This window comes from Cervus elaphus, chromosome 28, assembly GCF_910594005.1.
Source record: "Cervus elaphus chromosome 28, mCerEla1.1, whole genome shotgun sequence".
NCBI lineage: Eukaryota > Metazoa > Chordata > Mammalia > Artiodactyla > Cervidae > Cervus > Cervus elaphus.
Window position 1 is genome coordinate 14,708,206 of NC_057842.1, and position 1,153,433 is coordinate 15,861,638.

General features: G+C 43.8%; 9 protein-coding genes and 3 long non-coding RNA genes across 19 annotated transcripts; 6 read left to right on the forward strand and 6 right to left on the reverse strand.

Moving 5' to 3' along the window:
• The first annotated feature begins 17,219 nt into the window (after positions 1-17,219).
• On the forward strand, positions 17,220-605,239 carry KCNQ5 (potassium voltage-gated channel subfamily Q member 5). Of its 6 annotated transcripts, XM_043889971.1 has the most exons (15): positions 17,220-18,068; positions 405,046-405,136; positions 431,546-431,638; positions 450,629-450,755; positions 484,843-485,018; positions 485,251-485,376; positions 500,752-500,862; positions 506,843-506,938; positions 519,268-519,362; positions 528,682-528,738; positions 532,405-532,625; positions 577,135-577,243; positions 594,910-595,041; positions 598,879-599,005; positions 600,961-605,239. In XM_043889971.1, the coding sequence occupies exons 1-15, from the start codon at positions 17,671-17,673 to the stop codon at positions 601,870-601,872; spliced, it is 2,871 nt and encodes a 956-aa protein (XP_043745906.1). In that variant the 5' UTR covers positions 17,220-17,670; the 3' UTR covers positions 601,873-605,239. The 6 variants fall into 6 exon arrangements, with proteins under 6 accessions (XP_043745906.1, XP_043745907.1, XP_043745909.1 ...); XM_043889972.1 differs by lacking the exon at positions 528,682-528,738; XM_043889974.1 differs by lacking the exons at positions 431,546-431,638; positions 528,682-528,738 and adding an exon at positions 523,755-523,781.
• On the reverse strand, positions 309,084-313,856 carry LOC122685320. Its single transcript, XR_006338349.1, has 3 exons — positions 313,722-313,856; positions 311,626-311,628; positions 309,084-309,119 (listed from the first exon to the last, which is right to left on the reverse strand). It is a non-coding gene; the product is annotated as an uncharacterized LOC122685320 (long non-coding RNA).
• An 87,734-nt stretch (positions 605,240-692,973) lies between the features above and the next one.
• On the forward strand, positions 692,974-694,659 carry KHDC3L (KH domain containing 3 like, subcortical maternal complex member). The gene is made up of 3 exons (XM_043889812.1): positions 692,974-693,139; positions 693,276-693,455; positions 693,722-694,659. The coding sequence occupies exons 1-3, from the start codon at positions 692,974-692,976 to the stop codon at positions 694,657-694,659; spliced, it is 1,284 nt and encodes a 427-aa protein (XP_043745747.1).
• Positions 694,660-701,999: 7,340 nt separating this feature from the next.
• On the reverse strand, positions 702,000-703,175 carry LOC122685451 (oocyte-expressed protein homolog). The gene is made up of 3 exons (XM_043890242.1): positions 702,933-703,175; positions 702,614-702,793; positions 702,000-702,266 (listed from the first exon to the last, which is right to left on the reverse strand). Exons 1-3 carry the CDS (start codon positions 703,093-703,095, stop codon positions 702,187-702,189), a joined length of 423 nt encoding a protein of 140 aa, XP_043746177.1. The 5' UTR covers positions 703,096-703,175; the 3' UTR covers positions 702,000-702,186.
• Positions 703,176-718,718: 15,543 nt separating this feature from the next.
• On the forward strand, positions 718,719-734,598 carry DDX43 (DEAD-box helicase 43). Its single transcript, XM_043890355.1, has 17 exons — positions 718,719-719,030; positions 722,897-722,952; positions 723,232-723,358; positions 724,162-724,287; positions 725,361-725,442; positions 726,404-726,560; positions 726,786-726,904; positions 727,369-727,470; positions 727,860-728,001; positions 728,535-728,635; positions 729,718-729,805; positions 730,461-730,588; positions 730,794-730,903; positions 731,464-731,602; positions 732,422-732,509; positions 733,073-733,227; positions 734,324-734,598. The coding sequence occupies exons 1-16, from the start codon at positions 718,781-718,783 to the stop codon at positions 733,187-733,189; spliced, it is 1,932 nt and encodes a 643-aa protein (XP_043746290.1). The 5' UTR covers positions 718,719-718,780; the 3' UTR covers positions 733,190-733,227; positions 734,324-734,598.
• Positions 734,599-793,460: 58,862 nt separating this feature from the next.
• Positions 793,461-797,721, forward strand: LOC122685224 (translation initiation factor IF-2-like). Its single transcript, XM_043889813.1, has 4 exons — positions 793,461-793,759; positions 794,153-794,462; positions 794,700-794,913; positions 797,478-797,721. Exons 1-4 carry the CDS (start codon positions 793,625-793,627, stop codon positions 797,719-797,721), a joined length of 903 nt encoding a protein of 300 aa, XP_043745748.1. The 5' UTR covers positions 793,461-793,624.
• A 68,975-nt stretch (positions 797,722-866,696) lies between these two features.
• LOC122685226 lies at positions 866,697-870,958 on the forward strand. Its single transcript, XM_043889814.1, has 5 exons — positions 866,697-866,995; positions 867,389-867,493; positions 867,635-867,698; positions 867,934-868,381; positions 870,715-870,958. Exons 1-5 carry the CDS (start codon positions 866,861-866,863, stop codon positions 870,956-870,958), a joined length of 996 nt encoding a protein of 331 aa, XP_043745749.1. The 5' UTR covers positions 866,697-866,860.
• A 9,126-nt stretch (positions 870,959-880,084) lies between these two features.
• LOC122685440 lies at positions 880,085-934,353 on the reverse strand. Its single transcript, XR_006338390.1, has 4 exons — positions 934,225-934,353; positions 925,196-925,271; positions 888,682-888,741; positions 880,085-880,361 (listed from the first exon to the last, which is right to left on the reverse strand). It is a non-coding gene; the product is annotated as an uncharacterized LOC122685440 (long non-coding RNA).
• Positions 934,354-975,396: 41,043 nt separating this feature from the next.
• Positions 975,397-1,010,960, reverse strand: LOC122685227. Its single transcript, XM_043889815.1, has 4 exons — positions 1,009,848-1,010,960; positions 977,248-977,557; positions 976,725-976,955; positions 975,397-975,506 (listed from the first exon to the last, which is right to left on the reverse strand). The coding sequence occupies exons 1-4, from the start codon at positions 1,010,004-1,010,006 to the stop codon at positions 975,397-975,399; spliced, it is 810 nt and encodes a 269-aa protein (XP_043745750.1). The 5' UTR covers positions 1,010,007-1,010,960.
• Positions 978,033-995,310, reverse strand: LOC122685434. Of its 3 annotated transcripts, XM_043890214.1 has the most exons (4): positions 995,213-995,310; positions 994,509-994,820; positions 994,293-994,388; positions 993,705-994,198 (listed from the first exon to the last, which is right to left on the reverse strand). In XM_043890214.1, the coding sequence occupies exons 2-4, from the start codon at positions 994,768-994,770 to the stop codon at positions 993,912-993,914; spliced, it is 645 nt and encodes a 214-aa protein (XP_043746149.1). In that variant the 5' UTR covers positions 994,771-994,820; positions 995,213-995,310; the 3' UTR covers positions 993,705-993,911. The 3 variants fall into 3 exon arrangements, 2 of the variants coding, with proteins under 2 accessions (XP_043746149.1, XP_043746150.1); XR_006338386.1 differs by lacking the exons at positions 993,705-994,198; positions 994,293-994,388 and adding an exon at positions 978,033-978,160; XM_043890215.1 differs by lacking the exon at positions 994,293-994,388.
• A 75,864-nt stretch (positions 1,010,961-1,086,824) lies between the features above and the next one.
• LOC122685438 lies at positions 1,086,825-1,106,889 on the forward strand. Its single transcript, XR_006338388.1, has 3 exons — positions 1,086,825-1,086,883; positions 1,095,205-1,095,352; positions 1,106,438-1,106,889. It is a non-coding gene; the product is annotated as an uncharacterized LOC122685438 (long non-coding RNA).
• Positions 1,106,890-1,107,264: 375 nt separating this feature from the next.
• Positions 1,107,265-1,131,354, reverse strand: LOC122685228 (apidaecins type 73-like). Its single transcript, XM_043889817.1, has 7 exons — positions 1,131,040-1,131,354; positions 1,130,337-1,130,646; positions 1,129,893-1,130,041; positions 1,119,308-1,119,412; positions 1,108,075-1,108,179; positions 1,107,870-1,107,978; positions 1,107,265-1,107,281 (listed from the first exon to the last, which is right to left on the reverse strand). The coding sequence occupies exons 1-7, from the start codon at positions 1,131,172-1,131,174 to the stop codon at positions 1,107,265-1,107,267; spliced, it is 930 nt and encodes a 309-aa protein (XP_043745752.1). The 5' UTR covers positions 1,131,175-1,131,354.
• Positions 1,131,355-1,153,433: the final 22,079 nt, after the last annotated feature.

The window sequence follows — 1,153,433 nt, forward strand, 5'->3', positions numbered from 1 at the left end:
GGAGTGACATCTATGCGACCCTGACCTTGGGTAGTTTTGTCCCCTGCCACTACCTGCCCCCAAACAGACACCTGTGAAAACTGAATTTCAAGTTCACTTAAACTGGACAAATATCTTCAAAGTGGCATCTCCACTCACCTGTCAGAATTCTTATTGTCACTAGTTTTTGGCCCCTGAGGGAGGCTGGATCAGGCTGGAAATTCTTTCATGATATCATCACAGAACATCAAAAGCATGTTTCCTTATTACTCCAGCTAGTGTATATATGAGTGCGTGTGTGTGTATAAAAATATCTGCTCTCCACTGTTCCCTAAAAATCATTAATTATCTGACACATAACGCCTATGTCTGAGGATGAAAGTATGTGTGCTGTGTGCTAACTTACTTCAGTTGCCCTAGCCTGCCAGGCTCTTCTGTCCATGGGATTCTCCAGGCAAGAAAACTGGAGTGGGTGGCCATGCCCTCCTCCAGAGGATCTTCCCCACCCAGGGACTGAAACCACATCTCTTACATCTCCTGCATTTACAAGCAGGTTCTTTACCACTAGGACCACCTGTATATATGAGTGTGTAAAACATCTGCTCTCCTCTGTTCACTAAAAAAGTCAATAATTTTCTGGTAGAGTCTTTAGGGTTTTCTATGTAGAGGATCATGTCATCTGCAAACAGTGAGAGTTTCACTTCTTCCTTTCCTATCTGGATTCCTTTTACTTCTTTTTCTGCTCTGATTGCTGTGGCCAAAACTTCCAAAACTATGTTGAATAGTAGTGATGAGAGTGGGCACCCTTATCTTCTTCCTGATTTCAGGGGAAAAGCTTTCAATTTTTCTCCTTTGAGGGTAATGCTTGCTGTGGGTTTGTCAAATATAGCTTTTATTATGTTGAGGTAAGTTCCTTCTATTCCTGCTTTCTGGAGAGTTTTAATTATAAATGAGTGTTGAATTTTGTCAAAGGCTTTCTCTGCATCTATTGAGATAATCATATGGTTTTTATCTTTCAATTTGTTAATGTGGTGTATTACATTGATTGATTTGCAGATTCTGCCATTTAATGCCTATGTCTGAGGATAAAAGCAAGGTATTTATATTTATTTAACATACATTTTTGATCACCTATCATCTTCAGTTTATGTTGTTTCCATTTTTGTTGCCTTTGAATTTATAAAAGCCCCTCAAGAATATCTTCTCCATGGAGCCTGGGACTCTTGACAGTACCACATGATGGTTTTTCCCTCGCTTGGAAAGAAGATGAAATAAAATCCAGTTTTTTTGACCTTTCCCTGAAGACAGACAATATAAAATGTCATCAAATTCCCCGCTATGTCTTTCCTTCTGTTTGCTTTCTTCTGTTTGCTTATCTTTGAAATTACGTCCGCTTGTGACTGATGTTTCTATAAAATACTAGAGACAAACAAGCATCTCAGTGTCCCGAAGGCGCGAAGAAACTTGTGTTCAGCTGTGACTGTGAGCCTCTAATTTCTGCTTTGAGAATAGTGATACAGGGATTTGAACACTCTCATCATTTTGGACTAATAGCTCATTCTAGATATGGAGACAGCAGCCGGGAGATTAGAATTAAAAGTTTAAAAAATATTAAAAAAGGAAAAACGTAGAGCAGGAGGGAGAGTAGCCTATTTATATCCATGTACATGAACATTTATTGAATTTTACTTCAGTTTGGAGCAGCTAAAACATATGAATCTGTATGACTGAGCAACGTTGGGCTTGCTGGTTAACCATGTTCCTTTACCAGAAAAAAGTTTTTAATAAATAGATAAATATTTCAGCATGGTGTAACTTAATATTTTTCCTAAAATACTTTCCATATTTCCCATAAACTAGAAGCATCTATAAGCTATTGAACATTGACAGAGCATTGACAGGGTGCAGGGAACTTTGCAGAGATTATAAAACTTAGTTCATCTCCCAGTAACTCTTGTCTCCTATTTTGAAAGTGAGAAAAAGTGAGGGATAAAGAGACTAAATAATGTGCTTTTACTTGTATGTTAAATAGAGAAAGTACGGTTTAAACTAATCCAATAAATCCTCTGATTTTCCAGTATAATCCATAGCAGAAAAAAAATCTAGCATAAGTTGTCATTTTTATTTAAACCGAAACTGGAACATCATTTAAGGAATGTTAAAGAAACAGGAGTATTTTATAATTCAAATTTGAGAAACAGTTTTATTTTTCTTCAAGGAGTGACTCTCTTTTCCAGAGCAAGGAAGCTTAAGAAACTGAGTGGATCAGTGAAGGTAGAAATAAAGCTAATATTTTAGAGGTCCTATGCACTTGTGTGTCCATAACCAACTTGAATATGCTTGTGTGTCCTCCCAGGTGGTGCAGTGGGAAAGAGTTACACCTGCCAATGCGGGAGACACAAGAGATGCAAGTTTGATCCCTGAATCAGGAAGATCCCCTGGAATAGGAAATGGCAACCTACTCCAATATTCTTGCCTGCAAAGTTCCATGGACAGAGAAGCCTGTGGGCTAGTCCATGGGGTCGCAAAGAGTTGGATACAACTGAGCAATTGAGCATGTACATATGCACACATAAAAATAAGTACTAAGATTGGTGCAAAAGTAATTGCAGTTTTCATTGTTGAAATTTGCCATTTGGTATTGGAATACATTCTTAAATAAATGTGGTTATATTATATATCATTTTAACCTGCATTTCTCACTTTATGTTTTTTTCTAATGATTTATTACTTGCTGTTTATTTTAAATTTATTTTAGACTATGGAAATGATGTTAGATAAAAAGCAAATTTAAGTAATTTTCTTACTCAAGTTCAAAATGGGTTGTAAAGGAGCAGAGATGACTTGCAACATCGACAACGCACTTGGCCCAGGAACTGCTAAAGAATATACAGTGCAGTGGTGGTTCAAGAAGTTTTGCAACAGAGACGAGAGACTTGAAGGAAAGGAGCATGGTGGCTGGCCATAGGACGTTGACAACAACCAGTTGAGAGCAATCATTGAAGCTGATCCTCTTTAAACTACACGAGAAGTTCCCCAAGAACTCAATGTCGACCATTCTACAGTCATTCAGCATCTGAAGCAAATCGGAATGGTGAAAAAACTTGGTAGGTGGGTACCTCATGAAAATCAAAAAAAATCATCATTTTGAAGTACTGTCTTCTTTTATTCAATGCAATGACAATGAACCATTTCTTGATCAAATTATGATGTGTGACCAAAAAAAAAAAAAAAAAAGGATTTTATATGACAACCAGCAATGACCATGAGTGGCTGGATTGAGAAGAAGCTCCAAAGCACTTTCCAAAGTCAAACTGGCACCAAAAAAAAAAAAGGTCATGGTCACTGTTTGGTGGTTTGCTGCCAGTCTGATCCACTACAGCTTTCTGAATCCCAGAGAAACCATTACATATGAGAAGTGTGCTCAGCATATCAACAAGATGCATCAAAAGCTGCAATGCCTGCAGCCAGCATTGGTCAACAGAAAGGGCCCAGTTCTTCTCCATGACGACACCTGAACACAGATTGCACAACCAACATTTCAAACATTGAATGAATTGGGCTATGAAGTTTTGCCTCTCCTATCATATTCACCTGACCTCTTGCCAACTGATTACCACTTCTTCAAGCACCTTGACAACTTTTTGCAGAGAAAATGCTTGTACAACCAATAGAATGGAGAAAATACTTTGCAAGAGTTCGTCAAATCCTTAAGCACAGATTTTTACACTACAGGAATAAAAACAACTTATTTCTCATTGGCAAAAAATATGTTGATTGTAATGGTTCTTATTTTGACTAGTAAAGATATGTTTGACCCTAGTTATAATGATTTAAAATTTATAGTCCGAAACCGCAATTTTGTTTGTACCAACCTAACACTATCTATAGAACATGTCTTTGATTCAGAAAAGAGAGATAAAAAACAAGCTTTGCCATAAAAAAATAGGTAAATGTATTCATGAATAACATGACAGCAAGAAAATGCAGTCACTTCATTCGTTCCAGTATTTCCCCATCTGACAGATTTCCTTCAACCCAGGACTGTTGTTACATACGAATATTATTAGCCACCATCGTATATTCATATATTGTTAAGTGAAGTAAAGAAATATTGTCAGTTTATGTAGCTTTTATAACGCTATGGTTACCACAAGAAAGGTATGTGGTTTTATTAAAATTCTCAAAAAAGATGTAGCAATCCACAATGGAAATACTTACATTAAAATGACACTTAGACCAAATGTCCATGTTTGAACCTCTCATAAAATATCTTTATGAAAGTGGTGAAAGGTGAGCTACAGACCAGTTATTTTACTTTTTTCATTGGCATTTTATTACCATCAAAGGGCTCCTGTATAAATTTATGTGGAATTAGATAAAGCTTGAATAAATCTGTGGCATCATTTCAAAGATCTATACAGTAATACAACCACGAAAGAATGCCTCACAGTACCTTCAGAACCCTGAGCTAACTGGCAGTTCATTTGCTCCAAGATTCTTTCGCTGCCTCTTTCCTTTCCGTGATAGACACAAAAAGATGTGCTAATTTTTAGGTAAAAATAATACTGATATTGTTCTAAATTTCTAGAATATTACTGACAGACATGCCTACTTATTTACTTTCTCTGATATTGTAGACATTGAAATATTTTATTTTAAATGGGATAATTGTTTCTTTAGAACATCTAGCTTCATTTCCTCAGGCACATACTACAAACTGAAATTCTAAATATAGAAATAGATGGTCTATACAACAATATATATTACCTGATAACAGGAGAAAAATTCCTTTCCTCAATATGTTCAAAGCCTGGCTTAAAAGGTCTCTCTGTAGTGGGGATTCCCATCCTCAGCTCTACTGGCGTTTTGGGAAAAGTAACTCTCTTGTGGGGATTGTCCTGTGTGTTGTAAAATGTTTACCAACATCCTTGGCCTCTACCCGCTGAACACCACGGCAATGCCTCCCAGCGCCTCTCTCACCAGCACTATGCCTACCAAAGACGTCTCCAGGAGACGTGAACAATTCTTGGGAGCAAAGTCATCGCTAGTGTAAAGAATTCCTAGAGAAATGCATGATTTAAAAGTATATTAGTTGGCCTTGGATTATCAGGTTTAGACCATTTTTCTGTCAGTCTATGTTATGTACAGTTTAAGATCACCTTTCTATCATCTCATGTTATGTACAAAACTCTGCTCTAAAGCTTTAGCTTTAGAAAAATTACAGTGAACTGCAGGATGCATTACACAGAGAGAATAAATGGAGTTTAGAGTTAATATAAAAACTATATTATAGAGGAGAAAATTGAGAGGCCCATTAGGGGCCCAGGTGAGGAACTGTAAGTGTCATGTTTGTAGAGTCATAAAGCAGAAGACTGTCACACGTGTGTGTGTGTGTGTGTGTGTGTGTGTGTGTGTGTATATATCCCATATATATATGGCTATATATGGGATTCTCCAGGCAAGAAAACTGGAGTGGGTTGCCATTTCCTTTTCCAGGGGATCTTCCCAACCCAAGGATCTATATATTAATATGTTTGCTATAAGTTCATTTTCAAAAGCTTAACCTGACATTTGTGGGACAAGATGTCATAGTGGAAGAATGTAAGTTCACCTCCTCTCATGAAAACAGCAAACTCTCAACTAATGGCAGAACAACCATTGACAAAAAAGACCAGAAGTTACCAAAAAAGATCTACTACTTCCAAAGACAAAGAAGAAGCCACAACAAGACAGTAGGAGGGGCTTAGTCATAATAAAAAAACATAATCTGATTAAGGAGGCCGCTTATGCTTACTATCTTAAGGATTTTTTTGTAGTTATCAATACATAGATGTTGAATTCTACTGAATTCTTAAAACAATTATTCTAAATGATTGTATGATGATTTTTTTTACTGATGGAATGATTTACTTTAAAAAATTTTTTAAGTTGAAGTATAGTTGATGTACAATGTTATATGTAATAGGTGTACAATATAGTAATTAACAATTTTTAAAGTTTATATTCCATTTATAGTTAATATAAAAAATTAGCTGTATTTCCTATAATGCACAATATTTCCTTGTAGCTTATTTATTTTATAAATAGTTGTTTGTACCTCCTCATCCCCTCCCTCTCTCCTGCCCCACCCCGCTTCCCACTCCCCACTGATAATCACAAGTTTGTTCTCTATATCTGTGAATCAATTACATTTTTGTGATGCTCACTAACTTGTTTTTTATATTATACATATAAGTGATAGCATATAGTATTTGTCTTTCTCTGACTTATTTCATGTAGCATAATACCTTCCAAGTCCATCCAAGTTGCTGCAAATGGCAAAATTTCCTTATTTTTTATGGCTGAGTAGTATTCCATTCGGAGAAGGCAACGGCACCCCACTCCAGTACTCTTGCCTAGAAAATCCCATGGACGGAGGAGCCTGGTAGGCTGCAGTCCATGGGGCTGCTACTAGTCAGATACGACTGAACGACTTCACTTTCACTTTTCAATTTCACACATTGGAGAAGGAAATGGCAACCCACTCCAGTGTTCTTGCCTGGAGAATCCCAGGGATGGTGGAGCCTGGAGGGCTGTCGTCTATGGGGTTGCACAGAGTCAGACACGACTGAAGCGACTTAGCAGCAGCAGCAGCAGTACTCCGTTATATGTGTCTACTATACCTGTGGATGGAATCTTAGGTTGCTTCCAGATCCTTGCTATTGTAAATAGTGCTGCCATAAACACTGAGGTGCATGGATCTTTTTGAATTAGTATTTTCATTTATTTCAGATATATACTCAAGAATGAAATTGCTAGGGTTATATGGCAGTTCTATTTTTAGTTTTGTGAGAAACCTCCATACTGTTTTCCACAGTGGTTGCATTTACATCCCCACCAACAGTATACAAGGCTTCCGTTTTCTTCACATCTTTGCCAACATTTATTTATGCTCTCTTTGATGATGGCCATACTGACAGGTGTGAGGTGATATCTCACTATGATTTTGATTTATCCTTCCCTAATAATTAGTGATGTTGAGCATTTTACAATGTGTCTGTTGGCTATATGTATGTTGCCCTTGGAAAAGTGTCTATTCAGATCTTCTACCCATTTTTAAATGGGCTGTTTGTTTTTCTGATGTTGAGTTGGGTGAGCTATTTATATATGCTGGATATTAAGCCCTTATTAAAAAGCAGAGACATTACTTTGCCAACAAAGGTCCGTCTGGTCAAGGCTATGGTTTTTCCAGTGGTCATGTATGGATGAAAAAGTTGGACTGTGAAGAAAGCTGAGCACTGAAAAATTGATGCTTTTGAACTGTGGTGTTGGAGAAGACTCTTGAGAGTCCCTTGGACTGCAGGGAGCTCCAACCAGTCCATCCTAAAGGAGATCAGTCCTGGGTGTTCATTGGAAGGACTGATGCTGAAGCTGAAACTCCAATATTGTGGCCACCTCATGCGAAGAGTTGACTCCTTGGAAAAGACCCTGATGCTGGGAGGGATTGGGGGCAGGAGGAGAAGGGCACGACAGAGGATGAGATGGCTGGATGGCATCACCGACTCAATGGACATGAGTTTGAGTAAACTCTGGGAGTTGGTGATGGACAGGGAGGCCTGGCGTGCTGCGATTCATGGGGTCGCAAAGAGTCAGACACGACTGAGCGACTGAACCCAACTGAACTGAACTGAAGCCCTTATCAGTCATATCATTTGCAAGTATTTTCCTCCATTGAATCTGTGACCTTTACACTGTGTTGATGGCCTCCCTTGCTACACAAAAGCTTTTAAGTTTAATTAGATCCCATTTGTTTATTTTTCCTTTGCTTCCTTTGCTTTAGGAGAAAGAACTGACTTACTTTTGAATGCTAATACACCCTTGTATTTTTTCGTTTATCTCACTTGGTATTGATGTATATATTTTATATATGACTGTATTCATATATTTTTATCAGAATACATATATCTGTTTATGAAATAGATGGTGTAAAATTTTATTTTAATGATCTCATTCAATTGGATTTACACTGGTTTCATAAAGTAAACTGAAAAGTATTTAAAAAACAAAAACAAAACCCATGCCTTAAAGGAATGCTGCAGTGGAGGTGATCCAGAGGCTCCAGCAGGTGAGTGGCAGGCAGCTGGCAAAGTGGAGGCTGGGAAACCAGTAACAGGGTGCTTCTAAGACACAACATCAAGGCTTTAATTTCTGGAGGCCACTTTCAATAACAAAGCTAATACTTTCTGATGTCAGAGCACTAGCCAAGACTGAAAGGAACCTTTAAGCATGGAAATTATTGTGATCCATTTATCAGAGGTGAAGCCCTACATGGCCCATAATCTTCCTTTCTATTGCAGGAATAGACGGTTCTTGGTGGACGTGTTTGCTGGTGGGCAATATTTTAAAGCATTGAATTGCAATTACATTAAACCATATTTACATTTGTTTATATACACATACACTAAGCTATACACACACACACACACATATACGCACACACACACAATCATACTCTTGGGTTTAAAATGGATTCCTAACTGCAGCCTGAGAAATAGAATGGGTTATTCAATGGAGGGCAAGGAAGTGTCTGCTACTCAAATTACTCTTATGTGCCCAGTACAAAGCATCCTGCAGACAGTCTCCAGAGAACCTTTGTAAAATTCATTCCTTTAAGAATACAGTCCAAGGACTTAATAATCTGGAATCCAAAAGCTCCAGGTTATATGAATTGTTCCAGAGGTTGTCTACAAAATTATAGGTATGCTTTTCAGACTTTTGCTAAGACTTTCACCAAATTCTCAAAGCTCTGTCATCCAGTAAAACTTCAGAATCATAAATTAATTCAGCACTTATCACCAGACATCTAAAATGTCACATATATTTTAGAGCGAAAGAATTAAACACCCATTACCACTTGAATATTGCTATTAGAAGTAGAATAATATTCACAGCTATATGTGTTAAAGGTTTAATTACATCTAGTCTCCTTCAAAAAAGCATTGTTATATAAAAAATGAATACATAGCCTAGTAATTATCAGGTGTGGCTACTTTCATTTGCTTTTCAAACTTCACGAACAGTTCACTGAAAACTGTCATCTACAAACTTATAGTTTTACTTCTGGGTTATCTGAAGGTTTACCCAGGAAAAAACATATCCTTTTACAAGTTCATGCTTCTCTTACTTTTATATGTTTTCTCAATCAGTTAATGTTAAAAATTACACATGGTAATGTTTCATAAAATTCATCAGCTATTACTTTAAAACTGTGGGGTGAATCACAAACTGAACCTGAGTGAAGTCCTGCAGACCATGATCACTAGAGGTAGTGGTCAGATTTACTGTCAGAGCTTTGCTAAAACTTTACATCAGCTCTTCATTTAACCCTCACAAAAGCTGTCTAATGAGGACACAATGATTCCACTTTAAACAGGAAAGAAATGAAGACAGAGAAACTCAGTAACTCAGTCAGGAGCCCAGATCCCATAACTTGGAAGTTTTTCCTGACTCCAAATTCTGACCAGTTTAAAAGTAGCATTGGCCACTCTACTCAATATAAAGTAAACAGTAAGTATCTACTGTGTACACAGGGAACTATACTCAGTATCTTGAAATAACCTATAAAGGGAAGGAATCTGACCAAGAATCTCTCTGTCTTATTCATTTTGCTGCACAACTGAAACTGATACAACACTTAAATCAACTACATTTCAATTAAAAAATTCAGATAAATAGATAAATAAAAGAGAGTCCTTCCAGCCCCCCACCTCTATTGCAATTACTGGTCCACTTCCGATTCTCAGCACCCAAAAGAACACTGGGTCTTGTGGCCCCCAGTTTCTTCCTCATTTTTAGTCTTTTTATCCACATCAGGAAATACCTCCTTCCTGAAAACCATTTTCAACTTTGTCCCCTTTTTTCTCAAAATGCCTGTCTCATGTACAAAATAACAAGCTCGAGCAAAACCAAACATTCAGAAAAGGCACCAAGTTTCCTGGTCTATTTCATTGACCTGATTACATTGTATCTCATCAGAATCTTATGCCAGAGCAGCAAAACATATTTTTACAAAACAAAAACTGAAACACAACTTGATTGCAATACCACTTTCCATCTATCTGTTTTTCAGGACACTCGCCTCTTACATGAACTCTTTTTACTTTCAGGATTCCTACAAAAGGCCCAGTGTCAATTTGTAGTACTTGGATCCTAACATTTTGCAGCATCCCGAGCGGCTTAGCCACTAAGCTGCAGCCCCCAGGGTGGCCGGAGCCCTGGCCATCAGCTCTGGCTTTCCTTATATTCCTTTGCCTCTGTGGGCAGTGACTTTTTGCATTTTGTAACCATGACTCAAAAAGGCAGCAAGCATGACCCTAAGCAGCCAAAAAAACAGGACCAGCTTTTAAAAATAATTTTAACAGACTTTCTGTTAGCCTAACTTTGTACTCAAAAGCCTCATATAAAAAAAATTAAAAAAGAGAGAGAAATATCTGGTTAAAACTCTAGGAACTTGGATGCGCACCCCTGCCAGTTCCTGACCTGTCAGAGAAATTCCAGCACCCGTTCCATTGGTCTCGGCACCACTGCCTGAAAATTGTGTTGAATATCTACAAGTTATTAGAGATCTAGGTACAGTTTTCCCTGAGTGATCCAGTCAGTTCTGCAACTTTTCATTTTAAATACATCCAAACAAAACTACATCATTTATCCAACATGCATCTTCATTCCAGGTAAAACCAAGCCTGAAAAATGTATACACATTAAATTAAACTTTGGGGGAAATGTTAGAAATGAAAAGTGGTAGTTTTTATTAAAAATGCTCTAAAGGTACAGAGCAAAATCAATAGACATCCAAGTGGTCTCAGACCTCCCAGCTGGCAGTGAAATATTGTCAGTCTCACAGTAGCTCAGACTCAGCCAGAGGATCTCTGAGCCTGGCTGTGACAGCCACTTGGGTCTCGTGAGTCAGCATCACGTTATGCTGAGAATCTTGGTCAAACCCAAATCCTCTGCCTGCTGCTTCCTAGCTCCTCCCCTCCAGAATCATTAACGTCACTGTCTCACTTCTGAATTTCTTCCTGCCCATTCTGACCTGGTTTCTCGTTCTACAAGAAATTCTGCAAGGAAAACAAAACCCAGAAACAACTTCTTCCAATGACCTGCTTGTGGTCAAATCCTATCTCGATTATCTTTGTCCCGCATTTCCCTGTGGAAGCTTCCTTTATGGTTGCTGAGGCAAAGGTCCTTAGTGGTCCTCAGGGGTTACTCAGCTTCATATTCTCCTTTCTCCTCCCCCACCCTCAGTGTTTGGCTCTGAGCACCCCCGCCCCCCAATTTGGGTCCTCAGGCCTTTTCCTTTTTCAGCCAATCTACATATTTTCCCAGGTAATCTAATCCTAACCCATCACTTTCATCATATATGGTGATTGCATCTTTTATATGTGTATATATATATATGCAGGAGATGCAGGTTCGATTCCTGGGTTGGGAAGATTCCCTGGAGAAGGAAATGGCAGCCCACCCTAGTATTCTTGCCTGAAAAATTCCACAGACAGAGGAGTTTGGCGGGCTACAGTCCATGGGATCGCAGAGTGACTGAGTGCACACGCACGCACACACACACACACCCCTGCGTACATGTTGGTGATTCTCAAATTTTGATTCCTGGCGCCCTCTTGAGCTGTGGACCTGTATACTCACTGGACGTTTCCACTGGGCTATCTCAGCAGTCAGGCCGTATTCCATGTGAAGTTGAAGTCACCATCACCCCTCTCCCCAGATGGCTGTACCAGATGGTCTTTCCAAGTTCAGTAAATAACACCACTCATCATCCAGAGACTCAGGCCTGGAAACTGGAGGTTTGGCTGGACACCTGTCCATGGACTGGCAGCCATCACTATCTTCCACCAAATACATGTCATCTTTGAATCCCAGTTTGGAACAGCGTGTGCCAAGCATTAGTGCTCAAGCCACACTCCCTGCCCCCCCCCATTAAACTCAACTAATATTCAGGGCTTTTCTGCACGTGGAAATAGGAACAAGTAGAGTGTCTTGTTTCACATTCTTCAGGGGCTCCCTGCTCAAGTCAGAACACAATCCCTAAATTCCCGCTGAGACTCTCAGTTGTGGAACCCCTGCCTTACCACCACACCCTTCAGAAGTACCCTGGGCTCCAAGAGAATCCAGCCACTTGTCACTCTCAAGGGATGCCTGGCTTTCACAGGTTCTCAACTAATTTTTCCTTGAACAGCCTGCCCTGATGGGTCACCGAAGGCCAGCTCTTCCTCAAGGAAGCCCAGCCCCTGCGTCCTTCAGGAAAGCCTGTCCAGCGTCCTGTAAGACGCGGTGCAAACCTCCGGGAACCTGTCACATTAGAATTACTATTCAGCCCGTGCACCTGAGAATCAAGACATTTTTCATCTGCAACCGCTCCAACTAGCTCATACCTGATGACTAACGATAGCTTGCCGAGGAGATGAAAAGGTTTGGGGTGATTCATAAAGGGTGCTTTCTTAATTTCTCTTCAAAAAAGGTTATGGTAAAATGCCAGTGCCACTAGGGGGCACAGAATTATAACAGAATTTTCCCTGGGCACTCCCTCAAATGAGAGGTTTGTCTTCTGTATCAATCTCTTCATACAGTCTCTAAATGCATATATCTTAGAAAGAGCAAATAGCTGTATTCAAATTACTTCCAGGAAGATCATTTAAGTAGTTGGCTGAAAGACAGTAGTGCTACCATACTAACATAACAGGAAGAAAATAGAAATCTGGTATAGCCAAGTATGATAAATAGGAGTTTGTGAATAAAACTGAAGGTAGTGTTAGGAAAAAGATAAAAATGTAAGTATAATTCCAAGATACTGTTACTTCATGATTTGGGACTGTTAAGGTAGTGTTAGGAAAAAGATAAAAATGTAAGTATAATTCCAAGATACTGTTACTTCATGATTTGGGACTGTTTTAAAATATTCAATACAGAAGATAAACCTCTACACATAAGCTTTTATTTCTTCAGGAAAAGTGAAGAGGGGTATTGAGGCTAATTCTGTGTTTAGAGTAAAACCCCAAGTCCTGCTATGAAACAGCTACTAGACACTTTCCAACACTTCCCTTTTTAAAGGAAAAACAGGCAAATATATTAATGTGATAATAGGCTAAACCTTTTTTATTTCAAAAGTTTAATACAGCCTAGTTATTTAAAATCTGGTTTTGGTTTTTGTTTCTGTGGCTTTTGTTTTTTCATGAAATAACCATAAGTTTGAGTTCAGACTCAATTTCTCATTAGTTTTGAAAAAGTGTTAACTTTCTCACAACCTCACTTTCTTCCTTATAAACCTGTAGTGCTCATTTGTGAGGCTACGGTCAGAATCAAGTGAAATAATTCTTGTTAATCACAGTGCCTCATGTGCTGTAAACACATATGAAATATCTGCTATTATTTTGCTTTGACAGTGGTAACTGGCACACTATTTTAGTAATTCCTAGGAAAATAAATTTTGATAGTTGCTGGGATGAACATGGTGAGGCTTTTTGAGCGCTTCTCCTATTCTGTCTGCTCCCCCACCAGCCCCTCTTCACACCCCTGTCCACTCACACCTGCACTGTTTCTGCACCCCTAGGCAGAGGCTGATCTGAAGGGACCATGCCTCATCCACTGAGGGCAGGCTAGGATGAGTCCCTGCTATGCGGGAACCTTCATGTCATCTGGCAGGTTCTTATGATCTCTGATGTTGCCCCAGGTTTTCTGATTTCTGTCCCTTGGTAAAATATATAGAGAATCTCAGCATCACATCTCTAAGAATCCTCCATAGAGTAAAAATGACACTGTGGTCCACAATGCTGACACATTTGAAATAATCAGATTTACCAAATCAATGGTTATAAGATACCTAAGAAACACAACTATAGTTTTTGTGCTTGTAAGTTTGATTTTGATCTGACAGGAGGAAATAAAAGCTAAGGGAAAGGGTGGCCTGGCTTAAAGGCATTCCACTCAGGCGTTAGGGGACTTCGGCTCTTCCTCCAAGGCAAACAGCTGAGCCTTGGGCAAGCAGCCAACAATAGTTTTCCATTTCTTCAACAGCAAATGTCCCTTTTGCTCTAAGGTTTGAGGATTCTGTTTATTACCACTACTCTGGTTGACCTGGCATTTCACAGTGGATCAAAAAGCATCCCACATCACACAAAAAAGTAGCACTTCCATCAGTTGTGAGTTGATTAGAACTATGACCATGACTCGATGGGAAGTGTGTAGAGGTGGTAGGACCAGAACACACAGGGGGCTGGGGAGGTCTGGAGGAGACAGGAGAGTCATGTGGTCACGGATATTCTGTAAACCAGCTCACAACTAGTTATTCTGCCGTGAAAGTCTTTCCTGAGCACCTCTAGCTCTTGTATAGAATGTTCCATATTACTATTCTAGAGTGCCCTTCAGATGAAAAATATAATGGCATAGAAAACACACTGAAGTAAAATATTTCCAGTAGCTATTTTCAGCGGAAACCATCTCCAAGTAGACTTCAGAGAATAAAACCTTCCATGGGCATACATTTCAAGCAGATATCTCACAATGGTTGAAAGCACCCTCACCTCCAAAGGATGGGGAGTGAAATCAGCTCATATGGTCTACATTAGAAATAAACACTTGGTTTGGAAAAGACGGCTATCTTTTACCATTCTACCTCTTTATAAGGCTCTAATGTAATATTACAGGTGGAATATACACGGCTATGTCATTTCACTCTTTGTCTACCCTCTCCTCTGATATTAGGTTTTAATATTTCAACCAAAAGAATGAAAGGCAGTTTCCTAGCAACATCTGTGTTCAAAGGCACAGCGGCAGAAAAAAAGCTTGATCACAGCACTCTGTTTTTCCAACAGTTAATTCCTGCCTTTTGAGAGAAGTTAACTGGTAGTGAAGAAGCCAGGAACACACGGGGAAGCCAGTAGGAGAGGTGTGCAGCCTCACGTGGCCTTTCCTTCCCAGCACGCTCAGGCGGGGTGTCGGAGCTTGTGGCTGAACCTCTCTTTCCAAAGGGAGCCTGCAGAGACACTGAAATACAGCCAGGAGCCCCTCAGGGTGCCTGCATGCTCAGCCGCTCAGTTAGTCGTGTGGGACTCTTTGCCACCCTATGCGATGTAGCCCGGGGCTCCTCTGTCCATGGGAGTCTCCAGGCAAGAATGCTGGAGTGGGTTGCCATGCCCTCCTCGGGGGCTCCTCCAGACCCAGGGACTGAACCCCAGTCTCTTAAGTCTTCTGCACTGACAGGCAGGTTCTTCACAGCTAGCGCCATCTGGGTAACCTGCGTTTCAGTATATGTTCTGTTTAAGATGTGGAAGGGAAACGAAACCCAGAGGGGAGGCTGCTGGGTTCCTGATAACCCTCATACCAACCACCTGTGAATGCTTGGGCCGGTCCCCTCTGGGGTGTCTCTAACTTCTAGAGAACCAGAGAACCGATCTCAAAGGCCCTTCCCAGCTCTAAACCTCTGCTGATCACCACCTTTGACGCTACTTTAAAGTGTCACGCATTTGCTTAATCCACATTATGGTTTCCCACCTTGCCACACACTCAGGAAAGCGTCCATGAGAAGTCAGGCAACTGGCTCTTTCCCTGGAAATTTGTCCCGCCTTCCCAAATCTTCCAGCCAGCAGGCTGGGCCCAGCAGTGCTAGTGAGACAAGGGATCTGACCTTCGCAGTGGGATGGAGTAAAGTGTGCAAGAAGGAAAACTGCTCGTTCAAGGCAAAATGCTTCTCATTTTCCTGCCTGCAGAAAAGCCAAGATTTTCACGTTGAAAGCGCGCACACGAATCCTTCTAAGCCTCTAGATCTTTCACCCTGAAAGCCCTGCGCGGAAACTCCGGGGGGAGTCTAAATATAGCGACGCCAACTCCCCAGCGCTCCGCCTGGTCCTCGCCCGGCCCTAGGACTGGAGCGCTCGCTCCGCGGCGCTCTCTCCCTTGGCCTGAACCTTGGGGGCACTAGGCCGCCCCCTTGCCCCTCCACTTGCGCGCGCGCGCGGGGGGGGTGGGTGGAAGTGAATTAGGGGGCAGTCACGTGGCGGCGCCGCCAGCTGCACCGAGCGCCTCGGCGAAGCGTCCGCGGCCGCCGGGCTCGGGCACCGGGCGGGAGGGGGCGCGGGGTCGCGCCGGCGGCCGGGAGCCGGCGAGTGGGCTGCGCTGACATCGCAGCGATGACAGGAAGAAGGAAGGGGCCAGCGGGGCCATGCGGCCGCTGCCCGAGGCAGACCGGAGCCGCCACTGGTGTGCTCACACGGAGGAGCTGGCCGAGCATCTCCAGAGCCGGGGGCAGCTGACACGGGACTCACGCCTCGGCTTTCGGCTTCTGGAAGCAAAAAGGCACTGGGACTCACTCTCGGAACCATCTGTTCTGGCTTTGCGGTGGAACCCCAGTTCTTCCTTCAGTTTAACTAGTGATCATTTCCTTCCTATTTGAGGGGGAGGGAAGGGGTTCCACTCTTTGGGAAGAAGTTCCCAAGCCCAGCTTCCTCTCAGCGTCTCTGGCACAGCGGCTCACGCTTTTTAACGCCGTCTCGCTCAAGGCCAGAGGCTCGCCGGCCTCCCTCCTCCCGCAGGGGCAAGGGGGCTTGGGGGCGGCCCGCTCTTGTGTTGGAGGCGGCGGGAGAAGCCTCTCACTGCGTAAGTGGAAGCAGAGGCGGGTGGGGAGAGGACCCAGCGAAATTGGGGTCCTGGACTCTCCATCCTCCAGGATTTCCCTCCCGCCCCCAGACTCTGGGGCTGCCGCCGCCACCGCCGAGAGACTTCGCCTATTTATGACTTTCTCTGACTTCAATGCAAATTTCTTGACGGAGGGACCCGGTCTGTCCTCCCCTGCTTCGCGCCGCTGTAAGGCACAGCCCAGCGCCAGTCGTTCACCGCGGAGAAGCGGAGTTTTGACGCACCCCACCCCACCCCACCCCCGGGCTGGCAAGGATGTCCAGCTCTTCTGTCTGATGCTGGGATGGAAAGTCACAGCCCGCAAGCCGGAGGAGTTTGCGGCGGTGAGGTGCCCAGCGCCTGTCTCGCTGGCCAGGCGGTCGCGTCCCGCGGGGCTGCACCCTGAACGCGGGGATCCGAGCGCCCCCGCCCGGAACCTGGGCCGGCGCGCTTGGGGACTGGCTGGTACCTGGAGGGCAGGACTGGGCCGTTCCAGCGCACACCCCTCGCGGAAGGACGACGGGACCAGACCGCGCGGCGGTGCAGCGGCGGGAGGAAAGGGCGCCCGCTTCTCCTTTTCCTCCTCTGGCTACGAGGCGGGCGCACCTTCCAACAGCTCCAAAGCCCCGGGGAGAATACGCCGAACTCCCGTCCCTGAGAGGGGTTTCGGTGCCGCAGGTCCCCTCCGGCGTGGGGAGCCTGGGACCCGGCGCGCGCGCGCGGGAGCTCCATCTCCAGCCCCGGGGGGAGCTTCGCCAGGAGGGAGTGTCCGCCGCGGGGACCGAGGGGCCGGAGGAGCCCACTTGGAGTGACGCCCCCACGACACGTCCCGATTTCGCCTAAGGAGCTGAAGGCTACAGGACACCTGGACTCCTCGCCTCCTCCGCGCGCCCTCTCCGCCCCCCGGCGCGCAGCTCGCGGGCCGCCGGGCGCCCCGTCGGCGGCAGCTCCCTCCTCGAAAGCTGCCGGAGCGCATGAGGCCACGGCCCCCTCCGCCGGGGCCCCCCTCGCGGTGCCCGCGGTGATGCCATGCCCCGCCAGCACGCGGGCGGCGAGGAGGGCGGTGCCGCCGGGCTCTGGGTGAGGAGCGGCGCGCCGGCGGCGGCGGCGGCGGCGGGCGGGGGGCGCACGGGCGGCGGCATGAAGGATGTGGAGTCGGGCCGGGCCAGGGCGCTGCTGAACTCGGCAGCCGCCGGGGGCGACGGGCTGCTGCTGCTGGGCACCCGCGCGGCGGCGCTGGGTGGCGGCGGCCTGCGGGAGAGCCGGCGGGGCAAGCAGGGCGCCCGGATGAGCCTGCTCGGGAAGCCGCTCTCCTACACCAGCGGCCAGAGCTGCCGGCGCAACGTCAAGTACCGGCGGCTGCAGAACTACCTGTACAACGTGCTGGAGAGGCCCCGCGGCTGGGCGTTCGTCTACCACGCGTTCGTGTGAGTACCCGCGTCCCTCCCTCGCGCCCCCCCGCACCGCGGCGGCCGGGGGTACCCTCCTGCGCGGTCCCCTGGGACGCCCGGCGCCCACGCCCTGGCCGGCCGTGCGGGTATACACGCACACACACATACACACGAGCCTACACGCTCGCGCGCGCGCACGTGGTAGATTTTATTTCGTTGCACGTGTTTAGGGTCTCCTGGCCCCTGCCACCTCCCAGAGCCCCACCCCTCCCGCCCCTGCAGACGGAGCCTTCCCCGTGGGGCACCAATGAGCTGCCTGGCCGCTCTGGGCGCTCGGGGGCCGACCCGGGGAGGCGCGGGACTTGGGCTGCGCGGATAATTGGGAGCGATGAGGTCCTGAGATGCGTCCGTCCCAACCGAGGGGGGCGCCCGGGAGCTGAGAAAGGCGCATGAGACCGTGCGCCCGCGTGGAGCTTGAGAGAGTGTTGGAGAGGTTAGGAGGTGATGGCGGGGTAGACGCGGCTCAGAGAGGCGAGGCGCAGGCCGGGGTCTTGGTCCGGGGCGGAGCTGGGGAGGCCGATGCGCGGTAGGGACCGCAGCGAGGTTGCCAGCGCGCCGTAAACACGCCTCGCAGCCACCTCAGCCGCAGCTAACTCAGCCGCAGCTAACGGAAAATCTGTCAGTGCAAGCAATCCTTCCTGTCGTAGAGGTGGCAGAGGTCTGGAGGAGGCGAGCAGGCGAGGTGATGTTCGCTTAGGCGCCGAGGCCGAGGCCGGCGTGGAGTCCGGCGCTGGGGCGCAGCGGCACGGGCAGAGGTGCTGGGCACATAGCCCGGCGGGGACTGGGATCAGGCAGTGGGTGAAGTTGGCACTGGTGGTTTGGGGCCAGAGCGTGTGCGTGTTAAGTAAGCTTCACCATCTAGCAGAGAATGCTTAATGAGAAAATGATTGGAAGCAAATGTTTATTTTTCCCTGAGGCATTAAAACCTTTCAGTGGCTTTCAAGTTTACTACTGTTTTTCCCACAACGTCCATTCATTCAGTCTCCTGTTAGAATTACGTTTATGTGGACATTTTACGGTAGTTTTTATGCCGTTACACCCTCATCTTTTCTGCTTCTTTTTTCTCCTCTCTTTGTAGTTCCCCCTTTCTGCTTCTTTTTGTCAAAATGGAATATTAAGATCTCAGTCGTAGGAGGCCAGTAGAGAAAGTTGCAGACACTCCCTGATAGGTTCCTTGTTTCCTAGTTAAAAAAAAAAGGGGGGTTGGAAGACATGAATTAGGTGTTTTTAAGAAATGAGGCATGTCATCGAAACGCAGCTCTCACCTGGGATGAAGGATTGGCATCAAGTCCAGAAACACTTTTGAAATAACATGGAGGAAGGGGCTGGTTTTGTAAATAGGTGAGCCTGGAATTTTACCACATAGTAGTCAGGAAATTGGTGGAGTCTACAATCTGTGGGGCGCTGGTGTCTGGAAAATTTTACAGTCCCAGATTGATGTGAACATGTAGCATTAGGCAGAATATTCCAGCCAACTTTCCATCTTACAACGTACACAAGGAGAAAGTTGTGTAATATCATTATTACATCAAAAGTATAATGTTTGCAAGATGCACATTTCCTTAAATGTGGTTACTGTAGTAAATGCTAGACCTAGAGAAGCACTACTGATACTTTACATGTTCATCCGCTCTGAGTTGATATATAATTAATCCTATTACCTGATGAGCCTGATAAATTATTTTGACCTGTCAGAATCCACTAAAAGATTTAGCAATATGATCTGTGCTCAGTTTGGCAACAGAGTATATACTGTATGGAAAATGATTTTTTTTTACAAGAGTTTGCTCAGAATATTCATAACTCTGATTTTACAATATGATGTTACTTAGTGGCCTTGAATTTTTGGTAGCTTATGTACTGCATATTCAGAAAGGGTTAGAGACAACCTTGGTTAGTGCTCTGGCTTTGTATTTGCTAAGCTAAGTGTTGCCCTTGAACATGCATGAGGACTTCTTGCAATGCAACATTTTCTTTTCAATATGTTAGGATATAACAGGTTTTTCTGGCCTTACAGAATCTTAAATTTTTGACAAATGATCGTTCAAGAGGTTCAAGGTTGAATAATTCTCTACTCACCAGTCTTTATCAGTCAGCCAGTGTCTTTAGTGGTAGAAACAAAGCAAGTTATGTACTTAGCAATACCACATGCTATTGTGAAGTTTCGAATGACTTATTTTTAGATTCTGAAACTAAGGATTGAGCTGAAACTAAGGGCAGGAGGTGCTGGACTCAAGTTGAACACAGAGATTGAATCATCTTCTGGGAGGTGGTGCTCAACTACAGCTGGCCTAGGAGGACAGGCCATCCTTGGCAGTCGCTGCTTATGATTTAAACAAGCTTTAGAATAGCTGGGCTTTATACATTAGATTAATCAAGGAAAGTTACTTTGAACTATAAGCCTAACAAGACCATTAATAATAAAAGAAATTATAAGAAAACAATTTCTAAAGCAGTGTAGGTAACTAATTCCTTGCCAGCCTGGGAATCCCCAAATCTTACTTTAATAACAGTTTTTGTAGCACATTATGGTTCTTGCCAAGAACAAGTGTACTGTGATGAATGAGGTGTATACTTCAGGGATGGATTTACTCTGTTGATCTGTGTTTTCATTGCCAAGAAGCCAAGAAAAGTGTGTTTAAAGTTATGTTTCGGGTAAAGAGACATTTCTGTTAAATATGCAAAATCCATGATTGTAATGGTATTTTAATGGTATAAAGCATAGTTTCAAGTGTGTGTGTGTGTGTGTGTGTGTGTGTATCTATATCTCCCCAGCCCACTGATGAGATGGCTGGCAAGAGCAAGAGATGACCTGCTATAAATACTTTCTTCCAGTCTTTATGAATCGCTGGAGATAAGGAAAGTCTCTTCTTTTATGGTGATTTAGGATTTACCAGGCAGCCATGTCTCCTTGTTTCCTGTTTTCAGCTGCCCTTTAGTTTAATAGAAAGTGAAAGAAAGTGAAGTCACTCAATCGTGTCTGACTCTTTGCGACCCCATGGACTGTGTAGTTCATGGAATTCTCCAGGCCAGAATACTGGAATGGGTACCCTTTCCCTTCTCCAGGGGATCTTCCCAACCCAGGGATCCAAGCCAGGTCTCTCTATTGCATTGCATTGCAGGCAAATTCTTTACCAGCTAAACCACAAGGGAAGCCCAAGAATACTGGGGTGTGGGTCGCCTATCCCTTCTCTAGCAGATCTTCCTGACCCAGAAATCAAACTGGGGTCTCCTGCATTGCAGGCGGATTCTTTACCAACTGAGCTATCAGGGAAGCGAAATGCATGATTGGCTCCATGTATAAATTTATGGTGTATCTTTGCCTGGCTTAATGCTATGGATCAGAATGTATAGATATTTTATTTCTAAGCTGGGACCTAGAAGCCATTCTTGATGTCTTCACTTTTCTCAAGCTTGCTCCTGCTGGTCACCCATACGATCAGTAAAATCTGTGTGTTCACTTTATAAGTATCTTTTTATTTTCGGATCCATTCCCTTCTCTCCTTTGCTACTGCTACTCTCCCTGTCTGTTTCTCTGTACATCTCCATCGGATTCTTTGTAATATTCTCTGATTTGTGTTATAAGCCTTCCAGCTCTTTGCTCTGACACCAGAGTGTTTTTCCTAAAATGCACATCTTATCACATTATCTCCTTGCCTGTAATCTTTCCAAGACCCTTCTCCAGCTATTCATCCATCTATTCATCAATCCATCTGCAAATATTTCAATCTCCATTTTGTGCTAATTCCCAGATTAATAAGGTGGGGGCCTCCATTCTTAAGAAGGGAAAATATTCCAGCAGAGGGTGAGTGCAAGCCTGTAAACATCAGTGAAATGCTGTTCTAGGAGCAAGTACAGAGTCTCGTAGGAAAGGAGGGGGAAGTGGAGCCCTGGGTGGAAAGTTCAGCACAGGCTCCAGAGAAGACGTGAAGCCCAAGCTGAGTTTTGGCAAATGACTAGTAAATTTCAGGTGTGAAATCAAGGGTGGGAGGGGAGTGTAGCGAGCCATCTTGATGGAGGGAAAAGCATAGGTAAAGATGTGGAATTGGAATCATGTCAGTAGTTCCGGGTACTGGGGAGTATTTATAGGATGAGAACAACCTCAGGAAAAGAGGGCAGAGCAATAGCACACATCCCTGACCTCGGGTGACTTCTGATGCCAGCCATGGAATCTAGTCTTTGTCCTGTAGGAACAACTGGTCCCTGAATGCTGATAATCAGAGGAATGATGTCATCAGATAGGAATTTCAGAAAGATGTGGCTTCCATTGGTTCAGTCAGGGGACTGAAAGGTACCAAGTAGAACCAATGTGCCTGGTGAGAAGTTTTCAGCAACTGGCCAAGTTTCCCGCTCATCCTCCTGTTCTTTTATCCGTAAATTCATGGATGTCTGTTGAACATGATTCAACGATGTCTGTTGAACCGTGGGGACAAGAAGGAGGGATTTAATTAGAAAACAGTTAACTAGGCAGAACTGGGAGCATTTTCATCACTCCAAATGAAAAGGATGACTGTGCTGGGTGACTGGGGGAGCAGAAGTACCATTCACTAAGATACAGGACAAAGGATGAGAGAACACGGACAGGGAACATGATGAGTTCAGACTTGCACAGGGAACATGATGAGTGAGTTTGAGATGTTTGTAAGTCATTCAGGGGGAGATTGCAAGGGATAAACACGTGAGAGTAAATCTAGTACACCCAGTTTCTTTCCATTGAGTCCTAGACCAGCAGCCAGCACCTGGCATTTTTTGTCATGAAGAGAGCAAAGATAAGTAAAATATATTTGCAGGAAGGACTGCTTTTTCAAATCTGGAGCAGAATCTTGATGTCTAGAGCAGATATTTAGATTTGGAAGCTGCCAGCAGTTTTGTGCTGGTGAAGGCAATCGAGAGGAGGAGTGAGTTAGCCCAGGGATGCAGAGTGGGACGAGGACAGGTGGAGGGCAGGGTGGGAGCACCTCCAGCCAGCAGTGGAGGGCAGGTTAAGAGCTCCCAGAAGACCTGGGGAAATGTAACAGCGGCCTCAGTGCCAGAGGATAAGCCAAGAGACTTTCTCTTCATCGAAGCAACGGAAGGAAGACGTGTACAGGAAGGAGCCATGGTTGGTGTTTCTGCTGGTGCAGAAATGACTAGAAGAGATGTGCTAGGATTTCATTGGCTAGTGATGAAGGTGGTCGCTGATGGCCTTTGCTGAAGCAGCCTCACTGAGATGGTGTCACACACGGGATTTAAGCAGGTTGGGGACGGCTGGGCACTGGGAGGGTGGGGACAGGAGTGTAAGTTAACTCCAGACTCATTGGATTGGCTCATAAGAGCCCTCCTGACGTGGCCCGTGTCCCCTTTCATGTCTCATCTCTAACGCACCCCCCAGAGCCCCAGCCTTGCTGAGTGCCTGTCTTGTGTCTTCTGATAGACAGTGTTTACTCACACTGTTCCTTGGGGTTTTCCCTGCTCCTTACTCTCTGGCTGCCCAACTCCCACAGCTTCTTCGAAACACAATTCAGAGATCACCTCTCCTGGGCACGTGTCCCCGATGCCGGGATAATGTAGGTGCTTCTTATCTCAGGTTCCACGGCCTTGGGATGTTGTTTCTGTGGTTCTTGCCCTGCCACGTGGTCATCATTAGCTACTTGGTCTGTCTCTCCCGTGAGAGGGTGAACTTCCCCTGCAGAAAACCTCCTACAGATCTCTGAGTCCTAAGCATCTAGCAAGCTGCCCTGTATCTAGTAGACCCTCCATAAACACTTGCTTTCAGTTCAGTTCAGTTGCTCAGTTGTGTCCAACTTTTTGCAACCCCAGGGACTGCAGCCTGCCAGGCCTCCCTGTCCATCACCAACTCCCGGAGTTTACTCAAACCCGTGTCCATTGAGTCGGTGAGGCCATCCAACCATCTCATCCTCTGTCATCCCCTTCTCCTCCCACCTTCAATCTTTCCCAGCATCAGGGTCTTTTCAAATGAGTCAGCTCTTCGTATCAGGTGGCCAAAGGATTGGAGTTTCAGCTTCAACATCAGTCCTTCCAGTGAACACCCAGGGCTGATTTCCTTTAGGATGGACTGGTTGGATCTCCTTGCAGTCCCAGGGATTCTCAAGAGTCTTCTCCAACACCACAGTTCAAAAGCTTGCTTTATGAGTAAGTAAATCATTTTCCTTGGAAACTTTCCATAGAGGAGTTGCAGAGGGAAGCAGAGCTGAAGGAATTACCAGGCGTTTGTGATTTTCTTGCTGCTGTCCATGGAGTTGCAAAGAGTCAGAAGTGACTGAGCGACTGAACTGAGGATACTGAAGATTCACTTCGAGGAGAAAGGTATGGGTCCAGAAGTAGGAAGTCTTTGCTTTGCTTCCAACTTTCCCACTAATTCTCTTTGCGACTTGGAATGAGTGACTTCACCTTCCTGGGTCTCCAAATCCCATCTGTGAGACAGTCTCAGCAGTGTTTGGGATGCAGCCACAGTAGTGGAGGTGGTGAGGGTCTGAAGTCTTATCTGAAGGGGAAGGAGTATTTGTGATGAACGACTTGATATTTTCTCTTTTCTTACATTTGAATTCTGATTTTAATACTGAAAGCAGCAAATACTTTCTGTTGTTGTTGTTAACACAGCATTGAACTAATAGTTTAAAATAGGACAAGGTTTTATTATCATATACCATACTCAGTAATGCGGGTTTCCCAGGTGGCGCTCGTGATGAACCCACCTGCCAAGACAGGAGACCTAAGGGACGTGGGTTCTATCCCTGGTTTGGGAAGATCCCTTGGAAGAAGGCATAGCAACCCACTCCAGTATTCTTGCCTGGAGAATCCCATGGACAGAGGAGCCTGGCGGATTACAGTCCAGGAGGAAAATCACAAAGAGTTGGACATGGCTGAAACAATTTAGCACACATACTTAGCAATGTAGTGTCTTTGAGATCAAGATTAGCCCAACTCCCACACCACTGTTTTCAGATTTTCCACGTGATCTTTTCACAATTTCCCTTCCTCAGCTGTGAGCTGCAGGGCTACCTCCTAATTATTCGCATTAACTCCTAACTCCTGGTGAGGTCTGTGGGCCACATAGCCGCCAAGGGGGTCTTTCTGAGGAATTAAACAGACGACGCCCCTCCCTGGTTGGAGGAGGAAGGGTCTGTTTATTGTCTCTGCCGAGTTTCTTAAGGGCGGAGTCTCTCTCTGTCCGCTTCTCTGCTGTGTCACCCGCGCGTAGACCTGTGTCTGCCACATAGAAGATGCTTCATGCTTGCAGACTGAAGCCCTTAGTGACACCCCGCACCCCTCTCAGATACACGGATGGCTTCCTGGAGGAAGATGGAATTTGACTCTCTCGGCCACGCCCTGTGTCAGGACTCAAACAGACCTGATGAGTGACTTTATTATTTACATATGTATTCTGTTCGGAGTTAAGCCTCTGTCTGCGGAAATTGATGTTTACATTTTATTTTTGCTCCTGAATTCTTAAAAAAAAACCCACTGATTTCTCTTAAATACAGTGAGGCCTTGTACAAGTTACACTGCTTTATGCCCTGCTAATCTAGTAACATTTTAATAAAATATATATGTATAATAAAGTACAAGTGTATAATAAAACATAAAATGCTCAAATCAATCTGTTTTCGGAAATTGAAACAGTGCTGTAGTATTTGAGGGTCCTATTACAAATAGAAATGTTGAAAGTGTTAAAATCTTAGTCTTGGGAACTTTATGGTCTGAGAGAAATGAAACGTAAGAGAAGAATATTTCAAACTGGCATGAAGTCTCGATGCAGAAACCACTACAAGCAAGGAAGGTAGCCAGCCGCCTTTTAATAATTGCTTGCGAAGAACAGGTGCCAGTGGTTTTAATTTTTAATTGCAAATGGCTATTTTGGCAGATGAGCGCTCAGCAGAGCGAGTTTTCACCCAGCCGATCCCTGTGAAACTGCGTGAAGCGCAATTGCTGGGTGGCCACAGCTTCCAGTTTTGTTCACCGATGGGTAGATGTTTTCGTTGTAATTTTCTTTTCCTTCAGCCATTTCATAGATATTATTTGAAGTGTTATTTGGTTTCAACGTAGAAGACAGATTGGCCACGCAACTGCATTTTTCATAATTTTTAAATTTGCTTGATAGCTCTCAGAGTTTTAGGTGGTCCTTTTGATCCTTTGTGATCAGTTTCCTAAATGCTACTGAAGTCATCTGTTTATAAACTGAAAAATGTTTTGCACTTTTTCCATTTTAAATTTTTATCTCTATCTGCACACATGTATTCCATATACACTCTATCCTAGCAGAGAACTTGTTAGTGCAAATATTTACATTTACCTTATTTCTGCTCCTCTATAAGTAAATAATGCATTTGAATAAGATGCAGTCGAAATAAAAAGATCATCCGGAGTTTACATCATACTTTGAAAGGTATTAACTGCAGATAAAGAAAACACTTTTTACACACTTAGTCATCATGTCCGTTGCTTCCATTTATAGTGCCTGGTGGTAATTTGAGAAACTCTCTTCCTTCGGTCTGTGGCAGGATGATCTTTTATAATCATGCTGTTGCTCAGTCGTATCTGACTGTGACCCCATGGACTGCAGCACGCCAGGCTTTCCTGTCCTTCACCATCTCCCTGAGTTTGCTCAAACTCATGTCCATTGAGTCAGTGATGCCATCCATCCACCTCATCCTCTGTTGCCCATTTCTCCTCCTGCCTTCAATCTTTCCCAGCATCAGGGTCTTTTCCAGTGAGTCGGCTCTTTGAATCTGGTGGCCAAAATATTGGAGCTTCAGCTACAACATCATGGACTATCATGTCATAATTTCTCTTTTTTGTTTAAACAGTGAATTGTGATGAACAGCCGACAGTCATTGTGTGTACCACTGAATGTGCTTGATGCTGGTCAAAAAGGGGCGTGATGCAGACCTTGACCTCAAGGAAGTTCACTGGGGAACAGACCAGGATGCTGTCACAGGGAGAGGTGGTGACCTGACCACAGTTACTGCAGGAAGGGCTCAGAACCAGGCAGGCTGACTGAGAGCCTGCGTTCTTACCTGCTGGATCCTGATCGTGGGCGGTGTTATGGGCCCAGGGCCCCTCATTTTACATAGATGGTGTAATATGGAAACGGCTTTGGGGTCTGGTATTCTGCTGCCGCTAAGTCGCTTCAGTTGTGTCCAACTCTGTGCAACCCCATAGAGGGCAGCCCACCACGCTCCCCCGTCCCTGGGATTCTCCAGGCAAGAATACTGGAGTGGGTCACCGTTTCCTTCTCCAATGCATGAAAGTGAAAAGTGAAAGTGAAGTCACTCAGTCATGTCCGAGTCTTAGCAACCCCATGGACTGCAGCCTACCAGGCTCCTCCGTCCATGGGGTTTTCCAGGCAAGAGTACTGGAGTAGGGTGCCATTGCCTTCTCCAGGATTTGGTATAGCTCTTAGCAATATATCATATGCAAAATAATTATTTTCATATTAGTAACATTTGTTTCTCTGTCTTCAAATTCTAACCAGCCCAAGTTTTAATTTTTCCATAAAGTTTTTCTTGATAGCTCTGGCTTATTTCCTTCCTTTTATTTACCTCCCATAGCTTTTATTATTTGGACCATGTATTTTACTCCTTAATTACATTCTTGCATTGCTTCCTAATTGGATTGTTTTATGCTTCACAAATAATTTGTGTCTAAAGAAACCAAAGTACCTTTTTTTTTTTTTGTATCTCCTATGGCATCCAGCCCAGATTTTTATCCTTTGTTTTTAATCAAAATTTACCTAGTTTATTGCTACCAGGAGGACTGTTTGAATGTTATAACTCTTTATTTTTCAAAGAGAAATTTCCTTAAGTTCTACTAGTTTTAATTGTAAAGCCACTTATATTAAGAACCCAGATTGTTATAATAACTTCTTAATAGCATTTCCTATAAACATCATATTTCAAACTTACACTCTCATTGCAGAATAACTAAAATTCACGTAAAATAGCAGCAATTGCTTGTTTACATTTCATAATGGCTGAAGGTAGAACTATTGGCTACAAACTGGTTTTACAGAATGTTCTTTCTTTGAACTAATAGAATACTTGTGTTTTCTTCACACTAATATGAATGTCTTCCACTGAGACTCCAGGCTACCGTCTCCCCTCCTTCATACACAGAGGGGAAACCCCTGATGTTTCTTCTTTTCTTTCCTTCATTTGTCCCGTCATCTTTCTCCAAGTTAAACTGCTCCTAGTTTTTTTTTTTTTTCCCCTCCTCTCTTGGCATCCATATTTCTGGAATGAGGTTTTTCCTCATTTCTTTTTACCACATTGTATAATTTGATTTCTCTTCCTTTTAAAGCTGTCTGCTCTTAATAAGGAGATGCGCTGGCCTTATAATTGCTTACAGGCTGCAGAAGTGTCCTGCGTGAGCTGGCCGGGCTGCCTCATGTACTTACGGCCCTGCAGCAATTAACTGACGCCTCTAGAAAGATGTGAGGCTTAGAGAGCTCTCTTCTTCCTGGGTTTTAGTTAGGCTCAGGTTTCTGAAGACATCAGACAGTGAAGCCTTAAAATTGCTCTAAGGCTTTCTAATATCTACCTGTTATTTCTGAAATCTGGGAGTAATCTGAGATACAGTGAATCATTTTTTAAAAAATTATGCTTTCCATTTTGGAAGTTCACTACTGTATATAACTGATAAGCTAGAAATTATTTTTTATTTCTGATGGAACTATTGTAGAAAAAGGCACCTTAAAAAGTCTAAATATGTTTAGAGTTAATATGTATCAGAGTTAAATAGCGATTAACTTAAAATAGTCATCACATGTACATTAATAGATGAATGGATAAAGAAGATGTGAGATATACATATATATATATATATATATAATGGAATATTGCTCAGCCATAAAAAAAGAATGAAATGAATGGATAAAGAAGATGTGATATATTTATGTGTGTGTGTATATATATATATATATATATATATATATATATATATATATAATGGAATATTGCTCAGCCATAAAAAAAAGAATGAAATCTTGCCATTTGCAGTAACAGGGTTGGACGTTAAGGGCATTATGCTGAGTAAAATGAGTCAGAGAAAGACAAATACCACATGATCTCACTTAAATGTGGAGTCTAAAAAACAAAACAAATGAACAAACAAAATGGAAATAGGTTTATATAGACAGAGCAAACTGGTGGTTGTCGGAAGCGCAGGGAGCGGGGAGTTGGGTGCAATAGATGAAGTGGATGAGAGGTACAGACTTTCAGTTATAGAATAAATAAGTCATGGGATGTAATGTACAGCATGAAGAATATATGTCTATAATGTATATATATGTTATATATATATAAGAATACGATGTCTATAACATTATAATAATTTTATCTGGTGATGGTCTGTGACTAGACTTAGTGGTCATTTCATAACGTACTTGATTGTCAAATCGCTACACCATACACCTGAAATTAACATAATTTGGATGTCCACTATACTTCCATAAAAAAAAAAAAATTATCACACAGACTGTTTACAGTCGTTAGCAGTTTCCTTTCTCAGTGAGCCAAGAAATAGATCTATAATTTGGCAACAGAGAGCTGCAGTTTTCCTCTTTAATTGGAAATTAAAGTGTGCACTCAAGATGCAAGTTGTCAGAGGATTGCATAGGACATAGAAAACCACCTGTACTTTCTCCTGGCTGGGAATTTTTCCGAAGCACAGGCTTTGTGAAAGCTACTCCTACAGTCTTTATGGAATGGATGCCAAGTTTAGGGTTCCCTCTTCTCTAAACTGAGTGAATCCGGGACTGCGTGGGATTGAGAATTTGGATTCTTCTCCCATGATTTTCAGTCATTGGATACCTTTCTCAGCTTTCCCATTTGTATTAGAGCATTAGTGGATGGATGTTTGTTCAGTAATGTGACCTCATGCTTTGTGTAAGGACCTGAACTACACAGGAACTACAGAGACTGAGAAGAAATAAGACGCAGCTTATTCTGTCAAGGAATCTTTACTGCAGAAGGATATGAGTTTCCTGAGCTGCAAAACCACCTCTCTGAGTTGACAGGATAAAAGCAAAGGTTGGCCCCTTTCCAGTAGCATTTAGCTACTGCTCCCGTTAAAGGGGTTTTCAGGGTAAAGTCCAGTCACCGTAGAGAACTGCTGTCAGCCGCCTCTCCTGACCCCTTGGGAATCTTTGAAGCTGGGTGTCCAGAGGCTGTGCAGGTGGGCATTCTGTCAGTGCATCCCACACAGAGGCCAGACCCAGGAGTTCCCACTGATCATAGTAATTTCCAAAGAGCAATAATTAAACTAGTTAAACTGAATGTTCTGGTTAATAAAACATTCTGAGTATGTTCAATTTGCTCCCAAGTACGTTTAAAAATAGAAAAGAAACCAATGCTGCTTCGTAATACTTTGGGGATGTTACTTTTTCTCCTCAAAATGACTTACAGAAAATAATGCAAACCAAAAATTGTTGTTGTTGTTATTTTTTAAGTCAAATAAAAAGGCCCATTTATCTTCAGTACGTATTCTAAATTTCTACTCTTGTTAGCTTTCTTTATTTTAGTACATGGAGGGAAGATATTATGCCCTGCCTTCCATGAGGCCTACGATTAATTCATTCTTTCATTCATTTACTCAGCATGCAAGTGCCCAAGTATGTGTGTTCAGGGCTGTCTCTAAGGTACACTTGATTATTTTAGATGTATTTCTGAGCTAGAGTTACAGTGAGCTGACAGAATTACACAGTGACATTATACTAATTTTAAAGGTACCATGTCAGATGATTAGATCTTGTAGTTCTATTCTGCTCCATCAAATGGAAAAGGAAGTTGGATGTCAATACAAATGACTTTAGGGGAACACATTTATCACCTTCAAAATAAGATCTTGAACCCAAGGGGCATCTACTCTACTCCTGTGGTTGACATGGTCCTTGACACCTGGCAGAAAGGACAATCACTGTGTTTAGGGGCAAAATTATTTCTGAGCTTGAAAATTCAAATTGGCATCCAAGTTTTTCCCATAGAAGAAAAGCAGATAAATCCTTTCGGTTCAGATCCGCCAAAGAATAAACCCAGAGAGGTGGCTGAGAGTCAGCACAAAGGAACCAACTTGTGCTAAGTCGCTTGTGTCTGGCTCTGTGTGACCCTATGGACAGTAGCCCACCAGGCTCCTCTGTCCATGGGATTCTCCAGGCAAGAATACTGGAGTGGATTGCCATGCCCTCCTGCAGGGGATCTTCCCGACCCAGGGATCAAACCTGTGTCTCATATGTCTCCTGTGTTGGCAGGCAGGTTCTTTACCACTAGCGCCACCTGAGATGGTCTGCAGGCCTTCTCAGGCACACAATGAGAGGAAAAAGGATGAAAATCACATTTGTGCCAATAGTGTTGACTTCTGCACAGTCATCCAGGTCACCAGTTTGGTGGGGCCACACTTCAGTGACCCCTTCCTTCCTTCGCCCAGTGGAAGGGATTGTAGTCATTCCACTGAAAGCGGAAGTTATCTTTAGCGGGGAAGATTCCCTTACATGAATCCAGAACTTTTGCTCCCAGTGTTGGACGTGATGAGTTACTTTACAAGTGACTGTTCCCAAACTAGTCGGGTCATGCCATGGAGTGTTGTTTTCCAGAGCTCATGGGTATGAAGTTTTATTCCAGGCTTCAGGGCAGGAAGTGATAATAAAAAATAAGTTTATAGATGGCACCAAAAGAGGTAGCCTAGACAACCTCCTAGAACAGTCAAGAAGCTATCACATTTTGCCGGAGAAAACAGAACAGTCCTCTAATTCAGGGGTAAATACCATAGTTCACAATTGTCATTAATGAGAGAACATTCTTTTTTTCCTCCAAAAAATGTTAAAGGCAATTACCTGAATTTTTTTTTTTTTTTTGGTTTGTTCTTAATCCAAAGTCCCTTTCCACAGTGCAGCCTTAATATAAATTTCCAAAGCACGTGATGATACATTTGAGAGACCTATTCACAATAAAACTATTGTGCGTTTTTTATACTTGCTTGCAGAGCCCCATGTGAAGTTGGTGATTCCTTGAGACTTAGGGCCTGGGGGTTGGGAGATGCAGAGAGAGACATGGCTTCATGAGGACCTGACCTGGGGCATCAGTGCTGGGAATGTGAAGGAGGGGAGCACAGCAGAGAGTTCAAGGGGAGAAGCAGAGTTCTTAGCTCTGGATCCAAGTTTGGTCAACCAAAGAGATGAAAGAATCCAAGTTTTCAAGGTTTCAAGCAGATGCGACTGTGACTCAAAGATGCCGGGTTGTGTTTTAGGGAGAGATGGGACGCAAGGGTGAGCATGTAAAACCTGTTTGAGCCTGTTGAACCTGTTTGAACTTTGGGAGAGAGAGGAGGAGGGTCACTAGTTACCAATGTAGGGTTATGGTGATGAGATGCTAAAGCGGTTAGGGAAGAATGTACAGAGAGAAGTTTAGGGGATACTAGTGTTTGGGGAGAAGGGAGGGGAAAGAGGGGGCGGGTCTGCATGAGAGAGAAGAGAAAGAAAAGGGCAGTGTACTCTGCACCGAGTCTCAGGGAAGGACTGCAGTGGGCCGAGAGTATTGCAGGGAGAAAATGGAGCTGTGAATGTTGAGGTGCACGTGGCTTTTTCAACTGGTGATTTCATTTCCTCCAGGTGTACACCCAGGACTGGAACTGCTGGATCATACGGTCACTCTGTTTTTAGTTTTTGAGGGAGCTTCCACACTGTCCTCCAAAGTGGTTTTTCCAGTTTACATTTCCACCAACAGCGTAGCATCCCTTTTCTCCAACATCGTCTCCAATAGTTATCATTTGGGTTGTCTTTTTGATGATAGCCGTTCTGACTGGTGTGAGGTGATATCTCATGGAGCCTTCAATTTGCATTTCTCAAATGATTAGTGATGTTGAGTGTGTGTTCTCGTGTATGTTGGCCACCTGTATGTCTTCTTCGGGAAAATGTGTATTTGTGTCTTCTTTCCGTTTTTTAATCAGGCTGTTTGTTTTTAGATATTGGAATTATACACTTTGGATATGAATCCCTTATGAGACACATCATTTGCAAATATCTTCTGCTGTTGGTTAGGTTGTCTTTTTGTTTGGTTGATGGTGTCCTTTGGTGTGGAAAATCTTTTAAGTTTAATTAGGTCTAATTTGGATTGGTTTTTTGCTTTGTTTTCCTTTGCTAAGGAGACAGATCCCCCCAAAATACATCTAAGACTTATGTCAGAGAGTGTTCTGCCTGTATTTTCTTCTAGGAGTTTTATTGTTTCCTGTCTTACATTTAGGTATTTCATCCATTTTGAGCAACCTACATGTTCAAATGAATGGATAAAGAAGATGTCACACTCACACCCCCCCACACCCCCCCCCACACACGCGAAGAATGCAATGCTACTCAGCCATAAAGAAATGAATGAAGTTTTGTCATTTGCAACAACACGGATGGATATGGAGGGTATCCAAGAAAGTTTTCACTTATATGTGGAATCTAAAATATTTAAAAAGTGACTGAAGTTAACAAAACAGAAAATACCAGTGGGGAGAGGGCTGGGGGAGGGCAAGAGGGGTGGGGGATTAAAAGGTACAAAGTACTATGTATAAAATTAAGAAGGTTCAAAGATGTATAGCTCATGGAATATAGCCAATATTTCATAATAATTTTAAACTGAGTGTAATCTATAAAAATATTGAGTCACTATGTTGTACACCTAAACTAATATAATACTGCCCATCAAATATACCTAAATAAAAATACAAAATGCCATTGAAAAAGTTTTTAAATCAACTTCTAAAAAAAAAAAAGGAGTAGAAATGAAGATGCAAATGTAAGAAGAGGCAGTGATGCAGAGAGCCAGCATAGGGTGGGGGCAGGGAGCAGAGCCTGGACGGAGCCTAGGCCACTTTGGAGTGGACAGGTCTGCACCCTCAGATGCTCTGAGGTCACGGGTTTCACGGGGAAGGAATCACATCCTGGGAAAAGGGACAGAGTAACCCCGTGGCAGGCCAGGCAGGGGCACAGTAGTCGGAACCTCAGAAGGCACCCATAGGAGGATGTCTGGAAGGTGTATCTGGAGAGAGCTTGGTGTCCAGAGAGCCTCCTGAGTGGGCAGGGAAGTCTGGGGAGGAGCAGTGGTGGGGTCCTGAAGAGAAGAGAGCCCCGAGGTGAGGGCAGGGCAGTGCTGAAGGGCTTGAGATAAGGCACGGAGCTGGTGAGGGGGCAGGGGAAACAGACTGGGCTAAGTCATGGCAATTAAATGGCCAAAGAGAGAGGGAGAATGGTAGAATTAGGCAGCACCAGAGAAAGCTTAATGTTTATTTCTCCAAGTAGCTGGAGGTCTATACAGAAATAAAAGCCCAGGGAAGCCCCCCTCCCGCCCCCCTCAACTGGGGAAATGCAGACGTAATTGAGAGGACCAGGATGCTGGAGGGAGAGGAAGAGAGACTGTTGATAAGGAAAAGTCTGGGATGGTGGCTTTGGGTGTGATAACACAGCCCAGCATCCTGGACAGCAGCAAAGGCCTCGGTGGGCTTGGCAGGACCAGCTCGGAGGCTCAGCACGTTCGATTCCAAGGTCTCTTCAGCGGTGGTGCCAGGGAGACTTAGAAGGCAGGTGGACCATGACCCAGAGCTGGCAACCCAGGCAACGTGAAGGAGGGTGCTCTGAAAACGTTAGAGCGACCTCCAGCAAGTCCTGGACCCTTCAGGGCCCGACCACCTGGTAAAGGTATAAAGGTGCAGGTATGAAAGCTCCTCACTGTAATACTAATAATGCGTAAAAGCACACATTTAGTGAACAAGTGAATTAACATGGCGTATTACTTATTTTGCAGTAGCACTGTGTTTGATACCAGAATTACATACCAAGAGATTTCCTGTTGTCTCTACAAGCTCTCTGTCCTGACAAAAAGATTTTTTTTTTACAATCTCTTTATTTTTGAATCTCTGGATAAAAGCATATTCTTAAAGCTTAAGGTTGGAAAAATTGCCAGGGACTACAATTTTGACACATTCAGTAATAGGATCACAGAGCTGAAAGGACCTTTGCTGACCTATGCTAACACAGTTCTTTCTTAGCTGGGAAAACTGTGGCTGCAGAAAAGATGAGTGACAGCTCACATCAAACACACAGTCAGAGCCTCCCCAACACCCTTACAAAAATGACTTCAGTCGTGGGTCTCGTGATCTGCCGAGTTCCCTTAGTGAAGGTTCTCTCTGGTTTTTTTAAAAAAAAAATGAGTAATGGGAGGGATAAATCAGGAGATTGGGGTTAACCTACTACTACATGTAAAGTAGATAACCAACAAGGACCTGCTGTATAGCACAGGGAACTATACTTACTGTCTTATAGTAATCTATAATGGAAAAGAGTCTGAAAAAGCACAGATAAGTGTGTATAACTGAATCACTTTGCTATACACCTGAAACCAACACAGCGTTGCAAATCAACTATACCTCAGTAGGGAAAACAAAAACATGAGTAGTGACATTTCAGATACTACTGTTTGCTCAACTATAATATGAAGCGTATTCTTTTAACTGCATTTTAGTACCTTTTCTCCATATATATTAATAGAGAAAATATTCTGCTGTTACAAATTCCTAAAAGCTAGCAACAGACAGTATTTTTATGACATTTATTTCTCCCTAAGAAGTCAAATTCTGAAGCAGGGGTCTCTTTAAGGGGGTTAAACCTTATATTGACTTGCTCTTTAAAGACTCCATGGAGAGAGCAGATAAGAAACAACTTAGTAATTGCTGTTAGTATTTAGTAGACCACAGTTGCAGCACTGTGGTTTCTTGCCGGATATGAAAATTTTGTGAGAAATATCCTCAGAATCAGAGGGAGTTGGAGTGAGTAAAAGTACATGTAAACATTCTACGAGGATCCAAAAGCCCCTCCTCATTCTGTGTCTCTCTCTGTCTCTCTTACACACACACACACACACACACACACACACACATTCACAATCTAATCACACTTGATAAATTCATGAAGGGAAGCAAAAGTGTTCACCCAGAAGTTCAGATAAGCTTATGCAGCTGAACATGTGTGAGCCCAGCGCCCTGATTGTATGCAGGAGGGTGTGGACAAGAGCAGTCAGACCCAGGAAGGAGCATCAGGGTGAGGTGACCATCTCACTGCTGGAAGTCCTTGCCGTGTTCATGAAAGGAAAGGCACATCTCCAGCTTTGCAAATACAGTGTCTTTTTTTTTTTTAATGTGCGTGGGTAAAATTAAGTTAAACTTGCTTTCCACCCTCCTGGTGTTCCTTTGTCTATATCTAATATGCTTTTTTATAGTTCATATTGTCATTAGAAAGCTAGTGGTTTCTAATGGTTTCATTGATGAATTCTGAGGAGAAGGGAATTTGGGTGGGGTTTGCTTTGCTGGCCTAGAGATGCCATTTTTGCATGAATCATGTACCTACACTAGGAGGTTGATGTGTCCTGTTGGTGCTTCTTCAGACACCTTCTTCTTAGCTAGAAAATTCTGGGGCAGAGACATGACTTGTAGGAAATGAAGGGCTCTTATTTATTTTTTTAATAAATAAGGGCCCTTCATTTATTAAAAAAAATAAATAAGAGCCCTTCCCTGGTGGCTCAAAGGGTAAAGCGGCTGCCTGCAATGCAGGAGACCCAGGTTTGATCTCTGTGTCGGGAAGATCTTCTGGAGAAGGAAATGGCAACCCACTTCGGTATTCTTGCCTAGATAATCCCATGGATGGAGAAGCCTGGTGGGCTACAGTCCATGGGGTCACAAAGAATCAAACACGACTGAGCGACTTCACTTTCTTTCTCTCTTGCTGTTTATTTTTTTAATTGGAATTTAATTGCTTTAAAATGTCATGTTCATTTCTGCTGTACAAGGAAGTGAATCAGCCATATGAATACATACCTCCCCTCGTCTAACAATTCTTTATGACCCAAGTTACTCCTGTGGCCTCTGAATGCCTGGGGCATCCTTCCTGGGGCAGCAGATCCCCCTCCTTCTGGTCCTGATTGGAGCTGCTTCGTTCACTGCCCAGCAGGTTTGGGGCGGGAGGTGCAGGTAGAGAGCAGGCTGGGTTCTCCTTGTCACGTGGCCCTTGCTTTTTTCCTTGGAGAGGAGGGTTGCTTTGGTGCCACAAATGGAGAGCACTTTACAGAGGCCTGCTTTCTGCATGGAGCAGATTTCTATCAAATAAAGGGACCCTGCAGTTAATAAACCCTGACCTTACGTATCAAGCAAAGTCTGATCATGGGACATGTGTGAAACATCGTCAGGGTGGAAGCCACTCATCAAACCCACAGGCCGCATCCACACTCTGTGTAGTACTGTCAGTACTGCAAGAAACTCTTCTGACTCCTAAATATAGCCACAGTAGTTACATGCTTATTACAGAGGCCAGAATTTTCTTGCATTCAGACATCTGTGTCCTTTGCAAAAGTATAAGCCCAAGAATTTTCCCAGAAGTGTTGTTTTGTTTTGCTTCGTTTAAAAACAAACAAACAAACAAAAAACAGAAACAACCTAAAATTCCATCATGAGCACCTATATAGTCAATGATGGCAAAATTGTCCATGGGAAAACTTTACATTCTTTGAAAAGAAGGGAGTAAGGATATATGACATGGTTTCTTAAATGAATTAGGTGCAAAAATCAAGGTGTAACCCAGTATGTGTAGTGTATACAAGATCCACTTTTGTAAATTAAAAAAAAAAAAATATGCACACACAGTAGATTCTCATTTTCCATGGTAGTTTTGGCTGCTGAAGTCACTGCAAATACTGAATCATTGGTCCCAACAGAAACACAGGGTTAGGCTCCTTGGAGCCTTTGGCCACATACATACATACATACATACATAAACAATCCATGCATAACCTTGTTTTATGTGTGTTTCTGTTAAATTCACATTATTTAATATACAGTTGATTCACTAACTTATACCTCATAACCAAAAGCACTGTAATCCATACCTGAATGATGCTTAGCTTGTATGTTTTTTTCCTGAACCTGTAATGAAAAGTGGGGTCTGCTGAAATGTTGTGAAGTAATTAGCCTCCAACTAATAAAAAAATTTAAAAAAATTAAAAAAAAATAAAAAAAATTAAAAAAACAAAAAAGCAACATAAAAAAAAAAAAAAAAAAAAAAAAAAGTGGGGTCTGGCTGCTCCTCGCACTAAAGCCAATAAAGAGGCCGGGTTGGTGAAAAGGAAAGTTTGCTTTATTTCGGATGTCAGCAGCTGGGGTGGGGATGAAGGGATAAGTGGAGGGTGGACACCTGTCCAGAGGCCGACTCCCCCTGCCCACTGGCAATCAGTGGGCAAGAACTTTTATAGCCTAAGGGAGGGGGCAGCATGCAGAAACAGCACGATCAGCTCTGATGGTCATCTTGAAATTGGTCTGATCAGTGTCCTCCTGATTGCTTTAAGTACAGTTAATCGTCAGTTCCGGGTCAGTGTGTTCCCTTTTCCTTGAGGCCAGTGCTCGTAAGGGCATCACCTCTCGTCACAGTTACAGACTGGTGCTCATGTAGTTAGCTTCGTCCACCTGGGGTTTCAGTGTATACAGGACCGCTCACAGCATATGACTCAGAATATTATGTATAGTCTTTGAAGAGGAACTGAAAGCCCTTGACTTCGCTTAATGACTGAACTCTTAACATTATTTGGTTTCTTTTGATTGTTTCCCTTTGTTTCTGCGTTTTCTCACTTGTCTGATCAAACTTATTTTTTGGCTAACGTTTTTCCACAGACAAAAGGCAGGCCGAGGACTCAGAGGGCAAAAGCACGTCACAGTCTTGCACTTGACGCTGGACAGAGCTTTAGCACTATAGTGGAGCCAGTTTAAAGGACAAAATCATACAGACAGACACTCACACACACACATGCAAAGCTCCCTAAAGTGCTAAAATCATGACATTAAATAGAGGCTAAGATGGACGCATTTACAACTTGAGTGAAACCAGAAGACAGAGAACCTCCTTGTTCAGTGGAGCATGGGTGTCTTTGCCCCCCTTTGCATGTCCCCACATGACTGTAAATGCCCAGTGAGCACTGATGCTGGAGTCACAAATGAATGTTAGGAGGAGGCAGATTCACAAACTTGGAAAGTGTGAGTCATGAGAATCAGCAGTATATGTGCACGCATACAAATAGAAGGATAAAAGAACTGCTCCAAAGAAGTGATCTTTGTTAAACAGGATGGATGGTGAACCTTCTGTGGTCACACTCCGTGGCCCTTGTGAGTTCTTTTTTTTTTTTTTTCTCACTGTGTCTATGCACACACCTCTTCCATCTCTGTCCTCCCTGCTCCTGTCCACTTCTGCCACTCTGAGCTCGAAGCCAGCCATGTGCATTCTCCAAGGAGCTCCAGGGATAGGATCTTACTGGAGCCAAATTTATCAGAGTGAATACCCACTGAGTCAGCCTCTTGGCAAAACTGGGCAGTATAATTCTGCAGATGAACAGTGTTTTACAAATGCTGAGCATGACACTCTGACTGTGAGTTCCCTGGGTGATTTGCATTACAGAATATCACCCATCTCCCTGCACCCTGGGGAGCCTGGACGCCAGGGCACTTGAAGTCTGTAAACGCTCTTGCTGAAATTCTCACCACAGGTTATCAGAATGGAAGCTTAGCAAATAGGAAACAACTTAATAGTATGAATGATGTAACCGCAGCTATCAAGTTGTATGTGACCCATGCACGGAAATTCCCTTCAAGTAGATTCCAGTTTCAGATTGCCCTCCTAGAGGCAGAAGACGTGACATGTCGCTGTGTTTTGACCACATCTTCCCCAGGATATCCAGAACTCAGGAGCATCCTTCTCTGGCTTGTCCCAGATCCTGTGCCTGGCTTCTCGGCTTAATTTTTTAAATCTTGCCATTCATGCCTTGTAACTTTAGAAAAGAGGAAAGTTTAATTTTGTCTGATGTTTCCTTCCTCGCGTATTATCGCGGTGTTCTTTACTTTTACTACCTGTGAAAGCCTGACTAGAAAGTAACCTCCCTGAAAAGCTTTCTTCCTAATTAATCGGGAGATTTTCCACTTTCCCCCAGGCACTTCCTGTGATTTACCTTAAGTGAAAGAAAGTGAAGTCACTCAGTCGTGTCCAACTCTTTGTAACCCCATGGACTGTAGCCTGCCAGGCTCCTCCATCCATGGGATTTTTCAGGCAAGAATACTGAAGTGGGTTGCCATTTCCTTCTCCAGGGGATCTTTCCCACCCAGGGATCGAACCCAGGTCTCCCGCACTATAGGCAGACGCTTTGCCATCTGAGCCACCAGGGAACCAGTTAAAAACAAGCTGAAGAAAGAATAGCATTGAAACATGTATATTATCATATGTGAAATAGATCGCCAGTCCAAGGTCGATGTATGGGACAGGGTGCTCAGGGCTGCTGCACTGGGATGACCCAGAGTGATGGGATGGGGAAGGAGGTGGGAGGGGGTTTCAGGATGGGGAACACATGTACATCCATGGCTGATTCTTGTCAATGTATGGCCAAAAACACCACAATATTGTAAAGTAAGTAGCCTCCAATTAAATAAATTAATTTAAAAAATTTTTAAAAAGACAAAAAAAACCCCCAAAAAACTGAAGCAGAACTGATGGCCGGTAAAGAAAAAATTGTGTGAGGCATGCCCACATCTAATTATACTTGGGATTCATTAGTTTTAATGGTCTCCCGTGGACTGTTGCCCTTTGTCCATTGTTAGTTTGTAATCTAAAATCATTCAAATTTATGTGTAATTGGATTTCTGCCAACAGTGTTCCGTCCATCACTGTTTTTCTTCTCAAACATTGAGAATGCTGTCTTTTAAAAATGTTTGTATGCATATACATGAATATAATCAAAATGTGTGAAAACACCTCTTCATTTGGAAAAAAAAAAGTTAACAGGCTTGTAAAGAATAACTTTAGCAACAAATGGTGAGTTTATTTTAAGAACAAACTTTGTAAATGTATGGGCCTCTAAAAATAAAAATAGGAAGATTTATCGAATGTTAATTTTTCTCACTAAATATTCCAGTTACCCATGACAGGAGCAAACTATAGTTACTGCTGATCTTGTGTCTGCAAAACCACAGGGTTTTAGGAAGAAGCATTTGGACACCTTGCGGCCTGCATCATTTCTAGCTACATCTGTACACAGGCGCCTACAATAAAATGCGATGGACCGTATTGGATCAGAGCCAGCGTGCGCCACTGGCCAAGGCTTTCTGGAGTTACTGAGGATGCTTCCAGCTGGAAACTAGCTGGGCTGAAATCCTCCTTCGTTGGTTAAGTCTCTGTCCTGTGAGTGTGTGTTATAGGTGATGCCGCTGCCCCTAGGCAAGTGCACGGCCTCGACGCTTGATCCTATTTATACATCACCATCCAGCATGTCTCTGAGCACTGATGACCTTGTCCACCTGAGCTGCCTTTGCACTGAGTTGCATCCTTGCTTGCTATCCCTAAAAACTCTCTAATGACTTAGACTCCACCCGTGCGCACAGCCATGCAGTTCTCTTCCTAAAGGCAGAATCAGGTGCAGCACCAAACCATCATCAGAAGGTGCCTCGGTGAGTGTAATCACAGGCCAGTCAGATGCTGGACCAGCCCTGTGGACCAGGGACCATGGCTTGTTCCTCTTCTGAGTCTGTATAAGGGACGGGAATAGATGCCTCCCTCCTGAGACCGACATTGCTTAGGCCTAGGGTAGCATACCACAGCCCATGGGCCACATCCTGCCTGCTGCCTGATTTGATTTTGTTTTTTCCTGGACTATAGTTGGTTTACAATGTTGTGCTAATTTCAGGTGTATAGCAAAGTGATTCAGTTATACAAATATATATGTATATATATATGTCTAATTTTTTAAGTTTCTTTTTCCTTATATGGTATGGTAAAATATCAAGTGTAGTTCCTTTTGCTATACAGTAGGTCCTCTGTGGTTATCTATTTTATGTATACTAGTGTATATATGTTGGGGCTTCCCTGGTGGCTCAGTCGGTAAAGAATCTGCCTGCAGTGTGGGAGAGCTGTTTGATTCCTGGGTCAGAGAAGATCCCCTGGAGAAGAGAATGGCTTCCCACTCCAGTATTCTTGCCTGGAGAATTCCATGGACAGAAGAGCCTGGCGCGCTACAGTCCATAGAGTCTGAAAGAGTCAGACGCGACTGAGTGACTAACACTCACTCACTCATATGTATGTTAATCCCAAACTCCTAATTTATCTTCCCCCTTTTCCCCTTTGGTAACCCTAAGTTTGTTTTTTATGCTTGTGGGTTTATTTCTGTTTTGTAAATGAGTTTATTTGCATCTTTTTTTAAGATTCCACATATAAGAGATATCTCATATCTCATGATATTTATCTTTGTCTGACTTCACTTAGTATAATAATCTCTAAGTCCTCCCATGTTGCTGCAGATGGCATTATTTAATTCTTTTTATGACTGAGTACTAACTATTCCACTGTATATCTATACCATATCTTCTTTATCCATTCATCTGTTGATGGACATTTAGACTGCTTCCCTATCTTGGCTATTATAGTATTGCCGTGGATATTGAGGTATATGTATCTTTTCAAATTATGGCTTTCTCGAGATATATGCCCAGGAGTAGGTTGCTGGATCATGTGGTAACTTTATTTTACTTCCATCCTGTTCTCCCCAGTGACTGTATCAATTTATATTCCCATCAACAGTGTGGGAGGGTTCCCTTTTCTCCACACCCTCTGCAGCATTTATTATTCGTAGACTTTTTGATGATGGCCAGTCTGACCAGTGTGAAGGCTGACCTGCTACCTGTTTTTAAAAGTAAAGTTTTGTTTGAGCACCATTATGCATCATTTCTTGTATGTTGTCCATGGCTATTTTCACTCTACGTCAGCTGAGTTGAGTAGTCACAAGATGACCTTATGGCCCTCAAAACTGAATCCATGCACTTGCTGGCTTAGCCAGAAAACCCTGTTTTCTATGATGTATACTCGCCTTGTTGGCAGGTGACTGCAGAGACATGGGACAAACACACACGTGTTGAGTCTGTTGTCAGTAGATTTGAAATTGAGAGAATTTCCTCAGTCGGAGTTCAGGTCATGACTGTGGGGGCACATGGTGAAGGTATGAGGAACCATAAACTGTGAGTGAAGGAAAGGAGCCTGGTCAGGAAACTGAGGGGAGCAGAGGAGAGCCGGAAAAGGGAGAGATGCCACTAGATGAGATAAAGAAAGACCGCACATCCCTGAGATTAGACTAGACTGAGATTAGCTTGTTCCTCAAGCTCCCAGGGTCTGTAACAGCCATCCACCCCATGGGCACCCATTCATCAGCCTCCTTGTGTTTGTATAAAGCAAGAGGCTCTCTTTCAAGTAAGAGATGGACTAAAGGAGGCCATTGTGAACTCATACAACTCAACATTAAAAAAAAAAAAAAAAAGCCCTATTAAAAAATAGCCAGAAGAACTGACTGGACATTTTTTCCAAATAGGAAATGCAGATGGCCAGCAGGCATGGGAAAAGAAGCTTAACATCAATAATCATCATGGAAATGCAAATCAAAACTACAGTGATGGATCACCTCACACTGGTCAGAAGGACAAGTTTACAAATAATAAGTGCCAGAGACGGTGTGGAGAAAAGGGAACCCTTCTGTGCTGTTGGTGGGAATGGAAATTGATGCAGTCACTATAGAGAACAGTACAGAGTTTCCTTAAAAAACTAAAAACAGAACTACCATATGGTCCAGCAATCCCACTCCTGGGCATTTAAAAAAACACTAATTCAAAAAGTTGCATACACACAAATATTCATTATAGCACTGTTTACAGTAGCCAAGACATGAAAGTAACCTAAGTGTCCACCAACAGAGGATGGATAAAGATGTAGTGGTACATGTATTCAATGGAATATTACTCAGCCATAAAAAATAAATAATTTTACATTTGTAGCAACATGGATGGACTTGGAGAACATTGTACTAAATGAAATAAGTCAGGGAAAAATAAATATCATATATATCATTTATATGTGGAATCTAAAAAATTCAGCAAGCCAGTGAATATAACTAAACAGAAGCAGACTCAGATGTAGAGATGAAATTGGTGATTCCCAGTGGGGAGGTGGAAGTGGTAGGGGTATGACAGGTGTAGGTGAGTGGGAGGAAACTATTAGGTCTAAGACAGGCTTCAAGGATGCATTGTACAACATGGGGAATATAGTCAATGTTTTGTAATAACTGTAAATGGAAAGTAACCTTTAAAAATGGTATAAGAATAAAAGATTTAGAAAAATAGAGACCAGTATGTGTTTGTCCATCATGAAGCAAATTTAATTCGCTTATTTCTAAGTTCCTAATAGATCCCTTTTTTGAAGCTCCAGTACTCTGGCCACCTGATATGAATAGCTGGCTTACCAGAAAAGACCCTGATGCTGGCAAAGATTGAAGGCAGGAGGAGAAGGAGATGACGGAGGACAAGATGGTTGGATGGTATCACCAACTCGATGGACATGTGTTTGAACAAGCTCCAGGAGATTGTGAAGGACAGGGAAGCCTGGCATGCTTCAGTCCATGGGGTTGCAGAGTCAGACACAACTGAGGGACTGAACAGCACCACCAGAAGATCCCCTTTAGACTCCAGTATTGACAATAAGCACAATGAATGGGCTTGAGTGGAACAATCACGTGATGTAGTGGATGGGAACCATGTTCACAGAAAACTTGAGTGTAACATCGATGGTGCTTCATGAAATTAGCATTTCCCCTTTCAGCTGTTCAGTCATTCTGTAAATGTTGAAGACCTATTAAATATAAAGACCTTGTGAAAGACAGTTTGATGAATGAGAATATGAAGGAGCAAGACCCACTCTCGAGAAACGGAAGCAACCTTATAAGAAAGTTGGCCCAGGCACACTGACAGCGACCACCCAGAGAAATCAGCAGTGGTTGAATTGAGTAAAAACTTGTAGCTGACTTTGGGGGCACTGACGCTCATGCCAGCACTGTGGGCATGGATGTGGGTGAGGCTGAGGCTTTGGTCTTGGAAAAACAGTCATGTTGCCCACAAGGAGAAGGGCAGGGTTGCTTCCTGCTGTAGAGACGGGGGCCACCCTGGGGTGTCATGCAGGGGGGGGCGCACAAAATAGTATTAGAGTGTCCACTGCAGCATCACTGGTAATGACCATACAGGGAATAAAGCGAATATCTAACTGGCAGGGTCATCAGCCAATAAAATACCATCCTGTAGTTGAAAGAAATGAACCGGAGCTATGTGAATCAATATCGATGAATCTCAAGTCTATCACTGAGCCAAAAATAAGATGCGAAACATTCTTATGGTCTGAGACCAACTATATGACCTTTTAAAACATGGAGGGATGAATTAGGAGTTTGGAATTAACAGATACACACTAATATATGTAAAATAGATAACCAACAAGAACCTAGTCTAGTACAGGGAGCTATATACTTAGTAATCACCTATAAGGGAAAAGAATCTGAAAAGAGCACATATATAGAGAGATGTAGAGCAGATATGTATAAATATGTGTAACTGAATCGCTTTGCCGTACACCTGAAACCAACACAGCATTGTAAATCAACTGTACTCCAATAAAAATAGGCGGCCATGGAAACCAGTATTTGTATCATTGCTTAGACTAGCATGCATGTGTGGTGTAAGTATTTTTTAAAATATTTTAGAGTAATAGCTACAAGGATAGCTTGTAAATCTGGGTGAAGAAAGAAGGAAATGGGATTGAAGAGTTTTTGCTGGATGTCGGCTGTTTCTGGATATTTTAATTCTTCTTTAAGACAAGACAAAACAAAACAGAAAACCTAACCATGAAGGAACTACAGCAAAGTGGGTGACGGGAAGATCCACGTTTATTTTATTTTTCTCAGACCTTTTTCTTTTTGAAATATCTCAGAGGAGAAAAGAAGAGCCCAAGCATGTTTTTAGGGAGACAGTTCCAAAGAAAGGCAGGATGGATGGTTACACTCAAGGAATCTCCCAGAGCACGTGAGGTGGATTAGGACCCGGTCTGAGCTCTGAGCTCCTCAGCTGTCTTACGCCCTGAATCACATTAGTCCAGTGAGTGAAATTCGCCCTGTGGTGGAGTGCTAGCACCTCGTCCTATGGCCAGACTGACACGTGCAGCCTGGAGGCGGCCACGTCTGAGCCCAGGCCCCGGGGTGGCCCGCAGGGGCCTGTGTGGGCAGGTGGGCCACAGAGCTTCCCAGGACCCTGTGGCCAGTTCTCGCACTGCAGAGGCTACGATTCCCAACAGTGTGGGGCCAGGGCATCTTCCAGAATATGAAAAAAAAAATACTATGAGCCATCTGCTTAGACAAACATGCACACGTGTGTGTACATAAATAAACACATGATTACATCTTTCCAGAAGCTCAGAGCCTGAGCTATCTGAGATCCTTGCTTAAGCACCTCTGTGGAGACACATTGCCTTGGATCAACTTGGTCAAATTCTCCAGGGAAGACAACCATGCTGCCCCTTTTGTGACTGCACAGGGCTCTCAACTGCAGGCTCGGGAAAGGGCGGGTGCTGCTAGGCGTTGACCTAGACACCCTGCTGGCTGTCTTGGAGCACAGGTGACCCAAACGCACAGAATCTGTCCTTGCTCTAATAGCTCCCCAACGGCTCTTGGATGGTTCTTTAAAGAATGAAGCTACTGGGCTTAGGAAATTCTTCAGCTCATCTGTCGCCTTGAGCAGAGTCATCTGGGTGGTGTAATCGAGTCGGACGTTTACACGGGAAGGGAACTTGGATGACAAGCATATTCTTGGCATGGGCCTCTGACCACCAATGCAGAATATGAGTAAGGAATGACATTTTTAGCAAAAGGTCACAGACAACATGAACTTAACACATTTTTATTCACCAGGTGGCGAATAGAAATAAAATCCCAGAATCTGCGTTCATTGAATAAATATTTACAGGTTGACTGAGGTATCCCAATATATTTAACATAGTCTCTCATCCCAAGTACTACTTTTTTTTCCTGACATATATTTTTACTCATGATTTAAATACTTAGTGACTCTTTCATAGCATCCATCTTTCATTCATCTGATGGCATATTTACATGATTGTTAGTCTGATTGGACAATTAAAACACTTAAGTGAGATATAAACTAAGTTTCTTTTTCTTCTTTCTTGGAGAATTCATCTAGTCATTGTTGTTCTACTACTTTACACTAACCATTTTTTCCCTCTGAACTGGCCAACCAGCTACAGTATATAAAACCAGTGACTCACAACATCTATTTTGAAATCACTAGTATAAATAGGTACAGTCTGGTTACACCACAATTTAAACAACTGTCCAGCCAAATGAAATGCAAAAAAAGGGGGGGAAAAGTACTGCAAACACCTTGAAATGTGTGTTTCCAGCTGACTTTCAGAACAGGTCCACATTTATATAGCTGTGTAAAAAGCAAGGGAATGAAACCAGAAATTCCAAAATATTTTCAAACGGGCTTAGACATTTCGACAGTGTACTATTTTTCTCTGCCAGGAGAATGAATAAATGAATGGTTTGCCCTCTGGGGGGAAAATCCATTTACAAGAGAAAATATTTTAAATTCTTACCATTGCAGGAGGAAAACCAGAGTAGATCTTCATGGGGGGGGTGGGTGGGAAGTATGTGTGAGGGGCAGGGTGACATGTTTCAGCGTGGGGTCTTGCTTGCTTATTTTCTTCCTTCATTCATAATCACGTGTTTCTTTGATGAGCGCTGGAGGCATGAACGGTCCCTGCCTTCATGTGGTCTCAGTTTTAAGGGAGGGACCCAAGGGAACAGCAATGCATTATGAGGATGGAATGAGCAGTCACTAATCTGTGGGGAAAAGAAGCCAGAGGCAGGACAGAGAATGCTGTGAACTGTGTTTGTGAGGTATAGATTGTCCCTGGAGTGTGCAGTGAAGAAAGAGATGAGGTTCCCACTTCCCCGGAGCTGGTAGTCACACCTTTTGTCCTTTTAGTTGATGGGGCTGCCCCATCACTGAGCTATAATGACCTGGTTACCCTTTAATCTGCTCTGTAAAGCTCTCCAGAGGAGGAAGAGTATTTATATATTTCTGTTTCCTAGTGTCTAGAACAGGGCCAGGTGCCTGGAGGGTACAAAATGCATGCACTTTTAGTTTAATTGAATAAATGGAAAGATGGATGGATGGAAGGAGGCTCTGTATTTAGAAAGAAATATAGTTGGCTTATGATGGCTTCAGTGGGGGAAAATAACTTAGAAGAAAAAATGCAATACATTGGGTGTGGTAGTATGTAAAAATATTTTTACTAGAAGGATTCTTGGATTTTACAAATTAGAAATTACTTCCCCCCATGTCTGGCCCTTCCAAAATTTCACGCTCACACCTCCACTAGGATGCTTGTTAGATTGTTGGACTGAACTCTCCTTTGATTTCAAAGTATACTCCTTCATTGAGATGACAGTTTTTAACTAGTAAAGAAAGTTTTCCAATTAAAACAGTAATTTTTCAATGTGTACCTCGATTATGTGAAAATAAACTGCTAGTACTTTGGAAAAAAAATCTTAATGCTGTTAAACTCTTTAAAATAGTATTACATATCAAAGCTACACCTTTAAACTACCAACGGAAGAAAAATAAAATAGCTCCAGAGACACAGGGACAGCAAGCAGACAGCTGGAATTTTTGGGAAATGTCTGTGGTATTTTAGTTTATTTTTAAGGGAAAGAAAAATTTTCCATCAAACTTTAGGAAACAATGACATTAAAAAAAATTTATACTCAATAAGGTTCTTTATAATGCTGTAGTTGAATTCAGATTATATTTTATTCATGAATTGTAGGATTTTTTATTTTTTTGGTGGGGTGGATAGGGTAAGAAACTGATTTTTGTAAGCTTCTTCCATCCTCTTTAATTACTTTCTCATTCTGCTCCAATGCACACACTCACATGGATACTCACAGCGCATTATTTTTATCTTTCATGGGACCCTTGTGTCCAGACCACCACACCAGACAGAAATTGAACAACACTACAGATATCCTCCTCAAACTCCAGGGGATGATGAAGGACAGGGAAGCCTGGCATGCTGCAGTCTGGGGGTCACAAAATGTTGGACACAACTTAGTGACTGAACAACAGCTGTCCACCAGAATGTGAAAAGGAGACCAAGTATAAAATATTCAGTAACATGTGGACAACTTCAAAAATGCTTGAGACAGAAGTTAAAAAAAAAAAAAAGGTAGAGGCTTTCTAGTCTTGGGTCTATATTAGTAGATGTTTCAGAAGGTGAAGAAGTTTTAATTATGTGCATCCTCGCAGAGTGGAAGACTGACTCCTCTGAATCACTTTCTGTGCCTTGGAGCCCTCTCTGCTTTTCGGTCCCCTTCTCCAGTCCTGCCCCCCTGAATCCTCCCTTCTCCTTCTTCCTTTACCCCCCTCTGCCCACCACTGATGGCTCCAGAGCTCCTAGCACCCTGGGTGGGAGCAGGAGGGAGCTGAATGCTGCAGTCTCCACCAGGTCTCAAGTGTGGTTTAGGGAAGGAAGAGGACTTGTTTACACTTGGGTCCTTTGGGCTTTTACTGAGCCTGCCATAGCTTACATCTCCTCTCCCCCTGCTCACAGGAAGGTGCTCCGATCAACATCAAAATTGCTGTAATCTATTACTCCACAGTAAAAAAAAGAATGAAATGTGGCCATTTGCAGCAACATGGATGGACCTAGAGATTTTCATACTAAGTGTCAGAAGGAGAGAGACAAATACCGTCTAGTATCACTTATGCGGTAGTTTGTAAAGAACCTGCCTGCTAATGCAGGAGACATAAGAGATGCAGGGAAGATCCCCTGGAGGAGAAAGTGGCAACCCACTCCAGTGTTCTCGCCTGGAGAATCCCACGGATAGAGGAGCCTGGCTGGCTACAGTCCACAGAGTCGCAAAATGTCAGACATGATTGAAGCGACTTAGCATGCATGTGTGGAATCTAAAATCCGAAGCAAATGGACTTACCTCTGAAACAGAAACACTCACAGACAGAGAGGAGAGACTTGTGGTCGCCCAAGGAGAGATGGGTAGGGGAGGGATGGATTGGGCATTTGGGATTAGCAGATAAAGCTATTATATATGGGACAAATAGACAACAAGGTTCTATTATGTAGCCCAGGGAACTATATCCTGTGATAAACCATAATGGAAAAGAACACAAAAAAGAATGAATGAATGAATAAAAATTGCTGTGTTCATTTCTGGCCCTGAAAAGAGGCTCTATGAGAGGATAGGAAAGCACAGTCCTAGTCAGAAGATAAAGTTCAGTTCTGCTTCCCAGGCTGCTCTGAGAAGGAGCTTGAAGGAGAAGACTTCCAGGCCTCGTGTCCTCACCCGAGAGACAAGGATGGTGAGGAGGACTTGTCCAGGGCCATGTGAGTCCATGCACTGGTGCCTGGCCCCTCTGTCCCTTGCTCTGTGGGTGCCCGTAGCATCCTGGGCCCTGGTCCATCGGCGCCACAGACAGTCACGGGTGCTGCGAATGATAAGAAACAGAGCAGGTGGGCTTACTGGAGTGTGTTTATTCCATGAGAGTAGTTTTAATTTTTTTAAAAGAGAGCCTTTTCCCTTGGGTTTTCATTACAAGGTGCTTCAGTGGCCACACTTTCTGAACCTTCCATGTCTGGAAGCCTTTCTTTCAGTGTTTTGGTTATCAGCCTGCAGTTGTCAGAATCACTGGAAAAAGCCATTTACTGCGTCTCTTAGATACACGAATGAGTCCCCTGCTGCTTCAATTGTTGCTCTCAGAGTCCCCCTTGATTTGAGTATATTATCAGTGTCTGTTTACATAATTTCATCTCCATCTCAGTGAAATTTATTTGGCAGCTGTTAATTTCTTTGAGATTATTTAAAGAGGAGAAGATAGTGGATGGTATCCAAAAGAGCTTTTAACCCCCCTCTCTTTTCTTTTTTTTTTTTCCATTTTTACTGTATTGGCAAGTTTTATCAGCTCCATTATTTTATAGTTGTGGCCATTGTACTCTTTATTAAAAATAATTATTTGGAATTGCTTCTTTACTGTCAGTGTCTGAATAACATATTTAGAAATATGGCATTCTATTTTGCCAGTGCAAGTGTGTATTAAATGACAATTCCTATTGCTAAGTGTGGATACAAAAACAGTTGGTTCTCTTGCTAAAGATAATTATTTATACAAGTAAAGTGACATTATCTTAATATTCTTTTCAAGACAACTATTTCCAAATGTTTATTAGAGAAAATGTTCTAGGAAAAAAATAAAGTATAGAAATCAGATATTTAACTGTGTGTTGGAAACTTAGGTAAGCCTGGAAATCAGACAGTTTCATATACAATTGCATATGCTTATACTCAATAAATATTCAAAAGACTGCTTTCTCATCTGTAAAATAGAAATAATAGTAGCATCTTCTCATTGAGTAACTTTAAAAATTAATTAAAAGAATTAAAAGACGGTATATGAGCTCTATTCAGTGCCTGGCATGCAGTAAGTACTTAGGCAGTGGTAGATATTAGATTGAATTCATTCCATAAACAGAGTCCAGAATAATGCCTTAGGGATATAACAATAAAAATAATCAATATTTTAGATGACAGAAAGGAAATAAACAGAAGAGACTGCATACTTGGGGACCGTGTAGTATAAAAATAGGAATAGGAGGGAGTCTGTAGGTTTGAGGGTCCTGCAGGGGAGAGAAGAAATGGTGAGTCATGTTTGGGATCCATGGAGCTGCACCTATTAGAAGGTCCTGTGGTGAAGGTGTATTGTCGCCATCTCATGGACTGGACCAGAGCTCTTACGTTGCTGCCGCTGTTTACTTGTTTTATTGTGGACCGACTGTGTCCTAGGTGCTGTGATCTGGGGAGAAACCTGGGAGGGAAGTGTGTAAGCCTGTGAGTCAGTTTCCTGAGTGAGTGAGGATCACTGTGCCAGTTGGGAGGCCGTGCTGGAAGAACATAAATAGGGGAGGAGGAGGGAGGAATTGCCAAGGACCAGCCCCAGAGGCTGAAGATGTATCGTATGAGAGCCTGCAAGAGGAGAGGAGAGGCTTCAGAGAAAGATGAGTGTTCAGAACTGCTGTTACAGGTGTCAAATGTGGCTTTAGAGTTTATGATGATCCTTATAAGTTACAGTGATAGAAAGTAAAGATAAAAATTGATTATTCTTGGCTTGTATCTACCATATTTACCTGTGAAGATGATTGCACATACCCACTTATTGCTGTATGAAATCATTGTTTTCCTGAAAGTGAAGGTATTGAAACAGTTGTTCAGTGAACAATGAAAAATGTACTTTTGCCTGAATCCTGAACATGCGTTGCTTAAATGCTCTGAAATGCTCAGTTCTGCAATTTTCTGCAACATTTGTAGTAAACCAGACCTATTTCTGATAAACAGTGGTTTCCTTCTTTTGTTATGTTTAGTAGCACAAGCTTTCTTTTAAAGAAAAACACTAGATGTTTTGTCTCAGTGGCTGTGAGTGAGCAGAAGGGGAAAATTGGGGAAGGGTCTTCAGAACCCACTGATAGACTTTGACCTCTGTAACCCAACCAGCAATGACATCTATCACCAAAATGACCTCAGATCCTGCGGGGTTCTGCTCAAATCAACAAATCTGTATTGATTGCCCATTTTTGAGCAAACCACAAGCTTGCAGATTTCAAGTGTAAGAAGTCAATTATATAGATAACCTTGACACAAAGGAGAGTGTGTGGGTCACCAGGAGATGTTTCCAAAGGACAGTGCAGTTTCTAAGGGGAAGGAGCCCTGTTGGTTGAAAGGGAGCAAGAAGAATCTCCTGGACAAGGTAGAATTAGGGGGAAATGGGGCTTCCCTGATAGCTCAGTTGGTAAAGAATCCGCTGCAATGCAGGAGACCCCAGTTCGATTCCTGGGTCGGGAGGATCCGCTGGAGAAGGGAAAGGCTGCCCACTCCAGTATTCTGGCCTGGAGAATTAGTCCAGGGGGTTGCAAAGAGTCAGACATGACTGAGTGACTTTGACTGTCAGGAACAGGGACAGAGCGATGCCATGTTCCTGCAATGGGAACCAGGTACACCAGGCCTGGAGACAGGCTTGATGCCTGGTGCTCCTGGACGATGGCCGTCCAGCTGGCTGGAGGAAAAGGATCATAACTGTGGGGATGGTAGGAGATTAGGGTGCAGTGGAAGGTGGGAGCATCCCTAGTGCTAAATGTGTGGCGTGGGGAAATTCTGGCTGATTTGGGAGGTGGTGAGGAGCCCTTGTTGGATTCTGAGTGGGGAAAGAATGCTGCTGGAACAGAGGTTTCAGGACTGAGGGGAGCAGGGCATGCTGTGCTGGGCAGTGAATTCAGGGGAAGTAAGGAAACTGTCCAGAACCTGTGGTCATAGCTCTGCCATCTACAGGAGCCTGAATAGGATGGAAGGAAAAGGGGAAGACTCAATAGAGGGCTCTTCCGAGATGCAAACCACTGGGAACATTTCATGTGGGATGCCCAAGAGCACCCTCATGTCTGCAGGCTTCTTTCAGTTTTCCACTTTGCCCTCGGTTATCTGATGCAGTCAGAGTTGTGCTCTGATTTGGCACAGGTGAACCTTGCCTGGAGAGATCTCTTTTGATCTGTATTAACGGGCTCTTCTTACCTTCTCAGGTCAGAAAGTGCATACTAAGTCACATTGGTCACTGCTTCTAGTCTGTTTGTCCTCGGTCCCCACGTGGCCAAGTTCCACTGGGGATTCAAGCCCACAGAAGACAGCATGGTGTTAGGAATTGCACGCCCTGGGAGTTTTAGAGGTGCTTTTCAATTACTCCAGAAAGACAACTGCTTCTCTTCCCTACTGTGGCCTGAACATCACATTATCTGTCCCTGGTTCATGACTCAATGCATCTCTACATGATGCTCCATCGAGAGCAACTGGCATCCTTGAAAATATATTATTGTATTTATTTTTCATGACTCTCAGCAAAGAATCTCCATGCAAAGAGCATTTAGTTAAGTGACACCATGTCATTTATTCATCTATTACATCTTTGCAAGATTGCTATGCATTTAATAAACTTCTAACACAAATAACAATAAAACAAAAGTCAATGTGTGATGGAAGCTACATTTGGCTGCTCTCTGCTCATAAGCCAATAGCCTGAGAGGCAAGTGTCCATAGGGAGGAAAGGTGCTTTAATCAGAAAAGCCGGCAACCTGGGGAGAAGGTGGACTCATGTTCTGAGACCAACTCCCAAGATTCTTTTCAGCCTTGACATTTTTTAAAGGGAAACATAGGGGAAACAATCTCAGTGAATCATCGAGGCAGGAGGTTGGGTTCTGTATCTTTCTCCATTGTGTGCAAACTGGCTGACTCTCTTCAGATGTTTTCTTATCCACGTGATCTCCTGAAGGCTTGCTTAGAGGTTGGGTTGTTGGGGGTGGGAGTTAATCTTTTTCTTTTTTTAAAATGGCTTCATTCTTCACCTTTTTATTTGCAAAAAAAATCAACAGGTTAGACAAGGCGTGGTGTGCATTCAGGAGAGCATAAGTCAGGAGTTAGTTTCAGTTCATTAGTGATCTCATTTTTGTATTTAGGATCTTTCAAAGATAGAGGGGAACAGAAATGAGCAAACAGAAAAGGGCCAAGAGAGCTGCTTGCAGATAATGAGTCGGTCACGCTTGGACTTGCTCTTCTCATCCTTTTGGCTAATGAATCAAGTGAACATCCTAGACTCATCTTCCTGATCTTTATGTTCCATGAGGGATTCACCACCACATGCGTGCTTGTCGGCTTTGAGCCCCTCAGCTCTGGCCATGATGCTGTGGGCTTGGACCCAGGGCGTGTAGGGTACATTTGGCTCCATCACCAGGTGCCTTAGGACATTATTACACAACATCCTAAAATACATTATTTTATTTTTTAGCCAAAATCCTATGAATCATGGGACAATTTAAAGCCCAATAAAATGACAGAGCCAAAAATAAGTAAATAAAGATCCTGATTAAAAATCCATTTCACACTTATTTTTTAGCCTCTACTAAATACAGTGAGCAATTGAGTCATATGTTTTAACTGGGAGAAGTCTTAGAAAGGTAATATGAATTTTAGTATTTTTTCTCTTTCTCTTTCAAAATGGATCTCCTCATTAGCTCACCATAATTGATAACTAGGCCCTTTTTCTAGGAATCAGAGATAAGTCTGATCATGTACTTTCTTAGAGCAAAAAAAGATAACTTACTTTAAATCTGAAACTTTTGACATTTCCCTCCTAGGCTTGAGCCTGAGGGAAGAATGGGGTTGTTCACTCCAGGGGCTCCAGGAGGTTCTTAGTGGCTTACTCAGCTTTGCAAAACAACCAAGGCTAGGAAACTCCTCCCTCAAATAAAGGCCTTTGTCTGTAGAAATTCATAGCTTATTTGCAAGCGATGTTATGATGCAGTCACAACTTTTACATTTACAAATATAAATATATATGAAACCTGTATTATTGCTAGGATTTTACTAGAGAATTTAATGCAGCCTATAAAGCAACGTTAGTTTAACTTTTCTATACCTACCCTTGTAACTTCTCCAACTTCACTTTTCTTGAGAAGGTCCTCAAAGTCCAAAGCACTCAAGTGACATGAAGATGTAAATGTCACCAGACCTCTCTGGAAGTTTGCACTTTAATCCACTATTTAGATCCAGAGGAGTAGCAGCCATGGATGGCACTGGGGTGCCTGCAGGCCAGGAGGTGGGGTGAGCCACCCAAGGAGCTTTCCTGGAAGCTCCAAAGTCCTTCTCAACTGTGCTGAGGCCATAGACAAAGGCTCCGTCTACATTTCAAAATATCTGTCTTGAAAGAATAAATGCCCACGTAGGACCCTTTGAAAATAAGGTGGGTGTGTTTTGTGACCAGGTGCGTTTATATTTGTCAACTTAAAGAGTCAGTTACTTCAATTTTAGTAATATGAAGACAGTTCAGTGTTAAAAAATAAGACAGGACAGCTACAGGGGTCAAAGCAAAGCCCATGGACATGGGTTCTTCATCATGCACACCTCTTTTAGGGTCTTCTTCCACTCTACATCCTCAGTCTGCAAGCTCCACCTTCTGAAAAGCCACCTCCTCTGGAAAGTCTCCCAGGATTGGATGAATCCAGTGACTGACAATCTCTGTGCTTCCTCCACACCTTGACAACCTGGGGTGGAATGCAGGAGATTTCTCCTCACTAGGCTGCTCTCAGCTCTAGCTTTGATTTTTCCCCTTTGTTCCCAGGAACTGGATGACTGAATGAATAAATGCTAAGTTCTTATGGACGACAGCCAGCTGCCCATTTGAACTATGGAGACAACTAAGCCATGATTAGTAATCCTTGGATCAGCAGTTGAGATCTGGTGACTGAACCCTTTTGCCTGTGTACTGGCCACTTCCTGTGTTCTTACTCAAATACACACATTTCCTGATAGACATTTCTTAGAATTGTGATTTTTTTTTTTTTTTTTACAGTGGCCTGTGGCTCTGAAAGTGCGTGAGATTTCCAGACATATTCAACACCATCCAGACAGTGCCAAAGTGTGTCATGCACACAGCTCCTGATCATTTAGGGGTTTAAAAAAATTCCTGTTGAGGGAGAAATTAGCTACCTTGTGGTTAATGGTCCACCTGGGTTGGCCTTCTTTCTCCCTGATGTCTCACACTGAGTCTCAGTCCTGACACTGTAATTTAATCAGTGGTGACTCCGCACTGGAATCTTCAGCCCTGACCTCTTCTCTTGTTTCTCCGACGGCTTCCTTGACCTCTCCATGTGGATGTTAGATGGGCATTGCTGCCTGAGCACATGCAGAACCAGATTCCTGGTGGTCCTCACTGCCTCATCCCGACCTGCACCTGTGTTGGCATCCCATCTGGGTACCTCACGCCTGAGACTCCATCCTCATGGTCACTCAGACAGAAGCAAACAAAGACTCCGCAAACAAGCCATAGCCTCCTCCACAAAATACAAAACCCCAGATCAACAATTTTGACTACTTGACTCTCCTCTTCCTCAAGCCTTGATAGAGCCCTGTCAATGAGGCCCTTCTTCCCGATGGCTCTATAACCGCCCACTTGGAATCATGGGCTCTAGCCTCAGGATGGGAGTTGATGTCATGGCTGTTTAGGTATATTTTTCTGCTTCTGCTCCTATCCCCTTCAGTTTGTTCTCAACACCAGAGCTTGGGTGAACCTTTTAAAACCTGGCTTCCCTGGTGGGTCAAAGGGTAAAGAATCTACCTGCAATGCAGGACACCTGGATTCTGTCCTTGGGTCTAGCAGATCCCCTGGAGAAGGGAATGGCAATCTCCTCCCAGTGTTTTTGCCCGGAGAATCCCATGAACTGAGGAGCCTGGTGGGTTCCAGTCTGTAGAGTCGCAGAGTCGGACATGACTGAGCAACTTGCAATTTCTCTTTAAAACCTGAGTTAGAACATGTATTTCCTCTGTCGAAAACCCTCCTGTGACATGACTGATGTGTTGTGAACGCAGTTGAAATACCTGAAGTGAATCTGTGTTGATCACTTACCACGAAGCCCAGCCTGTGCTGAAGTATGCTGCCTGTTCTCATTTCATCCTGACCTCAGTCTTTCATTGTCGCCACTATCTTATAGGTAAGAAAACTGAGCTAAAACAGGTTGAAACAACTCTCTGAGGATCACTCTGAGAGGGAGTTGGCAGAGCTTGTTTTATACTGAAGAAGTCAGGTTCAGAGCAGGGACAGTAAAAAAATAAGCTCAGTGTTTCTGTCCTTCCTTTTTTATCTTCTTCTTTCACATGCCATGGTTGTTATAAACAAGGCCTATCTGATAATCCATTTCTATCAATGAAGAAAGACAGCAATGACATATGATATATTTTGAAGTGTAACTTTGTGATGAAGATTCTTAGCATCCTGTTTGTTTATGAAGTCCTTGGCAGCATCTTGAGTCACTACCTGGTATTTCTCTGGACACCGATGACATCAGTGCTTTTTTGGTCTTGCTAAGTTACTACTGCTGGTTCTAACACTCACCTTGCACTTTAGTTCTCATCGGAATCCTGGTATTAAGTCTGACTTTTCCACAGTCACTATATATATTTGTGTGTGTATATATATTTTTTTTTCTTTTTTTTTTTTGGCTGCGCTGTGTGGCTTAAGGGATCTTCAGCAGTGACAGTACACTGGATAGCCGGGAAACTCCTTCCCATCCCAGTGTTTTTAAAGTCGTTGTTCATTAAGGTGAGATGTGAGCGTATGTGTGATGAATGCTGTTCTCAAAAAAATTCATGAATAAATTCCATTTTTTCATGAGAACTAGCAGGAACTAAAAGAAATGCAATTGTAGATAAAGAACAATTTTAGTTCAATTGGGTAGTATAGTGTTACTGTATTTTATCAGACTAATAATGATGGTTGGAATAAAAATCATTATAACTTCACTATTGGCATATAATGAAAAGCGTTGCTAAAAATGTATCAGCAACTCATTTTTTAAAATTTATTTGTTTTTAATTGGAGAATACTTGCTTTACAGTGTTGGGTTGGTTTCTGCCACGCATCAATATGAATCAGTCGTAGGCCTGTGTCCCCTCCTTCTTGAATGTCCCTCCTTCCCCCCTCCCACCCCATCCTATCCCTATGGTTTGTCACAGAGCACCTATTTACAAATAGGTTCATCAGTACCATTTTTCTATATTCTATATATATATGCACTGGTATACAGTATTTGTTTTTAGAGACTCATGTTTTTGTAGGTGAAAAATTTTTAATCACATCCAAATCTTCCATGAAATTTAAGAAAATATAAATATCATCCTCTACCTAGTCCTAATATAGTTCTTTTTTTCCAATATCTACTAACATAGCTATGTCTAAATGATTGTCAAAAGGAAACTGATAATGCAGAGTGAGACAGACTCACCTGCCAAGAGCTAAGTCACTCACATGTTCTTCAGTCCCTATAGTTTTAGAAACATAAAATTCTGCATAAGTGATTAATATTTCTATTTAAATTGTAATAATCACACATCATGAATTTATTGAATTGAGTACAATGTAAAATTGGCATGATTATCCATCCAAATATACTTTTAAAACTTAATTTTCTTTAGTCTTACCGTGCAGGCTTACCAACTCATGAAGCGTGATCATTGGTGCTCAATTATATTATCAAAATAATAAAAAGTAAAAGCTTGCCTTCAGGAATTATTTTGAAATTGAGATTTACTCTTGGAAAAATATGTTAACCCACCATTTATTATATTATCAAATTATCCTAACATAGTTAAAAGCACATTGATGATTTTTTTTCATAGGGATCAGTCTGTTTTACATTTATTTCCCATTTATATGACTTTACTCTCTTGTATTGATGTAGGCTTGATAATCATTTTAATATTGTTCTGTATATTTAATGGCACATAGACTTGGATCACTAGTGTAATGATCAAATGAGCTTTAGGGACATAAAGGCTTAGGTTTAATGACGGACCTCATACTTAACTAGTTGTGTTAGGTTTTTTTCTTTTTGTCCAGTTATTGAATCTTCCTGAGGCCGCTCTTTACAGCTTCATGTATGTAAAGCATACTGTCTGACACATACCTGCTATTTTTTTTCTGGATTTATCGAGTCTCATCATGGGCTAAAATGAACTTACCGAGATGAAGGCTGGACTGCCCCTACATTCTGTGGTTTTTTGCATTCCATCACATCACAGTAGCTAACTCCATAGAAGGGCCACATTAATATCTTTCTTCCTATTTCTCTCCTATTTGGAAAGCAGTATTTATCATTACTTCTCTCTTTGGCAGATTTGTGTCCTGAGCCTTATGTGCATTTGAGAAGAGTCATAACCAATCAACTCATTTGCTTTACTCACAATTACTGCTTAGTCTATTTTAATGATTAAAAGTGTTCCCCATGAAAAATGAACACTTATATTCTAGGAATGAGAGGAGAAGTCTATGAAATCTTGTCCTTTCCCTGTGTAGAAATGTATCTGTATTTAACTTCTATTTTGTTCTTTTTAGCCATTCAAGAAGGATGGTGGTGATGCGGTGACATAAATAACTTTTGTCTGGAATGTTTTTATTTATTGAAAGGCAGGTGTGGAGCAGCTACCAGATAGATAACATTACACAAAGCCCATGAGAGACAAAAAAGAAATTAAAAATTAAATAATGTTCACAAATAATCACACTGAAACAAGTGAGTGATCAAAACCTCAGGTTACCTCCTGGGAAAAGAGGGTTTTATGTACCTAACAGGATATTTTTCTCTTACCCTAGCAAGGGTTCATGGTGTCATTTAGCAAATACAATGTTTTGGCTCACTCTTCATCCTTTTAGGAGATTACCTTTTTATTGTTACTGTTTTGTTCTGTTTAAACCATCCTAAAGATTGGTATAAGAAAAATAAACAAGGCTGCTTTGACAGCTACCATTTATAAATGTGATGATCTAGAATCGATGCTAAAGTTTCTCCAAACTTATAGAAGCACAGAGGGTAATACTGGTGAGTTTTGATGTTGCTCTTTTAAAAATCTGTCAAGATGAATTATTTTAAAGATCTTCCTTCTGGGAACTCATGGAGGTACAGTTGAGTTGTCTGATCATTAAAACGGCCATGTTTTCAAGGAGGCTTAATGGTTCATTTCATTAAGTTTTGTCAAAAGATGTGAAGGTCTTGACTATGCTTAGTGACCACAGCAATTATAACCATACTTGGTGTTTAGCGTGATGCGCTTCTGGAGGGCCATCCTTTCAGGTCAGGGGTTTCAAAATATTCCTTCTTCTGCTGAGGCTCATCTGAACCCTCTCCCCATCCTCTGCCTGTCCTCCTGTTTCCCATTCCAGGGTGTCCAGTCCACCCTCCAGGACTGTCCCCTCATCTGTAGTGGCTGCCGTAAGCATGGAGGGGTCTTGACCCCCACAGTTTTAGGGTGGCGAGCCTCTGGCCCCTTCAGGACCATACACTTTGCTGACTTTAGTTCAGGCCCCACTCTCCCGTCATCCTCCCTGCAAAATGGCTCTGAATCTCCTCCTCCTCCCACTCACAGGTCCTTAGAGGGCCCCCCAGTACCAACAGAAGCGGTATAGTTTCTCTAGAATTCACTCTTTGGAACTTCTCCTCTGGTTTCACAAGGTCTAAGAGCAACCTCATTGGAGGTCAACCTTACATCATCACACCCCAAAGTGGGGTGAGAACAAAGCCTTGTACGCTGTCACTGCCCCTGACTTCGGGGAAGCAGGCAGGTGGGGGATTGGTCCAGTAAGGCAGAGGAAGTGGCAAATAATGCTACACTTGTCCTTGTGTTGGCTTATATAGAGCTGACACAAAAGAACCAAATATATGTTGGTTTGACACCAACTCTAGGGTTGGTATCTAGGGTTGGTGCTCTAGGGTTCATGGAAGAACACTTCTGATGTGTGAAAAAATGACAAAATGTTTACATTTTCCAAAGACATATGTATACAAGAGAGAGAAAGAGGCAAATTTATCACAAAGCTAATGAACCTTAATTTTCAAAGTCCCTTACTCACCAGTCCCTTGCAAGGTTCTGAATTTAATTTCTCAGTTGTATATTTATAATTTCACATTCTTTTTTCTCAAAGAAAGGTCTGTCTTTGGATCTACCTTATGGTCCTGTGATAAAGTCTACGTAGTTCTTTAATATAACCGTAGTTCAGTGTGAAGAAACGCTAAGAAATAAGCTCTGTGATCTGTGGAACAATGTTATCTTATCTGTCAGTTCAGTTCAGTTCAGTCACTCAGTCGTGTCCAACTCTTTGCGACCCCATGGACTGTAGCATGCCAGGCCTCCCTGTCCATCACCAACCCCTGGAGCTTGCTCAAGCTCATGTCCATTGAGTCTGTGATGCCATCCAATCATCTCATTCTTTGTCATCCCCTTCTCTTCCCATCTTCAGTCTTTCCCAGCATCAGGGGCTTTTCAAATGAGTCATTTCTTTGCATCAGGTGACCAAAGTATTGGAGTTTCAGCTTCAGCATCAGTCCTTTCAATGAACACTCAGGACTAATTTCCTTTAGGATTCACTGGTTGGATCTCCTTGCAGTCCAAGGGACTCTCAAAAGTCTTCTCCAACACCACAGTTCAAAAGCATCAGTTCTTTGGCACTCAGCTTGCTTTATAGTCCAACTCTCACATCCATATATGACTACTGGAAAAACCATAGCTTTGGCTAGATGCATCTTTGTTGGCAGTGTCTCTGATCTTTAATATGCTCTCCAGGTTGGATATAGCTTCTCTTCCAAGGAACAAGTGTCTTTTAATTTCATGGCTGCAGTCACCATCTATAGTGATTTTGGAGCCCCCAAAACTAAAGTCTCTCACTGTTTCCGTTGTTTCCCCACTTATTTGCCATGAAGTGATGGGACTGGATGCCATGATCTTAGTTTTCTGAATGTTGAGTTTTTAGCCTACTTTTTCACTCTCCTCTTTCACTTTCATCAAGAGGCTCTTTAGTTCCTCTTCGCTTTCTGCCATAAGTGTGGTGTCATCTGTATATCTGAGGTTATTGATATCTCTCCCGGCAATCTTGATTCCAACTTGTACTTCATCCAGGCAGCATTTCTCATGATGTATTCTGCACATAAGTTAAATAAGCAGGGAGGCAATATACAAGTGTTATTGTCACTATTTCTGTTCATTCTGTTTGTCAATAATCTCACAAATCTCTCTGGAATGCTAAAAACATGAAGCGGTTATCTACATAGAAATTTTATTAGACAGGTTGATGGACTACATCAACTACATCCTTTACTACATGCAGATATATTTTAGGGTAAAAGCACTTTTTGAGAATAAGACAGAGTCTTTTAAAATATACAGTGAAATCTTGCCTATAAATGAAAAATATTCCCCTTTTCACCTATTGCATGTATTATCTATTGCATATATTACCTATTGCAGATATATTAGATAGTATTCATATATTACCTATTGCAACCATTAAAATATTTTATTGTAAGATTGTAATTTGGGGACAGAATTCATTTTTGTAGTGTGATGTTTACAAATTACCAGAGTCTCAAGCTCTGTTGTCATCGTTTAGATCCCCTCAAGAATTGCCATGTATTTCTGGAAAGAGAATCAGTAGAATTTCCATAAGCCTGTAATTAGCTCAGTGTGGATTATTCACATTGTAGATCGGCCATTACATATGAATCCATTTTCAGAATCAGGGCTTCTCTGAGGTCTTTAGAAGCAGGGTAACTGCCCAAAGCAGTCCGTCGACTTCCTTCCTTTCTGTGTCACTGTGAGTACGTGTGTGTATATATGTTTTTTTTCCATGTCACTGTTTCCCCTTGTTTGCCCTCATTGGTGCAAAGTGTCAAGAGCTCTTTGTGAGAGGGTACGTTCCACGCCAGTGGTTATGTACCCACACTCCGCTGTGCTGAGGTGACACAGCCTGGGGGCCACACCATTGGGGGGTTATATCATGGGGGCTGTTCTCAACCTAAAGCAGAATTGCCTTAGTCACTCTGAATCACAAAAGGATTTCAGTTATCATTTGACTTCTCATCATGAATGAAACCCCTAACCCATCACCCACGTTCCTCATTCCTGTTGGCTCTGCTGACTCATCTTTGTTTCCATCATCAAAATTAAAGGAAACAATTCCAAACTAGGAATTCCGTAAATGAATTCAGGCATAGGAAAACAATAAGAACAATTTTACAGCTTCTGATATGATTGCTGCTCATATGCATGGGAACCTTCAAGGATTTGACAAGGTTATTTCTACACTTAAAAATGTAAAATTAAATTTCATTCATTTTTCATAAGCTAATAATAATAAAAAAGAAATAGAGGCCTATGTCATGATATAAAGGCCCTTAATGGAATTCCAACTCTAAACTTATATTTGTTCATTTGAGAAGTTTATAAAAAGAATGTAACAAGGGAAATAAATTTACTTATTTAGTTGTGGGGAAGCCAAGCCTTATTCTCACTTCTTGATATTATCAAATCATGAGTGTCAGTATCATAAAGTAGAATCATTTAAAAATGAAGGAAAATTTAATATTTTTTGCAAACATTAATAGGCTGATAAGTGATTTACTATTTTGAATCAATTCAGATACATAAGTTTAAATCTTATTTATGCTTTTAAAATTATTTATCTTTTTTCACATAGTAAAGTACTAAAATTATGCATGTGTATATGAAAAGATTCTAAATATTTTCAAATATACTAGAAAGTGATTTGAAATATAATTTTATTGTTAATGCAAAAATGTGAGACACATTTTAATAATTAAATACAATAACTTCCTTATAATTGTTTTACTATGAACATTTATGCTTAAAACTGTTAAAATACATTATTGTAAAATTAACAATAAAGTGGCAGAAAATCCATTAAGAAAAGTATCAGGTAAAGTTGTAATATAATGGCAAATGAAATGTATAATTTTTAGGTTACTGTTTTCATCTTCCACAATATTGTATTACATTATTCATTGATACAGTGAGATGAATATTCCTAAAATGTTGACTGAGATCAATCACCAAATAAACTATTTCAACTTTAAAAATATGTGAGTTACTGTAACATTAGCAAATATTCATTAAGAAACTAATGACATACTTTTTTGTTTTTTTTCTTTAAAGAAGAAACAGCTTCTGGTGAGAAAGATGTCTGATGTCTTTTCTCCCATTCCCCACCACCTACTTTCAGTTGCATTTATAACAAAGCTTCAGGCTACTTAACCCCAAAATGGGATCACACCATGAAATGAAGTGAGAAAGGGGTGTGATGGACTTGATCGATCAAATTAAGGCAGCCACGGAAGCTACTTGCACCTGATGTCTGTCTCTGCTCTGGACATGGATGCCCATAAGCACCTGTTGGACTTGTGTTGACCTCCTAGACACTATCTGACTTCACCTCTCACCTCCATATGCAGAAAACTCAGGTCTTTTGTGCCTCTGCAGAGGAATGCAGTTATCAGTTTGTCTTGAAAACCGACAGACCAAAAGAAGGAAGATTTTAAATCACCACTAGGTGAGTGAGTGAGTGAGTGTTAGTCGCTCAGTCCTGACTGACTCTTTGCAACACCATGGGCTCCTCTGTGTGGAATTCTCTAGGCAAGAATACTGGAGTGGGTTACCATTCCCTTCTTCAGAGGATCTTCCCAACCCAAGGATCAAACCTTTGTCTCCTGGATTGCAGGTGGATTTTTTACTGACTGAACCACCAGGGAAACCCCACTACTAGGCGTTCACTACAAAAACAGTTGTTTCTAGCAAGGTCTGCTGATGGGTGCTAAATGGATTAGATGAAAGTTGGAGGAAAAGTAGGATTTTTGCATAGTCTCAAAGCACCCCCCAGCCCCTGCCGCCAAGGTAATGATCAATTGTGAGGGAAAACATAGTCACTTTATAGTGGAGAAACCCAGAAGATAGCACTTTAACCAAATGATGAATACTAACATCACCAGTAATAAGATATCTGTGTCATGTTTTCCAGGAGGATGGCAATGGGACATATTAAAATCCCATTTGTGGAAGCAGGGAATGTGCCTTGCGTTACTTTGAGGTTCATGACTGTCTTCATCAGCTTGGAAATCCCATGGGCTGGATGGATGAAACCATACAAATGAATTTTTCTCACAGTTCTGGGGACTGGAAGTCCCAGATCAATCAAGAGTCCTGGCCTGTTTGTCAGGCTTACTGGTACACAGTATGACAATCTCTAGTTTCATCCATGTTGCTGCAGATGACATTATTTTAGTCTTTTTTTTTTCATTTATTTTTATTAGTTGGAGGCTAATTACTTTACAGTATTGTAGTGGTTTTTGTCATACATTGACATGAATCAGCCATGGATTTACATGTATTCCCCATCCTGACCCCCCTCCCACCTCCCTCTCTACCTGATCCCTCTGGGTCTTCCCAGTGCACCAGGCCCGAGCACTTGTCTCATGCATCCAACTGGGCTGGTGATCTGTTTCACCCTAGATAATATACATGTTTTATGGCTGAGTAGGATTCCACTGTGTATATATACCACATCTTCTTTATCCCTTTCCCTGTCGATGTGCATTTAGGTTGCTCCCATGGACTGGCTATTGTGAATAGCACTGCAATAAAGCCGTTAATCCTGTCAGGTCAGGGCTGTATCCTGTGACTACTACCTAATTAAAGGTAACTTTATTACCTCTGCAGAGGCCCAGCACTCAGATATGATCACGTGGAGAGCTGGGGCTTCAATTTATGACTTTGAGGGACACAGACATTCAATCTATAACATTCCACCCCTAGATACCCCAAGTTCATGTCTTTCTCTCATACGAAATACTTTCATTCCATCTCAACAGTCTCAAAAGTCTTCACCTGGACCAGAACCAGCTCTAAAGTCTGAAATCCCATCTGTGAATCACCTGAGTCAGACATGGGTAAGAGTTACAAAGCATGGTTCATCCTGAGGCAAATTCCTCACCAGCTGGAAACCTACCTCTCTCTGATAGATACACTAAAGTGGCCACATCTCAAGTGTTTCCTTGGAGAGGCTGCGAATTTTCCCAACTTCCAAATCTTCCTTTTTGCCTAACAGCTCTTTCTTTGGTTCCTCTCTCCTCTCACATTTTGTTATCAGCAGTCAGAAGGATCCAAGCCACACCCTCAATACTTTTCTTAGAAATTTCTTCTGCTGAATATCTAGCCTCATCAATCACAATTTCTACCTTTTCACAAAACACTAGACCATAGCTTACCATGTTCTTTGCCACTTTATAACAAGAACTGTTTCCCCAGTTTCCAATAACCTGTATCTCATTTCTGTCTGAGCCCCCAACAAAGTGGCCTTTAACTTCCATATTTCTGCCAATATTCTGTTATTGATGATTTATGTATCCCCTAAGAAGATGAAAGGGCTTCCCTGGTGGCTCAGATGGTAAATCTGCCTATAATGCAGATGACCCAGGTTCAATCCCTGGGTCAGGAAGATCCCCTGAAGAAGGGAATGACAACCCACTCCAGTATTCTTGCCTGGAGAATCCCATGGACAGAGGAGCCTGGGATCCTACAGTCCATGGGATCGCAAAGAGCTAGACATGACTGAGAGACTAATGCTTTCACTTTAAGAAGAAAGCTTTCCTTCTAACTCTCCTCTTATCTTCCTGAGCTTCCAGCAGAATTGCCATTAATACCTGCAGTTGTACTAGTGACCCATTGATGGCCACCATGAACTTCTCTGGCTTGCACCCCAAAATTATTCTAGCTGCTACCCATCACCCAGGTCCAAAGCTGCTTCCACATATTTTGGTATTTGTTACACTAGCACCTAATTCTGGGCTCTGAAATCTGTCTTATCTTTTATTTCCCTCTGTAAAGACCCTGTCTGCAAATAGTCTCATTTGGGACTGGGAGCTTAAACAGATGAGTTTTAATGGGGCACAGCTTTCAGTCCCTACGAGTGGACCATATTAATGCTGAGAAAGCTGAGTGAGTCAGTTTCTGAGAGGAGGAGGGATGCTGTTGAGATTCAAGCAGAATCCACAGTGAGGGCTTGCAGAGCTCTGTTGAGACTTAAGATTTGTTTATTGTCAGAATAGCCAGAAGGGTTTCTCATAGTTTTGTTACCAGCATTTAGATAAAGTCCCAGTAACTGGGATTAGTCAGTTGGTCTTGAACCTTAGGGCCAAACCACATACCTTTGTGTTCCTGAGTTTTATTTTCTTGAGAGAAAAGATAATGACAGTGAACACATGTTTATTCATCACTTTAAAATTGGCTGCCTCTTGGGTTTAAATTTTTTAATATTATTTACTCAAGAAATAGCATCAATTTTATACAATATATAGTATTTCCCCCTTAATACATAGCAAAGTGTATTAGGATTATCAAAGTAACCATGACAACCAGCTTCTTTACAATCCAGTTCATGATGGCAGAGCATAGGAGCACGCAGATCCTTAGCAGGAAATATTTCTTTGTGGCAATATATAAATATACAGATAGAGATATACAGAGGCATATACATTCTAAAAAGTGTTAGCATATGTATATACACATATATAGTAATTTTTTTAACAGAAGATAGACAAAAGATTTCCTATGAATGTATCACAGGTTTTGTCACGAATAAGCAGCCTAGCGTTTTTAGAAATAAAAGGCATAAGAGGTTTGTATCGGAAGCCCCACATCCTAGGTCAGTCTTGGGCACTGCAAAGCTGCCCAGCCAACCATCTGACGACTGCCTGGGTCTTCAGTTTCCTCATCTGAGAAGCACAGTAGTCGTTTGTCAGAGCTGGAAGAGTTTGGCCAAAAAAGGACTTTGTAAGCACTACATTTATTCCCCTCACTATTTCACTTCTATAAGGGTGGTTATTCTCTAATATTTATCACTTTTATGTCTCATAATGAAGGCTGAAAGTCTTAGGAACTGTTACCAGTATTACCGTTAAAAAAGTCATAGAAGTGAGGAAAAGCACTTGTGAAAAGGTGCAGTGACTTGCAGATACTGTGCAGGAAGGAGAAGCAAGTGGATAATCCCATCCTTGTCTCCAAGCCGCCCTGAAGACTCCTCCAGAGCGTGGGTAATGGTGAGCAGAATGGGGGAATCGGGCTTGAGCTGGTGAGGCGGATACAAGGAGACAGTCTTGCCACAGTGAGGGTCGCTGCAGGGTAGAGCTGACTTCCCTCTGGGAGGCTGCGGACCCCACCTGTGGCAGCTGCTTCCCTGGCCGGGGACCCTCGACCTCGCCCTGGAGTCAGGGACCTGGCTCCCCAGACCCGGGGCTCCCTCTGGGCTTGGGGTTCTGTGCCTCTCTCTGAATCTCTGCCACTAGGCGCCTTCTGATTGTCCTGGTGAAGACTGTTGACCTACAGAAAAGCAAACCAACCTGGAAAGTCACACACGGAATACACAACCCAGCAAGTGCATTCCTCTCCTGGAAAAGTCAAGCGTTCCATTTTTCTTTTAAAATACTGGAAAGAATGTGCTCAATGATTACAGTAAGTGGTAAAGCCTGCTTAGTGGTTAGGCTGGGGGAGAGGACGAGGAAAGGGGATGGAGTAGAAAGTGGGGAAAGAGGTGGGGAGGGGAGGGGTGAAGGCAGGTGAGGGTCCAGCCTGGAGGAGCAGAGGGGAGGGGAGGAGGGAGGAAGCCAAGGAGGAGGAGGGAGACTGTCATAGGACACACGCTGCTATCCCTTTAGACTGTGGGAATCAGCATTGCCAGCCTTTGTCTCCTAGCTTTGAAAGTGGGTGAGCTGGATAACTATGTCCTCCAGGTGTTCAGCTTTCTGATTCCTTTCCTTTGGGGGAGCAGTAATTTGAAAGGGCTGCCAGGGTAGCCACTGGATGTTATTTTCTGGACAGCAGAAGCTGGGACAAAGCATTTTCATTTGTGTGAAAGCCAGCCAGATGGTCCTAAGCCAGTTCTCCACTTCAACTCTAGGAAGAGCTTAACATGACTCAGCTTTTTGTTTCTAGAACTTCAGTCTTCCTACAGTATGTTTACATGACAGGGATTGACAAATTATTAATTGTATTCCAATGAAAAGTGAAAGCATTAGTCGCTTCGTCTTGTCTCTTTGTGACCCCGTGGACTGTAGCCCAACAGGCTTCTCTGTCCATGGGATTCTCCAGGCAAAACTACTTGAGTGGGGAGACATTCCCTTCTCCAGGGGAATCTTCCTGACCCAGGGATTGAACCAGGTCACCTACATTGCAGGCAGATTCTTCACCTTCTGAGCCACCACAGAAGCCGCATTCTTATAACCTATCTTTGAAGATTTGAACATTGAAATGATGCAATAAATAGTAAGTGTCCCTCAGATTCTTTTTAGAAACAAGGAAAGGAAAATCTATGTATCTATGTATCTAGCTAGCTGTATTTACATATCTATCTCTATTTATCTATCTGTCTGTTTATGTAACTGGGCTGCCCATGTAGCTCAGCTGGTAAAGAATCCATTTTCTTAAAAGAAAATGCAGTAGTAATATTTTGCTTTGCTCAGATCTTTCTGGGACAAAAACCCAAACCCAAACCAAACCAACCTTTTTCTCTGTTTATATTTCCCAGAAGTCATTATATATTGGTGCCTGAGAACCCCTTGATTCTTAGCAGTAAATATCCCAAAGACTATTAAGGACACATAAAGCTTAGCTAGAACTTATCTGTTAAATTTCCAGTTAGTTATACTTCTATCCAAGGACGTTACAACAAGTGATTGAATTGTCACCTGCTGCACTTACAAGCTGTATTCTCAGGGAGAATGGGAGAGATCCAAGTTCTGTGAGTTTACCCTGGAGTTGGAGTAACATTTAGATTAAAACTCTGTGCCTTCTACTCTACTGTGGAAAGTCAGTCTTGTCTGTGGGCCGCTGACTCAGCCCTTAGTTAGGCCCTCGAGTCCTGCACTTGGTCCTCCAGCCTTGTCTTCCACACAGACAGACAACAGCCATCTGACGCTGACCATCAGCGGTTCAGCTTGAGCGGCTGGACAGTGGTGAGACTTGCCAGTGAGGTAATGACTGTGGACTTTCCTGGCAGTTTCTGAAGGTCTGTGTCCAGAATGACCCCCTGTGACACTCTGCCTTTGTGGAATGTATCTCCTGTGTTCCACCGTAGATTCTTTTAAACTAAGCCTTAGGGTTTTATATTCCTGTTGCCTCATACTGTCAATTTTTAGGGTGGTGATTTTATGGGACGAGATCTGTGTCTTTGAAGAATTGATCCACTTTGGAATTGAGGGAGTGAATCGCTAGACAGTCTAACTTAGTTTACTCAGATAATCTTTCCTTTGTTTTAAAAATATACCCAGTTCTGAACTTCTTATTGATTTTGAAACTGCATTGCTCCTTGTGTAATGGTTTACATAAATTCAGAGCCTCCTGTCTCTGCAGCTGCTCTGATAGATGTGATTTTACTACCTTGTACAGAGATCTTCTGACTTTGGGGGTTACTGATGGGAGCTGAGTAACCTGCCTTAAGTTAGTCCATCCCATTTAGATTTCAGGGAAAGGGTTAGTTACTCCCTGCTCTTCTCTTGAGCACAGAGACACCTCCGAGCATATGAACTAGAAATACGAGATGTGTGAGGATACACTACATCTAAAATACGGAAAAGTGTCTCTTTTTGTTCTTGGATTGTTGAAATACTGTTTATTTCTCTCTCATGAAGTAATGGAATAAAAGCCCCATTATAAAATATTTCACTCTATCATAAACTCAATTACACTGAGTCAGAGTGGAGTCATAGATGACGTAGGAGGAACAGCATAGTTCTGTTTTCTGACACGTCCAAGAAGCAGGTGGGTAGCCATTGTCGTTCAGTCGCTACGTCCCGGCTGACTCTCTGTGACCCCATGGACTGCAGCACCCCCATCCTTCACTATCTCCTGGCGTTTGCTCAAACTCATGTCCAGTTAGTGGGTGATGCCATCCAACTATCTTATCCCCTGTCACCCCCTTCTCCTGTCTTCAGTCTTTCCCCAAATCAGTCTTTTCCAGTGAGACAGCTCTTTGCATCAGGTGGCCAAAGTATTGGAGCTTCAGCTTCAGCGTTCGTCCTTCCAGTGAACACTCAGCATTGACTTCCTTTAGGATTGACTGGTTTGATCTCCTTGCTGTCCAGGGGACTCTCAAAATTCTTCTCCAACACCACAGTTCAAAAGCATCAATTCTTCAGCACGTAGCCTTCTTTATGGCCCAACTCACACCTCCGTACAGGACTGCTGGAAAAAAAAAAACACAAAACATAGCTTTGACTATACAGCCCTTTGTCAGCAAAGTGATGTCTCTGCCTTTTAATACACTCTCTAGTATATTATATAGTATTATGTACATATATACTACATAAACAATATACATATGGTATAGTATATAGTATAATATGGGTTTCTCTGGTGGCTCAGATAGTAAAGAATCCACCTGCAATGCAGGAGACCCAGGTTGGATCCCTGGATTGGGAAGATCCCTTGAGGAAGGGAATCCACTCCAATATTCTTGCCTAAGAAATCCCATGGACAGAGGATTCAAGTGAGCTACAGTCCATAGGATCGTAGAGTCGGACACAACTGAGCAACTAAGTACACATATACTCTCTAGGGTAGCCATATCTGTAGTTTGCAAACTGAATTTCTGGAGTAAGATTTTAGATTAAAGCAGAATATAAGGATTTCTGCTTGGACATGATAGAAAATAAGGCTCTAATAATTAGAAATAAATTTTACTATTTCTTTTCTTATACTGCAGTTTTGTCATTAATGAGCCAGCATGAGTTGTTTAAATTCTATCCCTCATCTTTTCCTTAGTATTCAGTTTTTCTTGCTTCCCATAAATTTGACATTTTCATTAAAATCTTGGTAGAATCTTTGTTACACTGACTTTATCCTGATTCCTCTTCAAATTCTGAGTTTTGAATCCTCTTTTTTATTTGGAGATGAAATTGATGTGTCTAAGTCTTTCACTTTGTTTTCATTCAAAGCCTGGTATAGAATACATAGAACTGCATGTTAGGAAACCTTGTTGACCTAAATCCAAAGCAGTTTTTTGGATACCAGAGAGTAGTTAGGTCTTGGGTACAGCTGCTTTTTGGTTACTGTTTTCTCTTTTCAGCTTTGTTTTTGGTTTGATTTGTGTCTGTGTCTATGTGTGGACACTTTTGTGTGCATGTGTGCTTCCACAACAAGCTCTGAAATGTTTAGGGCTTATCTTCTTCAGCTTCTAAATCAAATTAATTCAGTATTGTAGCCTCAGTTCCTTTTGTCTCCTAACAACTGCTCAGCCAAAACCTGGTTCATGGGGTCAGATGTACACACATCACACCAGTCTCCGAAGTCTCCATGGCCCCACTCCCCAGCTGTGACATGTGACAGGCCGGGGGGTTACTCACTTCGGGCCCATGAGCAGCGGGCTTGCAAGCCAGCCCTTCCAGGCTCTGCCCTCCAGAAACACCAGCACCAACCTTAGGTTTAAGATCACCTGAAGAGAGGAACTCCAGGGATGGAGCAGGTGGGATGGTTCCCAGAGAAATGGAGAGCCTTAGGAATGGGGATGTTAGGATAGCAGAAAATAATTTTTTTGACAGGGAGGCATGTTGTAGTGAAGACTACTAGCTGTTTGGCACACCACAAACTTTTCTAAACTAGTTAAATTTATCTTGGAATGTGATCCATTTGTGATGTCACAGAGAATACATGTATCTGGCAGGAACATTTTACTGAAGTTGTTTTCCCTGGACTAAGCCTTGTCTTGTCTTTGAAGCACTTTCCAATGGCTTTGCTCTGAAGATGGTGCATTTCAGAGTAAGGTTTAGGGAAGGGACCAGGTTTTAACCATAGTTTGTATCTATGACACCTGGCTCAATAACTAGGGAATTCAAGTGAAGACCACATTTGTTCTGGACACCCACCACGTGCAAAACACAGTGAGTACCTCGGAGAGACGTGTTGACTTGCTGTAACGCTACTGAACTGTTCATCAGACATGAACACAGGAAGTGGGAGGGGTAGCCTTGCAGGTCCTTTTCATTTTTCATTATGTTGATGGAGACCACATGTCTTCTTTAGGTGATGTTTTTCCGGGTGGTTAGTAATGACTGCCATTATCGTCCTTGATAAGGCAGTACTCAGATGGCCGCTCCTCTCTGTGTAATCAGATGAACCAGATATTATGTTTGGCTTTGTTTATGGAAAAAAAAGACTTGATGAAATTGTGGTTTGAGGCCTATTAGCAAAAAGGATCAGTGGTTTCTTGGAATTACAATTTGAATTTTTGAGAAAAACAGAAGAAAGTGTCTCCCTATGGGATTGAATTGGTCTGTGTCATTGCTTCTCTGGCTGAAATCTGGGGATTCTATCAGAAAAGTCACTGGAGTAAGAAATGACCCTATAAAAGGGCATTAAGCAATGCCAAGGAAAAGATGAAGATGATGATAACACCATTAACTCAACCCCAAACGAGCACCATGTTAAGTGCTTTAAATGTATCATCCTATTGAGTTTTCTCAGCCCTGTGTCCTCATTCTCATTTCACGGATGGAGAAATTGAGAACCAGAGAAATTAAGATACTTCCTCAAGGGCATTAGTGGGGGCATCAGGATTCAAATCAGCCTGACCCCAGGACTGTGCTCCTAAAGCCACGTTGCTGCACATTATACATAAAACCTTGTTTTAATCGCACCCCCAAATGTATTACATTAAGAAATAAAAAAGTGTGGGAGGGAAGGAGTGGGAGGGTGGGAATAGCAGATGCAAACTATTATATATAGAATGGGTAAACAAAGAAGTCCTACTGGACAGCGCGGGGAACTGTATTCCGTATACGAGGATACACCATAATGGAAAAGAATATAGAAGTAAACAATGTATATAGTAATATATGTATAACTGAGTCACTTTGCTATACAGAAGGAATTAATACAGCATTGTAAACCAACTACACTTCAATAAAAAGAAAATAAAGAAAAAAGTGACACTGCTTATAATGTGTGTGTATATTTTTAATAAAAATTGCATTTTTCTTATTATTTATCTGGAAAATTTCATTGCATTAATTTGCTAGAAGACTAAAATAAAACTTGGCATTTTCTTAGCATGTGTGTGTGATGCTCCAGAAAGTGTTAGGATGTCTTTGGAACAACATTTAATTTGCAAGGTCTTTTTATTATTGATGTATGCTATTAAGTAATTATTTTTCTCCCATTTTGGGTATGTTCCATATTTGATCTTCGACTGCTTTCAGGAAGTGACACAATATAATACTTAATTCCATCTTTATTCCACTTCATTCCAAAAACAAAAACATAAAAGAAATACAAAGCCCTTCTTTTATCCTATGAGAAAAGCCAATAAAAGGAGAGAATCACCCAAGGCAATTTTTTTTCAAAATTGGCAGGAAATTTTGTTGATAAAACTATGGAAACCAACTTGAGATTTACATACAAGGGTTTCTAAACTTGTTTTTCTAATGCAGTCTCACTCAAGAATTCACTGAACCCCACAAGGTAAGCTTGCAGTGAATATTTGCTTTGGAATATCATGACGATGACAGGCAAGAATGTTCCACATAGGGTATTGAGATATAATTCACATACCCACATGGTTCATCCCTTTAAAGTATAAAATTCAGTGGTTTTTAGGATATGCACAGAGTTGTACAACCATCATCACCATGTAAATCCATAACATTCCTGTCATTCCCAAAGGAAACCTCATACACATTCGCAGTCACTGCCCTTCCCTCCCCCCACCACTGCTGCCCTCGGCCACCTCTAATCCACTTTCTCTCTGTATGGATTTACCTGCAATGGCCACTTATTAATAAGATAAATGGAATTATGTAATAAGTGGCATTTTGGGTCTGGCTTCTTTTGATTGACATACTGTTTTCAAGGTCCACCTGTGGTGCAGCATGATCAGTGTTTACGTGATTCCTTTTTGTTGCCAAATAATATTCCACTGTATCAATAGATATTTTATTGATCTATTAGTTAGTTGATGTATGTTTGGGTCATACATATCTTTCATACTAAAAATCTGAAGATTAGGAGCAAGAATGCAATCCGTGCTAGTTTGCAACTGGAGGACAATGCCACTCTTGCCTTTGCTTATGAAAAGAATATACCTTTAGAAAGAAAAACCCTGCCTTCCATTATTCAGGCAAAAGAGCATGGGTGAATTTGTTTTCTTACGAAAATGCCTCCACAAGTTAGTTTGTTTTTCCTTCCTTTGCCTGACGTTTGATAGTATAAATCCATTGGTTGTAAACCACACCCTGCAAAAAATCCACATTATCTCCAATATAAGAGGAAATACCTCTTTTAATTGTTGTGCTCCAAATTAAGCCTGAAAATAATCAATGTAGTATTATGAAACCAAGAGTAGGAATTAGCATTATGTTTCCCTCATTGTCTTTGTTGGATTTTTCCCAGATAACCCAAAAGGAAACATAAATTTCAATTTATGTGAGTTTCGTGATCTGATACTTTAAGTGGGTGCTTAGCAAGTGGCAATAGAAGAAAGAGTTCTAGGCTACAATTACTTCCTGCAAATCACAAGCTTCTAAAAATACTGCTTACTAATTGTGTACCAAAGAGCTTGAGTGAAAAAACGTGGAGTGGTGGTGAAGCTTTGCTCATCTCGTTACTTGCTTCTGTAGAGCACAATGCTCGTGGAGTGACCTGTGTGCGTATTAGACCTCGCAGAAAACACACGGGTCCTGTGTGTTCGGGAAGCCCCAGCATGAAGGCGAGAAGCGGGCAATTGCACTTACCTGGAACTGCTATTGAGCCAATGTTGAGGTCCTCAGAGGACATCATCGTCCAAACTTCTAGCTCTGCTATCTCTGATTCTCTGATGATTTCCGGTTTACAAACCAGGACCTGGATTCTTTTCCTTTTGACCCCAACCCCCAATCCTCTTGGTGTCTCCCACCCACTCACCTCCCTTCCTTAAGGAGCCCGCACCACTCTTGGTTGTGAGAGTCCCTCCGTCATCCCTTGCCCCCTCAATGCCCCTGCCCCCAAAGTACTGCCCACACACCCCTCCCGCCTTACTGTTTTTATTAAATTGTCTCTCTCTTTAAGGAATCAGGAAGATAAGCTGTTTGGACTGATTCCCACGGAGAGTGAATGACCCCTGGTACCTCTGACTTTGCTGTAAGGAAGGAGATAGAGTGCGAAGTGCTTCCGAGCTCCGGCGATTCTTTAATTGGTGGAATAGCAAGGTGGAGAGGGTAAAAGGACTTTGGGGGGAAGATACCTCGGCTGATTTCTCACACTTGCCACAGAGAATGGAGGGGAAGGGAGCGGCCGCGCCCCGGGTTCTGTCCTGACAGAAGGAGCTGACGGCCGCCCCACGTCTAAATGCATCCCCACCAAGTGTGAACCCCCCACCCCCGGGACTGCTGTCCCCAACCACACCTGACCGCAGACCTCACAGCGTCCACCTGGACCTGATGCAGCAGATGGAAAAGGCTTGCTTCTCCACGTTTAATTTGATTTGCTTTCCATTCTACAGTCAGGTCTGCAGGGCGTCTTTATCACAGCTCTGTAAGCGGGGATATTCAGAGCAATTAGCGGTCACGCAGATGGTAGGAGCTGAAACCAGCCCTCACTCTGAAGGGCCTGAGCTGGGAAGGCCAGCCTTTTCCTCCAGACCTTTGGGCACTCAGCAAAACCCCATCATGAGAGACCTGTGATTAAAAGAGGAGGCACCCCCACACACCCAGTCCACTGCTGGAGTCTGGGCTCCAGGGGAACCTTGACTCAAGCTTCCAGTGAGACACATCCCCCTTTCCTGTCACCTGGCTCATCTTAACAGGGCTTGGCTGTCTTTGAACTGTCTCCAGTTTGTGTAGCTGCTCATCAGTTAAGTGACAATCATGAGGAGCTGAGTGATCATGTTAAAATGTACAGATTTACATTGCCTGGAGCTTAGGTTTGTAATTGTTAACAATTCTCTGTCTCTTTTTTTTTTACACATGTCCATGTAAATCACCACTTTCTGTCCTCAGAGGAAACCTTACCTATAGGATAGCTTTTACTACTTTTATTTTACTGATAATGAAACTGAGCCTTAGGGAGTTTATAGCGACCTGTACAGTGGATGTCAAAACAAAGATTTCTGATTTCGTCTCCTGCAAGTCTGCTCTGCCCACTGATTCTCCCAGCCACCACCCCAGCCTGTTCCGGACCAGGGTCATCGCATGTGACCTCTCAGGCTCGCTGCTCTGTCAGGTTCAGGAGCTCCTGTTTTGCACCAGCAGAGACTACATCCCCCCACCCCCACCCCCCCCTGCCCCCAACACCTGGAGTCCCCGACATAGGAGACCCTAGCCACTTTAAGACTCCTGCACTCCATGGAGCGAGAGGCTGTGTTGACCAAGCATTTAGGTTCCTTCCCAGGGTGCTACTTAACTGTGTTGCCTGGTAAAACTCTGTCCACTCTGACAGTGAAAGTTTCCAAAAACTTTCATCCCTGCCTTATACAGACCAGCCTCTGCCCCATATGCAGCCCCAGGGCATTATTATCAGACCCCAGACATTGCTCTGTTCCTCCTCTACATGGTGCCTTAAAAACATTTCCCTTCGGGCTACATTTCTTGGCATAGACTTTGTCCCTCCTCCATTCTGATGTATATCAGGCCCAAACCAAATAAACACACAGCATGAAAAAGAAAATGGGGCAAGAGCAAAAGGTTTCGGAAATAACATCCAGAATGTCTTTTAGGGACTTCCTGGTGGTCCAGTGGTTAAGAATCTGCCTGCCAGTGCAGGGGGCGTGGGTTCGATCCCTGGTCCAGGAAGGTTCCACGCGCCGCAGGGCAGCTAACCCCGTGTGGCACAGACGCTGAGCCAGCACCTTGGAGCTGGTGCTCTGCAACAAAGAGAAGCCACCACAGTGAGAAGCCTGAGCACCCCAGTGAAGAGTAGCCCCCCACTCTCAGCAAGTAGAGAAAGTCCATGCACCGCAATGAGGACCTGATGCAGTGAAATAAGAACTATTTTGCAGAGCACAGAACCTTCCTGGAGTCATTCAAGACCTCCCAGGTAACTTGGGTCATGAAGGTGATTCTTTTAAGCATATTCTGTCATCTCCATTGTCCAAGTCCAGACTGGGACCCGAGGGTTTACTCCAGCATTTCTTTCTGTCTATACTTCATCATTTGTTCTTACCATGTCTGGCTTGGGAGCACAGGTAGATACTGATCAGAATAACAGTTGAAGGAAGTGACACGATCCCCGTGATAGTGTGATGTCTCTCCCACAGTTAAATGTGAGAGATCACAGTGTCAGATCACATGCCATCAATTTTCCCTGTCATTGTGCTCAATCGCTCAGTCGTGTCCAATGCTTTGCGACCGCATGGACTGTAGCCCACCAGGCTCCTCTGTCCGTGGGAATTCTCCAGGCAAGAATACTGGAGTGGGTTGCCATGCACTCCTCCAGGGGATCTTCCCGACCCAGGAATGGAACCAGGGTCTCCTGCATTGCAGGGGCATTCTTCACCAGCTGAGCTTCCCTGATCATACATAGCTCACTCATTTCAGTAGTTTTTCATTTTTTACACCTTCTTTTACTGAAAACACTTCCTTAAAAGTTTTTTCCACATTATGTTCCTTTTCTTGTTAACAAATTTGTAACAGATAGAATACAGTCTTATTTGACCTCTGGTAAATCTAGGTAGATCTATAATCCCTGTCATTAGATCTTTTAAAATTATGGTTGATTTTCAGCAACATTCAATACACTTGAAGTTTCTGAATAAGTTATCTGGAATAGATGAGATATAATCGTGTGCAACGAGTAAAATACAAGAGTTTTTCAGAACACACTTAGTGTCATTCTTCAAACCCTTTATTAAAATTGCACCGTATTTATCTATTAAAATATTCACATTTTATTATAGTTATCCATCTGTTGCTTCAGTGGTATACAGCAATGAAAAAATTATATGATTGAAAAAAGTGAGCTTTTAAAAATTGTAATCTCTTGGCATATTTTCTCATTGTCCTTGAGTTGCCAAAAATATAAGGTTACTGAATACTATCACCTCCAGAAATATTTCATGTCAAAACAGGGCACACATAAAGTGAAAACAGTTGTTTAGAGTGAGAAGAACATTATAGCAATAAAAATAATTGAAGGTTTTGACTGTTAAAAATGTCTCATTAAGTCATTAAACATCTTTTGCTCATTCGAGCTTCTTGAAGCCGGAATTTAATTTACTGATGGTCTGTCAACAGTTAATTCTAAGGTTTAAAGTCTAGAGACGGCCCCTGGAGCCCTCTGGTTGGAATATAAACTCTGCAAATGTGTAGTGATCTCTGATGTCTGCGGTTGTAACAGAACGAGTGAGGCTGAGACAGGGAGGCGGTGGACCTCAAATCAGGAGTCTGCTCCCTGTAAATGGAGTGGACCTGCATGCCGGAAAAGTGAAACAGCAGAAAGAGATGTCCTTCAGTCTCAGGGGACATCCCTAAGCTCACCCTGGCCTCTCACAGACATAATGGTTTGTTCCAAGGGAGGCCAGGTGAGAGCTCTGAGCATCCACTCAGAAAGATGGCAGCATCCCAGTGGGTGAAGGTTCCAGAGCAGCATCTTTGACAGCAGTCAAACACGCTGGGATGGGTCCACACCTTGGGATTCCAGTCTCATTGGAGAGAGAAACTTCAGAGGTACCAACTTACAGCAGCTGAGAAGTTGTGTTCAAATAAGAATTCAAAGACGCTGTAAATACTCATGTAGGCAAGAATGCTGGAGTGGATTGTCATTTCCTTCCCCAGAGGATCTTCCTAACCTGGGGATCAAACCTGGATCTCCTGCACTGCAAGCAGAATCTTTACTGACTGAACTACCAGGGAAGCCCTCCATGTTTATGAAGTATTGAGCAAATTGTTTATCTGTGCTTATTATATTTATTTTTGTCATTAATGTTGTTGAGGTAAAGTTTACATGCAAGAAATGTACTACAATTCAATGACATTACGTAGAGTTTTTAAGTAGTTTATTTAGTTGTTTTAGTTGAAAACGACCATTTTTTTTTCAGTATGAATACTGCTTTATTCTCTGTGGATTATTTTATTTTACGCTGAAGTATAGTTTATTTACAATTTTATGTTAGCTTCAGGTGTAGAGCCAAGTGATTCAGTTATACATCTACATATATCCATTTCTTTCAGATCCTTTTTCCATATAGGTCATTACAAAATATTGAGTAGAGTTCCCTGTGCTATACAGTAGGTTGTTGCTGATGGTCTGTTTTATATAGTCGTGTGTGTATGTTAACCCCGAAGTCCTAATTTATCCCTCCCCACACATTGCCCCTTTGGTAAGCATAAGTTTGGAAAACAACCATCTTTGATTCACCTTCAGTGCTGAAGGAAAAATGAAAAACAGCCAAACCCAGTAGTAAGTTGACAGTATCTGATTCAGTAACTGACTTAGTTTTAATTTCAAGAGTTACTTAAGAGTTAAAAGAGTACAAGATTAAATTTGTAACATGGAATTTCAAAATTTAGCGGGAATATCTTGCCAAAATGGGAAAACTTGCTTTTTCTATGGAATCTTTTTGCCGCACAGACATACCTAGCCACACTCTTAGGCTCAAGAGTATAATTTCATCATACTCATATTTACAGTTGCTTCCCTCAATTTTTGACCTCCTTCCAATTCTCCTGCCTTAGTTCCTATTTGTCCTTTGCCATACCTTACTGCTACACTGTGTTTCATGAAATAGGCTTGTGGACAAAGGATAAGTAAAATAGCTGGTCATACATAGTTGCACTGAATCAACTTAAACAATGTAAGATGTTGATGTTAGCAGTGACCAGGCATCTTCCTGTTGCCAAAAGGGCCTAACAGCCTGATAGCTTAGACTTCTTAGGTCAGTGGTTCCCAACCTTTGTGGCACCAGACAACTGCTCACCTCCTGCTATATGAGTGGCCCAGTTCTTAACAGGTCACAGAAGGAAGCAGCCCAGGACCTAGGGGTTGGGGACCACTGTCTCAAGCCACAGTAGTAGAAGTGTATTATTATTATTATTGATATTTTTATTTTGCAGTTCTTTTCATCTTCTGACTCATAAGGAGAATGTCAATGTACAGTATCTATGAAGTATCATTTAGAGTACTATACATGAGTTACACATAAGTGGGCTTCAAAGAGTGAAAATTACATTTACATTCATCCCTTATTTTTCCTTAGAAATAGATTAACAGTTGTCATCTATCAGATAATGACTCTCAAAAATATTCAAAAATTATTAGCTATTCTATCACTGAATTTATAAGTCTAAGCTAATAACAGGCAGCAAATTGGCTTTGGTTTTTCACATAGGTTCTTAGAAGCTTGAACCCAAATTTTAAAAGATCAGTGAATTCAAAATTAGTACAGACTCAGAGTATTTGACATAGTATATCTGAATTGAATATTTATTCCTTTTACCTGTCTCTCTGTTTGCCTTAGACTTGTGTCAATTATATAGTTTCTCTCTGTAGTTTCAATAAAGAGATTTCAAGTTGGATTGTATAGTTCTCTTTTTGCAGGTATTGTTTAGAAACCAATGTTCAAAACCTGTGATTTATGAAATATTTGTGAACAAAACTCCCAATGTCTTTGGAATGATCCAAAAGAAAGAGGGGCTTGTGCTGAGCGACTTGCCAGCTTGAGACCTGCCGTTCACAATTGCTCTGCAGTTGACCCTTCAGCCTTACTTTGCATCACCAGATGAAAATAAGGTTTCCTTTCAACTGAGGTTGCTAAGGGCAACGGGTACTGACGCCAAAAGATGAACACTCTACCTCCTTAGTATAAAGCCTACTTTGTGAGCTAAATAAAGAACCAAATTGCAGGGAAAGCAGTCGCATAAATGTGAAATATGAGGAAAGGAATATAATCAGGAGTTTGAGACTTGTGAAAATCAGAAAGAGAAATCCTATCAGTGCTTTCTTGTTCACTGCCTGGCATTTTAGACAGATGTCCTCTCTCCTGGGCACTCTGCATTCTCTCTCTCATAGCAGAAAATCTGCATCCTTTCCTGGGTCAGACTTCTGTTTGTAACATAAATGTATGTCATTGGTTCTTATTGGAGTTTAAAAAATGCAAATGAGCTTCTGATGGAATCACATCGGGTGGTGTCTATCAACTTTTAATTTTGTGTCTTCGAGTACAAATAGCTGCACCATCCCTGTTGCTTTATGTTATTTGGAAAATTGTTTCCCGAACGTACTGGATTAATGAGAGAGGCTTCACGGGATGTGTTTATAGCAGCATTCATAATTTTTTTGGCCAGATTATGTTGCTTGAATATAACGATTGCTATGATTGCAAAAAAAAAAAAATCTTAAAGACACTTCTTCATTGTATCCTAGGCCTTGCTAGTCCCAAAGGGTGAGTTTGTTAGTCCCTTATTGGCATCAGCTCTGTGCTAGGAGTCTCAGACACCTTGGAAAATGACAAAGAATCAAGAAATGACAGATTAGTATATGGTGAGCCATAATCAAGCATGAACTAGGTGCTGTAGGAATGCAGAAGATACAAAAGAACGGTTCACTAAGTCACATTTAGCTTGTGGCCCTGTGAGAGCATCTGCCTGCTGCAGGGTCACTTCCTTGGTCATCAAGGCTCATCCAACCAATCTATTTGTTTCTCTGCCCATCTCTCTCCTTCCTCTCCACTTCTGGAACCAAATTGTTGGTTAAAGAAGATAACTAGGGAAGATTCTTCCTCCCAGAGAGGAAAGTCTAGAATTTGGGTTCCTTGACCCCACACTCTGCAAATACATTCTGTGTGGGCATGGATGTTGCTGACATTTTCTAAGCTAACAGATGAAGAAGGGAAAAACTCTGTAGGGACCATCAGGAACAGCCTCTGTTTTCAAAGACAGTCCTAATTTCAAATGAACCTTTTTACCTGGGTAAGGACTTATCAGACTTTACGTCCTGATGGCCTTGGTCCTGGAAATTTGGTCAGTGTAGCAAAGGCACAGGGGGATGGAGGAGCACTGCTTCAGTGTGGGAAAGGTTTCCAACAAGGAGCGGTAAAGATTGAAACTACAGAGTCACATAAGGACATAGAGGTTTGTCTGCCAGACTGGGATACTTGGACTTTGTCCACCAGGCAAGGGAGTCATCACATCTTTCAAGAGAAGAGGTGTGATCATTTTTTAAAAGAATAATTCTAGTAGCAAGATGGGGAATGTAGCAAGTTTGGGTTTTCAGGAGACAGGCTGACATGGAGGGTTGCTGACTTAGAGATCATAAAGGTGTGGTTGGGACTACCGAGCCTCTGGGGGTGCCAGATGCCACCAAGGAGCCCAGCAGGATGAAACCGCTAAAGTTCTAGTAGATTTGGCCACTGAAAGTCATTTGAACCTTCGAGCCATTTGGGTTCAGTTCATAAAGTCTCATTTGTTAGGAAAAGACCCTGATGCATGTATGCTCAGTCATATCTGATTCTTTGCAACCCTCTGGACTGTAGCCCACCAGGCACCTCTGTCCATGTAATTTTCCAGGCAAGAATACTGGAGTGGGTTCCATTTCTTCCTCCAGGGGATCTTCCCGACCCAGGGATCCAGCCCTGCATCTCCTGCATTGGCAAGCTGATTATCACTGAGCCACCTGGGAAGCCCCTGGAGACCCTGTGAGTACTGGAGAAAAGGATTTTCTGAGAAAGGGATTTTCTGGGGGCAAGAGAAGGGACCTAATGGAGTTAAATTTTTTCTTTGGAGGAAAGAAGGAAGGATTCCAGGAAAATTAAACTAACCTGAAGGCTATCAAGGAAATAAATCCACATTATAGAATTACAGGACCTCCTGTCCATCACTGATGTTTTCACTGCATGCCATGGCCAGAACCCCATCTAACATATTTCAAAAAGCTGAATCCTTTAACAGCTTATATGGAATCCAAATTCTGAGCCAATAAACTGGGATATTAAAACTAGCACCCTAAGGTTTGATTTGGAGAGAGATATTTATATTCGCTGTTTCTAAGGCTTTTCTTTCAACCTTTCTCAAAACCAGAGTTATTTCACAATTGGTCCTCAATATTGCAGGCATCAGCTAGTGGGACCCAGGCCTCTGGTACCCCAGGCAGCCTCTCAGGGGCAGTGTGGATGTCTCCACCTGGGCCTGAGTATTGGCATCATGATTAGCAATACCTGTGACCTTCAGATGCTCCAGTTCATGCTGGTAGTGATGTTCAGCGAGGAGAGAATGAAGATACAAGGATTAGTCCAGTGCTTTCCTGCAGTGCTGTGGGGCAACTCTTATACTTTGCCTATGCTGGATACTGTATATTCAATGCTGTTAGTGGATCACAGCCAAAGAAGTCCCTTACAGTAGTGTTATTTACTGTTCTCTGATTTAAGAAAACCTGGCATATTAAAGCATAAACTTAAAACAGAAGGATGCCAGGACTCACGGTTATAAATATCCTTGCATAGGGACACTCATGATATCTTGAGTATAATTCCCTACACTGACCTTATTTTCAGTGCTTCAGGAATACATCTATTGCATAAGGAAGAAAGGCACATCCATAGGTTGGAAGGTAGTAGTTTTAGCACTAAGCAATGATTGACACTTCAGTGCACATGTTAGTAACTGTGGTGATAAAGTCTATTGACCAGGAGGATAACTGGGTTTCCATGCTGCTGCTGCTGCTGCTAAGTCACTTCAGTCGTGTCTGACTCTGTGTGATCCCATAGACGGCAGCCCACCAGGCTCCCCCATCCCTGGGATTCTCCAGGCAAGAACACTGGAGTGGGTTGCCATTTTCTTCTCCAATGTATGAAAATGAGAAAGTGAAAGTGAAGTCACTCAGTCGTGTCCAACTCTTAGTGACCCCATGGACCACAGCATACCAGGCTCCTCCATCCATGGGATTTTCCAGGCAAGAGTACTGGAGTGGGGTGCCATTGCCTTCTCCATGGCCCCTTCCAAAGCCTCAGAGTTGCAGTTGATCATGATTTTATCCTTCGTTTTCATGTCTTGTCATCTTCATCACTGCGAAGCTGATGGAATATTTCTTTTAACCCATTCTGCAAAATCAAGTGATCATTAAGTCAAGCAGGGTTTAGTTTGTGGTTTTATTCCACTCAAGGACCACTGATTGACATTTTCCTTGTGAAATGGTATTTCAGAGTATTGATTCAGCAGCTCTATAAGAATGGTTGTTTTTATCGGCCCCTCAGACTATTCGCTCATTTTCTACTTCTTGCAATGATGCATCTCTGGGTACTATTTGAAATGAGAAGGGAGCTAGTGGGATGCAGGGGTGAAGGGGAAGGGCCATGTAGAGGAGTCAGGATCCAGTGTAACTCATGGTGGGTCACAGCTGTGTTTATTTCAGCAGCTTCTGTTGTCGAAATTTGGAATACAAATTCTAGGCTTTTTCCTAGAAGAACATTTTTCTTTAAACTATATGCAAAGAAAGCAGGTGAAGGCAGCAAAGAAAACCATAATCCAAGATGCATTTCAGAATTGGAAAATTTAGAGGAAGTTGGGAAGAGAGAAATTTTTGCTCTAGTCTTTGTGGTCAATATTTGTGAAATATTATTTACCGGGTGACTGTGTCAGATTGCAACTAATGATGTCTGAAAATGAGATTGGGAAAACGGTGACAAACTGTTGCTTAGAGAGTTGCAAATTGCTCCAGTGGTCAAACAGGCATTGAAACATTTCTTTTATCTGTGACAGCTGTGCTCTTCTCTTGACCTCTAAAATTAATGATGTAGGTCATATTTTTTCTTACTCTGAAAGTTAAATTATCCTACTTGGCTACCCGTATCATCAAGGTCATTAGAGGACTGCCAAACCCCTGACTTCATGGTGAGCTGTATAATTATTGCACCTGAAAAAGGAATGATGGTTCTATTAACCTGGAGAATTTACAATTTGATGAGTTTAAGGTTTGTTTAAAAATATAAGAATTCTTTAACCACATAAATTTCATTCTTAAGCACTTAGCTTGGTTTATGCCGAGATGAAATGACTAATTTGAACTTAGGTTAATGTGAAAATTTAATATAGAGTAGACTTAAACACTCTCATGCAGGAGTGCTCCTTGTTACCTACGCTGTTATTTAGGTTAAAGTTCCTTGAGCAAAACGGTTGACATTTTTGAATCTGTGTTTCGAGCTCTGTACTTAAAACTGTGCATCATCCCTGACTTTTCATGCATTATTGATTATTCCCTATTCTGCTTCTTCATCTGTAAAATGGAGGTAATAACTGGATTCATCTCTAGGGCTTGTTTGAGAATTCAGTAAGGTCATTTACAAAAATCACTTACAACAGTAGATAAACCTTCAATAAATGTAAGATACTAAAATCAGCTATTTCACTAACTGAAACAGCCATAATAAGCATAATTATTATTATTGACACTTTTGAATGTTCTGGTCACTCACACAACAAGGAGCTGGCAGAGCTGAGAAATAAACGCAGTTCCATGTGGTTTCAGAGTCCAGCCCCTTCTCTGCATTCAGCGAGCTAACCCAGCCTTGAGTAACCTCGTCACCATCATCTCCGTCCTTGCTCTTCTCAGACCCGTTCACCTCCTCTCGTTCAAGCTTTTGTTTTTCTTATTTTTAAAAAATTATTTGTCAGATTTAGTTAGAGTTTCTGCTTTTAGAAGACAATACCTAATGCTGTGGTTCTGAACCACAGTTGTGTCCCAGGTAATTTCACTCATTTTAGTAAAATAGTGCAGTAACGAAACTAAAATTTACAAAGCCCCAACTTCAGGCCCTCTGAAAAAAACTCCACTTGATATAAACTCAAAAATACTATATGAGGCCCCCTCTTCTTCCACCTCTGAATAGCAAATACCAAATATTGTGATATCAGTTTTGCAAATAAAATACTAATCAAGAATTAATTTAACATGTGGCAGTTTTATAAATAGTATTATAAATTCTGTAGCTTAGAATTATTTTGTGTTTCATGTATACGGAAGGAAAAAAGAATATTATGAACTGGGTTTTTGTTAACACTCCGTAAGCTCTGGGTTATATACTATACATCAGTATTAAGACTATTAAATTATGTTAAATTCCTTCCACATTAGATGTTATAGAATAATTTAAAACATTACAATTAAAGACTCATTAGAAGCAAATACAGTATTTTTTCCTTGGCTGCTCTTCTTCATCTGTAGAACACTCTTCCAGGGAAAAGCCAATATTCACAAACTAATGCCTTTTCAATGAAGATACATTATGAGGGTGAGAGTGGGGTTGAGTGAAGATAAAATGCTAGAATCTATGTAGCAATGTGAAGTGTTGCTTGGACAAAAGGTAGACGCCAAATGCAATCATCGGATCTTACCGCTCAAGGGAAATAAAGGTGGACATTCCTGAATGGTTGGCTGGGCTTATGGAAATACAGATTTCCTTCTTTTCTTTTTTTAAAGGAGTACATAACAGGGTTTAAACACAGGTAGTTTTGCAAGTGATTAAAAAAAAAAAAAAAGTATTAAGTTCTTGGAATGTTGTAAAAAATAGCCATGGTTGACATAGAGAAAGGTACTTTTCTGAATTTCAAGGGACAAAAGCTCCCTTTGTTTTATTCCACCCTTCGGGAAATACTTTAAGACTCAGTCTCAGGACAGGGTGCAGCATCAGGTAAATTTGGCTGTCATGGTCCCATGTCCCCAGCAAGTCAGCCCTTCATGCAGAACAGTGGAAGTGATGGACAAACAGCCTCCCATTGTCAGGACTTCATTGCAATTAAAAAAAAAAAAATGATGACTTTACAATGAGATTTCACTGTGTAAAGCTTTAGTTTTGGCATATCCAAGTGAAAAACAGTCATCCTTTTTATTTATTATGGTTCCAAGTGTTCAGCCTTTTCATCTCCTTAGAATCAGTCTTGATTCCTTTAAAGGTACTTACTAGTCTTTCTCCTCCTCTGTATCCCCGTGACCTCTGACCTGATGCAGGTCAACCCTGCCCAACCTGTCTGCAGGCGGGGATGGCTCCTCTTCCACTCAGACCCTCATACAGCCACGGGGTGGTCTACTTAGGGCGAGATCTGGGGCTGTCACCCCCTGCTGGAGCCCTGCAGTGACCCCCACCCTGACCCTGACCCCCAGGACCAGCAGACAGAGGACACACACCGATGAGGACACACAGACCACACTCCCGGTGCACAGAGCCACCGCCTCCATCCTCTGTCTGCCAAGACCTGTGACTCCAAATGCTAGCTGTGTCCACCCTGCCCACCCTCCCTTCCGCCCAGGCTTCCCCTTCTTATCCTTCTCTTTTCCTGACTCTTTTTCCGTTGTAGAGGGTCACCTCCTCCAGATGTAGGTTGGAGGCCCTTGACCATTGACCATCCTCCACGTTGTTTTGTTAGTAAATCTGCCTCCCTCCATGGATTAACTTAGGGGATGAGAACAATGTCACACTACTCTAGCCAAACCAGAAGTGATGAAAACATCTAGTTAAACCATTCCTTTAAAGATGGTGAATACATGTAAATCCATGGCTGATTCATGTCAATGTATGGCAAAAACCACGACAATATTGTAAAGTAATTAGTCTCCAACTAATACAAATAAATGGAAAAAAAAAATTTCACTTGGCCAGAACCAAGGTCCACAGCCTTCAATTTCTGCAAGGAAGCCAGTTCAGTATAGAAACTGGCAAGTTCAGGTGGTTTAGATGTGTGTCGGTGTCTTTAAGTGTTTCTTCATTGGTTCTGATAGTTTTTCAACATTTTTTTTTTTTCAATTAACCAGTTCTGTTTGTGATGTGTGTTTTAATTTGCAGCTAGATTTCAAGAATGTTCAGGTCCTTGCAAAGGAAGTGGCTCCCCAGAAACAGAACGTCCATTCTATTTGCTGTCCTTGTGAAATTTGTAAAACTACTCATTCTGAGAGATTTTCTCTTAAAGTAAGGTTTTACAATAGGACAAATCCAATAAATGGTTTAAGTATGGCTGTTTTCAAATACCAGTTTTTTAAGCCACATTTTTGTGTGCCTTACAAAATGTGGCCAAGGCATACTATTCTAGTGAAAATAAGTGAAGCCTACCTTACTTCTCTCTGAATACAACTGCACATGACATGAGGTGTTCATTGTGTTTTTAAAATTTTCTCAATAGTTTCTATTCTAGGGAGCATCACATTTTAAGGTATGTTTTCATTATATTGTAATTAGTTTAGGGGGGAGATTAGTTCCTATATTCCTTTCTTAATGTAGCCAACACAAATCTATCAAAACATATTTCTTGCTATATTTGTGGAATGATGAAAATCAAAGATAGTGTCTTCTAATACCCATAAAGTCCAAACTGAAGTATTGCAAATCTATTATTTGTCTTTTTTTCATTTTGTTTTTTGATTGAAGTAGAGTTGACATACAATATTATTTTCATTTCAGGTGTACAATATAGTGATTCATTATTTGTCTTAAAATAATACATCAGCAAATGCATATTCTTCTGTGTCTTTATAAATTGCCCTGTTTGTTATTTCTCAGAGATGACCCATTGAGAAGCCTGTAGATGGGTCTATAAGAGATGCTCAGTCAATTATTTTAGGAAACTGCAGTAAGGACTTTCTTTGCTCAGTACGATATATTTAATATTTTACAAAAAGTAAAATCATATATAGAATGATATATACCAATAGCAACTTTGTAATTTAAGCAGTTCCTTCCTAATAAAAAGGAAACATAAGTGTAAATTTTTCATACATTTCATTCTTGCTTTTGAAAAAGTTAATCTTAGTTTTTCTGAAAATAATTGTTGCAAGTGATGAAAAAGTTACATTCATATAAAATGTTCTTCCTCTTTGCTTAGAATTGTAATTTTTGTACCTGAAAATCTTTATAAACATGGAAAGCTGTTATTTGGTCTTTATGTTTCTGACTTCTGACTCTAGTCCTTTACAAATCTTCTGATTTGGTGATGCTGGGTAAGCACACTGTTTCTTTGCCTTTTTTTCCCTTTCTTGTTAACTTTATTGCACTAGAGATGAGTACAGTGCCACTGCAATACATTCAAAAGTTATTTACAGGAAAATGTTACAGTTGTTAGTTTCATTATGCCTCTCAGCTCAAAACCAAAGAGAAGCTTCCACTGCCTACAGAATGGCTGAGTGGTTTCCGGTTATTTCTGACCTGACTGTTTCTTGGTGTCTTGGCTCCAAATGAACTGAATTGGTCAGCGTTTCTCCAGTGATTTCTGCTCTTTTCTGTCTCTCTGCCTTTGCTCAATCTATTTCTTCTACCCAATGTAATTTTCTCTGTTTTAAGTCCATTTAAATCCTATCCACATCAGTTTTCCTGACCACATAAGTGGCTACTTTCTTGATCCTTGCACCCTGGGGTGTCCTAAATAACTAATTGTTCACCTCGATTTTGATGGTTAAGTTGTAAGGCCATCTCCTAGATCATTAGAATTCACTGTGTGTCCGTTAGTCTTTAGTCAAGTTTAAATACAGAAGCTAACCTTGCGTATGTCTTCACATTGGATTTATTTACCACTTTTATCAGTGTTTGATAAGTATGTATAGGGCAGACATACTTAGCCAAGATATAGATGGTAGAATTGCCTTCATAGACTAATAGAAATGCTAGTATTTCTTCAACTACCTCTGAAGGTTTCGTATTTTCCTAAGAGTGTTTAAATTAAGTACAGTTTGAAAAGGTGAAGTGCTTTTAATTGTGCAACTGTTCTTTAAAATATGCCTACAGGTTTTAATGTCAATGTATTTTTCAGATAAAGCACAGCCTGTAAGAGAAATGAAAATTTGTAAAACTAAATTTCTCCTCCTGCAGGATTCCGTGGCCCCTTTAAAAAGTAAGGGGGTATTTTCAAAGCAATTATCATTTCTAATTTTTAACACAAAAAGAGCTGTCAGACTTTATGCCTTAATTACTTCAATTCCAGAGCTAATTTGTTATATTGTTACAATGTTGACAGGCTCAAATTCCCTGAAATAAATGATCAAAATAAGAAGCTTAGAATAAGGTAAAAAATTTATTCTTTTTTAATATGGTGTTCTACTAAAAAAAATAAGGATTATTGTGGAGAATGTTTAAAAAAGGAATGGGAAACTATTAAAATGGGGTGTTACATTTGCAGAAATTATTTTGCAGTAAGTATTTGACAAATGTTAATTGCATAAAATGTTTGGTCAATTTGTCTTGGAATTTTGGTTAAATGATGCAGCATTAAACATTGCAAAATTAAATTTGACAAAATACCACTCAAACTGTAGTTGTATTTTCTTTTTAGAATGAGTTATTGGGTGGTTCAAAAAAGAAGCATCTTATTGACCTCTGTAAATCTGGCTATTATTAGCTTTACTTTCATTAAAGCAGAAGTGTTAAACTCTGAGTACAAACTATGACATGGAAAGAATGCTTCCATATACATTGAGAAATTCTGAAAATTTAAATATTTTAGAAAGCATCTTGTTATAATTTATATTTAAAAGGTATTTGTCCTAAGGTAAGAATCAAAAAACACACAACTTCACTCATCCATAACACTTTTCTGGGGATTTTCTCTTTGCTGGGCACTGTGATAGACACTTGGGATGAAGAGATGGATTATAACTATCATTCCTCAGAAATTTGAAATACAGGGCATGGAAGAGACTTGTAACCAAACAAATACAATAGAAATAATAAATGTCATGTAGATGATTGTATGGAATGTAATACAATCACTAGGATAATTATGCTATTTGCTCATGGCCTTGTGGGGGTAGTTCCAAAGTATTTATTTTATATCCTATAATATAGTCATATATATGTCAGTCAGTTCAGTCGCTGAGTCGTGTCCGACTCTTTGTGACCCCATGAATCGCAGCATGCCAGGCTTCCCTGTCCATCACCAATTCCCGGGGTTTACCCAAACCCATGTCCATCGAGTCGGTGATGCCATCCAGCCATCTCATCTTCTGTCGTCCCCTTCTCTTCCTGCCCCCAATCCTTCCCAGCATCAGGGTCTTTTCCAATGAGTCAGCTCTTCACATCAGGTGGCCAAAGTATTGGAGTTTCAGCTTTAGCATCAGTCCTTCCAATGAACACCCAGGACTGATCTCCTTTAGGAAGGACTGGTTGAATCTCCTTGCAGTCCCAGGGACTCTCAAGAATCTTCTCCAACATCACAGTTAAAAAGCATCAATTTTTCAGTGCTCAGCATTCTTTATAGTCCAACTCTCACATCCATACATGACCATTGGAAAAACCATAGCCTTGACTATATGGACCTTTGCTGGCAAAGTAATGTCTCTGCTTTTTAATATGCTATCTAGGTTGGTCATAACTTCCTTCCAAGGAGTAAGCGTCTTTTAACTTCATGGCTGAAATCACCATCTACAGTGATTTTGGAGCCCAAAATAATAAAGTCTGACACTGTTTCCACTGTTTCCCCATCTATTTGCCATGAGGTGATGGGACCAGATGCCATGATCTTAGTTTTCTGAATGTTGAGCTTTAAGCCAATTTTTTCACTCTCCTCTTTCACTTTCATCAAGAGACTCTTTAGTTCTTCTTCACTTTCTGCCATAAGGGTGGTGTCATCTGCATATCTGAGGTTATTGATATTTATCCCAGCAATGTTGATTCCAGCTTGTGCTTCCTCCAGCCCAGCGTTTCTCATGATGTACTCTGCATATAAGTTAAATACACAGGGTGACAATATACAGCCTTGACGTACTCCTTTTCCTATTTGGGACCAGTCTGTTGTTCCATGTCCAGTTCTAACTGTTGCTTCCTGACCTGCATACAGATTTCTCAAGAGGCAGGTCAGGTGGTCTGGTATTCCCGTGTCTTTCAGAATTTTCCATAGTTTATTGTGATCCACACAGTCAAAGGCTTTGGCATAGTCAATAAAGCAGAAATAGATGTTTTTCTGGAACTCTCTTGCTTTTTTGATGATCCAGCAGATGTTGGCAATTTGATCTCTGGTTCCTCTGCCTTTTCTATATCCTATAATATAGTCATATATATGTTTCCCTATAATTGCAAAAATGTGAGAATCTATGTGAATGTATATGTGTGCATGGGTGTGTCTAAATACACGTTTGTGTTTTTTAATCAGTTTATGAATATAACACCATAACCACTTGTTTAATATTTTTCCCCAGCCCAAAGCACTTCTTGATATTAAATTAAGTAGATAAGAAAGCACATCAACTTTGTAGGCAATAGATATTTTGTTTTAGTCAATTCCTGATGTCACACACAACCATAAATAGGTATGATAATGGCCTTGAAAGCATCAAGGTACCATCATATGATAACTAAATTAAAACCAGGGCATGAGGACTTTCCTGGTAGTCTTGTGGTTAAGACTCTGCCTTGCAGTGCAGGGGGCACGGATTCCATCCTTGGTCAAGTGGCTAAGATTGTACGTGCCATGCAGTGCAGCCAAAAATTCAATAAATAAATAAACACCTTTAAAAAAAAGGCATAATTTAACCAAAAAAGGAGAATGTGACTTTTGCAAATGTTCATAAAAAGAACAGAGTACTTTTTATAATCTGCACCATTATTGATGATTAAGTGTCATCTTTATCAGTTCCTTTCTTGTCAAAAGAACTGTGCTTAGAACCACATGTAATAATTTTCTGTGCTCATTCATATTAAAAAAGATGCAGACTCCCACACCAACACAATCATTCTACCTGTATGATTCTTAAGATATTTTAGGGAAAAGCTAACTTAGTTGTTTCTTGGCTTCCACATTAGGGACAGAGATGTTTAAGTATCATGGTTATGTAGACCATGGGCCTGTGTGCTTGTATGTACATCCGCTTAGGCATGTGTACCAACTAGGGTTTCCAACTAGGAATGTCAGTTAGCTACTTTATTAGTGGTTTTTAGATCTGTATATATATTCACAAAGCCACCTGATTTTTGGAAAGTGTTGACCATTTCTATTGCAAAATGTGACCTTGGGAATCTGACAGATGTTGCCTATCTGACTAGGGAACCAGTGTTGAAACATTTTAAAATGTCAAGGCAGAAAGCTCTAACTAAATTAATGAGAATCAGCATCGGTTTGCATTGATAATGGAATTGTTCTTATGTGTTATGTCCTTCCCCAGCCGGCAACATCCGGACTTTGATTATGTGTGTGTATGCCTGTGTACACTTGCATATATATTTCAGATTTTTAAATAAATAATGTTTATTGTTCAGTCACTCACTTGTGCCTGACTCTTTGAGACCCCATGGACTGAAGCACGCCAGGCCTCCCTGTCCATCACCAACTCCCAGAGCTTGATCAAACTCGTGTCCATCGAGTCGGTGATACCATCCAACCATCTCGTCTTCTGTCATCCCCTTCTCCTCCTGCCTTCAATCTTTCCCATCATCAGGGTCTTCTCTAATGAGTCAGCTCTTCTCATCAGGTGACCAAAGTACTGGACCTTCAGCTTTAGCATCAGTCCTTCCAGTGAATATTCAGGGTTGATTTCCTTTAGGACTGACTGGCTTGATCTCCTTGCCATCCAAGGGACTCAAGAGTCTCCAACATCACAGTTCAAAAGCATCAGTTCTTCAGCACTCATCCTTCTTCATGGTCCAACTCTCACATCCATACATGACTACTGGAAAAAATCATAGCTTTGACTATATGGACCTCTGTTGGCAAAGTAATGCCCCCACTTTAAACGCTGTCTAATTTGTCATAGCTTTTCTTCCAAGGAGCTAGCGTCTTTTAATCTCATGGCTGCAGTCACCATCTGCAGTGATTTTGTAGCCTAAGACAATAATGCCTATCACTGTTTCCATTGTTTACCCATCTATTTGCCATGAAGTGATGGGATTGGATGCCTGGATTTAGTAGGAAATGAAGTAAAGTTTGTATTCATCAACTGAAATGAATAATATTTTTAAAAAGCCAAAAATATCCCTTGAGGTGAATTATAGCTAAGATAAAGTGCTTAAGAATGTTCAATTTATTCTATGATCCTTGAATCTCCTGCAATTTAGATCTTTCATTAACCTGATAATAGTTTATTTAAGACAGAATATAAACAGATACAAATTATCATTTTTATATGAACATGTTTAATGGTTCAGCAACTATAGAACTTCTTAATAAAATCTCAGTCAAAAAAAATTTTCTTAATAGCTGTCCAGGGCAAGTGGACAGGGATTCAGGGTTCACAGAAATGTTTGTACATTTTTTTGATCAGCCAGGACAGAGTCTGATTCTTACCTTTTACCACACTCAGCTCCGAAATTGTAGTTCTTCCTGGTTTAAGATTCAGACTTTCCCCTCCATCTCTTTGATCAGTCTTAAGCTGCATCCCCAAACTGCTCAGCCAGGACTTGAGACCACTTTTGAGGAAATCACATCCCCTCTTCGAATTCCAGCCATCCTTTTTAAGAAACCCACTTCCTTTGTAACTGGGATTTCCATTTTCCCTCCATTGACATCCTGTCATATTTCCAAAGGAGCTGCCTTCTGTCAGCTCACAGAGAATTCTCTCCACGCTTTATTTCATTGATTTCTCTCACATTCATCTCACCTGGTTCTGCTTTAACCCCTTACGATGTATTTGTTTTTCATGACACATAAAAAACAATTTCCTCTTAGCTGTGTCTTTCTATATCCCATCCAGTCTTCAGAACCCATGCCCCAGGCATGCTTTCCAGAAATTCCCCCCACCTCTTTCCACCATGTTTGATAGTCTCTAAATCGATGAAATATTTATTGCCAATACACTCCATGTAGACCTCAGTGAGAAGTGCTTTCTATTTTATAAAGAACACTCCAATAAAGTGGTCTCTATAATGAAGACTCAGCTTTTTAAGAGAAGGAGCCATGTCTTTTTCCTCTTTTAGTTCCCAGTAGAGCACAGAAACCTTATCAGGTACTCAGTGAATGCTCATGTATTGAGTAGATTACAAAGATCATTATGAAGCTTTAAATCAGTGGTTTTCGATCAGGAACACCAGAGGATGTTTGGCAATGTCTGAGGACATTTCTGGTTGTCACAATTAGGAAAAAGGTCCTATGGCATCTTGCCAACAGAAGCCAGGGATGCTACTAAATGTCCTATGGTGCATGGGACAGCCCCACAGCAAAGGATTATCCCCGCCCCCCTCCAGTGTCAGCAGTGGTAGAGTGGAGAGATCCTGCTTAAGTCGGTGTTCCATCTGACTGCGAATAATCAAGGATTGCATGTGTTCCCTCAAAAGAAAGAACCTCTAGGGATTCAGTCACGGAACACAATTATATGCAATTCACCTTTTTCTTCCCACTATTTATGGAAGATCAAACAAGTACTCCAGAGATATCCCAAGATGATTTGGAAACTTAGTTCTTAAAAAACCTCATATGGCTACCGTGCAATAAAATCAGATAAACTGAATATACATTATATTTATCGAAGCATAGTAGGAATCATCTTCATCCTTTGATAGTAGCTTTATTCTTCCTAAACTTACTCTTTGATCTGTGTTTTTCAGTGATGTTTATCCTTTTTTATTTCATGAAATATAATTGACATTCAATATTATATTGGTTTCAGTGTGTAATATAGTGATTTAAGATATTTTTACATGTTACAGGTTGACCACCACAGTAAGTTTAATTGCCATCTGTCACCATGCAGAATTGTTGTAATATTATTGACTGTGTTCCTTATGTTGTACATTACATCCTCGTTACTTATTTACCTTACAATTGGAAGTTTGTACCTCTCAATCCCCTTCACCCATTTCACCTGTCCACCCTTCACCTGCTCACACTGCACACAACCAGAAGTTTGATCTCTGTGTCTGTGAGTCTGTTTCTTTTTTGTTTTGTCTGTTGGCCTGTTTTGATTTTTAGATTCATCATGTAAATGAAATCATACAGTATTTGTCTTTGTCTGACTTATTTCACTTAGCACTCAGGGTTCATTCATGTTGTTGCACATGGCATGGCTTCCTTCTTTTTTATGGCTGTGAATATATACCACACCTTCTTTACCTGTTCATCTATCAATGGACACTTGGTTTGCTTACATATCTTGGTTATAATAAATAATGCTGCAATGAACTCAGAAGTACATATATCTTTTAAAATTAGTGTGTTCATTTTCTTCACATACATATCCAGAGTGGAATTGCTGGATCACATGTTAGGCTACAAAATAAGTCTCAATACATTTAAGAATATTGAAGTTATATCTACCATCTTTTCCAACGACAAAGGTATGAAACTAGAAATCAATTATAATAAAACTGGAAAAAAAAATCACGTGGGGACTAAAAAACATGCTTACTAAGCACCAATGGGTCACTGAAGAAATAAAAGAGAAAATAAAAATACCTGGAGACAAATGAAAATAGAAACAAAAATTTCCAAAATCTAATGGATACTGCAAAAGCAGTTCTAAGAGGGAAGTTCATAGCAATACAGACCTACCAAAAAAGTCTCAAATAGACAATCTCACTTTATATTTAAAGGAATTAGAAAAAGAAAATGTAAAAAAAAAAAAAAAAAAAGAAAAAGAAAATGTAAGATTAGTAGAAAGGAGGAAATAATAAAGATCAGAGCAGAAACCAGTGAAATAGAGGCTGAAAAATTAATAGAAAAGATCAATGAAACTAAAAGCTTGTTCTTTGAAAAGAGAAACAACATTGAAAAACCTTTAGCCAGACTCATCTAGAAAAAAAGAGGACCCAAAACAGTAAAATCAGATATAAAAGAGGAGACAGTATAATCAATACCACAGAAATAGAAAGGATCGTAAGAGACTACTATGAAAAATTACATGCCAACGAATTAGACAATCTAGAGGAAATGGATAAGTTCCTACACATACATGTAATCTTCTAAGACTGAAGAAAATCTGAAGAGACTGGTTAATAATAATGAAATTAAAACAGTGATCAAAAAATCCTCAACAAGTGAAAATCCTGGTCCAGATGATTTTCCAGGTCAATTCTACCAAACCTTAAAAGAAGAGTTAACACCTGTCCTCAAATTAATCCAAAAAATTCCCCATCCTGAATTTGAAGAGGAAGAAATATCTCCAAACTTATTTTATGAATCTAACATTACCCTGATGCCAAAGTCAGACAAAGACATTGCAGTAAAGAAAATTACAGGTCAATATCCCTAAGGAACCTAAATGTGAAAGTCCTCTGCAAAATATTAGCAAATGGAATTCAATAATCCATTAAAAGAACCATACACTATGATCAAGTAGGGTTCATTTCAGGGATGCAAAGATGTTTTACCCTTTCTTACTCATATTATTTCCTACAGTAAGGCTTTTTTTTTTTGTCGACATATTTTTTATTGAAGTAAAACTGATTTATTATATTAGTTTCAGATATGTAACAAGGTAATTTGACATTTTTATACATTACAAAAAGATCCCCATAAGTGTAGTTATCTCCTGTCATCATACAAAGTTATAGCAATATTATTAACTATATTTACTAGACTGTACATCACATCCCTGTGACATTTATTTTTTACATGGAAGTTTGTACCTCTAATCCCCTTGCCTTATTTTGCCCATCATCCGTTCCCCAAAATATTTTTTATGTTTAAATTTTAATTACAACCAAGTTTCAACGCATTCAAAATTTATACTTTTTTCAATTTTGCATATCAGTGCATAATTTATATACATTAAGATATGAAATCAAAGGGAGTGAGGGTAGAAAAACATTTACGGAATTTTTTTGAAATATAAAAAGGAAAATCACTTAGATGTTCTTAAAGACAAGTTGTTTAGAATTTTACTTCTTATAAAGGAATTAAAAAGTTATATTTGAGCTTATTAAACAAATACTTTTCTCAAACTTTCCTCCAGGTGGAGGGACAAATCAAAATAACCATAAGTTTAGTTTTGGTTCATATACTTGTCAACAAGCAATCAGGTTCTTACCAGAATATTTTGGAGGAGAAAGAACACAATTCTCTAAAAAACTGCAATTATTACACATACAGTTTTTTACTAAGTTACACCTACCTTTAGCAAACTCCAAAATAATGTATTATCTTAATATTATATTAGTCAGTTTTACTTCCTTTTAAGAATCTCTAAAAATAAACACATGTAAAGAACATATTCACTTTAAAAATAATTACTGGTTTGAAGAGCCATTCTGAATGTGTATTTTTATTGCCTTGTTTTTAAGACCTTTATTTCAGTCCATACAGAATATTCAAATAATTTGGCCCTGGAATCACATTCATTGGTAGGCTAAAAGAACATTCAATAAATAATAAACTGGTATTACACTTGGTTCTTGGGGGAAAACAAAAACAAAACAAACAATTTTAGAAATAAAAACTGTTATTCTCTCTGTCCTGTAATTTTTTAGCACTGTAATGGTAGTTTTATGACCCCAAAAGAGATTTGGCCCAGAAAGCCATGTGTAAATTGAGGTATACCTTTGATGAATCAAAATGAATTGTGAAATAGCCAGAAATGGCACAGCTTCTATTCATCTTCTAAAAATTGTCTCAAGATGTTTTCCATACATAAGCTTTCACTACTTCTGTTTTTATTTTTTCATTCAGCAAATATTTACTAAGATCCTACCATGTACTAACTACTGGTACCAGTGAACTAGGCACTTCAGTGCCTGGTTACTGGTGAACATAACAGAATTCCTCCCATTTGACAGGGATTACAGTCTGATAGGGCAAACAGATAAGAATCAAATAATTGTATTAGTAAATACAATCATTTATTCACTCAAAAATATGTATTGGATGCCTCTTGTGTTCCATACCTGTTCTGGATGTGTGCCAAAACCTAGTTAGCTTACATTCTGGCTATATATATATATAATATATATTATATATATATACACATATATAATGGAGAAGGCAATGGCACCCCACTCCAGTACTCTTGCCTAGAAAATCCCATGGACGGAGGAGCCTGGTAGGCTGCAGTCCATGGGGCTGCTACTAGTCAGATACGACTGAACGACTTCACTTTCACTTTTCAATTTCACACATTGGAGAAGGAAATGGCAACCCACTCCAGTGTTCTTGCCTGGAGAATCCCAGGGATGGTGGAGCCTGGAGGGCTGTCGTCTATGGGGTCGCACAGAGTCGGACACGACTGAAGCGACTTAGCAGCAGCAGCATACATATATAATAGAGTTAGCATCTAACAATAAAATAGACATTCTCGTGGCAGGTTTTTGCTATGAAAAACTAAATCTCTGTCAGGGCACAAGAATTGGGAGCTGGGTAATAAATTTAGAGACACGGGGGTTCAGAGGTAGCCTCTCCAGTGGGTGTTTGAACAGAGACCTGGATGAAATGGGGGGATGAGCCATAGAAGGAGGATCCCAGGCAGGAACTGCCTAATATCTGGGGGACCAGAAGTAGAGGGGTGGGACGAGGGAAGGGGATGAGGTTGAGAGGCAGCCAGGGGCCAAATGTCATGCATGCCAAACAGCTTTGATTATTACAAACTGAGGAAAGTGCTTTGTAACAAAGAGAAGGTGTTACAGAACAGATAAATGGAGGCCTGACCTGACCTGGGGATTTAGGGGGGCATCTATTGGACACTGAGTGTGTTCCCTAACACCATAGGTTGTAGCCTTAACTTCTAATGTGATGGCATTTAGAGATACAACCTTTAAAGAGATAATTGGTACCTCATTGTGGTTTTGATTTGCATTTCTCTAATAATGAGTGATGTTGAGCACCTTTTCATGTGTTTGTTAGCCATCTGTATGTCTTCTTTGGAGAAATGTCTGTTTAGTTCTTTGGCCCATTTTTTGATTGGGTCATTTATTTTTCTGGAATTGAGCTTCAGGAGTTGCTTGTATATTTTTGAGATTAATCCTTTGTCTGTTTCTTCATTTGCTATTATTTTCTCCCAATCTGACGGCTGTCTTTTCACCTTACTTATAGTTTCCTTTGTAGTGCAAAAGCTTTTAAGTTTCATTAGATCCCATTTGTTTAGTTTTGCTTTTATTTCCAATATTCTGGGAGGTGGGTCATAGAGGATCTTGCTGTGATTTATGTCAGAGAGTGTTTTGCCTATGTTCTCCTCTAGGAGTTTTATAGTTTCTGGTCTTACATTTAGATCTTTAATCCATTTTGAGTTTATTTTTGTGTATGGTGTTAGAAAGTGTTCTAGTTTCATTCTTTAACCACAATGAGGTACCATTACACGCCAGTCAGGATGGCTGCTATCCAAAAGACTACAAGCAATAAATGCTGGAGAGGGTGTGGAGAAAAGGGAACCCTCTTACACTGTTGGTGGGAATGCAAACTAGTACAGCCACTATGGAAAACAGTGTGGAGATTCCTTAAAAAACTGGAAATAGAACTGCCATATGACCCAGCAATCCGACTTTTGGGCATACACACTGAGGAAACCAGATCTGAAAGAGACACGTGCACCCCAATGTTCATTGCAGCACTGTTTATAATAGCCAGGACATGGAAGCAACCTAGATGCCCATCAGCAGATGAATGGATAAGGAAGCTGTGGTACATATACACCATGGAATATTACTCAGCTGTCAAAAAGAATTCATTTGAATCAGTCCTAATGAGATGGATGAAACTGGAGCCCATTATACAGAGTGAAGTAAGCCAGAAAGATAAAGAACATTACAGCATACTAACACATATATATGGAATTTAGAAAGATGGTAATGATAACCCTATATGCAAAACAGAAAAAGAGACACAGAAATACAGAACAGACTTTTGAACTCTGTGGGAGAATGTGAGGGTGGGATGTTTCAAAAGAACAGCATGTATACTATCTATGGTGAAACAGATCACCAGCCCAGGTGGGATGCATGAGACAAGTGCTCGGGCCTGGTGCACTGGGAAGACCCAGAGGAGTCGGGTGAAGAGGGAGGTGGGAGGGGGGATCGGGATGGGGAATAAGTGTAAATCTATGGCTGATTCATATCAATGTATGACAAAACCCACTGAAATGTTGTGAAGTAATTAGCCTCCAACTAATAAAAAAATTAAAAAAATTTAAAAAAAAAAAAAAGAAAACTCAAAAAAAAAAAAAAAAAAGATAAAGAGATAATTGATGTTAAATGAGGTCAGAAGGGTGGGGCCCTAATCCAACAGGACTTGTGTCTTTAAAAGCAGAGGATGAGAAAGCAGGGGTCCATGCACACGGAGAACCGGCCATGTGACAGATGATGCACCAGGAAGGTGGCCAAGCAGGTGTTTCCAGGAGAATCCAAACCTGGATTTGGACATCCAGTCTCCAGAGCTGTGAGAAAGCATTTCCATTGTTTAAGCCATCCCACCCTTAGTGTTTCACTGTGGAAGTAACATTAGAGTTGTACAGCTTCCCTGATGATGTGAACTTTGGGCTGGAAAATGGAGGAGTAGAAGTTCACCCCTGAAACTGAAGCATAAAGGAACAGTGTGTGCACAACTCAAGCCGAGCAAGACCCTGTAGGGGCGCTCTACAGAAAGACCATACAGGTCTTTCCTTGTCCCCAGTTCCTTATTTGCAAGGTAAAGGCTCTGCCTCCTAGACCTATGTGAATAACAAAGAGCAGAATAAAACACTTACTAATCATGGAAGTGGGTCAGTTAGTCAGTTCAGTTACTCAGTTCTGTCCGATTATTTGTGACCCCATGGACTGCAGCACTCCAGGCTTCCATGTTCATCAGCAACTCCTAGAGCTTGCTCAAACTCACGCGTGTCCATTGAGTCGGTGATGCCATCCAACCATCTCATCCTCTGTCGCCCCCTTCTCCTCCCGCCTTCAATCTTTCCCAGCCTCAGGGTCTTTTCTAATGAGTCAGTTCTTCACATCAAGTGGCCAAAGTATTGGAGTTTAGCTTCATCATCAGTCCTTCCAATGAATAGTCAGGACTGATTTCCTTTAGGATGGACTGATTTGATATCTTTGCTGTCAAGGAACTTCAACACCACAGTTCAAAAGCATAAATTCTTCAGCGCTCAGCTTTATTTGTATTCCAACTCTCACATCCATACATGACTACTGGAAAAACAATACCCTTGACTAGATGGACTTTTGTCAGTGAAGTAATGTGTCTGCTTTTTAATATGGTGTCTAGGTTGGTTATAGCTTTTCTTCCAAGGAGCAGGTGTCTTTTAATTTCATGGCTGCAGTCACCATCTGCAGTGATTTTGGAGCCCCCAAAAATAAAGTCTGTCACTGTTTCAATTGTTTACCCATTTTCCGTGAAGTGATGAGACTGGATACCATGATCTTAGTTTTCTGAATGTTGAGTTTTAAGGCAATTTTTTCATTCTCTTCTTTCACTTTCATCAAGAGGCTCTTTAGGTCTTCTTCACTTTCTGCCATAAGGGTGGTGTCATCTGCATATCTGAGGTTATTGATATTTCTCCTGGCAATCTTGATTCTAGCTTGTACTTCATCCAGCTCGATATTTCTCATGACGTATTCTGCATATAAGTTAAATAAAGAGAATGACAATATACAACCTTGAAATATTCCTTTCCTGATTTGGAACCAGTCTGTTGTTCCATGTCCAGTTCTAACTGTTACTTCTTGACCTGCATACAGATTTCTCAGGGGGCGGGTCAAGTGGTCTGGTATTCCCATCTCTTGAAGAATTGTCCAGAGTTTTTTGTGATCCTCACAGTCAAAGGCTTTGGCATAGTCAATAAATCAGAAGTAAGTAGATGTTTTTCTGGAATTTTCTTGCTTTCTCAGTGATCCAACAGATGTTGGCAATTTGATCTCTGGTTCCTCTGCCTTTTCTATATCCAGCTTGTGCATCTGGAAATTCACAGTTCATGTATCGTTGAAGCCTGGCTTGGAGAATTTTGAGCATTACTTTACTAGCATGTGAGATGAGTGCAATTGTGCCATAGTTTGAACATTCTTTGGCATTGCCTTTCTTTGGGAATGGAATGAAAACTGACCTTTTCTAATCCTGTGGTCACTGCTGAGTTTTCTGAATTTGCTGACATACTGAGTGCAGCACTTTCACAACATCATCTTTTATGATTTGAAATAGCTCAACTGGAATTCCATCACCTCCACTAGCTGTGTTCATAGGGATGCTTTCTAAGGCCCACTTAACTTCACATTCCAGGATGTCTGGCTCTAGGAGAGTGATCACACCATCCTGGTTATCTGGGCCATTAAGGTATTTTTTTTATAGCTCTTCTGTGTATTCTTGCCACCTCTTCTTAATATCTTCTGCTTCTGTTAGGTCCATACCATTTCTGTCCTTTATTGTGCCCATCTTTGCATGAAATGTTCACTTGGTATCTCTAATTTTCTTGATGAGATCTCTAGTCTTCCCCATTCTATTGTTTTCCTCTATTTCTTTGCACTGATCTCTGAGAAAGTCTTTCTTATTTCTCATTGCTATTCTTTGGAACTCTGCATTCAAATGGGTGTATCTTTCCTTTTCTCCTTTGCCTTTCAGTTCTCTTCTTTTCCTTGCTGTTTGTAAGGCCTCCTTAGAAAATCATTTTGCCTTTTTTGCATTTCTTTTTCTTAGAGTTGGTCTTGAACACTGCCTTCTGTACAATGTCCCGAATCTCTGTCCATAGTTATTCAGTCACTCTGTCTATCAGATCTAGTCCATTGAATCTATTTGTCAGTTCCACTCTATAATCATAAGGGATTTGATTTAGGTCATACCCTGAATGATCTAGTGGTTTCCCCTACTTTCTTCAGTTTAAGTCTGAATTTGGCAATAAGGAGTTCATGATCTGAGCCACAGTCTGCTTCCAGTCTTGTTTTTTCTGTCTGTATAGAGCCTCTCCATCTTTGGCTGCAAAGAATATAATCATTCGGATTTCGCTATTGACCATCTGGTGATGTCCATATGTAGAGTCTTCTCTTGTGTTGTTGTAAGAGGGTGTTTGCTGTGACCAGTTAATTCTCTTGGCAAAACTCTGTCAGCTTTTGCCCCACTTCATTCTGTACTCCAAGGCCAAACTTGGCTGTTACTACAGGTGTCTCATGGAAGTGAGGGGATGTAGAAACAAAAGAGGAGCAGCCAAGACACAATAGCACAGCCTTGAGGCAGGGTCCTGGTTCCTCCCCAAGGGACACACATAACAATACACCTTTGAGTTCTTCTGGAGGGACTCAGGCCCCCATCCAAGTGGAGGGTTGTAACTCCAGGCTCCTGTTGGGTTATAAGTTTCCTGGAGCACTAACCTGTCACCTTACCACCAACGAATCAGAAGAAAGTCACACATTCTGCAGCCCTCAGTCCACATTTTGCCTATAGAAGCTCCCTGAAAAACACTGGGGAGTTTGGGGTTTGTGGGCACAAACCACCTCTTCTCCTTGCATTGCCCTGAAATAAACCTTGCTCTGCTCCAGACTCCCAAGGTTTGGTTCATTTGTCCTCACCGTGTGTTGGGCACACAGCCCTGTGTTTGGTACATTTCGAGAGCACGTAGCATGTTCGAGAACTTGGAAGAAAACCCGGTGGCTGAAGCTCTGAGATCGAAGATGAGAACGATAGGTGGAGACATGACAGGGGCTGAGAGGCTCACATCAGACAAGGCCTCAGAGGCTCTGGGAAAGAGCCTGGCCTTTGTCTTGAAGGGGCTGATGTGATGAGGGAAAGAGTGAGGTCAGAGAGACCTGCTCCAAAGGCCTCCGAGAAATGAAGAAGCTGGACTAGAATGGTGGCAGTCAGGATGGAGAAAAGGGGATTGGCATTTATGGATGGAGTGAAAGGACTAAGCTTACTACCACATTTCTGGGTTTTACAAACAGAAGGACTTCATCATTATTCTTGAGGTGAGGAACACTGGACTCATAATTTTATGCCCACACCTGACCAGTTGCCATTTGGACATGTTGAATTTGAGATGTATTGACTTAAAAAAAACGCACAAGTTGCAAGTTTTATAGGGGCAAGATAAAGACTGCAGCTGGGAGAGAGTGTCTCAGATAGCTCTGAGAAACTGCTCCAAAGAGGCAGTGGGGGAAGGTCAATATATGTGATTTTGGTGAAGGAGGAATCCAATGAAATGAAACACTTATCTTACAAAAGGTTTTCTGTTAGTCACAAGGAGTGGATGTCACCATGAAGGGATTTCATATTACTCTAAATATGAGGAGATGCAAGGATTGGGATCATGAAATCAGTTCCTGAAAATTTCTGTCTAAAGACCTGCTGCTGTTGCTGCTAAGTTGCTTCAGTCTTGTCTGACTCTGTGCAACCCCATAGACGGCAACCCTTCAGGCTCCGCCATCCCTAGGATTCTCCAGGCAAGAACACTGGAGTGGGTTGCCATTTCCTTCTCCAATGCAGGAAAGTGAAAAGTGAAAGTGAAGTCACTCAGTCGTGTCCGACTCTTGGTGTCCCCATGGACTGCAGCCCACCAGGCTCCTCCGTCCGTGGGATTTTCCAGGCGAGAGTCCTGGAGTGGGGTGCCGTTGCCTTCTCCGTCTAAAGATCTATTCCGTCAGTTTTCCTGGAGCACAAAGTGCCTCATTCTCCACCCTGAACTCCCTTCAGGGTGTGTCAAAAGTCAACAGCTGTAGCAGCACAGGATTCAATCTCTGTAGAGGCAGATGCCAAATGCCCTTGGCAAGCGCCAATTTGTAGCTGACAAATGCTTCTAAAATATCTAAGTGGAGAGAATCTGTCTGTGAGAGAATCTGGAGCTCAGAGATGGAAGCTGGACATATAAACTCCAGGTCACCAACATAAACAGAGAGTAAGTTAAACCTGCTACAGTGTAAATTCTCAGTGGGCATGAGCAGATGTTGTCTTTGTTTTGTTCACGGATGTGTCCCAGGCGCATGGAACATTGCTGGTATATAGGAGGCACTCAGTCCACATTTGCTGAATGAATGAATGAATAGATTCTCCTTAGGTAATACTTAAGGAGAAAATTGAAAATGAAAAGAGAAACAGATCTAGAGTGGAACCTTGGGGAGCGCCAACAGTACAGGCCGGGAAGAAGAGAATGGACTTACAGAGAGGCAGCAAAGGAGCCAGGAGGGAGAGAAAGAAATCTGCAGTCTGAGGCCCAGGAAGCCAGGGGACAGGGCTTTCCTCGGAGGAAGGCATGCCTGTCTCTGCAGAGAGTGGCATGCGGCAGCAAGCCTAGCTCATGAATGCACACTTCTCCACCTCCACAGCCAGATAGGCTTTCAAATACTTGAATGTATTTGTTAGTATCATTGCTGTCCATCTTTGCATCAGAGAAGATTTGACTTCTTAGGTGTAAGATTTACCTTAGATAAGGGTCTTCCAGAACCATCTTGGAAGGCTCATCTCTGACACATTCCCAGCCTGGGCGCCAGCCTGGGCGGGTGTAATGACCTCATCATTCCTTGCATTAAACTGTGATCATAGTGACAGTTGCAGAAAGGCATACTCAAGTCACAGAATTCCAGTAACTTTTCTTGAAGAGTTCATGTGGTGTCTTCTCTCTGGATGAAAGCTCAGCCTCCTCCCTCCCCTATCACTTCTGCATGACACAGATTTTATTTGCTACATGGATAACCCTCAATGAGTCACAATTTAGATTTGGAGGGGTGGTAAAGAAATAAATTTTATTTCACCACCTGTATACCTTCTAGAAAAGAAAAGATAGACTGATTCAGGGGGAGAAAAGGATATTTTGGTACTGGTTGTACTTAATTCCCAGGGTTGCGAGGATACATCTTCAGATCCTAGTTCCTTTAGCTCAGACTCCCTTCCTTATAGCAGAGTCGTGTAGCCCTAGGAGACCATCTAAGTTGGGTTCAAGGTTTCCAGCTAGAGATTGAGGATATTCAGCAGAAATTCAGCTTTCCTTGGCATCTAAGTGACCTTTTCCTTGAAGTGGATAATCCACTTGGCTTTCACATGTTCTCATCTAAAGTGGAAAGTCTAAGATGAAAAGTCATTAATTAGTCCTTGATCTAAATCTCAATAGTAAATTGTAAATATTTAGGTTACAGAGTACTTCTCACTCTCCCTCCCTGTTTTGTTTTCTTCAACACAGTTCTCCTACTTGAAATGTTATTGTATGTTTATTACTTTATTTGGCCATGGTCATTCTTTGCTTGAAAGATAATCTACCCGAGAATAGGACCATCAGCTCCAATTCCAAAACTCTGCCTCAGTACTCTTCAGTTCAGTTCAGTTCAGTCTCTCAGTCATGTCCGACTCTGTGACCCCATGGACTGCAGCACGTCAGGCCTCCCTGTCCATCACCAGCTCCCAGAGTTTATTCAAACTCATGTCCATTGAGTCAGTGATGCCATCCAACCATCTCATCCTCTGTTGCCCCCTTCTCCTCCTGCCTTCAATCTTTCCCAGCATCAGCGTCTTTTCTAATGAGTCAGCTCTTTGCATCAGGTGACCAAAGTATTGGAGTTTGAGCTTCAGCATCAGTCCTTCTATGTAGGTGCTCTGTCATCTTTACAGGGTGATTAAAGGAATAGATGCATAAACGTAATGACAGGAAAGTGAAAAAGTGAAAGCGAAAGTCGCTCAGTCGTGTCTGACTCTTTTAGACCCCATGGACTATACAGACCATGGAATTCTCCGGGCCAGAATATTGCAGTGGGTAACTGTTCCCTTCTCCAGGGGATCTCCCAACCCAGGGATCGAGCCTAGGTCTCCTGCATTGTAGGCAGGTTCTTTACCAGCTGAGCCACAAGGGAAGTAAGTGCAAAACTGTGGATTGAATTTACAGCTGAATCTGAAGAGAAGTTCCTGCTGTGAAGTCACACATTTGAAATCCAGATGCAGTTTGGCATTTGGCATCTCCAGCTGACTCCTCCTGAACTGCAATCCATGTGGATATTCCCACCTGAAGATCTAGCAGGCACTTTGAACTCAAGGTGTCTCCAACATCCAACCCTCTCACCTTCTCCTGTTGGAAAGAATCATCACCACCTACCTGTTCTTTTGACTTACACAGTCCTCTCCTTTAGACATCCAGCCCAGCTCCATTCATTCGCCTCTACTAGCCTTTCCCATCCATCTTTCATACCATGTGGCTTCTGCCCTGGTTCATGGGGTCGCCCCCTCTCCCAGAAGTGCCGTGGCTAGCTGAGGTCCCCAGGGCCTTAGACTCTCTCTTGCCCAGTCCATATTCCATGCTGTCAGTTGAGATCTGTTAAGGTAACAAGGCACTGATGTGAACATTAATTCATCAGTAAAGAAACAATAGTTAAATGCCTTTCATGTGTCTATTCTAGTCCACACCCCTATGGGGCCCTTGATGTTACAGAAAAAAAGAGCTCACATCACTGCCCTTCTCGAAAATGTTCAGCCTCATTGTTTACAGGAGAATAAAACATAATCTCATAAGATAATTGCCCCAAACTCTCTTGCTTTTCTGGCTCCTTTCCAGACGGTTCCCAAGACTCTCACCACAGACTCTGCCCATCACCCCTGGTGTTGCTTCTGGAATGGGTGTTTATGAAATTTGCATTCTGGGTTTGCCTTTTTTCAATCTCATTCTTCCAACTGGAATGAACCCCTCTCTCCCCTCACAATGTACTAAAATCCCACTCATTCGTAGAAACCCGACTCAAGTGCGAGCTCACCTGTGAGCCCTCAGCTGCCGTCCTGGGCAGACCTCAGCCTCTTCTGTTTCCTTGCTCCATTCACCCCTCCGTAGTAGCCCTGACGTGTGCTGGGCAGGCCGTTCTGAGAGCCTTAGAGCCCTACGTGCTTGGGAAGTCCTTTTTGATTTTTTTTTTAATTTGTTTACTTATTAGTAAGACTTCATTTCTACCTGATTACCTCTTTGAGGTTTCAAGTTCATATCAAATACTGTTTTTCTAAGATGACCCAAGATTCCCTCCGATGTGCTCTGGAGGTGGGCGCCTCTGGTCCAGCAGCGCTGACTGCTATGCGGTGCTTCTCTGATGCTCTATGTCTCTGAGCTGTAGCCACAGAGGAGGTCTTGTACCCCACGTACTAGCGAGCTTCACACTGTCTTCAGAGTCAGAACGGAGACGCTTCCTCCACATGGAATGTTCCGTGCCAAGTGGCCACCTCTCTCACTTTCCTTCTGTCTTTGATGGGGCTCCGGAGCCCTGGCTGTGTCTCCATGCCTAATACTGCTGATGACGGAAGGACCTAAAAAGCTCTTTATAATCAGTGCGGGGAGTGGCAGCCTTGGGCGTTATCTGAGAGCTGCTCTGCTTTCACTAATGACCGTCAGATTCAGAGCTTAATTGTCATCTCTGCCTCAGAATCCTTCTAGTACAGGCTGACTTGGGTCGGCTTCTAAATGAGAACCACTGATGTCAAGTCAGTTAAAAAACAGCAAAAACGTGATTTCCTCTCATATCCTAAGGATCATATTCATGGGCACCAGGGAGTCTGGGTTATAAATCTTGTGGATTTTTACCATCATATTTAGAATAAACTGAAATGCTAGTAACAGTTTTCTAACAGAAAATAATAAAGGAAATGAACAAACAAAAATAAATTTTGCAAAGGAAAAACACAGTCTCAGCGAATGGATTAATTGCTTTTGTAAACTAGGTGGATCTTTTTAAATGTAGGCAAGAGTTTTTAAATTATACAATTTAACTAGATAACATAGTATTTGCTCTGATCATTAAATAACCTGTCTTTCTATTGGAACCAAAGTTATTGTGTAAATATGTTTTATGACAAAGAAGCACGTGCCAGATAATGTACTAATTAAATAGTTATTTAATTGAAGTAAATGAGAATGTAATTCATCCCTAAAGTGGTCAGTTTTAGGTGGGAAATTTCAGGGTGGGTGTGAAAATTAATGCCATTCTCCTACCTACCAACCCACCCACCTCCCTACCCACCTACATACCCTCTTACCTATATATTTACCTACCCACCTACCTACCTACCTATTGGTTATTCCCTAACCGCCTACCTACCTACCTACCTCCCTGCTCACTTACCTACCTACCTTCCCACCCATCTACATACCCACCTCCCTCCCTCCCTCCCTACATGCCTACCTACCTCCTTAATCCACCTACCTGCCCACCAACCTACCTACCTCCCTCCCTACCTAGCCTCCCCTATCCACCTACCAGTGGGGTCTTTGGAGAATTCACTCCTGCTCTCAAGGTGTTCAAGTACAAATCAAATTTCCCCAGCCCAGTCCAAATCCCCAGGCCAAGCCCCCAGAGGTCTTACCTTCACTTGCAAGCAGTAGCTGTTGACCTTTGGCTCCCAGTAAGTGTTTGCCCTTTGATTATTACAAAGGCTTTCTGGGTGCAGAGGTTTCCCACAAGACCCTGAAGCACAGGATGAAAAGAGGACCAAATAGAAGAAGCTGATTCTCAACAGGTCCCTCCCTAACAGGTAAAGAGGAGGGACCCTCTTCCCAACTGAGGCCATGACCAACGTAATATTGTGTCGCTTACTTTGTTGTTGTTTAAATAAAAAACTGTATACATTTAAGGCTATAATATGATATTTTGATATACATACACAGTTGGCCTCAATATCCACGAGTTCCTTATCTATGGATTCAACTCATGGGTGTAGAAGAGTTCCAGAAAGTTTCAAAAAATAAAACTTGAATTTTTTGTGCATCAGCAGCTATTTACATAGCATTTACATTGTATTATGTGTGACAAGTCATCTAGAGATGAGTTAACATATATGGGAAGATGTGAGTGTGTTATCCCTGGAGGAGGGCATGGCAACTCACTCTGGTATTCTTGCCTGAAGAACTCCATGGACAGAGGAGCCTGGCGGGCTACAGTCCATGGGGTTGCAAAGAGTTGGACATGACTGAAGTGGCTTAGCATGCACACAGCATGTGTGTTATATGCAAACACTATACTGTTTTATAGAAAAGACTTTATATAAGTATCCATGGATTTTGATATCTGTGCTAGGTCCTGGAACCAATCCCCTGTGGATACCAAGGAATAGCTAGCTGTACAGAGTGAAGTGAATACTGGAGTCAAACTAACAAAGACATACATGTCCTCACACACAGTTACCTGTGTGTGTGTGTGTGTGTGTGTGTGTGTGTGTGTTGGGAATACCTGAGATCCACTCTCAGTAGATTTTCAGTGTACAGTAGAATACAGATGGTCCCTGGTTCACAGCGGTTCAGTTCTTCGTCTTTACTGTGGTGCAGAAGCAAGGTGCATTCGGTAGAAACTACACTTGGGATTTTGAATCTTGATCTTTTCTGGGACTAGTGATTTGTGGTCCAACAATGTCTCTTCATGCTGGGCAGGGGCAGAGATCCACAGTTCCCCCCTAGCCACGGGATAACAAGGGTGACCCACCCGTACACTGACAAATGTTCTTTCTGTACGGCATTCAATAAATTAAATGAGCTATTCAACACTTTATTATAAAATAGGCCTTTTATTGATAATTTTGCCCAATTATAGATAATGTAAGTACGTGTTCTGGGCAGATTTGAGATAGGCTAGGCTAAGTATGACGCCCTGTAGATCAGGTGTATTTAATGAATTTTGATGTTTTCAACTTATGATGGATTTATTGGCACTTTCCAGCATAAGTAAAGGAAGACTTGTATTATGATCACCAGGCTGTACATTAGAATAGAGCAGAATTATTCATCCTCTGTAGCTGCTTACTTTTATGTATGTATGTGTGGGTGCTAAGTCACTTCAGTAGTGTCCAACTCTGCAACCCTATGAATGGCCAGGCTCCTCTGTCCATGGGATTCTCCAGGCAAGAATACCAGAGTGGGTTGCCATGCGCTCCTCCAGAGGATCTTCCCAACCCAGGGATCAAACCAGCATCTCAAGTCTACCTGCATTGGCAGGCGTATTCTTTACCACTAGGTGCCACCCTGGAAGCCCACTCTGATGTATAGACACATTTAAATTTAAAATGGGAAATCATTTGTAAGATGACAGTATAAAATATCTTAAAAATAATATTTGGTTTTCTGTTATGGTATTTTAGTGGTAGCTAGATAATTAAGTATTATGGAATTATAATGATATTCTTATACTGAGCATATCATACAAAGAGTATATCATACAAAGGATAATAATTTCCCAATATCTGAATATTCTAATATTGTCTCAGTTTTTCACTTGCCTTGTGAAATTTTACATCTCATACAATAATTTTCCTCCATAAGATATATAAAAACTTAGAAGTTCATGACTAATGTTTATGGTAAAATTACTTTTATGCCTTTACATGTAAAACCATAAGAATATGTTTGAGGTCATAATTATGCACCTATTTCAAGACAATAAGAACTCATACAGTTTGTTAAGTATGAAATACATTAAATACAAATGTGAGAGAATATTTACCACATCACACTAGGGTCTGCATCTAGAAGTGTGATATTTATGTGCATCATAGACAAAATAATGTAGTAGAATTTATAGAGGGTTGTTTTGAAAAGTAGATACTTTCACACAGAACACTTTTAGGTCAGTAATTTGTAGCAAATTAAAAGATAGCTAATAAGCTTACATCTCACAAATAGTTCTCAAACATAAAATTCTTGTACCCTTTAACACTTATATACCTTCTGGTCTTTCATTTAATGCAAATATTTTAATAACATATGTATACATATTTAAAGAAAATGCACTATTTGTAATAACTTATGACAATTTTATTAATGTCACCTAATTAATGAAACACCTATTCCAAAGAACTTCTAAATGGCATTAAAACACCAAGAAGCCTTACTATCTGGGATTTGACATAAATAGATTACAAACTACATATGTCTGTTTGGAAGAAAGACCTAAAACTTAAAGTAAACGATATAAGGAACTGGTTGTGGGGGAAAAAAATACTAAATTGACTTTAAAATACCAGAACTGATCAAATGCAGGACAAATCTTCATTTCCGGTAGACCCTCTCTGGGACAGTTTCCATTGTATTTTAAATTGTAATACATTTTCTATGCTAGTAGGTTATTATAGCCCTATTATTAAAATTATGTTGCACTTTTAAGGATGTATTTTTTAAATGTTTGCAGCAATGTCCTATGAGTGATTTCTTTAGGGAAAAATAATAAGGTGATGAATAAAAATTATTCTTTTAGGAATGTGGCCTTAAAGTGTAAGGATAAAATCCTGAGATTTAATCTAAAATATGACACAAATTAGCTTATCTATGAAACAGAAACAGACTCACAGACACAGAGAACAGATTTGTGGTTGCCAAAGGGGGTGGAGTGGCAAAGGATGGATTGGGAATGTGGGATTGCAGATGCAAACCATTGTAAATAAGGCAGATGAACAACAGGGTCCTTCTGTATAGTACAGGGAACTGTAGCAAATAACCTGTGATACGCCATAATGGAAATGGAAAAAATACTTTAAAAGAATATATATATATATAAATTCTGTGTGTGTATATATATATATATATATTATATATATATATCTGAATCAATTTGCTCTAAAGCAGACATTAACACTGTAAACCAACAAAAAAATTACTGAGAGTCAAGAACACATACATTTAAATAAGACAGTGGGAGTTGATAGACACCATGATAAACTTTCCACATACTCCGATGATACTACTATTGTTCAAAATTATTTTAGAATTCCTCTTTTGTATTTGCCTTTATGACTAATTTTTAACCATACAAAAATTCCTAATATATTATAGTTGCATCTTGTTCCCAAGTGATGTTCAGTTCAGTTCAGTCACTCAGTTATGTCTGACTCTTTGTAACCCCTTGGACTGCAGCATGCCAGGCTCCCCTGTCCAACACCAACTCCCAGAGCTTGCTCAAACTCATGTCCATTGAGTCTGTGATGGCATCCAACCATCTCACCCTCTGTCATCCCCTTTTCCTCATGCCTTCAATCTTTCCCGACATCAGGGTCTTTTCTAATGAATCAGCTCTTCACATCAGGTGGCCAAAGTATTGGAGTTTCAGCTTCAACATAGGTCCTTCCAATGAATATTCAGGACTGATTTCCTTTAGGATTGACTGGTTTGATCTCTTTGCTGTCCAAGGGACTCTCAGGAGTCTTCTCAGACACCACAGTTCAAAAGCATCAATTCTTTGGCACTCAGCTTTCTTTATAGTCCAACTCTCACATCCATACATGACTACTGGAAAAACCATAGCTTTGACTATATGTACTTTGCCAGCAAAGTAATGTCTCTGCTTTTTAATGTGCTAGGGTGGTCATAGCTTTTCTTCCAAGGAGCAAGCATCTTTTAATTTCATGGCTGCAGTCACCATCTGCAGTGATTTTGGGGCCCAAGCCCAAGAAAAGAAAAAAGTCTGTCACTGTTTCCGTTGTTTCCCCATCTGTTTGCCATGCAAAGTGTTGTTACCCACCTTATTTATATTGTTTATCACAGGAAATTTCAAGTGACCTTTCACAGGCTCTCCAAATAAAATTTATACCAAGAATGGGACATATTTCCATAGAATTTTTTTTAAAAAATGACAGTTTGTTTAATTGAATATTCATTTGAATTTTTGCAATGGAATGACTGAGACCTTGCATCAGAGATGCTTCCATGATCTTTGATTGTTACTTCTGAAATTTCATCATCTTTTATTGGAGTACAGTTCATTTACAATGTTGTCAATGTACAGCAAAGTGATTCAGTTAGATAGACAGATGATAGATGTATAAAGATTCTTTCACAGATTCCTTTCCCCTATGAGTTATTAAAGAATACTGAGTATAATTCCATATGCTCTACTGTAGATCCTTGTTGGTTATCTATTTTTTATACAGTTTGAAATTGTGACTTTGAACAGAAGCTTTCCTTTCTACAGATTAATACTGGGCACCACATTTTGTAAAGTCTGGCTCTGTAGCCACAAGATTAAATGTATTTTCTTATGACATGAATCAGCCCACGTCTGTTTGGTTCACTGGTGTGTGGCTGTCACAGTGCCCAGGATACAGTAGGTGTTCAGTTACTGTCTGGGGCAGATGTCAGCTGTCAGACACGTACCTTGTCATGTTAGACTTCCTGGCATTTGAGAGAAATGTTCAACTTTGGTGAGACAAGGAGAGAATTGTTTTTTTAACAAAAGCAATCTTTTGAGAAGAGGTTTCAGGGACACATATTCACATGATCCTCTTGTTACCCTTTAGCCATTGTCTCCCCTGGACTGTTTCAGAACAGCAATTTCAATTCATTTATGAATTGGATCAACACTATATTTATTAAGCACCTATTAAGTATCAAAGAGTGTTATAGGGACTGGGAAAATAGCCATAAACTAAACACAGTGCCTGAGAAGTCTGTGTTCTAGTGGGGAAGGAGTATACTTAAGAATAGTGTAAGTTGTTTGTGAACACTATTTCTGCTTTTTAAAAAAAGTGAGTCATGAGCTCAGGGAATTGGGGTGTTCCAGGCATAATCTGATGAGCTTCATAAATTGCATCACAGAAGAGAGTGCTGGTTATCATTTTGAGCAAATCTAGACTATGCAGATGCCTAACACTCAACCTTCTCCCACCAGGGTTGTGAATGGCCTGTTGCAACCCCATTGTTGCTCACCTTGGGTTTCCCGGGAGTTATCAAGTCATGTGTCACTGGGAAATGATCTTGGGCGACACGTGCTTTCAGAAAATGACACCTATGAAGGGTCAGTGTAGGAACCCATTTTGGGAACAGTCTTTAGTGAGGGCTGTAGGCGGAGGGCTCTTTGTCTCAGAATTACCCGCGTACTTAAAATCTGGTTGCACAGCATCTCTAAGGCAGCCTCCACGAGGATGCCTCTCCATTTTTTAGCATCTCTCTAAGCCACTGGGTGAATACTTTTGTTTTTGTACTTAAGGGAGTTTCACTAAAAGCAGAAACAATATCCCTAGCACTCAGGAGGCATTTCAGACATTCCTTTGTTCAAATCCATTTGCTGAGTAGATCTTTGCTCAGCTTTGACTGTTACAGTATGTGTAGCAGAAACTGGAGCCCCACTTGACACTTCCCACCAAACATCGCATGGCCAGTCCTCAATCCTAAGTCTCTAGAGAGTAAAGCTTACGTTTCATGCACTGGGCCACCGACCACAGCCACCCCAGAGCGTACCAGGCCTCGGGCATGGAGCAGCCCTGATTTTTTCACCTTAACTTTGGAGAAGAGCTACAAAGAGCAGCTAAAAGTTTCCATTGAGTGGCTTTCCTGAGACACTCAGGTTGCCCTGGCAGCCCGCATTTACTGTTTCTAAATTCCTTTTGCTATCCATGATCTTATGAAAGTGTTGCTTGGAACTGCTCCCTAAGAGGGTTTGCATAGTTAATTGCGTTACAGATGTCGGCCTCCGGCTTTGCCGGTCTGCTTGCGCCGCTCGCCAGGCTTCCCTCAGCAGTTGGTGGCATTAAGCGGCAGCTGCCTTATCTATATCTTGCCTTTTTTTTTTTCCACTTGGAGATTTGAGCGCTAAGGCAAGTCTTGAGACTCTTCCCTTGTGCTCCTTCTGACAGTCTTATCTGAAATCCTTTCACGTATTCAAGGGTGAACCCAGGTAAGGAAGGACGAAAAAGGCCAGTTTCTCCCTGCTCCCCAGTAGAAGCCCCATGGTGGGCCTGCTTTTGTATATGCTTGCATTTTATCAGTTGCTCCTTTTGTGTTGAAATGTAAAAATATTCTAGCTTTGTTTTCTAAAGAAAATGGCTCATAAGAGATACAGTAGCTCACAACGAAGATGTGAATTGTAGTCAGTGGGGGGAAAAAGGCGCTAGGCATCAGAGGAGAGAGTGTTCATCTGACACTCATTCATTCATTCAAAGACTATTTATTGAGCACGTGCTATTTGTTAGAGCCTCTGGGGCACACAGAGATGAGCAGAACTGAATTGTCCTCCCTTGAAGCAGGCAGCCTGAACGGGAGAACTGTAATCTTGGCCTGAACTGGCAGAAGGCTGAACTCCTGCTCAGATTTTCACACCCCTGCTCTGCTAGGTTTGCACATGGAAAGTGTTATTCTTTCTTTGCTCTGAGAAGCACTGTGAAAGCCTGGAAGTCTCCCTTCCCCAAAGATGAAGCACCCTGCATGGCCACGGGGCAGTGGGGAGGGCCCGAGGAGGGGGTACGGGTCTCTGCAGACACGAGGGCCACTCCTCTGTGCTCACTCTGCTCACATGGGCTCCTCAGCATCGCCCAAGCTTCTCAAGTAGTGGTGGTAGTTTTATCCCTAGTTTTTTAAGGAATCTCCACACTGTTCTCCATAGTATCAGTTTGCATTCCCACCAACAACCCAGCCATCCCACTATTGGGTATGTACCCCAATGAAACCAGAATTGAAAAAGACACAGGTACCCCAACATTCATTGTATCACTAATTACAATAGCTAGAACTTGGAAGCATCCTAGATGTCCTTTGGAAGATGAGTGGATAAGGAAGTTGTGGTACATATACGCAATGGACTATTCAGTTCAGTTCAGTTCAGTTCAGTCGCTCAGTCGTGTCCAACTCTTTGCAACCCCATGAATCGCAGCACGCCAGGCCTCCCTGTCCATCACCAGCTCCCGGAGTTTACTCAAACTCATGCCCATTGAGTCAGTGATTCCATCCAGCCATCTCATCCTCTGTCATCCCCTTCTCCTCCCACCCCCAACCCCTCCCAGCATCAGGGTCTTTTCCAATGAGTCAGATGTTCACATGAGGTGGCCAAAGTATTGGAGTTTCAGCCTCAGCATCAGTCCTTCCACTGAACACCCAGGACTGATCTCCTTCAGGATGGACTGGTTGGATCTCCTTGCAGTCCAAGGCTATTACTCAGCTATAAAAAGGAATGCATTTGAGTCAGTTCTAATGAGGTGGGTGAGCCTAGAGCTATCACACAGAATGGAGTGAGTCAGAAAGGGAGAGACAGGTATGTGTATTAATGCGTTTATGTGGATTCTAGAAAGATGGTACTGGCAGTCCTATGTACAGGGCAGCAAAGGAGACACAGACACAAAGAACAGACTTTTGGACTCCGTGGGGGAAGGAGAGTGTGGGATGATTTGAGAGAATAGCACTGAAACATGTATATTACCACATGTAAAATAGATAACAAGTCTGAGTTTGATGCCTGCGACAGGGCACCCAAAGCTGGTGCTCTGTGACAACCTAGAGGGATAGTGTGGGGAGGGAGGTGGGAAGGGTTTTCAGGATGGAGGGCCCACGTGTATACCTGTGGCCAATTCTTACTGATGTGTGGCAAAACCATCATAATATTGTAATTGTCCTTCAATCAAAAGGGAGAAAAAAGAAAGAGAAAAGAGAAAAAAAAAAGTAGTGATGGATGCCTAAAATGGAGGTGCTCTAGCAGGCTCCTTCCTTACGTCCTCTGAGCTCCTCCGGAATGCAGCCGGCAATGGTCCCCTCTCTGCACCCCAGGAACCCTTTCCCAGTGGCAGCTGTCTGGACCTCTTCCAAGGCTCCTCAAGGACCCAGGCCTCCTGTTGAAGCCCAAGGAGCCTGAAAGACTCAGAAAGAGTATCATATTCCTCCTCCTGCCCATCCTTTCCAGCCTCGTGTAAATCAGACTCCGGGCTGACTCAGTACAGTTGAGTCAGCGTCAGACACGAGATCTGAAGCCTTCTGTCTGTCTGGCCCCTGACAGTGCTGGTCACTATCCTGCCCCTGGTCACCCCTGGCCCCTGCAGTGCCCTGGGCCCCACGCTCAGGGGCTCCAGACCCAGAGCGCCAAGTCACTGTATCAGCCTTTTGTCGTGTAGCTTTCTCCTCCTTTGCTTTTTTCTGCTCCACGTGCCTAGTCTCTTAGCCTACTGGCAGGTTTGCTGTGTTTCCTCGCCAGTGGAATTCATGCTTTTTCACACTGAATCTAAAATGAGAGATGATGAGACTCCCAGGGAACAACTTCTCTGTGTTTACTTAGGTTTCTGAAGCTGCCAAGTTCGCCATCACCTGTTTCGGGGAAACGTCTGCCTCCCTGGAGCAGAGGCTGTATTGTGTTATTTACGTTTCTGCATCCGTGGGAGAAGTGAAAAGTGGTAAAGGATATTGCCTTTTCCCTTTGTTCCTACTGATTCTAGGCAAGGTCGAGCATGTAATTTTTTTCAACTTCTTCCTTATTTAGTGATTTTTCAGCCAAAGAGGTTTCTGCTAATACATAGAAATCTTTCTTTGAGGAATCCGTGATTGAATCAATGTAGAGGGATGTGTGATGTTTGATGTGATTCATAATTGTTATCATCATAAAACTCCTGGAAATGTAAAACAACAAGGGATCTTAGACATTACTTTGTCTAGTCCTCTTATTTTTAGGTTGGAAAAATTCAGACCACGGAGAAGAAGGGCTTTGTTGGCAGCCCAGAGATGGTGGCTGGGTGCCAGGAGAAAACTCTGACTTTGGGGTCTTAGTCATCACTTCTCCCTGTCTCCACTCTTATCTCTCCCCCTTCTTAAAGAGAATCAAGGATGTCTAGCAAGGGATTGTAGATTTATATTTACCATTATGAGTAGAATAGCTAATCTCCTGTGGACTGCCATCCTACAGAAGACAAAGCAGCAAAGTAAAGAGTGTATGAATTTAGAATCCACGTAGACAATGGCCAAACACTAGTCCTGTCATTTTCGTAGCTGTGTGATATGGTGCCAGCTATTCAGACCCTCTAAACTTTACTCATCCATGAAATTATGTAAATACTAACCATGAAGAGAGAAATGACTTGACGCTGTGCAATGCATACAGCAGTACCTAGCCTACAGTAAGTGTCCAGTGAGTGAGAAGCAAAGCAGTTCTAAGAAGTCTTCTTACCCTTCATCAGAAACAAGTAACTTTTCCTCCTTACGCTTGAAATAGTGACTTTTTATTATGTTGCTCGGAGAAGGCAATGGCACCCCACTCCAGTACTCTTGCCTGGGAAATCCCCTGGACGGAGGAGCCTGGTAGGCTGCAGTCCATGGGATAGCTAAGAGTCAGACATGACTGAGCGACTTCACTTTCACTTTTCACTTTCATGCACTGGAGAAGGAAATGGCAACCCACTCAAGTGTTCTTGCCTGGAGAATCCCAGGGATGGGAGCCTGGTGAGCTGCTGTCTATGGGGTTGCACAGAGTCGGACATGACTGACATGACTTAGAAGAGCAGAGATTATGTTGCTATTAGTTTAGGTTTTTGATACATCTTACAAAGAAATCTGAAAATAGGTTAAAATATGCGTTTTATTTTTGTGCCTTTATTATGCGTTATAATTATTATGCGTTTCTTTATTCTGATCTGATCCCTGTGTGGAGTGAGGAGGGAGTGAGTATAGATTTATGGAAGTGTTTAAGTGTCATAGACCGGCATCTGTCAAAGTATTTCTGGGATCACCTGTATCAGAATGACCTGTGGGTTTTTTAAGAAAGATTCTTGATCTGAACAACTCAATAAATAGGAATATCTGCATAGAAGGGACCCAGAAATCTTTATTTTATGACAAACTCAAAATGTGACTTTTCTGTATTCCAAGTTTTGAGAACTATTGCAATAGATGAATAATCTTAAATGCCAGATTAGTAGACCTAAAATATTACTTTAATCATGCTACTTCCTTGTTTAAATATCCTTCAGTAATTCTCACTAACCTCTAATTTGGCACAGAGTCATTCACTATCGTGTTGCATGATAGGCTGATAAATGTCCCCTCAAAGATGTCCATGTCCTACAGATGGCCAAGAAGCACATGAATAGGTGTTCAACATTGGTAATTATTTGAAAAATGCAAATCAAAGCTACAATGACCTCTCACCTCACACAGATCATAATGACCATCGTCAAAAAGTCTACCTATAATAAATGCTGGAGAGGGTGTAGAGAAAAGGGAGGTCACCAACTGTTAGTGGGAATATAAAGTGGTGCAGCCACTTGGAAAGCAGTGTTGAGTTTCCTTAAAAACGTAAAAATAGCAATCCCATTCCTGGGCATGTGTCCAGAAAAGATGAAAACTCTAACTGAAAAAGATACATGCACCCCAATGTTTATTAGCAACACTATTCACAATAGCCAAGGCATGGAAGTAACCTAAATGTTCATAAATGGATGAATGAGTAAAGATGTGGCACACATACAGTGAAATAATACCTGTAGAAAAGAATGAAATAATGCCATTTTTAGCAATATGGATGGGCATAGAGATTACCATACTGAGTGAAGTAAGTCAGAAAGACAATGTCATATGATATCACATAAGTGTTTAATCTAAAAACATGACATGAACTTATTTATGAAGCAGAAATAGATTCACAGACATAAAAAGCAAAGGGGAAAGTGAGTGGGTTATAAATTAAGAGTTTGGGATTAACAGACACACATCACTACATATAAAATAGATAAACAATAAGGACCTACTATATAGCTATATACTATATGCAGGTCAGGAAGCAACAGTTAGAACTGGGCATGGAACAACAGACTGGTTCCAAATAGGAAAAGGAGTACGTCAAGGCTGTATATTGTCACCCTGCTTATTTAACTTATATGCAGAGTACATCATGAGAAACGCGGGGCTGGAAGAAGCACAAGCTGGAATCAAGATTGCCGGAAGAAATATCAATAACCTCAGACATGCAGATGACACCATCCTTATGGCAGAGTGAAGAGGAACTAAAAAGCCTCCTGATGAAAGTGAAAGAGGAGAGTGAAAAAGTTGGCTTAAAGCTTAACAGTCAGAAAACTAAGATCATGGCATCTGGTCCCATCACTTCATGGGAAATAGATGGGGAGACAGTGGAAACAGTGTCAGATTTATTTTTTTGGGCTCCAAAATCACTGCAGATGGTGATTGCAACCATGAAATTAAAAGACACTAACTCCTTGGAAGGAAAGTTATGACCAACCTAGATAGCATATTAAAAAGCAGAGACATTACTTTGCCAACAAATGTCCGTATAGTCAAGGCTATGGTTTCTCCAGTGGTCATGTATGGATGTGAAATTTGGACTGTGAAGAAAGCTGAGCACCGAAAAATTGATGCTTTTGAACTGTGGTGTTAGAGAAGACTCTTGAGAGTCCCTTGGCCTGCAAGGAGATCCAACCAGTCCATCCTGAAGGAGATCAGTCCTGGGTGTTCAGTGGAAGGACTGATGCTGAAGCTGAAACTCCAATACTTTGGCCACCTGATGTGAAGAGCTGACTCATTGGAAAAGACCCTGATGCTGGGAGGGATTGGGGGCAGGAGGAGGAGGGGACGACAGAGGATGAGATGGCTGGATGTCATCACCGACTCGATGGGCATGAGTTTGAGTAAACTCCAGGAGCTGGTGATGGACAGGGAAGCCTGGCGTGCTGCGATTCATGGGGTTGCAAAGAGTTGGACACGACTGAGCGACTGAACTGAACTGAACTGAATATAGCTAAGGGAGCTGTGCTCAATATTTTTTAATTACCTACAGAAAAGAATCTGAAAAATAATATTTTTGTTATATTTATATAAATTTGTTATATATAAACAAATATATATTGTTTATATATTATTATATATATATAATATATGTTATATATATTATATATATGATATATGTTATTTGTTTATATATTATATAAAATATTATTTTTCAGATTCTTTTCTGTAGGTAATTACTGTAGATAATTTAAAAATATTGAGCACAGCTCCCTTTGCTATACAGTAGGTCCTTTTTGTTTATCTCTTGCCTGGAGACTCCCATGGACAAAGGAGCCTGGCAGGCTACAGTCCATGGGGTCACAAAGAGTTGGATATGACTGAAGCGGCTTAGTGTGCATGCACATATACATATACGTGAATGTGTATAACTGAATCACTGTGCTATACACCTGAAACTAACACAACATTATAAATTAACTATACTTCGATTGAAAAAAAAAAAAAGAAAAAGACAAAAACAGATTTGGAAACTGGAAATAGAGTACCTTACATGGTGAAGGGACTTTGCAGGTGGGCTTATAGCAAGGACTTTGCAATGGAGAGATTGTCCTGTCATGTGAGTGGGCCTGTGTCATCATCGGGGTCTTTACCTGAGAGAGGCAGGCGTGTTAGTGAGTGTGGGAGGACAGGAGATGGAGACGGGAGCCGTAGCAGGAAGGCACACAGCTTCTAGTGGCTGAAAAAGCAGAGGAAACAAATTCTCCTCTCCCAACCCTGGAGAGAACCAACCCTACTGACACCCGAATTCAACACAGTGAAACTGATTTTGCCTTCTGACCTCTAGCACTACTAGACACAGATTTGTATTGTTTCAAGTCAGTAAGTTTGTGGTAATTTGTCATGGCAGCCGTGGAAAACCAACCCTTCTGTTTTTCCCAGCGCCCCTCTTTTCAGGCCTGTGTTCCTCTTTCATGGGTCCCCACACTTTCTCTGGACCAGCCTGTGCTTTCACATCGTTAAGCCCTTTTTTGTTGTTGTTTTCCTTTTTCTGTTTGTTTACCTAGTTTTTCAAAGCTCTGAGTAAATCCTTTCTCTTATTTGTTTAAAAACTTTCCTTGCTCCTCCCAGCCAAGAGACACTTCCTTCTGTGGAATTCTCGGGCAGTCGAGGTCTGTGCGTCCAGTTATGAAAGTCTCCACCCAGGAGCAGTTATGTGCAAATCTCCGAATCAGAGCACCTGGCCTTAAATCCTGATTCTAACCATGGAGAAGTTTATTGACCTCCATCTGTGTCTTCACTGGAATCAGCCTCGTAGGGCTGTGAGGTTGAGAGATGCTCCGCGTAGAAGTGAACTGACTTGGTGACTGAACCAGAGGAAGGGCCGGGATGTGCTGGGCATCCTGTGAATTACCGCTCACTGCATCTCTGATTATTGTCTTATAGAGCTATTTAACCATATTGTTTATGTTTTAATGTGTTTTTTTGTTTGTTTCCCTATTTGTTAACTCCATGAATGTAAATGTGATAATCATTAAAATAGCAATAATAACATCAGTAATAATAGTATTATGAGAGAGCCTCAGACTGTTTTGATTCTAGCTTCACAAGTTATTGGCTGTCTGAAAAGAAAAGAAGTGGATTTATGGTTACCAAAAGGGAAAGGTGAGGGAGAGGAATAAATTGAGAGTTTGAGATTAATAGACACACACTACTGTATATAAAATAGATGAACAACAGGACCTACTGTATAGCACAATTAACTGTACTCACTAATCTGTAAAAAGCTATAATGAAAAAGAATCAGAAAAGAATAGATACAGGTATGTATGTAATGGAATCACTTTGCTTTACACCTGAAACTAACACAACATAAATTAGCTATACTCCAATATAAATAAAAATTAAGAAAAAAGAAATTGAGTGTTTTCATCTGTAGAAGGGGGATGATAATATTGAAATTGACTTTCAGGATTCAGTAAGATGATAAATTTCAAGTCCTGGCAAAGCACCTGGAATATAGTAAGAGTTAAGTATTTAGTTTTCTTTTTTACTTCTTATTCTATCATATCAGTCTTGATATTCCTGTTACTTTACAAAGCAATCATGTGGGACACGAGGGGAAATTGAGGATCTAATACCCGATGTGGTGCTTTACCACCACGTGTTTAGGGGTCCTGAGGCTCACAGGCCTGTAGGGAGGCCTGCTGTTGAGAGATGCTCCAACCTCGATGGGCAGGAGATACAGGAAGCCTGCCTACTTGCCTGGCTTCCTTCCTTCTTCTCTTTCTTTTATCAAAGCTGGTCTCATGAATACTTTGGCATTTAAAATACTTTGAATACAGTACTTTGAATAGATTTTAGAACCAGTTTTGAAAAAAAAGAGAAAAAACCCTGAGATTCAATATATTGCCATTCATCATTACCTCCCCTTACAACCCTTCCTACTATTTTGGTGCAAGTGAGAGCTCTCTAGTCCCAGCTCCTCTGAATTCATTTTTCAAATGCCAGTTCAGGAGCTCCGATGCTAAAATTAAGGTCTATTACATCTTCTGCACTTCCTTTGTCTGCTAATGTTGTAATATGATCTTTAAGTAATTGAGTTTCTTTTGACGTGATTTTTTATTTAGAAACCCGGGCTTATTTGCAAGTCTTTTATCTCTGTATGTGTTTATATAATTTGTATTGATATTTTCTTCTCGATTGCCCTCTAATTGTTTTAGAGAAACTTGGATTTAGTCATTTTTATTTATTTTATAAATAGTCCTGTATTACCAAGAGAACCTGATACAAGAACACTAGGGGAAATGAAAACTAATTTGTATAAAGAAAAAGAATAAGTATACTTAAAGGTACTAAGTATATGTCTCAGAACCTACCCCTTGTCTTTTATTATTTTTAAGGCAAAGAAAGACTGTTTTTCTTTTTTTCCTTTGGCCTCTAATATTGAAAGACTTAATTTTCTAAATAATGTAAGGGATTAAACTTACCTAAACAGCAACGGAGGGTTTCTCCCAAGACCTGTGAGATGGTCTGTCTGTGGGTGCTTTTGCTGGAATGTTGTACAGAAGAGGCAGTCTCAGGGGTTTCTGGGCTATCCCTGGAAACGTGGCCTGCTAACCCAGTGTCAGAGAACTGTTCACTTCGTTCTGGGGAGGCATTCTGCTCTGGACTCACTCACACACCCCACAAGTGGATTTAAACTGAGAAATGGAGGAGTCATTTGACAAAGTGGCAAACGTGATGTCCGCCTGCATGAGGTGTGAGGACCAGGGCTGAGAAGTGAGAGGCAGGGCTAAACCAAGCATGTATTACTCTATGGACTTAATGACCTGTGGCTTGTGAGTAGCCAACGGCGCGTGCTGGCACCGAATGTCTGTCTGTGCCCTTTTGATGTGGGTCTCTCAGTTAAAAAAAGAGGCATTTGAAGTCAAATAGAAAACATACAGTTTTAACTTACCATAGGCGTCAGAGCAGAAATACAAGCTGTTTTGCTTAAGACACAGTTGCATTAGGGCACAACAGATTTAAACAACTCAGTATAATCCTGATATGAATTCATGATGAAATTAATAAACAATTCTAAAGAATAACTTAAAAATTTATTTGTATGCTACAATAGGGGTTTTTTTCCTTATAATTTTCCCCTAAAATGATTAATTTAAAAAATCATGTAATAGAAGATTCATGTTATCCTTTCAAATAGTCTTCTTAATGAAATCAAATATAATCTAATTAATGCAAAATAATGGTTAAATTTAACTCCATATAAAAACATATATTCTAAAAATGTATAAATTCTTAATATATTGAATGAAAGTCAAGTGGCAGTCATTTTTCCTATGGTTACACAAATTTTCCCCAAACCAATTGATTATATTGATTGCTAGTTTGGAGAAGTAATTTCACTGATTAATTTAAAGGTAATGTATGTAGTGGGATATTACTTTTCTTTAAAAAGTAAAATAAGAAAATACTTACTTCTATAAGAATTACTTTTTATTCTTATCAAGAATCCCATTTTAGATAAAAATAAATTATAAAATCTAATGTTTATAAGACAGTTCGTTTAAAAACAAAAATGGATTCATCATCATTATATCTTACTTAGTGCAGTTTCCAAAACACCTCATTCCCAAAGTCATTTATATGCAGAATGTAGGGATTCACTGTACATAAAACTCTCATTTCACATAATTTACAAAAAAAAAAAAAGAAATTTGGAAACAAAAGTTTTACCTAATAATACAAGTATGACCTCTTAAATTTTTCAGAGAAAGCCAGGTATTTACAAACTATAGATAAAATACTTCTTTTTTATTATTATCACCTTCTTACAACAAGTGACTTCCTTTCATAAATTTCAACCTTAAACATACACAGGGCACCTTTCAAATTATTGTCAAAGGTGAATGGCCAGTACAGGGGTTGCAGATAGAGATGATAGGATGATTAGATAGTAATGTTAAGTGGAGAGTAGATTCTGAAATGTTATTGAATAAATACAAAAAATAGATAATACCTTTTTAAAGTCTGTTTTGTGGTTGAAGGAAAGGAAGGACAGTGAGGAATAAAATTAGGACAGTGTTGTAGACAGAGTGTCTGTCTCTTTCCCAAATACGTTGCACTGCAATCCTAGTCTCCTGTGTGGTGGCATCTGGTGGTGATCAGGGCACATGGGTGGGGCACCAGGGAGTGAGATCAGGGCCCTCAGAGAGGAGACGAGGGTGTGAAGAAACCCTCACCCTGTGAGGAAACACAAGAAGACAGTCAGACTCTCCAGGCGTCTGCCCCTTGATCTGAGGCTTCCAGCCTCCAAACCATGAGAGATAAATGTCTGTGTGTGACCCACCCAGCCCGTGGTGTCCTGTCACAGCAACTGGAGCTCTTGGAGAGAGAGAGAGAATAGGAAGAGGGAGAGGATCAGATGGCTTCAGCTCCGTGGTGCGTGGCCCACACTTGCCAGGGCGTGTGGGAAGGTGACTCTTCTCAAAATCTTAATCGGCTGGTTAACTGCCATCGCACTGCCCTTTTTCACAGAGGGAAACATTTCCTTGATGTGGGGCAGATGAAACCATGGTCCCCGCATAGCACAGCAGGGTCCTCACCCAGAGCAGAGGAAGGATGAGCTGAGAGCCTTCTGAGCAGCAGCTCCGTATAGACTCATTCCGACTCCCTGGCTGGAGATTTCTACTTTTCATTTGTATCAAAATTCATAATAAAAAGTGCAGAAAATGTCATCTTCAGCTCTGAGGTAATGATTTCCAATTACCATATAAGACTTTTCTTTCATGATAAACAATCTTCCTCATATTAAATGAAATGTTTTCAGTTTAAAGTCAGGTACAGCATTTATGTACTCGGCACCCTCCCTCTCTAGCAACATCCCATGATTTTCTCAGAAGCAATTTCATAAGTTTCTGTTTGTTTTTTTCTGGACTTTTGTAAACATGTTCCAAATAGCGATGGCTTAGAACAATTGCCCGTGAAATGAGTTGGAATAAACATCTAACAACTGTTACTCCTTCAATAATTCTTGAGATTTGTGAATTGCTATATTAGTGAGCAGCTACCCTCAATAATGGGCTTCCCTGGTTGCTCAGCGGTGAAGAATCCCCATGCCAATGCAGGAGACACTGGAGACACAAGTTTGAGCCATGGGTGGGGAAGATCTCCTATAGGAGGAAATGGCAAGCCATTCCAGTGTTCTTGCTGGGAAAATCCCATGAACAAAAGAGCCTGGTTGGCTACAGTCCATGGGGTTGCAGAGAGTTGGACATGACTGAGCATAGCACACGCCACAGTAACACTGGGCCATCGATGACTTAAACCCCTGGGCATTCAGGAAGCATTTATTTCTTCCCCACAAGACAGTTAGGCCAGTAGAAATTTGGCTGATCTGGGCTGCCTCAGCTGGACTTGGCTTTAGGTTGCAAGTTTGGTCTGGGTCAGCTGCACCTGTCTTTTGAGCCTCCTTGGATCAGAAGCTACATAAAGAATAGTCTGCTGTGTCAAGGCCCAACCAGGCAAGAACATTTAAACCTCTGCTCCCTTGACCTTTTGAGGTGTTGATGGTCTTTGGGGATTAACCAGGCAGGGAAGGAGGTTGCATCAGCTACTGTCTTGGTGAATGTATTCAGAAGCCATTGGGATTTTCAAGACAAGGAAAGAAAAAAGTTTCCTTTCAATTTACTTTTGACATGTTTATGCCTCTTTAATGTGGCATCACATAGGTTTCCAGAACATAAAGTTTTCAGTAATATGCATATTTTTCCTTTATTTTATGAAAAAATTTAATTGAAGAACAGCTGATGTAAATATTATGTAAGTTACAGGTTACAATATAGTGATTCACAATCTTTAAAGATTATAATCATTTACAGTTATTAAAAAATACTCACCATATTCCCCATGTTGTACAGCATACCCTTGTAGCTTATTTTATACCCAGTACTTTGTACCTCTTAATCCCCAGTGTTTATCCTGCTCCTCCCCCTTCACGCTTCCCACTGGGAACCACAGGTTTATTTGCTGTATCTGTGAGTCTGCTTTTTTTTTGGTATAGTCACTAGTTTATTATTTAGTTTTAGACCAGGTAATATATTTTAATGGCCCAAACATCCAAAAGTATACAAAGATATATAAGCAACAAGGTCATACTGTATAGCACAGGGAATGCTATTCAATATCTTTTGATAAACCATAATGGAAAAGAATATGAAAAAGAATGTGTATATGTATGTATAATTCAGTCAATTTGCTATATAGCATAAATCAACAGAAGCTTCAATAAATTAAATTTAAAATAGCATACAAAGATGTAAAGTGAACAATCTACTCCCCAGTATTTTCCCATCGTCTTCTCTTTTTTAAACAGAAAATAGTAGTATACTGTGAGTATTGTGCAATGTTCTTTTTTTCCAGTTAACGTATCGTATATATTTTTCCTTGTCAGTATAAAGAGCTCCCTTATTCTCTTTTAGAACTGTGTTTTATTCTATTTAAAGAATATATCATAATTTAAAGTCAGTCCCCCAATAAAGAACACTTAGGGTGTTTCAGACATTTTGCTGTTATAGATAATGTTGCAATGAATAATCATATATAAGTCTGTTAGACATTGGTGAGTAAATGTATTTGTAGGAAAAAAATCCAAAAGTGGAAATGTTGAGTCAAAGTGTTTAAGTTTATAATTTTGAAAAAAACTATCAAATTGCCTTTGATGACATTTCTAACAATATTGCTCCCACCAATAATACAAAGAGAGCCTCTGTAGCTATAGCCTTATAAGAAGTTTGGCCAGTTTCCTCACTGAAGAATGAAGTTGCATTGCTTTTATTATAAATGAGGAAGAACTTATTTCACGTATTTGAGAGCTATTTTGTATTGTTTAAAACACTGTTCTTAGACTGAGATCAAGTTTCATTGAGTTTTTGGATTTTTTTCTTAGTGCCTTTAGTAGATATTGACCAAGGAGCTGCATGTATACCAAGGAATTAGTCCTTTTATTGGTTATTGGAATTACAAATATTCTTCATATATATTGACTTTTATTGTAGCTTTTTTTTTTTTTTTTTTTTTTACAGAAAGCTATTTAGAATTTTATTTGTTTTTCTTTAATACATGGTCTAATTCATCCGTTTTTCTTTTGTGGCTTCTAGGTTTTGTGTGATAGAAAAGCCTTTCTCTAAAGTTATTAAAAGAATTCTCAATTACATTGCTTCTTATAATTTTATTGCTTTGTTTGTTTGTTAACATTTAGTCTCTGATCCCTTTAGAACTTGTTCTGGTGTATGCATGAGATAGAGACCCAGCTTTTTTCTGCATGGGCTACCCAGTTGTCTAACACTGGGCTTCTCTGATGGCTCAGATAGTAAAGAATCTATCTGCAATGTGGGAGACCTGGGTTCAATCCCTGCATTGGGAAGATCCACTGGAGAAGAGAATGGTTACCCACTCCAATATTCTTGCCTATTGCCTGGAGAATTTCATGGGCAGAGGAGCCTGGCATGCTACAGTCCCTGCGCTTGCAAAGACCCCGTGGTCGGACATGACTGAGTGACCAACATTTTCACTTTCACCCAGTTGTCTACACCAGCTCTTGTATAGTCCATCTTGTCTCCACAGATATGAAATGCTACTTTTATCATATGCCAAAATTCTATAATTTTTGGTGTCTATATGTGAACCTTTTTTAACAATTTTACATCTCTATTCAGGCATGCAGGTTCCATGTTGGTTTAATGACTGAGGTTTCATGATATCTTAGGTGATAGAGTTACTTATTCCTCAGTGTTTCCCAAATTTTCCTGGATGTTCTTGGTTTGCTGTTGTTGTTGTTGTTCTTTTATATAACCTCAGAATGAACTTATTCTGTTCTGGAAAAAAAATATTGACTTATTTTGGGTGGAGTTATTATTACATTCACACATTAGCTTTGAGAAGACTAAGGTCTTCAGAGTGAGTTTTTCTATCCAAGAACATAGTATATGTTTCTAATTGTTCAAGTTGCCTTTTATGTCCTTTAGAGGCATTTAAAAAGTTTTCTTCATATGGTTCTAGCATGTTTCTCATTAAGTTCTTTTAGATTCTTCTTATGGCTTCGCATACATGAAGCTGAGAAGGAAGGGCTTGGTAGATGTCCCTACATCCAGATTCCCGCAGGATTAGTAGAAACAGACAGATAATGTTGTAAGAAGGCAGGTAAAAGTTCTAAGTGACATGAGGGGGCAGTTGGGAAGGTATTGCCTCCTGGGTGGTTAACTAGCTTTGGTCATCTTCTCCAGCAAAAGCCACCAGGCAAAGCACAACGAAAGCTAGAAAGTCCACAGAAGACTGAACAATTGTCATTTAGAAGCAAAAAGGAAATGGACTTTAGAATTTGTTTCAATTAGGTTTGGCTGCATTTAACAGCTATACCAGATAACAGTGAGTTAAAATAAAGTAGAGGTTTATTTCTCTGTTCTACAGAAGTTCTGGGTGTTGGCACTCCAACATTGGTGTGATAATTCCATAAATATCAGTGATCCAAGAGCCTTATTTCTTTCTCTGCTACTATTCATAGTGTGTGATTTTCATCTTCAAGTTTGCCTTGTGGTTCAAGATGGCAGCCATCATGTACTTTTCAGGCATACGGACAAGCAACAGGGCAAAAGTATGTGACCCCAAGCTGAGTCAACCTCTTCTAAGGCCTTTCAGAAGCTCTACTCTTTCTCACTTCATCCTATCCTTATCTGTACAAGGGACTGCTCTAAAGAAAACAGAATTTCTGTTACTAAGGAGGATGGGAGATGGGATGCCAAGAAGGCAACTTCTGGTCCCTGAGAGCATGAGTAACATTCTTTTTAAAATTTTCTCTTCAAGTGTATTGTAGAGAAGGAAAATACTGAGAGGGAAATAGGAATGTGAATAAAATGAGTATAGTTTGATTATTTTTCACCTTTTAGGATCATTTTTAGACAACATAGCATTGAGCAAAATCTGAGCTGGAAATCACTGCTTTGGGCTTGTAGTTTTAACTGTAAAATATTTTCCAGAGGAACTGAACCTCATGTTCCCTTTTTCTTTAGAATTTAAGCACCTTGGTAATTAGTTAAAATATAGTCCCCAAAGGGCACAGTTTGTACAGGGCTCATAGAGAGGATTAAGAGATAGTCTATGCCTCTGGATTCAAAAGACTTTCAAAAAATACAGATGATATTTTTTATTTTCACAAGCCACTAAATTGGCCAGATTTGGGAGCAGCTTCCTGACATCTGACATCTATGTCCCTCAGACTCGAAATAGCCCCCACCTGGAGGCTCACTTCTCTGAGACTCCATCCAGGGTCCAGATATTCTATTGTGTGAAATCATTTAATTCTGGAAATGTCTATCAATATATAGAAATATTGCATTCCATTTCAGGTTCTCAACTGTAGCTACACAGCATTTCTCAATACATCTCAAATTATATGCAAATAAACTGGTAAGACTTTCAATTTACATAGCCCTTGAAAAACCTTACTTTCTTAATTAGCTTTGGTTCTGCTATTGTATTAAACTTATTTTATTATAAAATATTTTATTTTATAATTTATTATTTATAACTTTACTTATTATTTGTATTAAATTTGTTATTGTCCATAGTAAAATACAAGAAATGGCATAGTAGCACAGAGAAAAAGATATATAAAAGGAATTAGGGCAACAAAGATGTTTTTCAGTAGGTGAATGCATAAATACACGATGGTAGATATAGACACTGGATTATTGTTTAGTACTAAAAAGAATTGAGCTATCAGGCTATAAAAAGACACAGAGGAAACTGCAGTGCATATTACCAAATAAAAGAAGTTAACCTGAAAAGACTACCTACATACTTACTGTATGATTCCAACTATATGACATTTTGGAAAATGAAAAACTTTGGGGATAGTAAAGATTTCAATGGTGTCAGGGACTGGGGGAGGGGAGATGAGTAGCGGGAATCCAGAGGATTTTTAGGGCAGTGAAGCTCCTCTGTATGATGCCATAATGGTGGACACATCCCATTGTACCTTTGTCCAGACCCATAGAACGTGCAGCACCAAGAGTGAACCCTGATGTAAACTATGGACTCTGGGTGGTGATGACGAGTCAGTGTAGGTTCATCAGTTGTTAATAAATGGACCATCTGGTGGGGATATTGACAGTGGAAGAGGCTGTCCATGTCAGAGCAAAGCCTACATGGGAAATCTCTTTTGTGTTCAACTTGTTGTAAACCTAAACAGCTCTAAAAATAAAGTCTATTTAAAACACTTTAAAAAAAGAATTCACAAATTAACATAAGGATTGTGAGAATGATGAAAATTGTGGGAAATTGTAGAAATCAGTTCTCCAGTGGGTATTTCCATGGACCAACTGCTGAAAGAGGCTGACAATAATGCTGCATGTGGAGGACAGAGGCCACCATTTGTGATGTATTACATGAGACCAGTAAGTAAGACAGAAGGAAAAAATTTATATTTCACTGCATCCTCTTCCTTCAACAACCTTTCTACTCAATGTTCATTTGGTTTTCTTCTGCCTGATCTCTATTGATTCTCAACTCCTTTCATTTCATAGCAGCAACTCAGAGCTTTTGCGCTCCACTAAATTTCATTTTAAAACCCATTCTTCCTCAGAAGTGATAATATAGATGCCACCCTTACAAGCACAACATTTAAAGAACATCAAATCCCCTAAATAATTTGTTTCTCTATCAGAGGAGGAGAGCTGCAGATGGCGTGTTCAGTGAGCCGAGAACTCGGGCCCGAGAAGCTATTAATTCTCACAGCAGCTCTTCTGCTGTTTTCTGTTCCCAGGAATTGATGTCATTCAGCATCAACTTCATACACTATAAATCTATAAAATAAGAAAATAAAATTAGCTCTTGTATTTTAAGAATATTTATGGCACTATAAGGTTAGGCCATTGCATTTGTTATCTGCTGCAGTGTGACAAATTACTCCAAATGTAGGGGCACAAAGTGAGTTTTTGATCTTAGTTTTTGTGGGACAAAGTGTCTGTGAACAGCTTATCTGGGTTCTCAGCTCACTGTCTCAGCAGACTGAAGGGAGTGGGCCACCAGAAAGAAAACCGAAGTACTTACCAGATAAATAGCTTTTCCCACTGTTTATTACAGTAAGCCCATGGAAGTGAAAGTGAAAGTCACTCAATTGTGACTCTTTGTGACCCCATGGACTATACAGTCCATGGAATTCTGCAGGCCAGAAATACTGGAGTGGGTAGCCTTTCCCTTCTCCAGGGGATCCCAACCCAGGGATTGAACGCAGGTCTCCTGCACTACAGGCAGATTCTTTACCAACTGAGCCACAAGGGAAGCCCACAGTAATCCCATAGCCTTCTCAAAATGTTCCGATTTCTCTCCTGGATGAAGTAGCATCCCTGGTTTTCCTGTTCCAATTGCTTTCAGTTCACAAGTATTTATTGAGTGTCTCTCATTTGCCAGTTTGGGCTTCCCAGGTGGCTCAGTCTGTAAAGAACTCACCTGCAATGCAGGAAACATAGGAGACGCAGGTTCAATCGCTGGGTTGGGAAGATCCCCTGGAGGAGGAAATGACAGCCCATTCTAGTATTCTTGCTGGAGAATCCCATGGACAGAGGAAGCCTGGCAGGCTACAGTCCATGGGTTGCAGAGTTGGACATGACTGAGACAATAGCACACACATTTGCCAGTTTAAGGCTCTGGAAACACAAAATGAATAAGAGGACTTGATCGTAGTGGATGAATGGCCTTGTAGAGAAGCAGACTGGGGGAGGGATATGAAGGGAGACCAAATCTGAATCACTTTGAGAGGAGGAAGGAGACTCAGAGTACTTGCCAGGACCGGTTTGTCTTGAGAGAAACGTCCCTACTAGTGAGTAACTGGACATCCGCTGCCAGTGACAGATTGGCCACGGCAGCTGTTGTATTGGGAGCTACAGAGCAGCCTGTCAAGGTCATCTGAGTCAACAGGACTGTTGCAAGGCTGAAGGGCTAATGTGAGATTCTCAGTGAAAGACCAGCGCAAGGAGCAGCTCTATGACGATGTTATTTTTGGAATGTACCCGTGTTTACCAACCCATGAGGGGGAGGGTATTCTGAGTAGAGGATTAAAAGTGGATGAAGGCTTTTCCGAGCACAGTTACACAGATGGAAGGAAAGTTCTAGGAAGTAGAACTGTAGGCTAGAAGTGTCAACAAACTAGCGGTCCCATCTGATACCTTGGACTCGAATAGAACCCTGGGGATCTTAACTGCTGAATTCCGTCATCTCTGTGTCTTTGCCCAGCCCTTCCCCTTTCTCCTAAGTATGACTTCACCAATGCCAGAATTGGGCATCTCTGTCTCTGGGGAGAGAGACCCAGTACTTGCTCTGGAGTGGTGTGACGTCAGAGATTACGTTCGTAGTTGAGGAGCTCAGTTCCCAGGCTTGCAGTGTGATGAATGGTGTAGCAACAGTCGGGTGCTTCCTTCCAGAAAGGCTTGAGAGTGTGAGTCTGGCATTAGGTCTGTGATCAGTTAGGGAAGAGGTCTCTGATGGGAGTTTGGGTGGAGTCACCTATGTGCTAGTCCTTTCTTTAAGGGGGGAGATAATGAGCTGGGATGTCCAAGAATTTTGAATCGGGAATGCATTGGACTTCAGCTACCTCCAGAACATATGATTGCCCAGTTAATGGTCTCCCAGAGGGATCTCCAAGGCTAATGTCTCGAGTGTCACACAAGACCCCACAGTGTTTCCTTGGCTGTGGCCTTTCTAGTAGGAAAGGGTCTTGGGCCACCAGGACCAGTAATAGTCCTCAGTCACCAGAAAGACTGGTTTCACCGAATCATGACACCCCTCAACTTTTCACCTCCTTTAAGAGTCAGCCTGTAAGAAGGGCTCAAGAATGAATGACAGGCTCTCAGAGGGGAAGCAGGAGCCCAGATATCTCGTAGGGCATCATTTCTCAAAACTGTGTGATAAGTATAAATCACCTGGGCATCTTGTTAAAATGCAAGCTCTGATGTAGCAGGACAGAGGGGTGGAGTGGTGAGAATTTGCATTTCTAACAGGTCCCCAGGTGATCCGCAGACCTCACTTGAAGTAGTAAAACTTGGGAGCACTAGAATAGGGAAAACACCTAACAACACATGATTAGAGTCTTCCTATGCTACAAAGGCACAGAAACTAAAGGAGACTTGGCTTAACCCATGCAGCTGCGGTGAGAATTTAAGAATGCTTCAGGAAGACCCACAGATGAGCAAGGAAGAAACCAGACCCAAACAAATACAATTTGCTGAAGCGAGTCTCTAAAGAGGTCTTGGGAAAGGACAGGAAATCTGGCAGTTGCTGGAGAGGCATAAAGCCTTAATTCCATTGTCTGCTAACTCTGAAGGATGAGATCTTCTGGTTGAAATTTTAGGGGCCGCTTATGTCCAGCTGCCACCCCCCCATACCCCATCCTGTTCCCACACAACGCCCCCCACACCCCACCATTCACACCATTCATGCCACTGGCTCTCAGATGCTTTAATACAGCAGGGTAGCAACTGAAGGTTCATGACTTGTGGATGAATTTTAGGTTGTCAGACATTCATGGAGCAATTTGGTGGAGGGGGTAGGTGTGAAATCTCCCTGGGGAGGTGGGGGACATAAGTGATGGAAGGCTGGTTAGAAGATAGCTTCAGTATCCTTTGTTGTAATAGGTCATTTGAATGCTAATGCAGTGCAACTCAAAGGTTACCAAAATATTTCTCTTAAAACATAATGCAGTAAAACTTCCCTTGTATAATAGATGCCATCCCAATACAATCTTAGAAGTAGTTTTCAAAGCTCAAAGGGGTTGCAAAAGTTCTCCTTGATCTACTTGATCACGTATACATGTGTGACTTGCCTGCTTCTCTCTCTGCTGCTATTTATATCAGCTGTCCTCCAGGAGATCAGCTTTCTTCACAACATCAGATATAAATAACCAGTCCTCTAAGTATGATCTGCTCAAGATTGCCAGGTAACTTATAACCAGTGTCTGGTTACTTATCTTCATGATTTGTCAGTGATATGTTTTGTTACTGAAGTTAATGCTTTTCATACACAATTCAATGATCATTACACTGTATCTCAGTGATTTTATTAAAAGATTCACTATTCCTAATGAGCAGGTGAGTTGAGTTTAAATACTACAGAAAAAAGCCCGGCCGAGGTCTTTTGAGGCCATGCCCTTGAGTTGGAATTTCTGTGAGAGACTTAGTCAAGTGCAAATACAGAAGAGAACATAATGTACCCAATGGATGCAGCTGTCTTATCTGCCCCAAGTCTGCTCTGATGACTTTCAGAACTTGGGAGTGTGGGCTCCTGTTCCTATTCTTGTCCCTTATACTGTAACTAAAGAAAGCTGAAATATTCTTGTTTCTTAGAGAAAAATATCAGTCAATAGATATAAAACACTTTTCAGGGGTAAAGCTAACCTGTAGTGTTTTCATCTTGAAACTATCCATGTTGAAACCTGCCCTGTCTAGCTTCTGCGTGACTCGTCAAACACTTTTGATCATTTAAATCACTTTAGATGTACCTTGATCTAAAATGCAGACTTGACTTCAGATCATGTAGCAGCAATCATTAAATACTTAGAAAAATTAAAGATCAAAGTTTGGAGTAGCAGTAGGAGTGTAACTATATACATAAAAGCATTAATAAATAAAGAAGCTATAGTTTTTCTCTATTAACATTTGGACTGGTGATGAGTCCAAATGTTATTAAATTTAATTAATGAAATAGTTATAATTAATATAAGTAAAGCATTTAATTAAGTATTGTTCATGATTTTAGTCATTAGAATGCAATTAATTTTGTCAATAGAATTTTAATGGAATTTAATCTAACATTACCACGCAGCTTAATAATTCGAATTTTAAAATAAATTTGTTGTAAATACAGGTCCATTTTCATTTTCCGTTATAGAATATAATAAAGGAAAACAGAACCTAGTGGCAGTTTCACAGATTCAATTTATTAACATCTCTACTAGTGACCATACCAGTATTATGCTGCAATAAACACATGCCCTTTTAAAACCCCGATCCCATCAGGGGTCTGTTGGGTCTCTGCTTGTGTTCACTTTGTAGCTTCCTTCTACAAGCAGCGTATGAAGGGAAGACACTGGCACTGTTCTGTGTTCTTATCAGAGATGTGGCCTTCACCTTCTCTCTGGTGTACCCTGCCCACCTCATGGACAAGTCCTAACCGAAGGGAAAACAAAGGATTGGACATAGTATGAATTTTTGTTATTGCTGCCCTCGTGCTAAGGTTTTGCTGCAATAACAAAAGAAAATCAAAGCCTCAGATCTCAGTGGCCTGAAGAGCAGACCTCTGTTTCCCTCTCATGTGTTCTTCTGCAGAAGCTTGGTGGACCCTTAAACCCTGAGACCAACCTGTGCTTCCACAACCACCAGCCCAGAGAAGCTGCCAGCAATTATGTCCTTCTGCTTAAACCTTCCTCCTAGACAGGACACACCACCAACTCTGCTCACCTTCGTTGGCCAAAGCAAGTCCAAGGCCACATACACTTCACAAGGAGTGGGGACGTCTGGTCCACCAGAGGTCTATGAGGACGTGGGCAGGCACCACTGTGATCAGTAATGAGCTTTAATAATTATTGCAGGTATTTAAACCTGGAACGGTAGCTTGTTTATCCTGACACAAGTTGAGTGAAGAAATTAGTTTTGTCTTGAAATGGTAGGGAGGACTGTTATGTAATTTTCTACTATGAATTGTGTAAATGTGCACTGAAGATTTGAGACATACACACCATTATTAGGAATATTTTGTGTATATATAAAATATGCTAGAAATATATATATACTAGAAGTATATACATTAGGACTATTTTATGCTTATGTACTAGAAATATATATATATTATGATATATATGTTTATATATACTAGAAATATATATGAAGTGTCTTTATATAGTGGGCTACTGTCCATGGAGTCACAAAGAACTGGACATGACTGAGCAGGCACACATATCTTTATATATGATATACATATTATATTATATATACTAGAAATACATTGTAATATGTGTTTTATATACATGCTAGAAATATACATACATATATATTAGGAAAACGGTAAGACAGAGGGTCAGCACACTTGTTAAGGACTTCAGCGGGACTGAGAAGATTTTTTGGGAATCACCAGTTAAGAACTGGCTACTGAAAAATGGGAGGGAAATGGATTTATGGAGAGGAAAGGATGAGCTGAAATACAAAGAAGAAAAATTCAACACAAAAATTCTGATTTCTGGGCTATTCTTTTTTTTTTTTTTTTTAAATTTTTTTATTAGTTGGAGGCTAATTACTTCACAACATTTCAGTGAGCAATTTATGTTGTTTTTCCTAAAATATCAAGACCTTTTAATCCAGTGACTCAGCTTTTCTGTCTCCTCTTCTCCTGCGTGTGGTCTTATTGCTTTGCCATTTAAAACTCTACAGTGGGAGAGATTTTGAAAACTCAGTCCATTGCTAATGCACACTGTGGCTTCTTAAACCTGGAAAGATCAATTGAGAAATTATTGGCCCTTCACACTTGTTTTGTCACTTCTGATCATTTAATTGCTTAAATTGTGCCCTCCAGACTTAGCAATTCATTATAGTATCAGATCAATAAAAGATTAAATGTTTTCATCCACTAAGTGTAAGTAACTGTCACACTCTTCAGTCTCCAGGACCCTCCTCCAATGGCAGCAGTCAAAGTCAGGGTTGGTCAGGGTACTTGAAACTTTTCCTGAGTTTTAGTACATTTTACCCATGTTTATGGCTTTCCCGATTGTTCAGTGGGTAGAGAATCCACCTGCAATGCAGGAGACACAGGAGATGCGAGTTCAATCCCTGGTTTAGGAAGATTCCCCTGGAGAAGGAAATGGTAACTCATTCCATTATTCTTGCCTTGGAAATCCTGTGGACAGAGGAGCCTAGCGAGCTACAGTCCAAAGGGTCACAAAGAGTTCCACACGACTGAGCAACTGAGAGAGAGTGCCTATGTTTATGGTAGAATTGCAGCCATGGTCTCTTTAAACTGAGTTTACATTTTGCAATGAAATTAAAGCAGCTGTTGGAGACAAAAATTATGTGCCTCCTTGATGTTAGTCATAGTGAATTTCCAACTCTTCTTAAAGGATGTGGTTGTGTTTTTCCTCTGGATTGCCATAACAAATTACCACAAATTGAGTGGCTTAGAATGGCAGAATTTTATTCTCTCATGGTTTTGAGGCCAGAACTCTGAAGTCAAGGTGTGGGAAGGTTGTATTTCTTCTCAAGGCTCCAGAGAAGAGTCTCCTCACCTCTTCCCAGTTTCTAGGGATGCCTATCAGTTCTCAGCATTTCTTGACTTGTAGCACATCACTCTAGCCCTGCCTCTGTCGTCACCTGGCTATTTCCCCCTCTGTCTCCCCTGTATATCTCTGTGTCTCTGTCTTTGGGTTTTTCTCTTCTTCTTCTAAGAACACCAACCATTGGATTTAAAGCCCACTGTGACCTCATCTTAACTGTATTACATCTGCAAAGACTCTGTTTCCAAACAGAATCTCCTTGACAGATACCATAGGTTAGGACTTCAACCTCTATTGGAGGCACACAGTTCAAGCACAGTGATGGCATTATTGAAACTTTTCTGTAATTCTGTAGCACACTGTTTGCAAGACGCTGGTGAATGCCCCCTCTCCCAGCCTCAAAATCCAGACTAATTTCATTAAGACAAATCCCTGTGCATATGATTGCCACATTATTTAAAATTTTGCATCACTGTTTACATGCCCTGTGACCTGGTTCTTTGGAAGCAGTTCTTCTCCTTCTTATGATTTTGTTGGCGGGACTTGTCAAAATTTTACCTTCCTTTAAAAAGCATCAGGAGGTGGTTCAGATGAACCAGAGGAGACATGCCAGTGACAAAGCGTGAGTCATTCTTTCCCTCCACCAGGGATCTCTGACAGATACTAATGGTAGCTGTCATTGAACTAAATGTGAAGCAAAGGTAAAAGGAAATAAAGCTTGCAATTCTTTTAGTGAAGATACTTAAAACTGCTTTCCTTTCTTGCTTTTCAACTTTTACATTGGGTACAATTAGCTAAATGTTTTAAAATAAATCTAAGCAAAATCTTGGAATACCATCTTTTCTTTCAAAGTAACATTAAAATAATCTTACATGTAGGAAACAGAAAAACAGTTAGAAAATGCCATTTGGGATAATAAACTGAGACTCAACATTGCCAGATCATACGGTAGTCCCTCCCGTCCCCTTATCCACAGTTTCCCTTTCTTTGATTTCAGTTACCCGGGGTCAACTGTGATTTTAAAATATTAATTGGAAAATTCCAGAAATAAATAATTTATAATTTTAAAGTGCATACCCATTCTGAGTAGTGTGATGAAATCTTGCGCCATCCTGTCCAAGATCCCCAACCACGGACAATGATCCAGTCTCCCTGATCCAGAATCACTCAAAAGAGATGGTCCTTCTGACTTATCACATGCAGGTTAGCAGTGACCGACCTGCCACTAGGTCACAATGCCTGTGTCATTCACCCATTTCATTTCATCATGCAGGCATTTTGTTCTCTCTTATAAGCACAGGGAGGCTGAAGACTATACAATAGGATGTTTTGTATCTTTTTGCACATAACTTTTATTAACATTTATTGTTACATTTCTTTTTTGTTATTAGCTATTGTTGTTAATCTTCATTACATTTAATTTATAAGTTAAACATTATCGTGTGTTAGTTGCTCAGTCATGTCTTTGCAATCCCATGGACTATAGCCCACCAGGCTCTTCTGTCCATGGGATTCTCCAGGTAAGAATACTGGAGTGGTTGTCATTCCCTTCTCCAGGGGATCTTCCTGACCCAGGGACTGAACCTGGGTCTCCCTTATTGTAGGCAGATTCTTTACCATCTGAGCCACCTAGGAAGCCCAAACTTGATCATAGGAATGTATTTATAGGAAAAAATACAGTATATGTAGAGTTCAGTACTATTAATAGTTTTGGACATCCACTGTGGGTCTTGGAACATATCCTCTGAAGGTGGTGACCCAAGAGCATCCTTCTGTATTAAACTATGTTGTGTGTGGTGTGGTGTGCTCAGTCATGTCTGGCTCTTTGCAACCCCATGGACTGTAGGCTGCCAGGCTCCTCTGCCCATGGGGTTTCCCAGGCAAGAGTACTGGAGTAGACTGCCATTTCCTTCTCCAAACTATATCACTATGTGAAATTAATATATATCATACATCATATATACTAATGTAGTGATTGCCCAAAGGAGTGAAATGACTTGATTCTATCTAACAGGATTGCAAACACTTTTAATTTTAATAATGAAAGATGATATGTTGCAGTGTAATCCTGCCAAGAAGGAGACGAGAGTGTAGATTTTGAGGTCTCTTAAGGATTATGTTATTTTATTTTTCCTATATGGACCTGTCCGTAAGTTTAGGGAGGTTTACTTGGGAGCCAGTTATAAATGAGCAACTTGAGTCACATCTCAAAACTAGTGAATCGGAATCTACAATTTAAACAAACTATTATATACAAAATGGGTCAACAAGGTCCTACTTTATAGCACAGGGAATTATATTCATTATCCTGTGATAAACCATACTGGAAAAAATATAAAAAGAATGTGTGTGTGTGTATATATATATATATATATATATATATATATATATGTAGAAGTGAATAGCTTATCTGTAGAGCAGAAATTAATACAGCATTGTGAATCAACTATACTTCAGTAAAATACATTTTAAACATAAAAATTAAAGAAAAACATGCATTTTAATAAGATCCTCAAGTGAGCTGAACACATTAAAATTTGTGAAACTGATATGACTTGACTATAACTGAAAGATGAGTAAATTCCTACACTTTACTCTTTCACAGTTTTTTTTTTTAAGCTGATGTTTATATCTTCATCAAGAGATATAAGGCCCATGCTAATAAAAATGATTTTATTGATTACTTTGGGTGAAAATCTCATTAAATCAGGCAGATGTTCTTAAATAGCTTGTAAACAGATTGTCATAATGGAGAGCACAGCAGATTAGGACAAACAGCCCCTGTCTATGCCACAGACTGGCCAGGAGAGCTCAATAGGATAAAGAGGGCCCTGCTGTTGTATTGAGGCAAATCCTAGGTGTGTAGTATGCCAGGGAAAGTTCATGCTTTCCTTGCACTGGCTCTGACATGTTCACACATGAATGTACTTCATTCAGAAGAAGTCAAGGCTCTAAAATGGCATAGTCTGACTTTATTAGAAGCACATGTATCATGGTTCACCCACTCCCTTACCACCGGTGGTTTGTCCATGACTCAACTCTTGAATAAAGGGAGTTGACACTTGGATCTCAAACAAATTTAAATTACAGATTTATTTTCTTTCTCTTCATATTTCTCCTCCTTGTTCATTGCCATGACAGAACCTTACAATTCACAAAAGTTTGAATAAACTACAAAAGGAATTCTCAACACTCCAAGCATTTTCATTCAAAGGCAAGTCCTGACTCTGATATTTAGATTAAGGTTCTGTGAAAAGTTCAAACAGAATACCGACTTCTCCAGCCAATTAGAGAGAGTGACTTTTGTTTATAGTTTAAAGCCACCTGGTCATGAGATGTTTTCAGTTTGGTGCTTGTTTTTTTAGTCGAAGGTAGGAATTATTCTCATTCAGAAATATGCTTTGGATAACATCGATCATTCACTTAATCCTCAGATACCCCTGTTCATGAAATTGTGTGAGCAAATTAAAACCATTAATATTCTGCAAACTTCAGTCCCTGCTGTTAAAACTCACCTTCAACCAATTCCTCCAACTGCTCACAAGGAGCCAAAAGAAAGGATTTGAACTTCATTATATTTTATTTCTCCTGCTGTGCTCTGCTTTCCATTCCGCAGAGAATGGGCAGAGAGATGGTCCAAACACAGGTGGATGGAAAAATACAGGGTGCAGAAAGCCCACATGTGGAATTATCAAGCTCTTAATGGTCACAACGTTTTTATATATTTTCATTTCCATTTATGTAATCCCATTAGGGTTGTTTTGACATACCATTGAGTCATTTGATTTTTCTTTTCATAGGGTATTTTTTAAATATTGTTTCTTCAGCATCATCTAATTAAAAGCAAACATAAATTAATATAGCCTGTCAAGGAAATACTCAGCATTCATGGTCCCATTATAATTAGAATAATGACACTATCCAAAAAGGCAAAACCATTTTTAGAACCCATAATTACTTTATCACTTATAATTTTTAATTTGAAAAGTGAATAACATGGAGTTAATGTTCATAAAACCTTGGTCTATATTCCTTGCTATCAAAATGGTATTCAGAATAACTTGCATGGCAAATTCTACATACTTTTTATAAATGGGGAAACGTCAGTGACCAAGAGGAAAATAACCTGGCCTCCATTGAGTCGTTCACAAACATTGGAAAGAAACTCTCAAATGCATTTCCTGAAAGTGTTTTGTAGGTTCACATGCACTACTTATATCCAGTGTGAAGGAATGCCCTGGAAATAAGTAATCTTTGAAGACTGATGATTAAGTATTTAGTAATAAAGATTCCCTGGAAACCAAGTGCAAACTAGTTTTCAAAAGAGAAAATATTCCATTTCAACATATAGGCTTGGAAACAGCACAACTTAAAGTTTACTCATACCAGATAACCCTCAGTGAGTTGTTGCTGCTGCTGCTGCTGCTAAGTCACTTCAGTCGTGTCTGAGTCTGTGCGACCCCATAGACGGCAGCCCACCAGGCTCCTCTGTCCCTGGGATTCTCCAGGCAAGAACACTGGGGTGGGTTGCCATTTCCTTCTCCAATGCATGAAAGTGAAAAGTGAAAGTGAAGTCGCTCAGTCGTGTCCGACTTTTAGCGACCCCATGGACTGCAGCCTACCAGGCTCCTCCATCCATGGGATTTTCCAGGCAAGAGTACTGGAATGGGGTGCCATTGCCTTCTCCCTCAGTGAGTTACTGATGTATTAATACTTTGGGATTATTTTATGAACAATAAAACTAGATGATGTTAGATTTTGATCTTAGGGTGAGCTATCACCATTAATGAAACACAAGTAATAATGAGTAAAAGTAATAAGCTTTTTTTTTTCAGTTGAAGTGATTTTTTTATATTGCCATAATATGGGGCTTTTTAAATCCATTTAATTAAAAAAGCCACAACACAGATAATTCAGATTGTAAAGGCCACCCTATGATCAAGTACAGTTCGTTTTGATACATTAAAGTCATTGAATTTGGAATTAAAAGGCTCTGAATTAAATAGATACATAATTCTAAAAGAAAGCCTGATCTGTTGGTCACACTTATACTGATTTTGTGTCTTATAAGCAAATCTATAAGGATGCCAGGGGTGTAACTTGCTGGAAATAAATCCCTTCACCTGCTTATAGTATCCTAAAAAAGACTGTCCTATTAAATCCTCCCACTTCCATCCCTCAACATGTATTTAGTGACTTTCATCAATTAATGCCACTCAAAAATATACACCTTCAAAGGATGCCAATTGACCAAAGATATTCTAAATCTTCGCTTGGAAAGAACTGGCAGTGCTTGCAAAACAATGGTTGACCTGTTGTTACCCCATTAAGGAGCCTACAGTTTGGCTCACTTAAAAAAAAACAAAAAGATATTCCAAATTAGTTTTAATACAAGGATTATCCAAGGCAGAGGTGGGGGAGGTAAACTCATAGAGTGGGAGTAATAGACAATATTTGAACTGGATCCTAAGGGGTAGACAGTATTTTTGATAGAAATGTTGGATACTAATTCTAAGGGGTGGGTCCAGGATGAGCTGGGGTACAGGCTCCGGAAACCATAGGTGCATTTAGGTAGTGAAGCATCTGGTGAGGTCTGGACTCAGAGTGGATATGAGAGCTAGAAAATATGGTTGAAAGTGTAGGTTGAAGCCATATTTGAGGCTACTTAATAACACGCTATGGAGTTAAGACGATTCCTGTTGGTAACGGGACCATGAAAGGATATTTGGTGAGTTGAATATTTCTGTCATCAAAGCGTATTCACATTCCTTATAAAAAGGATAATACAGAGAAAATATACATACTTGGAATAAGAAGTCATCAGTTTAACTCACTTGAAATTGCCACTTTTAAAAACCAGTATCAATAGATGCAGAGAAAGCCTTTGACAAAATTCAACACTCATTTATGATTAAAACTCTCCAAAAAGCAGGAATAGAAGGAACATACCTCAACATAATAAAAGCTATATATGACAAACCCACAGCAAGCATCACCCTCAATGGTGAAAAATTGAAGGCATTTCCCCTGAAATCAGGAACAAGACAAGGGTGCCCACTCTCACCACTACTATTCAACATAGTGTTGGAAGTTCTGGCCACAGCAATCAGAGCAGAAAAAGAAGTAAAAGGAATCCAGATAGGAAAAGAAGAAGTAAAACTCTCACTGTTTGCAGATGACATGATCCTCTATATAGAAAACCCTAAAGACTCTACCAGAAAATTACTAGAGCTAATCAATGAATATAGTAAAGTTGCAGGATATAAAATTAACACACAGAAATCCCTTGCATTCCTATATACTAACAATGAAAAAACAGAAAGAGAAATTAAGGAAACAATACCATTCACCATTGCAACAAAAAGAATAAAATACTTAGGAGTATATCTACCTAAAGAAACAAAGGACCTATACATAGAAAACTATAAAACACTGATGAAAGAAATCAAAGAGGACACAAACAGATGGAGAAACATACCGTGTTCATGGATTGGAAGAATCAATATTGTCAAAATGGCTATTCTACCCAAAGCAGTCTATAGATTCAATGCAATCCCTATCAAGCTACCAACGGTATTTTTCACAGAACTAGACCAAAGAATTTCACAATTTGTATGGAAATACAAAAAACCTCGAATAGCCAAAATAATCTTGAGAAAGAAGAATGGAACTGGAGGAATCAACCTGCCTGACTTCAGACTCTACTACAAAGCCACAGTCATCAAGACAGTATGGTACTGGCACAAAGACAGAAATATAGATCAATGGAACAGAATAGAAAGCCCAGAGATAAATCCACGAACCTATGGACACCTTATCTTTGACAAAGGAGGCAAGGATATACAATGGAAAAAAGACAACCTCTTTAACAAGTGGTGCTGGGAAAACTGGTCAACCACTTGTAAAAGAATGAAACTAGAACACTTTCTAACACCATACACAAAAATAAACTCAAAATGGATTAAAGATCTAAATGTAAGACCAGAAACTATAAAACTCCTAGAGGAGAACATAGGCAAAACACTCTCCGACATAAATCACAGCAAGATCCTCTATGACCCACCTCCCAGAATATTGGAAATAAAAGCAAAACTAAACAAATGGGACTTAATGAAACTTAAAAGCTTTTGCACTACAAAGGAAACTATAAGCAAGGTGAAAAGACAGCCCTCAGATTGGGAGAAAATAATAGCAAATGAAGCAACAGACAAAGGATTAATCTCAAAAATATACAAGCAACTCCTGCAGCTCAATTCCAGAAAAATAAATGACCCAATCAAAAAATGGGCCAAAGAACTAAACAGACATTTCTCCAAAGAAGACATACAGATGGCTAACAAACACATGAAAAGATGCTCAACATCACTCATTATCAGAGAAATGCAAATCAAAACCACAATGAGGTACCATTACACGCCAGTCAGGATGGCTGCTATCCAAAAGTCTACAAGCAATAAATGCTGGAGAGGGTGTGGAGAAAAGGGAACCCTCTTACACTGTTGGTGGGAATGCAAACTAGTACAGCCGCTATGGAAAACAGTGTGGAGATTTCTTAAAAAACTGGAAATAGAACTGCCATATGACCCAGCAATCCCACTTCTGGGCATACACACTGAGGAAACCAGATCTGAAAGAGACACGTGCACCCCAATGTTCATCGCAGCACTGTTTATAATAGCCAGGACATGGAAGCAACCTAGATGCCCATCAGCAGATGAATGGATAAGGAAGCTGTGGTACATATACACCATGGAATATTACTCAGCCATTAAAAAGATTTCATTTGAACCAGTCCTAATGAGATGGATGAAGCTGGAGCCCATTATACAGAGTGAAGTAAGCCAGAAAGATAAAGAACATTACAGCACACTAACACATATATATGGAATTTAGAAAGGTGATAACGATAACCCTATATGCAAAACAGAAAAAGAGACACAGAAATACAGAACAGACTTTTGAACTTTGTGGGAGAATGTGAGGGTGGGATATTTCAAAAGAACAGCATGTATACTATCTATGGTGAAACAGATCACCAGCCCAGGTGGGATGCATGAGACAAGTGCTCCGGCCTGGTGCACTGGGAAGACCCAGAGGAATCGGGTGGAGAGGGAGGTGGGAGGGGGGATCGGGATTGGGAATACATGTAAATCCATGGCTGATTCATATCAATGTATGACAAAACCCACTGGAAAAAAAAAATAAAAATAAAAAAATAAAATAAAAAAAACAGTATCATGAATCATTCTTTAGCCTCCAACTAATAAAAACAACAACAACAACAAAACAAAAACATTAGAAGCATTAAAAAAAAGTTAGAAGTGTAAAAAAATTAAAAAAAAAAAGTAAAAACCAGTAACAGTCAAATATCATCAGTTTTCATGTTAATAAATTCACTCCTGAGTCAGAAATTGGTACTTTGTCTTATTTTATGAAAAGATACTCTGAAAATGTAATTAAAATTGAGTGAGACATCTCTATGATTTAATGAAAAACTATTTTACACTTCTACTGGCTACCTTTTCTGTCCTCAGAACAGATATATATCCCCATCCTCACCCATCAGAGGGCAGACCGAATGAAAAACACAATCACAGAAAACTAACCAAAGTGATCACACGGATCACAACCTTGTCTAACTCAATGAAAATATGAGCCATGCTGTGTTGGGCCACCCAAGATGAACGAGTCATGGTGGACAGTTCCGACAAAACACGGTCCATTGGAGAAGGGAATGGCAAACCACTTCAGCATTCTTGCCTGGAGAATGCCATGAACAGCATGAAAAGACAAAAAGATATGACACTGAACTTCTGGTGACACATATCTTCTGACAAGAAGACATGGCACTGATGAACTTCAAAGGTCAGGAGAGGGGTGGACAAATAACTCCAGAAGGAATGAAGAGGCTGAGCCAAAGTGGAAACAATGCCTAGCTGTGGATGTGACTGGTAGTGAAAGTAAAGTCCGAGACTGTAAAGAACAGTACTGCATAGGAACCTGGAATGTTAGGTCCATGAATCAAGGTAAATTGGAAGTGGTCAAATAGGAGATGGCAAGAGTGAACATCCACACTTTAGGAAACAGTGAAGTAAAATGGACAAGAAAGGATGAATTTAATTCAGATGACCATTATATCTACTAATGTGGGCAAGAATCCTTAGAGTAAACAAGAGACTCAAAAATGCAGTACTTGGATGCAATCCCAAAAACGACAGAATGATCTTTGTTCTATTCCAAGGCAAACCATTCAGTATCACAGTTATCCAAGTCGATGTCCCAACCACTAATGCCAAAGAAGCTGAAGCTAATGGTTCTGTGAAGATCTACGAGACCTTCTAAAACTAACACCAAAAAAAAAAAATGTCCTTTTCATCATAGGGGACTGGAATGCAAAAGTAGGAAGTAAAGAGATACCTGAAGTAACAGGCAAATTTGGCCTTGTAATATTAAATGAAGTAGGGGAAAGGCTAACAGAGTTTTGCCAAGAGAACGCACTTGTCAGAGCAAAAACATCTTCTTCCAACAACACAAGAGAGGATGCTATACATGGACATCAACAGATGGTCAATAACGAAATCAGGTTGACTATGTTCTTTGCAGCCAAAGATGGAGAAGCTCTATACAGTCAGCAAAAAAAAAAAAAAAAAAGACCTGGAACTGACTGTGGCTCACATCATGAATGCTTTATTGCAAAATTCAGACTTAATTTGAAGAAAGTAGGAAAACCACTAGGCTATTCAGGTATGACCTAAATCAAATCCCTTATGATTATACCATGGAAGTAACAAATAGATTCAAGGGATTACATTCGATAGACAGAGTGCCTGAAGGACTATGGATGGAGATTCATAACATTGTACAGGAGGCAGTGATCAAACTATCCCCAAGGGTAAAAAAATGCAAAAAGTCAAAATGGCTATCTGAGACCTTACAAATAGCTGAGAAAGAAGAGAAGTGAAAGGCAAAAGAGGAAAGAAAGATATAACTATCTGAATGCAGACTTCCAAAGAATAGCAAGGAGAGATAAGAAAGCCTTCCTAAGTGATCAATGCAAAGAAATAGAGAAAAACAATACAATGGGAGAGACTAGAGATCTCTTCAAGAAAATTAGAGATACCAAGGGAACATTTCATGCAAAGATGGGAACAATAAAGGACACAAATTGTATGGACTTAACAGAAATGGAAGATATTAAGAAGAGGTGGAAAGAATACACAGAAGTACTGTACAAAAGAGATCTTAATGACTGAGATAACCACAAAGGTGTGATCACTCACCTAGAGCCAGACATCCTGAAATGCGAAGTCAAGTGGGCCCTACTATAAACAAAGATATGGAGGTGATGGAATTCCAGCCGAGCTACTTCAAATCCTGAAAGATGATGCTGTGAAAGTGCTGCACTGAATATGCCAGAAAATTTGAAAAACTTAGCAGTGGCCATGGGACTTGAAAAGGTCAGTTTTCTTTCCAATCCCAAAGAAAGGCAATGCCAAAGAATGTTCAAACTGTTGCACAGTTGCACTCATCTCACACACTAGTAAAGTAATGCTCAAAATTCTCCAAATGAGGCTTCAACAGTATGGGAAACAAGTGAGAAATTCCAGATGTTCAAGCTGGATTTTGAAAAGGCAGAGGAACCAGAGATCAACTTGCCAACATCTGTTGGATCACAGAAGAATCAAGAGAAATCCAGAAAAACATCTATTTCTGCCTCATTGACTAGTCTAAAGCCTTTGACTGAGTGGATCACAGCAAACTGGAAAATCCCTAAACAGATGGAAATACCACACCACCTTACCTGCCTCCTGAGAAAACTGCGTGCAGGTCAAGAGGTAACAGTTAGAACCGAACATGGGACAATGGACTAGTTCCAAACTGGGAAAGGAGTACATCAAGGCTGTATGTTGTCACCCCTGCTTATTTAACTTCTATGCAGAGTATACCATGAGAAATCCTGGACTGGATGAAGCACAAATTGGAATCAAGATTTCAGGGAGAAATATCAATAACCTCAGATATGCAGATGATACCACCCTTATGGATGAAAGCAAAGAGGAACTAAAGAGCCTGAAAGAGCCTTGATGAAAGTGAAAGAGGCATGTGAAAAAGCTGGATTAAAACTCATCAAAAAACTGAGATCATGGCATCTGGTCCCATCACTTCATGGCAAATAGATGGGAAAACAATGGAAACAGCGAGAGACTATTTCCGTGGGCTCCAAAATCACTGCAGATGGTGACTGCAGCCATGAAATTAAAAGATGCTTGCTCCTTGGAAGAAAAGCCATGATAAACCAAGACAGTGTATTGAAAGGCAGAGATATTACTTTGCCAACAAAAGTCTGTATAGTCAAAGCTATAATTTTTTTCCAGTGGTCATGTATGGATGTGAGATTTGGACCATAAAGAAGGCTGAGTGCCAAAGAACTGATGCTTTTGTACTGTGGTGTGGAGAAGACCCTTGAGAATCCCTTGGACAGCAAAGAGATCAAACTAATCAATCCTAAAGGAAATCAGTCCTGAATATTCATTGGAAGGACTGATGCTAAAACTGACACTCCAATACTTTGACCACCTGATGTGAAGAACTGACTCACTGGAAAAGACCCTGCTTCTGAGGAAGATTGAAGGCAGGAGGAGAAGGGGATGACAGATGATGAGATGGTTGGATGGCATCACTGATTCAATGGACATGAGTTTGAGCAAGCTCCAGGAGATGGTGAAGGACAGGGAAGCCTGGCGTGCTGCAGTCCATGTGGTTAGAAAGAGTCGGACATGACTGAGTGACTGAACAACTATCCATGAATTGTTTTTATATTCCTATTAAGGATTAATTATGGTCAGATGTTTACATAAGCTTCCCTAAATCATTAGCAAGTATATGGTAGAGTTGGATTTCAAAGGCATATATTTTACTTTTTCTTTGAGACTTGGACTTTGATATTTATTGCATATAGGGGCTAAACTATTTCTGAAGCCTGACCAGCAACCGCTTAGTGAAAAATTGTAGGTTTGTTGAGTGTATGCCCTGAGCAAGACACAGAATCAGTTCCTGGATGAACAGCTGTCACCCAGAGAGACATTGTCCTTTTTTCTTGCTGAGCTTATATTTGAGTTGGGAGATAGATTTTAAATTATTGGTATTGGGAGATCGATTTTTTTTTAAAGAAAGAACACTAATTACAAACTAAATGCTTCACCAAAATCAAGTTGTGTGCTACAAGACAGAATGCAAGTTAGTACTAAGTGCTTAAGAGGATGATGCTAACGCCAGGATGGGAAAAACAGCCTTGGGCCTTTAAGCTGTGAGATGGGGATGAGTAGGCATTAACAGGTAAAAGAAATGAGAGGATTTTAGGCAAAGAAAATAGCTTTTTTCTATTTTTTGCTTTCTTCAAAATATAGCTCTATCTCAGGGCAGTTGAGTGGGGCAGCAAAAGCCAGGGATTTAGGAACATATTAGTTCCACTCTGGCCCCCACTACACCCACTGATGTGGGCATCACTGGCAGCGTGAGCACCAGCAGGGTCCACGTATAAACAGGATCCCCACACCTGCCTGACTCGTCTCCATCCTGTTGGGCACACAGTTCATTCTGACAAACTGGGAGGCCAGTGTGCAAGTAGGAAATTGGATGAGGGGATCTGGGGGCTTTGTTTCTGCGCTAGCCATCTGTGACACTGTGTTTCTGGTCCTCATACTGCTCTCATTTGAATCCTTGGTTTTATCAGAAACAGAGCATAGCAAATATACACAGGGATGAAGGGCAGAAAGGGAAGAATCTATTGATCGAGATTCTTCTAGACTCTAGAGGAATGGTTTTTGATGAGACGGGAGAACTGTGTACCATTGTGAATGTCTGAATGTTATTTATCAATTAAAATTGAATGCATTTTCTTACTTGCTAAAAACAGAAAATTTGCTTTCATATAAGAAAGGTTTTAATTTATTTGTTATTGAAACAGACAAATGATGGCAAATGTTAATTTATAATATGTAGGATAACAGGAGCAAACGGAGATTTGGGGAAGAAATCATGGAGTAGTCTGGTTTATGGTTGCTTTTCAATCCTTTCTTTATTCTGGTACTGAGTTGCTGAGTGGAGCAGAATTTAAACTATGCTGTCCTTTGGTTGGTAAGTACTGTCCAACTCTTTGTGACCCCATGGACTGCAACATGCCAGGCTCCTCTGTCCTTCACTATCTCCTTCACTATCTCCTTGCTCTAATTCTGTTGAGTTGTGATGCCATACAACCATCTCATCCTCTGTTGCCCACTTCTCCTCCTACCCTCAATCTTTCCCAGCTTCAGGGTCTTTTCCAATGAGTCACCTCTTAGCATCAGGTGGTCAAAGTGTTGGAGCTTCAGCATCAGTTCTTCCAATGAATATTCAAGATTGATTTCCTTTATGATGGACTGGTTTGTTCTTTTGGCACTTCAAGGGACCCTCAAAAGTCTTCTCCAGCTCCACAATATGAAAGCATCACCCTTCTTTATGGTCCAGCTTTCACATTGTACATGACTACTGGAAAAACTATAGCTTTGACTACATGGTTCTGTGTCAGCAAAGTAATGTCTCTGCTTTTTAATACACTGCCTAGGTTTTCCATAGCTTTCCTTCTAAGGAGCAAATGTCTTTTATTTTCATGGGTGCAGTCACCATCAACACTGATTTTGGAGACCGAGAAAATAAAATCTGTCACTGCTTCCACATTTTCCCCTTCTACTTGTCATTAAGTGATGGGACTGGGTGCCATGATCTTAGTTTTTTGAATGTTGAGTTTTAAGTCAGTTTTTTTCATTCTCCTCTTCCCCACTCATCAAGAGGCTCCTGAGTTCCTCTTCACTTTCTGCTACTAGTGTGGTAATATCTGCATATCTGAAGTTGTTCATATTTCTCCCAGCAGTCTTGATTCCAGTTTGAAGATTCATCCAACCTGGCATTTCAATGATGTGCTCTGAATATAACTTAAATAAGCAAGATCACAATATACAGTCTTCCCGTTCTTCTTTCAAGTTTGAACCAGTCAGTTGTTCCATGTTCAGTTCTATTAATAACTTGCTGCTTTATCTGCATACTGGTTTCTCAGGAGACAGGTAAGGTGGTCTGGTACACCCATCCCTTTAAGAATTTTCCAGTTTGTTGTGATTCACACAGTCAAAGGCTTTAGTGTAGTCAATGAAGCAGAAGGACATATTTTGCTGGAATTCCCTTGCTTTCTCCATGATCCAACAAATGTTAGCAAGTTGAAGTTTGGTTCCTCTGCCTTTTCTAAACTTAGCTTATACTTCTAGAAGTTCTCTGTTCAGGTACTGCTAAGGCCTAGCTTGAATAATTTTGAGCATAACCTTGCTAACATGTGAATTGAGCCCAAATGTATGGTAGTTTGAACTTTCTTTGGCATTGCCATTCTTTAGGATTGGAATGAAAACCAGAAAACCTTTTCTGGTCCTTTGGCCACACCTGAGTTTTCCAAATTTGTTGACATATTGAATGCAACACTTTAACAGCATCGTCCTTTAGGATTTTAAATAGCTCAGCTGGAATTTCATCACCTCCCCTAGCTTTGTTTGTAGTCATGCTTCCTAAAGCCCACTTGACTTCACACTGCAGGATAACCAGCTCTGGGTGAATGACCACACTGTTGTGGTTATCTGGCTCTTTAGGACTTGTTTGTGTATAGTTCTTCTGTGTATTGTTGTCACCTTTTTTAATTCTCTTCTGCTGCTTTTAAGTCCTTAACATTTTTTCCTTTATTGTGACAATCCTTGTATGAAATATTCCCTTGATATCTCCAATTTTCTTAAAGAGATATCTAATCTTGCCTATTCTATTGTTTTCCACTAGTCCTTGGCATTGTTCATTTAAGGTCTTTTTACCTTTCCTTGTTATTCTCTGTGACTTTGCATTCAGTTGGGTATATATTTCCCTTCTCCCTTGCTTTTCACTTCTCTGCTTTCCTCAGCTATTTATAAGGCCACCTCAGGCAACCACCTTGCCTTCTTCCATTTTTTTTTTTCTCTTTGGATGATTTTGGTCACTGCCCCCTGCACATTGTAACACACCTCTGTCCGTAGTTCTTCAGGCAGTCTGTCTACCGGATCTGATCCTTTGAATCTATTCATCACCTCCACTGTATAATCATAAGGGATTTGATTGAGGTCACACCTGAATGGTCTAGTGGTATTCCCTACTTTCTTCAATTTAAGCCTGAATTTTGCAATAAGGAGTTTATGATCTGAGCCACTCCAGGTCTTGTTTTTGTTGGCTGTATAGAGCTTCTCCATCTTTTGCTACAAAGAATGAAATTGATTTGTTTTCAGTATTGACCATGCGGTGATGTCCACATGTAGAGTCATCCCTTAGTTTGTTGGAAAAGGGTGTTTGCTATGACCAGCATGTTCTCTTGACAAAACTGTTAGCCTTTGCCCTACTTCAAGGGCAAACTTGCCTGTTATTCTGGGTATCCCTTGACTTCCTACTTTGCATTCCAGCTCCCTATGATTAAAAGGACATCTGTTTTTGATGTTAGTTCTAGAAAGTGTTGTCGATCTTCATAGAACCTGTCATCTTCAGCTTTTTCAGCATCAGTGGTTGAGGCATAGACTTGGATTACTGTGATATTGAGTGGTTTGAGTTGGAAACGAACCAAGATCATTCTGTCCTTTTTGAGACAGCACCCAAGTGCTGCATTTCAAAATTTGCCCATTCCTGTTCATTTTGGTTTATTGATTCCTAAGATGTCAATGTTCATTCTTGCCATCTCTTGCTTGACCACATCCAATTTATCTTGATTCATGGACCTACCATTCCAGGTTTCTATGCAGTATTGTTCTTTACAGCATCGGACTTTACTTTCACCACCAGACATATCCACAACTGAGCATCATTTCCGCTTTGGCCCAGTCACTTCATTCTTTCTGGAGCTATTAGCAATTGCCCTCTATTCTTCCCCTATTGCATACTGGACACCTTCTGACCTAAGGGGCGCACCTTCTGGTGTCATATTTTTTCTTTTCTTTTTTTTTTTTTTTCCACTTTTCATGCTGTTCATGGGGTTCTCCAGGCAAGAATACTGGAGTGGGTTGCCACTTCCTCCTTCAGTGGACCATGTTTTGTCAGAACTCTTCACTATGAGCTGCCCATCTTGGGTGGCCCTGAACAGCCCGGCTCATAGCTTAATTGAGTTACACCAGCCCCTTCGCCATGATAGAACTCTAATCCATGCAAGGGATTAGCCCCTTTCTATACTGTTTGTTTCAGTTAGGGATCATTTGTCTTTTAACGTTCTACAGAACACAAGTCCAACACCAATGCATTTCTAGGTTTTGGTGACTATGAATAAAACTGCTATAAACCTTCTCAGAGAGCTCTTTGTGAGTAATTTTATGTGGGTAAATATGTAGAAGAAATAACCCTGTGTTATATAGTGAATGTCTATTAACTTATAGGAAACTGCCAACTTTTTTTTTCAGAGCGGCTCTATCATTGTGCATTCCAGTCAGCAAGGTGAGAGTTTCAGTAGCTTAGTGTCTAGACCAGCACATGTTGGAGATAGATTTTAAAATGTTAGTGTTTTTTGTTGTTGTATAATGGTGTCTCACTGTAATTTTAATTTGCATTTCTCTAATACCTATGGGTGGTGAGCATGTTTACATGCTACTTGCCACCCATTTTTCTGCTTAGGTTAAGTATTTTAAAATATTTTGCCCATTTCTTAAATGGGTTCTTTGTTTTTCATTATTGATAGTAAGAGTTCTGTATAAATTCTGAATGGAAGAGTTTTTAACTAGATATGTGTTCTGTGAATATTTTCTCAGAATCTCTGACTTTTCATCTTCTTAGCAGTCTCTTTTGAATTATGTAGATTCTTTGAAATTTCCTACATATACGTCATGTGGTGTGCAAATAAAAGACACTTTTATTTATTCCTTTCTAATCCATATACCCTTTATTTCTTTTTTTGTGTGCTTAATTGCTTGGGTTAGAACTGCTACTTCAAGGCTGAGTAGGAGTCGTGAGAGCAGAGTCTTGCCATGTTCCTCATCTTAGGTGAAAGCTTTCATTCTTTCATCAGTAAGTGTGATGTTAATTGTGGGTTTGTTGTGGGTACCCTTTTTTAAGTTGAGGAAGTTACTTTCTATTCCTAGCTTACTGAGGGTTTTTATTATAAAGATCCTGAAATTTGTCAAATACTTTTTCCACATCCACTGAGATGTTTGTATTATCAGTAATATAGCTATTGTTAGTCACTGAATATTGAATCACTCTTGCATTTCTAGGAGAAAAGCACTGACATAATATATTATCTTTTTTGTGCCACTAGATTTTTGTTGTATTTTGAGAACATATTTTATATCAGTGATTCTTAACTGGGGATGATTTTGCCTCCCAGGGGACCTTTGAGAATGTCTGCAGACGTGTTTGATTGTTACAACTAAGAAGAGGAGGAGGGCTTGCTGTTGGCATAGTGGGTAGAGGCCAGGGATGCTGCTAAACACCCTGAATTGCACAGGGAAGCTCCCAATAACAACAACAACAAAAATTATCTGATTATAATTGTCAATAGTGACAATCTTGAGACATCCTACTTATAAATTCCAAATGTTTATAATTTATCCACATATGTCTTATAGCCCAGAATATGACTATCTTCATGCGTGCATCTGTGCTAAGCCGCTTCAGTTGTGTCTGACTCTTTGCGACCCTGTGGACTATGGCCTGTCTGACTCCTCTGTTCATGGGATTTTCCAGGCCAAAATACTGAAGTGGGTTGCCATGTGGGTTTCCATGCCCTCCTCCAGGGGATGTTCCCGACCCAGGGCTCAAACCCACGTCTCCTCTGTCTCTTGCATTGCAGGCAGATTCTGTACTGCTGAGCCATGAGGGACTAACTTAGTGAATGTTCAATGTGCATGTTATGTGCATTCTCTTGATGTGGATGGGGGTGCTGTTGTTAGGTCAGGTTGTTGATGGTGGTTGAAGCCTCTGCAGTGTGGCTGAGTCACCTCCTTGTTCTGTGGATGGCTGAGCAAAGAGTGTGCAGACACCTGTAATTATGAACCTGTCACCTCCCCTTTCAGAGCTGTCAGTTTTGTTTCACATTTTTATAAATTCTTGAAAAATGGAACTCTTTATCAGTACATAATGTCCCTCTTATTCTTAGTAATATTTCTTATTCCGGAGTACACTCTCTTATATTAATATAGTCATCCAACTTTCTTTTGATTATAATTTGTTTGGCATATTTTTCATCCTTTGTTACCTATCTGTGTCCCTGGTGGTTGAGATGGTAGAGTCTGCCTGCAATGCAAGAGACCTGGGTTCGATCCCTGGGTCAGGAATATCCCCTGGAGAAGGGAATGGCTACCCACTCTGGTATTCTTGCCAGGAGAATTCTGTGGACAGAGGAGCCTGGCCAGTTACAGTCCATGGAACTGCAAAGAGTCAGACATGACTGAATGACTTACACATTCACTTTCACTTTATCTGTGTCCCTATATTTAAACTGTGCTCTGTACACATCATATAGTTGAGACATTCTTTAATTCAAGTTGACAGTTTCTATCTCTTAATTAAAATGTTTAGAACACTTACATTTAATGTGATTATTGATATAGTGGATTTAAATCTACAATATTTCTCGTTGTTTTCTGTCAATTACGTGTGCTTTCTCCTTTTTTTATTTTTTTCCTACCTTGGAATTAAATTTTTTTTATGATTCTATTTTATTTCTATTATTGATGTATTAGTTGTCATTCTTTTAAAATTTTTTGCTTGTTCTATATTTTACAATAAACATCTTTAACTTATGAAAGGCTACCTTTCAATAGCTTTGTATGTTTCACCTGTAACATGAGAACTTTTAACGTATACCCCATTTACTCCCTTCTATCCTTCTGTTTTTGTCACTGTCCGTTTACTTCTATACAGAAACCTCACAATACATTGTTACTCTTTTTGCTTTAAGTAATCATATTATCTTTAAAATTTATCAGATTATCTTTATTTTTCTTTTTTCTTTTAGATTAAAAGTGAGAAAAGATATCTTTCATATGTACTTTCATTTTACTACTTCCGTGACTATTTTTTGGATAGCTTCAGGTTTCCATCTGGTATCACATGTGTTGGTATCTGAAGAACTTCTTTAGTTTTCTTGTTCCTTTCATTTTCTTTCTCTTCTTCAATGTTTTTCCTTTTTCTGCTGGCTCCATGCCTGTCCCCTAGCTGGTCACCTGTATGCTTCTGCCTCGGCTGGGACCTCTGTCTCATACCTGCTCCCAATCTGTTCAGGAGCACCAGATGGGAGCTGTGGAGAAGAGCTGATGAGCAAGTGTGGACTCCCCTGTGTGTGGAGTCCCCAACTGACACATTAGTCCATGCTCGTCCCCTCCGATTCACTAGAATTTTACCGAATTTCTTCCTGCCCCTTTATTGGGAGGCACCCTCTTCCTCTCGGCTTCCCTGGTGGCTCAGACAATAAAGAAAACGCCTGCAATGCAGGAGACCCAGGTTCGACCCCTGGGTTGGGAAGATCCCCTGGAGAAGGGAATGGCTGCCCACTCCAGTACCCTGGCCTGGAGAATTCCATGGACTGTATAGTCCATGGGGTTGCAAAGAGTCGGACACGACTCAGTGACTTTCACTTCACTTTATATGTACTCGGTTTAAATACACATACTTGATAAAAGTAAATTAAACCCATCAAAAACCAATAGTTGTTTTTAATTTTTTGAATCTGTACTGCATAGAAAAAAATTAAGGATCCTTTCTAAATTTTTATGTATTATTATATCAGAATCAAGGCCAGCTTCTGCATATTGAAAACTGTCTTCTAGGCATGTGTGCATGCATCCTCAGTCACTTCAGTCATGTCTGTCTCTTGGCGACCCCATGACCTTTAGCCCGCCAGGCTCCTCTGTCCATGGGATTCTCCAGGCAAGAACACTGGAATGGGTTGCCATGCCCTCCTCCAGGGAATCTTCCTGACCCAGGGATCGAACCAATGTCTCCTGCATCGCAGGCGAATTCTTTACCACTGAGCCACCAGAGCAATCCCATCTAGGTGTATGGAAGGTAATAATGCAAATATAAAGAATAATGTTAATGTCTATGAAGTAATTTAATTTTCATTTATGCTGGGATGAAATGTTGTGAAGAAATGTAACATTATATCTGAATTAGTATAAAGGGAAACCATTGGACTGTAATAGAGCATTCAAATTGAGTTTTTCATGGAGCCTATTCATACGTTAGTCCTTTAAAAACCGTAAATCAGAGTAAACTATAGCAGCCGGGAGAAAGGAAGTGAAGTTTGCTGAGTAAGCCACCCTAGGAGAATGCTGTTCATATAATATTGCCTGATCAGTGTGTGCTGAAGCTATCTTTTAAGGAAAAATGCACACATTTTTTTGTGTATATACCTTTACTATTTTCTGGTTTTTGGAATTCCCCACCATAATAACCAATATAATGAGGAAATTAATACTTGAATTAAATCTATTTCTAAGAACAGAAGAAAATAAAATTAATTCTGACATTACAAGGCATGTCAATTAGCTCTTTTTGGTGTTTGAGGAGCTTAGCCTTGGATTCAGAGTAAATCAAGAAATATTCATCTTTCAGGCACAGACCAGGTCTTTCACCCACCGCAGAAGTGTAGTCTCTGCTCTCAAGTAGAGCCTGCGCCAGCCTCCAGGGAGTCGGGATGCACAGAGGTCTCTGGGCAGCCGACGCAGGGAGCACGACAGAGAGCATCCCAGGATGGTGATGCTGCAGGAAGAATCTAAAGAAGAATCCCGTCTCCTCGGCCCCAGGAGACTGTTTGAGGGTTATGACCTCAAAACTGAGCTTTTTGAAGTTTTCTTTAAGAAAGTGGAATCCCATGTGTGACCATGTCCCTCCCCCAAACCCTGGTTTCTCTCATCAACAATGCCCTTTCTGTTTTATTGTTCATGTGTTTGCATTTTAAAGCTATACTATTTAGCACTATTGTTATTTTGTCTTTCCTGTGTCTTTATATCATTTTCAGGATCTAAAGATATTTTTACTAGATGATTTACTTATTTGTCTGAAAAATCATACTTTACCAAATCTGTAGCCACAGAAAACCCAGGGAGGGTTCAGGAGAAAAGGTGTAAATTTTCTCTCTGTGTCTTCAACAGCTACCTGACTACAAGGAGCTTAGGGCAGACCAGACTTCAGGGCAGAGCTGGAGCCTGAGTTGAGGCCAGAACTTCTGATGTTACCAGCTGGAAATTAGGAAAGTGTGAGCAGAAGTGTGTGAACCAGCCAAGGAATAGGAATGCAATTTAGGGCAATTGTCATGTGATAACTTAGTGCCTATAATCATCTCTGAATGTATTCAGTTATTTAGATTGTGCCTTTTGTCCTGCATATTTATTTACATTAAAATTTTTCCATTAGTCTACCGTTACGGGAAAATTAGTAAGTTATGCACCTGTAGGAAGGAGATGAGTCAGATTGAAGCCCTGTTGACCTAAGAAAACAACTGAAGGAATGAAAGTGTGGTAAGAAGGAGAAGTTATTAACATTGCCCAGAATGGCCAGACAGTTCAACATGAATGATTATGAGAGCAAATCTACTGAAACTAGAGGTTGAGTAACTGGGGAAGGAATACTTTTGACTTTCGAGAAACTTCTATCAGACCAAAACGCTTTAAAGCCAAAAGGAGATCAAAAGCACCCGAGATGCTTCTTACTTCAGGAGACCTGGCTCTCCAGCGCTGAGCCACTTGCCTCAAATCCTTAGGAAAGACATGACGTCTTCATTATGATTCCTCTCAGGGAAGGAAGAGATGTGAAGAGATGGGTCTCAGTCCCAAAATGAACCTATCCATTTTGCTGCTGTGAGCCTGAAGTCAAAACACATCAATCTGAGCAAACAAAGGTGCATTTTCTCCAAGGCTTTCAGTCTCTTTCCCACTTCAGTTATAAGCATAAGAATAATTATGGCAGAAGGAAGAGCAATCAATTCAAGCTGATCGTGGCTGAGACGGAAGGAGGAGCATACCTGAGCTCAGCTTTGTGTAAGAATAGTCTGCTTTTCCCGTCTCTGAGCTGCCCCACAGAACAGTGATCTTGCAGTTGAGGATTTGGGAATAACTGTTTGCAGTGGAGGCATCGCCCAGGTCTTCCCTGTATGTGAACAGAGGGCTGTTTCTCTGTAGGTAGGTAATCACACTTCCCAGTTTACCTCGAGCAGTCCCACTTCATGCCTATTTCTCAAAATATGGTTTGGATGAAAATACAAAACCACAGGTCACCTGCTGACAGTGCCTCCAGAGAGAGCCCATCACCAGAGGGGAAACTGCCAGCTCACCACGCTCACAGAGCATGCTAAACGCTGCCGAAAGATAAGCATCCTACATTTTATCGTCTTGTTACGAAAGAAGGGGTATATGTATATCTATGGCTGATTCACTGTGCTTTACAGCAGAAAAGAACACAAAATTGCAAAGCAACTATACTCCAATAAAAATAAAGTAAAATAAAAATAAAGATAAGAAACTAAAAAGAAGCATAATACAAGTAAAGGGACAAAGGTTCACATACTCACACACACACAGACACACACACAGTAGTCTTTTTTTTAATCCAAGTGCCAGTGAGACCAAAAAGTATGATTGGAAGAAAAAGAAGAAAGTAGAAAAGATGTCAGATAACTGGGTCCTCACTGGAGGCGGGGATGGTTTGGGGGGAGCCCAGGCAGAGCAGACGGATGACTCTGGGCTCCTGAAATAGTCAAGGGGAAAAGAGTCCCTTTCCAGGTGACAACCTTTCCCTTCGTCCTACTGGGCTTTGTCCATACCCAGTAACTTGCGTTAATCAACCAATCAACCAGGTCCTTCATGCCCACTGTATCAGGAAAGGCCCAAGTGTAAGTGCAGCTAGCTAGTCTCCAGGTTTCAGTCTGATAGCGAGTCCTCTTGGGTACAGTTTTAGGAGCAATTAGAGCTAATTAAAAAGACAGGCTTGTCAGCACCTGAACAATGTGGAAAAAGACAACCAGGGACTTGGCTTTGGATTTCCAACTGCACCCAAGTTCAAGCTGAATACAATTGCTTTTTCAGGAGTGTGTGTGTGTGTGTGTGTGTGTGTGTAGGGGGGTGTCTATGTGTGTATGTGCATGTGTGCAGAGGGAGAAAGGGTTCATAACGTAGATACCAGATCAGTTTTGGAATAAAAGTGAAAGGCATTTTTAGTGGCTTTCAAATCCTCTAAAAATAGCCACATGTCTCTGCCAAAGCTAATATAGACAGGATTCCCATGGAAACCCTTTGGGCTACAAGGGTGGGTATTATTTCATCTCTGGCTATTGGGTGAATACTTCTGCCCACTTACACATCACTCTTCTTCATAACCTAAGACTTTATCTATTGTCAGGACCGATGAACCAAACCCTAAAGGCACCTGCTTATCTGATCTGCTCATCTGAAAGGGAAAAACAGTACAGCAGTGACTGTACTTAATAAAAAAAAATTACAAGGAAAGCTCAACAGCAAAAAAAGAAACACATCTGCCTTGTTCCACATCATGTGCTCATGCTTTTAGTTTTTGTAACCAGTTTCTAATTCCTAGTAGGAGTCCATGATCGGGGCCAGATTTTATTATATAATTTGTTCTACATATTTGTCTGTGGTAATAGTCTCCCTCTTATATGTTGTCACATTTTGGGAGTCTGCTTTTCGGATGCATTTATCAGCTCTGAGGAACTAAGAAAATTAAAGTATAAGGTCTGCATGGAATATGATATTGCTAGTTAGCCCTCAGGCAGTCTTACTCTGTTCACTCTCAGGTGGAAAATAAAATTTTTTAAAAAATATTAAGTACCAGGAACGGTCAATATATTTGCCTCTTTCCTTTTGGAATTATAACACTTTTGGGAAAAGTTCTTTAACAAAATAACTATCTGTAATCGCTATCATTTTACAGATTCTGAGATAAGAGGAACTTAGATGTTTTAAAAATTGCAAAACTCAAGAGTACAGTAAAATTAGAGGGTGTCTTCTGCATAAGTTTCAGCAGATAAAAATTAAGACTAATTTCATGACTAATTGACAGTCTTTAAAAATTTTTTTGCAGCTTCATTCTTTCCTCTTATCTTTGCCTCTTTAGCCTGCTTTCTAATAATGTTTTCTAAGCTGCATTATAAATAATAATTAACTTATGCACTTGCTTCTTAAGTACCTACCAACACACATCCTTATAAATAAGATTTAATCATCATAAGGATGAGCATATGAGGTTATCAAGTCAAATGTTTCCAGAATGCTTCCAGGATTATTGAATGACATACATATTCTCCAAAGGTCATCATTTCATGTCCTTCTGAGGCTGATCTGACTTCTGCTTCTAACAGATGTCTTGCAGTCCTGCAGTATATGTGTTTTCTTGCTTAGAATTTACATGTTTGAGTAAGAATTGGGGAAGGGATGCAGTTAGCTCTCCCCAAGTGGAGGGTGGAGTTACACTGAGGATACTTACCACCAACAGCAGCAGGAGTGGTTGGAAACTTAGGCAGGCATCCTCAAGATTCCTAGACAGTATCTGGAGTGTCCAAAGCCAGGCTCCGGGGAGGCCTGGTTTTCCTCCCCCACACAGCGGCGGCAAGACTCCACACGGTCTTCGTCACTAGAGCTGGGTCCTGGTTGATCTGGTACATCTTCCTCCTTCCAGTTAAACCTGCGGGAGGTGTTCACCATCCTTCAGAGAAAACCCGTTAGAGGGGCCAGTCCACCGAGTGTGCCTGCTGGCATTCTGAATATGAAGAATCCGTAAAATCACCTTTATTGTTATTTTGTTATTTAGTCGCTCAGTTGTGTCCAACTCTTTGCGATCCCATGGACTGTAGCCTGCCAGGCTCCTCTGTCCATGGGATTCTTGGGGAAATAAAGATAGGGTAGTACAGTCAGGGGAAAAAAAGTGCTTATTTTGAAACTTTACAGATGTGAAAGTGTCAGGGTGCAGATTTAATTCAGTGAGAAAGCATAGGGAGAGGAGGAGAAGCCTTCACCTCTGACTGGCTGAGTCACCTTAGTGTGCTTCTAATTTAGAGGCTCTGCGTCTCTGGACTGAAAACAACACATTTAATGATGTGGCACAAGCTCATTCATCATTTCAATCAGTTGTTACCTTCCACAGTGGTCAGACAGTGTTTGACGCTGGAGACTTTGGAAAACATCAGGCAGTGCAATGAGGCCCAGAAATGTGACCCTGTTGGAATCCTCCAGGAAGCCAATTTAGATTAGCATCCAAAGCTGGGCGGATTGTCCTAGACCCTAGAATAAACACAACCTATTGTCCAAATAGGAGGAGGATGGCCTTGAGTAGTGATTAAATGAGTGAGTAATCCTACACGTTGTCGGATGCTGCTTGAATGCATTCCATTCACTGCTGTGTCTAAAGAATGACTTAAATGAGTACATTACACTCATCTTTTGAGTTAAACTTGCTCTTCATGCTTTCTGCTAAATTGCCTCTGTTTGTCATTTAAATGGGATTTGAATATTTAATCTCATGTTCCCAAGCTATAAAGCTTATTCGGTAGCACTGAACCATTTTAGTGATGCTTGTAGTAAACACACCAAAAATCTCTACACAATTATATTGATGAGCTGTTATCCGGAATCAAATGTTTTTATATAACAGTAATGAAAGTCCATTCCATAAATGGTAGATTTTAGTTACCTATGAATTGTGAAGGACGTAATATCATTTATTACAAACATTAAAATCATCCTTCATATAAACATATACCTTATTGCTTTTTTTTTTAACTGTGCTGGTGCCCTGGTCCCTGGATGTGTCACATCTATAGCACATTGAAAAATATCAACAAACTTGCATTAATTATTTTTTAAACAGGTATAATAACCCTATAGGCAGGATGTGTTGCCTTTAAAGGGATGAGTTACTCTAAACACTATCCGTGTAGACATTTGCAAGAAACAGAGTGGGAGTTTAAATTACAGGTTCAAGAACCTATTTTTCGTCTTTCTCCCACACATATACTCATCTCCTGTCATATTCTTTCCCAAAAGTTTGCAAATTTCCAGTGTTTTGCAATAAATCCTTCCTTTAAATAAACGCATAAAGTGTCAGTTATAAGTCATGCTTGGTGCCATCTCTTGTCTTATATCAGGATTTTTCATATCAGAATTCCAAAAATATAAATTATTTTTTATCAAAGTGTAGTTGATTTATAGTATAATATAGTTTCAGGTGTAGAGTATAGTGATTCAATATTTTTGCAGATTACATTCCATTATAGGTTATTATAAGATAAAGGCTATAATTCCCTAGGTTATACCGTAAGTCCATGTTGCTCATCTATTTTGTATATAGTCATTTGTATCTGTTAATCCCAAACTTCTAATTTGTCAGCTCCCCCTCCTTCCCGCTTTGTAACCACAAGTTTGTTTTCTACGTCTGTGAGTCTGTTTGTGTCTTGCATACATATTTATTTGTGCTAATTTTTAGATCCTACATATAAGTGAAATCATACAGTATTATCTATCTCTGTCTAATTCATTTCATTCAGCATAATATTCTCTAGATCCATCCTTGTTGCTTCAAATGGCAGATTTTTTAAATTACTGAGTAATTAAAATATAAATTCTTATAATTCTAATATTTTAGTACAAGAACAAACTATATTATCAGAAAAGTGCTCATTTCAGGTCCATTACCTCTGCTGTAATTACTGTTACAAAATGAAGGCTCCAGCCAGTTCTCTGAATTCCAGAGTATTCTTTTTCAGTTATGTATGTTTTGATTTTTTTAAATTTTTAATGAATTCCATAATACCTAGTAAAGGTTTTGCAAGTAAAGAGAGAGAAAACCTGAAGAGGAAGAAGGTGTGTTTTTACTGTTCCATGTTTCCAAGAAATCCCTTGATGTGTGATCATGTACTGTTGTGGAAAGAACAAAACATCTGGGGAGAAAAGAGAAACATGGACTGAATTCTTGGCCCTGTGTCCTTGGGAAAGTCATTGATCTCTTTTCACTTTCTCTCCATCTCTATATGCAACACTAATGAATACAGGGTTGGGGGCAATCAAGTTTCCTTTATAAATGACTCTGATTCTCAGTTACAGTTCAACTGGAAGTTCTTGTGATCATTTAGTTAATAGTATCTTCCTAGTAAGGAGGAGAAAACCTAGTTAAAACAAGCCATCATTTGAAAGATCCACTTAGAATACCCAGGTAGCTATTGAGGATGTGTGACTCTTAATCTTGAGGAAGGATGCTGCTAGTTAAGTTAAAAAATTTGTCTTAATTGAAGTTTGTACTCAGTTGGAATGAATGACAAAACAAGCAATTTTTTGGTAAATGAGAATTTACCAAAATATATTCCTCTAACTATGAAATTCATAAACTATTGATTCAAGAAATAAATATTAAGCACCTGATATGTGTCGACTACTGAACGAGGTCCTGGGGATACTGTATCAAACAAGGAAAATAGTCATCCCTCACCTCTCATGGCTTATATTCTAGTTGGGGATGGGGAAGGGAGGCAGACAATTATCAGTAAGGAAGAAAGGATATCAGGTCAAGATAAGAGCTATGAAAACCATGGTTTGTTTTTTGTGTCTATGAGTCTATTTCTATTTGGTATATAACTTCATTCAAAGGGGAAAGTCAGGGGAGGGGGATAAATGAAGAATTTGGGATTAATATATACACACTACTGTATATAAAATAGATAAAAAACAAGGGCCTACTGCATAGCACAGGATGGCTATAATAAAGTGTTAGTCACTCAGTCTTGTCCAACTCTTTGCGACCCTATGGACGGCAGCCTGCCGGGTTCCTCTGTCCATGGAATTCTCCAGGCAAGAATACCAGAGTGGGTTGCCATGCCCTCCTCCAGGGATCTTCCTGACCCAGGGATCTAACCTTCATCTCTTATGTCTCCTGCTTGGGCAGGCAGGTTCTTTACCATTTCTGCCACCTGGGAAGGCCAATGAAAAGGCAGATGATAGTGAGTTTGGTGGAGGATATAGAGAAATCAAAACTGCTGTATGCTGCTAATAGGAACATAACATAGTGCAGAGACTTTGGAAAACACAGTCTTGCAGTTCCTCAAAGGGTTAAAATAAAGTCACCACATAACCCAGTAATTCCACTTCTAGCTATATATCCAAGAGAAATGAAAATGCACATCCATACAAAAACTTGAATATTAATGTTCATGTTCAAGTAGCATTATTCATTATAGCCCTAAAGTGGAAGCAACTCAAATGTCCACCAACTAATGAATGGATAAATGAAATGTGGTGTAAAATGTGACATTTTTCAACAATAAAAAGGAATGGAGTACTAACATACACTACAACTTGGATGAACCTTGAAAATAGAACTACGAAAGACCAAATATTACATAATTTCATTTATATAAAATATCCAGAATAGGCAAATCTACAAAGAAAGAATGGAGGTTAGAGAAGAAATGAAATAATATGAAATTCAAGCAGCAATTGATGAAATGAAAACAGAAAACCAATAGAGAAAATCAGTGAAACCAAAAACCAGTTTTTTAAGCAATGAAAACCGATGAGCCTCTAGCCAGACAAAGAGAAATAATTAGAAGACATAGTCTTCTATGAAGAGAGACATCAATAGATCCCATTAACATTACAAGATAATAACAGAATATTATAAACAATCCTATGCACAAAAATTTGTTAAAGTAGAAAAATGGACCAATTCCTTAAAAGACACAATCTGCCAAAGCTCACACAAGAAGAAATAATGTGAATAGGTCCATATCTATTAAATAAATTGAGTAAATAATTAATAACCTTAAAACAAAAAGCACTGGGCAAAGAAGGGTTCACTGATGAATTCCACGTATTTCAGAAAGAAACTATAACAATTATATACAATCTCTTTGAGAGGATAGAAGCAGAAAGGCTACTTCCTAACTCCTTTTAAGAGGCCAGCATTACCTTAATACCAAAACCAGACAAAAATATAAAAAAAGAGAACCACAGACCAATGTCTCTCATGAACACAGGTGCAAAATTCTCCAATAAAATATTGGAGAAGCCCAGTCCTACAATGTGTAAAAAAAAAAAAAAATTACACACCACAACCAGGTATCTTGGGTATGTAAGGCTGCTTCAACACTCAAAAAGTCAGCTAATCATCACATCTATAGGCAAGAGACGAAAAATCACATGTATATATCATAAGCAGGAAAAGAACGTGACAAAAATTCAATACCTGTTCCTGCAGGTAGGTTAACTATTGCCTCAGGCTGGTCGGAGGGAGACGGTTAAAAGGAAATGAGAAATGACTACCTAAAGGCCTAAACCTAAAGGTTTCTATTGTGGGGATGAAATGTTCTCAAATTGATTTTAGCCATGTTTGCACAATTCTGAATATACCAAAAAAAAAAAAAAAAAAAAAAAAACATTGGATTATACACTTGAAATGAGTGACTATATGGTATGTGACTTAACATCCCAGTAAAACTGTTATTTAAAAAGTTAGTTAAAGGAGAAAAAGCAGAGCAGCAAGGCAACATCGTGGAAGGAGAGCTAATGAAATGCGTCGTCATGGGAGCTGGAAGGAGTGGACTTCTTGGAAGGGAGACAGATGGGTTAGCTGGGCCAGATGCTACAGAAAGGTCAAATACAAAGAGCCCAGGGAGTGGACTGCTGAGTGTGTCAACTCGGCAGCAGTTAGGGAAGAGCCTTCCTGGTGGAGTTGAATGGGGAAGGCCCTCTGGGATGATGGAGAAAAGGAGCTGCAGAGGAAAAGATAACTTATAGCTTCTGCAAGGTAAGTTGCTTAGAAGGCGGGTGGAGATATGGACAGGAGCTGGGTTCAGTTAGGGGAATCTTTGCTGCTTTTATTTCTCTGTCTTACTTTCTTTTATTTTAGAACACTTTTCTTCTCTGATGCGATTGCTCTGGTACAGAAGGATACATTGATGCTATGGGAACAGAGGGGTTAGAAAAGTCTCTGAGAGAAGATGGGATGTGTAGCCTGTGAGGAGAAGTGATGAACCTTGGATAAGGTCAGGAACCCTTTTCCCAACATGATAGGAAGGAAGGCAGACAGAGTGGTTCATGAGGTTTGTGGGCTTCTTCGTAGATGCTTTGTTTTCAAAACCATTGTATGTGTGTGTGTAATATTTTGGGTTCCCTTTCATCAGGTCCCAATCTGGGGCCATCTTACAGGGTTTACATGTATAAATATTTCACTGTCCATTTCACTGCTGGAGCTGTATACTGGATTTCAGACTACAGTTCTTACTCTGGAGGAGGAGAGGAGAGCGTTTCACCATGTGGAGAAGGATGGCTTCCCAGACAGCAGGTCTCCTGTCCCTGGCCCCAGCCAGAAACTCCCCAAATTCTCCTCTTTCCTGAAATACTTTTCCTTGCCTGTTTCCATTCATGCAGTGATCAGAAAAGGATGAACTACCAGTAGAAGAACAGAATGGAATAATTTAAAAATAAAACAGAAATACTGTGGCATAGAAGCATGTGGGTAAAAAGCAAATGCATGTCTTCTCTGTTTTGTTGATCTTTGCAAAAGTGATTTGGGATTTCTGAGAGTAATATAGGAATAAAATCAATGATGCAATGTTTACTGCTATGTATGTAATAAAAATACAACCTTTTAGGTAACAGCTGTGTTCTGGGTTGGTTGATAGAATTACAAAATATTAAAATAAATCTAAGCCTCACCAAATATAAATTCACAGTACAGTATGAAATGTAAAACATGACTTGTATTCTTCAACCCTTTGAATCATCTGAGGAGGTTTTTAAAGAAAATACCAATTCCTAAGCGCTATCATGTATCAGTTAAATAGGAATCTCTAGAGGGAGATCTAAACACTGATTTTTTAGAAGTTTTAATGCAGTTTTTTAAAGGTTCATTTCCTTTTCCATTTTTAGTTATTACAAAATATTGACTCTATTCTCCATGTTGTGCAATCCATTTGTGAACCCATCTTACACCCAACAGTTTGTACTTTCCCCTACCCCCACTGAGGGCTTCCCTGGTGGCTCAGATGGTAAATAATCCATCTGTAATACAGGAGACCTGGGTTTGATCCCTGGGTCGGGAAGATCGCCTGGAGAAGGGAAAGGCTACCCACTCCAGTATTCTTGCCTTGAGAATTCCATGGACAGAAGAGTCTGGTGGGCTACAGTCCATGGAGTCACAAAGAGTCAGACACAACTGAATGACTAACATCTTCACTTTCACTCCCCCCACTGATAACCACTAGTTTGTTCTCTTTTTCTGTGATTCTTAAGCAGAAATTTTTAAAAAGCTCTTTAGATGAGCTCCATGTGCAGGGAGGTTGAGGACCATTGTACTAATCATTGCGAATACCTCATAGAAATGCACAGAACCATATCATCAACTGTGTCCTGGTCATTGTAAGCCACCTACAGGACATGTGAAAAGAAAAAACCACTAAAATGCAGTCCTACAGCTTCAGAAACTTCTTACATCATGGCTTTTCCTGAACACAGTGTGGATACAGCACAGGAAGCTTAATGATGTGTTTTTCTCTTGGTTTATTTCAAGATGAGGCAACAGAAAAAGTTCAACAGACTTGTGAGATGCAAAGGATCCACCAGCTGTTAACTGGATTGAAGCGAGAAGTCAGCAGATGATTTAAAAACTAGTTTTAGGCACCATGCTGACAGGTGAACCCCTTCTGTCACACTCTGCTAGAGAGGGCTTTCCTAGAGTACATACAAGTTTTTAAACCATGTTCAATAAAAGAAACGGAATCCAGTAAAACTGTGAACAGAACCGGCAGCAGAGAGACCCTCTCAGCGCCAACTCAGCAACAGACTAAGGAAGGGTAAATGGAGGATATGGTTTAAGAATCAATTCTAATGGCCTGCTTGATTGGAAAAGTTTTTTTCAGAAGAAATAAATTGTATGCAGTGTTGGTAGTTCTATCAGGTGGAATCATCCTATTTATTATCTATAGTCCAAGAAGAAAAGCGATGGGAAAAGAGGAAAGAGGCAGGATGGGCAGGTATAGCTGTCCAGGTGAAAGGCAGGTATTAGCCCAGAGGGAGGACTGGACACATCTCACCTGCTGATCTTTTGCAGATCAGCAGGTGAGATGCAAGAGAAGATCTGCTTATGAGACGTTTCTATGGTGACTTAGGTATCTGAGGGAGAAGTCTGAAAAGAATGAAATATAATGAAACTAAGTATTACATTTTTGAAAGGAATAAAATACACTAATTATAATCTGCAAAAAAATTAGTTTGTTTTTAGAACTGGTGTGATGACCTGAATTATGTTTAAATCAAGAACATTTCAGTGTGAAGTCATTGATTATTCCAAGTAGAAAGGCACCATCATTCACATATGTGCATCCATTTCATTTTCCTTGCTTTTAAGGTGCTCTGCTGTATGTGGACTTAAATATACAGGTCTGTTGGGGGATATGCATTTATGACACTTGTCATAAAACCATAGCACTTCAGATAGAGCAGTATTAGTGTAAGGACAGACAGCAATAAATCAATGGAAAGAGTCCAGAAACAGAGCCACACGTACAGGTCCTCTGATTCATGACAAAGATGATGCTGTCATAAAGTGGGAAAAGGATTGTTTTTCCTAATAAGGTCTGCAGGTGAATTGGATAGCCTTGTGGCAAAAAAAAAAAAAAGAAAAAAAAAAAGCACAAAAACACACAACAACAAATCTTAACCCCTTATCACAACATACACAGAAATAAATTCTAATCATAATAAATGCCTAATCTAGATAATTTGCATTTCTAAATGTAAAGCTAAAAAAGAAAAAAGAAACTTCTAGAAAAGAGTTGGTAAACTTTACTTAAAGGGCCAAGCAGCAAGTGTTTTAGGCTTCAAAGATTATATAGTGTTGCAACTACTCAGCTCTCTGCTGAAGAAGGAAAGCAGCCATGGATCACATAGAAGGGAATGAGCCTGTGTGTGTGCCAATAAAACTTTATTTACAAAAATAGATTTGGCCTTCACGCCATGGTTTTCTAACCTCTGTTCTAGAACATCCTTCTGAGTAGGTAAAGGATTCGCAAACTGAATGCAAAAGGTGGTAACAAAAATTAAAAGTTTACTAAATTAGACTGCATTTAAATTTTTAAATTTAGTTATCAAAAGTCACTGTTAAGATTGTGAAAGGCATTCCACAGAGTAGAAGAAAATATTCAAATTAAATATGTTCAACAAAGGACTCATATCCAGAATATATAAATGTGTGCGTGCACGCACACACACACACACACACACACACACACACACACATCCTTTAAAGAGATTAAAAAAAAAATCTCAACAGAAAAAAAAAGGCAAGAAATTCTTGAATGAAAGTTTTACAAAAGGAACACGACAAAAGATTATATTCAAGCGGCCAATATATGTATGAAAGGTTCTTAGCCTCATCAGTTATCAGGAAAGTAAAAAATAAAGCTTTAACAACATTCTACTATGCAGACACGGATTTAAAGGTGAGCAATTCTAATGTTGTCAAGGACGTGGAGCAAATGGACCTCTCATGTTCTCTGATGAGAGTGCAGATGGGTGTGATGCCTTTGGAAAATTGCACTATCTACTTGAAGTAGTTGTAGTTACATGGATCCCACATTCCATTTTGGGTATAAAGTAATAAACCCAGGCTACATGTTCACTAAAAGACATGTACCTGATTGTCCCCAGTGGCACTCCTTAATTGTCACAAGTTGGAAAATACCAAATCCACATCAGCCCCAAAGCATAAATACATGTGGTTTAGTAGCATTGTGGATACTGCATTAGGAAAGATGGACAAATACTCATAAGGAGCTACACCGTGGTGTATTACATAATAAATTTTCCTACTATGTAGCAGTAGGAATAATCTACAACTACATAATAATAAACTAAAAATAAAAAGTAAACTACAACTACACCGCAAAATGCGGTGAACCTCTCCCCAACTCCACCCTTCGAAAAATACTGAGTGAAAGAAGTCAGACACCAGTAGACAGCAGAAACCAGTCAATGTGTAGTATGATTCCATTTGTGTGAAATTCAGAAGCAGGCAAAACCGCTGTGTGCTGCTGGACGGGAAGCGCCTGGTTAGCCTGGGGCGGAGGACGCAGGAAGTGAAATGAGCGAGCGTGGGGCGGCTTCCGGGGCCCAGTGGCGGCCTGTTTTCTTGAACCTTAGCGGTGTCGAAGGTTTCTCCAGCTGCCAGGATTAGTTGGGACATGTGCCTGGGTGTGCTGCGCTGCAGTGGGGGTTACTATGCAGACATGACTCAGCTGCAGAGCTTGGCACTGGTCTAAGGATAATGGAGGCGATGCCCCTTGGCCCCCTGTCTCCCTTACTGCTTCCTGTTTACTTTCTTCTCCTTTTACTTCTATCAGTGTTTAATGTAAGCTTGATGTTCCAAAATAACCCACAATCTATAAGTTCATGCTAATAAGAATAAATGTGGAATAAATCAACAGATCAGAGAGGAGAGGCCTGTCTCCCCTGCGGAAGAATTCAAATGATTTGTGTAGACACTCCACCCTGGGAGAGGTGGACCACCAACGCCTCCCTCTCCGCCGGGCCCCAAGGGTAGGCTGAGCATAGTGGCTTCCTTCCAAACAGTGCAGCGTGGAAAGGAGGGAAAAGAGTAACCTCACAGTGTGGAGATCTGACAGATCCTGCCTTAGCAGGTGATTAAGGACAACGTCATCCCTGAATCACTTATGAGTCATCTTGATAGTATGTCCTCTTAACATGGGGTGATGACAATGATTCTTTCCCTCTGTGGCCCGCATTCAAAAGCCTGTAACGCCACTCTAATCATGAATAAAATAGCAGACAACCTCCAACTGAGGGACGTTCCACAAAATAGCCTACCAGGACTTCTTCAAACACAAGGGAAGTCTGAGAAATTATCAGAGCCAAGAAGGGCCTGAGGGAATGTAATACCTAAATGTCACAGGTGAGATCCTGGATGAGAAAGATATTGGGTAAAAATTAAGAAGGATATTGGGTAAAAATTAAGAAAATCTAAATAAATGATAGGCTGCAATTAATTGGAGTATATCAGTAAAGTGAAAGTGAACTTGCTCAGTCATGTCCGACTCTTTGCGACCCCATGGACTGTGGCCTACCATGCTCCTTTGTCCATGGGATTTGCCAGGCAAGAGTACTGGAGTGGGTTGTCATTTCCTTCTCCAAGAGTATATCAATTTTGGCTCATTAACTATGATAAACATACTCTACTACCATAAATATTAAAAATAAGGAAAGCTGAACTCTACGAACTATCTTTGCAACTTTTCTGTAAATCTAAATTTATGATATGGGAACAACCTAAATGTCCATCAACAGATGACTGGATAAAGAAGATGTACTATAAATACACTAGAATATTACTCAGCCATAAAAAGAAATGAAATAATGCCCATTTTCAGCAACATGGAGAGACCTGTAGATTATCATACTAAGTAAAGTCAGTCAGAAGGAGAAAGACAAATGCCATATATGGGGTCTAAACTAGGACACAAATGAACATATCTAAGAAACAGAAATGGAATCACAGACATATGGAACAGATTTGTGGCTGCTACAGTGGAGGGGTTGGGGGAAGGATGGACTGGGAGTTTGGGGTTAGCAGATGCAAATTATTATATATATAGAATTGATAAACAGCAAGGTCCTACTGTATAGCACAGGGAACTATATTCGGTATCCTGTGATAAACCATAGCAGAAAAGAATCTGAAAAAGAATGTGTTGCTGTTCAGTTGCTAAAGTCATGTCCGACTCTTTGCAACTCCGTGAACTGCAGCACGCCAGGTTTCCCTGTCCTTCACTGTCTCCCTGAGTTTGCTCAAACTCATGTCCATTGAGTCAGTGATGCCATCCAACCATCTCATCCTCTGTCACCCCCTTCTTCACTTGCCCCCAATCTTTTCCAGCATCAGGGTCTTTTCCAATGAGTTGGCTCTTTGCAGCAGGTGGCCAAAATATTGGAGCTTCAGCTTCAGCACTATATATATATACATATATAGTGTGTATAACTGAATCACTTTTCTCTACATTAGATATTAACACAAAATTGTAAAGCAATTATACTTCAATTTAAAAAAGAAAAACATTATTGCAAAATAAAAACTTCACTTAAAAGAAAAGAAGCATTGGGTCCTAAATTTGGAAGCACAATCTGTGGAATCAAGTTATTAACAATAAGGAAATACAAAAGTAGGCAACAAAGACTAACGTGACCCAGTACCAAGTTGCCTTCCTTACAAGTCTGAATGCATTTCTAGTGATTAAACTTTATGAATGTGATTTACTTCTGTTTACTTCAGCACACAAAGGTGGGGATTTTATGTGCTATAACTCACTCAGGGATATTTTAAGTTAAACTCTTTAAATGTTAAACTTCATGCAGAAGAACAGAATGATGAAATAAGGAGTGTTTTTGTTGGTAATTACAGACTATTAAAAATAAGTTTTCACTCCAATACACTCTTTCAGCAAATATAATGGAAGCATCATAGAACATTGGAGCTGAAAGGGACATTTAAGAGATTAGTTCAACTCCTTCACGTTACATGAAATAATGGAGTGCCAAAGAGTTTGGATTTGCCCTGGGTCATCATAAATTGGCAGGAGAGCTGGAATTTACTTGTTCAGTTGAACAAGTATTTACTGAGTATTTTTTTTTTTTATTTTTTAAGAGCTCTGACAGCTGCTAGCGATAGAAAAATGAGTAAAAGTGTCTCCCCAGGAGGATGAACAGGGGTGGGGATGATGAACCAGGGTCAGCATGGCAGCGAGCCGTAAATAGGAGCACAGGTGTCATGACTATGGAGGAGCAGCTCACCTGACCCGGCAGGGCATCACATGAGCCTTGGGACGGTGGGCAAGACTAGACAGGTGAAGAGGCAGGGACAGGTGCTCAGAGCAAAATTGATTATGTCAGCTAGAGGAGGAGGAGGCAAGTAATCTGTCACTTGGAAGACGGCACCTCCTGCTGTTACTAACTAGTGCAGGCAAGAAGCAGGGGCGAGCTACGAATGTGAGGACGGGGAGGGTTTGTGCCAATTAATGAGCACAGTCTTTATACCACAAGATGTGGAAATTATTGAATGGTTTTTAATTTGGGATCACTTGGATTGCTTTGTGGAGAATGGAGTTTAGGACAATACTAGTTACTGGGAACCTGGGAAGCTCTGTGGGAGTAGTGACTGCCAAGAGTCAGTTTAGGAGGATGTCAGTGTGAAGAAAAGGAGGCGTGCTCAAGACATGCACACGCTGACATGTGTAAAATGGATGGCCAACAGGGACCTACTGTGTAGCACAGAGAACTCTGCCCAATGTTATGTAACAGCCTAAAAGGGAAAAGAAATTGAAAAGGAATAGATGCATGAATATGTGTAACTGAATCACTTTGCCGTACACCTGAAATCATCACACTAACATTGTTAATCAACTAGGCTCCAATATAAAATAAAAAGTTTTAAAAAGTAAACCACACGAAAAAAGAAACGTTAAAGAAAGAAAAAGGGATTGAAGATCAATTAGGTGGGCGGGGTGAGTGGGGAGGGTGCGTGAAGGTGCTTATTGAAACTCATTGTAGCGTAGGTCTTCGGAAGATGCCAAGAAGCACGGAAAATCCCTTGACTCTGTGAACCCAATGTGTGCACCTTCACCCAGGAAGCAGCTCTGAAGATCAGCAAGTGAAGCATTCTGACAGATATTTGAAAGAAAACAAGCAACAATGATAAAACTCATCCTAGGACAAGAGGGGCCTTCTTACCCTGTATCCACAGAATCAAGAGAAAACTTCAAGGTGATTCTCTGCAGAGTCAAGAGGATTCGCTTCTAAAGCTTTTATCCTCATTCCAAAAGCTCCAGAGAGGCCGCCCTAAAATTTGTGTACCCTAAAGAGGCACTGCCTTGAATCCCTGCCCTGAGCTATGTCACGTTAGGCTGTGGTGACTGGATGATTGACCTGCCTATAAGACAGAGAGTGTGGGGGAGAGGAATAGGAGGGAAGATAGAGCTTAGCTTTAAACAAGCAAAATTTAAAATGCCTTTGAGCATTCTGTTAGAGAAATTCAAAAGACAGTAGGATAATCAACTCTCAAATTCAGGGGAAGAACTATCCATATGAGGGGCATACTTGATGCTGAGAAACAAGTCATGGAGATGATGTCATTCTCATGGAGAAGAATAGTGGGAAGATGGGCAGGCCAAGGAGGCCAGGCTCTAGGCCACAGTGCTTAGAACAACAATAAAAAGTCTCCAATAGAAGTTTCAATGAAATGGTAAAAAACCTACTGGGAGATGGGAGGGAGTTTCAAAAGGGAGGGGATATGTGTATACCTATGGCTGATTCATGTTGAGGTTTGACAGAAAACAGCAAAATTCTGTAAAGCAATTATCCTGCAATAAAAAATAAATACATTTTTAAAATCTACTGGGAAAACTAGAAGAAAATTGTATCTCAGAGCACAGAAGTTTGATAGTCTTAGAAAGCATGATCAGTAGTTTTGAATTTAGGGAAAGAGCCACTGACAACAGTACCCAAGGGTATTCACTGAATCTAGCAACATCAAGGATATGGGTGACTTTAGTGAGGGTGGTTTGAGCTGAGTGATTTTCCTTGATTTCAGTGAAGTGGATGATGAAAACAAAGGTCTGGTTTTCTGGGTTGTTCTGGGAAAGATTAGATGAGAAAAGAGAACGGCAAGAAAACTTGCAGAGGCAGACCCAAGGAAGACTCTTTGGCTGTTGTCTGTTTTATTTGGAATGAGCTGTTTAGTATATTGTTGTTGCTCAGCTGCTAAGTCATGTTCAACTATTTGCAACCTTGTGGGCTGCAGCACGCCAGTCACCTCTGTCCTCAACTGTCTGCCAGAGTTTGCTCAGACTCATGTCCATTGAGTCAGTGATGCCATCCAACCATCTCATCCTCTGTCCACCTGCTTCTCCTCCTGCCTTCAATCTTTCCCAGCATCAGGGTCTTTTCCAGTGAGTTGGCTCTTCTCATCAGGTGGCCAAAGTATTGGAGTTTCAGCTTCAACATCAGTCTTTCCAATGAATATTCAGGGTTGATTTCCTTTAAGATTGACTGATTTGATCTCCTTGCAGTCCAAGGGACTCTCCTAGAGTTTTCTCTAGCATCACAATTCCAAAGAATCAATTCTTCAGCACTCAACATATTTTGTGGTCCAAGTCTCACACCTGTACATGACTACTGGACAGACCATATCTTTGACTATATGAACCTTTGTCAGCAAAATGATGTCTTTGCTTTTGAATACTCTGTCTAGGTTTGTCATAGCTTTTCTTCCAAGGAGCAAGTGTCTTTTAATTTCATGACTGCAGTCACTGTCTGTAGTGATTTTGGAGTCTAGGAAAATAAAATCTGTCACTGCTTCCACTTTTTCCCTTCTATTTGCAATGAAGTGATGGGACAGGATGCCATGATCTTAGTTTTTTTAATTAATTTATTTATTTTAATTGAAGAATAATTATAATACTGTGATGGTTTTTGCCATACATCAACGTGAAGCAGCCACAGGTATATATGTATCCCCTCCCCATCCTGTAATCCCCTCCCACCTTTCTCCCATCCTTTCCCTCTGCGTTGTCCCAGAGCACTGGCTTTGGGTCCCCTGCTTCATGCATCTCCTACGTGATCTTAGTTATTTTAGTGTTGAGTTTCAAGCCAGATTTTTCACTCTCCTCTTTCACCCTCAACAAGAGGCTTTTTAGTTCCTCTTTATGTTCTGCCATTAAAGTGATACCATCTGCATAACTGAGGATGTTGATATTTTTCCCTGCAATCTTGAATCCAGTTTGTGATTCATCCAGCCCAGCATTTTGCATGATGTACTCTACATGGAAGTTAAATGAGCAGGGTGATAGTATACAGACTTGTCATCTTCCTTTCCCAATTTGGAACCAGTCCATTGTTCCACGCCCAGTTCTTACTGTTGCTTCTTGACCTGGATACAAGTTTCTCAGAAGACAGATAAGGTGATCTAGTATTCCTGCCTTTTTAGGAATTTTCCACAGTTTGCTGTGATCCACACAGTCAATGACTTTAGTGTAGCCAATGAAGCGCAAGTAGATGTTTTCCTAGAATTCCCTTGCTTTTCCTATGAACCAGTGTATGTTGGCAATTTGACCTCTGATTCCTCTGCCTTTTCTAAATCCAGCTTGTACGTCTAGAAGTCCTTAGTTCACATACTACTGAAACCTAGCTTGAAGGATTTTGAGCATAATCTTGCTAGTGTGTGAATCGAGCCCAATTGTATGGTAGTATGAACATTCTTTGGCATTGCCTTTCTTTGAGTTGTATTGAAGACTGACCTTCTCCAGTCCTCTGGCCACAGCTGAGTTTTCCAAATTTTCTGACATATTGAGTGCAGCACTTTAACAGCATAAACTTTAAGGATTTTAAATAGCTCAGCTGTTGTTATGTCACCTCCACTAGCTTTGTTCATGGTAATTCTTCCTAAGGCCCACTTGACTTCACATTCCAGGATGTCCAGCTCTAAGTGAGTAACGACACCATCATGGTTAACCAGGTCATTAAGACATTTTTTGCATAGTTCTTCTGTGTATTCTTGCCACCTCTTCTTAATCTCTTCTGCTTCTGTTGGATCCTTACAATTTCTGTCCTTTATCGTGTCCCATCCTTGCATGAAATGTTTCCTTGATATCACCAATTTTCTTGACAATCTGTACTCTTTCCCATTCTGTTGCTTTCCTCTGTTTCTTTGCATTGTTAATTTAAGAAGGTCTTTTTATCTCTCCTTGTTTTTCTCTGGAAATCTGCATTTAGTTGGGTATATCTTTTCCTTTCTCCCTTACTTTTTGCTTCTTTTCTTCCCTCAGCTATTTGTAAAGCCTCCTCAGACGACCGCTCTGCCTTCTTGCATTTGTTTTTCTTTGGGATGGTTTTGGTCACCACCTCCTGTACAGTGTTATGATCCTCCATCCATAGATCTTCAGGCACTCTGTCCACCAGATCTAATCCCTTGAATCTATTCATCACTTCCACTGTATAATCGTAAGGTATTTTATTGAGTTCATACCTGAATGGCCTAGTGATTTTCCCTACTTTCTTCAACTGAAGCCTGAATTTTGCAATAAGGAGCACATGATCTGAGCCGTAGTCACCTCTAGGTCTTATTTTTGCTGACTGTGTAGTGCTTCTCCATCTTCAGCGGCAAAGCACGAAATCAGTCTGATTTTGGTATTGACCATCTGGTGATGTCCATGTGCAGAGTCATCTCTTGTGTCTGATTTTGGTGTTGACCATCTGGTGATGTCCATGTGCAGAGTCATCTCTTGTGTCTGATTTTGGTGTTGACCATCTGGTGATGTCCATGTGCAGAGTCATCTCTTGTGTCTGATTTTGGTGTTGACCATCTGGTGATGTCCATGTGCAGAGTCATCTCTTGTGTCTGATTTCAGTGATGACCATCTGGTGATGTCCACGTGCAGAGTCATCTCTTGTGTCTGATTTTGGTGTTGACCATCTGGTGATGTCCACGTGCAGAGTCATCTTTTGTGTCTGATTTTGGTGTTGACCATCTGGTGATGTCCATGTGCAGAGTCATCTCTTGTGTCTGATTTTGGTGATGACCATCTGGTGGTGTCCATGTGCAGAGTCATCTCTTGTGTTGTTGGAAGAGGGTGTTTGCTCTGACCAGTGCATTCTCTTAACAGAATCGTCAGCCTTTGCCTTGCTTCATTTTGTACTCCAAAGTCATACTTGCCTGTTACTCCAGGTATCTCTTGAGTTCCTACTTTTGCCTTCCAATCCTCTATTATGAAAGGACCTTTTTTCCTGTGGTGCTAATTCTAGAAGGTGCTTCATGCCTTTGTAGAACTAGTCAACTTCAACCTCTTTGGCATCAGTGCTTGGGGCATAGACTTGGATTACTATGATGTTAAATGATTTGCCTTGGAAACAAAGTGAGGTCATTCTGTCATTTTTGAATTTATACCCAAGTATTGCATTTCAGACTCTTTTCTTGACTATGGGGGCTACTCATATATAATGGTAATCTGAATTAAATTCTCCCATTCCCATCCATTTTTGTTCACTGATTCCTAAGATTTCCATGTGCAATCTTGCCATCTCCTGCTTGACCACATCTCATTTACCTTGATTCATGGACATTCCAGATTCCTATGCAATATTCTTGTTTACAGCATCAGACTTCACTTTTACCACCAGACATAACTACAACTGAATGTCATTTCTGCTTTGGCCCAGCTACTTCATTCTTTCTGGAGCTACTACTAATCGTCCTCTGCTCTTCCCCAGTAGCATATTGGACATCTTTTGCTTGGGAGGTTCATCTTCCAATGTCATATCTTTTTGCCTTTTCATAATGCTCATGGGCTTTGCCAGGCAATAATACTAGAGTGGGTTGCCATTTCCTCCTCCAGTGGACTACATTTTGTGAGAACACTTCACTATGACCCGTCATCTTGTGTGGCCCTCCATGGCATGGCTTGTAGCTTTGTTGAGTTATGCAAGCTCCTTTGCCATGACAAGGCTGTCATTCATGAAGGGGAGTATATTTATAGGCTACACTACCAGTAAGATGCCCTCCAGAAGGGAAGGTATCTAAGAGAGAGGATATGATAAGGCAGAAACTTGGAGGAGAAAAGAGAGACCAGATGTGAAGGGCAGGTCAGCTGGAGGGGCTGCCACATAGCCGTAAAGGAGTATATCCTTCTCTAGAGGGAAGGAATGGAGGAAGGGGAGGGGGAGAAAGGATGGAGAATGAATATATTCATGTATGTGTTTCAGTGTATGTGTGTGTGTGTCCCAGAAAGGGTGGTGGGAAAGTAGGGAGATGAAGATCATGTTTCAGACTTTCTATTCACTTGTTTATTAATATGTAACTTTCCTAGTAGGAGGTAGGGCCATAATCTGAGAGCGAAGTTAAGTAGAGTCCAGGGAGAGCAGTGAGAGTTTGGATAAAGGTGTGCAGGCAAAGCAACTAATGAGGATAAAAGTAAAAAGATTAAACTGAGCCTGTTAAAATGGGAAACTCAGTAGTTGATGCAAAGATCTCCAAACTTGTATGATTTTTTTTTTCCAGTTATGCTCAGGTAACAGGATTTTGTGGCTCAGCTGGTAAAGAATCTGCCTTCATTGCAGGAGACCTGGGTTCAATCTCTGGGTTGGGAAGATCCTCTGGAGAAGTGAAAGGCTGCCCACTCCAGTATTCTGTTCTGGAGAATTCCATGGACTGTATAGTTGATGGGGTTGCAAAGAGTCAGATGTGACTTAGCGACTTTCACTTCACTTCAATAGGATATTAAAGGCATTTATTATGTATCCTTTAATAAATTATTGGCTTTACGCATTGCAAACATTACCTAAGCCCCACTAGATGAATATATTTATTACCCTAATTTGCAAACTAAGAAACTTCTCCAAGGTTGTATGCCTGGTAAAGAGGCAGAGCACCAACATCAAACATATGCTGTTCACCAAATGCTGGATTTCCTCCAGGGAGTCAGAGTGACAATATGGCAATTTTGCCTTGCCTCAGGGAACTTCTCATCCACAAAAGAAGTTGTGTCAAATGTAAAGAACCTATATCTCCATCAACAGATGAGTAGATAAAGATGTGGTACATATATACCGTGGGATATTACTAAGCCATAAAAAGATCAAAATAATGCCATTTGCAGCAACATGGATGGGCATAGAGCTTGTCATACTGAGTGAAATAAGCCAGACACAGAAAGAGAAATATCAAATGATATCATTTATATGCAGAATCTAAAAAGAAATGATACAAATGAACTTTTTTACCAAACATAAATGGAACAAGAAAAAAAGGCAGGTAAAGGAACCAATTGGGCATGGAAGATAAATGATAACCAATAGGAAATCTTACGGAAAAAATGAAGTTGTATCAATAAATAATCTCGAGTGAATGTGAGAGACTGTGGCTCAGTGGGAACCAGGGGCCCTTGGCTGCACTTTCAGGAAATGTCTTCCTCCTGGGCTGACATCAGAGACACACAGGTCGGTGGTCACCAAGTAGATATTCCATATTCAGGGGCTGTTGGTGTTGAAGCAAGGAGGCATGAGGAAAGGGCTCATCCTTGCTCAATGCCCCTAAGCTGCTGGGGGATAGCTGAGTGTGGGGTGGGAGGTTGAGGGTGGGTGAGATGTGGAGTTAGATATCACAGGTGTAGTGTCTGCTGAGAACTTCCTCTGTCTGGGCATCAGCTGGAGAACATGTAAGTTCTTACAGAAAAGGACATCAGATTTCAGTTTTAGAAACATGACCATGCTGGTAACAGGCAGGATGTACTGTATTCACTAATACAACAGGGAGACTGATAATTATCAAAGCGGTGGGCTGCCAGTTGCTCTGGGTCATGTACTGTATGAGTGATTGACACAGATTCCATGATGCAATAATTGTAGAAACTCTGCAAGTGAGTATAATTAAGCTATTTTCACATGTGAGGAAATCAAGGCGCTGATGGGTTAAGTAACTCACCAAGGTCTCAAAGCTGAAATGTGGCAGAGGAAGACTTGGACACAGGCAGGCTGGCAGAGGCAGGGAAAGCAGACACTCAGGACCATGCCGACAGCAGGGAAGCAAGGACTGCTCCTGGGACTGAGATCTGGGCCAAGTTTTCCTTATTTTGTCACAGTTTTGCTGTTTGTATCTAAACATGGATTTCATGACACCTGTAATGAGTTGACTAGAGTCCCCCACAAATTTCACATCTCTTCAGAACCTCAGAATGTGATCTGATTTTGAACCAGGGTCAGTGTCCATGCAGATGTAATTAGTTGCTAAGTGAAGTTGCTCAGTCATGTCTGACTCTTTGCGACCCCATGGACTGTAAGCTACCACGCTCCTCCATCCATGGGATTTTCCAGATAAGAATACTCGAGTGGGTTGCCAATTCCTTCTCCAGAGGATCTTCCCAACCCAGGGATCGAACCCAGGTCTCCCGCATTGTAGGCAGACACTTTACCATCTGAGCCACCAGGGAAGTCCTAATTAGTTGCTAAGATGAGGCCTTTCTGGAATAGGGTGACCATAACTCCAGGGACCAGTGTCCTTGTAAGGACAGAAGAGGATGCATGGAGAAGAATGTTAGGATGGAGATAACTTGGGATGATGTGACTCAAAACCAAGAATGGCCAAGGATTGCCAGACCCAGCAGAAGTCAGTCAGAGGCAGGAAAGACTTCATCCCTAGAACCTTCAGAAGAATTATCGACTGCTGGCACCTCTTCTCAAACTTCCTGAGTGGAAGAATTCAAATTTCTGTTGTATTAAACCCAAACATTAGTGGTAATGTGTTACAGCAGCCCTAGGAAACTAATAACATCTTTCTTTACAGAAATTTCCACTTAGGGTTTTACATATATATATATAGTCCAAATAAGGGCATGGTTTCTGAAGGACAAACCCTTAATGACCGATGCTCTCCTGAGGACACCTTCATTATATTTCCCACCACTTTCCCAGTAGACTGGGCTTCTCCCATGGCTCAGTGGTAAAGAATCCACCTGCAAAGCAAGAGACTCATGTTGGGTCCCTGGGTCAAGAATATCCTCTGTAGGAGGGCATGGCAACCCACTCCAGTGTCCTTGCCCGGAGAATCCCATGACAGAGGACCCTCAATGGCTAAAGTCCATAGGATCCAAAAGAGTCAGACAGGGCTGAAGTGTCTGAGCATGCATGCACACCCAGTAGACAACCCTATTTGGACTCCCTGGGATGAATCTTGCTTCCACCTTTATCTTCTTGTCACACCTTAAATGTTTCAGTTTCTAAAAACAGAATTCTTTCTTTAACCTAGCCTGCAACAATGTGAAGTTGAGATTTACTTTATGACCATGACACTAACCTCTGTGCTTTCAGAAGGGTATGAAACTGTTCACATCTGCTTCAGGTTTGACTTTTGCCCTGACCCAGGTGTTGACAGAGTCTGCTCCTATTCAAGACTGGAAATATCAGAGCTGTTTGTGAAGCCCATAATAAGCAATGTGAGCAACCAAGCACAAAGTGGGCCTCTTCACGTTGTATTGGAGAGACTGGGTTTCCACAATGGACAAATGTAGAACTCAGAGCTGGCCAGAGAAAATCAAGACATCACTCCTACATAACAGAAGGAGTTAAAATTGTCTTAAATTCTACCAATAGAGTAGCATGGACTTTAACTCTGCATCACTTATCCTTTCCTCTGCAAACCAGTTTCTTGTTGACCCATCACTTATATTGGTTACCGTTTTCACCAGTGCTCCGGGCTTGGTTCTGTTTACCATTCATTTTTCACAGAGAAAAGCTGGATGTAAGTGTATTAGAAGTTTTCTGGGGCTGCCTACTCGGATTCGTCAGTCACAGAGACACCTGCACACACACCCCCCCCCACACACACACCCTCCTGCAAGAACTGGAGGTGCAGCCTGATGTTGTAAAGAGAGAGACGGAGTGGATCCGGAAGCTCTGCTCAGAGTGTTCCCCCTTCCCTGCACCTGCTACCCTGACTCCAGATGGTACTGTTCATTTCGGGTTTTCCAATGAGCTAGAGAATCATGTGTTGCACATGCATATGGAGGTACATGGGCTTCCCAGGTGGTGCTGGCAGTAAAGAACCTGCCGATGCAGGAGATGCAGGAGACACGGGTTTGATCCTCTGCATCGGGAAGATCCCGTGGAGGAGGGCATGGCAACCCACTCCATTATTCTTGCCTGGAGAGTTCCACGGACAGAGGAGCCTGGTGGGCTACAGTCCATGAGGTCGCAAAGAGTCAGACAGGACTGAAGTGACTTAGCCCACAGCATGCACATGAAGGTAAAGAACTGTTCTGTTCTCCAGAAACCAAATACGCAGTAACAAAGCAGGCCCACTTCCCTGTTCAAATCCATTCCTGCAAGGTTTGCGCAGTTGTTTGACGAATTAAAAACATAACGAGACAGACCACAGATCCTAAGGTCAGAGATGAGGTTCTTCTCAAGCTTCAGATCCCTTCCTTGGGGAGCTCCAGTTACTCGATTATGAGACGTCCCTGAGTTTTCTTGTTGGTTCTTGGATTCACTGGTCTATTGTCTGTTTGTCTGGACTTATAGACTCTGACCAGCCTTACTCGGTACATCCTCTGTGATTTCAAGCATTGGGTCTGGTGCTCAAGGGTGTGCTCGCTGACGGAGTCCTTGATGCAGGGCAGGCTGCCCATAACTACAGGGCAGAAGATGGAGAGAATGAAACCTCAGTAAACATGTCCAGTCAATGGAGACGGAGTAGAAGCAGGGCCTCCAGTGGTAACCTGAACAGAATCCCAAGTCACTCTGGGAAAGATGGCTTCAAGCTCCGTAGAGACAAAGGAGGGAGGCATATTGAGCCTGGTACGAGGCAGCCGTGAGTCAGGGATAGCAGGAACATCCTAACGTGATGTCCTTCGGGCAGGCATGTAGAGAGGTAGGGGATGGACAGAAGCTGACCACTTCTAACGCTGGCCTAGAAAATGTGCAAGTAAATTAGATTCTCAGAAAGAACTGCTGGATTCCAGGTACCCTTTCCTGGGGTTTATGACAAAAACACGCACTTGGAAATTCTATGTGTATGTGTACACTTTGCATATGATGGCATCATAGTACAGGAGTGGTCTGCAATGAAATATCAGGCTGGGGGGAAAGAAAAAAACCATTTGGACTTTGTAATAAGATAACTGAGCCCAAATGTGCAAAGCACTTTGAGGTAAAGTTTCGGGTAAAGGTACCCAGCTAGGGCATGGGCCTTTGCATGTTCCCGCTACATCTGATCTCATATGGCCTTTTATAGAAAGTGAGAGAGGCTTATTTCACCCAAAACAGCCAGGGTATGTATTGCCAGGTGAAGAAATTGGGGAAAGAAAGTAGATACCACTGCATTGAAGGAAAAGTGGAAACCTTAGCTGCATCCACATCACCCGTATCACCTGGTTACGTTAGAAAGCTCTGAATAAACAGCTCTGGGGGAAAAGACATTCTCCTTTGAGTTCATACGTCCCTGTGCTGTGGTCTGGGCGTCTTTTCAATTTTCCTTTGTCGAGGCTGTTTTTGGATTGCAGGCTCCTTTTTCTTATCTGTGGGAAGGAATGCTTTGCTAACTAGAGCCTGGCGGCTGTGCTGGGCTGGCAGGGCGTGTGCGGGTTCACCACAGAACACAAAAGCCTGTGTCGCCGTGAACAATCGGGACATGCTGAAGTCTGTCCTGTGGTGCTGGAGGGCTCAGCTCACGGGGGACTCAGACCAGGGTTCCAGCCTGGGGGGGCCGTCACCGCCCCCTCCCCTCTGCACCGCTGGTGGCGAGTTCAGCCTCCCTCCAAGGCCCTGGCTCTCAAGGGTTCAGATGGACCCTTTGCTTGGGGAGGGGGCAGGGAGCAGTGGGCGCTGGGGCCTCGGGGCCACATGTGTTCCGGCTCAGTGCTTTATTTCTCTTTTCTGCTGCATTTCCTTGGAGTTCTGAATCTGGTGAGGCAGGATGTGATGGGGAGGAGGGTGGGGAGAGAGCAGAGGAGAAAGGCAACAGGGTGGAAAATGGGAAAATAGGAGAGAGGCTCAGTCACTGAGGGATTTCCAGGAAGCAAAAAAAAAAAAAGACAAAAAAAGACTTTTATTGTGATATTGCTATAAATAATCATTCTGTATTAGTAAAGATTATATTAGCTGAAGGCAGTAGAAACTGGACTAACAGTGGCCTATCAGGTTCAGGATTTATTTTTCTGAAACAAGAAACCTGAAGGAAGTCAAGCCTCCACAATATCCTTAAAGACTGAGCTCTGTTTACTCCTCTGTCCTCAGTCTTTCATCCTCATATTTGTCTTCTCATGGTCACAAGATGGCTGCTTCACCTCCAGCCTCACAGCTGCATTCCAGTCAAGTGGCAAAGGGCCCAAGGGCTTCCTAACAAGGTTTGGCCTTTTCATGGGGAGAGATCCTTCTCCAGGGATTCCTGCCCACAAGCCTTTGGCTAGAACGGAGTTACATGGCAAACATTACCTTCAGGGAGACCAAGAGCTTGGGAACTTAGTTTTCCAGCCTCTAGGGTAGAGAGCAGCACTGAGATAAATGAATGGCTATAGATTTAAAATCAACCGCAGTGGGTCAAGGCGAAACTAGCAAACAGTTCAAGGAAAAGAATGCAGGCAGACCTTGTTTTACTGCACTTCATTTTATTGCATTTTTACAAAGTGAAAGTTGTTGGAAACCCTGCTTTGAGCAAGTCTGTTAGCAACACTTTCCCAACAGCACTGGCCCTCTTTGTATCTTTGTCACAGTTTGATAATTCTCACAGTATTTCAAACTTTCTCATTATCATTACATTTGTTATAGCGATTTATGATCAGTGACCTTTTTATTGAAGTATAGTTGATTTATAATGTGTTAATTTCTGAATTTCTGGTGTACAGCCAAAGGATATACACACACACACACACACACACACACACACATATATATGGACTTCACAGGTGATGCTAATGGTAAAGGATCTGCTTGCCAGTGCAGGAGACATAACAGGCTCAATCCCTGAGTCAAGAAGGTCCCCTTGAGTAGGAAATGGCACTCCACTCCAGTATTCTTGCCTGGGAAATTCCATGGACAGAGGAGTCTGGCAGGCTACAATCCATGGGGTTGCAAAGAGTCAAACACAATTCAGCAACTGAGCACACACATGCATACATATACATACATGTCCTTTTTCATATTGTTTTCTGTTCCAGTTTATTACAAGGTAATACATATTGTCCCCTGTTCTAGACAGTAGGACCTTGTTGTTTGTGATCAGTGACCTTTGGTGTTACTACCATGACTGGCTGAAACCTCAGATGATGGTTAGCATTTTTTTACCAATAAAATATTTTTAAATGAAGGTATGTACATTGTGTTTTAGACATAATGCTACTAGGAAGCAAAGTATTCCTATTTATTGGGATGATCTGGGACTGAAGCTGCGCTGTGTCCAAGTGACTGTCTGTGCAAAGAGAAGCAGAAATTATTAGAGTCAAAGGCCACCAGGTAGAAAGTAACACGTCAGCTAGCAGAGAGGATGGTGATCAGAGGCCACTGACCACCTGCTCTAGACTCTCTACTTTATGTTCCCATCTTGTAAAGTGTTTCTTATTAGTTATCTGTATTCAGTTCAGTTCACTTCAGTTGCTCAGTCGTGTCTGACTCTTTGCGACCCCATGAATCGCAGCACGCCAGGCCTCCCTGTCCATCACCAACTCCCGGAGTTCACTCAAACCCATGCCCATCGAGTCGGTGATGCCATCGAGCCATCTCATCTTCTGTCGTCCCCTTCTCCTCCTGCCCTCAATCCCTCCCAACATCAGGGTCTTTTCCAATGAGTCAACTCTTCGCATCAGGTGGCCAAAGTACTGGAGTTTCAGCATCAGTCCTTCCAATGAACACCCAGGACTGATCTCCTTTAGGATGGACTGGTTGGATCTCCTTGCAGTCCAAGGGACTCTCAAGAGTCTTCTCCAACACCACAGTTCAAAAGCATCAATTTTATGGCACTGAGCTTTCTTCACAGTCCAACTCTGCATTATACAGTGGTAAAGAATCTGCCTGCCAATGCAGGAGATGTAAAGAGATGCAGGTTTCATCCCTGGATGGGGACGATCCCCTGGAGTAGGAAATGGCAACCCACTCCAGTATTCTTGCCTGGAAAATTCTATGTGCAGCGGGACCTGGCAGGCTACAGTCCAAGGGGTTGCAAAGAGTCAGATATGACTGAGGGATGATGCACACATGTGTAATATCAGCAGTGTATACGTATAGCACAACAAACTCTGTGGTCTATGGTAAGCTGAGTTGGAAGGACGTCTGAAAAGGAGAGATGTATGTATATATATGTATATACACGTGTATGGCTGACTCATTTTACTGTACGATAAAAACTAACACAAGATTGTAAAGCAACGATATACCAATAAAAGTTAATTAAAAAAATAGGGCTTCCTTGATGGCTCAGTGGTAAAGAGCCATCTGCTTGCCAATGCAGGAAACTTGGGTTAGATCCCTGGTCCAGGAAGATCCTACATGCCTCGAGGCAACTAAGTCTGTGCGCCATCACAAGGGCCGTGGTGAGAAGCCTCTGCACTGCAACTAGAAAGCGGGCCGCTCACCGCAACCAGAGAAAATCCCTTGCAGCAATGAAGACCCAGCACAGCCAAAAGTGCAGTTTAAAAACTAAAATAATGAAGCGTTTCTGTTCTCACACCCCTGCGTAACACGCAGGACAGCAATGTGTCATAATGTGAACAGGCCTTCTTCTCTGCTGGGAGGTGGGGGGCCCAAGTCCCCCTGCCCTGTGCTGCCTGCCTTCTGCCATGGCAGAGCTTCCATGAACAAAGGCTGGAGGGGGGATGGAGCTGACCCGCTGAGCGGAAGCCATGGCCTGCCTAGGGATGAGGAGGAGACAGGGGCAGGGCAGACTCTGTCTGTTCTCTTCATCTCTTTTCCTCCTTGGCCCCGGATTAATTCAGCCTTCAAGTCCATCAGCTTCTTCTCAGGGTCTGCTTGCATCTCCTCCGCGGTGGCGGTCTGAGTTGCCCTACTGTGTGCATGTGATAGCTGGTATCCTCTCTATCAGCGCAGCATCCTTTGCCCAGCAGGCAGCCACGTGGAGCCCATCAGACTTCGAGCTATGCCAAAGCCCTGGGTTCAGCACATTCAGCCCTTGCCTGATAGAAATGTCATGTTAGCCCCACAGGTAATTTTTCCAGTATCCACATTCAATAAGTTAAAAAGAAATGGGTGAAATTAATTTTAATAATGTATTTATTTTAACTAATATATAAAAAATATTCTTAAGTAATGTTTATTAAATTTTATATCAAAATTATATTGACATAATATTGACCTTATTATTTCATATAAAATTATTAACAAGTTATTTTACATTCCTTTTTAAATTTATGAATAAAATATGTAATTGTATTTATTAATGTACATATAATGGTGCCTAAATAGTTAGACATAAGATATGCACACACACGCAATTTCACTATATGTAACATGACCTGGACTTTAATGACAATAAATCTCCAAGATCTAAAGAAAGCAAACAATGTAGTTCAATAATGCAGGTAAATTAAAACAACTTGTAAACTTCTGAGAATATTTTTCACATTGTATATAATTTGATAAGTGCTTCCCTGAAAAGGAATTACTGTAAAATGAAAATACCCAACAACAAAATATTAGCCATAAAATATCAGAAAAATAGGGAATTTATCATTAAGATTCTGTGTTTTTACACCGACAAAACAGACAATAAAATGATTGGATGGATGAATAAAATTATTTTAAAAATTATTGTGAATTTAAAAATCTCTTAAGTAACTGGGTCTTGTTGGGAGTAATAAGCAATGGGATTATTATTTCATATACAAATTATTAATAAGTTATTTTGCATTCTTTTTTGCACATGGAATCTTCAGCATCCCATGTGCATTTTATGATTATGGCATATCTAAATTCAGTGGCTGCCATGTGAGACAGTACTGCCCTAGAGCATAACTAATGTCTTATTACAAAACTAGCTAATTGTGCCTGATAAATATCTGCTATGCGGAATTCATGGCTGTGACCATGAAGGAAAATCCCCAGACCCCAGTTCCCTGAAAGTAGGTTTATGTCTTATTATTTTTACCATCACCCAGAGTCTAGATTTCAACCTCATAGATTCAGAAATGCCTGATTTATTTCAGAGTGCTAAAGTTGATTTACTTCAGAATCCCAATGCCAGTGACAAGATTCTGAGCCGGGTGGATAAAAACCACCGGTTGAATCCCCGTCCATTTGCAATGAGGCATGCCAGCAGCTCTGGCATCACCACCATGGACCAGAGTTTGGGGCCCTGACCTGACCTGTTTCTGTACATTCAAATCATAATCACCTGAGGGGATGCTTTTAAAATCCCAGGTCCCAGCCCCACCTGGCCCAGGTCCAAGGGAGGAATCAGCCATCCCCTGGTTTAAGTCTTCCAAATGATACCAGGGTGCTTGCAACCCAGCTCAGGAGCCACTGAGCCATCCCATCTTCTATGTACCCTTGAGGGGAGACACAGCCCGGAGACTGGGTAATGGGCCCAGTGCCCTCTGCTGACCCAGAGCTCAAACCCAGAGCTTTCTCCTTCAAATCAGTGTCCAAGCTACTCCCAAACCTAGAATTTAGCATATACAGTTTTCTTGACGTGTAGAAAAAACCCACTCTGTTGTGCTTCCCCAGTGGCTCAGCGGTAAAGAATCTGCCTGCAATGCAGGAGACACAGGGAATCCCAGTTTGATCCCTGGGTGGGGAAGATCCCCTGGATGAGGAAGTGGCACCCCACTCCAGTATTCTCGCCAGGAAAATCGCATGGACAGAGGATTTTAGCGTCACAGAGTCAGACACAACTGAGGGACTGAGTACATGGGGTAGTGCTTAAATTAATTTAAATGCATGGATACAAAGAGAGGAATAGTGATAGAAACTTTGAAGTATATGTTTAATTCATTTCTTAATTTAGCACATTTTGTATATTAGGTATAGTAACTCTTTCACCATGGGATCTGTTTTGTGAGGTTCATTCACCACAGTTACTGTTTAAATTTTTTTTTATATACAATAAAAATTTTATTTTCATTTTTTGGAGTAGAGTTGCTTTACAACGTTGTATTAGTTTCTGGCGTACAACAGCATGAATAAGCTATATGTATGCATATACCCTTCCCTCTCGAGACCCCTCCCACTCCCCGGCACCCTGCCCCACAATCCCACCCATCTGAGTCAGCACAGAGCCCAGAGCTGCGCTTCTTGTGTTATAAGCAGCTTCCCATGAGCTATCAACTTACATAGGACAGTGTGTATATGTCCATCCCAACCTCCCAATTCATCCCACTCTCTGCTTCCCCACTTGGACCCGCATGCTATGGTCCCTGTTTTTAAAATGAAGAAAATTGATGCACAAAGGGGTCAGTAGACCTGCTGAGGCCTCACAGGTAGTGAGTGGCCAAGCCAGGAGCTGAGCTCTAATCAGAGACAATCGCTGAATCTTTCTTTTCCTTCCTTAGAATAGAATCTCGTATTTGTACAACTCTCCGTCTTTCAGGATTTTTTTTCCCTGCAGACATTATTATCTTGATTGATTTGGGCAGTGATCTCATTAACTCCACGGCAAAATTCTCTTTGTTTAGAATACTAGAGAAAGACACATGGAAAGGTGAACTTCAAATGTTTACAGGTTGTGCCTAATAGTTACAGGTTGTACTCAAAATCATCTAAAGCATCTCAGGAAGACTTTATAGGGCTATTTCTGTGATAAATTAAGTGTGCGGGTATCACTGTCTTCTGTTTTCTTTGGAGGAGGTTCTCGGCGGAAGGGTCCCAACGGTGGAGAGGAGTGTTAGCAGGATATGCCTACGTTTCGCAGAAGGCTGTGTTGTGATGAACTTGGGTGGGTCCCAGTGCAGAAGAGAATACTATGGTATGGAAGGGATCTTAGTGTCCAAATCAGATAGACACTTGTCAGGATAACTGTTTGACATACTTGTCTCTCCAGAGCTCCTTTAAATGTTGATTTAAGTTTTACCAACTTCTTAAAGTCATACCTTTAGTGTTTAGCATCATAACCTTAACAAGCTTTCCTTTATTCTTCCTTGAGGTCTAGGTTTTTTGCTCTCTGTAGAATGAGTCATCTCAAGAAAGGCTCCTAGGGTAGGACACGTCCTCTGTGTACTTGAGAAGGTGAGGAGCTCAGAGAAGCCAAAGTTCATTACATGAACCACCGTGAGCTGATGGTGCATCATAGCAACTTAGCATCAATTTGAGCCACAGAGTCAACACAGAAAAATAACTCGTTTAGTCATTTATCTCTGTGAAGCTTAAGCCTATCTGGGAATACTAAAGTGAAGATAAACGACAGAACTTTTAGGTCCAAAGAATTATATTCAATCTTTGCTTACTCAACAAAGATATTTTTTCTCTAGTGTCTTCTAAATGCCAAGAATTGTTCCAGGTCTGAAAGTAAGAATGGTAAACAAAAGAAACACAGACTTTGCCCTCCAGAAGATTGCATTCTAGCGGTGGAATCATCAGTGAACAGACAGTCAACAGACAAGATCAGTGCAGTTTTGTTTGTTTTTTGGTTTGTTTGTTTTTTGTTTTCTTCATTTTCCATTATGGTTTATCTGAGGATGTTGAATACAGTCCCCTGTGTATACAGTAGGACCTTGCTGTTTGCCCATCTTGTGTTATAGTTTGCCCCTGCTAACCCAAACTGCCAATCTATCACTCCCCTACCCCCCTCCCCCCGGCACCCTCAAGTCTGTTTTCTGCGTCTGTGATTCCGTTTCATGGACAGGTTCATTTGTATCAGATCTCAGGTTCCACATATAAATGATGTCGTATGGTATTTGTCTTTCTCTTTCTGACCCACTTTGCTTAGTATGATAACCTTTTGGCCCATCCGTGTTCCTTGGAGCTTTTTAAGTGCTGTGAAGGAGATGAGCCAAGATAAAAATGACTGGCGGTGGGTGAGAATGGTGTGTCTTCCATGGAGAGTTAGGGAGGGCTTCTCTTGAGAGGTGACATCTGAGATGAGGTCTCAGGGCTAAGAACCACCCATGCAGTGAGTTGGAGGAAGAGCATCTTGGGCAGAGGACGTGATTTACATAAATCCCTGATGTAGCCACATTGCATGTGAGAGGAAGGAGAGGGGGCCACAGGGCATAGTGTGTGTGTGTGTGTGTGTGTGTGTATGTTCACAATTACTAGCACCCACCCCCCCCCCACACACACACACACACTCACACACACTGGATGAAACAGTGTGACACCAGCCACATAAGTATCCAGGAAATTAGGATGGAAGGCTTCCCTTGATGTCATACTTGGAGGTGTTCTAACTCCCTTCTCCCACCATGCCCTCCCCCATCTCAAGCACATCCATGTAACTTGGGAAAAGATTCAAAATATTGACTTCCAGAAAGGCACACTGTTCTCCCTGGTTCAAAAAGTCATCACATGGCCTCTTTATATTGATGTATGGCAAAAACCATCACAATACTGCAAAGTAATTATCCTCCAATTAAAGTAAATTTTACAATAAATCTCAAAAAAGATGGTCATAGCAAATGATTCCTGCCTGTGCTTGGTTGGTGAGTGGTTTTTGTAAGTTCAACTATTTGGAAATCAGTCATTTTCAAAGGCTAGTATCCAGTAAAAGAAAGCTTCTATATTTTTGTGGGAAAGAGAAATTAATATAACATACTGTCTAAATGAAGACTGCCACAAAACAAACTTATTTGGATGCTATAAGTATAAACCACTGTGTTATTCTTAGTCACGATGGCATGTTAAATTGTTGAATACATTTGTGGTTCTACAGTAAAAGCTAGTGTTTTACCTTATAGGAATCTTTAAATTCTGTTTCTTTTGTTTTGTTTTCAGTGTCTCAGAATCCCTTTCTTGTGCCATATCTGTTTATTTCTCAACATCACTGATCATGAAAGCTTTGCAAAATCTCACTTTAAATTCAAGTTTCTTGTTGCTGTTGTGTCTGCTTTGATACAGGAAGGTCTTGCCATGTTGTTCTTTTGAAGACAATAACATAAACATTAGAGATATCTTCTTGTAGAGTATTTGGGAGTCAATTATTTTCTAAGTGTCTTATAAGTAAATCAATTCTTGAATGAAATAGATCTTTAAATAAACATGGCTCTTAAAATGGCTGTCTTCCGGTAATCACAAAGTCATGAATCAGAACATTTCAATGACTGCTCATGTGTTTTTCCCTCTTAATTTAGAATTTTTTTTCCAATTGACTTTGAGATGCTGTTACAGCTTAACCTGCCTCTGGTGTTTAATGTGCCTAAAAACTTGTTGCTATTGTGTAATAATCAGGAGAGCATAACTACAGGGTTCCAATTACTCTGGCAAAGGAAGCTTATTACATTGTCTCCAAATAAGCATGTAATTAATGTCTCTATTTCAAGGCCATTTCAGCAAACTCAAAATCGGGAGATTATCCGTACGTATACAGGAATGCAGAAGAACACGGGTGACGTCTTCATTGCAATGGACAGCACCACCAGAATATTTTCTCAAATGTGGCAAATATTTTATTATTACTAAAGATGTGGTTTGAAATAAAACGTGTCACTCTTAAAAAGTCTCAGTGGGGATAGGCTCACCCCCCCACACCAGGGAGAGTTTTTTTAAATACGTGAGATGCTTTTTGGTTGTCACAGTGTCTAGGCAGAGATCAGAAATTCTGTCTGTCTGCATTGCACAGCGCATTTACACTTTGAAATCCTGCTGGACGTTTATGTAGGTAGAAAGCCTGTTTACAATTACCTGAAGTTAAGCCTACTTCCAGTTTGCAAATAGACACGAAAGTAATTTCAGACAATTTTAATACTAAATTTTGGAGGAATTCAACTACTGTGTAAATCAAGAAACAACTGTTGTTAGTTTTATTTGGAAAAGAGGTGGCTATTATTCCCCCCAAAATTAATGCCATAGATGGCAACACAGCTTGCCCCCAGTGGAGTTGCCAATGAAACACACCTGGACTGTTAGACATTTACAGCAGTTACGGTCATGAGTGTTCTGTGTCTAAGTGCCACCACCCAACATGGAATGGTGTCTTCTAATCAGGTATATCCTGCTCAAACACTGACCTATGGAAATATATTTTTATTGTTAATTCCTTTCCTTATGTGTTTCCTTTATATTATGGATGTGGGGAGGGGGGATTGTGGTTAGGTAAATTACTTATGAATTTCATTTCAGGGTATTAGCAGGGCCTTGTAAAATAACTATGGTTCTAAAGGAGAGTCAGGTGAGAAAAGTATGTGTGTGTGTGTGTGTGTGTGTGTGTGTGTTAGTTACTCAGTCATGTCCAACTCTTTGTGGTCCCATAGACTGTAGCCCGCCAGGCTCCTCTGTCCATGGGATCCTCCAGGAAAGAACACTGGAGTGGGTTGCCATTTCCTTTTCCAGGGGATCTTCCCAATCCAGGGATTGAACCTGGGTCTCCTGCTTTGCAGGCAGTTTCCTTAAAGTCTGAGCCACCAAGGGGGATCAAGTTAAGATCAGTTCTACAATGCGTCACTCCTTTAGAAGAAGGGGGCTGCTACGCACCTGCACTTTAGTGCAAAGAAACAAAAGGCAGGAAAAGCAGGTGGGAGACTTGACCTTAATTTCAACTCCTACTGTGTGTCAGGCCCTGTGCCCAGCCCTTCAGAGGCATGATCTCATTTTTTTGTATGATGCTGAGAAATGCTATGTGTGCTTTGAGTCTCCTGGCACAGGAGTGGTTCAATCGGAGCTGTCTCCTGACACGTGGGAAGCAGAGAACATGAGGAAATGAGTAGATGAATATTCTTGACGTTGCTGGGATGTTAAAATTATTTAAAAGTTCTATTAAATAAGTGACAGTCTCAAAGCCAGATTTATAGTAGCTAATGAAATTTTCACAAAGAAGTATTATCATGAAATTTGAAAAAAACTATCTTAGTAGATGCAGGCAAGAATTCATATGCATATGAATGTCAGCGCACACCCAGCACTGCGCTTCCTATTTATAGCTTCCGGGACACATCCACCCTTGATAAATGAACACTGAAATGCTGCACATATGTTTATACCCACTTTTAGCTGTGGATTTGCTTCAAAAGTGGTATATCCACTGAGCCAAATTCCAGGCATTTAGAAAGTACAAAAAAATTTAAATTTCGAAAGTGAACCAGAATGTGAAAAAAAAAGAGAGAGAAAAGAGGCTGAGCCCAAGAGAGATGTCAGTTGTAAATCTGACAAAATTTTTAAAAAGTACTGTATGAAAATTAAACCTTATCAGAATTCAGTTCGACTCTGTCTTTGTTTGATATCGTGTTTGAAGACTGACAGAAGAGGGCCTTTCTGAGACATAGAGACTGTCAAGGCATTTTTAAGCTTTTGAAGATTATTTTAGTACATAGAACTTCAGAATTGTCAACTTAAGAGTATTGCAATTTTGAATAGGTGACAGGTTGCTCTCTTTTTAAAATGCAAAGGTAAGGCTAGAGGTTAGTACTTAATGAGATGTGTGTATCTGTGCATCTTCTTTTTTACTGACCAGAGGATTGCCTAAAGAAGAAATAGAGTGAGAAGGGCCGATTTCAGGAGAGAGGGTACCTGTGCTGAAGAGGGGGTGCATGGCGCCAACTGCAGTGAAACTGGAGGTACCCAGCCTCCATCTTTACAAACCCCTCTCTCTTAGGTTTCCTTTGGCTTCAAGATGTAGACTCAATACAACTGGTAAAAGCAAAAAAGAGCATGCCAGCTCACTTAACAGGAAGTCCTCGAGTATTCCTTGCTTCCAGCATAGCTGGAAACGAGGACTCCGATGTTACAGGCTTGGTGTCTGTCTGTCTCTCTTTCCATTTCTAGTCTGTACTGTGCTTCCTCTGAATGGACTTTACTCCAAGTAGACTCTTTGAACATGTGGGTTGAGAGAATCATCTTACCTAAATCTTCTTTATCCAAGCAGAGTAAAATGTCTTTTTCCCAAAAACTTTTTTAAAAGGAGTGTGTGTCTTATTGAACAAATTCAGCTAACAAGCCCATGAAACAATTTCTGTGGGCAGGGGGTGAAAGGATGATGCTGGTGGCCAGGCCAAGGTTATGTGTCTTCATAGAGGGAAAGGCCTTCATTCCAGCAGAAAATGGGCCAAATGCACCAAAATTGGAGAAGATGCTATTGCGTGTCCTCCAAGTGCTGGCGGGCCAACCCGAGAGGAACAGCCAGATTTTGAGAAAATCTGTTTTACTTATATGACAGTTACATAAATCCTAATTTTGTTCATCTTTCTTTTGAGACATAAGAATGAATAGTTAGGGAATGACGGAATTTTAGAACTGAAGAGACTTTGTAAATTATGTAGCTGCAAACCATCAATTGAAGTAATTTTTGAGAATTCGCTCATCTTTAAATTGAGTCCTGCTAATTGAGAGAGCTGGTTATCTTCCAGCAGAGCAAAATTCCAGAGAGGAATGATGTAAAATATGAATCAGAATTTTATTAAAAGCTTTCAGTGTTTTGATATCTCCCAAAGATATCTCAGGAATGGCACCTAAGTAGACTATAGGGATTATTATCAAAAGTTTCCATAAAATTAAAAAAAAAAAACAAAAACCTCTTTTTCACTTCCCAGCTATGCTGTCATTTCTAAAGTTTCATTTTGATTGTAAGTTGTTAGTCAGTCTAAGATGTGTATTGATGAGTAATTCTGACTTTTCTTTCTTTATATTCTTGGTTCCTCTGATACTTCATTGTTTAGTCATTAAGTCATGTCGAACTCTTTTATGACCCCATGGACTAGAGCTCACCAGACTCCTCTATCCATGGGATTTCCCAGGCAAGAATACTGTAATGGGTGAAGGGTGACCATTTCCTTCTCCAGGGGATCTTCCTGACCCAGGGATCGAACCGAGTCTCATGCGTTGGCAGAAAAACTCTTTACCACTGAGCCACCAGGGTAAAGAAATAGTATCCTCTGATACTATTTTTCCTCATTATCATATATAAGTACAGTTAGTGTGCCCTGTTTGTTAGCAGAAAATAATCACTCTGTAAATGTATATGTGTTCATTTCAGAAAACGTACACCTTTAAAAGAAATATAAAAGTGAACTCTCAATGGACAAATTCTCACAGCTCTGACCTTAATGGGAAGCAGATGTCACATTTCAAAGCAAGCGGGGAGTCAAAGACACCATTTGTGTCTGCAACTGGTTCCTTCCTTAGAGCTGATCCAGGTTGGTGATCTGACCTTGAAAAGTACCTGCAGCACCCTGGACCTCAGGTCACAGACATGGCACTGTCCTTGTCATCAGAGGGAATCAGGTTTGAGGGATGTGGAGAGAGTAATGCAGAGCATCCTAGCCCTACAGCACGTCTGCACAGCCTGGCCTCCTTAACTGGCAGCCTCTTTATTCCATCTTAAGTGGGATTCTGAAATGATGGGGAAGACTTCAAACTGATTTTTGCTGACCCACAAAAGTTTATTTAAGGTTTCAACATAATTAGGTGTCTGTCATATTAAAAACAGTATAATTAAATTTTGCAGGAAAAGTTGATTTTACAATTTGCAAAGGTCAAAAATTGAAATACAAATAGAAACTGTAATAGAATTAAAGGGCAAGAAGAGCTGATGGTGAATCTGTTCATTGAATATAATAAGATTATCCTCAAGCAGATGAGTCCTTAGCTTAAACAGGAAAATGAGTATACAGAGCAGACATGATATTGTTAATACACTTTAATCCTGATCTTGTTTTTGACAACAGAAACATTTTTCACTGAATCACAACAGAGCTTCATCAAAGTAACTTAATCCTAAATTCACCTTTATTAGCTATTTATTAGCTATTCAAGTTTGTCAGAACAGCATAACAAATAAAAATCCATGATGACTCTGAACTATGTCACTTTTTATATATTAAAACCTTAAGCATAGATATCATTTGTTATAATTATATTGTTATAATTACATCCCAATTTGCTGTTTGAGCTCAGCCATTTAAGTTAATTATATATTTAATAGGTTATTATAATGATATTATTTAGTTTACTTGAGATTTTGATCATGTGAATGGATATATTACATGTTGAGAAATTTATTAAAATTTTATAGAACAGTGGCTTATTTCACTAGCTACAACATAGATTTATGGTGTAAATAAATAATAGCAAAGTAAAAATAGAAGTTTGACTAAGATTTTTGGCAGAAAAAAACAGCATATTAAGTTACTAGGATTCTATTTACAATTTTTAAAACTCTTAGTATAATAATTTTTTATTAAAATCATACTTCCTATCTTCATCATTAGTTACCACAAATCAGTGGTTGACTGCCTAAATAAGAATGTCACCATGTGCAAGACAGTAAACCAGTCACTATGGGGAAACAAATGTAAACATCATTGATCTTAAGGAATTTATAGCTTAGATGGCATGCAAGACATGAAATACTAAAAATAACAATATATAGCATTCTATGATTCCCAGTGAGTGATTTGGAGAGTGAATTCTCTAATCATTCAAAAACAGAGCAAGACTGTTTTGGAAGTTGAGCCAGGCCTTGAGAGACGAATACAGTTCACATTAGTGGAATGTTGAAAGTTCACAAATATGTCCAGATACCTCTTATCCTAATATGTAAGGAAATGCAATCAGTCTACATTTTTGAAAATATCTTTTAAGCTGATACTTCAGAGTCGGGCATGAGGTTTCACTAACACATGTTATAATACATAATGTGATTATTATCAGGCGGGGGCACAGAAAAGGACTGATCAAGCCCTCAGCTCATGGTACATTGGCATTGTTATCCAAAGACTGCCTTTCTTTACTATAGAATATTTAATATTTTAAATTGTGTTTTTCCACTTCATCTCCTATTTTCAATCCTATTTTCCCACATAGGCACCTGTTTGTATATATTTTAATGTAAGACCTTCTTATATATATGTGTATAAATGTGTATGTACACATACATATATACACATGCTCTTCCATTTTTATAAATAACTGTAAATTTAAAAACACATCCCACACATTATTTATTCATTTTCAGATTCTTTTCCATTATAAGCTATTACAAGATATTGAGCAGAGTTCCTTGTGCTATACAGTAGATCCTTGATAATTATCTATTTTATATAGAGAGGTGTATATACTCATCCCAAACTCCCAAATTCCTAATTTATTCCTCCCCCCTTTCCCGTCTGGTAACCATAAGTTTGTTTTCTATGTCTGTGAGTCTGTTTCTGTCTTGTAAATAAGTTTATTTGTAACATATTTTAGATTCCACATATAAGCAGTATCATATGATATTTATCTGACTTACTTCACTTAGTATGATAATCTCTAGGTCCATCTGTGTTGTTGCAAATGGCATTATTTAATTCTTTTCTTGCTGAGTAATATTCCATTACTCAGGCCAAAGAATTGATGCTTTTGAACTGCAGTGTTGGAGAAGACTCCTGAGAGTCCCTTGGACTGCAAGGAGATCCAACCAGTCCATCCTAAAGGAGATCAGTCCTGGGTGTTCATTGGAAGGGCTGGTGCTGAAGCTGAAACTCCAATACTTTGGCCCCCTGATTTGAAGAACTGACTTATTTGAAAAGATCCTGATGCTGGGAATGATTGAAGGCAAGCGGAGAAGGGGACGAGAGAGGATGAGATGCTTGGATAGCATCATTGACTCAATGTAGATGACTTTGAGTAGACTTTGGGAGTTGGTGATGGACAGGGAGGCCTGGCGTGCTACGATTCATGGGGTCACAAAGAGTTGGACACGACTGAGCGACTGAACTGAACTGAATATTCCATTGTATAAATGTGCCACATCGTTATCCATTCCTCTGTTGATGGACTGTTAGGTTGCTCCCATATCTTGGGTATTATAAACAATGCTATGAACATAGGGATGCATGTATCTTTTCAAATTAGTTTTCATCTTTTCTGGGTTTATGCCCAGTAGTGGAATTGCTGGATCATATAGTAGCTCTATTTTTAGGTTTTTAAGGAACTTCCATACTGTCCTCCATAGTGGCTGCACCAGGAACTTTACTAACTTAAATTACATTAATAAATTCATTAAGGAAATTTAAATTGCAAATTTAACTAAGCTACCCACTTCAACTCACAAAGGAAGCAGAATCTGTATTCTCTATAGCATGGTCCAGTCATGTTGTCCAGGGATCAAACATGGAGACTATGGAGCTGGAGTGAGAAACGGGTATATCAGGCACAGTCCTGGTCAGCGGTGTGAGTCCTGACTCAGGTCGGCCCTGGGTTCTGCTCTTGATTGAAAATGAAAACCAGCCTTCCTTGAGTAGGTCCCATTCAGCCCTCAAGGCAGCCTCATCAGGCTCATCTCTGTGGCAGAACCAAGACTTAGATGTGGCCTTCAGGTGATGCTGAAGAAGTATCAAGTCTTCTTTGAAAAAAAGCATACTTCTGATTTTACTTAACTATGGGTATTATATAAAAACTTCCAAAAATAAAAAAAAAAAACTTCCTAATGACTACATCATAGGGCCATCCAGAATAATTCAGGTTAAAACAGGTGAGAAAAACAATTTACTTTGACTATTAGCATCTTATCATAAGTGCTTCAGACCACGGAATCTCAATAGTCAAACTCACAAATCATTATTAGAGGCAGTCACCTTCTGTCCCACCCCAGCCATGCTTCCCAAGCTACAGCTTGAGTTTCAAAAGTAAAGCCATGCACTTTTAAATAAAATCTTATTTCACCTATTTATCCCTTATGCAGCATAACAGCGGTAGCAATTTCAGTTTACTCAAACATTTTATTCAACAAAATTAACAATCCTCTTCAAATTTAATATGCTGATAAAGTTAACCACTGATCCCTCAGACAGACAAAGCAAAACTTGACCTCATTTGTAAGCATTATTTTAACTTACAAATTCTATTGATATTAGCTATACTTTTGGTCATGAAGATGAATATAAGTCATATTTCTAAAGATGGGCTTTTTGTGTATTTCTGAATCAAAGTATTTGGTTTATATTGATTAGATAATTTTTTAAAAATTTTATTTAGTTAGTTTTGACTTGTGGCAATTGTTGCCAGGCCTTTCATATTTGACTCTGCGACTCCATGGACTGTAGCCCACCAGGCTCCTTTGTCCATGGAATTCTCCAGGCAAGGATACTGGAGTGGGTAGCCAGTCCCTTATCCAGGGTATCTTCCCAACCCAGATCTTGAACCCAGGTCTCCTGCATTGCAGGTGGATTCTTTACCATCTGAGCCACCAGGGAAGCCTTTATGTTTTATTTATTACTTTTTGGCTGTGTTAGGTCTTCCTTCAGGCTTTCCTCCAGTTGAGGTGAGCAGGGGCTACTCTGGAGCTGCAGTCCGCAGCCTTTTCATTGCAGGGGCTTCCCTTGTTCCAGAGTGCGGGCTCAAGGGCATGCAGACCTCAGCAGTTGTGGCTCGCAGAATCTAGAGCCCAGGCTCGATAGCTGCAGCACAGGGGCTTAGTTGCTCCTCTTCTTCCCAGATTAGGGATCGTCCCAATTTAGGAATCAAACCCATTTCTCCTGCATTGCCAGGTGGATTTTTTACCACTGAGTTATCAGGGAAGTGCTTGATTAGATCATTTTTAGATCTGCCTTTCTTCACCATTGAGCAAGATGCTTTTAATAAATGTATTTGTTTCTGGTTTTGCTTTTTTTTTTTTTTAAAGGTATTTGGATTAGAAAGAGCCTCAGGATTCACAGAGAGTGGCTCTCTTAGGGTCCAAGAACCCACGTATTGGTTAGCAACAGACCAGAGACAGACTCAGACCCCCAGTGGCAACCCAGGCAGTAGCACTGCCCCCTGCCTGTCTTGGAGCTCAGGCTCCTGAAGCCTCTCCTCCATGTAACAGTCTTCCTTGCATATGCATCTCTGTGCTCAATGTCAGGACTCCCACCAGGACCTCTCTGTCACAGTGAGTGAGCCTGTTTTCTCAGGACCTCTCCCTAGCCTGCCGACCCCCAGGCTGCACCAGTGTTAAAGTCCCCACAGATAATCACTGAGCTGTTTTAAGGGATTTCCCCAGGGTGTCTGTTCTGTCTCTAACAACAGGACCTGACCTTCTGACCTTCTTCTTCTTCTTTTTTTTCTTTTGACCACATGGCTTGCCAGATCTTAGTTCCCTATGTGTGCATGCTAAGACACATCCCTCATGTCCAACTCTGCGACCCTATGGACTGTAGCCCACCAGGCTCCGCTGTCCATGAGATTCTCCAAGCAAGAATACTGGAGTGGGTTGCCATGCCCTCCTCCAAGGGATCTTCCTGACCTAGGCATTGAACCCACCTCTCTTATGACTCCTGAATTGGCAGGCGAATTCTTTACCACTAGCAGTGGAAGCACCGGGTCCTAGCCACTGGACCACCAGAGAAGGCCCCTGACCTTATCCTCGGGGCGACCACAGAGGCCAGTCTTAGGCCAATCATGCTCCATATTTGTCTTGGACAGAATCTCTATGTTTCTATCATCTGCTCCCATTGAGTCCTCTGTTTCAAAAGAAACTCATTTCAGGAGTGGAGGACGGGTAGACTAGCATTGTGTACAGGTTCATTTTCAACATTTTAATGTTTGCATATCCAAATCCATGTAGTGGACTTGAGATAAAACCTGGGCTAGGAGCAAACACTTCACAGGGGAAAAAACCCCATGCTGCCTCCTCACTGGGTCTTCAGAGCCACACACCCCCACATCTGGTGTGGGAATTGCCAAGTGCATGCGTTTCTGCAGGGATCTAACTGTCACAGGCTTTTCCTAGAGTTTATGCTTAATGGTTTCAGTTTCCAAAAGTAGAGCGAGTCTGCCCAGTGTATCCACACCAGAAAGTCCCTGCAGGCATTCAATCTGCCCTATAAATTAGTCTCACACCAGCTTCCCTGCCCAGATTCTGGAGCTTTGGCCGCATTGTGTTAATGCTTTGAATATTTTATATGCTTGCTAAAAAAAAAAAAGGAAAGAAAAGAAAAAGAGAAGAAACAGATATCCCTAGTGTGTTCACAGACAGTAGTCGCTGGCAAGTACTGGTCCTACTTACTGTCAACAGGTACTTTTTAACTTAATTGAGTCCTTGACTAAATGCTTGATTCTGCAATCCTTCTCATCTTCTTTATTCTCCTGAAGAGGTTTTCCCAAGATCCTCTAAGAAAGATTCTTTTTATTCTTAGAACCAATGCTTTTGTTTGTGAGATGTATAAGCCCAGTAGTCATTCTTTGATAACTTTTACAGCCTTAAGTAGATGCATTTTAGGGGTGGAGTAAAACATAGCATTTATAAAGCCTAGACTCTTGAATAAAAACAAAAACTTTTATTAGTCACATTCATAGGACTGTACATGTCATTGCTCTGGATTTTTTTAATTATCAAAATATAATAACACATTTATGTGATACTTGGAAAATATAGAACAAAGATACATGTAGTTCCACTATATGTAATAATGTTTAAGTACATAAAATAATAAGGTTTTTAGTTGGAGTTTCAATATCAAACTCTCAGAAATTAATAGAATGAATGTACATAGAAGTAGAAGAATGTAGTAGACATGAAAAGCATCATGAACCAATTCTATTTAAGATATTGCATAGTGGGTATATTCGTTCTTGCTTTGAGGCAGCTGGTAACCAGGAGTCCAGGTGGAAGTGAAACTCAGAAACATCTTGGACTGTGACTTTGCCTCTTCCTTTGATGTTTTTCTGTAATTTTCATTTATTGACTACTGCTGTGATGGTAAACAATTTCATGTGCCCAGACAGAAACTGAAGCTTCCAAGAGTGTTTTCTTTTTTTTTCCCTCCTTGGCATTGATTGGATACTTGCCAGACAGAACTAATAGTTTAACTATTTTTTTTTTTACCATAAAAGGAGACACAGTCATCATTCCCAGCAATGTCAGTGGAGCCAGTCGATGAGAGAAATAAAACAGGCAAATATGCAAAAGGTGATACAACCTGTGCCCCTGAGGAAAAGGCTGGTCACCATCTATCTGGTGTTCTTAAAAATAGTGTTGCTCCCTTATCTTACTGGCTGAAAAAGTAAAATTCATTTATTGGGTAAAATTAGAAAATTAAGAAAGACAGAACAAAATTTGCTCATAACTCTACATCCTGAGTACCTCTGTTTCTAACGTGTTGCTATATTTTCTTCTGATCTTTCTCGATTGTGTGTGTTTTGACCATTTGGGGTCATCCTATATTCTACTTAAAAAGGACTTCCCTGGTGGTTCAGATGGTAAAGCGTCTGCCTACAATGCAGGAGACGGGGGTTCAATCCCTGGGTCGGGAAGATCCTCTGGAGAAGACTATGGCACCCCACTCCACTACTCTTGACTGGAAAATCCCATGTACGGAGGAGCCTGTTGGGCTACAGTCCATGGGGTCACAAAGAGTCGGATACGGCTGAGCAACTTCACTTTCAGTTTATATTCTACTTGGGCTGCATTACAGGTGGATTCTTAACCAGCTGAGGTACCAGGAAAACCCTTATATTCATTTAACTTTGCAATTAATCATTTATCTGTTTTCTTGAAAATTCTTCACAAAACTCATTTTAATGGCTTAGTAATAATTTCCTGTGTGGCATTTCCCTATTGATTAACATTTTATTTCCAGCTTTTCACTTTTACAAAACTTACAGTTGTGAATACCTTTGTACTAAAGCCATTATGTGTGTGTGTGTGTGTGTGTGTGTGTGTGTGTGTATCTCAGATTATTTGTTTTGGATAGATTTCTAGCATAAATATTGCTTGTTCAAAAGGCTGTGTCCACACACATTATAGAACTGATTTGTTAAGGGTTGTAAGCAATTTATAATTTACACTTTCGCCACTCCTTTGATCAAAGTCTTATTTATAAAATCTATTTGTGTAGCAGACTAGGGGTAGGTTTTCAAGTACGAGTATAAATGTGAGTTTTGAAAAAGAATTTACATAAGAGCTCTTCAGTAACGTGGTATGTGGTGTGCCCTTTCACAGTGACATGAGATTAAATATGGAAATGTTAATATTAAAAGAAGACTTAATTGCCAGGTACATCTGTTGATCAGTGAATTACCTCATCATACTTGTGGGTATAAGCACTCAGAATCTAAAAGAATTTAGTACAGACTATTAAAAAGCAGAGACATTACTTTGCCAACAAAGGTCCGTCTTGTCAAGGCTATGGTTTTTCCAGTGGTCATGTGTGGATGTGAGAGTTGGACTGTGAAGAAAGCTGAGCGCCGAAAAATTGATGCTTTTGAACTGTGGTGTTGGAGAAGACTCTTGAGAGTCCCTTGGACTGCAAGGAGATCCAACCAGTCCATCCTACAGGAGATCAGTCCTGGGTGTTCATTGGAAGGACTGATGTTGAAGCTGAAACTCCAATACTTTGGCCACCTCATGCGAAGACTTGACTCATTGGAAAAGACCCTGATGCCGGCAAAGATTGAAGGCAGGAGGAGAAGGGGACAACAGAGGATGAGATGTTTGGATGGTATCACCGACTCGATAGACATGAGTTTGAGCAAGTTCCAGGAGGGACAGGGACAGGGAAGCCTGGTGTGCTGCAGTCCATGGGGTCACAAAGAGTTGGACAAAACTTGCAACTGAACTGAACTGAAAGATACTCATCATTTTTCACGTGTTTCTCCTGCCCTTAAGTGCTTGGCGTGCACTTGGAGGAAGGTCTTGTGAGCTCCCATTCTTTAGTTTATAGAGCAGGGAGCAAAAATGGGACCAGCTTGAGGAAACAGTAGTGGAAGCAACCAGTCATAAACCTACCAACCAAATTAACTGTATGAGAAATGCAGGACAAATATCTAATTCCCTAGTTAGAGAGGCATCAGCCAAATATCTTGGAGTCTTGGAATTTTCAAACAAAGTTGTATTTCTAATACAGGTCATCCTGAGATGACCTTTGAGGGTGCTTAAGTGTTGAGTCTATGTCAATTGCTTTACTTCGTCTGTTGCTATTTTCATCTACAGTTTTTGTTCTATAGGTTTTTGCTGGATTGATTCTAACTCTTTACCTTATCTTTTTTATTATATTTTTATTTTCTTCTTCTTAATTGTTTTGTAAATTTTTAGATTTATTTTCCATTGTATGGGAATAAATCTATAGATGGCTTTACCATTTGCAAATCTGTTTCCTATACACAGTAAACATTCTACACCGTAAGTAGCATTTGTATCTTTTCTTATTTAAGTGCATCTCATTTCTCATGAGATTTGCCAGTGAGAATGATCTCAATCTGTGTGATGCAGTGCTTGACTCCGATTATTTATTTTTTCTTTGTGTCTGTTTATATTTAATGTCTGGAAACCCTACAGTTTAATTCTTTAAATCAGTCCACAGAGTAAGTTTTCAAGTAGTGCATGTTTTGATGTCAGCTTATCTGGGTTCATGTGCCAACTACCTCTTAACAGTACATATGATATTTATGCAACAGGACTTGGTTCATAGTAAGTGAAAGTGAAGTGAAAGTGAAAGTCGCTCAGTGGTGTTCAACTCTTTGTGACCCCATGGACAGCAGCCCACCAGGCCCCTCTGTCCATGGAATTCTCCAGGCAAGAACCCTGGAGTGGGTAGCCTATCCCTTCTCCAGATGATCTTCCCAACCCAGGAATCAAACCGGGTCTTCTCTACTGCAGGCGGATTCTTTACCAGCTGAGCTACCAGGGAAGCAGTTCATAGTAAGCACTCAACAAAGTTTTATTCTTACCGTGTCATGTTTATTTAGTATTTACTGTGTATAGAGCAATTGAATAGATGTTTCAAAGGTAGAATTGATTAACACAGTAATCATTTTTTCTCTGAATGGGAGATAAACTTTATTAAATTATAATCCATAAACTGTCATCTAATATCAACATTTTTAGAAATATTTATTTCTTTATTATTTTTTAAAAGTTATTATTTTGGATTGTCATTGCTGCTTGAGGGCTTTCTTTTGCGGTGAGTGGGGGCTAGTCTTCACTGAGGTACACAGCTCCCCATTGCCTGGCTTCTCTCATTGTGGTCCACGGGCTCTAGGGAGCAGGCTCAGTAGTTGTGGCATGCAGGCTTAGTTGCCCCAGGATGTGTGGAATATTCTCAGACCAGGGATTGAACCCATATTGCCTACATTGACATGCAGATTCTTAACCTTTGGACCACCAAGGCAGGCCTAATGACATCTTTTGTTCTTTGAAAGTATTTCTCTACTTGACGTATTGTCTTCTACCCTGATTACCCCTGAGCTGAAGTGCTGGTCCACCACAGCTACCTAGGGGAAGTGCTGTCCAGGACACACCCCAAACCTGCTGCCAGCGGGGCTCAGACAGTTGTGAGGCCCCCTAGGTGGTGTTGCTGGTGGCCCAGAGGTAAAGAATCTGCCTGCAATGCAGGGGACCTGGGTTCGATCCCTGGGTTGGGAAGATCCCTGGAGAAGGGAATGACTACTCCACTCCAGTAATCTTGCCTGGAGAATTCCATAGACAAAGGAGCCATGGGGTCCCAAAGAGTGGGACACAACTGAGATTAACACTTTCACTACTTTCACCAGAGCTTACACACCACGGAAGTACATCATTACCCCTACAGGGGTAAGAGGGGTGTGCGGCCAACATTCCCCTTCTTTGGCAACCACCAAGACAAACCCCCAGTAGAAGTGACACGTGGGGTGGATCCTGTAGGATGAGGAAGAGATGTGAGCAGGAGGGCATTCCAGGCAGAAGAGGCCACTAGTGCAGAGCAGGTGCCTTGGGGGTGAGTGGAAGAAACTCCCTGTGACTGTGGTATAGAGGGCAGTGGGAAAGGAGGTGGGATGTAAGAGTGTTAATATCCTGGGCTTTATCCTTAAAGAAGCACTAGTAGGAGATACAGAAGACCAAATGCTTGTCCGACAAAGATCCTTCTTGTGGCTCTAAGAGTTTACAGGGGATGGAAGTTGGAGAGTCAATGTGGCCTTGTCCGGGCTAGTGGCAGGGGACATAGAGAGAAGTGGGCTGATTTGAGAGATCCTTAGGAAAAGCTGTGGAAGAAGTTGTTGATTATAATTTTGAGTTTTCAACTTCAAATGACTGAATCCACAGTTAAGACAGGAAGCAGGGAGCACATTCACCTGGGTGGGGGGGGTGGCGGTGGGCATAGTAGGGGGCAGGCAGGCTGGCACATACGGAAGCTGTTTGTTTGGTTTAAAATATTCAGTGAGGGCGCCTACATCCACCACATAAAACACACCTCTGTTAGGCCTCCGTGTCCCTGGTGGAAGAGGGGTTGATGTCAAGAGGCACAGGCCCTTTGGATTAGCCATCTCTTTGCTGTATTTCTTGTTAGTCATCCTAATGGTCTACTGTATCCTCTTAAAATCAATTGAAATGAAGGTAGAGAAACCACAGGCTCCTTTTGCCTATTATTTTTACGTCTTGCTCCTTGGAATGACAGAGGACATTTCCCGAGCAGGGTAGAGAGCGACAGCAATTGCTAAAGTGACACCACATATGCTGAGTCACGGTCGTGTTGACCAGGCAAAATCTTGCACCCAAAGAGCACATATGAAAACAGCAAACCGCGTGGGCTGGAGGCAGACACACCAGTTGGAAATGTGCACAGAGATCGCTTCCCTACCGTTTACTCCTGATAATGTCAAGACAAAGGAGGATTTAGTGACAGCCAGTCTGTCACGTAAGAGAATGATTGCTTTCTCATTCTTCCCCGGACTTTCACTTTTTTCCTAAAGTTCACAGATGTGCCCTTGATGCGGTCTGGGGATTTTTGTGAACTGCTGGAAAATTTCACTCACACACTCACGGTTCCAATGAACACAAAATACCTCTTCCAGGGAGCAGTTGCCAATAAGCAGTATTTTTAGAGGCACAGGTCACAGTTTCTGTTTTCCTCTATTGTGACCGTTAATGGGCCCTGAATGATTGAGAAATGGCCTCTGATGAAAGGCATTGCCCACCGCTTCATTATAAGCTCTGGGCAGTAAACGTTTACTGCACTTTAGGCTTCAGCTAACACGTCATTAAACAAGCTCCGATCGCATAGCTGTTACTCCCTCAACCATGCTTGTCTTTCCCTGGGTCTGAAATAGAGCATCAGTCCTTCCTGTTTCTACAGCTAAATATCCCCTCACAAGGATGTCACACCATCCATGTACATGCTTTCTCCAGACGTATTCCTGTTAGCTTTCTGAATTCTTTGGTAAACTCTGCCACTCAAGCGAAGAGACTATCCCTGTTTCCAGCCATATTCTTTAACGTCTTGCTTAAAGGAATTCTTTTCTGTGTGATGCGAGGTGAAAACCACCCAGCACACAGACCTAAACCGTGAGCTGCTGTGACATTTTATGACACAGAATGCACATCCCATTCTGGTTTGCTGGGCATAGAGTTCCTCTGCGAATTGGAGGACTAAGATTTCTGGTTATCTGGAAAGAGCAGAAATCTCTTTCCATTTCCTATTATAGGAGCAGCAAGAGCATCAAACCTTCTCACTGTCCAACTCTACAGGGAACACATTCTTTTTTTTTTTTTTTGGCTGGGTTTGAAAATGAAAAAAGGAAGCTCTCACTATTGTGCACAGTCCCAGTTACTATAATGTTAGTGGTAGAAATTACGACCATCAGCAATTAGAGGGGAGAAGAGGTTCAGGTGCCATCGGCTTTCTATAAGCCCAGCTATAAAAATAAAGTGCCTCTTTGGGCATGCTTAGGCATTATTTGGGCGTTAAGAATGGAGACAGTGGGGAGAAAAAAAGAAAAAAACATCTGAAACGTAAACACATGTTTTTCATCCTGACATGTCAGGTTAACATTATTTTCCGCAGCTGCAGCTCAAAAGGTTAGTATCTTTTCATCTATTTTCTAAAGCAACACGGTAACACTTTTTTTTTGCCAGCTAACCCGGACGACTGATTCTCCTTCCTACAGAGCATCCACTTGTATAAACGGATGAGGTTCATTTTCATGTGTTTATACAAAGGCCAGAAAACATCTTCTTGCCTAAAGGTCAAGCCTGGCATCATTGCACGTGGCTTTGCTCAAGCCTGGACCTCACCAGGTGGCTTCAAAGTGCCGAGTCAGAACCCAAGTGCAAAATAAGCTGCCACAGTTGGCAACGCGCTTCCATGATAATTCCCTGGGCAAAGATTGAAGCAAAGGAAAATTCTGTGCACAGTCAGTTCTGAAAAGCATATTTCTGGTAGAAAGGAAGACTCGTGGAGGGAGAATTTTTTTTTTCTCTCCTCCTCTTCCCAGAAGAATCCTTTGCTTATGTTTCCTGAATCTGAGAAACTCTAATAAATTCCAAATACTAGAGAATTTCAAGAAGTTTCATTTGAATGTCATAAACCACTACAATACTGTAAAGTAATTAACCTCCAACTAATAAAAATAATTGGGGGGAAAAAAACAGCTAATCAGATTCTATGCATCCTCTTTTGGGAAAGGATCATCATTTATTTTTCCTGCATTTGTGGATAAATATACTGTAAATGATAAATATATGGGGGCATCTCTTTCCTACTGAAAAAGGACACACTCTTCCACCATCACTATTCTTAAGTTTTCTTAAGAATTTAGCCAAGTAATTCTTTTGCATTCCCACTGCATGTCTTTTGGCCAGCATGCTGGCCATTATTGAAGGATGAGTCCCTCTACTCCTCTGTATAGTAAGCCTGTAGCTGCTAAGTTTCAGGGTCCCCCTCATCCCTGGAACCCATTCCCAGCATCCTGAGACCCCTCCTCCCATGGTGCACAGATCATGTTACCCATGATAGGTGCTGAAGTCTTGTTTACTAATTGAGAGCATATTGAACAGAGCCCCCACAGGACCCCATTCATACTCTGCTGAAAAGCATTTGCTGTCAGAATTCACTGGATGATAATCCCTCCCCACTCCCCGCCACTGTCCGCTCCCCGGGCACTCTGTCAGAGGCATGCTGCTAAAATCGTGTGCAGAGGCTAACTTGAAACTGTCATGATAAAAATCATTGAGAAAGAGCTTAAAAAGCCACTGTTAATGAGGAATATCACTTCTGGTCCAGTGTGGAGGCAGGGAGACTGGTTAGCTTCTCACAGAAAGGAGCAAGGCTGCTTGGACTGGCTTCAAAGGGAAGCCCACTGAGAACTGCTCAATACTTGCCCCCAAGTTTCATTTCTGACTCCATGGCAACCTTGCAAAAGTTTCAGGAACAAGTGAGAGCAAATTACAAAATAAACCTCATGCCAGGGTTGAGCCCAGAACCTTTGTCATAAGAATTACTGAGTCAAGGGAGAGGCATTTTTAATTAGAAAATTTGTTTTTATTTAAATAGACCAACATGGTTATTTCCCTAGGTGACTTATAACCTAGTGAGAATTTACTTATACGGTAATATTATGATATTGTGTATACACACCTTCTAAATGTGATTGCTTTCCTGGTGAAATCAAGCATTTTTTTCTTTTTTATTCTTTACCTACCGATGCTATTTTTGTTGTTGAAGTATAGTTGATTTACACTGTTGTGTTAGTTTCTGGTGTATAGCCAAGTGATTTCTTTTTCATACTTTTTCCACTCTGGTTTATCACAGGACATTGAATATGGTTCCCTGTGCAATATAACATGACCTTGTTGTTTATCCATCCTATATATAATTGCATATGTATGTGTGTGTGTGTGTGTGTACACATGTGCTCAGTACCTCAGTTCAGTTCAGTTCACTTGCTCAGTCGTGCCTGACTCTTTGCGACCCATGAACCGCAGCATGCCAGGCCTCCCTGTCCATCACCAACTGCCAGAATCTACCCAAACCCATGTCCATTAAGTCAGTGATGCCATCCAACCATCTCATCCTCTGTTGTCCCGTTCTCCTCCTGCCCTCAATCTTTCCTAGCGTCAGGGTCTTTTCCAATGAGTCAGCTCTTCCCATCAGGTGGCCAAAGTATTGGAGTTTCAGCTTCAACATCTGGATCTCCTTGCAGTCCAAGGGACTCTCAAGAGTCTTCTCCAACACCACAGTTCAAAAGCATCAACTCTTCGGCGCTCAGCTTTCTTTATAATCCAACTCTCACATCCATACATGACTACTGGAAAAACCATAACCTTGACTGGATGGACCTTTGTTGACAAAGTAATGTCTCTGCTTTTTAATATGCTGTCTAGGTTGGTCATAACTTTCCTTCCAAGGAGCAAGCGTCTTTTAATTTCATGGCTACAACCACCATCTGCAGTGATTTTGGAGCCCCCCCAAAAATAAAGTCAGCCTCTGTTTCCACTGTTTCCCCATCTATTTGCCATGAAGTGATGGGACTGGGTGCCATGGTCTTAGTTTTCTGCATGTTGAGCTTTAAGCCAACTTTTTCACTCTCCTCTTTCACTTAATCAAGAGGCTCTTTAGTTCTTTTTCACTTTCTGCCGTAATGGTGGTGTCATCTGCATATCTGAGGTTACTGATATTACTCCTGGTGATCTTGATGCCAGCTTGTGCTTCCTCCAGCCCAGCGTTTCTCATAATGTACTCTGCATATAAGTTAAATAAGCAGGGTGACAATATACAGCCTTGACGTACTCCTTTTCCTATTTGGAACCAGTCTGTTGTTCCATGTCCACTTCTAACTGTTGCTTCCTGACCTGCATACAGATTTCTCAAGAGTCAGGTCAGGTGGTCTGGTATTCCCATCTCCCTCAGGATTTTCCATAGTTTTTTGTGATCCACACAGTCAAAGGCTTTGGCATAGTCAATAAAGCAGAAATAGATGTTTTTCTGGAGCTCTCTTGCCTTTTCTATGATCTAGCAGATATTGGCAATTTGATCTCTGGTTTGTCTGCCTTTTCTCATGTTCCAGCTTGAACATCTGGAAGTTCACGGTTCACATATTGCTGAAGCCTGGCTTGGAGAATTTTGAGCATTACCTTACTAGCATGTGAGATGAGTGCAATTGTGTGGTAGTCTGAGCGTTCTTTGGGATTGGAATGAAAACTGACCTTTTCCAGTCCTGTGGCCACTGCTGAGTTTTCCAAATTTGCTGGCAGATTGAGTGCAGCACTTTCACAGCATCATCTTTAAGGATCTGAAATAGCTCAACTGGAATTCCATCACCCCCACTAGCTCTGTTCATAGTGTTGCTTCCTAAGGCCCATTTGACTTCATATTCCAGGATGTCTGGCTCTAGGAGAGTGTGAGTGATCACACCATCATGATTACCTGGATTGTGAAGATCTTGTTGTACAGTTCTTCTGTGTATTCTTGCCACCTCTTCTTAATATTTCTGCTTCTGTTAGGTCTATACCATTTCTGTCTTTTATTGATCCCATCTTTGTCCAAATCTTTGCAGCCCCATGGACTATAGCCTACCAGGGTTGCCATTCCCTGCTCCAGAGGATCTTCCCAAACCCAGATTGAACTCAGGTCTCTAGCATCTCTTGCATTGGCAGGTGGATTCTTTACCACTGCACCACCTGCTGCTATTTATTCATTGGTAAGAAATTGTGGTGTTTTGTCTACTTAATTTTTGTAGTTCGTTGCATTTGTTTTATTAGCTACCTATAACTAAACAGTCTGAGAATTACATATTTAAACCAAACAAAAAAATTTAAATAGTCTTCTTTGCAGAGATTTGCTTCTAGGATCCCCCCAGCGTGAAGTCCTCACCCTGAGAATGAGGTTGGCCCACTGGGGGAAACAGTGATGCTTGAAGCCAACTTGGTACTGGGTAGCAGTCACGTGAGCTTAGAAGGTTTTTCAGTGTCTTACTTGTCTGTACTTGTACCTGGGATATGATAGAGAAATAACCTTTATCTTCGTGAGCCTCTTCCTCTACTTCTTGTAGTTATCAGATGGCAATTATCAGGTACCTCAAGGTACCTCTTGTACCATCTTTGAAAGTGAAGACTCTCCTTTCAATCACCTTCTTGTGCCTCCTTGCACCAGACGTTTAGCAGCAGGTGCTGGTCTGGGGACAGGGGCTCACGTCCTGGACCACTGACTGTCCTGACCCAGGGCTCTTGCTGAGGTCACCAGAGCCCACGGGGCCAGGCAGGAGAGAGGGCCCCAATACTACTGCTGCACCGTGAGCCCAGCGGCCACTGATGCTCAGCCCTGTGGGGTGGAGACCAGGTGAGAGGACGCACAGGGTGTGGACCACCAAGCGTTGTTCAGCAGAAGAGGTAGGAAATGCCCAGTTCCTGGTGGAGGACCGCAGAGCCACCCCACCCCCAAGACAGGCGTGCCTGTAGGAAAGATGGACCCTGGGGTGAATTAACTCCACCCCCCTGCAACCCTCGGTTCTTGGCTGTGGGACAGTTCACACCTCCACCCACGCGCTCAGGCTGCCTGGCTTCAGACTGCCACTCTCCTGCTTCCTAATCATGCACCTCAGGGAGATGCCTCAAGCTTTCCTCGGCCCTGTGTCTGCCTCTGTAAAATAAATGTAGAATCATAGCCAATCTCAGAGAGTCCTGAGAAGTTTCCTTCGATACTAGAAAGCATCCCAGCTGACTCCTGTGAAGAGCATCATCTGAACTGGGGGGTTAGCATATTTGCATGGTATTGTCTGTTGAGCTCCAAGTCTTTGCTGTTGAACTCACTAACTTCTACATGGCTTCCTTCCATCAAAAATATTTTCAAAGGTCTTTGCTGCTTGACTCATTGGAAAAGACCCTGATGCTTGGATGGATTGGGGGCAGGAGGAGAAGGGGACGACAGAGGATGAGATGGCTGGATGGCATCACCGACTCAATGGGCATGAGTATGAGTGAACTCCGGGAGTTTGTGATGGACAGGGAGGCCTGGCGTGCTGAGATTCATGGGGTCACAAAGAGTCGGACACGACTGAGCAACTGAACTGAACTTGCTTCCTTCTATGCTTGCATGCTAACTTGCTTCAGGCATATCTGACTCTTTGCGACCCTGTGGACTGTAGCCTGCCAGTCTGCTCTGTCCATGGGATTCTCCAGGCAAGAATACTGGAGTGGGTTGCCTTTGCCTACTCCAGGGGATCGTCTTGACCCAGGGATTGAACCCGTATCTCTTAAGTCTCCTGCATTCATTCATGTTCTTTATAGCTGGCACCACCTGGGAAGCCCTGCCAAATCCTTTGCAGTAAATTAATTTTTAAATTGAAATCCAGAGGCTTCCTCATGTAGAACACCTCAGTGCGGAGGTGTGCCTTTCTTTATCTCATTCTTTGGCAAAGGTAAAAAAAAAATGCCAACCCAGGCTCCAGTGACAACAAGAAGTGCAGAAGTGTGACTTTTCCTTGATTGGTTTTGTACGTGTTTCTTTTAAAGCAGAAGAGAGTGCTTGTTTACAGTTTTAAGCAGGAAACAATGTGGCATGATGTTCATAATTTTACATGAACTTCCACATAGAATCTTGTCAGCAGAATTCAGAAATCCAAGAGCAGGTAGCAAGCACAGGTGTGCATGGGAAGGCGGTGGGGTGGGAGAGAGGACCATGGTCAGGAAGCTTGGGATTCAGCTTTGGCTCACCCATTTAAATGACACGTGTGTGTGTGTGTGTGTGTGTAATCCCAGTGCTCTGTGTTTTAGGAGATGCAGAAGAGAATCATAGATTTTATTCTCATGAAGCGTATAGAGTCAGGAAGGCAACACATGATGTGTACCTGGGAACTTTACATCCAAAGAACCTCACACGTACCTGGCACCTGGAAACTCTACATTGCTCACTTTTGTCCCCAGAACACAGAAAAATGAGAAATTACAATCAAACGTTAAAACCAAGTTCCTATAGGTGCCCTAAGAGGTGTAAAATTCCGCAGAGAGAGAAGGAACAAACAAGTCCCCAGTGACGTGCAGGACGCGTGGCTTTGTGGGCAGATGCCACACCTGCGAAGGCTGTGAGGCGGGAAGGTTTAGCACCCCGGGGTGTAATTGTGAACACTTTAGTTTCATGAAATGAAGGTGGTGAGAAAGGAGGTAAAAAAGTAGTTAGGCTCCAGTTCAGTCACGACTTTGAATGTTAGGCTCAGGAACTTGATTCTCTAGGCTATGAGGACACGGGGCGGTGGTCTGATCAGAGCTGAGCTTCAGGAGGATGGATTATTAAAATGAACCAGGAAATTCCTGGTATTGAACACAGCAAGTGTAAGTGTTGAATCATCTGGCAATGAGCCTAGGAAGGGGGGGATCAGAGAACCTGGGAGACAACACTGATGTGATACATTTTGAGCCCTAGTGACAGACAATGGTGCCAGGACAGAGCGAGCAGCCCAGGAGGAAGTGCTGGTTTGACAGGGAAGGTGAAGCTGAAGGTTCTGGCAGGACATTCAATGCCAGGACTCATGAGAGATTTCCAGTGGGCGATGGGACAACAATGGAGTGAAGACCTTTACTCATCAAGGAAGTCGCAGGGGAGAAAGTATCAGAAAGAAAAGTGCAGGCAAGAATTGTACTGTTGCAAATAAATACAGAGCCGGAGAATAGATGCTGGGTTTGGTGACTAAGAGGAAACTGGTGACCCTTAATGAGGGTGAAAGAGCCAAGTCCCTGAAAGATACACGGTAGGAGATCCAGGAGGGCTGTCTGGCAGGACGGGGAAGCCGTGAGCTGGGAAAACTTGTATCAGGATGTTGAGAGGAAGGTGATCTTCCAATTATCCTAATTCCACTCCCTTGGAAGGCATCAACTTCACCTGGCAATTGAGGAGAAGAGTAAAATTGGAGTAACTTTGTAAAAACATGGAGACTGCAACAGACCTATAAACTGAAAGGAAGGACCCCACACACCTTAGGGGTTGATTTTGAAAACTAGTAGTGAAGACTGCAAGATCCCAAAGCAAGGGATAACTTGTAAGACCAAAGACACATTCGTACGTAAGTCCCAATGTTTTGAGCTCTGTGGGTACAGATTCCTGTTCACAGGTTAGGGTTGAACGTGTCTCCCTTGCAGCTAGGAACTGGTCGTGAGCATAGCCCCTGGGCTGGGGGAGCTGTGTCAGGGTCCAGCCTCATGTTGGCCCATGGAATGTGGCCTGTCTGCCTGTGGAATGACCTTACTATCCTCCTTTGTGACTACCTCTCAGTAACATCAGAGAAACAGACTATCTCCTCGAAAGCTCCTCGAGGTAAAAAAGGAACTTGGACTCTCAGCTGTGCCTTCAGCAAGGGGTCAGGTCCTCCTAAACTTGTCCTGTATATAAAAAATAGGAACCGATACAAGTATTTCGTGGATCTGAGAACCACAGAAGGATATTTGTGGTATTGTTCAGGAGCTGCTGGGACATGTTTATTGCCAATGCTGAGTAAGAACTGCTTCAGAGTAAAATATTGGGGAAGCTATAATAAAGATCTGCCTAATGCTACAACTATGAAGCAATGTATAGACGGCACCATCCTAAAATCACACTCAAATGCTATAATAAATGTGGTTATTTTTATTATTTCATTGAAATATAGTTGATTTACAACACTGTGTTAATTTCTGCTGTGTAGCACAGTGATTCAGTTATACACATATATACATTTTTTTCATGTTCTTTTCCATGATGGTTTATCACAGAATATTGAATATATTCCTTGTGCTGTACAGTAGAATCTTGTTGTTTATCCAGTCTATATATAATAGTTTGCATCTGCTAATCCCAGACTCCCAGTCCAACCCTCCCCATCCCTGCTCCCCTTTAGCAACCTCAAGTCGGTCCTCTGTGTCTGTGAGCCTGTTTCTGTTTTGCAGATGAGTTCATTTTTGTCAAATTTTAGTTGCCATGTATAAGTGATATAGAGGAGGGCATGGCAACCCATTCCAATGTTATTGCCTGGAGAATCCCATGGACTGAGGAGCCTGTTGGGCTACAGTCCATAGGATTGCAAAGAGTTGGACATGGCTGAAGTGACTGAGCATAGCACATAAGTGATATCATGGTATTTGTCTTTGACTTTTTTCACTTAGTATGATAATCTCTAGGTCCCTCCATGTTGCTGCAAGTGGCATTTTTCATTCTTTTGCATGACTTAGTTGTATTCCATTGTGTGTATAAAATGTGATTATTACAATAAGCATTGTCAGCATTAACAGAAATGGTGAAGACATGTCTTCCCACTTACTACTGTGTATGTAATTGAGGAATAGTGGGGGTACAGTGCAGTTTATCCTCATTTAACAATGACTCAATTCATATGAGAAAAACAGTCTAATATATTCATTTTAAATACCAAAGACCCTCAAACTCAAGCGTTTACTTGAGTATATGTTACTCAAAATTGGATTCTAAAAATATGAAATGAACATGTTGCTGAAGCACAAGTACAAAGGCAGATAAAAACACAGTCTAAAAGTAGAGACGATAATTCAGAAAATGCATTACAATTGAGCACAATCATGGAAGCAGAATTAAAGCTGGACTGGAACATTGGAGCTTCCAACGTCAGCCTCCTGGTTTATAATTGAGAAGAGAGGCCCAAGGTCCTCAAGACCCCACTAAATGATGCAGACAAATCAATCAACACCCCTTCTATAAATCAGTAGGGCACGTTAAATCAACACATTTTATGTTTTTATAGTCATCAGTTAAACGTTTACAAAATATCTGTGCTCTGTTTGACTAAAGCTTAACTCACAGGGAGTATAGAATTATCCTATTTCATCACAAGAGTTAGGAAAATTTGTGAATAAGCATTCACACAGTCTTATTTAAACTTGTGCTGAGTGTGAAGAAATGCTGATTAATAAAAGATCCATTGAGAAGTCATATGTATCTTTGGGATGATTTTAAAAATTGACTTGCTCTCTCCATTTTCTAGAAGGCAATGGCACCCCACTCCAGTATTCTTGCCTGGGAAATCCCATGGATGGAGGAGCCTGGTAGGCTGCAGTCCATGGGGTTGAGAAGAGTTGGACGCGACTAAGTCACTTCACTTTCACTTTTCACTTTAATGCACTGGAGAAGGAAATGGCAACCCACTCCACTGTTCTTGCCTGGAGAATCCCAGGGACGGGGGAGACTGGAGGGCTGCCATCTATGGGGTCGCACAGAGTCGGACACGACTGACGTGACTTAGCAGTAGCAGCTCCATTTTCTAAAATTGTAATCTCACAATTCAATAAATTTCATGGACACTATGTAATACAGACTGCATTATTACCATAAAGAGATTTTAAGAATTTTAAGAACCTTTATTTGTTTATTATTCAAAGTGAGTATATTGCATGGAAGAAACAGTTAGGAAGGGTATTTTTCTGAGTTTTGTTCATTTTAGTTCTGTTCCTAGTGCATATGTGGCTGTTTCAATTATTGAGCTTGTGAAAGCTAAGATCAGAGAATTTGAAATTTACATAAACATTGCCATTAATATTTACATTATTAAACTATATGCATTAGAACAGATGTGTTATGTCTGACTTGATTTTTACAGAAGTGTAGTATTGCACTCGGTGGGTGAGTCTCTTGACCTTAATGAGTTGGCAATGCTTTTAGAGGTATTTTGGAGGTTTTAATAAAGAATTATTGACTTGTTTCCTATTTCCCTGTATTACTTCAGTTGGATATGTGTGTGTGCTTTGTTAGATATACCACACACTCTGAAGAGAGTTAATGTCTATGAATTTGTTCATTGTATGACAATTAATGTCCATCATTTCATGATTTGAACATCTGAGAAGTTAGATATGTGCATGATATATACAGGCAATTAATACTCATCTGGTGATAAAGCTGATAAAATTTGTAAATCTGGTAATAAAAATACCAAAACTTTAACATGCAATCATGACATCACATCATTGGGTTCATATTTCTTCATAATTTGAAGCTATTTTTTAAAAAATAAAGTCACTACTAAAATCAAAACTGTTAATTCTTCAATTCAGTTCAGTTGCTCAGCCATGTCCGACTCTTTGCAACCCCATGGACTGCAGCACACCAAGCTTCCCTGTCCATCACCAACTCCCAGACCTTGCTCAAACTCATGTCCACTGAGTCGGTGATGCCATCCAACCATCTCATCCTCTGTTGTCCCCTTCTCCTCCTGCCTTCAGTCTTTCCCAGCATCAGGGTTTCTTCCAATGAGTCAGTTCTTCACATCAGATGGCCAAAGTATTGGAGCTTCAACTTTAGCATCAGTCCTTCCAAAGAATATTCAGAAGTGATTTCCTTTAGGATTTACTGGTTTGATCTCCTTCATGTCTAAGGGACTCTCAAAAGTCTTCTCCAATACCACATTTCAAAAACATCAATTCTTTGGCAATTAGCTTTCTTTATGGTCCAACTCTCACATCCATACATGACTACTGGAAAAACCATAGGTTTGACTATATAAAACTTTGTTGACAAAGTAATGTCTCTGCTTTTTAAATGTTGTCTATGTTTGTTATAGCTTTTCTTCCGAGGAGCAAGAGTCTTTTAATTTCATGGCTGTAGTCACCATCTGCCATGATTGTGGAGCCCAAGAAAATAAAGTCTGTCACTGTTTCCATTGTTTCCCTTCTATTTGCCATGAAGTGATGGGACCAGCTGCCGTGATCTTAGTTTTCTGAATGTTGAGCTTTAAACCAACTTTTTCACTCTCCTCTTTCACTTTCATCAAGAGGCTGTTTAGTTCTTCTTTGCTTTCTGCCATAAGTGTGGTGCCATCTGTGTATCTGAGGTTATTTATGTTTCTCCTAGCAATCTTGATTCCAGCTTGTGCTTCATCCAGTCCAGAATTTCACATCATGTACTCTGCATGTAAGTTAAATAAGCAGAGTGAAAATATGCAGCCTTGATGTACTCCTTTCCCAATTTGGAACCAGTCCATTGTTCTATGTTCAGTTCTAACTGTTGCTTCTTGATCTTCATACAGATTGCTCAGGCGGCAGGTCGGGTGGTTTGGTATTCCCATCTCTTCAAGAATTTTCCACAATCTGTTGTGATCCACACAGTCAGAGGCTTTAGCATAGTCAATGAAGCCAAAGTAGAAGATTTTCTGGAATTCTCTTGCTTTTTCGATGATCGAACGGTGTTGGCAATTTGATCTCTGGTTCCTCTGCCTTTTCTAAATTCAGCTTGAACATCTGAAAGCTCTCGGTTCATGTACTGTTATAGCCTATCTTGGAGAATTTTGAGCATTACTTTGCTAACATGTGAAATGAGTGCAATTGTGCAGTAGTTTGAAATTCTTTGGCATTGCCGTTTTTTGAGATTGGGATGAAACTGACTTTTTCCAGTCCTGTGGCCACTGCTGAGTTTTCAAAATTTGCTGGCATATTGAGTGAAGCACTTTTAACAGCATCATCTTTTAGAATTTGAAGTAGCTCAGCTGGAATTCCATCACCTCCACTAGCTTTGTTCATAGTGATACTTCCTAAGGCCCACTTTACTTTGCACTTCAGGATGTCTGGCTCTAGGTGAGTGATCACACCATCATGGTTATCTGGGACATTAAGATCTTTTTTGTATAGTTCTTCTGTGTATTCTTGCTGCATCTTCTTGATCTCTTCTGCTTCTGTTAGGTCCATACCATTTCTTTCCTTTATTGTACCCATCTTTGCATGAAATGTTCTCTCTGTATCTCTGATTTTCTTGAAGAGATCTCTAGTCTTTCCCCTTCTATTGTTTTCCTCTATTTCTTGCATTAATCACTGAGGAAAGTTTTCTCATCTCTCTTTGCTGTTCTTTGGAACTCTACATTCAGATGGATATATCATTCCTTTTCTCCTTTGCCTTTCACTTCTCTTCTTTCTCTACTTGTAAGGTCTCCTCAGGCAACCATCTTGTCTTTTTGCATTTCTTTTTCTTTGGGATGGTTTTGACCACCACATCCTGTACAATGTTACGAACCTCTGTCCATAGTTCTTCAGGCACTCTGTCTATCAGATCTAATGTCTTGGATCTGTTTGTCACTTCCAGTGTATAATCATAAGGGATTTGATTTAGGTCATACTTGAATGGTCTAGTGGTTTTCCTTACTTTGTCCAATTTAAGTCTGAATTTTGCAATAAGGTGTTCATGATCTGGGTCACATTCAACTCCAGGTCTTGTTTTTGCTGACTGTATAGAGCTTCTCCATCTTCAGCTGCAAAGAATATAACCCATCCGATTTCGGGATTGACCACCTTCTGATGTCCATGTGTAGAGTCTTCTCTTGTGTTGTTGGAAGAGGGTGTTTGCTGTGACCAGTGCATTCTCTTAGCAGAACTCTGTTAGCCTTTGCCCTGCTTCATTCTGTACTCCAAAGCCAAATTTTCTTTTTTCTCCAGGTATCGCTTGAATTCCTACTTTTGCATTCGAGTCCCCTATGATGAAAAGGACATCTTTTTTGGTGTTATTTCTAGAAGGTCTTATATGTCTTCAAAGAATTGTTCAAATTCAGCTTTTTCGGCACTAGTGGTTGGGGCATAAATTTGGACTGCTATGATATTGAATGGTTTCCCTTGGAAACGAACAGAGACCATTCTGTCATTTTTGAGACTGCACCCAAGTACTGCATTTCAGACTCTTTTGTTGACTGTAAGGGCTTCTCCATTTTTTCTAAGGGATTCTTGTCCACATTAGTAGATATAAAATCATCTGAATTAAGTTAACCCATTCCAGTCCTTTTTAGTTCACTGATTCATAACATGTCAATATTCACTCTTGCCATCTCCTGTTTGACCACTTCCAATTTACCTTGATGCTTATTCCAAGACTATTTAATTTTTAATTTTTTTTTAAATTTTGTAGTAAGGTACAGCCAGTTAATAATGTTGTGATAGTTTCAAGTGAACAGTGATGGGACTGAGCAATATGTTTACATGTATTCATTCTCCCCCAAACTCCCCTCCTATCCAGGCTGCCACGTAACATTGAGCATTGTTACCGGTGCTATACAGTAGATATTGCTGGTTACCCATTTTAAATGTAGTAGTATGTACATGTCCATCCCCCAACCCCCAACTATCCCTTCCCCATATTCTTCCCCACTCACAACCAGATGTTTGTTCTCCATCGCTATGAGTCCATTTCTGTTTTATAAGTAAGTTAATTTGTATCTTTTCTTTTTAGACACTACATATAAGTAATGCCATGGGATATTTCTCCTCCTCTGTGTGACTTACTTCACTCTGTATGACATGCTCTGGGTCCATCCACACTGCTGCAAGTGACATTATTTCGTTCTCTTTACATGCTGAGTGATATTTCACTGTGTATATGCGCCACATCTTCTTCATCCATTACTCTGCTGATGGACATTTAGGTTGCTTCAATGTCTTATCTATTTTAAACAGTGCTTCAGTGAGCATTGGGGTACGTGTATCCTTTCAGAGCATGTTTTTCTCTGGATATATACCCAGGAGTGGAATTTCAGTATCATATGGCAGCTCTGTTTTTAGTTCTTTAACTAAACTTCCATATTGTTCTCCATAGTGGCTGTACCAATTTACATTCCCAACAACACTGTAGGCAGGTTCCCTTCTCTCCATAACCTCTCTAGCACTTACTGATTGTGGATTTTTTGATGATAGAAATTCTGACTGATATGAGGTGATATCCCATTTTTTTAAAAATTTTTTTTCATTTATTTTTATTAGTTGGAGGCTAATCACTTTACAATACCGCAGTGGGTCTTGCCATTGTAGCTTTAATTTACATTTAACTGATAATTAGCGATGTTGAACATCTTCTCATTTGCCTCTTGGCCATCTGTATGTCTTCTTTGGAGAAATGATTCAGGCCTTCTGCCCATTTGTTGATTGCTTTGTTTGTTTTGATGCTGTTAAGTGTAATGAGCTGTTTTCTACAGACTCAATGCAATCCCTATCAAACTACCAATGGCATTTTTCACTGAACTAGAACAAAAAGTGTTAAAATTTGTGTGGAGACAAAAATAAATAAATAAACCTTGAATAGTCAAGGCACTATTTAGATAGAAAAACAGAAATGAAGAAATCAGGCTACCTGACTTCAGAGTATACTACAAAGCTACATACATCAAAACTGTATGGTATGGCACAAAATAAAGAAAGTGTAGACCAATGGAAAAGGATGCAAAACCCAGAAATTAACCATGCACCTATGGTTAATTAAGCTATGACAAAGGAGGCAACACTACACTATGTTGGAAAGACAGTCTCTTCAACAAATGGTGCTAGGAAAACTGGACAGCTACATGTAAAATAAATAAATAAGTTAGATCATTCTTTAATGTCACACACATAAATAAGCTCAAAATGAATTAAACACCTAAATGTGAGACTAGACAGTATTAAACTTCTACAGGAAAACATGGGCAGAATATTCTCCTGAAAAAAATCGCAGCAATGTTTTTCAATCCATCACCCAGAATTAAATTTAAAAAATGGTCCCTGTTGTTGGTCAGTCACTAGTTTGTGTCCAACACTTTGCAAACTCATGGACTGTAGCATGCACACCAGGCTCCTCTGTCCTGTACTGTCTCCCGGAGTTTGCTCAAATTTGTATCCATTGAATAGGTGATGCTACCTAACCATCTTATCCTCTGCTGTCCCTTTCTCATTTTACCTTCAGTATTTCCCAGCATCAGGGTCTTTTCCAATGAATCAGCTTTTCACATCATGTGGCCAAAGTATTGGAGCTTTGATTTCAGTAACAGATCATCCAATGGATATTCAGTGTTGATTTCCATTACTGGGTTGACTGGTATTATTTCCTTGCAGTCCAAAGGGACTCTCAAGAGTCCTCCAGCACCACAATTCAAAAGCATCACTTCTTTGACTATCAGCCTTCCTTATAGTTCAACAATCACATCCATACATGACTACTGGAAAAACCATTGGTTTGACTATATGGATCTTTGTTGGCAAAGTGATGTCTTTACCTTTTAATATGCTGTCTATGTTTGTCATAGCTTTCCTTCCAAGGAGCAAGCATCTTTTAATTCCATGGCTGCAATCACCATCTACAGTGATTTTGGAGCTCAAAAAAAGTAAAATCTGTCACTGTTTCCACTTTTCCCCTTCTATTTGCCATGAAGTGATGGCACCAGGATGCCTTGATCTTAGTTTTTTTAATGTTCAGTTTCAAGCCAGCTTTTTCACTCTCCTCTTTCACCTTCATGAAGAGGCTCTTTAATTTCTCTTCAATTTCTGCCATTAGAGTGATAACATCTGCATATCTCAGGTTGTTGATATTTCTCCCAGCAATCTTGATTCCATCTGTTGATCTATCCAGCCTAGCATTTCACATGATGTACTTTGCATAGAAGTTAAATAAGCAGTGTAATAATATGCAGTGTTGTCATATTCCTTTCCCAGTTTACAACTAGTCAGTTGTTCCATGCCTGGTTCTAACTGTTACTTCTTGAGCCACATCCAGGTTTCTCAAGAGATAGGTAATATGGTCTGACATTCCCATCTCCTCAAGAATTTTCCACAGTTTGTTGTGATGCACACAAAGGCTTTAGCATAGTCAATGAAGCATAAGTAGATGTTTTTCTGGAACTCCCTTGTTTTCTCCATGACCCATCAAATGTTGGCAATTTGATCTGTTTCCTCTGCTTCTTCAAACCCTAGCTTGCACATCTGAAAGTACTCAGTTCACATACTGATGAAGCTTAGCTTGAAGGATTTTGATCATCATCTTGTTAGCATGTGAAATGAGCCTAATTGAACAGTAGTTTGAATTTTCTTTGACATTGCCCTTTTTTGAGATTGGAATGAAAACTGACCTTTTCTAGTCCTGTGACCACTAATGAGTTTTCCAAATTTGCTGACATATTGAGTGCAGCACTTTAACAGCATCATCTTTTAAGATTTGAAATAGCTTATCTGGAATTCCATCACGTCCGCTAGCTTTGTAGTGATGCTTCCTAAGGCCCACTTGACTTCGCACTCCACAATGTCTGGCTCTAGGTGAGTGATCACATCATCATGGTTATCTGGGTCATTAAGACCATTTTTATATAGTTCTTCTGTGTACTCTTGCCACCTCTTCTTAATCTCTTCTGCTTCTGTTAGGTACTTACTGTTTATCTCCTAAAGGATCATACCCGTCCTTACATGAAATGTTCCCTTGGTATCTCCAAATTTCTTGAAGCTATCCCTCATTTTTACATTCTATTATTTTCATCTCTTTCTTTGCATTATTCATTCAAAATGCCCTCTTATGTCTCCTTGCTGTTCTCTAGAACTCTGCATTCAGTTCGGTATATCTTTCCCCTTCTCCCTTGCTTTTTGCTTCTCTTCTTTCCTCAGCTGTTTGTAAACCCTCCTCAGACAACCACTTTGCCTTCTTGCATTTCTTTTTCCTTGGGATGGTTTTGGTTCCTCCCTCCTGTACAGTGTTAGAAACTGAAGTCCAATGTTCTTCAGGCACTCTGTCTACCAGATCTAATCCCTGTAATCTATTAGTCACCTCCAGTGTATAATTGTAAGGGATTTGATTGAGGTCATATCTGAATGGCCAAGTGGTTTTTCCTACATTCTTTAATTTAAGTCTGAGTTGTGCAATAAGAAGCTCATGATCTGAGCTGCTTATCACAATCTGATTTCAGTGCTGACTATCTGGTGATGTCCATGTGTAGAGTCATCTCTTGGGTTTTTGGAAATGGGTATTTTTTATGACCAGCATGGTCTGTGGACAAAACTCTGCTAGCCTTTGTGCTGCTTCATTTTTTACTCCAAGACCATATTTGCGTGTTACTCCAGATAGTGCTTGATTTCCTATTTTGCATTCCAATCCCCTATACTAAAAAGAACATCTTTTTTGGTGTTAGTTCTAGAAGGTGTTGTAGCTCTTCATGTGAAAGTGTGTGTGAAAGTATTATTCACTCAGTCTTGTCTGACTCTTTGTGATCCCATGGATTATAGCCCACCAGTCTCCTTTTTCCATGGAATCCTCCAGGCAAGAATATTGGAGTGGGTAGTCATTCTCTTCTCCAGGGAATGTTCCTGACCCACGGATTGAACCCAAGTCTCCTGCACTGCAGACAGTTTCTTTACCATCTGAGCCACTAGGGAAGCCCCATAGATCTTCATAGATCTGGTCAACTTTAGCTTCTTCAGCATCAGTGGTTGGGCATAGAATTGGATTTCCGTGATATTGAATGTTTTGCTCTTGGAACGAACTGAGATCATCCTGTCATTTCTGAGATTTCACTTGAATATTGCATTTCAGACTCTTTTGTTGTTGACTATGAGGGCTACTCTGCTTCTTCTAAGGGATTCTAGCCCACAATAGTAGATATAATGGTCATCTTAATTAAATTCTCCCATTTCTGTCCATTTTATTTTAGTTCACTGATTCCTAAGATATCAATGTTCAATCTTGCCGTCTCCCACTTGACCATGTCCAATTTACCTTGATTCATGAACCTAACATTGCAGATTCTTATGCAATATTGTTCTTTACAGACTTACTTTCATAACCAGACACATCCACAACTTAGCATCATTTCTACTTTGTCCCAGTCACTTCATTCTGTCTGGAACTGTTAGTAATCACCTTCTACTCTTCTGCAGTAGCATGTTGGACATCTCTGGAGCCGGGGGGGTGGAGGGGGTGGTGAGGGAGGGCTCATCTTTTGGAGTCATTTATTTTTGCAGGCAAGAATACTGGAGTGGGTGCCATTTCCTCTTCAGGTGGACCATGTTTTGTCAAAACTCTTCACTGTGACCCGTTCATCTTGTGTGGCCCTGCATGGCATGGTTCATAGCTTCATTGAGTTATGAAAGCCCCTTTACCACAACAAAGCTGTGGCCTATGAAGGGAAAATGAGCCTTACTTAAACTCAAAAGCTTTTGCACAGTAAAAGAAACAATAAACAAAACAAAAAGACAACCTACAGACTGGGAAAAAAAATGTTTGCAAATGATGTGATCAACAAGGGATAATTCTCCAAGACTATGTAAAATTAAGAATTATCTAATATTCCAAAGGCAACCCCAGTGAGGACCAGCTCAGACGAATACTCAGTAAAGCTGCTGGGGCCCTGTGGATAGTTCTCTAAGTCCAAGAAAAATTGTCTCCCCTGTCACCCCTCTTCTAGCCCATCGTCCAGGCCTCCACAGTGATGCATTGAATGAACCTGTATGTCCCCTGGTGAGTCTTACTCATGAAGTAACTCCTCACACATCATCTTTCATCAGCTCATTGCTGGCCTGGTGCTTCTGGAACTTCTCTGTAGGTGACTCAAGCTCCGCATCTGTCTGCCAATGGCAGCTGCACCTGATTCTGACTCTTACGCTTGGGTCCTGCTCGTGGATCTCTTTTGGCTTCCTTTCTGGTCCCTCTGCTCCCATCCTGTCCTCTGCCTGGTGCCTCACCGATGCCCTTTACGGAGGCCCCTCCTACAGGCACTGTGCCCCCTCTCTTGTCTCCACTCTGCACATTCAGGCCCCTCCTCCCTGCACCAGCACAGACCCATTAGGCTAATGTCTCCTTTTATATTTTGAATGAGATACCTCTCAACTCCCCTTATCATAGCATGTACAAGTTCAGGTTGACCACATCGAGGACCTCATGGCTCCCATTTGAGGGCAAATTCTGTTCTCATGGAGACTTCCCAGGTGGCTCACTGGTAAAGAATCCACCAGCCAATCCAAGACACGTGGGTTCAATCCCTGGGTCAGAAATATCTCTTGGAGGAGGAAAGGGCAACCCACTCTGGTATTTTGCCTAAAAAATCCCATGGACAGAGGAGCCTGGTGGGCCACAGTCCATGGGGTCACAAAGAAGTGGACAGGACTGAGCAATGGAGTGCATGAGAAGCACTGTTCTCAGGACCTGTGTTTGTGGAGGAGATGAGCTGCATGTCCTACCCCTCTGCCACCTTGAATCCCTTCCCATCGTTACCTGGCTTGATGGGGAAATCCTGGCTTTGGGAGGGTAAGTCACGTGGACACCAGGTAGTGAGAACTGAAATTCAAACCCAGAGGGTCCAAGGTCAAAGTTTGTGTCCTTACACACTTACCTTAAATCTTTTCAAGGGTGTGGGGGGAATGTGGAATGCTGAGGAGACTTCTAACTAACTACTAACCCATTACACGTCATCATCAGGGACTTTGCTTACTTTTTAAAGTAGATTTGACAGGTTGTGAATGCATGCATACATTCCAAAGAGTAGATATGTTATGTGATAAGTCTAATATTTGAATAGCTCATTTGTCTATAGTAGAAAGAATATGATACATTGCAAACCCAAAAGACAGACTGGGCCTCCTGGGGAAATGTTCAGAGAAAATGGCAGGTTTTTGCTCTTTCTGGCTGCAAATCATACACAGACTCACAGAGAAGACATAGGCCACCTGGAGACATCACCAAAATGATGGTGTCTGGTGAAGATATCCTTTCCTCTGTCCTGAGTGGGACTGTCCTCTACCCGTTCCTGTCTCTGGGTGCCCGGGGACCCTCAGAGCTGGGCACGCATAGTGTTTAAGAATGCAGCTTTTTATAGTAGTCACGTAATGTACTCATTTCCCAAGTTCTGTCTGATGTGTGCATCTTATAATTGTTGGGAAAAGGCAGGAGCACATTCCCTGCAGTTCAGATGGTAAAGAATCTGCCTGCAACATAGGAGACCCGGGTTCAATCCCTGGGTCAGGAAGATCCTCTGGAGAACGGAATGCAATCCACTACAGTATTTCTTGACTGGAGAGTCCCATGGACAGAGGAACCTGGTGGGCTACAGTTCATGGGGTTGCAAAGAGTTGGACACCACTGAGCAACTAACACTACTCCTACTACAAGCACATTCATAAATGTGGAAAAACTGCATTTCACTGTGTCACTTGACTTTTAGCCAGACCTCTGGGAAAGAGCAGCTGATAGACAAGAAAGGGAGGATGAGGGTTGTGTCGGCACTAGGGCAGAGAAATAACAGTGACGGATCCCCCCAGTGTCTGTGTGGATGGCTGTGATGAGGATGGAGAGAAAGATAAGCTTCTAGTAATGGTGGGACCCACATCAGTGACGTGGTGGGCTCAAAACTGCACTTTGTAAATGGTGGTGAAAATATTCTGCAGAGTTATGCAGCATGAGTGTTCTAAACAATTCACCATCTTCCCACAAAAGTGCTCTCTACCTCAATTTCCATTCCATAGACCTCCCCAGACCCTCCCCTACTCACAGCCCCTCCAGGTAGGGCAGTGGAGCTCAGTCCTGGGTTCTGGTTCTCTTCTGTAGCATTTGCACACTTGGACACACCGCCCTTCTCCTCAAGCTCAACTGCAGCAGGCTTATAAATGAGGGACAAATCTACTTGTCTTCCTCTCAAATTGCCTGTAACTGAGTTTCATAGATTATGTTCTGTCATCGTGGGAGACATTTGGTGCTAAATACTCCATCACAGCTGAAATGCCACAGCCATTTATCTTTCGTTCTGAAGAGTGTTTATTGCAGAGTCTCCACTCATGAAGTTTTGAGGGATTTAAAAAAAATATATATTACAGTTTTCTGCACATTGCTCAACAGTTGGTCATTTCTGACATTTTTCTCTCAATCGTCCCTCCATCTCTTTCACTTCTACTTTATTAAAAACCAGTTATTTTCTCCCTGGACACCATACTCCTCTTTTACTATTTTTCTCAGGTTCTGAGACCTTTGTCCACTCTCACTGAAGCACTTGAGTGTTGCTGTCCAAACTGCTTTCAGGCAGCTCTATTTCATTCACACTTCCCTCCGTGTCTCTTGCAACGCTTCTTATTGCCAAATAAACTAGGACCAAGGAGCTCAGTCTCTACATTCAAGGTCTCATCACTGAGGTGCCCTTTGCATGACTTCCACCTTTTCTCTGTAATCTCAGGAAAGGTGCTCATTTCCTGGTGAGTCTCATCCCCAAAGACCAAGGCAGAGAGCATGTGTCTTGATGCCCTCTTTTTTTCCCTCAGGAAGTCTAGGAAAATCCACCTCCTGCACCTGCCCTTTCCTAACCAATCTGGGGAAACTGTCACATTCCTGAGGTGACTAGGACACAGCCTCCTGAAACTCCTCATCCTTCAGCAACAGTGTGAACTTTCCTCATAGGAAACATCATTATTTCTTGGATGCTGTAACAAGAGACCATAGACTGGGTGGCTTGAATAACAGGAACTGATTTCTCTAGAGTCTAAGATCAAGGTACCAGCTGGGTCTTCCTCACCTGAAGATTGTGCCTTAAGCTGTATTTCTACGTGGCAGAAGGAGCTCTATTCTCTCTTCCTCTTCTTGTAAGGACACTGATCCAGTTGTGAAGGCCTCACCCTCATTGTCTTATTGGAACCCAGTTACCTCCCATAGTTCCCATCCAGATACCATCACAGGGGGTTAGCACTTCTGTGTGTAAGTCTGAAGGGCCACAGACGTTCCATCCTAATCACCTGCTCAGCTCCTGCTCAGATGTGAGGTCATCTGGGTGACTGCATTATCTGTAGACTCTCCACAAGCCACAAAGAATGTTTGTAATAAACAAAGTTTTACTGGTTGATAAAGTGTAGAATCACATGCCAGGTTTTCCTTAGAAAATTTCCCAGCCACCTCTTCTTGTGGGGAGTCTGCTGAGCTACGTTCATAAGTATGGTCTGTACCCTGTGCCCGGGGATTAAAAGCCTGGGGATTAAAATCACCCGTGACTGATCACAAAGCAGGGACATCCACAGAAGCTCCCAGAGCGGCTTCTTCAGCTGTGCATTTGAGAACTGGCAGGCGCTTCTACGTGTTTGGTTTTTACTCTTTAATTAAGTTTTATCTTGGGCTTCCCCGGTGGCTCAGCTGGTAAAGAACCCACCTGCCAATACGGGAGATGCAGGTTTGATCCCTGGGTCGGGAAGATCCCCTGGAGAAGGAAATGGCAACCTGCTCTAGTTTTCTTGCCTGGAGAATTCTATGGACAGAGGAGCCTGGTGGCTACAGTCTGTGGGGTTGCGAAGAGTCAATCACAACTGCGTGCGTGTGCGCACACACACACACACGCTTTATCTTCTGTTTTAACTGAGCCTGTAGTGCTTATTAGAAAATGGGAGAGCAAATCAATGTATAAGTCCTCTGCCTTTACTGCATATTTCTGCTATAACAAATAACTGCAAACTTAGTGGCTTGAAACAACACAGTTCTGGAGGTCAGGAGTCCAAGATGTCCCAGGGCTAAGATCAGGAGTTGGCCGAGCTGCCTTACTTCTGGAGACTCCATGAGAGAATCCATGTCCTTCCTGTCCCAGATTCCAGAGCCACCTTCATTCCTTGGCTCCTGAACGCATATCCCCCAGACCTTCCTCTTCCCTCTCACAAGGACCCCCATGATTGCATTGGGCCCCTCTGATAATTCAGGAAAATTTCTTCATCTCAAAATCCATTGTTTAATCACCTCTCCAAAGTCTCTTTGCCATATAAGGTGACATCACAGGTTCTGGGCATTAGGATACAGACCTCTTTATGGGGCATTATTCTGTCTGCCCAACTCTACTTCCTTGTCCATTTAAGCCTGTGTCTAATACTTTTCACATTCTGAATTGAAAGTAACCATATTAATATTCAAACAAAGAAAGGAAAATTGCTTCTTAAAATCACAGCAAGCAGGTGCTTAATGATGTATAGAGCATTGTGCTATGGTGTTTTAATGGGAAAATATTTATAACATTTTAACACAAACTGGTGGTTACACATCAAATGATTGTTGATACACACACACAGTTCATTCATTCTGATGGTATGTAGCAGTAAAAATGAACAAGATCTTTTCTCATGAAAATGCCAAAATCTGTTCATTAGAGGTACTTATAGGAACCTCCTAAAATTTTCACATGTAAGAATATGTCAAATTTCCAAAAAGCTCTCCCAGTGACGTTCTTACTCTGCCTGTGTTTCTTCTCAGCGTTGGTGTTTGGACACAAACACTGTCCCCCATAACCAGCTGTGAGCCAGCGGCAGCTGCGGAAGGAACACTGGGTGCTGTTGGCAGGTGCCGGGTGCCCCAGCCCCTGACCCACGCCGCTTCTGAGCTGGCCACACCTCAAAGGCTGCACCCCACAGGCCAAATCACATGCTGACTCAAGGCCTCAAAAATAGAGAAGGTGGAATAATAGAACCCTCTAATTAACTTGGGAAACCAAATGTAATGGGTAGACTGTGAATGGTGAGCACAATATACCCAGATACATTTCACCCAGTGAAGCCAGGCCACCTTCAGATCAATTGCTTTGATCTACTTCATCCACCACATTTGTCTATGATCACTTCTATTTAAAAAACAAATTCTTGAAATATAGCTAATTTACAAGGTGTTAGTTTTGGGTGTACAGCAAAATGAGTCAATGATATATGTGTGTGTGTTTGCTAAGTCGTTTCAGTCATGTCTGACTCTTTGCGACCCCATGGGCTGTAGCCCACCAGGCTCTTCTGTCCATGGGATTCTCCAGGCAAGAATACTGGAGTGGGTTGCCATGCCCTCCTCCAGGGGATCTTCCTGACCCAAGGATCTGACCTGTGTCTCTTATGTCTCCTGCATTGACAGGCAGGTTCTTTACCACTAGTGTGGCCTGGGAAGCCCTTAGTTATACACACACACACACACACACACACACATGGCTTCCCTGGTGGCTCAGATGGTAAAGAATCTGCCTGCAATGAGGGAGACCCAGGTTCGATCCCTGTGTCAGGAAGATCTCTTGGAGAAGGAAACAGGGTCGCAAAGAGTTGGACATGACTGAGTGACTTCACTTTATATACACACATTCTTTTTCATTATGATTTATCACAAGTTATTGAATATAGTTCCCTGTGCTCTACAATAGGACTGTACTGTACACCTATTTTATTTATGTAGTGTGTATCAGTTAATCCCAGGTTCTTAATTTACCTCCCCCCACGCCCCTTTCCCCCTGCTATCCCCTTTGGTAACCATAAGTATGTTTTCTCTGTCTATGAGTCTTTGTTTTGTAAATAAATCCACTTGTATCATATTTTAGATTCCACATATAAGTGGTATCATGCTCTTTGTCTTTCTCTGACTTACTTCATTTAGTATATGTAAAATACTTTCGTGTGTGTTTGTTAGATTCACTTTAATTTTTCTAAATTATTTCTATTAATAAGTATTATTTTTAACATTCTTTCTGTAATTCATGTTTAAAGATGGATCACAGTAGTCTAATGAGATAAAAATTAAACGTTAAAGGTTTGGCTTTCATGTTGTTTAAGAAAATTAGTTTCCTTTTCTAAATAATTACTAATATTTGAAGTTTATGAGTCATAAACTAATTGCAAGCTCCCTACCTACTATTTTTATGAGATTTTCCAGGCAACAGTACTGGAATGGGTTGCCATTTCCTTCTCCAGGGGATCTTCCCGACCCAGGGATCAAACCCAGGTCTCCAACATTGCAGACAGATGCTTAACTGTCTGAGCATAATTGAGCAAAAGAAATAGTCTTCAAATTTATCAACACTTGCTCTCTAATAAATTTAGAGGGAGTCTATGAAATAATGAAAAATTTGATTTTTTAAAGAATAAAACTGTTACTGTTAGGAAATTATTAATTTTGTTTCTTGCATAAAACTATTCATTAATCTATTCTTTAATCTTGACCCTTGTTATGTGTTCTTAGGAGACATATTTTTCTCATCCATGTTCCTCCTCTTCTAGTTGGCAATTATAGTTAATCTCTATTGTGTGAGTAAATTGAGGGTGGCAAAATTAGCCTGCCTTTCAATTTACACATTTACTTAACAGGATAAAGTCAGTACTTTTGTCCTAGAATGGAGCCTGGGTTTTGCAGTCAAATGGTTCAGGAGCAAAATTGCACCAGAGGAACGGAGCTCTGCCCCGTAGGAGAGGAAGGGAGAAAGAAGAGTCAGCTGACAATCAGGTTGGCACTTAGGTTCATGAGGGACCAAGCCTGTGTTTGATCTCTCCATCTCTCTGGCCATCTCTCCATCTCTCTCTCCCTCCCTCTCTCATCTTTCTACTGCAGTCAGTAATGTTTGGATACAGGAATCACCACCTTGCTTATTTCTAGCCCAGTTCTGCAGTGATGCTCTCTTGCCAACGTGGACAGCGTTCCCTGTTTTCAAAGTTCCTTTCAAAGCTTTTGTCTCCTTTGATCCTCAGAGCATTGCTGGGTGGCAGAGGTAGAGAGGGACCCACCTTGACACATGATGATCCCTCATCAACTGCAGCATCTTAGAGGATCTCTGGGCAATGTTGTCTTGTAACTGGTTTTAGGAGCAGCCAGGAGTGATGTGAAGTGAAGTGACAGTCGCTCAGTCATGTCTGACTCTTTGCAACCCCATGGACTAGTCCATGGCATTCTCCAGGCCAGAATACTGGAGTGGATAGCCTTTCCCTTCTCTAGCGGATCTGCCCAACCCAGGGATCGAACCCAGGTCTCCCACACTGCAGGCGGATTCTTTCCCAGCTGAGCCACAAGGGAAGCCTGGGGGAAATTAAAATACAAGCCCTCCCCCGTGCTGACCTGATGCACTCCTGGTCCTCCCCTTTTCCTTGACTTTCCCCACCCCAAACCTTGAAAGATTCTAGGCCCTCGGGCTCTTTATCCCCCTCTCCCTCCAAATCTGCTTCTGCAAAAGGATGGTGACCCCTACCCGGTTCCCTATACTCTGCCCCTTTCCTGATCCCTGCTTTTCCATCACACTGACTCTTTGGGTAGTACTGTGTGTTTTATGTGTTTACACAGTGTGTTTGTCATCTGGCTCCCCTGCTGGAATGTTCAAATGCTGAGGGTAAAGCTTTCTGTTTTGTATGTATTTCCTCAGCAATTGGAATTGTGCTGGCAAAGGGCCATGTCGGAGGGCAGCAGGAGTGACTGGGTGCAGACTGGGGGCAGAAGCATCTGCAGGTGCTCTCGTTCATCTGATGAGCAAGGCAAATGCAGCTTGAATGAGTGTCATTAACCACCTGGCCTTAGGGTTCAACCTTTGATAGAAGCCTATGGGACCTGGTAGTCTGTCTAATATGTGAACCCTTGGGGTCCACAGTAAGCTGAGTCTGGGAGCAAGCCCCCCCTTAGCCCAGGTACCTCCTTCCTGGGCATCGTGAAGATATTTGCAAGGGTCACTCCTGTCTGTCTACCACCCCTGGCGCACATGGGCACTACATGTGTCCAATGAATGAACAAATGAGTAATAGATGAATGACACCGGTCACTTGTTTGTTGAAGTCAGTTGCTCTTGTGGAAAGCTTTATCCTTGACTGTGGAAGGAAAGCCTCAATCAGACTAAGTCAGCAAGTGAAGGAGGCTTGTTTGGCACCTAGGAGACCAACCCAGATGTCCTGCCTCCATGGGGTCAAGCTGGGTACTATGCAGGGAGCCTCACAGCTGCCCGACTGAAGGGCCCATCTGAATCTTGGGCTCCTCTTCCTCCATGTCCCGCCATAGCTCCCACCATCCCGCCAGGAGCCCTGGTTCTGAGGGGCTGTGGTGTGCATATACCAGCTCAGGGTATGTCTGTAGAGCTACACATCCACAGTGTGAAAACACCAGTTTAATCTGCTGTAACCATCACAGAGATATATCCTCACATATGACACTAGGGTTACATTAGTTGCCAGCCATCCTTCCCTGAGTTTAGTCATTAGACCCCCTGATTAGACTAATCAGGCGAGTCAGGCAGGTTTGGGGAAAAACCAGATAATTATAACAAGTTAAATTTAGAAACAACAGCCATTTTTTTGTAGCTTAGAAAGAGTGAAAGTCAGTGTCTCTCTATCAGTCTTTTGCCTCTGAAGCTACAAGAACATTATAAGAAATAATGAATAGAAAGAAATATGTTCTCCTTCTAACTGGAAAAAAAAAAAAAAAGGCTTTTATTTCAGCTCTCATGAAAGCCTATCTGCCTAAAAATGAGCATATTTATCTTTCATATTATCTCTTCAGTATTTCTGCTATGATCTTAAGTTTTTTTTATTAATTTCTGCTTTTAATACAACCCACAAAATAAACATAAATATATATACACGTATGTATGCATTTCTAGATATATATTTATACATACAAGTATGTTTGCATATATATATAATACAGTCATGGTAAATCAGTCCATCTGTGGTGTGTCCTGCATCTTCTCTCACTGGCTTGTTTCTCCTTCCCATGAACCATGGTTTTCCAGCGATATACTCATCCCCAGGGACCCTACAATAATCTGCTAAGGACTTGTTAAAGAGAGACTCTTATCAACTAGCCTCTGCTTATTTCAATACATACTTAAAATCTGAAAAAAAATCTCACAAAAAAAGGACTTTATTTTTAAAGTTGGATTTCATGCAGCAGTTAGATGGATGAGTTAATTTGGGCCTGAAGCATCTCTGTGGCTCAAACCAGGTAAAGGAGCCTCCTTGATTGACTTGCAAATGATGTTTTAAAAGTTAGAGACCTCACCCTTTCTCCCCTTGTAACTCTTATGCATCCAAAACACACATTCTATGTGGAAGGCCCGCTGCTAGGAACTGCAGGAGAGGCTTTAACTCATAAGATATACACCCCAAATCGTACAGTGTGGATTGGCCACGTGAATAGGTTAGGCCATTCAGCAGACGCCACCAGGCTTCCAAGAGAAAGGATACTTTGGTCCAAAGAATCTAGGAAGCATTCAGGGAGGAGGTAGCATCTGAACCAGCCACAAAGTCATCAAATATAAATAGAAGGTCCGTCAGGGGAGGAGAAGGCCCGGGGAATTCTAGGCAAAGGGAAGAAGTGATAAAAAAACATGTCGTGAGAGAGTGAATAGGTGTTTGAAATGAGGCACGTTTTCATGAGACAGAAGGTTTCTCTGAGAGAGTGGTGGGCGGTAGGACTAGAAAGATTTGTGGACAGATTGTGGACAACCCCAAGTGGGGGCTGAGGAACTTTGAATTTGCGTAGTGACAGATGAGAAAGTATTTGAAAGAATTACAGAGAACAGGATCTTAAAACCTTTTACCACATTTTAATGACTCTTGCCTTCACTACTGTTTCTGTTTTGAGTGGCTCTGCAGCAACGGTTCTCAGTCAGGGCTGGGATTTTGTTAAAAGTACAGCAGGTGGAGGCCAGGCAAGCTGGTGAACATCTTGAGCACACAGGACACCCCTGCAGAAGACTTATTGGGACCAAAATGTCAGTAGTGCCAGGGCTGAGAAATCCTGCTCTGTGTTTGCCAAGGGAAAATCCCCTCAACATCTTGTTCAGTCAGACAAACACTGTCTCCCAAAGGCTGTCTTCTCCTACAAGAACTGAAAAATAGAAATCCTTTCAGAAAGCAAACAGACTGTCCCACTGGAGCCTCCAACTCTTGCATCATGTTTTGCCCCACCAAAAAACAATGAAATATTCAATGTAAAAATGCCAGCTTTATGTAAATCTTTTAGAATGATTGATTTTCTCTTTTTTTTTTTTACTTTGGTAAAATATATAACATAAAATTTTCCATGTTAAGTGTACAGTTCAGTTGCATGGAGTCCATTCGCAGTGCTAGGTAAGCATCACCTGGTCCCACTCTAGAGTGTGGTCATCATCCCAGGCTGGAAGTCTGTACCCACTACTCATTAACCTTCCTTGTTCTCCCTGGAGCCCTGCTCCTCCTCCTCCTCCTTTCTGTCACTGTAAATCTGGCTATTCCAGGGACCTCATATGAGTGAAATTGCACAGTATTTGTCCTATTGTGTCTGGCTTGTTTCACTTGGCATATATTTTCAAGGTGCATCCATGTTGCAACATACATCAGAATCTCATTGATTTTTATGTCTGAATAGTATCTTGTTGTATGTATATTACACATTTTGTGTGCATATTCATCTATCCATAGATTTCTGGATTATTTCCATTTTTGGACAAGTGTGAATAACAGTGCTATGATTGTGAATAAAGCTGCTGCTTCCTTTCATTTTGAATTCTTAAGAGTACTTAATACCAAATTATATAATTGTTAGTGTATAAAAGTAAAAATAAAGAATGTTAGTTTTGTACCGAATTATTTACACCAAAGCAAGCAACCATCCATTTTTTTTAAGTAATTTCAGTTTAACCTGTGTATGTAAAACCACTGGGGGAGGCCAGGAAGGAGTTCACATGTGGCCCACTCGTAGGAGTGTTGGCAGGTGCATAGGGTAAATGAAAACCATGTCTGTGTGCAGCTTGCCTGCCGTTGACCCCCCAGCCTCCTCACCAGTGCATTGCCCAGGCTCCCAGTGATTCTGCACTTGGAAATAAGACTGTGTTTTTGCAACTTCTCTCCATAGATGCCTTTTTAAATTCATTGTGATCAAATTAGAGTAAGAACATGTAAAAGAATCAAAGTATTCATGAACCCCTTGATAAGTGGCCAGTGTACTGGGATGTCATTTTTGTAAATGCATTTATCCTTAGAAAGCCCCATACCAAAATATTAATAGAATATTAATAGTCACTTAATACTTTAAATGGATTGGAGAAGATTCTGTTTGTTGTTCACTTGATTGATTTCTAGATTTTCTGCACTGGAATAAATTTGAAATTAGAAATTGAAACCAATAACATTTTTGAAGATGATAACTACCTGTTTTTCTTTTTTTTTCAGGATTGCTTTTAGGGAAAACTAAATATTCTCTTTCAAGAAAATGTAAAATGTAGAAAATTTATGTGATGGAATAATTACATAGCAAATATAGAAACAACCTATATCTATAATTTTCAACATATCACAAAAAGATAAAGCTGAGTGACTGAAAGAAGCAACTTACAATGGTATATGGAATTATATCACAATGTAAATTTAATAATAAGCATTAAACAATACTATAGATGGGTTATGGATAAGGAATGTAATAAGGATATAAATTTATAGACCAAAAAGATACACACCTGATCTGTGATAGTAATTGTGTCTGGTGAGGGAAGCAGAGAGATGGGCTGGGAAAAAAAGAGGGACCTTGGTTTTATCAAAAGTTATCTGGTTCTTTTACAGCCAAATTAATAGATCAGAAGCCAAAATGACAAAATGTGAACATTTGGAACTTTAGGGACCGAATACATAAAGGTTTGTTACATTGTTCTCTACACTATGTTTTTAAAGCTCTGAAATGAAAGAAAGAAATATTTTACTAAATGTACTTGAGTATAGAAAAAAAGATTTGAATTGACTGCAAGGTACCTACCCCTTACATAATGATAAATTGATAATTCCTGTACTGCTCAGAAGTAGCACATATTCCTGTAAGAGGTTCAGTTTTGAGTATTGTGGAGTTTCCTTTGGTGGTAAAGTATGTGTGTAAGTAGGATAAATTACTTTGGTTTTTTTTTAAGTTTCTTTTGCATTTTTATTGTCGTATAGTAAATGTAAACTGTTCTGTTAGTGTCAGGTGTATGGCAAAGTGATTCAGTTTAAATATATATATTGTTTTTCTGATTATTTTCAATTATAGGTTATTATAAGATATTGAGTATAGTTCCCTGTGCTATACAGTAGATCACCATTGTTTATCTGTTTTATATGCAGTAGTGTGTATGTATTAATCTCAACTACTAATTTATCCCTCCTACCTTTTCCCCTTTGATAACTATGTTTGTCTTCTATGTCTGTGGGTCTACATATGTTTCATATATAAGTTCATTTGTATTATATTTTAGATTTCACGTGTAAGTGTGTCATATGATATTTATCTTTCTCTGACTTATTTCACTTAGTATGACACTCTCTAGGTCCATCCATGCTACTACAAATGGCATTATTACATTTATTATGGTTGATTGATATTCCATTGTGTATATGTACATTTTTATCCATTCATCTGTGTCTTGGCTATTATAAATACTGCTGCTATGAACATTGGGATGCATGTATCTTTTTGAATTATGACTTTCTCTGGATATATGTCCAGGAGTGGGATTAAAGGACCATATGGTAATTCTATTTTTAGTTTTTTAAGGAACCTCCATACTGTTCTCCATAGTGACTGCACCAATTACATTTCTACCAACAGTGTACAAGGGCTCTCTTTTCTCCACACCCTCTCCAACATTTATTATGTGTAGACTTTTTGATGATAGCAATTTTGACTGGTGTGAAGTGATATCTTATTGTACTTTTGATTTGCATTTATCTAATAATTAGTAGTGTTGAGCATCTTTTCATGTGTTTGTTGGCCATCTGTATGTCTTCTTTAGAGAAATGTCATTTTAGATCTTCTGCCTATTTTTTGATTCGGTTGTTTGGTCTTTTTTTATATTAAGCTGTATGAACAGTTTATATATTTTGAAAATTAATCCCTGTTGATAGTATCATTTGAAAATATTTTCTCCCAGACCATATGTTGTCTTTCAGTTTTGTTTATGGTTCCTTTTGCTGTGCAAAAGCTTTTAAGTTTAATTAGGTCCCATTTGTTTTTAATTTTCATTACTCAGAGTTGGATCCAAAAAGATATTTCTGTGATTGATGTCAAATATGTCTGTGTATGTTTTCCTCTAGGAGTTTTAATAGTATTCAGTCTTACACTTAGGTCTTTAATCCATTTTTACTTTATTTTGTATATGGTATTAGAGAGCATTCTAATTTCATTCTTTTACATGTAGCTATCCAGTTTTCCCAGCACCACCTATTGAAGAGGCTATCTTTCCTTCACTGTATATTTTTTATTCCTTTGTTGTAGACTTAACATAAAAGTATGAGCTTATTTCTGGGCTTTCTACCCTATTTCACTGATACAAGTATCTGTTTTTTTGCCAGTTCCATACCGTTTTGATTACTGAAGCTTTTTCATGTAGTTTGAAATCAAGAAGACTGATTTCTCCATATCAGGTCAATGGCAGGCAAGCAGCACTCTATTCTTCTTTCTCAAGATTATTTTGACTATTTGGGATCTTTTATACTCCCATACAATTTTTAACATTTTTCATTCTAGTTCCATAAAAAATGTCATTGTTTTTATGTTAGAGATTGCATTGAATCTATAGATTGCTTTGAATAGTATGGTCACTTTAACAGTATTGATTCTTCCAATCCAAGAACATGGTATATCTTTCCTTATGTTTGTGTTGTCTTTTCTTTCTTTCATCAGAGACTTAGTTTTCAGAGGATATGTATTTTATATATATATATATATGTAAGTATAAGCATATATAAGTATATACATATATATGTGTGTATGTATTTTATATATATATGTAAGTATAAGCATATATAAGTATATACATATATATGTATGTATGTATTATATATATATATATATAAGCCTCTTTATGTATATATATATATATATATATATATATATATATAAATAAGCCTCCTTATGTATGTATATGTGTGTGTATATATATATATAAGCCTCCTTAAGATTTATTCCTAGTTATTTAAATCTATTTCATGAAATGATAAATGGGATTGCTTCCTGAATTTCTCTTTTTGATCTTTTATTCTTAGTGCATGAAAATGTGAGAGATTTCTCTGTGTTAGATTTATACACTGCAATTTTACCAAATCTATTAATGAACTCTCATATTTTTCTGATGACACCTTTTATTTTCTATGTACAGTATCATGTCATCTGCAAACAGTGATACTTTTACTTATTCAATTTCAATTTGGATATTTTTTATTTCTTTTGCTTGTCTGGTTACTGTGGCTAGGACTTTCAAACCGATGTTGAGTAAAAGTGGTGAGATTGGGCAACTTGTCTTTTTCCTAGGATAAATGAGTTTTTAAAAAGTTGTTGCTGTTCAGTAGCTCAGTAATGTCCAAACTTTGTGACTGCATGGACTGCAGCATGTCAGGCATCCCTGTTCTTCACCATCTCCCATGGCATGCTCAAACTCATGTCCATTGAGTCAGTAATGCCACACAACCATCTCATCCTCTGTCATCTCCTTCTCCTTCTGCTTTCATTTTTCCCAGAATCAGGGTCTTTTCTAATGAGACAGCTCTTTGCATCAGGTGGCCAAAGTATTGGAGTTTCAGCTTCAGCGTCAGTCCTTCCAGTGAATATTCAGGATTGATTTGCTTTAGGATTGACTGGTTTGATCTCTTTGCAGTCCAAGGGACTCTCAAGAATCTTCTCCAACACCACAGTTCAAAAGCATCAATTCTTTGGCACTCAGCCTTCTTTATGATCCAACTCTCACATCCATACCTGACTACTGGAAAAACCATGGCTTAGACTATACCAACCTTTGTTGGCAAAGTAATATCTCTGCTTTTTAATATGCTGTCTAGGTTTGTCATAGCTTTTCTTCCAAGGAGCAAGCATCTTTCAATTTCGTGGCTGCAGTTACCATCTACAGTGATTTTAGAACCCAAGAAAATAAAGTCTGCCTCTGTTTCCATTGTTCCTTCATCTATTTGCCATGAAGTGATGGGACTGGATGCCATGATCTTAGTTTTCTGAATGTTAAGTTTTAAGCCAGTTTTTTCACTCTCCTATTTCACCTTCATCAAAGGTTAGTTCCTCTTTACTTTCTGCAATAAAGCTGGTGTCATCTGCATATCTGAGGTTATTGATATTTCTCCAGGAAATCTTGATTCCAGTCTGTGCTTTATCCAGCCAGGCATTTTTCCTGATATGCTCTGCATATAAGTTAAATAAGCAGGGTGACAATATACAACCTTGACATACTCCTTTCCCAATTTGGAACCAGTCCATTGTTCCTTGTTCAGTTCTAACTGTTGCTTCTTGACTGCATACAGATTTCTCAGGAGGCAGGTAAAGTGGTCTGGTATTCCTATCTCTTCAAGAATTTTCCAGTTTGCTGTGATCCACACAGTCAAAGGCTTTAGCATAGTCAATGAAGCAGAAGTAGATGTTTTTCTGGAATTCTCTTGCATTTTCTATATCCAAGAGCTGTTGTGAATTTGGTCTCTTGTTCCTCTGCCTTTTCTCAATCCAGCTCGAACATCTGAAGTTCTTGGTTCGGGTACTGTTGAAGCCTTCCTTGGAGAATTTTGAGCATTACTTTGCTAGCATGTGAAATGAGTGCAATTGTGCGGTAGTTTGAATATTCTTTGGCATCACATTTGTTTGAGATTGGAATGAAACTGACATTTTCCAGCCCTGTGGTCACTGCTAAGTTTTCCAAATTTGCTGGCATATTGAGTACTGCACTTTAACAGCATCATCTTTTAGGATTTGAAATAGCTCAGCTAGAATTCCGTCACCTCCACTAGCTTTGCTCGTAGTGATGCTTCCTAAGGCCCACTTGATCTCACACTCCAAGATGTCTGGCTCTAGGTGAGTGATCACACCATCATGATTATCTTGGTCATTAAGATCTTTTTTGTATAGTTCTTCATGTGTTCTTGCCACCTCTTCTTAATACTTTCTGCTTCTATTAGGTCCATACTGTTTCTGTCTTTTGTTGTGCCACTTTGCATGAAATGTTCCCTTGGTATCTCTAATTTTCTTGAAGAGATCTCTCATCTTTCCCTTTCTATTGTTTTCCTCTATTTTTTTTTTCTTTTGCATTGATCACTTAGGAAGGTTTTCTTATCTCTCCTTGCTATTCTTTGGAACTCTGCATTCAGAACTGTATATATTTCCTTTTGTCCTTTGCCTTTCACTTCTCTTCTTTCTCAACTATTTGTAAGACCTACTCAGACAACCATTTTGCTTTTTTGCATTTCTTTTTCTCGGGGATGGTTTTGACCACTGCCTCCTGTACAATGTCATGAACCTCTGTCCATAGTTCTTCAGGTCCTCTGTCTATCATATCTAATCCCTTGAATCTGTTTGTCACTTCCAGTGTATACTCGTAAGGAATTTGATTTAGGTCATATTTGAGTGGCCTAATGGTTTTTTATACTTTCTTCAATCTAAATCTGCATTTTGCAATACGGAGTTCATGATCTGAGCCACAGTCAGCTCCCAGTCTTGTTTTTGCTGACTGTATAGAACTCCTTCACCTTCAACTGCAAATAATATAATCAATCTGGTTTTGGTATTGACCATCTGCTGATGTCATGTGTAGTCATGTCTTGTGTTGTTGGAAGAGGGTTTTGCTATGACCAGTGCATTCTGTTGGTAAAACTCTTTGCTATGACCATTTTGCATTCTTAAGCAAGAATGCCTTGCTTCATTTTTTACCCCATGGCCAAACTTGCCTGTTTCTCCAGATACTCTTGACTTCCTACTTTTGCATTCCAGTGCCCTATGATGAAAATGACATCTTTTTTTGGTGGTAGTTCTAGAAGGTCTTTTAGGTCTTCATAGAACCTACAGCTTCTTCAGCATTAGTGGTTGGGGTGTAGACTTGGATTCCTGTGATATTGAATGGTCTGCTTTGGAAATGAACAGAGATCATTCTGTCATCTTTGAGATTGTACCCAATTACTGCATTTCAGACTCTTGTTGACTACAAGGGGTACTACATTTCTTCTAAGGGATTCTTGCCCACAGTAGTAGATATAATGGTCATCTGAATTAAATTCACCCATTCCAGTCCATTTTAGTTCACTGATTCCTAAAATGTCAATGTTCACTCTTGCTGTCTCCCTTTTGACCACTTCCAATTTACCTTGATTCATGGACCTAACATTCCAGGTCCCTATGCAATATTGTTCTTTACAGCAGCAGACTTTATTTTCACCATCAGACACATCCACAGCTGAGTGTTGTTTCTGCTTTGGGTCAGCCTCTTCATTCCTTCTGGATCTATTTCTCCACTTTTCTCCAGTAGCATATTGGGCACCTACCGACCTAGGGAGTTCATCTTTCAGTATCATATCTTTTTTGTCTTTTCACACTGTTCATGAGTTTCTCAAGGCAAGAGAGACTTGGAAAAGTAGAGACTCTAAAGAGAGCACCTTGGAAGATACTTGGAGGACCAAGGCGTTGGTGTTTATAATTTGAGGAAACTTGCTCTAGGCAACAAGATATCTGTCAAAATCATCCCCAAAACATAAGACACCTCTTGGTAAGAAGGCCACAACTCCATTAAGTCTACCCTATTCCCTTAAGGAAACTTTGGAATTGACCTTCTGCTGCAAGACCCCATTGTCCTTGGTTCTTTTATGTGGAGATAGGATTGTCCCACTGTGTGGAAAGCCAAAGCAAACCCTATAATCTTTTCTTAAAATGCTTTCATAACTTCCATCAACACATTTCCCCAATAACACTTCACCATCACTATTTTTGCTGAATGGCTCTCAAGTGGAATGTTGATTTTTCTGTTGATTCCAAGTCCCATTTGATTTATATCATTTTCCAGCTGCCCCCTCCCAAAATCTGATGGACTGAACTAGTTTGTCTTCTTGCTCTATGACCATAAATGGTGTAATTTTTTTATAAAGCTATCACCATATTTCAGTCAACCTCTGTTTCAAATATGTAAATATGCCCCAAACTCAGGACTGTGCTGAATTTTTTTTTCTTTTCTTTGCAAGAAGTATACAATATAAATTTTCTACAAAACTTATAGGCATGGACTTAAGGGTTTCTTTCCTCTCTATCATTAAATACAGTGACTATTATTTATATCTTAAAGTGCTCTCTCCTGCCAAGCCTAGAGTTAGCCTCAGGATACTTCTCAACATTCAACTCCAGTCTGATGCTCAGCTAGCCAGAATTATTATCTAAGGTGAAGCCTCTTACTGCAGATGTATACAGAATGTAGAGAATCCCTTTCTGCTTTTCAAACCAACTTATAAATCACTGCATCAACCATATTGATTGAGACCCAACTTATGAATCACTGCATCAACCATATTGATTGAGACTTTTTTTTTTCCCTTTTCAATTTCTAGAAGCAGATTGCCATCTGCTGTCTAGGAAATAAAACTGTCTCTTCATAGATCACAAAATAAGAAATATGTTTTCACATCAATAAAATATCAGGGTGTTTTTATTTCAGCATGAACAGAGTCATTTTACCAATACTGCGTTGTGGTAGTAACAATTTAAAACAATATATTGAGTGAATATATTATGTTTCAGATATCGTACCAAGTGTCATACAAGTATTTCCTTATTTTATCTTTGCAACAGCTCTATGAAGTAGGTACTGTAATTGCATAGATGAGAACACTGAGGTGAAGGTTGATTAGGTTATTGGGCCAGTAATTCCTGGAGATGGCTGAGTCCAGCCTTAGCTCATATGCCCCACGTTTGAACACTGCACTACATGCAGGGTGTGCTGCCGGCTCATACTGGCTCACCAAAGTCCAACAAAGAATTTTCAGGAATTTTGTACTTTGGCTGCAATTAAATATTAAGCTATAGAAACTTAAAATTAAATAAATTACATTAAAAATAAAGGATATAAATACTCTGAGTCCACTATGTCCTAATTGTTTACCATGCTTTACTCTTATAACTCTCAAGGTTATTTATGCCCATCATACTTTTCTGGTGGGCAGACAGTTTAACAGTGTATTACTGCACTTTTCTCCCTAATTCTGCTCTCATTGGCCTTACACAGGTAGCTTGAAATCAGTCAGAGATGGAGAATTTATGCCACAGAAAGTAGCAAATGCTACCACACAGGGTTTTGTCATTGTGTTTTGTTTAGAGTCGGTTGTTAACTGTGTATTAGCAAATCACTGACCAGACTGGTAGGCGTGTTTATGTTCTGTTTGCCCGTTGTTTTTGTGGTTGTGTTCTGTTCTGTTGGGTTCCTCACTGTCCACATAATTCTATGTGAGCTGAGACTTGGGTGACTGTGTCTAATCAGAAAGTGAGAAGAGTGTTGGGACTCATTACAATGTCTAGTCAAGCTGCATGTTATTAACAAAATGGGCCTGAATCCTAAAAACAGACTATGTATTAAATGACAAATAGCAAAGCAGATAATGAGTCTTTGGGGCATAAACTGATGATTATCTGACTCTCAGATAAGTATCTAAAATTAGAGTATGCTTATTAAAGCAGAAGTAAAGGAAGTTTGCAAAACAAGTTTTGTATGTGTGTGTGTGTATATGTGTGTGTGAGTTGCTTAGTCGTGTCTGACTCTTTGCAACCCCATAGACTGTAGCCCACCAGGTCCCTCTGTCCATATGGGATTCTCCAGGCAAGAACACTGGAGTGGGTTGCCATTTCCTTCTCCAAAAGGAACTTCAGAAAGAAAGAAAGTGAAGTCACTCTGACTCTTTGCGACCCCATGGACTGTAGCCTACCAGGCTCCTCCATCCATGGAATTTTCCAGGCAAGAGTACTGGAGTGGGTTGCCATTTCCTTCTATATACATGCATATACATATATATTTATGTATTATTGTTGTTCAGTCACTCAGTTGTGCCTGACTCTTTGTGACCCCATAGACTGCAGCATGCCAGGCTCCTCTGTCCTCCACTATCTCCCAGAGTTTGCTCAAATCCATGTACTTGAGTGGGTTGTCATTTACTTCTCCAGGGCATCTTCCCAATCCAGGGATTAAACCCGCGTCTCCTGCATCACCAGTGGGTTCTTTACCACGGAGCCACCTGGGAAGCTCATATTTATGTATACATACATTTTTATACTGCATGATTTATTTTATAATCCCTAGCTAGGTCCCAGTGTCTGTGACCACTGTCTACACCAGGTAATCTACTGTTTCAGTTACTAAATGAAAGTTTTTCAAAACAAGATCCTGTCTTTTCACCTTTATATCTCCATCCTCCATTGTACCCTTTGTCTTGGAATAATGTGTTAAAGTTTCTAAGTGCTGATAAGTGCTTGTAAGATTCATCTCCTCATCACATTCATAGAAGGCATTCTGTTACAAATGCTGTTACACATTCTCTTTCCTGGAAGTCTGTTAGGATATGGAACTGAGTGGAAAATTTACACATTTCAGTTCTCACCTAGGGTTGCCAAATAGTGTTTTAGTTCACTTGCTGTGAGAACCTGCAAATGAACCATTTAGCACATCTTTTGAGGTCATAATGAGACAAAATATTCACATTAATAAAATTATGTCATTATTCATTCATTTAGTCATTCATCCAATGATTTTTTTACCAAGTACAATAATAATATAAGCACAATAGCTACTGTTTTTTTTTAGTACTTACTATATTTCAGGTCTTAATATATGCACTTTAGCTACTCTGTCTTACACAAACCTTTACAATGTAGGTGAGAAAACTCTAGTTTGGGCAGTTCAAGTTACTTGTCCAGATCTAGTTTTATATAAATATCTCTTATTTCTGAGCTTCTGTATTTAATACTCATACCAGGTACAATGTGAAATGTCAGAGAAACATGTAACACAGTTATGAGTATTGAAGAACTTTCATCCTCATTGGAGAAAAGATACATGGGAATGGTTACAGTAAAAATATGGGTATATATCTGTTGAACCCCCCCAAAAATCACTTAGAAAAGGAAGAAATAAAAAGTTTGCCTCTCAATTTATATTACTGGGTTTCCTTTAAACACAGTTTCCTTTGCCAGTATAAAACATTCATATTATTAATCCTGACAAAGTAAATGTGAGAAATCATATAAGTGTAATATTTGGAGAATATACTATTGTCTGGTTTAATGTGGCTAAGAAGAGACTGATCATGCTGACCACAGTGAGCAAGTTCTCTGAGAGCTCGCGTCCAGTTCTCCAAGCACAAACTGTCTGCATAAGGCATCAGAATCAGTAACTTTCCTCCTGAGCACATGACTGATTGAGTTCCTTTGCTTCTTATGCTTCTTGTACAGTATGCTAGAAGGTTCTCATCAAATCAGTTTACAAAATAGACCTTTGTATTCCCTGCAGAGATAAACAAAACAATACTATATAAAAGGAAATCAGTGAATAAATTCCATAATCATCCACAAATATCATTACCACATTGCTGTGACTACAGACACAAACCATAGCTTCATAACAGAACATAAAATATTTGGTCACAAATTATATCACTTTCATTTATCATTAAATGTACATTATAATGTATATTATTTTATTATACAATCTAAAAACCACCAACATTTGAAAGAATAATTATGGACCAAAAATTTGTGAGAAATTAACTGCACACCACTTTATATAACTATTATTCTCTTTATAAAATGTTATATATTCTGTTTCCTGGAAGTCTGTTAGAATATGGAAGTGAGTGGAAGTTTTGCATGTTTTAGTTCTCACCTAGCATTGCTAAATTATGTTTTAGCTGCCTTGTCATATGAGGCTAATTCCAAGGACTTAATAAAAGTAATTTTTCCTGGGTTAGTTTTGACTATTTTTATGGCCTTCCAAGAGCAATAAGCTTTAAGTACTTTCCAGAAATATGAATTTGGTGGACAGCCTGTTCAGTGCCTTTGTGCAGTAAAAAAATTTAAAAAGACACCCTTTTCTCCAGATACTTTTTCTGTGTGTTTAGAAACCATTGTAATATGCTGGTTTTCACTTTTAATTTTCCCTCCTGAGATATTTCAATATCATTTTCTTTTCGCTGGTATATTTTGTTTTATCAATTGAGCATTTTATAATAACTGCTTTAAAATCGTTGTCTTATGATTCCAACAATTGTGTCATCTCAGGGTTGGCATCTGGTGACTGTTTTCCCCTTGAAAATGGGTCATGTATTCTCACTTTTTCTCACATAATTTTGAATCATGTCCTGGACATTGTAAGTATTGTGCTGTGGAGACTCTGCATTCCATTATGTGCCTCCAAAGGGTGTGGAGGGTTTGGTGTCAGCGGGTGATTGCTTAGACACCCGCTGCCAGCTGTTTTGCCCACACTGGCTAGTAGCCCAGGTCGCCTTGAGTGTGTCTCAAGTGTGTCCTGCACACACAGCTTCAGGGCTTAGGAAGAGTCTTGGCAGAATCTGCCCATGCTTTGGGGTCCCTTCATAGACTCTCATTTTCTCTCTCTGGCTCCTTCTGCAGGTGGCCCCAGAGACCCTTAAGATAAGTCTGCAGAAGCCTGAAATTCAACTCAGGCTAGTTCTCCCTCCAGATCTTTACTCCCTTCAAAATATTCCTACCTGTGTTCACTCTTCAGAGACTTCAGGTAGTTATTTTTGTATTTTGACCAGAATTTATAGTTACTTGCGAAAGGTTCATTTAGGACCTTGTTCTTCCCATTGATTTCATGGAACAAAACATTTTACTGCCATTTTCCAGAAACACTGTAATAACATTGCAAGGTTATTGCAGTAACATGTAAATTCCTGAAGGCTGCAATTCACACAGATTCCTGAGGGTCAGGCAGTTATAGCCTGCTGTCTGCAGCAGCCCTGAGAGTACAAGCTACACAAACATGCAGTTACATTGATGCAGTCATACCAGAGAGCCAGCGGGTACAGTTTACATAGACTCAAAGGTTCTGTTTTCCTTTTGTCCCTGGTTCTTACCTTTTCTGAAATACTCACCTACAACACCCAAATGATTGAGATCGACCCCAATTCCAAGTAATTCAGAGAGAATTTTTCCACCACTTACTGAGTAATCCATGGCAAGGTTTAATACAAAATTGCTGAGAAAATCTACCTTAAATTAGCTGCCGCCTGTCCCAGCCACAGCTTGCAAGCTGGCACCACATCTTGTAATCCCTCTTTCCAGTTACCTTGCATATTGCTCACCGATTGTTTTTTGTAAAACTATCATAATTACCATTCATTTTGTAAAAATGCTATTTTGATTGTATACTTCTGATGGTGAAGACCAGCCAAGTACTTATTACTTAAATTGAGTCAAAACTTCTATTTAGCTGGAAAAGTGAAAGTCACTCAGTTGTATCTGACTCTTTGAGACCCCATGAACTCATCCATGGAATTCTCCAGGCCCTGAAATGGGTAGCCTGTCCCTTCTCTAGGGGATCTTCCCAACCCAGGGATCGAACCCAGGTCTCCCACATTGCAGGTGGATTCCTTACCAGCTGAGCTATCAGGGAAGACATTTAGCTAGAAAAGACCTTCTTAAATTGCATTTATCCATTCTTCCAATTTTATTTACGACTATGTCATGGACATGTCCTCATCCTTCTTCTGTCTTAGATGCATGTCACTCTCTACCAGATCTTAGTTACATAACACTTAGGATAATGGAAGGATAATGAAAGAAATATCTCTAGATGTCCACATTCTTTGTTATCTTTATCCCTCCTAGGACTATAATTGTTACAGACTGAGTGCCATATTTCTTTTTTATTCACCATAAACCCCGAGCTCTCTCTCTCTCTGCCAATATTACACCTGATTTTCCCTTCAAACCGCATAAGTAAGAAAATGCCCTCTCTTTAATTTATATGCAGTGCGCTAGTTAAACACTGAATTCCAGTACTTATTTCGTAAAAGATGTAGAACATATATGCCCACTTGTTTTGATAATAGGTTAATCCTATACAGACAGGGCTTCCCAGGTGGCTCAGTGCATAAAGAATCCCCCTGCAATGCGAGAGACACAGGAGATGCAGGTTCTATTCCTGAGTCAGGAAGATCCCCTGGAAGAGGATTTGGCAACCCACTCCAGTATTCTTTCCTGGGAAATCCCAAGGACAGAGGAGCCTGGTGGGCTACAGTCCATGGGGTTGCAAAGAATCAGACACGACTGAGTGACTGAGCATGCATGCATGCATGTAACTCTATATGTTACTGTAATTACTATTAAACATTTAAAGGATGCTGATATTTAAATCAAACAGCATAAAGCAAATGTATTAAAGTGTTAATAATTTTTAGAAGATTGCTTTTGTCTCTTAATTGTTCAGGGGTCCCTAACTGCCATCATCTTACCTCTTTGATTAATGCACATAAAATACAAAAATAATAGTTAGTTTAGGTTTTTTTTTAAATTGAAGTATAGTTGATGTCCTATACTATGTTACTGGTATATAATATTGTGATTTACAATTTTAAAGATTATGCTCCATTTATAATTATAAAATATTGGCCATATTCCCTGAATTGTACATTTTTTTCTTGTAGTATAAAATTAATTTTATACATAATAATTTGTGCCTTTTAATCTACCCCTATATTGCCACCCCTCCACCATCCCCACTTGGTAACCAATAATTTGTTCTCTATATCTGTGACTGCTTTTTTGTTGTTGTTATATTCACTTTCACTAGTTTCTTTTATTTAGTTTTGTATGTTTTAGATTCCATATATAAGTTATAAGATACAGTATTTGCCTTTCTCTGTCTGACTTATTTCACTTAGCATAATACCCTCCAAGTCTGTCCATATTGCAGCAAATGGCATTATTTCTTTCTTTTTATGGTTGAGTAATATTCTGTTGTATGTATGGACCACATCTTCTTTATCCAATCCTCTGCTGATAAACATTCAGGTTGCTCCCACATGTTAGCTATTGTAAATAGAGCTGCTCTGAGTATTGGGGTACATATATCTTTTTAAATTTGTGTTTTGGTATTTTTTATATATATTCAGAAGTGGATTTGCTGTCTTTTGGTGTTTTTATTTTTAGTTTTTGAGTACAAAAATAATTTTAATCAAAACTGACTCAACACAAACTAGAGACTACCACACATCATAAAGCACAAGTTCATTAGAGATCAGGCCAAAAGGTTTTCTGAGGGAAGGAGAGTCAATTCTAAGAAACAGCACTTGGAAGTTACTGGGGCATGGGCTGAGCCTGACATGAGGTGTGGACATCATCTGCTGAAGGGAATTCCAGAAAGAGAGCGAAACCCCTTTCTTTCTTTGTAAGTTCATTGACAAGTCTCCAGCACCCATTCTTCTTTGGCACATCTTTACACGATAGCTGGAGAGTGTCTCCTCTGCCTGTAGATAGCAACTGCCATGATCACAAGAAGAATTAACAACTGTAACTCACTGAGGAGGTGTCGCGTGCAGACGCTGGCCCATAAGTGTGACTGGACAACCTGTGAACACTTACCATAGTCCCGGTTTTCTGAGGAGGACCCTGATTCTCAGCAATATTGTGTAGTTCATCTCCAAGCTTTCCTGGAGATGGCAAAGCTGGGCTGACAGCCCGAAGCCATCTGAATCTCTGACATGGATGTGACTCAGGCCCCTGCACTTGGAGGATGAGCTTATTCACTGAGAACAGCTCCCTGGGAAGTCTGCATCGTGGATGTGAAAGGCTGGAAAGCCAGGGAGACCTGGGAAAGCCCAAGGCATCCTTCCTTGTTCTTTGCTCATTTGTCTTTGTTTTTCCCTCTTCTCCCCTCTCACATTTGGTAAATAGGTGAGTCATCCTGAAAATGTACACTTCTCTTCAGTTCATTCATCTCTAGATTTATTCCAAAATGAAATATACTCTTTAGAAACCAAAGAGTTTTAAAATAGGAGAACTCAGATAAAATAAACCTCTATAATTCATATGCTACATATTAGTGTATATTTTCTATTAATCTAACTTTCTGTGCTGGTTCACTGTAACACATAACATGGGAATTGAGTGATAAACTTTCTTCGCGTCTTCACTCTGAAGGGAAGCAAAATTGTAAGAATAGAAGGAAAAGTCCTCAACAGAAAACAAACCTATGGTCACCGAGGAAGAGGACGCAGGAATAAATTAGGAGCATGGGGTTAACATGCACACACAACTATTTATAAGGTAGATAAACAGCAAGGTCCCCTGTATTGCCCAGGGGACTATACTCAATATCTTATAATACCCTGTAATGGAAAAGAATCTTAAAAAGAATAGATATATATGTATAACTGAATCACCCTGATGTACACCTGAAACTAACCCAAACTTGTAAAGCAACTGTCTTTTAATAAAGAAAAAAGCAAGGATCCTACGTAAAAATTCTTCCAAGTACATATTCAGAGGACAAAACAAATTGTGAAGCAATCGGTTATATGGAAATAATGTCCCTAACCTTTCCCTAAACTATGAAGGTTGTAACATTTCACGGCCACTGGCGCAGCTAAATATAAACACCATTATGCTGGGCTGCCCCCCATGCCTGTGCTGACTGACACAACAATTAAAGAAACAAGTTTCCTTTGTAAATTACAGCTCCACACAGCTTTGAGTAAGCAGAGAGTGTACATTAGAAATATTTTTAGCTTGACATGAAACTTTCCAAAGGCTCCTAATTAAGCATTTAAGCCCAAGGCACTATAATTGCAACTGCCAAAATAACTGGGAAATCATACCTTTGGTGGGATCCTTCTTAAAACTATTGTTTCGAAAACCTTATGGAAAGGCTTTATTATTCTTCAACATTCTCTTAACCAGAGGGCACTTCTAAATCTGCCCACTTGGTGAGAAATGCAGACGTGTTGTTTCTGTGCAGGGAGTGGATACTATAAATGTGGAAGCACCTACAAGGGAAAAGAGAGTGGACATCAGTCCTTGGTGACTAGAAGAAAAAGACTCCAGCCTTGTGCTACTGGATTTCATAGCAGAGCATCCCATTTCCATGAGTCAGAGGTAGATTCTGGCCATAGGAGTTCAGCTCTCAGCATCCTTGAGGGCGTCTTATTAGAACACCATCTCACTTATTATTTGATAAGTGAAACTATCTAATCTTTGTAAATGTGCTACATTTCCAGAAGAATAGTAATGGGATTTCATGCAAAATGTTCTTCTATAGCTCATACTTCAATATTGTTATGTGAAGGTAATATGCTTTTTTACAGTTGAAATGCTAAGAGCTTTCAGATTAAAGCATCAGTGGCTTTTAATGAGGATTTTTCAGGGCCATTAGCATATATGAATTTAAAATAGCTGTCATTTATCTACCATTGTCATACAAGTTATGTTTTGGTCACTGGTACAATTACCCAGATAAATCTGTGAATATTTTTAGAGGAGTTTAAAGTTTAAATAAATAATCAGAGTGGTATTGTTTGAAAGGGCTTCCCTGGTGGCTCAGATGATAAAGAATCTGCCTTCAGTGCAGCAGACCTGGGTTTGATCCCTGGTCGGGAAATCCCCTGAAGAAGGGAATGGCTACCCACTCCAGTATTCTTGCCTATTTTAATATTATTTTTATTGAATGTGTTTAAGGTTATTACTTATTATTATGATTCATTTCAGTCCCAAACCAAGAATTTCAGCAGCACAGAGAGTAGTTTACAGTAAAAGTTAGTTGATGACTGACATTGGTGAAAAAGTTAGTTGATGACTGACACTGGTGAAGTCCTTCCCGTGGGCGTCAGGCAGTGAGTGCATTGATCGCTGAATCACTCAGCAACTATACACGTTCTACTTGGCTCAGGAGTCCAGGGGTCAGAGATTTTAGGTATCCTTGCCCAAGGTGACATAGCACAAAGTGTCAGAGTGGTGAGTGGACCTAGGCAGTCTGACTCTGGGTACTTCTCAACATCAACACAATGTGGATGAGCAAATCCTCATTAAATAAGCCAATAAATAAATGAAGAGGAAGATGCCTAGAGGAAGACATCAAACAACAGCAGAATATGTATGACAGTAAAGTGACAAGGCTTGTTTTCAAACAAATGCTGCAGGTCATTGGTTTTATGCTTATACAGGCTCAGAACAGACCCCTGGTCTCATCTTGTACCAGTGCTGCCACTGATTCTCAGAACAGCTATGGCACTCTCCTTGAGGCCTGAGTTTAAGTCAGCATACAGGTCACAAATGCACATGACTTAGCCAAGTGGCTTTCTATTCCCACCGTATTTTCTAACTAAAAAGACTCCCCCTGCGTGGTCAGCTTCCTCACCCAGAGTTGGCTCTGGATGACATCTGGCTGTGAAGAGTCAGATTCATCCTCTCAGGGTGAAAATGTGCTGAGCCAAGGTATTCGTAGGGATTCGGTCATGGTTTACTTTAATCACTTCCCAAATCATTTTGAGCAACGAAGAAATTGCTCTAAAGGTTTAGTCCACTCAGTTGGAAGCCCTGGTCGGGTTCCTGCTCATTTGGATAAATGAGTTTATTCAACAAGACCAAAATGGGCCTCATTCTTTGAAGATCCAAGTGTGAAAACCCATGCCTTGCTCGAGGTCTGCTCCCTGCTGGAAACTAAGGGCTGGAGCGAAGGGTAAGGAGGCGGGGAAGAGACTGATTGCCCCCCACCGGGCTGTTACAAGGTCGGGGTTCCTGGGAAACCCCTTGCCCTCTAGTTCAGTCTTCGTGGTGACGGTAGGAAGGTGGCACATGATTTAGTGAAAAGGGGGAGAGTGAAGGATTTTACCAGGAAAAGGCAGTGGGTCTTTGGCAAAACCCAGAAGTAGAAAGTTTGATTTCTGAACCCCTATTGCTGCTGCTTCTGCTAAGTCGCTTCAGTCATGTCCGACTCTGTGCGACCCCTTTGGCGGCAGCCCACCAGGCTCCTCCATCCCTGGGATTCTCCAGGCAAGAATACTGGAGTGGGTTGCCATTTCCTATTAGGCCCCCATCAATCTCCCCTTATTTTATCTCCCAATGAGATGGCACCCCCCATTTCTTCATGGATCTCAATTCTTGTCCTGGGCCAGATGTCAGAAACGTGCTAGCTCATGGCAGTTTGCCACGTGATTCACCTCTAACATTTGCACCCCACAAAGAAACTATTCTGTTTTTAAATTTATTTTTAATTGGAATATAGTTGCTTTACGATGTTGTGTTGGTTTCTGCTCTTCAGCAAAATGAATGTTATATGTGTGCTTATATCCCCTCCCTCTTGAGCCTTCCTCCAACCACCACCCCGCCTCGCCCCTGTAAGTCATCACAGAGCCCTGAGCTGAGTTCCCTGGGCTACACGGCAGCTTCCCGCTAGCTGTCTATTTATTCCATATGGCAGTGTATAGATGTGACTGTTACTCTCTCAATGTGTCCCCCTCTCTCCTTTCCCCTCTGTGTCCACAAATCTGTTCTCTACCTTGGTGTCTCCATTCCTGCCCAGCAAAAAAGGTTCATCAGTACTGTTTTTCTAGATTCCATATATATGCGTTAATATATGATATTTGTTTATTTCTTTCTGACTTGCTTCACTCTGTATGATAGACTCTAGGTTCATCTGCCTCACTATGGTTGACTCGATTGTCTTCTTTTTTATGGCTGAGTCATATTCCGTTGTATATATGTACCACAGTTTCTTTATCCATTCATCTATCAAAGGGTTGCTTCCATTTCTTAGTTATAGTTAATAGTGCTGAAATGAATATCGAGGTTCATGTGTTTTCTTTCTTTCCTTTTTTTTGGCATGTGTCTTTTTGAATTATGCTTTTCTCAGGGGGTATGCCCAGTAGTGGGATTGCTGGGTCATATGGTGGTTTTATTCCTAGTTTTTTAAGTCATCTCCACACTGTTCTCCATAGTGACTGTATCAATTTCCATTCCCACCAACAGTGTAGGAGGGGTCTCTTTCCTCCAGATCCTCTCCAGCATTTATTGTTTGTGGACTTATTGATGATGGCCTTTAGGACCCATGTGAGGTGATACTGCACTGTGGTTTTGATTTGCATTTTGCTAATAATGAGCGATGTTGAGCATCTTTTCCTGTGTTTGTTGGCCATCTGTATGTCTTTTTGGGAGAACTGGCTGTTTAGGTCTTCTGTCCATTTTTTTTTTTTTGGATTGGGTTATTTGTTTTTCTGATATTGAGCTGCATTAGTTGCTTGTATATTTTAGAGATTAAGAAACGTCTAAAGAGGGAAAATACAGCTGAATTCTGCCACCAAGAAATGCCTCTGTCCCCCCTACCCACATTCTTCACCAGTGAGTCAGCGGAGACTTGCAAAGCATCTCTGAAATGCAGAAAGAATGCCAGCTCCTTCTTTAGAGGAAGATATAGCTTAGAAATAGCTATAGAAGTTTAAATTAAACTTACTTGTATAACCAGTATTATATATCATCACAAGCAGGGACTATCTGAGGAGAACCATGAATTTCTGGTATTGTGTCTCTATAGAGAAGAAAGGAAAGATAACCCCCCAGTGAAAATCACCCAGTTTCAGTGGAAGAATCTGAAAGTGTAGCCTGTGTTCAGGAGGGGCCAAGGACACTGGGGCTGTGAGATTTGCTGACCACTTGAAGGGCCAGTGTGGCCTCCTCATGAAAAACTCTCAGGACAACCTTCTAATATTCATAAAATTCAGTAGTGAAAAGTTTGTATTAATAATATTGATAAACATTTACATTGATCAGTGCTGATTTATTCATCATAAATGTACTTAGTTAACAAGACTAGAAATAAATTTTTCTTTCTAATGGATGGAAATTTTCTCTAGAAGGAATTAAGAAAGGCGTATTCTAACCTGGCTTTGCAACTCAAATAATCCATCCCCCCAAAGGAAAATGGCGGCACACAGCTTATAAGAACACCCTTCCTGACTTCAGATATCTGACAGGTGAGATTAAATATATTTTCTGAGCCTGCTCCACTGTAAGACAGCCAATCATGTATTGACTGAAAGAAGGAAGAAGGGTGGTCCAATTTAGCCAGATATCCAACAGAATTTGAAATTTGAACTATTAAATCTAAGTGTTCCCAAAGCAATCATTAAATACTCAAGTAAACGGAAGAACAATGATCCAGGATCGATGCTGTTAAAATGTGTAAGATGTGGCAGATGCTTCTAGGTTCCTCCAGAGGCATTGTTCTCAAACAGGTCTGTGGAAAGCACAAGTGAGTCTTAAGGTAATGCCGTGAAGTTCTACACAGGCATGTGAAACCCTGATGGTGAGACAGGAGTTAACACCAAATGCCCAACAGACAGGTTCTGAGGAAAGGGGCCAAGGAGAGGGGATGGGAAGACTCCGCAATTCTAAAATCAGATGGTGAAACTGCATTCCATCCCTCTCAGGACAGCCCTTCCTCAGCAGTGGGCGAGTCCCCTGACCAACCGCTGACCCTGATGTGTCCTCTTCTCCCGCTCAGGAGCTTCCTCATCCCCACCCATGGGAGATCTATTTCCCAAGATTCACAGACAACCCCAGAGTCTCCACATCCTTGAATTTATAATAAACACTCAGAATTTTAAACACTAACATTTAAGAACATTTTTCTGCATCTAAATATATCGGTCTGCTGAGTATGCTTTTTGAGAACTTTTGCTGGTTTTCTCATGGAATCAAAGGTCACACTTAGTTTAATGCTTGCACTATGAGCCCTTGAGCAAAAAATAATTAACTTTCATAGTGTGAAGATAAGAAAAAAGGAGGAAGGAAGGAGGGGAGAGAAAAGGAGAAAGAGGGAGAGCCATGACTACTTAGCTCAGACTCTGATTCAGCTCCATTACTGGTATTTATTGAGCACCTACTGTATGCACAGAAAAATCGCTCTCAATTTCATGGTGACTCCTGACAGACTCACCTCCTGTATGGCTCTTGCCCATACGGCTTTCTTGTGTGAATGATCCTCTTTCACACTGCCTGCTTCCTGGAGATGCTGTGAAAATTGACAAGTGTGTGTTTGCAAAGTTTGTGAAATCCTCGGATGAATGTGTTACGTAAACACCAAAGTGTGCAGCCTTTCCAGGCCACAGCCCGCATCCAGAACTTCTCTAATAAGCCAGGTTTTCCTGTTTGGGAGATGCTTGCCTGGGGCTATTTCATCCTGAGACAGCTGATGTGCCTTCTATTAATACACATCCATGATTCATGGCCCAATAGAAGATAAGGCTGCAAAGATCAAATTCTTTTTTACATAGACTAAGTGTCTCCTAATCTCTATCGTCTCTTTTGAATAAAGTGCCTCAAATCTTCATGATTCATCATACATTAAAAAAAAAAAAAGCACTTTCTTCTTGACCAACAGGTATTCCTTACATTCAGGAAGATTTTTTCGAAGATGTTCAAAACCCAAAAGTAGTTGATCACTTACAAGTTAGTCCATATATAATTGAAATTAATAATTTTTAAAGTCCTATTAAATTCCATAACAAATGAAGATGTCATAGCATTAAAATGATGTATTATCAGGTTAAAGATCATATTGTTGTCACCTTTCAAGTAGTTCAAACTTCAGAAAATAATTCATATGCACATTTTTAATAGACTTGCTAAAATCTTGCAAATTTATTTCTTAAATTGCTAAAAACCTCACTATTTAAGGTTGTCAACATCCATCTGAAATTATTAGTTCAGTGACACTTTTTGAAAAATACAATTTTGTGCCTCTTGTAATGAGTGTTGACAGTGAGCGGTATTAATTAGCACTCAGCAGTCAGGGCCAGAGCTCGCTTCCAGCTGTTAATCTGGGACCAACTCAACAAAGATTCCTATGAGCTAATCAAGTCTGGTTACTGGTCCTTCAATTTATAATATGTCATAATTCTCTGGGTAAAGCTTTATTCCCATTTGCTTTCTTAATATCTGCATTATTATTGCCATTGCTTGCAATTTATGGAAATGGTGACTTTCTGAGGAAATCGGCATGTTCATGGCAAAATATATGCCCCTACCCTAGGTAGATGGCAGATTTTATTTTATCGTTTTTAGTCATGTCCAACTCTTTGTGACCTCATGAACTGTAGTCTACCAGGTTCCACTGTCCGTGGGGTTTCCCAGGCAAGAATATTAGAGTGGGTTGCCATTTCCTTCTCCAAGGGATCTTCATGATTCAGGGATTGAACCTACATTGCAGACAAATTCTTTACCACTAAGCAACCAGCGAAGCCTCATTTTTGACACATGTTCAATCAATTTGAAACGCATTCATCTTTCTCCACTCACCATAGTTATTTACATAAAATAAAAATTATTCTGTAAATACTGTAGGGAGAAATTAACACTTTTTAAAAGGTATCTATACATGTTAATAAAGTTAATATTTATGAATGGTTTTATAAAATTATATTTTGTAGAGTTAGTTTCCTTGAAAATAATTAATATGCTTTTTCCAGAACATAGTTTATATTCAAATGTAGATCAGTGAAGACAGACTGTCACCATATTAATCTGTATTTCTCATAGTAGATAGTAGATAAATTATGGACTAAAGCTATAGTGAAGTGGTGGCTTTTCACTGCTTGTATAAATAGATGTGTACATAGTACTGCTGGATAATTAGTTCTCCCTTTCATTTCTTGTTTTGCTTCAGGAAAAATTCATTAGTAAATATCAAGTTCCTTTGTGACTTTTCTAATAATGTTTACAATGAACTCTGTAACAAAAACTGTAAAGAATGCAAACAAGAGTTTAAGCCTAAGACACACTTCACTATATTTGTATAAAATGAAATAATAAAAGTCTCCTTACCCAGCGATGTGCTAAACATGGTTCACAACAACTAAGAGGGGCTGAATGTTAAATTTTTAGGAATTTTGTGAGCCAGTTGGAGTTTTCCAGGTGGCTCAGTGGTAAAAAAAATCCGCCTGCCAGTGTAGAAAACGCGCGTGATGGATATCCAGGTTGGGAAGATCGCTTGGAGGAGGAAATGGCAGCCTGTTCCAGTATTCTTGCTTGGAGAATCCCCTGGACACAGGAGCCGACTGTGCTACAGACCATGGGGTCACAAAGAGTCGGACATGACTGAGTGACTGAGCATGCATGCATGTGAGCAAGCTGGCAACAACACATGATATTAAATGTTAACTATATCAATTTATACATAAAATACATTTAAAGAGAAATTAATAAATATTTAAAAACTCGCCCAACCCTGATTTTCTTGTCTAAGTTCCTTATTATATCCCTGTGAAGGGAAATTTGGTTACAGGCTAACCTTTTTCCAACTTCATGTCTAGCGACATCAAGGTGGTAGCTAGAATGTGTCCAAGGTGGGGGTATACACACCTCAAAAACAGCACATCCCACTGGCCTATCATAACAGAGTTACTGGGTGAATGTCTCTTTCTAATGATTCTTCATATCAGTTTATCCTTCTCCTTCTGATAGACTTTAGTAAGAACAAGGAAAGGACAATATTGTACCTTCAAACCTATAAAAAGTGCTTTGAGATTGATTGATTCTAAGCCTTCTTTCTAATCTGAAAATCAAATAGGGTCTCAGGCAACACTGAAAAATGTGCTTCAAGTGTAGGCTGCAGGTTGGCATATAATTTTTGCACCATTCTGGGGGACAGCCTGACTGATATGCAACCTGGTCAGACATCTGCGCCCTTGTGTTCAGCAGCAGAAATGAAGATTAGTCAACATTCACGGAAAAGAGCAACCTTCAGCGAAGATCAGGGTTCTCAATCTAGATGCAGCTGACCAAAGTCACCCATTAGTGGGACTTTTTCAAGCAGTGCCTCCAGCCCCACAATTCAATTTCTACTTATTCTCACTTTTATATATTCCCGTGCCTGCCTGCTAAGTCACTTCAGTCTTGTCTGACTCTTTGTGACCTTATGGACCATAGTCCACCAGCCTCCACTGTCCATGAGATTCTCCAGGCAAGAGGACTGGAGTGGGTTGCCATGCCCTCCTGCAAGGGATTGTCCCAACACAGGGATTGAACCCATGTCTCCTGCATTGGCAGGTGGGTTCTTTACCACTAGCACCACCTGGGAAGCCTGGTATATTCCCATGTTTCTTGTAAAACAGAGACACTTTAGAGAAATGTGTAGTTGCATGATATGTATACTAAAATCTTCAAGTAAAATGACATGCATAACTTACTTCATGCTCTCTGGATGGAATGAATGTGCCTTTTGTGTAACCCGCTTCCAGCCAGGACCACTCAAGACAGGAGGGTGGCGAGCTGTCTGTGCAGGGAGGTTACAGTGACCTGCTAAACAGAAATATGAGTGCTTTTTTTAAAAATCTGCATGCAACATTACATTCAGGATTTAAATTGAATTCTTAAATGAGTTCTCCTAAAATGTAATACAGAGTTTTACAATGCAAAAAGCAACCTGTGCCAACTAATAAAGCTAGAAAAAGAGGAGGGAAAGGTGTATGAATGTCCATAAATAATATCTTTCAGTCTGATTGTACTGAAATTTCAAATTAACCAGCTATTGTAATGCACAGAGTATTTTTTTTTAATTTTATTTATGTTTGGCTCTCCTGGTTCTTCGTTTCTGCACATGGGCTTTCTCTAGTTGCAGTGATCAGGGGCTGCTGTTTGTTGCGGCATGCAGGCTTCTCATTGCAGTGGCCTCTTTTGTTGCAGAGCATGGGCTCTAGATCGTAGACTGAGCGTTTGAGGTGCACTGACTTCGTTGCCCTGTGGAACGTGGAATCGTCCCAGACCAGAGACCAAACCCGAGTTCTCTGCATTGGCAGGCAGGTTCTCAACCACGGGACCACCAAGGAAGTCTGTGAAGAATACTTTTAATCACACTTTACTGAGACAACACTAAATATAAGACGATCAGAATATTGTCCCTGGTGGCAAAACTCAGGAAATTATGCAGCCTTAATTGATGCAAGTGTCTCTTTTTACTATTAATATGTATTGGTACATATAAAACATTCAATGCTACTCTAAAATTCTGTCAAAGTCTTTTTTAAGTAATCCAAACCGTTTCCAGGGTCTATGATTGATTCTTTAAAGAGAGAATACTTGTGTGAATAAAAGTTAAAGGATTCTTTTATCATATTTCAGTCCTCTAAGGGATCGTGTGTTCTATCCAACATTGTTATAATGTCAAAGTGTGCAGAAGTTATGTCTAAATGATTTGATAAAAAATTGGCAACAGAAAAAATATATGTGCGTGTATATCTATAGATAAAGAAATATATATATAACACAAAAAAAGCATGTTACGTATATGTGATCAGAGTAAGGAGATTAATTTTATCATGCCAGATGAGAATTCTCATTTATGGATTCACAATTTTTCCATTGTAATTAGATGGCCTTGAGGAAGAAAAGACGTAATTATCATTTTCAATGTCCCTGGCCTCATTGAGCAAACGGCTCTTGATATTGACACTTTGTACCATGGATAATGACACTCTTCCTTCATTCAGAGGAACAGAAAAGTGCCACATAAGCACTCACTCATCAGCGGCTATTGTTTTATCATCAATTATCAAGCGTTAGAAAAGAAATAGCACCAAGCCTCACCCAGTGGAAATTATTATATTCTCACTAAGCCTCACCAGGATTAAACATTCAAATCAAGTTCATGTTTTTGATAGGAAAATATGAATCTATGCCTTGGGAAACCAAAATATTTTTAAAGATCCAACATTTTAAACAAAATAAGGTAAAACTATTTGAAATGTAAAAGTTTAAGGAGCATAAAATGGCTGATAAAAATTAACTAGAAACTAGGAAAATTTTCATCAAATCTTAGTTTCATTAAACACATTATTTTACTAAACTACTGGATTTTAGAAATAAAACAATTCAAATAAAGATAGGTAATCTTTATTTCTGACTATATGGATACTAACACATACACATAAAATTCACTTCAAAGTCAGTAGGTCTTAATTTTATGTACCGTGATCTAGACAAAGAGAGAATACAAGTATGTTATTAAGTTTGGTTAAATATTTCCAATTATTCCAATAAGGTTATAATATTCATATGGCTTAATGTAGTCTGGAAAGGCACTCTGGTGAAATTTTAGCTCTTGTTAGATGAGGGGAAATAAGCACTATTATGGAAACCAAGGACTTGGAAGTAAGTAGTTTTGAATTAGGAGCATATTAAACTGTAGAAATCGTGGATGCTACCAGCTGAGAGATAAAATTCACCATGCAGAGTTCAGCTTCTGGTATAGATGAGAAAGTAAATTTTAACTGAAGACCTATCTTCTGAAAATCTTAACTAAAAATGTTGCTTTGAATTTGTCAGTACATCTGAGTTTACCTTGAGATTTGATTACCTAATAAGTATAAGATAGGATCCAGTTTACAGTATGTAATTCATATTTATTCCTCCCCAAAGAAGCTAAAATGAGGGGTTTGGTTCTTCATGAATTGAGGAAAGTGTACACACTAACTGTTTTGATTTTGAATGAGCATCTTAAGTATGTTTATTAGACACAGCTGCATACAAACGGCGTCTCTTTTTCTGTTAAAAATTCTATCATTTCTATCTTTGGCTTCTTTCCTCATCCTCTTCAGGAATTCTAAGGACATGTCTTTGGAAAAGTTAATACAGTTGAAACTTTGGCTCAGATCACAACCTTTCTCGTATGTACCTACTCACTGAATTTTTTGTTGTTACAATAATGCTTCAAGATGCATGATGACATTTAGGGAGCCCTCTTCCCTTAAAAATTTCAAAGATTCACTACGTGAATTTTAGTCACTTAGACAAAAGTTCTTACATAGTTGGAAGATGTATAATTTAAGAAAAAGTAATAATAAAAATAGGTTGATCATAGTTTTACCAAATCCTGGACTGCAAAGCATATATAATATATACATATGTGCATGTATATGTGTGAAACTAGGCAATAAAAATATCAACAAAAATGAAAATCCAGCCAAGCAATAAAAAGTAATAATGCCAAGAGTGAAATTCAAATCAAACATAAGTGGAATTATGGAAGAAATAGCTGACTGTGGGATTGTTGATGCCTCCCCATTCCATGTAAACTTCAGGAAAGCAAGACTGTCAACCTACAGGAGGAAGGTGGGAGGGTGTGGAAAGGATGAAGATGACCCAGAGAAAGTGAGACCAGCAAACAACATTCAAGTTAAAGGAATTCTTCATGTTTCATTCCATGAACGTGCAAAGGACAAAAATGTTGGCCACTGACTCAAACCCAGAAAGCAATGTAATGATTTTCCAAGGCATAGAAAAGATGCTTTTTTTCCATATTGTACATGTTTCACCATCCACTGGGTGGCCCAGGCAATGTGGCCAAGGTTAGAAGGCAGGTAAGTGCCACCCAGGGAAAGGCCAGTGCAGGATTCAAGATCCTTGAGAACAGACAAGGGTGTAATGGTGGAGCATTTACCTGCAGCAAGAGGAGAGAATGTGCACAAAGCCACTCCCTTGCAATGCATCAGTCCCCACAGCCAGTGCGCAGGTGGCTCCACGCCGCCCCAGGCAGTGTGACTGTTCACAGCCCGCTTCATGCTGGGGTTTGAGGGACCAGGGACAGATGCTCACCCTGAAGATCATGCATGCATGCATGCTAAGTCACTTCAGTCATGTCCGGCTCTTTGTGACCCTATGGACTGTAGCCCACCAGGCTCCTCTGTCCATGGGTTTCTCCAGGCAAGAATACTGAAGTGTGTTGCTGTGTCCTCCTCCAGGGGATCTTCCCAACTTAAGAACTGAAGCCACATCTCCTGTGTTTCTTGCATTGGCAGGCTGGTTCTTTACCACTAGTACCACCTGGGAACCCCTGGGGAGCTCCAGTGAAGAGGTGTCCAGCCCCTGCAACTCTCTCTCTTTTTATGATTTTTTTTTAAACTTTATTGAGTAGATCTTAAGCATCCTCAGCACACACACACACACCAGTTGCCCATGTTACCTCTCAGAGGTGACAGATAAGTTCATTGTCGAGGCCACTCCTCTGAGGAGGCCCTGCCCAGGCCAGCTATCATGATGTGTTTCCAGCAGAAACAGGAAGGAACTATTCAAACTGCTCATTTTTTTTTCCAATGAAGTAAGACACTTTAATTGTCGTTTCTAAGGTTTTGTTGTTGTTATTGTTTAGTCGGGTAGTCTTGTCTGACTCTGTGACCCCATGGATTGTAGCCCATCAGGCTCCTCTGTGCATGGACTTCTCCAAGCAAGAATACTGGAGTGGGTTGCCATTTCCTTTTCCAGGGGATCTTCCTGACCCATAGACCAAACCTGGGTCTTCTGCACAGCAGGTGGATTCTTTAGCAAATGAGCCACCAGAGAAGTCATAGATAACTTTTTTTGTTGGTGGTGATGGTGATTTAATAGCCAGCCATCGTGAAATTATCTCTGCTTATTAGGTGCATGACAGCCACTGAAGAAAGTGGTTTCTATTGGCTGTATCCTGCTCCTCTATAGCATCATCTAAGATTAATGGCCTTAAACCACCCTTTCTCAATACATTCAACTTCTTTCTCCAAAAGAGTGCAAACATTTGGTGAAATTGCAAGAACAGCATTCCTGAAGAGAAGTACCATTGCTCATCCAAATTGGAGTGGTTTTCCTACATTTACAGAATCTCCTATCCTCTTTTCTTCCTTTCAGGGGAGAAGAAGCATCACAGACCCACTTAATATGGATGTCAGTTATAACTTTGTAACATACACACCGAATCATTTATAACCATAAAGCCAGAAAATGGCCTTTCTCTTTCAAGATAGAGCCAATCTCTAATATTTCTAGATTCTATGGTTGAAACATATATTTAGCCATTGAATATATTTGCAAACAAACATCCTTCAGATGCACACTGACATTTTTTCTTTTTTATTACTCCATTTCCATTTCACATCCGCCTTCAACACCAACACCTCCCAGACCATAAACTCCTTGAGTATATAAAAACAAAACTTCCTTCTGGATTCTTTTCTATCTCCAAGATGGAATTGACATTCATTGGCTCATTCTTGGCTGTTGGTCATTTATAGTCCATGTATTCAACAAGTTATTTGTTGGAGGGGATGTTGAATAAAGGGCATAGTGACCTGTTGGGACTGTTTCGTGCCGTGTTGGTAACTGTTCAGTAAGTGTTACTGCATTTCCAGAGGTCTTAGCAACTGAATCAGTCAAAGTGCTTTGTCTGTCCATAATTGACCAAAACAATAGCGTTTTATTTGGTCACAAAACAAGAAGTTCACAGACAGTCTATATCCAAAGTTAGTTCAGTTGACAGAACCTGGGATTCAGCTTCTCTGTGACTCTCTAGTCCTCACCTCATGGTGGCAAGATGGCTGCTGAATATCCGGGCATCTTGTCCTCAAAGAACATAAATAGCAGGAAGGGGGAGAGGGCTTCTTATCTCTTTTTCCTGTTTCTCAATCTCTTTCTCTCCTTTTTTAATCCATAGATATTCTTTCCTGGAATGCCCTCTAGCACACTTTCCTTTCACTTCTGTCAGTCAGAATTGGATTGCATGTCCATGACTCAATGCAAAGAAGGTCGAGGAAGCAAGTTCAGTTTCTATGGCAGAAGGTGGGCTATGCTGCAAAGTGTAGACACTTTGTAGCTTGGCAGAGAAAGTTTTAAAATTTTATTTTATTGAAGTACACTTGATTTAAATGTATTAATTTCTACTATACATTAAAGCGATTCAGTTAAACATATATATTATTTTTCATATGTTTTTCCATTATGGTTTAACACAGGACTCTGAATACAGTTCCCTGTGCTATACAGAAGAACCTTGTTGTTAATGAACACACATTTTAACAGCTATGAAAACGTCAAAGTCCGTGAGCCTTTTAAAGTTCTCTTTTATAGCTGCAATCTGATCACCCTGTGTTTGGAGTAATGATCTTAATGATAACTTTTTTTCTTGATATCTGTACCTGTGTCCGTAGAAATTTATTTCAAATAACTTGCATTTCCTCAATAAAACAAATGTTCCTATGTTTCTGTCACTTGATACCCCTTTTTTAAGGAAGAAAGCTGTCTTCCTGACATGTTAAATTTTTACTGACTTTGACCTCTTTGTTTTTGTTATTCTTCAGTCACTAAGTCCTGTCTGACTCTTTGCAACCCCATGGACTGGAGCACTCCAGGCTTCCCTGACATTCATTTATCTCCCTGAGTTTGCTCAAACTCATGTCCATTGATGATGCCATCCAACAACCGCATCCTCTATTGCCCCCTTCTCCTCAGTTTTTCCCAGCATCAGGGTTTTTTCCAATGAGTTGGTGCATTGCATCAGGTGGCCCAAGTATTGGAGATTTAGCTTCGGCAGTAGTCCTTTCAGCGAATAGTCTGGACTGATTTCCCTTAGGATTGACTGGTTTGATCTACCTGCTGTCTGAGGGACCCTCAAGGGTCTTCTTTAGCACCAACAGTTCAAAAACAAATTCCTCAGTGCTTAGCCTCCTTTATGGTCCAAATCTTACATCTATATATGACTATTGAAAAAATCATAGCTTTGACTAGACAGACCTTTGTTAGCAAAGTGGTATCTCTGCTTGTTAATACACTGTCTAGGTTTGTCATAGCTTTTCTTTCAAGGAGCAAGTGTCTTTTAATTTTGTGGCTGCAGTCACCATCCGCAGTGATTTTGGAGCCCAAGAAAATAAAATCTGACACTGTTTCCACTTTTTCCTCATCTATTTGCCATGAAGTGATGGAACCAAAGGCCATAATCTTCATTTTTTGAATGTTGAGTTTTAAGCCAGCTTTTTCACTCTCCTCTTTCATTCATCCTTATCAAGAGGCTCTTTATTCCTCTTCACTTTCTGACATTAGAGTGGTATCATCTGCATATCTGAGGTTGTTGATATTTCTCCCAGCATTCATGATTCCAGCGTGTGGTTTATCCAGCTTGGCATTTTGCGTGATGTACCCTGTATAGAAATTAAATAAGCAGGGTAACAATATACAGCCTTTCCCATTGTTGAACCAATCCATTTTTCCATGTCCAGTCCTAACCGTTGCTTCTTGACGTTCATACAGGTTTCTCAGAATGTAGGAAAGGCAGTCCGGTATTACCATCTATTGAAGAATTTTCCACAGTTTGTTGTGATCCACTCAGTCAAAGGCTTTAGTGTAGTCAATGAAGCAGAGGATGAGATGGTTGGATGGCATCACCGACTCAATGGACATGAGTTTGAGCAAGCTCCAGGAGTTGGTGATGGACAGGGAAGCCTGGCATGCTGCAGTACATAGGTCACAAAGTGTCAGACACAACTGAGTGACTGAACTGAACCTAACTGAATGAAGCAGAAGTAAATTTTTTTTTGGAATTTCTTTGCTTTTTCTATGATCCGCTGGAATCCAATCCGAGAATCCAGTTGTTGGCAATTTGATCTCTGGTTTCTCTGCCTTTTGTAAACCCAGCTTGTACATCTGGAAGCTCTCAGTTCACATACTGCTATAACCTAACTTGAAAGATTCTGAGCATTACATTGTTAGCATGTGAAGTGAACACAATTGTACAGTGGTTTGAACATTCTTTGGCATTTCCCTTCTTTTGGATTGGGATGAAAACTGACCTTTTCCAATCCTGTGGTCACTGGTGAGGTTTCCAAATTTGCTGGCATATTGAGTGCAGCAGTTTCACAGCATCATCTTGTAGGATTTGAAATAGCTCAGCTGGAATTCCATCACCTCCACTAGCTTTGTTCGTAGTGATGCTTCCTAAGTTCCACTTAATTTCTCATACCAGGATGTCTGGCTCTAGATGAGTGATCACACGACAATGGTTATCTGGGTCATGAGGATCTTTTTTGTACAGTTCTTCTGTGTATTCTTGCCACCTCTTCTTAACATCTTCTGCTTCTGTTAGGTCCATACCATTTCTGTCCTTTATTGAGCCCATCTTCACATGAAATGTTTTCTTGGTGTCTCCAATTTTCTTGACGAGATTTCTAGTCTTTCCCATTCTATTGTTTTCCTCTATTTCTTTGTATTGTTCAGTTAAGAAAGCTGTCTTATCTTTCCTGGCTATTCTTTGGAACTCCGCATTCAGTTGGGTATATCTTTCCTTTCCTCCTTTGCCTTTCACTTCTCTTTTCTCAGCTATTTGTAAGGCCTCCTCAGATGACCAATTTGCCACACCACAGCTATGAGCCATGGTGTGCTGGACCACAGTGCATCTCATATTTATATTCCCCAGGTCTTCTAAAGGTAATAACCTTCAAAATGTGATTTTTAAATATACAAACATTCAAAACAGCATGACAACTGGTGAAATCTGAGTTGTATCTATAGTTTAATTAATTGCATTTTGCCAATGTCAATTTGATTTTGATAAAGTACTGTAGTTACTTAAGACTGCTGTTGGGGGAAGCTTAGTAAAGTGTTCACAGAACCTCTCAATACCACTTTTGCAACTTCTGTAAGTCTATACTTACTTTAAATTTCAAAATTAAAAAAAAAATAGTAAGTGTTTTGTCATTCCCATCTTTCTTCAGATTGAGCCTTATGCCTTATGCATTTAAGGCTTATATACTCAGTGCATAAATTTCCTCATTAAAAATTTTCAAGACTCTCTTATGATAATAAAGTTTTATTATACATTAGAGTCTTATAGTAATCACAAAGTGTTCCTTTTAACCATATGAAAGTGAAAGTAAAAGTGTTAGTCGCTTAGTCTTTCCCGACTCTTTGCGACCCCATGGATTGTAGCCTGCCAGGTTCCTCTCTCCACGGGATTCTCCAGGCAAGAGTACTGGAGTGGATTGCCACTTCCTTCTCCAGGGGATCTTCCTGACCCAGGGATCAAACCTGGGTCTCCCACATTGCAGGCAGTTTCTTTACCGTCTGAGCCACCAGGGAAGCCCCTTTAATCACATGTGGGCTTCTAGCCTTCTACATAACGTTGTCAGAAAAAATTCCCATCAGTGGCACTTGAAGAATGTTACGGTAGAAATAACATTGGGTTTTTTAAAACATGGGTAACAAAAGTTTTCTAATTTTTGTATGTAGAAATCAATGTGTAGAAATCACTGACAAATAGTTTATAATTGTTTTACCCACATTTTTCCATTTTTCTTTCACATTTACCTCATCATTCATCGCTCCTTCCAAGGCGATTTTATCTTTGCTTCTCCTAAAATATCTAAGCTCTGTGCTCATTTTTGTATCTTTGTGCCTGCCTCCCTCACTTATTTTGAAAAACCTGTTTGTCTTCCTCTTCTGCTGTGTTTTTACCATTTTTGGATTCTTACAGATCAAAAAAATCTTTTTTTCCTCTTGTGTCTCTGCTTCAATAAGTGATTATTGACCTCCTTCTCTGTGCCGGATACTGGCCAGGACACAGAGGCAAGATGATGTCCTCTTCTGAAAAACCAAGGTCCAAGGGAGAAAGAAAGACAAGTCCTCAGACAAAATGATTCGAGGTTTACAACGCTAAGTGTCACACACATGGTGACCCTTCCACAACCTCACCCCTTTTTCTGTTCTCTCCTGCCTTCCTCTGAAGTGCCACCTGCAACGTGGCAGAATGTCATAAATACTTGAACCCCAGGCTGCTTTTAACTTCAGTTCCAACTGATCATTTTGACAAGATCTTTGCAAAGTGCTTGGCCTTCCTTGGGCAAAAATGGTTTTTAAAATCCCTGACATCCAGGCAATGGAGTCTCAGAGTCACTTTTGCTCAGTGAGTGAGTTTGACTTACTTTCTTACTTACTTATCTTTTCTAAGCTTCAATTTCCTCATCTGCTAAATAATGGGAATAATAATACATAGTTCTGAGGATTATGTGAAACTATCTGTGGAAAACACTTAATGCAAAACTAAAAATTAATTAATATGCACCCCTGTGCATATTACTTTGCTCTTTTAAAAACAAATTTCAGGATTAGTGACTTTTATAGAATCCATTCATTTATTTTCCACTGTTGGAATGTCGATCAATCAGTATGCACATTCCCTGTAAAAACCATGCTTTCCAGGTAGAATTCTTCCTTCAAAACCTTATTGTGTTTCATACATTGGGACATGAATTCAATTCCTGCGACCTTTAATTCTTTGTCGTGTTAGTAGTATCGTATTTCTGGCTCACTGCTACCCTTAGGACTCTGTATTCTGTGTGTGTCTGCCGCTCTGTCTGTGTGTGTCTGTGTGTGTGTGTGTGTTTTGAGGCATACAGGGAGGGAAGAGGGATCAGACTCCACTCCGAGTGGTTTTCCCTTTGGTTATATTTTCTGTTCACTTCATGGAGATTGGTATTGATGTACACAATATTAGCTGCTTCATGTGAAGCAGACTGGGGTAAAGAGCTCCCCTTTTCAGACAGTACCGTAAGTATTGCTACTCAGTCTCCTAAAGTATCCCCAGGCTCATTGGATTATGAGTAATCCTAAGAAAAGAGTGGCCATGAAACCATTGGAAATCTTTCCAGAAAGGGCCCAAGTGGAGAAGCAGCCAAACAGGGACACAGTATGTGCCTCATAAATTTCCCTTTTTATTGATAATGACCCAGAAGAAAGCAGATGATTTTAACTAGGCAGACCAACCAGCAAAATTCCCAAAACAGAAAAGAAGCATCAGAGATCCCTTTAAAGGCTAATTTGAAACACAAGTAAATTCTCAGAGGGCCAGCAGCAAAAATGAAAGAGTCAGAGGACCAGAGAGGGTGTGGGAAGAGAGAGATGAGTTAGTGGGTGTCGCCCTTGGAGTGCCCAGAGCGCCCCAGGCTTCCAGAGTTTGATGGTCAAGGGAAGGACTCGCCAGACAGTCCCGAATTCCGGGTCTTTAAGAGAGATTCCCTGAGACTCGGCCCTGATCCCTTCCGAGCCCTTGGTGTGGTTATGACCGCCTCTGTCAGAAGCCTCTTGATTGTGAGCTGAGGTGTAGGTGGAGTCACTGAGGTTCTTCAGGCCTGTACCGAGTTTCATAGCCTGATGGTGAATGTTTCTTCTCAATAGAGGTCCCCCAAATGGTTTATGTTTCAGGTCCCACAAAATATGGATGCACCTGCTGTTGTCAGATCGAGAAACTCAGTTCAACCAGCTCAAGGAGCTCGTCTCTGGTGGGGCCTTTATTCTGTGCACCCCCTTATTCCTCCCTCTGCACCCCTGTCCTGCCTGCCCGTGCTTTCCCCACTACCCCCGAGATCCTGGGCTTGCCTGGCCTGTGGGCTGCAGTGGTGCTAAGTTTGGCTCCGACTCTTGATGAACTTTCAAACCAAGCCCATGCAGGCAAATAACTGATTCCCGTCATCCTGACACTCAGTTCCAGGCAGGGGCTGACAGTCCAGCCCCAAATCACCAGAATCCCATCAGCTGTGACTGTGCCCAGCTGGGGGCCTGTCCTGGGTGGGGGAGGCCTGCCCTGGGTTATGGGGGTGCGGGACTGTTCTGGGCCAGGGGGTCTGTCCTGGAGGAGAAAAAGCAGCCTCTCTAAGGAGGAGCCAGTGACTTGGCAGTAATGTCACATCTACTGGATTGAAATGGGAAGCTGACCCAGTGTTTGCAATCTACTCAAGATGCAGTGATCTCTGGACCAGAGAGTGCAGTGGTGCGTGGCCGGCTTTCTCTCTGTGATTCACCTCTGCTTTCCTGCAGTCTTTCTGTTTAGATATTTAATAACTTTAGAAATGCTCAGTAAATAGCTTTCAAAACACATTGGTGCTAATTTGCAGAGTATCTCATGAGATCACACCAGTGTGGCAGCAGCCTTCCAGTGACTCTGTTAGGCTAGGGGAAAACCCAACCAGTGTCTCTTTATATCTAAGATATATCTCTTTATATCTAAAGATAGTCACGCTTTTTTTTTTCCTTTCCCCTCTCAGCTAAATACCTTTGTGCTGTTATTCATAGGCTCCTAGCCAAAAAAAGAGAAGTGGTGTTATTTTCTGGAGAAGCAGGCTAGAAACTGCAAGTGGCTCATGGCAGCTAATTGACTCACATGATTTTTTGTTTTTGAACACACTCTAGGATGTGCAAAGAGTGCATTTCTCAGTGAGCAAGCATGTCTTAAAGGTGGCGGACAGGAAGAGAGGTCAAGCATGACCCCAGACTTCTAGAAAAATCAGTCTTCCTGGTCTCTTTGTTTGTACCTCTGTATTGTACACCCACAGAGAGACTGCAGCTTTTCCAGAGCCTCTTAGACATATTAATCCTTCAGAGAAGTAACCAGAGAACTCAACACAAACAGGGTCCAACAAGCTTGTCCTCAGAAGGCGAAATGTGTCAGCCTAACACCACAAATCAAACCCTCTTTGAAAGTGAAAGTCGCTTAGTTGTGTCCCACTCTTTGAGATCCCATAGATTACATAGTCCGTGGAATTCTCCAGGCCAGAATACTGGACTGGGTAGCTTTTCCTTCTCCAGGGGATCTTCCCAACCCAGGGAAATGTTTCTTGGATCCCATTGTCTTTTCTCAGTGTTACATTCTTAAAATTCACATTTTTAGATTTCCTGTTTTTGCATGTGATTGCACAATTTTTTTTCTCATTAAACCCTATGCACTTTATTGAAAAGACTCTAAAAGACTTAGGGAAGGCAAACTTACCTGCTAAGAGAGCCAGCTACACAACAATTCTAGGAACTAATTAAAAATAATGTTTGAAAATAGCTCAACGTTAGATAAGCGGGAATAGGTGGACTGGACCCAAAGAAGACTGATTAAATTCCATCTGGACAACAAAGTAGGCCATTAGTTTCTTCCAGATATAGGTATAATTATTTATGTAGCAAATACTTCTTTAAGGTTTATTCTTTAATTTTGTTAGGGTGTCTAGTTTAAAAAATAAACTCCTTTAAATCTATGGGTAAATATGGTAGCAAAATATTGCATCTCAAAATATCAAACATTCAAAGTCATATTGCACAAAAAGAAGCACTCTGTGTTGTAAGTTCAGTTTAGTTCAGTTCAGTCGCTCAGTTGTGTTTGACTCTTTGTGACCCCATGAACCACAACACGCCAGGCCTCCCTGTCCATCACCAACTCCTGAAGTCCACCCAAACCCATGTCCATTAAGTCGGTGATGCCATCCAACCATCTCATCCTCTGTTGTCCCTTTCTTTTCCCACCTTCAATCTTTCCCAGCGTCAGGGTTTCTTCCAATGAGTCCATTCTTCGCATCTGGTGGCCAAATTATTGGAGTTTCAACTTCAGCGTCAGTCCTACCAATGAATATTCAGGCCTGATTTCCTTTAGGATGGACTGGTTGGGTCTCCTTGCAGTCCAAGGGACTCTCAAGAGACTTCTCCAACACCACAGTTCAAAAGCATCAGTTCTTCAGTGCTCAGATTTCTTTATATTCCAACTCTCACATCCATCATGACTACTGGAAAAACCATAGCTTTGACTAGATGGACGTTTGGTGGTAAAATAATGTCTCTGCTTTTTAATATGCTGTCTAGTTTGGTCATAGCTTTTCTTCCAAGGAGCAAATGTCTTTTAATTTCATGACTGCATTCACCATCTGCAGTGATTTTGGAGCCCAAGAAAATAAAGTCTGTCACTATTTCCATTGTTTCCCCATCTATTTGCCATGAAGTGATGGGACTGGATGCCACGATCTTAGTTTTTTAAATGTTGAGTTTTAAGCTAACTTTTTGACTCTCCTTCTTCATTTTCATCAAGAGGCTTTTTAGTTCCTCTTCACTTTCTGCCATAAGGGTGGTGTCATCTGCATATCTGAGGTTATTGATATTTCTCCCAGCAATCTTGATTCCAGCTTGTGCTTCCTCCAGCCTGGCATTTCCCATGATATACTCTGCATATAAGTTAAATAATCAGGGTGACAACATACAGCCTTGACGTACTCCTTTCCTGATTTGGAGCCAGTCTGCTGTTCCACGTCCAGTCTTGACCTGCATAGAGATTTCTCAGGAGGCAGGTCTGGTGGTCTGGTATTCCCATCTCTTTAAGAATTTTCCACAGTTTCTTGTGATCCACACAGTCAAAGTCTTTGGAGTAGTCAATAAAGCAGAATCAGATGTTTTTCTGGAACTCTCTTGCTTTTTCGATGATCCAGCGGATATTGGCCACTTGAGCTCTGGTTCCTCTGCCTTTTCTAAATCCAGCTTGAACATCTGGAAGTTCACAGTTCACATACTGTTGTCATATCGAGTAAAGTAAGTCAGAAACGGAAAAACAAGTGTCATTTATTAGTGTGAACTTTCTTTTGATCTCCACTTTCTCCTAACAGGAGACAGACTGTGTCTGCATCCACTGTAGAGTGGCTACAGCCTCAGAGAAACACTCAGATATCAGAGATAGGTCCACACCCTGCTGCCCACATGCATGAATGCTTGTATCTCAATCTCAACTGTCATCCTCACCTCATATGCTTGACTTACAGTTTCCTCATTACTATGCCCCTTCTCTTGTACTTGACATCTGCTTGAGGTGCAGTACATGCAAATTTATTTGTAAAATAAGTTACAAATGACTATCCTAATATTATCCTTAATGACCTAATGCCAATTCCAAACTACCAAAGTCTTTCCCCAGAAGCAGTGTTTGCTCACTAAGAAAATCTGGGTCAGCACCTTACCTCAGTTAAGCTGCTTGTCTTTCCTTTATCTGTTTGTCTTTTTTTTCCCCCTGAGATGTTAGCCTGGTTGTTTGCAAAATAACCTGATAGTCTCACAAGGTAACATTTATTAAACACGGAAATGTTAGCAGTAGCCCAAGCTTGAATGAATTTGACTTTTCAAAGCCAAGCAGAATTATCTTAAAATACTACTTTCTACCAGTAGTAACAACTATATATAACTTAGTTTCACACACATACACACAGGGTCCCAAACATCTTCATGAAGTTTTAAATTTAACTTATAGTGTAGAAATATAAATTCTGTACAGTTACAGAAAACATCATTTGAAAGTTTAATTACTTAGGTTTCTTTTTCATTTATATATTTCTATAAATTTTGAATTACAAAGTTCTAGTTTTTATCTTCTTTGTTTCAGATGCTTGACACCTTCAATCAGAGGATCTGATATGTATTCCATGTAAATGGAAAAACTAGAATCCTGAGAGTTATACAGAGCTTTTCCTATCTGAACTGATATTTGAACATTGTTTCCGTTAGTGGCTCATAAAGTTGTTGTTGGGGTTTTGGTGGTGGCTCAGACAGTAAAGAATTCATCCTCAATGCAGGAGACCCAGGTTTGATCCCTGGATCGGGAAGATCCCCTGGAGATGGAATGGCTACCTGCTTCTTGCTGGAGAATCCCATGGACAGAGGAGCCTGGTGGGTTACAGTCCATGGGATCCAAAGAGTCAGACATGACTGATCAACTAACACTTTCACTTTCAAAGTTACTGCTCTTTGAAAAACCACCTGTGAAAAACATTTCATGCCTTTGATCCAGGAAACACTTGTTGAGAATCTTCTACCTTTTCAGTCTCTGTTACATTACTTATATTTCTTCATGAGATGCTTACAACATCTTTGGAGGTGGATATTGTAACCCCTTTTCTGTAGGTGAGAAAACTGGAGGCTAAAGGAGGGGAAGTGACTTACCTTGAAACCTACAAGTTGCCCATGCAAACCTGATCTCAATTCCATATCCTCTGTGTCTGACTCCAAGTTCTCTCATGCCGTTGTGTTCTCACTCTCCATTCTGTGTTCTCATTCAAGAGCAGGTATTTCTAAAAATCCTCATGAAAAAGTATTTGATAGACAGTCTTGGCCAGAATGCAAAAAGTTAATGGGCAAACTATCTCATAGATATAATCTCCCTCATCCATCATAATTAAAGGAATCAAATGGAATTAGTAGATTCACTACAAAATACTGAACCTGTCTCAGACTCACACAATGGCCCTGTCACAACCCTACGCCCTGTGGGATTCAGTGCATTCTCTCTTTGACAGGCTAATCCCCATGCTGAGTTCTTTTGATCATAAGGGATCCTGGACAGGATGTTTTCCCATCCAGAAAACCAGCACGACTGGGATGCCAGATGGAGACTTGTCATGAAAACTTGGCCCGGATTCCAAAGCCAACAGTGTGTTGAAATTAGGACATATCATTTACTTAGTTCCTGGCTACACTCTTCACAACTGACAACTGGGGATCACTCATAATATCTTCTGTGAGTGTGGACCTTCCTCCAGGAGGATTCCAGGTCATCATATCAGTCAATAGCAGTCATTTAACTGACTCTGTGTGTGTGTGTGGCGGGGGGGGGGTAGTGTCTAGGTCCACAGGATCTTTAAGGAGAGATGTTGGGAAGAGAAATACTGGTTTTCTTCAGAGAAGGACTGTTGTACACAGCTCTTCTGTGTGTGCTGACGGAAACTGTACAGCACATCACATTAAAGTGAAATAAATATATATAACAAAAATCTTTATTAACCCTGTTTCATAAATAACAATGCTGGGACTCAGATGAACTAGGTAATGTAGCCAGATGTCACACAGTATAAAATGACAGTCAGGACTGTAAACATGTTTAAACTTTGTTATGCCACCTCGGAATCTCCCCATCATGCCCATTTTCCTTCCCAACACCTTCTTTATTTCATTCATCTCCCTTTTGGGCTTCTTCTATGAGGATCTTAGTCTAATCTACCTTAAAAGCACAAAAAATGATACCAATGTTTGTGTTAATGATTGGACACGTAGGTCTGCCTCCATACCACACTTTGGTCAGACAATTTAATTAGTTCAGTCCTTGCCACACATCCAGTTATCAGTCCATCACTTTAAAAGCAGGAAAACAGTTTCAGAATTCAGATGATATATTATTTTAACAATCGAATTCATGTGTGTATATGGACTTGAAGGAAGATAGTTTGAAAATATATACTCAGCCAGCATTTAATTTATGGAGGGAAGTCCCTGGAGGTGGAATTGGCAACTCACTCTAGTATTCTTGCCTGGAGAAACCCACAGACAGAGCAGCCTAGCAGGCTACAGTCCATGGGGTCACAAAAGAGTTGGACATGACTTAGCAACTAAACAATAACAACAAAGCTAGTAAACCTTAATCTACTCAGATTTATTATACAAAACTAGCTTAGCTCTTTCTCAGAGTAACTGACAACTTTCTTTACATGCCTTTTTAAGAAATGATCATAAGAAATCATAACTTTGGTTTTGTTCTGTTTGGTAGTTATATACCTTAGAGTACTTGGTATTTAAAGCTCAGACTCTTTCTTGCCAGCTTCTTCCAATTCACTGCCATCTGTGACTGAATTCAAAGAAGCCACCAACATTGCAGAACAAGAAGAATTAGAACTCCATTCACTCCACTTTGGTGAAACCAACCTGCAGTATTGTTGTGTTTGGTTCATAGTGCACTTGAGAAAATTACAGATAAATGGAAGCAAGTTCCAAAATCAACAGGGAGGTGAAGGGACCTGAGACATTTATGAAGAGGAATAATGGAAGAAGTAGAGATGTTTAACCCAAAGAAGAGAAATTGCAGACAGAATAGAATAGCAGTTACCCACTAAATGGAGAATTCTTGTATGAAACAGCCATTTCTGTTAGTTGAGTGAGTGAGTGATAGTCGCTCAGTCGTGTCCAACTCTTTGCGACCCCATGGACTCTAGCCTGCCAGGCTCTGCTGTCTATGGAATTCTCCAGGCAAGATACTGGAGTGGGTTGCCATTTCTTTCTCTATTTCTATTAGTTATTGGTGTTCATAAGATAAAATGTAATTCCTCAAAAACAGGTGGGTCCTTGGACCCCTCAGACTCCAGCAGTTCGATGAGCACTTAATGGAAATGATGTTCTAGTAGAGATGCAAAGCCCTTGGTGTGTTCCCCAAGGTCGTCTGGGAAGGCAGGACCTGGCCATCCCTCTGACACTGGCAGTGGCTGTGAAAAGCGGGCCTCTCTGCACCAGAGCAAACAGACCCTGGCAGATGTCACGGCGCCTTCAGAGGGCGTTGTGATGGGCAGTAGGTGGTCTGTCTGGCATAGGTTGACATATAGCTGGAGCAAAGTCATGGGAGAGACAGGAGCCAGGAAGCTTTATAGCCGAACAGTTGTACCATCAACATCAGAAACATAATGCGTGGAGCTGGCAGGACTCCCATAGAAGGTGGTCTTCCAGTGCCGGGGAGGGTGTGGAGGAAGGGGAGCCCTTGTACGCTGTTGATGGGAATGAAATTGGTACAGCCACGATGCAGAGCAGTATGGAGGACCCTCAAGAAATTGAAGATAGAACTCCTGAGAGAGCCAGCAATGCCCCTCCCGGGCGTGTATCCAGAGCAAATGAAAGCAGGATTGAAGCCATATCCGTACTCCCACACTCACGGCAGCATTATTCACAATCACCAGAACACAAAAACAACCTGAGTGTCTATCCACAGGTGAATGGATAGAGCAGATTTGGTAAATGAATACAACGGAATATTACTCAGCCATGCAAGGAAGGAAATTCTGCCATCTGCAACAGGATGGATGGACCTTAAGGGTATCATGCGAAGTGAAATGAGCCAGACAGAGACAGACAAATACCACATGCTATCACTTGTATGTGGCACCTTAAAAGGCTGAACTGTGGCTGCTAGGGGCTGGGGTCTGGAGGATCAAGGCCATGTTGGTCCAGTGGCACAAGCTCCCAGTTGTGAGAGGAGGAAATTCTGGGATCTAATGTGCAACAGTGTTCTGTACTTACAAGTCCCTGAGAGAGTAAATCCTAAATATTCTCACCATGGAAACAACAGCAGCAAGGACACCGTGTGAGTTGAAGGATGAGTTAACTAACAAAATAAAAACCTAAAACATAAAAATCAATTTTAATTCACAAATGTACTAATGTGTTCTGAGGTGCCTCTGGAGAGGGGACAGCCAGTTCCCATGTCCTAAGAAGATGATGAAAATAGAGATTCAAGCAGAAGAGAGTGTCAAGAACCAGTTTCTGGCCAGGACTTAGTCTCAGATGTAGGAAAATACCCAGTTAGTGTTCATGCTCACGGTGCAACAGGACTTGTGAGGGGGAGGGTTGGTGACTCTTAGCAGGAGAGGGAGCAGCCTAGGAGAGCAGGGACCAGCTGTATGTGGATAACATGGGTGTAGGATTCCTGTCTACACTGCAGGCTCTTCAGGTTTTTCCCGATCCTGAAGACCTCTGATTTTGTAGTAATATGTGGGCTGTTCTGCACTGCGTCTTTCCATTTCTGCATGTACTTGAGATAAATTCAGGAGGGCTTTTTCTCCCTCAGGTTTCCTTGCTCATCTCTGACCAGCGTGACACTTCTGAAGACAGAACATTTTGACAGTCTTTTTGACATTCAGTCATTTCAAGATATAAGATTAAAAACAAAAATTTGGAGGGGGTGGAGTTTCAAGTACATAAGACATGTGCATCTTTTATGATACCCTCCACAGGGTGGCTGAGGCTAGACATGAACTCCATGTGCCTACAGACAGTTCATGCAGGAGGGGTGTGACGAGGCTCAGGGAAGAATGGGCATCATGTCTGTGTAAAGAACCTGACATTTTAAGAAGCTGAGAATTTAATAGTTTAGGGCATATCAAAATGTTCCCTTGCCAAAATTGCTGCCTTGAAAAGTCCAGAGCATCAAATTGGTCACATCAAACTTTCACCTGTACAAGCTTCTTCTGGAAAGTACAACTATTTCTGAATTGTTGGCATTTTGCTTATAATTTTCTTAGACTATTTTTTTAATGTTAAAATTTGGAATCCTGGTGTAATTATTACATCATTGAGTCAGATAACCTGGTTTCTGTTGTGACCACCATGACATCAAGAAAAGCCTGCTATTCCTTGCTGATAACCTGGAAACAAATATAATAAAATATAATAAATTCCTCATCTTTCTTAAAATGCATCCATCATTCATTCTTAAAGCCATCATTCATTAATAGAGTCATTTATCATCATTTTATTGTCCTGAAAATATTGTATTATTTCTTTGAATGCCCTTTTATGTAACCAGGTCAAAAGTTTATACCCAGGGGAAAAACTATGCATTGCACAAATAATCCAGTAATGCACATTTGTTGCATATATCATCATAATGATGATTATTTAGTCTATAAATAATGCACAGATTTTTTAAAGTCAAATACTCAACAGGAGAAGACGATGATTATTCCTTGCTGCTTTAACTTTCTCTTGTGTTAATTTTCCCTTTTTTGTTTTAACCATCTGCGAGTTATACCTCTGAAAATAAGTTTTCTAGTTTCCAAGTAGACGTCCTGGAAACTCACACATCGGCGCACGGTTGGTCTGCCTGCTGCCTGTATGTGCAGTCATTGATGTTAGTCCTGCGCCCAGAGCAGAGTTCTGAGTGCCTGACCCTGGTCCTCCTAATCATCACCATACATCTTAGAGAAAATGTAGGGGTAATTTAAATAAGCATCACTTCTGTGGTTAGACTTCCAATTTTTTGAGTGACCATGTAACATACTGTTCCGCTGACCATGGAAAGTGTAGCAGGAAATTCTGGGAAACAAACAGAGATAGATTCTTAACATTTTCCTTTTTCTGTTCTATACCAGGCTTTATGGTATATTTACATCTACATGTAGGAAATACTGTAAGAATATGACTGCCTGTTCCTTCATCATTTAATATGTTAAATAAGCAAACTTGAGGTAGAATCAATTGTTCAAGAAGTAGCTACCCACTAAAGTTAAAGATTGATTTTACTTTAAGTGTAATAAGTCTGCTGTAGCAGTAACAAGCAAATTTAAACAAAAATATTCTAAAGTATACTTACTATATTAACCCACAGAGAATAATATTTAGCCTAAATGTAAACCAAAAGCCACCTCATTGGTTCACTAAATACAGAATAATAAAAGCTGGAAGAAGATCAAAGAAACTGCCCTAGGTACCTGTCATGAACTCTGATTCTGTAAGAAACATGCCTCTTCCTTTTCCTCCCACTCTTCTGAGTATTTGTTCAATAATACTTTCTGCCCAGCAGGCTCTGGGATTGGGCTGGCATTCATCTGCAGCCTCAGATTTTTTTTTTTTTTTTCTGAGACAGAGCCTTGAAAATTGTGTTCTAACTGATAAGAATTTAAAACAGCTGTTATGAAGAAATTCAATAAGCTACAAGAAAAGATAATTCATTATGAGCCTATTAGGAGAAATTTTACTCTCCTTCCTTCTGCCAAAATAGGAAGTTCCCCCTAAAGAGTAAAAAACAAACAAGACAAACCAAGAGTAATAGCAAAAGCAAAGGAACCTAGGACTCCAGGGAGGCATGCAAGCTTCTCGACAGAGTTCTTTCAGTATTTTCAGCCCCAAGTAGATTTTCTGCAAAGATGTGATGGATAGAAGCATGGGTGGGTAGATCAATGGACAGATGGAGAGACAGGTAGATGGATGAACAGATGGGAGAGAAACTGATCATAACTAATGACCAGTGAATGGCTTTATCCAGAACTGTAACTTCAGTACCTCTCCCTTCCCTTAATTTCCAGAAGAAATTCTGAGCAGAACTAACTAAGCAGAACTAAGCAGTCTTAATCTACCGGGATGTGTGTTGTCATTTTAGCTTGTTACTAAAAACAGGTGCTGAGGTTTTAAAATCATTTCTCATTTTAAGTTAAAACAGAGTCAGAGTCATCCCTGAATGATTTCTCTTTGCTTATTTGCTTTCCAATACAATATTTGTCATGAGTGAGGAAGGCCACTTGTAGAAGCCTCTACAGAAGTGAACCCACGGGTGTATGGCATCTGTGAACATGCTCTGTCTTGTGAGTCTCAGCAAAAACACAGTGTTGGGAGTTACCGCTCTGAAACAGCAGTCAGGACTGATGTCCATCAAGTTCTCTGGGCCAGCCAGTTTTCCAAGAACTCAGCATGAATGACTTCAGTTTATATTCTTGAGACCTCACTTAGGCACTATTAACCCTATTTTACAGCCCAGTGTGGTGAGTAACCAGACCAAGGTCACACAGTCAGGACCTGGAACCAAGCTCTCCAGCACCAGAGCCTCCACTTTATCAGGAGAGACATGTTTCATTTCCTGATTTGTACAAAAACAAGGAGGTCTGCATTCATAGTTCCCCTAATGAAATGCTCTTCATTACTACCATCTCAGATGAGTATTCAGATTGTGTATTCTGTGACCAAAATTGAAAAAAAAAAAATCTTGAAATCCGCATCCTTATTTTATATCAAGTCATTTTTTATAGAGAGTCAGTCATTCTTTCATACAGGCTTTGGTAAATCCTATGTACTCCTTGTAGATTTAACAACTAGTTCTTCTACTAAAACAAAATCAGAAAGACATGTATGACTGTTCTGCATTGTCTCCAGAAAGGACAGAACTCACAGTTTTCTTGAGATCCTTACACATTTAGAAGAAGACTCCTTTCCTTTTCATCTAAATCTTCCTAGGATTATAATAGCTTTCAATTTCTCTTAAAGGGATCAAATTTTCATCCTCTATTGATCGTTTATATACAGATAATTTTTCTATTCATCTTTTCTCTCTGGCATCAATATTATTAGACCTAAAATAAAAAGTACCAATTGGAGGTGATACTTAAAAGTTTAATGGACTTTTGTTGTTGTTTATACTTAATTGGAGCTTGTAAGTTATGCTCTTCAGCTCAGGTAATTTAAAAACGATTGTCGTTTATGGTTCTGTGCTATATCCACCACAAACATAATATGCCCTCCCTGAAGTATAGCATCAATTTTGCAGAACAACCTCGGGTTTTGCAAAAACAACCTCGAACTCCACTAAATAAAGCAGTTCTGAGGGTACCTGCACAGTCTGGATGAGGCTTCTTTTGACACCATCAGAAATCTTATCCTAAAACAATCTTCCTTCCTTTTATGGACAGGAAAAGAACAGAAATGCTTACAAGGTATTTCTCCTTCCAGATATCAGATGTGATTTATTACTGAGTAAGCAGCCGGCACAATGGCTTTAACTGGCTTAGAAAAGCCTTGCTGTTCTTTCTCCTCAATCATATTAGCAGCCATCTTGGGATTTAATTACATTTCCCAAGTATCTAAGTACATTACATAACAATACATTAGTTGCTCTGTTGTGTCCAACTCTGCGACCACATGGGCTGTAGCCTGCCAGGCTCCACCGTCCATGGAATTCTCCAGGCAGGAATACTGGAGCGGGTTGTCATTCCTTTCTCCAGAGGATCTTCCCAACCCAGGGATCAAAGCCGGGTCTCCTGCATTGCAGGTGGATTCTCTACCATCTGAGCTACTTGGGATGTGTATATTCTTCATGGAATTTTCATAACAGTGAATGAGTGTATTGATAGCATGATGGTGCAGAAGACAGTTTAAACCATGACACTCGGTGATGTATCAGCTCAGTTCGGTTCACTTGCTCAGTCATGTCTGACTGTTTGTGATCCCATGCGCTGCAGCACAGCCAGGCTTCCTTGTCCATCCCCAATTACCAGAGCTTACTCAAACTCATATCCATCGAGTTGGTGATGCCATCCAACCACCTCATCCTCTGTCATTCTCTTCTCCTCCTGCCTTCAATCTTTTCCAGCATCAGTGATATATAGACTCTGAAAATGTATCTTTGGGTTAAAGCTCCTCATTTTACATGGGAGTACACCTAAAACCAGCTGATATTATACTTAGTACCTTGATTATGATATCACGTAAGCATTAAAAATCATAGTTACTTAACCCAAGTGAGAATGACTCCTCCTACCTGGTAGGAAAAGTATCTTAATATAAAACTTCTATCTAGCAAAGGGGGAGAGATAAATTAGGAATTTATGATTAGAACACTACTAATATACACACTACTATATATAAAATAGATAAGCAATAAGGACCTACTGTATAGCACAGGGAACTATACTCAGTATTTTGTAATAACCTCTAAGGGGGGCCTTCCCTGGAGGTATAGTGGTTAAGATTCCATGCTTCTACTGCAGGGGGCATAGGTTCTATCCCTGGTCAAGGAACTAAGATCCCACATGCCACATGTTGTGACAAAAAAAAAAAAAATCTATAAGGGAAAAGAATCTGTAAAAGAGTATCTGTCTATTTATACTTACATATATGTATATGTATAACTGAATCACTTTGCTGTATACCTACAACTAACACAACATTGTAAATCAACTATCCTTCAATAAAAAATTCTTTCAAAATAATGCAAAACATAATTCAGCTTTGCTGTATTCAGAGAAGGAAAATAAAGGAGTCTAGTAGTTTTATTTTTCTGGTAAATGTTATCATCAATTTAACAAAATTAGATAAGCTAAATACAGCTTTGATTGTTGTTGTTGTTTCAGAAAAAAAGTAGGTGAACACATTCATTCACCTGAAAGAAGTAAATATCATCATCTTACCAACTAAGCAGAATGGTTGTGTTGTAGAAATGGTGGGAGATATAGTCCTAGGCCCTGTATGGTCTATCAGCATAACTATTAATTGCAAATTATTTAGTTATCATGTCAATGAGATTTCTCATGGAAATTTATTTTCATTTCAATCACTAAAATAAATAAACCCAAGACAGGAAAATATAACATTTCTCAAGTTTAATGGGAGTAATTTAATGAGAAGAAAAAAAAAAAGTTGACAGACTTTGATTAAACAATATCATAAAAAATAAACACTAACAGTAGAGTCTAGTAGCTACCCCTCATTGTCTGCCATAAATCAAACACTGATGGGTATCCCACATCACTGTCCTGCCTTGTTGCCACCATAATTCAGTCATCTCCAAATGTAGACACAAATAAGTCTCATAGACCACTTAGCCAGCAAAAAACAAACTCAACGCTTAGCTGAACCCATAGCCCATAGCTTCATTAAGTTTTATATTTCCTTGAAATATTTGTCTTTAAAAGTTTACCAGAAAAAATATATATATTTATGCAAAATAGAAAGATAAATTTCTCAAAAACAAACAAACAAATAGCAGGACTTGTAGTCACACTTGGTCTTCTTTAAATAGAGCTATGCATAGTTCTTCCAACAATGCTGCCATCATGAAAATACTGGGGAATCTGACTCTGGAATTGCACATCCCCTTGACAATCTTCACCAATGGAAAGTCTTTTTCCATTAGAGATGGATTTCATGTTTAGAAGCAAGAAGAAAGCTCTCAGAACCTAGTTTTGTGCAGAAAGTGGGTGATTAAGGCAGATAATGAAACATTTACACAAAAGCTCTGTTACAGCAGCTTACCATGACAGTATCATCGTCCTGAAGGCTGTTGTGGCCCATAATCCTCCGGTTTTGGCTCACACAAAATCTCAGATGTGTGATTTCTGCATCACAATGAAATTAATTTAATTGAGAATTTTACCCAATATTATGAATTCTCCATGAAAGTGTCGTGGATGTCACAGAAATACATCATCAATCATTTCACTTAGATTTTAGCAGATAAACTTTCTCCATGTTGGAGTTTCTACTGCAGCCTTTTATGATTTATTTCCTAGTTTTATTGGAAACAGCATATTCCATCACCAGTGCTTATTTTCTTCAAGCACACATTATTTTGTCCACTCTACTTGAAACAACACAACAAATCTCAAGTTGTCACTGTGATTGTTCATCACTCATAACTCATAATGTGGGAGACATCTTGGTAGAAGATTTTTCATTCTTTTTTTTTTTTCATTTAAATTTTGCTTCTTTCAGTCTTGTTATTTTCTTTTAAATGCAAATGTTTTCTTTTATAATTTTAATTATTCAGGCATTAACCTCACAGCGATTCTACTTAAATAGCCCAAGTCTATGTACAATTTACTTTTTTTATTGGTTTTTAGTCTACTGTTGCCAACATCCATTGGATGATAGAGAAAGCAAGAGAATTCCATAAAAACATCTACTTCTGCTTTATTGACTGCATAAAGCCTTCAACTGTGTGGATCACAACAAACTGGAAAATTCTTAAAGAGATGAGAATACCAAACCATCTTACCTGCCTCCTGAGAAATCTGTATGCAGGTCAAGAAGCAACAGTTAGAACATGGAAACAACGGACTGGTTCCAAATTGGGAAAGGAGTACATCAAGGCTGTATATTGTCACCCTGCTTATTTAACTTATATGTAGAGTACATCATGTGATATGCCAGGCTGGATGAAGCACCAGCTGGAATCAAGATTGCTGGGAGAAATACTAATAATCTCAGATGTGCAGATGACACGAGCCTTATTGCAGAAAGTGAAGAGAAACTAAAAAACCTTTTGATGAAAGGAAAAAGGAGAGCGAAAAAGCTAGCTTAAAACTCAACATTCAAAAAACAAAGATCATGGCATCGAGTCCCATCACTTCATGGCAAATAGATGGAGAAACAATGGAAATGGTGAGAGACTATTTTCTTAGGCTCCAAAATCACTGCGTATAGTGACTGCAGCCAAGGAATTAAAACATGCTTGCTCCTTGGAAGAAAGGCTATGACCAACCTAGACAGCATATTAAAAAGCAGAGACATAACTTTGCCGACAAAGGTCTGTATAGTCAAAGCTATGGTTTTCCTGGTAGTCATGTATGGGTATAAGAGTTGGACCATAAAGGAAGCTGAATGCCAAAGAACTGATGCATTTGAACTGTGGTGTTGGAGAAGACTCTTGAGTCCCTTGGACTGCAGGGAGATCCAACCAGTCAATCTTAAAGGCAATCAGTCCTGAATATTCATTGGAAGGACTGATACTGAAGCTGAAGTTCCAATACTTTGGCCACCTGATGCGAAGAACTGACTCATTGGAAAAGACCCTGATGCTGGGAAAAACTGAAGACAGGAGAAGGGGATGACAAAGAATAAGATGGTTGGATGGCATCACCACTCGATGGACATGAGTTTGAGCTAGCTCCAGGAGGTGGTGATGGACAGGCAAGCCTGACTGCTGGAGTCCATGGGGTCACATAAAGTCGGAAACAACTAAGTGACTGAACTGAACTGAGTGTACTGTTGAATCTTTACATTAGAGATATTTTAATTGAGGAAACTTAAAAACACAATGAGTAGTAAAATCATTACCAATATGAATGCCAAAAATAAACAAATATTAACATTGGCTTATGATTATCTTGTTTTTTGACAATAAACCTCAATAAAATTTGTCCTGTTGCATTCCCCTTTCAGTTCACATATTCATACTTTTTATTGATCTCTATGTTAATCCATATATAATATATGAAATTTTTGCTATTTTTCTTCATTTATAAAAATTGCATCATATGTTAAATACTCTCTGTAACTTGCTTTTTTCAACTAACCTAGTCAATTGCTTTTTTAATATAAGCAATTGTATTAAAATATAATTTTATATTTAGAGAAAAATATACAAATATTTACTTTTATTTTTAGATAAAAATAAGAGGTGGCTTTTGTACACAAAAAAGAATGTCTATAGTTAGTTACTTTTCTTTAAATTAATATCTTGTTTAATAGAATTTTACTTGTAAAGCCTACATTTTCATAAGATTACAAAGCAAACTTATAAATCTTTTTTTAAAAGTAGCAATTTTGTGAATAAGTGAAAATACCACCCTGTATTTGTTCGTGTATCCTGTATTTGAATTAATATTCAATTTATTTATGCATTTGGTACACTAAAATTTCCTGAATTCTTAAAAACATTTGCAGAAAGTTTAAGCAAATTCTCTTAAACATTTTAAAGAAAACCTATAAATATGATATACCTGATTCTTTCTAGCACTTTAAATATCCAGGAAGTCAGAGTTTCAAATGCTCATAAGGAAATTAAAACAAAATAAAATCTCCCCAAGCATTCAAATGCTGCTTGTACATACAATAAGTCTAAATGGATGGTTCTAAGAATTCATATTGTCTTGAGTACCTAAATACTGATCACCAAGTTAAGTTTTCCTGAATATTTTGATGAAAATCTCAAATCCTTTCTGTTACATTCCTATATATGCTTCTCTGTAAAAAGCAGCTTAAATACCAATTAACAAAGTGATCACAAATCATTACTATACTTGCACATAATATAAAATTGATACTGAATTTGGCTTGTTACTTATCATCTCCCTCATTTATGTATCAAGGAAACAAAATGACCACCTCAGATGTGTGGCTGACTAGAGATTAAGTTTACAGATTGTAGAATTAGGATCTTGATATGTTTATAGATTTAGATGGCTAGTCCGAAATTTGAGACCAACAAATAGGAATCTAAGTGTGCTTTCTTATGTGGTCCTACAGAGCCAGTGACTGTTGGGATAGGTCCCCCTGCTAGGGGTCACTTTTCCTATTGCTGAGAAAAGGTTTCTCACAGTGCGTCCCATGGGCATTCCTGACTGGTCATCCTTACCCATTTTTTCCTTAGCATCTCATGCTCAACTTTTTAACAAAGCTTCCTCCTTAAAGTTTTACCCTCTGAGTTTTCCTAGTGAGGCCGATGAAAATAAAATACAGTATACTTACATAGTTTCAGATGCTGTATTTGTCAACATAAAAAAAAAAAATGCACAACATGAAAGTTGCATTTTATTTGGGGCAAAATGAAGACTGCGGCTTGGGAGACAGCACCTCAGATAGCTCTGAGAAACTGCTCCAGAGAGGCAGGGTGGTAGGTCAGTATGTATGTGGTTTTGGTGAAGGGGGAATACATGTAATCAAGCACATATTTTTCCAGAAGGTTTCTTCTAGTCTGGGGATGATTTCTGCTAGTCATGAGGAACAATCATCACCATGAAGGACTACAGTGCTTTCTAGATATGAGGAGGTACAAGAATTGGGCTAATAAAATCAGCTTCTGAAAATATCTAACTATTTGAAGACCTGCCCTGCCAGTGTTTCTCCCAGCACAGAGTGTGTAATTTCTGCTCTGCACTCCAAACTCCTTTCAGGGGGTGTGGAAGGAACATGATATAATCCTTGTAGAGGTAGATGGCAAATGCCCATGGCAAGTGCCAATTTGTAGCTGATATATCTCTCTTCTGTAGACGTTGGAAATCCACAGATGCCTCTCTTCCACATACTTATGCCCTCATGCTCATTTTGAGTAAATTATAAACTCAGGCCTCTGACCAAATCTTTATTTTCTCTTCTGGTCCTTTGATTGGCACACCTCTGGAGGCACATGCCCCTGCAGTACTGTCTGTAGACATCTTTGAAAGCATTCTTACTTTCTGGTAAGAGCTATACATTTCAAATACAACTTCATTTTCCCTACCCTTTACAGGGAATCAACTACTCTTCAAGGATTCCTGGCTCCCTTTATGGAACAAAGACGCCAAAATCTGGGTATCAAGGGTGCATGTCAGATTGCAATTTATGAGAGCTGAAGGAAGACATGGTGGCATTTTAACAGAGCTGGGATATGTTTTGAAGTTTATGTGAACTGCAGGAAGTTCATTTTAACTTTAAATTCAATTTTTAAAGATGCTTATGAAACATATCTTTATAAATAATGTCTGTTTAAAATGTGTGTCCTAATATAAAATGTCTTATCTTTCTTTTTCCTTTTATACTATCATGATTTCACAAGTTTGAATATATCTACCATATAAGCTATATCAAATTATATGATTAAGTTATGAGCATGTCTAAACTTTGTATAATTAGATGTGATTTGCTTAGCTCCTGTCTCCATCTTAGCTTCAACTGTGTCTTCTCTTTCCTTAGATAAAACATTATTTTACATTCATTTTTGTACATATGTTTTCAATGACTTTCCACATATATCTATATTATATTTTTATGCATAGTAGTATAAATAGATATCATATATATATATATGGTAATCCCTAACATGACTATATCATTATTTATACATGAGATTTAGTGTTTCTAATTTTTTTTCACTATTAGAAACAATGCTGTAAACAAATATCCTTAAATATCTCTGTTACCAGGTGTTAAAGTTGCTCTAGGTTCTATATCTAGAAATGTAACTATTAGGTTATTCACTCTTCACTTTTAACTTTATGAGATATTGGTAAATTACACTTCAAAGTGGGCTGACAATTTTCACTTCCACCAGGGGGTATAAGATTTTCAATTTCCACTTGTTCTCACCAGTACTTCACGTTATCAGATGTTTTAATTTTTGCCACTTCTGATCACAGAAAATGACTCTGCATCATTGCTGAGCTTTTCACTGCCTTGATTGTAAGATTAAGCATCTTCTTATAAGCATCTTTATTTGCCATTTGGTGTTCCTGCTTAAGGAATTTCCTGTCCTCATCCTTTCCCATTACTACTATGTCTTTTTCTAAATGATTTTATATGTTCTAAATGTTTATCATGTTATATATGTTAATATATATATTTTCAGATACTTTTAGCTTTGTGATATCACCTATTGTACAGAAGTTTTATATTTTAATATAAATTAATGGGCTTCCCTGATAGCTCAGTTGGTAAAGAATCCACCTACAATACAGGAGACCCCAGTTCGATTCCTGAATTGGAAAGATCTATTGGAGAAGGGATAGTCTACCAACTCCAGTGTTCTTGGGTTTCTCTTGTGGCTCAGCTGGTAAAGAATCCACTTGCAATGAGGGAGACCTGGGTTCGATCCCTGGATTGGGAAGATCCCCTAGAGAAGGGAAAAGCTACCCTCTCCAGTATTCTGGCCTGGAGGACTCCATGGACAGTCCATGGGGTTGCAAAGAGTCCGACATGACTGAGCGACTTTCACTTTCATGAGAAATCCTTTATTACCCTGATGTAATAATGGTACTCACATTTTCAAGATTTTTTTTAAGTTCTCTTTCCACATTTAAGCCTTTAAATCATTTGGAGTTCATTTTTATCTATTGTATGAAAAACCAAGTCTGTTTCATTTTGGTTTTATTTCCAAAGACAGTTATTATGATACCCATTGTGCCTTTTCCTATTTCTCTGCTGATTTGTGATGCCTTCTCGAGACAAAACAAGATCCATGTGCATACATACATGTGAGTGGGCTTCTGGACACGCTGTTCTTTGAACAGATCTACTTTTTGTCTATCCTTGCACCCACCAGTTCTCTTGATTACTGTATATTTAAACCACCTGGGAGGGCAACTCTTCCCTCTCTTGTTTTCTTTTTCCTAGTAGTCTTGGACTAGTGCTCTTCAATATGATAATTAAATCACTCTGTTAGTCTACACCCTCTTCAAAAAAAACCACTATGATTTGCTTGGAAATTAACAGAATTTATAGAAAACTTGAAAGAAACATTACCTGAATAATGTTGTGTCTTCCTATCCACGCATTTAACCTAGTCTGCCATTCATTCTGGTCTTCTGTGAATAACAGTAAATATCACAGCCCCATGCATGTGTTGCTATATTTATGCCTGGAAACTGAAATGTTTTGTTGCCATAGTGTTTTTTTTTTCTCTTTTATTTTTATATTTAACTATTTTCGCTATATAGAAACGTTACCTGTTTTTATAAATTAGTCTTACAGTCAGCCACCTTGCTGAATTGCCTACCTAATTTTAGTAGACAGTTTTATATTATCTTGGTTTTGTTTCATTTCAGTTCAGTTCAGTCATTCAGTTTTGTCTGATTCTTTGCAACCCCGTGGACTGCAGTATACCAGGCTTCCCTGTCCATCACCAACTCCTAGAGCTTACTCAAACTCATGTCCATCAAGTTGGTGATGCCATCCAAACACCTCATCCTCTGTCGTCCCCTTCTCCTCCTGCCCTCAATCTTTCCCAGCATCAGGGTCTTTTCCAATGAGTCAGTTCTTCACATTAGGTGGCCAAAGTATTGGAGTTTCGGCTTCAACATCAGTCCTTCCAATGAATATTCAGGACTGATTTCCTTTAGGATTGACTGGTTTGATCTTGCAGTCCAAGGGACTCTCAAGAGTCTTCTCCAACACCACAGTTCAAAAGCATCAATTCTTCGATGCTCAGCTTTCTTCATGGTCCAGCTCTCACATTCATATATGACTACTGGAGAAACAATAGTTTTGACTATACAGACTGTTGTCAGCAAAGTAATGTCTCCGCTTTTTAATATGCTGTGTAGGTTTGTCATAGCTTTTCTTCCAAGGAAGAAGTGTCTTTTAATTTTGCTTTGTTTATAGGTGATCAAGTCCATCGGGCATGTCATCTTTTTTTCTCTAACTTTCCAACTCAGTTTCTTGCCTTATTGCTTTGGCTAGCACTTCTACTACAATGTTAAATGGTAGGATTGATAGCATTCAAGGGGCAAAGGGCAAAAAAAGACAGTTTTGAATCAAGTTTGATGGAACAGAAAGGAATTAATGAACTAAATATAAACTAGTGATTGTGCTAATCCAATTGGATGGTGATGATGATGGTAGTAATGACGATGATGTTTGTGTGTTAGTCTCTCAGGCATGTCTGACTCTCTGCAACCCCATGGACTATAGCCTACCAGGCTCCTCTCTCCACGGGATTCTTTAGGCAAGAATGCTAGGGTGGGTTGCCATTTTCTTCTCAGGGATCTTCCCATCCCATGGATCAAACCCAGGTCTCCTGCATTGCAGGCAGATTCTTTACCATCTGAGCCACCAGGGAAGCCACAGTAATGATGATAGCCAACATTTAATAAGTGAGTATTGCTGAATCTAAGGAACTGCACTAAATATTTTGTATTTGCATCACATTCAGTCATTAGGAAAACCATGTGAGGAAGGTAACTGCGACCAGGACCATCTTAGGGATAAGAAAATGGGTTCTATGGAAATGTAATCACTTACTCATGATGATATATCTAGAGATTGGTGGATACGGGATACAAATTCAGGCTTTCTCCTTTAGAATCCATCCTCAACACTAGACCATCAGCAAATTCCTTTAGTTCTGTGAAGAACAGGAATAGAGGTGATGAGTTTTATCTCCAACATACATAATTTTAAACTCATTTTCTCTTCCTTCTTGGCTATCTCTCTGATTATCTTCTCTGGAGGATTTTTTAAAAACAGGATAGAAACCCATATTCCTTAGATTTCACTTAACATATAATTCTTGAGCACCAATTATGTGCTGAGTATGAATGAGGAGCCATTCAAAAAATACCTAAAGACACAATTTCCTCAATGAGATTTCAGTATACTGAAACAGATAAATAAGCATGAGATTAACTGTAATTTCAGGCAGAATAAGAGAAGTGTTACAAATAAAACTGTAAGCAAAATGATACTTGGGATAAAAACCAGGAATAAATTAGATTAACTTTAAGGCACTTTCCAGCTGGTGATTCTGCAATTCATTCTTTACTTTTTAGTTTTTTGATTATGTGGTCACTGATAAAAGAGGTAGAAAGATAGAGACAGATGAATTTCTATGGAGGCTTGCCCATGCACTTAATATTTTTAATGAACAGAATAGGAAAATAAAGGTATACCCATACTCCTAAGCAATAATTTTATAAAAATATATGATTGCCACTTCAAAAGCTAAAATATCCCAATTAAATATTAAAAGTCCAGCACTACTTCAGATATATTTAATCTCTGAATTTTTTTCCTGCTGTACAGAGAGAGGTTCATGTTGCAAGTGGATGTGGGTGGTACTAAGGTTCATTTGCATAATTATTAGTAATGCTGAGCAGGGCACACTCAGCAACTAAGACATACTGTTTTTCAAAAAATCTGAATTTCCTCAAGCAAATCTTTTTTTTTTTTTCTCTTTTTTTAAAATTAACTTATCTTAATTGGAGGATAATTACTTTACCATAGTATGGTGGTTTTTGCCATACATCAACATGAATCAGCTACAGGTACACATGTGCACCACCCCCCCCCCGCCCCATCCTGAATCCCCTTCCACCTCACTCTCCACCTTATCCCTCTGGGTTGACTTAGGTAAACTTCTTCTCGACACATAAGATGTCATAAAAATAAAGAAAAATTCTGTCAGATGTTGTGGAGAGAAACGAGAGAATCCATCAAGAGTTAACATCTTCACGGAAAGCAAAAGGCACTAATATTGTATAGTGTTGTTAAATGCTCAGAAAGGTTGATACTTTTACTTGGCTTGTCTTTAACTTTCAGATATTCATTTTTCTAAAGATCAGTACTTTTAGAATTCATTAATGAGACTGTTTGAGTAATTGTACATGTGGGGCATATTCCTATTATTCTTTTCTTCTCTCCTCAGCACACATTGTACATATTCTAGGGGTGGTTTAATTCCTTTCTCTTGCATTCTGTTGGGTTTATGTTGATTGTGAGATGTTTCTCTGAAGAATTGAAGGAAACTTGACAGCAGTCTATGCATCATTGTAGGAGTTGTATGCTTGTTAATGTTAGAAACCACTTTTACCTTTTCATGTGGGGAAAAAAAATCTATATTTTCAATTTTCTCAGAGTTTTAATGTGAGTAACAACTTATGACTCATGCAGTTCTTGGACTGTAATTAATCATGAGTCTAAAATTCATCCAAAACCTACTCTTCTGTGGGATTTTGAGCAGTGGTGAGCCTTGGACTCACCAATCTTCCTGCTGTGCCCTCCAGGTCTGATTAGAGCTGATGAAAGTGAGAACAACACCTGTGCTCTCTTCACTCCTCAAAATGTTCCACAAGGTGATTTTCTTTCCTCTGACACTCTTTTTCTCTATTTACTTATACCACAATTTCCTTCTAGGACAACTGATGGCTCCTTTTGCAAATGAACAACGTTTGTTTTTTTTTTTTTTTTTTTCTTTTTTCTGGCATACCATCTTTGTAAAACAAAGTGAGAAACTATAACATCAAAAATCCTGCAAAGACTACTTTTCCTGCTGAACTCACACTCTACTAAACACCCCAGAAGCATTCATTGTTGACTTGTACAAACTCCTTTTGAAAATTCAGAACCAAAACTTTTAAAGGTTTAGTGAAAAAAAAAAAAGGAAAGAAAAAAGAATCCAATATGAAACAAATACACTTGGGATAGAGCTGGCTGGGAAAGAAAAAAAAAAAAAAGCCCTCAGAATAGAGCGTTTGCAAGCAACAGGGCAAGATCATGTCAGAAGGAGAGCCTTGCTTGTGCCTAGAGCCCAGGGGTGCAGCAAGGTGGAGCAGAAGCTCCCGTTGCTAACTGCAGGAAGCTCTCACGGTGCAGCTCATCACACAGCAAGCAGTGAGTGAGAACAAGAGAAAGATAAGGAGGGGTAGAGAACAAAGGATGCAAGGGATGAGAGTCTAGAAAAAGGCATAGTAATAGCAGTGGGGTCTTTAAATGTCAAGCACAAGTGAGACTGAACAAAGTACAAGCCTGCTAAAAGGATGTTAATGAGATTACATCAGCTCCATACTGCATAGTGACTTATTGTCCTTGTGGGATATGAATGAAGAACCCATGCCATTAAGGGCACATCCAATATGTCTTCTTCGTTTTCTCAAAATTTATATGATGAGATAAATCTCTGCCATATGAAGTAGGTAGCTGAAGATATGACTCAGTTAAAAATTCTGATACATGCTGTTCTCTCAAAACATCCCACCCCAACTAATAAAAATAAATGAAAAAAAAAATTCTGATACATGTAAAGGAACAGAAGTTTGAATTCTTTTAGCAAAAGTTTTTTTATACTATGGTTGGAATGGTGTTCTTGCCTGGGGTTACTTACTCTTTGATACAGGATATAATCTAGCACCTATGGCTGGGTCCATCATCAAGGATACCTCCCCACTTTCCTTCACATGTGTTTAAGTGAATCTCTGAAACCTGTGTATAATGGTGAGTCTCCAGCAGCAAGCGACCACTGAAAGAATTCAACAGTAAGAGATTATTCAAAAATTTTAAAACTGCATCATGACCAGCCTATCATAAATCAGCTCTGTCTTCTCTCAACACATACGAGTCTCTTCTCAGCCTCAGTGCCATTGTCTTTGGAAAGAAAGCAATAATGGCAAACTCATTGGGTAATTGTGAAGATTAATATCATATAATAAACTAAAGCACTTGTCAGAACAACAGGCCATTTGTTGAACTAGAAATGATTCAACAAACATCAGCTTTTATTTTATATTGTCAGACACCTTCAATTTAGACCACCTTTGCATATACAATTAATAACACATCAGTGCAGAATTAATAATAGAAACTGAATAATATTTCCTGACTGAATAAATTAGTACATGGTACGAAACAGTTCCTGCTGCCAGGATGAGCACGATCAACTTGGATAGATAAAAAAAAGTTAATTGCCATTTACAAAAGAAAAAAATGTTATCAAATGAATAATTCAGAGTACTGAAAGAGGGACTTACTTTCTAACAATAATGATAGAACAGTTTACCTGAAAATCTTTCCTAAAATATCACTTAAAATTCTATAACTGAACTGGCAAGAAAGTCAAGGAGCTCCTCAAAGACCAAAAGTAAGGTGAAATCATAAGTCCATAGAGAAGGTAGTTGGCATCAGCCATATGCTTCTGCCGATGCTTAGTGGCCAAGAGCCTGAATTACACAGGGAGAGTGAGCAAGTCCTAGGAAGCTGGTAGGAATGTCCCGGGCAACGAGGAACTCTGTAAGGACAGCTACCACGAAGAAATAGTAAAATGGGGAGAGACAGGCACTCTGCAAAGTCCAAGACTAAAGAAATTAGTTACAGCAATGGCTCTCACTCGAGGAAGAAAAAAGTCTCTACTCAGAATGACAAGCCAGCTTTTACAGGAAGTGTGTGTGTGTGTGTGTGTGTGTGTGTGTGTGTGTGTTCTTCCAAAATTCAAGTTCTTACCTGACATACGAGAAAGCAAACCCTCGCTCCAGGACTCTGAGAATTTCCCATTATATACCGAGTGAGTGTGGGTGGACATGAGACTAAATAGAAAAAACAAATGCCAGAATCAGACCCTCAGAAGTTCCAGATAATGTGTTTTTACTGTCTCAAAATATAAAATAGGCATGTAAATCTGTTTAAAGAAATAAGAGGGTTCCACAAATATGACTAAGGAATGTTAAACATAGCCAGGCATTTTATTTGAATGAAGAATGAACAGAACTTCTGGATGTGTATGGAATGTCTGCATGTGAGTGTGTGTTGTATGTGTAATGACCATGAGATAGGATCTTAGACATAGCTTATGAGAGAATTAGTGAAGCAGAATATAAATATGAAGAAATGTAGTACTAAGAGGAAAAGTATGAACAATTTAGAAAGAAGGGTTGAGGTACATTTCATCAGAATTCCAGAAAGAATAAGGAATGTAGGAAAGAGGAAATATTCCAGAACATGATTGTTAAGAAATTTCTGTAATTGGAGAAAGATGCCAACTTTCTGATTTAAGTAGCCACATTATCCCAAAATGGATAAAACAGAGAAACACATACACATTATAGACAAGCTATACAAGACAAAAGATTCTTATAAGGAGCCCAAACGAAGAGAAAAGTAAATAATCTAAGAAGGAATGGCATTTAGACTATAACTAACTTGTCAACAACAATAATGCAATACAGAAGACAATAGAATAATGATTTTAAAATTCTGAGGGACAAATTACTGACAAGTATAATCGGACTAATATGTCTTTCAAGAACAAAGGCAAAACAATTTTATTATTATTCATTCCAAAAAATAAATGTAAAAACCTAAGACAAAAGAATTTGTTACCAAGACACCCTCACACATGTATTTTGTGAGAGATATACTTAAGTAAAAATGCAAATTATCCTAGAAGAGATATCCTGCCTAAAAATAAAAAGAAAAAATGGAAAGCATAATTAGGCAGAGATAAGCAAATAAATGAGGGGGGGGGTTGGTGGAAAGCTCACTTTCATAGTATTAAAAACTACCAAAAAACAAAAGCAAATACATTTTGGGGTAATTATCAGAATAAAGTTGTTTCAAAAAGGAAGGACAGTTTTCTTCAAGGGAAGATCTGGGATATAAGAAAGGATGTTGGGCAAAGCATAAACACATAGGTAAATCTAAGCAACCTTTGACTGAAAATAATTAAAAGTAGCATTTAATTTGGACATCAAATAAAATGACTTAAAACCTGTGCAAGAGGCACATCAGTTGTTGTTACTGGGGGTGGTGATCAGAGGTGAAGGGCTCAAAGGCCCTGGTATTATTCCAAAGGAGGGTAAATACACTGACTCAATTTAAACTCTAAGTTAAATATGCAAATTAGAAGTTAGAGTAAGCACTAAAATAATAGAATTCAAGAGTATGATTCAGAAACTAGTAGAAAAACTAAGAAAAATAATCTAATTCAAAAAGCCTGAAGGTAGGAAATATCAGAAAACACAAAGCAGCTAGCTAGATTGCTAACCTAATAAAATACCTACTTAAAAGACAAATATAGAAAGAGTTTAAAAAACTCACTATAGGAAACCCACTTAAAAATATACCACAGTCCCGAGCACTTGTCTCATGCATCCAACCTGGGCTGGTGAAGACCCCAGAGGGTTGGGGTGGGGAGGGAGGTGGGAGGGGGGATCGGGATGGGGAATACCTGTAAATCCATGGCTGATTCAGGTCAATGTATGGCAAAAACCACTACAATATTGTAAAGTAATTAGCCTCCAACTAATAAAAATAAATGGAAAATATATATATATTATATACCACAGTAACATTGAAAAGAATATTATCATGAGAAAACAAATACCAAGAAAACTGACCAAAAGAAAGTTGGTATAACTATATTAAAGGCAGACAAAGTTAACTTTGAAACAAAAAACATTGTGAGAGAGAAAGAGGGCTAATGCACAAAATAAAACTTTGAAAACTGGCAGAACTTCAAGAAGAAATGGTCAAATCCAGCATGCTAGAAGTCAAGGGTAGTGAGGCGTCCTAAGCAATTCCTGGAAGGCATTAGGGAAGGAAGCTGATTCTGGTGCTGGGATTGAGGGATCCCAGGTGCTGGCCAGATAAACAGGGTAAAACAGATAACAGAAAACAACTGCCCGAACACAGCATTTTTTGAAAAACCGCGAGTACCTGGGTACTCAGAGGGCAGGAAGTATTGAGGAAAAAGTGCAGGACCACAAATAGGAGTTTCACCCACTTTGTTAAACTTCACCCTAAAACCACTGAGACCAGTGAAGGATGTTAAGCCGATGAGTGTCATGACCAGATTTTCATTTAAGTCCTTCTGGTGGCCTTAGCGTGGCTGCCCAGGATGGGGCTGTGATGACCCATAAGCGCATCTGGTCTCGGGATCAGGGGAACGCTGATATAGTGATGCAACCCCAAAACCACTGTTAGTCCACGCAGTGTGAGCCTTAGTTTTAACCGTCTCCTGTTCACGCTAGCCTTGGTGGTGTTCCTCGTTTGGCCATTTAAGGTGTGCCCTGCTTTCCTGGCAGCTTGCATTCTTAGAGGCTCCTTCATTCACCCATCTATCCCCATCGTTCAATATTTATCAAGCAACTACAGCAAGACACTCTTTTGTAGGCATCAGGGATACGGCAGTGAGCGAAAGAAGAAAAATCCCTGCCTGCGTGGAGCCCACAGTCTGTGTGTATTCTGCTTGTGTGTAGGAGAAACAGACAGTGAACAGAATACACAAGTAACTTATGAAGGACATTAGAAAGTGATAAGTACTGTGGAGTTTAAAAAGGGTAGAGAGTTGGAAAGTCCCTGTGCAAACAAGGGATTAAGTAGGTGATCACAGTGAGCAGTCTTGCTAAAAAGGAAATATCTCGACTAAGACATGAAAAGGCAGTAAGAAAATAAGCTGTGCAAATATCAGAAGGAAGAGTGTTCCGGGCAGAAGCAGGGTCCCTTGAACGTCTGTCTTCTCTTTGACTCCAATGAGTCAAAGCAATTATTCTGACACTTGAAAATTGTGCCCTTGATGCGTCCTAGGAATCCCATATTATACACATCGCTCTCCATCCCATGGGATTAACATATCACATTTAAAGAGGAAGAGAGTTAGAACACAGTCATGAGGACATCAGTTACCCAGGGCCTTGATGTTTTCCTATTTCTTGGCTAGCATTCAACCCAACAGCTATCACCCTTCTCTCTGGGAATCTGTGTCCTGCTCAGCAGCCTGAGTGACATGAGCTTTGAGAGGTTGTCCTAACATCTTTGTTAGAAACCATACGCAAATTGTTTCCAAGGGGTTGACTCAAGTTTTTATTCTGAAGGTGAGAAAGGACCAAAAGCAAATTTCTTTATAAAGCAAATACTGAGATGAAATGAATTTCCCTTTTTGTCTTGGTTGACAGTTCTTGTGGGATAAGCTTGATTGCTTTTATTTTTCATGGAGACTGTCAGATGAAGTGAAAACTAGCATAAGGATATTTTGTGAAGAATTTTACTCCCATAAAATCATTCCTCTTAGAGGCTAAAGAAGAAAATTTGTTTTACGCTGAAGGAAATTCAGATATTTTAGGTTGATGGTCTTATATTGAGTCCCAACAACTAACATTCTGAATTTGGTATGATAACCTCAGAGTACCAATTAAACTCAGAAAGTGAATACCATGGTCACACAACTCTTGTGTTCAGACAGGGATTTGAGTTGGATCTTTCCCTGGAAACTAAAACCTGAACTCTGAAGCAATCAGATACTGTCAGCTAAGCCATGCCAACTGCCATCAGCGGCTTCCTCCTTAGTGAAGAAGGGCAGGCAGCGCTGGTCACCTGCAATTCCCATGAGGACACACACTTGTAGACTTGGGAGGTTGAGGGTGTGGTTCAGAGTTTATTTTTTGTTTTTCAATTGAAGTATGGTTGATTCACAATGTCGCGTTAGTTTTAGGTGCAGAGCAAAGTGGTTCTGTTATACACACATATACAGCTTTTAGATTCCTTTCCCCTCTAGGCTATAACAATATATTGAGTATAGTTCCCCATGCTGTGCAGTGGGTCCTTGCTCTTTATCTACTTTGTATATAGCAGTATGTATATTTTAATTTCTAACTCCTGATTTATCCCTCCCCCTTTGGTAACCGTAAGTTTGCTTCCTATGTCTGTGGGCCTATTTCTGTTTTGTAAATAAGTCCTCTTGTACTTTTTTAAGATTCCACATATAAGCAATATAATATGATACTTGTCTTTCTATGTCTGACTTACTTCACTTAATATGATAATTTCTAGGTCGATCCATGTTGCTGCAAATGGCATAATTTCATTATTTTTTATGGCCAAGTAATATTTCCTTGTAAGTATGTACCACATCTTCTTTATCCATTCCTCGGTTAATGTGCCCATGTCTTGGCTAGTGTGAATAGTGCTGCTATGAACACTGGGGGGCATGTGTCTTTTTTAATTAGAGTTTTCTCTGGATATATGACCATGAGTGGGATTGCTGGATCATATGGTAGCTCTATTTTTCGTTTGTTGTGGTTCTAAAGAAGATTCTTGAGAGTCCCTTGTACTGCATGGAGACTAAACCAGTCACTCCTAAAGGAAATAAATCCTTCATTGAAAGGACGAATGCTGAAGCTCCAATTCTTTGGCCACCTGATGCAAAGAGCTGACTGCTTGGAAAAGACTCTGGAGGTGGAAAAGATTGAGGGCAAAAGGAGAAGGGGGTGGCAGAGGATGTGACACTTAGATAGCATCACCAACTCAATAGACATGAATTTGAGCAAATTCCTGGGGACAGTGAAGGACAGAGAAGCCTGACGTGTGCAATCCATGGGGTCACAGAGTCAGACATGACTTAGCAACTGAACACACATATACAACAAGAGACTCTTCCACACTGTTCTCCATAGCGGCTGCACCAATTTACATTCCCACTGACAATGGAGGGAAGGTTCCCTTTTCTCCAGCCCCTCTCCAGAGTTCATATTTTTAAAAAACTCCATGATGATGTGGCTACTTGTCCTGGGTCAAGAACCAACACAAAATATGCTAGTTAAACTCGAGCTGGGCTGCAAACAACAGGAATTCTGCCCATGCTTCTCATGAGCAATTCACACATATGCTATTGAGAGCTTGATATGTTTTTTAAAGTGGTGGGCAAAGAGAGAGAGCAGGATCTTTAGAAGAATAAAAGGACAGCATGCAGTTAGGAAGGTTCTCTAAAGGAACACAAACTTTATAATCTATTTACAATCTACTTGTAATAGGTCTGATGCATTTATTTAATATATAACTATGTATTCATATATTGAAATTGTTAGTCTTTTTAAAGAATGGAAAAGGACTTTCGAGACCTTTGTCTTACATCCAAAACAATCTGTTAATTCTCAAAGGATTTATAAAGCTTAACAACTCAAAGTTTTTGTATCTACTTCAGAAAACTACTTACTTACTAGAAAATTCAGTAAGATCTTTACTAGGTGAGTTGGACAAATTCCAAACTCTAAAGGGTCAGACACTGCAGAAAATTTTCATTTATTTTAAAACAATGTGCTTGAGTTACAAAACATTAAGGTCTCAATGTAGAGGTGATATGAGTTCTGATAGTTCTTTTCTTAGCAAGTCTATTAAATTGAAACAATGTTATTTGTAAGTTACAATAACGTGTCCAATAAGAATTGGTAAAAGATGATCACATTGTAATTGAAATGTTATATAATTGCCCTGAAAAGTAGTAAAAAACAATGATTCTAAATTACAGTATTTAAATTGAATACCTATAGTGGGTATAAAAGCTTTGCTGGAAATGTCAGCCAGAAAGCAAGTTTCAAGTCTGTATGCATTCTGTACCCTAAAAGCACCCTGAATAGAATACTTAAAGAAATGTGTTGATGCTGATCTCTAATATGTGTTAGAGGAACATTCTTCTAGAGAATCACCAAGAAATCCCTAGGTCTTAGGGGGAAAAAAAAACAAAAAACAAAACTTTTCAAGTAGGGGTTTTCAAATATCAATTGATAAGAAACTAGGAGCCTTTTTTTAAGTGCAGGCTCTGGGACTCATGGTCAGAAATTCAGAAATCCAGAAACCTGCCTTTTTAACAGATACACAGTAAGAAGCAATAACACTTTGTCCAAGACTGTTCTGCTTCTCACTTGTTTTACTGGTATAACTTTTAATAACACTCACTTCTACTCTTAGTGTGCTAGTTTGAATGCTAAATTGTGGTCAGCTAAAGTTTATAGTGCCTGAAACTTAAGCACACCCTCCCCCAGGAATCACTGGCGCCCTTAGTTGCGTGCTGGTCACCAAGCAACCTCTCAGAAATGTACAGAAAGTGCTGTAATATTTTAGAAGTACTGCAGAAGTCACTGTCAAGGAAATCTCCTTTAGAATTCTGTCACTGAGGAATACTGCATCTTTTTTTTCCCCCCGTGTAAGTTCTTAACCCCATGTTCTGGAATGACAGTCAGTCAGTGGAGGAGGTCATTCCAAGCAAAATGGAAAGAAGAATAAGACACTCAATGCAGAAAGCAGAACCTAGTGAGAAAAGAATACTATTCCAGGTGTAAAAGGGGGTGAGCGTGTCAGATTGGTTCACTTTGGGGCCCAAGATATGGGGGAAAAGAACCAGAATTTTACTGTACCTGTCATGGGAGTTACTGAAGATTTTTGTAAGAAGATGAAGGCCTGTCAGAGCTGAAACTGTTGTTGGTTTCTTCTTTCTTGGTCAACTAGGAGATTACACAAAACTTAACCCCAAACAACGAAGGCTGGGAACCATTTTGAGAGTTATGGGAGTTAACAAAAATAGAACCAAGGGAAGAGGTAAAAAAAAAAAAAAAGAAGAGGGAAAAAAGAAGAAAGCAAGCACAAAATGCTTATGAGACAAGGGGACTGCACCAGGAGAGACCCTGAAATGCGAGAAGACGCAGGGTCATGGCCAAAGTTATGACTCTTGGCGGGGAGGTGGAGGATGAGTGGAAATTTTTCTAAGATTAACTTAAAGATTAAATGAACTTCCTTAGGGGGCTTCCCTGGTAGCTCAGATGATGAAGAATCTGCCTGCAATGCGGGAGACCTGGGTTCAGTCCCTGGGGTGGGAAGATCCCCTGGAGGAGGGCATGGCAACCCACTCCAGTATTCTTCCCCGGAGAATCCCATGGACAGAGGAACCTGGTGGAATAGTCTATGGGGTTGCAAAGAGTCGGACACGACCGACAGCTAAGCATAGCACAGTGCACAGGAGTACTCTCGCCAGATAATGGCTTTATTTAAAAGCCAAGGCTGTCTCTGTCCTGTCTACATGTCAAAAACCTTGTCTCTTCTGACCATGCTACCAGTATAGTGCAAGGTAGGAATGTTTTCCTGGAATATTTTGTTCTTCTTCAATGATAAATGATAAAGTACTAACAATTTGCTATTTAATTTAAAGTGTCTACAAAGTATGTTTTTGTTTATTAATGAATAATGGCAATGAGGGAAAATGTCTGTTTTCTTATGCATGTGTTATTGAGCAAATAATTTTGTGTCCTGATTTTTCACTTACATTCCAGCAACATTTTCTCCTGATATTTCATGTTTTTCTCAAAAGTTATGTTTAATAACCATATACTGTTTCAACTTAACCTGTACTGACATTTCTCAGCAACCATCATTCTTCCTTGAGACACTTAAGATTATTTTTCTCTTACACATAATATTGAAGTGAATATTGCTATGCTTAAGGCTTTTCCTTATTCAAATTATTTATTGAGCTACATTCATAATAGTTGACTCTTACATGAAACAGCATGAGTATTTTTGAGACACATGATATGTATTTACAAATTACTTTGAAAACAGACTTGTACTCTTTACATATATTCAGCAGTAGTGTATATAATTGATTATCATGTTTTCTTATATTGATAATAAAATACATAATTTTTCTTAATTTACATCACTGGTTACTAGTCAAGTCAAACCTCTTTGCCTGTCTTTTTTCCTCCTTTGTAAGGTGGCTCTTGTCTTACTGCCTCTTGACTAGTTGGGATCACGTTTGTCTTAGACATTTGAAGGAGTTTTGTAATCTATGCCTGTCACAAGTTGTTAACAGTACTATATATTTTCAAACCAGACTGAGATCTACCTTTTTGATTTCAGTATATTCTTTTGGATCACAGAGATATACAACTTCTTTAATTGAAGTGTATTTGATTTACAGTATTGTGTTAGCTTCAGGTGTATAGCATACTGATTTTGCTTTTTGCAGATTATATTCCATTAGAGGCTATTATAAGATATTGGGTATAATTCCCTGTGATGTGCAGTGAATCCTTGTTGTTTTATCTATTTTCTGTAGAGTGGTTTGTATTTGTTTCTTGTATAATATTAATTTGTCCCTTCCCCACCCTTTCCCCTTTGGAAACCATAAATATTTTTCCTATGTTTGTGAGTCTATTTCTAATTCTTATATAGATCCATTTGCATTATCTTTTTAAATTTTACTGGAGTTTATTTGATTTACAGTGTTGTGTTAGTTTCAAGTGTACAGTAAAGTAAATCAGTTATATATAAATATATATATATACTCTTTTTTTAGATTCTTTTCCCATATAGCCATTACAGACTTTCCTGTACTGTACTGTAAAGTCCTTATTAGCTATCTATTTTATATATAGTACTGTGTATATATCAGCCCAATCTCTTAAATTTACCCTTTGCTCCCTAGTAACCTTGAGCTCGTTTTCTACATCTGTAATCCTATTTCTGTCTTCTCATTTGTAACCTATTTTTAGATTCCATATATAAGTGATATCATGTGATATTTCTCATTCTCTTTCTGACTTATTTCACTTGATATGAGAATCTCTAGGTCCATCCATGTTGCTGCAAATGGCATCATTCCATTTTTATGACTAAGTAGTATCCCATTGTGTATATGTGTCTGTGGATGTGTGTGTGTATAAAGCATCTTCTTTATACTTTCATATATTGATGGACGGATAAGTTGCTTCCATGTCTTGGTTATTGTAAATAATGCTACTATGAACATTGGGATGCATGTATCATTTTGAGTTAGGGATTTTTCCAGATATGTGACCAGGAGTGGGATTGAAGAATCACGTGGTAACTATTTTTAGTTATTTGAAGAATCTCCATACTGTTCTCTATAATGGCAGTACTAATTTGCATTCTCACTAACAGTGTGGAAGGGTTTCTTTTTCTCCACACCCTCTCCAGCATTTATTATTTGTAGACTTTTTGATGATGGCACTCTACTGTGTTATTTTGTACATGCTTTTAAAAATGCGCCATCATATTGATTTTCTATATTAACAATTTATATTTTTTAGAATGTTTTGGGTTTTGTTATTTATAACTAGCCCCAATATCTGTTGAATTTCTTTTTGTTGGTGAACTATGTGAGTCAGAGATTTAACATTATTTTTGCTTCATAAACAGCCACTGTCCTGCAATTTATTAATCTTTCCCTTCTCCACTAACTGGGACACTTCCTTCATTGTAAGTAAAACGACCTTTGTGTACGTTTCATTCCCGACTATCTCTTTTACTTCTGTGATATGTTTATATACTCTAATGACATTGCAGACCATCTTCTACTTTATATTTTGATAAAAATATGAACTTTCAGAACAGTTTATGACAAGTCAGTTTATTCTATTTCACTTGAAATAGAGGTTCTGAACTAACACCCACCTTTTTGCACAAAATAGGTTGTTCGGGGTTCTAAGCAATCAAGTAAAAATTTTTCATAAAAAATGAGTTTTAGAAGGAGGTCACTTAGAAGACGTAGTCCTTGAAACCCATGTTGTTAGAGAATAAAGGCTTAGTGGTGTCTTTCCCCTGTAGTTACCTCTAAGCACCTTCCACATTGTGACACCAGTGGAGAAGGAGGCTTTTCTTTTCCTAAGTGATTAGTGCACACAGGGAACCATGACAAGTAATTATCATGACCTTTGAAATTTTAATATATGGGAACATTGTCACAGTATTATTTTTAGACAAGTCTCCTAAATTGCTTTCTACATAATCTTTTCAATACCACATATCCTGAGCATTGTTCGCCTTCAGATTGGTTCTAAAGCTGCCTGAGAGCCAGGCTGACATCTCACTGCAGGAGGGTGGGTAGTGATGAAGAATCCCCACTGGATCAGGCAGATGAAGCCACCAGTGGCAAAGCTAAGCTTGATTCCACATCTCCTGGATGCCATTAATCGTGGTGCCGTCATAGCCTTCATACCTTCCCATGTTATGGGTCCCTTAGCCCCTAGAGACAGAGTCATAGTAGTTCCTCATCCTCATTCAGGAGAGATGCATGCATTTTTTTCTACTGGAAAATGAAAGGACCACATAAGCCCTGCCTGAGCCTGTAATGTTTAACAGAAATGTGATGACAAAGACATTTTTTCCCACAAGTGCTTTACCTAGTATGTGCATTTGTTCAACATTTCTATCACCCAGAATTTGGATTCTTTATCTTTATTTTCCCCTAGCCATTTAAAAATATGGGAAAGAATATAATTCATCCACAGCAGATTTTCCATACCCATTTCCATTCGACTATGTCTCCAGAAAGCATTTATCAACAGAAGCTAAGCATATGGACTTTCTCAAATTAAGAAAAGCTTTTTGGAACTTGAAGAGGGTTTTGAGTAGCACTGAATGCAACAATCTGTAGTGAATTATTCAACAACAGGAGATCAAAGGAGTGGAGGGAAAAAATCGTGCTGTAGAACCAAAACTCTGTTAAGTTGATATACGATGATATTAAAGGTTACTTAATTTCAGGGCATATACAAGAATCAATGAGTGAAGAAATTCTTACAAACCTTTCTATCTTCCTTTTTAAAATTAAAGAGATTGGCTAATTTGAATATACCACCCGTGCTTTACTCTACCGTTCAACATTCTTTATGTAAGTTGAGAAAAACACATCTAATTTCACACATATTCCTCATTGCCTGCAATTAATATATATATACATATAATTTAATATTGTTATCAAATTAGTACATAAAATAGAAAAATCACACACATCTGTGTGATGTTTTAAATCTTGCATGTTTTAAGATTAAAGTTGTAATATTTCAATGGGGAGGTTTCCAAAAAAGGGTAAAGTTATTGAGGCATAGCCAAATTTTAAATCTCTTCAAAGAAAAATGTAGGTGTAAGGAAGAAAGTTACAGATAATAAGATTTAGTGGTTGTGAGAAATAGCAAGCAAAAACTGATTGTTCTCTAGAGAAAATGTCTTTGGGGCAGACAGAGGAGAAATGAGGTGTGATACTGAATGAGGTTTTAGAAATAAAGAAAACAGAAACAGAAGAGAAAGAGCGAAGTTAAAAGATCAAATCAGAGGATAGTATGTAAGAGCTGCCAAGCTTTTTCCTTGATCAATCTGATGGAACATTAAAGCACTACATGTAAATTTTTCCAAAGTGAAAATGATGATATTTGGCCAACAGCAGACTGTTTTCAATAATGGAGGCTAAGTCACCTTAGATGCATAGACAACCACTTCACTGTGACTAGTCCAGAGCAGGGTCCTTAGGACTGTGGTGAGAGCCAGTACTCCTGTGTGAGAGACACCGTACACCTACTTGGATATTTCTTAACTTCCTCAATATAGAAGACCGACTATGTAAAGCAAAGATACCTAAAATAATGTCTGGGTATTGCTAAATAGACATACTGTGGCTAACACAGAAAGTAAAATGTTCCGAACTGATCATCACAGGCAGTTTCCATTCGGTAAAATCAGAGGTCTAGGACTTCCCGTCAGAACTTCAGATGGCAAGCTCATATTCAGTGGCTACAGTAAAAGGTGATTGTCAGTGAGCACAGTTCCAGATTATTCCTTTAGTGTTAAACACTACTGAATTTCCTTGATGCAGAGTTATATCTTTGATAATAAAATGTAAGAAAATGTATAAATCCCTTTACCAAATAGAAACCACTTTTTTACTTGAATTGCATGATATGGCACATCACTGCCACATAATGGTAATAAACCTGAATTGCAGGAATAGTATTTAACTGTAAGCTAATCTGCTGATTGTTTATGACCCTAAGCACTATATATCATTATGTTTTTATTCCTTACACATTTCTAAGAAAATGCCAGTGTAAGTGTTGAATCCAGAGTTGGATGGGAGATTAAAATTCATCTCTTTTAACCTTCTCATCTTACAATTGGGGAAATAAAACCTTTAAAGTTAAGTCTACTCTTATCGTTCAAGAATGACAGAGATAGAAAAGGAAGCCATCTGCCAATACACACAATGTTTATATCAGTCAGTTGAGTCACCCAGTCATGTCCAACTCTGCGACCCCATGAATTACAGCACACCAGGCCTCCCTGTCCATCACCAACTCCCAGAGCTTGCTCAAACTCAGGTCCATCGAGTTGGTGATGCCACCCAACCATCTCATCCTCTGTCGCCCCCTTCTCCTCCTGCCTTCAATCTTTCCCAGCATCAGGGTCTTTTCCAATGAGTCAACTCTTTGGATCAGGTGGCCAAAGTACTGGAGTTTCAGCTTCAGCATCAGTCCTTCCAGTGAACACCCAGGACTGATCTCCTTTAGGATGGACTGGTTGGATCTCCTTGCAGTCCAAGGGACTCTCAAGAGCCTTCTCCAACACCACAGTTCAAAAGCATCAATTCTTTGACGCTCAGCTTTCTTTATAGTCCAATTCTCACATCCATACATGACTACTGGAAAAATCATAGCCCTGACTAGATGGACCTTTGTTGTCAAAGTAATGTCTCTGCTTTTTAATATGCTGTCTAGGCTAGTAGGCTGCAGTCCATGGGGTCCCTAAGAGTTAGACATGACTGAGCAGCTTCACTTTCACTTTTCACTTTCATGCATTGGAGAAGGAAATGGCAACCCACTCCAGTGTTCTTGCCTGGAGAATCCCAGGGAGGGGGGAGCCTAGTGGGCTGCCATCTATGGAGTCACACAGAGTCGGACACAACTGAAGCAACTTAGCAGGAGCAGCTAGACTGGTCATAGCTTTTCTTCCAAGGAGCAAGTGTCTTTTAATTCCATGTCTGTAGTCACCATCTGCAGTAATTTTGGAGCCCAAAAAAATTAAGTCTGTCACTGTTTCCTTTGTTTCCCTATGTATTCGCCATGAAGTGATGGGACCAGATGCCATGATCTTAGTTTTTTGAATGCTGAGTTTTAAGCCAGCTTTTTCACTCTCTTTCACTTTCAGCAAGAGGCTCTTTAGTTCCTCTTCACTTTCTGCCATAAGGGTGGTGTCATCTGCCTATCTGAGGTGATTGATATTTCTCCTGGCAATCTTGATTCCAGCTTGTGCTTCATCCAGCCTGGCATTTCACATGATGTACTCTGCATATAAGTTAAATAAGCAGGGTGACAATATACAGCCTTGATGTACTCCTTTTCCTATTTGGAACCAGTCTGTTGTTCCATGTCCAGTTCCATGTCCAGTAACTGTTACTTCTTGACCTGCATACAGATTTCTTAGGAGGCAGGTAAGGTGGTCTGATATTCTCATCTCTTGAAGAATTTTCTACAGTTTATTATGATCTACACAGTCAAAGTCTTTGGTGTAATCAATAAAGCAGAAATAGATGTGTTTTTTTTTCTGAAATTCTCTTGCTTTTTCTATAATCCAACAGATGTTTGCAATTTGGTCTGTGGTTCTATCAACGTTTATATATGGAATAACAAATTTTATTACAACCACCTGTGAAGCTTTCTCCTACCTATTACTCTTCACTTCAATAGTTGATTAACGTGTTGTTGTTGTTGTTATTGTTTAGTTACTAAATCCTGTCCAACTGTTCGCAATCCCATGAACTGTAGCCCCCAGGCTCTTCTGTTGGGATTTCTCAGGCAAAAACACTGTGCAGACATTTTGAGATTTTTTGTTGTTGTTGTTTATAATCATTCTTTAGAATGGAAGGAATTTATTTTTGTCTGAGGGTGGTAACTCTTTATTCCATATGTACTATTCTCCTAAGCCTGCTTCTTCACTTCATCTCTGAACCTCCGATACTCTTTCTCACATACCATTGAACTCTAAATTTGAATGTTCTGAGTCCCCAGGCAGCTTCCTACATCAAAAACTGATGTAAGTAAAATACATATGAAGTGCTGAATGCAAATAGCATGAGCAGAACTGACGCAGGTACGCAGATTCATCAGCTTCTCATCAACTGATCCGCACAAGAAGCTTTAAATGAAAGACACCCCTTGTCTTGGATCTTTGCAGGACTGGGTGGGAGTGGCCTGGGGAGGGAAGGCCTGCACCTGTGACTCTAGCTCTGCCAAGTTCAGGTGTGAACAGCATTGCCAGCTACACTGACTGAGGAGCTTTGAACTTTATCCCAAGGACAAGGGAAAGCCCAAGATGAGTTTACAGCAGCAAAATGACATGACTCGATTTCGGTTTGGGGAAAAATCATTCTGGCTTTAATGTGAAGGATGAAAAAAGACAGGCCCACCATGTGAGTGGTGAGTCGGAAGAGTGCCTAACATAGTGCCCAGTCAATAAGAGGGGTTGGATGGATGAGTCCTGAGTGTGTGGTGGTGGAGAGACCAGTCCTGCTTCTGCAGAAATCCAAGCAAGAAAAGCATTCACTGGGCTAGCATGTGGCTCGTCATCAAGTCTGCCCTAGAATGAAGTGTCCAGTACGAGTCTGCAAACCTAAGAACATCCATGCTGCAGGCTGAATCCAGGGCAAAGGAGGCCTTCTATTTTGTTTGACAGAAAAGCATTATCCTTTTGGCAGTTTTCTTTCCTTAGAGATGTTGCACTCTAACCACTGAAGTTGTATTACTTCTGAGCTGGCAGTTTTGCTGATGGCTTCTGTGCTTTGGAAGACTTGCCCAAGCATTTTCTTCTTCCCCATTTGCCAGTGTACATTTTTCTTTCTTTCTTCACAGCAAGGTCCAAACACGTAAGATTTCTAATAATTGACATCTAGGAGAGAAAGAGGCTGGAGAGCAAACACGAGAGTAAGCAAATGTGCACCTGGTGAGTTACTGCAGAGCATTTTTATTAATCGATGGCATTCTCATCCTAAAATGTTGACAGATTAAGCTTGGATAGGAGCCAAAATACTCATCATCACTGCAAATAGTGACTGAAGGGAATTACATGTTGCTGGCAATACAGAGCTACACACATAGAAGACAAATGAAAAAGAGTTGACGAGTATATCAATGCATAACTTTTTCCTAATGAGCATGAGTGGATTAGATCTAGCTACTAAGTTTATAGATACTTCACTTGAAAATAGAGCTTGCCTCCTCCTTGTTAATGCAGAGTCCCTCCTGCTTAGTTTCAGAACTGTTTGTGATTTCCCAGAAATGGCCACAACTGTGTTCTTTATGCTGAATTTATCAGAGAAGTTTGTAGCTTCATGTGATGCAAAATGCTCAGGCTTGATGGTTACACTAATTCAGATATAAATTCAAGTCATGGAACCTTCAGTTGGGCAACTGTGTATCAGTTGTCTAACTTTTCTGAACACGATGCACGGTTCTGCATTCTTCATTCATGACCTAAACTTCAAGCTTAATTTAGTTTATATGAAATGCTAATGGAAATATTTGGGATATTAGTGGCACTTGGAAATTCCATGTGTGTTTTTCCACTTTCTTTTTTCTCCCCACCAGTAGATGCCAGTTAGATCTTAATCAGTGGTGGTATTGATGATACCTGACAAGTTTGGGAAATTCTCAGTGCATTCTCTGCAGTAAAATTACAGAAATTCAGACCTGAACTTGAATCAAGGCCACTGGATCATCATGAGAGTTGAGCGATTTGTGTCAACTTGGTTATTCCCTGGAACAGGGGTCCCTGTCATGCGTGCAAGCGTTGTGTGCATCCACTGCTAAGCGACGCTACTGGAAAATCAACATTAGTTATCTCATGTATGTCTGCAGATATTTTCCAAGGATACCCGGATGCTGTTGTGATTAGAAAAACTCATTCAGAAGCCCTAGAGAGTTTGGGTAGTGTTGTGTTGTGCTTCCCTGACTCACAGCTGCATAAAGTACAGCTGCTTTCCTGTAGAGCCTTGAACGTGAAGGGACTTGAAGGGGGCCTTGTGCTTTAAGGGGCTTTCCTGATGGCTCTGACGGTGAAGAATCTGCCTGCAATGCAGGAAACCTGGGGGTTGGGAAGCTCCCCTGGAGAAGGGAAAGCCTGGTGGTCTACAGTCCATGGGGGTGCAAAGAGTCGGACACGACTGAGTGACTAACACTTTCAGGTTTTACTTGTGCTTGAAGTTCAAGGACTTAGAATATAGCAATTTAGAGCAAAGAGACTGACCTGTCCAGGTGGCATCTGGAGAGGTTATTCACTCAGTCCAAGCTAGAGCAAGGATGAACTTTATAAAATAGAATAATAAACATACTAGAACACCACTGTATTTAAAATAGATAACCAACAAGGATCTACTGTATCATATAGGGAATGCTGCTCAATATTCTGCAATGTCCTAAATGGAAAAAGATTCTGAAAAAAAGAATATGTATATATATAAAATATATATGTAGAACGGAATCTCCTTGTTGTACACATGAAACTAACACAACCCTGTTAGTCAGCTCTTTGTTGTTCAGTGGCTAAGTTATTACCAGCTCTTTGCGACACTATGCACCGTAGCCTGCTAGGCTCCTCTGTCCATAGGATCCTCCAAGCAAGAATACTGCAGTGGATTGCCATTTCGCTCTCCAAGGGGTCTTCCAGGACCAGCAATAAAGCCTGAGTCTCCTGCATTGACGGGAGGATTCTTTACCACTGGGCCATCAGGGAATATAAAATGAAAACTGCAAAAAATAAAGTAACTGTGCTAGAGAAAACCTAGGAAGGATACATGAGCTTGTTTTATTGATGGGGAAAGGGAAACAGGATAATTTTTTACCCTGCAAATGTGTTTTATTACCAGAAGTAGGCCCTTCGGGGGGCTTCCTTGGTAGCTCAGACTGTAAGGAGTCCACTTGCAATGCAGGAGATGTGAGTTCGATGCCTGGGTCGGGAACATTCCCTGGAGAAGGGAATGGCTACTCGCTACTCACCTATATTCTTGCCTGGAGAATCCCATGGACAGAGGAGCCTCGCAGGCTACAGTCTCTAGGATCAAAAAGAGTTGGACATGACTGAGCAACACACACACACATGCACACACACACACTTCAGGGGTGGGGCTGTCAGGGCTCACAGAGGTGCTATCTTCCAGGACCAGGTCACGTGTGTGAACTCACCTGTTGGTGCGGATGGGAAAAGTACAGATAGACAGCTGGTCTCACGTGTGAAGGGCCAGATTCCCACAGCCACATTTGCCAGGCCACGGGGCTCTTTTTCCCACTTGAAATGTGAAAATACATACATATATATATATATATATATAACATATATAAAAACATATATATATATATATATATATATATATATATATAAACACACAGGGAAAGCAGGTTTTAAAAAATTTAAAAAGGAAAACTTCCAATGCAATGATAAAAGAAGGCACAGAAGAGCTGAGGGATAGATCTTAGTTTCTTGATGGAGGAGAGTATTTTATGAGGCTAAGTTGGCGGGGAGGGGCAGCAGTGGCCCCAGGAGAGCCAGGGTTGACCCCCTGCCCTCAGACTCCAGCCCGGGACTGGGCAGCTCTGGATTTAAGTACCTGAGAGAGCAGGGTGGAGCCTCTGGTGACTGCAACGCAGCGGGTCTCCTAGTCAAAGGAAACGCAGAATCCAGACTAGATCATCCCGCCTGGCTTGTTCACCCCACTCACTGGGTGACGACATTGCCTTTTCTATGGCTCTGCCTTTTCACAAGAAGCTGGGAGAGGAAAGTTACTAGAATAATGCAAGAATCAGAAAATAGAACCTGTTAATTTAGAAGAGGTTGAGGAGCTGGGGTTATGTAGTCAAGATACCAAAGGAATGACTTAATACTTTGATTTTAGTATTAAAAAAAAAAGTGCAGCAAAAATGCAAATCTATTCTTTTTTCTTTTTACTTTTAACTACTGAGGCATAATACGAAGTAGCCAGAGGTGTCAGTAACATATATTTAGGTTAGACTGGAGGAAGAACTATGAGGCTACAGGGGTGTCTGTTTTAATTAAGATGGATGTAGAGCTTGGCTGATGATGATACAGTCTGGCTTCAAAGATGATTTACCTCTTAATTTAAAAAGATTAAATAACAGTTGGTTCTTTGCTCCCAAATAAGAAAGTCCACATTTTTTTTTTGCTTGCCTAAAAAAGAGACAACAAAAAATCAGAAAAATTGATCAAGTGGCTTCCATGTTGAGCAATTTTCCTGAATTCTCCTAAAATAAGTATTCCTTGAATCTCCCTGAAAATAGCAGATGCAATCTTAAGTGTTCATATTTTATGAAACATTATTTCTTTAAAATAAGAAATGTATGTGTCTGTGCTAAGAGCTTGAAGATTACAGGGTAAAGAAGGTGAAAAGCAGACCTTTTTTCTGTGTGATGATGTACTTCGACTGTACATGCACACACACATAGTCACAGAAACACAGACTAAATTTTAAGTGCTGTCAAAAAACTTCTAATCATTAGAAAAATGACAGATTTATTCATTGTACTTCTGCTTTCCCATCTAACCATGTATAATTTTATAATAAGATCCTGCTTGAATATTAACACATAAAAATGAATCTGACTTGAAACGTAAGATCTGTGAAATGCAGACACTTCTAAAGATCATAGTCAGGACCAAAGTTCTCATGTAAGGCAGAATTTGCACAGAAATTCAAGTGCAAAGAGAGCACACACACAAATTAGTTAATTGACCTCCTCCCTAGACTAGCTCAAACGGTAAAGAACCTGCCTGCGATGCAGGAGACCAGGGTTCGATCCCTGAGTTGGGAAGATCCCTGGAGGAGGGAATGGCAGTCCACGCCAGTATTCTTGCCTGGAGAATCCCATGGAGAGAGGAGCCTGGCGGGCCACAGTCCATGGGATCACAAAGAGTCAGACACGACTGAGTGACTAACACACACACACACTAGACTTTGGTTACTCAGTGACTTTGGTTTTATCCCTGATAGCTAATCTTAGGGAGCTGAGACTTAGCTATGGAGTCAGTTTTTTAAAAGAAAACTTTTTTTTTTAATGTTAGATTATGAAAACTGAGTTCTTTCACACAGCTCCAATAAAAACAGTGACGACACAATCATCAGCAGTTTCTATGGCAGCGATTTCTCATTTTATGTTTCCTTTCCAGCCACTTTATCGTTTACACAGGATTAGTAATGGGAGTTAATTCCTAATACAAAGCAAACACGATTCAAGCTTTTCTCTGAGCATTATGCAGCCGTAACCCAGTAACTTCCAGATATCATGCTTGCCTGGAAATATTTAAGGTGAAACTGATGCTAGCACATGCTGTCTTAGAACTTTCAGGGGAGGTGTCGGTGAGGCAGAAGGGACCACACAACAGGGCCTGTGTGATGATACAGGGAAGAAGGAGATACACAAGGGCCATGGTGTAGGGTCCACTCGCCCTCCTTGGGACAGCCCTGTGGCCCCACTACCTCCCAAGAACCCGGGGATACGAACAAGCCTGCATCCTACTTGAGTTCTCCCGCTGTTGGTCTTAGCTGTCAGCCTTCCCCAGTCTGAAAGTGAAAACATTTGCTGTGGTCATTTCCACTGTGATGAATGTGGATGCTTCCCTTTAGTACCTTGTGTGCGTGTGCTAAGTCGCTTCTGTAGTATCTGACTCTTTGACACCCCATAGGCTGTAGCCCACCAGGCTCCTCTGTCCATGGGATTCTCCAAGCCAAACCACTGGAGCGCGGTGTCATTTCTTCCTCTAGGCGATCTTCCTGGCCCAGGGATTGAACCCAAGTTTCTTCAGTCTCTTGCATCAGCAGGCAGGCTCTTTACCTTAAGTGCTGTACCATCTAGTATTTCTAGTACCTCACCCTTCCATAAATCAGAGGAGTTTTCCTACATGACTGCAGTTTTCTGCAAGATTTGATTGAATGTTTGCTTTTATTTACCAAAAAAAAAAAAAATTGACTGTAACACATATTAAGGAGCAGATTGTAAGGATGGTCCTGCTTTATTTCATTTAAGCTGGAAGAAAATGGGGGAAATGTCAAATGCTTAATATTTCTCAAGAGCCACCTGATCCTTAGGAACATCACTTTTCTGTATACAGCTTGCTGGCCCCAGTGGTTAGCCAGAGAAAGCCAACTGCCTCTCTGCAGAGAGGGGGATGAGCAGTGGTTTATACTGGCCCTGGTGAAGACGCCTTTCCCAGGCATCTCAGAGGCCACCACTCCATGACATGCCAGGATTCCAGGGAGACCTTGTCCAGAGGAGGTGACGGGGGAGTGTCCTGAGGGGGCTTAGTTTTAAAAGAATGAATATAATAGGACTGAGAGATGTGAAAAAAAAAAAAAGCATTCCGTTGCACTGGAGACATTGGAGACCTGCAGGGAACTTATTATGGTACAGCTTCTCAGAGATTTTAGAGCTTTTCACAAAGTGTGCCCTGGGAAAGAAGGCTGTGGGCCTGCTCCCAATACTTCCTCCCACCCTACCGCCCCAAGTGAAGTTGCTCAGTTGTGTCTGACTCTTTGAGGCCCCCTGGACTGTAGCCTACCAGGGTCCTCCATCCATGGGATTTTCCAGGCAAGAATACTGGAGTGGGTTGCCATTTCCTTCTCCAGGGGATCTTCTCAACCCTGGGATCGAACCCAGGTCTCCCGCATTGCACGCGGATTCTTTACCATCTGAGCCACCAGGGAAGCCCAGACAACTGCCCCAAGTCACTGCTAATATTACCAGGTAAAGTTACTCTAATCTAGACCAGGATTTCTCCATCTCAGCACCACTGACATTTGGGACAGACATTCTTTGTTGTAGGTGCCTGCCCTGTGCTTTGTAGAATGTTGAGCAGACTTTGTCCACCAAATGCAATAGTAACCTCTATACTCCCCAAATTGTGACAATCAAAACTGTCTTCAGACACTGTCAGATGTCCCAGGAAGGGTTGGGGAGGTAGGCAGACAAAATTGTCTCTGACTGAGAACCGTGGATTGAGATTCAACTTTTCACATTGCGTTCTCTGTTTCTTAAGGATTCCCAGAGCATAGGAGCAGCTTAAAATCTCTCAGTCCTGCTTGACTTTGTTTAAACCCAAGCCAAATCTAGTTAAGGATGGTTCTACTGTTTTCCACCAGCATCTGTAGGTATTTTGTAAAGCTGTGTATCCTTGAGACATGCGTTGGATGGTCTTTAACTGGCAGAACCTCATTGAGGTTATTATTTTAATGGTCTCTGGAATAAAAAAATCTCTGAACATGAAAGTAACCATTTTTGTGAATATGTTTCAGAGTCATGAGAGAGAGTTCTTTTATGGGGAGAGGTAAATTCTGTTTCTCCCAAATCTTTGGGAACAGGATGAGGGGGAGGGAGTCAGAGCAATGGGGAAAAATGCCATCTGACAAGTTCCCAATGAGAGCTGCCAAACAAACTGGGTGCTTACAGCTCCTTCCCCTAGAGCACCCAACCAAACCAATGAAGATAGTGAGGTGGGGAGGGTCGGTACATGATGATACCTGGCACAAATAGCCTCCAGGGAAAACTTGGGGGTCCTACCTATTCACTGGGTCCCTAGGTGTATTACTTGGGCTTTCCAGGTGGTGTTCATGGTAAAGAACCTGCTTACCAATACAGGAGACTCGAGTTCAATCCCTGGGTCAGGAAGATCCCCTGGAGAAGGGCATGGTAACCCACTCCAGCATTACTGCCTGGAGACTTCCATGGTCAGAGGAGCCTGGCAGACTGCAGTCCATGGGGTCAGAAAGGGTCAGACACAACTTAGCACACATGCATGCACGCAAGTGTATTATTTGTGGCTTTGTAATAGGTTACAGGAAAATAAAACATGTCAACAAGTTCAAGTTAACACCCAGTATTGAAAAACACATGACATTTGCCTGATGTCGGCCCTGATTCTATCAAGTGAAAGTGAAAGTGAAGCCGCTCAGTCGTGTCCGACTCTTTGCGACCCCATGGACTGTAGCCTACCAGGCTCCTCCCTCCATGGGATTCTCCAGGCAAGAGCACTGGAGTGGGTTGCCATTTCCCTCTCCAGGGGATCTTCCCAACTCAGGGATTGAACCGGGGTCTCCACATTCCAGGCAGACGCTTTAACCTCTGAGCCACCAGGGAAGCCCCAAATGACTTGAGTATCCATGGTCAACCAAAGGACTAGTTGGCCCTGCAACCAAGGGAAAAGAGGCAGGCACAGAATATTTATATGGTCTCTGTGACCTGCCCCTTCTGCAGGCTATAAGGGCCAAAGTTATTGGTGAGACAGGAACCCCAAAGCATAGCTATTTCTACCCACTGCTGTGCCTAGGTTCCAACAATACTGACATAAATTGTCATCATAATGACTAGCATATGTTGAGTAGCTGTGCTAATAACTCATATATGTCAGGTGCTTTTCCAAATGCTTTTCAGTCATTTACTCATTTAATTTTCATGGCAAGCCTATGAGGTAGATGTCATTATTTCACCCATTTTACAGGTGAGGAAACAGGGAACCAGAGAAGTCCCCCAAACTGAGCAGCCAGCAAATGACAGAATCAAGAATCCCACCCAGGTGTCTGGCTCCATCTTTTAGTTACTCTGTTGAGCTTATTCTCTGGGGAAAAAAAAAGTCATAAAGTGAAAGCTGATTAAGTACTTCAGACAGTGAGATACCCAGATTTTGGCAAACTGTCCTGGGCGGACTGGTTTTTCAGGGAAAGGACTAGCTGGTTTTAACGGGGCCTGCTGGCACTGGCAGACCCATTGGGTGGCTTGTGCCTGAGTTTTGATGTCCAGCGCATGCTCCACGTGAGCTCGCTGGTCATTTCCAGCTCTCACTGTGTCCAGGGTGAGGGACAGGCCCCCACAACCCTATCCTAGCTGCTCCCCGAGGCCTTTGACATCCACCCCCTCACGCTCCTGTCAGCCTCTGTCGGAACCAGGGTCTCTCTCATCCACTAATTAATCAAAGGAACGTCTGAGGTGATATCTCATTGTAGTTTTGATTTGCACTTCTCTAGCAATGAACAATGTTGAACATCTTTTCACATGTTTATTAGCCATCTGTGTGTCTTTGGAGAAATGTCTGTGTAGTTCTTTTGCCCAGTTTTTGATTGGGCTATTTGTTTTTCTGGTATTGAGTTGAATGAGCCACTTGTATATTTTGGAAATTAATCCTTGACAGTTGTTTCATTTGCTTTTATTTTCTCCCATTCTGAGGGTTGTTTTTTTTTTTTTTTTTTTTACCTTGTTTATAGTTTCCTTTGCTGTGCAAAAGCTTTTAAGTTTAATTAGGTCTCACTTGTTTATTTTTAGATTTTATTTCCACTACTATAGGAGGTGGTCAGAGCGGTGACCTCACACTAGTCAGAATGGCCATGATCAAAAAATCTACAAACAATAAATGCTGAAGAGGATGTGGAGAAATGGGAACCCTCTTGTACTGTCAGTAGGAATGTAAATTGATAAGAGTCACTATGGAAGACAGTGTGGAGATTCCTTTAAAAACTAAAAATAAAACTACCATATGACCCAACAATCCCACTACTGGGCATATACCTTGAGAAAACCATAATTGAAAAAGACACATGTATCCCAGTGTTCATTGCAGCATGATTCTCAATAGCTCAGACATGAAAGTAACCTAGATGTCCATCGACCGATGAATGGATGAGGAAGCTATGGCATATATACCCAATGGAATATTATTCAGCCATAAAAGGGAACAATTTGAGTCAGTGCTAATGAGGTGGATGGAGCTAGAGCCTATTATACAGAGTGAAGTAAGTCAGAAAGAGAAAAACAAATATCATATAGTAACACACATGTATGAAATCTAGGGGCTTCCCAGGTGGCACTAGTGGTAAACAACCCTCCTGCCAATGCAGGTAGATATAAGAGATGAGAGTTCGATCCCATGTGTGAAATAGAGAGCCAGTGAGGATGCGTTATAAGACTCAGGGAACTCAAACCAGGGCTGTGATAACATAGATGGCTGGGAGGGGGTAGGAGGTGGGAGGGAGACTCAAGAGGGAGCCGCCTACGGCTGCTTTGTGTTGATATATGGCAGAAACCACTACAGTATTGTAAAACAATTATTCTTCAATTAAAAATATATAATATATATATGTATATATATATATATATATATTTTTTTTTTTTAAATAGAAGTCTGACCCCTCAATTGTGATGGGAGTGGGACCTTACCTGTCAGACCAATTGTGACCTGTGTGGGTCATTTACACCCCTCAACTCCTTCTGCTGCTAATGGGGAAGTGAAAGCTACTTCTTAAAGACTTTTCTGCGACTCAGATGTTACTTCAGAATCCAGAAATCATAACCTTTAACAATTCCCTGAAGATCGTTTCAGTGAAAAAAAGCCCAATGTCCTTTGCTTTTTCTACTTTCTACATTTTTGCTCAGAACACTGTTAATGGTCCCAATTCCTTGCCCGATTACAGTCTGTCTTTTAGAAATATTTTTCTTACTAAATCTCAGCCAGTCCTATTTATATTTATGTTTAGTCTGATTTTTTTTTTTTAAACAGTGGTTTTGCTACCCATGAATATTTGGATTAACCATTTCCTTTAACCAGTGGTCAAATGGGAGAACAAAGATGCATACATGGCATGATTAGGAAGTCCGTGGGGTTGGGGTGAACAGCACATTAAGTTTGGGGACAAGCGGGAGACCAGCAAGAAACAGAAATACGGGGCGTTTCTGGAGCCCTAGTGGTCAGTGGCTGGCAAAGAACAGGACAGCAGAGCCGGGGACTGGGGCTGAAGTCTCGGCTCTGCTTCTCACTGAACTTAGGACCTTGCTGAAACATGATAATCTCTGCGTGCTTCCATTTCTCCATCTGCAGAGATGGAGACATAAGAGACTTTATTACTCTAGGCTGTACTAAGAATTGCATGAGCCAGATAAACCACATTAAATTCTTAATAAATATAATGCTTAGGAAGTAAAGTAACGTGAGTGATATCACTCAGTCATGTCCATTGCGACCCCATGGACTGTAGCCCACCAGGCTCCTCTGTCCATGGGATTTTCCAGGCAAAGTTCCTGGAGTGGGTTGCCATTTCCTTCTCCAGGGGATCTTCCCAACCCAGGGATCAAACCTGGGTCGCCCGCACTGCAGGCAGACACTTTACCATCTGAACCACCAGGGAATCTTAGTAAGTACTTATTACTAAATATTCAAAATCTATTAGCTAATCTTTCATCCTAGGGAACCTTAAACTGAACATCCTGACAGTCAGTTTCCAAGTGGAGCAAATCAAAACTGGGAATCAAGAATTCAAAACTCACTGAATCACTGAACCTAAATTGGTTTCTTGACCATAATATTTGTAGTAACTTTGTCAGTTAAGGATGTAAAGAAAATTTTAAGACACATGGATCCTTCAGCTGGGAACTGTTGATACTTTCAAAGTATGTCCCTCCAAAAGGGTCCGGGGTTGGGGGCAGTTTGCAGGGAAAAATACCAGAAAAATCCATCCACTGACAGCTTACTAGACAATGGCAATGGTTTAATAAATAGTTCACTCAGAAGGTATCAGAGGACCCAGCCCCAGTTCTGTATCATGCCTGACTTCATACTGGTGGCCTTATTGTATGTGTAAGCCTCCTAAGGACTCTAAGCATACAGTGAAGGCCGTCATTTCTAGTAGGTTACTCAGTAGAAGCGCACACTTCCTACCTGTGCTTTAGTTACCGAGTATATGCTACTCTACTTCCTTACATGATCTTCAAATAAAAGAGACCTAGAAACACAGTTTTTGTCTGTGGGGATGATTTTGAACACAAAGGTTTCCTTTTCAGGTCAAGATGAGTTTGGGAAAATGTACTAAAATAATTCAATCGCAATTTACTAAATTAGAACAGTTTTTAATACTTCATAGATAATAGCAAAAAACTTGGGAAATATTTATACTGTTTATACTGAATATTTATAGTGAAGTTCATCTTTTTCTTTTTCTTGTAGTTCATCTTCTAATTATAACTTGCTTATCTGAGACTTACTAGCATTTTGAAAACAACTTCCAATGTACCTGAGGTATGAATTCATGACAGGTTTTTTTGAAACCATAAAGCATAATTAGCAATTGTTTCTGAGCTGAAATTAATATTGTGTTACTATGGAGTCAGTAATTATATAAAGGTCAAAACTTCTTAGTAAGCTCTTCAAAATGAGATAAAATGACTTCTTGGGGGGTCCTGGAGAGGAGGGAAAACTTTTCACCAACCTTCCTAGAGCCCCTGACTGGGTCTGAAAAATAAACTAGCAAAGATTAACAGGAAAAAAAAAACCACACAAATTTCTTTATTATAAATTTCACAGGAGCTGAGACCCTTCATATGGAAATGAAGACTCAAAAAACAAAATGAAAAACAGACCTGTGTGTTGTTCTGCTGGGTTTGATGAAGAGTGGATGATCATAGATAAAAATGAATGACAGGCTAAGGGGTATAAGGTCATTGTAGTACATTGGTCCAGGGGGATTTCGTTCATTTCTTTCTAGGATTCTAGTAGCCCTTGTGTGTGTGTGTGTGTGTGTGTGTGTGTGTGTGTGTGTTAATCACTCAGTCGTGTCTGACTCTTTGCGACCCCATGGACTATCACCTACCAGGCTTCTCCGTCCATGGAATTCTCCATGCATGAATACTGGAGTGGGTGGCTATTCCCTTCTCCAAGTGAACTTCCCAACTCAGGGGTTGAAGCTGGGTCTCCTGCATTGCAGGCCGATTCTTTACCATCTCAGCCACTAGATTGTATTGTGACGGCTGTCATTTCAGTGTGCATTAAAAAAAAAAAAAAAACCTTATCAAAATTGGTGAATTTTTGTGTAGCCATTTTAGAACTGAAGGTGGAAGAAAAAAGCAACATTTTTGGCATATTATGCTTTATTATTTCAAGAAAGGTAAAAATGCAACTGAAACACAAAAAAGATTTGTGTGGTGTATGGAGAAGGTGCTGTGTCTGATTGAATGTGCCACAAGTGGCTTTGGAAGTTTCATGCTGGAAATTTCTCTCTGGATGATACTCCAGTCAGATAGTCCAGTTGAAGTTGATAGAGATCAAATCAAGACATTGAGAACAAACAACATTATACCACAAGGGAGATAGCCAACATACTCAAAATATCCAAATCAAGTGCTGAAAATCATTTGCACCAACTTGGTTATGTTAATTACTTTGATGTTTGGGTTCCACATAAGTTAAGTCAAAAAACCTCCTTGACCATATTTCTGCATGCAATTTCTCACTTAAACACAGTGAAAACATTCTATTTTTAAAGCAAATTGTGATGAGCAATGAAAAGTGGATACTGTACAATAATGTGGAACAGAAAAGATCATGGGACAAGCGAAATGAACCATCACCAACCACATCAAAGCCCAGTCTTCACCCAAAGAAAGTGATGATGTTGTGTATCTGGTGGAATTGGAAGGGAGTCCTCTATTATGAGCTCCTTCTGGAAAGCCAAAGAACTAATTCCAACAGGTACTGCTCCCAATTAGACCGACTGAAAGCAGTACTCAATGAAAAGTGTATAGAATTAGTCAACAGAAAATATATAATCTTCCATCAGGATAACACAAGACCACATGTTTCTTTGATGACCAGGCAAAAAAAAAAATGTTACAGCTTAGATGGGAAGTTCGGATTCATCCACCGTATTCACCAAACATTATACCTATAGATTTTCATTTATTTCGATCTTCACAAAATTCTCTTAATGAAAAAAAATGTTATTCCCTGGAAGACTGTAAAGGGTACCTGGAACAGTTCTTTGCTCAAAAAAAATAAAAATCGGGGGGAAAATGGAATTATGAAGTCAGCTGAAAAATGGCAGAAGGTACTGGAACAAAATGGTGAATATGTTGTCTCAAAAAAATTTCTTGGTGAAAATGAAACATGTGTCTTTTATTTTTACTTTAAAAACCAAACGATCTTCCTGGCCAACCAAATATATTCCTAAGACATCAACATCGTTAGAATACATCTACAAGGGATTTCCCTGGTGACCCAGTGGCTGAGACTCTGTGCTTCCAATGCAGGGGGCCCAGCTTCAATCCCTGGCCAGGAAACCAGATCCCACATGCCATGACTAAGACCCATTGCAGTCAAATAAATTAATTAATTTTTAGAAAGAGACTAGATCTACAAATAACCATCTCCTTATGTGTCCAACCATTCTTTAACGGAGTGCCTACTGTCTGCCAGTTGCCCTTCTGGCATGTTCCAGCCAAAACAGCCTCAGTGTGTGGCCTTGTGGAGTTTATATGACACTAGGATTATAAAACAAACAAACAAAAACAAATACCCAGATGTATATATACAATTAGGACTGATGATATGGGCCTTAAAGGAAAATAAACGGAACCACAGCAGGGAGAAAAAGCCAGGTGGCCTTATTGAGATTTGAAGGTGGTGTCATCCAGGCAGGGAGGAAGGAGGATTTTGGGTAGAGAACAGCTTGTGGGAGGGAGGAGCTTGCTCAGTAGCTCAGGGAACCCAAGGAAAGGCTTCAGCTGGAGCCTTGCAGACTAAGGCAAGGTACTGCTGCAGGGGACAGCCATCTACGGCACCGAGCCTTGTGAGCTGAGACGGAGGCTCTGTATTTTATATGAAGTGTAGTGAGAAGTCCGCAAAAGATTGGACATTTCCATGCTTAGATGTGTGATTCCATGGATGGTGGATAAAGATCACTCCATCACTCATGGTGAAAACAGACATGGAAAGGCAAGAGAAATGGCAGAAAGAGAAAAGAAACTGCGTCTCAGCCACATGGTTGACCTGGGTGCAGTTCTGCAGTGTGCCCTACAAGACAGGGGAGGATGCTAAGAGCACAGATGGAGTGTCAGCGGGCTCATTCTTTTGCCTTCAGGGATCCACCTTCATTCATTTCTCTTACTGCTGGGGAAGATGATAAACTGCTCTGCCCCACAGAATTGTATTGGTTTGGGACCCAGCACTGGATAGAAAAAGATTGATTAATATTACTGCTGCAAGAAATTATCAGCTCATGAAAAGCTACACTGTATTAAAAACCAATCTGCTTACATTGTTTATGAGAAGCATCTGTTCACAGTGTCTTCTGAGGCAATTCTTTCTTTCTCTTCTTTCTCTTTTTACATTGTATTCTGGTTTCTGGAAATCAGATATTTTTAACTACAATTATTACTTCTGGTCATGTAGGTAGTTATGTAAGCAAATGGTACCAAATGGTTTCCTAAGCCCCAAACTGTGTTAAAAAGACAAAGAGAAGTATATAAGAGGTGCCAACAGCCCTAATGTTCCTTAGAATCATCCTTTTAATTCTTTGGGTGGGGTATATTTCTAATTGTGAAAATTCAAAATCTTCTCTATATAGCATTTTAAGGAAAATATTTTATTGAAATGTTTTTATTGAAAATATCTAGGGTCAACTGTTGTGCTGCAACAAATTTCCAAGACCATAGCCACTTGGTACATGTTAAGACAGTGTCAAGACTCAGAGATTTCATTTAAAAAAATAAAAAATCTAAGCCTCAGAAAACATTGACACAAGGAATTAAGTTCTACAAACTAGCTAACTTTGGTCTCACAGCAGGAAATTTTATAGCAGTTTCTGTAATACTTTGTGGTTCTTTATTAGCCATGTGGAAATGCTAAAATGTTTATAACTCAGAATTCCGTAGTTTTTAATATGTGGCAATGTCCCTGGACTAAGTTCCACTGAGATCCTCAGATATGTCAACTATAACAAGTTTAAATTTTTTCAGAAAATATAACTTTTTTATATCACACTTTGAAAAACTTTTGTTTATACTACAAATCAAAGAAGCAAGTGATCTCTTATTTTAAGATTTGTTTTTTTCATGTGGCTTCCTTTGACTCTGGAGAGCTTAGAGATTTCTACAAAGACTTTTAACCCAAATAGGTGACAATGGGACTAAGACAGTAAGCATTTCAAATAAATTCAGTGTCTCAAAATATATACTCAATTTCATCTAGATAAAATGAATGATAAAATAACTTGGGAGGAAGGGATGAGAGTCTGGCTAATTTGTCCCTATTAGAAGAGAAAATGGGACTTCCCTGGTGATCCAGTGATTAAGACTCAGGGCTTCCACTGCAGAGGCTGCGAGTTTGATCCCTGGTCAGGAAACTAAGATTTCCACATGCCGTGTGGTGTGGCAAAAAAAAAAAAAAGAGAGAATATTTAGAGATCGTGATGCAAACAGTGTGAATGCCAACTTAACCATATCCTGTACCTTTCATTAACACTGCATACTTTATTGTTCTCATTAATTAAATTTTTTATCTAGGATTGTACTACATTTATCAATTTATTACTCTACAGTTCAACATTTTATTCACTCCAGTATATTTTATGTTTTTAATGTCACACCTTTTTGTCTCATGTATTCCTTAACTAATTAATGTAATCCTAGTTATTTTTATTAATTTATCTATGAACATTCATACTAGCTTTATAAGTGATTACCCACTATTTTATTACTATGCATTTACTTTTCCAGTGTTTTTTTATTACTAATTAGCACCCTTGCCTTTCAGCTAAAAGAAGTTCCTTTATTATTTCTTGTAAGGCTAATTCGGTGGTAATGAATTCCTTTAGCTTTTGCTTGTGTGGAAAACTCTTCCTCTCTCATCCAATTCTGAATGACAACTTTGCTAGATACAGTATTCTTGGTTGGAAGGTTTTATTTTCTTTCAGCACTTTGAATATGTCATGCCACTCTCTTTGGGGCTGCAAAGTTTTTGCTGAAAACATGCTGATAGTCATGAGGGTTCCCTGGTACATGACAAGTAGTTTTTCTCTTGCTGATTTTAATATTTTCTCTTTATCTTTAACTTTTAAAATTTTGGATTATAAAGTGTCTTGGTATATGGGTCTCTTTGGTTTCATCTTATTTGGAACTTTCTAGGTTTCCTGGATCTAAATATCTGTTTCATACCCCAAGTTAAGGAGGTTTTTAGCATTATTTCCTCAGATAATATTTCTTCTCCTTTCTCTGTCTATTCTTCTGGGAGCCCCATGATATGAATATCTGTTTGACATTGTCCCATAAGTCTCTTAAGCCATCTTCACTTTTTGTTCATTCTTTTTACTGCCCCAATTAGGTGAGTTACATTGTCTTTTCTTCTATTGACTTATCCTTTCTTCTGTTTCATCTCAGTTCAGTTCAGCTCAGTTCAGTCGATCAGTCATGTCCAACTCCTTGCAACCCCATGGACTGCAGCACACCAGGCCTCCTTGTCCATCGCCAACTCCTGGAGTTTACTGAAACTCATGTCCATTGAGTTGGTGATGCCATCCAACCATCTCATCCTCTGTCATCCCCCTCTCCTCCCACCTTCAGTCTTTCCCAGCATCAGGGTCTTTTCCAATGAGTCAAGTGTTCGCATCAGGTGGCCAAAGTATTGGAGTTTGAGCTTCAGCATCAGTCCTTCCAAAGAATATTCAGGACTGATTTCCTTTAGGATGGACTGGTCGGATCTCCTTGCAGTCCAAGGGACTCTCAAGAGTCTTCTCCAACACCACAGTTCAAAAGCATCAATTCTTCGGCACTCAGCTTTCTTTATAGTCCAACTCTCACATCCATACATGACCACTGGAAAAACCAAAGCCTTGACTAGATGGACCTTTTGTTGGCAAAGTAATGTCTCTGCTTTTTAATATGCTGTCTAGGTTGGTCATAACGTTTCTTCCAAGGAGCAAGCGTCTTTTAATTTATGGCTTCATCTAGTCTGCTGTTAAATCTTTCTGGTGTGTTTTACAGTTTAATTAGTCCATTCTTAAGCTCTGTGGCTTCCATTGGTGCTTTCTTATGTTTTCCGTCTCTTTATTGAAGTTCATCCATTCTTCTCCCCAGGTTGGTGAGCATCTTTATGACCGTTACTTAGAACTCCTTTTTTAGGTAAATGACTTATCACTTTCATTAAAGTATTCTCCTAAGGTTTTATCTTATTCTTTCATTTGGAAAATATTCCTGTGTTTCTTCACCATACTTGACTCTGCCTTGGCTTCTGTATTAGTTGAAACAGCAACCTCTTCCAGCCTTGAAGGAGTGGCCTCATGTGGGAGATGAACCTTGTCACTCAGTCCTGCCTCAGCTCTTTCTTTTTTCTCAAACCTTTGTGATTTTCCAAGAGCCTGTTACATTTTACATGTTTCATAGTAGTTGAGGGCCAAGACCCAGTAGCTTCCCTTGTAGCTCAGTCAGTAAAGAATCTGCCTGCAGTGCAGGAGACCCAGGTTCGATCCCTGGGCCGGGAAGATCCCCTGGAGAAGGAAATGGCAACCACTCCAGCATTCCTGCCCAGAGAATCCCATGGACAGAGGAGCCTGGTGGGCTGCAGTCCACGGGGTCACAAAGAGTTGGGCACGACTGAGCAACCAACCGTTAACTCCTTAACCTTAACCCAAGACCTGATGGTGTCCCTAATGAGAGGATCTCAGTGCTTAACTCAGGCTGACTGGAAGCCAGAGCCTCAGGCAGCAACTTTTTAAAAAGTATGTATTTAAAATATCTCCAGTCCTTTAGGATCACAGGTGTAAGCCCCACTGGCCACCCAAGCCAGGAGATATGGAGATGGCCCTGGGTGACAGTTGCAAAGACTTGGGGCTCCAAGTATAAGCTCTTTTCTGATAAACACCAGCAGTCTGGAGCAAGGGAGAGGGAGGGCATCAAGACAGCATCCAGAGCCTATGTTCCTGAGATCCACTCCATCACCACTAGATAATGTGCCAAACCTGAGGCTCCAGGATGGCAGAGAGGCCTCCTTCACAGAAAGACTGGCCTGGGGAGGTGGCAGGGGGGTTCAGTTTGCTAGCTACACAGTGCCCTGGGGGTGGGAGCCTCTTGAGAAACATTTCTCTGATGGCCAGAGTCCTGTGGGGCCCAGGAATGCAAGTCCCCCCACCAGCCACAAAAACTGGGGCAGCACAGGTTAAAACCCAGGGCCCGAGTCACATATACAGCCCCCCACCAGGAGACACTTCCCTGGGGCCCAGCAGAGGGAGAGGGTGAAGATACCCCCCACCTTCCGAGGTCTCTGAAAAGGATTACAGTCAGCCCCAGATGTGTGATTAGTTAGAAGCCTACCCCTTGGACCACAGCCATGAGGATTAACAAATCAGCCTTCTTCACTGAAAGACCAGCCTCCTGGGTCCGTTGCCTCCTGCAGTGCTCTGGTGGAGACAGCTGTTTAAATCTCTTTCTCCGCTGGTTGTGGTCCTATCGTACCCTGCTGGCCACCAGAGTCAGGCGACAGAGGGGTGTCCCTAGGCGGCAGCAGCAAACATCAGGGGGCCAGACAGGCATCTGGGCTCCTTGTGGGGAAGCAGCAACCATCAGAGTCTCATGGAATCTGGAATGAGGAGCTCAGGAATGACCTCCTCAGCAAGGCAGTTGAGAGGTGTCGCCTGGGTGGTGACCACAGACGTCAGGGAACCAGACATGTGGGCGCTCCCCCCGAAACAGCAGGAGACAGCATGGGGGTGGCGCCCACCTGTCTCCACCCAGGAGAGTAGCCAGCAGGCTCCGGGTGTGTGCAGAGTGGAGTCAGATGCCAGCTCAGGGCCTTCTTTACTACGGCAGCTGAGCCTACTTCACTCTGAGCTGGGCGTGATCAGCTGCTGCCTTTAAGCTGGGCCCTGGGGCAGCTGAGCTCAAGCACACAGCCCTTTAAGAGCTGTTTGTTGTTTGCTCTCAGGACAGAAGCCTCACTGGTTCTCAAAGTTAGATGTTTAAGGGGCTCAGACACAGGTCCTAAAAGTCAAGGTGCCCCACTTGGGGCTTGAACCCTCCACTCCTCAGGGAGAAGCTCCCATCACTGGGCAAGAGCTAGGGTTTATGGCAAGAGGTGCAGCCTCTTCTACCTGCCTCCATGTGGCTTTCTTCTTATCACTCTATGTGTAGTCAACACTCAGCCAGACTTCAGTTCTTTTAAAGAGGAAACCATTCTGTACATGGAATGGTACAGCTGTAGACTCAGTGCATCCATGAAAAGAGACGAGCTCAGGATCTCCCTGCATTGCCATCTTGAACTGGGACCCAGTGAATTTGTCTTATTTTAATTTAATATATTGATATTAAGTTACAGTCATTTGTAGGTGAACAATGGAGGTGTGTTTTTCCATCTATTTTTGCACTGGTGATTCTAAACTCACAGCCCTCTAGGCAGGTGCGATTCCTGGTCACAATAGCTATTCAATAAACCTTGTTCCCATTCCTATACCTGAGAACTTCAAAGGATCAAAGGAAGCAAAAGATGACCTTGAAAGATTTAGTCCAGGAAATAAATACATGAAAAGGAGAAAGCATCTAAAGATTGAATGTTAAAACATATATATTGCTTAGAACTCTTTTAAGCAATGAAATTGCTTCTGTTAGATATATATTTGAAAGTTACTAAGAAGCAGATCTTAAAAGTTCTCATCATAAGAAAAACTTTGTAACTATGCATGTTAACTAAACTTACTGTGGGGATCATTTTGCAATATGTGTGTGTGTGTGTGTGTGTGTGTGTGTGTGTGTGTGTGTGTGCATGCGCATGTCAAATCATTATGTTGTACAACTTAAAATAATACAGTGGTTTATGTCAATTTTATCCCAATAAAACAAGGGAATGCAGATAGATAAATTTACCTGAGGAGAAACCAAAGCTTTCACGTTAATCTTTCTAACATGAATCAAGTCCTTGGTTACACAAAAGATTGCAAAGTTCTTAGTTTGTGATATTCTCAGTTAACTGGCTAAATCAAAAATACAACTTTGCTTTTAGCCAGTTTGAGTGGTCAAAAATTTTATTGGGTGCTTCACTAAATTTAGGGAAATGATGATCTAAAATATTCACAAGCCTTCAATGTTATGAAGGCTATATACATTTGAAAGAACCCATTCCAAAAAAAAAACCCAGAGGATCCTTGGAGATTCCACGGTGTGTACTTCATAATCACTCCATGGATTATATTTGTATTAATGTATTTTCCCCATAGGAAGACTCTTTACCATTAAATAACTTTCTATTATCCTTTAACCACCTCAGTTTATAAAAGTTTGAGGGAAATTTTCTTAATTTCCTTGAAAGTGTTATTCACTCAGTTGTGTCCCACTCTTTGCGACCCTATGAATTGTAGCCTGTTAAGTTAATTTTAACATCAGAAAGTATAAACAGAAGGCTTGGAATATTTTAGATTCATGGTAGCCTGAGAAGCCTTCATTTTATTTTCAAATTAACCTTAATGTAGAAAAAAAGAAATTCCTAGATAGATAATGTAGATCGAGAAGAGAGAAAACTCCAATGTTTGTCTACACATGTATCAGTGCATAAAAGTTATTCTAATTGCCTTGGAAACTAGACATTAGGATGAACTGGTAATATTCTCAACAAAGTTTCCTACTCTGCAGATGCCATAAGCTTTTGATTTTTCATTTATTGATTTCTTAATCAATCAACATTTATTGAACATGCCGTGCCAGGCACTTTGACTTAGTGTTGGAGATGTAAGGATAAATGAGACTCGGTCATTGCCTCTAGAGACTGAGAGGGCATCCTGAGGCGTGATCCCCATCCTCAGCCCTGTGTCCAGAGCTCCATGAGGGGCACGTGGGCACGAGTTTAGGAGGATCCTTGTGATCATAGAATCCATCAGTTATGCAAGCGATATTTTAAAATGCTGACTCATAACTGAGGTTGTTTAGCTGTAGAGCTATAAACCAATCCTCTGTCCTCCCAAATGACCTGAGAAGTTTGAGTTGTAAAATGTGGTGCTCAAACTGAGGTCCCTCCTGTGTTTATAGGAAGGAGCTGAGGGTGATGACTGATCGACTGCCACACTGATGTGGATGCGGAAGGAGGGATCAAAGCTTGTGTCAGTTAATCAGAGGAAAGAGAAAATAAATATTCAGTGGAATAAGACCAGACGCACAGCATGAACTGCACGAGCCACCCCCAGCACAGAACGTCACCGCCACGCAAGGCACTTTCACTCGTCTGGGTGCCGGGATGTCTCTGGCATGGTCTCTTACTTATTCAGATATGAAGTATATTAGTTAGAATTTTTACCTTTTGAAATTGCAATACCAACTCCATGTGCTTCATGCGATTTTAAGCTGCAAACCTTGAGTTTTGCTGGACGTAACTAGGATGTATTAGATTAAAACAGACATTTAATAGGGCACAGGAAAGTGGCTCAGGATAAGAATATGCAAAATCCAGAGCATCAGAAATTTTCATCTTATCTAGGATAATTCAAAGTGTGTACCACTTGTTAAATATAGTTTTGATGAAGTAGAAATGTTGACAAAATTATTAAGGAATGGCATCAAGAAAACACTTGGTAGCTGTTCATATTAGACCCAGCCTTATGACAGGAAGCATCAAGGGCGGGGGCCGTATTTGATTCTTTTAACTTGCTTTTTCTGTTTTTGTTGGGGGAACATTTTATCTTGAGTATTAGTAAGTTCAGTGTAAAGCTTGAGGCATGGTCATACCTGCTATGAATAGTAACAATTTGTGTGGCCCTCCTGTTCTTACATCTGATTTTCTTATTCTGCACTGATCTCATTAGATGTGTGGCCATTTTTATATGCTGTCTTAAATCATCTTTGCAAAAAAGTGTGCATAATAGAAAAATGAAATATTAAATTCATAATAAAAAATATGAACCTACGTATCACAAAGTTAATGGAGGTCTTTATGTAGAGTAGCATGACATACCTTTGCCACATCAAGTATTAATTTATCTGTGGAATCATATTTAAAAAGTAAATAAAGAGAAAAAGATATCAAGCGGTTTACTTAAAGCAATTCAAGTATATTGCATCTGGGAGAAGCAATTATGGTATATTTTATAACTTCACAATTAACAAAGGAAATTTTTTCTTTAAATATAAAATGTATCAATTATTTCTAGAGAGACAGATCCCTTGAGTTGGCTTCTTTGTGTTTTATCCAGTCTTGGCTTTTTGAATCACCTTGAAAACAACCAGAGCATTTGAGCCATGTTTGCTGCTAACCAAGTAATAAACCATGAGGCTTTGGCTAATTTTTTCAGAGGTCATTACTAAATTGCAGTTAATCACCTTAGTTAAGACATATGGGCATTTCACAAAAAGCTGCCAATGGTCCTTGAAATAAGGTTAAATAGATCTAATTTATGTCAAACTTTAATTAACCATATGCACTACTGTGAGAATGTTCATGCATATGTTGCTTACATTGATTGCTTTCATAAGTTAATTACTGCAACACACTTTTGCTTCTGTTAATTTATAACCTAACAAATGTTCATACCAGCTGTGGAAGTGATTGAAGGCCATAAATGAGTAAACCATTGGTTTACTTGTTTAGATGAGATGCTGTCTCAAGCTGTCCTCTATCTTAACACATTAGAAAAGATACTTGTAAAGTGATGCTCACATTAACACAGTTTTAATCACTGTCTAGTCATACTTGGTTAAGTAACAGAGCCGTGAACCTTTACATTTACCTCCTATCTTTCCTCTCTCTAGTTAGTCAAGTGATCATTGAGTGCGGTTTACTTTTATTGTGACAGAATTGATATGTGCTTTTCATACTGTCAGAACTATGCCTGGTCCTTATACAAAGATAGACAAGCTATGTTGTGCCCAATGTTCTTCATGGTCCACTTTTGAAATTTTATTTTATAATGAAGTATAGTTGATTTACAATGTTGTGTTAGTTTCAGGCATATGGCAAACTGATTCAATTATATATATTTTCAGATTCTTTTCCCGAGTAAGTTATTATAAAATATTGAGTCGAGACCCCTGTGCTATACAGTAGGTTCTTGTTGTTTATCTATTTTATATATAGTAGTAGGCATCTGTTACTCCCCAATTCCTGATTTATCTCTCTTGTACACCATCTTTCCCCCTTAGTAGGCGTAAGTTTGTTTGCTATGTCTGTGAGTCTGTTTCTGTTTTGTAAATAAGTTCGTTTCTATTACTTTTTTAGATGCTGCATATGAGTGATGTGATCCTTGTTTTCCTCTTCTGGCTTACTGCATGTAGGATGATAAGCTCTAGGTCCAGTCATATTGCTGCAAATGGCACCGTTTCCTTTTTATGGCTGAGTAATATTCCGCTGTGTGTATGTATCACATCTTCTTTACCCATTCCCCTGTCAGCGGACATGTAGTTTGCTTCCATGTCTCAGCTATTATGAACAGCACTGCTATGAACATAGAGGCTCATGAATCTTTTTGAATTATGGTTTTCTCTGGATATGCGCTCAAGAGTGGTATTGCTAAATCATATGGTAGCTGTGTTTTTAGTTTTTTAAGGAACCTCCATACTGTTCTCCATAGTGGCTGCACCAATTTACATTTGGTCCATTTTTTTTATTGAAGTATTGTTGATTCATGGTGTCATATTAGTTTCACATGTAGAGCAAAGTGATTCAGCTATACACACACATATATCTATTCTTTTCCAGATTCTTTTCCATTATTATTATTATAAGATTTTGACTATAGGTCCCATGGCCCACTTTTAATTGGATACTAAAGTTTGTGTTTAGAGAGCTGATTCCTATAAGCAAATAACTTTTAAACAATAGAAATTAACCTCCAACTAATAAAAAGGAAAAAAATAGAAAACATCTTTTATTAAAGCAAAATTTTACATTTTTATTCAATCAGTCTGTTGCCCACAATCTGCATCATGTTGGTTAATATACTGTGCTAATACCCTCCTACTAGAATATCTCATATAAAAACCTATGTTTTTCTTAAATGCAATTTAAAACACCTTTGTGAAGAATCAGATTTCAGGATGTCTGAATAAAGACAGTGGATTGAATGCATGTATTTGCCTCTGATCCCTTCCTGAAATCCCAATAAAATAAGTGTAAAGAGTTTTTAAAAGGTCTTAATGCTCTAGGACACGGGAAATTTAAAAAAAAAAAAAGAACACAAACAAGGCTGGAAGGCACATGGACAAGTGGTAACTGATTTAACAGAGCCTAGAAAGTGAAACCCTAAAGCAGCTGGGAGACCCAGGGAGTGAGGGGATTATAATGTGAAGTAGACAAAACATTCCTCTGGACATGGAAAGGAAGGGGCTAAGACAGAAGGCTTCTTGTAAGTTTGTTAAAGAAGCCATTAGACCTCAGAGCCATCCCTGAAACTCCACATAGCAGGTAGCTCACCCTCCCACACCCTGATGAATACTGGAGAAAGGCAGACTATGGTCCCAGCACGCTGGCAGAGAGGAGGGAAGGATACGGTACTGAGAACAGGCAGGGAAGATGGCTAACATATGCATGCGTGCATGCTAAGTTGCTTTAGTCATGTCTGGCTCTTTGCAGCCCTATGGACTATAGCCCACCAGGCTCCTCTGTCCATGGGATTCTCCAGGCAAGAATACTGAAGTGCATTGCCACGCCCTCCTCCAGGGATCTTCCCCATCCTGGGATTGAATCTGCATCTCCTGCATTGGCAAGTGGGTTCTTCACCACTACCACAACCTGGGAAGCCCCTGGTTAACACATCCCAACTCCAAAACCCTGACCAAGAGAACTACATCCCCATCCCAGGCACTGAAAATGCCTTCCCTGGGAGTTTCCATAGCCTGAGAAGGAAGATTTGACCCCATCGAGGTGACAGGCTGGGGGAGAAATTCCCCACAGACGCCAACCAGCTCATGGAGCTCTGTCATCCTGCAGGCCCCGCGCTCAGGACAGGACTGTGTGAGCTGAATAGAAACCCTGAACGTGAATTCTGCAAAAATGTGGCCCACTTCTCTCTATTAAGAGAACGAGAGCTGTGGCACAGGAAATGTGTGTGTGTCTGTGTGTGGCGGGGGTGTGTGTGCCTATGCGTGTTTGTGGTGAGAGTGTGTGTATGTGTGGTGAGGGTGTGTGTGTGTGTGTGTGTGTGTGTGCGTGTGTGTGTGTGTGTGTGTGGTGAGGGAGCCAGGAAATGAGATGAAAGGGAGCTACTTCCTCATTCTCATAAGAGCAAGTAGATAGATAATGTCTAAAAAACCAAGAAGCAGCAAAGTGGTATCTTACTTAGATTATTTTTTATCAGACTTGAAAGCAGTTGGTTTAGGAGCAAGAAAATATGTGACTCTTAATTGCATGCAGCATCACTTTGACTTTTTTTTTAAAGCGTAAATTTAAAATTATAATAGATGCTTACATAAAAACAGACATTAAGGAGAGCAAGAGAAAGCTGCTATTCTTGTTCTTTTTTTTTTTTTTTGAATTTAGAATTCTTTTGTATTTTATTTTTTCCCATTTATTTTTATAAGTTGGAGGCTAATTACTTTACAATATTGTAGTGGTTTTTGCCATACATTGACATGAATCAGCCATGGATTTACATGTGTTCCCCATCCCGATCCCCTCTCCCACCTCCCTCCCCACCCCATCCCTCTGGGTCTTCCCAGTGAGCCAGTCCTGAGCACTTGTCTCATGCATCCAGGGTGGGATGTTTTGAGAGAAAGCTGCTATTCTTTCCTTACCAATTCCCAGGGTTTGTCCTTTATTGTTCATTTTCGTATATAGCCTCTTGATTGCCTGTCATCTTAAGACCCATGTAGCCCTAGCAATTATCATGTTGAGAAGCCCCAAGCTGCATCATATCAAATATCTTAAAATGCTTCTGTATCTTACATTAAATGTAAATTATATGTGGTATAAAATTTAAGAGAAATTTTATAAATTTGCTTTTTAAATTGTTATTGCTTCATAGAATTCATTTCCTATATGATTTATTTGTTAGCATGGCAGGTTTTTTGTACCTTATTTTACACTAAAACTGCTTTTTAAAATGCCTGGGTAATGCTTTTTTAATTGTCATGAACTACGTATAACATTGTTTTTCTTAACTAAGAATATGTCAACTGACTATGATTTATATGAAATACAAATAGTAATTTGGTTTAAAACAGGTTTGAGCATGAAAAAACAAATGCAGTGCCATTCTAGAGTAAATATCCTCAATAAAGCAGCAAGAAGGGAGAAAAATCTGAATTTTAATGAGTCAACATATTTTGGAGTATGTTAAATGAAAGGCACCTTCAGATGCTCAGATTGGAAAGAATTCTGGACAGAATTTACTGTTAAGCATCTTAAGAATTTAAGTTAAAAGTTTTAATTAGATTAGGGTTTACCTTGCGAGGTATGATGAAAACTGTAAATGAGAGTCAAAGGGAGTTGTGAGATTAATCTTTCCTGACCAGAATGTTTCATCCCTAAGTCAGGTGAGTTTCTGTCATCTGTTCAAAGAGGATGCCTTTGGTTCTGGTCCATGATACTTACAGGGTGAGCATCCCAGCTTGGGTAGGAGTGGCAGCCATACTCTCCTCCTTCTGGAGATCATGCCTTGCCTGTGACCATGCTAGTGATCATCTGTCTTGGGTCACAGGTAATTAATTCAACTTGATTATTTCAAACCAGGTCTAGTGAGTTGGCCAGTACTTGTCTTCTACTCCATAGCTCTTAAGTACTGAGATTTTTCTCAAAAACAAATACATAAAAACCATGCTTCAAAAGCACAGTGTATTCAATTGTGTTCTCTTTGTGTTGCAAACTATTTCTTTCTTTAAATTGGGTGTATTGAGGTCACAAAAGTCCTGCCAATAATAAAAATAACAATAGAGGATGCTAGCTCAGTTGGTAAAGATTAGTAACTTTTTACTAATCTTAATTAGTAATTAGTAAAGTTAGTAAATCCACCTGCAGTGTAGGAGACCCCTCTTCAATTCCTGGGTCAGGAAGATCCCCTGGAGAAGGGATAGGCTACCTCCTCCAGCATTCTGGGCTACCCTGGTGGCTCAGATGGTAAAGAATTTGCCTGCAATGTGGGAGACCTGGGTTTGATCCCTGGGTTTGGAAGATCCCCTGGAGGAGGGAAGGGCTACCCAGTGTAAGGTAGATCCTCTCTCTAGTTAGTTGGAGTGTCAGGAGATCCTCTTTTAGTTTGAGTGACTGGGATTCTCCATGGAGGTAACATTTGAAATAAAGACTGAATAACCTCTGGGCAAAGATCCGGGAACAGCATACTCCATGCAGAGCCCATGCAAAGGCCCTAAGTAAATGATAACAACCTCTACACAGATGATGATGATGATAATTGGGGTGCTGATGGTGATGACAATGATGTTGATAACGACGATGACAATGGTGAAGATAAAAGCAGTGATGATGGGGGTGATGCTGAGGACGATAATGATGATGACAGTGGTGAGGGTAATGATGATGATGGGGATGACAAAGATAATGGTGAGGAGAAGGAAGATGATGATGACGGTGATGGTGAGGATGGTGAGGATACTGGTGTTAGTGACAGTGATAGACCATTTGTCTCACTGGGTTCTCACACGCCTGCTACATTTACTTCCCACACTCAGTATAGCTTCATCAAATTGTCTCCTTTGCAGATTTAGTTGTTTCTTTTCTATTGCAACATTCTTATCAACAGATCTCCTGTTAAAAACAAGAAAAAAAGCAAACTAGATCACCAAACCCATTCAGCTTTCTCCTCCTTCTTGGTTCCTTTTCACAGTGAAACTCCCCAAGGGAATGTTCTCCACTTGCTGCCTCCACATCCTTAGCCTCCATTCACTCCAATCCATTCCCAGTGAGCTTCTGTCTCCGCTTTTGCCAAATTCAAAAGCCTCACATGTCTCAGTTCAGTCGTCCGGCCTCTATCTGTTTTCCTCACACTCACCTCCGGGCAGGATCCCGTGCAAATGACTAGCCGCCTTCTATAAACCCCCCTTTGCTGCATTCTGAGGTGCCACACTCTCCTGGTTTTCTCCTCCTTACTGGAAGAACTCTTCTCAGCCTCCTCAGTAGCTCCTCGTCTCTACCTTTTTTCTATACTTGGGAAATGGTATGGACCTAACAGAAGTAGCCAATGTTAAGAGGTGGCAACAATAACAGAAGAACTAGACAAAAAAGACCTTAATGACCCAGATAACCACAATGATGTGATCACTCACCTAGAGCCAGACATCCTGGAGTGCAAAGTCAAGTGGGCCTTAGAAAGCATGATGGAATGGAGATGATGGAATTCCAGTTGAGTTATTTCAAATCATAAAAGATGATGCTGTAAAAGTGTTACACTCAATATGTCAGCAAATTTGGAAAACTCAATAGTGGCCACAGGACTGCAAAAGGTCAGTTTTTATTCCAATCCCAAAGAAGGGCAATGTCAAAAAATGTTGAAACTACAGCACAATTGCACTCATTTCACATGCTAGCAAGGTCATGCTCAAAATCCTCCAAGCTAAGATTCAACAGTATGTGAACAAAGAACTTCCAGATGTTCAAGCTGGATTTAGAAAAGGCAGAGAACCCAGAGATCAAATTTACAACATCCATTGGATCATATAAAAGCAAGAGAATTCCAGAAAATGTCTGCTTCATTGACTACATTAAAACCTCTGACTGTGTGGATAACAACAAACTGTGAAAAATTCTTAAAGAGATGGGAATACCAGACCACCTGTCTCCTGAGAAACATATATGCAGGTCAAGAAACAATAGTTAGAACCAGACATGGAACAACAGACTGGTTCCACATTGGGAAAGGAATACATCAAGGCTGTATATTCTCACCCTGCTTATATAACTTCTATGCAAAATACATCAAGTGAAATGCTGGGCTGGATGAAGCACAAGCTGGAATCAGGATTGCCAGAAGAAATATCAATAACCTCAGATATGCGATGACACCACCCTGATGGCAGAAAGCAAAGAGGAACGAAAGAGCCTCTTGATTAAGGTAAAAGAGAAGAGTGAAAAGGCTGGCTTAAAACCGAACATTTTAAAAAACTAAGATCATGGCATCTGGTCCCATCTCTTTTTGGAAAACAGACGGGGAAACAATGGAAACAGTGAGAGACTTCATTTTCTTGGGCTCCAAAATCATTGCAGATGGTGACTGCAGCCATGAAATTAAAAGACACTTGCTCCTTGGAATAAAAGCTATGACCAACCTAGATAGCATATTGAAAAGCAGAGACATTACTTTGCTGGCAAAGGTCTGTATAGTCAAAGCTATGGTTTTTCCAGTAGTCATGTATGGATGTTAGAGTTGGACTATAAAGAAAGCTGAGGACTGAAGAACTGATGCTTTTGAACTATGGTGTTAAAAAAGACTCTTGAGAGTCCCTTGGACTTCAAGGAGATCCAACCAGTCCATCCTAAAGGAAAGCAGTCCTGAATATTCATTGGAAGGACTGATGCTGAAGCTGAAACTCCAATACTTTGGCCACCTGATGGGAAGAGCTGACAAATTGGAAAAGGCTCTGATGCTGGGAAAGATTGAAGGCAGAAAGAGAAGGGGACGACTGGATGAGATGTTTGGATGGCATCACTGACTCAGTGGATGTGAGGCAAGCTCCAGGAGACGGTGAAGTACAGGGATGCCTGGTGTGCCGTAATCCATTGGGTTGCAAAGAGTTGGACATGATTGAGCAAGTGAACACAACTGACTGACACTTAGGATTGACCCAGGACACAACACCAGGTTTCCTTTAGTTTCAAATTTCCCATGGATGCTTTGTTTTTAAATCCCAACTCTAGGAGGCTGAGCTGGTGGCTCAGCTGGTAAAGAATCCACCTGCAATGCAGGAGACCTGGGTTTGATCCCTGGGTTGGGAAGATCCCCTGGAGGAGGGGATGGCCTGGAGTATTCTGGCCTGGAGAATACCATGGACTGTATAGTTGCAAAGAGTTGGACACGACTGAGCAACTTTCACTTCACTAGGAGGATAGTGCCCATCTTTTAGTGGCTGCTGCATCTCTCACGTCATCTTCAGGCTCATATGATTAGAAGACTCCTTGACATTTCCACTTATTTGTCTGATGAAAGTGAAAGTCGCTCAGTCATATGTCCGACTCTTTACGGCCCCATGGACTATACAGTCCATGAAATTCTCCAAGCCAGAATACTGGAATGGGCAGCCTTTTCCTTCTCCAGGGGATCTTCCCAACCCAGGGATTGAATCCAGGTCAGCAGCATTGCAGGCAGATTCTTTACTAGCTGAGCCACAAGGGAAGCCCAAGAATACTGGAGGGAATAGCCTATCCCTTCTCCAGCTCATCTTCCTGACCCAGGAATCTAACCAGGGTCTCCTACACTGCAGGCAGGTTCTTTACCAACTAAGCTACCGGGGAAGCCCTATTTGTTTGATAGTCAGCTGAAATTTAGCACAGCCACCGGAGATCTCTTGATATCATGCCCTAAAGATGGTGCCTCTATATCGCTAGAAAGTGACCCATGTCTCAGTAGCCCTCATCTTCCACACAGCTGCTTATCCTGACACCGTGCATTCTGGATTCTTCCTGTTTCCCTGTTCCACATCCAGTCCATCAGTAAATCTTGTCCATTCTCCTAAAATATTTCAAATCTGCCCATGTCTCTTTTTCACTTGTCCCCTCCCCCACCACCATTACTGGTTCCCGTCTTGTCACCCTGGGCCATTTTTTTTTCTCAATTGAAGTATCATTGATTTACAATGTTGTGTTAATTTCTGCTATATGACAAGGTGATTCAGTTACATATACATTCTTTTTTTCCACTTTTTTTTCCATTTATTTTTATTACTTGGAGGCTAATTACTTTACAATATTGTAGTGGTTTTTGCCATCCATTGACATGAATCAGCCGTGGATTTACATGTGCTCCCCATCCTGAACACCCCCCTCCCACCTCCCTCCCCATCCCATCCCTCTGGGTCTTCCCAGTGCACCAGCCCTGAGCACTTGTCTCATGCATCCAACCTGGACTGGCGATCTGTTTCATGCTTGATAATATACATATTTCGATGCTGTTCTCTCAGATCATCCCACCCTCGCCTTCTCCCATAGAGTCCAAAAGTCTGTTCTATACATCTGTGTCTTTTTTTCTGTCTTGCATATAGGGTTATTGTTACCATCTTTCTAAATTCCATATATATGCGTTAGTCTACTGTATTGTTGTTTATCTTTCTGGCTTACTTCACTCTGTATAATGGGCTCCAGTTTTATCCATCTCATTAGAACTGATTCAAATGAATTCTTTTTAATGGCTGAGTAATATTCCATTGTGTATATGTACCAGAGCTTTCTTATCCATTCGTCTGCTGATGGGCATCTAGGTTGCTTCCATGTCCTGGCTATTATAAACAGTGCTGTGATGAACATTGGGGTGCACATGTCTCTTTCAATTCTGGTTTCCTCGGTGTGTATGCCCAGCAGTGGGATTGCTGGGTCATATGGCAGTTCTATTTCCAATTTTTTAAGAAATCTCCACACTGTTCTCCATAGCGGCTGTACTAGTTTGCATTCCCACCAACAGTGTAAGAGGGTTCCCTTTTCTCCACACCCTCTCCAGCATTTATTGCTTCTAGACTTTTGGATAGCAGCCATTCTGACTGGCGTGTAATGGTACCTCATTGAGGTTTTGATTTGCATTTCTCTGATAATGAGTGATGTTGAGTGTCTTTTCATGTGCTTGTTAGCCATCTGTATATCTTCTTTGGAGAAATGTCTGTTTAGATCTTTGGCCCATTTTTTGATTGGGTCATTTATTTTTCTGGAATTGAGCTGCAGGAGTTGCTTGTATATTTTTGAGATTAATCCTTTGTCTGTTTCTTCATTTGCTATTATTTTCTCCCATTCTGAAGGCTGTCTTTTCACCTTGCTTATTATTCTGTTCTTTTTATGGCTAATATTCTATTGGATATGTGTACAACATCTTCTTTATCTGTTATTCTGTCAGTGGACACTTAGTTTATTTCCGTCGTGCATGCCGCTAACAGGAATTCTCACTCACTGATTGATTTCTTGTGCACAATTTGCCTCCTCAGTAACATATAAACTCCGAAAGGCCAGGAAACCCATCTGACTTATTCAGGTTTTCATCCCAGAGTAAAGATCAGTGCTTGCTTCATAACTGGCACTCAGTACATATTTATTATAAAATGAATGGATGAATGAAAGATTAAGTACTTCAACCATAAAGCTAATTCAAAAATCCACCTGACAGGTTTTCTTAGAATGAAAGAAAGGGCCATAAAATGGGGCCTTGTATTAAAATGAGTCACATACAAATTTGAGCTGATAAATGCATCATTTTTTTCAGTCTCTTATAACTGATATTCTAACCATAGCAGATGTTTATTATTTTATTAAATGTAATGTATAAAATATATTTATATAATTCAGTCATATGCATAATCTGTTTTTATTTAATAAATCTACTTAATTATTAAAATATAAATTCTGTAGCAAATTCTTCAGTTCAGTTCAGTTGCTTAGTCACGTCCAATTCTTTGCAACCCCATGAACAGCAACATGCCAGGCTTCCCTGTGCTTCACCAAATCCCAGAGCTTACTCAAACTCATGTCCATCGAGTTGGTGATGCCATCCAACCATCTCATCCTCTGTCGTCCCCTTCTCCTCCCACCTGCAGTCTTTCCCAACATCAGGGTCTTTTCCACTGAGTCAGTTCTTCCCATCAGGTGGCCAAAGTATTGGAGTTTCAGCTTCAGCATCAGCCCTTCCAATGAATATTCAGGACAGATTTCCTCTAGGATGGACTGGTTGGATCTTCTTGTAGTCCAAGGGACTCTCAAGAATCTTCTCCAACAACACAGTTCAGAAGCATCAATTATTCAGTGCTTAGCTTTCTTTATAGTCCAACTCTTACATCCATACATGACTACAGGAAAAACCATAGCTTTGACCAGATGGACCTTTGTTGGCAAAGTAATGTCTCTGCTTTTTAATATGCTGTCTAGGCTGGTCATAACTTTTCTTCTAAGAAACAAACATCTTTCAATTTCATGGCTGCAGTCACCATCTGCAGTGATTTTGGAGCGCAAGAAAATAAAATCTGTCACTGTTTCTACTGTTTCCCCATCTGTTTTCCATGAAGTGATGGGACTGGATGCCATGATCTTAGTTTTCTGAATGTTGAGTCTTAAGCCAACTTTTTCACTCTCCTCTTTCACTTTCATCAAGAGTCTCCTTAGTTCTTCATTTTATTCTGTAACAGTGGTGTCATCTGCATATCTGAGGTTATTGATATTTCTCCCAGCAATCTTGATTCCAACTTGTGCTTCATCCAGCCCAGCATTTCTCATGATGTACTCTGCATATAAGTTAAATAAGCAGAGTGACAATATAGAGTCTCGACATACTCCTTTCCCAATTTGGAACCACTCTGTTGTTCCATGTCCATGTCTAACTGTTGCTTCCTGACCTGCATACAGATTTCTGAGGAGCAGGTAAGGTGGTCTGGTATTCCCATCTCTTGAAGAATTTTTCACAGTTTGTTGTGATCCACACCGTCAAAGACTTTGGTGTAGTCAATAAAACAGAAGTAGATGTTTTTCTGGAACTCTCTTGCTTTTTCAGTGATCCAGTGGATGTTGGCAATTTAATCTCTGGTTCCTCTGCCTTTTCTAAAACCAGCTTGAAACTCTGGAAGTTCGTAGTTCACATATTGTTGAAGTCTGGATTGGAAAATTTCGAGCATTACTTTACTAGCATGTGAGATGAGTGCAATTCTGCAGTAGTTTGAGCATTCTTTGGCATTGCCTTTCTTTGGGATTGGAATGAAAACTGACCTTTTCCAGTCCTATGGCCACTTCTGAGTTTTCCAAATTTGCTGGCATATTGAGTGCAGCACTTTCACAGCATCTTCTTTTAGAATTTGAAAGAGCTCAACTGGAATTCCATCACCTCCACTAGCTTTGTTTGTAGTAACGCTTCCTCAGGCCCACTTGACTTCACATTCCAGGATGTCTGGCTCTAGGTGAGTGATCACACCATCATGATTATCTGGGTCATGAAGATCTTTTTTGTACAGTTCTTCTGTGTATTCTTGCCACCTCTTTTTAATATCTTCTGCTTCTGTCAGGTCCATACCATTTCTGTCCTTTATTGTGCCCATCTTCGCATGAAATGTTCCCTTGGTGTCTCTACTTTCCTTGAAGAGATGTCTAGTCTTTCCCATTCTATTGTTTTCCTCTATTTCTTTGCATTGATCATTGATCCAAGGAGCAAGTATTTTTTTTTTACACTGCACCAAATATCTTTTTTTTTTTTTTTCCCATTGGGGGCTAATTACTTTACAATATTGTGGTGGTTTTGCCATACATTGACTTGAATCCGCCATGGGTGTACATGTGTCCCCCTTCCTGCACCCCCTCCCACCTCCCTCCCCATCCCATCCCTCTGGGTCATCCCAGTGCACCAGCCCTGAGCACCCTGTATCGTGCATTGAACCTGGACTGGCGATCTGTTTCACATACGATAAGTTACATGTTTTGATGCTGTTCTCTCAGATCATCCCGCCCTCGCCCTCTCCCACAGAGTCCAAAAGTCTGTTCTGTACATCTGTGTCTCTTCTGCTGTCTCGCATACAGGGTTATCGTTACCATCTTTCTAAATTCCACATATATGCATTAGTATACTGTGTTGGTGTTTTTCTTTCTGGATTGCTTCACTTTGTATAATAGGCTCCAGTTTCATCCACCTCATTAGAACTGATTCAAATTTATTCTTTTTAATGGCTGAGTAATATTCCATTGTGTAAATGTACCACAGTATTCTTATCCATTTGTCTGCTGATGGGCATCTAGCTTGCTTCCATGTCCTGTCTATTATAAACAGTGCTGCGATGAACACTGGGGTACGCGTGTCTCTTTCAATTCTGGTTTCCTCAGTGTGTATGCCCAGCAGTGGGATTGCTGGGTCATATGGCAGTTCTGTTTCCAGTTTTTTTGAGGAATCTCCACACTGTTTTAATTTCATAGCTGTAGTCACCATCTGCAGTGATTTTTAGCCCAAAAAATAAAGTCTGTTACTGTTTCCACTGTTTCCCCATCTATTTGCCATGAAGGGATGGGACCGGATGCCATGATCTTAGTTTTCTGAATGTTGAGCTTTAAGTTTACTTTTTCACTCTCCTCTTTCACTTTCATCAAGAGGCTCTTTAGCTTTGGTCAAAACCTCTGCTTGCCTCTCTATGGGCTTCCCTGGTGGCTCAGATGGTAAAGAATCTGCCTGCCATGCAGGACTCTCGGGTTCAATCCCTGGGTCTTGAAGGTCCCTGAAGAAGAGAATGGATCTCCACTATGGTATTCTTGCCTGGAGAATTCCATGGACAGAGGAGTCTGGCGGGCTATACAGTCCATGGAGTTGTAAAGCAACTAACACTTTCTCTTGCACACTTTTCCTCTTTAATTCCTACACATTATTTAATCTCTTTCAGCCTTAAGTTCCTCATCCTTAGATTTGGTGACTTTCAACTATCAAATTCTCTGACTCTGACTTATTATTACTTGTTTCTGTTCCACATTTTCAATTGTACATTTTGCATAATTAGGATAAGACTGTAGCTGTAACTGGGGCTGTAAGCGTCCCTGAGGAGATGAGAACACACACAAAATAAGCCAACTCGTAAAAATAACTACTCATATTGATGAATTATACAGATAAACTGGAATTTTAAGGGATGAAAGTAAAATTTTATTGTAGTAATTTATAATAATGCTCTGTAAAGGGGGAATTATGGGTGGGGATGTCCAGAGAAGTTCACCGTACCCTTGTTGATGGGCTCTTCAGGGCAATAAGACTTGAAAGTCCTGGGATATAGTCTGTGAGGCCAGGACACATTTAGCTGCCATCTGAAGCCCAGGTCACTTTAGGCAAGAAACTATATTAGCCTTTGCTTGAACCAACAAGAATCTGCCCTGAGAGACAAGAAAGCAAACCTCCACAGGCATGCACCAACTAGACCACTTTTAAAGGAAGTTATGTTTGTTTCTGGGCTTCCCTGATGGCTCAGAGGGCAAATGCCTGCAGTGCGGGAGACTCAGGTTCAATCCCTGGTTCAGGAAGATCCCATGAAGAGCTCCTGGAGAAGGGAATGGCAACCCACTCCACTGTTCTTGCCTGGAGAATCCTATGGACAGAGGAGCCTGGTGGGCTACAGTCCATGGGGTCACAAAGAGTTGGAAACGACCTAGCGACTATCACATTTATAACTGAAGCAACTTAGCACACATACATGCTTGTTTCTGCCACAGAATCCTACATTTGTAAAATACAGCATGCAGGAAAATAAGATAATTTTTATCAAGTTTAAAAAGTATATTTTAACCAAAAGCAATTTCCTTTTATTTTGTACACCTTTTAATAATTCTTTCCCTTGTCACTGTGGTTGTAAAAGTGTGTGAATTGTACCTCGTCACCCAAAATGAAGGGTGAGATTGGACTGCCAGCCACCCAAAGAGTCCGGGGGTGGTGAGGGAGAGTTGTACACACTTAAATTTAGCCAGATGACCAGAAAATGTGTGCTCTTAGAAACCGTATATACTTTCCTCAGTTCTCTGTGTTATTTTGCATCTGTAAAGCTCATTTTGAGGTAAAACTATTTTTCGTTGTTATACTACTTCAAACAAATTCAAGGCGGAAAATAGTGGGAGGTTTTCTTTTCAGTAAAATTCCCAAACATATTTAGGTAGCGGCCAGATTTTCTCAGTATTTTGTCTCCTGTTTTGTCCAGCATGGAGTGAACACTGGCCGTGGAGTCAAAGACACAGCTTTGTCATCTGCTGGGGTGGTGGGGCCACAGCACTGATTGCTCGACATTCGTCTTTCATCCTCAGAAAGCGTATCCTGTGCTGACCACTTTCCAAGTTGTTTTAATGAAGTGTGAGTCCATATTTAAGCACTTGGTGTACAAACGAACAGTTGGGTTTCCTTAGAAAGTGCCCTGAACCTAGTGCCTCTTTAGCTAGTTAAGAAGACCTTGATTGAGCCAACTTCTGTGGCGTTCCAGCGTGCATGCATGCTACGATGCTTCAGGTGTGTCCGACTCTTTGTGACCCTATGGAGCTCCCAGCAGGCACTTAATGTTTCCCCAGGCACAGGGCTTCAAGAGGAAACAGGACAGATGGTAGGTTAGTGATTGCCAGGGACTAGGGTTGGGACTGGGCATGAAGACCCTCAAATGTGATAGAAATGATCTGAAATAAGATTGTGATGATGGTTGCACAGTTCTGTTAATGTGCTATTAATTGTAGAATTGTCCATTTACAACATCATGGATCAGGCAGAACCGAAGGGCCTGGGTGAGTGGCAACCCCAGACACAACCCACCTGGGAGCTCTGCTCTGCTTGGAAAGAGGGGGTAGGATTCCAGGGTGTGCTGTCTCCAGAGACACTTTTCTGCTTTAGAAAGGTGGGAGGGACTCCCTCATTCAGATTCGAATTTGGACCCCACCTCTTCCATGTTCTCTTTTATTTCCAGCAGTTGTCTTTGTTATCTGCTAAGTCCCTGATCTCCTTCTCTACTAACAGATGAATCCTGCTTGGAGAGACAGCTCTCCGCTGGGCCCACCCCTGAGCAGCCCCTAGAGGTCATGTCCTTCCAGCCTGAGGTACCCACCTTGCTCAGGAGTCCACACCTGCTCGCTGACCAGTTTGTGTGTTCCATCAACCACCCAGCAAATGTTTACAGGCCTTATTATCTAGTTAACGTTGATGCAAGCCTATAAAGTCAGGTGGTTTCTCTGGCATCTGAGACACCGTATAAACCTGTGGACATCTCCCAGATGAGACCTGGTACCTGGGCCCCAGCAACTTCATAGGCATGAGCTCCCTTAAGCAGAGAGAGGTGGGCCTTTTCACTTCTGTCAAAATGAGTAAAAAGAGTAAGAGCAAATTTACTTCCTGGGTTTCTCAAACTGGTAGCTCATGAAAAATATTGATTCTCTGTGGTGTCTTTCTCTCTGAAAGAGAGGCTTGAAAGAAATATTCATTCATCTTAAACTGTCCTCTGGGCCTCAGTTTTTCCTATTGCAACCTCCTTGGACTTAAATCTGCTTTGAACTTAAGCACTCTTTGACATTCTGAAACATATCCAAAATTCAGCCTTTAGCTTGGCAGAGAGAAGTGCAGGTTTGAAGATGAATGAAATGGGGCCAACTTTTCCCCAGAAAAGCTTAACAACTCTGTCGCCTAGCAGAGGACTCAATTTATCCAGCTGAATTATGTGTGCATTATTATTGAAAGGGTTATCATTTCAGTTGAAGTATTAATGCTTCAGCGAGAAAAATCTCTTTGCCCAATCCAGTTTGCTTCCATCCCGGGGCAGGGTCATGCAGTCTGGGTGGAATCTCGTCTGACTAGGGCATGTGTTCGTCCCTTGGTGCCTCTGGAACTGAGGGGCTCATGTCTACTCCTTGGTGGTGTGGTCATCAGGCCACTGGGAAGACAGGCCGGGTGTGACCAGGTATGACGAGGACTCTGATGCTCCGAGCTGCCAGTCAGCGCCTCAGAGGGGAAGAGGGGACGTTGGTATAGACGTCCAGCTGGACCATTTTGGCCAGAAAAGTGGGCACTCAGACAAGTCACATGTTTGCTCCACACAAGAGGGCAGTCAGAGGCCGTGATCAGCATCTCGGCTCTGAGTCTCTGCTTCCCGGATTGGAATCGTGACTTGGCACATCCCAACTCAGTGACTCTCAGCCTGGGTAAATGAGACTTGTAACAGTACTGTTTGGAGGATGAAATGAGGGGGCGTATGCAAATTATTCTGGAAAGTACCTGCCATGTGATAAACATTCTGTAAGTGTTACATGAGAGTGAAAGTCACTCCGTTGTGTCCGACTCATGAGGCCAAACTGAGATGCTTATCAAGTGACTGGACTAAGGGTAGATCTCAACAGTAGTAGCTCCTGTCCCTTGCCTAGTATTTCCAACTTCATTCCTGTTATTTTCTTTTCTTTATTTTTCCTTTCTTTGTGCCCCCCTTCATTCATCCTCTATTTTTTCCAGTGATGCATGGGAAGGATTTGGGGGGAAATGTCACAACATCTAGCAAAAAGGCACTTTGTCTTGCTTGTAACCAAACAGTATCTTGTGACTCACTTCTAAATAAGAGTTTCTTTTTCACTTAGGGAATCATTCATTTTAAAAGTATATATTGATTCACTAATTGACCTGGAGTATTAAAGTTAAACCTATTTGTCTTCTACATAAATTCATGTTAGTATAATTATCACTAATTACCCCCTACATAGCCAAATATTCATCAAGACTTTTATGATTATGAGATTTGAGAGGTGGAGTCATTCTTCCTGACACCTCAGTTCTGCAGCTGTCATGTAGGCGTCTGGAAGACACTCAAAAATATATTTTACAGGTGAAAAAACTGAAAGAGATTGACAGATAATAGAGTTAAAGGAATCATAACCTCAGTTACAGAGAGGTTCTGTTTTCCATATACTAATTGTCCTCTAACTTTTCAGATTATTTGGGGAGATTTTGAATACAGATTTGAAGCTGCGGAAGTACAGTTGCATTTTCCAAGTAGAAATACAGGTTTCTTTAAAGTAATTTTTCTTTGAATGTTCACTGTGCTTTTGTAGGGGTTCAAATGTGCCATGAAACGCCCACAGTAGAGGTAGTTTGTAGAACTAAAATGACCACTTAAATCATCCATAGAGCTCATCACTTCAGCCTTGGCCTGCATTACTATGTAGATGCCCATTTAGCTGATTTCAGGAGGGAAAATCCTTGTCATTTTTAATGGAAAAAGACCTTTGTGAATCTTCAGTCTTTATGAATAATGCATTTGACACACTCGGCCAGGTTTCACAGGCTGTTTAAACTTACAAAGTTAAACTACTCTGAGGTGAGATTTGGAAATGTTATCATTGGTATCTTTTGTCTTTTTTGTGATCATACCATGAGTATGACGCAAGAGATACCTGGATGTTTAAACAAATACAGAGTCTTCTCTTTCACTCTTGTTTAAAATAATAGCCATAAAGTTTGTTTATTTATTTTGGCTGTGTCAGGCCTTAGCTGAAGCATGTGGGACTGAACTCGTGTCCAATGCATTGGAAGGCAGTTTCTTCACCTCTGGACCACAAAGGAAATCCCTCCTTCACTCTTAAGCAGTCTGCCTTTTTAGTGATATGCATTACTGTCCCACATGATTATTATTTTCTCTTTAAAAGTTTGGTTCATGCCCATCAGCAGACAAATGGATAAGGAAACTACGGTACATATACACAATGGAATATTACTCAGCCATTAAAAAGAATTAATTTGAATCAGTTCTAATGAGATGGATTAAACTGGAGCCCATTATACAGAGTGAAGTAAGCCAGAAAGATAAAGACCAATATATACCAACAGTATACTAATGCATATATATGGAACTTAAAAAGATGGTAACAATAACCCTATATGCAAAACAGAAAAAGAGACACAGATGTACAGAACAGACTTTGGGACTCTGTGGGAGAAGGTGAGGGTGGGATGTTCTGAGAGAATAGCATTGAAACAAGTATACTATCAAGGGTGAAACAGATCACCAGCCCAGGTTGGATGCATGAGACAAGTGCTCAGGGCTGGTGCACTGGGAAGACCCAGAGGGATGGGATGGGGAGGGAGGTGGGAGGGGGGATCGGGATGGGGAACACATGTAAATCCGTGCCTGATTCATGTCAAAGTATGGCAAAAACCACTATAATATTGTAAAGTAATTAGCCTCCAACTAATAAAAATAAATGAAAAAAAAGACAAAAATAAAGAAAAAATAAATAAAAGTTTGGTTCAGCTGTTTTCAGCAGTTCCAGCCTCTTACACAGTCCCTGAAATATAACCTGTCCCTCCTTGAGCCATACAGAATCTGTCTGAAAACAACCTAAACTGCAGCTCCTGTGGGGCCTTGTCACTTCAGATGGAAATGAACACTGGGAGATTTTTAGTGTCAAGTAATGTAAAGCAGGTCTCACCAAGATGAGGTTTATTTTTAGTTACTACCAATTTTGAAGTCAAAATTACAAAAAAAAATAGCAGTCATTTTCTAGTGTGTGTTGGTTCATAATCAGGCAACTGTTAATAATAGCATATTTTTATTAATAGCCTGCAGAAACACCTGTACTTATTTATCAGAAATCTTCTAAGTGATATGCTAGTCAAGGAGTGTCAAAGTATCATTTGAAAATCACTGAATAAATTCTGGGATCAGTATTTTACAAAGAGTGAATTAGCTACATTTTCAGTACATTCAGTCGGGGAGATGTTTTGGCATCAAGGTTAAGAGCACAAACTGATGTATTAAACTAGCTGCGTCCAACCTTCAATACCTACCAACCATGTGATCCTGAGCAAGTTACTTCTCAGTGCCTCAGTTTTGTCCTCTGCAAAATGGGGATGAAAATAATAATACATAGTGATTGCTCACTCTTATGTAGCTCCTTCTTTGCACCAGCCATGTTCTGTGCAAAAACCGACAGATGGGACAAGAGACGGAGAGAGAGAGATGGCAGATAGGTGTCACATGCCTTGTATTGATCTAGGAGCAACTATGCATATAATATTCACAACAGCTGTATGAGATGGGCACTATGATTTTCTTTCATAGATAAGAACCCTGAGGAACCAAGAAGGAAAACAATTTGCCCAGAGACAGCTTAGTGCCAGGGTCTGTACTTAGACCCAGGCTGTCTCCCCTGGAAGGCTGTCCTCAGCCCCTGCCCTCAATGCCTGATGCACACAGTATAGGATCTTACTTAATGAGATTATATATGTTATATAAGCCACTTAGCTCATGGTATGGTTCTCATAAATAGTCAATGAACACAAATTACTATTATTGGTTTCTAATAATTATAAACCTTATTTTACAGTATGTTGTTTCTTTTATTGCATTATATATATTAAAGGTCACTAAAATTTTGATATTTTTTACACCATAGTTGGCTATGTTCATGGGATTTGGTAAGGTTATCTTGGGGTCAACATCTACTAAAATGTATCACATATTTTTGCTTTCTATAATTTCATATACCAGAGTATGAAATAGTCAAAGTCAATGTTTTAAAAAAAATCATTCATTTCCTTTTTTTCTACAAATCACCTACTACGTAGGAATAAGACATCTACTACATGCCTGGTCATATTCCGGAACCTATTCTAGGGCATTCAGCAGAAAACTGTATTGACAGGGTCCTGGCTGTCATAGCGCTTGTGTGCTGTGTTGTGCTAAGTCACTTCAGTTCAGTTCAGTCACTCAGTCGTGTCCGACTCTTTGCGACCCCATGGAGTGCAGCACGCCAGTCTTCCCTGTCCATCACCAACTCCCAGAGCTTACTCAAACTCATGTCCATTGAGTCGGTGATGCCATCCAACCATCTCATCCCCTGTCATGCCCTTCTCCTCCCGCCAAAAATCTTTCCCAGCATCACGGTCTTTTCCAGTGAGTCAGTTCTTCATATCAGGTGGCCATAGTATTGGAGTTGCAGCTTCAGCATCAGTCCTTCCCATGAATACTGAGGACTGATTTCCTTTAGGATGGACTAGTTTGATCTCCTTGCAGTCCAAGGGACTCTCAAGAGTATTCTCCAACACCACAGTTCAAAAGCATCAACTCTTTACCGCTCAGCTCTCTTTATAGTCCAACTCTCAGATCCATACATGACTACTGGAAAAACCATAGCTTTGACTAGATGGACCTTCGTCGGCAAAGTAATGTCTCTGCTTTTTAATATGCTGTCTAGGTTGGTCATAGCTTTTCTTCCAAGGATCAAGTGTCTTTTAATTTCAGGGCTGCAATCACCATCTGCAGTGATTTACTGGGAGAATTCCATGGACAGAGGAGCCTGGCAGCCTATTAGTCCATAGGGTCACAAAAAGTTGAACACGAAGTCACTTTAATCATGTCCAACTTTTTGCGACCCTATGGCCTATAGCCCACCAGGCTCCTCTGTCCATGGGATTCTCCCAGTAAATCATTTTGCCATTGACTCAGTTGCCACTATAGCTGTCAATCCTGGGAAGCAGCACCTCGACTAAAACTGAAATTTTCCATGGTTAAGCATTTGGGTCTTTAGCAGAGTGATTTATCACCTGGGTCATGATCAGCTGTGTCACCAGCTTTTTCCCCAGGTGCTTTAAAAAAAGGCATTTCAGATTATGCATTTAAGTGATATCATATGATGTTTATCTTTTTCTCTCTGACTTACTGTCCTCAGTATAGCAATCTCTAGGTCCATCCGTATTTCTGCAAATGGCATTATTTTGTTCTTTTTCATGGTTGAGTAATATTCCATTGTATATATGTACCACATCTTCTTTATCCATTCATCTGTTGATGGACATTTAGGTTGCTTCCATGTCTTGGTTATTGTAAACAGTGCTGCAATGAACATTGGGATGCATGTATCTTTTCTTTCTTTTTTTTTTTATAAAAAACATTATTTTCTCCAGATATATGTAGCAGTGTAAGTTAACTACACCCAACAAAAATTAAGAAAAAGAAAGAGAAGGCATTTCAGAATTTCTGAGAACTGGATATTGCTGGATCATATGGCAGTTCTATTTTTTTTTTTTTTTTTTTAGGAACCTCCATACTGTTCTCCATAGGGCTGCACCAATTTACATTCCCACCAACAGTGTAGGAAAGCTCCCTTTTCCCTACACCCTCTTCAGCCTTTATTGTTTATAGTTTTTTGATGATGGCTATTCTGACCAGTGTGAGGTGATACCTCATTTTAATTTTGATTTCACTCAAATGTGAATCTAAAATAAAAAAAAAAAAGTTGTACAAATGAGCTTATTTACAAAACAAGAATACAGTCTTAGATGTAGAAAGCAAACTTGTGGTTACTGGAAGAAAGGTGGGGAGGGATAAACTGGGAGTTTGGGATTGACATCTATAGACTACTATACATAGAATAGATAACTAATAAGGACCTCCTGTATAGCTCTGGCAAGTATACTCAATGTCTATAATGACCTAAATGGGAATAGAATCTAGGAAAGGGTAGATATATGTATAACTGATTCACTGTGCTGTTCAGAAGAAACTAACACAATATTGTAAATCAACTGTACTTCCATAAATTAAAAAAAAAGGAAAGAAAAGACATTTCAGGATCTCTGAGAACTGCATCCACGGGGAGAATGCACTGGCCATGTCTCTGTCTTGTGACTATGAAGGTGTAGGTCACAGGTTGGCCTGTTCTCCCCATCACTGCTGGAGAAAAGCCATCATGATTCCGCAACAACAACTGAGGATTTCAAAGCCCTGGGAACAGAATTTGATGCTCATTTTATTTCCTCATGTTCTTTCCTTCCTGCACTTAGTTTTTAAAAAAATCTTCCATATTCTCATGTCGTCAATATCCTGTGAAATGATTAGCTGCATTAGTGAAGACTTTTCATATCAGATGATGTCCTTTGTGTATACAAGAAAAAATAACTCATTATTATAACAATATTAGTATTCAAGATGATTCTTTAATCATTTTATTATTTGAAGGGAAATTAATAAGTTTATAGAAAATTTAGTTCCCTAAAATTTAAAGGAGGAGCATAGTGTTTCTTTATTCTACAATTCTGATGACCTAGCCTTAAGATATGACAGGGAGAAAGGAAACTCATGTACATTGACCACTCAGAAATTGAACATAATCTCCTTTATGTACTGGGCTGGACTAGAGAAGATCAGTTTTCATTCCACAGTACGTGAACCGTGAACTTCCAGATGTTCAAGCTGGATTTAGAAAAGGCAGAGGAACCAGAGATCAAATTGTCAACATCCGTTGGATCATCGAAAAAGCAAGAGAGTTCCAGAAAAACACCGACTTCTGCTTTATTGACTACACCAAAGTCTTTGACTGTGTGGATCACAACAAACTGGAAAATTCTTCAAGAGATGGGAATACCAGACCACCTGACCTGCCTCCTAAGAAATCTGTATGCAAGTCAAGAAGCAACAGTAAGAAATGGACATGGAACAACAGAATGGTTCCAAATTGGGAAAGGAGTACATCCAGGCTATATATTGTAACTCTGCTTACTTAACTTACATGCGGAGCACATCATGCAAAATGCTGGGATGGATAAAGTGCAATCTGGAATCAAGATTGCTGAGAGAAATATCAGTAACCTCAGATACGCAGATAACACCACATTTAGGGCAGAAAGCGAAGAACTAAAGAGCCTCTTGATGAAAGTGAAAGAGGGGAGTGAAAAAGTTGGCTTAAACCTCAACATTCAGAAAACTAAGATCATGGCATCCAGTCTCATCACTTCATGGGAAATAGGTGGGGAAACAATGGAAACAGTGAGAGACTTTATTTTGGGGGGCTCCAAAATCACTGCAGATGGTGACTGCAGACATGAAATTAAAAGATGCTTGCTCCTTGGAAGAAAAGTTATGAGCAACCTAGACAGCATATTAAAAAGCAGAGACATTACTTTGCCAACCAAGTTCCATCCAGTCACAGCTTTGGTTTTTCCAGTGGTCATGAATGGATGTGAGATTTGGACTATAAAGAAAGCTGACCACTGAAGAATTGATGTTTTCGAACTGTGGTATTGGAGAAGACTCTTGAGAGTCCCTTGGACTGCAAGGAGATCCAACCAGTCCATCCTAAAGGAAATCAGTCCTGAATATTCTTTGGAAGGACTAATGCTGAAGCTGCAACTCCAATACTTTGGCCACTTGATGCGAAGAACTGACTCACTGGAAAAGACCCTGATGCTGGGAAAGATTGAAGGCAGGAAGAGAAGGGGATGACAGAGGATGAGACGGTTGGATGGCATCACCGACTCAATGGACATGAGTCTGAGCAAGCTCTGGGAGTTGGTGATGGACAGGGAGGCCCGTTGTGCTGCCGTCCACGGGGTTGCAAAGAGTCAGACACGACTGAGTGACTGAACTGAACCTCCTTTAACTCTCACAGTAGCCCTGGAAGTAAGTACGTTTGATCCTCATTTAAACATGTAAAAACAGATTCAGGAAAGCCATGGATCTGGCCCAAATTCACTGCAGTAGCAGAAATAGGCAGTGTCCAAAGGCCTTGTGCATTTTGTGAAATCACGGTATTTTACCTGAGAAGATATCATACCTGTGATTACAAGACCACTGCTGTTAAAAGGAGAAAGGCATTATGAACTGTCTTTATCTATAGACTCTGGTGTCATGTATATCACAATAAGATAGCAGGAAGAAGTATCTCTAAATGCCTGCTTGTAATTCCTCAAAAAACCATTGAATTAATACCATCCACAATTATTTTAAGTCAATATCACCTCTCAGATGAAGTGTTTCCTTGTTAACAAATCATTTGATGATCCATTAAAAGGAATAAAATAATGTAATCGGCATAGATGAGATTAGCAACTTTCCCATCCATGTTATGATACACCTTTCAAAGTCGCCATCTTCATCAAATAATGCATGCATGCATGCTAAATCACTTCAGTCATGTCCGACTCTTTGTGACCATATGGACTGTAGCCCATGAGGCTCCTCTGTCCATGGGATTCTCCAGGCAAGAATACTAGAGTGAATTGCCGTGCCTTCATCCTGGAGATCTTCCTGATCCAGGGATCAAGCCCCTGTATCTTATGTTTCCTGCATTGCCAAGCAGCTTCTTTACCACTAGTGTTACCTGGGTAGCCCCCATCAAATAATATTTCACTGTAACTCCTAGAAGAGCAGAGTTTGGGCTGGAAAACATAACTGAGATACAAGCAAAGCAAGACATTGCTTATTTAATAGCTCAAGAGCCATTGTAACTTCAACAGAAATGCACTGACCCGGAACACTTTTGTATCCATTTGTAGAAAGTGTAAAAAAAATCAAAAGGCTTTAGATATTTTGCATGACTTTGAATTTAGTCCTTCTAAAACCCAAGCATATTTGTTTATTCCTTACTAAATGTCTATTAAATTTAATTGGCAAAGCAAGGAGAAAAAGAAGTCAGTCTGGACTTGTTGATTGGCAAAGTGCCTGATCCTGCTGCTAATTATGCATCAATTCTAGAACCACTGGCATATGGAAATCTTAAAGTATCTGAAATACACTTGTCTCAATTACAATATATAAAGGAGGAAGATTCCCTCCTCTCATTTTCTCCAAGTGAAGATGAAACCGGCCAGGTTTGTGCAGAGCCTCAGAGCAAGCTCTGTTACCAAGCCCAGTGTCCAGACTTGGAGGCTGGAGGCCTGGTGGCCTCCGCCAAGCAGAGTTTTACAATTCTTCATATCCCTGGGTTATGTGCTTTGAGTTTCCCACCAGTGATCATTTTAAATGTGTTCCCAGATAATGAACATCCACACTAGCCCTTGAACCTTGGTATTAACTGCAGCATATGAATGAGCTGTCAGGGCCTTGTGCGTAGGTCCTCATGGATCCCAATTAATAATAATGACATTCAGAAAACAAACAGGTAAAATTTTAAAATGAATAAATATGCTGCATTTGATATGCTGTTTCTCCTGAGCTTTGAATATGAAATAGGCATTGTTTCATATTGCAAATCTGAGGTCAGGCAGTTTCTAATTTACTCTTTGGACCATAAGTTGGGCAGGAAAGTTTGGAGCATCTAAAGTTGTCATCATCATCAAATAATATTTATTACATCCTGTATTTCATAGTAAAAGGGTGGGGTTTGGCCTGGTAGATGTAGCTGAGATATGAGACTTCTTGAGTACTTGACAGGGCATGAACCTGCTCTGTACTGATTAGGATGTCCAGGGTCAGGGGAGCGTCTCTAATGAAACATAAATGAAAGTATTAAAGACTTTCTCAATCTTGGTATAAAATCCTAATGGATATAATTTCACCTCATCCAGAAACACTATCTATCTGTCTGTACTTCAAGAAGCAAAACAATGAGATTTGTCTTAGAAAGAAGCTCTGTGGCATGCCTTCATCATTCTATCTATAATAGCCACATTTCTTTGTCAAATATTAACTAATGAGATTTATCATTGAAGCCTCAGAGGAAAGGTCTACTTGGAAAGCTATATAATAAGTTACATGAAAATAGCTTGCAGTTAATTTTGTCTTATGGTATAATCCTTTAACTAGAACATTGGCTTCTTTACAATTTACATATGGTAAGAATATAAACAACCATTTTTTCTAAAAGCTTCCTGAAAGTCCTAAGGGTACAATTACACGATGTTATGAAGAGGTACCAACATCTGGGGTTTTCCCAGAACACCAAAAAATCAATTACCGCAGCACCACATCAGTTTAAAAAGCAATTATCAGCTTTCCCCACTATATCAGGGTCATATTTCATGGCGGTCAGATCCTTAATTTTAAAATAATTGCTGGACTGAACTTTGATTGTAAATACCACAAATTTGAAGGAAAATTGTTTCTGTTCTTTGAAGTCATTCTTATGATATTAAAAAAAAAAAAAAACACAAATGGGTTGACTTCACAAACAGCCAAAACCTTCCTAAAACCAGCTGGCTTGCAAATTCAACTGACCCATCGTTACCATACTTCACAGTCTGGAATCATGGGAATAACTTGTTCTGAATTTGCTGGCTGCCTCTCTCTGAGGCGTGAGCAGAAAGCTGGTTCTCTGATCAGCATATAAGCAGAGTTTTATTAGGTTTTGGCTTCCTTTCTCAAGTGGAATGGATAATCTTTTCTTTCCTCTTAATGGATTTTTAGTATCAATTTTTCCTCTCAAGGTATGTCTTAGGAGAAAAGAGAAAGTGGAGATTGATTTTATACTATCTTTATACCCTTGCCAGTTACTAAGATTCCCAGTTATCCCAAGTAATGTTTTTATATTTATGAAAAATATTCTCTCGAGTTATTGTCTGCATTTCAGTATTTAAGCTACTTCATGCATTGGATTTGAAGGAAAAGTAAAAATGAATACAATATAAAAACTTCTAAAGCGGTACCACTGTAGCTAATTTTTTTGTTATTCTAATAAACCCGTGCTAACAGTTCATTTTAGTTTTCTTTAAATAGATTCAGAAAAGACCTGAAAGAGTCTGTTTTATCAAGAAAGATGAAGATTTTATACACAGTTACTTTAATAATCAATGTTATCAGCATTATCTTCTTGAAACTCCATAGGAGGGGATGATAGCAGATGTGTGGACCAATGGAAGTTTTAAACAGCAAACAAATGCACATACACAGCTTCATTTATTCACCACCCTTCACCGCTTTCCCGTTTTACTATTCTTTTCACTCTTTGCTTATTAGCACTGCTATTGGATCAAGACTGCTTCTCAATTGGCAGTACCTGTATTTACCTATATTGACTCAGAGAAAGCAGAAAGAAGCACTTGTGTTTTTACCTCAGTACAGTTTAAATAAAATGCAGACACAGGTTTTGGCCCTCTCTAAACGGTGCTTCAGGTCAGAAAGTTAAACCCTGCTGGCATATGATATTAATTCTCTACAACATTACACAAATCATCTGCTTCTGTGCTCTCTCAGGACATATGAAGAGTTAGAAGTATTTTTTCTTCTCTTGGAGATACCGTGGCACTTGTTTTTCATGGCCTGGAGTCCAGAAATGCAGAATAGGATTACATGTGGCAAATATTTCCAGCCAGGACACTCAGGTCCCTACACTGGAGCAGAGACTCCGGACCTCGTGATGGGCAAGGACAGCTGTAAATACCCGGGTCTTTTATGTCTCTCCCATTTCTTTAAAATTGATTATGAAGCATCAACATTTGGCAATGTGAGATTTTTCTGAGTTGTTATGCCATGTGCATTTTATGGTGACAGTATTACAAACTGAACAGAAGAAATTTAACAAAAGTAGTATAGCTTTAAAAGTTTTCATGTTGTATTCATTTTCACTTATCAATACTATATCATACCCAATTTTGGCACGTTTGTTCAATGGATTATAAATAGACTCATCTACAGTGATTAATAAATCATTCTTGCCATTTTTCTTTTTTTTCTTTTTTCTTTTTTTCTTTTTTTTATTTTTTTATTTTCTTTATTTTTTTAGCCATTTTTCATCAATCATAACTGGAATAAGTCTAGGTGGTACTCTCACCAAAATCATCCTAGGAAACAAGGGTAATGTTTGCTTTACCCTGCCCCCTCTCCAATAAACTAAATTTGTTTTGAAAAATGATTACCAATTTAACGCCATATCTAATCATGAGGGAAGAAAAAGAACTTTTTCTTTTCTTTCTTTTTTTTCCAAAGGAAAAAAAAAAAGATTTTTTTCTCAGATTGTTTTTTTAGTCAATATTGTCATGAACAATCTTTTTATTCAAAACTTCTCCCTTTTTAAAATTTTCAAAGGAGGTATAAGCAATTTGCTTTTGTTCTTTCAGGAGCAGAATTAGTATAAGAGTAACACAGATATTTTTCTTGAATATTTATTTTTTCAACAACTCTCCTGGTAAGTCAGATCACTAAAAATCAAGAATAGCTAAGCAAAACTAAAAATTATGCCCTCAAGGGCCCTATAAATTTTTTCCCTTATTGTTTGTTTGTTTTTTTTTCCCCAAAGTCTGTCTTGATAGTCATCTGTATCCAATAGAAAGGCCACTAGCAGCCAGTTTTAGTAAACAAACTGATTAAAAAGATGATCTGTCACCCAGAGTTCCATGGTTCACTTGTCTGGACTCAGAGCACCATTGTTGGAGTTGATGAGGCTATGGCTTCACAAGAAAGAAAACTAAAGTAATTAGCCAAAAATCGGGCAGAAAATCCTAACTGATTATTGCCAACCTGTGAGATGCGTGAAAGAAACTCCCCCTGGGTGGTGAGACGCTGTGTCTGGTCTCCTGTTAGTTACAGGAGCCGAGGTGGCCCTGGGTCTCGCCCGTCCGGGGGCGGAGCCAGCTGCGTGCCCTGCACCACCTGCTGGCAGCCATGCCACAGCCATGCTGGCCACGCCTCGTAGGCCGTCGGTTCCACAGCTCTGTGTGTGCTTCAGAGGCCATGAAGGGAGAGCAGATTTCCAGGCTGGGGCAGTCGAATGATCCCAGACTGGCACGATCCATCTTGAATCCTCAGAGTACGTTTTCAGAGCTTGGAGGAAGCCCATATCATAGGAGGGGAAATTCAAATATTGACTCTTTCTGCCTATGATGATGTCATCAGGATTAATCATCCAAATGTAACTTTTTGCACTCTACAAAAGGTCGTGTGAAATCAAGTTCCCTATTACAGATTAGATTAGATATCCAATTCCAAGACCTTAAAACAATCTGTTGTAGCCTTTTCTGTGGCTGCCTCTTAGCTCTGAGAATGTAGATTGTTTTTCTGAAAACTTTGAGCCTGGTTTCCAGTTCGTCAAACATGTTGCTCCCCACATCATGAAAACCAGTGTTGAGAACCTGAGTGCTTTTACACACAAAGGAAGGGTTTGAACTTGGAGCAAAAGAGGGACTTTCTCCCCATGATTCAAATTTTCAACTCCTTGTTCCTCTGATATCCTCTTTAGCCAAAAATTATTCTTCCTTAATTTAACCCCTGAGTCTTCTCAAAGAGAAACTCATGTCCTCCTCTAAAACATGCATCCTGTCAGTAAACATGAAAATATACACCTGTGCTCACCTTTTATGCTTTGATGGTGTTTTATCCTAAGCCACTGCCATTTCCTACAGAGCATCCCTGAGGGCAAATAGATTTTAGGGTTGAGGGTGATGTACGGAAAACAAAGGGCAAAGTTTAGTTCTTAATACATGACAGAGCTGACCTCACTCCTGAAGAGTGTAGAGAAATGTACTTTTAGAACTTCATATTCTATCCAAATCCATTAAATTAAAAGACAGATCCAAGGAACTGGGTGGAAAAGTAGTTAATAGTTCACCAAATAAAATGTGGGCCATATCTCTGAAATTAAGTAGTTTGGCTTGTATAATGGGGCGAGATATGAACAGATAGTGTTTGTGCCTGACAACCAAAGTCATTACTTAAGAACAATTTGTCCTTGAGAAGAAAATGACTGTTGTAAGTTTGCCAAGTTGAAGTAAGTTAGAAGGGTGGGTGGTGAAATGCAGGCAAAGAGGAAGGATTCAGTAAGATTAATAAAGTATTTCTGAATAAAGGCCATTGTTTTGTTACATGAAGGACTCAACTTGAAAGTTTGACTTCAAAGGAAACTTTCCAAAAGACACACATGTGCACGTATACAAATACACAGAAAGCCAACACAGACACCAAGTACATGTACATCATTGGAAAGACATGTTATTGGACACAATGCTAGATTCAGTCTAAGATCTTGCACTGTATACTTCTTTTTATGTACATGGAACTTCTCCTTCTAGAACCCTGTATTCTAGAATCTGTCTTGTGACTGCAAAATTTTAGAAAGAACATATTTCTATAGTGATGTGAAATCCTCTTAATAAATTTGGAAATTTGACCAAAATGTATTGGCCTCTTACAGCAATACTGAGTTCTAAACCTAAGTCCATTTTGTAAATTATTTACCAGCTTGAACTGGAGTTAGACATTGTGAGACTCAAAGCCAAATTATCAAATTTCATCTTCTTTGAAATTTTCTTTTCCACTTAATAGTAACTCCTTCCTTCTCAGGAATTTTCTATTAGCAAAACTGTTGAAGATCTGTTTCTATCATTCATCCCCTTTTAATTCCTCTGCGAAAACTGTTCAACTGAGGCTTTTTTTTTCTCCTTTAAATAACCCAATTTTATTGTTTTAAATCAAAAGTCATAAACTCATATGCTGCATCTAGATTGTAAATTCCAGAAGCAGGCCTCTCTTCTTACCTGATCTTCTGTTTCTTCTGGAGGCCCAGGAATGTACTCTTGAATGGATGACTGCTTACTGACCACTCTAAGGGGGCTCGTCCCCGAGATCCTGTCATCCATCCACTCAGTAACTATGTGTTGAGGACTTCTGTGTGCCGGGCATAGTCCTGAGAACAAATAGCTTTTAGGGATGACCAGGTGAGTGAAACCTGCTCCACAGGTCTTCCAGCCCAGTGATGAGCTTTCATTTTAACTTCTGACACACCTTTTATTCCGTAGAGACACATACATTTGTATTAAAACCTTGATCAGTTAACATTTTCCTAAGTGGACTTCACCCTGACTTGCAGCCAACTGACTTTAAACCAAAATTTTCTTCCTATGAAAGTGTATCCACTTAAAGAAGGGTTATCAATTCAGTTATACTTTTGTGAACAAGGAATTAGGGTATAATTGTATTCTCAGAAGATTTTTCAAGACTGTGAGTGTGTGTGTGTGTGTGTGTGTGTGTGAAGGAAACTCTCACTTCAGATAAAGTAAGAATAGCCTTTTTTGTTAATCTGTCTCATCAGTTATAGAAAATATTCATCTATATTAAAGAGTAGCAGGGGGTTAACTTGAAAGCATGACAAGGTGACAAAAAGTACTTTTCTAGAAATGTAATCCTGCTCCCAGACACACTTAGCACAATAAGCTGGTGTGAATGGCTGGTTTCAAACCAGTGGTGAGGTTGTGTCTGACATCTGTTTAATGAGCACAGTGCTTGGAAGGAAGAGCAAACCATGATGTTGAACCTGGGGGAATCTGGGGCCACAATGCTCTGGGGATGTGTGTGTGCACGCACACACACAATTCCATCGTCTCACACACATTTTCCCAGTCTTGTCAGCTGTTCCAACCTTGTTATCTGAATCCTGTTAACTTGAAATTTGTTCTGAGCTCATGGAAAAGGTCTCCCTTTGTTTTCTTCCTACAGATAGGAAAAGCCTCTTGGCAGAGTTCTTCAAAGGCAGTGAAGTTGGTAGCATCATGGAAATTTGGCAGCAAGTTGCAGACTAAGGCAGATCTAAACATTAGTTTAGGTTATTTTCTTGGGCAGTTGTTCCATGATTTTTCATCCCATTATTTCACCCTGAGCAAGATCACTCACAAGCATCCCTCCTAAAGGAAGCCCCCTGTCTTTACTTATCATTGTGTAGTCTGAGTAATTGTGAAATTTAAATTTACCCTGGAAACATAAACACGATGATAGAACATGAGTGAATCAGCCCAGGGCCTTCTGAACTCTTTGGTTTACACTTCTTTAAAGTTAATACAAAAAATCAAAGGGAGGCCATTGATTACACAAAAAATTGAACAACTAGATTACTTTGATGTATTTCATGTCAGATAATTTTGTCCTTTTGCCTTTTAAATCATTGCTAATTGCTTTGAGTGTTGCCAAATTGTAGACTCACTCTAATCTGTTATAAGTACAAGTAGGAAATTAGTGCCTGTAATAAAAAAGAAGGCAATGTATATTATAGGTGATTTAATCCACCTTTGGTTGGGTTACTTGGAGAATGGTGTGGGTTTATGTGGAAGGAATTAAGATCTGGCTCTTGGATAGTGTCTCACTTAGTAATGGCCTCGAAATAATTATTTTAGCTTTCTGTAATTTGGAAACATTGTGATGCACCAAAGTAGCATGAAAACATGGGTCTCCTTAAGCTTATATTTTCTAAAGATACTACACAAAAACAGTTATCAAAAAAAGGCTACCCTTAAATGTTTTTAAATGCTAAGTTCTTTAGCTATCATCCTATGTCGCCATTTAATAGAAATATTCCTTGCTACAACTTGTCAACTACAAGCACAGACAAGGGAATGAAGTTGACAAATACTGAACACACACTTCACAAAACACAAAACACTGGGTTGGGTTTTTCTTTTTATTGACATATAGTTGATTTACAGTGCTGTGCTAATTTCTGGTGTTCAGCAAAGTGATTAGGTTATACATGCACATATAGTGTCTTTAATGTCCATCCCTCTCTCATACATAAATACTCTTTCAAGGATACCAGCCATAATTTGCACATTTTCTAAACAATAACTCAAGTTAACATATTCCTTGAGAGTACAGTGAAGACTTTGGTGTTTTTTATGGTCCCTTTTACCTTTTTATTCTTAGCGTGAAACCTTACAGGGAAAACCTGTGTATTAAACAGGTAGTAACAAAGATACTCTGCAGGAGGGGCAGGGCAAGCTGGACTCCTGGGACTCTGGCTTTCCCCACTGCCACCAAGGTGAGCTTTTGATGTCTCGACATTTTACGTGATATCAGACGTTTTGAATGTGTAATAGAATGACTGCTGGCAGACCACCCAAAGGTCCCTCAAAAGTCAGTATGGACAAAAGCAGGTGTTTGAAGCCCTCAGTGTTCAGACCCGTTGCATCACAGTGTCCAGAAGTGGGTGTGACGCTCAGCTCTGCCCCTGCTCCAACAGGGTAATCTCAAGCGCCTCACCTAACCTCGTACACCTGGGCTTTCCAGGCCTGGAGGTGAGTGAGGGCTAACCTAGAGCCCTGGGTCTCAGCCCTGGCTGTGCTTATATAGAAAGCTCTTTAAGATTTCAGTACCCAGGCCCCATCTGCAAGGAGTCCAGGCTGTCATCATCTTTGGATGAAGCCTAAATGTGAATGTTTTTAAACACTCACTGGAGGATTCTCATGTAGAGTTGGATGACCTTCCATTTCTAAACCCATTGAAATGCTGAAGAGGACATTCTTTTTCGCAATTTTTTTCAAAAATTGTGCTTTACATTGGAGTGGGCTTCCCTGGTGGCTCAGATGGTAAAGAATCTGCCTGCAATGCAGGGAGACACGGTTTCAGGCCCTGGGTTGGGAAGATCCCCTGGAGAAGGGAGTGGCAACCCACTCCAGTGTTCTTGCTGGAGAATTCTACAATCCATGGGGTCCCAAAGAGTCAGACACGACTGAGTGGCTAGCACTTTCACATAGTCAATCTGCAGCATTGTGTTGGTTTCAGGTGACCAGAAAAGTGATTCAGTTTCCATTTACACATATCTATCCTTTTTCAGATTCCTTTCTCATGTTGCTATAGATTTTTGAGTTGAATTCCCTATGCTGTACAGTAGGTCCTTGTATTTTACCTATTTTATATATAGTAGGGTGTGTATGTTAGTCCCAAATGCCTAATTTATTCCTCTCTCCTCCCCTCTGGTGACCATAAGTTTGTTTTCTATTGAGTACCTTTACTTCTGTCCTTATGATTTTGCTTCCCTTGAGAGTTGAGGCTTGAAGGAGGTATATCAGTTGACTCCCAGGTTTTGTGCTACAATGACTCATCACGGAAAGTTAGAGTAGTAAAAATATAGACCAATGTGATGTGAATTCTAAAGGTTTATCTGAATTCTACTATTTAATATGCAGCCCAACGGCCTTCCATTTCTAAAGCCAGGGTTGTCTAGTCACAGAGATGCTAATTAGGACATTGTTAAATTTCTCAGCCATCCTGCTCCAGAGTTAAAGGAGCTAAAAAAAAGGTTCATTTAAAAAATTTTCACTCTCTTAGTGCCTGTATTGCCCATGGCATGGGTTTATTCGCATGATCAGCCTTTTTCACATGCATAAGGGGGTTCCCCAGAAAAATAGTTTATCCTTGTTCTCATCTTCCTTCCCCAAATCGTTCAAATTTTCTACTAATTCTTCAATAGTCAGTCTCACAAACTGTGAAAAAGAAAATTCTGAACGCTTTTTCAGAATTACTGCATCATTTGACTAGATTTCTTAGGATCTTATGTGCTGTATGAGCTGATGCTGACCTGGGGCCCAACACAGAGTACCTGGCACCTAAGAGGTGCTCCATGATTTTTTAATAAATGAAAGGCTTCCAGTTTAGCCAGTGGACTCTTGAGTTCTGAATAGTGTTACATGAACTCGGTTCCCTCGTGAAGCCTCCACCATTCATGACGAGAGAACAGTCTGAAGGTAACATAAACAAATGTGCAGTTGAGGGATTCAGTGCCTCCGCCTCTCCAACCCCATCCCAAGCTGACCAGTTGGAAGATGAGGGGTCAACCTGATGGAATCAAGTATCAAAGATGGACATGGTCTCAAAGAACCTACTCAGAGAGTTAGGAGGAACACAAAGCCACTGTTGTGTTCAATTTATGTACACTTCTGCTTTTCATGTGAGGTCTAACCCCAGAAATATACACTATACTCTCTCCCCACACACCCATGGGCACCAACAAAACCCTCTCCTCTATCAAAATGTGCTAATTTTCAATTGTCTCTCAGCTGTTAAAGCCAAATGTTACCTCTATTGGACAGTGTGGTAAAGGAATTTATATTAATATATATTTCATGCTGATATATTAAGGTACAACAAAATATGAAAACCTTATTATGTGAGGACACATAATAAATATGTGTTATATTGATGTTAAAACATGCTTTACATTAAAGTCAAGAACCAGGTAACAGTTCCATCAACATTACGGAGGAATTGTCCTAATGGCACTATTGAAATGTGATTTCTTACATTTCTTACATCAAAATGTAATACATTATCTGAAAACAGGAAAACCCATGGTGATCGTCCATTAATGCTACATTAGCGATGTTAACATCTGTGTACCACAGCTGGGACCCTTTTTACTAATAGCAAACACACACAAAACCTGTTTGCTGCAGAAGTGGAGAGTTGGGTTTAGAACTGTGCTCATCTTCCTCTTGTCTCCTATACTCCTGAGTTACATTGTACACTCAGGATGCTGCCAGCCAGCTCCTACTCTGCTTTCCCATTTGAAAATGTGAACTTTAAATCAGATTTTTTTGCAGGAGAAAATGAGTTTAGAAATCTCTGGTCCTGCTATGAGGCAGAGCCTTCATGGATAAGCAGAATAAAATGCCTTTAGCTTTCAGGCAAGGTCTGGGCAATAATGATCCTGCAAATCAGAGCTCGAATTCTAGGCTCTCTGCTTGGGAATCTTGCCCAGGGCCTTTTTGGCTCTAGATTTTGCTGTCTCATATTTGCTATTTAATTTATATGCATCAAATTAACACTAACTGTCATATTTGGGCAAGAAAAGGAAGATGCTTCCCAGTTGCTGGAGCTGAGGAACTTTCCAAGGAACAAAGCTCCCAATCAAGTTTCAGGTCTCTGTATTTTTAGAAAACACACATATATATGCTTTACTACAAAGGCATTCAACACACACCCTTAATTGTAGAATTGTGTACCAATTAAGGATGCCATGAACATATTTTAGGAGACAAGATTTAGTTAGTACAGCATGTCTGCATCTGAAGAGTAGCAAGCAATGTTATTTTGATTATATAATATTCTGGGCAGCCCTGAGATGCAGAAATGTTAAGGAAAACAAGAATGCTTCTTCATAAATGAGGAGGAATGAATAAATCACACTTTCATTTTCAGAGTTTATAAGACAAGCAATAGTTTCATGATTTTTTTTAATTGCTTTGGGGAAATCTCAGACTGAAATTATTGGTTAATAAAAGCTTACTTATAAACTTGAGGGTCTAGGAGATTCACAATACAATTCAAATCTAATTATAAGAATGACATTCCAGAGCCCAAAAGTGTGGGAAGTGTCTTGAGTATGTTTAACTTTTTAGCTAAACTTTCAGCAATAGCTCTTTTCATCTAGTGCTCTAAAACAAATAAATGTAATATAGAGTGATTTTGCACTGGTAAGGATTTTTGAAAGCCTGCCAGCCTTGGACCAGAGTGAAAGGAATGCTTTGATGCACATGATTTTGTGCGTTGAGTTTTCATCTGTGATAGATGGGGTCACAATGAAAGAAGCTTGACAATACGGGGGGAGGGGAAGCTGGGGGGCCAATGGACCTACAGTTGGATCTGATAGTAGGCTACTAAGACAAACTTTAAGCTACTCATGATGTCAATTTATGAAAATATTTATCAACTATCTCCATATTTTTTCACTTGCTAAACTTTTGCATAAATATTTTTGTTTCCCTCAATTTTCTATTTCAATGCCCCAAGTAAGTTACTTTATATAGATATGTTATCATTTAAAGCAAAAAAAGTGACTATCCTTATTAATTAATTAATTCAGTCAGTTCGGGTACTCAGTCGTGTCCAACTCTTTGTGACCTGATGGTCTACAGCACGCCAGGCTTCCCTGTCCATCACCAACCCCCACAGCTTGTTCAACTCATGTCCATTGAGTCAATGATGCCATCCAACCATCTCATCCTCTGTTGTCCCCTTCTCCTCCTGGCTTCAATCTTTCCCAGCATCAGTGTCTTTTCCAATGAGTCAGTTTTTCTAATCAAGTGTCCCAAGTATTGGAGTTTCAGCTTCAGTATCAGTCCTTCAAACGAATATCCAGAACTGATTTCCTTTAGGGTTGACTGGTTGGATCTCCTTGCAGTCCAAGGGACTCTCAAGAGTCTTCTCCAACACCACAGTTCAAAAGCATCAATTCTTTGGCACTCAGCTTTCTTTACAGTCCAACTCTCACATCCATACATGACTACTGGAAAAACCATAGCTTTGACTAGACGGACCTTTGTAAGCAAAGTAATGTCTCTACTTTTTTTTTTTTTTTTTCATTTATTTTTATTAGTTGGAGGCTAATTACTTTACAATATTGTAGTGTCTCTACTTTTTAATATGCTATCTAGGTTGGTCCTAGCTTTTCTTCCAAGGAGCAAGCATAGTTTAATTTCATGGCTGCAGTCACCATCTGCTGTGATTTTGGAGCCCCAAAAATGAAGTCTTTCACTGTTTCCATTGTCATTCACTTCTAATGTTAATGCAATTTAGCGAACTAGAAATTATAAAACATGGTGATGCTGATCCTCCTCATGTCCTTGTGGACAAGAATGATAGAAACGAAAAGTGAGATAGTAACTCCCATGTATATATATATATACACTCGCGTCAAACTCCGTAAGACCACTGGCATTATAGCAGGTGACAGGGAATGTGGAGAGGGGAGCTCTGGAGAACTGGAGTTTGCAGGGCTAGGGGTGGACTGAGATGGTGGGATAGAAAGTATTTCAGGTATGAACTTGAGAAAAGAGGCCAAATGAGCACAAAAATGGGGAGACCAGTCAGAGAATATCATGCATGGAGAACAAGCGTTGACAGAAAATGGACAGACCAAGAGCTGGGAGGCAGGCAAAACCTTATTGGGTTCAAGAGAACAGCGGGAGCCCCTGAAGGCTCTTGGAAGGGAGAAAGCTCAGAGGAGGATTTCGGGGCAGTTTGTTGCCTACCTGGCAGGAGAGAAAATGTGGAGCCCGAGAGACTCGTAAGAAGCTGATGGCAGCCTCCGGCTGTGAGGCTCAGGGACCCTGCGTTGGACAGGGCTAATTTTATCACTTCTCGGGGCCACACACTCTCCCTGCACGGGGCGGTAGCTGTGTTATCCCGCAATGCTCAACAGCATACAACACAATCTTGCATTTCCAGAGTTTGTCACCTGAGCATTTAAAACCATTGTAAAGATATTATTTCTTTTCTCTAAAACAATGAGATGTATATCTTAGAAGATACAATTTCATCCAAACTCTAACATTTACAAACTAAAACATTACACACATTAATCAAAGGTAAAAGCTAACTTAGTAGTAGTAGCATTAATCCCTCAGTCATGTTCCATTCTTTGTGACCCCATGGACTGTAGCCCAGCAGGTTCCTCTGTCCATGGAATTCTCCAAGCAAGAATACTGGAGACAATAGCCATTCCCTTCTCCGGGGGATCTTCCTGACCCAGGGATTGAATCTGGGTCTCCTCCACTGCAGGCCAATTCTTTACCATCTGAGCCACCGGGGCAGCTCAAAGGTTAACTTACATGTTTACAAAAGAAAAATCATCCTGTAACTGGTTGAGCTTAAGTGAGTGGAGATGTTTTCAGACATTTTGGAGTCAGTCTCTTTTGGGAACAGTAAAACTGGTTTAAAGAAATGTATTTTAGAAGGGCTTCTTATCTTTGTTTATTAAAAAGTAGAAAGTTACCCAGTGGAGATGGGAAAAACTCCTCTTTGCTGGACTACAATGCAATACTTGGGTTACATATGTGAAACTCACATTTGTGAATAATCTATTTAAAGCTTGAGTGAGGTCTTTCCTTGTGGCTTAGTGGTAAAGAATCCCCTGTCATTGCAGGAGATGTGGATTCGATCTCTGATCCAGGAAGATCCCATAAGCCATGGAGAACTAAGCCCTTGCACTACAGCTATTGAGCCTGTGAAAAGCCCATGAACAGCAACTAGATAATGGTCCCCACTCTCCACGACTGGAGAAAACCCACATAGCAACAAACAACTAGCACAGCCAAAAATAAATAAATAAATGATTTTTTTTAAAAAAACCTTGAGTGAAGTATGATTTAACATATATTTTAACTCCTGTTTTTCACAGAACAAATCTTAGTCTTATTGGAATTAAACTTATTATTTATTTTAATATATGCTTGTTGTTTCCTACTAAACACCACAGAAAACCAGTTTATTTCTGCACTCCTAATAGCACGAAAATGCTTAAAATCTTAAAGGAGTCTTGTTTAGCAAATACACATCCCTTAAGTGAGTATAGAAAACACTAATGTTAAAGGCTGAATTTGAAACCTCCAATTAGATTGTGGCAGCTTTAATCACAGCCCTTATTTTTAAGATGGCAGCTTATATTCCTTGTCAAGTCAGTCATGATGAGCCTCAGTGTTGTGTTTGTGTTCCCACAATTATCCATTGTTTGGGAAAATTAAAAAGAACGGATATCCACTTAAATAGATTACAACAATGTTGTCTTGGCCACTTTACAACTTTAGTTCTCAAGTCGGGGTGGGTGTCTTGGCAGCTCTGTACTTCTTCAGTCAATGGACTCAGTCATTGGAATTGTTCCCTGATAGACTCTTAAGTGTACACTGTGAAACTTTTAAGAACAACAATATCATCCAAGTTGCTCGTTTTATTCCACTTTCTGCCCTTTACAATGGTTTGTGGATCGTTGTGAGCATGTGGCCAAATGATTCACGTCAATGAGCAGTAAGAGGAAGCTTTTTGTTACCTTCCAGTTCCTGAGTCTTTCCAGCCACCATACTGTTTCATGTCATAATACCTGTATATTTATTGGTTCTAAAACTTTCATCCACAGTGAAAATACACATGAGGGTTCAGTTCAGTTGCTCACTTGTGTCCGACTCTTTGTGACCCCACGGACTGCAGCACGCCAGGCCTCCCCGTCCATCACCAACTCCCAGAATTTACTCAAACTCATGTCCATTGAGTCAGTGATGCCATCCAACCATCTCATCCTCTGTCGTCCTCTTCTTCTCCTGCCTTCAATGTTTCACAGCATCAGGGTCTTTTCAACTGAGTCAGTTCTTCACATCAGGTGGCTAAAGTATTGGAGTTTCAGCTTCAACATCAATCCTTCCAATAAATATTCAGGACTGATTTCCTTTAGGATGGACTAGTTGGATCTCCTTGCAGTCCAAGAGACTCTCAAGAGTCTTCTCCAACACCACAGTTCAAAAGCATGGATTCTTTGCCGCTCAGCTCTCTTTATAGTCCAACTCTCACATCCATATATGACTACTGGAAAAACCATAGCCTTGACTAGACGGACCTTTGTTGGCAAAGTAACGTCTCTGCTTTTTAATATGCTGTCTAGGTTGCTCATAACTTTCCTTCCAAGGAGAAAGCATCTTTTTAATTTCATGGCTGCAGTCACCATCTGCCGTGATTTTGGAGCCCCCAAAAATAAAGTCTGCCACTGTTTCCACTGTTCCTGTGAGGGAACAGAAATGAGGGTACAGAGCATGAGGGTACAGAAATATTTTATGTGAACTATAAATATTTTCTTTATTTTGTATACTCCATATTTACAAGAAACTGTTCTTTTAGGCTCCTATTTTACATGAGTTGATGACAGTAATCCCATCATTTGCTTGTTAAATAAAGGAAGTTCTATTTAGCTATTTACATATTTTGAATTTACATGCAGCTTACATATACAGTCAATCATCATTACCCATGAATTCCTTGCTTATAGATTTGCTAACAGAAATTTAGTTTTGAGACAAAATTCAATCCCTCGGCCCTTCTCTGGTTGCTGGTGGAACAGGAAGGATTTTAGTCTCCAAAGTACCTGTTTCCAGCTGAGGTGGGACATGGCTCTATTGGACCGTGTATTCTTTTTGTGACCTACTTACATTTTTCACAGTATTGTGACTTTGTTGATGATTTCACTGTTTAAAATGGTCCCCAAGCTGGTGCTGAAGTGCAGTCTAGTGTCCTAACCCAAGAGAGCTACGATGTGCCTTACGGAGAAAGGACATGAGTGAGATAAGCTTCTTTCAGTCATCAGTTATGCTGCTACAGGTTGGGAGTTCAATTTGAGTGAATAAGCAACACACATTGGGTAAGATGTCTTGAAACAGTAACACATGTAAAACAAAGTTATGGACTGAGTAATGGAAAAGACTCATAACCAGAGCTCCAGGAATCTCAGTCTACCTTCCTTCTGGGCAGTGGTTCAGGACTCACTAACCTGTTGTTCACAGGAACTATATAGAACATACAACTACCACAAACAACAAGAGAAATCAGCTATCCTTTTCCTTTCCTGGAAGCCACTTTCCCAGCATTTCACTGTGAGCCGTCACAGCCTGACTGTAAAAGTGAGGTGTGTCATCTGAGCACATTTCTGCTGTACTATCCACTGACCCACAACTTCAAACAATGTGCAGGAGGAAGGTGGCCCAGGAGTCTCCAGAACTGTTAACCATACATACTTTTTCATCCAAATTTCAACAATCAGACTGCTATTGAAGTTTAACTTATTGTATTTAGACATCATTGATGCTGAAAACTTGACCTCTGTTCACCAGTGCCAAATTAAATCTCAGAGACACAATTTTGGATGAAGCATAAGAGAATAGCTTTATTACGTTGCCAGGCAAAGGGGACAGAGCAGATTCCTGCTCTCAAAGCTGTGTCCCAACCTGGGAGGATTTAGTGAGGAGTTGTATAGCAATAAACTCCTTGAGACCCCATGCACTGTAGCACCCCAGGCTCCTCTGTCCATGGAGTTCTCCAGGCAAGAATACTGGAGTGGGTAAAGCCATTCCCTCCTCCAGGGGACCTTCCTGCCCAGGATACAAACTGGGATCTCCTGCATCGCAGGCAGATTCTTTACCATCTGATCCACCAGGGAAGCCCAGCACAGCACAGGACTGCCCTCCTTTACTTTGGCCTCAGGTGGCCTCCTGATCTTGATGAATTTCTCTGGTTCCTTTAATCTGGCCTCAGTTGACTTTCTTGACTACTCCTCCCTTGACTCTGCATTCCCTCCCTTCTCTGATTAGCCACGGTTTGAATCTGCTGTTTGGAACTCAGGGAAGGTTATGGAGGCTAGAGTCTGTTCCCCACAATAAAGAATGGGAGAAACGAAGACTTCCATACCCAGGGGCCCCACAATGTCCGGCTTGGTTTCATTTATATGACACTGCCCATTTAAAATTTTAGGAAAGGCTCATAACTGAGGTCAGTACTATAGAGTTCAAGGCTTTAAACTGGCAACACCTAGCAGAGTGCCTTATGTATCAATAAATAGAGAGTAACACACTTCATGTCTTGAGAGGGGCTAAAGCATGCTTTCACATGGAGTTATTGTCATGGATTTGGATTTAGCTGGAAATGATGTTTGAGCTTGTGCCAGTCATCCTTTGCTTCCACAGAAGGGAAATGCCAAGCCCAGGGAGGTTAGGGTGTTTGCTGCTGACTTAAAAAAATGCACAACATGAGAGTTCTGTATTAAGTTTAATTGAGGGAAAATGACGACTATAGCCCAGGAGATAGCATCTCAGATAGCTCTGAGAAAGTGCTCCAAAGAGATGGGGGCAGGGGGAGAGGTCAGTGCATATATATATGATTTTAGTGAAGGGTGAGTGCATGCAATCAAGCACACATTTTTTGCAGAGGTTTCTGCTAGTGTTGTAAAGGTTTCTGCTAGTCATGAGGAGCAGTTGTCACCATAAAGGATTTTAGTGCTTTTCTAGATATGAAGAGTTACAAGAACTGAGCTCATAAAATCGGCTCCTGAAAACATCTATCTAGCTGAAGACCTATCCTGCCAGTTTTTCTCCCAAGCCCAGAGTGCCTCATTTCTGGTCTCTACCCTGAACTCCTTTCAGGGGTGTTGAAAAAAAAAAAAAAAAAATGAGCCGCTGCAGCAGCACCGATTTAATCCTTCCAGAGGTAGATGGCAACTGCCAATGGCAAGTGCTAATTTGTAGTTGACACTGCTCAAAGCCATATGCTGGGGCAGAGTTGGGAGGTGCTGCCTGTCCATCCTGTGAATGCATGCCCCCATCAGATCACCCTTTCTGTGAGTCTGGAGGCTGACTACAGAAGAGAGGAGACATTTTTACTACTTAGAGGTTTCATCTCAAGCCCCGGGGGAAATTCTTGTTGTTAGTTCGTAAACATATGACTTTTCTTCCTCATTATGTTATGCACATTTTATAATTAGAAGTCAGAAATTCCTGATTAACTTAGATCATAAATTTTAGCTTATCTTTTCATTTTAGGAAACCAGGCACTATTTTGAAAGTTACCCTTCTATTGCTTTGTGATGACACTAAAATACTTTTACTAAAGCTTAACTTTCATTAGTTAAACAGAAACTCAGTTGTCTTCAGTTGGAAACCCATGACTGAATGCTGAGCAGGTATATCAGGGCACCATAGGCAATATTGCAAAGGAAATGTTTTGAGAAGAATGTATTCTGTACAGCGTTCGGAGCCCAGTGCTTCCCCAGTGACTAAGTATCCAGTGCGGGTGATTGGCAGGGTCTACCAACAGCTGATCTCAATAAAACCAACTTGACTGTGCCTTGGAGAACTGTTGTTTTTGGAAGGAGTTGGTGAAATTAAACAATGAGAACTGATTTGTTTCATGTCTTGTAGTAGTCAGAGGAAGACATATAAGAACAAAGATATAATTAAGGTACAGCATTTTTCTCCTACTATACACCGTATTATATGGAGCAGAATTTCAGCACTGGCTCCCTTCAGCAGTGACAAGGGAGAAAAGCCACGATTAAGATGAAAGTGTCCTTTCACACATAGGAAATGAAACACTATAAACCTAATGGTATTAATTTTAGGGTTTTATTTCCTCCTTTTTATTACCTCTTTAGGAGAAAACACATTCCTTGCCCTGCAAAAAATATTGTTCTTGTGTTGCTAAGTCATGTCCAACTCTTTGCAACCTCATGGGCTGTAGCCCACCAGGGTCCTTTGTTCATGGAATTTCCCAGTCAAGAATACTCAAGTGGGTTGCCGTTTCCTTCTCCAGGGAATCTTCCCGACCCAGGGATCAAACCTGTGTCTCCTGAATTGGTACATGGATTTTTTTACCACTGAGCCACCCGGGAAGCCCTTTAAAAATTTTAGCCAACACATTTTTCAACTTCTCTAAGCAAGGTGATAACCAGTCCCGTCCCCTTTGTGACTTGTGGTCAGCACAGTGGAAGGTAATGACATTATGTAATTTTAACATATATCTCTAAACAAAAGACATCCCTTTATTAATTAAAGATAAGTTAATAAGTAAAAAGTATGGTGAAAGCCTCTAGCACATATGTTTCAATACATTTTTTCATTCCTTTCTTATTATTTTCCTTTAAATCTATGAGGCATTCAACAGAGAATATGGGGGCACTTCAGTGCCTTCAGACCATGCTATGCACTACAATAAAGGAATAAACACTTCAATAAAAAAAAAGTAAAATGTTAAAAAAAAATAATGTATTTTCTGCTGTCAAGAATGTGGAGTTTGCCCCATTATGCTCAAAGAGATACAGGGGTTACTTAGGCTTGCAATAGGAGGACTGATAAGATGCAGTTCCTCCATCAGGATTTTAGACACAGGGGCACTAAAAGCTACTCCAGCCCCACCATTCACATTATATGCCAAACAGCTCTAAGTCTCTCAATATGAACCTCAGGAACTTCAACTGGACCCAGCATTCCCTCTGCATATCACCATAATGAACCCCAGGTATTTACACCGAACCCAGCATTTCACCCATGTCTAGTGATGAAGAACCCCAAGTACCCACTATTCCCCACCCCCATGTCTCGTGGTAAAGAATCCTGTGTTTTTCTGCTGGACCCAGCATTCCCTCTGTGTCTTTAACAGAGAAACAGTTTCAAGGGTTGAACCTGTGGAAATCTTTTGGGACAGTGGTATTCTGCTGAAAAAAGTTGGGGAAATTCTAAATTCCGAGCTTCCAAAGATATTTTATGGTGAACGTGTGAATGCAAACTCAAAGCACTGTGGGTGTGGAGAACAGAAAGGTCATTGTGCTGTAGGCTGGTGAAGAAAAGAATCTCATGAGGTGGGATTTAAAACGAAATGTAAGTGTAGCTGAAAACAGCGGAGTGCTGAGGTGAGAAAGGGAAAACTCAGGTTCTGTCTCCCAGACTGTTGACTGATCATTTGCAAGGGCGATGGGTGAATGTGTTGACAGCGATTACTAGGAACTTTGGCTAAGCTACACATTTCTGTGTTATTTGTGCTTGTTTGTATCTTTACTTCTGTGACTTTATGTGTATGTGCATACAATATTTACAAACAGGTGCAAATACACTGTCTTGGCCAAAAACGTTGAAACAGCGAGGTCAACCGGTGTTTCAAGGTAGTCAGTACCTATAGTTCATCCCTCTCTCAAGTGTGACGCTGCAGGGATGAAGAAAAACAGCGTGGGCTTGGCTGCTCACCCAATCAATAGGTGATGAATTTATACCCGAAGCTAATAAACTGAGAAGCAAGCAAAAAATAGCCAATTTGAACTTTATGATTCCTCCTCAATTTCAGTATATTCATTTTTTCAAGTGTACCTTATTTAAGTGTCCTTTAACGTTTAATTAGCTACTTAATGCCTAAAGCACAAGGTATGTTTTTGATCTGAAAACATAGCCAAGTTTGAAAGTAACTGAACTGAAAACCCTTGAGACAGAGGAACTATTTTATAACTATTGTCTGCTTGGAAAGCCATTCTTCCATTCATATTCCTAAGATATTGTTAAAGGGATTTTTTTGAATCTGGGAAAATGATATATTCGAATGTTTGTGTTTATAACTTGAGTGTATATAAATGTATACACATATATGCAGCAAAGTGTAAGGATAACAAGAATAACATGTAAAATTGCAGAAATTTGACTGCTCCTAAAATCCAGTAATGGCAATTGCATTTTACCTCTATAAACATAAACCTAATAGCTTAGCTCCTCACTTGGGCAGACAGTTTGCCAGCGGTGGGGGCAGGGGGGCATTGTGGCTTCTGTCACATTTGCAGCTCAGGGCAGGACTTTTCTGGCCTCCTCCACTTCTAGGTCATGCTACTCTGTATCTCTCTGTCTCCTAAACATTACTGGACAGGCTGATTACTAACAGCCATCTTTATATGCTTATCTACTTCTTGTTCAGCAAATTCTCAGACGTAAAAGGTCAGAGGAGGTTCTTGTGTTGAATATAAAAGACACAGATACTGTTGCTCCTTCCCCTGTCTTCTGTCACCATCTCTCTGGCTCTTAATGTTGTCTAAGAGCATCTGGATGATTGCAGAGGTTCAGGTACCAGCTAGGATAGCCTCTGATTACCTGATGTCTACTGAATTGTTTGACAGGAGTCCTAAAGGCCTGAATAGAAGACTGTCCCTAGGACAAATGCTACCAAGAAAATATTCACTCCCTAATAATTCAAGCACACTTATTTCTATTTTGTCCCCTGTATTTCCTTCTCTGTTGGCCCCCAGTGTGATTAAAAATCAGAATAACTACCAGCTTCCATGGATTGCCACATGTGTATTACATATGCACATGTATACAATATTGACACAACAATCTGAAAATAGAAAATTGCAGTGGTTTTCTCCACATGTGGTTTCAGTAATACCAATCCTAATTACCCAGTTGAGGAGAATTAGACTTTATAGGAGGTGCTAAATATAATCTAACGAGTTTTGTAACAGACATATTTTCATAGAAACAGGAGCAGTTGTTTGTTATGGCTTTTTTGTGGTTTGAAAGGCTGCACTGCCTTCCTATCTACTGGTAAAGAAATTCTTCTCTAACTATAACCATTTGGCACAGCCTTACCTCTGCTACTTCCCTTGTGGCTCAGCTGTTAAAGAATCCACCTGCAATGTGGGACACCTGGGCTCAAACCCTGGGTTGGGAAGATCCACTGGAGAAGGGAAAGGCTACCCACTCCAGTATTCTGGCCTGGAGAACTCCATGGACTATATAGTCCATGGGGTCACAAAGAGTCGGACATGACTGAGGCACTTTTGCTTACCTCTGCTACTACTATCTGAATGTAAGTTGCCTTGCCAGAGAGCTGGTTTTCTGAAATCTAATGTAGTCTCTAAAAGGCCTTCACTTTTTCACTAATGAATAGATGAATCTCTCTTTGCTATTAAATACAGCTTTTAACTAATACAAGTCAATGAATAATTATTCAGTGGCTTCTTTGTATAAGGATCTGGTGGGTAATGCTGGTGCCTAGTAGGTGTTCAATGAATTTTTCTTAAACTCAAAGAAGTAAGATAAAGGCCTGCTCTCAAGGACTTCATAATCCTCTCAAGAGTATCATGTATTTGTGCAATATGTTCATTTCATCACACATATAATCAAGTCCTAACTAAGCACAGCAGATATTAGGCTTCTCATCTTACAAATGAGAAAATCAAAGCACAAAGGAAATAAGAGATTTGGCCAACAGTTCTGTATTAGGGCTTTCCTTAGAAACAGAACCCAGAGGATGTATGTATATATATAGGCTTCCCTGATGGCTCAGTGGTAAAGAATCCACCTGCCAATGCAGGAGATGTGGGTTCAATCCCTGGATCAGTAAGATCCCCCTGGAAAAGGAAATGGCAACTCACTCCAGTGTTCTTGCCTGGGAAATCTCATGGAGGGTGTAGCCTATGGGGTCGCAGGCCAGACACAATTCAGCATAGCACAGAAGTATATATATATATATATATATATATATATATATATATATAAAAAATATATGTATGTATGTATATATATATGTGTATATATATATATATGTATATAATGTAATATTTACTGTGAGGAATTGGCTAATGTGATTATATAGGCTGAGAAGTCCCATAGTCTACCATTTGCAAGCTGGAGACCCAGGAAAGATAGTGGTGTGGTTCATTCCTAAAGCCTAAGAACTAGGGTAGCACTGATATAAACCCCAGACCAGGGGCAGGAAAAGATGAGATGAAACGCAAATTCTAGCTCAAGCAATGAGGCACAAAAGAGGGTGAATTCCTCCTCAACAGATTGGATGGTGTGTACCTACAATGGGGCGGGCTGTCTACTTTACTGGTCTACCAGTTCAAATGCTAATCTTACCTGGAGCCAAGCTCACAGACACAGCCAGACATAGTATTTTCAACCTAGACACTCAGTGGCCAGTCAAGCTGACACATAAAATTAGCCATCACAGGTTCCAAGCTAGGAAGTAGTGAAGCTAAGCTAAAATCCAGGCTTTCTAAAATGCGTAATCTGACAGTAGTTAGTTGAACAAACTTCCTTGGCTCACAAAAATCAAACTGAAAAGGAAGCATCTTGGCAAAGGAAGAAAGCAATATACATTTATTCATTCACTGATACCCCAAATAAGTAGAAAAAAGCATCCTGCTTTCAACAGCACATGGCCCTCAGTTATTATTTAGTGGTTGTAGATTACTATCTATCACAGTCATACTTTATTGATAGGGCTATAAACTTTTTAGTTATAAAGAGAAAATCCATATCTAAAAATTTTTATTTTAAAAAATAATTTCATTTTGCTCAGTGGAAAGAAAACATTAGAACCTTTGTCCGTTAAATCTGGTGCGCTGCCTGCTTTTGTAAATAAAGTTTTATTAGAACACAACCACACCATTCTTTTATTATTGTCTGTGGCTGTTTTTGTGCCACAACTGTAGAGCTAAATAGTTCCAAGAAAGGCCTTATGGCTCACACCAAGTCTGAAATATTTATGACCTGGTCCTTTACGGGAAAAGTTTGCCAAACTCTGATGTAAATCTTTCCTCTTTCCCTTCCTCTACTGCAAAAGGAAATAACTAGTGGGAAAAGACATAGCCCAGATTCTCTTATGGCAAGAAGAGGAAATAATATATTTTCTCCCTAGACTTTGCAGGTGATACTTCTGAGTCCCTGCCAGCCTCATGCATTCTGAAGGGCCTAGGAATCATAAGCATTTCTGGCTCTTCATTAGCACAGCCTTCCTGCCACTGCTCTCGGAATAGAAGCAGAAACATCAGAGTATACAGAAACAACTAAACTTTACATTGAGGAGGATGGTAGGGCTTGTTTAGTCCATCCCTGTCGCTTTTCTGATGGAAAAGCTGAGATATATTTCCATTTTAAGATAAAGGATGGACGCCCATGAAAACCCAAGATTTGGAACAAAATAGTCAACTATTAACCACTTTCATTTTTTTTTCCCATCACCACTTAATATGTATTAGTTTCAGTTATGCACCTGAAACAATAACAACAGAATTAAAGTAGACATCTCTAGAATTGTCAGTGAAGGATATAATGTTAAATTAGATACAGTCACATTCTGTCTCACTTTTTATGTTTGTGGCTTTTTTTGTTTTTTTCCATTGGAGTATAATTGCCTTACAATATTATATTAATTTCAGGTGTACAACATAGTCAATATTTTTATTCACTGCAAAATGATCACCATGTATGTTTAGTTACCATTTGTCACCATACAATTATTACAGTATTATCAACTATATTCCAAATGTTGTACATTACATCCATGGTTTATTCATTTCATAACTGCAAGTTTATACCCCTTAACCTCCCTCACCTGTTTCACTCATTACCCCAATTCCTCCCCTCTGACAAACCACTAGTTTTTTTCTCTATATCTGGGTCTATTTCTGCATTTTTTATTACTTTTAGATTCCAACTATAAATGAAATTTTACAATACTTATCTTTCTCCATCTCACTTATTTCACTTAGTGTAATACCTTGTAGGTCCATCCATTTAGTCAGAGTGGCAAGAATGCACTCCTTTTATGGCTGAATAATACTTCATTGTATATGTATTTGCTGTTGTTGTCATTGTTCAGTCACTACGTCATGTGCAACTCTTTGCAACTCCATGGACTGCATCATGCCAGGCTTCCCTATCCTTCACTGTCTCCCGGAGTTTGCTCAAACTCATGTCCATCGTGTCGGTGATGCCAGCCAACCACCTCATCCTCTGTCGCCCCCTTCTCCTCCTGCCCCCAATCTTTCCCAGCATCAGAGTCTTTTCCAATGAGTCAGCTCATCCCATCAGGTGGCCAGTTAGCTACCCTGAATTTTGCAGTGACTGCTGGTCCACTGGCAGGGCCAGATCCCAGCAAGACTGACTGTGGGGACCGGGGAACCCAGGTTCGGCTCTGGCCTGCTAGTAGGCAGGTAAGCCCCCAGTGCTAATAGGCTGGAAGAAAAACTCCAACAGGTGCTTGCCTGCATCAGTGTCCTTATGGTAAAATAAGCTTCCCAGAATGGCTGCTTGCAGCATCTGTGTCACCAGGGGAGTCCCAGTTGCCTCTCTAGGCATCGCTCTGCGATCAGCAAGGAGGTATGACTTAGGCTTCTTTCAGATTACTGCCTCTGAATGTGGACTCAGAGCTTGTGAGATATTCTACAGTCCCTTTTACACTCCCTTTAAGAGTGGAGTCTCTGTTTACTACAGTCCTCTGGCTCTCTTGTGCCTAAGCCCCACTGGCTTTAAATGTTAGGTGTTCTGGGGGTCCTGTCTTTCCAGTGCAAGGTCCCTGAGATTGGGAGCCCAACGTGGGATTCAGAACCTCGGCAGTTGTGATCGTCTTCCTGTTTGTTGGCCGTCTAACAAACAGGGGTGTGGGTCTTGACTAAACCGTGTCTCTGCCCCTCCTACCCGTCTTGTGGTTTTTTTCTTTATATCTTTATCTGTGGGAAATCTTTTCTGCCAGTCTTCAGGTGGTTCTTGTGGAGAGTTGCTGTGTAAACAGCTATAATTTTGGTGTGCCCGTGGGGAAGGTGAACTCAGGGGTCTTCCTGCTCCACCATTTTGACCACACTCACCTCAGTTTTGTTTATCATATACGTGGAATCACCAACTTCAATGCTTTGTAAACAAAAAATATTCTTGATGTTTACTTACATAGAAACAGGAAGAGAAAGCAGACATGTTTACTTACTTAGCAGCCCCAGAGGAGTGTCTATAGTTTTTACAACTGATTGCAAATATATTTTTAGAGGTGGGCATGTTCTGTATAGTCTGTCCACTACTTTCCAACTTTGCTCCATAAACTCTTTTTGTTTTGTTCCATAAACTCTTCAGCAGCTCCACTCATTATAATGCTGGCTTTCAACTTCCTTTCAACCTGGGCCACCAAGAGCCGCAAGAGCCATTGTAGGCCAGTCCCAAAAGAAAAAGCTATCGTCCTTACCCCTTGGGCAGTTACTTACATGTGCAGTGGTTTCAAAGTTTATGGTTATTACTCTCTGGAAACATCTGTCTGCTGGGTTTAGTTTTTCCTGATGTTGTCCTACATCATAAAGTCTACTGCCAAGGGTACTTAACTTGCAAAGATTTTGTTTTCTGCTAGTTTAGTCACTCTACTACTTTATTTCTGTAGGCCAAGTAGACTAGAGAAAATCAGTAGCAATTCCTCACTCCATGGCCCCCACAGAATAACCTGGCTCCACTGGTTGAAAGTTTTTATTCTGCAAAGCTTAATACTCTCATTTCATGGGAAGTGATGGGTCCTCTTGGCTTATGTGTACCAAAGAGTTGCACTGAGATTTCCCGTGTAATGTGATTGCTCTCAGGAAACCTTTCAAGGAAAGTCTATTTTTAAAGTAAGTGGATCATATGGGTCTAATCAGTTGAAAGAAACCAAATTCATAATTGATTTTTTATTATCAAATATAGTACTTTAAAATAGCTTTTTGCTTGCAGGGAAAAATAACTTTAAAGCCTATTTTTATCCCCTTTTACTTTGTTCCCAGTAAAAATATTTAAGTTACTTCAGAATTTCTGTTATTCATTTTCAGATAATGTAATGGCTATTATCATATATTCATAGAAAATTGCAATCATTAAGTTATTATTTGCCTAATAAATTGACCATTTCTTTTATGGAAAAATCATTCAGGCCAGACAACTATTGTCAAACATCTTTTAACATATGTTTTCAACCTTTGCCATAGCTCACTTTCTTGCATAAACAGACCTTTTGAAACAAAGCATGGAAAATTTAATTCACATGGGTGCATATTATCAAAACTATTAGTCTGGATTATTTTCCATGGTGTCAGCACCAAAGTTACCTCTTGAAAAGATGCCTTTGAAAGCAGAATTCACATAGATTGTACAACGTTGTCTCTTTCTCAAGCTTTGCAAACAACTTTTACTTCATTCACAACTGTAATTAGCATGTTATTCTTCTAAGGCCCCTTCAACGGCATGTGGCCTGTTCATCAGCATGGCAACCTGGCCTGTAGTTCTTGGAGCTCATTTTAAGGGTGAATCTCTGTCTAGTCCATTCCACCAAAGTTCCTTCCCACATACAGACAGCAGCCCAGCAGCTTCTCAGGGCTGCCACCCATTAATTTAGGGCAGCCTGGAGTCCTTTCCAGAAGCTGGAATAATGAGCGACTCGACACTGGGGTCCAGCTGTCCATGGCTGTTGTGTGTCAGGAAGGCACTAGACTAGTGCGCCTGGGGAAGGTGGTCACATTGCCATTCAGGTGGGCTCGCCTAGACACAGCAAGAGGTGACCTGAGCCCCTCAGGCCCCCCTGGGCATGGCTCCATGTGAGACATTTTCAGATGCCTTCCTTTATAAGCAGGAGTTTTAGATAATCAGTCACTTTAATTCTTTTCATGGTTTTATCCTTGTTAAAACTGTTAGAAATTGTGTAGCAATTGTGTGTCAATGGGATGCTCAGTTGGCTTTTTTTTTCTTTTTTCTTTTTTTCATTTATTTTTATTAGTTGAAGGCTAATTACTTTACAATATTGTAGTGGTTTCTGCCATACATTGACATGAATCAGCCATGGATTTACATGTGTTCCCCATCCCGATCAGTTGGCATTTTTAATTCAATTTGGTATTTATATATTTGGTTGTTAGGTTAAAATGCACAAACTCTGAGTTTGATGCGGCCTCGGTTAGTCTTTAAAACAGTTCCAGGGGAGAGGCAGTGAGGTGTATGGAGGGGGCGCTGGGCGGGGACCAGCTGCCACGTGACTGAGTGACTCAGAAGCAGCACCAAGCGGAAGGATGTAGTTCCGTTATTACTCCCATTATTACATTACACACGATGTTGTGCAGAAAATAGAACGGAAACAGACCTGCCCAGAGGGTCTCTCTTGGGAAATGGCGGAATTAATGTTCCGGTGGGGACCTTAAAACCCCAACAAAAGAGTTTGGCTGTGACAGCGAGAGAAAGGAACCGTACCTTTTAAGACGGGAAATTGGCGTGATAAAAGCAGGCCTGCGACAAGCTGAATTCCAAGTGCACCACTGCTTGGGCTTGATGGGTCAGGGCTATGACTTGTGAAATTCAAATGTTAACCTTCTTATTAGGACCTTCTTGGGCACTCGGTCAAACTTCGTCCTCCCCTGCTTGTGTAGGGGTTTCCCACATCCTTAGTAGTTATCACTCTCTAACATTATATACGTTTTATTTGTTGACACTGTTTGCAACCCGGTTATCCTACGACAAAGAGTTTTGTTGATTTTATTCACCGTTGTGCCGTCAGCACCAAGAGCTGCCTGGCACATGGCAGATTCTGAGTAATGTGTATTGTATGAGTAGATGAATTTACTAGTACCTGCACCTGACCTGACTCTAGTTACTGGTTACTGGTTAGTAGCAAATCAGAGAGAGAAGGTTCCTGCCTTCGTGGAGCTTACTTTCTCGCAGAAGAGACTAAAATAAACAAGCAAATAAGAATTCCAGTGGATGGTATTTGCAGAGGAAAATGTAACAGGGAAACTATCAAATATCAAATAGAACGTCCTCCTGTTTCATGCATTAATATATGACAGTAGGAAGACTGGTTTTGTTTTTTATTTTAAATTCATTGTTTCTTAACTGTCTACACTGGTTTTCAGTCTCAGTAGTGTCTCCTGGAAAGGACTCAGAAACAGAGCTTGCCAAGGCAAGGACCTGACTGATGGGTTTCTAAATTGCAGCCTCGGGCCCTTTAGGAAACAGTGTTCTGTTCCCTCTGAAAACAAGCAGGGTGCATTTGGGGATTCTTAGAGTAGGGAGTTGGTATTTCATGTTAGGAATAAATGAATCACGATTAACATAATAAAATGTAAAAGCAGTAAATGTAAGCTTTTCAGAAATTTAAGTGAGGGAAATTTAGATTTAGTTTACATTAAGTTAAATTTGAACCAGTGGTGTCATTTGCTTCTTTAAAAAGAGTACAACTTTAGGCTGCATTAATATTTCTACTTCACGGAAAGAGAAGTTACAGACAAAATCATATCTTTATGAAGTATACCCCCAGATACCCTGCATCATCCAGAAAGTACTTGAGGCTGCTAACAAAACACGTATGGTGTAAGTAGATAAAAATAAGCGAAGGTCTGTGTTCCCACTAAACTGAAGGCCCTCTTAAGCACGGACCATACCAAAGTTCTCAGTAACAGTAAATATCCAGTGACTGAAGTAATACAGTAAAGATAAGACAATGATAGGATAATTTAAAGAAGTCAGGAGTGACATTAATCTTTAAACATTTGCCAGAGGATCTGTGCCATTATTACCGACTCACAAATTCACCGCCAAGCTTCCTAGCAGGCAAGGCACGGAGACAAATACGTTAAAAGATCACTGCCTTCATAAAGTAAAACCTCAGCATTTTCCCCAGAAGCAATAGATGGTTTAGCTCATGGGATTTCACTTGTCTTCAAAACATAAGCCTTACAGAGTTTTCTTACAAACCTGTGGCTCACCTCTGCAGACCTCTCACCAGGTACATGTGCTCACAAGAGGTGGAGCACCTGTCCTGCCTGAATTTCCCCTTCTTTTCTTCAACAATGTTACAAAATGCTTAACAGTGTCTTGCTGAAATCAAGACTTGTTGTCTGTATTCTATGCCTCTAATACAACAAATCAGGAAACATATAAAAATAGGAGATAAGCTTAGATTAGTGTTTCTTACTGGTTGGTGAAACTGTGCTGCTTTCTAGTAATCATGGTTGTTCTTTTGAAGTTATTAAAATCATTTGCTGATTTTCTATCTGGGACCTTTCTAGGAGTTGTGATTGAGCTTATCAGTGTATGAAGTCTAGCGTCCATTACTTTACTCTTTTTTTTTTTGACACTCAGAATATTTTCATCTCTCTGGTCATTTGACATCTATTACGTTTTCCCAAGATTTATTAACATTTATTAAAAAAAGTTTTTCAGCTTCATGCAAAAAACCTTATAACATAATAAATCTGGACCCAGGAACATAAATCATTAAAAATGGCTAACCATTTGTCCATCATTTATTTTGCAAGAAAATTTTTCTTGTAATGAAATCCTGAGAGAAATGTCTTATATGATACTTCATCAAACAAATACAAGGTGAAGTATAGAGAACTCTTAAATATATGGTGAATTGGTTAAATGCTTTTTACTCCTCAAGAAAATAGCAAAAAAAAAAAAAGGCAAACATAGTTTTGTGAAGATAGTTCTGTGAGCAATCAAGGTAGTGAGGTCCACAGACACAGGTTGTCAGTGGTCAGGATTGCTCCACCTCCTGGTTTGTGGCCGGAGAAATACAGAAACAGTGAACAAATGCGTATCTTTGTGACAGTCCTCTTTGAAAGCAAACTTTTGCTGATAGTTGGGCAGTGGAAAGTTTGGATTTGGATTCCCTGGCAAGAACCGACAGTGCAGATACTTCACGCTGATGACTAAAAGGCTCCATCTTTTGCTGAGACTGGAGGATGATGACGGGCCTGAGTCTAACTCAGGGATGCAGGAACATACTGGGTGTGCTTTTAAACAGCCGTGACCAGGAGAGAGGCGGATCTTGATGCTAGTTCGTAGGCAAGGCGGACAAAGGAGTGCTCTGGGTGTGTGTGATCTGAAGACTGATAGGGAGTCATGGTAAAACCCACTTCCAGGGGCTGATGAACTGACATGGAGGCAGGAACACACGTCCTCAGGGTCCAGACCCTGCAGAGGACCAGTGGGGAGAGGCCCTGAACGAGGAGAACTGACTCCTTCAGGAGTGTCTGTCACAGTCCTGGGCAGCTCAGTGCTGAGGGGCCCTGCACCCTGGACCCTCTGCATGGTAACACAGTTGTCCACCAGTGAATGATGCCGTTAGAACAGTCCCTGTCAAGAGAGGGAGCACAGTCAGAAGCCCTTCTTGCCGCTGGGATTCCCCACTCCTGGGGGCAAAGCAGGCCTGTGGCCTCTGAGGGGAGGCTCTTGAACTGCCGCTGGGTTTTCTTTCTCATTATCACTCATGGGCATCAGTATGGTCTCTGCAGAAACACACTGTGCAAGCTGAGACCTCCCCTCCCAGCACCCTCCGACCTCCTTTTCATACCACACACGTGTCAGTCAGTTCAGTTGCTCAATCACGTCCAGCTCTTTGCGACCCCATGGACTGCAGCACACCAGGCCTCCCTGTGCATCACCAACTCCCGGAGTTTACTCAAACTCATGTCCATTGGGTCGGTGATGCCATCCAGCTATCTCATCCTCTGTCCTCCCCTTCTCCTCCCGCTTTCAATCTTTCCTAGCATCAGCGTCTTTTCAGATGAGTCAGCTCTTCCCATCAGGTGGCCAAAGTGTTAGAGTTTCAGCTTCACCATCAGTCCTTCAAATGCATATTCAAGACTGATCTCCTTTAGGATGGACTGATGGATCTCCTTGCAGTCCAAGGGACTCTCAAGAGTCTTCTCCAGCACCACAGTTCAAAAGCATTGATTCTTCAGCACTCAGCTTTCTTTATAGTCCAACTCTCACATCCATACATGACCACTGGGAAAACCATAGCTTTGACTAGACACACATGTAAAAGGCAGCATTTCTCTTTCTAATTATGTTAGTTGATGACCTTAGGTTTTTAGCTTCACAGAGATTACAATGATAGTATTTATTGATTAGGGTCTTTATTAGTATTTGGGGCTCATAGCACTTGAAAAGCAGTTATCATACAGTGTTCTCAATCAAATATTCCAAACCACCTTTAAAGACACCAAAAATGTATTTAATTTCCATTGCTTTGCAATGGAAGCTAGGGCATGTGGTGGATAGATTTCATGTGCAAAATGCCCTTTTATGGAAAAATTATACAAGAAGGACATTTTGCAAAGTGCCAACTATAGAAATAAAGGCAAATTTAGGATGCCAAAAGAAAAAAAACTGGGCTCCAGTTTCCTTAGGCAGATTTCTCAGATTTCTTTCCAGATTTCTCAGGCAGCACTTCCTCAGGCAATTGCGGTGGCAGCTGGCAGGTCGTCTCTGGTCACTGATGCCGGCGCGTGCACTGCGGTCCTCGTGATTCACTGTGCACCGTGAGGTCTTTCCTCAGATATACACTCTACTAAAGCAGTACTGAGAAATTCACGAGAAGTCAGAGGCAGGGTTGAATTTCCTTCAGAAGTTTCTTCTTAAGAACTGTGTTCTTTGAAAACTTGGTATCTACTTCCTGTTGTCATTCTTTAACTCCGCAGTTGCCATCCCTTTCAGACATTTGCGATCACCCCTACCCCAGAACTTTCCTAAATAGTTGACTCACATGGACAGTTAGGCGTGGAAAGCATATTGTCCCCAAAAATCCTTGCCAAGAGCACCTTGTAGGTGGGAGTGTGCAGTCACTGCACCCACAGAAGCCCGTAAGTCTGCCTGCCGACGGGGCTCAGCTCCCTCAGAGTGCGTGGTCTCCATCAGCCCCTCTTCTCCACCGCTTTGCTCACCGTGGCTCCTGGGGGGCTGAGGTGTGTGTTTGTGTGAACGATGTTGTGTAACTTGCTTTATTTTCCCATCACTTTAATTCTTCCCAAATGAACCCCTGCTCAAAGCATGGACTGGCTTCTCAAGTCACAGACATCATCTGTTCCACAAGCACCCACAGTATTTCCAAGTGGACCCTTCTCCCAAAGTCAGAGGAGCCTGGTGGGTTATAGTCCACGGGACGGTGAAGAGTCAGACATGACTAAGGCACTGAGCATGCACACACCAAAGTAAATCTGACCAACTGGCTCTGAATTAGCCCACAAAAGCTGATGGTGGTTTTCTGGGATAAACATAGAGGCCTTTCAACTGACAATATTTTGTGTCATAAATGCCCTTCTTTTCCTCTTATAATTATCTCTGCGTTCTAAAGGACAGAAAGTCCACATCAAAGTGAATTTCCTCAGAAACAAGATATAAATGGTTGCTTCAGGCAAAGTAAAAGCCAATAGTTGTTACAGAATGATTTTCTAGGAATACAGATTTTATGATATTGCAGGATTAATTATAAGAGAAAGAATATTCATGTTTTTTCAAAATTATTTTAAAACCTACCTGTAGGGGGAAAATAAACAAATTAGGACTAAATACATGAAAATAAATATCTAAAATGCTCTAGGATTAAAAAAAAAAAAGAAACATTACCTGAGTAAGTTGGTGACCCATGCCTAACAGGTCATTTTCCAGACCCTAGCGCTTGACTCATCTCCTACCATAGGCTTCTAATTTTTCTGTGCCATGAACCTTCAGCAGTTTGGTAAGGTCTGTGAGCTTTTCCTCAGAATAATGTTTTAAGTGCATAAAATACAGGTGATTACAAAAGAAAAAAATTAAATTTGGAATGCTATTATTAAAATATTAAAGTTTCTGATAGAATTATACATATGCTTCTTTATTGATGAGTTAAAAAAAATTCTCAGCAATGGGCCTAATAACTACTGTAATCTTGAAATAGTGATGAGGCAAAAATCAACATTTAAGATGAAACACAAGTGGTTTATCTACAACTGTAGAATGGGCTTTGAAAATATCTGTGGTTTCTATGAGTGACAGAGTCATGAGTCTGACATGCTGATATCATCATGGTTTTTAGTCCTAATAATACCATCATGGTTTTTTGCCATGACTCGTGACAAAGATATAATTTTTCCCATCCGCATTCACCCCTCCCCGGAATTCTACCTACAGACCCCTTGGGGGCTTGTCTACCATAGATAAGCACGCCCCATGTCCAGTGACTCTTGCCCCTGCTCCCACTTCTATTCAGCCTGCAGAGACGCCGAGTAGGGTTGTTGTCAGATCGCACACGGGTGTGTGGGACCTTCAGGAGCAGAGGGGTCAACAGAGCCACACTCAGACCCAGAAGTGCAACTGTCCCCTCGGGGGTGATGCTGCCAGTCCAGTGCTTCTCCAGCCAAAGACTCTGTCTCTGGCGGCCACCCAGAGCCACTTCACAGCAGCGTGTGTCTGTTGCTCCCATGATGTCACTCTCCAAGATCAGGAAGTGTCCCCAACTGGCCTGCATGCCGTTTAAACCTTCAGTGCTCATTCTGCACTTTCTGTTCATTTGCTTCCTCCTGGAGGAGGGCACTCCTGTATCTCAGCCAGACGTTGTGCCCAAGATTCAAACCCACAGTTCCATGTGGGTGTCCAAGACTGGGGTTGTCTTCTCCTCAGAATCTGGTTTTCCTCCTCACTCTCCTGACTTTTCCCCTCCTGCCTTGTTAAGAGCATCGCCAGTAAGTGCAGATGGAGACCTCAGATTTCTCAGCGCCCCCACCCCCTTCCCAAACTCTACCTGCAAGGCCCAGAGTTACCAAGTGAGGGAGCTGCTGCTTTCACAACATCCCTCCAGGCTGCCTCGTTTCTGCCAGCAAGCTCTCAGCCTAACCTGAGTCACCATACTCCTGACCCTATTTCTCAGAGATGTCTCTAACCCTTCTCAGAGATGTCCTAACACGCATGGCTGCTGACTTGATCTTCCCAGAGGGCACCTCTGATGAGATGAGCTTCCTGTTCAGAAACATTGAACGGCCTCCACTGTCTGCTGAACTAAAGACAGACCCTGGAGTATTATCCATCATGGCCCCAGACTCCCAATTCAGTCACCTGTCCCATCCATGCTACATACAGTTAAACTCAGTAACTTGTTCCATGCAACAGGGAGCAGATACTTTATCTCATCCACTTTCTGGCTCGTTGCCTCTCTCCTACTGTGCCCTCCTTCTGGAATGTGTTTCTCCAGAAACTTCTCTTGTCAAAGCCCCACTTTTCCTTCAAAGACCAGCTCCAGCCACACCTACTTTTGGAGACTTTCTTGATGTGCTTCCACAACTCCCAACTGAACAGAACACCCCCCCACCAACTTTCAGGCTCTGTGAGATTTCTCCTAGCGTGTATCTGTCTCTACCTTCATGATGACTACTTTGTGTGTTCACTGTACTCACCACACTGCTCATTAAGGATAGGGTCTACTTTGGTTTATTCCCATCTGTCAGTTATGCTTGGCATGGTGTCTTTCACGGAGGGTACTCAGTACATGTTTTCAATGGAGCCGAGGTGATTCCTATGTTAAAAAAAAAAAAAAAAAATGAAGTTTCAGAAATGACCTGCTTTACACTTTTCGTGAACCACCAAAGAATAAGCTAGCTAGGAGGGGTTCAATAACTCTACCCTGTTGGTTAATTAGTGAGTTTTGGTGATGCTTGTATCTGGCCTTCACCCACACAGTTGAATGGCCTAGCTCGTCCCTTTCCCCACCGCACAACCATAGTGCAGACCAACCCTCCTGGGCCTTCAAGGCTCGTCTCAGTCCTTACTTGCTCCAAAACATCTTCCCAAACCCCAGGTCTGACTTTGTAGGTGTGCCGCCTGTGCAGTCTCATGGAGCCCAGAACCTTGAAGGGCGCCACGCTTGGTGTCACGCTCCCCTGTCATTGCCTTGAAATTCTTCATAATCTTTTAACAAAGGGTCCCCGCATTTTCACTTTGCACCAACTCCACAAACTAAGTAACCAGTCCCGTGTGATTCCTCCTCTCCCGTTTGCTCCTGTCATCCCCTGCATCTTCCCTGTCTTTGCACTCATCACTCAGAATTTTCATTTACTTTTTACATCCGTTTGCTACCCTGTATGCCTCAACAAATCATGAACTCTGCAAAGGCAAGAAAAGAAAGTCTTGTTTATTGTTATATCCCTGTGACTCAGCCTAGTATCATATGCTTAATCAGTATTTGCTGATTGGACAAGTGGATGAATGGTTGAAGGAAGGAAGGAATTTGGGAATTAATAAAAGTATGTGTTCATCCATAGCCTCTTGGGCAGCCAGAGCGGTGGAGGTCTTCGGTTTTCTGTCTTCAGCTGGGCTCCCATAGAAATAACCAATTTCTAGTACAGAAGCTACTCTTGTTAGAAAGGAGGGTAAGATTAGCTCAAGAGAGAAAACGGGCAAAGTAGAGACAAGAAGGAAAAAGATTAAGCAGCACCCAGCTGCTAATGAAGGAGGCCCTAGCAAAAGGGCTCGTGACGTAGGTCTGTTTTGAAAATACACATGGGAGTCATGAAGCCACTCTTGAGATGCTCTTAGAGGAGATGGTGTCTTAGTGACTGAGTCATCCCCGCCTTGCTTCTCTGCATGTTTTCTGCTCACCCTGGACTCGGGAGGCTTCTATAGATGGCAGTCACTCGCCAGAGGGAAACATCTGTAGCTGTCTGTATTTGATGCCATATCATCCTCCCAACTACTTTAGTGATCCGTGGGTTTCACTTTCACTCATGAAAGATGAGTACTTCGAGGTGTAGATGTGCTGGAATTTGATTTCTAGTTTACAATCCCCGGTCTGTTAGGGCCAATTTAAAGTAGAATTGAAAGAATCCTGAATCACGAAGTACATGAGTCAAAAGTATGAGTGGTTATTAACTCAGATACCAAGTTTTCTCCCTAGTAGTGTCCTTCCCTGAAGTCCTTCTTGAAGGCTTCTGCTATTCAGAATGGTAACTACTTCCGTCTCAGCAGGAAGAGGGAGAGAGAAGTCCCCCTGCTAACTCCAAGAGTCTTGCCAAACCGTCACTGCTATCCTCCCTGCCCCTCAGCAACACTGCATGGTGACTCCAGGACAGACAAGTGCTCGAACCCTCTTCCTGCTAAATAGCCTGGGATGAGTCACAAAGTGTTCCTAATTCTCAGTTTTCATGTCTACAAAACAGGAACAATGAGATTTCTACTCCACAAATTTGAGAGGATAATGTGGGAAATGCATGTGAAAGGGACTTAGCACAGTGTCTTGCTTATAGGAAACCCTCTGAATGTGAGTAATTGTCAGCAGACCCACTTCACTTATGCCCCGAAATGGATGTATGGAAATAAGGAATGCTTGGTATCAATCAGGAGTCAGCAAATTTTCCTCTAAAGGCTAGAGAGTAAATATTCCAGCCTTGTGCTTAGAACACAAATCTCAGTTCTTCAGTTTTGCGTGAATGCAGCCATAGGCAATACACAAGTGAATGAGTGTGGCTGTGTGCCAATAAAACTTTATTTACAAAAACAGGCATTAGGGGCCAGATTTGTCCCCTGTCCATAAGTCACCAACCCCTGGCTTTGAACTCTTGGGAGCCCCAGTCAAGTGTAATAGAAAGACATGCAGACTTGTCAGGGGAAGTCAAGAGGGGGTATTTTATGTTATCATTGCCTCATAAGTAGAAGGTGATACTTGGAAGCAGTTTTAATTTTGTTTCTCCACCACAATAAATTACAAGGAAAATCAGCATCCTTGCAGTCTCTTATAATACTGTTAAAAGATACAGGTCAGACAATGTTTTCTGAAAACCACAATTTGGCAATATAGCTATGTACAATCAAATCATTTTCAAAGTGAAAAAATATGACTTAGAGCAAGTAGCTCACCTATTGGGATTTTTTTTTTTTTTTTAATTTCAGGATAAGTAAATTTTCAACGTTAAAATCAAGTAAATTTTCAACGTTAAAATCAAGTATTAGACGTTTACTTTGGGAACTTGGTTTCCCGCCCCCGGGCCCCAGAGGTTCAGTATTTCTAGGAATAAAAATGCCTGCAAATTGACTGGTAGCCATGCTCCCTGTCACTACAGTGCAAATGAAGCTGGGCAGGGGAACATTTCTTTAAGGGTTTGACCGGAAAGGAATGGAAAGCATGTGGGTAGCAGAAGTCACTTTCTGTTCTTATTATTAAAATAAAGAAATGACAAATGAGAATTTGGGAGCAATGTTGGACTCTAAAAAGGAGCCAATGGCTTAGTAACCACTCAGAACGCTTGACGGTTCACCAAAGCTGCCAAACGGGAGGGTGAGTCTGCTCATTTGACGGCAGAGTGGCTACAGTTCGTGCTCCAAATAGGAAAGCAAAACACAGTTCTGGGCCTTTCAGGATGTTTGCTCAGGAGAGCTCTTTGTAGGAAATTTACAGATTCCTAGCTAAGGGAGGACATTTAAGCATAGCACACAACACACACACACACACACACATACACACACACACACACACATCCTCCTCATCAATAAAGTTACAAAGGAGCCCCATGTGCATTGGACATCACATTGTATTTTGATATTTAAAATGGCTAGCTGCTTTTAGAGCTTTTACAATTTAATCAATGTCAGTTCAAATGGATCTTGTGCTTTATCCATTGGAAATAAGAAATTAAGTCTGTCATCCTAAGGCCAGGTTCTCATCAGACTTCTCTTATTTTACTGTTTTACAGTTTTCTCCTCGTCTTTGGTTGCTTGATTTTGTCAGTGTTTTCCACCATCCCTGAGCACACAAAATTGGCCTCAAGTTGCCTCTTGATTCTGGTAAGTGAAACATAAAAACAAGTATATACACAAAGTTTGCATAATATGTGAACTGTCTGTAATATTTATGCAATGCATTTGTCCCACGAAAAGTTCTCTCTAGAAAAAAAAGAGTTTCTGTGTAGTATAAAAGTCTCAAAGGTCACTGAAACATTTGCCCACTCTTTTAATCTTTAGTCAGTCCTCTAGAATACATAGAAATATTCCAGATTGCTATTATGTAGCAGTATCTTATGTGATTGTCGCCTCCTAAGTAGAAGGCAATACTTGGAAGCAGTTTTAATTATGTTTCTCCACCACAATAAATTACAAGGAGAATCATCATCCATGCAGTCTCTCATAATATTGTTAAAAGTTATAAGTTAGACAGTGTTTTCCAATAACCACAATTTGGCAATATAGCTAATTATAATTGGCCAAGAACTGTGAGAATATAGCACCTCATAAGAAAACAGAAGGCGTCATGCTCTTTTCAACCAACAGACTGTATTATGAATTTTGCTGCTAATACAGTTACCTGGTGAGAAATTCTGCAGTTTTCTCTGTTTCCATTATGCTGCCAATCCTCAACCAGAGAGAATTGCTCAATTCATTTTAAAATGGAAAAATACTGTAAGATATTTTAGTCTGACTGATTCTGGGCCTTTTCAGCCCTTATCCATTCTATTTCAACTGAATTATGGTGCTGTATACTTAAATCACAGCTGATTGAAGGTTTGGTTCATTTACATCCATTTTGACCTACTCACCATGTCCCAGAGTATCAGACTTGACATTCTCAGAACTGTCTGAATGAGCTATAAATTGGAACAACTTACTTTTCCGTAAAATTTGGAGGACTAGAGAGGAAAAGAGAGAAAGAGGGGGGAGGAGTGAGATGACTGTGTGCCCTAATGAACAGATTGGTTATGCACAGCAATGAACATTTTATAAAGCAGAGTACTCTTACCTCGAAGGTAGGAAGTGAAAGGTGTCAGCTCATGTAACCTGGAGAGCTGCTCTCTTCCTTGTCCTGTCAGAGACTGGTTTGTGCGTGGCGTTACCAAGACTTCATCCAGACTCCATCCTACATGAAGGAGAAGTCGCTTTCAAACCTGAAACGAATCTTTTCCAATTTGTTTCCATACAAGATGTACTCAGTAATATATTGCTAACATCAAGGTTACTATTTCAAAGCCCAAGCAGACAACAAATGTACTAAAGAGCCCACTGGGGACTTGTTCCATTTCCAGGGCTTCCACTGGGGTAGAAAGTGGGCTTTTAGCCTCGTACACCAGATGGTCTGAGCAATTCAATCCTTGCTAAAGAGTTTCTAAATAGTTCAATGAAACCTATGTTATTAAAAAAAAAAAAAAGGCAAAAGCTGGTTAATATCATGATTTTTAAAATTTCCTGAGCAGTAGACAACTAACCAGAGTTCAGTAACTAAAGTGTACGTGAGTATATAAAAATGTAGATGTTTCCAGTTTTTTAAGGAATCTCCACACTGTTTGCCATAGCGGCTGTACTAGTTTGCATTCCCACCAACAGTGTAAGAGGGTTCCCTTTTCTCCACACCCTCTCCAGCATTTATTGCTTGTAGACTTTTGGATAGCAGCCATCCTGACTGGTGTGTAATGGTACCTCATTGTGGTTTTGATTTGCATTTCTCTAATAATGAGTGATGTTGAGCACCTTTTCATGTGTTTGTTAGCCATCTGTATGTCTTCTTTGGAGAAATGTCTGTTTAGTTCTCTGGCCCATTTTTTGATTGGGTCATTTATTTTTCTGGAATTGAGCTGCAGGAGTTGCTTGTATATTTTTGAGATTAATCCTTTGTCTGTTTCTTCATTTGCTATTATTTTCTCCCAATCTGACGGCTGTCTTTTCACCTTACTTATAGTTTCTTTTGTAGTGCAAAAGCTTTTAAGTTTCATTAGATCCCATTTGTTTAGTTTTTCTTTTATTTCCAATATTCTGGGAGGTGGGTCATAGAGGATCTTGCTGTGATTTATGTCGGCTGCCATATGACCCAGCAATCCCACTTCTGGGCATACACACTGAGGAAACCAGATCTGAAAGAGACACATGCACCCCAATGTTCATCGCAGCACTGTTTATAATAGCCAGGACATGGAAGCAACCTAGATGCCCATCAGCAGATGAATGGATAAGGAAGCTGTGGTACATATACACCATGGAATTTTACTCAGCCATCAAAAAGAATTCATTTGAACCAGTCCTAATGAGATGGATGAAACTGGAGCCCCTTATACAGAGTGAAGTAAGCCAGAAAGATAAAGAACATTACAGCATACTAACACATATATATGGAATTTAGAAAGATGGTAACGATAACCCTATATGCAAAACAGAAAAAGAGACACAGAAATACAGAACAGACTTTTGAACTCTGTGGGAGAAGGTGAGGGTGGGATGTTTCAAAAGAACAGCATGTATACTATCTATGGTGAAACAGATCACCAGCCCAGGTGGGATGCATGAGACAAGTGCTCGGGCCTGGTGCACTGGGAAGACCCAGAGGAATCGGGTGGAGAGGGAGGTGGGAGGGGGGATCGGGATGTGGAATATGTGTAAATCTATGGCTGATTCATATCAGTGTATGACAAAACCCACTGAAATGTTGTGAAGCAATTAGCCTCCAACTAATAAAAAAATAAAAAAAAAAAATGTAGATGTTTTACACGTCTCGTTTTTTGCCAGTTTTATTGAGATATAATTGACATGTATTGTGTAAACTGAAGTGTATAGTGTGATGATTTTATATACATATATATTGCAAAATGATGACCACAGTAAACTTAGTTAACACTTCATCACTTCACATGGTTACCATTGTGTGTGTGTGTGTGTGTGTGTGTGTGTGTGTGTGTGTGTGATGAGAACTCTTAAGATCTGCTCCTTTATCAACATTCAGATATGCAGTACAGCATATTACCTATAGTCACCACGCTGTGCATTAGACCCTCAGAACTCATTTGTCTTATAATAGAGGGCTCATACCCTTTGAGCATCTTCATCGATTTCCACCCTACCTGCACTATCACCAGGCCACCCTGTTTCTGTGAGTTCAGGGGTTTTTGGATTTTAGATCCCACGTGTGAGTGAGATCATGCCATATTCTCTGTCTCACTTATTTCACTTAGCATAAGAACAATCCATGCTGTCACAATGGAAAGACTTCTTTTTATGGCTGAATAGTATTCCATTTTGCATGTGTGTGTGTCATGGATAGATAGTTTCTGTGTCTTGGCTGTTGTGAATAGTGCTGCAATGAAGATGGGGGTGCAGAGGTCTCTTTGAGATCTTAATTCCATTTCCTTCAGATAAATACTCAGGAGTAGGATTGCTGGATCAGATGGTAATTCTATTTTTGGTTTCTTAAGGAAACATCACACTGTTTTTCACAGTGGCTGCATCAATTTTACATTCCCACCAACCAACTATGTAGGAGGGTTCCCCTTTCTCCATATTCTCCTGAACACTTATCCCTCGATTTTTAATGTGGCCATTCTAACAGGTGTGAGCTGAAATCCTATGGTGATTTTGATTTACATTTCTCTGATGATTAGTGATGTCAAGGGCCTTTCTGTGTACCCATTGGCCATTGGTAAGTCTTCTTTTATCCCTCAGTCTTTTTTTTCTCTAGTTCCCTCATTTTTAATCAAGTCTATCAGGATACAATTTACATAGAATAATCATCACGCATTTTAAGTGTCTAGTTTCATGAGTTTTGACAAACACCTATTGTTTGTCACGTGTATTAGTTTCTTAGGGCTGTATAACAAAGTACGTCATATATATGAAATTATATCATTGTGTTGAGTGAAAGAATGAGATATTTACAGAGTCTTGTGTTTGGCTTCTTATACGCAACATGCTAGTTTTGATATTCATTTGTATATTTTTTAATTGAAGTATAGTTTATTTACAATGTTGTGTTAGTTCTGGTGTACAGCAAAATGATTCCAATATATATTTTTTTCCTATATTCTTTTATATTGTCGTTTATTACATGATGTTGAATATAGTTCCCTGTGCTATGCAACAAGTAGGACCTTATTGTTTATTTTGTATATGGTAGTTGGTATCTGCTGATCCCAAACTCCTAATCTATCCCGCTCCCCACTGCCCACCTCCTTTGATAGCCATAGTTCCTTTTCTATGTCTGTGAGTCTGTTTCTGTTTTGTAAATAAGTTCATTTATATCATATTTTAGATTACACATAGAAGCAATATCATATGAAATTTCTCTGACTTACTTCACTTAGTATAATAATCTCTGAGTGCATGTATTTTGCTGCAAATGACAGTACTTCATCCTTTTTTATAGTTATACTAGCTCATTGTACACATGAGCCACATCTTCTTTATCCATTCATGTGTTAATGGACACTTAGGTTGCTTCCATATCCTGGCTGTTGTAAATAGTGCTGCCATGAATATTAAGGTGCATGTATCTTCTTGAATTAACATTTTTCTGCAGACTTGTGCCCAGAAGTGAGATTGCTGAATCATATGGTAGTTCTATTTTTAGTTTTTTAAGAGACCTCCATACTGTTTTCTGTAATGGCTACACCAATTTACATTCCCACCAAGAGTGTAGGAGTATCCTTCAGGCTCAAATGCCTTTAGCTCTAACAAAGTTGAAACCAGTCCTTTTATGTACATGTGGCCTTTGTGTTAAGCAGCGTAGTACATGCTGCAGATGGATAGTCTCTGAAAGCTGTTACTACTTGGCTTTCCATAGGTCTCTTTCTGTGCTCTAGTGATAAACTGTCAAGGTATACTTAAACAGAAGTATAATCTTAAAATCTACCTGAAAATAATTGGACTGTGTTGCAGGTCTGAGCTTTTACTGATGTTATTCTTTTCATCAGTGTTTTCTCCAAAGACTATGCTTTATTTGAACAAAAATATCAAGTATGACCTTTGCTTTTTTAATTTTTATTTAGTAATAATTGAAAAAGCATGCATATAATCGTTCTTTTCACAATTAGTTAACATAGTATATTATAAAAGTTCAGTCAGTTGTAGAATACTGAAAAAAGGCAAGAGAAATCTTAATTACTTGGAGAACATTGTATTTATTATTATCGCATGTATTTTTTATTTTTTTTAATTTTATATTCTTTGGTTTACTTTATCTTGTATTATTCAAATTTTTGAATAATTACTTTCAGTATTATAAAATAGATATAAAAGAAAAATTCACAGATTTCAAAGTCTGTCTACCCTCTGAATACCTAATCAAACAGAATTCACAGAACACAGTTCTGACTGGCAATGTTTCTAGTTCCCAAGATGACACATGTCTGAAGAATTGCCATCCAAATTTTATTAGGAATGTTTTTAAATGTTTAAATGTTTGCAAAAAATGTATAATAAAGTCACTTTTTTACATTTTTTGGTCACAAATACAACACCAAAGGAGTAAATTTAGAAGACATATATAAACCACACATCACAACTGTATTTTTTCCATAACTCTGTCTCATTTTTTTTTAACATTTCAGTAGATATACCCACATTCTAAATAAATCTATTTCTGGTGAGTAAAAGACATTCACATGTCTGATAGGGAGCACCTTTAGGCAAACTGGGCCCTAGACAAGCATCCCATGGCCCTTCTTGACCCTCACACTTTCCCCCCATTTCCTTGAGAGCACTAGCAAGTTAGAGACAGGCCACAGCCTCCTCATCTCCCAGGGTCCTCTCAGAGTACCCTGCTCTGTCCCCCACCCCAAGGGGAGAATCTGTCGTTGTCATCCAGAACTGCACTCCCCTGCTGCGTGTAAACCTGTAACTTACTGGCCTTGGTTAGAAGCCAAATGGGGACCTTGGAGCCCAGAATGAAGAGTGTGACGTAGAGTCTGGAGTCAGGACTCCAAATTCCACTTCTAATGCTTTTTAGCTGGGTAATTTTAGGGAACCACCTTTCTGTTCCCTTGTCTGTTGAAAGCGGGTAATAACACCACCTGGTTTATAAAGCTGTTGTGAGGATGAAATCCCAGCGCTAAGCTCAGTGCAAAGAAGACACCAAATATGATGGTCACTCCACTTCCACATGCAGTGGGGCCTAATGGGGGCCAACGAACCAGGAATATTTGAAAAGGGCTTCTTGTGGGAACTTATCATACTTTGCTAATAGATAAAAACTATCTTTGCAAGAGTTTTCTCTCCACAAACACTGTAAATCACAGCAGCTTTTTACACAGACTTGTCCCTCCAACCAGAAGTTACTCATGTGCCCACTCAAGGCCTGGCTCATGTACACAATAACCACTTGTGTTTGGTGGTGAAGGAAACAGATTCTGACTGAGATAGTTCCCTGGTGAATGTGCCTGATGATCATGCTCGTGGCTGTTAAAGCTCTGCCTTCATTGGCGGTGGGCGAGTGGAGTGGTGGTAAGGGACAGTGAGGATCTGGGGGACAGGCTTACTCGGCTCATGCCCAGGACAGAGCCTATGAGCTATGAGCAAAGCCGTGCGCCTGAATACCAAGGGCAACAAAAGGCTGGTGGTGTTTTCCTGAGTTCTGTAAATTTTTCAGAACTGAAATGGAACGAGCATTTTTTTTTAAGTACTTTTCACATATCAGGCTCACTGATTTCTTATTAAAACAAAAGACACTTTTGAAAACTTGCAATGTGAGCATCATTCCTCCCATTTTACCACACTAAGTATAAGGCAGACCCCGGGCTACACCCCAGACCTGGCTGCCACCTCGCTTTCTCTTCCCCCTCAGTTGAGACCAACGGGTCAGCCCAGTGAGTCTGCCTTCACTTGAGGTAGCTCCTCCATCCCAGTCTTCCTGTGGTTCCATATATGCCAACAGTGAGTCCTGAAACCCTTTTATTTAGGTTAAGTTCATTTCTTTTCTCTTAAAGCATCTATTTACAAAGTTGTCACAAACAGTAGTATCCTTTCACCCCACTAGCAGTGCTTTGTATCAAGAATTACAAATCCGATTTTGTGAACCATCAACAGCTTCCATCTGAGTGCCAATAGTCCCGGCTCCTTTGTGCAGATGAGCTGAGCACCTGCTGGTGAATGGAGCTCTCCTATTTTCAGTTAAACTAGTGTGGAAAGTTTTGTTCCAGTTTGTATGTTTCTGCATCTATATCCCACCTTCTTATTAGCAATGCTGCTTGGAGCCCATTTCCTCTGTATTGGATAACTTCTTGTCTTCCACATTAAAGTATTCATTTTGGCCTTTAAGGGTAAACTCTTCAACATGTTGACGATTTGTACATATTTCAGGTGACATCTTCCCCTGATGACCTCTCCTCTTAATGAAAATGATGTATATCGTTTGCAAAATTTTCGTTGAAGGTGGTCATTTCTAAGATGGCTGATCCATAAGCAGTAAAAAGGACGTCATTATTAGTTTTAGCAAGAAGAGAATGTCTCAGTGTATTTGCTTCTCTGACCTCCTGCTGGAGAAGGCAATGGCAACCCACTCCAGTATTCTTGCCTGGAAAATCCCATGGACAGAGGAACCTGGTAGGCTACAGTCCATGGGTTTGCAAAGAGTCGGACACCACTGAGCGACTTGACTTTCACTTTCCTCCTGCTGTGTGGGGAGGACTCCCAACCGCAGTGGATTGTGCTGAGCATCTGGACAAGACTCAAACACACGGTCAGAGATCCAGGCTTTCCCAAACATCTGGCTGTTTGGCACCTTCTGGATAGAGCTTATGCATATTTGCTGGTTGTGTTCTGTGTTGCAAAGCAAACATGGGTTTGCTGTTTCTGTGCACAATGAATCAGTTCCTGAAATGTGTACAAATCCTATTTAGGCAGATCTAATTATATCTTCAATGCACTAGTGGAGCTTACTATTTAAAGAAAATCTGTAGTGAATCCTTTTGTAAAGTGAAGAGTCCCCTTGTAAAGCTAATAACTACATAATTAATCTGTGTTACATGTTTGTTTTCTTCCTCTAATGTGGGTACATGTGGGTTTTTTTTTTTAAATCACTGTAAACTACCCATTATATAACACTGTACTGAAGAATTAGACATTTTGCTACCATTTCCCTTCTATCCTACTGACAAAGGGAAAGTCAGCCCCAGAAACATTTACCAGTCCTTCCAAAGTGGAAAGGCTTGCACATAAAATTACGTAGATTTGATGTACGAGATGACATTGCATCGTTACATTTAAGGGCTGGCAGGGACACTGTAAAGCAGAATAACAGTGTCAGGACAAGGGTCCATTCAAAGGTCTTCAGTCCTCTGTGGATGGAAGATGTGAAGTGATCAGAAGTGAGGAATAGCGATGCTCCTTTCCGTTTATCATATCCCTGTCATGGACCGCAGAAGATCCCGAGGAACATTGAAAACTGCAATTATTTTCCTTTGCTTGTCTTTCATCAAGGCAAACGCAAATAAACTTTAAAATGATTCATGGAGGCTAATGACCCTCATCAATCTGCTGATGACTGGAGAGAAAAAGCAGGAGCAGCTTACACCTACACTGAATCTTCACCAAGGATAATAACAGAGTAGGCGAGGCACTCTGTGAAACGTGCTTGAGATTCAGAGGGAAGAGTTGTTCAAGTTGAAGATAATGGAATTATGCCCGATTGAGACCATGTCTCCACCCACAATTAAGGCAGCCAAGACCTTCCAAGCTCCCAACATGAGACGTGAATGCCGGGGTCTTCACCAGGGTGTCCAGTGTGTATCACAGAACTGCTCCACGCGGCTCTGTGTCTTGATGTGATGAGCAGCCCTGAGCCAGGCCACTCTGATGCCCGAGGCTGTGTCCTCTAATCACAGAAGCTTATTCAGCAGGGGGCGCGGTGGGGAGCAAGGTGGTGTGAGAAGCACTAAAGGGTGGCTAGAAAATAGCAGAGTCCAGAAGGGGTGGCAACTTGCCTTACCATGGTCCCGGGCTTCAATAATTTCCATTGTTTGAGACCTGCTCGGACACCTCCTCCCGCGAGAATGAACGGGCTTTTCCCTCTGACCTCCTGCAACACCCGAGTCTGCAGGTGTGTCCCTTCCCTTCTCCATGGACGCCAGAGTGTTTCCGCAGCTCCCAGCGTGGATGAGGCTTTGGAGGGGGGAAGATCAGGGTACAGCAGTGAGCCAAGCAGCAATATCTCTGTCCTCATGGAAAACATAACGTAGAGAAGTTAACAAATCAAGCGTTAAAAATATCAGTCGGAGAAAAAGGAATAGATAATTATGGAGTGTTTCAATCGTGTGTTCATACAGGTCTGCCAAGAAGGGTAGACTCGCAACAGAGGCTGCAGTGAGGTGAGGCAGCCAGCCCTGCAGGGATTAGAGGAAAGAGCTCTCCAGGTGGATGGATCAGGGAGGGTAAAAACCCGGGCAGGACCTCACCTGCTGAACCTCAGGAGGATAAGAGGACCAGGTCAGCTGAGGGAGAGAGTGATGTAGACTGGGAAAACTGAGGCATCGCGGGCGCTGTGGATTTCTTGAGCACAGGCTCCATTGCTGACTCAGCAGCAGCACCTAGAAAAGCAGGATCTGGTGGCAAATTATCAAGAAATCTTCTTTGATGAAAGAAGACGGCTGATGGTTTAACTGCACAAGATTAATGTTGAAACGTTTGCTCTCTCATGGATACGGCACCAAAATTAAACCATGATGCAGCGCCTCACTTAGAAGAACTGGATGGAGCAGGGCAGTCACAAAGGGGCAGCCCTCTGGGAGCCATCAGCATAGTTCGTGGAAAACCTAATAGAAAATAACAGAAAACCTAATGGACTGCAGAGCAAAAGTGAGGTCTGATAAGCCCCGGGTGGGGGTAGACTGGAACGAAGGAAATGGCCCCGAGATGAATAAGAATTGCAAATCCTGTGTGGTTGGACAAGGCCCTGCAGACCTTTGTGGGAGAACCGAGACCCCCTGCCGCTTGCAGGGTACACCCCATTTCAGACACCCCCTGCCTGTCTAGGCTCTTCGTCTGCCCTTGGTCTCCTCACTGCCTCTCTGGCTTAGACCCACATCTTCCTTTGACCTGTGTGCCCCAGTTCTAGATGTTCCGGTTGGTCTCTGATCCTGTATAGTTCCATGGATTTCCAGAAATTTCCCTGGATCCTGCCTCCCTCCTGTCCTCATTGCTCCAGGCCTGATGCGTTATTTCACTGCAATTTTAATTCAGATAAATGTGAAGTGCTTCCTACCTTCCAGCCCAGTGACTGGAGTCCCAGACCTGAGTTAGACACCACCCTGCCCTAGTAGCAGATCCGTTAGCATAGTCCTGTCTACAGCCTCTGACTGATAGAGGGAAAATGAAAAGCCGTAAGATCATGGGTCTATAAAGAATAAATGATGAAACTAGGAGATGAAGGAAAAATGAGTTAATTTGACAGTTTTTTATACACGCTTAAGATATTTGGCCATCTCATGTGAAGAACGGACTCATTTGAAAAGACCCTGATGCTGGGAAAGATTGAAGGCAGGAGGAGAAGGGGACGGCAGAGGATGAGATGGTTGGATGGCGTCACTGACTCAATGTACATGAGTTTGAGTAAGCTCCGGAAGTTGGTGAACAGGGAATTGGGGGTTGGAACTATATAAACCCAAAGCTGGAAGCAATGAGGTGGTCCCTGTTCCCATGCAACCTCCATCTCACTCAGATACTGAATGCTGAGTTGGAGGATGGGGGTCTTATTTCCACTGCAGGCCTACAATTAAGGTAAAAAGAAACATAAATGCTTTTGTAAAGCAGAAAAAAAATTTCCAAGCTGTAAATGACCGTTTGACAAGTAGCATTACAGGCTGGATTCCAGGAGAAGGCTGCAGGCCTGACTTCCTCTGGGGCTGAAAATCATAATGAATCCACAGACCATAATGGAAAATGGAAAACAGAAGTGAGACTGGCAGGTGTCACAGGCCCTCCAGCTGTGGCTCACCAGAGGCTGCAGGCAATTTGTGCTGAAAGGAGAAGCCTGGAAGCCCTACTCTCGGGAGCCAAAGCACCTCAACAAAGATGGGCCTGTTAGGTGGGGCCCAGACTGAGGGGAGCACCCGCCCTGGGTGGTCAGGCAGGAGGGAGGACTCACTCTGGCCCCCAGTCCCTACCCCTGGCTCTCCTGAACTTTATTTTCTGAAATCAGATGGAATCAGGTACTTATCACCATCAAACCACAGCCTTCAAAGCAAAGAACAGAGACTTCCCTGGTGACTTGGTGGTAAAGAATCCTCCTTGCAATGCAGCAGACATGCTTTCAATCCCTAATCCGTAAAGATCCCACATGCCGCAGAGCAACTACGCCTGTGCACCACTGCTTCTGAGACCACACTCTAGAGCCCACGGGCTGCAACTACTGAGCGTGCACGCTGTAACTACTGAAGCCTGTGCGCCTAGAGCTTGTGCTCGGCCACAGGAGAAGCCACCACCGTGAGAACACTGTACAGCACAGCAAGGCGTAGCCCCTGCTCTGTGCAACTAGAGAAAGCCTGTGCTCAGCAAGCAAGACCCAGTGCAAGCAAAAATAAAGACAGAAAACTCAGAATTAAAAAGAGAACAATCCCGGCCTGATCAGAGGGCATCGTGCACATTGCGGGCAGGGGATGGGGAGCCTCCTGCCTCTTTGGCCTCTTCAAGATCATGGTAGTAATAACTGGGGAACTTGTGACTTAATTACACATCTGTGAGTATGGGGCCACACTTGGTCAACCCATCTGGGTCTCTCCTGCAAGCTCCTTCCTGGGTCACTTTCTGGCTTTGACCTGAGGTCCCCTGCAGTGGATAATTGTGTCCTCAGGGTCACTGTAGCCTGGCAGGGATGAGCATGCCCCCCGGCTCAGGCAGGCGATGTGTGAGCAGGTTGGGAGGCTTGTTTGTTCATAGAGCCCAGGAAAAGAGCTGTAGGCTGGGGTCAGAAACAGGCAACATCCAGATGGGCTGTTCAGAGGACAAATGGTTCCTTAAGGCCCCTCTGCATCCTGAAGGACATCTTGACCTTAAGCTGCTCATCTATCTGTTCATCCATTTATTCACCCATGGCACCCATTTATTCACTCAGCACGTTTCGGGAATGCTCTGAGCCAGAGGCACTATCCATGTCACATGCCAGCTGCATACTTGACACTTACGGTCCCCACCCTGTCTGTCGAAGTTCCTCAAGACCATTTTTCTACTTAAATCAGGTGGAGAGTTTTGAGTATTATGCACATACAGTTCTCTTTCTTAACAGTCCATGATGCAAATTGCCTCAAATGTGATGATCAATTGGAGAAGGTCATGGCAACCCATGACTTGAGTTGGCAACCCATGTCCACAAAGAATCCCATGGACAGAGGAGCCTGGCAGGCTATGGTCCATAGGGTCACAGAGAGTCGGACATGGCTGAAGTGACTTAGCACATGATGATCAGTTGGATAATGATATCAGTGTAACATGGAAGTTAAAGATGAGTTTTCTGAAATAGCAGCAGCTGAACATAGAGAAGATCCCCGGGAGTAGGAAATGGCACCCCATCCAGTATTCTTGCTGGGAAATTCCATGGACAGAGGAACCTGGTGACAACAGTCCATGGGATCACAGAGTTGAACACCACAGAGCACGCACTCACACACTCATGCATGAGTGTAAAGCACATTATCTGGGCTGAATGCAGTGAGCCTGGAGGGGTGGATTCACATTGTTCTTTGTTTTGGACACTTGCTCTGCCTTGGACGTGCCCATGGCATGATTCTCTCCAGTCTGTGCAACCACACAAAAGAAAAGTGATCCATCTTTAGCACCATACTTTGTGATAAGCCTGAACCTCTCTACCTGTGCCTTGTGATGCAGGGCCCTTGTCTCCAAACCCAGTGGCCTGCACCCTCCTGACACCCCCATCAGGCTCTCTCTACACTGATGTAAGTGAGGGCCAGAACTTTTGCAGCATCTCCCTGTTAGAATGCCACATGTCTCTTTAACTGTATTGGTATCTTATTAAGATTGATGTTTATGGTAAATCTCTGTTGAGAAAGTTCCATAGGCTCAGAGTGGTTTACCCTAGCTCTAATTTTTTTAATTAATTTATTTTTTTATTGAAGGATAATTGCTTTACAGAATTTGGCTGTTTTCTGTCTTGAGAAAGAAGAATGGAGCTGGAGGAATCAAGCTTCCTGACTTCAGATTATACTACAAAGCTACAGCCATCAAGACAGTATGGCACTGACCCTAAAACAGAAATATGGGACCAGTGGAACAAGATAGAAAGCCCTAGCTCTATTTTTATCATAAGGCCTGATTTTTTATGGACAAATGGTTCCTAAAACCTGGCTTTTCATCAATGCATTTGTTTTTTTAATTGATGTATAGGTGATTTACAATGTTGCATTAGTTTCAGTTCCTTTTAGTTAGGTTGCTCAGTCATATCCGACTCTCTACAACCCCATGGACTGCAGCACACCAGGCCTCCCTGTCTATCACCAACTCCCAGAGTTTACTGAAATTCATGTTCATTGTGTCAGTGATGCCATCCAACCGTCTCATCCTCTGTTATCCCCTTCTCCTCCCGCCTTCAATCTTTCCCAGCATCAGGGTCTTTTCCAATGAGTCAGTTCTTCACATCAGGTGGCCAATGTATTGGAGTTTCAGTTCAGCATCAGTCCTTCCAATGAATATTTAGGACTGATTTCCTTTGGGATTGACTGGGTGGATCTCCTTGCAGTCCAAGGGACTCTCAAGAGTCATCTCCAACACCACAGTTCAAAAGCATCAATTCTTCAGTGCTCAGCTTTCTTTATGGTCCAACTCTCACATCCATATATGACTATTGGGAAAACCATAGCTTTGACCACATGAACCTTTGTTGGTAAAGTAATGCATTAGTTTCAAGTGTACAGCAAAATGTTTCAGGATTCAGTTATGTTATATATATACATATATGTGTGTGTGTGTGTGTATATATATACACACACATATATATTATTCTTTTCATTATGTTTGTTATAGGATGTTGAATATAATTCCCTGTGTTATACAATAGGTCCTTGTTGTTAATCTATTTTACACATAATAGTGTGCATATGTTAATCCCAAATTCACAATTTATCCCTCCTCCTCTTTTCCCCTTTATAACCATAAGTTTGTTTTCTGTCTGTGAGTCAATTTCTGTTTTGTAAATAAGTTCATCTGTATCACTTTTTAGATTCCACGTATAAGTGATATCATATAGGTAAGTCTTTTTCTTTCTGACTTACTTCACTGGGTATCATAATCCCGAGGTCCGTCCAAGTTGCTGCCAATGACATTCTTTCCTTCTTTTTCATGGCTGAGTAGTACTTCATTGTATATATGCACCATGTCTTCTTTATCCATTCCTCTGTCAATGGACACTTAGGTTGATTCCATGTCTTGGCTATTGTCAATAGTCATGCTTTGAACATAAGGGCACATGTGTATTTTCAAACTGGAGTTTTCTCCATATTTGTGCCCAGAAGTGGAATTGCTGGATCATATGTTAGTTCTGTTTTTAGTTTTTTAAGGAAACTTCATACTGTTCTCCATTGTGACTGCACCAATTTGTATTCCTAACAACAGTGTAGGAGAGTTTCTTTTTCTCCACACCTTATCCAGCATTTCATCAATGCATTTATTGCACTGTGGCAAAAAAGTTGGTATAAGTAGATAAGACTTTATCCATTTGCCAATCCAGAAGTACATGCTGCATTCTGCTTGATACTGTGGTCTTTTTAAATGAAAGGCATCAGTGCGTCCTTCAGTCATAAGGATGACATGGGAGGTGTCATTCTTAGGTCACATAAACCAGAGGGATAAAAACCTGTCTCAGATGATGGTTTATTCTTCATCCAAAGTTTCTTATTCTCCCTTTTCTCAAGCTATATTAAATCTTTAAGCTTTACAAACCTGTTCATGAAAGATTCACAATTTTTTTAATTAGTCAAAATTATAGTAAAGGAAACTTGTATGCAGTTTAGATAGAAAAATAATGTTTCTGTAGATAGAAACAAATTTTAAGACTGTTATAATAGAGAAAATTGAGAATATTTTATTTAAAATGTAAGAATTTGATTTAATAACAATAAACCTAATGTTTCATGTTAACTCTATGGATTTTGACACCTTCTCAGTATGTAAAATCTGTAACATTTGTATTCTTTTTCTGCCTTTAACATAAAGTAAAATTCCAAATAATTTTTAGACTTAGAAGACGCAGTTCTTAACCTTGCCACACATGACCTTCTTCCCACGTCTCTCTGGTCCTTCCTGTTTCTCTAGGCTTATTCTACATGGATTACCCTTAAAGGTGCCCATACAAGCAGCATCATGTGCATGCATACCTGTGTGCATGTGTGTAAACACACAAACACACACACACTGACAGTCATACTTTACACTCCAGCAATAGCGAACCATTCACGCTTTCCAGGAACACTGCCTCTGTATTTTCATAAATGGATTTTTTTTCTATGTGAAAGCCCAGTTTATACAACTTCCCTGTTCTGCCACCACCATAGTAATTCTTGCTCAGGTGTTAAGTCTCACACCCACTCCCTGGAAGTTTTCCCTGACCTGCCCTCCCCAGGAATTGTTATGTTTCCTCCCTCTGTGTCCTGGAATCCAGACACAGCTCCCAGAGAACAGGCTGTATCAGTGGATGGTCAATAACAGTGTTCATTGTATCCAGTATGACCATCAATTTCCAAACATTTCATTTCTGCTAGACAGAAAACTATCTAAGAATTGGGACCTTATGTTAGTAGTCTGTATTTCCTAGTTTGCACCACAGTACCTAGCAAGTAGCAAGTGATCAAAAAACGTGTGAATAGACTAACTGTCCCAGCTGACCAGACCAAAGAAGTTGGTTCCATACTCCACATGCAGCCTGCTTTGTCAGCTCTGTAGCATTATCATGATTTTTTTTTTTTTTTTCTTATTTGTGACTGTGGTTTTGTCCCCAGAATGCAGGCTCCTTAAGAATGGGTCTTTCCCTGTTCATCACTCTCACCCCAATGTCTGGAACAAGAGGTGATCAATGACTGGAAGAAAGAAAGGTGTAAAATAAAACTATCAACTGTGCAAAACAAATAACTAGATCCAGATCAGTTCAGTTCAGTTACTCAATCGTGTCTGACTCTTTGAGACCCCATGTCCAACTCTTTGCAACCCCATGAATTGCCCCACACCAGGCCTCCCCGTCCATCACCAACTCCCAGAATTTACTCAAACTCATTTCCATTGAGTCGGTGATGCCATCCAACCATCTCATCCTCTGTCATCCCCTTCTCCTCCTGCCTTCAATCTTTGCCAGCATCAGGGTCTTTTCAAATGAGTCAGCTCTTCACATCATGTGGCCAAAGAATTGGAGTTTCAACTTCAACATCAGTCCTTCCAATAAACACCCAGGACTGATCTCCTTTAGGATGGAAACTGGTTGAATCTCTTTGCAGTCCAAGGGACTCTCAAGAGTGTTCTCCAGATATTAGTATATAAATTCAGTGCCTCCATGAAGACATTAAAATACCCTAGCTGTAATTAATCTTTTAATTTTAGCAGCATAAAATTCCAAAAACAATTTTTCATCCTTTGGAATATCTGTAAAGGCAAGTATAATTAAGTGGTGTTGGGCACAAGTTTCAAGATCTAAAATAAAATGATTATTTGTTAACATTTGCCTCTTTTTTCCCCCACTCATCCTCATCTTCTGCTGAGCTTCAGTTACCCTTATGAATCTGGGATCATCAAATATTTATGTTATTAAAACAAATACTCTTGCCTAATATCAAAGCAAGCTGATCACCAGCATTAAAGAATAATCATATGAGTCTGTAGCCAACATTAAAAATGAATAGGGTTATGTGCTAAGAGAGAATTACTGCCATGACCCAGTCAGTTACTCAACACTAACATATTTCAATTATAAATTCATTTACCAGTGACTTACTCCTTCACTAATAATCTTCAGAAGCAAAAGAAATAGGGACTAATGCCTCTAAGCAGCTTCCTACAATAGCATTTTAGATCAACTGCACCTAACCAAACTAAGATGTTTTCATCACTCTCTCCTAGACCTTATGCCAAGCATTATTTATATTTCACTTTTGACACAATTTTTTTAAAACCATGCATTAAAAAAGCATTTCTTTAGTATTTATTATGTTCTAAGCTCTACACCTTAGCTTCCTCCCTAATCTCATTTGGATTATTCTGTTTTCTCCCATTTTTAACCTAAAGTAAAATTTCAAATAATATTCTGAATTAAAAGACCAATGTCTTGTCTGGAGAGAGAAAGAATCAAAAGTGAGTAAGAGAAACAAAAAGTAAGTAGAATTAGAGATGATATGATCCATAAATAGGACGACATAATGGAAATATGTAAAAGAACCACTGGTTACAACAGAGCACATGACTGTTTCTCCACTGCAAGATGAGGAAGGCTCCAGAGGTGGGGACCTTTAAGTGAGGTCTAGAGTCACAAAGATCTGAATCCGTCTGGCTAAATTGCAGGGGTTCAGGTAGACAGACAGAGCTCTGAGAAGGGCTAGAACCAGACAGAGAAGAACCTGGTTTTCTAAACTAAAGTCATTTGGAATTTATGCTGTAAGTGATGTAAACCATAAGAGGTCTTTTAGCAGCACAATGACCTCATCAAATTTGTTTTTGAGAAAAATAACTCTACCTGCACCTTGGAGGTTCACTGGAATAGGGAAGGAACAGTGCAGGGCAGAGCTGAGTGTAAAGAAGTGACCGTAAGTTGAGAATATCATTGAAGAGTTTAGGGATAAAATAGTACTATTGTCCCCATCTCTCAATGAAATGTTGAATGCCCCAGATGTTAATGAAAGCAAATGGCTTATTGATATGGGACTTAAATGTTGAAATCTTTAAGTATTGAGGGGCTGGGCAGTGCTGAGCTGTGCAAAGGAGGTAGTGGATGACACCTGGCATGCAGGGTGCTTCTAGCATCTTAGCATCCTCAGGCTGGGACATGTTCACACAAGTTGAGTGTGCTTATTTGCTTTGGTGATTTTTTTCTATCTAATGGAAAGAGAACCCACTTAAATAATGATTTCATTCATCTGAAATGTCAGTCATAAGAAGTGACTAGTCACTACAGTTGTTAGAAATTTCCATCTTATAATTTTTTTTTTTAGATTTCTTTATTTTATTTTTTTTCTTCCATTAATTTTTATTAGTTGGAGGCTAATTACTTTACAATATTGTAGTGGTTTTTGTCATACATTGACATGAATCAGCCATAGATTTACATGTATTCCCCATCCCGATCCCCCCTCCCACCTCCCTCTCCACCCGATCCCTCTGGGTCTTCCCAGTGCACCAGGCCCGAGCACTTGTCTCATGCATCCAACCTGGGCTGGTGATCTGTTTCACCCTAGATAATATACATGTTTCGATGCTGTTCTCTCCCATATGACCCAGCAATCCCACTTCTGGGCATACACAGTGAGGAATCCATCTTATAATTAAAAAAAAATTGTTGGTTATCAATAGAAACATAAAGATTAATTCCAGCTCTTGTTAGGATCAAATCATATTGAAATTTTATTTCATGCCTCTATATTTCTGAATATTATGGAATCAAGAGAGAGAGAGAGTAATCCCTCATTTCAGATGGATTTTTCTTGGAGATTTTCCCAAGCAATTAATTTTTCTCTTTGGCTTTCCTCGTCTTGCCTCCTGAAAATCCCAAAGTTTGATTTTTTAATTCCTAACTATCATTTGATGACAAAAAGTTTACACATATTCACATAAGCTAAAACTTTAAACAATTTTTTAAAATTATTTTCCTTTGAAATTGTTTTGATGCTGCAGATGTTGATGCCAGTGACTAAACTCTTTTATTGATATTTGTTGCTTAGTATGTGACCAAGACTTGATGTCAGAGGCTTGCAGCCAACAGGGATAAGGGTCAGCCCCTCCATACCAGCATACCCCCGTACTTGGTCCTACAATAAAAGAAGGGTACATGCACCCCACAGAGGGGGGTAAAATTGCACAGTTTCAGAATGCATTGCAAGTGATCACCCACATAATCATATACATTTATAAAGGTATAGTTGTATATAAACCTCACAGTAACCACAAACCAATAATCTATAACTGATACACATGCCAAAAATGGAAAGAGAAAGAAAGGAGTTGAAACATAACACTGAGGATGGTCATTAAATCACAAAGAAAGAGAGCAAAAGAAAAAACAAGAGCTACAAAAACAACCAAAAAAAAACAATGAACAAATGGAAATAAATATATAGTCATCAATAACTATAAATGTAGATAGAGTAAATGCTACACAATCAAAGTGGCTAAATGGATGCAAAACAAGACTCAGGTCAGTTCTAAAGACACACACAGACTGAAAGTGAAGAGGATGAAAAAACGCACTTCATGCCAATGGAAATGAAAATAAAACCTGGGTAGCAATACTCATATAAGATGAAATAGACTTTAAAACAAAGACTAGCAAGAGAAAAGGACATTACACGATGATAAATGGATAAATCCAACAAGAAGCTATAGTAATTATAAATACATATGCACTCAAGAAAGGAACAACTAATTACATAAAGCAAATACTAACAAACATAAAGGGAGAAATTGAGAGTAATAACAGTAGGGAGACATTAACACTTCATTTACATTAATGGACAGATCATCCAGACAGAAGATTAATAGGGAAATATTGGCCTTTAATGACACATAAGGTCACACAGACTTCATAGATATATATGTAGAACATTTGACCAAAATCATTATAACACACATTATTTTCAAATGTATATGGGACAGTCTCTAAGATAGATCACATGCTAGACCACAAAAACTGTCTAAGTAAATTTAAGAAAACTGAAATTATATCAAGCATCTTTTTGATAACAATGATACAAAAATAGAAATCAACTACAAGAAAAAAACTTCAAAAAGTTCAAACACATGGAGGCTAAACAATGTGCTACTGAACAACTAAGGTGTCACTGAAAAAATCAAGGAGAAAATAAAAAACTACCTAGAGACAAAGAAAAATGATAATACGAAGATTCAAAATCTATGGGATTCAGCAAAAGCTGTTTAAGAGAGAATTTTATACAAGCCTACCTAATGAAACAAAGATTAATGTACCTCAACCTAGTAAAGGCCATATAGAACCCTCAGTTCAGTTCAATTCAGTCAGTCAGTTGTGTCTGACTCTTTGTGACCCCATGGACTGCAGCACACCAGGCTTCCCGTCCATCACCAACTCCCGGAGCCTACTCAAACTCATGTCCATTGCGTCAGTGATGCCATCCAACGATCTCATCCTCTGCCTTCCCCTTCTCCTCCCGCCTTCAATCTTTCCCAGCATCAGGGTCTTCTCCAATGAGTTGGTTCTTCGCATCAGGTGGCCAAAGTATTGGAGTTTCAGCTTCAGCTTCAATCCTTCGAATGAATATTCAGGACTAATTTTCTTTAGGATTGACTGGCTGGATCTCCTTGCAGTCCAGGGGATTCTCAAGAGTATTCTCCAACACATCAAACCCACAGCTTTTGCCTTTTTTTTAAGATCAGGGACAAGACAAAGAAGCCCACTCTCACCAGTTTTATTCAACATGGTATTGGGAGTCCATGTCATACTAATCTGGCAAGAAAAAGAAATAAAAGGAATCTAAATGAGAATGAAAAAGTAAAACTGTCACTGTTTAGAGATGTCATGATACTATAATTAGACTATTCTAAGGAGGCCATAAAAAAAAAAAACTGTTAAAACTAAGCAATGAGTTCAGTCAAGTTGCATGATACATGTTAAGGTATAGATATCTGCTGCATTTCTATACACCAACAATGAACTATACACAATACACTAACAATGAGCAAGCTCTGGGAGTTGGTGATGGACAGGGAAGCCAGGTGTGCTTCAGTCCATAGGGTCACAAAGAGATGAACATGACTGAGTGACTGAACTGAATCAACAATGAACTATCAGAAAGAGAAATTAAGAAAACAATCCCATTTTACAATAGCATGAAAAATAATAAAGTACTTATGAATAAATCTAAGAAGATAAAAGACCTGTACTAGAAAAACTATAAGATATTGATGAAAGAAATTTCAGATGATATACCTTGCTTATGGATTGGAAGAATTAACATTGTTAAAATGCCCAAGCTACACAAAGCAATCTATAAATTCAGTAAAATCTCTATCAAAATTCTGATTAGCATGTTTCACAGAACTACTAATTCTAAAATTTGTATGAAAACACAAAGGCCCTGACTAACCAAAACAATTTTGAGAAAGAAAAACAAAGCTAGATGTATCATGTTCCCTCATTTCAAACTATACCTCAAAGCTACAGTAATCAAACAGTATGGTTCTAGCACAAAATCAGACACATAGATCGACAGAACAGAATAGAGAGCCCAGAAATGAACTCACAGTTATATGGTCAGTTAATCTACCCAAAAAAGGCAAGAATAAGCAATAGGAATAAGACAATGTCTTCAATAAATGGTTCTGGGAGAACTAGAGAGCTACATGCACAAGAATCACAACTACTGTGTCACACCATATATAAAAATAAATTCAAAATTAATGAGAGACTTAAATGTCAGACCTGAAAGCATAAAACTCCTAGAAGAAAATATAAGGAGTAAGTACTTTGACATCAATGTTAGTAATATTCCTTGGATATATCTCCTCCAACAAGGGAAGTAAAAACAAAAATAAGCAAATAAGATATCAAACTAAAAAAACTTCTGCCTGGTGAGGGAAATAGTCAACAAAATGAAAGAACAGACTACTGAATGGAAAAGATAGTCACAAATTATATGTCTGATAAGGGGTTAATATTCAAAATATACAAAGAACTCATACATCTCAATATCAGGAAACAACCAACCAGATTAAAAATTGGCAGAGTACCTGAATAGACATTTTCCAAAGAAGACATATAGAGGCCAACAGACACATGAAAAGATGTAAATCCATGGCTGATTCATGTCAATGTATGACAAAACCCACTACAATATTGTAAGGTAATTAGCTTCCAACTAATAAAAATAAATGGAAAAAATAAAATAAAAGAAAAGATGTTCAACATCACTAATCATGAGGGAAATGCAAATCAAAACTACAATGAGATCTCACCTCACAGCTGTCAAGATGGCCGTCATCAAAAGACAATAGATAACAAATGTTGTGTGAGGATGTGGAGAAAGGGGAACCTTAATGCAATCTTGTTGGGAACGTTAATTGGTGCAGCCACTGTTGAAAACAGTATGCAGAGTCCTCAAAACATTAAAAGTAGAACTACCATAGAATCCAACAATTCCATTTCTGGGTATTTTTCCAAAGAAAGCAAAAACACTAATTCAAACGATATATGCACCCTCATGCTAATTCGTGGCATTGTTTATAATAGCCAAAATATGGAAGCAACCAAGTGTCCATTGATAGATGAAAGGATAAATGTATGCGATAGATAAATGATAGGTAGATGGATAAAGTAAATAGATATACACACAGTAGAATACTACTCAGCTGTAAAAAAGAGAAGGAAATCCTGCCTTTTGTGGCAATTTGGATGAACATTGAGGGGATTGTGCTAAGGGAGATAAGTCAGGCTGAGAAAGACAAATACCGTGTGATTTCACTTATATGTGGAATCTAAAAACACAAATAAGAAAACAAAGCAGACTCAGAAACAGAGGAAAAACTGGTAGTTGCCAGAGGGGAGGGCATTGGGGGATGAGCAAAATACATGAAGGGGATTAAGAGGATACAAACTTCCAGTTGCGAAGTAAAGAAGTCATGGGATATAATGTACAGCACAGGGAATAGAGTCAATAACATTATAATAGTTTTTTTTATGGTGACAAAGTGTCCAAAGTTACCACAGTGGTCATTTTGTAATGATAAAATATCAGATCACTGTGTCATAACCTCAGACTAATATACTACTGTAAGCCAATTAATTATACTTCATTAAAGCATTAAATACATAACCAAGGAGCTAATTAAAACATCTCATGCACTAAATAAATTTCTATTTAAATTTCTCTTGGAAAGTATAAAAATCAAATGAAGATGATTCTTTCTTCCTGCTGCTTTTCTTTCCTTTCCTGCCAATAAATGATGTCACATCTCACACTGCTTCCCACTGCCTCGGAGCCACCCAGAAGCTTGTCAGTTCAGGGCCACGTTGAGCACCGAAAGCTAGGATGTGTGGGCAGAGTAGCATCCGCTGGGGGATACTGATCATGTGGGAAACCCTCTCCTGAGTACGTGACAGGTTCGCAGCCTCAGGCTTCTGCTGCCGCAGGCGGCAGGGAAGCCTTCTCAGCTTGAGTCTCAGTCCTCCCCTCTGGCCCAGAAGAGACACACAGGTCGTGGGTCCTGCCCCAGTTCTGTCTCCCTGCCTGCACCCCTGTGGGCACCCAGTTCCTCCCAGGGAGACTCCCATCCCTACAACACCTGGTGCATGGCCAGAGCCACCGTGTGAGGACACAGCACGGCCAGGCCTCCCAGAGACTCTGGTCCTGGGCAGACCCCCACTCCTCTCAGAGGACCTCAGAGCCCTCTGCAGTCCAGCCCTCCATTCCCATCTGCCCTGGCCTCTCCTCTCCCCTCCCTGCATCTCCCTCCCACTCCCCATCCACTCAACTTCTGAGCTGCTGCCTCGGAGCCTCTCCCAACCTAGCAGCCTCTCGCATCCAACACCTCCTCACGTCCAGCCGTGCAGCAAAGCCGGCCGGCTGTCCTGCGAGAGGCTGGCTGCCTGCCTCGCCCAGCACTGCCTGTAGAGCTCTCCGCAGCACTCACCTCCTAGTGGTAAAGCATGATTATTTATTAAGATTATTTTCTGCCTCCTCAAGCAGGCATAGAGTGGGCAAGGATTTTTGACTCTTGGGTCACTTCTGTATTTCCACCATGTGGAATACTACTTGGCATATAGGAAGCACTCAATAAACATTGAAAGAATGAATTTATTTTATTTAGTAGTATGCATCAGACACTGCCCTAAGCAGTGCACAAATATTAAGTCATTTAAACCCTGGTAACAACCCTATAAAGAAGGAGTTTTACCTCCATTATACAGAAAAGCAAAGTGAGACACAGTGAGGTTAGTTAACTTGTCCAAAGTCACACAGCTGACGTGTGACCGGGCTCCTCCATGCTTCTGACACATGCTCTCCAATGAATGAATGAATCAAACATGGTGGAATCTCCATTTTCTGTACTTTGTCCTAAACATCCGACTGTGACCACATGAGTGATCCTAGTGTGTGACAGTGACCTGATCAAGACACTGTTCTGGAAGGGAACGAGCCGCCCATTGATTGTCCAGGGGCTGGTATCCAGGAGAGAGAGGCAATAGGCTGTCTGCTGGGGTGGGTCATACAGAGATGTGAAGAGACCAGAACAGAACTTGCACATTCATAGCAGGGCAGGGGACACAGGACTGTGGAAATTAGTCTCAAACCATGGGGTTAACTGTAGACCCTCCTTCTTATCCTGCTTTCTTGTGCACCCTTCCCTGGGCCGGGGCTTCTCCCAGCAATCCCAGGCATTGTGATCACATAAAGCACACGTGAGACAGACTGACATGAGTTCACATAGGGCTTTATGCATCTTATGAAGGAGCTGGTTGGAGCAATGGCCTCCATGTTGGGGAAACCATCACAATGATTGAAAGGGGGTAATTAGAATTGGGAGGAGGCATATTTTTGCTAACAAACAGTTGCCAAATAAAGATCCTGCTGGGTTTCCTTTAATTAATGAGATGGCTTGGTTGTAATTATTCCATTAATCATTTAAATACCAAAAAAAAGTTCTATTAAGGATCTTAAAAGTGATTTCCTCTTAAATATGTTAAACCTTCTCTTTTATCCTCTCATTTCTGTTCTTAATTTGCTAAGTAAATCCTTTTTAAAAATGGTACCAAAATAAGTGTTACCCAAACTCTAGCAGAATTATCACAAATTTTGAATTAGTAGAGTATAAATGGAAGTGCTGAACAGTATTTATGCTCTTGAGGAAGATAAGATTCCACTGGATCTGCATTTAGTGTACAAACAAGCAAAGTAGTGGAAGAAGAGAAAATAGGAACTTTCATAGTATTTATAAGTAATTTCTACCCTATATATATATGTGTGTGTGTGTGTTAGTCTTTGAAAACCTTACCTGCAGTGACTCTTACAGTCTTTATTATGGGGAAGGGGGATGTAAATTCCCTGCTTTAGTACAATTCTATGCTCTGCCTCCACCGCACTCCAGTACTCTTGCCTGGAAAATCCCATGGACAGAGGAACCTGGTAGGCTGCAGTCCATGGGATCACTAAGAGTCGGACACGACTGAGTGACTTCACTTTCACTTTCCACTTTCATGCATTGCAGAAGGAAATGGCAACCCACTCCAGTGTTCTTGCCTGGAGAATCCCAGGGACGGGGGAGCCTGGAGGGCTGCCGTCTATGGGGTCGCACAGAGTCCGACACGACTGAAGCGACTTAGCAGTAGCAGCATGCTCTGCCTCTCAGGGGGCAGGGGAGCAGCAGATGAGCACCCCCTACATCCACACCTGCACATGGTACCCATGGGTCTTCAGCCATGACCAGAGGCTGCCCAGTGATTCTGCCTTGAGGGGACCAGATGGCCCTTCCTCATTGGAGGCCTCATGGATCTGTCTGGAAGATGAGCCAGGATGAAAAGGGGATGCAGACCAGAGAAGAGAACCGTTTCCATGGCAGCCAAGGAAAGGAAACTCCCAGGGCCTCCTCGATTCACCCAGCCCCCTCCAGCCTGGCCCCCACCCTCCACCCCTCACCGAGTAAATTTGCTCTCCTTACACTTGGCTGCTTGAATTCCTCTGTCTAGATTCTAGAGAGGATCCAATGACTGCTGTGTCGCATTCCCTGCATTCAGGCTTCCATGCTGCCTAGGAAGTGGCAAGGAGGGTGTTTCCTCCAGGCCATTCTTTGGGGGCAAAGCCTTACTTCTGAATAGATGGTTATTTTTGCTCAAGGGCCTGCTTTATGTCCAGACAAGTTCATGGGTCTGTATTTCCACAGCTTTGGTCACTAACTGTGTGCAGGATGCCTTATTAGTTCACACTGTGAATCGATCCTCTCACATGTGGTTCAATTACCACCAGAGTCTCCAAATCAAGTGTCCTGTTGCCAGAGAGGATGGAGTCTACAACCAAAGGAAAGAGCTGGAGATCAGAGCAGTGTTACAAGTTACCATGACCGATCAGACCCCTCAAACCCTGAGTGGCTTTCCATGTCGATCCGGGTGATAGTGATGCGTCAGGCAGATGGGGGCCATTGTTCATCAGAGGTTGTGTGGCAGGTATGCATGATGGGGAACCAGCAAGCAGGGGTATGTTAATCAGGCTACACTGATGATGAGAACAGAGATGTCTGGCAGAAATCATAATGAGGGCAAGTAAGAGCGATGCTTCTGTACAACAGGAGCCATCTCTGTCTGAGGTGCGTGCAGAAGAGGAGGTGTCTTCTCGCCATCGGGGAGACCAGAAGAAGAGACGAGGATCAGAACATGGCCTGGTGAGTGGCACAGCAGAGACATGGACTGCTATAGAAACAAGCAAGACCCTGAAGGATTCCTTGAAATCAGTTGTCAGGGTAACTCACCTTTAAATCAAGTCAATAAGTGTTTCCCTGTGCTATGTCATATGCTTAGAGATCATAAAAGTCAGTGTTCTGAAACACCTGGAAATCTTCCAAGTAGTTTTCTTGTTTTTATTCTCAACTCTAGTCTTTATTAAGCCCGGGGTAGAGAAGACATATGCATTATTACTCTTCTGTTTAATGATTCAAAGGAACAAAAGGCAGAGGACCTCATCAAATTAATTCAAGTTTATCAAGGAACAGGCTCTTCATCTTCCCAACTTAAGAACAACGTACTTGATTTACAGCATGATTGGTCTTGAATGATTCTGATGGATAACTAGAGATGTAAATAAACATTCCAGAATCATGACAGGCTTCTTAAAGGATACAGTGTGAAGGTTCACATGATTAATAAAGTTGAAGCTATAAAAATAAATGATCTTGCATAAGTTTGATTTTTTTTGAAGATCTGAATGTTCAAAAGAGCAGAAAACTTGAAATTTTTCTTCCACTTAAAGAGTGTTATTAATGGAATGTTGTTACAGTGCCACACATTTACAGACTTTGGAGATAACTAACATTTTGTGTTTATCAGAGGTTGAACAGAAAGCTGATACACACCTTCTATCAGTGGCGTGGTGTGGAAGGAAAGCAAAAAGGTGTCTGATTTCTGCTGGACCCCCTCCGCCATCACCCTGCCCATTCTCACAACCTGCCAGCTAGCTTAGCACCGTCTCCCTGGACAGCTCAACCGTGAGGGTCTCAGGGTTCTCCCTCCATCAGCACAGCCTCTGCCTCCTCATTCTTGAGTAAATAAGACCCTAGTTACTGCCGCTGGCCCTTCGGGAGACACTGTGGCTCCACTCTGAAGTTCCACGTCCTTCAAAAACCAAAACCTTTGGGGATTCTGCCTAAAATGTGTTCAAATAAAAGGAATACACTGTCCTTCACTTTCTTTCTATTTTCCCAGCCTGTCTTAAGAACCTTCCCTAGCCAATGGTGAAAAATCCCATTGTTCCAGTGAGATAGTAAGAAGAGGAGAGATCTCAACACATGACCCCCAATGAAAACAAAATTGTTATAAATCATAGGCGTGATATTGGTAATTACTGTTACTGTCCTCCAGTTTAGATTCGTCAGAACAAGCCCATTGACACCAGGCATCTTGTGGTGAGAAGCCACTCTGCAATCACAATTAGTGTCAATAATGCTGAATAGGCAGCTTAGGAACAAACCATGGGCCAACTCCCACCAGGCTTTAGCCCGCCAGGCTCCTCTGTCCATGAGGATTCTCCAGGCAAGAATACTGGAATGGGTTGCCATGCCCTCCTCTAGGGGATTTTCCCAACCCAATGATAGAACGGAGGTCTCCTGCATTGCAGGCAGATTCTTTACCTTCTGAGCCACCATAGTAGTGTGTATATGTCAACCCCACTCTCCCAACTTATCCCTCCCCCAGTTTTCACTGATGACCATGTTTTCTGTATCTGGTGACTATTTCTATTTTGTAGATAAGTTCATTTTTTAGAGTCTACATATAAGCAATATCATAACAGTTATCTTATTCTGACTTCATTCAGTATGACAATCTCTGGGTCCGCCCATGTTGCTGTGAAGGGCATTCACTTGTCCTTTTTATGGCTGAGTAGTATTCCATTGTGTATATTTACTATATCTTTTTATCCATTCCTCTGTCAGTGGACATTTACAGTGCTTCCATGTCCTGGATATTGTAAATATTTCTGCAGTGAATAGTGGGGTGCATGTATCCTTTCAAATTATGGTTTTCTCCAGATATGGGCCCAGGAATAGGATTACTGGGTCATACATAGCTCTATTTCTAGATTTTTAAGGAAACTCCATACTGTTTTCCATAGTAGCTATACCAATTTACACTCCCGTCAACAGTGTAGGAGGTTTAATTTTCTCCACACCCTCTCCAGCATTTATTGTTTGTAGACTTTTTCATGATGGCCATTCTGACCACTGTGAGGTGATACCTCATTTTAGTTTTGGTTTGCATTTCTCTCATAGTTTGTAATATTGAGCATCTTTTCAAATGTGCTTTTGAACCATCTGTATGTCTTCTTTGGAGAAATGTCTATTTTGATCTACTCATTCTTTGATTGGGTTGCTTTTTGTTTTGTTTTTTATATTGACATGCATGAGCTGTTTGTATATTTTGGATATCAATCCCTTGTCAGTTGCTTTGTTTTCAAGTATGTTTTTTTACCATTCTGAGGGCTGTCTTTTCATTTTGTTATGCTTTCCTTTTACCTGGGTCCCATTGGATTATTTTTGTTTTCATTTTTATTACTCTTGAAGGTAGATCAAAAAGATCTTGCTGCAAGTTATGTCAAAGAGTAGTCTACCTATTTTGGTCCTTAATCCACTTTGAGTTTATTTTTGTGTATGGTGTTAGGAAGTGTTCCAACTGAATAATTTTACATGTAGTTGTCCAGTTTTCCCAGTACCACTTGTTGAAGAGACTGTCTTTTCTCCATTGTGTATTTTTGCTTTGTCATAGCTTAGGTGACCATAGGGGTGTGGGTTTAACTCGGGACTTTCTATCACTCCATTGATCTGTATTTCTGGTTCTGTGTGTATTCCTGCATATTTCTGTTTTTGTGTGTATGTTTTGATTACTGTAGCTTTGGAGTACGGTCTGATGTCAGGGAACCTGATTCCTCCAGCTCCATTTTTCTCTCTCAAGATTGCTTTGGCTATTCGTGGTCTTTTTCATTTCCATACAATTTTTTTTAAGCTGTTTTAATCCTGTGAAAAATGTCATTGGTAATTTGATAGGGATTGAGTTGAATCTGTAGGTTGCTTTAGGTGGTATGGTCATTTTGACAACATTGATTCTTCCAATCCAAGAACATGGTATATCTCTCCATCTGTTTGTGTCATCTTTGATTTCTTTCACCAGCATCTTATAGTTTTATAGTATACTATAAGTATGGTATACTTACAGTTTTATAGTATAGGTATAGTACAGTTCTCCCTAGTGTTTTATTCTTTTTGAAGCAGTCATAAATTGGATTATTTCCTTAACTTATCCTTCTAATCTTTCTTAGTGTATAGGAATATAAGTGACTTCTGTTTATTAATTTTGTATACTGCAACTTTACCAAGTTCATTGATGAGCTTTATTAGTTTTCTGGTAGCATCTTTAGGATTTTCTATGTATAGTATCATGTCATCTGCAAAACGTGTCAGTTTTACTTCTTTTCCAGTTTAGATTCCTTTTATTTCTTTTTCTTTTATGATTGCCATTCCAAAACTGTGTTGAATAGTAGTGATGAGAGTGGATATCCTTGTCTTTTCTTTGATCTTAGAGAAAATGCTTTAAGTTTTTCACCATTGAGATTGATGTTTGCTGTGAGTTTGTCATACATGACCTCTATTATGTTGAGATAGGTTCTATGTCCACTTTCTGGAGAGTTTCTATCATATATAGTTGTGTTAATATTCATTTTAAATTTTAAAATTTTTGCGGGTAAGCTCCTATAGTTCTTGAGAGAAAGAAAAACCTATAGGATAATGGAAATTAACAAATTACCAAACTGAATCAAATGAAAACATGGTTTGATTTCACTCATTTGGGAAACTCTTGGCGTTCCCACTTTAATCTGATTCCGGACTTCTAACTTCAGTTTCAAGTTGAACTGATTCTTTTGTGATAATTTGGCAAAACCTTAGCAGAATGATAATTGGGTTCAGTTCAATGCGCTGCAAACTGTTTCCAGTTTTTCTAGCTTGGAACTCATGCCTCAGTGTTTTTGTTCTAACTCCGGCTATACACATATGGCTGCATGCAGACACACCTGTACATAAACCTTAAACAAACTAATGTGTGTAATTTTGCTAGAGTTTGGAGGGCTAAAAAGCCATGGATAAGGCTGCCTTTCATTTCCACTGCATGTACCACCAACGTGGGCATCCCAGTGGAGAGCACCGCTGTGCTGTGTCCGGCAGACCGACCCCACCCTCCTCCCGGGCCTAAGCCAAGCTTTGCCCTGATGTTACTGTGACTTTAAAAAAGTGAAAGGGGAACCCAGAGGGGTCCCTTGGTGGTTCTCTCACATCAGGCAGACATTACAGGAATTGACAGCAACCAGCCCATAGCTAAGTGTCTAAACTCACTACAGGGAGCATCCTCCTCAAGGTCTCCCCCCCAGAAACCAGGATGAATGTCCTCTGGTTCTGACTCCCCGACACAGGGGCACCCGCCTTCTGCTGTGTGGCCACAACACCCGGTGAAAACCTGCCCCTGGACCTTCTTAGGCAACAAAATGTGACTCTGACATTTGGGATGGGACGTTTTCAAACTACTCCCTCCCTCATGCCCCTCTGAGAACCCTCTGAATAAATGAACATCAGTATACAAATGTGATTAAATGAATCATTTTTCAGAGAGGGATTTGAATTTTAAAAGTGTGGGGAACTTGAAAGGATAAGTTATTTATAGAAAAATTTGAGGGATCCAACAACCAGCAAGCAAGAAACCTAAATTTTCCTGGTAGTTCTGAAATGAATTCATCTTCCAGAGTCTTCCTAAGGATTCAATACCAGCCAGTGAGGCGGCCCAGTTACTGGCTTCGAAACCATCTCAACCCCCAGGGCCTCATCCTCACCATACTCCCACTTCCACGCCCCTCGCCTGCTCACCCCACTCAGTGTCTCCTCAGTAAATGCTGTCACACCCACACCATCACCCTCAATATGTGTGATCCTGTCTTCAAGTCAAATCAATCCCTGTGGTAAAAACATTCATTTCCTCGCATCTCTTCCAATTCACTAACAGTTAATATACCATCCCCCTAAAAGTAAAGAGAATGTGAAATCAAGCTAGGTTGATGGTGGTTCATGAAGGCCTACGGGTAATGGTTTGTAAGCCTGGGTTTGGGGTCTTTTTCTGCCCTGCAAAGAGACAAAAATCCAAAAGATGGTTTCCTTTTGTATTTTTATTTCTACATTCCAATTTAAGCATTGTGCCATTATTCAATCTTAGTTTCGTTTCCTCAGTATGTATTTGTCTCGCTGATCCTGCCAATGATGCCAGTTATCTCACTGTATCTCACTGTTGGCACTGTCCGCTGAAACCAGAGTAGGTAAGACGCGAGCAGGGAAGCTGGAAGGAAACTCAAGGAATCATAGGAACTGCAGACACATTTATTCTCTCCTGACTGGCACTGCAGCAATAGCAGCAGATATGCTATATTCTCTCCTCTTGTGGTTGACTCCGCAGACACAGCCATAATGCAGCCTCACCACCATAAAGCAGCCGTAACGTAGCCCCAAGGGCTTTACCAGGTCGAACTTATATATTCTTACAGAACAAAAGTGGCCAAGCAAATACCTCATGACACATGTACTCAGTGCTATAGGTCATTTCAGCATAATCTCAACATAATCATTATAAAATGTGGGTTGAAAGCAAAAGGCCACTGAGCAAAGTAGCCTGACCACCACCATCTTGGCTAATTTGCTGTTTCCCTACAGTGTTATACTAATAGGGTTTTCCACATTACAAAGAATTATAACTGCAAACCCTCTGATTGCTGCCTTTCTTTGCAATTTATGGCTCCATTGACATCACAGATCCTTTCCCTGCAGGGACTGTATGAGGAGGCATGCTGGCCTGCTAGCCCTTTGTTACTTTAAGTATACATACAAAAAAAAAGAGCAAAGACAGCTGGAAAGTGATGATGTTGATATTCGGAATAAGGGCAGTACTTCCAATTTTCTATGTCTAATTAGCCACAGCTCTTCAAGAACTGGTGCAAATGTCACGGGGTTTACAATGTCAGTGTATCATCTTCACAAAAAGTGCTATTTGATGGCATGAAAACAGAAATAACTAATGGTCACAGCAGACAGCTTGTAGATTAGACAAAGGTCACTGTGTTTTAATGAACCATGCTGTTAATTAATGAGAAAACAACAAGAACATGAGCTGTTAGGCTTGTGAATTTGTACCAAAAAAAAAAAAAAATCAATCAATCTGCACCTAAAATCTCTTTGAGTAACTCACAAAGTAACTGCAAGAATAGAAACACAGAACCATAGTTATTAACACCAGCTTTACATCACAGGCTTCCTCCTAGTAGGTCATGTATTCTGATTATTATTCACTAATGTCTTTAGCAACCATTTGAGTAAATACAGGGCATTTTATTTAAATTAAAAACAAGCCAGAGAAAATGAGCTGATTTATCCTGAGGCACAGCAGCAGAGGCACCAGAAACTGTGTCTTGGTTGCCCTGAAAAGGTCAGGAGACCTTCATCCCAGATCGAAATCATTTCAAATGAGCATGACGAATGTTTGTATTTTTAACTCATTTGAAAATAAAATAAGGAGACCCATACAAAGGGTCATTTAGAGCCATGAAACCAAAACACAGTGAGGTCAGATCCATCATTGGACTTGACGAAGAGCATTTCCTCTTTGGAACCTGCCCCCCTGAGCCAGATGACAAGCAATGACTTTTTTTAACTGAATTTTTCTGAAGTAATTGTAGACCCACATGTAGTTGTAAGAAATAATATTAAGATATCCTATGTATACTTAACTCAGTTTCTCCAAATGATAACATTTTGTGAAACTATAGTGTCATATCACAACCAGGATAATATTGATACAATGCACAGATCTTACTCAGATTTCCCCAGCTTTGCATGGGGTGAGTATATGTGAATATGTATATGTGTTTGTGTGAGGGTATTTAGTTCTGTACAGTTTTAACTCTGCTAACAGTCAAGACACCAGACAGCTCCACCAACATGAAGGTTTCTCAGGTCGCCCTTCAGTAACCACACCCACGTGCCTTTCCCACCATACACCATCCTCCCTCCATCCCCAGCTTCCAGGAACCACTAATCTGCTCTGCATTTCTAAAATTTTTCAGTTGAAATATGTTATGTAGACAGAATAACATGGCATGTAACCTTTGGGATTGCCTTTTTCCACTAAGCCTCATCCCCCCAGAGATTCATCCAGTTGTTGTGTGTGTCAATTGTTGTTCGTTTTTACCATGGAGTAGTATTCCATTATATGGATGGACCACAGCTTCTTTGACCATTCCTATGGTCAGGACATCTGGGCTATTTTCAGATTTTGGTCATTATGAATGAATCTACTATGAACCTTCACGTACAGGTGTTTGTACAAACATAGGTTTTCACTTCTCTGGTACAACCCCCCAAGAGTACAATTACTGAGTCACGTAGTATGCAATTTTAACTTTATAAGAAATTGTCAAGCTGCTTTTCAGAGGGGCTATATCACATCCACACTAGCTATGCCTGAGAAACAAGGTTTCTGCTCATTCTCCCCAGTAGTTTGTGTTGGTACTATTTTTAATTTTACCCATTTTGATAGATGTGTAGTGTTATCTTATTGTTTTAGTTTGCATTTTGCAAATTTAATTTAATTTGCATTTGCTGATGATGTTGAATATTTTTTGATATGTTCATTTGCCATCCATTATTTTCTGTTCATGTCTTTTGTCCAGTTTCTAGCTGAATTATTTTTTACAGTTGAGTTTTAAGAATTTTTATATTTCCATTTAAACTGACTTACAATGTTGTGTTAGTTTCAGATGCACAGCAAAGTAAATCATATATATATGGACTTTCTTGTTGACTCAGCTGGTAAAGAATCCACCTGCAATGTGAGAGACCTGGGTTCAGTCCCTGGATTGGGAAGATCCCCTGGAGAAGGAAACAGCTACCCACTCCAGTATTCTGGCATGGAGAATTCCATGGACTGTATAGTCCATAGGGTCGCAAAGAGTTGGACATGACTGAGCAACTTTCACTTCACTTCATATGTGTATATATATATATGTGTATATATACATACATATATATGTTTCTGTTTTGTAAATAAGTTCATTGCTACTGCCAAGTCAGTTCAGTCATGTCTGACTCTGTGCGACTCATATGTGTGTATATATATATATATCCATTCATTTTCCAGTTCTTTCACAGATAGTTTATTATAAAATATAATGTAGAATTCCCTGTACTATACAGCAGGTCCTTATTAGTCATCTTTTTAAATTTATTTACTTTTAATTGTAGGATAATTGCTTTATAATGATGTGTTGGTTTCTGCTATACATCAACATGAATCAACTATGTATGTTTAATCACTCAGTCATGTCCAACTCTTTGTGACCCCATGGGCTATAGCCCGCCAGGCTCCTCTGTCCATGGAATTCTCCAGGCAAGAATACTGAAGTGCGTTGCCATTTCCTTCTCCAGGGAATCTTCCCAGTCCAGGGATCTCACCCAGGTCTCCTGCGTTGCAAGCAGACTCTATCACCTGAGGCACCCGGAAGCCTATTGAATCAGCCATAGGTATACATATATTCCCTCCATCTTGAACCTGCCTCCTGCTTCCCACCCCAGCCCACTGCTCTAGGGTGTCACAGAGCACCAGGTTGAGCTCCCTCTGTTATACAGCAACTTCTCATTAGCTATCTATTTTACTTATGGTAATGTGTATATTTCAGCGCTACTCTCTCAATTTATCCCACCCTCTCCTTCCCCTCCTGTGTCTGTAAGTTTGATCTCTATGTGTGATTCTGTATTCCTGCCCTGCAAATAGGTTCATCAGTACCATTTTTCTGGATTCCATATATATGTATTAGCATACAATATTTATTTTTCTCTTTCTGACTTAATTCACTCTGTATAACAGGCTCTAGTTTCATCCACCTCACTAGAACTGACTCAAATTCATTCCTTTTTTATGGCTGAATAATATCCCACTGTATATATGTACCACAGCTTCTTTATCCTTCTTCTGTTGATGGACATCTAGGTCAGTTGTCTATTTTATATATAGTACAAGTGTGTATATGTTAATCACACTCTCCTAATTTATCATTTCACCCCACATTTCCCCTTTGGTAACTGTAAGTTTGATTTTGAGGTTTGCAAGTCTATTTCTGTTTTGTAAATAAGTTCATTGCTACTGCCAAGTCACTTCAGTCATGTCTGACTCTGTGTGACCCCATAAATGGCAGCCCACCAGGCTCCCCCGTCCCTGGGATTCTCCAGGCAAGAATACTGGAGTGGGTTGCCATTTCCTTCATTAGTATCATTTTTATTAAATTCCACATTTAAGTGATATCATGTAATATTTATCTTTTGCTGTCTGACTTACTTCACTTAGTATGATAATCTATAGGCCCATCCATGTTACTACAAATGACATTAATCCATTCTATTTATGGCTAAGTAATATGGGCATGAGTTTGAGTAAATTCTGGGAGCTGGTGATGGACAGGGAGCCCTGGTGTGCTGCAATTCATGGGGTCACAGAGTCGGACACAACTGAGGGACTGAACTGAATATTCCCTCCTGTGTATATATACATATACACCACATTTTCTTTATACTATCCTCTGTTAATGGACATTTAAGTTGCTTCCATGTCTTGGCTATTGTAAATAGTGCTGCTATGAACACTGGAGTGTATATATCTTTTTGAATTATGGCTTTCTCTAGATATATGCCCAGGAGTAGAATTCTTGCATCATATGGAAGCTCTATTTTTTTTTTAAGGAAACTCCATACACTTCTCCATAATGGTTATAAAAATTTATGTTCTCATCAACAATGTAGAAGGGTTCCCTTTTCTCCACACTCTCTTCAGCATTTATTGTTTGTAGATTTTTGGATGATGGACATTCTAACTACTGTGAAGTGATACCTCATTATAGTTTTAATTTGCATTTCTCTAATAATTAGTGAAGTTGAGCATGTTTTCTTGTGCTTTTAAAACATCTTTTTATGTCTTCTTTGGAGAAATGTCTAGATCTTCCACCCAGTTTTTGATTGAGTTTTTTTTTTTTTTTTTAATTTTGAGCTCTGTGAGCTCTTTGCATTGTTTGGAAATTAATCTCTTGTCAGTTACTCGTTTGCAAATATTTTCTCTTGTTCTATGGATTGTTTTAATTTTATTTATGGTTTCCCTAGCTGTGCAAAAGACTTTAACTTGGTCCCATTTGTTTATTTTTGTTTTTATTTTCATTACTCTAGGAGGTGGATCAAAAAAGATCTTGCTACAATTTATGTCAAGGAATGTTCTGCCTATGTTTTCCTCTAAGAGTTACACTTACATCGTTAACCCATTTTTAGTTTATTTTTATGAGGTGTTAGGGAATGTTCTAATTTCATTCTTTTACTTGTAGCTGTCCCAGCATCCTTTATTGAAAAGACTGTCTTTCTCCATTGTATATTCTTGCCTCCTTTGTCATAGATTAGGTGACCATAGGTTGGTTTATTTGTGGGTTTATCTCTGGACTTTCTATCTTATTCTACTGATCTATATTTCTGTTTTCATGTGTATTTCTATAGTTTCTGTGTCTGTGTATGTGTTTTGATTACTGTAGCATTGTAGTATGGTCTGAAGTCAGGGAACCTGATTCCTCCAGCTTCATTTTTGTTTCCTAAGATTGCTTTGGCTATTTGTGGTCTTCTGTGTTTCCAGACAAATTAAAAAAAAAAAAAATTTGTTCTTGTTCTGTGAAAAACACCATTGGTAATTTGATAGGAATTGAATTGAATCTGTAAATTGCTTTGGGTGGTATAATCATTTTGACAATATTGATTCTTCCAATCCAAGAACATGGTATATCTCTCCATCTGTTCCTGTCATTTTTTATTTCTTTCATCAGTATTCTATGGTTTTCTGAGTACAGGTCTTTTGCTTCTTTAGGTAGGTTTATTGCTATGTGTTTTATTCTTTTTGATGCAATGGTAAATTGAATTATTTCCTTAATTTCCCTTTCTCCTCTTTCATTATTAGTATATAGGAATATCAGTGACTTCTGTGTATTAATTTTGTATCCTGCAACTTTACCAAATTCACTGATAAGCTTTATTAGTTTTCTGGTAGCATCTTTAGGGTTTTCTATGTGTAGTATCATGTCATCTGAAAACAGATGACTTCTTCTTTTCCAATTTGAATTCCTTTTATTTCTTTCCTTTCTGACTGTGGATAGGACTTCCAAAACTATGTTGAATAGTAGTGACAAGGGTGGGCATCCTTGTCTTGTTCCTGATCTTAGAGAAAGTGCTTTCAGTTTTTCACCATTGAGAATGATGTTTGCTGAGAGTTTGTCATATATGACCTCTATTGATGGACAGGGAGGCCTGGCGTGCTGCGATTCATGGGGTCGTAAAAAGAGTCGGACATGACTGAGCGACTGAACTGACTGACTGACTGATGTTGAAGTAGGTTCCCTCAATGCCCACTTTCTGGATAGCTTTTATTTATAAACGTGTTGGATTTTGTCAAAAGCTTTTTCTTCATCTACTGAGATGATCATGATTTTTATTCTTCAGTTTGTTAATATGGTGTATCACACTGATTAGCATAGATTGAAGAATCTTCACATGCCAGGAATAAATCCCAGTTGGTCATGGTGCATGATGCTTTTAATGTATTGTTGGATTCAGTTTACTAGTATTTTGTTGATGATTTTTACATTTATGTTCATCAGTGATATTGGCCTGCAATGTGTGTGTGTGTGTATGTGTGTGTGTGTGATGTCTTTACTTCAGTTTGGTGTCTAGATGATTGTGGTCTCATAGAATGAACTTGGGAGAGTTCCTTCCTCTACAATTTTTGGAAGAGTTTCAGAAGGATAGGTGTTAACTCTTGAGAGTTTTTATATTTTCTTGATACTGGTCCTTTGTCAAATATGTCTTTTGCAAATATTCTCTGTGTATGTGTGTCTATAGCTTGTCTTTTCATCCTATACTTTTGAAAAAGTCTGATTTATCAATTTTTCCTTATGCTTTTGGTATTAAGTCTATGAACTCTTTTCTTAAATCCTAAATATTTTCTCTTATTTTTTTTTACTTATGTTTTAACACTTAGTCTCATAATCCATTTTAGATCAATTTTTTTATAAGGTTGAGATATAGAGGTTCATTTCATTGCATTTGGAGGTCAAATTGCCCCAGCATTGATTACTGAAAGGACTATTTCTTCCTCTGTTGAACTACTTTTGTATCTTTGTCAAATAATCAATTGAGCATATTTGTCTGAATACATTTCTAGGTTCTCTTTTGTGTTCCATCATTCTCCATGTCTCTGTCCCTCTGCCAAGACCACACAGTCTTGATTACTAGAGCTACATAGAGGCTTTTCATATCAGATAAAGTAATTCCTCCCACTTTTTCCTCTTTCTTGGGAGTTTTTTTTAAGCTATTTTGGGGTCTGTACCTTTCCATATAAACTTTAGAATAAGTTTCTTTACATCTACAAGAAAAGTTGCTGAGATTTTGATAAGAATTTCATTAAAACTACAAATCAGTTTGGGAGGAGTTGATATCTTTATCATGTTGCACCTTCTAATTAAAAAACATGGTATTTCCATTTATTTAGGTTTTCTCTGATTTCTTTTATCAACATTTTGTAATTTTCAGTATGCATATCCTGTACAGGTTTTGTTAAATGCATAGCTAAACATTCTATTTCCTTTGGAATGGTCATGAATAATACTGTGCTTTAATTATGGCTTCCACATCCTTTTTTTTAGTATGCAGAAATGTGTTTGTTTTTTGTATGTTGATCTTATAACTTACAACCTTACTGAATTCACTGATTAGTTCTAAGAGGTTTTTGGTAAATTCCTTGTGATTTTCTCCTTAGACAATCATGCATCTGCAAATATAGTCTCTTTATGTCTGCCTTTCTAATTTGCATGCCTTTTATTTCTCTTACTTGCCTTATTGCAGTGACTATAGTATGCAATTATGTTGAATAAGGGTGATGAAACTAGCATCTTTCCTTGTTCTTGATTTTCAGAGAAAAGCTTTCACTCTTTCATCATTAAGTATGACATTAACTCTAATGGTTTTGTAGATGACATTTATCAAATTGAGAGCACAAACTTCTAGTTCTGACTTGCTGAGAATTTTTATCATGAATGAGAAAATTGGATATCCACACTTAGAAGAATGAAATTGGACCTTTATCCCCCATAATGTACAAAAACTAACTCAAAATGGATGAATGACTTAAAAGGAAGGCCTGAAAGTGATTCCATGATGGCTGGAAGAAATATCAATAACCTCAGCTATGCAGATGACACCACCCTTATGGCAGAAAGTGATGAGGAACTAAAGAGCCTTTTGATAAAAGTGAAAGAGGAGAGTGAAAAAGCTGGCTTAAAACTCAACATTCAAAAAACTAAGATCATGGCATCCAGTTCCATCACTTCATGATGCATAGATGGGGAAAGAATGGAAGCAGTGACAGACTTTATTTTCTTGGGCTCCAAAATCACTGCAGATGGTGACTGCAGCCATGAAATTGAAAGACATTTGCTCCTTGGAAGAAAAGCTATCACCAACCTAGACAGCATATTAAAAAGTAGAGACATTACTTCGCCAACAAAGGTCCGTCTAGTCAAAGCTATGGTTTTTCCAGTGGTCATGTATGGATGTAAGAGTTGAACTATAAAGAAAACTGAGCACCAAAGAATTGATGCTTTTGAACTGTGGTGTTGGAGAAGACTCTTGAGAGTCCCTTGGACTGCAAGGAGATCAAACCAGTTGATCCTAAAGGAAATCAGTCCTGAATATTCATTGGAAGGACTGATGCTGAAGCTGAAACTCCAATACTTTGGCTACCTGATGCGAAGATCTGACTCATTGGAAAATACCCTGATGCTGGGAAAGGTTGATGGCAGGAGGAGAAGGGGACAACAGAGGACGAAATGGTTGGATGGCATCACTGACTCTATGGACATGAGTTTAAACAAGGTCCGGGAGTTGGTGATGGACAGGGAAGCCTGGCGTGCTGCAGCCCGTGGGGCCACAGAGTCAAACATAGCTGAGTGACTGAACTGAACTGAAAGCATAACACTATTAGAACAAAACATAGGGAAGGAGCTTCTTGACGCTAGTTTGGGAAATGAGTTTTTTTTTTGTTTTGTTTGTTGTTTTTTTTTAAATTAAGATATAGTTAATATACAATATCATATAAACTTTAGGTGTCCAACACAATGATTCACAAGTTTTAAAGGTTGTATTCCATTTATAGTTTTTATACAATATCAGCTTATTTCCTGTGTTGTATCTATACTATATATCCATGTAGCTTATTTATTTTATACCTAGTAGTTTGTGCCTCTTACTTCCACTCACTTGTCCCTCCTGTCTCCCCTCTCCCCACTGGTAACCATTAGTTAGTTCTCTGTATTTGTGAGTCAGCTTCTTTATTGTCATAATCACTGATTAGTTTTATTTCTTAGATTCCACATGTAAGTGATATCATACAGTATTATCTTTTGGTTTTCTTGATATAACTCCAAAATTACAAATAACAAAGACAAAAATAAGCAGGCGGGATATCATCTAACTAAAAATCATTTGTGCATAAAGGGAAACCACAGAGTGAAGACACAGCCTCTGAGATGGGAGAAGACATTTCACACCAAATATCTGATAAGAAGTTAATATCCAAATATATAAGGACCTTTCTTAACTCAATAACAAAAATTAGTTAAATAACCTGATTTAAAAATGAGCAAATGACCTGTATAGGCATTTCTCAAAAGAAAACATACAAATGACCAACAGGTATATGAAAAGGTGTTTGACATCACTAATCATCAGAAATGCAAATCAAAACCACAATGAGATATCACCTCACATATGTTAGAAAGGTTATTACCAAAAAGACATAACAAGTGTGAATGAGGATGAAGAGAAAAGGGGACCCTTCTACCCTACTGGTTGGAATGTAAATTGTGGAAAACAGTATGGAGGTTTCTCAGAAAATTAAAGCTAGAACTACCATATCACCCAGCAGAAATAAAGTCACAATCTCAAAGAGATATTCACAACCACATGTTTGTTGCAGCACTATTCACAATAGCCAAGGTATGGAAGCAACCTCAGTGTCCATCAATGGGCAAATAAATAAAGAAGATGTGACATAGATAGATAGATAGATAGATAGATAGATAGATAGATAGATAGGCAGAAACATATGAGAATATTAGTCAGTCTTAAAAAAAAGATATTTGCAGTAACGTGAAGTTGGAGGACATGATAAATGAAATAAGTCTAACATAGAAACACAAGTAGTTCATGATCTCACCTATATGTGGAATCTAAAAAGTTGAACTCAGGAAACAGAGAGTAGAGTAACTACCAGTAACTAGAGGATGGGGGAAAAGAGATACACTAGACCAAGGGCACCAAGTGTCAGCCATGCAGGATGAATTAGTCCTAGAGACCTAATGCACAGCCTGATAACTGTAGGTAACAGCAGTTTTAGTGTGTACTGGAAATTCGCTAAGAGATTAAATTTTAAGTGTTCTTACCATCACACACACACACAGAAAACATGTTACCTATGTGAGGTGATGGATATATTAGTTTTATTGTGGTCATCAGCTCACAATGTATACATACATCAGGACCTCATGTATATGTACATTGTGTATATGCACAGCTCAAATATACACAATTTCTACTTGTCAATTATACCTCAACAAAGCTGGGAAATGAAAAAGGGGCAAAAAAAGGTGATCTTCTGCCAATTTCATTCCCTTCCAGTTCAGTCAGATTTATAATACTTTCCCTCTCTTTCACCACAAAACTTTGTTCCTTTTAATTGAAATAAGACAGAAATTTCAGGAAACAAAAGACAAAATCTGGTCAAAATGGTTTTCCTGCTTTTGCTCCCAATCAAATGAGCTCAAGTCTTGGAAGGGAACATTCTCATGGCCCACAGTTCTGGGCTGTGAAGAGAGGTGTTCCACAGTCACCTTACTAATGCTCACTTGGTGACCAGAGAGTTTGAGCTTACTGTTCGCAAAGTCTAAAACCAAGCCCTCATAAAGAATATGAAGGAATGCTCTGGCAGGAGAGAGTTCTGACCCCAGTCTTACTCCTCCAAGGCAGAAACTGTGACCTTGTAGTAAAATCCAATTACAACTTCCTCTTGTTTTATTTGGAAATGAAGGATTTTTCCCAATGTTGTTTAAAAAAAAAATCAATAAGCAATATTCCTGAACAAGTGGCCCTGAGTAAATCTATAATGTACTGCCTCAGGATACAACATAGAAATGATTCAATGAGGACCTACGTTACAATACTAATAGAATGTTACTTTATTCCAATAGTCTTTGTTCTCAAGAATATTGGCCATAACATCTACCAGTAGCAGCTATTCCCATGAAAGAGGAGAAACTTTATGCAGTAGTGCCTCATTGCTCAGGCCATATTTGAGTTTTCTTAGCTATCCCTGACAATAGGACCCTCCACCAGGAGAGCACCAGACTCCCTGGCTCAAGTAGGAGGAGGAGACAGGGATAAAAGTAGGCCTGCCACTAAACGCAGACTCGACATGGGCCCAGCTACATGGCCCTGTGGGTGTCAACAGGCTCTGTGTGAGGCTAGAGGAAGTTTAAAGGAAGCCTTGCCTCCCCAGGTTCACTCCCAGCTCTTCCTAACATGGCACTTCAGACACCTTAAGGATGAATAAACTCAACCACCTAGATATATAGTGTAAAAAGTGTTAGTTGCTCATCATGTCTAACTCTGTGACCCATTGACTGTACCCCACCAGTCTTCTCTGTCCATGGAATTCTCCAGGCAGGAATACTGAAGTGGGTAGCCATTCCCTTCTCCAGGGGATCTTCTCGACCCAGGGATCGAGCCCAGGTCTCCTATATTGCAGGCAGGTTCTTTACAGTCTGAGACACCAAGGAAGCCCACCTAGATATATACTGAAAACTAAAACAAAGCAAACCAAAACAAAACCCTCATATCATGAACGAGTGTATGCTGACCATGCTCTGGTTATCTGCATGAAATCATCTGTGGAGATTTAGCCTTGGGCAGGACTTCCCTGGTGGCTCAGAAGGTAAAGTGTCTGCCTACAATGCAGGAGACCCGGGTTCAATCCCTGGGTCGGGACGATCTCCTGGAGAAAGAAATGGCGACCCATTCCAGTATTCTTGCCTGGAAAATCCCATGGACAGAGGAGCCTGGTAGGCTACAGTCCATGGGGTCACAAAGAGTCGGACACAACTGAGCGGCTTCACTTTCACTTTTCACTTTCAGTGTTAAGTCACTGTAAGTAGCAGCCATAATACTGGAGATTTATCTCCCATCATGAGAAATATTTGCAGGTTACTTAGTGAAAAATAACAGAAGGAGAGAATGCTGTATCTCTACTAGGCATTTTAAAAGTGTGGCATATCATCACGTACTCTAACTGAAGAAACAGACATTTCCTTGAAACTTGCAACAAAAATGCCATTTTTCTAAATTTGATAATGGCTTTTATCCTGGGACATGGGGCGGGAGGATGGAGAGTAGATTAGGACCTTCACTTTATACTCTCAACACCTCTGTGGTGTTGAGAGGTTTTAGTAAAAACCATGTATCACTTTTATAATTAAGCAGTTATAGCAAAGATCAATTAATAACTGTGTATGTGTGTTAGTCGCTCAGTCATGTATGAGTCTTGGCAGCCCCATGGACTGTCGCCTGCCAGTCTCCTCTGTCCATGAAGTTCTCTCCAGGCAAGAATACTGGATTATCATTTCCTCCTCCATAGCATCTTCCCAACCCAGGTCTCCAGCTTTGCCGGTAGATTCTTTACCCCCTGAGCCACCAGGGAAGCCTCAATTAATAAATACTGTTCTATTAATACATTTTAAGTGCTGAGTCAATGCTTCTTTAAAAACAAAAGAGGGAAATATTATTTTTAAAGGGAAACAACTGTTGATAAACTCTGCGCCTGATTCAGTCAAGGAATGACAAGGTGACTATGACAAGTTTGCTCCAGAGACACTTTCTTAACAAATTCCAGTGGTTTCCCTTCTGTGACCAACTATTTAATGAGCCTCTTTAGTTGGCCTTTCCCAGGGTTCACTCACAACCCTTCCTAGAAAATCTCAAAGCCTTCCTGCTGGAACAAGTATTATTTTCTAGGCAGCTCTAACCAAAGGGCAGCCTAGTAATTAACAAGTTTCATCTCCAGAGGCTTCAGGGTCTCATTTCTGGCAAAGGATGTGTGTGCTACACACGATAACACTGTCAAAACTTGCTGTCTTATAAGGAGATTTTTGACATCATAACAAAAGAACTCAGTATACTCCTAAATATTTATCTCTCTTTGTCTCAGAACAACTCCTCAGAGCTCAGGGATTAGGTCACTCCTTGAAGCAAAATGAGGATCTGCTTTCTGTAAAACTGTAAACTGTATTTTTGGAGTTCACTCTTTCATTTCAAATATTTCACGTTACCAGGTAACTAAGGGCAATTACACTATGTAGTCAGCCCTCCTTATCTCCAGGTTTCACATCCATAGGTTCAACCAACCGTAGACCAAAAATACTTAAAAAAAAAAAAATTTCCAAGAAGCAAAATTTGAACTGTGTGCCAGCAACTATTAACAAAACTTTTTTATTATATTAGGTGTTATAAGTAATCTAGGGATGACTCAAAGTATATGCAAGGATGTGCATGGATCACATGCATGCAAGCCCTACTCCATTTTCCATATAAGACTTGAGCATCCACATATATTGGTGTCCAGGGGGTCCTGGAACCAGTTTCCTGGGAATATCAAGGGACTGCATATACCAGGCAAGGGGAACCTGTAATTCAGGCTGCACTTTTAGAATTAAAACTGACTCCTAAATTTGCAAGATATTAGAGACTTGAAGAGAAATAGTGTTCCACACTAGGAAACAATGTGGGGTTCTGATGTTCTCTGGGTTTACCTTGATTTGGAGCAAAGGAAATGTTAGCTTCCGACTTTAACCAGATGTTTTAGATGAAGTGCCCGACTGCATAATATCCATGGAGATTCCTGCTCTAGTTTGCTCGGTAATGCCCCTCCCTGACATGCCCTGTTTGATGTTTCAGGAATTCGTGATGATCGTCGTCTTTGGTTTGGAGTTCATCATTCGAATCTGGTCTGCAGGCTGCTGCTGCCGGTACCGCGGATGGCAGGGAAGACTGAGATTCGCCCGAAAGCCGTTCTGTGTCATAGGTGAATATCAGAGTCCTGGACGCCCCGGTTTAGGACACTACATCCTTTTCTTCTCCTGTCTCTGGTATTACCACATTCGGTTCATGTTAAAAGCTAATATTCATGGCTTCTTCACCACAGGCCAGGCTCTCTCATGACTTGAGAGTGCTAATTCATTTAATCCACTTCACAGCTCAGTGAGGTAGGTATTGTCGTTATCCGAGTTTTGCAGATGGAGAGGCTGGGACACAGAGAGGTGGAGTTGCGAAAGTCACACAGCTAGTAAGTGGGTGGTGCTGGGACTGAGCCAGAGGGCCTGGCTCCAGAACACCCATGTCAAGTTGAGTTGTGCTGAAACACACGGTTCTCAAGCATTGCCCTGAACTAGGGGAAGCATTGATTTCCGTGAGTATAAAGACCTATTTTTGCTCTACAGTGTCAGCAATGCCGCTTTTATGCTCTTGGTCCGCTGAAAGGTGTAAATGTACTGTGTCCTGGTAAAGCTTACTTATGAGCAGGCCTTAAGAATAATTACATGTATGGTTTATTATACTCACTGTAACCATGAGACCTGATAAAGTGTTTCCCCTCTGAAATTTGGGTCCCCACCCTACAGTCCCTGAATAAATACCACATCTCTGCAGCTCCCTGTCGCTTCAAAGAGATTCCAGTCACCTGGGTGCCAGCCGGAAACTATAAAACATTCCAGAGTTAAGATCTGGCATCTCGGAGTGATATATTTTAAAGTGTATCATAAAATTGAAAATTCTAGTCAACTCTATCTCAAATTTTAATTATTTTTTCAGGTAAGTTGCCTACATCATGGCCTTTTATCCCTAAATATTTCAGTATGGATTTTCCAAAAGAAGACTATTAGTTTGCATAATCTGCTGTACTTAAATTGGACTTTAGTACAGCCCCTTGTCTAATCTGCTGGCTGTATCCTAGTTTTGCCAGTTGACCCAATAATGTCCTTGTAGCATTTTCCCCTGCAGTCTAGGGTCACACATGGCGTTTAGTCATCAGGTCTCTGTGGTCTCCTTTTATCTAGAACAGTTCCTCAGCCTTTCTGTCTTTTACAACACTGACATTTTTGAAGAATTTGACCTATTTTTTAAAAAATGGAATGCTTTTATTCCTTTGGGGGAAGAATAGTAAAACCCTGTGTACAATAGCTTCTTGTAATTGTGGATGTTGTAGTTGCTGTTATTCAATAGTTACATTTGGTTTCCTTGCTCTTTTCTCCTTCCTACTTCTTTGGCATTGGAGAAGGAAATGGCAACCCACTCCAGTGTTCTTGCCTGGAGAATCCCAGGGATGGGGGAGCCTGGTGGGCTGCAGTCTGTGGGGTCACACAGAGTCGGACGCGACTGAAGCGACTTAGCAGCGGCAGCAGCAAATCCAAATGCTGAAAGTTCCTGGTGAGCTTCCTTATTTCCACTGCTTCCAACCTGAGAAACTGGGATTTTAGTTACAAGCTAGTTTAGGCAAAGCTCCTCATCAACAGAGGACTTTCCATTCTGGTTCAGAAATTGTTGAGCATCTTTAGGTTCCTTCTTCACCCAGTTCTGAAGGAGGAAGTGGAGAAACCCTTTGCACGGGGACTGTCAGAGGAATTCTTTGTTCCATCTTTCATGCCAGTGCTGTGTCCACGTCCTGGACACACGTCCTAAGCATGGGGAAGTGGGGGTGTTCCCCACACACCTGCATATTTCAAGAGTCTCCATTCATTCAACTGGACTTTGTGGAAACGTGACTGCTTGCAAAGCGCTACAGTTACAGAAGTGACTCTAGTGCAATTCTAAGTTACAGCAACCTTAAAACACCTTGCTTGGGCTTTGCTAACGCAGTCTGTTTGTCTGGCTGCCCCTCTTCTGCCAGATGAAGTGAAGAGGAAATTGGGCACCAGCTCCCAGCCCCCAAGGGGCCCACCTGACCGCCAGGGCACATCCATGCAGGCACTTGGTTTTTCTCTGGAGGTCTCCTCTCTTTATTAATCCCTGCTCAAAGCTACACCACAAAACACTGTAGCTCGATGTGAAATTATGACACAAGAGCTTCCAGTACTATAAGGGACCCAAACAAAACAATTCACAAGGCAAACAGTTTAGCAGGGCTCATTCAGCTTCTATAGGATAAAGTTGGTTCACAGATGACTGCAGGAATGTCCCGTTTCAGGCTTTAAAACCAATTAAAAATTGCCAAAGGATGTTCAAACTACCGCACAATTGCACTCATCTCACAAGCTAGCAAAGTAATGCTCAAAGTTCTCCAAGCCAGGCTTCAACAGTCTGTGAACTGTGAACTTCCAGATGTTCAAGCTGGACTTAGAAAAGGCGGAGGAACCACATCTGTTGGATCATCAAAAACACAAGAAATTTCCAGAAAAACATCTACTTCTGCTCTATTGACTACGCCAAAACCTTTGACTGTGTGGATCACAACAAATTGTGGAAAATTCTTCAAGAGTTGGTAATACCTGTACATCTTACCTGTCTCCTGAGAAACCTGTATGCAGGTCAAGAAGCAACAGTTAGAACTGGACATGGAACAACAGACTAGTTCCAAATAGGGAAAGAAGTACATCAAGGTTGTATATCATCACCCTGCTTATTTAACTTATATGCAGAGTGTATCATGCAGAATGCTGGCCTGGATGAAGCACATGCTAGAATCAAGATTGCCAAGAGAAATATCAATAACCTCACATATGCAGATGTCACCACCCTTATGGCAGAAAGGGAAGAGGAACTAAAGAGCCTCTTGATGAAAGTGAAAGAGGAGAGTGAAAAAGTTGGCTTAAAACTCAACATTCAGAAAATTAAGATCATGGCATCCAGTCCCATCACTTCATGGCAAATAGATGGGGAAACAATGGAAATAGTGAGAGACTTTATTTTGGGGGGCTCCAAAATCACTGCAGATGGTGACTGCAGCCATGAAACTCAAAGAGGAAAAGCTCCTTGGAGGAAAAGTTATGACCAAGCTAGATAGCATATTAAAAAACAGAGACATTACTTTGCCAACCAAGGCCCATCTAGTCAAAGCTATTTCCAGTAGTCATGTATGGATGTGAGAGTTGGACTATAAAGAAAGCTGAGCACCAAAGAATTGATGCTTTTGAAATGTGGTGTTGGAGAAGACTCTTGAGAGTCCCTTTGACTCAAGGAGATCAAACCAGTCAATCCTAAAGGAAATCAGTCTTGAATATTCCCTGGAAGGACTGATGCTGAAGCTGAAACTCCAGTACTTTGGCCACCTGATGCGAAGAGCTCACTCCTTGGAAAAGACCCTGATGCTGGAAAAGATTGGAGGCAGGAAGAGAAGAGGATGACAAAGGATGAGATGGCTGGATGGCATCACTGATGCGATGGACATTGAGTTTGAGCAAGCTCCCAGGAGTTGGTGATGGACAGGAAAGCCTGGCCTGCTGCAGTCCATGGGGTCACAAAGAGTCAGACATAACTGAGTGACTGAACTGACTGAAAAATTGGTTTCATTCCAATTTCAGAGACGATGTCAGTGTATTTCTGTCCTCTAAGCTAAAGAGCAGGTTCATTCCCACATGTTTGCTGCCTTTTGGTAGCTGTTCTCAGCTGCAGATACATCAGCCCCTCTTGGTCTTTTAATCTTCCTCTTCCTCTCTTGAATCCTTCTGGGACTTGGTGTGGCATGTGGTTCTGAAGATGGTGTTGTGTCGTTTGTAACTCAGCCACCTTTAAGCCTGTCAGCTGTGACCTTACAGATTTAGCGTGACATGGTATAGATGTGGTTGGAGCTTAGTTACCTCTTCAGGCCTTTTCTTCATTTGTCATTTTACCTCTACCAAATCAGCTTCTTTGGAAGAAAACCTCACAGATAAATATATAACGAATACCCACTAGAACAAAAGCAAGATTCGTACTTACACTTAAGGTAACTATGCACTTTTCAGTCTTTTATTCAATATATGTGTAATGATTTGATTCGTGGTCCAGCTGAACCTATGCAAGAGTGAAACGTGTTCAAATGTGGCTCTTTCGGACGAGGTCAGTAAGATGTAACCTACACAGAGGAACCAAAAGTCACCTGCCTGAAGGCAGCAGGGTGTCCCCTAGAAGGGCTCCCAGAGCCCTTTCTAGGCCATGCTTAATAGGGCCATAAAAAATGATTGATGTCAGGGGTAAAATGAGCAATCGCAATGTAAAGTAAACCCTGGATTTATTTCCCTGCTTGACCTAATTTACTGCGGCAAAGTGGACAGAGGTGCCATCTCTCCGCTACCCACTAGAGCCACACACCCACAGCACGTCATGCTGAATCTGTTAGGTCACAGCTGACAGGCCTAAATGCAGCTGAGTCACAGGTCACACAACTCCATCTTCAGAGCCCCGTGCTACACCAAGTCCCAGAAGGATGCGAGACAGGAAGAGGAAGATTAAAGGACTAAGATCTGCTGATAACTGCTGTGGGCTTGGAGATGAAGCTAAGCTCTCTCAAGACTCCACGTACGTGTAAGATCTAGTTACTCTGAACATGCTGCACACCCAAACATTTTCAGAAGGCTTGAGCATTGAAGAAAGGGCCCAAAGGAGACTGGTGGCCCGTGTGCCTGCTGTGTGGGGATGCCTTCTGAGAGCAGCCTGTAAAGCAACTGAAGCAGAGTGAAGCCCCTCCAGCTGTTGCCTTGGGCAGGACTGAGCCCTGTGGACCGGTTAATCCCATTTGGACACAGGTTGGTTCATGGGGCCCACGGGCTGATTCCCAAAGAATCGTAATTTCCCTCCTGACCTGCCCACTCCCCACCCCTGCGTGGGAGCCAGAACCGGAGCATTTCCAAATACTATTGATTTAAGAAAACATAAAATCATTATATTCTTGTGTTTGAAAAACACCTTTTAGACATCTGTAACCAAAGGGAAGAAAAATCTATTCATTTTTTAATATTAGATACTTTCTTCACTGAACTGATTTATCTCTCCTTGATTTGGGGAGTTTGAAAACTGGTAAAAGCTTATCTTGAATTGCAAAATTCTTATATCTATGCCTTCAATTTACATCTCTCACCTAAGACGCTGTTGGAATAACATGTCTGCAGCTGTGGTCAGTAATCACTGCACCTACAACTGGAAGAGTTGAATGTGTTTGTGGATGACTAATGAGTTGCCCTCATTTGTCTGGACTGGCCGCTTTCTGATTTCTTTTCTGATCTCTCTCCAATCAAACACAACTCATTCACTCAGTGGACTTAGCATAGAGAACGTGTAAAATAACCTCAAAGACTGAGTTCATAGCCACTCCTTTTCCAGCTTTCATTAATGACTTGCCTGAAAATTGCAAACCGTACCCAAGACCGGTGCTTAGATTATGATAATGAACCTGATGTGTCAGAAAGTCAACAAGTTTCTCGTAACCGTGACTTTTTGGATCCCCGATGACCCTTCTAGAGACAGATGGAACAAGGCCGTAGCTTTCAGTCCTGCAGTGCATCTCAGGAAAGCAGAAAAGACTAGCCCGTGATTAACCTTGGATCCGTATGTGATGCTAAATATAAGTTGATTTTTTAATTGCCGTTTTAGCAGTTCTCCCTCTGTGTTATATTTCCACAGGAAGACAAAAGGCAAAGCCGAGCACAGAGGTGTCCCCCGTGAGCTGAACATATGTGCCTTTGACACGGGAAAATAGCAAATGCATATATTTTTTTAATGAGGAAAAAATAACCAGTGTCTTCCTTAGCTACAACAAAATTGGAGCCTTTTTTAAAATGAACCACACAGCCAAGGCCACTCTAATATATCTGCGAGTTCATCTTATTGAAAGCAGCTTCAGGTGCTAATGTGTTGGAAAGCTGTATCTGAGACACTTGAATGCCACTGACTCCTACACTGAAGATTGAGGCACTGTTTTTCTACCTCTCCAGCCTCTTCATCTTTCGTTTCAAGAGACGTTCTCTTCAGCTGCACTCGTTTTCCCGCCCTCTAATCTCCTCTGCCCTTTACTGAAAGTTATTTCTCTTGGGTTGTTTCCTGTCAGCCGTGTACTCTTCTCTGCCTACTTCTATGTCTGAATGTCCAAACTCATGCGTATGGTCACCTCCATGTGGTTAAGCGGACCATCTGAGGACCGTAAACCTTCTTGGCTCGCTTGACAGCAGAACTGTAAAGCCATTTCAGTCTCTATAGTGGATATAGCTGATACTTATTGAAATTTGCTACGTTATGGGTACTGCTCTTGAACTCTGTAAATAGTGTCTTATTTAATCCTGCCGAAGTTTTATAACATCTTTTTTAAAGATGAGGAAGTAAGATAAGGTTTAAGAAACTTGTCCACAGTTAGAAAGACGGTGAATGAAAGAACTAGGATTTCAATCTAGAAAAATAAGCCTACCTGATGAGCTGTTTTCACTCACAACACTTTTGACATCAAACCTGTGGGGTTTTCCCTCACATCAACCAATTCTCCAGCTTTCTGGACACCCTTGAAAGTGAAAGTTGCTCAGTCATGTCTGACTCTTTGCAACCCCATGGACTGTGGCCTGCCAGGCTCCTCTGTCCATGGAATTCTCCAGGCCAGAATACTGGAGTGGGTAGCCTTTCCCTTCTCCAGGGGATCTTCCCAACCCAAGATTGAACCCAGGCCTCCTGCATTGCAGGTGGATTCTTTACTGTCTGAGCCATCAGGAAGCTCAAGAATACTGAGTGGGTAGCCTATCCCTTCCCCAGCGGATCTTCCCAACCCAGGAATCGAGCTGGGGTCTCGTCCATTGCAGGCAGATATTTTACCAGCTGAGCTACAGGGAAGCCAACAACGCAATACAATTTTGACACTAACAATGGGTATTAGTATGAAACCCCGCCGATCCAGGGTTTGGTCTCACTGGACTTTCCCTCCCCAACTTCAGACACCAGCCACAGAGAGGTGTGTAGGCTAACACACTCTGCCTGGCCGACTGCAGTCTAGGGATTCCAGTAGCCCCCCATGTTGCTAGAATGACACAGAGTTCAGGAAAGTGCTGTACGTTATATCACATTATATTTTTTATATTTATTATAAGAGCTACAGTCCGAGAACAGCCAAGTGGAAGAGATGCATCGTACAGGTATTTGGGGCAAAGGACTGGCTAACATGGAGATTTTGTGCCCCTTCAAGAGCCCCACCTCCCAGAATCTGTGTGTTCCCCAGACACTCACCAAACCCCATGGTTTAGAGAGAGTGGTGGAGCTCTCACAGCTGTTGGTGACTGAACTCTTTCTCTCCTAAGAGGTCCCGGGTCTTCCTGGTACCCAGGAAGCTCAATAGGGACCCCTAGCCCACAGTCATCTGATTATTGGACAAAAGGCATTTATCATGCCAGAGATCCCAAAGTCTAGGAGCTCTGTACAAGGAACCGAGGACAATGACCAAGTATCCACTCCCCAGAGTACCACATGACCCAACTGTGAGAAAATTGCTCTTATTGTTTATTAGTGTTTTTAAATTAAATTTAGTCAGCCTTGTCCACTGTCATCAACTTGCATTTGTAATATCCATTAGTTGTATACAAATGTTATCGTTTGTCACCTAAACTCTTTGAATAATAAGTCAGACTTCACAAAATGGCATTAATTGCAGTATCAGCCTTAAATATTAGCCTTATTACTTCAGTTAGATCAGGTTACTTGTTGCTGCTCTCCAACCTAAAGAAGAAATTAAGCTCCGAAGTAGACTAGTTTGCCTCTTCTATGACTGCATGGCCTCTTAAGCAATGCTTTCCTGAGGTCCCTGTGTATGTCCTAACTAGAGACATATCCGGGTAAGTGACATCATTCTCAGAAATGCATTCACATGTTGTTCATGCTGTAGACCGCTGGAGACCTGTTTAGGTCACTTGACCTGGTGTGCAAATTTGAGTGTCATATAGCTTGATTAGCTCATAAGACTGGACCATAGGGAGAATATGCCTGGAGAAAAGGAATAATGAAAGATTATTTCCCACTCCTTCTATAAACCTGAGTGGAGCAGTATGATACATGGTACCAATATTCTGTACTTTTAAATGTTATATAAGAAAATTCACTCACAGACAGAGCGTTTATTTATTATGTGCCAAACATGATCTTAGGTGCAAATGACACAACCATTAATAAAACACAATCCCTGCCCATAAGCATAGGAGCTCCTGTGCCCTTGGAGCAAGAGGAGACTGGTTATGTTGATTCAGAGCAAAGCTGATGGGGGCAGGAGTCATGGACAGAAGGGTGTAGAACATCATGACCGACTGAAGAGAGGAGGGAAAGGTCCCTTGGGTTTTGAGCTCAGTCACCCAACAAACAGCTATACTATGCCCAAGTGTGGTTCTCAATGCCAGGGATGCTACGTTGCTCTAAGTGGGCAGTGTCCTCTTTCCTATCGAGCTGATACTCCAGGGGCCAGAGAAAAATAATATGCGGGCATATTTTTGAAAAACAAGATAACATCAACTACAGAGAATGCAATGAAGAAAATAAACAGAGAGATTAGGAGTTCCTTTAGACTGAGTGGTCCAACAAGTCTTTCTAAGGAGTGGACTCTCAAGTCAATCTGAGTATTACAGGAGCCACTGATGAGATGATGTGGGCAGAGGTCTTTCTAGGCCAGAGAGCAAGCAATGCAAAGGTTCTGGAGACCAAGGGAGCTCGGCCTGTACCAGGAAGAGACACATGGTCATTGTGGCCAGAGCTCAGTGTGGGAGCTGATGGACAGACAGCCACTTTCAGGGGCCGTGGGGGCCACATGAGGCCATATAGTTGCCTGAGATGAAGCAGTGTCTAAGATGGGCCACTGGGCAGAGGTCCAGTAGATGACTGTTGGGCCTAATGATTAATATTTAGGTTAAAAACACAACATTTTGATCAGGCAACAAGAAGTATGGCTATATAAGACCCTGGGTCTCTTGGTCATCTGTCTATACCTGTTTGAACTTCATATTGGAATATATAAATCATTATCCATCCAGGAAAATATAAACCTGTCCCTCTGACTTTTCCATGCGTCTATATATCTACCCTTACATCTATGTTTCTGCCATCTACATAGGAACGTGAAATGTCCAAAATGAAAAGACAGTGTGTTTTTCCTGTGAGCAGCAGGAATTAGGGGAATGTGATGAGTGTGCTCACATTCCCCTTGGAAACTCTCACCAGGAAGCAGCTCCTCTGCTGCTTTGCTCCTCTTTGCCCAGGGGCCTCTGAGCAAAGGACTCTGCAGCATCCACTCAGCGATGGCTGTGATGCAGACTTATTTCATTAAAGATGATTTATTTCCTTTGAGAAATGGCCCCTCACTGTGTTGAGCTGTTATCTGAAGACTTACGATCAATAGGAAGCATTACTGTCTCTATAAGGTCAGTTTTCTGAGTGCTGCTTGGAATTTGCCAGCAGGAGCCCCTCTCCCCGCAGTGGAAGATGTGCAATTCAGCCCCTGTGTGTGGCTGTGGAGATGTTCCCAGCACATCTTTGCAGGGCTTGTGTTTTATTTTTAATAAATACCACAGAGCGAGCGGCCCCGTGCACAGCTGAGTGCAGCATTTGAGAGCATGGATAATGTGCTGTGTAGTGGGCGGCTTTTAAAATTAGATTTTAAAGCTTCATCCTTATTAAGATGCTCAACCACAGTATAAATGCATCTTTAATTCTTCAAAGAGCACGTTCCTATCATGGAATTTGGAGCTTAGTTAGAAGATAGAGCTCGTCAAGCAGCACTGTGTCCCTCTGAGACATTGCTTCACTCTCACTAGATAGAGACAGTAAAATTGAGGCTCCGTGAAGGGAGTGCTCCCTGGTTAACCCCCAAGTTAGCCACGGAGCTGGGGCAGAAAGCCGACTTCCCCTGGCTCCCAGCTCTAATGCATCATCTCTGGAGAGTCAATTTTAATTACAGTATAATCCACTTAATCTACACACGGAGGAATAACGAGGGAGCAGGAAAAATGAATTTATTAGCAGGTTGGCAGGAGACCACATGATGCAGATCAGCAACCTTCCTGTCGAGATGCAGGTTTCCAGTGAGCTCTAGGCGGTTTTGCTGCCACGAGAGATGACCCTGATGCCGCAGCCACAATGGGCAAAGGACTGCTTGATTCTTCTCACTTTGACATATAAGCAAAGTTTCAACTTGAAAATGCTGCAGAACCACAGTTTTGCCAGAAAAAAAACCTTACTTTTTTTTTTTTTTAATAACAATAGTAATAAGAGGAAAAACAGAGTGCCTAGTTCCCCTTCTGCACTCCTTTGGGTCAAAAGAAACAACCACAATGAATTAAATGCTCAACTCACCACCTTCCTTGAAACAAGAGATGAGTGAGCCTTTGCTTCATTGTTGACTTTTGATTACTTTCACACCAATCCACGGTGGCTGTGAACTTGCTGGACCATCTATTGTCTATTTCCTACACACACATTACAAAACAGACGATAGTTTAAGAACTGTATTTAGATAAGAAATCTTCCTTTAAGGCGGAATATAACAGGAGGTTAGGACTTGGGCTACTTCATGTTACATGAACACAAATAAAATTTTAAACTATAGATCATATTTATGAACTATCACATATAACCCTCATTGTTGTTCAGTTGCTCCGTCATGTTCAACTCTTTGTGACTCCATGGACTGCAGCACACCAGGCTTCCCTGTCCTTGAATATCTCCTGGTATTTGCTCAAATTCGTGTCCATTTAGTCAGTGATGCCATCTCATCCTCTGTTGTCCCCTTCTCCTTTTGCCTTCAATCTTTCCCAGCATCATGGTCTTTTCTAATGAGTTGGCTCTTTGCATCAGTTGGCCAAAGTATTGGAGCTTCAGCTTCAGCATTAGTCCTTCCAGTCAATATTCAGGGTTGATTTCCTTTAGGATTGACTTTCTTATTAAAATTGAAAAAGATGGTAATACCCATTTTACATATCAAAAAAGTGAGCCTTAAGGGTCTTATCAAGGGTCATGCTGCATATAAGCAAAACAGTCAGAACAACAAAAAAAACGACCGAGAGAGTGAGATATGCTCAGGACATCCTTCTATGGTACCACGTTATCTCCCTGCATCACTCATGTGCAATGCAACAGGAACAAATCAATAAACCACATGATGAGGTCTGGGTCCTGTCCCCATTGGAGACACTAGCTAATGTGAAGCCAAAAAGAAAATAGATGTTAGTATCAAAAAATGCAGTTCCTTTTCCCAGCAGTCATCTTCCTAAGAGCTGGCCCTTTTTTTTTTCTACTTTTCATTTTGAAATAACTGTAGACTTACTTAAAAGTTTAAAAAAGAGTAGAGAGAGTTGCCCTGCACCCAGCTATCCTTCAGCCAGCTTCCCCCACTGATGGCATCTCATGTGAGTTTAGTGCAATTACCAAAACCAGGAAGTGGATTGGATGTGTTACTGACTAAACTGCAAACCTTGTTCAGATCTCACCAGTCTCTGCATGCAGTCAATGCAATTTTACCACACAGGTTAATTGAACCATCACCACCATCAAGACACAGAACCTTCCCACCCCTAAACAAACTCAAGGTGCTATCCCTTTAGAGTCACTCCTCCCCAAGAATCCCAGCTCCTAAGAATCACTGATATTTTCATCACTGTAATTTTGTCATTTTCAGATTGTTGTGTAAGTGCAACCATAAATTCAATCCTTTAAAATTGCTTTTTTTTTCCCCACTCAGCATAATACTCTTGTGATCCATATAAGTCATTGCAAATAACAGTAGTTCAGTCCTTTGTATCGCTGACTAGTATTCCATGCTATGCATTACACGGTTATCCATTTACCTGTTAAAGGTCATCTGGCCAGATGACCAGATGGTCAGGTCATTTCTAAGTCAAGCTGCCATGAACATTTATGTAGAGGCTATGTATGAACATAAGTTTTTATTTCTTTAAGATAGATACCCAGGAGTGGGGTTACTGGCTCCAATGGTGTTTGACTTTATCAGAAGCTACCAAACTGTTTCCAGTGCCTAGCTATTTCTTTTAAAATACAGAAATGCCTGGAATACTTCATGACAGTAAATTATATCCATATTGACTTAAATGACATTCATTACTTTCATAGAAAATATATGTTTCTACTTCTGTTTTTCTATGAAAATTATTCTAATAAGCAGAAGTTTCTGAAATTCATATTTAATTACTTGGGTCAAGAAATAAGTGAAAATATAGTCCATTAAGGAGCAGTTCTTCATGCTCTAGTAAATGAATGCAAATTTGATGCTTATGTAGATGAAGTGTTGAGAGACTAATTAATGTAAAAAACCAATACTGTACAAATTCCTGAAGGACCATTACTTAAATCTAACTTTACTTTGTAGGAAGTCCTTATTCAAGCAAATTTTACTGAAACCAATACTAATTATACTTGCCTGCTCAAGCAGCAGTCCCCAATCTTTTTGGCTCCAGGGACTGGTTTCATGAAAGACAATATTTCCACTGGCCCAGGAGGGGATGGTTTCAGGATAATTCTCATAAAGAGTGCTCAACCTAGATCTCTCACATACGCAGTTCAGGGTAGGGTTTACACTCCTATGAGGATCTAAATCAGCCACTGATCTGACAAGAGGCAGAATTCAGGCAGTAATGCAAGCAATGGGGAGTGTGTGTAAATATAGATGAAATTTCACTTGCTCACCCACCAGTCACCTCCTACTGTGTGACCATGTTCATAACAGGCCACCGAACAGTACTGGTCCATGACCTGGGGGCTGCGGACCCTGTGCTAAAGGATACTTATAATCACATCAAGCCTCAAAACTCGAATCCCTCAGGATAAAATGCTTAAAGCTGTCACCAAGCTTTGGACCAAATAATCATAGTCCTGATGTAATGTAAAAAAAAAAATTGTTATCCCTGATCCCACACCTTTCAAAAATCCTCTATTCTTTTTTAAACCATTTTTATTGAAGTGTAATTTAACAATGATTCGTTAGTTTCAAGTATACAGCAGAGTGATTCAGTTATATATATATAAGAATGCTGTGCTATGCTTAGTCACTCAGCCGTGTCTGACTCTTTGTGAATCCATGGACTGTAGCCTGCCAGGCTCCTCTGTCCATAGAATTCTCCAGGCAAGAATACTGGGTGGGTTGCCATGCCCTCTTCCAGGGGATCTTCCCAACCCAGAGACTGAACCCAGATCTCCCGCAGTGCAGGTGGATTCTTTACCATCTGAGCCACCAGGGAAACCCATGAATACTGGAGTGGGCAGCCTATCTTTTTTCCAGGGGATATTCCTGACCCAGGAATCAAACCAGGATCTCCTGCATTGCAGGCAGATTCTTTATCAGCTGAGCTACCAGGGAAGCCCATATATAAGAATATATGTATTCTTTTTTCAGATTCTTTTCCAGTTTAGGTTATTATAAGATCTGAATATATTTCCTTATTCTATACAGTAGATCCTTTTAGTTTATATATTTTATATATAGAAGTGTATGTCTATTAATCCCGACTTCTTAATTTATCCCTCCCCTCTTTCCCCTGTGGTAACAATACATTTGTTTTCTATGACTATGTCCATTTTCATTTTGTAAATAAGTTCATTTATATCATTTGTTCAGACTTCACATATAAATGGTATCATATGATATTTGTCTTTATTTGACTTACTTTGCTTAGTAGGATCATCTGTAGATCCACACATGTTGCTACAAATGGCATTATTTCATTCTCTTTTGTGACTGAGAAATATTCCGTTGTTTATATGCACCACATCTTCTTTATCCATTCCTCTGTTGATGGACATTTAGGCTGCTTCCATATCTTGGCTATTGTAAGTAGTGCTGCTATGAACATTTCGGTACATGTATCTTTTTGAAGTAGCATTTTCTCTGGATATTTGCCCAGGAGTGAGACTGTAGGATCACAGTGTAAGCTTTAAAAAAAAAAATCCCCCAATTCTTAAAACTATTTTTAAAACCTTCAAAACCCCCCTCAAAATCTCCCAGTGAATCTTCCATCATAATCAACAGAAAAGTCATTTTCTCAAAAGTTAGTAACAACCCTACACGTTCATGAATTCCAGCTCCATCACCATTCCGGGCATAAGCAATGTTAGAACAACTAGTTACTTATTTGGAAGAAGATCAGGTTGGATCCATATTTATCTTATCATATCCCAAGATAAATTCCAAATAAATCAAGGATTTAAATAAATATTGGATGGCAGAAATGGGTAAATTGTCATATAATCTTGGAACCAGGAAGGTCTTTTTAACTGTGCCTAAAAATATAGAGACCATAGAAGAAAACATTGATATGCTACATAAAATTTTTTAAAGATATAATTAGATTGCATAAAATCAAAAATACTGTATGATAAAACAAAGTAAAACAAGCAATGTCAAAAGACAAATGTAGAAAAATTTATATAACACCTATCAGAGACAAAAAGTTAATCATCTTAAACTCTAAGAAGCTCTAGAAATCCAGAAGAAAAATCCAGCAACCCAGAGGAAAATAAAAGATAGCAAATGAGCATGAACAGACAGTTCCCAGCAAAAGAAATACCCATGTGCCTTGTAAACACAGTCTTGCTCATAAAAAATAACAAAAGGCAGCGTTTTCTCACCTGTCAAATCGGGAAAATTCAGTTACTTTTTTAGTGAGACGGTGAGGAAACAAGAGTGCAAAGTGGTGTCTCCCTTATGGGAAGTGTCATGACTACTAAAATTACATGGAGTTTACTCTGTGCCCCAGGAATTCTCCTTCCTGACAGTCTCATCAATTTGTAGTAAGTTTAAATAGAGCTGAATAAACTGTGAACACAATGAAGATGATCTTTTGGTTAGATACGGAAGGACCCACGATGTATTAATTGAAAGAAAAAAAAAATGCTGCAATATTACCTACATAGTGTGCTACGTTTTGTATAAGAGAAAAATAAGATAGATACATTGCTCTTTATTTATCCATTTATTTGTTAAAAAAAAAGGAAGAATTTTTTCAGAATAAAAATGTTCAGCTAAAGATATTAAATAGGAACAAAGTGAACAAAGTGAACTGACTAATGCAATCAGAAACAATTACCAACTTAGTAAGACTTCTTGTTATGTTTTTTGTTGATTGTTTTTCTTAAATCATCTCCCTCACTACTAAATTCCTAGAGTTTGAGTCCATGTGTCTTTAATAAGAATAAATTTCATTTTAAAAGAGGAGAAGCAGGGGAAGGAACCACTGTAGGTATTTTTGAGTCTAGAGATCTTTGTCATTGTTTAGTCACTAAGTCAGAAAAGGCTATGGAACCCCACTCTAGTACTCTTGCCTGGAAAATCCCATGGACGGAGGAGTCTGGTGGGTTGCAGTCCATGGGGTCTCGAAGAGTCGGAGATGACTGAGCGACTTCACTTTCACTTTTCACTTTCATGCATTGGAGAAGGAAATGGCAACCCACTCCAGTGTTCTTGCCTGGAGAATCCCAGGGACGGGGGAGCCTGGAGGGCTGCCGTCTATGGGGTCGCACAGGGTCAGACACGACTGAAGCGACTTAGCAGCAGCAGCAGTCACTAAGTCTTGTCCTACTCTTTTTTGAACCTATGGACTGTAGCCCACCAGTCTCCTCTGTCCGTAGCATGATCATTTCTGAAATGATCATATCTAGAGCTCTTTAGATGTGATCATTTCAGAAATGGTTGTGTTACGGTCCCTGAAGGGTATTCGGGGTGGGTGGTGGGGGTGGTTGTAGCTTTATTTTTGACTGGATGTTCATTGTGCTTCACCCATGTTTCCCCCAGAAGGGCTTCCTCAGCCCTGAAACAGGTTCCCTGCGCCTGCCCGGCTGCTGTCTAAACAGGCATCACCCTGGTTGTGTTCACGTCCTCAGTCCATCTTGCCAGCTGTCCTTTCACCTCTGTGTGGGTGGAGGGCATTGGTCTCGTCTACCCTGCCTACGCCCTTTACTATCAAAAGCCCAGGTCCTAGCAGCTTCTGGCCACGATAAGTGTGTACTGAGTGAATAAAAATATCAGAACAGTCGCAAGCCATGAGGCATTCACCTGCATGACCTCACCTCCCCACAGTCTCACCCTACATATACACAAGGTAAACACAATATAAAGAATGGAGCAAAACTATGACAGTTACCCAAGCAATGCAAGCAAAGGGTAGCACCTTGACTCAGCTCACACGAGTTTTCAGAAAGATGATTTTTGCCTGAATTTTTTTAATGTAGTTGCTTCATTTGATCATGTGAATGTGATGATATTTTTTAACAAAGTGCTTATTTTTCATGCTTGTAATTACAGGTTCTTTACAGGATGATCTTCTGCTACTGTTTTCTCAAACTTTTTACTTCTGCCTTTTACAAAATGTTTGAAATATTTGATTTTAGCCCCTACCACAGACTCCATATCTGTGTTTGGAATGTGGAGATCAAAGTAGTGTAGCTAATCCTCAGGACTTTGCCATCACGTGACTTCAGAATCCATCTCTTATCAAGTTTCTGTGGTTTTCTGGAATCTTTACTGGTCACAACATTAAAATATGCACATCTGAAACCATTTTTTAATTGCATTTTTTTTCCTGCTTCTCCACAGTTTGTGGAAATATATCCTGCCCCACATCCCCAGGTGGCATCACCACGTGTTTTCAATAAACCTTGTATTTTGTTCTCCTCTAAACATAGCTGTCTTGTTTAAAAAGCTCTTGATGGTAGGAAAGGGATTGATAATAAAAAGAAAGAGAGCCCAGAGTGGGATCCATCCTCATGACTTCAGGATTTGTCGTGAAGCAACCTGTCCCACAGTCAGAGCTGAGACTCATGTCATTACCATGAGTTCTAACCCTCTCTCTGGGAGTAACTTATTCTGTCATCTTGTACCAGCCTCTCCTGGACTCCATTTCTTTCCTTTTAATCACAGATAAGAACAGCAATATACTTTATAGACTTCATAAAAGCAAATATGAAATTAGAAAGTTCTAAAACCTGCCCCTTATCTAGTGCCAACGAGGATGAATTTTGCCAAGCATTTGATCATTAAGGATGGAACTTAGGTCTGTAATTAATCATGATCCATTTGACTGATAATCCCCCTAAAAAGATGGATATAATCTGCACATGGCAACAAGTAGGATTTTCAAAATTATGTGTGTCAAGTGTTTATTTATGGCTTATATTTACTCAAATTCGCTCTTTTAAAGCACTATTTTTTTTCATTCTTCACAGAAGGAAAAGTCCATTTTCACGCCCCAGTATTTATTCCTAAGGATTATCCAGCAGCCTAAACTGTATCTATTTCTTATTTTTAAAAATAAGCTGTGCCTTGAAAAAGACCGAAAGTCAGGTGTACTGGCTAATTCTCAATATCCCTGGATGGCACTCAGAATCAGTTCCCACCCACAGGTGTCTTTTGGTTACTGACATTTGGTTACTGAAATGGCATCTCCACCTGCAAAATCCAAATAGCACAGTCTGTTCAAAGAACTTCCTGAAGACATGCTTTCAGAAATTTTAGTAGTAGGTGATGATTAATCAAAACCTGCATGACATCTGAAAATAAGTATCAGATTTCTCAAAGAAAAATTACATTTCCGAATACTAGTAAACACAACTAGCTGCCAAGAATCAAAGAGTCAGCATCATGTAAAGCCTTAGAGTGGGAACCAAAAGGGAGGCTGGATATTTTGTTTTCAGTTTTATTTATAAATAAATCACAGCAAGATCCTCTATGACCCACCTCCCAGAATATTGGAAATAAAAGCAAAACTAAACAAATGGGATCTAATGAAACTTAAAAGCTTTTGCACTACAAAAGAAACTATAAGTAAGGTGAAAAGACAGCCCTCAGATTGGGAGAAAATAATAGCAAATGAAGAAACAGACAAAGGATTAATCTCAAAAATATACAAGCAACTCCTGCAGCTCAATTCCAGAAAAATAAATGACCCAATCAAAAAATGGGCCAGAGAACTAAACAGACATTTCTCCAAAGAAGACATACAGATGGCTAACAAACACATGAAAAGGTGCTCAACATCACTCATTATTAGAGAAATGCAAATCAAAACCACAATGAGGTACCATTACACACCAGTCAGGATGGCTGCTATCCAAAAGTCTACAAGCAATAAATGCTGGAGAGGCTGTGGAGAAAAGGGAACCCTCTTACACTGTTGGTGGGAATGCAAACTAGTACAGCCACTATGGAAAACAGTGTGGAGATTCCTTAAAAAACTGGAAATAGAACTGCCATATGACCCAGCAATACCACTTCTGGGCATACACACTGAGGAAACCAGATCTGAAAGAGACACATGCACCCCAATGTTCATCGCAGCACTGTTTATAATAGCCAGGACATGGAAGCAACCTAGATGCCCATCAGCAGATGAATGGATAAGGAAGCTGTGTTTTCAGTTGGTAAGGTTACACCTGTAATGACGTCATTGTTTCGCTCTTGGTGCATGAACACTCAGGTTACCACACTGAAGAGGATATCCGAGCATCGTGGGGCCCAAGGGGATTTCCAGCAGAAGTCTCAGCCATGAACTTTTGTTGGTGGCAATCCAAATCTTTTTTTAGACTTGTAGTCAAATACTTGTGTGGGCCCTGCTGAGTTGGAAGTGACCACAGCGTTGCCGTCTGGTGGGCATGAATATAGGTACCAGGTGATGGTTTCACACAGCTTCCTCAGATGTGTGCAAAACTGTGGTTTCTAAAAGTCATTCTTGAGCTTTCTGTATAAAGGAACACCATATAAGGCCAACACGTCACTGCCCTGGAACACGTTCTGAATCATCTGGAAATACCCCTGACATTTCATCCTCCTGATGGATGGAGAGCTCGTGGAATTACACCCAGGTGATTTACTCAGGACCCTTGGGGTTACCTTCAGTAGGATGTGTTTGCCTCCTACTCATTCACAGCGGTTCTCAAAGGACATATGCTTTTTTCCTGCTTCATAAACACAGAAGCACAGCTTCCGCGCATCCTCCCATCTGTACCCACCTCTGAAGTGAGACGTCTGTGATCCTACCGTGAAGCGGAAGGTTCAGTGCCAGGCTAGTCCCATGGCACCACAGGACAAGATCAGACCTCAGCACATCTGAGCCTGCACCCCTGACCTCTGCCCACACTCCGGCCTCACCATGCTATAGTGTCTGGAGGGATCTCAGGCAACCCTGTTACCCATACCCCTCAAACAGCCCCCCTTTCTGCCCACTCTGAAGACAACAGCCCCCATCTCAGCTGACAGGCTTTACTCACCCAGTTTCTCAGGCCAGAAATCCTAAAGTCACCCTTAGAGCCCACGATCAGCCCTGCAATGGGTCCTGACACCTCCTCCTTGGTGCGTCCCAAGTCCACCCCCTGCCTGGGTCCTCCTCACTTCCCCTGGCTCCTCTGAGGCTGCTCTCGCCCTCGGGCTGGACCACACCAGTGGCTTCCTAATTGGCCCTGTGACCTCCACTCAGGTCATCCAGCCCCCTCTGGATCTGGTTCCCAAAGGCAACCAAAATGACCTTGGAAAACACAAGTCGGGGATCCCACACCCCGACCCCTCCACACCTGGAAGGACAGCTAAAGCACTTCCTAAAGCTGCCTTGATCTGGCCAGAGACACCCCCTCACCTCCCCTCAAGCAAGTGATCACACTTCCACCTCTGGGTCTTTGCACCGCCTGCCTGGAGCACCTCCCCCCAGATGGGGCGATGGCCACCCCGTCACTGCAGTGGACATGGATTCCTGTGACATCACCTCAGAGACATCCCTCCAGATCATCCACCGGAGAGCACCCCTGTTACCCTGTGACCCCACCCCTTGCCCTGTTTGCTATCTCTCATGATTCTCTCACTCCTGGACCTTGGATTCCGCCCTTACTCATTTGGACAATATCAGTCTATGCTGTGTTACAGAGCATTAATTCCTTGAGGACAGAAAAACATCTGTTTTCTTCACTGCTCTTTCTCTGGGTTCGGCTCATAGCAGACAGGCACTTAAAGGTGTTTGGTGGGTGAACCACTGCCTGAATGAATGAATTGCCTTAACACTTAATACAAGAAAGCTCATTTCCAAAACTCCTGCTGATACTTCATCACTGAACCCTTTAGTCTCCAAACAAAGAATGTACTGCCTAGAATTATAGAAACCGGAGCCAGGAAGGATCTTGGACCCTTTCCAGTCCAGTCCACCTCACTGTAAAGACACGGAATCCAGCTTTGAGAGAACTGATGGTGAAGCAAGCACAGCTCAAGCTTCTTATGCTTCTATACTTTCTACCTCTGTTCCTTTTGAGAGGTTAGAATGTTGTATTCACAAGGAAATTTCAATGAGACCACAAAATTTCAATTCCTCCTTGTCTCGATGTTCTATTTGCAAGAAAGCATCTGGCATGGTACACTGTGGTGTTGGAGAAGACGCTTGAGAGTCCCTTGGACTGCAAAGAGATCAAACCAGTCAATCCTAAAGGAAGTCAGTCCTGAATATTCCTTGGAAGGACTGATGCTGAAACTGAAGCTCCAATAGTTTGGCCACCTGATGAAAAGAACTGACTCATTGGAAAAGACCCTGATGCTGGGAAAGATTGAAGGCAGGAGGAGAAGGGGACGAGAGGATGAGATGGTTGGATGGCATCACCGACTCAATGGACATGAGTTTGAGCAAGTTTCAAGAGTTGGTGATGGACAGGGAAGACTGGTGTGCTACAGTCAACAGGGTCACAAAGAGTTGGACACAACTGAGTGACTGAACTGAACTGATGGTACACTGAAAACTTACAAATTCATGCAGAAATTGTCCCATGTAGACAGGACAGCTGACCACTACTCTGTTACTCTTCTGTCCTATTGGGAAAACCTAAAACATGAAAAATTGGTTAATATAAGATTTCTTCTAAATTTACCTGAATGTTCACCATTTGTAAGTAGTTATATTTCCTATCCTTAGTAATCCTTTAATCCATGGGTTTTCACATTTAAGTCTTGCCTACATCCCTGTTCACCGATCTTTTTATAAGAGAAAGGTTATCAAGAAGGAAGCATGGAATAAATGATAAGCACTTTAGAACCAGACATATATGGCTTTGATTCTTGGCCCCATGTACTAGCTAAGACCTTGGATAAGACTCTTGAAACTTCTTGGTATCAATTTACTCATCTGTAAAGTGTGGTGTGTGTGTGTGTGTGTGTGTGTGTGTGTGTGAAATATTGTTTTAAGCTGGGACATTAAGCTGGCAGCAGGCACAATGAGGCAGACCTGGGCTTTCTGCGCATTACATCACTGAATCCGCACACAGCCCTAGGGGCAAATGACTCTGGTCCCTACTTTCAGGTGAAGACTCAGACTCAGCACAGTCAATAGGCCAGAGGGTCCACGCCCTGGGAAGGGCAGCACTAGGAGGACCTGGGCTGTCTCACTAGGTCCACACTGATGGCCCGCCACAGAAGGCCACTGTGCAGACGGGCTGGAATTGATTCTGTGCGCTGAGCATCCCGAGGAGCCTGTATCCCAGAGACACCAGCAAACGCCCCTTCTCACCACTGACTCCCTTGGCCAGTGGCCGGCCTTCCTGGGCCAATAGCTTCTATTTTAAATAACTAATAATTCTCCTTATTCTCATTACAAAAGCAGCAAAGGCTTATTACAGGTCATTTGGACAAAATAAACCTGTCTAAAGAAACTAAACTTTACACATAATCCCACCACCCAAAGAGAATCACTGTTAGCATGCAGGTATAGGTATTTAAAGTATTTAGTTTTGTATATAAGAACACATAATCCTTTGGAGGCAAAATAGGTAGCAATCCTACCTATCTCATCAACATTCTTCTAAAACATGAGGTTTTGTGGCTACGTGGTACTACTGACTCAATGGACATGAGTTTGAGCAAACTCCGGGAGATAGTGAGGACAGGAAAGCCAGGCGTGCTGCAGCCCGTGGGGTCACAAAGAGTCAGACACAACTTAGCAACTGAACAGCAGCAATGATATAATTTGGATAAAATGTGTTATGGGCTAACACTGAACAAAGACCTTTTGAATGTGCTAACCACATCTCTGTGATAGAGACACTTTTATGATTCCCATTTTACAGATAAAGAAATTGAGGCACACAGAGGTTCAGTAGCTTACTCCCAGGGGCCCAGCTAGTAAGAGAAGGAGCCACGGCTGAAACCGAGGCAGATGGATTCTGTAGTCCGTGCTTTGGAACAGAGGGACTGGATTGTTTCTGAGGAATCCATTTTTGTTAGAGATTTGAATTAGAATCTAATTTCTTATATTACTTAATAATAGTATAATGAACCTTCATTGACATCTGCAATTTTTTCATTGGGCTAAATTCCTAGAAGTAAAGTTACTGAAAGGATAGTTAATGCATGCATTCTACGTTAATGCATGCTTCAGTCATGTCCGACTCTTTGCAACCCTAGGGATTATAGTCTCTGTCCAAGGGATTCTCCAGGCAAAAATGCTGGAATGGGTTGCCATGCCCTCCTCCAGGGATCAAACCCAAGTCTGTAACGTCTCTTGCATTGCAGGCAGATTCTTTACTGCTGAGCCATCCGGAAAGCCCCCAGATAGTTAATACTTTTGGCCTATAATGCCCAAGTTCCCTCCCCCACAAAATTAAACCATTTTATTGCTACATAAAATCTTCACGAAAAAACTGTTCTTCCTCCTCTTTGTAAATATTGACTTTTTAAAAAAATGTTGTCTGTTTCATAGATTAAAATGGTACCTTGCTGCTATTTTAAATTTCAAAGCTGGAAATCCTAAAAAAACTTCTTTCCATATACCTATTGGCCATTTTTACATTTTCTTGGGGTTAAATTTATATTTATGCCTCCTGTCCAAATTTCTACCAGCATGTTTTCATATTATTTTTACATATTAAGGGTAGGAATCCTTTGGCCATCATCATATATGTTGCAAATATTTCTTTGAAGATTTTTTTTCATTTTTTAAAAATTTATTTATTTTAATTGGAGGCTAATTACTTTACAATATTGCATTTCAATCTCTGTGGGGTTTTTCAGCACATTTTTAAGTTTTTTATATTTTGTATAGTTGTGCTTCTCTACTGCAAAATGTGGGCTATTTTACTATTGTTCCTAAGATCCTTGATATTATAAAATGTTACTCTAGGTGCTCACTATAAGAAAATAACCCATCAAAGAAGTATCCATCAAATCAGGATTGAACATCTGTACTGTGGCAGGTATGAGCAGGCACCGAGGTTTCAGGAAAAGAGACGTGCGTTGCTGGCCTTCAGCCGCTTGCTGAAGCTCCTGGAAGAGACAGGCGGGGCGGCAGATGACTGTGGAAGGGACAGTAGGTGTGACAGGGTGCACGCAGAGCTCCAGGCACGCGGGCCCGAGCACTGCCTCGACAACCTGACGCTTGCGCTGAGCTCTCGAAGCAGCTGAGGGTTGGCCGCACGGGGAAGGGGAAGAGTCTTCCAGAAAGAGCCGCAGCCTTTTGTCAAGCACTTTGAAGCCAGGCAACAGAATTTGATTTTTGATCTGAGTGTTGGGAAAAAAAAAAAAAATTGGTTTTGATCATAGAGGTAATAGGAGCACTCGAACATTTTAATCTAGAAACAGAATACAAAAGAGTTTAGAGAAAGCAAAGACAGGAGCGTGAAGAGCTGGTCAGAGTTCATGGGGTGGCTGGGAGAGGGGGAGCCTCACCCTGAACCACGACCAGAGGGAGGAGGGGAGTGGGCAGGGACTGTGGACTGATGAGCTCTCAGAGCTAAACAGCTCTCTGGATGTGAGGTGAGGGAGGCAGGAAAGCAGGTGCTCACCCACAAAGCCAGCATGCAATCTGCATCAGGATGCTGGGGTTTAACTGATACATTTTATTTGGAAATTTACCTGGGAAAAGAAATAGACTTAGAATAACTGATAATTTTTTAAAAGAAATGACACTGAAGGGATATTACCCTGCCACATATCTAATGTCATACTAATGCAGGAGTAGGCAATAAAACAGAAAGGCCCTAGAAACACACCTCTCAGTGAGTATATGGAAACATTTGAGAAAGAATAGACTTTTTATTTAGCTGGTACTGGGAAAACTGACTATCATATAGGATAAAAAGCAAGATCATTTCTCTGCTTCTCCATAGAGATGAACCTATATTTCATAAAAGTTAAAGATGTCTCTGGGAAAGGAAATGCAACCCACTCCAGTCTCCTGGCCTAGGAAACCCCATGGGCAGAAGAGCCTGGTGGGCTACAGTCCATGGGGTCTCAAAGATTTGGACAGGTCTGAGCGACTGAGCGCACAAAGATATCTCAGAGAAAGTCATGCAAATTGTTATAACACACAAACCCTCAAACTCCAGTACCTTCTCAAAGTAAAAGTCCATTTCTCACTTGTGTGGTAGTCCAATGCAGGCGCTTCTCGAGGAGACGGGTGTGCGGAGGGGCCCTGCGTGCACTCACTCTGGCCCAGGCTGACCAGGACCCATCATCTGCAGCGTCTGGCTCTAAGGACATCCTCAGTGTCCACGTGAGCTGGCGGATGGGAAGGCAGCCCCTGAGGCCATCTGCGGCCTCTCCGCCTGCACGTGGCTCACACCCTCTCCATTCACCGTCCATCAGTTAGGACAGGTCACATCCCCACTCCCAGAGGCGAGCAGATGGGAAATGACGTCCCTGGCAGGCAGCCCCTTCCCAGGCCTTGTTCTGCACCCCGGAGGAGGAGCAAGCTTCTGGGGAAGACAGCTGGCTACCGCTGCCACAAAGAACATGCAGAACAGAATACATACAGTTCACTCAACCAGCATCTCAATACACCAAAGAGACTCTAGGAAAGTATATTTATAATCAGAGGCAAAGTTGTGCAGGGTAACTTGACTTTTATGATTTCTTAATGACCTGACATTCAGAATCTGTTTTTTTTTTTTAATGTGATGTTTTATCTATCATATTGACAACTATTACAAATTTTTAATACTCTACGCCTTTAATATCACACAGTAAATAGTAAGCTTTTGCTATTTTTATTACTATTGTTATTTTTGCTTTTTATTTGCAAAGAGAATGAAAAATCACTACTTTGGTACTATCATTTGGAGGGCACTTTGGTATCAAAACACAACACGTGCCAACCTTCAACCCAGCAATCCAGTCTCTAGGAATGTATCCTAAAGAGAATACCTACAAAAATTTATGTATGGGGCTGTTCATTTCAGAATCATTTCAGTAACAAACATTAAAGTAATCTACAGCTCAATACTAAAGAATTAGCTAATCACATAAATTTACTTCTTACCTTATACTTGGCTAAACTTTTGACATTTTATAGCAGCTATTACTTTTATAATTTTAAATGAGATAGTTCATTAAAATTTTCCAAAGTTTAGCTTATAGTGAGGCCACTGAAACGAGCTCAGGGCATTAGAACAAAAAATGTGGTGAGAGAGGAGGATGGAATTGCCAGGAATGTAGTATTTGCTGCATTTCTGTTTTGACTAGAGGCAACAAGATGAAATGAGCTTACAGTGCAAGGGGAAATTTAGGTTAGCCGTTACAGGAAACTTTCTGAGACACTAACATAATTTACAAAAAAATCTTAAAGCCTAAAGTCTCCACACAGTTAATCTATTATAAATGTCAAGATGAACCCTCTGTGTTTTACCTCTAGAAAATTTCTCTCTCCTAATAATTACTAGTTTAGAAGTATTCATCTGTGCATTGTTTAATCCATGTGATTCAGTTCTTCCCTTTATGATTTTAAATTAAGCCAAGTGTACTAAAATATACTCCCTAATAGGTGAATTGTGTCATGTAATTGTAGCAACAAAACAGCCCACCAAGTTCAAATCTTGCTTTAACCCAGCTGCCACTCCATGACAGGATAACCTTGGATGTGAATTCACCTTATAATGAGGATTTTCAGTATTTCAGTGACTAATCCCTTCTACACAGGGCCCAGGGTGATCAATTTGTATTGATTTTGCTAATACTAGAGCAAAATTCCAGTGGGGTCTAATAATAATCTTGAATACTTAATGTGTCTTAAATATCACTGCAGTATTTTGTTCAAATCTGCAGTCTCCTCAAATCTCAAGAACTAATCCACAAATCACTAAGTGATTCACTGAGTATGTGAGCCTACTTCCTAATACCTCATAAGCCTATATTCCACATTTCTAATGGGCTAATTATAATCGATAATTGTTTCTTCCCTACTTCCAAACTTGTTTCCCTGTTTCCTTTGGGAGGGGCATTTGGGAGCTCGAAATTAAGATTACACATTTTTTATTTTTTCATGCAATTTGGTGCTTCTCCTTGTTTATTAGCAGCTTTATTTCTTTCTCTAACCACATTTTCTCTGGATGTATCCATAAGAGTACCATCAGTTTTAATATCATTTATTTCTGCTTTATTTCCCCTGCATTTCTTTCTTTCCTGAGCAATTTACACAATAACAAATTTATTCTTGCTTTAGTTTCCACCTGCTTTTGCAGCCTACCCCTTTGTCCCTCCCCCGACCACATACCCCCCACTTACTTCACCCTGATTTTCAATATCCAAGGAATGATGCACCGTGACACTTAAGGGCACAGCTCGGGAGTCAGGTAAGGGCCAGCAGAGCCACTTGTAAATGTTGTGCCTTGGCTAATTGAGCCCCGCAAGCCTCGGTTCTTCGTTTTTAAGGAGGTCATGGTAATGGTACTGTCTACTTTATGGCACTGTTTGGAGGACCAAATGAAATGGGACCACAGGGCTTCTCAACCTCGGCACTGCTGCCTTTGGGACCGGGTCATTTTTTTTAATTTCAGAGGGTAGTTCCAGGCATTGCAGGGTGTTTGAAAGCAACCCTGGCCTCTACCGCTAGGTGCCAGTAGCAACTCCTTCCCAGTTACGACAACCAAATACATCTCCAAACACTGCCAAATGCCCCAGGGGAAAACTTCCCCTCTGACAACCACTGGTGCACATAAAGCATTTAGCATCTGGTACACGGATGGGACATGATAAATATTTGCAGTAGTTTGATGATCAGATGAATGAATGAATGAATATTCATTTTAATGCAAGTGTCTGAGACAATGCTTGACCCTTAATTAACTGCTTCACACACTAACAGATGAACAAAGGAATGGAAGCCAATGAGCCCGGAGGCTGTCTGTGTTTGCTACACTGTACTAAAATGTTCTGTCTTCTCTTAAATGCTCCCATGTTGCAAAAAGAAAAACATTTTAGACAAATAGCTTAAGTTGTTCTACCCAAATTCTACTCCCCTTTATTGAAATGTCATTGACAGAAACATGGTGTAAGTTTAAGGTGTACAATCTATTGATCTGACATGCTTATACACTGCAAAGTGATTTTTAGTTAACAACTCCATCATTTCACATAATCACCATTTCTTTTTTGTGGTGAAACATTTCAAATTCACTCTATTAACAATTTTCAAATATATAATACAGCATTATTAACTGTAATCACCATTCTGTACATTAGATCCCCAGAACTCGTTCACCTTATAACTGGAAGTTTGTAATCTTTCACCAAGATCTCCCCATTTCTCCCCCCACCCTCCTCCAGTAACCATGATTCTAGTCTCTGTTCCTTTGAGTTTTACTTTTTGAGATTCCGCATGAGTGATATACATTATCTATCTTTCTCTATCTGGATTGTTTCTGTTAGCTTATTGTCCTCAAGGTCCATCCATGTTTTTTCAGACATTAGCATTTCCTTCTATCTCATGGATGAACAATATTTCAATAAAGATGGATAGACAGATCTTTACCTATTCATCCATTCATTGACGGACACAACTCGCTTCCGTATCTTGGCTATTGAGAATAATGCTGCAATGAACATGAGGGTGCAGGTATCTCTTTAAGATCCTGTTTTAGTTAACTTTGTATATATGCCCAGAAATAGGATTGCTGCGATAGTTCTATTTTTAATTTTTTGAGGATCCTCCATACTGTTTTCCATAGTGGCTGCACCAATTTGCATTCCGACCAGCAAAGTAAAAGGGTTCTCATTTCTCCATATCCTCACCAACACTTGTTATCTCCTATCTTTTTGACAATCACCATTTTAACAGGTTTGAGGTTTTGATTTTCATCCCCTGACAATCAGTGATATTGAGCACCTTTTCAATACATCTGTCATTTGTATGTCTTCTTTGGAAAAATATCTATTCAGATCTGCTGCCCAATTTTTAATTTGTTTGTTTTTTACTATTGAGTTGTATGAGTTATTTGTATATTATGGATATTAACTTCTTATCAGCTATGCAATTTGAAAATATTTTCTCTATTTCATTGCCTTTTCATTTTGTTAATGGTTTCCTTTACTGTAAAGAACTTTACAGTTTGCTATAGTTTCACTTATTAACTTTTGCTTTTCTTGCCTTCATTTCTGATGTCAAACCGAAAATATCATTGCCAAGGCCAATGCCAATGGCCCCTGTTTTCTTGTAGGAGTTTTATAGTTTCAGGTGTGACATTTAAGTTTTTAATCCATTCTGAGTTAATTACTAGGAGTGGCATAATGATAGTGTCCAGTTTCATTCTCTTGCATGAGGCTGTTCAGTGTTCTCAACACCATCAATTGAAGAGACTGTCTTTCCCTTTCCCCACTGTGTATTCTTGGCCCCTCTGTCATTAATTAATTGTCCATATGTGTGTGGCTTTATTTCTGGGCTCTCTATTCTGTTCCATTGACCTTTGTGTGTTTTTATGCCAGTTTCATGCTATTTTGATTACTACAGCTTTGTAATATAATATGAAGTGAGAAAGTGTGATGTTTCTAGTTTCATTCTCCTTTATCAAGGTTGTTTTGGTTATTCAGGGGTTTTTTGTTATTCCATACAAACTTAGAACTAATGTTCTGTTTCTGCGGGGGGGAAAAACACTTTAATCTAATAGAGATTGCATTGAATCATTGCTCTGAGTAGGAGAGACATTTAACTATATGAACTGTTCCGTCAGCATGGAGTATCTTTCCATATTAGTGTCTTCTTCAGTTTCCTTGATTGATGTTTTATAGTTTTCAATGAACAGATTTTCCACCTCCTTGGTTTAATTCCTTCCTAAATATTTTATTCTTTTTGACACTACTGTGAATGGGACTTTTTTCTCAATTTCTCTTCCTGATAAATGGTTGTTTGTGTGTAAAGCACAACTGATTCTTGAATTATTTATTTTGTGTCATACAACTTTACTCAATTCATTATTTCCAACATTTGTTTTGGTAAAATGTTTAGGATTTTCTATATATAATGCTTTGTCATTTGCAAGTAGTGACAGTTTTTCTTCCTCCTTTCTGATCTGAGTGATTTTTACTTCTTCTCATGCCTACTTGCTCTAACTAGGACTTTCAATACTATATTGAATAAAAGTGGCAAGGGTGAGCATCCTTAACTTGTTCCTGTTCTTACAGGGGAAGTTGTCAGTTTTTTAGCACTGAATATGATGTTCACTATGGGCTTGCTTTGTGGCGTTTATTATGTTGAGGTACATTCCCTCTATATCCATTTCATTGAGAGCTTTTATCATGAAAGTATGTGAATTTTGTCAAATGCTTTTTCTACATCTATTGAGTTGATTATATCACTTTAATTTTCTTTTGTTAATGTGGGGTATCACACTGATTTGCAAATATTGAGCCATCGTTGGATCCCTGGAATAAACCCTACTTGATCGTGGTATATAATCCTTTTAATATATTGTTGAGTTCAGTTTCCTAAGACTTTGTTAAGGACTTTTACATCTATGTTCATCAGGGATATGTACTTTTATCTTCTTGGGGTGTCCTTTTCTGGTTTTGATATTAGGTTAGTGCTACTGCTAAGTCACTTCAGTCATGTCTGACTCTTTGCGACCCCATGGACTGTAGCCTGCCAGGCTCCTCTGCCCATGGGATTCTCCAGGCAAGCATACTGGAGTGGGTTGCCATTTCCTTCTCCAGAGGGGATCTTCCAACCCAGGAATTGAACCCAGGTGTCCTGCATGGTAGGCAGATTCTTTATCAACTGAGTTATCAGGGAAGCCTATTAGGGTAATACTGAACTTGTAAAATGAATTTGGAAGTGCTTCCTCTATTTTTGTTTTTTTATGGAAGAGTTTGAGAAGGATTGGTATTTATTCTTCAGATGTTGATGTAGTTCACCACTGAAGCCATCTAGTCCTGGACTTTTTTGTTCATTGAGAGGTTTTTGATTACTGATTCCATCTCTTTATTAGTGATTGGCCTGTTCAAATTTTCTATTTCTTCCTGATTTAGCCTTGTTAGATTGTATGTTTCTAGTAAGTTAACTGTTTCTTCTAGGTTGTCTGTTTCACTAAGATCTGTTTCTGGGAATTTGTCTCGTTCTTTTGTTTGGAACATATTGTTTCTTCCTTTTCCTTGACTCCCTGTGTAAATTTCTGTGCATTAGATAAAACTAGCCACCTACACTAGTCTTGAAAGACAGAACTTGTATGGGAGATGAACTCATCAATTAGCATAGCCTTTGCTTCTCGTTGTCTCTGAAATGTTTGTAATTGTCTAACCACCCTGTTCTTAGTGGCTCCCAGTGGTCAAATATGTGCCAAGACTCAGTGTCCCAAGCGGAGGGTCACAGTCATCTTCTGGATGAAGGCCATTTGGAAGTTGGACTCTCAGGCAGCAGCTGGGAAAATATGTCATTAGACCCTATCCAGGGAGAAACTGGGAGGTAGGCATTTCACCTGCTCCCTCTGTACTGGACCTAGTTATTAATATATAGCCATGAAGCGGGGGGCTGCGGGGTCCTTACCCATTAAGAACTTTCTTTGCTATAGTCCTGTAGGACTCCTGAATGCAAGCCCTGTTGGCTGTCAGAGCCAGGTGATCCAGGGGTTTTTCTCCCAAGCAGCAGCCTCAAAAGCTGGGCCACCAGATATGTACAAAAACTTGAGAAGGATACTGGCAAATTGGAGCGGGCCAGAGGGAGAGGGCAGGAGACATGTCCATTGGCTCATGTGGCCTCAGGAGAGAACTTCAGTCACTCTCCAGATGCATCTAAGTTAGAGGCCTGACCTTCAGGCAGCAGCTTGTAAAGTTGGCAAGTAGAATCCTTTCAGGAAAAGACAGGGAGATGGGCATTTCTACAGCCCAGGGCTCACACCCACTAACACCTGCTTCCCTGTCGGCTATAGTATGTGGGTCTCATGCACACAAGCCTCACGGCTTTCAGGACTCGGTGTTTGGGGGGCCTATCCCTCTGGAAAGAGCCTTAAAAATTGGGGTGCTAAATGTGGGGTTCAAGCTTTCAGTCTCTCAGGGAGAAGCTAGGAGTTTGAGGTCCCTCCTGGGTGTCTGGCACTGTGCTAGGAGTGGGGTTTATGGTGACTGCGTCTCAGCCTCTCCTGCTGTTTTGATGTGAGCGTTCTCTCTTTTTGGATTTCCTCCAGAGGGAATTTCTGCATGTGTAGCTGCTCATGTGGTGCATCTGTGGGAGGAGGGCAGTTAGGAGCCTCCTGTGAGGCCATATTTAAAGGCCACACCTACCCACGCTTATAAAAGGTAAACCTTAGTGAGTTTTGCTTTTTATAAATGTCAATGAATGACGGCTATGAATTATTACATTGCTGTAGAATTCCGTGCTGGTTTGATTAACTTAAGAGTATTTTTGGTTGATGTTCCAGTTATTAAGCCACTGATATGGTAAGAGAAGAAAGCTCAAGCTACTTTTAAATGTTTATTAACTTAAGTTTATTCTATATAAACATTTACTGAGTGCCCGCTCTGTTCTAGGTACTTGGGATACAAGTATCCAACCTTGTGGAAGCTCTAGTCTCCTAAGTAATGGACTACAAAAATAATACATACATACATACATAAAAATAAGACAAGAGCACTCATAACTTCTAAAATATTAACCTGGGAAATATCTAGATGTACTTACAGCAAAACTCCAGCGGATGACTTTAACCCAAGTAGAAGCATTTTTGTGGCTGACTCATCGGTGACATTTGGTTGCTCACTTATGACTTCGTTTCACTGAATTCTGACTTTCTGATCTGAATTACAATAAGGGTGTTAAATCTTTGATTACCTTTGCATATTTTGTGACTTAAAATCTTTAGATTATGATTCACTGTGTGCATAGTTTTTGAAACTGTCTCAGACCTACAGGGTTTCTCTTACTTTCTCTAGGTTTTGTCTAATGAACTAAAAGCATACTTTTGTGCTGTAGTGTAACTGCTCTATAGCTAATTTTTTAAAAACTGATACAATATGTGTTTTCTGTGTTTCACTTTTTAATCTAGAATATCTAACAGATATTGGTGTTACAAGGATTAAAATAATATGACATTTGTAAAACACCTAAAACTAAAGAAAGTAAATTTACTGCACAAAGTAAATTTCAAGTCTGTTTTCTGCACCCACACTAGTCATTTATTTATTTCAACTATTTCTAATATTTTAGCACAGTGAGTAGGGTATTTTATCTTTTTCTTTGTACACTTGTGAGAAAGTAGTGCTACAATGAGAAATAGAAGCAAAATATATACCAGCAGGGCCTTATAAGGAATGTTTCTTTGTCTGTAAACCACTTGTCTCAGAAGTAAATCCCTCCGAATGATGAAAACCAAGAGATGTTTTCACACTTAACTCTTCTTTAAGTTTTTTCCTGATTTCAAAATATGTTTTCATTGTTATAAAACTCCAAGATTACAGAAATCAATAACTTCGAAAGTGAGAAGTCCTTTATCCACATTCTCATCCCACCTCTCTACCCATACAGAGACTTAGTATTCTATGTATATCCTCACGTTTTTCCTAGTTGTATAATGTATTTTTTATTAAGACTGGACTGTACATTCTGCTTTGCAACTGACTTCTAGTCACTTAATGTGCTTGTGTTTGTATTAACATATTTAGTCTCCTCTCATCTCCAACAGCTACAGAGAGAAAGAAAAGGACAAGTTTGTGGCTGGCTGTGCGCCCAACCACAAGCTCACTCAGCCTACAGACCTAATGGTAGAAATGCCTTCCGCTGACCCATGTGCCAACCCCCAACCCTCTCTCCAACCCTGACCCAAAAGGGCACCAGGAGAGTGACTCTAGAGATCCTCACAGTCCACACCCGGGGGACAGACCTTCCTGTGAGCAGGAAGGACTGGGCTGAAGAAAAATCCACCTTCACTCAGCCCTTAACCCTGAGGGCCTCAGAAACGTAGTAAATGCTGCACCCCGGGGGGGGGGGGTCTGAGTGTTGCTGCCTGGCCTTGCACGCCCACCTGGAGCAGGAAGGACATTTTATTGAGGATGAGCAGCTCAAGCTGACTTATTGTAAAATCGCCCTGGGAGGCTATTCAACCCACTTCACTCCTCCCACTTCAGAGCTACTTTCTATCACTCCGATATTTACCCTTGGAGCAATTAAGCCCTCCTTTATCTTTTCTGTGCTTTCCTTAGCTGCTCTTTTTAGCAGGTATGATTTAAGCCAAATGTCAATATGTCAGACATTAAATATCCATTCCCATGCACGGTGTGTACAATTACCTCCTCTATTATAACAAACGGAATGTCAATTAACTTGTGTACCGAACTTACACAAAACCGGGCCGACAGCAGTTTATAAAGGACTCTACCCAGGGCGCTTGAAGCATTTAGTGTAGTTGAGGCCTTTCTTTCAGTCTGCAAAGCTGCAGACACAACAGAAGTGAAATTTTTGTAGGAAGGAGTGACAAGCTTTGGGGGCAAGAAAACAGGAAAGACAATTGTGCGAAGCAGCACTTTCATAGCTGGACAGGCTATGATGCCTCCACGGCATCATCGGGGAAGCTTCGGGGCTGGGGTTCCTGCCGGCTGGACCCCCTCTCCCATCTCCAACCGTGACACCAGGGCTGCAGTGGGGGGTGTCCCCAGCCCTAAGCCCCCCAGAGCACCAGACCTTCCGAAGGCCACGTCCAGTTCTTCGAAGGTTAAACAGGAAGTGGTCCGAACTGGATGGCTAAAGCAGAGATGGCCGAGGGGTAAGAACGAGTCAGCAGAAGGCCCAGTCCTCCACCTTCCGCTCCTCGGCCATCACAGAGGTGGCCCACCACGTGGTGGGCGCCAGCCTGGAGCTCAAGTTCTGTTCCCGGGGCCCCAAATAGGTCCAAAGTGACGCGCTCTGAAAGCCTCTTTGGGAAACGAAAACCTCCTGGCCCTGCGACTTACGGCTGCTTCAACCTGTTTCTTTCAGATACCATTGTCCTCATCGCCTCCATAGCGGTCGTGTCTGCCAAAACTCAGGGTAACATCTTCGCCACGTCGGCACTGCGCAGCCTGCGCTTCCTGCAGATCCTCCGCATGGTGCGCATGGACCGGCGCGGCGGCACTTGGAAGCTACTGGGCTCCGTGGTCTACGCACACAGCAAGGTGAGCGCGCGTCTCTGCGCCCGCGCCCCGCGGGCGCCAACCTCTCCGAAAGCAAACTTGGGCTTTGCAGAAACTGGCTACAGCCATGCGAGGACACAGTGTGGATTATGTAAAAGTCCCCATAAATATCCAAGCAGTAGTCAAACACATGAAATCATGCTCAGATTTTGATTTTGTTCCCGTTTCAAGTATTTTTCACCTCTAAAAAATCTCTCATTCTTTTTATATCTAGGAATTAATCACAGCTTGGTACATAGGATTTTTGGTTCTGATTTTTTCATCTTTCCTTGTCTATCTGGTGGAAAAGGATGCTAATAAGGAGTTTTCTACATACGCGGATGCTCTCTGGTGGGGCACGGTGAGTGCGAAAATCTGGTTTTATTTATGGGATGTTGCGAGATGTTTCCTTTGAATACAGTGCAGTGATTCCCATGAGTGGTCTCAGTAAAACTATGAATGAACTTCCAAAAGGGAAGTTTTGTGCAAATACACAGCACATATAATTATCTGAAGAGTTGCCTCATCTGTTTAGGTCTAGCAGAGTTCTCTTACAAATCAACCTACTGCTTCTTGTGTGCCAGTCTGTTGCAAAATAAAAACGAATAATGTTTTAACCTTGATTAAAATGTTCACGGGCTCACTTATTTGTTTTAACTTTGTGGGGAGCACAGCTTTGAAGTACAAATTGTTGTGTTGTTTGTCACTCATCAGAAAGCTTATCTGAGGCTTTAAAACAAAAGAAATAGTAGCTGAACAAAAGTTATGAGTAAAATTGTGGTACAAAAAGGGAAAGAGAAAAGACTGGTAACCATCTGTGAGATCAAAGGTTACAGACACCGTGTTTCAAATTTTTCTACTCTTTTTCCTTTATATGGTTGTTAAAGAAGAGTTTTCCAAACAAATAAAAGTTAAAACATGACTCTCCTACACATAGAAAATAAAGCATGTGTAAATATTTTAAGTTATTATCAATGAAGGAACTAGGAAGACGTTACAGCCAGTTCAGAGGACTATCCAAAGAGCAGACCTGTATTAGGAGTGTTGAATGTGCAGAGGCAAACCTGGCTTCTTCCACAGTGAAAGCAGGAAGTCAGAGGAACCCCCACCAGACAGGATTTACTTACACATCTATAGACAAGAATTATTTTGCATTCCTGCTGCAACTTACACAATCATAAAATAGCTCAAAGGCCATGAAAGGTGCAGAGCCTGCCCCATAAAATCAGAAATCAATAACCTAGAAGAACGTACTCTAAACAACACATAGTTTTCCACTGAAGCGAACATTGTCTTTCTATTGTGAAGAATTTATTAAACAGTCATTGAATTGTGTACCTAATTAGAATGTTTTAGGATAAAGGAATGCTTTATACAATGTGTAAACTACATTTCTTTTTATTTTATTCCTTAATATGTTCTGAAAGGGTGAAAATACAACAGCAGTTAAAGTTGTCTGAAGAGTCTCTTTGGTCCGGCGAATTTGTTCTCTTATAAATCATTGGTAATATTTCTTGAGCGTTAGATTGTTGCCAGAATAAAAATGCATCATCTTCTTAAACTATGGTTGAAGCGTTAGTAAGTTTGTTTGCCAGTTTGCCTTGTGGAGCTCACTGCTGCTCTGTTCCACTATTTGTCAGAAGCTCATCGGTGAGTGTTCTTGCCTGGAGAATCCCAGGGACCGCGGAGCCTGGTGGGCTGCCGTCTATGGGGTCGCACAGAGTCGGACACGACTGAAGTGACTTAGCAGCAGCAGCAGCAGTGAGAACTAGAACTGTCATCAAAGATGAGGATAACTCATCAGGGCTTGAAGTAGAACCTGGTTTAGCATAGCAGCAATAAAATGAATAAGAATCAGAAGTATAGTCGTTTGAAGATGAAGATTCTTTTTCCTTAGATTGTCAGAGCTAAATGTCTACAAGATTGTGCCACGGATAACAAAGCATCCTGTTGGTTTCATAATTTGGTTTCCAACTCCTTTCCCTCCCCCAGAAGCAATAATGACCACTTTGAAAGAAGGAAAGGGGAAAACCCAAAAGAGAGCTGTCATCTGACATGCCTAAAATACTTTTTATGTGTTGAGAACAAACGAGAATGTATGACTCATAGTAGGGATAAACTGAGTAAACCGAGCAAAAAGGAGGTTTTTCTAGCCAGCAAGGAGAAGACAGCAATTTGAATTTTAGCTTTTGCATCGCTGTGAAGATCCTAATGTGGCTGAATGACTGAGACCCTTGGGCGCCCTTCTGTACTGAGGTGCAGCTGCTGGTGCATCCACCTGGCACATCTCTAGCATTCCTTCCATCCATCTTCCTTTCTCCTTCCTACTTATCTCCTTCCTACTTATCTCCTTCCTACTTATCTCCTTCCTACTAATCTCCTTCCTACTGCATTGTGTGTTGAGCGTGTGTGGGAAACTATCAATGTACTTACTCACCAGCTTGTTTCTTCGCCAGAATAACCCACGTAGCAAGTTTCCAAAGGTCATCTCTGTGCCTTTCAGGGAAAAGCAGTATCTATTCATTGATTTCATTGCAGCAGTGCTATTCAACTGAAGTTTAACATGTACTTAGCACTCCCCTGATAGCTCAGTTGGTAAAGAATCTGCCTGCAATGCAGGAGACCCTGGTTCGATCCCTGGGTTGAGAAGATCCGCTGGGGAAGGGATAGGCTATCCACACCAGTATTCTTTGGTTTCCCTAGTGGCTCAGCTGATAAAGAATTTGCCTGCAATGCGGGAGACCTGGGTTCGATCCCTGGGTTGGGAAGATCCCCTGGAGAAGGGAAAGGCTACCCACTCCAGTATTCTGGCCTGGAGAATTCCACTGACTGTATAATCCATGGGGTCACAAAGAGTCAGACACAACTGAGCGACTTCACTTCACTAACCTGTACTTAACAGAATCTTTGAATGGCCTGATTATATTTCTTTTTTTAACACAAAAAAATCAACTCTTGATTACAGAAGCAAATATTTTCTAAGATATTGAGCTTCTAGTAATAAAAAAAGGCCTTATTGGTTCACAGTGATATTGTTGATATTAACTAACTCATTAATGAAATTGTCTGAAGCCATAAAAAGCAAACAAGAGAACTTACTGGTTCTATCCTTATAAGAAGAAGATATACTACGTCACCGATGTGAAGTAAAACAAATATAGAATACTCCACTGTGCTTAGTCGCACAACTTAGTCCAACTCTTTGCAACCCCATGGACTGTAATCTACTGGGCTCCTCTGTCCATGGGGATTCTCCAAGCAAGAATACTATAATGGGTTACCATGCCCTCCTCCAGAGGATCTTCACAACCCAGGTCTCCCTCATTGCAGGTGGATTCTTTACCAGCTGGGCCACCAGGAAAGCCCAAGAATACTGGAGTGGTTAGCCTATCCCTTTTCCAATGGATCTTCCCGACACAGGGATCAAACCAGGGTCTCCTGTATTGCAGGCAGATCCCTTATCAGCTGAGCTACCAGGGAAGCCCATGGGATACTCTACATTGTATTATATGTTAATGAAGACCTCAATGAAATCTTTTTAGTTAAAACTGTCCTTGTTGCATGGAAGGCACACCTTGCTAACTAAGGAAACATCCAGAATATAGGGAAATGAAGGAAATGAAAGAATCCTCATTTGGTGCATTTCTTAGTGCTGGGCTTTGGTGAAAAAAAAGAAATCCCCATTTATTTTTTTTAAAAAAAGTCTGACATAGCGACATTTAATTTAAAATGCAATTTATAGTCTATAGATACAATATTCAGTGAATTCTAAATATTATATGTGAAACTCTTCCATGAAAAAGATGCTGTCCCCAAACCAACTTTAGGAGGAATGTGTAGTACAATCAGCACTGCTCAAAGCAATAACAATTCAGAGAACTTTGGTCCCTGGAAACCATTCCCATAATAATAGATGACAGTACTCAGCCCCTAGTAAGGGCTGGTGTTAAGCCCCTGGCAGATGCCCAACCACAGATGGGGGCTGCATGAATGGATATGGGGAACCTCTACAGCAAAGGAGCAGAAACCAATGCCCTCCTGACAGACCTACAGCTTCAGGACAGACCTACAACTTCAGGGCAGAAGGGCTTTGGGAATACATCACTTCCTGTTAGTACTATCCTCCTTTTCAGTTACTTCAGGTTTATTCTGAAATAATCAAAGAACAGGTTTTCCTGGAGTTATTTTTTATCATTAGCTCCTTCTTTCCTGTTATTATCTTCCCTCCTTTTGATTTGCTTTAGATTTATTCTGAAATAACTTAAGATCCCATCCTCCTAAAGTAGTTTTTCCTGGTAATGACCCTATCCTTGAAGGCCAACTTGTCCTTTTTTTATTTACCACTCTTACTGAGTTGAAGATGGTGTTATGGGTTTTCTTTAAAGATGCAACAGCAGCAGATGGTATAAACCTACTCTGAATATAGCCTCCACCTGAGACCTTCAGGCATGTAGAGGATGTGGTGTTGGCCAGTTAGTCCTAGAATTTGCTCTAAAAACCTGGCACTTTTTCCAGGCAACAATATAGAAGGCTCTGTATGTCATGCACACGCAACAGGTTATGCAGCCCATATGTCTACCGTGAGTTCATCCCCCTACAAAATCTAAGAATAGGAAATGGTGCCGATTTGTGGAAAGAGCAAGGATACCCTTGTCCTTGATGACACTGGTCACCTTTCTGAGAATCAGCCCTCCTTCCATCAGGTTTACCAGGACATAATGTTTTCTGCCACCTCTTAGAAGCTATTGGTTTCTGACTCAGTAAGTCTGCTGACACAGTAAATAGAAGTGTTTCTTACTATCAATGTGTTACCTGATGGAATCAGAAGCTTTACTTCCATCTGTTCAGGATTGTTAACAACCAAGTGAAAACTGAGATATACACCCCTGGCAATACCTTCCATACAGTCTAGTGGTTATTAACCTCTCCAAGCCCCACGCCTACCTTTGGGGCATTTACGGGGTATATTGGGCATGAATCCCTGGAGAACTCTTCCCTAAGACATCTGTTCTTGAAATTGTCACACGTGCAACTCTGGACACTTTTGTTCAGTGTTTTCTAATAGTATTGAGCACATGCTATATTAAAAAAAAAACAAAACAGTATTATAGTCAGGAGACCAGGGTTCCAACCCCATCGTTCGTGTGAGTAGAGATGTGATATTAAGCAATCATTTAATATTGCTGTAAAACTAAGAAAATAATAGTACCAAACACAAAGTTTCTCGTTTCAAATGAGACTAGGACGTGTAGATTCACTTTATCAAATACTAGGTAGTTGTGACTGCCACTGTTATTACTTATTTGACCACAAGCCTGGAAGGACAGTAGGGAGTGCTAATGCCCTGAGCTCCCTGGCATAGCAGAACCTGCATTTTATGATGCCACCACTGTGGAGTTTCCAATGTTTAAAGATTGAAAATCTTTCTGACCTACTAGTTCAAGATGACCAAATGTCAAAATTAACTTCTTAGATTCAGTGACTACCTACTATCTGAAATTGTATGCTCAGGAAGCAGCCCAAGAGGTTACTTGGGCTAAGAGAAGAGGGAAGAAAAGAGACTAGAAAGAAGAAAAACAGACAGAGAGGAGGAAAGAGCAGGGAAGGAGAAGGAGATTGTTGACAACTGTTGACAGGAATCTTCCCCCTTAAAGGACCCCCTTAGGAATTGCTGGAGGGAATGTAAGTTGTGCACCCACTATGGAAACCAGGACAGCTATTCTTCAAAAAAAATTAAGACTAGAACTACCACATGATTCTGCAATTCCACCCCTAAAGAAAACAAAAACACTAACTGGAGAAGATATATGCACCTCATATTCATAGCAGCACTATTTACAATAACCAAGATATAGAAGCAACCTAAGCACCCATCAACAGATGAATGGATAAAGAAGATATGTTTATATATACAGTGGAATATCTCTCAGCCATAAAAAAGAATGAAATGATGCCATTTGCAGCAACATGGATGGACCTAGAGATGATCACACTTAGCAAAATAAGTCAGAAAAAGAAAGACAAACACCATATGATTTCACTTACATGTGGAATCTACAATACAAAGCAAATGTACAAACATAGCAAAACAGAAATAGAGTTACAGGTACAGAAAACAAACAGGTGGTTGCCAGAGGGCAGAGCAGGAGGGAGAGGGAAGAAATAGGTGAGGGAGATTGAAAGGTACAAAATAAGTGAGTCCCAGGTGTAAAGGATAAGTGCGGGAAATATAGCCAATAACTGTACAATGTCTTTGTATGGTGACCTTGTAACTAGACTTACCTTGATGATGGTTTCAAAGTGTTATAGAAATACCAAATTGCTGTGTTGTGTAACAGGCACTAACAAAGGGCTTTAGGTCAATTATGCCTCAAAACAAACAAATAAACTAATAGAAAAAGGGTGTTAGGACCAGATGTGAGTTTACCAGAGGCGGGGAGTGGAAGGTGGAGGAATTGAATGAGGATAGTCAAAAGGCACAAACTTCCAGCTATAAGTGCCATGGATATGATGTACCATGCAATAAGTATAATGAGCTCTGCTGTGCATTATATATAAAAGTTACTAACAGAGTAAATCCTAAGAGTTTTTAAAACTATATATATATATATATATATGTATATATCCATTTCTTTAATGCTGTATCTATATGAGATGATGGGTGTTCACTGAACTTATCGTGTTAATTATTTCATGATGTGTTCAAGTCAGGGCATTGTACTGTGCACCTTAAACTTCTGCAAAGCTGTGTGTCAATTATATTTCAATAAAACTGGAAGAAAAAAGATTAAATAAAATAAAAATAATTTTAAAGGGACCCCATTTAGGGGGAAATTATACTGTACTGTGGAAATCTACAAATAGTCTATTTTTAATTTGCTCACATGAATGCATTAGCTATAAACAGCTATTCATAACTGTGTTCTCAAAACCAGACCAGTAAATATTTGTTGATTTGTTGCTTGAAGAAAAGAAGGTAGGTTTATATCTCCTGGTCTCAAATTAATTGTGCTCTTGAAAGCAAACAATTAACTGTAGCCTAACCTATGTCCAAATTATAATCGGAGCACAGCACTTGCCATCCCATTAAAGAAAAATATTGAGGAAAGCTTGGACCCGAGTTGACATTTGTTTTTCAGTATTATTCCTGAGGGAGAAAACACTTGATTGTTGAACCCACTAAGGGGCCTGGAGCAGACCTCTGAGTTTGCTACCATAATTACTCCTTTCTGCCAATATTTGCACCCCAAAGACTCTCAGAAAATCTCTCCTTACCTGCATGACTGCAGTTGAGGGCAAAACTTCCTCTGAGCTGCTCCCACCTGCTGCAGCCCCTCCCAGTAAATGCCCACCTGGAAGGACAGCACAAGCCACAGGCGCCATTGAGCCTGTGGCCAGGGAGAGTGGGCCTGTCCCTCTCTTCCCGACCCGTCCCGTCAGGCTGGTCTGCCGGCTGCCCCCTCTAGTCGTGACGTGTGACAACCAATTCAAGTATTATTTTGCTAAAACTGTACTGCAAGAGATATTGGAACGTCTAAAAAGTGTGTTTTTTAATTGTTTAGGGACTCTTCCAGGATGGTTTGATGGAATGCAGCTTCCCTGGTGGCTCAGACGGTAGAGAATCTGCCTGCAGTGCAGGAGACCTGGGTTCGATCCCTGGGTTAGGAAGATGCCCTGGAGAAGGGCATGGCAACCCACTCCAGTGTTCTGGCCTGGAGAATCCCCCTGGACAGAGAAGCCTGGTGGGCTACAGTCCATGGGGTTGTAAAGAGTCAGACACGACTGAGCGACTAAGCACAGCCCAGCCAGAGGTTGCCTTAGAAAGGGAGCAGCCAGGGCAAGCAGGGGGTCAGTGGGATGCCCCCGGATAATAGCAGGAGGCCCAGTCTCCCCCTTTGCAGCCATAGGAAGCAAAATGATCTGCCCCACAGGCACAAAACAGAGGAACCCTTGCCCCCTCTCCCTGGCATCCTGGGGCTAGATCCTTCCCCAGCCTCGCCTTCAACGAAAGGTCCCTGGGCTGGCTCTCAACCAAGCAACACCCCAGCGACTGTGAGGTCGGGCGGAGGAAGCGGTTGCTCCAGACTGGGCTGTGGGCCACTCCAGCTCCTCCTGACCTGGCCCTGGTGGCACAAGGAGTGGGTAGGAGGGGTCTCACCATCCTCCACCCTGAGCACCCCAGGTGTGACTCTCAGGGTTCATGACACCTCATCACCAGTGCTGTAAGAGGGGCAGCCCTGAGTTTGAAAGGAAGGTGCAGGCACTCTTAACTGGACTGAGTATGTAGTCGCTTTGCTGTGTCTGCAGGCAGCAGATTAAAACCCACTCACAGCCCCAGGCTCAGGAGAACAACTCAGATGTGTGACTGGAATGGAAAGCAGACCAAGAAATGCAACATTATTGCTGTGACCAGACCATGCAATTTCTCCTTCCGTGTATTATTGTTAATAAACTACTGGAAAGGATTAAGCTGTTTTGCAGAAAAGGTGCAACAGATTAAACTCCTTCCTGCATATTTAAGGTTATGAACCTGTCATGAGATGCAGCCAGGAGTGTTTTATCTGCAATCAGAATCCCTTCCGAGACTGCCGGTGGCATCTTGTTCTCTTGTCTGCTGGTTTGCAGAGCACGTTCTTTCTCACAGCCCAGGCGAGCCCTCCCCATTCCAGGCCCTTCTGTCCGCGCAGGTCATCCTCCTTGTCCTTCGCTGCAGGTGGTGAAGTCACCGTGAGCTTTTCCAGCCCTGCTCCCTCTTCATGTTGTGTCCACGCTGTCTCCGCCCTGTGGAGGATATGTTCATCCACACGACTAAGGCTAGCCCTCCACCGTGTGCCCTCCCCCTCGACTTGCTGTTGCTGCTTAGTCACTGAGTTATGTCTGACTCTTTGCGACCCCGTGGACTTTCATCTGCCAGGTTCCTCTGTCCATGGGATTTCCCAGGTGAAATACTGGGGTGGGTTGCCATTTCCTTCTCTAGGGGATTTTCCCCACCCAGGGATTGAACCTGAGTCTCCTGCATTGGTAGGCAAATTCTTTACCTTCTAAGCCGTCAGGGAAGCCCCCTTCTCGGGTACCCCCCACCATAGAGCCCCCACCTCCCCTCTGCAGACTCGGCCTCTCTGCAGACGGGCACAGATCCATCCTAGAAATCCCCACCTCACGTCAGAGATTCCCAGGAGTTCTCACCCCAATTTCTCACTCTGTTACCAATGTTTTTGAAAGAGTTCTTTACTCATTTACTAAACACTTAACTGCAGTCCTCTTACTTTTTGGCAAGCTTCATGCTAGAAAACAAAGAGTAAAGAAATAGTCCTTCCTTCTAGTTGAGGAAATGAGGCCTGAGGGAAAGCAGAGTAGACCACCACTCGTGATAAGAGCCGATAGGAAACGAGCAAGACAGAGAGAAACCAGTGGCCCTGCTGTGGACAGTGGGAAGTGGGCCTCTCTGAGGACACACAGCTTAGGACAAGATCTGAAGCATGAGAAGGTGCCCTGGGAAGGGGGAATGGCTGAGGGGAGAGACTGTGCAAGGGCTCCGCAGAAGGATGGCCTCGCCCATTCAAGGAACTGAAAGGACTCTGTGGTCAAAGTGCAGTGAGCAGAGGGAAGGCCAGGACGGTGTGGGGATGCCACAGAGACAGGGTCACGTGCTCCATAGCTCAGAGCTTAGAATTTATTCTGAATTTGGTGAACAGCAAATTGCAGGACTTTTAGAGAGGAGTAAGAAGATAGCCTGTACAGGTGTGTGGAGAAGGAAACAAGAGAAGCAGGAGCAAAAGCAGAAAGAGCAATTGAGAAAGGACGGCTCATGATCTTCAAGAGCCAACACATGGAAGCAACCTCAGGGTCGTGACAGTGGGTCAGCAAGAGGGCGGGGCGTACACATGAGGGGCTGCTGCTCAGCCAAAGAAAGGGGTGTACACATGAGGGGCTGCTGCTTAGCCAGAGAAAGCAAAGCAATTGGGCCAACTGCAACCATTTGGACGGACCTTGAGCTCTAAGTACAACAAGTCAGACAGGAACAGATACTGTATGATCTCACTTGTATGTGTTTAAAAAAAAAATGGGCATAGAAGGAGCCCATTCTTATTGAATGAAGGAGCCCAAACATTATTCTCAATGGTGAAAAACTGAAAGCATTCCCCCAAAGTCAGGAACAAGACAAGGGTGTCCTCTTTCACCACTATTGTTCAACATGGTTCTGGAAGTCCTAACTACAACAGTCAGAGAAGAAAAATAAATAAAAGGAATCCAGATCAGAAAAGAGGAAGTAAAGCTGTCACTGTTTGCAGATGACATGATACTGTACATAGAAAACCCTAAAGATAGTATCAGAAAATTACTAGAGCTAATCGGTGAATTTAGCAAAATTGCAGGATACAAAGTCAATACACAGAAATCACTTGCATTTCTATATACTAACAATGAAAAATCAGAAAGAGCAATTAAGGAATCAATCCCAGTCACCGTTGCAACAAAAAGAATGAAATATCTAGGAACAAACTTTCCTAAGGGGACAAAAGAACTGTACACAGAAAATCATAAGACACTGATGAAAGAAATCAAAGACAACATAAACAGATGGAGAGATAATCCGTGTTACTTGGTAGGAAGAATCAATATTATGAAATGACTATACTACCAAATGCAATCTACAGATTCAATGTGATCCCTATCAAATTACAAATGGCATTTTTCATAGAACTAACAAAGTGAAAAGACAACCCTCAGAATGGGAGAAAATAATAGCAAATGAAACAACTGACAAAGGATTAATTTCCAAAATATGCAAGCAACTCATACAGCTCAATACCAGAAAAACAAACAACCCAATTAAAAAGTAGGAAAAAGATCTAAACAGACATTTCTCCAAAGAAGACATACAGACGGCTACCAAACACATGAAAAGATGCTCATCATCACTCATTATTAGAGAAATGCAAATCAAAACTACAGTGAGATACCACCTCACACTGGTCAAAATGGCCATCATCAAAAAATCTACAAACAATAAATGCTGGAGTGGGTGTGGAGAAAAGGGAATGTTCTTGTACTGTTGGTGGGAATATATATTGATACAGCCACTATGGAAGATGGTATGGTGATTCCTTAAAAAACTAGGAATAAAACCACCATATAACCCAGCAATCCCACTCCTAGGCATATACCCTGAGGAAACCAAAAAGACACATGTATCCTATTGTTCATTGCAGCACTATTTACAATAGTTAGAACATGGAAGCAACCTAGATGTCCATCAACAGATGAATGGATAAAGAAGTTGAAAGGTTGTTGCTGAATGATGAGACGCAGGATTCTTGGCCTCCGGAGGAGATGAATTCAATCCGGGGCCAGAGACGAGGCTGGATCACTCAGAGCTTTTGTGTAATAAAGTTTTATTAAAGTATAAAGGAGATAGAGAAAGCTTCTGACATAGGCATCAGAAGGAGGCAAAAGAGTACCCCCTTTGCTAGTATTAGCAATGGAGTTATATACTCTCCAATGAATCCAAAGAATGTCTGGAGGCTGCAAAGACCTCACCAGACCCACTCCCATAATTTACATTTTAAGATAACAGAGTTGGCCAGAAGGTTTAATCCAAAGACTGTCCTCAGGCAGGATACATTATTGTTATATAATCCTAAGGAATGTAGAGGAAAAAAAGTAAAAACGTTTGTCCTTTTTTCCTCCTTGAATATCCCAGACCTCTCTCTCCTTGGGGACCCCTAGACTTCTTATCAACCTGCCTAGGAAATGACTCTCTCAAAGTTGTAGTACATATACAGAATGGAATGTTACTCAGCCATAAAAAGGAATGCACTTGAGTCAGTTCTGATGAGGTAGATGAACCTAGAACCCGTTATATACAGTGAAGTGAGTCAGAAAAAGAAAGATTAGTATCATATTCTAATGCATACATACAGAATCTAGAAAAATGGTACTGAAGAATTTACTTACAGGGCAGCAATGGAGAAACAGACATGGAGAATAGACTTGTGAACATAGGGAGAGGGGAGAAGAGGGTGAGATGTATGGAAAGAATAACATGGAAACTTACATTAGCATATGTAAAATAGAGAGCCAATGGGAATTTGCTGTATGGCTCAGGAAACTCAAACAGGGGCTCTGTGTCAACCTAGAGGGGTGGGATGGGGAGGGAGATGGGAGGGAGGTTCAGACGGAAGGGGATACATGTATACCTGTGGCTGAGTCATGTTGAGGTTTGACAGAAAACAGTAAAGTTCTGTAAAGCAATTATCCTTCAATTAAAAAATAAATAAATTAAAAAAACAGAAAGAGACTTATGGTTACAGCAGGTATGGGAGGTGGAGTGGAGGAAGGTGGTCAAAAGGTACCAACTTCCAGTTATAAGATAAACCAACCCCAGGGATGTCAGTACCACAAGGTGACTGTAGTTAACACTGCTGTGTGATATGCAGGAAAGCGAAGAGAGTGAATCCTAAGAGTTCTCATCACAAGAAGAAAAGTGTTACCCTTTAAAAGTATCTCTGCAGGATGATGGATGTTCACTAACCCTGCTGTGGTCATCATTTCACAGTAAATGTAAATCAAACCACCAAGTATACGTGTTGAACAGTGATGCACGTCAACCATCCCTTAATAAAACTGAGAAAAGTACCGTTTAAACGTGACTGCTACAGAGCCTGATCTGCCATGGTGCCCATGAGGACAGAGAGAAGGGAGAGGGCTGGGAATATCGAAGCATCATAACCTGTTGAGGGGTTCAGAGAGAGGCCTGTGGGGCAGGAGCAGCAAGGGTTCCTCGAGGCTTCCGACTGAGCAGCCCACACCTGAGGTTTGTGAGATCTTAGTTCCCCAACCAGCGATTGAACCCGGGCCCTCAGGGAATTCCTGACAGTGGTGTTCTTGATTGGGAAGGGATGTAATTGGCACAGCAGGCTGGGGGTAATAGAAGTTCTGTCTTAAATATATTCAGTTTAAATGACTGGGCAGAATCCAAAGAGAAGTATCAGTTGCAGATGTGTGGATCCAGAGTGCAAAAGAGTGGTCTGACCAGGAGGTAGAAACTCAGTGTGTTCCTCATAAAAATGGCATTTAAATCCTGAGAACATTTCAGATCACCTGGCAAGAGAGAGAAAAGAGGAAATAGAAGAGAAAGGAAGAATTAAAGAACAGAATTTTTCAAAAAAAAGAGAATAAGACCCAGAAGCAAACCTTAAGAATCTACTCTTCAAAGGTTGACTGGTGTAGGATGAGCCACGTAGAAGAAGCCACCAAAGATATAAAACTATGACAAATCGACAGTATATTAAAAAGCAGAGACTTAACTTGCCAACAAAGGTCTATACAGTCAAAGCTATGGTTTTTCCAGTAGTAATGTATGGATGTGAAATTTGGACCATAAAGAAGGCTGAGAGCCAAAGAATTGATGCTTTGGAACTGTGGTGCTGGAGAAGACTCTTGAGAGTCCCTTGAACTGCAAGGAGATCAAACCAGTCGCTCCTAAAGGAAATCAATCCTGGATATTCATTGGAAGGAGTGAAGCTCCTTTACTTTGGCCATCTGATGTGAAGAGCTGACTCATTGGAAAAGACCCTGATGTTGGGAAAAATTGAGGGCAGGAGGAGAAGGGAATGACAGAGGATGAGGTTAGCAGACAGGGAAGGGAATGACAGAGGATGGCATCTCCCACTCAAGGACATGAGTTTGAGCAAACTCTGGGAGATAGTGAAGGACAGGGAACCCTGGCATGCTGCAGTCCATAGAGTTGCAAAGAGTCGGACATGCATGAGCAGCAACAACAACAAAGATGTAAAGGGAAAACCATGAAAGTAAGGTGAGAAGAGAGTCTAGGAAGGGGGGGTCAGCTGAGCTGGATGCTTTTGGAGGGTTTACACCACACAGTGTCCCTTCCATTACCACTTCTGCCTCTCAACAGGTTTCCCTCCTCCAAGGCTGAGGAAGGTGACATGGCCAAGACTGCTGCTGTTTAGAAACCGCTGGTGACCCTGTCCCTGTGTCTACCTTTCTTCTCAGTCCTCATTCTCCTTGTTTTCCACAAGCCTGTGACACCAGGGCTCACCTGGTCTTCTGTGAAGCTCTCTTCTCCGTTGAGTCTCCATTTACATAACCCATTCCTAGTCCCCCTGCTTTTGAAACAATGTTCTCTTCTGGCTTTCCTTTTCCTTCTGCCCCTTAAATGTGTGGGTTTCCTGAGAAGGTGTCCTGCACCCCTTCTTCACAATCTTTGCTACCTCATGTCTTCACAGAGCTTCCACAGTCACTCAGCACCTGATTCCAAAATCCACATCTCAAGCCAACCTCAAGTCTTAAGACTCAGGCTCTCCTTCTTAATTCCTTGCTAACATGGCTTCCCAGGTGGCGCTAGTGGTAAGGAACCTACCGGCCAATGCAGGAGACATAAGAGACAAGAGTTCGATCCCTGGATCGGGAAGATCCCCTGGAGGAGAGCACGGCAACCCACTCCAGTATTCTTGCCTGGAAAATTCCATGGACAGAGGAGTCTGGTGGGCTACAGTCCATGGGATTGCAAAGAGTCGAACATGACTGAGCTCACACACACATACACACAGAATGTCTAGATCAGCCATGTACTAATATTTGAAAAGCCATCATTGAAAGTCACTCTTCATCTTTGCTCCCAAGCCCTCTCCTTCTTGTTATCGTCTTTCTATTTATGGGGCCACATCTTCCACTTGAAATTTTCAAATCCTGTTGGTTTTGTCATCACCTTCCTTCTGGATGATCTATGGATGTGCTGCCATTGCTCTTCTTCAGCTTGTCTCTTTACTCTCCACCTCGTACCATCTCGCTTCCACTGTTCCGATTCAATCACCCCCTCATTCTCCCAGGTCAGGCTTGCCTCATCTGTCCCGGAGCACAGCCAGAACTCTGTTCTAAGGCACACAGCAGCCCCTGGAGCAGCTTATCATCGGGGAGACATGACCCAGGGATCATTTCTCAGACACTCCCTGGTTAGCGCCAGTGCAGCTGAGCACACATTCCAAAACCCACCCTGTTTATCCCACTGCTGCGCAGCTGCTCGTCTGTATCCCCTCCCTGGGTCACTCCATCATCTCTGTCTCTCAAAACATTACCCCTCCTTCAAAGCCTAGGCATGATGACATCTTCCCAACAAAGCTTCTGCAACTCGCCCAAGCTGGTACTAATCTCTCTGAATTTGAGCAGCAGATTATTTGTGCTTTCAGCATAATACCTGTCTTGCCCTATTTTGTGTTTTAATGATTTGTGTGTGACATACTTCCCTTCTTATGCCCTAAATTATCTCAGGACAGGAGCTATGCACCTCTCATTTTTGTTCCACTACAAATCAAAACACACACCCTACACACACCAGGCCTTCAGGAAATGCCCGCCAGGGAAATGAGTGGATAGACTTAATTAACATAAATTACTGTTTAGTGTACTGATCCAGTCCTAAAGCCATGGTGTTATCATTCCTGTATCACTGATGGTAATCCACTTACTAATCTAGCCTTTCTTTGAATGCACTTAGGAAAGATGGAAAATCGTGTTGTAAGGGAGGAACAAGTATGTAGGTTACTCCCTTCCTTAGGCAAAGAGAAGTTCTGTTATGTGTCATGGAAAATTAAAGCACAGTAATAAAATGTGCCAGCCAGACTGCTTGAATAATGATTTAGTGGAAACTGTTCTTGGGTCCTGACTTTCCTCTCAAGTACTTAAGCTGCACGTCCTGTTTATTTGTTTTTAGATAACGTTGACCACGATCGGTTATGGAGACAAAACCCCCCTGACGTGGCTGGGAAGGCTGCTGTCAGCAGGCTTCGCACTCCTGGGCATTTCTTTTTTTGCACTTCCTGCTGTGAGTATCTTTGCAAAAATTAAGCATTTCCAATTGGATTGTAGAGGTTTACTAGCATGAGCTTTCTTTAAAAAGTATGCCCTGGAACATAGCTATATGTTTACTGGTATCATTTTTCTGATATAATGTTGACTTTTCTACATATAGCTAGTTGGATAATTTATAAAAATGGTCTTCCCTTGGAGACATTTAACCTCTCAGTCAACATGCTCCTAATACATTGAAAATAGGTGTGAAGAGTTAAAACTGTCCTCCTCTTAAACTGATGGCACCAGTTAAGTGTGTGAGGTGTGAGCTATCGAAGAGATTCATGTGCCCACGTGAAGTGTTTACCTCTTCGGATCCACTTGAGTGAGAAGCACATGGATTTAAGGGGTCCTTAAAGTGTCAGATGATTTATTGTTTGTGCCATCATTGATTTTTGTTAACCACCAGTTTCTGTATCGTATCAGAATGAAGAGCACACTTATCTTCTCTTAAGCTTCTGATTATTTTCTCCTGAGTGGATGAAGCCTGTCTTTCTGGTTGTTTTATCCTCTTGTGTCTTCAAAGGCAGTTTGTGAAAATATTTATTACAATTTGCCTCCATCCCCAAGCTCTCTCTTTCGCACACTCCACCCCTCATGGGGGGAAAGGAGCCCAGAAGCTGGCGTGTTAGAGCCGTGGCCGCCATGCTACTTAAGGAACCACAGCCTCCGTCTTGCTCTAGACACAGGCAGGCTCACCTCTCAGCCTCGGCCCCAGAGACCCCAGGGCACCCCTCCAAGGGGCCAAGGGGGTGGGGCCTTCAGCACCAGAGCCTGAGGCTCCTGGGACTCCACCTCTGCCCAAACGCTTTGTCCTTCCCACGGCCAGTGCTCAGTTCCAGGCTGACTGGCTGGTTGCACCCCAGACCACCCAAAGTCAGAGAAGGGTCCCCAGGGACCATGCATGAGCTCAGGTATCAGGTCTCACTTTGAATTCGGGTTTGGTCCCGTGCTCCCCAAGTGTGATTGTGTTGGTTTGCTAGGACTGCTGTAACAAGGTGTCACAGACTCTCTGGCTTGACTTATCTTAACTCAATTGTCTCATGGTTCTGGGACTTCCCTGGTGGCTCAGACGGTAAAGCGACTGCCTGCAATGCGGGAGACCTGGGTCCGATCCCTGGGTCGGGAAGATCCCCTGGAGAAGGAAATGGCCATCCCCTTCAGTAATCCTGCCTGGAAAATCCCATGGACAGAGGAGCCTGGTGGGCGACAGTCCATGGGGTCACAGGGAGTCGGACAGGACTGAGCAACTTCACTTTCTTTCTTTCTCGTGGTTCTGGATGTGAAAGTTGAAAACCAAGGAGCTGGCAGGCCTGGTTTTTTCCGAGGGCCCCAGAGGAGGGATGCAGACAGGCCTCATGGACACCGTCTATGCCCTGTGTCTCCACATTGTCTCCCTCTGTCCATGCCCAGGTTTCCTCTAAAAAGGATACCAGCCACAGTGGGTCAGGGCCCACCCTGTGAGCTCACTGCAACTTGATCACCTGTGTAAAGACCTTTTCTCCAAAAAGGTCGTGCCCTGAGGTCCTGGGGATTAGGGCTCCAACCTGTAAATTTTGGACACAAGTCAGCCCATAACAGACCCTGAGTACATTTATTAACGTCATGTATGAATAGTTATCGCATCCAGAGAAAGTTTTTGAAGACCAATGATGTAACATAAGTCAAGTATTTGTCATGAAGAAAACATTCACAATATGTGGGTGTTTCCTGCTGAGAGAAAGTGGAAAAGAGGACAGAAAGCCTCTGTCCATCCAGAGTCACGTGAACCCGGCAACCTCAGCCATGCAGAACAGACACCCACATGACAACCAGATTCCATACCGGAAAACACCTCAGAAACAGCAAAATGCAGTCTTGGGCTTTTTTTCCCAAAATAATGGTGCCAAAGACCTGCCGCTGTTGGGTTCAATACTCATCCTGAGGCCACATGTATAACAGCCCATGTGATCCCTCGAAGAATCACAGACACAGCAAGGGGCCACATCGGGGCGACTCACTCACAGGGCAGCAGTGTCCGCCGCCTTCCCAGGAGAGATCAAGGTCTTTCATCACCTCTTTAATTTAGAGCAAAGTCTGATAAGGTGAGTTCTGTAGTTTCACATCTCTTCGAGGATTATAAACAGCGATGTGGAAGTAGGCTGGCAGAACAGACACTACACCAGGAAGAGATAATAGCAAGGGACGGAAGAAAGAGCCTGTCAGAGCAGAGACAAGTGTTCAAAGGTGTAAAGACCTGGGCCAGTTCGCAGGAAGGTCAGCCATCTCCAGGCCCTGCCTGCGCCCCACCCAGCAGGTTGCCCGCCTCCATCCTGAAACCCTGGACCGTCATGGCAGAGTCAGTTGTACTGCTGTTAGGTTAAGGGACAGAGACTAATTAGTCATTCTTGAGAAGCTTTCCCAATAATGTGGTTATGGTTCTATATGCAGATTAAATCAATTAGTGTTGGAAATCAAAATCTCACTCACCCATAGCATCCCCTCACTGGGCCAAGCAGAGTAGACTTTACCATGGAGAGTTTCACTGCAGCCTCATGGTAGGTGCTGAGTTCTTACTGAATGAATGAAAGATGGTTCATGTCTACCTTTAATAAAAGAAGAAAGGAAAAAAAAGGTGGCTGGAAACACCAGTATGTCCAGTGTACCTGCCGGCAGCAGTGCTATCGGATTGAAATTAGGGGAACACGGGCACTTTGCTAAGAAAGTCAGAGTGGATGGTGGGCCTGCCTTCCACCCAGGAAAGAAAGGGCCAAGAGAGAGAAGAGCCGCCCTGTCTTTCCCTGGAAGTAGGATTTTCTCGTACACCACACAGGCATTCTCCTGCACATCACACAGGCATGCAGGCCACCGCCTCCACTGGGGTCTGTTTCCCTAAGGCCCCATCCCAGGGCCTCAAGATAAGGAGACTTCTCCAGTATTCTCAGCCGAGAAGCGCAAGTCGCCTAAGTCGCCACTGCCCTGGGCAGACTGTCTCCACCTGCGGACCCTCGCTTCTCTCTTGCTGAGAATATCTTTAACCTGTTTGCCAAGTACAGGGTACAAATCAGCTCTTTTAACCTGAAAGATAACAAGGGATAAATATTTTAAATATTTGCCAAGGCATCTTATTTCCATTTGATGTTTATGGAGAACTTCTAAAGCTTAAAACCTCAAAGTCTGTCTCACCTTAGGAAATGAATTAAGACAAAACTCAATTTCTGAGAATGTGTCTCTGTCAGTCTCAATTTGAAGGGATGGCACATTAGCTATATTTCACACAGCAGGCTTTATTTTTAACAAACTTGTGTTTCGGTGTCTGAGCTGAGGACTGAGGGAGATGGAGGAGGACTGGACGGGAGCCGTAACCAGACGATGAGCAGAGCCGGTGTCAGGACTGCTGTAATGTACAGTCTGGCTCAAGAGGCCTGCAGCCCACGTTTGCCATCTACTCGTGTGTGTTTCTAAGCAATGCCAGCCTGATTTTCACCACATTTTAGTTTGTTTGGCAGGTGCTCAATGCGTGTTATGCAGGGCCTGTCTTCATTTTCCAAAAGGGATTTAACTCTGAACCTCATATTTACATAATGAATGCTCAAAAATAGTAGCCATTGCTGTTAATTCAATTTCTACAAAAACTAAATTATGCTGCCTATGAGTGGATTATACACATCTATGCATGTAATATAAATACATAATATAAATATATGCTATAAATTCTGCTGTTTCATAGTCTCTTATGTGTTTAAGCTTCATGAAAAATGACATTAAAAGGAAAATAAATAAACCTTTCCTAAATGGTCTTAAGGAGCAAAAGGAAATTTTGGAGTTGTGAATAACTGAGTTGCTTTGGATTTGGAAACTGAAGTCCATTTTTATAACCTGTAAATGGAGGGAGATGTTTAAATCCACAAATAAAATCCTACAAACCAGGTTTTCATAAAGCTTAGCTTGTTCAGTCACAACCTGAGATGAAAACCTCAGACAGCAGGAGACAGTCGCTGAGAAAGAGCGATGGAAAACAGACCCTGTGACGTCGTTTCTAATTTCACAGCACAGCCTCGCGTCCTGATTGATGAGGGAGTCCGTCACTGCTCATTAACAGCAATAGTATCATCGTATAACTGTATTTAAACATAGCTGCGTTATTTATTACCTGGTTGTCATCACAGAGGTACTCAGAATTGTGGAATCTCAAGATAAGTAGAATTCTCCAGTACTCTTGCCTGGAAAACCCCATGGACAGGGGAGCCTGGCAGGCTATACAGCCCACGGGGTCTCCAGAGTCAGACATGACTTATCGACTAAACCACCTCAAGATAAGGAGGAAGATTAAAGGTTATCTAGAGCCCAAAAATATCTTCATCAAGTTGTCATCCACTGAGACCTAACACGTCCCAAGGATGAGACACACCACCCCCTCCAATAGCCCTTACTATCTTTGAGTGACTTCAAACACATAAAGAAAAGAAAAACAGCCGTCCCTTACCTATGGCAAGGAACTGACTTACAGCTCATAAGATACCCGGCTGTAACCTAAGGGTTAGATTCCTTGAAGTTTAATAAAAAGCTAATAATTTATAGCTAGCAAGTAAAATCCCAGACTCTAAAGCAGAGGGGCTCTGCTTCCCACACCAATAAAGTAGAGGCTGAGAGACAGCCCAGAGACTGGACTGAGTGAACTCTGAAACCAAGCTCAACCTGAGGCTGACATGAAGCATCCTGAGTCCACAAATTTAGACCAAGGCCAACTGAAAATAGGGGACATATCAAGAGAGCAGGATTTTGGCAGATGGAGACGATATGCAGAAAAAGGCAAACCAGCCAAAAAGTCAGTATAAACACAGAAGGATCAAGCTAGTTTTACCAGCTCCCAGACCTAATGGGTGAGCCAGAACCAAGAAGGCAAGGCGTGCTCTGAGTGTTAAGACTCTGAGGATTAAGACCCAGGAGAGGGGCTTCCCTGGTGGCTTGGTGGTGAAGAATCTGCCTGCCAGTGCAGGAGACAGGGGTTCAATCCCTGATCTGGGAAGATCCCACGTGCCAAGGAGCAACTAAGCCCGTGTGCCACAGCTACTGAGCCAGTGCTCTCGAGCCCAAGAACTGCAACTACTGAAGCCCACGTGCCTGGAGCCCAGGCTCCACAAGAGGAACCTGCAATGAGAAGACCAAGAACGCAACTAGATAGTAGCCCCCACTTGCCACAGCTAGGGAAAGCCCTCACAGTAATGAAGACCCAGCACAAACAAAAACTAATGAATGGGTGAAATAATTCACTTTAAAAAATAAAGACTCGGGAGAATAAGTATGTGCTTTGCATTGACCCGTGCTCTCATCTTTGCTGGACAAATAGGCAAAATGGAAACATCTCCAAACCTGAGTGTCTGTGGGTCTCATCTAAATAACTGTCCTTCCCCACTTGCTTTCCTTTGGTAGGTGTGGGATTATAGCATCATGAACAGATCTTAAAATTTAATAAGATCATTCCCCCACCCTTTCATGAACGGAAAGTATAAACTGTAGTCGTTGCCATCAACGTGCTAAAATAGCTCCCTAGTCCACATCCACGAGACAGTAACAGCTCCAGATTTTAAATCCCCCTCATCTGTCACTGGATAGGCCTGTTTTCTCTAACTTAGGTGTAAAGAAACGCCACAGAGAGGGCCACACAAAAGTATTTTTTTATTTGGAATTGTGGGGCCTCCTCCTACACCCTAAGAGACTGGAGGGCAGCACCTGGTGATTTCCTGAAGGACAGACGTCATCCTGTTTCTTGTCCAGCCACTTGCCATTGGCCAGTGGCATAATAATAGAGGAAATCATGTTTGTTTAATAAGTAGTGAGATGATGGATAGGTTGCATACTGTTTGTCTTTTCTCAGTCTCTGTTTAAAGGGTTGTTTTTTTTAATATTTGTCTTATTTAATGATGCTTTTGGGGGGAAATTTTTTTAAGCACTATTTCTGTATTTTGTCACAGGGCATTCTTGGCTCAGGTTTTGCATTAAAAGTACAAGAACAGCACCGCCAGAAACACTTTGAGAAAAGACGGAACCCAGCTGCCAACCTCATTCAGGTAAATGTCAGTGCGCCGGGAGCACAGTCCTCCCTGCAGGGGTGCTGGGCCGGGAACCAGGCTCTCTGTGGCCTCACTTGCAAGAGCTACCCTTTGGTTTTGTTTTTAAACATGAAGCTAGAACTTATTGCACAGTCTCGGATTGGTTCATGGGCTCCCCACTCCCAAACAGAAAAAGTAATACCTATTTTCAGTCAATGGTCCATGCTTTGTTTGCATTCATTAATCATGCCAGCAAGACCACAGGGGCTTCCACGGTGGCTCGGTGGTAAAGAACCTGTCTGCGAATGCAGGAGACCCAGCTTCGAGACCTGGGTTGGGAACATCCCCTGGAGAAGGAAATAGCAACCCACTCCAGTATCCTTGCCTGGAGAATCCCATAGACAGAGGAGCCTGGCAGGCTACAGTCCATGGGGGTCACAAAGAGTCGGACACGACTTAGCAACTACATAGCAATAATAACAAGCAAGGCCACCCAGGTGTTAGCAAGGCCGTGCTGCTCCTGGAATGGCCTGGTTTCATGAACTACTTGGTGAAACACCATTGATCATTCAGGATGGAGCAAAAAGCCTGCACTTCAGTTACCTTCTGCGGCCAGGTGTATGTGGCAGTTCTGAAGAACAACACATTTAATCAAAACGTCAAGGTTTAGTACTTGGGGGATCACTTTTAATGCCGTCTAGAGCAATATCTAGAAATACTTATTTTAAGAACTGGTGTTACGCAGTCCATCAGTGCTTCAGCACATTGAAAAGTGAAAGTTGCTCAGTCTTGTCCAACTCTTTGTGACCCCATGGACTTAGTCCATGGAATTCTCCAGGCCAGAATACTGGAGTGGGCAGCCTTTCCCTTCTCCAAGGGATCTTCCCAACCCAGGGATCGAACCCAGATCTCCCACATTGCAGGCAGATTCTTTATCAGCTGAGCCACAAGGGAAGCCCTTGAGCACATTACTTGAAGCTAACTCATAATGTATAGGTTCGGCATTTAAGCTTCTTTTCAATAACTCGGGGTTTGCTTCATCAGTAAAGGAATGCTTCTCTTCTGTCCTCCATGTCTCTGGGGAGCAGAACCACCCTGGAAAACAGGTTAAAAATCACAAATATGTTTTCCTCTGGATCCATGCTGTGGAGTTCATATTTAATTACAGCAGAGATGATTATGTAATATCCTCCCTGCCAGGCGGCAGACGACCCAGAGCTGCAGAACCAGAGGCTCTGGGGCGGTGGCTGCGGTTTCTGCAACAGGAACAAGCACGTTCTCACTTACGCTGTGGGTTTCAGGAGAGGGAGGGGGGCAGCGGCCTTCCTGCAGCCTTTGCTTGTGGCTTGTGACGCTGGCACCTCCTGCAGAACTGGGCCGAGGGGAGGAGGGGCTCAGCAACCTCAGGAAGGGGGTCCATCTGTTTCTGCAGCCACAGGAGGGTGTCAGTGTTTAAACAAAGCTGTTCCCTGATGCCCAATGTGAAACACTGAGGGGCTCTAGTTTTTAACTTTCCAGGTTTTAAAGGGGCTCCAAAGATAAACTCTGTTTTCCTGAAGGAAAGATCCCTGAATAGCGGGAGTTTAAGATCTGAGGCCAAATGATGAGGGGTGATGAAGGAGAGCGTCCGCACCCCAGAGCGCAGAAAACACCCCCACCCTGTGGAGCTTAACTGACTACAAGGTGTCCCCACATCTAATGCAGTTTTCTCCTTGCTGTTTTTCTCTTTCAATTCCTCTTTAATGTATACATCTTTCAGTTCTAGAAGGATGCTTTCTAGCCTTTGAGCGCAGAGTTACTCCCTGGGTTCCTCGAATCCATTTGAGCACAAGCCCTGTCCACCTGGGGAACAGAAAACACACCTCACACACACCTGATCTCAGGAGCACAGCCATGTCGCTGGCATGAATAATGATCAAATTTACTGAAGACCCAAAAAAGATATTGTTTTATTCGCTTTTTTAATTTTGTATATTTTCTCAATCAATGTGTGCTCAAAGTACAACCACTTCTGTGTACAGATCCTTGATATTTGTGGATATAAAAGGGAACTCTTGTCAAAAAACATCTTGGGCTATCCACTGTCCTGTTGGAAAACGAGGCCCCTGCTGGATTTTTGAGGCTCGGATCCCTTGTGATGACAGAGCTGACAGCTCTGCCCCAACACATTTGCCAGTGGCTGCAGGTGGCTGCTTACATTAGAAGTTCAGATCCTGGATGGAACCAACCACGTCTCAGGTGCTCACTAGCCAGATGCTGGCTATCGCACTTCATGAGACAGACACAGAGAATAATAGGAGGGAATTTCTGCTCTAACTCATCATTATTAGCTAATAAATTGTGAAAAAAAAATTTCCAATTGAACTTGAAAACAGATTAGATTTCCTGCAAGAAATCTCTGGGCCAGAGGCACCTCTATGCCAAGAGCCATACAGAGCTAGGCCAGAACACTCTCTGAAGTCACCCGTAGAAAGCAACAAGGCTGATTGCAAAGCTTACTTAAAGATTTAGATTTTTATTTTATGGAACAGGGTAAGATAACATATTGTGATCAATAATGGAACTTGTACCAAGATGGGCAACAGTGGAGTAAAATCTTTTTTTTTTTTTACTTAAAGTTCTATATGGTATTCTAAACAAAAAAGAATTTAAAATGAAAAGCTCTAAGTGTTGAAGAATACCTTTAAACCTAATCATAGTTTCATCAATCAAAGTTGATTCTACCAATTTAAAAAGCAACTGTTGCCCTGTCCAAATGTAATTAATTTATTTATTCAATCCAAGTGTAATTAATTAATTTATTCAGTTCAGTTCAGTCACTCAGCCATGTCAAACTCTTTGAGACCCCATGGACTGCAGTATACCAGGCTTCCCTGTCCATCACCAACTCCTGGAGCTTACTTAAACTCATGTCCATTGAGTCGGTGATGCCATCCAACCATCTCATCCTCTGTCACCCCCTTCTCCTCCTGCCTTCAATCTTTTCCAGCATCAGGGTCTTTTCCAATGAGTCAGTTCTTTGCATCAGGTGGCCAAAATATTGTAGTTTCAGCTTCAGCATCAGTCATTCCAATGAATATTCAGGACTGATTTCCTTTAGGATGGACTGGTTGGATCTCCTTGCAGTCCAAGGGACTCTCAAGAGTCTTCTCCAATACCACAGTTCAAAAGCATCAATTCTTCAGCACCCAGCTTTCTTTATAGTCCAACTCTTACATCCATACATGACCACTGGAAAAACGAAAGCTTTGACTAGATTGACCTTTGTCAGCAAAGTAATGTTTCTGTTTCTTAATATGCTGTCTAGGTTGGTCATAGCTTCTCTTCCAAGGAGCAAGCATCTTTTAACTTCATGGCCACAGTCACCATCTATGGTGATTTTGGAGCCCAAGAAAATGAAGTTCGTCACTGTTTCCATTGTTTCCCCATCTATTCGCCGTGAAGTGATGGGGCTAGATGCCATGATCTTAGTTTTCTAAATGTTGAGTTTTAAGCCAACTTTTTCACTCTCCTCTTTCACTTTCATCAAGAGGCTCTTCAGTTCCTCTTCGCCTTCTACCATAAGGGTGTTGTCATCTGCATATCTGAGGTTATTGATATTTCTCCTGGCAATCTTGATTCCAGCTTGTGCTTCTTCCAGCCTGACATTCCGCATAATGTATTCTTCATATAAGTTAAATAAGCAGGGTGACAATTTGCAGCCTTGACATACTCCTTTCCCAATTTGGAACCAGTCTGTTGTTCCATGTCCAGTTCTAACTGTTGCTTCTTGACCTGCATACAGATTTCTCAGGAGGCAGGTGAGGTGGATTGGTATTCCCATCTCTTGAAGAGTTTTCCACAGTTTATTGTGATCCACACAGTCAAAGGCTTTGGCATAGTCAGTAAAGCAAAAGTTTTTCTTTTTTGATGATCGAGGGATGTTGGCAATTTGATCTCTGATTCCTCTGCCTTTTCTAAATTCAGTTTGAATTAATTTATTAGATTCAAAAACAATACTAAAATTATTAAATATGTTCATTGTTTTTCCTTGCTGTAACCCCTAGTCAGAAGTCAGGGCTTTATGTTTTGATTATAGATTATAGGAATTTATTTGAAGGATGCTTTAGATTAAAAAGCAAGCTTCACTTGCTGATCCATCCATTTTCTCACCCAATTAACCTGCCTGGTTTGCTGACCACACAAAGCATCAAGACCAAGACCAGTCTCATCTGTTTGGGGCCAGAGTTGCTGTCTGTGTGCAGGGCCCTGGAGAGGCCCAGAATGCTCTGTCAGTCGGGCGCAAGGCAACTAAATTAACAGCATTTCAGGGTTGTATAGAAAAGTTTAAAACTTTGGCAGCTTGCAACAAATTTAGTTGTATCAATATCTTTGCATGATTCATTTAAGTTATATTTTCCTTTCAAGTAGACCTGCCCGGGAAAACAAAGGAACTACCAATGATGTTTAGAATACCTGCCCAACGTCACCACTTGTGTTAATAATGTCTGAGACTTGTGACATGCCTCTTGCTGTGAGGTGTGTTTCTACTCCATTCTGTCACTTGATCCCCAGGACAGGCCTAGAAAGAGGGAGGGCTCAGGTCCTTGGTGTTGGAATCTGAATCCAGTGCGCTGGACTTATCCAGTGCCCCATGGATACGTCCCTGAAGCCTGAGGATTAGTATTTCAAGGTCCTTCAGAAGTTGCATGTGAGGAGTTAGTTTCCTTTGCACCAGTTCAGGGTGGAGCCAAGGTACTTTGTAGAAAACAGAAACAGGTGGATGAAATAAACTTGTGAGATGAATGCTGACAGGGGACCTTATTTTCCTGAGGGAAGAGATGAGAAGATGCTGTTCTGGGGTTTCTCTGGGGGTCTAGTGGTTGAGAATGGGTTCCCTTGCGGTGCAGGGAACACCAGTACTGTTCCTGGCCTGGGAAGACCCTGCGTGCCGTGGAGCAGATGTGCTCCTGTGCCGCGGCAGCTGACGCTCACGTGCCCTGGAGCCTGTGCTAGGCCACAGAAGCCACCACAGTGAGAAGCTCTGCACTTCCACTCCTCTGCCAGCGAGTGGTTCCCCATCACCACAACTAGGAAAAGCCTGTGCAGAGATAAAGACCCAGCACAGTTAAGAAACAAATAAAATACTTTCAGAAAAGAATTGCAATTATATATATAACAAAAGAAGATGCTGTTCTGGAGAAATGAGTTGGCCCCAAAGAAAAGCAAACCGTATGTTGAAACGTTGGCTTCCTCCCATGAAAGAATTGAGCCTTTATCCCATTACCCTAAAGTGAGGCCCCTAAAGTAAACTCAGACCACTGACACAGAGCTTGTACATCTTTGGTAATGCTTCAGTCATAAATAAGGACAGATGCTGAAAAAAAAAATCATCCTAGATATGAAAAACATGACTTCAGGAAAAGAAGAAAACAGAAAAGGAGATAAAACTGAAAATCTCACCAAACGTAGAATAAGAAGACAGAGATGAAAAAAGAAACAAAAAAGTAGGAAATTTGGAACACAATTCCAGAAGATCAAATATTCAGCCAACATAAGTACCTCAAAAAGAGTCCAAGGAAACTGAAGGTAGCATTTTGTCGAAGAAATATCATATTCTGGTTCTCCAGAACTGAAGGACAGGAGTGGCCACAGTAAAAGATCCCCCCCACACCCCACAAGGGCCCAGCACTAATAGCAAAAAGCACCACAGTATACCCTTGTGAAATATGAGAACTCTTGCAAGAAAGTGAATCCTAAATACTTTCTCTGAGCAGAACATACCCAAAGGGTCCTGAATCTAGATTTCATGGGTTTCTCATTAGTAACCTTAAAATTAGAAGACAGTGGAACAATAGTTTGAAAATTGTGGAGGAAAATTATTTACAACCTAGAATTTTTTATCCAGCCATAATATTCATGGAGTGTGACAGTCACTTACAGACGTTTTCAGATATGCAAAATCCCAACATTTTACCTACCATTTACCCTTACTCAAGAAGTCAATGTGTATATTTTACATCTTCTTTATCCATTCATCTGTTGATGGCCACTTGGATTGTTTCCATGTCTCCAATTGGCTATACAGCTGTAAGTGGGATTGCTGAATCATATGGTGGTTCTGTTTTTAATTTTCTGAGGAACCTCCATAGTGGTTTTCTTTGCAGTGTATATACATACATATATATGTATATATGTTGCAACAACACAGATGGACCTTGTTATTATACAAAGCAAAAGAGCTAGACAAAAAGACAGATACTGCATGGTCTCACTTATATGTAGAATCCAGAATTTTTTTTAAATGTCAATCTAGAAACAGACCAAAAAGTGATTGCCAGGAGCTGGAAGGTGGGGAAATAGGATAAAAGGGTACAAGCTTTCAACTATAAGAATGAATAAGTTCTGAGGATCTAATGTGAAACATGGGGACTGTCATTGATAACCATGTTGTATAACTGAAATTTGCTACACTTGTAGAACTTAAATGTTCCACACCAAAAAAAAAAAAAAAAGACAAGTATGTGAGGTGATGGATGTATTAATTGTCTAGATGAAGATCCTTTCAAAATGTATACATATATTAAACCGTCATGATGTAAACTTTGAAGATCTCACAACTTTATGTCAGTTATACCTCAGTACAGCTGAAGTCCAAAAAGAAGAAGGAGAAGCTGCTTGAATTGATCCTCCAAAACAAGGAGATGAATCAAGAGGAAGGAGACATGGGATCCAGGGAACAAGAGACCCCACATAGGGAGGAGAGCTGCCAGGCCAGAGAGCAGAGGGCGGGCCTGGAGAGAAGTCGTCAGGGAGACACAGTGGACTCACAGCTTTCTCAACATGGCTAATGAGTAGAATTTTAGAGTTCTGTTGCAGAGTTTAGGAATGTTTTCCTCAAAGGTACATAAAGGCAAATCAATAAATTAAAATAGGGTAATACTAACTCTACAAAAAGCCAAAATTAATTATACAGGAAAGAAAATAGTAGTCAATGGTACATCACATTGCTGAGCTAGGAACCGTAGTTATGTGGTCAAAGTAATGCAAGCTTTAGGTAGTGTTAACGAAACATTTAACTAAAGTTAACTGAAAGTTAACCAAAATTAACTAAAAATTGTCAGTAGGATGAGAGCAGGGGCACGTGTATACATGGCTATGTCATTATCTTCTATGGTAAGAAAATTAAAAACCTCAAAGAGATACGAGAGCAATCCCTAAAATAAGGATTCTTAAAATTAAAAGCAAAAGCTATAAAAATTGAAGGGTTTGCCATTAAAGAACAAAAATGAGTGAGAAGTGAATTGGAAAAAAAGAGATGACTGGTGTTTACCCTAAATATTTTTGTTCTCCAGCTTCTTAAATTCTGTACCTTGAAAAATTTATTTCATGTTAGTTATACCTTTGGATCATCAGCCAAAATTAAGATTTCCAGAAAGAATCAAATGTGCCATTGCTAAAATACTCCAGACAGTACAGACTACTAAATCCTCCCTAAAGCATAATTATACTGACACGGTGCTGTCATTAGAGGCCAGAGTTTGAACTTGTTTGGCTGCCTCGAGCACCAGGTTGCATGGTAAGTGGTGAACCTGGCTTTCATTTTGCTTCTTGCTGACTCATCCTTGGGAGTGTATGTGCCTTATAAATTAAGTCCCTCAGGGCAATTTCTTGCTAAGGACGGTGTCATTTTAGCCTTGAAGAGAGGAGCACTGACTCCTGGATCACATGGCTGTGGCCTTGGGTTCAGCTTCAAGAAGAGATTAGCTGAGGAAGAGCTGAGGACAGAACAGAGGTATTGGAGGGTGAGAATAATAGACTCGCTCCCTGCCACATTGACTGCTAACTATCATCGGCCCTGAGGCAGGGGCCACTGGCTTCCCTGCTCTCCCATTTACAAGGTATTTTTAGGAGAAGCATAATGGAGGGAATAGAGCTTAGCTGTTGAGATAAATTTGATAGAAAAAGAATAAGAAGCCAGATCTCATTTTTAAGAAAATGTTCAATTTTCTTAGAGTGCCCTTTTCTGCGCCTAGTTCTTTATAACATTGGCAGGTAATGTCTTGGTCCCATTTTTTTTGTTGTTGTTGTTATGCTGTTATTTCAGATTTTTTTTTTTCACTTTTATCTAATAATGCTCAGACCTGCTGTGTACTTCTTACTTCTACAGGAGTCCTGCTTCCAAAGTATCTGAGTTCACATACATCCGACTCCTTCCATGAAAGTTGTCTTATTAAAGCCACGTGGGTGGGGATGGGCCCTCTGGCCTTCACTGTAGAAGCTGTTGTTCACTCGCTCAATTGTATCCAGCTCTTTGTGACCCCATGGACTGCAGCACACCAGGCTTCCCTTCACTAGCTCCCAGAATGTGCTCAAATTCATGTCCATCAAGTCGGTGATGCCATCCAACCATCTCATTCTCTGTCACCCCCTTCTCCTCCTGCCTCAAATCTTTTCCAGCATCAGGGTCTTTTCCAATGATTTGGCTCTTCATATCAGGTGGCCAAAATATTGGAGCTTCAGCTTCAGCATCAGTCCTTCCACGGGTTGATTTCCTTGAGGATTGATGAGCTTGGTCTCCTTGCAGTCCAAGGGACTCTCAAGAGTCTTCTCTAACATCACAGTTGTAAAGCATCAATTCTTCGGCTATGATAATAAAACCATGTGTCTTTACTGATTACTCAATATCACTTGTAGATTGTGTTTGTACAGTATTTGCCAAAATTAATGTTTCAAAATGATATAATAATTGCTTTGTTCTCTGTAAGATGCCAAGATGCGTAGCATAAGTCTTGAGAGATTTGTAGGTTTTATCAACATGAGCTGTGTGAGGAAGGCTCTGGGCAAGGAAGCGGCGTCACTTATTTAAGCCTTCCTCAATAACATAAGAACCCTCAGGTCCTCCTATATATTTCCCCACTTTTTTATATCACTCTGGAACATCTTATTGAAGTATAAGGTGCTTGAGGGATGCAGCACAGCTCCTAGAAAACTGCACTGCATGCCTCCAGCAACCGGCGGAAGAGCAGCCCCAGGGGCCCAGGGCCCCCCCCCCAGGGGAGCTCTGCCCTGCCTGCCAACAGCAAGGACCAGCTCCCCTGCTTTGTGCTGTGGGAAGGAGAATCACGCAATGTGTCCTCTTCTGTGTCTTGTCTCTCTCAACAGTGGTCATGCAAAGTTCATCCACATTGTCGGGCATAGTTATAGTGGACGGCTCCTGTGTGATGCCCCACTGTGTTAGCATACCACAGCCCGCCTGCTCCTCGTCCTGGCAGCTGCTTAAACATTCCTGACTTTGGTTTATTAGGAAGGCTTCCCAGGTGGTGCTAGTGGTAAACAACCCACCTGACAATGCAGGAGAGATAAGAGACGCGGGTTCTATCCCTGGGTCCAGAAGATCCCCTGGAGAAAGGCATGGCAACTCCAATATTGTTGCCTGGAGAATCCTGTGGACAGAGGAGCCTAGTCTGCTGCAGTCCATAGAGTCACAAAGAGCTGGACACGACTAAAGTGACTTAGCATGCACATACACTGTTTAGACATAGAAAACAAATCTATGATTACCAAAGGGGAAAGGATTAACATATGCACAATACTATATATAAAATAGATGAATAAACACCTACTGTATAGCACAAGAAACTACACACAATACTCTGTAATAACCTGTATGGGAAAAGAACCTGAAAATAACTAGATAAGTGTATAACAGAATTACTTTGTGATACCTAACACAACGGTGTAAATCAACTCTACTTCAGTTTTTTTAAAAGGGCTAGAGCTGGTTAGACTCACAGGTAGAGAGAACAGCATATTAATAGTGGCTACCAGTGGAGAGGGGAGGGGCAAGATAAGGATAGGGGATTAAGAGGTACAAACTATTATGTATAAAATAAATAGGCTACAAGGCTGCGTTGTGTAACATGGGAATACAGCCAATAGTTTATTTTTTTATAATTTTATTTATTTGTTTACTCATTCACTTTGGCTTCGCTGGGTCCTCCTTGCTTTGCGCCAACTTTGTACAGTTTCAGTGAGCAGGGGATATTCCTTGCTGTGGCGTGTGGCTTCTCATTGCCGGGGGCTTCTCTTGTTGCAGAGCACAGGCTCTGGCCATCCGGGCTTCAGTAGTTGCAGCACAAAGTCTCTGTAGTTATAGCTCACGGATTCTAAAGTACAGGCTCAGAAGCTGCGGCACATGGCTTAGTTGCTCCATGGAATCTTCCTGGACCAGGGATCTAACCTGTGTCCTCTGCATCAGCAGGCAGATTCCTATCCACTGTGCCACCAGGGAACTCCAAGCCAATATGTTATAACTATAAATGAAATATCAACCTTTAAAAATTGTGAATCACTATATTGTATACCTGTATATTGTGCACCAACTTCAGTTCGGTTTGGTGGCTCGGTCGTGTCTGACTCCTTGCGACCCCATGAATCGCAGCATGCCAGGCCTCCCTGTCCATCACCAACTCCCGGAGTTTACTCAAACTCATGTCCATTGAGTCGGTGATGCCATCCAGCCACCTCATCCTCTGTCGTGCCCTTCTCCTCCTGCCCCCAATCCCTCCCAGCATCAGGGTCTTTTCCAAGGAGTCAACTCTTCGCATGAGGTGGCCAAAGTAGTGGAGTTTCAGCTTCAGCATCAGTCCTTCCAATGAACACCCAGGACTGATCTCCTTTAGGATGGACTGGTTTGATCTCCTTGCAGTCCAAGGGACTCTCAAGAGTCTTCTCCAACACCACAGTTCAAAAGCATTAATTCTTCTGCACTCGGCTTTCTATATAGTCCAAATCTCACATCCATACATGACTACTGGAAAAACCATAGCCTTGACTTGACAGACCTTTGTTGACAAAGTAATGTCTCTGCTTTTTAATATGCTATCTAGGTTGGTCATAACTTTCCTTCCAAGGAGTTAAGCATCTTTTAATTTCATGACTGCAGTCACCATCTGCAGTGATTTTAGAGCCCAAAAAAATAGTCAGCCACTGTTTCCATTGTTTCCCCATCTATTTGCCATTTACTTCAATAAATAAATAAACAGGAAAATTAATATTAAGGTTAAAAATAAATAGTGCCATTTTCAACATTATAGTGTACCTCTTTTGATGAACTTATAAGCATTTCTGTTAAATATAGATGTAAGAGTGAGTAGCTGTACTATAAGGTATTTATACTTCAGCTTTAATAAATATGGCCAAAGTTTTCCAAATTAGTTATATCAACTTTAAGTCTTTTTTTCTGCACACATTTATTCAATGATCATCTCATGGAAAGGAATATTATTAGATCACTGGTTTCTTCATTGTAGGTTTCAAAATCATGAATGAGGGTCAGACAGAAGGATTGTGACCTGTTTATACGAATTTGCCACACAAAATAGAATGTTTTGATTTATGACTTAAAAAAATTTCCTCTCTGGAGAGTAGAGTAAACACTTGGTCCCTAGAGATGTTTGCAGACTTATGGCAAAGGAAGAAATTCACCAAAATCTCTGTGGAAAGTAAGTTCAGGCGACCTCTCTGATAGACAGTTCAGAGGGAAGCTTCCAACAGCAGTCACCAAGCAGGCAGCAAGGACCAGGGAGAGATGCTAAGAACAAGAGCCAGGCAACCTGAGATGACATCTCACCTCTGCCAACCTTGTGTTAACTTCTTAATTTATCTGAGCCTTTATTTTCTCATTTACAAAATAAGGGTCTTAACGCAGACTCCAATTTGTGAGAGTTACATGAAAATACTTTGTATCACATGTATGGGGTGTAATTATGAGAAGTAGACCAAGCCTGTGTTTTAACGTCAAAGAGCTATGAGCGTGTTCTTAGATGCCAACGTTAAATCCTATGTGCTTTCTGGTCATATTCCGGAGAATACATTGTCCCACCTTGTTTAACAGTGCCTTCATTGTTAGCACTAGAAGTACTGTGTGGTTCAACCTCAAGGGATTTCAGTATATCACTAACAAGCCCTGGTGGTCATCAGTTAACCAGCTAGCTTACTAATTAATTTACTAATTGCACTATGGATTTCCTTTCTCTCCCAAGTGTTAATGAAGTATGTGCTCCCAGGAGGCATGGTCACCTCTCATGTCTCCCCCTAACCAGTCCCAAAACTCCTGTGTTAGGCTTTGCAGTGCTTTTACTTTTGATATGAGTTATTTTGAAAAGCAGTTCTTCAGATGTGATGGAGTATGTATGACAGCCGAAAATGCCAGAGTTTTCTTCAACTCAGGTGTTTATCGGGGCCGAACATGACAAGGAAAAGATGCTTCATCTGTATGAATTTGCTTATCTCCTCCTCACTGCGTTCTCTCCCCTTCTCTCTTTTGTTTTTCTTTCTTATGTCCCCACGTGTGCCGTGTGCAGTGCGTTTGGCGTAGTTACGCAGCTGATGAGAAATCTGTCTCCGTTGCAACTTGGAAGCCGCACCTGAAGGCCTTGCACACCTGCAGCCCCACCAAGTAGGTGTCACTGTGACAGTCGGCGCTGTAGCTGAGTCTCCTTAAGTCTGTAAAACAAGCCACACGCACACAACCACACACAGAACCGCAACCACACACATACACGTGTCGATTCGAGGATTGTCTTATTCTCTGTTGTTTTTTGAGATTCAAACCTGTTTGGTAACAACTCAGATGTGAAAGTGAGTGTACTCAGTATCATGGCTCACCATCCACAGATTGGGCTTAAAGATGAAAAGAATCTAAACTTTATAAAGATTCACTTGTACTGTTTCATGCTTATTCTCTAACATCTCATTTCATAAAGCCCACCAGAATTCCTATAGTAAGTGCTGTGGTTCTGGAAAACCAGTGACTCTTAAAACACCCCCCATCATCTGACCAACAAAAGGCTGTTTGGGAAGCATTGTGTCTGCACATTTAAGCCCCTCAAGGTCATTTCTCCTTGAGGGACACCTCACAGGACAGGCATTGAGCTTCACTTGCAGATCAAACAGACATCAATAGCAAAACACGAGAAGAGGTGGGCACAGTGAGGGGAAGGCAGCACTCCAGTGCAATTTGGTATTAGTGTTCAAAATTTAAAGAGATGTTACTTCCATTCACATGATATCCACCAAATAGGTCACCTGGCTATGCTTCAGCTTAGGTTGGGGAGTTGAAACGCCTCTATGTTTGGAAGGGAGGGGGCTGGGAAGATGCTACACATACTGAGGGCTGCCACAGCATCTTTAATTCCCAAACAATCCCTAGTCCCGGAAGCCTGGACTCTGTCTGGTTCAGCTGACACACAAAACCATAATCACCATCTAATTAAAGAAATCCTCAGTGAAAGTAGCAAAGCTGGTAAGTCAGAGACGGACTCGCTGTGAGTCACCCGCTGGACTAGTGGTCAGTCCCCAGATTGTTCAGAGTGCATTTGAGCATCTGTTGTGTCTTTTCAGAGCCCATTAAAGCCTTAATCCCAGGGGCCTCATGGGATTGGAGGCAGCCGATGACTGTGGTGGTCCGAGAAAACTCTTCTTAGCAGAGGGCAGGAGAATCAGCTGGGGAAGCCCTCACTGCTGGTTCCCTGGAGCCACTGTCTCCCAGGAGATCTGTGGGACCGTTGTTAACTCATGGGATCTGTTACAATGCTTGCCTGCCCTGCCCTGAGCCTGGGGTTCACATCCATACGTATATGATGAAAGCTGGCCAATGTCACCTCTGACCCTACAGGGGCGGTCAGGGTCACACCTGTGCCTACACCAGTGATGGAGATGCACTGACCCAGCATGCTGGAGGGGGCACAGTCTCAGCAGGCATAGAATCCACTTTTCATTCAGATCTCAAAATTCAGTGAAATTCCCATTATTCAGTATTAGATTCTTTCAAAGTTTTAGTATTTTAAAACAAAAAAGGAATATAACTGGCGTGCCATCTGTTCCTTGGGTATATATGAATCAAAAACGGGAATTGTATAGAAAGTGTATGTCTCATCTCTAGGAAGGTTGCTGGGGAACGTGTAAGAGGTAGGCTAGTGGGAAAAAAAAGAAAAAAGAAAAACAGAAGACTCTCGAGTGACAGGAGAGTGTGGGCTATTATTTTATTATGTGTGATTATTTGGCTTCCCACTGCCTGCCTTTTTTGGTTTCAAAGCCATCCTGAAACCTGGAAAAACTATTCAATGATGAGTCAAATTCTTGCAGCGCATAAACTGTTGTTTTACTCCCATGACTTCTTTTTTTCTGGTATTTTCCCTGTTTTTAGTGGGAGTGGAGAAATTTGCGCACATACCTGCCTTCATCCTGCCCACTGTGGCCACCAGCACCCTCCCCTCCCACTCGTCTCCCTGAGCGCTGGGAGCCTCTGGGTCTCAGCCTTATTTATGAATGACAGGGGTGTGCCCAGTAGGACAACAGCCACTGCAAAGCTCCTCTACCTTCAGTTCATAGTTTATTGTCCCGGCATGGTTCTTAATCCTTGCTGTTATTGTCGTTTTTTGTTAAACCATTGAAAACATGATGGTTAATTATGGACTCTTTCTCAAGGAAAATATTCAACACCTAACAATCAAGATTTTGCCTTCAATTTTAATGTATTTACAAACTCCCTGAAGACAAGTTCAGAACCTTTGCTTTAGAAACAATCCTACTTTAATCAAATGTGTAGATTTGTGAGGAGGCTAATTTACAATGACTTAGAGGGATAATTTTACATTTGTAACTAACTGGCTTACCGACTGCAGAGTGATATAGTAAGAAACAGATCAAAACTTCTTACTCACATCAGGAATTTCCTAGAGTGTTTCAGGTTAAGAATCTCTGAAGGGAAAGTTCATTCGCCCATTCGCGGGTTCCTGCAGACATGAGCACAGTCAGGGAGGAAGGGATTTCCCTCTGCCTTTCTAGGTCCTTCCAGATGGTCTAAGAATTAAGTTGACATGAGACAGATTAACAGGAGAAAATCAAGAGTTTAGCAATATGTTCACATGAGAGGGACCCAGAAGAACTGAGTGACTCGACAAAAGTGCCCAAACCCTCTCCTTAAACACCACTGTCAGCTGAAGACAAAGGAGGATGCTGGGTCTGGTTTGGGAGGAAGGCAGTGCACCCGGAGACAGGGAAGAAACTGCTTGGTAAAGGAGTGCTGGTTGGACTAGCAGGGAAGACAGGACGTGGACAGGACTCTGATGGAGACACTGTCACCTTCAGGCCCTGCCGAGCGTCCCACCACACCCGGCCCATCGTCCTCTGTGGCGACAGCCCTGTTCTGGGGAAACAGGCCCTTTATCTAAATTCTTTTAGGTCATTGAGGGAGAGATAACAAGAAAAACTTCCTAAGACTTCCATTTCTTAAAAAAATAACCAGCCTGAGGCTCCAGAGGGAGGGGATATATGTATCCCTATGGCTGATCCATGCTGATCTATGGCAGAAACCAATACAATACTGTCATTATCCTTCAATTACAAATAAAGAAAATAATAATCAGCCTGAATTTATGCTCATGCCAGAGACTCGTTGGGGTGCCAGATTTGGGGGTGCCACATTCTGCTCCCCTACAGCACCTGCTGGGTCACAGTGCTGCTCTGGGCGTAGGGAATGCAGCTATGGTGGAGGAGGAAAACCAGGAGAATCTCAGGCTGAGCTCAGGGAGTCTAAATGCAAGAGATACTGGGAAGAGACAGCAAAAATAAATAAGCAAAATATATAATAGAGTAGATGATGCTAAGAGCTAAAGAGAAAAGTAAAGTAGGAGAGGAATTGGGGGGGGGGGGTGGGCACTGGGGGCTATGATTTTAAATAGCTGGTCAGAGGAGAGAGTATATTATCAACAGCAGGAGTAGCAACAATGACTTTGTTATCAGTAAAGACCGAAGCCCAGGATCTTGTCCTCCCAGTGAGAGACACCATGGGCTGCCTTGACCTCTCATTGTTATCCCAGGGAGAAGGATGATGGAACAGCTGTGAGGGGGAAGGGGCAGAGATGCTTCTCAGACCTTCTGGACACTCTCCTTTCTGATCCGGTTGGTCTGCCGCATGCACTTTTGAGGTCTTAGTAGTTGCAAAGTTTTGTTTTAATGACAGAAAGATTTAGGGAAGGAACACTTTTCTTGATTTTCATCTCAAAGAGAGTGAAGGCTATGCGGAGGGTGAAGCACAGGTAACTGTGCTATTTGGGGAAATGAGTCAGATAGTTTACGAAGCTGTGTGGATCATCAAGCTCCCCAGGGCCACGTGGCACCTTAGGGAGTTAGAATTTAGAGATTTTCAACTTCAAGGCCTTCCATTTAGGCATAAGAAAATTGAGACCCACAAGAAAGTGAACCATGTGCCCAAGGACACACAGCTCAGTTACAAAGAGTAGGGACCCTACACCATGTTGGGTAGACCCGAATTTGCTAAAACGGTTTATTAGACCACCCAACACTAAGCTAGGTTGTCTATATGCTTAATTTCCTGCAAGGAATCCATATTAAAAAAAAAAAAAACAAAAACAAATCTACCTCAACAAGTTATTAACATACAAAACCATAGTACACATGAACTAAAGCAGATTAAATAGCCCCAAAGGCTGCCTGAACTGCAGGGACCCCAACTTCAGTGTAACCAGAACAGCCTCTACTGACACTGATTAGGTCAGAACCACTTTTTCCTAAACCCTGGATGACTTTGGCTGATGAAGACTCTATAGCTTTCGGTCACATGTGGGCAGTATCTCGGGTCTGTGTCACAAAGAAACACAAGTTAGAAATTTGGGTACATTTATGATGAAGTGTTTTGCTTCTGTGGCTCTTGCTCGAAAAGAAAGGATTAATCAAGGTACTTGATTCCCCAGTTTGGTCATTATCAAGTGCTGTAAATGTGTTCACCATGTATCATCATTTTTCTTCTGTCTGCACGCACCTGAAGGAAAGAGCAAGGGGAAGCTTCAAGCAGGTTTGTAATTTCTGTTCTGCTACGTGTTTGTTGGTAAATCTGATCCCTCACCTATGTTTTAAATGTGTCTCATGTGAGAAAAATCGATCAACAAATGCAAGGTGATTAAAAGTGACCTTTCACAAGATTGCCTGCAAAGGTTGCTGTTGTATTGATTTTCCACCCTCTTGGGAGTGTCTTTCCCTAAGTCACTCAATGCTTTTTACAATCTGCAGAACATGGGACATTCTGGGGAAAAATAATAATTATGGTCTTTGGTTGTTCCTTGCTGCTATTTTCCCAGAGTCTGACTGAGTATTCAAATCCCATGAAACAGGATAAGATCCACTCCCTTCACCAGGATCCTTCTTTTAGAGTGAGAAATTGCGTGGTTTGGGGCAGGGGGTGGGAAGGAACAGTGTGTTCAGGAGGTAAGGACACGCTCTATGTGACGTCTCCAGCTCGTTCAGAACTCAGGCGCCCTAATCCTTTAGTTAGGAAGAAGATAATCCTCCTGAACACGTCACCGAATGAAGCTCACTGTACGATCATTCTTCTGTGCCTTAGAAGGAAATGCTTTATCAGATTAAGTAGCAGGAAGCTAGACCCAGAGGAAAGAGCATGTTTTAACCTGGGTTCATGACTGCCAAGAAGGATCTGGGCTTGGGAACAGAACCCAGAAGGAGAGAGGCACATGGATCCCAGCCCAGATGGGGTGAGGAGGGACAGAGGAGAGCCAGCAGGAAGTCCCACACCCTGGGATTCCTTCCCATGAGGGATGCAAGGCTTTTCTGGTCTTGACCACCCATCCCAGTAAGGAAGAAACACAGGCACCCCCCTGCCCTGGGCTGGCCCCTGAGTGGGGAGCCATCAGGGGTCTGGGGATTGTGTCATTAGCTTTGTGCTGTTATATGAATGATCATTATATATTTATCATGATGTATTTATTCACTCCTGAAATCAAAGTTGCGAGTTCTCTAGAGGTGATAAGTCTCTGGGTCATCCATTTCTGCATTATCTCAATCAACACCTAAAACAATTATAAACAGCAGCATAGACACGTTCGCTAATGATGAGAGGTAGATGTGATTGGATGTACCCACTTGTCAGGGTAGGGAAGCCCCCATGGGTTCTGGCACTGGAGACGCTTCTTTTACGCAGCTGATACAGAGTAAAAGCAGAAGGCGGTGGTGCTCTCCAGGTGGTATTTCCAGAAAGTTTTAGTGGCTCAAAGAGTTGCTCTTCACTTTAGAAGTATTTGTGCCCAAAGAGAAGAACTGGGCTTTAGACACTGGATAAGTTGGGTTGAGCAGCTATGCCCCTCGCGTCCTGCTTCTTGTAGACTCCACGCAACCCCACTCTCCTCCTGGGTGGAAATTCTACTCGAGACAAGTCAAACAAAATAAATCATAGTCACTGTGAGCCGTTTTGGTCTCATGGGTGACATTCGAAGTTTTCTTTGTCTTGAGGGCCATCGGTTTACAGATTATCTCAAAGAGGAACCTGTCAATTTATAGTCAGTGTGAAAAAAAAAGGACCCTATCGTCTCCAAGTCCTCAGGGAAGAGACCCTCTTTGGCAGGCATGACCTGAAAATCAGGTCGCCTGTCTGGCTTTCGTTCTCCAGAGGGGACATTTGTAAATCTTGTGGCGGTTTTGCTTCAGCACAGCCATGAGTGAGGGGCCACCCTGGTCTGACAGCAACACTGCCCTTCTCCGAAAATCACCAAGGCAGAGGGCACAGACTGCAGTCCCACTGTCCAAACATGAACTGACCAGACTACAACCAAACATTCTAAATGCCGTGATGCTCGTGTTATTTATATACCTAAAACGTTATACTATGTTTACCTAAACATCATATACCATGTTCATATACCTAAAGTGTTAAGATCTATTCTGCATGGTTGGGGCTGAGTCTGTCAGCGATTACCTACCCCCTGTAGACTTGTACTTGGGGCTTCCCTGGTGGCTCAGCGGTAAAGAATCCATCTGCAATGCAGGAGACACAGGAGATGTAGGTTTGATCCCTGGATCAGGAAGATCCCCTGGAGGAGGAAATGGCAACCCACTCCAGTATTCTTGCCCAGAGAATCCCCATGGACAGAGAAGCCAGGCAGGCTACAGTCCATAGGGTCACAAAAAGTCGGACATGACTTAGTGACTAGGCAGCAAAAAAACAGACTTCAACTGAGCCACGCTGCTGGCTCAGAGAATCACACGGAGACATCTAGCTTCTCCGCAGTCTTTGAACATTTGGCAAAAACCACCGTGAACACACCATATGTTGCTGTGTGGTACACGTCTCACTTCACACTTCACCGGCACACACTGGGGTTTCCTGTTCGCCAGTCCACACATCATGTCACCACGTGTGAAGCTATGACAGGGAATGTGCTCGATAAACACTTCTTGGGTGGCGTAATAAAATACCCCTGACCTCTAGTACTTTACGTGAAGAGAGAGAAGAGACCGACAAGAGAGGTCAAGAGGAGGAATATAAAAAGAGAGAAAAGGAAAACTTAACATTCCAGTCATCTGCAGGAAATAAGCTGCAGTCCCACTTTAATGTGACCTTTGATTCCCCCGCTATGACCCCCAGGGCAGTGATGTGTTGTTCATGGCACATGCAGACAGGCTGTTGTAACATCAGCAGCACCAGCCCAGGAAGTAACAAATCTGCCCTCCCTTGAGCAAGTGTGCACAAAGGAAGTGCATGCTGATGATGATTCTCCCTTAGAAGCAGCAGCTCTGAGTCCAGAATACAGCTGGCGAGTGCTGGACCCACGTTCAGACCGGCTGATAGCACCGCTTTGGCTTCAGCTATACCACTGTGATTCAGACAAGGGAGCATGGATACACTGCAGCCAGCCCTGTTATCCTCCAGAGCCTGGAATCTCCTAAATGCTTCCTCGAGGGACCTCTTTGTAAATGCTAAGACCTGGGAGGGACCCAGATATAGGAGAGGCTACCCAGCAGCCAGCACTGCCCCCACTGAGGGGCCAGGACAGTAGATCAGGCCTCTCTCTACACACTCATCTACACCTCTGAGGAACTGGGTTCCCTGCTTCAGGACCTTCTTGTGAGAAGATTTTGGCTTCCTACATGGAGGTTAGCTTGTGGTTTCTAAAAACTCATGCACAGCCTCTCAGGCTAAGGAAAGGCACCCAGTCTCAAGATGGTGACCGATTCAAAAAGCTTCTTTAAAAATAGAACACGTCAGCCTCCAGGAGAGCTTGCTAACCTAGCTTAGCGGAACAAGAGCGACCATGGTACCAGGTCAGGTGTGAATCACCATCCATCTCAGCCGACCCTGCCCTGTTCCTCTTCTGAAGCCAAAAATGCTGCTTCTTGGGCATGGGTCAGTTGTTTACTTTTTCCTTTCCATCTTCCCACTGAAACAGTTCTCATCCCACGTGTGGTGGTGAATGGTGTCTACTGATTTTATTCTAATTAATCATCCCACTGAGTAACTTTTCCCACTCGTTTTATAAGCTGGGCAGTTCTCTGTTTGGGTATAAATGGCCACTTCGCAAGGACAGAATGTCCCTGTAAACGCATCCAGCATCCTCACCTTCCTCTCTGCCGCCTCCACCAAGCTGACTAGGCTATGAGTTAGCTACCACCATGGTACGAGAAAGCTCTTACTTCTTCCTACCTGTTAAGGTTTTATTGCTGCAAGGACAGATCATACATCAGAGGCTTGGGGATTATCCGTATATCTCCCTGCCTCTGCTAACCCTGTCTGCTTAATCAACACTCAGCGACTGTATGCCGGCTTTGTAGTTAAACCGCCTTTATGCAGTTCATGAGGCATTAAGAGAGCCCTCCAGACTTCTTAGTAGACTCTCTGAAGTTGCTTTAACAGGTGCTTGTGAGACAGTTATAAAGATGCATGTCTTAAAAGTTAAAGCATAAGCGAGACTTTCATTACATTACATCCTGTGCTCCGGTCCACAGGGTACTTTGCCCGAACTGTTCCTGCACGGTTGCCTTTATTAGGTTCTGAGAAGTGTGACTCTCAGGAGAGAACGCGACAACACGGATGGAAACACCGTGCGCTTCTATTTCTTCTGCATTTATTTTCCATTATTTATATGTCTTTCTTTTGTGTGCAGTGAATGATCTGCATGAGTTGTTAAACTAAACTCAGGGAAATGAGACTTCTTTTTTCGGCACAGTCAACTTGTGTCCTTACTGGCAAAAGGTTAGGTTGTTGCTAAAACAGTTTTTTTTTTTTTTTTTTCAAAATAGTCTCTTTTTCTGTTCGCATTTATTGATCGAAGGAAAGGATTTAGTCTTTGAAAAGCACATTGTAAGAGTTAATATAAGAAAAATGCTCTTTTTCTAACAAACTAGCAACCTAGAATATTTTCTTTTATCTTTTCGAACATGTTCTGACAATTGATTCCTTATATTTACACCTTCAGGTTTCATACAAACCAAGAACTTTTTTATTTCAAGGTGGATTCTTTACCAGCTGAGCTATCAGGGAAGCCCCTATGTCAAAGCAATTAATGTTATCTACTTCATTGATTCCTATAAAGATTTTAATAGTTATAGAATATTTTATTCCTCAATCATTTATACCACGTTGCACTGTTACTTATTACAAGGGTTGCTATACCCTAAAATATTTATATTCTTATTTTTGTATGCAGCAGATGCGAAGACATAGACTACCATCCTTTGGAATGCCTGTTTCAAAATCTAATTATTTCTACTTAACCATTAAGAACATGGCACCCATTTTGAGCAGCACAATTAATTTACAGTTTGTCCTTGGTGTTTAAATAGTCCATGTACTTGCATATGAACAACGAGGAAGCCAAATGGCTTTGTTTTTCAAGACCACAAGCCCCTGGGCCCTTTCCTGGTTGTGACCGCCTAGTAACGAGCTGCTGTCTCCCCCTCACTCCTAGTCAGGTCTGTAGTCATAAGCAGAAGCTCTTCAGAATACACACCTCATGGAAGCAGAGGTACCAGCATCCCGGCTGCTGACATGAGATCTGAGAATGCCAACTAACCTCAGGTGCATGACCAGGTCACCCCGCCCTCTACTGAGCCCTGCTCAGACTCACTCTTCTGAGGACTCCTGAATGAGGTTTCCAGCCCGCTTGTATTCCTCCCGCTGCCTGCTGCCTGCTTGGATCCCCTGCGCCCTGGGGATGAGCAGGCAGGTCCGAGCGGCCCCTCCTGGCGGCGGACGATGCTGAGCGGTGCACGTACTGGGTTGTGCTGGCTGCGCTGCGCTGCCGAATTGTGCCAGGGGCGAGAATTTGCAGGAGGCTTATCCTGTGAAGGGCGGAAGCCCTTATTAAGCATAATGGTAACTACAGCATTCTGAGTCCAAGAGGATTACCTTGGGGATGCTGTAACGCCACCCAATCCCTGGCAGGGATCCCCCAGGAGCTGACTGCACGCTGGCCATTTGAGGAACACAAGCATCTGGGCACAAGAATCCCTGCAGGGCGGACATGCCTTCTGCCTTAAGAGAGCCTGTGGCCAGGGACCAGGGGCTGCACACCATCAATGACCACAGTCACCTTTTGGTTACTTTCTCCAAAGAGAGGCCTCCTTGTTGTTTCTTGGGGATAGTCTTTGGCAACCTTCCTAAAAGAACACTGTCTCATAAGCCTTTCTCAAAAATCACCTTCATAGATATCGCAAAAAAGCTGAAAAATAATGAAAACATCACTGGACTAGGGAAGAGTATTTTTTAATCAATGTGTGTTTTCAATAGCAGTCACCTAACCCATTTAATAGTAAGTTCATCAAGGTGCTCTGCTGATTTGCAAATGGGAAATGAACTACAAAAATTAATAAAAGTAAACTTTTTGTAGGAAAACACAAGGACAGATCTTTGACTTGGAAAAGAAAGTATTGCTTGGCTAAAAAGTTCTGGATTAGGATATTATTCTTAACAGTCATACTGTCAGAAGACATTATGTCAGAAGAAAGAGTGAAAACATTACATCTTTTTTTTTCTAATTTAGTGTTTAATGTGTTGTGTTCACTTCAAAATAATTCTAGAGAATATTTTAACATTAGATGTGGCAAATATTCACATACTTTAGAAGGACAAAAGGGGAAAGGGTACCCAGAACTCATTTATATCAACTCTCATGCCTTAAGTAGTACTGAGATTCAGAAAATAATATTATTTCCATTTCCCGTTAATTCTTAAAGACAATATTAAATGTTTTTGTAGGGACAATTTTTAAATATTTTATAAGAGTATTTTTTGAAGTTTTTGTTATTATAAGTAACATTGGTAGATTTAATGCTGATACCTATTTTAGATTTTTTAAACATTTTTAGCAATTGAAATTTTTAAAAAACTAAATTTCATATTAATGGTTTTATAATGCTTTTATCAGTTTCCTATTCATTCAGTTGGCAAAGGAAAGAGAGATATCTTGAAAGTTTGAGTAATAATTTGCTATTAACTAAACCCAACCTTCTATAGTAATTAACATCTGTTAGTTCCAGAAAAGGTAATGGATTAAAGTATAATGAGACCACTTGTAATGGCAACTCTGTCGACAAGCCATTCATTAATCTAAATAGAGGTGCATAGGTGCGTTCCTGAACCAGATCATTGTACATTTAAGTAACGGAACAGATGGCCGAAACTGAAAAGAGGTTTGTAGTTTCTACTATTAAAAAAAAACAAAGCTTGAAAAGAGTGGGCACTTTGAGCACCATCCCTCTGAGGATTTGTTTAAACATTGTGAGCTTTGGATGACATGGAGAATGTAGCCTGGGCATAAGAAGATGCAGTTTTATATGTTACTGTTTTTGAATGAATCCATCATTTGATCACACGTTTGTCAACTGCAGAGAAAGCCCTGCCTGATGGGACTGTGTTAATGAGCCCTGAACCGTCTGCCCTGCCTGCCCTCTGCATGCGCCCCAGCAATCCTGCCTGCATCTGCCCTCTGCACAGAGCTGTCAGCCGCAGAGCCAGCATGTGGGTCCTGACCAGGACCTGCTGACCACTGTAATCCATTGCTCGATGTGTTTTCACATAAACACACAGAAAACACGGTGTCTTCTTAAAACACCATTTGTTAAGCAGCTAGGCATGGAAAAATCAATGTTACTGTGCTTGTTAGCTACAAGACATAGACCCGCTAAACACATTTGCTGTTGGCAAGCTGCCGCTGGGAACAATGGACAAGGCAGAAAGTGCAGAAGAACCTGCTCCACGTGGTCTCAGAGAATCCCTGTTCATAAGAATGCTGTCTCCATGTCCCACAAAGGCTGCATCTGGACAGTGGGCCTCAGATTCATCCAGTCCACTGCTTGAGGCCTGAGAGCCCTGGGCCTCTCGCTCCATAAGGGAATCACTTTTTTTTTCCCATAAAAATATAAATGCACTCTATTTTTTTTTTTTTAATTTTTGGAGTAGGGTTGATTTAAAACATTTGTTAGTTTCTGCTGTGCAGGAAAGCTAATCAGTTATATATGTACCCACTCTTTTTTAGATTATTTTCCCATATACACCATTACAGAGTGTTGAGTAGAGTTCCCTATGCTATATAGCAGGTCCTTATTAGTTATCTGTTTTACATATAGTAGTGTGTATATATCAATCCCAATATCCCATCTATTCTCCCCACAGCCTCACTTTCTAAAGAATAACATAGTACTTTATAAATGAACAAGAACACAAAACTTTGTACAGTTCATCTGATCCCCATAAAAGTCCCTCACGTAAGTTGCTATTTTTATCTTTGAGTTAGAAGAGAGGCCTCCAAACCCAGGTCTCTGATTCCAGCCTGCCCTCCCGGCACCTCATACCCCACTCACACTCAGGAAGGCCTGGAGACTGCCTTGTTAGCACTTCCTTTATCAACCAACCACAGTTTAGGCCAAGCTGGCGTCTGAGAACTGAATGTGAACAAATATAATTCACCAGGAGCTGCCACAGCAAATCAATAACCTGTTTAATAGCAGGAGTCTGTGTTAGTGAACACGACATCTCATTCTGTTAATCCGTCATCTGGTTCGTTATAAGCTGAAGCTGTTCTACCTTGTGTGGTTTTTGTCTAGCAAGAATAAATGTGGTGTTAAGTGTTGTATGTCTAATATTGTCTGCAGTACTGCCAGCCACTCTGAGACTGCATGGATCTGGAAGTCATAATCTTGCCTGGAATATAAAATGCATGCAGACTGTGTGCATGTGTAACTGTCATCTCTGTTTTCCTGTAGAAATATTTTAGAAATTACAAAGAGATATGATCCCAAATTTTAAAAAAAAAAAAAATAGCTTTTTTTTTAAGTTTCAAAAGTTGAGGTTAAAGCTAAAATTTGTCTCTAAGGCGAACATCAAACCAGTTCTAGGGTCTTTCCAGTGTCATCGTGCACAAACCGCTGTATCTCAGGCCTTTGCTGAATCCAGGAAGGGTGTGCAAAACCATGGGATGAGATGGACTGGAGATGAATGCAGAGAGATTAAAGACAGCTCAAATTTTCAATAAGGGGAAATGTATCACTGTGCCCCTACTTGCTAGAAACATTCCGTGTAATGCAATTTGTGATCGATCTGTCAACCGTGTGTACCGTCACATCAGCGCATTGACGCAGGTGGGTGGGCGGCGCTGCCTGAAATGCACTAACGCCGCCCCTGTCGCCCGCAGCCAGAAGCTCAGCTTCAAGGAGCGCGTGCGCATGGCCAGCCCTCGGGGCCAGAGTGTCAAGAGCAGGCAGGCGTCGCTGGGGGACAGGCGGTCCCCCAGCACGGACATCACGGCTGAGGGCAGCCCCACCAAAGTGCAGAAGAGCTGGAGCTTCAACGACCGCACGCGCTTCCGGCCCTCCCTGCGCCTGAAGAGCTCGCAGCCCAAGCCAGTGGTGGACGGTGAGTTACCCCTGTCTCTCCATAACCATGTATTACGCGAACGCAAGGACCAAGTGGCAGATTCTGCCTGGTGCCACTTGGAGAGGGGGCAGGAAGCAACCCCAGGGGAAGAACCGTGCGCTTGTTGCTTGTTTTCTTGGAAGTTTATTGTCTGCCTTGGGCAAGTGTGCAGAAGTCGACTTTTGCAGGCAGGTTTGGCAACTGGATCTACATTGCAAGGAAGTCAGAGACAGTGGTGTTCATTCTTCTCTAGTATCTGCAGCATAGCGTTACTTCTCAGGTAGGTTGGGGTCAGGTCAACAGGACCACGCCGCTGATGCACAGATTGTATCCAACCTGCCAGCTCACCAAGATGGCCAGGGGCTCAGGACCCCTGAGACGCAGGAAGAAGGGCCAGAGTCTTTCTGGACCCAGTGGAGACGCTGGTCCTTTTCTACTGAGCACTGTTTTTCCCTACATCAGGGGCCAACTGCTCCTCTTCCTTAGAGAGAGTCTTGTTGAAAGTTCTTATCTGATGATAACTGGAATTCGAGTTCTTCTCCCAAAAGAAATTAGCCTATTTTATTTACTATATTAAGTGGCAGAAGCTTCCTTTGCCAACACATTTTACTGAGCGCCATACAATTTCCACGTTTATGAAATAAAACCTTCTTTTTCATTTTGGCTTTCCTTTTAAGAATGCCCCCTGGGATCGCTTATCCTGGGCAAAGGACCAAAATCAAATCGCATCTTCCATTAATGCATAAAAGCTTGCAAAGGCCATCAGCCCCCTGTGCTCACCCCCCAGGCAGAACCTGAATTTTCCCAGGCCCCGAGTGCCTGTGGGATAAAATTAACAACCCGGGTCATGATCACAGTGACCTCAGGTTCCCTTGGTCCCAGGCCCCTCCCAGCCCATTCGGAGCTCCTGGGGCCGCCCTCCCTCCACTCTCAGGGGATCCCCCAGAGTCCCTTCCACACACCTCCCATTCTGCACACCTTTGGACACCCTCCAAGTAGTGCCAGAGGCTGACCCGATGTGGCCGCTCCTGATGGAGCTTGCAGCTCTCTTCTACACTGCACTCTTGACCCCTCTCCCACCTGCCCAGGCTCCCCTCCACCTGCCACTGTGCTGAGATGGGAAGGGCTCTCTCCCCAGCACTGTGCCTGTGTGCTAAGTTGCTTCAGTCACGTGCAACATTTTGTGACCCCCTCCCCACCAGGCTCCTCTGTCCATGGGATTCTCCAGGCAAGAATACTGGAGTGGGTTGCCATGCCCTCCTCCAGGGGATCTTTCCGACTGTACACCCCACACCAAGCCCCCAAGTACCCAGAGTCACTGACGGCACAGCTTTTCAGCATCCTCTGGTTTCCACACTCTCCTCCCTAGGAATCTGGCTGAAAGCCCGTGAACAGCTGAGTCGAGAGTTACCAGTAACAAGGCTTATGGAGCACTCAAAATAGACTTGCTGAATATAAATGGACACACATTTCTGGAAGGCTAGTTGGCAAAAGATACCAAAGCCTTTACATCTGCCTGAGCTCGGACGCCTCCCACCCTGCAATTCCATTTCTAATTCCATTTCTAGAAATTCCATATCCTAGAAGTGAAGTAACATACATACAATATAATGAAGTAAAAGACATTAGAAAAGATGCTATAATTCTAAAATTATTGAAATAGAAAAAGGATCACAAAAAATAAATTATTCCATTTTGGCTGTGTGTGTGTGTGTGTGTGTGTGTAAATTCATGTGTTTATAGTAAAAGTTCTGGAGAGATTTACAACAGTGAATGAACAGTTACCTCCAAGTGGTGACATCATAGTTGTATTATGTTTGTTCATATGTATTATTTGGTTCATCTGTATTATCTATTATTTCTACAATGAGCATGTATAGCTTTTGTGATAAGAAAGCAGAAGAGGATTTTCTATTTAAAAATCGGGTCCTCCTTTCAGACGCTGCCTCTTTCCTTCCCCACGGTGGGATACTGGTGATCCTCCATTAGTTCTGTCCCCACATTGGTCCAGCTGGTGGCACCAAACCCTTCTCCTTAGCCCAAAGTTCCCCCTATCTTGGTGCTGGTGCTAGTCTTCACCCTGTGTGGATGTGAATTGTCTAATGAGATTTGATAGCTCCTACTACAAATAGACCCCTTCATGGGTCACATCCTTGTCACGGCAAAGGGCTTTCATAAATCAAAGTATGAGTCTTGCCATGCAGGGCCACTCAAGACAGACGGGTCATAGTGAAGAGTTCTGACAAAATATGGTCCAGTGAAGGAGGGAATGGAAAACCACTCCAGCATTCTTATAGCGAGAATACCATAAGCAGTATGAAAACACAAAAAGATATGACACCTGAAGATGAGGGTCCCAAGTCAGAAGGTATCACTACTAGAAAAGAGCAGAGGGCAGTTACTAATAGCTCCAGAGAGAATGAAGTGGCTGAGCCAAAGCAGAAACGACACTCAGGTGTGGATGTGTCTGGTGATGAAAGTAAAGTCTGATGCTGTAAAGAACAGTATTGTATAGGAACCTGGAATGTTAGGTCCATGAATCAAGGTAAATTGGATGTGGTCAAATAGGAGATGGCAAGAGTGAACGTCAACATCTTAGGAAGTAGTGAACTAAAATGGACAGGAGTGGGCATTAGTAATCCAAGTCTGTGCCCCAACCACTGATGTGAAAGAAGCTGAAGGTGACCAGTCTATGAAGACCTACAAGGCCTTCTATAACTAACACCAAAAAAAGATGCCCTTTTCATCTTAGGGGATTGGAACGCAAAAGTAAGAAGTCAAGACATACCTGAAGTAACAGGCAAGTTTGGCCTTGGAGCGCAAAATGAAGCAGGGCAAAGGCTAGCAAAGTTTTGTCAAGAGAACACACTGTTCATAACAAACACCCTTTTCCAACAGCACAAGAGACAGATCAGTTCAGTCACTCAGTCATGTCCAACTCTTTTTGACCCCATGGACTGCAACATGCCCATCCATCACCAACTCCCAGAGCTTGCTCAAACTCATGTCCATCAAGTCGGTGATGCCATTCAACCATCTCATCCTCTGTTGTCCCCTTCTCCTCCTGTCCTCAATCTTTCCCAGCATCAGGTTCTTTTCCAATGAGTCAGTTCTTCTCATCAGGTGGCCAAAGTATTGGAGTTTCAGCTTCAGCGTCAGTCCTTCCAATGAACACCCAGGACTGATCTCCTTTAGGATGGACTGGTTGGATCTCCTGGCAGTCCAAGGGACTCTCAAGAGTCTTCTCCAACACCACAGTTCAAAAGCATCAATTCTTCAATGCTCAGCTTTCTTTATAGTCCAACTCTCACATCCATACATGACCACTGGAAAAATCACAGCTTTGACTAGATGGACCTTTGTTGGCAAAGTAATGTCTCTGCTTTTTAATATGCTGTCTAGGTTGGACATAGCTTTCCTTACAAGGAGCAAGCGTCTTTTAATTTCATGACTGCAGTCACCATCTGCAGTGATTTTGGAGCCCCCAAAAATGAAGTCTCTCATTGTTTCCCCATTTGCCATGAAGTGATGGGACTGGATACCATGATCTTAGTTCTTTGAATGTTGAGTTTTAAGCCAACTTTTTCACTCTCCTCTTTCACTTTCATCAAGAGGCTCTTTAGTTCTTCACTTTGTGCCATAAGGGTCATGTCATCTGTGTCTCTGAGGTTATTGATATTTCTCCCGGCAATCTTGACCCCAGCTTGTGCTTCATCCAGACCAGCATTTTGCATGATGTCACACATGGATATCACCAAATGGTCAATACAGAAATGAGACTGATTATATTCTTTGTAGCCGAAGATGGAGAAACTATACAGGCAGCAAAACAACTCCTGGAGCTGACTGTGACTTAGAGCTCCTTATTGCAAAATTCAGAACTAAATGGAAGAAAACCATTATTCTATTCAGGTATAACCTCAGTCTAATAACTTATGATTATACAGTGAGGGTGATGAATAGAGTCAAGGGATTAGATCTGGTAGACAGAGTGTCTGAAGAACTATGGACAGAGGTTCCTAACATTGTACAGGAGGCAATAATCAAAGCCATCTCAAAGAAAAAGAAATGCAGAAGGCAAAATGGCCATCTGAGGAAGCTTTACAAATATCTGAGACGAGAAGAGAAGTGAAAAGCAAGGGAGAAAGGGAAAGATATACGCAACTGAATGCATAAGTCCAAAGAATAGTTAAGGAGAGATAAGACGGCCTCCTTAAATGAACAATGCAAAGAAATAGAGGAAAACAATAGAATGGGAAAGACCAGAGATCTCTTCAAGAAAACTGGAGAGATCAAAGGAACATTTCGTGTAAGGATGAGCATGTTAAGGACAGAAACAGCAAGTGCCTACCAGAAGCAGAAGAGATTAAGAAGAGGTGGCAACAATACACAGAAGAACTCTACAAAAAGGATCTTAATGACCCAGATAACCATGATAGTGTGGTCTCTCACCTAGAGCCAGACATCCTGGAAAGTGAAGTCAAGTGGGCCTTAGGAAACATTACTGTGAGCAAAGTTAGTGGAGCTGACAAATTTCAGCTGAGCTATTTGAAATCCTAAAAGATAGTGCTGTTAAAGTGTTGCACTCAATATGTCAGCAAATTTGGAAAACTCAGCAGTGACCACAGGACTGGAAAAGGAATTTCCATCCCAGTGCCAAAGTATGTTCACACTACCATACAGTTGCACTGATTTTGCATGCTAGTAAGGTTATGCTCAAAAATCCTTCAAGCTAGGTTTCAACAGTACATGAACCAAAGACTTCCATATGTACAAGCTGGATCTAGAAAAGGCAGAGGAACCAGAGATCAAATTGCCAACATTCATTGGTCATAGAGAAAGCAAGGGAATTTCAGAAAAACATCTACTTCTTCTTCATTGACTGTGCGAAAGCCTTTGACAGTGTGGATCACAACAAACTGTGGAAAATACTTCAAGAGATGGGAATACCAGATCACTCTACCTGTCTCCTGAGAAACTTGTATATGGATCCAGAAGCAACAGTTAGAACCAGACATGGAAAAACTGACTGGTTCAAAATTGGGAAAGGCGTATGACAAGGCTGTATATTGTCACCCTGCTTATTTAACTTCTCTGCAAAGCACATCATGCAAGATGCTGGACTGGATGAATCATAGACTGGAATCAAGATTGCCAGGAGAAATATCAACAACTTAATGTATGCAGATGACACCACCCTTATTGCAGAAAGTGAAGAGGAACTAAAGAACCTTCTGATAAGATTGAAAGCAGAGAGTGAGAAGGCTGGCTTAACTCAACATTCAAAAAACTAGGATCATGGTATCTAGTCCCATCACTTCATGGCAAATAGAAGGGGGAAAAGTGGAAGCAGTGACAGACTATATTTTCCTGGGCTCCAAAATGACTGCAGATGGTGACTTTAGCCATGAAATTAAAAGATACCTGCTCCTTGGAAGGAAAACTATGAGAAACCTAGACAGCGTATTCAAAAGCAGAGACATTACTTTGCCGACAAAGGTCCATCTAGTCAAAGCTATGGTTTTTCCAGTAGTCATGTATGGATGGGAAAGTTGGGCCATAAAGAAGACGGAGTGCCCAAGAATTGATACTTTTGAACTGTGGTGTTGGAGAGGACTCTTGAGAGTCCCCTGGACTGCAAGGAGATCAAATCAATCAATCCTAAAGGAAATCAACACTGAATATTCATTGGAAGGACTGATGCTGAAGCTACAACTCTAATACTTTGGCCACCTGATGCAAAGAGTCAACTCACTGGAAAAGACTCTGATGCTAGGAAGGATTGAAGGCAAAAGAAGAAGGGGGAAGCTCCTGCCCTAGGTTCCTACATGGTGGAAACACATTTAATGCCCCAGGGAGTCCACACCCTTCCTACATGTCTTCAGAAAGCATGCCACTCCATGCTGTGAAGTCCTTACAGTTGGTTGAACACATCTAAATATAAAAGTCATAGAATCCAGATTCTGAATATGGAAAATGAATTCCCCTTTCATGTTTGGCCAGAGGGAAAGCATTTTTCAAAGATTCCTAGAGTCAGCTCTGTCCATAACACTATTTCAAGTTACTGCAAAAATGCCTCAGAGGTCAGACAGAAACAGAAGTCCTTCTCTCTCCAGATCACAAATTGGAAAGATCTCCCACCATCCACTTTCTGCATCATTTTGTATAAGTGCATTTCTGTTTGGTTAGAAGGGAATTGCTTTTCCCTGGTTGATGCCTGACTGAATTGGTCCTGAGTTCCCCAAGTAATCAGAGGCCAACTGCTGTCATATTGAAGTAGCTTTGCTGGCCACTTACCCACAAGTGACTGTGACCCCCAACTCCTTATTGTACCCAGTAGCCAGGAACCATGACCTCTGACTCACCTCAATGTTAGACCTTGGGAACAGAGAAATTCTCTTTATAGGAAAAAAGAAAACTGAAATAGCTATCAAATAAATGTAGACTTCAATTTATACATTTTTATTTATGGTGCCTCTTCAGGTTTTAAGTATTTCTAAAATCCACTTATCATAGAAAATAATATATAATACTGCATCCAGCTCCTGATATTTCAGATCTCTTTGCTCATTCACTTCTGGGTCTCTTTTTTTCTACTTCTTTTTTTCCTTTACATATTTTAGGCATCTCAGTGCCCACTAACAGCTCAGGGAAAGTCAATAAATAGCAGTAAGAAAAATAAAAACTTACACTGGTCTTGAAGTTATTAAATAAGTTACATTTGAAAAACAATGGTCCAATAACTGAAAAATAACATAAAAAAGAAATTTAAGGTTAATCTGTAAATTTTAATGAAAGTGAAGTTGAAAAAGTGAAAGCCGCTCAATCATATCCATCTCTTCATGACCACATGGACAGTATCCCACCAGGCTCCTCTGTCCATGGAATTCTCCAGGTCAGAATACTGGAGTGGGTAGCTGTTCCCTTCTCCAGGGGATCTTCCCAACCCAGGGGTCAAACCCAGGTTTCCCACATTGCAGGTGGATTCTTTACCATCTGAGCCACCAGGGAAGTTCAAGAATATTGAAGTGGGTAGCCGATCCCTTCTCCAAGGAATCTTCCTGACCCAGGAATCGAACCAAGGTCTCCTGCATTGCAGGAAGATTCTTTACCAGCTGAGCTACCATGGAAACCATGTAAATTTTAATAATTTCTGCCAAATCTGATATCCTTTACTACAGAGGACTTTTCAGGTGTTGCAGTGGTAAAGAATCTGCAATCCAGGAGACTCAAGAAACATGTGTTCAATCCCTGCATCAGGAAGATCCCTTGGAGAAGGAAATGGTAACCTGTTCCAGTATTCTTGCCTGGAGAATCCCATGGACAGAGGAGCCTGGCAGGCTATAGTCCTTGGGGTTGCAAAGAGTCAGACACGACTGAGCACACATGTGCTTCACTGCACTGTATGCTCGGAGAGCCGATATACCTGTTGTGCATTGGGTACCTATTTACTACAGATGATATTATTTTTATAATTTAATGACTCTTACAAAAGGTTATTAAATATTCCATCTTGTTTTTATTTGCTATAATTTTGATTAAATTTACATGTTACAGTTTAAAAGGGCACAATTTTAAATTCCACATCCATGAGAAGTGGAAAGTAACAGGCAAATGTCGGAACCAGAAATTTAGAAAGAGCAAAAGGAAGAAAAACTATAAGGGACTAGGGTGGTGTTGCCATAGCAAATTTATTTTGACCAATAAGATATGAATCATAGTAAGAGATAGAAATATTCCATTATCCAGTCAATAGTATTTAAGCTTCTTTACATAATCCCAAAAATTAGGTTGGATATGACTTTCTGAGATTGCATATATAATGAGTGTGAGCTGTATGTTTTTGTTTTGTTTTTTTTTTATTTTCTTTCTGTGTCTGGTTTATCTCAGTGGCATAATGTCCTTCAGGTCCATCCATGTTGTGGCAAGTGGCAGGATATCTTTCCTTTTTAAGGATGAGTAATACTCCACTGCATAATTTATACTACAATTTCCTTTAGCTATATGTGTATGTATATCAAATCATCATGGTGTACCTTTTAAATATGTACAATTTTCATTTTAAAAATATAATAAAAACATTAGGTGGGTTAGAAACGATATTGTATCTCAATATATGAGAATAATGATGAAAGTGACATTTATTGGCCGGCACTGTTCTAAATGCTTGACTTCCATGATTTCATTTAATTCTCTCAGTGCCCCTATGAGGGAGGCATGTTGTGATCCCTGTCTTGTGAATGAGGGACCTAAGACCTGCCCAGACCTAACAGCCATGAACGGGGAGCCTGGGGGCACCTCCAGATCATCTGACTTCCTTCCTAGCCTCCTGTGGGACCCATTCGCAGCTGGGCCCCAGATGTCATATCAGTTTCCCCTAAAGCATGTTTCATTTTCCCTTCTCCCCATTATTGCTCTTCGCATCTTCACTTGGCCAAACCCCCTCCCTTAGAAACCATTCAGCTTTGCCACGACCCACCCACCCTTCTCCCAGCCTGAACTGCCTAACTTCTGAACTGTATCATCTTCAAGAGTGAAAGATTTGGCAAATTGGGAAAACGACCTTTAGATGACCCGTCTCTGTGTTGATCAGTCTTCTGGAAGGGACTGAGGATCACAGCCATCTGGCCTGTGTCTGTTTACCCAGGCGGGAGGACAACCACGAGGCCATCTGAGGTCTGTTTCCAGATACAAGAGGTGGTGTCAGGAGACAGATCGCGGTCCACACAGATGAGCACATGAAACATGGCAGAAGCAAGTCCACGGAGCACCAGGCAGCCTGGACCCAAAGAATGAAGTTAGGAAGCGCTAAGTCCAGGTTCCTGGCCACTAGTTTGCTACCAAAGAGGCTTTGGTGACAGACCCCGCTATGCTGGGAACACCTTTCAGAGGTGCCTCGAAGGTCAGGGCAATCTGGAGCGAGATAAGGAGGAGCTGCAGTTGGATCCACCCTGTAGAGCATAAAAACATCTGCTTCCATGCTAGACATGTAACCAGCGTGCCTCAACATGTATGAGCTTGCTTCTGCTCAAGGGGAAGTATTAGTTCTTCTGGGTGATCCTCAGGGCACTGCTGGCCACTCTGGGAGACACATCCTCACCGAATGTTTGTGAAAAAGACTGGCAGCCCTGTGCAGGAGACATGTGGAGGTCCCCTGAGTGGAGGCTGGGTGGGCAAAAGATGGGAAATGCTTTCCAGTCGTGGGGTCCCCGCGGCCCATTCTTTTGTTCTAGACCCTGCTGCAAGCTCTCTTCTGGCAAGCTTCTCCACTGCCTGTCTCTGGCCCCCAAGCCAGGGTACCTGTCAGGGCGCATTTGACTGCATGGCACAAGAGTGCAAGTGAAAGTCGTGTCCGACTCTTTGCGACCCCATGGACTATATGGTCCATGGAGCTCTCTAGGTCAGAATACTTGAGTGGGCAGCCTTTCCCTTCTCCAGAGGATCTTCCCAACCCAAGGATCGAACCCAGGTCTCCCACATTGCAGGTGGATTCTTTACCAGCTGAGCCACAAGGGAAGCCAAAGAACACTGGAGTGGGCAGCCTTTCCCTTCTCCAGAGGATCTTCCCAACCCAGGGATCAAACCCAGGTCTCCTGCATTGCAGGCAATCCACTGAGCTCTCAGGGAAGCCCGTGGCACAGGAGAAGCAGGTTCAGTTACCTTAACTGGTAATAAAATATATAATCGACACCACAGGGCAAAGGGCAGCCCCCAGCCGGGAGGCAGCGCGTGCCCTGGCCCCCTTCTCTGGGCTCTCGCAAGCCTCCATTTCCTCTGCCCGGCTGGAGTCCGGGTGCTGCCTTCCCCCAGGCTGGGAGCAAGACACACTCAAGCACCTTCTCCACACATGACACTGAGGCAAGGAGGAGGCCCGCCTGGGTCGTGAGGAGCACTGTCCATTCCCGTCTCACTTTGTAGAATTGGGTCTCATGCCTGAAATGACCGCTGGTGAGGAGGGCGGGCTCTGGGTCTGGGGTCAGAGTCCCCTGTGGCCCAGGGGTCAAGGCTGGGGCAGGAGGTGTGACTGAAGAGACGTGAAGCCGTGCGTTTGGGGACTGGCTTTTGGAAGGAAACCTCTAGTGGTGTCAGAGGGAACCAGGAAATCGTTCCCACTTCGTGGTGAAGCTGAGGAGGCAGAATGAGCATGTTTCCTCCCAAATGCTCCGCCCTTTTGCCACTTCTGTTTCTCTGAGTGTCCGAAGGCCAGATTTGTTTTACTTATTATTGTTCTTTCCTCCTTTCTTCCATCACCTAATCTTCATGAGACCGTGAGTGCAGACCAGCCTCACTCCCTTGTATTTCAAAAGCAGGACAAAGTGTGTAAAGGGAAACCTGACTAAAAAACAAATGATTTCAAATTTATTTTGTTTATTTTTTAAATTAATTTATTTATTTTAATTGAAGGCTAATTACTTTACAATATTGTAGTGGTTTTTGCCATACATTGACATGAATCGAGTTTAAATAACACGCCAGCCCAGACTGTGCGTTTCCTGCTGCCGCTGCCACCCAGGGGAACCTGAGGTCGTGCTTCCCTCACTAACCCCTCACCAGCCCCAGATGCCTCACCCCCCAGGCTGCTGGCTAAGGCCCCTTCTTCCCCTTCAGGTGAATGACAGCCCATCAGGTCTCACCTGAAATTAGCAAAAGAATAAAAATGCATGCGCCGCTCTCAACTCCTCTTGAAGATAGAAAAGTCCCTCCCCTTCCTCCCTTCCTTAACTTCTGTTCCCTGGGCCCACAGCCCACCATCTCCTGGAACTCTTGTTTGAGATCATCAACGTGAGGTCAGTGGGACACTGACAGAAAGGAAGCATTTCAGCACTAGGCCACCAGCCTCAACCAGTAGGCTCCTGTCCCCACAGCGGGACGTTTCCTTCCAAGTGGTGTAAATCACAAGCCGTCAGCATCTTGTCCTTGATTCCTCCATGCACACAGGGCTTCCGTTTAGTGCTGAGCCTCGTCTGGGCTCCTTCTACAATAGCATCTTCTTCCCTCGTGTGTTTCTCAGCCTCCCTGTGACATTTTGGTGTTTCCACAAAATGCCAAGCACAGCACTGCACTTACTGTTTTTTCCTGACTCTCTGCACTGATGGCCCAGCTTTTGCCAGGCTCTGATTATCATTTTCCACAATACATGATACTCCCTGGCACTTCCTGAAATTACCCGATGATGACTGCACCGTGTCGACAGAATTAATTCTCATGAAGGCGGTATTCCCTCAGGGCTTCAGCTGGACCCTGGCAGAGCAAAGCCTATGGGTTTTCTTTCATGACCAAATGAAAGGACTTCTTGAAAATGACTGGATCCAGTCTGGAAATTAATCCACAGTCCACTCTGTGCCCAGCTTAATGGTTGGCGTAATTCTGTGCAAGAGCCTGGAGGGTATTTAGCAGGAATCTGAAACACACTCCCCATCTTTCACCAAGTATTTGGTGACCATGGTTACCTGGAGGAATCGCCTCAGTTCCAGTCCCTGGGTTTCTTTTCTCCTTACTTGTCTGACTCAGCCAGTCCCTTCTCCCCCCAGAGACAGATGCTGCTCCTCCCCTGGGGTTCTGCAACCCTCCTGTCCCCCGATATCTGTGTCTGTGTCCTTGGTTCTTATTTCTCTTGGGAGCAGGAGAGGAGGGCCCTTTCAATCTCTGCTTGCAGACTCTAAGAGACTAAGTAATTATTGTATTCCTGGTAAGGTTGCTTTTTCCAGTTCTTGTTGTGCAATGCCAGTTGCTCATTTCTAATTACTGGGGAAATGCATTTCTATTTTGATCAGACTGGAGATCACCCTGGCCTTCTATTCTAACCTAAGTACTCGAATTTCTGCCCAGATTTCTCTAGGCTTTTACCTAATGTTTGTTGTCACCCTGCAGTGACAGGGAAAATTATATTTGGTTCCTCTTGGTAGGATAAAACAGCTCCCTGCCTAAGGTATGAGTTATGGGTAGATTCTGCCTCCTCCTTCTGGCAGAATCTAAGCTGCCAAGTAACCTCTGAGTACAACTTTAAGCCATGTCTTCCACCTTCTATGGATCTAGATTTTATTTTTTTAGCTTTTCATTTTATATTGGAGTATAGCCAATTAACAATGTTATGATGGTTTTAGGTACACAGTAAAAGGACTCAGTCATACACATACATGTATCCATTCACTCCCAAACCCCTCTCCCCTTCAGGCTGCCACATAACGTTGAAAATAGTTCCCTGTGCTTTACAAGAGAACTTTGTTTATCTATTTAAATACAGCAGTGTGTACATGTCCATCCCAAACTCCCTAACTATCCGTTCCCCCACCCTAATCCTTCCTCCCTAGCAACCATAACTTTGTTCTCTAGGTCTGCTGTTTGTTTCTTATTTGTAAATAAGTTCATTTGTATCATTTCTTTTTAGATTCTACATATAAGGGATATCATACAATATTTCCCTTTCTCTGCCTGACTTACTTCAGTCAATATGACAGTCTCTAGGCCCATCCATGTTGCTGCAAATTGCATTATTTCACTCTTTTTTTAATGTCTGAGTAATATTCTATTGTATTTATGTACCACATCTTCTTTATCTGTTCCTCTGTCGATGGACATTTAGGTTGCTTTCATGTCTTGGCTATTGTAACTTGTGCTGCAGTAAAGATTGGGGTGCATGTATCCTTTCAGACCATATTTTTCTCTGGATACATGCCCAGGAGTGGTATTGCAGGATCATATGGTAATTCTAGTCTTTTGAGGAACCTATATACTCTTCTCCATAGTGGCTGTACCAATTTACATTCCCACCAACAGTGTAGGAGGGTTCCTTTTTCTCCACATTCTCTTGTTTGCAGACTTTTATGATGACCATCCTGACTGGTGTGCAGTGATATCTCATTGTACTTTTGATTTGCATTTCTTTAATAATTAGTGGTGTTAGACAACTTTTCATTGCCTCTTGGCCATCTATTTGTTTTCTTTGGATAAATGTCTATTTAGGTCTTCTGCCCATTTTCTGATTGAGTTTTGTTTTTTTTTTATGATAATATGCCATATGAGCTATTTGTGAATTTTGGATACTAATCCCTTGTCAGTCACATCATTTGCAAATATTTTCTCTCATTATGTGGGCTGTCTTTTTGTTTTGTTTATGCTTTCCTTTGCTGTGCAAAAGCTTTTGAGTTTAATTACATCCCATTTGTTTATTTTTGTTTTTATTTCCATTACTCTGGGAGACGGATCAAGAAAGATATTGTTGCAATTTATGTCAGAGTGTTCTGCCTATGTTTTCCTATAGGAGTTTGACACTATCAATAGGTCCCACATTTAGCTCTTTAATCCATTTTGAACTTATTTTTGTGCATAGAGAATGGTCTAATTTATTTATTTTTCCATGCAGCTGTCCAGTTTTCTCAGCACCATTTGTTAAAGATACTGTTTTTCCACTATCACATACTCTTGCCTCCTTTGACATAGATTAATTGGCTATAGGTATGTGGGTTTGTTTCTGGGCTTTCTATCCTGCTCTTTTGATCTATTATAGATATCTATTTTTGTGACAGTACTGTACTGTTTTAATGACTATAGCTTTGTAGTACAGTCTGAAGTCAGGGAGCCTCATTCTTTCAGCTCAATTTTTCGTTCTCAAGATTGCTTTGACTATTTGGGGTCTTTTGTGTCTCCAAACAGATTTTAAGATTTTTTGGTTCTAATTCTGTGAGGAAATGCCATTGGTAATGTGGTAGAGATTGCATTGAATCTGTAGATTGCCTTGGGTAGTACAGTCATTTTGACAATATTGATTCTTCCAGTCCAAGAACATGGTATATCTCTCCCTCTGTTTGTGTCATCTTTGATTTCTTGCATCATATCTTATAGTTTTTGAGTACAGGTCTTTTGCCTCCTTAGATAAGTTTATTCCTTGGCATTTTATTCTTTTTGTCTTTTTGTTACAACAGTTAAATGGGATTGTTTCTTGAATTTCTTTTTCTGATCTTCCATTGTTAGTGTATAGGAAAGCAAGAGATTTCTGTGTATTAATTCTGTATCATGCAGCTTCACCAAATTCACTGATGTGCTTCAGTAGTTTTCTTGTAGTGTCTTTGGGGTTTTCTATGTATCATGTCATTTGCAAACAGTGACCGTTTAACTCCAATTTGAATTCCTTTTATTTCTCTTTCTTCTCTGATTGCTGTAGCTAAGACTTCCAAAGCTATGTTTGATAAAAGCGGCAAGAGGGGACATCTTTATCTTGTTCCTAGTCATAGTGGGAATGCTTTCAGCTTTTCACCATTGAGTATGATGTTAGCTTTAAGTTTGTAATATATGGCCTTTATTATGTTGAAGTAGGTTCTCTCTGTGCCCACTTTCTGTTTTCATCATAAGTGGGAGTTTTCATCATAAGAGTTTTCATCATAAGTGGGAGCTGAATTTTGTTGAAAGCTTTTCCTGCTTCTATTGAGATGATCATATGGCTTTTTATTCTTCAGTTTATATGTGGTGTATCACATTGTTTCATTTCTGATATTGACTGGGATAAATCCCACTTAATCATGGTGTATCATCCTCAGTGTGTTGTTGGATTTAGACTGCTAGTATTTGGTTGAGGATTTTTGCTTCTATGTTCACCAGAGATATTGACCTGTAATTTTCTTTTTTTATGGTATCTTTGTCTGATTTTGGTATGAGGGTAATAGTGGTCTCATTTAATGAGTTTGGAGTGTTCCTTCCTCTGGAATTTTTTGGAAGAGTTTGAGAAGGATAGGTATTAACTCCTCTCTAAATGTTTTATAGAATTCTCCTGTGAAGGTCCTGGACTTTTGTTTTTTGGGAGTTTTCTAATGACAGTTTCAATTTCAGTGCTTGTGATTTGTCTGTGCATATTTTTTTTTTTTATTTCTTTCTGATTCAGTCTTGGGACACTGAACCATTCTATGAATTTGTCCATTGTTTCCAGGTTGTCCATTTTATTGGCATACAGGTGCTTGTAGTAGTCTCTTGTGATGCTGTGTATTTCTGTGGAGTCAGTTGTAACTTTTTTTTCATTTCTAATTTTATTGATATGAGTCCTTTCTTCTTGATAAGTCTGGCTAAAGGTTTATCAATTTTGTTTACCTTTTCCAAGAACCAGCTTTTTGTTTCATTGATCTTTGCAATTGTTTTGGGTTTGTTTGTTTTTTTCTTTTTTTTTTCTTGCCTCTACTTCATTTATTTCTGCTTTGATCCTTATGATTTTTTTTTCCTTTCACTAACTTTAGGTTTTGTTTTTTCTTCTTTCTCTAGATGTTTTAGGTGTAAGATTAGGTTATTTGCAAATTTTCTTGTTTCCTGAAGTAAGTTTTCGTTGCTATAAACTTTCCTCTTAGAACTACTTTTGGCATTTCCCTGGTATTCCAGTGGTTAGGAATATGACTTGCATTGCAGGGGATTGGGTTCAATCCCTGGTTGGAGAACTAAGACCCCACATGCTGTGGAGCAACTAAGCCCATGTGCTTCACCTGCTCAGCATGCGAGCCACAGCAGAGAGTCCATGCACTTCAACAGAAGCTCTCACCTGATGCAACGCAGATCCCACATCCCACAACTAAGACCAGACACAAAATAAATAATTTTAAAAAGAACTGTTTTTTCTGCATCCCATAGGTTTGGGGCATTGTGTTTTATTGTCATTTGTCTGTAGGTGGTTTTTTTCCTTTGATTTCTTCAGTGATCCCTTGGTTGTTTGGTAGAATATCATGTATCCTCCACATGTTTTTGTTTTTTCAGTTTTTTTCTTCTTGTGGTTTATTTCTAACCTCACAGCATGTGATTACAGAAGATACTTGATGTGATTTCAATTTTCTTAAATTTACCAAGGCTAACTTCATGGCCCAGTGTGTGGTAGTCTTGTGAAATGTCCCACGTGCAGTTGAGAAGAATGTGTATTCTGCTGCTTTTGGATGAAATGTTCTATAAATACCTATTAAGTCTCTCTGGTATAATGTGTCATATAAGGTCTGTGTTTCCTTGTTGATTTTCTACATGAATGATCTGTCCATTGATGAACGTGGGATGTTAAAGTCCCCCTCTATTATTGTGTTTCTCTCAATTTCTCTCTTTATGGCTGTTAGTATTTGCCTTATATATTGAGGTGCTCCTATATTGGGTACATATATACTTACAATTGTTACCAAATTGATTCCTTGATCATTATGTAGAATCCTTCCTTATGTCTTGTAACAGTCTTTATTTAACTTCTATTTTGTCTGATAGGAGTATTGTTACTCCAACTTTCTTTTGATTTCCACTTGCATGGAATTATCTTTTCCATCCCCTCACTTTCTTTCTTTTTTTTTTAATCTTTTTTTTTTCATTTATTTTTATTAGTTAGAGCCTAATTACTTAACAATATTGTAGTGGTTTTTATCGTATACTGACATCAATCAGCCATGGATTTACATGTGTTCCCCATCCCAATCCCCCCTCCCGCCTCCCTCCCCATCCCATCCCTCTGAGTCTTCCCAGTGCACCAGCCCTGAGCACTTGTCTCATGCATCCAACCTGGGCTGGTGGTCTGTTTCACCCTTGATAATATACTTGTTACCATGCTATTCTCTCAGAACATCCCACCCTTGCCTTCTCCCACAGAGTCCAATAGTCTGTTCTGTACATCTGTGTCATCCCCTCACTTTCAATCTGCATGTGTCCTCAGTCTGAGGTGATCTTTTAGGTGGCATATATATGAGCCATGTTTTTGTATCCATTCAGCCCGTATGTGTCTTTTGTTGGTGCATTTAATCCATTTACATTTAAGGTAATTATCAGTGCATATGTTCCTGTTGCCATTTTCTTAATTGTTTTGGGTTTGTTTTTGTAGGTGTTTTTCCTCCCCATCCTCTTTCATTCTCTTGTGGTTTGACGACCATCTTTAGTGTTGTTTTGGGTTGTGTTTGCTTTTTATATGTTTATCTATTGTGGTTTTGGGGTTTGCTATTTCCATGCGGTTTTGATATAGAAGTGTTTACATGTACAAGGTCATTTTAAGTTGCTAGGCTCTTTTATGCCTGGGGGGAGTTCCTCTAGCATTTGTTGCAAAGCTACTCTGGAGAAGGCAATGGCACCCCACTCCAGTACTCTTGCCTGGAAAATCCCATGGACGGAGGAGCCTGGTACGCTGCAGTCCATGGGGTCGCGAAGAGTCGGACACGACTGAGCGACTTCACTTTCACTTTTCACTTTCCTGCATTGGAGAAGGAAATGGCGACCCACTCCAGTGTTCTTGCCTGGAGAATCACAGGGATTGGGAGCCTGGTGGGCTGCCATCTATGGGGTCGCACAGAATCAGACACAACTGAGGCGACTTAGCAGCAGCAGCAAAGCTGCTCTGGTTGTGCTGAATCCTCTTTAGCTTTTGCTTGTCTTTAAAGCCTTTGATTTCTCCATAAAATGTGAATGAAAGCCTTACTGGGTAGAGTATTCTTGGTTGTAGTTTCTTCCCTTTCACCATTTTAAATCTATCACACCACTCCCTTCTTTCCTGTAGAGCTTCTGCTGGAAGATCAGCTGGTAAACTTATGGGATTTCCCTTGTATGTTATTTGTCATTTTTACCTTGTTGCTTTTAATATTTTTTTCTTTGCCTTTAATTTTTTCAGTTTGATTACTGTGTGTCTCAGGGTACTACTCCTTGGGTTTATCCTGCCTGGGCCTCTCTTCACTTCCTGGACTTGGTTGACTATTTCCTTTTCCATGTTAGGAAAGTCTTTTAGCTATTATCTCTCCAAATAGTTTTCTCAGGTTCTTTCTCTCTTCTCCTTCTGGGACCCCTATAAGTGAATGATGGTGTATTTAATGTGCCCCAGAGGTCTCTTAGGCTGTCTTCATTTCTTTTCATTCTCATTTCTTTGTTCTGTTATGTGGCAGTGATTTCCACCATTCTGTCTTCCTGGTCACTTATCCATTCTTCTACCTGTTATTCTGCTATTGATTCCTTCTAGTGTATTTTTCATTTCAGTTATTTTATTTTTCATCTCTGTCTGTTTGCTCTTTAGTTCTTCTAGGTAAAAGACCTAGAAGAAACATTTCTTGTGTCTTCTCAATCTTTGTCCCCATTATTTTTCTGAGATCCTGGATCATCTTCACTATCATTATTCTGAGTTCTTTTTCCAGCAGATTGCCTATCTCCACTTCATTTAGCTGTTTTTCTGGGTTTTATCTTATTCCTTCATCTGGAACATAATCGTGTGCATTTTCATTTTGTCTAACTTTTGGTGATTGTGGTTTTCATTCTATAGGCAGCAGGATTGTAGTTCTTGCTTCTGCTGTCTGCCCTCTGGTGAATGAGTCTGTCGGCAAAACTTGTGCAAGCATCCTGATGGGAGGAACTGGTGATGGGTAGAGCTGGGTCTTGCTCTGGTGGGTAGGTCATGCTCCATAAAACTTGTCTGCTGATGGGGCTATGTTCCCTCCCTGATGGTTGTTTGGCCTTAGGCAACCCAGCCCTGGAGCCTACAGACTCTATAGTGGGGTTAACGGCAGCCTTCGGGGAGGCTTACACCAGTGAGTTCTTCCCAGATCTGCTGCTGCCATTATCCTTGCCTCTGCAGTAAGCCACAGCCACCCCCTGCTTCTACAGGAGACCCTATAGTACTCAACAGGTAGTTTTGGTTCAGTCTTCACGCAGTCATTCTCCTTTCCCTGGGTCCTGGTGCACACAAGATTTTATGTGTGCCCTCCAAAAGTGGGGTTTCTATTTCCCCCCAATCCTGTGGAAGTCCTACAAACAAATACCACTCCAAAGTCAGGAGTCCAGCAGCGACCTGGATGAGTGATTCTGGCTCAGACAGAGTCAAGCCCTCACTGGTCATGATGTCATCTCAGGGCTCAGCTGGGGGTGGGGAGATTGTCCCTAGCTCACTATAGTGCTTGCCTACAAGTCTCATCTCTTCCCCACATCAGCCCCTCCGTTTGTTTCCTGGACATCTTTGTGACATGCGGCTGGCAGAGAGCAAATGCTCTCCGTCTCTCGAGGGATGCTGTCGCGACCTGGCCTCATCTCTTCTGATTCAGAGGAAAGCGCTTTGCATGGCTTTCTCCCCTGAGGAGCGCTGATCTGTCTCTTTCCTTCCTGGATTTCCCACAAAGTGGGGCCCTGTGCCCCACCTGTCATAAGGAGTATGTGTGTGCGTATCTCAGGCTGGACCCTTCACAGGGTGCTAAACTCCCTTCAATTAGTGGGGTTCCATTCAAGTCACCTGAATTTGGGGGGACTGCCCGGGACTAGCATTTTGCTGGGCCCTGAAGGAGCCACCTGAGTGGCCGTGACCCATCTGTCTGTAAATTTCACCACCAGCCCCACCCCAGTTACAGGTGATTGGCACTTGGGAGGGGGGAAGGCATCTTCCTCACTCTGCTGCCTTCACATTTTTCACAAAATAAGTGCAAAGTTAGCTGTCACACAAATCACAGAATTTAGCCCTTAGGTAAGGGAAGCACTGTTGAACTGCATGGTGATTTTTCATTTGTATATTTCAAACTATTTCCTTCAAAGGCACACTTAGTTTTCTGCTCCACAAAGAGGAACCAATATGACACAATTTTAAAATTATATTTAATTGCTTTCATGGAGTGTTCTACTGGGTGAAAAAGAAAGAAAGAACAAGAAAAGGCCAGGATCCTTTCAATGGCTGACCCAGGAAAATGCCAAGTTACCCAGGCTCTGCTTTCTGTATATGCAGCATGAAGCTCAAATTATTATAAATTGCTTTTATTTTCAATGTCGAGTTTTTCCCAGCTTCTCTTCTCTTGCCATCCTTTTCCTCTGTTGCCATGTACAATACATAACAACAGTTCCTAAACTCTGAAAATATAGAAACCTCAGAAGAATATTGCCTGGGGAAAATTAATCTCTGTACCTCTAGTGACAAGGATTCATTTGCACATGAAATCCTGAACTCCCGCTGGTGAGAGATTTGCATCTTTCATTAATCTTACACAGTAGCAACTGGTGTACATCATTCTGTCAGAGCCAGTGACTAAGCTTTCCCCAAATTGTTTTGAACCCGTGTTCCAATGGTTTTGTGCTTTGATGGAAAAATGTCATGACCTCATGACATCTTGCATTTGCATTTTCAAGTAAAATGGTCCTCTCTCCTCAGGCTTAGTGGCTTAAAGCAACATCCTGCTTTCATCTTGCACTTCTGTCGGGCAGTCCTTTGGGCTTGGCTGGACTCACCTGGGCACCTGGGATTAGCTGCCGGCAGGACCCATTTCTGCTGCATGAGGTCTCCCAGTCTCCAGCAGGTCAGCTGGTCCTCACGGTGCTGGGTTCCCTAGAGAGTGTCACCCAACAGAAGTCTGTGTGCCTGATGCACAGTGAGGCCAAACAATACTGAAACATTGGAGTTTGGAGCAGAGAAGGGTTTATTGCAGGGCCAAGTAGGGAGAACAGGTGACTCATGTCCCCCAAAGGCCCCAGACTCCTTGAAATGTCTCACAAAGCATTTTTAAAGGCAGGTGAGGGAGGGCTGTTGTTGCAAACATCTTGGTGTCAGAATCCTTTGTTCTGGCAGCTGTCCAGGTAGGTCAGGTCACGATGCAGCGCTTAGTCTCTCAGTCATGTCAACTTTCCGTGGCCCCACGGACTGTAGCCCACCAGGCTCCTCTGCGCATGGAATTTTCCAGGCAAGAATACTGGAGTGGGTTGCCAGTTCCTCCTCCATTTTGACACAGGGACTGAGCCCATGTCTCCTGCATTGGCAGGTGGATTCTTCACCACTAGTGTCACCACTAGGGAAACCAGGTCTGGTCACGGTGTCCTGTAAACCTCCAACAAGACAAATGTCATTATCTATTCTGCAATACCTGGTCTCTTCATGAATGGAAAAGTATTATACCCTTAAGGTCAGAGTCTTGAAAATGGGCTCTATCTGAATGTTTCAGGCTATAGGCAACATTCTTCAGTTCAGTTCAGTTCAGTCACTCAGTCATGTCAGACTCTTTGCGACCCCATGAATCACAGCATGCCAGGCCTCCCTGTCCATCACCAACTCCCAGATTTTACTCAAATTCATGCCCATTGAGTCAGTTATGCCATCCAACCATCTCATCCTCTGTCATCCCCTTCTCCTTCTGCCCCCAATCCCTCCCAGCATCAGGGTCTTTTCCAATGAGTCAGCTCTTCACATGAGGTGGCCAAAGTACTGGAGTTTCAGCTTCAGCATCAGTCCTTCCAATGAACACCCAGGACTGATCTCCTTTAGGATAGGCTGGTTGGATCTCTTTGCAGTCAGCATTCTTAACTCTAAGCAAAAGCAGTAGAATACAAAAGTTCAAGTAAAGGAAATGGATCCAAGGTGAAGTCAGGCTTGTTCTCTGTTACAGAGTAAAAGCAGAACCTGCAAGTCTGCTCAAGACTCTCACAGAGTGATGTCCACTGCGTCCTCAGGGTCACAAGTCACAGGATGGCCTGACATGGAGTCCAGGGAAAGAGGCCCCAGTGTTGCAACTCACCACCTGCCACTCTTCTTATGTGCAGTTGGTTTTGCAGACACAGTGTTGATGTCTGATCACCATGCGTTCCTCCACTTCCTGAGCCTTGGAAGGAACGAGAAGGAAGACAGCATCCTTAGCACCTGATACATGCCAGGCGCTGATGAGGGCTTTCCCATCTGTTGGCTCCTTCAACACCCACACAGCCATTTTGCAGATAAGAAAAAATTGAGACTCAGAAAATCTAAATAATTTCCCTACGTAGCCCAGGCTAAATAGGGGGCTGTGGTTTGGAATTGCACTGAGGTATGGTTCCAAAGCTCTTCACATCCTGCCGGTCTGCTCAGCGGATTTCTTTCACTTGAGTCATAACATGAATGAGTGAACACATGAAATGTGGACTAAATCAGCTGTAAGTTCAGTGTTAGTCAAATGATTTGTTATCTGCTTTTAATATGGCAAATCTGCTTGGGCCATACCCTCTTAGCCATTATATAAACTGTAAATATTCTTACCCATCCTTTCAGATGTCAAGGTAATGCATCAGTAACATCCATTATTTTTTGAAAGGCCACACTTAAATGTTGCCATCTCTAGCCAAGCTCATCCAAATGGTACCAATGTTGACACATTGGCATTTCCTGGCAGTATCACTGCTCGCTGAATAAGAACTGAAAGTTGAGGAGAGTTTACCAGATATGTTTTGAATTCCCCAACAGATTTGGTTAATGAATAATGCAGGTTTGAAATTCTGCAGTTTGTTGGGCCACTGCAAACCATGGCTGTTTGATTGAAGTTAGATGTCTCTGAATATGGTTCAAAAGAAACAGAGTTCATCCTTTTGTACGTAAGATTAAGTAAGTTCTTTTAAGTCACTTTGCTGGGATTCAGAGTGTTTCTCCCTGAGGTGAAGCACTGCCTGTCTTAGTCTAGAATGGCAGGAGCCATCCATCGGCCTCTTCCAGGTTGACCTAGTGCAGTTATTTTACTGTGCTCAGGGCCAGCTGAGATCGTGCCAGTATGCATGGACAGTGACTGTCTCAATTACCTGCGTCCTGTTGGCCTTTGTTTTCTTAAAATCACTTGGCTTCTCATCTGCCTACAATGTGGGAGACCCAGATTCAATCCTTGGGTCGGGAAGATCTCCTGGAGAAGGAAATGGCAACCCACTCCAGTATTCTTGCCTGGAAAAATCCCGTGAAAAAATCCCATGAGGATCCTGGCAGTCTACAGTCCATGGGATCACAAAGAGTTGGACACGACTGAGTGACTTCACTATCACTTTCTCTGGGATTACCCAAGTGTTTGTTCCAAAAGGGGCATCCTGCTTGGCTATGAATGTACCTTGCTTTTATTGCAAACACTGAGATGACTTACTAGTGAAACTACAAAAGTTGATATGTGTGTATATGGGTAAAAAAAATAATGTTTTCACAAAGCTTTGAGGTTTATGTCTTTGTTTTTATTACCAAAATCGAGTATACTCTTCTGTACATGAGTGCTAAATAGAAAGAGATGGAATTTAGGAGGAAAGAGTAGCTTTGTTTCTTTGTCAAGCAAAGGGGGAACACAACAGGCTGGTGCCTCCAAAAACTATGCCCCACTTTGAGTGGGTAGTGAGAGTTTTTATTGTCATAGTTCAAAGAGGGTATATTCGGCTTGTGGACCTTTTTCTCAGTGGTTGATGGTGAGGTAACTGGGAGTCAACATCATCAACCTTCAAGTTCCTTTAGTTCTGGGGTGTTCATGCTTGTGGCCAGCACACCATCATTAATTGTTAGCTTTTCCTTCCTGGAGAGGGTTTCAGTGCCTGCAAAACAGCTCAACAATGTTGTATCCCTTGAGGGGGAATCAGGACCTTGCCCCAAGACTGCACTTTTGTTTCCTGAATATTCTTCCCTTGTCCCTGTCTCTGCCCCCTCCCCTAATTAAGCATTGCTTGAGTCTGCCCTTTGGAACTCCCAAAGGCTGAATGAAGGCTGTTTCCTGTAATCAAGAAATGGGGGACACAGAAAGATTTTGTGCCCAGGAGCCCCACAGGGCTCTCTGCTAGGTATCATTTTCAATTGAGTATAGTGAGTTCTCAAGACATTTTTTATGAAAATTAAATTAATCCAACACAGCGGTTAAGCTCACAGTTTTGGAATAAAAGAAAACTCGTTTCAAATCGAACAACCCCCAGAAGGTTGGCTGAGAGGAGACTACTGACTTAATCTCACTGTGCTTGCATTCATTCTTTTTCTAAAGTAGAAAGAATAAACCTCCCTAATAGGCTTGTTGGTGTTCTAATGAGATGTAATAATGTAATGCATGTAATATTCTTGCCCAACACAGAATAGGTCCTCAATGCATTGAATGTATTGCTACTATTTGTTAATCCATTAATGCTAATTTCGACATTAATTTTAATCAGTTAATGTGCTGGGCTTGATTAACTTTCCTGTTTTCATCTTCGTTTCCAGTACTTAATGGCAATTTCTTTTCTTCTTTAAACTCTGGCTGCCTTCAGTCTTCACTGCGGCACAGGCCTCTCTTGCAGAGGGTGGGCTCTAGAGTGCGCAGGCTCAGCAGTTGCAGTCTGTGGGCTTAGTTGCCCTACAGCGTGTGGGATCGTAGTTCCCCAACCAGGCATTGAACCCAAGTCCCCTGTATTACAAGGCAGATTCTTAACCACTAGACCACCAGAGAAGTCCCTGACGGCAATTTCTATCAATGGCAAGAAAGTGAAAGTGTTGGTCACTCAGCTGTGTCCGACTCTTTGCAACCCCATTGACTGTAGCCCCCCGGGCTCCTCTGTCCGTGGGATCTTTCAGGCAAAAATACTACAGTGGGTAGCTATTCCTTTCTCCAGGGGATCTTCCTGACCCAGGGATCAAACCCATCTTCCACATTTCAAGCAGATTCTTTACTGTGTGAGACACCAGAGAAACCCCTATCAATCGCAAATGAAAGTTTAAAATTATATGATCATACAAACTTTATTTCTCTATTCCTTATAGTGAATTTTAGAAATCTTCCTGTTAAATAATTTATATAATCACAGAAAGAAATTAGTCATCCTTATTTTATCTCAGACTATTTTTTATCATGGATCATTGCTTTTATTAAAAATGACAGAAATAATTCATTTGTTCTGGAAGAGAGGTGTTTGTTTACTATATGACAGGACTTGATAGTTTACTATATGGCAGTACATGGCCCATAATAGTTGCTCAAAATAAAATATATTTATTGTGAATGAATAATTAACAGATAATGAGTGAGTAAATGATTTAATATTTATTTGGAGTGAATCCATTCACCCTCTTGATAAAAATTGCTTTGGGATTATAAAAAGCACCCACACAAATGAGATTGCTGAAGCACAGGATGCGATGTTATTATTAAAATTGTTTATTGCTGAATCACTGAATGCTGGGGTATTCAATAAACGGTATTTGAGTGGTTTTTAAGATAATGAAAATTCTCTGTTGCCTTATAGTTGCAATAACTTTAAAAGAAGTATAAAAACATACTCCAGTGTTACCCTTTCAATAAAGATGTTGAATATAGTAACCTGTGCAGTTAAAAAGAATTTTTAATCTTCTCTATATGGGCAGTTAGCTAGGCATTATTATGGTGTGATCAGCAATTTCATCAGTAGAGACCGTGTTAATCATTTTTTAACTCTCCAGTGCTTTGAATCATCACACAAAACAGAAAGACCCCTTTTAATTAAGTGTCAGGAGCTATCCAGGAAATTTTGCCGAGCATTTCTGCTAGCCAGTAAGTAAGGTTAATTGACAATCCTTAATAGAGAACTGAGAGAAATTTGTATCATAGTTAACATAAATTTAAGATGCTGCTAATGCGTGAGTTATCTACTCAATCAGCCTGACAGGGATCTTTGATCTTAGAGAAAGTGCTCAAGTGTCTTACATAATGGATCTCTCATTAGAGTAAATTAGTATTTCCGAATGTTGCTAATTAGCAAGCCTGAGAACAAACACAACAAAAATCAGATTTTCCAAATTGCAAGAGTGCTGATTAGTAAACACAGATTTTTGATAAACACAGATTACCACTTTGACTGAATTCCCCGTTCGAGATTCCCGTGGTCGGCAGGCATTATGCATAGTATGTTTTACCTTCCTAGGAATTATCAGTTGTGTGCTGAATTTGTACAGAAGTTGAAGATAACTCATACTTTAGGAGGTTGCCAAGAATGTAGTTTTGTAATATTTGTGCCTAAAATTGGTTGTGACTTGCGTTAAAGTAGGATGAGCAGGAAGGTGAGAGATAATGTTTTCCAGCAGTGATAAATGTGAATGAAGTGATGATTGCTAATAAAATGTCCACAGAGGGGGAAAAAAAAAAAAGAATGCAGTTTTGGAAGAATAGGGATGTGGTGTCCTAATTCTGAGGTGACTGTGGAAACTTTAAAGAGAAAGCCACGAGAGTGACCCTCATTCCCCAGGCTTGAACTGTTTCAGCTGGTGTGGAGCTGCTCTCATACTTAGAACTTTTGTGAGGCTGCACACACACACGCACGCACACACACACACACGGGCACACTTTTGTGTCACGTGATAGGGAAGCACGTGAAAGGGACAAATAAGAGTTGTTGTCTTTTGTGCCAAAGAGCAGTGGGTGATTTTTTTAAACATCTGAGATGGAACTGATGATGGAGAAGTTATAAAAGAAGAAATAAAGAAGAGATGGAAAACTGAAATGCTGGAGAAGACTCTTGGGAGTCACTTGGACAGCAAGATCAAACCAGTCCATCCTAAAGGAAATCAGCCCTGAATAGTCATTGGAAGGACTCATGCTGAAGCTGAAGCTCCAATACTTTGTCCACCTGACTCAAAGAACCAGCTCACTGGAAAAGACCCTGATGCTGGGGAAGATTGAAGGCAGGAGGATAAAGGGATGATAGATATGAGATGGTTGGATGGCATCACCAACTCAATGGACATGAGTTTGAGCAAACTCTGGGAAATGGTGAAGGAAAGGGAGATCTGGTGTGCTGCAGTCCATAGGGTCGTAAAAAGTTGTACATGACTTCTGAACAATAACAATGAACAATGAAAACTGGGAGTGGGAACCAGATGAAAAGACTATGTCTTCCGGCCTTTCCAATCTACGGTGGAGGGTCATGAGGTCACACTCAGGGTAGGTAGGGAGATTTGGGGTAAATGGGTGAGCTGAGCTAGAACAGGAAATAGGATGTGTCACAAGTAGTAGGAGTCATACTATTTCATGAGCCTTTTAGATGTTTTTTGAGCCTTTGAGATATTTTTCAAAGAATTCTTATTTTACCAAAGTAATAAATTTGCCTAGTTATAAAAGTCAAATAATACAGATTAACACAAAATGAATCATGGAGTTAAATAGAAAACATAAAGCTATAGGATTTTTAGAAAAAACAGAAGAGAAAATCTTCAGGATCTGGAGCTAAGCAAAAAACCACAACCCATGATAAGAAAGTTGACGAAGTAGATATCAGGAACATTTAAGATGTTTGCTCTGCAAACTACCTTATTAAGAGGATGAAAAGCCAAGTTGCAGACTGAAAGAAATGATTTACAAACCGTATGTCCCACATAGATAAGGAGATTCAAGATTCAACAGTAAAAAAAAAAAAAGAAAGAAAGAAAAGAAAAATTGCTTTAGAAAAAGGAGCAAAAGACAGAAACAGACATTTCGATGAAGAAGGTATAGAGATGTCAAATAAGCACATGAAAAGATGTTTATATTCATTTGCTACTAGGAAAATGTCAATTAAAACTACAGAAGATATCACTACACACCTATCAGAATAACCAAAATAAAATGTAGCAATAACAGAAAATGCTAGAGAGAATACAGAGGAAGGAGTTCTCATATGTTGCTTGTGGGAATGTAGAATGATACAGTCCTTCAGGAAAACAACTTGGTAGTTTCTTATAAAACTAAGCGTGCAATTACTGCATGACCAAGAAATTGTATTCTTGTGCACTTATCCTAGAGAAATGAAAACTTTTATTCATAGAGACCTTGTGCATCAATGTTCATAGCATCTTTATTCATAATAACCAAAAACTAGAAGCAACACAGATGCTATTTGGGAGGTAAATGGTTAAACAGACTCTGGTACCCATGTACCAGATTCTCTCCAGCCTTAAAGGTGCAAAAGCTTTTGCTGTGTACCACTTGCCTGAATCTTGAGGGGATTATGCTGAGTAGAAAACAGGCCAGTTTCAAAAGGTTGCATGCTATATGATTCCATTTATATAACACTCTTGAAATGATGAAATTGTAGAAATGGAAATGAGATTAGTGGTGGCTAGGAGTCATGGCGGGTGGGTGATGGGAGGGAGAATGAGGCTGTGAAAGGTCAGCACAGGAACTCCTGGTGGTGATGGAGCCATATCACGGCTGTATCAGTGTGAGCATCCTGGCTGCACTGCAGCTCTGCAAGATGTTATCATTGGGGGGGACGGGGTAAAGGGTACACAGGAACCCAGGGTTATTTCTTGCAACTGCATATGGCTCCACAATTACATGCTTGAATTTGCAGCTGCAACTAACAAAATTGAAAGTTTAAAATAATAAAAGTCAAACAACATAAGCTCTTTATATCTGTCCTGATATAAAGAGCTCTTCCACTTGCCTCAACTCTCCCACTCTACCCTGCAGACCTTCTTTCCGGAAGCAACCATTTCTATTTTTCCATTGTTTCTTCTGATACTTATCAGTGTCTTTTTTGCAATAGTACATGCATGCAACTAACTTCTGATTAATCAATTTTGAACATTTTCTATTAACTTAAAATTCTAGTAAATGAAGGTTTTGCTCTTTTTTTCCCCTGTTGCCCTTCTGCAGAGCCTGCCATCATCCCCTAAGTTTTTATAAGTTAAAACTCAGCATTTACGTTATGCCTGTGTATTATGTTGTATTACCACTACTTGCTTCTCCAATGGTAAATGAATGCCCTATTTCTTGCCAGCGTTGCTTTCATAACTCTTCCCACATCTGCCAGTCATCCTTCAGTAAAAACGTGTGCAAGGTCCACTGTATCAGCTAAACGACCCAGTTCCATTGTGGTTTTTCACAGACACCCTGTCCTTCTTTCAGCTGGGTTGGCTGCTTGCCAAGCCCACTGCAGACATCAGCTCTGACTTCCTTCTGATTTTCTTCTAAACTGTGTTTCCAGCCTACAGGGGCCCATGACTTTGTCTTTCTTGATGGGAGACGTAGCACTGACTTCTGTCAATGTGCTCAGGTCACTCCAGTCCTACCTGGATGGAATCCCCCCCACCTGGTCCACAGTGACCACCAGGGCTTCCTTCACCCTCATCCTGTGATTCCTGCTGTGTCTGCTGCACCAGGGTTGTCCTCACTCTTGATTTCCGCCCCCATTTTGATGGGGTACATCATCCAGGACATTCTTGAGAAAAAGCACAAGGAAAGCAATATTGTTTGAGATCTTGCGTGTCGGAAAATGACTTTTTTCCGTCTTCTTGCTGCTTGAGAGGTTGACTTGAAATATACTTTTAGGCCAGAAATAATGTCCTTTGGAATTGTGAGGGCATTGCACTCTGATATGCTCATTTTCAGGAATATTAAGTCCAGAGCCGTTGTGATGTTTGCAGGTGACCAGTGGTGGATGTTGCTCATTTTATGTTTGGAATTTTGTACGATCCACTTTTACCCTAGTGTTGTAAATTTTCATAATGAAGTTCCTGGGTATGGGTGTATTCTTGTCTACTATAGTGGAGATTCAAGGAGTCATCTCAAACTGGTGAATCATGACCATCCATTCTAGAATGTTTTGTGTGTGTGTGTGTGTGTGTGTTTAATGAGCTCTTCCTTCATCTTCTCTGATGTCTCATGAAAATTCATCATTTAGAGGCAGGGTATGGGGACTGGCCCTCTGACTTTCTTCTCACATTTTCTACCTCTTTGTCTTTTTGTTCTATTTTCTGGGCATTCTGGCCAACTTTATCTTCCAAACCTGTCATTTCTAAGGTTCTTCATTGTTGCTGTCCGTGTTTACTGTGTCCCTTTTCTTGTTTCATACTTATGGTATCCTGCCTTATCTCTGTGAAGATTTTAATGACAGTATTTTCTTTTACTTCATTTTGGGTTGATTTTGATCTCTTTGAATTCACTAATACGTCAGATATTTCTTCTCGTACTGAAGTGTTGGCTCTCACAAGGGTGACTAGAACTTCTCAGTATATGGCCAGTGTCAGTCAGCTTGACCTTCCCTGTGGGTTGATCTGGGTCAGTCTTCTCCTGGAGAAACTCTGAGGTTGGTTGTCGTTCAGTCGCTCAGTCATGTCTGACTCTTTACACCCCCATGGTTTGCATCACGCCAGGCTTCCCTGTCCTTCACCATCTCCTGGAGCTTGCTCAAACTCATGTCCCTTGAGGCAGTGATGCCATCCAACCATCTCATCCTCTGTCATCCCCTTCTCCTCCTGCCTTCAGTCTTTCCCAGCATCAGGGTCTTTTCCCAGCTCTTCGCATCAGGTGGACAAAGTATTGGAGCTTCAGCTTCATCATCAGTCCTTCCAATGAATATTTAGGATTGATTTCCTTTAGGATTGACTAGTTTGATCTCCTTGCTGTCCAAGGGACTCTCAAGAGTCTTCTCCAACACCACAGTTTGAAAGCATCAGTTCTTCGGTACTCAGTCTTCTTTATGGTCCACCTCTCACTTCCATCCATGACTACTGGAAAACCCATAGCTTTGACTCTACAGACTTTTGTGCTTTTTAATACTGTCTAGGTTTGTCATTGCTTTTCTTCCAAGTAGCAAGCATCTTTTAATTTCCTGGCTGTAGTCACTGTCTGCGGTGATTTTGGAGCCCAAGAAAATAAAGTCTGTCACTTACCTTCAACTCTTTCTTCTTGAGCCGGTCAAAGTCCCCAGAGGGAACTTCTCCAGACTCTTACCTGGAGGTGAGATCCTGCCGCCATTGTGATGGTGACCAGTTGCTAGTGGGTTCTCTACATCTGGGCTGTATATGGTCACCCAACACCCACCCCCGAGGTCCCCTCGCTCGAAGCCCTGCAGCCAGTATCCTGTGGGAAAAGAAGCGGAATCAGGCAGACTGTACACCACCTTCCTCATCTCAGTTACCTTGCGGGTTCTGCCAGGTCCTAACTGGTCTGAGGTGTGAGTGTTGTTGCTTCTCAACTTTTCCCAGCTTTAGCTGGGATTCCTCTCTGGGGTCAGCTCCCCAGCTACCCAGCTTGCCCATCTGCCTTCCTACTTTCAAAATTATGTGGCTGCTGCCTCCTCTCTTCCTGTTATAGGTTTATGTCTTCTTCAAAAGCATCTCATCACTATACTTTTAATGAGATTTTTAGAGAAGTCAAGATTAGATGTTTGTGTTCATTCTACCATCTTAACCCAGAAAGGAACTTCTGTCTTGTGTGTGTATGTGTGTGTATTTCTTATTGTGTATGAAGATCAGATTTGGAAATTGACGCTAGGCCATGCCAACAGCAAAGTTGTCAGGTCCAGTCAAAGGCCAATCGTATTTACTCTTTACTGTGAAAGTCTTCCATGGAGCTGAAGGTATATACAGCCATTTTCATGGTGTATACAGCCATACTTTTCAGAATGTGATAGTCATGAGATAATCTAGATCTAACTGTTTTTAGGCAGGAAAAAGAAAGTAAGCTGCACCTTCTCTACTAGTGTATTTGAATGTATCTCTTCATCTCTGCTGTGGGTATTACAACTTTATTTTTGGTCCCAAATTTTCTCCTTCACATAGAGAATGTTATAACACCAAAAAAAAAAAAATACAACAAACATCAAGCACAACTAAATTATGTATTCTCTATCAATATATAATCTTCAATTGTGCTAGCAGCATTTGCATCTACTTTGGTAAAAATATATAGGAAAATCCAATTACCTGTTCAAAATATTAAAATTAGCTCTTTAACTAGAATATTGCTTTATAGGACAAGGATAGTTTATTTTGAAACTAATATATGTCAACGGCAACAGATATGAATACTGGGACTTCTTTCAATAAAAGCAACTTTTTTCAAATATTTTCCTAATACTATACAGCCTAGAAAAAAAATTCATGAGATATGTTCACAAATGGAATAATTTCCTTATAGCATTATATTTTATTTCTATCAGAATTCAGTGAGAGGGTGTCCTAATTCTTAATAAAACTTTGCTTCTAAGCTATTTACTCCAAATCTCCTAAGATACAGAATAGAGTGAACAATAGTCAAAGGACTGAAATCTCCCACTTTGTCCCTGTGGTCCTAACACTGTACAGCACTGGGTTAAAAGTCACATTTGGAAAAGCGTAAGGAAATGAGGATCCAAAAGGTGCCACATGAAGTCACTGTAATATATTAACATTCCATTCCCAGAGATTGCTCTTGAAGAGGAAAGTGAGTCAGGATGGGCTTCTTTGTTATGTGAATATAGAGGATGTACTCTTGCTTGTTGTACTGGCCGTAAAATTCTTCTGTTATTTACTGATTGTAAATTTATAGACTCTAGAATTTAAAGTGCACCAACAGGTTGCATTTCAACCTAAAATAAAAGCTCAATATACAGTATTTATTCAACAGACATTTCCTGAATTCTACTATAGAAGTTATTCATTCTTTCACTTTAAACTTACTTTCCCTCAAATATTTTTGTGGATCACTGGGAGAAAATCCTATTTTAAAATCCTATAGCAATTAAATGCTATGAGGAAAACTTGGATTTTTTTGTTTTTCACAGTAGGATCTCAAAAGTGTATCTAGTCATGAGAGTTCATTAAAAAAAAATCCAGAGGTTAGCTGATGAGCTAAACTTTGAGATCAGTCAGAGTTCAGATTTGGAGGTATCACTCACCCTGACTGGTCCCCTCAGTAAACACTAGATTGCTTAACCCTGCCCTTCACCCCAGGCTCTTGAGATAACCAGAGAACAAGATTACACTCTAGGCTTCCCAGGTGGCACCAGTGTTAAAGAGCATGCTTGCCAATGTAGGAGATGTTAGAGACACAGGTTCTATCCCTGGGTAGGGAAGATCCCCTGGAGGAGGGCATGGGAATCCACTGGAGCGAATCCACTCCAGTATTCTTGCCTGGAGAATCCCATGGATGGAGGCTACAGTCCATGGGGTCACACAGAGTCAGACACAACTGAAGCAATTTAGCACAGGAAGATAGATAATGAACACAAACTAGTAAATTGTTTAGTATGTTGGAAGGTGACGAGTGCTGTGGGGGGCATTGGGGGTAAGGTGACTAAGGAGCTACGTATGAGTGGAGGGGTAGCAGGAAGCCTTGGGTGAGGTGGTCCAAGTGGTCCTCCTGGAAACATGAGGCTAAACAGAGACCTCAGGAGTGGGGGAGCTCCCAGAACATCTGGAGGGAGCATCCACAAAGGGAGCCCAGGGTGTGAAGTGCAGGGAGCAACCCCAGGTCTGGAGAAAGCTCTCTGGAGGGAGCTAATGGGAAGGTAGGGGAGAGGCCAGCACTCAGGATCCTGCAGGCCTGGTGAAGCTGTGGACTTTTAGTCTGGAAAAAATCAGGAGATTGGTGTGCAGGGAGACATGATCTCAATTTTCAAAGGACTGCTTTACCCTTAATTACTCTGTGTCTTGACACGTCATCTAACCTTATGGATGTCAACCTAAAAAAAAAAGAAAAAACAGTGAAAACAAAGGGATCAAAGAATTGCAATTTGGGTACATATATTCAGGTATGTCCCCCTTCACAGATCATAGCCTTGTGGTGGTGAAGGATCTTCTATAATTCAGTGAAGCTATGTTCCATGCTATCAGGAGCTACCCAAGACTAAGGGTCATAGTCAGAGTTCTGACAAAACGTAGTCCACTGGAGTAGAGAATGGCAAACCACTCCAGCATTCTTGCTGTGAGAACCCCATGGGCAGGATTAAAAGGCAAAAGGAAATGACACTGGAAGATGAGCCCCCTCAGGTAGGAAGGTGTCCAGCACACTGCTAGAAGGCAGTTACTAATCGCTTCAGAATGAAGTGGCTGGGCCAAAGCAGAAGTGACACTCAGCTGTGGATGTGTCTAGTGGTGAAAGCAAAGTCTAATGCTGTAAAGAACAATATTGCATAGGAACCTGGAATGTTAGGTCCATGAATCAAGGTAAATTGGACATGGTCAAACAGGAGATGGCAAGAGTGAACATCAACCTCTTAGAAATCAGTGAACTAAAATGAATAGGAATGGGCGAATTTAATTCAGATGACCACTATATCTACTACTGTGGGCAAGAATCCCTTTGAAGACATGGAGTAGCCCTCATATTAACGTAAGAATCTGAAATGCAGTACTTGGGTACAGTCTCAAAAACAGACAGAATGACTTCGGTTTGCTTCCAAGGCAAACCGTTCACAGTAATCCAAGTCTATGCCCCAACCACTGTTGCTGATGAAGCTGAAGGTAACGGGTTCTATGAAGACCTACAAGACCTTCTAGAACTAACACACACACAAAAATTGTCCTTTTCATCATAGGAGTTTGGACTGCGAAAGTAGGAAGTCAAGCAATACCTGGAGAAATAGGCAAATTTGGCCTTGGAGTACAAAATGAAGCAGGGCAAAAGCTAACAAGATTTTGTCAAGAGAACACACTGGTCACAGCAAATACCCTTTTTCAACAACACAAGAGATGACTCTACACATGAACCTCACAAAATGGTCAATAATGAAGTCAGATTGATTATAATCTTTGCAGCCAAAGATGGAGAAGCTCTGTCCAGTCAGCAAAAACAAGACCTGGAGCTGACTATGGCTCAGATCATGAACTCCTTATTGCAAAATTCAGCCTTAAATTGAAGAAAGTAGGGAAAACCACTAGGTCATTCAGGTATGACCTAAATCAAATTCCTTATGATTATACAGTGGAAGTGATGAATAGATTCACAAGATTAGATCTGGTAGACAGAGTGCCTGAAGAAATATGGATGGAGGCTGATAACATTGTATTGGAGGCAGTGACCAAAACCATCCCAAAGAATAAGAAAAGCAAAATGCTAAAGTGGCTGTCTGAGGAGGCTTTAGAAAGAGCTGAGGAAAGAAAAGAAGTGAAAAAAAAAAAAAAAAAAAGAAGTGAAAGGCAGGGGAGGAAGGGAAAGATACACCCAATTGAATGCAGAGTCCAGAGAACAGCAAGGAAGATAAGAACGCCTTCTTAATTGAATAATGCAAAGAAATAGAGGAACAAAATAGAATGGGAAAGACTAGAGATCTCTTCAAGAAGAGAAGGGAACATTTCATATAAGGATGGGCACAATAATAGACAGAAATGGTAAGGACCCAACAGAAGTACAAGAGATTAAGAAGGGGTGGCAAGAATACACAGAAGAACTATACAAAAATGGTCTTAATGACCTGGATAACCACGATGGTGTGGCCACTCACCTAGAGCCAGACATCCTGGAGTGTGAAGTCAAGTGGGCCTTAGGCAGCATTACTATGGACAAAGTTAGTGGAGGTGATGGAATTCCAACTGAGTTATTTCAAATCCTAAAAGATGATGCTGTCAAATTTCTTCATTCATTATTTCAGCAAATTTGGAAAACTCAGCAGTGGCCACAGAACTGGAAAAGATCAGTTTTCATTCTAATCCCAAAGAAGGGCAATGCCAAAGAATGTTGAAACTACCATCCAGTTGTGCTCATTTCATATGCTAGCAAGGTTATGCTCAAAATCCTTCAAGCTAGGCTTCAACAGTAGGCGAACCGAGAACTTCCAGATGTACAAACTGGGTTTAGAAAAGGCAGAGGAACCAGAGATCAAATTGCCAACATTCATTGGATCATAGAGAAAGCAAGAGAATTCCAGAAAAACATCTATTTCTGCTTCATTGACTCCTCGAAAGACTTTGACTTTGTGGATCACAACAAACTGAGGAAAATTCTTAAAAAGATGGGAATATCAGATCATCTTACTTGTCTCCTGAGAAACCTGTATGCAGGTCAAGAGGCAACAATTAGAATCAGACACGGAACTGACTGGTTCCAAATAGGGAAAGGAGTATGTCAAGGCTGTATATTGTCACCCTGTTTATTTAACTTATATGCAGAGTAAATCATGCCAAATGCCAGACTAAATGAATCATAAGCTGGATTCAGGATTGCCAGGAGAAATATCAACAACCTCAGATATGTAGATGATACCATTCTAATGGCAGAAAGTGAAGAGGAACTAAAGAGCCTCTTGATAAGGGTGAAAGAGCAGAGTGAAAAAGTTGGCTTAAAATTCAACATTCAAAAAGCTAGGATCATGGTATCCTGTCCCATCACTTCATGGCAAATAGAAAGGGAAAAAGTGGAAGCAGTGACAGAGTTTATTTTCGTGATCTCCAAAATCACCATGGACAGTGACTACAGCCATAAATTTAAAAATGATTGCTCCTTGGAAAGAAAATTATAACAAACCTAGACAGCATATTAAAAAGGAGAGACATCAGTTTGCCAAAAAAGATCTGTACAGTCAAATCCATGGTTTTTCCAGTAGTCATATATGGATGTGAGAGTTGGACCACAAAGAAGGCTGAGCACCAAACAATTAATGCTTTTGAATTGTGGTTCTGGAGAAGACTCTGAGAGTCCCTTGGACTGCAAAGAAATAGAACCAGTCAGTCCTAATGGAAATCAACCCTGAATATTCACCAGAAGGACCGATGCTGAAGCTGAAGCTCCAATACTTTGGCCACTTGATGTGAAAAATGGGCTCATTGGAAAAGACTGTGATGCTCGGAAAGACTGAGGCAAAAGGAGAAGGGGGCAACAGAGAATGAGATGGTTAGATGGCATCGCCAGTTCAATGGACATGAATCTGAGCAAACTTTGGGAAATAGTGAAGGATGGAGAAGCCTACCATGCTGCAGTCCGTGGGATAGCAAAGAGTCAGACATGACTTAACAACTGAGCAACAGCAAAAACTCGGGTAGAAACACAGGTAGTACTCTGATTACAGGAGACCTGATGAAATTGGGATTTTTAATGAAAAGGAAAAAATAGAAGAAGAAAGATGATGAGGTAGGTTGTTTTTAAGAAGAGTCACTTGGTGCTTACAAGCAAAACTAGATTCACACTCCACTGAATAGTCAGGCAAAATGACCACAAGGTAAACATTCATTTTCCTAAGTCCCCTCAATGGGTGGTTTTCTCATCCTTGCTGACTTCTTGAGATGCTGGCAGTTCAGCCCAGTTCACCAGGTCAGAAAACAGGACATGAGGCAGTTCCCTCAGGATGGCTGCTCCAGCCCCGTTTTAAAGGTCCCACCTCCATCATTTCTCACGGGGAGCTGCAGCTCCTGCATCTCTAAAATGAGCACAGTATACCCCATCAGTGTGATATCTTAAAGTACAGCTCACCCTTGTGCACCATCCCACACACAAGGACCCAACAAATGATAGGCCCAAGTCCAGTCCTAAAATCCTACATCCAGACTTTATTGAAGTCAAAAGGAAATGCTTCCCTCACAAAGCAAACATGTCCCTGAGTGTTCTGGGGGTAGCAGGGACCTGGATGAGAAGATACAGGGACAATGGATGCATAGGGTGAAGAATGTGGTCCATGCCCTCGCAGCTCACTGTCTGCCAAGGAAAGGGGCTTGTTAACAGCAACCTAACAAGAAATATAAGAGTATGTACCCAGAACAGGAGACAGGGCAGAGTCAGTCTTGGGGGTCAGGCTACATTTCCCAGATGTCGAAGACTCTTGAAAGGCTCGTTAGTTGGAAAGCTGGGTCTGAGGTTTCAAACTCTGCCCTTCTGCCCTCATTCTCTTTGCTTCGGATAACTCAAATTAAATAGGAATTGCTCAACTGCAAACGGGCTTCCCGGGTGGTGCTAGTTGTAAAGAACCTGCCTGCCAATGTAGGAGACATAGGAGACTCCGCTTCAATCCCTGGGTCGGGAAGATCCCCTGGAGGAGGAGATGGCAACCCACTCCAGTATTCTTGCTCGAAGAATCCCATGGACAGAGGAGCCTGGTGGGCTACAGTCCACAGGGCCACAAAGAGTCTAAGATGACTGAAGTGGCAAAGCAAACTGCAAAATCAAATTCTAGTTTTAAACATGGCACAAAAAGTGCCATGCTGAATGTAAGTGATTTATTATAAGTATTCTGATGTTCTCCTCATTCTTCTCATTTTGAGACGCTGAAATGTAAGTGATTTATTATAAGTATTCTGATGTTCTCCTCATTCTTCTCATTTTGAGACGCTCCTTGCTTTTCTGTTGCTCTCTGTATAGAGTCATCTGTCCACTGCAAATTGAGCATCCACAAATTGCTAGCCAAGAAAAAAAAAGGAAAGGAGAGTGGGCCGTGCAGAGGGTGGCCCTTGGGAGAGCAGCCACAGGTGATAATGCTCAGACAGTACCGTGAGGAACTGTGTGTCATCCGGTGTGGCTGCAGCATGAGATGAAACTCCACGTAATAAGATGAGGCTGAATGAGGGCTTTCGAGCTATCAAAACAAAGCTCCCCCCTCCATGGCAACCAGCAATTCAACTTCTAATCTGTGCTGAGGAATTGACTTTGACATTAAACATCAGTTGATGCAAAGGAAAAGATCCTAGAGGGGAAGAGGCCAAAATTTAATCAGATTTGCCTGAGTGTTAGAGCTATAAACAAATGTTTCTCATTCTGCATGATTTAATTTAAAATTCAAATTTTTGAAGTTTCTGGAGTAAGCATGTATTACTGCCATAATGAGAGAAAAGCAAAAACTATTTGAAAAGGCAAAAGTCTCGGACAAAACATATATCATCTGGAGTTTTGTTTTCTTTTTTTATCTGGGTTTCTTATTGGCATCTTGAGGACCTAACAGCACCCAGCAGAAAACAGAAGAAAGGTCCCCGCAAAGGACATAGCAAAATAAAATTGTGCCATGGGCATCAGGGCCCAGGTGATTATTCTAAACTAGCTGGATTAAAGGAGATGCCTGTGAATTAGCACATGCCCAAAGTGGAGACTCTAGGATGATATTTAAGGTGTCAGGAAGTGATAGTGGGGAAAAGGTAATCAAAAGACAAGTAGCAAGGAAGGAACCCTTGGCAAATCTATCATAATTCATAATAGGTTGTAGTAAATTAGTTATCACCACCATTGATAGTGGCTATTTTATTGCTTGTTCCTTATAGAGCAGTGGAATAGAATCATTACATGGTCCACTTAAATTTCTGAAGTGTATCATGAACTCGTAGCCCTCACATTTTTACTATAAGAAACATGTTACACTAGTGATTTCCTTTAAGTTCTGCAACTTGGGAAGATTTTGCTTTATTCATTCTGATTGTTTTTCCTATTTTTCAAATACTCTTCAAAAATCATATATTATTTTTGTGATGGAAAAAGAATTTTAAAAGTGCTGTAAATCACCTCTAATCTCATGCCCTGACACAGCTAATTTCATTTTTACATATTCACTTATAGCTTGTTTTCTTTATATATATCACTGTACATAGTTATCATCAACAAGAGGATTTGGTCAAATATTTTAATTTTACTAAACATTTAAGGATACTTTCATACTATCATATACTATTCATAATTATCTTTATCATAGTTGTGTAGTACATCATCATGGTCAAATACTATAATTTATGGATTCCTATTTGGGATGTTGAAATTTATATAACTATCTCTCTACAATAGGCAATAATGCAATAAACATTTTTCTGTTCAGTTCAGTTCAATCGCTCAGTCATGTCCGACTCTTTGCGACCCCATGGACTGCAGCACACCAGGCCTCCCTGTCTATCACCAACTCCCGGAGTTTACTCAAACTCGTGTCCATTGAGTCAGCCATCTCATCCTCTGTCATTATTACATTAAGTTATCTTTATTTTTTTGTAATTTTATTTATTTCTGGCTGCCCTGGTTCTTCGTCACTACGTGGGCTTTTCTGTAGTTGTGGTGAGTGGGGACATCTCTCTGCAGTACCTTCTCCTGTTGTGAAGCCAGGCTTCAGTAGCTGGAGCACATGGGTTCAGTAGTTGTGTCTCCCAGGTTCTAGCGCACTGGCTCTGTAGGTCTGGCACCGGGGCTAAGTTGCTCTGAGGCTTGTGGGATCTTCCCAGATCAGGGATCAAACCCATGTCTCCTGAATTGAATTGGCAGGTGGGTTCTCTACCACTGAGCCACCAGGGAAGCCCTGTCTTTATTTTCTTTTTGAAATTATTTTCCAAAGATCATTTCTCTGGTAATAAATTATAATAAATTATACGATTGCTGATTTTAACTTTTTTAAACTCTTCGTTGCCGTGAAATTTTGTTCTGACTTACATTGTCACTGGCAACATCAAAGTGTCACCTCAGTTTTGTTAAATGTTAGTTATTCTTTTGCTATTCAATAAATATAAGTCCATACCTTCAAGTAATTTTAATTTTTTTAGTTCTAATTAGGTTGAAATGTTTTCTTGCATTTTTTGCTACTGGTGGTCTTTGTTGACTGACTTATTTGTATACTTATATTTTTAAGTTCATACCTTCAAATAATTTTAATTTTTTTAGGTCTAAATTAGTTTGAAAAGCTTTCCATCATTTTTTGCTACTGGTGGTCTTTTTTGACTGACTTATTTGTGTGTTTATATTTTGGATTGTGATCTGTTCAAATAGGTTTCCTTATACATTGTAAATATTAACCTTTTTTTATAGCTTCCAACCTTTTCCTGATCAGCATTTTCTTTTGCTTTATAATTGACCATTTCAGGTAGTAACCTTTTCTGCATTCATGACCAAGGCTGTCCGCTGTCTCCTTTATAATTTCTCCTAATGACCAAACATCAAGCCCTTATCATTTCCTCCACTGACGAAACAAATATTTTCTGTGAGGTTTTGATGGTTTGGTCTTATTTTGGTCTCTGGACATAATATAGCTCCTTGTGTGTGAAACTAATGACTGCCTTGAAAGAGAACAGATCATGGCCTGCAGAGCAGGTCTCAAGGGCTGAAGGGTGGAAAACAGTGGCTGGAATTCAGAACTCGGAGACCTCCAGGCTGGACATAAAGATGGTGAAACTTGTTCCCAAGTCACCAGTTTGTAAGGGATTTCTTTTTCTGTTTCATGAAGTGATCATTCCCTGTTGTCTTGGGAAGCACCCATATTGTCTCAATTGTGCGAAATACGCTAGTAGTGCAAGGGGAGACACGGGGGTGAGTCTGAGTCCAGTGGTGACTAGTCACATGCCTAGGCTCCAGCTGGGGGACAGGGAGGGCACTGTTCTCCACATCCAGTCACACAGACTCCTCGGCGAGTTTTTATAAACTCTCTGAGGCCTGGGTTCCAGCCTGTCCTGGTATGGAGAGTTTTTTTAAGCACTCCCCAGGTGATTCTAAGGTGCAGCCATGGTTGAAAACAATTGTAATCATTTCATCAGGCAATGCCAAAGAAATCTAATCTGTAAGAGCAGAAGACCAACAGAAGGAACTAGAAGCTCCCGGTTCTTTTTTTCACAAACACCTGCTTCTTGATGGCAACATTTATGGTGGGACCGGAAAAATGGTCTTTGGACGTGGCAGAAGTTTCCAGAATGATCTCTTTACACCTCTCTCTCTTTAGTCTGTAAGGCCCAAGTGGTTCTGTCCAAAAGCTAAGGAATATAGTTTCCAAAATATGGGGGAACAGAGTATTTGAAAGTAGATCTTGAACCTGCTAATTAATAGAAGACGGAGCAGGTGGGAGAGACAGAAAGTTGTGTTTCCAGCTTCTTCTCCTCCCAGCACAGACGGGACGTGCAGGGGGCAGGCCTTCAAGACACGGGAGGCTCAGCCGCCAGCAGCGGGGCGTGAGGGGCACCTCACTCTGCTGGCACGTGGCCCTTAAGGACAGGGGTTTTCAGATCTGTTTATGCGAGCTCCTGTTCCCATGACCACATTCCCCAGTCGTCAGGGCAGAGGACCAGCGGTGTCATCGAATGGCTCCAAACCAGCTGTGGCTGGAAGCTCAGCCCCCCGCCGCCAATCTAGGGCGTCAGAGGTCAGGCAAGGTTTTAATCCCCTAGGAATCATGACAAAGACATTTAATGTGCTCTAAACCTCACTCGAAAGAGTATGTATCTCAAGATACTTATGAATCAGAATGATAACATTCCCCCCCTCCGTTTTTGTGGCTTTGAAATAAGGGGGAAATTTTTCTAACTCAGCCCTTGCTTCAACACATGCCAGTAAAGATTATTTCCTATTAGCTTACTCTGACCAAACTTGCAAAAAGAAAAACTTTTTTTTTTTTTTTAAAGACCGAGCACTTAATTTATGCCTTGAATAATCAAGTTGTAAGTGGTGTGATGAAATTCCCTAATGAGATGCCTTGGATACAGTGACGCCCACCCTCTGCCCAGCCTGTCCCTAATCAAGACAGAGAGATGCAGGTCTCACCGGGTGCAGGATGGGGGTGGAGAAGGCTGTCAGAGATATTCCCAGTTCCGCTTGCATCCGGTGTGAACCTTATAGTCTCACTCTCTACTTCTGTGCTTATTGTGACAACACTACCTGCTTTAAAAGTTTTCCATTAACCTCATAATAATGAAAGGACCCTGACTTTTATACTATTTGACTCTCTGGGGGCTTCCCAGGTGGCTCAGTTGGTAAAGAATCTGCCTGCAATGCCGAAGACTTGCAAAGATCTTTATTCCAAATGAGGTCACATGCTAATGTTCTGAGTGGACATGAATTTGGGAGCAAGACATTCCACCCACTACCCCCAATTAAGAGCAGGTTGGGATCAAACTGATGGAAAGTTCCTGGAAGGATGTTGTTTAATTTCAGGCATGAAGTTTGTGTGCTAAGAGGGCTGTGGTTATGTGGGTTAATAGGTCAACCAAGACAACTGGGCTGGCTGCCTTCGAGGTGTCAGAACCAGCCATCGACACAGAGTCGATGGGCGCCTTCTCATTAGAAGGGTGGCCCTCTTCCACGGAGAGACGCTGAGGGTCCCCCAGCCAGTGGGACAGGCTGTGCCCCCGAGCTCTCCTGAATTTTTCCTGCCTCCGCCGCCCCTCTGTGTGAGTCCTGACACTGCTGACGCAATGCAGAGGGCAAGAGTTGGACCATAAAGAAGGCTGAGTGCCAAAGAATTGATGCTTTCAAACTGTGGTGCTGGAGAAGACTCCTGAGAGTCCCTTGCACCGCAAGGAGGTCAAACCAGTCCATCCTAAAGGAAATCAACCCTGAATATTCATTGGAAGGACTGTTGCTGAAGCTGAAGCTGAAGCTCCAATACTTTGGCCACATGATTGGAAGAACTGACTCATCGGAAAAGACCCTGATGCTGGGAAAAATTGAAGGCAGTGGGAGAAGGGGATGACACAGGATGAGATAGTTGGATGGCATCACTGACTGGATGGACATGAGTTTGCTCTAACTTCAGGAGTTGGTGATGGACAGGGAGGCCTGGAGTGCTGCAGTTCACGGGGTCACAAAGAGTCAGAAACAACTTAAAGACTGAACAACAACAGCTCCACTGACCACTGCTGAGGCCTCGAATGAGGCACTTACCTTCTTGTAGCCTTGATTACAGTATCTAAAAATCAGGTTTATCATCACCAACTTGTCCAGTTGCTGTAAATAAGAAAACTAACACATGCAGAAGTATTGTCTAAGTCTCTGGCATACGTTTCAGCAAGTGGTTGTTATTATGATCATTATTGTGAGGTCATGGTTCTAGAGAACCCCCATAGGAAGAAGCTTGGGGGCCAGAAGGCCAGAGGGACCATGAACAAACTGTGAAGACTGATCTGCATCTTTCCCCCCAACTCCGCTCCTGGCACACAATAAACCAAGTAAACACACAGTGAATCACTGAATTGAATGATGCACCAGCTGAGTTCCAGATGTGAGCACTGCTCCGATAAACGGGCCTCTTACAGCCATTCAGGACTTACATCCTGACCTGGATGGCCCATGGCGAAGTCTCCTTCTTCAATGATGCAGCAGATGATCACTGAGCAGAGAAGGTGACAGAAAGCAGTTTTAGAGCCTTCGTGGTGGTGTTCAGTCGCTCAGTCATGTCTGACTCTTTGAGACCCCATGGACTGCAGCACACCAGGCTTCCTGTCTTTCACTCCCTCCCGGAGTTTGCTCAAACTTATGTCCATTGAGTCGGTGATGCCATCCAACCATCTCATCCTCTGTCATCCCCTACTCCTCCCGCCTTCAATCTTTTCCAGCATCAGGGTCTTTTCCAATGAGTCGGCTCTTCGCATCAGGTGGCCAAAGTATTGGAGCTTCAACTTCAGCATCAGTTCTTCCAATGAATATCCAGGGTTGATTTCCTTTTGGATTGACTGGTTTGATCTTGCCGTCCAAGGGACTATTCTTTATTAATTTCATAAGCCCTGACTGATTGGTGTTTATTGTAACCCTGCTTCCTTTTCCAAACTTTGCAATTAAGCTGAAAGTTGTTTTGCCCAGTTTCTGAAGCATGGACTTTCTTTTTTTTTTTTTTTTTTTAAGCATGGACTTTCTTATCCTGTCTGAGAACCGCTCTCAGCTTCAGTCATGCCATCATCAGCTAGCTCTGTCCTGAGCTGTCCATGTCGAGTAACTGACAGGGAGACAGTGTTCTTGGAGCCAGACGCTCAGCACCCTCGCTCAGGGTGTGGGGCTCCTGGGGTCATGGTGTGGGCGTCAACCTCCGTCTAGTTGCCAGTTCATTAAATGCCCAAAACCTGCTTTCCTAACTCCAAACAGCTGCTTTTTGAACTCTGGCTATTAGTTTCAAAAGAACTGAGCAAAAGAGCAATGTGGTTGAGCACAAATCCATCACCACCGCTGGGAAGGAAGGATGTCGACAGCCCCGTGTCCCCTGGCAGACAGTTCAGAAGGGTAGTCATGTCAAGTTACGTGAAATGGGTGGACTTGCAGAAAAAGGAGAAAGGATAATGTTGGGGAAAGCAATTGGCAACACATGGATTTATAAGCTGAGTCTGTGAGGCCCCCATCCCTATGGAAGACCAATTGGGGAACGAGTTTTAAATCACCACTGTAATATTGTAAAGTAATTAGCCTCCAACTAATAAAAATAAATGGAAAAAAATAAAAATAAAAAATCACCACTGTGCTGTCATCTGACTGGCTGTTTTCTCCTGCAGCTGACACAGCGCTTGGTACCGATGACGTGTACGATGACAAAGGATGCCAGTGTGACGTGTCCGTGGAGGACCTCACGCCACCGCTGAAAACTGTCATTCGGGCAATCAGGTTGGTGACAACGTTCCACAAAATGATTCTGAGACCTCCCGCTCATTGTTTCAATCACTGTGTTGCTAAGTTCTCTTTCTTGCCGGTGAAAGTGAAAGTGAAAGTTGCTCAGTCATGTCTGACTCTTTGAAACCCCATGGACTATACAGTCCATGGAATTCTCCAGGCCAGAATACTGGAGTGGGTAGCCTTTCCCTTCTCCAGGGGATCTCCCCAACCCAGGGATCGAACCCAGGTCTCCTGCATTACAGAAGGCTTCTTTACCAGCTGAGGCACCAGGAATCTCCCAGAATAATTTCTTTCTTTCTTTCTTCCTATTCATCCACATGCCTATTAAATTGTGAGATCTTTTTTCTTAATACAGAACTTGACTGTGTTCAGCATGAGATGTGTTATAAGTGGCGAGTGGAATTTGAAAAGCCAGGCTGGGTTCCAGACAGATCACATGAGAATTGGCTGATCGTGTGAATCTGTTGCTTTGGTGTATAGATACAGCTGAATGTTTTAACTTATTTTTATGATTGATGCTTCAATCCCTATTCTGTACTTTGTGTCAAAGAAGAGTCCTTCTTTGTTATTTCAAAGCAGGTTGAGTTCTGAACATGGGAAGCCTGAGTGCTTTCAGGGAGCTGCAACTGTCCTGCCGAAATTTATTTGTAAAGTCTGACCATGATACACATTCTCTCCTGATGGTGGAAAATTGAGAGTGTGTCCAAAGCAACTTGTATCTCCAGGATTCATTCCCACAAACAATCCAGGATCCATACTAAATGAGCTGCTGCTGTTCTGCCCGCCCAGTTCAGTCCCTTTGGGAGAATGTGTATCTGTCACGGATGCCGAGTGGCTGGCTGGCTGCAAAAAATGAACGCCTCTGCTCTCTTTGGCTTCTCCTTCCTCTTGCCAGGAAGCCTGGGGAGGGCTGAAACTATCCAGCCCAGTGTAGCCACCCAGGTACTTGGTCTGAGCTCAGGCGTCAGTGCGATTGATTTTGCATTGCTGGTTTGAGCATCTTGTTAGTCTCTGTGCTCTGTGGTCAAGTTTGTCTTGGAGAGTAGAGGTGAGTTATAAAGATTTGGGTATTAGTAAATGTTTGCAGGGACAAAAAACTGTAATGTGATGAAAATGTTTGTCCAGAAGGTGCTTAAATTTTACCTGTAGCAACAGCCCACACAGAAGTGAAGCTAAGCCTGGTCACTTCCCTCCAGACCCTGCGAGCAACTCCCCAGTGGTAGGGCACCTGTGTGTCCTGGGCCTCTTGTTTCTTCATGACCATTCCTGACTTTCCTTGTCTTTCTCAGAGGCCCCTAGTTTGGGCGGTTACGTGCTCACCCTGCCCCCTGGGATCCCAGAAATCTTGGGTAATATTTAATCCAGGAAACCCCAGGATATATAATAAATGCTGTCTGCAGCCTCCATGAGATGGATGGAAAGGATCTTTCCTGCACTGCCCAACACTGTAGGCACCAGTCACACGAGGTAATTCACATTTGAATTAATTACAATGGAATAAGGAGCTTCCCAGGGGGCACCAGGGGAAAAGAAACTGCCTGCCAATGCAGGAGACACAAGAGACACGGGTTCAAGCCCTGGGTTGGGGAGACCCTCGAAGTAGGAAATGGCAGCCCACTCCAGTATTCTTGCCTGGAAAATTCCAAAGACAGAGGAGCCTGGTGGGCTATAGTCCACAGGGCTGCAAAAGGAGCTGGATGTGACTAAGCCCATGATATGACACAACAGTGGGATAAAATGCAAAACTGAGTTCATCAGTGGTGTGGCCAACACGTAAAGTGCTCAGGGTCCATGCGCTGCCATGGCGCCCACGTTGGGCAGAGACACAGTGCATTTCCATCACTGCGGGATGTTCTCCAGGACTTGCTGGCCTACAAGTGACCTTGAAATTCTTTCCATCCATCATGACAGCCATCAGAGACCCTTGGTCTAATTTGCAACAAATACAGTAAAATCTTATCTCCGGGGAGCAGATTAAGTTTTCTATAAGTCATACTTAACCCAATTTGTGTCATTTCCCTAGACCTTCTGAAGCTTTTTGCTTTTGCCTTACAACCTACACAAAGAATCTTGAGCTGTGAGGAAAAAAAAAAAAAGATGAAATGGGTTTATTCTGCCTACTCAGCACCTTAGCAGCAGCTTGCAATTTATTTTGTTCTACCTTGCTCTTACAACCTGACTGATTTTTGAAAAGTTATTTGCAGAATTCCCTTGCTTTTCAGAATTCATTCTTGGTTCTTATTTTTAACAGGACTTTATTATTTACACATCTCTCCTTTTTGTGGATTTCGAAAGCTCTCTGCTTGCTACTTCATAACTCTTGATGTGGTATTTTTCTTCACTGTTTCCCAATTCTGCTTAGTGGGTTTTTTTTTTTAATCACTTCTGAGTTCCATTTAAAATTGTTTGCTTCTATTGAAACATAATAGCTACACTCAATAGTTAATAACTTAATTGGAAATCTTTGATTTATGATAGAACTTTTAATATCTAAGAATTAAAGAACTAACCAATGCAGTCAGCAGTTCTGAAAAGGAGTCTGCAAGTAAAAATTCCTAAATCTTATGCAAAAGTGTCCTTTTCCTGAGCTTAATTATATAACAAACTGAACATCAATTGACTGGAATGTTTTTGCTCGAACACGCCCACCACCCACAGCTCACCTGAAATAGGATTTTATATGTATGTTACTGACTGCAAGTGTGAACCATCTATTATTCATCTCAGAAATGGCGACTCTGTTTCTGGCATTTTCCTTGTTTTCTTTTGGTTGTTTGATTATTTAACATAACAACTTGAACATGCCTTTTGTTTTCCAGTAGCTCTAATGATAATAGTTTTCCTAAGAGACAAATTAAAATTAAAATATGTAACAAAAAATATGTATTCCACTGCAAGGATGACAGCCTGTAAAATAGTATGATTACATTCACAAAGAGTTAAGTAGGAACTCTTATTTTCAGTTATTAGTATTTATTAAGTCTCTGACATTTTCTAGTTATTTTTTAAAATAAACATTCTCAGGCAATAAGATGATTAAGGTCACTCTCCAAGTTCATCTGGATTCCATTCCTGATGAATCTGAGATTCTTGATGTCTCATCACAGCAAGAATTCAGTGAGAGACAAAGTGATAGGTAAGAAAGTGAAAGAAAAAAAAAAAAAAAAAGAAAGTGAAAGAAAAGTGAAGTCCTTCAGTCGTGTCTGACTCTTTGCGACCCCATGGACAGGCTCCTCTGTCCATGGGATTTTCCAGGCAAGAGTACTGGAGTGGGTTGACATTTCCTTCTCCAGGGGATCTTCCCAACCCAGGGGTCGAACCCAGGTCTCCTGCATTGCAAGCAGACGCTTTACCGTCTGAGCCACCAGGGAAGTCTAGGTAAGAAAGGTAAGAAACTGATTTATTTAGTGAGAAACACAGTGCATAAATAGAGAGTAGGCCATCTCAAAAGGTGAGAGGCCCTGAAATATGGGATGGTTAGCTTTAATGAGCTGAGTAATTTCATAGGCGCATGAGCAGGAGCCTATGGGCTATTTATTCCAACTGTTTTGGGGAAGAGGCAGAGATTTCCAGGAATTGGGCCACCACCCACATTTTGCTCTTTGATGGTCGACCTCAGAACTCTCGTGATGCCTGGGGGTGTGTCACTTAGCTAATATATTACAGTAAGCGTATAGTGAGGCTTTAAGTCCTCTGGAAGTCGAATCTTCCACCATCTTGGACCCAGTTGGTTCTAGTCAGTTTTAGTCAAGCCCTGTGGCCATAGCTTCCCTGGTGGCTCAGATGGTAAAGAATCTGCCTGCGATGCAGGAGACCCAGGTTCTATCCCTGGATTGGGAAGATACCCTGGAGAAGGAAATGACTACCCACTTCAGTATTCTTGCCCGGAGAATCCCATGGACAGAGGAGCTTGATGGGCTACAGTCCATGGGATTGCAATGAGTTGGACATGACTGAGCGACCAACACTTTAGAAAGAATGGTCATGTCATTCTTTTAAAGGTCATGCCCTGCCTCTTTTCTCCTGTTTCAATTCCATTACCTAAATGCACTTGGAGACTTTTTTTTTTTTTAATGAATGACATCATTTTTTATAGTAGTGAACAGCAGCTATTCTTAGACATTTCCAAGCTATGCCTTAAAAGACAGAAAAATACTTTGTTTAGTTCCTCCAGGCTTGCCACAGAGTTTTTTCAAAATATTTTTAGTTGGAGTGCATGAGGTTGTTGGAAATGTGTTTTCAAACTCATCTCTGGGAGAGAAGACTGAACTTATTTTTAACAAAAGTTCTGTATCTTGTTAATGATTTTAATTCAAACACTGTTAAGTTTCTTTGCATCCACTCATATAAATTAATTTCAAATAGAAAAATGAAATTAGCAGGGAAGTAAACAGATGACAAGAAAATTGATAAACTCTTGAAAATACTACACACTCCCTTCTCATTGTACAGTTGACCCTTGATCATTGCAGAGTCAGGGGTGCCAACTCCCTATGTAGTTGAAAATCTGCATGTAATTTACATGACGTCCCACAAATTTAACTACCAATAGCCTGCTCTTCACCAGAAGGCTTCCCTATCTATAACATAAACAGTCAATTAACACATATTTTGTACATGTAACATATACAGTATTTTTACCAAAAATCCAGCTAGAGAAAAGAAAATGTTATTAAGAAAATCACAAAGAAAAGAGAATACATTTACAGTATTGAGCTGTATTATAAGTATGTTTGCAGATGAATCATCTCCCTGTACCTACAATATTGTCTCACTCAAAACACTGGAGATGTTATATGTATTACTAACACTGTACATCCAAAATGAAAAGATAATGTGAAAAAACAATGCATATTTATTTATATTTATTTACAGGTAAAACAATTCATGCATTGATAATGAAGCAGCAATATGATTGCTTCATGGTAGCTTACCTTATACACTAATGAATGACTCATTATTAAAATTTTTAGGGCACACAGCACAGTCAGGTTCATAATACAGTATTGAAACACTATGAGATTAAAAAAATAAAAACTTCCCTGTGCTTGTAAGCTGATATGCAGTTTCTCTAATTATGAGAGAGAGGCATACTGTACAGTATTGCAGTTCTTTGAAAGTGAAGTTATAAAACTGTAAGAAAGCTAACATGTTATTAATTTTATATTAAATATCACTCATGTCTAGGTAAAGATAGATTGTGCTGCGCTTAGTCACTCAGTCATGTCTGACTCTTTGTGACCCCATGGACTGTAGCCCAGTAGGTTCCTCTGTCCATGGGGATTCTCCAGGCAAGAATCCTGGAATGGGTTGCCATGCCCTCCTCCAGAGGATCTTCCTAACCCAGGGATCGAACCCAGGTCTCCTGCATGGCAGGTGGATTCTTTTCTGTCTGAGCCACCAGGGAAGCCCAAGAATACCAGAGTAGGTAAACTCTCCCTTCTCCAGGGGATCTTCCCGACTCAGGGATTGAACCAGGGCCTCCTGCATTGCAGGCAGATTCTTTACCAGCTGAGCTACCAGGGAAGCCCCAAAGATAGATTAATATTTACATATGTTTTATGCATTCATGACACACCTAACTTTTTCTTAATTTTTTCAGTATCTTTAGCTATGTGATTCATCTGAGTTTTTTCGAATTGTCACAAATCTCAAAAAAATTTTCCAATGTATTTATTTGGGAAAAAAAATCCACATATAAAGGAACCCAAGCAGTTCAAGCCCACATTGGTCAAGGGTCCCCTGTATTATGGTATATCCACATGCTAGGGCTGCTGTAGCAGAACACCACCTTCCCAGGGGCTTAACCACCAGAGCTTTATTCTCTCACAGTTCTAGAGGCTTGAAGTCCAAGATCAAAGCCCCCTCAGGGCTGGTTTCTTCTGAGGCCTCTCTCCTTGGCCTCAGAAGGCCACCTCCTCATCGTATCCTATGCCGTCTTCCCTCTGTATGTGTCTGCATCCAAATCTCCCTTTATAAAGACAGCAGTTAGAGTGGGTTTGGGTCTCCGCTAACATCTCATATTAACTTATCCACATCTTTAAAGACCCTGTCCCCAAACACAGCCACATTCTGAGGCCCTGGGCTTTGACATAGAATCTGGGGGTAGGGGGGCAGACACAATTCAGCCCATGACACGGGGTAAGACACCACAGTTTTTCTATCACTGCTCAAAAAGTACTTTCTCAAGCACAATATCAAAATTTTCAGATTAAAAATAAGCCCATTAAGTACCTGGATATTCCTTGCAACATCACATCTGGGAGTATCTGAGCACGTCCCTGGCTCACCTTGCAGGCTTGCACTGGCTCTGTGTAAACACTGGGTAAGGGTGAGTCTGAGGCCAGTTTTCACCCCCAAATCAGGATATGCTCATCAGACGGTGAAGAATCTGCCTGCAGTGCAGGAAACCGAGGTTCGATCCCTGGGTTGGGAAGATCCCCTAGAGAAGGGAATAATGGCAATCCCCTCCAGTATTCTTGCCTGGAGAATTCTGTGGACAAGAAGAGACTGGTGGGCTACAGTCCTGGGTGGCTGGGCAACAGCTTGGTCTGTTAGAACCTTGAGAGGCAACTCTTGCCTGCTTCTCACGGTATTTTTTTCATAGAATCACCACATCTAGGATGAAGGCCGCTCCTAATGAGATCCTCAGCACCAGTGGTTCTTGTTTACATAACCATGTTTTCTGTCCGTCGTCAAGAAGTGAATCAGAATTACAGTGCACCCTGTTCTCCTTATGAGGAGAACCAAAACAAGGCAGAGGAGATCACCCAGTGTGCGGAGGAGAGATGGCCAGAAGTGGGGTGGGTCGTGACCTCAACAGCGCCTCGCACACTGTCTCCGGCAGAGGTGACCTCTTATTTCTTGGATGGAACCAGCCTTCCAGATAATTAGATGATAAATGAGGTCCGGGGTAAAAACTCAAAGATCCTTTTTTATAATGTGCATTTTTTAATTGAAGTATAGTTGATTTACATGTTGTATTAATTTCTGCTGTATAGCACAGTGATTCACCTATATAGATACACTCTTTTCCACATTCTTTTCCATATGGTTTATCACAAGACATTGAATATAGTTCCCTGTGCTGTACAGTAGGACCTTACTATTTATTCATGCTGTATATAGTAGTGACAGCCTTTATTTTCCTGGGCTCCAAAATCACTGCAGACGGTGACTGCAGCCATGAAATTAAAAGGCACTTGCTCTTTGGAAGAAAAGCTATGACCAACCTAGACAGCATATTAAAAAGCAGAGACATCACTTTGCCAACAAAGGTCCATATAGTCAAAGCTGTGGTTTTACCAGTAGTCATGTACGGATGTGAGAGTTGGACCACAAAGAAGGCTGAATGCTGAATAACTGATGCTTTCTGTGGTGCTGGGGAAAACTCTTAATTAAGAGAGCGATCAAACCAGTCAATCCTAATGGAAATCAACCCTGAATATTCAATAGAAGGACTGATGCTGAAGCTGAAGCTCCAGTACTTCAGCCACCTGATTCCAAGAGCCAATTCATTGGAAGAGACCATGATGCTGGGAAAGTTAGAAGGCAGAAGGGGACAACCGAAGATAAGGTGGTTGGATGGCATCACTGACTCTCTGGACTTGAGTTTGAACAAATTCCGGGAGATAGTGAAGGACAAGGAAGCCTGGCATGCTGGCCATGGGGTCACAAAGAGTCAGACACTGTTGAGTGACTGAACAACAAAATATAACAGTTTGCATCTGCTAACCCCAAACTCCCCATCCTTGGTTGAAACTGCACCCTGACTTTACCAGGCCCCACAGCTTAAATCTCCCCTCGCCCCCTCCCCCGGCCCTAGGGCTACTCAGGAAGGTGGTCCAGGAAAGCAGCCACTGTGCCACCTCAGGCAACCCACATCACTCCCTGTAACCTCCCCTCCTCCTGGGTGACTTGGGTCTGGGACAGCGCTGACCCTCGTGGTGGTGAGGATCACATGGGTTCCCACCTGCAGAGCTCTGGACACTGGGCCAGCATCCTAACCCCGGGGTCTGGGCTTCCTGGGGACCAGCCCACCCTCTGCTCAGGCCAGACCGCCTCCTCTGGGAGCTCCCCCTGCTGGGTCAAGGCTGCCTGCTGCCTGAAAGAAGCCCTGCTTTTCCCCATCTGCGGTCCGCCTGCTCCCACTTCCCTAGGTCCCTTGTTTCCCCTTAAAGTTACCCCCGAGCCATGAGCGCCTCGGGGTGCTGTGCAGCCCCCTGAAGGTCCCCTCCCAGAGTCCAGGACACAATTCTCCTCCGCCTCCTCTACCCACACAAACCTCCGGACACACCAAAATAGTCACTTTCTCCTCGACGTGGTACAATAGTAAAGAGGAAGATCGCCTACAGAGAGAGAGCCGCGAGGGGCTGATGTGTGGTCCCGGAGTGTGTGTCCGGGCGACTGCCTGACGAGAGCTCGGAAGGACATGATGCGGGGAGGGGAGCCCAGACCAGAGGCGCAGGAGGCATCCAGCGCGCAGGAAGGCGAGGGGCGTCCGCGTGCAGAGGTGACCCTCCTGAGTGACGCATCATGCCAGCACATGGGAGAGGCACTCTGCCTGCAGCGGGGAACAGGCTGCAAAGAGGGGGCGCTGGTTGTTACAGGGCTTCCCAGGTGGCACAGTCCTAACCCAAGCAGGAGACGCAAGAGACGCCCATTCTGATCCCGGGGTCAGGAAGATCCCCTGGAGTAGGAAATCGCAACCTGCTCCAGTGTTTTGCCTGGGGGGAAAAAAAAACAAAAAACACCATGGACAGAGGAGCCTGGCGGGCTACAGTCCATGGGGTCGCAAAAAGTCAGACACAGCTGAGCGACAGCACACACTCTTTGTTGCAGACCCCAGGGCTTGCGGGGGCGGAGTCACGCAGTCCCGGTGAAAAGAAGGGAGGGTGGAGGCCCAGGCGCTTCCGATGCAAGGAATAACTGGGGATCCAGGCTCTTCCGATGCAAAGGATAACGGGAGATCGGGGCTCTGTGATGCAAACAATAGTGGGAGACCGAATGTTTAGTGGTTGGAGAGGAGGGAATGGAGCGGGAGGAATCCATGAGACGCCCTGATGCTGAGTCAGGGGCAGCTGGGAGCGGGGGAGAGGGGTGGGGCACATGGTTGCAAGTGTCTTTGGGGGCTGCTGTGGGCCTAGCAGGCAGGTGGACCCCTGGACGTGAAGCCTAGGAGACAAGCTAGGAACCAGAACAGATTTGGTCGTCGTCAGTGCTTATATGGATGGCTTCCAGAGCATCCTGGAGAAAGTGTGGTCCACACTGAATCCAGGTTCACAAGCTGTAAAGACCCACGGAAGGGAACAGGAGCTGATGGAGGCAAAGCTGGGGCAACCAGATGGAGGGACCAGGAGGGGGAATAGAGGAGGGGTGAGGAGAGCCTCAAGAGAAGGAGACAGGGTCCTCTGTGGTTAAACTCTGCTGAGAGGTCAAGAAAAGAAAGAGGAACAAGGTCCTTGGAATCAGCAACAAAGAGGTCACCTGGAAATTTAGAGAAAATTTCAATAGAGGCCAAAATGTTGGAGCCAGATTGTAAGCATATTTTTTTTTAAATTAGAATCTTTCTCTCCAGTAGGAACATAGATGAGGCATAAAGAATATCTTTATAACTAGCAAAGATTCATCAGCTCTTCTGAAATTGCTCAGATCTGATCAGCCAAGAGAAGAGCCCCAGAAGACTTGTCAATTTCTGATTGGGGTGTGGAGATCACGCCTGGCTGTAACCCCAGGTTGAGCCAGGAGGTTTCCCGGTTTTCTCGCCCTGAGTTTTTCCTATTCTTGAAGGCATGTAGGTTCTCTTACCAGCCTCTAAAATGCATTCTCAACTCCGCATCCTTAAATCTCACTCCAAACTTCAGACAAGAATATACTCCACAAATAGAGAAGAAGAGGCACATGTCTGCCATTGTGTGTTTTTGTTAAAACCTGCAAGCTGTTTAATCATCACCAGCTCTTTAACTTTGCCGATGGCATCTGTGCTGTTTTAGCAGAGGTGATGAGTCTTTGTTTGCAAGTCACTAGGAAGACATTCTTGCCAGCCAAGTCTGTGACACGTGACAGGACAGGACGCTGCTAGGGAATATTTTATGAATCATTTAGCACAGATTTTTTAATCAGCTAATATCCTCCCTGGAATATTCTTTTTGTTTGTTTCTGTTTTGAAGATAATTGCTTGTGGCCACATTTTGCCCTGAGGCTACATTAAACCAGTGTGTTCACTGAAAACACACTTACTTTGCTGCATCTAATTTTTAACCTTTTATTTTGGTATAATTTAAACTGAATCTCCTATTCATTACCAAGATCAAAAATATTCAAGAGCAATCAACATGTATGGACAGTTTGTTTACTTACTTATTTGTTTCAAACTTTAAAGTTTATGCAGGATTTTATACTCCCAGGAAAATGAAATTCCCCAGTGTATTCATGGTTACCCTATTAGTGCTCAGAAAATTCTAGGAAGGAAAGTTACCCATTTGTAGACCAGCTTGTATCCAGAAGTTCTTGCTTGGGTTTTACTACTCTTATCTCTTTGAAAGAAAGCCAAACATTATGAATAGAAGAACCTACTAGATTTTGAGTGTGCTACAATACTAGGGGAGTTCCCTGGTGGCCTAGTAGATAAGATTCCTAGTAGATAAGACTTCATTGCCATGGTCTGGGCTCAATTCCTGGTTGGGAAACTGAGATCCCGCAAGCCACATGGTGTGGTCAAAAAAAAAAAAAAAGAAAGAAAGAAAGAGTCTCCCTTTAAAAAAACAAAAGCGAAATATTAAGCATTAGAAGGAAAACCCTATTCCCAGTGGTGGAAGCAATGTGACCCTAAAACTTCCCTGACCCCTAAGTCAGCCAAGTGAGGTATCTGCTTTCCCCTTAAGTGAGGACATCTGGTAGACTCTGGAGTTGATTTATGTCTCTATCAAGAGCTGACAGCAAGAAAATGAAACTGACCAGTGCATCCTCTTCATGCCTGGAGTTCCTTGGTCACTGGCTGGTAGCCCTGTCTGAGGAGGATGAAGGAGTCTCAGTGTGAAAAGTAAAAATGAAAGTGTCAGTCACTCCGTCATGTCTGACTCTCTGTGACCCCGTGGACCATGGCCCACCAAGCTTCTCTGTCTGTGGAATTCTCCAGGCAAGAATATTGGAGTTTCGGTGTACGATTCTACAACTAGTTTTGAAGAGTTTCAAAGTCTAGATACCATACACATGAAGGCAGAATGTATTATTGAATCATGATTTTATGTTAACAGGAAAATAACATTAATGAATCATACAAACAACTGATCAACACACCTTCAGTGGAGACCCAAATTATCAAGTTCCACAGGCCTACTTATCTAGAAGTAGGATCTGTTCCATGATTAGCCCCCCACAAATTGACCAGTTTCGAAAAGGCTAGAGAGAGAGATTTCTGACAGAGGCCCTGGGTCACTTCAAAGATGAGCCCCAGGACCCCTGCTCTTCAGGCAGATAGATGCTGCACTTCTCATGGGAGTAACAAGTCAGGGAATTGAATTTGCCAAACCGGGAAAGTGGACGTGGAATGCAGGTCGCTAGAGGAGATCCACACAGTGCACCAGTGTAGATCCACACCAAAAACACAAGATCTGGAACACAGTGGACCGTTTCTGAGCCCTGCGAAGTTTGTCATCTGTCCCCAGAGATGGGGTTGCAGAGTGGGAAGACTCTGGGCTACACAGCGCTCTCCCATGTGTCTGTGGCCCTCCTTCGTGACCCCTGGCCTCCAGCATGAAGCCTGGCACATCAGGGGCGCCCAGTGAGGAGTGAATGACCCGGTCCTGCTCACCAGCATCTTTTGGCATCACTCAGGGAAGCAGCCACCCTGAGCTCATCGAGATTCTCCAGGCTCTGGGCGCTTGGGGCCCTTGAGTCCTGTTGGGGCCCCTGGCCGCAGGCATTGTGGCCTCCACCGAGACCCCAGAGATGGAGAGGCTGAGACCAGCTGGTCCTGCAGACCTCTTGGGCTCAACGCTCGCTCGCAGTGGAGCCAGGGCCCCTGCACAAACTAACAGGAGCTCAATGAGTGTTTGTTGTGAGGATGAACGGATCCATCGCCAGGCATATCCTCTCCCATCCCAGGCAGCCCTTGAGAAGCTAACGGGAAGTGTTGGCTGGCTCCTGGTGGAACTTCAGGTCTTCCCTGGAGGGAGAGGGGCAGGAAGCACTGCGCTCTGACTGGAGGCCTGACACCCAGGCCCACGGTTCACACCACCTCGTGGGCCTGATACGTGTGACTCGGCTGATACTCAAATGCGCCTTCACTCCTTCGCAGGGAGGTGGGGTGCCGAGGTCATCCTGCCCCACCCCCACCCCGATTCTGCCTCCTGCCAGTAGTGCTCAACCGGGGCTGCAGGTTCGAATCGCCAGAGGCGGTTTATAGAGTCTCGGGATCAATTAAATGGCGTTTCTGGAGGTGGGAGCGGGCACCCGGCTTTTTAAAGCAGCTTGCTGGGGACGCTGCTGTCTTTAGAACTAATGAGACCGCCTCTCGGGTTCACGGTCGGAGCCCTCCGCCCGCACGTGGTTCGGCTGCTGCCCGCCTGTCCGTCGGTCTGGTGGTGGCCACGGTCACCCCGCGTTTGCTTCCTAGTCTCATCTCTGCATCTTCACACGCGGGGTTTTTAACCCCGACTTAAGAGGCCTGAGACAAGACTTTTGCAAGATTCTGTGACTCATGGCATCACAACAAATGCACCTCCGCTTCCTTATAAGTGCACATGTGTTGTGTGTATATATAGCTATACTCCGCTCGGAGCGTAACTTGCTGCGGCGATTTCTTCGTGCTCAGAGAACTGCTTGAGCAGATTTCTTCCGTTTTCAAGCCAGGGGGCCAGTTCAGGGTTGTGGTGAATCTCTTGCTCCCTCTCGTGGTCACGCCGGGGCATGTCGGCTGCAAGAGGAACTTCCTTCTGGACTCCTGGCCCGCTCAGGCACCCCCAGGGTCTTTTGCTGTTTGCTGCAGTGTTAGCCCCCAGAGTGCAGTGAGACGGTAACCTACCGGCCCACCTTTTGTCCTCCTCCGAAGGCATCTTCCAGCAATGCCGGAAAGAACAAGCCATGCACGTGGCAAAATTTTATCCAGTGCCTGCTACATGCTAGGCATGAGAGTGAAAAGAGGCAGTTCATGTAAAGTATCGTTTCTGCGGCTGCTATTTTGTGTTAAAATATTAACATCTTAATACTAAGACAAGAGTAAAACATTGTGATTAAGAGCTCAGCGCTGGAGTGACATTGGTTTAGATTCCACACTGACATGCTGTTGAACTTCAGGCAAGTCACTTCACTTCTTCAGGCCTCAGCTTGCTTATCTGCAAAATGGAGCTGCCTAGAGTCCCCATCTCATAGGTTATACTACAGAGTACTGCCTGGCAGTACTGTTATCTTAATCATTTAGTGCATTATAAAGGTTCTAATTTCACTCTAGAATGGTTGCTCAAACCCTCCTTCCTATCGGGCAATTCATAGATCATATTAAGCTTCTTCTATTATTGTTGTTGTTTAGTCACTCAGCTGTGTCTGACTCTTTGCGACCCCATGGATTGCAGCATGCCAGGCTTCCCTGTCCTTCACCATCTCCTGGAGTTTGCTCAAACTCACATCCGTTGAGTTGGTGATGCCATCCAACCATCTCATCCTCTGTCGTCCTCTTCTCCTCCTGCCCTCAATCTTTCCCAGCATCAGAGTCTTTTCCAATGAGTCGGCTCTTTGCATCAGGTGGACAAAGTATTGGAGCTTCAGCTTCAGCATCAGTCCTTCCAATGAACATTCAGGGTTGATTTCCTTTAGGATGGACTGGTTTGATCTCCTTGCTGTCCAGGGGACTCTCAAGAGTCTTCTCCAGCACCACAGTTTGAAAGCATCAGTTCTTCAGTGCTCAGCCTTCTTTGTGGTCCAACTCTCACATCTGTAATGACTGCTGGATAAGCCATAATTAGGGATAAGCAAACCCACACTGGATATGGCCTAATTTCTGGGAGGGGCCTTCTGAGAGAGTGAAGGGGGTCAGTTCAAGGGCAGAGTGAATTGGACCCCCAAGAAGACACAGCTGGTGGTGAGATGACAAGACAACGTGGCCTCTAGTTTACTTGTGAGAGTGTCAGCGGACACACAGAGGATGCAGGAGAATGTCCAGTGATTGGACCGCCAGATGTTCTCCTGAGCCTGTACAAGTGTGCCTGCCTGGCCTGGCCCGGTGGCTGCAGCTTAGCGGGGCAGTAAATGCTCGGGCCTGGGTCTCCACACACTCTACCTGTTACTGCTTCTGTGACCTTGGATGGCTTCCCCAACCTCCTGAGCCTCCACTTGACCCAAGTATTAAATGTGGAAAATTCTTAGGGTTTCATGCGACATCATGGAGGTAGAGGGTTTAGTGCAGGGCCAGTCGTCCTGCAAGGGCACAGAGATGGGAGAGTCACCCATGTGAGGATGGGGAGGGTGAGACCGTCACATCCCACCGTCCAGCTCCACGTCCAGGAGATGGGAACCCTGGGACCTTGGGTCCAGCTCATGACATGGTAGAGACAGAAGCCATCTGCGTCGTCCTGGGTTCGCCAGGGAGGCGAGGGGCTTAGCTCAGTCTCCCAGGTTTTCCACTCTCTTCCTTCTGATTCCACCCATGCAAATCAAGTCCAGTCCCTGGGACAAGGAGAGGGGATGGGGTGGAGGGAACGAAGCCGAGGTGCCTGGATGGTGTAAACATCTCATCACCCACCCTCACGACCTGGGTCTTCGCTCAGAAGGAGCCATCACCTGATGGCCATGACTTCCAGAGAGCGCACCTCCCCATCCGCATCCCTGGGGAGCAAGCCTGCACTCGGGAGCTTTACAGATGTCTGTAGCAATCTCCTAGGGACAGAAAACTAAGGTTTTGCTCTATTCAGACTTTAACCGCATGTGTTCATCCCTGTTTTCCTAATGTCCTATGATATATAAATTTCATTCAGCCACCAGGCTCTCCCCATCCTTACCCTGGACAGTTTCATTTTGCTATTAGCTCTCTCTCTACATTCAGGACTTACTGGGTAATGATTGTGTCATTTGCTCCTTACTTTCAGTGTTTTTTTCCTTTCTCCTTCTACATAATGATATCTTAGTACTTGTGATTTAATTGTTCTCTGAAATCCTAATTATATTAGTAATTTAAGGGAAAAGAATATTATATTTTCATGATTTTCAGGAGCAGTTCTATTTAAAGAATTCTTTGCTGAATCAGAGCCCTAATTATTAATGAATAAACATTTATTTTACTTTAGCAAGTTTTTTTTGTATTCATGAAACAGAGTCAATGGCTTAAGCTTTGCCTGAAATGTGCCTTGAAGAACTCAGATGTGTTTTATTCAGAAGATCTCAGGAGTGTTCCCTGTCACAGAACAACATAAACAGCTTTGTACAACTAGGTAGGAGCTGGTCCCCAGTCGTCTCTGATCCTTGCCAGGGATCGTTTGAGATGCTGGGATGGAAAACAGCCTCTGCCATCAGCGAATCTCCTAGAGAATCCAGAAGGGCTGGCATGGCCCTGCAGGCAGATGAATGAGGGCAAGGGATGAGTGTCTGGAGAGAGGAGGTGGGTGCTCGCCCCCCACCCCGTGACCCCCTCCCCTCACCAGGGAGCTGCCATCAGAGCCTCCAGACAAACAATTCCTCCCTGCATTCAGGGACCTCATACGGCCTGGTGGAGGCGGATATATAAGCAAATAATTACAGAAGCAGTTCTATTTCAAGAATTTATTAATAAAGGTTAATAGACCAGTGACTACTTTGAAAGAATGGCAGAAGTTTCTATTAAAACTGGCGCCAGAACTGAGTCTTAACGATCTTGTAGGATTTCAGGAAGAGGAAAGAGCATACACAGACAATTGTGGTATGCAATTGAGTGGTGTGTTTGTGGTCCTGCAAGTTCCAAGGAGGAAGTGGAGGAGAGAGGTACGCAGAGGCCAGGCCATCAACAACCTTATAGGATGTGCTAAGGAGGGTGATGTTTACCCAGGAGGCCAAGGAAAACCAATGTGGTTGAGGAAGAGGGTAAGAATATTAAGAAGAAGTGATTCAGGAATGATTTGGAAATGCCCGGGCTATCCATGGTTAGGACTCCCCACCTCCACTGCAATAGGTATGGGTTCAATCTCTGGTCAGAGAACTAAGATCCTGCAAGTCAAATGGTGCAGGCAAGAAAAAGGGGGGAAAGAAAGAAAAAGAAATGATTCAGCAGTGATTAGAATACAGTCAATATGAATTCAATAGTAAATTATAGGATCGAGTTTGGGGCTTAATAACCAATGAGACAACTTGGATTCATTGCAATCAGCTGTCGTTTAGGATAGGCAATTTTCCATTTAAATTGCATTTCTTACCAATCATCCCACTTTCCACCAAGGAGCAATACCTTTTGGTTCAGAGAACCTAGTTGACTGATTCCTAGCCAGGGACCCATAAGTGCGATAATAGGAGTCTATGAGCCAATTAATAGTTGAATAAACACCAACCAGTTATACATATACCTGCAGTAAGGCTGCACAGATGCAATAAAATGCTATGCTTCTCTGCTTTCTCTAGGAATTATATCAAGTTGTTGTAGCAACTGGTTATCTTAGGCAGCTTAACTATTCAGGGCATCATGAAATGTCTTGATGAAATATTGTTTTAAAACATGAGTCCAGGTTGAGGCGTAGGGTATTGTAATTAAAAAGACTTCTGATTCTGAAAAGTCTAGACATCCAGCTTAGGTGATGAGTGTGTTATGTTTGAAACATAAAGAACTTAGGTAGCTAATTGAGCAGTATTCTGCAGAAATAATTTATGAAGCCAATTTTCATAAATTTCTATACAGATGTACATTTCCTTAGAGAGAATTGAGTTTCGTGGCATATCTGCATCTCCAAAATGCATATACCTATATAAAAGGCCATTTTGACAACATTTATATTTTATACGGTGGTTAACACCACCCTATATCTTGGACCACTGGCGGGGGCAGGGGTTGTCACATGAGAAGGGTAGAATTGCATTTTGACTTTTGATTTTAATTCAGGGTTTCAGTGGACTTTAAAAAGGTGCAAGAATTAGTATTAATATTTAGTCTCTTTTGTAGTGGGTTTCCCTGGTGGCTCATTGGTAAAGAATCCGCCTGCCAGTGCAGGAGACGCAGGTTCAGTCTCTCGGTTGGGAAGATCCCCTGGAGGAGGGGATGGCAACCCACTCCAGTATTCTTGCCTGGAGAATCCCATGGACAGAGGAGCCTGGAGGGCTGCAGTCCAAAGAGTTGGACGTGACTTAGCGACTAAACAACAACTGTTTTGTAATGTGTTTTCCTACCCTCTGGCAACCCACTCCAGTATTCTTGCCTGGAAAATCCCATGGACGGAGGAGCCTGGTAGGCTACAGTCCGTGGGGTCACAAAGAGTCAGACAAGACTGAGTGACTTCACTTCACTTTCTACCCTCAGGGTGTGCCTCCCAGGAGATAGTTCACATAACCTCAGGCTTTCCTGTTACATTTCTGCAGGTGCAAGAACCTAAAATAACTTCATGCATGACTTTCTTCCCCCACCATTTCCTCTGTATACTAGTGAGCTGTTTGGGTAACTTCTTTTAGTGAAGTTACGAAGATTAATATGTAATACATTGCTCTTACAGAATTATGAAGTTTCATGTTGCAAAACGGAAGTTTAAGGAAACATTGCGCCCATACGATGTAAAAGATGTCATCGAACAGTACTCCGCTGGTCACCTGGACATGCTGTGTAGGATTAAAAGCCTGCAGACACGGTGAGCACCTGGAAGGTCACGTGTTCTAAGGGGGCAGGCACAGAAAGTATCTGGGGTCACCTCTCCATAGTAGCCAAGATTCCTGAATTCCTTGTTTCTGACTCGTTCTTAGTGGACAACCAGACTTCTGTGTTAAAATATAGATTCTATTTAAATATAAATCAGGCACTAAAAACCTTTAAGTACGGGTAGTGTCTAGTGTCTCATCTATGGAAATGGGGGTGTTGGCGGTGGCCACAGAGGCCCATTGTGGGACTGAGTAAGTTAAAGCAGGGGCCTGAGTGCTTGTGCAATGGTCAAGGTGGCTGCAGATGTCATTTTGCTATTGCCTGAATCCTATATATCCTTCAGAAATAAGCTAGTCTTTCTCCTTCTTAAGCCTGACCCACTGTCCAGCCTACAAAGACAGACCTCTCCCTCCTCTAACCCTATGTGGCATGTAGAGTCCCCTGCAGGGCGCCATCATGCCCCTCAGGGTGGGATCCTGCACTCAAGAGTCCAGGCAGAGAACCTGAGGTTCTCAAAAGCAGGGCTGGCTCCTGCATTGCTTCCCGGGGGCACGTCTGTTCCCCTGGCCCTGAACCAAGCCTGGCCCCGTCCCTTCATCCCTGTTCTGCAACAGGCTGGATACACACCATCTTTCCAGTGAGCATCCTCTCGAGTGGCTGGAAGAAATGAGTATGTTACTCTAAACATGTGCTTGATTGTGTTATCTTGAAGCCAAAATATTTAGTCAGTTCAGTTTGTCTTGCTTTATAACCAGGCCCAAATTACCAGCCTGGTAATTGAAGAGTTCTTAAAACACAGGGACTGAGTCTTCAACACACGGCATACTTAGCTCAATGTGAGGTGTATACTAGGCCCTCAGTAAAACACCTGTTGGCTTCTAAAACCTTAGTTATGAAAATAACAAGTTTTTCACTTATTCATTAATGTACCGGGCACCCCGGACACCCAGAAATGAACAGATACGCCAGTCCTTGTGGAGCTTGCATTGGAGTAGATTAAACATCATGGTTGCCTGTACTTTTGTGCGCACAGAGTAAGCTGGAAAGTGGAGTCAGTATTCCTGATAATTCAGCTCTAAAACACACAAACAGGAAGAAATTAATTCCAACATAGACTGATTAAGTCTCCTTGGAAATTGTTTTAACTCACCTGTGATCCTCTTACAACCTCTGCCCAAGTGGCCAAGGTCTTCCAAGTCTTTACTAGGATTCCCAGTGGGTTTTTTGTTTGTTTGCTTGCTTGCTTTGTTCTATTTTATTTTTTTTTTAATTTTTTAACTTTTTATTTTATGTTGGAGTATAAACAGTTAACAATGTTGTGATAGTTTCAAGTGGACAGCAGAGGAACTCAGCCATGCTTATACATATATCCATTCTGCCCCAAACTGCCCTTCCATCCAGGCTCTTTTTATTTTTTTCTTCCTAACTTTTTAAGTTTTAATTTTTGTTTTTTATTACAAATATAATTTGTTTTATTTTTCTTCATAGGGATAGGGTCACTAGTTAAAATACACTGTCAAATCTGCACTTTAAATTCCATATTGCAAAAAAAAAAAAAAAAAATTCCATATTGCAATTGTAGAAATAGTTTATATAAATGGCATCCATAAATCATTTAAAGCAAAGGTTGAATGTAAATTAGGATCCTGTTATTTATTTCTATGATTATTTATGGTTTTCTGGTAAAGTTTTATTTATCTGAGGGTGAAGGAATTAATGTTTTTGAATGTGAAATATCTTTAAACTTAAAATTGATACCTTCCATAAATCAGCTGACCAGGAGAGAGTGCCAAAGCATTACAAACAGCAGCATTTCCATTTAACATACGTTTGCTCAATGTTTTTTATTGTTTGTTTTTATTGAAATATATTTAATTTACCATGTTGCATTAGTTCCAGGTGTGCCTCACAGTGATTCACTTATACATGCATATACGTCTACTGTTTTCAGATTCTTTTCCTTTATGCGTGTGTGCTAAGTCATCTCAGTCATATCCAACTCTTTAAGACCTTATGGACCCTAGCCCACCAGGCTCCTCTGTCCATGGGATTCTCCAGACAAGAATACTGGAGTGGGTTGTCATGTTCTCCTCTGGGGGATCTTCCTGACCCAGGGGATCGAACCCACATCTCTTACATCTCCTGCATTGGCAGACAGTTCTTTACCACTGGCGCCACCTGGGAAGCCTCTTTTCCCTTATAGGTTGTTACAAAATATTGAATATAGTTGCCTCCCAATGTTTTTATAAAGTTCAACCGCTACAGAATTTGCAGAGCTAATCTGGAGTTTCTCACTTATGTGGTGTATATATACCCTTCAACTAGAATCCCCAGTATGGAGCTCTCTCATCTCCACATATCAGATATATAATAAATGTTCACTTAAATGACCTGTTCTACTCAGTTCAGTTCAGTCACTTAGTCGTGTCCTACTCTTTGCGACCCCATGGACTGCAGCACGCCAGGCCTCCCTGTCCATCACCAACTCCCGGCTTACTCAAACTCATGTCCATTGAGTTGGTGAGGCCATCCAACCATCTCATCTGCTGTCATCCCTTTTTCCTCCTGCCTTCAATCTTTCCCAGCATCAGGGTCTTTTCCAATGAGTCAGTTCTTTGCATCAGATGACCAAAGTATTGGAGCTTCAGCTTCAACATTAGTCCTTCCAATGAATATTCAGCACTGATCTCCTTTAGGATGGACTGGTTTGCTCTCCTTGCAGTCCAAGAGACTCTCAAGAGTCTTCTCCAATATCACAGTTCAAAACCACTCAGCTTTTGGTACTCAGCTTTCCTTATAGTTCAGCTCTCACATCCATACATGACTACTGGAAAAACCATAGCTTTGACAAATGGACCTTTGTTGGCAAAGTAATGTCTCTGCTTTTTAACATGCTGTCTAGGTTGATCATAGCTTTTCTCCCAAGAAGCAAGTGTCTTTCAATTTCATGGCTGGAGTCACCATCTGCAGTGATCGTGGAGCCCAAAAAATAAAGACCTTGTTTCCATTTTTTCCCATCTATTTGCCATGAAGTGTTGGGACTGTGTGCCATGATCTTAGTTTTTTGAATGTTGAGTTTTAAGCCAACTTTTTCACTCTTCTCTTTCACTTTCATCAAGAGGCTCTTTAGTTCTTCTTCACTTTCTCCCATAAGAGTGGTGTCATCTGTATATCTGAAGTTATTGATATTTCTCTTAGCAGTCTTGATTCCAGCTTGTGCTTCATCCAGCCCAGCATTTCACATGAGGTACTCTGAAATAAGTTAAATAAAACAGGGTGACAATATATAGCCTTGACATACTCCTTTCCCAATTTGAAACCCATGAGTTGTTTCATGTCCGATTCTCACTGTTGCTTCTTGACCTGCATACGGATTTCTCAGGAGGCAGGTTAGGTGGTCTGGTATTCCCATCTCTTTCAGAATTTTCCAGTTTGTTGTGATCCACATAGTCAAAGGCTTTGGCGTAGTCAATAAAGCCCAATGTTCTGTTCTACTAACATGAAATAATTATGATTTTGTCATATTTTAAGTGACTGAATTCAGGAAATGCCTGATCAGAGGTGGAAACAGACAAATTACTTTGTAGGTTAGGACAAGTTTGCCTCCAGAAGCTCAGTCATAATAGGTTTCGTCATGGACTAGAATAATGAGAAAATTAACCTTGTGTAATTTTCACATGAAGAAAATAAGTACCTCAACTGGAAGAAGTTCATTTTATTTCTTCTTATGTAGATTAGAGATAATTGCATTTTTCTTTCCAAAACACTTCCTCTGGCTTAGGGCAGCCTCCACCTTTCGCACTCATAACCGAATCTCTCTTTCTGATAGTGTGGATCAAATTCTTGGAAAAGGACAAATCACGTCAGACAAGAAGAGCAGAGAGAAAATAACCGCAGAACACGAGGCCACGGATGACCTCAGTATGCTCGGCCGGGTGGTCAAAGTTGAAAAACAGGTACAACTCAACTAAACTGCCTATGTTTTTAGGCAGACTTTTTTTTTTCCAATTTACTGCAATATAATTGACGTATATCCCTGTATAACTTTAAAGCATATAACATAACGGTCTGACCTACACGTACTCTGAATGATGACCACGGGAAGCTTAGTCAGCATGCATCATCTCACAGAGACACAACATAAAGAAAAGCAAAGAAAAAAAAATATTTTCCTTGTGACGAGAACTCTTAGAATCTGCTCTCTTAACGCCTTTCCTGTGCATCACATGGCAGTATTAGCTATAGTTATCACTTTGTGCATCACATCCCAGCACTTGTTTTTCCATAACTAGAACCTTGAGCTTCCCGACCACCCTCCTCTGATTTCCCTCCCTCCAGCCCCTGCCTCTTGCAACCACAAGTCTGATCTTTTTTCCTATGTGTTTGGGGATTTTTCTTTTTATTTGTATTTTGTTTTAGGTGTATTAACTGGGGTCATCCAGTATTCACCTTTGTCTGTGTGACTTATTTGACATAGCATAATGCCCTCAGGGTCCATCCATGTTGCTGCTAATGGCAGGATTTCCTCGGGGTTTTTTTTTTTTTTAATGGCTGAATAATATTCTATTGTATATACATGTACACCACAACTTACTTATCCATTGATCTGCCGTAGACACTTGTTTCCATGTTTTGGCTGTTGTAGGTGGTGCCTCTATGAACACAGGGTGCAGATATCTTTTTGAGTTAATTTCTTGTTTCCTCTGGGTATGTGGCCAAGAATAGAATTGCTGGATCATGTGGTGGCTCTATTCTTAATTTTTTTAAGGGATCTCCATATTGTTCTCCATAGTGGTTGCACCAATTTACCCTCCCACCAACAGCGAGGCAGGGTCCCCTTCTCTCCATATCCTCTCCAGCATTGTTAACTCTTGTCTTTTTGATGACAGCCATTCTAATAGGAGTGAAGTAGCCAGAATATTTTTTAATCAAAATTGATTATAAGCAATTGGGTGTATTTTAGTGATTGATTTTAAAAGGAATAAAATCAAGAAAGAGCAAATAAATTTTCTTCATGCATAGACCATGTTCTCCAAAACACTTGAATTTCTGTGTAAGGAATAGAAAATTTCCTCTCATCAATTAATACTTGAACTTCAAACAACTATGGATTTCAACAGTAGAATAATAAAGTCTATTTTTTTTTAATTTGTGTTTTGGTTATTTCCATTCTCTCTTTTGGGTCATTCTTAAAAACAAACAAACAAACCACAGATTTTAACTGGTGACGGACTGAATATTTGTTGACCCTGAGAGTGAGTATCTTATACAAAGACAATTTTTAGAAGTCAAAATGCTCCTCTGATTTAATTATAAACATGCCAAGTATTTGATACCTGTATTTTAAAATTTAGAATTGCCTAGATTGACCTAGGGTTGGGGTGGGGGGCGGGGAATTGTGTTGTGTTTTGTTTTTTGTGTGTTTTTTTGTGGGGTGGAATGGGTGGATCTCAGCTCCCAGACCAGGGAGCCAGCCTGTGTTCCCTGCAGTGGAAGCGCAGACTCCTAAGCACTGGACCGCGAGGGGAGCCCCCATATCTAGGTCTTGATTTCTTACAGAATTAGCTCCCTGCTGCACAGTGGAGCCCGGGAATGTCCTCTTGGAAGGGGCTGAGGAAGGGCAACCTGATGGCCAGGGGGATCCGAAGTTGCCTTTGTAAAGGGGCTTATACGGTCTTCGAAAACATCAAGTTTAAAGAATGGGGAGGAGAATGGTTCCGGTGAAAACGAGGCAAAGGCCAGAGCACCCGCCCCCAAGACCTCCCTTCCCATCCCCTCGGCTGGACCGTGCGTCCCAAGCGGGTCCTGAGTCAAGGCCGCAAATTGCCAGGCACTCGGGACCTGCCGAGGGGTTGCAGCCTAACTTCACTCCTTAAACTCTTGTGAACAGGCCCCCGTTTTCCGCTTTCAGGTCCAGTCCATCGAGGCCAAGTTGGACTGCCTGTTGGACATCTACCAGCAGGTGCTGCGGAAAGGCTCCGCTCCGGCCCTCGCGCTGGCCCCCTTCCCGAGCCCGCCCTTCGAGTGTGAACAGACGTCGGACTACCAGAGCCCGGGCGACGCCCGGGACCTCTCGGGCCCGGCGCCGGGGGGCGGCCTCCCGCGCTCCGCCAGCGCGGGCCTGGCGCGGGGCCTGCAACTCATCCTGGCGCCCGGCGAGCTGGGCGCCCAGGCGCTCTACGCGTTCAGCCCCGCGCCGACGCCGGCGCCCGGGAGCCCGGGGGACTGCCCGGCGGCCCCGCGCGGCCTGGCTCCCCCGGCGGCGGCGGCGGGAGCGGCCCGGCCGGCGGCCCCCGCCACCCTGCAGATACCGGCCGCCCTGCCGGCGCTCGGGCCACTGCCCCACGGCCCCGCCGGCGCCCCGGAGGCGCTCCCCGAGCTCAGCGCCCGCCTGGCGGCCGCCAAGGACCGCCTCCCGGCCAAAGAGCGCGCCCTGCGCCAGAGCCTGGACCTGGGCGGGGCGGCCCTGCTGTCGGTCCGGCCCGCGGTGTCCCAGGACCCGGGCCGCTCGGTGTCGGCGCAGAACCTGGCCCGGTCCGCCGAGGACCTGGACGTGCAGCTGTCGGGCAGCGAGTCCAGCGGCTCCAGGGGCAGCCAAGAGTTTTACCCCAAGTGGCGGGAATCCAAGTTGTTTATCAGTGATGAAGAGGCGGCGGGTCCGGAGGACACTGGGACGGACGCCTTGGACGCGGTGCCGCCGGCCCGGGAGCCCGCCCCGGCGCCGGACTCTCTCAGGACTGGACGGTCGCGATCATCTCACAGCTCGTGTCCGGCGGCGGGGGGCGCCGATGCCCTGGGCCGGCCACACGTGAGGCTGAAATGAGGCTTCCGATTGCCCCCCACCCCGGGGCCCGGCCGCCCCTTAGCCATACACATCGCTGCATGAACTCTCTGGAAAGCCCTTCTCAAAGGTTGAACCCACAAAAATCAGGAAGAACATGAAAGGCAGTTCCTAAGCCCGTTATCTTTCAATTGCATGAAAATGCATGTTTAGGGGATGCTGAACTTCAGGGTACGACATTGCCCCTCACTCAGTAAGGTACCTTGAGTTAAGAATCCCGAGACACCGACCCTGCTCATGCTGCGGGGGGTGGGTGTGAAACGTCAAGGTCGGGTCCATTAGAAGATCCAACTCTGTGTTTTGAAATGATGGCTGTCCACGCCTTCAAATGTCAGGCATTTCTGCTGGTGATAAAACGCAGAATTCATTTTCAAAATTCGGCCATAATGTACACGTGACACGGTGACTGTCATCAACAGCTGCTAACAAGGTACCCGTAACACAGAATCGGGGTATCAGACACGGCTGCCTGTTCAAGACGTAGATGCCAACCTGTCCTACCCAGCCATTTTATCATTAATGTAATCTGAATGTCAATCTGTGTGCTTTTGGTGACTTAACGCTGTGGCCAGCAATTTTGCACATCATTTTCATGTTTTGTTTGTTTGTTTTTTTTAATGACGAGAATGTTCTTCAGTTAGAAAATGTGCAAATAATGAAATTCAGGGCCAGTGGGGCGAATAGGCTGACTCTTTGACATCTTTGACTTCATGGAAATAAATTCCCTGACGGCTCTATCAGCTGCTACGCAAGCAACCGAGTCCCAAGGAGTGGATGATACGTGGGGCTGGGCTGACCCGTGTGCAGTGGCCCTGCCCAGGCCTGCAAGCCGCCTACAGAAGGCCAGTGTGAGGGGCTCTTCCCACTATGCTGATAGCCAGGCAGGCTCTCCGGGAGGAGACATGAGACGGAAATGGGAATGGCTCAGAAAGAATCCTAACACCGGGAAATCAGTGATGCTCAAGAAAACGACCTCCCTGCTCCAGGGTGATGAGAGGGAGGGAAACAAACCAAAAGAAAAGAACTTGATTTTTTTTTAGAAAACAAATATTGTTAGGGAATTCAACTACCTAAACACCCCTTATTCTTATATATGAGCAGAGAGTTTTGCAAGGTATTTATTTTTTAATATGCCCTGAATGTGTTTTGCTATTATGTCATACATTTTGCATATGAAAGGCTAAAACTAAACCTCCTTTACTTTTTATACTGTAGTGGACATTTTCTATTCTCCCCAAGAATGTTGCCCGCCCCCGCTCTGAAAAATGATTGATTCAGTTTCCTGGCACAAGCTCATATAGTCAGAAACCAGGTAACCCTGGCAGGGTCTGCAAATCAAAACACTGAATAATATAGCATGGTGGCTAAAAAGCCCAAGGGAAAGAAATTAAGAAATATCTCTACCAGAAAGCAAGCCAAGCTGACCACTTGTTAGCAGTTAGACTGGCAACCTCAGACCGTCAGAATTTCAGCCAAGGGCCAGGGGAAGTGAGAGAGCAGATGGATTAAACTCCAGCCACAGGAAGACTTAGAAAGAGTTTTCTCCTTGGCTGATATTGCTGCCTCCAGGATAACTTTTCCAGCAGCCAGGGGATGGACCAGGGCTGTCAACAGCCGCCCAAAGGCAAGGCGGGACAAGGCACTGACGCCTGCCAAGTCCCTCCCAAACTCTCTTCCCCAGCCTGCTTTCTCCACCTCAGACCCCCTGTCTTTCTCCTCCACAGGCTGTGGACTCCCTGCCTCCCTTCACCAGCCTCCCTCCCCCAAGTAAGCGACTTTTCCATTCCACCTCCTATACACAGCTCAACCCTTTTCCTTTTTTGATAAGCACTGAAATTTGGAAGGCTTCCTCCTCTCATCCCACCTGGATCCTCGCACACGCCCCTGGCGTGCATCCTTCAGGGTCTGCTTGGCTGCTGGAGACACATAGAAGAGAGCGCATCCATTTTACACTCTGGTTTGAAAGATGTTCTCAAACTCTTTAAGCCACTGTTTTTATTTTCAAAACATAAAATTTTAGTCAATTATTAAAGGCAGCGTTTCATCTACCCATGTCTCCGAATTTGTGATCCATCTTCCCAAGGAGGTTGTACATGAAAACACAGATACACACACACACCCCTCCGCTGACCCAAAGCCAGACACACACACACACACACACACACACACCCCACCCCACCATGCCCAGCAGGCCGTCTCCAGGTATCACTTGAAGAAGAGGAAGGAACTTTCAGGTAGCAATGAGTCTCAGACACGCTCTGTCCGGGTCAAACCCCACTGGCAGCAGGAACTCTGAATGTACCGAGGACCCCGCCTTAGGCCCCGTTAGGCCTCAGACACAGTCCAATCCATCTGGCATCACTGAAGATGGAAGATTCAGAAACAAACCCAAACCGGTCACCAAGGGTTCATCACAGCCCAACGTGGTAAACCATGCTGGGAGGAGCTTTCACACGCCCAAGCCATGACCATTTTGTGTCTGTCTGACTGCAGCACAAAACTTCTTGGATGTCGAAAGCCAGTTGTATTGTGTGAAGCCGTAGGGCTGTGTCTGCTGTGTTCCTGTCGGGGGAGCTGAGAGGGGTCTCTCCCTTACACTTAGCAAAGCCCCTTCCATCAGCCCCAGTGTCTCGAAGCACAATTAGCTGAGTGCTGATCAGCCGCTGGCTTTCTCAGGCCTCGACCGTCTGCCGCCTTCGGTACGTAGGGTTGATCAAGCTAGCGCTTCATGGCAAACATCCCTTCTACGAGGTTCACTAAAAAAATTTTGCTCCGTCTGATCTAAATGTTTGCATTTTGTTCAACTAAATTAACATCTGTAGATAGCAAGTTTTGTTTAAAGTAAGACACTCGATTGAGTTTTTCAGTCTTTCTCTCTTGTTCTAAGGTGCCTTTCTCACCTCCCCTTGACTCAGTGATTCTGAAAGTTCTTAATTTGCCAGAAAACAAGTCTTACAGAGAGGAGGAAATCAGGCACAAAGTGACTCATTCTCATGCTTGTGTGCAAAGCAAAACTACAAGGAATCATGAAACTGAGCAACTAAATGAATAGGTCACTTCACCCAGATTGAGAAAATACCGTAAATGTTAACTTATCTCCCCAGAAGCTGATATTTTTTGCCTTAAAATGACATGGTTGTGTTTTTGTAAGAGAAACTTAATTTAATTATGTGCATTTAAGTGAGCAGTTCTGGAAGTCACATATGACAATGCAGTTCTGTTTCCTGAAAACAAATAAATCAGGAATAGTGTATCCATTTCAAGCTACCATTCAAATGTAATTTCCTTTGCTTTCTTTTACCGGGATTATTTGTTTTAAAGTAAAACATTAAAAAGATGTCTATAAACAGTTAGTGTGACTACTTTCATCTGGTACCAACTGGTTGGTTCTGAACTCACTGGGTCCCAGTAGATCAAGCAGATTTGGAGTTGAAAATAAAAATTATCTTTTTTGCAGAATTCATGCTTTCAATGCAGGGGGCACAGTTTTGATCTCTGGTCAGGGAACTAAGATTCTCCATGCCTCATGGTACAGCCGAAAAAAAAATTATCTTTTCGCAATGTCAATGAAGAAATCACTGATACTCTGGGATGGGAAAGATTTGTAAATGTTGTTGAGGGTATCATAAGAAAAGTTAATTTGATATCATACTGAATATTTATTTTTGTATATTTTTATACATTTTCATTTGATACATCAAAGCAGATGCCAGCACATGTGAGCCCTGTGTTAACTATGATACAAGGGTTTGCCAAACAAGTGATAAGAAGTGGGAACCAGCACGTGCCCAAATGCTGCAGCCCAGCTGCTCAGAATGGCCATTAACACCTATCCAGTGCTGCCCAGTGAGGGGGTGGAAAAGTGTTAGTCACTCAGTTGTGTCCGACTCTTTGCAAACCTATGGACTGTAGCCTGCCAGGCTTCTCTGCCCATGGAATTCTCCAGGCGAGAATACTGGAGTGAGTAGGTAGCCATTCCCTTCTCCAGGGGACTTCCTGGCCCAGGGATCAAACCTGGGTCTCCTGCATTGCAGGCAGAGTCTTTACTGTCTGAGCCCACCAGGGAAGCTGAGAGGGTGGGGGCTGGGGGAGGCACTCTCCAAAGGGATCTTACCCTTCTGCCCTAAAAAAAAAAAAATCAACCTCCTGTTCCACTGGCAGTTTTGCACTGTGTCCATGATGACTTCCAGTGGAATTATTTGAAAGGAGGCTCAGAATGTTGGGGGCTTCCCTGATGGCTTAAATGGTAAAGAATCGGCCTGCAATGTGGGAGACCTAGGTTCAGGTTTGATCCCTGAGTGGGGAAGATCCCCTGGAGAAGGAAATGGCAACTCACTCCAGTATTCTTGCCTGGATAATTCCATGGACAGAGGAGTCTGGCAGGCTGGAGTCCATGGAGTTGCAAAGAGTCGGACACCACTCAGCGGCTGACACTTTCACTTTTCAGAATGTTGGAACCCTGGATCACAAAGCAAAGAAGCACTAAGAAAGATGCTTTAGATGGAGGGAGGTGAGGGAAGGGGTGTCACCTGAGGGGTCTCCCCCCACCCCATGGCTCCGACGGGGTCAGGCAGGTCCCTGCCTATTCCATCACCTTCTGGAGGTGAAATTTAGTAGTGAAACTAACAAGTAAACATGGAATGTGCTTGCATGACCAACTCAAAAATGTAAACAGCTTCCACACACTTTCACACCTATTTTAAAGCATCTCTCACCCCAGCTTAAAAGCAAAATATACATACAATTACTCTACCCTCATCACTTGTACAAGTAGGTTCCCAGACCTTGAAGTGGTTACTTTCATCATCCTGGTTTCAACCACTTCAATTGCTTCTTTAATTTTTTAAAAAAAAATTTAATTAATTAAAATAAGACTTCACCCTCTGGTTTACCTAACTCCAAGTTACTGACGTTTTCACTACATTTCAAAGTAAACTATAGGTGCATGCACTGCTCTGGAAGTCAAATAAATAAATAAATAGATAACTCAAAGGCACACTGGTGTGACATATATCTTCGCCTGTTTCCACTGCTCGCTTCATCCCTATCATGGTTTTGTTGCCTAGTTCAAGTCCAGCGTGCTCTGGGGTAGGTAAGCCTCGGGGTCCAGGATTCCCATGCACGGTCACTTACTTCCTCCTCTTCTCGCCTACTAGCTTTCTCCTTTTTTAGTGATGCTCATCTCTGTCCATCACTTGCTTCACCTTTCCTCTCCTTTGCCTTCAAGAGAGTGACTGCCTTCCTGCCCCGCCAACCCCTGCCCACCCTGTGACCCCAGGAACTGGGTGTTCACTCCTTCCCCTGGTACAGCCCCCAAGTGGGCGGTGACAACCTCACACCAAATGCAGCCCAAGTCAACAGATGCTGTTGAGCAGCGGAACGTCCTCACCAAAGCCCTTGGGCCACAATCCAGCACCACCCCTCTTTTCAGGACTTGGGTTGGGGAGGCCTCTGCCGTTCCAGGATGGAAACCCGTGCCCGGTGAAGACTAGCTCTCATGCTCTGGGTCCCAACCCCCTCTTTCCTCACGTCTGTGGCAGCTCCCTGTCAGTTTTTTCCCCTGTAAATAGAAAGGAGCCTTCCCCAAACCAGCAAAGTCAAGAACTCACCTTCCTCTTCATCTCCACATCTCACCTTCCCTTTAGAACCAACAATCGATACACTGTGGAAGGTAATTCCATTTCCCAGCAACTGTCACCCAGCCAGCAGGACAGTCAAACCACATCTGCCCAGCCTGCAGCCAGCCAGCTCTGCCCCGGTCAGCATGACTGCCTAGCAGCACTTGCACTTCCCTCTTGGCTTTTCTGGGGTGACCAGCGATGCGAACACTTCCTTCCTCTTAAAACTGCTCCCAAGTCTGTCTCTGAGTCTGTGGGTCAGTCAGCCCGAGTCACTAGCCCAAGCTGCTTCTTCTCTTTGCTCCACAGTCGGGGTTCCAAGATCCCATCACCAGCCTCTCCCTTCTCTGCCCCCTACTCCCTCCCCAGGTGGTCCCATCCATGACCTCAGCTCCTAATGCTGGGACCCCTCTCAACCTGGATCTCCTGCCCTGAGCATCAGCTCCGAGTGTCTCACTTGGGTCCAGAGTCACCTGCAATGCCCCAGACAAACTTCTCGGGTGGAGGGGGTGCATCTCACAATATCCCCCAAGGTCCTCCCACCAGGCCCCCCGCAGGCCGAGGTGCTCGAGAACCCTGAATGGACAAGAGTGTCCTGGTCTCTCTGCTTTCAGCCACTTCCAACCCCTATCATCAGAGGCCTTCCTCTCAAGAAGGGTGTGACCTTCATCCTTCATTCACTCTGCGTCACAGGTCTGATCTGTCACTTCTCCCAAAGGTCTCTGGGCTTTTCCAAAGGGGAATCAAGAAGAAATTAATGAATGCCAAATAGTGAGTAATCGTGTTTCTTCAGAACTGGGAGCAGCAGCCCCTCTCTTGTCCCTTCCCCCAGGCCTCAGCATCCTTCCCCTCTGTCCCTCCCGCCTTCCCCAGCAAGTGGGCTCAGATCCTATAGGTGGTACCCAGACCTAGGCTTGGCCCTTTCACCAGGAGGCCTGACTGCTCACATGTCCCTGTGAGTTCCAAGGAGAAAAGGGAGCTTCAACTCCCTTCCCCAGCCCCTGAACCCCAAAAAAACCACATTCCTGCTTCCCACTTCTCTTTATACCCCACCAATGCTAAGCACACAGCCAGAACTGGCCTCCAGTCTTGGGATTCCAGACTTTAAATAGCAACTCATGTACACACAACTGTAAACAAAATAAAAAAAACAAGGACATACTGTGGAGCATAGGGAACTCTGTTCAATATGCTATAATAACCTACTGTGAAAAACAGTCTATATATATATATATTCCATATATTATATAAACGGAGTCACATTGCTGTACGCTTGCAAACTAACATAACATTGCAAAGAAAAAAAAAAGAAAACACCAAAAAAAAAATTTTTTTAAAGACATAGCAACTCATGGTTAGTGACTGCCCAGTGTACCAACAAATGCTTCTGAGGTGTAACCTAATTTAACCCTCACCACCCGACCATAGGCAACCTATCAGGATGGGTTTGGCTGCAGGTTAGAGAAAACCCGAGGACATCCCATTATCCACCATAACTGAAGGTCAGAGGTGGGTAGCTCCACGGAGAGTAACAATTTGCTCTGTGACATCATTAAGGTTCCCATCCTGCCTGCTGACTCCCTGCCAGGAGGAAAGTACCGGTGGTTCTTCTCATTGTCCACAAGGCGGCAGCACACGGCGCCCGGATCACGTCTAAGGGGGAGGGCACCCAGGGGGATATAAAAACCCCGGGCTGACGGCTGGTGAGACTAAGGCAGGCCCCCGTTCTCCTTCCTGGGCCTGAGAGCAGTCACCTACCTGCCATCATTGGCATAAACCACTCAAAACTCACTCTTTGGAGTTCCCTCACAGTCCAGACGGGTGGTCAAGCTACCAATGTGGATTTGGCATCCTGGAAAGTTCTAGAATGCAAACTTAGGAAACCCTGCTAGGCAACTTTTTCATGTCTTGAGGGACCTCAGGCTCTTTTGCTCCCAGAAACATTTTGAGCCCTTCAGGCTCACCGCCAGCGGCTGGTCATCGGGAACAGCGCCTGATCGCCTGCCTCCCAGGCTACAGGGGTGGACCACCTTCTGCTTCTGTCTTCACTGCCTCCTCTCCCCCCTCCTGTGTCTACCTGATAGGGTCCTTTTAGGAAAGGACCTTCTCTAGAAGGGCCCGTTTTCATCCCCCCAGACCAACCCGGAGAGCAGTTTCCTCTCCTGCTTCCTTTTCCTCCCCTGGGCCGCGCGCCCAGAGACCACCGCTCTCCGGACAGACCCGCCCAGAGGCCCTCCTGCGCCAAACCCGTTCCCCCGCAGGGAGCGCACTCCACAGGCCTGGCTCGTGGGGCCACTCGTCTCACTGGATCTCTGCAGGCGGACTGGACCGCTCTCTCACACCCGAGCCTCCGCGCGTCCCCAAAATGTGCCAAGAAGGCCTCCAAGGGCCAAAGATGAGCCACGGACGCCACCTCGGTTCCTGCCCATCGGGTCTTTCTTCAGATGCCGCTGCCGAAGCCAAATCTCGCCTCACCTCTTGACTGCCCAGCAGAGATCAAGACCCTTTGACGGACAGAATGAACTCTGAAGGGGTCTGCAACCAAACATTCGCTAACAGCAGGCCTGGGAGGGCCTAAGGGAGACGGAGCCCCCTCCCCAGTGGGACGGGAGGACGGCGGGGGCTGCGGCCAGGTCGCGGGTGGTCAGGGGCTGGCTCTGGACCAGCTGCAGCGGCTCGAGGCCGGCCAGGAGAGCGCGGTGAGGCCGGACCCCCCGGCCGGGGCCCCGAGGGGACCTTGAGGGTGTCCCGGCTCGGGGCCTCCTCCCCTCCCCGTCCACATCTCCTGGGCCGTTCCATCCCTCCCCGACGGCACCCCCTTCCCCGTAGCTTGGGAGGCAGGGGGCAGGGGGCACCCGGACACCCAGCAACGCAGGCGACCCTCAAGAAACCCGAGATGCCGGACACTCCACCCCTCAGTTCCCCGAGGTCACCCACCTCGGCCCGGCTTTCGAGGTCCCAGCTGCCGACGTGGATGGATCTAGACGTTATCGTACTAAATGAAGTAAGTCAGATAAGGAAACAGAAATATATGATAATGTTGCTATGTGGAGTCTAAAAAATGAGAGAAATGAATTTATTTACAAAATATAAACGGACTTATAGACATAGAAAACTCATAGTTACCAAAGGCGAAGGGGGGGAAAGGAGAAATGGATCCAGAGTTTGGGATTAGTGTGTGTGTGTGTGTGTGTGTGTGTGTTAGTCACTCAGTTGTGTCCAACTCTTTGCGACTCTGTGGACCATAGCCTACCAGTCTCCTCTGTCCATGGCAAGAATACTGGAGTGGGCTGCCATTCCCTTCTCCAGCACATTAACATATGCATACTGGTGTATATAAGATAGATAACCAACAAAGACCTACTGTATAGTATGGGGAATCCTACTCAATATCTTATAATAATCTAAATGGGAAAGAATCTGAAAAATGATAAATCACTGTGCTGTACAACAGGGTGTGAAAGTAACACAACATTGCTAATCAATTGTATTTCAATTTTAAAAAAGTAGCACTTTAGTGATACAAACTGAAGTTGGTTCCAACCCTCCATATAACTGGGAGTTCAGACTTCAGTGGAGTAAGGAACTGCAGATGAAGTGGAAACAGCAGGAGGACTAGAACTAAGAGTGGAGCCTGAAGATATGACAAGTTGCTACATTCTCATGATAAAGCTTGAGGGGATGAGGAGTTGCTTCTTATGGATGAGGAAAGACAGTGCCTTCTTGAGATGGAATCTACTCCTGGTGAAAGTCGTTGGATGACAACAGAAGATTTAGAGTACAACACACACTTGATAAAGCAACACAAGGGTTTAAGAGAAACAACTTCAATTCTGAAAGGAGTTCTACTGTGGGTAAAATGCAACAGAGAAATTGTGAAAGGAAGCATCAACTGATGTGACAAATGTTATTGTTTTCTAATTTTAAGAAATTGTCACAGCCTTCCCAACCTTCAGTAAACAGCAAACTCATCAGTCAGCCATCATCCCCATGGAGCCAAGACCCTCCACCAGCACAAAGATTGTGCTCATTGAAGACTCATTTGACAGCAGTTTTAGCAGCATAGTATTTTTAATTAAGGTATGTACATTTTTTAGATATGCTATTGCACACATTTTTAGATATGTTATTGTGTAACTAAGGTATGTGCATTTTTTAGGTATGCTGTTACACACAGAGACATTACGTTGCCAACAAAAGTCTGTCTAGTCAAGGCTATGGTTTATCCAGTAGTCATGTATGGATGTGAGAGTCGAACTATAAAAAAAGCTAAGCACTGAAGAATTGATACTTTTGAACTATGGTGTTGGAGAAGATTCTTGAGAGTCCCTTGGACTGCAAGGAGATCCAACCAGTCCATCCTAAAGGAAATCAGTCCTGAATATTCATTGGAAGGACTGATGCTGAAACTGAAACTGCAATACTTTGGCCACCTCATGCGAAGAACTAACTCATTTGAAAAGACCCTGATGCTGGGAAAGATTGAAGGTAGGAGGAGAAGGGGACGGCAGAGGATGAGATGGTTGGATGGCATCACTGACTCAATGTACATGAGTTTGAGTAAGCTCCGGGAGTTGGTGACAGGGAGGCCTGGCATGCTGCAGTCCATGGCCTCGCAAAGAGTCGGGCACGACTGAGTGACTGAATGTAACTGAATTGACTGCACACTTGGCTTCCCAGGTGGCACCAGTAGTAGAGAATCCTCCTGCCAATGCTGGAGACATGAGACACAAGTTACGTCCCTGGGTCAAGAAGATCCCCTGAAGGAGGAAATGACAACCCACTCAAGTATTCTTGCCTGGAGAATCCCATGGACAGAGGAGCCTGGTGGGCTGCAGTCCATGGGGTTGCAAAGAATCAAACATAACTGAGCCTGCACACACAGAGGCATAGAGGCATCGCACACTTAATAGACTGCAGTGTAGTGTAAACATAACTTTTCCATGCACTGGGAAACCAAAAAGTTTGTGTGAGCTGCTTTACTGTGATATTCACTTTATTGCAGCGGTCTATACCCAAATCCACAATGTCTTGGAGGTGAGCCTGTAGATACAGGAAAGCTTCATGCAGCTTTTCAGTTCACCTCTGTTTCTGCTGTTCAGCTGCTCAGTCGTGTCCTACTCGTCATGATTCCATGGACTGCAGCACACCAGCTTCCCCGTCCTTCACTGTCTCTCAGGGTTTGCTCAAACTCATGTCCATTGGGTCTATAATGCCATCCAACTAGCTCATCCTCTCTCACCCCTTTCTCCTCCTGCCCTCAATCTTTCCCAGCATCAGGGTCTTTTCCAATGAGTTGGTTCTTCACATCAGGTGACCAAAGTATTGGAGCTTCAGCTTCAGTATCAATCCTTCCAATGAATATTCAGAGTTTATTTCCTTTTGTATTAACTGGTTTGCTCTCCTTGCAGTCTAAGAGACTCTCAAGGGTCTTCTCCAGCACCACAGTTCAAAAGCATCAATTCTTCAGCACTCAGCATTCTTTATGGTCTAAATCTCACATCCTTACATGAGTACTGGAAAAGCCATACCTTTGACTATACAGACATTTATCGGCAAAACGATGTCTCTGCTTTTTAATAAGCTGTCTAGGTTTGTCATAACTTTCCTTCCAAGCCACAAGTGTCTTTTAATTTCATGGCTGCACTCACTGTCTCCATGATTTTGGAACCCAAGAAAATAAAATCTGCCACTGTTTCCACTTTTTTCCCATCTATTTGCCATAAAGTGATGAGACCGGATGCCATGATCTTCGTTTTTTGAACACTGAGTTGTAAGCCAGCTTTTTCACTCTCCTCTTTCACTTTCATCAGGAGGCTCTTTAATTCCTCTTCCCTTTATGCCATTAGGTGGTGACATCTGCATAACTGAGGTTTTTTATATTTCTCCTGGCAATCTTGATTCCAGCTTCTGCTTCATCCAGCCCAGCATTTTGCATGATACACTCTGCATATAAAGTAAATAAGCAGGGTGACAATATATAGTTTTGATGTACTTCTTTCCCAATTTTGAACCAGTCAGTTGTTCCATGTCTGGTTCTAACTGTTGCTTCTTCTCCTGAATACAGGTTTCTCAGAGACAGTAAGGAGGTCTGGAGTTACCATCTCTTTAAGAATTGTCCAGTTTGTTGTGATCCACACAGTCACATGCAATTTGATCTCTGGTTCCTCTTGCCTTTTCTAAATCTACCTTGAATATATGGAAGATTTCGGTTCACATACTGTTGAACCTAGGTTGAGGGATTTGGGGCATTTTCTTGCTAGCATTTACAGTACCGTAGTTTGTACAGTAGTTTGAATGTTCTTTAGCACTGACTTTCTTTGGGATTGGCATGAAAACTGACCTTTTCCAGTCCTGAGGCCACTGCTGAGTTTTCCAAATTTTCAGTTCACCTCCAGAGGGCACCAAAGTATAATTATAATAGAGCAAAAGGCCAGGTGGGTGCTGATTTCAAAGAGGTGCCTTGTTTTGTTGTCTTGAGTTGAAGTTACCTACTTCATGTCATCCTGAGGTTCAGGGTGGGACAAAATATGCCATCATGGCACTTTGATTATTTTTAATTAAAGTAATTTAAGAAATGTCTGAGGCAAGAGGGACATTTTTTAAACATTCTTTTTTATTTTTTGATTTATTGTCAGCTGAGAGAGGTCTTTGTTACTGCGTATGGGCTTTGTCTCTTTGTGGAGACTGGGGGCTACCCTCTCGTTGAGGTGTGTGGGTTCTCGTTATGGTGGCGTCTCTTGTTGCAGAGCGCACGGGCTCTGGCTTCAGTAGTCTCTGCTCTCAGGCTCTAGGACACAGGAAGAAGGTCATTTTGATCCCTCCTGTCTCCCTAGAAGCAGGACATAAACTCCCCCTGGGAGAGGGGGATTCCTTGCAGCCTGTGTATCAGAGGGTGGAGGTGGTGCCCTCAGACCCTCTGCTGGGAGAGCCATGGAGACCAAGGCCCGGCCAGTCCTTCTGGCAGGCGGGGTGGTTACCTCGGTGGTGTCTGTTTTTGCTGGAATCAGTCCCCAGTATCCTCCTCTTGATAACCTGGCTTTTATGGTAGGAGATGGATACCCAGCCAGGGAGCAGAGGGGTCCATTGTAAGTATCAGTGAAAAAAAATGCCACCTGCCACATCAGTAAACAAAAGGCGGTGAGGTTGTCAACCCAGCACAGTACAGGCACCAGGACGGCCCCAGTGGTGAGCCCTAGAGGGCACCTAGGATGGGAACGGCTTGCCCACCGTCAAGCCCTCAGCCAGTGCAGCCACCTCCAGCGGCCACCCTGAGGCGACTCAGGATGGTGCACAAGACAGTAGCCCCAGGTAGCCGGGGTGTGTATCAAAGGGATGCATTCAGTGGTCCCAGGCTCTTGCATCTCTCCATACCAAGAAACCAATGATAAATTCCTTAACTTGAGATGTCAGGTTTTCCTCTCACTAAGCAGCAATCTTTCAATGTTCCTGACTACCTGGTCCTTGTTTCAAATCTCCTCCATATCCTGGTTCCTCCCCTCGCTTCTTCAGGGCAGTGCCTCAGAGTGACCTGAGACGCTGTGTTTCAGGCTGTCGTTCTCAATTTTGTCCGCCGAGTAAAACATCACTCTCCACATTTATGTTGTGCAATTTTTTTTTCCAATCGACATGAGACACGCAATGCGATGATGCAGGCACCCCCCGAGGAGCCCTTTGCAGGGCCGTCCTGTCCACTTGCTCCCCCTGCCTTCCCCTCTCCCCCATCCCACACCCATCTCTCTCCCTGTCGCCTCCCTCCATGGTACTTTCCCGTTAAGGCTCACGCGGCTTCTTTCTCCTCTGAGAAAGAAAGCTCTGAGGCTTTGCCTTTCCTCAGAGCAACAAGGTGAAGTGAAGAAAAAAGAGAAACACCGCGATTTAACTAGACGGGGCCACCCCTCTGCGGTCAGATGAAGGGCAAGTTCGACGGGACCACGTCGTCACAAGAGGCTCCAGCTTCCAAGGACTTCATGGCCGCTGTTTTTAAGTGCCAGCCTCCGACTGTTCCTGTTTCCATCTGTCGTGTGATGAGGATGTTTGCATAATGGTCTTAACGATGTGGTCCTGTCAGAACCTTGAAAGGTTTCTTTAGGGAAAAAAAGATAATCCCTGAGCTCCCCGCAGCTGTCAGAGCCCGCTTCATTCTGAGGCTCTCCGAAGGGCAGTTGCCGACTGGTGCTGGCCACCCGCGGCGGGAAGCTGTTTGGAGCCAAGAAAGCTCTGGAGCTGCTGTCCGCATGCAGTGTCCCGAGGTGAGCTGCTCTAGCTTGCGCTGGGTGGGAATGCTCTCCGCTCCATCTGGGCCGCTTCCCTCGTGGGAGGTGAGCCCCTGGGTCTTCTCTCTTTCAAGATCCAGGCCAGTCTGTGTGGAAGCCTCCATCAGGGAGCAGAAGTGGAATTTTAGACTACACCTCCTCTGACTTTTCCGTGTGCGTGACTATAGCTTTAGCTGTTTTTATGTGTGTTGTGTAGGCGTAAGCCACTCACGGTCCATCCTTTTCTGGGAGCCAGGCCACTCTGGAGCCTCTGTCTGGGAAAGGAAGTGGAATTGGGGGCTACGCCTCATCTGATTCTTCGTGGGACCATGTGTTTCTCATGTGTCAGCTCTTGCGCTGACCAGTTGAGACATCTTTGGTGAATACAGGGCTCATGTTTGACAACACCAGGGTATCCTTCCCTATTGCATTGGTTTTGCCTATGGTGGAGTGTTGATTAAGACTTTTCCTTTCTGAGCTAGCTTTATCTTTTATCTGGGCAGGACTCAGCCTCCTCTCTCAATTGTCCTGCTATTTATATTTTGGAGTTTCTGTCCACAGGCAAGGAATTCAGTTTACTCTCCCAGGGTGTCCATCTACCTCCTGCCTCAGCTCTAGATTTTGGTAACAATTCCTTGCCTCTTGGTTTCCACTAGAAATTAAGGTTTTTAAGAGTTGGGGATTCTAATCTAAATATGCAGTTGCAGCTACTAAAATAATAAAGCATTTCACTATACAGTAGGTACATCCCACTCAAAATGTGGGATGTATATTTTGAGTAAAAAGGAGTTTTATGCACAGTTGTGCTGAGATTAGATTAAGCTTAATTGAGTAAGTTAATTTTGTTATTAAAAGTAATTAGACTGTGCAGGACTAGATTTGTTTTCTCTCTGCTAACAGAACAAGTTTACTTAGAATAAAGTTACTTAGTAGAAACTTTTGATAACAGATTGTGTAGATTTCCTTGCCTTTAAGTGATCTGTGTTTGTTTTTAAATAATCACAGTGACCTATGGTTCTGTATGACCAAATGTGTTTTAAAACTTTTTGATACTTTTGATGAATTTCCTATCAAATTCTAAAGTTTTTTTTTCTTTTTCTTTCCTTTTTTTTTTACTTCGGCTAGCTTTGGGATGCTTCAGAGGGCTTCAGAAAGGGCTTCCCAGGTGGTGCTAGTGAAAAAGAACCTTCTTGCCAATACAGGTAGACATAAGGGTCAAGTTAGATTCCTGGGTCAGGAAGACCCCCTGGGGGAGGGCACAGCAACCCACTCCAGTATTCTTACCTGGAGAATCCCATGGACAGAGGGGCCTGGCGGGCTTCAGTCTGTAGGGTCACACAGAGTTCGACATGACTGATGTGACTTAGCATGCATGTATATTAAACTGACTAGAATTGATTGGCATGCTAAATTACATGGAAAGCATTGTGAAATGAGTGATAAGCCATTGTATGGTACAAATAAATGCTATTAATACAGACATTCTGGAAACTATATAAAGCTTCTGAAATTTGTATATGCTCTGGTATAATGTTATAAGTTTAGTTGTTATCTTACAATGTTGTATGTAACAACAACTTAGATAAACATCTTTGCCAAAAAGACTTCTAATCACGTCTTTAACTTTGCCTTTTTAAGACCTTTCTCATTCACAGTCAGCAAAGTTGATACTTTTCAAAACTGCAACATCTTCAAGAAGGATAATAGAAAGGATGTTTTGACAAAACTAGGTTTCTGATAATTTCTAAATCATACTGTTAAACTAGGTAAGATATATTAATGGAAACTCCAAACTCATAAATGTTAGTAAAAAGGATCAATCACATAGGACTGAGTAAACTGATGAATATGGTTATAGTTTTTTTGCCTAAAATATTACTGGCCTTTAATCTGTGTTTCTCCTAAGGAAATCTTTCCCCCTAAGTATAGTTATGACACAGTCAGAAAGTTAAAATCAATAGATAAGTATGGGAACTGGAACCCAAAGCCTAAGTCCAATTACAAATTACATAACAACAGGGCCAAGGGGTTTCATCAGGTTCAAATAATTGTAGATAAAGAAGGAACGAGACTTGTGCTATTTACTAAAGGTTCTAAGGAATATTCCCTGCCCAAGGCTGATCAGTTCCAATCCACGATCACTCTTCATTGCCCCTGTACAGCAGGAAGTAGCCGAGAATGGTCAAAACCCCTATCCCCACAAAACTGTGGAATGGACATTGAGAGTCGGGAATTGTAATAGTGTACAACAAATCTGACTCCATATTGGATCTGTTTCTTTTACTTTAAGCTTCATATTCTGTTGGTTTTGCTACAAGTTGATTACTAAAGAGATGTTGCCTACAGCTTAAAGTATACATAATGAACCATCTCAGGCAACCCTATCCCCATGCTTGAATGTTAAGCTAAAATACCTTTGTTCGGTTCACAGGAACATCCTGACTTAGCCCACCTCTGAATGGCTTCAGGTAAGAAGGAATTAATATATTCCCTCCCAAATATGGCCAAAACCAGAAGATATTTGCAACAATTTATGTCCATGGGGTCACAAAGAGTCAGCAGACATGACTTAGCAACTGAACAACAACAACAAATAACCTATATTGCCCATCTTATAAAATTATAGTTTCTTGCATTAACAAATGTGTGACTGAGTCTATGATAAAATGAGAATATATAGTTCCATATGAGATTAATGATTGTAATAGCAAAACTCTGGATATGGGAAGAAGTAACAAGAGGGAATATTTTCCTAGACCATAAGAGGCTAGTAAGACAGGTGGTCCAGAGACTTTTGGATACTAGTAAAGGTCTAGTATAGCATATTGAGTGGCCTACCAATGAAATTTTTGCCAAGCTGGGAATAAACATTCCTAGCACCATAGGATGAAATGGTCATGAAATGCCACCAAAGGGTCAAATTTATAACCATGATGGAGCTCTACTGACTAAAAATTGGCACTTGCCGTCTGTGGATGGTGACTGCAGTCATGAAATTAAAAGATGCTTGCTCCTTGGAAGAAAAACTATGACCAACCTAGACAGCATATTAAAAAGCAGAGACATTAGTCTGCTGACAAATGTCCGTATAGTCAAGGCTATGGTTTTTCCAGTAGTCATGTATGGATGTGAGAGTTGGATTATAAAGAAAACTGAGCATGAAGAATGGATGTTTTTGAACTGTGGTGTTGGAGAAGACTCTTGAAAGTCCCTTGGACTGCAAGGAGATCCAAGCAATCCATCCTAAAGGAAATCAGTCTTGAATTTTCATTGGAAGGACTGATGCTGAAGCTCCAATACTTTGGCCACATGGATGAGAAGAACTGACTCATTGGAAAAGACCCTGATGCTGAGACAGATAGAAGGCAGGAGGAGAAGGGGAAGACAGAGGATAAGATGGTTGGATGGCATCACCAACTCAATGGACATGAGTCTGAGAAAGCTCCAGGAGATGGTGAAGAACAGGGGAGCCTGTTGTGTTGCAGTCCGTGGAGTTGCAGAGTCAGACACGACTGAGTGACTGAACAGCAAAGTCTGCCTCTCCACTGCAGTTGCAGACCTTCAGCATCCCCTGAAAGGAGTTCGTGGTGGAGATCAGCAGTGAGGTACTCTGTGCTCAGGGGGGAAATAATTAGCAGACCAGGCCTTCAGATGGTTAGATATTTTCAGAAGAAAGTCCAAATTCTTGCATCTTCTCATATATAGAAAAGCATTAAAATTACTGATGGTGACATCTTCTTTGGCCATTGGGGTGAGAAATGCTTTTCGAAGTAAAAATGGAGTAGCTATGTCAGACTCAGATACCATCAGCCATTAATGTGGGTACCTTGATCAAGTTTATGATTAACCTCCTTATCTGAACCTTTATTTCTTTTCTGGTTCAAAATGTATTCTCCTGAAGGTTGAGGAGTATCAAAGACGGAAATTGTAACCAAACAGGACCCTATGGAGCCTTGCCAAGACAGGCATTCCCTATATCCTCTGCCATAGCTCCCTCTGAAGTTCCCAGATAACAGTATTTGATGCACGTTTCCTGGGTTGTTTTACAGATGTGAACACCACCCCCTCGCCCCCACCAAATGGGAGATATTAACTACTTAATGATGGTGAACACATAGCCCCAGGCCTCCTGGAGCCTAAGGACTGATAATGTTAACCCCTGTGACCTCACTATCAGCCAACCAGAGAACTGTGCATAGACTGATCACACACCAGGCAACCCCCCTCCTTCCCCTGGCTATTAAAAATGTTTTGCTAAAGCCCTTCAGGGAGCTCAGGGTTTTAGGGCATGAGCCTCCTCTTCTCCTTCCATTGCCCTGCAATAAACCTTTCTCTGCTTCAAATCTTTTGCTGTTTTTGGTCTCACTGTGTGTTGGGCACACGAACTTGCACTAACAATCTCACAGAAGGTGCTGAAGCAAATAGACAATCTATGAGAAACAGACAGCTTCTATTGCCCAGGCTGTCCAGGGAAATTAACTTTTTATTCAGTAGCTCTACCTCTGGCTGACAATAGTAACATTTTCAACTCCCAGATGGCTTCAAAATAAAGAAAAAACAAAGTCCTATAGTGATGATAGTATCAGTTGATCAGCTTAGACTACTCTTGGTAATCTCATTTCCCTGCCAGTGATCAACTTAGGAAATAGCTGTGTGTCCCAGTTTTGAAATGAGGTGAAGCCTAAAATGTTCTTCAGGAAATAGACCAAAAAGAAGTTTGTCCTTCCTCCTCTTCTCCTTGTGGTTATGATTAGATATGATTTGGGAAAATCTACAACATGCCTGGAGATTAAGCCAACACAGCAGGAGAGGGCAAGGGAGGAGACAAAGAAACTGAGTCTCTGGCCAGCACCCTGCACCCAGCTCCTGTTGCAGACAATCACACCTCCTTTTTCTTCCACGTGAATTTCCACATCAGGTGGGGAAGTGGGGTGGGGTGCATGGGGGACAGGTATGATTTCCTGGCTTAACTGAAGTATTATTGACAGGTTAATCTTTATATATTTAAGGTTTTACAACAAAATGGTTTTGATCTGCATATACATATGTATTAATTACTCCTAGGTCCTGAATGAACTGGTATTCCCCAGTAGCAGGTTTCCTGACATGCAAAAATGTGGTATTATAGAGAAGTCCCTGGCGGTCCAGGAAGATCCCACATGTGGCAGAGCATTTAAGCCCGCAGCCACAACAGCTGAAGCCCTAGAGCCCCACGCTCCGCAACAAGAGAAGCCACCACCAGGAGAAACCTGCACAATGAAGTGAACAGTAACCCCCATCTTGGCAACTAGGAAAAGCTTGAGTCCAGCAAGGAAGACCAGGCACAGATAAAAATAAAAATAAATAAATAAGTAAAATGGAGACTATTTTTTGATTAATTTATTTTTAATTGGAGGATGATTATAATATTGTGATGGTTTTTATCATATATTGACATGAATCAGCCATGGGTGCCCCTATCCTGTGAAAAATCCCTTCTCCTGGATTGCCACTTAGAGCAGAACGTTCCAGAAGAAACACCTAAGGATTCTTGTGTTTCATGACATCTTCCCCCTTACCTTTCATCCCTTGGACATATCCCAATTCCTGCAACACCGCTCTGTGGAAAGTGATGTCATCTGTAGGTGGGGCGACCCTAAGCAGGGAGGCTGGAGGTGGAAACTTCACCAGGGACTAGGCACCCAGGGGACTCCCTCAGACCCAGGATACTGCAGCCGTGGGACCCAAGCCTACCCAAGTTCCAGGGATGTCACACCAGCCCTGGTCACCATACCTGAGGGGAATAGAGCCAGCATTTTCCACTTTTTAAAGATATTATTTTCCCTTAATTTGTTTATTTTTAATTGAAGGATAATTACAATATAGTGTTGGTTTTTGCCGTACATCAACATGGATCAGTCATAGGTATACACATATTCCCTCCCTCTGGAGCCTCCCTCCCGCCCACCACCCCATCCCACCCACCACCCCATCCCACCCCTCTAGTTGTCACAGAGCCCTGGTTTGAGTTCCTTAGGTCATACCGCAAATACCCACTGGCTATTTTACAAATGTTAGTGTGTTTCCACGCTACTCTCTCCATCAGTCCCACCCTCGCCTTCCTATTCGCAATGTCCGTAAGTCTGTTCTCTATGTCTGTGTCTCCATTGCTGCCCTGCAAACAGGTCCATCAGTACCATCTTTCCAGATTCCATATATATGCAATAATATGTGATATTTATTTTTTCTTTCTGACGTACTTCACTCTGCATAATAGGCTCTGTTTTCATCCACATCATTAGCACTGACTCAAATGCGTTCTTTTTTCTGGCTGAGTAAAATTCCATTGTGTGTATGTATCATAACTTCTTTATCCATTCATCTATGAATGGACATCTAGGCCGCTTCCATGCCCTAGCTATTGTAAATAGTGCTGCAATGAACATTGGGATATATGTGTCTTTTTCAATTTTGGTTTTCTCAGGGTATATGCCCAGTAGTGGGATTGTTGGGGCATATCAAAGTTTTATTCCTAATTTTTTTAAGGAATCTCCATGCTGTCTTCCGTAGTGGCTGTCTCAGTTTACATTCCCACCAACAGTGCAAGAGGGTTCCCTTTTCTCCACACCCTCTCCAGCATTTATTGTTTGTAGATTTTTTGACAATGGCCATTGGGGCCGGTGAGAGGTGATATCTCATTGCAGTTTTGATTTGCATCTCTCTAATAATAAGATGGTGATGGCAGCCATGAAATTAAAAGACGCTTGCTCCTTGAAAGAAAAGCTATGACCAACCTAGACAGCAACTTAAAAAGCAGAGACATTACTTTGCTGACAAAGGTACGTCTAGTCAAAGCTATGGTTTTTCCAGTAGTCATGTACAAATGTGAGAGTCGGACCATAAAGAAAGCTGAGTGCTGAAGAATTGATGCTTTTGAACTGTGGTGTTGGAGAAGACTCTTGAGAGTCCCTTGGACTGTAAGGAGATCCAACCAGTCCATCCTAAAGGAGATCAGTCCTGAATATTCATTGGAAGGACTGATGCTGCAGCTTAAACTCCAATACTTTGGCCACCTGATTTGAAGAGCTGACTTATTTGAAAAGATCCTGATGCTGGGAATGATTGAAGGCAAGCGGAGAAGGGGACGAGAGAGGATGAGATGCTTAGATAGCATCACCGACTCGATGTAGATGACTTTGAGTAAACTCCGGGAGTTGGTGATGGACAGGGAGGTCTGGCGTGCTGCAGTCCCTGGGGTTGCAAAGAGTCAGACACAACTGAGTGATTGAACTGTTCTGAACCTTTGTTGGCAAAGTAATGTCTCTGCTTTTTAATATGATTTCTAGTTTGGTCATAGCTTTTCTTCCAAGGAGCAAGTGTCTTTTAAAATAGATAAAATAAGGGACAAATGTTGAGATTGTTGAGCCACTGGATGGGAGCTGACCTACTAAACCCCAGGCTTAACAACATTCCAAGTTTTACAAGACAAAACAAATAGCATTAACATGAAACCAGAGCTGCAATTTGCTCACAGATTGATGAAGATATCAGTTTGCATTCTGGGATTAATAGCAGGAACTCTGAACTGCAGTCTTTGACCTCTCACCCAGAGAGCGGACTTACGGCCTGGGACCTTTTCCCAATTGGGACTCTAGATGTGCTGTGACAAAGGACTTCCCAGCACTCTTTGAGTCTGGATGTTGGTCAAAACCCAATTTGGTGATGCATCCTCTGATGTTTTTATTTCAGTTTTCTATTAATGTTAGTATATTGAAAGTCAGCTAGATAATTCTCTAATAAATATTGGCATTGTTTATTTGTATAGAACAAGTGGCTTATTTTGCTAACAAATCCTTTGAAACTTAAACGAAAGTGAAAACTTTCAACAAAACAATAGTCCCTGCGAGAAGGTTGTTTGTATTTTTGATAGAGCTGCGTGAGCTGTTTGTGTGTATTGCAGACCAATTCACTGTAGGTATCTTCGTCTGCCAATATTTTTCCTATTTTGAGGTTTGTCTTTGTCTTTCCTTTAGGGTTTCCTTTGCTGTGCAAATGCTGTTGAGATTAATTAGGTCCTGTTTTCTTATTTCTGGTTTATTTTCCATTATTCTAAGAAGTGCATGTAAAAAGTACTTGATGCAATTGATGGCAAAGTGTGTCCTTCTGAAATATTCCTCCAGCATTTCCTAGGATCGGTGCTTATAGGTGGAACCTTATATTACTTGGAGTTTCTTTTGGTGTATGGTGTTAGCAAGTCTTCCCATTTCATCCTGTTTTTCATGGTTTGAGGAACCTCCACACTGCCATCCATCGTGGCTCTTACCAAGTTCCATCCTCAGCCTCAATGGAGGTGAATTCCCTTTTGTCCACACTGTCTCCACAACTTACTGTCTCTGGAGGTTTTGGCAATGGCCATTCTGACTGGTGTGAGGTGATACCTCGTGGTACTTCAGATTTCCAGTTCTCAGACACTTAGCGATGTTGACAACTTTTCGTGGGACTTGTTTAGAACGGTGTGGTGGAAACTTACCCGTTAAAACTGGCCTCTAGAAGGTCTGCCCAAGTTGGACTTCCTTTTCGCCGAAGAGCTCTAGGACACTTTGTGAGGGGAGGTGTTTCTTACTGGCTGCTCTGTGGGCCTTGTGAATATGGAGTGCCCATCCACACACCTTTGCGAGTGGTTTTATGGCAGAAAACCAGAAGGCCACCGGATGTCTTCAGGCCTCACGCTGATTTTTTTTCTGCTGTAATTTCACTGTTACTGTGTGTTGGAGTAGAGTTCATCTGTGTTGTCCTGTTTGTTTCCGGCGTACAAGAACTTGATTCAGTTCCACTCAGACTCCTCTGCTGTCTTCCGGGTTCTATTTTCCTGTGAGGTGATCACAGTGCATCCTCTAGCCTTCCCTGTGGTATTCGGTAGATCCTTTTGGCTTCTCCACTTGATATCTGTTAAAGTGAAGAGGTTCCTTCCAACCTCTTAATTGCTTCCTCTGCCCTAACATTTTCTTTTTGAGAATCAGAAATTGGTTTTGTAAGTTTGTGAGACTTTCTCTTGTGTAAATGAGTCCCTTTGTATGAATTTTTATTTTTCCCATTTATTTTTATTAGTTGGAGGCTAATTACTTTACAATATTGTAGTGGTTTTTGTCATACATTGACATGAATGTATGAATTTTTAGATTCCACCAGTCAGGGTTATCTTATGTTATTTTTGTCTCTGACAAAATCCCAGTCTCTGGGTCCATCCATACTGTGGCCACTGGCATTATTCTGTGCTGTTTTATGATTTAGCAGGATTCTGGTGAAGAGATGCACCTCTTGGATTTCAGTTTCTGTTTTTAGACAATTGGTTTGATTCCAATGTCTTGGTTCTTGTAAATCATGCTGCCCTGAAAACAGAAGTGTGTGTGTCATCTCGAATTCTGATTTTCTCTGGATCTAAGCCCAGGAATGGGAGAGTAAGATAGCCTGCTCAGAAGTGTCGGCTAAAATTTATAGTCACAACCTGGAAGGAGTTATTTTATTTTGTGGGAATGTTTAGGACTCTGAGCCCAGGAGATAGCATCTAAGTAGCTCTGAGAAAACTGCTGCAAGGAGTCAGGAGGGTTAAGTCAGGCTACATGGAAATCTGCGACAAAGGCAGCAGGCACTCTGAATATCAAAGATCAGGTATCAAATTAAGGAATTTAGCATTCTGTATTTGGGAAGATGCGAGCTTCTGGGCTCACTGAATTCGTATGCATCTCAGCTATCTGGGGCGAATCCTGCGTCCTTGTTCACCTTGCTTCTTGCATTCCCCCAGCTCCTCAGCAATCACCGTGATGGGGTGGCAGCATCTGCAGGATCGCAGTTTGGGGAGCCCTCATTCATATTTGAAGGCCAGAAATTGCTGATGGCTGTGACATTTCTTGTTAATTAATATGGCATGAGGTATTTTCATTTCACAGGAGGTTCTCCTATGTTTAGTTTTGTTTGTTTGTTTTAAAGAAATTCCTATGCTGCTTTGCATATTTTCTGTACCCATTTACATCCCAGCAAGGAGGGAAGGAGGATTCCTTTTCCTCTGAGCCCTCTGTGGGACTTAGTTTCAGTAGATCTTTTTGATATTGGTCCTTCTGAGCAATATGAGGGGTGATTCCTCGTGGTGGGTTTGATGGGTCTCGCTTTAGGAGGTAGTCATGTGAAGTATGTTCCCAAGTGTTTTGGACTTTAGACAGTGCGAGTACAATGTACCTGTTGAAATTGGGTCCCACTTTGAATTCTTTTTTTGATGATTTTCTCAGGGACATTACTTGAAGGGCAGGTGCCATTTACAGCCTCTCAGGCCTTTTGAATAAAATTAGGCTTCTCTGGTGGCTCAGTCAGTAAACAATCTGCCCGCTATGCAGGAGACCCAGGTTCGATCCCTGGGTCGGGAATTTCCCCTGGAGAAGGAAATGGCAAGCCACTCCAGTATTCTTGCCTGGAAAACCCCATGGACAGAGGAGCCTGATGGGCTACAGTCCATGGGGTCACAAAGAGCTGGACACGACTGAGCGACTAAACCACCACAGGCCTTTTGAATAGTAAGACTCCTTGAGAACAGGTTTTAAGGGTGTTTTACTGGATGTAGCCACAAGGTGGAAGCAGCTCTCCATGCTCAACTCTGGCTCCTCGGGCAGGCAGAGCCTGTGCGCGGATTGTCAACTAGAGTGGAATGCTTTGGCCACCTGATGCGAAGAGCTGACTCATTTGAAAAGACCCTGATGCTGGGAAAGATTGAAGGCGGGAGGAGAAGGGGACGACAGAGGATGAGATGGCTGGATGGCATCACCGACTCAATGGACATGAGTTTGAGTAAACTCCGGGAGTTGGTGATGGACAGGGAGACCTGGCGTGCTGCAGTCCTTGGGGTCGCAAAGAGTCGGACACGACTGACCCACTGAACTGAACTGAACTGAACTGGGCCAGGAGAAACACCAAACATCAAAAGGTTTGTGTTTCACTGCTTCCCCCTTACCCTTGATAAATAGGACACACCCTAACTCCTCTTCCCTGGGTCGAGAAGATCCCTGGAGAAGGAAATGGCAACCACTCCAGTATGCTTTCCTGGGAAACCCCACTGACAGAGCAGCCTGTCGGACTACAGTCCATGGGATCACGAAGAGTCGAACACCAGCCTCCATGCACTATGGGGAACGCAAACCTGATTCGGTAACACATATAACTCAGATAATTGAGAGCCGCGATATCTGTGAATTCCTAATACTGAGCCTTGTGTGTTTTAAATACAGATAAAATGCTCCTATTTCTCACGCAACTCGGGGGTGCTCACTGAAAAGTTTTGCAGCCCGCACGAAGGGGCAGTAACATGCTCACCTTGGTGTGTAAATAAATGAAGCCCAGATGAATTCATGTTAAATGTTACAGTGTAGAGGGATTAACTTTTATCATTTATCTTGTGGTTCCAGTAACTATTTGCTCCAGGAACAATTCTGAATAATGAACATTGGGTTTCTGATTAGCTATTACTTCTGAAATTCATGGTTTCTCTGATGGTTCCATGTGGCTTCTGAAGTGAGTAAATTGTGAGCGCACAAAGAACCACTTTGACCCACATCCTAGCAAACAGGCAAAGCTAGTGAAAAGTATAAAGAAAAAAAAAAAACAAAACAGACCATTGCAGGTCCTAGAAATTGGCCAGTTCTTTTCCCATCCCCAACTTCTTGTTAAAGGGCTCAATTCAAGGGTAAGGTTAAAGGTTCCATCGCCTGTCTGTCTCCTTGGAAGCAGGAAATAAATCTCTCCTGTGAAAGGAACACTCTGGGAGCTGAGTGAGGCCTGATGGTGGAGGGCTGCAGGCCCAAACATCAAAGCGATTAATCTAACCAGGTAATGCAAATGATTTTCAACCCTTGAGCTGGATATTTGAGCATGTCATCTATCTCCTGCATGGTGCAAAGTTGATTGTTCTCAGTTAATGTCTCTATTTGATCATGTTCAACTTCAACAGGTCTACCCACATATGGGACATCGTCCAATGAGAAATCTCCAGCATAAAACTTCACAAATCACTTTGGACACACTGAAAACAGTGCGGGCTCCGGGGATGCCCAGAGCCCCCAAAAATGGAAGAGGCAGGAAGGATCCTTGACTGGAGCCTCTGAAGGGACTGCAGCACTAGGAAACCCTAACTCAGACATCTGGTCTCCAGGACTGAGAGGACAGGCGGCTGTTATTCGGAGCATCCGTGTGTGGTCATTTGTCACTGCTCACCCAGGAAGCTCAAGCAGCTGGTGGGAAGCTCCCTGCCCTGATCTAAAGCCTCCCTCCCGTTAGGGGCAGCCCCCTGCACCTATGCTGTTTGCACTAACCATGAGGCTCATGCTGAGCCCAGGCTCCCCTCCTGGGCACTGACGTTTTGGAGGGTGAGGTCAGACACCACCACGTGACCAACCTCCAGCTGGAAGCCAAGTCTCTAGTGAGCTTCCCTGAGGGGACGGGGTGGGGGTGACTGTCAGGGTTCCACCCCTCATCGCTGGGGGAAGAGACACCCTAGACACCCTCGAGGGAGAGGCAGGATGCGTTGTGAGTGACCAGTGCCTCCCCACTGCGCCCTGAGGTGCATCTCAGCTGTGGGCACACCAGCCTGTGCTGAACGCTGGAGCCTCCCCGCAGGTCCCGAGGTGAGGTGGCCCTGCAGACCCCGCAGACCCCGCCCCTTCCTCCACTCTAGTAGGTGGGACACCCCTTCTTGCCACTCCAGGAGCCCTGCAGACCCCGCCCCTTCCTCCACTCTAGTAGGTGGGACACCCCTTCTTGCCACTCCAGGAGTGGTTCTGGAGGCAATATGTGAGCGGTTCTGGGGTTTGCAGGCTGAGCTCCTGTTGCTATGTACCCCCTTACCCACAGGAGCATCCAGAGCAAGCTGTCTGCCCTGCTGCCTGAATGCACCCCTCCGCTCAGTATTCTCAGGAAAGGATCGGGGGTACTGTAGCAGCATCTGGGACCTCCTTTAATAAGAGTGTCCTTGCTCACAATTCTTTAGCCTTGTTCACACCTTTAGCAGGAGGTAACAAAAGTCTTTAAAGTAAAGGTCTAGAGAGAAGAGAGGAAGCTACAAACAAAACCAAATGGAACCAGCTGGGACCACAATGGCAGCGAATCTGACTTCCAACAGACCCCGAGTCTCACTGTGTGTTGATTCTAGTGTATTATTGACGTAGGGGATAGATGGGCTCCAGATTCGACATTTATAACTGGTCTCCTGTAGGAATTTCATGGGACACAAAGAAATGGGCTTCAGACTGGATGCTTACAACTTAGCATTTCTGATAGAAGAGATAGGTGGGCTTCAGTCTAGGTATTTACAATCAGCCTCCTGTTTGCCCTCTGAAATGGAAGTAACAACAGAGAGAAAATAGCCAGTGTTTGTCTCTTGTTAACACCTTAAGGTAATAGTCATGGCAAGGGCAAAGAGGGGGCAAAAGCCTATATGAGTAAAGGATTAATGCCCCCCCCCCCCCCCCCCCGCCCAGGCTTTTGGGACAAGGGAGACACTACACATGCAGAGAAAGACTTCTTGTGGGTCAGAACTCAAGAGATAATGCCAGGCCCTAATCAGTCTTGCTCCTCCCAGAAGCCTTCACTTCAAGATCCATCTTGGCTGAGGGGTGCGTGTGCACCCAGGGGAGTGTCCCTGGGTAGGTCAAGTGTGGGGAAAGAAACTGGTAATTGGCCTGAAGGAAGACAAAGACCCGGAAGAACTGCCCTATATAAATGACTTAACTGCCTCTGCTGTGCTCACCCTCACTTGAGGGGGATGCCCCACACCCTTTCTCTGCCTTGCTTCTATCTTCACAAACCATTTCTCTATGTGCTCCCCCACCTGCCATTTTGCTATGTCTCTAATAATAAATTCTATACCTGCATTTACAGTTTCTGCCTCCATGGTAAAAACATCTTTACCGGGGGCAAAGATCCAGGGGAAAATAGCTTCTAGCTGCTAGCCCTTGCTGGTCTGGTGGCTAGGATTCCTGGTTCTCATCCAGGACATCCCAGGTTCAATTCCTGGGCAGGGAATTAAGATCTCTTCACATCACTGCTCGATGCTAACTCAATCATTATATTAAGTGACACACCAACCATTGGCCATGACCCAACATTAAGAACCAAAAAAAAGTAAAAAGGAGGTGACACCCCACTAATTCGGAAAAACTGATAGCTTACAGTAAAGGATGTTGGATTCATGATCTCCAAAGAAGATTTAGCTTTGGGATCAGGGACCAGACTTGATCAGGCAAGAGCTTTTGTGTAGCAGAGTTTTATTAAAGCAAAAAAGGAACAGAGAAAGATTCTGACATACACATCAGAAGGGGGATGGAGAGTGCCCCGCCTTGCTAGTCTTAGCAAGGGAGCTATATACTTTTTAAATTGGTTATTACAATAAATCAAAAAAATGCCTCAAGGTTGTAAGATCTTACTAGACCCACTCCCACAATTTACATTTTAAGACGACAGGATTAGAACTAACAATAGAAAGATCTTATCAGACACTCCCATAATATACATGCTAAAATAACAGGATTAGTTAGAAGGTTTTCAAGAAAGAGAAACTGTCCTCAAGCAGGATACACTGTTGTTATAAAATCCTTAGTACACAGACCAAGATGGCGGAGGAGTAGGTGGATGTACATCTGTCTCCACGGATACATCAGGAATAACCTCCAGACATAGATGTGCAGGCAGAACCCCAGCTGAGAGCCGACAGGAGTACCTGACCAGTATATATATATAGAATATATATAGACTATATATATAGAATATATAGACCCACGCAAAACTGAGAAGGACAAAGAAACTAGGGGGGGAAACAGCAGCATTAGTAGGACTGGACCTGCCCTCAGCAGGTAGGGAAACTGAAGCAGGGGTCCAATCCCCACAGAGGGGCAATTAATCTGAGTCAGAGGAGAAACATTTAAGGCCGAGAGTGAAACAGCTGATCTGTGGCAGCCTAAATGGAATGAGAATCAGACAGTCCTTACCACAGCCGTACATACCCCAGACAGGGACACTGGTCCCCTGGAAGGCTCAGCAGCTAGGAGCTGGGGTTTAGGGATTGTGGAGCAATCCCAGGGCAAGGGTTGCTGTTGATTGTGGAGAGATGGATCAAAGGGATGGGAGGGAGGAGATTGTGGTGGGAAATGCCTGTGGAGGAAAGCCAGGCAGCCATGGAAGCAAGGCGATACAGCTGAGTCACACGTAGGGGGTGGAGCCATCACCTAGATAGACTCTCTCTCCCCACCTGCGAGCATCGGCAGCTGAACAGTAGAGAGCCTGGCCCATCAAACGACTGAGGCACTGAACTACAGAGTAGGACCCCACCCAGGGAGCCCCTTTAAGTGCCTGACGTGCCAATCTACAGAGTAGGGCCCCAGCCAGGGGGCCCCTCTATGTGCCTGACATGCCCAACAACAGAGAAGGGCCCCAGGCAAGGGAGCCCTCTAAGTGCCTGAACCGGCAGAGCTATGGAGAAACACTGGCCAAAGAGGCCTTCTGATCAACAGCTACAAGAGGCTTGAAAAAAGACTCAGACAGGGCCATAACTCCTGTGGTGGGGGCAGTCCGTGTCCCCGCACACTTGGCGCCACCAGGGTCCCCACAAGCCAAGCAGCTGCGCCACCTCCACACTCAACTTTCACTGGGGCAGAGCTGCCACAGGCAAAAAATCCTGTCTGTGCGTGCAGGGTTGCTTCCGTCATGTCCGACTCTGCAGCCCTGTAGACTGTGGCCCATCAGGCTTCTCTGTCAGGGAGAAGGGTTTTCCAGGCAAGAATACAGGAGTGAATTGACCAATACTGGTTGCCATACCCTTCTAGAGCACCATATTTCCTGCTGCCCTAGCCGCCAACCCCCCTGAGTACCTGGTGCTGCCAGATCCTCTGCGACCCAAGCAGCTGCCCCACCTCCACACCTGGCCCTCACTGGGGCAGACCCAAGTCCTCCAGGGCAGCCTCAGGAGCAAACCTCAGTGACGACCCACACGCAGAGGTGGAAACAAAACCACAATTGAGATCTAGGGGCAGTGTGGCTAAGGAAGAAGACCCAAAACTTTTCCACCAGCTGTACAAATTGCAGATTAAATCCACATGATCAACTAGGCAGACTCCATGTCTATGAATATATAAAAGGACACTGAGAGCTCCCACAAAAGAAAACACTCTAGTCCTGATAGCTGTGGACATTGGAGGCAAGAACACACAGGAGTAGGACCAGATTAGACCCTGAGCTGCCCCCACAGCAGGTCCAGAGACCAGCACAGTGCTGGAGGGCATCCTAGGGAGGTGAAATGGGCTGTGACTCCCAGCGAGGGAGAGGACTCTGACAACAGTGACTCAAGAAAAAAAACTTTTTTTTCTTATTTCTTGACTTGTTCTGTAGATTCTTTTGGATTTTTTTCTATTTTTCCCCCTTTACCCCACCCCCTGTTGTAGTTGTCGATTTTTATTGGCACTAAGAAATCCAATTAAGTTTTTGAGCTTTTTTTTTTCTCAGTCACATTTTTTATTGTTGTTATAAACCTCTGACTCTATGTTGGGCTTTTGCAGGTCTCTCGAGTTTCACTTCCCCCACCCCCCTCCCCGCCTTTTTTTCTTTCTTCTTCTGTTTTCTTTATCTTTCTCTTTTTTATAATTTCAATGTTTAACTTTTTAAACCTATTATATTTTTTCTATATTTATTCCTTTGTTTTCCTTTCCTACTGTTCTTTTCCCCTTGCAGTTAATCTTTAATGTTTATAAGTCTTCTTCATCTACCTCTATTTAACTTTGCATATCTATTGTTTCTTTCTTTCCTTCCCTCTGGACATATTTGTTAGTTTTGTTTCCATTGCCTTATTCCCCATTTGGCACCTTGCTTTAGTTTTGTTTTCCAGTTTGTATTTTAGTTATTTTTGCTTTAAACGGGTAAATAAAATTTTTTATTTCCTTTGTTTGCCAGGTCAATTTTCTGTACTTTATTTTTGTTGGACTGTTTTGACTTTGCTCATGGGTGTATATGGTTATGTGTATATTCCATTATTTTAATTATTATTTGCCTGATTTTGTAATGGCCATTTGTCTGGGATTTATCTTTGGTTGCTCATTTTTGGATATTTGTTTTAATCTCACTTCATGCCATAACAAATGACTTGTGGAATCTTCATTCCTGACCAGAGATCAAGCCCTGAGCCTTTGGAGTGGGGGCACTGACTCCAAGACCCTAGACAACCAGAGAACTAAACCTAAGGATTATCAAATAGTGAGAACTCACACAAAGGAAACCACATGAACACAACACCCAGCATCACCCAACCACCAGCAGCACCCTGTGTGGGATGTCTCATCTAAACAACAAACAAAACAAAAATTCAAACCCAATCATCAGCAGACAGGATTACCACCTCACTCAGCTTTACCCATTTGTTGAGGAAAAACAAACAGACAGACAAAGAAAAACTCAGCACAAATCTCACCCTCCACAAAGCTTACACAAACCACTGGACCAACCTTGAAAGTGAAGTCGCTCAGTCATGTCCGACTCTTTGCGACCCGATGGACTGTAGCCCACCAGGCTCCTCTATCCATGGGATTTTCCAGGCAAGAATCCTGGAGTGGACTGCTGTTTCCTTCTCCAGGGGATTTTCCCAACCCAGGGATCAAACCCGGGTCTCCTGCACTGCAGACAGACGCTTTACCATCTGAGCCACCAGATAGGACCAACCTTAGGAGGGCAGAAACCAAAAGGAAGAAAGATTTCAACCTTCTCCAAGGAGAGAATTCAACTTTCTCTGAACCCTGGGAAAAGGAGACCTCAAACACAATAACCTAAAAAATAGAATGAACAGGCAGAGAAATACTATGCAAATGAAGGAACAAACTAGAAACACAGAAGTCCAAATAAATGAAGAGGAAACAGGCGAACCACCTGAAAAAAATTCAGAATAGTGACAGTAAAGATGATAAAAAAAAACCTTGAAAACAGAATGGAGAAAATGCAAGATTCAACCAACAAAGATCTAGAGGAATTAAAGAATAAGTGTACAAATAATACAATTAATGAAATTAAAAATATCCTAGAAGGAATCAATAGCAGAATATCTGAAGCAGAAGAACGAATCAGGGAGCTGGAAGATAAAATGGTGGAAATAAGTGCTGAAGAGCAGAATAAAGTAAAAAGAATGAAAAGAACTGAGGGTAGTCTCAGAGACCTCTAGGACCATACCAAATGCACCAACATTAGAATTATAGGGGTCCCAGAAGAAGAAGAGAAAAAGAAAGGGAATGAGAAGGTTTTTAAAGAAATTATAGTTGAAAATTTCCCCAACATGGAAAAGGAAATAGTCAATAAAGTCCAAGAGGCACAAGAGTCCCATACAGGATAACCAAGGAGAAACATGCCAAGACACATATTAATCAAACTAACAAAGACTAAACACAGAGAAAGAATGTTAAAAGCAGCAAGGGAGAAGCAACAAGTAACATACAAGGGAAACCCCATACACTTAATAGCCGATCTTTCAGCAAAAACTGCAGGGCAGAAGGGAATGGCAGGATATAGTTAAAATACTGAAAGGGAAAAATCTACAACCAAGATTACTGTACCAGACAAGGATTTCATTCAAAATTGATGGAGAAATAAAAAGCTTTCCAGACAAGCAAAAGTTAAGAGAATTCAGTACCACTAAACCAGCTTTACAACAAATGTTAAAGGAACTTATATAATCAGGAAATACAAAAGAAGAAAACAGATCTACAAAATCAACCTCAAACAATTAATAAAATGGCAATAGGAACTTATATATCAGTAATTAATTTAAATGTAAATGGACTAAACGCTCCAACCAAAAGACACAGACTGGCTGAATGGACACATAAAGACCCATGTGTATGATGTGTACAAGAAACCCACTTCAGACCTAAAGACGCATATAGACTGAAAGTGAGAGGATGGGAAAATATATTCCATTCAAATGGGAAGCAAAAGAAAGCTGGAGTAGCAATCCTTATATCAGACAAAATAGACCTTAAAATAAAGAAGATTACAAGAGATAAGGAGGAACTCTACGTAATGATCAAGGGGTCCATCCATGGGGAAGACATAACAATTGTAAATATCTATGCACCCAACATAGGAGCACACCAATACATAAGACAAACACTAACAGGCATAAAAGGAGAAATTGTCAGTAACACAATAGTAGTAGGAAACTTTAACACCTCACTCACACCAATGGACAGATCACCAAAACAGAAAATTAATAAGGAAACACAAGTCTTAAATGATACCTTAGATGAGATGGATCTCACTGATATATTCAGGGCTTTCCATTCAAATGCAGAAGAATACACCTTCTTCTCAAGTGCACATGGAACATTCTCTAGGATAGACCACATCTTGGGTCACAAACCAAACCTCAGTAAATTTAAGAAAATTGAAATCATATCAAGCATCTTCTCTGACCACAATGCTATGAGACTAGATATCAATTACAAGGAAAAAGTTTTAGAAACAGAAACACATGGAGATTAAACAACACATTTCTAAATAACCAACAGGTTACTGAAGAAATCTAAAGGGAAATAAAAAAATTTCTGGAAACAAATGACAATGAAAACATGACAACTCAAAATCTATGGGATGCAGCAAAAGCAGTTCTAAGAGGGAAGTTTATAGCAATATAATCCTACCTCAAGAAACAAGAAAAACACTGAATAGTCAATCTAACTTTACACCTGAAACAACTGGAAAAAGAACAAAAGAAGCCCAAAATTAGGAGGAAAGAAATCATAAGGATCTGAGCAGAAATAAATGAAAAAGAAATGAAAGAAACAATTGTAAAGATTAATAAAACTAAAAGCTGGTTCTTTGAGAAGATAAATAAAGTTGACAAATCTTTAGACAGGCTCATCAAGAAAAAAAGAGAGAAGAATCAGAGCAACAAAATTAGAAATGAACAAGGAGTGGTTACACCAGAAAATGCAGAAATACAAAGGGTTATAAGAGACCATTATGAACAACTATATGGCAATAAAATGGATAACCTGGAAGAAATGGACAGATTCTTAGAAACGTTCAATCTTTCAAGACTGAACTAGGAAGAAATAGAAACTATGAAAAACCCAATTTCAAACAGTGAAATTGAAGCTGTGATCAAAAATCTCCCCAAAAACAAAAGCCCAGGACTAGATGGGTTCACAGGAGAATTGTATCAAACATTTAAAGAAGAGCTAATGCCCACCTTCTAAAACTCTTTCAACAAATTGCATGGGAAGGAACACTTCCAAACTCATTCTATGAGGCCATCATCACCCTGATACCAAAACCAGACAAAGACAACACACAAAAAAGAAAACTGCAGGCCAATATCACTGATGAACATATATGCAAAAATCCACAACAAAATTTTAGCAAACAGAATTCAGCAACACATCAAAAAGCTCACACACCATGATTGAGTTGGGTTTATCCAGGGATGTAAGGATTCTTCAATATAGGCAAATCAATCAATGGGATACACCATATTAACAAATTGAAAGATAAAAAACTATATGATAATCTAAATAAATGCAGAAAAATCCTTTGACAACATTAAGCACCCATTTATGATTAAAACTCTTCAAAAAATGGGCATAGAAGGAACCAACCTCAAAATAGTAAAGGCTATATATGATAAGCCTACAGCAAACATTATTCTCAATGGTGAAAAACTGAAAGCATTCCCCCTAAGATCAGGAACAAGATAAGGGTGTCCACTTTTGCCACTATTATTCAACACAGTTCTGGAAGTCCTAGCTACAGCAATCAGAGAGGAAAAAGAAATGAATCCAACTCAGAAAAGAAGAAGTAAAGCTCTCACCATTTGCAGATGACATGAGCCTGTACATAGAAAACCCTAAAGATAGTATCAGGAAATTACTAGAGCTAATCAGTGAATTTAGCAAAGTTTCAGGATGCAAAATCAATACATAGAAATCACTTGCATTTCTATATAGCAACAATGAATAATCAGAAAGAGAAATTAAGGAATCAATTCCATTCACCATTGCAACAAAAAGAATTAAATATCTAGGAATAAACATACCTAAAGAGACAAAAGAACTGTACACAGAAAATTATAAGACACTAATGGAAGAAATCAAAGACAACATAAACACATGGAGAGATATTCCATGTTCCTGGGTAGGAAGAATCAATATTGTGCAAATGATCATACTACCAAACACAATCTACAGAGTCAGTGTGATCCCTATCAAATTATCAATGGCATTTTTCACAGAACTAGAACAAAAATTTCACAATTCATATGGAAACACAAAAGACTCTGAATAGCCAAAACAGTCTTGAGAAAGAAGCTGGAGGAATCAACTTTCCTGACTCCAGATTATACTACAAAGCTACAGTCATCAAGACAGTAAGGTACTGGCACAAAAACAGTAATATAGACCAATGGAACAAGATAGAAAGCCCAGAAATAAACCCACGCACCTATGGCATACCTTATTTTTGAGAAAGAGGCAAGACTATACAATGGGACAAAGACAGCTTCTTCGATAAATGGTGCTGGGGAAAATATAAAAGAATGAAATTAGAACACTTCCTAATACCATACACAAAGATAAACTCAAAATGGATTAAAGACCTAAATGTAAGCCCAGAGACTATAAAGCTCTTAGCAGAAAACATAGGCAGAACACTCAATGGCAAATCAAAACAAGATCCTCTATGACCTACCTCCTAGAGTAACGGAAATAAAAACAAAAGTAAACAAGTGGAACCTGATTAAACTTAAAAGCTTTTGCACAGGAAAGGAAACTACATGCAAGGTGAATAGACAACTCTCAGAATGGGAGAAAATAATAGCAAATGAAACAACTGACAAATAATTAATTTCCAAAATATATAAGCAGCTCATACAACTCAATACCAGAAAAACAAACAACTCAATCAAAAAGTGGGGAAAAGATCTAAACAAACATTTCTCCAAAGAAGACATACAGAAGGCTAACAAACACATGAAAAGATGTTCAACATCACTCATTGTTAGAGAAATGCAAATCAAAACTACAATGAGATATCACATCACACAGGTCAGAATGGTCATCATCAAAAAGCCTAAAAATAAATGATGGAGAGGGTGTGGAGAAAAGGGAACGCTCTTGCCCTGTTGGTGGGAATGTAAATTGATACAGCCACCATGGAAGATGGTATGGAGATTCCTTTAAAAACTAAGAATAAAAGCACCATATGACCCAGCAATCCCAATCCTATGTATATACCCCGAGGAAACCAAATTGAAAGAGACACATGTATCCCGTTGTTCATTGCAACACTATTTACAGTAGCTAGAACATGGAAGCAAGCTAGATGTCCATTGATAGATGAAAGGATAAAGAAGTTGTAGTACATACACACAATGGAATATTACTCACCCATAAAAAGGAACACGTTTGAGTCCGTTCTAATGAGTTGGATGAACCTAGAACCTATTATACAGAGTGAACTAAGTCAGAAAGAGAAATACAAATATCATATTGTAACACATATATATGGAATCTTAAAAAATGGCACTGAAGAATCTATTTACAGGGCAACAATGGAGAAACAGACATAGGGAACAGACTTATGGATATAAGGAGAGGGGAGGAGAGGGTGAGATGTATGGAAAGAGTAACATGGAAACTTATATTAGCATATGTAAAACAGAGAGCCAACGGGAATTTGCTGCATGGCTCAGGAAACTCAAACAGGGGTCTGCATCAACCTAGAGGGGTGGGATGGGGAGGGAGGAGAGAGGGAGGTTCAAAGAGGAGCAGATGTATATATACCTATGGCTGATTCATGTTGAGGTTTGACAGAAAAAGCAATTATCTTTCAATAAAAAAATAAATTAATTTTTAAAAAAGAAGCATGCCCAGATATTCCAAGTTTGGTAAATAACATGTCTTAAAAAGATCAAGTAGCATTATTACTAGAGGACGCATTGCTATCCCTAGCATGAATGTAATGGTGATATGAAAAACTGTCATCTGTCTTATTATAACAAAATGATTAACGTTTTAAAAAAATCCTTAGTGCAGAGTTTAAGCTGAGTTATTTTGTTGTGTCTCTGTAAGCAGGTTAAGAGTGCCTGAAGCTGTACTCTACACCATACTCTGTTGGATTGTGGAGCTGGGCTGGTGAGAGGGCCTTGCGGGTTGCTGTTTGTGATCAGGTATTTTCTAAACCAGGTAAGGAAGAGGTGCATCACCCATACCTGCTGTTGGATGCCTCCCTGGGCAGGGGGCAGTGGTGAGGAAGCAAGAGAAAAGGCAGTGGGAGCCAGGACGGGAGGGGTAACTCAGGTAGGGAAACAGAAAGTTTCCAGAAGAGCCCCCTGGGTCAGGACCATCCTGCCTGGCATTCACGAGCCAACTTGGCAAGCGTGCTATTGCCGGGGTGTCTCCAAGCCCTTTCCTCCAGCCTGTGAGGTCTTTGCTCATATTCAGGTGTTTTACCTGAGAAGGGTGGATGAGGTTCAGGAGCAGCTAGCCTGGGGCTCAGCCAAGGTTTACTTAGAGATGCCTCTGTGTGGTCCCCCAAGTTCCCACTGAAGATGCTCCTTGTGGTGGGAAGTGGAGGAGGGGGTGTGGTGACCTTTCTCAACCACCTTTTCCTGGTCTCTGACCATTTTGTAATTGCGTGGGGAATTAGAACTACTAACATAATCTGTCAGGTCGTAGACGTTCAAGGGACTTGTGACCCATGCTGTTATTGTGTACTTTTACTTAGACCCCATGTATGGAAGCATTTAGCCTTGTTAGACTAGGCGAGCCTTGCTAGAAGTTTACTGGGAAGGGCGGGCCAGCCGGGTCAGATCAGAATCCTCTCAGATCAGGGGCTCACAGTTGCAGAAAATGGGCCTTGGAGTGCCCACTAGGTGCAAGGAACATGTGCAGATCCTGGGGGTCAGGATGGACATGGGGCTGGAGCTCTGGCTTGTTTTCTAATCTTTTTCTCTGGCCCACAAGTGGGAGGTAATTTCAAGAAGACCCTCTCCTAATGAGGGGAACCCAGAAGTCAGGGAGAGAAGGGGTGGTGTGGAGACAGGGCCCCAGTGCCCAGGTGCAGTGGAAGTCTCCGGAAGATTCGGTGAAGGGAGGCTGCATGGTGAAGCCCAGGGTCACTGACCTGTCCAGGAGCAGCTGTCTGTTAGTTCAGGTCCTGCTCTGAGTGGCTCAGGGTCAGACCTGACCAGCAGGTGACTGGGGGTGCTCTACAACGATGGCTTTTTACACGGTTCCTGGGTGCTGGGCCCTGTGGGTACCTGCCCAGGTGAGTCCCAGGTAAGGAACTGGAAATCAATCTGGGATGCCATCAGGTCTACCCCTGGTGCATCTCCACCCCACCTCGGTGGTAGAACCGGGAGGGATGAGTAAGATGCCTGCGCTGGTAAGGGACAGGCTAAGTCAGATCAAGGAAGGAAAGCTTCAGTGGAAAGTCTGTCTACACCCCCATCTAAAGCAGGGAAAGATGCTCCCGGTGGAAAAAAGCCACAGCTGAGGATGCCGCTTTTTTCTCTCTTACAGATGGGAGCTATCAGTTCCAGAACCACTCCTTTAAAATGTGTTTTAAAAACTGGGACAAGTTTGATCCCCAGAGTTTAAAAAGACATGCCTGATCTTCTTCAGTGATACTGAATGGGCACAGTATCCTTTGGAAGAGGGGGAATACTGGCCGGTTGAAGGGTCTTAATTAAGATACTGTTTTACAATTAGACGGCTTCTGTAGAAAACAAGAGAAATGGGTAGAAGCACCATATATGTTGCCCTTTATCTCTCTGCGAGACATGCTAGACTTATGTCCTAAGGGTGCAGGTTTCATGTGAAACCTTCAGCTCCCTCCTGTTCTTACTTTGCCCCTTTATCTGGGGCTCCCAACTGAATAGGCTGAGAATCAGGGCACCCTTCCAGGAGGAGTTACCTCAGTCTCGGTAGAATTTCAAACAGTGCCAATTGTGGTCGAGACTATTTAAAGGATCCAAAAAGTACTTAGACGCCTTTACAGGACTAACGACTTCATGAGCTTACTTGGAGAGATGTAATGTGTGTCTTGGTACAGACACCGACTCCTGACTCAAAAGCTCAAGTTTGGGGGGAAGCTCCTACTTTTGGAAATGAATGGCTTGAACGTGAGACAAGGGGAAAGAGGGGGCACAACATAGCTCTCTTTCCTACTGGGAGCCAAGTGCTTCCCATAAGAGCCCTTTGCTGGATGTATTCTTCTTCTTTTTTTTTTTTTTTAATGTTACTGTACTTATACTTTTTATTTATGCTGGATGTATTCTTGAAGGACTCAAGCGAGCATTCACTAAGACTTTATATTATGCTAAGTTGGCTGACATAGCACAGGGAGAGAAGGAAACACCAGGTCAATTCCTAGATAGACTATGGGAGGCTCTCCACAAGTTTACTAGTGATGTTGATCCCAAAAGCGCAGAGGAGGAATGATCTTAAAAGAGAGATTTCTCGCTCAGTTTGCTCCAGGGATTTGCCACTAAGTTACAAAAACAGATGTTTGGACCAAATCAGTCTTTAGAAAAACCATTGCAGCTGGCTCAGATGGTGTATTATGGTCGCACATATGAGAAGGAAAATAGGAGGAAAAAAGAACCAAAAGCGGCGTCCAAAAGAATGGAGCCCCAACAATGGCTGTTAAATCTGCTCTGAAACAGCCTGAGGAAAAATGCCCAGAGGGACCCAGGTGAAAAGGGATGGACTTGTTATTACTGGGGAAAGGAGGGGCATCTCAAGCAGGATTGCCCTCAGGCATCTAAGCCCCCACCCCCACCCCCGGCTCCATGTCTCCATGTCTCGTCTGCAAAGGGCCACACTGGAGAAGAGACTGCCCTTTGAGGTGTAGGTCCCTGGGGTCAGACTCTCAAGGCAATCAGGACTGAAGATGCCCGGGGGTCCCCACACAAGCTCCCATCCTAATTACACCTGAGGAACCCTGGGTATTAATAATCATGGGGGGAAAATCAGTCAATTTCCTTTTGGACACTGGGGCAACTTTCTCTGTGCTCACTGAAGCCCCTGGTCTGCTTCCCTCCCAATCCACTACCGCAATGGGGCTGTCTGGATGAGGTAAGCACTGTTATTTCAGTCATCATTTAAGCTGGAACTGGGACTTTGTACTATTTTTCTCAGGAGTTTCTAATTGTGCCAGAGTCTCCCTCACCCCTTCTGGAGAGGGATATACTAAACAAGGTCTGGGCCTCTGTTTTCACAAATCTGGAGCCTGCTCTTTCTCTCCCATTAATTGAACAAAATGTAAATCCTAAAGTGTGGGCCAATGGAAAATATGTGGGTTGAACACAAAATGCTATTCCTGTAGGTGTCAAGCTCAAAGACCCGCATTTATTTCCACATCAAAAGCAGTATCCACTGAAACCCAAGGTTAAGGAAGGGTTAAAACCCATCATTGAAAATTTGGAGAGGGAGGTGGGAGGGGGGATCGGGATGGGGAATAAGTGTAAATCTACGGCTGATTCATATCAATGTATGACAAAACCCACTGAAATGTTGTGAAGTAATTAGCCTCCAACTAATAAAAAAATTTAAAAAAAAAAAAACAAAAAAAAAACAAAAAACCCATCATTGAAAATTTAAAGAAACAAGGGCTATTAATTCCCTATAACAGTCATTGCAACACTCCTATTTTGGGTATAAAAATGTCAAATGATAAATGGAAGGATGTTTTCTACAGTTGAACGTATACTAAATCATACTTCTCCTATGACTTAAAGATAATTGAGAGGATTCTTGGGCATTACAGGCTATTGCCTGTATTGCATTTGGATTCTGGATTAGGAGGAACTTGCCCGGCCTTTATATAAACTTATAACTGAGACTCAGCAGGCCCAAACCGACAAGCTGGTTTGGTCCCCAGAGACTAAAAAGCCTTTTAAGGCTCTTCAGACTGCTCTGCAGGCTCCAACTTTGATCTTGCCCACAGAATCCGAGTTTAGTTCTTTACAGAAAAAAGGGTATGGCCACATTCCTTAAGGGTAATTGCTACTATTGTTTTGCTAATGCCTAAAGCTCATAAATTTGCTAATCTTACTGTACTGACTTCCCATGATGTAAGTGGGATCTTAAATTCTAAAGTTCCAAATGACAGTGGCTCCATCTTTAAAGCTGCTGTAACTCAAGGGATGTTGAAAGTTGTAGGAATAGAATATCACTTACACTGTTCCTGGGGACCCCAATCTTCGGAAAAGCTTTAAAAGGCTAATGGCATTATTAAGAGGCATCTACATAAGTTAACTCAAGAGACTCAATACAATTGGCTTAAAGTTCTACCTGTAGCTTTAATGAGGGCTTGGACTGCTCCTAAAAAGGAAGGACTATCCCCCTTTGAATGTATCTATGGAAGACCCTTCTTACACATGGACGTTTTTATAGACCTTGAAACCTTAGAATTAACTAACTATGTGACTCAACTTTCAGCCTTTTCAACAGACATAACTGGGAGGTTAACTCCTGACCCAGCCTTTGAGTCAAACAAGCCAGTCTTTGAGCCAGGAAAGGAGGTGGGTTTGAGAATCTATGTGGGCTTGCTTCTGCTGACTCCAACAGTCCTGAGTCTGCCATTTGACCCTCAAGACAACGCCTTCCTGTCCTGGGCTCATTCCTACACTGCATTCCACAATCAACATAATTTCTGGGCCTGCAGAGCACTCCCCCTCCTCACCAATCGTAGACTTCCCATGGTGGGTTTCTCCACGTCAAAGAAAAGACTTTCTTCAACTCTGTGATGACATCCAGCAATCCTAAAATGGACTGGTGTAACATGTAACAACATATTGTACTATAATCATGGACATAATGTAACTTTTAATTTTGATTATGTTTTAACTTGGTTTAATGACTATTTTGCTGCACATAAGAAGGTAAATGGGTCTAGATCTGGTGGCTTTCTACCTGATGTTTATCAAATATGGGATGAGTTCATATGGCTAACTCATAAAAAGGGACACCTACTATCTCATGCTCCCATATGCTGGGGAAAAATAGAACCATCCCCAGAAGTTAGCCAACAACTTAATTATAATGATTGGAAAGAATTGGGACTTTTGCCTCAAGAAATACACAATACAATCATCCCTGTGTTATCCCAGTTCAGGTCCTCCCTTGCCCGGCCAGGCACCGACTGGGACTCAATCCCTCAGTCACCTGGCTTGCTCCAAACAGGACCTACTCAAGATGTGGCCCTTACCTACGGCTTCCCCCTGGCTGGATAGGGAGATGCACCCTGGGTCTGACATTTACTCATGGCTTCATACTTTCAGAACTTCCAGAGACACCTGCTAATTTACCACACCTCAAAACCCGCTGGGATGATTGTCTATCTGGCTGCAATATTCTTTCCCTCTTTGGGAACTACAGATGTTATGCTACGAGTTGGTGTTCTGACTAACTTTACTCAACAGGTTTTGTAAGAGTCTCACAAAGCTATTGCAGCCCTTAATGCTGAACAAACGCAAATTAGAAAGGTGGTTTTTACAAAACAGATTGGCCTTAGATCTTCTGACAGCTGCACAAGGAGGAACTTGTGCCATTATTCACACCCAGTGCTGTACATTTATACCAGATATGAGCACTGATGTTACTCATGTTACTAAACACACGAACAAGATGATCCAGGCCATGGATTCTCCTGAAGCCTCAGTCACCTCCCTCTGGGAAACGTTAACTAGCTTCCCATGGTGGAAATCTATCTTAATTGTAATAATTCTAATCGATGTGCTTTTACTGTTTTCTCTCTGCATCTGTGACTGTGTGACTGGGCTTGTTTCTAACCATCTAGAAGTTTTAAAGTTACAGACAGCTGTCCAGGCTCCTACACATGCCACAGCCTTCTCTGACCATTACTTGGGGGCCCTGGATCAGAGACCCTCAACCTGAGGGTTAGGAGCATATGTTGCCTCAACAATTTAGAGGCAGCATGCCATCACAGCAGGAAGTAGTTATGGAATGAAAATGACACCCCTTTCCTTTGGGAACATAATTCTCCTCAAAGAAAAGCGGGGAATGAGAGTCAATTCCTAGGCAGGTTGATAAGAAGTCCGGGGTCCCCAAGGAGGACAGAGGGGTCTGGAGTTCTCAAGAAGGAGAAAAGGACAAACACATTCTTTTCTCTACATGCCTTAGTCTTAGTCACCTAAAACGTTTTTGTTTTTGTTTTTTCTTTAAGCCTGGAACTGATGATTACACAACAAACAACTCAGTTTAAACTCTGTACTAAGGATTATGTAACAACAATGTATCCTGCTTGAGGACATGTTTATCCTTCTGAAAACCTTCTGACTAATCCTGTTATTTTAAAATGTGTATTATGGGAGTGGGTCTAGTAAGATCTTTACACATTGAGACAGTATTTTGATTTACTGTAATAACCAATTGGTAAGAGTATATAGCCCCCTTGCTGAGACTAGCGAGGGGGACACTCTCCACCCCTTTCTGATGTCTGTGTCAGAAGTTTTCCCTGTCCCTTTTCACTTTAAAACTCTGCTATACAAAAGCTCTTGAGTGACCAAGCCTGTCCCTGGTCCCGCAGCTAAATCTTCTTCTTCAGAGATCATGAATCCGACACCATTCACCATAAGCTATCACAGTCACTGCTTCATCATTTCTGAGGACCCGGTGCTGACTCCAAGGGTTCTGTAATCTGGCCTCCATCTGCCTTTAGTGAGACCCACACTTCTAGGATCCTACAGAGCAGGGTCTCTGTGGCTGCTCTGTGGCTTCTCTAACAAATGACCCCAAGCTGGGTGGCTTAAAGCAACAGGAGTTCATCCTCCCACAGTCCTGCAAACCAGATGCCTGAGATCAAGGTGCTGTGGCCCTCCAGGGGCTCCAGGATGGGGTTCTTCCTGCCTTTTCTAGCTTTGGGAGCTCCAGGAGTCCCTGGGCTTGTGGCCCCCTCCCACCCATCTCTGCCATCCTCATCATGCAGCTTGTCCTCTGTATCTGTGTCTATCTTCTTTTTTCTCTTACAAGGAACCTGCTAATTGGATTGAGGGCCGGCCACCCACACCCAAGATGGCCTCACCTCAACATCTTTAAATGCATCTACAAAAACCCTATTTCCAGATACAGTCTTGTTCACATGTTCTGGGGGGACACATCTTTTGGGGCCACCGTTAAACCCACTGAAAGTGAAAATCGCTCAGTCATGACTGACTCTGTGCGACCCCTTGTGCTATAGCCTTCCAGGCTCCTCTGTCCATGGAATTCTCCAGGCCAGAATACTGGAGTGTGTAGCCATTCCCTTCTTCAGGGGATCTTCCCAACCCAGAGATCAAACCCAGGTCTCCTGCATTGCAGGCGGATTCTTTACCATCTGAGCCACCAGGGAAGTGCATTATCTGTGTATAAAATCATGTTCATTTTAGGAGAGTACCAAGGTCCCATATAGACCGGCACAGACAGCAGGCATGTGGGTGGGGGTCTGGGGAGAATGAGGACCGTGGAATCACCTGGAAAGGATCAAGGCCTGGCTTCATCAGAAGGTGAGCTCTTCCACCATGGGGGCCATGAGAACAGTCATTCCATCCTACCCATGGAAAGGGGCCCAGTGTCAAGTCCAGAAGTGTCTACCTTGCAAAGCTGGCTCATCTGGACATCATCAATACCATGATGTAACGAGTAACCACAGGATTAGGGGTAGAGGAGAATTAGTGTGGGGACTGGCCGTGGACTCTGAAGGAAGTCCTGACAGTCACTGGGGCACAAGAAAGTGGGAGCCTGGGAGGCCCCCGCGTTACTGAACCAAACTTGGGTCCACACACCTGAGTTCAGTAAAGCCAGTCTACTGATGCCAGGTTGTGGTGAAGCAAAGTGAAGCAATAACTACAAAAGTACCAATACAAAGAGGACAGGTGGTTTGTACTCTAAACTCCGAACTCCCTGGAGGATTTCAGCAAAGCAATTGTAGAGGCCATGTGCAGGAGGGGGTCACAGAGTATGTGATCCGCTGGTGCACGGTTCTCTGTTGGGTGAGGTAACAGGTGGCTAACCTCACAAATCCTCAGGCACTGGAAGCTCTGGGGGTTAGGTGTTCAGCTTATCAAGTAGTTAAGTTCTTCCATTTAGCGGGGCTTTAGCATCTGTAAAACAACTCAGAGAGTGTGCATCAGATACTATTATCTCCATACTTCAGAGAGGAGCTCCAGCAGAGGAAGGGACGACGGGGTCTGTCCTGGGAAGGCCCCATAGACTCCTGCTCGGTTACACCAGGTGTCTGGGAACAGCAACCTGGGAAGGTGGGGTTGCCTCCCGGGCGTGGGGAGCAGCAGGATTGCAGTCCTCCGAGGGGCCTGTTAGCCCCCAGGGTGAGATGGGGAGGCAGTGGATGGACAGATGCATCTGGCCTGGGAGAGTGGTCCAGGCTGGAAATGATGCTGGAATCATCACCAGGAGAAAGGCCAGGAGGGAGCAAGTGGGTCACAGCCAAACCCATGCAGGTGATGATGGTTTTTGAAAGAAACTCAGAGCCAGAAGGCCTGGCCCTCAGAGGCCCAGCTTCATTTTCTTGTTCCTTTGTAAAACACGGTGTCAGAGTTTGAGACGCCATCAGGAGACTTTTGAGCCCAGTGCTGCTGTGGCTTCATCAAAGGGGCCCAGGTCCTGCCCACATCCCCACTGGGGATGAAACCCATCAGGGCACTGGGGTCTGCAGACTTCAGGGAACCCTTGGCCCTCAGGACTGGTCTCCCTTCTTCCAACCAGCTGCTGGCCAGAGGCCCACATTCTCCCATCCTGATTCCACCCCCAGAGCCTGAGGAGTAGTCCAGTGTATAGATGGACCACTCAGTCTTCATGTTCCTGTCGCTGGACATTTTGGTGGACTCTATGTCTCGGCTATTGTAAATAGTGCTTCCTTGAAAACAGGGGTGCATGTGTCATTTCAAATTGTGCTATTCTCCGGATCTGAGCCCAGAAGTGGGGTTGCTGGATCCCATGGCTCCTCTGCTTACTTTTTTCAGGAAGCTCCATGCTGTTTTCCATCGTGGCTGCACCCTTGCACATCCCCACTCAGAGTGTAGGAGGATTCCATTTTCCCTATGTCCTCTGCAGCACTTATTCTTAGGAGATCTTTCTGACGATGGACATCCTGACCAGTGGCAGAGGATTCCTCAGTGTAGATTTGATTAGCATTTATTTAATAATGAGTGGGTCTTCCCTGGTGTGGCTCAGCAGTAAAGAATCTGCCTGCAATGCAGGAGATGCAAGAGATGCAGGTTCGATCCCTGAGTCAGAAAGATCCCCTGGAGAAGGAAATGGCAACTCAGGCCAGTATTCTTTCCTGGAAAATTCCATGGACAGAGGAGACTACTGGCTACAGTCCATGGGGTTGCAAAAGATCAGACATGACTGAGCAACTGAGCACAGTGATGAGTGACGGGGGGTGTCTTTCCAGGCTCTTGATTCATGTATAGCTAGACATATATATGTTCTTTTCAGGTTATTTTCCCATATAAGTTATTACTTACATGGGACTGTTGTGGAGGGTTCCTTGTGCTATGCAGTGGGTCCTTGTGGATGATTTTGTAAAGAATAGTGTGTGTATGTTAATCTGAACCAGCTCATTTCTCCCTGTCCTCCTCTTTTCCTTCTTGGGAACCATGACTTTCTTCTTGGGAACCATAAGTCTGAGGCCCTTTCTCTTTGGCAAAGAAGTTCATCTGTCTCCATTTTTTAGATTCCACTTAGAAGTGATACCATATGATTCTTGTCTTGCCCTTTCTCCCCTACTTCACTTAGAATGATCACCTCTACTTTCCTCCTGTTATCTGGAAATGCCATTGTTTGGTCCTCTTTAATGGCTGAGTAATATTGTATTATGTCTAGGTACCCCATCTTCTTTATCTGCTCATCTGTGTTCCACACCTAGACTGCTGCTGCGTCTTGCTTATGGTCCTAGTGCAGCTGTGATCATAGAGCTGCAGGCGTCTTCTCAAATTTTGGTTTCCTCTGTATTTACATCCAGGTGTGGGATTGCTATGCTACTTCTATGTTTAGTTTTTTAAAAGAAACTTCATTTCTCTGATAATGAGCGACATTGAGCAACTTTTCATGTGTTTGTTAGCCATCTGTATGTCTTCTTTGGAGAAATGTCTGTTTAGATCTTTAGCCCATTTTTTGATTGGGTCATTTATTTTTCTGGAATTGAGCTTCATGAGTTGCTTCTATATTTTTGAGATTAATCCTTTGTCTGTTTCTTCATTTGCTATTATTTTCTCCCATTCTGAAGGCTGTCTTTTCACCTTGTTTATAGTTTCCTTTGTTGTGCAAAAGCTTTTAAGTTTCATTAGGTCCCATTTGTTTATTTTTGCTTTTATTTCCATTTTTCTTGGAGGTGGGTCATAGAGGATCTTGCTGTGATTTATGTCAGAGAGTGTTTTGCCTATGTTCTCCTTTAGGAGTTTTATAGTTTCTGGTCTTACATTTAGGTACCATTACATGCCAGTCAGAATGACTGTTATCCAAAAGTCTACAAGCAATAAATGCTGGAGAGGGTGTGGAGAAAAGGGAACCCTCTTACACTGTTGGTGGGAATGCAAACTAGTACAGCCACTATGGAGAACAGCGTGGAGATTCCTTAAAAAACTGGAAATAGAACTGCCATACGACCCAGCAATCCCACTGGGCATACACACTGAGGAAACCAGATCTGAAAGAGACACATGCACCCCAATGTTCATTGCAGCACTGTTTATAATAGCCAGGACATGGAAGCAACCTAGATGCCCATCAGCAGATGAGTGGATAAGGAAGCTGTGGTACATATACACAATGGAATATTACTCAGCCATTAAAAAGAATACATTTGAATCAGTTCTAATGAGATGGATGAAACTGGAGCCCATTATACAGAGTGAAGTAAGCCAGAAAGATAAGGACCAATACAGTATACTAACGAATATATATGGAATTTAGAAAGATGGTAACGATAACCCTATATGCAAGACAGAAAAAAGATGGATGTATAGAACAGACTTTTGGACTCTATGGGAGAAGGCGAGGGTGGGATGATCTGAGAGAACAGCATCGAAACATGTATGCTATCAAGTGTGAAACAGATCACCAGTCCAGGTTGGATGCATGAGACAAGTGCTTGGGGCTGGTGCACTGGGATGACCCAGAGGGATGGGATGGGGAGGGAGGTGGGAGGGGGGTTCAGGATGGGGAATACATGTACACCTGCCGGGCCAGCCGGAAGATTTCAGCAAGCAACACTACGCGTTCCTTTAGGCTAAGAAAAAAGGAGACAGAACAGATGGGGTCGAGAGGATCGCTGCAGTCAACGATGATTCTTTATTTCTCAGGGTTACATATATACTAAACCAAGAAGAGAGGCATCCCAAAGAAAATTCTTCCCCATGTACATCATCTTTAAGATAACAATCACCAGAGCTCTCTCCTGGCGCCAAAGGCATCCTACTTATCTTAAGGGCAGTCGTGCAAAGCCATCTATCTGCACCTTGTGTGCATTCAAGGCTCACTAATGGTCTGTTAGGAGTTAACTTGGATAGTAAATTTCAGAGGGGTGGCGGGACAGAGAGCTATGTCTGCGAACAGACCCTTGATAATCAATCAAGGCAGCTCCCAGAGTCAGCTCTTTCAAGCCGCTCCCCGCATACACCCATGGCTGATTCATGTCAATGTATGGCAAAAACCGCTACAATATTGTAAAGTAATAAGCCTCCAACTAATAAAAATAAATGGAAAAAAATAAATAAATAAAAGAAAAAGAAATTAAAAAAAAAAAAAAGAAACTTCATACTCTTTGCCTAATGGATGTACCAATTTACATTCCCACCAAGAGTGCAGGAGAGTTCCCTTCTCTCTGCATCCTCCGCAACATGTATTCTTGGAGATTCTCTGAGATGGCCATTCTGACTGGTGTGAGGTGATAGCTCACTGGACTTTTGATTTGCCTTCCTCTAACCAGCTGCGCTTTACTGGAGCAGCCGTGAAGAAATACCCCACATCCAAGGTAAGAGAAACCCAAGTAAGACGCTAGGTGTTGCTAGAGGGCATCAGAGGGCAGACACACTAAAACCATAATCACAGAAAACTAGCCAATCTGATCACAGGACCACAGTCTTGTCTAACTCAATGAAACTAAGCCATGCCATGTGGGACCACCCAAGACAGACGGGTCGTGGTGGAGAGGTCTGACAGAATGTGGTCCACTGGAGAAGGAATGGCAAATCACTTCAGCATTCTTGCCTTGAGAACCCCATAAACAGTATGAGAAGGCAAAATGATAGGATACTGAAAGAGAAACTCCCCAGGTCAGTAGGTGCCCAATATGCTATTAGAGATTATTGGAGAAATAACTCCAGAAAGAATGAAGGGATGGAGCCAAAGCAAAAACAATACCCAGTTGTGGATGGGACTAGTGATAGAAGCAAGGTCCGATGCTGTAAAGAGCAATATTGCATAGGAACCTGGAATGTTAGGTCCATGAATCAAGGTAAACTGGAAGTGGTCAAACAGGAGATGGCAAGAGTGAATGTCGACATTCTAGGAATCAGCGAACTAAAATGGACTGGAATGGGTGAATTTAACTCAGATGACCATTATATCTACTACTGTGGGCAGGAATCCCTTAGAAGAAATGGAGTGGCCATCATGGTCAACAAAAGAGTCTGAAATGCAGTACTTGGATGCAATCTCAAAAACAACAGAATGATCTCTGTTCGTTTCCAAAGCAAACCATTCAATATCACAGTAATCCAAGCCTATGCCCCAACCAGTAACGCTGAAGAAGCCGAAGTTGAACGGTCTATGAAGACCTACAAGACCTGTTAGGACTAACACCCAAAAAAGATGTCCTTTTCATTATAGGGGACTGGAATGCAAAAGTAGGAAGTCAAGAAACACCTGGAGTAACCGGCAAATTTGGCCTTGGAGTATGGAATGAAGCAGGGCAAAGGCTAATAGAGTTTTGCCAAGAGAACACACTGGTCATAGCAAACACCCTCTTCCAACAACACAAGGGAAGACTCTACACATGGACATCACCAGATGGTCAACACCGAAATCAGATTGATTATATTCTTTGCAGCCAAAGATGGAGAAGCTCTATACAGTCAGCAAAAACAAGACCGGGAGATGACTGTGGCTCAGATCATGAACTCCTTATTGCCAAGTTCAGACTTAAACTGAAGAGAGTAGGGATAACCACTAGATCATTCAGGTATGACCTAAATCAAATCCCTTATGAATATACAGTGGAAGTGAGAAATAGATTTAAGGGACTAGATCTGATAGACAGAGAGCCTGATGAACTATGGACAGAGGTTCGTGACACTGTCTTCCCATCTCTTTCAGATTTTGCAGTTTGTGGTGATCCACACAGTCAAAGCCTTTGGCATAGCCAATAAAGCAGAAATAGATATTTTTCTGGAACTCTTTTGCTTTTTCGATGATCCAACAGATGTTGGCAATTTGATCTCTGGTTCCTCTGCCTTTTCTAAATCCAGCTTGAACATTTGGAAGTTCACGGTTCAAGTACTGTTGAAGCCTAGCTTGGAGAATTTTGAGCATTACATTGCTAGTGTGTAAGATGAGTGCAATTGTGTGGTAGCTTGAGCATTCTCTGGCATTGGCTTTGAGGGAGTCTTTTGGGCCTAGAAAAGAGAACAACAGTCTCAAAGGCCCCTTGCTGAATCATCTAACTTCGGAGAAAACAAAGCATAACTTTAGTTCCATCCTGATGCTCCAGGCCAGCTGCATCTATCTGGGACTTATCACCCCCTGTCCGGAAACCTACCACCCCCTACACCCGCCCAGAAGACTTATCACCCCCTGCCCAACTACAAGTGTCATCTCAACAAAAGAATACTCAAAATATCCCACTTGATTGACGTTTCCCTTATCGCTTCCACAAACCTCCCTATAAGTATGAAGCCTCCCTGATCCCTTTCGGCGCTCAGCCTGGTCATTAGGCCGACTGTCGCCCCTCCTTGCCTGAATAAAGGTAACCTACTTCTGTTGAGGTCGTCTTTCCTTTTCTGCCTCGCCGGAACCATGCCTTACATTTTTGGTGCCGAAACCCGGGAGGGGGCGAGGCACTCGTCTCACTCTCTCTCACTTTCCCTCCCTCTCACTGTTTTCCCCTTTTCCCCGGAGTCTGGGAGCGCAAACATCCTCCGAGCTCACTTCTCTGCCAGGGCTCTTAAGTTCCCCTCGGGGACGCCTAGTGCCTCCGTGAGCGGTGCAAGTCTTGTGCTAAGACTTTATTGATGATTTGCGTACCCCCAGGCCTCGGCTCTACCCCCTTTTCTCTCTCTCTCTGACGACCTCCAGAATAGGGACCTCTTGCCATTCGACCGCTCTACATGCAACACTCCACTCCAGCCGGCCCCTAGATTAAGGTAAGATCCGATCCGGACGGAGTTCTAGAGGCGCCCTAGAATTCAGTCCTCTCCGGGTCCCAGGGACCCCCGGCCCAGGGCCACTCTGTGGGCGACGGTGGGGGACGCTCCACCTCGACACAGAGCTCTCTTCTCATAACTCCTATTGCGACTGCGGGTGACGACTCGAGTTCCCAATAGGAGCCTCTGCTTGCCTTTCAATTATGGGGTCTGGCCACTCTGTCCCAAAAGATTCCCCTCTGGCCTGTGTTAAAATCTCAAACCACTCTCACTCACTGAACTCAAAGCTAACCGCTTAAAGCAACTCTGTACACAGATTTGGCCTCAATATCAATTAGACAATCAAGACCGCTGGCCTGAGGTCGGCACATTTGACTTTAACATTCTCCAAAATCTCACTGACTTCCTTAAACGGAATGGCAAGTGGTCGGAGATCCCCTATGCCCAAGCCTTTTGGGCTCTTCGGAGCAGGCCCTCCCTATGCCAGGCCTGCTCCACCCACGAAGTCCTTCTATGCACCTTGCCTCCCAAGCAAAAGAGCTCTTCTTCCTCAATTAACCGCAGACCGCAACTTTCTGCACCCCCAGAGTTCGACCCCGCGGACGAGCCCCCTCCCTACCCGCCACCCCGCCGCCCCTCTCCTTCCCCTTCATCCAACTCACCTACTGGCACTGAAACCTCTCCTGACTCCCCCTCCCTCCTTCCTTCCCCCCCTGCCACACGGTCACGTACCCAGCACATGTTTCCCCTAAGAGAGGTCGCAGGACCCGAGGGCCCCACCCGAGTCCATGTGCCATTTTCATTGTCAGATATGAGCCAGATAGAAGAAAAATACTCATATCCATGTCAATTATGATAGAGTCAGGGAAGACACCCAAGGGGCAGACGAAAATCCAGCCTTATTCTTGGCACGCCTCACAGAGGCAGTCCAAAAGTATACCAACCTAGATATCACTACTCCTTCTGGGTTACTGTACCTTCATTCAGTTCATCAGTCAATCTGCCCCTGACATCAGACGCAAGCTTCGCCAACTAGAAAAGGGCCCTGAGACCCCCCAGAGAGACCTTCTAGAAGTAGCCTTCAAGGTGTTCAATAATAGAGAGGAGGAGGCTAAGAGAGAAAAAGAACGTGAAAAAAAAACTAAATATGCCCTTTTGGCAGCAGCAATTAAAGAAAAAAATCAGCCTGGCCCAAGTCATCCCAGAACGGGTCTTAAGACTCCCCCCGGACCCTGCTTCCGATGCAACCAGTCAGGACACTGGGCAAAGGCATGCCCAAACCCGCGGCCCCCGACAAAAGCATGCCCAACCTGTGGCCAATGGGGACACTAGAAGATGGGCTGTCCCCGGGAGTGCCCTGGCACCCCTGGGGAGGTCCCCACTTCCCAGACCTGGAGAGTGGAATGTCCACAGGGACGCCCTGGCGCATCTGAGGAGATCCCCACTTCTCCCCGGAACCCCAGCCCAACTCTACAAAAATTGTTCCAATGATGGGGCCCGGGTTCCAGCCCCCCGGCCCGTGTCTTGAACACGAGCTCGAAACTTAGGGTAGACAGGGTAGTGGCCGGAAAAAAGACCTCTTTTATAATAGACACTGGAGCCACTTTCTCTCTCTTAACTTCCTACTCTGGCCCAACTCAAGACTCAGAAATCACAATCAAGGGGGTCTCTAGAGTTCCCCTAAGGCCAAAAATCAGCCCTCCATTACTCTGTCAATTTGGAAAATCAACCCTTATACACTCATTCCTTATAATGCCTCAGTGCCCAATGGCACTTCTAGGGAGAGATGTGTTATCCAAATTGGGGGTCTTTATTACCATACCCCCCCTCGATACAGTCTCTATATTCTGCATGCAAATGGCACCTGGACAGTCCCTATCCCTCACCCCTGACCTTCCCTTAGATCTACCTGCCTTAGACCCCCAAGTCTGGAACACTGATCACCCCTCAATAGCCAAACATCATCCCCCAGTCCACATTACCCTAAAAGACCCCTCGACTATAATCACCCAACAACAGTATTCTCTCACCCCAGAGGCCCACAAGGGACTTAAGCCTATCATAGACCGTCTTCTTCAAGCCTCTATCCTAATTCCTACCCATTCACCACACAACACGCCTATTCTGGCAGTAAGAAAGAGACCAAACTCTTGGAGACTCGTCCAGGACCTGAGAAAAATCAATGAGGCTATTATGCCGACATTCCCAGTAGTCCCTAACCCTTACACCCTTCTGTCTACCATACCCCCGACTGCAACCCACTTCACAGTATTAGATCTCAAAGACGCTTTTTTCACTATCCCCCTCCACCCCCTCTCCCAACCTCTTTTCACCTTCACCTGGCAAGACCCCGAGACTCACGTTTCCCAACAGCTAACATGGACAGTTCTCCCCCAGGGGTTCAGAGACAGTCCTCACTTTTTTGGACAGGCTTTACAAAAGGACCTACAGACTCTCAACCTAGCCCCGAGTCATCTCCTCCAATACGTAGATGACCTCCTCCTTTGTAGCTCAACCCGAAAACTCTGCCTCCAACATACTGCCAAACTCCTTGAGGCCTTGGGATCCTGGGGTTATCGGGTATCCCAATCTAAGGCCCAAATAGTCCAGACAAAAGTCACCTACCTGGGACTTTCCATATCCCATCAACAAAGAACTATTCCCCCAGATAGAATCCAGGCCTTAATTAACTTCCAAAACAAAGGTCCACTTCCAAAGGTCCACTTCCAAAAACAAAAAGGGAACTCCTGTCTATCCTCGGCCTCCTAAATTTTTTCCGTATCTAGATCCCCAACTTCTCCCTCATTGCAAAGCCGCTCTATGAGGCAACTAAAAGATGTCTAGATGAGCCCCTCTTTAATCGTTCCTCGCTGGCCAATCCTCTTCACCAACTCACCCAGAGCCTCCTCCGAGTGCCAACTCTCCACCTGCCAGATCACACCAGACCATTCTTTCTCTTTGCACATTCCAACCAAGGACAGGCCCTGGGGCTTCTATGTCAGCGGGCTGGAGACAGCTGGGCTCCCACAGCCTATCTGTCAAAACAGCTGGACATGGTGACCAAGGGGTGGCCTCCCTGCATACAGGCCATGGCTGCTATCGCAGCCCTCGTACCCGAAGCAAATAAACTCTCTAGACATGCCCCTTTAACAGTCTGTTCTCCACACACCTTCTGAGACTTGCTGTCACATCGGGCTTTCCTCTCCCTTCCCCCTTCCAGGGTACAGGTCCTACATGCCTTTCTCCTCGACCCTCAGCTCTCGTTCTCCCCCTGCTCTCCCCTTAACCCCGCCAGCTTATTACCCATGTCCTCTACAACAGACTCCCTCCTACATAGCTGCAGCCTAACAGTAGATCTTACCCAAAACCCCTTCCAACATATAACAGATCAGCCCATCCTAGACCCAGACACCCCACACTGGTTCGTTGATGGCAGCTCTCAAAAATCCCCACCGTTTGCAGCAGGATATGCCATCATCCAGGGAGACCTTCGTCACAATCATAAAACCCAGACAATTGAAGCTTCACCGCTGCCACCTCACACCACCTCCCAACAGGCAGAACTGATAGCTCTCACCAGAGCTTTAACTCTGGCTAAAAATCTAAGGGTTAACATACACACAGACTCCAAATATGCCTATAACATACTTCACTCAAACATCCTAATATGGAGAAAAAGAGGTTTCCTAACCCAAAAGGGATCCCCTATTATTAATTCAGACCTGATTCACAAACTTCTAGAGGCAGCACTCTTACCAAACAAAGCCGCTGTCCTCCACTGTAGGGGACATCAAAAGGGAAGTCTCATATCAGCCTACAACAATGTTGCAGACCAGAAGGCAAAAGAGATAGCACTGTCCCATCCTTCCCTCCAGTCCCCTGTCATCTTAGCTCTGACTCCACCCGACCCTCCCACCACCAGAGAAATCCTCTCTTATCTACACTCACTTTTCCATCCCTCATCCAAAACACTCCAGCAGTTCCTCCGTAACCACTTCCCCATATCCAATGCTGACCAACAATATTTAGATAACCTTACCCGCTCCTGTCAAACATGTCAACGTACTAACCCCAATTCCAACCTTAAACCGACATCCTTTCCAACCCATCAAATGCGAGGCAGCCTCCCAGCACAAGATTGGCAGATAGACTTTACTCATATGCCCCGGGTCCGGAGAGTCAGATACCTACTAGTCCTTATAGACACATTTTCGGGATGGGTAGAAGCATTTCCCACTACAAACAAAAGAGCCCATACCGTGGCCCAAATTCTCCTCACAGAAATTATCCCCAGGTTTGGGCTGCCTTCATCCCTACAGTCTGATAATGGCCCAGAATTTACATCCAAGGTCACCCAACAACTTGTCCAATTCTTACAAATACCCTAGAAATTTCACATTCCATACCGTCCCCAGTCCTCAGGAAAGGTAGAAAGGATGAATAGAATAATCAAAAAAACCCTTACCAAACTAACCCTCGAGGTACACCTGGATTGGACTAAACTTTTACCAATTGTTCTCCTCAGAATACGGGCTTTGCCCAGAAAGCCCCTGGGGCTGAGCCCCTTTGAGGTGATGTATGGACGGCCCATGCTCCCTCCTGGACTCCCCTCTGAACCTCCTCCCATACCAAGCTTCCTACACTCCCCTCTGCTGGCGCAACTCCGCAATGCCCTCTGGAGATACGTCAACCACAATCTGCCTGCCCCTGACCCCCAAGCCTCCCTGCCCCCTATACAAATTGGGGACATGGTCTATCTGTCTGATAATCCCCAGGGTGACCTAACCCCAAAGTGGCAGGGACCGTTCAAAGTCATCCTCCTTACCCCAACTGCAGCTAAACTCGAAAAGGTCACCTCCTGGGTACACCTCTCTCGTCTAAAACGGGTCACCTCTAATCCTGCGCTGTCCTCCTTAAATGACACCTATCAGGTCTCCCTCACAGGACCCACCTCCTTAAAATTCACCCGGCGACAACCCCTGTCAACCATCGGAAAAGACACTGAATGACCTGGACTCTCTTCAACCTACAACTGTTCCTGACCCAACTACTACAAGACCTCTGGATCAGCGCCCCGACAGGAACCTCCTTCAAAGACCTGACTACACTGGTGTCTCAACTGTGGCTCCAGGGAACCTTCTACAACCTGACTCCAGACAAAATTGATTTCTTTACTCTCATTCTCTACATCATTCTACATCCTAATGAGCACTGTTCCTCCTCAGATTCAAACAACCACCAACTTGGGGCCTTCTGTCCCTCACCCTGACTGGCCTCTCCCTGTCTTTCTAACTATAACTGCACTCTTAATCTTAATCCTTGCTATAGGCCTAGTAACTGTCTCCCCTCAGGACCTTCTCACCGCAGAAAAGAGAGGGACCTGCCTTTTCCTAGGAGAGAACTGCTGCTATTTTGTTAATGAAACGGGCATAGTCCAGGGCCTAGTCAAAGAACTTAGAGACAGAATTGAACGCCGCAGGAAAGAGTTACAAAACCTTTACATTCCCCAAAACCTGTTCCAACAGATACTCCCTTGGTTGCTCCCTTTCCTGGGACCATTGGTACTTATCATTCTATTCCTCTTATTTGGACCCTGTCTCTTTAATCTCTTTCAAAGGTTTCTCCAAGAACGGATTCTGGCCATCTCTCGAGATCAGGTCAAGACCATTCTTCTTCTCGAGAGCCTCACCTCAAGCTCAGAAAAAGGAGACTGTGGGCCCTAGGACGATCCTCCATTCCAGACCCAAAATCGTTGCCCCTATCCAGCAGGAAGTAGCCAGAGAGATACGGCGCCCTTTTTCCCTTTTTCTTATGATTTCAGGGTCTGGAATGAGGGAGTCTTTTGGGCCTAGAAAAGAGAACAACAGTCTCAAAGGCCCCTTGCTGAATCATCTAACTTCGGAGAAAACAAAGCATAACTTTAGTTCCATCCTGATGCTCCAGGCCAGCTGCATCTATCTGGGACTTATCACCCCCTGTCCGGAAACCTACCACCCCCTACACCCGCCCAGAAGACTTATCACCCCCTGCCCAACTACAAGTGTCATCTCAACAAAAGAATACTCAAAATATCCCACTTGATTGACGTTTCCCTTATCGCTTCCACAAACCTCCCTATAAGTATGAAGCCTCCCTGATCCCTTTCGGCGCTCAGCCTGGTCATTAGGCCGACTGTCGCCCCTCCTTGCCTGAATAAAGGTAACCTACTTCTGTTGAGGTCGTCTTTCCTTTTCTGCCTCGCCGGAACCATGCCTTACAGGCTTTCTTAGGGACTGGAATGAAAAACTGACCTTTTACCCTCTCAAAGTGAAACTAACACATTCCCCTGCCTGAGGCTAGCCATTCTAGGGGACATTTGCAAGGATTTTAAGTTTGTTTCCTCACTCCCCCACTCATCTCTGATCCATAAAAGAGCCTGGCAACCAGGCCCTGAGAAGATGGTTATTTCAAGGTGCTAGCCTGCCATCTTCTTGGTCAGCCAGCTCCTCTATTAAAGTCTCTTCCTTGCCTCAACCCCTCCTCTTTCAAATTCATTGGCCAATCTGTGGGGAGCAGAACGAGCCAGGACTTGGAAACAGAAGCAGTGCCGCAGTGTACGTTTTGTGCATGCACCTTTTCATTGATGGTTTTCTCAGAATATAGGCCAAGGTGTGGGGCTGTCAGATCATAGTTTTGATCTCTCTGAGTTTGTTTTCAGGCATTCAGAGACTGTCCATCAAGCTGACAGTTGCCAGTGTATATTCCCACTGAGAGCTTAGAGGCATTCTTTTTCCTCCAGGCTCCCGCCTGCATTTATTGTTTGTAGATTTGTGATGATGGTGATTGTGACTGGTGGGATTTATTTCCCATTGTCATTTTCATTAGCATTCAGGCAGGAATTCGGGATTGTTACTTAGCATCTTATCCTGTTGTAGAAGTTTATCTTTTTTTTTTTCCTTAACGAGGGTCAGGACCCTTTAACTTGGACAATTGAGTTCCTGAAAGTCAGGTGTGCTTGGAGTTATTTCTCCAACACACACCCCAGGACATTTCCTGAGGGCCTCTGTCTTTAACAGAATCCCAGCCCTTGTGAACTGAGGTGCTGGCGAACACCAAAGATAAAGTTTTAGTTACAAAAACTTTCCACAAGGTGGCAGCAGTGTTCGGTCTTTCCTTTAGTTCCTGGGAGAAGCAGAGCCTTCCCTCGGGGCGCAGCTGGTAAAAAATCCACCTGCAATGAGGGAGACCTGGGTTCCATCCCTGGGTTGGGAAGATCCTCTGGAGAAGGGAAAGGCTACACACTCCCGTATTCTGGCCTGGAGAATCCCATGGACTGTATAGTCTATGGGGTCGCAGAGTCAGACACGACTGAGTCACTTTCACTTTTCACCTTGAGAGCAGAAAAGGACTGGCAGTTCCAGGCTGTGATGCAGGCAGCCCTGCAGATTCTATAGGGTGGGGTATCAGTTGTGGGGAAATAGTGCCACTTGGAGTTCATGGCAAACCCCAGTGGGCACGTCATAATGCAGACCCTATGGGCCTGGCCACAGCGTCTGTGCTGCAGACTCACACGCCCTTTGAAAAGCACTCCTGGCCATCACGGGCCCTGGTGATGGCTGTAGGGTACCACGTGACCATGCGGCACATGCGGAATCCGGGAGCTGGGTCCTGTGAGACCCAGCAGGTCATCAGGTCAGGTGGGCCACGTAGCTGTCCCCTATGAGACAGAAGTCGCATAGCTGGGGTGAGTGGTATAGCTGGGGCATCAGCAAGCAGGACCGTAGGGATCAAGGAGCTGCTGGAAGAGACCCCGTCGTCCCTCGGCTCACACTTCTGGCTGCATGGCAGTGGCCATTAAAGACAGTGAGGGGGGAAATCCCCCCACGGGAAGAACTTCAGATGGTGCCCCTGGTCATCCACTGCGTGCTGAGTGGCCCAAAGTTAAAACACATACAGCCTCATATGCAGTGAGTGGCAATGTCCTCCCTATTAACTGGGAAAAAGTCCATCCCACCAGCAAAGGGCGGCCAGAAGACAGGAGGTCTGGGTAGAGGCAAGTGTTTGGATCCACGGAGGTGTAGGTATGCTTTTCTGGTGTTTGTTACCCACCCTCCAGGCCAGGCGGACTAACCAGCCCGGGAGCTGGTGCTGGCTGATCGCTGTCATTGGCCCCCACAGCACGGCACATGCTCACGGGGAGAGATCAGCCACGGAGGAGGGAGTGATGCTGTGTGTGGACCTGTGCGGCCTGGGCTCCCGGTCACCCAGGCTGGTCTAGTGACCACCCCTGCTGAGGGCTAGTGCCATCAGCAACAGAGCCAGAGCTGAGTCCCCAGCATGGCGCCACTCCAAGAAGACCACCCCATCCCTTAGGAGGTAGCTGACTACATCGGACCCCCTTCTCCTCTTGAAAAGGGCAACCAGTTGTTCTGACATGAAGAGGTGTTTTCCAGATGGGATTTCGCCCCCAGGAGCTCAGCCAGCATCACCAATACAGGACCCCGGGTAACACCAGCTCCAACCCAGGGACCCAGCTTATGGCACAGAAGGAGCAGGAGGGACACGCGGCCAGGGACCACTGGGGCATCAGATGCCACGGCTGCAGGGAGCTGCCAGACACGCGAAGTGATAGCACGGCCACAGATCAAGTGCCAGCTCAGAGACGACAGCCTGCGAAACGACACACCTTCCTCCAGGAAGCCGTCTGTGCTTACAGCAGTGACGTCTGCGTGGGGCTCTGTCACCGGCAGGTAGAAGACACAGGCTAAGGACCAGAGAGGGGAAAGTGACCCACCCTGTCCGTGAGACCCGTGGAGGATCGGTGCTTCCAGGCCCTGCAAGCTTGGGGAAAAGTGTACGGAGACTCTGTCTTTCTGTGTGGGAATCTATCATTAAATTACTAAGATTTTCTACTGAATTCTAGGTACAGGCAGAGCTCAGAAATACTTGGTTCAGACCACTGTGATAAAGCAAATACTACAATAAATCAAGTCACACACATGGTTTCGGTTTCCCAGTGCATATAAATGTTCCATTTATACTTCTATACGTGTGCAATAGCATTGTTCTAAAAAAAAGTACATACCTTAATTTAAAAATACTTTCTTGCTAAAAACTGATAATCATTACCTGACAACGCAGTTTCCACAAAACTTCAGTTTGCAAAGAAACAGTATCTTTGAAGTGCAATAAAACAAAGCACAATAAAACAATGCATGCCTGTAAATTACACACCAAAGACAAAAGCTAAAATAGTGTGTGTGTGTGTGTGTGTGTCCTGGGAGACTGTTCTGAATGGAATTGTGTCTCTCCCAAAAGGTCCTACATTGAAGCCCCACCCCCAATGTGACTGTATCTAGAGATACAGCCTAATTAGGGTTACGTGAAGTCATGAGGGGGAGCCCTAATCTGAGAGGATTGGCATCCTTACAAAAAGAGACCCCCAAACAGTCTCACAGCCTTCCCTAAGCCCGCCACCTCCCCAGCTCATCCAAGGCCATTAGGATCCAGTCCCCAGAACTGTAAGAAAGTGAATTTGCTGTTTAAATATTCAGTCTGTGGTATTTTGTGGTGGTAGCCTGAGCTGATAAGTACAGAATGTACTTATACAAGAATGTTCACTGTAGCACTGATTATAATAGCCAGAAACTGGGGTGGCGGGGGCGGGGAGGAGGAGGGAACTCATCAGTATTAGAATGGATGAATGACATGGTATGAATGACATGGATGAATGGACGAATGATGAATGACATGAATGACAGAGAATGAATGAATGGATGGATGGATGAATGACATGAATGACAGAGAAATACTATATAATGAGGAAAATGAATGAATCACAAGCCCAGGCAACACAATGGGTAAATCTCACAAAGCATGCTGAATACAAAAAAGGGTGTTAGTCACTTAGTCGTGTCCGACTCTTTGCAGTCCCACAGATTGTAACCCGCCAGGCTCCTCTGTCCATGGGATTCTCTAGGCAAGAATACTGGAGTGGGTAGCCGTTCCCTTCTCCAGGGGATCTTCCCGACCCAGAGATTGAACCCAGGTCTCCCACATAGCAGGCAGATTCTTTACCATCTGAGTCATTGGGGAAGCCCAAAAATGAACGCGAATACAAAAAACTGGGCTTGAAATCATACAACATGTACTTTTCTACTTTTTCATAAAATAAAAGTTACATATAATGTTTAGGAATGAAAGCTGAGATGATAAAATTACAAATAAAAACAAGGAAGTGATTATCCTGATTTTGCTAAGAAGGGGAGCGCCTGGGAAGGGCACGTGCTTGTGGACAATGGTCTATTTTTTTAAACCTGGGATAATCACATGGATAATCACATCGTCATAATTCACTGACCTCTACATTCATGCTTTGTGCATTTTTCTACTTGTGTATTATATTTCATAATAAAAAAAAATCCTGTGATATTTCCAGGAATGGCCAAGTATTAAAAAGCAAAAAAACCCAACAACAAACACTTTGTTAGGAAGGAATTCATCCTACAAATGTCTTCTCACATACACTGTTTATTGTAGCAAAAGATTAAAAGTTAACATCAACTAAGGCTAATAAAAATAAGTCATACAACATCTATACACTGAATATTATTTAGCATTTTTAAATGGCTTATTTGTATATGTCCAGATATGGAATAATCTCCAAAATTAACAGATCGATATGTGAAACATGTCATCACATATTAAAATATATATGCATAAATAAAATAGACATTTATAAACATATTTCTTTGGTATTTTTATCATCTCGTGGTGCCAAAAAGTAAGGGCATGTACACAATTTTTAAAAGGATGTATACATATTGAAGGGCTTCCCAGGTGGCACTAGTGGTAAAGAACCCACCTGCCAATGCAGGAGACATAAGAGAAGAGGAATGTTTTCCAGATTTAATTTTGCCCCCAGGACAAAATACCTTAGCAAGAAAGTATTTTAAAATTGGGGTATGTATATTTTTTTTAGACAGTGCTATTGCTCATGTATAGAGGCATGTGGGGAAGATCCCTGGGTCGGGAAGATCCCCTGGAGGAGGGTATGGCAACCAACCCCAGTATTCTTGCCTGGAGAACCCCATGGACAGAGGAGCCTGGTGACCTACAGTCCATTGGGCTGCAAAGTTGGACACAACTGAAGTGACTTAACACACACACATACACATTGAAAGGAGACACCAGAGAAACCATTCTGGAACAGCTCTCTCTCTTCCAAAATACTTAGTAGTTACAAGGGGGAAAACAGTGAGCTTACAGTGGAGAATCCAGGCAAGTGACTTCTCAGCCAAGTGATCAGGGTTACCTTCACCACCAGCAGCTCACACAACATCCTGCAGCCCCCGACATAATGTCACAAGGACACGTGATCACATCTCTGCAGCCTCTTTCCCAGTGCTACATTGGCATCTAATCATGAAAAAGCATCAGATAAGTCCTAATAAAAGGACACGCTACAAAATGATTGACTGAAGTCAAGGTCACAAAAGAGAAGGAAAGACTAGAGAATCATCAAAGATGGGAAGAAATAAAGGAGACATGATGACTAAATATGATGAGATCCTGACCAGATCCTTGAACAGAAAAATGACACCACTGGAAAAACCATTACACTCAAAAGACTTTTTAGTTTTGAAATATGCCCTATGGATACATACAATGGTAACATAAGTGGAAGTGAGGTGAAAATATATTGTCACACTACTATTTTCACAGTACTTTCATAAGTCTGAAATTAGTTCAAAATAAAAAAATAAAGGTATAGAAATGTATGAAATATCCTGCCACACATGAAGCTACATCCATATATGTATGTATAAAATATGCACATATAGACAGAGAAAATCTGAGTAGAGGCTGGGTGACTGAGGGTCAGGAAGGGCAGGGAGGCTCACCTTTCACCACATACACTTTGGCATCTTCTGATATTTCAACCCTAGGCATGTGTTATATATTCCCAAAACTAAAGTTTTAAGTAAAATCTATGAAAAGTTGAAGACATAATGAGTGGCTTGCTAGACTTCACTACAAAAAGACACTCAGCCTAACGACTGGGGGAGGTTTCACAGAACTAGACTGTAAACGAAGCTCCAGCTTCCTTCCAAAATCCATTCAACAGCAACATGCATAGTTTGTGATGGTTTTATTTCTCCTTTGAGGTCTTAAAAGTGACTGTAACCAAAGAAAGCATGGGTGTATTTCCTGGTAATATTATTGCAACTCTCAGAATATATAGAACAAATTGCATCCCACTCAGGTGTTAACATAAGTATAGAAATAATGAAGAAACTCATTTTAAAGTCAGGATATTATCATGTCTCTAACTAGTTTTAATGGAACTGTTACAATATATTTTGTCCTCACTATAATGATAGAGGGGCAAGTGACACTAGACACCACTCCCAACTCTGAGCTCATGGCCTGAGTGACCACGAACAGGTTGCTTATTTCCCTGTGCCTGAGTTTCAAGGGAATAATCCAAAGACCTATCTTATGTCATTGTTTTGAGTATTGATAATATCACACATCTAAATCAGAACAGGACCTGATCCTTCAGCTTTCAGATTTTAAAAATCTATATTTTAAATGTTCTAGCTACTTTTAGATGTTTTTGACATTTAAGAGAATCTAATACATTAAATTTTGATTGAATCAAATGTTGCAAGTTTCATTCAATATATTCAGTCATTTAAAATTTTTAGCAAATTACACTTGTAAAAGCATAAGTTTGGGTTTATTAGTTATGAAGGTAGTAACAAGAATTTAGTGTTTTTAATACATCACTATTAATATTGATTAATAATCATATCAAAGAAGGTACAAGTAGGAGTGAGTATTCTGTCTCTTCAGGTAGAGGGAATCTCTCCAGGGAGCATCCTGAGGCCTCCTACTCATAAGCTCCTCCCCCCAGAAGCTGGTCCCCAACCATCCCCATCCCCCACCCTCTAAGCCCCCACTCCCCACCCTGCACAACCCACCCCTGGGCTCCAGGCTGCACCCCTCTGCCTTCACAAGGGCCTCCATACCACCACCTGCCTCTAGGTTGGGAGCCTCTCCCTCCCCAGCATCATTCCCATCCCACCATCCAGCCTCTTCCTACAACAGGTAATAAACTCACCCTTGACCCAATGCCCTCTCCATGGCCAAATATTTCTGTGTTCCCCACCTCAACAAAACTTGCCCAGGTTTAACCATCCAGGAACCTCGGTTCGGCTGACCAAACCAATCTACCAGACAGACTCCAGATACATTTCAATTCACTCCAAACTGGCTTCTAAGAGCTCACAGCTGCAACCTAGCTGTTCCTGAAGAAGCTGGCAGAGAGCTGGGGGCACACAAACCAAGGAGCAAATGTCCTTACCTGCCTGGGTTGCTCAGCAGCACCCCCACAAGAGGCACCTCCCTCCTTGGAGCGCCCCACTCTTCCTGGTAGGGACCCAGGCAGGAAAAGAAAGCTCCATCCAGAGTGGGAGTGGGGAGGGGGGCGGGGACTCCCAGATATTGTTTTCTTTTCTCCATCATAACCTGGAAAGAAAACTGACACGAAGGAAACCAACAAGATCATTTATTATAAAACCATGGAAAATTTCCTTAAAAGGTGGGGCTTGCAATCACTCGAAAGGGACAGAATTAAGAACAGGTGCCCCATCCCTACCCTCATCTTTCACTTTCACGTGCTAACAGAAGTGGATGGAGCCTTAGCCTCAGACTTCCCGGTCAGCATTCGCGCAAGCCGCGCTTTCCCCGTCTTGCAGCAGTCTGGATTAGGGGTCCTGGACCAGCCCCGCCTTAACCCTAGCGCCTCCAGGCCCGCGCAGAATTTAGCAGCTGTCTGGTCCGAGCCCTGGCTAAAAAGAAAGCGGCTAGTCAAATGCAGGCTTTGTGAGGTCCATCAGAAACACCTGGAGGGCTTGTGAAAACCCAGATCGCCTGGTACCCCTCTCAGGGATTCCAAGACAGACTCTCAGGGATTAAGGACACTCTCTGGGTCTGGGTGGGGGACAGAGTTTGCATTTCTGTCTGGGCGACAGAACTTGCGTTTTAACAAGTTCCCGGGTGACGAAGATTCTGCTGATCCAGCTGTCCTCGGATATCTAAGCGCTAGGGCAGATCCACCAGGGAGATTTGGCGGGAGACGTCCCCTCAAGATGCTGCCCGGGGCTCTCCACCTGGAGTCGCAGACGCGCTAGGTTTTCACCGTCTAGCCGCAGGCCCGTTCGCTCTCCCTACTCAGGAGCCGGGACCCACACCAAGGGGCCTTAGACTGAGTGGCTGTTTTCAGAACTCTCCCAGGACCTCAAACTAAGAAACTGGAGGGAGGTCCACCTTCCCAGACCGCTGGGGGTAGGAAGCATTCCCGGCCGGGGCTCCTGAAACGCCTCACCTCGATCTCGGCGGATCCGAAGCTGGAAAGACATTGCCACGATGAGGAACTTGGTCACATACTGGTAAAGGGGCGATCCGATGATGAAGACCAGGACTCCGCATCCTGGGACTGCGCTGACCACGAGGGAGACCCTGAACCACTCGTAGAAGGCCGCCAGCATCTCGCCGTCCTGGCCTGGGAAGCGAGGTTCCGGTCACGGAGGAAAAGGGGTCCTCGGGTCAGAGTCTGTCCAGACCGGCCCCTGGACGGTCTAAGGAAACCTCAGGGGCACCGGACCAAGGACCTAACCCCCCCACACCCCAGGAATAACGGGGGCGCACGGGGTGAGATGCAGCCTGCAGGACTTCAGAGGGCGCGAGCGCCGGGCTCACTCACCAAACAACGCGTGTAACATCCACAGCTCGACATAAACGACCTCTTGGATGTGCTCGGCGCCTCTAACCCCTCTCAGCCTTTGGGCGCTGCGAAGCGCCAGGCGCCGGAGGGACGGGGGGAGGAACATGGGCCAGGGCGGTCCGGAGCGAGCGCGGCCTCTTAGGCTGCCCAGCCCCGCCCCTTCCGCGCGCCAGGACCCGCGTCCCGGGCCTTCAGCGCCCAGCATCCCGCCTCCCGCATGCAGCATCCAACCTCCGGCGCCGCTCCGTGTGGTCTGCCCGGCGAAGCAGAAGCTCAGACACAGGGATGCTCGAAATCTAAGGGCTAAGGGCTCCTCTGCGGTCTAAGGGCTCCCCAAAACGCCCCTCGGCCCGCCAGGCTCAAGTGTGCCACCCCAAGCATGCCACGGGATGGCGGGTGGGGTGGGCGAGCCGGGACTCCGTCCAGGGTCGGGTTCTCTGGGTGACAGGAAGAGGGAATCTGGAAATCAGGCCACGGGATGCAGGAGCGACTGAAGAATGGAACCCACGCCGGCTGGGAGGAGTCCGCGGTCCTCAAAGCCTCCAGGCCTTCTAGAAGGCCCTCCTATCAGGCCCAGGTCTCCCTCCCCTTTGGGGGAGATCTGCAGCCCGGGGCGGAGCCCGGGGTTCCAGGGGTTCCAGCTGGCGGCGGGAAGACCTGCACTCCTGGACCTGAAACAGTGTCCAGAGAGACGGAAACCCGCGGGCTGTGAAGGAGATTGGCTGGACATCTTGGGTCTTCCTCCCAAACTTATCACCCTGGTCTAACCTCATCACACAGCTTACAAGAGGGGCATCTGACAACACACCTGGCCAGTGTTCCTCAAAACTGCCAAGGTCACCCCAGTGTTCCTCAAAACTGCCAAGGTCGTCAAAACAAATGAAAGTCTGGGGAAACGTCACAGTCAAGAGGAGCCTAAGGAGACGATGACAATTAAAGGTAATGCATATGTATCCTAGATGGAGTCTTAGGATAGAAAAGCGACAGCTGGTAAAAATGAGGAAATCTGAATGAACTGTGGACTATTTAACATGTCACTTAGAAAGCATATTAAACAGCAGAGACAAAGGTCTGTCTAGTCAAAGCTATGGTTTTTTAAAGTAGTTGTGTATGGATGTGAGAGTTGGACCATACAGAAAGCTGAGCACCAAAGAATTGATGCTTTTGAACTGTGGTGTTGAGAAGACTCTTGAGAGTCCCTTGGACTGCAAGGAGATCCAACCAGTCCATCCTAAAGGAGATCAGTCCTGAATATTCATTGGAAGGACCAATGCTGAAGCTGAAGCTCCAGTACTTTGGCCACCTGATGAGAAGAACTGACTCATTGGAAAAGACCCTGATGCTGGGAAAGATTGAAGGCAGGAGGAAAAGGGGACGACAGAGGATGAGATGGTTGGATGGCATCCCTGACGTGATGGACATGAATTTGAGCAAGCTCCAGGAGTTGGTGATGGACAGGGAAGCCTGGCATGCTGCAGTCCTTGGGATCCTGAAGAGTCGGACCCAAATGAGTGACTGAACTGAACTGAAAGATGGGGGTAGGGTGGGGAAAATGGGTGAAAGTAGTTAAAAGGTACAAACTTTCAGTTATAAAATAAGTCCTGAAGATGCAATGTACACCATGGTGACTATAGTTAATAATGTGCATGCATGCTCACTTGCTCAGTCATGTCCAACTGTTTGCAACCCCATGGACTGCAACCCACCAGGCTCCTCTGTTGATGAAATTTTCCAGGCAAGAATACTGGAGTGGGTTGCCATTTCCTACTCCAGGGGATCTTCCCAACCCAGGAATTGAACCCATGTCTCCTGTGTCTCCTATATTGGCAGCTGGATTCTGTACCAGAGCCCCTGAGAAGTCCTATATTTAATAATAATGTACTCCATATCCATATTTGAAAATTGCTAAAGAGGTGATCTCAAAACTTAAGAAATTTTTGTAACTATGTGTGGTGATGGATGTTTACTAGACTTCTTGTGGTGATCATTACACAAAATATACAAATATCAAATCGTTATATCATATGCCTGAAATTCATGTTAAATGTCAATTACATCTCAATTGAAAAGACATTAGAAAATGATATCACAAAGTTATTAAATGTATGACAGACTTGAAGAAGATACTTGAATGCCAAAAAAACCCACAGCGTGTTGATATTCTTCCAAATAAACAAAAACCTGACAGAGATCCCAACAGAAAAATGGACAAAGAACATGACTTGGCAATTCACAGAGAAGGAAAATAAGTTACTTACAAGTATATGAGATGATCTACCTAACTACTGAGAAACATATATTAAAACAACAAGATACAGAAAAACAAAGTCAGAGTACTGACACTCCCTGACTTCAAGACCGACTGTAAAGCTATAGGAATCAAGACAGCATGGTATCTGAAAAGAACGGACAAATAGGTCAATGAACAGAGTTAAGAAATAGACTCACCTGACTTTTGACAAATGGAGCAAAGGCAACACAATGTAGAAAAGATAATCTTTTCAAATAACAAAAAAAGAGCAAGTGAGGGAACCTAGACAGACCTTATACCCTTCACAAAAATTAACTCAGAATGGATCAAAATGCTAAATGTAAAATGCAAAACTATAAGGCTCCTAGAAGATAACAAAGATGGAAGTTGTTTTGTCAAAAATATCAAAAGGTTTTAGAACAGGAGCCGGGCATTCAACTCACAGCTTCAAGCAGGTGTATGGAGGACACCATTATCACACCAGCTGTGCCAACTTCTGGATTAACTTTGTTAAACCAAAACCTCCTGGCCTCACCCTTTCTGCTTTGCTCTGAAATTTCCCCAAAGCTCCTCTATGCAGTACCAGTTGGGTTTGTTTTTTCCTCCATCAAACCTCTTGGGGTGTCAGGGACCAATAAACAGAAGGCGAGTGCTGGAGAATTCCCTCCACCCTCTTACCCCCGCCCCCAATCAATCTGTGGAAAGAAATCCTCAAGAGGTAGGTGGGAAGCGCTGAGGAAATTCCCAGTCATCCCACAGATGACCTCTGCCCCCAACTTCCCACAGTCAGTCTTTGGGATTTGAGATAAAAACCACCCTACCCAAACTGCATGTAGCACTGGAAGTTTGCTAACTTATCTCTAGTTCTCTTAAGATGTTTTAAAATATGGACCACAATTTTAAGGAATACTTTGCTGCTGCAGTATTGAAACTGTGAAAAATTGGCATTTGAAGAAAAATAAGTTATTGCTATAGGACTGAGGGGAAAAAAAAGTAAAGAAACTTAAAATCTGTTATCAAAGTAGTTCAACATTTTAAGAAAAGTTGTCCTCTTAGAAGAGTCAACTTCAAATTTTGCACCAGCTTATTTTTAAAATTCATTTACTCAATTAATTTATTTTAAACTTAGTCCTGACCACACACGAAACTCTTTTTTCAGGGTCCACTTCCCACAAATCTTCCACTGCTTAACTTATGTTAGCACAAATCTAACTTTCAAGTTTTTTAATATCTGGAGAGATTATTTTTAAGTAGACTTTCCTAAAATATAATCATTCCTAAAGAATTCACCCAAAGCTCTTTCTTTATTTGCATTTTCTTTCCTTAGAAGTTTCTCCACACTGAATTACTTTCCTTGCTGACAAATTTGTAACAGATATAACAAGGTTTTATTTAGCTTATATAAACCTAGGCACAATAAAAGTCTTATACTTAATGTGCATGACTCTAAAGACAGTCTATATTAATTAGATCAAAAAACTTAAATATGAATATTAGGTATTAATACTGAATATTTCCCAGTCCACATGAACCCGAAATTCATTTCACTTAATATCTTTTGTATTTAGAATCATTTGATTTGTAAGCATTTACTTTTCTTAAGCCAATTAAATAGAGCTCATTTACAAATTAACCTCAGCAAGATTATCCAAAGACAAAAGACACATACTGAAACATACATATATCCAGATCGACACAACAACAAATCTCATAGCTTTATTTTCTTAGTTGTGAATCAGCTATCACAATATAAAATTCACTAGTCGTAAATAACAATAGGAATAAGTTAAATTTTAAAACATTTTTTTCCACCACTTCCCTTGCCTCCAGTCTCAGGAATTAGAGATGATCTAGACAACATAGATGATCCTAAGAGCTCTGGTCTCAAGGCACAGGTAGAGAAAATCAGGTTCTCCTAATAGGACTTATCCCTCAAGTATCAGAATTAGTTTTTCCTCCAAGCTAGCTTTCTCTGCTGGTTGGGAATTAAACAGGGGTCAGTTAACCTTCAGTTGGCATTGTGTACTTAACTGGTGCAACTGAAGGTTTATAATTTTCATAGATCCACCCTTTTCCTTTATTTTAATGGTTTTGAAAAGTTGGTCAGCCAGTGTAACAAGGGCATCTATGTGTAACTTGGACCAACCTTGACTGTATCTTTTGACTATAGCCATCAAATCTTTATCTATGCCTTCTAAAAAGGCAGGGTTATGCAAAGGATTGTTTTGATGGTTAGAAAATGATTCAGGTGTCAAAGAAGCATGTTGCTTAAGTTTACTTCCAACCTTTCATAATAGTCCAGAACTGATTCATCTGACTTTTGCTTGTACTGTTGAATCTCTGTCCAGTCTACTGTTTGGGGGGAAACACGCTGGGATAAATTCAAGTAATTTCTGAGCTAATTTCTTCCAGTAAGTGTGACAATGAAAGTGGTTCAAATCCATTAAGGGATCTTTCCATCGTGGTTTCTTTATTCATTCCCTTGCTTTGCTTTCAGAAGCTAACAGGTGTATTAACTGATATAGATCTGAAAACCCAGGCTGGCAGGTCCAGATGGTTAATTCAGATTCCTTAGCAAATCCCAGTGGATCCTGACACAGATCAGGAAATTCCCTGGCTAAAGCTCTAAGTTCTGCTTTGGTCCACGGTGTGTTCATAAGCACTGAGGACAATTCACCTCTCCCTGTAATAGGTTTCTCCTTAAAGGGAGCTATAATCATTGGTGATTTTTTCCCCTTTACTGGGGAAGGGGGAACAGCAGGAGGCGGGAGAGTTGGAAGAGAAAAAGAAATAGCACCTGGGCCATGAAATTCAGATAGAAGTGGATGTGAGCAAAGAGCAGAGGGAGAGACCCAGTCAGAAACAGTGATAACAGCCTTTTTTAGTTTGATACAGTTTCAAGCAATTAACTGTTTCCTGCAAAGAAGTTACTCTAGCCTTTCCTTTCTTGGAAGCTTCTATATACTAATCAAAGGAAGCATTCCATTCAGGGTGTTTGATCTTACAACCAGCTTTTTCTAACTGTGCACACAAAAATAGCAATTTTAGAATATGAAAAGAACCCCCAAATTGGGCCATTTTAGGCTTAGATCTCCTTTAGTATAACTTCCCCGAAAGATGAGTTTTGCATGTACATAAACCTGGCTGGAGTGTTAGTGGCTTTCTGATGCCCCTTATTTCTCTGTTTGAGAGGCTCTACTTCCCATTTTCAGTTGAATTTGTCAGATAAAATTTGTTACTGAAATGACCCACCCAGAAATGAGGTGGGTCAGCATGCTGCTTGTGCGTTCAGCTCCCCTAGCTTGTCACCCTAGAGTAGCTTCAGCCTTCATGTGTATCTTGGTTTCTCCCTTTGGCAGTTCTAAGACCACCACGGGTCTTGGATGGCTGAATACTCAATTCTTATTCACGACCCCCTGAGGATCAAGTGTTTAAATTAATACATGGTTTTCCCTATGGGACCACTGCTTGGTATGAGGACTCTGTCTCCACCACTGCTGTAAATTTCTCAATCACCTAAGAAAGCTGTAACTGGCTGGGGGGAGCTGTACCCCTTTTCTTTGGAGCAAAGGTCTCATGTAATATCTTTACTTTTATCCAGACAAATTCTATAAGCAGCCAAACTGAGGAAACACATCAAATCAGTCAACACAGACCAATTAGTCTCCTACATCTGAGCAAACCTGGGCTTATTTCAACCAGTCCCACCCGTATCTTTCACCTGGGTGGGTATTCTCCAGTATCTTTTAACCAAGCCCCAACCAGTATCATTCCACTGGGTGGATATTCCCCTGAATATTTCAATCAACCCCTCCCCCAGTATCTTTCAACTGGGTGTATATTCCTGGGTATCTGTCAACCAAGCCCTTGCCAGTATCTTTCAATGGAAGAAGGCAGGTACCTACTATTTATTTATTTATTGCCAAATAAAACTCAGGATCATCAACCAACATGAGAGATCCAAGAACCAGAGGAAACTCACCCAAATTTGTCTGGACTCTCCGAGGAGGTAGATGGGTACAAGAGGCCTCTGCTGGTACCAAGGCTCCAGTTCTTTGTAGAGTTGAAGCAAAGGCAAGAAGTCCACTCTGGGTCCCTTCTTCATGGTCGCCGTAGAACTGTTGACTTTTCTTTTTTTTGAAAAGCACAATGTGAAAAAAAAAAAAAGCACAATGTGAGAGTTGCAAGCCAACTTTTATTTGGAGCAAAATAAAGACTATAGCCCAGGAGCAGTTTCTCAGAGGTGTCTGAAATGCTGTCTCTCTGGCCATAGTCTTCATATTTTATACCAAATAAAAGTTAACTTACAACTATCACATCGTGCTTTTTTGTTCTTAAGTCAGCACTATCAAACAATTTTGAACAGTAATGACTAATGTACTTTAAAAAGAGTTTGTGTAGCATTTAGAATCACCACAGGTGCGTCATATCAGCAGTTTATAAGCACCCCTTTCCCCATTCCTATCAAGGATGCTCAGCCCTTGGCTTTGCCACTGGAAGAAGTGGCTGTGGATTGCTTTCTCATTTTCATATTTGAACCTTGAACTGTAGATTCAAATCCCTAGTGGAAGAGTAGGGTGATTTACTAAGGGGAGTTAGATTCCCCCTCCCTGGCCCTCCTCAAAAAAAGGTGCCACCAACTCCTTCCTGCCTGGGAGACAGGAAGACCTATCTTAATTTTGTTATCTCCCAGGAAGCAGTTGTTTATGTGTCTCCAGGCCCACCTTTAACTTCTCAGCCTGGCCCTGTGAGTACACATGAGGCAACCACTTAAAATTTATTCTCAAATCCCAATATTACTAGCCAGCAGCTTTTCATTTGAAGCTGGTGAAGGGATTGCTTCCTCTCTCCCACTGAGTAGGCAGACTGCTGGGTGGGAAAGGTGCAAAGTGGGCATTGGCAGGGAGTTCGTGATGTCCTCCACCACTGTCTCAGGTAAGTGCCAGGGACACCAAACCAGAACCAGAGGTACCCAAGGCCCTTCCTCTGGCCTTTCTGGAAGCTTAGGGCATGCCCTGGTCAACTCACCCGGACTTCCAGCCATACAACCTTTGGCACGGCAGTGTGACCCCAAGAGACCCCGGAGCTGGCAACTGGGCCCTGTCCCCAGAGAGTCCACAGGGTCCCTCATCAGGGTCAAACGGAGAGGAGGCTTTAGAATCCTGGGGCCGCTTCCACATGAAAAGCCGTCCTGTCCCGGAGACACCCATTATGCCCTCTGCTTCCTGAGAGAAGGCCCCGCAGCTCTTTGGCCAGCGAACCTCAGCCTGGCCCTGGGCGCAGTTCCCAGGCCCAGGCCCAGACAGTCCCCGCAGCCCAGGTATCAGTACATCTTCCCCTTCCCTCCGCCCCTGTGCTAAAATTCTAGCCCAGCCTTTGGGTCCTTTTCAAGGTTGCCCATGGAGAAGGAACTGGCAACCCACTCCAGTACTCTTGCCTGAAAAATCCCATGGACGGCAGAGCCTGGTAGGCTGCAGTCCCTGGGGTCGCTGAGAGTCGGACACACTGAACGACTTCACTTTCACCTTCACTTTTGTGCATTGGAGCAGGAAGTGGCAACCCACTCCAGTGTTCTTGCCTGGAGAATCCCAGGGATGGAGGAGCCTGATGGACTACAATCTATGGTGTCGCACAGAGTCGGACACGAACGACTGCAGCGACTTAGCAGCAGCAGCAGCAAGGTTGCCAGGCGGAGGAAGGGCACGACCTCCCAAGAACTTGGCGCTTGTGGCTGGAAACACACTCACCCGCACCGAGCAAACCCGACCTCTCTCACATCCGGATGTGCCCGGCGCTCTCGCAACTCGCCCATCGCCTGCACTTCGTCTGCGTGAGTCCAGCCCCAGGAACTCACAGGCTCCATCGCCCCGGCCCCGCGCAGGTGGGTTCCTGCGCCCCTCCATGGGTGGCAGCGTCCGGACTGCCTGCCGACTCCAGCTCCTCAGAGCCCGAGGATCATCCGGCGAGAGCCTAGACTACCCGGGCGGGCGGAGCAGCGACGGGGGAGCAGGAGACTGGGGTGCAGGAGCTGGGGAAGCGCTGTCGCGGCGCCCTCAGCGGGAAACTGCAGACGCTCGGGCGCTGACGGTGGTGACCTTGGCGTGACCTAGGACTGTGCCCCCCGTCGAGTCCAGAAGTATCTAGTGCCCCTTGGGAAGAACCCGAAGACAGGGGAGTGAGCGGGAAGCCGAGCCCTGCAAAGTGCCGGCTCAGGGAGGGAGGCGAGTGGGGACGGAGTGGAGCCCTTGGAGCCCAGCCCAAAGCACAGCTCAAACACAGCTCCAAGTCCATCCTAAAGGAGATCAGTCCTGAGTGTTCGTTGTAAGCACTGATGCTGAAGCTGAAACTCCAATACTTTTGGCCACCTGATGCGAAAGGCTGACTCATTGGAAAACACCCTGATGCTGGGAAAAAGTTAAGGTGGGAGGAGAAGGGGACCACAGTGGATGAGATGGCTGGATGGCATCACCGACTCGATGGACATGAGTTTGAGTAAACTCCGGGAGTTGGCCACGGGCAGGGAGGCCTGGAGCTGTGGTCCGTGAGGTCGCAAAGAGTCGGACACGACTGAGCGACTGAAATGAACTCAACTGAACTGAAACTCCAGTAACGGCGGGACCAGGGGCCCAGAGTCCAGGTCCACGCCGGTAAAAGCCCCGGCCCAGCTCTCCCGCGGAAGTCGGGCTCCCACAGCTACGCCCCGACGTGCGTCCCCGGCGACCTCGCGAACGCGTGGGCTGCGGCCACCCCGCGCGCTGGCCCGGTTCCCGCGACAAGGGGGGCCCGGGAGTCGGCCTGCTTCCATTTCAACCTCTCTTGTCTAGGCTTTTGCCCTGTGCAGGCCCAGAAAAGACGAGCTCTTTCCGGGGCGGGAGTGGGGCGGGTCTGGGAAGACCAGGGCGGGCGAGTCAGTCCGGCGGCGCAGGTCAGAGCGACCCCGCCTCCCCAGATGCCAGGCAGCCGCCCCCAGGGCTTGTTTCCGACTCCAGGGCAGTAAGGCCCACAGAGCCCCACTCTGCCACTGCCCAACCTCATCTGCTTCCAGGCCCGCACAACCGCCGAGGGCTTTCTGTTTCTTGGGTCTCAACGCAAACTGGCGTCTGCATCTTGGAAATTGCCTGAGGGGAGGATCTGAGAGTCTGGGGAGAACTTTCCCACAGAACAGGGTGAACTCTGTATCTTATATACAAAGGATTTTATGTTGCTTCTTACAGTTCCATCTAGGGTACTCAATCCACTTGTACTATCAGATTTTGTTGGCTTCTACTTGTATCCTGCCTTGAACAAAACAGGATAAATCATTAGACTCATTAACCATATTTGAGAGTGTTTCCTTTATAGATACAAAGACACTGAAGGAAATAGAGATAAAAGGGCAGGAGAATTTTTAATACTCTGGCCATTTACTGACCGGTTGCTTTTCAAAAAAAATATCCTTTGTACATCTGAAGAAAATGTATGCACTTGAATGTACAGAAGAGTCCCTTAGGGATCTCATTAAGATGCAGGTTCAGTCGGTCTGGGGCAGACCTAAAGATTCTTCATTTTTAAGTTTCTCGGTTAATGCTGATGTTGCTTGTTAATGGATCACATTTTGAGTACCAAGGCCGTGGTCCTATAGATACCTCAACTATCCACCTAAGACCACGCACGTCTAGAAGATAAAAACCAATGGATAGAAAAGTGTCAGATAAATAGCAAGTTTTCTAGTGCACGTCTCAAGTTCCATATAGCAGCATGTGCTGGGCTCCATCCCTTTTCAACTGGAGGTGAGCCTTTAAATAGCCTGCCTTACCCCACCCCACCCCCGAGCCAGGTCCCTCCCTCCAGTCCACAAATGAAAAGGAGATTATTGGCTCCTATTGATCAATTGCCATGCAGGGATGTGAATCATGAATTTCCAATATTCTGATTTTTTTGTGAAATCTACCATTTTTATAATGTTGGCACCTGATTCAAAAGGTAGAACCTGAAACGAACACAACATTGTAAATTTGTGTTCTAATTTACTATACTCCAATATGAGTATAGTAAATAAAATCATGGCATCCAGTCCCATCACTTCATGGCAATAGATGGGGAAAAAATAGAAACAGTGACAGACTTTATTTTCTTGGGCTCCAAAATCACTGTGGATGGTGACTGCAGTCATAAAATTAAAAGATGACTGTTCCTTGAAAGAAAAGCTAAGACAAACCTAGACAGCATATTAAAAAGCAGAGACATCATTTTGATGACAAAAGTGTGTATAGTCAAAGCTATGGTTTTTCCAGTAGTCATGTATAGATGTGAGAGTTGGACCATTATAGAAGACTGAGTGCCAAAGAATTGATGCTTTTGAACCATGATGCTGGAGGAGACCCTTGAGAGTCCCTTGGACTGCAAGGAGATCAAACCAGTCAATCCTAAAGGAAATCAACCCTGAACGTTCATTGGAAGGACTGATGCTGATGCTCTAATACTTTGATTACCTGATGCAAAGAGCCAATTCATTGGAAAAGACCCTGATGCTTGGAAAGATCGAGGACAGGAGGAGAAGGGGGTGACAGAGGATGAGATGGTTGGATGGCATCTTCAACTCAATGGATGTGAGTCTGAGCAAACTCTGGGAGAGTTTACAGGACAGGGAAGCCTGGCGTGCTGCAAAACCTAGCGTCGCAAAGAGCCGGACATGACTGAGCAAGTCATGGGCTTCCCTGGTGGCTCAGATGGTAGAGAATCTGTCTGCAGTGCAGGAGACGCGGGTTCGGTCCCTGGGTCAGGAAGATCCTTTGGAGAAGGAAATGGCAACCCACTCCAGCATTCTTGCCTGGAGAATCCCATAGACAGAGAGGAGCCTAATGGGCTACAGTCCATGGGATTGCAAAGAGTCAGACATGACTGAGAAATTAACACTTTCACTTTACTTTCTTTCAATATAAAATTTAAAAAAAATTTAAATAGAAAGAAAAAAAAATGGTGTGGTTAAAACAGGAATCACAGACCTGTGGAAACTGGTTAGCAAACTCCAAAGAGTATTGTGCCTTTCAGGTTCACTCATATTCTCAGGCTCTGGGAACCAGTGTGCTTCCAAAGATGTGTGATGCCTCGGGTTTAATTCCTCACTGCTTCCTCTCTATCTCAGATGCTCCTGGCCTTCAGAGACTCAGAACCCACTTTGCTTCCATCTGGTCCTCCATCAGCTCTCTCCAAGGCTTAATGCAATTCCTAACAAGCTTCTTTTGTAGGCTAGATTATTTTAAAGTTAAATGGAAACACAGAAGAACTATTAGTTGAACAGTTAACTATTAGTTGAACAGTTTTGGGGAAAAGTGTTCAGTGTGCCTGATTTAGTTAATTATTATTATATAGTGATTAATACTGTGATAGTGATTGAGACTGTGCAGTATTGGCAGATTAAATGTAAAGTGTAAAGCTATGAAACCTTTAGAGGAAAATGGGAGTAAATCTTTGGGAACTAAGGCTAAGTTAAGAATCCTTAGACTTATCACCAAAAAGCTGATCCATAAAAGAAAAAAAAAAACTGATCAATTGGACCTCACCTAAAAGTTTTGTGAAAAAGTCTGTTCATAAGATGAAAAGGTATGGGAATTTCCTAGTGTTCCAGTGTCTAGGATTCCATGTTTTCACTGCCAAGAACATAGGTTCAATCCCTGATCAGGGAACTAACATTCCACATGCAACTTAAAAAAAAATGCAAACTACAACTGAGAATATTTCCAAATCATATATCCAACAAAGTATTAATATCAAGAATATACAAAGAGTTCTCAAAGCCCTAGTGTAAAAAAGTCCGTAGAATTAGAAAATAAGCCAAAATACTTCAGTGAAGAGGATATACAGATGGCTAATAAACACATGAAAAAATGTTATCATTTACTACAAGGGAAACATAAGTCAAAACAGTATACAACTATCAGAATGACTAAGATAAAAATCATAGACAACCTCAAAGGTGATGAGGATTCAGAGAACTAGATCACTCATATCCTGCTGGTAGAAGGTAAAATGGTACAGCAGATTTGGAGATAATCCAGTGGTTTCTCAAATGATTAAACACAGAGTTAACACAGGACCCAGCAATTCCTCTCCTAGCTATACACCCAAGCCAAATGAAAACAGATGTCCCCACCAGAACCTGTACATAAATGTTCATAGAAACTTTTCCTGTAATAGCCAAAAGCTGGAGATAACACAGTTGCTTCAACAAGCGAATGGATAAATGGATTGCAAAGCTGCAGTCCATTTATACTGTGGACTATTAGTCAGCAAGAAAAAGAAACCACTGATAGAAGCAACAATGTGGATGAATCTCCAGAGAATTATGCTGCATGGGAAAAAGAAGCCAACCTTCAAAGTTGACACACTATATAATTCCACTTATATAGAATTCTTGAAATAACAAAACTGAAATGAAAAACAGGTTAGTGGTTGCCAGAAATTGAAGAGGAATGGGACCAGAAGGAAGTGAAAAGAAAGTGAAAGTTGCTCAGTCAAGTCCAACTCTTTGCGACCCTATGGATGATACCCCACAATGCTCCTCTGTCTATGGGATTCTCCAGGTAATAATACTGGAATGAGTTGCCATTTCCTTCTCCAGGGGATCTTCCTGACCCAGGAATTGAACCCAGGTCTCCTGCATTACAGGCAGATTCGTTACCATCTGAGCCACCAGGGAACCTGAGAAGGAAGTGTGGTGAGGGGGGGGGCTATAAAAGGGCAAGATGTGGCTACTTGTGGTGACAGAGGTGTTGTCTTGACTATGTCAGGGTCAGCATCCTGGCTGTGACACTGTTTTGCAAGATGTTACCACTGGGGGAAAACTGAGTAAGAGTGTGTGGAAGATACTACAGCTGCATCAAATTTCTTACAACTACATGTGAATCTACAATTATCTCAAAAAAGTTTAATTAAAATAATAAAATAGAGGGACTACCCTGGTGGTCCAGTGGCTAAGACTCTGTGCTCCCAAAGCAGGGGCCAGGGTTCAATGCCTGGTCCGGGAGCTAGATCCCACTTGCTGCAACTAAGAGTTCAAATGCCGCAACTTAAATGCCATATCCTGCATGCCGTAACTAAGACCCAGTGCAGCCAAATAAATATTTTTTTAATAAAATCAAAAATTTGAAAAAATCTCAAAATCTGTCTGACTGTGAGTCCTGATCTAGGGATCCCTCTTTAGCTGCCACACACCATTATGCCCTGCTGGTATTGGAAGCTGGATAGTTAAAAGTTAACACAGTATTAGAAGTCCTAACCAGAGCAATTAGTCAAGGGAAAAAAACAACAACTATCTAAATTGGAAAGGAAGAAGTAAAACTGTCACTACTTGTGGATGACATGATTTTAGATTAAGACTCCATCTAAAAACTGATATAAATAATAAATGAAGAGAGTATAGTACACAATCAACATTCAAAAATCTATTGCATTTCTATACACTAACAATGAGCTAGCAGAAAGAGAAATTAAGAAAATAATCCCATATATGACCACAACAAAATGAAGACGATCTAGAAATAAATTTAGCAAGGAGGTAAAAGATTTGTACAGTGAAAATTATAATACACTGTTGAAAGAAATTGAAGATACAAATAAATGGAAAGTTATTCTGTTCTTATGGATTGGAAGAATTAATATTGTTTAATCCATACTTTGCGTAAAGCAAATGACTGACTCATTACAATCACCATAAAAATCCCAAGGACATTTTTAACAGAGATAGAACAAAAAATTCTAAAATTTATATGGAACCAAAAAGATTCCAAATAGCCAAAGCAATCATGAGGGAAAAAAAGAACAAAGCTGGAGGTATAATAATCCCTGATTTCAAACTATATAACAAAGCCATAGTAATCAAAACAGCATGGTATTGGCAGAAAAGCAGATACATAGATGAATAGAACAGAATTAAGAACCAAAGAAATTAACCCACATGTGTAAAGATGATTAATTTACAACAAATCAACAAAGAACATAGAATGGAGAAAACAGTCTCTTCAATAAAAGGTGTTTGGAAAACTAGAGAGACATATTCAAAAGACTGAAACTAGACAACTATTTTCACACCATATACAGAGATCAACTAAAAATGGATTAAAGACATGAATGTAAGACCAGGGACCATAAAACTCCTAGAAAACATAGGCAGTACATTCTTTGACATTGGTCTTAGAAATATCTTTATAGATTATGTTTCCTTGGGCAAGGAAAACAAAAGCAAAAATAAACAAATGGGACTACATCAGACTAAAAAGCTTCTGCACAGCAAAGGAAACCTTGGACAAAACAAAAAGACAACCTACCATCTGGGAGAAGATATTTGCAAATGATATATCCAATAAGGAGCTAATATCCAAAATCAATCTAGAATGCACACAACAACAAAAAAACAGACAACCCAACTTATAAAATGGGCAGAGGAGATGAATAGATATTTTTTCCAAGGAAAGCATACAGATGGCCAACAAGTGCATGAAAAGGTGTTCAACATCACTAATTATTAGGGAAATGCAAATCGAAGCTACAATGAAGTATCTCCTCACACCTGTTAGAATGGCTATTATCCAAAAGTGAAGAAATAACAAGTGTTGGCCAGTATGTGGAAAAAAGGGAACCCTCATACAGTGCTGGTGGGAATGTAAATTGGTGCAGCCATTGTGGAAAATGGTATGGAGGTGTCCAGCTATCCTACTTCTGGATATTTATCCAAAAACAAATTTAAAAAACACTAATTCAAAAAGACACATGCACCCCTCTGTTCATCGCAGCATTATTTACAATAGCCAAGATATCAAAACAAGCTGCGTGTTCATCAATGGATGCATATGTGGCCTTTATATATAATGAAATATTTGTTGTTGTTGTTCAGTTGCTAAGTCATGTCTGACTCTTCGTGACCCTATGGACTGCAGCACAGCAGGCCTCCCTGTCCCTCACTATCTCCTGGAGTTTTGGGAATATCACTCAGCCATAAAAAGATGAAATATTGCTATTTATGACAACTTGCATGGACCTTGAGCGTATTATGCTAAGTGAAATAAGTCAGACAGAGAAAGACAAATACTGTATTTTACTCACATGGGGAATATTAAAAAAATAAATAAAATAAATGAAGAAACCAAACCAGACAAAAACCAACAGGTAGGTACAGAGAACAAAATAGTGGTTACCAAAGGGGTAGGGGTAGGGTAGGGTGAAATGGGTAAAGGGGATTAGCTGTATGGTGATAGATGGAAGTTAAAATTTTGGTGGTGAGCACACTCTAGGGCAGAGCTTCCCTGGTAGCTCAGCTGATAAAGAATCTGCCTGCAGTGCAGGAGATCCCAGTTCTATTCCTGGGTCACAAAGTTCCCCTGGAGAAGGGATCGGCTACCCACTCCAGTATTCTTGAGCTTCCCTGGTGGCTCAGATGGTAAAGAAGCTACCTGCAATGCAGGAGACCTGGTTTCGATCCCTGGGTTGGGAAGATCCCCTGGAGAAGGGCATGGCAACCCACTCCAGTATTCTTGCCTGGAGAATCCCCATGGAAGGGGAGCCTGGCAGGCTACAGATCATGGTGTCACAAAGAGTCCAATGCAACTAAGCATAGCACAGCACACTTTAGGGTGTGCAGAAGAAGAAATAACAATATTGTACACATGAAACTTATATAATGTTATAAGCCAATACTATAATCAATAAATCAATTTTAAAAATAAAATTTTCAGAGGGAAAAAAGAAAAAGATTCTCTCAGAAGAAGTCAAGTCTTTGACAAGACTGGGTACTTGATGAGGACAAAAGCTCCAGTTCCTCCTAAACTTCCCTCCGTTTATGCCCACAGCCTCACTCACAGCCTTGAAAACTACTTCCCTTATGGAAGAAATTAAAACCCTTCCATCACTCATCAAAGTCAGTAAGGGCCTCCACCATGACAGGCATTTTGTGAGTTGCTGAAAGACAGTTCTTAAAGACAGTCTTTGTCCTGAAGAGGGAAATTGCAGGACAAAGCAGGAAATTGCAAAGTGGTATCACAGGTACTAGGAAGCAGCAGGCACAAGGCGTTGCTGGAGAACATAAGGCCATGAATCCAGTGAAGAGGTGCATCAGTTCAGGTTCTCCAGAGAGACAGAACCAGAAGTGGGAACACACACACACACACACACACACACACACACACAGGATTATTTCAAGGAATTGGCTTATGCAATTGTGTATTTGGCAGATCTGAAATCTGTAGGGCAGGCTGGCAGGGGATGATTAAAGTTTTGGGTGGTGAAGATTACAGAACATTGTGGACACATTCAATGCCACTGAGTTGTACATGTACAAATTACGGAAAAATTGAGCTGATGTGACACAAGTCTTTCTTGTGCAGGGAAACCTGGTCTCCTTCTGGAGGGCTGTCCACATTATCAAGGATACTGTTGTTTACTTAAAATCAATTGATTGTAGATGTTAATCACACTTACAGAATACCTGCACAGCAAAACTGCATTGGTATTTTAATAAATAGCTGAATACTATAGACAAACCAAGTGTATTCATGAAACTAACCATTATAAGGAGTATCTTAGGAGACTCCCATAGAGTAGTGGCATCTAAGCATTTCCTCAACTTCCTTTCTCTTTGCCTCTCACGTCTCCCTGATCACATCCAAAGCCAAACAAACCCCATATCACAGTTGACCCAAATGTCCCCTGCTCCTTCTGCAGAACCTGCTTCAACAGTCTTTCCTTCTCTCATGACTTCTTACCTTAGTCTGGAGACATGCTTCATCCTAAAAGAGTTAGCTTTCAATTCCTAATCTCCCATTCCACCTGTAGCCCAGGCTACAGCCTTCCTGTTCCTCAAATTCCTCCAAAAAACAATTCATACTCCTGTGAACCACACTAACTCCTTAATGCTTTATGGCACCTGCCTCTGCATTTCAATGGAATTCATTCTCTCTAGACCTGCACTGTACAATGCAAGCAAAATACCTCATTAGTAATTTATATTGGTTACATGTCAAAATGATAATACTTTAAATATACTGACCTAAATAAAATATATTATTAACATTCATTTCACATTTCTTTGTACTATAGCTATGAAAAAATTAGAAATTACGTGTCACATATTATGTTTCAATTGGACAGTATTGCTCTAGATAGTTTCCTACGAGCCCCTGTGTGTCTAATCCAACAATCCTTTCCACATTTCTTATCCTGTTTGCCCTGATTTTCTTCTGCTCCTTCTTGACACTCCTGACTTAATGCTTTTCTTAGTCTCCCATTCTCTTTCCTTTTCGTCTTCTCTGCTTCATTCACCCTAGGGAGTTCTGTCCATACTCACGACTTTACCTACCCACATGATAATCTCCAAACCTAGATTTCCAAAATCACTGAATGCTACATCAACAGCCCATTAGAAAGGCACTACACCACTTGTCCCATAGCAAACTCATTGGTTCCTTTTCTTCCTTATGGCTCCTCCTATTTTGTGTTCTAAAACACAGGTCCACCTTTGTTCAAAGATGTCCAACAGTGTTTTTTTCTAATCTATTCTAAACATGTCCAACATCAGCTCCAAGTGTCATTAGTTACACCTCTGAAATTATTCACAAACCTCTTACCCTTCCAGATCTGTTTCCTAGGCCATTTGTGTACATGCAAGTACAACCTGTAAATGAGCAGGACGCTGATGGGAGATCAAACAAAATTCTATCCATGACTGCTGCTGCTGCTAAGTCACTGCACTCGTGTCCAGCTCTGTGAGACCTCTGTCCCTGGGATTCTCCAGGCAAGAACACTGGAGTGGGCTGCCATTTCCTTCTCCAATGCATGCATGCATGCTAGGTCACTTCAGTTGTGTCTGACTCTGTGCGACCCTATGGACAGCAGCCCACCAGGCTCCTCTGTCCACAGGATTCTCTAGGCAAGAATACTGAAGTAGGTTGCCATTTCCTTCTCCACTATCCATGGCTGCCTTAGGGTAATGAGTGGTAGGACACGAATCTGGCATTTTACTCTGTACACTAATGGATTTTGTTTTTAATTATGATTATGTTTATTTTGCCATGCCTCTGAAAACTAGCTTTTAAAATACTATAAATTAAAATTAGGTTAAAGTAGAATGGAAAGGAAAACTCTACTTATTTCCTATTTCTATTCTACTTTCACCATCAGAGTTAATCTATTAATAGCTTATTTTGATTCATTTCAGAATTTTTCTAAACATATACATGGATAAATCAATACAAAGTTTTTAAGGTTTACACTGTATATGAGTTCAGTTCAGTCACTCAGTCATGTCCAACTCTCTGAGACCACCATGGACTGAAGCACGCCAGGCTTTCCTATCTATCACCAACTCCCCGAGCTTGCTCAAACTCATGTCCGTTGAGTCGGTGATGCCATCCAACCATCTCATCCTCTGTCATCCCCTTCTCTTCCTGCCTTCAATCTTTCCCAGCATCAGGATCTTTTCCAGTGAGTCAGTTCTTCTCATCAGGTGGCCAAAGTACTGGAGCTTCAGCTTCAGAATCAGTCCTTCCAATGAATATTCAGGACTGATTTCCGTTAGGATGGATTGCTTGGATCTCCTTGCCTTCCAAGGGACTCTCAAGAGTCTTCTCCAACACCACAGTTCAAAAGCATCAATTCTTTGGTGCTCAGCTTTCTTTATAGTCCAACTCTCACATCCATACATGACTACTGGAAAAACTATAGCTTTGACTAGATGGACCTTCATCACTCAAGCCATGTCTCTGCTTTTTAATATGCTGTCTAGGTTGGTCATAGCTTTTTTTCCAAGGAGCAAGCGTCTTTTAATTTCATGGCTGCATGAAACTTATTTAATTTCATGGGTGCATGAAAATATATTTAAGTATAGTTGTGATAATAAACCTTACAACCATCCTGATTTGTGTGTAATCTGCTTTTTAAGCATTGAAAACACATTTGTGTTCGATTTGATATTTTAACGAAAAATCTATGAAAATTTTATTACATATATTAAGGCATTTAAAGTTTCAATAACACTTAGCTAAGTTAATAAATTCTATTTTAATAGCTATGGAAGCAGTTGCTTAATTTTGAGGGAATATTAAGTTTTATTGCATATAATTAGTAACCATTCCCTTGGCATTTAACCAAGTACAAATAGATGTCTTCTCCACTCAGAGAAGTCCTGTTAACAATAGATGCTACACACCAGATTTGGAGGAAACTGCCAGTTAGGACGTGTGTTCGTCAACAAATACATGCCCAGTGCCGCCTCCATGCAGATGCTCTTCAAGATGTTGAGGGTGCATCGGTGAACAAACAAAGATCCGTGTCCTTGCGGCTCCTGTAATTCAGTGCCTGCTCTACACTGGGGACACAATAGGGATAAGAAAGACCAGAACGCTCATCCGTGTGGAGTTTAGGTTTTTAGTGGCCAGAAAGAGACAACAGGTTGCTAAACAGAGTATGTAAAACAGAGGAAAGGGAAACAGGAGTGAGAGATCACCAGCTCTGTGTCCTGAGAATGCTTCATGGAGCCTTGCATTTGAGAGGAAATGTAAAGAGGAGGGAGCATTAGAGTTTGTTTTGTTTTTTCTTATTTATTTGCATTAATTATGTCTATTTAATAGCAGCAATAGTATACATGTTGTTTCACAACTTCCTTTTTTTTCACTTTCTAGACTACAAACATATATTTTTTACATCCCTATAAATGTAGATCTATATCATAATTACCAGGTCTCCTAAGTTTTTAAACAGTTCGGTTCTTTGAAATGTTCAAATTATTTGGAGCTGTTTATCTGTGTCTTTCTCTTGCATTTTTCTTAAGCTGTCCACGTCTAAATGAGTGGGTTGAAGGTATTGTGTATAAGAACTGTAATACACACTGTGCAGCAGAGAGCTTCTCTGCACTGGTGTGTCCCAGATTCAGGGAAAAGCCCACCCTTCTATTGACCTTGGGCTTTGTGAAGTCTCTACCCTCTCTAGGCTGGTCCTGCTACTGATAGTGCATGCTCAGTTGCTCGGTCTTCTTCAGCTCTTCTCAACCCCATGGACTGTGGCCCACCAGGCTCCTCTATCAGTGGGATTCTCCAAGCAAGAATACTGAAGTGGGTTGCCATGCCCTCCACCAGGAGATCTTCCCCACCCAGGGATCGAACCCAGGTCTCCTGCATCACCTGCCTTTGCAGGTGGGTTCTTTACCACTAGCACCACCTGCTGCTAAGCTGAGAGAAAACCAGAAAAACGTGTCCTGGCTGCGCACTGGAGAAGTGTTTTCCTTCAGTCTCAAACAAGGAGGGAAATAAATACACGCCCCTAAGGACCAGTTCAAGAGATGGAGAGGCCACACTGGCCCAGAAGCATCACCAGAATCAGGATGGTCCCTTGGTCTCCCTGTGCCCAGCAGTGTCCCGCCCAGGGGACCCCCGGGGTTCTGGGGGCCGGCTTGTTCAGGCTGGGAGTGGGCTCTGGCTGGGGACCGATTCCTGTTTCCTCCCTCCCTTGGCTGCACTGCTAGCCGGAGCCACTCCCTCGCCCCCCTGCTCTGTGTGATGGAGGTGGGGGATCCAGGGCCGGCCAAGTCGATGGTCACAAATACTGTGGCCTGTCTTCACATTGTCTGGGACACCAGCTCCAAGTGCAGGGACTCACTGTGAGTGGCGGGACACTCCAGGGGACCCAGGGCAGCCCACTTAGTGGAGAACCTGGCAGGAAGATCCAAGGAGTCCACACATCACCCTCAATGCAGGTCCAGTGGAGAAAAACCCACACGCTCCACTTCCAAACAATGTTTTAGTGCTTACCAGACAACCAAAAACAGTGTAAAGAAAAGGGATAAAACTTTTTTTTTTTTTTTTTAAAGGGAGCACTGGGGTCTCGAGGCCAACTTTTGAATAACAGGAATTCTAAAAAACAAAAGGGGAAAAACGATGAACAAAATAATTTAAAAGTATTTCCCAAAGATTAAAATCAGAAAGGCCTAAATGTCTCAAAAACACCACTGGAAGCTAGGGGACAGTGAAGGAAAGAATGAGATTTTGAGGGAAAAATTATTTCTACCCAAGAAACTATATAGATGTCCAATTAACTGGATATCTGGGAAGATCGAAAGAAAATATTTTCAGACATGCAATCTTCCTCAGGAAAATGATAGAGGATTTGCTTCATCAAAATGTAAGGATGTCTCTCTCTGAAGAGAACTAAAATAACTAACCCATTGCCTCAAAGACCCTGTACTTGGTGAGGGGAAACCTGGGGTTCTCAAGGTGAATGCAGCCAGGGAACCCCATGTAGCCTGCAACAGAGTCCAAGTTCCTCAACCTTACCTAACCACCCCCACTTTCTCCAAACCCACCCACACCCTGGACACAGAAACACTCCCAAGTATTTCACCAAGGCTGGTAGTGAAGAGCAAAGAAAAGGGTTAATCCTTGTGCTCTTGAAAATTCTAAAGCTAATGTTTTAACCCAAACTGGACTCCAAAACTAGGAGACAATGAACAATAACTTTGAAAAAAAAAATATTTCACATCTAGGTACAATATTCAAGTACTTTAGAATGAAGCAATCTATCTGGCAAGTACTCAGATAGCCATTGAGAATTACAAGGAACTGCAATATTATATCTAGAAACAGTATAGCAAGAAATTTGCCAGCTGTGAGGTTTCCAAGAGAACTCCTAAACTCTAAACCATCTTTCCCTTGGTTCCATGAAGTAAAACATTTCATTTCAAAAATTCACTTGAAACCTGTTTTTATATCTTTTTGTTGCCCACTGCTTTTAAGCTCTACCTGAAAAATGTATTTCTCATTTTAATTAACCCAGCACATTAGACACCATGGGACTTCCCTGGTGGCTCAGATGGTAAACTGTCTGCCTATAATGAGGGAGACAAGGGTTCAATCCCTGGGTCAGGAAGATCTCCTGGAGAAGGAAATGGCCGCCCATTCCAGTATTCTTCCTGGAGAATTCCATGTAGAGGAGACTGGCAGGCTACAGTTCATGGGGTCACAGAGAGTGGGACACAACTGAGCAACTAACCCTTTCACTTTCTGAATTACTAGTTCCTACAAATCAAATACACAAAACATTAATATATTGAATATAAATTAGTACTTCATCTTAAAGTCACACATATAAATCCATTACTTAATTATATATTTTAAATTGGAATTGCAAAACCATCTGTCTAATATGTTAAATTATCTAAAATATTATAGAAACATAAAACACCATGTATTGGGTTGGCGAAAAATTTCATTCAGATTTTTGCATAAGATATTACAGAAAAGCCAGATGATCTTTTTTGCTAGCCCAATATATGGATTCCTTTCATTTTTAAAACCACTTTGGAGATTAACTAAAGTAAAACAAATCACTTCTACTTTATTTCTTTTTGGCTTCAATGCATCTTCATTGCTTCCTGTGGGGTTTCTCTAGTCGTGAGCAACTCACAGACTAGAGCTGGGACGGGAGAGTTGCGGTGCAGGGGCTTAGCTGTATGTGGAATCTTCCTGCAGCAGGGATCAAACCCATGTTCCTGGCACTGGCAGGCAGACTCTTAACCACTAGAACACCAGAGAAGTCCTAAACTGCTTATATTTAAATGTGTACAGTTGGACCAATTTTGACATATAGACACATCCAGTGAAACCACCACTGTAATCAAGATAATGCCCATTCCATCATCCCAACACTAGGAGGGTACCCTAGTGTCTCTTTCCAGTCTCTTCCTCTTTTTACCCCATCCCTAAGCAATCATGCCCTGACTTCTGTCACTATAGATTAGCTTGCATATTCTAGGATTTTACATAAATAAGAGGCTATTTTTTAATACAAGGACTAATACTATGGTTTCAATTCTCTTAAACATTTCTATACCTGATTCTGAAACTTCAAAGAAGTAAAAGATCTCAAGACACATACACACAAACATAGGTGACAAAACATGCATAGAACTGACAGTACCCTGTAAGCCAACTAAGGAATAAAAATATCATCCTAAAGCATTTTGATACCGGAAAGAGGCTGCACGCCAGAGATTTTCATGGGGATGCTTCCTGAACTGGATTCTTGTAGGTGAGACTGATGGGACCTCACATGTCAATTCCTAGTTGCTGTGTGAATGACTCCATAACCTCCAGAGAAGATGGCTCTGGAGCCCAGATCCTTGGGTTTCATTATATGCTCACTTAGCTGCTCTGCCTTCCCACAGAAGTTTCTAATTCTATCCCATGACCCCTTGGAATGGATTTTGCCCTTCTTTGGCTCCGACATCATATTCAGCTTAGGTCTCAAGACTTTTAGACCCTGTCAGACACCTGTGAATTTCTTATGCACTTCTTTGGCCTCACTACTCCCACGGAGCCTACCTGAATCCTGAGGACCTCCAGCCACTGGATCTGAGCATGATACCCCAAGTACTGATGAGAAGGGCTTCCCTGGTGGCTCAGTGGGTAAAGAGTCTGCCTGCAGTGCGGGAGAACTGAGTTCGATCCCTGGCTTGGGAAGATCCCCTAGAGAAGGAAATGGCAACCCACTCCAGTATTCTTGCCTGGAGAAGTCCATGGACAGAGGAGCCTGGTGGGCTACAGTCTATGGGGTCACAAAAAGTCGGACACGACTGAGTGACTAACGTGTGACTGATGGGAAAGCTGTGTAGCTTCATCTTCCCGAGTAGTGGTTAATAGGTAATGCTTTAAGCTGGATGAAAAAATCAAGACATGGAGGTACAATCGTGTTAGTTTCAAGGGATTGTCCTCTGGGGTCCAAACCACGTGGACCGTGTGCTGTTGGGTGTGTTCAGCCATCTCTCAAAGGTTAAGGCAGAAGTTGGAAATTCAGTGGCATCTGGGGAGGTACAGGGTTCAGGAGGAAGTGGGGGGTTTACTTTGGCCTCTGAATACCTTTTTCACTCCTTCAGATTTTTGTTTCTCTGATGTCTTTAATTAGATTTTTCCATTAAAAAGTTATTCCAACCTCTGACGAATGCTAAACTGGTCCCCTTAGGACTGTCTGAAATGCACCTGCGTGTGCCTATGCAGTCACTAAGTTGTATCTAATGCTTTGTGACCCCATGGATTGTAGCCCACCAGGCTCCTCTGTCAATGGGATTCTCCAGGCAAGGATACTGGAGTGGGTTGTCTTTCCTTTCCCCAGGGGATCTTGCCAACCCAAGGATCAAACCTGAGTCTCCCGCATTGCAGGCAGATTTGTTACCGTCTGAGCCACCAAGAAATGCACCTGAAAGTGAAAGTGAAAGTCGCTCAGTAGGGTCCGACTCTGCGACCCATGGACTGTGTAGTCCATGGAATTCTCCAGGCCAGAATACTGGAGTGGGTAGCCCTTCCCTTCTCTAGGGGATCTTCCCAACCTAGAGATCGAACCCAGGTCTCCGCATTGCAGACGGATTTTTTACCAGCTGAGCCACCAGGGAAGCCTCCAAAAATGCACCTGGATCTCTGCAAATACGGATTCGCGCCTCTGAAAACGATCGTCCCGATGTGGGCTCTTTCCTAACATCTCAGGGACTGTCCCAGCCTCTCTCTGTCCACCGTTACGGCTTCCGCAGCTTCCCGGCCGTGGCGCGCGGGTAAGAGGAAGACCCAAGCGCCGCTCGGGCGTGAGCCCCAGAGCAGCTGCGCCCGCGGGGAAGCAGCAGCAGCTGCGGGTTTGCGAGGCGAGGCCTGCGAGCCAATGAGAAGGGCGCGGGGTGGGGCGGCGCTGGCCAAAAGCCCTTGAAGTGCGCGGGTGCGGGCTGCTTTTGCGGTGTACGGCGGGGGGGCCACAGCATGGCCGCTCCCAAGCGGTTTCCGACGCTTGTTCAGCTGGAGCAGCGAGGGAAGCTCTTCGAGGTGCTTGGTAACCTCACCAAGCGGCCCTACTGGTTTCACTCCGAGTACCTGAAGAGCCCGAAGGCAGTTCACCTGGAGGCCTGGCTGGTGGAAGCGATCTTCGGTGAGTGGGCCCGAGAGGGGAAGTCAAGGCCGTCGCTCGGCCCCGGGGTGGCCGCGTCCTCGGCAGGCTTCTCCGGCGGCCGGGGCTGCCCTCCAGCGCCCCCGCTGCTAACGACACATATTTGCCTCCCGAGCAGGCCGGGGTGGAGAACACATCCCGCACGTCGAGTGTGTGTCACAGACCCTGCTTCACGTTCATCAGTGGGACCCGGACGGCGAGGCTGAAATCTTGATATTTGGCCGGCCTTATTACCAGCAGGATGTATCCAAGATGATCATGAATTTGGCTGACTATCACCGTCAACTCCGGGCGCGAAGTACGCGGATGGGAACCATGAAAGGCACCCTAGGCAGGCCCCGGGTTCTTGGGAGAGGTCTTGATGCTTCCGGGCTGTGCCTGGGTAGCGGTCTCATCCTTTTAGTTCTCCTGGGAGAGGGTGTCCTCTTTGTAAGGGATCTAGAAGAGCGAACTGACCTCCTGTTTTCAGATTTCGGACCCCTAGCCCCGCAGCCCGAACGGATCACCCCCTTTGTGGGACGCATGGGACACAGGTGCGACTTCCTCTCTTTGCTCTTTTTCCAGGCTCTGAGAAGGCTCCTGCCCGAGAGGCCGGGACCCAGCGGTCCCCCGACGCAGTCCAGGAGGCGGGGACCCAGCGGTCCCCCGACGCAGTCCAGGAGGCCGGGACCCAGCGGTCCCCCGACGCAGTCCAGGAGGCCGGGACCCAGCGGTCCCCCGACGCAGTCCAGGAGGCCGGGACCCAGCGGTCCCCCGACGCAGTCCAGGAGGCCGGGACCCAGCGGTCCCCCGACGCAGTCCAGGAGGCCGGGACCCAGCGGTCCCCCGACGCAGTCCAGGAGGCCGGGACCCAGCGGTCACCCGACGCAGTCCAGCAGACGGCGACCCAGCTGTCACCCGGGGAAGCCCGGGAGACGGGGACCCAGCGATCCCCCAGCGCTGCCCGAGAGGCCGGGACCCAGCGATCCCCCAGCGCAATCCAGCAGGCGGTGACCCAGTTGTCAGCCGATAAAGTCCGGGAGACTGGGACCCAGCGATCCCCCAGCGTTGCCCGAGAGGCGGCGACCCAGCGGTCCCCCGGCGCAGCCCGCGAGGCGGCGACCCAGCGGTCCCCCGGCGCAGCCCGCGAGGCGGCCACCCAGCGGTCCCCCGGCGCAGCCCGCGAGGCGGCGACCCAGCGGTCCCCCGGCGCAGCCCGCGAGGCGGCGACCCAGCGGTCCCCCGGCGCAGCCCGCGAGGCGGCCACCCAGCGGTCCCCCGGCGCAGCCCGCGAGGCGGCCACCCAGCGGTCCCCCGGCGCAGCCCGCGAGGCGGCGACCCAGCGGTCCCCCGGCGCAGCCCGCGAGGCGGCGACCCAGCGGTCCCCCGGCGCAGCCCGCGAGGCGGCCACCCAGCGGTCCCCCGGCGCAGCCCGCGAGGCGGCCACCCAGCGGTCCCCCGGCGCAGTCCGGGAAGCCGGCACCCAGAGCTTCCTCGAAGTTACGCGGGATCCCAGTTTCTGAAGGCGTTCCGCGCTCAGGAGCGAGAGAGCCAGGCAAGGTCCAAGTGAAAGCCCCTCCTGGAAACCTGTACTCCTAGGTCCCGGTGTGCTGCAGAAGCTGAGAAAAGAATGGTGTGGGTTTTTGATTTTTGATTTCCCTGGTCCCCGCCACTCCCTGTTAAAGATTTGCAAACATGGATCTAAAGAGTTCTAATAAAGAATCCAATTTCCCTAACGTCTGTTATTAATAACTGGCAGAGAGACGCGGAGGGAGAAGCACCTTCCTCCAGCAGCAGCTATTGCTCTGGACTGCTTTCGATCGAGATGCAAGCGTGCGAAGTCGCTTCAGTCGGGTCTCACTCTGCTATCCTGTGGGCTGTAGCCTCCTCATTCCATGGGATTCTCTAGACGAGAATTCTAGAGGTGGTTGCTATGCTCTTCACCAGGGGATCTTCCCCGCCCTGGGATCCAACCCGCGCCTCTGACGTCTCCCGATTGGCAGGCAGGTTCTTGACCGCTAGCGCCACCTGGGAGGCCCGCTACCCAACGCAGATGAGAGCTTTGTTTCCCCCCCCCCCCCCCCCCCCCCCCGCCGCCCCGGGGCCGCAATCTCTCTCGCCTCAGTCAGGGGCTTCCCCGGTGCTCCCTCACCGCGCGCGCCTGGCTTTGCAAGGTGAGGGACCTCCAGGGCCGGCGAGTCTGTCCTCATGGGAAAACTTTCCACGCCTGCGATGTTTCTACTCAAAGTATCATGGGACGCGAAAATTTGGTTTCAACCCGGGCCTCATGGCTGGGTGCAAGTGACTTGCCAGCTTGAGCAACTGCTGGCTAGGAGGGAAAACTGAAAGGGCCAGGGCAATCCAGTGGTCTTCTCAAAGTCCTGCGCGGGTGAAGTCACTGAGACACAAGCAGTGCTGGTAACTCTTCCCGACCAATTAGTAACCCCAGGAGTAGGGTGCTCTTTGTCACTTTAAGATTGAAACATACTTGACATGTAAATTCAAGGTGTGTAAATTTAAATTTACTGTGTAATTTAAGGTGTACAACACCTCTATCAGTTTGGCTTCCTCTTCCTGCCTGCCGACTGGGATGCTGGTCCCCTCACTAGAAGTAAACTGTTAACAGCTGGATGTTAGGATTAAAAAAAAAAAAAAAAAAACACCAATCAAAGCACGAATCAATTTAGTGCTATGAAATTTTCATTTTAAAAATACAAGGAAACCCAATTTTAAAGAGCAGGCAGTGGTATGTCTGTCGTAGACTCTCTAGTCACTACTAATGACCACTCCAATTTAAAATAAGCTTTTGGTTTATGAGGGAATAAAGATGCAAAGCTGAATTTACAAACAGGTTATCAACTATTTTCAGAAGAGCCAAGGGAAGCCTAGGCTGAGTGAGCCCTAAACATTTAAGACTTAATACAGACTGAAAGGTCCAATTGAGGCTACATCAGAGAAGAATTAAGACTCATTCTTGATCCCCCTCCTCCCCTCCCCTCCAGCTCTAAGTAGTACACACGTTTCAACAGTTTTAACTTGCACTTTACCTAATTGTATACACCTTTTTTCTCTTTCTAGCAGCTTGATTTTCCTGAGGATGGTTACCGTTTCATTTAGACCTCCCCTTAGTGGTCAATTAGTTTCCAAATTACTCAATTACAAACTGCTGTCTTTAATTCCCACTTGCATCCTTCAGGCCTCCTAACTGGAGATACACGAATGTCAGTGTTCACAGCAGAACGATTTACAGTAGCCAAGATATGGAAGCAGCCTGAGTGTCCAACAACAGAAGAATGAATAAAGAAGATGTGGTACATACATACACAATGATATGTTACTTAGCCATAAGAATGAAATTGTCACTTCCAACAACATGGATGGATCTAGAGTATTATGCTTAGTGAGTTAAGTCAGAGAAAAACAAATGCTGTTATCACTTGTATATGGAATATAAAAAATAAACTAATATATATAACAAAACAGACTTACAGATATAGAGAACAAACTAGTGGTTACCAACGACGACGAGGTAGGGGATGGGCAAGATAGGGGAATAAAACCAAAAGATACAAGCTACTATGTATACAATTAATAGGCAACAAGGGTTCCTTCTTGTGCAGCACAGGGACATGGAGCCATTATTTTGTAATAACTTTAAGTGGAGTATAAGCTGTAAAACTACTGAACCACTATGTTGTACATCTAAAACTAACATAATATTTTAAATCAACTCTACTTAAATTCTAAAAAGTTTTTTTTTTAATCCTGAAGAATTCTGGAAACAGTGACTCTTGCACATTTCTGCAAGTAAAATGACTGAGGGTGAGTAAAGAGGTCAGCCTAAACAGGTTTTGAACAGGTTGACTAGAGGCACCAAAGAAAAAGGTTCGCTGTTGACAGACTGGAAACTGCCTGAGCTAGCCATGGAGCTCACGTGACAGCCTGGCCAGGCCCTCCTGCCACTCCACTTCGGCTGTGCGAGGTTGGCACTATTTCACTACTTCATCAGAATTCCTGAACTCCACACTTTTGATCAAAACAAGGCCTCTTAAAATATCACTATTAAGAATGGAAACAAAACATGTGCTTCCTGATGTGATGCACTGTGAAAGACACAGTATGATTTACCCAATATTTTTGCCAAAAATATACAACCTAGATCTAACCATGAGGAAGCACCAAAAAACAACAGGATTTGTGAGCAAGAAAAAGATAAATGCAGGTTGTTTGAGAACAGTGAATCCTGCTTGCACACTTTAGGGTCAGTGTAAACAGGTTGGTAGCAAATCCTTTAGTGTGGAGGGTGTCTTTCAGTGGGCTCACTAGAGCTATCAAAATTTACAATGTGAGCTATTTATGGGTTCTCTGGAAATCTTGGGAATATAGCTATGGAGCATAAGTGACAGGTTATTTCTGTTATGTCCACCTGTATGCTTCAGTTTAATATACATCTTCACTATTTAGAGCATCAGAATTTTTCACTAGACCCTAAGGAAAAACTTTATTACAGCCTTCTCGGGTCCTTCTGAAGCACATGTAAAATCAAGACTCTAAAAAAGGCTCTCATCTTATTGCCTCAGCACCTAAAAAGGTGGTTGTGATTATAACTGGAATTGCACTGAATTCTGAGAGGACTGACCACAAATGTGCAACCCTGGACTTTGCTAGCCAAGAACATAGTGTCCTCACTTATTCAGCTGTTTTTCCTTCCTCCTACCCTTTTCATTAATGTGAAACAGAATGTAATAAATTAATATTTTTATAATCCCTAAGGCAAAACAGAGGGGGAAATCTCTTTAAAGTATTGTTAAAATGATAAATAAAAATTTATGTAACATAAAATAATGAAAGGAAAAGAACAAAAAAGACATGATAGGAAACAAAGCAAAATGGCAGACAAATCCAATCATATTGATAATTACATTAAACTAGAATGGGCTAAATCCCCCACTCAAAAAGCAGAGATATTCCAACTAGATAAAGACAGATGCAAAAGACTACACAGAATATTATGCTATCAATACTTAAATGTCCAGAAAATGTGACAGTGGAGACAGACAGCAGACTGCCTGGAGCTGGAGGCAGGAGTGACTACAGACTTTGTAAAGTGATGGAAAAGTTCCCAAGCTGGCCTGTGCTGATGGTGGCACAACTCACAAGTTTGTTAAAAAAGAAAGTCAACTGACACTCACATTTTTATATTATGTAACCAACTAAGTGCATTTTTAAAAATTGCAGTTCAATAGCACTAATACCTAAATTCTCTAAAATAAAAATTGTTGACAAAGATGTAGAGCAACTGAAGTCTCATACATTGCTGAAAGGAATGGAAATTGGTTCAGTCACCTTGGCACCTTGAACTTAAACACACCCTATCACCTAGCAATTTCAATCCTAGATATATACTCAATAGAAATGCACATATGTATGCACCATGTACAATGTTCATAGTAGCTGTATTTGTTGTAAGTTCAAATAGGGAACAATCAAAGTACATATCAACAGGATGGAAAACTAAAATTAAGGTTTATTCATACAATGAAACTTTCACTGTTGGCAACAGGAACAAATCTTACACTGAATCCAATCACAGTTGTCACAACAGTAGTTATCCTTGGGCAGGATGCAAACAGGGGCTTCTGGAGTGTAACTAATGCCTTTCTCCCCTCTGGCTACTGGCTTAACAGATGTGTTCTATTTGATGAATCTTTTCACACTGTGGATATGCATGGCTTTGGTATGAATGGAATGCGCTACATCAATAAAATGTTTACTAAAATTACAGAAAAATATTTGGAGTAATAGAAAACTTCTTGAAGGGACTATATGAGCAGTGAGATTTTGTAATTACTTTAATACTTTATATATCACCTTATTTAAAAATATTGAGGATGTAAGTTTGTCATCAGAATCTTGTCCCTTAATAGAATAACAAATACTATGGATTCTTAACAAATTAAATGTATCCTAACTCCTCTTAAAACACACATGCACACAAAGAGAATGAGACTAAATTCAATCGTGGAGAAAAATAAAAGCACATGGGAAAGTATAATAGAGACGTGAGATGCTAGACAATGTTTTGGTTCAAATCTCATGCATCACCACATCCTAGCTGTGTGACCTCAGCAATTTACTGAGGCTGCAAGCATCCTAGGCTTAGCATAAGGCCTGGTATGTTGACACAAGCTCTTATCAATACATATATAACTAGAATTACTTCCAAGTTCTGAAAATTAGAATGACAGAGCAACTACTCTTTTAAGATATTGAATACTGCATTAGTTTGCTAAGGCTACTGCCACAAAATAACAGACAAGGTGGTTTAAACAACAGATAGGTAGTTTCTCAAAGTTCTGGAGGCTATAAGCCCAAGTTCAAGGTGTTAGCAGGTTTGGTTTCTTCTGAGGCCCCTCTCCTTGGCTTACAGAGATGGGTGCCTTCTTGCTGTGACCTCACCTGGTCTTTGCTTTGGTCATGCATACCTGTATCTGTGGGTCATGCTGGCCCACAGATAACCTCATTTAACCTTAATTACCTCTTTAAAGACCCTATTTCAAACAGAGTCAAATTCTGAGGTACTGGGGTTAGGACTTCAACAGGTCAATGTGTATAAAGAATAGAGAACAGGATCATTTAGTAACTTAGTTTTGGATAATTTTTGGAAAATTGGAATAAGTTTTAAGCATAACCTTCTTCCTCTAAATGCTGAACAGTCAAAAAACATTCACAACTTTTTATAAAAATCCCACCAGTAAAAACCTGTAAAAATATTTATCAAATTTCTACAAAAGGAGAAAAAGTAGGCCTCCTAAGCTTAACTGTAAAAGATGAGGATGAGGGGGAAATCACAAAGAAAATAGTAATTGGTTTAACTACATACAATAAAAATTTCTGTACGCAAAAAACTTGAGCAGCAAAGGGGTGGACAATATTGGTTATAATGGACCATTATTTGTTATAAAAGCTTACACAGATAATAAAAACCCTTATCTTCAGAGTTGAAAGAAGTAATGACAGGAAAGAATAAAGAAAAATGTAAAAAGTTTTTAACAAAAATGTGAAGCAAAGTAGAATAATGTTCAGTATCACTTGTAATCAAAGATTTGTGTTGTTGTTCAGTCACTAAGTCGTGTCCCACTCTTTGCCACTCTATGGCTGTGGCATGCCAGGCTCCTCTGTCCTCCACTATCTCGAGTGTTTGCTCAAATTCATGTTCACTGAATTGGTGATGCTATCCAACCATCTCATTCTCTGCCGCCTTCTCCTTTTGCCTTCAATCTTTTCCAGAATCAGGGGCTTTTCCAATGAGTTGGTCTTTACATCAGGTGGGCAAGTATTAGAGCTTCAGCATCAGTGCTTCCAATGAATATTCAGGGTTGATTTCCTTTAGGATTGACTGGTTTTATCTCCTTGTAGTCCAACTGATTCTCGAGAATCTTCTCCAGCACAATTCAAAAGCATCAATTCTTCAGTGCTCAGGCTTTTTTATGGTCCACCTCTCACATCTGTATATGACTACTGGAAAAACCAGAGTTCTGACTATACAGACCTTGGTTGGCAAAATGATGTCTCTGCTTTTTAGTATGCTGTCTAGGCTATCATAGCTTACCTTCCAAGGATCAAGTGTCTTTTAATCTAATGGCTGCAGTCTATTATATGCTTATAAAAGAAGGTTCATTGCAGACTTTTCTGAGTGTGGATAAGAGAAACTTTACTAAGGGTAAAGTAATACCTGCATATGTGTGTGTGGGGGGGGAGGGGAGGCTCAGTTGTGTCCAGCTCTTTGTGACCCCATAGACTGTGGGGTGCCAGGTTTCTCTGTCCATGGAATTTTCCAGGCAAGAATACTAGAGTGGATTGCCATTTCCTTTTGTTCCAATATTGCCATTGCCATTGTTCCTTCCTAACCCAGGGGTCAAACCAGCATCTCTTGTGTCTCCTGCACTGGTAGGCAAATTGTTTACCACTGTCCCATCTGGGAAGCCCAAGATTTGTGTATGTGTGCTTAAAATCCTTGCAAAGTGCTATTATCCCTTACTGCCAAGGGGTGAAGAAACTGCCAGAGCTAAATTAATTCCAACTTTGTGTCTGAAACCATGAGCTCTTGGCAATCATTCCTCCAACAATTCCGCTTCCGGAAAGTGGAAGCAGCATGCAGTTGGGACTGTTTTGCACAGATTGGTCACATCACTGTATAAGTAATGAAAAAACAACTCAGCCCATTCAGGACACCTGCTTGGGGAGGATGTGGGGAGACAGCTGGCTGGAAGGACACCTCTCAGTGCACCAGCTGCCCTGGACCCTGGCTCCTCTGGTGAATTACAGCCCCAGCAGAAGGAATGAATGCTGATCACCTCAGCTTGCATGTTGAAATGCCCTCCCACGTTTGAGGTCAGATACTCCACTCTAAGAAAACACAGGGCACACTGGGTGCTATTCTGAAGCCAAATACCAGCTTGAAAGTGACAGCCTCATAGGAGAAGCACTGGCATTACCTAAGAGGTTGTTAGAAATGCAAATTCACAGGCCTGATGTACTGACTCAGAATCAGTGCAGAAGGAGCTGAGGAAGCTGTGTTGCAGAAAGTTCTCAAGATGATTCTTACACTCAAGTTTGAGAACAAATGATGCAAAAGAAACTCAAAGCTGACTGACCCTGCATTTCTGGCCTCTGCATGTAAGAGCCTGAGTCTGACCATAAAAATCATAAAAGGGTTAATAGCTTCAAAATGGTAACAACCAAGAAAAAAAAAAAAAAAAGAAACCCATCACCTAACAGCCTTTTACCCACCTCTCACATCAAGACAAGAATGAACAGACTTTTATAAATTTGCTTAATTTTGAGTGAGCAAAGATCTTTATGCCTTCGGACAAACATGAAATTCATTTATTAACTAGAATGGCACTACAAACTCAGGTTTGCAGCAAAATAATCAAACCACTATACTTCATCAAGACACAGGGGGGAAAGGGCAGAGATTTAAGGATATCTGCTTCTCTTGAACATTAGCAGCAGAAGCAGGACTGTGCTCACGCTCCGGACAACACTCATGTAACAGGATGCTGGGGCACCTGTGGACCTGGTGCATGGGCCTTCAGGAATTCCTCAAGTTGTTCCATCTTCTCAGCTGGATAAGGAAAAATGCTGGGTTTCAAACTCCTCCTCCAAGGGGGAAGGGGTGTGCTGGCAGTATCATTTCTCTGGGTGGAAGCTCTGAACCTAGCTAGGATCTGGAATCAGTGGGCTGAGGGAGCTGAGGCCAGCACCGGCAGTAGGTGTCTGAATGCATGTCTCAGCTTTCCTTTCTCAGGGTCCTGCTTGGACTCCTCTCTCAAGGGAGGCCCAGGGATCACCACCAAAATGGAGTTGGGACACTGCAAGGAGTTTTGGGAAGAGGAGAGGCTGGAAGGAAGTCATGGAAGGCCAGGTGGTTCCCCCTGCCTTCCTCCCAGGCGCGTTTGCCAAGCCCCTCACCTCGGGCGCGCTGCTCCCGGAGCACTGACGCCTGGCTCAGAAGCACGCTCTTCACCTGACGCTGGACTGCCGGCCGCGCGAAAACTGTGACTTCGACCACGTTCCCAGCGTCAACAGCGTCCACCATCAGCAGGGCCTGGCTCATCCACTCCATTTCTGGAACCAAGGCTCGGTCTGGGCCTGAAAACGAAAGGAAAGCCGAAAAGTGTGGGTGAGGAGCGGGAGACACTGGCCACGAAGGGACGTGACGGCTTGGGACCCGGCGCGGCTGGGGGCCCTCGACCGCTCTGAGAGGCCCGCTAGGCCCAGGGTCACACACCAAAGATCGAGTCGGCCAGCCACGCCTCCAGGAAGAACACCAGCGGATTCCTCAAGTCCTGCGCAGGAAACCACCATGGCCGGATGCGAACCCGCGGCGAGGAAAGCGGGAGCCCCTGCAGCCTGTCCCCGCGGGCCTCGGAGTCGCCAGCATCGTCGACCATGCTCCAACCACACGCGAGAAGAGCAGCTCTCGCGGGACTCGGGACTCGCGCGAAGCCTGGGCCCTTTACTGCTCCTGGCAGGCCCCGCCCCCTCCGGTGCGCATGCGCCCAGCCACATCGCGGCCCAGGGGCGCAGACACGCACGGGTATTCGGGCGCCTGGAGCTTCGGTGTATGTGCCGCGAGGTCCCCTAGCACCGTCTCAGCGTGAAGCCCTGGAGGCTCTAGTTGGGGCCTCCAGGCGAGTAATGGCCGACCCCGAGGCGTCCGTAGTTCTGGATCGTGTGGTTGCATGAAGTGGGATCCCGACCAGGCCCGGTCGGGTCAGGCTGCAGGCGGGCTCCTAGAATCCTCATCTTCTCTCTCATATTCCGACTCTGGTTTGTTGCCGCTTTAGAATCATTCCTACAAGTGCGTCGTGTCTAAAATGCAGTCATCAGACATGGTCGTTCCAAAAGATGTAGCAGGTGGGGACAAAAGTTGTTTACTTCCAAAATCCTCAAACAGCGAGTACTGATGAACATTTCTTCTCAGTGTTCTTAATTTTAGTTAAAATTTTCAATTGTGAAGATTTCTCACAGTTTAAAAAGTTGTTTAACGCTCATGCACCCCCTCCCCTCGCCCCATTTAACAAGATGTTAATTTTTCCCGCATTTGCCTTCTCTCTTGTTTAAAACAGATGCCACTAAAGACCCTTCCTCTCTCCCCACAGGAAATTATTGTCCTGAAGGTTGTGTGAGTAGCCCGCGGGTGCTCCTGTTCTTTCCATAGTGCATTTCTACAAGTATTGTTTGGTAATGGTTGTATAGACAGCATCTGCTGTACAAACGACTGTACGCTTACAATTAGTTAGGATGTGTTTGTTTTTTACATCTTTTTAATGGAATTTGTTGATCATTTACGTAAGGGGGATGGTATTAATGTACTGAATTCCCTCATCCACATCATCTAGGCCTTAACAGTAATCCAAGAGGAGATATTGAATCTAGCTTTATTGGATACTTTTATTTCAGTTTAATTTTCTAAATGAACATAATAATACATGCATATTGTAAAAAAAAAAAAAAAAGCCTTGAGGATATAAAGTAATATGGGTAAGTTCTCCCTTTCATATATTCTCCCTCAGTCTTACTACTTTTCAATCATGTATGCTGTGAATGTCTTCTAGTTTAAATTGTCTTTTCACCTTTTTTAAGGTGTTTTTGAGGAATACAATTCTTAATTTTAATATAGTCAGATTTATCAGTCTTTAAGGTAAGCTCATTCTGTCTTTCTTAAGTCCTGCTTTGCCATGAGGTCTAAAGACATTCTCTATACTTTCCACTAAGAATGCTCAAGTTTCTGCTGTAACTTTTAAATTCCTGAACCACCTGGGGTTAATTTTTTAAGATGGGTATAATATAGAGATATAATTTTATCTTTTTATAAATTATTAATCTTTTTCTTTGAGCCATTCTCTTTAGAATGCATCCAACTTGAGGCCTCTTCAAATTCTATCCCTGAAAAATTTCAGACCCCTACATGTAGCATGAGTTAGCCACAAGGCTGGTTTGTGGTAGTTAATTATTAGGTCAAGACATACTTGAGAAAGGCAAGTTCATGAAAAATTCCTTTGGCATTCCCATCTGGATGACAAAGTTTATTTTTGATTTAGTTTTATTTTGGAAGTATAGTCATTTGCAGTCTTAAACAGAATGCATGTTGTTTCCTACACTTGGCAAGCTTTGAGTTTTAGTAGCTGATCTGTGTCAGCTTCAAAACAGAATTGCAAGGTTTTTAGGATTTAGCTGAATCTGCCTAGGTGAATCAGTTCCATCATTTTATACCTCTAAAGCTTGCTGATTTGACTCTGATTGGTGGGAGAGAGAGTATGACTTGAATACTGGCTCCAGTATTTTCTAGTGGTGTGACCGAATACAAGTTATTTGAACTTTCTGCACTTGCTTTCATTTTCTCTTGCTTAGTCCTGGAATGACCAGTCTGAGAGTATTTGGGTTCAGTCAGTAAAGTATGTGAGTGAAATTTAGATGCTCAGTTGTGTCCAGCTCTTTGCAACCCCATGGATTATAACCCGTCCATGGAATTCTCCAGGCAGGAATAATGGAGTGGGTTGCCATTTTCTCCTCCAGGGGATCTTCCCAACCCAGGGATTGAACCCAGGTCTCCCGCATTCTTTACCATCTGAGCCAACAGGAAATCTTGAAGACAGGCTTCCCTGATGGGGAATCAAAGCCTGGCTGGGGTGGTGAGAGCACCAAATCCTAGCCACTAGACCATCAGGGAGTGTCTGGTTTTGTAATTTCTTACTGAGAATATCTGTTCTTCACTTCATGTAATCTTCAGTTCTCAAGATGTAATCTCTATACAATGAAAAATGTAACAAAGCACAGTTTTTTTGTACCAAATAATAATATCAAAATGTACCTCACAGATAGTTAGAAAAAAGTGGTCAAAATGAGGAGAAGAAACTAGTAAGGTGATATTAAATGACTCAGACTAGAAGTAATCATGTAGAAAAAGAATGCAGTAAAGGCTGTGTTCTGAACAGTTGAGGACAGTCTTCTAATCCTTAGGAGCATCTGCAAACAGTAACTACATACTGGTTCCCCTGGATGGATGGATGGATGGATGGATGGATAAATGAATAAGGAGATATTATACCATACTAGTAATATTCAAGCAAAGTAAGAAATGAAAGTCATTACTGACAAGCTATTTAGAATATAACAATAACTTACAAAGTACATTTTAAAAATATTATGGTTAGTGTACATTCTGAAAAATCTAGTTTGCAATCCCTTTGTATCTATCCTGTCCTCTCCTTCCCTATATAGTTAACTATTAGTAATTTTGGGGAGACCTGGGTTTGATCCCTGGGTTGGGAAGTTCCCTTGGCGAAGGGAACAGCTACCCACTCGAGTATTCTGGCCTGGAGAATTCCATTGACTGTATATTCTATGGGGTTGCAAAGAGTTGGACAAGAGTGAGCAACTTTCACTTTAACTTTTCCATTAAGAATACATGTGGGTAAGAATGTGAGAATTTTTGCTTTTACTTTTTTGGTAATATTAGATTGCTGCAAAAATAATTGTGATTTTGCATTGTTGAACTTTGCCATTTGATATTGGAACACATTCTTAAATATTATGTTATCTATCATTTAATGCACATTTCTTACTTTATCATTTTTTGCTAATGACATTACTTGCTGTTTATTTTATATTTATTTTACACTATTGAAATGATGTTAGACAAAAAAGCAAATTCAAGCGATGTGTTTTTATTTTAATTCAAATGGGCTGTAAAACACTGGAGACAACTCACAACATCAACAACACATTTGGCCCAGGAACTACTAACAAACATATAGTGCAGTGGTGATTCAAGAAATTTTGCAAAGGAGAGGAGAGACTTGAAGATAAGGAGCACAGTGGCTGGCCATCAGAAGTTGACAATGACCAATTGAGAGTAATGATCAAAGCTGATCCCCTTACAGCTACACGAGGAGTTGCAGAAGAACTGAACGTTAGCCATTCTACCCTCATTTGGTATTTGAAGCAAATTGGAAAGGTGAAAAAGCTCGATAAGTGGGTGCCTCACGAGCTGACAAAAAATTGTCATTTTGAAGTGTCATCTTCTCTTATTCTACACAACAACAATGAACCATTTCTTGATTGGATTGTGACATATGATGAAAAGTGGATTTTATATGACAACCAGCGGTGTCCACTTCAGTGGTCAAATTGAGCAAAAGCTCCAAAACACTTCCCAAAGCCAAACTTTCACCAAAAAAAAAAAAATCATGGTCACTGTTGGGTGGTCTGCTGCCAGTCTGATCCACTATAGCTTTCTGAATCCCAGCAAAACCATTACATCTGAGAAGTATGCTCAGCAGATCGATGAGATGCACCAGAAACTGCAATGCCTACAGTCAGCATTAGTCAACAGAATGGTCCCAATTCTTCTCCATGACAATGCCTGACCACACATCACACAACCAACACTTCAAAAGTTGAATGAATTGGGCTACGAAGTTTTGCCTCATCCACCATGTTCACCTGACCTCTCACCAACCCACTATCACCTTCTTCAAGCATCTTGACAACTTTTTGCAGAGAAAACACTTCCACAACCAGCAGGTGGCAGAAAATCCTTTCCAAGAGCTCTTCAAATCCTGAAGCTCAGATTTTTATGCTACAGGAATGAACAAACATTTCTCATTGGCAGAAATGTGTTGATTTAATGCTTTCTATTTTGATTAATAAAGATGTTTGCACATTGATAAAGATGTTTGCATTTTATGGTTTAAAATGCATGGTCTGAAACCACAATTACTTTTGTACCAACCTAATACATGTATTTTATTGTGCTCTTTTTCCACCAACTTTTTTGTTTTGATAAACTTTAAACCAATGGAAAAATTCTAAGAACATTAAATTTACATTCTATACCTTTCATTGAGTTTCACCAGTTGTTAATGTTTTGTTTAGTTTCTTTTCTCTCTCTACCAGCACGTACTTTTTCATGAATTGTCTGTAAGTGGCAGGCATCATGACTTTATCTCAAGTACTTCATTGTTACCTCTTAAAAGCAAGGACATTCTCCTATGTAACCATGTAAAATTGTTCACTCAGAAAATTTAACTTTAGTCTAAACTCTTGTCTAATATATGATCCAAGTTCAATTTCCCCAGTTTTTTCCCAATAATGTACTTTTAGCTAATATAGAATGAGTCTCTGCTGTTGTTATTGTTTAATGACCCTGACATTTTTGAAATATTTTAAATTTTTTATTGTGCGAAATTTCAAACATATACAAAGGTAGAAAGGATAGCATAAATGAATGATCAGTAATACTAGTCCCACAACTTCAAAAAATATCAACTCACGGATTATCTTGTGGGGAAATAAAGATCACCCAAATGGGAACTAGTGAAGTCTTTTTATTAAGAGGTTGCTATAGCAAGGGAGTTAGCTGCCATCATTTGTGTTTGGCAGAGTCTCAAAAGTGGGCAGAGGAGAGGGAAAAGCTTATATGAAATGGAAAAAAGGTGTGCCTGAAGGAAGAGTTGTTGGCCTGGGGGAACTGTAGGTGGGCTAACTGGAAGCAGAGCATTGTATGTGATTGAGTAGGGGTGCATATTTGACTTTCCCAGCTGGGTCTCAGTTGATCTCAAGAGAAAATGAGCGAAGCTGTCAGTTATTAATCAAGTTCTGGCCTCTTGTGTTGATTGTCATAGACATTGTTTGACTTCCTGGACTGAGTGCTGCAGACTGTGAATCAGAATTCTGTTTTTATGTTTGGCCTGGCCATTGTCTGTATATTCAAACTCCTGGTCCCTGCTTTTGACCATTCTCTCATTTGCTGGAGGTAGGTGAATTCAGGGACAGCTCGTCTCCTTCCCGGAAAGCCCCTGAAGCTGACGTCTGCGCCTCCGAGAACCGAGACTCTGCGGGGGAACCATTTAGCGACAGTACACCCCGCGTGTGGACAGAGTTCCGCAGGCGGGAGGAAGTGGGGCCTCCTGGCCTTTTTTAGGGCTGTGGGATGTGGAGGTCGCATGCCTATTTTAAACTTCATATCACCTGCTTCTGATTCTAATTTGGCTGCTCTTCTATCCTGTGTGGGCAGCTCAGACCGGAGGCCAGGAAAGCCCTCCAGACGGAGGAAACTGAATCGTGTTACCGAGGCACCCGCCAAACCTCCGGCCCTTTGCGGGGCGAGCCTGGCTGCAGGCTACAAGCCCCGAATCCCGCCGTATGGGCCCCCAGTAAGTTGGAAACAGGTGCTCGCGGGTCCCCGCTTTGCTTTGGGTTTCATTGTTTCGTAATGCAAATCGATTCCCTGAGGACTCCCCACTGATCTGAGAGTTAAAACAAAAAAAGGGCGCTTCTGTTCTGACGGGCTGGAGAGAAAGTGGTTTCCCTAGAGGTTGGGGTCAAGGGCAGGAGAGAGGAGGTAAACTTGGCCTGGAGTCATCATGACCCAGCTTTTAAAACGGGTTCCTCATTTTACACACAGGTCCCAAGAACTGAGATTGGGAGCGGAGTGCCACTCCCCGCCCTGGAATGAGGCTGTTTAACCTCACCCCCAACAGTGGCCAGTGGGCAACCCGGGCCCCTGAGGCCTGCTTGGGGCACGCGACCATTGCAGGGAAAGTCCACGTTGAGACCCGCTGGAGGCTCGTGACTGCTTCCGCGGAACCTGGGCCGCTCCCACATCACGATCAGGAATTTCTCCAGCTGACCTGTAGATGGAAACGCCATTTGGGAACTATGACTTGGCGGGCCCTGGCGACCCGCCTCGGCTCCCGAGAGCCCAGCCTTGCCCGAAGTAGTCCGGGACACTCTTTAAACCGAGCTGCCTCACAGGCACGGGGTTCTGTCTGCATAGCCCGAGGGCCGGAAAACTGGACATGAACCAGAAGAGTCTGGATCAGACATGGCCAACGGGCCTTCTCTACCTCCTTCACGCCGGCAGACCGGTTTAACCCTCTGCAGCTCTTCAGAGGAGGGAGGGTGGGAGCAACAGGGACACCAGGCTCAGGTGGGAACAAGACAAGTCGTTCCCTTAAATGTCTGCAATCTTTTATAAGGGGTTGCCCAGGTAGCCACAGTAGTGAAGAATTCGCCTGCCGATGCCGAGACGTAAGAGATGCGGGTTCAATCCCTGGAAGATCCCGTAGAGGAGGAAATGGCATAACCCACTCCAGTGTTCTTGCCTGGAAAATTCCATGGACAGAAGAGACTGGCGGGCTACATACAGTCCATGGAGTCGCAAGGAGACAGAGGCCTCTGAGTGAGCACACACAGGAGGGTGGGAACGGGGCAGAGGGACACACTGACTTCCCCCCCCCCCCCTTCCATCTCACTTCGCGCTAGGTCTTCAGGGGCCTTGTAGAGGTGTTTCCCCTTGGCAGAGTGCTCAGGATGGGGTGAGGGAGTAATCGTGAACTCTGGAAAGCTCCCAAGACCTCGTGGAAAGGCGAACAGGGCTGCCGTTCCAGGCCACAGCCCGTTTGTCTCCACCCTACCCATCCTAGTCCTCGAACTCACGCCCTGAGCGAGCAGCCCTTTCCCACATTCCGGCGACGAGCAGTTGCCTCCTCCTGCAAAGGACAGTGGACTGAGCTTGTCTCTAGGGCGGCAGGAAAATCGAGATCCCGGCCAGGCCCATGGGGTCCAGAGTTTGCATTTGCAGCGGGATCTCGGTCAGTTGCTTGAAGTGCGGGATTTGGTGCCTGGGTTGTGAGAGAGGCGGGGGTGGGGCAGGCCAGACTGCTCTGGGTGCGGGGAAACGACTGTACCCGCAGCCGCAGCCCGGAGCGCGGAAGGTGGAGAAGCTTGCGGGAGCAGGTCGGGTGGAGCGTGCCCCGCCGCCCCCCCCCCACCCCCCCCGCCCCATCTAGAACTCACCTAGGATCTCTTCCATCTGCTCCATGGGCAGGTCAAAGACCACCTGGTTTATAAGTGATCTCCTTGGAACCAGTCGAGAAGGATGCGGAGGTCGATGTGTGCCTGACACATGAATATAGATAAATACTCCTCCTCTTGGGACGAGGCCCCCACAGTGTCCTGGTGGACACTGGATGCCACAGCCCTTGGGAACCCGCGAAGCCCCTGGGGGGCCCCTGGGCTTTTTGGCGCAGGGCTTGGGCCACGCTCAGTGGCGGCCCACCCCGGTAGCCTAGTATTAGGCCAGACCTGGGGCTAGGGCCCCGGATTCACAAGGGTGTGCCTCTTGCGAGTGGATGAGCCCGGTACTATACGTGGTACCCAAGTGTTCCCTGGGGACTGCTCCGCCCTGGGCCCGCCCCCGGGCTTTCCAACTCAGTCCACAGGAGCCTCTGGGGACTAAGGGATCAAAAGGACAATTGGATCTGCTTTTGTTTGTTCAGATAGGCTGTAGGTCATTGAGAACTGAGACCAAGTCTTCTATCTCTAGGTATGCCTACTACAATTCCTAGCATGAAATGTTTATGGGAGAAATAGAAAAATGTGGATTTCAGCTCTACCCTTGACGCTTACTGGCCTTGGAGAGGTGTATGTAACTTCTCTGTTCCTCGACTTCCTCCTCTGTAAAATGTCGACAGTAAAAATAGTGATACGTGTAGGAACATTTAGGAGATTAAATAAACATTGCATGCAAAGAACTCAGCACAATTTCCAGATCACAGTATTTTCCTAGTTCAACAGGTGATTTCCACTATGTACGATGATGTGCTTGCACACTTAGACTGCCTGCGACATTCTGCAGACAACGACTAGTTGCTCTGAATCCTGGAGGCTGCTCCACTTCCTCTTACCCTCATGGTACAATCCCTGACTCGAGCTACACTCGCTAGCTGGGTGCAACCTTGGGCAAGATGTCTAACCTCTCCGTTTTTTAGTTGTCATCAATAAATGGGGGTGCTGGTGACAAGTCCCTCCATCTTAGGGTTGTGACGATTAAATGAATTCATGCATTTAAAGCCCTTAATTGTGCCAAGCAAATAGCAAATGATCAATAAATTCCAGCTATTACTATTATCTATACACAAAATACATCTTTGCATGTTATGAATATTTCCATTAAAACTGGAAGAATCCCAGATGTGGAATTACTAGTTCAAAGAGCACAAACACATTTTACTCTCTTTAGATATTGCTTTTTTTTTTTCTTTTGCAACTTTATTTGTGTCAAGCTACAAAGAATCATAGGGAGGTAAAACATTTACCGTGTCCAGCTCTCTCTATCTGGCACCTGCACTGTAACAGGCATCTCTCATTTCACCTGCACCCAGCACCTGCCCTCCCCTAGTTTTCTCCTGTTCAGTAAAGGCCACCCCCATTTACCAGGTTGACACTTCTTTTTCTGTCAAATTTCAAAACTCTAAATAAGTCCTGTAAGCTCTACTTTCAAAATAAATTTCAAATAGGACTGCTTCTCATGACCTCCATTGCGAAGAAACTAGTCCACGTCATCACCATCCTTTGTAATCACTTTCTTGTGGACTTACAGCTGCTTAAGTTACAACTTTCCAAAATCTTTTCCCCCTTAAAGCATATTGTACATATAGCAGCCAGTCATTCTTTGAAAATACAAGTTCATGTAAGTCTCCTTGCCTTTGTGGAATAGAATAGGAAGCCCAGAAGTACAGCAATGCATATGTATGTGTGTATATGGCACATAATTAAACTTATTTTAAACCATCGCAGGGACATTTTGAAAATAAACATGAATGACTATCTGATGTACACAAATGATTTTTTTTTTCCAGAAAGAACGTAAGCATTTTCCATCTTTTACAAATCAGTTCTGGGACTTCCCTGGTGGTCCAGCAGCTAAGACTCCGTGCTTATGCTACAGGGGGTGTGGGTTCAATCCTTGGTTGGAGAAGGTACCACATGCCATATGGTACAGCCAAAAATAAAATAAAGACAAAAAAATAAAGAGCAGTGCTGGAGTCTCTTTTGTAAATAAGTTCATTTGTATAATTTTTTTAGATTCCACATATAAATGACATCATATGGTATTTGTCTTTGTCTGACTTAGTATGATAATCTCTAGGTCCATCCATGTTGCTGCAAATGTCATCATTCCATTCTTTTTATGGCTGAGTAATATTCTACTGTGCATATATGTTCCGCATCTTCTTTATCCGTTCATAGTTTGATGAACAAATATTTAGGTTGCTTCTGTGTCTTTGCTATTGTGAATAGTGCTGCAATGAACATAGGAGTGCATGTATATTTTTGAAGAATGGTTTTCTCCAGATATTAATATATGCCCAGAGAAAGTATGTATAAATATGTATATACTTTATAAAAAGAGAAACAGACTCACAGATTTAGAAAACAAACTTATGGTTTCCAAAGGGGAAAGCTGGGGGGAGGGGGAGGGATAAATTAAGAGGTTGAGATTAACATATAGACACTGGTCTATATAAAATATATAATCAACAAGGACCTACTTATAGCACAGGGAACTCTATACTCTGTAATATAGGAGAAAGAACTGGAAAAGAATATATATACATATATAACTGAATCACTTTGTTGTACACCTGAAACTAAACAACATTGTAAATCAATTACACGGCAATATAATTTTTTTTTTAAATCAGTACTGTATGAGTATATAGATCAAAGTTTATATAATTTGAGGGTAAAGGGGAACTTCTAGATCATGGCTCCAAATGCTGTCACCATAAAAGAACAGTGGTGGTTTTTACTAAATTATATAGAATTAAAAGTTCTTTAAATTGGGGGAAGAATTCATCTATGCCCTGCTTCTGAAATATGAAGTCAAAAGACAAATTAGAAGCAGAAAAGTATATAGTGAAGAATCATATGCCTAACCACATGGGAAAATGCTATTTTATAAAATTTAAGGGGGAAAGTCAGACTGTAAAATTTAATATATGGTTTCCAGTTTCCAGAATTTCCAAAAGTTTGCCTGGTAAAAAATTTGGAAGGGCTAAATTTATCTCTTGGTTATATTTTTTATTTTTTGAGATCATATGTAATGAACCCACTAATTCTATATATGACCTTAAAACTACACTTAACTGTACTGAGGGGGACAACAGTTTTTTCTTGGTACAGCAATTTCAGTTTGAGGCTGGAATCATGCTCCCATGGGTCTTGAGAGGCAAAATAGAAGTATAAGTTACTCAGTCAAGTCCAACTCTTTGTGATCCCATGGACTGTAGCCTGCTAGGCTCCTCTGTCCATGGAAGTCTCCAGGCAAGAATACTGGAGTGGGTTGCCATTTCCTTCTCCAGGGGATCTTCCTGACCCAGGGATTGAACCCAGGTTTCCCGAAATGCAGGCAGACCCTTTACTGACTGAGCCAGAAAAATGGCGCTGCAGGAAAGCCTGGCTTGGGCCTCACCTCCCCCTCCCCTGGGGCCTCAAGTACAGCACCCCCCAACTTCAGTTTCTTTATCTGTGAAATGAAGACATGCACACCCACCTCACAGGAGTCTAACAACTGAATGAGAAGAACCTATTTGGTGGTCAGGACTCTCTATGAGACAGTGCCATTCTCCCTGGTCCAGGTGACAAATTAAGCCCTACAGGGTCTGTTTTCCAAAATCACAGTTCCTGCTGAGTTCTCACCTTGGTGTGTGCCAAAATTTGAGTAGAATTACTCATCTCTGACTAGGAAGTATTTGAGTCCCCTTGTAGGAAAGAGGCTCCTCACCCCGCTGGTTCCTGGGGCTGATACAGAGGTGACCTCCAGGCCCACCCTGGGAGCTGGGCCACCACGCAGCTTCTCAGCCTCAGACCTGCGAGGCGAGAGCATTTTGCAGCGGAGAAGGGCCCAGGTATGACTTTGGTGGACCCGTGCTAGTTCACCTGCCTTTGGAGCAGGACAAGTCCCTGCCCCACTCCAGAACTGGAAGTCAGTGTCACCTGTCCTACCCCAGGTCAATGTGTGAGCCAGTGGACACATTTCTGTCTACAGAAAGTGCAGCCTCCAGGACCTTTCAGGTCAGAATCATGCTTGAACCCACCCTTTTGTTCCTTTTCTATCCATGTCGAGAGGGGGTAAGTAGGTGATAGGCCTCACCTTAAATCCCCATAATCATACTGATTTTTTACTTGCTTAAGTGAAGGCCCTTCTAAGTCCCAGTTGGTTATAACAAAAGGCTTAGTGTCACAGATAGGGTGGCGATGCATTTTGCTGTATTTGATGAATAATTTAAAATGCAAGTATAAGAAAAGTACAAAGATTTTTATTATCTGGAATTAGTATCTTAGATGTCTCTTTCTTCACCATCTCTCACCAAGTGAAAAAACAGTATCAGAATGCTAATTTTCCTAATCAAACACCCAAGGGGAAGGAATTAGATAATTCAAAACAAAACAAAAAAAGGGAAGCTGGACAGACATAAAGCTCTACTTAAATAATAATTTTAAAAAGGCCTAAAAGAGTAATTTTAAGTGCACAGCAAAATGGAGCAGAAAGTGCAGAGGCTTCCCATATACATCTCATTAACCCTCCACCCCTCCCTCAGGACCTCCCTCCCAGTCAGCATCCTTCACCATATGGGTGCATTTGTTACTATAATGAACCCACGTCTGCACATCGTTACCACTCAAAACCCATATTCAACTTTAGTGTTCATATTGGTGTAAGGCTAATTTTGGTCTCCATTAGGAACTATGCTCCCTGCTTCTGTTTTCTGGAAGAGATTTTAGATCACTAGTACAATTTCTTCTCTAAATGTTTGTAGATGTCACCTTTATATGGCAGAACAAAGTGAAGAAAATCCTTCAGAACATCAAATAAAAATTAATCAAAATTTCTGGGAATTTCCTCACAGTTCAGTGGTTAGGACTCAGCACTTTCACTGCCAGATGCAGGTTCGATCCCTGGTCAGGAACTAAGATCACACAAGCCTCACAGTGCAGGAAAACAAACAAACAAAAAAACAAAACAAAAACAGAACTTAATCGTGAAAGACACTGTTTAAAGAAAAAAAAAAAAAACAAGCCACAGACTTGGAGAAACTATTTGCAGAGCACATTTCTAATAATGGATTTGTATACAAACTAGACAATGAATGGTTAAAACTCAATAAAGTTGTTTTTGTTCAGTCAGTCTCCAAGTCACTGACTCTTTGCAACCCCATGGACTGCAATAATAAAACAACTCAATTAAAAATAAGCAAAATAATTGTTCAACTAAGATAGGAGAGAAAATAAAATTAATTTGCACAATTAAAACCACAAAATGTTGAAAAGAATGAAAGTTCAAAAACAAGAATAAAGGACAACAGCAATGTTAGGTAGTTAGAATAGAAAAAGGAGTCCAAAATGGAGAAAGAAGAAAAGCCTGCAAAAAGGAAATTAAGGAAAACTCCCCAGACAGGAGTGGGAACCTTAGGTGAAACAAACACGCCCGCTTCCACGCTATCATCCTGATTGATGATGATGCCCTAATTTGTGTATGGCAGGCTTGCAGGCTTGCAGGGCAGCAAACAAAAAGTATAAAAAGAGGGAGCCAAGACAGGTTGAGGCCTCTCCTTCAGGGCTGGCCCACTTCATGCTTTGGGGGTGTACTATCCTTTGTTTACCAAATAAAACTCCTGAGCTGTAACCAAGCTCAGCAATAGAAAACAGTAATGAATATGGCAGATATTAATCAACTATTTCAGTAATCACTTTAATGTTAGTGGTCAGTTAAGTCAGAGATTGTCGGAATGGATCAAGAAACAAGACCCAACAGTATGTTGTCTACAAGAAGCCTATTTGAATACAAAGACATACCTAGGTTGCTCAACACAAGTTTTTGCACCCTAGCACACTGAAGCCAAACAACCAAAATATCTCTTTGGAACAAAGAAACATTTATTGCAAGGGTCAAGCATGGAGAATGGGTGGCTTGGGCTCAAATTACCCAAACTTTCCCTGCAGTTTGGGGGAAAGATTTTAAAGACAAAATTTGGAGTGAGGACTGCAGGGTGTATAACTTTCTTCTGATTGGTTGGTGGTAAGGTATCAGGGTTGTCCTCTAGGAATGGTCTGTTCATCGGTAAGTTACCATCCTCCATCTTGAGGCTTGAGTTCCTCCACAAGAACTCAAAGGCTTATTGTTTTGTTCCTCAAGGAGGAACCAGGACTTTGGTTAAGACAGACCAGAATCAGCAATTAAGTAAGATAGCCTGAAAAATTTGTCAGCCATAAAACAGTTCCAGTTCCTCCTCAAGAGATATAGGTAACAGTCTTAAATATATCTTTGAGGGTTATGCAGAAACCAAATACCCCCACCCAGGTGAAGGATGGTGACAATATGCTGAACACGTGTAGATCCTAGACTGGTTGGAAACAAAAGGTTATGACTAAGATTCCCAAAACACCTTGTTACATCACCACCAACCAGTGAGAAATTCCATAAGCCTCAGCTCTCACTCCAAATACTGCCTTTAAAAACTCTGCCCTGAAAGTCATCAGGTAGTTCAGGCCTTTTAAGCATGAGCTGCCTATTCTCCTTACTTCTTGTTGTTCAGTCACCAAGTCATGTCCCACTCTTCGTAACCCCACAGACTGCAGCATGCAGGCTTCTCTGTCCCTCATCTTATCCCAGAGTTCACCCAAACTCATGTCCATCCTATCAGTTATGTTGCCCTATCCCTCTGTTGCCCTCTTCTCCTTCTGCCCTCCATCTTTCCTAGCATCATGGTCTTTTCCAATGAGTCAGCTGTTTACATCAAGTGGCCAAAGTATTGAAGCTTCAGCTTCAGCATCAGTCCTTCCAAAGTGTATTCAGGGTTCATTTCCTCTCTATTACTTGGTGCCCCACAAATAAACACTGTAATTTTCTTCATCATAACCGAGGGTCAGTAGATTGGCTTTGGCGTGTGGCAGGTGAGTGGACTCAAGTTTGGTTTTGGAACAGTAATTTTTGACTTTTAGTGTGTGTTTGTTTTTCCTGTATCCAGAGGCACTGAGGAACTTCCCCAACCAAGGACAGAACCTGGGCCCCTGCACTGAAGTGCAGTCTTAATCACTTGACCACCAAGGAAGTCCTGATGGTAACAACTGCTTGAACTAAATGAAAATGAAAACACAACTCAACATTTGTGGGATACAGTGAAAACTGCTTAGATAGAAATGCTGCTAAGTATATAGCCTTAAATGCATATATTAAAAAAGAAGAAAGATCTAGAATCAGTCATCTGAGTCTCCACCTTAGGAAGTTGGAAACAGAGGAGCAAATTAAATCCAAAGTAAGCAAAATAAAAGAAATAATAAAAGAGTAAAAACCAAATTGAAAGCAGGAAATCAAAAGAGAAAACCAATGGACCCAAAAGCTGGTTCTTTGGGGGGAAAATTGATAAACCTCTAGCCAGGTTAAACTAAGAAAAATAGAAGATACAAATTACCAATATCATAAATGGGTTGAAGATGAGACATCACTAAAGATTCCATGGACTTTAAAAAGATTAAAAAAATGATAATAAAGGGATAATATAAACAAGTCAGACTATCTTCATTAAGTCTGTAAGACTTTAACCCATGAGACTGGGCACATCTCTGGAATGCAGCACTGCCAGTGTCTCGCATGCCTGATGCAAGGCTCCAACCTACTTGGAAGAAGCTGGCGGCCCCTGGACCTTTGCCTCATCAGTTTAGGCAAGTTGCAGAGTGCTATGGCTTCCACCTTAAACACGTCTTAAAGCGCTGGTGAGGTCGGTTGATTCTGAGTCCACTGACACACCTGGACCTACTCTGAAGGATCACACGTGTTTCCAAAGCCTATGGAAACCTTTAAAGAATGTAAAGAGTACAAAATGTCTTGCCATTCTCCAGAAATAAGACCGTTCAAATAGAAATAATTAAAATAAACACTTGCGCATTATGCTTTCAAAAACAACAAACACTGCGGCCATGACTGCTGCGTTTGCGTCACTGAAACGCGGCTCCTCGTAGCGACCAGGCCGCATGCGAGCGCGGAGGGCCCCAGGCACCCAGGCGGGCGCAGCGACTCCGGTCGGCGCTCGCGGGCCTGCGGGGAGGCAGAACGGAGGGAGGCCATTGGTCTGGCCCCGCTCAGGGCGTGGCGTCCGCCAATGGGAGGCGGCCGGGGCGGGGCTCCGGCGCGCGAGCGCCTGAGCCGCGGCTGCGTGGCGGCCCTTGAGGACCAGCCTTCGACGGCACTCGGAGGGTGCAGGGCCGGATCTTGTTCGCGGAGCCATGTCTCGGCCGGAAACCGGCGCCAACGCCTCCTCCTGGGTCGCTGCTTCCCGGCAGGATGAGGCACTGCCTCAGGCTCCGAATACGAGGCCGGCGGAGGAGCTGAGCCAAGGCGCTGGAAGAGGCCAGAGGACCTGCGCGGGTGGAGGCCGGAGGGGCTCCTTGGGCCTCCAGCAGCCTGAGGGCACGGGTATTCGAGAACCGCCGCTCTCCTTCAAGCTGAAGAACGACTGCGTGGGCGCCGTGATCGGTAAGAGTTTAGCTGGGCGCGGAAAGGTGCGTGGCGGGGGCGGAAAGGTGCGTGGCGGGGGCGGGGCCTGTGGCACTCCCGCCCCGCCCACTTCGTCTCCAGTCACCCGCCCGCGAGCGGGCTTGTCCCCTCCCCCCGCCCCACCCAGAGGTTTCTGACGTCCTTTGCGTTGATGCACCACTTGATAGTTTCTCAGTTCAGTCAGTTTAGTCTTTCAGTCGTGTCCGACTCTTTGCGACCCTATGGACTGCAGCACACCAGGCCTCCCTGTCCATCACCAACTCCCGGGGTCCACCCAAAGCCATGTCCATCGAGTTGGTGATGCGATCCAGCCATCTCATCCTCTATTGTCCCCTTCTCCGCCTGCCCCCAATCCTTCCCAGCATCAGGGTCTTTTCCAATGAGTCAATTCTTCGCATGAGGTGGCCAAAGTATTGTAGTTTCTGTTTCAGCATCAGTCCTTCCAGTAAACACCCAGGACTGATCTCCTTTAGGATAGACTGGTTGGATCTTCTTGCAGTCCAAGGGACTCTCAAGAGTCTTCTCCAACATCACAGTTCAAAAGCATCAGTTCTTTGGTGCTCAGCTTTCTTTACCGTCCAACTCTCACATCCATACATGACCACTGGACAAACCATAGCCTCGACTAGACGGACCTTCGTTGGCAAAGTAATGTCTCTGCCCTTAAATATGCTATAGAGGTTGGTCATAATTTTCCTTCCAAGGAGTAAGCGTCTTTTAATTTCATGGCTCCAATTACCATCTGCAGTGATTTTGGAGCCCCCCCCAAAATAAAGTCTGACACTGTTTCCCCATCTATTTGCCATGTAGTGATGGGACCAGATGCCATGATCTTAGTTTTCTGAATGTTGAGCTTTAAGCCAACTTTTTCACTCTCCTCCTTCATTTCATCAAGAGGCTTTTTAGTTCCTCTTCACTTTCTGCCTTAAGGGTGGTGTCATCTGCATATCTGAGGTTATTGATATTTCTCCTGGAAATCTTGATACCAGCTTGTGCTTCTTCCAGCCCAGTGTTTCTCATGATGTACTCTGCATATAAGTTAAATAAGCAGGGTGACAATGTACAGCCTTGACGTACTCCTTTTCCTATTTGTAACCAGTCTCTTGTTCCATGTCCAGTTCTAACTGTTGCTTCCTGACCTGCATACAGGTTTCTCAAGAGACAGGTGGCCAAAGTATTGGAGTTTCAGCTTCAGCCCTTTCAATGAACACTCAGGACTGATCTCCTTTAGTATGGACTGATTGGATCTCCTTGCAGTCCAAGGGACTCTCAAGAGTCTCCTCCAACACCACAGTTCAAAAGCATCAATTCTTTGGCGTTCATCTTTCTTTATAGTCCAACCCTCACATCCATACATGACTATTGGAAAAAACATAACCTTGACAAGATGTACTTTTGTTGGCAAAGTAATGTCTCTGCTCTTTAATATGCTGTCTAGGTTGGTCATAACTTTTCTTCCCAGGAGCAAGCGTCTTTTAATTTTGTGGCGGCAGTCACCATCTGCAGTGATTTTGGAGCCTCCAAAAATAAAGTCTGTCACTGTTTCCACTGTTTCCCCATCTATTTCCCATGAAGTAATGGGACCAGATGCCATGATCTTAGTTTTCTGAATGTTAAGTTTTAAGCCAACTCTTTCACTCCCGTCTTTCACTTTCATCAACAGGTTCTTTAGTATTTCTATACTTTCTGCCATAAGGGTGGTGTCATCTGCATATCTGAGGTTATTGATATTTCTCTTGGCAATCTTGATTCCAACTTGTGCTTCTTCCAGGCCAGTGTTTCTCATGATGTACTCTGCATATAAGTTAAATAAGCAGGGTGACATTTTACAGCCTTGACATACTCCTTTCCCTGTTTGGAACCAGTCTGTTGTTCCATGTCCTGTTCTAACTGTTGCTTCCTGACCTACATACAGATTTCTCAAGATTTCTCAAGAGGCAGGTTAGGTGATAGTTTATAGAGACTGTGATTTGGGAGAGCCAACTCTTAGACTTGTGAAATCTTTGGGAAAAAAAGGTCAGATCTTTGGCAGCTTACTGTGAAATGAACAACAAAGAAGACAGCGAATTTAGATAAGAAGGTGTAGGGTATTAACTTGAATATGATTTTTCTGCTGAAAAACAGGGTTTTTTTTCTTCGCATATATTAAGTCTTATAAATCCATTTTTGAAAAGCATTTAGAAATGATTGGAATTAAGGTTTGCCCCCCTTTTAAAAATTGTGGTAAATAACATACAGTATTGTTGACTGTGATAACAATTTTTGTAGTAGGTCTGTAGAAGGTTTTCATCTTGCATGACTGAATCTCCCTATCATCAACTCATTTCCCCATTCACCTGTTTCCCCATCACGCCACCTACCCCCATCCCTCCAGCAGTTGCCATTCTTCTTTGTTTCTGTAAGTCTGATTACCTAAGAGACCTCGTAGAAGTGGAATCTGCAGGGTTTGTTGTTGTTGTTGTTGTTATTGACTCATTTCACTCTCAAGGTTTATGTTTGTTGTCACAAATGGCAGGATTTCCTTTTAAGGCTGATAACTTGCATTGTATGCATAAACCACATTTTCTTCATCCAGGCATCTGTTCACAGATTCTTAGGTTATTTCCACCTCTGAGCTATTGTGAATAATGCTGAAATGAATATGGGAATTCAGCTATCATCGTGAGATCCTAGTTTCAATTCTTTTTTGAAATGTATTTATTTAATTAATTTAGTTTTGGTTGTGTGTGGACTTTCTCTAGTTATGGAGAGTGACGGCTCCTCTCAGCTTGTTGCAGGCTTCTCTAGATTATGTGGGCTTCGGTAGTTGTGGTGCATGGGCTTATGAGTTGCTCTGAGGCCTGTGGGATTTTCCCTGACCTGGGATGGAACCCATGTTCCCTGCATTGGCAGGTGGATTCTTAACCACTGGACCACCAGGGAGGTTCCTCAGTGCTTGTGTATTAAGTTCCCAGAAGTGGGATTGCTGGATCATAGGTAGTTCTATTTTTAGTTTTTAAAGGAATCTGCATGCTGTTTCCATAGTGGGTGCATCAATTTCCATCCCCGTCCACAGTGCACAAGGGTTCCCATTCTCCATGTCCTCACCAACTTGTTAACCCTTGTCTTTTTGATGAGAGCCATTCTAACAGGTGATAATGTCATTGTGGTTTTGATTTGCATATCCAATGATTTCATCATGCTTTTATATACATGCATTGGTCATAAATAAATCTTCAAACAAGGGTCTATTCAAGACCTTTGAACATTTTAAATTGGAATTTTTTGGTTGAATTTTGTGTAAGGGTTCCAATTTATCCACATTCTTTTATCCAGTTAGTCTTTGCTTGGGCTGATGATGAATCCTTTGTATCTGGGGAAAGGAGCCTCCTATCACCCACACAATTTGGAATAGAAAGCTTCTGCTTCCCTTTTAACAAACTGAACGTGATTACTGAACCTTGGGAGCCTTTGTTTGGATAATTTGGGAAGAACTCGAGAAGGTTCTGGAGAAGGACATGGCAACCCACTCGAGTACTCTTGCCTGGAAAATCCCATGGATGAAGGGCCCTGGTAGGCTACAGTCCATGGGGTTGGGAAGAGTCGGACATGACTGAGTGACTTCACTTTCATTTTTCACTTTCATGCATTGGAGTAGGAAATGGCAACCCACTCCAGTATTCTTGCCTGGAGAATCCCAGGGACAGAGGAGCCTGGTGGGCTGCCATCTGTGGGGTCGCACAGAGTCGGACACAACTGAAGCAACTTTGCAGCAGCCGCAGCAGAGAAGGTTCTTTAAGCAGAGTAGGTAGTAGGTTCCCTGTAATTGATTTCATTTTTAAAAAATTCTTCTATTTTAAAAACAGGTCGTGGTGGGTCAAATATAAAAGAGATCCAGAGCTCAACATACACGAAAATACAGGTAAATTTTCTGTGTTCTTAAGTCATTAAAGAGGGTGAATTATGGTTATTCCTAACTATTTTCTGTCCTGTTATTAACATATGGTGGTAACTTAGATAAGATGACAAAGTTTTTCATACTTCTTTTTAAAAGCTCATCTAAGCTGTAGTGCATTCATTATGTCTTAGATGGTGATTGATGGCAATCCTGTATTTCCTTTACATTTTTATACTGCCTGAGACTGATTGCCAGAGGAATGGTAAGGGAGCTTGTCTCACCTGCTTTCCCCCTTGAACCTAGATAATAAGAGGGTATCCTGAAGCAGAAGTAAGAATCTTTGGCACCAAGGCAATGCAGAGCAAAGCAAAAACAGTGATAGATGATCTTGTTAAAAAACAAGAAGAATACAACACAGAACCCAAACTTGGTAAGTCTGTTTTGCCCCTTAAAGCCCTGTAAAATTTTAAATGTTTTATTCAGTGTCATAAGCCATATTATAGCTGTTTTTCCTGATAACAAAGCTTTGGCTTGCCATCGTTAAATCTAGTATGTTATAGAAGGAATTTTTTTCTATGAAATCCAGAATACTTTTCCTCAAACTGAAACACTTAGTATCTGTGGTTAAGTCTAGCAGTTTTAGTAGTAAAACAGAATAACCTTTTAATACACTTCGCTGTTGATAGTAGAGCAAGGGTTAGTCCTAGCCTCCTGTCTATGGTCGTTTCCCTGGAATGTGACTGACTTTGAAAACTGCTTAAGTATTTGATATTTTTAAAAAATCTCAAATATACTTGGAGTAGAGAGAAAGCCATTATTAAGCCATTTCCAGGAGAGCCTTGTGTTCAGCTAGCAACCTTGCATCTTGGTGTTTCTTGGGAAAATACCTCTAAAAAGCCTCTAGGATATTATTTCCTCTGTTTACCTGGGGTAGCATCTGCCGTACAGGATTATTATAAAGATTTAGTCATGTGTGATTTATTAGCAATCATTAGGCACTCATGCTTTTTAACTTCTCCAGTAATTTTTTTTTTTTTTTTTGCCTTTCAGAAATCTGAAGTAAATAACTGATAAACCATGATCGGAATTGTCATGGCACTGTTGTCCTAAATTCCTAAATTTTATGTTTCAGGCATTATTATTTTTGGGTTATTAAAACAGAAAATTGTAAAATGTCTTGGGATTTTATATTGGTTAGGTTTGTTTGGAAACTCATGTGGAATTTTTTAACAGATGTTGCTGCTGTCCAACTTTCGGATGGAAAAGATCCAATAAAGGATGTTTCAGGAGAGCAGAAATTAATTGATTGGGATAAACTCCGAGAAAACATTTTGAAATGGAATGAGAAAAAGTGGGCAGGTTAGTGCTGGATCCCAGCATTTATCTATAGTATACTGTTGTTCCTCTTAATTGAGGTTTTTAGCCTCTGTAAAAAAAAGTGTTGCTCTTAGTAATGAAATCTATATGCAAAATGACAGTAGAATTTGAAATGCTACAAGTAGTGCCTCGGGCATGATAGTTTCTATGTCTGTGTTGTGGTTTATGTTATAAATGGGAGGTTAAAATTTGATATCTTGTCTTCTTTGAGATAACTCATTGCACAAGTTTAATAAAATTAGAAAATTGGGACAAAAGGGAAATAAAGTGAGTAAACCTGCCAACCATAAGTTAACATTTTGCTGTGACTGAGCAAAACTTGATCTTGGAGTTTCTTAACCAAGAAGGACAAAAGAAAATGGGAAAAACATTTAATAAGTGCATACAGTTCTTGAGGAAACAGATTTTTAAAATTCTCACTTGGAATTATATGTTAAGTATAATGTTCCATATTATTCATTGAATTTCAGAGTAAATTCAAGCCTCATTTGATCAGAATGAGACAGAAAAACAACACCATTTATTTAAAGTTAAGCAGTGACCATTACTGTGTGACTACGCTGGTCTGCCTGTCCAATGCCATCACAACACAAGTGTTAGAAGATTTGGGGCAGAGGTAGGGGAGAAAAAGGATTTAAGTTTGGTAGAGTTCTGATGAGCATTTAAAAAAGGAAACAAATTAGTTTCAGGGAATAGAATGAGGGTAAATATTTTATTCCTTAACAGTAGTGGGATGGATCTTCAAAGCAAAGAAAGTTAGTCTGCTATGAGAAAAGAGTCATCAGTTGTGATGACTGAGTGTCTTGTGAAGCATGGTTTATTTTTTATTTAATTATTCAAGATATCTTTCTTGGGTGAAAAATGTAATTGAAAGACAAACCAAAAATGGAGATCTCCTAGAAGTTGGCAAAGTATAGAACAACTGTCTAAAATCCCCATGTCTGCAAGGCGAACTTGATATATATTTTAGTTTGATTTCTATTGCTTTGAATAAATGACAGTAAAATGTGAATTCTCATTACTCATTGAAGTTTAAATTTTGTTTTTTCCCCCAGATTTGCCTCCAGTTAAGAAAAACTTTTACATAGAGTCAGAAAAAACAAGTTCAATGTCACAAGAACAAGTAGACAATTGGAGGTGGGTTAGTTTTAATACTTTTTAGTGAGTATTTGTAGAATTAGGCTAGTAAATTAGCTCACTCAGAAAAGACTTTAAATGATTGCATTTGAAACTTTAGCTTCCATATTCAAAAGAAAACTTGGTTGCGTCTGAAATCATATATTAGAGATTTCTAATCAGTACAACTTTTGGCAAAGAGGGAAAATGGGCTATATTTGTGTCTAGAGTAGTTACTATCCATATATGGTTATTAAATACTTAAAATATAGCCCATATAATTAAGGAGCTGAATTCTGATGTTTAATTTTAAAGAGAGACATGGTTGGTTTCTGTCCTATTTGGCAGTAATTTTATAGAATTATTTCTGCAACTGTTGAAAATCATAAGAAATTGATCTGATATCTGAATAGTAGAATAATTTCTTACTTTTAAATCCTTATTATATGGACTTAAAAGTCCTAATGGTAACATTTTTTTCTATTAATATCTTTTATAAAACTAAGCTAGTATGGTACAGCAGACAGAGCAGTTATTCTGGGATTGAGGTAGTGCTCTGACTGTGGACGGATAACTAAAGACCACTTGTCCAATGAGAGTAATTCCCACTTCAGAGGATTGCTTTGAAGGATTAATTAAGGAAATGTGTGTGAAATGTTATAGGCCCTCAGGTGTTTGCCAAATCTGACTTTGATTCATGAAGCATATAATTTTCAGGTTCTATTCTCAGCCTTTTCATGAAATTTTCATTGGCTCATTTTTCATGTGTACAGTGTAATTATTTTTCTTCTTTGGAACTATTCTGGTAAAAGATGAACTAGCTTCTATTTCGTATTACTTTTTCTTAACTGTAATTTAACCAACATTCTGATTTTAATCAGTTGCCATTGAATTTCTAGATATGCCTTTAATGTTGGAAAAAAATTTCTTGCTTGGGGAGTAAAGTGATCAAAGCCACTAATCCTTGTTTATTTTCTTAAAGGAAGGAAAATTATAATATAATTTGTGATGACTTGAAAGATGGTGAGAAACGTCCTCTTCCTAACCCTACTTGTAATTTTGAGGATGCATTTCACTGTTACCCTGAAGTTATGAGAAATCTTCAAAAGGCAGGTTTTCAAAAGCCAACACCAATTCAGGTATGTTTTCTTTAATTCTAACATTTCACTGACTCCCCCTGCCCCTGCCAATTTCTGATCATTTGAACTTATAGCACCTGGGACAACCGTCTCTTATAAGCATCCTCCCAGCACACCCACCACTGCCTAGCACTGAAAATGTTGAGAAGTTTGGGGCTGGGAGAGGAGGAATACTTGACAGAAAGAAATGTACTTTTTATTTTAATATTTATCATTCTGTTCTAGTCACAGGCATGGCCAATCATCCTACAAGGAATAGATCTGATAGGAGTAGCCCAGACTGGAACAGGGAAGACATTGTCCTACTTAATGCCTGGATTTATTCATATTGCCTCCCAACCTGTGTAAGAATTTCTACATCTGGGTACTCTTTAGGGGTTTAGTAGATAAGGATTCCAAAAAATGCAATGAACATTTCATTGATTGCACTGGTCCAAGGGCAATGCTTCATCGCAGGGAAAAATCACTTTCTGTTGTGTGGGTGGATATAAATGGATGAAACATTTTCAGGAAGCAGCAGGTAGTATCCACCACAAGTCTTCACAGTGAGATGTTGGAAACAGTTTGTTCAAATGACCGCGCTCAGTACAGTCCTCTGAGAATGTCTGACACAGAAAAGCACTGGCTGTGTTCCACGAGAAGGCTCATGTCTGGGCTCTAGGATTCTTTGGTCAGGCTGTTCTTATTTCTCCACTTTTTATAAGAGGTGCATGTTGATGGCTTAGACATTCATTGCTGCTGGTTTTGAAGGCACTGGACGAAGGTCCTGTGTGCCTGAGATGGAAACCGATGTGCTTTTTCTCCAAAGAGCCAGGAATGGGCCTGGCATGTTAGTCCTCACCCCGACTCGCGAGTTGGCTCTGCAGGTGGATGCCGAGTGCTCTGAACACTCATACGGAGGTCTTAAAAGGTGAGTTGCTTTCTTTGGCCGTCACTGCACCAGCATTTTAATCCTCTGTAGCTTTAGATATCCTCCTCATTATTTTCACACATAATGAGAAGCCAATTGGCCCAACATGTGGCCAGGCATTGATTACCCCTCATTCATATTGACTGTAGCTGGGGCGGTGGGGTCAGGTAACGAAGATTTGAATGTGAACCTTGTAGGACACATCTGTGTGGGTTGATGGCTATGGATCGTTCTCAGAAAGGAGCCAGGACTATACTTAGCCTGATACTTTGGACTTATATACTTTTTAAAATTTTATACCCCAAATGGGCTTAGGTTGGTTGGGATTTTGAATTGTGATGGGGTATTCCCCACCTGAACATGAACCTCTGTATTTTTTTTTTTTTAAGTGTTTGTATATATGGTGGTGGCGATAGAGATGGACAAATAAAAGATTTATCGAAAGGTGTAGACATTATCATCGCCACTCCCGGAAGACTCCATGATCTACAGATGAATAACTTTGTGTACCTGAAAAGCATAACCTACCTGGTAATCTTGGAGCAGGGGTTTGAGGTCCTGGGAGGAAGAACTTAGCTCTCATCAAACCTTTTAAAATGGCTCTCCATTTCATAATAGTTTTAAATCCTAGGAATGCTGCTCATTCTCTCTAGTTTGTTAAAATACACATTTTAAAGATAATTCCATTTTAATATTTTATAAATGTTAGTAAATGCAGATAAGTAGAAAAGAATTCCACATGAATACTTTATAGACATTTAAATTATATTTTCATTAAATATATTTATAAACTTATTTGTTGTCAAACAGATCAGTGGTGTTGCAAGTACACATAGTTTAGGCAGTGGAGGAAATGAGAAAGCTATCTTAATATTCATAGGGAAAGAACATATATGTTAGCTACCATCCACATCTAATCTAGCCCTTTTTTGGCTTTGCTGTGTGGCTTTCAGGATCTTAGTTCCACTACCAGGTATCGAACCCACATCCTCGGCAGTGAAAGCACAGAGTCTTAACCACTGGTCCACCAGGAAATTCCCCTAATCTGGCCCTTTCTAATGCAGGTATTAGATGAAGCTGACAAAATGCTGGATATGGGATTTGAACCCCAGATAATGAAGATTTTATTAGATGTACGCCCAGACAGGCAGACAGTTATGACAAGGTAGGTATATGTTTAATTTGCCAGTCTGCAAAGTAGGAACCAGTGGAACAGAATTCATTTGATTTTAGAACCTTACATAAAAGTATTTTGAGATCTGTTGGTGAAAGGTATGTTATCATTTAGTATAGCAACTCAGTGCAACAGCTTAACAATGACTGTTGGGTTTCCTGAATTAAAAATAAGATTTTTATGAAAACATCCTGGGGAGACTGTTCTATAGGGGGTCTCAGATTAGAGAAAGTAACCATCTGTCCTTAGAGGTGAATATTTGATCACAGAACACGTTTTAGCCAAGATAAAACTGAGGCAAGGAAGGGTATATAACTGGGGAAATACACTAAATTTATTCATTTTGTTTCCTAAGTAAACCTTGTTAATTAGTATGAAAGTACAGAAGGTGGTTGTTTTCACAATATATCACTGAAGAAACACCTGAATTTACATATCCAATCATCATTACAGTTAAAATGTTTTTATTTGGCTCAAGCTCTTGGTTTTGTCTGCCGACAATGTATGAAAGGGCTTCCCAGGTGGCGCAGTGGTGAAGAATCTGCCTGCCAATTTAGAAGATGCAAGAGACTCAAGTTTGATTCCTAGGTTGGAAAGATACCCTGGAGGAGGTAATGGCAACCCACTCCAGTATTCTTGCCTGGAAAATCCCATGGACAGAAGAGGCTGGTGGGCTACAGTCCATTGAGTTGCAGAGAGTCAGACACGACTGAGCGTGCACACACACACAGTGTACGAAAAACACTGGGTTTTTACTTTTATTTTTTACCATTTATAAAGGCCAAGAGAAAACTAATCTAACACCTGAATTCATCTTAGCTCCCCGTAGATGGGAAAGGTATACCTCTCCTTCACCTTTTGTTTATGAACCTATTAAACTTATTTGAAGATTTCATCTAGTAGCTTCTTCGAGCAGTTCATTATGAAGCATATATTTTCTGTGAAATCAGCCTCATTAAAAAGTACTGTTTGTCTTTCCTGGGTAATTTGGTTCATAGCATTCTTAGGGAAACTTAGTAATGTTTGATTCCTAATAAACATTTTAACATTTTTGTATTACATTTTATCTCTAGCGCAACATGGCCATATGCCGTCCGTAGACTTGCACAATCTTACTTGAAAGAGCCCATGATTGTGTATGTTGGTACTTTGGATCTAGTCGTAAGCTTATTTTTAATTACTATTTATATCTTATTAATTTTGTAAATGTTTTGCCATTATAAAGTTCATTGGCCTTTCACTTCATAATTGAAATTGGCCTTTTAACTAATTATTAATGAAAATTGACCTTTTACTTAAATCAGTGGTAATTAATAACGAGTTGTTGCCTAGGCCCATTTTATTAGATTTCACAAAAGACAGGATAAAGACTTCAAAATCTGTTTCATCTTGGGGGCAGAAAAATGGTAACAATGATATTTGGAAATTCTGTATTAAGTTGTCACAATACTTAATTGAAGCTCTTAGTGTCATAAGCTGAACATTGTAAAGGCTATAGCCACAGTTCATGGCAGTGGTTATTGTAAGCTTGGCCTCAACCCATGGTTATTCCATTTCAAATGATAGCAACCAGTTGCTTTCAACTCACTGACAAGCATTCGAAATTCCAAGCTTATCTTGGGTAACTAAGTGGTAAAAAGTCAAAGACTGAGCTCTAAATCCCTGAGTAGGAATGGGAGATTTTTGGAAGAACTTGCCACTTTTTCTGCTGGCAGTTTATTAAAACATTTAACCATGGACAGAAGTAAGATGGATTTTGAGCCATTAAGGGGTTTGCCCATTAATGTTGATGTATTATGATCTGTGAATCCTTTAGGCTGTAAGTACTGTGACACAAAATATAATTGTCACCACAGAAGATGAGAAAAGATCACATATCCAAGCTTTCATCGAGAACATGTCTCCCAAGGACAAAGTCATAATATTTGTCAGCCGGAAAGCTGTGTGAGTGTATTTTTTACATTGACATCATCAGTCGTGTGTTTGTTTTAGCATTGTTTCTATTTGTATAATCATTTCAAATGAGGGAAGGGTGTATGTCTTACAGTATGTACATTACTTCAGACTCTTGCCAGGGGAAGTAATAGTAATGAATTGATTGTGGTATTCAAATAAGCAATTAGACCCCTGACTTTATTTTTTGTTTTAGGGCTGATCATTTATCAAGTGACCTGGGTATCCGGCGTATATCAGTAGAGTCTCTGCATGGCAATAGAGAACAGAGTGATAGAGAGAGAGCATTAAAAAGCTTTAAAACAGGTACATTTATAGAGTTAGTATTGAGGTTTGAAACTGCCCAATGCCTGGTCTTCCTCAGTGATGGCACCTTTCATGGAACCCATGTCTAAAATCTGCCTTCAGCTAATAGATCCCAGAACTAGCTCTAAATGTTAACCAGATTCTCTCTCTCCAACTCATGTTTAAAACCTAGATATCAAGGTAAGAATTTGCAGTGGGGGGTGGTTGTCTTAATTTACCTGAAAGGCATATATCTTTGACATGATTCATGAACCATTTGAATGGTGGTATCTATTCTGTTGTAAATTGCCAGAAGTTAAAATTCTTTAAGATTCTTTAACTTCCAATGCAGGGGGATGTAGGTTCCATCCCTGGTTGGGGAACTGAGATCCCATATGCCTTGTGGCCAAAAAAAAAAAAAAGAAAGACTAAGTAACCCTTTCCCCATGCACTCTCTTTTAAGTTTTTTTTTTTGATATTCAAAGCAGTAATATTTCACCTGATTAGCTAATAGGGAACAGATATGTCTTGGGTTGGTTTGTACCAGAATGTGTCTGTATTCTTTGGGCTTCACTCTTCAGGTAAAGTGCGAATACTGATTGCTACTGATTTAGCATCTCGTGGTCTTGATGTCCATGATGTAACACATGTCTATAATTATGATTTTCCCCGAAACATCGAAGAATATGTTCACAGAGTGGGACGTACCGGGAGAGCAGGGTAAGTCTGTGGAGCCTGCCCACCAATCCGGGGGAAACCCCTCACTCTTCTCTCAGACTGTCCTTACTTTGAAAAAGAGGACCTTTACTTTCTCTCTTCGAGCAAAGTCATAAAACCCCTGCGATGTGCTGTTTGATCAGCTGCAGATTAGATCCCAAATTGCTGTTTCAATGGCTAATTTTTTTTTGACTGAAGTATGGTTGATTTACAGTGTTTTGTTAAATACTGCTGTACTGCACAGTGATTCAGTGATACATATATATACAGTTTTAAATATTCTTTTCCATTATGGTTTATCACAGGATTTTGAATATATTAATAGTTCTTGGTGCAGTATATAGTAGGAACTAGCTGTCAGCCATCCTATGTACTAAAGCTTCCACTGCTATCCCCAGCCTCCCATTCCATCTCTCCCCTGGATCCGTCCCTCTGGGCAACCATGAGTCTGGTCTCTATGTCTGTGATTGTATTTCTGTTTCAGAGATAGGTTCATTTGTATCATATTTTTGATTCCATGTGTAAATAATACCATATGATATTTGGGTTTCTCTGTCTGACTTACTTCACTTATTGTGATAATCTCTAGGTCCATCCATGTTGCTGCAAGTGGTATTATTTTATTCTTTTTTATGGCTGAGTAGTATTCCATTGTATATATGTACTACATCTTCTTTGTCTGAATGGCTAAATCTTAATGCATCGTACATAGTTGGGCGTGTGAAAAAGTTGACGTTTTGCTATAGTTTTATTCCATTTTGCTAGCTGAATCATTAATATAAATTATAAATCAAATTACATTAATTTTTTCCCCCCTTGAAGGAGGACCGGGGTATCTATTACCCTTATCACTAGAAATGATTGGAAGATTGCTGGTGAATTAATTAATATTCTAGAAAGAGCAAATCAGGTGAGAATATGCAACTCTATTTTCTAAGGTTCAAGTTTCATTTATTCCGAGTACTGGGGCTTACAGCCTGTCAGGAAATATAGATATTAAGCAAATAATTATGTGTGTTTTGAGGGTCGTAACATGGCAAAGATGAGGTGCTATAATATAATATGATGATATAATGTATAACTGGGGAGCCTGTTCTAATGTGGAGGCGTGTCACTGGGCGCTGCTGAGGAAGAGCCCGGTGGGTGGAGGTTGGAGAGAGTAGGAGAAGCAGGGCACGTCCTCAGGCCTCGAGAGGAGAAAACGGCACCAGATGAAGGCACTGGGAAGCAGCCAAGGGCCATGTGAGCAGGAGGGCTGCGTGCCTACTGACGGAGTTTTACCACCAGGCTGGTTTTTCTACCTTGAAAATTCAGTGTTGACTATGCAGAGGAACACATTCCATTCTGTTGGGAAGGTATCTGCAATCAATTGTGGAGATTCTCTGACTATTTGGAGGTATTTTAGTATGTTATAGAAAAGCTGATATGTTAAAGGAATCATCTCAATCCTAATAAGACATTTATTCACTGCAGAGTGTCCCAGAGGATCTTGTCTCAATGGCTGAGAGATACAAAGCAAATAAACTGAAAAAAGAAACAGAAAACAAATGGGGAAAACCCCAAGGAAAACCCAGGAAGTTTTATCATTAATGTCTGTGTAGAAAAGTGGTACCAGCCTACTAAAAAAGGTAAAATTTGAAAAACTCATGGACTTTCAAATGCCTGTTTTCCTTAGCTAGGTGTTGTTAGTGTGTTTATTACAATCAGCATTATCTCTTAAGAGCCATTAACGTAATAAATCAGGTCTTATTCTTTATTTGGGGCCTATGACAAAGAATCTGCCTGCAGTGCAGGAGACCCAGGTTCAGTCCCTGGATCAGGAAGATCCCCTGGAGAAGGGAACAGCTACACACTCTAATATTCTTGCCTGGAGAATTCCATGAAACTTTCGAGCTTCCCTGTGGCTCAAATGGTAAAGAATCTACCTGCATTGTTGGAGATCCAGGTTTGATCCCTGGGTTGGGAAGATACCTGGAGAAGGGCCTGGCTACCCACTCCATTATTCTTGCCTGGAGAATTCCATGGAGAGAGGAGCCTGGCGGGCTACAGTCCATGAGGTTACAAAGAGTTGGACACAACTACACACATGCACCACGCCTCTATTCTTTAGCTGTTCCCTAAATTCCAGTTAATATATCTTAGAGTTATTAATTCAAAAGTGAGAAAAAATCTTTTAAGTTGTCTGGAGAGATCATTGAGCATATAATGGAATTGGTGGAGGTGTAAATTAGTGTAAGCTCTTACACCTGACCAATTAGCTGGCAGTGTATTAATTGTAAATACATACACCTTTTTGTTTTATTTTGATTTTTGGCTATGCTTTGCAGGTTGTGGGATCTTGGTTCCCTGAGGGGACTGAACCCAGCCCCCAGCACGGAAAGCACTCAGTCCTAACCATTGAACAAACTGGGAGTTCCCCATATGCCCCGTGATCTGGTAATTCCCCTGGGCACACATATCCAGTGTGGGGCCATTTCAGTAAACAATGGCGAAAACCACACCAGGGAATAATATCTATAACATAGAGGACTCCTAAAACTGAACATAAACAACCTGACTAGAATATGCACAAAGGATTTGAATAGACATTTCACCAAAGACACACAAATGCCCAACAAGTTAACGATGCTCAGCCTCACTAATCACTAGGGGAGACAGGGATCACCCTGCCCTGTTAGGATGGCACTCTACATCAATATGTGTTTTTTTGTGTTTATTTTTCAGAGTTCAAGGTTTTTCAGAGTTACAGTTATTTGACGTACTGTGCAAGTATTGGAAACATGCTGGCAGTGTGAAGAGATATCTGAATCTTAAAATTTTTAATAGTGTTTAAAATGTAGAATATTTTATACTTTCCTTAATAAAGCAAAAAGTATTTAAACTTGAGTTGAAATTTTTTATGGATATTAAAGAATGTAGCATTAAAGTTTCACTTTTTAGTATCTTTATTTAAAAAAAAAAAAAGGTAAATTTTGTCTCCTGTAATGTTGCTATGTGAAGGTCCGTCTAAGGGGTTTATTTAAATCTTGTTCAGATGTTGTCATAGCGGTGAAAATGTTAACACAATAAATGTTTTTCTATAATAAAAAGGCAATCTTGTCTGTCTTTCTCAATAGCCTTTAATTCTGTTTACCACGTCATGTTTCTTTCTTTTTTTTTTTATTGGAGAACAATTATTTTACAGTCTTGTGTTGGTTTCTGACATACATCAGGGTGACTCAGCCACGGGTGCACATATGTCCCTTGCTGCTGAAACCCCCTCCCTTCTCCCTGCCCATCCCACGCCTCTAGGTTGTCGCAGAGCACTAGGCTGAGCTCCCTGTGTCACAGAGCAAATTCCCACCTGCTCTGGTTACATAAAGTAATACAAATGTCTCCATGCTGTTTCCTCAGTTGGCCCCACCCTCTCTTCCCCCACTGTGTCCACAAGTCTGTGGTCTGTTCTCTATGTCTGCGTCTCCATCGCTGCCTTACAAATAGGTTCATCAGTAGCATCTTTATAGATTCCATACCCATGCATTAATATACAAGATTTGCCTTTCTGACTTACACAGTGTTTTATTTGGTGGTATTTTTCTTAATACTTTACATACTTTGAAATGAAACAGCAAAGGAATTTCATAGACCAAAATAGCAACAACTATGTGTTACATTTTAGCCTACGTCCCCAGGCCCAAGTAAATCTTGGGAAAGTTCATTTCTATGAAAGCTGCTTTGATCATGTTCCCAACTTTCCTCTGTAGTTATGTGTACAGTTTTCTGTTCCCTACATAATAATTGTGTGTGTCAAGTGTCATCTGTCAGAAGCCGAATAGGAGATATATTCATAATACAAGAACCACACTCTTCAAAAGGTGTATGCAATAAGAATAAATTTTGTATTAAATTTCATTGCATCAAAATGCATTAAAATAATTGAAAAACATTAATGTGGATTATACACAGGTTTTCAGTGAAGGTGGGCTAGGCTAATAGCTAAGAACTTTTCTTAAAACACAGAATTAAAAGCAATACATAATGGAGGGGAAAGAGAGTTGCTTCAATAAATGGCGTTGGGGAAACTGGTCATTGACTTTTAAAGATGGGGAAACAAATTCAACAAGACTTGCCGGGCACCAGAGCATTGTCTGGACCAGCCTCTTGCCCTCCTGACCTGGCCAGTGCTCATCCACTTCCCGACGAGCAGCAGAGCCGTAACCCAGCCTTTAGGGGTGCATCGGGGCATCCTGACCTTGCCCCTGAGTAGAGGCTCCCAAGGCCAGCCTGGCTCTCAGAGACTGAAACAACTTGCTGGACTCAAGGCTGGGAAGGCAGTTGAGTGTTGCCAAATGAATGGGAGGGGAGAATAAGAGCAGCCTATGACTGAAGTCCAAGGTTCCACCATCCTGGTGGGAAATGTGTTGTCCTAGACTCCGAATGTTCACGACATACACTCGCTGTGTGGCCTGTGGCTCAGACTTCAGCCTTTCAGGCGGGTCATTCGAGTGACCCTGACTTGAGCAGACACAGCTCTGTGGCCCTGCCAGTAGCCGTCCCATCCCCATTGGTGAGAAAGGCAGCTGGACTGAAGGACAGGTGAGCTCGGATCACAGCTGGGGAGTGGGTGCACCAGGGCTGCCTTTGTGTTCCATTTTATTACAGTTTCCAAGTGTCTAGTTAGGGAGGGTGAAGTTGACCCCATTTCTTGTGGTGGAATCCAGACAGGGGCAGGGTGGGACTTTTTCTTAGGGTAGGCATGTCTACAGGCAGCTGTTTCATCAAGCTTGCATCTTCAAACACAAGCCCTTCCATGGCCTTCGCTTAATGAACACATCTTTGGCAATGACAGAGCTTGGGTATATCTCCTGTTTTCACATGTCTGTTATCTGTTCTGCCTATCAGAGTGTTTGGGGGTGCAAATTTGTTGCTTTTATTGTTCATTTTGTACCTGAATTTCTATTTCAGGCCTCCTCATATTGTTGTGACAATAATTTCCTGACAAATTAGGGTACATGAGTGCAAAGTCACTTCATTTGTGTCCCACTCTGCGAGCCTATGGACTGTAACCTGCCAGGCTCCTCTGTCCATGGGATTCTCCAGGAAAGAATACTGGAGTGGGTTGCCATGCCTCCCCCAGGGGATCTTCCTGACCCACACAGTGCCCCCTGTGAAGCTGCATAAGTTAGGGGGGTCATATATATTTTCATTTTGTAATCTATGGCTCTGTACTATTAAAAGACTCTTAGTTCTGGGAAGATCCCTTTAGTATTGAAATGTTGCTGTGATGAGCTGTGAATGACGCTGGGATTCTTGGCCTCCAGAGAAGAGGAATTCAATCTGGGGTCAGTGACGAGGCTTGATCACTCAGAGCTTTTTATGTAATGAAGTTTTATTAAAGTACAAAAGACATAAGAGACAGTTTCTGACATAGATATCAGAAGGGGACAGAAAGAGTGTCCTCTTGCTAGTTTCTAGCATGGAGTTATATACCTATTAGCAAATCCTCATGAGAGAAAAGAAACGCCTCAAGGCTGAGAGAGTTGCACCGGGCACCTCACTGACAACATGCATTTTGAGACAGCATTGGCACAAGCTGAGTCATGCCTGGCCATAAAACAGTTGATCAGAATCTTGAAGAAAGGCAGATTTCCAAACAAATACATAGTTTTTTTTTTTTTTTTTTAAACACATTAACATATCTTAAGGAAGACATTTCCATGAGAAAAATGCATTGGTAAGCTCAAGATTTCAAATAAAGTTAAGTTCAGGCAGAAGCAGGTATTGTCATGACAACACAGAACTTTAAGGGAAAAAAGGAATAAAAAAAGTCCATCAATTGCAGTTTTAATTCCTCCTGCCACTTGGGCACCTCTGACCTGCCTACAGAGGCTATTAACACTCTCAATATGTATGTGTCTTTTTGTGTTAAGTAAGTAAGTGTTAGTTGCTCAGTCGTGCCCAAGTCTTTGTGACCCCATGGACTGCAGCCCATCAGGCTCCTCTGTCCATGAGATTTTCCAGGCAAGGATACTGGAGTGGGTTACCATTTCCTTCTCCAGAGGATCTTCCAGACCCAGGGATGGAACCCAGGTCTACTGCACTGCAGGCAGATTCTTTACCGACTGAGCTACTTTTTGTGCTGCATAAGCCTAAATAGGGTGACCCAACTTCACTCTTAATAAATGATCTGAGTGAGAAACAAGAAATTAAAAAAGAGCAGAGATCTCTGAATCGGGAGGCATCTAAGAAGTCAGAGTCAAGTGTTTTTTGTAATGGTACCTGAGCCAATGATGGAACTTGTAATAGTTGCAGCCTGGATTCTTCATAAAAAATGATAATGATCCTGGCTTTAAAATCTGTTTTATCTCCTGGTAGGCCTTATCATACCTCATCACTGGACCTGGCTTGTTTTCCTCAGGGCTTTCCTGGGTATTCTTGCTCATTTTTCTATGTGAGACTTAGAATCAGTTTATCCTGAAAATCCATCTGAATGGTTCTTAATTAGGATTGCATTAGATGTTAGACTAATGAGAAGTGACATTTATATGACATTCAATCTGATCATTAAGAACACTATATGACTTGCATGCGTGTAGTTTCTTCCAGACAGTGTTGAAGTTCCCTTTATGTTCCTTCTGTAAATACTGGGCATCCACACTGGAGATGGGGCATGAACACAGAAGGCACAAATTCCTGCCCTTGGATTTTTTCCTACCTGAGATCATGAAGATATTCCCCTATGTCATCTTCCAGTTTTTCTTACCTTCCCACTTAGATTCACTATTAACTTGGGACAGACTTTTGTTGGATTGATTTTATTCCATCTAGATGGGCAGTTAATTAAGAAGCATTTATTTAAAATCTACTTCCCTGCTCACTGGTACTGAGTCAGAAAGTGAATGAATGAGAGTCACTCAGTTGTGTCTGACTCTTTTCAACCACATGGACTGTACAGCCCATGGAATTCTCTAGGTCAGAATACTGAGGTTGGTAGCCTATCCTTTCTCAAGCGGATATTCCCAAACCAGGAATCAAACCACAGTTTCCTGCACTGCACGCAGATTTCTTATCATCTGAGCTATCATGGAAGTCATTGGTACTAGCAGGGTAATAAAGCAAGTGCTCATATATGGGTCCAGTTCAGTTCAGTCACTCAGTCGTGTCAGACTATTTGCGACCCCATGAACCAGCAGTATGCCAGGCCTCCTTATTCATCACCAACTCCCAGAGTCTACCCAAACCCATGTCCATCAAGTCAGTGATGCCAGCCAGCCATCTCATCCTCTGTCATCCCCTTCTCCTTCTGCCCCCAATCCTTCCCAGCATCAGGGTCTTTTCCAATGAGTCAATTCTTTGCATGACGTGGCCAAAGTATTGGGGTTTCAGCTTCAGCATCAGTCCTTCCAATGAACACCCAGGACTGATCTCCTTTAGGATGGACTGATTGGATGTTCTTGCAGTCCAGGGGACTCTCAAGAGTCTTCTCCAACATCACAGTTCAAAAGCATCAATTCTTCAGTGCTCAGCTTTCTTTACTGTCCAACTCTCACATCCATACATGACCACTGGAAAAACCATAGCCTTGACTAGATGGACCTTCATTGGCAAAGTAGTGTCTGCTTTAAAATGTGCTGTCTAGGTTGGCCATAACTTTCCTTCCAAGGAGTAAGCGTCTTTTAATTTCATGGCTGCAATCACCATCTGCAGTGATTTTGGAGCCCCCCAAAATAAAGTCTGACACTGTTTCCACTGTTTCCCCATCTATTTGCCATGAAGTGATGGGACCAGATGCCATGATCTTAGTTTTCTGAATGTTGAGCTTTAAGCCAACTTTTTCACTCTCCTCCTTCATTTCATCAAGAGGCTTTTTAGTTCCTCTTCACTTTCTGCCATAAGGGTGGTATCGTCTGCATATCTGAGGTTATTGATATTTCTCCTGGCAATCTTGATTCCAGCTTGTGCTTCTTCCAGCCCAGCATTTCTCATGATGTACTTTGCATGTAAGTTAAATAAGCAGGGTGACAATATACAGCCTTGATGCACTCCTTTTCCTATTTGGATCCAGTCAGTTGTTCTATGTCCAGTTCTAACTGTTGCTTCCTGACCTGAATAAAGGTTTCTCAAGAGACAGGACAGATGGTCTGGTATTCCCATCTCTTTCAGAATTTTCCACGGTTTATTGTGATCCACACAATCAAAGGCTTTAGCATGGTCAATAAAGCAGAAATAGATGTTTTTCTGGAGCTCTCTTGCTTTTTCAATGATCCAGCAGATGTTGGCAATTTGATCTCTGGTTCCTCTGCCTTTTCTAAAACCAGCTGGAACATCTGGAAGTTCACGGTTCATGTATTACTGAAGCCTGGCTTGGAGAATTTTGAACATTACTTTACTAGCATGTGAGATTAGTGCAACTGTGCAGTACTTTGAGCATTCTTTGGCATTGCCTTTCTTTGAGATTGGAATGAAAACAACTTTTCCAATCCTGTGGCCACTGCTGAGTTTTCCAAATTTGCTGGCATATTGAGTGCAGCACTTTCACAGCATCATCTTTCAGGATTTGAAATAGCTCAACTGGAATTCCATCACCTCCACTAGCTTTGCTCGTAGTGATGCTTCCTAAGGCCCACTTGACTTCACATTCCAGGATGTTTGGCTCTAGGTGAGTGATCACACCATTGTGATTATCTGGGTCATGAAGATCTTTTTTGTACAGTTCTTCGGTGTATTCTTGCCACCTCTTCTTAATATCTTCTGCTTCTGTCAGGTCCATACCATTTCTGTCCTTTATTGAGCCCATCTTTGCATGAAATGTTCCCTTGGTATCTCTAATTTTCTTGAAGAGATCTCTTATCTTTCCCATTCTGTTGTTGTCCTCTATTTCTTTGCATTGATCACTGAGGAAGGCTTTTTTTAATCTCTCCTTGCTATTCTCTGGAACTCTGCATTCAGATGGGACTATCTTTCCTTTTCTCCTCTTCTTTTTGCTTCTCTTCTTTTCACAGCTATTTGTAAGGCCTCCTCAGACAGCCACTTTGCTTTTTTGCATTTCTTTTGAGCTAGATATATCTGAAAGACAGAATCAACTTAATTCATGTCTGGAGTTGGTGAAAAAGGAAGGATCCAAGAATGAAACCATTGTTTTCCAAGCGTGAAATAGTTGTTTGGTGTTTTGGCCTGAGGAACAAGAAGTGGTGATAACTCTGGTGTGGAGGACACCCGGAGGAACAGAGTATAGGCAGAAAGTCATGGCTGTGGACCCTGCTGACACTGAGGCATCTCTCAGACTTCAAAATGAAGATGGGAAGTAGGCAAGTGGAGATGAAAGTATCAGGCTGTATCTCTGAGCACCATTCCCTTTCCCAAATTAGGTCTATGAAAGCAAAAAAGTATTAAGACCTTCCATGTAGTAAAAAACCTGTGTAAACTTTACAGTCAGCCCTCTATAAGCTCAGTTTAACTTCTGTGGATTCAAAAACCATGCAACGTGTCATAGTATGTATTTCCTGAAAAAACTCCAGGTGTAAGTGGACCTGTGCAGTTCAAATCTGTGTTCTTTGAGGGGTAACTGTGTATGTAACACAGTTTGTTTATCCTCTGCCCCACTGATGAATGTTTGATTTGCATCACTCTTTTGGTTGTTGTGAATGGTGCTGGTATGAATATTCATGTACAAGTATCTGTTGGAGTCCCTACTGGCAATTCTTTTGGGTTTAGACCTAGGAGAGCCAGGTCATATGGTAATTTTAACTTTTGGAGGAATCTGTGAACTCTTTTCCACAGGGGTCACATCTTTCATTCTCCCCAGCAAGATACAGGGTTCCAGGGTCTCCACACTCTCCCACCACTTGTTAATCCTCTCCACTCTTGTTATATTCTGTTGTTTCTGATATTTACATTGAAGCTATCTTAGATGTGAGGTGGTTTCTCATTGTGATTTTAAACTGCATTTCTCTAGTGACAAATCCTGTTAAGTATCTTTTCATGAGCTTAGTATGATCTACATGCAATAAAACTTAAAGGTATAGTTTTATGATTTCTGACATAAATACACCCATGTACAGCCACCACAGGCAAGATACAGAATATTTCTATCACCCCAAATCGTCTCTTGTCCTTTTCCCAACCACTTTGATCAACACCAGGCAGCCAATTATCTGTTGGTCTCAAGAGATTAGATCTATTTTTCTAGGATTTCATCAAAGTCGCATCATGTGTTTTCATTTGTGTCTGACTTCTTTTGTTTGGCATAATATGTTTTCTGCTTTTTGTTTGTTTTTAAATTTTCTTAATTTATTTCTAATGATCCTCAGGTCTTTTCCAAAAAAGGAAATGTCCCCATTTCTTATAACATTTATCAGAAATATATGGATATCATGTTTTTTTTTTTTTTTTAATGCTGTCAGTGGCATTTGTAATTTTTATTTATTTCTTTTATTTGGCTGCTCTGGGTCTCAACTGTGGTCTATGGGATATAGTTCCCTGACGAGGAATCGAATCTGGGCTCCTACTTGGTGAGTGCGGAGTCTTAGCACCAGGACCACCACGGGATTTCTGGATAGTCATAGTTTTATTTGTTCTCCTTTTCTTTTTTATCATTTGACTTTATAATTTGTTTGAGGGCTGACCATTTGTCAAGCGAGCTGGGTATCAGGCATATATAAGTAGAGTCTCTGCATGGCAATAGAGAATAGAGCGATTGAGAGAAAGCATTAAAAATCTTTAAAACAGGTACATCTATACAGTTACTATTGCAGTTTAAAACTATCCCATGCCTGGACTTGCCTGAGTGATGTCTCCTTTTATGGAACCTATTTCTTTATTTTGCTTTTAGCTCACAGATCCCAGAACTAGTTCTAAATATTAATCCAATTGTCTGTCTCAAGCTAATGTTTTAAACTGGGGTATCAAGCTAATAACTTGCAGGCTATTCCTATTAAAATACCAAGAGACGTTCTCACGGAATTAAAAGAAAGGATTCCAAAGTGTGTATGGAAACATGAAAGAGCCTAAATATTCAGTACAAGCTGAAGAAAGAAGCCCTGATATGGATGCACCAGGCTTCATGACAGCTAGTAAGAGGACCAGAAATTTGTATATAGGAGAGGGTGATGGCATAGTCTTACTTTCGGTCCTCCCACTGGGGCGGGGTGTGGGGTGGGGGAGGAGGGTCTCGAAATAGGAAGGAAGGTGAGTGCCTTTTCCTAGGTCCCAGAGCCCATCGAGGCCTGTTTCTGCCCAATTTTGTGCTATGTCAGCCCTGTATTGAATCCTTTGTGTGTGAAGTCTCAGTGCATGAGATCCATGTGATACCAGCCCATGGGTTGAACAGGAACTGCAGCTGTTCATAGGCCAACAGATCTGGGCAGGAGATGGGAGAATGACCCCCGCTCGGCAGATGGAAAGACTGGGGAAACCCTGAGGGGCACATGCTTGTCCAGGGCCACGTCACTTATGAGAAGGAGGAGCCTCGTCTGAAAGCAGCTGTGTCCTCAGAGCTCAGGCCCTGGCGGAACCCAGGCCTCCCCCAAGGCTGAGGGCTGGGCAGTGTGCGTGTCACTGTGCCTGCATGTGGCCTAAGGGTGTGGTTGCACACTCAGAAACACCCAGGTTCCCTTGGGGAGCTCTGTGGAAGGGACCTCAGCAACGAACCCAAGAAATGATGTCACTTCCTGGCAACAGAACTCAACAGAACCCAGAACCCAGGGATCCAGGCACCACTGCGAGAGGAGACCCCAGCCAGATCACTTGCTGCCAAGATGTTCTGCTGTTTGCCCCTGCCCAGAGGCCGGGGCCTCAGGAGGGCTCACAGGCAGAGTGTGTGGGATCGCTGGCGACGCTGGCTCAGGGCCCCCCGAGGAGGCCTCTGGCCCTTTGCCCGAAGGAACAGGAAGGTAACACGGGAGCCCCAGGTCAGCCCGGCCACCTCTCCCATCCCACCCGGGCAACCCCGAGTCCTTTCCCTGTGAATGGGGACGGGGGGTTCTCGGGGTGTGTCTGCCTCAAGCAAGCCCAGAAGGATGTGCGGTCAAAGCCTGTGCACCGGTGGCATCCCCACCCAGGGGAGAGCAGGCTGGGCGGGATGGGGAGAGCCCAGGCAGCGCTGACTGCCCAGGTTGACCTGACGCCCTAAGAGGTGTCTCCTTCCTCCCGGGTGGGTATCTGAGCAGACACACGTCTCTGCTGGGAGCAGAAATTCAAGTGGGCAGAAGCAGCAGCCATACTGGCCAGGCCCAGCTCGGAAAACACCAAGCAGGCCTGGCTGACGCTTACTGTCATTGCAGAGCTTCCCACCGGATGTGGCCGACGAGGGGGACACGCCGTCCACCTCCTCGAGGGAGGGGTCGGAGCCCCATCCCCCTGCCCGTGAGGCCCAGTGCAGGGTCCAGGTGAGCGTGCCCATGGAGGGGTCAGCCCAAGGGGCAGTGAAGAGCAAGAGGGGAAGGCCTCCCCAGAAACCACCCAGGACACACCGCGGGGCCCAGTCTCGGGCTGCTTCGCGGCTCAGCACACCTGGCTCCGACCCAGAGCCCCGAGCACCCCTCCCTCTGAGGCAGCACAAGGACCTGGAGCCCAGCGCGGCAGAGCACAGAGGTGAGGAGCCCGGGGCTGGGAATCTGAGTGTGGGGAGGGGCGCTGAGCTTCCCAGGGAGGAGTCCTCCAGAGCTGGGGCTGGGCCTGGAGCAACGGCTGGCCTCACACCATTTTGTAGACTGCAGTCAGAAAGCATCCTATACTGGGTATTCTTTGGGAAACTCAGGAAAGCTTTCTGTCCCCGGATATGAACATGACAAGACTGGTCTGTGGGTAATCTTTTCTTCTCTCACAGCTCTAACACCGGCCTTCAAATTCAACCAGGCTCCACTTCCAAGACCTGTCCCTACAAAGGTGGTTGCTCCAGGTTCAGGACCCAGGGATCCGCTGAGGGGAGATCGAACCCTGAGCCTTTCTCTCCCAAAGACACCGGGCCAGCTGGGTACTGGCCAGTACACTGGGCAGATCGGACCTCTGTGCCTGCATGACCCCCAGCCCCAGGCACCGATGTCCCACCCTCTCAGCCCGAACATCCACCTCCACCTGCACCTGCACCTGCTTGGGCTTTGGCAGGAGAACCCGAGTCAGGGCATGAGTTACCACCTCTGCAGGGAGAGCCTGCCCTGGCTCCTGCCCAAGACCCAGATGTTCACGATGACTGACCCACCGCTGCAGGGAGAGCAGGCCCCCGCTGTGGACAGAGACTCAGAGCCCTTTACATTTCCATTTCTAGAAACACCATGTCCAAGGGCAGGTTTGGCTCTGCAGCCTCTATCCCTGTCTGCCCCCCATGGATGCCATCAACTTGCTCCCAACCCAGGGGAGATTGAGTTCCCTTCCCCTAAGAGACTTTTCATTTGGTTTGTCTGGCACTTTCTCCTGTTTTTTTTTTTCTTCTTGGCGTTCTGTATTTTTTTCCGTTAAGTTTTTAATTAAATTTTATCATAATGTTGCAATTTGGGAACACTGAGGACTTTCAAAATACTATGTAATCATCACCACTTTCCACCCCATCTCCCAATAAATTCTGTATTCAGGTCCCTGTTCGTCCCTCCCCCTGTCCTTGAAAAAACTTTAATCCTTTTCTTTCTTCCTTTCTTCTATATTCTGGTTGTCTCCAATCAATGACTATCAGTGAAGTGATAGAAGTAGTTTTTCTCTGACTCCCCTCAAGTGTAAGACTACATTTGAGAACTCTTGTTTTTGTTTCATTTGAAGTACCTTTGGGTATCTGAAAGGATGGTGTAGTTACTTTCAAGATATCATTGGCCAAATGAAGCCCTTTTGGCAAATGTCATCATAATCTCCAGGCAGGCATTTCTGTTGTAAGTGTGACATCTCAACTAGAAGGCAAAAAACAAACTCACAAAATAAGCCAAGAAAAAGAGCTGGAAAAAGAAACCACAAAAATAACTGGTAAAGCATTCCTCATGAGAGAAGGCTAGAGAATGACCCAACATCCTTGTGGCCCAAAAACCCTCAGGAAATCAATGCTCCATAAAGAATAGAACACACAGGGAGTCCAAGGAGAGGCCATGCCCATGGCCAGTCTACTTTAGAGATGGCCTGCCCACTCAGAATAAGACACACACCAATGTAAACCCTTTGCAGACAGCAGTGATGGCCATCACCACGGCAACTGTTCCGTCTGGTGACAACCTGCCCTGGGCACCACACGAGGGCGCAGACCTGCTTCTCGTCCTCTGGCCCCACACCACCCCCTCGTGAAGGCGGCTCAGGTGCCATCCTGCCCCGCCTGCCTGTCTGACTCATCCATGGGCTCTCACCACCTCCAGGGCAGGCCTCCACTTTCTCCTCTCTCTGCACCGTGAACCTGCACACAGTGGGCCTTCAGAACCTCAGGAGACTCGAGCCATTCCCACTATAGCCAGGACCCTCCCCAGGCATTAAAACGCCTGTGGAGTCACTTTGGCCCAAGCACGGGTTCCAGAACCCTGGAGGCTACGACACCCTCTCCACTGTGAAGAGTCAGGTCCCTTTGTACAGAGCTTCTGAGCTGTCAGATCTGAGCTGTTGTTTCATTGTCAGCTCTGTCCATCCGGAGGCAGCCAGGTGGGCCACGCTGCAGACAAAGGAGCTCACAAGCTGAGTTTCAAGGGAGGCATTGAAAGGACAACAATGGATACAATGGGCTGCAAACTGAGTGAGGGTCCCCACAATACTTGGAAAGGCCTGTGGTGTGCAAGTGGGGACTAGGGCCCCCAAGATCCAAAGGAAGAGAGGTACTCAGATGCAAAGGCTGTTGGCTTCTCCTGTAGCAGCTCCAGATGGCAGACCGTGAACAGTAGTCAGGAAATATGGTCACATGAGGGTGACTCTGTAACTTTCTTAGAAATCAAGAGAAAGGTGTCAGTGTAAGTGGGAATCTGGAGTGTGGTGGCGTGGATGAAGCGAGGTGCCCTTCCTCCCTTCAGCGCAAACTGCTTTTGGAAATCTCAAAGCTACCAGATGGCAGTTACCAAGTCAGGCCCCGACAGTATCCAGTGTGGGCTTGGTGCCTTAGCCCATGTCACAGAGACAACCCACACCAGTGGCTTCCCTGAGTTCAAATGGTAGAATCTGAGGATTCTCTCTGGGTCCACATCTCCTTGTAGTAGCCACGCTGCCCCTTCTCTGAGCACCAGTTTCATCCTCTAGAATGTGGACATCAATTGCTCTCTTAGCAGGTTGCTATCTTAATCCTGTGAAGACTAATTTGCATTATCCGAGAATTAATATCTAGCCCTTAGAGATATCGCCTGAATCTGGAATAACTGGGGTCTCCCAGTGGCATCTGGCGTTTCTTCCCTGAAGCCAGCCAAACCCCACACAGTTGCACTTCCAGGATCTCCACTTAGCCCGCTGGACAGAAAATCCAGCGGGGTTCAAAGAAGCTACAGACAAGCAGAAGAGGACTCACAGGCAGACGGCTTCCCTCAGGTCTCAGGAGGAGCTCCGGGACCACAGCAGGAACGGGCGCTCTCAACCCCTGGGCTCAGCAGCGCCCTCATCCTCAGGACGGCGACTCTGCCCTGACGTGAGCAGGAAGGCCAAGAACTGCCCCAAGCCGACCTCACGCCCCTCACACTGCTGTAGACTGACATCACCCGGCCCCACCCCTCCTGGCCGAACAAGACCTCTTCTTCCCCTTGATTCCAGTGTGAGGCCCAGCCTTGGGCCCCGGTTGGTCACCGCCCCAGTCCTGAGCCAGTCATGGTGGCCAGGGAGGATGGATCACACCAATTGACCAGGTCCAGGTCATGTGACCTTACTCTCCAGGACTCACATTTGAGCTGTGTCAAGGGTGTGAGACAGTGCGATGCCCCAAGAGCAGGGATGAGAGTGCAGTCACTGTGTCCCAGTGCTCATGTCCTGGGATGTGCCTGCCTATCCTCTCCACACACCACTTTGTTCTCTCCTGACAAAATACTCATGACACACCTCTTCCCTTCCCAAGCCCAGTTTCACGCACCCACATTCAAGGGAGGAAGGCCTCCTGTTTGAAGATAGGTTTGGAGATCCTCTCCTAGCCTCTAGGCTTGTTTTTTGTGTCATGTTAGAATAATTTATTCAGTCAAAAAAACCCCATGAGCAACACCACTTCCTGCTCTGTGTTTTCAAGATTATGAGCTGTTTTGAGTTAGAGGACATGGCCCAGGGGCCTCCTAAAGGGAGTGAGTTTTGTCCAAGGAAGCACCTGAGAGACTGAATCATGGAATCACTTTGCTGTACACCTTAAACTAACAAATCATTAAAAATCAACATACCTCAATAAAAAAAAAGATTCACTCATCAAAAATTGTTCTAAAATTTATCAAGTTTTTCTTTGAAGTATTGTTTCTTGGTTTGTGTCTAATCTTTGGTGGTGTTTTGTCAGGTAGTGATCCAACTTACTTTCCCAATGGATACAAAGTCATCCTAATGGGCCTCCTTTCTCCACCTATATATTAAGAAGCAGTTTTCAAAATCCCGAGTATCAAGGACTTCAGATCATTGGAAATTTGTGGAGCACCCCAGAGGCAGATGTCCTTTTCTGTGTCTTCTCCTCGCATTTGGCCACTGCCAGGTTCTGGTATACACAAGTGCCCCAGAAAGTTCTGTGTAGTGAACCGTGCATGTTTCTGTGAGGACAGAGGATGTGAGCACGGAGGAGGGGCTGAGTCCATAGCGATCACTGACCATGCTGAGCAACCCCAATATTAAGTCTAGTGTGATAAAATCATGTTATAAGGGATTTATACCTCTAATATTGAGAACTCCTAAAACTGAACATAAACAACCTGTTTAGATCATGTGCAAGGAAGTTAAATAGACATTTCCCCAAAGAAATGTCTGGACACAAATGTCCAGCCAGTTAAAAATATTCAGCCTCACTAATCACTAGGGAAGTCAAGGAACACCCTGCCCTGTTAAGATGGCACACTACATCAATTTGTGTTTTTTTGGTGTTTATTTTTCAGAGTTCATGATTTTATATATCTATAAAATATAGTAGTAGGGAGAACAATACAGGGGTGGGGGAGAAAAAAAGTTATTATGGGAATATAGGCGGTTAGGTGAAATCATGTATGAAACTTTGGAAAATGGTAGAGCACCTTTTAGAATTTAAAAATCTTTCTCTAAAAATATTAAAGTTTTAAAGTCTTAAGTATGATGTTTCTTTTCTTTAATTTTATGTATTTGTTTTCGTCGCGTCTCAGCTGCTGCATGTTGGATCTTCACTGCGTTTCCCAGACCCCTTGCTGTGGTGCACAGGCTCTCTGGTGTGTCGCGTGGCCTCCAGAGTGGGCAGACCTCAGTAGCTGTGGCGCATAGACCCAGCTGCTTCATGGCATGTGCGATTCCACTTCCTGAGTCCCCTGAATTGCAAGGTGAGCTCTCAAACACCGGGCCACCAGGGAAGTCCCTAGTTTTCATCTTGAGCTGACGAAAGATTCTGAAATTACATAGTGTAATGGTTATTTTTGAATATAATAAAAACCACTGAATTGTAAGCTCTAAATGGATGAATCGCCTGTTAATATGAATTTTATCTCAATAGAGCTGTTACTTCAAGAGACCCTTAAAAGCAGAAGAGCTTGTAGGACATCAGGGGAGGCAGAGCACAGGCCAGCTCCGACAGATTTCAATGTTGCAATGCTGGATGACCCTGTTCTGCTAGGTCAGTGGGTAGGGGCCACCGAGGCATCCTCCTAGGCTACACTAAGTGCAGGCATGTCTTGGCTTACTGAGTCTTGATTTATTGCCCTTCACACATCCGTCCCTTGAAAAAAAAGTTTTAAACAAATAGATGGTTTGTAGCAGCCCTTTGTGGAGCAAGTCTATTGATATCAAAGACCCTTTTCTCAGACAAGATCCCTTCACAGTTTCTGGGGCACACTTCTTTTGGGGGCACCGTTCAACCTGCTTTCCATATAAGTGACCCTCTCCTTCTAGGAACTGACTGAGGTCCCATATCCATTGGAACAGCACCAGCCATGTGGGTGGGGTTCTGGGGAGAATGAGGACCCTGAAAACACGATGGCGTGGGGCGAGGGGCTAGGCTACCTCCCAGCTTTCCTTTTGGGTTTTCACTTCAATTCTGGGACAGGATTGGCCTCACCACTGGGTTTCATTTTTATGCAGATTATCAGTTTGTGTGACTTTTGGCGTATTTGGAAAGGCCTTTCCTATTCTGATGATATAATAATTGTTATCCCCTGGCTTCTACACAACTGTTTGTCTCTTGGCTTTTGGTTGAACACCTTTGGGCCAGCTGTAGGAGGTGTGTGTGTGTGTATAAAGTGTGAGACAAGAATATTCTTTCCTAGATGACTATCTAGATTTCTGACTATCAGTCAAGAAAAGATCTCCCTTTTCCCAACTATCTGAAATGTTAGGTTAATCTACTAAAAGTATGCATGTTTGGGAGTCTGTATCTGGCTTTTTCATTGTTCTATTCCTCTCTCTGAGAATCCATGCATCAAGGGCAGTCCAAGGCACATGTGTCTTCACACTTCTCAGATCTCTGAATGGGGAGGCTTAACAATAGGCAGTATTTTCAGTAGTGGTTCATGAGCCAATAATGCACCTTGTACTACATAGTGGCCTGGATTCTTCAACAAAATGATAATAATCATGGCTTTAAAATCTGTCTCATCTCCTGGTAGGCCTTATCACCCCTTATCACTTGACCTGATTTTTTTCCCTCAAGGGTTTCCTGAGGTATTCTTGCTCAGTTTTTCTATGTGAAGCTTAGAACCAGTTTATCCTGAAAATCAGCCTGAATGTTATTTAATTAGGATTGCATTAGATGTCAGACTAATAAGAAGTGACATTTCTAACATTCAATCTGATCATTAAGAACAGTGTGTGTCTTCACAATGACCCAAGTACTTGCATGTGTGTAGATTTCTACAGATTTTGTTGAAGTTTCCTTTATGTTCCTTCTGTAAATACTGGGCATCTACACTGGAGATACACCATGAACAGAGCAGAGAGTTTCCTGTCCTTGGATTTTTGCCTACCTGAAATCATGAAGATGTTCCCCCATGTCATCTTCCCGTTTTCCTTGTCTTCCCATTTAGATTCGCTATTCACTTGGAACTGACTTTTGTTGGATTGATTTTATTCCATCTACATGGACAGTTAATAAAGTACCATTGACTTAAAATTCACTTCACTGCTGACTGGTACTAGTAGTGTAATAAAGTAAGTGCTCATATTTGGGTAGGACTAGATACATTTGAAATACAGAATCAACTTTATATTTCAATTCATATCTTCATATCTGGAGTTGGTGGAAGGGAAGCAGCCAAGAATGACACCATTGTTTGGGCCTGAGAAACAAGAAGCGGTGACAACTATGTGGGGGGGGGGCCCTCGAGGAACAGATGGTAAGTGACAAGTCATGACTGTGGACTTGACTGAGGTTGAGGCATCTCTTAGATATCAACATGAAGATGGGAGGTAGGCAGGTGGAGATGAAAGTAACAACTTGTATCTCTGAGCAGCATCCCCTTTAGAAAATTTAGTTATTTGAAAGCAAAAATGTATTAAGACCCTCCATGTAGTCAAAAAATATGTGTACACTTTACAATCAGCCCTCTGTAGCCTCAGTTTCACATCTGTAGATTCAAAACTCATGGGTCATATCATAGGATGTATTTATCAAAAAAATCCAGCTGTAAGAGGACCTGTGCAATCCACACCTGTGTTGTTTGAGGGTTACCTATACATGTAACAGATATAGAATGTATCCATCACCCCAAATATTCTCTTGTCCTTTTCTCAACCACTTCAATGAACCCCAGGCAGCCAATAATCTGTTGATTGCCAGAGATTAGATCTACTTCTCAAGGATTTCATACAGATCGGATTATGTGTTTTCCTTTGTGTCTGACATGTTTTGTTTGGCATAGTAACTTTTCTGTTGTTGCTTTTTGTTCGTTTTTAAATTTCCTTAATTTATTTCTTTTAATGTTCAGGTTTTTTCCTGAAAAGGAAATGTCCCCATTCATTATAACATTCATTAGAAATATATGGATAACATTTTGCTTATTTATGCTGTCCATGGTGTTCGTATTTTTCTATAAATTTATTTATATTAATTGGAGGCCAATTACTTTACGTTATTGTATTGGTTTTTGCCATACATTCACATGAATCAGCCATGGGTGTACATATGTCCCCCATCCTGAGCCCCCCTCCCACCTCCCTCCCCATCCCATCCCTCAGGGTCATCCCTGTGCACCTGTCTCATGCATCAAACCTGGACTGGCTATCTATTTCACATATGGTAATATACATGTTTCAGTGTTATTCTCTCAAATCATCCCACCTTCACCTTCTCCCATGGAGTCAAACGGCCTGTTCTTTACATCTGTTTCTCATATATGTGTGTGTGTATATATATATATACACTGTGCTCGTTGCTCAGTCCTGGCTGACTCCTTGCAACCCCATGAACAGTGGGGTGCATGTGTCTTTTCAAATTATGGTTTTCTCAAGCCATTGCCAAGTAATGGGATTGCTGCGTCATATGGTAGTCCTATTTTCAGATTTTTATCGAACCTCCATACTGCCCTCCATAGTAGCTGTATCAATGTACATTCCCAGCAAGAGCACAAGAGGGTTCCCTTTTCTCTATATCCTCTCCTGCATTGTTTATACATTTTTTGATGATGCCCATTGTGATTGGTGTGATGTAATACCACATTTGCAGTTTCGATTTGCATTTCTCCAGTCCTGACAGAATAGTGAGTGATGTTGAGCACCTTTTCATGGGTTTTTGGCCATCTGTATGTCTTCTTTGGGAGACATCAAAGTCTTCTTCTATGTTTCAGCCTCCATTGAGCTTTATTTCTGTCCTTCTGCCACTGCCACACTGTCTTGATTACTGTAGCTTTGTGGTATCGTCTGAAGCGAGGGAGGCTGCCTGTTCCAGATTCATTTCTCATTCTCAAGATGACTTTGGCTATTCAGGATCTTTTGTGTTTCCATACAAATTGCAAAAATTTTTGTTCTAATTTGGTGAAAAATGCCATTGGTAATTTGATATGGATTGCATTGACTTTCTAGATTGCTTTGGGTAGTAGAGTCATTTTCAAAATATTGATTCAGTTAATCCAAGAACATGGTGTATCTCTCCATCTGTTTGTGTCATCTTTGATCTCTAAGCATAATGTTTTGATATTTATAAATTTTGAGTGTATCCGCAGTCCATTCCCTTATGAAGCAAATTCTGCATTGTTTAGATATAAATTGTCCATCTGTTGAACAATTGCTTCTTTACCCACCAAATTTTGACTATTTTAAGTAAAACTACTACAAACAGTTCAGTTCAGTTCAGTTCAGTCGTTCAGTCATGTCTGACTCTTTGCAGCACCATGGACAGCAGCACGCCAGGCCTCCCTGTCCATCACCAACTCCCACAGTTTACTCAAACTCATGTCCAGTGAGCCGGTGATGCCATCCAACCATCTCATCCTCTGCGTCCCTTTCTCCTTCTGCCCTCAATCTTTCCCATGATTAGGATCTTTTCCAATGAGTCAGTTCTTCCCATCAGGTGGCCAAAATATTGGAGTTTCAGCCTCAGCATCAGTTCTTCCAATGCATATTTTGGACTGATCTCCTTTAGGATGGACTGGTTGGATCTCCTTGCTGTCCAAGGGACTCTCGAGAGTATTCTCCAATACCACAGTTCAAAACCATCAATTCTTCAGCGCTCAGCTTTTTTATAGTCCAACTCTCATATCCATATATGACTAGGGAAAAACCATAACTTTGACTAGATGGACCTTTGTTGGCAAATAATGATTCTGCTTTTTAATATGCTGTCTAGGTTGGTCATAACTTATTTTCCAAGGACAAAGTGTCTTTTAATTTCATGGCTGTGGCCACCATCTACAGTGATTTTGCAGCCCAAAATATAAAGTCTGTCACTGTTTCCATTGTTTCCCCATCTATTTGCCATGAAGTGATGGGACCAAATGCCATAATCTTAGTTTTCTGAATGTTGAGTTTTAGGCCAAAATTTTCACTCTTCTTTCACTTTCATCAAGAGGCTCTTTAGCTCTTCTTTGCTTTCTGCCATGAGGGTGATGTCACCTGCATATCTGAGGTTATTGATATTTCTCCCAGCAATCTTGATTCCAGTTTGTGCTTCATCTAGCTCAGCATTTTTCATGATGTACTCTGAGAAATGGTGTCTTAGTTGTTGCTAAAAGTCCACTTTTGTGGGGTGGCAAGAGCGACACTTAAAACCACTGATGAGAGAGTTCCCTGGTAGCATAGTAGTTAGGATTTGACTCTTTCTCTGTTGTGGCCAGAGTTCAAACCCTGGTTGGAAAACGGATATCCAGCAAGCATCAGGGCCAAAGAGAAAACCCAGAACAAGCAAAAAATACTTAAAGCTGACTATAAAAGTACACTTTGTAGGAAAAGCTCCTCAGATTCACCTCTCTGAATTTCACTTTTCTCACCCTCATTTTGGAAGGTTCTGAAGTATATACTCCTGTTCCTTGTAAAGCTGTTGTGTCAGATGTTGAGACACTACCAGATTTATGGGCCTACTACTCCAATGGCTGCATCAGAGGGGTTTGGGTTAAAAAGAGAACCAAGGTAGCTACGCCCATGTCCACCCTGGGAATAAGTCCCATCAGGGCACTGTGGCTCACATACTTTAGGGAACTTCTGCCCTCAGGACTGGCCCACCTCCTTCTTCTCACCTGCTGATCATAGGCCCAGACACCACCATCCTGATTCCACCTCCCAGGGCCTGGATTCGGGATGGCTTTGGGCTAGAAGCACCCTCATGCTCTTTTATCTGCCTGGACACGAGCATATCTAAAAGAGTCTGAGTGTTTCTGACCTCAGGAACCCTTGGCCAGCATTGCTTGAATTAGGGTTTCTGTTCCCAGCCAGAGACTGAAGTCAGGCAATGGCAGTGAAAGAGTTGAATCTTTACTGCTAGACCAGTGGTCAGTGACAAGGCGCTGGCTGAGTGGCTTTGCAGGAATGAATTTCCACAAAGAAGCAGAAAGGATTGAAACAAGTCAAGTGTTTATTAAGTGGAAAGACCGTCTGTGTGAATAGACAAAACTGTGCGCTCAGAAAGAGATGTCCCCATTGCGGTGGCTTAAATCACTCACATGCAGTGTTTCTTTCAGGTTTCCTCTGGCCCACCATCTTGCTCTGTCTGGTTCTGAGTCTGTATTTGGTTTCTCTCAGGTTCCTTCCCATGTGTGTGCATCACTTAGCCAAGGCAGGTTCTAGCAAGGAAGCCTAAGGGGAGTTGATGTCACTGACTGACTGTAGGGTGGCGCCCTCTCGTCCTTTGACCCTTGGGAGCTTTTCTGCACCTGTGTAGTCGAACAGGTCTCCTCGACCCTGACAATGAAGACTCTAAGGTCCTTCATCAGTTCTCTGGACAGGGATCGGGCCCTATTCCCTCCTGCTATTGTCTTCATCTTACTGTGTCTGTCCACATGGGAGGGCCTCCAGGTTCTCAGCCTGGGGCCCATCTCTCTTCTGCCTCATTTCCAGCTAGTGTGGGTGGAAGGATGGGGTGTGAGGTGACTCCATCTGCATGGCACTCCAGGTATGAAGATCTGTGCATTTCCCCAGGTCGTCGACTCCCCACACCATCCTCGCAGGAAGTCTAGATCCAGGATGTGGAGGGTTTCTCTATATCTCTTTTGTCCCCTTGCTTCTCTATAACTGCCACTCCCACAGGCAGGAACCAGGCTTCCACCATCTGCCATTTATCTGTGCATTGGACCTTTCCAGATGACATAAACAGTGGCTTCAGAAGTGTCAGCTACTACACTTCCCTTGTGGCTCAGCTGGTCAAGTATGCACCTGCAATGCGGGAGACATGGGTTCAATCCCTGGGTTGGGAAGAGGCCCTGCAGGAGGGAAAGGCTACCCACCCCAGTGTTCTGGCCTAGAGAGCTCCATGGACTATACAGTCAAAGGGGCCACAGAGAGTCAGACACGACGGAGTGACTTTCACTTTCACACTCTGGAAAGGACTCCATCAAACAAAGCCTCCTGCTTCTGTATGGTCCATTTTGCCTTTAGTTCAGAGAGTCTGTTCATTGCTAACGTTCACTTAGGTCAGCATCTTTTGCCCCATCCCCTACTGTGAGGTTTTTCCATGCATTTCTAATACAGTTAGATTCTGTCATATTTGGAATTCCATTCTGTGACACTCTTATAGCCTAAATAAGTACATTCGAATAGATGATGATTGACCCCTTGGACTATACAGATTGATATGCTTAGCGAATGCATATGAACAGGAATCCATCTAAAGGATCTCTTGAGAAATCTGTATGCACGTCAGGAAGCAACAGTTAGATGTGGACATGGAGCAACAGACTGGTTCCTAATAGGGAAAGGAGTACTTCACTGCTTTATATTGTCACTCTGCTTATTTAACTTATTTTTTTTTCATTTATTTTTATTAGTTGGAGGCTAATTACTTTACAATATTGTAGTGGTTTTTGCCATACATTGACATGAATCAGCCATGGATTTACATGTGTTCCCCGTCCTGAAGCCCCCTCGCTCCTCCCTCACCACCCCATCCTTCTGGGCCTTCCCAGGGCACCAGCCCTGAGCACTTGTCTCATGCATCCAACCTGCGCTGGTGGTTGGTTTCACCCTTGATAATATACATGTTTCGATGCTGTTCTCTCAAAACATCCCACCCTTGTCTTCTCCCACAGAGTCCCAAAGTCTGTTCTGTACATCTGTGTCTCTTTTTCTGTCTTGCATATAGGGTTATCATTACCATCTTTCTAAATTCCATATATATGTGTTAGTATACTGTATTGGTCTTTATCTTTCTGGCTTACTTCACTCTGTATAATGGGCTCCAGTTTCATCTATCTCATTAGAACTGATTCAAATGAATTCTTTTTAATGGCTGAGTAATATTGCATTGTGTATATGTACCACAGCTTCCTTATCCATTCATCTGCTGAGGGGCATCTAGGTTGCTTCCATGTCCTGGCTATTATAAACAATGCTGTGATGAACATTGGGGTGCATGTGTCTCTTTCAGATCTGGTTTCCTTGGTGTGTATGCCCAGGAGTGGTATTGCTGGGTCATATGGCAGTTCTATTTCCAGTTTTTTAAGGAATCTCCACACTGTTCTCCATAGTGGCTGTACTAGTTTGCATTCCCCCCAACAGTGTAAGAGGGTTCCCTTTTCTCCACACCCTCTCCAGCATTTATTGCTTGTAGACTTTTGGATAGCAGCCATCCTGACTGGTGTGTAATGGTACCTGATTGTGGTTTTGATTTGCATTTCTCTGATAATGAGTGATGTTGAGCATCTTTTCATGTGTTTGTTGGCCATCTGTATGTCTTCTTTGGAGAAATGTCTGTTTAGTTCTTTGGCCCATTTTTTGATTGGGTCATTTATGCTTATTTAACTTATATACAGAGTATATCATGAGAAACGCTGGGCTGGATGAAGCCCAAGCTGGTATCAAGATTGCCAGGAGAAATATCAGTAATCCCAGATATGCCGATTACAGCACCCTTAGGGCAGAAAGCAAAGAGGAACTGAAGAGCCTTTTGATGAAAGTGAAAGAGAAGAGTGAAAAAGCTGGCATAAAGCTCAACATCGAGAAAACTAAGATAATGGCATCTGGTGCCATTGCTCCATGGCAAACAGATGGGAAAAAAATTGAAACATTGGCAAATTTACTTTTTGGGGCTCCAAAATCACTGCAGATGGGATTGCAGCCATGAAATTAAAAGACACTTGGTACTTGGAAAAAAGTTATGACCAACTTAGACAGCGTATTAAAAGGCTGAAACATTACTTTGCCAACAAAGGTCTGTCTAGTCAAATCTCTGATTTTCCCAGTAGTCATGCATGGTTGTGAGAGTTGGACTATAAGAAAGCTGAGCACTGAGGAATTGAGGCTTTTGAACTGTGGTGTTGGAGAAGACTCTTGAGAGTCCCTTGGACTGCAAGGAGACCCAACCAGTCTATCCTAAAGGAGATCAGTCCTGGGTGTTCATTGGAAGGACTGATGCTGAAGCTGAAACTCCAAAATTTTGGCCACCTGATGTGAGGAACTGACTCATTTGAAAAGGCCCTGATGCTGAGAAAGATTGAAGGCAGGACAAGAAGGGCACGACAGAGGATGAGATGGTTGGATGGCATCACCGACTCAATGGACATGAGTTTGAGTAAACTCTGGGAGTTGGTGATGGACAGGGAGGCCTGGCGTGCAGCACTCCATGAGGTTGCAAAGAGTCAGACATGACTGAGTGACAGAACTGAACTGAACTGATCTAACGTATCACTTCAAATTCCCCACCTCAGGATCTGTTTTAACATCTCTATAGCTTTACCTTTACAAGAATGTCATCAATGGGATCATACTTGATTCTTTACTTAGCCATATGCATCTAACTTTTATGCCTGTCATTCAAGGGTTGATGTTTCACTCCTGTTGACTGTTGAGTATTATTCCGTCCCATGTGTATAAGAGGAAAAACAATTTCCCTCTGTCCTTTTGGTTCTTGGTTGAAGATTCCTTCCCCATCATTAAAGCCAAATTATCAGGAAAGAAACAGAAGTTTTATAACATGTATACCTCTTGCATAAAGGGGAGATGACCAGGAAAGCTGAGTCACATCCTGCAGTGACCAAAGCCATCACCTTAAGTACTGTCTTCAGCCAAAAATATATGAAAGATCGTAGGGCAAAGGGGGAGGCCAGTTATGGCAGGTTATGATAGAAAGCACAGTAAACAAGCATATGATTCTCTGCAGACTTATGTCGGGACCTCTTCACTGGTAAGAGTTCCTTCAGATGAAACTACTCTATTTCATGTACAAAGAGGGACATCCCCTTACAAACAGTGAGTTCCCTACTAAATGTAAATTTAACTTAAAAAAGGGCAACCTCGGGCACCCCTGGTGTTCTAAAGATTAAGAATCTGCATGCTAATGCATGGGACACGGGTTTGATTCCTGATCCAGGAGTATCTCACAAGCCTCAGAGGAGCTAGACTCACCCACCACATGCACTGAGCCAGCGCTCTACAGCCTGGGAGTCACAACTGCTAAACACATGCAGCACAACGACTGAAGCCTGGACACCTGCACCCGTGCTCTGCAACAAGAGGAGCCCCACTCACCAGAACTAGAGGAAGCCCTCTCAAAGCAATGAAGCCCTAGCACGGCCAACAATCAATTAATAAATCTTACAATCAAGAAGGGCAACTTCTACTCAGGTTTTCTCTTTTTTATTTTATTGAATTAAACACAGCAAACTCACCCTATGTCGGAGACACATTTTAGGATGACATGTTCTGCCCCCAGTGACTTGGATGTAATCCAATTGACCTACACATTCATCTACTGAAGGATATCACGACTTCTTAACATGTATAGCCATTTTGAACAGAACTGCTGTACATGATTGCATCCATGGTTGCATTTTCAGAGCAGTTGCCTGAATGCAGGGAGCCATTCTATGCTCAGCCACCCACAGAAGCCAAGCTGGGAGACTTGAACCAGAATCTCGATGGAAAAAGAGGACCAGAAAGTTGGCTCCTCTTTCATATAAGAGAAGGCGACCTTCCAGTCTTCCTTTCAGCCCCGCAATTGGGGGGTGGGTCTTGAAAAGGCAGCAAGGGGAGTGTCTTTTCCTAGGTCCCAGAGCCTGTTTCTGCCCCATTCCGTGCTAGGTCAGCCCTGTATTGAATCCTTCCTTTGGGAAGTCTCAGTGCACAAACTCCATGTGATACCAGCCCCAGGTGGAAAGGCACGGGGGTCTCGGAGGCCAACAGATCTGGGCAGGAGATGGGAGAATGACCCCCGCTCGGCAGATGGAAAGACTGGGGAAACCCTGAGGGGCACATGCTTGTCTAGGGCCACGTGACCTAGGAGAAGGAGGAGCCTGGTCTGAAAGCAGCTGTGTCCTCAGAGCTCAGGCCCTGGCGGAACCCAGGCCTCCCCCAAGGCTGAGGGCTGGGCAGTGTGCGTGTCACTGTGCCCGCACGGGGCCTAAGGGTGTGGTTGCACACTCAGAAACACCCAGGTTCCCTTGGGGAGCTCTGTGTGAGGGACCTCAGCAACGAACCCAAGAAATGATGTCACTTCCTGGCAACAGAACTCAACAGAACCCAGAACCCAGGGACCCAGGCACCACTGCGAGAGGAGACCCCAGCCAGATCACTTGCTGCCAAGATGTTCTGCTGTTTGCCCCTGCCCAGAGGCCGGGGCCTCGGGAGGGCTCACAGGCAGAGTGTGTGGGATCGCTGGCGACGCTGGCTCAGGGCCCCCCGAGGAGGCCTCTGGCCCTTTGCCCGAAGGAACAGGAAGGTAACCCGGGAGCCCCAGGCCGGGCCCGGCCACCTCTCCCATCCCACCCGGGCAACCCCGAGTCCTTTCCCTGGGAATGGGGACGGGGGGTTCTCGGGGTGTGTCTGCCTCAAGCAAGCCCAGAAGGATGTGCGGTCAGAAGCCTGTGCACCGGTGGCGTCCCCACCCCAGGGGAGAGCAGGCTGGGCGGGAGGGGGAGAGCCCAGGCAGCGCTGACTGCCCAGGTTGACCTGACGCCCTAAGAGGTGTCTCCTTCCTCCCGGGTGGGTATCTGAGCAGACACACATCTCCGCTGGGACCAGAAATTCAAGTGGGCAGAAGCAGCAGCCATACTGGCCAGGCCCAGCTCGGAAAACACCAAGCAGGCCTGGCTGACGCTTACTGTCATTGCAGAGCTTCCCACCGGATGTGGCCGACGAGGGGGACACGCCGTCCACCTCCTCGAGGGAGGGGTCGGAGCCCCACCCCCCTGCCCGTGAGGCCCAGTGCAGGGTCCAGGTGAGCGTGCCCATGGAGGGGTCAGCCCAAGGGGGAGTGAAGAGCAAGAGGGGAAGGCCTCCCCAGAAACCACCCAGGACACACCGCGGGGCCCAGTCTCGGGCTGCTTCGCGGCTCAGCACACCTGGCTCCGACCCAGAGCCCCGAGCACCCCTCCCTCTGAGGCAGCACAAGGACCTGGAGCCCAGCGCGGCAGAGCACAGAGGTGAGGAGCCCGGGGCTGGGAATCTGAGTGTGTGGGGAGGGGCGCTGAGCTTCACAGGGAGGAGTCCCCCAGAGCTGGGGCTGGGCCTGGAGCAACGGCTGGCCTCACACCATCTTGCAGACTGCAGTCAGAGAAGGCATCCTATGCTGGGTATTCTACTGGAAGTCCTGGGAAGCTTTAGAGCCCAGTTAGGCCCGTGACAAGGGAGACCTCTGGGTAATCTCTTCTTCTCTCCCAGCTCTAGCTCTGACCTTCCAACTCAACCAGGCTCCATTTCCAACACCTGTCCCTACAGAGGTGCTTGCTGCACGTGCAGGACCCAGGGATCCACTGAGGGGACATCGAGACCTGATCCATCCTGCCTCAAAGACACTGGACCAGCTGGTTCCTGGCCACCACACTGGGCAGATCGGACCTCTGTGCCTGCAGGACGCCCAGCCCCAGGCACCGATGTCCCTCCCCCTCGGCCCAAACGTCCACCTCCACCTGCACCTGCACCTGCTCGGGCTTTGGCAGGAGAACCCGAGTCAGGGCATGAGTTACCACCTCTGCAGGGAGAGCCTGCCCTGGCTCCTGCTCAACACCCAGACGCCCACGATGACTGACCAACCGCTGCAGGGACAACGGGCCCCTCTTTTGGACAGAGACCCAGAGCCCGTTCTGGAAACACCAGGTCCAGGGGAGCCGTGGGCTCTGCAGCCGCTATCCCTGTCTGCCCCCCATGGATGCCATCAACTCGCTCCCCACCCAGGGGAGACTGACTTCCCTTCCCTTGAGGGTCTGTTTATTTGGTTTTTCTCTACCTATTTTGTGCTCTTTTACTTGTTCTATGGTGTTCTGTACTTTTCTTGGTTCAGTTTGAAAGAATAAAATTATTCATTTATTTAATAATAACAATGTCATAGTAACAATTATTGTTGTTTAATAATTGTTATTGTTGTTAACAATTATCGTTGTCTAATAATAACAATTATTGAAAACGGCTGCAATCTGGGGACACTGAGGACCGACAAAGCGCTGTGTAACCATGGCCACCTTGTAGTTTCAGACCCTTTGAAGATTTCCGCCTCACCTCCCAGCAAACCCTGTATTCACGGCAAGCACTCCCTGTTCTTCCGTCTCCCTGACCACGAACAAACTTGAAACCTTTTCTCTTCATTTCTCCGTATATTCTGGGTGTCCCCATCAATGACTATCAGTGAAACAATGAGGTCCTTTTGTTCTGACTCCCCACATTTTCAAGGCTACGTTTGAGAATTCTTGTTTTGATTTTATTTGAAGTACCTTTGAGTATCTGAAAGGATGGTGTAGGTACTTTCAAGATATCATGGGCCAGATGAAGCCCTTTAGGCAAATGCCGTCATATTCCCCAGGCAGTCATTGCTGTTGTTAAGAATGACATCTCAGCCAGAATGCGAATGCTGAACTTTTCCTGTGGCACAAACAAAGTCACATAATCAGCCAAGAAAGAGAGCTGGATAAACAAACAACCCCAACAACTAGGAAGCCATTCCTCAGGAGACAAGGCTAGAGAATGACCTAACATCCTGGTGACCCAAAAACCCTCTAGAAAATTCATGTTCTGGAAAGAAGAGAACACATGGGAAGAACGAAGGAGAGGCAATGCACATGGCCAGTCTAGCTTAGAGATGGCCTGACCGCTCCAATGGAGACGCACCACTGGAAACCCTTTGCAGACAGCAGTGATGGTCATCACCATGGTAACTGTTCTGTCTGGTGACAACCTGCCCTGGGCACCAGCCGAGGGAGCAGACCTGCTTCTCGTCCTCTGGCCCCACACCACCCCCTCGTGAAGGCGGCTCAGGTGCCATCCTGCCCCGCCTGCCTGTCTGACTCATCCATGGGCTCTCACCACCTCCAGGGCAGGCCTCCACTTTCTCCTCTCTCTGCACCGTGAACCTGCACACAGTGGGCCTTCAGAACCTCAGGAGACTCGAGCCATTCCCACTATAGCCAGGACTCTCCCCAGGCATTCAAACGCCTGTGGAGTCACTTTGGCGCAAGCACAGGTTCCAGAACCCTGGAGGCTACGAAACCCTCTCCACTGTGAAGAGTCAGGCCCCTTTGTACAGAGCTTCTGAGCTGTCAGATCTGAGCTGTTGTTTCATTGTCAGCTCTGTCCGTCCGGTGGCAGCCAGGCGGGCCACGCTGCAGACAAACGAGCTCACAAGCTGAGTTTCAAGGGAGCTATGGCAAGGACAGTGAGGGATACAAACTGAGTGAGGGGCCCCACAACATGTGGAAAAGGCCTGTGGTGTGCAAGTGGGGACTAGGGCCCCCAAGGTCCACAGAAAGAGAGGCACTCGGGAGCAAAGGCCGTTGGCTTCTCCTCTGGCAGCTCCACATGGCAGCCCGTGAACAGGAGTCAGCAAAGGTGGTCACGAGAGAGTGACTCTGTCACTTCCTCAGAAATCGAGAGAAAGGTGTCAGTGTCAGTGGGAATCTGGAGGGTGTGGTGGGGTGGATGAAGCCAGGTGCCCTTCCTCCCTTCAGCGCAAACTGCTTTTGGAAATCTCAAAGCTACCACATGGCAGTTACCAAGTCAGGCCCCAACAGTGTCCAGTATGGGCTGATGCCTTAGCCCCTGACACACGGACAACCCACACCAGTGGCTTCCCTGCGTTCAAACGGCAGGATCCGGGGCTTCTGTCTGGGTGCACACCTCCTTGCTGGAGCCACGTCACCCCCTTCTCTGAGCAGCAGTCTCATGCTCTAGAATGAGGACATGGACTGCTCCCTTAGCAGGTTTCTATCTCAATCCTGTGAAGACTACTTCGGGTTATCCTAGAATTAATATCTGACCCGAAGAGATATCACCTCATCCAGATTCAACTGGAGTCTCCCAGCGGCATCTGGCATTTCTTCCTGAAGCCAGCCAAAACCCACACAGTTGCATTTCCATGTCTCCACTTAGCCAGCTGAATAGAAAACCCAGCGAGGTTCAAACAAGCTGACAGACAAGCAGAAGAGGACTCACGAGCAGACGGTTTCCCCTCAGGTCTCAGGAGGAGCTGCGGGTCCACACCGGGAACGGGCGCTCTCAACCCCTGGGCTCAGCAGCGCCCTCATCCTCAGGCTGGCGGCTCTGCCCTGACGGGAGCTGGAAGGCCACCAACCGCCCCAGGCCGACCTCACTCCCCTTCCACTGCTGGAGCCTGACGACAGCCAGCCGCACCCCTTCCGGCAGAACCAGAGCCCCTCTGCCCCTTGATTCCAGGGTCAAGCCTGGCCCTGGGTCCTGATTGCTCACTGCCCTAGTCCTGAGCCAATCACGGTGGCCAGGGAGGACGGAACACACCCACTGCCCAGGTCCGGGTCATGTCACCTTCCCTAGGGCACGTGGGAGCTGCTCGCCGTGTGTCAGGGCTGGACACAGTGCGATGCCTCAAGAGCAGGACTAGGAGTCCAGTCACTGTGTCCGTGTGCTCAGAGTCCTGGGACGTGCTTCCACGCATCCTCTCGACGCACCACTTTGTCCTCTGCAGACAAAATGGTCATGACACACCTCTGCCCTTCCCAAGCCCTGTTTCACATTCAAGGGAGCAAGGACTCCTGTTTCAGGATGGGTTTGGAGATCCTCTGCTAGCCTATTAGAATAAATTATTCAGTCAAAAACCACCCGCAAGCACCATCACATGCTGCTCCGACCTTGGAGGTCTATTCGTTGTTGTTTGGAGTCGAGGGCGTGGCCCAGGGCGAGTGAATTTTCTGCAAGGAAGCACCTGAGACACTGAATCACAGAATCACTTTGCTGTATGCCTGAATCTAAAATTCATTACAAATCAACAATGTTTAAATTAAAAAAAAAAGGATTCACTCATCAAAAATTGTTCTAAAATGTGTCAAGTTTTTCTTTGAAGTGTTGGTTCTTGGTATGTGTCTAATCTTTGGTGGTTTCTGTGAGGCAGGGACCTGACGTCCTTTCCCAATGGATATCAACTAGTCCCAGTGGGCCTCCTTTCTCCCTTTACGTGTTTAGAAAGACTTCTGCAAATCCAAAGTATCAAAGGCTTCAGGTCTTTGGTCATTTGGGAAGCACCCAAGAGGCAGGTGTCCTTTTCCGAGTCTTCTCCTCGCATTTGGCCACTGCCAGGTTCTGGTATACACAAGTGCCCCAGAAAGTTCTGTGTGGTGAACCGTGCATGTTTCTGTGAGGACAGAGGATGTGAGCATGGAGGAGGGGCTGAGTCCATAGCGACCACTGACCATGCTGAGCAACTCCACCGTCAAGTCTGGCTGAGACTTCCAAAGGCAAGTTCTGTGTTTCTTCCTTTGGTGTCTGGCTGCACACAGGAAGGTTGGTGGATTGGGACTTTGGTCTCTGGGATCAGCAGTGGAGTTGAATCTAACCAGCAGATTAGACTCACAGCCTGATTGTCCATTCTGTTTCCACCATGTGGGCTCTCCTGACCTGGAGTGGAGATATTTCTGATACATTTCTGCTAAAGGCCTGAAAAGCAGACAATGCTTCTGCTTCCCAACCCCTGCCTTGTCTGTACTTCTGTCATTTTTTAAAAATAGAGTTCCTCATCAATGTTGCTAGTCCTTGTGTCATTCTGACAGTTAGGCACCTGCGGATTAATAGACCTAAAGCTCCCGAGAGCTCTTGGCCTGATGGACACATGGAGAACTCAGGGAGTAGCACCACATCACACTGGAGCCTGGACCAGAGAGAAGGTCCTTGCCAGGAAGAGGCCGGCCCTGCGGTGGGGGTTCCGAGTTATCGCTTCTGATCTTGCATCCCCCGCTCCCTGGTTTAGGCCCCACTCTGAGATCTGGAAAGGAGGTGGCCTCCTTCCCTGACCCACGACGACTATCATTTTCGTCCTGGTCCTCGACCAGCCCCATCTGGCTCCCCAGCTCCACACGTGACCCTTGCCCACAGGATGAGGAGAGCACAGGTCCAGAGAAGTTGGACACAAGGAGAGGCTGCTGGAGACCCTCCAATCCCCTGGTCTAAATAAGCATTTCCCTTTAGTTTCACAACCCTGGCAAGGAGGTACTGGTTTTGTGTCCATCTTGCAGTTGAAATGGTTGAGCCTCAGATCATTGTCTCATTTGCCCAGGGTCACTCAGCAGGTTAGCAAGTGAGCGGGGATATCAACCCAGAATTCCCACCTCAGAATCCAGGACTCTGTGCAAGTCTTTCAGCTCCTGGTTGAAATTGATTTCAAGGTATTTCATTCCTTTGGATGCATTTAGAAGTTCAGTCGCTCAGTCATGTCCAACTCTGCGACCCCATGAATCACAGCACGCCAGGCCTCCCTGTCCATCACCAACTCCCGGACTCCACCCAAACCCATGTCCATCGAGTCAATGATGCCATCCAACCATCTCATGCTCTGTCGTCCCCCTCTCCTCCTGCCTTCGATCTTTCCCAGCATCAGGGCCTTTTCCAATGAGTCAGCTCTTCGCATCAGGTGGACAAAGGATTGGAGTTTCAGCTTCAACATCAGTCCTTCCAATGAACACCCAGGACTGGTCTCCTTTAGGATGGACTGGTTGGGTCTCCTTGCAGTCCAAGAGACTCTCCAGAGTCTTCTCCCCAGGCTCAAAAGCATCAATTCTTCGGCGCTCAACTTTCCTTCTAGTCCAACTTTGTCATCCATACATGACCACTGGAAAAACCATCGCCTTGACAAGATGGACCTTTCTTGACAAAGTCATGTCTCTGCTTTTTAAGATGCTCTTTAGGTGGGTCATAACTTTCCTTCCAAGGAGTAAGCGTCTTTTCATTTCATGGCTCCAATCACCATCTGCGGTGATTTTGGAGCCCAGAAAAATAAAGTCAGCCACTGTTTCCCCTGTTTCCTTCCCCATTATCTGCCAGGAAGTCATGGGACCAGATGCCAAAATCTGAGTGTTCTGGATGTTGAGCATTGAGCCAGCTTTTCCACTCTCCTCTTTCACTTTCATCAAGAGGCTCTTTAGTTCTTCTTCACTTTCTGCCATAAGGGTGGTGTCATCTGCATACCTGCGGTTATTGATATTTCTCCCAGCAATCTAGATTCCAGCTTGTGCTTCCTCCAGCCCAGCGTTTCTCATGATGTCCTCTGCATGTAAGTTAAATAAGCAGGGTGACCAGATAGAGCCTTGAAGTACTCCTTTCCCTATTTGGAATCAGTCTGTTGCTCCATGTCCACATCGAACTGTTGCTTCCTGATGTGCATACAGATTTCTCAAGAGATCCTTTAGATGGATTCCTGTTCATATGCATTCACTAAACATGTCGATCTGTATAGTCCAAGGGGTCAATCATCATCTATTCGAATATACTTATTTAGGCTATAAGAGTGTCACAGAATGGAATTCCAAATATGACAGAATCTAACTGTATTAGAAATGCATGGAAAAACCTCACAGTAGGGGATGGGGCAAAAGATGCTGACCTAAGTGAACGTTAGCAATGAACAGACTCTCTGAACTAAAGGCAAAATGGACCATACAGAAGCAGGAGGCTTTGTTTGATGGAGTCCTTTCCAGAGTGTGAAAGTGAAAGTCACTCCGTCGTGTCTGACTCTCTGTGGCCCCTTTGACTGTATAGTCCATGGAGCTCTCTAGGCCAGAACACTGGGGTGGGTAGCCTTTCCCTCCTGCAGGGCCTCTTCCCAACCCAGGGATTGAACCCATGTCTCCCGCATTGCAGGTGCATACTTGACCAGCTGAGCCACAAGGGAAGTGTAGTAGCTGACACTTCTGAAACCACTGTTTATGTCATCTGGAAAGGTCCAATGCACAGATAAATGGCAGATGGTGGAAGCCTGGCTCCTGCCTGTGGGAGTGGCAGTTATAGAGTAGCAAGGGGACAAAAGAGATATAGAGAAACCCTCCACATCCTGGATCTAGACTTCCTGCGAGGATGGTGTGGGGAGTCGATGACCTGGGGAAATGCACAGATCTTCATACCTGGAGTGCCATGCAGATGGAGTCACCTCACACCCCATCCTTCCACCCACACTAGCTGGAAATGAGGCAGAAGAGACATAGGCCCCAGGCTGAGAACCTGGAGGCCCTCCCATGTGGACAGACACAGTAAGATGAAGACAATAGCAGGAGGCAATAGGACCCGATCCCTGTCCAGAGAACTGACGAAAGACCATAGAGTCCTCATTGTCAGGGTCGAGGAGACCTGTTCGACTACACAGGTGCAGAAAAGCTCCCAAGGGTCAAAGGACGAGAGGGCGCCACCCTACAGTCAGTCAGTGACATCAACTCCCCTTAGGCTTCCTTGCTAGAACCTGCCTTGGCTAAGTGATGCACACACATGGGAAGGAACCTGAGAGAAACCAAATACAGACTCAGAACCAGACAGAGCAAGATGGTGGGCCAGAGGAAACCTGAAAGAAACACTGCATGTGAGTGATTTAAGCCACCGCAATGGGGACATCTCTTTCTGAGCGCACGGTTTTGTCTATTCACACAGACGGTCTTTCCACTTAATAAACACTTGACTTGTTTCAATCCTTTCTGCTTCTTTGTGGAAATTCATTTCTACAAAGCCACTCAGCCAGGGCCTTCTCACTGACCACTGGTCTACTGGTTAGGATTCAACTCTTTCACTGCCATTGCCTGACTTCATGCTACTGGAGTCGGTAGCCTTTCCCTACTCCAGGGCATCTTCCCAACCCAGGGATGGCACCCAGGTCTCCCGCATTGCAGGTGGATTCTTTACCAGCTGAGCCACAAGGGAAATGTAGTAGCTAACACAGGGGAAGCGTGAGCTTACTACTTCTGCATGGCATTCCAGCCATGAAGGTCTGTGCATTTCCCCAGGTAGTCAACTCCCCACACCATCCTCCCAGGAAGCATAAAGCTAGGATGTGGAGGGCTTCTCTGTATATCTTATCTCCCTTTCCTTATCCATAACTTCCACTCCCACAGTGAGAACCAGGCTCCCACCATCTGCCATTTGTTTGTGCATTGGATCTTTCCAGATTACATACACAGTGGTTTCAGAAGGGTCAGCTACTACACTTCCCTTGTGGCTCAGCTCGTAAAGAATCCGCCTGCAGTGTGGGAGACCTGGGTTCGATCCCTGGGGTGGGAAGATCCCCTGGAGAAGGGAAAGGCTACCCACTCCAGTACTCTTGCCTGGAGAACTCCTTGGACTATCCATAGGGTCACAAAGAGACAGACACAACTGAGTGACTTTCACTTTCACACTCTGGACAGAACTCCAGAAAACAAAGCCTACTGCTTAGGTATGGTCCATTTTGCCTTTAGTCTAGAGAGTCTCTTCATTTCTAAAGTTCATTTAGGTCAGCACCGTTACCTCATCCCCTATGGTGAAGTTTTTCCATGCATTTCTAATACAGTTTGATTCTGTGGTATTTGGCATTCCATTCTGTGCACTCCGATAGCCTAAAAAAGGAAATTTGAATAGATCATGATTGACCCCTTGGACTATATGAATCGATCTGTTTAGCAAACGCATATTAACAGGAATCCATCTGAAGGATCAGTTCAAATTCCCCACCCCAGGATCTCTTTTCACATCTGTGGAGATTTGCCGTTCCAAGAATGTCATCAAGGGGGTCATACTGTACTCAGCCTCTTCAGACTGCATTCTTTCACTTAGCCACATGCATCGAACATTTATCCCTGTCTTTCAAGGGCTGACTTTTCACTCCTGTCCACTGTTGAGTATTATTCCTTTGCATGCGTATAGGAGGAAACACAATTTCCCTCTGCCCTTTTGGTTCTTGGTTGAGCCTTCCTTCTCCATCATGAAAGCCAAAATATCAGGAGAGAAACAGAAGTTGAATAACATGTATATCTTGCATGTGGGGAAGAGGCCAAGGAAACTGAGTCACTTCCTGCAGTGACCAAAGCCATCAGCGTAAATACCGTCTACAGCTCAAAACATAGCAAAGACCTTGGGGGAAGCGGGGAGGCCAGTTATGGCAGGTTATCATGGAAAGCACAGTAAACAAGCATATGATTCTCTGCAGACTTATGCCGGGACCTCTTCACTGAGAAGAGTTCCTTCAGATGGAACTATCCTATTTCAGGTGCAAAGAGGGACGTACCCTTACAAACAGAGACTTCCCTACTAAACGGAAACGGAACTCACAAAAGGGCAACCTCGGGCTCCCCTGGTCTTCTACTGGTTAAGGAGCTGCCTGCTAACGCATGGGATACGGGTTTGATTCCTGATCCACGCGTATCTCACAGGCCTCAGAGGAGCTAAACTCATCCACCACACGCACTGAGCCAGCCCTCTACAGCCTGGGAGTCACAACTGCTAAACACATGCAGCACAACGACTGAAGCCTGGACACCTGGACCCCTGCTCTGCAACAAGAGGAGCCCCACTCACCAGAACTAGAGGAAGCCCTCTCAAAGCAATGAAGCCCTAGCACGGCCAACAATCAATTAATAAATCTTAAAATCAAGAAGGGCAACTTCTACTCAGGTTTTCTCTTTTTTTATTTTATTGAATTAAACACAGCAAACTCACCCTATGTCGGAGAAACATCTTAGGATGACATGTTCTGCCCCCAGTGACTTGGATGTAATCCAATTGACCTACACATTCATCTACTGAAGGATATCACGACTTCTTAACATGTATAGCCATTTTGAACAGAACTGCTGTACATGATTGCATCCATGGTTGCATTTTCAGAGCAGTTGCCTGAATGCAGGGAGCCATTCTATGCTCAGCCACCCACAGAAGCCAAGCTGGGAGACTTGAACCAGAATCTCGATGGAAAAAGAGGACCAGAAATTTGGCTCCTCTTTCTTTTTTTTTTTTTCGACCCCATGGGATGTAGCCCACTGGGCTCCTCTGTCCATGGGATTTCCCAGGCAAGAATACTGGAGTGGGTTGCCATTTCCTTCTCCTGGCTCCTCTTTCATATAAGAGAAGGCGACCTTCCAGTCTTCCTTTCAGCCCCCCAATTGGGGGGTGGGGTCTTGAAAAGGCAGCAAGGGGAGTGTCTTTTCCTAGGTCCCAGAGCCTGTTTCTGCCCCATTCCGTGCTAGGTCAGCCCTGTATTGAATCCTTCCTTTGGGAAGTCTCAGTGCACAAACTCCATGTGATACCAGCCCCAGGTGGAAAGGCACGGGGGTCTCGGAGGCCAACAGATCTGGGCAGGAGATGGGAGAATGACCCCCGCTCGGCAGATGGAAAGACTGGGGAAACCCTGAGGGGCACATGCTTGTCTAGGGCCACGTGACCTAGGAGAAGGAGGAGCCTGGTCTGAAAGCAGCTGTGTCCTCAGAGCTCAGGCCCTGGCGGAACCCAGGCCTCCCCCAAGGCTGAGGGCTGGGCAGTGTGCGTGTCACTGTGCCCGCACGGGGCCTAAGGGTGTGGTTGCACACTCAGAAACACCCAGGTTCCCTTGGGGAGCTCTGTGTGAGGGACCTCAGCAACGAACCCAAGAAATGATGTCACTTCCTGGCAACAGAACTCAACAGAACCCAGAACCCAGGGACCCAGGCACCACTGCGAGAGGAGACCCCAGCCAGATCACTTGCTGCCAAGATGTTCTGCTGTTTGCCCCTGCCCAGAGGCCGGGGCCTCGGGAGGGCTCACAGGCAGAGTGTGTGGGATCGCTGGCGACGCTGGCTCAGGGCCCCCCGAGGAGGCCTCTGGCCCTTTGCCCGAAGGAACAGGAAGGTAACCCGGGAGCCCCAGGCCGGGCCCGGCCACCTCTCCCATCCCACCCGGCCAACCCCGAGTCCTTTCCCTGGGAATGGGGACGCGGGGTTCTCGGGGTGTGTCTGACTCAAGCAAGCCCAGAAGGATGTGCGGTCAGAAGCCTGTGCACCGGTGGCGTCCCCACCCCAGGGGAGAGCAGGCTGGGCGGGATGGGGAGAGTTCAGGCAGCACTGACTGCCCAGGTTGACCTGACGCCCTAAGAGGTGTCTCCTTCCTCCCGGGTGGGTATCTGAGCAGACACACATCTCCGCTGGGACCAGAAATTCAAGTGGGCAGAAGCAGCAGCCATACTGGCCAGGCCCAGCTCGGAAAACACCAAGCAGGCCTGGCTGACGCTTACTGTCATTGCAGAGCTTCCCACCGGATGTGGCCGACGAGGGGGACACGCCGTCCACCTCCTCGAGGGAGGGGTCGGAGCCCCACCCCCCTGCCCGTGAGGCCCAGTGCAGGGTCCAGGTGAGCGTGCCCATGGAGGGGTCAGCCCAAGGGGCAGTGAAGAGCAAGAGGGGAAGGCCTCCCCAGAAACCACCCAGGACACACCGCGGGGCCCAGTCTCGGGCTGCTTCGCGGCTCAGCACACCTGGCTCCGACCCAGAGCCCCGAGCACCCCTCCCTCTGAGGCAGCACGAGGACCTGGAGCCCAGCGCGGCAGAGCACAGAGGTGAGGAGCCTGGGGCTGGGAATCTGAGTGTGGGGAGGGCGCTGAGCTTCCCAGGGAGGAGTCCTCCAGAGCTGGGGCTGGGCCTGGAGCAACGGCTGGCCTCCCACCATCTTGCAGACTGCAGTCAGAGAAGGCATCCTATGCTGGGTATTCTACTGGAAGTCCTGGGAAGCTTTAGAGCCCAGTTAGGCCCGTGACAAGGGAGACCTCTGGGTAATCTCTTCTTCTCTCCCAGCTCTAGCTCTGACCTTCCAACTCAACCAGGCTCCATTTCCAACACCTGTCCCTACAGAGGTGCTTGCTGCACGTGCAGGACCCAGGGATCCACTGAGGGGACATCGAGACCTGATCCATCCTGCCTCAAAGACACTGGGCCAGCTGGTTCCTGGCCACCACACTGGGCAGATCGGACCTCTGTGCCTGCAGGACGCCCAGCCCCAGGCACCGATGTCCCTCCCCCTCGGCCCAAACGTCCACCTGCACCTGCACCTGCACCCGCTCGGGCTTTGGCAGGAGAACCCGAGTCAGGGCATGAGTTACCACCTCTGCAGGGAGAGCCTGCCCTGGCTCCTGCTCAACACCCAGACGCCCACGATGACTGACCAACCGCTGCAGGGACAACGGGCCCCTCTTTTGGACAGAGACCCAGAGCCCGTTCTGGAAACACCAGGTCCAGGGGAGCCGTGGGCTCTGCAGCCGCTATCCCTGTCTGCCCCCCATGGATGCCATCAACTCGCTCCCCACCCAGGGGAGACTGACTTCCCTTCCCTTGAGGGTTTGTTTATTTGGTTTTTCTCTACCTATTTTGTGCTCTTTTACTTGTTCTATGGTGTTCTGTACTTTTCTTGGTTCAGTTTGAAAGAATAAAATTATTCATTTATTTAATAATAACAATGTCATAGTAACAATTATTGTTGTTTAATAATTGTTATTGTTAACAATTATCATTGTCTAATAATAACAATTATTGAAAACGGCTGCAATCTGGGGACACTGAGGACCGACAAAGCGCTGTGTAACCATGGCCACCTTGTAGTTTCAGACCCTTTGAAGATTTCCGCCTCACCTCCCAGCAAACCCTGTATTCACGGCAAGCACTCCCTGTTCTTCCGTCTCCCTGACCACGAACAAACTTGAAACCTTTTCTCTTCATTTCTCCGTATATTCTGGGTGTCCCCATCAATGACTATCAGTGAAACAATGAGGTCCTTTTGTTCTGACTCCCCACATTTTCCAGGCTACGTTTGAGAATTCTTGTTTTGATTTTATTTGAAGTACCTTTGAGTATCTGAAAGGATGGTGTAGGTACTTTCAAGATATCATGGGCCAGATGAAGTCCTTTAGGCAAATGCCGTCATATTCCCCAGGCAGTCATTGCTGTTGTTAAGAATGACATCTCAGCCAGAACGCGAATGCTGAACTTTTCCTGTGGCACAAACAAAGTCACATAATCAGCCAAGAAAGAGAGCTGGATAAACAAACAACCCCAACAACTAGGAAGCCATTCCTCAGGAGACAAGGCTAGAGAATGACCTAACATCCTGGTGACCCAAAAACCCTCTAGAAAATTCATGTTCTGGAAAGAAGAGAACACATGGGAAGAACGAAGGAGAGGCAATGCACATGGCCAGTCTAGCTTAGAGATGGCCTGACCGCTCCAATGGAGACGCACCACTGGAAACCCTTTGCAGACAGCAGTGATGGTCATCACCATGGTAACTGTTCTGTCTGGTGACAACCTGCCCTGGGCACCAGCCGAGGGAGCAGACCTGCTTCTCGTCCTCTGGCCCCACACCACCCCCTCGTGAAGGCGGCTCAGGTGCCATCCTGCCCCGCCTGCCTGTCTGACTCATCCATGGGCTCTCACCACCTCCAGGGCAGGCCTCCACTTTCTCCTCTCTCTGCACCGTGAACCTGCACACAGTGGGCCTTCAGAACCTCAGGAGACTCGAGCCATTCCCACTATAGCCAGGACTCTCCCCAGGCATTCAAACGCCTGTGGAGTCACTTTGGCGCAAGCACAGGTTCCAGAACCCTGGAGGCTACGAAACCCTCTCCACTGTGAAGAGTCAGGCCCCTTTGTACAGAGCTTCTGAGCTGTCAGATCTGAGCTGTTGTTTCATTGTCAGCTCTGTCCGTCCGGTGGCAGCCAGGTGGGCCACGCTGCAGACAAACGAGCTCACAAGCTGAGTTTCAAGGGAGCTATGGCAAGGACAGTGAGGGATACAAACTGAGTGAGGGGCCCCACAACATGTGGAAAAGGCCTGTGGTGTGCAAGTGGGGACTAGGGCCCCCAAGGTCCACAGAAAGAGAGGCACTCGGGAGCAAAGGCCGTTGGCTTCTCCTCTGGCAGCTCCACATGGCAGCCCGTGAACAGGAGTCAGCAAAGGTGGTCACGAGAGAGTGACTCTGTCACTTCCTCAGAAATCGAGAGAAAGGTGTCAGTGTCAGTGGGAATCTGGAGGGTGTGGTGGGGTGGATGAAGCCAGGTGCCCTTCCTCCCTTCAGCGCAAACTGCTTTTGGAAATCTCAAAGCTACCACATGGCAGTTACCAAGTCAGGCCCCAACAGTGTCCAGTATGGGCTGATGCCTTAGCCCCTGACACACGGACAACCCACACCAGTGGCTTCCCTGCGTTCAAACGGCAGGATCCGGGGCTTCTGTCTGGGTGCACACCTCCTTGCTGGAGCCACGTCACCCCCTTCTCTGAGCAGCAGTCTCATGCTCTAGAATGAGGACATGGACTGCTCCCTTAGCAGGTTTCTATCTCAATCCTGTGAAGACTACTTCGGGTTATCCTAGAATTAATATCTGACCCGAAGAGATATCACCTCATCCAGATTCAACTGGAGTCTCCCAGCGGCATCTGGCATTTCTTCCTGAAGCCAGCCAAAACCCACACAGTTGCATTTCCATGTCTCCACTTAGCCAGCTGAATAGAAAACCCAGCGAGGTTCAAACAAGCTGACAGACAAGCAGAAGAGGACTCACGAGCAGACGGTTTCCCCTCAGGTCTCAGGAGGAGCTGCGGGTCCACACCGGGAACGGGCGCTCTCAACCCCTGGGCTCAGCAGCGCCCTCATCCTCAGGCTGGCGGCTCTGCCCTGACGGGAGCTGGAAGGCCACCAACCGCCCCAGGCCGACCTCACTCCCCTTCCACTGCTGGAGCCTGACGACAGCCAGCCGCACCCCTTCCGGCAGAACCAGAGCCCCTCTGCCCCTTGATTCCAGGGTCAAGCCTGGCCCTGGGTCCTGATTGCTCACTGCCCTAGTCCTGAGCCAATCACGGTGGCCAGGGAGGACGGAACACACCCACTGCCCAGGTCCGGGTCATGTCACCTTCCCTAGGGCACGTGGGAGCTGCTCGCCGTGTGTCAGGGCTGGACACAGTGCGATGCCCCAAGAGCAGGGCTAGGAGTCCAGTCACTGTGTCCGTGTGCTCAGAGTCCTGGGACGTGCTTCCACACATCCTCTCGACGCACCACTTTGTCCTCTGCAGACAAAATGGTCATGACACACCTCTGCCCTTCCCAAGCCCTGTTTCACATTCAAGGGAGCAAGGACTCCTGTTTCAGGATGGGTTTGGAGATCCTCTGCTAGCCTATTAGAATAAATTATTCAGTCAAAAACCACCCGCAAGCACCATCACATGCTGCTCCGACCTTGGAGGTCTATTCGTTGTTGTTTGGAGTCGAGGGCGTGGCCCAGGGCGAGTGAATTTTCTGCAAGGAAGCACCTGAGACACTGAATCACAGAATCACTTTGCTGTATGCCTGAATCTAAAATTCATTACAAATCAACAATGTTTAAATTAAAAAAAAAAGGATTCACTCATCAAAAATTGTTCTAAAATGTGTCAAGTTTTTCTTTGAAGTGTTGGTTCTTGGTATGTGTCTAATCTTTGGTGGTTTCTGTGAGGCAGGGACCTGACGTCCTTTCCCAATGGATATCAACTAGTCCCAGTGGGCCTCCTTTCTCCCTTTACGTGTTTAGAAAGACTTCTGCAAATCCAAAGTATCAAAGGCTTCAGGTCTTTGGTCATTTGGGAAGCACCCAAGAGGCAGGTGTCCTTTTCCGAGTCTTCTCCTCGGATTTGGCCACTGCCAGGTTCTGGTATACACAAGTGCCCCAGAAAGTTCTGTGTGGTGAACCGTGCATGTTTCTGTGAGGACAGAGGATGTGAGCATGGAGGAGGGGCTGAGTCCATAGCGACCACTGACCATGCTGAGCAACTCCACCGTCAAGTCTGGCTGAGACTTCCAAAGGCAAGTTCTGTGTTTCTTCCTTTGGTGTCTGGCTGCACACAGGAAGGTTGGTGGATTGGGACTTTGGTCTCTGGGATCAGCAGTGGAGTTGAATCTAACCAGCAGATTAGACTCACAGCCTGATTGTCCATTCTGTTTCCACCATGTGGGCTCTCCTGAGCTGGAGTGGAGATATTTCTGATACATTTCTGCTAAAGGCCTGAAAAGCAGTCAATGCTTCTGCTTCCCACCCCCTGCCTTGTCTGTACTTCTGTCATTTTTTAAAAATAGAGTTCCTCATCAATGTTGTTAGTCCTTGTGTCATTCTGACAGTTAGGCACCTGCGGATTAACAGACCTAAAGCTCCCGAGAGCTCTTGGCCTGCTGGACACATGGAGAACTCAGGGAGCAGCACCACATCACACTGGAGCCTGGACCAGAGAGAAGGTCCTTGCCAGGAAGAGGCCGGCCCTGCGGTGGGGGTTCCGAGTTTTCGCTTCTGATCTTGCATCCCCCGCTCCCTGGTTTAGGCCCCACTCTGAGATCTGGAAAGGAGGTGGCCTCCTTCCCTGACCCACGACGACTATCATTTTCGTCCTGGTCCTCGACCAGCCCCATCTGGCTCCCCAGCTCCACTCGTGACCCTTGCCCACAGGATGAGGAGAGCACAGGTCCAGAGAAGTTGGACACAAGGAGAGGCTGCTGGAGACCCTCCAATCCCCTGGTCTAAATAAGCATTTCCCTTTAGTTTCACAACCCTGGCAAGGAGGTACTGGTTTTGTGTCCATCTTGCAGTTGAAATGGTTGAGCCTCAGATCATTGTCTCATTTGCCCAGGGTCACTCAGCAGGTTAGCAAGTGAGCGGGGATATCAACCCAGAATTCCCACCTCAGAATCCAGGACCCTGTGCAAGTCTTTCAGCTCCTGGTTGAAATTGATTTCAAGGTATTTCATTCCTTTGGATGCATTTAGAAGTTCAGTCGCTCAGTCATGTCCAACTCTGCGACCCCATGAATCACAGCACGCCAGGCCTCCCTGTCCATCACCAACTCCCGGACTCCACCCAAACCCATGTCCATCGAGTCAATGATGCCATCCAACCATCTCATGCTCTGTCGTCCCCCTCTCCTCCCGCCTTCGATCTTTCCCAGCATCAGGGCCTTTTCCAATGAGTCAGAGCTCTTCGCATCAGGTGGACAAAGGATTGGAGTTTCAGCTTCGACATCAGTCCTTCCAATGAACACCCAGGACTGGTCTCCTTTAGGATGGACTGGTTGGGTCTCCTTGCAGTCCAAGAGACTCTCCAGAGTCTTCTCCCCAGGCTCAAAAGCATCAATTCTTCGGCGCTCAACTTTCCTTCTAGTCCAACTTTGTCATCCATACATGACCACTGGAAAAACCATCGCCTTGACAAGATGGACCTTTCTTGACAAAGTCATGTCTCTGCTTTTTAAGATGCTCTCTAGGTGGGTCATAACTTTCCTTCCAAGGAGTAAGCGTCTTTTCATTTCATGGCTCCAATCACCATCTGCGGTGATTTTGGAGCCCAGAAAAATAAAGTCAGCCATTGATTCCCCTGTTTCCTTCCCCATTATCTGCCAGGAAGTCATGGGACCAGATGCCAAAATCTGAGTGTTCTGGATGTTGAGCATTGAGCCAGCTTTTCCACTCTCCTCTTTCACTTTCATCAAGAGGCTCTTTAGTTCTTCTTCACTTTCTGCCATAAGGGTGGTGTCATCTGCATACCTGCGGTTATTGATATTTCTCCCAGCAATCTAGATTCCAGCTTGTGCTTCCTCCAGCCCAGCGTTTCTCATGATGTCCTCTGCATGTAAGTTAAATAAGCAGGGTGACCACATAGAGCCTTGAAGTACTCCTTTCCCTATTTGGAACCAGTCTGTTGCTCCATGTCCACATCGAACTGTTGCTTCCTGACGTGCATACAGATTTCTCAAGAGATCCTTTAGATGGATTCCTGTTCATATGCATTCACTAAACATGTCGATCTGTATAGTCCAAGGGGTCAATCATCATCTATTCGAATATACTTCTTTAGGCTATAAGAGTGTCACAGAATGGAATTCCAAATATGACAGAATCTAACTGTATTAGAAATGCATGGAAAAACCTCACAGTAGGGGATGGGGCAAAAGATGCTGACCTAAGTGAACGTTAGCAATGAACAGACTCTCTGAACTAAAGGCAAAATGGACCATACAGAAGCAGGAGGCTTTGTTTGATGGAGTCCTTTCCAGAGTGTGAAAGTGAAAGTCACTCCGTCGTGTCTGACTCTCTGTGGCCCCTGTGACTGTATAGTCCATGGAGCTCTCTAGGCCAGAACACTGGGGTGGGTAGCCTTTCCCTCCTGCAGGGCCTCTTCCCAACCCAGGGATTGAACCCATGTCTCCCGCATTGCAGGTGCATACTTGACCAGCTGAGCCACAAGGGAAGTGTAGTAGCTGACACTTCTGAAACCACTGTTTATGTCATCTGGAAAGGTCCAATGCACAGATAAATGGCAGATGGTGGAAGCCTGGCTCCTGCCTGTGGGAGTGGCAGTTATAGAGTAGCAAGGGGACAAAAGAGATATAGAGAAACCCTCCACATCCTGGATCTAGACTTCCTGCGAGGATGGTGTGGGGAGTCGACGACCTGGGGAAATGCACAGATCTTCATACCTGGAGTGCCATGCAGATGGACTCACCTCACACCCCATCCTTCCACCCACACTAGCTGGAAATGAGGCAGAAGAGACATAGGCCCCAGGCTGAGAACCTGGAGGCCCTCCCATGTGGACAGACACAGTAAGATGAAGACAATAGCAGGAGGCAATAGGACCCGATCCCTGTCCAGAGAACTGACGAAAGACCATAGAGTCCTCATTGTCAGGGTCGAGGAGACCTGTTCGACTACACAGGTGCAGAAAAGCTCCCAAGGGTCAAAGGACGAGAGGGCGCCACCCTACAGTCAGTCAGTGACATCAACTCCCCTTAGGCTTCCTTGCTAGAACCTGCCTTGGCTAAGTGATGCACACACATGGGAAGGAACCTGAGAGAAACCAAATACAGACTCAGAACCAGACAGAGCAAGATGGTGGGCCAGAGGAAACCTGAAAGAAACACTGCATGTGAGTGATTTAAGCCACCGCAATGGGGACATCTCTTTCTGAGCGCACAGTTTTGGCTATTCACACAGACGGTCTTTCCACTTAATAAACACTTGACTTGTTTCAATCCTTTCTGCTTCTTTGTGGAAATTCATTTCTACAAAGCCACTCAGCCAGGGCCTTCTCACTGACCACTGGTCTACTGGTTAGGATTCAACTCTTTCACTGCCATTGCCTGACTTCATGCTACTGGAGTCGGTAGCCTTTCCCTACTCCAGGGCATCTTCCCAACCCAGGGATGGCACCCAGGTCTCCCGCATTGCAGGTGGATTCTTCACCAGCTGAGCCACAAGGGAAATGTAGTAGCTAACACAGGGGAAGTGTGAGCTTACTACTTCTGCATGGCATTCCAGCCATGAAGGTCTGTGCATTTCCCCAGGTAGTCAACTCCCCACACCATCCTCCCAGGAAGCATAAAGCTAGGATGTGGAGGGCTTCTCTGTATATCTTATCTCCCCTTCCTTATCCATAACTTCCACTCCCACAGTGAGAACCAGGCTCCCACCATCTGCCATTTGTTTGTGCATTGGATCTTTCCAGATTACATACACAATGGTTTCAGAAGGGTCAGCTACTACACTTCCCTTGTGGCTCAGCTCGTAAAGAATCCGCCTGCAGTGTGGGAGACCTGGGTTCGATCCCTGGGGTGGGAAGATCCCCTGGAGAAGGGAAAGGCTACCCACTCCAGTACTCTTGCCTGGAGAACTCCTTGGACTATCCATAGGGTCACAAGGAGACAGACACAACTGAGTGACTTTCACTTTCACACTCTGGACAGAACTCCAGAAAACAAAGCCTACTGCTTAGGTATGGTCCATTTTGCCTTTAGTCTAGAGAGTCTCTTCATTTCTAAAGTTCATTTAGGTCAGCACCGTTACCTCATCCCCTATGGTGAAGTTTTTCCATGCATTTCTAATACAGTTTGATTCTGTGGTATTTGGCATTCCATTCTGTGCACTCCGATAGCCTAAAAAAGGAAATTTGAATAGATCATGATTGACCCCTTGGACTATATGAATCGATCTGTTTAGCAAACGCATATTAACAGGAATCCATCTGAAGGATCAGTTCAAATTCCCCACCCCAGGATCTCTTTTCACATCTGTGGAGATTTGCCGTTCCAAGAATGTCATCAATGGGGTCATACTGTACTCAGCCTCTTCAGACTGCATTCTTTCACTTAGCCACATGCATCGAACATTTATCCCTGTCTTTCAAGGGCTGACTTTTCACTCCTGTCCACTGTTGAGTATTATTCCTTTGCATGCGTATAGGAGGAAACACAATTTCCCTCTGCCCTTTTGGTTCTCGGTTGAGCCTTCCTTCTCCATCATGAAAGCCAAAATATCAGGAGAGAAACAGAAGTTGAATAACATGTATATCTTGCATGTGGGGAAGAGGCCAAGGAAACTGAGTCACTTCCTGCAGTGACCAAAGCCATCAGCGCAAATACCGTCTACAGCTCAAAACATAGCAAAGACCTTGGGGGAAGCGGGGAGGCCAGTTATGGCAGGTTATCATGGAAAGCACAGTAAACAAGCATATGATTCTCTGCAGACTTATGCCGGGACCTCTTCACTGAGAAGAGTTCCTTCAGATGGAACTATCCTATTTCAGGTGCAAAGAGGGACATACCCTTACAAACAGAGACTTCCCTACTAAACGGAAACGGAACTCACAAAAGGGCAACCTCGGGCTCCCCTGGTCTTCTACCGGTTAAGGAGCTGCCTGCTAATGCATGGGATACGGGTTTGGTTCTCTGTCCAGGCGTATCTCACAGGCCTCAGAGGAGCTAAACTCATCCACCACACGCACTGAGCCAGCGCTCTACAGCCTGGGAGTCACAACTGCTAAACACATGCAGCACAACGACTGAAGCCTGGACACCTGGACCCCTGCTCTGCAACAAGAGGAGCCCCACTCACCAGAACTAGAGGAAGCCCTCTCAAAGCAATGAAGCCCTAGCACGGCCAACAATCAATTAATAAATCTTAAAATCAAGAAGGGCAACTTCTACTCAGGTTTTCTCTTTTTTTATTTTATTGAATTAAACACAGCAAACTCGCCCGATGTCGGAGACACATCTTAGGATGACATGTTCTGCCCCCAGTGACTTGGATGTAATCCAATTGACCTACACATTCATCTACTGAAGGATATCACGACTTCTTAACATGTATAGCCATTTTGAACAGAACTGCTGTACATAATTGCATCCATGGTTGCATTTTCAGAGCAGTTGCCTGAATGCAGGGAGCCATTCTATGCTCAGCCACCCACAGAAGCCAAGCTGGGAGACTTGAACCAGAATCTCGATGGAAAAAGAGGACCAGAAAGTTGGCTCCTCTTTCATATAAGAGAAGGCGACCTTCCAGTCTTCCTTTCAGCCCCGCAATTGGGGGGTGGGGTCTTGAAAAGGCAGCAAGGGGAGTGTCTTTTCCTAGGTCCCAGAGCCTGTTTCTGCCCCATTCCGTGCTAGGTCAGCCCTGTATTGAATCCTTCCTTTGGGAAGTCTCAGTGCACAAACTCCATGTGATACCAGCCCCAGGTGGAAAGGCATGGGGGTCTCGGAGGCCAACAGATCTGGGCAGGAGATGGGAGAATGACCCCCGCTCGGCAGATGGAAAGACTGGGGAAACCCTGAGGGGCACATGCTTGTCTAGGGCCACGTGACCTCGGAGAAGGAGGAGCCTGGTCTGAAAGCAGCTGTGTCCTCAGAGCTCAGGCCCTGGCGGAACCCAGGCCTCCCCCAAGGCTGAGGGCTGGGCAGTGTGCGTGTCACTGTGCCCGCACGGGGCCTAAGGGTGTGGTTGCACACTCAGAAACACCCAGGTTCCCTTGGGGAGCTCTGTGTGAGGGACCTCAGCAACGAACCCAAGAAATGATGTCACTTCCTGGCAACAGAACTCAACAGAACCCAGAACCCAGGGACCCAGGCACCACTGCGAGAGGAGACCCCAGCCAGATCACTTGCTGCCAAGATGTTCTGCTGTTTGCCCCTGCCCAGAGGCCGGGGCCTCGGGAGGGCTCACAGGCAGAGTGTGTGGGATCGCTGGCGACGCTGGCTCAGGGCCCCCCGAGGAGGCCTCTGGCCCTTTGCCCGAAGGAACAGGAAGGTAACCCGGGAGCCCCAGGCCGGGCCCGGCCACCTCTCCCATCCCACCCGGGCAACCCCGAGTCCTTTCCCTGGGAATGGGGACGGGGGGTTCTCGGGGTGTGTCTGCCTCAAGCAAGCCCAGAAGGATGTGCGGTCAGAAGCCTGTGCACCGGTGGCGTCCCCACCCCAGGGGAGAGCAGGCTGGGCGGGAGGGGGAGAGCCCAGGCAGCGCTGACTGCCCAGGTTGACCTGACGCCCTAAGAGGTGTCTCCTTCCTCCCGGGTGGGTATCTGAGCAGACACACATCTCCGCTGGGACCAGAAATTCAAGTGGGCAGAAGCAGCAGCCATACTGGCCAGGCCCAGCTCGGAAAACACCAAGCAGGCCTGGCTGACGCTTACTGTCATTGCAGAGCTTCCCACCGGATGTGGCCGACGAGGGGGACACGCCGTCCACCTCCTCGAGGGAGGGGTCGGAGCCCCACCCCCCTGCCCGTGAGGCCCAGTGCAGGGTCCAGGTGAGCGTGCCCATGGAGGGGTCAGCCCAAGGGGCAGTGAAGAGCAAGAGGGGAAGGCCTCCCCAGAAACCACCCAGGACACACCGCGGGGCCCAGTCTCGGGCTGCTTCGCGGCTCAGCACACCTGGCTCCGACCCAGAGCCCCGAGCACCCCTCCCTCTGAGGCAGCATGAGGACCTGGAGCCCAGCGCGGCAGAGCACAGAGGTGAGGAGCCCGGGGCTGGGAATCTGAGTGTGTGGGGAGGGCGCTGAGCTTCCCAGGGAGGAGTCCCCCAGAGCTGGGGCTGGGCCTGGAGCAACGGCTGGCCTCACACCATCTTGCAGACTGCAGTCAGAGAAGGCATCCTATGCTGGGTATTCTACTGGAAGTCCTGGGAAGCTTTAGAGCCCAGTTAGGCCCGTGACAAGGGAGACCTCTGGGTAATCTCTTCTTCTCTCCCAGCTCTAGCTCTGACCTTCCAACTCAACCAGGCTCCATTTCCAACACCTGTCCCTACAGAGGTGCTTGCTGCACGTGCAGGACCCAGGGATCCACTGAGGGGACATCGAGACCTGATCCATCCTGCCTCAAAGACACTGGGCCAGCTGGTTCCTGGCCACCACACTGGGCAGATCGGACCTCTGTGCCTGCAGGACGCCCAGCCCCAGGCACCGATGTCCCTCCCCCTCGGCCCAAACGTCCACCTCCACCTGCACCTGCACCCGCTCGGGCTTTGGCAGGAGAACCCGAGTCAGGGCATGAGTTACCACCTCTGCAGGGAGAGCCTGCCCTGGCTCCTGCTCAACACCCAGACGCCCACGATGACTGACCAACCGCTGCAGGGACAACGGGCCCCTCTTTTGGACAGAGACCCAGAGCCCGTTCTGGAAACACCAGGTCCAGGGGAGCCGTGGGCTCTGCAGCCGCTATCCCTGTCTGCCCCCCATGGATGCCATCAACTCGCTCCCCACCCAGGGGAGACTGACTTCCCTTCCCTTGAGGGTCTGTTTATTTGGTTTTTCTCTACCTATTTTGTGCTCTTTTACTTGTTCTATGGTGTTCTGTACTTTTCTTGGTTCAGTTTGAAAGAATAAAATTATTCATTTATTTAATAATAACAATGTCATAGTAACAATTATTGTTGTTTAATAATTGTTATTGTTAACAATTATCATTGTCTAATAATAACAATTATTGAAAACGGCTGCAATCTGGGGACACTGAGGACCGACAAAGCGCTGTGTAACCATGGCCACCTTGTAGTTTCAGACCCTTTGAATATTTCCGCCTCACCTCCCAGCAAACCCTGTATTCACGGCAAGCACTCCCTGTTCTTCCGTCTCCCTGACCACGAACAAACTTGAAACCTTTTCTCTTCATTTCTCCGTATATTCTGGGTGTCCCCATCAATGACTATCAGTGAAACAATGAGGTCCTTTTGTTCTGACTCCCCACATTTTCCAGGCTACGTTTGAGAATTCTTGTTTTGATTTTATTTGAAGTACCTTTGAGTATCTGAAAGGATGGTGTAGGTACTTTCAAGATATCATGGGCCAGATGAAGTCCTTTAGGCAAATGCCGTCATATTCCCCAGGCAGTCATTGCTGTTGTTAAGAATGACATCTCAGCCAGAACACGAATGCTGAACTTTTCCTGTGGCACAAACAAAGTCACATAATCAGCCAAGAAAGAGAGCTGGATAAACAAACAACCCCAACAACTAGGAAGCCATTCCTCAGGAGACAAGGCTAGAGAATGACCTAACATCCTGGTGACCCAAAAACCCTCTAGAAAATTCATGTTCTGGAAAGAAGAGAACACATGGGAAGAACGAAGGAGAGGCAATGCACATGGCCAGTCTAGCTTAGAGATGGCCTGACCGCTCCAATGGAGACGCACCACTGGAAACCCTTTGCAGACAGCAGTGATGGTCATCACCATGGTAACTGTTCTGTCTGGTGACAACCTGCCCTGGGCACCAGCCGAGGGAGCAGACCTGCTTCTCGTCCTCTGGCCCCACACCACCCCCTCGTGAAGGCGGCTCAGGTGCCATCCTGCCCCGCCTGCCTGTCTGACTCATCCATGGGCTCTCACCACCTCCAGGGCAGGCCTCCACTTTCTCCTCTCTCTGCACCGTGAACCTGCACACAGTGGGCCTTCAGAACCTCAGGAGACTCGAGCCATTCCCACTATAGCCAGGACTCTCCCCAGGCATTCAAACGCCTGTGGAGTCACTTTGGCGCAAGCACAGGTTCCAGAACCCTGGAGGCTACGACACCCTCTCCACTGTGAAGAGTCAGGCCCCTTTGTACAGAGCTTCTGAGCTGTCAGATCTGAGCTGTTGTTTCATTGTCAGCTCTGTCCGTCCGGTGGCAGCCAGGCGGGCCACGCTGCAGACAAACGAGCTCACAAGCTGAGTTTCAAGGGAGCTATGGCAAGGACAGTGAGGGATACAAACTGAGTGAGGGGCCCCACAACATGTGGAAAAGGCCTGTGGTGTGCAAGTGGGGACTAGGGCCCCCAAGGTCCACAGAAAGAGAGGCACTCGGGAGCAAAGGCCGTTGGCTTCTCCTCTGGCAGCTCCACATGGCAGCCCGTGAACAGGAGTCAGCAAAGGTGGTCACGAGAGAGTGACTCTGTCACTTCCTCAGAAATCGAGAGAAAGGTGTCAGTGTCAGTGGGAATCTGGAGGGTGTGGTGGGGTGGATGAAGCCAGGTGCCCTTCCTCCCTTCAGCGCAAACTGCTTTTGGAAATCTCAAAGCTACCACATGGCAGTTACCAAGTCAGGCCCCAACAGTGTCCAGTATGGGCTGATGCCTTAGCCCCTGACACACGGACAACCCACACCAGTGGCTTCCCTGCGTTCAAACGGCAGGATCCGGGGCTTCTGTCTGGGTGCACGCCTCCTTGCTGGAGCCACGTCACCCCCTTCTCTGAGCAGCAGTCTCATGCTCTAGAATGAGGACATGGACTGCTCCCTTAGCAGGTTTCTATCTCAATCCTGTGAAGACTACTTCGGGTTATCCTAGAATTAATATCTGACCCGAAGAGATATCACCTCATCCAGATTCAACTGGAGTCTCCCAGCGGCATCTGGCATTTCTTCCTGAAGCCAGCCAAAACCCACACAGTTGCATTTCCATGTCTCCACTTAGCCAGCTGAATAGAAAACCCAGCGAGGTTCAAACAAGCTGACAGACAAGCAGAAGAGGACTCACGAGCAGACGGTTTCCCCTCAGGTCTCAGGAGGAGCTGCGGGTCCACACCGGGAACGGGCGCTCTCAACCCCTGGGCTCAGCAGCGCCCTCATCCTCAGGCTGGCGGCTCTGCCCTGACGGGAGCTGGAAGGCCACCAACCGCCCCAGGCCGACCTCACTCCCCTTCCACTGCTGGAGCCTGACGACAGCCAGCCGCACCCCTTCCGGCAGAACCAGAGCCCCTCTGCCCCTTGATTCCAGGGTCAAGCCTGGCCCTGGGTCCTGATTGCTCACTGCCCTAGTCCTGAGCCAATCACGGTGGCCAGGGAGGACGGAACACACCCACTGCCCAGGTCCAGGTCATGTCACCTTCCCTAGGGCACGTGGGAGCTGCTCGCCGTGTGTCAGGGCTGGACACAGTGCGATGCCCCAAGAGCAGGACTAGGAGTCCAGTCACTGTGTCTGTGTGCTCAGAGTCCTGGGACGTGCTTCCACGCATCCTCTCGACGCACCACTTTGTCCTCTGCAGACAAAATGGTCATGACACACCTCTGCCCTTCCCAAGCCCTGTTTCACATTCAAGGGAGCAAGGACTCCTGTTTCAGGATGGGTTTGGAGATCCTCTGCTAGCCTATTAGAATAAATTATTCAGTCAAAAACCACCCGCGAGCACCATCACATGCTGCTCCGACCTTGGAGGTCTATTCGTTGTTGTTTGGAGTCGAGGGCGTGGCCCAGGGCGAGTGAAATTTCTGCAAGGAAGCACCTGAGACACTGAATCACAGAATCACTTTGCTGTATGCCTGAATCTAAAATTCATTACAAATCAACAATGTTTAAATTAAAAAAAAAAGGATTCACTCATCAAAAATTGTTCTAAAATGTGTCAAGTTTTTCTTTGAAGTGTTGGTTCTTGGTATGTGTCTAATCTTTGGTGGTTTCTGTGAGGCAGGGACCTGACGTCCTTTCCCAATGGATACCAACTAGTCCCAGTGGGCCTCCTTTCTCCCTTTACATGTTTAGAAAGACTTCTCCAAATTCAAAGTATCGAAGGCTTCAGGTCTTTGGTCATTTGGGAAGCACCCAAGAGGCAGGTGTCCTTTTCCGAGTCTTCTCCTCGCATTTGGCCACTGCCAGGTTCTGGTATACACAAGTGCCCCAGAAAGTTCTGTGTGGTGAACCGTGCATGTTTCTGTGAGGACAGAGGATGTGAGCATGGAGGAGGGGCTGAGTCCATAGCGACCACTGACCATGCTGAGCAACTCCACCGTCAAGTCTGGCTGAGACTTCCAAAGGCAAGTTCTGTGTTTCTTCCTTTGGTGTCTGGCTGCACACAGGAAGGTTGGTGGATTGGGACTTTGGTCTCTGGGATCAGCAGTGGAGTTGAATCTAACCAGCAGATTAGACTCACAGCCTGATTGTCCATTCTGTTTCCACCATGTGGGCTCTCCTGAGCTGGAGTGGAGATATTTCTGATACATTTCTGCTAAAGGCCTGAAAAGCAGTCAATGCTTCTGCTTCCCACCCCCTGCCTTGTCTGTACTTCTGTCATTTTTTAAAAATAGAGTTCCTCATCAATGTTGTTAGTCCTTGTGTCATTCTGACAGTTAGGCACCTGCGGATTAACAGACCTAAAGCTCCCGAGAGCTCTTGGCCTGCTGGACACATGGAGAACTCAGGGAGCAGCACCACATCACACTGGAGCCTGGACCAGAGAGAAGGTCCTTGCCAGGAAGAGGCCGGCCCTGCGGTGGGGGTTCCGAGTTTTCGCTTCTGATCTTGCATCCCCCGCTCCCTGGTTTAGGCCCCACTCTGAGATCTGGAAAGGAGGTGGCCTCCTTCCCTGACCCACGACGACTATCATTTTCGTCCTGGTCCTCGACCAGCCCCATCTGGCTCCCCAGCTCCACACGTGACCCTTGCCCACAGGATGAGGAGAGCACAGGTCCAGAGAAGTTGGACACAAGGAGAGGCTGCTGGAGACCCTCCAATCCCCTGGTCTAAATAAGCATTTCCCTTTAGTTTCACAACCCTGGCAAGGAGGTACTGGTTTTGTGTCCATCTTGCAGTTGAAATGGTTGAGCCTCAGATCATTGTCTCATTTGCCCAGGGTCACTCAGCAGGTTAGCAAGTGAGCGGGGATATCAACCCAGAATTCCCACCTCAGAATCCAGGACTCTGTGCAAGTCTTTCAGCTCCTGGTTGAAATTGATTTCAAGGTATTTCATTCCTTTGGATGCATTTAGAAGTTCAGTCGCTCAGTCATGTCCAACTCTGCGACCCCATGAATCACAGCACGCCAGGCCTCCCTGTCCATCACCAACTCCCGGACTCCACCCAAACCCATGTCCATCGAGTCAATGATGCCATCCAACCATCTCATGCTCTGTCGTCCCCCTCTCCTCCCGCCTTCGATCTTTCCCAGCATCAGGGCCTTTTCCAATGAGTCAGAGCTCTTCGCATCAGGTGGACAAAGGATTGGAGTTTCAGCTTCGACATCAGTCCTTCCAATGAACACCCAGGACTGGTCTCCTTTAGGATGGACTGGTTGGGTCTCCTTGCAGTCCAAGAGACTCTCCAGAGTCTTCTCCCCAGGCTCAAAAGCATCAATTCTTCGGCGCTCAACTTTCCTTCTAGTCCAACTTTGTCATCCATACATGACCACTGGAAAAACCATCGCCTTGACAAGATGGACCTTTCTTGACAAAGTCATGTCTCTGCTTTTTAAGATGCTCTCTAGGTGGGTCATAACTTTCCTTCCAAGGAGTAAGCGTCTTTTCATTTCATGGCTCCAATCACCATCTGCGGTGATTTTGGAGCCCAGAAAAATAAAGTCAGCCACTGATTCCCCTGTTTCCTTCCCCATTATCTGCCAGGAAGTCATGGGACCAGATGCCAAAATCTGAGTGTTCTGGATGTTGAGCATTGAGCCAGCTTTTCCACTCTCCTCTTTCACTTTCATCAAGAGGCTCTTTAGTTCTTCTTCACTTTCTGCCATAAGGGTGGTGTCATCTGCATACCTGCGGTTATTGATATTTCTCCCAGCAATCTAGATTCCAGCTTGTGCTTCCTCCAGCCCAGCGTTTCTCATGATGTCCTCTGCATGTAAGTTAAATAAGCAGGGTGACCACATAGAGCCTTGAAGTACTCCTTTCCCTATTTGGAACCAGTCTGTTGCTCCATGTCCACATCGAACTGTTGCTTCCTGACGTGCATACAGATTTCTCAAGAGATCCTTTAGATGGATTCCTGTTCATATGCATTCACTAAACATGTCGATCTGTATAGTCCAAGGGGTCAATCATCATCTATTCGAATATACTTCTTTAGGCTATAAGAGTGTCACAGAATGGAATTCCAAATATGACAGAATCTAACTGTATTAGAAATGCATGGAAAAACCTCACAGTAGGGGATGGGGCAAAAGATGCTGACCTAAGTGAACGTTAGCAATGAACAGACTCTCTGAACTAAAGGCAAAATGGACCATACAGAAGCAGGAGGCTTTGTTTGATGGAGTCCTTTCCAGAGTGTGAAAGTGAAAGTCACTCCGTCGTGTCTGACTCTCTGTGGCCCCTGTGACTGTATAGTCCATGGAGCTCTCTAGGCCAGAACACTGGGGTGGGTAGCCTTTCCCTCCTGCAGGGCCTCTTCCCAACCCAGGGATTGAACCCATGTCTCCCGCATTGCAGGTGCATACTTGACCAGCTGAGCCACAAGGGAAGTGTAGTAGCTGACACTTCTGAAACCACTGTTTATGTCATCTGGAAAGGTCCAATGCACAGATAAATGGCAGATGGTGGAAGCCTGGCTCCTGCCTGTGGGAGTGGCAGTTATAGAGTAGCAAGGGGACAAAAGAGATATAGAGAAACCCTCCACATCCTGGATCTAGACTTCCTGCGAGGATGGTGTGGGGAGTCGACGACCTGGGGAAATGCACAGATCTTCATACCTGGAGTGCCATGCAGATGGAGTCACCTCACACCCCATCCTTCCACCCACACTAGCTGGAAATGAGGCAGAAGAGACATAGGCCCCAGGCTGAGAACCTGGAGGCCCTCCCATGTGGACAGACACAGTAAGATGAAGACAATAGCAGGAGGCAATAGGACCCGATCCCTGTCCAGAGAACTGACGAAAGACCATAGAGTCCTCATTGTCAGGGTCGAGGAGACCTGTTCGACTACACAGGTGCAGAAAAGCTCCCAAGGGTCAAAGGACGAGAGGGCGCCACCCTACAGTCAGTCAGTGACATCAACTCCCCTTAGGCTTCCTTGCTAGAACCTGCCTTGGCTAAGTGATGCACACACATGGGAAGGAACCTGAGAGAAACCAAATACAGACTCAGAACCAGACAGAGCAAGATGGTGGGCCAGAGGAAACCTGAAAGAAACACTGCATGTGAGTGATTTAAGCCACCGCAATGGGGACATCTCTTTCTGAGCGCACAGTTTTGGCTATTCACACAGACGGTCTTTCCACTTAATAAACACTTGACTTGTTTCAATCCTTTCTGCTTCTTTGTGGAAATTCATTTCTACAAAGCCACTCAGCCAGGGCCTTCTCACTGACCACTGGTCTACTGGTTAGGATTCAACTCTTTCACTGCCATTGCCTGACTTCATGCTACTGGAGTCGGTAGCCTTTCCCTACTCCAGGGCATCTTCCCAACCCAGGGATGGCACCCAGGTCTCCCGCATTGCAGGTGGATTCTTTACCAGCTGAGCCACAAGGGAAATGTAGTAGCTAACACAGGGGAAGTGTGAGCTTACTACTTCTGCATGGCATTCCAGCCATGAAGGTCTGTGCATTTCCCCAGGTAGTCAACTCCCCACACCATCCTCCCAGGAAGCATAAAGCTAGGATGTGGAGGGCTTCTCTGTATATCTTATCTCCCCTTCCTTATCCATAACTTCCACTCCCACAGTGAGAACCAGGCTCCCACCATCTGCCATTTGTTTGTGCATTGGATCTTTCCAGATTACATACACAATGGTTTCAGAAGGGTCAGCTACTACACTTCCCTTGTGGCTCAGCTCGTAAAGAATCCGCCTGCAGTGTGGGAGACCTGGGTTCGATCCCTGGGGTGGGAAGATCCCCTGGAGAAGGGAAAGGCTACCCACTCCAGTACTCTTGCCTGGAGAACTCCTTGGACTATCCATAGGGTCACAAGGAGACAGACACAACTGAGTGACTTTCACTTTCACACTCTGGACAGAACTCCAGAAAACAAAGCCTACTGCTTAGGTATGGTCCATTTTGCCTTTAGTCTAGAGAGTCTCTTCATTTCTAAAGTTCATTTAGGTCAGCACCGTTACCTCATCCCCTATGGTGAAGTTTTTCCATGCATTTCTAATACAGTTTGATTCTGTGGTATTTGGCATTCCATTCTGTGCACTCCGATAGCCTAAAAAAGGAAATTTGAATAGATCATGATTGACCCCTTGGACTATATGAATCGATCTGTTTAGCAAACGCATATTAACAGGAATCCATCTGAAGGATCAGTTCAAATTCCCCACCCCAGGATCTCTTTTCACATCTGTGGAGATTTGCCGTTCCAAGAATGTCATCAATGGGGTCATACTGTACTCAGCCTCTTCAGACTGCATTCTTTCACTTAGCCACATGCATCGAACATTTATCCCTGTCTTTCAAGGGCTGACTTTTCACTCCTGTCCACTGTTGAGTATTATTCCTTTGCATGCGTATAGGAGGAAACACAATTTCCCTCTGCCCTTTTGGTTCTCGGTTGAGCCTTCCTTCTCCATCATGAAAGCCAAAATATCAGGAGAGAAACAGAAGTTGAATAACATGTATATCTTGCATGTGGGGAAGAGGCCAAGGAAACTGAGTCACTTCCTGCAGTGACCAAAGCCATCAGCGCAAATACCGTCTACAGCTCAAAACATAGCAAAGACCTTGGGGGAAGCGGGGAGGCCAGTTATGGCAGGTTATCATGGAAAGCACAGTAAACAAGCATATGATTCTCTGCAGACTTATGCCGGGACCTCTTCACTGAGAAGAGTTCCTTCAGATGGAACTATCCTATTTCAGGTGCAAAGAGGGACATACCCTTACAAACAGAGACTTCCCTACTAAACGGAAACGGAACTCACAAAAGGGCAACCTCGGGCTCCCCTGGTCTTCTACCGGTTAAGGAGCTGCCTGCTAATGCATGGGATACGGGTTTGGTTCTCTGTCCAGGCGTATCTCACAGGCCTCAGAGGAGCTAAACTCATCCACCACACGCACTGAGCCAGCGCTCTACAGCCTGGGAGTCACAACTGCTAAACACATGCAGCACAACGACTGAAGCCTGGACACCTGGACCCCTGCTCTGCAACAAGAGGAGCCCCACTCACCAGAACTAGAGGAAGCCCTCTCAAAGCAATGAAGCCCTAGCACGGCCAACAATCAATTAGTAAATCTTAAAATCAAGAAGGGCAACTTCTACTCAGGTTTTCTCTTTTTTTATTTTATTGAATTAAACACAGCAAACTCGCCCGATGTCGGAGACACATCTTAGGATGACATGTTCTGCCCCCAGTGACTTGGATGTAATCCAATTGACCTACACATTCATCTACTGAAGGATATCACGACTTCTTAACATGTATAGCCATTTTGAACAGAACTGCTGTACAAATAATTGCATCCATGGTTGCATTTTCAGAGCAGTTGCCTGAATGCAGGGAGCCATTCTATGCTCAGCCACCCACAGAAGCCAAGCTGGGAGACTTGAACCAGAATCTCGATGGAAAAAGAGGACCAGAAAGTTGGCTCCTCTTTCATATAAGAGAAGGCGACCTTCCAGTCTTCCTTTCAGCCCCGCAATTGGGGGGTGGGGTCTTGAAAAGGCAGCAAGGGGAGTGTCTTTTCCTAGGTCCCAGAGCCTGTTTCTGCCCCATTCCGTGCTAGGTCAGCCCTGTATTGAATCCTTCCTTTGGGAAGTCTCAGTGCACAAACTCCATGTGATACCAGCCCCAGGTGGAAAGGCATGGGGGTCTCGGAGGCCAACAGATCTGGGCAGGAGATGGGAGAATGACCCCCGCTCGGCAGATGGAAAGACTGGGGAAACCCTGAGGGGCACATGCTTGTCTAGGGCCACGTGACCTCGCAGAAGGAGGAGCCTGGTCTGAAAGCAGCTGTGTCCTCAGAGCTCAGGCCCTGGCGGAACCCAGGCCTCCCCCAAGGCTGAGGGCTGGGCAGTGTGCGTGTCACTGTGCCCGCACGGGGCCTAAGGCTGTGGTTGCACACTCAGAAACACCCAGGTTCCCTTGGGGAGCTCTGTGTGAGGGACCTCAGCAACGAACCCAAGAAATGATGTCACTTCCTGGCAACAGAACTCAACAGAACCCAGAACCCAGGGACCCAGGCACCACTGCGAGAGGAGACCCCAGCCAGATCACTTGCTGCCAAGATGTTCTGCTGTTTGCCCCTGCCCAGAGGCCGGGGCCTCGGGAGGGCTCACAGGCAGAGTGTGTGGGATCGCTGGCGACGCTGGCTCAGGGCCCCCCGAGGAGGCCTCTGGCCCTTTGCCCGAAGGAACAGGAAGGTAACCCGGGAGCCCCAGGCCGGGCCCGGCCACCTCTCCCATCCCACCCGGGCAACCCCGAGTCCTTTCCCTGGGAATGGGGACGGGGGGTTCTCGGGGTGTGTCTGCCTCAAGCAAGCCCAGAAGGATGTGCGGTCAGAAGCCTGTGCACCGGTGGCGTCCCCACCCCAGGGGAGAGCAGGCTGGGCGGGAGGGGGAGAGCCCAGGCAGCGCTGACTGCCCAGGTTGACCTGACGCCCTAAGAGGTGTCTCCTTCCTCCCGGGTGGGTATCTGAGCAGACACACATCTCCGCTGGGACCAGAAATTCAAGTGGGCAGAAGCAGCAGCCATACTGGCCAGGCCCAGCTCGGAAAACACCAAGCAGGCCTGGCTGACGCTTACTGTCATTGCAGAGCTTCCCACCGGATGTGGCCGACGAGGGGGACACGCCGTCCACCTCCTCGAGGGAGGGGTCGGAGCCCCATCCCCCTGCCCGTGAGGCCCAGTGCAGGGTCCAGGTGAGCGTGCCCATGGAGGGGTCAGCCCAAGGGGCAGTGAAGAGCAAGAGGGGAAGGCCTCCCCAGAAACCACCCAGGACACACCGCGGGGCCCAGTCTCGGGCTGCTTCGCGGCTCAGCACACCTGGCTCCGACCCAGAGCCCCGAGCACCCCTCCCTCTGAGGCAGCATGAGGACCTGGAGCCCAGCGCGGCAGAGCACAGAGGTGAGGAGCCCGGGGCTGGGAATCTGAGTGTGTGGGGAGGGCGCTGAGCTTCCCAGGGAGGAGTCCCCCAGAGCTGGGGCTGGGCCTGGAGCAACGGCTGGCCTCACACCATCTTGCAGACTGCAGTCAGAGAAGGCATCCTATGCTGGGTATTCTACTGGAAGTCCTGGGAAGCTTTAGAGCCCAGTTAGGCCCGTGACAAGGGAGACCTCTGGGTAATCTCTTCTTCTCTCCCAGCTCTAGCTCTGACCTTCCAACTCAACCAGGCTCCATTTCCAACACCTGTCCCTCCAGAGGTGCTTGCTGCACGTGCAGGACCCAGGGATCCACTGAGGGGACATCGAGACCTGATCCATCCTGCCTCAAAGACACTGGGCCAGCTGGTTCCTGGCCACCACACTGGGCAGATCGGACCTCTGTGCCTGCAGGACGCCCAGCCCCAGGCACCGATGTCCCTCCCCCTCGGCCCAAACGTCCACCTCCACCTGCACCTGCACCCGCTCGGGCTTTGGCAGGAGAACCCGAGTCAGGGCATGAGTTACCACCTCTGCAGGGAGAGCCTGCCCTGGCTCCTGCTCAACACCCAGACGCCCACGATGACTGACCAACCGCTGCAGGGACAACGGGCCCCTCTTTTGGACAGAGACCCAGAGCCCGTTCTGGAAACACCAGGTCCAGGGGAGCCGTGGGCTCTGCAGCCGCTATCCCTGTCTGCCCCCCATGGATGCCATCAACTCGCTCCCCACCCAGGGGAGACTGACTTCCCTTCCCTTGAGGGTCTGTTTATTTGGTTTTTCTCTACCTATTTTGTGCTCTTTTACTTGTTCTATGGTGTTCTGTACTTTTCTTGGTTCAGTTTGAAAGAATAAAATTATTCATTTATTTAATAATAACAATGTCATAGTAACAATTATTGTTGTTTAATAATTGTTATTGTTAACAATTATCATTGTCTAATAATAACAATTATTGAAAACGGCTGCAATCTGGGGACACTGAGGACCGACAAAGCGCTGTGTAACCATGGCCACCTTGTAGTTTCAGACCCTTTGAAGATTTCCGCCTCACCTCCCAGCAAACCCTGTATTCACGGCAAGCACTCCCTGTTCTTCCGTCTCCCTGACCACGAACAAACTTGAAACCTTTTCTCTTCATTTCTCCGTATATTCTGGGTGTCCCCATCAATGACTATCAGTGAAACAATGAGGTCCTTTTGTTCTGACTCCCCACATTTTCCAGGCTACGTTTGAGAATTCTTGTTTTGATTTTATTTGAAGTACCTTTGAGTATCTGAAAGGATGGTGTAGGTACTTTCAAGATATCATGGGCCAGATGAAGTCCTTTAGGCAAATGCCGTCATATTCCCCAGGCAGTCATTGCTGTTGTTAAGAATGACATCTCAGCCAGAACGCGAATGCTGAACTTTTCCTGTGGCACAAACAAAGTCACATAATCAGCCAAGAAAGAGAGCTGGATAAACAAACAACCCCAACAACTAGGAAGCCATTCCTCAGGAGACAAGGCTAGAGAATGACCTAACATCCTGGTGACCCAAAAACCCTCTAGAAAATTCATGTTCTGGAAAGAAGAGAACACATGGGAAGAACGAAGGAGAGGCAATGCACATGGCCAGTCTAGCTTAGAGATGGCCTGACCGCTCCAATGGAGACGCACCACTGGAAACCCTTTGCAGACAGCAGTGATGGTCATCACCATGGTAACTGTTCTGTCTGGTGACAACCTGCCCTGGGCACCAGCCGAGGGAGCAGACCTGCTTCTCGTCCTCTGGCCCCACACCACCCCCTCGTGAAGGCGGCTCAGGTGCCATCCTGCCCCGCCTGCCTGTCTGACTCATCCATGGGCTCTCACCACCTCCAGGGCAGGCCTCCACTTTCTCCTCTCTCTGCACCGTGAACCTGCACACAGTGGGCCTTCAGAACCTCAGGAGACTCGAGCCATTCCCACTATAGCCAGGACTCTCCCCAGGCATTCAAACGCCTGTGGAGTCACTTTGGCGCAAGCACAGGTTCCAGAACCCTGGAGGCTACGACACCCTCTCCACTGTGAAGAGTCAGGCCCCTTTGTACAGAGCTTCTGAGCTGTCAGATCTGAGCTGTTGTTTCATTGTCAGCTCTGTCCGGCCGGTGGCAGCCAGGCGGGCCACGCTGCAGACAAACGAGCTCACAAGCTGAGTTTCAAGGGAGCTATGGCAAGGACAGTGAGGGATACAAACTGAGTGAGGGGCCCCACAACATGTGGAAAAGGCCTGTGGTGTGCAAGTGGGGACTAGGGCCCCCAAGGTCCACAGAAAGAGAGGCACTCGGGAGCAAAGGCCGTTGGCTTCTCCTCTGGCAGCTCCACATGGCAGCCCGTGAACAGGAGTCAGCAAAGGTGGTCACGAGAGAGTGACTCTGTCACTTCCTCAGAAATCGAGAGAAAGGTGTCAGTGTCAGTGGGAATCTGGAGGGTGTGGTGGGGTGGATGAAGCCAGGTGCCCTTCCTCCCTTCAGCGCAAACTGCTTTTGGAAATCTCAAAGCTACCACATGGCAGTTACCAAGTCAGGCCCCAACAGTGTCCAGTATGGGCTGATGCCTTAGCCCCTGACACACGGACAACCCACACCAGTGGCTTCCCTGCGTTCAAACGGCAGGATCCGGGGCTTCTGTCTGGGTGCACGCCTCCTTGCTGGAGCCACGTCACCCCCTTCTCTGAGCAGCAGTCTCATGCTCTAGAATGAGGACATGGACTGCTCCCTTAGCAGGTTTCTATCTCAATCCTGTGAAGACTACTTCGGGTTATCCTAGAATTAATATCTGACCCGAAGAGATATCACCTCATCCAGATTCAACTGGAGTCTCCCAGCGGCATCTGGCATTTCTTCCTGAAGCCAGCCAAAACCCACACAGTTGCATTTCCATGTCTCCACTTAGCCAGCTGAATAGAAAACCCAGCGAGGTTCAAACAAGCTGACAGACAAGCAGAAGAGGACTCACGAGCAGACGGTTTCCCCTCAGGTCTCAGGAGGAGCTGCGGGTCCACACCGGGAACGGGCGCTCTCAACCCCTGGGCTCAGCAGCGCCCTCATCCTCAGGCTGGCGGCTCTGCCCTGACGGGAGCTGGAAGGCCACCAACCGCCCCAGGCCGACCTCACTCCCCTTCCACTGCTGGAGCCTGACGACAGCCAGCCGCACCCCTTCCGGCAGAACCAGAGCCCCTCTGCCCCTTGATTCCAGGGTCAAGCCTGGCCCTGGGTCCTGATTGCTCACTGCCCTAGTCCTGAGCCAATCACGGTGGCCAGGGAGGACGGAACACACCCACTGCCCAGGTCCGGGTCATGTCACCTTCCCTAGGGCACGTGGGAGCTGCTCGCCGTGTGTCAGGGCTGGACACAGTGCGATGCCCCAAGAGCAGGGCTAGGAGTCCAGTCACTGTGTCCGTGTGCTCAGAGTCCTGGGACGTGCTTCCACGCATCCTCTCGACGCACCACTTTGTCCTCTGCAGACAAAATGGTCATGACACACCTCTGCCCTTCCCAAGCCCTGTTTCACATTCAAGGGAGCAAGGACTCCTGTTTCAGGATGGGTTTGGAGATCCTCTGCTAGCCTATTAGAATAAATTATTCAGTCAAAAACCACCCGCAAGCACCATCACATGCTGCTCCGACCTTGGAGGTCTATTCGTTGTTGTTTGGAGTCGAGGGCGTGGCCCAGGGCGAGTGAATTTTCTGCAAGGAAGCACCTGAGACACTGAATCACAGAATCACTTTGCTGTATGCCTGAATCTAAAATTCATTACAAATCAACAATGTTTAAATTAAAAAAAAAAGGATTCACTCATCAAAAATTGTTCTAAAATGTGTCAAGTTTTTCTTTGAAGTGTTGGTTCTTGGTATGTGTCTAATCTTTGGTGGTTTCTGTGAGGCAGGGACCTGACGTCCTTTCCCAATGGATACCAACTAGTCCCAGTGGGCCTCCTTTCTCCCTTTACATGTTTAGAAAGACTTCTCCAAATTCAAAGTATCGAAGGCTTCAGGTCTTTGGTCATTTGGGAAGCACCCAAGAGGCAGGTGTCCTTTTCCGAGTCTTCTCCTCGCATTTGGCCACTGCCAGGTTCTGGTATACACAAGTGCCCCAGAAAGTTCTGTGTGGTGAACCGTGCATGTTTCTGTGAGGACAGAGGATGTGAGCACGGAGGAGGGGCTGAGTCCATAGCGACCACTGACCATGCTGAGCAACTCCACCGTCAAGTCTGGCTGAGACTTCCAAAGGCAAGTTCTGTGTTTCTTCCTTTGGTGTCTGGCTGCACACAGGAAGGTTGGTGGATTGGGACTTTGGTCTCTGGGATCAGCAGTGGAGTTGAATCTAACCAGCAGATTAGACTCACAGCCTGATTGTCCATTCTGTTTCCACCATGTGGGCTCTCCTGAGCTGGAGTGGAGATATTTCTGATACATTTCTGCTAAAGGCCTGAAAAGCAGTCAATGCTTCTGCTTCCCACCCCCTGCCTTGTCTGTACTTCTGTCATTTTTTAAAAATAGAGTTCCTCATCAATGTTGTTAGTCCTTGTGTCATTCTGACAGTTAGGCACCTGCGGATTAATAGACCTAAAGCTCCCGAGAGCTCTTGGCCTGCTGGACACATGGAGAACTCAGGGAGCAGCACCACATCACACTGGAGCCTGGACCAGAGAGAAGGTCCTTGCCAGGAAGAGGCCGGCCCTGCGGTGGGGGTTCCGAGTTTTCGCTTCTGATCTTGCATCCCCCGCTCCCTGGTTTAGGCCCCACTCTGAGATCTGGAAAGGAGGTGGCCTCCTTCCCTGACCCACGACGACTATCATTTTCGTCCTGGTCCTCGACCAGCCCCATCTGGCTCCCCAGCTCCACACGTGACCCTTGCCCACAGGATGAGGAGAGCACAGGTCCAGAGAAGTTGGACACAAGGAGAGGCTGCTGGAGACCCTCCAATCCCCTGGTCTAAATAAGCATTTCCCTTTAGTTTCACAACCCTGGCAAGGAGGTACTGGTTTTGTGTCCATCTTGCAGTTGAAATGGTTGAGCCTCAGATCATTGTCTCATTTGCCCAGGGTCACTCAGCAGGTTAGCAAGTGAGCGGGGATATCAACCCAGAATTCCCACCTCAGAATCCAGGACTCTGTGCAAGTCTTTCAGCTCCTGGTTGAAATTGATTTCAAGGTATTTCATTCCTTTGGATGCATTTAGAAGTTCAGTCGCTCAGTCATGTCCAACTCTGCGACCCCATGAATCACAGCACGCCAGGCCTCCCTGTCCATCACCAACTCCCGGACTCCACCCAAACCCATGTCCATCGAGTCAATGATGCCATCCAACCATCTCATGCTCTGTCGTCCCCCTCTCCTCCCGCCTTCGATCTTTCCCAGCATCAGGGCCTTTTCCAATGAGTCAGAGCTCTTCGCATCAGGTGGACAAAGGATTGGAGTTTCAGCTTCGACATCAGTCCTTCCAATGAACACCCAGGACTGGTCTCCTTTAGGATGGACTGGTTGGGTCTCCTTGCAGTCCAAGAGACTCTCCAGAGTCTTCTCCCCAGGCTCAAAAGCATCAATTCTTCGGCGCTCAACTTTCCTTCTAGTCCAACTTTGTCATCCATACATGACCACTGGAAAAACCATCGCCTTGACAAGATGGACCTTTCTTGACAAAGTCATGTCTCTGCTTTTTAAGATGCTCTCTAGGTGGGTCATAACTTTCCTTCCAAGGAGTAAGCGTCTTTTCATTTCATGGCTCCAATCACCATCTGCGGTGATTTTGGAGCCCAGAAAAATAAAGTCAGCCACTGATTCCCCTGTTTCCTTCCCCATTATCTGCCAGGAAGTCATGGGACCAGATGCCAAAATCTGAGTGTTCTGGATGTTGAGCATTGAGCCAGCTTTTCCACTCTCCTCTTTCACTTTCATCAAGAGGCTCTTTAGTTCTTCTTCACTTTCTGCCATAAGGGTGGTGTCATCTGCATACCTGCGGTTATTGATATTTCTCCCAGCAATCTAGATTCCAGCTTGTGCTTCCTCCAGCCCAGCGTTTCTCATGATGTCCTCTGCATGTAAGTTAAATAAGCAGGGTGACCACATAGAGCCTTGAAGTACTCCTTTCCCTATTTGGAACCAGTCTGTTGCTCCATGTCCACATCGAACTGTTGCTTCCTGACGTGCATACAGATTTCTCAAGAGATCCTTTAGATGGATTCCTGTTCATATGCATTCACTAAACATGTCGATCTGTATAGTCCAAGGGGTCAATCATCATCTATTCGAATATACTTCTTTAGGCTATAAGAGTGTCACAGAATGGAATTCCAAATATGACAGAATCTAACTGTATTAGAAATGCATGGAAAAACCTCACAGTAGGGGATGGGGCAAAAGATGCTGACCTAAGTGAACGTTAGCAATGAACAGACTCTCTGAACTAAAGGCAAAATGGACCATACAGAAGCAGGAGGCTTTGTTTGATGGAGTCCTTTCCAGAGTGTGAAAGTGAAAGTCACTCCGTCGTGTCTGACTCTCTGTGGCCCCTGTGACTGTATAGTCCATGGAGCTCTCTAGGCCAGAACACTGGAGTGGGTAGCCTTTCCCTCCTGCAGGGCCTCTTCCCAACCCAGGGATTGAACCCATGTCTCCCGCATTGCAGGTGCATACTTGACCAGCTGAGCCACAAGGGAAGTGTAGTAGCTGACACTTCTGAAACCACTGTTTATGTCATCTGGAAAGGTCCAATGCACAGATAAATGGCAGATGGTGGAAGCCTGGCTCCTGCCTGTGGGAGTGGCAGTTATAGAGTAGCAAGGGGACAAAAGAGATATAGAGAAACCCTCCACATCCTGGATCTAGACTTCCTGCGAGGATGGTGTGGGGAGTCGACGACCTGGGGAAATGCACAGATCTTCATACCTGGAGTGCCATGCAGATGGAGTCACCTCACACCCCATCCTTCCACCCACACTAGCTGGAAATGAGGCAGAAGAGACATAGGCCCCAGGCTGAGAACCTGGAGGCCCTCCCATGTGGACAGACACAGTAAGATGAAGACAATAGCAGGAGGCAATAGGACCCGATCCCTGTCCAGAGAACTGACGAAAGACCATAGAGTCCTCATTGTCAGGGTCGAGGAGACCTGTTCGACTACACAGGTGCAGAAAAGCTCCCAAGGGTCAAAGGACGAGAGGGCGCCACCCTACAGTCAGTCAGTGACATCAACTCCCCTTAGGCTTCCTTGCTAGAACCTGCCTTGGCTAAGTGATGCACACACATGGGAAGGAACCTGAGAGAAACCAAATACAGACTCAGAACCAGACAGAGCAAGATGGTGGGCCAGAGGAAACCTGAAAGAAACACTGCATGTGAGTGATTTAAGCCACCGCAATGGGGACATCTCTTTCTGAGCGCACAGTTTTGGCTATTCACACAGACGGTCTTTCCACTTAATAAACACTTGACTTGTTTCAATCCTTTCTGCTTCTTTGTGGAAATTCATTTCTACAAAGCCACTCAGCCAGGGCCTTCTCACTGACCACTGGTCTACTGGTTAGGATTCAACTCTTTCACTGCCATTGCCTGACTTCATGCTACTGGAGTCGGTAGCCTTTCCCTACTCCAGGGCATCTTCCCAACCCAGGGATGGCACCCAGGTCTCCCGCATTGCAGGTGGATTCTTTACCAGCTGAGCCACAAGGGAAATGTAGTAGCTAACACAGGGGAAGTGTGAGCTTACTACTTCTGCATGGCATTCCAGCCATGAAGGTCTGTGCATTTCCCCAGGTAGTCAACTCCCCACACCATCCTCCCAGGAAGCATAAAGCTAGGATGTGGAGGGCTTCTCTGTATATCTTATCTCCCCTTCCTTATCCATAACTTCCACTCCCACAGTGAGAACCAGGCTCCCACCATCTGCCATTTGTTTGTGCATTGGATCTTTCCAGATTACATACACAATGGTTTCAGAAGGGTCAGCTACTACACTTCCCTTGTGGCTCAGCTCGTAAAGAATCCGCCTGCAGTGTGGGAGACCTGGGTTCGATCCCTGGGGTGGGAAGATCCCCTGGAGAAGGGAAAGGCTACCCACTCCAGTACTCTTGCCTGGAGAACTCCTTGGACTATCCATAGGGTCACAAGGAGACAGACACAACTGAGTGACTTTCACTTTCACACTCTGGACAGAACTCCAGAAAACAAAGCCTACTGCTTAGGTATGGTCCATTTTGCCTTTAGTCTAGAGAGTCTCTTCATTTCTAAAGTTCATTTAGGTCAGCACCGTTACCTCATCCCCTATGGTGAAGTTTTTCCATGCATTTCTAATACAGTTTGATTCTGTGGTATTTGGCATTCCATTCTGTGCACTCCGATAGCCTAAAAAAGGAAATTTGAATAGATCATGATTGACCCCTTGGACTATATGAATCGATCTGTTTAGCAAACGCATATTAACAGGAATCCATCTGAAGGATCAGTTCAAATTCCCCACCCCAGGATCTCTTTTCACATCTGTGGAGATTTGCCGTTCCAAGAATGTCATCAAGGGGGTCATACTGTACTCAGCCTCTTCAGACTGCATTCTTTCACTTAGCCACATGCATCGAACATTTATCCCTGTCTTTCAAGGGCTGACTTTTCACTCCTGTCCACTGTTGAGTATTATTCCTTTGCATGCGTATAGGAGGAAACACAATTTCCCTCTGCCCTTTTGGTTCTCGGTTGAGCCTTCCTTCTCCATCATGAAAGCCAAAATATCAGGAGAGAAACAGAAGTTGAATAACATGTATATCTTGCATGTGGGGAAGAGGCCAAGGAAACTGAGTCACTTCCTGCAGTGACCAAAGCCATCAGCGCAAATACCGTCTACAGCTCAAAACATAGCAAAGACCTTGGGGGAAGCGGGGAGGCCAGTTATGGCAGGTTATCATGGAAAGCACAGTAAACAAGCATATGATTCTCTGCAGACTTATGCCGGGACCTCTTCACTGAGAAGAGTTCCTTCAGATGGAACTATCCTATTTCAGGTGCAAAGAGGGACATACCCTTACAAACAGAGACTTCCCTACTAAACGGAAACGGAACTCACAAAAGGGCAACCTCGGGCTCCCCTGGTCTTCTACCGGTTAAGGAGCTGCCTGCTAATGCATGGGATACGGGTTTGGTTCTCTGTCCAGGCGTATCTCACAGGCCTCAGAGGAGCTAAACTCACCCACCACACGCACTGAGCCAGCGCTCTACAGCCTGGGAGTCACAACTGCTAAACACATGCAGCACAACGACTGAAGCCTGGACACCTGGACCCCTGCTCTGCAACAAGAGGAGCCCCACTCACCAGAACTAGAGGAAGCCCTCTCAAAGCAATGAAGCCCTAGCACGGCCAACAATCAATTAAGAAATCTTAAAATCAAGAAGGGCAACTTCTACTCAGGTTTTCTCTTTTTTTATTTTATTGAATTAAACACAGCAAACTCACCCTATGTCGGAGACACATCTTAGGATGACATGTTCTGCCCCCAGTGACTTGGATGTAATCCAATTGACCTACACATTCATCTACTGAAGGATATCACGACTTCTTAACATGTATAGCCATTTTGAACAGAACTGCTGTACATAATTGCATCCATGGTTGCATTTTCAGAGCAGTTGCCTGAATGCAGGGAGCCATTCTATGCTCAGCCACCCACAGAAGCCAAGCTGGGAGACTTGAACCAGAATCTCGATGGAAAAAGAGGACCAGAAAGTTGGCTCCTCTTTCATATAAGAGAAGGCGACCTTCCAGTCTTCCTTTCAGCCCCGCAATTGGGGGGTGGGGTCTTGAAAAGGCAGCAAGGGGAGTGTCTTTTCCTAGGTCCCAGAGCCTGTTTCTGCCCCATTCCGTGCTAGGTCAGCCCTGTATTGAATCCTTCCTTTGGGAAGTCTCAGTGCACAAACTCCATGTGATACCAGCCCCAGGTGGAAAGGCATGGGGGTCTCGGAGGCCAACAGATCTGGGCAGGAGATGGGAGAATGACCCCCGCTCGGCAGATGGAAAGACTGGGGAAACCCTGAGGGGCACATGCTTGTCTAGGGCCACGTGACCTCGCAGAAGGAGGAGCCTGGTCTGAAAGCAGCTGTGTCCTCAGAGCTCAGGCCCTGGCGGAACCCAGGCCTCCCCCAAGGCTGAGGGCTGGGCAGTGTGCGTGTCACTGTGCCCGCACGGGGCCTAAGGCTGTGGTTGCACACTCAGAAACACCCAGGTTCCCTTGGGGAGCTCTGTGTGAGGGACCTCAGCAACGAACCCAAGAAATGATGTCACTTCCTGGCAACAGAACTCAACAGAACCCAGAACCCAGGGACCCAGGCACCACTGCAAGAGGAGACCCCAGCCAGATCACTTGCTGCCAAGATGTTCTGCTGTTTGCCCCTGCCCAGAGGCCGGGGCCTCGGGAGGGCTCACAGGCAGAGTGTGTGGGATCGCTGGCGACGCTGGCTCAGGGCCCCCCGAGGAGGCCTCTGGCCCTTTGCCCGAAGGAACAGGAAGGTAACCCGGGAGCCCCAGGCCGGGCCCGGCCACCTCTCCCATCCCACCCGGGCAACCCCGAGTCCTTTCCCTGGGAATGGGGACGGGGGGTTCTCGGGGTGTGTCTGCCTCAAGCAAGCCCAGAAGGATGTGCGGTCAGAAGCCTGTGCACCGGTGGCGTCCCCACCCCAGGGGAGAGCAGGCTGGGCGGGAGGGGGAGAGCCCAGGCAGCGCTGACTGCCCAGGTTGACCTGACGCCCTAAGAGGTGTCTCCTTCCTCCCGGGTGGGTATCTGAGCAGACACACATCTCCGCTGGGACCAGAAATTCAAGTGGGCAGAAGCAGCAGCCATACTGGCCAGGCCCAGCTCGGAAAACACCAAGCAGGCCTGGCTGACGCTTACTGTCATTGCAGAGCTTCCCACCGGATGTGGCCGACGAGGGGGACACGCCGTCCACCTCCTCGAGGGAGGGGTCGGAGCCCCATCCCCCTGCCCGTGAGGCCCAGTGCAGGGTCCAGGTGAGCGTGCCCATGGAGGGGTCAGCCCAAGGGGCAGTGAAGAGCAAGAGGGGAAGGCCTCCCCAGAAACCACCCATGACACACCGCGAGGCCCAGTCTCGGGCTGCTTCGCGGCTCAGCACACCTGGCTCCGACCCAGAGCCCCGAGCACCCCTCCCTCTGAGGCAGCACGAGGACCTGGAGCCCAGCGCGGCAGAGCACAGAGGTGAGGAGCCCGGGGCTGGGAATCTGAGTGTGTGGGGATGGCGCTGAGGTTCCCAGGGAGGAGTCCTCCAGAGCTGGGGCTGGGCCTGGAGCAACGGCTGGCCTCACACCATCTTGCAGACTGCAGTCAGAGAAGGCATCCTATGCTGGGTATTCTACTGGAAATCCTGGGAAGCTTTAGAGCCCAGTTAGGCCCGTGACAAGGGAGACCTCTGGGTAATCTCTTCTTCTCTCCCAGCTCTAGCTCTGAGCTTCCAACTCAACCAGGCTCCATTTCCAACACCTGTCCCTACAGAGGTGCTTGCTGCACGTGCAGGACCCAGGGATCCACTGAGGGGACATCGAGACCTGATCCATCCTGCCTCAAAGACACTGGACCAGCTGGTTCCTGGCCACCACACTGGGCAGATCGGACCTCTGTGCCTGCAGGACGCCCAGCCCCAGGCACCGATGTCCCTCCCCCTCGGCCCAAACGTCCACCTCCACCTGCACCTGCACCCGCTCGGGCTTTGGCAGGAGAACCCGAGTCAGGGCATGAGTTACCACCTCTGCAGGGAGAGCCTGCCCTGGCTCCTGCTCAACACCCAGACGCCCACGATGACTGACCAACCGCTGCAGGGACAACGGGCCCCTCTTTTGGACAGAGACCCAGAGCCCGTTCTGGAAACACCAGGTCCAGGGGAGCCGTGGGCTCTGCAGCCGCTATCCCTGTCTGCCCCCCATGGATGCCATCAACTCGCTCCCCACCCAGGGGAGACTGACTTCCCTTCCCTTGAGGGTCTGTTTATTTGGTTTTTCTCTACCTATTTTGTGCTCTTTTACTTGTTCTATGGTGTTCTGTACTTTTCTTGGTTCAGTTTGAAAGAATAAAATTATTCATTTATTTAATAATAACAATGTCATAGTAACAATTATTGTTGTTTAATAATTGTTATTGTTGTTAACAATTATTGTTGTCTAATAATAACAATTATTGAAAACGGCTGCAATCTGGGGACACTGAGGACCGACAAACCGCTGTGTAACCATGGCCACCCTGTAGTTTCAGACCCTTTGAATATTTCCGCCTCACCTCCCAGCAAACCCTGTATTCACGGCAAGCACTCCCTGTTCTTCCGTCTCCCTGACCACGAACAAACTTGAAACCTTTTCTCTTCATTTCTCCGTATATTCTGGGTGTCCCCATCAATGACTATCAGTGAAACAATGAGGTCCTTTGGTTCTGACTCCCCACATTTTCAAGGCTACGTTTGAGAATTCTTGTTTTGATTTTATTTGAAGTACCTTTGAGTATCTGAAAGGATGGTGTAGGTACTTTCAAGATATCATGGGCCAGATGAAGCCCTTTAGGCAAATGCCGTCATATTCCCCAGGCAGTCATTGTTGTTGTTAAGAATGACATCTCAGCCAGAACGCGAATGCTGAACTTTTCCTGTGGCACAAACAAAGTCACATAACCAGCCAAGAAAGAGAGCTGGATAAACAAACAACCCCAACAACTAGGAAGCCATTCCTCAGGAGACAAGGCTAGAGAATGACCTAACATCCTGGTGACCCAAAAACCCTCTAGAAAATTCATGTTCTGGAAAGAAGAGAACACATGGGAAGAACGAAGGAGAGGCAATGCACATGGCCAGTCTAGCTTAGAGATGGCCTGACCGTTCCAATGGAGACGCACCACTGGAAACCCTTTGCAGACAGCAGTGATGGTCATCACCATGGTAACTGTTCTGTCTGGTGACAACCTGCCCTGGGCACCAGCCGAGGGAGCAGACCTGCTTCTCGTCCTCTGGCCCCACACCACCCCCTCGTGAAGGCGGCTCAGGTGCCATCCTGCCCCGCCTGCCTGTCTGACTCATCCATGGGCTCTCACCACCTCCAGGGCAGGCCTCCACTTTCTCCTCTCTCTGCACCGTGAACCTGCACACAGTGGGCCTTCAGAACCTCAGGAGACTCGAGCCATTCCCACTATAGCCAGGACTCTCCCCAGGCATTCAAACGCCTGTGGAGTCACTTTGGCGCAAGCACAGGTTCCAGAACCCTGGAGGCTACGAAACCCTCTCCACTGTGAAGAGTCAGGCCCCTTTGTACAGAGCTTCTGAGCTGTCAGATCAGAGCTGTTGTTTCATTGTCAGCTCTGTCCGTCCGGTGGCAGCCAGGCGGGCCACGCTGCAGACAAACGAGCTCACAAGCTGAGTTTCAAGGGAGCTATGGCAAGGACAGTGAGGGATACAAACTGAGTGAGGGGCCCCACAACATGTGGAAAAGGCCTGTGGTGTGCAAGTGGGGACTAGGGCCCCCAAGGTCCACAGAAAGAGAGGCACTCGGGAGCAAAGGCCGTTGGCTTCTCCTCTGGCAGCTCCACATGGCAGCCCGTGAACAGGAGTCAGCAAAGGTGGTCACGAGAGAGTGACTCTGTCACTTCCTCAGAAATCGAGAGAAAGGTGTCAGTGTCAGTGGGAATCTGGAGGGTGTGGTGGGGTGGATGAAGCCAGGTGCCCTTCCTCCCTTCAGCGCAAACTGCTTTTGGAAATCTCAAAGCTACCACATGGCAGTTACCAAGTCAGGCCCCAACAGTGTCCAGTATGGGCTGATGCCTTAGCCCCTGACACACGGACAACCCACACCAGTGGCTTCCCTGCGTTCAAACGGCAGGATCCGGGGCTTCTGTCTGGGTGCACACCTCCTTGCTGGAGCCACGTCACCCCCTTCTCTGAGCAGCAGTCTCATGCTCTAGAATGAGGACATGGACTGCTCCCTTAGCAGGTTTCTATCTCAATCCTGTGAAGACTACTTCGGGTTATCCTAGAATTAATATCTGACCCGAAGAGATATCACCTCATCCAGATTCAACTGGAGTCTCCCAGCGGCATCTGGCATTTCTTCCTGAAGCCAGCCAAAACCCACACAGTTGCATTTCCATGTCTCCACTTAGCCAGCTGAATAGAAAACCCAGCGAGGTTCAAACAAGCTGACAGACAAGCAGAAGAGGACTCACGAGCAGACGGTTTCCCCTCAGGTCTCAGGAGGAGCTGCGGGTCCACACCGGGAACGGGCGCTCTCAACCCCTGGGCTCAGCAGCGCCCTCATCCTCAGGCTGGCGGCTCTGCCCTGACGGGAGCTGGAAGGCCACCAACCGCCCCAGGCCGACCTCACTCCTCTTCCACTGCTGGAGCCTGACAACAGCCAGCCGCACCCCTTCCGGCAGAACCAGAGCCCCTCTGCCCCTTGATTCCAGGGTCAAGCCTGGCCCTGGGTCCTGATTGCTCACTGCCCTAGTCCTGAGCCAATCACGGTGGCCAGGGAGGACGGAACACACCCACTGCCCAGGTCCGGGTCATGTCACCTTCCCTAGGGCACGTGGGAGCTGCTCGCCGTGTGTCAGGGCTGGACACAGTGCGATGCCCCAAGAGCAGGACTAGGAGTCCAGTCACTGTGTCCGTGTGCTCAGAGTCCTGGGACGTGCTTCCACGCATCCTCTCGACGCACCACTTTGTCCTCTGCAGACAAAATGGTCATGACACACCTCTGCCCTTCCCAAGCCCTGTTTCACATTCAAGGGAGCAAGGACTCCTGTTTCAGGATGGGTTTGGAGATCCTCTGCTAGCCTATTAGAATAAATTATTCAGTCAAAAACCACCCGCAAGCACCATCACAGGCTGCTCAGACCTTGGAGGTCTATTCGTTTTTGTTTGGAGTCGAGGGCGTGGCCCAGGGTGAGTGAATTTTCTGCAAGGAAGCACCTGAGACACTGAATCACAGAATCACTTTGCTGTATGCCTGAATCTAAAATTCATTACAAATCAACAATGTTTAAATTTAAAAAAAGTATTCACTCGTCAAAAATTGTTCTAAAATGTGTCGTTTTTCTTTGAAGTGTTGGTTCTTGGTATGTGTCTAATCTTTGGTGGTGTTTTGTGAGGTAGGGACCTGACGTCCTTTCCCAATGGATATCAACTAGTCCCAGTCGGACTCCTGTCTCCATTTACATATGAAGACAGAATTTTTAAAATTCAAAGTATCAAAGGCTTCAGGTCTTTGGTCATTTGGGAAGCACCCAAGAGGCAGGTGTCCTTTTCCGAGTCTTCTCCTCGCATTTGGCCACTGCCAGGTTCTGGTATACACAAGTGCCCCAGAAAGTTCTGTGTGGTGAACCGTGCATGTGTCTGTGAGGACAGAGGATGTGAGCTCGGAGGAGGGGCTGAGTCCATAGCGACCACTGACCATGCTGAGCAACTCCACCGTCAAGTCTGGCTGAGACTTCCAAAGGCAAGTTCTGTGTTTCTTCCTTTGGTGTCTGGCTGCACACAGGAAGGTTGGTGGATTGGGACTTTGGTCTCTGGGATCAGCAGTGGAGTTGAATCTAACCAGCAGATTAGACTCACAGCCTGATTGTCCATTCTGTTTCCACCATGTGGGCTCTCCTGAGCTGGAGTGGAGATATTTCTGATACATTTCTGCTAAAGGCCTGAAAAGCAGTCAATCCTTCTGCTTCCCATGCCCTGCCTTGTCTGTACTTCTGTCATTTTTTTAAAATAGAGTTCATCATCAATGTTGTTTGTCCTTGTGTCATTCTGACAGTCAGGCACCTGAGGCTTAATAGACCTAAAGCTCCCGAGAGCTCTTGGCCTGGTGGATACATGGAGAACTCAGGGAGCAGCACCACATCACACTGGAGACTGGACCAGAGAGAAGGTCCTTGCCAGGAAGAGGCCGGCCCTGCGGTGGGGGTTCCGAGTTATCACTTCTGATCTTTATCCCATGGTTCTTGGTTCAGGCCCCATCTGAGATCTGGAAAGGAGGTGGCCTCCCTCCCTGACCCAGAGCTAGTATCATTTTCGTCCTGGTCCTCGTCCAGCCCCATCTGGCTCCCCAGGTCCACACTTGACCCTTGCCCACAAGATGAGGAGAGCCTAGTTCCAGAGAATTTTACACAAGGAGAGGCTGCTGGCGACCCTCCAACCCCCTGGTCTCGATAACCATTTCCTTTTAGTTTCACAACCTTGGGACGAGGTTGATTTTGTGTCCATCTTGCAGTTGAAATGGTTGAGCCTCAGATCATTGTGTGATTTGCCCAGGGTCACTCAGCAGGTTAGCAAGTGAGCGGGGATATCAACCCAAAATTCCTACCTCAGAGTCCATTACTCTCCAGGTCTTTCAGCTCCTGGCTTACAATTATTTCAAGGTATTTTATTCTTTTTGATGTAGTTGTAAATGGGACTGCTTCTTCATCTCTCTCTCGGATGGTTCATATCCTGTTATCTGGATGATTTATTAGTTCTAACAGTTGTTTTCCTGTGGAGTTGTTAGGGTTTCATATCATCAGTTCAGTTCAGTCTCTCAGTTGTGTCTGACTCTTTGCGACACAATGAATCAAAGCATGCCAGGCCTCCCTGTCCATCACCAACTCCCGAGGTCCACCCAAACCCATGTCCATCAAGTCAATGATGTCATCCAAACATCTCATGCTCTGTCGTCCCCCTCTCCTCCTGCCCTCAATCTGTCCCATCACCTGGGTCTTTTCCAATGAGTCAGCTCTTCACATCAGGTAGCCAAAATATTGGAGTTTCAGCTTCAACATCAGTCCTTCCAATGAACTCCCAGAACTGTTCTCCTTCAGGATGGATTGGTTGGATCTCGATACAGTCCAAGGGACCCTCGAGAGCCTTCTTCAAATCCACAGTTCATAAGCATCAATACTTTGGCGCTCAACTTTCTTTATAGTCCAACTTTTACATCCATACATGACCACTGGAAAAACCATAGCCTTGACTAGATGGAACTTTGTTGACAAAGTAATGTCTCTGCTTTTTAATATGCTCTCTAGGTTGGTCACAACTTTCCTTCCAAGGAGTAAGCGTCTTTTCATTTCATGGCTCCAATCACCATCTGCAGTGATTTTGGAGCCCAGAAAAATAAAGTCAGCCACTGTTTGCCCTGTTTCCTTCCCCATTATCTGCCATGAAGTCATGGGACCAGATGCCAAAATCTGAGTGTTCTGGATGTTGAGCATTGAGCCAGCTTTTCCACTCTCCTCTTTCACTTTCATCAAGAGGCTCTTTAGTTCTTCTTCACTTTCTGCCATAAGGGTGGTGTCATCTGCATACCTGTGGTTATTGATATTTCTCCCAGCAATCTAGATTCCAGCTTGTGCTTCCTCCAGCCCAGCTTTTCTCATGATGTCCCCTGCATGTAAGTTAAATAAGCAGGGTGACCAGATAGAGCCTTGAAGTACTCCTTTCCCTATTTGGAACCAGTCTGTTGCTCCATGTCCACATCGAACTGTTGCTTCCTGACGTGCATACAGATTTCTCAAGAGATCCTTTAGATGGATTCCTGTTCATATGCATTCGCTAAGCATATCGATCTGTATAGTCCAAGGGGTCAGTCATCATCCACTCGAATGTACTTATTTAGGCTATAAGAGTGTCATAGAATGGAATTCCAAATATGACAGAATCTAACTGTATTAGAAATGCATGGAAAAACCTCACAGTAGGGGATGGGGCAAAAGATGCTGACCTAAGTGAACGTTAGCAATGAACAGACTCTCTGAACTAAAGGCAAAATGGACCATACAGAAGCAGGAGGCTTTGTTTGATGGAGTCCTTTCCAGAGTGTGAAAGTGAAAGTCACTCCGTCGTGTCTGACTCTCTGTGGCCCCTTTGACTGTATAGTCCATGGAGCTCTCTAGGCCAGAACACTGGAGTGGGTAGCCTTTCCCTCCTGCAGGGCCTCTTCCCAACCCAGGGATTGAACCCATGTCTCCCGCATTGCAGGTGCATACTTGACCAGCTGAGCCACAAGGGAAGTGTAGTAGCTGACACTTCTGAAACCACTGTTTATGTCATCTGGAAAGGTCCAATGCACAGATAAATGGCAGATGGTGGAAGCCTGGCTCCTGCCTGTGGGAGTGGCAGTTATAGAGAAGCAAGGGGACAAAAGAGATATAGAGAAACCCTCCACATCCTGGATCTAGACTTCCTGCGAGGATGGTGTGGGGAGTCGACGACCTGGGGAAATGCACAGATCTTCATACCTGGAGTGCCATGCAGATGGAGTCACCTCACACCCCATCCTTCCACCCACACTAGCTGGAAATGAGGCAGAAGAGAGATGGGCCCCAGGCTGAGAACCTGGAGGCCCTCCCATGTGGACAGACACAGTAAGATGAAGACAATAGCAGGAGGCAATAGGACCCGATCCCTGTCCAGAGAACTGACGAAAGACCATAGAGTCCTCATTGTCAGGGTCGAGGAGACCTGTTCGACTACACAGGTGCAGAAAAGCTCCCAAGGGTCAAAGGACGAGAGGGCGCCACCCTACAGTCAGTCAGTGACATCAACTCCCCTTAGGCTTCCTTGCTAGAACCTGCCTTGGCTAAGTGATGCACACACATGGGAAGGAACCGGAGAGAAACCAAATACAGACTCAGAACCAGACAGAGCAAGATGGTGGGCCAGAGGAAACCTGAAAGAAACACTGCATGTGAGTGATTTAAGCCACCGCAATGGGGACATCTCTTTCTGAGCGCACAGTTTTGGCTATTCACACAGACGGTCTTTCCACTTAATAAACACTTGACTTGTTTCAATCCTTTCTGCTTCTTTGTGGAAATTCATTTCTACAAAGCCACTCAGCCAGGGCCTTCTCACTGACCACTGGTCTACTGGTTAGGATTCAACTCTTTCACTGCCATTGCCTGACTTCACGCTACTGGAGTCGGTAGCCTTTCCCTACTCCAGGGCATCTTCCCAACCCAGGGATGACACCCAGGTCTCCCGCATTGCAGGTGGATTCTTTACCAGCTGAGCCACAAGGGAAATGTAGTAGCTAACACAGGGGAAGCGTGAGCTCACTACTTCTGCATGGCATTCCAGCCATGAAGGTCTGTGCATTTCCCCAGGTAGTCAGCTCCCCACACCATCCTCCCAGGAAGCATAAAGCTAGGATGTGGAGGGCTTCTCTGTATATCTTATCTCCCCTTCCTTATCCATAACTTCCACTCCCACAGTGAGAACCTGGCTCCCACCATCTGCCATTTGTTTGTGCATTGGATCTTTCCAGATTACATACACAATGGTTTTAGAAGGGTCAGCTACTACACTTCCCTTGTGGCTCAGCTCGTAAAGAATCCGCCTGCAGTGTGGGAGACCTGGGTTCGATCCCTGGGGTGGGAAGATCCCCTGGAGAAGGGAAAGGCTACCCACTCCAGTATTCTGGCCTGGAGTGGGGATTTTAACACCCCACTTATACCAATGGACAGATCATCCATACAGAGAATCAATATAGAAAGAGGCCTTAAATCACACATTAGACTAGATGGTCCTTATTGATATCTGTAGCATATTCCATCCCCAAACAGCTGAGTACAGTTTTTTCCTCAAGTGCACATGAAATACTCTCCGGAATGGAGCACATTTTAGGTCACAAATCAAACCTCGGTAAATTTAAGAAAACTGAAATCATAGCAAACTTCTTTTCCAATCACAATGCTAAGTGATTAGGGACCATTTAAAGGAAAAAAAAATTGTATAAAACACAAACACATGTAGAAATCAAACAGGTCACTGAAGAAATCAAGCAGAAAATTTAAAAATACCTAAAACCAAATGGCAGTGAATAAATGACAACCCCAAACCTATGTGATGCAATTAAAGCAATGCTAAGAAGTAATTTTATAGCAATACAAGAAGCCTACCACAAGACATGAAAACAACATCAATTAGAAAACCTAATCTTACACCTAAATAACCTAGGAAAGGAAGAAAAATTGTCATAAAACTGCCAAAGTCAGCAGAAGGAAACAAATTATAAAGAACAGAGCAGAAACAAGTGAAAAAGAAATGATGAAACACTAGCAAAGATCAATCTACAGTAAGCTAAGTCTTGGAGAAGATGAACAAAATTGATAAATCATTAGCCAGACTCATCAAGACAAATAGGGGGAAGACTCAAATCAATTCAAGAGAAAAAAGGAGACATTACTACAGACAACACAAAAAGAGAAAGGATCGATCGTAAGACACAATTAGAAACAACTATCTGCCAATAAAATTGCAACCTGGAACAAATGGGCAAATTCTTAGAAAAGTACAATCTTCTAAGACTGAACCAGGAAGAAATAGAAAATATGAATAAATCAATCACCAATCACAAACTCTAACTATGAACACAACAATCACAAGCACTACTAACTGTGATCAAAAGTCTCCAACAAGCAAAAGCCCAGGACTTCACAGGTAAAAGCTCTCAAATGACAGAGATGTGACAATCCCTATCTTAATGGCCACCAGAAATGTGGAGGGAGGGATATCCCCAGCTCATTCTGTGAGGCAACCATCACCATGAACCGAAATGAAACCAAAATGCCACACAGAAAAGAAAATTACAGGCTAACATCACTGATGAACAGAAACACAACAGTCCTGAGGAAAACGCTGGCAGAGAAACGAAAAACACACTGAAAGGGTGGTGCACCGAGTTCAAGTGGGGCTCACCCCAGGGCTGCAAAGATCCCTCACCATCTGCAAGTCAGTCAGTGTGATCCACGATGTCAACAGATTGAAAGATAGAAACCATATGATAACCTCGATAGGCGCAGAAGAAGATTTTGACAAAATTTAACACCAGTTTATGATTTTAAAACGCCCTGTAAATGGGCATAGAAGATACCTACCTCAACATAATAGAGGTCATACAGGAAAATCTCTCAGCAAACATTATTCTCAATGGTGTCAAAATTTAAACATTTCCTCTAAGATCAGGATCAAGACCATGGTGCCCACCCTCACTGCTATTATCCAATATAGTTTTGTAAGTCACAGACACAGCAATCAGAGAAGAAACAGAAAAAGAATGCCTACCTGAAAAGAAGAAGTACGCCTCTCACTGCTTGCAGATGAGCTGTTTGTTCACAGAAAACCCTAAAGATAGAACCAGAAAAGTAAGCACTCATCAGTGAATTTAGTAAAGCACAAGATACAATATTAATACACAGAAATCCTTTGCATTCCTATAACACAACAAGAAAATCAGAAAGAGAAAATAAAGAAACAGTGCCATTTCCCACTGCAACGAGAAGAAAAACATAGCTAGGAATAAACCTGCCTCAACAGACAAAACACGTGTATGCAGAAAGATAGGCTCTATGATGAAAGATGTCAACAAGGAAACACACAGATAGAAAGACATGCCATGTTCTTGAATTGGAAGAAATCAGTGTTGTGAAAATGACTATACTACCCAAAGCAAAATTCACCCCTATCAAACAATCAATGACATCTTTTTAAAGAACTAGGAGTAATAACTTTACAATTTATAGGGGAAAAAATAAGACCCAGAATGGCCATAGCAATCTTGGAAAGAAATGTGGAACTGGAGGAATCAACCTTTCTGACTTCAGACTATACTACCTATCAAGCTAGAGTCATCAAGACACTAAGGTACAGGCACAAAAACAGCAACATAGAGCAATGGACCAAGATACAAAGCGAGGGATAAACCCACACTCCTATAGGCACCTTTTCTTAGACAGGGGAGCAAGCATGTACAATGGAGAAAGGACAGAAAAGAGAGCCTCTTCAATAACTGGGGCTGGAAAATGGGGCAAATACATGTAGAAGAATGAAATTAGAACACTTCTTAACACTATACACAAAAATAAATTCAAAACGGATTAAAGGCCAAATATAAGGACAGAAACTATGAAATTCTTAGAGGAAAACATAGGCAGAACACTCTTTGACATTTATCACAGCAAGATCTTCGTTGACCCACCTCGTAGAGTGACTGAAATATGAGCAAAAATTAAAAATGGAATCCAGAGAAACTTCAAATATTTAAACAGCAAAGAAAACTATAAACAAGATGAAAACACAGCCCTCAGCATGGGAGAAAATGATTGTAAATGAAGCAACAGACAAAGGATTATCTGCAAAGGACACAAGTAGATCATAGAGCCAGATATTAATCAGGAAAAAGAGAACCAATTGAAAACGAGCAGAGACTTGAACACATTCCTCCAAAGAAGACATGAGGAAGGCCACCAAATACATGAGAACATGCTCCACATCACTCATTATTAAGGAAATGCAAATCAAAACTCCATGAGGTATCACCTCTCACCAGTCAGAATGACAATCATCAACAATTCTACAAATAATAAATACTGGACTGGACATGGAAGAAAGGGAACCCTCTTGCACTGTTGGTAGACATGTAAATGGATACAGCCACTATGGAGAAGAGAATGTAGGTTTCTTAAAACACTAGGAATAAAGCTCACATATGACCCAACAATCCCCTATTGGGCATATACCGTGAGAAAACAATAACTCAAGACACATGTACCCCAATGTCCACTGAAGCATTATTTAAAATAGCCAGGGCATGGAAGCAACCTAATGTCCATCAGTAGAATAGTGGATAAAGAAGTTGTAGAACATATACACAATAGAATTTTACTCACCCATGAAAAGGAAAAAAAGTATGAGTAAGTTTAATTGAGGTGGATGAACCTAGAACCTGTGATACAGAGTGAAGAAAGGCAGAAAGAGAAAAGCAAATATAGTATATGAATGCAACATATGGGATCTTGAAAAAATGGTACTGGTGAACATTTGAAGGGCAGATATAGATACACAGATGTAGAGGAAGGGCTTGTGAACTCAGCTGGAGAAGGAGAGGGTGGGATGAATTGAAACAGTACCATTGCAACACAGCCACAACCATATGTAAACTAACTCACTAGTGGGAAATTGCTATATAACATAGGGAGCCCAGCATGGTGCTCTGTGATGACCTAGAGGGTGGGATGGGAGGAAGTGGGAGGGAGGCTCACCAAAGAGTGGATAATATACTTCTGGCTGATTCATGTTGATGTAGGAGGAAAAACGACCAAAATTGTAAAGCAGTTGTTCTTTAATTAAACATAAATAAATACAAACCAAAAACTATCATTCAACACATCTGTACTGTCATCTGAGCTATATGCGATCATCGTCCATTCCTAGCTACTTTTCCACTATATATTCGTGCTTATAAATGTCATTAAAGGTTTTGAAAATATGATTTTAATAGCTACACAGTATTCCTTAATATCCTATACATAAATTATAAAAATTTCAGCCTCATCATAGAATCATAATACCAAAAAAGGGTTATATTTTATTTTATTTTTATTTCTCTTTCCAAAAAGGTTTACATTTTAAACTAAAGCTTGCGTTTTCAATTCAGTTTAATGAGAATTCCTCTGAAGATCTAAAATTCTTATGAAAAGTAAATTATTTGGACTCCTTGATTTCATTGTTGTATCTTATTGTCATTTATTTCTACGGACTCTTTGACTTGTGACAATTTTGCCTTTGACTGTACTGTTTCGCTGAGATAAAATCTTAAATTGAGGCATTAAGAATGGCAAGAAGAACCCTAGTTAAGTGTGAGTCATTCAGTCACGTCCAGTTATTTATGACCCATGGACTGAAGCCCACCAGGTCCTCTGTCCATAGAATTTTCCAGGCAACAATACTGGGTGGGTAGCCATTCCATTCTCGAGGGGATCTTCCTGACCCAGGGGTCAAACCCAGGTCTCCCGCATTGCAGGCAGATTCTTTACCACATGAACCACCAGAGAACCCTGACCGGGGTGTACATGGATGTACAAATCCTCAGAAGGATATTAGCAAACCAAATGGAACAATACATTAATAGAATCATACACTGTGATCAAATGGAATTTATCCTGTGCCTGCAAGGATGATTTATTATCTGCACATCAATCAATGTGATACACAATATAAACAAAATTAAGAAGAAAATCATGTGATCTTCTCAATAAATGCAGAAAAAGCTTTTGACAAAGTGTAACATCAATTTTGATACAATCTTTCAATACAGTGGTTATACAAGGAACATTCTAAAGGGTATATACCACAAGCCCACAGCTAACATCTGACTCAGTGGTGAAAAGGTGAAACATTTTCCTAAAAGATCAGGAATAGTACAAGGATGCACACTCTCACCAACTTTCTTCAGCATAGTACTGGAAGTGTCCTACCCAGAGTAACTAGGCAAGAAAAGGAAATAAAATGCATCAGCATTGGAACAGAAGAAGTAACACTGTCACTATTCGATTATGACAGGATTTATATGAAACCCTTAAAACTTCACCAAGTAACAACTATTAAAACTAATATCAGCAAGATAGCAGGATATGAAGCATCAGGGAGAGACAAGAACAGTCCCATATACAAATGCATCAAAAAAAAAAAAAATAACCTGAAATAAATTTAACCAAAAAGCAGAAACACCTGTGCAATCATGGACTCCAAGACAGAGAGTCTGGGTTCAAATCCCAGCTCACCCGCTGACCTGCAGAGCGACCCAGGGCAAACCAGACAATGATCTGAGGAGCAACGTATTCAAGTAAAATGGACACAGACCCAGGATCTCCTCCCAGGGTTATGGAATTCCAAGGAAATGCTTGGGCCAAAGGGTTGGAGTGTCTCCAGGAGCCTCTTCTTGTATGATCTCCTCTAGAACCGGACTCTTCTGATCCGGTGGGTGAGGGTCCAGGGTAGAACCTGGGAATGAAATGGGACTGGACGAGGACCAGGACAAAAAAAAAAAAGTACTAGTTTTGTGTAATGAAGGGAAGCCACATCCTTTCCAGATCTCACAGTGGGGCCTGCACCAAGGGCCCAGGGGATGCACAATCAGAGGTGATAACTCTGACCACCCCCCCCCCCCAACAGGAGGGAAGGAGCCTTCCTGGCAAGGACCTTCTCTCTGGCCCAGGCTCCAGTGTGATGTGGGGTTGCTCCCTGAATTCTCCTTGGCTCCACCAGCCAAAGAGCTCCCAGGAGCGGGAGGTCTATTAAACCACAGGTGCCTGAGTGTCAGAATGACACAAGGATGAGCAACATTGAAAATTAGCTATATAAAGCCCATGGGCTGGTATCACATGGAGTTCATGCACTGAGACACAGGAAGGATTCAATGCAGGACTGATACAGCACAGAATGGGGCGGAAACAGGCCTGGATAGGCTCTGGGACCTAGGAAAAAGGACTCGTCTCCCCTTCCTGCCTATGTAGAGACCACCCAGTGGGAGGACCAAAGGGAAGATTCATACATCACCCCCTCTTATATACAAATTTCTGGTCCTCTAATTAGTTTTCATGAGGCCTGGTGTGTCCACATCAGGCCATCTTTCCTCAGATTGTACTGAATATTTAGGCTCTTTCGTGCTTCCATACACACTTTGGAATTCTTTCTTTTAGTTCCCTCAGAACATCCCTTGGTATTTTAAGAGGAATAACCTGCAAATTATTAGCTTGATATCCTGGTTTACATTAGCTTGAGACAGAGAATTGGATGAATATTTAGAACTACTTCTGGGACCTGTGAGCTAAAGGCAAATTAAAGAAATGGGTTCCATGAAAGGGGACATCACTCAGGCAAGTCCTGGCACTGGATACTTTTAAACTGCAGTACCAAATGCATAGATGTACCTGTTTTAAAGATTTTTAATGCTCTCTCAATCGCTCTATTCTCAATTGCCATGCAGAGACTCTACTGATATACCCTGGATACCCAGGTCGCTTGACAAATGGTCAGTCCTGAAACAAATGATAAAGTCAGATGATTAAAAGGAAAAAGAGAGACAGCAAATAAAAATATGAATATCCAGGAATTCCCTGGTGGTCCTGGTGCTAAGACTGTGCACTCACCAAGCAGGAGTCGAGATTCGATTCCTAGTCAGGGAACTGTATGTCACAGACCACAACTGAGACCCAGAGCAGCCAAAAAATTAAAAAGACAAATGCCACAGACAGCATAAAAAAATAATGGTATCCATATATTTCTGATAAATGTTATTAAAAATGGGGACACTTCCTTTTCTTGAAATGACCTGAGGATTATTAGAAATAAATTAAGCAAATTTAACAACAAACAAAAAGCAACAACAGAAAATATACTATGCCAAACAAAAGAAGTCAGACACAAACGAAAACACATGATCCGATTTTTATGTAAAGCTCGAAAACAGATCTAATCTCTGGAGACCAGCAGATAATTGCCTGCCTGGTGTTGACCAAAGTGGTTGGGAAAATGCCAAGATGATTTGGGGTGATAGAAACATTCTGTATCTTGCCTGTGGTGGCTGTACCTGGGTGTATTTATCTGTCAGAAATCATAAAACTATACTGCTAAAGTAAGTTTTATTGCATGTTGATTATACTAAGCTCATGAAAAGATAATTAACATTGTTTGTCACTAGAGAAATGCAATTTAAAACCACAATGAGAAACCACCTCATATTTAAGAAAGCTTCAACATAAAGATCAGAAACAACAGAATAGAACAAGGCTGCACAGGATTAACAAGTGGAGGGAGACCGTGGAGACACTGGAACCCTGGATCTTGCTGGGGAGAATGGAAGATGATGTGACCACTGTGGAAAACAGTTCGCAGATTCCTCCAAAAGTTAAAATTACCATATGACCTGGCAATACTGCTCCTAGGTCCTAATCCACAAGAATTGCCAGTAGGGACTGCAACAGATACTTCTACATGAATATTCATAACAGCATTGTTAACACCCAAAAGGGAGATGCAAACGAAACCTTCTTCAGTGGGGCAATAGATAAACAAAATGTGTTATAACACAGTTACCCCTCAAACAACACAGATTTGAACTGCACAGGTCAGTTACATCCGGATCTTTTTCAATACATACATACTATGAAATGTCACATGGTTTTTGAATCCACAGAAGTTAAACTGAGCTGATAGAGGGCTGGCTGTAAAGTGTACACGGATTGTTGACTACATGGAAGGTCTTAATACTTTTTGCTTTCATAGACCTAATTTTGTAAAGGGAATGGTGCTCAGAGATACAGCTTGAGCTTTCACCTCCCCCTGCCTACCTCCCATCTTCCTTTTGAAGTCTGAGAGACGCCTCAGTGTCCGCCGGGCCCACAGCATGACTTTCCGCCTCTGCTCTGTTTCTGGTGCCCCTCCCATTCCTCCCCCAAGAGCTGTCACAGCTTCTTACTTCTCAGGCCCAAGCAACAATTCCATTCTTGGCTCCTTCCTTTCCCACCAACTCCAGCCATGAATTGAAGAAACATAAAGTTGATTCTGTCTTTGAAATGTATCTAATTCTACCCATGTATGAGCACTTGCTTTATTACACTACTAGTACTAGTGACTTCGCTGATAGCTCAGATGGTAAGGAATCTGTATGCAACGCAGGAGACGCTGGTTCGATTCCTGGTTTGGAAAGATCCGCTAGAGAAGGGATAGGCTACCCACTCCAGTATTCTGGCCTGGAGAACTCCATGGACTGTACAGTCCATGTGGTTGACAAGAGTCGGCCATGACTGAGTGACTCTCACGCATTCACTCACTGACTCGGCACCAGAGAGCAGGGAAGCAGATTTTCAGTTCAGTTTAGTTCAGTCGCTCAGTTGTGCCACGTCCAGTCCTAATTGCTGCTTCCTGACTTGCATATAGGTTTCTCAAGAGGCAGGTCAAGTGGTCTGGTACTCCCATCTCTTTCAGAATTTTACACAGTTTATTGTGATCCACACAGTCAAAGGCTTTGGTATAGTCAATCAAGCAGAAATAGATGTTTTTCTGGAACTCTCTTGCTTTTTCAATGATCCAGCAGATGTTGGCAATTTGATCTCTGGTTCCCCTGCCTTTTCTAAAACCAGCCTGAACATCTGGAAGTTCACGGTTCACGTATTGCTGAAGCCTGGCTTGGAGAATTTTGAGCATTACTTTACTAGCGTGTGAGATGAGTGCAATTGTGCAGTACTTTGAGCAGTCTTCAGCATTGCCTTTCTTTGGATTTGGAATGAAAACTGACTTTTTCCAGTCCCCTGGCCACTGCTGATTTTTCCAAATTTTCCAAATTCCACATTGAGTGCAGCACTTTCACAGCATCACCTTTTAGGATTTGAAATAGCTCAACTGGAATTCCATCAGCTCCACTAGCTTTGTTCATAGTGATGCTTCCTAAGCCCCCCATTGACTTCAGATTCCAGGATGTCTGGCTCTAGGTGAGTGATAGCACCATGATGATTGTCTGGGTCATGAAGATCTTTTTTGTATAGTTCTTCTGTGTATTCTTCCCGCCTCTTCTTAATATCTTCTCCTTCTTTCAGGACCATACCATTTCTGTCCTTTATTAAGACCATCTTTGCATGAAATGTTCCCTTGGTATCTCTGATTTTCTTGAAGAGATCTCTAGTCTTTCCCATTTTATTGTTTTCCTCTATTTCTTTGCACTGATCGCTGAGGAAGGCCTTCTTATCTCTCCTTGCTGTTCTTTGGAACTCTGCATTCAAATGGGAATATCTTTCGTTTTCTCCTTTGCTTTTCGCTTCTCTTCTTTTCACAGCTATTTCTACGGCCTCCTGAGACAGCCATTTTGTTATTTTGCATTCATTTTTCTTGGGGATGGTCTTGATCCCTATCTTCTCTACACTGTCATGAACCTCCATCCATAGTTCATCATGCACTCTGTCAGATCTAGTCCTTTAAATCTATTTGTCACTTCCACTGTATAATCATAAGGGATTTGATTTAGGTCATACCTGAATGCTTTAGTGTTTTCCCCAGTCTCTTCAATTTAAGTCTGAATTTGGCAGTAAGTGTGATATTATGTAGCCATTAAAGGAATGAAAGTGGGTCCTTTGTAAAGATGTTGATGAATAGTCAGTCATACAGTGAAATGAGACAGAAAAAACACACACTAAATATTGTATATTTACACGTAGATATGTGTGTACATATATATATGGGCTTCCATGGTAGTGAAGAGGAAAAGCTAAAATTTTACACCACCTCCTTCTCCTTCTGCCTCTGTAACTCAGCTGGCCCCTTGCAAAGTCTAGATCACGTAGGTCACGTGGTCTCAGAAAGTGGGGACTTGCAATACTAAGAACTGGAGTTTATCTCACTCACCCTTGTCCGGCTCTTTGCAATCCCCCCATCCCCTGCAAACCTGCTTCTTCATGCCTGTCCAGGCCAGGCATCGCCCCTCCCTATCTTGACCAAGGGTCTTGCACACGTGGAACCCCTTAGTTTAAACCAGCCTATTTACAGCTAGTGTTGCCCACTACTGTCTGTCTATAAAAACTCTGTAATCCCTTTGTTCGGGACTCAGAGCCTGGAGTGTTAACTCCTCTGGGCCGCCGGCATAATCAACCTGAGCTCTCTAGCTCTCCCAGTGTGGTGCTTGGTTTCTGCAACAGCAGCTCAGCTGGTAAAGAATCCTCCTGTGAGGCAGGAGACCCCAGTTCAATTCCTGGGTTGGGAAGATCCCCTGAGAAAGGATAGGCTACACACTCCACTATTTTTGGGCTGCCCGTGTGGCTCAGATGGTAAAGAAACGGCCTGCAATGTGGGAAACCTGACTTTGATCTCTGGTTTGGGAAGATACCCTGGAGAAGGGCACGGCAGCCCACTCTAGCATACCTGTGTGGAGAATTCCCTTTGGCAGAGGAGCCTGCAGGATACAGCCCATGGCCAGAGGAGCCTGCAGGCTGCAGTGTGAACAGGATTCAGCAACTAAGCACAGCATACATAGAAAAATAGGAGGGATGACCTTACCTGCAGAGCTCAAGTAGAGGCACAGTACAGAGAACGAGACTGTGGACACAGCAGGGGAAAGAGGAGGGGACAAATGGGACTAGCATTGACATATACACACTGCCATGTGTAATCAAATAGCTAGTGGAAAGCGGCTGTGTAGCATACGGAGCTCAGCTTGGTGCTCTGCATTGACCTCAGGAGGAGGAATGGGGGGGGGGGAGGGAGGCTCAAAGGGGGCTGGATATATGTATACATATGAATGATTCACTTAATGTACAGCAGAGAGAAAGTAACATGGTAGAATGATTATAAAACAATTTAAACAAGAAAAAAAGAGACCAGTAAAAATATGAATATCCAGAATTCCCTGCTGTTCCTGGTGCTATAACTCTGCGCTCCCAGTACCGGGCAGCAAGGAAATAGATTTTAAGTAAATGCGTCTTAATTAACTGCCCATCTAGAAGGAATAAAATCAAAAGTCAGTTCCAAGTGAACAGTGAATCTAAGTAGAAAGGGAAGAAAAACCAGTAGATGACATAAGGGAATCTCTTCATGATCTCAGGGAGGCAAAAATCCAAGGGCAGGGAATCATGTCTCTTGTACTCACTACCCAATCTCCAGTGTAGAAGGGCAGTATTTACAGTGGGAACATAAAGGAAACTTCAACACCATCTGGGGAAATCTACACACATGCAAGTCATATAGTGTTAATGATCAGATTGAATGTCTTATAAATGTCACTTCTTATTAGTCTAACATCTAATGCAATCCTAATCAAGAACCATTCCGATGGAGTTTCAGGATAAACTGATTCTAAGTTTCACACAGAACAATGAGCAAGAATACCTAGGAAAGCCCTGAGGGAAAAAGATACCAGGTCCAGTGATGAGGTATGATAAGGCCTACCAGGAGATAAGACAGATTCAAAGCCATGACCATTATCAATTTTTGAACAATCCAGGCCACTACTATTACAAGCTCCATTATTGGCTTAGGGACCACTACCAAAAACACCATTACTAAGGCTGTCTTGTTAGGTGCCTCCCGATTCAGAGATCTCTGCTCTTTGCTTATTTCTTGTTTTTCACTCAGATCATTTATTAAAAGTGACAGCTGGGTGACCCCATTTATGTTGATGCAACACAAAAAGTCACATACATACTGAGAGCGTCAATAGCCTCTGTAGGCAGGTTAGAGGTGCACAGGTGGCAGGGGGAAATAAAACTGCAATTGGTGGACTTTCTTACATTCCTTTTATCTTTGAAAATTCTGTGTTGTCTTGACAATACCTGGTTCTGCCTGAACTTAACTGTCTCAAATTTTGAGTTTACCAATACATTTTTCTCATGGAAATGTCTTCCTTAGACTATGTTAATGTGTTAAAAAAATCTTTTTGCATGGAAATCTGCCTTTCTTCAAGATTCCTGTCACCTGTTTTATGGCCAGGCATGACTCACTTTGTGCCAATGCTGTCTCAAAATCAATGTTGTAGGTGAGGCGCCTGGTGCAACTCTCTCAGCTTCGAGGCGTTTCTTTTCTCTAATGGCAACTTCCCTGGTGGCTCAGACCATAAAGCGTCTGCCTACAATGCGGGAGACCCGGATTCAATCCCTACGTCGGGAAGATCTCCTGGAGAAGGAAATGGCAACCCACTCCAGTATTCTTCCCTGGAAATTCCCATGGACGGAGGAACCTGGTAGGCTATAATCAGTCCATGGGGTTGAAAAGAGTCGGACACCACTGAGCAACTTCACTTTCACTTTTCTCTAATGAGAATTTGCTAATAGTTATAAAACTCCTTGCTAGAAACTAGCAACGGGGCACTCTTTTGCCCCCTTCTGATGTCTATGTCAGAAGCTTTCTCTATCTCTTTTATACTTTAATAAAACTTAATTGTATAAAAAGCTCTGAGCAATCAAGCCTCATCACTGGCCTCAGATCAGATTCCTCTTCTCCAGAGGCCAAGAATCCCGGTGTCATTCACAGTTCATCACAGCAACATTTCAATACAAAAAAGATCCTTCCAGAACTAAGAGTCTTTCAGTAGTACAGAGCTGAGGATTAAAAATGAAAATACATATGACCTCCTAATTTGTGTGGCTTCACATGTGGCACTATGTGGGTCAGGAAAATGCCCTGGAGGAGGGCATGGCAATCCATCCAGTATTCTTGCTTGGAGAATACCATGGACAGAGGAGCCTGGCAGGGGACAGCACATAGGGTCGCACAGAGTGGGACACCAATAAAGTGACCTTGCGCTCACACGCCCTAATTTGTCAGGAAATAGCTGGAGCAACACGCTGCTTTGACCTTGGAGTGCAGAATGAAGCAGGGCAAAGGCTAACAGAATTGTGCCAAGTGAACACACTAGTCACAGCAAGTACCCTCTTCCAACATCACGAGAGACGACCCCACGCATGGACATCACCAGATGGTCAACAACAAAATCAGAGTGATTATATTCTGTGCAGCCAAAGATGGAGAAGCTGTATACAGTCAGCAAAACAAGACTGGGAGCAGACTGTGGCTCAAATCATGAACTCCTTATTGTCAACTTCAGATTTCAATTGAAGAAAGTAGGGAAAACCAATAGACCCTTCAGGTATGACCTAAATCATATCCCTTACAATCAGACAGTGGAAGTGAAAATAGATTCAGAGGATTAGATCTGGTAGACGGACTACCTAAAAAACTATGGACAGAAGTTGGTGACATTGTACACGGAGCAGTGATCAAGACCATCCCTAAGAAAAAGAAATCCAAAAAGGCAAAATGGCTGTCTGAGGAGGCCTTAAAAACAGCTATAAAAAGAAGAGAAGCGAAAGGCAAAGGAGGTAAGGAAAGATACACCCATTTGATGCAGAGTTCCAAAGAATAGGAAGGAGAGATCAGAAAGCCTTCCTCAGTGATCAATGCGAAGAAATAGCGGAAAACAAGAGACTATGAAAGAGACGAATCGGGTGGAGAGGGAGTTGGGAGGGGGGATCGGGATGGGGAATACATGTAACTGCATGGCTGATCCATGTCAGTGTATGACAAAACCCACTGAAATGTTGTGAAGTAATTAGCCTCCAACTAATAAAAATAAATAAAAAAAAAAAAAAGAAAGAGTAGAGATAGCTCCAACAAAATTAGAGACACTAAGGGAACTTCTCATACCAAGAGAGGCACAATAAAAGACAGAAATCGTATAGACCTAACAGACACAGAAGATATTAAGACGAGGTGGCAAGAATACACAGAAGAATTATGGAAAAAAAGATCTTCACATCCCCAGATAATCACCATGGTGTGATCACTCACCTAGAGTCAGACATTCTGGAATTCGAAGTCAAATGGGCCTTAGGGAAGCATCGGCATGAACAAAGAAAGTGGAGGTGATGGAATTCCAGTTGAGCTATTTCAAATCCTAAAAGATGATGCTGTGAAAGTGCTGCACTCAGTATGCAAGCAAATTTGGAAAACTCAGCAGTGGCCACAGAACTGGAAAAGGTCACTTTTCATTCCAATCCCAAAGAAAGGCAATGGCAAAGAATGCTCAAACTACCACACTATTGCACTCATCTCACACGCTAGCGACGTAATGCTCAAAATTCTCCAAACAGGTCAAAAGTAAATGAATCGTGAACTTCCAGATGTTCAAGTTGTATTTAGAAAAAGTAGAGGAACCAGAGACCAAATTGCCAGCATCCCTGGCATCATTGGAAAAGCAAGAGAGGTCCAGAAAAACATCTCCCTCTGCCTAATTGACTACCCCAAAGCCATTGACTGTGTGGATCACAACAGACTGTGTAAAATTCTTCAAGAGATGGGAATACCAGACCACCTGACCTGCCTCATGAGAAATCTGTATGCAGGTCGAGAAGCAACAGTTAGACCTGGACATGGAACAACAGGCTGGTTCCAAGTTGGGAAAGGAGTAAGTCAAGGCTGTATATTATCATTGTCTTTATTTAACTGATATGCAGAGTACATCCGGAGAAATGCTAATGGATGCTTGGATGAAGCCCAAGCTGGAATCAAGAGTGCCAGGAGAAATATCAATAACCTCAGATATGCAGATGACACCACACTTATGGCAGAAAGCAAAGAGGAACTGAAGAGCATCTTGATGATGGTAAAAGAGAGAGAAAAACCTGGCTTGAAACTGAACATTTGAAAAAACAAAGATCATGGCATATGGTCCCATGACACCATGGCATATACACACGGAAACAGTGGAAACAGTGAGAAACATTATTATTTTGCACTCCAAAATCACTGCAGATTGTGACTGCTTCCAGCAAACTAAAAGAAGCTTGCTCCTAGGTAGAAAAGTTATGACCAACATAGACAGCATATTAAAAAGCAGAGACATTACTTTTCCAACAAAGGTCCATCTATGGAGTCAAAGCTATGGTTTTTCCAGTAGACATGCATGGATGTGACAGTTGGACTCTAAAGAAAGCCAGGTGCCAAAGAATTGATGCTTTAGAACTGTGGTATTGGAGAAGGCTCTTGACAGTCCTTTGGACAGCAAAGAGATCAAACTAGTCTATCCTAAAGGAAATCAGTCCTGAATATTCACTGGAAGGACTGGTGCTGAACCAGAAACTCCAATACCTTGGCCATCTCCTGAGAAGAACTGACTTATCTGAAAAGCCCTTGAGGCTGGGCAAGACTGATGGTGGGAGGAGAAGGGCATGACAGAGGAAGAGACGCTGGATAGCATCACCGACTCAATGGACATGAGTTTGAGTAATCTGGGAGTTGGTGAAGGACTGGGAGTTCTGGTGTGCTGTAGTCCATGGGTTCGCAAAGAGCTGGACACAACTGAGTAACTGAAGTGAACAGAACCCTAATTTGTTAGGAAATGATTGTCACAGCCAATATGAGGAAGGCTGAAATACACGTGCAGGTACAAAATGAACAATGAAAGCAACAAATTTGCACCCTCCAAACACTCTGATAGGCAGAACAGATAGTAGACATGTGAAACAGCAGATACAAACAAACCTCTGTCATTCCTGAAGATGTGTTCATTAAGTAAAGTCTATGGAAGGGGTCTGTTTTGAAGATGCAAGTTCGATGAAACAGCTGCCTCTAGACATGCCTATCTTAAGAAAATTCCTACCTTGCCCCTGTCTAGATTTCACTTCAAAAAATGGATCAACTTCACCCTCCATATCTAGACACTTGGAAACTGTAACAAAATGGAAGGAACACAAAGGCAGCCCTGGTGCACCCACTCCCCAGCTGTGATCCGAGCTCACCTGTCCTTCAGTCCAGCTGCCTTTCTCACCAACGGGGATGGGACGGCTACTGGCAGGGCCACAGAGCTGTGTCTGCTCAAGTCAGGGTCACCCGAATGACCCGCCTGAAAGGCTGAAGTCTGAGCCACAGACCACACAGCGAGTGTATGTTGTGAACGTCCGGAGTCTAGGACAACACATTTCCCACCAGGACGGTGGAACCTTGGACTTCACTCATAGGCTGCCCTATTCTCCCCTCCCATTCATTTGGGAAGACTCAACTGCCTTCCCAGCCTTCAGTCCAGAAAGTTGTTTCAGTCTCTGAGAGCCAGGCTGACCTTGGGAACCTCTGCTCAGGGACAAGGTCCGGATGACCCGATGCACCCCTACAGGCTGGGTTACGGCTCTGCTGCACATCGGGAAGCAGATGAGCACTGGCCAGGTCAGGAGGGCAAGAGGCTGGTCCAGACAATGCCCTGGTGCCCAGCAAGTCTTCTTGAATTTCAGTTTCCCCATCTCTAAAAGTCAATGACCAGATTCCCCAACACCACTTGTTGAAGAAACTGTCTTTTTTTCCCCTCCATTGTGTGTTCCTTTTATATTTAATTCTGTATTTTAAGGAAAGATGGCATCCTAGCTGTTACCATGGCCCACCTTCACTGAAAACCTAGCTATAACCCATAGGAATGTCACTTTTTCAACTTTTTAAATATATTTTCAGGGAGTGAAATTCATTACAAAATTTATTATTTTTACATACACCTTTTGGAGGCTGTTTGTGGTGTCTGCATTATGAACATATTTCCTCACTGCTATAAAACTTCTGACAGATGATGCTTGACACATGTAATTGTTATGTAGGGAACAGAAAAGTGTATACCTGACAACGGGGGAAAGTAGTGAATGTGATCAGTCAAAGTAGCTGTCATAGAAATGAATTTACCCTAGATTTACTTGGGCCTGGAGTGCTAGGCTAAAATGTAACACTCAATTGTTGCTATATTGGTCCCATGAAATCCTTTTACTGTTTCATTGCAAATTAGGTCAAGTATTAAGAAAAGTATCACCAAAAAATACATACTATGTAAGTCAGAGAAAGGCAACTATTGTATGCTAATGCATGGGTATGGAAACTACAAAGATTACTAGGCTAAAGATTAAAGGTTACTGATGAACCTATTTGTAAGGCAGCTATGGAGACGCAGACATAGAGAACAGACCACAGACTTGTGGACACAGTCCAGGAACAGAGGGTGGGGCCAACTGAGGAAACAGCATGGAGACATTTGTATTACTTTATGTAACCAGAGCAGGTGGGAATTTGCTCTGTGACAGATGGAGTTCAGCCTAGTGCTCTGTGACAACCTAGAGGCGTGGGATGGGCAGGGAGAAGGGAGGGGGTTTCAGCAGCAAGGGACATATGTACACCCGTGGCTGAGTCACCCTGATGTATGTCAGAAACCAACACAAGGTTGTAAAATAATTGTTTTCCCATTAAAAAACTGGAAAGAAACACTATGTAGTAAACACAAAATTAAAGGCTATTGAGAAAGACAGACCAGCTTGATTTTCTATCATAGAAAAACATTTCTGGTGTTAATAGCATTTTCACTGCTATGACTACATCTGAAGAAGCTTTAAATAAATCCTTTAGACTGACCTTCATATAACAACATTATAGGCGACAAAAATTGACCTTTTTTTCTTTGAAGAGAGTAAAAAGTGAAATATTTGTTATGGTTATATTCTTTAATATCCATAAAAAAGATCAACTTCACTTTAAATACTTTTTGCTTTATCAAATAAGGTATAAAATATTCAATTATACATATTTAAACACTATTACTTTTAGAATCAGTCATCTCTTCATACTGAAAGCATGTTTCCAATGCTTCCACATTGATAACTATATGTCTGAAAAATCATGAACTCTGAAAAAATAACACATAAAAAGCACAATTGAGGCAGTGTGCCATCCTAATGAGGGAAGGTGATCCTGTCACCCCTAGTGATTAGTGAGGCTGAGCATGTAAAACTTACACATTTGTGTGTCTTTGGAGAAACGTCATAATGTTGAGAGTCCAGAAACATATCCAAGCATCCATGGTCATCTCATCTGTGACAAGGAAGGGGAAAACATACAAATGGGAACAAGAAAGCCTCTTCAGTAAATGTCCATGGAAAACCAGACAGCTACATCCAAAGAATTCTATTGGTTTTTATCTCATACCACCTCAATATCAGTGAAACACATCAACCCAAAGACTGACGTTATGAGATTTCTAGAAATAAGCATAGGTCGTAGGCTCCTTAACATCACAGTATGCTTCACATTTGGTGGGCAGAAGCAGAAATGGGACTCTTCAAGTGAGGGAAACAGGAAAACAAACTACAACAATGGCTTTCCATCCAACTGAACAGCTTTGCAATGGAGAAGCTAAGCAGTCACAAATCACAAAAAGATGGTAAACTGAACATGAGAGACCACTTGCAAGTGGTGTATCTGATAAGGGGCTCACATGTAAAATAGAAAAAGCAAAAACAGCACTCAGGTCCCGAGATAACACACCCTTGTCCTTCCACCAAACCAACTCCAAGCTAAACCTTTCTCTCTCTCTAACCTGGACCTAAAACCTAACGCTAAGCTAAAAATACACATGAGCATTCAAAGCCATCCATCCATCCACAGGACAGACAGAGAGAAAGAAACAGGAAGACATAGACTGAATTCTTAAAGGAAAAGAAAGAGACACATCTAGAGAGAGACACTGAACAAAAGAGGAAATGACTAGATTGTACAGACTTTTCATAAATCTGTCTCGAAGATAGAGGCATGGACAATGCCCATTCACCAAAGATGGCCGAAATGACCCAAGGTAATAAGAGCAAAAGACAAGAATGCAGGGGGCCAACAAGCTCCCTCAGAAGCTAAGCTGGGACAATTGAACCAGAATCTTGATGGAAAAAGAGGACCACAAAGTTGGCTAGTCTTTTATATAAGAGAGAAGGTGACCTTCGAGACTTCCATTCAGTCTTCCAATTGGGGGGGGTGGAGTCTTGAAAAGGCAGGAAGGGGAGTGTCTTTTCCTAGGTCCCAGAGGCCATCCAGGCCTGCTTCTGACCCATTCAGTGCTAGGTCAGCCCTTTATTGAATCCTTCCTTTGGGAAGTCTCAGTGCACAAGCTCCATGTGATACCAGCCCCAGGTGGAAAGGCATGGGGGTCTCGGAGGCCAACAGATCTGGGCAGGAGATGGGAGAATGACCCCCGCTCGGCAGATGGAAAGGCTGGGGAAGCCCTGAGGGGCACATGCTTGTCCAGGGCCACGTCACTTATGAGAAGGAGGAACCTGGTCGGAAAGCAGCTGTGTCCTCAGAGCTCAGGCCCTGGCGGAACCCAGGCCTCCCCCAAGGCTGAGGGCTGGGCGGTGTGCGTGCCACTATGCCCGCATGTGGCCTAAGGGTGTGGTTGCACACTCAGAAACACCCAGGTTCCCTTGGGGAGCTCTGTGGAAGGGACCTCAGCAACGAACCCAAGAAATGATGTCACTTCCTGGCAACAGAACTCAACAGAACCCAGAACACAGGGACCCAGGCACCACTGCGAGAGGAGACCCCAGCCAGATCACTTGCTGCCAAGATGTTCTGCTGTTTGCCCCTGCCCAGAGGCCGGGGCCTCGGGAGGGCTCACAGGCAGAGTGTGTGGGATCGCTGGCGACGCTGGCTCAGGGCCCCCCGAGGAGGCCTCTGGCCCTTTGCCCGAAGGAACAGGAAGGTAACCCGGGAGCCCCAGGCCGGGCCCGGCCACCTCTCCCATCCCACCCGGCCGACCCCGAGTCCTTTCCCTGGGAATGGGGACGGGGGGGTTCTCGGGGTGTGTCTGCCTCAAGCAAGCCCAGAAGGATGTGCGGTCAGAAGCCTGTGCACCGGTGGCGTCCCCACCCCAGGGGAGAGCAAGCTAGGCGGGATGGGGGAGTCCAGGAAGCGCTGGCTGCCCAGGTTGACCTGACGCCCTAAGAGGTGTCTCCTTCCTCCCGGGTGGGTATCTGAGCAGACACACACCTCCGCAGGGACCAGAAATTCAAGTGGGCAGAAGCAGCAGCCATACTGGCCAGGCCCAGCTCGGAAAACACCAAGCAGGCCTGGCTGACGCTTACTGTCATTGCAGAGCTTTCCACCGGATGTGGCCGACGAGGGGAGCACGCCGTCCACCTCCTCGAGGGAGGGGTCAGAGCCCCATCCCCCTGCCCGTGAGGCCCAGTGCAGGGTCCAGGTGAGCGTGCCCATGGAGGGGTCAGCCCAAGGGGCAGTGAAGAGCAAGAGGGGAAGGCCTCCCCAGAAACCACCCAGGACACACCGCGGGGCCCAGTCTCGGGCTGCTTCGCGGCTCAGCACACCTGGCTCCGACCCAGAGCCCCGAGCACCCCTCCCTCTGAGGCAGCATGAGGACCTGGAGCCCAGCGCGGCAGAGCACAGAGGTGAGGAGCCCGGGGCTGGGAATCTGAGTGTGTGGGGAGGGCGCTGAGCTTCCCAGGGAGGAGTCCCCCAGAGCTGGGGCTGGGCCTGGAGCAACGGCTGGCCTCACACCATCTTGCAGACTGCAGTCAGAGAAGGCATCCTATGCTGGGTATTCTACTGGAAGTCCTGGGAAGCTTTAGAGCCCAGTTAGGCCCGTGACAAGGGAGACCTCTGGGTAATCTCTTCTTCTCTCCCAGCTCTAGCTCTGACCTTCCAACTCAACCAGGCTCCATTTCCAACACCTGTCCCTACAGAGGTGCTTGCTGCACGTGCAGGACCCAGGGATCCACTGAGGGGACATCGAGACCTGATCCATCCTGCCTCAAAGACACTGGGCCAGCTGGTTCCTGGCCACCACACTGGGCAGATCGGACCTCTGTGCCTGCAGGACGCCCAGCCCCAGGCACCGATGTCCCTCCCCCTCGGCCCAAACGTCCACCTCCACCTGCACCTGCACCCGCTCGGGCTTTGGCAGGAGAACCCGAGTCGGGGCATGAGTTACCACCTCTGCAGGGAGAGCCTGCCCTGGCTCCTGCTCAACACCCAGACGCCCACGATGACTGACCAACCGCTGCAGGGACAACGGGCCCCTCTTTTGGACAGAGACCCAGAGCCCGTTCTGGAAACACCAGGTCCAGGGGAGCCGTGGGCTCTGCAGCCGCTATCCCTGTCTGCCCCCCATGGATGCCATCAACTCGCTCCCCACCCAGGGGAGACTGACTTCCCTTCCCTTGAGGGTCTGTTTATTTGGTTTTTCTCTACCTATTTTGTGCTCTTTTACTTGTTCTATGGTGTTCTGTACTTTTCTTGGTTCAGTTTGAAAGAATAAAATTATTCATTTATTTAATAATAACAATGTCATAGTAACAATTATTGTTGTTTAATAATTGTTATTGTTAACAATTATCATTGTCTAATAATAACAATTATTGAAAACGGCTGCAATCTGGGGACACTGAGGACCGACAAAGCGCTGTGTAACCATGGCCACCTTGTAGTTTCAGACCCTTTGAAGATTTCCGCCTCACCTCCCAGCAAACCCTGTATTCACGGCAAGCACTCCCTGTTCTTCCGTCTCCCTGACCACGAACAAACTTGAAACCTTTTCTCTTCATTTCTCCGTATATTCTGGGTGTCCCCATCAATGACTATCAGTGAAACAATGAGGTCCTTTTGTTCTGACTCCCCACATTTTCCAGGCTACGTTTGAGAATTCTTGTTTTGATTTTATTTGAAGTACCTTTGAGTATCTGAAAGGATGGTGTAGGTACTTTCAAGATATCATGGGCCAGATGAAGTCCTTTAGGCAAATGCCGTCATATTCCCCAGGCAGTCATTGCTGTTGTTAAGAATGACATCTCAGCCAGAACGCGAATGCTGAACTTTTCCTGTGGCACAAACAAAGTCACATAATCAGCAAAGAAAGAGAGCTGGATAAACAAACAACCCCAACAACTAGGAAGCCATTCCTCAGGAGACAAGGCTAGAGAATGACCTAACATCCTGGTGACCCAAAAACCCTCTAGAAAATTCATGTTCTGGAAAGAAGAGAACACATGGGAAGAACGAAGGAGAGGCAATGCACATGGCCAGTCTAGCTTAGAGATGGCCTGACCGCTCCAATGGAGACGCACCACTGGAAACCCTTTGCAGACAGCAGTGATGGTCATCACCATGGTAACTGTTCTGTCTGGTGACAACCTGCCCTGGGCACCAGCCGAGGGAGCAGACCTGCTTCTCGTCCTCTGGCCCCACACCACCCCCTCGTGAAGGCGGCTCAGGTGCCATCCTGCCCCGCCTGCCTGTCTGACTCATCCATGGGCTCTCACCACCTCCAGGGCAGGCCTCCACTTTCTCCTCTCTCTGCACCGTGAACCTGCACACAGTGGGCCTTCAGAACCTCAGGAGACTCGAGCCATTCCCACTATAGCCAGGACTCTCCCCAGGCATTCAAACGCCTGTGGAGTCACTTTGGCGCAAGCACAGGTTCCAGAACCCTGGAGGCTACGAAACCCTCTCCACTGTGAAGAGTCAGGCCCCTTTGTACAGAGCTTCTGAGCTGTCAGATCTGAGCTGTTGTTTCATTGTCAGCTCTGTCCGTCCGGTGGCAGCCAGGCGGGCCACGCTGCAGACAAACGAGCTCACAAGCTGAGTTTCAAGGGAGCTATGGCAAGGACAGTGAGGGATACAAACTGAGTGAGGGGCCCCACAACATGTGGAAAAGGCCTGTGGTGTGCAAGTGGGGACTAGGGCCCCCAAGGTCCACAGAAAGAGAGGCACTCGGGAGCAAAGGCCGTTGGCTTCTCCTCTGGCAGCTCCACATGGCAGCCCGTGAACAGGAGTCAGCAAAGGTGGTCACGAGAGAGTGACTCTGTCACTTCCTCAGAAATCGAGAGAAAGGTGTCAGTGTCAGTGGGAATCTGGAGGGTGTGGTGGGGTGGATGAAGCCAGGTGCCCTTCCTCCCTTCAGCGCAAACTGCTTTTGGAAATCTCAAAGCTACCACATGGCAGTTACCAAGTCAGGCCCCAACAGTGTCCAGTATGGGCTGATGCCTTAGCCCCTGACACACGGACAACCCACACCAGTGGCTTCCCTGCGTTCAAACGGCAGGATCCGGGGCTTCTGTCTGGGTGCACGCCTCCTTGCTGGAGCCACGTCACCCCCTTCTCTGAGCAGCAGTCTCATGCTCTAGAATGAGGACATGGACTGCTCCCTTAGCAGGTTTCTATCTCAATCCTGTGAAGACTACTTCGGGTTATCCTAGAATTAATATCTGACCCGAAGAGATATCACCTCATCCAGATTCAACTGGAGTCTCCCAGCGGCATCTGGCATTTCTTCCTGAAGCCAGCCAAAACCCACACAGTTGCATTTCCATGTCTCCACTTAGCCAGCTGAATAGAAAACCCAGCGAGGTTCAAACAAGCTGACAGACAAGCAGAAGAGGACTCACGAGCAGACGGTTTCCCCTCAGGTCTCAGGAGGAGCTGCGGGTCCACACCGGGAACGGGCGCTCTCAACCCCTGGGCTCAGCAGCGCCCTCATCCTCAGGCTGGCGGCTCTGCCCTGACGGGAGCTGGAAGGCCACCAACCGCCCCAGGCCGACCTCACTCCCCTTCCACTGCTGGAGCCTGACGACAGCCAGCCGCACCCCTTCCGGCAGAACCAGAGCCCCTCTGCCCCTTGATTCCAGGGTCAAGCCTGGCCCTGGGTCCTGATTGCTCACTGCCCTAGTCCTGAGCCAATCACGGTGGCCAGGGAGGACGGAACACACCCACTGCCCAGGTCCGGGTCATGTCACCTTCCCTAGGGCACGTGGGAGCTGCTCGCCGTGTGTCAGGGCTGGACACAGTGCGATGCCCCAAGAGCAGGACTAGGAGTCCAGTCACTGTGTCCGTGTGCTCAGAGTCCTGGGACGTGCTTCCACGCATCCTCTCGACGCACCACTTTGTCCTCTGCAGACAAAATGGTCATGACACACCTCTGCCCTTCCCAAGCCCTGTTTCACATTCAAGGGAGCAAGGACTCCTGTTTCAGGATGGGTTTGGAGATCCTCTGCTAGCCTATTAGAATAAATTATTCAGTCAAAAACCACCCGCAAGCACCATCACATGCTGCTCCGACCTTGGAGGTCTATTCGTTGTTGTTTGGAGTCGAGGGCGTGGCCCAGGGCGAGTGAATTTTCTGCAAGGAAGCACCTGAGACACTGAATCACAGAATCACTTTGCTGTATGCCTGAATCTAAAATTCATTACAAATCAACAATGTTTAAATTAAAAAAAAAAGGATTCACTCATCAAAAATTGTTCTAAAATGTGTCAAGTTTTTCTTTGAAGTGTTGGTTCTTGGTATGTGTCTAATCTTTGGTGGTTTCTGTGAGGCAGGGACCTGACGTCCTTTCCCAATGGATATCAACTAGTCCCAGTGGGCCTCCTTTCTCCCTTTACGTGTTTAGAAAGACTTCTCCAAATCCAAAGTATCAAAGGCTTCAGGTCTTTGGTCATTTGGGAAGCACCCAAGAGGCAGGTGTCCTTTTCCGAGTCTTCTCCTCGCATTTGGCCACTGCCAGGTTCTGGTATACACAAGTGCCCCAGAAAGTTCTGTGTGGTGAACCGTGCATGTGTCTGTGAGGACAGAGGATGTGAGCTCGGAGGAGGGGCTGAGTCCATAGCGACCACTGACCATGCTGAGCAACTCCACCGTCAAGTCTGGCTGAGACTTCCAAAGGCAAGTTCTGTGTTTCTTCCTTTGGTGTCTGGCTGCACACAGGAAGGTTGGTGGATTGGGACTTTGGTCTCTGGGATCAGCAGTGGAGTTGAATCTAACCAGCAGATTAGACTCACAGCCTGATTGTCCATTCTGTTTCCACCATGTGGGCTCTCCTGAGCTGGAGTGGAGATATTTCTGATACATTTCTGCTAAAGGCCTGAAAAGCAGTCAATCCTTCTGCTTCCCAACCCCTGCCTTGTCTGTACTTCTGTCATTTTTTAAAAATAGAGTTCCTCATCAATGTTGTTAGTCCTTGTGTCATTCTGACAGTTAGGCACCTGCGGATTAATAGACCTAAAGCTCCCGAGAGCTCTTGGCCTGCTGGACACATGGAGAACTCAGGGAGCAGCACCACATCACACTGGAGCCTGGACCAGAGAGAAGGTCCTTGCCAGGAAGAGGCCGGCCCTGCGGTGGGGGTTCCGAGTTATCGCTTCTGATCTTGCATCCCCCGCTCCCTGGTTTAGGCCCCACTCTGAGATCTGGAAAGGAGGTGGCCTCCTTCCCTGACCCACGACGACTATCATTTTCGTCCTGGTCCTCGACCAGCCCCATCTGGCTCCCCAGCTCCACACGTGACCCTTGCCCACAGGATGAGGAGAGCACAGGTCCAGAGAAGTTGGACACAAGGAGAGGCTGCTGGAGACCCTCCAATCCCCTGGTCTAAATAAGCATTTCCCTTTAGTTTCACAACCCTGGCAAGGAGGTACTGGTTTTGTGTCCATCTTGCAGTTGAAATGGTTGAGCCTCAGATCATTGTCTCATTTGCCCAGGGTCACTCAGCAGGTTAGCAAGTGAGCGGGGATATCAACCCAGAATTCCCACCTCAGAATCCAGGACTCTGTGCAAGTCTTTCAGCTCCTGGTTGAAATTGATTTCAAGGTATTTCATTCCTTTGGATGCATTTAGAAGTTCAGTCGCTCAGTCATGTCCAACTCTGCGACCCCATGAATCACAGCACGCCAGGCCTCCCTGTCCATCACCAACTCCCGGACTCCACCCAAACCCATGTCCATCGAGTCAATGATGCCATCCAACCATCTCATGCTCTGTCGTCCCCCTCTCCTCCTGCCTTCGATCTTTCCCAGCATCAGGGCCTTTTCCAATGAGTCAGAGCTCTTCGCATCAGGTGGACAAAGGATTGGAGTTTCAGCTTCAACATCAGTCCTTCCAATGAACACCCAGGACTGGTCTCCTTTAGGATGGACTGGTTGGGTCTCCTTGCAGTCCAAGAGACTCTCCAGAGTCTTCTCCCCAGGCTCAAAAGCATCAATTCTTCGGCGCTCAACTTTCCTTCTAGTCCAACTTTGTCATCCATACATGACCACTGGAAAAACCATCGCCTTGACAAGATGGACCTTTCTTGACAAAGTCATGTCTCTGCTTTTTAAGATGCTCTCTAGGTGGGTCATAACTTTCCTTCCAAGGAGTAAGCGTCTTTTCATTTCATGGCTCCAATCACCATCTGCGGTGATTTTGGAGCCCAGAAAAATAAAGTCAGCCACTGTTTCCCCTGTTTCCTTCCCCATTATCTGCCAGGAAGTCATGGGACCAGATGCCAAAATCTGAGTGTTCTGGATGTTGAGCATTGAGCCAGCTTTTCCACTCTCCTCTTTCACTTTCATCAAGAGGCTCTTTAGTTCTTCTTCACTTTCTGCCATAAGGGTGGTGTCATCTGCATACCTGCGGTTATTGATATTTCTCCCAGCAATCTAGATTCCAGCTTGTGCTTCCTCCAGCCCAGCGTTTCTCATGATGTCCTCTGCATGCAAGTTAAATAAGCAGGGTGACCAGATAGAGCCTTGAAGTACTCCTTTCCCTATTTGGAACCAGTCTGTTGCTCCATGTCCACATCGAACTGTTGCTTCCTGACGTGCATACAGATTTCTCAAGAGATCCTTTAGATGGATTCCTGTTCATATGCATTCACTAAACATGTCGATCTGTATAGTCCAAGGGGTCAATCATCATCTATTCGAATATACTTCTTTAGGCTATAAGAGTGTCACAGAATGGAATTCCAAATATGACAGAATCTAACTGTATTAGAAATGCATGGAAAAACCTCACAGTAGGGGATGGGGCAAAAGATGCTGACCTAAGTGAACGTTAGCAATGAACAGACTCTCTGAACTAAAGGCAAAATGGACCATACAGAAGCAGGAGGCTTTGTTTGATGGAGTCCTTTCCAGAGTGTGAAAGTGAAAGTCACTCCGTCGTGTCTGACTCTCTGTGGCCCCTGTGACTGTATAGTCCATGGAGCTCTCTAGGCCAGAACACTGGGGTGGGTAGCCTTTCCCTCCTGCAGGGCCTCTTCCCAACCCAGGGATTGAACCCATGTCTCCCGCATTGCAGGTGCATACTTGACCAGCTGAGCCACAAGGGAAGTGTAGTAGCTGACACTTCTGAAACCACTGTTTATGTCATCTGGAAAGGTCCAATGCACAGATAAATGGCAGATGGTGGAAGCCTGGTTCCTGCCTGTGGGAGTGGCAGTTATAGAGTAGCAAGGGGACAAAAGAGATATAGAGAAACCCTCCACATCCTGGATCTAGACTTCCTGCGAGGATGGTGTGGGGAGTCGACGACCTGGGGAAATGCACAGATCTTCATACCTGGAGTGCCATGCAGATGGAGTCACCTCACACCCCATCCTTCCACCCACACTAGCTGGAAATGAGGCAGAAGAGACATAGGCCCCAGGCTGAGAACCTGGAGGCCCTCCCATGTGGACAGACACAGTAAGATGAAGACAATAGCAGGAGGCAATAGGACCCGATCCCTGTCCAGAGAACTGACGAAAGACCATAGAGTCCTCATTGTCAGGGTCGAGGAGACCTGTTCGACTACACAGGTGCAGAAAAGCTCCCAAGGGTCAAAGGACGAGAGGGCGCCCCCCTACAGTCAGTCAGTGACATCAACTCCCCTTAGGCTTCCTTGCTAGAACCTGCCTTGGCTAAGTGATGCACACACATGGGAAGGAACCGGAGAGAAACCAAATACAGACTCAGAACCAGACAGAGCAAGATGGTGGGCCAGAGGAAACCTGAAAGAAACACTGCATGTGAGTGATTTAAGCCACCGCAATGGGGACATCTCTTTCTGAGCGCACAGTTTTGGCTATTCACACAGACGGTCTTTCCACTTAATAAACACTTGACTTGTTTCAATCCTTTCTGCTTCTTTGTGGAAATTCATTTCTACAAAGCCACTCAGCCAGGGCCTTCTCACTGACCACTGGTCTACTGGTTAGGATTCAACTCTTTCACTGCCATTGCCTGACTTCATGCTACTGGAGTCGGTAGCCTTTCCCTACTCCAGGGCATCTTCCCAACCCAGGGATGGCACCCAGGTCTCCCGCATTGCAGGTGGATTCTTTACCAGCTGAGCCACAAGGGAAATGTAGTAGCTAACACAGGGGAAGTGTGAGCTTACTACTTCTGCATGGCATTCCAGCCATGAAGGTCTGTGCATTTCCCCAGGTAGTCAACTCCCCACACCATCCTCCCAGGAAGCATAAAGCTAGGATGTGGAGGGCTTCTCTGTATATCTTATCTCCCCTTCCTTATCCATAACTTCCACTCCCACAGTGAGAACCAGGCTCCCACCATCTGCCATTTGTTTGTGCATTGGATCTTTCCAGATTACATACACAATGGTTTCAGAAGGGTCAGCTACTACACTTCCCTTGTGGCTCAGCTCGTAAAGAATCCGCCTGCAGTGTGGGAGACCTGGGTTCGATCCCTGGGGTGGGAAGATCCCCTGGAGAAGGGAAAGGCTACCCACTCCAGTACTCTTGCCTGGAGAACTCCTTGGACTATCCATAGGGTCACAAGGAGACAGACACAACTGAGTGACTTTCACTTTCACACTCTGGACAGAACTCCAGAAAACAAAGCCTACTGCTTAGGTATGGTCCATTTTGCCTTTAGTCTAGAGAGTCTCTTCATTTCTAAAGTTCATTTAGGTCAGCACCGTTACCTCATCCCCTATGGTGAAGTTTTTCCATGCATTTCTAATACAGTTTGATTCTGTGGTATTTGGCATTCCATTCTGTGCACTCCGATAGCCTAAAAAAGGAAATTTGAATAGATCATGATTGACCCCTTGGACTATATGAATCGATCTGTTTAGCAAACGCATATTAACAGGAATCCATCTGAAGGATCAGTTCAAATTCCCCACCCCAGGATCTCTTTTCACATCTGTGGAGATTTGCCGTTCCAAGAATGTCATCAATGGGGTCATACTGTACTCAGCCTCTTCAGACTGCATTCTTTCACTTAGCCACATGCATCGAACATTTATCCCTGTCTTTCAAGGGCTGACTTTTCACTCCTGTCCACTGTTGAGTATTATTCCTTTGCATGCGTATAGGAGGAAACACAATTTCCCTCTGCCCTTTTGGTTCTCGGTTGAGCCTTCCTTCTCCATCATGAAAGCCAAACTATCAGGAGAGAAACAGAAGTTGAATAACATGTATATCTTGCATGTGGGGAAGAGGCCAAGGAAACTGAGTCACTTCCTGCAGTGACCAAAGCCATCAGCGCAAATACCGTCTACAGCTCAAAACATAGCAAAGACCTTGGGGGAAGCGGGGAGGCCAGTTATGGCAGGTTATCATGGAAAGCACAGTAAACAAGCATATGATTCTCTGCAGACTTATGCCGGGACCTCTTCACTGAGAAGAGTTCCTTCAGATGGAACTATCCTATTTCAGGTGCAAAGAGGGACATACCCTTACAAACAGAGACTTCCCTACTAAATGGAAACGGAACTCACAAAAGGGCAACCTCGGGCTCCCCTGGTCTTCTACCGGTTAAGGAGCTGCCTGCTAATGCATGGGATACGGGTTTGGTTCTCTGTCCAGGCGTATCTCACATGCCTCAGAGGAGCTAAACTCACCCACCACACACACTGAGCCAGCGCTCTACAGCCTGGGAGTCACAACTGCTAAACACATGCAGCACAACGACTGAAGCCTGGACACCTGGACCCCTGCTCTGCAACAAGAGGAGCCCCACTCACCAGAACTAGAGGAAGCCCTCTCAAAGCAATGAAGCCCTAGCACGGCCAACAATCAATTAGTAAATCTTAAAATCAAGAAGGGCAACTTCTACTCAGGTTTTCTCTTTTTTTATTTTATTGAATTAAACACAGCAAACTCACCCGATGTCGGAGACACATCTTAGGATGACATGTTCTGCCCCCAGTGACTTGGATGTAATCCAATTGACCTACACATTCATCTACTGAAGGATATCACGACTTCTTAACATGTATAGCCATTTTGAACAGAACTGCTGTACATAATTGCATCCATGGTTGCATTTTCAGAGCAGTTGCCTGAATGCAGGGAGCCATTCTATGCTCAGCCACCCACAGAAGCCAAGCTGGGAGACTTGAACCAGAATCTCGATGGAAAAAGAGGACCAGAAAGTTGGCTCCTCTTTCATATAAGAGAAGGCGACCTTCCAGTCTTCCTTTCAGCCCCGCAATTGGGGGGTGGGGTCTTGAAAAGGCAGCAAGGGGAGTGTCTTTTCCTAGGTCCCAGAGCCTGTTTCTGCCCCATTCCGTGCTAGGTCAGCCCTGTATTGAATCCTTCCTTTGGGAAGTCTCAGTGCACAAACTCCATGTGATACCAGCCCCAGGTGGAAAGGCATGGGGGTCTCGGAGGCCAACAGATCTGGGCAGGAGATGGGAGAATGACCCCCGCTCGGCAGATGGAAAGACTGGGGAAACCCTGAGGGGCACATGCTTGTCTAGGGCCACGTGACCTCGGAGAAGGAGGAGCCTGGTCTGAAAGCAGCTGTGTCCTCAGAGCTCAGGCCCTGGCGGAACCCAGGCCTCCCCCAAGGCTGAGGGCTGGGCAGTGTGCGTGTCACTGTGCCCGCACGGGGCCTAAGGCTGTGGTTGCACACTCAGAAACACCCAGGTTCCCTTGGGGAGCTCTGTGTGAGGGACCTCAGCAACGAACCCAAGAAATGATGTCACTTCCTGGCAACAGAACTCAACAGAACCCAGAACCCAGGGACCCAGGCACCACTGCGAGAGGAGACCCCAGCCAGATCACTTGCTGCCAAGATGTTCTGCTGTTTGCCCCTGCCCAGAGGCCGGGGCCTCGGGAGGGCTCACAGGCAGAGTGTGTGGGATCGCTGGCGACGCTGGCTCAGGGCCCCCCGAGGAGGCCTCTGGCCCTTTGCCCGAAGGAACAGGAAGGTAACCCGGGAGCCCCAGGCCGGGCCCGGCCACCTCTCCCATCCCACCCGGGCAACCCCGAGTCCTTTCCCTGGGAATGGGGACGGGGGGTTCTCGGGGTGTGTCTGCCTCAAGCAAGCCCAGAAGGATGTGCGGTCAGAAGCCTGTGCACCGGTGGCGTCCCCACCCCAGGGGAGAGCAGGCTGGGCGGGAGGGGGAGAGCCCAGGCAGCGCTGACTGCCCAGGTTGACCTGACGCCCTAAGAGGTGTCTCCTTCCTCCCGGGTGGGTATCTGAGCAGACACACATCTCCGCTGGGACCAGAAATTCAAGTGGGCAGAAGCAGCAGCCATACTGGCCAGGCCCAGCTCGGAAAACACCAAGCAGGCCTGGCTGACGCTTACTGTCATTGCAGAGCTTCCCACCGGATGTGGCCGACGAGGGGGACACGCCGTCCACCTCCTCGAGGGAGGGGTCGGAGCCCCACCCCCCTGCCCGTGAGGCCCAGTGCAGGGTCCAGGTGAGCGTGCCCATGGAGGGGTCAGCCCAAGGGGCAGTGAAGAGCAAGAGGGGAAGGCCTCCCCAGAAACCACCCAGGACACACCGCGGGGCCCAGTCTCGGGCTGCTTCGCGGCTCAGCACACCTGGCTCCGACCCAGAGCCCCGAGCACCCCTCCCTCTGAGGCAGCATGAGGACCTGGAGCCCAGCGCAGCAGAGCACAGAGGTGAGGAGCCCGGGGCTGGGAATCTGAGTGTGTGGGGAGGGCGCTGAGCTTCCCAGGGAGGAGTCCCCCAGAGCTGGGGCTGGGCCTGGAGCAACGGCTGGCCTCACACCATCTTGCAGACTGCAGTCAGAGAAGGCATCCTATGCTGGGTATTCTACTGGAAGTCCTGGGAAGCTTTAGAGCCCAGTTAGGCCCGTGACAAGGGAGACCTCTGGGTAATCTCTTCTTCTCTCCCAGCTCTAGCTCTGACCTTCCAACTCAACCAGGCTCCATTTCCAACACCTGTCCCTACAGAGGTGCTTGCTGCACGTGCAGGACCCAGGGATCCACTGAGGGGACATCGAGACCTGATCCATCCTGCCTCAAAGACACTGGGCCAGCTGGTTCCTGGCCACCACACTGGGCAGATCGGACCTCTGTGCCTGCAGGACGCCCAGCCCCAGGCACCGATGTCCCTCCCCCTCGGCCCAAACGTCCACCTCCACCTGCACCTGCACCCGCTCGGGCTTTGGCAGGAGAACCCGAGTCAGGGCATGAGTTACCACCTCTGCAGGGAGAGCCTGCCCTGGCTCCTGCTCAACACCCAGACGCCCACGATGACTGACCAACCGCTGCAGGGACAACGGGCCCCTCTTCTGGACAGAGACCCAGAGCCTGTTCTGGAAACACCAGGTCCAGGGGAGCCGTGGGCTCTGCAGCCGCTATCCCTGTCTGCCCCCCATGGATGCCATCAACTCGCTCCCCACCCAGGGGAGACTGACTTCCCTTCCCTTGAGGGTCTGTTTATTTGGTTTTTCTCTACCTATTTTGTGCTCTTTTACTTGTTCTATGGTGTTCTGTACTTTTCTTGGTTCAGTTTGAAAGAATAAAATTATTCATTTATTTAATAATAACAATGTCATAGTAACAATTATTGTTGTTTAATAATTGTTATTGTTGTTAACAATTATCGTTGTCTAATAATAACAATTATTGAAAACGGCTGCAATCTGGGGACACTGAGGACCGACAAAGCGCTGTGTAACCATGGCCACCTTGTAGTTTCAGACCCTTTGAATATTTCCGCCTCATCTCCCAGCAAACCCTGTATTCACGGCAAGCACTCCCTGTTCTTCCGTCTCCCTGACCACGAACAAACTTGAAACCTTTTCTCTTCATTTCTCCGTATATTCTGGGTGTCCCCATCAATGACTATCAGTGAAACAATGAGGTCCTTTTGTTCTGACTCCCCACATTTTCCAGGCTACGTTTGAGAATTCTTGTTTTGATTTTATTTGAAGTACCTTTGAGTATCTGAAAGGATGGTGTAGGTACTTTCAAGATATCATGGGCCAGATGAAGCCCTTTAGGCAAATGCCGTCATATTCCCCAGGCAGTCATTGCTGTTGTTAAGAATGACATCTCAGCCAGAACGCGAATGCTGAACTTTTCCTGTGGCACAAACAAAGTCACATAATCAGCCAAGAAAGAGAGCTGGATAAACAAACAACCCCAACAACTAGGAAGCCATTCCTCAGGAGACAAGGCTAGAGAATGACCTAACATCCTGGTGACCCAAAAACCCTCTAGAAAATTCATGTTCTGGAAAGAAGAGAACACATGGGAAGAACGAAGGAGAGGCAATGCACATGGCCAGTCTAGCTTAGAGATGGCCTGACCGCTCCAATGGAGACGCACCACTGGAAACCCTTTGCAGACAGCAGTGATGGTCATCACCATGGTAACTGTTCTGTCTGGTGACAACCTGCCCTGGGCACCAGCCGAGGGAGCAGACCTGCTTCTCGTCCTCTGGCCCCACACCACCCCCTCGTGAAGGCGGCTCAGGTGCCATCCTGCCCCGCCTGCCTGTCTGACTCATCCATGGGCTCTCACCACCTCCAGGGCAGGCCTCCACTTTCTCCTCTCTCTGCACCGTGAACCTGCACACAGTGGGCCTTCAGAACCTCAGGAGACTCGAGCCATTCCCACTATAGCCAGGACTCTCCCCAGGCATTCAAACGCCTGTGGAGTCACTTTGGCGCAAGCACAGGTTCCAGAACCCTGGAGGCTACGACACCCTCTCCACTGTGAAGAGTCAGGCCCCTTTGTACAGAGCTTCTGAGCTGTCAGATCTGAGCTGTTGTTTCATTGTCAGCTCTGTCCGGCCGGTGGCAGCCAGGCGGGCCACGCTGCAGACAAACGAGCTCACAAGCTGAGTTTCAAGGGAGCTATGGCAAGGACAGTGAGGGATACAAACTGACTGAGGGGCCCCACAACATGTGGAAAAGGCCTGTGGTGTGCAAGTGGGGACTAGGGCCCCAAGGTCCACAGAAAGAGAGGCACTCGGGAGCAAAGGCCGTTGGCTTCTCCTCTGGCAGCTCCACATGGCAGCCCGTGAACAGGAGTCAGCAAAGGTGGTCACGAGAGAGTGACTCTGTCACTTCCTCAGAAATCGAGAGAAAGGTGTCAGTGTCAGTGGGAATCTGGAGGGTGTGGTGGGGTGGATGAAGCCAGGTGCCCTTCCTCCCTTCAGCGCAAACTGCTTTTGGAAATCTCAAAGCTACCACATGGCAGTTACCAAGTCAGGCCCCAACAGTGTCCAGTATGGGCTGATGCCTTAGCCCCTGACACACGGACAACCCACACCAGTGGCTTCCCTGCGTTCAAACGGCAGGATCCGGGGCTTCTGTCTGGGTGCACGCCTCCTTGCTGGAGCCACGTCACCCCCTTCTCTGAGCAGCAGTCTCATGCTCTAGAATGAGGACATGGACTGCTCCCTTAGCAGGTTTCTATCTCAATCCTGTGAAGACTACTTCGGGTTATCCTAGAATTAATATCTGACCCGAAGAGATATCACCTCATCCAGATTCAACTGGAGTCTCCCAGCGGCATCTGGCATTTCTTCCTGAAGCCAGCCAAATCCCACACAGTTGCATTTCCATGTCTCCACTTAGCCAGCTGAATAGAAAACCCAGCGAGGTTCAAACAAGCTGACAGACAAGCAGAAGAGGACTCACGAGCAGACGGTTTCCCCTCAGGTCTCAGGAGGAGCTGCGGGTCCACACCGGGAACGGGCGCTCTCAACCCCTGGGCTCAGCAGCGCCCTCATCCTCAGGCTGGCGGCTCTGCCCTGACGGGAGCTGGAAGGCCACCAACCGCCCCAGGCCGACCTCACTCCCCTTCCACTGCTGGAGCCTGACGACAGCCAGCCGCACCCCTTCCGGCAGAACCAGAGCCCCTCTGCCCCTTGATTCCAGGGTCAAGCCTGGCCCTGGGTCCTGATTGCTCACTGCCCTAGTCCTGAGCCAATCACGGTGGCCAGGGAGGACGGAACACACCCACTGCCCAGGTCCGGGTCATGTCACCTTCCCTAGGGCACGTGGGAGCTGCTCGCCGTGTGTCAGGGCTGGACACAGTGTGATGCCCCAAGAGCAGGACTAGGAGTCCAGTCACTGTGTCCGTGTGCTCAGAGTCCTGGGACGTGCTTCCACGCATCCTCTCGACGCACCACTTTGTCCTCTGCAGACAAAATGGTCATGACACACCTCTGCCCTTCCCAAGCCCTGTTTCACATTCAAGGGAGCAAGGACTCCTGTTTCAGGATGGGTTTGGAGATCCTCTGCTAGCCTATTAGAATAAATTATTCAGTCAAAAACCACCCGCAAGCACCATCACATGCTGCTCCGACCTTGGAGGTCTATTCGGTGTTGTTTGGAGTCGAGGGCGTGGCCCAGGGCGAGTGAATTTTCTGCAAGGAAGCACCTGAGACACTGAATCACAGAATCACTTTGCTGTATGCCTGAATCTAAAATTCATTACAAATCAACAATGTTTAAATTAAAAAAAAAAGGATTCACTCATCAAAAATTGTTCTAAAATGTGTCAAGTTTTTCTTTGAAGTGTTGGTTCTTGGTATGTGTCTAATCTTTGGTGGTTTCTGTGAGGCAGGGACCTGACGTCCTTTCCCAATGGATATCAACTAGTCCCAGTGGGCCTCCTTTCTCCCTTTACGTGTTTAGAAAGACTTCTCCAAATCCAAAGTATCAAAGGCTTCAGGTCTTTGGTCATTTGGGAAGCACCCAAGAGGCAGGTGTCCTTTTCCGAGTCTTCTCCTCGCATTTGGCCACTGCCAGGTTCTGGTATACACAAGTGCCCCAGAAAGTTCTGTGTGGTGAACCGTGCATGTTTCTGTGAGGACAGAGGATGTGAGCACGGAGGAGGGGCTGAGTCCATAGCGACCACTGACCATGCTGAGCAACTCCACCGTCAAGTCTGGCTGAGACTTCCAAAGGCAAGTTCTGTGTTTCTTCCTTTGGTGTCTGGCTGCACACAGGAAGGTTGGTGGATTGGGACTTTGGTCTCTGGGATCAGCAGTGGAGTTGAATCTAACCAGCAGATTAGACTCACAGCCTGATTGTCCATTCTGTTTCCACCATGTGGGCTCTCCTGAGCTGGAGTGGAGATATTTCTGATACATTTCTGCTAAAGGCCTGAAAAGCAGTCAATCCTTCTGCTTCCCAACCCCTGCCTTGTCTGTACTTCTGTCATTTTTTAAAAATAGAGTTCCTCATCAATGTTGTTAGTCCTTGTGTCATTCTGACAGTTAGGCACCTGCGGATTAATAGACCTAAAGCTCCCGAGAGCTCTTGGCCTGCTGGACACATGGAGAACTCAGGGAGCAGCACCACATCACACTGGAGCCTGGACCAGAGAGAAGGTCCTTGCCAGGAAGAGGCCGGCCCTGCGGTGGGGGTTCCGAGTTATCGCTTCTGATCTTGCATCCCCCGCTCCCTGGTTTAGGCCCCACTCTGAGATCTGGAAAGGAGGTGGCCTCCTTCCCTGACCCACGACGACTATCATTTTCGTCCTGGTCCTCGACCAGCCCCATCTGGCTCCCCAGCTCCACACTTGACCCTTGCCCACAGGATGAGGAGAGCACAGGTCCAGAGAAGTTGGACACAAGGAGAGGCTGCTGGAGACCCTCCAATCCCCTGGTCTAAATAAGCATTTCCCTTTAGTTTCACAACCCTGGCAAGGAGGTACTGGTTTTGTGTCCATCTTGCAGTTGAAATGGTTGAGCCTCAGATCATTGTCTCATTTGCCCAGGGTCACTCAGCAGGTTAGCAAGTGAGCGGGGATATCAACCCAGAATTCCCACCTCAGAATCCAGGACTCTGTGCAAGTCTTTCAGCTCCTGGTTGAAATTGATTTCAAGGTATTTCATTCCTTTGGATGCATTTAGAAGTTCAGTCGCTCAGTCATGTCCAACTCTGCGACCCCATGAATCACAGCACGCCAGGCCTCCCTGTCCATCACCAACTCCCGGACTCCACCCAAACCCATGTCCATCGAGTCAATGATGCCATCCAACCATCTCATGCTCTGTCGTCCCCCTCTCCTCCTGCCTTCGATCTTTCCCAGCATCAGGGCCTTTTCCAATGAGTCAGAGCTCTTCGCATCAGGTGGACAAAGGATTGGAGTTTCAGCTTCAACATCAGTCCTTCCAATGAACACCCAGGACTGGTCTCCTTTAGGATGGACTGGTTGGGTCTCCTTGCAGTCCAAGAGACTCTCCAGAGTCTTCTCCCCAGGCTCAAAAGCATCAATTCTTCGGCGCTCAACTTTCCTTCTAGTCCAACTTTGTCATCCATACATGACCACTGGAAAAACCATCGCCTTGACAAGATGGACCTTTCTTGACAAAGTCATGTCTCTGCTTTTTAAGATGCTCTCTAGGTGGGTCATAACTTTCCTTCCAAGGAGTAAGCGTCTTTTCATTTCATGGCTCCAATCACCATCTGCGGTGATTTTGGAGCCCAGAAAAATAAAGTCAGCCACTGTTTCCCCTGTTTCCTTCCCCATTATCTGCCAGGAAGTCATGGGACCAGATGCCAAAATCTGAGTGTTCTGGATGTTGAGCATTGAGCCAGCTTTTCCACTCTCCTCTTTCACTTTCATCAAGAGGCTCTTTAGTTCTTCTTCACTTTCTGCCATAAGGGTGGTGTCATCTGCATACCTGCGGTTATTGATATTTCTCCCAGCAATCTAGATTCCAGCTTGTGCTTCCTCCAGCCCAGCGTTTCTCATGATGTCCTCTGCATGCAAGTTAAATAAGCAGGGTGACCAGATAGAGCCTTGAAGTACTCCTTTCCCTATTTGGAACCAGTCTGTTGCTCCATGTCCACATCGAACTGTTGCTTCCTGACGTGCATACAGATTTCTCAAGAGATCCTTTAGATGGATTCCTGTTCATATGCATTCACTAAACATGTCGATCTGTATAGTCCAAGGGGTCAATCATCATCTATTCGAATATACTTCTTTAGGCTATAAGAGTGTCACAGAATGGAATTCCAAATATGACAGAATCTAACTGTATTAGAAATGCATGGAAAAACCTCACAGTAGGGGATGGGGCAAAAGATGCTGACCTAAGTGAACGTTAGCAATGAACAGACTCTCTGAACTAAAGGCAAAATGGACCATACAGAAGCAGGAGGCTTTGTTTGATGGAGTCCTTTCCAGAGTGTGAAAGTGAAAGTCACTCCGTCGTGTCTGACTCTCTGTGGCCCCTTTGACTGTATAGTCCATGGAGCTCTCTAGGCCAGAACACTGGGGTGGGTAGCCTTTCCCTCCTGCAGGGCCTCTTCCCAACCCAGGGATTGAACCCATGTCTCCCGCATTGCAGGTGCATACTTGACCAGCTGAGCCACAAGGGAAGTGTAGTAGCTGACACTTCTGAAACCACTGTTTATGTCATCTGGAAAGGTCCAATGCACAGATAAATGGCAGATGGTGGAAGCCTGGTTCCTGCCTGTGGGAGTGGCAGTTATAGAGTAGCAAGGGGACAAAAGAGATATAGAGAAACCCTCCACATCCTGGATCTAGACTTCCTGCGAGGATGGTGTGGGGAGTCGACGACCTGGGGAAATGCACAGATCTTCATACCTGGAGTGCCATGCAGATGGAGTCACCTCACACCCCATCCTTCCACCCACACTAGCTGGAAATGAGGCAGAAGAGACATAGGCCCCAGGCTGAGAACCTGGAGGCCCTCCCATGTGGACAGACACAGTAAGATGAAGACAATAGCAGGAGGCAATAGGACCCGATCCCTGTCCAGAGAACTGACGAAAGACCATAGAGTCCTCATTGTCAGGGTCGAGGAGACCTGTTCGACTACACAGGTGCAGAAAAGCTCCCAAGGGTCAAAGGACGAGAGGGCGCCACCCTACAGTCAGTCAGTGACATCAACTCCCCTTAGGCTTCCTTGCTAGAACCTGCCTTGGCTAAGTGATGCACACACATGGGAAGGAACCTGAGAGAAACCAAATACAGACTCAGAACCAGACAGAGCAAGATGGTGGGCCAGAGGAAACCTGAAAGAAACACTGCATGTGAGTGATTTAAGCCACCGCAATGGGGACATCTCTTTCTGAGCGCACAGTTTTGGCTATTCACACAGACGGTCTTTCCACTTAATAAACACTTGACTTGTTTCAATCCTTTCTGCTTCTTTGTGGAAATTCATTTCTACAAAGCCACTCAGCCAGGGCCTTCTCACTGACCACTGGTCTACTGGTTAGGATTCAACTCTTTCACTGCCATTGCCTGACTTCATGCTACTGGAGTCGGTAGCCTTTCCCTACTCCAGGGCATCTTCCCAACCCAGGGATGGCACCCAGGTCTCCCGCATTGCAGGTGGATTCTTTACCAGCTGAGCCACAAGGGAAATGTAGTAGCTAACACAGGGGAAGTGTGAGCTTACTACTTCTGCATGGCATTCCAGCCATGAAGGTCTGTGCATTTCCCCAGGTAGTCAACTCCCCACACCATCCTCCCAGGAAGCATAAAGCTAGGATGTGGAGGGCTTCTCTGTATATCTTATCTCCCCTTCCTTATCCATAACTTCCACTCCCACAGTGAGAACCAGGCTCCCACCATCTGCCATTTGTTTGTGCATTGGATCTTTCCAGATTACATACACAATGGTTTCAGAAGGGTCAGCTACTACACTTCCCTTGTGGCTCAGCTCGTAAAGAATCCGCCTGCAGTGTGGGAGACCTGGGTTCGATCCCTGGGGTGGGAAGATCCCCTGGAGAAGGGAAAGGCTACCCACTCCAGTACTCTTGCCTGGAGAACTCCTTGGACTATCCATAGGGTCACAAGGAGACAGACACAACTGAGTGACTTTCACTTTCACACTCTGGACAGAACTCCAGAAAACAAAGCCTACTGCTTAGGTATGGTCCATTTTGCCTTTAGTCTAGAGAGTCTCTTCATTTCTAAAGTTCATTTAGGTCAGCACCGTTACCTCATCCCCTATGGTGAAGTTTTTCCATGCATTTCTAATACAGTTTGATTCTGTGGTATTTGGCATTCCATTCTGTGCACTCCGATAGCCTAAAAAAGGAAATTTGAATAGATCATGATTGACCCCTTGGACTATATGAATCGATCTGTTTAGCAAACGCATATTAACAGGAATCCATCTGAAGGATCAGTTCAAATTCCCCACCCCAGGATCTCTTTTCACATCTGTGGAGATTTGCCGTTCCAAGAATGTCATCAATGGGGTCATACTGTACTCAGCCTCTTCAGACTGCATTCTTTCACTTAGCCACATGCATCGAACATTTATCCCTGTCTTTCAAGGGCTGACTTTTCACTCCTGTCCACTGTTGAGTATTATTCCTTTGCATGCGTATAGGAGGAAACACAATTTCCCTCTGCCCTTTTGGTTCTCGGTTGAGCCTTCCTTCTCCATCATGAAAGCCAAACTATCAGGAGAGAAACAGAAGTTGAATAACATGTATATCTTGCATGTGGGGAAGAGGCCAAGGAAACTGAGTCACTTCCTGCAGTGACCAAAGCCATCAGCGCAAATACCGTCTACAGCTCAAAACATAGCAAAGACCTTGGGGGAAGCGGGGAGGCCAGTTATGGCAGGTTATCATGGAAAGCACAGTAAACAAGCATATGATTCTCTGCAGACTTATGCCGGGACCTCTTCACTGAGAAGAGTTCCTTCAGATGGAACTATCCTATTTCAGGTGCAAAGAGGGACATACCCTTACAAACAGAGACTTCCCTACTAAATGGAAACGGAACTCACAAAAGGGCAACCTCGGGCTCCCCTGGTCTTCTACCGGTTAAGGAGCTGCCTGCTAATGCATGGGATACGGGTTTGGTTCTCTGTCCAGGCGTATCTCACATGCCTCAGAGGAGCTAAACTCACCCACCACACGCACTGAGCCAGCGCTCTACAGCCTGGGAGTCACAACTGCTAAACACATGCAGCACAACGACTGAAGCCTGGACACCTGGACCCCTGCTCTGCAACAAGAGGAGCCCCACTCACCAGAACTAGAGGAAGCCCTCTCAAAGCAATGAAGCCCTAGCACGGCCAACAATCAATTAGTAAATCTTAAAATCAAGAAGGGCAACTTCTACTCAGGTTTTCTCTTTTTTTATTTTATTGAATTAAACACAGCAAACTCACCCGATGTCGGAGACACATCTTAGGATGACATGTTCTGCCCCCAGTGACTTGGATGTAATCCAATTGACCTACACATTCATCTACTGAAGGATATCACGACTTCTTAACATGTATAGCCATTTTGAACAGAACTGCTGTACATAATTGCATCCATGGTTGCATTTTCAGAGCAGTTGCCTGAATGCAGGGAGCCATTCTATGCTCAGCCACCCACAGAAGCCAAGCTGGGAGACTTGAACCAGAATCTCGATGGAAAAAGAGGACCAGAAAGTTGGCTCCTCTTTCATATAAGAGAAGGCGACCTTCCAGTCTTCATTTCAGCCCCGCAATTGGGGGGTGGGGTCTTGAAAAGGCAGCAAGGGGAGTGTCTTTTCCTAGGTCCCAGAGCCTGTTTCTGCCCCATTCCGTGCTAGGTCAGCCCTGTATTGAATCCTTCCTTTGGGAAGTCTCAGTGCACAAACTCCATGTGATACCAGCCCCAGGTGGAAAGGCATGGGGGTCTCGGAGGCCAACAGATCTGGGCAGGAGATGGGAGAATGACCCCCGCTCGGCAGATGGAAAGACTGGGGAAACCCTGAGGGGCACATGCTTGTCTAGGGCCACGTGACCTCGGAGAAGGAGGAGCCTGGTCTGAAAGCAGCTGTGTCCTCAGAGCTCAGGCCCTGGCGGAACCCAGGCCTCCCCCAAGGCTGAGGGCTGGGCAGTGTGCGTGTCACTGTGCCCGCACGGGGCCTAAGGCTGTGGTTGCACACTCAGAAACACCCAGGTTCCCTTGGGGAGCTCTGTGTGAGGGACCTCAGCAACGAACCCAAGAAATGATGTCACTTCCTGGCAACAGAACTCAACAGAACCCAGAACCCAGGGACCCAGGCACCACTGCGAGAGGAGACCCCAGCCAGATCACTTGCTGCCAAGATGTTCTGCTGTTTGCCCCTGCCCAGAGGCCGGGGCCTCGGGAGGGCTCACAGGCAGAGTGTGTGGGATCGCTGGCGACGCTGGCTCAGGGCCCCCCGAGGAGGCCTCTGGCCCTTTGCCCGAAGGAACAGGAAGGTAACCCGGGAGCCCCAGGCCGGGCCCGGCCACCTCTCCCATCCCACCCGGGCAACCCCGAGTCCTTTCCCTGGGAATGGGGACGGGGGGTTCTCGGGGTGTGTCTGCCTCAAGCCAGCCCAGAAGGATGTGCGGTCAGAAGCCTGTGCACCGGTGGCGTCCCCACCCCAGGGGAGAGCAGGCTGGGCGGGAGGGGGAGAGCCCAGGCAGCGCTGACTGCCCAGGTTGACCTGACGCCCTAAGAGGTGTCTCCTTCCTCCCGGGTGGGTATCTGAGCAGACACACATCTCCGCTGGGACCAGAAATTCAAGTGGGCAGAAGCAGCAGCCATACTGGCCAGGCCCAGCTCGGAAAACACCAAGCAGGCCTGGCTGACGCTTACTGTCATTGCAGAGCTTCCCACCGGATGTGGCCGACGAGGGGGACACGCCGTCCACCTCCTCGAGGGAGGGGTCGGAGCCCCACCCCCCTGCCCGTGAGGCCCAGTGCAGGGTCCAGGTGAGCGTGCCCATGGAGGGGTCAGCCCAAGGGGCAGTGAAGAGCAAGAGGGGAAGGCCTCCCCAGAAACCACCCAGGACACACCGCGGGGCCCAGTCTCGGGCTGCTTCGCGGCTCAGCACACCTGGCTCCGACCCAGAGCCCCGAGCACCCCTCCCTCTGAGGCAGCATGAGGACCTGGAGCCCAGCGCGGCAGAGCACAGAGGTGAGGAGCCCGGGGCTGGGAATCTGAGTGTGTGGGGAGGGCGCTGAGCTTCCCAGGGAGGAGTCCCCCAGAGCTGGGGCTGGGCCTGGAGCAACGGCTGGCCTCACACCATCTTGCAGACTGCAGTCAGAGAAGGCATCCTATGCTGGGTATTCTACTGGAAGTCCTGGGAAGCTTTAGAGCCCAGTTAGGCCCGTGACAAGGGAGACCTCTGGGTAATCTCTTCTTCTCTCCCAGCTCTAGCTCTGACCTTCCAACTCAACCAGGCTCCATTTCCAACACCTGTCCCTACAGAGGTGCTTGCTGCACGTGCAGGACCCAGGGATCCACTGAGGGGACATCGAGACCTGATCCATCCTGCCTCAAAGACACTGGGCCAGCTGGTTCCTGGCCACCACACTGGGCAGATCGGACCTCTGTGCCTGCAGGACGCCCAGCCCCAGGCACCGATGTCCCTCCCCCTCGGCCCAAACGTCCACCTCCACCTGCACCTGCACCCGCTCGGGCTTTGGCAGGAGAACCCGAGTCAGGGCATGAGTTACCACCTCTGCAGGGAGAGCCTGCCCTGGCTCCTGCTCAACACCCAGACGCCCACGATGACTGACCAACCGCTGCAGGGACAACGGGCCCCTCTTTTGGACAGAGACCCAGAGCCCGTTCTGGAAACACCAGGTCCAGGGGAGCCGTGGGCTCTGCAGCCGCTATCCCTGTCTGCCCCCCATGGATGCCATCAACTCGCTCCCCACCCAGGGGAGACTGACTTCCCTTCCCTTGAGGGTCTGTTTATTTGGTTTTTCTCTACCTATTTTGTGCTCTTTTACTTGTTCTATGGTGTTCTGTACTTTTCTTGGTTCAGTTTGAAAGAATAAAATTATTCATTTATTTAATAATAACAATGTCATAGTAACAATTATTGTTGTTTAATAATTGTTATTGTTAACAATTATCATTGTCTAATAATAACAATTATTGAAAACGGCTGCAATCTGGGGACACTGAGGACCGACAAAGCGCTGTGTAACCATGGCCACCTTGTAGTTTCAGACCCTTTGAAGATTTCCGCCTCACCTCCCAGCAAACCCTGTATTCACGGCAAGCACTCCCTGTTCTTCCGTCTCCCTGACCACGAACAAACTTGAAACCTTTTCTCTTCATTTCTCCGTATATTCTGGGTGTCCCCATCAATGACTATCAGTGAAACAATGAGGTCCTTTTGTTCTGACTCCCCACATTTTCCAGGCTACGTTTGAGAATTCTTGTTTTGATTTTATTTGAAGTACCTTTGAGTATCTGAAAGGATGGTGTAGGTACTTTCAAGATATCATGGGCCAGATGAAGTCCTTTAGGCAAATGCCGTCATATTCCCCAGGCAGTCATTGCTGTTGTTAAGAATGACATCTCAGCCAGAACGCGAATGCTGAACTTTTCCTGTGGCACAAAGTCACAGAATCAGCCAAGAAAGAGAGCTGGATAAACAAAGAACCCCAACAACTAGGAAGCCATTCCTCAGGAGACAAGGCTAGAGAATGACCTAACATCCTGGTGACCCAAAAACCCTCTAGAAAATTCATGTTCTGGAAAGAAGAGAACACATGGGAAGAACGAAGGAGAGGCAATGCACATGGCCAGTCTAGCTTAGAGATGGCCTGACCGCTCCAATGGAGACGCACCACTGGAAACCCTTTGCAGACAGCAGTGATGGTCATCACCATGGTAACTGTTCTGTCTGGTGACAACCTGCCCTGGGCACCAGCCGAGGGAGCAGACCTGCTTCTCGTCCTCTGGCGCCACACCACCCCCTCGTGAAGGCGGCTCAGGTGCCATCCTGCCCCGCCTGCCTGTCTGACTCATCCATGGGCTCTCACCACCTCCAGGGCAGGCCTCCACTTTCTCCTCTCTCTGCACCGTGAACCTGCACACAGTGGGCCTTCAGAACCTCAGGAGACTCGAGCCATTCCCACTATAGCCAGGACTCTCCCCAGGCATTCAAACGCCTGTGGAGTCACTTTGGCGCAAGCACAGGTTCCAGAACCCTGGAGGCTACGAAACCCTCTCCACTGTGAAGAGTCAGGCCCCTTTGTACAGAGCTTCTGAGCTGTCAGATCTGAGCTGTTGTTTCATTGTCAGCTCTGTCCGTCCGGTGGCAGCCAGGCGGGCCACGCTGCAGACAAACGAGCTCACAAGCTGAGTTTCAAGGGAGCTATGGCAAGGACAGTGAGGGATACAAACTGACTGAGGGGCCCCACAACATGTGGAAAAGGCCTGTGGTGTGCAAGTGGGGACTAGGGCCCCCAAGGTCCACAGAAAGAGAGGCACTCGGGAGCAAAGGCCGTTGGCTTCTCCTCTGGCAGCTCCACATGGCAGCCCGTGAACAGGAGTCAGCAAAGGTGGTCACGAGAGAGTGACTCTGTCACTTCCTCAGAAATCGAGAGAAAGGTGTCAGTGTCAGTGGGAATCTGGAGGGTGTGGTGGGGTGGATGAAGCCAGGTGCCCTTCCTCCCTTCAGCGCAAACTGCTTTTGGAAATCTCAAAGCTACCACATGGCAGTTACCAAGTCAGGCCCCAACAGTGTCCAGTATGGGCTGATGCCTTAGCCCCTGACACACGGACAACCCACACCAGTGGCTTCCCTGCGTTCAAACGGCAGGATCCGGGGCTTCTGTCTGGGTGCACGCCTCCTTGCTGGAGCCACGTCACCCCCTTCTCTGAGCAGCAGTCTCATGCTCTAGAATGAGGACATGGACTGCTCCCTTAGCAGGTTTCTATCTCAATCCTGTGAAGACTACTTCGGGTTATCCTAGAATTAATATCTGACCCGAAGAGATATCACCTCATCCAGATTCAACTGGAGTCTCCCAGCGGCATCTGGCATTTCTTCCTGAAGCCAGCCAAAACCCACACAGTTGCATTTCCATGTCTCCACTTAGCCAGCTGAATAGAAAACCCAGCGAGGTTCAAACAAGCTGACAGACAAGCAGAAGAGGACTCACGAGCAGACGGTTTCCCCTCAGGTCTCAGGAGGAGCTGCGGGTCCACACCGGGAACGGGCGCTCTCAACCCCTGGGCTCAGCAGCGCCCTCATCCTCAGGCTGGCGGCTCTGCCCTGACGGGAGCTGGAAGGCCACCAACCGCCCCAGGCCGACCTCACTCCCCTTCCACTGCTGGAGCCTGACGACAGCCAGCCGCACCCCTTCCGGCAGAACCAGAGCCCCTCTGCCCCTTGATTCCAGGGTCAAGCCTGGCCCTGGGTCCTGATTGCTCACTGCCCTAGTCCTGAGCCAATCACGGTGGCCAGGGAGGACGGAACACACCCACTGCCCAGGTCCGGGTCATGTCACCTTCCCTAGGGCACGTGGGAGCTGCTCGCCGTGTGTCAGGGCTGGACACAGTGCGATGCCCCAAGAGCAGGACTAGGAGTCCAGTCACTGTGTCCGTGTGCTCAGAGTCCTGGGACGTGCTTCCACGCATCCTCTCGACGCACCACTTTGTCCTCTGCAGACAAAATGGTCATGACACACCTCTGCCCTTCCCAAGCCCTGTTTCACATTCAAGGGAGCAAGGACTCCTGTTTCAGGATGGGTTTGGAGATCCTCTGCTAGCCTATTAGAATAAATTATTCAGTCAAAAACCACCCGCAAGCACCATCACATGCTGCTCCGACCTTGGAGGTCTATTCGTTGTTGTTTGGAGTCGAGGGCGTGGCCCAGGGCGAGTGAATTTTCTGCAAGGAAGCACCTGAGACACTGAATCACAGAATCACTTTGCTGTATGCCTGAATCTAAAATTCATTACAAATCAACAATGTTTAAATTAAAAAAAAAAGGATTCACTCATCAAAAATTGTTCTAAAATGTGTCAAGTTTTTCTTTGAAGTGTTGGTTCTTGGTATGTGTCTAATCTTTGGTGGTTTCTGTGAGGCAGGGACCTGACGTCCTTTCCCAATGGATATCAACTAGTCCCAGTGGGCCTCCTTTCTCCCTTTACGTGTTTAGAAAGACTTCTCCAAATCCAAAGTATCAAAGGCTTCAGGTCTTTGGTCATTTGGGAAGCACCCAAGAGGCAGGTGTCCTTTTCCGAGTCTTCTCCTCGCATTTGGCCACTGCCAGGTTCTGGTATACACAAGTGCCCCAGAAAGTTCTGTGTGGTGAACCGTGCATGTGTCTGTGAGGACAGAGGATGTGAGCTCGGAGGAGGGGCTGAGTCCATAGCGACCACTGACCATGCTGAGCAACTCCACCGTCAAGTCTGGCTGAGACTTCCAAAGGCAAGTTCTGTGTTTCTTCCTTTGGTGTCTGGCTGCACACAGGAAGGTTGGTGGATTGGGACTTTGGTCTCTGGGATCAGCAGTGGAGTTGAATCTAACCAGCAGATTAGACTCACAGCCTGATTGTCCATTCTGTTTCCACCATGTGGGCTCTCCTGAGCTGGAGTGGAGATATTTCTGATACATTTCTGCTAAAGGCCTGAAAAGCAGTCAATGCTTCTGCTTCCCAACCCCTGCCTTGTCTGTACTTCTGTCATTTTTTAAAAATAGAGTTCCTCATCAATGTTGTTAGTCCTTGTGTCATTCTGACAGTTAGGCACCTGCGGATTAATAGACCTAAAGCTCCCGAGAGCTCTTGGCCTGCTGGACACATGGAGAACTCAGGGAGCAGCACCACATCACACTGGAGCCTGGACCAGAGAGAAGGTCCTTGCCAGGAAGAGGCCGGCCCTGCGGTGGGGGTTCCGTTATCGCTTCTGATCTTGCATCCCCCGCTCCCTGGTTTAGGCCCCACTCTGAGATCTGGAAAGGAGCTGGCCTCCTTCCCTGACCCACGACGACTATCATTTTCGTCCTGGTCCTCGACCAGCCCCATCTGGCTCCCCAGCTCCACACGTGACCCTTGCCCACAGGATGAGGAGAGCACAGGTCCAGAGAAGTTGGACACAAGGAGAGGCTGCTGGAGACCCTCCAATCCCCTGGTCTAAATAAGCATTTCCCTTTAGTTTCACAACCCTGGCAAGGAGGTACTGGTTTTGTGTCCATCTTGCAGTTGAAATGGTTGAGCCTCAGATCATTGTCTCATTTGCCCAGGGTCACTCAGCAGGTTAGCAAGTGAGCGGGGATATCAACCCAGAATTCCCACCTCAGAATCCAGGACTCTGTGCAAGTCTTTCAGCTCCTGGTTGAAATTGATTTCAAGGTATTTCATTCCTTTGGATGCATTTAGAAGTTCAGTCGCTCAGTCATGTCCAACTCTGCGACCCCATGAATCACAGCACGCCAGGCCTCCCTGTCCATCACCAACTCCCGGACTCCACCCAAACCCATGTCCATCGAGTCAATGATGCCATCCAACCATCTCATGCTCTGTCGTCCCCCTCTCCTCCTGCCTTCGATCTTTCCCAGCATCAGGGCCTTTTCCAATGAGTCAGAGCTCTTCGCATCAGGTGGACAAAGGATTGGAGTTTCAGCTTCAACATCAGTCCTTCCAATGAACACCCAGGACTGGTCTCCTTTAGGATGGACTGGTTGGGTCTCCTTGCAGTCCAAGAGACTCTCCAGAGTCTTCTCCCCAGGCTCAAAAGCATCAATTCTTCGGCGCTCAACTTTCCTTCTAGTCCAACTTTGTCATCCATACATGACCACTGGAAAAACCATCGCCTTGACAAGATGGACCTTTCTTGACAAAGTCATGTCTCTGCTTTTTAAGATGCTCTCTAGGTGGGTCATAACTTTCCTTCCAAGGAGTAAGCGTCTTTTCATTTCATGGCTCCAATCACCATCTGCGGTGATTTTGGAGCCCAGAAAAATAAAGTCAGCCACTGTTTCCCCTGTTTCCTTCCCCATTATCTGCCATGAAGTCATGGGACCAGATGCCAAAATCTGAGTGTTCTGGATGTTGAGCATTGAGCCAGCTTTTCCACTCTCCTCTTTCACTTTCATCAAGAGGCTCTTTAGTTCTTCTTCACTTTCTGCCATAAGGGTGGTGTCATCTGCATACCTGCGGTTATTGATATTTCTCCCAGCAATCTAGATTCCAGCTTGTGCTTCCTCCAGCCCAGCTTTTCTCATGATGTCCTCTGCATGTAAGTTAAATAAGCAGGGTGACCAGATAGAGCCTTGAAGTACTCCTTTCCCTATTTGGAACCAGTCTGTTGCTCCATGTCCACATCGAACTGTTGCTTCCTGACGTGCATACAGATTTCTCAAGAGATCCTTTAGATGGATTCCTGTTCATATGCATTCGCTAAGCATATCGATCTGTATAGTCCAAGGGGTCAATCATCATCTACTCGAATGTACTTCTTTAGGCTATAAGAGTGTCACAGAATGGAATTCCAAATATGACAGAATCTAACTGTATTAGAAATGCATGGAAAAACCTCACAGTAGGGGATGGGGCAAAAGATGCTGACCTAAGTGAACGTTAGCAATGAACAGACTCTCTGAACTAAGGGCAAAATGGAACATACAGAAGCAGGAGGCTTTGTTTGATGGAGTCCTTTCCAGAGTGTGAAAGTGAAAGTCATTCTGTCCTGTCTCAGTCTTTGTGGCCCCGTTGACGCTATAGTCCATGGAGCTCTCTAGGCCAGAACACTGGAGTGGGTAGCTTTTCCCTCCTGCAGGGCCTCTTCCCAACCCAGGGATTGAACCCATGCCTCCCGCATTGCAGGTGGATACTTGACCAGCTGAGCCACAAGGGAAGTGTAGTAGCTGACACTTCTGAAACCACTGTTTATGTCATCTGGAAAGGTCCAATGCACAGATAAATGGCAGATGGTGGAAGCCTGGTTCCTGCCTGTGGGAGTGGCAGTTATAGAGTAGCAAGGGGACAAAAGAGATATAGAGAAACCCTCCACATCCTGGATCTAGACTTCCTGCGAGGATGGTGTGGGGAGTCGACGACCTGGGGAAATGCACAGATCTTCATACCTGGAGTGCCATGCAGATGGAGTCACCTCACACCCCATCCTTCCACCCACACTAGCTGGAAATGAGGCAGAAGAGACATAGGCCCCAGGCTGAGAACCTGGAGGCCCTCCCATGTGGACAGACACAGTAAGATGAAGACAATAGCAGGAGGCAATAGGACCCGATCCCTGTCCAGAGAACTGACGAAAGACCATAGAGTCCTCATTGTCAGGGTCGAGGAGACCTGTTCGACTACACAGGTGCAGAAAAGCTCCCAAGGGTCAAAGGACGAGAGGGCGCCACCCTACAGTCAGTCAGTGACATCAACTCCCCTTAGGCTTCCTTGCTAGAACCTGCCTTGGCTAAGTGATGCACACACATGGGAAGGAACCGGAGAGAAACCAAATACAGACTCAGAACCAGACAGAGCAAGATGGTGGGCCAGAGGAAACCTGAAAGAAACACTGCATGTGAGTGATTTAAGCCACCGCAATGGGGACATCTCTTTCTGAGCGCACGGTTTTGTCTATTCACACAGACGGTCTTTCCACTTAATAAACACTTGACTTGTTTCAATCCTTTCTGCTTCTTTGTGGAAATTCATTTCTACAAAGCCACTCAGCCAGGGCCTTCTCACTGACCACTGGTCTACTGGTTAGGATTCAACTCTTTCACTGCCATTGCCTGACTTCATGCTACTGGAGTCGGTAGCCTTTCCCTACTCCAGGGCATCTTCCCAACCCAGGGATGGCACCCAGGTCTCCCGCATTGCAGGTGGATTCTTTACCAGCTGAGCCACAAGGGAAATGTAGTAGCTAACACAGGGGAAGCGTGAGCTTACTACTTCTGCATGGCATTCCAGCCATGAAGGTCTGTGCATTTCCCCAGGTAGTCAACTCCCCACACCATCCTCCCAGGAAGCATAAAGCTAGGATGTGGAGGGCTTCTCTGTATATCTTATCTCCCTTTCCTTATCCATAACTTCCACTCCCACAGTGAGAACCAGGCTCCCACCATCTGCCATTTGTTTGTGCATTGGATCTTTCCAGATTACATACACAGTGGTTTCAGAAGGGTCAGCTACTACACTTCCCTTGTGGCTCAGCTCGTAAAGAATCCGCCTGCAGTGTGGGAGACCTGGGTTCGATCCCTGGGGTGGGAAGATCCCCTGGAGAAGGGAAAGGCTACCCACTCCAGCACTCTTGCCTGGAGAACTCCTTGGACTATCCATAGGGTCACAAAGAGACAGACACAACTGAGTGACTTTCACTTTCACACTCTGGACAGAACTCCAGAAAACAAAGCCTACTGCTTAGGTACGGTCCATTTTGCCTTTAGTCTAGAGAGTCTCTTCATTTCTAAAGTTCATTTAGGTCAGCACCGTTACCTCATCCCCTATGGTGAAGTTTTTCCATGCATTTCTAATACAGTTTGATTCTGTGGTATTTGGCATTCCATTCTGTGCACTCCGATAGCCTAAAAAAGGAAATTTGAATAGATCATGATTGACCCCTTGGACTATATGAATCGATCTGTTCAGCAAACGCATATTAACAGGAATCCATCTGAAGGATCAGTTCAACTTCCCCACCCCAGGATCTCTTTCACATCTGTGGAGATTTCCCGTTCCAAGAATGTCATCAAGGGGTCATACTGTACTCAGCCTCTTCAGACTGCATTCTTTCACTTAGCCACATGCATCGAACATTTATCCCTGTCTTTCAAGGGCTGACTTTTCACTCCTGTCCACTGTTGAGTATTATTCCTTTGCATGCGTATAGGAGGAAACACAATTTCCCTCTGCCCTTTTGGTTCTTGGTTGAGCCTTCCTTCTCCATCATGAAAGCCAAAATATCAGGAGAGAAACAGAAGTTGAATAACATGTATATCTTGCATGTGGGGAAGAGGCCAAGGAAACAGAGTCACTTCCTGCAGTGACCGAAGCCATCAGCGTAAATACCGTCTACAGCTCAAAACATAGCAAAGACCTTGGGGGAAGCGGGGAGGCCAGTTATGGCAGGTTATCATGGAAAGCACAGTAAACAAGCATATGATTCTCTGCAGACTTATGCCGGGACCTCTTCACTGAGAAGAGTTCCTTCAGATGGAACTATCCTATTTCAGGTGCAAAGAGGGACGTACCCTTACAAACAGAGACTTCCCTACTAAACGGAAACGGAACGCACAAAAGGGCAACCTCGGGCTCCCCTGGTGTTCTACCGGTTAAGGAGCTGCCTGCTAACGCATGGGATACGGGTTTGGTTCTCTGTCCAGGCGTATCTCACATGCCTCAGAGGAGCTAAACTCATCCACCACACGCACTGAGCCAGCGCTCTACAGCCTGGGAGTCACAACTGCTAAACACATGCAGCACAACGACTGAAGCCTGGACACCTGGACACGTGCTCTGCAACAAGAGGAGCCCCACTCACCAGAACTAGAGGAAGCCCTCTCAAAGCAATGAAGCCTTAGCACGGCCAACAATCAATTAATAAATCTTAAAATCAAGAAGGGCAACTTCTACTCAGGTTTTCTCTTTTTTTATTTTATTGAATTAAACACAGCAAACTCACCCGATGTCGGAGACACATCTTAGGATGACATGTTCTGCCCCCAGTGACTTGGATGTAATCCAATTGACCTACACATTCATCTACTGAAGGATATCACGACTTCTTAACATGTATAGCCATTTTGAACAGAAGTGCTGTACATAATTGCATCCATGGTTGCATTTTCAGAGCAGTTGCCTGAATGCAGGGAGCCATTCTATGCTCAGCCACCCACAGAAGCCAAGCTGGGAGACTTGAACCAGAATCTCGATGGAAAAAGAGGACCAGAAAGTTGGCTCCTCTTTCATATAAGAGAAGGCGACCTTCCAGTCTTCCTTTCAGCCCCGCAATTGGGGGGTGGGGTCTTGAAAAGGCAGCAAGGGGAGTGTCTTTTCCTAGGTCCCAGAGCCTGTTTCTGCCCCATTCCGTGCTAGGTCAGCCCTGTATTAAATCCTTCCTTTGGGAAGTCTCAGTGCACAAACTCCATGTGATACCAGCCCCAGGTGGAAAGGCATGGGGGTCTCGGAGGCCAACAGATCTGGGCAGGAGATGGGAGAATGACCCCCGCTCGGCAGATGGAAAGACTGGGGAAACCCTGAGGGGCACATGCTTGTCTAGGGCCACGTGACCTCGGAGAAGGAGGAGCCTGGTCTGAAAGCAGCTGTGTCCTCAGAGCTCAGGCCCTGGCGGAACCCAGGCCTCCCCCAAGGCTGAGGGCTGGGCAGTGTGCGTGTCACTGTGCCCGCACGGGGCCTAAGGCTGTGGTTGCACACTCAGAAACACCCAGGTTCCCTTGGGGAGCTCTGTGTGAGGGACCTCAGCAACGAACCCAAGAAATGATGTCACTTCCTGGCAACAGAACTCAACAGAACCCAGAACCCAGGGACCCAGGCACCACTGCGAGAGGAGACCCCAGCCAGATCACTTGCTGCCAAGATGTTCTGCTGTTTGCCCCTGCCCAGAGGCCGGGGCCTCGGGAGGGCTCACAGGCAGAGTGTGTGGGATCGCTGGCGACGCTGGCTCAGGGCCCCCCGAGGAGGCCTCTGGCCCTTTGCCCGAAGGAACAGGAAGGTAACCCGGGAGCCCCAGGCCGGGCCCGGCCACCTCTCCCATCCCACCCGGGCAACCCCGAGTCCTTTCCCTGGGAATGGGGACGGGGGGTTCTCGGGGTGTGTCTGCCTCAAGCAAGCCCAGAAGGATGCGTGGTCAGAAGCCTGTGCACCGGTGGCGTCCCCACCCCAGGGGAGAGCAGGCTGGGTGGGAGGGGGAGAGCCCAGGCAGCGCTGACTGCCCAGGTTGACCTGACGCCCTAAGAGGTGTCTCCTTCCTCCCGGGTGGGTATCTGAGCAGACACACATCTCCGCTGGGACCAGAAATTCAAGTGGGCAGAAGCAGCAGCCATACTGGCCAGGCCCAGCTCGGAAAACACCAAGCAGGCCTGGCTGACGCTTACTGTCATTGCAGAGCTTCCCACCGGATGTGGCCGACGAGGGGGACACGCCGTCCACCTCCTCGAGGGAGGGGTCGGAGCCCCACCCCCCTGCCCGTGAGGCCCAGTGCAGGGTCCAGGTGAGCGTGCCCATGGAGGGGTCAGCCCAAGGGGCAGTGAAGAGCAAGAGGGGAAGGCCTCCCCAGAAACCACCCAGGACACACCGCGGGGCCCAGTCTCGGGCTGCTTCGCGGCTCAGCACACCTGGCTCCGACCCAGAGCCCCGAGCACCCCTCCCTCTGAGGCAGCACGAGGACCTGGAGCCCAGCGCGGCAGAGCACAGAGGTGAGGAGCCCGGGGCTGGGAATCTGAGTGTGGGGAGGGCGCTGAGCTTCCCAGGGAGGAGTCCCCCAGAGCTGGGGCTGGGCCTGGAGCAACGGCTGGCCTCACACCATCTTGCAGACTGCAGTCAGAGAAGGCATCCTATGCTGGGTATTCTACTGGAAGTCCTGGGAAGCTTTAGAGCCCAGTTAGGCCCGTGACAAGGGAGACCTCTGGGTAGTCTCTTCTTCTCTCCCAGCTCTAGCTCTGACCTTCCAACTCAACCAGGCTCCATTTCCAACACCTGTCCCTACAGAGGTGCTTGCTGCACGTGCAGGACCCAGGGATCCACTGAGGGGACATCGAGACCTGATCCATCCTGCCTCAAAGACACTGGGCCAGCTGGTTCCTGGCCACCACACTGGGCAGATCGGACCTCTGTGCCTGCAGGACGCCCAGCCCCAGGCACCGATGTCCCTCCCCCTCGGCCCAAACGTCCACCTCCACCTGCACCTGCACCTGCTCGGGCTTTGGCAGGAGAACCCGAGTCAGGGCATGAGTTACCACCTCTGCAGGGAGAGCCTGCCCTGGCTCCTGCTCAACACCCAGACGCCCACGATGACTAACCAACCGCTGCAGGGACAACGGGCCCCTCTTTTGGACAGAGACCCAGAGCCCGTTCTGGAAACACCAGGTCCAGGGGAGCCGTGGGCTCTGCAGCCGCTATCCCTGTCTGCCCCCCATGGATGCCATCAACTCGCTCCCCACCCAGGGGAGACTGACTTCCCTTCCCTTGAGGGTCTGTTTATTTGGTTTTTCTCTACCTATTTTGTGCTCTTTTATTTGTTCTATTGTGTTCTGTACTTTTCTTGGTTCAGTTTGAAAGAATAAAATTATTCATTTATTTAATAATAACAATGTCATAGTAACAATTATTGTTGTTTAATAATTGTTATTGTTGTTAACAATTATCGTTGTCTAATCATAACAATTATTGAAAACGCCTGCAATCTGGGGACACTGAGGACTGACAAAGCGCTGTGTAACCATGGCCACCTTGTAGTTTCAGACCCTTTGAATATTTCCGCCTCACCTCCCAGCAAACCCTGTATTCACGGCAAGCACTCCCTGTTCTTCCGTCTCCCTGACCACGAACAAACTTGAAACCTTTTCTCTTCATTTCTCCGTATATTCTGGGTGTCCCCATCAATGACTATCAGTGAAACAATGAGGTCCTTTGGTTCTGACTCCCCACATTTTCCAGGCTACGTTTGAGAATTCTTGTTTTGATTTTATTTGAAGTACCTTTGAGTATCTGAAAGGATGGTGTAGGTACTTTCAAGATATCATGGGCCAGATGAAGCCCTTTAGGCAAATGCCGTCATATTCCCCAGGCAGTCATTGCTGTTGTTAAGAATGACATCTCAGCCAGAACGCGAATGCTGAACTTTTCCTGTGGCACAAACAAACTCACAGAATCAGCCAAGAAAGAGAGCTGGATAAACAAACAACCCCAACAACTAGGAAGCCATTCCTCAGGAGACAAGGCTAGAGAATGACCTAACATCCTGGTGACCCAAAAACCCTCTAGAAAATTCATGTTCTGGAAAGAAGAGAACACATGGGAAGAACGAAGGAGAGGCAATGCACATGGCCAGTCTAGCTTAGAGATGGCCTGACCGCTCCAATGGAGACGCACCACTGGAAACCCTTTGCAGACAGCAGTGATGGTCATCACCATGGTAACTGTTCTGTCTGGTGACAACCTGCCCTGGGCACCAGCCGAGGGAGCAGACCTGCTTCTCGTCCTCTGGCCCCACACCACCCCCTCGTGAAGGCGGCTCAGGTGCCATCCTGCCCCGCCTGCCTGTCTGACTCATCCATGGGCTCTCACCACCTCCAGGGCAGGCCTCCACTTTCTCCTCTCTCTGCACCGTGAACCTGCACACAGTGGGCCTTCAGAACCTCAGGAGACTCGAGCCATTCCCACTATAGCCAGGACTCTCCCCAGGCATTCAAACGCCTGTGGAGTCACTTTGGCGCAAGCACAGGTTCCAGAACCCTGGAGGCTACGAAACCCTCTCCACTGTGAAGAGTCAGGCCCCTTTGTACAGAGCTTCTGAGCTGTCAGATCTGAGCTGTTGTTTCATTGTCAGCTCTGTCCGTCCGGTGGCAGCCAGGCGGGCCACGCTGCAGACAAACGAGCTCACAAGCTGAGTTTCAAGGGAGCTATGGCAAGGACAGTGAGGGATACAAACTGACTGAGGGGCCCCACAACATGTGGAAAAGGCCTGTGGTGTGCAAGTGGGGACTAGGGCCCCCAAGGTCCACAGAAAGAGAGGCACTCGGGAGCAAAGGCCGTTGGCTTCTCCTCTGGCAGCTCCACATGGCAGCCCGTGAACAGGAGTCAGCAAAGGTGGTCACGAGAGAGTGACTCTGTCACTTCCTCAGAAATCGAGAGAAAGGTGTCAGTGTCAGTGGGAATCTGGAGGGTGTGGTGGGGTGGATGAAGCCAGGTGCCCTTCCTCCCTTCAGCGCAAACTGCTTTTGGAAATCTCAAAGCTACCACATGGCAGTTACCAAGTCAGGCCCCAACAGTGTCCAGTATGGGCTGATGCCTTAGCCCCTGACACACGGACAACCCACACCAGTGGCTTCCCTGCGTTCAAACGGCAGGATCCGGGGCTTCTGTCTGGGTGCACGCCTCCTTGCTGGAGCCACGTCACCCCCTTCTCTGAGCAGCAGTCTCATGCTCTAGAATGAGGACATGGACTGCTCCCTTAGCAGGTTTCTATCTCAATCCTGTGAAGACTACTTCGGGTTATCCTAGAATTAATATCTGACCCGAAGAGATATCACCTCATCCAGATTCAACTGGAGTCTCCCAGCGGCATCTGGCATTTCTTCCTGAAGCCAGCCAAAACCCACACAGTTGCATTTCCATGTCTCCACTTAGCCAGCTGAATAGAAAACCCAGCGAGGTTCAAACAAGCTGACAGACAAGCAGAAGAGGACTCACGAGCAGACGGTTTCCCCTCAGGTCTCAGGAGGAGCTGCGGGTCCACACCGGGAACGGGCGCTCTCAACCCCTGGGCTCAGCAGCGCCCTCATCCTCAGGCTGGCGGCTCTGCCCTGACGGGAGCTGGAAGGCCACCAACCGCCCCAGGCCGACCTCACTCCCCTTCCACTGCTGGAGCCTGACGACAGCCAGCCGCACCCCTTCCGGCAGAACCAGAGCCCCTCTGCCCCTTGATTCCAGGGTCAAGCCTGGCCCTGGGTCCTGATTGCTCACTGCCCTAGTCCTGAGCCAATCACGGTGGCCAGGGAGGACGGAACACACCCACTGCCCAGGTCCGGGTCATGTCACCTTCCCTAGGGCACGTGGGAGCTGCTCGCCGTGTGTCAGGGCTGGACACAGTGCGATGCCCCAAGAGCAGGACTAGGAGTCCAGTCACTGTGTCCGTGTGCTCAGAGTCCTGGGACGTGCTTCCACGCATCCTCTCGACGCACCACTTTGTCCTCTGCAGACAAAATGGTCATGACACACCTCTGCCCTTCCCAAGCCCTGTTTCACATTCAAGGGAGCAAGGACTCCTGTTTCAGGATGGGTTTGGAGATCCTCTGCTAGCCTATTAGAATAAATTATTCAGTCAAAAACCACCCGCAAGCACCATCACATGCTGCTCCGACCTTGGAGGTCTATTCGTTGTTGTTTGGAGTCGAGGGCGTGGCCCAGGGCGAGTGAATTTTCTGCAAGGAAGCACCTGAGACACTGAATCACAGAATCACTTTGCTGTATGCCTGAATCTAAAATTCATTACAAATCAACAATGTTTAAATTAAAAAAAAAAGGATTCACTCATCAAAAATTGTTCTAAAATGTGTCAAGTTTTTCTTTGAAGTGTTGGTTCTTGGTATGTGTCTAATCTTTGGTGGTTTCTGTGAGGCAGGGACCTGACGTCCTTTCCCAATGGATATCAACTAGTCCCAGTGGGCCTCCTTTCTCCCTTTACGTGTTTAGAAAGACTTCTCCAAATCCAAAGTATCAAAGGCTTCAGGTCTTTGGTCATTTGGGAAGCACCCAAGAGGCAGGTGTCCTTTTCCGAGTCTTCTCCTCGCATTTGGCCACTGCCAGGTTCTGGTATACACAAGTGCCCCAGAAAGTTCTGTGTGGTGAACCGTGCATGTGTCTGTGAGGACAGAGGATGTGAGCTCGGAGGAGGGGCTGAGTCCATAGCGACCACTGACCATGCTGAGCAACTCCACCGTCAAGTCTGGCTGAGACTTCCAAAGGCAAGTTCTGTGTTTCTTCCTTTGGTGTCTGGCTGCACACAGGAAGGTTGGTGGATTGGGACTTTGGTCTCTGGGATCAGCAGTGGAGTTGAATCTAACCAGCAGATTAGACTCACAGCCTGATTGTCCATTCTGTTTCCACCATGTGGGCTCTCCTGAGCTGGAGTGGAGATATTTCTGATACATTTCTGCTAAAGGCCTGAAAAGCAGTCAATGCTTCTGCTTCCCAACCCCTGCCTTGTCTGTACTTCTGTCATTTTTTAAAAATAGAGTTCCTCATCAATGTTGTTAGTCCTTGTGTCATTCTGACAGTTAGGCACCTGCGGATTAATAGACCTAAAGCTCCCGAGAGCTCTTGGCCTGCTGGACACATGGAGAACTCAGGGAGCAGCACCACATCACACTGGAGCCTGGACCAGAGAGAAGGTCCTTGCCAGGAAGAGGCCGGCCCTGCGGTGGGGGTTCCGAGTTATCGCTTCTGATCTTGCATCCCCCGCTCCCTGGTTTAGGCCCCACTCTGAGATCTGGAAAGGAGGTGGCCTCCTTCCCTGACCCACGATGACTATCATTTTCGTCCTGGTCCTCGACCAGCCCCATCTGGCTCCCCAGCTCCACACGTGACCCTTGCCCACAGGATGAGGAGAGCACAGGTCCAGAGAAGTTGGACACAAGGAGAGGCTGCTGGAGACCCTCCAATCCCCTGGTCTAAATAAGCATTTCCCTTTAGTTTCACAACCCTGGCAAGGAGGTACTGGTTTTGTGTCCATCTTGCAGTTGAAATGGTTGAGCCTCAGATCATTGTCTCATTTGCCCAGGGTCACTCAGCAGGTTAGCAAGTGAGCGGGGATATCAACCCAGAATTCCCACCTCAGAATCCAGGACTCTGTGCAAGTCTTTCAGCTCCTGGTTGAAATTGATTTCAAGGTATTTCATTCCTTTGGATCCATTTAGAAGTTCAGTCGCTCAGTCATGTCCAACTCTGCGACCCCATGAATCACAGCACGCCAGGCCTCCCTGTCCATCACCAACTCCCGGACTCCACCCAAACCCATGTCCATCGAGTCAATGATGCCATCCAACCATCTCATGCTCTGTCGTCCCCCTCTCCTCCTGCCTTCGATCTTTCCCAGCATCAGGGCCTTTTCCAATGAGTCAGAGCTCTTCGCATCAGGTGGACAAAGGATTGGAGTTTCAGCTTCAACATCAGTCCTTCCAATGAACACCCAGGACTGGTCTCCTTTAGGATGGACTGGTTGGGTCTCCTTGCAGTCCAAGAGACTCTCCAGAGTCTTCTCCCCAGGCTCAAAAGCATCAATTCTTCGGCGCTCAACTTTCCTTCTAGTCCAACTTTGTCATCCATACATGACCACTGGAAAAACCATCGCCTTGACAAGATGGACCTTTCTTGACAAAGTCATGTCTCTGCTTTTTAAGATGCTCTCTAGGTGGGTCATAACTTTCCTTCCAAGGAGTAAGCGTCTTTTCATTTCATGGCTCCAATCACCATCTGCGGTGATTTTGGAGCCCAGAAAAATAAAGTCAGCCACTGTTTCCCCTGTTTCCTTCCCCATTATCTGCCATGAAGTCATGGGACCAGATGCCAAAATCTGAGTGTTCTGGATGTTGAGCATTGAGCCAGCTTTTCCACTCTCCTCTTTCACTTTCATCAAGAGGCTCTTTAGTTCTTCTTCACTTTCTGCCATAAGGGTGGTGTCATCTGCATACCTGCGGTTATTGATATTTCTCCCAGCAATCTAGATTCCAGCTTGTGCTTCCTCCAGCCCAGCTTTTCTCATGATGTCCTCTGCATGTAAGTTAAATAAGCAGGGTGAGCAGATAGAGCCTTGAAGTACTCCTTTCCCTATTTGGAACCAGTCTGTTGCTCCATGTCCACATCGAACTGTTGCTTCCTGACGTGCATACAGATTTCTCAAGAGATTCTTTAGATGGATTCCTGTTCATATGCATTCACTAAGCATATCGATCTGTATAGTCCAAGGGGTCAATCATCATCTACTCGAATGTACTTATTTAGGCTATAAGAGTGTAATAGAACGGAATTCCAAATATGACAGAATCTAACTGTATTAGAAATGCATGGAAAAACCTCACAGTAGGGGATGGGGCAAAAGATGCTGACCTAAGTGAACGTTAGCAATGAACAGACTCTCTGAACTAAGGGCAAAATGGAACATACAGAAGCAGGAGGCTTTGTTTGATGGAGTCCTTTCCAGAGTGTGAAAGTGAAAGTCATTCTGTCCTGTCTCAGTCTTTGTGGCCCCGTTGACGCTATAGTCCATGGAGCTCTCTAGGCCAGAACACTGGAGTGGGTAGCTTTTCCCTCCTGCAGGGCCTCTTCCCAACCCAGGGATTGAACCCATGCCTCCCGCATTGCAGGTGCATACTTGACCAGCTGAGCCACAAGGGAAGTGTAGTAGCTGACACTTCTGAAACCACTGTTTATGTCATCTGGAAAGGTCCAATGCACAGATAAATGGCAGATGGTGGAAGCCTGGTTCCTGCCTGTGGGAGTGGCAGTTATAGAGTAGCAAGGGGACAAAAGAGATATAGAGAAACCCTCCACATCCTGGATCTAGACTTCCTGCGAGGATGGTGTGGGGAGTCGACGACCTGGGGAAATGCACAGATCTTCATACCTGGAGTGCCATGCAGATGGAGTCACCTCACACCCCATCCTTCCACCCACACTAGCTGGAAATGAGGCAGAAGAGACATAGGCCCCAGGCTGAGAACCTGGAGGCCCTCCCATGTGGACAGACACAGTAAGATGAAGACAATAGCAGGAGGCAATAGGACCCGATCCCTGTCCAGAGAACTGACGAAAGACCATAGAGTCCTCATTGTCAGGGTCGAGGAGACCTGTTCGACTACACAGGTGCAGAAAAGCTCCCAAGGGGCAAAGGACGAGAGGGCGCCACCCTACAGTCAGTCAGTGACATCAACTCCCCTTAGGCTTCCTTGCTAGAACCTGCCTTGGCTAAGTGATGCACACACATGGGAAGGAACCGGAGAGAAACCAAATACAGACTCAGAACCAGACAGAGCAAGATGGTGGGCCAGAGGAAACCTGAAAGAAACACTGCATGTGAGTGATTTAAGCCACCGCAATGGGGACATCTCTTTCTGAGCGCACGGTTTTGTCTATTCACACAGACGGTCTTTCCACTTAATAAACACTTGACTTGTTTCAATCCTTTCTGCTTCTTTGTGGAAATTCATTTCTACAAAGCCACTCAGCCAGGGCCTTCTCACTGACCACTGGTCTACTGGTTAGGATTCAACTCTTTCACTGCCATTGCCTGACTTCATGCTACTGGAGTCGGTAGCCTTTCCCTACTCCAGGGCATCTTCCCAACACAGGGATGGCACCCAGGTCTCCCGCATTGCAGGTGGATTCTTTACCAGCTGAGCCACAAGGGAAACGTAGTAGCTAACACAGGGGAAGCGTGAGCTTACTACTTCTGCATGGCATTCCAGCCATGAAGGTCTGTGCATTTCCCCAGGTAGTCAACTCCCCACACCATCCTCCCAGGAAGCATAAAGCTAGGATGTGGAGGGCTTCTCTGTATATCTTATCTCCCTTTCCTTATCCATAACTTCCACTCCCACAGTGAGAACCAGGCTCCCACCATCTGCCATTTGTTTGTGCATTGGATCTTTCCAGATTACATACACAGTGGTTTCAGAAGGGTCAGCTACTACACTTCCCTTGTGGCTCAGCTCGTAAAGAATCCGCCTGCAGTGTGGGAGACCTGGGTTCGATCCCTGGGGTGGGAAGATCCCCTGGAGAAGGGAAAGGCTACCCACTCCAGCACTCTTGCCTGGAGAACTCCTTGGACTATCCATAGGGTCACAAAGAGACAGACACAACTGAGTGACTTTCACTTTCACACTCTGGACAGAACTCCAGAAAACAAAGCCTACTGCTTAGGTACGGTCCATTTTGCCTTTAGTCTAGAGAGTCTCTTCATTTCTAAAGTTCATTTAGGTCAGCACCGTTACCTCATCCCCTATGGTGAAGTTTTTCCATGCATTTCTAATACAGTTTGATTCTGTGGTATTTGGCATTCCATTCTGTGCACTCCGATAGCCTAAAAAAGGAAATTTGAATAGATCATGATTGACCCCTTGGACTATATGAATCGATCTGTTCAGCAAACGCATATTAACAGGAATCCATCTGAAGGATCAGTTCAACTTCCCCACCCCAGGATCTCTTTCACATCTGTGGAGATTTCCCGTTCCAAGAATGTCATCAATGGGGTCATACTGTACTCAGCCTCTTCAGACTGCATTCTTTCACTTAGCCACATGCATCGAACATTTATCCCTGTCTTTCAAGGGCTGACTTTTCACTCCTGTCCACTGTTGAGTATTATTCCTTTGCATGCGTATAGGAGGAAACACAATTTCCCTCTGCCCTTTTGGTTCTCGGTTGAGCCTTCCTTCTCCATCATGAAAGCCAAAATATCAGGAGAGAAACAGAAGTTGAATAACATGTATATCTTGCATGTGGGGAAGAGGCCAAGGAAACTGAGTCACTTCCTGCAGTGACCAAAGCCATCAGCGCAAATACCGTCTACAGCTCAAAACATAGCAAAGACCTTGGGGGAAGCGGGGAGGCCAGTTATGGCAGGTTATCATGGAAAGCACAGTAAACAAGCATATGATTCTCTGCAGACTTATGCCGGGACCTCTTCACTGAGAAGAGTTCCTTCAGATGGAACTATCCTATTTCAGGTGCAAAGAGGGACATACCCTTACAAACAGAGACTTCCCTACTAAACGGAAACGGAACTCACAAAAGGGCAACCTCGGGCTCCCCTGGTCTTCTACCGGTTAAGGAGCTGCCTGCTAATGCATGGGATACGGGTTTGGTTCTCTGTCCAGGCGTATCTCACAGGCCTCAGAGGAGCTAAACTCATCCACCACACGCACTGAGCCAGCGCTCTACAGCCTGGGAGTCACAACTGCTAAACACATGCAGCACAACGACTGAAGCCTGGACACCTGGACCCCTGCTCTGCAACAAGAGGAGCCCCACTCACCAGAACTAGAGGAAGCCCTCTCAAAGCAATGAAGCCCTAGCACGGCCAACAATCAATTAATAAATCTTAAAATCAAGAAGGGCAACTTCTACTCAGGTTTTCTCTTTTTTTATTTTATTGAATTAAACACAGCAAACTCGCCCGATGTCGGAGACACATCTTAGGATGACATGTTCTGCCCCCAGTGACTTGGATGTAATCCAATTGACCTACACATTCATCTACTGAAGGATATCACGACTTCTTAACATGTATAGCCATTTTGAACAGAACTGCTGTACATAATTGCATCCATGGTTGCATTTTCAGAGCAGTTGCCTGAATGCAGGGAGCCATTCTATGCTCAGCCACCCACAGAAGCCAAGCTGGGAGACTTGAACCAGAATCTCGATGGAAAAAGAGGACCAGAAAGTTGGCTCCTCTTTCATATAAGAGAAGGCGACCTTCCAGTCTTCCTTTCAGCCCCGCAATTGGGGGGTGGGGTCTTGAAAAGGCAGCAAGGGGAGTGTCTTTTCCTAGGTCCCAGAGCCTGTTTCTGCCCCATTCCGTGCTAGCTCAGCCCTGTATTGAATCCTTCCTTTGGGAAGTCTCAGTGCACAAACTCCATGTGATACCAGCCCCAGGTGGAAAGGCATGGGGGTCTCGGAGGCCAACAGATCTGGGCAGGAGATGGGAGAATGACCCCCGCTCGGCAGATGGAAAGACTGGGGAAACCCTGAGGGGCACATGCTTGTCTAGGGCCACGTGACCTCGGAGAAGGAGGAGCCTGGTCTGAAAGCAGCTGTGTCCTCAGAGCTCAGGCCCTGGCGGAACCCAGGCCTCCCCCAAGGCTGAGGGCTGGGCAGTGTGCGTGTCACTGTGCCCGCACGGGGCCTAAGGCTGTGGTTGCACACTCAGAAACACCCAGGTTCCCTTGGGGAGCTCTGTGTGAGGGACCTCAGCAACGAACCCAAGAAATGATGTCACTTCCTGGCAACAGAACTCAACAGAACCCAGAACCCAGGGACCCAGGCACCACTGCGAGAGGAGACCCCAGCCAGATCACTTGCTGCCAAGATGTTCTGCTGTTTGCCCCTGCCCAGAGGCCGGGGCCTCGGGAGGGCTCACAGGCAGAGTGTGTGGGATCGCTGGCGACGCTGGCTCAGGGCCCCCCGAGGAGGCCTCTGGCCCTTTGCCCGAAGGAACAGGAAGGTAACCCGGGAGCCCCAGGCCGGGCCCGGCCACCTCTCCCATCCCACCCGGGCAACCCCGAGTCCTTTCCCTGGGAATGGGGACGGGGGGTTCTCGGGGTGTGTCTGCCTCAAGCAAGCCCAGAAGGATGTGCGGTCAGAAGCCTGTGCACCGGTGGCGTCCCCACCCCAGGGGAGAGCAGGCTGGGCGGGAGGGGGAGAGCCCAGGCAGCGCTGACTGCCCAGGTTGACCTGACGCCCTAAGAGGTGTCTCCTTCCTCCCGGGTGGGTATCTGAGCAGACACACATCTCCGCTGGGACCAGAAATTCAAGTGGGCAGAAGCAGCAGCCATACTGGCCAGGCCCAGCTCGGAAAACACCAAGCAGGCCTGGCTGACGCTTACTGTCATTGCAGAGCTTCCCACCGGATGTGGCCGACGAGGGGGACACGCCGTCCACCTCCTCGAGGGAGGGGTCGGAGCCCCACCCCCCTGCCCGTGAGGCCCAGTGCAGGGTCCAGGTGAGCGTGCCCATGGAGGGGTCAGCCCAAGGGGCAGTGAAGAGCAAGAGGGGAAGGCCTCCCCAGAAACCACCCAGGACACACCGCGGGGCCCAGTCTCGGGCTGCTTCGCGGCTCAGCACACCTGGCTCCGACCCAGAGCCCCGAGCACCCCTCCCTCTGAGGCAGCATGAGGACCTGGAGCCCAGCGCGGCAGAGCACAGAGGTGAGGAGCCCGGGGCTGGGAATCTGAGTGTGTGGGGAGGGCGCTGAGCTTCCCAGGGAGGAGTCCCCCAGAGCTGGGGCTGGGCCTGGAGCAACGGCTGGCCTCACACCATCTTGCAGACTGCAGTCAGAGAAGGCATCCTATGCTGGGTATTCTACTGGAAGTCCTGGGAAGCTTTAGAGCCCAGTTAGGCCCGTGACAAGGGAGACCTCTGGGTAATCTCTTCTTCTCTCCCAGCTCTAGCTCTGACCTTCCAACTCAACCAGGCTCCATTTCCAACACCTGTCCCTACAGAGGTGCTTGCTCCACGTGTAGGAACCAGGGATCCACTGAGGGGACATCGAGACCTGATCCATCCTGTCTAAAAGACACTGGGCCAGCTGGTTCCTGGCCACCACACTGGGCAGATCGGACCTCTGTGCCTGCAGGACCCCCAGCCCCAGGCACCGATGTCCCTCCCCCTCGGCCCAAACGTCCACCTCCACCTGCACCTGCACCCGCTCGGGCTTTGGCAGGAGAACCCGAGTCAGGGCATGAGTTACCACCTCTGCAGGGAGAGCCTGCCCTGGCTCCTGCTCAACACCCAGACGCCCACGATGACTGACCAACCGCTGCAGGGACAACGGGCCCCTCTTTTGGACAGAGACCCAGAGCCCGTTCTGGAAACACCAGGTCCAGGGGAGCCGTGGGCTCTGCAGCCGCTATCCCTGTCTGCCCCCCATGGATGCCATCAACTCGCTCCCCACCCAGGGGAGACTGACTTCCCTTCCCTTGAGGGTCTGTTTATTTGGTTTTTCTCTACCTATTTTGTGCTCTTTTACTTGTTCTATGGTGTTCTGTACTTTTCTTGGTTCAGTTTGAAAGAATAAAATTATTCATTTATTTAATAATAACAATGTCATAGTAACAATTATTGTTGTTTAATAATTGTTATTGTTGTTAACAATTATCGTTGTCTAATAATAACAATTATTGAAAACGGCTGCAATCTGGGGACACTGAGGACCGACAAAGCGCTGTGTAACCATGGCCACCTTGTAGTTTCAGACCCTTTGAAGATTTCCGCCTCACCTCCCAGCAAACCCTGTATTCACGGCAAGCACTCCCTGTTCTTCCGTCTCCCTGACCACGAACAAACTTGAAAGCTTTTCTCTTCATTTCTCCGTATATTCTGGGTGTCCCCATCAATGACTATCAGTGAAACAATGAGGTCCTTTTGTTCTGACTCCCCACATTTTCAAGGCTACGTTTGAGAATTCTTGTTTTGATTTTATTTGAAGTACCTTTGAGTATCTGAAAGGATGGTGTAGGTACTTTCAAGATATCATGGGCCAGATGAAGCCCTTTAGGCAAATGCCGTCATACTCCCCAGGCAGTCATTGCTGTTGTTAAGAATGACATCTCAGCCAGAACGCGAATGCTGAACTTTTCCTGTGGCACAAACAAAGTCACATAATCAGCCAAGAAAGAGAGCTGGATAAACAAACAACCCCAACAACTAGGAAGCCATTCCTCAGGAGACAAGGCTAGAGAATGACCTAACATCCTGGTGACCCAAAAACCCTCTAGAAAATTCATGTTCTGGAAAGAAGAGAACACATGGGAAGAACGAAGGAGAGGCAATGCACATGGCCAGTCTAGCTTAGAGATGGCCTGACCGCTCCAATGGAGACGCACCACTGGAAACCCTTTGCAGACAGCAGTGATGGTCATCACCATGGTAACTGTTCTGTCTGGTGACAACCTGCCCTGGGCACCAGCCGAGGGAGCAGACCTGCTTCTCGTCCTCTGGCCCCACACCACCCCCTCGTGAAGGCGGCTCAGGTGCCATCCTGCCCCGCCTGCCTGTCTGACTCATCCATGGGCTCTCACCACCTCCAGGGCAGGCCTCCACTTTCTCCTCTCTCTGCACCGTGAACCTGCACACAGTGGGCCTTCAGAACCTCAGGAGACTCGAGCCATTCCCACTATAGCCAGGACTCTCCCCAGGCATTCAAACGCCTGTGGAGTCACTTTGGCGCAAGCACAGGTTCCAGAACCCTGGAGGCTACGAAACCCTCTCCACTGTGAAGAGTCAGGCCCCTTTGTACAGAGCTTCTGAGCTGTCAGATCTGAGCTGTTGTTTCATTGTCAGCTCTGTCCGGCCGGTGGCAGCCAGGCGGGCCATGCTGCAGACAAACGAGCTCACAAGCTGAGTTTCAAGGGAGCTATGGCAAGGACAGTGAGGGATACAAACTGAGTGAGGGGCCCCACAACATGTGGAAAAGGCCTGTGGTGTGCAAGTGGGGACTAGGGCCCCCAAGGTCCACAGAAAGAGAGGCACTCGGGAGCAAAGGCCGTTGGCTTCTCCTCTGGCAGCTCCACATGGCAGCCCGTGAACAGGAGTCAGCAAAGGTGGTCACGAGAGAGTGACTCTGTCACTTCCTCAGAAATCGAGAGAAAGGTGTCAGTGTCAGTGGGAATCTGGAGGGTGTGGTGGGGTGGATGAAGCCAGGTGCCCTTCCTCCCTTCAGCGCAAACTGCTTTTGGAAATCTCAAAGCTACCACATGGCAGTTACCAAGTCAGGCCCCAACAGTGTCCAGTATGGGCTGATGCCTTAGCCCCTGACACACGGACAACCCACACCAGTGGCTTCCCTGCGTTCAAACGGCAGGATCCGGGGCTTCTGTCTGGGTGCACGCCTCCTTGCTGGAGCCACGTCACCCCCTTCTCTGAGCAGCAGTCTCATGCTCTAGAATGAGGACATGGACTGCTCCCTTAGCAGGTTTCTATCTCAATCCTGTGAAGACTACTTCGGGTTATCCTAGAATTAATATCTGACCCGAAGAGATATCACCTCATCCAGATTCAACTGGAGTCTCCCAGCGGCATCTGGCATTTCTTCCTGAAGCCAGCCAAAACCCACACAGTTGCATTTCCATGTCTCCACTTAGCCAGCTGAATAGAAAACCCAGCAAGGTTCAAACAAGCTGACAGACAAGCAGAAGAGGACTCACGAGCAGACGGTTTCCCCTCAGGTCTCAGGAGGAGCTGCGGGTCCACACCGGGAACGGGCGCTCTCAACCCCTGGGCTCAGCAGCGCCCTCATCCTCAGGCTGGCGGCTCTGCCCTGACGGGAGCTGGAAGGCCACCAACCGCCCCAGGCCGACCTCACTCCTCTTCCACTGCTGGAGCCTGACGACAGCCAGCCGCACCCCTTCCGGCAGAACCAGAGCCCCTCTGCCCCTTGATTCCAGGGTCAAGCCTGGCCCTGGGTCCTGATTGCTCACTGCCCTAGTCCTGAGCCAATCACGGTGGCCAGGGAGGACGGAACACACCCACTGCCCAGGTCCGGGTCATGTCACCTTCCCTAGGGCACGTGGGAGCTGCTCGCCGTGTGTCAGGGCTGGACACAGTGCGATGCCCTAAGAGCAGGACTAGGAGTCCAGTCACTGTGTCCGTGTGCTCAGAGTCCTGGGACGTGCTTCCACGCATCCTCTCGACGCACCACTTTGTCCTCTGCAGACAAAATGGTCATGACACACCTCTGCCCTTCCCAAGCCCTGTTTCACATTCAAGGGAGCAAGGACTCCTGTTTCAGGATGGGTTTGGAGATCCTCTGCTAGCCTATTAGAATAAATTATTCAGTCAAAAACCACCCGCAAGCACCATCACATGCTGCTCCGACCTTGGAGGTCTATTCGTTGTTGTTTGGAGTCGAGGGCGTGGCCCAGGGCGAGTGAATTTTCTGCAAGGAAGCACCTGAGACACTGAATCACAGAATCACTTTGCTGTATGCTTGAATCTAAAATTCATTACAAATCAACAATGTTTAAATTAAAAAAAAAAGGATTCACTCATCAAAAATTGTTCTAAAATGTGTCAAGTTTTTCTTTGAAGTGTTGGTTCTTGGTATGTGTCTAATCTTTGGTGGTTTCTGTGAGGTAGGGACCTGACGTCCTTTCCCAATGGATACCAACTAGTCCCAGTGGGCCTCCTTTCTCCCTTTACATGTTTAGAAAGACTTCTCCAAATCCAAAGTATCAAAGGCTTCAGGTCTTTGGTCATTTGGGAAGCACCCAAGAGGCAGGTGTCCTTTTCCGAGTCTTCTCCTCGCATTTGGCCACTGCCAGGTTCTGGTATACACAAGTGCCCCAGAAAGTTCTGTGTGGTGAACCGTGCATGTTTCTGTGAGGACAGAGGATGTGAGCATGGAGGAGGGGCTGAGCCCATAGCGACCACTGACCATGCTGAGCAACTCCACCGTCAAGTCTGGCTGAGACTTCCAAAGGCAAGTTCTGTGTTTCTTCCTTTGGTGTCTGGCTGCACACAGGAAGGTTGGTGGATTGGGACTTTGGTCTCTGGGATCAGCAGTGGAGTTGAATCTAACCAGCAGATTAGACTCACAGCCTGATTGTCCATTCTGTTTCCACCATGTGGGCTCTCCTGAGCTGGAGTGGAGATATTTCTGATACATTTCTGCTAAAGGCCTGAAAAGCAGTCAATGCTTCTGCTTCCCAACCCCTGCCTTGTCTGTACTTCTGTCATTTTTTAAAAATAGAGTTCCTCATCAATGTTGTTAGTCCTTGTGTCATTCTGACAGTTAGGCACCTGCGGATTAATAGACCTAAAGCTCCCGAGAGCTCTTGGCCTGGTGGGCACATGGAGAACTCAGGGAGCAGCACCACATCACACTGGAGCCTGGACCAGAGAGAAGGTCCTTGCCAGGAAGAGGCCGGCGCTGCGGTGGGGGTTCCGAGTTATCACTTCTGATCTTGCATCCCCCGCTCCCTGGTTTAGGCCCCACTCTGAGATCTGGAAAGGAGGTGGCCTCCTTCCCTGACCCACGACGACTATCATTTTCGTCCTGGTCCTCGACCAGCCCCATCTGGCTCCCCAGCTCCACACGTGACCCTTGCCCACAGGATGAGGAGAGCACAGGTCCAGAGAAGTTGGACACAAGGAGAGGCTGCTGGAGACCCTCCAATCCCCTGGTCTAAATAAGCATTTCCCTTTAGTTTCACAACCCTGGCAAGGAGGTACTGGTTTTGTGTCCATCTTGCAGTTGAAATGGTTGAGCCTCAGATCATTGTCTCATTTGCCCAGGATCACTCAGCAGGTTAGCAAGTGAGCGGGGATATCAACCCAGAATTCCCACCTCAGAATCCAGGACTCTGTGCAAGTCTTTCAGCTCCTGGTTGAAATTGATTTCAAGGTATTTCATTCCTTTGGATGCATTTAGAAGTTCAGTCGCTCAGTCATGTCCAACTCTGCGACCCCATGAATCACAGCACGCCAGGCCTCCCTGTCCATCACCAACTCCTGGACTCCACCCAAACCCAAGTCCATCGAGTCAATGATGCCATCCAACCATCTCATGCTCTGTCGTCCCCCTCTCCTCCTACCTTCGATCTTTCCCAGCATCAGGGCCTTTTCCAATGAGTCAGCTCTTCGCATCAGGTGGACAAAGGATTGGAGTTTCAGCTTCAACATCAGTCCTTCCAATGAACACCCAGGACTGGTCTCCTTTAGGATGGACTGGTTGGGTCTCCTTGCAGTCCAAGAGACTCTCCAGAGTCTTCTCCCCAGGCTCAAAAGCATCAATTCTTCGGCGCTCAACTTTCCTTCTAGTCCAACTTTGTCATCCATACATGACCACTGGAAAAACCATCGCCTTGACAAGATGGACCTTTCTTGACAAAGTCATGTCTCTGCTTTTTAAGATGCTCTCTAGGTGGGTCATAACTTTCCTTCCAAGGAGTAAGCGTCTTTTCATTTCATGGCTCCAATCACCATCTGCGGTGATTTTGGAGCCCAGAAAAATAAAGTCAGCCACTGTTTCCCCTGTTTCCTTCCCCATTATCTGCCAGGAAGTCATGGGACCAGATGCCAAAATCTGAGTGTTCTGGATGTTGAGCATTGAGCCAGCTTTTCCACTCTCCTCTTTCACTTTCATCAAGAGGCTCTTTAGTTCTTCTTCACTTTCTGCCATAAGGGTGGTGTCATCTGCATACCTGCGGTTATTGATATTTCTCCCAGCAATCTAGATTCCAGCTTGTGCTTCCTCCAGCCCAGCGTTTCTCATGATGTCCTCTGCATGTAAGTTAAATAAGCAGGGTGACCACATAGAGCCTTGAAGTACTCCTTTCCCTATTTGGAACCAGTCTGTTGCTCCATGTCCACATCGAACTGTTGCTTCCTGACGTGCATACAGATTTCTCAAGAGATCCTTTAGATGGATTCCTGTTCATATGCATTCACTAAACATGTCGATCTGTATAGTCCAAGGGGTCAATCATCATCTATTCGAATATACTTCTTTAGGCTATAAGAGTGTCACAGAATGGAATTCCAAATATGACAGAATCTAACTGTATTAGAAATGCATGGAAAAACCTCACAGTAGGGGATGGGGCAAAAGATGCTGACCTAAGTGAACGTTAGCAATGAACAGACTCTCTGAACTAAAGGCAAAATGGACCATACAGAAGCAGGAGGCTTTGTTTGATGGAGTCCTTTCCAGAGTGTGAAAGTGAAAGTCACTCCGTCGTGTCTGACTCTCTGTGGCCCCTTTGACTGTATAGTCCATGGAGCTCTCTAGGCCAGAACACTGGAGTGGGGAGCCTTTCCCTCCTGCAGGGCCTCTTCCCAACCCAGGGATTGAACCCATGTCTCCCGCATTGCAGGTGCATACTTGACCAGCTGAGCCACAAGGGAAGTGTAGTAGCTGACACTTCTGAAACCACTGTTTATGTCATCTGGAAAGGTCCAATGCACAGATAAATGGCAGATGGTGGAAGCCTGGTTCCTGCCTGTGGGAGTGGCAGTTATAGAGAAGCAAGGGGACAAAAGAGATATAGAGAAACCCTCCACATCCTGGATCTAGACTTCCTGCGAGGATGGTGTGGGGAGTCGACGACCTGGGGAAATGCACAGATCTTCATACCTGGAGTGCCATGCAGATGGAGTCACCTCACACCCCATCCTTCCACCCACACTAGCTGGAAATGAGGCAGAAGAGAGATGGGCCCCAGGCTGAGAACCTGGAGGCCCTCCCATGTGGACAGACACAGTAAGATGAAGACAATAGCAGGAGGCAATAGGACCCGATCCCTGTCCAGAGAACTGACGAAAGACCATAGAGTCCTCATTGTCAGGGTCGAGGAGACCTGTTCGACTACACAGGTGCAGAAAAGCTCCCAAGGGTCAAAGGACGAGAGGGCGCCACCCTACAGTCAGTCAGTGACATCAACTCCCCTTAGGCTTCCTTGCTAGAACCTGCCTTGGCTAAGTGATGCACACACATGGGAAGGAACCTGAGAGAAACCAAATACAGACTCAGAACCAGACAGAGCAAGATGGTGGGCCAGAGGAAACCTGAAAGAAACACTGCATGTGAGTGATTTAAGCCACCGCAATGGGGACATCTCTTTCTGAGCGCACAGTTTTGGCTATTCACACAGACAGTCTTTCCACTTAATAAACACTTGACTTGTTTCAATCCTTTCTGCTTCTTTGTGGAAATTCATTTCTACAAAGCCACTCAGCCAGGGCCTTCTCACTGACCACTGGTCTACTGGTTAGGATTCAACTCTTTCACTGCCATTGCCTGACTTCATGCTACTGGAGTCGGTAGCCTTTCCCTACTCCAGGGCATCTTCCCAACCCAGGGATTGAACCCAGGTCTCCCGCATTGCAGGCGGATTCTTTATCAGCTGAGCCACAAGGGAAATGTAGTAGCTAACATAGGGGAAGCGTGAGCTCACTACTTCTGCATGGCATTCCAGCCGTGAAGGTTTGTGCATTTCCCCAGGTAGTCAGCTCCCCACACAATCCTCCCAGGAAGCCTAAAGCTAGGATGTGGAGGGCTTCTCTGTATATCTTATCTCCCCTTCCTTATCCATAACTTCCACTCCCACAGTGAGAGCCAGGCTTCCACCATCTGCCATTTGTTTGTGCATTGGATCTTTCCGGATTACATACACAACGGTTTCAGAAGGGTCAGCTACTACCCTTCCTTTGTGGCTCAGCTCGTAAAGAATCCGCCTGCAGTGTGGGAGACCTGGGTTCGATCCCTGGGGTGGGAAGATCCCCTGGAGAAGGGAAAGGCTACCCACTCCAGTATTCTGGCCTGGAGTGGGGATTTTAACACCCCACTTATACCAATGGACAGATCATCCATACAGAGAATCAATATAGAAACAGGCCTTAAATCACACATTAGTCTAGATGGTCCTTATTGATATCTGTAGCATATTCCATCCCCAAACAGCTGAGTACAGTTTTTTCCTCAAGTGCACATGAAATACTCTCCGGAATGGAGCACATTTTAGGTCACAATCAAACCTTAGTAAATTTAAGAAAACTGAAATCATAGCAATCTTCTTTTCCAATCACAATGCTAAGTGATTAGGGACCATTTAAAGGAAAAAAAATTGTATAAAACACAAATGCATGCAGAAATCAAACAGGTCACTGAAGAAATCAAGCAGAAAATTTAAAAATACCTAAAACCAAATGGCAGTGAATAAATGACAACCCCAAACCTATGTGATGCAATTAAAGCAATGCTAAGAAGTAATTTTATAGCAATACAAGAAGCCTACCACAAGACATGAAAACAACATCAATTAGAAAACCTAATCTTACACCTAAATAACCTAGGAAAGGAAGAAAAATTGTCATAAAACTGCCAAAGTCAGCAGAAGGAAACAAATTATAAAGAACAGAGCAGAAACAAGTGAAAAAGAAATGATGAAACACTAGCAAAGATCAATCAACAGTAACATAAGTCTTGGAGAAGATGAACAAAATTGATAAATCATTAGCCAGACTCATCAAGACAAATAGGGGGAAGACTCAAATCAATTCACGAGAAAAAAGGAGACATTACTACAGACAACACAAAAAGAGAAAGGATCGATCGTAAGAGACAATTAGAAACAACTATCTGCCAATAAAATGGCAACGTGGAACAAATGGACAAATTCTTAGAAAAGTACAATCTTCTAAGACTGAACCAGGAAGAAATAGAAAATATGAATAAATCAATCACCAATCACAAACTCTAACTATGAACACAACAATCACAAGCACTACTAACTGTGATCAAAAGTCTCCAACAAACAAAAGCCCAGGACTTCACAGGTGAAAGCTCTCAAATGACGGAGATGTGACAATCCCTATCTTGATGGCCACCAGAAATGTGGAGGGAGGGATATCCCCAGCTCATTCTGTGAGGCAACCATCACCATGAACCGAAATGAAACCAAAATGCCACACAGAAAAGAAAATTACAGGCTAACATCACTGATGAACAGAAACACAAAAATCCTGAGGGAAATGCTAGAAGAAAAGAGAAAAACACACTAAAAGGATGGTGCACCAAGTTCAAGTGGGGCTCACCCCAGGGATGCAAAGATTCCTCACCATCTGCAAGTCAGTCAGTGTGATCCACGATGTCAACACATTGAAAGATAGAAACCATATGATAATCTCAATAGATGCAGAAGAAGATTTTGACAAAATTTAACACCAGTTTATGATTTCAAAACGCCCTGTAAATGGGCATAGAAGATACCTACCTCAACATAATAGAGGTCATACAGGAAAATCTCTCAGCAAACATTACTCTGAATGGTGTCAAAATTTAAGCATTTCCTCTAAGATCAGGATCAAGACCATGGTGCCCACCCTCACTGCTATTATCCAATATAGTTTTGTAAGTCACAGACACAGCAATCAGAGAAGAAAAAGAAAAAGAATGCCTACCTGAAAAGAAGAAGTATGCCTCTCACTTCTTGCAGATGAGCTGTTTAGTCACAGAAAACCCTAAAGATAGAACCAGAAAATTAAGCACTCATCAGTGAATTTAGTAAAGCACAAGATACAATATTAATACACAGAAATCCTTTGCATTCCTATAACACAACAAGAAAATCAGAAAGAGAAAATAAAGAAACAGTGCCATTTCCCACTGCAACGAGAAGGAAAACATAGCTAGGAATAAACCTGCCTCAACAGACAAAACACGTGTATGCAGACAGATAGGCTGTATGATGAAAGATGTCAATGAGGAAACACACAGATAGAAAGACATGCCATGTTCTTGAATTGGAAGAAATCAGTGTTGTGAAAATGACTATACTACCCAAAGCAAAATTCACCCCTATCAAACAATCAATGACATCTTTTTAAAGAACTAGGAGTAATAACTTTACAATTTATAGGGGAGAAAATAAGACCCAGAAAGGCCATAGCAATCTTGGAAAGCAATGTGGAACTGGAGGAATCAACCTTTCTGACTTCAGACTATACTACCTACCAAGCTAGAGTCATCAAGACACTAAGGTACAGGCACAAAAACAGCAACATAGAGCAATGGACCAAGATAGAAAGCGAGGGATAAACCCACACTCCTATAGGCACCTTTTCTTAGACAGGGGAGCAAGCATGTACAATGGAGAAAGGACAGAAAAGAGAGCCTCTTCAATAACTGGGGCTGGAAAATGGGGCAAATACATGTAGAAGAATGAAATTAGAACACTTCTTAACACTATACACAAAAATAAATTCAAAACGGATTAAAGGCCAAATATAAGGACAGAAACTATGAAATTCTTAGAGGAAAACATAGGCAGAACACTCTTTGACATTTATCACAGCAAGATCTTCATTGACCCACCTCCTAGAGTGACTGAAATATGAGCAAAAATTAAAAATGGAATCCAGAGAAACTTCAAATATTTAAACAGCAAAGAAAACTATAAACAAGATGAAAACACAGCCCTCAGCATGGGAGAAAATGATTGTAAATGAAGCAACTGACAAAGGATTATCTGCAAAGGACACAAGTAGATCATAGAGCCAGATATTAATCAGGAAAAAGAGAACCAATTGAAAACGAGCAGAGACTTGAACACATTCCTCCAAAGAAGACATGAGGAAGGCCACCAAATACATGAGAACATGCTCCACATCGCTCATTATTAAGGAAATGCAAATCAAAACTCCATGAGGTATCACCTCTCACCAGTCAGAATGACAATCATCAACAATTCTACAAATAATAAATACTGGACCGGACATGGAAGAACGGGAACCCTCTTGCACTGTTGGTAGACATGTAAATGGATACAGCCACTATGGAGAAGAGAATGTAGGTTTCTTAAAACACTAGGTATAAAGCTCACATATGACCCAACAATCCCCTATTGGGCATATACCGTGAGAAAACAATAACTCTAAAGAGACACATGTTTCATCCATCTCATTAGAACTGATTCAAATGAATTCTTTTTAATGGCTGAGTAATATTCCATGGTGCATATGTACCAGAGCTTCCTTATCCATTCATCTGCTGATGGGCATCTAGGTTGCTTCCATGTCCTGGCTATTATAAACAGTGCTGCAATGAACACTGGGATGCACGTGTCTCTTTCAGGTCTGGTTTCCTCAGTGTGTATGCCCAGAAGTGGGACTGCTGGGTCATATGGCAGTTCTAGTTCCAGTTTTTTAAGAAATCTCCACACTGTTCTGCATAGCGGCTGTACTAGTTTGCATTCCCACCAACAGTGTAAGAGGGTTCCCTTTTCTCCACACCCTCTCCAGCATTTATTGCTTGTAGACTTTTGGATAGCAGCCATCCTGACTGGAGTGTAATGCTACCTCATTGTGGTTTTGATTTGCATTTCCCTGATAATGAGTGATGTTGAGCATCTTTTCATGTGTTTGTTAGCCATCTGTATGTCTTCTTTGGAGAAATGTCTGTTTAGTTCTTTGGCTCATTTTTTGATTGGGTCATTTATTTTTCTGGAATTGAGCTTCAGGAGTTGCTTGTATATTTTTGAGATTAATCCTTTGTCTGTTTCTTCATTTGCTATTATTTTCTCCCAATCTGACGGCTATCTTTTCACCTTACTTATAGTTTCCTTTGTAGTGCAAAAGCTTTTAAGTTTCATTAGGTCCCATTTGTTGAGATGGATGAAACTGGAGCCCATTATACAGAGTGAAGTAAGCCAGAAAGATAAAGAACATTACAGCATACTAACACATATATATGGAATTTAGAAAGATGGTAACGATAACCCTATATGCAAAACAGAAAAAGAGACACAGAAGTACAGAACAGACTTTTGAACTCTGTGGGAGAAGGTGAGGGTGGGATGTTGCGAAAGAACAGCATGTATATTATCTATGGTGAAACAGATCACCAGCCCAGGTGGGATGCATGAGACAAGTGCTCGGGCCTGGTGCACTGGGAAGACCCAGAGGAATCCGGTGGAGAGGGAGGTGGGAGGGGGGATCGGGATGGGGAATGCATGTAACTCTATGACTGATTCATATCAATGTGTGACAAAACCCACTGAAATGTTGTGAAGTAATTAGCCTCCAACTAATAAGAAAAAAATAAAAAAAATAAAGAGACACATGTATCCCAATGTCCACTGAAGCACTATTTAAAATAGCCATGGCATGGAAGCAACCTAATATCCATCAGTAGAATAGTTGATAAAGAAGTTGTAGAACATATACACAATGGAATTTTACTCTGCCATGAAAAGGAAAAAGATACGAGTCAGTTTAATTGAGGTGGATGAAGGTAGAACCTGTGATACAGAGCAAAGGAAGGCAGAAAGAGAAAAACAAATGTAGTATATTAATGCATACACATGGGATCTTGAAAAAATGGTACTGGTGAACATTTGAAGTGCAGATATAGGTACACAGATGTAGAGGAAGGGCTTGTGAACTCAGCTGGAGAAGGAGAGGGTGGGAGGAATTGAGAGAGTATCAGTGGTTTCATGGTAGCCACTACCATGTGTAAAATAACTAACTAGTGGGAACTTGCTACATAACATAGGGAGCCCAGCATGGTGCTCTGCCAGGACCTAGAGGGTAGGATGGCAGGAAGTGGGAGGGAGGCTCACCAAAGAGTGGATAATATACTTATGACTGATTCATGTTGATGTATGAGGAAAAACAACCATAATTGCAAAGCTTTTCTTCAATTAAAAATAAATAAATACAAACCAAAAACTATCATTCAACACATCTGTACTGTCATCTGAAGCTATATGTGATCATCGTCCATTCCTAGCTACTTTTCCACTATATATTAGTGCTTATAAATATCATTAAAGGTTTGAAAATATGATTTTAATTGCTACAAAGTATAGCTTAACATCTTATACATAAATTATAAAAATTTCAGTCTCATCATAGAATCATAATTCCAAAAATGTTTATATTTTATTTTATTTTAATTTCTCTTTCAAAAAAGGTTTACATTTTAAACTAAAGCTTGCGTTTTCAATTCAGTTTAATGAGAATTCCTCTGAAGATCTAAAATTCTTATGAAAAGTAAATTATTTGGACTCCTTGATTTCATCTGTTATGCCTTATTGTCATTTACTTCTATGGACTCTTTGACTTTTGCCATTTTTGCCTTTCACTTCACTGTTTCACTGAGATAAAATCTTAAATTTAGACATTAAGAATGACAAGAAGAACCCGAGTTAAGTGTGAGTCACTCAGTCACGTCCAGTTATTTATGACCCATGGACTGAAGCCCACCAGGTCCTCTGTCCATAGAATTTTCCAGGCAAGAATACTGGGCTAGGTAGCCATTCCATTCTCGAGGGGATTCTCCTGACCCAGGGGTCAAATCCAGGTCTCCCGCATTGCAGGCAGATTCTTTACCACATGAACCACCAGAGAACCCTGACCGGGGTGTACATGGATGTACAAATCCTCAGAAAAATATTAGCAAACCAAATGGAACAATACATTAAAAGAATCATACACTGTGATCAAATGGAATTTATCCTATACCTGCAAGGATGATTTATTATCTGCACATCAATCAATGTGATACACAATATAAACAAAATTAAGAAGAAAATCATGTGATCTTCTCAATAAATGCAGAAAAAGCTTTTGACAAAGTGTAACATCAATTTTGATACAATCTTTCAATACAGTGGTTATACAAGGAACATTCTAAAGGGTATATACCACAAGCCCACAGCTAACATCCGACTCAGTGGTGAAAAGGTGAAACATTTTCCTAAAAGATCAGGAATAGTACAAGGATGCATACTCTCACCAACTTTCTTCAGCATAGTACTGGAAGTGTCCTACCCAGAGTAACCAGGCAAGAAAAGGAAATAAAATGCATCAGCATTGGAACAGAAGAAGTAACACTGTCACTATTCGACTATGACAGGATTTATATGAAAGCCTTAAAACTTCACCAAGTAACAACTATTAAAACTAATATCAGCAAGATAGCAGGGTATGAAGCATCAGAGAGAGACAAGAACAGTCCCATATACAAATGCATCAAAAAAAAATAACCTGAAATAAATTTAACCGAAAAGCAGAAACACCTGTACAATGATGGACTCCAAGACAGAGAGTCTGGGTTCAAATCCCAGCTCACCCGCTGACCTGCAGAGCGACCCAGGGCAAATCACACAATGATCTGAGGCGCAACGTAGTCAAGTAAAATGGACACAGGCCCAGGATCTCCTCCCAGGCTTGTGAAACTCCAAGGAAATGCTTGGGCCAAGGGGTTGGAGTGTCTCCAGGAGCCTCTTCTTGTATGATCTCCTCTAGAACCAGACTATCCTAATCCTGTGGGTGAGGGTCCAGGGTAGAACCTGGGAGCGAAATGGGACTGGACGAGGACCAGGACAAAAAAAAAAAAAAATACTAGTTTTGTGTAATGAAGGGAAGCCACGTCCTTTCCTGATCTCACAGTGGGGCCTGCACCAAGGGACCAGGGGATGCACAATCAGAGGTGATAACTCCAACCCCCGCATTAGCACGGATGGAGCCTTCCTAGCAAGGACCTTCTCTCTGGTCCAGGCTCCAGTGTGATGTGGGGTTGCTCCCTGAGTTCTCCTTGGCTCCACCAGCCAAAGAGCTCCCAGGAGCGGGAGGTCTATTAAACCACAGGTACCTGAGTGTCAGAATGGCACAAGGATGAACAACATTGAAAATCAGGTATATAAAGCCCATGGGCTGGTATCACATGGAGGTCATGCACTGAGACGTCACACAGGAAGGATTCAATGCAGGACTGATACAGCACAGAATGGGGCAGAAACAGGCCTGGATAGGCTCTGGGACCTAGGAAAAAGGACTCGTCTCCCCTTCCTGCCTATTTCGAGACCACCCAGTGGGAGGACCAAAAGGAAGACTCAGACATCACCCCCTCTTATATACAAATTTCTGGTTCTTTAATTAGCTTTCACGAGGCCTGGTGTGTCCATATCAGGGCTTCGTTTCTCAGACTGTACTGAATATTTAGGCTCTTTCGTCTTTCCATACACAATTTGGAATTCTTTCTTTTAGTTCCCTGAGAACATCCCTTGATATTTTAAGAGGAATAACCTGCAAATTATTAGCTTGATATCCTGGATTACATTAGCTTGAGACAGAGAATTGGATGAATATTTAGAACTATTTCTGGGACCTGTGAGCTAAAGGCAAATTAAAGAAATGTGTTCCATGAAAGGGGACATCACTCAGGCAAGTCCTGGCACTGGATACTTTTAAACTGCAGTACCAAATGTATAGATGTACCGGTTTTAAAGATTTTTAAATAGAAAGATGGTAACGACAACCCTATATGCAAAACAGAAAAAGAGACACAGAAATACAGAACAGACTTTTGAACTCTGTGGGAGAAGGTGAGGGTGGGATGTTTTGAAAGAACAGCATGTATATTATCTATGGTGAAACAGGTCACCAGCCCAGGTGGGATGCATGAGACAAGTGCTCGAACCTGGTGCACTGGGAAGACCCAGAGGAATCGGGTGGAGAGGGAGGTGGGAGGGGGGATCGGGATGGGGAATACGTGTAAATCTATTGCTGATTCATGTCAATGTATGACAAAACCCACTGAAAAAATAAATAAATAAATTTTAAAAAAAAAAAGAAAAGATTTTTAATGCTCTCTCTCAATCGCTCTATTCTCAATTGCCATGCAGAGACTCTACTGATATACCCCGGATACCCAGGTCGCTTGACAAATGGTCAGTCCTGAAACAAATGATAAAGCCAAATGATTGAAAAGAAAAAGAGAGACAGCAAATAAAAATATGAATATCCAGGAATTCCCTCCTGGTCCTGGCACTAAGACTCTGCACTCACCAAGCAGGAGTTGAGATTCAATTCCTAGTCAGGAAACTATATGTCACAGACCACAACTGAGACCCAGAGCAGCCAAAAAAAAAAAAAAAAAATTAAATACGAATGCCACAGACAGCATAAAAAAATAGTGGTATCCATATATTTCTGATAAATGTTATTAAAAATGGGGACACTTCCTTTTCTTGAAATGACCTGAGGATTATTAGAAATATATTAAGGAAATTTAACAACAAACAAAAAGCAACAACAGAAAATATACTATGCCAAACAAAAGAAGTCAGACACAAATGAAAACACATGATCCGATTTTTATGAAAAGCTCGAAAACAGATCTAATCTCTGGAGACCAGCAGATAATTGCCTGCCTGGTGTTGACCAAAGTGGTTGGGAAAATGCCAAGAGACGATTTGGGGTGATAGAAACATTCTGTATCTTGCCTGTGGTGGCTGTACCTGGGTGTATTTATCTGTCAGAAATCATAAAACTATACTGCTAAAGTAAGTTTTATTACATGTTGATTATACTAAGCTCATGAAAAGATAATTAACATTGTTTGTCACTAGAGAAATGCAATTTAAAACCACAATGAGAAACCACCTCATATTTAAGAAAGCTTCAACATAAAGATCAGAAACAACAGAATAGAACAAGGCTGCACAGGATTAACAAGTGGAGGGAGACCGTGGAGACACTGGAACCCTGGATCTTGCTGGGGAGAATGGAAGATGATGTGACCACTGTGGAAAACAGTTCGCAGATTCCTCCAAAAGTTAAAATTACCATATGACCTGGCAATACTGCTCCTAGGTCCAAATCCACAAGAATTGCCAGTAGGGACTGCAACAGATACTTCTACATGAATATTCATAACATCATTGTTAACAGCGAAAAGGGAGATGCAACCAAAACCTTTTTCAGGGGGAATGGATAAACAAAATGTATTATAACACAGTTACCCCTCAAACAACACAGATTTGAACTGCACAGGTCCACTTACACCTGGATTTTTTTCAATAAATACATACTATGAAATGTCACAGGGTTTTTGAATCCACAGAAGTTAAACTGAGCTGATAGAGGGCTGACTGTAAAGTGTACACGGATTGTTGACTACATGGAAGGTCTTAATACTTTTTGCTTTCATAGACCTAATTTTCTAAAGGGAATGGTGCTCAGAGATACAGCTTGAGCTTTCACCTCCCCCTGCCTACCTCCCATCTTCCTTTTGAAGTCTGACAGATGCCTCAGTGTCCGCTGGGCCCACAGCATGACTTTCCGCCTCTGCTCTGTTTCTGGTGCCCCTCCCATTCCTCGCCCAAGAGTTGTCACAGCTTCTTACTTCTCAGGCCCAAGCAACAATTCCATTCTTGGCTCCTTCCTTTTCCACCAACTCCAGCCATGAATTGAAGAAACATAAAGTTGATTCTGTCTTTGAAATGTATCTAATTCTACCCATGTATGAACACTTGCTTTATTACACTACTAGTACTAGTGACTTCCCTGATAGCTCAGATGGTAAAGAATCTGTATGCAACGCAGGAGACGCCGGTTTAATTCCTGGCTTGGAAAGATCCGCTAGAGAAGGGATAGGCTACCCACTCCAGTATTCTGGCCTGGAGAATTCCATGGACTGTGCAGTCCATGTGGTTGAAAAGAGTCGGCCATGACTGAGTGACTCTCACGCATTCACTCACTGACTCAGCACCGGAGAGCAGGGAAGCAGATTTTCAGTTCAGTTTAGTTCAGTTGCTCAGTTGTTCCATGTCCAGTCCTAATTGCTGCTTCCTGACTTGCATATAGGTTTCTCAAGAAGCAGGTCAAGTCGTCTGGTACTCCCATCTCTTTCAGAATTTTACACAGTTTATTGTGATCCACACCGTCAAAGGCTTTCACATAGTTAATAAAGCAGAAATAGATGCTTTTCAGGAACTCTCCTGCTTTTTCAATGATCCAGCAGATGTTGTCAATTTGATCTCTGGTTCCTCTGCCTTTTCTAAAACCAGCCTGAACATCTGGAAGTTCACAGTTCACGTATTGCTGAAGCCTGGTTGGGAGAATTTTGACCATTACTTTACTAGCATGTGAGATTAGTGCAATTTAGAGTAGTTTGAGCATTCTTCAGCATTGCCTTTCTTTGGATGTGGAAAGAAAACTGATTTTTTCCAGTCCCCTGGCCACTGCTGATTTTTCCAAATTTGCTGACACATTTGAGTGCAGCATTTTCACAGCATCATCTTTTAGGATTTGAAATAGCTCAACTGGAATTCCATCAGCTCCACTAGCTTTGTTCATAGTGATGCTTCCTAAGCCCCCCATGACTTCAGATTCCAGGATGTCTGGCTCTAGGTGAGTGATCGCACCACGGTGATTATCTGGGTCATGATGATCTTTTTTGTATAGTCCTTCTGTGTATTTTTGCCAGCTCTTCTTAATATCTTCTGCTTCTTTCAGGTCCATACCATTTCTGTCCTTTATTGAGCCCATCTTTGCATGAAATGTTCTCTTGGTATCTCTGATTTTCTTGAAGAGATCTCTAGTCTTTCCCATTCTGTTGTTTTCCTCTATTTCTCTGCACTGATCGCTGAGGAAGGCCTTCTTATCTCTCCTTGCTGTTCTTTAGAACTCTGCATTCAAATGGGAATATCTTTTGTTTTCTCCTCTGCTTTTCACTTCTCTTCTTTTCACAGCTATTTCTATGGCCTCCTGAGACAGCCATTTTGTTATTTTGCATTTCTTTTTCTTGGGGATGGTCTTGATCCCTGTCTCCTCTACAATGTCCCGAGCCTCCATCCATAGTTCATCATGCACTCTATCAGATCTAGTCCTTTAAATCTATTTCTCACTTCCACTGTATAATCATAAGGGATTTGATTTAGGTCATACCTGAATGCTTTAGTGTTTTTTCCCACTCTTCAATTTAAGTCTGAATTTGGCAGTAAGTGTGATATTATGTAGCCATTAAAGGAATGAAAGTGGGTCGTTTGTAGAGATGTGGATGAATAGTCAGTCATACAGTGAAACGAGACAGAAAAAAAACCACACTAAATATTGTATATTTACATGTAGATATGTGTGTACATATATATATGGGCTTCCATGGTAGTGAAGAGGAAAAGCTAAAATTTTACATAACCACATTCTCCTTCTCCCTCTGTAACTCAGCTGCTGCTTCTGCTGCTAAGTCACTTCAGCCGTGTCCGACTCTGTGCGACCCCATAGACGACAGCCCACCAGGCTCCGCCATCACCGGGATCCTCCAGGCAAGAACACTGGAGTGGGCTGCCATTTCCTTCTCCGTAACTCAGCTGGCCCCTTGCAAAGTCTAGATCACATAGGTACATAGTCTCAGAGTTGGGACTTTCAATACTAGCAACTGGAGTTTATCTCACTCACCCTTGTCCTGGTCTTTGCAATCACCCAGCCCCTCTAAATCTGCTTCATCCTGCCTGTCCAGGCCAGGCAATCCCCTCCCAATTTTGACCACTGTTCCCGTGCGCATGAAACCCCTTAATTTAAATCAGCCTATTAACAGCTAGTGTTGCCCACTACAGTCTGTCTATAAAAACTTTGTAATCCATTTTTTTGGGACTCAGACCTTGAAGCGTTAAATTCTCAGGGCCCGCCAGTATAATATCTGAATTCTCCAACTCTCCAAATGTGGTGCTTGGTCTCCCGAGTACTGGTTTCTGCAACATTTCTGGAGACCCCAGCAAAACTCCAACCATGCCGGCCCCTGGAGCCGTCCAACTGGTGGCTCGGCCGGGCCAGAGTGAAGGAACCCCGAGATGAACAAGGAGGCACGCCACCTAATGGTATTCTGCGTTCCCTTTCCATCTGCTGTTCCGACTCTCCGGATGGCCGAGCCCCAGTGGACTCATTGAAGGGACGGACCAACACACCAGGAATGGCCACAGGATAAGGTAAAGCTCTGGGGCCAGGCCCCAGGCAGAAACCTACCCCAACGGGTATAAAAGGAGACTGACCACCTCCTTCGGCTCCCAGGAAGGGATCATCATATAGGGAGACCTGGGGACTTGGGAGAAGGGAGGCATCGTGATAGCCACTGAATGATTGTGAGTGTGTGATTGCAGATTGCTGATTTCTGAAGTGAGAGAAATTTTTCTTGTTGGAAAATACAAAAGCAATTATTTTTGCGTATACAATTAAAAGCAACTAGCTTGTTCCAAAACCTGCCCAGGGAAAAGCTTGAAGTTAACCCTTTCCATGTCCTTGAAATACACAGCCAGCTTTGCCTGAGACCTCAGCCTAGGGAAATTAGAACTGAGAGGGCAACAGGCAGGAAGGCCAAGGGTCTCCAAACTGAGGACAGAGGCTGCAAGTGTCAGACACTTTTTTATCTCTCTCTTAAGTGGCAGGAGGAAACAAACTGGTGTTATATATATTTTTTTCCCCTTCTCTATACAAATTTTAAAAGAGGTTTCTCTTAAAATACTGTGTTGCCATAATGACACCTGGTTCCGCCTAAACTTAACTTATCTCAAATCTTGAGTTATCCAATGCATTTTTCTTATGGAAATGTTTGTCTTAAGCTATGTTAATGATGCATTTACCCCAGTGTCTGACTTCAAGTAAGTTCTGCCTAGAGGCTCAGAACTGACTTGCCAAACGTGTATTTTACCCTCATACATTGTTCTCCTAATCCGTGTAAAGGAAACTATTTGTATGGTAATCTGCCTTTCTACAAGATTCAAGTCAATCGTTTTATGGCCCTTGTTGACTCGCCTGGTGCCGATTATCCCAAAATACATCTTACAGGTGAGGGGCCTGGTGCCATTCTCTGAGTTTTAAGATATTCCTTTCTTTCATTAACAGACTGCTAGTAACTATATAACACCAAGCTAAAGACTAGCGGGTGGGTTCTCTTTCTGCCCGCTTCTGATGTCTATGTCAGAAGCTTTCTCTATTTATTTTATACTTTAATAAAATTGTATTACACAAAATCTCTGACTGATCAAGCCTCCTCTCTGACTCCGAATTGAATTCTTCTCCGGCAGCCAAGAATCCCGGCGTCTTTTGCGTGGTTCAGCAAGAACCTTTCAGAACTTCAAGCAAAGAAAAAAAGGGGCATGTGTGTGTCAAAGAGATATTTTAAATCTCAAACAGAAGACTATAAGATCACTGTCAGTCTGTCTGGATTTATGTATGTCTCAGTATATATCTTATTTCCTGATAACACTGTTGAAGTTATAAATGAGTTCTAATTTAATTGGCCTAAAGAAAAGTAAGTGCTTACAAATCAAGCAATTCTAAATACAAGAAAAAGTAAACAAATAAATTTCAGATCCATGTGAACTGGAAAATATTTAATATTAAATATCTAGTATTAATTTTTTTTGCTAATCTAATAAGAAATAGGATGTATGTTTTTAATAATGAAGATATAAAAAAATAAAATTACATTTTATAAAGGGAAAACAAAGTAGGTCTGAATTACAGGTGGCTGTTACAGAAAGGTTTGTGGAAGGTGGACCCTGAAAAAAAGTTTTGTGCATGGTTAGGACTAAGTTTAAAATCAATTTAATTAAGTTTACCTAAATGAGTTTCAGGGGCTTCCCTGGTGGCTCAGATGGTAGTGTCTGCCCAGTGTGGGAGACCCAGGTTCGACCCCTGGGTTGGGAAGATCCTCTGGAGAAGGAAATGGCAACCCACTCCAGTATTCTTGCCTGGAAAAGCCCACGGACAGATGACTCTGGCAGCCTATAGTCCATGGGGACGCAAAGAGTCAGACACAACTAAGCCACTTCCCTTTCACTAAATAAGTTTAAAGTAAACTGGTGCAGAAACTTAAATTCGGCCTTTCTCTCTGTTAAGAGGACATACTTTCTTCAGATGTTGAACTGCTTTTAATAATAGATTTAAGTTTTTCTTTCCCTCTTATTGATCTGTTTTATATTTATCTTTGAAATCTTTTGTTAATTTTCGCTAAGTAAATAATTATTATTTCACAGTGACATATGATCCTACCTGACTGAGTCTTATAAACCCTTTTGATATTTATCGACAAAACTTCCTAAATAACTTGACTTCTAGCTAACTTTGGGATGCTTCAGAGGGCCCCTGAGATATCCAAAGAGCTATTAAGCTGCCTGGATTCATTGGACATGGTAACTGACACGGGAAGTACTGTTAAAGGGGTGGGGAAAAAAATGTTTTCAGGTTATATTGTATGGCTGATGCTAATATACTAATATACCTATCCTAAAATTATGTGAATTTCATATAGATCTGATATGCCCTGATAAAATATGGTCAATTATATAATTCTAGTTATCATATTCCTTTGTCAATTGCAATAGAATCAGATTTTAAACATTCCTTCTTTATAAGAATACTGCTAGTTCTTCAAGATTTATGGAAAAGACTTTCTAAGATTAAACAGATAAACAAATTTTGTTATTAACAGTAAGCTGGTAGCAGACTGAAATTTGGTCTTCTCCCTGTTTAGAGAACAAACTTTTCTTAAAATGCAGCTTTCAATAACAGATTATAAATTTCTTTGCCTTTAAGTGATTTATATTTGTTTTAAAATCTTTTCCTTACTTTGGTAAAGAAAATAAACATTATTTAAGGTTATGGTACACGTAGAGAAAGCTCATTCTGCTTCTCCAAAATAACCCCTCATGCTTTGACTTTTGCTATCTTGATGTCCTTAAAACATGGCAATAGTCTGCTCTTACATCAGGAAATTAAATAAACAACAGCTAAAAGTGAAAGAGCTAGGGCTATGGGAAATCCAAGACAGCCTCTTGGCTTTTCCCGGCTCTCTGACAGACCTCATTTTTATTTGATGGGTTAAAGCCTTACCTGGCTACAGTATTAATGCTCTCACAATGAGTTCTCCAAAAAGAAAAAATTATGTTTGACTAAATATTAAGTTCTAGTTTTGTTAATTAAGGTGGTGACCCAGAGGGATGGGATGGGGAGGGATTTGGGAGGGGGGTTCAGGATGGGGAACACATGTAAATTCATGGCTGATTCATGTCAATGTATGGCAAAAACCACTACAATACTGTAAAATAATTAGCCTCCAACTAATAAAAATAAATGAAGAAAAAAAAAAAAAAGGTCTGTGCTTACTAAGACTCATTTCTGAGATAGTTCCTTGTTATGTTATATTGCTAAAAGGTTTGAGTAAGTTATTTAAAAGGACACTCTTAAGATTGTTTCTAAAGCTTATCTCAGTAACCAGTCTCTGGATAAAAGTCAGATGCTCCATGATGTACAACCAGGAGATTAACACTTAGCTATAAGCATTTAACTGAGACAGATGACATAGGGTGTACCTGGCTATACCCAATGAAAGTTCCTGACTTAAATTCTTCCTTGTGACCTTACTAGTAACTGCTAGCTATATTATTTTCTATGTAGCTTGTTTCAGAAGATTATTTCTTACGTTACCAAATCTGTGACTGAGCCTGTGATAAAATGCTGGCATGTAGTTCCATATGAGATCAATAATTGTAATAATGTAACTCTAGATATGGGAAGAAGCAACAAGAGGAAATATTTTCCTGGACCAAGAGGCTAATAAGGCAGATATGGTCCAGAGACTTTTGCTACTTACAAGGCCTGGTGTAGTGACAACACATTGGGTGGCTTGGCAATGGAATCTTTGTTAGAACTGGGAATGAGCCTTCCCAGCACTGCGGGACACAATGAGCATGAAATGCCCCCAAAACATGGCCCAATATGGCTAGGAAGGGGCCCTGCTGACTGGATGTTGGCCCTTGCCAGTTGCCTCTACAAAGATGAAGTCATACGGACTTCAAGATGTTGACCTTCAACATCCCGTGGAAAGGAGTTCAGGGTGGAGACAAAAAAATAAGGCACACCAGAGTCAAGAAGGCAACGGCTTCCTCTGATGAGGACACTTGGAAAGCAGTTTGGGACCTCAAAAACCCCCTCAAGGTCTGGTTCTGACTACTGGAAAAACTGTATCTTTCACTAGATGGACTTTTGTTAGCAAAGTAATGGCTTTGCTTTTTTTTTTTTTTTTTTTTAATGTCTTTGCTTTTTAATAGGCTGTCTAGGTTGGCCATAATTTCTCTTCCAAGGAGCAAGCATCTTTTAATTTCCTGGCTGCAGTCACCATCTGCAGTGATTTTGGAGTCCCCCAAAATAAAGTCTGCCACTATTTCCATTGTTTCCATCTATTTTCCATGAAGTGGTGGGACCAGATGCCATGATCTTAATTTTCTGAATGTTGAAATTTAAGCCAACTTTTTCACTCTCCTCTTTCACTTTCATCAAGAGGCTCTTTAGATCTTCTTCACTTTCTGCCATAAGGGTGGTGTCATCTGCATATCTGAGGTTATTGGCATTTCTCCTGGCAATCTTGATTGGTCTAATAACCTGACCTTTACTCAGTTCCATTTACAATATCTCTTCTGGAGAGGCTCAGATGGTAAAATTATCTGCCTGCAATACGGGAGATGTGGGTTTGATCCCTGGGTTGGGAAGATCCCCCACATCAGTATCTGGCCTGGAGAATCCCCATAGATAGAAGAGCCTGGAGGGCTAGAGTTCATGAGGTCACAAAGAGTCTGACATGCCCGAGCAACTAATCACAGCACAGGCCAAGCACAGCAACCTGGAGAGTCAGCTCTTGCTGCAGGATCCACCTTCTGTCCATTTCCACTTTTCCCTCCAGGTCTCACTACCCGCTGATCATATCGCCACAGTGTCCCTCCCAGGAGTCTTCTCACCAGTCTGAGGACATGACCTCCCAGATGTCAGGCCAGTGGGAAGTTGCTGGCACTCACCTTAGCAGCTGGCCGTCTGGTAAATCTGGTGATAATTTCACTACCCCTCAGCCCTCCCTGACCCTAGGTCTTCTCGTTGGCATTGCTGTTGTTAATTTCAGGACTTCTATAGGACACGTACGACACTTGGCTCTTCAGTAAGAGGAGCTGGTGTCATTGGCTGGCAGGACGAGGCACGGGGCTGTGTGTCCCGTTCCATTTTCTGAGAAGGAGAACACCTCACTTCCATGACGCCTTGAGCTCAGACCCAGAGGAGACAGACCAAGGGTGTAGAAAGGGTGACAGGCGCTGACTAGAAATCTGTGTGAGACGGTCTTGCTGCTGGCAGTGTCCTGGGTGTCATGGGTAGTCCGGGCTCTTCTGGAGAGTGGTCTGGGGCAATGGCCTGGCTTAGCATTCTTCCAGGTGAAACTGGAGATTTGCCAGAGGCTCATCCCCTGGAGACATTAATGGAAACCCACTCCAGGTGTCTTGCCTAGAGAATTCAATGGAAAGAAGACCTTGGTGAGTTAAAGTCCATGGGGTCGGACATGACTGAGACACTAACGTTACCACCACCATCATCATACAGGGTCACTGGTTCTTGTCCGAGTCCAACAGGTCCAACTCCCCCTATGCACTGGCACCCTTATTCTACTTTCTCTTTGCAGTCGACTTACTTGGACACCTCACAGTGGAATCAGATTATTGGTCCTTTTCTGTCTCGCTTGTTTCACTTGGCATAGTGACTTCAAACTTTATCCATTTTGCAAACGGTCAGAATTTCCTTAGTTGTTAGTTGTTCTGCAAACAATCATCTGTTTACTGTGCTTTGCATGATAACCTGACATAAATGGTCTCTGCCTTTCCTGCAATGCCTTTCTTCTATTTTAGGCTGAAGATGGTATTAAAGGTGAAGTTTTCGGTCATTTTAGGGGGTTACTCAGTTTTCCCTGACATCTCCTCTCTAGACAAGAGGTATATATGTTATTAAACTTCTGTTTTTCTCCTGATAATCTCTGTTTAATGCTGGAGAAGGAGGGCTCAAGGAAGAACCTAGAAGGGCAGAGGGAAATTGATTTTCCTCCTATATACATGCAAAGGAATAATACTCAACAGTGGAAAGGAATGAAACAGCAACCCTTGAAAGACAGGGTTAAATCATAGATGCATATGGCTAAGCGAAAGAATCCAGTGGAAGAGGCTGCACGCAGTATGACCCCATCCTGACATTTCATGGAAAGGCAAAGCTACAGACATGAGAAGCAGATCCTGGGGTGGGGAGTTGGAAGCGACTGTTTAGGATGGATACCTGTCAACATGCATTGGTCTAAGTGTATTGCTTTGTATAGCACAATGCGTCAATCAGAATCTATTCAAGTTATTTATTGTATAAGACTGCCATAGGATGGAATACCAAATACAACAGAACCTCAGCATCACTCACTATTCCCTCACCATTCAGTTCAGTTCAGTTCAATTCAGTCACTCAGTCGTGTCCGACTCTTTCATTAGAGAAATGCAAATCAAAACTGCAAATGAGATATTACCTCACATCAGTCACAACGCCTATCATCAATAAATCTACAAACAATGCTGGAGAGGGTGTAGAGAAAAGAGACCCCTCTTGTGCTGTTTGTGGGAAAGGAAACTCATATAGCCACTACGGAGGGCAGTAGGCAGGTTTAAAAAAAAATGAAAATAGAACTACCATATAATCCAGCAATCCCACTGGGTATGCTGAGACTATCATAATTCTGAAAGACATATGCATGCTCATGTTCATTGCAGCCCTGTTTACAATAACTAGGTCATGGAATCTACCTAAATGTCCATCAACAGAGAAATGGATAAGAAAAAGTGTTACATACATACAGTGTAAATTTCAGTTCAGTTCAGTCTCTCAGTCCTGCCCAGTTCTTGGTACCCCATGAACTGCAGCACGTCACGCCGTCCTGTCCATCACCAACTCCCGGAGCCTACCCAAACTCATGTCCATTGAGTCAGTAATGCCATCCAACCACCTCATCCTCTGTCGACCCCTTCTCCTCCTGCCCTCAATTGTTTGCAGCATCAGGGTCTTTTCAACTGAGTCAGCTCTTCGCATCAGGTGGCCGAAGTACTGGAGTTTCAGCTTCAACAACAGTCCATCCAATGAACACCCAGGACTGATCTCCTTTACGATGGACTGGTTGGATCTCCTTGCAGTCCAAGGGACTCTCAAGAGTCTTCTCCAATATCACAGTTGAAAAGCATCCATTCTTTGGTACTCAGCTTTCTTTATAGTCCAACTCTCACATCCATACATGACCACTGGAAAAACCATAGCCTTGACTAGACAGAACTTTTTTGGCAAAGTAATGTCTCTGCATTTTAATATATGCTGTCTAGGTTGGTCATAACTTTCCTTCAGAGGAATAAGTGTCTTTTCATTCATGGCTGCAGTCACCATGTGCAGTGATTTTAGAGCCCCCCAAAATAAAGTCAGCCATTGTTTCCACTGTTTCCCCATTTATTTTCCATGACATGATGGGACCAGATGCTATAATCTTAGTTTTCTTAATGTTGAGTTTTAAGCCAACTTTTTCACTCTCCTCTTTCACTTTCATCAAGAAGCTCTTTAGTTCTTCACTTTCTGCCATAAGGGTGGTGTCATCTCATATCTGAAGTTATTGATATTTCTCCCAGCAATCGTGATTCCAGCTTGTGCTTCCTCCAGCCCAGCTTTTCTCATGATGTACTCTGCATATAAGTTAAATAAGCAGGGTGACAATATACAGCCTTGGCATGCTCCTTTGCCTATTTGGAACCAGACTGTTGCTCCATGTCCAGTTGTAACTGTCCCTTCCTGACCTGCATACAGGTTTCTCAAGGGGCAGGTCAGGTGGTCTGGTATTCCCATCTCTTTCAGAATTTTACACAGCTTATTGTGATCCACACACTCAAAGGCTTTGACATAGTCAATAAAGCAGAAATAGAAGTTTTTCTGGAACTCTCTTGATTTTTTGATGATCCAGCAGATGTTTGCAATTTGATCTCTGGTTCCTCTGCCTTTTCTAAATCCAGCTTGAACATCTGGAAGTTCACAGTTCACCTATTGCTGAAGCCTGGCTTGGAGAATTTTGAGCATTACTTTACTAGCGTGTGAGATGAGTGCAATTGTGTGGCAGTTTGAGCATTCTTTGGCATTACCTTTCTTTTGATTGGAATGAAAACTGGCCTTTTGCAGTCCTGTGGCCACTGCTGGGTTTTCCAAATTTGCTGGCATATTGAACGCAGCACTTTCACAGCATCATCTTTTCGGATTTGAAATAGCTCCATCACCTCCACTAGCTTTGTTCATAGTGATGCTTCCTAAGGCCCACTTGACTTCGCATTCCAGGATGTCTGGCTCTAGGTGAGTAATCACACCATCTGAGTGGTGCAGATCTTTTTGATACAGTTCTTTTGTGTATTCTTGCCACCTTTTCTTAATATCTTCTGCTTCTGTTAAGTCCATAGCATTTCTGTCCTTTATTGAACCCATTTTTGTGTGAAATGTTCCCTTGGTATCTCTAATTTTCTTGACGAGATCTCTAGTCTTTCCCGTTCTACTGTTTTCCTCTATTTCTTTGCACTGATCGCTGAGGAAGGCTTTCTTATCTGTCCTGCTGTTCTTTGGAACTCTGCATTCAAATGGGTATATCTTTCCTTTTCTCCTTTGCTTTTGGCTTCTCTTCTTTACACAGCTATTTGTAGGTCCTCATCAGACAACCATTGTGCTCTTTTGCATTTCTTTTTCTTGGGGATAGTCTTGATCCCTGTGTCCTCTTCAATGTTATGAACCTCCATCCATAGTTCATCAGGCACTGTGTCTATCAGATCTAGTCCCTTAAATCTATTGCTCACTTCCACTGTATAATCATAAGGGATTTGATTTAGGTCTTACCTGAATGGTTTGGTGGTTTTCCCCACTTTCTTCAATTTAAGTCTGAATTTGTCAAAAAGTGTAATATTACATAGCCATTAAAGGAATGAAAATGGGTCCTTTGTAGAGATGTGGATGGATAGTCAGTCATACAGTGAAATGAGACAGACAAAAACACACTAAGGAATGCATATTAACATATATATGGGCTTCCATGGTAGTGAAGAGGAAAAGCTAAAATTTTACATAACCACCTTCTCCTTCTCCCTCTGTAACTCAGCTGGCCCATTGCAAAGTCTAGATCACATAGGTACATAGTCTCAGAAAGTTGGAACTTTCAATATAGGAACTGGAGTGTATCTCACTCACCCTTGTCCCGGTCTTTGCAATCTCCCAGCCCCTGGAAACCTGCTTCATCATGCCTGTCCAGGTCAGGGATCCATAACCCCATCTTGACCACTGTTGCCACGCGTGTGAAACCCCTTAGTTTAAATCAGCCTATTAACAGCTAGTGTTGCCCACTACAGTCTGTCTATAAAAACTGTAATCCGTTTGCTTGGGACTCACAGCTTGAAGTGTTAACTCCACTGTGCCCGCCGGTGTAATAAACCTGAGTTCGCCAACTCTCCGAATGTGGTGCTTGGTTTCCCGAGTACTGGTTTCTGCAACATTTCTGGAGGCCCCAGCCAGACTCCAAACACGCCGGCCCCTGGAGCCGAAGGACTGGTGGCTCGGCCTGGTTGGAGTGAAGGAACCCCGAGATGAATGAGGAGGCACCCCACCTGACGGTATCCTGCGTTCCCTTTCCATCCACTGTTCTGACTCTCCGGATGGCCGAACCCCCAGTGGACTCATTGGAGGGACAGACCAACTCACCAGGAATGGCCACAGGATAAGGTAAGGCTCCGGGGCCAGTCCCCAGGCAGGAACCTACCCCAACGGGTAGAAGAGGAGACTGATCACCTCCTTGGGCTCCCAGGAAGGGAGCATCAGATAGGGAGACCTGGGGACCTGGGAGAAGCGATGCATTGTGAATGATAATCTCCTTGGGGCTCCCAGGAAGGGTGCAACAGTTAGGGAAACCTGGAGACTTGGGAGAAGGGAGGCATCGTGATAGCCTCTGAATGACTGTGAGTGTGTGACTGCTGATTGATGATTTCTGGAGTGAGAGAAATTTTTCTTACTGGAAACCACAAAACCAATTGTTTTTCCATATGCAATTAAAAACAACTAGCTTGTTAAACAGACCTGCCCAGGAGGAAGCTTGAAGTTAACACTTTCCATGTCCTTGAAATACACAGCCAGCTTTGCCTGAGACCTCAGCCTTGGGCAAACTAGAACTTCAAGGGAAGAACAAAAGGGCAGGGGGGAGGGGGTAAAAGAGATATTTTAAACCTCAAACAGAAAAATATAAGATCTCTGTCAATCTGTCTGTCTGGATTTATGTATGTCTCAGTATATGTCTTTTTTTCTGATACTGTTGTTGAAGTCGTAAATGAGTTTTAATTTAATTGGCCTAAAGAACAGTAAGCGCTTACAAATCAAACAATTCTAAATACAAGAAAAAGTAACTAAATAAATTTCAGATTCACACGAACTGAAAAATATTCTATATTAAATACCCAGTGATCATGTTTGTTTGCTAATCTATTAAGAAAGTAGCATGTATGTTTTTAATAAAGAAGATATAAAAAATAAGATTACATTTTATAAAGGGAAAAGAAAGTAGGTCTGACTTACAGGTGGCTGTTATAGAAAGTGATTAAAAATGTTTGTGGAAGGTAAACCCTGGGAAAAGTTTCGTGCATGGTTAGGACTGACTAAATTTAAAATCAATTTAATTAAGTTTACCTAAATGAGTTTAAAGTAAGCTGGTCCAAAAACTTAAATTTGGCCTTTCTCTCTGTTCAGAGGACATACATTCTTCAGATGTTGAACTGCTTTTAATAATAAATTTGTTTTTTTTTCTCTTAATTGATCTGTTCGGTATTTACCTTTGAAATCTTTTGTTAACTTTGGCTATTTAAATAATTATTATTTCACAAAAGATATGATCCTACCTGACTGAATGTTATAAACACTTTGGATATTTATTGACAAAACTTCCTAAATAACTTGACTTTTAGCTATCTGTGGGATACTCCAGAGGACTCCTGAGACATCCCAAAGAGCTATTAAGTTACCTGGGTTCATTGGACATGGTAAGTTACATGGGAAGTACTGCCAAAGTGGTGAAAAAAAAAAAAAAATCTTTTCAGGTTATACTGCGTGGCTGATGTTACTAATACAGATATCCTAAAATTATGTGAAATTCACATAGATCTCATATGTCATGATAAAATATGGTCAATTCTAATTCTAGTTATCATATTAAAGTGTTATGACCAGGTTTCTTTGTCAATCGCAATAGAATCAGATTTTAAACATGGCTTCTTTAGAATACTGCTAATTCTTCAAGATTTATGGAAAAGACTTTCTAAGATTAAATAGATAAACAAATTTTGTTATTAACACTAAGCTGGTATCAGACTGGAATTTGCTCTTTCTCTCTTTAGAGAACAAAGTTTTCTTAAAATGTTGCTTTCAATTACAGACTATAAATTTCTTTGCCTTTAAGTGATTTATGTTTGTTTTTAAAATCTTTTTGTTACTTTGGTAAAGTAAATAAACATTATTTAAGGTTATGGTACATGTAGACAAGGGTCATTCTGCTTCTACAAAAAATAACCCCTCATGGTTAGACTTTTGCTATCTTGATGTCCTTAAAACACGGTGATACACGAGGTACCATTACACGCCAGTCAGGATGGCTGCTATCCAAAAATCTACAAGCAATAAATGCTGGAGAGGGTGTGGAGAAAAGGGAACCCTCTTACACTGTTGGTGGGAATGCAAACTAGTACAGCCACTATGAAGAACAGTGTGGAGATTCCTTAAAAAACTGGAATTAGAAATGCCATATGACCTAGCAATCCCACTGCTGGCATACACACCGAGGAAACCAGATCTGAAAGAGACACGTGCACGCCAATGTTCATCACAGCACTGTTTATAGTTGCCAGGACACGGAAGCAACCTAGATGCCCATCAGCAGACGAATGGATAAGGAAGCTGTGGTACATATACACAATGGAATATTACTCAGTCATTAAAAAGAATTCATTTGAATCAGTTCTAATGAGATGGATGAAACTGGAGCCCATTATACAGAGTGAAGTAAGCAAGAAAGATAAACACCAATACAGTATACTAATGCATATATATAGAATTTAAAATGATGGTAACAATAACCCAATATGCAGAACAGAAAAAGAGACACAGATGTACAGAACAGACTTTGGGACTCAGTGGGAAAAGCTGAGGGTGGGATGTTTTGAGAGAACAGCATTGAAACAAGTATACTATCAAGGGTGAAACAGACCACCAGCCCAGGTTGGATGCATGAGACAAGTGCTCAGGGCTGGTACACTGGGAAGACCCAGAGGGATGGGATGGGGAAAACATGGAAATCCAGGGCTGATTCATGTCAATGTATGGCAAAAACCACTAGAATATTGTAAAGTAATTAGCCTCCAACTAATAAATGAAAAAAAAAAAAAGAATTAAAAAAAAAACATGGTGATAGTCTGCTCTTAAATCAGGAAATTAAAAATAAATAAACAACAGCTAAAAATCAAAGAGCTAGGCCTATGGGAAATCCAAGACAGCCGCTTGGCTTTTACCGGCTCACTGACAGACCTAATTTTTATTGATGGGTTAAAGCCTTACCCGTCTACTGTGTTAATGCCCTCAAAATGAGTTCTCCAAAAAGAAAACAAAGTTATGTTTCACTAAATATTAAGTTCTAGTTTTCTTAATTAAGGTCTGTGCTTGCTATGACTCACTTCTGAGATAGTTCCTTGTTATGTTATATTGCTAAAAGGTTTGATTAAGTTATTTAAAAGGACACTCTAAGATTGTTTCTAAAGCTTATCTCAGCAACCAGTCTTTGGATAAAAGTCAGATGCTCCATGATGTACAACCAGGAGATTAACACTTGGTTATAATCATTTAACTGAGACAGATGACCTGGGGTATACCCGGCTATACCCAATGAAAGTTCTTGACTTAAATTCTTGCTTGTGACCTTACTAACAACTGCTAGCTATATTGTTTTCTATGTAGCTTGTTTCAGAAGATTATTTCTTATGTTACCAAATCTGTGACTGAGCCTGTGATAAAATGCTGGCATGTAGTTCCATATGAGATCAATAATTGTAATAATGTAACTCTAGATACAGGAAGAAGCAACAAGAGGAAATATTTTCCTGGACCAAGAGGCTAATAAGGCAGATATGGTCCAGAGACTTTTGCTACTTACAAGGCCTGGTGTAGTGACAACACATTGGGTGGCTTGTCAAAGAAATCTTTGTTGGAACTGGGAATGAGCGTTCCCAGCACTGCAGGACACAATGACAATGAAATGCCCCCCAAACATGGCCCAATATGACTATGAAGGGGTCCTGATGACTGAAAGTTGGCCCTTGCCAGCTGTCTCTATAAAGATTAAGTCACGACCACTACAAGATGCTGACCTTCAACACCCCCTTGAAAGGAGTTCAGGGTGGAGACAAAAAATAAGGCACTCTGTGTTCCGGGGAAACACAGAAAAACAGGCCTTCAGATAGTCAGATGTTGTCAGGCAAAGATTTTTATGAGCGCATATTCTTGCATCTTCTCATACCTAGAGAAACACTAATGTCACCAACCAAGGTCTGGACCTTGTTCTCCTGGCTAGCCCCACAGCAGCTTTCCTACATCGATTAATCTTTGGGCCAAATATCTTTAACATTCTTGTTGAGTTTGTTTCTCCAAGTGGTAGTACGACAAGAATATCCCCTGGCCAACACCCAGACAATGCTAGAACAGGATGCCTTATCATTTTGTGCACTCCATCTCCCTCTGTAAATGCACCCCAAGGTCCTCAGGCTATTCTCCCTTTGAGAACTTACATGGGAGACCAACGCCAGTGATAAAAAACAAAAGCTCAAGGGAGACCACAAACAACTAGCTGACCTGGAGCTGTCCTGACACCTCCAGGCCCTGGGAACGTCTTCAGCCATATCGCCTGAGAAAACTTAGAAAGGACGCCCATTCCATTGGGCAATTGGGTTGATGCCTTTCAGCCAGGAGATGAGCGATGAGTTAAAGATTAGGAAAAAAAGAAAAAACCCACTTCAGCCAGTTTGGACAGGCCCTCACACAGTCATCCTGGCAATCCCTACTGCTGTTAAAGTTATAGGTGTCATCCCTTGGATCCACCACACCAGAGTCAAGAAGGCAGCGGTTTCCTGTGATGAGGACACCTGGAAAGCAGTTCGGGAATCCCCCGCCCAAGACCTCCTCGAGGTCTGGTTCTAAAAACAACGGGCCTCACCCACGAAGGACGCTGAGCCCTGCTCTAGTCACTCCACAAGCTGACTAGTCCACGCACGGCGGAAGCTTGAGGATTCTTCAGCCTTGTTCCAGCCACACTCTGGCAGCTGGCTGGTCAACGCACGGCGGAAGCTTGAGGATCCGACTATCAAAATATCAGTGGATTTTCACTGTCCAGCCTGGCCTCTCTCCCTGATTGGTATCATCGCTGTGCTCTTTGCTACAGCACTAGGTTCAGTCACTCCCAGGACTAGGATTTGGGTCAGAAGCTGCAGTTAACTGCTATCTCACTGTAGTGGGAAGCCTCATTCTGATTAGATGTCTCTTATGACCGATTATCCCTACTAACTCAACTGCCTACTGTATTGCTGAGCCCCCTTCATGACGGGCTCAGCTGCTACGGCCGTGACAACCCACAGACGGGGAGAACACCTTTTCTGGTGTTCAGTTATCTGACACGTGCAGCCTCTCTGCAGCCTCTCGGTGTCCCTTGCCGTAACAGACGGTGCCGCCCCCATCAAGGCCTTTTCCTTGTTTGTGAGACGGACGCTTACTCATGTCTACCCGCCAATTGGCTGGTACCTGCACCTTAGCTCTCCTCACGCCTCAGATGAGTATTGTTCCTAACACCCAGACTCTCACTGCACCTCTGGCAGCACATACACAGTCAAAAGGAGCCATCCAGCTTATATGCCTACTAGCTGGTCTGGGTGTCACGGCCGGGATAGGTGTGGGAACAGGAAAAATTGCATTATCAACGGCCTTTTAACATATACTATCCAAAGACTTCACAGACAACATTGAGAGAGTGGCCAAATCTTTAGTGGCCTTACAGGACCAACTAGACTCCCTGGCTGAGGTGCTTTTACAAAATAGGAGAGGGCTAGACCAACCAGACCATCCTAAAGGAGATCAGTCCTGGGTGTTCATTGGAAGGACTGATGCTGAAGCTGAAACTTCACTACTTTGGCCACCTCATGAGAAGAGTTGACTCACTAGAAAAGACTCTGATGCTGGGAGGGATTGGGGGCAGGAGGAGAAGGGGACGACAGAGGATGAGATGGCTGGATGGCATCACCGACTCGATGGGCATGAGTTAGAGTAAACTCCGGGAGTTGGTGATGGACAGGGAGGCCTGGTGTGCTGCGATTCATGGGGTTGCAAAGAGTCGGACACGACTGAGCGACTGAACTGAACTGAACTGAGACCTACTGCCAGTTGTAAAGGGAGGACTCTGCCTCTTCTTGAGTGAAGAATGCTGCTTTTATCCAAGCCAAGCAGAAATAGTCAGTGACAGGGCCCAATGCCTAAGGTAACAAATCATGAAAAGGAGAGAGAAACTAGCTACTTCCTGGGCCAGTCCTCTCTTCATGGTCTTTGTGGTCCTCTTGTTTGGCCCTGTGTGCTCAATGCAATTACCCAGTTCCTAACCTCTTGGATTGAATCCATAAAGCTACACATGCTAATAGTTCAATATAGCCCCCGAAATGATGTGGAGCTCTGAATACCCTACCAAAAACACAAGATGATGCTTTCTACAACAAGTGATAGAAGCATCAAGAGGGGGGAATGAAAAGGAAAAGTTGAAATTTTACACCACCTCCTTCTCCTTCTGCATCTGTAACTCAACTGGCCCCTTGCAAAGTCTAGATCATGTAGGTCACGTGGTCTCAGAAAGTGGGGACTTGCAATACTAAGAACTGGAGTTTATCTCACTCACCCTTGTCCGGCTCTTTGCAATCGCCCAGCCCCTGCAAACCTGCTTCTTCATGTCTGTCCAGGCCAGGCATCCCCCCACCCTATCTTGACCATGGCTCTTGCGCACGTGGAACCCCTTAGTTTAAACCAGCCTATTTACAGCTAGTGTTGCCCACTACAGTCTGTCTATAGAAACTCTGTAATCCCCTTGTTCGGGACTCAGAGCCTGGAGTGTTAACTCCTCTGGGCCGCCGGCATAATCAACCTGAGCTCTCCAGCTCTCCCAGTGTGGTGCTTGGTTTCTACAACAGCAGCTCAGCTGGTAAAGAATCCTCCTGTGAGGCAGGAGACCCCAGTTCAATTCCTGGGTTGGGAAGATCCCCTGAGAAAGGATAAGCTACATACTCCACTATTTTTTTTTTTTTAATTTTTTTATTAGTTGGAGGCTAATTACTTCACAACATTTCAGTGGGTTTTGTCATACATTGATATGAATCAGCCATAGATTTACACTTATTCCCCATCCCGATCCCCCCTCCCATCTCCCTCTCCACCCGATTCCTCTGGGTCTTCCCAGTGCACCAGGCCCAAGCACTTGTCTCATGCATCCCATCTGGGCTGGTGATCTGTTTCACCAAAGATAGTATACATGCTGTTCTTTTGAAACATCCCACCCTCACCTTCTCCCACGGAGTTCAAAACTCTGTTCTGTATTTCTGTGTCTCTTTTTCTGTTTTGCATATAGGGTTATCGTTACCATCTTTCTAAATTCCATATATATGTGTTAGTATGCTGTAATGTTCTTTATCTTTCTGGCTTACTTCACTCTGTATAAGGGGCTCCAGTTTCATCCATCTCATTAGGACTGGTTCAAATGAATTCTTTTTGACGGCTGAGTAAAATTCCATGGTGTATATGTACCACAGCTTCCTTATCCATTCATCTGCTGATGGGCATCTAGGTTGCTTCCATGTCCTGGCTATTATAAACAGTGCTGCGATGAACATTGGGGTGCACGTGTCTCTTTCAGATCTGGTTTCCTCAGTGTGTATGCCCAGAAGTGGTATTGCTGGGTCATATGGCAGTTCTATTTCCAGTTTTTTAAGGAATCTCCACACTGTTTTCCATAGTGGCTGTACTAGTGTGCATTCCCACCAACAGTGTAAGAGGGTTCCCTTTTCTCCACAGCCTCTCCAGCATTTATTGCTTGTAGACTTTTGGATAGCAGCCATCCTGACTGGTGTGTAATGCTACCTCATTGTGGTTTTGATTTGCATTTCTCTAATAATGTATACTCCACTATTTTTGGGCTGCCCGTGTGGCTCAGATGGTAAAGAAACTGCCTGCAATGTGGGAAACCTGACTCTGATCTCTGGTTTCGGAAGATACCCTGGAGAACGGCCTGGCAGCGCACTCTAGTATACTGTTGTGGAGAATTCCCTTTGACAGAGGAGCCTGCATGATACAGCCCATTGCCAGAGTAGCCTTGCAGGCCACAGTGTGAACAGGATTCAGCAACTAAGCAAAGCATATATAGAAAAATGGGAGTGATGAACTTATCTACAGAGCTCAAGTAGAGGCACATTACAGAGAACGAGACTGTGGACACAGCAGGGGAAGGAGGGGGGACAAATGGGACTAGCACTGACATATATACACTGCCATGTGTAAACAAATAGCTAGTGGAAAGTGGCTGTGTAGCATACGGAGCTCAGCTTGGTGCTCTGCATTGGTCTCAAGAGGAGGAATGAGGGGGTGGGAGGGAGGCTCAAAGGAGGCTGGATATATGTATACATATGAACGATTCACTTTACTGTACAGCAGAGAGGAATTAACATTGTAGAATGATTATAAAACAATTTAAACAAGAAAAAAAGAGAGCAGTAAAAATATGAATATCCAGAATTCCCTGCTGTTCCTGGTGCTAGAACTCTGCGCTCCCAAATCAGAGAGCCCAGATTCGATTCCTAGTCTGGGAACTATATCCCACAGACCACAAGTGAGACCCACAACAGCCAAATAAGCAAAATTTTGAAAATAAGGATGCCACAGACAGCATAAAATAAAATAAAATGTATCCATATATTTTTGATAAATGTTATAAAAGATGGGGACATTTCCTTTTCAGGAAAAGACCTGAAGATTATTAGAAATGAATTAAGGAAATTTAAAAACAAACAAAAAGCAACAACTGAAATCATATTATGACAAACCAAAGAAGTCAGACGCAAATGAAAACATGATCTGAGTTTTATGAAATCCTAGAGAATCGATCTAATCTCTGGAGACCAGCAGATCACTGGCTGCCTGGCCTTGATCAAACTGGTTGGGAAAAGGACAAGAGACGGTTTGGGGTTAGGAAACATTCTGTATCTTGCCTGTGGTGGTTATACCTGGGAGCATTTATGTCAGAAATCATAAAACTATACCCCTAAATGAAGTTTTATTGCATGTAGATTATACTAAACTCATGAAAAGATACTTAACAGGGTTTGTCACTAGAGAAATGCAATTTAAAACCACAATGAGAAACCACCTCACATCTAAGATAGCTTCAATGTAAAGATCAGAAACAACAGAATATAACAAGAGTGGAGAGGATTAACAAGTGGTGGGAGAATGTGGAGACCCTGGAACCCTGTATCTTGCTGGGGAGAATGAAAGAAGTTGTGACCCCTGTGGAAAAGAGTTCACAGATTGCTCAAAATGTTAAAATTACCATGTGACCTGGCAATACTAGTCCTAGGTATAAACCCAAAAGAATTGCCAGTAGGGACTCCAACAAATACTTCTACATGAATATTCATAGCAGCACCATTCACAACAGCCAAAAGGGAGATGCAACTGAAACTTTTATCAATGGGGCAATGGATAAACAAAATGTGTTACATACAGTCACCCCTCAAACAACACAGATTTGAACTGCACAGGTCCACTCACAACTGGATTTTTTTCAATAAATACATACTATGACATGTCCCATGGTTTTTGAATCCACAGAACTTAAACTGAGGTTATGGAGGTCTGAATGCAAATTGTATAGAGATTTTTGACTATATGGAGAGTCTTAATACTTTTTTGCTGTCATAGACCTAATTTTGTAAAGGGAATGGTGCTCAGAGATACAGCTTGGTACTGTCGTCTCCACCTGCCTACCTCCCGTCTTCATTTTGACTCTAAGAGATGGCCCAGTGTCAGCAGGGCCCACAGCCATGACTTTCCAACTCTACTCTGTTCCTCCAGGTTCCCCCCACCCCCCGCCGTAGTTGTCATCGCTTCTTGTTTCTCAGGCCCAAACAATTCCATTCTTGGCTCCTTCCTTTTCCACCAACTCCAGACATGAAGAAAAATAAAGTTGATTCTGTCTTAGAGATATATCTGGTTTTACCCACGTATGAACACTCGCTTCATTACTTTACTGGTAACACTGACTTCCTAGATAGCTCAGATGGTAAAGAATCTCTATGCAATGCAGGAGACGCCAGTTCGATTCCTGGCTTGGGAAGATCTGCTAGAGAAGGGATAGGCTACCCACTCCAGTACTCTGACCTGGAGAATTCCATGGACTGTACAGTCCATGTGGTTGGAAAGAGTCGGACACGACAGAGTCACTCTCATTCATTCACTCACTGACTCAGTACCGGGCAGCAGGGAAACAGGTTTTAAGTAAATGCTTCTTAATTAACTGCCCATCTAGACAGAATAAAATCAAAAGTCAGTTCCAAGGAAACAGTGAATCTAAGTGGGAAGGGAAGAAAAACCAGTAGATGACATAAGGGAATCTCTTCATGATCTCAGGGAGGCAAAAATCCAAGGGCAGGGAATCATGTCTGCCGAGCTCATGATGCATCTCCAGTGTAGATGGGCAGTATTTACAGAGGGAACATAAAGGAAACTTCAACACCATCTGGGGAAATCTACACACATGCAAGTCATATAGTGTTAATGATCAGATTGAATGTCTTATAAATGTCACTTCTTATTAGTCTAACATCTAATGCAATCCTAATCAAGAACCATTCCGATGGAGTTTCAGGATAAACTGAGTCTAAGTTTCACATAGAACAATGAGCAAGAATACCTAGGAAAGCCCTGAGGGAAAAAGATACCAGGTCCAGTGACGAGGTATGATAAGGCCTACCAGGAGATAAGACAGATTCAAAGCCAGGATCATTATCAATTTTTTGAACAATCCAGGCCACTACTATTACAAGCTCCATTATTGGCTTAGGGACCACTACCAAAAACACCATTACTAAGGCTGTCTTGTTAGGTGCCTCCCGATTCAGAGATCTCTGCTCTTTGCTTATTTCTTGTTTTTCACTCAGATCATTTATTAAAAGTGACAGCTGGGTGACCCCATTTATGTTGATGCAACACAAAAAGTCACATACATACTGAGAGCGTCAATAGCCTCTGTAGGCAGGTTAGAGGTGCACAGGTGGCAGGGGGAAATAAAACTGCAATTGGTGGACTTTCTTACGTTCCTTTTATCTTTGAAAATTCTGTGTTGTCATGACAATACCTGGTTCTGCCTGAACTTAACTTTGTCTCAAATTTTGAGCATACCAATTCATTTTTCTCTTGGAAATGTCTTCCTTAGACTATGCTAATGTATTTTTTAAAAAAAAGTTTTTGCATGGAAATCTGCCTTTCTTCAAGATTCCTGTCACCTGTTTTATGGCCAGGCATGACTCACTTTGTGCCAATGCTGTCTCAAAATCAATGTGGTAGGTGAGGCGCCTGGTGCAACTCTCTCAGCTTCGAGGCGTTTCTTTTCTCTAATGGCAACTTCCCTGGTGGCTCAGACCATAAAGCGTCTGCCTACAATGCGGGAGACCCGGATTCAATCCCTACGTCGGGAAGATCTCCTGGAGAAGGAAATGGCAACCCACTCCAGTATTCTTGCCTGGAAATTCCCAAGGATGGAGGAACCTGGTAGGCTATAATCAGTCGATGGGGTCGAAAAGAGTCGGACACCACTGAGCGACTTCACTTTCACTTTTCTCTAATGAGAATTTGCTAACAGGTATATAACTCCTTGCTAGAAACTAGCAACAGGGCACCCTTTCTGCCCTCTTCTGATGTCTATGTCAGAAGGTTTCTCTATCTCTTTTATACTTTAATAAAACTTAATTGTATTAAAAGCTCTGAGCAATCAAGCCTCATCACTGGCCCCAGATCAGATTCCTCCTCTCCAGAGGCCAAGAATCCTGGTGTCATTCACAGTTCATCACAGCAACCTTTCAATACAAAAAAGATCCTTCCAGAACTAAGAGTCTTTTAGTAGTACAGAGCTGAGGATTAAAAGTGAAAATACATATGACCTCCTAATTTGTGTGGCTTCACATGTGGCACCATGTGGGTCAGGAAGATCCCCTGGAGGAGGGCATGGCAATCCATCCAGTATTCTTGCCTGGAGAATAAAATGGACAGAGGCGCCTGGCAGGCGACAGCACATAGGGTCGCACAGAGTGGGACACCAATAAAGTGACCTTGCGCTCACACGCCCTAATTTGTCAGGAAATAGCTGGAGCAACACGCTGCTTTGACCTTGGAGTACAGAATGAAGCAGGGCAAAGGCTAACAGAATTGTGCCAAGTGAACACACTAGTCACAGCAAGTACCCGCTTCCAACATCACAAGAGACGACCCTACGCATGGACATCACCAGATGGTCAACAACAAAATCAGAGTGATTATATTCTGTGCAGCCGAAGATGGAGAAGCTGTATACAGTCAGCAAAAACAAGACTGGGAGCTGACTGTGGCTCAAATCATGAACTCCTTATTGTCAACTTCAGATTTCAACTGAAGAAAGTAGGGAAAACCAATAGACCATTCAGGTATGACCTATATCATATCCCTTACAATCAGACAGTGGAAGTGAAAATAGATTCAAGGGATTAGATCTGGTAGACAGAGTACCTGAGAAACTATGGACAGAAGTTGGTGACATTGTATACGGAGCAGTGATCAAAAGCATCCCCAAGAAAAAGAAAGGCAAAAAGGCAAAATGGCTGTCTGAGGAGGACTTACAAATAGCTATAAAAGAAGAGAAGCAAAAGGCAAAGGAGAAAATGAAAGATATTCCCATTTGATGCAGAATTCCAGAGAATAGGAAGGAGAGATCAGAAAGCCTTCCTCAGTGATCAATGCAAAGAAATAGAGGAAAGCAACAGACTACGAAAGAGTAGAGATAGCTCCAACAAAATTAGAGACACTAAGGGAACTTCTCATACCAAGAGAGGCACAATAAAAGACAGAAATCGTATGGACCTAACAGACATAGAAGATATTAAGACGAGGTGGCAAGAATACACAGAAGAATTATGGAAAAAAAGATCTTCACATCCCCAGATAATCACCATGGTGTGATCACTCACCTAGAGTCAGACATTCTGGAATTCGAAGTCAAATGGGCCTTAGGAAGCATTGCTATGAACAAAGAAAGTGCAGGTGATGGAATTCCAGTTGAGCTATTTCAAATCCTAAAAGATGATGCTGTGAAAGTGCTGCACTCAGTATGCCAGCAAATTTGGAAAACTCAGCAGTGGCCACAGAACTGCAAAAGGTCACTTTTCATTCCAATCCCAAAGAAAGGCAATGGCAAAGAATGCTCAAACTGCCACACTATTGCACTCATCTCACACGTTAGCAGCGTAATGCTCAAAATTCTCCAAACCAGGTCAAAAGTAAATGGACCGTGAACTTCCAGATGTTCAAGTTGTATTTAGAAAAAGTAGAGGAACCAGAGACCAAATTGCCAGCATCCCTGGCATCATTGGAAAAGGAAGAGAGGTCCAGAAAAACATCTCCCTCTGTCTAATTGACTACCCCAAAGCCACTGACTGTGTGGATCACAACAGACTGTGTAAAATTCTTCAAGAGATGGGAATACCAGACCACCTGACCTTCCTCATGAGAAATCTGTATGCAGGTCGAGAAGCAACAGTTAGACCTGGACATGGAACAACAGACTGGTTCCAAACTGGGAAAAGAGTAAGTCAAGGCTGTATATTATCATTCTCTTTATTTAACTGATATGCAGAGTCCATCATGAGAAATGCTGATGGATGCTTGGATGAAGCCCAAGCTGGAATCAAGAGTGCCAGGAGAAATATCAATAACCTCAGATATGCAAATGACACCACACTTATGGCAGAAAGCAAAGAGGAACTGAAGAGCATCTTGATGATGGTAAAAGAGAGAGAAAAACCTGGCTTGAAACTGAACATTTGAAAAAACAAAGATCATGGCATATGGTCCCATCACACCATGGCATATACATAGGGAAACAGTGGAAACAGTGAGAAACATTATTATTTTGGACTCCAAAATCACTGCAGATTGTGACTGCTTCCAGCAAACTAAAAGAAGCTTGCTCCTAGGTAGAAAAGTTATGACCAACATAGACAGCATATTAAAAAGCAGTGACATTACTTTGCCAACAAAGGTCCATCTATGGAGTCAAAGCTATGGTTTTTCCAGTAGACATGCATGGATGTGAGAGTTGGACTATAAAGAAAGCTGGGTGCCAAAGAATTGATGCTTTAGAACTGTGGTATTGGAGAAGGCTCTTGACAGTCCTTTGGACAGCAAAGAGATCAAACTAGTCCATCCTAAAGGAAATCAGTCCTGAATATTCACTGGAAGGACTGGTGCTGAACCAGAAACTCCAATACCTTGGCCATCTCCTGAGAAGAACTGACTTATCTGAAAAGACCCTGAGGCTGGGAAAGACTGATGGTGGGAGGAGAAGGGCATGACAGAGGAAGAGATGCTGGATAGCATCACCGACTCAATGGACATGAGTTTGAGTAATCTCTGGGAGCTGGTGAAGGACTGGGAGTTCTGGTGTGCTGTAGTCCATGGGTTCGCAAAGAGCTGGACACAACTGAGTAACTGAAGTGAACAGAACCCTAATTTGTTCCGAAATTACTGTCACAGACAATATGAGGAGGGCTGAAATACACGTGCAGGTACAAAATGAACAATGAAAGCAACAAATTTGCACCCTCCAAGCACTCTGATAGGCAGAACAGACAGGAGACATGTGAAACAGCAGATACAAACAAACCTCTGTCATTCCTGAAGATGTGTTCATTAAGTGAAGGCTATGGAAGGGTCTGTTTTGAAGATGCAAGTTCGATGAAACAGCTGCCTCTAGACATGCCTATCTTAAGAAAATTCCTACCTTGCCCCTGTCTGGATTCCACCTCAAAAAATGGGGTCAACTTCACCCTCCATATCTAGACACTTGGAAACTGTAATAAAATGGAGGGAACACAAAGGCAGCCCTGGTGCACGCACTCCCCAGCTGTGATCCGAGCTCACCTGTCCTTCAGTCCAGCTGCCTTTCTCACCAACGGGGATGGGACGGCTACTGGCAGGGCCACAGAGCTGTGTCTGCTCAAGTCAGGGTCACCCAAATGACCCGGCTGAAAGGCTGAAGTCTGAGCCACAGACCACACAGCGAGTGTATGTTGTGAACGTCCGGAGTCTAGGACAACACATTCCCACCAGGACGGTGGAACACTGGACTTCACTCATAGGCTGCCCTATTCTCCCCTCCCATTCATTTGGGAAAACTCAACTGCCTTCCCAGCCTTCAGTCCAGAAAGTTGTTTCAGTCCCTGAGACCCAGGCTGGCCTTGGCAACCTCTGCTCAGGGACAATGTCTGGATGACCTGATACACCCCTGCAGGCTGGGTTACAGCTCTGCTGCTTGTCGGGAAGCAGATGAGCACTGGCCAGGTCAGGAGGACAAGAGGCTGGTCCAGACAATGCCCTGGTGCCCGGCAAGTCTTCTTGAATTTCAGTTTCCCCATCTCTAAAAGTCAATGACCAGATTTCCCAACACCACTTGTTGAAGAAACTGTCTTTGTTTTTCTCCATTGTGTGTTCCTTTTATATTTAATTTTGCATTTTAAGGAAAGATGGCATCCTAGCTGTTACCATGGCCCACCTTCACTGAAAACCTAGCTATAACCCATAGGAATGTCACTTTTTCAATTTTTTAAATATATTTTCAGAGAGTGAAATTCATTGCAAAATGTATTATTTTTACATACACCTTTTGGAGGCTGTTTGTGGTGTCTGCATTATGAACATATTTCCTCACTGCTATAAAACTTCTGACAGATGATGCTTGACACATGTAATTGCAATGTAGGGAACAGAAAATTGTATACATGACAACAGGGGAAAGTAGTGAATGTGATCAGTCAAAGTAGCTGTCATAGAAATGAATTTATCCTAAATTTACTTGGGCCTGGAGTGCTAGGCTAAAATGTAACACTCAGTTGTTGCTATATTGGTCCCATGAAATCCTTTTACTGTTTCATTGCAAATTAGGTCAAGTATTAAGAAAAGTATCACCAAAAAATATATCCTATGTAAGTCAGAGAAAGGCAACTATTGTATACTAATGAATGGGTATGGAATCTAGAAAGATGCTACTGATGAACCTATTTGTAAGGCAGCTATGGAGACACAGACATAGAGAACAGACTACAGACTTGTGGACACAGTCCAGGAACAGAGGGTGGGACCAACTGTGGAAACATCATGGAGACATTTGTATTATCTTATGTAACCAGAGCAGGTGGGAATTTGCTCTGTGACAGATGGAGGTCAGCCTAGGGCTCTGTGACAACCTAGAGGGGTGGGATTGGCAGGGAGAAGGGAGGGGGTTTCAGCAGCAAGGGACAGATGTACACCCGTGGCTGAGTCACCCTGATGTATGTGAGAAAACAACACAAGATTGTAAAATAATTGTTTTCCCATTTAAAAAAAATAGAAAGAAACACTATGTAGTGAACAGAAAATTAAAGGCTATTGAGAAAGACAGACGAGCTTGACTTTCCATCATAGAAAAACATTTCTGATGTTAATAGCATTTTCACTGCTATGACTACATCTGAAGAAGCTTTAAATAAATCCTTTAGATTGGCCTTCATATAACAACATTATAGGAGACAAAAATTGACTTTTTTTCTTTGAAGAGAGTAAAAAGTGAAATATTTGTTATGGTTATATTTTTTAATATCCATAAAAAGGATCAACTTCAGTTTAAATACTTTTTGCTTTATCAAATAAGGTATAAAATATTCAATTATACATATTTAAACACTATTATTTTTAGAATCAGTCATCTCTTCATACTGACAGCATGTTTCCAATGCTTCCACAGTACCACAAATAACTATATTTCTGAAAAGTCATGAACTCTGGAAAAATAACACATAAACAGTACAATTGAGGCAGCCTGACATCCTAATGAGGGAAGGTGACCCTTGTCACCCCTAGTGATTAGTGAGGCTGAGCATGTAAAACTTACACATTTGTGTGTCTTTGGAGAAATGTCATAAAGTTGAGAGTCCAGAAACATATCCAAGCATCCATGGTCATCGCATCTGTGACAAAGAAGGGGAGAACATACAAATGGGAACAAGAAAGCCTCTTCAGTAAATGTCCATGGAAAACCAGACAGCTACATCCAAAGCATTCTATTGGTTTTTATCTCATACCACCTCAATATCAGTGAAACACATCAACACAAAGACTGACGTTATGAGATGTCTAGAAATAAGCATAGGTCGTAGGCTCCTTAACATCAGAGTCTGCTTCACATTTGGTGGGCAGAAGCAGAAATGGGAGTCTTCAAGTAAGGGAAACAGGAAAACAAACTACACCAATGGCTTTCCATCCAATTGAACAGCTTTGCAATGGAGAAGCTAAGCAGTCACAAATCAGAAAGATGCTAAACTGAACATGAGAGACCACTTGCAAGTGGTGTATCAGATAAGGGGCTCACATGGAAAATAGACTAATTGCAAACAGCACTCAGGTCCCGTGAAAACACACCACCCTTGTCCTTCCCCCAAACCAACTCCAAGCTAAACCTTTCTCTCTCTCTAACTTGGACCTAAAACCTAACCCTAAGCTAACAACATACATGAGCATTCAAAGCCATCCATCCATCCACAGGTGAGACAGAGAGAAAGAAAAGCAGGAAGACATAGACTGAATTCAGAAAGGAAAAGAAAGAGACACATCTAGAGAGAGACACTGAACAAAAGAGAGGAAATGAGTAGATTGTACAGACTTTTCATAAATCTGTCTCGAAGTTAGAGGCAAGGACAGTGCCCATCCACCCCAGATGGCCGAAATGACCCAAGGTAATAAGAGTAAAAGACAAGAATGCAGGGGGCCATTACAAGCTCCCTCAGAAGCTGAGCTGGGACAACTGACCCAGAATCTCGATGGAAAAAGAGGACCAGAAAGTTGGCCAGTCTTTTATATAAGAGAGAAGGCGACCATCGAGACTACCTTTCGGTCCTCCAATTGGGGGGTGGGGTCTTGAAAAGGCAGGAAGGGGACTGTCTTTTCCTAGGTCCCAGAGCCCATCCAGGCCTGTTTCTGCCCCATTCTGTGCTAGGTCAGCCCTGTATTGAATCCTTCCTTTGGGAAGTCTCAGTGCACAAACTCCATGAGATACCAGCCCCAGGTGGAAAGGTATGGGGGTCTCGGAGGTTGACAGATCTGGAAAGGAGATGGGAGAATGACCCCCGCTCGGCAGATGGAAAGACTGGGGCAGCCCTGAGGGGCACATGCTTGTCCAGGGCCACGTCACTTATGAGAAGGAGGAGCCTGGTCTGAAAGCAAGTGGTTTTCCCCACTTTCTTCAATTTAAGTCTGAATTTGGCAATAAGTGTTATATTACATAGCCATTAAAGGAATGAAAATGGGTCCTTTGTAGAGATGTGGATGGATAGTCAGTCATACAGTGAAATGAGACAGACAAAAACACACTAAGGAATGTATATTAACATATATATGGGCTTCCATGGTAGTGAAGAGGAAAAGCTAAAATTTTACATAACCACCTTCTCCTTCTCCCTCTGTAACTCAGCTGGCCCATTGCAAAGTCTAGATCACATAGGTACATAGTCTCAGAAAGTTGGAACTTTCAATGTAGGAACTGGAGTGTATCTCACTCACCCTTGTCCCGGTCTTTGCAATCTCCCAGCCCCTGGAAACCTGCTTCATCATGCCTGTCCAGGCCAGGCATCCATCACCCCATCTTGACCACTGTTCCCACACGTGTGAAACCCCTTAGTTTAAATCAGCCGATTAACAGCTAGTGTTGCCCACTACAGTCTGTCTATAAAAACTCTGTAATCTGTTTGCTTGGGACTCACAGCTTGAAGTGTTAACTCCACTATGCCCGCCGGTGTAATAAACCTGAGTTCGCCAACTCTCCGAATGTGGTGCTTGGTTTCCCGAGTACTGGTTTCTGCAACATTTCTGGAGGCACCAGCGAGACTCCAAACACGCCGGCCCCTGGAGCCGAAGGACTGGTGGCTCGGCCTGGTTGGAGTGAAGGAACCCCGAGATGAACGAGGAGGCACCCCACCTCACGGTATCCTGCGTTCCCTTTCCATCCACTGTTCTGACTCTCTGGATGGCCGAACCCCCAATGGACTCATTGGAGGGACAGACCAACTCACCAGGAATGGCCACAGGATAAGGTAAGGCTCCGGGGCCAGTCCCCAGGCAGGAACCTACCCCAACGGGTGGAAGAGGAGACTGATCACCTCCTTGGGCTCCCAGGAAGGGAGCATCAGATAGGGAGACCTGGGGACCTGGGAGAAGCGATGCATTGTGAATGATAATCTCCTTGGGGCTCCCAGGAAGGGTGCAACAGTTAAGGAAACCTGGAGACTTGGGAGAAGGGAGGCATCGTGATAGCCTCTGAATGACTGTGAGTGTGTGACTGCTGATTGATGATTTCTGGAGTGAGAGAAATTTTTCTTACTGGAAACCACAAAACCAATTGTTTTTCCATATGCAATTAAAAACAACTAGCTTGTTAAACAGACCTGCCCAGGAGAAAGCTTGAAGTTAACACTTTCCATGTCCTTGAAATACACAGCCAGCTTTGCCTGAGACCTCAGCCTTGGGCAAACTAGAATTTCAAGGGAAGCAAAAAAAGGGGGGGGGGGGGGGGGGGTAAAAGAGATATTTTAAACCTCAAACAGAAAACTATAAGATCTCTGTCAATCTGTCTGTCTGGATTTATGTATGTCTCAGTATATGTCTTTTTTTCTGATACTGTTGTTGAAGTCGTAAATGAGTTCTAATTTAATTGGCCTGAAGAACAGTAAGTGCTTACAAATCAAACAATTCTAAATACAAGAAAAAGTAACTAAATAAACTTCAGATTCACATAACTGAAAAATATTCTATATTAAATATCAAGTGATCATGTTTGTTTGCTAATCTATTAAGAAAGTAGCATGTATGTTTTTAATAAAGAAGATATAAAAAATAAGATTACATTTTATAAAGGGAAAAGAAAGTAGGTCTGACTTACAGGTGGCTGTTATAGAAAGTGATTAAAAATGTTTGTGGAAGGTAAACCCTAGGAAAAGTTTCGTTCATGGTTAGGGCTGACTAAGTTTAAAATCAATTTAATTAAGTTTACCTAAATGAGTTTAAAGTAAGCTGGTCCAAAAACTTAAATTCGGCCTTTCTCTCTGTTAAGAGGACATACTTTCTTCAGATGTTGAACTTCTTTTAATAATAAATGTGTTTTTTTTTCCTCTTAATTGATCTCTTCAATATTTACCTTTGAAATCTTTTGTTAACTTTGGCTAATTAAATAATTATTACTTCACAAAACATATGATCCTACCTGACTGAATGTTATAAACACTTTGGATATTTATTGACAAAACTTCCTAAATAACTTGACTTTTAGCTGTCTGTGGGATGCTTCAGAGGACTCCTGAGACATCCCAAAGAGCTATTAAGTTACCTGGGTTCACTGGACATGGTAAGTTACATGGGAAGTACCGCCAAAGCGGTGAAAAAAAAAAATCTTTTCAGGTTATACTGCATGGCTGATGTTACGAATAGAGATATCCTAAAATTATGTGAAATTCACATAGATCTGATATGTCCTGATAAAATATGGTCAATTATAATTCTAGTTATCATATTAAAGTGTTATGACCAGGTTTCTTTGTCAATTCCAATAGAATCAGATTTTAAACATGCCTTCTTTAGAATACTGCTAATTCTTCAAGATTTATGGTAAAGACATTCTAAGATTAAATAGATAAACAAATTTTGTTATTAACAAAAGCTGGTATCAGACTGGAATTTGCTCTTCCTCTCTTTAGAGAACAAAGTTTTCTTAAAATGTTGCTTTCAATTACAGACTATAAATTTCTTTGCCTTTAAGTGATTTATGTTTGTTTTTAAAATCTTTTTGTTACTTTGGTAAAGTAAATAAACACTATTTAAGGTTATGGTACATGTAGACAAGGGTCATTCTGCTTCTACAAAAAATAATCCCTCATGGTTAGACTTTTGCTATCTTGATGTCCTTAAAACATGGTGATACAAAACACAGAAATTAAACTCAAAATGGAGTAAAGATCTAAATGTAAGAACAGAAACTATAAAACTCCTAGAGGAGAACATAGGCAAAACACTCTCCGACATGAATCACAGCAGGATCCTCTATGACCCACCTCCCAGAATATTGGAAATAAAAGCAAAAATAAACAAATGGGACCTAATGAAACTTAAAAGCTTTTGCACAACAAAGCAAACTATAAGCAAGGTGGAAAGACAGCCCTCAGATTGGGAGAAAATAATAGCAAATGAAGCAACAGACAAAGGATTAATCTCAAAAATATACAAGCAACTCCTGAAGCTCAATTCCAGAAAAATAAATGACCCAATCAAAAAATGGGCCAAAGAACTAAACAGACATTTCTCCAAGGAAGACATACACATGGCTAACAAACACATGAAAAGATGCGCAACATCACTCATTATCAGGGAAATGCAAATCAAAACCACAATGAGGTAGCATTACACTCCAGTCAGGATGGCTGCTATCCAAAAGTCTACAAGCAATAAATGCTGGAGAGGGTGTGGAGAAAAGGGAACCCTCTTACACTGTTGGTGGGAATGCAAACTGGTACAGCCACTATGGAGAACAGTGTGGAGATTTCTTAAAAAACTGGAACTAGAACTGCCATATGACCCAGCAATCCCACTTCTGGGCATACACACTGAGGAAACCAGATCTGAAAGAGACACGTGCACCCCAATGTTCATCGCAGCACTGTTTATAATTGCCAGGACATGGAAGCAACCTAGATGCCCATCAGCAGACGAATGGATAAGGAAGCTGTGGTGCATATACACCATGGAATATTACACAGCCGTTAAAAAGAATTCATTTGAATCAGTTCTAATGAGATGGATGAAACTGGAGCGCATTATACAGAGTGAAGTAAGCAAGAAAGAAAAAGACCAATACAGTATACTAACGCATATATATGGAATTTAAAAAGATGGTAATGATAACCCAATATGCAAAGCAGAAAAAGAGACACAGATGTACAGAACAGACTTTGGGACTCAGTGGGAGAAGGCGAGGGTGGGATGTTCTGAGAGAACAGCATTGAAACAAGTATACTATCAAGGGTGAAACAGACTACCAGCCCAGGTTGGATGCATGAGACAAGTGCTCAGGGCTGGTGCACTGGGGAGACCCAGAGGGATCGGATGGGGAACACATGGAAATCCAGGGCTGATTCATGTCAGTGTATGGCAAGAACCACTACAATACTGTAAAGTAATTAGCCTCCAACTAATAAAAATAAATGAAAAAAAATGTATTAAAAAAAAACATGGTGATAGTCTGCTCTTAAATCAGGAAATTAAAAATAAATAAACAACAGCTAAAAATCAAAGAGCTAGGCCTATGGGAAATCCAAGACAGCCTCTTGGCTTTTCCCGGCTCCCTGACAGACCTCATTTTTATTGATGGGTTAAAGCCTTACCCATCTACTGTGTTAATGCCCTCAAAATGAGTTCTCCAAAAAGAAAACAAAGTTATGTTTCACTAAATATTAAGTTCTAGTTTTGTTACTTAAGGTCTGTGCTTACTAAGACTCACTTCTGAGATAGTTCCTTGTTATGTTATATTGCTAACATATGTGTGGGGGGGGGAGGGGCACTGAGCTTCACAGGGAGGAGTCCTCCAGAGCTGAGGCTGGGCCTGGAGCAAAGACTGGCCTCACACCATCTTGCAGACTGCAGTTAGAGAAGGCATTCTATGCTGGGTATTCTACTGGAAGTTCTGGGAAGCTTTAGTGCCCAGTTAGGCACGTGACTAGGCAGACCTGTGGGTCATCTTTTCTTCTCCTCCGGCTCTAGCTCTGACCTTCATATACAACCAGGCTCCACTTCCAAGACCTGTCCCCACAGAGGTGGTTGCTACACGTGCAGAACCCAGGGATCCACTAAGGGGAGACTGAGACCTGAGCCGCCTTCTCCCAAAGACACCAGGCCAGCTGGGTACTGGCCAACATCCTGAGAAGATCGGACCTCTGTGCCTGAAGGACCCCCAGCCCCAGGCACTGATGTCCCACCCCCTCAGCGAGAATGTCCACCTCCACATGCACTTGTTTCTACTCAGGCTTTGGCAGGAGAACCTGACTCAGGGCATGAGTTACCACCTCTGTAGGGAGAGCCTTCCCTGGCTCCTTCCCAAATCCCAGACGACCACGATGACTGACCACCCCTCCTGGGAGAACAGGCCCCTACTCTGGACAGAGACCTAGAGCCCTTTCTGGCAACACTACATCTAGGGGCGCAGTTGGCTCTGCAGCCTCCATCCCTGTGTGTTCCCCGTGGATGCCATCAACTCACTCCCCACCCAGGGGAGACTGAGTTCCCTTCCCCTGACGGTCTTTTCAACTGGTTTGTGCGTAGCTTTCTTGTCATTTTTTAATGGCTTTATGTATTTTTTTCTGTTAAGTTTTGTTAATAAATTTTACCTTAACTGAGGCAATTTAGGAATATCAGGGCCTTCTCAATGCTGTGCAGCCATCACCACTGTCTACTTTCGGACCCTCTCATTCTGTCCACCACACTTCCCAGCAAAGCCTGGATTCATGTCAAGCACTTCCCGTTCCTCCCTCACCCCCGGCCCCTGACAACACATAGTCTTCTTCCTTCTCCATTTCTTCCCATCCCTTCCTTGTCCCCAGTCAATGCCAATCACTGAAATGATAGAAAACTGGATTTTTTTCTGACTGAATGTGAAAGCTATAGTCTCTCAGTCTTGTTAGACTCTTTGCAACCCCATGGATTCTACAGTCCATGGAATTCTCTAGGCCAGAATAGTGGAGTGGGTAGCTTTTCCCTTCCCCAGGGGATTTTTCTGACTCCCCACATATGGTAAGACCAAACTTGAGAATTCTTGTTTTTATTTCATTTGAAGTAGGCTTTGGGTATCTGAAAGGACAGTGTAGGTACTTTCAAGATGTCATCTGGAAAACGAAGCCCTTTCGGCAAACGTGGTCAGAATCTCCAGGTAGGCATTGCTGTTGTAAGTGTGACATCTCAGCCAAAAGGGAGAAGCTGAACTCTTCCTTTGGCACAAGCAAATTCACAGAAGAAGCCAAGAAAGAGAGCTGGAAAAAAGAACCACACCAGCAAACGAAAAACGTTCCTCATGAGACAAAGCTAGAGAAAACCCAACATCCTTGTGACCCCAAAACCCTCCTGAAAATGAATGTTTAGTAAGGAAGAGAAGAAACACGTGAAGTTCCAAGGAGAGGCCACGCCCATGGCCAGTGTAGTTTAGAGACGGCCTGACCAACCAGAGGAAGACACACGCCAGTGTAAACCCTTTGCAGACAGCAGTGACCGTCATCACCGTGGTAAGTGTTTAGTCTGGTGACAACCTGCTCTGGGCACCAGACGAGGGAGCAGACGTGGTTCTCTTCCTCTGCCCCCACACCACTCCCTCATGAAGGCAGCTCAGGTACTTTTGGGACCTGCCTGCCTGTCTTGCTCAACCGTGAACTGCGACCACCTCCAGGGCAGGATTCCACCTTCTCTTCCCTATGCACCTTGAACCTGCACACAGTGGGCCTTTAGAACCTCAGGAGACTCGCCCCAGCCCCACTATAGTCAGAAGCCTCCCCAGGCATCAAAACGCCTGTGGAGTCACTTTGGCCCAAGCCCTAGTCCTGGATCCCTGGAGCCTACTACAGCCTCTATGGTGAGAGTAATCAGGTCCTTTATACACAGATTCCCAGCTGTCAGATCTGAGTTTTGGAGTCACAGTCAGCTCTGTCCCTCCCGTGGCAGCCAGCTGGGCCATGACGCAGGTGAAGGAGCTCACGAGCTGAGTTTCAAGGGAGTCATTGAAAGGACAGCAGTGGACACAACCTGTTGCAAACTGAGGGAGGGTCCCTGCATGACTCAGAAGCGGCCTCTGGTGTGCAAGTGTGGAGGAGGGTCCCCGTGGGTGCAAAGGAAAGAGAGGAACCACCTGGCCAAGGCTTGTGGCCCCTCCTGTGGCAGCTCCAGTTGGTAGCCCATGAACAGTGGACAGCCAATGTGGTCACATGAGCATGACTCTAATTTGCTCACAAAGCAAGAGAAAGGGGGCAGGGTGAGGGAATACCTGGAGGGTGCAGTGGGTGCATGAAGGGAGGTGCCCTTCCTCTCTTCAATGCAAACTGCTTTCCTGAGTCTCAGAGCGGCCAGACGGCATACCAAGTCAGGTCCCCACAGTACCCAGTGTGGGCTGGGTGCCTTAGCCCCTGTCACATGGACAAGCCCCACCATGTGGCCTCCCCAGGTTCTAACAGCAGGAAGTGGGGCTCTGTCTGGGTACACACTTCCTTGCAGTACCTGAGTTACCCCCTTCTTGGAGCCTTGGTTTTCTTCTCTAGAGTAAGGACATAACCTACCTTAGCAGGCTGCTACCTTAATCCTGTGAAGACTCTTTAGGGTAATCGTACAATAAACAGCTGGCCTTAAGAGATATTTGACTTCCCTGATACCTCAGCTGGTGAAGGATCCTCCTGCAATGCAGGAGACCCTGGTTTGATTCTGGGGTCGGGAATCCTGATCCGCTGCCGAAGGGACAGGCTACCCAGTTCAGGATTCTCGGGCTTCCCTTGCTCAGCTGGTAAAGAATCTGCCCGCAATGAGTGAGACCTGGGTTCGATCCCTGGGTTGGGAAGATCCCATCGAGAAGGGAAAGGCTACCCACTCCAGTGTGCTGGCCTAGAGAATTCCATGGACCATATAGTCTAGTGGGTTGCAAAGAGTCGGACACGACTGAGGGACTTTCACTTCACTTTCGAGAGATATCACCTGAATCCAGACTAGACTGGAGTCTCCAGTGTCATCTGGCATTTCTTCCCTGAAGCCAGCCAAAACCCACACAGTTGAATGTCCAGGGTCTCCACTTAGCCCGCTGGACAGAAAACCCAGCGTGGTTCAAACAAGCTGACAGACAAGCAGAAGAGGACTCACAGGCAGACGACTTCTCTCAGGTCTCACGTCGAGCTCCGGGACCACAGCAAGAACTGGCGCTCAGCAGCGCCCTCGTCCACAGGCGGCGGCTCTGCCCTGACTGGAGCAGGAAGGCCACCAAACCGCCCCAGGCCGACCTCACGCACCTCCCACTGCTGGAGCCTGACGTCACCCGGCCCCACCCCTTCCGGCAGAACGAGAGATCCTCTTCCTCTTGATTCCTTCATGAGGCCCGGCCCTGGGCCCTGATTGGTCACTTCCCCAGTCCCTAGCCAATCACAGTGGCCAGGAAGGATGGAACACACCGATTGGCCAGGTCCAGGTCATGTGACCATAGTCTTCGGGACGCCTGTGAGCAGCTCACCGTGTCAGGGGTGGAGAGAGTTTGATGCAGCTGGAGTGAGGCTGAGAGTCCAGACCCTGAGGCCGTGCGCTCTGTATCCTGGGACGAGTCTGCGCATGCTCGCTACACACCGGCTTGTCCTCTGCAGACAAAATATTCATGGCACACCTCTGCCCTTCCCATTGAAGGTAGCAAGAGCTTCTGTTTGAAGGTAGGTTTGGAGATCCCCTCCTAGCATCTAGGCTTGTTTTTTGTGTCGTATTAGAATAATTTATTTAGTCAAAAATACCCACGAGCACCACCACATCCTGCTTTGCGCTTTCAGGAGCCTTAGCTGTTCTGAGTTGAGGACGTGGCCCAGGGGCCTCCTAATGGGAGTCAATTTTGTCCAAGGAAGCACCTGAGGCACTGAATCACTGAATCACTTTGCTGTGCACCTTAAGCTAACAAATTACTGTAAATCAGCAATACCTCAATTAAAAAAATGATATTCCCTCATCAAACATTGTTCTAACGTTTGTAAAGTTTTTCGTTCAATTGTTGGTTCTTAGTATGTGTCTAATTGGTTTGGTGGTGTTTTGTGAGGTAGGGATCCAACTTACTTTCCTGTATGAACACCAAATTGTCCCAATGGGACGATTACATTCCCCTTTCTCCTGTAAATACCCTTTCTCCATTTGCATATTAATAAGCTCTTTTTAAAAATCCCAAGTATCAAGAACGTCAGGTCTCTGGTAATTTGTGGAGCACCCCAGAGACATGTTTCCATTCCTGTGTCTTCTCCCCGCATTTAGCCATTGCCAGTTTCTAGTATACACAAGTACCCTCAGAGGGTTCTCTGTAGTGAACCATGAATGTTTCCGTGACCCAGGAATGTCAGCACAGAGGTGGGGTGAGTCCATAGTACCTCTGACCATGCTCAGCAACCCGAACATTAAGTCCGGCTGAAACTGCTTAGGACAAGCTGTGTTTCTTCCTTTTGGTGTCTGGATGTGCACAATAATTAGTTGGTAGATTGGGACTTGGGTGTTTGGGTCCAGGGGAATAGAGATAGACCCATAGCCTGCTTTTTCATTATTTTTCTTCCTCTGGGCTCTGCTGAGCTGGTGTGGAAATATTTCTGCTAAAAGCTTGAGAGGTACTCAATCCTTCTGCTTCCTATCTCCTGCCTTTTCTGTACTTCTGTCATTTAAAAAAACATAGCTAATTTTCGATGTTGTTAGTCTTTGTGTCATTCTGACACTTAGGCACCTGTGGTTTAGTAGACCTCCAGCTCCCAAGACCTCTTTGGCAGGTGGAGACATAGAGAGCTCGTGCAGAAGCATTACATCACACTGGAGCCTGGACCAGAGAGAAGGTCCTTGCCAGGAAGCCTCCATCCCTGCTGTGGGGGGTTCGGAGTTATCACCTCTGATTGTTCACGCCAAGGCCGTTGGTGCAGGCCCCACTCTGAGATCTGGAAAGGCCTGGCTTCCCTCCCTGACACAAAACGAGTATTTTTTTTTTTTTTTATCCTGATCCTCATCCAGTCCCATTTGGCTCCCAGGCTCAACCCTGGACCCACACCCACAGGATCAGGGGAGTCCAGTTCTAGAGGAGTTTCATACAAGGAGAGACTCCTGGAAACACTCCATCCCCGGGGGCTTAAATAGGCATTTCCTTGGAGTTTCACAACCCTGGGAGGAGATACTGGGTCTGTGTCCATTTTACAGTTGAATACATTGCGCCTCAGATCATTGTGTGGTTTGCCCTGGGTCACTCTGCAGGTCAGCGGGTGAGCTGGGATTTGAACCCAGACTCCATGTCTTGGAGTCCAGGACTGTACAGGTGTTTCTGCTCCTTTGTTAAATTTATTTCAGGTTTTTTTTTTTTTTTATGAATTTGTATATGGGACTGTTCTCTTCTCTCTCTGATGGTTCATATCCTGCTATCTTGCTGAATTCATTAGTTTTAATAGTCGTTACTTGGTGTAGTTTTTACAGTTTCATATAAATCCTGTCATAATCGAATAGTGACAGTGTTACTTCTTCTCTTCCAATGGGGTTGCCTTTTATTTCCTTTTCTTGCCTAGTTACTCTGGGTAGGACACTTCCACTACTATGTTGAACAAAATTGGGGAGAGTGGGCATCTTTGTACCATTCCTGATTTTTTGGAGAATCTTTCACCTCTTTACCACTGAGTTGGATATTAGCTGTGGGCTTCTCTTATATACCTTTTAGTATGTGCCATGTATAACCAAAGTATTGAGAGATTGTATCAAAATTGGTATTACACTTTGTCAAAAGCTTTTTCTGCAATTATTGAGAAGAATACATGATTTTCTTTTTAATTTTGCTCATATTATGTATCACATTGATTGATGTGCAGATAGTAAATCACCCTTGGTGACAGGATAAATTCCATTTGATCATAGCGCATGATTCTTTTAATGTATTCTTGAATTTGGTTTACTAATGGTCTTTTGAGGATTTGTACATCCATGTACACCAGGGTCAGGGTTCTCTGGTGGTTCATATGGTAAAGAAAATGCCTGCAATGTGGGAGACCTGGGTTTGACCCCTGGGTCAGGAGGATCCCGTTGAGAATGGAATGGCTACCCAGCCCAGTATTCTTGCCTGGAAAATTCTGTGGACAGAGGACCTGGTGGGCTGCAGTCCATGTGTCACAAATAATTTGACATGACTGAGTGACTCACACTTACCAGGGTTCTTCTTGCCATTCTTAATATCTAAATTTAAGATTGTTATCTCAGTGAAAAATTATAGTCAAAGGCAAAAATGTCAAAAGTCAAAGAGTTCTTAGAAGTAAATGACAATAAGGCATAAGAGATGAGAGCAAGGACTCCACATAATTTACTTTTCATAAGAATTTTAGGTCTTCAGAGGAATTCTCACTACACTGTATAGAAAATGCAAGGTTTAGTTTAAAATATAAACCTTTTTAGGTGTTATGTTTCTATGATGAGGCTGAAATTTTTATAATTTATGTATAAGATATTAAGGAATACTGTGTAGCTATTAAAATCATATTTTCAAAACCTTTAATGACATTTATAAGCACTAATATATAGTGGAAAAGTAGCTAGGAATAGAAGATGATCCCATATAGCTTTAGATGACAGTACAGACGTGTTGAATGATAGTTTTCGGATTGTACTTATTTATTTTTAGTTGAAGAATATCTGCTTTACAATGTTTGGTTGGTTTTGCTCATACATCAACACGAATCAGCCATAAGTATATTATCCACTCTTTGGCGAGCCTCCCTCTCACTTCCCGCCATCCCACCCTTTAGGTCATCACAGCACCATGCTGGGCTCCCTATGTTATATAGCAACTTCCCACTAGTTTGTTTGTTTACATATGGTAGTGGCTGTGTTTCAGTGCTCCTCTCTCAATTCATCCCACCCTCTCCTTCTCCAGCTGAGTTCACAAGTCCTTCCTCTACATCTGTGTATCTATTTCTGCCCTTCAAATGTTCACCAGTACCATATTTCAAGCTTCATGTGTATGCATTAATATACTATATTTGTTTTTCTCCTTCTGACTTACTTCACTCTATCACAGGTTCTAGGTTCCTCCACCTCAGTTAAGATGATTCGTATTTGTTCCTTTTCGTGGTGGAGTAATATTCCATTGTGTATGTGTTCCACAACTTCTTTACCCACTGTTCTATTGATGGACATTGGGTTGCTTCCATGCTCTCGCTATGTTGAATAGTGTTCAGTGGTCATTGGGGTACATGTGTCTTTTTAGAGTTATGGTTCTCAGGGTATATTGCCAGTAGGGGATTCTTGGGTCATATGATAGTTTTATTCCTAGTTTTTTTAAGAAACCTACGTTCTCTTCTCCATAGTGGCTGTATCCATTTACATGTCCACCGACAGTGCAAGAGGGTTCACTTTTTTCCATGTCCTGTCCAGCATTTATTATTTGTAGAATTGTTGATGATGGTCATTCTGACTGGTGTGAGGTGATGCCTTATGGAATTTTGATTTGCATTTCCTTAATAATGAGTGATGTGGAGCATCTTTTCTTGTGTTTGGTGGCCTTATTAATGTCTCCTTTGGAGAAAGTGTTCAAGTCTTCTTGAACATTTTTTAATTGGTCATTTTTTCCCCTGATATTAGGCTCTATGATCTACTTGTGTATTTTGCAGATAATCCTTTGTCAGTTGCTTCGTTTACAATTATTTTCTCCCATTCTGAGAGATGTCTTTTCATCTTGTTTATAGTTTTCTTTGCTGTTTAAATACTTGGAAGTTTCTCTAGATGCCATACTTATTTTTGTTTTTATTTCAGTCTCTCTAGGAGGTGGTCAAGGAGGTTCTTGCTGTGATAAATGTCAAAGAGTGTTCTGCCTATGTTTTCCTCTAAGAATTTTATAGTTTCTGGCCTTACATTTGGTCTTTAATCCATTTTAAATTTATTTTTGTGTATAGTGTTAAGAAGTGTTCTAATTTCATTCTTTTACATGTATTTGTCCTGTTTTCCAGCCCCAGTTATTGAAGAGGCTCTCTTTTCTGTCCTTTCTCCATTGTACAGGCTTGCTCCCCTGTCTAAGAAAAGGTGCCTATAGGAGTGTGGGTTTATCCCTCACTTTGTATCTTGGTCCATTGCTCTATGTTGCTGTTTTTGTGCCTGTACCTTAGTGTCTTGATGACTCTAGCTGGGTAGTATAGTCTGAAGTCAGAAGGGTTGATTCCTCCAGCTCTACATTTCTTTCCAAGATTGCTTTGGCCATTCTGGGTCTTTTTTCCCCCCATAAAAATTGCAAAATTATTAGTACTAGTTCTTTTAAAAATGTCATTGATTGTTTGATAGGGATGAATTGAATCAGCAGATTGCTTTGGGTAGTATAGTCATTTTCACAATATTGATTTCTTCCAATTCAAGAACATGGTATGTCTTTCTGTTTGTTTCATCTTTGATATCTTTCATCATACAGCCCATCTTTCTGCATACACGTGTTTTTGTCTGTTGAGGCAGGTTTATTCCTAGCTATGTTATTCTTTTTGTTGCAGTGGGGAATGGCACTGTTTCCTTGGTTTCTCTTTCTGATTTTTCCTGTTGTACTATAGGAATGCAAAGGATTTCTGTGTATTAATTTTGTATACTGTGCTTTACTAAATTCACTGATTAGCTCTAGTAATATTCTGGTTCAATCTTTAGGGTTTTCTGTGAATAGAAACAGCTCATCTGCAATCAGTGAGAGATGTGCATCTTCTTTTTCAATAGGCTTTATTTTTATTTTTCTTCTCTGATTGCTATCCCTATGGGTTACAAAACTATATTGAATAATAGGAATGAGAGTGGGCACCATGGTCTTGATCCTGATCTTAGAGGAAATGCTTAAATTTTGACACCATTGAGAATAATGTTTACTGAGAGATTTTTCTATATGACTTTTATTATGTTTAGGTAGTTTTCTTCTACGCCCATTTACAAAGCATTTTTTAATTCATAAACTGGTGTTAAACTTTGTCAAAATCTTTTTCTGCATCTATCGAGATTATCATATGGTTTTTACCTTTCAATTTGTTAATATAGTGTATCACATTGATTGATTTGCAGATAGTGAAGAATCTTTGATTCTCTGGGATAAACCCCACTTGTACTTGGTGTACGATCCTTTTAATGAGTTATTTTTTTTTTTTTTGGTAGCATTTTCTTCAGGATTTTTGCATTTATGTTCATCAGTGATATGAGCCTGCAATTTTCTTCTTTGTGTGGCATTTCTGCTTCATTTTGGTTCATGGTGATGGCGGCCTCACAGAATGAGCTGGGGATGTTCCTCCCTTCATGTTTCTGGAAGCGTTTGATCAAGATAGGTATTGTCACACCTCCACCGGTTGAGAGCATTTATCTGTGAAGTCCTGGGCTTTTGTTTGTTGGAGACTTTTGCTCACAGTTACTAGTGCTTGTGATTGATCTGTTCATAGTTAGAGCTTGTGATTAGTGTTAGTGCTTGTGATTGATTTATTCCTATTTTCTAGTTCTTCCTGGTTCAGACTCAGAAGATTGTAGTTTTCTAAACATTTGTCCATTTGTTCCATGTTGTCCATTTTATTGGCATATGGTTGTTTCTAATTGTCTTTTATGATCATTTCTACTTCCGCGTTGTCTGTTGTAACTTCTCCTTCTTCATTTCTAATTGATTTGAGTCTTCTATTTTTCGTGATGAGTCTGGCTAATGATTTCTCAATTTTGTTCATCTTCTCCAAGATTTTTCTTATTGTTTATTGATCTTTGCTAGTGTTTCCTTCATTTCTTTTTCACTTATTTCTGCTCTGATTTTTATAATTTCTTTCTTTTTGCTAACTTTGGAGGTTTTGTGGCTGTTTTTCTTCTTTTTCTAGGTTCTTTAGGTGTTAGATTAGGTTTTTTTTTTAATGTTCTTTTCTTCAGGTAGGCTTCTTGTATTGCTGTAAAATTCCCTCTTAGCATTGTTTTCAGTGCATCACATAGGTTTTGGGTTGTTATTTTTTCATTGACATTTGTTTTTAGGTATTTTTATATTTCCACTTTGATTTATTCAGTGACCTGTTTGATTTCTCCATGTGTTTGTGTTTTTTACAAATTTTTCCTATAAATGATTCCTAATCACATAGCATTGTGATCAGAAAAGATGTTTGCTAGGATTTCAATTTTCTTAAACTTAGCAAGGTTTGATTTTTGATGCAGGAGGTGATCCATTCCAGAGAGTCTTTCATGTGCACTTGAGGAAAAAAAAATTATTCTGCTGTTTGGGGATGCAGTATGCTAAAGATATCAATAAGGTCCATCTAGTCTAATGTGTGGTTTAAGGCCTATGTTTCTATATTAGTTTTCTGTGTGGATGATCTGTGCACTGAGGTGGACACCCCATACAAGTCTCGTGTTAAAATCCCCTAGTATTATTTTTTTACTGTCAATTTCCCCTTATGGTTGTTTGTATTTGTCTTACGTATTTAGGTGCTTCTATGTTGGATGCATGTGTATTTATAATTGCAATATCTTCTTCCTGGATTGATCTCTTTATCATTTTGTAGTGTTCTTCCTTGTCTCTTGTAATCGTCTTTACTTAAAAGTCTATTTTCTCTCATATGAGAATTGCTACTCCAGCTTTCTTGTGATTTCCATTTGCATGGAATATCTTTTCCCAGGTGCTCACTTATAGTCTGTATGTGTCCCTAGGTCTGAAGTGGATGTATTATCAACAACATTTATATGGATCTTGTTTTTGTTTCCATTCAGCCTGTCTGTGTTTCGGTTGGAGCATTTAATCAATTTACATTTAAGGTAATTATTGATATGCATGAACTTATTATTATTTACTTTATTTTCCTGGGTGTTTTTTTTCCCCCCGAGGTCTATTCATTCCCTTCTGTTTCCTGCCTAGAGAACGTCCTTTAACATTTGTTGTAAAGCTACTTTGCTGGTGCTGAATTTCTTAACTTTTGCTTATTTGTAAACCTACTGAGTTCTTCTTTGGACCTGAGTGAGAACTTAGCTGGCTAGAGTAATCTTGCTGGTAAGTTTTTCCCTTTCATAACTCTAAGTGTATCATGCCACACCCTTCTGCGCTGCAGCGTTTCTTCTGAAAGATCAGCTGTTAAACTTATGGGGATTGCCTTGTTATTTGTTGCTTTTCCCTTCGTGCTTTTAATATTTTCTCTGTTTAATTTTTCTTAGGTGATTGATATGTGTCTTGGCATGTTTCTCCTTTGGCTTGCCCTGTATTGGACACTCTGTGCTTCTGGGACCTGTGTGTCTTTCCTTCACCAAGATAGGGAAATTTTCAGTCATTCTTCCTTCAAGTGAATTTTTATCTTTCTCTCTCTTTTCCTTGAGTCCTTATAATGCAAATGTTATTATGCTTGATATTATTCACCAAATGCATTAAAGTATCCTCAACTTTTTGGCTTTTTTTTTTCTTTTGGTGCTCAAATTGGGTGATTTCCACTATGTATTTCAGCTTACTGATCTGTCCTTCTGAATCATATAATCTGTTGACTCATCTGCTGTATTTTTCAAGTCAGTTATTGTATTCTTCAATTATAATCAGCTCTATTTTATACTTATTGCCTCTTTGTGGAGGTTCTCACTCTGTTCTCCATTCTTCCCTGAGATGAGTAAATATCTGTTAGTTACTTATTTCATGGGTCCACTGGGTCTTGTTGTGGCACTGACTTTCTCTTGTTGCCTAGAGTGGGGGCTGCACTGTAGTTCTGGTGTTTGGGCTTCCCAGTGTTCTGTCTTCTCTTCCTGAGGAGCACAGGCTCTGTCGTGAGTTCAATAGCTGTGACACGCAGGTTTAGTTGCCCCACAGCCTGGGATCTTAGTTCCCAGACCAGGGGTTGAACCCTTGTACCCTACATTATCAGGAACATCTTAACCAATGAACCAGTAGATTACTTATCTCCATCGTGTTTAATTCTTTTTCTGAGGTCATGTCTTAGCTGTTCATTTAGAATACACTGTCTCCTCATTTGGCCGATCTTTTCTGTTTCTGTGCATTAATATTAGGTAGATGAACTGTGTCTTCATGTTGAACGAGTGGACCTATGTGGAGTGTCCCCTGTGTGGCTCAGACGAACAGTTACCCCAGGTCAGCAGGGACAGGAAATCCAGGGTGTCTCCTGTGTAGGCTGAGTGTGGTGTCCTGTGGATGTACCATCATTGCTTTGGGCATGCTGGTGGGTCTGGTTGGCCACCAGTGCAGCTGAACGTGAGCCCCACCTCAACAGTTGCAGATGTGCTTCTAGCTGGAGCTGACCTGGAGTAGGAGCCACCTTGAGGGGATGCAAGTCATGGCTGAGTCCACCCACTGTGTGCGGAAAGGAAGGAGGCTCTTGTGGAGGAATCCAGGCTCTTGGGGGGAAGCCATTTTAGAGGAGCGTTGTGGGCATGACTGGGTTGGATGTGTGTGTTCCACAGGGAACTCAGAGATATAGCAAGGCAAGCAGTGCTAGGAAGGTAAGTGGGGAATGTCAGAAATGTCTCCCGCCAGCACTGGGCCAGCTGGCTACAGGGAGGATTTTTCTAAATGTCATCAATATTGATTTCATCCCTAGAGGAAGTTGCAACAAATCCTTGCCCCTTTGGCACTTGTCCTAAAATTAGTCCATAATTCTCCTTCCCATATGACCCATGCACTTTTCAAGCTGCTGCCTCTGAGCTGACATTCAGCATCAGTACTTTGGAACAAGCCTACTCTGCAATAGGGCCCACATGGGATCTCATTGATAAGATGGCTCTGTTGACCTCACAAGGAATAAATCACAGTGATCTGTGAGATTGATCAAATTGCCCAAATGGCATCCTGTTGTCTCACAGGTGCCTATCTTCTCAAAGCTGGGAGACCACCAGATTCCAGACCTCTGGCTACGTGATAATCGCATCAGAGAATTTTCCATTGGTGGGGTATAAGAAGGACTCTGTTAGAAAGGGGGAATGCTGGTTCTCCTTAAGAGCCAGTCACCCTCTCTTTTCCCTCTAATAAATTTCCTTTTCTTGCCTGACTGCCCAGCTTGCTCTATTTTTCTCTGCACTCACCTTACACTGTGGTGCCGAAACCTGGGAAGGAAAATCCATGGCAACTGGGTGGGCTCCTCTCAAGAGCCCACCTCCAGTGGTCCCCTCCCTTGGACCTTTCTGAGAAACCGAGACCATCTCTGGGACAGGATTCTTCACTTGCCTTGCTGGACTGACATCCACAGACCGGCCCACTTTTCATCAATCGGTTACAAGGGTGAGTGAAACCCCATTCTCTCAGATACTCTCTCTCTCCTACTGGGTGGGAGGTTCCCACGGCCCTTGGGTCCTCAGCCTTGCACCCCCGTCTGACTTTGAAATAGGGGATGCCCATTTCAAAGCAGACTGTTATTACTCTTTGAGCAAGTCCTGAGAATGGGACACCTTTTCTCTCGGACCTTTCTCCTCACTTTCTCCCGCCCTCGTCTAACCTGCGTACTCAGCTGTGATGTGAAATTCTCAATCCCCGCCCTCAAAACCTACTCCTCTAGGATGCCTTCTCCGTAACCTAAAAGCCTTGGGCTTCCAAGGGGAGATAAGACTAAAAAGACTTATTTACTATTCAACACTGTCTGGCTGCAATACAGACTTGACAACAGGTCCCAATGGCAAGAAAATGGAACTCTTGATTATGATACTATACCAGACCTCGATAACTTCTGCCACTGCAATGGCAAGTGGTTAGAAATCCCTCATGTTCAGGCTTTCTCTGCTCTTCACTCTCGATCCTCTCTCTGTGAATCCATTCTGGGCCACATCCTCCTAATATAATGTCTCCCAATCCCTGTTCAGACTTTTTCTTCTTCTTCCTTCTACTCTTCTGACCACAGCCCACCACTATCACTCCCAATCCTGTTGTAGCAGCCCCAGATCCAGTTCCACGACCTCCACCTTACGTCCCCACCTCCCTCCCTCCTTCTCAGGTGCAGGCCACTGCAGCTCCCAACCCCCTCCCCAGCCTGTGCCTGAGAAAAGCTCTGAGACCTCAGCCCCACCCTCTACCCAAGGGTCCCAAGGCTTTAGTCTGACCTCCCTAGATCCCCTCCCTGTACCCTGTCCCGAACACCTTTAAAACAGGAAACTTCACTGCAGGACCCAGCTCCTTTCTGTGCTCCACTCCCTTTAGAGGAAATAGCTGGTTCAGAAGCCATTGTTTGGGTTCATGTCCCATTCTCCCTCTCTGATCTATCTCAGATTGAAAAGCGTCTTGGCTGCTTCTCCTCAGACCCTGATAATTATCTAAAAGAATTCAAGCATCTTACGCAGTCTTACAGCTTAACCTGGCATGATATTTACACCGTCCTTTCCCCCACTCTTCTCCCAGAAGAGAAGGAAAGAGTGTGCCAAGTGTCTCAGGCTCATGCTGATGAAATATACAGGACAGACGACCCTAAGCACGTACGGGCAACAGCTGTCCCCCAAGAAGATCCCAACTGGGATTACCAGGCAGGGAGACCTGGACAAGTAGCCCGTAATCATGTGGTTGCTTGCTTCATTGTGGGCCTTCAAAAGGCAGGGCATAACACTGTCAACTTTGATAAGCTCTTGGAAATAACTCAAGGGCTAGTTGAAAACCCAGCACAATTTCTAGCCAGGTTAATGGAAGTGCTACAAAAATATACAAAATTAAACCCCACTTCAGCATAGGGCACCATTGTGCTTAACACACATTTTATCTGCCAGTCATCCCTATATCCAAAAGAAACTAAAAAAGGCAGAAGGCCCTCAGACCCCTCAATGAGACCTTTTAAATTTAGCCTTTAAGATTTTCATTAACCAGGAAGGACAGGCAAAGCTGGAGAAGGCCCAATGAGATCAGGCCAAATGCCACCTTTTAGCCACTGCCCTACATGGCTCCAAGCCTCCATCAACCAACAAAGAAGGGAAGCAACCTGGGCCCTGCTTCAAAGGCGGCAAAGAAGGCCCGCTCAGGCCTAAAGCCAAGGCCCCCTCCAGGTCCATGTCCCAGCTGTGGCATAAAGGGACACTGGGTCCCTCTAGGGATCCGGACATCCCCTCCTGGTCCTGAGCAGGAGTCCTCTGACCCGGCTCTGCCCAGCCTCCTCGGACTCGCCACCAAAAATGAAGGTGCCCAGGACCCCAGGCCCCGACTCTCATCACCTCTGTGGAGCCCAGGGTAACTCTTACAGTGGCACGTGTCGACTAAAAAAAGATGTACAACTTGAGAGTTGCGAGTTAAGTTTTATTTGGGGTAAAATGAGGACTGCAGCCCAGGAGGCAGCATCACAGATAGCTCCGAGAAACTGCCCTCAAGCAGCAGTGGGGGAAAGACAATATATAAGGTTTTGGGGAAGGGAGAGTTCAATACCATGAAGCACTCATTTTACAAAAGGCTTTTTGTTAGTCATGAGGATCTGATATCACCAGGAAGGGATTTAGTGTTTCTCTAGATATGAGGAGATGCAAGGATTGAGATCATAAAATCTGCCCCTGAAAACATCCAACTGTCTGAAGACCTGTCCCACCAGAGTCCCTGGAGCAGAGAGGGCCCCACTGCAGCCTGAGCTCCCTCAGGGGTGCTGCAGGTCACCGGCTATAGCAGCATGGGGTTCACTCTCTGTAGGCGCCTTTGCTGTTCAGTCATTGGCAATGCTCTTGGCACATGCCGGCTTGTAGTTGACACGGCCCCCTAGTGGTCATGAATCCGACCATACTTTGGCGGGCATTTCATGACCATTTTGTTCCGCGTTGCTGGGAAGGCTCATTCCCAGTTATGAAGAAGGTTTTTGTTGATAAGACACTCAATGTGCTATTATTGGACTAGGTCTTAATAGTCAAAGATCTCTGGACTCCTGTCTTCTAGCTATGGTCCAGGAAAGTATTCCCTCTCATTGCATCTTTTCAAACCTAGAGTCACACTACTACAATCATTGATCATATATCGAGCTATACATTTGATCAACTGCTTCAAGTCTTGTCATCATTTTCGTTGGAGGTTCATACACTTGGTAATACATGAAATGATAACCTTGTGAAATAAGCAAATTACAAATGGTATAGTTAATAACACTAATGGAATTAAAAGTAAATATTTTAGCCATGAGCCTCTCACACCAGTTTTCTTAAAAGATTGTGAAGATTAGGGAATGGGTCACTTAAAGCAGAACTCTGATTTTTCATGTGGTTCAAATGTGTTACATTAAAGGATTTGCCAGGTATGAAAATATAGCATTCAGTTTGCATTACAGCACAGATATCTCCCTGAGATGCTTTAAGGTGTCAAGGGCCTTGCCGTTGTACTGTAGCATTGCCTCTCTCATCATAGAGATCTCAGAATGCAATAGGCTAATAGCCTGGTTACTCTCACTTAAAGCTTATGAAAGATGTTAAGGCTTAGATATGGTCAATGACATCCTCCAACCCCATTGAAGGCGCGCGCGCGCACACACACACACACACACACACACACACACACTCACACACACACACACACACACACGGTGCAAAACACACACACACACACACACACACACACACACATATACACACAAGTTACAAAACCAGTACAGTACAGATCTTTGACTCATTGGGATCATCCCAATGGTAGATTGGTTAGGGTTACCTCTATTTCGTTAACATGTATGACCTAAAATTCATGGGAATCCCAGGCTACACCTTAGTACCATCCCTGTAGATGTGAAGGCCATAAATTAGTACCACAAATCCACTTAGTTCCATACCCAATCACTCTCTAAGGGTAATAAGAGACATAGTTCATAAAGCACCCAGCCTTGTCTCATAATTACCAGGTTGATCATTTTTAGTATGATTTGACTGCAAGGAGCTCCAACCAGTCCCTCCTAAAGGAGATCAGTCCTGGTTGTTCACTGGAAGGACTGATGCTGAAGCTGAAACTCCAGTACTTTGGCCACCTCATGTGAAGAGTTGACTCATTGGAAAAGACCCTGATGCTGGGAGGGATTGGGGGCAGGAGAGAGGGCAGCATGGCATCACCGACTCGATGGACATGAGTTTGAGTAAACTCCGGGAGTTGGTGATGGACAGGGAGGCCTAGTGTGCTGCGATTCATGGGGTTGCAAAGAGTCGGACACGACTGAGTGGCTGAACGGAACTGAACTGAACCTTTCCCAACGTAGAGGAGCTTTTAAACTTAAATGACCATAGCCTGGTGTTAACCATGTAGATCCACCCCGTAATTGTGGGGATTTTCCCTTTCATAGATAGGTTAATTTTTTAAATTGAGACTTGGCTCATCACTCCGATTGAGTTAAAATGACCCCAAGAGAAAACTTATATCTATTGCCAGCATCCCCAGAGCAGGTATTATTAATTGGCCAGGTGAGAGAATTCCATTTGTAATATCATGAAGATAAAACAGGACTGAACTCTCATCTAAAATAAATTTCCTAGTGGGTATCCTTAGAGAACAGAAATCCACCAAGGAAACCCAGAAGTACCAGACATAGGGAATTGGCCACAGTGAAACAACTGGATTGAGTTTTAAACCAGCATAGAATTGTGTCCATGATAGAAAAGATTTGACTGCTAGGCATAGGTCCAAGGAATCAAGAAAAGACACAAATGATCATGAAAGGCAGGTCAGCATCTGGGCCGGCTGCCTCCTTGTGACGTCAGCTTCTTCCCGTCCTCGTGCAGTGTAGTGTCCTCTGTTTGCACGTTGTTTTCAGGTGAGTTTGAGGTCGGCAGGCCTCCCTATAGACCAGTCCAGCTTAGGGGCCTTTGGAAGTGGGAGCTAACCCAAGAGTCGTTTTCCCTTCGGTTTCACTGGGCATGAGCTAGTAAGAGTACCTGATGGAGAGGTCCATCCATCCAGGTTAGAAAGTTCCTTAAATTATGTCTTCTTTCAGTCTTGATTGCAGGTCATGTGTGAGGCATCTGATCTTCATCCAAAGACACATTACTGAAATAAGCTTCAGAAACAACCCTAGAGTGTCCTTTAATAATGCAATTAAATTTTACATTAATATACCCTAACAACAAAGGACTATCCAGGAAATGAGTCTTAGTAGATACAGACCTCCATTAACAAACTGGGATTTAACATTCATTGAAACATCTTTTTCTCCCTAAAATCACCACCATTTTTACCAAATATACCAAATTAAGACTTGTTTGTACTATAGGTCTGGTCGCAATAAACTGCCTGATGATTTATACAACCATAATTGATCATAGACTTTTTTGCTTTGCTGAGACTATAAAAGTCTCAGACTGAACTTTTAAAATAAAACCTTTCAGGGCTAGGAAAGTCATGCCAAATGTTTACCACAGATTTTCCCTAACAAATCTAAGTGAATTCCTCCCTTCTCCAGGTCTCAGATTCCTTCAAGTTCCTTCAGATTTCTGTACCTGTTAGTGAAATAACATTCCTAACTTATCTGATAAAATTACTGGAAATTAAGAGTTTCCAATCTCTGGAAGTTCAGAGAGAAAAGATAAATGTTTCAATTTGTTTATAAAATATAATCTTAACAAATTACCATCATAATTAGTTTGAGCGGAAGGTTTTTCTTAAACCTGGAAAACTAGAAACCATAAAAGTGATAAGCATATTCACCAGTTCATTCAGTCCTTTTGTTAACCTTTGTGAAGTCAGCAGATTTTTCATTAGAATCTTTCCCCAGTTCAGAAACTGGTATTTATCCGAAAGTCCTTTTTATAAATCTTGAAGAGGAAGCATCTTTGTGAAATTTGGTTAGTGCTATGACAATATTTTGAGATAGTAACTGAATCATGCCTGAAAACATTTTACCCAAACACATCAAAATTTTAGGAACTCCATACAGTTTCTAGGGTATCTATATTAGTAACATATTACCATACAATGGGCTTCCATGGTAGCTCAGACCGTAAAGTGTCTGCCTACAATGCGGGAGACTCTGGTTCGATCCCTGGGTCAGGAAGATACATACAATATAAACTGGAGACTTATTACTCACTTGACAGTACTTCCCATGTAATTCTGTATACAAAACGAACCTAATTAGGGTAATATCTCTGGGATGTTTCAGGGCCCTCTGAAGCATCCCAAAGTTGGGCTAGAAATCTTCATTAGAATGATTTAAGAAGCTTTGTCAACACATATCAAAAAGGTTTAGAACAACTCAGTCAAATAGGACTATAGATCATTGTGAAACAATAGTGTTCAGCTAATATCCTGGTTTCCAGGTCTCCACATCGGAGAGGAGTCCCTGGCCAGATCACTTGCTGCCAAGATGTTCTGCTGCTGCCCGTGCCCAGAGGACGGGGCCTCAGGAGGGCTCACAGGCAGAGTGTGTGGGATCGCTGGCGACACTGGCTCAGGGCCCCCCGAGGAGGCCTCTGGCCCTTTGCCTGAAGGAACAGGAAGGTAACACGGGAGCCCCAGGCCGGGCCCGGCCACCTCTCCCATCCCACCCGGGCAACCCCGAGTCCTTTCCCTGTGAATGGGGACGGGGGGTTCTCGGGGTGTGTCCGCCTCAAGCAAGCCCAGAAGGATGTGCGTCAGAAGCCTGTGGACCGGTGGCATCCACACCCCGGGGGAGAACAGGCTGGGTGGGATGGGGAGAGGCCAGACAGTGTCGGCTGCCCAGGCTGCCCTCACGCCCTCAGGGGGGTCTTCTTCCTCCCGGGTGGGTATCTGACCAGACACTTGTCTCTGCTCGTTCTGGGAGCAGAAGGTTGAGCGGGCAGAAGCAGCAGCCATGCTGGCCAGGCCCAGCTCGGAAAACACCAAGCAGGCCTGGCTGACGGTCACTGTCATTGCAGAGCTTCCCACCGGATGTGGCCGACGAGGGGGACACGCCGTCCACCTCCTTGAGGGAGGGGTCGGAGCCCCACCCCCTTGACCGTGAGGCCCAGTGCAGGGTCCAGGTGAGCGTGCCCATGGAGGGGTCAGCCCAAGGGGGAGTGAAGAGCAAGAGGGGAAGGCCTCCCCAGAAACCACCCAGGACACACCGTGGGGCCCAGTCTCGGGCTGCTTCGCGGCTCAGCACACCCGACTCTGACCCAGAGTCCCGAGCACCCCTCCCTCTGAGGCAGCACGAGGACCTGGAGCCCAGCGCGGCAGAGCACAGAGGTGAGGAGCCCAGGGCTGGGAATCTGAGTGTGTGGGGAGGGGCGCTGAGCTTCACAGGGAGGAGTCCCCCAGAGCTGGGGCTGGGCCTGGAGCAAAGGCTGGCCTCAGACCACCCATCTTGTAGACTGCACAGAAGACTCCTGTGCTGGGTATTCTTTGGGAATCTCAGGGAACCTTTAGTGCCCAGTTAGGCACATAGCAAGGCTGGCCTGTGGGCAAACTTTTCTTCTCTCCCAGCTCTAGCTCTGACCTTCAAATACAACCAGGCTCCACTTCCAAGACCTGTCCCCACAGAGGCGGTTGCACACACATGTGCAGGACCCAGGGATCCACTGAGGGGAGATCTAGATCTGAGCCTTTCCCCAAAGACACCGGTCCACCTGGATACTGGCCAGCACACTGGGCAGATCGGACCTCTGTGCCTGCAGGACCCCCAGCCCCAGGCACCCATGTCCCACCCCCTCAGCCTGAATGTCCACTTCCACCTGCACCTGTACCTGCTCGGGCTTTGGCAGGAGAATCTGAGTCAGGGCAGGAGTTACCACCTCTGCAGGGAGAGCCTGCCCTGGCTCCTGCCCAAGACCCAGACGCCCACGATGACTGACCCACCCCTGCAGGGAGAACACGCCCCTGCTCTGGACAGAGACCCACAACCCTTTACATTTCCCCTTCTGGAAACACCGTGTCCAGTGGAGGGGTTGGTTCTACAGCCTCCATCCCTGTCTGCTCCCCGTGGATGCCATCAACTCTCTCTCGAGCCAGTGGAGACTCAGTTCCCTTTCCCGAACTGCTTTTCATTTGGTTTCTCTGTATTTTCTTGATTTATATTCTGTTCTTCACAGATTTGTGTATTTTTCCCCTTTAAGTGTCAATCAATAAAATTGGCGTTCAGTGGTACATTTCCGGAGCATTAAGGACCTTCACAATGCTGTGCGGCCGGCCCCACTCTCTAGTTTGGGACCCTTTCATCCTCCCGAACCCCACCCCCCGCCCCCAGCAAATCCTGTATTCACCTCAAGCACTCCCTGTTCCTCCCTTGCCCCCGACAACCTTTAATCCTCTCATATCTGAGTGTCTTCCCATATCCTGGATGTCTCCAGTCCATGCCGATGAACAAAATCATAGAAAAGGTGGTTTTATTAGACTCTGCACATATTTTAAGAGTAGACTTGGGAATTCTCGTTTTTTGTTTCCTTTCAGGCAGCCTTTGTGTATCGGAAAGGGCAGTGCAGGTGATTTCAAGATGTCATCTGCAAAATGAGACCCTTTTGGCAAATAATCTCCAGGTAGGCATTACTGTTGCATGACGTCTCAGCCAGAAGGGAAATGACGAGCTCTTCCTCAGGCACAAAGTCACAAAAAGAAGCCAGGAAAGAAAGCGGGCAAAATGAGCACGCCAACAACCGGGAAGCGCTGTCTCAACCCCATGAGACAAGGCTAGAGAAAGACCCAACATCCTTGTGGCCCAAACACTCTTGAAAATCAGTGTGCAGTAAAGAAGAGAAGGAAGCGGTGAAGTTGCAAGGAGAGGCAATGCCCATGGCCAGTGTAGCCTAGACCTACACGTTAGACCTGAGGGCTCTAGCCTAGGAGACCTGGCCTAGAAGTTGCCAGGGGAGGCAGTGCACATGGCCTGCCCGCTCAGATGAGGACACGAGCCAGTGAAAACCGTTTGGAGACCGCAGTGACGGTCATGTCTGGGCTGGTGACAGCCTGCCCTGGGCAGCCCACGAGGCCGCAGTGTCCCCAGCATGTCCACCAAAGAGCGCTCCATGCAGGCCCCTCAAGGGGCCTCAGGTGCATCTCTTTAGGAGCAGTGGCGGATTTCCGATCGGCTCTCGCTTCACTTGCGGGGCAATGGTTCCTGTCACTGTAAACGCCCACCCTGGGTGACCCAAAGGCAACATCCCACAGGCGCCTGAGAGACTAAATCCTCTTAGCTGCACACACAGCCCGCTCCTCATTGGGATGCCTGTGGCCTGTGGCTCCCGAGGGGAGAGCAGCATTCTTCCCACCCTGTGGTCACTGCTGGGAGTGCAGGCTGCCCCTCACTCACCCTTCACAGTGTCCCTGTTGGCAGAACTGGGTGAATCTACTAAAGGGCAGAAATTCAAACTGAAATGCAACCAAACTTCCCACAAGGTCTCCAAAAGAGTTCAGGAGTGATGAATTGAAAACCAGAGGGGATGACGTGAATGTGGATGGAAACTTGACACCTTACACCAAATTCACTTCAAATTTTTCTGAGACATATTTTCCATGCCAAACGTCTCACAAAGACAATATAAAATCACGCAGAACCTAGACATGACCTTTGAGTCTTCACACACAATATAGAAAGGCAATGCACAAAAAGGCAATACTGTGGACTGTGTAAAATCTAAGGTTTCTGCTCTGGTAAAGACCTTATGAACAAAAGCAAAGAACACACCACTCACTGGCACACAAATACTTGCAAACACAGAGCTGATAAAGGATTTATCTCCAAAGAGAGAAAACTCCATGGATTATACAGTCCATGGAATTCTCTAGGCCACATACTGGAGTGGGTAGCTTTTCCCTTCTCCAGGGAATTTTTCTGACACCCCACATATTGTAAGACCAAACTTGAGAATTCTTGTTTTTATTTCTTTTGAAGTAGCACCTCCCCAAGAGAAGGGTCGGAGCACCACCCCCTGCCCGTGAGGCCCAGTGCAGGATCCAGGTGAGCATGCCCACAGAGGGTTCTGCCCAGCTGGGAATGAGGAGGAATTGGGAAGGCCTGCTGCCCAGACACCACCCAGGACACACCTCGGGGTCCAGTCTCAGCCTGCCACGGGGCTCAGCACACCCGGCTCCAACCCAGAGCCCTGAGAACTGCTGCCTCGGACCTGGAGCGCAGCATGGCAGAGCACACAGGTGAGGAGGCTGGGGCTGTGAATGTGAGTGTGGGGAGGGGTGCTGAGCCATACAGGGAGGAGTCCCCCAGAGCTGGGGCTGGGCCTGGAGCAAAGGCTGGCCTCAGCCCACCCACTCGATGGACTGCAGTCAGAGACAACATCCTCTTGTGACTTCCTGGACTGGGAAGTGTCTCTAAACGTAGGGAAGAATTCTGTCTCCAGAATTTTCTTTGTCCGAAGGATCAGAAAGGTAACACGGGAGCCCCAGGCCGGGCCAGGTCCCCTCTCCCATCCCACCCAGGTAACCCTGAGTCCTTTCCCTGTGAGTGTAGAAGGGGGTTTCTCGGGTTGTGCCGGCCTCCAGCAAGCCCAGGCGGATGTGGGGTCAGAGCCTGTGGGCCGGTGTTGTTCACACCCCAGGGGAGAGCAGGCTGGGAGGGCTGAGAGAGAGTCCAGGCAGCGCCGGCTGCCCAGGCTGACCTCACACCCTCAGGGGGGGTCTCCATCCTCCCGGTTGGGTATCTGAGCAGACACGCATTTCTGCTCATTCCAGAAGCAGAAGTTCGAGCAGGCAGAAAGCAGCAGCCATACTGCCAGGCCCAGCTCGGTAAACTCCAAGCAGGGCTGGCTGACGGTCACTGTCATTTCAGAGCTTCCCACAGGATATGGCTGATGAGGGGGACACCCCATCCACCCTCCCATGGAGGAGTCAGAGCACCACCCCCCTGCCCGGGAGGCCCAGTGCAGGGTCCAGGAGAGTGTGCCCACGGAGGGGTCAGCCCAACTGGGAATGAAGAGGAAGCCGGGAAGGCCTGCTGCCCAGAGAGCACCCAGGACACACCCCAGGGCCCAGTCTCAGCCTGCCATGGGGCTCAGCACACCCGGCTCCGACCCAGAGCCCCGAGAACCGCTGCCTCTGAGGCAGCAGGAGGACCTGGAGCCCAGCGTGGCAGAGCACAGAGGTGAGGAGCCCGGGGCTGGGAATGTGAGTGTGTGGGGAGGGGCGCTGAGCTTCACAGGGAGGAGTCCTCCAGAGCTGGGGCTGGGCCTGGAGCAAAGGCTGGCCTCACACCATCTTGCAGACTGCAGTCAGAGAAGGCATCCAGTGCTGGTATTCCTTGGGATTCTCTCGGATGCTTTCAGTCACCGGATGCACACATCACAAGGCTGGCCATGGGTAACCTTTTCTTTTCTCACAGCTCTAACACTGGCCTCTAATTTCAACCAGGCTCCACTTCTAAGTCCTGTCCCTACTGTGGTGGTTGCTATAGGTGCAGGACCCAGGGATCCACTGAAGGGAAATCGAGACCTGAGCCTACTCTCCCAAAGACACCGACCAGCTGGGTACTGGCCAGCACACTGGGCAGATCGGACCTCTGTGCCTGCAGGACCCCCAGCCCCAGGCACACATGTCCCACCCCCTCAGCCCGAACCTCCACCTCCACGTGCACCTGCCCCTGCTTGGGCTTTGGCAGGAGAACCCGAGTCAGGGCATGAGTTACCACCTCTGCAAGGAGAGCCTGCCCTGGCTCCTGCCCAAGACCCAATGCCCATGATGACTGACTCACCCCTGCAGGGAGAACAGGCCCCCGCTCTGGACAGAGAACTCGCCCTTTCTGGAAACACCTCGTCCCGGGGCGTGGTTGGCTCTGCAGCCTCCATCCCTGTCTGCTCCCCGTGGATGCCATCAACTCACTCCTCACCCAGGGGAGATTGAGGTCCCTTCCCTTGAGGGTCTTGTCACTTGGATATTATGTAACTTTTTTGTGCTCTTTTATTTTTTTTATGGCTTTCTGTACTTTTTTCGGTTAAGTTTTAATGAATAAATTATTCAAAATTGTTGCAATTTGGGAACACTCAGGACCTTCAAAGTGCTGTGTAACCATCACCGTTCTGTAGTTTCAGACCCTTTCAGTCTTTCTGCCCCAGCTCCCAACAAATCCTTTATTCACATCCCTGTTTGTCTGTTCCCCCGATCCTGAACACACCTTAATCCTTTTCTTTCTTCATTTCTTCCTATATTCTGGGTGTCCCCAATCAATGACCATAGCAAAATGACAGAAGTAGTTTTTTTCTGATTCCCCACATACTGTAAGGCTACATTTGAGAATTTTTGTTTTTATTTCATTTGAAGTAGCCTTTGGGTATCTGAAAGGACAGTGTAGGTACCTTCAAGATATCATGGGCTAAATGAAGACCTTTTGGGAAATATAGTCATCATCTCCAGGCAGGCGTTGTTGTAAGTGTGACATCTGAGCCAGAGGGTAATGCTGAGCTCTTCCTGTGGCACAAACAAACTCACAAAATAAGCCAAGAAAGAGAGCTGGGAATAAAAACATCCTAACAACAAGTAAAGCATTCTTCATGACAGAAGGCTAGAGCATGACCCAACATACTTGTGGCCTAAAAAACCTGTAGAAACTCACTGTTCTGTAAAGAAGAGAACATGTGGGATGTTCCAAGGAGAGGCAATGCACATGGCCAGTGTAGTTTAGAGACAGCCTGACCGCTCAGAGGAAGACACACAACAATAGAAACCCTTTGCAGACAGCAGTGACGATCAACACTGTGGGAAGTGCTTAGGTGGTGAAAAAATGCCCTGGGCACCACGTGAGGGAGCAGACTTGGTTCTCTTCCTCTGCCCCCACACCATTCCCTCATGAAGGCAGCTCAGGTGCAATCATGCCCTGCCTGCCTGTCTGGCTCATTCATGACCTGTGAACACCTCCAGGGCAGGACTCCACTTTCTCCTCTCTGTGCACCATGAACCTGCACACAGTGGGCCTTCAGAACCTCAGGAGACTCGAGCCATTCCCACTATATCCAGAACCCTCCCCAGGCGTTAAAATGCCTGTGGAGTCACTTTGGCCCAAGCACGGGTTCCAGAACCCTGGAGGCTACGACACCCTCTCCACTGTGAAGAGTCAGGTCCCTTTTGACAGAGCTTCTGAGCTGTCAGACCTGAGCTGTTGTTTCATTGTCAGCTCTGAGCATCCAGTAGAAGCCAGGTGGGCCACACTGCTACAAAGGAGATCACAAGCTGAGTTTCAGGGAAGGCATCAAAAGGACAGCAATGGATACAATGGGCTGCAAACTGAGTGAGGGTCCCCACAATACTTGGAAAGGCCTGTGGTGTGCAAGTGCAAGTGGGGCATAGGGCCCCCAAGGTCCAACAGAAGAGAGGTACTCGGGAGCAAAGGCCCTTGGCCTCTCCTGTAGCAGCCCCAGATGGCAGCTCATGAACAGTAGACAGCAATGTGGTCACATGAGCATGACTCTGTAACTGCCTCAGAACCCAAGAGAAAGAGATCAGGGTATGTGGGAATCTGGAGGGTGTGGTGGGGTGGATAAAGGGAGGTGCCCTTCCTCTCTTCACTGCAAACTGCTTTTGTGAGTCTCAAAGCTACCAGATGGCATTTACCAAGTCAGGTCCCCACAGTAACTAATGTGGGCTGGGTGCCTTAGCCCCTGTCACAGATAAAAGCCACACCAGTGTCTTCCCTGAGTTCAAACCGCAAGATCTGGAGGTTCTGTCTGGTACACACCTCTTTGCTGTAGCCACGTTACCCCCTTCTCTGAGCGCCAGGTTCACGCTCTAGAAAGAGGACATCTATTTCTCCTTAGCACGTTGCTATCTTAATCCTGTGAAGACTAATTTGGGTTATCCGAGAATTAGTATCTAGCCCTTAGAGATATCGGCTGAATCCGGAATAACTGGCGTCTCCAGTGGCATCCGGCATTTCTTCCTGAAGCCAGCCAAACCCCACACAATTGCATCTCCAGGATCTCCACTTAGCCCGCTGGACAGAAAGCCCAGTGGGGTTCAAAGAAGCTACAGACAAGCAGAAGAGGACTCACAGGCAGACGGCTTCCCTCAGGTCTCAGGTGGAGCTCCGGGACCACAGCAGGAACGGGCGCTCTCAACCCCTGGGCTCAGCAGCGCCCTCATCCTCAGGTCGGCGGCTCTGGCCTGATGGGAGCACGAAGGTCACCAACGGCCCCAGGCTGACCTCATGCCCCGCCCACTGCTGTAGCCTGACGTCACCCGGCCCCACCCCTTCTGGCAGAAGGAGAAATCCTCTTCCCCTTGATTCCAGTTTGGGGCCCGGCCCTGGGCCCTGATTGGTCACTGCACTAGTCCTGAGCCAATCAAGGTGGCCAGAGAGGACAGAACACACCGATTGGCCAGGTCCAGGTCATGTGACTGTAATCTCCAGGATATGTGGGAGCTGCTTAGCCTGTGTCAGGGGTGGAGACAGTGCAATGCCCCAAGAGCAAGGCTGAGCATCCAGTCACTGTGTCCATGTGCTCAGTGTCCTGGGATGTGCCTGCTCCTCTCTGCACACTGGTTTGTCTGCTACAGAGAAAATATTCATGACCACCTCTTCTCTTTCCAAGCCGTTTCACGTACCACATTCAAGGGAGCAAGGCCTCCTGTTTGAAGATATGTTTGGAGATCCTCTGCTAGTCTCTACGTTTGTTTTTTGTGTCATGTTAGAATAATTAATTTTGTCAGAAAACACCAGTGAGCAACATCACATGCTGCTCTGTGTTTTCAGGATTATTACCTGTTCTGAGTAGAGGACATGGCCCAAGGTCCTGTCAAAGGGAGTGAAGTTTGTCCAAGGAAACACCTGAGACACCAAATCACTGAATCCTTTAGCTGTACACCTTTAACTAAAAAATCATTAAAAGTCAACAATACCTCAAGTTAAAAAAAAAATCCACTCATCAAAAATAGTTCAAAAATTTGTCAGGGTTTCCTTTCAAGTATTGGTATGTTTCTAATTGCCTTGGTGGTGTTTTGTGAGGCAGGGATTCAACTTACTTTCCCAGTTGGTATTCCCAATGGATACCAAATAGTCCCAATGGGCTTCCATTCTCCATTTACATATTAAGAAACAATTTTCAAACCCCCAAGTATTAAGAACTTCAGATCTTTGGTTATTTGTGGAGCACCCCAGAGGCAGGTGTCCTTTTCTGTGTCTTCTCCTCCCATGTCACCATTGCCAGTTCCTAGTATACACAAGTGCCCCCAGAAAGTTCTCTGTAGTGAACTATGTATGTTTCTGTGAAGACAGACAATGTGAGCATGGAGGTGGGGCTGAGTCCGTGGTGACCACTGACCATGCTGAGCAACCCCAATGTTAAATCTGGCTGTAACTTCCTAAGGCAAGGGCTGTGTTTCTTCCTTTGATGTCTGGCTGCCCACAAGAAGTTTGAAGGGTTGAAACTTGGGTCTCTGGAACCAGCAGTGTAGAGATTAGATCCACAGCCTGATTTTCCATGATATTTCTACCATTTGGGCTCTCTTGAGCTGGTGTGGGGATATTTCTGATACATTCCTGGTAAAGGCATGAAAGGCAGTCAGTACCTGTGCTTTCCACCCCTTGCCTCGTCTGTACTTCTGTCATTTTTGTCAATATAGTTCATTTTCAATTCTCTTAGTCCTTGTGTCATTCTGACACTCAGGCACCTGTGCCTTAATAGACCTCCAGCTCCCGGGAGCTCTTTGCCTGGTGGAGACAAGGAGAATTCAGAGCAGCACCACATCACACTGGACCAGAGAGAAGGTTCCAGCCAGGAAGGCTCCATGCCTGCTGTGTGTGTGTGTGTGGGGGGGGGGGGGTTCAGAGTTCACTTCGGACTGTGCACCCCCGGGCCCTTGGTTCAGGCCCCACTCTGAGATCTGGAAAGGAGGCGGCTTCCCTGCCACCCTCCCCCTCCCCACCCCAAGAAAAAACTAGTTGGTTTTTTTTGCCTCGGTCCACATCCAGTCCCATCTGGCTTCCCAGCTCCACACTGGACCCTCACCCACAGATTGAGGAGAGCCCAGTCCCAGAAAAGTTTCACACAAGGAGAGGCTGCTACTGACCCTTCACCCCCCTGGTCTAAATAAGCATTTCTTTTAGTTTCACAACCCTGGAAGGAGGTACTGGTTTTGTGTCCATTTTGCAGTTGAAATGATTGAGCCTCAGATCATTGTGTCATTTGCCCAGGGTCACTCAGCAGGTTAACGAGTGAGCTGGGATTTCAACCCAGAATTCCTGTCTTGGAGTCCATGACTCTGTGCAAGTCGTTCAGCTCCTGGTTTACATTTATTTCAAGGTATTTTATTCCTTTTGATGCATTTGTAAATGGGACTGTTTTCTTCATTTCTCTCTCTGATGGTTCATCTCCCATTATCTTGCTGAATTTATTAGTTCTAATAGTTGTTTTCTGGTGGATTTTTTAGGGTTTCATGTAATATCAGGTAATAATCGAAAAGTGATATTTTACATCTTCTGTTCCAATGCAGATGCCTTTATTTTCTTTTCTTGCCTAATTGTTCTGGGGAGGACTTCCAATACTATGGTGAATAAAATTGGCGAGAGTGAACATGCTTGTATGATTCCTGATCTTTTAGGGAAAACTTTCAACTTTTTACCACTTAGTCGGATGTTAGCTGTGGTCTTGTCTTATATTGCCTTTAGTATGTTCCATGTATAAACACTTTATTGAAAGTTGGGATGATACATAGATATTACACTTGATCAAGAGCTTTTGCTGCAACTTTTGAGGTGATCATATGATTTTTATTCTTTATTTTGTTCATATGCTGTATCACATTGATTGATTTACAGATAATGCCATCCTTGCATCCCTAGAAATAATTCCATTTGATTATAGTGTATGATGGAGAAGGCAATGGCAACCCACTCCAGTACTCTCACCTGAAAAATCCCATGGACAGAGGAGCCTGGTAGACTGCAGTCCATGGGGTCGCTAAGGGTCGGACGTGACTGAAGTGACTTTGCAGCAGCAGCTGCATAGTGTATGATTCTTTTAATGGATACTTGAATTGGTTTGCTAATATTCTTTTGAGGATGTCTGCATCCATTTACACCATGGTCAGGCTTTTCTGGTGGTTCAGATGTTAGAGAATCTGCCTACCATGCGGGAGACCCAGGTTTGATCCCTGGGTCAGGAAGGTCCCGTGGAGAAGGGAATGGTTACCCACTCCAGTATTCTTGCCGGGAGAATTGTTTGGACAGAAGGACCTGTCAAAATACAGTCCATAAGTCACAAAGAATTGGGCACGGCTGAGTGACGAACACACAAGAATCCCTTTTGACATTCTTTAAATTTAAATTTAAAATGTTAATTCACTGAAAAACTACAGTCAAAGGAAAGATTACAGAAATAAGAGAGTCGTTAGAACAAAATGACAATAAAGCATAACAGATAAAAAAAAAAAAAAAACTCCAAATAATGACTTTTCATAAGAATTTTAGATCTTCAGAGGAATTCTCTTTAAACTGAATTTGACATGAAAGGTTTAATTTTAAATATAAATCTATTTTGGTATTATATTTCTATGATGAGGGCTGAAAAGTTTCTAATTTATGTAAGATATTGAGGAATAGGGTGTAGCTATTAAAATCATATTTCAAAATCATTAAGGAATGAATAAGCACTAAAATTTATTGGGTAAGTACCTATGAATAGATGATCCCATAGAGTTTAGATGATAGTGCAGATATATTGAGTGAAAGTTTTCAAATTTCTTTATTTTTAATTGAGGAATAACTGCTTTACAATGTTTAGTTGCTTTCCCTCATACAACAACAGGAATCAGTTGTAAGTAAATATATATATATATATATCTCTCCTCTGGTGAGCCTCCCTCCCACCTCCTGCCATCCCACCCTTCTAGGTCATCACAGAGCACTGTGTTGGGCTCCCTACATTATATACCAACTTCCCACTAGCTAGCTATTTTACATATGGTACTGCCTATGTTTCCATGCTATTCTCTCAATTTGTCACACCCTGTCCTACCATAGCTAGGCAGACAAGTCTTTCCTCTGCATCTGTGTATCTATTTCTGCCTTGCAAAAAAGTTCACCAGTACCATTTCCCAAGATTCCATAAATATCCACTGGTATATGATATTTGTTTATCTCTTTCTGACTTAGTTCAGTCTGTATCAAAGGCTCTAGATTCATCCACCTCAGTTATACTTACTTGTGTTTGATCCTTTTGAGGGCTCAGTAATATTCCATTGTGTATATGTTCCACAACTTCTTTATCCATGCATCTGTCGATGGACATCTTGGTTGCTTCTATGCCCTGGCTGTGTAAATTGTGCTGCAATGAACATTGGGGTACATGTCTTTTTTCAATTATTATTATTTCAGGGTATATGCCCAGGAGGGGATTGTTTGGACATATGATAGTTTTATTCTTCATTTATAAAGAAACCTCCATAGTGTTCTCCTAATTGGCTATATCTATTTCTATTCCCTCCAACAGTGCAAGAGGCTTCTCTTTTTCCCATTTCCTGTCCAGCATTTATTGTTTGTAGAATTTTTGATGATGGCCATTCTAACTGGTGCGACATGATAGCTCATGTAGTTTTGATTGGCATTTCTTTAATAATGGGCAGTGTTATCATCTTTTCATATGCTTGTTGGCCCTCTTAATGTCTTCTTTGAAGAAATGTCTGTTTAAGTCTTCTGCTTACTTCTTAACTGGTTGTTTGTTTTTCTGAGAGCAAACTGTATGATCCACCTGTAACCTTTGAGATGAATCATTTTTCAGTTGCTTCATTTGCAATTATTTTCTCCCATACTGACAGTTGTCTTTTCATCTTGTTTATAGTTTTCTTTGCTGCTTAAATACTTTGAAGTTTAGCTAAATGCCATTTGTGTGTTTTTTGTTTGTTTGTTTGTCCATTTCTATTACTCTAGGAGGTGGGTCAAAGAGGATCTTGCTTTGATATATGTCCGAGTGTTCTGCCTATGTTTTCCTCTAAGGTTTTATAGTTTCTGGCCTTACATTCAGGTCTTTATTCAATCTTGCATTTACTTTTGCATATAGTGCTAAGAAGTGTTCTAATTTGATTCTTGTACTTGTAGCTGTCCGGTTTCCCCAGCACCACTTATTGAAGAGGATCTCTTTTCTGTCTTTTATCCATTGTATATTCTTGCCTCCTTTGTGAAAGAAAAGGTACCTTTAGGTGCATGAGTTTATCTCTCAGCTTGGTATCTTCTTAGATCAATATATATTTCTGATCTTGTGCCACGACCATCTTGTCTTGATGACACTAGCTTTGGAGTATAGTCTGAAGTCAGAAAAGTTGATACCTCTAGTTCCACCTTTCTTTCTCAAGATTGCTTTGGCTATTAGGGGTCTTGTTGTTTTCCCATACAAATTACAAAATTATATGTTCTAGTTCTTTGAAAAATGCCATTGGTAATTTGATAGAGATGAATTGAATCTTCAGATTGCTTTGGGTATTACAGTCATTTTCACAATATTGATTCTTTCACAATATTGTATCATCTTTGATATCTTTCATCATACAGCATTTCTTACTGCATATGCATGTTTTGTCTCTTTAGGTAGGTTTATTCCTAGGTATTTTATTCTTCTTGCAGTTGTGAATGATACTGTTTCCTTATTTTCTCTTTCTGATCTTTCATTGGTGTTGTATAGGAATGCAAGGGATTTCTGTGTATGAATTATGTGTCCTGTGCTTTACTAAATTCATTGATTAGCTCTTCTAATTCTCTGATTGTATCTTTAGGGTTTTCTATGTATGGAAACAGGTCATCTGCAAACAATGAGAATTTTAATTCTTGTTTTATAATCTGGATTGCTTTTATTTCTTTTTCTTGTCTGATTGTTCTGGCTATGACTCACAAAACTGTATTGTATAATAACAGGGAGAGTAGGCACCCTGGTTGTTCATGATCTTAGAGGAAATACTTTCAGGTTTTCACCATCAAGAATAATGTTTGCTGTGAGATTATCATATATGATCTTTATTATGTTGAGGTAGGCTCCTTCTGGTGCCTATTTTCTGGAGAGTGCCCATTTCTGAGAGTTTTTTTTTTTTAAATCATAAATTGCTGTTGAATTTTGTGAAAAAAAAATTTCTGCACCTATTGAAATTATCATATGATTTTTATCTTTCAATTACTTAATACAGTGTATCTAATTGATTTGCATATAGTGAAAAATTTACACACCCTGGGATAAACTCCACTTGAACTTGGTGTGTGATTCTTTTCATGTAGCTTTGTGTGTTGTTGTTGTTGTTGTTTTTCTAGTGTTTTGTTCAAGCTTTTTGCATCTATGTTCATCAGTGGTATTGGCTTTTTATTTTCTTCTCCGTGTGGTATTTCTGTTGGCTTTGGTATCACTGTGATGGCAGTCTCACAGAATGAGTTTGGGAGTGTCCCCCAGCTTGCAGTTTTTGAAAGACTTTGATCAGGATGGGTGTTAACTCATCACTAAACCTTCGATAGCATTCACCTGTGAAGTCCTGGGCTTTTGTTCATCGGAGACTTTTGATCACACTTAGTAGTGGTTGTGAATAATTATTCATATACAGAGCTTGTGATGAGTGTTAGTGACAGGCTCACTCCCAAGGAAAAGGGGTTCCAATTTCCACTTCACATCCCAAGAGAGGCACTTGGTCTTCAAAAGGAAGGTATTTTGTCATAAACATAAGGACAGCTTTATCTGCATGCAACCCATGAGTTGTGACATACTGATCATGTATTGAAATGATAATATTTTTTGTATGCTGGATTAAAATATGATTTGAATATTAATTTCAGCTGCTTCTTTTTGCTTTTTAAATGTGGATACTAGAAAATTTAAGGTTTTATATGGAGCTTGAATTTGTAGTCCACATTACACTCCATGAATAGCTTTGGCCTAGAAGGGAAGCCTAGTCAAGGTGACCTAATGACCATCAGGCTGGGAGCTGAGCACACCTTTGCCTAGACAGAGTTACACTCTCCCCATTAGAGCCGTGTGTGAATGAACTAGTTGTGGGCATAGAGAATCCTTGAGTGTAGTTTGTCTTCACAAAATTTTCATCATTTGCTTCTTTTGGTTCTGACCAGATCTTGGTGGGTTTTGACTGATGACAGAACAAACAGGCCTGGAGTGCATTTCCTGTTAAGTGCACTTGAGCCGGGGCTTCCCAGGTGACTCTGGTGGTAAAGAACCCACCTGCCAGTGTAGGAGACGTAACAGACTCAGGCTTGAGCCCTGGGTCAGGAAGATCCTCTGGAGGAAGGCATGGCAACCCACTCCAATGTTCTTGCCTGGAGAATCCATGGACAGAGAAGCCTGGTGGGCTAAAGTTTATGGGGTCACACAACATCAGACGTGACTGAAGTGACTGAGCACACACACGCACTTGCAGGTGAATTATGACGGCAGATTGAAATACGTCAGTGGAGGCAGAATGGGGGTGGAATGAGGGTGAGTTGAGAAAGGTTCTGGTTTCTGGAAGCTGTACTGTATTATCCTTTTATGCTCTTCTTTTTCTTCCTTTGGTGTTAAGATTGCATGTTGGTGGTGGCAGGACAACACAGACTGTCTTTACTAGAAGATGTCCTCATTAATTTAGATTTTAGAGACCGAAATTAAGGATGGTGCACTATGCAATATGGAATAGGCAAATGAATATTTCACCCGCCAAGCTCAATCTCTGAAGGCCTAACTATTTGCAGAACTAAATTCTTGGAGGAGGGACATCTTTTCGTAACTGCCAATATTTTAGACTCTCATAGTTTAGAACTAGGATTCAAATTTTTTTGATCACTCACTCCCTTCCTCCCCCATACTCCCTACACTTCTGAAGTTTTGCGAAAACCAAGAAACCTTAGTGAGAGCAAAATAAATAAAAATTCAAGAGCATGCGAAGTCCAAAGTCTTGGTCAAGGATTAAATAACCTCACCACTACACAGTTCCATTTAAAATTCTAAGGCAAACACATCAACGCAGAGAGTCAGCTCTTGCTGCAGAATCTACCTTCTGTCCATTTCCACTTTTCCCTCCAGGTCTCAGTACCTGCTGATCACAGTGCCACAGTGTCCCCCAGGTGCCTTGTCACCAGGTCCAGGAAATGACCCCCAAGAGGTCAGACCAGTAGGAAGTTGCTGCCTTAGCAGCTGGCAGTCTAGTGAGTCTGGTGATAACTTCACTAACCCTCAGCCCTCCCTGACCCTAGGTCTTCTCGTTGGCATTGCTGTTGTTAATTTGAGGACTTGTATAGGACATGTATGACACTTGGCTCTTCAGTAAGAGGAGCTGGTGTCCTTGGCTGGCAGGATGATGCATGGGACTGTGTGCCAGGTTCCATTTTCTGAGAAGGAAAACACCTCACTTCCAAGAAGCCTTGAGCTCTCAGAGCTAAAGGAGACAGACCAAGAGTGTAGAAATGGTGATAGGTGCTGAGCAGGAAAACTATGTGAGAAGGTGCTGCTACTGGCTGTGTCCTGTCTCCCCTGGGTAGTCCAGGCTCATCTGGAGAGGGAAGAGTCAGACATGACTGAGTGACTGACCTGAACTCAACTGGGGCAATGGCATCTGGCTTAGAGTTCTGCCAGGTGAAGCTGGAGGTTTGCCAGAGGCTCATGCCCTAGAGAAGGGAATTCCACCCACTGCAGTTTCTTGCCTAGAGAACTCCATGGAAAGAGGAGCCTGGTTGGCTACAGTCCATGGGCTCACAAGAGCTGGATACGATGGAACGTCTACCACCATCACCACCACCATCATACGCAGTCATTGGACCTTGTCCAAAACCAACAGGTCTAACTCCCCTCACTGCTGGCACCCTTATTCTACTTTGGCTTTGCAGTAGACTTACATGGACACTTCGTAGTGGAATAATAGAGTGTCTGTACTTTTCTGTCTGACTTGTTTCAGTTAGCATAGTGACTTCAAAGTATACTCACTTTGCAGCACATTTCAGAATTTCCTTAGTTGTTAGTAATATCACGTAGGTTCAACATCATGTACCATCTGGGAATTACAGATTAAAATCATGACATATCACACCACAACTGTCAGGACTACTAAACTCCAAATATATGATAAAACCTATCACTGGAGGGTGAGCAACAATAGGACTTACCCCTCATTGCTGGTGGAATGCATGGTGGAATGCTTCACATTCTGAGGCAGTTTGGTAGTTTTTCCGCAAAGTTAAACAAGTCTCACATTGGGACTTGACAATCATGCTTTCAGTATTTAGGCAAGTGCTCTGAAAATGCAAACAAGGACGTAATTATGCAAAACAGTTCTGTTCAAAATGGCTATAAATTTTAAGAAATCATGATATCCTTCAGAAGATGAATGTGTAGGTAAATTGGTTTACATCCAAGTCAAGGGGGGCAGAACATGTCCCCCTAAAATGTGTCTCTGATATAGGGTTAGTTTGCTCTGTTTAATTCAATGAAGTTAAAAAAAAAAAAAAAAAAAAAAAAAAAACCTGAGTAGAAGTTGCCCTTTTTTATTTTAAGATTTATTAATTTATTTTGGCCGTGCTAGGTCTTCATTGCTTTGAGAGGGCTTCCTCTAGTTTTGGTGAGTGGGGCTACTCTTGTTGCAGAGCACGGGTCCAGGTGTCCAGGCTTCAGTCGTTGTGGTGCATGTGTTTAGGAGTTGTGACTCCCAGGCTGTAGAGCGCTGGCTCAGAAGTTGTGGTGGATAAGCTTAGCTACTCTGAGGCATGTGATGAGTAGCTTACCTACTCTGAGATACTCCTGGACAAAGAATCAAACCCGTATCCCATGCATTAGCAGGCAGCTCCTTAAGCAGTAGAACACCAGGGGAGCCGGAGGTTGCCCTTTTGTGAGTTCCATTTACCTTTAGTAGGGAAGTCTCTGTTTGTAAGGGTATGTCCCTCTTTGCACCTGAAATAGGATAGTTCCATCTGAAGGAACTCTTCTCAGTGAAGAGGTCCTGACATAAGTCTGCAGAGAATCATAAGCTTTTTTACTGTGCTTTCCATGATAACCTGCCATAACTGGCCTCCCCGCTTTCCCCAAGGTCTTTCATATGTTTTTAGCTGAAGACGATACATATGGTGATGGCTTTGGTCACTGCAGGAAGTCATTCAGTTTTCCTTGGCATCTTCCCTGTATGCAAGAGATATACATGTTATTAAACTTCTGTTTCCCTCCTGATAATTTGGCTTTAATTATGGAGAAGGAAGGCTCAACCAAGAACCAAAAGGGCAGAGGGAAATTGTTTTTCCTCCTACACACATGCAAAGAAATAATACTCAGTAGTGGACAGGAGTGAAAAGTCAGCCTTTGAAAGACAGGGATAATTGTTCGATGCATATGGCTAAGTGAAAGAATGCAGTCTGAAGAGGCTGAGTACAGTATGACCCCATTGATGACATTCTTGGAAAGGGAAATCTCCACAGATGTGAAAAGAGATCCTGGGGTGCGAATTTGAAGTGATCCTTTAGATAGATTCCTGTTAATGTGCTTTTGCTAAACATATCAATTCATGTAGTCTAAGGGGTCAATCATGATATATTCAAATTTCCTTCTTTAGGCTATAAGAGTGCATAGAATGGAACGCCAAATACAACAGAATCTAACTGTATTAGAAATGCATGCGAAAACTTCACCATAGGGGATGAGGAAGGGGTGCTGACCTAAATGAACTTTAGAAATGAAGAGACTCTTTAGACTAAAGGCAAAATGGACCATACCTATGCAGCAGGCTTTGTTTTCTGGAGTTCTGTCCAGAGTGTGGAAGTGAAAGTCACTCAGTTGTGTCTGACTCTTTGTGACCTCATGGAATAATTCTCCAGGCCAAAATCCTGGCGTGGGTAGCCTTTCCCTTCTCCAGGGGATCTTCCCAACCCAGAGATCGAACCCAGGTCTCCACACTGCAGGCGGATTCTTTACCAGTTGAGCCACAAGGGAAGTGTAGTAGCTAACAATTCTGAAACCAATTTTTATGTCATCTGGAAGGGTACAATGCACAGATAAATGGCAGATGCTGGGAGACTGGTCTCACTGTGACAGTGGAAGATATAGACAAGGAAGGGGAGATAAGATATATAGATAAGCCCTCCACATCCTAGCTTTAGGCTTCCTCGGAAGATGGTGTGGGGAGTTGTTACCTGGGGAAATGCACAGACCTTCATACATGGAATGCCACGCTGATGGAGTAACCTCACACCCCATTCTTCCACCCACTCTAGCTGGAAATGAGGCAGAAAAGAGAAGGCCCCAGACTGAGAACCTGGAGGCTCTCCTATGTGGACAGATACTACAAGATGAAGACAACACCAGGAGGGAAAAGGAGCTGATCCCTGTTCAGATAACAGATAAAAGACCGCAGAGTCCTCATTCTCAAGGTCCAGGAGACCTTTTCTACTCCACATGTGCAGAAAAGCTCCAAAGGGTCAAAGGGCGAGAGGGTGCCAATCTACAGTCAGTAAGTGACATCAACTATCCTTACACTTCGTTGCTAGAACCTGATTTGGCTAAGAGATGCACACACAGGAAGGACCCTGAGATAAACCCAATGTGGACTCAAAACCAGACAAAGCAAGATGATTGGCCAGAGGAAACCTGCAAGAAACCCTGCATAGAAGTGATTTAAGCCGCCGCAATGGGGAAACCTCTTTCTGAGCACACCATTTTGTCTATTCACAGTGAGTGTTTTTTGTCCTAATAAGCACTTTACTTGTTTCAATCCTGTCTGCTTATTTGTGGAAATTCACTTCTACAAAGCCACTCAGCCTGGGTCTTGTCAATGACAACTGGTCTAGTGGTAAGGATTCAACTCTTTCACTGTCATTGCATGACTGCAGTCTCTGGCTCGGAACAGAAATCCTAATTCAGGCAATGCTGGTCAAGGCTTCCTAAGACCAAAAACACTCAGACTCTTTTAAGACATGCTGGTGTCCCGCCAGATAGAGGAGTAAGAGGGTCCTGCTACCCCAAAGCCATCCTGACATCCAGGCCCTGGGGAGTGGAACCCTGATGGCGGTGTCTGGGCCTCTGATCAGCATGTGAAAAGAAGGCGGTGGGCCAGTCCTGAGGGCAGAGCTTCCCTTAAGTATGTGAGCCTCAGTGCCCTGATGGGACTTATTCCCAGGGTGGACACGGGCGTAACTACCTTGGTTCTCTTTCTAACCCAAGCCCCTCTGATGAAGCCTATGAAGGGCTAGGCCAAGACAACTGGTGGTGTCTCAAACTCTGGCACAATAGCTTTACAAGGAACAAGAACCTTCTAAAATGAGGGCGAGAAGAGTGAAAATCAGAGAGCAGAACCTGAGGAGCTTTTCCAACTAAGTGCACTTTTATACTCAGCTTTCAGTTGTTTGGTTTGTTTTGGGTTTGTTATGGCCATGCTGCTTGTTGGATATCAGTTTCCCAACCAGGGATTGAACTCTGGTCACAACAGAGAAAGAGTCAGATTCTAACCATTATGCTACGAGGCAACTCTCTCATCATTGATTTTAACTGTCCCTCTGGCCGCCTACCCAAAAGTGGACTTTTAGCAGCAATTAAGACACCATTTATCAGAGTCCATCATGAAAAATGCTTGGCTGTGTGAAGCACAAGCTGCAATCAAGATTGCTGGGAGAATTAACAATAACCTCAGATGACAGCAGTTTTCTGCCAGAAAGCAAAGAACTAAAGAGTCTCTTGATGAAAGTGAAAGAGGAGAGTGTAAAAGTTGGCTTAAAACTCAACTTTCATAAAACTAAGATCATGGCATCTGGTCAGATCACTTCATGGCAAATAGATGGGGAAACAGTGGAAAGAGTGACAGACTTTATTTTCTTGGGCTCCAAAAGAACTGCAGATGGTGACTGCAGCCAGGAAATTAAAAGACACTTGCTCCTTGGCAGAAAAGTTACAAGGAAACTAGACAGCATATAAAAAAACAAAGACATGACTTTGCCAACGAAGGTCCATCTAGTCAAGCTATGGTTTTTCCCTAGTCATGTATGGATATAGGAGTTGGATTATAAATAAAGCTGAGTGCCGATGAATTGATGCTTTTGAACTGTGGTGTTGAAGACGACTCTTGAGAGTCCCTTGGACTGCAAGGAGATCCAACCAGTCCATCCTAAAGGAAATCAGTACTGAATATTCCTTGGAAGGACTGATGCTGAAGCTGAAACGCCAATCCTTTAGCCACCTGATGCAAAGAACTGCCTGATTTGAAGAGCCTGATGCTGGGAAAGGTTGAAGGTGGGAGAAGAAGGGGATGACAGAAGATGAGATGGTTGGATGGCATCACCGACGTAATGAACATAAGTTTGAGTAGGCTCCAGGAATTAGTGATGGACAGGGAATCCTGGCATGCTGCAGTCCCTGGGGTTGCAAAGACTCGGACACGACTGAGCGACTGAACTGCATTGAACTGAACTGTTTATAATAGTTTTACTTAAAATAACCAAAACTTGGTAGGAAAAGAAGCAATTGCTCAACAGATGAACAATTTATGTCTGAGCAATGCAGAAGTAGCTTAATAAAGGAATGAACTGCTGATACACTTAGAATCTGTGAATATGAAAACATTATGCTTAGAGATCAAAGATGACACAAACAGATGGAGAGATACACCATGTTCTTGGATTAAATGAATCAATATTGGGAAAATGACTCTACTACCCAAAGCAATCTAGAGAGCCAATGCAATCCGTGTCAAGTTACCAATGGCATTTTTCACAGAAGTAGAACTTTAATTTTTACAATTTGGATGGAACCACAGAAGAACCCAAATAGCCAAAGTCATCTTAAGAATGAGAAATGAATCTGGAACAATCAGACTCCCTCACTTTAGATGATACCAGAAAGCTACAGTAATCAAGACAGTGTGACAGTGGAACAAGAACAAAAATAAAGATCAATGGAGGTGATACATAGAAGAAGACTTTGATGTCTTCCAAAGAAGACATATAGATGGCCAAAAACCCATGAAAAGATGCTCAACCTCACTCACTATTCTGTCAGGACTAGAGAAATGAAAATCGAAACTCCAAATGTGGTATTACCTCACACCAATCACAATGGGCATCATCAAAAAATGTACAATGCAGGAGAGGATATAGAGAAAAGGGAACCCTCATGTGCTCTTGCTGGGAATGTGCATTGATACAGCTATTCTGGAGGGCAGTATGGAGGTTCGTTAAAAATCTGAAAAAAAAAAAAATAAAATCTGAAAATAGGACTACCATATGACACAGCAATCCCATTACTTGGTAATACCTTAAGAAAACCACAATTTGAAAAGACACATGCACCCCACTGTTCATGGGGTTGCAAGGAGTCAGACAGGACTGAGCAACTAGCATAGTGTATATGGCCATTTTCATTCAAAATAGCCATCACACTATGTAATTTCAGAAACTTTTATCACCTCAAGATGAAAACTAGGGACTTCCCTGGTGGCCCAGTGGTTGAGAGTTCACCTTGCAATTCAGGGGGCTCAGGAACTGGAATCTCACATGCCATGAAGCAACTGGGTCTACACACCACAACTACTGAGGCCTGCCCACTCTGGAGGCCACGCGACACACCAGAGAGCCTGTGCACCACAGCAAGGGGTCTGGGAAAACGCAGTGAAGATCCAACATGCAGTAGGTAAGACGCGACAAAAACAAATACATAAAATGAAAGAAAAGAAACATCATACTTAAGACTGTTTAAAATTTCAATATTTTTAGAGAAAGATTTTTAAATTCTAAGGTGCTCTACAATTTTTGAATGGTTCACACATGATTTCACCTAATCTCCTATATTCCCATTATAATCTTTTCTCTCCCCCACCCCTATATTGTTCTCCCCAACACTATATTTCATAGATATATAAAATGGTAAACTCTGAAAAATAAATGCAAAACCCCCACAAATTGATGTAGTGTGCCATCTTAACAGGGCAGGGTGATCCTTGACTTCCCTAGCGATTAGTGAAACTGAATATCTTTAACATGCTGGACATTTGTGTGTCTTTGGAGAAATGTCTATTTAACTTCCTTGCGCATGATCTGAACAGGTTGTTTATGTTCGGTTTTAGAAGTTCACAATGTTAAAGGTATAAATCCCTTATAAGATGTGATTTTATCACACTTGACTTAATGTTGGGGTTGCTGAGCATGGTCAGTGGTCACTATGGACTCGGTCCCACCACCGTGTTCACACCCCTGTCCTCACAGAAACATACATGGTTCACTACAGAGAACTTTCTGGGGCACTTGTGTATACTAGCAACTGGCAATGGCCAAATGCATGGAGAAGACACAGAAAAGGACACCTGCCTCTGCGGTGCTCCACAAATCACCAAAGACCTGAAGCCCTTGCCACTTGGGATTTTGAAAAATGCTTCTTAATATGTAAATGGAGAGAGGAGGCCCACTGGGGCTATTTTGCATCCACTGGGAAAAAAAGTTGGATCCCGGACTCACAAACCACCACCAAAGCAGTCAGACACATACTAAGAACCAACACTGAAAGGAAAACTTGACATATTTTACAACTTTTGATGAGTGAATATCTTTCTTTTTAATTGAAGTATTACGGATTTTTAAAGATTTGTTAGTTTAAGGTATACAGCAAAGTGATTCAAGGATTCAGTGCATCAGGTGCTTCCTTGGGCAACATTCACTCCATTTGTGGGGCCCCTGGGCCATGCCCTCTACTCAGAACAGGCAATAATCCTGAAAACACAGAGCAGCATGTGGCGGTGCTTGTGGGTATTTGTTGACTGACCATATTCTAACATGACAGCACAAAAAATCCTAGATGCTAAGAGGGGATCTACCTTCAAACAGGAGGCCTTGCTCCCTGGAATGTTGGTGCATGAAACAGGGCCTGGAAAAGGAAGAGGTGTGTAATGAATATTTTGTCTGCAGAAGACAAAGACGTGTGTAGAGAGGATGTGCAGGATCCTCCCAGGAAACTGAGCACATGGACACAGTGAGGGGACCCTCAGCCCTGCTCTTCCGCATCGGACTCTCTCCACCCCTGACACAGGATGAGCAGCTACCACGGGTCCGGAGAGTAAGGTCACATGACCTGGATCTGGCCAATCGGTGTGTTCCACCCTCCCTGGCCACTGTGATTGGCTCAGGACTGGGGCAGGGCCCAATCGGGGCCCAGGGACGGGCCTCACGCTGGAATCAAGGGAAAGAGAGGTCTAGCTCTGCTGGAAGGGGTGCGGCCAGGTGACGTCAGGCTACAGCAGCGGGAGAGGCCTGAGGTCGCTCTGGGGCGGTTGGTGGCCTTCAAGCTCCCGTCAGGGCAGAGCCGCCGGCCTGAGGATGAGGGCGCTGCTGAGCCCAGGGTTTGAGAGCGGTACTTCCTGGTGTGGACACGGAGCTCCTCCTGAGACGTGAGGGAAGCCGTCTGCTCCTGAGTCCTCTTCTGCTTGTCTGTCAGCTTGTTTGAACCTCGCTCGGTTTTCTTTTTTTCTTTTTTTTTTTTTATCTCGCTGGGTTTTCTATCCAGCTGGCTAAGTGGAGACCTGGAAATGCAACTGTGTGGGGTTTGGCTGGCTTCCTGAAGAAATGCCAGTTGCCACTGGGAGACTCCAGTTTAATCTGGATTCAGGTGATATCTCTTCGGGTCAGATTTTAATTCTAGGATAACCCAAATTAGTCTTCACAGGATTGAGATAGAAACCTCCTAAGGGAGCAGTCGATGTCCTCATTCTAGAGCATGAGACTGGTGCTCAGAGAAGGGGGTCACGTGGCTACAGGAAGGAGGTGTGTACCCAAACAGAACCCCGGATCCTGCCGCTTGAACGCAGGGAAGCCACTGGTGTGGGTTGTCCGTGTGTCAGAGGCTAAGGCATCAGCCCATACTGGATATTGTTGGGGCCTGACTTGGTAACTGCCATGTGGTAGCTTTGAGATTTCCAAAAGCAGTTTGAGCTGAAGAGAGGAGGGGCACCTTGATTCATCCACCCCACCACACCCTCCAGATTCCCACTGACACTGAGACCTTTCTCTCGATTTCTGAGGAAGTGACAGAGTTCCCCTCATGTGAACACATTTGCATTCTACTGTTCACGGGCTGCCATGTGGAGCTGCTACAGGAGATGCCAATGGCCTTTGCTCCCGAGTACCTCTCTTTCTGTGGACCTTGGGGGCCCTACTCCCCACTTGCACATCACAGGCCTTTTCCACATGTTGTGGGGCCCCTCACTCAGTTTATAGCCTGTTTTATCCATCGCTGTCCTTGCCATACCTCCCTTGAAACTCAGCTTGTGAGCTCCTTTGTCTGCAGCGTGGCCCGCCTGGCTGCCACCGGACGGACAGAGCTGACAATGAAACAACAGCTCAGATCTGACAGCTCAGAAGCTCTGTACAAAGGGGCCTGACTCTTCACAGTGGAGAGGGTGTCATAGCCTCCAGGGTTCTGGAACCTGTGCTTGCGCCAAAGTGACTCCACAGGCGTTTGAATGCCTGGGGAGAGTCCTGGCTATAGTGGGAATGGCTCGAGTCTCCTGAGGTTCTGAAGGCCCACTGTGTGCAGGTTCACGGTGCAGAGAGAGGAGAAAGTGGAGGCCTGCCCTGGAGGTGGTGAGAGCCCATGGATGAGTCAGACAGGCAGGCGGGGCAGGATGCCACCTGAGCCGCCTTCACGAGGGGGTGGTGTGGGGCCAGAGGACGAGAAGCAGATCTGCTCCCTCGGCTGGTGCCAAGGGCAGGCTGTCACCAGACGGAACAGTTACCATGGTGATGACCATCACTGCTGTCTGCAAACGGTTTCCAGTGGTGCGTCTCCATTGGAGCGGTCAGGCCATCTCTAAGTTAGACTGGCCATGTGCATTGCCTCTCCTTCGTTCTTCCCACGTGTTCTCTTCTTTCCAGAACATGAATTTTCTAGAGGGTTTTTGGGCCACCAGGATGTTAGGTCATTCTCTAGCCTTGTCTCCTGAGGAATGGCTTCCTAGTTGTTGGGGTTGTTTGTTTATCCAGCTCTCTTTCTTGGCTGATTTTGTGAGTCTGTTTGTGCCACAGGAAAATTTCAGCATTCGCGTTCTGGCTGAGATGTCATTCTTAACAACAGCAATGACTGCCTGGGGAATATGACGGCATTTGCCTAAAGGGCTTCATCTGGCCCATAATATCTTGAAAGTACCTACACCATCCTTTCAGATACTCAAAGGTACTTCAAATAAAATCAAAACAAGAATTCTCAAACGTAGCCTTGAAAATGTGCGGAGTCAGAACAAAAGGACCTCATTGTTTCACTGATAGTCATTGATGGGGACACCCAGAATATACGGAGAAATGAAGAGAAAAGGTTTCAAGTTTGTTCGTGGTCAGGGAGACGGAAGAACAGGGAGTGCTTGCCGTGAATACAGGGTTTGCTGGGAGGTGAGGCGGAAATATTCAAAGGGTCTGAAACTACAAGGTGGCCATGGTTACACAGCGCTTTGTCGGTCCTCAGTGTCCCCAGATTGCAGCCGTTTTCAATGATTGTTATTATTAGACAACGATAATTGTTAACAACAATAACAATTATTAAACAGCAATAATTGTTACTATGACATTGTTATTATTAAATAAATGAATAATTTTATTCTTTCAAACTGAACCAAGAAAAGTACAGAACACCATAGAACAAGTAAAAGAGCACAAAATAGGTAGAGAAAAACCAAATAAACAGACACTGAAGGGAAGGGAAGTCAGTCTCCCCTGGGTGGGGAGCGAGTTGATGGCATCCATGGGGGGCAGACAGGGATAGCGGCTGCAGAGCCCACGGCTCCCCTGGACCTGGTGTTTCCAGAACGGGCTCTGGGTCTCTGTCCAGAAGAGGGGCCCGTTGTCCCTGCAGCGGTTGGTCAGTCATCGTGGGCGTCTGGGTGCTGAGCAGGAGCCAGGGCAGGCTCTCCCTGCAGAGGTGGTAACTCATGCCCTGACTCGGGTTCTCCTGCCAAAGCCCGAGCAGGTGCAGGTGCAGGTGGAGGTGGACGTTTGGGCCGAAGGGGAGGGACATCGGTGCCTGGGGCTGGGCGTCCTGCAGGCACAGAGGTCCGATCTGCCCAGTGTGGTGGCCAGGAACCAGCTGGTCCAGTGTCTTTGAGGCAGGATGGATCAGGTCTCGATGTCCCCTCAGTGGATCCCTGGGTCCTGCACATGCAGCAAGCACCTCTGTAGGGACAGGTGTTGGAAATGGAGCCTGGTTGAGTTGGAAGGTCAGAGCTAGAGCTGGGAGAGAAGAGATTACCCAGAGGTCTCCCTTGTCACGGGCCTAACTGGGCTCTAAAGCTTCCCAGGACTTCCAGTAGAATACCCAGCATAGGATGCCTTCTCTGACTGCAGTCTGAAAGATGGTGTGAGGCCAGCCGTTGCTCCAGGCCCAGCCCCAGCTCTGGAGGACTCCTCCCCGTGAAGCTCAGCGCCCCTCCCCACACACTCAGATTCCCAGCCCCGGGCTCCTCACCTCTGTGCTCTGCCGCGCTGGGCTCCAGGTCCTCGTGCTGCCTCAGAGGGAGGGGTGCTCGGGGCTCTGGGTCGGAGCCAGGTGTGCTGAGCCGCGAAGCAGCCTGAGACTGGGCCCCGCGGTGTGTCCTGGGTGGTTTCTGGGGAGGCCTTCCCCTCTTGCTCTTCACTGCCCCTTGGGCTGACCCCTCCATGGGCACGCTCACCTGGACCCTGCACTGGGCCTCACAGGCAGGGGGGTGGGGCTCCGACCCCTCCCTCAAGGAGGTGGACGGCGTGTCCCCCTCGTCGGCCACATCCGGTGGGAAGCTCTGCAATGACAGTAAGCGTCAGCCAGGCCTGCTTGGTGTTTTCTGAGCTGGGCCTGGCCATTATGGCTGCTGCTTCTGCCCACTTGAATTTCTGGTCCCAGCGGAGATGTGTGTCTGCTCAGATACCCACCCGGGAGGAAGGAGACACCTCTTAGGGCGTCAGGTCAACCTGGGCAGTCAGCGCTGCCTGGGCTCTCCCCCTCCCGCCCAGCCTGCTCTCCCCTGGGGTGGGGACACCACCGGTGCACAGGCTTCTGACCGCACATCCTTCTGGGCTTGCTTGAGGCAGACACGCCCCGAGAACCCCCCGTCCCCATTCCCAGGGAAAGGACTTGGGGTTGCCCGGGTGGGATGGGAGAGGTGGCCGGGCCCGGCCTGGGGCTCCCGGGTTACCTTCCTGTTCCTTCGGGCAAAGGGCCAGAGGCCTCCTCGGGGGGCCCTGAGCCAGCGTCACCAGCGATCCCACACACTGCCTGTGAGCCCTCCCGAGGCCCCGGCCTCTGGGCAGGGGCAAACAGCAGAACATCTTGGCAGCAAGTGATCTGGCTGGGGTCTCCTCTCGCAGTGGTGCCTGGGTCCCTGGGTTCTGGGTTCTGTTGAGTTCTGTTGCCAGGAAGTGACATCATTTCTTGGGTTCGTTGCTGAGGTCCCTAACACAGAGCTCCCCAAGGGAACCTGGGTGTTTCTGAGTGTGCAACCACACCCTTAGGCCCCGTGCGGGCACAGTGGCACGCACACTGCCCAGCCCTCAGCCTTGGGGGAGGCCTGGGTTCCGCCAGGGCCTGAGCACTGAGGACACAGCTGCTTTCAGACCAGGCTCCTCCTTCTCCTAGGTCACGTGGCCCTAGACAAGCATGTGCCCCTCAGGGTTTCCCCAGTCTTTCCATCTGCCGAGCGGGGGTCATTCTCCCATCTCCTGCCCAGATCTGTTGGCCTCCGAGACCCCCATGCCTTTCCACCTGGGGCTGGTATCACATGGAGTTTGTGCACTGAGACTTCCCAAAGGAAGGATTCAATACAGGGCTGACCTAGCACGGAATGGGGCAGAAACAGGCTCTGGGACCTAGGAAAAGACACTCCCCTTGCTGCCTTTTCAAGACCCCACCCCCCAATTGGAGGGCTGAAAGGAAGACTGGAAGGTCGCCTTCTCTTATATGAAAGAGGAGCCAACTTTCTGGTCCTCTTTTTCCATCGAGATTCTGGTTCAAGTCTCCCAGCTTGGCTTCTGTGGGTGGCTGAGCATAGAATGGCTCCCTGCATTCAGGCAACTGCTCTGAAAATGCAACCATGGATGCAATTATGTACAGCAGTTCTGTTCAAAATGGCTATACATGTTAAGAAGTCGTGATATCCTTCAGGAGATGAATGTGTAGGTCAATTGGATTACATCCAAGTCACTGGGGGCAGAACATGTCATCCTAAGATGTGTCTCCGACATCAGGTGAGTTTGCTGTGTTTAATTCAATAAAATAAAAAAAGAGAAAATCTGAGTAGAAGTTGCCCTTCTTGATTTTAAGATTTATTAATTGATTTTTGGCCGTGCTATGGCTTCATTGAGAGGGTTTCCTCTAGTTCTGGTGAGTGGGGCTCCTCTTGTTGCAGAGCACGGGTCCAGGTGTCCAGGCTTCAGTCGTTGTGCTGCATGTGTTTAGCAGTTGTGACTCCCAGGCTGTAGAGGGCTGGCTCAGTGCGTGTGGTGGATGAGTTTAGCTCCTCTGAGGCATGTGAGATACCCCTGGACAGAGAATCAAACCCGTATCCCATGCATTAGCAGGCAGCTCCTTAACCGGTAGAAGACCAGGGGAGCCCGAGGTTGCCCTTTTGTGAGTTCCGTTTCCGTTTAGTAGGGAAGTCTCTGTTTGTAAGGGTATGTCCCTCTTTGCACCTGAAATAGGATAGTTCCATCTGAAGGAACTCTTCTCAGTGAAGAGGTCCCGGCATAAGTCTGCAGAGAATCATATGCTTGTTTACTGTGCTTTCCATGATAACCTGCCATAACTGGCCTCCCCGCTTCCCCCAAGGTCTTTGCTATGTTTTGAGCTGTAGACGGTATTTACGCTGATGGCTTTGGTCACTGCAGGAAGTGACTCAGTTTCCTTGGCCTCTTCCCCACATGCAAGATATACATGTTATTCAACTTCTGTTTCTCTCCTGATATTTTGGCTTTCATGATGGAGAAGGAAGGCTCAACCAAGAACCAAAAGGGCAGAGGGAAATTGTGTTTCCTCCTATACGCATGCAAAGGAAGAATACTCAACAGTGGACAGGAGTGAAAAGTCAGCCCTTGAAAGACAGGGATAAATGTTCGATGCATGTGGCTAAGTGAAAGAATGCAGTCTGAAGAGGCTGAGTACAGTATGACCCCATTGATGACATTCTTGGAATGGCAAATCTCCACAGATGTGAAAAGAGATCCTGGGGTGGGGAATTTGAACTGATCCTTCACATGGATTCCTGTTAATATGCATTTGCTAAACAGATCGATTCATATAGTCCAAGGGGTCAATCATGATCTATTCAAATTTCCTTTTTTAGGCTATCGGAGTGCACAGAATGGAATGCCAAATACCACAGAATCAAACTGTATTAGAAATGCATGGAAAACTTCACCATAGGGGATGAGGTAACGGTGCTGACCTAAATGAACTTTAGAAATGAAGAGACTCTCTAGACTAAAGGCAAAATGGACCATACCTAAGCAGTAGGCTTTGTTTTCTGGAGTTCTGTCCAGAGTGTGAAAGTGAAAGTCACTCAGTTGTGTCTGTCTCTTTGTGACCCTATGGATAGTCCAAGAAGTTCTCCAGGCAAGAGTACTGGAGTGGGTAGCCTTTCCCTTCTCCAGGGGATCTTCCCACCCCAGGGATCGAACCCAGGTCTCCCACACTGCAGGCGGATTCTTTACGAGCTGAGCCACAAGGCAAGTGTAGTAGCTGACCCTTCTGAAACCATTGTGTATGTAATCCGGAAAGATGCAATGCGCAAACAAATGGCAGATGGTGGGAGCCTGGTTCTCACTGTGGGAGTGGAAGTTATGGATAAGGAAGGGGAGATAAGATATACAGAGAAGCCCTCCACATCCTAGCTTTATGCTTCCTGGGAGGATGGTGTGGGGAGTTGACTTCCTGGGGAAATGCACAGAGCTTCATGGCTGGAATGCCATGCAGAAGTAGTAAGCTCACGCTTCCCCTGTGTTAGCTACTACGTTTCCCTTGTGGCTCAGCTGGTAAACAATCCACCTGCAATGCGGGAGACATGGGTCCAATCCCTGGGTTGGGAAGAGGCCCCGGAGGAGGGAAAGGCTCCCCACTCCAGTGTTCTGGCCTAGAGAGCTCCATGGACTATACAGTCACAGGGGCCACAAAGAGTCAAACACGACGGAGTGACTTTCACTTTCATACTCTGGAAAGGACTCCATCAAACAAAGCCTCCTGCTTATGTGTGGTCCATTTTGCCTTTAGTCTAGAGAGTCTCTTCATTTCTAAAGTTCATTTAGGTCAGCATCGTTACCTCATCACCTATCGTGAAGTGTTTCCATGCATTTCTAATACAGTTCGATTCTGTTGTATTTGGCATTCCATTCTGTGCACTCCTAGAGCCTAAAGAAGGAAATTTGAATAGATCAAGATTGACCCCTTGGACTATATGAATTGATATGTTTAGCAAATGCATATTAACAGGAATCCATCTGAAGGATCAGTTCAAATTCCTTGCCCCATGATCTCTTTTCACATCTGTGGAGATTTGCCTTTCCAAGAATGTCATCAATGGGGTCATACTGTACTCAGCCTCTTCAGACTGCATTCTTTCACTTAGCCATATGCATCGAACATTTATCCCTGTCTTTCAAGGGCTGACTTTTCACTCCTGTCCACTGTTGAGTATTCTTCCTTTGCATGCATATAGGAGGAAACACAATTTCCCTCTGCCCTTTTGGTTCTTGGTTGAGCCTTCTTTCTCCATCATGAAAGCCAAAATATCAGGAGAGAAACAGAAGTTTAATAACATGTATATCTTGCAGATGGGGAAGAGGCCAAGGAAACTGAGTCACTTCCTGCAGTGACCAAAGCCATCACTGTAAGTACCGTCTTCAGCTCAAAACATAGCAAAGACCTTGGGGGAAGCGGGGAGGCCAGTTATGGCAGGTTATCATGGAAAGCACAGTAAACAAGCATTTGATTCTCTGCAGACTTGTGCTGGGACCTCTTCACTGAGAAGAGTTCCTTCAGATGGAACTATCCTATTTCAGGTGCAAAGAGGGACATACCCTTACAAACAGAGACTTCCCTACTAAACGGAAACGGAACTCACAAAAGGGCAACCTCGGGCTCCCCTGGTCTTCTACCGGTTAAGGAGCTGCCTGCTAATGCATGGGGTACGGGTTTGATTCTCTGTCCAGGGGTATCTCACATGCCTCAGAGGAGCTAAACTCATCCACCACACGCACTGAGCCAGCGCTCTACAGCCTGGGAGTCACAACTGCCAAACACATGCACCACAACGACTGAAGCCAGGACACCTGGACCCCTGCTCTGCAACAAGAGGAGCCCCACTCACCAGAACTAGAGGAAGCCCTCTCAAAGCAATGAAGCCCTAGCACGGCCGAAAATAATTTGCAAAATGTAAAAATCAAACAGGGCAACTTCTACTCAGGTTTTGTGTTTCTTATTTTATTGAATTAAACACAGCAAACTCACCCTATGTCAGAGACACATCTTAGGGTGACATGTTCTGCCCCCAGTGACTTGGATGTAATCCAATTGACCCACACATTCATCTACTGAAGGATATCATGACTTCTTAAATTGTATAGCCATTTTGAACAGAACTGTTGTGCATAATTACGTCCTTGTTTGCATTTTCAGAGCTTTGCCTAAATACTGAAAGCATGATTGTCAAGTCCACAGGTGAGACTTTTTAGCTTTGTGAAAAAACTACCAAACTGCCTCAGAACGTGAGGCATTCCCCCATGCATTCCACCAGCAATGAGGCATAGGTCCTATTGTTGCTCACCCTCCAGTGATAGGTTTTATCATATATTTGGTGTTTAGCAATCCTGACAGTTGTGGTATGATATGTCATGATTTTAATCTGTAATTCCCAGGTGGTACATGATGTTGAACCTACGTGATATTATTAACAACTAAAGAAATTCTGAAATGTGCTGCAATGTGAGTAAACTTTGAAGTCACTATGCTAATTGAAACAAGCCAGACAGAAAAGGACAGACACTCTATTACTCCACTATGAAGTGTCCATGTAAGTCTACTGCAAAGACAAAGTAGAATAAGGGTGCCAGCAGTGAGGGGAGTTAGACCTGTTGGTCTTGGACAAGGTCCAATTACTGCGTATGATGGTGGTGTTGGTGGTGGTAGTCGCTCCATAGTATCCAGCTCTTTGTGAGCCCATGGACTGTAGCCAACCAGGCTCCTCTTTCCATGGAGTTCTCTAGGCAAGAAACTGCAGTGGGTGGAATTCCCTTCTCTAGGGCATGAGCCTCTGGCAAACCTCCAGCTTCACCTGGCAGAACTCTAAGCCAGATGCCGTTGCCCCAGTTGAGTTCAGGTCAGTCACTCAGTCATGTCTGACTCTTCCCTCTCCAGATGAGCCTGGACTACCCAGGGGAGACAGGACACAGCCAGTAGCAGCGCCTTCTCACATAGTTTTCCTGCTCAGCACCTATCACCATTTCTACACTCTTGGTCTGTCTCCTTTAGCTCTGAGAGCTCAAGGCTTCTTGGAAGTGAGGTGTTTTCCTTCTCAGAAAATGGAACCTGACACACAGTCCCATGCCTCATCCTGCCAGCCAAGGACATCAGCTCCTCTTACTGAAGAGCCAAGTGTCATACATGTCCTATACAAGTCCTCAAATTAACAACAGCAAGGCCAACGAGAAGACCTAGGGTCAGGGAGGGCTGAGGGTTAGTGAAGTTATCACCAGACTCACTAGACTGCCAGCTGCTAAGGCAGCAACTTCCTACTGGTCTGACCTCTTGGGGGTCATTTCCTGGACCTGGTGACAAGGCACCTGGGGGACACTGTGGCACTGTGATCAGCAGGTACTGAGACCTGGAGGGAAAAGTGGAAATGGACAGAAGGTAGATCCTGCAGCGAGCTGACTCTCTGCGTTGATGTGTTTGCCTTAGAATTATAAATGGAACTGTGTAGTGGTGAGGTTATTTAATCCTTGACCAAGACTTTGGAATTCGCATGCTCTTGAATTTTTATTTATTTTGCTCTCACTAAGGTTTCTTGGTTTTCCCAAAACTTCAGAAGTGTAGGGAGTATGGGGGAGGAAGGGAGTGAGTGATCAAAAAAATTTGAATCCTAGTTCTAAACTATGAGTCTAAAATATTGGCAGTTACGAAAAGATGTCCCTCCTCCAAGAATTTAGTTCTGCAAATAGTTAGGCCTTCAGAGATTGAACTTGGCTGATGAAATATTCATTTGCCTATTCCATATTGCATAGTGCACCATCCTTAATTTCGGTCCCTAAAATCTAAATTAATGAGGACATCTCCTAGTAAACACAGTCTGTGTTGTCCTGCCACCACCAACATGCAATCTTAAAACCAAAGGAAGAAAAAGAAGAGCATAAAAGGATAATACAGTACAGCTTCCAGAAACCAGAACCTTTCTCAACTCACCCTCATTCCACCCCCATTCTGCCTCCACTGACGTATTTCCATCTGCCGTCATAATTCACCTGCAAGTGCGTGTGTGTGCTCAGTCACTTCAGTCACGTCTGATGTTGTGTGACCCCATAAACTTTAGCCCACCAGGCTTCTCTGTCCATGGATTCTCCAGGCAAGAATGTTGGAGTGGGTTGCCATGCCTTCCTCCAGAGGATCTTCCTGACCCAGGGCTCAAGCCTGAGTCTGTTACGTCTCCTACACTGGCAGGTGGGGTCTTTACCGCCCGAGTCACCTGGGAAGCCCCGGCTCAAGTGCACTTAACAGGAAATGCACTCCAGGCCTATTTGTTCTGTCATCAGTCAAAACCCACCAAGATCTGGTCAGAACCAAAAGAAGCAAATGATGAAAATTTTGTGAAGACAAACTACACTCAAGGATTCTCTATGCCCACAACCAGTTCATTCACACACGGCTCTAATGGGGAGAGTGTAACTCTGTCTAGGCAAAGGTGTGCCCAGCTCCCAGCCTGATGGTCATTAGGTCACCTTGACTAGGCTTCCCTTCTAGGCCAAAGCTGTTCATGGAGTGTAATGTGGACTGCAATTTCAAGCTCCATATAAAACCTTAAATTTTCTAGTATCCACATTTAAAAAGCAAAAAGAAGCAGCTGAAATTAATATTCAAATCATATTTTAATCCAGCATACAAAAAATATTATCATTTCAATACATGATCAGTATATCACAACTCATGGGTTGCATGCAGATAAAGCTGTCCTTATGTTTATGACAAAATACCTTCCTTTTGAAGACCAAGTGCCTCTCTTGGGATGTGAAGTGGAAATTGGAACCCCTTTTCCTTGGGAGTGAGCCTGTCACTAACACTCATCACAAGCTCTGTATATGAATAATTATTCACAACCACTACTAAGTGTGATCAAAAGTCTCCGATGAACAAAAGCCCAGGGCTTCACAGGTGAATGCTATCGAAGGTTTAGTGATGAGTTAACACCCATCCTGATCAAAGTCTTTCAAAAACTGCAAGCAGGGCGACATTCCCAAACTCATTCTGTGAGACTGCCATCACAGTGATACCAAAGCCAACAGAAATACCACACGGAGAAGAAAATAAAAAGCCAATATCACTGATGAACATAGATGCAAAAAGCTTGAACAAAACACTAGAAAAACAATAACAACAACAACAACACACAAAGCTACATGAAAAGAATCACACACCAAGTTCAAGTGGAGTTTATCCCAGGGTGTGTAAATTTTTCACTATATGCAAATCAAACAATTAGATACACTGTATTAAGTAATTGAAAGATAAAAATCATATGATAATTTCAATAGGTGCAGAAAATTTTTTTCACAAAATTCAACACCAATTTATGATTAAAAAAGAAAAAAAAACTCTCAGAAATGGGCACTCTCCAGAAAATAGGCACCAGAAGGAGCCTACCTCAACATAATAAAGATCATATATGACAATCTCACAGCAAACATTATTCTTGATGGTGAAAACCTGAAAGTGTTTCCTCTAAGATCATGAACAACCAGGGTGCCTACTCTCCCTGTTATTATACAATACAGTTTTGTAAGTCATAGCCAGAACAATCAGACAAGAAAAAGAAATAAAAGCAATCCAGATTATAAAACAAGAATTAAAATTCTCATTGTTTGCAGATGACCTGTTTCCATACATAGAAAACCCTAAAGATACAATCAGAGAATTAGAAGAGCTAATCAATGAATTTAGTAAAGCACAGGACACATAATTCATACACAGAAATCCCTTGCATTCCTATACAACACCAATGAAAGATCAGAAAGAGAAAATAAGGAAACAGTATCATTCACAACTGCAAGAAGAATAAAATACCTAGGAATAAGCCTACCTAAAGAGACAAAACATGCATATGCAGTAAGAAATGCTGTATGATGAAAGATATCAAAGATGATACAATATTGTGAAAGAATCAATATTGTGAAAATGACTGTAATACCCAAAGCAATCTGAAGATTCAATTCATCTCTATCAAATTACCAATGGCATTTTTCAAAGAACTAGAACATATAATTTTGTAATTTGTATGGGAAAAAAACAAGACCCCTAATAGCCAAAGCAATCTTGAGAAAGAAAGGTGGAACTAGAGGTATCAACTTTTCTGACTTCAGACTATATTCCAAAGCTAGTGTCATCAAGACAAGATGGTCGTGGCACAAGATCAGAAATATATATTGATCTAAGAAGATACCAAGCTGAGAGATAAACTCATGCACCTAAAGGTACCTTTTCTTTCACAAAGGAGGCAAGAATATACAATGGATAAAAGACAGAAAAGAGATCCTCTTCAATAAGTGGTGCTGGGGAAACCGGACAGCTACAAGTACAAGAATCAAATTAGAACACTTCTTAGCACTATATGCAAAAGTAAATGCAAGATTGAATAAAGACCTGAATGTAAGGCCAGAAACTATAAAACCTTAGAGGAAAACATAGGCAGACCACTCTTTGACATATATCAAAGCAAGATCCTCTTTGACCCACCTCCTAGAGTAATAGAAATGGACAAACAAACAAACAAACAAAAAACACACAAATGGCATTTAGCTAAACTTCAAAGTATTTAAGCAGCAAAGAAAACTATAAACAAAATGAAAAGACAGCTGTCAGTATGGGAGAAAATAATTGCAAATGAAGCAACTGAAAAATGATTCATCTCAAAGGTTACAGGTGGATCATACAGTTTGCTCTCAGAAAAACAAACAACCAGTTAAGAAATAAGCAGAAGACTTAAACAGACATTTCTTCAAAGAAGACATTAAGAGGGCCAACAAGCATATGAAAAGATGATAACACTGCCCATTATTAAAGAAATGCCAATCAAAACTACATGAGCTATCATGTCGCACCAGTTAGAATGGCCATCATCAAAAATTCTACAAACAATAAATGCTGGACAGGAAATGGGAAAAAGAGAAGCCTCTTGCACTGTTGGAGGGAATAGAAATAGATATAGCCAATTAGGAGAACACTATGGAGGTTTCTTTATAAATGAAGAATAAAACTATCATATGACCAAACAATTCCCTCCTGGGCATATACCCTGAAATAATAATAATTGAAAAAAGACATGTACCCAATGTTCATTGCAGCACAATTTACACAGCCAGGGCATGGAAGCAACCAAGATGTCCATCGACAGATGCATGGATAAAGAAGTTGTGGAACATATACACAAGGGAATATTACTGAGCCCTCAAAAGGATCAAACACAAGTAAGTATAACTGAGGTGGATGAATCTAGAGCCTTTGATACAGACTGAACTAAGTCACAAAGAGATAAACAAATATCATATACCAGTGGATATTTATGGAATCTTGGGAAATGGTTCTGGTGAACTTTTTTGCAAGGCAGAAATAGATACACAGATGCAGAGGAAAGACTTGTCTGCCTAGCTATGGTAGGACAGGGTGTGACAAATTGAGAGAATAGCATGGAAACATAGGCAGTACCTTATGTAAAATAGCTAGCTAGTGGGAAGTTGGTATATAATGTAGGGAGCCCAACACAGTGCTCTGTGATGACCTAGAAGGGTGGGATGGCAGGAGGTGGGAGGGAGGCTCACCAGAGGAGAGAGATATATATATTTACTTACAACTGATTCCTGTTGTTGTATGAGGGAAAGCAACTAAACATTGTAAAGCAGTTATTCCTCAATTAAAAATAAAGAAATTTGAAAACTTTCACTCAATATATCTGCACTATCATCTAAACTCTATGGGATCATCTATTCATAGCTACTTTCCAAATATATTTTAGTGCTTATTCATTCCTTAATGATTTTGAAATATGATTTTAATAGCTACACCCTATTCCTCAATATCTTACATAAATTAGAAACTCTTCAGCCCTCATCATAGAAATATAATACCAAAATAGATTTATATTTAAAATTAAACCTTTCATGTCAAATTCAGTTTAAAGAGAATTCCTCTGAAGATCTAAAATTCTTATGAAAAGTCATTATTTGGAGGTTTTTTTTTTTATCTGTTATGCTTTATTGTCATATTGTTCTAACGACTCTCTTATTTCTGTAATCTTTCCTTTGACTGTAGTTTTTCAGTGAATTAACATTTTAAATTTAAATTTAAAGAATGTCAAAAGGGACTCTCGTGTGTTAGTCACTCAGCCGTGCCCAATTCTTTGTGACTTACGGACTGTATATTGACAGGTCCTTCTGTCCAAACAATTCTCCCGGCAAGAATACTGGAGTGGGTAACCATTCCCTTCTCCAGGGGCCCTTCCTGACCCAGGGATCAAACCTGGGTCTCCCGCATGGTAGGCAGATTCTCTAACATCTGAACCACCAGAAAAGCCTGACCATGGTGTAAATGGATGCAGACATCCTCAAAAGAATATTAGCAAACCAAATTCAAGTATCCATTAAAAGAATCATACACTATGCAGCTGCTGCTGCAAAGTCACTTCAGTCACGTCCGACCCTTAGCGACCCCATGGACTGCAGTCTACCAGGCTCCTCTGTCCATGGGATTTTTCAGGTGAGAGTACTGGAGTGGGTTGCCATTGCCTTCTCCATCATACACTATAATCAAATGGAATTATTTCTAGGGATGCAAGGATGACATTATCTGTAAATCAATCAATGTGATACAGCATATGAACAAAATAAAGAATAAAAATCATATGATCACCTCAAAAGTTGCAGCAAAAGCTCTTGATCAAGTGTAATATCTATGTATCATCCCAACTTTCAATAAAGTGTTTATACATGGAACATACTAAAGGCAATATAAGACAAGACCACAGCTAACATCCGACTAAGTGGTAAAAAGCTGAAAGTTTTCCCTAAAAGATCAGGAATCATACAAGCATGTTCACTCTCGCCAATTTTATTCACCATAGTATTGGAAGTCCTCCCCAGAACAATTAGGCAAGAAAAGAAAATAAAGGCATCCGCATTGGAACAGAAGATGTAAAATATCCCTTTTCGATTATTACCTGATATTACATGAAACCCTAAAAAATCCACCAGAAAACGACTATTAGAACAAATAAATTCAGCAAGATAATGGGAGATGAACCATCAGAGAGAGAAATGAAGAAAACAGTCCCATTTACAAATGCATCAAAAGGAATAAAATACCTTGAAATAAATGTAAACCAGGAGCTGAACGACTTGCACAGAGTCATGGACTCCGAGACAGGAATTCTGGGTTGAAATCCCAGCTCACTCATTAACCTGCTGAGTGACCCTGGGCAAATGACACAATGATCTGAGGCTCAATCATTTCAACTGCAAGATGGACACAAAACCAGTACCTCCTTCCAGGGTTGTGAAACTAAAAGAAATGCTTATTTAGACCAGGGGGGTGAAGGGTCAGTAGCAGCCTCTCCTTGTGTGAAACTTTTCTGGGACTGGGCTCTCCTCAATCTGTGGGTGAGGGTCCAGTGTGGAGCTGGGAAGCCAGATGGGACTGGATGTGGACCGAGGCAAAAAAAAAAAAACAACTAGTTTTTTCTCAGGGTGGGGGTGGGAGGGGACGGTGGCAGGGAAGCCACCTCCTTTCCAGATCTCAGAGTGGGGCCTGAACCAAGGGCCCGGGGGTGCACAGTCCGAAGTGAACTCTGAACCCCCCTGCCCCCCACAGCAGGGATGGAGCCTTCCTGGCTGGAACCTTCTCTCTGGTCCAATGTGATGTGGTGCTGCTCTGAATTCTCCTTGTCTCCACCAGGCAAAGAGCCTCCAGGAGCTGGAGGTGCCTGAGTGTCAGAATGACACAAGGACTAAGAGAATTGACAATGAACTATATTGACAAAAATGACAGAAGTACAGACGAGGCAAGGGGTGGAAAGCACAGGTACTGACTGCCTTTCACGCCTTTACCAGGAATGTATCAGAAATATCCCCACACCAGCTCAAGAGAGCCCAAATGCTAGAAGTATAATGGAAAATCAGGCTATGGATCTAATCTCTACACTGCTGGTTCCAGAGACCCAAGTTTCAACCCTTCAAACTTCTTGTGGGCAGCCAGACATCAAAGGAAGAAACACAGCCCTTGCCTTAGGAAGTTACAGCCAGACTTAACATTGGGGTTGCTCAGCATGCTCAGTGGTCACCATGGACTCAGCCCCACCTCCATGCTCACATTGTCTGTCTTCACAGAAACATACATAGTTCATTACAGAGAACTTTCTGGGGGCACTTGTGTATACTAGGAACTGGCAATGGTGACATGGGAGGAGAAGACACAGAAAAGGACACCTGCCTCTGGGGTGCTCCGCAAATAACCAAAGATCTGAAATTCTTAATACTTGGGGTTTTGAAAATTGTTTCTTAATATGTAAATGGAGAATGGAAGCCCATTGGGAATATTTGATATCCATTGGGAATACCAACTGGGAAAGTAAGTTGAATCCTTGCCTCACAAAACACCACCAAAGCAATTAGAAACATACCAACACTTGAAAGGAAACCCTGACAAATTTTTGAACTATTTTTGATGAGTGAATTTTTTTTTTAACTTGAGGTATTGTTGACTTTTAATGATTTTTTAGTTTAAGGTGTACAGCTAAAGGATCCAGTGATTTGGTGTCTCAGGTGTTTCCTTGGACAAACTTCACTCCCTTTGACAGGACCTTGGGCCATGTCCTCTACTCAGAACAGGTAATAATCCTGAAAACACAGAGCAGCACGTGATGTTGCTTACTGGTGTTTTCTGACAAAATTAATTATTCTAACATGACACAAAAAACAAACCTAGAGACTAGCAGAGGATCTCCAAACATATCTTCAAACAGGAGGCCTTGCTCCCTTGAATGTGGTACGTGAAACAGGGCTTGGAAAGAGAAGAGGTGTGTCATGAATATTTTCTCTGCAGCGGAGAAAGCAGTGTGCAGAGAGGAGCAGGCACGTCCCAGGACACTGAGCACATGGACACAGTGACTGGATGCTCAGCCTTGCTCTTGGGGCATTGCACTGTCTCCACCCCTGACACAGGCTAAGCAGCTCCCACATATCCTGGAGATTATGGTCACATGACCTGGACCTGGCCAATCGGTGTGTTCTGTCCTCCCTGGACACCGTGATTGGCTCAGGACTAGTGCAGTGACCAATCAGGGCCCAGGGCCGGGCCCCAAACTGGAATCAAGGGGGAGAGGATTTCTCCTTCTGCCAGAAGGGGTGGGGCCGGGTGACGTCAGGCTACAGCAGTGGGCGGGGCATGAGGTCAGCCTGGGGCCGTTGGTGACCTTCGTGCTCCCATCAGGCCAGAGCCGCCGACCTGAGGATGAGGGCGCTGCTGAGCCCAGGGGTTGAGAGCGCCCGTTCCTGCTGTGGTCCCGGAGCTCCACCTGAGACCTGAGGGAAGCCGTCTGCCTGTGAGTCCTCTTCTGCTTGTCTGTAGCTTCTTTGAACCCCGCTGGGCTTTCTGTCCAGCGGGCTAAGTGGAGATCCTGGAGATGCAATTGTGTGGGGTTTGGCTGGCTTCAGGCAAGAAATGCCAGATGCCACTGGGAGACTCCAGTTATTCCGGATTCAGGCGATATCTCTAAGGGCTAGATATTAATTCTCGGATAACCCAAATTAGTCTTCACAGGATTAAGATAGCAATAGCATCTATTGCTAAGGGAGCAATAGATGTCCTCTTTCTAGAGCAGAAACCTGGCGCTGAGAGAAGGGGGTAACGTGGCTGCAGCAAAGAGGTGTGTACCAGACAGAACCTCCAGATCTTGCGGTTTGAACTCAGGGAAGACACTGGTGTGGCTTTTATCTGTGACAGGGGCTAAGGCACCCAGCCCACACTAGTTATTGTGGGGACCTGACTTGGTAAATGCCATCTGGTAGCTTTGAGACTCACAAAAGCAGTTTGCAGTGAAGAGAGGAAGGGCACCTCCCTTTATCCACCCCACCACACCCTCCAGATTCCCACATACCCTGATCTCTTTCTCTTGGGTTCTGAGGCAGTTACAGAGTCATGCTCATGCGACCACATTGCTGTCTACTGTTCATGAGCTGCCATCTGGGGCTGCTACAGGAGAGGCCAAGGGCCTTTGCTCCCAAGTACCTCTCTTATGTTGGACCTTGGGGGCCCTACTCCCCACTTGCACTTGCACACCACAGGCCTTTCCAAGTATTGTGGGGACCCTCACTCAGTTTGCAGCCCATTGTATCCATTGCTGTCCTTTCAGTGCCTCCCTTGAAACTCAGCTTGTGATCTCCTTTGTAGCAGTGTGGCCCACCTGGCTTCTACTGGATGCTCAGAGCTGACAATGAAACAACAGCTCAGGTCTGACAGCTCAGAAGCTCTGTCAAAAGGGACCTGACTCTTCACACTGGAGAGGGTGTCGTAGCCTCCAGCGTTCTGGAACCCGTGCTTGGGCCAAAGTGACTCCACAGGCGTTTTAATGCCTGGGGAGGGTTCTGACTAGTGGGAATGGCTCGAGTCTCCTGAGGTTCTGAAGGCCCACTGTGTGCAGGTTCATGGTGCACAGAGAGGAGAAAGTGGAGTCCTGCCCTGGAGGTGTTCACAGGTCATGAATGAGCCAGACAGGCAGGCAGGGCATGATTGCACCTGAGCTGCCTTCATGAGGGAATGGTGTGGGGGCAGAGGAAGAGAACCAAGTCTGCTCCCTCACGTGGTGCCCAGGACATTTTTTCACCACCTAAGCACTTCCCACAGTGTTGATCGTCACTGCTGTCTGCAAAGGGTTTCTATTGTTGTGTGTCTTCCTCTGAGCGGTCAGGCTGTCTCTAAACTACACTGGCCATGTGCACTGCCTCTCCTTGGAACATCCCACATGTTCTCTTCTTTACAGAAGAGTGAGTTTCTACAGGTTTTTTAGGCCACAAGTATGTTGGGTCATTCTCTAGCCTTCTGTCATGAAGAATGCTTTACTTGTTGTTACGATTTTTTTTTTTTTCCCAGCTCTCTTTCTTGGCTTATTTTTTGAGTTTGTTTGTGCCACAGGGAGAGCTCAGCATTATCCTCTGGCTCAGATGTCACACTTACAACAATGCCTGCCTGGAGATTATGACTATGTTTCCCAAAAGGTCTTCATTTAGCCCATGATATCTTGAAAGTACCTACACTGTCCTTTCAGATACCCAAAGGCTACTTCAAATGAAATAAAAACAAAAATTCTCAAATGTAGCCTTACAGTATGTGGGGAATCAGAAAAAAACTACTTCTATCATTTTGCTATAGTCATTGATTGGGGACACCCAGAATATAGGAAGAAATGAAGAAAGAAAAGGATTAAAGTTTGTTCAGGATCGGGGGAACAGACAAACAGGGATGTGAATAAAGGATCTGTTGGGAGCTGGGGCAGAAAAATTGAAAGGGTCTGAAACTACAGAACGGTGATGGTTACATAGCACTTTGAAGGTCCTGAGTGTTCCCAAATTGCAACAATTTTGAATAATTTATTCATTAAAACTTAACCGAAAAAAGTACAGAAAGCCATAAAAAAATAAAATAGCACAGAAAAGTTACATAAAATCCAAATGAAAAGACACTCAAGGGAACGGACCTCAATCTCCCCTGGGTGGGGAGCGAGTTGATGACATCACGGGGAGCAGACAGGGATGGAGGCTGTAGAGCCAACCACGCCCCTGGACGAGGTGTTTCCAGAAAGGGCTCGAGTTCTCTGTCCAGAGCGGGGGCCTGTTCTCCCTGCAGGGGTGAGTCAGTCATCATGGGCATCGGGTCTTGGGCAGGAGCCAGGGCAGGCTCTCCCTGCAGAGATGGTAACTCATGCCCAGACTCAGGTTCTCCTGCCAAAGCCCGAGCAGGGGCAGGTGCACCTGGAGGTGGACGTTCGGGCTGAGGGGGGTGGGACATGGGTGCCTGGGGCTGGGGGTCCTGCAGGCACAGAGGTCCAATCTGCCCAGTGTGCTGGCCAGTACCCAGCTGGCCCGGTGTCTTTGGGAGAGTAGGCTCAGGTCTCGATTTCCCTTCAGTGGTTCCCTGGGTCCTGCACCTATAGCAACCACCATGGTAGGGACAGGACTTAGAAGTGGAACCTGGTTGAAATTAGAGGCCAGTGTTAGAGCTGTGAGAGAAGAAAAGGTTACCCATGGCCAGCCTTGTGGTGTGTGCATCCGGTGACTGAAACCTTCTGAGAGAATCCCAAGGAATACCCAGCACTGGATGCCTTCTCTGACTGCAGTCTGCAAGATGGTGTGAGGCCAGCCTTTGCTGCCAGCCCAGCCCCAGCTCTGGAGGACTCCTCCCTGTGAAGCTCAGCGCCCCTCCTCACACACTCAGATTCCCAGCCCCAGCCTCCTCACCTCTGTGTTCTGCCGTGCTGTGCTCCAGGTCCTCTTGCTGCCTCAGAGGCAGAGGTTCTCGGGGCTCTGGGTCGGAGCCGGGTGTGCTGAGCCCCATGGCAGGCTGAGACTGCGCCCTGGGGTGTGTCCTGGGTGCTGTCTGGGCAGCAGGCCTTCCCGGCTTCCTCTTCATTCCCAGTTGGGCTGACCCCTCCGTGGGCACACTCTCCTGGACCCTGCACTGGGCCTCCTGGGCAGGGGGGTGGTGCTGTGACTCCTCCATGGGAGGGTGGATGGGGTGTCCCCCTCATCAGCCATATCCAGTGGGAAGCTCTGAAATGACAGTGACCGTCAGCCAGCCCTGCTTGGAGTTTACCGAGCTGGGCCTGGCAGTATGGCTGCTGCTTCTGCCTGCTCAAACTTCTGCTTCTAGAATGAGCAGAAATGCGTGTCTGCTCAGATACCCAACCGGGAGGATAGAGACCCCCCTGAGGGCGTGAGCCTGGGCAGCCGGCGCTGTCTGGACTCTCCTCAGCCCTCCCAGCCTGCTCTCCCCTGGGGTGTGGACAACACCAGCCCACAGGCTCTGACCCCACATCTGCCTGGGCTTGCTGGAGGCCAGCACACCCCGAGAAACCCCCTTCTACACTCACAGGGAGAGGACTCAGGGTGACCCGGGTGGGATGGGAGAGGGGACCTGGCCAGGTCTGGGGCTCCCGTGTTACCTTTCTGATCCTTCGGACGAAGAAAATTCTGGAGACAGAATTCTTCCCTAACTTTAGAGACAGTTCCCAGTCCAGGAAGTCACAAGAGGATGTTGTCTCTGACTGCAGTCAATCGAGTGGGTGGGCTGAGGCCAGCCTTTGCTGCTGGCCCAGCCCCAGCTCTGGAGGACTCCTCCCTGTGAAGCTCAGCACCCCTCCCCACACTCACATTCCCAGCCCCAGCCTCCTCACCTCTGTGTTCTGCTGTGCTGTGCTCCAGGTCCTCCTGCTGCCTCAGAGGCAGAGGTTCTCGGGGCTCTGGGTCGGAGCCGGGTGTGCTGAGCCCCATGGCAGGCTGAGACTGCGCCCTGGGGTGTGTCCTGGGTGCTGTCTGGGCAGCAGGCTTTCCCGGCTTCCTCTTCATTCCCAGTTGGGCGGACCCCTCCGTGGGCACACTCTCCTGGACCCTGCACTGGGCCTCCCGGGCAGGGGGGTGGTGCTCTGACTCCTCCATGGGAGGGTGCATGGGGTGTCCCCCTCATCAGCCATATCCTGTGGGAAGCTCTGAAATGACAGTGACCGTCAGCCAGCCCTGCTTGGAGTTTACCGAGCTGGGCCTGGCAGTATGGCTGCTGCTTCTGCCTGCTCGAACTTCTGCTTCTGAAATGAGCAGAAATGCGTGTCTGCTCAGATACCCAACCGGGAGGATGGAGACCCCCCCTGAGGGCGTGAGGTCAGCCTGGGCAGCCAGCGCTGCCTGGACTCTCCTCAGCCCGCCCAGCCTGCTCTCCCCTGGGGTGTGGACAACACCGGCCCACAGGCTCTGACCCCACATCTGCCTGGGCTTGCTGGAGGCCGGCACAACCCGAGAAACCCCCTTCTACACTCACAGGGAGAGGACTCAGGGTGACCCGGGTGGGATGGGAGAGGGGACCTGGCCCGGCCTGGGGCTCCCGTGCTACCTTTCTGATCCTTTGGGCAAATGGCCAGAGGCCTCTTGGGGGGCCCTGAGCCAGCGTCAGGAGCATTCACACACACACTGCCTATGAGCTCTCCTGAGGCTCCAGCCTCTGGGTAGGGGCAAACAGCAGAACATCTTGGCAGCAAGTGATATGGCTAGGGCTTCCTCTCCCCTGTGGAGACCTGGATACCTGGGTTCTGGGTTCTGTTGGTTTCTATTTCCGGGAAGTGACATCATTTTTTGTGGTTTGTTGCTGAGGTCCCTTACACAAAGCTCCCCAAGGGAACCTCGTTGTTTCTGACTGTTCAACCACACCCTTAGGCCACATGCGGGCACAGTGACACCCACACCGCCCAGCCCTCAGCCTTGGGGAGGCCTGGGTTCCGCCAGGGCCTGAGCTCTGAGGACACAGCTGCTTTCAGACCAGGCTCCTCCTTCTCATAAGTGATGTGTCCCTGGACAAGTATGTGCCCCTTAGGGTTTCCCCAGTCTCTCCCTCTGCTCAGCGGGGGTCATTCTCCCATCTCCTGCCCAGATCTGTTAGCCTCCGAGACCCCCATGCCTTTCCACCTGGGGCTGGTATCACATGGAGTTCATGCACTGACTCTTCACAGAGGAAGGATTCAATACAGGGCTCACCTAGCACAGAATGAGGCAGAAACAGGCCTTGATGGGCTTTGGGACCTAGGAAAAGGCAGTCCTCTCACCTTCCTAACTATTTCAAGATCCCCCCAGCCCCCCACCAAGTGGGAGGTCTGAAGGTAAGATTCAGACATTGCCCCCTCTGATCTACAACAACCTTCGTTGGTCCTCCTTTTCCATTGAGATTCTGGCTTAAGTTTCCCATCTCAGCCTCTAGGGGAAGGCGAGGCTGCCCCTCCAATGGCTCCCAGCATTCTCTCTTTTCCTCTTGTCACCTTGGGTCATTTCCCCCCTTGCAAGTGAATGAGCCCTGTCACTGGTTGAAACCTCAAGACTGATTCATGCAAATTCTGGGAAATCTTCTCATTTCCTCTCTCTGTTGTTCAGTCTCTCTGTAGATGGGTCTCTTTCTTAACCTTTCTAAATTCAGGCTATCAATTTTTCCCTCCCTGACTGTCTCTCCTGTGGATGCATGCCTATGAATATATATTGCATGTCTATTGTTAGCCTAGCATTAGGTTTTAGGGTTTAGCTTTCAGTGAGATAAAGGATTGGGATTGGAGTTGCTGTGAGGGGAAGGGATAGGTGTGGTGCTATTGTTTCTGGTTCACCGAGTGGTGTGAGTTCTTAGTCTGTTTTTCATACGAACCCTTCATCAGAGACAACACTTGCAAATAGTCTCTCATGTTCAGTTTTCCACCTTTTTGATTTGTGAATGCTTAGCTTTTCCGTTGCAAAGCTGTTCAGTTGGATGGAAGCCCCCGGTGTTCTTTGGTTTCCTGTTTCCCTTACTCGAAGAGACCCATTTTTGCTTCCCACACCAAATGTTAAGGAGCCCTGATGTGATGGAGCCTACGGCACATGCTTATTTCAAGGAGTTTCAAACTTCCCTTGTGGCTCATCCTGTAAAGAATCCACCTACAATGTGGGAGACCTGGGTTCAATTCCCAGGTTGGGAAGATCTCCTGGAGAAGGGAAAGGCTACCCACTCCAGTATTCTGGCCTGGAGAATCCAATGGCCTGTATAGTCCATGGGGTTGCAGAGAGTTGGAGACACCAAGTGACTTTCACTTTCACTCATAACTTCAGGCTTTGGGTTGACGTGTTTCACCGATTTTGAGGTGCTATGAGAACAAAAGCCAAGGTGATTCTTCAGATGTAGCCATCCAGCTTTGCCATGGCCCTTTCTTGAAGAGTCTTTTGTATTCCTATTTGCATCTTCTCCTCTCCTTTGTAGTAGATGAATTGACCATAGAAGCTAGGGTTTATCTCTTGGACTCTCAGCTCTATTGTATGGATCTGGATCTGCATGTATGTTTGTGTGACCAACACCATACTGTCCAGATGATCCTAGTGTTGCAGTCTAGTTGGCTATCAGGCAGCCTGGTAGGCCCATATCAGGCCTTCTTTCCTTTGACTGTACAGACGATTTAGGCTCCTTTGTGTTTCCATACCCATTTTGGAATTCCTTGGTTTAGTGCCCCCAAAATATCCCTTGGCCTTTTGAGAGGAATAACATGGACTGGACCCTCTGGATTGCCTTTGGGGGTGTGACATCATTTTACCAATAGGAATCCTTACCAATAGGAATTCATGAGCTCAGCTTATTTTCCATCGGATCGTGTGGACTTCACCTTCTTTCATCCATCTCTTGCAGTTTTCTGAGAACAGGTCCTTCCCTCCTGGGTTAGATGGACTCCTGGGTATTTCCTTTTGGTGTATGTCATTGTCAGTGGGGTTGATACTTGCCTTGTCATTCTAAGAGTTTGCTGTGAGTGTAGGAAATGCAAACGATTTTCCTCCCTTCCATCTCTCTGAGCCACCAGGTAGGACAGGCCTGGTCGGGGTCACACGGGGCTCAGGGATTGCAGCTAGACCGTGTTTCTCAGGCCCTCAGTGCTGGGCATCATTCGGTGTGCTCTCCGTGTGCCTTCCTTGGCCTGCTGTCCCTTCAGACCTTTCCCTAGTTTTAATACCCTTGTTTGTGTTGTCTCTTTGGAGACAAATCCTTTATCAGCTGTGTGTTTGCAAGTATTTGTGTGCCAGTGAGTGGTGTGTCCTCTGCTTTTGTTCTTAAGGTCTTTACCAGAGCAGAAACCTTAGATTTTACACAGTCCACCGTATTGCCTTTTTGTGCATTGCCTTTCTGTATTGTGTGTGAAGACTCAAAGGTCATGTCTAGGCTCTGCGTGATTTTATCCTGGCTTTGTGAGACGTTTGGCATGGAAAATATGTCTCAGAAAAATTTGAAGTGAATTTGGTGTAAGGTGTCAAGTTTCCATCCACATTCACGTCATCCCCTCTGGTTTTCAATTCATCACTCCTGAACTCTTTTGGAGACCTTGTGGGAAGTTTGGTTGCATTTCAGTTTGAATTTCTGCCCTTTAGTAGATTCACCCAGTTCTGCCAACAGGGACACTGTGAAGGGTGAGTGAGGGGCAGCCTGCACTCCCAGCAGTGACCACAGGGTGGGAAGAATGCTGCTCTCCCCTCGGGAGCCACAGGCCACAGGCATCCCAGTGAGGAGCGGGCTGTGTGTGCAGCTAAGAGGATTTAGTCTCTCAGGCGCCTGTGGGATGTTGCCTTTGGGTCACCCAGGGTGGGCGTTTACAGTGACAGGAACCATTGCCCCGCAAGTGAAGCGAGAGCCGATCTGAAATCCGCCACTGCTCCTAAAGCGATGCACCTGAGGCCCCTTGAGGGGCCTGCACAGAGCGCCCTTTGGTGGACATGCTGGGGACACTGCGGCCTCGTGGGCTGCCCAGGGCAGGCTGTCACCAGCCCAGACACGGACCAAATCCGCCACTGCTCCTAAAGAGATGCACCTGAGGCCCCTTGAGGGGCCTGCACAGAGCGCTCTTTGGGGGACATGCTGGGGACTCTGCGGCCTCGTGGGCTGCCCAGGGCAGGCTGTCACCAGCCCAGACATGACCGTCACTGCGGTCTCCAAACGGTTTTCACTGGCGCGTGTCCTCATCTGAGCGGGCAGGCCATATGCACTGCCTCCCCTGGCAACTTCTCGCCCAGGTCTCCTAGGCTAGAGCCCTCAGGTCTAACGTGTAGGTCTAGGCTACACTGGCCATGGGCATTGCCTCTCCTTGCAACTTCACCGCTTCCTTCTCTTCTTTACTGCACACTGATTTTCAAGAGTGTTTGGGCCACAAGGATGTTGGGTCTCTCTCTAGCCTTGTCTCATGGGGTTGAGACAGCGCTTCCAGGTTGTTGGCGTGCTCATTTTGCCCGCTTTCTTTCCTGGCTTCTTTTTGTGACTTTGTGCCTGAGGAAGAGCTCGTCATTTCCCTTCTGGCTGAGACGTCATGCAACAGTAATGCCTACCTGGAGATTATTTGCCAAAAGGGTCTCATTTTGCAGATGACATCTTGAAATCACCTGCACTGCCCTTTCTGATACACAAAGGCTGCCTGAAAGGAAACAAAAAATGAGAATTCCCAAGTCTACTCTTAAAATATGTGCAGAGTCTAATAAAACCACCTTTTCTATGATTTTGTTCATCGGCACGGACTGGAGACATCCAGGATATGGGAAGACACTCAGATATAAGAGGAGTAAAGGTTGTCGGGGGCAAGGGAGGAACAGGGAGTGCTTGAGGTGAATACAGGATTTGCTGGGGGCGGGGGGTGGGGTTCGGGAGAATGAAAGGGTCCCAAGCTAGAGAGTGGGGCCGGCCGCACAGCATTGTGAAGGTCCTTAATGCTCCGGAAATGTACCACTGAACGCCAATTTTATTGATTGACACTTAAAGGGGAAAAATACACAAATCTGTGAAGAACAGAATATAAATCAAGAAAATACTGAGAAACCAAATGAAAAGCAGTTCGGGAAAGGGAACTGAGTCTCCACTGGCTCGAGAGAGAGTTGATGGCATCCACGGGGAGCAGACAGGGATGGAGGCTGCAGAACCAACCCCTCCACTGGACACTGTGTTTCCAGAAATGGAAAGGGCTGTGGGTCTCTGTCCAGAGCAGGGGCCTGTTCTCCCTGCAGGGGTGGGTCAGTCATCGTGGGCGTCTGGGTCTTGGGCAGGAGCCCGGGCAGGCTCTCCCTGCAGAGGTGGTGACTCCCCTGACTCAGTCCTCCTGCCAAAGCCCGAGCAGGGGCAGGTGTAACTGCACATGTAGGTGGAGCTGCAGCTTCTCCCTGGAAGACTGGAGCATTCGTGCCTGGGGCTGAGGTCTTGCGGGCACGGAGATCTGATCTTCCCCGTGTGCTGGCCAATGCCCAGCTGGCCCAGTGTCTTTGGGAAGGCATGTCTCAGGTCTTGATCTCCCCTCAGTGGATCCCTGGGTCCTGCACGTGTAGCAACCAGCTCTGTATGAACAGGTCTTCAAAGCAGAGCCTGGTTGAACTTGGGGGCAGGTACTAGAGCTGTGAGAGAAGAAAAGATTACCCATGGCCAGCCTTGCCCTGTGACTCTCTGGAGACACAATTCTTCCCTGAACTTTCAAGACAGTTCCCAGTCCAGGAAGTCATAATAGGATGTCGCCTCTGACTGCAGTCCACCAAGTGTGTGGTCTGAGGCCAGCCTTTGCTCCAGGCCCAGCCCCAGCTCTGGGGGACTCCTCCCTGTATGGCTCAGCACCCCTCCCCACACTCACATTCCCAGCCCCAGCCTCCTCACCTCTGTGCTCTGCCCTGCTGCGCTCCAGGTCCGACGCAGTAGTTCTCGGGGCTCTGGGTCAGAGCCGGGTGTGCTGAGCCCCGTGACATCTTGAGACTGGTCCCTGAGGTCTGTCCTGCATGGTGTCTAGGCAGCACGACTTCTCCGCTTCCTCTTCATTCCCAGTTGCGCAGAACCCTCCATGGGCACGCTCACCTGGAGCCTGCACTGGGCCTCCTGGGCAGCGGGGTGGTGCTCCGACCCTTCTTTCAGGGAGGTGCTACTACAAAAGAAATAAAAACAAGAATTCTCAAGTCTGGTCTTACAATATGTAGGGAGTCAGAAAAATTCACTGGAGAAGGGAAAACCTACCCACTCCAGTATTATGGCCTATAGAATTCCATGGACTATAAAATCCGAGGTGTTGCAGAGTCTAACAAGACTGAATGACTGTAACTTTCACATTCAGTCCGAAAAAAATCCAGTTTTCTATCATTTCAGTGATTGGCATTGATTGGGGACACCCAAAGGATGGGAAGAATTGGAGAAAGAAGACGACTAAATGTTGTCAGGGGCCGGGGGTGAGGGAGGGAGGAATGGGGAGTGCTTGACATGAATCCAGGCTTTGCTGGGAAGTGGGGGGATAGAATGAGAGGGTCTGAATGTAGACGGTGGTGATGGTTACACAGCATTGTGAAGGCCTTCATCCGTAATTGCATCAATTAAGGTACAATTTATTAACAAAAACTAAACAGAAAAAAATACATAAAGCGACAAAAAAAGAAAAAAAAAATCACAAGAAAGCCAAACACAAACCAGATGACCAGTATCTCAGGTGAAGTGAACTGAATCTCCCCTGGGTGGGGAGAAAGTTAATGGCGTCCACAGGGAGCAGACAGGGATGGAGGCTGCAGAGCCAACCGCACCCCTGGACGAGGTGTTTCCAGAAAGGGCTCTGGGTCTCTGTCCAGAAGAGGGACCCGTTCTCCCTGCAGGAGTAGGTCAGTCATCGTGGGCATCTGGGTGTTGACCAGGAGCCAGGGCAGGCTCTCCCTGCAGAGGTGGTAACTCATGCCCTGACTCGGGTTCTCCTGCCAAAGCCCGAGCAGGTGCAGGTGCAGGTGGAGGTGGACATTCAGGCTGAGGGGGTGGGACATCGGTGCCTGGGGCTGGGGGTCATGCAGGCACAGAGGTCCGATCTGCCCAGTGTGCTGGCCAGTATCCAGCTGGCCCGGTGTCTTTGGGGAAAGGCTCAGATCTAGATCTCCCCTCAGTGGATCCCTGGGTCCTGCACATGTGTGTGCAACCACCTCTGTGGGGACAGGTCTTGGAAGTGGAGCCTGGTTGTATTTGAAGGTCAGAGCTAGAGCTGGGAGAGAAGAAAAGTTTGCCCACAGGCCAGCCTTGCTATGTGCCTAACCGGGCACTAAAGTTTCCCTGAGATTCCCAAAGAATACCCAGCACAGGAGTCTTCTGTGCAGTCTACAAGATGGGTGGTCTGAGGCCAGCCGTTGCTCCAGGCCCAGCCCCAGCTCTGGGGGACTCCTCCCTGTGAAGCTCAGCGCCCTCCCCACACACTCAGATTCCCAGCCCCGGGCTCCTCACCTCTGTGCTCTGCCGCGCTGGGCTCCAGGTCCTCGTGCTGCCTCAGAGGGAGGGGTGCTCGGGACTCTGGGTCGGAGTTGGGTGTGCTGAGCCCTGGTAGCAGCCCGAGACTGGGCCCCAGGGTGTGTCCTGGGTGGTTTCTGGGGAGGCCTTCCCCTCTTGCTCTTCACTCCCCCTTGGGCTGACCCCTCCATGGGCACGCTCACCTGGACCCTGCACTGGGCCTCACGGGCAGGCGGGTGGGGCTCCGACCCCTCCCTCGGGGAGGTGGACGGACTGTCCCCCTCATCGGCCACATCCGGTGGGAAGCTCTGCAATGACAGTGACCGTCAGCCAGGCCTGCTTGGAGTTTTCCGAGCTGGGCCTGGCCAGCATGGCTGCTGCTTCTGCCCGCTCAACCTTCTGCTACCAGAACGAGCAGAGACGAGTGTCTGGTCAGATAACACCCGGGAGGAACAAGACCCCCTGAGGGCGTGAGGCCAGCCTGGGCAGCGACACTGTCTGGGCTCTCCCCATCCCGCCCAGCCTGCTCTCCCCTGGGGTGGGGACGCCACTGGTCCACAGGCTTCTGACGCACATCCGTCTGGGCTTGCTTGAGGCAGACACACCCCGAGAAACCCCCGTCCCCATTCACAGGGAAAGGACTCGGGGTTGCCCGGGTGGGATGGGAGAGGTGGCCGGGCCCGGCCTGGGGCTCCCGTGTTACCTTCCTGTTCCATCGGGCAAAGCGCCAGAGGCCTCCTCGGGGGGCCCTGAGCCAGTGTCGCCAGCGATCCCACACACTCTGCCTGTGAGCCCTCCTGAGGCCCCGGCCTCTGGGCACGGGCAGCAGCAGAACATCTTGGCAACAAGTTATCTGGCCAGGGACTCCTCTCTGATGTGGAGACCTGGAGACCAGGATACTAGCTGAACACTATTGTTTCACAATGATCTATAGGCCTATCTGACTGAGTTGTTCTAAACCTTTTTGATATGTGTTGACAAAGCTTCTTAAATCATTCTAATGAAGAGGATTTCTAGCCTAACTTTGGGATGCTTCAGAGGGCCCCTGAAACATCCCAGAGAGAGATATTACCCTAATTACATTTGTTTTGTATACAGAATTACATGGGAAGTACTGTCAAGTGAGTAATAAGTCTCCAGTTTATATTGTATGTATCTTCCTGATCCATGGATCGAACCAATGTCTCCCGCATTGTAGGCAGACACTTTACGGTCTGAGCTACCATGGAAGCCCACTGTATGGTAATATGTTACTAATATAGATACCCTAGAAACTGTATGGAGTTCCTAAAATTTTGATGTGTTTGGGTAAAATGTTTTCAGGCATGATTCAGTTACTATCTCAAAATATTGTCATAGCGCTAACCAAATTTCACAAACATGCTTCCTCTTCAAGATTTATAAAAAGGACTTTTGGATAAATACCAGTTTCTAAACTGGGGAAAGATTCTAATGAAAAATCTGCTGACTTCACAAAGGTTAACAAAAGGACTGAATGAACTGGTGAATAAGCTTATCACTTTTATGGTTTCTAGTTTTCCGTGTTTAAGAAAAAACTTCCCCTCAAACTAATTATGATGGTAATTTATTAAGATTATATTTTATAAACAAATTGAAACATTTATCTTTTCTCTCTGTCTGAACTTCCAGAGATTGGAAACTCTTACTTTCCAGTAATTTTATCAGATAAGTTAGGAATGTTATTTCACTAACAGGTACAGAAATCTGAAGGAACTTGAAGGAATCTGAGACCTTAAGAAGGGAGGATTTCACTTAGATCTGTTAGGGAAAATCTGTGATAAACATTTGGCATGACTTTCCTAGCCCTGAAAGGTTTTATTTTAAAAGTTCAGTCTGAGACTTTTATAGTCTCAGCAAAGCAAAAAAGTCTATGATCAATTATGGTTGTATAAATCATCAGGCAGTTTATTGCGACCAGACCTATAGTACAAAAAAGTCTTAATTTGATTATATTTAGTAAAAATGGTGGTGATTTTAGGGAGAAAAAGATGTTTCAATGAATGTTAAATCCTAGTTTGTTAATGGAGGTCTGTATCTACTAAGACTCATTTCCTGGATAGTCCTTTGTTGTTAGGGTATATTAATGTAAAATTTAATTGCATTATTAAAAGACACTCTAGGGTTGTTTCTGAGGCTTATTTCAGTAATGTGTCTTTGGATGAAGATCAGATGCCTCAACGCATGACCTGCAATCAAGACTGAAAGAAGACATAATTTAAGGAACTTTCTAACCTGGATGGATGGACCTCTCCATCAGGTACTCTTACTAGCTCATGCCCAGTGAAACCGAAGGGAAAACGACTCTTGGGTTAGCTCCCACTTCCAAAGGCCCCTAAGCTGGACTGGTCTATAGGGAGGCCTGCCGACCTCAAACTCACCTTAAAACAACGCGCACACAGAGGACACTACACTGCACGAGGACGAGAAGAAGCTGGCGTCAGAAGGCAGCCGGCCCAGATGCTGACCTGCCTTTCATGATCATTTGTGTGTTTTCTTGATTCCCTGGACCTATGCCTATCAGCCAAGTCTTTTCTATCATGGACACAATTCTATGCTGGTTTAAAACTCAATCCAATTGTTTGACTGTGGCCAATTCCCTATGTCTGGTACTTCTGGGTTTCCTTGGTGGATTTCTGTTCTCTAAGGATACCCACTAGGAAATTTATTTTAGATGAGAGTTCAGTCCTGTTTTATCTTCATGATATTACAAATGGAATTCTTTCACCTGGCCAATTAATAATACCTGCTCTGGGGATGCTGGCAATAGATATAAGTTTTCTCTTAGGGTCATTTTAACTCAATCGGAGTGATGAGCCAAGTCTCAATTTAAATAATTAACCTATCTATGAAAGGGAAAATTCCCACAATTACAGGGTGGATCTACATGGCTAACACCAGGCTATAGTCATTTAAGTTTAAAAGCTCCTCTATGTTGGGAAGGGTTCAGTTCAGTTCCGTTCAGCCACTCAGTCGTGTCCGACTCTTTGCAACCCCATGAATCGCAGCACACTAGGCCTCCCTGTCCATCACCAACTCCCAGAGTTTACTCAAACTCATGTCCATCGAGTCGGTGATGCCATCCTGCCATCTCTCCTGCCCCCAATCCCTCCCAGCATCAGGGTCTTTTCCAATGAGTCAACTCTTCACATGAGGTGGCCAAAGTACTGGAGTTTCAGCTTCAGCATCAGTCCTTCCAGTGAACAACCAGGACTGATCTCCTTTAGGAGGGACTGGTTGGAGCTCCTTGCAGTCAAATCATACTAAAAATGATCAACCTGGTAATTAAGAGACAAGGCCGGGTGCTTTATGAACTATGTCTCTTATTACCCTTAGAGAGTGATTGGGTATGGAACTCAGTGGATTTGTGGCACTAATTTATGGCCTTCACATCTACAGGGATGGATACTAAGGTGTAGCCTGGGATTCCCATGAATTTTAGGTCATACATGTTAACGAAATAGAGGTAACCCTAACCAATCTACCATTGGTATGATCCCAATGAGTCAAAGATCTGTACTGTACTGGTATGACCATTTTGTAACTTGTGTGTGTGTGTGTGTGTGTGTGTGTGTGTGTGTGTGTGTGTGTGTGTGTGTGTGTGTGTGTGTGTGTGTGTGTGTGTGTGCCTTCAATGGGGTTAGAGGATGTCATTGACCATATCTAAGCCTTAACATCTTTCATAAGCTTTAAGTGAGAGTAACCAGGCTATTAGCCTATTGCATTCTGAGATCTCTATGATGAGAGAGGCAATGCTACAGTACAACGGCAAGGCCCTTGACACCTTAAAGCATCTCAGGGAGATATCTGTGCTGTAATGCAAACTGAATGCTATATTTTCATACCTGGCAAATCCTTTAATGTAACACATTTGAGCCACATGAAAAATCAGATTTCTGCTTTAAGTGACCCATTCCCTAATCTTCACAATCTTTTAAGAATACTGGTGTGAGACGCTCATGGCTAAAATATTTACTTTTAACTCCATTAGTGTTATTAACTATACCATTTGTAATTTGCTTGTTTCACAAGATTATCATTTCATGTATTACCAAGTGTATGAACCTCCAACGAAAATGATGACAAGACTTGAAGCAGTTGATCAAATGTATAGCTTGATATATGATCAATGATTGTAGTAGTGTGCCTCTAGGTTTGAAAAGATGCAATGAGAGGGAATACTTTCCTGGACCATAGCTAGAAGACAGGAGTCCAGAGATCTTTGACTATTAAGACCTAGTCCAGTAATAGCACATTGAGTGTCTTATCAACAAAAACCTTCTTCATAACTGGGAATGAGCCTTCCCAGCAACGCGGAACAAAATGGTCATGAAATGCCCGCCAAAGTATGGTCGGATTCATGACCACTAGGGGGCCGTGTCAACTACAAGCCGGCATGTGCCAAGAGCATTGCCAATGACTGAACAGCAAAGGCGCCTACAGAGAGTGAACCCCATGCTGCTATAGCCGGTGACCTGCAGCACCCCTGAGGGAGCTCAGGCTGCAGTGGGGCCCTCTCTGCTCCAGGGACTCTGGTGGGACAGGTCTTCAGACAGTTGGATGTTTTCAGGGGCAGATTTTATGATCTCAATCCTTGCATCTCCTCATATCTAGAGAAACACTAAATCCCTTCCTGGTGATATCAGATCCTCATGACTAACAAAAAGCCTTTTGTAAAATGAGTGCTTCATGGTATTGAACTCTCCCTTCCCCAAAACCTTATATATTGTCTTTCCCCCACTGCTGCTTGAGAGCAGTTTCTCGGAGCTATCTGAGATGCTGCCTCCTGGGCTGCAGTCCTCATTTTACCCCAAATAAAACTTAACTCGCAACTCTCAAGTTGTACATCTTTTTTTAGTCGACACGTGCCACTGTAAGAGTTACCCTGGGCTCCACAGAGGTGATGAGAGTCGGGGCCTGGGGTCCTGGGCACCTTCATTTTTGGTGGCGAGTCCGAGGAGGCTGGGCAGAGCTGGGTCAGAGGACTCCTGCTCAGGACCAGGAGGGGATGTCTGGATCCCTAGAGGGACCCAATGTCCCTTTATGCCACAGCTGGGACATGGACCTGGAGGGGGCCTTGGCTTTAGGCCTGAGCGGGCCTTCTTTGCCACCTTTGAAGCAGGGCCCAGTTTGCTTCCTTTCTTTGTTGGTTGATGGAGGCTTGGAGCCATGTAAGGCAGTGGCTAAAAGGTGGCATTTGGCCTGATCTCATTGGGCCTTCTCTAGCTTTGCCTGTCCTTCCTAGTTAATGAAAATCTTAAAGGCTAAATTTAAAAGGTCTCATTGAGGTGTTTCTGAGGGCCTTCTGCCTTTTTTAGTTTCTTTCAGATATCTAGGGGTGACTGGCAGATAAAATGTGTATTAAGGACAATGGTGCCCTCTGCTGAAGTGGGGTTTAATTTTGTATATTTTTGTAGCACTTCCATTAACCTGGCTAGAAATTGTGCTGGGTTTTCAACTATCCCTTGAGTTATTTCCAAGAGCTTATCAAAGTTGACAGCGTTATGCCCTGCCTTTTGAAGGCCCACAATGAAGCAAGCAACCACGTGATTACGGGCTACTCGTCCAGGTCTCCCCACATGGTAATCCCAGTTGGGATCTTCTCGGGGGACAGCTGTTGCCCGTACGTGCTTAGGGTCGTCTGTCCTGTATATCTCATCAGCATGAGCCTGAGATGCTTGGCATACTCTTTCCTTCTCTTCTGGGAGAAGAGTGGGGGAAAGGATGGTGTAAATATCATGCCAGGTTAAGCTGTAAGACTGGGTAAGATACTTGAATTCTTTTAGATAATTATCAGGGTCTGAGGAGAAGCAGCCAAGACGCTTTTCAATCTGAGATAGATCAGAGAGGGAGAATGGGACACGAACCCAAACAATGCCTTCTGCACCAGCTACTTCCCCTAAAGGGAGTGGAGCAGAGAAAGGAGCTGGGTCCTGCAGTGAAGTTTCCTGTTTTAAAGGTGCTTGGGACAGGGTACAGGGAGGGGATCTATGGAGGTCAGACTAAAGCCTTGGGACCCTTGGGTAGAGGGTGGGGCTGAGGTATCAGAGCTTTTCCCAGGCACAGGCTGGGGAGGGGGTTGGGAGCTGCAGTGGCCTGCGCCTGAGAAGGAGAGAGGGAGGTGGGGACGTAAGGTGGAGGTCGTGGAACTGGATCTGGGGCTGCTACAACAGGATTGGGAGTGATAGTGGTGGGCTGTGGTCAGAAGAGTAGAAGGAAGAAGAAGAAAAAGTCTGAACAGGGATTGGGAGACAGTATATTAGGAGGATGTGGCCCAGAATGGATTCACAGAGAGAGGATCGAGAGTGAAGAGCAGAGAAAGCCTGAACATGAGGGATTTCTAACCACTTGCCATTGCAGTGGCAGAAGTTATCGAAGTCTGGTATAGTATCATAATCGAGAGTTCCATTTTCTTGCCATTGGGACCTGTTGTCAAGTCTGTATTGCAGCCAGACAGTGTTGAATAGTAAATAAGTCTTTTTGGTCTTATCTCTCCTTGGAAGGCCAAAGCTTTTAGGTTACGGAGAAGGCATCCTAGAGGAGTAGGTTTTGAGGGCTGGGATTGAGAATTTCACATCACAGCTGAGTACGCAGGTTAGACGAGGGCGAGAGAAAGTGAGGAGAAAGGTCCGAGAGAAAAGGTGTCCCCATTCTCAGGACCTGCTCAAAGAGTAATAACAGTCTGCTTTGAAATGGGCGTCCCGTATTTCAAAGTCAGACGGGGGTGCAAGGCCGAGGACCCAAAGGCCGTGGGAACCTCCCACCCAGTAGGAGAGAGAAGGGATCCGAGAGAATGGGGTTTCACTCACCCTTGTAACCGATGGATGAAAAGTGGGCCGGTCTGTGGATGTCAGTCCAGCAAGGCAAGTGAAGAATCCTGTCCCAGAGATGGTCTTGGTTTCTCGGAAAGGTCCAAGGGAGGGGACCACCGGAGGTGGGCTCTTGAGAGGAGCCCACCCAGTGGCCATGGATTTTCCTTCCCAGGTTTCGGCACCAGAATGTAAGGTGAGTGCAGAGAAAAAGAGAGTAAGCTGGGCAGTCAGGCAAGAAAAGGAAATTTATTAGAGGGAAAAGGAGGGTGACTGGCTCTTAAGGAGAACCAGCATTCCCCCTTTCTAACAGAGTCCTTCTTATACCCCACCAATGGAAAATTCTCTGATGCGATTATCATGTAGCCAGAGGTCTGGAATCTGGTGGTCTCCCAGCTTTGAGAAGATAGGCACCGGTGAGACAACAGGATGCCATTTGGGTAATTTGATCAATCTCACAGATCACTGTGATTTATTCCTTGTGAGGTCAACAGAGCCATCTTATCAATGAGACCCCATGTGGGCCCTATCGCATAGTAGGCTTGTTCCAAAGTACTGATGCTGAATGTCAGCTCAGAGGCAGCAGCTTGAAAAGTGCATGGGTCATATGGGAAGGAGAATTATGGACTAATTTTAGGACAAGTGCCAAAGGGGCAAGGATTTGTTGCAACTTCCTCTAGGGATGAAATCAATATTGATGACATTTAGAAAAATCCTCCCTGTAGCCAGCTGGCCCAGTGCTGGCGGGAGACATTTCTGACATTCCCCACTTACCTTCCTAGCACTGCTTGCCTTGCTATATCTCTGAGTTCCCTGTGGAACACACACATCCAACCCAGTCATGCCCACAACGCTCCTCTAAAATGGCTTCCCCCCAAGAGCCTGGATTCCTCCACAAGAGCCTCCTTCCCTTCCACACACAGTGGGTGGACTCAGCCATGACTTGCATCCCCTCAAGGTGGCTCCTACTCCAGGTCGGCTCCAGCCAGAAGCACATCTGCAACTGTTGAGGTGGGGCTCACGTTCAGCTGCACTGGTGGCCAACCAGACCCACCAGCATGCCCAAAGCAATGATGGTACATCCACAGGACACCACACTCAGCCTACACAGGAGACACCCTGGATTTCCTGTCCCTGCTGACCTGGGGTAACTGTTCGTCTGAGCCACACAGGGGACACTGCACATAGGTCCACTCGTTCAACATGAAGACACAGTTCATCTACCTAATATTAATGCACAGAAACAGAAAAGATCGGCCAAATGAGGAGACAATATATTCCAAATGAACAGCTAAGACATGACCTCAGAAAAAGAATTAAACACGATGGAGATAAATAATCTACTGGTTCATTGGTTAAGATGTTCCTGATAATGTAGGGGACAAGTGTTCAACCCCTGGTCTGGGAACTAAGAACCCAGGCTGTGGGGCAACTAAACCTGCGTGTCACAGCTATTGAACTCACGACCCTAGAGCCTGTGCTCCTCAGGAGGAGAAGACAGAACACTGGGAAGCCCAAACTCCACAACTAGAGTGCAGCCCCCACTCTAGGCAACAAGAGAAAGTCAGTGCCACAACAAGACCCAGTGGACTCATGAAATAAGTAACTAAAAGATATTTACTCATCTCAGGGAAGAATGGAGAACAGAGTGAGAACCTCCACAAAGAGGCAATAAGTATAAAATAGAGCTGATTATAATTGAAGAATACAATAACTGACTTGAAAAATACAGCAGATGAGTCAACAGATTATATGATTCAGAAGGACAGATCAGTAAGCTGAAATACATAGTGGAAATCACCCAATTTGAGCACCAAAAGAAAAAAAAAGCCAAAAAGTTGAGGATACTTTAATGCATTTGGTGAATAATATCAAGCATAATAACATTTGCATTATAAGGACTCAAGGAAAAGAGAGAGAAAGATAAAAATTCACTTGAATAAAGAATGACTGAAAATTTCCCTATCTTGGTGAAGGAAAGACACACAGGTCCCAGAAGCACAGAGTGTCCAATACAGGGCAAGCCAAAGGAGAAACATGCCAAGACACATATCAATCACCTAAGAAAAATTAAACAGAGAAAATATTAAAAGCACGAAGGGAAAAGCAACAAATAACAAGGCAATCCCCATAAGTTTAACAGCTGATCTTTCAGAAGAAACGCTGCAGCGCAGAAGGGTGTGGCATGATACACTTAGAGTTATGAAAGGGAAAAACTTACCAGCAAGATTACTCTAGCCAGCTAAGTTCTCACTCAGGTCCAAAGAAGAACTCAGTAGGTTTACAAATAAGCAAAAGTTAAGAAATTCAGCACCAGCAAAGTAGCTTTACAACAAATGTTAAAGGACGTTCTCTAGGCAGGAAACAGAAGGGAATGAGTAGACCTGGGGGGGAAAAAAACAACCAGGAAAATAAAGTAAATAATAATAAGTTCATGCATATCAATAATTACCTTAAATGTAAATTGATTAAATGCTCCAACCGAAACACAGACAGGCTGAATGGAAACAAAAACAAGATCCATATAAATGTGGTTGATAATACATCCACTTCAGACCTAGGGACACATACAGACTATAAGTGAGCACCTGGGAAAAGATATTCCATGCAAATGGAAATCACAAGAAAGCTGGAGTAGCAATTCTCATATCAGAGAAAATAGACTTTTAAGTAAAGACGATTACAAGAGACAAGGAAGAACACTACAAAATGATAAAGAGATCAATCAAGGAAGAAGATATTGCAATTATAAATACACATGCATCCAACATAGAAGCACCTAAATACGTAAGACAAATACAAACAACCATAAGGGGAAATTGACAGTAAAAAAATAATACTAGGGGATTTTAACACGAGACTTGTATGGGGTGTCCACCTCAGTGCACAGATCATCCACACAGAAAACTAATATAGAAACATAGGCCTTAAACCACACATTAGACTAGATGGACCTTATTGATATCTTTAGCATACCGCATCCCGAAACAGCAGAATAATTTTTTTCTTCCTCAAGTGCACATGAAAGACTCTCTGGAATGGATCACCTCCTGCATCACAAATCAAACCTTGGTAAGTTTAAGAAAATTGAAATCCTAGCAAACATCTTTTCTGATCACAATGCTATGTGATTAGGAATCATTTATAGGAAAAATTTGTAAAAAACACAAACACATGGAGAAATCAAACAGGTCACTGAATAAATCAAAGTGGAAATATAAAAATACCTAAAAACAAATGTCAATGAAAAAATAACAACCCAAAACCTATGTGATGCACTGAAAACAATGCTAAGAGGGAATTTTACAGCAATACAAGAAGCCTACCTGAAGAAAAGAACATTAAAAATAAACCTAATCTAACACCTAAAGAACCTAGAAAAAGAAGAAAAACAGCCACAAAAGCTCCAAAGTTAGCAAAAAGAAACAAATTATAAAGATCAGAGCAGAAATAAGTGAAAAAGAAATGAAGGAAACACTAGCAAAGATCAATAAACAATAAGAAAAATCTTGGAGAAGATGAACAAAATTGAGAAATCATTAGCCAGACTCATCACGAAAAATAGAAGACTCAAATCAATTAGAAATGAAGAAGGAGAAGTTACAACAGACAACGCGGAAGTAGAAATGATCATAAAAGACAATTAGAAACAACCATATGCCAATAAAATGGACAACATGGAACAAATGGACAAATGTTTAGAAAACTACAATCTTCTGAGTCTGAACCAGGAAGAACTAGAAAATAGGAATAAATCAATCACAAGCACTAACACTAATCACAAGCTCTAACTATGAACAGATCAATCACAAGCACTAGTATCTGTGAGCAAAAGTCTCCAACAAACAAAAGCCCAGGACTTCACAGATGAATGCTCTCAACCGGTGGAGGTGTGACAATACCTATCTTGATCAAACGCTTCCAGAAACATGAAGGGAGGAACATCCCCAGCTCATTCTGTGAGGCCGCCATCACCATGAACCAAAATGAAGCAGAAATGCCACACAAAGAAGAAAATTGCAGGCTCATATCACTGATGAACATAAATGCAAAAATCCTGAAGAAAATGCTACCAAAAAAAAAAACCATAATAACTCATTAAAAGGATCGTACACCAAGTACAAGTGGGGTTTATCCCAGAGAATCAAAGATTCTTCACTATCTGCAAATCAATCAATGTGATACACTATATTAACAAATTGAAAGGTAAAAACCATATGATAATCTCGATAGATGCAGAAAAAGATTTTGACAAAGTTTAACACCAGTTTATGAATTAAAAAATGCTTTGTAAATGGGCGTAGAAGAAAACTACCTAAACATAATAAAAGTCATATAGAAAAATCTCTCAGTAAACATTATTCTCAATGGTGTCAAAATTTAAGCATTTCCTCTAAGATCAGGATCAAGACCATGGTGCCCACTCTCATTCCTATTATTCAATATAGTTTTGTAACCCATAGGCATAGCAATCAGAGAAGAAAAATAAAAATAAAGCCTATTGAAAAAGAAGATGCACATCTCTCACTGATTGCAGATGAGCTGTTTCTATTCACAGAAAACCCTAAAGATAGAACCAGAATATTACTAGAGCTAATCAGTGAATTTAGTAAAGCACAGTATACAAAATTAATACACAGAAATCCTTTGCATTCCTATAGTACAACAGGAAAAATCAGAAAGAGAAACCAAGGAAACAGTGCCATTCCCCACTGCAACAAAAAGAATCACATAGCTAGGAATAAACCTACCTAAACAGACAAAAACACGTGTATGCAGAAAGATGGGCTGTATGATGAAAGATATCAAAGATGAAACAAACAGAAAGACATACCATGTTCTTGAATTGGAAGAAATCAATATTGTGAAAATGACTATACTACCCAAAGCAATCTGCTGATTCAATTCATCCCTATCAAACAATCAATGACATTTTTAAAAGAACTAGTACTAATAATTTTGCAATTTTTATGGGGGGAAAAAAGACCCAGAATGGCCATAGCAATCTCGGAAAGAAATGTAGAGCTGGAGGAATCAACCCTTCTGACTTCAGACTATACTACCCAACTAGAGTCATCAAGACACTAAGGTACAGGCACAAAAACAGCAACATAGAGCAATGGACCAAGATACAAAGTGAGGGATAAACCCACACTCCTATAGGCACCTTTTCTTAGACAGGGGAGCAAGAATGTACAATGGAGAAAGGACAGAAAAGAGAGCCTCTTCAATAACTGGGGCTGGAAAACGGGCAAATGCATGTAAAAGAATGAAATTAGAACACTTCTTAACACTATACACAAAAATACATTTAAAATGGATTAAAGACCAAATGTAAGGCCAGAAACTATAAAATTCTTAGAGGAAAACATAGGCAGAACACTCTTTGACATTTATCACAGCAAGAACCTCCTTGACCACCTCCTAGAGAGACTGAAATAAAAACAAAAATAAGTATGGCATCTAGAGAAACTTCCAAGTATTTAAACAGCAAAGAAAACTATAAACAAGATGAAAAGACATCTCTCAGAATGGGAGAAAATAATTGTAAACGAAGCAACTGACAAAGGATTATCTGCAAAATACACAAGTAGATCATAGAGCCTAATATCAGGGGAAAAAATGACCAATTAAAAAATGTTCAAGAAGACTTGAACACTTTCTCCAAAGGAGACATTAATAAGGCCACCAAACACAAGAAAAGATGCTCCACATCACTCATTATTAAGGAAATGCAAATCAAAATTCCATAAGGCATCACCTCACACCAGTCAGAATGACCATCATCAACAATTCTACAAATAATAAATGCTGGACAGGACATGGAAAAAAGTGAACCCTCTTGCACTGTCGGTGGACATGTAAATGGATACAGCCACTATGGAGAAGAGAACGTAGGTTTCTTTAAAAAAAACTAGGAATAAAACTATCATATGACCCAAGAATCCCCTACTGGCCATATACCCTGAGAAAACCATAACTCTAAAAAGACACATGTACCCCAATGACCACTGAACACTATTCAACATAGCAAGGGCATGGAAGCAACCCAATGTCCATCAATAGAACAGTGGGTAAAGAAGTTGTGGAACACATACACAATGGAATATTACTCCACCACGAAAAGGAACAAATACGAATCATCTTAACTGAGGTGGAGGAACCTAGAACCTGTGATAGAGTGAAGTAAGTCAGAAGGAGAAAAACAAATATAGTATATTAATGCATACACATGAAGCTTGAAATATGGTACTGGTGAACATTTGAAGGGCAGAAATAGATACACAGATGTAGAGGAAGGACTTGTGAACTCAGCTGGAGAAGGAGAGGGTGGGATGAATTGAGAGAGGAGCACTGAAACACAGCCACTACCATATGTAATCAAACAAACTAGTGGGAAGTTGCTATATAACATAGGGAGCCCAGCATGGTGCTGTGATGACCTAGAGGGTGGGATGGCGGGAAGTGAGAGGGAGGCTCGCAAAGAGTGGATAATATACTTATGGCTGATTCGTGTTGATGTATGAGCAAAACCAACCAAACATTGTAAAGCAGATATTCTTCAACTAAAAATAAATAAGTACAATCCGAAAACTATCATTCAACACGTCTGTACTGTCATCTAAAGCTATATGGGATCATCTTCTATTCCTAGCTACTTTTCCACTATATATTAGTGCTTATCAATGTCATTAAAGGTTTTGAAAATATGATTTTAATAGCTACACAGTATTCCTTAATATCTTATACATAAATTATAAAAATTTCAGCGTCATCATAGAAACATAACACCTAAAAAGGTTTTGTATTTTAAACTAAACCTTGCATTTTCTATACAGTGTAGTGAGAATTCCTCTGAAGACCTAAAATTCTTATGAAAAGTAAATTATGTGGAGTCCTTGCTCTCATCTCTTATGCCTTATTGTCATTTACTTCTAAGAACTCTTTGACTTTTGACATTTTTGCCTTTGACTATAATTTTTCACTGAGATAACAATCTTAAATGTAGATATTAAGAATGGCGAGAAGAACCCTGGTAAGTGTGAGTCACTCAGTCATGTCAAATTATTTGTGACACATGGACTGCAGCCCACCAGGTCCTCTGTCCACAGAATTTTCCAGGCAAGAATACTGGGCTGGGTAGCCATTCCATTCTCAAGGGGATCCTCCTGACCCAGGGGTCAAACCCAGGTCTCCCACATTGCAGGCATTTTCTTTACCATATGAACCACCAGAGAACCCTGACCCTGGTGTACATGGATGTACAAATCCTCAAAAGACCATTAGTAAATCAAATTCAAGAATACATTAAAAGAATCATGCCCTATGATCAAATGGAATTTATCCTGTCACCAAGGGTGATTTACTATCTGCACATCAATCAATGTGATACACAATATAAACAAAATTAAAAAGAAAATCATGTATTCTTCTCAATAATTGCAGAAAAAGCTTTTGACAAAGTGTAATATCAATTTTGATACAATCTCTCAATACTTTGGTTATACATGGCACATACTAAAAGGTATATAAGAGAAGCCCACAGCTAATATCCAACTCAATGGTAAAGAGGTGCAAGATTCTCCAAAAAATCAGGAATGGTACAAAGATGCCCACTCTCCCCAATTTTGTACAACATAGTAGTGGAAGTGTCCTACCCAGAGTAACTAGGCAAGAAAAGGAAATAAAAGGCAACCCCATTGGAAGAGAAGAAGTCACACTGTCACTATTCGATTATGACAGGATTTATATGAAACTGTAAAAACTACACCAAGTAACGACTATTAAAACTAATGAATTCAGCAAGATAGCAGGATATGAACCATCAGAGAGAGAAGAGAACAGTCCCATATACAAATTCATAAAAAAAAAAAAAACCTGAAATAAATTTAACAAAGGAGCAGAAACACCTGTACAGTCCTGAACTCCAAGACATGGAGTCTGGGTTCAAATCCCAGCTCACCCGCTGACCTGCAGAGTGACCCAGGGCAAACCACACAATGATCTGAGGCGCAATGTATTCAACTGTAAAGTGGACACAGACCCAGTATCTCCTCCCAGGGTTGTGAAACTCCAAGGAAATGCCTATTTAAGCCCCCGGGGATGGAGTGTTTCCAGGAGTCTCTCCTTGTATGAAACTCCTCTAGAACTGGACTCCCCTCATCCTGTGGGTGTGGGTCCAGGGTTGAGCCTGGGAGCCAAATGGGACTGGATGAGGATCAGGATAAAAAAAAAAAATACTAGTTTTGTGTCAGGGAGGGAAGCCAGGCCTTTCCAGATCTCAGAGTGGGGCCTGAACCAACGGCCTTGGCGTGCACAATCAGAGGTGATAACTCCGAACCCCCCACAGCAGGGATGGAGGCTTCCTGGCCAGGACCTTCTCTCTGGTCCAGGCTCCAGTGTGATGTAATGCTTCTGCACGAGCTCTCTATGTCTCCACCTGCCAAAGAGGTCTTGGGAGCTGGAGGTCTACTAAACCACAGGTGCCTAAGTGTCAGAATGACACAAGGACAAACAACATCGAAAATTAGCTATGTTTTTTTAAATGACAGAAGTACAGACAAGGCAGGAGATAGGAAGCAGAAGGATTGAGTACCTCTCAAGCTTTTAGCAGAAATATTTCCACACCAGCTCAGCAGAGCCCAGAGGAGGAAAAATAATGAAAAAGCAGGCTATGGGTCTATCTCTATTCCCCTGGACCCAAACACCCAAGTCCCAATCTACCAACTAATTATTGTGCACATCCAGACACCAAAAGGAAGAAACACAGCTTGTCCTAAGCAGTTTCAGCCGGACTTAATGTTCGGGTTGCTGAGCATGGTCAGAGGTACTATGGACTCACCCCTCCTCTGTGCTCACATTCCTGGGTCACGGAAACATTCATGGTTCACTACAGAGAACCCTCTGAGGGTACTTGTGTATACTAGAAACTGGCAATAGCTAAATGCGGAGAGAAGACACAGGAATGGAAACATGTCTCTGGGGTGCTCCACAAATTACCAGAGACCTGAAGTTCTTGATACTTGGGATTTTTAAAAAGAGCTTATTAATATGCAAATGGAGAAAGGGTATTTACAGGAGAAAGGGGAATGTAATCGTCCCATTGGGACAATTTGGTACTCATACAGGAAAGTAAGTTGGATCCCTACCTCACAAAACATCACCAAACCAATTAGACACATACTAAGAACCAACAATTGAACGAAAAACTTTACAAACGTTAGAACAATGTTTGATGAGGGAATATCATGTTTTTAATTGAGGTATTGCTGATTTACAGTAATTTGTTAGCTTAAGGTGCACAGCAAAGTGATTCAGTGATTCAGTGCCCCAGGTGCTTCCTTGGACAAAATTCACTCCCATTAGGAGGCCCCTGGGCCATGTCCTCAACTGAGAACAGCTAAGACTCCTGAAAGGGCAAAGCAGGATGTGGTGGTGCTCGTGGGTGTTTTTTACTAAATAAATTATTCTAATACGACACAAAAAACAAGCCTAGATGCTAGGAGGGGATCTCCAAACCTACCTTCAAACAGAAGCTCTTGCTACCTTCAATGGGAAGGGCAGAGGTGTGCCATGAATATTTTGTCTGCAGAGGACAAGCCGGTGTGTAGCGAGGGTGTGCAGGCTCGTCCCAGGATACAGAGCGCACGGACTCAGGGTCTGGACTCTCAGCCTCACTCCAGCTGCATCACACTCTCTCCACCCCTGACACACGGTGAGCTGCTCACAGGCGTCCCGAAGACTATGGTCACATGACCTGGACCTGGCCAATCGGTGTGCTCCTTCCTCCCTGGCCATCGTGATTGGCTAGGGACTGGGGAAGTGACCAATCAGGGCCCAGGGCCGGGCCTCGTGCAGGAATCAAGAGGAAGAGGATTTCTCGTTCTGCCGGAAGGGGTGGGGCCGGGTGACGTCAGGCTCCAGCAGTGGGAGGGGTGTGAGGTCGGCCTGGGGCGGTTTGTTGGCCTTCCTGCTCCCGTCAGGCCAGAGCCGCCGCCTGTGGACGAGGGCGCTGCTGAGCGCCAGTTCTTGCTGTGGTCCCGGAGCTCGACGTGAGACCTGAGAGAAGTCGTCTGCCTGTGAGTCCTCTTTTGCTTGTCTGTCAGCTTGTTTGAACCACACTGGGTTTTCTGTCCAGCGGGCTAAGTGGAGACCCTGGACATGCAACTGTGTGGGTTTTGGCTGGCTACAGGGAAGAAATGCCAGATGACACTGGAGACTCCAGTCTAGTCTGGATTCAGGTGATATCTCTCGAAAGTGAAGTGAAAGTCCCTCAGTCGTGTCTGACTCTTTGCAACCCACTAGACTATATGGTCCATGGAATTCTCTAGGCCAGAACACTGGAGTGGGCAGCCTTTCCCTTCTCGATGGGATCTTCCAAACCCAGGGATCGAACCCACGTCTCACTCATTGCGGGCAGATTCTTTACCAGCTGAGCAAGGGAAGCCCGAGAATCCTGAACTGGGTAGCCTGTCCCTTTGGCAGCGGATCAGGATTCCCGACCCCAGAATCAAACCAGGGTCTCCTGCATTGCAGGAGGATCCTTCACCAGCTGAGGTATCAGGGAAGTCAAATATCTCTTAAGGCCAGCTGTTTATTGTACGATTACCCTAAAGAGTCTTCACAGGATTAAGGTAGCAACCTGCTAAGGCAGGTTATGTCCTTACGCTAGAGAAGAAAACCAAGGCTACAAGAAGGGGGTAACTCAGCTACTGCAAGGAAGTGTGTACCCAGACAGAGCCCCACTTCCTGCTGTTAGAACCTGGGGAGGCCACATGGTGGGGCTTGTCCATGTGACAGGGGCTAAGGCACCCAGCCCACACTGGGTACTGTGGGGACCTGACTTGGTAGCTGCCATCTGGCAGCTCTGAGACTCAGGAAAGCAGTTTGCATTGAAGAGAGGAAGGGCACCTCCCTTCATGCACCCACTGCACCCTCCAGGTATTCCCTCACCCTGCCCCCTTTCTCTTGTTTTGTGAGCAAATTAGAGTCATGCTCATGTGACCACATTGGCTGTCCACTGTTCATGGGCTACCAACTGGAGCTGCCACGGGAGAGGCCACGAGCCTTGGCCAGGTGGTTCTCTCTTTCCTTTGCACCCACGGGGGCCCTCCTCCACACTTGCACACCAGAGGCCGCTTCTGAGTCATGCAGGGACCCTCCCTCAGTTTGCAACAGGTTGTGTCCACTGCTGTCCTTTCAATGACTCCCTTGAAACTCAGCTCGTGAGCTCCTTCACCTGCGTTGTGGCCCACCTGGCTGCCATGGGAGGGACAGAGCTGACTGTGACTCCAAAACTCAGATCTGACAGCTGGGAATTTGTGTATAAAGGACCTGATTACTCTCACCATAGAGGCTGTAGTAGGCTCCAGGGATCCAGGACTAGGGCTTGGGCCAAAGTGACTCCACAGGCGTTTTGATGCCTGGGGAGGCTTCTGACTATAGTGGGGCTGGGGCGAGTCTCCTGAGGTTCTAAAGGCCCACTGTGTGCAGGTTCAAGGTGCATAAAGAAGAGAAGGTGGAATCCTGCCCTGGAGGTGGTCGCAGTTCACGGTTGAGCCAGACAGGCAGGCAGGTCCCAAAAGCACCTGAGCTGCCTACATGAGGGAGTGGTGTGGGGGCAGAGGAAGAGAACCACGTCTGCTCCCTCGTCTGGTGCCCAGAGCAGGTTGTCACCAGACTAAACACTTACCACAGTGATGACTGTCACTGCTGTCTGCAAAGGGTTTACACTGGCGTGTGTCTTCCTCTGGTTGGTCAGGCCGTCTCTAAACTACACTGGCCATGGGCATGGCCTCTCCTTGGAACTTCACGTGTTTCTTCTCTTCCTTACTAAACAGTCATTTTCAAGAGGGCTTTGGGGTCACAAGGATGTTGGGTTTTCTCTAGCTTTGTCTCATGAGGAACGTTTTTCGGTTGCTGGTGTGGTTCTTTTTTCCAGCTCTCTTTCTTGGCTTCTTCTGTGAATTTGCTTGTGCCAAAGGAAGAGTTCAGCTTCTCCCTTTTGGCTGAGATGTCACACTTACAACGGCAAGGCCTACCTGGGGATTCTGACCACGTTTGCCGAAAGGGCTTCGTTTTCCAGATGACATCTTGAAAGTACCTACACTGTCCTTTCAGATACCCAAAGCCTACTTCAAATGAAATAAAAACAAGAATTCTCAAGTTTGGTCTTACCATATGTGGGGAGTCAGAAAAATCCCCTGGGGAAGGGAAAAGCTACCCACTCCACTATTCTGGCCTAGAGAATTCCATGGACTGTAGAATCCATGGGGTTGCAAAGAGTCTAACAAGACTGAGAGACTACACTTTTCACATTCAGTCAGAAAAAAATCCAGTTTTCTATCATTTCAGTGATTGGCATTGATTGGGGACACGGAAGGGATGGGAAGAAATGGAGAAGGAAGAAGACTATATGTTGTCAGGGGCCGGGAGTGAGGGAGGAACGGGAAGTGCTTGACGTGAATCCAGGCTTTGCTGGGAAGTGTGGGGGATAGAATGAGAGGGTCCAAAAGTAGACAGTGGGGATGGTTGCACAGCATTGTGAAGGCCTTAATATTCCCAAATTGCCTCAATTAAGGTAAAATTTATTAACAAAAACTTAACAGAAAAAAATACATAAAGCCATAAAAAAATGACAAGAAAGCTACGCACAAACCAGTTGAAAAGACCGTCAGGGGAAGGGAACTCAGTCTCCCCTGGGTGGGGAGCGAGTTGATGGCATCCACGGGGAACACACAGGGATGGAGGCTGCAGAGCCAACTGTGCCCCTGGATGTAGTGTTGCCAGAAAGGGCTCTAGGTCTCTGTCCAGAGTAGGGGCCTGTTCTCCCAGCAGGGGTAGTCAGTCATCGTGGTCGTCTGGGATTTGGGAAGGAGCCAGGGAAGGCTCTCCCTACAGAGGTGGTAACTCATGCCCTGAGTCAGGTTCTCCTGCCATAAGCCTGAGCAGAAACAAGTGCACGTGGAGGTGGACATTCTCGCTGAGGGGGTGGGACATCAGTGCCTGGGGCTGGGGGTCCTGCAGGCACAGAGGTCCGATCTTCTCAGGATGTTGGCCAGTACCCAGCTGGCCTGGTGTCTTTGGGAGAAGGCGACTCAGGTCTCAGTCTCCCCTCAGTGGATCCCTGGGTCCTGCACGTGTAGCAACCACCTCTGTGGGGACAGGTCTTGGAAGTGGAGCCTGGTTGTATATGAAGGTCAGAGGTAGAGCCGGAGGAGAAGAAAAGATGACCCACAGGTCTGCCTAGTCACGTGCCTAACTGGGCACTAAAGCTTCCCAGAACTTCCAGTAGAATACCCAGCATAGGATGTCTTCTCTGACTGCAGTCTGCCAGATGGTGTGAGGCCAGTCTTTGCTCCAGGCCCAGCCCCAGCTCTGGAGGACTCCTCCCTGTGAAGCTCAGCGCCCCTCCCCCCACACATACATATGCTAGCAATATAACATAACAAGGAACTATCTCAGAAGTGAGTCTTAGTAAGCACAGACCTTAATTAACAAAACTAGAACTTAATATTTAGTGAAACATAACTTTGTTTTCTTTTTGGAGAACTCATTTTGAGGGCATTAACACAGTAGACGGGTAAGGCTTTAACCCATCAATGAAAATGAGGTCTGTCAGGGAGCCGGGAAAAGCCAAGAGGCTGTCTTGGATTTCCCATAGGCCTAGCTCTTTGATTTTTAGCTGTTGTTTATTTATTTTTAATTTCCTGATTTAAGAGCAGACTATCACCATGTTTTTTTTTTAATTCTTTTTTTTTCATTTATTTTTATTAGTTGGAGGCTAATTACTTTACAGTATTGTAGTGGTTCTTGCCATACATTGACATGAATCAGCCATGGATTTCCATGTGTTCCCCATCCCATCCCTCTGGGTCTCCCCAGTGCACCAGCCCTGAACACTTGTCTCATGCATCCAACCTGGGCTGGTGGTCTCTTTCACCCTTGATAGTATACATGTTTCAATGCTGTTCTCTCAGAACATCCCACCCTCGCCTTCTCCCACTGAGTCCCAAAGTCTGTTCTGTATATCTGTGTCTCTTTTTCGGTTTTGCATATTGGGTTATCATTACCATCTTTTTAAATTCCATATATATGCGTTAGTATACTGTATTGGTCTTTTTCTTTCTTGCTTACTTCACTCTGTATAATGCGCTCCAGTTTCATCCATCTCATTAGAACTGATTCAAATGAATTCTTTTTAATGGCTGTGTAATATTCCATGGTGTATATGCACCACAGCTTCCTTATCCATTCGTCTGCTGATGGGCATCTAGGTTGCTTCCATGTCCTGGCAATTATAAACAGTGCTGCGATGAACATTGGGGTGCACGTGTCTCTTTCAGATCTGGTTTCCTCAGTGTGGAAAGCCCAGCAGTGGGATTGCTGGGTCATATGGCAGTTCTAGTTCCAGTTTTTTTAAGGAATCTCCACACTGTTCTCCATAGTGGCTGTACCAGTTTGCATTCCCACCAACAGTGTAAGAGGGTTCCCTTTTCTCCACACCCTCTCCAGCATTTATTGCTTGTAGACTTTTGGATAGCAGCCATCCTGACTGGAGTGTAATGCTACCTCATTGTGGTTTTGATTTGCATTTCCCTGATAATGAGTGATGTTGCGCATCTTTTCATGTGTTTGTTAGCCATGTGTATGTCTTCCTTGGAGAAATGTCTGTTTAGTTCTTTGGCCCATTTTTTGATTGGGTCATTTATTTTTCTGGAATTGAGCTTCAGGAGTTGCTTGTATATTTTTGAGATTAATCCTTTGTCTGTTGCTTCATTTGCTATTATTTTCTCCCAATCTGAGGGCTGTCTTTCCACCTTGCTTATAGTTTGCTTTGTTGTGCAAAAGCTTTTAAGTTTCATTAGGTCCCATTTGTTTATTTTTGCTTTTATTTCCAATATTCTGGGAGGTGGGTCATAGAGGATCCTGCTGTGATTCATGTCGGAGAGTGTTTTGCCTATGTTCTCCTCTAGGAGTTTTATAGTTTCTGTTCTTACATTTAGATCTTTAGTCCATTTTGAGTTTAATTTCTGTGTTTTGTATCACCATGTTTTAAGGACATCAAGATAGCAAAAGTCTAACCATGAGGGGTTATTTTTTGTAGAAGCAGAATGACCCTTGTCTACATGTACCATAACCTTAAATAGTGTTTATTTACTTTACCAAAGTAACAAAAAGATTTTAAAAACAAACATAAATCACTTAAAGGCAAAGAAATTTATAGTCTGTAATTGAAAGGTTCATTTTAAGAAAACTTTGTTCTCTAAAGAGAGGAAGAGCAAATTCCAGTCTGATACCAGCTTTTGTTAATAACAAAATTTGTTTATCTATTTAATCTTGGAATGTCTTTTCCATAAATCTTGAAGAATTAGCAGTATTCTAAAGAAGGCATGTTTAAAACCTGATTCTATTGCGATTGACAAAGAAACCTGGTCATAACACTTTAATATGATAACTAGAATTAGAATTGACCATATTTTATCAGGACATATCAGATCTATGTGAATTTCACATAATTTTAGGATATCTCTATTCGTAACATCAGCCATGCAGTATAACCTGAAAAGATTTTTTTTTTTTTCACCGCTTTGGCAGTACTTCCCATGTAACTTCCCATGTCCAATGAACCCAGGTAACTTAATAGCTCTTTGGGATGTCTCAGGAGTCCTCTGAAGCATCCCACAGACAGCTAAAAGTCAAGTTATTTAGGAAGTTTTGTCAATAAATATCCAAAGTGTTTATAACATTCAGTCAGGTAGGATCATATGTTTTGTGAAGTAATAATTATTTAATTAGCCAAAGTTAACAAAAGATTTCAAAGGTAAATATTGAAGAGATCAATTAAGAGGAAAAAAAAACACATTTATTATTAAAAGAAGTTCAACATCTGAAGAAAGTATGTCCTCTTAACAGAGAGAAAGGCCGAATTTAAGTTTTTGGACCAGCTTACTTTAAACTCATTTAGGTAAACTTAATTAAATTGATTTTAAACTTAGTCAGCCCTAACCATGAACGAAACTTTTCCTAGGGTTTACCTTCCACAAACATTTTTAATCACTTTCTATAACAACCACCTGTAAGTCAGACCTACTTTCTTTTCCCTTTATAAAATGTAATCTTATTTTTTATATCTTCTTTATTAAAAACATACATGCTACTTTCTTAATCGATTAGCAAACAAACATGAACACTTGATATTTAATATAGAATATTTTTCAGTTCATGTGAATCTGAAGTTTATTTAGTTACTTTTTCTTGTATTTAGAATTGTTTGATTTGTAAGCGCTTACTGTTCTTTAGGCCAATTAAATTAGAACTCATTTACGACTTCAACAACAGTATGAGAAAAAAAGACATATACTGAGACATACATAAATCCAGACAGACAGATTGAGAGACATCTTATAGTTTTTTGTTTGAGGTTTAAAATATCTCTTTTACCCACCCCCCCACCCCTTTTTTTTCTTCCCTTGAAATTCTAGTTTGCCCAAGGCTGAGGTCTCAGGCAAAGCTGGCTGTGTATTTCAAGGACATGGAAAGTGTTAACCTCAAGCTTCCTCCTGGGCAGGTCTATTTAACAAGCTAGTTGTTTTTAATTGCATATGGAAAAACAATTGGTTTTGTGGCTTCCAGTAAGAAAAATTTCTCTCACTCCAGAAATCAGCAATCAGCAGTCACACACTCACAGTCATTCAGAGGCTATCACGATGCCTCCCTTCTCCCAAGTCTCCAGGTTTCCTTAACTGTTGCACCCTTCCTGGGAGCCCCAAGGAGATTATCATTCACAATGCATTGCTTCTCCCAGGTCCCCAGGTCTCCCTATCTGATGCTCCCTTCCTGGGAGCCCAAGGAGGTGATCAGTCTCCTCTTCTACCCGTTGGGGTAGGTTCCTGCCTGGGGACTGGCCCCGGAGCCTTACCTTATCCTGTGGCCATTCCTGGTGAGTTGGTCTGTCCCTCCAATGAGTCCATTGGGGGTTCGGCCATCCGGAGAGTCAGAACAGTGGATGGGAAGGGAACGCAGGATACCGTGAGGTGGGGTGCCTCCTCGTTCATCTCGGGGTTCCTTCACTCCAACCAGGCGGAGCCACCAGTCCTTCGGCTCCAGGGGCCGGCGTGTTTGGAGTCTCGCTGGGGCCTCCAGAAATGTTGCAGAAACCAGTACTCGGGAAACCAAGCACCACATTCGGAGAGTTGGCGAACTCAGGTTTATTACACCGGCGGGCACAGTGGAGTTAACACTTCAAGCTGTGAGTCCCAAGCAAACAGATTACAGAGTTTTTATAGACAGACTGTAGTGGCCAACACTAGCTGTTAATAGGCTGATTTAAACTAAGGGGTTTCACACGTGTGGGAACAGTGGTCAAGTCGGGGTGATGGATGCCTGGCCTGGACAGGCATGATGAAGCAGGTTTCCAGGGGCTGGGAGATTGCAAAGACCAGGACAAGGGTGAGTGAGATACACTCCAGTTCCTATATTGAAAGTTCCAACTTTCTGAGACTATGTACCTATGTGATCTAGACTTTGCAAGGGGCCAGCTGAGTTCCAGAGGGAGAAGGAGAAGGTGGTTATGTAAAATTTTAGCTTTTCCTCTTCACTACCATGGAAGCCCATATATATGTTAATATACATTCCTTAGTGTGTTTTTTACTGTCTCATTTCACTGTATGACTGGCTACCCATCCACATCTCTACAAAGGGCCCATTTTCATTCCTTTAATGGCTATGTAATATTACACTTTTTGCCAAATTCAGACTTAGATTGACGAAAGTGTGGAAAACAACCTGCTTTCAGACCAGGCGCCTCCTTCTCATAAGTGACGTGGCCCTGGACAAGCATGTGCCCCTCAGGGCTGCCCCAGTCTTTCCATCTGCCGAGCGGGGGTCATTCTCCCATCTCCTGCCCAGATCTGTTGGCCTCCGAGACCCCCATGCCTTTCCACCTGGGGCTGGTATCACATGGAGTTTGTGCACTGAGACTTCCCAAAGGAAGGATTCAATACAGGGCTGGCCTAGCACAGAATGGGGCAGAAACAGGCCTGGATGGGCTCTGGGACCTAGGAAAAGACACTTCCCTTCCTGCCTTTTCAAGACCCCACCCCCCAATTGGAGGACCGAAATGTAGTCTCGATGGTCGCCTTCTCTCTTATATAAAAGACTGGCCAACTTTCTGTTTTTCCATCGAGATTCTGGGTCAGTTGTCCCAGCTCAGCTTCTGAGGGAGCTTGTAATGGCCCCCTGCATTCTTGTCTTTTACTCTTATTACCTTGGGTCATTTCGGCCATCTGGGGTGGATGGGCACTGTCCTTGCCTCTAACTTCGAGACAGATTTATGAAAAGTCTGTACAATCTACTCATTTCCTCTCTTTTGTTCAGTGTCTCTCTCTAGATGTGTCTCTTTCTTTTCCTTTCTGAATTCAGTCTATGTCTTCCTGCTTTTCTTTCTCTCTGTCTCACCTGTGGATGGATGGATGGCTTTGAATGCTCATGTATGGTGTTAGCTTAGGGTTAGGTTTTAGGTCCAGGTTAGAGAGAGAGAAAGGTTTAGCTTGGAGTTGGTATGGGGGAAGGACAAGGGTGGTGTGTTTTCTCAGGACCTGAGTGCTGTTTGCAATTAGTCTATTTTACATGTGAGCCCCTTATCAGATACACCACTTGCAAGTGGTCTCTCATGTTCAGTTTACCATCTTTCTGATTTGTGACTGCTTAGCTTCTCCATTGCAAAGCTGTTCAATTGGATGGAAAGCCATTGGTGTAGTTTGTTTTCCTGTTTCCCTTACTTGAAGACTCCCATTTCTGCTTCTGCCCACCAAATGTGAAGCAGACTCTGATGTTAAGAGGCCTACGACCTATGCTTATTTCTAGAAATCTCATAACGTCAGTCTTTGTGTTGATGTGTTTCACTGATATTGAGATGGTATGAGATAAAAACCAATAGAATTCTTTGGATGTAGCTGTCTGGTTTTCCATGGACATTTACTGAAGAGGCTTTCTTGTTCCCATTTGTATGTTCTCCCCTTCTTTGTCACAGATGCGATGACCATGGATGCTTGGATATATTTCTGGACTCTCAACTTTATGGCATTTCTCCAAAGACACACAAATGTGTAAGTTTTACATGCTCAGCCTCACTAATCACTAGGGGTGACAACGATCACCTTCCCTCATTAGGGAAGCACACTGAGGAAGCACACTGCCTCAATTGTGCTGTTTATGTGTTATTTTTCCAGAGTTCATGATTTTTCAGAAATATAGTTATTTGTGGTACTGTGGAAGCATTGGTAACATGCTGTCAGTATGAAGAGATGACTGATTCTAAAAATAATAGTGTTTACATATGTATAATAGAATATTTTATACTTTATTTGATAAAGCAAAAAGTATTTAAACTGAAGTTGATCTTTTTTATGGATATTAAAAAATATAACCATAACAAATATTTCACTTTTGACTCTCTTCAAAGAAAAAAAGGTAAATTTTTGTCTCCTATAATGTTGTTATATGAAGGCCAATCTAAAGGATTTATTTAAAGCTTCTTCAGATGTAGTCATAGCAGTGAAAATGCTATTAACACCAGAAATGTTTTTCTATGATGGAAAGTCAAGCTCGTCTGTCTTTCTCAATAGCCTTTAATTTTGTGTTTACTATATAGTGTTTCTTTGTATTTTTTCTAAATGGGAAAACAATTATTTTACAGTCTTGTGTTGTTTTCTGACATACATCAGGGTGACTCAGCCACGGGTGTACATATGTCCCTTGCTGCTGAAACCCCCTCCCTTCTCCCTGCCAATCCCACCCCTCTAGGTTGTCACAGAGCACTAGGCTGACCTCCATCTGTCACAGAGCAAATTGCCCCTTGCTCTGGTTACATAAAATAATACAAATGTCTCCATGATGATTCCTCAGTTGGTCCCACCCTCTGTTCCTGGACTGTGTCCACAAGTCTGTAGTCTGTTCTCTATGTCTGCATCTCCATAGCTGCCTTACAAATAGGTTCATCAGTAGCATCTTTCTAGATTCCATACCCATGCATTAGTAAACAATAGTTGCCTTTCTCTGACTTACATAGTATATATTTTTTGGTGTTACTTTTCTTAATACTTGACCTAATTTGCAATGAAACAGTAAAAGGATTTCATGGGACCAATATAGCAACAACTGAGTGTTACATTTTAGCCTAGCACTCCAGGCCCAAGTAAATCTAGGGTAAATTCATTTCTATGACAGCTACTTTGACTGATCACATTCACTACCACCCCCTGTTGTCATGTATATAATTTTCTGTTCCCTACATTGCAATTACATGTGTCAAGCATCATCTGTCAGAAGTTTTATAGCAGTGAGAAAATATATTCATAATGCAGACACCACAAACAGCCTCCAAAAGGTGTATGTAAAAATAATAAATTTTGTAATGAATTTCACTCCCTGAAAATATATTTAAAAAATTGAAAAAGTGACATTCCTATGGGTTGTAGCTAGGTTTTCAGTGAAGGTGGGCCATGGTAACAGCTAGGATCCCATCTTTCCTTAAAATACAGAATTAAATATAAAAGGAACACACAATGGAGAAAAACAAAGACAGTTTCTTCAAAAAGTGGTGTTGGGGAATCTGGTCATTGACTTTTAGAGATGGGGAAACTGAAATTCAAGAAGGCTTGCCAGGCACCAGGGCATTGTCTGGACCAGCTTCTTGTCCTCCTGACCTGGCCAGTGCTCATCGGCTTCCCGATGAGCAGCAGAGCCGTAACCCAGCCTGTAGGGGTGCATCGGGTCATCCGGACCTTGTCCCTGAGAAGAGGTTCCCAAGGCCAGCCTGAATCTCAGAGACTGAAACAACTTTCTGGACTGAAGGCTGGGAAGGCAGTTGAGTTTTCCCAAATGAATGGGAGGGGAGAATAGGGCAGCCTATGTGTGAAGTCCAAGGTTCCACCGTCCTGGTCGGAAATGTGTTGTCCTAGACTCCAAACATTCACAACATACACTGGCTGTGTGGTCTGTGGCTCAGACTTCAGCCTTTCAGGCGGGTCATTCGGGTGACCCTGACTTGAGCAGACACAGCTCTGTGGCCCTGCCAGTAGCCGTCCCATCCCCATTGGTGAGAAAGGCAGCTGGACTGAAGGACAGGTGAGCTCGGATCACAGCTGGGGAGTGGGTGCACCAGGGCTGCCTTTGTGTTCCTTCCATTTTATTACAGTTTCCAAGTGTCTAGATATGGAGGGTGAAGTTGACCCCATTCCACCCCTGGTGAAATCCAGACAGGGTAAGGTAGGAATTTTCTTAAGATAGGCATGTCTAGAGGCAGCTGTTTCATCGAACTTGCATCTTCAAACACAGACCCTTCCATAGATTTCACTTAATGAACACATCTTCAGGAATGACAGAGGTTTGTATGTATCTGCTGTTTCACATGTCTACTGTCTGTTCTGCCTATCAGAGTGTTTGGAGGGTGCAAATTTGTTGCTTTCATTGTTCATTTTGTACCTGCACGTGTATTTCAGCCTTCCTCCTATTGGCTGTGACAATAATTTCCTAACAAATTAGGGTTCTGTTCACTTCAGTTACTCAGTTGTGTCCAGCTCTTTGCAAACCCATGGACTACAGCACACCAGAACTCCCAGTCCTTCACCAACTCCCAGAGATTACTCAAACTCATGTCCATTGAGTCGGTGATGCTATCCAGCGTCTCTTCCTCTGTCATGCCCTTCTCCTCCCACCATCAGTCTTTCCCAGCCTCAGGGTCTTTTCAGAGGAGTCAGTTCTTCTCAGGAGATGTCCAAGGTATTGGAGTTTCTGATTCAACACCAGTCCTTCCAGTGAATATTCAGGAGTAATTTCCTTTAGGATGGACTAGTTTGATCTCTTTGCTGTCCAAAGGACTATGAAGAGCCTTTTCCAATACCACAGTTCTAAAGCATCAATTCTTTGGCACCCAGCTTTCTTTAGAGTCCAACTCTCACATCCATGCATGTCTACTGGAAAAACCATAGCTTTGACTCCATAGATGGACCTTTCTTGGCAAAGTAATGTTACTGCTTTTTAATATGCTGTCTACGTTGGTCATAACTTTTCTACCTAGGAGCAAGCGTCTTTTAACTTCCTGGCAGCAGTCACAATCTGCAGTGATTTTGGAGTCCAAAATGATAATGTTTCTCACTGTTTCCACTGTTTCCCTATGTATATGCCATGGTGTGATGGGACCATATGCCATGATCTTTGTTTTTTCAAATGTTCAGTTTCAAGCCAGTTTTTTCTCTCTCTTTTACCATCATCAAGATGCTCTTCAGTTCCTCTTTGCTTTCTGCCATAAGTGTGGTGTCATCTGCATATCTGAGGTTATTGATATTTCTCCTGGCACTCTTGATTCCAGCTTGGGCTTCATCCAAGCATCCATCAGCATTTCTCCTGATGGACTCTGCATATCAGTTAAATAAAGAGAATGATAATATACAGCCTTGACTTACTCTTTTCCCAATTTGGAACCAGTCTGTTGTTCCATGTCCAGGTCTAACTGTTGCTTCTCGACCTGCATACAGATTTCTCATGAGGAAGGTCAGGTGGTCTGGTATTCCCATCTCTTGAAGAATTTTACACAGTCTGTTGTGATCCACACAGTCAGTGGCTTTGGGGTAGTCAATTAGACAGAGGGAGATGTTTTTCTGGAACTCTCTTGCTTTTCCAATGATGCCAGGGATGCTGGCAATTTGGTCTCTGGTTCCTCTACTTTTTCTAAATACAACTTGAACATCTGGAAGTTCACGATCCATTTTCTTTTGACCTGGTTTGGAGAATTTGGAGCATTACGCTGCTAACGTGTGAGATGAGTGCAATAGTGTGGTAGTTTGAGCATTCTTTGCCATTGCCTTTCTTTGGGATTGGAATGAAAAGTGACCTTTTCCAGTTCTGTGGCCACTGCTGAGTCTTCCAAATTTGCTGGCATACTGAGTGCAGCACTTTCACAGCATCATCTTTTAGGATTTGAAATAGCTCAACTGGAATTCCATCACCTCCACTTTCTTTGTTCATAGCAATGCTTCCTAAGGCCCATTTGACTTTGAATTCCAGAATGTCTGACTCTAGGTGAGTGATCACACCATGGTGATTATCTGGGGATGTGAAGATCTTTTTTCCATAATTATTCTGTGTATTCTTGCCACCTCTTCTTAATATCTTCTATGTCTGTTATGTCCATACGATTTCTGTCTTTTATTGTGCCTCTCTTGGTAGGAGAAGTACCCTTAGTGTCTCTAATTTTGTTGGAGCTATCTCTACTCTTTCGTAGTCTGTTGTTTTCCTCTATTTCTTTGCATTGATCACTGAGGAAGGCTTTCTGATCTCTCCTTCCTATTCTTTGGAACTCTGCATCAAATGGGTGTATCTTTCCTTACCTCCTTTGCTTTTTGCTTCTCTTCTTTTTATAGCTATTTTTAAAGCCTCCTCAGACAGCCATTTTGCCTTTTTGCCTTTCTTTTTCTTGGGGATGGTCTTCATCACTGCTCCGTATACAATGTCACCAACTTCTGTCCATAGTTTTTCAGGTACTCTGTCTACCAGATCTAATCCCTTGAATCTATTTTCACTTCCACTGTCTGATTGTAAGGGATATGATTTAGGTCATACCTGAATGGTCTATTGGCTTTCCCTACTTTTTTCAATTGAAATCTGAAGTTGACAATAAGGAATTCATGATTTGAGCCACAGTCAGCTCCCAGTCTTGTTTTTCCTGACTGTATACGGCTTCTCCATCTATGGCTGCAAGGAATATAATCACTCTGATTTTGTTATTGGCCATCTGGTGATTTCCATGCTTAGGGTCGTCTCTTGTGATGTTGGAAGTGGGTGCTTCCTGTGACTAGTGTGTTCACTTGGCACAATTCTGTTAGCTTTTGCCCTGCTTCATTCTGTACTCCAAGGTCAAATCAGCATGTTGCTCCAGCTATTTCCTGACAAATTAGGGCGTGTGAGCGCAAGGTCACTTTATTGGTGTCCCACTCTGTGCGACCCTATGTGCTGTCGCCTGCCAGGCTCCTCTGTCCATTTTATTCTGCAGGCAAGAATACTGGATGGATTGCCATGCCCTCCTCCAGGGGATCTTCCTGACCCACAAGGTGCCACATGTGAAGCCACACAAATTAGGGGGTCATATGTATTTTCATTTTTAATCCTCAACTCTGTACTAATAAAAGACTCTTAGGTCTGGAAGGATCTTTTTTGTATTGAAAGGTTGCTGTGATGAACTGTGAATGACACCGGGATTCTTGGCCTCTAGAGAGGAGGAATCTGATCTGGGGCCAGTGATGAGGCTTGATTGCTCAGAGCTTTTTATACAATTAAGTTTTATTAAAGTATAAAAGAGATAGAGAAAGCTTCTGACATAGACATCAAAAGAGGGCAGAAAGGGTGCCCCGTTGCTAGTTTCTAGCAAGGAGTTATATACCTATTAGCAAATTCTCATTAGAGAAAAGTGAAAGTGAAGTCGGTCAGTGGTGTCCAACTCTTTTCGTCCGCATGGACTGATTATAGCCTACCAGGTTCCTCTGTCCATGGGAATTTCCAGGCAAGAATACTGGAGTGTGTTTCCATTTCCTTCTCCAGGAGATCTTCCTGACATAGGGATTGAATCCGGGTCTCCCGCATTGTAGGCAGACGCTTTATGGTCTGAGCCACCAGGGAAGTTGCCATTAGAGAAAAGAAACGCCTCGAAGCTGAGAGAGTTGCACCAGGCGCCTCACCTACCACATTGATTTTGAGACAGCATTGGCACAAAGTGAGTCATGCCTGGCCATAAAACAGGTGACAGGAATCTTGAAGAAAGGCAGATATCCGTGCAAAAACTTTTTTTTAAAAATACATTAACATAGCCTAAGGAAGACATTTCCAAGAGAAAAATGAATTGGTAAGCTCAAAATTTGAGACAGTTAAGTTCAGGCAGAACCAGGTATTGTCAAGACAACACAGAATTTTCAAAGATAAAAGGAATGTAAGAAAGTCCACCGATTGCAGTTTCATTTCCCCCTGCCACCTGTGCACCTCTAACCTGCCTACAGAGGCTTTTGACGCTCTCATTATGTATGTGACTTTTTGTGTTGCATCAACATAAATGGGGTCACCCAGCTGTCACTTTTAATCAATGATCTGAGTGAAAAACAAGAAATAAGCAAAGAGCAGAGATCTCTGACGGGAGGCACCTAACAAGACAGCCTTAGTAATAGCGTTTTTGGTAGTGGTACCTAAGCCAATAATGGAGCTTGTAATAGTAGTGGCCTGGATTGTTCAAAAAATTGATAATGATCCTGGCTTTGAATCTGTCTTATCTCCTGGTAGGCCTTATCATACCTCATCACTGGACCTGGTATCTTTTTCCCTCAGGGCTTTCCTAGGTATTCTTGCTCATTGTTCTATGTGAAACTTAGAATCAGTTTATCCTGAAAATCCATCTGAATGGTTCTTAATTAGGATTGCACTAGATGTTAGACTAATAAGAAGTGACATTTATATGACATTCAATCTGATCATTAAGAACTCTATATGACTTGCATGTGTGTCGATTTCCCCAGATGGTGTTGAAGTTTCCTTTATGTTCCCTCTGTAAATACTGCCCATCTACACTGGAGATGCATCATGAGCACAGCAGACATGATTCCCTGCCCTTGGATTTTTGCCTCCCTGAGATCATGAAGAGATTCCCTTATGTCATCTACTGGTTTTTCTTCCCTTTCCACTTAGATTCACTGTTTACTTGGAACTGATTTTTGATTTTATTCTGTCTAGATGGGCAGTTAATTAAGAAGCATTTACTTAAAACCTATTTCCCTGCTGCCCGGTACTGAGTCAGTGAGTGAATGAATGAGAGTGACTCAGTCGTGTCCGACTCTTTCCAACCACATGGACTGTACTGTCCATGGAATTCTCCAGGCCAGAGTACTGGAGTGGGTGGCCTATCCCTTCTCTAGCGGATCTTCCCAAGCCAGGAATCTAACTGGCGTCTCCTGCATTGCATAGAGATTCTTTACCATCTGAGCTATCTAGGAAGTCAGTGTTACCAGTAAAGTAATGGAGCGAGTGTTCATACATGGGTAAAACCAGATATATCTCTAAGACAGAATCAACTTTATTTTTCTTCATGTCTGGAGTTGGTGGAAAAGGAAGGAGCCAAGAATGGAATTGTTTGGGCCTGAGAAACAAGAAGCGATGACAACTATGGCGGGGGGTGGGGGGAACCTGGAGGAACAGAGTAGAGATGGAAAGTCATGGCTGTGGGCCCTGCTGAAACTGGGGCATCTCTTAGAGTCAAAATGAAGACGGGAGGTAGGCAGGTGGAGACGAGAGTACCAAGTTGTATCTCTGAGCACCATTCCCTTTACAAAAGTAGGTCTATGACAGCAAAAAAGTATTAAGACCCTCCATATAGTCAAAAATCTCTATACAATTTACATTCAGCCCTCCATAACCTCAGTTTAAGTTCTGTGGATTCAAAAACCATGGGACATGTCATAGTATGTATTTATTGAAAAAAATCCAGTTGTGAGTGGACCTGTGCAGTTCAAATCTATGTTGTTTGAAGGGTGACTGTATGTAACACATTTTGTTTATCCATTGCCCCATTGATGAATTTTGGTTGCATCTCCCTTTTGGCTGTTGTGAATGGTGCTGCTATGAATATTCATGTAGAAGTATTTGTTGGAGTCCCTACTGAAAATTCCTTTGGGTTTATACCTAGGACTAGTATTGCCAGGTCACATGGTAATTTTAACATTTTGAGCAGTCTGTGAACTCTTTTCCACAGGGGTCACATCTTCTTTCATTCTCCCCAGCAAGATACAGGGTTCCAGGGTCTCCACATTCTCCCACCACTTGTTAATCCTCTCCACTCTTGTTATATTCTGTTGTTTCTGATCTTTACATTGAAGCTATCTTAGATGTGAGGTAGTTTCTCATTGTGGTTTTAAATTGCATTTCTTTAGTGACAAACCCTGTTAAGTATCTTTTCATGAGTTTAGTATAATCTACATGCAATAAAACTTCATTTAGGGGTATAGTTTTATGATTTCTGACATAAATGCACCCAGGTATAGCCACCACAGGCAAGATACAGAATGTTTCCTAACCCCAAACCATCTCTTGTCCTTTTCCCAACCAGTTTGATCAAGGCCAGGCAGCCAGTGATCTGCTGGTCTCCAGAGATTAGATCGATTTTCTAGGATTCCATAATAGTCAGATCGTGTTTTCATTTGTGTCTGACTTCTTTGGTTTGTCATAATATTATTTCAGTTGTTGCTTTTTGTTTGTTTTTAAATTTCCTTAATTCATTTCTAATAATCTTCAGGTCTTTTCCTGAAAAGGAAATGTCCCCATCTTTTATAACATTTATCAAAAATATATGGATACGTTTTATTTTTTTTATGCTGTCTGTGGCATCCTTATTTTCAAAATTTTGTTTATTTGGCTGTTGTGGGTCTCAGTTGTGGTCTGTGGGATATAGTTCCCAGACTAGGAATCGAATCTGGGCTCCCTGCTTTGGGAGCGCAGAGTTCTAGCACCAGGAACAGCAGGGAGTTCTGGATATTCATATTTTTATTGGTCTCTTTTTTTCTTGTTTAAATTGTTTTATAATCATTCTACAATGTTAATTCTTCTCTGCTGTACAGTAAAGTGAATCATTCATATGTATACATATATCCAGCCCCCTTTAAGACTCCCTCCCACCCCCTCATTCCTCCTCTTGAAACCAATGCAGAGCACCAAGCTGAGCTCCATGTGCTACACAGCCGCTTTCCACTAGCTATTTGTTTACACATGGCAGTGTGTATACCTCAATGCTAGTCCCATTTGGCGCCCCCTCCTTCCCCTGCTGTGTCCACAGTCTCGTTCTCTGTACTGTGCCTCTACTTGAGCTCTGCAGGTAAGGTCATCACTCCCATTTTTCTATATATGCTGTGCTTAGTTGCTGAATCCTGTTCACACTGTGGCCTGCAAGGCTCCTCTGGTAATGGACTGTATCCTGCAGGCTCCTCTGCCAAAGGGAATTCTCCACAAAAGTATACTAGGGTGCGCTGCCAGGCCCTTCTCCAGGCTATCTTCCCAAACCAGAGATCAAAGTCAGGTTTCCCACATTGCAGGCAGTTTCTTTACCATCTGAGCCACACGGGCAGCCCAAAAATAGTGGAGTATGTAGCTTATCCTTTCTCAGGGGATCTTCCCAACCCAGGAATTGAACTGGGGTCTCCTGCCTCACAGGAGGATTCTTTACCAGCTGAGCTGCTGTTGCAGAAACCAAGCACCACACTGGGAGAGCTGGAGAGCTCAGGTTGATTATGCCGGCGGCCCAGAGGAGTTAACACTCCAGGCTCTGAGTCCCGAACAAAGGGATTACAGAGCTTTTATAGACAGACTGTAGTGGGCAACACTAGCTGTTAATAGGCTGGTTTAAACTAAGGGGTTCCACGTGCGCAAGAGCCATGGTCAAGATAGGGTGGGGGGATGCCTGGCCTGGACAGACATGAAGAAGCAGGTTTGCAGGGGCTGGGCGATTGCAAAGAGCCGGACAAGGGTGAGTGAGATAAACTCCAGTTCTTAGTATTGCAAGTCCCCACTTTATGAGACCACGTGACCTACATGGTCTAGACTTTAGAAGGGGCCAGCTGAGTTACAGATGCAGAAAGAGAAGGAGGTGGTGTAAAATTTCAACTTTTCCTTTTCATTCCCCCTTCTTGATGCTTCTATCACTTGTTGTAGAAAGCATCATCTCGTGTTTTTGGTAGGGTATTCAGAGCTCCACATCATTTAGGGGGCTATATTGAACTATTAGCATGTGTAGCTTTATGGATTCAATCCAAGAGGTTAGGAACTGGGTAACTGCATTGAGCACACAAGGGCCAAACAAGAGGACCACAAAGACCATGAAGAGAGGACTGGCCCAGGAAGTAGCTAGTTTCTCTCTCCTTTTCATGATTTGTTACCTTAGGCATTGGGCCCTGTCACTGACTATTTCTGCTTGGCTTGCATAAAAGCAGCATTCTTCACTCAAGAAGAGGCAGAGTCCTCCCTTTACAACTGGCAGTAGGTCTCAGTTCAGTTCAACTGAGTCTCTCAGTCATGTCCAACTCGTTGCGACCCCATGAATCGCAGCACGCCAGGCCTCCCTGTCCATCACCAACTCCCAGAGTTTACTCTAACTCATGCCCATCGAGTCGGTGATGCCATCCAGCCATCTCATCCTCTGTCATCCCCTTCTCCTCCTGCCCCCAATCCCTCCCAGCATCAGAGTCTTTTCCAATAAGTCACCTCTTCTCATGAGGTGGCCAAAGTAGTGGAGTTTCAGCTTCAGCATCAGTCCTTCCAATGAACACCCAGGACTGATCTCCCTTAGGATGTTCTGGTCAATCTAGCCCTCTCCTATTTTGTAAAACCACCTCAGAAAGGGAATCTAGTTTGTCCTGTAAGGCCACTAAAGATTTGGCCACTCTGTCAGTGTTGTCTGTGAAGTCTTTGGATAGTATATGTTAAAAGGCCGTTGATAATGCAATTTTTCCTATTCCCATATCCAGACAAACTAGTAGGCATATAAGCTGGATGGCTCCTTTTGACTGTGTATGTGCTGCCGGAGGTACAGTGAGAGTCTGGGTGTTAGGAACAATACTCATCTGAGGAGTGAGGAAAGCTAAGGTGCAGATACCCAACCAATTGACTGGTAGACATGAGTAAGCATCCGTCTCACAAACAAGGAAAAGGCCTTGTTGGGGGCGGCACCATCTGTTACGGCTAGGGACACTGAAAGGCTGCAAAGAGGCTGCACGTGTCAGATAACTGAACACCAGAAAAGGTGTTCTCCCCGTCTGTGGGTTGTCACGGCCGTAGCAGCTGAGCCCGTCATGAAGGGGGCTCAGCAATACAGTAGGCAGTTGATTTAGTAGGGATAATCGGTCGTAAAAGACATCTAATCAGAATGAGGCTTCCCACTACAGTGAGATAGCAGTTAACTGCAGCTTCTGACCCAAATCCTAGTCCTGGGGAGCGACTGAACCTAGTCCTGTAGCAAAGAGCACAGTGATGATACCAATCAGGGAGAGAGGCCAGGCTTGACAGTGAAAATCCACTGACATTTGATAGTCGGATCCTCAAGCTTCCGCCGTGCGTTGACCAGCCAGCTGCCAGAGTGTGGCTGGAACAAGGCTGAAGAATCCTCAAGCTTCCGCCGTGCGTGGACTAGTCAGCTTGCACAGTGACTAGAGCAGGGCTCAGCATCCTTCGCGGGTGAGGCCCGTTGTTTCTGGAACCAGACCTCGAGGGGGTCTTGGGCGGGGGGGGGGGGGGGGGGGGGGTCCCGAACTGCTTTCCAGGTGTCCTCATCACAGGAAACCGCTGCCTTCTTGACTCTGGTGTGGTGGATCCAAGGGATGACACCTATAACTTTAACAGCAGTAGGGATTGCCAGGATGACTGTGTGAGGGCCTGTCCAAACTGGCTGACCTGGGTTTTTTCTTTTTTTCCTAATCTTTAACTCATAGCTCATTTCCTGGCTGAAAGCCATCAACCCAATTGCCCAATGGAATGGGCGTCCTTTCTAAGTTTTCTCAGGCGATATGGCTGAAGACTTTCCCAGGGCCTGGAGGTGTCAGGACAGCTCCAGGTCAGCTAGTTGTTTGTGGTCTCCCTTGAGCTTTTGTTTTTTATCACTGGGGTTGGTCTCCCATGTAAGTTCTCAAAGGGAGAATAGCCTGAGGACCTTGGGATGCATTTACAGAGGGAGATGGAGTGCACAAAATGATAAGGCAGCCTCTTCTAGCATTGTCTGGGTGTTGGCCAGGGGATATTCTTGTCGTACTACCACTTGGAGAAACAAACTCAACAAGAATGTTAAAGATATTTGGCCCAAAGATTAATCGATGTAGGAAAGCTGCTGTGGGGCTAGCCAGGAGAACAAGGTCCAGACCTTGGTTGGTGACATTAGTGTTTCTCTAGGTATGAGAAGATGCAAGAATTTTCACTCATAAAAATCTTTGCCTGAAAACATCTGACTATCTGAAGGCCTGTTTTTCTGTGTTTCCCCGGAACACAGAGTGCCTTATTTTTTCTCTCCACCCCGAACTCCTTTCAAGGGGGTGTTGAAGGTCAGCATCTTGTAGTGGTCGTGACTTAATCTTTATAGAGACAGCTGGCAAGGGCCAACTTTCAGTCAGCAGGGCCCCTTCATAGTCATATTGGGCCATGTTTGGGGGGCATTTCATTGTCATTGTGTCCTGCGGTGCTGGGAACACTCATTCCCAGTTCCAACAAAGATTCCTTTGACAAGCCACCCAATGTGTTGTCACTACACCAGGCCTTGTAAGTAGCAAAAGTCTCTGGACCATATCTGCCTTATTAGCCTCTTGGTCCAGGAAAATATTTCCTCTTGTTGCTTCTTCCCGTATCTAGAGTTACATTATTACAATTATTGATCTCATATGGAACTACATGCCAGCATTTTATCACAGGCTCAGTCACAGATTTGGTAACATAAGAAATAATCTTCTGAAACAAGCTACATAGAAAATAATGTAGCTAGCAGTTGTTAGTAAGGTCACAAGCAAGAATTTAAGTCAAGAACTTTCATTGGGTATAGCCGGGTATACCCCAGGTCATCTGTCTCAGTTAAATGATTATAACCAAGTGTTAATCTCATGGTTGTACATCATGGAGCATCTGACTTTTATCCAAAGACTGGTTGCTGAGATAAGCTTTAGAAACAATCTTAGAGTGTCCTTTTAAATAACTTACTCAAACCTTTTAGCAATATAACATAACAAGGAACTATCTCAGAAGTGAGTCATAGCAAGCACAGACCTTAATTAAGAAAACTAGAACTTAATATTTAGTGAAACATAACTTTGTTTTCTTTTTGGAGAACTCATTTTGAGGGCATTAACACAGTAGACGGGTAAGGCTTTAACCCATCAATAAAAATGAGGTCTGTCAGGGAGCCAGTAAAAGCCAAGCGGCTGTCTTGGATTTCCCATAGGCCTAGCTCTTTGATTTTTAGCTGTTGTTTATTTATTTTTAATTTCCTGATTTAAGAGCAGACTATCACCATGTTTTTTTTTTAATTCTTTTTTTTTTTTCATTTATTAGTTGGAGGCTAATTACTTTACAATATTGTAGTGGTTTTTGCCACACATTGACATGAATCAGCCATGGATTTCCATGTGTTCCCCATCCCATCCCTCTGGGTCTTCCCAGTGCACCAGCCCTGAGCACTTGTCTCATGCATCCAACCTGGGCTGGTGGTCTGTTTCACCCTTGATAGTATACTTGTTTCAATGCTGTTCTCTCAGAACATCCCATCCTCAGCTTTTCCCACTGAGTCCCAAAGTCTGTTCTGTACATCTGTGTCTCTTTTTCTGTTCTGCATATTGGGTTATTGTTACCATCATTTTAAATTCTATATATATGCATTAGTATACTGTATTGGTGTTTATCTTTCTTGCTTACTTCACTCTGTATAATGGGCTCCAGTTTCATCCATCTCATTAGAACTGATTCAAATGAATTCTTTTTAATGGCTGAGTAATATTCCATTGTGTATATGTACCACAGCTTCCTTATCCATTCATCTGCTGATGGGCATCTAGGTTGCTTCCGTATCCTGGCAACTATAAACAGTGCGGTGATGAACATTGGCGTGCACGTGTCTCTTTCAGATCTGGTTTTCTCAGTGTGTATGCCAGCAGTGGGATTGCTAGGTCATATGGCATTTCTAATTCCAGTTTTTTAAGGAATCTCCACACTGTTCTTCATAGTGGCTGTACTAGTTTGCATTCCCACCAACAGTGTAAGAGGGTTCCCTTTTCTCCACAGCCTCTCCAGCATTTATTGCTTGTAGACTTTTGGATAGCAGCCATCCTGACTGGCGTGTAATGGTACCTCGTGTATCACCATGTTTTAAGGACATCAAGATAGCAAAAGTCTAACCATGAGGGGTTATTTTTTGTAGAAGCAGAATGACCCTTGTCTACATGTACCATAACCTTAAATAATGTTTATTTCCTTTACCAAAGTAACAAAAAGATTTTAAAAACAAACATAAATCACTTAAAGGCAAAGAAATTTATAGTCTGTAATTGAAAGCTACATTTTAAGAAAACTTTGTTCTCTAAAGAGAGAAAGAGCAAATTCCAGTCTGATACCAGCTTACTGTTAATAACAAAATTTGTTTATCTATTTAATCTTAGAAAGTCTTTTCCATAAATCTTGAAGAATTAGCAGTATTCTAAAGAAGGCATGTTTAAAATCTGATTCTATTGCGATTGACAAAGAAACCTGGTCATAACACTTTAATATGATAACTAGAATTATAATTGACTATATTTTATCAGGACATATCAGATCTATGTGAATTTCACATAATTTTAGGATATCTGTATTAGTAACATCAGCCATGCAGTATAACCTGAAAAGATTTTTTTTTTTTCCACCACTTTGGCAGTACTTCCCATGTAACTTACCATGTCCAATGAACCCAGGTAACTTAATAGCTCTTTGGGATGTCTCAGGAATCCTCTGGAGTATCCCACAGATAGCTAAAAGTCAAGTTATTTAGGAAGTTTTGTCAATAAATATCCAAAGTGTTTATAACATTCAGTCAGGTAGGATCATATGTTTTGTGAAGTAATAATTATTTAATTAGCCAAAGTTAACAAAAGATTTCAAAGGTAAATATTGAAGAGATCAATTAGGAGGAAAAAAAACCACATTTATTATTAAAAGAAGTTCAACATCTGAAGAAAGTATGTCCTCTTAACAGAGAGAAAGGCCGAATTTAAGTTTTTGGACCAGCTTACTTTAAACTCATTTAGGTAAACTTAATTAAATTGATTTTAAACTTAGTCCTAACCACGCAAAAAACTATTCCTAGGGTTTACCTTCCACAAACATTTTTAATCACTTTCTATAACAGCCACCTGTAAGTCAGACCTACTTTCTTTTCCCTTTATAAAATGCAATCTTATTTTTTATATCTTCTTTATTAAAAACATACATGCTACTTTCTTAATAGATTAGCAAACAAACATGATCACTTGATATTTAATATAGAATATTTTTCAGTTCATGTGAATCTGAAATTTATTTAGTTACTTTTTCTTGTATTTAGAATTGTTTGATTTGTAAGCGCTTACTGTTCTTTAGGCCAATTAAATTAGAACTCATTTACGACTTCAACAACAGTATCAGAAAAAAAGACATATACTGAGACATACATAAATCCAGACAGACAGATTGACAGAGATCTTACAGTTTTCTCTTTGAGGTTTAAAATATCTCTTTTACTCCCTCTCCCCCCCCTTTTTTTGCTTCCCTTGAAGTTCTAGTTTGCCCAAGGCTGAGGTCTCAGGCAAAGCTGGCTGTGTATTTCAAGGACATGGAAAGTGTTAACTTCAAGCTTCCTCCTGGGCAGGTCTGTTTAACAAGCTAGTTGTTTTTAATTGCATATGCAAAAACAATTGGTTTTGTGGTTTCCAGTAAGAAAAATTTCTCTCACCCCAGAAATCAGCAATCAGCAGTCACACACTCACAGTCATTCAGAGGCTATCACGACGCCTCCCTTCTCCCAAGTCTCCAGGTTTCCTTAACTGTTGCACCCTTCCTGGGAGCCCCAAGGAGATTATCATTCACAATGCATCGCTTCTCCCAGGTCCCCAGGTCTCCCTATCTGATGCTCCCTTCCTGGGAGCCCAAGGAGGTGATCAGTCTCCTCTTCTACCCGTTGGGGTAGGTTCCTGCCTGGGGACTGGCCCCGGAGCCTTACCTTATCCTGTGGCCATTCCTGGTGAGTTGGTCTGTCCCTCCAATGAGTCCATTGGGGGCTCGGCCATCCGGAGAGTCAGAACAGTGGATGGAAAGGGAACACAGTATACCGTCAGGTGGGGTGCCTCCTCATTCATCTCGGGGTTCCTTCACTCCAACCAGGCGGAGCCACCAGTCCTTCGGCTCCAGGGGCCGGCGTGTTTGGAGTCTGGCTGGGGCCTCCAGAAATGTTGCAGAAACCAGTACTCGGGAAACCAAGCACCACATTTTGAGAGTTGGCGAACTCAGGTTTATTACACCGGTGGGCACAGTGGAGTTAACACTTCAAGCTGTGAGTCCCAAGCAAACGGATTACAGAGTTTTTATAGACAGACTGTAGTGGGCAACACTAGCTGTTAATAGGCTGATTTAAACTAAGGGGTTTCACACGTGTGGGAACAGTGGTCAAGACGGGGTGATGGATGCCTGGCCTGGACAGGCATGATGAAGCAGGTTTCCAGGGGCTGGGAGATTGCAAAGACCAGGACAAGGGTGAGTGAGATACACTCCAGTTGCTAGTATTGAAAGTCCCAACTCTGAGACTATGTACCTACGTGATCTAGACTTTGCAAGGTGCCAGCTGAGTTACGGAGAAGGAAATGGCAGCCCACTCCAGTGTTCTTGCCTGGAGGATCCCGGGGATGATGGAGCCTGGTGGGCTATCGCCTATGGGGTCGCACAGAGTCGGATACGGCTGAAGTGACTTAGCAGCAGAAGCAGCAGCTGAGTTACAGAGGGAGAAGGAGAATGTGGTTATGTAAAATTTTAGCTTTTCCTCTTCACTACCATGGAAGCCCATATATATATGTACACACATATCTACATGTAAATATACAATATTTAGTGTGGTTTTTTTTCTGTCTCATTTCACTGTATGACTGACTATTCATCCACATCTCTACAAACGACCCACTTTCATTCCTTTAATGGCTACATAATATCACACTTACTGCCAAATTCAGACTTAAATTGAAGAGTGGGAAAAAACACTAAAGCATTCAGGTATGACCTAAATCAAATCCCTTATGATTATACAGTGGAAGTGAGAAATAGATTTAAAGGACTAGATCTGACAGAGTGCATGATGAACTATGGATGGAGGCTCGGGACATTGTAGAGGAGACAGGGATCAAGACCATCCCCAAGAAAAAGAAATGCAAAATAACAAAATGGCTGTCTCAGGAGGCCATAGAAATAGCTGTGAAAAGAAGAGAAGTGAAAAGCAGAGGAGAAAACAAAACATATTCCCATTTGAATGCAGAGTTCTAAAGAACAGCAAGGAGAGATAAGAAGGCCTTCCTCAGCGATCAGTGCAGAGAAATAGAGGAAAACAACAGAATGGGAAAGACTAGAGATCTCTTCAAGAAAATCAGAGATACCAAGAGAACATTTCATGCAAAGATGGGCTCAATAAAGGACAGAAATGGTATAGACCTGAAAGAAGCAGAAGATATTAAGAAGAGGTGGCAAGAATACACAGAAGAACTATACAAAAAAGATCATCATGACCCAGATAATCACCGTGGAGCGATCATTCACCTAGAGCCAGACATCCTGGAATCTGAAGTCATGAGGGGCTTAGGAAGCATCACTATGAACAAAGCTAGTGGAGGTGATGGAATTCCAGTTGAGCTATTTCAAATCCTAAAAGATGATGCTGTGAAAATGCTGCACTCAATGTGTCAGCAAATTTGGAAAAATCAGCAGTGGCCAGGGGACTGGAAAAAGGCAGTTTTCTTTCCACATCCAAAGAAAGGCAATGCTGAAGAATGCTCAGACTACTCTAAATTGCACTAATCTCACATGCTAGTAAAGTAATGGTCAAAATTCTCCCAACCAGGCTTCAGTAATACGTGAACTGTGAACTTCCAGATGTTCAGGCTGGTTTTAGAAAAGGCAGAGGAACCAGAGATCAAATTGCCAACATCTGCTGGATCATTGAAAAAGCAGGAGAGTTCCTGAAAATCATCTATTTCTGCTTTATTAACTATGTGAAAGCCTTTGTGTGGATCACAATAAACTGTGTAAAATTCTGAAAGAGATGGGAGTACCAGACGACTTCACCTGCCTCTGGAGAAACCTATATGCAATCAGGAAGCAGCAATTAGGACTGGACATGGAACAACTGAGCAACTGAACTAAACTGAACTGAAAATCTGCTTCCCTGCTCTCCGGTGCTGAGTCAGTGAGTGAATGCGTGAGAGTCACTCAGTCATGGCCGACTCTTTTCAACCACATGGACTGTACAGTCCATGGAATTCTCCAGGCCAGAATACTGGAGTGGGTAGCCTATCCCTTCTCTAGCGAATTTTTCCAAGCCAGGAATTAAACCGGCGTCTCCTGCGTTGCATACAGATTCTTTACCATCTGAGCTATCAGGGAAGTCACTAGTACTAGTAGTGTAATAAAGCAAGTGTTCATACATGGGTAGAATTAGATACATTTCAAAGACAGAATCAACTTTATGTTTCTTCAATTCATGGCTGGAGTTGGTGGAAAAGGAAGGAGCCAAGAATGGAATTGTTGCTTGGGCCTGAGAAGTAAGAAGCTGTGACAACTCTTGGGGGAGGAATGGGAGGGGCACCAGAAACAGAGCAGAGGCGGAAAGTCATGCTGTGGGCCCGGCGGACACTGAGGCGTCTCTCAGACTTCAAAAGGAAGATGGGAGGTAGGCAGGGGGAGGTGAAAGCTCAAGCTGTATCTCTGAGCACCATTCCCTTTACAAAATTAGGTCTATGAAAGCAAAAAGTATTAAGACCCTCCATGTAGTCAAAAATCTGTGTACACTTTACAGTCAGCCCTCTATCAGCTCAGTTTAACTTCTGTGGATTCAAAAACCCTGTGACATTTCATAGTATGTATGTATTGAAAAAAATCCAGGTGTAAGTGGACCTGTGCAGTTCAAATCTGTGTTGTTTGAGGGGTAACTGTGTTATAACACATTTTGTTTATCTATTGCCCCACTGAAGAAGATTTCGGTTGCATCTCCCTTTTGGGTGTTAACGATGCTGTTATGAATATTCATGTAGAAGTATCTGTTGCAGTCCCTACTGGCAATTCTTGTGGATTTGGACCTAGGAGCAGTATTGTCAGGTCATATGGTAATTTTAACTTTTGGAGGAATCTGCGAACTGTTTTCCACAGTGGTCACATCATCTTCCATTCTCCCCAGCGAGATCCAGGGTTCCAGTGTCTCCACGTTCTCCCTCCACTTGTTAATCCTGTGCAGCCTTGTTCTATTCTGTTGTTTCTGATCTTTATGTTGAAGCTTTCTTAAATATGAGGTGGTTTCTCATTGTGGTTTTAAATTGCATTTCTCTAGTGACAAACAATGTTAATTATCTTTTCATGAGCTTAGTATAATCAACATGCAATAAAACTTACTTTAGCAGTATAGTTTTATGATTTCTGACAGATAAATACACCCAGGTACAGCCACCACAGCAAGATACAGAATGTTTCTATCACCCCAAATCATCTTGGCATTTTCCCAACCACTTTGGTCAACACCAGGCAGGCAATTATCTGCTGGTCTCCAGAGATTAGATCTGTTTTCGAGCTTTTCATAAAAATCGGATCATATTTTTCATTTGTGTCTGACTTCTTTTGTTTGGCATAGTATGTTTTCTGTTGTTGCTTTTTGTTTGTTGATAAATTTCCTTAATATATTTCTAATAATCCTCAGGTCGTTTCAAGAAAAGGAAGTGTCCCCATTTTTAATAACATTTATCAGAAATATATGGATACCACTATTTTTTTATGCTGTCTGTGGCATTCGTATTTAATTTTTTTTTTTTTTTTTTTGGCTGCTCTGGGTCTCAGTTGTGGTCTGTGACATATAGTTTCCTGACTAGGAATTGAATCTCAACTCCTGCTTGGTGAGTGCAGAGTCTTAGTTCCAGGACCAGGAGGGAATTCCTGGATATTCATATTTTTATTTGCTGTCTCTCTTTTTCTTTTTAATCATTTGACTTTATCATTTGTTTCAGGACTGACCATTTGTCAAGCGACCTGGGTATCCGGGGTATATCAGTAAAGTCTCTGCATGGCAATTGAGAATAGAGCGATTGAGAGAGAGCATTAAAAATCTTTTTTTTTTTTTTAATTTATTTATTTTTTCAGTGGGTTTTGTCATACATTGACATGAATCAGCAATAGAGTTACACGTATTCCCCATCCCGATCCCCCCTCCCCCCCCCCTCTCCACCCGATGCCTCTGGGTCTTCCCAGTGCACCAGGTTCGAACACTTGTCTCATGCATCCCACCTGGGCTGGTGACCTGTTTCACCATAGATAATATACATGCTGTTCTTTCAAAACATCCCACCCTCACCTTCTCCCACAGAGTTCAAAAGTCTGTTCTGTATTTCTGTGTCTCTTTTTCTGTTTTGCATATAGGGTTGTCGTTACCATCTTTCTATTTAAAAATCTTTAAAACCGGTACATCTATACATTTGGTACTGCAGTTTAAAAGTATCCAGTGCCAGGATTTGCCTGAGTGATGTCCCCTTTCATGGAACCCATTTCTTTAATTTGCCTTTAGCTCACAGGTCCCAGAAATAGTTCTAAATATTAATCCAATTCTCTGTCTCAAGCTAATGTAATCCAGGATATCAAGCTAATAATTTGCAGGTTATTCCTCTTAAAATATCAAGGGATGTTCTCAGGGAACTAAAAGAAAGAATTCCAAATTGTGTATGGAAAGACGAAAGAGCCTAAATATTCAGTACAATCTGAGAAACGAAGCCCTGATATGGACACACCAGGCCTCGTGAAAGCTAATTAAAGAACCAGAAATTTGTATATAAGAGGGGGTGATGTCTGAGTCTTCCTTTTGGTCCTCCCACTGGGTGGTCTCGAAATAGGCAGGAAGGGGAGACGAGTCCTTTTTCCTAGGTCCCAGAGCCTATCCAGGCCTGTTTCTGCCCCATTCTGTGCCGTATCAGTCCTGCATTGAATCCTTCCTGTGTGACGTCTCAGTGCATGACCTCCATGTGATACCAGCCCATGGGCTTTATATACCTAATTTTCAATGTTGTTCATCCTTGTGCCATTCTGACACTCAGGTACCTGTGGTTTAATAGACCTCCCGCTCCTGGGAGCTCTTTGGCTGGTGGAGCCAAGGAGAACTCAGGGAGCATCCCCACATCACACTGGAGCCTGGACCAGAGAGAAGGTCCTTGCTAGGAAGGCTCCATCCGTGCTATTGGGGGGGTTGGAGTTATCACCTCTGATTGTGCATCCCCTGGTCCCTTGGTGCAGGCCCCACTGTGAGATCTGGAAAGGACGTGGCTTCCCTTCATTACACAAAACTAGTATTTTTTTTTTTTTTTTTTTCCTGGTCCTCGTCCAGTCCCATTTCGCTCCCAGGTTCTACCCTGGACCCTCACCCACAGGATTAGGAGAGTCTTGTTCTAGAGGAGATCATACAAGAAGAGGCTCCTGGAGACACTCCAACCCCTTGGCCCAAGCATTTCCTTGGAGTTTCACAAGCCTGGGAGGAGATCCTGGGCTTGTGTCCATTTTACTTGACTACGTTGCACCTCAGATCATTGTGTGATTTGCCCTGGGTCGCTCTGCAGGTCAGCGGGTGAGCTGGGATTTGAACCCAGACTCTCTGTCTTGGAGTCCATGATTGCACAGGTGTTTCTGCTTTTCGGTTAAATTTATTTCAGGTTATTTTTTTTTTTTTTTTTTATGCATTTGTATATGGGACTGTTCTTGTCTCTCTCTGATGCTTCATACCTTGCTATCTTGGTGATATTAGTTTTAATAGTTGTTACTTGGTGAAGTCTTAAGGCTTTCATATAAATCCTGTCATAGTCGAATAGTGACAGTGTTACTTCTTCTGTTCCAATGCTGATGCATTTTATTTCCTTTTCTTGCCTGGTTACTCTGGGTAGGACACTTCCAGTACTATGCTGAAGAAAGTTGGTGAGAGTATGCATCCTTGTACTATTCCTGATTTTTTAGGAAAATGTTTCACCTTTTCACCACTGAGTCGGATGTTAGCTGTGGGCTTGTGGTATATACCCTTTAGAATATTCCTTGTATAACCACTGTATTGAAAGATTGTATCAAAATTGATGTTACACTTTGTCAAAAGCTTTTTCTGCATTTATTGAGAAGATCACATGATTTTCTTCTTAATTTTGTTTATATTGTGCATCACATTGATTGATGTGCAGATAATAAATCATCCTTGCAGGTATAGGATAAATTCCATTTGATCACAGTGTATGATTCTTTTAATGTATTGTTCCATTTGGTTTGCTAATATTTTTCTGAGGATTTGTACATCCATGTACACCCCGGTCAGGGTTCTCTGGTGGTTCATGTGGTAAAGAATCTGCCTGCAATGCGGGAGACCTGGATTTGACCCCTGGGTCAGGAGGATCCCCTCGAGAATGGAATGGCTACCTAGCCCAGTATTCTTGCCTGGAAAATTCTATGGACAGAGGACCTGGTGGGCTTCAGTCCATGGGTCATAAATAACTGGACGTGACTGAGTGACTCACACTTAACTCGGGTTCTTCTTGTCATTCTTAATGTCTAAATTTAAGATTTTATCTCAGTGAAACAGTGAAGTGAAAGGCAAAAATGGCAAAAGTCAAAGAGTCCATAGAAGTAAATGACAATAAGGCATAACACATGAAATCAAGGAGTCCAAATAATTTACTTTTCATAAGAATTTTAGATCTTCAGAGGAATTCTCATTAAACTGAATTGAAAACGCAAGCTTTAGTTTAAAATGTAAACCTTTTTTGAAAGAGAAATTAAAATAAAATAAAATATAAACATTTTTGGAATTATGATTCTATGATGAGACTGAAATTTTTATAATTTATGTATAAGATATTAAGCTATACTGTGTAGCAATTAAAATCATATTTTCAAACCTTTAATGACATTTATAAGCACGAATATATAGTGGAAAAGTAGCTAGGAATGGACGATGATCACATATAGCTTCAGATGACAGTACAGATGTGTTGAATGATAGTTTTTGGTTTGTATTTATTTATTTTTAATTGAAGAAAAGCTTTGCAATTATGGTTGTTTTTCCTCATACATCAACATGAATCAGTCATAAGTATATTATCCACTCTTTGGTGAGCCTCCCTCCCACTTCCTGCCATCCTACCCTCTAGGTCCTGGCAGAGCACCATGCTGGGCTCCCTATGTTATGTAGCAAGTTCCCACTAGTTAGTTGTTTTACACATGGTAGTGGCTACCATGAAACCACTGATACTCTCTCAATTCCTCCCACCCTCTCCTTCTCCAGCTGAGTTCACAAGCCCTTCCTCTACATCTGTGTACCTATATCTGCGCTTCAAATGTTCACCAGTACCATTTTTTCAAGATCCCATGTGTATGCATTAATATACTACATTTGTTTTTCTCTTTCTGCCTTCCTTCGCTCTGTATCACAGGTTCTACCTTCATCCACCTCAATTAAACTGACTCGTATCTTTTTCCTTTTCATGGCAGAGTAAAATTCCATTGTGTATATGTTCTACAACTTCTTTATCAACTATTCTACTGATGGATATTAGGTTGCTTCCATGCCATGGCTATTTTAAATAGTGCTTCAGTGGATATTGGGATACATGTGTCTCTTTATTTTTTTTATTTTTTTCTTATTAGTTGGAGGCTAATTACTTCACAACATTTCAGTGGGTTTTGTCACACATTGATATGAATCAGTCATAGAGTTACATGCATTCCCCATCCCGATCCCCCCTCCCACCTCCCTCTCCACCCAATGCCTCTGGGTCTTCCCAGTGCACCAGGCCCGAGCACTTGTCTCATGCATCCCACCTGGGCTGGTGATCTGTTTCACCATAGATAATATACATGCTGTTCTTTCACAACATCCCACCCTCACCTTCTTCCACAGAGTTCAAAAGTCTGTTCTGTACTTCTGTGTCTCTTTTTCTGTTTTGCATATAGGGTTATCGTTACCATCTTTCTAAATTCCATATATATGTGTTAGTATGCTGTAATGTTCTTTATCTTTCTGGCTTACTTCACTCTGTATAATGGGCTCCAGTTTCATCCATCTCAACAAATGGGACCTAATGAAACTTAAAAGCTTTTGCACTACAAAGGAAACTATAAGTAAGGTGAAAAGATAGCCGTCAGATTGGGAGAAAATAATAGCAAATGAAGAAACAGACAAAAGATTAATCTCAAAAAGATACAAGCAACTCCTGAAGCTCAATTCCAGAAAAATAAATGACCCAATCAAAAAATGGGCCAAAGAACTAAACAGACATTTCTCCAAAGAAGACATACAGATGGCTAACAAACACATGAAAAGATGCTCAACATCACTCATTATCAGGGAAATGCAAATCAAAAAAACCATGAGGTAGCATTACACTCCAGTCAGGATGGCTGCTATCCAAAAGTCTACAAGCAATAAATGCTGGAGAGGGTGTGGAGAAAAGGGAACCCTCTTACACTGTTGGTGGGAATGCAAACTAGTACAGCCGCTATGCAGAACAGTGTGGAGATTTCTTAAAAAACTGGAACTAGAACTGCCATATGACCCAGCAGTCCCACTTCTGGGCATACACACTGAGGAAACCAGACCTGAAAGAGACACGTGCATCCCAGTGTTCATTGCAGCACTGTTTATAATAGCCAGGACATGGAAGCAACCTAGATGCCCATCAGCAGATGAATGGATAAGGAAGCTCTGGTACATATGCACCATGGAATATTACTCAGCCATTAAAAAGAATTCATTTGAATCAGTTCTAATGAGATGGATGAAACATGTGTCTCTTTAGAGTTATTGTTTTCTCACGGTATATGCCCAATAGGGGATTGTTGGGTCATATGTGAGCTTTATACCTAGTGTTTTAAGAAAGCTACATTCTCTTCTCCATAGTGGCTGTATCCAGTTACATGTCTACCAACAGTGCAAGAGGGTTCCCTTTCTTCCATGTCCTGTCCAGTATTTATTATTTTTAGAGTTGTTGATGATGGCCATTCTGACTGGTGAGAGGTGATACCTCATGGAGTTTTGATTTGCATTTCCTTAATAATGAACGATGTGGAGCATGTTCTCATGTATTTGGTGGCCTTCCTCATGTCTTCTTTGGAGGAATGTGTTCAAGTCTCTGCTCGTTTTCAATTGGTTGTCTTTTTCTGATTAATATCCGGCTCTATGATCTACTTGTGTCCTTTGCAGATAATCCTTTGTCAGTTGCTTCATTTACAATCATTTTCTCCCATGCTGAGGGCTGTGTTTTCATTTTGTTTACAGTTTTCTTTGCTGTGTAAATATTTGAAGTTTCTCTGGATTCCATTTTTTAATTTTTGCTCATATTTCAGTCACTCTAGGAGGTGGGTCAATGAAGATCTTGCTGTGATAAATGTCAAAGAGTGTTCTGTCTATGTTTTCCTCTAAGAATTTCATAGTTTCTGTCCTTATATTTGGTCTTTAATCCATATTGAATTTATTTTTGTGTATAGTGTTAAGAAGTGTTCTAATTTCATTCTTCTACATGTATTTGCCCCATTTTCCAGCCCCAGTTATTGAAGAGGCTCTCTTTTCTGTCCTTTCTCCATTGTACATGCTTGCTCCCCTGTCTAAGAAAAGGTGCCTATAGGAGTGTGGGTTTATCCCTCGCTTTGTATCTTGGTCCATTGCTCTATGTTGCTGTTTTTGTGCCTGTACCTTAGTGTCTTGATGACTCTAGCTTGATAGGTAGTATAGTCTGAAGTCAGAAAGGTTGATTCCTCCAGTTCCACATTTCTTTCCAAGATTGCTATGGCCATTCTGGGTCTTATTTTTTCCCCTATAAATTGTAAAGTTATTACTCCTAGTTCTTTAAAAAGATGTCATTGATTGTTTGATAGGGGTGAGTTGAATCTGCAGATTGCTTTGGGTAGTATAGTCATTTTCACAACACTGATTTCTTCCAATTCAAGAACATGGCATGTCTTTCTATCTGTGTGTTTCCTCGTTGACATCTTTCATCATAGAGCCTGTCTTTCTGCATACACGTGTTTTGTCCGTTGAGGCAGGTTTATTCCTAGCTATGTTTTTCTTCTCGTTGCAGTGGGAAATGGCACTGTTTCTTTATTTTCTCTTTCTGATTTTCTTGTTGTGTTATAGGAATGCAAAGGATTTCTGTGTATTAATATTGTATCTTGTGCTTTCGTAAATTCACTGATTAGCACTTAATTTTCTGGTTCTGTCTTTAGGGTTATGTGTGAACAAACAGCTCATCTGCAAGCAGTGAGAGGCGTACTTCTTCTTTTCAGGTAGGCATTCTTTTTCTGTTTCTTCTCTGATTGCTGTGTCTGTGACTTACAAAACTATATTGAATAATAGGAATGAGAGTGGGCACCATGGTCTTGATCCTGATCTTAGAGGAAATGTTTAAATTTTGACACCATTGAGAATAATGTTTGCTGAGAGATTTTCCTGTATGACCTCTATTATGTTGAGGTAGGTATCTTCTATGCTCATTTACAGGGCGTTTTAAAATCATAAACTGGTGTTAAATTTTGTCAACATCTTCTTCTGCATCTATCGAGATTATCATATGGTTTCTATCTTTCAATTTGTTAATATCGTGTATCACATTGACTGATTTGCATATAGTGAAGAATCTTTGCATCCCTGGGATAAACCCCACTTGAACTTGATGCACCATCCTTTTAGTGTGTGTTTTTCTTTTTTCTTCTAGCATTTTCCTCAGGATTTTTGTGTTTATGTTCATCAGTGATGTTAGCCTGTAATTTTCTTTTCTATGTGGTATTTCGGTTTCATTTCGGTTCATGGTGATGGTTGCCTCACAGAATGAGCTGGGGATGTCCCCCCCTCCACGTTTCTGGAGGCGATCAGGATAGGGATTGTCACATCTCCGTCATTTGAGAGCTTTCACCTGTGAAGTCCTGGGCTTTTGTTTGTTGGAGACTTTTGATCACAGTTAGTAGTGCTTGTGATTGTTGTGTTCATAGTTAGAGTTTGTGATTGGTGATTGATTTATTCATATTTTCTATTTCTTCCTGGTTCAGTCTTAGAAGATTGTACTTTTCTAAGAATTTGTCCATTTGTTCCAGGTTGCCATTTATTGGCAGATAGTTGTTTCTAATTGTCTCTTATGATCGATCCTTTCTCTTTTTGTGTTGTCTGTAGTAATGTCTCCTTTTTTATCTTAAATTGATTTGAGTCTTCCCCCTATTTGTCTTGATGAGCCTGGCTAACGATTTATCAATTTTGTTCATCTTCTCCAAGACTTAGCTTACTGTTGATTGATCTTTGCTAGTGTTTCCTTCATTTCTTTTTCACTTGTTTCTGCTCTGTTCTTTATCATTTGTTTCCTTCTGCTGACTTTGGCGGTTTTATGACTCTTTTTCTTCCTTTTCTAGGTTATTTAGGTGTAAGATTAGGTTTTTTATTTGATGTTGTTTTCATGTCTTGTGGTAGGCTTCTTGTATTGCTATAAAATTACTTCTTAGCATTGCTTTAATTGCATCACATAGGTTTGGGGTTGTCATTTTTTCATTGCCATTTGGTTTTAGGTATTTTTTAATTTCCTCTTTGATTTCTTCAGTGACCTGTTTGATTTCTCCATGTGTTTGTGTTTTATACAATTTTTTTTTCCTTTAAATGGTCCCTAATCACTTAGCATTGTTATCGGATAAGATGTTTGCTATGATTTCAGTTTTCTTAAATTAACCGAGGTTTGATTTGTGACCTAAAATGTGCTCCATTCCGGAGAGTATTTCATGTGCACTTGACAAAAAACAACTGTATTCTGCTGTTTGGGGATGGAATATGCTAAAGATAGCAATAAGGTCCATCTAGTCTAATGTGTGATTTAAGGACTGTTTCTATATTAATTCTCTGTATGGATGATCTGTACATTGGTATAAGTGGGGTGTTAAAATCCCCTAGTATTATTATTATTTTTTTTACTGTCGGGTTCCCCTTTAATGCTTAGCTGTATTTTTCTTATGTATTTAGGTGGTCCTATGTTGGATGCATGTTTATTTATAATTGTAATATGTTCTTCCTCGATTTATCTCTTTATCATTATCTAGTGTCCTTCCTTGGTTCTTGCAATAATCTGTATTTAAAAGTCTTTTATTTGATGCGAGAATTGCTACTGCAGCTTTTTTTATTTCGATTTGCATGGAATATCTTGTTCCAGGCCCTCACTTTTAGCCTGTGTGTGTCCCTACGTGTCGCGTGGATGTATAAACGACAGCAGTTATATGGATCTTGTTTTTGCTTCCGTTCAACCACTCTGTGTTTCAGTTGGAGCATTCAACTTATATTAAATTAATTATTGATATGTATGAAACTATTATTATTTACTTTATGGTTCTGTTTTTTTTTTCCCCCCAAGTCTATTCATTCCCTTCTATTTCCTGCCTAGAGAATGTGCTTTAACATTTGTTGTAAAGCACCTTTGGTGGTGCTGAATTTCTGAACGTTTGCTTATTTGTAAAACTACTGAGTTCTTCTTTGAATCTGAGTGAGATCTTAGCTGGCCACCATAACCATGCTGGTAAGTTTTTCCCTTTCATAACTTTAAGTATGTCATGCCACACCCTCCTGGCTTGCAGCATTTCTTCTGAAAGATCACCTGTTACCCTTATGGGGATTCCCTTGTTATTTTTTGCTTTTCCCTTTCTGCTTTGAATATTTTCTCTTTTTGTTTAATTTTTCTTACTATGTGTCTTGGCATGTCTCTCTTTTGGCTGACCCTGTATTGGACTGTCTGTGCTTCTTGGACTTGTGTGTGTTTCCTTCACCAAGATAGGGAAATTTCCAGCCATTGTTTCTTCGTGTGAGTTTTTATCTTTCTCTCTCTCTCGCCTCCTTGAATCCCTATAATGGGAATGTTAGTATGCTTGATATTATCCACCAAATGCATTAACCTTCCCTCAAACTTTTGTCTTAATTTTCCTTTTTGGTGCTGAAATTGGGTGATTTCCATTACTCTGTATTTCAGCTTACTGATGTGTCCTTCTGAATCATCTAATCTATTGATGCATCAGCTGTATTTTTCATGTCAGTTAATACCCATCCTGATCAAAGTCTTTCAAAAACTGCAGGCTGGGGGACACTCCCAAACTCATTCTGTGAGGCTACCATCACCATGATACCAAAGCCATCAGAAGAAATACCACACAGAAAAGAAAATAACAAAATGGTAACCCTGATGACCATAGATGCAAAAATCTTAAACAAAAAAACCAGAAGATAAGAAAAACACAGAATGCTACCTTGGAAGGATCATACACCAAGTTCAAGTGGAATTTATCCCACAGGTGTGAAGATTTTTCCCTATTTGCAAATCAAGAAATATGATACATTATATTAACACATTGAAACATAAAAATCACATGATAAACTCAAAAGATGCAGAAATATCTTTTTGATAAAATTCAACACCAATTTATGATTAAAGAAAAAAAACAACTCTCCAGAAAATGGGCATAGAAAGAGCCTACCTCAACATAATAAAAGTCATATATGACAATCTCACAGAAAACATTATTCTTGATGGTAAAAACCTGGCAGTATTTCCTCTAAGATCAGCAGCCAGACAAGGGTGCCCACTCTCACCATTATTATATAATATAGTTTTCTTACTCATAGCGAGAGCAACCAGACAAGAGAAAGAAATAAAAACAATCCAGATAAAACAAGAAGTAAACCTCTCATTGTTTGCAGATGACCTGTTTCTAAACGTGAAAAACCCTAAAGATAGAACCACAGAATTACAAGAGCTAATCAATGAATCTAGTGAAGCACAGGACACATAATTCATACACAGAAATCCCTTGCATTCCTATACAACACCAATGAAAAATCAGAAAGAGAAGTAAAGAAAAGAATACCATTCTCAACTGAAAAAAGAATAAAATATCTAGGAATAAACCTAAATTAAGACGCAAAACATGTGTATGCAGACAGAAATGCTGTATGAAGAAAGATATCAAAGATGACACAAACAGAAAGGTATATGATCTTCTTGAACTGTAAGAAACAATATTGTGAAAATGACTGTCATACCCAAAGCAATCTGCAGATTCCATTCATCCCTGTCAAATGACCAATGACATTTTTCAAAGAACTAGAACATATAATTTTACAATTTGCATGGGAAAAATCAAGACCCCTAATGGCCAAAGCAACCTTGAGAAAGAAAAGTAGAACTAGAGGTTTCAACTTTTCTGACCTCAGACTATACTACAGAGCTAGAGTCATCAAGACAGTATGTTACTGGCACAGAACAGAAAGATAAGCCAATGGAACAAGATACAAAGCTGAGAGACAAACTCATGCATCTATAGGCACCTTTTTCTTTCACAAAGGAGGCAAGAATATACAATGGATAAAAGACAGAAAAGAGAGCCTCTTCAATAAGTGGTGCTGGGGAAACTGGACAGCTACATGCAGAAGAATGAAATTAGAACACTTCTTAGCCCTATACACAAAAATAGATGCAAAATTGATTAAAGACCTGAATGTAAGTTCAGAAACGTTAAAACATTAGAGGAAAACATAGGCAGAACACTCTTTGACATATAGCAAAGCAAGATCCTCTTTGACCCACCTCCTAGAGTAATAGAAATACAAACAAACAAACAAAAAAATAATGGCATTTAGCTAAACTTCAAAGTATTTAAGCAGCAAGAAAAACTATAAACAAGATGAAAAAACAACCCACAGTATGGGGGAAAATAATCGCAAACGAAGCAACTGAAAAATGATTAATCGACAAAGTTTCTAGGGAGGGCATACAGTTCAATATCCGAAAAACAAACAACCAAATAAGAAATAAGCAGAAGACTTAAACATACATTTCTTCAAAGAAGACATCACGAGGGCCCACAAGCATATGAGAAGATGATCAACACTGCTGCTACTGCTAAGTCATTGCACTCGTGTCCGACTCTGTGCGACCCCATAGATAGCAGGCCACCAAGCTCCTGTGTCCCTGGGATTCCCCAGGCAAGAATGCTGGAGTGGGTTGCCATTTCCTTCTCCTGATCCACACTGTTCATTATTAAAGAAATGCAAATCAAAACGACATGAGCTATCATGTCACACCAGCCAGAATGGCCATCATCAAAACTTCTACAAACAACAAATGCTGGACAGGAAATGGGAGAAAGAGAAGCCTCTTGCATTGTTGGAGGGAATACAAATGGATACAGCCACTATGGAGAACACTATGGAGGTTTCTTTCAAAACAGGACTAAAACTATCTTAGGACCAGACAATCCCCTGCTGAATATATACCCTGAGATAAACATAATTGAAAAAAAGACATATATACTCCAAAGCTCACTGCAGCACTGTTTACAAAGCCAGGACATGGAGGCAACCAAGATGTCCATCGACAGATGCATGGATGAAGAAGTGGTGGAACATATACACAATGGAATTTGACTGAGCCCTTAAAAAGATTAAATACAATTTAACTGAAGTGGATGAATCTAGAGCCTTTGATACAGACTGAAATAAGTCTGAAAGACATAAACAAATATCATATCTTAATGCATACAAATGGAATCCTGAAAAATGGTACTGGTAAACTTTTTTGGAAGGCAGAACTAGAAACACAGATGCAGAGGAAAGACTTGTCTGCCCATCTGGGGTAAGAGAGGGTGGGACAAACTGAGAGAATAGCATGAAAAAATAGCCACTATCTATGTAAAATAACTAGGTAGTGGGAAGTTGCTATGGATATAGGGAGCCCAACACAGTGCTCTGTGATGACCTAGAAGGATGGGATGGTGGGAGGTGGGAGGGAGGCTCACCAAAGAGGGAATATATACTTGCAACTGATTCATGTTGTTGTATGAGGGAAAGCAACTAAACATTGTAAAGCAGTGATTCCTCAACTAAAAATACATAAATGTGAAAACTCTTACTCAGTTGGTCTGTACTATCATCTGAACTCTATGGGATCATCCTCTATTCCTAACTACCTTTCCACTATATATTAGTGCTTATTCATTCCTTAAAGGTTTTGAAAATATGATTTTAATAGCTATACACTATTCCTTAATATCTTATGTAAATTTGAAAAATTTAAATCTCATCATAGAAATATAATACCAAAATAGGCTTATATTTAAACATAGAGTTTTCACTTTAAATTCAGTTTAAAAAGAATTCCTCTAAAGATCTGAAGTCTTCTGAAAAGTCATTACTTGGAATATTTTTTTCATTTGTTATGCCTTATGGTCATTTGCTTCTAAGGACTTGTTTCCTTTTGACATTTTTCCTTTGACTATACTTGTTCACTGAAATAACATTTTCAATGTAAAAATGTCAAGAGGGACCCGTTTGTGTTAGTCTTAGTCGTGTCCGATTCTTTGTGACCCACGGACTGTATCCTGCCAGGCTCCTCTGTCCAAAGAATTCTTTGGGCAAGAATACTGGAGAGGGTGGCTGTTCTCTCCTCCAGGGAACCTTCTTGACCCAGGGATCAAACCTGGGTCTCCCAAAAGGAGGCAGATTCTCTAACATCTGAACCATCGGAGAAGCCCAACTATGGTGTAAATGGATGCAAAAATCCTCAAAAGAATATTAGCAAGCCAAATTCAAGAATACATTAAAAGAATCATACACTATAATCAAATGGAATCATTTCTAGGGAAGCAAGGATGACATGATCTGCAAATCAATCAATGTCATACAGCATATGAGCAAAATAAAGAATAAAAGTCATAGGAGTACCTCAACTGTTGCAGAAAAAGCTCTTGATCAAGTGTAATATCTATATATCAATCCAACTTTCAATAAAGTGTTTATACATGGAACATCCTAAAGGCTATATAAGACCACTGCTTACATCAGACTCAGTGATAAAAAGCTGAAAGTTTTCCCTAAAGATGAGGAATAGTTCAAGGATGTTTGCTCTTGCCAATTTTATTCACCGTAGTATTGTAAGTGCTACCCAGAGCAATTAGGGAACAAAAAGGAAATAAAAGGCACCCCCATTAGAACAGAAGGAGGAAAACTGTCACTATTACATTATGACATGATATGTCAAGCTGGTTTTAGAAAAGGCAGAGGAACCAGAGATCAAACTGCCAACATCCGATGGATCATTGAAAGAGCAAGAGAGCTCCAGAAAAACATTTATTTCTGCTTTGTTGACTGTGCCAGGGCCTTTGACTGTGTGCATCACAATAAACTGTGGACAATTCTGAAAATGATGGGAATACCAAATCACCTGAACTGCCTCTTGAGAAACCTGTATGAAGGTCAGAAGGCAAGAGTTAGAAATGGCCATGGAACAACAGACGGGTTCCAAATAGGAAAAGGAGTATGTCAAGGCTGTATCTGGTCACCCTGCTTCTTTAACTTATATGCAGAGGACATCATGAGAAACGCTGGGCTGGAGGAAGCACAAGCTGGAATCTAGATTGCTGGGAGAAATATCAATAACCGCAGGTATGCAGATGACACCACCCTTATGGCAGAAAGTGAAGAAGAACTAAAGAGCCTCTTGATGAAAGTGAAAGAGGAGAGTGGAAAAGCTGGCTCAATGCTCAACATCCAGAAAACTCAGATTTTGGCATCTGGTCCCATGACTTCATGGCAGATAATGGGGAAGGAAACAGGGGAAACAGTGGCTGACTTTATTTTTTGGGCTCCAAAATCACCGCAGATGGTGATTGGAGCCATGAAATTAGAAGACGCTTACTCCTTGGAAGGAAAGTTATGACCCACCTAGAGAGCATATTAAAAAGCAGAGACATGACTTTGTCAACAAAGTTCCATCTAGTCAAGGCGATGGTTTTTCCAGTGGTCATGTATGGATGTAAAAGTTGGACTATAAAGAAAGTTGAGCGCCAAAGTATTGATGCTTATGAATTGTGGATTTGAAGAAGGCTCTCGAGGGTCCCTTGGACTGTATCGAGATCCAACCAATCCATCCTGAAGGAAAACAGTTCTGGGTGTTCATTGGAAGGACTGATGTTGAAGCTGAAACTCCAATATTTTGGCTACGTGATGTGAAGAGCTGACTCATTGGAAAAGACCCTGATGCTGGGACAGATTGAGGGCAGGAGGAGAGGTGGACGACAGAGCATGAGATGTTTCGATGACATCATTGACTTGATGGACATGAGTTTGGGTGGACTCCCGGTGTTGGTGATGGACAGGGAGGCCTGGCATGCTGCAATTCATGGGGTCGCAAACAGTCAGACACAACTGAGAGACTGAACTAAACTGATGATATGAAACCCTAACAACTCCACAGGAAAACAACTGTCAGAACTAATAAATCATCCAGATAACAGGATATGAACCATCCGAGAGAGAGATGAAGAAGCAGTCCCATTTATAAATGCATCAAAAAGAATAAAATACCTTGAAATAATTGTAAGCCAGGAGCTGAAAGACTTGGAGAGTAATGGACTCTGAGGTAGGAATTTTGGGTTGATATCCCTGCTCACTTGCTAACCTGCTGAGTGACCCTGGGCAAATGACACAATGATCTGAGGCTCAACCATTTCAACTGCAAAATGGACACAAAATCAACCTTGTCGCAAGGTTGTGAAATTAAAAGGAAATGGTTATTGAGACCAGGGGTTTGGAGGGTCGCCAGCAGCCTCTCCTTGTGTAAAATTCTCTGGAACTAGGCTCCCCTCATCTTGTGGGCAAGGGTCAAGTGTGGAGCTGGGGAGCCAGATGGGGCTGGTTGAGGACCAGGACGAAAATGATAGTCGTCGTGGGTCAGGGAGGGAGGCCACCTCCTTTCCAGATCTCAGATGGGGCCTGAACCAAGAACCATGGGATAAAGATCAGAAGTGATAACTCAGAATCTCCACCGCAGGGGTGGCCTTTTCCTGGCAAGGACCTTCTCTCTGGTCCAGGCTCCAGTGTGATGTGGTGCTGCTCCCTGAGTTCTCCATGTGTCCACCAGGCCAAGAGCTCTCGGGAGCTTTAGGTCTATTAAGCCTCAGGTGCCTGACTGTCAGAATGACACAAGGACAAAGAACATTGATGATGAACTCTATTTTAAAAAAATGACAGAAATACAGACAAGGCAGGGGGTGGGAAGCAGAAGGATTGACTGCTTTTCAGGCCTTTAGCAGAAATCTGTCAGAAATATCTCCACTCCAGCTCAGGAGAGCCCACATGGTGGAAACAGAATGGACAATCAGGCTGTGAGTCTAATCTGCTGGTTAGATTCAACTCCACTGCTGATCCCAGAGACCAAAGTCCCAATCCACCAACCTTCCTGTGTGCAGCCAGACACCAAAGGAAGAAACACAGAACTTGCCTTTGGAAGTCTCAGCCAGACTTGATGGTGGAGTTGCTCAGCATGGTCAGTGGTCGCTATGGACTCAGCCCCTCCTCCGTGCTCACATCCTCTGTCCTCACAGAAACATGCATGGTTCCCTACACAGAACTTTCTGGGGCACTTGTGTATACCAGAACCTGGCAGTGGCCAAATGCGAGGAGAAGACTCGGAGAAGGACACCTGCCTCTTGGGTGCTTCCCAAATGACCAAAGACCTGAAGCCTTTGATACTTTGGATTTGGAGAAGTCTTTCTAAACATGTAAAGGGAGAAAGGAGGCCCACTGGGACTCGTTGATATCCATTGGGAAAGGACGTCAGGTCCCTACCTCACAGAAACCACCAAAGATTAGACACATACCAAGAACCAACACTTCAAAGAAAAACTTGACACATTTTAGAACAATTTTTGATGAGTGAATCCTTTTTTTAAAATTTAAACAGTGTTGATTTGTAATGAATTTTAGATTCAGGCATACAGCAAAGTGATTCTGTGATTCAGTGTCTCAGGTGCTTCCTTGCAGAAAATTCACTCGCCCTGGGCCACGCGCTCGACTCCAAACAACAACGAATAGACCTCCAAGGTCGGGGCAGCATGTGATGGTGCTTGCGGGTGGTTTTTGACTGAATAATTTATTCTAATAGGCTAGCAGAGGATCTCCAAACCCATCCTGAAACAGGAGTCCTTGCTCCCTTGAATGTGAAACAGGGCTTGGGAAGGGCAGAGGTGTGTCATGACCATTTTGTCTGCAGAGGACAAAGTGGTGCGTCGAGAGGATGCGTGGAAGCACGTCCCAGGACTCTGAGCACACGGACACAGTGACTGGACTCCTAGCCCTGCTCTTGGGGCATCGCACTGTGTCCAGCCCTGACACACGGCGAGCAGCTCCCACGTGCCCTAGGGAAGGTGACATGACCCGGACCTGGCCAGTGGGTGTGTTCCGTCCTCCCTGGCCACCGTGATTGGCTCAGGACTAGGGCAGGGCAGTGAGCAATCAGGACCCAGGGCCAGGCTTGACCCTGGAATCAAGGGGCAGAGGGGCTCTGGTTCTGCCGGAAGGGGTGCGGCTGGCTGTCGTCAGGCTCCAGCAGTGGAAGGGGAGTGAGATCGGCCTGGGGCGGTTGGTGGCCTTCCAGCTCCCGTCAGGGCAGAGCCGCCAGCCTGAGGATGAGGGCGCTGCTGAGCCCAGGGGTTGAGAGCGCCCGTTCCCGGTGTGGACCCGCAGCTCCTCCTGAGACCTGAGGGGAAACCGTCTGCTCGTGAGTCCTCTTCTGCTTGTCTGTCAGCTTGTTTGAACCTCGCTGGGTTTTCTATTCAGCTGGCTAAGTGGAGACATGGAAATGCAACTGTGTGGGTTTTGGCTGGCTTCAGGAAGAAATGCCAGATGCCGCTGGGAGACTCCAGTTGAATCTGGATGAGGTGATATCTCTTCGGGTCAGATATTAATTCTAGGATAACCCGAAGTAGTCTTCACAGGATTGAGATAGAAACCTGCTAAGGGAGCAGTCCATGTCCTCATTCTAGAGCATGAGACTGCTGCTCAGAGAAGGGGGTGACGTGGCTCGAGCAAGGAGGTGTGCACCCAGACAGAAGCCCTGGATCCTGCCGTTTGAATGCAGGGAAGCCACTGGTGTGGGTTGTCCGTGTGTCAGGGGCTAAGGCATCAGCCCATACTGGACACTGTTGGGGCCTGACTTGGTAACTGCCATGTGGTAGCTTTGAGATTTCCAAAAGCAGTTTGTGCTGAAGGGAGGAAGGGCACCTGGCTTCATCCACCCCACCACACCCTCCAGATTCCCACTGACACTGACACCTTTCTCTCGATTTCTGAGGAAGTGACAGAGTCACTCTCTCGTGACCACCTTTGCTGACTCCTGTTCACGGGCTGCCATGTGGAGCTGCTAGAGGAGAAGCCAACGGCCTTTGCTCCCGAGTGCCTCTCTTTCTGTGGACCTTGGGGGCCCTAGTCCCCACTTGCACACCACAGGCCTTTTCCACATGTTGTGGGGCCCCTCACTCAGTGTGTATCCCTCACTGTCCTTGCCATAGCTCCCTTGAAACTCAGCTTGTGAGCTCCTTTGTCTGCAGCGTGGCCCGCCTGGCTGCCACCGGACGGACAGAGCTGACAATGAAACAACAGCTCAGATCTGACAGCTCAGAAGCTCTGTACAAAGGGGCCTGACTCTTCACAGTGGAGAGGGTGTCATAGCCTCCAGGGTTCTGGAACCTGTGCTTGCGCCAAAGTGACTCCACAGGCGTTTGAATGCCTGGGGAGAGTCCTGGCTATAGTGGGAATGGCTCGAGTCTCCTGAGGTTCTGAAGGCCCACTGTGTGCAGGTTCACGGTGCAGAGAGAGGAGAAAGTGGAGGCCTGCCCTGGAGGTGGTGAGAGCCCATGGATGAGTCAGACAGGCAGGCGGGGCAGGATGGCACCTGAGCCGCCTTCACGAGGGGGTGGTGTGGGGCCAGAGGACGAGAAGCAGGTCTGCTCCCTCGGCTGGTGCCCAGGGCAGGTTGTCACCAGACAGAACAGTTACCATGGTGATGACCATCACTGCTGTCTGCAAAGGGTTTCCAGTGGTGCGTCTCCATTGGAGCGGTCAGGCCATCTCTAAGCTAGACTGGCCATGTGCATTGCCTCTCCTTCGTTCTTCCCATGTGTTCTCTTCTTTCCAGAACATGAATTTTCTAGAGGGTTTTTGGGTCACCAGGATGTTAGGTCATTCTCTAGCCTTGTCTCCTGAGGAATGGCTTCCTAGTTGTTGGGGTTGTTTGTTTTTCCAGCTCTCTTTCTTGGCTGATTTTGTGAGTTTGTTTGTGCCACAGGAAAAGTTCAGCATTCGCGTTCTGGCTGAGATGTCATTCTTAACAACAGCAATGACTGCCTGGGGAATATGACGGCATTTGCCTAAAGGGCTTCATCTGGCCCATGATATCTTGAAAGTACCTACACCATCCTTTCGATACTCAAAAGTACTTCAAATGAAAGAAAAACAAGAATTCTCAAACGTAGCCTTGCAAAATGTGGGGAGTCAGAACAAAAGGACCTCATTGTTTCACTGATAGTCATTGATGGGGACACCCAGAATATGAGAAGAAATGAAGAGAAAAGGTTTCAAGTTTGTTCGTGGGCAGGGAGACGGAAGAACAGGGAGTGCTTGCCGTGAATACAGGGTTTGCTGGGAGGTGAGGCGGAAATATTCAAAGGGTCTGAAACTACAAGGTGGCCATGGTTACACAGCGCTTTGTCGGTCCTCAGTGTTCCCAGATTCCAAAACTTTTTAGTAATTGTTACTATTGAACAACAATAATTGTTAACAATAATAACAATTATTAAACAGCAATAATTGTTAGTATTAAATTGTTATTATTAAATAAATGAATAATTTTATTCATTCCAACTGAACCAAGGAAAGTACAGAACACCATAGAACAAGTAAAAGAGCACAAAATAGGTAGAGAAAATCCAAACGAACAGACCCTCAAGGGAAGGGAAGTCAGTCTCCCCTGGGTGGGGAGCGAGTTGATGGCATCCATGGGGTGCAGACAGGGATAGCGGCTGCAGAGCCCACGGCTCCCCTGGACCTGGTGTTTCCAGAACGGGCTCTGGGTCTCTGTCCAGAAGAGGGGCCCGTTGTCCCTGCAGCGGTTGGTCAGTCATCGTGGGCGTCTGGGTGTTGAGCAGGAGCCAGGGCAGGCTGTCCCTGCAGAGGTGGTAACTCATGCCCTGACTCGGGTTCTCCTGCCAAAACCCGAGCAGGGGCAGGTGCACGTGCAGGTGGAGGTGGACGTTGGGGCCGAGGGGGAGGGACATCGGTGCCTGGGGCTGGGGGTCCTGCAGGCACAGAGGTCCGATCTGCCCAGGGTGGTGGCCAGGAACCAGCTGGCCCAGTGTCTCTGAGACAGGATGGATCAGGTCTCGATGTCCCCTCAGTGGATCCCTGGGTCCTACACGTGGAGCAATCACCTCTGTAGGGACAGGTGTTGGAAATGGAGCCTGGTTGAGTTGGAAGGTCAGAGCTAGAGCTGGGATAGAAGAAGAGATTACCCAGAGGTCTCCCTTGTCACGGGCCTAACTGGGCTCTAAAGCTTCCCAGAACTTCCAGTAGAATACCCAGCATAGGATGCCTTCTCTGACTGCAGTCTGCAAGATGGTGGGAGGCCAGCCGTTGCTCCAGGCCCAGCCCCAGCTCTGGAGGACTCCTCCCTGTGAAGCTCAGCGCCCTCCCCACCCACTCAGATTCCCAGCCCCGGGCTCCTCACCTCTGTGCTCTGCCGCGCTGGGCTCCAGGTCCTCATGCTGCCTCAGAGGGAGGGGTGCTCGGGTCTCTGGGTCGGAGCCAGGTGTGCTGAGCCCCGTAGCAGCCCGAGACTGGGCCCCGCGGTGTGTCCTGGGTGGTTTCTCGGGAGGCCTTCCCCTCTTGCTCTTCACTCCCCCTTGGGCTGACCCCTCCATGGGCACGCTCACCTGGACCCTGCACTGGGCCTCACGGACAAGGGGATGGGGCTCTGACCCCTCCCTCGTGGAGGTGGACGGCGTATCCCCCTCGTCGGCCACATCCGGTGGAAAGCTCTGCAATGACAGTAAGCGTCAGCCAGGCCTGCTTGGTGTTTTCCGAGCTGGGCCTGGCCAGGATGGCTGCTGCTTCTGCCCACTTGAATTTCTGGTCCCTGCGGAGATGTGTGTCTGCTCAGATACCCACCCGGGAGGAAGGAGACACCTCTTAGGGCGTCAGGTCAACCTGGGCAGCCAGCGCTGCCTGGACTCCCCCATCCCGCCCAGCCTGCTCTCCCCTGGGGTGGGGACGCCACCGGTGCACAGGCTTCTGACCGCACATCCTTCTGGGCTTGCTTGAGGCAGACACACCCCGAGAACCCCCCGTCCCCATTCCCAGGGAAAGGACTCGGGGTTGCCCGGGTGGGATGGGAGAGGTGGCCGGGCCCGGCCTGGGGCTCCCGGGTTACCTTCCTGTTCCTTCGGGCAAAGGGCCAGAGGCCTCCTCGGGGGGCCCTGAGCCAGCGTCGCCAGCGATCCCACACACTCTGCCTGTGAGCCCTCCCGAGGCCCCGGCCTCTGGGCAGGGGCAAACAGCAGAACATCTTGGCAGCAAGTGATCTGGCTGGGGTCTCCTCTCGCAGTGGTGCCTGGGTCCCTGGGTTCTGGGTTCTGTTGAGTTCTGTTGCCAGGAAGTGACATCATTTCTTGGGTTCGTTGCTGAGGTCCCTTCCACAGAGCTCCCCAAGGGAACCTGGGTGTTTCTGAGTGTGCAACCACACCCTTAGGCCACATGCGGGCACAGTGGCATGCACACCGCCCAGCCCTCAGCCTTGGGGGAGGCCTGGGTTCCGCCAGGGCCTGAGCTCTGAGGACACAGCTGCTTTCCGACCAGGTTCCTCCTTCTCATAAGTGACGTGGCCCTGGACAAGCATGTGCCCCTCAGGGCTTCCCCAGCCTTTCCATCTGCCGAGCGGGGGTCATTCTCCCATCTCCTGCCCAGATCTGTTGGCCTCCGAGACCCCCATGCCTTTCCACCTGGGGCTGGTATCACATGGAGCTTGTGCACTGAGACTTCCCAAAGGAAGGATTCAATAAAGGGCTGACCTAGCACAGAATGGGTCAGAAGCAGGCCTGGATGGCCTCTGGGACCTAGGAAAAGACACTCCCCTTCCTGCCTTTTCAAGACTCCACCCCCCCAATTGGAAGACTGAATGGAAGTCTCGAAGGTCACCTTCTCTCTTATATAAAAGACTAGCCAACTTTGTGGTCCTCTTTTTCCATCAAGATTCTGGTTCAATTGTCCCAGCTTAGCTTCTGAGGGAGCTTGTAATGGCCCCCTGCATTCTTGTCTTTTGCTCTTATTACCTTGGGTCATTTCGGCCATCTTTGGTGGATGGGCATTGTCCATGCCTCTATCTTCGAGACAGATTTATGAAAAGTCTGTACAATCTAGTCATTTCCTCTCTTTTGTTCAGTGTCTCTCTCTAGATGTGTCTCTTTCTTTTCCTTTAAGAATTCAGTCTATGTCTTCCTGTTTCTTTCTCTCTGTCTGTCCTGTGGATGGATGGATGGCTTTGAATGCTCATGTGTATTTTTAGCTTAGCGTTAGGTTTTAGGTCCAGGTTAGAGAGAGAGAAAGGTTTAGCTTGGAGTTGGTTTGGTGGAAGGACAAGGGTGTGTTATCTCGGGACCTGAGTGCTGTTTTTGCTTTTTCTATTTTACATGTGAGCCCCTTATCAGATACACCACTTGCAAGTGGTCTCTCATGTTCAGTTTACCATCTTTTTGTGATTTGTGACTGCTTAGCTTCTCCATTGCAAAGCTGTTCAGTTGGATGGAAAGCCATTGGTGTAGTTTGTTTTCCTGTTTCCCTCACTTGAAGACTCCCATTTCTGCTTCTGCCCACCAAATGTGAAGCAGACTGTGATGTTAAGGAGCCTACGACCTATGCTTATTTCTAGAAATCTCATAACGTCAGTCTTTGGGTTGATGTGTTTCACTGATATTGACGTGGTATGAGATAAAAACCAATAGAATTCTTTGGATGTAGCTGTCTGGTTTTCCATGGACATTTACTGAAGAGGCTTTCTTGTTCCCATTTGTATGTTTTCCCCTTCCTTGTCACAGATGAGATGACCATGGATGCTTGGATATGTTTCTGGACTCTCAACATTATGACGTTTCTCCAAAGACACACAAATGTGTAAGTTTTACATGCTCAGCCTCACTAATCACTAGGGGTGACAGGATCACCTTCCCTCATTAGGATGGCACACTGCCTCAATTGTGCTTTTTCTGTGTTATTTTTTCAGAGTTCATGATTTTTCAGACATATAGTTATCAATGTGGAAGCATTGGAAACATGCTTTCAGTATGAAGAGATGACTGATTCTAAAAGTAATCGTGTTTAAATATGTATAATTGAATATTTTATACCTTATTTGATAAAGCAAAAAGTATTTAAAGTGAAGTTGATCTTTTTTATGGATATTAAAGAATATAACCATAACAAATATTTCACTTTTTACTCTCTTCAAAGAAAAAAAGGTCAATTTTTGTCGCCTATAATGTTGTTATATGAAGGTCAGTCTAAAGGATTTATTTAAAGCTTCTTCAGATGTAGTCATAGCAGTGAAAATGCTATTAACACCAGAAATGTTTTTCTATGATAGAAAATCAAGCTGGTCTGTCTTTCTCAATAGCCTTTAATTTTGTGTTTACTACATAGTGTTTCTTTCCAGTTTTTTAATGGGAAAACAATTATTTTACAACCTTGTGTTGGTTTCTGACATACATCAGGGTGACTCAGCCACGGGTGCACATATGTCCCTTGCTGCTGAAACCCCCTCCCTCTCCCTGCCCATCCCACGCCTCTAGGTTCTCGCAGAGCACTGGGTTGAACTCCCTGTGTCACAGAGCAAATTCCCACCTGCTCTGGTTACATAAAGTAATACAAATGTCTCCATGCTGTTTCCTCAGTTGGTCCCACCCTCTGTTCCTGGACTGTGTCCACAAGTCTGTGGTCTGTTCTCTATGTCTGCGTCTCCATAGCTGCCTTACAAATAGGTTCATCAGTAACCTTTAATCTTTAGCCTAGTAATCTTTGTAGTTTCCATACCCATGCATTAGCATACAATAGTTGCCTTTCTCTGACTTACATAGTATGTATTTTTTGGTGATACTTTTCTTAATACTTGACCTAATTTGCAATGAAACAGTAAAAGGATTTCATGGGACCAATATAGCAACAATTGAGTGTTACATTTTAGCCTAGCACTCCAGGCCCAAGTAAATCTAGGGTAAATTCATTTCTATGACAGCTACTTTGACTGATCACATTCACTACTTTCCCCCGTTGTCAGGTATACACTTTTCTGTTCCCTACATAACAATTACATGTGTCAAGCATCATCTGTCAGAAGTTTTATAGCAGTGAGGAAATATGTTCATAATGCAGACACCACAAACAGCCTCCAAAAGGTGTATGTAAAAATAATAAATTTTGTAATGAATTTCACTCCCTGAAAATATATTTAAAAAGTTGAAAAAGTGACATTCCTATGGGTTATAGCTAGGTTTTCAGTGAAGGTGGGCCATGGTAACAGCTAGGATCCCATCTTTCCTTAAAATACAGAATTAAATATAAAAGGAACACACAATGGAGGGGAAAAAAAGACAGTTTCTTCAACAAGTGGTGTTGGGGAATCTGGTCATTGACTTTTTTTTTTTTTTTTTTAATTTTTTTATTAGTTGGAGGCTAATTACTTCACAACATTTCAGTGGGTTTTGTCATACATTGATATGAATCAGCCATAGATTTACACTTATTCCCCATCCCGATCCCCCTCCCATCTCCCTCTCCACCCGATTCCTCTGGGTCTTCCCAGTGCACCAGGCCGGAGCACTTGTCTCATGCATCCCACCTGGGCTGGTGATCTGTTTCACCATAGATAGTATACATTGACTTTTAGAGATGGGGAAACTGAAATTCAAGAAGACTTGCTGGGCACCAGGGCATTGTCTGGACCAGCCTCTTGCCCTCCTGACCTGGCCAGTGCTCATCTGCTTCCCGATGTGCAGCAGAGCCGTAACCCAGCCTGTAGGGGTGCATCGGGTCATCCGGACCTTGTCCCTGAGCAGAGGTTCCCAAGGTCAGCCTGGCTCTCAGAGACTGAAACAACTTTCTGGACTGAAGGCTGGGAAGGCAGTTGAGTCTTCCCAAATGAATGGGAGGGGAGAATAGGGCAGCCTATGAGTGAAGTCCAAGGTTCCACCGTCCTGGTGGGAAATGTGTTGTCCTAGACTCCGAACGTTCACAACATACACTCGCTGTGTGGTCTGTGGCTCAGACTTCAGCCTTTCAGGCGGGTCATTCGGGTGACCCTGACTTGAGCAGACACAGCTCTGTGGCCCTGCCAGTAGCCGTCCCATCCCCGTTGGTGAGAAAGGCAGCTGGACTGAAGGACAGGTGAGCTCGGATCACAGCTGGGGAGTGGGTGCACCACGGCTGCCTTTGTGTTCCTTCCATTTTGTTACAGTTTCCAAGTGTCTAGATATGGAGGGTGAAGTTGATCCATTTTTTGAAGTGAAATCTAGACAGGGGCAAGGTAGGAATTTTCTTAAGATAGGCATGTCTAGAGGCAGCTGTTTCATCGAACTTGCATCTTCAAAACAGACCCATGCATAGACTTTACTTAATGAACACATCTTCAGGAATGACAGAGGTTTGTTTGTATCTGCTGTTTCACATGTCTACTATCTGTTCTGCCTATCAGAGTGTTTGGAGGGTGCAAATTTGTTGCTTTCATTGTTCATTTTGTACCTGCACGTGTATTTCAGCCCTCCTCATATTGTCTGTGACAATCATTTCCTAACAAATTAGGGTTCTGTTCACTTCAGTTACTCAGTTGTGTCCAGCTCTTTGCGAACCCATGGACTACAGCACACCAGAACTCCCAGTCCTTCACCAACTCCCAGAGATTACTCAAACTCATGTCCATTGAGTCGGTGATGCTATCCAGCATCTCTTCCTCTGTCATGCCCTTCTCCTCCCACCATCAGTCTTTCCCAGCCTCAGGGTCTTTTCAGATAAGTCAGTTCTTCTCATCAGGTGGCCAAACTATTGGAGTTTCTGGTTCAGCACCAGTCCTTCCAGTGAATATTCAGGACTGATTTCCTTTAGGATAGACTAGTTTGATCTCTTTGCTGTCCAAAGGACTGTCAAGAGCCTTCTGCAATACCACAGTTCTAAAGCATCAATTCTTTGGCACCCGGCTTTCCTTAGAGTCCAACTCTCACATCCATGCATGTCTACTGGAAAAACCATAGCTTTGACTCCATAGATGGACCTTTGTTGGAAAAGTAATGTCTCTGCTTTTTAATATGCTGTCTATGTTGGTCATAACTTTTCTACCTAGGAGCAAGCGTCTTTTAATTTCCTGGCAGCAGTCACAATCTGCAGTGATTTTGGAGTCCAAAATGATACTGTTTCTCACTGTTTCCACTGTTTCCGTGTGTATATGCCATGGTGTCATGGGACCATATGCCATGATCTTTGTTTCTTCAAATGTTCAGTTTCAAGCCAGGTTTTTCTCTCTCTTTTACCATCATCAAGATGCTCTTCAGTTCCTCTTTGCTTTCTGCCATAAGTGTGGTGTCATCTGCATATCTGAGGTTATTGATATTTCTCCTGGCACTCTTGATTCCAGCTTGGGCTTCATCCAAGCATCCATCAGCATTTCTCATGATGTACTCTGCATATCAGTTTAATAAAGAGAATGATAATATACAGCCTTGACTTACTCCTTTCCCAATTTGGAACCAGCCTGTTGTTCCATGTCCAGGTCTAACTGTTGCTTCTCGACCTGCATACAGATTTCTCATGAGGAAGGTCAGGTGGTCTGGTATTCCCATCTCTTGAAGAATTTTACACAGTCTGTTGTGATCCACACAGTCAATGGCTTTGGGGTAGTCAATTAGGCAGAGGGAGATGTTTTTCTGGAACTCTCTTCCTTTTCCAATGATGCCAGGGATGCTGGCAATTTGGTCTCTGGTTCCTCTACTTTTTCTAAATACAACTTGAACATCTGGAAGTTCACGATTCATTTACTTTTGACCTGTTTGGAGAATTTTGAGCATTACGTCGCTAACGTGTGAGATGAGTGCAATAGTGTGGTAGTTTGAGCATTCTTTGCCATTGCCTTTCTTTGGGATTGGAATGAAAAGTGACCTTTTCCAGTTCTGTGGCCACTGCTGAGTTTTCCAAATTTGCTGGCATACTGAGTGCAGCACTTTCACAGCATCATCTTTTAGGATTTGAAATAGCTCAACTGGAATTCCATCACCTCCACTTTCTTTGTTCATGCCAATGCTTCCCTAAGGCCCATTTGACTTCGAATTCCAGAATGTCCGACTCTAGGTGAGTGATCACACCATGGTGATTATCTGGGGATGTGAAGATCTTTTTTTCCATAATTCTTCTGTGTATTCTTGCCACCTCGTCTTAATATCTTCTGTGTCTGTTAGGTCTATACGATTTCTGTCTTTTATTGTGCCTCTCTTGGTATGAGAAGTTCCCTTAGTGTCTCTAATTTTGTTGGAGCTATCTCTACTCTTTCTTTTTTTTTTTTTTTAATTTATTTTTATTAGTTGGAGGCTAATTACTTCACAACATTTCAGTGGGTTTTGTCATACACTGACATGGATCAGCCATGCAGTTACATGTATTCCCCATCCCGATCCCCCCTCCCAACTCCCTCTCCACCCGATTCCTCTCTTTCATAGTCTCTTGTTTTCCGCTATTTCTTCGCATTGATCACTGAGGAAGGCTTTCTGATCTCTCCTTCCTGTTCTTTGGAACTCTGCATCAAATGGGTGTATCTTTCCTTACCTCCTTTGCCTTTCGCTTCTCTTCTTTTTATAGCTGTTTTTAAGGCCTCCTCAAACAGCCATTTTGCCTTTTTGGATTTCTTTTTCTTAGGGATGGTCTTGATCACTGCTCCGTGTACAATGTCACCAACTTCTGTCCATAGTTTTTCAGGTAGTCCGTCTACCAGATCTAATCCTCTGAATCTATTTTCACTTCCACTGTCTGATTGTAAGGGATATGATTTAGGTCATACCTGAAGGGTCTATTGGTTTTCCCTACTTTCTTCAATTGAAATCTGAAGTTGACAATAAGGAGTTCATGATTTGAGCCGCAGTCTGCTCCCAGTCTTGTTTTGCTGACTGTATACAGCTTCTCCATCTTTGGCTGCAAATAATATAATCAGTCTGATTTTGTTATTGACCATCTGGTGATGTCCATGCGTGGGGTCGTCTCTCGTGATGTTGGAAGAGGGTACTTGCTGTGACTAGTGTGTTCACTTGGCACAATTCTGTTAGCCTTTGCCCTGCTTCATTCTGTACTCCAAGGTCAAAGCAGCGTGTTGCTCCAGCTATTTCCTGACAAATTAGGGTGTGTGAGCGCAAGGTCACTTTATTGGTGTCCCACTCTGTGCGACCCTATGTGCTGTCGCCTGCCAGGCTCCTCTGTCCATGGTATTCTCCAAGCAAGAATACTGGATGGATTGGCATGCCCTCCTCCAGGGCATTTTCCTGACCCACATAGTGCCACATGTGAAGCCACACAAATTAGGAGGTCATATGTATTTTCATTTTTAATCCTCAGCTCTGTACTACTGAAAGACTCTTAGTTCTGGAAGGATCTTTTTTGTATTGAAAGGTTGCTGTGATGAACTGTGAATGACACTGGGATTCTTGGCCTCTGGAGAAGAGGAATCCGATCTGAGGCCAGTGATGAGGCTTGATTGCTCAGAGCTTTTTATACAATTAAGTTTTATTAAAGTATAAAAGAGATAGAGAAAGCTTCTGACATAGACATCAGAAGGGGGCAAAAGAGTGCCCCGTTGCTAGTTTCTAGCAAGGAGTTTTATAACTATTAGCAAATTCTCATTAGAGAAAAGTGAAAGTGAAGTTGCTCAGTGGTGTCCGACTCTTTTCGACCCCATGGACTGATTATAGCCTACCAGGTTCCTCCGTCCATGGGAATTTCCAGGGAAGAATACTGGAGTGGGTTGCCATTTCCTTCTCCAGGAGATCTTCCCGACGTAGGGATTCAATCCGGGTCTCCCGCATTGTAGGCTGACGCTTTATGGTCTGAGCCACCAGGGAAGTTGCCATTAGAGAAAAGAAACACCTCGAAGCTGAGAGAGTTGCACCAGGCGCCTCACCTACAACATTGATTTTGAGACAGCATTGGCACAAAGTGAGTCATGCCTGGCCATAAAACAGGTGACAGGAATCTTGAAGAAAGGCAGATTTCCATGCAAAAAGGTTTTTTTAACACATTAACATAGTCTAAGGAAGACATTTCCATGAGAAAAATGTATTGGTAAACTGAAAATTTGAGACAGTTAAATTCAGGCAGAACCAGGTATTGTCATGACAACACAGAATTTTCAAAGATAAAAGGAATGTAAGAAAGTCCACCAATTGCAGTTTTATTTCCCCCTGCCACCTGTGCACCTCTAACCTGCCTACAGAGGCTATTGACGCTCTCAGTATGTATGTGACTTTTTGTGTTGCATCAACATAAATGGGGTCACCCAGCTGTCACTTTTAATCAATGATCTGAGTGAAAAACAAGAAATAAGCAAAGAGCAGAGATCTCTGAATCGGGAGGCACCTAACAAGACAGCCTTAGTAATGGTGTTTTTGGTAGTGGCCCCTAAGCCAATAATGGAGCTTGTAATAGTAGTGGCCTGGATTGTTCAAAAATTGATAATGGTCATGGCTTTGAATCTGTCTTATCTCCTGGTAGGCCTTATCATGCCTCATCACTGGACCTGGTATCTTTTTCCCTCAGGGCTTTCCTAGGTATTCTTGCTCATTGTTCTATGTGAAACTTAGAATCAGTTTATCCTGAAACTCCATCGGAATGGTTCTTGATTAGGATTGCATTAGATGTTAGACTAATAAGAAGTGACATTTATAAGACATTCAATCTGATCATTAACACTATATGACTTGCATGTGTGTAGATTTCCCCAGATGGTGTTGAAGTTTCCTTTATGTTCCCACTGTAAATACTGCCCATCTACACTGGAGATTGGGTAGTGAGTACAAGAGACATGATTCCCTGCCCTTGGATTTTTGCCTCCCTGAGATCATGAAGAGATTCCCTTATGTCATCTACTGGTTTTTCTTCCCTTTCTACTTAGATTCACTGTTCACTTGGAACTGACTTTTGATTTTATTCCTTCTAGATGGGCAGTTAATTAAGACGCATTTACTTAAAATCTATTTCCTTGCTGCCCGGTACTGGGAGCGCAGAGTTATAGCACCAGGAACAGCAGGGAATTCTGGATATTCATATTTTTACTGGTCTCTTTTTTTCTTGTTTAAATTGTTTTATAATCATTCTACCATGTTATTTCCTCTCTGCTGTACATTAAGTGAATCATTCATATGTATACATATATCCAGCCCCCTTTGAGCCTCCCTCCCCCCTCCATTCCTCCTCCTGAGGTCAATGCAGAGCACCAAGCTAAGCTCCGTATGCTACACAGCCGCTTTCCACTAGCTATTTGATTACACATGGCAGTGTATATATGTCAATGCTAGTCCCATTTGTCCCCTCCTCTTTCCCCTGCTGTGTCCACAGTCTCGTTCTCTGTACTGTGCCTCTACTTGAGCTCTGCAGGTAAGGTCATCCCTCCCATTTTTCTATGTATGCTGTGCTTAGTTGCTGAATCCTGTTCACACTGCAGCCTGCAGGCTCCTCTGGCAATGGGCTGTATCCTGCAGGCTCCTCTGCCAAAGGGAACTCTCCACACAGGTATGCTAGAGTGGGCTGCCGTGCCCTTCTCCAGGGTATCTTCCCAAACCAGAGATCAAAGTCAGGTTTCCAACATTGCAGGCAGTTTCTTTACCATCTGAGCCACACGGGCAGCCCAAAAATAGTGGAGTGTGTAGCCTATCCTTTCTCAGGGGATCTTCCCAACCCAGGAATTGAACTGGGGTCTCCCGCCTCACAGGAGGATTCTTTACCAGCTGAGCTGCTGTTGCAGAAACCAAGCACCACACTGGGAGAGTTGGAGAGCTCAGGTTGATTATGCCGGCGGCCCAGAGGAGTTAACACTCCAGGCTCTGAGTCCCGAACAAAGGGATTACAGAGTTTTTATAGACAGACAGTAGTGGGCAACACTAGCTGTAAATAGGCTGGTTTAAACTAAGGGGTTCCACGTGTGCAAGACCCTTGGTCAAGATAGGGAGGGGCGATGCCTGGCCTGGACAGGCATGAAGAAGCAGGTTTGCAGGGGATGGGGGGATTGCAAAGAGCCGGACAAGGGTGAGTGAGATAAACTCCAGTTCTTAGTATTGCAAGTCCCCACTTTCTGAGACCACGTGACCTACGTGATCTAGACTTTGCAAGGGGCCAGCTGAGTTACAGAGGCAGAAGGAGAAGGAGGTGGTGTAAAATTTTAGCTTTTCCTCTTCACTACCATGGAAGCCCATATATATATGTACACACATATCTACGTGTAAATATACAATATTTAGTGTGTGTTTTTTCTGTCTCATTTCACTGTATGACTGACTATTCATCAACATCTTTACAAAGGACCCACTTTCATTCCTTTAATGGCTACATAATATCACACTTACTGCCAAATTCAGACTTAAATTGAAGAGACTGGGGAAAACACTAAAGCATTCAGGTATGACCTAAATCAAATCCCTTATGATTATACAGTGGAAGTGACAAATAGATTTCAAGGACTAGATCTAACAGGGTGCATGATGAACTATGGATGGAGGTTCATGACAGTGTAGAGAAGATAGGGATCAAGACCATCCCCAAGAAAAATGAATGCAAAATAACAAAATGGCTGTCTCAGGAGGCCGTAGAAATAGCTGTGAAAAGAAGAGAAGCGAAAAGCAAAGGAGAAAGCGAAAGATATTCCCATTTGAATGCAGAGTTCCAAAGAACAGCAAGGAGAGATAAGAAGGCCTTCCTCAGCGATCAGTGCAAAGAAATAGAGGAAAACAATAGAATGGGCAAGACTAGAGATCTCTTCAAGAAAATCAGAGATACCAAGGGAACATTTCATGCAAAGATGGTCTTAATAAAGGACAGAAATGGTATGGTCCTGAAAGAAGGAGAAGATATTAAGAAGAGGTGGGAAGAATACACAGAAGAACTATACAAAAAAGATCTTCATGACCCAGACAATCATCATGGTGCTATCACTCACCTAGAGCCAGACATCCTGGAATCTGAAGTCATGGGGGGCTTAGGAAGCATCACTATGAACAAAGCTAGTGGAGCTGATGGAATTCCAGTTGAGCTATTTCAAATCCTAAAAGGTGATGCTGTGAAAGTGCTGCACTCAATGTGTCAGCAAATTTGGAAAAATCAGCAGTGGCCAGGGGACTGGAAAAAGTCAGTTTTCATTCCAAATCCAAAGAAAGGCAATGCTGAAGAATGCTCAAAGTACTGCACAATTGCACTCATCTCACACGCTAGTAAAGTAATGCTCAAAATTCTCCAAGCCAGGCTTCAGCAATACGTGAACCGTGAACTTCCAGATCTTCAGGCTGGTTTTAGAAAAGGCAGGGGAACCAGAGATCAAATTGCCAACATCTGCTGGATCATTGAAAAAGCAAGAGAGTTCCAGAAAAACATCTATTTCTGCTTGATTGACTATACCAAAGCCTTTGACTGTGTGGATCACAATAAACTGTGTAAAATTCTGAAAGAGATGGGAGTACCAGACCACTTGACCTGCCTCTTGAGAAACCTATATGCAAGTCAGGAAGCAGCAATTAGAACTGGACGTGTCACAACTGAGCGACTGAACTAAACTGAACTGAAAATCTGCTTCCCTGCTCTCTGGTGCCGAGTCAGTGAGTGAATGTGTGAGAGTCACTCAGTCATGGCCGACTCTTGTCAACCACATGGACTGTACAGTCCATGGAGTTCTCCAGGCCAGAATACTGGAGTGGGTAGCCTATCCCTTCTCTAGCGGATCTTTCCAAACCAGGAATCGAACCAGCGTCTCCTGCGTTGCATACAGATTCTTTACCATCTGAGCTATCAGGGAAGTCACTAGTACTAGTAGTGTAATAAAGCAAGTGTTCATACATGGGTAGAATTAGATATATTTCAAAGACAGAATCAACTTTATGTTTCTTCAATTCATGGCTGGAGTTGGTGGGAAAGGAAGGAGCCAAGAATGGAATTGTTGCTTGGGCCTGAGAAGTAAGAAGCTGTGACAACTCTTGGGGGAGGATTGGGAGGGGCACCAGAAACAGAGCAGAGGCGGAAAGTCCTGCTGTGGGCCCTGCGGACACTGAGGCGTCTCTCAGACTTCAAAAGGAAGATGGGAGGTAGGCAGGGGGAGGTGAAAGCTCAAGCTGTATCTCTGAGCACCATTCCCTTTACAAAATTAGGTCTATGAAAGCAAAAAGTATTAAGACCTTCCATGTAGTCAACAATCCGTGTACACTTTACAGTCAGCCCTCTATCAGCTCAGTTTAACTTCTGTGGATTCAAAAACCATGTGACATTTCATAGTATGTATGTATTGAAAAAGATCCGGATGTAACTGACCTGTGCAGTTCAAATCTGTGTTGTTTGAGGGGTAACTGTGTTATAACACATTTTGTTTATCTATTGCCCCACTGAAGAAGGTTTCGGTTGCATCTCCCTTTTGGGTGTTAACGATGCTGTTATGAATATTCATGTAGAAGTATCTGTTGCAGTCCCTACTGGCAATTCTTGTGGATTAGGACCTAGGAGCAGTATTCCCAGGTCATATGGTAATTTTAACTTTTGGAGGAATCTGCGAACTGTTTTCCACAGTGGTCACATCATCTTCCATTCTCCCCAGCAAGATCCAGGGTTCCAGTGTCTCCACGGTCTCCCTCCACTTGTTAATGCTGTGCAGCCTTGTTCTATTCTGTTGTTTCTGATCTTTATGTTGAAGCTTTCTTAAATATGAGGTGGTTTCTCATTGTGGTTTTAAATTGCATTTCTCTAGTGACAAACAATGTTAATTATCTTTTCATGAGCTTAGTATAATCAACATGCAATAAAACTTACTTTAGCAGTATAGTTTTATGATTTCTGACAGATAAATACACCCAGGTACAGCCACCACAGGCAAGATACAGAATGTTTCTATCACCCCAAATCATCTTGGCATTTTCCCAACCACTTTGGTCAACACAGGCAATTATCTGCTGGTCTCCAGAGATTAGATCTGTTTTCGAGCTTTTCATAAAAATCGGATCATGTGTTTTCGTTTGTGTCTGACTTCTTTTGTTTGGCATAGTATATTTTCTGTTGTTGCTTTTTGTTTGTTGTTAAATTTCCTTAATATATTTCTAATAATCCTCAGGTCGTTTCAAGAAAAGGAAGTGTCCCCATTTTTAATAACATTTATCAGAAATATATGGATACCACTATTTTTTTATGCTGTCTGTGGCATTCGTCTTTTTAATTTTTTGGCTGCTCTGGGTCTCAGTTGTGGTCTGTGACATACAGTTCCCTGACTAGGAATCGAATCTCAACTCCTGCTTGGTGAGTGCACAGTCTTAGCACCAGGACCACCAGGGAATTCCTGGATATTCATATTTTTATTTGCTGTCTCTCTTTTTCCTTTTAATCATCTGACTTTATCATTTGTTTCAGGACTGACCATTTGTCAAGCGACCTGGGTATCCAGGGTATATCAGTAGAGTCTCTGCATGGCAATTGAGAATAGAGCGATTGAGAGAGCATTAAAAATCTTTAAAACAGGTACATCTATGCATTTGGTACTGCAGTTTAAAAGTATCCAGTGCCAGGACTTGCCTGAGTGATGTCCCCTTTCATGGAACCCATTTCTTTAATTTGCCTTTAGCTCACAGGTCCCAGAAATAGTTCTAAATATTCATCCAATTCTCTGTCTCAAGCTAATGTAATCCAGGATATCAAGCTAATAATTTGCAGGTTATTCCTCTTAAAATACCAAGGGATGTTCTGAGGGAACTAAAAGAAAGAATTCCAAATTGTGTATGGAAGCACGAAAGAGCCTAAATATTCAGTACAATCTGAGGAAAGATGGCCTGATGTGGACACACCAGGCCTCATGAAAACTAATTAGAGGACCAGAAATTTGTATATAAGAGGGGGTGATGTATGAATCTTCCCTTTGGTCCTCCCACTGGGTGGTCTCTACATAGGCAGGAAGGGGAGACGAGTCCTTTTTCCTAGGTCCCAGAGCCTATCCAGGCCTGTTTCCGCCCCATTCTGTGCTGTATCAGTCCTGTATTGAATCCTTCCTGTGTCTCAGTGCATGAACTCCATGTGATACCAGCCCATGGGCTTTATATAGCTAATTTTCAATGTTGCTCATCCTTGTGTCATTCTGACACTCAGGCACCTGTGGTTTAATAGACCTCCAGCTCCTGGGAGCTCTTTGGCTGGTGGAGACAAGGAGAATTCAGGGAGCAACCCCACATCACACTGGAGCCTGGGCCAGAGAGAAGGTCCTTGCCAGGAAGGCTCCTTCCCTCCTGTTGGGGGGGGGGGGGGGGGGCAGAGTTATCACCTCTGATTGTGCATCCCCTGGGCCCTTGGTGCAGGCCCCACTGTGAGATCTGGAAAGGATGTGGCTTCCCTTCATTACACAAAACTAGTACTTTTTTTTTTTTGTCCTGGTCCTCGTCCAGTCCCATTTCGTTCCCAGGTTCTACCCTGGACCCTCACCCACCGGATCAGAAGAGTCCGGAACCCTTTGGCCGAAGCATTTCCTTGGAATTCCATAACCCTGGGAGGAGATCCTGGGTCTGTGTCCATTTTACTTGAATACGTTGCGCCTCAGATCATTGTCTGGTTTGCCCTGGGTCGCTCTGCAGGTCAGCGGGTGAGCTGGGATTTGAACCCAGACTCTCTGTCTTGGAGTCCATGATTGCACAGGTGTTTTGCTTTTCGGTTAAATTTATTTCAGGTTATTTTTTTTTTTTTGATGCATTTGTATATGGGACTGTTCTTGTCTCTCCCTGATGCTTCATATCCTGCTATCTTGCTGATATTAGTTTTAATAGTTGTTACTTGGTGAAGTTTTAAGGGTTTCATATAAATCCTGTCATAATCGGATAGTGACAGTGTTACTTCTTCTGTTCCAATGCTGATGCATTTTATTTCCTTTTCTTGCCTAGTTACTCTGGGTAGGACACTTCCACTATTATGTTGAACAAAATTGGTGAGAGTGTGCATCCTTGTACTATTCCTGATCTTTTAGGAAAATGTTTCACCTTTTCACCACTGAGTCAGATGTTAGCTGTGGGCTTGTGGTATATACCCTTTAGAATGTTCCTTGTATAACCACTGTATTGAAAGATTGTATCAAAATTGATGTTACACTTTGTCAAAAGCTTTTTCTGCATTTATTGAGAAGATCACATGATTTTCTTCTTAATTTTGTTTATATTGTGTATCACATTGATTGATGTGCAGATAATAAATCATCCTTGCAGGCACAGGATAAATTCCATTTGATCACAGTGTATGATTCTATTAATGTATTGTTCCATTTGGTTTGCTAATATCCTTCTGAGGATTTGTACATCCATGTACACCACGGTCAGGGTTCTCTGGTGGTTCATGTGGTAAAGAATCTGCCTGCAATGCGGGAGACCTGGGTTTGACCCCTGGGTCAGGAAGATCCCCTCGAGAATGGAATGGCTACCCAGCCCAGTATTCTTGCCTGGAAAATTCTATGGACAGAGGACCTGCTGGGCTGCAGTCCATGGGTCATAAATAACTGGACGTGACTGAATGACTCACACTTAACTAGGGTTCTTCTTGCCATTCTTAATGCCTCAATTTAAGATTTTATCTCAGCGAAACAGTACAGTCAAAGGCAAAATTGTCACAAGTCAAAGAGTCCGTAGAAATAAATGACAATAAGATACAACAATGAAATCAAGGAGTCCAAATAATTTATTTTTCATAAGAATTTTACATCTTCAGAGGAATGCTCATTTAACTGAATTGAAAACGCAAGCTTTAGTTTAAAATGTAAACCTTTTTGGAAAGAGAAATAAAAATAAAATAAAATGTAACCCTTTTTTGGTATTATGATTCCACGATGAGACTGAAATTTTTATAATTTATGTATAAGATATTAAGGAATACTGTGTAGCTATTAAAATCATATTTTCAAAACCTTTAATGACATTTATAAGCACGAATATATAGTGGAAAAGTAGCTAGGAATGGACGATGATCGCATATAGCTCAGATGACAGTACAGATGTGTTGAATGATAGTTTTTGGTTTGTATTTATTTTTAATTAAAGAATAACTGCTTTACAATTTTGGTCGTTTTTCCTCATACATCAACATGAATCAGCCAGAAGTATATTATCCACTCTTTGGTGAGCCTCCCTCCCACTTCTTTCCATCCCACCCCCTAGGTCATCACACAGCACCATGCTGGGCTCCCTATGTTATATAGCAATTTCCCACTAGTGAGTTAGTTTACATATGGTTGTGGCTGTGTTGCAATGGTACTGTTTCAATTCATCCCACCCTCTCCTTCTCCAGCTGAGTTCACAAGCCCTTCCTCTACATCTGTGTATCTATATCTGCCCTTTAAATGTTCACCAGTACCATTTTTCAAGATCCCATATGTTGCATTCATATACTATATTTGCTTTTCTCTTTCTGCCTTTCTTCACTCTGTATCACAGGTTCTAGGTTCATCCACCTCAATTAAACTTACTCATACTTTTTTTCCTTTTCATGGCTGAGTAAAATTCCATTGTGTATATGTTCTACAACTTCTTTATCCACTATTCTACTGATGGACATTAGGTTGCTTCAATGCCCTGGTTATTTTAAATAATGCTTCAGTGGACATTGGGGTACATGTGTCTTTTTAGAGTTATTGTTTTCTCACGGTATATGCCCAATAGGGGATTGTTGGGTCATATGTGAGCTTTATACCTAGTGTTTTAAGAAACCTACATTCTCTTCTCCATAGTGGCTGTATCCATTTACATGTCTACCAACAGTGCAAGAGGGTTCCCGTTCTTCCATGTCCGGTCCAGTATTTATTATTTGTAGAATTGTTGATGATTGTCATTCTGACTGGTGAGAGGTGATACCTCATGGAGTTTTGATTTGCATTTCCTTAATAATGAGCGATGTGGAGCATGTTCTCATGTATTTGGTGGCCTTCCTCATGTCTTCTTTGGAGGAATGTGTTCAAGTCTCTGCTCGTTTTCAATTGGTTCTCTTTTTCCTGATTAATATCTGGCTCTATGATCTACTTGTGTCCTTTGCAGATAATCCTTTGTCTGTTGCTTCATTTACAATCATTTTCTCCCATGCTGAGGGCTGTGTTTTCATCTTGTTTATAGTTTTCTTTGCTGTTTAAATATTTGAAGTTTCTCTGGATTCCATTTTTAATTTTTGCTCATATTTCAGTCACTCTAGGAGGTGGGTCAATGACGATCTTGCTGTGATAAATGTCAAAGAGTGTTCTGCCTATGTTTTCCTGTAAGAATTTCATAGTTTCTGTCCTTATATTTGGCCTTTAATCCGTTTTGAATTTATTTTTGTGTATAGTGTTAAGAAGTGTTCTAATTTCATTCTTCTACATGTATTTGCCCCATTTTCCAGCCCCAGTTATTGAAGAGGCTCTCTTTTCTGTCCTTTCTCCATTGTACATGCTTGCTCCCCTGTCTAAGAAAAGGTGCCTATAGGAGTGTGGGTTTATCCCTCGCTTTGTATCTTGGTCCATTGCTCTATGTTGCTGTTTTTGTGCCTGTACCTTAGTGTCTTGATGACTCTAGCTTGGTAGGTAGTATAGTCTGAAGTCAGAAAGGTTGATTCCTCCAGTTCCACATTGCTTTCCAAGATTGCTATGGCCTTTCTGGGTCTTATTTTCTCCCCTATAAATTGTAAAGTTATTACTCCTAGTTCTTTAAAAAGATGTCATTGATTGTTTGATAGGGGTGAATTTTGCTTTGGGTAGTATAGTCATTTTCACAACACTGATTTCTTCCAATTCAAGAACATGGCATGTCTTTCTATCTGTGTGTTTCCTTGTTGACATCTTTCATCATACAGCCTATCTGTCTGCATACATGTGTTTTGTCTGTTGAGGCAGGTTTATTCCTAGCTATGTTTTTCTTCTCGTTGCAGTGGGAAATGGCACTGTTTCTTTATTTTCTCTTTCTGATTTTCTTGTTGTGTTATAGGAATGCAAAGGATTTCTGTGTATTAATATTGTATCTTGTGCTTTACTAAATTCACTGATGAGTGCTTAATTTTCTGGTTCTATCTTTAGGGTTTTCTGTGACTAAACAGCTCATCTGCAAGCAATGAGAGGCATACTTCTTCTTTTCAGGTAGGCATTCTTTTTCTTTTTCTTCTCTGATTGCTGTGTCTGTGACTTACAAAACTATATTGGATAATAGCAGTGAGGGTGGGCACCATGGTCTTGATCCTGATCTTAGAGGAAATGCTTAAATTTTGACACCATTCAGAGTAATGTTTGCTGAGAGATTTTCCTATATGACCTCTATTATGTTGAGGTAGGTATCTTCTATGCCCATTTACAGGGCGTTTTAAAATCATAAACTGGTGTTAAATTTTGTCAAAATCTTCTTCTGCATCTATCAAGATTATCATATGGTTTCTATCTTTCAATGTGTTGACATCGTGGATCACACTGACTGACTTGCAGATGGTGAGGAATCTTTGCATCCCTGGGGTGAGCCCCACTTGAACTTGGTGCACCATCCTTTTAGTGTGTTTTTCTTTTTTCTTCTAGCATTTCCCTCAGGATTTTTGTGTTTCTGTTCATCAGTGATGTTAGCCTGTAATTTTCTTTTCTGTGTGGCATTTTGGTTTCATTTCGGTTCATGGTGATGGTTGCCTCACAGAATGAGCTGGGGATATCCCTCCCTCCACATTTCTGGTGGCCATCAAGATAGGGATTGTCACATCTCCGTCATTTGAGAGCTTTCAGCTGTGAAGTCCTGGGCTTTTGTTTGTTGGAGACTTTTGATCACAGTTAGTAGTGCTTGTGATTTTTGTGTTCATAGTTAGAGTTTGTGATTGGTGATTGATTTATTCATATTTTCTATTTCTTCCTGGTTCAGTCTTAGAAGATTGTACTTTTCTAAGAATTTGTCCATTTGTTCCACGTTGCCATTTTATTGGCAGATAGTTGTTTCTAATTGTCTCTTACAATCGATCCTTTCTCTTTTTGTGTTGTCTGTAGTAATGTCTCCTTTTTTCTCTTGAATTGATTTGAGTCTTCCCCCTATTTGTCTTGATGAGTCTGGCTAATGATTTATCAATTTTGTTCATCTTCTCCAAGACTTATCTTACTGTTGATTGATCTTTGCTAGTGTTTCATCATTTCTTTTTCACTTGTTTCTGCTCTGTTCTTTCTAATTTGTTTCCTTCTGCTGACTTTGGCAGTTTTATGACAATTTTTCTTTCTTTTCTAGGTTATTTAGGCGTAAGATTAGGTTTTCTAATTGATGTTGTTTTCATGTCTTGTGGTAGGCTTCTTGTATTGCTATAAAATTACTTCTTAGCATTGCTTTAATTGCATCACATAGGTTTGGGGTTGTCATTTATTCACTGCCATTTGGTTTTAGGTATTTTTAAATTTTCTGCTTGATTTCTTCAGTGACCTGTTTGATTTCTGCATGTGTTTATGTTTTATACAATTTTTTTTCCTTTAAATGGTCCCTAATCACTTAGCATTGTGATTGGAAAAGAAGTTTGCTATGATTTCAGTTTTCGTAAATTTACCGAGGTTTGATTGTGACCTAAAATGTGCTCCATTCCGGAGAGTATTTCATGTGCACTTGAGGAAAACACTGTACTGAGCTGTTTGGGGATGGAATATGCTACAGATATCAATAAGGACCATCTAGAATAATGTGTGATTTAAGGCCTGTTTCTATATTGATTCTCTGTATGGATGATCTGTCCATTGGTATAGGTGGGGTGTTAAAATCCCCACTCCAGTCCACAATACTGGAGTGGGTAGCCTTTCCCTTCTCCAGGGGATCTTCCCACCCGAGGGATCGAACCCAAGTCTCCCACACTGCAGGTGGATTCTTTACGAGCTGAGCCACAAGGGAAGGGTAGTAGCTGACCCTTCTGAAACCGTTGTGTATGTAATCCGGAAAGATCCAATGCACAAACAAATGTCAGATGGTGGGAGCCTGGTTCTCACTGTGGGAGTGGAAGTTATGGATAAGGAAGGGGAGATAAGATATACAGAGAAGCCCTCCACATCCTAGCTTTATGCTTCCTGGGAGGATTGTGTGGGGAGCTGACTACCTGGGGAAATGCACAAACCTTCATGGATGGAATGCCATGCAGAAGTAGTAAGCTCACGCTTCCCCTATGTTAGCTACTACATTTCCATTGTGGCTCAGCTGGTAAAGAATCCGCCTGCAATGCGGGAGACCTGGGTTCAATCCCTGGGTTGGGAAGATGCCCTGGAGTAGGGAAAGGCTACCGACTCCAGTAGCATGAAGTCAGGCAATGGCAGTGAAAGAGTTGAATCCTAACCAGTAGAGCAGTGGTCAGTGAGAAGGCCCTGGCTGAGTGGCTTTGTAGAAATGAATTTCCACAAAGAAGCAGAAAGGATTGAAAGAAGTCAAGTGTTTATTAAGTGGAAAGACCGTCTGTGTGAATAGCCAAAACTGTGCGCTCAGAAAGAGATGTCCCCATTGCGGTGGCTTAAATCACTCACATGCAGTGTTTCTTTCAGGTTTCCTCTGGCCCAGCATCTTGCTCTGTCTGGTTCTGAGTCTGTATTTGGTTTCTCTCAGGTTCCTTGCCATGTGTGTGCATCACTTAGCCAAGGCAGGTTCTAGCAAGGAAGCCTAAGGGGAGTTGATGTCACTGACTGACTGTAGGGTGGCGCCCTCTCGTCCTTTGACCCTTGGGAGCTTTTCTGCACCTGTGTAGTCGAACAGGTCTCCTCGACCCTGACAATGAGGACTCTATGGTCTTTCGTCAGTTCTCTGGACAGGGATCGGGTCCTATTGCCTCCTGCTATTGTCTTCATCTTACTGTGTCTGTCCACATGGGAGGGCCTCCAGGTTCTCAGCCTGGGGCCTATGTCTCTCCTGCCTCATTTCCAGCTAGTGTGGGTGGAAGGATGGGGTGTGAGGTGAGTCCATCTGCATGGCACTCCAGGTATGAAGATCTGTGCATTTCCCCAGGTCGTCGACTCCCCACACCATCCTCGCAGGAAGTCTAGATCCAGGATGTGGAGGGTTTCTCTATATCTCTTTTGTCCCCTTGCTACTCTATAACTGCCACTCCCACAGGCAGGAGCCAGGCTTCCACCATCTGCCATTTTATCTGTGCATTGGACCTTTCCAGATGACATAAACAGTGGTTTCAGAAGTGTCAGCTACTACACTTCCCTTGTGGCTCAGCTGGTCAAGTATGCACCTGCAATGCGGGAGACATGGGTTCAATCCCTGGGTTGGGAAGGGGCCCTGCAGGAGGGAAAGGCTACCCACCCCAGTGTTCTGGCCTAGAGAGCTCCATGGACTATACAGTCACAGGGGCCACAGAGAGTCAGACACGACGGAGTGACTTTCACTTTCACACTCTGGAAAGGACTCCATCAAACAAAGCCTCCTGCTTCTGTATGGTCCATTTTGCCTTTAGTTCAGAGAGTCTGTTCATTGCTAACGTTCACTTAGGTCAGCATCTTTTGCCCCATCCCCTACTGTGAGGTTTTTCCATGCATTTCTAATACAGTTAGATTCTGTCATATTTGGAATTCCATTCTGTGACACTCTTATAGCCTAAATAAGTATATTCGAATAGATGATGATTGACCCCTTGGACTATACAGATCGACATGTTTAGTGAATGCATATGAACAGGAATCCATCTAAAGGATCTCTTGAGAAATCTGTATGCACGTCAGGAAGCAACAGTTCGATGTGGACATGGAGCAACAGACTGGTTCCAAATAGGGAAAGGAGTACTTCAAGGCTCTATCTGGTCACCCTGCTTATTTAACTTACATGCAGAGGACATCATGAGAAAAGCTGGGCTGGAGGAAGCACAAGCTGGAATCTAGATTGCTGGGAGAAATATCAATAACCGCAGGTATGCAGATGACACCACCCTTATGGCAGAAAGTGAAGAAGAACTAAAGAGCCTCTTGATGAAAGTGAAAGAGGAGAGTGGAAAAGCTGGCTCAATGCTCAACATCCAGAACACTCAGATTTTGGCATCTGGTCCCATGACTTCATGGCAGATAATGGGGAAGGAAACAGGGGAAACAGTGGCTGACTTTATTTTTCTGGGCTCCAAAATCACCGCAGATGGTGATTGGAGCCATGAAATGAAAAGACGCTTACTCCTTGGAAGGAAAGTTATGACCCACCTAGAGAGCATCTTAAAAAGCAGAGACATGACTTTGTCAAGAAAGGTCCATCTTGTCAAGGCGATGGTTTTTCCAGTGGTCATGTATGGATGACAAAGTTGGACTAGAAGGAAAGTTGAGCGCCGAAGAATTGATGCTTTTGAGCCTGGGGAGAAGACTCTGGAGAGTCTCTTGGACTGCAAGGAGACCCAACCAGTCCATCCTAAAGGAGACCAGTCCTGGGTGTTCATTGGAAGGACTGATGTTGAAGCTGAAACTCCAATCCTTTGTCCACCTGATGCGAAGAGCTGACTCATTGGAAAAGGCCCTGATGCTGGGAAAGATCGAAGGCAGGAGGAGAGGGGGACGACAGAGCATGAGATGGTTGGATGGCATCATTGACTCGATGGACATGGGTTTGGGTGGAGTCTGGGAGTTGGTGATGGACAGGGAGGCCTGGCGTGCTGTGATTCATGGGGTCGCAGAGTTGGACATGACTGAGCGACTGAACTTCTAAATGCATCCAAAGGAATGAAATACCTTGAAATCAATTTCAACCAGGAGCTGAAAGACTTGCACAGAGTCCTGGATTCTGAGGTGGGAATTCTGGGTTGATATCCCCGCTCACTTGCTAACCTGCTGAGTGACCCTGGGCAAATGAGACAATGATCTGAGGCTCAACCATTTCAACTGCAAGATGGACACAAAACCAGTACCTCCTTGCCAGGGTTGTGAAACTAAAGGGAAATGCTTATTTAGACCAGGGGATTGGAGGGTCTCCAGCAGCCTCTCCTTGTGTCCAACTTCTCTGGACCTGTGCTCTCCTCATCCTGTGGGCAAGGGTCAAGTGTGGAGCTGGGGAGCCAGATAGGGCTGGTCGAGGACCAGGACGAAAATGATAGTCGTCGTGGGTCAGGGAAGGAGGCCACCTCCTTTCCAGATCTCAGAGTGGGGCCTAAACCAGGGAGCGGGGGATGCAAGATCAGAAGCGAAAACTCGGAACCCCCACCGCAGGGCCGGCCTCTTCCTGGCAAGGACCTTCTCTCTGGTCCAGGCTCCAGTGTGATGTGGTGCTGCTCCCTGAGTTCTCCATGTGTCCAGCAGGCCAGGAGCTCTCGGGAGCTTTAGGTCTATTAATCCGCAGGTGCCTAACTGTCAGAATGACACAAGGACTAACAACATTGAAGAGGAACTCTATTTTTAAAAAATGACAGAAGTACAGACAAGGCAGGGGGTGGGAAGCAGAAGGATTGACTGCTTTTCAGGCCTTTAGCAGAAATGTATCAGAAATATCTCCACTCCAGCTCAGGAGAGCCCACATGGTGGAAACAGAATGGACAATCAGGCTGTGAGTCTAATCTGCTGGTTAGATTCAACTCCACTGCTGATCCCAGAGACCAAAGTCCCAATCCACCAACCTTCCTGTGTGCAGCCAGACACCAAAGGAAGAAACACAGAACTTGCCTTTGGAAGTCTCAGCCAGACTTGATGGTGGAGTTGCTCAGCATGGTCAGTGGTCGCTATGGACTCAGCCCCTCCTCCGTGCTCACATCCTCTGTCCTCACAGAAACATGCACGGTTCACTACACAGAACTTTCTGGGGCACTTGTGTATACCAGAACCTGGCAGTGGCCAAATGCGAGGAGAAGACTCAGAAAAGGACACCTGCCTCTTGGGTGCTTCCCAAATGACCAAAGACCTGAAGCCTTTGATACTTTGGATTTGGAGAAGTCTTTCTAAACATGTAAAGGGAGAAAGGAGGCCCACTGGGACTCGTTGATATCCATTGGGAAAGGACGTCAGGTCCCTACCTCACAGAAACCACCAAAGATTAGACACATACCAAGAACCAACACTTCAAAGAAAAACTTGACACATTTTAGAACAATTTTTGATGAGTGAATCCTTTTTTTTTTAATTGAAACATTGTTGATTTGTAATGAATTTTAGATTCAGGCATACAGCAAAGTGATTCTGTGATTCAGTGTCTCAGGTGCTTCCTTGCAGAAAATTCACTCGCCCTGGGCCACGCCCTCGACTCCAAACAACAACGAATAGACCTCCAAGGTCGGAGCAGCATGTGATGGTGCTTGCGGGTGGTTTTTGACTGAATAATTTATTCTAATAGGCTAGCAGAGGATCTCCAAACCCATCCTGAAACAGGAGTCCTTGCTCCCTTGAATGTGAAACAGGGCTTGGGAAGGGCAGAGGTGTGTCATGACCATTTTGTCTGCAGAGGACAAAGTGGTGCGTCGAGAGGATGCGTGGAAGCACGTCCCAGGACTCTGAGCACACGGACACAGTGACTGGACTCCTAGTCCTGCTCTTGGGGCATCGCACTGTGTCCAGCCCTGACACACGGCGAGCAGCTCCCACGTGCCCTAGGGAAGGTGACATGACCCGGACCTGGCCAGTGGGTGTGTTCCGTCCTCCCTGGCCACCGTGATTGGCTCAGGACTAGGGCAGTGAGCAATCAGGACCCAGGGCCAGGCTTGACCCTGGAATCAAGGGGCAGAGGGGCTCTGGTTCTGCCGGAAGGGGTGCGGCTGGCTGTCGTCAGGCTCCAGCAGTGGAAGGGGAGTGAGGTCGGCCTGGGGCGGTTGGTGGCCTTCCAGCTCCCGTCAGGGCAGAGCCGCCAGCCTGAGGATGAGGGCGCTGCTGAGCCCAGGGGTTGAGAGCGCCCGTTCCCGGTGTGGACCCGCAGCTCCTCCTGAGACCTGAGGGGAAACCGTCTGCTCGTGAGTCCTCTTCTGCTTGTCTGTCAGCTTGTTTGAACCTCGCTGGGTTTTCTATTCAGCTGGCTAAGTGGAGACATGGAAATGCAACTGTGTGGGTTTTGGCTGGCTTCAGGAAGAAATGCCAGATGCCGCTGGGAGACTCCAGTTGAATCTGGATGAGGTGATATCTCTTCGGGTCAGATATTAATTCTAGGATAACCCGAAGTAGTCTTCACAGGATTGAGATAGAAACCTGCTAAGGGAGCAGTCCATGTCCTCATTCTAGAGCATGAGACTGCTGCTCAGAGAAGGGGGTGACGTGGCTCCAGCAAGGAGGCGTGCACCCAGACAGAAGCCCCGGATCCTGCCGTTTGAACGCAGGGAAGCCACTGGTGTGGGCTGTCCGTGTGTCAGGGGCTAAGGCATCAGCCCATACTGGACACTGTTGGGGCCTGACTTGGTAACTGCCATGTGGTAGCTTTGAGATTTCCAAAAGCAGTTTGCGCTGAAGGGAGGAAGGGCACCTGGCTTCATCCACCCCACCACACCCTCCAGATTCCCACTGACACTGACACCTTTCTCTCGATTTCTGAGGAAGTGACAGAGTCACTCTCTCGTGACCACCTTTGCTGACTCCTGTTCACGGGCTGCCATGTGGAGCTGCTAGAGGAGAAGCCAACGGCCTTTGCTCCCGAGTGCCTCTCTTTCTGTGGACCTTGGGGGCCCTAGTCCCCACTTGCACACCACAGGCCTTTTCCACATGTTGTGGGGCCCCTCACTCAGTTTGTATCCCTCACTGTCCTTGCCATAGCTCCCTTGAAACTCAGCTTGTGAGCTCCTTTGTCTGCAGCGTGGCCCGCCTGGCTGCCACCGGCCGGACAGAGCTGACAATGAAACAACAGCTCAGATCTGACAGCTCAGAAGCTCTGTACAAAGGGGCCTGACTCTTCACAGTGGAGAGGGTGTCGTAGCCTCCAGGGTTCTGGAACCTGTGCTTGCGCCAAAGTGACTCCACAGGCGTTTGAATGCCTGGGGAGAGTCCTGGCTATAGTGGGAATGGCTCGAGTCTCCTGAGGTTCTGAAGGCCCACTGTGTGCAGGTTCACGGTGCAGAGAGAGGAGAAAGTGGAGGCCTGCCCTGGAGGTGGTGAGAGCCCATGGATGAGTCAGACAGGCAGGCGGGGCAGGATGGCACCTGAGCCGCCTTCACGAGGGGGTGGTGTGGGGCCAGAGGACGAGAAGCAGGTCTGCTCCCTCGGCTGGTGCCCAGGGCAGGTTGTCACCAGACAGAACAGTTACCATGGTGATGACCATCACTGCTGTCTGCAAAGGGTTTCCAGTGGTGCGTCTCCATTGGAGCGGTCAGGCCATCTCTAAGCTAGACTGGCCATGTGCATTGCCTCTCCTTCGTTCTTCCCATGTGTTCTCTTCTTTCCAGAACATGAATTTTCTAGAGGGTTTTTGGGTCACCAGGATGTTAGGTCATTCTCTAGCCTTGTCTCCTGAGGAATGGCTTCCTAGTTGTTGGGGTAGTTTGTTTATCCAGCTCTCTTTCTTGGCTGATTATGTGACTTTGTTTGTGCCACAGGAAAAGTTCAGCATTCGCGTTCTGGCTGAGATGTCATTCTTAACAACAGCAATGACTGCCTGGGGAATATGACGGCATTTGCCTAAAGGACTTCATCTGGCCCATGATATCTTGAAAGTACCTACACCATCCTTTCAGATACTCAAAGGTACTTCAAATAAAATCAAAACAAGAATTCTCAAACGTAGCCTTGAAAATGTGGGGAGTCAGAACAAAAGGACCTCATTGTTTCACTGATAGTCATTGATGGGGACACCCAGAATATACGGAGAAATGAAGAGAAAAGGTTTCAAGTTTGTTCGTGGTCAGGGAGACGGAAGAACAGGGAGTGCTTGCCGTGAATACAGGGTTTGCAGGGAGGTGAGGCGGAAATATTCAAAGGGTCTGAAACTACAAGGTGGCCATGGTTACACAGCGCTTTGTCGGTCCTCAGTGTCCCCAGATTGCAGCCGTTTTCAATAATTGTTATTATTAGACAACGATAATTGTTAACAACAATAACAATTATTAAACAACAATAATTGTTACTATGACATTGTTATTATTAAATAAATGAATAATTTTATTCTTTCAAACTGAACCAAGAAAAGTACAGAACACCATAGAACAAGTAAAAGAGCACAAAATAGGTAGAGAAAAACCAAATAAACAGACCCTCAAGGGAAGGGAAGTCAGTCTCCCCTGGGTGGGGAGCGAGTTGATGGCATCCATGGGGGGCAGACAGGGATAGCGGCTGCAGAGCCCACGGCTCCCCTGGACCTGGTGTTTCCAGAACGGGCTCTGGGTCTCTGTCCAAAAGAGGGGCCCGTTGTCCCTGCAGCAGTTGGTCAGTCATCGTGGGCGTCTGGGTGTTGAGCAGGAGCCAGGGCAGGCTGTCCCTGCAGAGGTGGTAACTCATGCCCTGACTCGGGTTCTCCTGCCAAAGCCCGAGCGGGTGCAGGTGCAGGTGGAGGTGGACGTTTGGGCCGAGGGGGAGGGACATCGGTGCCTGGGGCTGGGCATCCTGCCGGCACAGAGTTCCGATCTGCCCAGTGTGGTGGCCAGGAACCAGCTGGTCCAGTGTCTTTGAGGCAGGATGGATCAGGTCTCGATGTCCCCTCAGTGGATCCCTGGGTCCTGCACGTGCAGCAAGCACCTCTGTAGGGACAGGTGTTGGAAATGGAGCCTGGTTGAGTTGGAAGGTCAGAGCTAGAGCTGGGAGAGAAGAAGAGATTACCCAGAGGTCTCCCTTGTCACGGGCCTAACTGGGCTCTAAAGCTTCCCAGGACTTCCAGTAGAATACCCAGCATAGGATGCCTTCTCTGACTGCAGTCTGCAAGATGGTGTGAGGCCAGCCGTTGCTCCAGGCCCAGCCCCAGCTCTGGAGGACTCCTCCCTGGGAAGCTCAGCGCCCCTCCCCACACACTCAGATTCCCAGCCCCGGGCTCCTCACCTCTGTGCTCTGCCGCGCTGGGCTCCAGGTCCTCGTGCTGCCTCAGAGGGAGGGGTGCTCGGGGCTCTGGGTCGGAGCCAGGTGTGCTGAGCCGCGAAGCAGCCCGAGACTGGGCCCCGCGGTGTGTCCTGGGTGGTTTCTGGGGAGGCCTTCCCCTCTTGCTCTTCACTCCCCCTTGGGCTGACCCCTCCATGGGCACGCTCACCTGGACCCTGCACTGGGCCTCACGGGCAGGGGGATGGGGCTCCGACCCCTCCCTCGAGGAGGTGGACGGCGTGTCCCCCTCGTCGGCCACATCCGGTGGGAAGCTCTGCAATGACAGTAAGCGTCAGCCAGGCCTGCTTGGTGTTTTCCGAGCTGGGCCTGGCCAGTATGGCTGCTGCTTCTGCCCACTTGAATTTCTGGTCCCAGCGGAGATGTGTGTCTGCTCAGATACCCACCCGGGAGGAAGGAGACACCTCTTAGGGCGTCAGGTCAACCTGGGCAGTCAGCGCTGCCTGGGCTCTCCCCCTCCCGCCCAGCCTGCTCTCCCCTGGGGTGGGGACGCCACCGGTGCACAGGCTTCTGACCGCACATCCTTCTGGGCTTGCTTGAGGCAGACACACCCCGAGAACCCCCCGTCCCCATTCCCAGGGAAAGGACTCGGGGTTGCCCGGGTGGGATGGGAGAGGTGGCCGGGCCCGGCCTGGGGCTCCCGGGTTACCTTCCTGTTCCTTCGGGCAAAGGGCCAGAGGCCTCCTCGGGGGGCCCTGAGCCAGCGTCGCCAGCGATCCCACACACTCTGCCTGTGAGCCCTCCCGAGGCCCCGGCCTCTGGGCAGGGGCAAACAGCAGAACATCTTGGCAGCAAGTGATCTGGCTGGGGTCTCCTCTCGCAGTGGTGCCTGGGTCCCTGGGTTCTGGGTTCTGTTGAGTTCTGTTGCCAGGAAGTGACATCATTTCTTGGGTTCGTTGCTGAGGTCCCTCACACAGAGCTCCCCAAGGGAACCTGGGTGTTTCTGAGTGTGCAACCACACCCTTAGGCCCCGTGCGGGCACAGTGACACGCACACTGCCCAGCCCTCAGCCTTGGGGGAGGCCTGGGTTCCGCCAGGGCCTGAGCTCTGAGGACACAGCTGCTTTCAGACCAGGCTCCTCCTTCTCCTAGGTCACGTGGCCCTAGACAAGCATGTGCCCCTCAGGGTTTCCCCAGTCTTTCCATCTGCCGAGCGGGGGTCATTCTCCCATCTCCTGCCCAGATCTGTTGGCCTCCGAGACCCCCATGCCTTTCCACCTGGGGCTGGTATCACATGGAGTTTGTGCACTGAGACTTCCCAAAGGAAGGATTCAATACAGGGCTGACCTAGCACGGAATGGGGCAGAAACAGGCTCTGGGACCTAGGAAAAGACACTCCCCTTGCTGCCTTTTCAAGACCCCACCCCCCAATTGCGGGGCTGAAAGGAAGACTGGAAGGTCGCCTTCTCTTATATGAAAGAGGAGCCAACTTTCTGGTCCTCTTTTTCCATCGAGATTCTGGTTCAAGTCTCCCAGCTTGGCTTCTGTGGGTGGCTGAGCATAGAATGGCTCCCTGCATTCAGGCAACTGCTCTGAAAATGCAACCATGGATGCAATTATGTACAGCAGTTCTGTTCAAAATGGCTATACATGTTAAGAAGTCGTGATATCCTTCAGTAGATGAATGTGTAGGTCAATTGGATTCCATCCAAGTCACTTGGGGCAGAACATGTCACCCTAAGATGTGTCTCCGACATCGGGTGAGTTTGCTGTGTTTAATTCAATAAAATAAAAAAAGAGAAAACCTGAGTAGAAGTTGCCCTTCTTGATTTTAAGATTTACTAATTGATTGTTGGCCGTGCTAGGGCTTCATTGCTTTGAGAGGGCTTCCTCTAGTTCTGGTGAGTGGGGCTCCTTTTGTTGCAGAGCACGGGTCCAGGTGTCCAGGCTTCAGTCGTTGTGCTGCATGTGTTTAGCAGTTGTGACTCCCAGGCTGTAGAGGGCTGGCTCAGTGCGTGTGGTGGATGAGTTTAGCTCCTCTGAGGCATGTGAGATACGCCTGGACAGAGAACCAAACCCATATCCCATGCATTAGCAGGCAGCTCCTTAACCGGTAGAAGACCAGGGGAGCACGAGGTTGCCCTTTTGTGAGTTCCGTTTATGTTTAGTAGGGAAGTCTCTGTTTGTAAGGGTATGTCCCTCTTTGCACCTGAAATAGGATAGTTCCATCTGAAGGAACTCTTCTCAGTGAAGAGGTCCCGGCATAAGTCTGCAGAGAATCATATGCTTGTTTACTGTGCTTTCCATGATAACCTGCCATAACTGGCCTCCCCGCTTCCCCCAAGGTCTTTGCTATGTTTTGAGCTGTAGACAGTATTTACGCTGATGGCTTTGGTCACTGCAGGAAGTGACTCAGTTTCCTTGGCCTCTTCCCCACATGCAAGATATACATGTTATTCAACTTCTGTTTCTCTCCTGATATTTTGGCTTTCATGATGGAGAAGGAAGGCTCAACCAAGAACCAAAAGGGCAGAGGGAAATTGTGTTTCCTCCTATACGCATGCAAAGGAAGAATACTCAACAGTGGACAGGAGTGAAAAGTCAGCCCTTGAAAGACAGGGATAAATGTTCGATGCATGTGGCTAAGTGAAAGAATGCAGTCTGAAGAGGCTGAGTACAGTATGACCCCATTGATGACATTCTTGGAACGGCAAATCTCCACAGATGTGAAAAGAGATCCTGGGGTGGGGAATTTGAACTGATCCTTCAGATGGATTCCTGTTACTATGCGTTTGCTAAACAGATCGATTCATATAGTCCAAGGGGTCAATCATGATCTATTCAAATTTCCTTTTTCAGGCTATCGGAGTGCACAGAATGGAATGCCAAATACCACAGAATCAAACTGTATTAGAAATGCATGGAAAAACTTCACCATAGGGGATGAGGTAACGGTGCTGACCTAAATGAACTTTAGAAATGAAGAGACTCTCTAGACTAAAGGCAAAATGGACCATACCTAAGCAGTAGGCTTTGTTTTCTGGAGTTCTGTCCAGAGTGTGAAAGTGAAAGTCACTCAGTTGTGTCTGTCTCTTTGTGACCCTATGGATAGTCCAAGGAGTTCTCCAGGCAAGAGTACTGGAGTGGGTAGCCTTTCCCTTCTCCAGGGGATCTTCCCACCCCAGGGATCGAACCCAGGTCTCCCGCACTGCAGGCGGATTCTTTACGAGCTGAGCCACAAGGGAAGTGTAGTAGCTGACCCTTCTGAAACCACTGTGTATGTAATCTGGAAAGATCCAATGCACAAACAAATGGCAGATGGTGGGAGCCTGGTTCTCACTGTGGGAGTGGAAGTTATGGATAAGGAAGGGGAGATAAGATATACAGAGAAGCCCTCCACATCCTAGCTTTATGCTTCCTGGGAGGATGGTGTGGGGAGTTGACTACCTGGGGAAATGCACAGACCTTCATGGCTGGAATGCCATGCAGAAGTAGTAAGCTCACGCTTCCCCTGTGTTAGCTACTACATTTCCCTTGTGGCTCAGCTGGTAAAGAATCCACCTGCAATGCGGGAGACCTGGGTGCCATCCCTGGGTTGGGAAGATGCCCTGGAGTAGGGAAAGGCTACCGACTCCAGTAGCATGAAGTCAGGCAATGGCAGTGAAAGAGTTGAATCCTAACCAGTAGACCAGTGGTCAGTGAGAAGGCCCTGGCTGAGTGGCTTTGTAGAAATGAATTTCCACAAAGAAGCAGAAAGGATTGAAACAAGTCAAGTGTTTATTAAGTGGAAAGACCGTCTGTGTGAATAGACAAAACCGTGCGCTCAGAAAGAGATGTCCCCATTGCGGTGGCTTAAATCACTCACATGCAGTGTTTCTTTCAGGTTTCCTCTGGCCCAGCATCTTGCTCTGTCTGGTTCTGAGTCTGTATTTGGTTTCTCTCAGGTTCCTTGCCATGTGTGTGCATCACTTAGCCAAGGCAGGTTCTAGCAAGGAAGCCTAAGGGGAGTTGATGTCACTGACTGACTGTAGGGTGGCGCCCTCTCGTCCTTTGACCCTTGGGAGCTTTTCTGCACCTGTGTAGTCGAACAGGTCTCCTCGACCCTGACAATGAGGACTCTATGGTCTTTCGTCAGTTCTCTGGACAGGGATCGGGTCCTATTGCCTCCTGCTATTGTCTTCATCTTACTGTGTCTGTCCACATGGGAGGGCCTCCAGGTTCTCAGCCTGGGGCCTATGTCTCTTCTGCCTCATTTCCAGCTAGTGTGGGTGGAAGGATGGGGTGTGAGGTGAGTCCATCTGCATGGCACTCCAGGTATGAAGATCTGTGCATTTCCCCAGGTCGTCGACTCCCCACACCATCCTCGCAGGAAGTCTAGATCCAGTATGTGGAGGGTTTCTCTATATCTCTTTTGTCCCCTTGCTACTCTATAACTGCCACTCCCACAGGCAGGAGCCAGGCTTCCACCATCTGCCATTTATCTGTGCATTGGACCTTTCCAGATGACATAAACAGTGGTTTCAGAAGTGTCAGCTACTACACTTCCCTTGTGGCTCAGCTGGTCAAGTATGCACCTGCAATGTGGGAGACATGGGTTCAATCCCTGGGTTGGGAAGAGGCCCTGCAGGAGGGAAAGGCTACCCACCCCAGTGTTCTGGCCTAGAGAGCTCCATGGACTATACAGTCACAGGGGCCACAGAGAGTCAGACACGACGGAGTGACTTTCACTTTCACACTCTGGAAAGGACTCCATCAAACAAAGCCTCCTGCTTCTGTATGGTCCATTTTGCCTTTAGTTCAGAGAGTCTGTTCATTGCTAACGTTCACTTAGGTCAGCATCTTTTGCCCCATCCCCTACTGTGAGGTTTTTCCATGCATTTCTAATACAGTTAGATTCTGTCATATTTGGAATTCCATTCTGTGACACTCTTATAGCCTAAATAAGTATATTCGAATAGATGATGATTGACCCCTTGGACTATACAGATCGACATGTTTAGTGAATGCACATGAACAGGAATCCATCTAAAGGATCTCTTGAGAAATCTGTATGCACGTCAGGAAGCAACAGTTCGATGTGGACGTGGAGCAACAGACTGGTTCCAAATAGGGAAAGGAGTACTTCAAGGCTCTATCTGGTCACCCTGCTTATTTAACTTACATGCAGAGGACATCATGAGAAAAGCTGGGCTGGAGGAAGCACAAGCTGGAATCTAGATTGCTGGGAGAAATATCAATAACCGCAGGTATGCAGATGACACCACCCTTATGGCAGAAAGTGAAGAAGAACTAAAGAGCCTCTTGATGAAAGTGAAAGAGGAGAGTGGAAAAGCTGGCTCAATGCTCAACATCCAGAACACTCAGATTTTGGCATCTGGTCCCATGACTTCATGGCAGATAATGGGGAAGGAAACAGGGGAAACAGTGGCTGACTTTATTTTTCTGGGCTCCAAAATCACCGCAGATGGTGATTGGAGCCATGAAATGAAAAGACGCTTACTCCTTGGAAGGAAAGTTATGACCCACCTAGAGAGCATCTTAAAAAGCAGAGACATGACTTTGTCAAGAAAGGTCCATCTTGTCAAGGCGATGGTTTTTCCAGTGGTCATGTATGGATGACAAAGTTGGACTAGAAGGAAAGTTGAGCGCCGAAGAATTGATGCTTTTGAGCCTGGGGAGAAGACTCTGGAGAGTCTCTTGGACTGCAAGGAGACCCAACCAGTCCATCCTAAAGGAGACCAGTCCTGGGTGTTCATTGGAAGGACTGATGTTGAAGCTGAAACTCCAATCCTTTGTCCACCTGATGCGAAGAGCTGACTCATTGGAAAAGGCCCTGATGCTGGGAAAGATCGAAGGCAGGAGGAGAGGGGGACGACAGAGCATGAGATGGTTGGATGGCATCATTGACTCGATGGACATGGGTTTGGGTGGAGTCTGGGAGTTGGTGATGGACAGGGAGGCCTGGCGTGCTGTGATTCATGGGGTCGCAGAGTTGGACATGACTGAGCGACTGAACTTCTAAATGCATCCAAAGGAATGAAATACCTTGAAATCAATTTCAACCAGGAGCTGAAAGACTTGCACAGAGTCCTGGATTCTGAGGTGGGAATTCTGGGTTGATATCCCCGCTCACTTGCTAACCTGCTGAGTGACCCTGGGCAAATGAGACAATGATCTGAGGCTCAACCATTTCAACTGCAAGATGGACACAAAACCAGTACCTCCTTGCCAGGGTTGTGAAACTAAAGGGAAATGCTTATTTAGACCAGGGGATTGGAGGGTCTCCAGCAGCCTCTCCTTGTGTCCAACTTCTCTGGACCTGTGCTCTCCTCATCCTGTGGGCAAGGGTCAAGTGTGGAGCTGGGGAGCCAGATGGGGCTGGTCGAGGACCAGGACGAAAATGATAGTCGTCGTGGGTCAGGGAAGGAGGCCACCTCCTTTCCAGATCTCAGAGTGGGGCCTAAACCAGGGAGCGGGGGATGCAAGATCAGAAGCGAAAACTCGGAACCCCCACCGCAGGGCCGGCCTCTTCCTGGCAAGGACCTTCTCTCTGGTCCAGGCTCCAGTGTGATGTGGTGCTGCTCCCTGAGTTCTCCATGTGTCCACCAGGCCAAGAGCTCTCGGGAGCTTTAGGTCTATTAAGCCTCAGGTGCCTAACTGTCAGAATGACACAAGGACTAACAACATTGAAGAGGAACTCTATTTTTAAAAAATGACAGAAGTACAGACAAGGCAGGGGGTGGGAAGCAGAAGGATTGACTGCTTTTCAGGCCTTTAGCAGAAATGTATCAGAAATATCTCCACTCCAGCTCAGGAGAGCCCACATGGTGGAAACAGAATGGACAATCAGGCTGTGAGTCTAATCTGCTGGTTAGATTCAACTCCACTGCTGATCCCAGAGACCAAAGTCCCAATCCACCAACCTTCCTGTGTGCAGCCAGACACCAAAGGAAGAAACACAGAACTTGCCTTTGGAAGTCTCAGCCAGACTTGATGGTGGAGTTGCTCAGCATGGTCAGTGGTCGCTATAGACTCAGCCCCTCCTCCGTGCTCACATCCTCTGTCCTCACAGAAACATGCACGGTTCACTACACAGAACTTTCTGGGGCACTTGTGTATACCAGAACCTGGCAGTGGCCAAATGCGAGGAGAAGACTCGGAAAAGGACACCTGCCTCTTGGGTGCTTCCCAAATGACCAAAGACCTGAAGCCTTTGATACTTTGGATTTGGAGAAGTCTTTCTAAACATGTAAAGGGAGAAAGGAGGCCCACTGGGACTCGTTGATATCCATTGGGAAAGGACGTCAGGTCCCTACCTCACAGAAACCACCAAAGATTAGACACATACCAAGAACCAACACTTCAAAGAAAAACTTGACACATTTTAGAACAATTTTTGATGAGTGAATCCTTTTTTTTTAATTGAAACATTGTTGATTTGTAATGAATTTTAGATTCAGGCATACAGCAAAGTGATTCTGTGATTCAGTGTCTCAGGTGCTTCCTTGCAGAAATTTCACTCGCCCTGGGCCACGCCCTCGACTCCAAACAACAACGAATAGACCTCCAAGGTCGGAGCAGCATGTGATGGTGCTTGCGGGTGGTTTTTGACTGAATAATTTATTCTAATAGGCTAGCAGAGGATCTCCAAACCCATCCTGAAACAGGAGTCCTTGCTCCCTTGAATGTGAAACAGGGCTTGGGAAGGGCAGAGGTGTGTCATGACCATTTTGTCTGCAGAGGACAAAGTGGTGCGTCGAGAGGATGCGTGGAAGCACGTCCCAGGACTCTGAGCACACGGACACAGTGACTGGACTCCTAGTCCTGCTCTTGGGGCATCGCACTGTGTCCAGCCCTGACACACGGCGAGCAGCTCCCACGTGCCCTAGGGAAGGTGACATGACCCGGACCTGGCCAGTGGGTGTGTTCCGTCCTCCCTGGCCACCGTGATTGGCTCAGGACTAGGGCAGTGAGCAATCAGGACCCAGGGCCAGGCTTGACCCTGGAATCAAGGGGCAGAGGGGCTCTGGTTCTGCCGGAAGGGGTGCGGCTGGCTGTCGTCAGGCTCCAGCAGTGGAAGGGGAGTGAGGTCGGCCTGGGGCGGTTGGTGGCCTTCCAGCTCCCGTCAGGGCAGAGCCGCCAGCCTGAGGATGAGGGCGCTGCTGAGCCCAGGGGTTGAGAGCGCCCGTTCCCGGTGTGGACCCGCAGCTCCTCCTGAGACCTGAGGGGAAACCGTCTGCTCGTGAGTCCTCTTCTGCTTGTCTGTCAGCTTGTTTGAACCTTGCTGGGTTTTCTATTCAGCTGGCTAAGTGGAGACATGGAAATGCAACTGTGTGGGTTTTGGCTGGCTTCAGGAAGAAATGCCAGATGCCGCTGGGAGACTCCAGTTGAATCTGGATGAGGTGATATCTCTTCGGGTCAGATATTAATTCTAGGATAACCCGAAGTAGTCTTCACAGGATTGAGATAGAAACCTGCTAAGGGAGCAGTCCATGTCCTCATTCTAGAGCATGAGACTGCTGCTCAGAGAAGGGGGTGACGTGGCTCCAGCAAGGAGGCGTGCACCCAGACAGAAGCCCCGGATCCTGCCGTTTGAACGCAGGGAAGCCACTGGTGTGGGTTGTCCGTGTGTCAGGGGCTAAGGCATCAGCCCATACTGGACACTGTTGGGGCCTGACTTGGTAACTGCCATGTGGTAGCTTTGAGATTTCCAAAAGCAGTTTGCGCTGAAGGGAGGAAGGGCACCTGGCTTCATCCACCCCACCACACCCTCCAGATTCCCACTGACACTGACACCTTTCTCTCGATTTCTGAGGAAGTGACAGAGTCACTCTCTCGTGACCACCTTTGCTGACTCCTGTTCACGGGCTGCCATGTGGAGCTGCTAGAGGAGAAGCCAACGGCCTTTGCTCCCGAGTGCCTCTCTTTCTGTGGACCTTGGGGGCCCTAGTCCCCACTTGCACACCACAGGCCTTTTCCACATGTTGTGGGGCCCCTCACTCAGTTTGTATCCCTCACTGTCCTTGCCATAGCTCCCTTGAAACTCAGCTTGTGAGCTCCTTTGTCTGCAGCGTGGCCCGCCTGGCTGCCACTGGCCGGACAGAGCTGACAATGAAACAACAGCTCAGATCTGACAGCTCAGAAGCTCTGTACAAAGGGGCCTGACTCTTCACAGTGGAGAGGGTGTCGTAGCCTCCAGGGTTCTGGAACCTGTGCTTGCACCAAAGTGACTCCACAGGCGTTTGAATGCCTGGGGAGAGTCCTGGCTATAGTGGGAATGGCTCGAGTCTCCTGAGGTTCTGAAGGCCCACTGTGTGCAGGTTCACGGTGCAGAGAGAGGAGAAAGTGGAGGCCTGCCCTGGAGGTGGTGAGAGCCCATGGATGAGTCAGACAGGCAGGCGGGGCAGGATGGCACCTGAGCCGCCTTCACGAGGGGGTGGTGTGGGGCCAGAGGACGAGAAGCAGGTCTGCTCCCTCGGCTGGTGCCCAGGGCAGGTTGTCACCAGACAGAACAGTTACCATGGTGATGACCATCACTGCTGTCTGCAAAGGGTTTCCAGTGGTGCGTCTCCATTGGAGCGGTCAGGCCATCTCTAAGCTAGACTGGCCATGTGCATTGCCTCTCCTTCGTTCTTCCCATGTGTTCTCTTCTTTCCAGAACATGAATTTTCTAGAGGGTTTTTGGGTCACCAGGATGTTAGGTCATTCTCTAGCCTTGTCTCCTGAGGAATGGCTTCCTAGTTGTTGGGGTTGTTTGTTTATCCAGCTCTCTTTCTTGGCTGATTATGTGACTTTGTTTGTGCCACAGGAAAAGTTCAGCATTCGCGTTCTGGCTGAGATGTCATTCTTAACAACAGCAATGACTGCCTGGGGAATATGACGGCATTTGCCTAAAGGACTTCATCTGGCCCATGATATCTTGAAAGTACCTACACCATCCTTTCAGATACTCAAAGGTACTTCAAATAAAATCAAAACAAGAATTCTCAAACGTAGCCTTGAAAATGTGGGGAGTCAGAACAAAAGGACCTCATTGTTTCACTGATAGTCATTGATGGGGACACCCAGAATATACGGAGAAATGAAGAGAAAAGGTTTCAAGTTTGTTCGTGGTCAGGGAGACGGAAGAACAGGGAGTGCTTGCCGTGAATACAGGGTTTGCTGGGAGGTGAGGCGGAAATCTTCAAAGGGTCTGAAACTACAAGGTGGCCATGGTTACACAGCGCTTTGTCGGTCCTCAGTGTCCCCAGATTGCAGCCGTTTTCAATAATTGTTATTATTAGACAATGATAATTGTTAACAACAATAACAATTATTAAACAACAATAATTGTTACTATGACATTGTTATTATTAAATAAATGAATAATTTTATTCTTTCAAACTGAACCAAGAAAAGTACAGAACACCATAGAACAAGTAAAAGAGCACAAAATAGGTAGAGAAAAACCAAATAAACAGACCCTCAAGGGAAGGGAAGTCAGTCTCCCCTGGGTGGGGAGCGAGTTGATGGCATCCATGGGGGGCAGACAGGGATAGTGGCTGCAGAGCCCACGGCTCCCCTGGACCTGGTGTTTCCAGAACGGGCTCTGGGTCTCTGTCCAAAAGAGGGGCCCGTTGTCCCTGCAGCGGTTAGTCAGTCATCGTGGGCGTCTGGGTGTTGAGCAGGAGCCAGGGCAGGCTGTCCCTGCAGAGGTGGTAACTCATGCCCTGACTCGGGTTCTCCTGCCAAAGCCCGAGCGGGTGCAGGTGCAGGTGGAGGTGGACGTTTGGGCCGAGGGGGAGGGACATCGGTGCCTGGGGCTGGGCGTCCTGCCGGCACAGAGGTCCGATCTGCCCAGTGTGGTGGCCAGGAACCAGCTGGTCCAGTGTCTTTGAGGCAGGATGGATCAGGTCTCGATGTCCCCTCAGTGGATCCCTGGGTCCTGCACGTGCAGCAAGCACCTCTGTAGGGACAGGTGTTGGAAATGGAGCCTGGTTGAGTTGGAAGGTCAGAGCTAGAGCTGGGAGAGAAGAAGAGATTACCCAGAGGTCTCCCTTGTCACGGGCCTAACTGGGCTCTAAAGCTTCCCAGGACTTCCAGTAGAATACCCAGCATAGGATGCCTTCTCTGACTGCAGTCTGCAAGATGGTGTGAGGCCAGCCGTTGCTCCAGGCCCAGCCCCAGCTCTGGAGGACTCCTCCCTGGGAAGCTCAGCGCCCCTCCCCACACACTCAGATTCCCAGCCCCGGGCTCCTCACCTCTGTGCTCTGCCGCGCTGGGCTCCAGGTCCTCGTGCTGCCTCAGAGGGAGGGGTGCTCGGGGCTCTGGGTCGGAGCCAGGTGTGCTGAGCCGCGAAGCAGCCTGAGACTGGGCCCCGCGGTGTGTCCTGGGTGGTTTCTGGGGAGGCCTTCCCCTCTTGCTCTTCACTCCCCCTTGGGCTGACCCCTCCATGGGCACGCTCACCTGGACCCTGCACTGGGCCTCACGGGCAGGGGGATGGGGCTCCGACCCCTCCCTCGAGGAGGTGGACGGCGTGTCCCCCTCGTCGGCCACATCCGGTGGGAAGCTCTGCAATGACAGTAAGCGTCAGCCAGGCCTGCTTGGTGTTTTCCGAGCTGGGCCTGGCCAGTATGGCTGCTGCTTCTGCCCACTTGAATTTCTGGTCCCAGCGGAGATGTGTGTCTGCTCAGATACCCACCCGGGAGGAAGGAGACACCTCTTAGGGCGTCAGGTCAACCTGGGCAGTCAGCGCTGCCTGGGCTCTCCCCCTCCCGCCCAGCCTGCTCTCCCCTGGGGTGGGGACGCCACCGGTGCACAGGCTTCTGACCGCACATCCTTCTGGGCTTGCTTGAGGCAGACACACTCCGAGAACCCCCCGTCCCCATTCCCAGGGAAAGGACTCGGGGTTGCCCGGGTGGGATGGGAGAGGTGGCCGGGCCCGGCCTGGGGCTCCCGGGTTACCTTCCTGTTCCTTCGGGCAAAGGGCCAGAGGCCTCCTCGGGGGGCCCTGAGCCAGCGTCGCCAGCGATCCCACACACTCTGCCTGTGAGCCCTCCCGAGGCCCCGGCCTCTGGGCAGGGGCAAACAGCAGAACATCTTGGCAGCAAGTGATCTGGCTGGGGTCTCCTCTCGCAGTGGTGCCTGGGTCCCTGGGTTCTGGGTTCTGTTGAGTTCTGTTGCCAGGAAGTGACATCATTTCTTGGGTTCGTTGCTGAGGTCCCTCACACAGAGCTCCCCAAGGGAACCTGGGTGTTTCTGAGTGTGCAACCACACCCTTAGGCCCCGTGCGGGCACAGTGACACGCACACTGCCCAGCCCTCAGCCTTGGGGGAGGCCTGGGTTCCGCCAGGGCCTGAGCTCTGAGGACACAGCTGCTTTCAGACCAGGCTCCTCCTTCTCCTAGGTCACGTGGCCCTAGACAAGCATGTGCCCCTCAGGGTTTCCCCAGTCTTTCCATCTGCCGAGCGGGGGTCATTCTCCCATCTCCTGCCCAGATCTGTTGGCCTCCGAGACCCCCATGCCTTTCCACCTGGGGCTGGTATCACATGGAGTTTGTGCACTGAGACTTCCCAAAGGAAGGATTCAATACAGGGCTGACCTAGCACGGAATGGGGCAGAAACAGGCTCTGGGACCTAGGAAAAGACACTCCCCTTGCTGCCTTTTCAAGACCCCACCCCCCAATTGCGGGGCTGAAAGGAAGACTGGAAGGTCGCCTTCTCTTATATGAAAGAGGAGCCAACTTTCTGGTCCTCTTTTTCCATCGAGATTCTGGTTCAAGTCTCCCAGCTTGGCTTCTGTGGGTGGCTGAGCATAGAATGGCTCCCTGCATTCAGGCAACTGCTCTGAAAATGCAACCATGGATGCAATTATGTACAGCAGTTCTGTTCAAAATGGCTATACATGTTAAGAAGTCGTGATATCCTTCAGTAGATGAATGTGTAGGTCAATTGGATTCCATCCAAGTCACTTGGGGCAGAACATGTCACCCTAAGATGTGTCTCCGACATCGGGTGAGTTTGCTGTGTTTAATTCAATAAAATAAAAAGAGAGAAAACCTGAGTAGAAGTTGCCCTTCTTGATTTTAAGATTTACTAATTGATTGTTGGCCGTGCTAGGGCTTCATTGCTTTGAGAGGGCTTCCTCTAGTTCTGGTGAGTGGGGCTCCTCTTGTTGCAGAGCACGGGTCCAGGTGTCCAGGCTTCAGTCGTTGTGCTGCATGTGTTTAGCAGTTGTGACTCCCAGGCTGTAGAGGGCTGGCTCAGTGCGTGTGGTGGATGAGTTTAGCTCCTCTGAGGCATGTGAGATACGCCTGGACAGAGAACCAAACCCGTATCCCATGCATTAGCAGGCAGCTCCTTAACCGGTAGAAGACCAGGGGAGCACGAGGTTGCCCTTTTGTGAGTTCCGTTTATGTTTAGTAGGGAAGTCTCTGTTTGTAAGGGTATGTCGCTCTTTGCACCTGAAATAGGATAGTTCCATCTGAAGGAACTCTTCTCAGTGAAGAGGTCCCGGCATAAGTCTGCAGAGAATCATATGCTTGTTTACTGTGCTTTCCATGATAACCTGCCATAACTGGCCTCCCCGCTTCCCCCAAGGTCTTTGCTATGTTTTGAGCTGTAGACGGTATTTACGCTGATGGCTTTGGTCACTGCAGGAAGTGACTCAGTTTCCTTGGCCTCTTCCCCACATGCAAGATATACATGTTATTCAACTTCTGTTTCTCTCCTGATATTTTGGCTTTCATGATGGAGAAGGAAGGCTCAACCAAGAACCAAAAGGGCAGAGGGAAATTGTGTTTCCTCCTATACGCATGCAAAGGAAGAATACTCAACAGTGGACAGGAGTGAAAAGTCAGCCCTTGAAAGACAGGGATAAATGTTCGATGCATGTGGCTAAGTGAAAGAATGCAGTCTGAAGAGGCTGAGTACAGTATGACCCCATTGATGACATTCTTGGAACGGCAAATCTCCACAGATGTGAAAAGAGATCCTGGGGTGGGGAATTTGAACTGATCCTTCAGATGGATTCCTGTTACTATGCGTTTGCTAAACAGATCGATTCATATAGTCCAAGGGGTCAATCATGATCTATTCAAATTTCCTTTTTTAGGCTATCGGAGTGCACAGAATGGAATGCCAAATACCACAGAATCAAACTGTATTAGAAATGCATGGAAAAACTTCACCATAGGGGATGAGGTAACGGTGCTGACCTAAATGAACTTTAGAAATGAAGAGACTCTCTAGACTAAAGGCAAAATGGACCATACCTAAGCAGTAGGCTTTGTTTTCTGGAGTTCTGTCCAGAGTGTGAAAGTGAAAGTCACTCAGTTGTGTCTGTCTCTTTGTGACCCTATGGATAGTCCAAGGAGTTCTCCAGGCAAGAGTACTGGAGTGGGTAGCCTTTCCCTTCTCCAGGGGATCTTCCCACCCCAGGGATCGAACCCAGGTCTCCCGCACTGCAGGCGGATTCTTTACGAGCTGAGCCACAAGGGAAGTGTAGTAGCTGACCCTTCTGAAACCACTGTGTATGTAATCTGGAAAGATCCAATGCACAAACAAATGGCAGATGGTGGGAGCCTGGTTCTCACTGTGGGAGTGGAAGTTATGGATAAGGAAGGGGAGATAAGATATACAGAGAAGCCCTCCACATCCTAGCTTTATGCTTCCTGGGAGGATGGTGTGGGGAGTTGACTACCTGGGGAAATGCACAGACCTTCATGGCTGGAATGCCATGCAGAAGTAGTAAGCTCACGCTTCCCCTGTGTTAGCTACTACATTTCCCTTGTGGCTCAGCTGGTAAAGAATCCACCTGCAATGCGGGAGACCTGGGTGCCATCCCTGGGTTGGGAAGATGCCCTGGAGTAGGGAAAGGCTACCGACTCCAGTAGCATGAAGTCAGGCAATGGCAGTGAAAGAGTTGAATCCTAACCAGTAGACCAGTGGTCAGTGAGAAGGCCCTGGCTGGGTGGCTTTGTAGAAATGAATTTCCACAAAGAAGCAGAAAGGATTGAAACAAGTCAAGTGTTTATTAAGTGGAAAGACCGTCTGTGTGAATAGCCAAAACTGTGCGCTCAGAAAGAGATGTCCCCATTGCGGTGGCTTAAATCACTCACATGCAGTGTTTCTTTCAGGTTTCCTCTGGCCCACCATCTTGCTCTGTCTGGTTCTGAGTCTGTATTTGGTTTCTCTCCGGTTCCTTCCCATGTGTGTGCATCACTTAGCCAAGGCAGGTTCTAGCAAGGAAGCCTAAGGGGAGTTGATGTCACTGACTGACTGTAGGGTGGCGCCCTCTCGTCCTTTGACCCTTGGGAGCTTTTCTGCACCTGTGTAGTCGAACAGGTCTCCTCGACCCTGACAATGAGGACTCTATGGTCTTTCGTCAGTTCTCTGGACAGGGATCGGGTCCTATTGCCTCCTGCTATTGTCTTCATCTTACTGTGTCTGTCCACATGGGAGGGCCTCCAGGTTCTCAGCCTGGGGCCTATGTCTCTTCTGCCTCATTTCCAGCTAGTGTGGGTGGAAGGATGGGGTGTGAGGTGAGTCCATCTGCATGGCACTCCAGGTATGAAGATCTGTGCATTTCCCCAGGTCGTCGACTCCCCACACCATCCTCGCAGGAAGTCTAGATCCAGGATGTGGAGGGTTTCTCTATATCTCTTTTGTCCCCTTGCTACTCTATAACTGCCACTCCCACAGGCAGGAGCCAGGCTTCCACCATCTGCCATTTATCTGTGCATTGGACCTTTCCAGATGACATAAACAGTGGTTTCAGAAGTGTCAGCTACTACACTTCCCTTGTGGCTCAGCTGGTCAAGTATGCACCTGCAATGCGGGAGACATGGGTTCAATCCCTGGGTTGGGAAGAGGCCCTGCAGGAGGGAAAGGCTACCCACCCCAGTGTTCTGGCCTAGAGAGCTCCATGGACTATACAGTCACAGGGGCCACAGAGAGTCAGACACGACGGAGTGACTTTCACTTTCACACTCTGGAAAGGACTCCATCAAACAAAGCCTCCTGCTTCTGTATGGTCCATTTTGCCTTTAGTTCAGAGAGTCTGTTCATTGCTAACGTTCACTTAGGTCAGCATCTTTTGCCCCATCCCCTACTGTGAGGTTTTTCCATGCATTTCTAATACAGTTAGATTCTGTCATATTTGGAATTCCATTCTGTGACACTCTTATAGCCTAAATAAGTATATTCGAATAGATGACGATTGACCCCTTGGACTATACAGATCGACATGTTTAGTGAATGCACATGAACAGGAATCCATCTAAAGGATCTCTTGAGAAATCTGTATGCACGTCAGGAAGCAACAGTTCGATGTGGACATGGAGCAACAGACTGGTTCCAAATAGGGAAAGGAGTACTTCAAGGCTCTATCTGGTCACCCTGCTTATTTAACTTACATGCAGAGGACATCATGAGAAAAGCTGGGCTGGAGGAAGCACAAGCTGGAATCTAGATTGCTGGGAGAAATATCAATAACCGCAGGTATGCAGATGACACCACCCTTATGGCAGAAAGTGAAGAAGAACTAAAGAGCCTCTTGATGAAAGTGAAAGAGGAGAGTGGAAAAGCTGGCTCAATGCTCAACATCCAGAACACTCAGATTTTGGCATCTGGTCCCATGACTTCATGGCAGATAATGGGGAAGGAAACAGGGGAAACAGTGGCTGACTTTATTTTTCTGGGCTCCAAAATCACCGCAGATGGTGATTGGAGCCATGAAATGAAAAGACGCTTACTCCTTGGAAGGAAAGTTATGACCCACCTAGAGAGCATCTTAAAAAGCAGAGACATGACTTTGTCAAGAAAGGTCCATCTTGTCAAGGCGATGGTTTTTCCAGTGGTCATGTATGGATGACAAAGTTGGACTAGAAGGAAAGTTGAGCGCCGAAGAATTGATGCTTTTGAGCCTGGGGAGAAGACTCTGGAGAGTCTCTTGGACTGCAAGGAGACCCAACCAGTCCATCCTAAAGGAGACCAGTCCTGGGTGTTCATTGGAAGGACTGATGTTGAAGCTGAAACTCCAATCCTTTGTCCACCTGATGCGAAGAGCTGACTCATTGGAAAAGGCCCTGATGCTGGGAAAGATCGAAGGCAGGAGGAGAGGGGGACGACAGAGCATGAGATGGTTGGATGGCATCATTGACTCGATGGACATGGGTTTGGGTGGAGTCTGGGAGTTGGTGATGGACAGGGAGGCCTGGCGTGCTGTGATTCATGGGGTCGCAGAGTTGGACATGACTGAGCGACTGAACTTCTAAATGCATCCAAAGGAATGAAATACCTTGAAATCAATTTCAACCAGGAGCTGAAAGACTTGCACAGAGTCCTGGATTCTGAGGTGGGAATTCTGGGTTGATATCCCCGCTCACTTGCTAACCTGCTGAGTGACCCTGGGCAAATGAGACAATGATCTGAGGCTCAACCATTTCAACTGCAAGATGGACACAAAACCAGTACCTCCTTGCCAGGGTTGTGAAACTAAAGGGAAATGCTTATTTAGACCAGGGGATTGGAGGGTCTCCAGCAGCCTCTCCTTGTGTCCAACTTCTCTGGACCTGTGCTCTCCTCATCCTGTGGGCAAGGGTCAAGTGTGGAGCTGGGGAGCCAGATGGGGCTGGTCGAGGACCAGGACGAAAATGATAGTCGTCGTGGGTCAGGGAAGGAGGCCACCTCCTTTCCAGATCTCAGAGTGGGGCCTAAACCAGGGAGCGGGGGATGCAAGATCAGAAGCGAAAACTCGGAACCCCCACCGCAGGGCCGGCCTCTTCCTGGCAAGGACCTTCTCTCTGGTCCAGGCTCCAGTGTGATGTGGTGCTGCTCCCTGAGTTCTCCATGTGTCCACCAGGCCAAGAGCTCTCGGGAGCTTTAGGTCTATTAATCCGCAGGTGCCTAACTGTCAGAATGACACAAGGACTAACAACATTGAAGAGGAACTCTATTTTTAAAAAATGACAGAAGTACAGACAAGGCAGGGGGTGGGAAGCAGAAGGATTGACTGCTTTTCAGGCCTTTAGCAGAAATGTATCAGAAATATCTCCACTCCAGCTCAGGAGAGCCCACATGGTGGAAACAGAATGGACAATCAGGCTGTGAGTCTAATCTGCTGGTTAGATTCAACTCCACTGCTGATCCCAGAGACCAAAGTCCCAATCCACCAACCTTCCTGTGTGCAGCCAGACACCAAAGGAAGAAACACAGAACTTGCCTTTGGAAGTCTCAGCCAGACTTGACGGTAGAGTTGCTCAGCATGGTCAGTGGTCGCTATGGACTCAGCCCCTCCTCCGTGCTCACATCCTCTGTCCTCACAGAAACATGCACGGTTCACTACACAGAACTTTCTGGGGCACTTGTGTATACCAGAACCTGGCAGTGGCCAAATGCGAGGAGAAGACTCGGAAAAGGACACCTGCCTCTTGGGTGCTTCCCAAATGACCAAAGACCTGAAGCCTTTGATACTTTGGATTTGGAGAAGTCTTTCTAAACATGTAAAGGGAGAAAGGAGGCCCACTGGGACTAGTTGATATCCATTGGGAAAGGACGTCAGGTCCCTACCTCACAGAAACCACCAAAGATTAGACACATACCAAGAACCAACACTTCAAAGAAAAACTTGACACATTTTAGAACAATTTTTGATGAGTGAATCCTTTTTTTTTAATTGAAACATTGTTGATTTGTAATGAATTTTAGATTCAGGCATACAGCAAAGTGATTCTGTGATTCAGTGTCTCAGGTGCTTCCTTGCAGAAAATTCACTCGCCCTGGGCCACGCCCTCGACTCCAAACAACAACGAATAGACCTCCAAGGTCGGAGCAGCATGTGATGGTGCTTGCGGGTGGTTTTTGACTGAATAATTTATTCTAATAGGCTAGCAGAGGATCTCCAAACCCATCCTGAAACAGGAGTCCTTGCTCCCTTGAATGTGAAACAGGGCTTGGGAAGGGCAGAGGTGTGTCATGACCATTTTGTCTGCAGAGGACAAAGTGGTGCGTCGAGAGGATGCGTGGAAGCACGTCCCAGGACTCTGAGCACACGGACACAGTGACTGGACTCCTAGTCCTGCTCTTGGGGCATCGCACTGTGTCCAGCCCTGACACACGGCGAGCAGCTCCCACGTGCCCTAGGGAAGGTGACATGACCCGGACCTGGCCAGTGGGTGTGTTCCGTCCTCCCTGGCCACCGTGATTGGCTCAGGACTAGGGCAGTGAGCAATCAGGACCCAGGGCCAGGCTTGACCCTGGAATCAAGGGGCAGAGGGGCTCTGGTTCTGCCGGAAGGGGTGCGGCTGGCTGTCGTCAGGCTCCAGCAGTGGAAGGGGAGTGAGGTCGGCCTGGGGCGGTTGGTGGCCTTCCAGCTCCCGTCAGGGCAGAGCCGCCAGCCTGAGGATGAGGGCGCTGCTGAGCCCAGGGGTTGAGAGCGCCCGTTCCCGGTGTGGACCCGCAGCTCCTCCTGAGACCTGAGGGGAAACCGTCTGCTCGTGAGTCCTCTTCTGCTTGTCTGTCAGCTTGTTTGAAGCTCGCTGGGTTTTCTATTCAGCTGGCTAAGTGGAGACATGGAAATGCAACTGTGTGGGTTTTGGCTGGCTTCAGGAAGAAATGCCAGATGCCGCTGGGAGACTCCAGTTGAATCTGGATGAGGTGATATCTCTTCGGGTCAGATATTAATTCTAGGATAACCCGAAGTAGTCTTCACAGGATTGAGATAGAAACCTGCTAAGGGAGCAGTCCATGTCCTCATTCTAGAGCATGAGACTGCTGCTCAGAGAAGGGGGTGACGTGGCTCCAGCAAGGAGGCGTGCACCCAGACAGAAGCCCCGGATCCTGCCGTTTGAACGCAGGGAAGCCACTGGTGTGGGCTGTCCGTGTGTCAGGGGCTAAGGCATCAGCCCATACTGGACACTGTTGGGGCCTGACTTGGTAACTGCCATGTGGTAGCTTTGAGATTTCCAAAAGCAGTTTGCGCTGAAGGGAGGAAGGGCACCTGGCTTCATCCACCCCACCACACCCTCCAGATTCCCACTGACACTGACACCTTTCTCTCGATTTCTGAGGAAGTGACAGAGTCACTCTCTCGTGACCACCTTTGCTGACTCCTGTTCACGGGCTGCCATGTGGAGCTGCTAGAGGAGAAGCCAACGGCCTTTGCTCCCGAGTGCCTCTCTTTCTGTGGACCTTGGGGGCCCTAGTCCCCACTTGCACACCACAGGCCTTTTCCACATGTTGTGGGGCCCCTCACTCAGTTTGTATCCCTCACTGTCCTTGCCATAGCTCCCTTGAAACTCAGCTTGTGAGCTCCTTTGTCTGCAGCGTGGCCCGCCTGGCTGCCACTGGCCGGACAGAGCTGACAATGAAACAACAGCTCAGATCTGACAGCTCAGAAGCTCTGTACAAAGGGGCCTGACTCTTCACAGTGGAGAGGGTGTCGTAGCCTCCAGGGTTCTGGAACCTGTGCTTGCGCCAAAGTGACTCCACAGGCGTTTGAATGCCTGGGGAGAGTCCTGGCTATAGTGGGAATGGCTCGAGTCTCCTGAGGTTCTGAAGGCCCACTGTGTGCAGGTTCACGGTGCAGAGAGAGGAGAAAGTGGAGGCCTGCCCTGGAGGTGGTGAGAGCCCATGGATGAGTCAGACAGGCAGGCGGGGCAGGATGGCACCTGAGCCGCCTTCACGAGGGGGTGGTGTGGGGCCAGAGGACGAGAAGCAGGTCTGCTCCCTCGGCTGGTGCCCAGGGCAGGTTGTCACCAGACAGAACAGTTACCATGGTGATGACCATCACTGCTGTCTGCAAAGGGTTTCCAGTGGTGCGTCTCCATTGGAGCGGTCAGGCCATCTCTAAGCTAGACTGGCCATGTGCATTGCCTCTCCTTCGTTCTTCCCATGTGTTCTCTTCTTTCCAGAACATGAATTTTCTAGAGGGTTTTTGGGTCACCAGGATGTTAGGTCATTCTCTAGCCTTGTCTCCTGAGGAATGGCTTCCTAGTTGTTGGGGTTGTTTGTTTATCCAGCTCTCTTTCTTGGCTGATTATGTGACTTTGTTTGTGCCACAGGAAAAGTTCAGCATTCGCGTTCTGGCTGAGATGTCATTCTTAACAACAGCAATGACTGCCTGGGGAATATGACGGCATTTGCCTAAAGGACTTCATCTGGCCCATGATATCTTGAAAGTACCTACACCATCCTTTCAGATACTCAAAGGTACTTCAAATAAAATCAAAACAAGAATTCTCAAACGTAGCCTTGAAAATGTGGGGAGTCAGAACAAAAGGACCTCATTGTTTCACTGATAGTCATTGATGGGGACACCCAGAATATACGGAGAAATGAAGAGAAAAGGTTTCAAGTTTGTTCGTGGTCAGGGAGACGGAAGAACAGGGAGTGCTTGCCGTGAATACAGGGTTTGCTGGGAGGTGAGGCGGAAATCTTCAAAGGGTCTGAAACTACAAGGTGGCCATGGTTACACAGCGCTTTGTCGGTCCTCAGTGTCCCCAGATTGCAGCCGTTTTCAATAATTGTTATTATTAGACAATGATAATTGTTAACAACAATAACAATTATTAAACAACAATAATTGTTACTATGACATTGTTATTATTAAATAAATGAATAATTTTATTCTTTCAAACTGAACCAAGAAAAGTACAGAACACCATAGAACAAGTAAAAGAGCACAAAATAGGTAGAGAAAAACCAAATAAACAGACCCTCAAGGGAAGGGAAGTCAGTCTCCCCTGGGTGGGGAGCGAGTTGATGGCATCCATGGGGGGCAGACAGGGATAGTGGCTGCAGAGCCCACGGCTCCCCTGGACCTGGTGTTTCCAGAACGGGCTCTGGGTCTCTGTCCAAAAGAGGGGCCCGTTGTCCCTGCAGCGGTTGGTCAGTCATCGTGGGCGTCTGGGTGTTGAGCAGGAGCCAGGGCAGGCTGTCCCTGCAGAGGTGGTAACTCATGCCCTGACTCGGGTTCTCCTGCCAAAGCCCGAGCGGGTGCAGGTGCAGGTGGAGGTGGACATTTGGGCCGAGGGGGAGGGACATCGGTGCCTGGGGCTGGGCGTCCTGCCGGCACAGAGGTCCGATCTGCCCAGTGTGGTGGCCAGGAACCAGCTGGTCCAGTGTCTTTGAGGCAGGATGGATCAGGTCTCGATGTCCCCTCAGTGGATCCCTGGGTCCTGCACGTGCAGCAAGCACCTCTGTAGGGACAGGTGTTGGAAATGGAGCCTGGTTGAGTTGGAAGGTCAGAGCTAGAGCTGGGAGAGAAGAAGAGATTACCCAGAGGTCTCCCTTGTCACGGGCCTAACTGGGCTCTAAAGCTTCCCAGGACTTCCAGTAGAATACCCAGCATAGGATGCCTTCTCTGACTGCAGTCTGCAAGATGGTGTGAGGCCAGCCGTTGCTCCAGGCCCAGCCCCAGCTCTGGAGGACTCCTCCCTGGGAAGCTCAGCGCCCCTCCCCACACACTCAGATTCCCAGCCCCGGGCTCCTCACCTCTGTGCTCTGCCGCGCTGGGCTCCAGGTCCTCGTGCTGCCTCAGAGGGAGGGGTGCTCGGGGCTCTGGGTCGGAGCCAGGTGTGCTGAGCCGCGAAGCAGCCTGAGACTGGGCCCCGCGGTGTGTCCTGGGTGGTTTCTGGGGAGGCCTTCCCCTCTTGCTCTTCACTCCCCCTTGGGCTGACCCCTCCATGGGCACGCTCACCTGGACCCTGCACTGGGCCTCACGGGCAGGGGGATGGGGCTCCGACCCCTCCCTCGAGGAGGTGGACGGCGTGTCCCCCTCGTCGGCCACATCCGGTGGGAAGCTCTGCAATGACAGTAAGCGTCAGCCAGGCCTGCTTGGTGTTTTCCGAGCTGGGCCTGGCCAGTATGGCTGCTGCTTCTGCCCACTTGAATTTCTGGTCCCAGCGGAGATGTGTGTCTGCTCAGATACCCACCCGGGAGGAAGGAGACACCTCTTAGGGCGTCAGGTCAACCTGGGCAGTCAGCGCTGCCTGGGCTCTCCCCCTCCCGCCCAGCCTGCTCTCCCCTGGGGTGGGGACGCCACCGGTGCACAGGCTTCTGACCGCACATCCTTCTGGGCTTGCTTGAGGCAGACACACCCCGAGAACCCCCCGTCCCCATTCCCAGGGAAAGGACTCGGGGTTGCCCGGGTGGGATGGGAGAGGTGGCCGGGCCCGGCCTGGGGCTCCCGGGTTACCTTCCTGTTCCTTCGGGCAAAGGGCCAGAGGCCTCCTCGGGGGGCCCTGAGCCAGCGTCGCCAGCGATCCCACACACTCTGCCTGTGAGCCCTCCCGAGGCCCCGGCCTCTGGGCAGGGGCAAACAGCAGAACATCTTGGCAGCAAGTGATCTGGCTGGGGTCTCCTCTCGCAGTGGTGCCTGGGTCCCTGGGTTCTGGGTTCTGTTGAGTTCTGTTGCCAGGAAGTGACATCATTTCTTGGGTTCGTTGCTGAGGTCCCTCACACAGAGCTCCCCAAGGGAACCTGGGTGTTTCTGAGTGTGCAACCACACCCTTAGGCCCCGTGCGGGCACAGTGACACGCACACTGCCCAGCCCTCAGCCTTGGGGGAGGCCTGGGTTCCGCCAGGGCCTGAGCTCTGAGGACACAGCTGCTTTCAGACCAGGCTCCTCCTTCTCCTAGGTCACGTGGCCCTAGACAAGCATGTGCCCCTCAGGGTTTCCCCAGTCTTTCCATCTGCCGAGCGGGGGTCATTCTCCCATCTCCTGCCCAGATCTGTTGGCCTCCGAGACCCCCATGCCTTTCCACCTGGGGCTGGTATCACATGGAGTTTGTGCACTGAGACTTCCCAAAGGAAGGATTCAATACAGGGCTGACCTAGCACGGAATGGGGCAGAAACAGGCTCTGGGACCTAGGAAAAGACACTCCCCTTGCTGCCTTTTCAAGACCCCACCCCCCAATTGCGGGGCTGAAAGGAAGACTGGAAGGTCGCCTTCTCTTATATGAAAGAGGAGCCAACTTTCTGGTCCTCTTTTTCCATCGAGATTCTGGTTCAAGTCTCCCAGCTTGGCTTCTGTGGGTGGCTGAGCATAGAATGGCTCCCTGCATTCAGGCAACTGCTCTGAAAATGCAACCATGGATGCAATTATGTACAGCAGTTCTGTTCAAAATGGCTATACATGTTAAGAAGTCGTGATATCCTTCAGTAGATGAATGTGTAGGTCAATTGGATTCCATCCAAGTCACTTGGGGCAGAACATGTCACCCTAAGATGTGTCTCCGACATCGGGTGAGTTTGCTGTGTTTAATTCAATAAAATAAAAAGAGAGAAAACCTGAGTAGAAGTTGCCCTTCTTGATTTTAAGATTTACTAATTGATTGTTGGCCGTGCTAGGGCTTCATTGCTTTGAGAGGGCTTCCTCTAGTTCTGGTGAGTGGGGCTCCTCTTGTTACAGAGCACGGGTCCAGGTGTCCAGGCTTCAGTCGTTGTGCTGCATGTGTTTAGCAGTTGTGACTCCCAGGCTGTAGAGGGCTGGCTCAGTGCGTGTGGTGGATGAGTTTAGCTCCTCTGAGGCATGTGAGATACGCCTGGACAGAGAACCAAACCCGTATCCCATGCATTAGCAGGCAGCTCCTTAACCGGTAGAAGACCAGGGGAGCCCGAGGTTGCCCTTTTGTGAGTTCCGTTTATGTTTAGTAGGGAAGTCTCTGTTTGTAAGGGTATGTCGCTCTTTGCACCTGAAATAGGATAGTTCCATCTGAAGGAACTCTTCTCAGTGAAGAGGTCCCGGCATAAGTCTGCAGAGAATCATATGCTTGTTTACTGTGCTTTCCATGATAACCTGCCATAACTGGCCTCCCCGCTTCCCCCAAGGTCTTTGCTATGTTTTGAGCTGTAGACGGTATTTACGCTGATGGCTTTGGTCACTGCAGGAAGTGACTCAGTTTCCTTGGCCTCTTCCCCACATGCAAGATATACATGTTATTCAACTTCTGTTTCTCTCCTGATATTTTGGCTTTCATGATGGAGAAGGAAGGCTCAACCAAGAACCAAAAGGGCAGAGGGAAATTGTGTTTCCTCCTATACGCATGCAAAGGAAGAATACTCAACAGTGGACAGGAGTGAAAAGTCAGCCCTTGAAAGACAGGGATAAATGTTCGATGCATGTGGCTAAGTGAAAGAATGCAGTCTGAAGAGGCTGAGTACAGTATGACCCCATTGATGACATTCTTGGAATGGCAAATCTCCACAGATGTGAAAAGAGATCCTGGGGTGGGGAATTTGAACTGATCCTTCAGATGGATTCCTGTTACTATGCGTTTGCTAAACAGATCGATTCATATAGTCCAAGGGGTCAATCATGATCTATTCAAATTTCCTTTTTTAGGCTATCGGAGTGCACAGAATGGAATGCCAAATACCACAGAATCAAACTGTATTAGAAATGCATGGAAAAACTTCACCATAGGGGATGAGGTAACGGTGCTGACCTAAATGAACTTTAGAAATGAAGAGACTCTCTAGACTAAAGGCAAAATGGACCATACCTAAGCAGTAGGCTTTGTTTTCTGGAGTTCTGTCCAGAGTGTGAAAGTGAAAGTCACTCAGTTGTGTCTGTCTCTTTGTGACCCTATGGATAGTCCAAGGAGTTCTCCAGGCAAGAGTACTGGAGTGGGTAGCCTTTCCCTTCTCCAGGGGATCTTCCCACCCCAGGGATCGAACCCAGGTCTCCCGCACTGCAGGCGGATTCTTTACGAGCTGAGCCACAAGGGAAGTGTAGTAGCTGACCCTTCTGAAACCACTGTGTATGTAATCTGGAAAGATCCAATGCACAAACAAATGGCAGATGGTGGGAGCCTGGTTCTCACTGTGGGAGTGGAAGTTATGGATAAGGAAGGGGAGATAAGATATACAGAGAAGCCCTCCACATCCTAGCTTTATGCTTCCTGGGAGGATGGTGTGGGGAGTTGACTACCTGGGGAAATGCACAGACCTTCATGGCTGGAATGCCATGCAGAAGTAGTAAGCTCACGCTTCCCCTGTGTTAGCTACTACATTTCCCTTGTGGCTCAGCTGGTAAAGAATCCACCTGCAATGCGGGAGACCTGGGTGCCATCCCTGGGTTGGGAAGATGCCCTGGAGTAGGGAAAGGCTACCGACTCCAGTAGCATGAAGTCAGGCAATGGCAGTGAAAGAGTTGAATCCTAACCAGTAGACCAGTGGTCAGTGAGAAGGCCCTGGCTGGGTGGCTTTGTAGAAATGAATTTCCACAAAGAAGCAGAAAGGATTGAAACAAGTCAAGTGTTTATTAAGTGGAAAGACCGTCTGTGTGAATAGCCAAAACTGTGCGCTCAGAAAGAGATGTCCCCATTGCGGTGGCTTAAATCACTCACATGCAGTGTTTCTTTCAGGTTTCCTCTGGCCCACCATCTTGCTCTGTCTGGTTCTGAGTCTGTATTTGGTTTCTCTCCGGTTCCTTCCCATGTGTGTGCATCACTTAGCCAAGGCAGGTTCTAGCAAGGAAGCCTAAGGGGAGTTGATGTCACTGACTGACTGTAGGGTGGCGCCCTCTCGTCCTTTGACCCTTGGGAGCTTTTCTGCACCTGTGTAGTCGAACAGGTCTCCTCGACCCTGACAATGAGGACTCTATGGTCTTTCGTCAGTTCTCTGGACAGGGATCGGGTCCTATTGCCTCCTGCTATTGTCTTCATCTTACTGTGTCTGTCCACATGGGAGGGCCTCCAGGTTCTCAGCCTGGGGCCTATGTCTCTTCTGCCTCATTTCCAGCTAGTGTGGGTGGAAGGATGGGGTGTGAGGTGAGTCCATCTGCATGGCACTCCAGGTATGAAGATCTGTGCATTTCCCCAGGTCGTCGACTCCCCACACCATCCTCGCAGGAAGTCTAGATCCAGGATGTGGAGGGTTTCTCTATATCTCTTTTGTCCCCTTGCTACTCTATAACTGCCACTCCCACAGGCAGGAGCCAGGCTTCCACCATCTGCCATTTATCTGTGCATTGGACCTTTCCAGATGACATAAACAGTGGTTTCAGAAGTGTCAGCTACTACACTTCCCTTGTGGCTCAGCTGGTCAAGTATGCACCTGCAATGCGGGAGACATGGGTTCAATCCCTGGGTTGGGAAGAGGCCCTGCAGGAGGGAAAGGCTACCCACCCCAGTGTTCTGGCCTAGAGAGCTCCATGGACTATACAGTCACAGGGGCCACAGAGAGTCAGACACGACGGAGTGACTTTCACTTTCACACTCTGGAAAGGACTCCATCAAACAAAGCCTCCTGCTTCTGTATGGTCCATTTTGCCTTTAGTTCAGAGAGTCTGTTCATTGCTAACGTTCACTTAGGTCAGCATCTTTTGCCCCATCCCCTACTGTGAGGTTTTTCCATGCATTTCTAATACAGTTAGATTCTGTCATATTTGGAATTCCATTCTGTGACACTCTTATAGCCTAAATAAGTATATTCGAATAGATGACGATTGACCCCTTGGACTATACAGATCGACATGTTTAGTGAATGCACATGAACAGGAATCCATCTAAAGGATCTCTTGAGAAATCTGTATGCACGTCAGGAAGCAACAGTTCGATGTGGACATGGAGCAACAGACTGGTTCCAAATAGGGAAAGGAGTACTTCAAGGCTCTATCTGGTCACCCTGCTTATTTAACTTACATGCAGAGGACATCATGAGAAAAGCTGGGCTGGAGGAAGCACAAGCTGGAATCTAGATTGCTGGGAGAAATATCAATAACCGCAGGTATGCAGATGACACCACCCTTATGGCAGAAAGTGAAGAAGAACTAAAGAGCCTCTTGATGAAAGTGAAAGAGGAGAGTGGAAAAGCTGGCTCAATGCTCAACATCCAGAACACTCAGATTTTGGCATCTGGTCCCATGACTTCATGGCAGATAATGGGGAAGGAAACAGGGGAAACAGTGGCTGACTTTATTTTTCTGGGCTCCAAAATCACCGCAGATGGTGATTGGAGCCATGAAATGAAAAGACGCTTACTCCTTGGAAGGAAAGTTATGACCCACCTAGAGAGCATCTTAAAAAGCAGAGACATGACTTTGTCAAGAAAGGTCCATCTTGTCAAGGCGATGGTTTTTCCAGTGGTCATGTATGGATGACAAAGTTGGACTAGAAGGAAAGTTGAGCGCCGAAGAATTGATGCTTTTGAGCCTGGGGAGAAGACTCTGGAGAGTCTCTTGGACTGCAAGGAGACCCAACCAGTCCATCCTAAAGGAGACCAGTCCTGGGTGTTCATTGGAAGGACTGATGTTGAAGCTGAAACTCCAATCCTTTGTCCACCTGATGCGAAGAGCTGACTCATTGGAAAAGGCCCTGATGCTGGGAAAGATCGAAGGCAGGAGGAGAGGGGGACGACAGAGCATGAGATGGTTGGATGGCATCATTGACTCGATGGACATGGGTTTGGGTGGAGTCTGGGAGTTGGTGATGGACAGGGAGGCCTGGCGTGCTGTGATTCATGGGGTCGCAGAGTTGGACATGACTGAGTGACTGAACTTCTAAATGCATCCAAAGGAATGAAATACCTTGAAATCAATTTCAACCAGGAGCTGAAAGACTTGCACAGAGTCCTGGATTCTGAGGTGGGAATTCTGGGTTGATATCCCCGCTCACTTGCTAACCTGCTGAGTGACCCTGGGCAAATGAGACAATGATCTGAGGCTCAACCATTTCAACTGCAAGATGGACACAAAACCAGTACCTCCTTGCCAGGGTTGTGAAACTAAAGGGAAATGCTTATTTAGACCAGGGGATTGGAGGGTCTCCAGCAGCCTCTCCTTGTGTCCAACTTCTCTGGACCTGTGCTCTCCTCATCCTGTGGGCAAGGGTCAAGTGTGGAGCTGGGGAGCCAGATGGGGCTGGTCGAGGACCAGGACGAAAATGATAGTCGTCGTGGGTCAGGGAAGGAGGCCACCTCCTTTCCAGATCTCAGAGTGGGGCCTAAACCAGGGAGCGGGGGATGCAAGATCAGAAGCGAAAACTCGGAACCCCCACCGCAGGGCCGGCCTCTTCCTGGCAAGGACCTTCTCTCTGGTCCAGGCTCCAGTGTGATGTGGTGCTGCTCCCTGAGTTCTCCATGTGTCCACCAGGCCAAGAGCTCTCGGGAGCTTTAGGTCTATTAATCCGCAGGTGCCTAACTGTCAGAATGACACAAGGACTAACAACATTGAAGAGGAACTCTATTTTTAAAAAATGACAGAAGTACAGACAAGGCAGGGGGTGGGAAGCAGAAGGATTGACTGCTTTTCAGGCCTTTAGCAGAAATGTATCAGAAATATCTCCACTCCAGCTCAGGAGAGCCCACATGGTGGAAACAGAATGGACAATCAGGCTGTGAGTCTAATCTGCTGGTTAGATTCAACTCCACTGCTGATCCCAGAGACCAAAGTCCCAATCCACCAACCTTCCTGTGTGCAGCCAGACACCAAAGGAAGAAACACAGAACTTGCCTTTGGAAGTCTCAGCCAGACTTGACGGTGGAGTTGCTCAGCATGGTCAGTGGTCGCTATGGACTCAGCCCCTCCTCCGTGCTCACATCCTCTGTCCTCACAGAAACATGCACGGTTCACTACAAAGAACTTTCTGGGGCACTTGTGTATACCAGAACCTGGCAGTGGCCAAATGCGAGGAGAAGACTCGGAAAAGGACACCTGCCTCTTGGGTGCTTCCCAAATGACCAAAGACCTGAAGCCTTTGATACTTTGGATTTGGAGAAGTCTTTCTAAACATGTAAAGGGAGAAAGGAGGCCCACTGGGACTAGTTGATATCCATTGGGAAAGGACGTCAGGTCCCTACCTCACAGAAACCACCAAAGATTAGACACATACCAAGAACCAACACTTCAAAGAAAAACTTGACACATTTTAGAACAATTTTTGATGAGTGAATCCTTTTTTTTTAATTGAAACATTGTTGATTTGTAATGAATTTTAGATTCAGGCATACAGCAAAGTGATTCTGTGATTCAGTGTCTCAGGTGCTTCCTTGCAGAAAATTCACTCGCCCTAGGCCACGCCCTCGACTCCAAACAACAACGAATAGACCTCCAAGGTCGGAGCAGCATGTGATGGTGCTTGCGGGTGGTTTTTGACTGAATAATTTATTCTAATAGGCTAGCAGAGGATCTCCAAACCCATCCTGAAACAGGAGTCCTTGCTCCCTTGAATGTGAAACAGGGCTTGGGAAGGGCAGAGGTGTGTCATGACCATTTTGTCTGCAGAGGACAAAGTGGTGCGTCGAGAGGATGCGTGGAAGCACGTCCCAGGACTCTGAGCACACGGACACAGTGACTGGACTCCTAGTCCTGCTCTTGGGGCATCGCACTGTGTCCAGCCCTGACACACGGCGAGCAGCTCCCACGTGCCCTAGGGAAGGTGACATGACCCGGACCTGGCCAGTGGGTGTGTTCCGTCCTCCCTGGCCACCGTGATTGGCTCAGGACTAGGGCAGTGAGCAATCAGGACCCAGGGCCAGGCTTGACCCTGGAATCAAGGGGCAGAGGGGCTCTGGTTCTGCCGGAAGGGGTGCGGCTGGCTGTCGTCAGGCTCCAGCAGTGGAAGGGGAGTGAGGTCGGCCTGGGGCGGTTGGTGGCCTTCCAGCTCCCGTCAGGGCAGAGCCGCCAGCCTGAGGATGAGGGCGCTGCTGAGCCCAGGGGTTGAGAGCGCCCGTTCCCGGTGTGGACCCGCAGCTCCTCCTGAGACCTGAGGGGAAACCGTCTGCTCGTGAGTCCTCTTCTGCTTGTCTGTCAGCTTGTTTGAAGCTCGCTGGGTTTTCTATTCAGCTGGCTAAGTGGAGACATGGAAATGCAACTGTGTGGGTTTTGGCTGGCTTCAGGAAGAAATGCCAGATGCCGCTGGGAGACTCCAGTTGAATCTGGATGAGGTGATATCTCTTCGGGTCAGATATTAATTCTAGGATAACCCGAAGTAGTCTTCACAGGATTGAGATAGAAACCTGCTAAGGGAGCAGTCCATGTCCTCATTCTAGAGCATGAGACTGCTGCTCAGAGAAGGGGGTGACGTGGCTCCAGCAAGGAGGCGTGCACCCAGACAGAAGCCCCGGATCCTGCCGTTTGAACGCAGGGAAGCCACTGGTGTGGGCTGTCCGTGTGTCAGGGGCTAAGGCATCAGCCCATACTGGACACTGTTGGGGCCTGACTTGGTAACTGCCATGTGGTAGCTTTGAGATTTCCAAAAGCAGTTTGCGCTGAAGGGAGGAAGGGCACCTGGCTTCATCCACCCCACCACACCCTCCAGATTCCCACTGACACTGACACCTTTCTCTCGATTTCTGAGGAAGTGACAGAGTCACTCTCTCGTGACCACCTTTGCTGACTCCTGTTCACGGGCTGCCATGTGGAGCTGCTAGAGGAGAAGCCAACGGCCTTTGCTCCCGAGTGCCTCTCTTTCTGTGGACCTTGGGGGCCCTAGTCCCCACTTGCACACCACAGGCCTTTTCCACATGTTGTGGGGCCCCTCACTCAGTTTGTATCCCTCACTGTCCTTGCCATAGCTCCCTTGAAACTCAGCTTGTGAGCTCCTTTGTCTGCAGCGTGGCCCGCCTGGCTGCCACCGGACGGACAGAGCTGACAATGAAACAACAGCTCAGATCTGACAGCTCAGAAGCTCTGTACAAAGGGGCCTGACTCTTCACAGTGGAGAGGGTGTCGTAGCCTCCAGGGTTCTGGAACCTGTGCTTGCGCCAAAGTGACTCCACAGGCGTTTGAATGCCTGGGGAGAGTCCTGGCTATAGTGGGAATGGCTCGAGTCTCCTGAGGTTCTGAAGGCCCACTGTGTGCAGGTTCACGGTGCAGAGAGAGGAGAAAGTGGAGGCCTGCCCTGGAGGTGGTGAGAGCCCATGGATGAGTCAGACAGGCAGGCGGGGCAGGATGGCACCTGAGCCGCCTTCACGAGGGGGGTGGTGTGGGGCCAGAGGACGAGAAGCAGGTCTGCTCCCTCGGCTGGTGCCCAGGGCAGGTTGTCACCAGACAGAACAGTTACCATGGTGATGACCATCACTGCTGTCTGCAAAGGGTTTCCAGTGGTGCGTCTCCATTGGAGCGGTCAGGCCATCTCTAAGCTAGACTGGCCATGTGCATTGCCTCTCCTTCGTTCTTCCCATGTGTTCTCTTCTTTCCAGAACATGAATTTTCTAGAGGGTTTTTGGGTCACCAGGATGTTAGGTCATTCTCTAGCCTTGTCTCCTGAGGAATGGCTTCCTAGTTGTTGGGGTTGTTTGTTTATCCAGCTCTCTTTCTTGGCTGATTATGTGACTTTGTTTGTGCCACAGGAAAAGTTCAGCATTCGCGTTCTGGCTGAGATGTCATTCTTAACAACAGCAATGACTGCCTGGGGAATATGACGGCATTTGCCTAAAGGACTTCATCTGGCCCATGATATCTTGAAAGTACCTACACCATCCTTTCAGATACTCAAAGGTACTTCAAATAAAATCAAAACAAGAATTCTCAAACGTAGCCTTGAAAATGTGGGGAGTCAGAACAAAAGGACCTCATTGTTTCACTGATAGTCATTGATGGGGACACCCAGAATATACGGAGAAATGAAGAGAAAAGGTTTCAAGTTTGTTCGTGGTCAGGGAGACGGAAGAACAGGGAGTGCTTGCCGTGAATACAGGGTTTGCTGGGAGGTGAGGTGGAAATCTTCAAAGGGTCTGAAACTACAAGGTGGCCATGGTTACACAGCGCTTTGTCGGTCCTCAGTGTCCCCAGATTGCAGCCGTTTTCAATAATTGTTATTATTAGACAATGATAATTGTTAACAACAATAACAATTATTAAACAACAATAATTGTTACTATGACATTGTTATTATTAAATAAATGAATAATTTTATTCTTTCAAACTGAACCAAGAAGAGTACAGAACACCATAGAACAAGTAAAAGAGCACAAAATAGGTAGAGAAAAACCAAATAAACAGACCCTCAAGGGAAGGGAAGTCAGTCTCCCCTGGGTGGGGAGCGAGTTGATGGCATCCATGGGGGGCAGACAGGGATAGTGGCTGCAGAGCCCACGGCTCCCCTGGACCTGGTGTTTCCAGAACGGGCTCTGGGTCTCTGTCCAAAAGAGGGGCCCGTTGTCCCTGCAGCGGTTGGTCAGTCATCGTGGGCGTCTGGGTGTTGAGCAGGAGCCAGGGCAGGCTGTCCCTGCAGAGGTGGTAACTCATGCCCTGACTCGGGTTCTCCTGCCAAAGCCCGAGCGGGTGCAGGTGCAGGTGGAGGTGGACGTTTGGGCCGAGGGGGAGGGACATCGGTGCCTGGGGCTGGGCGTCCTGCCGGCACAGAGGTCCGATCTGCCCAGTGTGGTGGCCAGGAACCAGCTGGTCCAGTGTCTTTGAGGCAGGATGGATCAGGTCTCGATGTCCCCTCAGTGGATCCCTGGGTCCTGCACGTGCAGCAAGCACCTCTGTAGGGACAGGTGTTGGAAATGGAGCCTGGTTGAGTTGGAAGGTCAGAGCTAGAGCTGGGAGAGAAGAAGAGATTACCCAGAGGTCTCCCTTGTCACGGGCCTAACTGGGCTCTAAAGCTTCCCAGGACTTCCAGTAGAATACCCAGCATAGGATGCCTTCTCTGACTGCAGTCTGCAAGATGGTGTGAGGCCAGCCGTTGCTCCAGGCCCAGCCCCAGCTCTGGAGGACTCCTCCCTGGGAAGCTCAGCGCCCCTCCCCACACACTCAGATTCCCAGCCCCGGGCTCCTCACCTCTGTGCTCTGCCGCGCTGGGCTCCAGGTCCTCGTGCTGCCTCAGAGGGAGGGGTGCTCGGGGCTCTGGGTCGGAGCCAGGTGTGCTGAGCCGCGAAGCAGCCTGAGACTGGGCCCCGCGGTGTGTCCTGGGTGGTTTCTGGGGAGGCCTTCCCCTCTTGCTCTTCACTCCCCCTTGGGCTGACCCCTCCATGGGCACGCTCACCTGGACCCTGCACTGGGCCTCACGGGCAGGGGGATGGGGCTCCGACCCCTCCCTCGAGGAGGTGGACGGCGTGTCCCCCTCGTCGGCCACATCCGGTGGGAAGCTCTGCAATGACAGTAAGCGTCAGCCAGGCCTGCTTGGTGTTTTCCGAGCTGGGCCTGGCCAGTATGGCTGCTGCTTCTGCCCACTTGAATTTCTGGTCCCAGCGGAGATGTGTGTCTGCTCAGATACCCACCCGGGAGGAAGGAGACACCTCTTAGGGCGTCAGGTCAACCTGGGCAGTCAGCGCTGCCTGGGCTCTCCCCCTCCCGCCCAGCCTGCTCTCCCCTGGGGTGGGGACGCCACCGGTGCACAGGCTTCTGACCGCACATCCTTCTGGGCTTGCTTGAGGCAGACACACTCCGAGAACCCCCCGTCCCCATTCCCAGGGAAAGGACTCGGGGTTGCCCGGGTGGGATGGGAGAGGTGGCCGGGCCCGGCCTGGGGCTCCCGGGTTACCTTCCTGTTCCTTCGGGCAAAGGGCCAGAGGCCTCCTCGGGGGGCCCTGAGCCAGCGTCGCCAGCGATCCCACACACTCTGCCTGTGAGCCCTCCCGAGGCCCCGGCCTCTGGGCAGGGGCAAACAGCAGAACATCTTGGCAGCAAGTGATCTGGCTGGGGTCTCCTCTCGCAGTGGTGCCTGGGTCCCTGGGTTCTGGGTTCTGTTGAGTTCTGTTGCCAGGAAGTGACATCATTTCTTGGGTTCGTTGCTGAGGTCCCTCACACAGAGCTCCCCAAGGGAACCTGGGTGTTTCTGAGTGTGCAACCACACCCTTAGGCCCCGTGTGGGCACAGTGACACGCACACTGCCCAGCCCTCAGCCTTGGGGGAGGCCTGGGTTCCGCCAGGGCCTGAGCTCTGAGGACACAGCTGCTTTCAGACCAGGCTCCTCCTTCTCCTAGGTCACGTGGCCCTAGACAAGCATGTGCCCCTCAGGGTTTCTCCAGTCTTTCCATCTGCCGAGCGGGGGTCATTCTCCCATCTCCTGCCCAGATCTGTTGGCCTCCGAGACCCCCATGCCTTTCCACCTGGGGCTGGTATCACATGGAGTTTGTGCACTGAGACTTCCCAAAGGAAGGATTCAATACAGGGCTGACCTAGCACGGAATGGGGCAGAAACAGGCTCTGGGACCTAGGAAAAGACACTCCCCTTGCTGCCTTTTCAAGACCCCACCCCCCAATTGCGGGGCTGAAAGGAAGACTGGAAGGTCGCCTTCTCTTATATGAAAGAGGAGCCAACTTTCTGGTCCTCTTTTTCCATCGAGATTCTGGTTCAAGTCTCCCAGCTTGGCTTCTGTGGGTGGCTGAGCATAGAATGGCTCCCTGCATTCAGGCAACTGCTCTGAAAATGCAACCATGGATGCAATTATGTACAGCAGTTCTGTTCAAAATGGCTATACATGTTAAGAAGTCGTGATATCCTTCAGTAGATGAATGTGTAGGTCAATTGGATTCCATCCAAGTCACTTGGGGCAGAACATGTCACCCTAAGATGTGTCTCCGACATCGGGTGAGTTTGCTGTGTTTAATTCAATAAAATAAAAAGAGAGAAAACCTGAGTAGAAGTTGCCCTTCTTGATTTTAAGATTTACTAATTGATTGTTGGCCGTGCTAGGGCTTCATTGCTTTGAGAGGGCTTCCTCTAGTTCTGGTGAGTGGGGCTCCTCTTGTTACAGAGCACGGGTCCAGGTGTCCAGGCTTCAGTCGTTGTGCTGCATGTGTTTAGCAGTTGTGACTCCCAGGCTGTAGAGGGCTGGCTCAGTGCGTGTGGTGGATGAGTTTAGCTCCTCTGAGGCATGTGAGATACGCCTGGACAGAGAACCAAACCCGTATCCCATGCATTAGCAGGCAGCTCCTTAACCGGTAGAAGACCAGGGGAGCACGAGGTTGCCCTTTTGTGAGTTCCGTTTATGTTTAGTAGGGAAGTCTCTGTTTGTAAGGGTATGTCGCTCTTTGCACCTGAAATAGGATAGTTCCATCTGAAGGAACTCTTCTCAGTGAAGAGGTCCCGGCATAAGTCTGCAGAGAATCATATGCTTGTTTACTGTGCTTTCCATGATAACCTGCCATAACTGGCCTCCCCGCTTCCCCCAAGGTCTTTGCTCTGTTTTGAGCTGTAGACGGTATTTACGCTGATGGCTTTGGTCACTGCAGGAAGTGACTCAGTTTCCTTGGCCTCTTCCCCACATGCAAGATATACATGTTATTCAACTTCTGTTTCTCTCCTGATATTTTGGCTTTCATGATGGAGAAGGAAGGCTCAACCAAGAACCAAAAGGGCAGAGGGAAATTGTGTTTCCTCCTATACGCATGCAAAGGAAGAATACTCAACAGTGGACAGGAGTGAAAAGTCAGCCCTTGAAAGACAGGGATAAATGTTCGATGCATGTGGCTAAGTGAAAGAATGCAGTCTGAAGAGGCTGAGTACAGTATGACCCCATTGATGACATTCTTGGAACGGCAAATCTCCACAGATGTGAAAAGAGATCCTGGGGTGGGGAATTTGAACTGATCCTTCAGATGGATTCCTGTTAATATGCGTTTGCTAAACAGATTGATTCATATAGTCCAAGGGGTCAATCATGATCTATTCAAATTTCCTTTTTTAGGCTATCGGAGTGCACAGAATGGAATGCCAAATACCACAGAATCAAACTGTATTAGAAATGCATGGAAAAACTTCACCATAGGGGATGAGGTAACGGTGCTGACCTAAATGAACTTTAGAAATGAAGAGACTCTCTAGACTAAAGGCAAAATGGACCATACCTAAGCAGTAGGCTTTGTTTTCTGGAGTTCTGTCCAGAGTGTGAAAGTGAAAGTCACTCAGTTGTGTCTGTCTCTTTGTGACCCTATGGATAGTCCAAGGAGTTCTCCAGGCAAGAGTACTGGAGTGGGTAGCCTTTCCCTTCTCCAGGGGATCTTCCCACCCCAGGGATCGAACCCAGGTCTCCCGCACTGCAGGCGGATTCTTTACGAGCTGAGCCACAAGGGAAGTGTAGTAGCTGACCCTTCTGAAACCACTGTGTATGTAATCTGGAAAGATCCAATGCACAAACAAATGGCAGATGGTGGGAGCCTGGTTCTCACTGTGGGAGTGGAAGTTATGGATAAGGAAGGGGAGATAAGATATACAGAGAAGCCCTCCACATCCTAGCTTTATGCTTCCTGGGAGGATGGTGTGGGGAGTTGACTACCTGGGGAAATGCACAGACCTTCATGGCTGGAATGCCATGCAGAAGTAGTAAGCTCACGCTTCCCCTGTGTTAGCTACTACATTTCCCTTGTGGCTCAGCTGGTAAAGAATCCACCTGCAATGCGGGAGACCTGGGTGCCATCCCTGGGTTGGGAAGATGCCCTGGAGTAGGGAAAGGCTACCGACTCCAGTAGCATGAAGTCAGGCAATGGCAGTGAAAGAGTTGAATCCTAACCAGTAGACCAGTGGTCAGTGAGAAGGCCCTGGCTGGGTGGCTTTGTAGAAATGAATTTCCACAAAGAAGCAGAAAGGATTGAAACAAGTCAAGTGTTTATTAAGTGGAAAGACCGTCTGTGTGAATAGCCAAAACTGTGCGCTCAGAAAGAGATGTCCCCATTGCGGTGGCTTAAATCACTCACATGCAGTGTTTCTTTCAGGTTTCCTCTGGCCCACCATCTTGCTCTGTCTGGTTCTGAGTCTGTATTTGGTTTCTCTCCGGTTCCTTCCCATGTGTGTGCATCACTTAGCCAAGGCAGGTTCTAGCAAGGAAGCCTAAGGGGAGTTGATGTCACTGACTGACTGTAGGGTGGCGCCCTCTCGTCCTTTGACCCTTGGGAGCTTTTCTGCACCTGTGTAGTCGAACAGGTCTCCTCGACCCTGACAATGAGGACTCTATGGTCTTTCGTCAGTTCTCTGGACAGGGATCGGGTCCTATTGCCTCCTGCTATTGTCTTCATCTTACTGTGTCTGTCCACATGGGAGGGCCTCCAGGTTCTCAGCCTGGGGCCTATGTCTCTTCTGCCTCATTTCCAGCTAGTGTGGGTGGAAGGATGGGGTGTGAGGTGAGTCCATCTGCATGGCACTCCAGGTATGAAGATCTGTGCATTTCCCCAGGTCGTCGACTCCCCACACCATCCTCGCAGGAAGTCTAGATCCAGGATGTGGAGGGTTTCTCTATATCTCTTTTGTCCCCTTGCTACTCTATAACTGCCACTCCCACAGGCAGGAGCCAGGCTTCCACCATCTGCCATTTATCTGTGCATTGGACCTTTCCAGATGACATAAACAGTGGTTTCAGAAGTGTCAGCTACTACACTTCCCTTGTGGCTCAGCTGGTCAAGTATGCACCTGCAATGCGGGAGACATGGGTTCAATCCCTGGGTTGGGAAGAGGCCCTGCAGGAGGGAAAGGCTACCCACCCCAGTGTTCTGGCCTAGAGAGCTCCATGGACTATACAGTCACAGGGGCCACAGAGAGTCAGACACGACGGAGTGACTTTCACTTTCACACTCTGGAAAGGACTCCATCAAACAAAGCCTCCTGCTTCTGTATGGTCCATTTTGCCTTTAGTTCAGAGAGTCTGTTCATTGCTAACGTTCACTTAGGTCAGCATCTTTTGCCCCATCCCCTACTGTGAGGTTTTTCCATGCATTTCTAATACAGTTAGATTCTGTCATATTTGGAATTCCATTCTGTGACACTCTTATAGCCTAAATAAGTATATTCGAATAGATGACGATTGACCCCTTGGACTATACAGATCGACATGTTTAGTGAATGCACATGAACAGGAATCCATCTAAAGGATCTCTTGAGAAATCTGTATGCACGTCAGGAAGCAACAGTTTGATGTGGACATGGAGCAACAGACTGGTTCCAAATAGGGAAAGGAGTACTTCAAGGCTCTATCTGGTCACCCTGCTTATTTAACTTACATGCAGAGGACATCATGAGAAAAGCTGGGCTGGAGGAAGCACAAGCTGGAATCTAGATTGCTGGGAGAAATATCAATAACCGCAGGTATGCAGATGACACCACCCTTATGGCAGAAAGTGAAGAAGAACTAAAGAGCCTCTTGATGAAAGTGAAAGAGGAGAGTGGAAAAGCTGGCTCAATGCTCAACATCCAGAACACTCAGATTTTGGCATCTGGTCCCATGACTTCATGGCAGATAATGGGGAAGGAAACAGGGGAAACAGTGGCTGACTTTATTTTTCTGGGCTCCAAAATCACCGCAGATGGTGATTGGAGCCATGAAATGAAAAGACGCTTACTCCTTGGAAGGAAAGTTATGACCCACCTAGAGAGCATCTTAAAAAGCAGAGACATGACTTTGTCAAGAAAGGTCCATCTTGTCAAGGCGATGGTTTTTCCAGTGGTCATGTATGGATGACAAAGTTGGACTAGAAGGAAAGTTGAGCGCCGAAGAATTGATGCTTTTGAGCCTGGGGAGAAGACTCTGGAGAGTCTCTTGGACTGCAAGGAGACCCAACCAGTCCATCCTAAAGGAGACCAGTCCTGGGTGTTCATTGGAAGGACTGATGTTGAAGCTGAAACTCCAATCCTTTGTCCACCTGATGCGAAGAGCTGACTCATTGGAAAAGGCCCTGATGCTGGGAAAGATCGAAGGCAGGAGGAGAGGGGGACGACAGAGCATGAGATGGTTGGATGGCATCATTGACTCGATGGACATGGGTTTGGGTGGAGTCTGGGAGTTGGTGATGGACAGGGAGGCCTGGCGTGCTGTGATTCATGGGGTCGCAGAGTTGGACATGACTGAGCGACTGAACTTCTAAATGCATCCAAAGGAATGAAATACCTTGAAATCAATTTCAACCAGGAGCTGAAAGACTTGCACAGAGTCCTGGATTCTGAGGTGGGAATTCTGGGTTGATATCCCCGCTCACTTGCTAACCTGCTGAGTGACCCTGGGCAAATGAGACAATGATCTGAGGCTCAACCATTTCAACTGCAAGATGGACACAAAACCAGTACCTCCTTGCCAGGGTTGTGAAACTAAAGGGAAATGCTTATTTAGACCAGGGGATTGGAGGGTCTCCAGCAGCCTCTCCTTGTGTCCAACTTCTCTGGACCTGTGCTCTCCTCATCCTGTGGGCAAGGGTCAAGTGTGGAGCTGGGGAGCCAGATGGGGCTGGTCGAGGACCAGGACGAAAATGATAGTCGTCGTGGGTCAGGGAAGGAGGCCACCTCCTTTCCAGATCTCAGAGTGGGGCCTAAACCAGGGAGCGGGGGATGCAAGATCAGAAGCGAAAACTCGGAACCCCCACCGCAGGGCCGGCCTCTTCCTGGCAAGGACCTTCTCTCTGGTCCAGGCTCCAGTGTGATGTGGTGCTGCTCCCTGAGTTCTCCATGTGTCCAGCAGGCCAAGAGCTCTCGGGAGCTTTAGGTCTATTAATCCGCAGGTGCCTAACTGTCAGAATGACACAAGGACTAACAACATTGAAGAGGAACTCTATTTTTAAAAAATGACAGAAGTACAGACAAGGCAGGGGGTGGGAAGCAGAAGGATTGACTGCTTTTCAGGCCTTTAGCAGAAATGTATCAGAAATATCTCCACTCCAGCTCAGGAGAGCCCACATGGTGGAAACAGAATGGACAATCAGGCTGTGAGTCTAATCTGCTGGTTAGATTCAACTCCACTGCTGATCCCAGAGACCAAAGTCCCAATCCACCAACCTTCCTGTGTGCAGCCAGACACCAAAGGAAGAAACACAGAACTTGCCTTTGGAAGTCTCAGCCAGACTTGATGGTGGAGTTGCTCAGCATGGTCAGTGGTCGCTATGGACTCAGCCCCTCCTCCGTGCTCACATCCTCTGTCCTCACAGAAACATGCACGGTTCACTACAAAGAACTTTCTGGGGCACTTGTGTATACCAGAACCTGGCAGTGGCCAAATGCGAGGAGAAGACTCGGAAAAGGACACCTGCCTCTTGGGTGCTTCCCAAATGACCAAAGACCTGAAGCCTTTGATACTTTGGATTTGGAGAAGTCTTTCTAAACATGTAAAGGGAGAAAGGAGGCCCACTGGGACTAGCTGATATCCATTGGGAAAGGACGTCAGGTCCCTACCTCACAGAAACCACCAAAGATTAGACACATACCAAGAACCAACACTTCAAAGAAAAACTTGACACATTTTAGAACAATTTTTGATGAGTGAATCCTTTTTTTTTAATTGAAACATTGTTGATTTGTAATGAATTTTAGATTCAGGCATACAGCAAAGTGATTCTGTGATTCAGTGTCTCAGGTGCTTCCTTGCAGAAAATTCACTCGCCCTGGGCCACGCCCTCGACTCCAAACAACAACGAATAGACCTCCAAGGTCGGAGCAGCATGTGATGGTGCTTGCGGGTGGTTTTTGACTGAATAATTTATTCTAATAGGCTAGCAGAGGATCTCCAAACCCATCCTGAAACAGGAGTCCTTGCTCCCTTGAATGTGAAACAGGGCTTGGGAAGGGCAGAGGTGTGTCATGACCATTTTGTCTGCAGAGGACAAAGTGGTGCGTCGAGAGGATGCGTGGAAGCACGTCCCAGGACTCTGAGCACACGGACACAGTGACTGGACTCCTAGTCCTGCTCTTGGGGCATCGCACTGTGTCCAGCCCTGACACACGGCGAGCAGCTCCCACGTGCCCTAGGGAAGGTGACATGACCCGGACCTGGCCAGTGGGTGTGTTCCGTCCTCCCTGGCCACCGTGATTGGCTCAGGACTAGGGCAGTGAGCAATCAGGACCCAGGGCCAGGCTTGACCCTGGAATCAAGGGGCAGAGGGGCTCTGGTTCTGCCGGAAGGGGTGCGGCTGGCTGTCGTCAGGCTCCAGCAGTGGAAGGGGAGTGAGGTCGGCCTGGGGCGGTTGGTGGCCTTCCAGCTCCCGTCAGGGCAGAGCCGCCAGCCTGAGGATGAGGGCGCTGCTGAGCCCAGGGGTTGAGAGCGCCCGTTCCCGGTGTGGACCCGCAGCTCCTCCTGAGACCTGAGGGGAAACCGTCTGCTCGTGAGTCCTCTTCTGCTTGTCTGTCAGCTTGTTTGAACCTCGCCGGGTTTTCTATTCAGCTGGCTAAGTGGAGACATGGAAATGCAACTGTGTGGGTTTTGGCTGGCTTCAGGAAGAAATGCCAGATGCCGCTGGGAGACTCCAGTTGAATCTGGATGAGGTGATATCTCTTCGGGTCAGATATTAATTCTAGGATAACCCGAAGTAGTCTTCACAGGATTGAGATAGAAACCTGCTAAGGGAGCAGTCCATGTCCTCATTCTAGAGCATGAGACTGCTGCTCAGAGAAGGGGGTGACGTGGCTCCAGCAAGGAGGCGTGCACCCAGACAGAAGCCCCGGATCCTGCCGTTTGAACGCAGGGAAGCCACTGGTGTGGGCTGTCCGTGTGTCAGGGGCTAAGGCATCAGCCCATACTGGACACTGTTGGGGCCTGACTTGGTAACTGCCATGTGGTAGCTTTGAGATTTCCAAAAGCAGTTTGCGCTGAAGGGAGGAAGGGCACCTGGCTTCATCCACCCCACCACACCCTCCAGATTCCCACTGACACTGACACCTTTCTCTCGATTTCTGAGGAAGTGACAGAGTCACTCTCTCGTGACCACCTTTGCTGACTCCTGTTCACGGGCTGCCATGTGGAGCTGCTAGAGGAGAAGCCAACGGCCTTTGCTCCCGAGTGCCTCTCTTTCTGTGGACCTTGGGGGCCCTAGTCCCCACTTGCACACCACAGGCCTTTTCCACATGTTGTGGGGCCCCTCACTCAGTTTGTATCCCTCACTGTCCTTGCCATAGCTCCCTTGAAACTCAGCTTGTGAGCTCCTTTGTCTGCAGCGTGGCCCGCCTGGCTGCCACCGGACGGACAGAGCTGACAATGAAACAACAGCTCAGATCTGACAGCTCAGAAGCTCTGTACAAAGGGGCCTGACTCTTCACAGTGGAGAGGGTGTCGTAGCCTCCAGGGTTCTGGAACCTGTGCTTGCGCCAAAGTGACTCCACAGGCGTTTGAATGCCTGGGGAGAGTCCTGGCTATAGTGGGAATGGCTCGAGTCTCCTGAGGTTCTGAAGGCCCACTGTGTGCAGGTTCACGGTGCAGAGAGAGGAGAAAGTGGAGGCCTGCCCTGGAGGTGGTGAGAGCCCATGGATGAGTCAGACAGGCAGGCGGGGCAGGATGGCACCTGAGCCGCCTTCACGAGGGGGTGGTGTGGGGCCAGAGGACGAGAAGCAGGTCTGCTCCCTCGGCTGGTGCCCAGGGCAGGTTGTCACCAGACAGAACAGTTACCATGGTGATGACCATCACTGCTGTCTGCAAAGGGTTTCCAGTGGTGCGTCTCCATTGGAGCGGTCAGGCCATCTCTAAGCTAGACTGGCCATGTGCATTGCCTCTCCTTCGTTCTTCCCATGTGTTCTCTTCTTTCCAGAACATGAATTTTCTAGAGGGTTTTTGGGTCACCAGGATGTTAGGTCATTCTCTAGCCTTGTCTCCTGAGGAATGGCTTCCTAGTTGTTGGGGTTGTTTGTTTATCCAGCTCTCTTTCTTGGCTGATTATGTGACTTTGTTTGTGCCACAGGAAAAGTTCAGCATTCGCGTTCTGGCTGAGATGTCATTCTTAACAACAGCAATGACTGCCTGGGGAATATGACGGCATTTGCCTAAAGGACTTCATCTGGCCCATGATATCTTGAAAGTACCTACACCATCCTTTCAGATACTCAAAGGTACTTCAAATAAAATCAAAACAAGAATTCTCAAACGTAGCCTTGAAAATGTGGGGAGTCAGAACAAAAGGACCTCATTGTTTCACTGATAGTCATTGATGGGGACACCCAGAATATACGGAGAAATGAAGAGAAAAGGTTTCAAGTTTGTTCGTGGTCAGGGAGACGGAAGAACAGGGAGTGCTTGCCGTGAATACAGGGTTTGCTGGGAGGTGAGGTGGAAATATTCAAAGGGTCTGAAACTACAAGGTGGCCATGGTTACACAGCGCTTTGTCGGTCCTCAGTGTCCCCAGATTGCAGCCGTTTTCAATAATTGTTATTATTAGACAACGATAATTGTTAACAACAATAACAATTATTAAACAACAATAATTGTTACTATGACATTGTTATTATTAAATAAATGAATAATTTTATTCTTTCAAACTGAACCAAGAAAAGTACAGAACACCATAGAACAAGTAAAAGAGCACAAAATAGGTAGAGAAAAACCAAATAAACAGACCCTCAAGGGAAGGGAAGTCAGTCTCCCCTGGGTGGGGAGCGAGTTGATGGCATCCATGGGGGGCAGACAGGGATAGTGGCTGCAGAGCCCACGGCTCCCCTGGACCTGGTGTTTCCAGAACGGGCTCTGGGTCTCTGTCCAAAAGAGGGGCCCGTTGTCCCTGCAGCGGTTGGTCAGTCATCGTGGGCGTCTGGGTGTTGAGCAGGAGCCAGGGCAGGCTGTCCCTGCAGAGGTGGTAACTCATGCCCTGACTCGGGTTCTCCTGCCAAAGCCCGAGCGGGTGCAGGTGCAGGTGGAGGTGGACGTTTGGGCCGAGGGGGAGGGACATCGGTGCCTGGGGCTGGGCGTCCTGCCGGCACAGAGGTCCGATCTGCCCAGTGTGGTGGCCAGGAACCAGCTGGTCCAGTGTCTTTGAGGCAGGATGGATCAGGTCTCGATGTCCCCTCAGTGGATCCCTGGGTCCTGCACGTGCAGCAAGCACCTCTGTAGGGACAGGTGTTGGAAATGGAGCCTGGTTGAGTTGGAAGGTCAGAGCTAGAGCTGGGAGAGAAGAAGAGATTACCCAGAGGTCTCCCTTGTCACGGGCCTAACTGGGCTCTAAAGCTTCTCAGGACTTCCAGTAGAATACCCAGCATAGGATGCCTTCTCTGACTGCAGTCTGCAAGATGGTGTGAGGCCAGCCGTTGCTCCAGGCCCAGCCCCAGCTCTGGAGGACTCCTCCCTGTGAAGCTCAGTGCCCCTCCCCACACACTCAGATTCCCAGCCCCGGGCTCCTCACCTCTGTGCTCTGCCGCGCTGGGCTCCAGGTCCTCGTGCTGCCTCAGAGGGAGGGGTGCTCGGGGCTCTGGGTCGGAGCCAGGTGTGCTGAGCCGCGAAGCAGCCTGAGACTGGGCCCCGCGGTGTGTCCTTGGTGGTTTCTGGGGAGGCCTTCCCCTCTTGCTCTTCACTCCCCCTTGGGCTGACCCCTCCATGGGCACGCTCACCTGGACCCTGCACTGGGCCTCACGGGCAGGGGGATGGGGCTCCGACCCCTCCCTCGAGGAGGTGGACGGCGTGTCCCCCTCGTCGGCCACATCCGGTGGGAAGCTCTGCAATGACAGTAAGCGTCAGCCAGGCCTGCTTGGTGTTTTCCGAGCTGGGCCTGGCCAGTATGGCTGCTGCTTCTGCCCACTTGAATTTCTGGTCCCAGCGGAGATGTGTGTCTGCTCAGATACCCACCCGGGAGGAAGGAGACACCTCTTAGGGCGTCAGGTCAACCTGGGCAGTCAGCGCTGCCTGGGCTCTCCCCCTCCCGCCCAGCCTGCTCTCCCCTGGGGTGGGGACGCCACCGGTGCACAGGCTTCTGACCGCACATCCTTCTGGGCTTGCTTGAGGCAGACACACCCCGAGAACCCCCCGTCCCCATTCCCAGGGAAAGGACTCGGGGTTGCCCGGGTGGGATGGGAGAGGTGGCCGGGCCCGGCCTGGGGCTCCCGGGTTACCTTCCTGTTCCTTCGGGCAAAGGGCCAGAGGCCTCCTCGGGGGGCCCTGAGCCAGCGTCGCCAGCGATCCCACACACTCTGCCTGTGAGCCCTCCCGAGGCCCCGGCCTCTGGGCAGGGGCAAACAGCAGAACATCTTGGCAGCAAGTGATCTGGCTGGGGTCTCCTCTCGCAGTGGTGCCTGGGTCCCTGGGTTCTGTTGAGTTCTGTTGCCAGGAAGTGACATCATTTCTTGGGTTCGTTGCTGAGGTCCCTCACACAGAGCTCCCCAAGGGAACCTGGGTGTTTCTGAGTGTGCAACCACACCCTTAGGCCCCGTGCGGGCACAGTGACACGCACACTGCCCAGCCCTCAGCCTTGGGGGAGGCCTGGGTTCCGCCAGGGCCTGAGCTCTGAGGACACAGCTGCTTTCAGACCAGGCTCCTCCTTCTCCTAGGTCACGTGGCCCTAGACAAGCATGTGCCCCTCAGGGTTTCCCCAGTCTTTCCATCTGCCGAGCGGGGGTCATTCTCCCATCTCCTGCCCAGATCTGTTGGCCTCCGAGACCCCCATGCCTTTCCACCTGGGGCTGGTATCACATGGAGTTTGTGCACTGAGACTTCCCAAAGGAAGGATTCAATACAGGGCTGACCTAGCACGGAATGGGGCAGAAACAGGCTCTGGGACCTAGGAAAAGACACTCCCCTTGCTGCCTTTTCAAGACCCCACCCCCCAATTGCGGGGCTGAAAGGAAGACTGGAAGGTCGCCTTCTCTTATATGAAAGAGGAGCCAACTTTCTGGTCCTCTTTTTCCATCGAGATTCTGGTTCAAGTCTCCCAGCTTGGCTTCTGTGGGTGGCTGAGCATAGAATGGCTCCCTGCATTCAGGCAACTGCTCTGAAAATGCAACCATGGATGCAATTATGTACAGCAGTTCTGTTCAAAATGGCTATACATGTTAAGAAGTCGTGATATCCTTCAGTAGATGAATGTGTAGGTCAATTGGATTCCATCCAAGTCACTTGGGGCAGAACATGTCACCCTAAGATGTGTCTCCGACATCGGGTGAGTTTGCTGTGTTTAATTCAATAAAATAAAAAGAGAGAAAACCTGAGTAGAAGTTGCCCTTCTTGATTTTAAGATTTACTAATTGATTGTTGGCCGTGCTAGGGCTTCATTGCTTTGAGAGGGCTTCCTCTAGTTCTGGTGAGTGGGGCTCCTCTTGTTACAGAGCACGGGTCCAGGTGTCCAGGCTTCAGTCGTTGTGCTGCATGTGTTTAGCAGTTGTGACTCCCAGGCTGTAGAGGGCTGGCTCAGTGCGTGTGGTGGATGAGTTTAGCTCCTCTGAGGCATGTGAGATACGCCTGGACAGAGAACCAAACCCGTATCCCATGCATTAGCAGGCAGCTCCTTAACCGGTAGAAGACCAGGGGAGCACGAGGTTGCCCTTTTGTGAGTTCCGTTTATGTTTAGTAGGGAAGTCTCTGTTTGTAAGGGTATGTCGCTCTTTGTACCTGAAATAGGATAGTTCCATCTGAAGGAACTCTTCTCAGTGAAGAGGTCCCGGCATAAGTCTGCAGAGAATCATATGCTTGTTTACTGTGCTTTCCATGATAACCTGCCATAACTGGCCTCCCCGCTTCCCCCAAGGTCTTTGCTATGTTTTGAGCTGTAGACGGTATTTACGCTGATGGCTTTGGTCACTGCAGGAAGTGACTCAGTTTCCTTGGCCTCTTCCCCACATGCAAGATATACATGTTATTCAACTTCTGTTTCTCTCCTGATATTTTGGCTTTCATGATGGAGAAGGAAGGCTCAACCAAGAACCAAAAGGGCAGAGGGAAATTGTGTTTCCTCCTATACGCATGCAAAGGAAGAATACTCAACAGTGGACAGGAGTGAAAAGTCAGCCCTTGAAAGACAGGGATAAATGTTCGATGCATGTGGCTAAGTGAAAGAATGCAGTCTGAAGAGGCTGAGTACAGTATGACCCCATTGATGACATTCTTGGAACGGCAAATCTCCACAGATGTGAAAAGAGATCCTGGGGTGGGGAATTTGAACTGATCCTTCAGATGGATTCCTGTTAATATGCGTTTGCTAAACAGATCGATTCATATAGTCCAAGGGGTCAATCATGATCTATTCAAATTTCCTTTTTTAGGCTATCGGAGTGCACAGAATGGAATGCCAAATGCCACAGAATCAAACTGTATTAGAAATGCATGGAAAAACTTCACCATAGGGGATGAGGTAACGGTGCTGACCTAAATGAACTTTAGAAATGAAGAGACTCTCTAGACTAAAGGCAAAATGGACCATACCTAAGCAGTAGGCTTTGTTTTCTGGAGTTCTGTCCAGAGTGTGAAAGTGAAAGTCACTCAGTTGTGTCTGTCTCTTTGTGACCCTATGGATAGTCCAAGGAGTTCTCCAGGCAAGAGTACTGGAGTGGGTAGCCTTTCCCTTCTCCAGGGGATCTTCCCACCCCAGGGATCGAACCCAGGTCTCCCGCACTGCAGGCGGATTCTTTACGAGCTGAGCCACAAGGGAAGTGTAGTAGCTGACCCTTCTGAAACCACTGTGTATGTAATCTGGAAAGATCCAATGCACAAACAAATGGCAGATGGTGGGAGCCTGGTTCTCACTGTGGGAGTGGAAGTTATGGATAAGGAAGGGGAGATAAGATATACAGAGAAGCCCTCCACATCCTAGCTTTATGCTTCCTGGGAGGATGGTGTGGGGAGTTGACTACCTGGGGAAATGCACAGACCTTCATGGCTGGAATGCCATGCAGAAGTAGTAAGCTCACGCTTCCCCTGTGTTAGCTACTACATTTCCCTTGTGGCTCAGCTGGTAAAGAATCCACCTGCAATGCGGGAGACCTGGGTGCCATCCCTGGGTTGGGAAGATGCCCTGGAGTAGGGAAAGGCTACCGACTCCAGTAGCATGAAGTCAGGCAATGGCAGTGAAAGAGTTGAATCCTAACCAGTAGACCAGTGGTCAGTGAGAAGGCCCTGGCTGAGTGGCTTTGTAGAAATGAATTTCCACAAAGAAGCAGAAAGGATTGAAACAAGTCAAGTGTTTATTAAGTGGAAAGACCGTCTGTGTGAATAGCCAAAACTGTGCGCTCAGAAAGAGATGTCCCCATTGCGGTGGCTTAAATCACTCACATGCAGTGTTTCTTTCAGGTTTCCTCTGGCCCACCATCTTGCTCTGTCTGGTTCTGAGTCTGTATTTGGTTTCTCTCAGGTTCCTTGCCATGTGTGTGCATCACTTAGCCAAGGCAGGTTCTAGCAAGGAAGCCTAAGGGGAGTTGATGTCACTGACTGACTGTAGGGTGGCGCCCTCTCGTCCTTTGACCCTTGGGAGCTTTTCTGCACCTGTGTAGTCGAACAGGTCTCCTCGACCCTGACAATGAGGACTCTATGGTCTTTCGTCAGTTCTCTGGACAGGGATCGGGTCCTATTGCCTCCTGCTATTGTCTTCATCTTACTGTGTCTGTCCACATGGGAGGGCCTCCAGGTTCTCAGCCTGGGGCCTATGTCTCTTCTGCCTCATTTCCAGCTAGTGTGGGTGGAAGGATGGGGTGTGAGGTGAGTCCATCTGCATGGCACTCCAGGTATGAAGATCTGTGCATTTCCCCAGGTCGTCGACTCCCCACACCATCCTCGCAGGAAGTCTAGATCCAGGATGTGGAGGGTTTCTCTATATCTCTTTTGTCCCCTTGCTACTCTATAACTGCCACTCCCACAGGCAGGAGCCAGGCTTCCACCATCTGCCATTTATCTGTGCATTGGACCTTTCCAGATGACATAAACAGTGGTTTCAGAAGTGTCAGCTACTACACTTCCCTTGTGGCTCAGCTGGTCAAGTATGCACCTGCAATGTGGGAGACATGGGTTCAATCCCTGGGTTGGGAAGAGGCCCTGCAGGAGGGAAAGGCTACCCACCCCAGTGTTCTGGCCTAGAGAGCTCCATGGACTATACAGTCACAGGGGCCACAGAGAGTCAGACACGACGGAGTGACTTTCACTTTCACACTCTGGAAAGGACTCCATCAAACAAAGCCTCCTGCTTCTGTATGGTCCATTTTGCCTTTAGTTCAGAGAGTCTGTTCATTGCTAACGTTCACTTAGGTCAGCATCTTTTGCCCCATCCCCTACTGTGAGGTTTTTCCATGCATTTCTAATACAGTTAGATTCTGTCATATTTGGAATTCCATTCTGTGACACTCTTATAGCCTAAATAAGTATATTCGAATAGATGATGATTGACCCCTTGGACTATACAGATCGACATGTTTAGTGAATGCACATGAACAGGAATCCATCTAAAGGATCTCTTGAGAAATCTGTATGCACGTCAGGAAGCAACAGTTCGATGTGGACGTGGAGCAACAGACTGGTTCCAAATAGGGAAAGGAGTACTTCAAGGCTCTATCTGGTCACCCTGCTTATTTAACTTACATGCAGAGGACATCATGAGAAAAGCTGGGCTGGAGGAAGCACAAGCTGGAATCTAGATTGCTGGGAGAAATATCAATAACCGCAGGTATGCAGATGACACCACCCTTATGGCAGAAAGTGAAGAAGAACTAAAGAGCCTCTTGATGAAAGTGAAAGAGGAGAGTGGAAAAGCTGGCTCAATGCTCAACATCCAGAACACTCAGATTTTGGCATCTGGTCCCATGACTTCATGGCAGATAATGGGGAAGGAAACAGGGGAAACAGTGGCTGACTTTATTTTTCTGGGCTCCAAAATCACCGCAGATGGTGATTGGAGCCATGAAATGAAAAGACGCTTACTCCTTGGAAGGAAAGTTATGACCCACCTAGAGAGCATCTTAAAAAGCAGAGACATGACTTTGTCAAGAAAAGTCCATCTTGTCAAGGCGATGGTTTTTCCAGTGGTCATGTATGGATGACAAAGTTGGACTAGAAGGAAAGTTGAGCGCCGAAGAATTGATGCTTTTGAGCCTGGGGAGAAGACTCTGGAGAGTCTCTTGGACTGCAAGGAGACCCAACCAGTCCATCCTAAAGGAGACCAGTCCTGGGTGTTCATTGGAAGGACTGATGTTGAAGCTGAAACTCCAATCCTTTGTCCACCTGATGCGAAGAGCTGACTCATTGGAAAAGGCCCTGATGCTGGGAAAGATCGAAGGCAGGAGGAGAGGGGGACGACAGAGCATGAGATGGTTGGATGGCATCATTGACTCGATGGACATGGGTTTGGGTGGAGTCTGGGAGTTGGTGATGGACAGGGAGGCCTGGCGTGCTGTGATTCATGGGGTCGCAGAGTTGGACATGACTGAGCGACTGAACTTCTAAATGCATCCAAAGGAATGAAATACCTTGAAATCAATTTCAACCAGGAGCTGAAAGACTTGCACAGAGTCCTGGATTCTGAGGTGGGAATTCTGGGTTGATATCCCCGCTCACTTGCTAACCTGCTGAGTGACCCTGGGCAAATGAGACAATGATCTGAGGCTCAACCATTTCAACTGCAAGATGGACACAAAACCAGTACCTCCTTGCCAGGGTTGTGAAACTAAAGGGAAATGCTTATTTAGACCAGGGGATTGGAGGGTCTCCAGCAGCCTCTCCTTGTGTCCAACTTCTCTGGACCTGTGCTCTCCTCATCCTGTGGGCAAGGGTCAAGTGTGGAGCTGGGGAGCCAGATGGGGCTGGTCGAGGACCAGGACGAAAATGATAGTCGTCGTGGGTCAGGGAAGGAGGCCACCTCCTTTCCAGATCTCAGAGTGGGGCCTAAACCAGGGAGCGGGGGATGCAAGATCAGAAGCGAAAACTCGGAACCCCCACCGCAGGGCCGGCCTCTTCCTGGCAAGGACCTTCTCTCTGGTCCAGGCTCCAGTGTGATGTGGTGCTGCTCCCTGAGTTCTCCATGTGTCCACCAGGCCAAGAGCTCTCGGGAGCTTTAGGTCTATTAATCCGCAGGTGCTTAACTGTCAGAATGACACAAGGACTAACAACATTGAAGAGGAACTCTATTTTTAAAAAATGACAGAAGTACAGACAAGGCAGGGGGTGGGAAGCAGAAGGATTGACTGCTTTTCAGGCCTTTAGCAGAAATGTATTAGAAATATCTCCACTCCAGCTCAGGAGAGCCCACATGGTGGAAACAGAATGGACAATCAGGCTGTGAGTCTAATCTGCTGGTTAGATTCAACTCCACTGCTGATCCCAGAGACCAAAGTCCCAATCCACCAACCTTCCTGTGTGCAGCCAGACACCAAAGGAAGAAACACAGAACTTGCCTTTGGAAGTCTCAGCCAGACTTGACGGTGGAGTTGCTCAGCATGGTCAGTGGTCGCTATGGACTCAGCCCCTCCTCCGTGCTCACATCCTCTGTCCTCACAGAAACATGCACGGTTCACTACACAGAACTTTCTGGGGCACTTGTGTATACCAGAACCTGGCAGTGGCCAAATGCGAGGAGAAGACTCGGAAAAGGACACCTGCCTCTTGGGTGCTTCCCAAATGACCAAAGAGACCTGAAGCCTTTGATACTTTGGATTTGGAGAAGTCTTTCTAAACATGTAAAGGAAGAAAGGAGGCCCACTGGGACTAGCTGATATCCATTGGGAAAGGACGTCAGGTCCCTACCTCACAGAAACCACCAAAGATTAGACACATACCAAGAACCAACACTTCAAAGAAAAACTTGACACATTTTAGAACAATTTTTGATGAGTGAATCCTTTTTTTTTAATTGAAACATTGTTGATTTGTAATGAATTTTAGATTCAGGCATACAGCAAAGTGATTCTGTGATTCAGTGTCTCAGGTGCTTCCTTGCAGAAAATTCACTCGCCCTGGGCCACGCCCTCGACTCCAAACAACAACAAATAGACCTCCAAGGTCGGAGCAGCATGTGATGGTGCTTGCGGGTGGTTTTTGACTGAATAATTTATTCTAATAGGCTAGCAGAGGATCTCCAAACCCATCCTGAAACAGGAGTCCTTGCTCCCTTGAATGTGAAACAGGGCTTGGGAAGGGCAGAGGTGTGTCATGACCATTTTGTCTGCAGAGGACAAAGTGGTGCGTCGAGAGGATGCGTGGAAGCACGTCCCAGGACTCTGAGCACACGGACACAGTGACTGGACTCCTAGTCCTGCTCTTGGGGCATCGCACTGTGTCCAGCCCTGACACACGGCGAGCAGCTCCCACGTGCCCTAGGGAAGGTGACATGACCCGGACCTGGCCAGTGGATGTGTTCCGTCCTCCCTGGCCACCGTGATTGGCTCAGGACTAGGGCAGTGAGCAATCAGGACCCAGGGCCAGGCTTGACCCTAGAATCAAGGGGCAGAGGGGCTCTGGTTCTGCCGGAAGGGGTGCGGCTGGCTGTCGTCAGGCTCCAGCAGTGGAAGGGGAGTGAGGTCGGCCTGGGGCGGTTGGTGGCCTTCCAGCTCCCGTCAGGGCAGAGCCGCCAGCCTGAGGATGAGGGCGCTGCTGAGCCCAGGGGTTGAGAGCGCCCGTTCCCGGTGTGGACCCGCAGCTCCTCCTGAGACCTGAGGGGAAACCGTCTGCTCGTGAGTCCTCTTCTGCTTGTCTGTCAGCTTGTTTGAACCTCGCCGGGTTTTCTATTCAGCTGGCTAAGTGGAAACATGGAAATGCAACTGTGTGGGTTTTGGCTGGCTTCAGGAAGAAATGCCAGATGCCGCTGGGAGACTCCAGTTGAATCTGGATGAGGTGATATCTCTTCGGGTCAGATATTAATTCTAGGATAACCCGAAGTAGTCTTCACAGGATTGAGATAGAAACCTGCTAAGGGAGCAGTCCATGTCCTCATTCTAGAGCATGAGACTGCTGCTCAGAGAAGGGGGTGACGTGGCTCCAGCAAGGAGGCGTGCACCCAGACAGAAGCCCCGGATCCTGCCGTTTGAACGCAGGGAAGCCACTGGTGTGGGCTGTCCGTGTGTCAGGGGCTAAGGCATCAGCCCATACTGGACACTGTTGGGGCCTGACTTGGTAACTGCCATGTGGTAGCTTTGAGATTTCCAAAAGCAGTTTGCGCTGAAGGGAGGAAGGGCACCTGGCTTCATCCACCCCACCACACCCTCCAGATTCCCACTGACACTGACACCTTTCTCTCGATTTCTGAGGAAGTGACAGAGTCACTCTCTCGTGACCACCTTTGCTGACTCCTGTTCACGGGCTGCCATGTGGAGCTGCTAGAGGAGAAGCCAACGGCCTTTGCTCCCGAGTGCCTCTCTTTCTGTGGACCTTGGGGGCCCTAGTCCCCACTTGCACACCACAGGCCTTTTCCACATGTTGTGGGGCCCCTCACTCAGTTTGTATCCCTCACTGTCCTTGCCATAGCTCCCTTGAAACTCAGCTTGTGAGCTCCTTTGTCTGCAGCGTGGCCCGCCTGGCTGCCACCGGACGGACAGAGCTGACAATGAAACAACAGCTCAGATCTGACAGCTCAGAAGCTCTGTACAAAGGGGCCTGACTCTTCACAGTGGAGAGGGTGTCGTAGCCTCCAGGGTTCTGGAACCTGTGCTTGCGCCAAAGTGACTCCACAGGCGTTTGAATGCCTGGGGAGAGTCCTGGCTATAGTGGGAATGGCTCGAGTCTCCTGAGGTTCTGAAGGCCCACTGTGTGCAGGTTCACGGTGCAGAGAGAGGAGAAAGTGGAGGCCTGCCCTGGACGTGGTGAGAGCCCATGGATGAGTCAGACAGGCAGGCGGGGCAGGATGGCACCTGAGCCGCCTTCACGAGGGGGTGGTGTGGGGCCAGAGGACGAGAAGCAGGTCTGCTCCCTCGGCTGGTGCCCAGGGCAGGTTGTCACCAGACAGAACAGTTACCATGGTGATGACCATCACTGCTGTCTGCAAAGGGTTTCCAGTGGTGCGTCTCCATTGGAGCGGTCAGGCCATCTCTAAGCTAGACTGGCCATGTGCATTGCCTCTCCTTCGTTCTTCCCATGTGTTCTCTTCTTTCCAGAACATGAATTTTCTAGAGGGTTTTTGGGTCACCAGGATGTTAGGTCATTCTCTAGCCTTGTCTCCTGAGGAATGGCTTCCTAGTTGTTGGGGTTGTTTGTTTATCCAGCTCTCTTTCTTGGCTGATTATGTGACTTTGTTTGTGCCACAGGAAAAGTTCAGCATTCGCGTTCTGGCTGAGATGTCATTCTTAACAACAGCAATGACTGCCTGGGGAATATGACGGCATTTGCCTAAAGGACTTCATCTGGCCCATGATATCTTGAAAGTACCTACACCATCCTTTCAGATACTCAAAGGTACTTCAAATAAAATCAAAACAAGAATTCTCAAACGTAGCCTTGAAAATGTGGGGAGTCAGAACAAAAGGACCTCATTGTTTCACTGATAGTCATTGATGGGGACACCCAGAATATACGGAGAAATGAAGAGAAAAGGTTTCAAGTTTGTTCGTGGTCAGGGAGACGGAAGAACAGGGAGTGCTTGCCGTGAATACAGGGTTTGCTGGGAGGTGAGGTGGAAATATTCAAAGGGTCTGAAACTACAAGGTGGCCATGGTTACACAGCGCTTTGTCGGTCCTCAGTGTCCCCAGATTGCAGCCGTTTTCAATAATTGTTATTATTAGACAATGATAATTGTTAACAACAATAACAATTATTAAACAACAATAATTGTTACTATGACATTGTTATTATTAAATAAATGAATAATTTTATTCTTTCAAACTGAACCAAGAAAAGTACAGAACACCATAGAACAAGTAAAAGAGCACAAAATAGGTAGAGAAAAACCAAATAAACAGACCCTCAAGGGAAGGGAAGTCAGTCTCCCCTGGGTGGGGAGCGAGTTGATGGCATCCATGGGGGGCAGACAGGGATAGTGGCTGCAGAGCCCACGGCTCCCCTGGACCTGGTGTTTCCAGAACGGGCTCTGGGTCTCTGTCCAAAAGAGGGGCCCGTTGTCCCTGCAGCGGTTAGTCAGTCATCGTGGGCGTCTGGGTGTTGAGCAGGAGCCAGGGCAGGCTGTCCCTGCAGAGGTGGTAACTCATGCCCTGACTCGGGTTCTCCTGCCAAAGCCCGAGCGGGTGCAGGTGCAGGTGGAGGTGGACGTTTGGGCCGAGGGGGAGGGACATCGGTGCCTGGGGCTGGGCGTCCTGCCGGCACAGAGGTCCGATCTGCCCAGTGTGGTGGCCAGGAACCAGCTGGTCCAGTGTCTTTGAGGCAGGATGGATCAGGTCTCGATGTCCCCTCAGTGGATCCCTGGGTCCTGCACGTGCAGCAAGCACCTCTGTAGGGACAGGTGTTGGAAATGGAGCCTGGTTGAGTTGGAAGGTCAGAGCTAGAGCTGGGAGAGAAGAAGAGATTACCCAGAGGTCTCCCTTGTCACGGGCCTAACTGGGCTCTAAAGCTTCCCAGGACTTCCAGTAGAATACCCAGCATAGGATGCCTTCTCTGACTGCAGTCTGCAAGATGGTGTGAGGCCAGCCGTTGCTCCAGGCCCAGCCCCAGCTCTGGAGGACTCCTCCCTGGGAAGCTCAGCGCCCCTCCCCACACACTCAGATTCCCAGCCCCGGGCTCCTCACCTCTGTGCTCTGCCGCGCTGGGCTCCAGGTCCTCGTGCTGCCTCAGAGGGAGGGGTGCTCGGGGCTCTGGGTCGGAGCCAGGTGTGCTGAGCCGCGAAGCAGCCCGAGACTGGGCCCCGCGGTGTGTCCTGGGTGATTTCTGGGGAGGCCTTCCCCTCTTGCTCTTCACTCCCCCTTGGGCTGACCCCTCCATGGGCACGCTCACCTGGACCCTGCACTGGGCCTCACGGGCAGGGGGATGGGGCTCCGACCCCTCCCTCGAGGAGGTGGACGGCGTGTCCCCCTCGTCGGCCACATCCGGTGGGAAGCTCTGCAATGACAGTAAGCGTCAGCCAGGCCTGCTTGGTGTTTTCCGAGCTGGGCCTGGCCAGTATGGCTGCTGCTTCTGCCCACTTGAATTTCTGGTCCCAGCGGAGATGTGTGTCTGCTCAGATACCCACCCGGGAGGAAGGAGACACCTCTTAGGGCGTCAGGTCAACCTGGGCAGTCAGCGCTGCCTGGGCTCTCCCCCTCCCGCCCAGCCTGCTCTCCCCTGGGGTGGGGACGCCACCGGTGCACAGGCTTCTGACCGCACATCCTTCTGGGCTTGCTTGAGGCAGACACACCCCGAGAACCCCCCGTCCCCATTCCCAGGGA

Coding starts and splice junctions, on each gene's coding strand:
- LOC122685227 (XM_043889815.1), bottom strand. CDS start 1,010,006: ATGGCCACTGGGTGGGCTCCTCTCAAGAGCCCACCTCCGGTGGTCCCC. Junction 977,558..1,009,847: donor TTCATCCATCGGTTACAAGG/GTGAGTGAAACC, acceptor CTGTCATTGCAG/AGCTTCCCACCGGATGTGGC. Junction 975,507..976,724: donor GCTTTGGCAGGAGAACCCGA/GTCAGGGCATGA, acceptor GTCTGGTGACAG/CCTGCCCTTGGCACCAGCCG.
- KHDC3L (XM_043889812.1), top strand. CDS start 692,974: ATGGCCGCTCCCAAGCGGTTTCCGACGCTTGTTCAGCTGGAGCAGCGA. Junction 693,140..693,275: donor GCTGGTGGAAGCGATCTTCG/GTGAGTGGGCCC, acceptor CCTCCCGAGCAG/GCCGGGGTGGAGAACACATC. Junction 693,456..693,721: donor CCGTCAACTCCGGGCGCGAA/GTACGCGGATGG, acceptor CTCTTTTTCCAG/GCTCTGAGAAGGCTCCTGCC.
- LOC122685451 (XM_043890242.1), bottom strand. CDS start 703,095: ATGGTCGACGATGCTGGCGACTCCGAGGCCCGCGGGGACAGGCTGCAG. Junction 702,794..702,932: donor GCTGGCCGACTCGATCTTTG/GTGTGTGACCCT, acceptor TTTCGTTTTCAG/GCCCAGACCGAGCCTTGGTT. Junction 702,267..702,613: donor CCGGGAGCAGCGCGCCCGAG/GTGAGGGGCTTG, acceptor TTCCTTATCCAG/CTGAGAAGATGGAACAACTT.
- KCNQ5 (XM_043889971.1), top strand. CDS start 17,671: ATGCCCCGCCAGCACGCGGGCGGCGAGGAGGGCGGTGCCGCCGGGCTC. Junction 532,626..577,134: donor GCCCAAGCCAGTGGTGGACG/GTGAGTTACCCC, acceptor TTTCTCCTGCAG/CTGACACAGCGCTTGGTACC. Junction 599,006..600,960: donor TGGTCAAAGTTGAAAAACAG/GTACAACTCAAC, acceptor TTCCGCTTTCAG/GTCCAGTCCATCGAGGCCAA.
- DDX43 (XM_043890355.1), top strand. CDS start 718,781: ATGTCTCGGCCGGAAACCGGCGCCAACGCCTCCTCCTGGGTCGCTGCT. Junction 723,359..724,161: donor CAACACAGAACCCAAACTTG/GTAAGTCTGTTT, acceptor ATTTTTTAACAG/ATGTTGCTGCTGTCCAACTT. Junction 725,443..726,403: donor GAACAAGTAGACAATTGGAG/GTGGGTTAGTTT, acceptor ATTTTCTTAAAG/GAAGGAAAATTATAATATAA.
- LOC122685226 (XM_043889814.1), top strand. CDS start 866,861: ATGTTCTGCTGTTTGCCCCTGCCCAGAGGCCGGGGCCTCGGGAGGGCT. Junction 866,996..867,388: donor TTGCCCGAAGGAACAGGAAG/GTAACCCGGGAG, acceptor CTGTCATTGCAG/AGCTTCCCACCGGATGTGGC. Junction 867,494..867,634: donor AGGCCCAGTGCAGGGTCCAG/GTGAGCGTGCCC, acceptor TCCGACCCAGAG/CCCCGAGCACCCCTCCCTCT.
- LOC122685434 (XM_043890214.1), bottom strand. CDS start 994,770: ATGGAGGAGTCACAGCACCACCCCCCTGCCCAGGAGGCCCAGTGCAGG. Junction 994,389..994,508: donor CAGCACGGCAGAACACAGAG/GTGAGGAGGCTG, acceptor ACCATCTTGCAG/ACTGCAGTCAGAGAAGGCAT. Junction 994,199..994,292: donor CACCACAAGGCTGGCCATGG/GTAACCTTTTCT, acceptor TGGTTGCTATAG/GTGCAGGACCCAGGGAACCA.
- LOC122685228 (XM_043889817.1), bottom strand. CDS start 1,131,174: ATGTTCTGCTGTTTGCCCCTGCCCAGAGGCCGGGGCCTCGGGAGGGCT. Junction 1,130,647..1,131,039: donor TTGCCCGAAGGAACAGGAAG/GTAACCCGGGAG, acceptor CTGTCATTGCAG/AGCTTCCCACCGGATGTGGC. Junction 1,119,413..1,129,892: donor GGCAGGACGCCCAGCCCCAG/GCACCGATGTCC, acceptor CTGTCATTGCAG/AGCTTCCCACCGGATGTGGC.
- LOC122685224 (XM_043889813.1), top strand. CDS start 793,625: ATGTTCTGCTGTTTGCCCCTGCCCAGAGGCCGGGGCCTCGGGAGGGCT. Junction 793,760..794,152: donor TTGCCCGAAGGAACAGGAAG/GTAACCCGGGAG, acceptor CTGTCATTGCAG/AGCTTCCCACCGGATGTGGC. Junction 794,463..794,699: donor CAGCGCGGCAGAGCACAGAG/GTGAGGAGCCCG, acceptor CTTCTCTCCCAG/CTCTAGCTCTGACCTTCCAA.